The sequence below is a fragment of the Haemorhous mexicanus genome, chromosome 2 (genome assembly GCF_027477595.1).
Source record: "Haemorhous mexicanus isolate bHaeMex1 chromosome 2, bHaeMex1.pri, whole genome shotgun sequence".
Lineage (NCBI taxonomy): Eukaryota > Metazoa > Chordata > Aves > Passeriformes > Fringillidae > Haemorhous > Haemorhous mexicanus.
In genome coordinates this window covers 80,193,832-81,234,716 of record NC_082342.1, presented here as the reverse complement: position 1 = coordinate 81,234,716, position 1,040,885 = coordinate 80,193,832, and the positions used below count along the sequence as shown (strand labels likewise).

General features: G+C 37.6%; 4 protein-coding genes, 1 long non-coding RNA gene and 2 other non-coding genes across 19 annotated transcripts; 5 read left to right on the top strand and 2 right to left on the bottom strand.

Moving 5' to 3' along the window:
* Positions 1-17,019: 17,019 nt before the first annotated feature.
* On the bottom strand, positions 17,020-42,099 carry GPR180 (G protein-coupled receptor 180). The gene is made up of 9 exons (XM_059839218.1): positions 41,918-42,099; positions 39,404-39,562; positions 36,215-36,409; positions 32,703-32,883; positions 32,447-32,496; positions 28,741-28,898; positions 22,351-22,542; positions 21,927-22,004; positions 17,020-20,258 (listed from the first exon to the last, which is right to left on the bottom strand). Exons 1-9 carry the CDS (start codon positions 42,063-42,065, stop codon positions 20,100-20,102), a joined length of 1,320 nt encoding a protein of 439 aa, XP_059695201.1. The 5' UTR covers positions 42,066-42,099; the 3' UTR covers positions 17,020-20,099.
* Positions 42,100-42,276: 177 nt separating this feature from the next.
* Positions 42,277-56,048, top strand: TGDS (TDP-glucose 4,6-dehydratase). Of its 3 annotated transcripts, none has more exons than XM_059839220.1 (12): positions 42,277-42,317; positions 44,171-44,237; positions 44,615-44,683; positions 46,295-46,385; positions 47,330-47,472; positions 48,940-49,038; positions 49,893-49,952; positions 51,570-51,613; positions 51,892-52,057; positions 52,626-52,684; positions 54,559-54,656; positions 55,028-56,048. In XM_059839220.1, the coding sequence occupies exons 1-12, from the start codon at positions 42,310-42,312 to the stop codon at positions 55,126-55,128; spliced, it is 1,005 nt and encodes a 334-aa protein (XP_059695203.1). In that variant the 5' UTR covers positions 42,277-42,309; the 3' UTR covers positions 55,129-56,048. The 3 variants fall into 3 exon arrangements, with proteins under 3 accessions (XP_059695203.1, XP_059695204.1, XP_059695202.1); XM_059839219.1 differs by lacking the exon at positions 42,277-42,317 and adding an exon at positions 42,480-42,619; XM_059839221.1 differs by lacking the exon at positions 44,615-44,683 and having other exon boundaries at positions 42,293-42,317.
* A 4,131-nt stretch (positions 56,049-60,179) lies between these two features.
* On the top strand, positions 60,180-60,252 carry TRNAF-GAA (transfer RNA phenylalanine (anticodon GAA)). Its single transcript has one exon. It is a non-coding gene; the product is annotated as a tRNA-Phe (tRNA).
* Positions 60,253-70,998: 10,746 nt separating this feature from the next.
* Positions 70,999-90,155, top strand: DCT (dopachrome tautomerase). The gene is made up of 8 exons (XM_059839217.1): positions 70,999-71,511; positions 79,480-79,779; positions 81,173-81,273; positions 82,384-82,550; positions 84,197-84,376; positions 84,482-84,617; positions 86,127-86,328; positions 88,871-90,155. Exons 1-8 carry the CDS (start codon positions 71,211-71,213, stop codon positions 89,050-89,052), a joined length of 1,569 nt encoding a protein of 522 aa, XP_059695200.1. The 5' UTR covers positions 70,999-71,210; the 3' UTR covers positions 89,053-90,155.
* A 17,137-nt stretch (positions 90,156-107,292) lies between these two features.
* GPC6 (glypican 6) lies at positions 107,293-823,121 on the bottom strand. Its single transcript, XM_059839216.1, has 9 exons — positions 822,328-823,121; positions 606,671-606,829; positions 435,461-435,852; positions 306,969-307,134; positions 179,346-179,476; positions 171,472-171,615; positions 122,570-122,706; positions 113,479-113,654; positions 107,293-113,043 (listed from the first exon to the last, which is right to left on the bottom strand). The coding sequence occupies exons 1-9, from the start codon at positions 822,707-822,709 to the stop codon at positions 112,841-112,843; spliced, it is 1,890 nt and encodes a 629-aa protein (XP_059695199.1). The 5' UTR covers positions 822,710-823,121; the 3' UTR covers positions 107,293-112,840.
* LOC132324344 (U2 spliceosomal RNA) lies at positions 319,610-319,798 on the top strand. The gene has a single exon (XR_009485594.1). It is a non-coding gene; the product is annotated as a U2 spliceosomal RNA (small nuclear RNA).
* LOC132323699 (uncharacterized) lies at positions 358,861-410,011 on the top strand. Of its 11 annotated transcripts, none has more exons than XR_009485404.1 (6): positions 358,861-360,109; positions 373,804-373,914; positions 379,915-389,405; positions 393,809-393,861; positions 395,541-395,637; positions 408,972-410,011. It is a non-coding gene; the product is annotated as an uncharacterized LOC132323699 (long non-coding RNA). The 11 variants fall into 11 exon arrangements; XR_009485405.1 differs by having other exon boundaries at positions 373,804-373,943; XR_009485413.1 differs by lacking the exons at positions 379,915-389,405; positions 393,809-393,861; positions 395,541-395,637 and having other exon boundaries at positions 408,975-410,011.
* Positions 823,122-1,040,885: the final 217,764 nt, after the last annotated feature.

The following is a 1,040,885-nucleotide window of genomic DNA, read 5'->3' as shown; positions in this document are numbered from 1 at the left end:
CAGCTCCACTGCTGTCGATGGGATCCACGCGGAGCAGCAGGGGGAAAAAGGTGCTGGGGCGAAGGCTATTATCGCTGGAAAACGATCCCTGGAAGAGTCTGTGCTAGGATTGTTCAACTTTTAATAAGTTTTAGGACTAATTCCAAAACCAGCAATAATTCCTGATCAAATTATTCCCCTGGAAATGCTTCTACACGTTCTTTTTATTAAGATTTCTCTGGCTGCCAGAAATGAAATATGAGCCTTACCAGAGAAAAAGTAAAGGAAGGCCAGAGCAAATTCTTATAAGCCCTTTTTTTTTTTTTTTTTTTTTTTTTTCTTTTGGAGGGGTGGAGGGGAAGGAGGCGGGAGCGCAGGTTGGAGCCAGAAAAATGACAAGTTATCTAACTCAGCTCTCATTCAGGTTCCCTACAATAGGAATTCATCCCCCTGGCCTTAACAGCGAGGAGGCTTTCTAGCACATCCCAGATTTTGACTCGAGGAATTTGACTCGCCCTCTTTTGCTCTGGGGCTGAAGCCGGGTTCGGTGCACTTGTTGGGAGCTATTTTCTCATCGACGGAGTCAGAGACCGAATTAGTCACCGACCCTTTGTTTTGATGTTACAGCCCTTCTTTCTCCCGTGCGACGCTGCAGAAGGACTTGCTGGGCTCTATGGGACAAGCCACCTGCACTTCCTTAGCTGTAGGGTATTTTTGACGCGCGTGGGCAGTAACTGCTGATCCCGAGTGCGAGAGAGCATCGGTAGAAGCTGCTCGTTTATTTCGGACTGATGAAGAGCTTACCTCTCGGTGAAAAAATAGGGTGTCTATTAACTGTTTATTAATGCGTCTTAATAACCGAAATTATCTCAATAGCATAGAGCTCGGGAGTAAGAACCATTAAATCTGTTCATGTTTTAAGAGGGATCAGCCTGAACAGAAATCAATTAGCACCGCAGACAAAACCAAGCCCTTCTAAAGACAAGTGTCACAGCATTTTCAGCATACTTCGGGAGTTAATCGTTAGCGCCGACCCCGTTCCTTCCTACGTTGAAACATTTCAGCATGAGGAGGCGCTGACAGCCCTCAGCGGGATAACCTTGGGAAAGGTCCCCATTACCAGGAGGGAGTTTTCCCTCCTTGGCCGTCCGTTTCACACCTGCTGAAGAAATCCCACGCAATCCCACGCCGCAGGTTGGGGCCAGCACCGGGGTTGGGCTGGGATACAAACGTGTCTCTCCGCATCCGCCCCGCCTGCCGGGTGAGCGTCCCGGGGGGAGACGGACCCGCCCCGCCGGGGCTGGACACAGGCTCGGCGGCCGGACCCCTCCCCTCGCCGCTGTTCGAGGCATCGCTTGCTCCGAAGCAAGTGGCACAGCACGGCAGCGCCGGGCGCACCACGCTTGGGCAGCCCGAAGGGACGGCTGCGGGTCGGTCTCCCGCACAGAGTGACTTTGCAGCCGGACCCCCCCGGGCCCAGCCTTCAGCCTTCCCCGGTTCTGTCAGAGCAGCTGCCAGCGCTGTGACAGCCTGAGTACAAGCGAATTGTCCGTGTTACCCTCCCCTCCCTTCCCGTGCTGCTGCTCACCCTTGCACGACCCCCCCCACTCCCCGGCCTCCGCAGCGGCTGCGCGGAGCCCCGGCGGCCGTGCATCCCCCCGAGGCGGCCCATGCTCTGTCACCGCCCGGCGCGCCCCTCTGACTCCCCACCTGCCTCCCGCGGCCTCCGTGCCAGCCCTGGTCCCCCGAAAGCCACCCCTGCGACAGACCGTGCTGACCCAGAAATTTCGAGGGGTGTCGGGGGAAGTTGAGGACAGAGATCTGTGGGTCTTTGCTGATCGCAGTGGGGTCAGGGGAGGGTCTCCGGAGTGTCTCGGGGTTCCTCCTGCGCCGTGCCGCGATGGTGACCCCCGCCCTGCCTCAGGGGTGCCGCGCGGCCCCGACTACAAGCGGCGAGCCCTCACTCCTTTAGGGGCTGCAGCTTGGATGGGCTCGGTTTATTTTCTCAGAAATAATAATAAAAAAAAAAAACAAACAGCAAACCCCTAACCCAGCCTTGTAAAGGAGGGCACACAACTTTGGGATTTCCCCCTGTGGAAGCTGGTGAGGATTTTTAATAGCTAAAGTCAAAGTTGGAAACCTAAAACCGTGGGAGCAGGTCAGGAGAACCCCTGCTATGGCACACTGGCCGCGGGTCCTTGGAGCTGTTGGGACTCCTCACAGACCTGATCTCTGCACTGTAAACCTCTAGCTTGCCTACAAGCACCTGGGACACTAATTCAGGCAAGCCCCAGTTTTCCCGCTGTCCCGTATATTTCCCAACTTTGCTCCTGCTTGGCAGAGTATCTTTCACCCAGGGGACGGGTCTCCAGCTCCTGGCCATGCCATAGTAGGGAGGATTTCCAGCTACTGCCTCCCATCTGCTCCACCCGGCCATGGGGCAGTGGAGGTGAGGGCCTTCCTCTCACAGGGCACTTGGTGAGCTGGAGGGTGAGATCTAGCGACAGGAGATGGAAAAGATTAGAGGTGGAGAAAAGTGAATTTAAGGCATCCCTGCTGCAGCGGTTCTGGGGTTCTGCTCCATGGCTGCTTTGTTTCCATATCTCTTATTAGTTAGTTATGGGTTAAAACTGATATTTTCCAGAGTGCAGAACTCCAGTGGATACCTCAGATCTGGGTCAAACGAGTGGTTTCAGGCTCTGATGCTCAGCTTACAAAAGACACCTAGCTACAACCTAGCTGCAGGAAATAGATATTAGAGGCATCTACAGGAGCCTCCTTTGCAAATCCCGCTGTGGACTCCATCAGCAGTTTTGGCCCCCGCCTTTGGTGAGCCACTTTCTTGAATGCACGTTCTCGAGTATCGCCCGGGCAAGGTTTCATTAACACCTGCTGTTAATTGCCCAAGTCTGGCTGGTGGTTTGGCTATGGTCATTTCTTGACGGGCCTTTCTTGACCTTGTTACTGTAATTACCGAAGAATAAAGGTATGTTTGAAATTTGTTTTTATGGCCTGAATATTCTGCATACAGGATAAATTATACTTGCTCCTGCATCTCATCATCAGCATAATTTAACAATTAGCCAGCCAGCATTTGAATAGTCCAGGAACCAGTATTGCTGGCCAATATTGACCAAAACATTTATATAAACAATGCCCACTCATACATATTTGCACAAATCAAAATCTATTGTCACATCCAGGAAAAATGACTAAAAAAAGGCAAACTTAATTTTGATATTTTACTATGTTTTAAACATAACCTCACCAATTTAAATAGGCTTGAAAATTTCCAAACGCAAAAGCAGTCTGCAACTGCATCAGGTTTATAATGGTCACAGATAAAAGAAAATGGGACAAATCCAGACTACAATAAGGAAAATGACATCTCTACCACAGATTTTACCAGGACCAGGCTTTTACCCAACTTCTTCTTTTTTTTTTTTTTTCCTTTCTGTTGATGCCTTGAGATAAATTAATTTATTTCTGGGCTCCAAACTCTTCAGAGGGCCATAAATCCTGATGAAAACATGCTCCTTCTTGAAGTTGCACCTGGATCACTTTTAGGAACATTTTTTTAAGTTCATGTAGAAGTTCCTTACTGATTAATAAAGTGAAATGTTGATAGGGTACTGGATTAAATGAAAATTTAGTCCTTAATTTACATCTCATAAGTATTCTTGAGAATGGTCTTTTTCTGACATGGACTAACGACAAATTTGGTTTCTGGATGACCAACTAGGACAAATTATTTAAAGATTACTACTAGAAACAATTGCTGGAGACAAATTTACTTTTTTCCCCCCTCGCATTAATTTGCTCTGGAATCCTCAGTAACAATTTATATTACACCAAATAAGATGTACCCAAGGCAAGTTATTTGTAAATGAGCAGAATATTTTACCTTTAGCTTGTGAGGAAGAAAAAGATCTCTCATTTTTGAAGGCCTCAGGTATAAAATTGTGAGGTTTCAGGGAAAGCTTGCTTTCTATGAAGCACTCTTTTTGAAGGTATTGCTTCCAAATGATGACTGATGAAATTGTCAGTTTCCAAAACTCACACTTCAAAGAAAGCATTCTTTTCTCTTGTGCTACTTTTCTAGAAGGGGAGTTAAGGCTTCTACTGAAATATTTATTTATGATCAGCTACGGAGAAGTAATGATAACCTCAGAACAAGTCCGCCTTAGTCAGCTGTTATTATACTTCTGACAAACATGCCTGTCCCCTGGGAACAGACCACAAGGCTCTGATAGAGCTGAACATCTAGTACCAAGCTAGTACTAGTTACAGCTGCAACATGAGCCAATATCCCACCTTGCTAAATACCTCCTGTTGATGGCAGAAGATATTCCCACCAACCTCCTCCCTGGGACAGGCCGCCTGTGTCTGCTCTCTGAAGGATTTCCATCCAGCTTGGTCAACTTATGGCCCACGGCTTTTTCTCATCCTTTTCAAAGTCTCAGCTGCCTCTGACACCTGCAGCCACACTCTCCAGGCTTTGTTTCTCTCAGGCTTTTTAGACTGGCCTCTTTTACCCTCTTTCCCTTACCTATCCCTTCCCTGGTGACTCCAGAGAAGATGGTTGCGTCTTCTCTGTGACAGCATAGACTATCACTCTTCACTCAGATTCTGTCTTTGTACTTGTTTTCAAAATATCTTATGCTGTTTTTAATATACCAGCATTACTTCAGCCTAGCTCAGAGCAAGCTCCTGCTTTCTCTGGCTCTGAGCACTTTCTTCCACTGACCTCCCTTGATTAATATTCCTACCAACATCTCTGAATCTTGATCTTCCCTTACTGTCCTTCAAACCAGTTATAAGTTTTACATAATTTAGATTAATGTAACTTCCTTCAACAAATATAATTTATCTATTTCCCCTCTACCATGGTGTAACAGTGCACAGGTCTCCTTGACCCATGTGACCACCGACTCTCGTGTTTTCCTTCTCTGCATCCCTTTGCTCCACCAACTGTCAACAGTTGTGTCACAAGTGTTGTGGTAGCTTTGACAATTGTGTATCTCGCAGCATCTTTAACTACAGTGTTGCTATAGGAGCTTCTGCCTTTCCGGTACTTTTGATAATGTCCTTATGGCTCATTGATTTAGCTTCCCTCTCACAAATCTACAGCATTGCCCAGTTCTCAGTAAGGAGCATCCTGTGAGGTTAGCTGTCCAGTGCACTCCTCCTAATCTCTCCTGAAAATTGACTTCTCCCATTGCACCAGCGAAACACAACAGAATCAAGGCAGCGGATGGCTGTTCATTGTTCATGAGCGATTATTTCCTCAACCTCTTTGCACAGGCCTTGTACCACACACCAGGCTTGTTCACTCTCCAGTGCCAGGAAAGTATCTCAGGTTGCATGCCCAGCAGAGCCAGCTGAAGAGCACAGTTTTAATTTGTCAAGACTTAAAATAAACATAGATTCAAGCATGAACACATTCTATTTTATATATATTTATACATACTTTCATCTCAGTAAAAAATATTTTTTCCACGGCCTGGACATTTTTAGAGAAATTAATTCCCTTTAGAACACCAAAATGTAATGTTTCCAAGTAAAAAAATACACCCTGCATCTTGCAGTTGATGAGGTAAATGCTGTTCTTTAATGGGCTTTTTCAAGGCACTGTCCCCAGGCATCTGTGGAAGCTCCCAGAACAAGTGGCCATGAGACATTTTCTCCACCCACACAAGCCCAGGACCATGGACCCCAAGGCATGATCCTAGAGCTTGGGTTCAGAATCCCAGCCCTGCAACAGACAGTGGGGATGATCATAAAGATAGGGAGCCTGGGTTCAGGTTAATATTTTCATGGCTGAATGCCAGGGAAGATATTTTCCAGGATTTCATTCCAGGACACGACATAAGTTTTGTGGGGCATTACGCTTCTGCATTAAGATACATTACAAAACATGCTCGTGTCATGTTTAGACAAACAGACCACAGATAGGGTTCTGAGACACAGTGTTGGCCTCAGACCAATGAAGGTCCATTCCCATTTCCAAAGGTAACAGCTCCTTCCTAACTTCAACCAAGATTATTTTGAGTGTTTTGAAGGAATACTAACAATGGACATAAGTGAGAGCTCAAGTCCAAGGTTATTTTGCTTCTGGCTGGGGTCAAGCATGGGCTTTAAGCAAACTTAGGAAAGCTATGAGACAGGAAGCTGAGGGTGCATGAGAATCTTCCGATGGACCAACATAGAAGAGAAATTGATCCACTGAATGGGAAGCCACAGCTATGACCCTCCCACAGAGTTTGGATGGACAGTATCAATGGATGCAGGAGGGGAAGAGGAGCTAAAGCTCCCTTCAGCCCTTTAAGAAATCCATACTCACAAAAGCTAAAGTTCCATCACTTTGACATTGTCATTTCACCTGTATTTTATCTGCAAGATGAATCGATTTCCTACCTGCAGATTTTTTACAAATCCAAATGAAGACTTTCTCATTATCATGCTGTCATTCAAAGAAGCAACATTTCCATGGAAGGCAAAGGCTTCCAAGGAATTACACTCACCATATATGAAAGTTGGACATATATATGTAAATTGTTATGTATGTAAATTATTTTCATTAATATATTGGTGTAAGTAGTAAAATCAAACCAAGATCTTGATCTTGTGCATTTGTAGAGTGTTTGAATTAACAGCAATACAAAACAAAATTCACATTTGTTGACGTGACCAAAATGCCATATCTGAAAATTGAGTAAATTGTCTTGCTTTTACTTAATTGTCTTTACTCCTATCTGTTTATTTGATTCCCTCTTATTTTTGGTGATCACTGATATCAACGGTGGTGGTGGTGCCCTCTGTCTTCAAAGAAGAAGAAGAGGAAGATGATCTCTGTTCAAGAGACCCCTCAGCCCCAAGAAGTGAAATTTGGAGGAGACAGGTGTCCCAAAAAGAGAGGGACTGTGCTCTTTTTTAGAACTGGACAAAGCATCCTTAAAAGGAAAAACCCTAGAAGCAGGTCTGGTCCATGTGCAGCGGTGAGAGCACTGGACATGGAAAGAAGAAGGCAAAATGTTCTCCAGGCAGGGCCACACATGACACGGAAACACGAGAAGTTTCGACTATTTCCTAAGTAAAGTCTGTGGTGCAAGAGAGACTCCTCTCTTCTCAAAAAATTGAGAATTGATTATCTAAAGGGTGGTGATAGACTGAGAGCGAGTGATCTAAAGAGTAGTAACAGAATTAAGAAATTTAGTGGAGAGAGGAATAAGAAATTTGGAAAGTTTTCATCCTGTGTTCTGTGTTTTTTTTCCTTGCAGTTTTAAGTCAATAAAGTTTTTTTTCCTTTCAATCTTAAGTTAGAGCCTACTCTGCTCTGTCTCTAATCACATCTCACAGTAGATACCAAGAAAAGAAATATTCTCATAGAAGCACTGACATTGCGCCAAGCTCTAACCATGACATGAGGGAAAGGTGTAAGCAGTTGCAATATGCAGTACTCCTCTCAGGACTCCATGTAGATGACAGTGTCCATGTGCTGTATCTCCCCTGGGCAAGCCTATGTTTGCATGGCGTTGTGGATTACAGCTGGAAATACGCCTGATTTTTGGAACTATGTTCAAGATCTGTTCCAAACTTTTCCCAAGATTGGAAGACTCATCTCTATGTCAGATTTGTAGGATTGAGCTGGTGTTAGTCTTTCCCTCTGGAATCGCCAGACTGGGTTTTCTTCTTTACCCAACTGCCCATTTCCATAATAAAGGGCTGTGAGACCACCTTCCCTCAGTGATTTTCCTGAATTTGTCCTAAGAGATGAGCCATTTTCAGCAGGGGACCACCAGAGAGCCTTACATAAGCCCACTATCAGAGAGTGCAACTTCTTCTCCATTACAAAACCAGCCTGAAAGTCAAGAGATATCCATGAGATGGAAAATCTGACAGAGATGGAAGAAGAAACACTCTGACTATCAGCAGTGATCTGGTAGAATGTGATTGATTTTTTTTTTTTTTAATGGATTGTTTTAGAGTTGGATCATTCTGACAGAAGAAGCTGGGGATGAGATTTTCAGAAAAACTAGTTGGGGGACGATGTTGTCATGAGTTATACGAGGAAATAAATGCGTGCAGATGTTGCCCCCATGGGATGGCTGGCAGCATCTGGGCAGCAAAAGAGCCAGGCTTAACAGCCCACAGTATCAGATCATGTCTGCTCACCCCTCAACCCCAAATGTCTGCATGGCTTCCCGCGCTGCAGAGAGCGCGCTGACTCCCCGGGAAGCTGGCAGTGCAAGGCAGACCACGGGCAGAGGGAGCGCTGGGGGTGCAGGAGGCAGCCCCGCAGGTGGAGCACTCAGTCGCGCTGTTCAGAGCTCAGTCCCACGGCTCAGGAGCTCAGCCCAGCCGGGAGATGCCGAGGGTGGGGGGCGGAGGGGCCGGATACCTGCGCCCCGGCCGGAACCCGCCCCGACGGCCGCCGCCCGTGTCCGCGGCAGCCGGGCCAGGGGGAACCTGCTCTGGGCTTATCCTGAGCCTCACACCGGCTTCGCGGCCGAAATGTGCGTTCCAGTGCGTCTGGGGACATGCTTTCAAAAGGGGTGTGTGAGTGGACACGAGTGTCTGGGATGAGGCTCCTGTGCTGTCTGCCTCCCTTCCCCCCGTTCCTGAAGAACTGAGGCAGGTCTGTCAAAGGGCTCGCTGGTCCAGCCCCCTCGCCCCCCGCCTCCGTAGGCGATGTGCTGATCGGGCCGCGCAGGCTGCGCGCCCCACCGCCTTCCTGCGCGGCTGCTGCGCAGGGCCGGGGCTGCTGCACCAGCCCTGCCAGGGAGAGTTTTCATGGCAGAGAGGTTCACAGTGTAATGAACAGCTTTATCGTCACTGGTATCTTTACAACTGCTTAGATGACTTTTTAATTGTGGCTTAATGCATTTAATTATGACAACTCTTCCCCATTTTCAAGTATGATGTATTAATATTACAGATCATTAACATTGCTAAATTACTGTAATGACACAGAGTCCTCAGTGTCCCAGTTAGACAGAAAAAAGACCCGCTCTTCTCATTTGGCTCTTTTGTTATTTGCCTTATAGGAAATTCATGCACGATTCTCGAGTCTTTAAAGCATGTAGGAGAGGCTGCTGCTCCTGCTACTGCACCCTCCTTATTAAATTATTGATAGAGAAAATCCCCCATGTAAAACTTCCCGAGCCCGAGACACAGCACAGGAGCTAATATTGTCTTTCTAATATCCACTTCATCAATGTAAAAGTTAGAAAGCCTCGGCTCTTGAGCGGGTCCCCCCCCCCCCCCCCTTCATAATTAGAGCAGACCGTATTTAACATCTGCAAAATAGTCATGCTTATAAGGAATGAGAAATGCGAGATGTTCCATTCTGTTTGCAATGGTTAGACCGTTTTAATCTCTTAACTTCAATATATGTCCTCTAGCAGGCTATACTTCTTGGATTTCATTTTTAGATCCTTAAGGCTGCATATATCTGTCAAACAGACATAATGAATTTAAAGTGCTAATGCCTAGAAGACCAGAAAAAACATTGAAATATATCCTCGGATGATTAAATTACCACCTCTAGCTACTTTACCTCCTTATGTCCAAACAGATTTCCCTTTTTACTTACCAAGTACCGGATCTGGGAGATGTGGAAGATGTAATTTCATGGTTAAAAAAAAAAAAAAAAAAAAAAAAGGAAAATGAAAAAAAAATAACCACCAACCAACCCAACCCCAAAACAACCCATGCACGGATCTTTAGACAAGCACTTTTTTGATTTATTTGGGGGTTTCCCCCCCTTTTTTTTTTTTCTTTTTTTTTTTTTTTTTTTTTTTGTTTTAACATCCTTTTAGATATGTGCCTGTAAGATAGCACTTGCCTCTGACTGGAGGTATTTTTCAATTACACCCGAGCTCCGGGGAAAGCCTGGGGTGGGAGCCCGCGACTTTGCAGCGCTCACCTAATGGCTGGGCAAAGCGGGGGGATGAGATGCGGCCGCGTCCGACGGCGGCGGCAGCGGAGGCTCTCCCTGCCCTGCCCCGCAGCCCTGCCCCTCCCCGGGGGCTGCCTCTGCTCCCCCGCCGCCGCTGCCGAGCGGGGCGGCCTCGGGGGTGGCCCAGAGGGGGTTTGGTGAGGGGATATGGGGGCGATCCCGGCCCCGAGGGTGCCGCGCATCTGCGAGGGACCGGCGAGTGTGGGGAGAGCGGGGACAGAGGGAAGGCGAGCAGATTTGTCGCGCTTTGAAATGAAACGTTATAATCCCTCCAACAATCCTGTTGACTGTGAGCTGTAGCGCCGGGAGTACAACACGGCGGGAAAAAAAAAAAAAAAAAAAAAAAAAAAGATACATTGTTGGATAAACAGCTCCTTATAGGTAAAAACTGAATGGGCCAAATAGATGAATAAGGCGACACAATGGAAGGGGGGGTGGTGAAAGGAAACGAGTCGGTGGCAGTGGAAGAAAAAGGTAAAAGTGAACAGAGGAGACAAAAGGAGAGAAAAGAAAAAAATGTAGATGAGTGAGACAAAAAAGCAAAGAGAAAAAGAAAAGAGAACAAGAGGGGAAAAGAAGTAATATTTTCCTTGATAAAAATGCACAAAAGGGAAGATGAACTTTGTTCTTTTTCTCTTTCTACTCTCCTCTCTCTTTCTGCTTTTCGCCTCGCAGCACGCCAGCCTAAGCTGAGAGCTGTAATGTCATTAAATTGCAAATGCTTTTTCATTTCCGACACACACTGTTTACTTATCTGGCAAAAACATATGTTGGAAGGAATCCGTTAAATTCTGCCCATTGCCTTGGGTAAAAGTGCAATGGAAACGGACCCACTGAGCTTCTTCTTTCTTCTTCTTTTAGCACTTCCCTTATCTACAAGACTGCTTCGCAGAAAACTGGCTAGTTCAATGAAAAATGAAGATACAGCAGGAGATTAGAGAAGAACACTGAGCAAAAAATTCCTGGAGAGAGGGTCACTCCATTGCAAATGATTTCACTCCTCTAGATCTGCATAAATTACTATTTTTAAGGCATCTCCAAAGTCTGTATATTTTTCTCACTCTGTCAAACATTTAATTTCACGCCCCGTGTTCTGAATATGCTAAAATGCATATCTCTGATGCACCTTTAAGCCAGAAAAACGAATGCAAAATTGAAGATAAAATGATGTGATTTGCACTACAAGCCTATTACTTGAGGTATTTACATATAGTTTACCTCTGCAGTTCTGAGAATGATTTATTAAAAAAAAAATCTGGATTAAGCTCGTATAAATATGTATAAATCTTTGTTTAGAAAATAGATTTTGCAGCTGTTGTGTCAAAAAGTTCTTTAAGATTCTGTGAAGAATTTTCCTTTCAGCCTGCTTTAAAAAAGAGGGGAAAAGGACAGTATTTGACATCCTGCTTTAGCAGGAAGGAAAACACACACCACACATACACACACACACACACACGTACACACAAGCACACAGGCGTTCAGACATTCAGGATTTTTCTAAAGACTCGTTTTGTTTGTTGTTTTTGTTGGTGGTGTTTTATTTTTTCCTGTTTCACACTTATCTCCCTAAACTTCTCTGCTCACATCCTCTCCCCCTCACTCGGTGTCAGCCGCGCTCTGGGTTTTCCCGAGCTTGTCAAATAGCGGGTCAGGTGTATAGAAATAATCATAGGCTGGGGGAAAAAAAAAAAAAAAGAAAGAAAAAATAGCATAAGAAGAGAGATGAAATATAAATCATCCCGGGCCCCTGAAGCGGAGGAGCGGACTCCGGGCAGGCTGCTCGCCCAGCCCGGCCGTGCCGTGTCCCGCCGGGGCCGGGGCTGGGGCCGGGGCCGCTCGCAGCGGCTTCCCCGGGGCTGCGGCCGCGGCCCAAGGGCCCCCCCTGGCGGCGCCGCCCCGCCCGGCACGGCACGGCCCGGCCCGGCACGGCCCGGCCCGGCCCGGCCCGGCCCGGCCCGGCCCGGCTCGGCCCGGCTCGCCGCGCTCCCGCTCCGTGCCCCGCCGAGCCCCGAGGACACCGCCCGCAGCCGGCATAGAGGCTTGCTTTCGCGGGGTCTTTCTTCCTCACGGGGGGAAGCCGTAGCTACAGACTCGGCATTGAGGAGAGGTGTGGATGCTCATGGGTCCTGCACGAACACAGCCGTGCTCCGTGGAATTAACCTGGAGACACTTCTAAGGCAGCTTTTCAGGCACGACGCCGCTCGCATTTCTTTCCCTCTGGAACAGCAACAGCCGTGACTGGGGGTGAGGTGTGTGAGGAGTGAGGGCGTTTGCTTGGGAAAGCCTCATACTCGACAGGGAAGAAGAGACTTTCCAGATAACTCCAAGGTTAATTTAAGACTTGGCCACAAAATCTAGACTCTGAATAATACATGATTTGCAACGATTCCACCAGGATATAGTGACTGGGAAGCGGTTTCTTCCTGCCCTGGTTCTATCATCCTATTTTCATCTCCAGAACAGAAGCCCGAGGTTTGCTGCTTCCCCCAGCACAGAACTTATAAAGTCACAACAGTGACATCTGCTCACATGCACACTGCTGCATTGACCTCAGAGATAAGAAACTGAAACTCCCTGTCTACATATCTCAAACTCAGTAGTAGAAAAAGCTTGCTTTTTCTTTGAAGGTTACCTACCCTTCTGCTAAGTGCATGGCCGCTCCCCCCTTGGAAATACTTGGGGCTGATGGCAGCTCTCAGCTCCTCTCCTGTCCCTGAGTAAAGGCTTCATGCTTTGTCCAGTGTCAGGGCTGGGATGACTCAGGCTATTGACAGTGCCAGCACAGGTCGCTGACCTGGAGGGATGGAGAGCAGGTTTGAGCTCATCCCTAGCTCCCACAAAAGCAGGAAGGAGAGAAAAACCAAACATATTTGATTCTTGAGAAACAGCAACAATCCTCCTGTACCGATGCTATCAGAGACAACAGCACAGCAGTGAAGGGACATGAAGGCCATTGCTTCATATTTAAACAGGAGAAAATTGAAGACATGAGGGAAAGTCAGGGTCTTGAGAAGTGCTTTATTTTACACAGCAAAGATCCATCCCACAGATTTCTCAGAAACAGGTCTGTTATATATCAAACCCAGTTACTTGTAAGGCAGAAATATGAAACCAAGATGTAGAGGACAACCAAGTCTCACATGCCATGTAACCCTTTAAATAGATTGAGGTGGATGGAAGCAGGATCTCCCTGCTGCAACAGCAGAACACTTGTCCCTCTGCAACAGCCATTTGTGTGAGGGACATCTAGGTAGTGACCCCCCTTCAGACAGAGCTGCTTTGCTGAAGAAGGTCCACAGGCTCAGCAGTCCAGTGAAATCCTGCAGTCCATCACCTCCATTCCACACCACTCTTGCAGAAGGAATTTATTAATTTCTAGCTTCCCAGCATATTCTGCTCTTTGTGTGTCAGGATTTTGGGTCTGTATCATCATTTCTACATCAATATTAGTGTTCTGAAGGTCGTAATCCTCACTGAAATCAAGCAGAAGAGCTAGTTTGTCAGGGCAGTGATGGCACTAAGGTTTCTGTCATTTGAAATTGCGGCTATTTTGGTGAAATCTCTCGCCAGGGAGGCTGGCTTTGTGTGAAGGAACAGACACAGGAATGTTTGCACTGAGGGGACAGCTGCACACATGCATGTGGTGGAGCTTTCAGGGACCCAAGCAGCTCTACAGAGCAGGACAGGCAAGTGATCAGATCATGGCACCAAACAAACATTTGCTAAAGCCTTGTCTTTCTCAGAGACCTGAAAAGCCACAAATAGCCCTAGGGGCTCCAAGGGGACACATCAGTGATGGAGTGACAGATGGTCCATCTTCTCCTACCAGTTTGCTAATGAAAAGAGGGTGATGGGAATTACAGATAATCCTGATGATACCCAGTTTAAGACACAGTACTACCCCATCCCTCACCATGTGGAGGATCAATGCTTTGTTACTCTGGGGAGTTTGTCACCACTTGCTTGGTCTTCTAGGGGTCAGCAGAGGCTTCCTACCCTTGGCATGAAGGCCAGAGATGAGCAGCTACCATAGCTCTAGATGATGAAATGTTTTGAAAGTATCTATTGATGCTGCTCACCTTTTCTATCTTGCAAATAGTAATTGTAACCCTTCCCAAAATTCCTCCAAACTTCCTGGCCTGGCACTAGCTCCAAGCCATTTTAGATCCTTTCTATGGAAAAGAAGCAATGCAGCCCTGTCACTGGGAACTTTTCATGTTTTACACCGAAGTCATTACCCTGCTGTGCTTCGATACAGCACTATCTGAATGTAGACATTAATATCCCTGATCCAACTGAATCCTGTGTAGTCTATCACAGGAATACATATCTGAGCTCTGGTATTGCATTGCCATATGCAGCGTAGAGAACCTTCCATATGGTTTCTGAAAAGTGGTTACAGCACACGTGCACCAGGCGCTTTTCAAAGTAAAACAGATCTGTTCATTTTTATTTTCAAAATACCAAAGCAGTAAAATCATGTAATTGAGTAATCACTTGCCAAATTTCCTTTTTTAATCTAATCTATTTTGAGTTACATCAGAGCCAAAATGCAAATTAAACTGGTAAGGTTCCAAGGTTTTTTTTCCCCCTTCCCTTTTAGAAAACACAATTTAAGGTAATCATAAGTAAAGAAATTTTAAAACCCCATTTGTTTTGTATGCTGTAAACTTTGGAAAACATGTTTCAGCCTGAAGTAAATTTTCATAGGTAATAGGTTACATAGAAGTCTTATGTAAATTTTGATCTCTTCTTAACGACTCCAATGTTCATTTTATAAAATTTGATTTGAAAATAATGCCATTGTTTTAAAAGAGGCTGGAAGGGTGAGAAACTAAGCAAAAAAAAGTATACACTAACAAGGTGCACATACACCCTTTCAGCTGCAGCTACTGTAATAAAGAAGGAGAGATTACTGAGATACCTAGTTTTCAGATTCTAGTAATTCATTTTTTGGAGGGGGTTGTTGCAGGAGCATTAGAAGCCAAACTCGCTCACCAGGCTGGACAAACTCAGGAGCACTTGACCACAGGGTGAGACAGATCCTCCCCATCCCACCAGAGCCGCCCGAAGTCACGCATCTCAGCTGAAAGATAAAGGCAACCTTCCAGAGCACCCGCTGCTGGAAACCTTTGCTCTTTGGGTTGCAGATGTTCGGATTAAGTCTCTCCTTACCCAGAGGCAGACCTTGTGAAAAGCCATGTGACATCCTTGGCTGTCTTCTTCTACAGTGTCACCATCTGCTGAAAAACACGGCACCAACTCCAGTCGTGTCTGTTTTCACAGTTTTCCTCTCATCAAAAATACTTCCTTAAAATGGGGGCTGCTCATGACACCTCCCAACTCCTTTTTAAGGCTGCAAAGGCACAACTTTAATTCAAGTTAAAATACTTTAAAGCAGCTGAACAGTTTTCCTTTTGCTGGAACCCCTCTGACCCTAATGACACACTCCTGCTGAAAGATAGTGGTTGAGGGCAGGGACAGTCCAACCCTCAGCATGAGAAATGCAGGAGACCTAGAGAAGAGATGGAGGAATTAAAAGGCTGACAGCTTGTGAAAGACTGACCAACCTTGCAGCCAGACTTCTAAAGGGGTTCTGGCCTCTCTTCAATGTGCCTTTCTGACCCCATCCAGCAGCGTCACCAGCACTCAATGAAGTTTGTTGAACCTGGTTTGCTGAGCAAAAACCACTGAGAACGAAATTGTTTTTTCTTTGGCTGCTGCTAAAGGCTGAATTGTTTACCAGTTTAACTCCTCGATTTCTCAAACTGTGAGGCAATAGCCAGTGTCAGTTCAAGGGAAGCGAGAGCAGTGTGTAGCCAGGGGAACAGGGACACTATTTTTAACAGCTATCAGCCCAAATTAGCTGCAATGTCAAACCACACCCTCGGGTCTCTGATGGCTATGAAGACTAGAAAGATGGCACAGAGGGCAAAGGAGAGACAGGAAAAGCACAAAATCAAAACAGGCCAGGGATAAAGAGAATACACACACACTACATGCAAAGCAGGGGCTGGACTGTGAGTGTTGATCGTGGGAACAGATGGAGAGATAGAGAAATGACACCCATTACACTCAAAATCATATGTATGAGAGAGGGGGAGAGGGGAGGGCAGAGGGAGCACAGTGGGAGGGAGGATTCACAAGGCAGGAAATAGATTTGTAGAAAATAATGGTTTAAGGAAAACTAGAATTGGAACTTAGCGTTCACTGGAAAACCACAGTCTGGTCAGATCAGTGCAGTTAGAAAAGAAGGATCCTTTGAAAACCAGCTCAATAGTTTCTCTTTTCATGTTTAACAACCGCAAGGAGAACCTGCTCTTTGTATGTTGCATAGTCACACAAAGAGTTAAAAGGTACAGCCTAACATCAGCGTTGGCCAGCCCCACACATTTATTCTATCAATTAGAGGCAGGACATTGCACAGAATAAACTAAAACCAAATCAAATAAAGCATTCTTCCAGTTCTGTAGAGGACTGAGATGCAAACAAAAAGATCTTGATACTTCCATGGCTTTCCACTGGCACAGGAACCAGAAAGAAATATTCATTTAGATCTGGCTATAAACATTTATCTTGTGTGGGAGGTCTTAGTATTGTAATATGTATTAGAAACTTGGTATTTTTCCAATCAAGTCTTTCCACTTCCATTTACATATATTTAATTGTAAATATTCATTTTCCTACCTGAAACACTTTAAATAAATATACAATAAACACAGTCTATGTGGAAAGGGAGTGAATAGCTGAGGAGACTTGCGATGAGCCCCAGAACTGCTCCAGCCTCCACACTTCTGGCGAGGAGCAATGCAGGAAGATCCCTCCTGAGAGCTCGTGGTGGGTCCTGTAGATCGAGTTGGTGATCCCACCCTTTTGTCTACTGCACTGAGATCCTCCCTCCCAACCAGTAAATCACACCAGCTGACACAAACTGGCATCTGCAGAAACGGTGATGGCTGGTTAAGTGACGCCCTCTCACACAGAGAAGTGGATTTCTTCAGAGCACAACCAACTTCAGTTTGCAGTCTTGTCAATACACACTCCTCTTTTGCAAGCACTGAAACACACAGGCCATGGAATGAGCAGACACGGTAACCCCAACTTTATTTAAAACAGAACTGCACAATGCACAGAAACTCTCAGGTGAGATGTCCTCTGACCTCAACAGTGCTGCTCACCATGGTCACCACGGTCAATGCTGCCTTGAGGGGGACCCTGCTTCAGCCCCATGCAGCAGGGAGGTGTCAGGGAGCCTGGTACTGCTGAAGCTCACCCCGAACATTCCCCAGGTGTGTGGCAGCTTTCAGCAAGCACAAACCCATATCTCATACACACTGGGGCTATGGGGGCACTGGAGGAGTGCTTCTGTCCACTACTGTCACCTAATGCAGTCCTGATGTAGGGCACAGCACCAGCTGATGCACAAAAAAGCCTCAGTGTGTGACAGAAAATGAATTTTTTTTTGGGGGTAACAGAAAGCACATTTTAGAAGGACAGTTTTCAAGTTGGGATGCACAGATTGAGGACAACTGCAAGAAGGCTGGAAGCTATTTTTTCAAGATGAAGTTATGAAATCAAATTGATAGAATGGGTAACAGTGTGGATAAGCATGAAAAAAGCAAGGTCTTATCAGCTATTCTCCCAGGACATGTAAGTTAGAAAGAAGAGAGAGACTTTTACATACTTGAACCACTCCTCAGGCATGATTAGAGGCAGTAAGTTACAACACAGAGTACAGGTTAAGTATAAGCTTTGTCCATTAGTCATACTTGAAAATTTCCTACTTCCCCAAGATATCCTGCACCAAATTAACTGAATATTACTGCAGCCATAGTGACACACTGCTACAGTGTGCATTTATTATTTAATAACACCAAACTGGTGAGCACTGCTTATCTGCTAAGAGACCCTTTGTACCACTTCCCATGAGAAAGTGATACTTCATTGCTACAGTACATTAATAGCAAAATTAAAATTCATTTCCATGTAACTGGATCCAATGCCAAACTAAGAAACTAATGTTACCTGCTGACTTATGGGACAATGTGGGAAAGATGTAAAAGACAACACCTTATGTTTCATGCTTACAGTAATGAACGATGATTTGTTGTGGGGTGTATCTATAAAGTGAAAATAAGGTAAACAGCATCATAATACTGACCAAATCAAGTCAGAAGAACTACAGGAAGTAAGACAGTACTTCTGGAGAACAAAACAAACGGAGTGCCTCTTCTGAAAGTCACATAGAGGTTTTTTGTACAGATTAAAACTTTTATCATGATGGATCATAAACTGTAAAGCAGTACTTGTGTCTATCAGAAAATTCTATTTTATGTGTGAATTTGAAGTCTCATACATGAGGACAGATAGAACTCTTTTACTACATTATTGGAGACTTATCAAAACCAGGATGCTTTTTTCTTGAGAAGATGAAAAGTACAGAGATAAGCAAGGAAATAAAGACTGAAGTTTTAACCAATAATATTTTTGTGTGGTTATCAGAGGAATGTAATAATTAATCTTTTAATCATTCTAAAGATGGTGTGAAATCATAATATCTCATCTTTTCCAGCCTCAACCTGCCATTCTTGATCTGAATTACAAACAATAAGAAAGGAGATGATTTAATGAGCAACTTTGTCATGTTGCCATTTTGCCTTAGTCAAAGGCAAATATCTAGTTTTGCCTCTAAACTAAAATGGAACAGACTTATATTTCAACTATGCTCACAACTGAGGCAAAGATAAATGGAAAACTCAGGGCTATTTTAAAGCTAGAACCAGTGTCTTCACATTTTCAGAGACTTAATCAAATACACACTTAAGAAGAAGCAAACATTGATTTACTAGAAAATAAAATCAATTTTGTGAAGAAACACACATGTATGAAGTTTAAACTAAGCTAAATCCAAAATGAAAAATTTCACTCACAATGGCAAGAGGTATGTTCTTATTATGAAAGAAAAAAAGTGTCAGCATGATTTAATCATACTCTATAAATAGGCACTTCAATAAAGTATATATTTACACTGGCTTTCTGGATGCTAGGGCATCACAAAGTAGAATGGCTTTATTACAATGGATGGAAGATGGCAACTACTTAGAACCCAGTGCCAACATGGATTATAACAAATCCAGTGAGTATTTTGTTTTTCAATTATTCATAGAAAATTTAATCCTGATTAAGTATCCTTGGGCAGGAATTCATGGGTAGTTGATGACTGAAACCAACATTTATTTGAAATGCTTCTGTTAATTTAATCTGTGTATATGGCTTAATTATGATTGAATCCTCAATGTAACAGAAATGAATTATATCAGGATTAAAATTCTAGTACCACATCACCCATTCCATTTTCTTTGCCTTTTTTTTTTTTCTCCTTTAAAAGATGCAAGGCTGCTGTTTTAATTACCTTTATGTTGCTATGTATTCCAAGCCTCAAAACCTTGATTACTGGATGAAATCTTTAGTTACATTTACTTTTTTTTTAAAAAAGGGAAGACATAAACCTTATTTACATTCCCATTAGGAATTTAACCAGTATGAACATTAGATGCAAAAAAAGGCTTTTCTTTTACACCCCTGATAAAGGAAAGTTTCTTGCAGTCAGTTGTGAACATTTTACAAATGTTTTCTAGATGATTCTCCCTCCTTTCTTTCCCCATCTTTTACACTGATATATAAAATGCATTTTCTCTAAAGCATGAAAATAAAAAAAAAAACCCTTTTACTCATCGTTATGCATCACACCAATTTCACAACTGGCTTATTTTAAACTTGTTTGAGCACGTAGATGTTTTAGGAACTCCATTTTATAAGACCTTCAAACCTAGTACTGACACAAAGTAATGGCATTTTTGGTGTCCGTGAATGGGAGAGAAAAGATTCATTGTACTCTTCTGTGATACAACTCAGCACCACTTGTTAAACAGTATCTATAAAACTCTTCAATATTCTTCAATACTCTTCAGTATTCAACTCCACAATATTTTTAACACATTAATCTAGGAATCTTGTCAGACCAAAGGTCTGTGAAGTGCTTTGATATTATCACTCAGTTTTCCAGTGAAACTAATGTATCATACACTTGTGACAAAAATACCTGCATATTCAAGTAATTATTGCACATTTATTACGTAATGTATTCTTCCTAAACATCTCAGAAGTGATGTCGATTTTTATGTCCAGAGGATATTGTTAGTGGCAATGTCACTGATGACAGTGAAGATACTTCCCAATATAGACTATGAGACAGAAAAAGTCTGTAGAGGATAACCATGGAGATGCACTGACAGAGGATAACACCTATGGTAATAATCTAGAGACAAAAAAAGAGAGAGAAAGAAATAGCAAGTGAAAAAAACTCTCTCACTAAGCAAGCCACAATAAATTTCTATTGGCATGAGTGCTCGAGGTTTAACTTTAAACCGTTTAACACTGCTGCAGTTACAAAAGATTTGAACGTGCATTTTAAGTCCAGGAATCAGACTCTCACACCTGGGTGTTTTTAAATCAGTAGTTAGCCCTGGGCAAGTCACATAACCCTTCTGGCAGTCTCCGTTCTGGGGAATTTCAGACTTGCAATTCACCACCCATGCAGTTTCACAAGCAGAGGTGATGTTTAGATATTCTATTCTTACAACAAACAGAGTTGGGGGGGGGGGGGGGGTGGGGAAGAGAGCTTGGAAACACTTTGCACATCATGGAGCTGAGGATAGTGATTTATCAATCTCACTTAGCCAGATCTCTTTCAGTTCAAGTCTTTTAATCTGCAAAAGCTGTGTAAGGCTGTGTTTATCAAATGCCTAAAGGTGTAACTTGTTTCTAAGAAAGCACAAGTCTGCAGTTTTATGTGCAGGCAATCCTTTAAAATGTGTATTTTCTTAAATAAGTATGGTATTTATTGATTGTGCATTTTATTGTATTGAGGTGCATTTGAAGAAGTAAATACAGCTGAATTATCATAGTGTAGGAACTGCACTGCACATAATGGTTAAAGTTGCTCAAATGCAAGAGCAGAGCAATTGTAGTCTTCCTTTAGTAAGCTCAAAATACTGCAAAAATACTTCTTTACTGATATCTCTGGAGACTGTCCTCCTGCCCTGAGGATGTTTTCATCAAGCAAAACAAAAAGTCTCTTCATTAGTAACTCAAGAAGAATCAATGTTTTTCTGCTTAGATTTCCTTTTTTTTTTTTTTAATCAAACACAGAATTTAATTTATTATTTATATTAATAAAACCTTTTCCTTTCCCTTACATATCCTCTACACAAATAAAAGCTCATTTTCTGAATATATTTGCATACAAATGCCCAGATGGTTATAAGCATAAAGAAAAGAAGCAAACCCTATGCTGGAATGAGGTAGTCAATCACCTGAGAACAGTGGTGCACTTCATCTGAACATGGCAGGCTACGCACACAGAGTTCTCCAGTTCCCAATAAGTTTAAGCAACCGAGAAACTCAGTGAGTCCACCTTTGTTTTTAACTGTTTAGAGCTTATAAACCAAACAACGTATTTGGACAGACTTCTTGATCTAAAGAATACAGTTCAGCTACAGGTTCCCTGACCTATTTAGCCACATAAAGGTTTTAAAGGATGAAGACTAAAAAGCAAACAGCAAAAAAAATCCATTGATTTATCTTTCTACGCCCTTTGTTAAAAGAATCTCCAAGGTGTTTTTAATTAAAAGCAAACAAGCAAACAATAAAACAAAACACCCCCTCCACATTTTCCTTTGACTTAACAATCTCCCCCTCTCCCTCCCTTAACCTAGAAATGATTACCCTTAGATGATTTGAGCCCTGTATGCCTTTGTAAAATATGACTCACATTAGCATCAATGAGAGCTGTGTGACTAAGACTTTTCAAGTTGCTTTGGGGTCATAGGATTAACAGCCTAAGAGCATGAGTTTGCTAACAAACATTAAACATGAAGAACAACTACTATTCAAATTTCATCTCTTTTATCTTGCCTGTACATACCTTTTCTCTTTGATATTCTCTGAATATTACAGCAATGGTTGCAAGACATGGGTGGCACAGAAACCAGAGAATGCAGGCCTAAAAAAGAAGATGAGTGTAAGTTGTAAAATGACTACATGCCAGCTTAGAAGAAAGAGATGACAGTTACAGGAACTACATTTACATTTCTGTCTATTTTATGAACCCATTGTTTAATTTTCAATCAACATAACGAAAACCACACAATGAAAGGTGGGATTTCTGTTTTAAAAAGCTCTATACTCCTTGTCAAATTAAAATGCCTACTTCAGAGTATGATGACAGGGTGCAATGTAATCAAGTCAGACACTTTCTTATGGAGGGAAAGAGTTTAGTGCTTCAGTCAACTGCATGCCACGATTATATTTACAGACCAAGGGATCAGTTTGATTGATGTAACCCATACTTTGGCAAAGGTGATGTAGAACTCCCTTTTCAGTGTGCTTCTCTCCACTGTGATAATCTGGTACAGCCCGGCAGCCAGGGACAGAGCTAGGCAGACTCTGAGGCCAATGAGCAGCCCGCTCGCCAAGCCATGGTGCGAATGGTAGCTGTGGTGATTTGTATCTTCAAACTGCTCCCAAATTAACAAGAAGCTCTGAAAAAGAACAACAGCAAAGTGCACTTAGAGTAAACCAGCTTACATTAACTTTCAACTAACCTTCCCATCACAGATTAAGTTATCTGGTAATGCTCCAATCTACTTGTTAGGGACTGCCATGCTAAGCAAAAAAACCCAACAAACCCTAGCCTGAAATGCTTTTTGCTGTGACCTATTACTCCAACTGTCAGGAACAGAGTTGCACTTCTTGGATTCTGTAACTTTTAGAAAGCTTGACAAGTTAAAGTTTCCTCTAATTTGGATAGAGGGAATGTAGCACCTTCGAAAAAAATGTGAAATGATCACCTGCACACTCGTCCTACTCTGCAGGAAGACCACTGAAATGATTTCACAGAGCTACAGGGAGGTGTCTCCTTTCACTTGTGATCCACAACCTGTAAAGCTTGTTTCAAAGGCAGGCGACTACGCCTTTTCTTTCAAAATCCTAACAGGATTCACTTTTCTTTTCAAAGATGGGGAAGTAAAAGGGTGGTGCTGCTGCCCCTTTTATACAATAGCCTTAAGGCTCAAGCATTCACCCAGGTTGAACTTGGATCTCCCACAATTCCCTTCTTTGCCTAAAGGATATCCAATTCACATCTCCCACCTCCTTGGAGAGCGCTACAACTGCCAGGCTATAGGGTGCTCTTGGGTGGGCCACTTTCCACCCCTTCTATTGAAGCTGTGCCATTGTGGAGAAAAGAATTCAGCATCAGCTAGGTCAGAAACGGTGAGCGAGCCTGACTTTGCAAACACCTGGCTCAGAAACCTCCTAGGGTCTAGGAAAGGGAGTGTCACAGGCTCCAAATGCCATTCCAACATCTGGCCGAGCACTCAAGCCAACAGATAACTACATAAAAGATAGTAACCCCCTTCTTAACTCCCAGCATTGTATCCATCTGCTGTGGAATCCAATTTTCTGGGAGCACTGTGAGAAATAATACTGATATTCTCCAAGGAAAAACAGACTAACAAACACCTAGTTTCTGAGTTTTAGTTGCAAAGAAGATGCCAACCAGTTGCATAAAAAAAATGGGTATTGCTGAAGAACACCTTTTCAGGACTTTGGGAATGGTAACATTGTGTATTCTAATTTAGAAAGTTTAGACTCTCGGAGCATCATGTAGCAGCTGAATGGAATTTTAGAATTTGAATATACACTGGAATTCAGTCCACCTACTGCACATATCTAACTTGCACCGAGGCTTCAGGTGCCTAATAAAGCAGGTTTTTTAAAGAAAGGTAGGCAAATTTGATGAGTGAAGTAGCTCTGAAGGTCTTCAGAAGCAGACATTGTGTAGCTCAATTTAGAAATATAAATTAGTCAAATTCCTTTCTGAACACATTCAAAGGCTTTCTCACTACATAAAGACAAAAAGGTTCCTAATATTAACTTTTTAAAAAAAGGTGTAATCCACCTGTGCCTTCCAAAGGTGGGTGGCCTTGAGTCTCATCAGTTGAGTATTAGAATAATTTGTGCTTAGAATATCCTCAGAGTACTCTCCTGCTTTCCCCCTCCCTTACCTAAGGGGGACACAGCCCTGTCATTTCACAGCTGCTCTCACTTCAGTCACTCCTCAACTACGTGGATGGAAAATGGAAGGATGGGAGAGGGACAGACGTAAAGCATGAGTGTTTTCAACATCACTGACTACTAGCACACAATCTGACCAACAGGCTTCGAATGTTCTCACCATAATGATCAGAAAGAGAGTGATTTCAAGCAAACATCTTCAAATGATCAAGATACTTGACTGAGAATTCTGTCAAAGAGTAAGACTGAAGTAAGACTAAACTGCTCCCGAATACCTGAGATATTGCAAAGTGTTTGGTAACGTTGTGTCTACAGCACTAGTTTTGGCATGAAATCGATGAATTCCTATCACAGAAGTTATTTCAGTCTGGTTAGAACATGCTCAGACAACGAACAATGGTTCTACCACTTACAGAATCACTGCAGTTTTGTGAGCATTTTCCCTTTTGATACTTACATTTGGGAACAGTCAAAATATTTAACTTCCCTGGATTGTACATATTCTGCTTGAGAAAATAAAAGGCTCCCTGAACTTATGTATAGAATCTTCCTGACTCAAGCACCCAGAGGGAATCCATATAGGCTGATGGAGACAGAACTGTGATACTGCTCTAAGAAGAAAATATCACTGGAACCGACCTTACCTTAAAAGCCAGAGCTCACGAAGGCCTGAATTTTCCTTAGTCTACACCAAGAGTAACAGCAAAGAAAAAAGCTACTTTCATGGGAAGATGACAAAGAGCTGGAGTAAAGGGATCATGAGAACAAAGCCCAAATCCTCATAGGATAATAGTGTCTGACAGCAGAGTGTGTTCTGGACCAGCCCTTTAAAGAGTGTAAACAACACAACATCAGTTGATCAAAGGCTGTGTATGGTGACAGGAATGTGAGATCACAGAAGTCCAGTTTCCTTCAGCTTCATTAGATTATTCCAGAATAAGCAGAAGGCAGAGGTGTTAGAGGCAGAGATGGAACTGTCAGTGCAACACAGTGTAAACTTGGACAAAGTAAATGTATCATTGCCCTTTCTATGAGCTGGGGCTTTTCTCACTCACCTGGGAAAAGCAGGATCCTACAGAAAACGGTGCTATCAAGTGTTTCTAGGTAAAAACGGACTAGACAATCTGTTTTCAATGAAGAAAAACCTTCACAGACAAGCATGATGTTGAAGTTAAAACCTCTTTGGTTGTGAAATATAAAAAATAATTAAAATTTGAGAAATCAAGGTCAAGGAACTCTAAGGCCTCTTACCTTTACTATAGAAAGCAAGTACCAGTTCACTTAGCTGCAATACCAGGAACAAACTTAAAAACACCAGACATCAACCTGCTGAAGTAGACATCAGAGACATCTTTTGTTGGCAGCGAGCAGAATTATGTTTGAGGTCTGAGAAGAAATCAGGAGGCACAATTCTAATTGTTATCCAGAAGAACAACTGTGCTTAGGCTGTAGACAAAAGAACTGGATGAGAGAGGAAGCTATAGAGCTGACTCACACTATGTTATGTCCAACATTAAAGTCACTGCTTCTTCGTAAGATGAAACAGAATGACCATCTCCTTGTGTACATAATACACTGTTCAAAATGCCTGGCTTTACCTGTATATAATCCTGACCTATCCTGACTCACAGGGAACACCAACCACTGTCCAGTACTGGCCTTCCTCTTCAAATACTAGAGGAATGGTGGCCATGGATATCATCCTGATGTTCCAGATATACAAGCAGAACCTCCACATCCATATGAAGAACCAGACACCCTTTATGTCATGAGAAAACAATTATGGTAGAACTCCTCCTTCCCTTCACGATGCCAACACTGACTTTATGACAAGCCAAGATAACCTATCAATCTCCAGCAAAGACAGGTTCTCATGGGACAGATCACCCCTGAGAGGCAAGGGGAAGGGGGAAGCAAAAGGGAAATTAAAAGGAGCAGCAAGGCAAACTAGCTGTTTCCAATCATATCTAGTACTGAGTTATCTGATGTCACGCAATGCAGTACAGCAAAAAATGGTTTAGATCTAAGGTCAGAGGCAGAGCTCATTCTGAGCACACCTAAGAACCCTTGTGTAGGGTGATGTCTAATGCAGGAAGATTCTATGCCATTTTGATCAGGTTCAGAGCAATCGGCTATCTTTCCAGAATCATTGCCTACAGTCTGATCAGACTTAAAAGTTGAAACTGCTCAGGTCTATGATGGGAAGGGCCTGCCATCAATAAAGTTCAGTACAAGGTTTGTGATTCAGCAGCAGAAAGTGGGATTTTTAATGAATGCACAGCAGCCTGGGAATCTTTTATTCTGTGGCTAAAATAAAGAACAAGTTAAGGCAAAGGGAGATGCTAAATGGCAGACTTGTCCCTCCTTTGAGATGTTACCTCTTTGCAGCTGCAAAGACCACAAGACATTTGCTGACTAGGAGGCTGTGTCCACCCGACACTGAAGGCAACACATAAACATAGCCCAGGAAATTGCTAGTGCTTCTGAAAGAATAATAAGAAAAAAATCCATAGCATCAGTACCAAGAGGAGAAAAACCCCTGAAAATCTGCTGAGCAATTTGAACTAGTAGTAGGCAAACAGGCTCAGATAGCTTGCTAGTCAAAACTGCACTTAAGTTGAAGAATAACATGTTTTCTCAGGTTGTCCATTTTCTTGACTTTCCTGAAGATGAGGACAGGTATGGGAGAATGTCAGTAAAACTAACATGGTGGAATTTCTATCTGCTGCATTAGGTTAATGCACATAGCTTCCAGCAGCCTCCACAGCAAGTCCTCAGAACATCTCCAGTTACCCACATGAAGTGTGTCCCATCTCTGGCATAACAGGAAGCTGGTTCTCCCATAACAATCTCTGGGAATGATCAGAACAGGAAGGAGGTTATTCTATGTTTTTAGCCATTAAAAGGGCCCATTGAGTCTTTATAGCAGGTCAAACATCCATGTCAATCTAGACAGACCAGTGAAAAACTAGCTAAATCCTGTTTCCCCAAGCCCAACAGCGGCACTCTGTAATCAGGAGAACAAATCTGACAGAAGGTGTATTTTGTACGTACTGAACCATGAGATGGAAAATATCCTCTCCAGAAGGGATACTCTTGGTGTGAGGGAAATTTTGATGGAGACAGTAGACACTGATATGGAAGTGCAAAACTACTTAGGCAATGGCATATTCCAATATCCAGACTGTGTTCCTACAAGACTCCTGCTGAACCTGACACTCCCAACGGTACATGGAGATGTGGTAGAGCTGTGCCTTACTGGTGAAAAGTAAGACAAACAACTATGTGCTAATGCACATAGCAGCTCCAGTGCTGCTCCAAGAGCCAGAAGATATCTAATGAACCAGTCTTTGGGGAAGCAGCTCACATATATGATGCCTGCCCCACTTTTACCATAAGTAACAACCAAAATAAGATCAAGCTGATTATGCTGTCTTTTCTATGTATAGTAAAGGGAAACAACAATGAAAAAGTTTCCAGTCTCAAGCAACAGAGTACTAACGTACCCATACATATGCACAAGTGCAGAGGCATGAATGAAATTAAATACTTTAGAAGTCTTCTTTACTACCAGCATGTAAAATTTCTGGTGCTGGATAGGTTCATTCCACCTTACTTTGACACCCATCTTTAAATTTCAACAGTCCCATTGACCTTAACAGCCTTGGGTTTATATTCTTAATTAGCAAGAAACACCAGCTCCCAGCTATTCTTAATGTTCTAAAAGTCCACTTATTTAGTTTAGAAGCAGCACTAATTACAGATACTACCCAAATGGCACAAAAATCTTCAGTATAATCTCTTCCTCATTACTGTCTCCAGTTTCTCCCTGCTCTTCTCTTTCTCAATGGTTTTCAGATTCTCGTCTTTATGATGTGATTTAAAAAAATTTGTTTACAAAAGGCACCACCAGGGTTGAATGATTTCCATTACAATTTACTTTTAAGTTACTGGTTTACTTAACTTTCTAATTTATACTAATGGAAAATATTTGAATGAAATTATGTGTCAGACCATTTGTATATTTGCAAGACCAACCCTGCACATGAACCTTTCAAGAATTCCCTTCCTTATATTGATTGAAAGGACCATTAGATGTTCTATTTGAATGCTTCCAAAAGGAGGGCACTGATGATTTCCGTGTTTTCATGACAAAGACTTTGTCACAGCAGCTTTTGTTGTCTTCCCTCTCATACTGCTGGTTGTCAACCTGCATAATGTAGTTCACAATGCCTCAGCTGTACTGATTACAGCTATTTACAGGACCACATTACAAATCAGATCAATAAAATGACAGTGCAAAATTTTTTTTTTTTTACTTTTCTTTTTCAGCTTAGGTTATTCCACTAATCTGGTTCACAGTACAATGCTACAAACAATTGGCACAAGCAGGAGTTTGGGAAACTGTGGGAACTTCTTAAGTGGTTTTACTGCTAGACAAAAACATACTGTGGAGCTACATCTTAAATTGTTAAAGTAAAGAGAAGGTGGTGTTACCTATTAGACATACTGGGTGCACATTATGCTGTGGGCTTTTTTCCAGTCTTGATACTCCCTCCCTCCCTCATAAAATTAAAATATTGAAATTATTTGGTTCACAGTTCTGTCATACTTAATAGCAGCTGTATACTTCAGTGTAAGAATGAATATGAAATACAAACCTGTGTAACAACAACTACTACAGCAATGCCGGTAGACGCTGGACTGGAATCCCACTGAAGAGGTCTGCCATGAGATTTCTTCATTCTGCCTATTGTCCAACCCATACACAGACTCAACAATAAGTACAGCATTTGTATCTGTGAGATTATGTCACACACTATTGAAAACAAAAGAAAAATGAATAAAATTACAACAAAAATAAAGTTTTGGATTTTTCCTATATCAAAGAGAAATGTTCTATATACCCGCAAATGAACGATGGATGCTTATGCCTCTGTATCACCTTTTAATTTTGATGAGATAGATTAGATGAGGTTGCTTTGCCAGAAAATGTAGCTATTTTGTCGAGTTTTCAGTGACCAAACAGATCACTATCAGCTTTCCTGCAGTTATGTTGCAGATCTGCAAGAACATGGGCACAGTGCCATGTCTTTCCAAATCCCACTCTTGTGTCAGAGTAGTCTGGGCTCAGGAGTCCATCTGCATAAATAGACTTATAAATGCTAAAGAACTAAAATCATATGTATGTTAATCTTAGTGCAAATATGCAACATGATGAAATGAATTCCTTCCTTCACTCTGAAGAACTTTTGTTCAAAAATCAGATAGTTACATTGTACTTTGAATTAACTGCACTTTGTCTTGAGGATGTAGTAGCTTCCAGAAGAAAGCACAAATATTTAGGACAAATTCCACTCCGAGATACTTAAAGGGGAAAATATAATGAATAACTCTAACGCAAACTTCATTTAGATCAACAACTTGTCTGTATTTCATTTTATTAAATGCAAAGTACCTTTACCTCATTTTGCTATGTCCATTTTTGCCTCTGTTTGGGAACAATTAACACATACTCCATAAAGGTACATTCTTAATCAGTGTCTCAAACTTGTGTTTAAAGCTGCATCAGAATAAAGAAAACTTTAAGCTAGGATATATTAAAGCCTTTATTTGTAGGCTTGCTGCAGCACTACTGACTGTAGAAAAAGAAGAAGAAGATTTCTGAAGATTTCTTTCTGGGTGATTGTTAGCTTTAGACCTGTTAAGTTTTTGACTTAATGAACAATTTTAAAGTTGGTGTTGGGATCTGACTCATTGTACTGGCATAGCAGAGATGTAAAAGAAAAATACATTCTTACAATATCTATATTGTAAATTTGGTTCAGAAACTAGAGAGAGATCGGGCACTACACACAGCAATGCTTTCTTTTTTTGCTTCATTAATGTTTTAGTTCAATTAAATTTGTTCTTTATTTGTAATTTTCACTTACACTATCAGGTACAAGAATAATATTGCTGTCACGAAAAAAGCAAAGCCCTACTTTTATACAACTGGACTGTATTGAAAAAGATAAACATCACATTTACTAAAAATATTGGCACAGGAAATGTTGCCACTGTACAGAAATTAATATGGATACAAGGGAAGTGTATCAAAAGAAGATAATGTACAGTATTTCCCTGACATTTAGCAATACTATCAAAATAAAGAGCATAAATCAGACTTCAGAACGTACTTCCTGGGATATGCTTGGTATTCGCAGAGTTTACATGCTTAAATGCTTCTTAATGTATTAAGACACCATCACTGTTTAAGATCTGTCAAGACCTTTTACTAAATACAAAATTGGTAATTCTTTAATAAAATCAACCAGCCCTGATTTGGGGCAAAAAAATGATCATGGAGTTATTTTCCAATCAATGCTATCTTATTGAGAGACAGTACCCACTAGAAAAATAATTTTTACATGAACAAAGTCATGCCAAACTAGTGTCACAAATCTAAACTAGAAAAATGACTGAATAATTCTGCGTGTTCTAGGGAGCATTTTCTTTTCTGTCATTCCTTAAGATAAGCTACCCTACTATAGCCAGACATCATCTCTCCATCATATCATGGATATAGCTACTGCTCTGCTTCAGTGTGGTAACAATTCAAGTGGATTCCCACATAAATTCGTGTAAGACAAAAATCCACAACCAGCTTTAATCTTTGACATCCTATACATTTTGCTAGAAAAAAAAAAAATGGTGAAAAAAATTTTAAAGATCATTGTAATCTCACAATATTCAAGGTCAGTGTAAAGTCACGTTACTGAGCTGATACCAATTGTCTGATTTTATCACAATTCACCTTTTTTGACTATTTAACAGACACCATAATGGTCTTTGACTCTTCACATTTTATCTTTACCAAAAGTTAAAAGGACAGTATTTGCAATGCTTTTGAGTGCCAGCATTATTTGTGTGATTTATGCTATTGGGTTAGGTGGTTAATTAGACTGAGGATCAGCTATTTATACGTGATATAAATCATACTATGAAAAGAATAATTGCTTGAGATGGCATCTGAACGGGTTTTTAGGAAGATATTCTGGCCACACTGCAATTAATAGAAATTTTAACATTTATTTTTCACTCAGATTTCTACTACCATATAGGAAAAATGGTATCATTGCCCTTCAAACTATACTACTTGCCATCAGCCATTCTACAGAACTGCCACTGAAGCTTTCCATATTTCTGCTCTCTTGCTGTTTTGGAAACCACCAACTTCAGAGACAGTAAGGAAGTAAAAACATTTCTAGCTGAATTTAAGAAATTCAGCTACTGATTCAAAAATAATATTAATTATAATCTTATATAAATAGAAGCGGGCTTTTTGACTACAACACATATACAAAAAAAGATCTGACATGAAGCTATTCTCTCTGAAGTTCTGGCTGGATAGTTAACACTGGGGTGGAGTTATAACTACCTCCATATTCTCCATTTTATTTAATTTCATGAGATGAGAAGGAATGTTTAATTACACAGTTGCTGGAGTGGCTGCAAGGAGCTGCCAGCTCAAATGGTTAAAACAAGAAAGAGGCAATTATTGTGGTGCCAGGTGCCATCAAGAGGCTGATAATTCCAACTGCAGCCTTCTAAATGAACTCTACAAAGGGAAATACTTCTCTGTATAACCTATTACTCCCCAACACTATCACACTACTGCAGTGCTACTTTCTTGGGGTGCTTCAAACCAGTCAAAAGGAAATGTATTTCCTTGGAATGAACCCCCAGTTCTCCAAAGGTGAACTGCAGGGAAAAAAACCCCAAACGATCCAACAAGAATGGAGAATGAAGAATGGGACAAGATTAAGTTAGTACATTTTGGAACGGTATGCTACAGGAATTTAGTTCCAGTGAGAACTTGGAATATCTATACAGAATGGAGAAAAATGCTTTATTAGCATCAAACCTTCACATAAGCATTTTTTGCATCATGCTAATCATAAAATTTGTGCTGTAAAATACTTTTCCATTTAATAATTGCTAAATTTGTCAGTGAAATGACAAATTCTATAAAATATGATTAAGTTTCCTAAAAAGCTTGCCTTTCTAGATCTAACTCCACAAAACTCTTCAATGTATTGAAAGACCTACTCAGGTGATATTCATGTCTGTAAGTGTTCGTAGCAAGGAATCTAGAGACAAAAAAATCCTTTGAAACATCCTAAACAATATCACGGATATGTAAGTTAAATTACAGTTATTGTAAACACATAAAACATTTTTTTTCTGGAGGAGCAATTTTTAGTATTTTATACTGAAAATCAAACTATGTGATCCAATACCATAGAATAGTCCAGCAACAGCATTTGCTAGTGTATTATACAGATTCATAGGTAGGAATATGTAAGAAACAGGGGACGGACTCACATTCTGCCAGACTTCCCATAAAAGGAGCTCCTATCCCATCTCTAGAATAGCTGAAAAAAAGAACAAAAAAAATTTATTTTTAAGTGGGTGTATCTTAAATGAGTTTTTTCTCTCACAAGTACATTTTGGTAATGATGTAGTTCAAAAGTCAGTCCTGTATTTTGCCACAATCTCTCCCAGGCAAATCATGCACTGATCTTTACAACACATTGTTCTTCAAGTCTAAAGACTGAAAGCAGAAAAGCATCAAAGGTACCTTGAGAAATGCAGGTAGTTGGCAAATGCTGAACCAGCCTGCAACAGTAATGCAATTGTCAACACCTTTAATACACCATGCATAGGTCCACGCTTCCTAATTGTTTGCCACAGGGATTGTGCATATATGCAGGCAGTTATGAAGTATGCTAGGACAAGCAGGAAAAAGAATTCATGTAATCCTGTGGGAAGAAAAAAAAAAAAGAAATACAGCTTAGTTTTACAACGAAATTTGCTATTGTGAGCAAATAACTAAAAAAAAAAAAAAACAACAAAAAAACACCCCAGTGGGTTTTTTTTAATACAATCATGGGAAAATACTTAACAACTGTTACCCAAAAGTGTTAGTACACATAAAAGGTCTAAACCCTAGTCAATTTTATCCAAGAAAATTGGTGAATTTTATCAAAGAACTGATTATTATTTGATCTGATGAAATTACCAGACTAGTATAAAGTGCATAGTTTCTTGATACACACAAAACAATTGCAGCTCATGTGATCAGTAAGTAATATATTTAACAAAGGACTCATTTTTAGCTCTTTTTGCTTGTTTGTTTGATTCCGTAAAGGCACAATCTGAGGTGAGAGAAACCCCAAACAGACTTCTATTTAATCTTTTTAACCACTGGGTGTCACCCTTCCTCCACATAAAGCAGCTTAAGAAGCACAGCTGATCAAGTCTGAAAACTCAGAGATAAAGAAAAGTAGCACAGAAAACAGTAATTTGTTCTTAGCATGCATTTTTTGCACTTGTCTTAAAAAAAAAAAAGTCCCCAAATTTTTTTTAGATTATTACAGAAGTCCTCTAATTTTCAGTCTGGCAGTAGTCTGGTAAAATGCTTCCCTTAAGACCTGGATCCTGGAAATCTTTTCTATTGTCAGTAAGCTTTGCAACCCAGTTGGGGTTGTTTGCTCCCAAAGGGTCAAAGCTAGTGAGATATAAGCAAAAACAGGTAAACAAACACTTTTCATAGAAAACTTCTTTTTATTCTCCAACCTTCCTTGAAATTTAGTGGTGCCCATAGAATCAGATTCTTAAAAAATCTTTTTCTCCAGCAGCAAAATAACTGGTAAAAGCTCCCAGCCAGCTCCACCCAGAGACTGGAAAGAGCAAGTATACACATTTCAGTATCTGAGCTGAAAAACATTAGAACTGGATGACTTCTGAATAGTAGCTAGCATTATAGCTTCTGTGACTGAAATGAAGCATTTTGGACATACACACAGGAAAATGGGAGGAAAAGAGCATAAGGTAATGAAAAGGATTAAAAATTCCCGGCCACTCTGCTTCTCTTGTACACCAATACACGAGCATGATTTATCAATGACAAAAGTATTTGGTATAGATCAAATCTTTCTGCTTCAAAAGATACCCACTGAAGTTGGCAACAACTGCATAAGTAGAAGTTATTTCTCACCATGATGAGTGAGAACCCTTGGAAAATTCTTTAGGAAAATCAACTAGCTTTTAACAAACACTAAGCATTTATGATAGAACACTCCTTCCAACCATAGACAGAGTGTAGATTATTGGTTTGAGACCAAAACGGGTTAGGAGAAAGCTGCACTGAAAACCCACTATAAAAAATACAATTTTCAACCTGTCCTCTATAAGCTTCCTGACTTTCAAGGAACCTAGCTGACAGACAAAGTAAAATATCACATGAAATATCTTACTTCAAAGCTCTTCAAAATGCTACCTGTTCAGCTGCCTTTAGAAACCCTGGATTCCAATGACACAATGTCTTACGTAGAAGACCCTACCATATAAAATAAGACTATTTGCCAGGGATCAGAAGTCACGCCCCCTCATCTCTGAAGGTAAATGTCTTAATCACAAGGTGACAACCTCAAATTCTTTCCCATGCTTTTCTTATTATTAATTTAATTTTTGAGATGTTCTATGCCAGGCCACAGCCTAAAGTAACTCAAGTGAAGGAAGACATAACTAAAACCTTCTGCAATGATTTTTAGTATGTAATTTTTAGTTGCCTGCACGAAATAAGCAAGAAATGAAGCTGGATCTTCTCTCTGATACCCTCTCATTCTAATTTTCTATGGAAAAATGGCCAAGATTATTTCCCAGAGATGCATTAAATGATATTTAAAAAGAGAAAGACAGAGATGAAATGCTCCACCGCTCTTTGAAAGTAGACCAGTGCGCAGAGCTTCAGGATTCATGGCAACAATGCAGGTTTTATTTCTGAATTAACTGAAGTGCTCTTCTGCAACTCTGAAAGACATGGCAAGTACAGCTCACCTTTCTTCCTACTTGTTAGATCTAAATACATACATGTAGTACATTTACACACCTCCTTACTCAGCACATAAGCTGTTCAGAGTTCTGCTTCCCAGTGCTCAGTCTTCCTACAAAACTAATACAGAGCTGAGATGCCTCTGTAGGAGGTCTCTACATCACTTTAGTGGGCCATGTGATGCCATGTAGCTGCCTTGCCCCTCAATTTAAAATCTTTACTCCTTTTGCTATTACTCCTCTTTGAGAGTAAGTAAATTTTCCTAGAATTCACTTCTGAAGGCCAAATTCACCAAATAAAAACTAGCAAGTTTATAGAACTTAAGAAGTTAAAGAGAGAGGTTAAGTCTGATTATGAGCCTTGAAATCCAGATTATTAATGTGCTACTTTCTTGCAGATTCTGCTAAATATTCCAGGGAATATTTTCTTCCTTTCAGAAACTTTCCTTCCTCTATAGTCTCATGAGCTCATGAGTGACAGCAAGGCATTTGATTCCGAGCACAGCAATTAGGCTGATCCTTGGTATATTCAGGTTCATTCTGTATAGGTAGGCAGACTAAGCCTACAGAGCCCTTTCCTCACAACAGACCCAGGTGAGTGACATGCTGACGAGGCCTCCCAGAACAGTGATGCTACTCACTGCAACCAAGAATACATTAGGCTGGATTGTCCAAAGCATTTGGACAATTTTATGTAGGCATTTCTTTAGCTGCTGTCTTGAGTTTTTCTTTGGATACTTAAAGATTTAAAATTATATTTCTTAATTATAACAAAATCAAGCCTGACAAAGCTAATATACAGTCTGTGACTAAGACACTTATAAAGATCTAAACACTGAAATGAAATTGTACTGGCAAAAAGGTTTACCGTGCATGTACTCTTGTTGCACAGAATCAAGTTTCACACATTTAAGGAATTTCACTAATTAATTAAAATCAGGTATTAAGTTTACATTCAAGTGGAAGATTACAATTTCAACATGTTCAAAATACCTATCAGCAAGGATTTTAACACTGACTTTCCTTGTGCATCTACGCTTCCAGTTAGGCAAGTTTTGGAAAGTCAGTCTGGGGAAAGGAAAAGATTTTTCTGTGATGACAGAAAATGAACTCAAGTTTACTCTTTGTACAAAACCAGAATACGAAATATAAAAGGCTCTGCTATCCGTTCCCCATACTCTTCCAAGCACAGTAAGTACTGATTTGAGTAATCAGATCCTTAACTTACAAATCTAATTTTAAGAAAAAAAATCTTACCAGATTCCCCTGCGCTAAAGTGATCTAATGGATTCCCTTCTGCATCTGGGTTTAGTAAGACCATTTCAAACTGAATATCCTCGGATTCAGAATAATTCTCTTCGCAGGTAAACTTGTCTACATAAAACACATACCATGTTTCCGGATAAGGAATCTGGGACACTGTCAGATTTTGCTCTGTGTGGTTCACAGTCACTTTGGAAGAAAGCACAAAAAACAAAAATAGGAGTAAATACTTGACTAGCTTGGTTTTAGAAAACACATGTTCGAATGAAGATAAAACTTAAATCCACAGCATCATATACAGGTTATAAACCACACACAGTAGAAAACATACTGAGTTTTGAAAGCTATCCATAACACCAGAGACCAGACCTCCAACTTCAGCTTTTGTTTCAAGTAGGTGTGAACAAGCGTTGGTGAGGACACTGCATCCCACCTTTCAGCTCTGCTGGGAGGGCTCCCTCCTTCTAGAAGCCAGAAAGTGCAAACTATATCCTTTGCTTAGCATTTTCCATCCTCTAGTTCTGTATTGACAGGATTAGCTCTTCTGTACCACCAATCAGGTACTTCTGCAGCATGAAAAATACCTTTGTGAAATTTATTTGACTTTGCTTTCAAAGATTTAGAGCACCAAACAGGAACAGCTGCATGTGAGCTCAGTAAACACCACCATGCAGGCTTTAAAGGTGTAAATCAGTATTATTTCACAGGATCTTTCCTAAACTGAAACATACTGAATTTCAATTGACAGTTGAGGTCTGAAACCATTGTGTAATCAAACTGCACATTTCAAATCAGATTACATTTAAAAATGACTACATAAGATACTCATGTTTCATCTTCTTGCTATCTTACCACTATTTTTGCCTAAAAACAACAGTTAACCAAGCAGAGTCTCTTCAAAACAACCTCTTGATGCAAATGAAACTTGTGGCTCTCTATGTTTGGCTGAAACTGCAAGAAACAAAAGCACTGTCACACAGGCTACTGAACCTGAGTGCTAATCAGCTCTATTTCTCTGCAGGAATAACAGTATAATTCACCTTAATAGATAAAGATGACAATGGCTAAGGATGAAGAAAAATTTAATTAAAAAATCCACAAAATATGGGTTTTTTTGGTGAAAGGCCTTTCGAAATAAGAGCTGCAAACATGCAACCTCATTTTCCCTAAGTATTTTGTAGACAAAATTTAGAACGAGTTTCTAACTTGAAGCCTACCTGTAAAAAACTTCAATGGAATTCCAATAAATGTGTTTCAATTGCAAGAAGTTATTTTCTGTTCTCTTAAGGTATGAACTGAGCAACACTTGAATCCAGGAAGAATTGTAGTGTGTCCTTGCAGCAACTGTCATGAAGTACAGACTTGGACAACACACAAACCAGTTGCATATGGTGCTTGATCCAAATGAAAGGCAAACTGTGGCTGACAGAAGTGGCTTTATTCCCCATGTCACCTCTCAGCTGAGTTTTCACACTGTTATTTGTTCCAAGAGTAAGGGATTACACAGAGTGTATTTAATCAGTTCCCTCTCAAATCTGTAAGCTGACTCAGAAGTAGAAAAGCAACTAATTTTGCCCTAGATCAGCAAAGAAATCCAACTCACCCTGTGGTCATACAACTCCAAACAGAGCAGAAAACAGTGAGTACACTGCTGGGACAAGCCAGGAACAACAGACCAAATGCCAGTTATTCCAGCAGCACTTTTGTCCAGCTCTGATGAAGTATAAGGAAACCACATCCCTACAAGTGACATCCGTGTAAGGTTTCATTATGCCAAATGTTACATGATCAATCTCTAACTCTTGGGATTCTGACTGCACAAAATAAATGTATTTTAAGTGACTACAGCTTCTCTTTTAAATACACTTGAATGAAGTGTCTAACACTAACTTAATTATTAGAAGAAAATTTATGCTTAAAATACCATTATGATAAACAAATGGTGCAAAAATTATTATTTCAGTCTGCTTATCTTCTCGTTATATAACTCAATGGTTCAGTGTTTTACTGTTCTTTCACATTTAGATGGATACTCAAGTTAAGTTTTATCCTGATTAGCTCATCTTTAATACTGTATTAAAAATTTTCTTGCATGTTTTGAACATTGAATCATGACAGATTCATGCTATCATGAAAATATAATTTTATTTTCGTTTTCTCCACTTTGAAAAATGCCATTTCCATGGAACTGGAGAATGGGAGCCTCCTGACAAGTAAGAAACGTTTCTTTGTAAACAAGAGGCAAAAAGACAATCTACGTATTCTATACTGGTATAACTCTTAGCTCAAACATTAAAAACAGCTGAACGTGAGATTCAGTAACAAATATCAAGTTATAAAAGTAAAGGGTGAAATAGCATTAAGTTATAATATTGTAAAGTTATAAAGTAAGGTAACATGATGCAGATTAATTTTTGCAGGGAATAAAGACTTACCATGAGGTAGTGAAAGAGAAAGTTTACATGTACAAAATTACCCTTTTACTTTGTACTTGGGCTACACACTCCCACCTTACAAGCATTTGCTTCAGAAGTTTAGAAGCAACTGCAGCAGGTTCCATCACTTTGCCTCTAGTTTGTTTTTCATTCCACTGCAATGAAAGTCACAATTCAAACTCAAGCAAGTCACAACTCAAACAAGTCAAACATCTGACTGTCCCAAGCATTCAGATTCTTTAGTTCTTCAGTTTCTTAGCACAAGGGTATTCTTTGTAAATTCTCTCTCATACCCAAGATAATCTATTTTATTGAAAATTTGAAATTAAAATAAAAAACAAACAAAAAGAAAGACATTTATTCCAAGCAGAGCTAAAAAAACAAAAAATTCTCTGTACTGAATGACTACATGAAAACTTCAGCCAAGTATGTACCTTTTCTGAGTTGTGAACATGTGAAAGCATGAATTGGAACCAGTCATAAAGTCTGTCTGTTTCCACTAAAGCCATTGTTTGTCATGAGTTTCATTTTCCAGCAGCACATTAAATCATAACTTGCAAACAAATTCTTCAGAAGTGATCCAAAGAAAGAAATTTTATTTCCTTGTAGTATTTTTAATTGTAGAAGACCAAAGTCCTAGTTGATGCAAAGCCCAAATTCACTGAAATGAATATTCTAAACACAGATAACTTAACAGAGTTCTAAATACACAGTAACACTGCAAGGATAAAAAACCCCAGTAACTCACTTGTCAGCTGAGCTTTAGAGAACTTCTCTGTACAGCTGTGATCTTGGACACTGTTCTCCAGCTTCTGCCATTCCTGTGCTTGAAAGAGGTGAAGTCTAGCTGCTTTTGCCACAGCTACTGCTACATTCTTGATTCTGACACACAGAACAGCATGGTCACCTTAATAGTTAAAAAACAAAATCAACTATTCTGTCTTGATGTCAGTTACAAACAAACAGAGTGGCAGATTTTTCTTTTACTTAGCTGCAATACACCTTCATATTATCCTTAATTTTTTAACACTACTTTGTGCTAGAAGTATTTATGGTCTTTCAGAAACAATTTCCTTGTCCCTCACTAAGAAATCAGTGAATTGTCTATGATGGTACTTAAACAAACCTTAACTACAGCATAAGTGTCATTAACCTTCTCTACTACAAACAGCCTTCCCTCCCCCCCCCCCCCCCCCCGTTTTAAAACAGACTTCCAGATAATGTTTTTTCCCTTCCTCCCTCCCACCCCAAATTTTATTGCTTTCAAGTTAAAGACAGTCCCTCAATAGTCTCAATACCTTGTTCAAAGTCTAGTATTTTATGATCTCTGTGGCATGACTATGAGCATGACAGGGCAGCTCTTAAGTCTAACACCAGAAGAACTTATACAAATGGACTTTCACAATGGATTAGAGCTAAAATACTTAATTACAGATGACAGATTGATGCAAAGAAAATCAAACTTCACAAGTGTTCTCTAATGTATCAGTCTACCTGTAGAATGGCAGAATGGCCTGGGTTGGAATGGACTTGAAAGACTACTTAGTTTCCAACCCCCCTGCTGTGGACAGGGACACTTTCCACTAGACCAGGTTGCACAAAGCCCCATCCAGCCTGTCTTTAAAAACTTCCAGGGATGGGGCATCCACAACAACTCCAGGCGATCTGTTCCAGTGTTTCACCATCCTCACCATAAATATTTTTTTCCTAATATCTAATCTAAACCTACTTTTTCAGTCTGAAACCATTCCCTCTTGTCCTAACACTATAGGCTGCCTCTTGACACACAGAAATATTTTAGTCCTTTTAGAACTAGCTCATTTGACAAAATTTACCTTGCCTGAGTAATTCCACAACCCTCAGACTTGTTTTCATAATTTGTTTCATATATTGCCATAAACATCTTTCACCTAGGAGTATCCTAAATTAACAGGTAGAATTTACTAGAGAAGAAAAGTCAGTAAAATGTTATATGAAGTACAGTTTAGCTAAGATTTTGAAATATTAACAGAAAGTTCTAAAGAAAGCTTCACTAAGACCCAAAATAGTTGTTGGTATTCATGCAGGAAGAGAAGTACTTCTCTGCAAATACGCTACATCACTTTATACAATTATATCTGAACACCTACACCACTCATCTTCAATTTTGACAGTCTTTTCTCAGATTTAAAAAGTGCACTGTTTTCCTTCAGATCTATTTAGAGCACTCGTACAGTTAACTTCTAGGACAGTGCTAATTACTGCTTTCAAGTCGCTTCATAAGCTATCTCCACCCTATCTATCATTCCTCATTCAGTACAGGAAGCTCAAGCTCCTACTCTGTTTTGCTTATGCCATGTTCTCCTGCTTCCCGTTAGATTTTGAAGCATCTGCAGAACTGTTCTGCCACGAAGCTCAATGGGAAAGAAAAACAGCCTAAGCTACGGAAATGCTGAGCACACAGGAAAAGCAGGTTGCCCAGCATAGCCTGGCTGGACATGGCTCTTGCCATGGTTACACACATCTCTTTCTGTAAAGTAAAACTTCTCTAGCAAGCACAGCGGGCCACTACTAGGGCTTTCTTTCAGCAGGATAGTAGTTAGGAATTACTACTAAGTAAATACTGACTAACATTCAGAAATTATGACTAACAAGGAGTTTTTAACACGGGAAAGAAAAGCCATTGGGAATAACCAGGTGAGAATTTTACATCCTGATGCGCGGCGTCACCAAGACCACACAGCGACGGGGCACAGCGACGTGAAGCACCGCTGCCATTTGGGGGAGTTCCAAGAGGGAAGGAGCGATGCGTGTCGCAGTGGGAGCGCCTCTGCCCTCCGGGACAGCCGGCCGGGAGTGCCCGCACGGGCTGGGGGCACGAAGGGAGGCACAGCGCTGCTCTGCTCCCCTCCGAGAGCCACAGCGCGGGAGGGGCCGCTGCCAACTGCTGCGCCCGGGGCCGCCCCGCCGCGCTCCGGCCACGTCCTGCGGCTGACCGGGACCCTCGGCCCCGCTGCGGCGCTGCCCGGACAGCGGATGAGACCTGTTGCACGTCCCGGCAGAGGAGCAGAGAGAAGGAGGAAAAGAGGGAGAGTGCGAGGGAGAGAAGTAGGGAAGGACGCAGAGCAGCAGGGCTGACTCCGCTCCCCACCCCGCGGCTCCTCCGGCCGCCACCGGTCCCCCCGCACCCCAACGGCTCTTGAGAGCCGCCCCCTTCCCCGCGGCCCCGTTCCAGGACGGCACAGCCGCCGCTGCCCCGCTCTCCTGCCCTCGGGGCACCCACCGTGGAACTGGAAGTGCGCCACGGGCCGCCACGGCTCCCGGCGGGCGGCGGCGCTGGCGAAGCCGCCCCGCAGCGTCTTGCCCGCGGCGAGGGCCCAGCAGCAGCCGGCGGCGGCGGCGCTGAGCAGCCACAGGAGCCGCCACCGCATCGCCGGGAGCCGCCGGACACCGGGATCCTCCTTTCCCCCTCCCGCGCTGCCCCCTCCCGGTCACGCGACGCCCCCCGCCGCGTTAGGCGCGAGCGGCGAGAGAGCCAATGAGGGAGCGCGTCCGCCCCTGGGGGCGAGACCGAGCGCCAGGCCCCGCCCCTGCGGCAACGTGTCCCGTTGCCGGGTCCGGCCGTAAGTTGAAAGAGCCAGAGTCGTAAAAGAGACGGCCATCAGTTGCCGCTGAATGCGGAGGTGAAGCATTAGCCTTTTTCACACGCCGCGTCCGCCCCGCTGTCGGTAGCCTCCGAGACGGAGACAGCTCCTCTCTTGGGACTGCGCGGGGAGCGAAGAAGGCGATCTTTCAATAAGCCTCTTGCAGGCGCTGCGACTCTGCCCGTGAAACTCAGGGGCCCGTGCTGCTCACGCGCAGCCGTGTGGGACAGGTAGTGAAGGGGCCGGTGCCGTAAAGCGCGGACGATGTCGGGGCGGGCGGGCCCCGCGGCGTCGCTGCTGTTCGAGAAGCGGGTCCTGGTGACGGGCGGCGCCGGCTTCATGTGAGTGAGCCCCGCGGGGCTGGAGCGGGAGGCCGCCGGCCTCCTGTCCGGGGCCGCGGGTGAGTCGTGGCCGGTGGGGATTCCGCGGTGCTGCCGCCCTTTTGTCCATACCGGGCCAGTTCCTCCGCGCCGCTGGCTCGGGCCGCGCTCACTCAGGGGCTGCTGGTGGATCGCCCGTGTCTGGGTTCTGAGGTGGTGAGTGCCGGGGAGCGAGCTGGGAGCCTGCCCCCGCAGTCCTTCGCCTACGGCCGGCTAGGAGGGGAAGGAGGGGCCGCCCGGCGCTGGCAGTCGGCGCTGGCAGTCGGTGCTCGGCCTCAGCCGGGACGGGGCTGCCCAGAGGAAGGCAGCGGAGCTGGTGAAGGGCCCGGAGCACAAACCTTATGAGAAGCGGCTGAGGGAGCTGGGGTTGTTTTGCCTGGAGCCTCAGGCGAAAGAATCTTATCGCTCTTTTCAACTCCCTCCAAGAGGGGTGTAGCCAGGTGGGATTCAGCCTCATCTCCCAGGCAGCAAATACGAGAGGACACAGTCTAAACTGCGCCTGCGGAGGTTTAGGGTGGACGCTAGGAAGAATTTATTAATAGAAAAGATGATTAGATATTGGGCTGCCCAGGGAGGTCAGGAGTCACTGTCCCTGCAGGTGGTCAGGAAACGATTGGACATGGGGCTTAATGCCATGGTCTGGTTAACAAGGAGTTAATCCTTGTGTTTGGTCGTAAGTTGGACTCGACGATATCGGGACTTTTCCAGCCTCATGGATTCTTTGGGTTGAAGGTGGCAGGGCTTCGAGCCAGCTGCTATTTCCCGTATCAATCCCCAGTGCTCCGGGCTCAGTTTGAGTCAGAGTAGGGTCTGGCTCATCTTAGGCTTGAGCCCCTCAGTGTGAGGAAGCTATGAGAGGGTTAAATTTCTGTGTGTGAATAACCCTGAACTGACCTGAACTCTCAGGCTGAGCTTCATCTACACATGACCGTGCCAAAGAGGCAGTGCCATCTGGTTGACTGGTTGTCACTTACACCTAGCAGCAGTGTCCGAGACATGAGTGATGGCAGTCACTGTCGTGGGTTAGGAGTGTTGACTGTTTGGTTCTCCCTGATACCTAACAATATGCAAGCTTTAGAGTGCAAAAGTATTTTACAGTGGCAATTGAATATAGCATCAAACAGCTTTTTTGGTTTTTTTTATGTGACTGTGGGCAGTGCTGATTTCTTTCGTTATAGGATGAACTTTTGTTCTGATTTTTAGTTTCTTAACCATATGCACTTACATATAGAAAATATTAGGCTAATGTATAGAATATATATTAGAATAATATAATAATTATTATAATTAATAATTTATAATTATAATTAATAATTAACATTATAATAGAATATATATTAGAATAATATTGATGTGTTAAAATATCTTTGAAATTTTCTTCTATCTGTCTTGAATATATCCCCTTCTTCCCACAAAGACTTTTGAAAATGCTGAATTTATTTGGAGTTTATCTCTTTATTACCTTAAAGCCAAGTATGTAATTGTAAAATATGTTTTTCTTCTATCCTGCAGTGCTTCACATGTAGTCGTCTCTCTTGTGAAAAACTATCCAAACTATCTGATTATAAATCTGGATAAGGTAATACCTTGTTTTCTTTCTTGATATGGACAACTGTTTTAAGTGATTGATAATGTAATCTATAATATGTTGAAATTAATATGGCGTATTGTTGGTTACTAATTTTTGTCTGATTTTCCAGTTTGTTCCTGTGCACAAAACACTAGTCAACTAGTGTTTAGAACAAGAACAAAACTTCAAGCTCTAAACATCTGTTTAAGCATTTTCGCAGTTAGGTTATCTTTTGAAGATTAGTGCTTTTAAAGATTCACATCTGCTTGCAAAGTAGGGGTTTTTTTAAACAAGTTTTTACTTTATTCTCAGACTTTCCAGGGATTAGGTTGGGTTTTTGCTTCCATGAAGCCCACTTACTGATGTTGTGTGGTATTTCTCTTTAGCTCGACTACTGTGCAAGCTTGAAGAATCTTGAAACTGTCTCTGGGAAGGAAAACTACAAGTTTATCCAGGTGATAGAACCTTCCCTTCCACAAAACATGACTTTTTACAGATTTTTGGTGTACTGCTTCCACAGTTTTGTCTTCAGACAGGAGATGGATTTTGATTTATTGTTCAAGTCAATATTTGGGCTTGCTGGCTTGTATGCTGAGGTTCCTCCTGTCTACAAAAGGCAGTGCTGTTGCTCATCTCTCTGTCTTGGGATCTGCCCAAGGTTGCAGGACATCTGAGAAATACATATAGTTCAGTTTGCTGAAACAGCGCCTTTCTCAGAGGTCAACTTGCCTTTTTTCTAAGGTTCAGGTGAGGCTGGAAGCTGAACTTGCCCTGACCTGTTGGTGACCCCCATGGCTGTTTATGTTTTTGTGCACCACCTCTTTATTTTATAAGGTATTATAAAAGTTGCATGAGAGAAAAGGCACAGCCTGTATGTAGGCATGCACCTGTGTGCAGTTTCAGCATGACCAAAGTGGCTTTTTGGTTATTTTCCTAAGGTCTTTGATTCTTTCCAGTGTGCAATATGAAATGTATGCGTGCAGTATAAAAACCTTGTTACCTGAGTAAATACTAACATTTAATTGCTGGGGAGAGCTTGGAGTTCTACAAGAAAGCCTTTAAACAGGCAGATCCCTATGTGAAGCAGGGGAGCAGTAACTAGGAATGATGTGGCTGTACTGCTTTTGAGCAAGGGTAAGAGTCTCTTGTCACAAAACTTATATCAGTATAAATAATTTCAACTTTTCACTGTGTGCTTTTTTTTTTTTTGTGGTTTAGGTTGGTTTTTAGGGACAGTTCATCACAGCTTAATATCCCGCTGGTATGCAACCAGGCAGTTTACACAGACAGGAAAAAAATGTGCTGGAAAAGATAATTTCTAACATGCTGCCCTTATAATTAGAACTGAAACATTGGTCCTGACCTTAGAAGACAGCAGGGAGGATGTATTCTCTAGTGGTACTATAGAAAGGAAGTCTGTTTTGGAAAGTAGAACAGTAAGTTTAGAAAATTTGCCTCAGGGGCTGTATGAAAGATATGTTTTAATCACAATTTCTGTTCCTGTTCAGCATAGATGTACTAAGCTTGAATTTCAGTTTAAAAAAAATTCAGTAGCTAGCCATTTATTTCAAAATAATGTCTCTTTAAAAAAAATATGTCAATTAAGAAATAAATCACCTGAATAAACAGCAAACAGCAAAGCCCTTGCAAGACATAATCTAATCCCCCTTAGTGGGAATCTGCTTCTCCTTTTGCAGTGCCACTAGATGTCCCTACCAGCTTGCCAGAGTGGGAACTCTTGCTCTGGGAACTTGGAATTTCAGCCTCAGTGTTGGAGCTCTACACTGTACTTTGGTTGTGTGTATTTTTGGACACATTGCTATTTCTAATGTTAATAGTAATATAAATTCTGAAATAAGTTTCATTTAGGATTTTTTAAAAAATGGGTGAAATTTTTTTATACGGTCTTATTTTAGACATGGCATTGATAAGTGGCCCAGAACTCAGTGCTGTTTGTATCCTGTGTTCCCTTTGTAATGGTTTCATATGTGACACTTGGTATAAAGGGAAACTGACTATTTTCTATCAAAAATAATTTGCTTTTTTTTTTTTCTTTTCCTGTTTAGGGGGATATTTGTGAACCTGATTTTATAAAGGAGCTCTTTGAAACTGAGAAAATAGATATAGTCCTTCATTTTGCGGCCCAAACACATGTAGGTGAGCATTGCTGCATGTTTTGGTATTGTTATTCATGGCTATACCTACTTGAAATATATGCCAGAATACCTTTTGTATTTTCCCTTCATATAACCAAGGATCCAATTTGTCTCTACAAATCATATCACTGAGCACCTGATGGGCACCTTTTAACTCAGAGGGATTCACAGCCTTGATTTAAAAAGTTCTTCATCTAACTGTTGTCTTGTTTTCATTGCACATAAATGGTAATGTACCTTTTTGTCTGCATTACATTTTTAAATTCTATCTAGACTGACGTGTAGCTGACAGTGTACTGAGGGAGTCATAAAGACAGTGTAGAGGGGCTTTGTACATAGTCTGAAGCTTTTGCTTAATTGGCTCCAATGTCACATGAGAAAACAGTGTGAAAGCTGAAGGATTAGGCATAAGTCCTACTGGCATCTTGTCTCTGTTCTAAAAAGAGAGAATGAATTATAAAGTGCATATTTCAGATGGCTGCTTTTCAGTATCACTATTAGTAAGAACAATCCCCACCATACTCCATCCATCATGAGAAGAAATCCTCAAAGAATTTGCCAGGAAAATACTTCTTGAAATTGTCAGATTTTATAGGCACACAGTCATTAGTTCAGGGGAACAGTAGTAAGAATCAAAACAGCTGCTGGTGAGTTATTAGTCATGGGTCCATATTACTGCATCTTGCAACTGTCTTCAAATGACACTTTCCTTACTGTACTTAGCCAATGCTATTTTAGAATAAAAAGTCCATAACCAACAAGCTTTTGTTCATGATTCCAGCCTCTTGTTGAGAATAAGGATTTTTGTCTTCAACTAAGTGTAAAAGGTGCCTTCATTTAATAAGGACCTTGCTGTCTGACAAGTCTATATTGCAGCTTTTGAGTGGAACCTATAGCCTTGTCTTGCTTAAATTTAATCAGAATTGTCTGCATTTTTTAATGTAGATCTTTCATTTTGGCATGCCCTGGAATTCACCTACGTGAATGTTTATGGCACCAATGTGCTGGTTGCTGCTGCACATGAAGCCAATGTGGAGAAATTTGTCTACGTTAGTACAGATGAAGTATATGGAGGGAGCACTGATGAGGTGAGTTTGAAAATCCATGAGGATTTTTCTAGTTTACCTGCTTTTAATAGTGAAAACAAAGTTGAGTCCAACTTTCTCTGGCCTCTGTAAATGTTTGACTTTAAGTAAGCACTGGTAGCTTCTAGAAAGCTGAGTATCAAAATTCTCCTTTCTTGTTTTTTTCATACCTTGTTTTATATTGAATGTTTATTGTGAGATTTGGGTCATTAATGATGTCACTACTTAGAGATAGTATCAAAGGAGTGTATTGTACCTGTACCAGGTTTTGTCCTGGAGCGTTCATGAGACTTCAGTAATGTACACAGCTTAACAGGCAGGGAACTGCTGTATATTCTAGCTAAAATATTATCAGAACTGGAGGTAGTGACAGTTCAAATAGAAAACAATTCCTGTATTACTGTAATAAATATTCAGATGTTTCTTGTTGTTATTGGCACATCTTTGATTTTTGGGAATTTATACCTGGCCTTAATTCAGGAAATGTAATTTAGCTCAGTAAAAAGGCAAATGATGTATGTTCATCTTTTTAAAGGCATAAATAAAGTCAAGGAGCCTTTTGCCATAGTCCCTGGAAATATTAATGTACTTCAGAAGAGTTCTGTGCATTTTCTTATTATCACAGTGTCTTTATCAGTTTCTTCAACACAACTTCCATCTGTAGGCTTTTATGATACCCAAAGATGATGTTTTCTTGTGTGTAGACTCATGGCTTGGCTGATACCTTCAAGTGAAATTTTTCTTCTCTGGGCCTTGAAAAGAGAACTTTAATCTGCTTTTTCTTCTCTTTGTGAATCACACTAGAAGTTCTCATAGAGTTTTTTTTGAGGGGAGGAAGGCCATTTAATTTCAGAGGCAAAGGTTGGACAAGAACAGTGAGTGCTTTAATCACATTAAGGTGATTGTTACCAATCACACCTTGGGTAGTATTCCTCCTTCTTTTGGTTTGTTTTTTTTCCTCTTCAAGTGAGAAGTAGGTTAATGTGTCAGGATAGTCTGGAAGATACCTGTTCTGGAACTGGTCAGAATTGTTGAAGCCTTGCTTTGGAAGCTTTTGGGTTGCAGTTCTAAATTTTTTACAGAAATAAATTTCCACAAAAATTTAAGAAAAGACTCCTTTTATTTAGGGTTGAAAGGTGAATTTGCTAATGGTGGCCAAATTGCTCTCTGAGGCAATATGAACCCGAAAAATATTAAGCCTCTCTAGCAAGAGTGATTATTTAATAAGATAAAAATCTGAGCACCTGCTGCTGTGAGGTAACTCTGTTACAAGTATGAAAATATTACTGCTGGTACTCTGTCTGCCTCCTATGTTCGGTAAGTAGGCTGTCTTTTGTTACAGTCTTCTGTTGTAAGGGACTTTACTAGACTGATGTGCTTGGATATTTATGGATTTTTATTTCTTTTGTAACTTTAAGGCTTATCTGGACAAAAGAAATTGAGTAATGCAAATTTTTCTTTTCATTTTAGGAATTTGATGAATCCTCACCAAAACGTCCGACAAATCCCTATGCCTCCTCTAAAGCAGCTGCTGAGTGTTTTGTTCAGTCTTACTGGGAAAGGTACCAAGTAAGTCCATGGAAGCTTCAAAAACTCTGAAGCTTGTAATGAAGTGTCTGTATTTTGTATGTAAGAGTATAAAAGAAAAATCTGTACTTGTCCTCACAGTGCCACCTCTTTCCTTATTGTTAGTCTTGTAGTTTGGATGTGTTAGAGGATCTCCATCAATAAGTTATGAAGATACACTGCAAGATAGTGGGGATAGATCAGGTGTTTTTAAATTTTGTTTTTTAAATCTGAACTGTAATATCTAAAAATGTGCTTTGATAAAATGGTCAAAGAGAACATTAGGAATTTAAAAACCAGTGCTAAGGTTGCAGGAATACAAAAGTATTACACAGAAGTAGAACATGAGTAATTCAAATTGTATCAAGACCAGGCTTGTGGTTAAAGCAAAAAAAAAAAAAAAAAAAAATCCCAAGAAAAAGCCGTGCTAGTCAGATTTGTTTAAGCAAAGACATTTAGTATTTTGGATACTTTAGACTTCTGATCTTGATATATGATGTTTTTGCTATAAAGCGAACAAGAACAGGATGTTAATGACCTGTGAAACATTGGAATAAGTAGGAGTAAGCCAGTCTTCTCTCAATCAGATACAGATATGTGGTGTTCTGTGGTGGTTCCAGAGCTAGAAAGATTTCAGACATTTGTCACTTGTGCTCCTGACAGGCTGAGAAGGCTGTAGGCCTTTGCCTCTTCGACAGAAATACAGAGAGCTTAATTCAGTAACGTTTGTAAGGGCTTGCACATTTTTGTGCAAGAACTGTGCATATGTTGGTTTGTTTATTGGTCAGCAGGAAGGTACAGAGTTTTACTGGTATATGCTTTCTTATGTAATCACGTGTATGTTTAATGCTCTCCAGTTTCCAGTTGTCATCACACGGAGCAGTAATGTTTACGGACCACATCAGTATCCAGAAAAAGTGAGTTAAACTGTGCTTTACTCTGAGCTTCAGTGTACCAGAATTCAGGGTTGCAGTGATGTTACTTTTTTCTCATGTGCATGGGATGAAAAAGTGTCTGAAAGAGTGCTTTGAGAAAAGCACTCTTGCAATTAATGTGATTATATGTTTTGAGCTTGCACTAACGTGCCTTACCCCGAGCACGTGTTTTTTGGTTTTTGATAAAACTTCAATTAGAGACTTGTAGTTTAAATTTATTTTATGACAGCAACTTTGTTTTGTAATTTTTCTGTTTTTCAAAGGATATTTTGACAGAGTTCCCCTACAAATTACATTAACTCGTGTCATGTTCTGTAATTGTGAGTGTTCGATAATTAAGGGAAATATTTCAAAAAGTAAACTGAGAATACAGTGTCTAGTATAGAAAGGGATGCTCTAACCTTCGCAGAAATAAAATAAGATGGAGCTATAACTTTAATATATAAGGTGAGAAATAGTGTAGAGTGACTTGTCTTTGCTTGTGTTCATACAGACCTTGCAGGGTGACTCTTTAAAACAGTTATTGGTGAGAAGGAGTTGCCTTTTAAAGTCAATACCTGAATCTGCTTGGTTAGTGAATGGAAATACACTATTGAAATGAAATTTCAACATCACAAAGTAATCACCACATGTACTCTTTGGAGTTTGGAACTGGTGGAAAATGTAGTTATATTTTACAGTTCTGTGGAGGTGTTTTGTAATTTAATTTGCTTTTTACCTTTTTTTTTTTTTTTTTTCCCCGCAAATACATTTATTTTCACCTGCATTATTGCGGGTGGATAAGAATGGCTTTTAGAGTACGTTTTTCATGGATCTGTGTCTTGCTACAGGTTGCATGATTGTTGGGGGTATGGATGTATTTGCTAGCTTTTGACTTATATATATTCTTCTTCACATACCAAATTGTAGTTACTGCTAAAAACACAGCACTAGGCTACATTAACCTTTAGTTTTATCTAGTGTTCTGCTCCTGTCTTTAGAACAGGAAGTTAAATTTAGGTAATTTGAGTAGTTTTCTAATGGCTTCAGTTTAAGGACTTTAATAATGTGGGTAACTGTTCTGAAGTATCTAGGGCATTATGAATGGACATAAGCTTTTGGATGAACATAATGTAAATCTTTGTGCAGTGAGCACACTGTCACTTGTTCTGTGTTTATCTGCGTTATCTTAAAATTCTCTATTGATTCTCTTCCAAATTTAACTACCTTAACAACTTTTTGTTTCTCGATTACTGCAGTTTGTTGGATGTTTAAACCTTTTTCTGAACTGTTGGTAATATTATTTCTAGTTCGATTGTGATTCACTGCCATGTGCAAAAGTAATGGAAACTTCTTTTATTTTTGAAAAACTGTTACATTTGTAACAGCCAGAAAGATAAGGCTTACAATACAGTAAAGGCATGTACACTTACAAACCAAAATCCTTGCAGTTTCTAGGCTTGATATATTCTTTCATTATATTTAATAAAACTTAGAAGTATTTAAAGGATCTTATTAAAATACTTAATGCTTCGTAACCATTGAAGTTCCTTATTCTTTGTAGAATTACAGCTTCTAAAACAGTGGAGTAATTTTTTTTGTTATTGTTCAATTCCTTAGGTTATTCCAAAGTTTATATCTTTGTTGCAACAGAACAGAAAATGGTAGGTAACTCACATTTTTTGGTAGTATTTCTGCTATAAAACTGTAATTGCAGTTATAAATATGTGCTAGTTTGTAAAACAATAATTACATAACAAAGTTCTGAATCACTTATTTTAATAGCAGGATTTCCTTAAAGTAAAGGATTGTTTTCATGTCAGTTACTTAAGGTACCTTCAGGCACCCATCTAACAGCAAAACTGCTGAAAACACAGTCCAGTAAATTGAATGTGTCTGTTTGAGGATTAAAAACCTTTTTTTGTCTTTTTCTTGTCTTAAGCTGTATTCATGGTTCTGGACTTCAGAGAAGGAATTTCCTTTATGCAACCGATGTGGTAGAAGCATTCCTTACTGTCCTGAAGGAGGGTAAACCAGGTGAAATTTATAACATTGGAACTAACTTTGAGATGTCCATTGCCCAGCTTGCTAAGGAGCTAATCCATTTAGTGAGTAAAGAGTTCTGATGCTTTTTTTTACTGGTTTTCATTGCACATATGAATAATTACACAGACCTTCTGTAGCTCTGAAAGAGCTTAGACTTGTGGTGGGTGTTGGAAGATCCTTGCAGCAGAATGATGTGCTTCCCTTTCTGTGGCAGCTGGACTGTGTAAGTTTGCAGTATGGGCTATCCTGTGCTGGGCTGCTGTTTCAGTTATCCTGACTGGAACATATCCTGACTGGAATCATGATTAATTACCATTTTTTTTTCCATGCTGACTGCTTTAGTTTTGGTCTGAGAATGTGGCACTATTAAAATCTAACAGTTTGATTATGGATGTTCTGGCAGTGCTCTGGATGAAGGAGATAGGTTGGAGATGTTCTAGATAATTTTGATAATTTCGGTGCTTTGAAGACTCAGTATTCAAAAGACCATTTCTGTTTGTGGTTTATATTTTTTTATTTGGTGGGGGTTTTAAATAAGATTTAAGTTAGTTAAGAAAAAACCTGTTTTTTAAATACATGTTTAGATAGCCCAAGATGTATGGGAGTGATACTTGTTTTTCTTCTTGACAGATAAAGAAGACCAGTTCAGAGTCTGAAATGGAGCACTGGATGGATTATGTCAAAGACAGGTGAGAAATGTGGAGGACATGCAGGATGCGCTGCACATGCAGGATAGTTTTGTCCTGCAGGTTTTCTTGTTTCTGCTCTAATGAGGGGAGCACTTTTGAGGGAGTAAGAGCTGTTTTGCTGCCTTAATTTTTTTTTTTTTTTTTTTTTTTTTTTTTACTAGTGGATTTGATATCTATGATCAGGGCTCTGTATAGAAAACAGGACTTTTTTTATTATTTGGATCTGTAGGTCAGAATGAATGTCTTGAAGGGGAGCATGTAATGCTAATCTCTGTCTTCATTCTTCATACTTGTCATTACTGAAGTCTGCTCCAGGAAGAGGAAAAGTTTTACAGAGCAACTAAACTTTTATGGTAGCTTGGACAGTTTATTCAGTGTACTTTTTATTCAGCATCACTGAGTGAGATGAATCCCATCGTCTCTTGCCTAGCTGTAGTATTTTGGCATTAATGTGACTAATTCAGACTTAGATGTACTTTGTAGTAAGACTCAGTCTCCACAGGCAGAAATATGTGCCTGTGGAGTGTACTTAGCTTTAGATTTCAATCTTAAACTGAAGCTGCTATCTCAAAAGTAGATATAAAGCTCTAAGGTACCAAAGTTAGGGCAGTGGAAAAATGGGTAGCTTTTATAGATATGCTTTTGCTGTGTGTTTCCATCCTTAATTTCAGGCTTGGTTTGGCTCTGCTCTTTTATATCCATTTCTTTTCTGCAGCAACAATGAATCTCTGCTTACTTTAGATATCACTCTCTCCAGAGTGATTAGAAATGATGTGTCTGCTGATAGCAGTTAAGTATTATGGCCTTTAGAATTCTCACTTTCTGATCACATTTAGATTGTTATCATGGCAACTGAAGTGTCTTTAAAAATGTGCTAGCTTTTGTTTTTAAAAGGAAATGTTCTTCAGAATCCTATCTCAATATGTTACAGGACTTTGAACAAATTGCCTTTGGCTCACATGATGTGAGTGTTTAGGGGTTCTCAGTGTATTTCACTTTGAGATAATTCTTCGTGTGTATTGAGCCCTGTCAGCTAATGTTTAAACATAGATGGGCTTGGGAAAACGAACCACATAGGAATACATGTTTCAGGAGTGTGGAGGTCTTATCAAAAATTGTTAATATACCTAATTTATGACTATACAGTTCTATAATGAGTGACTTAAAGGTCATGGGGGTTACTTGTTATGGAAAAATTAATTCTGCTTCTGCTTCAGATTAAGCATGTTACAGTAACAGTGATGAGTGCTTGGTTTGTGCCTGCACATGTACCTTGACTATTCAGTATGCCAGTGCCAGTAGTGCAGGATGCTAGACTAGGCTACCTATCTGCCAGACTGTGGAAGTGAAAATTTCTGCCACGCTTAATATCAGATGTATCTTTCTGTGTTGAATCTTGCAGCTTGGGATTCTACATATTCAGTATTACTAGGTTCATGTAGCTAATGAGCCACTGTAATGATGCCCCTTTGGAAGCCTGTGTGTTTTAAATCTGAAGTATGTTTAAATTTCTGGCTTTTCAGGATAAAAAACGTAAATGCTAATATTAGAAAATGCTGGCTCTGTGTTGCAAATGCACTGATTTGCACAAATGCGTTGGCAGTGATTCTGTTCATTTCGTGCCAGTAAAATACGAATTAATATTTATTCTATTCAATTTCAAGTAGTTGACTGTACAAACTGAATTGTGTTGTTGTAGCTGCACTCAGCTGCCACATATTTTTTGAAGGCAATGCAACCTGTTTATGTTGATGGGAATTTTCAAAATTGAAGCATATCTAATATTCCTTGGAAGACAGTGTTAGGTACTGCATCTCTAATTAAGGAAGCAGTATAATCAGATTGTTTTCTGTGTGCATTTTATACTTTATCAGGCCTACAAATGACCTCAGATATCCAATGAGTTCAGAAAAAATGCACAACTTAGGCTGGAGACCCAAAGTGCCTTGGAAAGAAGGAATAATGAAAACAAGTAAGATTGATGACTTTTACACTGATTTAGGAGTGATGGGAGGAGGGAGAGGGAAAGGGGGAAATGGGTATATAGCTTAGTTAATGAGAAGCTGAAGAGGTTGAATGTAACTCTTGAATTTTACGTGAAATTGGCTGCTTTCTAAATAGTGAATTTGCATGACATAAATGAAAAAAGATAATAACTTTTTAGTGCTAGGATAAGTCTTGCATAAAGAACTTTAAAAGTTTAAACTAGATTTTTTGTAATATTATGAGCTAAAATCTTCCAAAAAGAACAATTAGTATGTTATTAGTCATATATCTGTGGAATATTTGGATTTCCCTGTTAGCTCTGGTCAGCTTGACTCATCAGCATTTTTCCCATATTAGTTGAATGGTACAGAGAAAATTTCCACAACTGGAAAAATTCGGAGAAAGCTTTGGAACCCTTTCCTGTGACAGACCCATTTGCCCGGCTCAGTGGTCCATAGTGTGGCACAGAACCTGAAGGAGTTTCTTCTACCTCATATGGTCTTTTCTTCAAAGCCTGCAATCAAATGGCCGCACTGGACTCTTAATGTATTCAAGATACATGAACCATGATGAGTAAAGAACCACAATATGGCACAATTTTGGAATGGTTTCAGCACTTTATAAGTTGAACCTCTTAGCTTCAGCTTTTGGTGCAATACTCTATTCTCACTAGGTATTGATTTTAAAAAACTGTATGCAGTGAGGAATATTTATAATGTTATAAATTAATGTACTGAAGTAAAATCTGCCTTATTAAGAATAATTAACTGTGATTGCAGCTTTTGAGACTTGGAGTTAAATTTGTTTTAGTTCTGGAATTATTCATCTGTATTAGTTGTTTTTACAGTGTAATATATATAATTTTTTGTCACTTCAAAGAGTTGGATTTTATTTTTAATCAAGGGGAGAAATTACATATTTTTTGGAGACCATAAATTGATTGACAAAAGCTGGACACAGCACCTCTATGGTTCCGTCCATTTCTCTGCTGGTGCACTTTTAGCTTTTGTAGTTGACTGATTGCACTTACCTACACTATAACCTTGAATGCCCCTTTTGGGGGGAACAGGGTGGGAATGATGTCAAGAAGTAGCAGGTGCTCTCCCTGAGATTTCCAGAAGTATTTCCTTAAACTTTGTACTCCTTTTACTGTATTACTGTCTATTACATGTTAACTCCTTTTTTTAGCTGTAATTGTAACAAACTTGAAATACTGGAACACAGTTAACATTCCAATGATCTTATTTCCTGTGATATGAAGGCTGCTTATGGAGAAAATTTTTTAAAACTCTTCTTTTTCTGTGAATTGTGGGTTGGCAGACCTTAATCAATGCAGTGTATCAGCATTTTTTCTGTAATAAACATTTTAAAGATAAAACAGTATTTGAGTTTTAATACAAAATTTGGAAAAGACTGTAATTCTAGAAATATGTCAATGAATCTTGTTCAAAGTTAATTTAATAATAAATATTATGGTGTAACTGGTTTCTCTTAATTAAGAAGAACATGCTGAAAAAGTAGATGGTGGGCTTTTAAAAAAAATATTTCTTAGCTCTTCCTCTATCCTGAAAAAATTACCTTTACTTTTTTGTCTTTGAGGTGATCTGGCAAACATAAAAAGGACCACCATTCTTGGTTTTGTCACTTCAGCTTCTGTAGTTGGCTCAGTCCCTGATCCTCTGTGGCCCCTGGGCAGAGCTGCAAGTGGCACAGGACTGGGATGCTGTGGTGTACTCAGAAAAAGCTGAGTAGTAGTACAACACACCTTGTAGTGCCTGGTGCTGTTGATAAAGTGCCACTTGTGGTTGGCAAGAGTCACTCTAAAAAAAGGCTAACCAGCAAGTTTCTAGGCTTACTGCAGTGCCAAGCATGGGGTTTAAAGTCTAGGGGCCTCTTACAGAAAGTGAGTTTTCTGTGACACAGTGGGATAATAATACTAGAATTGTGTGGCCGTTACTGATGCTTGATTTGGAAGTAAAAGCCTCCATTTGGGACAGATAGAAGTTACAGGATTTCGTATGTAATGATCTGTCGCATACTTGGTGTACCAGATGTGCTCCTATGGATGAATCACTGAAATGTCGTCGTCAGACGCACGTTGCTGACTGCATTCAAAGATTTCCTTAATTTTTGTACTTTTCTTGATATATGACTTCCTTACAAAGTGCATCCTTCCTTACAATATCCATCTTACAGTTCTGTATTTTGTAAAAGTCAGTACCAGAAATAGCTATAGTGCTGGAAAGATCTGTCTTAGCTGTATTTGTGATTGCTGTGACAGCTGCTTTGGGTGGGTTCCATGAAAATATGTCTTTCACATCTCCTTATACTGGAATACAGGCTGTGTTGCGTTTCTAAGAGTAGAGATTACAGATTTTATTATTTTATTATTTTACTATTTTAAACATGCATAAACCTTAATTTAAAAATATTTTAGACCTTTGAAAATAAGTACAGTGTCTTTGGAGCACAAAAAACAGTGTTATCAGAAATACACAGAAGAAAGCAGTAGGGAGTGATTGGTTTATTGAACAGAACTTTTGAAAGTTATTCTTAATGCATAGAGGCTGAAGATGCAAGCATTGATATTTCTATGACTATCCAAAGGAGTGCTATTACCTGGGGTAGGTTTTCAATAGGATCTATTAATTTTTTAGTGAAAGCTGTTCTAGTTTATTTAAATGTTTTTGAAGATTTAATTCATCCAAGTGTTTGAGATTTTTATCTTTGTGTTACTACTTGTTTATATATAAATAAATGCACATTTTAAAATATTGAAATGTATATATTTAAGAAATGTAGGAGGCTTTTGCTTTGACCCACTTTGATGTACAGCAGATTTTCTTAGCAGCTGAGTGATCTGGTAGGAGCATTTATTTCATAGGGAAAAGTATTTTCTGTTATAGAAAACAGCTTATTTTGCCATTAGCCTTCTGGCTTCTGTAGGAAGAAAAGGACAAAGGATCAGCTAGTGAACTGTCAGTGTGGAGAAGTGTGATGCTTTCAGGTTTTGTTTCTCACTGATTTTATGGGGAAGCATTTCTGCAGAAGGCAGAGGTAGTGATGTAAAATACTGTGAACACTGTAACCTTTCAGTCTACTCTTTCAAGGTTTGTGTCACAGAGCAAAGTGAGGCTACACCTGTAAGAAAATAAATGGAGTAAACATCTATTTCACTTCACTGCTAAAACTTTCTAAGGGAGAAGGGCTGGACTTTGGCAGAGGTTTGGATTCAGGTTTTATCAGGAACTTGGGTGGTTTGCATCTCTTTTTGGGATTACTGTTCTGAATTGGATCAGATCTTTGGTAAGCAGCTCCTGAAATCTCTTGTGCATTGGGGAAAACCAACATTGCTGCCTTATGTCTTGGTGTACCACAGCTGCCATTCAGTGCATCCCTTGCCAGCAGCAAGTGAAAGGAGTTGGAAGATACTGAAGTGGGCAGCTGAGGCAGAGCCATCTGCACTCAGAATCAGAGTGATTCAGCTGGGAGAGGACCTTAAAGATCACCTAGTTCAAGCCCCTTGCCATGTGCAGGACACGGACCCCCATCCTACCTGGCCTTGAGCGCTGCCAGGGATGGGGCAGCCACAGCTTACCCTGCCAGCTGTGGCCTGTGAGGCATTTGTGGTGTATGTGTGTATCAGCTCCACTTTATGAAATAAAGAGAGCTCTTACTTTCTCCATGGCTTTCTCTGCTCTGATCTCAGCACTTATTTAAATTTGTGTGCTGCTTGCATTAAGGGGTGTCAGCTGTGGTTTAGGCTGGTTTATACTGTCGTAAGATGATGGACTAGAAAATACCTTTGGTTTGTCCACCCTCTACTTTCTTTGATACAGGAGAAAGACTGTGGGTGAAAAATGTGGTGTTTTTTGTTGGTTTGTGGTTTTTTTTACTCAGAATGCTCCATTTTGCTGAAACTGTATTCTTATGCTCATTAGACAGGCACAAAATGCAAATATCTTTCTAGAGAAGGAGGAACTTCTAATACAAACCCCCTCGCCAAATTCTGTTAGGGGAAAAGCTGACTCTTTTATTAAATATGCTATATCTGAGACTGAACTGTCCTTCTCTTTTATTTAATTTTGTTTTGGATTACCTTTAGTTTTTGTTTTTATTCCCATTGTCATTTCCATCTCACCTGGCAAAACAGACATTTCTAAAGATAAGAATCAGAGTAACCTGTTGCTCCATAGTACCTCTGATTGTTGTGGTAATGTATGAAAACTCTTAAGTCAATAGTGTTTTGACTTCTGTGCATGCCGTGACACATTTGGAGTTTATCGGCACCAAAGATCACAGATTGTGTTAGCTGCATCGGTAGGAGACATTCTTGTTAAGGGATTATATTCATCATTTCTCAGCAAAACAATCATTGCCAGTGGCAATGGAAAATAATGAGAAGATGAGATTTTGTATCAGTATGTTGTTCACACATCTCTTAAGCAAAAGTGTGGGTGGATTTTTTTAACCTCTCCCTAACTGAATTTTTGTTTTCAGTCACTAAACTGCTGGCTCAGTCCTCAGCCTTTGTGCTTCTGAAAACAGGCATTTGATTCCTGAAAACATGTCAGCTCCTGAAGAACCCACAAATGTGGGACAACGTGAGGAAAAATACACTCTGAAAATAAAAGGAAACAGGGTGATTTATGTTACCAAATATTCACATGGCTGGCTTGGGCTGAGGCTGCTTCTTCCCCACTTGAAAAAGGAGGGGTTTGTTAAATTCCTCTAGTACTATGGAAGAGAGTCGTGGTGTTTTTTACTAACAGGAGGGAGCAGCAGTGGACAATTTTGCAAAGCAGCCTCTCTCCCCTTACAGTGTGGCTTTTCCTATGCCATGGGCTGTGCAAATCAGTACAAACTTGAGATGTCAGTGCCCACCACAGGCACTAATGTGGGCACTCTGATGCATCCTCTACCTTTTCCCTGTAGCCACAGGAGTGTGCTACGAGTTGCCTGTTGAAATCAATGCCTAATCAACAACGTGAATGTAAACTATTTTTTCTTTTCACACTACTTAGTCGGGATTTGTGATTTGTGTGGACACAGGGAGCTTCTCCAGTGGACACAAGAAGGTGCAGGTGCCCTTCTTGTTCATGTCTTTTTGTGACACCATCATCTCTGCACACATTTTGTCAGACTTTAAAATAAAATCCCTGAAAACTGAAGGTAAAATGCTGCCAATTTAATGCTCCTGAGTCCCACATAACGTTCTAGTTCCTGTTACCTCCCCCAATAATCAGGGAGCCACTGCCAAAACACCTTCATTCTGACGTGTGTGTTGTGCGTAGATGTTTGTATATGCATAGTTTTGTGTTACTGCTGATTTGTCTTTGGCTTACGGCAAAATTTTATTTGCGGGGACCCGTCATTGTCTCGTTTGCGGCATCCAGCGCCGCAAGGCTAATAACAAACAGTTTATTTAGATCTTAGAATGTAAACTGCCGGATAGCGAGGGTGGAGGAAGGAATTAGTGATATCTCACCGCACAACCAAACACGCGGCAGCCGAAATAGCTCAGTTGGGAGAGCGTTAGACTGAAGATCTAAAGGTCCCTGGTTCGATCCCGGGTTTCGGCAGGAGTCTTTTCCTCCTTTTCCTCGCCCTCCCGGGAGGCGGTGTGCGGGTGTTGCTGCCGGGCCGGCCCGCGGGCTCCGAGCGCCCCGGGGCTTGGCAGCGCCTGGGAATTGCCCTGACGGGTTGGTTCCGACAGCGTCGCTCCTGGCGCAGCGTGCTCTGCCTTCCCGTTTCCTTTCTCAGCTCCTCTAAGTTTAAGCTTTTTATTTGGGGTGGAAGAAATTAAAAGAAAGCAGCGAGCTTCATTCCTGCTCCCTCCTATGCCCTTCGCGATCTCACGACGGCAGGGACAGGAGGAGAAAGTGAAACTGAGCGGGGTGAGCGGGAGGGAAGGGACAAGAGGGGGTAAGAGTGGCTCGAGGGGACTGGGACAGGACAGAATGATTAGAGGTTGCTTCTTGCCAAAATCTGAACCGCAGTTCAAAACTTCCTGGACCTCACTGTTCCTCTACTGTCAATGAAACTATTTTACTTCACAAAAAGTGTGAAAAGTGCATATTATATGGCTCTACGCAAATATTGACTATATGTATTATTTTGTATTGATTTGTCGGGCTGTATTAACATTTTAATAGTATGGCAAATGTAGTTTTCTAATGTAACTTTTGTAGTTAAAATAGAAACTATGTATGTGGGATATTTTTTTAAAGAAAGGAATGAGGTAGTCGCACCAGATAGCAGCCACAGGACACCTAAATCTTTCAGAGAAAAAGAATTTATTGCTCCATTATCAGACGAAACTAACTTCTTCCTACCTCGCTCAGCCATTGAAAGGAAGAAGCTGACAATGACAGAACCCTTTGTTTGATTGGAATTTATGCATTATGTATGAGATGTATGCAACAGGCTATTGCTTTTAAGGGTTAATCCTCTGTTAAGGTGTCCTTTTTCAGGCTTATTTTGCCCAGAAAGAGGTACCCCGAGTGTCCGTAACTCTTTGTTTTTATTGTCTCATATTGTCCTAAATCCTAACTGTCCACATTTTTATTACTCTAATTATATTGCTCTTTTTAGAACTGTTTTATTACTATTAAACTTTTAAAATTTTAAAAACAAGCGATTGGCATTTTTCACAAAGCCAAAGGAACAGTTTCGGGGTCAGGAAAGCTGGTGATTAATGTCTCCTCATCTTTACCGTTCATCTGTTTCTTCCTGATCCTTTCTTTACATGTAAATCGAGAAAAATAATTTGGGCTTTCTGAAGCATGTTTTTAAGGAGAGTGTCTGGTTTTGATTTGAAGACGTGAAGAGGCGGACAGTTCACGAGACAGGTTGTCTTTGGTAATTTGTTGCAATTTTTTCAAATATGTACCTTTAATCTGGACCTGCCCTTTGTTAAACCTTTTCTCTGCTAGATCAGAGATCTTTCTTGGTACCTGGCATTTGGTCATTACAAAACTGTCAAGTCAGCACCCACCTTTGTATTGGTAAGCTAAAGAAATTAAATTCTTTCTGTCTTTAAGACATTTTCTCCTGCTTTCGGGTAATTTTTTTTGGTGAGCTTTTTGTTACACTGACACCAGAAAAATACACAGAAAAAGACTTTCAATATTGATGTCACCAGTGCAAAACATAGCAGTAAAACATCTCCCTATGAGAAACAACTGCTCACTTTGAAAATTTAAAAAGGTTTATTAAACCTTAGCAAAAATACCACAAAGGACTGCATAAGGAAAAAGCTGCAGCTCTGGGAACTGCCCCTCATCTGTACCACATGGCCAGTTTGTCTTCAAAATGAATGCTCAGTTTTTTATACTCCTGGGGGTTGCCTCAGCCAGCCCTGGCCCCTCCCAAGGTCTGTCAGTCAGCTCTTTGCCATTTATCGGTGGAGACTGCTTTCTTGGAACTTGATTGGAGATCAGGTGTTGCCATGCTGCAACCCTGAGCACCAAGCTTTTCCATTCCCAGCTGCCCCAGGTAAGGGACACACGTGCACACCTCCTTTATCTGTCCTAGACAGCCCAGGCTGTCTGATGGTCACAATACAGGGGGAAAAGGGAACTATGGGGAGAACAGAGGACATCTAAACTACAATAACATAACCATACATCACTAAAGCTTCTCTTAATATTCACACAACAGTCATCCCTTGATTGTGAGAGCCAATCAGTATCCATCTGTAACATCCCTTACTTCTCTGTTCAGCATCTTTCATCTGTGCATGAGAAGGTGTCACTGGTCCTTTTCTAATCACAGCATCACAACAAGCATTGGTATTGAATTACTTGTCCAATACAAGGAACACTCACTGCAGATGAATATCTAATTAGTACAAAACAAAGGTAGTGTTACTTAGATCCTTACTGATAAGACAGATAAGGGGTAGTGTAACTGCTTATATTACTATTTTTCCTAAAGATTTTTTAAGGTTTTCAATTAACATTAAGATTGCACACTTGAGTACTCGGGGACGGAAAGAAATGTTAAGTAATTTTTTTTTTTTTTGCCGAAAGTGTTCAATTATTCATCAAAGACTTTTATAGTGCTTTGGGGAAGAGTTAGGGAGGTATTAATTCCCTGTAGATATGTGATCAAAGAAGCAAAACCAGAGAAGGGCTGTTTACTTTTTGGCCTTTTTCATACTGCTGAATAAAAGAGAGTCATGGTGCAAGCTTGGGTGTCAGACCTCTGACTCTGTGCTTGGCTTGTGCACTGGCACCCTGAGAGACAGCTCTGCCCAAGGTCATTTGCTATGAAGAGACTGCTTTTATGCACTGGTCTGGCTATAACCCCCCAGTGCTGCTCTGGAGGTTTGGTCCCCTCTGCTCCTGAGTTCCTTGAGGGCCAGGAAGGGTGTGGGTCTCACCTCACCCCTCAAAGGGTTTGATTTTTAGCAGGAGTACCCAGACACAAGAATCTATGACAAATATGTGTTATGTTAGTGCCTGAAATTTCTATTTTATTGATAAAGATAATCTTACCTGTAATGGCAATTCCAATTTCAGAGCTTTTGTGACATTTACCAGAAATCTTGTGGAGCACTGAAACACTAATGGTGATAACCACGGGGACAGCCAGAAGAAAATCTCTTTGTTTTGTTTCGTGTGGGATTTAGGTTGCACACACTGAGTAAAGCCTGAAGTCTTATGTGAAAGAAGAAGATAAAATTAAGAGATAACCTCAATTCTGGAACTTTTAAACTCCTGTCTGTTTGATTTTGCGGGCTTGATGCAGATTTCTAATGTGATTTGGCAGGTTCTGTGAAAATAACCTCAAGTGTTGCTGCTTTATTGCTCCTCACAGAATATTCAGGCATTTTTTCATTCAGCTGTACCTTCTTTACACAATCTTTTTTTGCTGCACTCTAGGCCTCTTCTTGCCAGCAAACATTTCCATTTATTTCTCTTTCAGCTTCTTCCCTCAAGATGAACCCCCTGCTAGGACACAAATACAGGCTGTCTAATTAGGCCTTTATGATTTAGTCACAAAGTTCCTTCTCTGCAACTGGGGAGCTTCTCTGCCACTTCAGATATACTCACATATGCTTTTTTAAATGTCCACCTAATACTGAAGTTAATACCTGGCAGGGGTTCAGAGGGAAAAAAACCTTTTCATGTGCTTTCAGCCTTAGGCAAAGATTCAAAATCTGGTGGATTTGGTTCACATGCTTTTTCCATGGCCATCCTTGGCTCCTGCTTCAAGTGAATGAAAACTGGGGCAGAAGGAGAGGATCAGAGAGAGGCACGTCCCACCTCCTAGCTCTGCTGCAAATAATGGAGAAGCTTAAAGCTTTACTGTGAAATACCTATGTTTGGAATTTCTGACAGTGGTGGAATGAAGTTGCTGTGCCTGGTGTTGTCCATAGCTCAAGTTCAGGTGTTCCTTGCGTGAAATGCTCCTCCTTTTCCTCCATGTCCCCCTATAGAGCTGCATAATTTATAAAGTCTCCTCCTTGTCCCTGAAGGAATTTTTACACTTGATATTTGTTACGGTCTTGTCTGCCTCTCAGCAGTAAAATTTCCTTCTCTTTGGGTTAAAAATTGGGTTCATTTGCTAGAAAGATTTATTTCTGTCTCTTGACTGAAAGATTTCTGATTTTGTCTCCTTCACTGTTTACAGACATCTGGTAAATCTCATTTAGTTACATAGTGTGACAGATACAAGTGGTTTAGAAAACATGAGTCAGGAGTCACATTTAGGTTTTATATGTTTTTAATAACAAATCTTAGTTATAGTCTATTTGGTTTCTGATCCTGTAGAAGAGCTAGAATGGTGTTTTTCAATTTTCTGGGAAATAAATGCAGTTAAAAAAGCAACAAAAATTTTCAGCTGATGATGCATTTCTAGAATCTAATAATTTACATTCAAGTCTTTTACTTGCCCTGTCCCCCTGTGAGTGAGCAGTTTAGGAGAGCTTTATCCTGTTTGAGTTCTGCTCAGGAACCTCATTTAAAGGAGCCTTTTTCTGATCCTTTTTCCTTGGGAGTTTTGGGCAGACGTTGATTTTTTCCCTTCCTCCTTTGTTATTTTTTTTTTCTCAGTGATTTATTCCAGAGTTCCTACTTTACACTTTTCTAGTAATATAGGACTCATATCCCACTGTATGTAGAACTGGAGAGTTCATGGTACAGTTACCAAGGCAAATTTGGGACAGCTAAATCTCAGCCTTCAGTCTTGCTATAGTCATCAATCCTATCTTTATCCCTCAGTGAACCCCAGGGGAAACATTATAATTTTTGTTTAAATGTACATTCATCTTCTTGCTTAAAGCAAGGGAGCATTCATTGCTTTGCCCACAATGTTCTTGGAATTTAGACCTCATGACATGAGGGATGAATACATTTTGTTCCATTTTATATTTTCTATTGGGATAAGTAGTAGCATCAGTATTTTGAATGAAAATTGTGAGAGAAGGATGTCTTCTGGATCAGGCTCTGGAAAGTTGAATGTAAGGTTCCAAACCAAACTACACTGTGACTCTATAATTTCAGGTATTATTTCAAATACTTGTCCTGTCTTTCAGATATTTTTTAATGTGGGACACAGTCAGATCTGAATTTCCTTCTTCATATTTCTTCCCCTGTGACAGGGGCAATTTGTTGCATAGCTGAATCATCGAGACAAGAGATGATCTGTCCTACCTATTTCACTTCATATTTTGTAAACTGGCAGAGATCTGCTGTATGTAGATCAGACCCTCCCCTATCACAGCCATTTAGTGACATTTATTTGGTATCAGTGACATTTAAAATTTCAGTATCTGTCTGAAGCCAAACTAGTCACCCTTGCCTCCTTTTAAGATGAAGGTAGAGAAATTAGAACAGAAGACCTTGCCAAGATGCCTGTCTGAGAATGGAGTGTGCTGTTCCCTGGAGCTGCTTCTTTCCCTTCATAGAGTACTCCTGAAGATCAGGGTAACTGAGATTTAGTTCTCTTTCCTTCCAGATTCTGTCTTTCTAAAGTGAATCTTACTTTATATTCTGTGACTGCCTTTATAGTAAGCCTAGGCTAGAATCTGATGAAATAATTCTGAAGATAAAACTGTCTTGGGGTAGGTGGTCACCACAGCAGCAGTTTGATCTGCCAGTCAGCATTGTTTTTGTCTAAATTATAAATGGCTTAAGCTTATATCCATGTTCCTACATAATATGGGCACTGGAAAAAGTGTGCTTGTTAGGCTAGAAAGTGACAGAGGGCTGAGTCTCATAAACCAAATGATGATACTCAGTCATGATCACTTAAGAAGTTTCTCAGACATCTTGAATGAGGGAGTAGGATGAAAGAAAAATCTTACAAAAGAAATGGAATTGTGCTCAATCATCATCTCAGACAGAAATGAATAAAACCACTGTAAGGCAGCACCTGACTTAAAAGTGTGAAAATGTATCTGCAAACAATGTTTATTAAAGGCTGTGGAAAGATCTGGCAGAGTTGACACAGGCATGTGCTCTACCAAAGCAGTGTATGAGTGTAGGACTTTCCTATGCAAGTTGTGCAGAGTACATGCTTCAGCCAGCATGTGTCCTTGGGGAGGGGAGAAGCTAAATGCCAGCAAATTCAGAGCTCTGGAACTGTGTGTTTCTTTAAGTAATGAGGAATTCCCACTGCAGTCAGCTCCAGACTTCTGAGAGGCACAAGGCCAGGTGAGGAATCCATGAAGAATCTGGGGGGAATTCCTCTGTCTAAATGTAGACCACTCATGCATATTGTTCTTCTCTGAGTTGCTCTTCTCTTCTAATACATGAACATGGTGTTCCATATAAACCGCATATATTGGTTTTCAGAAAAATAATCCATGCATTAGGAAAGGACTGGATAAATAACTTAAATATGAGAATTCAGGAGATGATGAGTCTGTTCATATGAAGAGGGTTTCTGTGCAATGGCAGGATCATGAGATCTTCAGAGCTGCTCTGACATTCCCAGACTTTGGCCTCATTCTCCCACATACCGGACAGGGAGACAAAGGGTAAGGTGGTGACAGGGCAGTAGCTTTTGTTGAGATGTCCCAAAGACATCAATTTGCTAGGAGATTGGGGAAACCTAGAACATGATCAGGTGTCTGAAAACCTCTGCTACAGGTTTCCTTATAAAATGATCTTTCTTCTTGTTATCTCTGGAGTAATTATGAATTATTGTGTAATTTATTAATTCTTCTGTTGATATACTGGTTTCCATGCCAGTTTATACGTAGAATGTTTTATTTTGACCAAAATTCTTTCCAAAATTCCAAAGGCCTAATACTTTTCTGGCTTGATACTAATCTGTGCTTGAGTACAGTAGAAGGAGCCTGAGAAACAATAGTGTCATTGAGGAAACAAAAGTGAACTTGCTGCCTACTTACTACTCAGGAATTCTGTATTACTTGTATGAATTGTGTTTAGTGATTTCTTTGCCTGTACCTTTGAGTACTCTTTTTCTTTAGTCCCTCTCTTGCCACAAAAATATGTGCATGTATTTGTCCCAAAAATGTGTTGGCACATGGATGTACTTCTTTGCCAGCCTCTGATGACAGGCTGAGAAGTTTTCTGTGAGGGGTCACCCTATGCATGAATCCAAACTACAAGGTAGCTGAAGTACTGTTTTCCTGTACTTTCAGAGTAAATCCCAAATAATGTAATTAAAAAGTGAACACGAGTTCAGCTGTGGCAGCCTTATCCAGTAGCTCAGATGTGTGGTGTGTTGGGTTGACCCTCGCTGGATTCCAGACAACCTCCAAAGCCACTCTGTCACTGCCCTCCTCAGCTGGATAGAGAAAGGCTTGTGGGTTGAGATAAGGGCAGGGAGACATCATTCAGCAATTACTCTCATGGGCACAACAGACTCAGGGAAATTAGTATAATTTTTCACCAGTCAAATCAGACTGGGGCAATGAGAAATTAAATAAAATCTTGAAAACAACTTCCCCTCATATCTCCCCCTTCCTGGGCTTAACATCACTCTAATTTCTCTACCTTCTCCCCACCAGCAGTGCAGGGAGACAGTGAAAGGGAGCTGTGGTTGTCTATCATGTCTCTTCTGTTCCTTCCTCCTCAGTGGGAGGACTCCTCATGGTCTACCCCTGCTTCTGCCTGGGGTGCTCCCACAGGAGACAGTCCTCCAGGAATTTCTCCAGTAGGAGTCCTTCCCACAGGTTCAGTCAGGCAGGAACAGAGTGCTCCAGTGTGGGTCCCTGCAGGGTCACAGGTCCTGCCAGCAGCCCTGCTACAGCACAGGCTCCTCTCTGCACAGGTCCTGCCAGGAGCCTGCTTCCCAAAGGATCACAGCCTCCTTCAGGCATCCACCTGCTCTGGTGTGCATTCTCCCCAGGCTGCTGCTCCCCCTTAGACCTCCATGGGCTGCAGGGTCCTGGCTGCCTCACCATGGGCTGCAGGGGAATCTCTGCTCTTGTACCTGCAGCACCTCCTTCCCCTCCTTCTTCTCTGACCTTGGTGTCTGCAGGGCTGTCCCTCTCACACATTTTCTCTCCTCTCTCTGTCTGCAGTTGAGATTATGCAGTAATTTCTTTCCCCCTTTTAAATATGCTATCCCCAAAGTGCTGCCACCTTTGCTGATGGGCTCGGCCTTGGCCAGTGGTGGGTCTGTTTTGGGGCCAGCTGGCTTTTGCTCTCTTGGACATGGGGAAGTTTCTAGAAGCTTCTCACAGAAACCACTCCTGTAGCTCCCCATCTGCCAAACTGTGCCACGCAAGCCCAGTGCTTGTGGATAAAGCAGTGCAATCACAGTTTGGATAATTGGCATGGCTCATACGCTCAGATTTGCTGCCTGAAAAGTCCTTTGATGGTCCGGGGCAGTAGTATCAACACAGAGCACGACCCATTTTTCAAGACATAGTGAAGCTCTGTAGTAAATAGAAAGTCATTCAGGATACTAGTTTGTAAACTGGTATAGTGCTGATTCTGTGCAGCCCCAACAACAGCTCCTTTATTTAAGTGTGATTGCGTGGGAAAAACAGAGGAACTTCTCAGTAGTGATACACTAAAGAATGGACAGTGCCTGCTGTTTTCCAGTGATTAATAAAAATACAACTGTCTTTTTGTAATTTTGTTCAGTGTGTTCCTCATGGCGTGTCATGCAGCAGCAGAAAACCACCATGGCTGGCGACGCAGTGACGCCAGGATGTGGGATCTGTGCATCCTCCTTCTGTTTGTCTGGGTGTTCCCCCTCAGCCAGGGAAGGCACTCCCAAGATGCTAATGCGTTACTGAGGGCAAGAGACAACTGCTGCATCTATGCCAGGACTGCATGCTGTAGTGTGCTCCCTGTGTAGAATTGTACAATTATGTGGTTGTGATGGAGGGAAGTAATCATAATAAAATCTACACATGTGCCACTCTTCTACTCACAGTTTTATTTTCACTGCACACTAAGTAATTTCCATGTCACCCTCTACCTACTGTGTCTTTAGCACACTGCAACTTCTCTGAAAACAGCAGATTTCTCCTTCCTCATGTATTGCATTAGAAACTTATTTTCTTGTCTGACCGCATCTTGCCTGCCTCAGTACCTCACCTTTCTCAGTGCTTACTCTTTCTGTCTCATATAGAGTATGAAATAGCTGTAGAAACCTTCCTATCAGTGTCTGAATTGAGCCAGCTTTGATTAAAATGTCTGCTTGGACACATATTTAGCATATAGACCCACCACCAGTTCAGGGGTTTGTTTGGTTAGCTGAATGCTATCTGTGTATTTTGAGTTTGTTTTGATGATGCTGATAAGTGAGCGTTCACTTCATTGCTTTCAGATATTATGTGGGTAACTTTGGTACAAGACATTGTCTGTCATAGATTCAAAGACAGATCCTTCACACAGCAGAGAGATGCATTTGGGTGCTGAGTGGAATTGGGAGGAGTGTTTTTCAGAGGGTTTTTGAGCCAGTTCTTCCATTTATAACTCCTGAGCTTCTTCAACATATTTTTTCAGCACCTATTCACTCTTTCTGTCTTTTTCACACATTGTGTCAAGAGCAGCGGACAAAAGCCAGTTCCAGGTAAATTGAATCCAAAGTGAGGTGAGTTGAAACCCATTTCAGAATACATGGTATTGCTAATATGCTTTATGCCTCCATAAACGAGGTAGAATCATATTTCAGTTTGTCTGTCAAACAATAAGTTTTTTGATATAAAGATCTGAGAACCTAAAAGTGCTGATGACAGTGTCCATGGTGTGGATGAACTCTTTACATGATGGCAATAATTTGCTGCATTGATCAGAAACTTCCTGTGGCAGAATGGTTGAACATCCATGGAAGTATTGAATGCCATGGACACAACAACCGTGGCTTTTTTTATTATATATGCTTATAAAATTGGCTAAACAACAGAGCTGGGAAAGGTGGAGGGGGAAGGTAGTGAAAGCTTTCAGTGAATCAGGGGGAGTTGCCAGTTTTTATTTAGTATGGTGGACCTGAACAAATAGCTATTGCTTCAGACTCACAGAATCACTTATCACTACTTTATTTTTGTTTATTAATTTTATTGCTGTAGGAGTTGCATGAGGGCAAGAACTGCTGCATACTAGGAGCTTTTTAAGGATATTTTTGTTGGTGTACTGAACAGAACCACTTAAGTGCATGTCTGGTGTGTGTATTGATCTCAGAGACTGGCTTCTGCCAGGTGGGTAATAAATGCTCAGCTGTGACAGTTCTGAAAGTCTAACAGCCAGACCACCTCTACGACAACCTCTGGTGTAATGATGGGGAAAGGATTACAGAGCAAATAAGGACCATTCACTCTTTAAAACAATTAAATAATTAATTTTGCATGCAAAAAGGCTATTAGGAAGGAAACCCTTCCCCACTTGCCACTCAGATGTTTTTAGCGCGAGCACTGAAGTTCAGCAGTCGGCAGGTGGAATCTCCTCCCCAAATTTACCACAAATTTACCACATTTATTAATTTTGTTAATGGTGCATCTCTATCCTCTTTGCTTCCAGTTAGTTTTCCACTGCTACTGCTTTAATGGAAAGTATTATCTTGCACTGAATGAACTAAAAGAGAAGAGGTTTCCTCTTTTATTTATCATCTGTTTACAGGGTTTTGATTAAAAGAATAAATGTGTTTCTCCAGCCACCTCAGCTAAAACAAGACCATCAATTTCTCAAAGCTCATAAAAGACTTGGAGAAATAAATCTGAGGCATTCACTCTCCTGACAAGCTGCCAGAACCTTGCTTTCACACTGGCATCTTTTCTGCCCTTGATGTCATGTGCAAAACACGAGGATTTGTGCCGTGCTAATCCCTCTAATGAGGGCTTCTCCCGACCTCTATATAAACCCTGCTCAAAGCCGTGGCTGCTGGGCAGGCACCACAGAGTCAAAGCACCCGTCTTTTGAGCTGCATTTGAGGCAATTAGAGGCTGGGATTAAACAAACACCCGGCACCAGCATCCTCAGCAGCAAGAGTTATTATCCTGGTTGGCTGGGGCATGGAGCAGTGGTGAGGCCAGGTTGTCCCTCAGTGCCCATCTCCCTGCTCTTTGCAGTCAGGTCCAGCAGGGAGGCACAGACTGCCCTCAGCAGTAATGGGAGCCCTGAGGTGGCTTTTCTGGGCTGGGCTGGGCTACCTGAGCTGCTGCTGTCCCCCACAGGCACAGGCACAGTTTCCCCGTGCCTGCATGACGGTGGAAGCCCTTCGCCTGAAACGCTGCTGCCCGGCCTTGGGGACAGAGCCAGGCAATATCTGCGGGTCCCTGCAGGGCAGGGGACGGTGTGAGGGGGTGCAGGCAGACACTCAGCCCTGGAGTGGCCCCTACACTCTCCAAAATGTGGATGACCGTGAACGGTGGCCCCTCAAGTTCTTCAACCACAGCTGTCACTGCACAGGTGAGATGGGTGCTGGGGGGAGGGGATGGGGATGGAGGGGTCTACTAGCCTTGCTCCAAAGGCCAGAGACATTCCTGGTGGTATAAGGCATCAAGAAGGCTTCAAATATTACTATTATCCGAAGAGTCCTTCCACATTCATGATACTGTTAATATCTTTGACCCTAATACATCAGGGTCAAAGAAGTGTTTTCTCTCATGTGAACTTTTGTGTTTTCCTCTTTGCCCATGGAGTTGTCCCTGTAGCCAGCAATCCCATTTCTCCACAGGGTTTTGGATCCTTCAGTGCTGCTTTCAAACCTCTGTCACTGCTACTCATGATGCACTGAACCTGGATTAGGGTCTGTTGTTTGAAGATTCATTCCTCATGGATGAGTACTTTGCAGCATGACATAGCCCTGTGCATTGAAAGTCTCCCCATGTCAGGCCAGGGAATTTCCCAGGTTTGTTAACTAAGTTTACATCTTACACTGATCCAAAATGTGTCTGTACAACCACCAAAGAGGCCATCTCATCCGTTTCTTCCTCGTCTCCAGCTGCTACTTCTCACTGTGACTTTACATGGGCTCCTGAGTTTGAACTCTGGGGGTGAAATGGATTGGGGAGGAGGTGTGCTTGAAGGCTAACCTGGCCAAAGGGATAAGATTCTAATGAGACCACTTCCCTAGTGCTGGCAGCAGGCAGTGAGCAGGAAGGTGAGCTCAGGGCAGAATAAGGTGACAGGACCCTTTCTCAGCAACAGCCCTGGCTGAAGTGGGGGTTAAAATGAGCAGGAACTGCTGCCTCAGCCCAGACTTCTGTCCAGAGCTGGCAGGAGCTGGCACCACTAGTAGGGCAAAAGGCACATCATAGGCACTGAAGTCTCTTTCTAGGCACATTTCAAATAAAACCTGGGATTTCTCTTTGAAAACGTCAATTTGTTCGAGTTTTCTAACATGAGAAGAATAAACTGCTTTGTATCAGCCGGATTCTTAGAAGGAGCTGTTTTGTCTAAATTGTATACCTCAGCTCACACTACCAAGAAAGCCCAGTTTTTCAATCTGGGAAGGCAGCACTGCAGAGAGTTTCAGCCAAAGAGGTTAAATTTTCCATCAGCTGGAAACGGAGAGGTAGTGGCAGATGACTTAAATGGATACGTGCTGTTACCAAAACTCCTCAAAATAATAACAATAGACTTAATAGTATACATCATTTTTATCTCTTTCTTTGACTGGATTTCAAACGCTTGTGTGAAAGGACTTTTCAAGATGGTTTGCAAAAATAAGAAATTGGATGCATATTTTTTTTTTCTTAAATGTTCTTATATACCTCCAAAACTTAAGTCAGGTGTCACATACAGACAAAGATCCTGGGTCACAAGAACACTGGAGCACATGGACATGCACCAATATTTACATAGTTAAAGTCATTAGAGTATCAAAGAGCATCAAAACCTGGAAGAAAATTGAAGAGCAGGGGAGACAGACATGCTCTGCATAGGCAGACAATAATTTGCTTGTCCAGTTAGAGATAAGCACTGGTATTTGATATTTGCAGGACTGGATCCAAAATTACGTGAGCAGAATGTAGTGTCCTTTCCTTCAGCTTTGCTTCTTCTGAGCTGCTTCTTCTTCTGCTCCCCTTGGCTCTTTAAATCCCTTGGATTCTGCTTTCTCCTTGCAGTTTTTTAAAAATCTATATATACCAGTGATAAAACAGCAAGTGAAACGTATCCTTAAGCATGATTTTCAGAAAGTTTTCCTGGGCTGTGCTCTGCTTGATGCTGTATGCAGAACCATTTCTGGGAGAATGCTAAGAAGTTCACAGCTGTGTGGGGTTTGATTTAGATCTGGTGCTTTTACAATGCTGGAGATCATGTCTCCTTGTCTATTAGGGGTTTTATGTGGTTTTCTTCCACTTGGCTTAATACAGTGGCTGGTTGTCTGCACACCAGCTGTAAGTGGTGTGACGTGTGGTATTTATTAGGCATCCAGAGCTGTGCTACCTGTGTAACATAATGCCAGGTAACATGGAGTAACAGAAATTAAATGTGCCCATTCAAAGGGACATGGAACAGCACACATCTCTGCTATTACGGTGTCTCATTTTCCAAGCTGCAAACCGCCTGTTTGGAATAGTTCCTGGATTGTACAGACTCCAACCCTACCAAGGCTCTTTCTAGCACTTTAACAATATGATCTGTTGTGTTTCATCTTTATAGTTTAGAATGATAAGCTAGGGGAAATCCAACAACCATCTAGCTGATTATTTGGCTAGACAGTGCCAACTGAATGTGTCACATAGCTGATGGCTATATGGTAAGGAAACTGGAGGAATGGTGAGGAACAGGGGCTGAGATTATCCAATGGTGGGATTCTGGAGTTTTCATAATAAATTTTGCTTTTTGCTAAAAACTTAGTATCAAAGGAGAAAAGAAACAGAAAATTTTTCCATTTGTTGAGGCCGTTCAAAGAGGAAAAATACCTTAAAATCATATCTATCCAGGTCTGGGTACCGAATTTTTATGGACCCTCTTTCCTCCCAGACAGCCTAACAAACCAAAAAGAAAAAAGAAAATCCCAAACACAGATATGGATGTGTGGTTATAATGGGATCAGATTTTATTTTCCCCCCATTTTTAGGCTTTAGCAGATAATATGCATGAGTTTTTCTTTAACTGAGGATAAATAGAATAGGATTAGAACAAAAGAAAGCTCCAGCTTTGCTTCCCACTTTTTGTGCCACAGGCCATTAAGCAATTGCAGGTTTGTTGTCAGGATGCTGAACGTTTCACTCAACGTGTTGGTTGCAGCAAAATATCACCTCGGTAAAAAAAATGTGGGGTTATGGCATGAATGTAGTTGGAAGGTAGAGTTTTTAGTTCTTGACTAATTTCAGTTTTGAATGCACTGAATGTGTTCTACAATTGGTTTGGGTGCCGCTCATATTATTCAATTTATATAAATTCTTGAAGTGAAACTACCTGACAGATCCTGACAGTGTGCAGTACGTGTGAAGGGGAAGGTGCTCATTTGTTTTCAAGAAGGTGTACGTGTTGAATTAGACCAAGTGATGGATATGTGAGTCCAACCTGGAATATTGGGACTTGTAGCTGTTTACACAACAAAGCAGTGTTTCAGTGAGGTAGTTAAATTTAGTTTAGAAGAAAACTATCTTAGAAGACTTGTGAATTAAATTCTATTTTGAGTTCTAAACGATAACATTGTACTGCTGGGAGACAGATCTGGTATAACATTTTAAAAACTCAATACAGAAGACTATTGTGAAAAACCACTGCAGTCAGTCATGTGGTGGCTAGTACAGATTGTGACAGTGATTAAACAATGACGTAGTTTGTGTTCACTGAGGAATCAAACATAATTATAATTCTTTTTTCTGCTTCCATTTTCTAAGGTTTACATATGGGCTTGTGCTGAACATTACTCTATTTTTTAACAGAAGATTTTTGAGAAAAAAAAATTTAAATCCTTTTGAATTCCTGTGTAATACATTCAAGCTGGAGACAGATGATTTAACATCCATTCTTTAGCTGTAATCAAATTATCAGTTAAGTCATGTAGCTGATATGATGTCTACCCCATGAGGTAAAAATTGGGCTTTTGAAGTGGTTATAAAATACATTTAATTTATTTTTTGTAGGGTAATGTGTCTGTGGGGTAATACTAAATTATAGCCATACCTTGATGATGCAATTAAATCCAGTGTGGGTACAGATCTTCCACATCCTACAGCCTGTGAGGGTGCCCAAATGAGGAGCTAGAAAAGAGAGAAGAGCAAACCATTTGTCCTACATGTTAGTAGTCCTGATCCCAGCCTTGAGAAATTGCAGTATGCAGGTGTTTCAAATCTGATGTAACTCCTGTTATAATGGAATAGCTAAAGAAGTCTGTAAGGGAGTCCTTTCTCCCCATCCCATAAGTGATGGGCATTAAAACTGGTCTCTTTAGAAGGAAGAGGCATGGCAGCTGCCTGGGTGTCATCGTGGCGCACTAAAACAAGGCAGAAGATGGTAAGTGTTGAGTGGGTGCATTTTTACTGAAAAAAAAATACACTAAGTTGATGGAGTTATTAATTTGCGTTATGCTTGGTGACTGAAGGCCGCTCACATGTTACAACCATTAAGAGGTGGAAAATCCATGAGCTCAGGCAACGCCCAGGCTTGAGAAGTAGCTACGGTGGTGTGTGATGACTGGTGTTAGCATACAGCAGTGATGTGGGTGAGCACACAGCCAGTCTCAGGTCATAAGGAGTGTATTTTTGTTAGTGCCATGCCCATGGATTGACCCACTGGGAGAAGTATCATGGCCATAGTACCTACAGAGTTAGATTCACCCAGCTTGACTGAGAAAGAGCACTTGAAGTGTTGCTGAGATTGGGTAGAGAAGAAGGCAGCTCCCAGGCATGTGATCCCATCTCCAGACATAAGGGTTAATGGAAAATACACAGATGATATTTTGACCAGCAGCCGTACAGTGGACATTCCTGGAAACAGTGGAACAAGCATCCAACAGTGATATGATCTCCTTCCTGTGTACCAGAATGACCTCCCAGGCTATATTCTCTGGAAACCACAAGAGATGATAATAATCTCTGTTGTCCCTGGCAGAGCCTCAGGAGGGTTGTGCACTGAGCTCCTATGTGTTAATCACTGAAGGTGAAAAAATGCCAAGGCGTGAATCCTTGCATGTTCCTGGAGTTCCTGTGTGCAAAAGGATCTTGAAAGGGTCTCACTGCCTTACTCAAAAAATCTACTGTGCACTATATCCTTCTATCAGGAGATTATTTTTCCTGCTCTGGTAGAGCTGTACCATTGAAGTCCACCATCACTAGCATAGCAGACAGGGAAGTTGTAAGAGACCAGCATTTCACAATGCTGTCATGTGGGAAGTGCACATGGCAGTAAATGAACTTTCTGGAAACAGTAATGCATAATTTCCAGATCAGTGGCCTGGTAGGGTTCTTTAGAAACAAATGTTGAAAAAGTGGTTTCGGTGGGTCATAAAAAAGCTGGGTCTGATTACTACAGTAATTTCTCTTTGAATTATGGTAAATCCCACAGACCTCCATCATTTTCTTTCCATTTCAGCTGCTGTGTAGCGGCAGTCCTGTGATGCATGGAGCATGTTGAAAGAAAATGACAAAAAGCAAGATTTGATATAATGAAGTTTTGTGGTTTTGTGTGTTTCTGACAAAGGAACATTGCCAAATAGACCTGAGGATGTGACAAAAATGTTTGACACATTTGGCAGAAATATTGCAGTGTGAAATACCACTTTGCCTGCAAATCGTCTCCTGTTTGCAAGTCTCCACTGCAGTCCTCCTCACTTAGTAAAAGCTCATGCCCCATAGAAAAGTGACTGGGGAAGTGATGGAAAGAATAGAGCCCTTGGATTCCTTCACAGGTAGGGTGGTTAAGGGAGAAAATCCTGCAGAGCATCAATTGGATATAATTAGCACCTGCCCAAGGGAAACAGGTGACAAGTCATCGGTCCACTTGGCTCCAGATACAGTTGGAAAAAGCTTTCTTCCCATGAAGATAACTCATCATTTCAGGCTTTTGCAAATTTCTTGTCACAGGCTGAGGAGAGTGTTCCTAAAATACAGATATTGTCTGATAAAATTATTTCAAGCATCAAGACCTGCAGATTCAAAGGGTCCTTCCTGAGAGAGGAATAGGCACCATCAGAGCCTCAACAAGTGACTGAGAGTGTCTTGTTCTGGTACCACCCCAGATAGCACAAACCTGGTTCTGCACTGCCTCTGGTTCTGTTAGTGCTCTATTTCAATGTGTTGCTTATCCAGCATTGTGAGGGGAGGGATCCCTTAAATGACTGGAGGAAAACTGCCAGTCTCAAAAGAGGTTGTTGGCAGATCTTTTCATGGTTAATTCCTGCTTTTTCCTCCTTCTCTTAAAGATTGAATTGTACCTGAGTGTGAGGGGCCAACAGGTGCTTTCCAGAAGTTCATGGTCCATGACTGAAACTTGAGCAGTATACATGGCCTAATTACTCAAGATTAGGCCATGTATATCTTGCAAGATGTTGCAAGATATTCTTGATATTTGCCATCTGGTCAGTTCAGGCTGGAGTATGTGATGGGCCCTAATAGCTAGGCTGGGTCATGAAGAATGAACAAGGCACAGATAGTGGAGTACCCTGAATTGATAGCAGTCATTGTACTGTTCTGAGGGGACCCTGACGATACTGTGATCAAAGAAATCTTCCATGTTTCTCACCCCCCTCATATCCATACAATCCACACAATCTGCTTTGTTTCATATAACTATAACCTACTTGCTTTTTCTGGTGTATGTCTTCATCCTCTTTAGCCCGTACAGACACCTGGATTTGGGTGCCTTCCCTCATAGCTGGAATATGGCAGCTGAACCCAGCTGCTTCTGCTCGCTTCATGACAAAATGTAAGCCAGATATCTGGAAATTGTCCCCATGGGATGCCATTGGGATGTGCATGATCCAAAACCTCATTGAAGCCTACATGCTTGTGGTCCCTAAAGTGAGCACTGATCCTCAGCTTCATGACAACATGTAAACTTAGAGATCTCAGGGGCTCTGAAGCAACCATAACCAACCTACCTTTGGTCCAAAGTAAGAGCCCCCATATATTATTGGCAGGTTTCTGAGGAGTCTGCTACAGATGTTTACATTTCAGCAGCTCTTACCCTAAAAGTTAGACATAAGCTTTAGAACCGTGCTGGTAACAGCCCTTGCAACCTTGAATTTGGTAATAAGCCCTGTAGCCCCCAGCAATCTGAAATCTTGCTTTAATGTTAATTGTTGTTCTGGTCATGGGCTCAAGCCTACAGCCTGGGGACATCTGCCCATCTGGGAATATTTCCTAAGACACTTCCTCATCCCATGTTAGTCCATTACTAGTATGTGTGGTGAGCAGTGAGATTCTGTGGGATTTTGGAAAAGTTGTCATGGTTGTTATGGAATGAGTGTGTGGGGAGTTGGAGGGGAGGTTGAGAACAGGTTAAGGAGTCAGTGCAGATTTTTGAGAGGAGTGTGGAGATCCCAGAGGCACCCTGTTGCCATCTGCTCCCCCCTGCCCCTGGCAGCATTGCCCCATGTCCCGCACTGCTGCAGCCTGCCAGCACACGGGCAGGGGGCAGGTGTGTACTGCAGGAATGGCTGGTTGTTCCCTGGCTGCCCCAGAAATGGGGGAGCAAGATCCAGCAGGGTCTTTCTGCTGCTGCCAGCTGTCTGCCACAGCATGCAGCAGGCCACACTTAGAGCAAGCTCTGCTTTCCTGGGCTCTCCCATCTCTTCAGAGAGCCTGAGCTAATATCCTAGAGCAGACCTGATTACTTTCCTTAGGAGTGATGCCAGCAGGGAATGACAGTACTGCAGTGTTTCTCAGGCTGTTATTGCAGCACTATATAATAATGCTTAAAGCATGACCAGCAGCAACCCTGGTGCTTGTCCTGGTTTGTGTTGGGCCCCAGATACACTGTTAAGAGGCACTAATTCCACATAAGTTTTGTTCTTAAGAGAACTGTTTTGTTTAGGGATTTTTTTCTGTGCTTAAGGATCCATGTGAAATGACCCTGTTTTGGGTTTGATCCTGGAAGGAGATGAGTACTTGAGAGCCAGTCGAGCAAAGCACTTCATCGCCGGCTTAACCTCAATTGCTCAGCTCTCTGTTCAGTGAGAGTCCTCACGTGCCCGAGGGCTTTGCAGAGCTCTGAGCACCTCAGGGCGTCAAGCCCAGTACCCAGCACTTCCCAAACTGGCTGCCTGTGACTCTTGGCCCTGATGTGGCTCTGGGAATCTAGCCAGTCGTCCTTCTGGTTAGTCAATTGGCAAGGCTGCAAGTCTGCTCAGCTGCTGTCCTTTCCAGGAACTGGCATCTCTGGGGAAGAAGAGCACTAATTCTTCATTCTTCTACATTGCACTGTTAGTTTTCCCTGTTTCATAATGTCATGACTGATTGCTCCCTCTTGATCCAGGAAACTTTGGTGGGTACAACTGTGGTGAATGCAAGTTTGGCTGGACCGGCCCCGAATGCAGCAGGAGGAAGCCAGCAGTTGTTAGGAAGGACATCCACACCCTGACAGCAGAGGAGAGAGAGCAGTTCTTTGATGCTCTAGACCGTGCCAAGACAACCATTCACCCAGACTATGTCATTGCAACTCAGCACTGGAGAAGTCTGCTTGGTCCAAGTGGAGATGAGCCGCAGGTTGCCAACTGCAGTATCTATAACTACTTTGTTTGGCTTCATTACTACTCAGTCAGAGACACTCTCTTGGGTGAGTGCTTTTCTTTTCCAATGGGCTCTGCAGGTAAAGGAAAGGGTGAAAATACCACTGCTGAACAAGGGTCCCAGTAGTAGGCACAGAGCTGTGGAGTGAAACAGTTGGTGGTGAGAAGCTGGTGGCCATCAGTACTCAAGGGAGATGTCCTTTGGACCTGCTAAGGTCTGGTCCCCACACCCCCTGGCAGCTGGAGCACACCAGTTGCACTCCTGGTGCATCTTCAGTCTGACAGGGAGCAATGCACCGTCTTCACTTGAGCGAACTGAAGTGTGGCCATGCAGTGACTGACTTCAAAAAGATGTTCCCTGTCCATAGGACAAGGTAGGAAAGGGGGTCTGCAGTGGTGAAGCCACAGGCCATGCAGACATATTTGGGACCAGAGTGCTACTGCTTTCTGTGGCTTTCAGCAAGTCACCAAGTCACCAAGGATGCAATTTGCCTGATTAACTATGGTCATCTTTTAGGTTTGGGTATCTAACCCCATGCTTTCTCCCAAATTCAGATTTCTAGGCCTCACTGCTTTTCTAGACAGGAGTACCTATACCAGCCACATTTGACAAAATCTATTTGTAGGAGGTGCACCAACCAGTATGGCTTTTCTCCCTGGCAGTCCCGTGTGCAAGCTGAACAGTCCATATCTATCTCCTTGCTGGAGGGGGACTGCTGCTCTGCAGAGGGTATCATTCAGTTTGCCTCTCTGACACAGCTCCATTTTGCAGGGCTGAAAGAAGCAGCCTCTGGCCTAGAGAGCAAAGGTTTTTTGGGGGGCAGGACAGTCATGTGGAAAGGAAAAGGGGAAACTTCTAGCGCTGCTGCAATGGTGCATATGAATGCATATATGGGTTGAAGGTTTCTGCAGTGATAAACAAATCCACGTGTGGTTTGAAGCCTCTCACCTCTCACCCAGCAAAAGCACTCTGCAAGAAATAACAAGCACAATTTGAAGAAATTTGGCAAAGGATTCTGGATTACTATTGGCATGGAAAATGCTGAGGTTCTCTTGATAGATACATGGTGTAGGTCTTACATGGTGTAAGTCTTGCAGTTGAGCAAGAGAATGAGGTAATGCACATATTAGCAAGGAGATAGGGTTTTAGAAAGGAAAATGGCTTTTAAAAATCAAAATCCACTAAAGTAAGAAGAAATCTTCACAATATCCATATTTTTAGGGAATGTGAAGTATTGACAAGCGTTGAAGCAAATATCCACAGAGGAGTTTGTTTCACTTGTCCCAAGTAAGTGATGTAGCTTCTGAAGTGTTCACTCTTTTCAAAGATGCAGAGCTGAAGGTTCTTATTTAACTCCACTCCTGGCAATAAAAGGAAGTGCTGTCTTTCTCTCCAGCCTCGTTTGATGCCAAAATGCTTGTTTTATCTTCCCTTTGTAGGTCCTGGCCGCCCCTTCAAAGGTATTGATTTCTCCCACCAAGGACCTGCCTTTGTTACTTGGCATAGGTACCACTTGCTGTGGCTGGAGAGGGAACTGCAGGTTAGTTGAACAGCCTTTCCTTTTCCCTGCACAGCTTCTCCCTTTTGCTCTGCCATTTTGTTGAGCCAGCCAAGGGTAAGCTACCTCCTAGGATAGTTTCTCACCCAGGAGTGAGAAACTATCCTAGGAGATAGCTTACCCTTATTTCACTCCCAGGAGTATTTGCTCACTGATCTTTTTTGTTTTGTTTTAAGTGAAATTACTGCTTTCTGAGTGCTGAGGACTGAATGGTTTCTCACCATGAGCAGTGATGTGGTATAATTGAGATTTTTTCCCCTTCATCTCCACAACAGAGGATAGAAGATGTGAAGTAATGGCATTCATTAATAAAATTGAAGCAATACCTTCATGTGAAACTTGGTAACAGATATTGTTGGCTGATGTTGAAGACGCTGTTCCTATGAAACCAGCTCTGAATATTACTCCCTTTAAATATGACATATTATACATCTAATACATACAAATATTTAGCAATATGCCTTTTAAACAAATATATGTTAACATGCCCGAGAGTCAGTTGCAGAAGCATAGACTCATTTCCATTTGCATGACTTCTGTATTGGCAATGTTGCTGTATTTCAGCCTTACAGATCTCTAATGAAAATGGTTGCTTATCAAAATAGCTGCAGGATCTTGCTTGTGTGAAATTGTATCTGGCAAGCAAGCACAATCAAATGCACTGTACTCCCCTATTAACACAAGTTCAGATTCCTCCCCAGGGCCAGTTTTCTGGAACGAAAGCCAACCACATGCACAATTTTACCCATTACCCACTTATATCACTCAAAGCCTCTTACTTGCTTAAGGCTCAATTCATCTCTGCTCCTGCTCTCCTGCCTGGTCTCTGAGTTGGCAGAAAGCCTAACATGGCCAAAAGAAGTGCAGTCTCACAGTAGGGAAACTATTGACAATGTCTTTGCTTAGACTGATTTAATGCCACAATCTTTTGGAAGGAGTGGGAGCGGCACTGTGAAATGCAGGTAGCCGAAATGCAGAATAAGAAGCTGAATATTCAGTGAATATTCAAATGTCCAGTCAAAGAGCTTGAAGGAGTCCCTTTCTCTTTCCTTTGGAGCTGATTCCCAACTAATGCATTTCTGTCCATTGCAGCGCCTGCTGGGCAACGAGTCCTTTGCGCTGCCCTACTGGAACTTTGCCACGGGCGGGAGCGAGTGTGACATCTGCACGGACCAGCTCTTCGGGGCATCGCGGCCCGACGACCCGGGCCTGATCAACCAGAGCTCCAGGTTCTCCCGGTGGCAAGTAGTTTGTAACAGGTAGGAGGGTACCCAGGGCAAGCTCACATGCGGACAAAACCTTGCTGTCATTTGCATCGACAGCATGGGCTGCTCTCTCAGTTTGAGTGAGTGGCGGGAAAGGAGCCAATACTGTCTTCTTTAAAACTGGAAATTGCCATCAGTTTATGTGTAGATGGTTCTGTGTAAGCTTTCTCATATTGTGGAAGTGTATTTTTTAAAGGTGACTCTTCAAGTCCAGGATTTTAGTTGATTTAGCCAATTTATGGCTGCCAAAGTCTGAAGAGTTTCCCAACTGGCAAGTATATTTCTGAAAAAGAAACGCCTGTGTGTTGGTTCTCTATAACATACACCCAATTGATCTCAGCAGCAGAAAAAGAAAATTCTTTTGGCATACAGGAAGCTAGAGATAGGCTGGAAAGTCTGCTACCTTGTTTCGGATGAGACTTTAACCCTGATATATTTAATGCAGTTTGAGGATTGACTTTGAAATATCTGAGATTTCACATGAAAAACAGCCCAGAGCCAGCCAGGAGCTTGCTGCCAGCTCCCTGTGGGAATGGGCTGACTAGTGTGAGAGCAGGGCTTTGACAGGAGATTCAGATGCAGGATCAGGGTGCTGTGACATAAAATGCTGTTGGTTACAATACCCATACATCATTCTTCTCTCAGCTCAGGGGCAGCGTGCAGTTAGTCAGACAGAGGTACCAAAAGCTCAGGGTTTTTCAAAGTAGTCTCTTTTTCTGGATACCTAAAGAGATATTTGAAATTCCAGCTTTAGGCACCAGCTGGCTTTAAGTCTTTCCCCTACTTTTTCCTCAAAGATAAATAGGGCTTTGGATTTTTCCTTGAGAACTTGAAGTGACTAAACTTTTGTTTCACCAAGGTTAAACTGAGAAGAGCTTTTGTTTACTTCAAAAGTTTCTGAAAATGCTGTTTCACTTCACACTGAATAGACCTGATTTTTTTGTTTCACCTGTGTTATATTGTTTTTCTTCTTCCCTCTTTCTCTTCCTGGTATAAAGGATTTACTCCCCATTAGTTACTGGGTAACCCCTGCATCAGCAGATTGTTCTCAAAGGCCCTGAAAAGAGAGGATGCAATGCATTGCTCTTGCTTTTCTTCTAAAGAGGATGAGAGATGACAAGTGAAAACCTGTCTTCTGTAATTTCTTGCATTTTCTCAGCTCACGTTTCCCTTCATTTTTCCCTTTTTGCTGAGTTAAAAAAATAGTCCATAATCAGGAGTGAAAGTTTGTCAATTCAAAACTGAAAACTCTGTTTTACATTGCCTGACAAAAACTTCTTCCAAAGCTCTTGGGTGAGGAGAAGGCCCAATGGGAGTTGTGCTTGCTTTTCCTAAAGCTTTTCTAATGCTTTTTCTAAAGTATCCTCTCTCTGTGGACAACAATCCTGGTAGATATTGGTCTAAATGACTGATGGTCCATGGAGGATGCAGGGCCACAGGAAGCCTGCAATGGTGACAGTCCTGCTATAAATTCATGTCCCAGGCTGTGGGAGATGAACTGAGCTGCCCCAGGAGGTGTCAATCCCAAACCTCTGCTCTCTCACACGTATAGCCTTGGCCTTTTTGTACTGCATGAGAAAAAGCCAACAAACAAGTGCTCACTTTCTCCTGCCTTGTGCTTCTCCCTGTTCCACGCTCAGTTTGGATGACTACAACCGCCTGGTCACGCTGTGCAATGGCACTGATGAAGGGCCGCTGCGGCGGAGGCCGTCCCGCGCCTCCAGCCAGCAGCTACCCACCGTGGAAGATGTCAGGAGGTGCCTTTCCCTGCAGGAGTTCGACAGACCCCCCTTTTTCCGCAATTCCAGTTTCAGCTTCAGGTTTGTCCTTCGGCTCCTCTAGAGCTGGCTGGGTCACTGGTTTTCTTTATGAGCACATTTGTCAGCAAAATGTGGTTACTTGATGGTGCTTTTACCCACCCGCAGGAATGCGCTGGAGGGCTTTGATAAACCAGATGGAGCCCTTGACTCGCCGATGCTGAGCCTTCATAATTTAGTCCACTCTTTCCTGAATGGGACCAGCGCTCTCCCTCATGCAGCTGCCAATGATCCCATCTTCGTGGTATGTCTTTTACCCCCAGTGTGATTGGCAAGGGCTGAGGCTCAAAGGCACCTTTCTCACCAGAGATTTGCAGAACGAGTAAAGTGAATTCCCTAAGAAATAGTTCTTTAAATAGGAAAGAAGGAATCCTTTATCTTTCATTGAATGCTGCCACACCTGCGTAAATGTTGAATAAAAAGTAACAAGATCTCAGGGTAATTTGTAAAATATAAAACAAGATTCTAGGGAGAAGAGCTACTATTCCAAGTCATGCTGCCTTGAATAATTTCATTAGGTGGTATATCTAAATCTGATGGCTTATGTTGCACAACAACAAAACCTTATTTTACAGCAACAAGGTAGGGTGAAAGTGGGGATAGTTATTTTAAAGCAGTAGATTGAGTGGTATGTTTCTTTGTTTTAAATTTTACAAGCTAAAAGGAAGTCCATCTAATGTCAGGGTATCTTGGGAAATAGAAAGAATATGATTTCAGTGGTGCATTGAAATAGTGCTGCGCTGCCATGAGCAGCACAAACACCATTGTGCAAATGCCAGTAGTTAACTCTGCTTATACATCTTTCTCCCCCAGTAAATTAATGCAAATTTATTCTCCTCTTTGTTAGATTAAACCACAGTGTTTACATTACATATAAAAATTCTTTATATATTATGTAGAATATTATATATTCTGATATAGAATATTATATATTCTATATATATTATATATTATGTAGATACATTTCTTTCTTACCTTTAAGTTTTCAACCTTTTTTTTTTTGAGAAATTAATCCACATATTTTTATAGTGGTTCTTCAGATTGTTTCCTTAATAATTCTTTAATTCCTGCATTAGTTTTTTTCTTACACAGTGAAATTCATTTCACTATGCTGTAATTTTGTACAAAAGATTATTTTCTATAGTTTTTCTATAGGATATTTTCCAACTTCTTTCCAGGGTTGTAATTAAACAACATGAGTACATCAGAAATCAGTTTCAGGCATTTGTAATAGTTGCCTGAAACAACTTTCCTGCATTATTTAATTTTAGGTCTATAAACTCACCTGATGAAAGTCATGGGCACCTGGAGCTGTGGAGATGGTGGCACATGCTCTAAAATGAGCATGATGGAGTAAAATTTCCTGCAACTTTCCATATTTCTTGAAAGATTAAAAGAGAAAGATTAAAATAATTTTGAAGGGCACATTCACCTGAATGAGCTCAGTGGCTCCTCACCTGTGATGATTCACCTGCCCATTTGATGTCAGCTGGTGTTAAACTGTCTGGAGAAAGATCTTATTGGGAACAGCAGCAACAAGGGTGTATAAAGCAAAATGTCCCATGCAGAAGAACAGTTTAGTCGTCTCATGAACTTTCCTAATTTTCCATTCTGTAAATCCCATCTAAACTAGATTACCCTCTTCTCTCTCTTTTAAGAGCTCCAGCCACCTCGTGTGTTTGTTGCGTGTTTTAAAGGTGGTTGACTTCCAAAAGAGCTTAATAAATGCGTGTGCCCATGCCTGGTTTTGCAGGTTCTTCACTCCTTTACTGATGCCATCTTTGATGAGTGGATGAAGCGCTTCAAGCCCCCTGACAACGCTTGGCCCGAGGAGCTGGCCCCCATCGGGCACAACCGGCTGTATAACATGGTCCCTTTTTTCCCTCCGGTGACCAACGATGAGCTCTTCCAAACGGCAGAGCAGCTCGGCTACACCTACGCCATCGACCTGCCAGGTATGTCCCAGGATGCTGCTCCTGACCAAGTGATGAGGCAGCTCACATTTGCCGCAGGCATATTTAAAATAAGGAACCTGTCCTGGTTTAGAGCAAATTTGGGAGAAAACCTCCAAAGGGGGCCCCTCCAGAAAACAAACCCACACGGCTCCTCCCCACAACCGGTTCAGGAAGAATTCCTCGGAGAGAAGTGGAAAGAACCTGTTTATTTAACAGGCACAGCACCCCCCAGCACACAAAATGAACAATACCGGGTGACACCACTCTTTCACCGTTCTGAAAAAGATGACAAATTCAGAAAGTCTCTCCTGGGGTGGTCACTCTGTTATCAGTCCCTCCAGAGCTGGGGTAGATGCTGCAGCCACAGGGCGCAAACTCTCAGTGTTTCCCAGGTCCCAGTTTGGAGCAGGTTCAAGTGGTTCCAAAAAGGGACAGGAAAAAACAGTCCAGGGAAAAATTCGGACTGCGTAGCTAAACTAACTAAAGAGCAGGAGCAGAGAGCAAGAGCAAAGCAGGAGCAAAGCAGAAGCAAGAGCAAAGCGAAAAGCCAGGCAAAGAGCAAAAGCAGCACTATGTACTGCCCTGTCTCTGTGTCCTGCCAGCTGTGGGGGAGGGTCTGATAACAAAACAAAACATTTGCTCTTCAGAGCCAGTCTTGAAGGCACGGGACATAATATCCAGCATAAACAGAACACACAAATGGGGATACAAGCATCCTAACGTCACCGTAGGACAGAACCTTTCACAAAACACACAGGTCTAGTCACCTGCTCATTTCCCAACGTTAATATTTGGGTACCTGGAGAGATGTACCTGGGTGTTCTTTCTTGTAAACCTCCAATTTTAAAGATTTTCCATGTCCATAGCTGGGATCTTCCTTAGTGTTTGTCCATTCATTTGAAATTACGCTTGACACAAATGAGACAAAGACAAAATAGCAAAAAAGCAAAGTATTTACGCAGAAAATCCAAATCTTGCAACAAGATATTAAAATATTTGTAAAAGGCAGAAGAGTAAGATCTGCCTGAAAATCATGCTTCAGCTGCTTTTCCAAAGATTAAATCTGAGTAATTTCTTCCTCCATTTCAGTATTACTTTGAGGGCATAAGGTGCTTATCTAACCTGTGTGGGCAGGAATTTCTTCCAAATGCTTACCATCCATCTCTGTTTTTAATCTGTGGAGACTGTTTCAAGGTCTATAGACTGCAAAAGATTGAAACCCTTGCCCTCAGGCTGCATTCATGCCTGATTTGTGGAGGCATGCTAGCTGCTTCTGCAGTGCTTTTCTCAGGGGCATCCCCAGAATTTTCCCTGAAAATTTTAACTTCCCCTCTCACGGAGTTTAAGTTTTCCTCCCTTTGTATTACTCTCCTGCTTTGCAAATGTGGATGCCCCTTTGCCATGAGTCACCCAGAGAGGAACATGAGTAGCTTGTGACTCTGTTGCTTCTGACTCACACCTAAAAAAATTTTTAGCTCTATGTGAAGGAGTCTGTCTATCCATGTCTGAATGGCCTATGCTCAGACAACACAGCTTTTACATTCAAACCCTTCTCTTTCAGCCAAAAGAATAACTTGCTAATTGTACTTCAGGTAATCACATTGGAAATATACAAATATTAATACATTGCTGGTTCTTATTTAAAAGGTGATAAAGCAGTAAGCAATCCATTTTGAGACTTTACTAATTATTGGAATGATTGCACTCAACCTTTTTGTAGAGCGCAGACTGGGGCACAAGACTTTTAGATGTTTTTATAGCCAGTGGGACATCTCCCTTAGCCATCTGTCTCCTCTAACCCGTATATCTAGATACCTTTTAAATAGGTGCAGTCCTCTCCAGAGGTGGGTTTTTTTGTTTGTTTTTTGTGATTGTTCGTCAAACGTGATTATTACCATCTTAGTGTATGTAGCATTCTCCAGAAAAGGAGGGCAGGCAATTTTAACTTCTGAAAGCACAGATGAAAATACAAACATTTAGTCAAGTGGAGCAATGTTATTATAGGAATAAGCAATATTATCTTTGAAGATAATGGTTCTTCAGAAGTGGTTCGAAATCAGCAGATGCGATCTGGAGCTGGTCAGCAGAAGCACTCTGAGTGTGTTTTCAGTTAAAAGTTTGACAGTAGGCTGCTTTGTGGCCTTTAGGAAAATTTGAGGGTTTTCTGTTGACCAAAATAGCTTGGAAACAGCTGTCTTGAAATGTCACTATAGAAAGAATTGCTCAGATCATTCATAATTTTGGCCAAATTAGAAGAAAGAATGGTCTTTTTTGTCTTGTCAGTGTTAATCTTTTCCGTTCCCTACACTTAAATTTGTACAAATTGTTGAAGTTTAAATTCAGCTGTAGACTTCCTTGGCAGGAAGCATCTCCAGCTCTGGTATGTGTCTCAGTTATGGGGGGTGCTTTGAATTTTGCCTGTGGCCAGTAGGTCACTAAGCTGCACAAGTAATTATCAGCATGTAGGAATTATTATGTCTTCTGTGTAATTTGCAAAATTGAATTATGAGCTGTCCTCACTTCAGTCGTTTCATACTTCCAGGTTCCCTTGACGAAACCCAAGCGTGGGCTGTCATGGTTGGATCCACGATTGGAGGAGCACTTATAGCTCTGGCCGTGCTTGTTCTGCTGCTTGTGCTTTTCCAGCACCGAAGGCACAGAAGAGGTTTTGAACCCCTGATGAATGTGAGCTTCAGCCCCAAGAAGTACATGGGAGAGGCCTAATGCCCTCACTTTCTTTGCTTGCTCTTGTAGGAAGCGACCTTGGTTGCCTTACTGGTATCTTAGCTGAGACTTTATCACACACTCCTTTGGCAGCTGACTAAATTGTTCTCATTCAGGTTTTTCCCTTATCTTGTGAATTGTAATAAGTGAAGTCTCTGGGTACATATGAGAAAGGCCCAAGTCAGGCTAGATTTTTTCTCATTACTAAATGTTATCTGGAGTGCGTGACAGTTGTAAATCATCCTCTAGAGATTTAGATCAAGACAGCTGAGAATCCAAATAGGAGAAAACCAACTTGAATAGCCAAGATAATTTTTCACCTTAATGTGTCCTTGATTTAATTTAGGAGCATTAAAATGTGCTGGAAGTTATTAATTCTACATGTATATTTGAATAATACATTATTTTACAGTTATCAATAAATATTCTGAATAACATAGATTGATTTAAGATTCAAAGTGTTTCATGTAGTTTGACAAAATACAATAGGAACTCTCTGGTTAGAGACTCTTTCAGAAACATGATAAAATTCTGTACATTTTTTCCAATAAAGTTGATGACAGCAATGGGTAAACTCCAAAATTCCGACTCCTACAATTTAAGATCAGGAGTTCCCTGACACCTAGATAAACACTTGTATTTTACCTCTGTGTTAGGGACTTTGAATAGAAGTTGAAAGTGGGACTTAACTTTTTTGTCTCTGATTCACTGTTCTATGAATCGAGACATAAACTTCCAAATTTCCAAAGCCTAGGATGCAGGACTCAAGGTAACAAGACTAAGATACCTTGCATTACTCAGGTGTGCAGATGGGGAATCAGGTTTGGATATGGCAGGTGCTAGACCACATCCTAAACATTCCTTTATACATTCCCTATATATTTCTTTATTTAGAGAGAGATTTGAAGCCCATTTGTGTGGTTCTCCAGTGTTATCTTGGAACATGTCATTTTATATAGTATATGACATCTTGAACAGATCCTGTCAGCTTTGGTGCTTGATATATTACATTAATGGAGTATTCAGGCTTTGTGTATTGTGGGGTCTTGAGTCTTTTAAAACCTCTGCTTCTTTAGCCTTGAATAAAAAAATTCACTTAGTAACATTTTCTGGTGTTCTTTTAGGCCTGCTAAATACTACCTATGTGGACAAAAAAGAAGATGGTTTTCACATATACTTAGCTTTGAATATGTGTAACTCACAAAACTAATCTCTAAAATGCAGATTTTTTGGGTCAAACAAAGCTGTGATTTGCTCACCACACATTCAGATAGCCTTTGCTCCATCAGGTGGACAGCAGCCTGCTGCCATTTCTGCTGTTTTGTGGTGCCTTTGGGGGGATCCCAGTGCACTTGTTCCTGGATTATGTCCAAGATGTCAAGGGTTGAAGCACTTTTTGTACAGCAGCACAGCTCATTACCTTGGTTCCCAACTCAGGCTGCCTTTTGGGGGTTTTGTTATTTAGGGACTGGTGTTATCTGATGCTGAAGACAACAGACGAGGTCTCCAGAGATCTAGCTTACACATGAGTTGCATTAGTTACCCTGATGTGTGTCAGAAGGTAGCTCGGTCTGAGATCTCCCTGTGCCTTTTTCAGGGAGCTGTCAGCTGTTTTCCAGCACTACAAGGGTGTTCATATAGAATCACAGAACACTTTGGGTCCAGATCATCTAGTCCAGCTCCTCTACAGTGAGCAGGAACATCTTTAGATTAGGTTGCTCAGAGTCCTATTTAACCCGACCATGAATGTTAGCAGGGATGGGGCATCCACCACCTCTCTGGGAAATGTCACAGGGCAACCTGTGACAGTGTTTCACCATCCTCTCTGTAACAAATTTATTCCTTATGTCCAGTCTAAATCTACCCTCTTTTACTTTGAAACCATTACCCCTTGTCCTCTAGCAACAGGCCCTGTTAAAAAAATTTGTCCCCATCTTTCTTATAAGCCCCGTTTGAGTATTGAAAGACTGCAGCAAGGTCTCCCTGGAGCCTTCTCTTCTCCAAGATGAGCAACCTAGAATATGCACCAGTTGCTGCTAAACTCTAATTTACAGTGCTACTGCTGTTGGATGGAGATGGACACATTTTTTTCCTTCATGGGATCTGAATGCCAAAAATTTAGGGGGAACTCTAGACTGCTATTTCCAATGGTGGATGAGAATTTTCCTTGGGCTCACAGGGTGCACAACTAGCTTCATCAGCTTGGAGGTCTGGCTGCTGCTGTCCCAAGGGTTTGCTTTGCAAGCTGCCCTGGTTATGGGACAGTGGCATTGGGGAAGAGGAAGGAAATAAAGAGGGAGAAATGTAAAAAATGTAGCACAGCAGCTAACATGTTAGAAGAGATTTTGCCTAAGAACCTGTGGGTAAAGCAAAGGACAGCTGTTCTTGTCCCACATGTAAACTGAGTGGAAAGGTATTTTCCTTTCTAGAAGAAGAGCAATGAGGGCATTAGATTGATGCTATGCACATAACAAGTAGTAGGATCAAAGACCCATGCATTCCTCTTTTCAATGGCTGGAGTTTCGTTTGGTAATTTAGACTTTAAAAATGTGAGGGGAGTTAACAGCTGCTTATAAAAATCTGCAGCTGTATCGAGAGCACAACCTGCCCTCTCGTGGCTTACTGGAATATTACTGGCGACACCAGAAAGCTCTTCTTCTCACTCTTAAAAAGTACAGTAGTGTTCTACCAACTAAGAAAAGTTGTGTCTTTGGTGAAGGAAAGAAGCACAGGCCAACTTTGTATGAAATGCTTAAAAAGAAAGGAAACCGAGCACGGGCACTTTAAAGAACAGATAGAGGAAATCCTGCAACAAGTCTGGCTGTAAATGTTGGTTTTACATGTTTTGATATTCTATTAATCCCAAACAACACAAGATGCATTTTTCTGTTGCTGTTTTGTGCCGGTGTTATTAAATATCTACCATCTCTAGGTTGTCCTGAAGCTGCAGGGGTGGGATGAAGAGGGATGCTCAAAAGCTCCCACAGATGACTAAACTGATGGGAAGAACTCTGAAAACATAGTATCCCAAATCTCCCATAGCCTGGTACACCCTGGGATTTTCATCCTACAAATCAGTGCAAAACATAACCTCAGCTGGTGCCCATGGACCACCTCTGCCCTTTACATTCCTCTTCACATTCATAATTACACAGCCACCCAGTCCAGCCCAGGGAGGAAAGATGAAGGATCAGCACATCTGTCTTTGTGTGCTTTTTATTCAGGGCACTTAGCTAACACATGGGAGGTGCACTGCTGAATGGCTTCAAGCTGAGATGGGTGTAATCATCACCACCCCTGCCCCCTCTAAAATAATTCCTACTGAATTGCTGCTTTCTTCTGAGAAAATGCACACAGGAGCTACAAGTGAGATGTTTGAACTCTGGAGAAGTACTCAAAACCATCCCTTCCTCAGCCTTTTTGTTAGCTAGACCCATGCAGCTTTCAGCTTTGTGTGTAGGGCTTTTGAGTGGATCATCTTTCTGAGGAGTTTAATCTTCGGTCACTAGTTAATTGCTCTCTCACCTGGCTGTACTGGATCTGTGGGCAGCTAATGCCTCTTTCTGAGCCACTCAGTAGATTAGGTGCCTAAATTTTGACACTGTGGTGAGCTGATGAAAGCCACATCATCTCTGTCAGTCGTGGCCTGTGCTTTTGTGAAAATTATTATCATGAAAATATTCTTAAGGAATTAGTGAGACCCTGTTTTCTGACCAAAATTAAATCTCATTCCTGTCTGTTTAGCTAAATGCTTGAAATGGAATTTGTTCCAATTTTGTCCTGATTTAGGAAAGAAGTGACATAAAGCTACCATGTCTCATGGCTATTACTGTAAAATTTTAATTTTAAGTTTTCAGCATGCCTATGCTTGCGATGGCAAAGAAGAGAAAGAAGAGAAGGACATTGAAAGACTATCAGCTAAATTTAGTAGGGAAGGCATACACTTACAGGGCTAGGCATGTAGGCTGATAGCTACCAGGAAGGAAACTTTTTCCCTGAAATACTGGCTGTGCCCTGTTGTGCAGTGCATGCAGTCAGTGATGTGCCCTGCACACGGGTGCCTGCACTGAGTCAGGTTATGAACAAAGCCTTCTCTATGATCCAGCTCTGCTTCAGTGCTCCTGCAGCTGAGAGACAGCAGATATTCATTATCCAGGGCTTTTTACTGAAACTAGACTTTCCAAGACCTGGGTGGCCAGACAAATTGGTACCAATGCTGCACATCATTTTTACACACCAGCTTCTTGTGAAGGGGGATTCATGATCTCTTCCACGAACAGCAAAAATACCTCTACACAAATTAAGACAACATATATACCATTGCACTGTATAGACCCAAAACCAAGCTCCAAGACCAGCAGGGTATGGATGAAATATGAAAACCCCGGGTATTCACCTAGCTGCAGAATCTGCAGGTAATTTTGCCTGTCCTGATCTTCTTCATGAATCCTGTCTGCACTTATGATGCTGTTACCATTGCCGTGTGCTCCCATTTCAGAGGTCTCATTTGTCCATGGGTTTTGCACGATAGTGACAAAGTTGGTAGATCTGACTGTGAGAGTGAGAAGCCTCAACACACCAAGCTTTTCAGTAGAGACCAAATAAGCAATCAGGTCTCTTCCACATCACATAATCCATCCCTGTTTGTCTCTCCTCCCTTCCCTGCCTTGTTCTCTCTGGCCTCTTGACAAACTGAGGAGCCCTGGAGTGACTTCAACGGGCAGGAAGGAAAGAAAGTATGGGTGGACTGCAGACATTGCCCTTGGCAGCACTTCCAAGTGCCTGAATAAAGGAGGAAGTCACAGGGTCTCCAGCCCTTATCTCTGTCCTCGGGCTTTCTCACAGATTAGATTAAAAAAATCCTTTCCAGCACCATCGTTTTGCCTGTCATGGATCTCCTTCTGTGGCTCCTGATTTTCTGTGACTATGTAGCAGAGACCTCAGCTGTCTGTTCTGGAAATGGTGAGTTGTGTTATGTGAATTTATGACTGGGAGACAAATGCTTAAATGTTCAGTGGTGAAGCCACAAAATCTCCCTTGCAGCTTCCTTCACTGGGTGATTTCATTGCTGCATCCAGGCTGCTTTCAGGCCTGTTTCCCTGCCATCCATCTCTGTTTGGTCTATGCTGTCTCTTGCCAGATTTTTTTTTTTTTAATTTCTGACTTAGAAGAAGGTCTCCTGAGATTTCTTTCATATTTCCACCCACCCCCTGCATGCCTTCTACTTCAAAACATCTTTCAGTGGTGTCATATTTGTGCGGAGGCATTATTGTTCAAGTATCTGTAAGAGTTCCACTGTTGCCACCTCTGCTTGATTTAACTGAGAAGCTGCTGAACATGTTGAATGCTCAGAAGCTGTTCTTGTCAGCAATGAGGCTGGTGACTGGCTTTGTTGGGTCTAGGTGCCAATTCCAAATAGAGCCTGAAGTGCTTATTAAACCTTCTTCACTGGGTTTCTTTTTCATTTCTACCAGAGACTTCCAAACTCCAGCCCAGTTTGTATGAGCAAAATTTTTCACTCTCTTTCATGCTGCCATCCTGTGGTCAGCAGCTGCTCAGGATGGAGGGACCTTGGCAGAGAGCTGCTTTTTCCTGTGGTGCTGCAGTGGGTTGTGCAGGGCCAGGGCATTGCCAGGAGAGCCAGGGCATTGCCAGGAGACCCAGGGTATTTCCAGGAGAGCTGCTGTGCTCAGCCCTTGCAGAGGCACACCGAATCCACTCCCAGTCCTCGGGACCGACATCAGCAGCCGGGTTCATGGTTGGCAGGTGCTCTCCTGCCCGGCACGCTGTGCTCTCACTGGTGCCCTTGGCGTGGCTGTCTGGCAGAGCTGTGAACCAGCAGCTCCCCTAAGAGCAGCTCCAGGGCTGTTGGGATGCGTGTCACATCCCAAGGCAGCCGCAGGTGCTCCCCAAGGCTGGGGATGGAGCCTGGGTGAGCCGCAGCAAGGCTGCTTCCCCTGCAGATGTGTGCGCCCGCCAAACCCCGCGGATTTGGAATTCAGCTCAGGGCTTTGAAACACACTGCTTGTGAAGGCAAAGCACAATCCTTCCTGAGGAAAGAAGAAGCTGGATTTTTTTAACAGCAGGAAAAGCCCTTGTTTTCCTCCAACATTTTCCACATGTATAGGATAAGTTGATTTTGCAAAAGCAATGAGAGCATTTGTTTTAATATGGATTTTTTTTGTTTTTAAGTCAACCCCACAAAAAAAAAATATTTGATCAAGGACATGACACATATAGAGAGAGATTACAGAGCTCAGTGCTCATTTACACTATGTGTATCTGCTGGTAAGAAAAAAGTATACCCTGGTGGCTGTGCTAGGACAGACTAACATAAAGATAAAAGGTATATTTCTACTTAAAATTGAAAAGGGAGGGAAAAAAATGGTACTTTTCATTTCAGTCTTACCTATATCTAAATTTTTTAGCTTGGTATGGGGATTGCTAGTTGTTCTTTTGTGATGTATACTTAATTGTGTTATTCAGACAGATGAATTTGTGTCAGCTCATCACAACAGCCTGTCTCATGCTCATTTTTGTTTTAGTTGCTGTCAGTCTCTCAATATTGGTATGGTTTTTATCTGGAAAGCACATCTCTAGTAGCACTTCACAAAATTGCTTTCTCTTCTTTTCTCTAATATTCCATGATTAATTTCATTTGGACACAAGGAAGGGGCAGGTTTTACACAGCAAAGTGAATGGCAGTGGGAATTTATTGAGCAACAAAATGACTACTTGGAATATTGCCTTTGCCTGAAAAGTGTCAGTAAATTCAATTTGCAGCCAGGGAATGTCAGACATTTTTCCTTCCACATTTCATGGAACGTGTAGTGGAGTTGCTTGCCCTGGAATAGAATCCCTTAGTTTTCAGTTGTGCCTGTGGCATGGTTAAGGATCTATGATCTTTCAGGGAGGAGTCCCTCAAATATTCCAGTATTTCTGGGACAACAGCTGGGGAAAGAAAAAAACCCCAGTCTGAATTTCCAGCATGTTTGCATTGCAGTGCAGGATTGTCCCAGTTCTGTTTTCTGCTGGGAGGTGCCCAGAGATTTCACTTCTGTTTGTTCCTCTAGAGACTTCTCCAGTCTCCCTCCTCTCTTCCACATTGCTTGCTTTGTCCTTTTGGCTTTTTCTGCCTTGGTTGTCAGAGATACCTATTTCACCCTCCTCTAACTTATCCATTAATATTCATTCCAGTGGGGGAAAGTAGGATGATGCTTAATCCTAGGCTGTATTTTAAAGAAACCTCATAAATTGAGTAGCACAAATAGTTGTCCCATGTACTAACCATTTGTATCATGTATACTCTGCTGTTTTAGGTATAGTCAGGGCTACAGTTGAAAGATGGAAGTTTTAAACATCTAATAAAGAGTGTGTGAAAAGTTTCTGTATTTATAATTTTATTGATTGTTTTGAATTAATTAATATCTCTATCAAAACTAAATAAATGCATTATTGAAGAAAATCATTAACCTGAAATAAAAATGTCATCATGAAAATGAAAATCAGGAGCCAGACTAGGCATCTTTATCTGTTTCACTTTAAGGATATTTTTACTGATACTCACCTCAAATCTTTCCTCTTAATTCCATTATTCTGTAGCTCTTGGACTTCTTTAATTTTACTCTCCTCTTCCTCCCATGCTCCTTAACTCAGAAAATAATTTATTTGAAGTAACTATAAGTATCCAAGATGTCTTGTTGCTGTAGGCTGGTCTCTTCTCCAAGCCCCTCTGCTCCCTCATGCTCCCTCACTGTCCTGTCCCCAGAGCTCCTGCCTGCATGGGCTGCCCAGCCTTCTGCTCCCTCCTGTGGGCTGGGCCTGGACAGGTGAAACTGATGGCAGAAGTGAGCATCATTCATCACACATGCTGCTCAAAAATGGGCCATCATCCCACTCTTTACAGGACAACTTAATTCCTCATGCAGTTCCCAATCCCAGGGGAGCTGTTTTGCATTTACCTCATATTGCAAGAACTCGACACCTGCACATTCTTTATATTAGCTGGGAATCTCTATCTGATGGCTCTCTGGTATGCCTGAGCTTAGCAATGCATCAGAAAACATTTTCTTAGGCCACAGTTTTCCCTGGATTAACATCAAGAGTTGTTTGGATTTATTAATGTTTGCCATAGACACTACCCGGACATTCAGGTAAATAAATATGCATTGCACAGATGCAAATGTAATATTAGGTTTAATAGTGTATTACACCAGGAGATAGATTTGCTAATAAATTCAGCAAAGCCTCAGAATTTAGTATGTCACTATAATTTCAGTGCTAAGGCTGGTGTTCAAATATCATCTCTAAATTGTAATAGAACCGATCGGAACCTTTACTTGACATTCAAATAAAGGCATCTGTTGTTTTCAAACAGTTTGATGGTTGCATTTTCACTTTTAAAAGTACTTTCTCACATTCCATTCTCCTTGAATTTTATTTGCATTCTGATGAGACAAAAGAATCAAAATAGACTTACAATGTTTCATACAGTCATGAAATAAGTACCAGAAGTTTGCCAGTTTGTGATAGCATTTCTAGACTAAAGGATTCAGTGCTGTTTGAATAGGCAGGTAAATTTTTGACACTTAACAGAATCAAATCCCTAGCAATTCACATCTTCATTCTGTTCCAGCAGGATTTAAAGTGAAGCACTATTAATTAAAAGAATCTTCTCATAGGTGCACAGGAAAAGAATAATAATTAAAAGAAGTTATTAGTTGTCAGATGGATTTTCCATGATTCACAGAAGACTCTATGCACTGTGTCAGGTAATGTCTCTTCAAGGAAGTTCCATAATTTTAAATTGTTGATTTCACTAAACTCTTCTATGACAAGAGATTGTTTTTACCTTGTCAGGAAACATGCACAGTAAGGTTTGTTTTGTGTTAAAAAGCTGAAGAATACTACAAAATTATTAGAAACTGGAAATCATTCTTCAGCCTTCTTTAGAGGCTGAACACCATAAAGTATTTTTTCCTCCTTGAAGTGCAGTGTTTTGGTCTAGGATGGGGAACACAGCGGTCCACTCTAAAGAAAGGAATACATTTCCCAAACTTACTCAAACAATTTCTTCACTGAATCATTTTTAAAATGAGCTGGTTTCTCTCAGTTCAATGATAGACACGCCCAGAAGGTGTCAGGCTTCCTCTGTCTTGGAGAGCTGGTGTGGGTACCAGAGGCAGGTGACACAGTGCCACTGGAGATGCTTAGCGTGCCCTGCACTGGCTGCAGCTGCCCTCCCAGGAAGCCACAGATTTCCTGCTGCTCTGTGTATTTGCCAGCTACACACAGATATCTTGAATGCAAGCTATGACTCAATGAGCCTCACAAAACTGTCCAGTGCTCTTCAATATATCCTAGAAAATCCAAGGCAGTGGGACTAGAAGACTACAGGCAGCTGAACCTAATCCTGCCGTACTCAGAATGGCAACATTGCCTCTATTTAAGCAACTAAATCCTTTCTCAGGGTGAGATTTACTTTGCCTAAATCTAGGTTTTTACCAGGTTGGAGAAGGATTCAACTCACCTGAATTTAGGAAATTGGTTCTCTTGCCTAAACATAGGCCTTTTGTTTCATGCAATGTTCATGAGACCATCCCATTTGCACAACTAATTGCCAGTCTGGAAGGATGCAGGGCTCTGTAGGTCCTGTCATGTCTGCTGGCTCTGGGCAGATGCCTTGGCTAACTTAAACTGTTTCAAGTGATGTCAGATAGCAATATGTAGGCATCTGAACAAACCCCTTAAACCTGAAACCTGATCAACAGAAGAATTGTAAAGAGGCTGCCCTGACAGATTGAAAACCTAGTATGAAATCTTAGACTCCACTGAACGAATTAGAATAAGCCAAAATAAAAAGGAGAAAGAGATTCCTCTAATTTGCCAGATCCCACATTTCTTAAAGACCAATACTGATTTATATTTTAAGACTCTTGGATCATGGCTGGCTAATTAAAAAAAAAAAAAAAACAAAAAAACAAGTGTTCAACTATTTTAATAAAATACTGCCATTAGATTAGCTCCTAATATGACTGACTTAGAGCTAGAACTAATAAGTGAGTAAAAATAACAATCAAGTATAATTTTTAGAAGTATTTTATGTGTAAACATAGGAAGATCTCACCTTTTGCAAAAGAGTAAATAAAGGACTCCTGCCTGAAATTTATTCTTAGATGTCATGACTTTGGACACTTCCATGACGTTTTTCACTTTTCTGACAGATTTTATGGGAATATGACTGGCACATAAATGTAGCTGAAAAAAGAATGCTGTAGATTGAAGTCGTCATAAGTTATTTTAAAGATTCATTTAACCTCCTGATTCTCCAAAACTGACAATCATAGGATTAACACTGCTGGTCTGCAGAGTGCACTTTTCATTCTGCAGACAAGAAACCACAAGACACGAGGCGGGTACTTACTTCAGATATTTATTGTAGTCCATCAGAGAATATCAAATTCCTGTTTTTAAACCACCAATATACATTGCCTTCCTAGTGTGAGTGAAGGGTGACGGGAACGAGAAAAACTGGTGAACACGATTTAGATTTAACAAAACTTGGATAAAAATGAATTGGACAATTTTAAGTCAGAACAGTTATAGTTTTATTCTTTATATGGGAAAGCCATCTAACAAAACCAATACCATAAAAATAACTAGAATGAATAAGGCATGTCAAAGTCTTCACTGAGGTGTCAAGTAGATATATACATACAGTACTGAATATTAAGTAACAGTGTAAAAGATAGTCCCACACTTTATTTCTGTTCTAATTATGAACTAGTAAGCATCACCAGTGTTGTTTGACAGATAGACACTGAGGGTATAAACACAGATTTAAATGGTGAGTATCAAACTTGTTAGATGTGCTTTTCCTGGTACTGGAGCCAATGGCAAACTCTCACTAGCTTCACTGGGAGGAGGACCAGAGAGGCTGGGGAAGGTGTTTCTGATCCTCCATTGCATAGTCCTCACACAGCATAAACTACATTGTCCAGGTTGCTGGAACACTTCTAAACTTTGAATTTAAAGGAGTTGCATTGGGAAGTCTTAATCCATACACTTAGTTACCTCACCAAAAATAACTACTTCTGGTCACCTATCTCTTAATACTTGGATTAATGGGCTGAGTGCAAGCCACCTCCCATGTCATTGTGCATGTATTTAAAGGTTTCTAAGCTGAAGATGGAAATGAATCTGTCACAGAGCTTGTCATGCTGTGATGCCAGACCAAGAATACCCTTTTCTGTCAACAGAGAAAAGTCAGAGCAACATACAGTATATGCAGTTACAGCAGGTGGAAAGAATGTGTTTCCCTGTTTCTGTCTGTTGATTGTATAGACAGTTGAAATCTCATGGCACTGGGAAGCAGAGACTTTGGCTCTCTCTACTGCACCTCACAGTAGTTATAGTACCTAGAGGATACCTATAGATGATCTGCAAGTGACTTTGTGTGTTGCATCAATAAGACTTCCCTGACAAGCAATCTGGTATTTTTTAGCTGAGTTATTCCTCTCTCTGCACAGAGAGTTAGTGAATCGTGAGATCTATATTTTAATGATTTGCCAATTTTGGCAAGATTCAGGTAAAGGTCAATATATATTTTTTAACTCAGAAAATCTATTTATTTCTTATTATGAAGACAATTGGAAAAACTGTGTTTTCTGACATTTTTAACACAATGTCTTAGTGGAAATTCATTGATAAGGAGTTTGCTGTGATTTTGAAAAGGATATAATTTAGATCTAACAATCAGAAGTGAATTCTCGTGTAATGATCAGAATTTTATGTAATGGCGTCTTAACAAAAACAAACTCTGGCTAGTAGTCAGTGACAATCAATTAGACTTTCCAACAAGCCATTGCAAATTTAAAATATGCACATGAATAAACAGTAGAATAACACTATGAGAGAAATAACTTGCCTTACACTCTCACCAATGGAAATACATATTCATTAATATATGTATACTATGAAGCAGGGAAACTAACAAGGTAAAATCTGTCTGAAAAGCATTATGTGGATAATGTTTGCAGGCAAAAGGCAGGGCAAATAAAATAAATATTTAAGAATTCTAGTTATTGTTTCAGTCTGTTACTGAATATTACAATCCTATTCCAGCTCTCAGATGTGTTGTAAGCACGAAAAAAGGACTTTTCAGTAGGCAGCAAAAGAAGTATTGATTCAGAAAATAAAATGTATGACTTTTTCAAATGCTTTTGTCTACTAACATAATATTGCACCAGGAAAAATTGCCTTGGCTGAGCAGCAAGGTCTTCTAATGTCTATATTTCAGGAAGCTGCAATACAAAAAATGAGTTTAATAGGAGGATATTCAGTATCTGGTAGTAATTTTAAGGTATACAAAAGAAGCAGGTGCAGCTCTACATATATATGTTTAAGTATATATGCAGGTAAAAGACTGTTAATACAACCCTGCCAAGAAAATATCCCTGCAGTCAAGCTTTTTTTACTAATGAACAGAAACACAACGGTTTATGTTTTAACTGTTCTGTGATTTCCAAATATCATCTTTGACATGAAAAACTGTGAGAGAAACAAGCTTAAGAAACACAGAATTCATTATAAATCTTGAGGGAAGAAATGGTATTTACATTACTGATCACTGTTTTGTGAAAACCACATTAGCTGTTGTGCACTGGACTTAGTAAAGACTCAGGGGGAAATGGAAAAGCAATGGGCTGAGCAGTACTGTCTGAGATTGCCTGGAAAATGTCAAACACTTCCCTTCTTTTTATCCACAGGGAAATCTGAATGCATTTCTACTAATCAAAACTTCCTGGAGGAAAGTATGTGGAGAGGAAAGAAATGAAAAAGACCCTATTGCTGTAGGGGTAATCCGTTGGGTATTGTGCCATGTCATTCTTGGGTGATGGACAGTGGCAATATGGTTATAAAGCTGTAATTCAGTTAAGGGGGGCCAGATGATGTCATTAGAAGCAAGAGCCACTTTCCATGCATTATGAATTCACTTTTTAAAAAACCCCACCGACTAGGATGATGGTTTTGATCACCAGTATTTTACCCAACTCATTTTTAAAGAACATAATAAATGTAGAGAAGTCATTGTTTAACAATTGTTGAAGCCTGAAAGGAAGTAAGTAGGGGTTCTGAAAAGCTTGGTGAGCTTCTACAGGGCTTTTTTTTGTGCACAAATAGAAACCAAAGAATAATGAAATTTGTATCAGTAAAGCTCCAAAATACCATCTAGGTTGCTGTTTTTATCTGGAAAATTGTGGGTTTTATCTGTTCCTTACTAGTAGCAGCAGATGTTGCCAAATTAAGTTCTGCAGGCTCACTCTTTTCCAGTTATTTCAGAAAATTTCATCAACACTTATAGAGACACAAGGTATAAACATATTTAAAGCACAGCTCCCCGTCTGGGATTCTTCTCATTAGGTCTGTGTCAAGTATTGTGGTAAATGGAGCCTTTCCAGTACTCTTTTATAGCATATGTGCTTGAAATTTACTGGTCTGTGGTTGTATTTGTAGAGACACATATATGTGTGTATGCATACATAAATGTGCATACAGGGAAAGAGATGCATCCTCACATGCACTATGTGCATATGCCATTCTCGGAAATGCAAAAGGAAAAGAAGAGCAGGAAGCCTAGAATATTGGACTGAAGTGGGTGCCTCACAGCTAGGGCTTTTGGTTTCTGCCACATTTCAAGTACCAATCCCCCAAGAAGTATTCTGGGGAAGGAAAAATAATTTCCTCATTTGGAGTCTCAAGAGATGGAGGGGGATGCAGATGAGGCTGTGTGCATGATTATTGTTCAGCTTTTAATGAGTTATTTCTGCCATACCACTCAGCTGTTTTTTAAGAGGTGTGTTAGTGGTTTGTCAGCATTAACCTGTAGGTATTAACCTTGCTTTCTCTACCGACCTCTTAGATGTGTGTTTTCCTTTCACTGATGCAGTAAGAGCTGAGACTGACAAACAACTAAGTGCATTAATGATTCAACCCAAAGGGTGTTTTTATCACAGTTCCTCACTCTTTGAGGCACCACATTAATTTGCTTCCTGTCCTTGGCTACGTGCATCATAATCTTTGCTAACTGTGTGAGCTGGATTTAGCCCTGTGCACTGCTTTTACCAGCCTTGCAAAGACATCTAGGATTTCAGAGAAGACTTGTTTAAGCTCCATCCCTTGTGCATATGTGCATTGAAGGCATTCTTCTTTCCTCTTTGAATCTAGGATATTTGACTGGTTCCAATGTCTTATAAGTAAGAATATAAACACAGCAGTGTCAGGCAGCATTCAGAACAACAAATGCATGTTGGTTGCACATCTGGTTACACCAGGGTTGGTTTGGCCCAGAAACAAAGTCATTGTACTGTGACTTCTCCAGGGGGAATTCCTCTCCAGGCTGCTCACTCCAGCCCTGGTGAGGAGAAGAGGCACCATTGGACCAACTGAAAAAAAGCACACGAGAGGGTCTGGATGCAGTTTGGACCTCTTGTCTCACTAGTGGCATCTACCTCCAGGCACTTAAGAGAGATTTCTCCATTACAAACCTTGTCATCCCAGTCAGCCTGTGCTGGGAAGGGAGGTAAGCCCCTTCCCAGGTATGGAGGTGCCCATCTCTGCTGACTGACTACAGATCTACAAAGACAATGTGCTCCCTGAAGTGCTTGGTGGAAAGATCTGAGGCCCTAAGTCACAGCTGATTTTCATGAAGACAGATGGCATGAGAGGTAAAAGTCAGTTGCAGAGGACTGAGAGAAGGTAGACATTGCCCACCAGGAAGGTCTTGGTGCTCTTAGCACTGTCACCACTTCTTGCTTCCAAGCTCTCAGTCCACAAGTGGACTGAAAGTGCATTCACAGCTAGTAAAGCAGAGCTTTCATTGTCTCTCTGTTATAGTTAGTAATCATAAGGCTGTATATCATTGCTGTGGAAAGAAAAGTCTAGTGTTGCATCCGAAGTATTTACTATAAAAGGCTATATACAGAAATAAATTCAATAGCGTTAGCCCTACATAAAGTAATTTAAGGCATTTTGCACAAAAAATATCAGGTTCTGTGAAACCTATTTCACAAATGTATCAAAACGATTGTATATATTTTTCTATTTCTGTCTATTTCTGTGGTACAATACTTCTCTGAAGTTACAAAGCCATAAAGAATCTTTCCCTTAAAAGTTCAAACCCTGCCTTAATATACTGCCATATATATACACATATACACTGCCATATGCTGCTAAATATTTTATCTTTGTAAGTAGTGCTTGGAGATGGGAGAACTTGGGATTTTTCTCTAACTTTTATTTTGATTGGAAACCCCCAAATTTGAAACTACTATTTAGTTTCAGGTACAAGCTATAAACTGGTTTTGGGTTTTTGTTGTGCCAGATTAAGCTGAAATCTTAGAACCAGATCAGTAGAAAAGCAGGTTTAAAGTTTAATAATATTTTTTCAATCCAACCCTCTTTCTAAAACGAATTTTATTCTAAACTTGATTTGCATTCATATATCATCCCTATAAATCCACATTTAGCTATGTTAAATACTAATCTAGAAATATAGCATAAAAGCCAGAGCTAACAATTTGCATGCTTTCAAGCAATGTTCATATGTCTGGAGTCATAAGTTTAACAAACATATAAATGTCAGTTGATACCCAAACCAAAAAATCGGAGCTACTTAAACAACACTCTTTCTTTGAATTTGACAAATGTAACAAATTTGCTAGTGGAAATTACATGATGTTGCTCGTCAGCCAAAAAGTAACCTGGGGGGAGTCTGTCTATAAATGTCCATCAATTGATTTAGTTTGACTTCCCTGAACATCTGAATGCGAATTTGTAGATTTGTAGATTTGGGTTCAGATTAGGCAGAAGTTGAAAAGAAGCGTCATAATATTTCAGAGATGCAAATGCTCCCTTCTCCCCCCTCAAGTACACACACATATTCATAAACTATTTACAAAATATTATTGGAGCCTCAAACTCAACTAATAGCATGAAGCTGAAATCTGAAGACCTCTGACTACTCCTTGGGCAAATTTTTGAGACTGATCATCACTCTGTAGCTCTTAAAAAAACCCCCAAGATCAACCAACTGCTTAAAAATCTTCTGCGTGATCTAAAGACTGAAAAATTTATCTGTAGTTGCATTACATGTGTACAATGTAATATACATGTAGCCAATGTGTGAAGTAAATGAAATGAAGCCCACAATATTAAAATGAAATAAAATGAAATAAAAAATACCCAACACCAGACCTCAAAATAATCAATTACAGAAGCAATATGAACTGTTTCCAGAAGTTGTTGTTCCACTGTTCCATTCAGGTTATCTTGCTATAGAAAATCCCCAAGTCCTTTGGCATTGGCCTCCTAGCTCATCAGCCTACCAGACAATAACAAAACAGAAATTTCAGGCTATGCTTATAAGAAAGAAGCAGAATTTTGCCACAGCTGAATGAATAACCCAAAATATAGTCTTTAAGCTGTAATTATAGATGGAAAAATGAGTCAGCAGGATTTATGTCAGATAATCCAGAACATACATCCACACAAACATGTTTAGAATAGAGAATAAAAGCTAAAGGTGGGGTTTGTTAAAGCCCAATAGAAACCTCCCAAATAAGTGCACAAATCTCCCTGTTGCTACTTCATCTGTCTGCAAATAGAAGCTGTAGTTGCTACCAAAGGCACAGAAATCTGGTGAAGTGAGATAGAAAATCCAGTGAGCTAAAAATGATGGAAAAGACAGTTCAGCCTGGAGAAGAAAATTGTCATAGCCAACACTGATGACTCAAAGACAGATAGGACATGTGGCACACAGAAAGCATTAGTTAGAATTATTTATCACCAGGAAACACTAAGGCAGAAGTTGTTTTTTTTTTTTTTTTTAATGTACTGGCTGAAATGATGAAGTATTTATTTTGAAAGGTTTCCAAGGCCAGGATGATACTTTGAGGTGAGGAGTGAGGAGAGGAGGGATGAGAAGGAGCACTGCCCACCTGTAACCTGGAATTTGGGGTTTTTAGTGGGACTTGGGAGACCTCTAAGAGGGTTAATAGAGTTTGGGCTTTCTCCAAAGCCTCCTCTGAGTGTCATTTTCAGGCTGGAGAAGAAAACTCAGTTGATGTATAGTGAAATTAAGTAATTTTTATGTGCTGTGAACAACTTTTGTGCTTAAATAAAACTTTTTAAAAATGAAAAATGGACTATTGACACACAGAAATCTGCTTTAGGTAGTAGGCTCTTCCTCAGACTCTGAAAGATACAGAATTAGACAGTCTACCAGGAAAATGAGAAGAGAGAGAGAGAAAATTTGCAGCAGACTACCAAAGCACTGCTGACTTGTGAAGCAATATTTATGCCTTTGCTATGTCCATGAGTAGATAGCTATAATCAGACTACACCGAAAATTCACTGGCAGTAGGATGAAAAGAAGAGCTGGACAGCTGTGAGGAGCTTCAGCTGTCCTTCACCTGATTTTATTGTTAATCCCCCACAGTCATATATATCTGCTGGGTCTCACTGTTGAAGTCTCTCTGCCCTGACTCATTCCTCAGCTGTCCTTCTATTCACCTTGGAAAAACAAACTCCATTGTTGGCAGGGACAACTTGCTTATCCAGGAGGCTCCCTGCCTCAGACAGTCTGTGTGGGGGATCAGGAGAGCCCTGGAGAGCTACAAAAGAGCTGCAGGAGATGAGAGGAGAGTTGCCTAAATGGCTAGCTTCCCACTTTGGAGATATCAAATTTCTTTCTAACTTCCTCAATGCTTGGAACTGAAAGCCACATATTCTTCATTATTTTCATGGAAGAAAATCATACTGATTTATGTTTTAGTGGGAGTAAATTTGTCTTCCCTGGAAATTTGACTTTAAAACATCTTCAGAAATGCTGACAGATGGACCTCTGCTAAATCTAAGATAAATAGTCGACATTCTTTACATCTTTTTTGCTAATGATAAATGGACACACTCTTTCCCTATTCCCTCTCAGGAAAAAGACAACTCCTCTTAGTAATACAGCTGTTCTGAATTTAATAAACAAACTACACACCAGATGTTGCCAACTGCTTTAAGTATTTAGCTGCACAGATTTCTTGGTGGCAGAATAAAGGAGGAAAAGGAAGAAGGTTTTTTTCATCAGTGTGAAACAAAAGCCTTTCATGTGTGCTATATTGTTAATTATCAATCCTATATAATTAAATATGAAGGTGAAATAAGAGTTGACTGAAATGCTGACCCAATTTCTTGAAATTATTTGATTTAACTGTGTAGACTTTAAGCTGTGGACAAACACATATGACTTTCGTGAACTCCTGGAAAGTCCATGGACCTCGGCTATGGGGGAACCAGGTGGAAAGACTGAAACTGCTTTGGAGTAAAGGTTGAAAACTTGCAGGTGACAATGCTAACGCCACTTCTTTTATGGACAGTGTTGTTGTTTTATTAAGAGTCAGAAATAAACCACATATGAGCAGCTTCCAGAAAAAAAGGGACTTATTTTTTTCTCCCTGATTGTAGTCAAAATCCTTGTTAATGACAGAGCTCCCATTTGCTTTGTCATGGCACCAGGATTTCACACAGGTGCAATGCACAAGTCTGTTGACAACCTCATATGATGTACAATCAGAATCATAAACTATATACTCAGCTTAGTAGAAAAGTAAGGTAGATACTGTAAGTGAGCACTTCATGTTACATTGGCAAATTACCTTCGAGTGATTGATTGTTTGTATTGGTCAGCAAATTTGAATTGGATAGACTGCTGCAAAGTGTTCAGACTAAATTAATTTGAGACCATCACTCTTGTCCGATACTGGAACTTTATTTTAAAAATCAAAGCTTTTCATTCTCCATTGTGTCTCCTACACTGTTTAACAGAGGAGGAAATTGTTACTATCACAACATTTATGCTTCACACACCCTGTTACCATGGTACTCTGGTCTTTATCATTATCTTATCCAAAAAGGGTCATAATTACACATATTAATATGATCCTCACAGTCCTTCTGAGTAGTTGTAATGAAAACATTGCCATGTTCAGTGCATCTCCTGCCCTATTTTTCTTGAAAGTAGGCATTGCTGAGTCTATTATGTTTTGACAACATAATCTCATTACTGACACTGACTTAGCCTTTGACTGCTGAATTTCCCTTTAAAATTATGGCTTTTTTCAATTTCATGTAACATTCCACTGCTGTTAACGCTATCCATTCTCCTCTAGCAGGTTTGAACATTTGTGGGTTAATATAGTAAACATAGTTTTGTGGTCTTTGAAATGTGGATTTCTTCTAAATATCCATAATGAAATCTATAGAAACCTGCATAATTGTTCTAAAATTTTCTGTATTCAGTTCTAAGGGGTTATCTTTGGAAGCAAATTAAAAACAAAAAACACAACTTGCATCAGTGCTGTAATTTATTTTTTATGTTGAAATAATAAAAGTTTCAGTGAATAAGTATAGTTACATTTGATAATGTTTCAGAATCAGTTAGTTAACTGAAGGCAACTGCTGCCTGCTGAGACACTGCACACAGAGTCCACCTCCCAAGAACAGCTCCAGCTCATAGAATCACAGAATCACAGAATGGATCAGGTTGGAAGGGACCACAGGGGGTTGTCTGGTCCAACCTCCCTTCTCAAGCAGGGTCATCCTAGAGCACAGGGCACAAGATTGTGTCCAGATGGTTCCTGAATATCTCCTGTGAGGGAGACTCCACAGCCTCTCTGGGCAATCTGTGCCAGTGCTCAGTCACATGCACAGTAAAGCCATTTTGCATGGAAGCAGCTCAGACTGGTTCACACATCTGTGGGGATCATTCTTCCTAAAAGTCCCACAAAACTGGGATGACTTGTGCATCTGAGACTCAGATTTTCAGAGCTTTCCATGGACAGAGGTCTATGATACCTCTTAGGGAACTGGGATAGGTCAGCCCTTACCAGAACACTGAGGCACAGTTTCCTTTCCTCTTCCTCTTTTGCAGGAAATCTCTATTCTCTTTTTTCAATTTTTTCTGATTGTCTTTTTTCGAAATGCCTAAGTCTGGCCAGAGTCCAGGTAGTCTGCACTGCATTTACAGTACTGTGTACTGAGTCATCAGTAGAAAAACCTGCAGTACAATGAACATGAATAATTTGGGGATGATGCAAAAACAACTCAGTTAATATCAGAAAGATAAAACCTCACAGGGGCCTACAGCAATGGTTATGTAATTAATTGCATCTAATTTTTTTTAGCCTCCACTTTAAAAGAACATTACATGTGAAGAACCTCTAGATTGTGCAGCATAGAGCGTTTACACAATCAAAGGGCTTTTCCTTAGGACTTAGCTCCTTTTTCTTGAACATGTAATTGTCTTCTTTATAATTTCTTACTTTATCTGCTGCTAACAGAAGAGAAATTTTTAAATTGTGGCACACAAAAAATTACCTCAGAAGAGGAGCTATTGGATGCAAAGGATGTGTGAATAGAATAATTGGAAATTATGTAGATTCTCACATTTATGGACATGAATGCTTTTTCTTTTTTCTCCTTCATTCCAAATTTAATTTTCTCTGTAGATTTAATAGCTCTCTTAATCTCAGAAAAATGCAATGTATGAAGAGTGTATTCGACCTTTAGGGGCTATTAAAGAAATATATACCCAGCAACTTCACGCAAAGGCATCTCCATCCGTGACAAAATATCACCATGCATAGTAGCAAAATAAGAGGAGAAATAATAATATGGAAGACAAAAATTTCTGGCAGAACTCCCGCAAGAATCACATTTTGGCAAAGATTAAGCTGGCGTGTTGTTTGAGCGGCAGTTTATAAGATCCAGTTCAAGAAGAGCAGGGCAAGCTCCTCCAGTGATGAGTGCTTTCAGTGAACCCCTAGTTCTTTCTTACTCCTTGTCCAAAAGGATCCAACCTACTCCTTGTCCAAAAGTCCATGGAAGTCTGCAAATAGATGAGAGCACCCTGGACACACATCTTGGCTGCACCAGCTGAAAACAATCATCAGATCACCTACATGTGTGCCAAGGCCCACACAAAAACCTGATGGGTCGATCAGCTCCTTCACTAGCAGAGTGGAGCAAGTACAGTAGAGGACTTGCATCAGAGGGCTTGGACACTTTGGCCTGTCAATAAGCTTTCAGATCCAGAATAATCTGATGGATATAGAATCAGTCACCACCAAATAAACACACAAACAGAGAAATGAAAATCAGACTTAACTTCTCCTGAAACAAAGTTGCTGAGGATGTAGGGAGGATGTGGAGATGGGTAGAAAAAGATGGACCAGGGGAAATTTTTAAAGAAAACTGCATGTGCAAGTTCAGGAAAAAAATGAAAACCAAAGACCTTCTGCTTGATACCTGCTGTACCAGGGCAAAAGAAAAAGCCTATGAAAATTGGCTTAAACTTCCTGGATGCAATAAATGCTTAATCAGAAGACCTGCTCCAGGGCAACATTTGGAGAAGTGGGAAGCATTGCTATGGCCATGTAACACCCGTGTGATCTGCACACTTAGACAGAGACATACTAATCTGGGCCCAGAAGAACAGACCACCTGTCAGGGACAGGCTGGATGGGTCCCTGAGCAACTCAATCTGGTGAATGGCATTCCTGCCCATGGCAGGGTTGGGATGAAACCAGATGATCTTTAAGGTCCCTTCCAACTCAGACTATTCCATGATTCTATGATTCTATGATGCTATCTATCATTATGTTTCAAAGTAAACGAATGGGGAATAAAAGGAATTGAATACAAGTGGCTCAAAACTTATGCTCTTTGTTATGAGACATACTATATAAATAGATTGTAAATACTTTTTTTTGGTAAAAGTGCTTAAGTATACTTTATTCTAACGTGCTGTGTGTTTTCTATTTTAATTTCATGCCTAAATCGATAGCTAATTATAATTTGACAAGAAAAAGCAATTGCAATAAATACGATCTACCTGCTCTGCTGCTAAATTGAAATGTGGTTGGCTGGCTTTACAGTGTTACCAAAATTTGTCTATACCATTTCCAGAGTCAACATAAGAATCAGGAAGTAAATTTATGGCAAATCATTTTAACACCACGCAGAATTGCTCCAAAAATCCTTTGTCTGTCATTGATAAAAGAAGGAAGATTTTGATGTCTAATTGTTGACCAACATTTGTCCAGGATTTAGACAACTTGAATCTTGGGTTTTATGACCAGATGCAAATTAGGGAAACTCTATCCCAGACCATAACCATTTAGACAATGATTATTAAAGCAATGTATCCTTGAAGAATCTGAAGTACAATTACCATCACAATTAACATCCATGTCCTTCTCTAGGCCTATCATACAAACTCACATGCTCCCCCCTGCCCCCTCCACCAAATACACACATATGAGAGAGGTTTTCTTCACCAACCTGCAAACTTGTTAGGAAATGGACAACTGGATATGTAAAAAATTCTCTTCTTTGATTTTCATGCTCACCAGTCATTAAAGGGTTACTTTTCAGAGCAGCAAAAAAAAGAAGAGTTGGTTGACCAAACATTTTTTTTCCTTATAAAGAAGTGTCAACCCTGAGCTTGTAATTAAGAAGTTAAAATCTGTGATTTATATATATTTATATATATAAAAATAGATGATCATACTAAGACTAAAAAAGTGAAAGAAATCTCCATGTCAGTACTATATATTTGTTTGATCTGAAATTTTGTAGAAGAACTCCTTGCGACACTGAAATTAACTGATATGAAAGATGTAGTTAGGTGTGAAACACACTATTGATCCGGTTGCTGTTAGTCTGTTAGAGAATTGCTGTCTTGGTAGGGTAATGGACATAGTAGCAAAAAGTTCTAATCAATGTCAGAACAGCAACAAAAGGAAAAAGACTACATCACAAGAGATTATTTTCTGTCTGAACCCGTGAAGGGTCAAGAGAGTTGTTTAACATTACCATCATGGCTGGTGAGCTCACAGGGGTGAGCTAAGTGGAAAACTGTGACAATTCTATAACATGGATAAATCCTAAAAGAAACTAGGTGAAATCGTGCTACTACTCTTATTTTTACTGGGCATTAAGATTCAAATCCTAAGCAGCTGTAACATGACATTCTGAAGCTAGTGGAGCTACTACCATACTAAAAGATAAACTTATTTTTCAGCTTCTCTACCTTCATACCAATCTGATGTGGTTGGCAGATGGAGTGCAAGACATTCACTGCTGAGACATACTTTTTTTGTGTTGGGGGAAAAAAAATCCAGCCTTCCTCCCTATAACAGTGATCATTCTGATGACCTGAATCATCCTACAGAAGTTCCTAAAGGAAACCTGGCTGTCAGTGAAGAATGCTTGCATTTTTTTTGTTCCTTTCTTGTCTTTTTTTTTTTTTTTGTTTTGTTGATATTCTGTTGAAATGCAGCAGCCTTGAGTCAGGCTTGATTCAGAAAGAAAACTTTCTTGGTTTCTTCCCCCGTCTTTTTTCTCACTGGGGAAAAACACATACTGTAAGATCTTTTTTCCCTTTTGCAGCATAAAAGGAAATGAAGCTCAGAAAGTCTCCTGTAATACAGGATTGAGAAAGAATTCTCTCAAGAGTGGATATTGTCTTCAGAGATATCTGAAAAAAGCAGGAAGCAGTTCAGTCTGGCACCTGGTACTCTTTGGGAAAACTAAAATGGGAAGCAGGTTGCAATAACTGCCATCTTGTAGAAAACTGCAAGTGTTTGTGGCATGGTCCATTGTCCAAGAGTATAAGAAAAGAAGAAAGTAAGCTGTTTCTGTAGCTAAAACACAGTTTCTCTGACTAGATCCAGGATTATCTCCACTGTCTCTGCAGTATGAGGCTGAGGAAGATGAGGAGCAATGTCTGCATTGAGCAGCCAGGCTGTGTGGCTGAAGCCTCCACCTCCCTCCTGTCCGAGTCGACAGGCGGTGCTTCGGTGGTGACAAAGTCAAACTCGGTGGGGCAGATGTCATCTGTGCAGCCACTCCCGCTGCCTGAGCCGCTGGTTTCGTCACCTGGCACAAAGGAGTGAGGGAAACAGCGTGAGTGTTATAGCTTACAGCTTCCATCCCGTTTCTCCCTTCCACTTGGCACCCCAGCAGGGCTGAACGCATTGGGAATGGGGAAGTGTTGGTGGTGCTAAATTTCATTCAGTAAAGCTTCCAAATGAAACCCACTGTGACTTAATTAGGTGATTAAGTGCTCTTCTGAAAAAGGATCAGACTGCTGGCATTATGGAAAGCCTTCAGTGTCTGGATGTATTAAACATGAAGATAAGCAAGAGAAGCAAAAGAAACAATTATAAAACTGGAATTTCATGGAACAGAAAAGGACTTTTTATGTTGTCAGCAGCGCAGAGCACAAAGACCGCAGAAAGTCATTGCAGCGGAGCCAATTTATAAATGGGTTCCAGAGTTACAGTTATGTAATGACAGTTAATGGTTTCTTACTCGTGTCCTGGAAGTTGACATCATTCCCATTGTACGCGTTCTTCAGTTTGTTAGTCATGACACGCAAGGCCATGATTTGCTGTCGAATGAAGGTGTCTGGCCTTGTGATGTCCACATCTACTTCTGGATTGTTGATCTGGTTGGTCAAGCCATCGTTCATAATCTCAGGCAAGTATCTATACAGCAGAATGAAAGATTAGTGTGAGGCGCAGGAATTCCAGAAGCAAAACACTGTGCAGTAAATGATGTGCTAAGGAATTCAATGTGCAGTTCTTAAACAGATCCACTAAAACTGTTTTAAAAATATAGTTTTTAATTTTACTGACTTCAAAGGATCTGTTTAGTAGCACAGCTGCATGGGGAGCAGAAAGGATTTAGGTTTCTCAACCTCCTAACTCTCCATATACTCCCCAGCAAGAGCAATGACTGTGTGAACTATGGAAAAGGTTCACAAGCCAGCAGTAAGTCACCACATATTCATATCCTCTGCTGACATGAATGGCTGCACACTAAATTAAGCATCTAACAGTGCATTCTGCTGTTTTTATTTCTTTCTCCTTAAAAAATATGAAGTCCTTTGTTGTATATAGCATATTTGTTGTTCTGAGACAGTTTAGAAGCCTATCTTGAGGTGTTATAGCTTTCTTAGTTTTAAAGAGCACTTTATTTTCTTCTCCAATTCTTCCTTGCATCTCTTTTTTAGACCACCATGAACAACATCTCCAACCTACACCATGACATCCAGGCCCATAAAAAGCATTATAATTTTACCAAACTCCAGTATTCTCTTTGATTTGGTCATTATTCTTTTGAAGCAGGCTATGCTTTCATGTCTCATGTACTTTGTGCATAACATTTAGGATATGGCATTTCCTATCCATCCACAAATCTGAATCTTTTATTCAGGCTCTTACCTTAGAATTTCTTGATTACTGCAGCATTCCTTTCTCTGACCTTGAATAATGCAGTCTTAGGCTGCTTGCAGGCAGCAAGAGTGCTTTTGCACATCTTCCCCTACAAAAAGCAGCCCATGCCTCCAATCATCCTACAGTAAAAATCTCCATTACCCTTTGTTAAAAATGCACTCTTTGTCCCCTGCTGTTCTTTGTCCTCAGGAAGCTCTCCTTGTAGGCTTTTGCAAAGCTACATTTTTTCCTGCTTTGTATTTCTGTCAAAAATTATCAGTGCATTTTACAGCTGCCAAGCTGAAAAGAGGTTGACATTATTTCTCTATGCTGGCATGGCACCCTGAGAAAATAGTGCATCACAGCTTCCCTCTTCTCTCTTGTCCGTCTTTCCTACTATCTTTGTCTCACATTTAGGCTGCAAGGGACTTGGGGCAGATCTCTCCTTTGTTTATGTCCTTTATAAGGATATGATCTATTTTGTAATTAGTTTGCATACCAGGCTGTCCTACTGATGTTTGTGGGAGTCCTCGTGTGCTTGTGTGCTCAGAAAATAAGTAACGATAGCACAGTCTAGCTTGCTAAAGACAAACTTTCACGATGCCTGGTACCAAATATAGTTTGAGAGTATTTCACATCACTCTCACTTGTGCATGCCCAATTCTCTATCAGCGCTGAAGTTTGGTGTTGATGACAGCATTGTTCATAATGGTCTGGAAAAATAAATATCTCTGGAAAATAAATGTGAAAGTAAGGGAGATGAAAGGACTTTCTCTCTTGAAGCCGTGGTGGAGGGAAAATAAGCTCTGCATTGCTTCTGGAGGCTCACAAGACAACAGATGCTTTGCTGCACCAAGGAAGTCTCAGCCAGTAATGGGTTCTCGCTTTGCAAGATGAGACTTATTTGCCACCAGTGGCCTTTGAAGGCTTACATGAGAATAATCCTGGGATGTGTGAACATTGAAGAACCAAACATGATTGCCAAAATACCCAGCCTCAAGCTGCATGTCCCATTGTTTCACTAGTACCATGATGAGAAATAATATTGCTGTGGGGATCCCATCCAGACTCCTGCAGTCAGATTTGCTGGGGTGAAAACACAGAGCTACCTCCCCCAGTATGGAAGACTGCAGGCCATGGTGTTATGAATCACTAAAGACAGAATAGGAAATAATTCTGCAGAGCTGCCTGGAGGCAGTAGGATGGAGACCTTGGCAGGCAGGGATGCTTTGGACTGCAAAGGAACAGCATCTCCATCTGTCACACGTCTCTACCAATGAAACGGCTGCTGTAGATAAATTACTCAGCCTAGTAGTAAATCAGCAATTTCAAGGTGCAGTTGATTAAAAAAGCAGGAACGTAAGAATTGAACTACTGCCTCAGACAGGATGACTGTCTTGCTCTGTATCTTGTCCATGACAATGGCCATAGCTGTTGGCAGCTACAAGTGATCTGAAATTGCTAAATATTCATGTGGATTGATTTCCCTGTTTATGAAGGGTTAGCAGCCCTTTATTGCAAGCTGTCCATGAGAAGCTAAGGATAGCTCTGAAGGGCAGCTCACAGGCTTTCTTTGACTGATTTCTTTCTGATTTTGTTTTGTCTTACCATCAATAATAAAGGAAGAATGTACTGACTTAAAGCAATTAGAGAGTGCTCTGGTGTGTGCATTTCATGGAGGTTTGTATTTTGCACTGTGACTAGCGTGCATGTAGTGTCCTTCTCAGGATTGTCTAACTTTACATGGGGTAGCCCATTCAGTGATTTTGGCACATACCCTGCCACACACCCTGCTTTATCTGCCCAGGATCTTGTGACCCCTAAAGCATTCCTGGCAAGCGTACCTCACTTAGGTGTGTTAGGGACACATACTTGGTGTAGGCCACAAGAAATCCATGGCCTTAACACTGCCTAACAGTCAGTTGAATGCTTAAATTCCCTTGGCATTTAGGAAGAATTAGAAAGGCTAAAAATTAATCTTTAGGTTTACACACATACCAAATCTTTTGTGTTCAAGTGCAAGTGTCTGGGCATAAGCAGAGTCCCACTCTCACCAGATCTAGCCACCACCAGATCCAGTCACAGCTAGTCAGGAGTTTATTCATCAGTGGAGCAGGGACAGCTGTTAGAGTCCCATGAGCCTTTGGCCAAATGACTAGTTCATTATGTTTCATCTGCTGGGATTTCCTTGCATAAACATAGACAGCTGGTGCCATTTCAATGCTCTTAGTTATTCCTCCTCTTCTTGTCACTAGCTCTGAAAGGTGAGCTCTGAAAGGTGAGCCTTTCTGGCTCATATCTGCAGGCTTTAGGGGGAAGTCCTGGATAGCTGGGGCATCTAAAGTTATAGTGTGTGTCTTTCTTAAGGCAGCTGAATTGAGTCTTGAATACTTTAGCCACTAGGATGTAGGCTGCTTGGTGGGATGCTGCCACTCCAGTAGGGTTTGAATATCCACTTGGTCCAGGGCCTAATTTCCCAGTTCCATGGAGGTGTTGTGACTACTTAGACCATCTTACATAGCAGTAGGTAAGTGTATTCAGGCAGTAGAAAACTGCCTCTTTGAGTGCACTGACAGGATACTGGGGGTCTTTTCAGGCATATTAACAGTGATGCTTTTAAAAATGCTCAAGCAGTTTTAGCCCAGGCTGTGGTCCAGAGGAGAGGCAGTGTCCTGTGTCACACTCATCCCAGATGGCCCAAAGAATCTCCAATGATACTACAACTGCATGGGCAACACACCCCTTATTGTCCCACCCCATACTGAAGTACCTGAATTTACGTGTTTGAATGTGTAGCTGGATTCTGCCTCATTACTGAACTAGTTCACCTGCTTCTTTGCAGGGAGAGAGGAAAGACAGAAAAGTCTATATTGAATGAAATATCTTTGACTAGTTTTCCTTTCTTTAAAGGACTGATGCAGATATGAGAACAGGCAGCCCAAGGTGGTTTGTGAGTGGCAGCCTCGGAGAGGCAGCCCAACACATGTTCTGACAAAAACATTTTGATGTGTGTGGGGTAGGGTTAAGTCACACCGAATAGGAAGCCATGTCTTGGGACCATGATTTGACAGAAGATTTGTTGCTGGCTGGGCAAAGTTGTTGAACACAGCTGCTTTTGCTGCAGTTCCGTAAGTTGAGACACCCTGGTGAATTTTAAGCTTTGCTGCTGCTTCTGCTCTCCTTAATGATCTCTTTGTGGGCCTGGCCATTACAAGAACTGTATGCCCATTATAAAATGAAGAGAAATGCCAACCTGAATCAGTGTTTGTTCTTTCCATCTTCCTTGCAAAGGAAAAAAAAAATATAGAGAAGCAAGCTTTCTTAGCCCTCTGAGTACAGAGAAGCTGAACAATACTGTTTGTTTTCTGGTGTTTGCTCCTTGTTCAGCTATGTCAGGATTTTAGTGTAATTTACGTTGTTTTCTAAAATATTAATGCTTTCTGCTCCTCTTAGCCTTTCCACAGTTCTTGCTTGTCTCAGCAGACCCAGCAGAGATGTCTTCTGGCACACCATAGCCAAGTACCACAAAGCCTATTTAAAACCACTTCTCTTTCCCCTCTCTTTTATTTTTTCTTTATAACCTATTAATGTTCCACAGTGTCTGCTTCCTTTTCAAGTCTAAAAATGATTGATGAATCTTTCAGGTCACATATCTAAAGCCTGTAGAGTTGACACCCTATCCCCACCCCCCCCATTAAAAAAAAAAAAAAAAAAAGGAAAAAAAAGGAGGAATCTGATTTTTAAGAAGAATCTGTCTTTAAGGGCAACATTCTCCATACTTTGCTGCCACAGCAGCTGCTTACAGTACAACTGGGGCATGCCACCTAGGAAGTACTGGAGTTATTCCAGGTGCGCAGAATTGAAGGCAATAGAATACAAAATACAGCACAGGCTTACTCAGGCTGGGCTGGGTTTAGCCAGTCACATCTGGTCCTGAAAGATAAGTGCAGTGGAAAATTGTCTTGTTTGGCTAACTAGTTCACCTCTTCTGATTCTGTTTGCTCAGGAGGTAATCCCCATAGGATATTTTCAGTTTGGTTTTTCCCCTCCATCTTGGAGAAAAGCTTGAGCAGGCACAAAGAGAGGGAGAAAATCCTCACTGCCAGTTTTTTTGAAGATATAAAAATAAACTAGAGCATCAATTAAGAATAGGCAGTTTTCACACTTAGTGAGAAGTGGTTTATTCCCCCTTTCACCAGTGGTGCTAAACTGTCATCTGTGCCTACATCCAGCTAAAGGACACTCAACTCATTGTCACTGCAAGCTTTGCTGGACAGCAGTGAACAAATTTCCCAGGGCAAACACTGATCTGGTGAGCCTTTCTTCTCACGGAATTTCATCAGAAATTAAAAGCTCTCTGCCACAGAAGTAGACACTCCCACATGTGTGGCAGGATAAGAAGAGAATGTCAGGACAGATGAAAATCTATGCTGTGTTTGCTTTGATGACATACCTTGTAGTTTTGAGCCAGATATGGAAAATTATAGTGTTCATTTTTCCTTTTATTCCTTACTTTTCTCTATGTTTTTCTGTTTGTTTTATTTTTTTGTCTCATATTTCTTCTTCTGTTTGGAGGAGTGATAGGTTCCTTGTGGAAAGGAATGCAGGTCTCATCTATTGCATGGAATCTTTTTACAGTTTTTCAGAGCTAAGACACATTAATAAGTCTATAGCCCTGGTGAGCATGAGCACCAGGATGATAGTGCATGAGCACAATCTCTCAGATGCTTTGGTTGGAAAGAGCTGGCTGAGTTGGTTGGAGCAATTCAAGGTTTTTCTCCTGAACATCAGAGGGCTCCAGATTTGGTTGCTGTTCTTACTTTAGTAAAAGTCATATATTCAAGGATTAATACCTTGGACTTGCTTTAAGTCCTAAAGCTCAATTTTCCATCATTCTTGGGAAAATTTCTTAATTCTGAAGAATGCCATCAGCTGTTGTTAAGAATTTAATTGCATGTAGGGAGGGAGGTAAATTTTCAAAGTTTGATCTTAATGTTGTTTTTAGATCCTAAATAGCTTTCAGAAATCTGTCTCTGCACATCTGGTGGAAGATGTTAATTCTTTAAACATAAAATTATGTTCACGTTCTTTTGTGAATACAAATATGATGGAGAAATCCTGCTGGGCATCTCTCTAAAAGGCACTCTGTCTGAAGTAGCTATTATTATTACCTTTAATATGGATTTTTCAAAAAAAAGAGATTCATCCATCTAATAAATATTTTCCCATTTCCACAGCACTTGGTTTCTACGTGATGTGACCTGATTAAAACCATTATTTGTACAGGATCAGCAACGAGCCAAGTGCACCCTTCCAGAACACCAAATGGATGACTCTGTTACGCCATGATTACTTGTGAATTGGCGACCTTCAGCTGGTGACCTGGTGTCACTGTAAATTAATCATGGCAGCAAAGTGATATTTAGGGAGTGTAATAACCACAAATGACCTTGGTGTAATGCCTCTCTCAGGAGAAAGCCAAGCTCTCATTCTCTGTGATCTCAGGTTTGTAACTCTTTTCCCCTGTAAAAGCAGCATCAAAAGGTGATGTGTAAAGTGAAACATAAGGCATAATGTCTATCTGGCAATCCAAAATTTCTAATTCTTTACTTCAAAACAGGATTCAATTAAGATCCCAGCATCAATTTCCTTTCCCAATGGTAGCCAACACCATGTTGTCTTCTTACTTACAGCATTAATGTCTAGGAAGACAGGAGGTGGCTAAGTTTCCTTTTTTTTTCATCACAGACTTTTGTCATATTCTCTGGAATTCAAGATGCAGCTCCTAATTTAGCACAGGGTGCTTATGACAACTGACACAGTGAACACACACACATACACATAAATACATATATATATATATATATATATATATATATATATATGAATACTGGCCAGATTTTGCTATGCTCGGTCTTGTGAGCTAGTATTTGATAACAGATACTAATCAGCCTGGTCAAGGAAACCTTTATTATTTTTTTTTTCTGTTGCACCTCTTGGCCGGTATTTGTCCACCGGCCAAGAGGTGATTTTGCATTTAGAGCAAGTTATTTTCAATATTGTTTTTTATACTATTTCATATCCAGCCATGGCATTCTGTGGTGTTTCTCTGATTTATTACTATTGCCTCCACCTGAAGCATTTATTGAATTCTGTTACTAAGACTGTGACTATACATTTCCTTTGTGAATGGATATTAAACAGCAACTGGGCAGAGGAGCACTGCTGGACTTGCTGAAATGGTATCTTCAGGTGATATTTTGAAGCTGTCACTCTGTTTCACATCCAGTGAAACATCTGTGTTCAATTACCAAGGAGATTATTAACAGAGGACTGCTTTTCTCTCTCCAGAACATTAATCTCAGAAGGCATAATGAAGAAACCCAGGCTACTCATGAGATAAATTCTGCAAAAGAAGGGTGAAATACTGTATGCATAAAATGTACCTCCTTAACTCCCAACAAATGTGGAAGCTGTGCCAAACCCTTCAGTGCAGGAGCAGGAGAGAGCTGCCAAGTATTTGCCAGATGTGGTACACACACACGTGTTAAGCAGGGAAACAAGGAGGAATAGATAGATATTAAGGGATTCAACTGCTCTTTTGTAGAAAGAGTAGAATATATCTCTTACTGATGCATGCACCCTGATGTGGCTCATGGCATTTAGCTGGCATGCCTTGAAACTCTGCTGAACTGCTGGCAGTGCACAGGCCTGAGCTCATGTCTTTTAAAGCTCAGTAACAAGAAGGGATAAAATAGAGAAAGAGAAACCACACATTTTTGTTTCTCTTTTCACGCAGTTCCTTTATGATGAGTCCTGTAATAGCCAGACACTCCTCCTAGTACTTCTCTGAATCCCCAGGGGCTTTCTCTGGATCTGGGACTTAGCAACTAAGCAGTGGCTCATGCTTTTGGACAGATTTGTTCACATGCATCCATAAGTGAATTCAAGGGGCTAACAGTACCCTAAACAGACCCCTCCTCCTGTCTGTAAAATGAATTCCTTTGAAGGCTATGTAGTTAGGCTAGGCAAAAATGGTGTGCATTCAATGTGAAACACCCTCCTGTAAACTGTGCTCCTTATCAAAATGATCAGATGATGAGATGGTGAGGTGAGTGCTATCTATTTATGCATCTGTCCATCCATACATCCGTCTAAAATGACACTGAGAATGTTTCTAAGTTTTTTTCCTATGTTGTCCTATTTTCACTGTTTTTATATTTTACATGCTTGTCTCATTGTTTTTCTATTGTTTGTTTAATTGGTAGGTTGTTTTTGGCTCATTTCTATATTCTGTCTTTATATGTATCTTCAGGCAAAAGGAAAATAAAGATTCCAGTCCCTGAGTGCCCGAATGTGTCACTTCTCTCGAGATTCAGCTGTCACCGGACACTCAAACCTCTCCACTCCCCATGTCTACCCAAAAGCACAGGATACTGCTGCACACCTGAAACCATGCCCCTGGCATGGTCCCTGTGCCAATTCCTCCCCCTCTCAGCAGGGATAATCAGATCCTCTCCTCTGTCAGCTGATGAATCCACACTGGGACTTTTGGAGACACCTGCTCATCTGCTGGCTCCTGCTCTGCTGCAGCCAGAGCCAAGTAAACTTCAAAATTAAAACTCACAAAATACTCATCACAAACAGGGGCAGATGATCACAGTTATCTCTGAAGAAGTAACATAAGGTCAAATCTTCTACACAAGATAAGTAGGAGCGCTACATTTATTCTCTGGTGGTGATTTTTCATTTTTTGCCCACCCCCCCAGTAAATAGCCCCAAGCTTTGCCAGCCAATAGCGAGCAGAGTTGAAATTCCAATTTCTATTTCATCCCAGTATGGTATCCCGAGAGTGCAATAGCTTCACAAGCTGTCAGTCCCAACACAGGGATGCTAAATGGACCTTTGAAATCTCAGTATAAATTATCCTTCTGGAGCTGAACCAATGCACATTTTCTGCCTTCACATGCTGACCCTCTGTGCACATTTACCCTGACTCACACTCTGGCTTTAAAGGCATTTTGAGGATAAGTAATCTTGGCTACAAGGGGCGGGTGGACAACGACTTACTCTCCCCATTTCTGTTTCACCCTCATAAACAGTTTTGTGAAAGACCCCCAGTTTCATGAATGCTTCAGGCCAGATGGGGATTTGGGCCGGGTGGGGTGGAGAGGGGTCCACCTCACCTCGCCTTGGTGTGGCCATTCCAGCAGTCCTCCTCGACGGACGGACCCGCTGTCACTCGCTCATCCTTGCAGATTGTGTAGGGCAATGTTGACCAGAACTTTTTAGAGAGCTTTAGCTTTTCTTTAATGTCTGTTACCTGATTAAGAGACAATGAGAGGGAAAACAGATTAAAAAACATCAGCCACAATAATTATAATGTTAAATGATACATTGTATAAATTTGTAATGGTGATGATGGTGAAGGTTAAAAAAGATAAAGGTGCTAAAACTTAATTTCCTTGTGTTTAAAAACAAGACATCCAGCATTTGAGTTCAGAACATACAAACAATCAAAGTCACCTTTTTCCACAGGCAAGGCATTAATAAAACCATGATGCATCTTGCGCTTCCTAGTTTCCATTTATCTAAGATTTTCTAAATATACACCTTTTTAAGAATTAATATGCCTCACAGTCTGCTGAATGTGAATTCAGTTAAATAGTGTACATCAGATAAACCCACCAGCTTGGTCATGTCTTAGAAAAATATTATATAGATAGCTACATGTGCAGGTTCTAAAAAATGGTGCAGTGCTGGGCTGATGTTGAACTGATTTAAGATACATGGGCTGAATACATTGCAGTACATTTGGATCTCAGTTACAGTGAGAAGTCATGCAGAGGCTGTATTCATCTTTGCTATTATGTGTAGCTAAATATCTGTAGCTGAATACAGAATCCACATGCAAGAAATGTTGGTACAGTATCAGAACAGTTTCTTTACCTTATAAATTCCTTGAACAATAATTTAATTTGGCATGATTCAGGTGGCAAGCAGGAACCAACTGAATTTCCAGCATCAACTTAATAAATAAATGCTCCGACTAAAATTTTATCAGTACTTGTTTTGTGTATGGTATACTAGTGTGGAGAAATCTACAAGAATAGATAGAAAAAACAACAAAGGACAGACTACAAAAGATGAATGCTGCCACTGTTGGTCTTACGGAAACAGATGCATTTCACATTAAGTTGTAATAGGATTTAGGGGAGCTTGTTGAATAGCTTTTAAAGGAAATCACTAAGCTTTGTTCTTTAAAAAACCAAGAAATAAAAGCTCTCCATTCCTCCATTCAGTTTTGTGATTGTCTTTTAGCTTGTTGAGGTACAATATTGTACTCGACTATTTATCTCTTTTATCTTTTTTTCTCAGGACATGATAGCTCTCCTCACAAATGGCCTATGCTGCTTTGCCATGCTTAAACTCTGCAGAATGTCACTTTATAAGCCAGGAGATAGAAACAGCTGAGGATGTTATTTCAGAAGCACTGTTTGAATTTTCATCCACAAGAAATAAGTAGGACAGTATTTTTCTGTATGGGTTGTTGACAGTGTGTCTTGCCATGATAGACACCTTATAAATCTCCTCCACACCCCTTGCCAAGCCCCAGTTGCTTTGTTTTCACATGAGATACTAGTGGCATTTGCAAGCCTTTAAAGTCTCAATAGGGGAGCCCTGTCAAGCCAAAAAATAAATTCCAGTTTACTGGCTGTGAGCAAGGCTTTGGCAGAAGTGGAGATGATCTCTGGGTGCCTGCCCTTTCTGATACCTTTGGTCCATAGGACCAGCGTTTTTGAGGGGATAGCAATCCCTCTTCTTCCCTTTCTGCCCATGCTGAGGGTAAAAACCCCTAGCTGTCCCCTAGCTGGGACAGCTAACCAGCACAAGAAACCCAGTGAAACTGCCCTTTGTTCATGATGTGTATATTCCTGCTAGGACACAGCAGGAATTTACACATCTATTCCTCTGAGAATAGAGGAATTCTATAGAAAGTGTAAGGAATGAAGATTATAGAGTGGAGGATCCATTAATATAGTTTTGCTGAACATGAAAGTCAAAGGGATAGATTTTTCTTATAATTGGTTGTGCCTGGATGACTAGTTACATGAGTAATCTGATTGATATTGGTTGTGAGTAATCAGCTTTCAGAGCAGTAACTTCATTGCTTGCTGGAAGTTATGTAAAGCTATTCAAAACTCCTATATGCGGAGTTGCATTCAGATTTTGCCCATATTCAAATTGGAGCTGGTGCTCTAGGACTTGCAGACTTCTGTTTTCAGCAAGTGATTCAAAAGCTATTGGAAAGTGATTTTCCCCCCGACCCTTCTAAGGGCTGTAATTTGGAGTAGAAGATTTTCCTTTTCATAAAAGCCAGTAAAAGGATGGAGAGAGATTCTCACAGCTCACATGCTGCACATGCTCCCCAGATACTCCTTGAAAATCAAAATGAGGACTCCCATTCCCCAGTCTCTTCTGAAGATATTAAATGGTGTCCGCATACTCTATATTAGATAACAAATCATTAAACTTCCTAATGGATTTTCTTTTTAATTTGTGTTAAGGAGGTACACCTGATAAAGCAAGATGGTCTTACTTCACTCAGGATCGTTGGTAAATGACAACTAATTAAATCTCAGAGGCATCCTTCTGAGGTGTTATTCCCATTGTAGAGCCTGGGGGGAAGCAGACATTTCCATGACTCACAAGAGGCAGCAATAATAAAAATTACTACAGCTTAGGGAAATGTTGCCATTTAGAGCCTCTCGAGATGCCTTGGATTCAGGTGCATTTTAAATTTTTTTTATGTCCTTCAGATATTTCACTTCACAGCTATCATCTCCCACCTCACATCTTCCTATTGCTTTATTTCACCATGGATCTTTACACAACTTGTGTGGACTCAGTCTCTGGAGTCTTGCCCCTTCCTGCTGTCTGACCAGACCTCTGTTAATCCTCAGTTTTTAGCACTGGAGTTTGCACATCTGTCTAACTGGTTCCTCAAACCTCATCCTGAAACCTTCTGGAAGTCCAGTGTGGTATCTGATGGCTTTGCTAAAGGAATTCTGATTGATTCACCTCCTCTTTTAGGCAGTAGCCTGATGGCCTGGTATTAATCTGTGAGATGAATATTTGGGCAGGCAATGACTTTGGAGTACTTTTAATGTAACTTTAAATGCAGAATAGAATTAAGAAGTGCGATGCCTGCCATGACATGTTAAACTTTTGCCTGTGGGTTTCAGAGGCTTCAGTTTTGGGATCTTGTCAAGCATGACCACAGAAATTCTCTTATTAGGCCCCATGGTTACACATGTTCCTCTGCACATTGTTTTGGTCGCCACTGGCACTTAAAAACTATGTAACAGATGTACAGACCCTTGAAAATGAGATAGAACCCACTAAGGACTCAGTTAACATTGCTTGCTTGTGATTTATGAAGTCAGACTACTGTATTCCCCAGTGACCTGTGGCCTTGTAAATGATTCCTCGGTATTTCCTATTCTTTGAATTAAAGATTAACTTTCAAGCTTGGTTAGACTTCTGTGGAAACATTTAAATATGAGACATACGCAGTTTTGATATTTTACATATTTTCTTTCCACTTGCTCTAGCAGAGATTTATAGGGATTAAGACAGCTGGATATCTTTGGCTGTAGCTAGCCTGATTTTCCCTAGTTATCTTCCTGACATAGCCCTGATATTATATTGAAATACTCTTTTTTCAGCTACTTTGGAGGTATGAAACTTGTTCTGAATCACAATTCTTTCTCATAAGAAAAAAGATATAGCTAGAAACATGCAAAAAGTTAAATTTTTAATTAATTCAGAACAGAAAAAGTGGATATTAAAATAGCTTTGTCTTGATCTATAATTGCTAACAGAAGAAAGGCATTAATGTGTAAGTGAGAAAAGTTAAGTATTTGCATAACTTGCAAAGAGAAACTCATAACCAGAGTTACAGGAATGATAAAGCTACACAATCTACACTGAGAAAAACAGTTTCTTTTGTATTTCTGCCATGGACGTCTTACGCAACCAAGTCAGTCACTTGTCATGCAATTCCTCAGAAGGGCACCCATGAGCTCAGTTCCAGGCCTATCAACATGGGCTCAGCTATAAGGTAAATAAAGCTGACCCACGTTTCTGTCTTTACTCACCTTGCATGCCAAAGTCATGAAGTGAGCTAAAAACAAGCCCATCACTTTAGTAGGAATCAGACCCTAGCATTCCTTGCTTTTTTTTCCAGGATATTTGGATAAAATGAGAATTCAAAGTAAGTTTTGAATATACCATGTAAAAATAGAAGTGTGCTGAATATCAGTTTCATAAGGCATGAAAGATTGCAGAAAGACCCTTGCTTGTGGATGAGGCACACAACTGCCAATGAAATCACTTTGGCTTAATTTCTGATGAATGCTTCTGAAGAATGCTTCTTTGGCAGTGTGCTAAAGTATGCTTAAAAGCAATCGGGGACAAAAAGCAAATGTGGAGTCCCTAAAATGTGGAGTCTCTAAAATAATTTTTAAAAAGTAAATTCCTTTTTTTTTTCTTTTCATTCTGCCCTGCCAAATCTTCCCCTGTCAAGACCATCTCATATTCCTTCCAGATTTATCATCCCCACCCATATAATTCCTACTTTCAAAGATAAAGGACTTTAGCATCAGAAGATGCTAAAGTTGTTGTCAAAGATGGTGAAATGCATACAAACCTGACGTAGGTTCAATGCAATAAATGAAATAAAATAACAGGGAGACTTTATGTTAAGAAGAAATATTTTCCATTAACCTCTCTTTCTTCTTCCTGATGTTTTGAATTGCATTTTTTTCTTGTTTATTCTGCAGTTTGGAAAGATTTTCCTTTTGAAGTGAAAGCAGAATATTCAGCCTGCCTTTCTGTCAACACCTTCTCCTTGTGGATGCTCAAAGACGTCTTGATGCAACATCCATTGTGAATTAAGCCTTTATGACCTGGAAAAATGTACAAATGTTTCTGGTTGTTCACTGGAAGTTGCTTCTCTGGGGTACCAGGGTGCCACCCCAGATGTTGTCTGTGGGTTGTATGTGGCAGCAAAGACACTTGGCAGATGTTTTGAGCAGCTGCTTGGGATGAGGTGCTGTAATTTCAGGCACTTCAGGCTGTGTATGTAAAGTATATTCTAACAGTGTGTCACGCTGACAGAACAGCTACAGACAGTGAGTGGAAAGAGGTCTGACATTTTGTTTCGGAGAACAGACATGAAAGCAGCCATCACGAGCCATGTTCATGTCTGTTCAGTTTCTTTAGTCACAGACTCCTTTGCCCTTTCATTCACAAGCAACATTTAACTAATGCCACTTTTTCATGCTGCATTATTTTCCAGTGAAAAACCAGACAAGCTTTTTGTTTGCCTGCTGCTTGCTTTGCCCTAGAAGTGTCTAAGACACCCAGCCACGCACTCAGCACCCTTGCAGTCTTTATTAAAAATAATGTAGACCTTGTATAATGGTGGGCAGCTGGATAATGGATTTATGGATACGGTGCTTGAGTACCTGAGCTGCATGTGGAATTCTGAGAGGCATGCCCTTCATCATGGGCACAACCAAGCAGGAAGAACAAACAGTTCACCACCATTTGATTTGTGTTCTGCCATCCAGCAGAAAACTGCGCCAGACCTTCATACATCGATTTATGTCCATTAGGGATTTAACCTGAAAGCATTCTAAGACTAACAGCCAACAATTTGTTTAAAAGGACTAGGCTAGCAAGCCCCTATTATATACTGTTTCTAACTAAGTTGTTATGTTTATATGTCTGCTGCACGTGTGTGACACAGTCGGGGCAAGAATCACATGTCACAAGCAGCATAGTATAGGACAGCTGGGTATTTTAACTGGCACACAATTTTCCTTGAAAAATGGGCTTAATGAAAAGCAGTTAACTAAGTTTTAGGGACTGTTCCCCAAGAAAGATGTGTCTCCTGTGTGTCTTTTTTTACTTCTCTCATCTTAGAGGCACTCGACATTTACGTATAAGCAACTGAACTGGGCCCCCTCTATCTCATCCAGCTATTTAGCTAAAGAGGATCTCTGTCAGATATTTTATTAAAGGCACCTTCATTTCTCCACTGATTAGACGTAGGGAGCTTAGGCACACATTTTTGTTTAGAATGGCTCATTAGGTGCCCGAAATTTCAATGCACACTAGGTACCTCAGTGAGAGTGACTTGCTTCAATTATAAAACAAGCGAGGCCGAACTTTATTTGCTCTATATGGAAATTTTTCTTTTCATACATTATACATGTTCCATACTTTTTCACAAAATAAATTTAAATGCCAGGCAGTTGCCAAACCACCACGCACTTGACAGCGGATTATTTCCAGCTCCCTAAAAAGTGAGGCGTGTGCCACATGGACTCAGCAGGATTTGAGCATCGCGTTGCCCCAGCTGCCAGGGAGCACCCTGGGTTTGGGGGGCCCTCGAGATGGCAGTGTTGCTCAGCCTTGACGCTGCTGCCAGCCCCCCTCGGCACACCCGCTGTGTTTCCCAGAGAATGAGACCGTAGATTGTTCCGCTGAATATAAAACTGACAACCCTGTTATTTTAAACTCGAAAGTGACAGGCTGTTATTTTAATGAGGTCTGCCAGTGCCAAGGTTAACCAAAGCTTTATTTTCCCTACAAAACATTAAGGCTGCGGTTCTAAAAAGGGGGCTGTGAAATTTTATGGTTATTGATACTTTCTCAGGGCAGAGAAGTTCTGAGAATTTCACCCAGGTCTTCTTGCTCAACAAATGCTTTTTGTTTTCCACCCTTTTTTTTTTTCCCCTGACTTTGTGATTTGAAATGGTCCGGAGCTCTACCAATACCTGCCTGCTCATGATTCATGTTCCTGAATCTGCAGAAAAGCAGATGACAGCTCTTCTAATCAAGAACTAATGCAGAATCTCAGTTATGAAGCACAAATGAGCGCCTGAGTAATTTGTGAAATAAAACAAATGAGCCAGGTGACTCTACAAAGCAAGACTTTTCTCATCAGAGCATTTTAAAGTAAAATGAAAGGAGTTTTTTGCTGTCATTGTCTCTGAAAGCTATCACCTCTCTGACAAGCAAAAAGTTAAGGCCTTTAATAACAGTAAAGAATGGCTATTAACTGCATTGAATTCTCAGAAATAACACATATATAAGTTCAGAGAGTTAGGGTGCATTCATCTTCCACACTAACACTCCTACACTTACGTATCTACATTCATGTCACAATCCCCAGAAACCCAACACAGACTCACTCAAGTTTCTAGTGCATTTGAGACACCTGCAGCAATCTGGGCAAGTCTCCTGCAACTTGTGATTTATATGTGACAGCCCAGGGTGCTGTCTTGGATGACCTAGCTGAATTTTATTTCATTGAGCTTTGACCTGAAACAGGCATTTTAAAACAATCCAGGTTGCCTACTGCATGTTTTTCAGGAAAATAATTTGCAGGTCTGCATGAGAGCTGACATTATCTCGCAGAAGGCTCCTTGCCATGTGTGGGCCAGAAATGTTGGTGTCACATCGCAGGTTTGCTGGCTCCAGGGGCAGGTTCTATTGCTCATGTAGGAGCTAGACAGTCACTGCTCAGAGCTGACAGCCTTGTGCTCCAAAAGAGCACAAGCAAACAGGCATGTGCATTTGACATTGATACCTTTCTCTGTCTTAACCCTCACCTGGGGATCCTACCTTCAGCAGTCTCCACAGCCCTGCAGAGAGTGCAACGCTGTCTCACATCATCAAATGGACCTTTCTATTTTAATAAAACACTGACATTTTTGCTTACAGGCAGGTAGACCCTGTCACAAAATTCCTGCCACATTCAACATTCATTTTGGCTGGGGAGAGATGAAGGGCAGAAGTCTGTCCAATGGTGGAGCAACCTGGCCCAAGTGTCCTTTCCATAAATGTGTCTTCCTTTCCATAAATGTGTCCTCCTTTCCATAAATGTGTCCATTTAAACTCTACACTTTGACCCATGTAAATAAAAACATTGCTTTTGGAAGGTAGGAGGTACTGGAAACATCAGTGTCCTGAAAAGGAAATCTGTAGGACCTGAAGCAGCTTTCCCCTTCCACGCAATACCTAGGAGCAGCATTAAAAAGCTGGTCTATAAATCTGATTCAAGCAAATCCAAAGGACTTGGAGGAATCAGCTTGTTATTGCAGATAAGTATTAAAGTAGCAACAGAAATATGTTGGAATCTTATAGATAAAATGCCTGAGGCTTTTCTGTGGCAAGGCTAAGCCGTTAAGCACTGATTCTTTCTGAACAGTCTTTCATCTCTCCAAGCAAAAATGTTAATAGCTAATGTAAACAATTACTAATAGAGTATTTCAAGCTTATGTAGACTTTCATTTGTCCTGGAAACATTCATCTGGTACCTGAAGTGGCTGTTTCTTTTCTTAAAACTCAAGGGTTTAAAAGGAACTGCATGTGTTACAACAGAAAAATAGTTGAAGCCTCCTAAGAGCCGTGAGATGTGTACGATTTCCAATGGCAGCAAGAGCTGGGATATGTCCTTTCATAACAGAGCAAGGATAATTGTACTTCATACTTGAAGCAGCCTTACATTTAACTTCACTTCTAGTAGTTACTTCTTGACATAGCTCCTCATCTTTCCAAACTGAAGAAGTTCTCAGAGGACTCTCAATGATTCAAAGCCAATCTTTTCAGGCCCTCTTATCCCAGGAGATCCCCAGGTCCCACAGACACAGCCTGAGGGAGAGCAGTTTCAGAGAGCAAGGCATTAGAAGAGCAGAGTGCTCTTCTCCACATCATAATCTGGATTAATAATGTTCCCATTATTAATGTTCTATGGGAACACCCAAAATTTACAGCCATAGCATGCAAACTCCTGTTTGTTCTAACATCACAATTTATTCCATCCAAAATTAATGCCTGCTAGATTTCTCTCCCCTAACTCTTCTGGTTGCCAGTCATTCTCTTCTGGAGCTGGAACTTGGTTTCAATGACCTGGATATTTTCCTTCTGGATTATTTTAATCCAAATACATACAAATCCACATTATTACAAGTGGTGAATATATACAGTCAGGAAAAAATGAAAAGTCAGCATAGAGGCTTTGTGATATTGCAATTGCTTATTGTAGTGATATGTAGCTTTGTATTTTTTTTTTGCCAAATTTTCTTTACAGACTCTCCAAAGAAGATGCCACAGTTTCATTTTCAGAATTGTTTCAGGGATGAGAAAATTATCAACAAATTGGTGTTAAATCACATGCAATATAAATTGTTAAAACATCTAAGTGAAAATCACAAAATATTGAAAATGGAAAAGGTAATGTTTTCAGAGACACAAAGTTATGTAAAAAGATTTCTAGCAGGGCGAGTAGGCTCAGCAGGGAAAGTGCTTATCAGGAAAACAATTGGAGCCAGAGAGAGCCTGGTAGTGTCAATCTGCTGTGTCAATATACTAATGCCTTCCTACTGAGCAGGGGAGCTGAGGTGGCCTTGCACTCTCTTGTCCTTTCACGACAGGGTTAAGTACCCCAATTACTAGATCCCCACAGAACAACTGCTCACAGCTTCCTCAGGGCTGCCAGGGACCCAGGCAGATGCAGACAGGAGATGGAGAGGTTGGGTGTGGATCCAGCTACTGCTGGTGTTCAAGAATTGCTCCAAAAGAGGGACAAAATTTAAGTCCAGATTGAAGAATAGCAAAGTAATGGGGTGTTTTCATAAGATTTTATCTTAAAGCAGCAAAAATCTTATGAGACGAATCAATTCCCTGTTTTCTGCCACAGCTGGATGGAAAGTCATGAATTTCGATACTCTTTCAAAATTGGTGTTTAATCTAATCCTGAATCAGGAAATGGACCCCTCCTTTGGTTCTCTTTGAAGCAGGTATGTCTATCTGGAGTCCTCAGTCTGAGCCCTGTGACTTGGTGAGCAGTATGAATTCAAGGTGCACAGCTCACCACTGCCATAAATTCAATACACTGCAAAGAGCATTTGTGAAATCTAATCTGGACAATTTAAAGAGCAAACACTGATGGATAAGAATGAGCACAGTTTCCAGCACTTGAGGCATACTGTGTGAATTTGAATGAGCTCTCTGTCCCAAAGAGTTTTTATTCCAAATAGAAAAATGAAGAGGAGAAAAGGAAGACCCCATATAGATGAAAAATAATCATATACCAAGCAAATTACTTGAAATCAGAGAGTCACTGGATAAGCAATGCATTCCCCTACATTTCTACTACCTACCTTCCTGATAGAGTACCTTCCTGAAAACTCTATTTTCCTTTCTTGAATTCTGCATCAGGTGAAAAGTCTCCCCACTTCTCCCAACACATCTACCTAACAGCAGTGATAATGTAGCCCAATTCAAGCTATATTTAAATCAATCAGGTAAACACAGCATGCAACTAGGCTTGGTGTTACTGCTTGAGTATCTGTTGTGGCTCTTGGGCAGGCTTTGTAGCTTGCCATCCATCTCCCTGCCACCCAAGCATGCTGCTGGCATCTGGGAACTCTGTGTCACCACACTGCTGAGGGGGACACACTTTCTGGATGCTGCCAAGGGAAGAGGCCCGACTCAAGAAGAAGCTGTTCATCTGTGTATGTAAACTTGATTTTGGTGTTTTTTTTTTTCCTTTCCACATGTACAGACCTTCTTTCTGTGCTTGCACCTTCCCCTTCCCTTTAGTGCTAATGCAAGAGGCCCCAGCATCACAGAGGCTGTAGGGGGAAGACAGGCTGCGTGGTTCTGCCAGGACAAGGATTCTGTCACTGGGAAACTTCCAAATACAAATGGAAAATAGGAATGCATCTGTTCTGCATCTTCTGCGGGCTGTGAGGGCAGGGTGGGCGGTGAAAGAAAAGCTACAGGACTCAAAGCAATCAATTTGCAATGGATATCCAGTGAGTCACTTCACAAAGAGCAGTAAAATATTCTTGTCTCATTCTTCCCTGGAAGCCCGGGCAATCCCGCCTGCTCTTCACAGCTGTCTCTGAGAACAAACAGGTACAGCCGAGCTGCAGAGCTGCCTAGAGCTGGCAGGCAGCCTCCTGCCAGTTACTGCTCCTGATGGAAGCAAGGACTTGGACAGAAGATCGATACTTGCTCCTCGCACACAGGAACTTAAAAGCAGCTCAGCTCCTGTGCCAGCCCCCTCACAGTGGAGGCAGCTGTGCACTGGTTATTTGTTTGACTTTTTTTTCAAAGTGTCTACCCCACCTTTGTCTGCTGATGCTTTTCAGCCACACCAGGCTTTTGGGGATCATGGTCAGGAGTCTAGCATAAAAATAATGATATTATAAAAGTAACGAGTGCTGTGGTTTGTTTGCCTCCAAAATCTAGAAGCTTTGAAATCCATGTTTTGGGGAGTTTAGTAATAGTGGCAAAAACTGGAAAATTTGATTTGCTTTACTATAAGAGTGAAGACTGCAGGTTTTAAGAAAAGCAGTTTCAGAGGTTTGGGAGTGAAAAATCTAGAAAATTTGCAATTTTGTCTATAAAAATAACTCAGGAGTTCTTTGCAGTGTAGAAAAAACTCAAAATGGAAAAAAAGAATATGCACCCTCACAAAGTGTAGTGTCATAAGGGAGCTAAAGATAATAATAGAAACATTCACATTTTCTGTCTATTTTAGTTATTTTCCAGTCAGGAGCTCTTCAGCAGACAGAAGAGATTACTCTCACTGAGTCAAAGCTACCATTGATGCTGAATGCATAAAATATAGGCCACTGCCTGAAGAATATTTTCAAGATCCCATAAGGATTTTGAGCTTCACAAACTCTCACTTCTTATCCTCTTAATTGGAGTATTTCAAGAATGTAGTTTGAAAAGCTGGGATTTGGTGATTTGGAGTAGAAAAGGATCAGGAAGGTAGTGGCACAATGTAGAAGGATCCTAGTTACCCTCTGTAGGAGTTGATACAAGTATGTGAGGAAAGGCCAAACCTTGCCATCTCTGAACTACCTGTGAGAGTAGAGACACAAGCTTGACAGAAAAGAAATATGATTTTTGGCAAGGGAGAGGGAAAATTTCCCTTCTAAAATATTTTCCTCAAAGGACTCAGGGTTTGAGAAGTTAAACTAGAAGGAAAAATTATGAGGATTTGCCTAAAGTAAAAAACTCACTTAATTGTTTTAAGCATCAAATCATTCCATGGTGGGGATTATGTTATAATTTATAGCACATTTTTGAGTCACTGCAAATTTATTTCAGTACTTCCTCGAAAATTCCCTGACAGTAATTTATGCAGGCCAAAGTCATATTCTGCCAAATGTGTCTCAAACTATCATACATCATCTGTCCATCAAAGCCACATCTACCCTGTGTAGACACAGGGAATTTGAAAAAAAAAAAGAAAAGGAAAAAATATAATAGAGGAACAGAAATATTTTATAATGAATAAGATAACACTTGGGATAAAAAAGGAAAGAAACAGATGAAAATGGGTTTCAGACAGACAGTTCCACTGCTATTCACTGCTCTTACACCTTTGCACACAAGAACAGCAATTTCCTAGAGGGGACCTGGTGTTTGTGGAGGAAAGGGAGCAAATGTACAATTGCTTTCAAATGTACAAATGCTCAGAGAAGAGTGGCTTGAAAAATTTAAAATCCCTGTAGAAAGAAACAGCCCAGCACTAGTTTTTCTTTATTTAATTGCTATGTACAACGGAATAAAGAACACGAAGCAAATGCGGTGTTCAGGGGAAAAAAATAAAAGGAAAATTATACTTATTAGCATGCCTTTTATTCTGCACTGTTAACATCTTGCTGTTGTGTAAAAAGATTGCCACAAGGAAGAACAAGAATCAGGAGAAGTACAGAATTCTAATTGAGTTTTCCGTGCTAAACAAAATACCACAATGATTGCTCATTCATTTGGCATTCCTGCTCTCCCTGAGTCAGCACTCTGAATGGCAACATCCATCTGTGCCTGACCTATGGGTCATTTGCCAGCAGAGCAAACAGTTGTTGACTGCCCTGCCCTAAATATCAAGCAAGCAGTTTCATTCTCTCTGGTTCACATCCTGAGCCACAAATGGGCACATATGAGAAGGGCAAGTTATTCAGCAGCTATGAGAAGAGGCGATGAGGTTCAAAACTTTTTTTGTCACAGTGGTAATATCTTGCACTGGAATATAATGAAAAAATCATTGCTTCTTATTTTACTGGGATATTTTTTTCCTTTTGAATTTTCAATTTTATCTCTATCTCATTTTCTTCTTCCTTTATGCAGCACAGTATTTCCTTCTTCTGCTGTCTCAGTTGACTCTGTCTGTCCTGTGTGGTTGGGGTAACCAGGAGGTTGTGTTCTGGTTGTGTTCAGCTCCCAGGGATGTGATAGCTTCAGCTTTGGTCTGTTTTCCTGGGGGGAAACATGAATGAACCCTTGCAGGCATGTGAGGTGGCTTAAGAGACTCTTCCTTGGCACCCCACTCTACAGGCCCGCCAGTGGGAACAGAGCTAAAGGGCAGGAGATTTGTTGGGTCAAAGCATGTAGGGATGTGCAATGTACACATGGCCTTCTGTTGGGATGTTTTGCCAAGCATACCCATTTTTTAGGACCAGCAGATCATTCCATGTGTGTACACATTCATATACTCCCCTTTACTTAGCTGCTACTGCATGCTGAAGTCTGCTAAATCAGATACTACAGGAAAAACTACAATTCCATCCAGGCTTCATACCCTGATTTCCTTTCCCAGAAACCAGGAATTACAAAAGTTTTGGGAGGTGTATACTTGGAGCTGGTGCCAAGCCAGAGGTGTTAGATGCCCAGTGTGAGCATCCAGAGCAGAAGGATGCTATTTTTAGCCTTTTCCTGTGAAGGCTGTGTGAGGCAACTCACTTTTAGGTATGTCAAGTCAGCATGCAAGAGGTTAAAGCATATTAAAAAAAGTTTCAAGAAACTTTCCCTAGAAACTGAAGTTGCCTGTAGTCATAGAGCAGATGTACTTCTTTGGAGCAGCTATAAATCCTTTGAGTACCCTAATAAATATACTGCACATTCATTGGAACAATGTGCCCAATGGATTTAAACTGCATCTTATCACTTTTTCCTGAAAATAATTATCACACCTATTAGAGGCTATATTTGGGATTTTTACCCTTATACATATATCTGCTTTCCTCTCTCTAGCCAGATATTCTGCCATGAAGGATGTGTGCATTTGCAGCCTGATTTTCTCCCCAAAGAACAGAAATAACCCTATGACTATACACTGGGGCACTGCTTACAGTTAAATCAAGGTGCCCTTGAATATGGCTGGAAGCTACAGGCACTGAAAATCCTACTTTTAAACTCTTCCAGGAGCAACACAAACCTTAGTGCACAAAATACATTTTCTGTCTCTTTTCATATCAATCCATTGGATGATCATGGTGTAATAATGAAAAAGTAGTTGAACAAGAATTTCAGAGCAGCCTAATCTTGGTGATATTTCTATTAACTGCTTTTCCAAAATACCTTGTTGGTCACAGCTGCTACTTTTGAATGACTTTCTGAGAAACATCCTCACTGCAAAACAAAGCCCAATGAAAGCTCTATAATTCAATATATTTTAAAGGCTTGACAAGCTAGATTCAGCAATGTTGCCTAGGTTGGATTCAGATCCTTGGGACAGTTTTTAGATTATTTAATTTTTCCTTCTGAATCAGACAACAGTCAGGTATCAGTGCTAGGATCTTTATTTTTCTCTGAAATTCAAAAGCAGTGCAGTAAGTAGAAAACATTAACAAAAAAACCCAGAAAAAACCAGATTGAACCAACCTCCCATAAGGATAGCACAGATTTATAAAAAATTCACAGAGTATTCTTGCTAAAAAGAGAAACAAGGTGTTAAAATGCTAGGGACGGGGCAAAAAATGCACAGGGCCAGCTCCAAGTGAGTCCAGCAGGCAAACTGTAAATAAATTCAATTACAGAAAGAAAGATGTACCTGATAACTCTAGAAATAGACTTAAAAATTCCTTTTGATGAATGTACAGTGGATATGTGTAATCCTATGCAATGGAGAACAAAATTATTTTGTGCAGACTAAATTCATAGCATGCTGAAACCATTCCTCCTCGCATTAATTTGACTCCAAACACCAAGAGCTGGTCTTGCTTGAATATGATGAGTGGTAGCTTGCACTACAGCTCAGACCAATGTTATTTTCATCATAAACATAATTTTCCCAATACAATACTGGGAGTAGATAGCTCTTGTTGTCCTTAGGGACAGCAAGCTAAGCTGCTTTCTCTCAGCAGACAGATGATTCCTAGGTGTTTACCTCAGCAAAGAAAAAGTACTTTTCAAGAAAATAGTAGTAATCCATACTTGGGGATCAAAGCATCCTCGAAAACCCAAGAGATATTTCCTGATAACAAGCAAAATATTCACAATGCATACTGACATCCTGCAGACATGTGTGGATGAGATGCTTCACATTGAGAAGTAATGATACTGTGAAAGACACAAATACTCAGGTTTGTGGGAAGCTTGCAGTACAGTAGTCACAAAATGATCTGTGTATTCACTTGTGAAAAGAAAAGTTGTTTACGAACAGCAAAGCCATATGAAAGCATGGCTCCTCTACCAGCAGTGATATTCATGAAGAGTATTTTGAGCTGAGATGGAAATATATCAGATATAAATTACCTATGATTTTCAGTGTTTAAAATTTTAAAAATGACAGCAAATGTAAGGCATATTCCCCCTTCCTCCTCCCCTGAGAAGTCAAAGCAAAAGTACTAATGTCTTTCTAATGAACACTGCTTTGTTTATCCAGAATCCAAATAACAACACACGCAGGCTGAGAGTCAGCAAAACCCACTGGGTTGCAAGAAACTTAAATCAAAACTGATATTAAATCAATGTCCTGATGATTTGCTTCCCCAGAGCACTCTCACTCCCACAACAGGAAGGCTGCTGAAAATTAAAGTAGTAATGCATCATAACGCTCATTTAGATTAGCTTTATTGGAGCCAGGAACAGATTTTAGCCGGTATTAAGTGCTTAATTCTCACTGACTCTAGTTTTTGAGGGGCATGCACATTATCCACAGACCATCTACTCTCCATGAGATGCATGTTGCACCAATGAGTACACCAGTCTCACACATCTTAGGCAGGAGTGCTGAAGAACATGGTGCTTTATATGGTCTGCTAAAGGAGTTGGCATGCTTAGTTCCAGGAAGACTGAGCAGAATTGCTCACCTCAGTCCTTCTATTGAACCTGGACACAGTCCAGGATAAATAATACCAAAATTTCAAGCACACTCTAAATGATATTTCTCTTAAGTTTAAAAAGTTACAAATGTATGTATGTTTGTATAAGCATATATTTTTAACCCTAGGATCAAGAATACTAACCAGTAGCCACTGAAGATAGATCTACATTGCTTTATAAAAATAAGAAATGACCCAAACATGGGACCTCAGGCAGTTCATGGTGCTAAATTGTTAACATGTTCCCTGGAACTGTGCTCAATCACCCCAAATGCTTTCTCCATTGCAATGTCCTGCCATGGCTTGGTGGAGAGTTCATTCCAGAGATGGCTCCCAGCAGGCAATGCACATGAGACTGCATATTTATGATACCCTGTGCTCTGTACAGCTCTCTAATGCTATCCTGGCAGGCTTTGCCTTCTCTTGCACAACCATACATCTTTCCTGCCACGTTCAAGGCAACATGTGCTCAGTTCAGTGCTGCCACATGGATGGATCATGCACAGCTCTCACATTATTTCACATCGTTTGAATTGGAGACACAAACACACACAATCATTATTTTATAAGATTACAGCAACACAATGCCTGACTCACAGGAGGTCCAGGACCAAGAGATGTGGTCTGTGGGTGCAGGCAGTTTGCCTCTGTGGAAATGAGTCCTCATCAGTGTGATCAAGGCACAGTTTACACTGCACAGTCTCAAAATGCCAGGATCATATCTTAGCCTGTTCTCTATTTAGTGGCATCAATGTACCCTTATAGGCAGTCCAGGTTGATATTTGCAATACATATGGAAACTCCTTTGCCTAACTTGGTGGATGTGATCCAGTTGCCCAAGCATTGCCATTGCTGTTGGAGATGCCCCAGAGAATGCTACCTGGATGTCAGCTGTGGTTTCAGAAGGGTGCATGACTGCTATCACGCTGAAGCACTGCTGTGACACCTGCCTTGTGCCACATGCAGGTGTCTCACATGATCTACATAATTTCAAATGGCAGTAGGCACCATATGAAAGCAAATGCGTTGGGCTCTGACAGTGAAAAAGTTAGGTGCATTCTAAATGCTCAGATATCTGATACCTATGTATCTCATGCTTGTCTGATATTGATGAACAGCCTTTGCCAGTAACTCAGAAGAGATGGTCTGGGTACAGACTACAGATGGACACAAGTAGGGAAGCTGGAACTATGAAGTTCACAGAGAGCTGGAAATTGTAAATGGCAAAAATATCCTGCTTACTTAAGGCGAACTGGGATAAAAACTTAATTGCTGGTATATTTTAAATTGGAAAGGCTAGTGGTGAGTGGCTAGTGGAAAGGCTATCTCTGTGAACTGAATGTATTTAGCACTTTTATTTGTACTTCAGGGTTTAGCGCTTAGACCACAAGAAATTCAAAACTGTGACTTCATGCTCTGAACACCAACTGAATCTTCATCGTGACTCACCCAAAACCTAAGAAAATTAATGGAAATTTTCATATTGACCTCACTGACTTAATGTCATGCTCTAAGTTTCTTTTTCTATGTCCAGTTTGATTTGTGAACATTATGCCCAGGTTTGTTTTAAGAGGGTGTCTGAGTTAATGTGCTATGTCCACAATTGCATGCTTTGGATGAATGAGCAGAGGCTTCCTGCAAAATCACTGTAACAGTCAGTGCTCAGCCCTGCTGAAAAACAAGGCCATTTGCTGAAAAAGCTGAGTATAGTGTTATTAGCCTAATTGTAGGCTCTAGTAAAGGAATATAGTGTCTTGTATTAATATGTATTCTGCCCCTCCTGTTTACCTGGAACAAGAGTTTGTTAGTTTGCTCACTGATTCTAAACTCCATTAACATCACTCCAGAAAAGACAGTCCAATCTAGCTAGAATGAGTTCAAATATATAGGCCAATAAAAAGATGCTTGCTATATCCTAATATGGGTATAGTTTCATTGTCTTCAATGAAAATGCTGATCCAAGCACCATGAGACCCAGAGAAGTTCCTGTGGCAGTACAGGCAGCCACAGGAAGGGACCACACATCTGGTGTCACTGCTATAAAACAGCAGGCTGTCCTTATTACAGTATGCCATTTATAGTTCAAAGTCCTCATGGAGGGCTAAATACTTTAAATGCTTATGGCTGATACCATAATGGCAGAGTCAATAATATCTAAATGACCTCATCTTAGTGTTCCTCAAACCTGAAGGCATTCCAAAATGACAGGTACCATAAAGCTACAATTTGTCAAAAACGGGCAATATAATTTTTATGCTACACTTTTGTATCTTTTCTGCCTATCATTAGTTCTAATAGAATAGACAACACTGATGATGCATTCACAATTTAGTAACATGTTTCATCTGCCTTCCAAACCCTAACAAATAAGAAACTTTATCGGCAAGTTTTAATATTCTTTAATTACAACACTGAAACAATCAGTGTTCCACTGATAAACAGTAAAAGAAACTTGGATTTGTCACTCTTGCTGGGCTGTATTTGTCCATACCTCATGTAAAAGGGGTGACAGTAAAGTATGTGAAATATGCTTCCAAGAACTGTTCAAGGGCCCAAGCTCAGTTCTTACATCAAATGCAAACCAAGTTGTTGGCACAGAGACCAACAACCAAAGAACAGCTGGAAACTGAAAAGAGGGTAAGTCACCTTAAATGCTAACTAACTGGGAGGTAAGGGAGATTTCTAATCACTGAACTTCACAGCCAGGCTCATTCACGCTCCCACACTTTATCCCAAGACATTTCAATGCATTTCCTTCATGCTACAGAGTTCATCAAGGAGGATGTTCTTGTATTAGGATGGAAGACAGGTGATGGATAAGCCCCTTTCTAGGAAGATGGGAGGTTGCAGTCTCATCAGCCAGGGAAAGGAATTAAACCTGGACTTTCCATGTGCCTGTGAATGCTGTCATAATGAGTTTTGTCATGCTCGATGTCCATTTCGGAAGACAACCTCTGCTAGTGGTTCAAAGTGATGCTATGGTGAACGTATATAAATTTATGATCCAGGTTATATGTGGAGGTACTTCCTGGTGTGATGGGTAAAACACCAAATATATCGAGGAAGTCAAGATCTTAAATATTAGCTTGCCCTAAGCAATGATTGGCTATTTCTAGCTAGTGGCTCCTAGATATTTTCAGTCAACAAATCACTGCTAAAGTTTGCTTACCCATTGGTAATTTTTCTTCTTTAGAAACAAATTACTGAAAAAAATCTAAAAGGATTTTTTTGATATGTTTCTGAGACCAAGCCTGCAGACTGATAAGTTCTGGAACTTGTGTCTCATCTCCCAGGGAGGCACAAATCTGTGCCCAGACATAAGTAATGCTAATGCCTGACTCAAAGATTTGGATTCAGCTCTGGGCTCACTCAGTGTGTCCACTCTTTTTGCATCTAGCTCTACAAGATCTGATTCAAAATTCACTGACAGATTACTATTGGCACTGGGCCATGTCCTAATGAACAGACAGATACACAGAGCCCCAAAACTGTCATTCAAGTTGTATCACTGCTGTTTACATTGAGCAGTACTGCTGAGGTAAATTACAAAAAGGATAAACATTTAATTTTAGAAAATGAAGGCTTTAATACCTCATTTTTTGAGAAGAAAAGAAAGAATATAAATTGAGAGAGACAAAGGATAACCTCAGTAAAAGAGGAGGTTCAGCCAAGAGTCAAAAGAGGGAAGTGATTTGGTTTTAAAATCTGTAAAAGGCATTGGAGCAAAGCTTAATCCTGGGACACTATGCATATCTTAACCTCTACAAAGACTTTGATCAAACCCTTAAATGTCATCAGCCCCTTTTCTGTTTCTTCTGGGCCATATAACATCACACACATCACAAGAATTGACCTTTATTGTTTGCAGGCATGCCCGAGGATATTTACATCATCCACACACAGCCCAGAAATACCAGTCTCTGTTCCTTACAACATCTAAATGACTCACAGTGCATGGAAAGCAGAATTGCATACCCCTACAATAATTTAGATTGAAAGGGACTCCTGGAGGTCATCTGGTTCACTCCTGCCACCTCCTCATCACATCATCATCTGGTTCAAAGCAGAGACAACTTCAAAGATGGGTCTATCTCCAAGTCAGATCAGGTTGCTCAGGGCTTTGCCTACATCAGGTTTTGAATATCTCCAAAGAGGGAGGTACCATAAGTCTCTCAACAGTCTGTTCTGATACTCAGTCACCTTCACTGCACACAAAAAAAAAAAAAAAACAAACCCAAAAAAACCCCCCCCAAAAAAAAAAAAAACCCAAAAAAACCCCACCTAAAATCTAATTGGATTTTCCTGTACTGCTGCTTGTGTCCACTGCCTCTCATTCTTTGGCCATGGAGATACAATGAGGATATAGCTCCATATTCTTAGTAACCTTTCATGAGGTAGTTGAAGGCAGCAATAAGATTCTGTCTTTGCTTCCAGCTCTTCAGCCTGAACAATGCTTCTCTCCTTTCCTTGTATGCCATGTGCTCCAGCCCCCTGGCTACCTTGCAGTTAGAATTAGTTGGAGGTTTGTATGGGAACTCCCCTCTTTCCTATGGCAGTGAAAACAGCAGTCATTGAATGGATTGCTAATTGGATAGAGAACCCATTAGGTTGGACATGTGAGAGACTTATTATTTGTATTTGCCCTCCTTTTAATTATAAGAAAAGGCATTACTGTGAAGGAAGACAGATAACAAGGTACTCTGAGGAATGGCTTAATTTCAAGCAAAGCCAGCCTCAAATTGCATTCCCTGACTTTTCATAAAACTAGGCTTTGAACTACGCAGATTATCATTGGTTTGAAACACAGCAAGTTTTTGGATAACAGCAGAGCAAGTAAACCTATGATGTTTACAATCTTGCATGTAACTGTACATAAACCCATGAAACATAAATATCATAAATATTGAAAAATGCCACACACATATATATATATAAACACAGATATAAAAATACACATATATATATAAATACCTGGGTCTTTTTGTTGCACCAGCAAAATATATATGGGGATCAAGTGTTAATGACCAGTGCAGTCATCCATACGTAGACATATCTTTCTCATAATCAGACTATTCTTTGAAAGCCTTAAAGATAGTATTTGGCTGTTCTCCCCACCCCAGACAATAACATTAGAGTCAGGTGAAGATGAAATGGTAACAAAGACAGCTAACATTTTTTTCTGAATATTTTTTGCCTGATGCTTGTCTCCTTTTGTGAAGAAGCAAGAGACTGAGAAAATAGCTCCTCTGCCACCTTTCATGTCTGCATGAAAAGTGATATAATCGAAGTGATAGCTAATGGTCAGAATCCTTTAAATAGCTCTTTCAGGCGTGCTTGAGCTATCTGACTGATTTTTATTTTGGCTTTTTGACTCATTTGTCCATAATGGTTTGCTGTTTCATCCAGGAGGAATGTGATGCTCAATTAGGACTCAATCATGTGGTGCATTGAGAGGAAAGTTACTTACGTTCAGTAATTGAAGGTCTTTGACATGTGTTACCTCTGTGTGCATTTTGCTCAGCACAGGGGTGCAAATGTGCTTACCCATGGGAGATGTGTCCCAGCAGTGCTTGCTGGACAGAGAATCATCTACTAAGAGCAGTGAGAGAAGCAGGTTTCTTGCTCCTTTTGTTTTAAGATGAAACAGTTTTAATGAGAATTGGCTGCCTTGCATTTCTGTTTGGAAGCAGAAGTGTATTTTGAGATCCCACAGAACCCACTGAAGGGTCTGGCACTTTGTAGGCAAGATGTTTTCAAGCTACACAATGGAGGAAACAGCTGTTTTCTTCCATTATTTTTTCTCAGAGCCCTCAGCAGTATAGAAACCCCTGGGGATGCAGATATTTTATTGACCTGGTGATTCAGTTCAAAGGTGTTCTGTGTCTGATGCCCCCTGAGCAAAATCTGAGACATCTTACTTGTGCTGTCTCCTGAGGGGTTCATGGGTAGACACCCCCACACCCTGAAAAAAGGAACAGAATAATCAAAATTCAGAGCTTCCATTCATGCCCTGTGGGGAAAATGCTTTTGGAGATTTCCAGGTGCTGTTCTCTGCAGGCAGTGTGGGCATCACTGATAGAGTGTTCCTAGAGCATGTACTGATATCAAAGCACTGGCTTCAGCGTGAAACTAAGGAATGGTGTTTTGGTTTTACTTTTCTCCTTGCTTTGTTGTTTTTGATGGAAGAGTTGGGAAAGCTCTTTGTGCTAGATATTGAAATGCTGTTGTGGGGAATTTCTGCTCTTTCACATGTACAGCCAGTTGGGTTCTCTATCCTGGTAGCAACAGATTCATTGACTGGATGTAGGCAAAGCCCTGAGCAACCTGATCTGACTTGGAGATAGACCCATCTTTGAAGTTGTCTCTGCTTTGAACCAGATGATGATGTGATGAGGAGGTGGCAGGAGTGAACCAGATGACCTCCAGGAGTCCCTTTTAATCTAAATTATTGCAGGGGTATGCAATTCTGCTTTCCATGCACTGTGAGTCATTTAGATCTTGTAAGGAACAGAGACTGGTATTTCTGGGCTGTGTGTGGATGATGTAAATATCCTCGGGCATGCCTGCAAACAATAAAGGTCAATTCTCATTATGTGTGTGATGTTATATGGCCCGGAAGAAACAGAAAAGGGGCTGATGACATTTAAGGGTTTGATCAAAGTCTTTGTAGAGGTTAAGATACGCATAGTGTCCAAGGATTAAGCTTTGCTCCAGTACCTTTTAGAGTTTTGCACACTTTTCACTGACCATGAGGGAAAAGTTTGAAATAATCTGTTTGTTGATTGCTCATGGTCCATACAATGACTCTTTTAGATACCAAACTAATTCCAAGTCTTAGGAAATGCAGGTGGGCCACAAGCACCAGCTGATACAAGTGTAGATGTTACTCAAATTTATATCCATCTGAAAATGTGTACCTTTGAGGACAAGAGCTCCAAACTAAACGTCCTAATCTAACAGAAGAATGACTTAGCCCTTAGTCATAATCTCAAGCAGTTAAAGTACTTAGCATCTGAAATGTTAAATAGACTCCTTTCCTTGTTTCTGTGGAGAAGACTATTGGATAGAATTGGTTGCAGGACCAGATGAGAAGGATATCGTTCCATTATATTCTTTTAGAGGAAAGACCACACTCTCCATGTGTGGAAACCTAAAATGGCCATACAAGAATTAAAGGAATAGATGTTATCTGATATTGCTTCCTAAAATTGGATGTAAGCATACCTTCTATGGAGTGAAAACACAGGGAATGAAAATTGTATCTCAGAAATGTTTTGACAATTTCTTTTTGACAAAATTCTGAAGGAATTCTGAGAAAAAGGGGATCCAGTACACAAATTTACAGTGCCAAAAAGCTGAATAACCATTAAAGACTCGACGTAGCCATGGTGATGATGAAAAATACGATATGGAAGGAGTGCACTGGGTTTATATGTGCTGCTGGAGTCATACCATGCTTTAATCTTCTATGATATAGGAATAATAATACTGTAATAATCATCATCTTGTCTTTTGTAACAAGAAATTAAATTTGAAAAGAAATTTTATAAAATAATTTATTTTTTATGTTTTAACTCCATATATGAATGAAATCGATTCCATGCGGGTTGGTAATGTTTTCTGGAAAATTCTATACCCAGGTGCTTTACAGACATGAAAAGTTGACAATTTTCTCTTCTCTATGTAAGCTACTCCTTGGAGGCCTGGGAAGAGCAAAGAGAATGAGTGGGCAGCATTTCTTGCAGGAATTGCACAGAGTTCTCTGAGCAGTGTTAGTGTGTCTGTGGGCTTCTAACTGGACAAGACAAGGTGTGTTAGTACTTTAGAGACAATTGAGGTGTTTGGGGATGAAAGAGAGCCACAGCCCATGCATTTAGAAACATGGCAGCCAGGCCAAGACAAATGCACCTTAATATCTCCCATACACTGCATTAATCAGAAGGATGAGACTGTCCTTGTTAGAAGGGTTCACAGTTTGCTGCTTTTTTATTTTTGTTAAGAGGTGCAAGGGAAATTTCTCTTTTGTTGCAAAGTTTATATGAAAATCCTGTTGCAAATTATTCCATTCTAAAATAACTGAAGCTGTGTGGGGGAGTTGGTGGGCAGAGGTAGCTCAGCAGGGCAGTGGTTGTGGCCAGGAGATTGTACAGCAAACACAGCTGGTGACAGTAGCTATAAAAAATAAACCCAGCTCAAATCTGCAATATTTATTCTTCTGTGATGTATCTGAGATTGTCTGTCTGTGCAAGAACAGTGTTAGGACAAGGAGGGGGTAAAGACCTGGGAAAAAAAATATCTGTGGTAGAAGAAGTCCGTGTGTCCATGCAGAAGCCTTGATGCCATGTGTCCTGAGGAGCAGCTCAGGCAGAAGCCTCCCAAAACACTCTGCTCTCTGCATGGGGGTGGTTGGACTGCTGCTGGATGGGAGTCCTCCTGCCTCTCCTGAAATGTGCTGCCAGCCTGCCTGGGAAGAAGTAACTTTGTCCTAGCTACCTGTGTATGTTACTGGCATGATGGATCTCCACGCATTGCTTGGTGTTTTTCACAACATTAAGCATTGCGCTCGGCTCTGATGACAAATCCTCAAAACGAAGATCACAGAGCCTCTCTCAAGTTTACAGTGATAAATGATTTGCAGACCATTCCCTTTCTCTTAAAGCACTAATAATGGACCTTTTTTGTCAGCTGATGTCAAATATATTTTTGAAAATTTAAAAATTACTGCTGGCACCACCCCAAATACCTATCAAGACAAAATATGTGATAAATGTCAGTGGTTGCCATCACTCCCTCAAACCCTTTGAATATAGAGATTACTTTCTACTTGCAGAAAAAATTCTTAATTACACTCCTTTAGCCCTCATTTTCTTTTCAGAAGACAGAGTTATGATGACCTTCTCTTCTTGCAAGGCTGCTATATAAACCTGGAGTCTTCATTCATATTTAGCTGAAAGGATTTTCATCTAGTACTGTGCAACAAATCAAAACCCTGCAGCAACCTGAAGATATTTTATAGTCAATCTAGTAAGACTCTGCAGTTTTCATAGGGAGTAGTAATATATGACCTAGACAAGACCCAGACAAGGGCTTGTGAGAAAGACTGTGCAGCTTTAAAATTATAGCTTTGGATGTAGGAAAGAAATATGGATAATCACTGCCATCCTCTGACCCAGGGTAGTCTTCTGAGAGATAAGTATACAGCTGGAGACAAAAAACATCTGGGAGCTGGCAGCTTTTGCAGCTGGGTCATTCCACTTGAAGCCGAGGTTTAAGCTGATGTATATATGAATAAAACTTTTGAACGTTGCCTTGAGTGGCGATGAGGGGATAACTTGTTCTCCCTCCTGGGACAAGCGGTTTTACATCTTTCCAGAAGAGAAGTGTCTGGAGACAGTGTTTACTTTTCAGGCTCCAAACGACCTAAATGGTTTAAGCAGTAAACCCTTAAAAATCAAGAGACAGTTTTGCATGGTTCCAAGTATGCTGTACTTGGAAGAGAAATTTACTTGTAAGAAATTTAAAACAGAGAACAGAGAACCTTCCCAGAGGTTCTCTGTTCTCTGTTTTAGACTTTACAAAGAGGAAAGCTGACTCCATGGAGTCTGTGTGACATACAGGCTGATAACAAAAATAAGCAGTGAGATATGGTACAACCACCCTGCAGAGCTGTAGGTTTTGCATTTACATCCCTTCTGCTGCTAATAGCTGAATGGAAAGTGGGTCCTGGGCTTGGAGTTAGGGTGTGAGGGAGAGTAATCTTCACCAAGATACTAATCTCTCTTCTTACTTGGTACAGCTATCCAGGAATAATAGAATCATAGAATCACAGTGTGGTTTGGGTTGACAGGGACCTTAAAGATCATTTTGTTCCAACCTTCTGCCATTGGCAGGGACACCTTCCACTACACATGGTTGCCCAAAGCCTCATACAGCCTGGCCTTGGACACTTCCAGGGATGGGATGTCCATAGCTTCTCTGGGCAACCTATTCCAGTCTTTCATCACCCTCACAGTGAAGAATTTCTTCTTAACATCCAATCTAAATTTTTCCTCTTTTAATTTAAAACTGTTCTCCCTTGTCCTATCAAAATCTGCCCACATAAAGAATTGCTCTCCCTCTTTTTCTAAATTAAGAAATAATTCAAGACCTGCTTGAAAAGAGGCAGAGTCATCCTAGAAGAGCTTTTACAGGTATCTGGGTGAGAACTGGTGAGGCTGTTTCTAGTGTAGCATTACAAAGTGTTGCACTTCAGGAAGTGAGAGAGAGATGGACTGGTTGGAGTACACAGCTCAGCAAAGCCAGGTGTGTCTCAAAGTCTACCCTAAAATCCACACTGTGGAAGGTGGGGCCCCTGAACCTAGCCAGCTAGAAATGTGGGCACAGTGGGTATGTGCCCTACTCTGCAAAGCAGGGGTTGAACCATTGTTAACATATTTATAGCCATTGTTAGTATATATTATATACCAAGGTGTGTAGTTCCTAAGGCAAGGTGGCACTTTTTTTCAAACAGAAAGAGTGGATTCAAATGTATATTTCTCCCCATAGAAGGCAATTTGGCTACTGCCATGATTTAATCTCAGCTGGCAATGAAGTACCATGCAGCTGCTCACTCACTTCCCCCTGCCCTCCTCCTGGTAGGATGGGAGAGAAAACTGGAAAAAGATAAAGCCCATGGTTTGAAATAAGAACAGTTTAATAGGTGAACAATAATAATAATAGTAATAATTTAAAAAATAGTGATGATGAAAAGGAAAAGGAAAGAGAGAAATAAAACCCAAGAGAAGTGAGTGATGTACAGTGCAATTGTGCACCACCCACTGACCTATGCCCACATCATCCCTGAGCAGTGGTCAGCCCCTTCCAGCCAACTCCTTCCATTCTACATACTGAACATGATGTTCTGCTGTACAGAACAGTCCTTTGGCCAGATCAGGTCACCTGTCAATGCACTTTCACCACTTACTCAGCGCACATATTCTAAATCATCATTTTAAGTTTCTTTGGCTTTGTCTCCTCTTTTTTTTTTTTTTTTCCTCCTTGACTCATCACCAGGATCCAGATGCTTGAAGGCTTGAAAGTTTGGTGTTTCTGTGACATAACTTACAAGTACCTGAATCCTCTACTGGAATCAGCCCATGGGGATCACTGAGCAAATGACTTTTTCAAATGGCCTCTGATTTCCCTGCATTTAGTTGGTATTCTTACATGCCCACAACACTGCAGGCACTTTGTATAAAATTAGGTCATAAATAAAGCCTGAAAAAACATCTCTTTAATAGTGACATCATAAAGTTCTGTGGTTATTGCTTCTCAGTGGTTTCAAAATCAAATTTGCTTTCTATAGAAATAAAATGGTGCGAGATTTTTAGCTAATTAGCAGCCCTCCCTTGAAACGTGAAAGTCAAGCACTTTATTTCTAACTTGGGGATTATTTCCTGCTCTGAATGAATTGCATTATAGGCACAATAAAGAAACAACTGAGCTAGCTCAAAACGGGACTGGGGGAGTTGGTGCCTGCACACAGCATGTTGATGAAACTTTCCATATCTGTCCCATTGGCTCCAACTGGTGCAGCGAGCTCACTAACAGAGCACCCCCATGAGCAAGGCTGCTGAAGACGATTAGCTGCCTGCAGATGTGTTACACATCACCTGAGACAACTTGGGCAAACTGCAAAGTTCAGGTGAGATGCTGATCAAATATTAGATCAGCATCAAAACTGAAGAGTGTGACTATGCTTTGGGAGGTGGCAGGTGGCCATTTGGGTGTGATAAAAGACCTTAAGAATCTCCTGCATGCCTAGCTTGCAATTACAGCCCCAAATAATATAACCATCTTCGTGTGTAAAGGCAAACACAACCTCTCCACCTTAAAAAAAAAACTTGCCACATACCTTTGTCAGCTCAAGACTGGATTATTGCAGTGTACTCTATTTAGAGTGAAATATAGAATTCACTTGAAAAATGGAGTAAGCATAGAATATAACCACAGCCTCACTGCTTACTAAGCTGAATGCTGTGCCAAGAATGCATTACACGTTGCTTTGGGGTTTGCTGTACTATTATACTATCAGTGAGTCTTTTATCAAGATCTATTCCAAATTTTATCCATTCGGCTGGAAGGAATGTTCTTTCTTTTCTGAATTAACAGCCCTGGATTTGTTGATGTTACAGACAGAACATAGTCTTAACCTCCTGCAAAAGAACTTTTTCTTTTTACCCTGGATTTTTCTAGAGGTGAAAAAAGGCTAGAAAATGACAGAGGGAGAATATGACTCTTTCTAGAAAAGGTCTCAAGAGTTTGGCCCTGATGCAAGTGGCAGAAACTCCCTTATCTGTTTTACACAGCACTTGGGACAGGGTTTCCCATGGCCTATATGTTACATACACTGGGGAGTGCCAGGGATCTGGGCAAAGTATTCTGAGGGTAATACTGGGATAGCAGATGATAAGATGGAGTAGGAAAAGTATGCTGGATAGGGAGGCCAAAGGTAGTTGGACTTTGTGCCTCATCTGCTGGCTTTGGGGAATGGTTCCTGATATCCTTCAAGGTACGTCCATGTCTTGGAGGATATTTATTGGTGTGGGCCAAAACTGTGATGGGGAATGAATCAGCCACCATCAGCTGATGAATCAGCCATCAGAGTGAGTGACCCTTGGTCCAGCCCTTGATCACACCCAGCCTTTTTTTTGTTCAGTGATCCGAGTAGACCCATCAGTTCCATATTCAGAAAAAGACATGAATCCTCAGTTACACCTCATGATTGGTGTGTGATGGCTAACTTTTCTTGCAACAGCAGCTGGATATTTCTGGCTTTTCCCTGCTATCTCCTCAGGTGTCTTAAGCCTTTCCTTTGCAAGACAGTCTCTCTTTTTAGGTCTGGCAGATAGTCATTGCTCCAATACACATGACCTTGTATCTGGCTCTATCAAAATATGTTTTATCTAAATGGACTAAAATCATAGGAGATTTAGATCACTCTCTTGGGCTGTCCTATGCTGTCAGATATATATTATGGGACCAGTCTGTACTACCTGCGAAGCTCATATTGAATTTTACCAACACGAACATTGAATTCTACAAGATCTATAACTGGTTTTCACAGAGTTGCACAGAAGCACGCGGTTATATAGAAGAACACAATTGCTTGGAAAAATGGTGATTCCATCTATTTGCTGAGATTGGGAAGTCAGCTAGTCAGTTCAGATACTTCTTTTTGAAATTAGAGGAAGTGCTTATACATCTTGAAAAATCTGTCTCCATTCTTAAGGTTTTTAATATATGTTTTCTCCATGTTTTGTAAAGGAAGATTTTAAAGCAGGATGCTGTATGTTGTCACTTAAATAAGAGGGATGCATTACTAAGCTAGATTATAGAACTGATCTTTGTGAAAAACAAGAGCAGACTGAGATGTTCTGAGTTGTCATCTGCAAATTGTTGCTTTCACAGCACCATTCTCATGTTTTGGTTTTTTTATAGGCAGCTGTACAAGATTTTTGCATTTTCTACAAGACCGATCTTGAACTATAAGTTCTATATAGGAATTCTGACTATTTAAGCAGCTCTATGCTTAAAAGAAATGGTGTCAAACTGTGTCCATACTTCTTTTCCCGAAGTAATTTTTAGTGGAACAGTAATTTCTAGTATATATTTTAAAGTCAAATCAGCCTCTGCCAACAACCCCTTTGTGTTGCTAATTTTATATGCCTAATATTGTAATTTTATTCTCTCTTCCACGTCAATGCTATTTTGATTTACATAATTGAGCTATCTTTTCAGAAATAATTTAATTTTATTTATTATTTTAGCAGTCAAAGCTCTTAGTTGTCTGCCTTACCTTGGGAGAAAATTTTTCCGTACTTTCACGAGCTCACATTTACTTTTCTCACTCATTGTCTGATGACCTACTGCATGCTCTTCAGTCCTTTTGTATAACTGGGCTACATCTGATTTTTGTCCCTCAGCAATTTTATTTTATAGTGAATCCTACACTATCCCCATTAGAGAGTTCATTTCTGCACTCTCCCCATTTCCCTGCATCTTTGGACTGAGGTCTCTGGACACTGCCTTCATCTACAGATGGTTGTTTTGTTGGATATTTTTTACTTGCTTGTTTGTTTTTTTGTTTTTTAAGGAAAATAATTACAAGATAGAGAAAGAATCACTGGGCCATGAGGGATCAAATAAAACTCTTTACCACTAATACATTCTGGGGCCTAGCCTGGTCGTTTTTTCTTCAGTAAGTTAAGAGTGCCAGGAACATCCCTGGAGACACTGAAGATTGATTGTCCATACAAAGTGTGAGATCAATCACAGGAACAGTTTTGGCATGGGCCAGCTCTCCAGACCAATTTTTTGGCATGGTTTGGGAATTGTTGTAGGCTGGGTATCATGCTGAGAAACAGTTTTCATGAGGCCACCAAGCTTGGCGAGATTTAACACCATGATTGTTCCAAGTTCTTGGCTCATTGCATTTCCACTGGGCTCTTCCTGAGTCAGGAACTCTGTGATTCCATCTCAGACTATGGAAAGAGCCACCCTGTTGGTGACATCCATACCATGGGCAAGTCACCTCAGCTAATTTTCAATTCACATATCAAGCTGGACACACCAAAACCAGGCTCTGCACAATACATGCTTGGGTACAGCAGCGCTGTCTAACAGAAAACATCAACAGCATCAAGTATGTTCCTCTAGGAGACACAAAAGCTACAAATGAGAAAAAAAAAATTACACAATTACACAGAAAGCCCTTATTTGGAGAGGATTGAATGGGAAAGAGGATGGCCAAGGAGCACAGCTACATCACGGCAGTCAGAGATCCTTGAGATCACCCCAACCAGGCTCGTTATAGACCTGGTGGCTGGATGGCAGAGACATGTCAATTGAATGAATTAGTCCTGTGGAGAGGCAGGTCAAGAGCTGCAGAATGGTGCTAAAATATCTTTATTGCTTCCAGTGAGCTGGCAGCTCCCCATGCTGTGGCATGGTGAGTGGCAAGGTTACACCAGCTCACCCAGAGCTGGCTTCTGACTTTTTAGGCTGTGTTACTGCAGAGCACAGAACTGACCTGTAACACATTTTTACTTGTAAAGTTCAAAACGGGAGGGGAAAGAGCAGCAATATCTCCCAGAGAGATCAGAAACCATTAAAGATTTTGCATAAAGAGAGAAGAAAAAAAAAAAAGACCTGAAAGAGATGGCAACTTGCCAACAGGTTACTCATGGACAGTAATAACAAGTGGACCCACAGGGATAAAACAGCAGCCACAGGATGAAGTCTTATCACAGAAAGACTCTGCTTTACTCAGATGAAACCTCAGGCTTCTTCCCCTCTCCTACTCTGTTCAGGTCTATTTTCATTTCAATAAAGTATCATGGAAGTGTACTGGAAATTAGCCAGTGCCACTGTTCCCAGCTCTCCCTGTTTTACAGTAAAAAGTGCTGTGCAAATCCACGAGGCACACAACTCTCCTGCTTGTTTTGTTTTGCTCCCCGGCATTTGTAAGCCTCTTGATTAGCTGGTGGCCACAGGCTCCCCCAGGCACCATTTGGGAACACTCACCCTGAAGGATGACACCTGCTTGCTTCCAGAACCTAGGGTTATCCTGGTGTGTCGAGGCAAAAGCTCTTGATGCAGTTTTTGTGAAAGACTGTGAATTTTGAGACTCGAGCCCGGAGCCTGCGTGTGCAGCGTGTTGTGGCTGAGCACTGACAATGAGATGATGCACAGCTTTGGCCTTAAGTGAGATTTATAGCTAGGGCTGTTCATGATGCAAAGAATCTGTCACTGTCAAAAGAAAGAGAGAAAACAGGCTCTGTTCATTTCAAACAGTTAATTGCAGAGGTTGCTCTCAGTTGAACAGAGGTACAGGCATGGGATGTTAAAAAATTTCTGGGTGCTCAAAACTTCTCTTTCAGTTTCTCTTTCAGTTTTCAGTCTGCAAGTTCTGAAAAACTCAGCTGTATGAACATATGTTGTTCTTATATGATACAAATATATCTGTGCCTTTATCACATGAAAACATTCAAGTAAAGACTTTCCAGATGCTCCCAATGCTTTGGATTTAACCTAATATCTTTCCTAAAAATAATGCTCCAGCCTAGCTGTGATGCATTTCCAATGAACAGTTTGTATAAATCTCTCAATAGTGATCTCACAGAAAAAATATTTCAGTTTTTATTGATTTAAGTAGACACTGACTTAATTCTATAGGAGGGGACACATTGAATATGCTCTTTCTTTGCAAAAAAATGTCCAAGAGATAACACACTTTCTAACTTGCAATAAATGTTATTTAACCATTATAGTTCACTTTTTGCTCAATTCAGGTATAATTTCCTGGGCAAAATCCCCAATTTTTAGAAATGGTTTTGGACAAAAAGGTATTTGAGGCAGTTTGAATATAAACATTTTGTGTCTGAGAAAATGTACATGTGTGGCAAAATGACTCACGGTTGGATTTAATCATAGTACTTTCAGTACATCACTTATGCCAACCAGGAAATCTAGATAAAGTTCTACTAACACAGAAATACCAGCATTGCTTTTCTTCCATGACAGATGGCACAGAAAATAAATGCTTTTGTTTAAAATATGATTTGCACCATTTTCCTTTTGCACAAATCAGCTAAGGTCTGTAAATGAGAAAAAAACTTAGAAAAAAATGAGAAAAAACTTGAATTTTATTTTAACCAGATTCCCAATCCATGAAAAAGTTACTGCCCCGTACCAGTGTAAAAAATCAATCTAATTCTGTGTCATCCTGCTGCTCATACACAGAGAGTTCCTGTGTAAGTGAAGGCTACTCATAGTGTGAAGCCCAGAAGCACCATGAGCTGGCAGCTGAGAAGCCTTGTGCTGCAGAAAAACAATAACAAGAAAATGTTGTTGAATTTCTCAAGGTGTGTGGTGAATAACAGCACACAATGCTTCTTTTCTTGGGGGAATACAAGTGGATTCTGAGTTGTCTTGCCCCAGCAGAGAGATAATTGCTATAATTCTTTGGAGAGGCTAATTTCCATTTTTCATTACTGGAGCAAAACTTTATAAACTGTGTTGAATGGAATGGGAGCTTTTATTTCCTGAGGCTGCATATGTAATCATTGCAATTCAAACAACCAGTCAAACCAGCCTATGCTGGTCATTACATCTCCTGTCTTCCTGTCATTTTGTAGTTTAATTTCCCCATCAACTCATGCCTAGTTTTACATGTTCTTTCAATTTCTCTGTCTTGAGGCATACAGCAAAGCAAACTTATTGGTGGTGGTTATTTTGCACAGTTTCTACAGTCTCATTTTCAGAATAGACCAGCCAACATCTAACATTGATCTTACATTATTTATGTTTCAGCTGTGCAAAGAGAATACTTTCACACTGGGAATGACTTTAAACTATGTCCTATTTTAAGACAAACCTATTTATTTTCCTCATGCCCTTGCCACATTTTCTGATCAAAGCCACTTACATCTAAACAAGTTTTGTTTCTTACAGGTGCTTTGCCTGTCTTATTTTATTCTACAGTACAACAGCTTGTGAAGCTGAATTTATAACTCAGCCACTGTATGCATGACTTCATCCTGTGATGGAAAAGGCAAAGGGTTAGAACTCCACTGTAGGTTACAGAGGAAAGGAAATCTGTGTCAAAAGGATTATCAAAAAAACCCCTCAAGCCACCAATAAAATCCCTGAAGGAGCCTTAAATCATTAAAATTCAGGGGAACTTTACTATTCTGCCTACAACTTTAAGAACTGGCTTGCAATATGCAAGAAGACAATCTGAAAAACAGCAGAAATAGAGAAGAACCAGAAAGGTGCAAAGTAAACACAGCAATCAGTGGACTGCTCTCAGAGCAATCCTGCAGCTGGTCTCTAAATGGGAGTGACATTCTCTGGGATTCTTTCTTGGACTATGCAGACCTACAGATGTGTTCCAGCTTTGGCAGTGCTATGCACCAAAGCAAGGAGATACCAAGTGATGATTATTTTTTAAAGCTGCACTTTAAAGGACCACCCCAAAACCAGAGTACTTCATGTTTCTGAACCTTCGAAATCTGTAAAACATAGCTGCAATTCTACTTCAACCTCAGACAGCAGACTATGTCAGAAGCTTACTTTACTTCATTTATTTTCTTATTTTCTTCTAGTCCTGACCAAACCCAGATAAACAGAAAAGAAAAAAGAATTGTCTGCCTTACTCATATCCCGTGCCTGTTTTTCAAAGAAAATGTGGTTTGATAGCCGAGGGTTGGGGTGGTTGGGATCTGAATTAATTTCTGACTCAAGTTCTTGGTGCCAAAGCTGAATGTTTGTACAGCTCTTAGATAACAGACCCTCTTGTCAGGAATCCTAAAAACAATTGTATCCATAAAAATAAATAAGAAAAAACCAGCAGGATTTTTTTCAATGCGCAAAATGGTTTAATTCAATGAGGTGTGGGAGAAAAGGTAAAATCACTTTTCATTTTATCTGAACTGGATTACCCATCCTCCTTTTTTGCTCTTATGCTTCTTGAGTTCAATTATTTTCAGAAGATATAACTTGCCTCACATCATCCCACAGATGGCTTCCAGCCCTTTAAGGAATGTACTATGCAAGCCAAATCTCTGTGATGTTTACACTTCCTTTCAAGGTGGTTTTAGCAATTTTTATCTCATTTATTTTCCTACTTAGGAAAGCCTGGCAAACTATCAAAAGAAAAATGTGCAGATGAGTACTCTTCATGGAAACTAGATGGATGCTTAGTAGCAAGTGGACCCACAGGGATAAAACAGCAGGTTCCCAAGGTTCCCAAGGTTCCCAAGCCAGGCTAACCTTGGTTTTTCTGATTAGCTTGTTGAAATTCAAATTCATCTGATGCCTGTGGATCCTTTCAGGACTAGTACCTCTTCTGATGAAGACTGAAGTTATCTCAAGCTGTCTTGTACTATGCACCCCAAAGCCTAAAAGCTGGTGACTGTGTTGGTGAAAAGCACCTCTTGGCTTTTCTTCTACACTGATAAGCCTACACAAGGCTCGTGATTTTGGCCTCCCTCCCCTGAATTTGCAGTGCAGGGTAACAGCTTGCTGCCCTGCTAGCAGCCAGCATAGCATGCTGCAGACTTAAAATTGTGGGATATGTTTACCAGGCTGCAGTGCTTCTGCTGCCATCCCTTATGGTGTAGACCAGCAGGTGCAGGGCACTAAACACTGTCTTGTGCTGCCCATGCTGTCATAGCCTTTAATATGTGAAGCCTACAGGCAAATAAAAATTCTATGTACAGGGAAAAAGTAAAAACTTTACTGCATGCCCTCTTTGGCTGCTGGGAGAGGAGAACACGCTTTGTGTTTCCAAGCAAAGTTCTCGAAAGTTTTAGTGTTCCCTGAACCTGTACCTGAGCATACAGCCAGTTCCCAGAACTGAAATTCCTGGCCATTTGGAACCTCTCGCCTGCACGTTCACACATGGAGAAACAGACTTCTCCCTAGCGTCCCCCTCCTCTCTCCAGTGCACCCTTGGTGGAAAATGCAGCACCTTTCTCTGTGGTATAGTCCATGAAACAAGTTTTGCTCCCCACACTGGCCCATGAAAATCATACTGCTCACAAATGCCCCCCCAGGCATAGACAGGTACTGTAAAAGAAAAACAGGTAGGTTCTTCAGGTTATAAATGATGGCATATGAAAGATGACTAGGACAATTTGATTTTCTTTTGCTGGGCTCCCCCTGGAAGACTGAATGGGGAAGACAAATAGCTGTGACTAAGTAAATATGACAGTAGTCATATAAGGGATGGAGCAAATCATATGGAATATCAGAACCTTATTCAAATAAACATACTTTCTGAACGAGAATAATATTTGAATATTATGAATAGAAATTTAAAACACTTCTTGCTGTGACTCATAACCCCATTTTTCTCTGTAATTCCTTTGTAGGAACATATTATGGCTACAATTTCTATCTGAGAGACACTTGCACCCTTGCCCTATTTACCTGTAGCTGAACATCCATCTGACTTTTAATAGCTGCCTAAAGATCCATGGTTTGAAGTCTTCATCAGGTTTCTGATAACAGGCAAAGCTTGATTAACTAATCCTGATAAGTTACTATGGCAACTTCACCACTGCAGCAAGAATTAACAGGTATGTTCTTATCATTGCTCTTTTCTCCCAACTATGCAATTTAATCCATTAAAATTAAATGGTGAGTTGTGCAAATGAAGTCTGAGCCTTGGACTCCTTGCTGGAAATTAGTCATTGGTCTGGATCATAGTGTGAGTATTACTTTCTTTGTTAGAAAACACACCAGCAAGCCAACAGCTAGAGAAGTAAGGTATCAAAATCAGAAGTGCAATAAATCCTAAAGACAACCTTAATGTTAATCCTGTTATGTGTCACTACTAATAGTGGAAAAGGATTCCCAGTTCCCAGTTCTTTTTGGGAATGGCTACCTGAATAAGTGGAAAACAAATTCAGAGGTTCTAAGTAGCAGACACTAGTGCTTCAAATGGGGAAAAAAATACTGAGGTGTGCATGTAAAGTCAGCTGTGTGATTACCATGCAGCATCAGAGCCCTTCCTGAAAGCCTGATAAATTCACTTGCATTTGTTGGAGATCTTCCAGAGTGTGTGGGGGCTCTTTTCTGGATGCAAAATTCAGCAACTGGCTTGTGTCAGATATGAGCCATCCCCTGAGTACCTCTAGAGGATGGCTCATATCCTGTAGTGAGAGTCTGGCTTTGGCCCCCCTGGTCTAGGAGTCCAGAGTTAAATTTTGGGTGGTTATAAGGCATGAATGTTTTGCTCAGATCTTCCTTTTACAATGATGCTCTTCTAATATCTGTTTTCTCTCTGATGAAGTGAATGGCTGAGAGCAGAGAGAGCGTTATAGCATGAGAATGAATGGGCTGGAAGTGATTATGGTGCCTTTGCCATGGGGACACATTAAGAAACAAATGACATTGAAGAATATGTCCCTATATATCACTAACTATTTTCTAGATTTCTGAAAGCGTGTTTGCCAGCCATATTATTTCACATTTTAGCACATAAATAAATCAACATTACAACCTGTGGAAAATAGGATTTCTTAAAAGTACTTCCACAACTAGCTTGAGAATTCCAGGGGTTTTGTCCCAGAACATTGCCAAGTCAATTTTCAGCTAGTCACATTCCCAAGTGAGCTGCATGTTTTACAGGCAGTACTTTTTCTCCAATCCATCTTTCCCCTACATGTCTATATCTGGCTGATTTCATGATAAAAGAGATTTTTAAGGGATCCGGTTTTGCCACATTGATTTTTATCAAGCAAGGGGTGACTTGATAAAAGTATGATGAATCTAGGCCTCTCTCTGCAGACAGAAAAGAGCTGAGTTATCCATTTTCCATTTAACAATGAAGGTCTTTACCTAGGAGAACTAAAGTTGGCCTGAGAATAAGAATCTGGATGGGATTGAGGCAGGCACTGTCCTTTTACTTTCCCAGCTATGTAAGCATTATAATCTGGGAGACATGGGCTGGCTTGCAGTAAAAACAGCCATGGTTTTCCAGTCCCATCACTACACGTGAAAATGCTCTGTGCCTGACAAAGAGGAGGATATTCCCAGGCTCTGGGAGTCTTGCACCCTGGACAGTATTCCATCTCTACTGCTCTGCACTTGGAGATTGCTTGAGCAGAAGTGACAAGGGGAAGACTGTGCACACTTTCGCCTCTTTCTCTTGTGAGGCAAACAGGTTGCAGTCCAAATTTTGTTAATTTGGGTATTAGGAATATCACACTTTACAGAAACAGCTGATTTTTTTTTTTCTGGATCACTCCATTCCCATGGTGCAAGTGAGTGGTTAAAAAAAACATAGAGAGGCAATGAGCAATGACTGGGAATCCTGCATCTTTGATTTCAGAAGAAAAGGTCTGACAGATAGAGCTCATTAAGGTGTTCAAGACAGGAACTGAGTTTTAATATGTGTTCAACCCTGAGCACAGTGTGACCTCTTGTTGCCAAACCAAATCAACTAAAAATACTACCAAGGTGTATAATTTCCTAGTCCATCCAGACCACGAGCTCCAGAAAGAAGAATCTGTGAATTGAATTCATCTGACATGATGTCATTGTTCCTGTCTGAGCTACAAACTCTTCGTCTGCAAACAATGGTGAGAAGCAGGAACTGAAGAGTAGAAGTGATACTTAATCCAATAAAGATTTTTAAAGTAGCTCAGATCAACTGTGCCCTGAAAGTGCCTATTTCTCTCAGCTGACACCAAAGGATGCATTATCTGTCTGGCTCTGGGGTTAGATACTCCCATTTGGTCAACTGGATTTTGTCGGGGTGAGGGAATAAGAGGGAAAAAATTTTAATGTAGAAATTATTTCTAATATTATAAATGCTCCCTGACTTTTTTAATGCAAAAATTATTTCTAATACTATAAATGTTCTCTGATTTTTAAAGCCCATTAGCATTCATTGTGAGATCACAGAAAAGAAAGTTTTTCACAGGTTCATTTATTATGCAGTGACTTTTTCCTCTAAATGACTGATACTTTTTTCAGCAGAAGAAATACATCACTCAAATTCCTGTTATTTCTCCATATATATCACACTTTAATATAGGAGCACTGTAGGTATGTTATACTAAAAACAAAATGCACTTTAAGCAATTAGCTTTTTACTTTACTTTCTCTAGCAGTTACTTGGGTAACACAGTTATTATTATGTACTGGATATTTTTATGGCCTTGAATGTTTCAAGAGAAAAACAACTTTCATTTTGGTCTGTTTTCCTTTACGTTCCTACATAGTATTTATGCTGTCCAAATATATAATAGGAAAGGAAAAGTCACAGCACTTTAAAGCAAAGGCAATTATCCTAGGGACTGTTAAGAGCTGGTTGAGTATCAGCAGTGTGGTTTGCTCCCATACAAATGAACAGTAATGTCAGCTGTCCATCAGGATCTGGCAGTGCATTAGTCTTGCCTGAATTTAAATCCATCAGTATGGGTGATGACATGTCAGCTGGGTGTCCAAGAACACACCACAGATGGTGAGATGGAGACCTGGAGTGAGGTTTAGCTGCCTGCAGACAGATATCCACTGCTTTGGAAACCTTCCCTCTCTTCCAGAACAGATGTCAAATAGGTCCTGCACCATACCTGAGACCCTCACATGAAGTTTCTCTCTGGAAAGGCTGTGACTTCTTAGTCAATGGCATCTAGACAATTATTCAAGTTGCCAGCTGTCTCATTTTGGTCTAATTTAAGATCTTATGAGTAGTTCCCAGCTCCCTCATTTAGTATAGATACAAATGAATTTAATGCCATGTTGGAGTCCTCTAGAGCATCTGGAAAATGGAAGAACTTCTGTAAGGCCTTTATCACATCTCTTAGCTCTTTGCAGATGCCTAGATAGTTCAGGGCATGCCACTTATCATGACACTTGTTTTTCAGCCAATGGTTTCTGCCTCTTCCTGACCCCCTTGACTAGCTCTCCACTGCTACCATGGGAGATTAGAAAATCCAGATCCACAGAGCCCCTGTATTAGAGACACTGAATCAGACAGAGTGAATTCCATTTCTTTTGTACCAGAAATAACATTTACATGACATACATTCAGTACAGAAGCAGCAAGACCCAAGAAAACCAAAACGACATGTACACAATGGTAATTCATGATTGCTGCCACCAGATCACAAGGCCACTGGAACAGGGTGAAATTGTGAGCTTCTACTGAGTGCCCAATTGACCACATCTAAGTCCTTAAGTCTAATAGTTTTAATCACTTTCACTTTGGTAGGCCTCTTTGGGGAGAAGTCAGGTATTGACTGCTCAGAAGGAGTTAGATTAACTCAGCCCTAGCCCTCTATAACCTAAATATCTTGTCAAGCCTAGAGCTCTTCATAGCTGATAGGGGAACATTGACATTTCCACAGTGCCATTCATGCAATTTCTGGGAGAGACCTACATTAGACTGGGAGTTACCCTCTGAAAATGCCTGTTTTCTTAACCAGCTGTGCAAGGAGTCCATACTACTCAATCCTAATCCTGTAGAAAGAGTTCTCTGTTACTGTGTACTTCAGTACTTGGCAGTGTCCAGAATGGGATCTTTTGAAGAGTTTTGCAGGTATTCTCCCATTTTCCATGTTGACTAAGTATCTGAATTGATAATATCTAGCTACTCATTTTGTCCTCAAGGGGACTGGTGAGATTGCTAGGGTTTACACCCAGACCTAGAATCCAGAAGATACTGTTGGGTTTGCTCAGAGATGAACAGTCTTAGGCTTCTCCTCTGTTAATGATGGATACAATTTGATGTGATGAATCCATGCTTTTCCCTTCCCCAGAATTATTAATCATCTTGGCTTTCCCATCAAACATCTGTAACTATCCACTCAAGATTTACTGTTCACATGCAGCTCTGCATTATAGAAGCATCCTGTATTGCTATCCCAACAACCTAAACTGATACATCGATATGACTGAGGGATGGTAAATATTGAATGATGATAAGAGCAGAAAAAAAATACAGGCAGTCTTTCTTAATGTAAAATATTCGGTTTTGACCAAAGAAGGGTCACAAAAGGGTCACCATTTGTAATGAAGATAAGCCTTATTTCTTGTATTTTACTTCTCTTTAGTCACTGTAATACATGTAAAAGTCCATAAAGTGCCATTTTCTGTCTATTGCAATCAAAGAAAAACATATGCTACGTTTAGTTTGGGAAATCAGTTTCAGTCTGCTGTAACCTAGTGTTTGTTCTAAGTGGAGGCCCGCATTGCACACTCCTGTTATGAGTTCACAATATATCCATATGCTCCAGTCTAACAAAATAAAATAATCTGCAAAGGCTGAAGAAAACTAATTGCCAGCAATGCATAAAACATGTTTTTCTTTGGAGAGTGAGATTCGCTATTTGCAACTAATTTAGAAATTACCAAAGTTTTAATTTCTCTCTTGGCATCTACATTTGTATGCAACTGATTTTGTTGCGGAAGGACTTTTATGTTCTGTAGTCACTTGCACAAAATAGGACCCTCTAATTCTCTGGTGGTAGATGAACAGATGATATACCACAAATCCATTTTTTATGAAAACTTAGAACTGGTTGGCTGCACTCATCTTAGCAATGCAAGAATTCATTGCAGTGTAGCACCTTCGAGGGAGGCAGGCAGTTGTCGCTGATACTGTGATATTACTTGGAAGCATCTAAATGAGCATGGCTTATGCATTGCAAGTGGGGACACAAGCCCTGCCACTAATTTTTAAACAATTTTTTTTTTCCTAATATGACATCAAAACATGAAATGCAGAAGATGTATTTATAGTTACTATCTTTCTTTATCATGAACAAGAACATTGAAAATTGACTTTTCCTTCTGCACAGATTCTTGCACAGACACGTGAAATGAAATGTGATCTGTCTTCCAGCTGAAAGAGCAGTGCAAATGTATTTCCTGCTCAGATTATTCTTCCAGAGGCTGGTAATATAAACTTTCTGTATATTGGAAAGAATCCCATGTCTTTATTGAGTAGAAGCTAAAACATGAAATGGAAGGAAGTAGATTTTAATCCAGATGTACAAGGTGAAATTTCCATTGAATAGAAGTTGTGCAGCCTTCCAACTGACAATTTTCATTTGAGTCTAGCTATCCTTCTAGGTACCTGATGATGCCATGGCAATGAGTATGATTAGAAGTATGATAAGAACTATAAATCAATATATCTTATAGGCCAAAATCTCCTTTGTGCACATCTGATTCATAGAGCCTGGCTCCAGCCCCGAGTTATGGTTACATTTAGACATCTACAAACTGGATCTCTGAATTAATCATCCAGATTCTATTCATCCTCAGTGGGGAGAAGGGGGTAATTCAGATTCTTGTCTTCTCTAAATGAGTATTTTTAGCAAGCTCTGGAGGTGCTATCTCCCAATCTATTAGTAAAGGAATGAAGTGATAGCTCAGACTTCAATTGTAATACTAGAAACATGAAAAGCTAGCACAAATAAATCCCACTTCATGTTTATCTGGTTTGATATGGCACAGATGTGCAAACTTCAGCCTAGATATCTTACTTTTCTTCACCCTAACACCAAGTTCAGCAATCATATAGTTTTTCAATGTACACCAAGTGAAGACCCATAACTGTGCCATTTCTTCATTTTACTGTTTGCTGAAAGTCTGGTGATTAGGAGTGGATTCTATCTGCAGATTTTTTATTCCTCACCACTCTAACAGTGATCCATAGTACCATTCACACCCCTATGACTTTCCTGGAAATGAGATGAACACTCCCAAAGGGTCTTCACACCCATCAGGTAAAGGAAGTCCAACTAGTACTGAAAAGTCAATTTTAGAAGATGATCGTGCAAGCACCGTGTTCCATGAGGCATCACTCTTCACGCAAGGTAGAAACTGCATGGCAGTCAAGATTTTTGCATTTTATGTGATAACTAATTAATATAGACATCTGTGGTTCCTGTCACTGTCGGGAGATGGCCTTTCCTTGCCCATGCTGGTCAGAGTCTGAGCAGCAGGCAGACCCATTCCACCTGAAGACAGAGGCAACCACTGTAACAAAGCTCTGTCTTAGCAACCACCTCACGCATGTTCGGAAGGCAATGCATCGGATACAGCAGCATGCACAACCATTCACCTGGGGGACGGAATAATATCACCATTTTTAAAAACAGGACTCTGTCAGGTCTCCCAGGAGGGTTCTGACAGCCACCATCATTCATCCACCTTTGCCACCTGGAACTAGTATTAACCATGAGGGAAAAAATGATCTCACAGACTTTAACTTAGATATTGCTGTGAGACAGAAACTGAGACTAAACACAACTTGATACTAAGCACTTATTTTGGAGAACCAATCAAAGCCTAAATCTAACAGCAAATGACCACAATGAATGTGGTAAAACATATTTATTCATTTTGCATATTGCATCCAAACAGCTAATAAGAAACAGGACTCTGTCTAAACATGCAAAACGTAAAACTGGAGGAGCTGTACACTTCAGGAATCATCTGCTGATTAACATCATACAGGGTTATCAAATCCTACAGCACAGCATCTAAGGGTTTTGGGGTAGTAGCCTGTGGGAAGCCATTAGCCTTCTAAAACACTTGTGCAAGTCTATAATCTTCAGCCTTAAGACTGTGACCCAGAACTCCAGAGTTATGATGTATTGTACATGCTCATTGTTTGTATCTCATGGCCTCAGTATGCAGAAGATACTTGGAAAATTAATCTCAGAACTTTAAACCCTTTAAGATTTATACCTTCTGAATTTTATTCCAGGGTCTCTTGAGGAAAAAATAATCTTGAGGCTAAACGTCCTATCCCAGGAAAATTGTGCTATCATGGCATATATTTAACAGTTCAAGATTGTGGACCAAACAGAGTCTAACAAAACTGAAATAAAAACTTCACTTTTAGGAATACCCTGGAGGATTCCCTGGCCAATTCAGATCAATGTATGATTTGTCTACAGTCCTGTTACTTTTAGTCTTTCATAGTTAAAATGCAAAGCAGATTTTATATTTTTAAGTAATATTTTCTATTTCATGTGGTTTTTGGAGCAATGGGAAAAAGTTGTTCACAATTGATTTGCTAGATTACCATCACATTTTTTCACTATAACAAAAACCATAGCACAGTGGAATAAAAAAGTTAAAAAGAGACTTCAAGTACATCAGAATTTATTCCTAAAAAGGGTAGTTCAGGGTATCTTCATCAAGGAAATTGAGACTTTGTCTGCTTTTACTTTAAGGAAATCAGAAGGGACTCTAAAAGGACATTTTCCCACAAAGTGTGACACAGTATATTTCCCCTCCCCGGGATAAAGAGCATAAAAGGTGTTCTTTCTCAGATGGGGTGCATGCTCATCCACTAATCTCTGCAGCCACTGTACTGTGTTTGAATGCAAATCACCCATGAATGCCATGGCCAATTTCTCAGTCGCCTGTCTCCACAGTATGCATGTGCATTATGCATTGTATGTTTAAGAGTGCATCAGCTCCCTGGTGAAAAATCAAGAAAACTTCCGTGTCCTCCTGAAAGAAAATGCAGAATTATTTTATACACGTCCAGCCAGGTCAGGCTGCAGTATGTTCTCGGGAGAAATTCCAGCTGAATTAAGACAGCACTGCTGTAACAGTGAAGTGGTGGATACAGAGGTACTGGGGGCAGCTCAAACACAGGAAGCAGCATGGCTGTATCAGCATGGTGCTCTCTGTAGACTAATTAGTCCTGCTAAGAAGCTGGACTATTAAGTCCATGCTAAATGCAAATCTGTGCCTTCCCCTTGGGCTGTGCTGAATGAGCTCTGCTGAGGAAGGCTTTTCTGTCTGGAACCAGGAACCTCTAACAGCCACTAAACTTAGGAAGCTGTAAAGCATAAGGAGATTGGCCAGCAAGACAGGGGCATTTTTAGGGAGAGAGCCCAGGAAAGCCTGGGAGCTCATTTCCATTGTTCCAAGCACAGGACTCAGAGCTGAACGCTAGTCCAGTGTCTGCATTTTTTTACATGCCCTTGTGGGATTTGAGACTATGGGGATGCTTACACCAGTTTCTAGTTCACTGGAGGAATACATAGCTCCTTTCTGGGGATGAGGTATCATCCTTGGGGTGAGAGAAAAATACTGTAAGGCAGCACAGCTCGGGGCATTTGGCAAAATGATATTAGAAAGCAAAATTACAGAAAGAACTGCTAGTATTTGAGCCTACAAGACACGCACACACAAAGTAAAGATGGTGAAGATGAAACTTAAACAGGTGTTTTGTCCATCATAGTACAAAGACAAATGGGAATGAAGTGAAGAATAAGAATACCAAAGCTTACACCATGTTGCATTGTCCTCCAGATAGTCCTCTGGGAAGCAAGAGGGAAACAGATTCAGGGAACAGAAAAACAAAACAGAACAAAACAAAATAAACCACAGGTTATACCAAACAGGCAACCACAGAGAAGATAACGAGTCTTTATAAGCAGTTGATTTTAAATGAGAAACTTTAGATCATGCTCTACAGAAGCAGGTGTTATAATTATGTAATTTTGGACAATTTTTAAAATTTACTGATCTTCAGGTGTACTTGCTAGATGCCTGGACTAAGATTGTCACTTTTTGGCACTTTGTAGTAGAGAAATAAGGAAAGATTTCTCTGACCCGTTCAAATGTATACTTTAGGAGGAGATGAATTTTGCTTTAGAAATATGTGATCTCAAATCAGTTGCCTAAACTCATGCTTAGATAACTGAACTAAGGCCTTTATTTCTCTCTGTTAACAGTCAAAATGACAGTCATCAAATCAAGGTAGCTGGTTCTAGGTATCTGCACTATGGATTTTTATACTGAATCAGAAATGTCCTCATTTTTTGCTACTGTTATAGTAGCAAAACTGTCAGTATAAGGTAGAATGCAGTTGTTGAAATGTAGGCAGAGCAAGTCAATTTAGCACCTCTGAGATATTCCATTTAACCTCCAACCAGGTCTCCTGTGACCTCACTTTCACCTTTGGACATCTTGAAGAGCACAGGCATCTCAAAGAGCGTTAGATGACTAAATTTATGTAGCTGAATTTCACATGGTGCAACCTGCAAAGAACAGCTGGGGCTCAGTTCTGCTCTCCCACTTGGATGCCTCATAGTGAACATCCTCTGGGGTGTTCCATCTAGACTTCGGATGCCAGTCCAGGGGAGCATAAGCATCTCAAATTACTGTTCTATCTTCCAGCTCAGTTAGATGACTTAAGTATTTCAAGGCATTTCAGTCTTGTCCATCTACATGTGCATGTTTCAACTGAGTCTTTTATTTCCCAGTCTTTGAGGGACATCTGTGACAGATGGGGTGAATCACTCTCCAAAGATGTGTATCTCTCTCCACTGGCTTCAGAAAGAGCCTGACTTTAGGCCCAGTGCTGTGAAGATGTCACTGAATTGTCTAAGCATAAGTGTCTTGAATTGCTTGAGCTTCTGTAGTACATTCAAGCCAGCTCCCCTCTGCTGCTACAGAAGTGTACTGGTCTCCTTGAGTCCTCTGCTGGTCCTATATTTCACATAACCTAGGATGTCTCAGATGGTGTTTTTCATCCATGCTTAGACAAGTCTTCCTAAAAACATCAGATGCTTTAAAACCACATATACCACTTTTGGGGATATTTAAATTTTGGGGGATATTTAAATTTTTCCACGTTTCCTATAATTAATTTTGATCTATTTCTTATTTATTAAGCCTTACTTGTTACAGCTATGACAACAACACAGAGAAATCACTTTCTCTCCTTTTGAAATGGAATAGCTGGGTTAATAGCATGAGCTCAGGCAAGGATGAAGGAGCACTTTTTCAGATGGGCTGAGAACCTAGTGGTTTCAGCACAGGTTTCTTATGAGGGCTGCTTTGAGCAACCTACCTGATAAAATATGCCCAACTAAATTAAGCTTATAAGTGGGGATATGAGCAGGACTAAAACAGAATTCAGTTCAGATATGCTGCATGTTTGTATAACATTGAGATACAGAGGAAATATTTTCTAAACTTGGTTTCTTCTGCTGTCAAAGACAGATGAAAGCAGAATGGTTTGTCACTTCTTTTGAGGTTTTTGTAACTGTATGTTTGGACTTTGTGTTGACAGTTTAAAGTCAAGTGGTCTGACAGTGTTCCATTAATACAAACTTCAGAATAGACTTCTAAAAGCATTAATGTAACACTGAACAGACTTCTGAATCACAAGAAAGGACTAGCTTTTTATATCCCTAATAATCAAAATGGTCTTTAAGTGTTTGAAAATACCAAAAAAACCCCAATATTGCAGTGTATTTATATGAAGTAAGCAACAGAAAATGATCAGTGTGTAGACAAGAAAACTGCTCTGTGTGTTACACCCTGTTAACAATGCAAGGGTTAGGAGGATCCAAATGAAGCTGGTCCTCCAAGCTCTGGCTACAGTTAATGAAGAGGGATACGCCATTCAGGGAATGATTCAGCACATGGAAAGCTGAGGTTCCAACACAGGTTAAATGGTGTTTCTGTGAGGCAGGAGTGTAGCATTTATATCCTTCTGGATAAAATTACCCAAGATGGTATGAGAAGCAGGCAGTGACCTTTCCCAAGAGCTGCTAAGGGATTACAGCTCTGAAATAAGGCCGTCTGCTCTAATCCACATAAACTACCTTTCCTAGCTCCACTGAGATCAGCAGCCATCTCTGAATTGAGAGATGGTTGGTCCCAGCCCAGAAGGAGACAACACATTCATCGCTGCCATTTGAAGATGGATTTGATACCAAAACTCATCATTAACAGACCATAAATAGTAATTATTTTAGATACCATCAGCAAGAACAGGAAATAGGAATTTGATTTGAACATTTTTTAAATGAACAGCAGCAAAACTAAACTCCTTGGGTTTTTTTCTGAAATAATGCATGAACAAGACTAGTTAAATCATATGGTCATAAGTTCCCCTTTCAAAGTCTAGAAGTCATAAAGAATTATCTGTATTGGCAACTTTCATTAGTTTCAGCCTTTAAAGGCTGGCAGCATAGGACACATCTCTGCTTTATTCAGCGTGCTGTTCAGTATTTTGCAAGCTGGTATTTTAAAAAGGATATTAGTGTGTTCAGAAGTATCCTTCTTATGTCAACACGTAATGCATCTTAAACCTTCCTTTTTCATTACAAAAATGCTTGAACTGTTCTTACATCATCAGACTAATCCAAGCTGAGCCGTGCTTCCAGCCCCTCCCTTTTTATGCTCTTACTCCCATTTCAGCTATTTGCAACCTTCAGATTTGACAAAGCATGATTGTAACATGATGTAGCATCTTCTCTGCTTCTCCTTTTAGGATAACCAGGCCACAGTATTTCCAGAAGTGCAGAGAACTAACAAATGTTGCTCTTTGCTGAAGGGTAATCCCAAGTCTTGACTAGAAATCCATGTTATTTTTCTATTGGGTTGCCATGAAAATTGACAGAATAGAGTACATAGAGTACAACATAGACAGAAGTGATTGGGAAGACTTGGCACTGTGAAAAACTACTGTGGCACCCCATGAATTTGAGGAATGATGGCATCAAGAAGATACCTGGGTCCTCATCTGCATTGTTATATTTGGGGTACTCTCTTTGGCAAGACAGACCAGTGCTCTGCAAGTGTGCAGCATTTAGCTGAGGGCATGTGATACAGCCTTTGTTAAATCCGAAGCTCTTCAGTTTTGCTCATCAGTTTTTACCTGCAGACAATTGCTGGGATGGTACTAACAGCTGCACTAATTATCCCTCTATAAATCTATAGATGTATAAATAACAGGAACATTGAAGTCTGAAATGTGAATCTGATGATTGGTAGTAAAGAAAATAATCTTACGTTGAAGTATTGTTTTCCAAAAATGATTGAATAAGTAAAGCAAGATTAACGATCACTGAAGTTTTAGCTGATTGAAGTCAATTGTTGAGATGGATGGAAATAAAGCAGTGGTAATTTTATAATTAAGTAAAGAAGTGAAACAAATTGAGGTGCCTTTGCAAGGGTGTAAGGTAAAGAGGTAGGTGATAAAAATGGCCTTAATACATAACTTTTTTATAAAATAAAAAAATATAAAATATTGTCGTAGATCACTTTTGATACATAATTTATACTGCAAAGTACCTGCAAAGGCTCATGTGGTTTCTGGCCTGTAGGAAAGAATTTATTCTCTTCTAACAAGTCTAATACATAAAAACTGAGACATACTGCTCTCCTACAATGAAATCCTATACCATTTCCAGTGGAGAAAAAAAGCTTTACTGAATGCTGGAACAGCTGGCAAAGAAACTATAAAGTGATTAGAAAATTATTAAATCAGGACATGACCACCTTCTAGTATATAGCCAAGCTTTTGTACTAATCTGAAAATGGAATGTATTTTGCCTTACCAGCCTATCCAAACTTGTGCCAGCAGCAGTTGTAGGTCTCTCCTCTGGGATATATGGTCTAAACCGGTTATTGAAGTTTTCAGGGACAGAACGGGAAGATCTCAGGGCAGGTGCTGGTTTAGGTTGGCCACATCCTTGGAAAACCTGAAAAAAGACATTCTTGGTTATATGTTGGTTAAATGAGAATCATAAAAGGAAAGCTGGTATTTTGTAGCCTTTTTTTTTTGTATACTTGAAACAAGATTTGATTGACATTTTTATGCTACTGAATTGAGTGTTTGGCCTGCATTACAACTCAGGTTAATAATTTAGCATTATTAATCAGTTGGTGAAGGTATGGAAACATATAGGGACCTTAAAACCCCCTTAATTTAAGAAGGTGATTACTATGAGAAATTAACATCTGAAAGCATCTTAATTGCTGTCTTTCCAGGAAGAAAAATACACAAAAGGATGTCCTTTGTGGCAAGACATAGTTGATGACTGTTTTCGGTTTTGTTAAAATGCAGTATTTACCCAGAATCACAGGTCATCCATAATCCCTACCTACAGCTCTTTGTACCTTGCAATCTTATTTGTAGACTTAGAGGAAAGGTCAATGATGAAATAGTTTTGTAACTGGATACCTTCTCTATTCCCTACCAATCTCTCCCTAGAAGGGTGAGGCAGACTGAGTGGGCAACAGTGATAATTATTTTCTGCTAGTGTGTTTGTTTGCTGGGTATAGAAAATAATGTTCACAGTTATGAAATTTTTCATATACTTCCATCTGGAAAAATGGTTCAATGTTGTGTATCTGGTAGGTACTAAAGGACACAGAAGACTACTGGATATCAAGCATATTTCCCAGAGGCATTTTCACACGAGCTGCACATCTGAAAAAAGGTAGAAAATCCACTGAGTTAAAATTTTCAAGTGGTCTCATGAAGTAGAATCATAGTGCTTGCCTTCATACCAGCTTTTTCAGTTTTAGAGTCACCCACAAAACCTTCTGGTTTTGTGACTGTTTCAACATTTTGCCTCCATTCAAAAGAAAAAGAATTGAATGTCAGAATTTCTTGTAAGATATATTATACAAAACCCTAATGCCAAACACAGACTGTTTGAATGAGCTTTGTGGGGGTGAAAACTAGGCAAATGCTGTGTTTTGGTTGTAGGACTAAATTACTTCTTTTTGTGTGGCTATGTTGGTTTCTGTGGCCAGGTTTTGATAGGGGGGGACTCCAGAGGTGGTTTCTGTGAGAAGCTGCCAGCAGCTTCTCCCACATCCAGCAGAGCCAATGGCAGCTGGCTCCAGGACAGCTCTGCTGGCCAAGGCTGGGCTGATAAGAAATGACAGTAATGCCTCTGTGATAACATTGTTAAGAAGGGAAAAAAGTCACTGTGCAGATGTAATTGTGGCCAGGGAAGAGCAGGATGAGAACATGTGAGAGGAAGAGCTCTGCAGACACCAAGGTCAGTGCAGAAGGAAGGGCAGGAGGTGCTGCAGGTGCCAGAGCTGACATTCCCCTGCAGCCCGTGGTGCAGCCAGCCCTTGGTGAGGCAGCTGTGTCCCTGCAGCCCATGGGGGTCCCTGGGGATACAGAGATCCACTCTCAGCCCATGGAGGACACCCACACCAGGACAGGTGGGTTCTTGAGAGGAGTCTGTGACCCCATGGGAGACCTGTGCTGGGGCAGGGTCCTGCAGACCCGTGGAGAGAGGAGCCCACACTGGAGCAGGTTTGCTGGCAGGACTTGTGACCCTGTGAAGGGACCCACCTGGAGCAGGCTGTGCCTGAAGGACTGCACCCCGTGGAGGAGTGACCAAAGTCCATGGTGCAACTTCTGTTTCCTTCAGGATACATTAAATTGGCTCTCAGTTAGGTTTCCTGATGTTAATTTAGAGGCCCCAAATGATTCAAAGTTTGCTGAAAGAAGCTGATTAATACTAAATATATGTCCAGTCATCAGGTCTGCTTTGGCTTAAAGTCCAGCAAGTCAGCTGTTGCATGGCCATTGGGATTTTTAATTTATGAGTGGAATACTGTTTGGTCTGGTTTGAGAATATCTGTTTTAAGAGTTTCAAGCCTCCCTAGTCCGGAGGACTATTGGACAGTAAGTTAATTTAATCGACCAAGAAAAAAGATTTTAGCTTGTAAAGCTCTAAACCTTTCATCAGGAAAGCATCTTATTTTTCTTCCATGAAGAAAATTCAGTAAAGATTAATATTCAAGATTTGTACATGATTGTGTAGGACAATTTAAAGGGTGAAATCTATACGTTAAGAGCATGAATTATACTTACAGAAGTTTACTTAAGTTTCTTTCAGCACTGAAAACATAATTGTTTATTTAGATATCTATAAAATCCCATTTACTCAATTAAGCAACTGGGTATTTGCCTACAAAGCAAGTGACAATTATATAAAACATACAACCAGATTCTCAGGAGAAAGGAAAGTGAGGGAATGTCTCCTTAAAAGTCCCAGTGTGTGATTGTTAAGCTACTTGTATGGCCATGTGGTGCAACTGCAAGTCTACATAATTTATATAACATCTTTCTTATGATGTACTGAAAAAAACCCAGCAGAGACTTTGTGGCATTTATCTTCATACAAATAGTTTCAGCAAGTGATTTTATACAAACAAATTTACATACAGTCAGACAATAATAGAGATGGAAACTAGACAGTAATATTTACATGACAGAAAAAGAAATAGCTTGCTTTTTAAATGACCTAACAGAAATGCAGTACAGATACAATATTCAGTAACTGAATTTTGAGTGCAAAAGAGACATTTTAAAATTTGCATCCTGGTATTGACAGAAGACAAAATGTAAAGATGACAACTGATATTAACAAATGCTTCCTAAGAAGAAGAACATGAAATACTTTCTTTACAGTGCTACTCAGAGGTATTGAACAATTTCTGGAAAAATATTCAGGTGTTTCATTACACATGCTGTGAATTGGTAGCATAAACCCACTCTCTAAAAAACTGAATTTTATATATAATTGGTGGAGTCCGTTTCATCTGAATTTAGAGAATAGATTCCATTTGAAATTAAGAAAGCTAACTTTAGTTGTCATCATATATGTGTCTACATTTAAGCTATACATCTAAGTTAGGGGAGATCAAAAGCTTCCTTCTGTTTCTCTCTCATCAGCATCTACAGTTGTTTGGGATGTTCTGGGATATCTGAGACACCTGTTAAGATTTTATAACATGAAACCATTCCCTGCTGAACTGCAGTTAAAGCTCAAATGGACCAAATCTCTATGGTCAGGGATATGAACCAAGCTGTGAGAACCAGTCAACAGAGCCAGTGAAGAATTAAATCTCTTGAGCTGACTAAATGGAAGTATCTACTTCAGGACTAGGATGTAGATACTGGAGCAAAAAGAGCCCTTTTCCCAGGAGAATTTGAAGTTTGAATTTTTGCGGAAGGTGAATTTTGTTCTCTGTGAAACCTTGGGTCATACTGTTATTTAGCCATGTGCTAGTGCTCAGTGTTTCCACTATATGATTCTGCTCCATTGACTCTTCAGATAGAATAGCATTGATTTTTTTACCTGAAATGCCATTATATTTTTCCTGCACAGAGCTCTGGAAAGAACACAGATAAATGAAGAGGTTTTCTTAGTACAAAACATGTGGACTATTTTAAGAAGAACCTTGGATGTAGTTCTGTGAAGATATCCTCCTTATAAATAATGCATAGGTAGTCTGCTATGTCATGGAGCTCATTCATCCATTTAGCTGAAGTAATTGCTGAGAAGGAACATATATTTATAGGTTAAAATGGCACATCCATCAACTCAGATAAAAGCAGATTTAAGACTTACTAAGGGGAAACTCAGTTATGGAATAGAGTATATGAAAGTGGGAAAATATGGTCATGGCAGCCAGATGACTCTTCCAGCAGTCCAACATACTTGTGTAGGACTAGATTGCTGCAGAACATACTTCAATATGTTGTGTTTTGAGCAGCAATGAAGGCATGATTATGCTGATGCAACCAGATTAGGAAATTTCTCCCTTGTGAAAAAAAATGGATGTTATAACATCTTTTGTGCTGTTTTTTGAGTTTTCTTCCACTTGTGAATGAGCAATGAGCAATCTCTGCAGGTATCAACTAGTAAACATTCATGCTTTTAAAATGGAGCAAATGTAGCATTTACTTTTTGACTTGAAGCAGGAACCAAAGGTGTTGGTATACTGACAGCCATGTGGGAAGATTGTGAAGGCTCTCAAAACATGCTTGTTTTGGCCAAGATTGAAATGAGTATTTATGTGTTATGACTCTGAATATGACTACCTGAATTACCTCAGGGAGAATGACAATGAGAATAAGGTAAATGTATGCTATGACAAAGTCTTGGATATGAGTTGATCCTTGGGAAACAGTGCACAAAATGTAAAAGTTTTGCCTGAGAAATAATCAACATGTTGCTGAGCACTGAATTTGGCACTATAATGTTCAAATACCAAAAAGGTGTCACTGGAGAATTACAAAGAGATTTCAATAAAGAGGACATCCTGTCTCAGCTATTATAAGCAGAAATCCAAGGTAAATCTACTGCACCATGACTTCTGCCAGAGGCAACCTTCAGGGAACATTAATCTGGGCAGACCCAGCCTGCAAGACCTATTCTTAAAAGGTACTGATGTCTTGGGAGGCATCTCAGGCAGCCCAGGCTGCTTGTTTTGCACTCTCTGTGATGTGGTTTGTGGAAGGTACTCTGTAAGAATGGCTGCAGGTGTTAGATGATAAATCTATGGAAACTAGTTTTGATGATCAGCAGTCCTTGTCTTCTCTTGGAGAAGGGAAAGTTTGGGCATATTCAGAGCACATAGATCCTTCCAGCAGAAAGGACTTGGGCCTTGGGGTGTGACTTTCTATACCATTGCTCTTTTTTGACAAGCATCTTCAGTTGTCACAGCTGTCAGGAATGGGACTTTTTCTGAGGCAAAATAAGGACCTTGTGTGGCTGTTATTAAGGGACATGACAGGTGTGCAAGGTGAGCAGCCAAGAAGCCTAGAGATTTGTGGTCAGACTTCCTGGACAGCCAGTGCTGAATATGAGAAATACCAAGAGAACAGAGAAAGATTGCAGCCTCAGCATGAATTGGAGGACTTTAACTTAATACTCGCACATGTTTAATGTGAACCGCGCTAGAAGAATTGGCTGTAATCCTCACACAAACAAGAAAAGTTAATGGCCTAGGAACAGAGATGCTCCATTTTATGCAGTGAGAGATACTGGAATGTGTCTGAGTCTGAATGTCCTTGGTCAGCAGGACAAAGATAGAAGAGGTACATGTGGTATCTCTTTAATTCTCTGTCTCACTATTGACGTGCAGATATCAAAACAGGAAGACAGAGGGTTTGTGTCTCCTAAGGAAATGAAAGACAAGGAATGAACCTGAGCAATAAGCCTTGACTTTCTGCACTGATTAATTGTTAAGTCATTGGCTTTTTCTTGGGCTTTTGGAATAGGGCAATTTTATATAACTATCTGAAACAGGAGTGCTGGATTTTGGATTAAATAATCTCTGGGTCTTCTGCCTGCAGAGAGGATGAAGGAAGTGAGAGCTCCTTGAGGAAGAAACATTTTGTTATCATATTCATGACTCCTTTTGAAAGAAAAAACAAGATTATATAACATGGCAGAAAATTCTACTGAATACAGCATAGAGTCCTCTCCCAGATTCAACCAGGTTTAGATAGAAGAGGCTGCATGTCAGCAGTGAAAAACAACCTATGTGCATGTGTGGGTGTTGCAGGCATAACATTATTAGTGCATCATCATTTTTCCACTGTAAAAAGGCACTGACTGATTTGGGGAAAAATAGCTATGATTCCTAGTCACCACATTTTTCAGTAGGTACAGTTGAATAAAGGTACAAAATTGTCTGAAGAATGAGAAAATAGAAAAGATCATGATTCCAACACCCTGCTTGAAACTTTCTGAGTGGCATCTCAGATTAATTGATGAGAGTGGCTTTTCTCCCACATTAGGTCTGCAGTTGCATTCCATGCACCCTGCTACATCTGGTGAGGTGTCTGTCATTTCCCCAGAACCTCTCTAAGTGGTCAATATGTGTAAGGGGGAAAAATTAGATGACAGAGGATGGATCAATCAAAGTCTGCTTGTATATCATCTTTGCAAGTCTGACCTGGCATAGAAGAGGACAGCATTATACCCAAAACCTTTGCCTTTTTTTAAGGGAAAAGAATTTCCATGTTACATGAAAAAAGATGGCTATAACCTAGGAGATCAAGGAAATCACATTTCACGAGAATAATGGTCTACAGAGAACATACAAAGGTCCCTCAAGGCTAGACAGCTCTGTTATCTATGAAAATATAATGAAATAAATTTTGTTGATATAATTTCTTTTCTGTTCTACAAGATTTAAAAAAAAATTATCTAAGGTTTCTCTTAGAGGAAAAACTATTGCATTGCAAATGGCATTGCTATTAATCTTTACAGCAAATAAAATATTTGTGAGGGACAGGAGAAACAGTCTGCTCTGCTATGAACAAATAGTGAGATGAGCTCATGCCAAAACATCATTGGACTCTGGCAGGGGATGCAGCTTTCCAGCTAATGGAGAAACTGTGAAAACCAAACAGTAAAAAGTAAAAAGGAAAAAGTCAAAAGTGAAGAGGAAACCAAAATACACCTGGGCCTGGGGTGAGTTTTAAGTGAAAATATTTTTTGTTTCTTTTTTGAGGTAAGGGCTGAGTTTGCTGAAGCTAACCTTTAATTCCCAAAACATTTGAGAGAATTTGGCTGTTAAACACCTTGATGACTGGTGCCAGAATAAAGTCTCATCCTGCAGGATGTAGACTGCTTTTAAAATCCAAGGAACTTCATGTAGGTTGAAAGCAAAAAGCATATTGAAGGAAACTCTTAGCAACCTGCAGCACTGGGGCCATAAAAAGCATCTAATTTTGGGTTGACAGGAAGAATGTAAACCTCAGGCTCCTGCTTTTTGTCCCCACTTTTTTTTTTTTCCCAGCTACAGCAGCTTCCTTCCAAGCAATGGAAAATCACTGACTTAGATGGCAGTCTGGCCAGCACCTGACTGACTGCTGGGAGTTAAATGGGAGATAGAAGCTCCCAATGCAGATAGCTTGGTGAATGGTTGACTTTAGAATTTCAGCCACAGTGCAATGATGAATATTAAGGCAAAGCCATTAATTGTTGACTACTGGCTCAACAGCACCTGCTACTGAATTTGAAGGATCTTATTAACAGGGGGTTCGGAGGTGGTGGTGACCTGTGTATACACACACACATTAAAAATGGAAAGGAGGCAGCCGGTGTCATTAGCTCTGTTTATCTTTGTGTCAGAATCCAGACAAAACTCTATCAAACTGAAGTCTGGTAATCAGAGACCGGCCAATGTAATATTTCCCTAGAGTGGCTATTAAAGGAGGTCAAATGGAACATTTTCTGTATTCACCTCAAACACACTGTGCCCAGTCTGACCCAGGTAAATCAAAATGTGTTTGGAAGTTAATATGGAGAATCACAGATGAGACACGAGTGGAAGTTACCAAGTATACTCTGCAGGATAATGCTTACAGAGTTACCACTGGCTTCCAGAACACTCTATTTTCCTTAAATCTCTCACAGCCATTACTTTGAAGTTAAATAAATGGTAGCTTTCTCCCTTCCACTTCCCTTTGAAAAATTCAAGCTTGTTTAACTAGTTTAAAGAGGAATTCAAAGCCAGTCTGGTGAACTGTTGAACAAGCAAAGGTAATTTTTGGTGGTCTGGGCAATCTTTCTTAAAGTCTAGACAGAAAAATTGGTGGAGATGTTTTTCCCCCCACTTGTGACATTCAATAACAGAGAAGGCACGACTGACACAGTACCTTTGCTGACACCTGCATGCTGTTCTCTTGCATGTTCATGATGGCTTCAGAAATCTTGACATCAATAGGATCCATGACTGATTCAATGTTGAATGGTCCCTCTAATCTCTCCGCTACCAGAAGCATAGCATCTGTTAAAACACAAAGCAGCCATTCCCTTAAAGAAGGGATACCTTTGGGGTCCTCAGGCAGACCAGCACTGCCAGCTGTAGGTGTGGATACTGAGCACTCCTCAGCAGGAGTCTGGGGGGATGTGGGGCAGCAGCACTGTGAAGCCTGCAGGGCAGCTTCCCTGCTGTCAAAAATATCTTCCCCTACTGCTGCCACCACAGAAAGAGGAATAAAGACTTTAAAAGTTAGATTAATATTAGTTGCCATAGGACTATCAAGCTTGGGGTAAAATTATTTTACACAGCTTCTTGAAGCAGCCAGTGCTTTGGAGTGTACTTATGTAATCTCCTTCCCAAGAAAAAGCAGGATAATAGAAATGAATCCTTGGGGTATGTTCTTAGAATTTGTGTGAGATGATGAAAATTTTGATATGATCTATTGGAGTGTTGTAATTAAAGCAGCTGTTCTTTCTGACCTTAATGATCTCATTTTCTTGCAATATGAACAGCAGATGAATATTGGATTTCTGCCATAATATATAGGTACAAACCATGTTTGCCTTGCTACATTTTCAAAACATGGCTGTAAGTTGTATGTAGAAACATACGTTGTTTGCATGTTTTGTATTAAAACAAAAAAGTTTGCTTAACTTCCATTAGAGCCCCTCTGCACAGTAATTTAATCTTTTGATGTTCATTACAAGTGAAAAAACAAGCAATTGAACAGAAATTCGTGGCAATAAAAAGGTTTTGCCATGAATCAGATTTATTTTGTCTATATGCAGACACAAGTTTATCATAATTTATGTGGCAATAGCCATGTGATAAACTGGATTTACAGTATATCCTTTGAACAGCATATGAACAGGATCCTTGTCTCCCATGTTAAAGTTTTCAGCGGCTAATTAGCTTTAAGCAGCTGATGCTTGTAGCCTTAGCACAATAAACAAAAATCTTCACTTGCTCTCTTCTTTATATGCCAGACTTAAGCTCCAGAAAGTACCAAGCAGACTTCTTTCTGAAACAGACCCATGCCTGCTTTGCTGTTTTAAGCACCAGTCCAACAGCAGCTGTGTGGAGAAGGCATGGAGCTCTCCATAGATCTGACAGCAGTGCTTGTTAGCTTTACACCTGGCTGCAAGCCACAGAGGTTTGTTCCAAGATGGACATCTTTTCTTTCCCCATAAAAGCACAAGTGCATGGAGGAATGGGAAAAAGGGGCTGGTGTCTCACTCTAGCAGTTTAGACAAACACCTCCATGCACAGCCTCACCCAAGGACTGCATTAAGTTGTTTATATGCTGTCAGTGCATACCCAGAAATCCCACTGAAATTGCTTGGCATGCTTGGCATGCTTGGAATTGCTTGGCATGTAGCACCAAAGCACTTTTGCAAATTTACATCTAATATTTCACAGTACTTTTAGGCTGGAAAGAGTGTAATGTCAGTTATTTGGAGTGAGGTGTATAGCACTTGTTGCTAACTGTGAGAAATGGACAGATGATAGGAAATTGGTTTCAAGCAGAGGTGTTATTTTGCCTGCACCTTATTTTAAATTTCTGTAGTTTATAGCCTTTCCAGTGGGAAGTGGTGAAAACAGGAACTACCTCTGATAGAGAAAACAGTTTTCATACACACAAAGACACACACATACATACAGACATGCACACACACTTATAGATTACAGCTATAAGTTTGCAGTCTTTCCAAATGCCAAAAAAAAAATTACAAAGAGAATTTTTAAGAGTGGACTCCTATGAAGTATTTTCTTCCTCATGTTCAGAATGACTTGAGCAAAACATTCACGATTTAGTACTTTGTGAGCAATGTGATCAGCTTAAATCCTAGGTGCCATGATCAGTACTAGGCCTTATTAGGGCACAGGTCTTGGTGGCTGGATTTTGGTAGTTTAGTCAGGAATAGGGTTAAGATTAGGGTTACTGCACAAAACAGTCAAAAGGTAGATTTTGTGGGTTTTGTGTTTTTTTTTTTTTTCTCCTTTTTTTTTTGTGAGTTTTTTTTTTTATTGGTTTTTTTTTTGTTTAGTTTTGGTTTTTTTTGGTAGGAGTAGACTACATTTTAAATTAAGGACAGGTGCCTCTTTATATGAATTGTCATCATTTTGGCAGCTAGAAGGTTGGAAAAGTCTAGTGCTAAGCCCTAGTATGTGTTCAGGGACTGTGCTGAATCAGAATTCTGTAAATAATTGCTGGAGATCTCTTGTGAGAATGGGTGGTGGCTCCAGCCTACTTGCTGCTTCTTCTGATGGCATGGGGCAATAGTTCTGAATTAAACCTTGAAGTGAAATCTCAGCTATGTGGCAGAAAAATGCATAACCTTTAACTGAACAAGAACCACGGTTTTAATTTAAGCACAGCTTTTCCTCAAGGAAAGTGCCTTCAACTCCAAAATAAATAACTCTAGGAGATGCAAACTAAAAATCTGTTCCTGGCTCAAACAGTTTCTATCTACAGAAAGATAACCTTTAGCTAATCAGCTTCTATTTTCTGAACCTTAAGCCTATTCATAGACTTAGTCTTTTATATATACATATAGGTATGTATCTGTATCTATATCATCAATATCTATATCTATCTATATCATCTATCGATATCTGTATCTATCTATATCTATACCAATATCTATCTATATCTATATCATCTATATCTATATCTATATCTATATCTATATCTATATCTATACCTATATCTATATCTATATCTATCTATATCTATATCATCTATATCTATATCTATATCTATATCTATATCATCTATATCTATAATCTATATCATCTATCTATTAGTCATTGTTAAGGAAAAGGGCAAAGGCTGAGGAATGTGGATAATTCCTGGCTGCCAAAGGTGAGCTTTTTGTTGAGTTCTTTCTTTGATATGTTATGGTATAGGTCTGATGATGCTTTCAAGAGCCGAGGTTCAGGTTGGGTTAGAGTCAAGTTTATATTTCAATCACATGGGCTATAGCTTTAAGCTCTTGCTCTACATAAAGGAAAGGAAGAAAGTAAGAGAAAATAAAAGAAAACAAAAGGAGAGAGAAAAATCAAACAGTAAATCCCTGCTTGTCCATATTCTTTAGTTGCTGTCTCCTTCTCTGTCTTGGAATGAATGTGAACCACTCCAGGCAGCTATTCATAACTAAAGCAGTGAGAGGCTATGAGCCAACAGTGACAGTTGATATTAGAGCCTTGTGATCTTTAATTATATCTTAAAGATATGCCTGGGGAGTAAGGGGTTAAGGGGAAAATATAATTTTAAATATCCACATCTTTATTGATGACAGGTACATCTTTATATCAGCAGTTGGTATTTTTGTTTTTGGGTTAGGATGTGAGATAGGACAAATGTTGAAGTAGAGGCCTATACAGGGATATATTTGAAGAGGAAGAGTCTGAGAAATAGATTAAATGCTGTGACAAGAGATGCTTGAAGGGCTGAAGTAAAACAGGTTCCTCCTTCAACATTATTTTTGAGGCTGAGTCAAGTTGTGCTTCCAGTTATTGCTCAGTTTAGGGATCAGCTCAGACTAGAAGTCTTGGACAATTGCTCAGTTCAGATGAGTTTTTTGCACAAATGGAAAATTAATATTTGAGGATTCATTTTTATTTCAGCTCCAGCAACTTTGTGGGGCTATGGCTGACTTAGTAGTGACCAGGCTGCTGGTAATTCTTGTCTCCTTCTGCTAGGAGTACTGCAAGCTCAGTCTAGCAAAAGAGGATGAACAAGTGGCACTTCTATGAATGCCAAAATCTTTTACTTAGCCTCTGTCTGACTAGGCTCTTCCTTCTACCCTTTTTTTAACCATCAAACCATCATGCTGATCCTGACTAAATCAAACATACCTCATGGCCACAGTCAGAGAGAAGCCTGGGAGAACAAGGTAATCTTATTATTGAATGTTATTAGTGAATGTTCAGGCCCCTTGGGAACAAACTCACTTCTGTATTTAACTAGCTTGATACTATAAATTTTTTGAGTTAGGCCTCAGATTTAAATTCAGATGGAATTTTTCATCCACAGCATTGATTTCTAGGAAGAAATGCTGTACAGTGTTTAAGGTGAATTGCTCACTGGGAATAATATTTCCTCAGGTCATTAGGTTGAGTTCTCTTTTTTGCCAACCCTAACTCTCACTACAGTGATAAACTTTATTATTCACTTGTACAGTTCCATATGAGCACATACATACCAGCTAGCCTTTGCAATTGAGCGAAATGGAAACTGTTATGTTGAATACAGTGAAAATCAGATTAAATGTAATAAGATGAGACTTACGACAGGACAGTCAAAACATTGTAATGGTCCTCACCAGACTGTAGCTCTTCAAATCTCTAATTGTGCATCAACAAAAAACACTGCTGTCCCAAGTCCTTTTTTTATCCTTCTAAAAATTATTACATGAGAAACTGTAAAGATTTCAATATGAAGTTCAGAAAATCTTTAGTCTTGAAATCCTAATTGTCAAGAACAGACCCTTGAATTGGACAAAAGCCTGGTCGAGTTCATTGTAAATCCGAGTCCTTAATAATTTCTGAGGGCTTAATAAATTCTCAGTCACCTCAAATAGTAGATACTGGGAACTTAATTATTTGTGCTATAAAAAAATCTGAAAACTGGGTGATTGACTCACCTGTTTTTTATGTTGTTAATATACTTGGACTGTATTGCTCAGTTACATATGTTCTTGATTTTTACTCTTTTGTATTTTTCCAAATCTCCTTTCTTAGGTTCAGTATGTGTTCTTCATATACTACAGCATCTGGCAAAAAGCTGGCATCTAGCTGCCACCTGGGGTGAGTGGATCAGGAACTCGGTTTAGGTAAGTCATTCTTGTGCTGTGGGTTTGTCAGGGAGTTGCAAACAATAGATGTGACTAATTGCTCACTTGAGGACACAGGCTTGCCAATGGCCCTGACAAAGTGCAGAGCATATGGCACACCTGGGTCGCCATCAGTGCTGCTGCTCTCAGCCTCTCCTGGATGCTGAAAACCCGAGTGGGGACCTTCCCCTTGCAGTAACCCCCCCAAAGCCTACTGAAGGCCTAGGGTGTGGTCCAAGGGCCCCTAACATGTCTCTGCCAGCTGAGCACAGCAGCTCTCTCTAACTGCTTTAAATTGTGTTTTCCATGTCAAGAAAAAACATAGGTATTTGTCAATGGCCTTTAGAAAGACCTTGTTTCATTTTAAGCACTATTTAAGAAAGAGATCCTGAAGAAACTTTTTGTTTGCTTTAAAGTTTTTTTTTTAGGTTTTAAAGGGGCCATTTTAATGAGAAACACAGGAGAAAACTGGTCATCATGCAAAGTGATTTATTGTATAACTTAAACGTTCAGAAGACCAGGTGAATTTCAAGATATGGAAATACTTTATGAGCCCTAGGAATCTACAGGCAAAATAATGGATAGACTAACAATACAAATAGACAAGAATGTGCCTCTGCTTCCTTGGAAATGCATCAAGCCACCCTCCTATAATCTTGATACCAAAAGTGGCGTGTTCCTGTTTGTGTTATATTTCTTTCAGAGCAGTTTCCCAGAAAACTTTCTAGTGAATTCCAGATTGAAATAAAAGGAGCAGGGAAAATGAAACTGACGTATGAGACTTCTGACAAGTTATAACCCCTTCTAAACTAGGATGAAATACAAAGCTCTGGCAAGAACCATCAGCACCTCCTTTTTCTTGCCCTCTTTCTATCATCCAGAAAATGCAAAGAGGCTCTGATAGGGAAAATTTGGGAGGCTGATAAGGAAAGGCATTTTTAGGGTCTCCGTTAATTTGGCTGTGACATTAGTTTTTCCTTTCATGCACATTGCTGCTCTTCTACTTCAAAATTATCAGTGAGATTCCAGCAGTGGCTGAGCTTCCCCCAGGGGAATCCAAGAGAGAATCTATGGATGAAGTCTATAAATGTTGTTTCTTCATGGAAACAAAGAATGGTAAAATACTAAATTGCATGTCCTTCACAAAACTGTAAGGTATATTTTGTTTTGGGGAAAAAAAGGAGGAAGATCTTATTTAAATTCTCCATTAAGAGTTCCCTATTTTTCTTCTAGGTATGTGGTCTTACACTTATCTTTGGAGAACTGCAAAGTGCTTGCTCCCAAAGCTGCTGGTGAACAAAAGTAAGGGTAAGTTTTTATTTGTGAAACTTCAAAGGATTTGTCTATGGACAAGACCACGGATTGCAGATTAAATAGCTGTAAACAGAGTGAGAAACCTGTTGCAGTTGACTATGACCTTGAGAGTGGCAATGACTGTTTTGGGATAGGATATAATTGTTGATATGCTGGGCTGCAAGGCAGGGATCATTTGGTACTTCCCAGCCTTCTGACCAAGGGCAAGGGGAGGCAGGAGCCTGGATTGTATTTACTAGGTCGTGTAGGTAAAACTCAGTGAGTCTTTTCCATCATGACACTAAATATAAATAGTGGTCATAAAATCTTTAGAGCGTTAGATGGTAAACTAATGAAACAAATTAAAAACTAAAAATTGAAAAGTGAAATATGGGTACATATAGACTTTTTACAAATATAATATCAGTGGAAATACATCCCTGTAATAATCTGCCAAAACTTTTACTGCTAGATTATGATTTACTAAAAAAATTCAAGAAGAGGAAAATAAATCTCTAACTCACATTTAAGGGAGGTGATAAGAACTCTTCTCAGGAAAACAGAATAAGGAGTGACAGAGATGCCAAAACTGCTGTTTTCCTTAGGATTTACAGTCTCTTTTTCAAATTACTATTTGTATTAGAACTCTATATGGTTCTATCCTGATGAGGCTAAACTGTCACATTACAGATTTCCTGCCTGAGTATCATTAAGCTCCACATACACTCCATACTATGGAATAATAACATTATAATTTTCTACATCCAGCTTTATATCTTTTTTGGTGGTTTTGTGGGGTTCTTTTTCTTTCTTTTTTTTTTTTTTTGTTTGTTTGTTCATTTTTAGTTTTTTCTTTTGTTTCATGGGAGAAAGCACTTTTCTTGAAATTCATGTTGTGCAGAGGGAATCTCAATATTTTTATTTGGATATTCAGTTAACAGTAACCAGTTAAGCTTCTCTTTGGAGATATGCAGGCAAATGCCTTGTCAGTCCTTGCACGAGAAACTGCTGGATGTGGGGTATGATTTTTCTGGAGGTGAAAATTATCAGCATACGAAGCTGAAGCTGAACAAAACAGGGAGCAGTGGGGAAAACATCTCTGGGGTGGGTTGTTTACATGGGAGAAAACAAGGGCAAAGAAAGATGGATTAAGGTGAGCTAAGGAACAAACATGGGAAAATAGGTGGAAGAGGGCATATGAAAGAGGCCATGTGGAAAAATTGGTGGTCAGCAAACTTGTCAGAGGCTCAATCACTGCAGTCTGCTCTATATCCTTACTAAACTCTATTCTTAACCATTTTCTGGTTGAGAATCACAGCATGGTTGTGCAGAATATTCTCTGTGTGTGTAAAACGCAGCTAGTAAGCTTCAAGCCAATGATCCTGTGAGTAGGAGACCAGCAGCAGGTAAGACCTGAGGTTTCTGCTGGACACTTGGTTTAGTCTGGGTGCAGAGTCTGGACAGTCTTGAGGTCCAGGCTGTGGTTCAAGGGAGCTGGTTCAAGATGTGTGCGTGTCTGTGTATGAGCAAAGGGGGCTGCATGCAGCTCCCAAATGAACTGCCACAGGGGCAGTCTGACAGAGATCCATTCACCCTCTTATTCCTTCTGAGCCTATCATTTCTGCACATCATCCTTGAGCAGGAGCAAAGGAGTGGTGCAAAAGGATGCACTCCTGAAGGTGTCTAACTGTACTCAGTACAACCAAGACATGGAAAACTCCATTTCAATTTCTTTTCCTGCTATGAGCAGCCTCAAAATTTTACCAGCTGGAAAAACGCCTTAACCACCTCTGCTATTCTAAAGTGCCCAATAGCTCTCCTTTCAAAGCTGTTTCTATGGAATATTTGGCTATTCTGGACAGAAAGATTGGTATTTAAGGCAGGGTGTTTAAGAAAGGGGTGAATACAGTTTTCTGGCTTATGCTTGAAGGGCTGATGTCCGAAGGATGATGTTATGAAATTATATCCTAAATTCTTTCAGGAGGGACTGGAATCCATAATTGCTCCTGCCAGGTTAATTACCAGCTAATTAAAAGGCAAACTTTAAAAATGAGTGTAGAGTATCAGATCCAGTTGTTTATTATCTATGTTTTAATTACAAGAATGTACAGATTTAAAATGTAGTTTTTGATATTTCTGATAAACTATGTAGCCATGTTGGTTCATGGCAGTATCACTTACTCTTCCTTCAAAATAATAAGGAAAAAAAGAATTGTCAACATTATGAATAAACTAAAAGGATATTTTATTATTCCTGCTGGGATTGTATCTGTCTCTTAAGGTAGAGCAGCTCAAGAAATTACCATATATGTATGAAGAGTTATTGACACACAATCGTCATCTTTTTGCATCTGATAGAAGATAAATGAGTTTTGTTGGGTGAACTGCAGTTTTTGAGTATTTTACATACTATATGTTTTTCTTCCACGTGTTGAAAAAAATGGCTGTATAAAATTATTCTTCTTCTATGTCTTTCTATAACTTTGAGGAATTCTAAATAGTTTATATGCTGCTATTAGATCATGTCTTATTTTTGTTCTTGTATGCAAAAAGAAAATAGCGAAGACTAGGCAAAATGGTAATCTTTTGTCTACTATTCTTATTCTTCCACTGCCTGTAGTAGCTAAATATGAGATGTTTGTCTGAACTGGAGTTTTAGCTAACATTATTGCTAAATGTTGAGGATTCTGTCTAAATGTATGACATGCACCAATTAATAAAATGTAATGCATTTCTAAAACCTTTGTCATGTTGCTTGTTCCATATGCCAGGAGAGGTTTAAGTGGTCTGTCACAGGAAATGTTAGTAAATAAGAGAACCCCATTGATGCCTATATGCTACCTTCCATAGTTAATTTAAATTTGTATTAACATAGACTAGTGTGTATAATTTTTTTAAGATAGATGGAGTTTGGAACACTGAAAAAAGTCCATCTTTCTGACTCTTTCTTGATGAGATAGGCTGAAATGGTTGACAAGAACAAATCATACCCTGAAACTTCCTGCTACATTTAAAGGTATCCTTAGTGAAAATCTCCTGGGTATATAGTTTGCATTATCTTTATACAGTCAAAGACATTAGAACCTCAAAGATCTTTTCAACCATTCCAAAGCCCATGCAGTGTTACACCCTTAGATATAAATTCCTAGGTATAAAATCCCTAGAGCTCTGTGCAGGAAAATTTTAAAATAGCTTTGCTATATTCTTCTGACTTTTTTTTATGAAAGCTATTTCACTGTCTGCCATATATCACTATCAGAATAGTCCAGCTATGTGGTGTATTTTTTTCTGCTGCTTAATTTAACTATTTCTAATAAGCTGCTTCATATAACCTTAACCAGTTTGATTATTTCTTTTTTGTTAAATCCCTCAAATATATGTAGACATTTATCATGTCTTTTAGTTTGTGCTTGGTCATATTTTCCATGCTAATTTTTTAATTCTGTTTTCATAAGGGATTTCCTCAGGTCTTTTCCTGGTTTTTTTTTTAATTTCCTTTAAAAGAATTCTCTAGTATTGTGGTGCCTAGAACTAATTAAACTTTTAGAGTTGGATCTCATTAATGTTGTTTTCCAGAGGTCCTTTTTGCTCCATATGTCTGACTCAGAAAACTTCCTTGATTCCCTTGATGTATCTGATTTTCTTATCCCCTTCATCACAACTGATTTATAATTCATATTTCCCATGTCAGTCCTGACACATTTTTCAAATGTCTCCTTATATTCAGAATTTACAGTGAATATAATTTCTACACTCTTTTTTATTTTCTTCCCCACTTCTAATTCCAAATTTTGTGCAGTAGAGATTTTTCCAGCCTTGGCAGAATTTATGCTACCTTTCTTAACACATAATTAATGACCTGTCCATTATTTCTTCTGGAGAATTGACACATATTTTACTTTTATAAGAAGATTTTTTTCAAAAAACTTTTTGTTATTTCAAGAATAACTTCACCCTTTAACAGTATCTAATCTACACATAGCATAGAATCTTGTCTTGTCTTAGCATCTTATCATAGCATGGATTGGATTGGAAGGGTCCTTAAAAATCACCATATTCCAACCCTCTGCCATGGGCAGGGGCATCTTTCACTTGACCAGGCTGCTCAGAGCCCCATCCAGCCTGGCCTTGAACACTCTCAGGCATGGAACATCTACCATTTCCTTGGGCAAACTGTTCCAGCGCCTCACTGCCCTCACAGCAAAGAATTTTTTCTAATATCTAATCTAAACCTACTTTCTCTCAGTTTGAATCCACTTCCCCTTGTCCTGACACTTCATGCTCTTGTAAAAAGTTTTTCTCCACCTTTCATAATCTTTCTACTACTTAGTGTGGTGGTATCTATGACTTTAATGTCTTCTGCAAAAATCCAGTTTAAACCTAACAGACTGATGTTCCTATTGGCAGTTTGCTGCCTTATGGAAGGACATAGGTCATCACTCTGTTTTTTTTCTTTTCTATGAATAATTTTTTCTGCTTCATAGTGTCTGTATGCCACTAGATGTAATGCATCTTCCATGCTGCATTATCAATGAATTTCTAGCCATTTTTTGGGTTAAAAGGGTCCAGTGGATGACCAGCTAGATGATGAAAATTTTGGAGATAACTTTTGCCCCAGAGACATTTTTAATAGACTGCACAGGACCCCAAACCCAGACTTTCTTGTGGTTATCTTTTTAAAAAAATGGGATTGGGGGTAAATAGTAAGGTGAAAATGGACACTAGTGCTACTGTTCAGGAGAATAAATATGACCTAGAAAATCAGAGAAGGACCTCATGAGACTGAATGACTGAGCAATAAAATAGAATCAACTGATGAGTATAAGAAAACAAAACAAAACAAAAATCCTAATATCTTTTAGGCAATGAAGGGTTTTGAGATGACCACTGTCACTCAAAACCAAGCTTTTTAGTTTATGCTACCATAACATTGCCTTAGCAATCATCAGAAAACCTCACACTGAATATTTGGAGAATAAGTAGAGAAGGAAAAGAGCACAAAGAAAATAGGTTTATAGTTACAAATAAATCTACAGTAAAATAACATCATGGATAGCACATTGCAGAAGTGATAAGTGAAAGCTTTAAGATATGACACAAACCATAATCTAACATCATACACTCCTGATTAGAAGAATTGCCAGAGGATGCAACAGTGACTAGCCAAATTGAGGGTGACATGGGGGTGTCTTAGGGTTCAGTGCTTAAAAGAGAAAAGAGATGTAGAATACAATACTAGCACATCGCATTTTATTAATTATTGAAGTTACAAAAATGATAAATTGTTAATTCCAAGTATATATGGCAAATTCCTCAGTGTTGTCATCTTTTCAGAGAATAAGTGGATGATCCTCAGTTTCTTTGGTAAATTCAACCTTTATTTCCTCTGAATCAAAGAAAATAATTGCCCATGTTTCATGTGGGAAGCCACAGTTGCTATTAAAGTCTGAAACACATACTTCCCAGGTACCAGTGCCAGGCTTTTGAATCGACATCCTACAAGTAACATCTTTCCTGCAACTTTGTCAGTAAGATGACTTTATGCCTTTCCTTGCCATAAATAAACAATCAGCCTATGACCATCTTAGCTGGCATGAATCCATCCCAATGGAGCAGCTCTTAGGGAGGTGTCACACACAGTTGCACAGACAAAATTGATTTTTGCCTTTCATTTTATTGATTAATATGGAAATGCACTGTGGATATCTCATTGCATTTAAAAGCCTGCCACTATGCAGAGAATTTTGAGATGCCTAATAGCATTTTCTCCCAGCAAGTCTCAATGCAGCAAATAAAAATGGTGGGATATTTTCCCCCACTGACAAACGTTTGAAGCAAAAATGCTTGCATACATCAAGGCTGTCACAAATCAATGCTGTTGGCATGACTAATCTATTTATTGTTTTGACATCCCTCTTGAAAGGAAAGAGCAATTTCTCTATGTTTGCCTAGCTGCACTAATTACAATATTAAGAGTCCTACACTCGAGCTCCTTAATTCTTCCAAGTTATCTGTGTCCTGATCTTTTAGAGGACTGGGAGATCAAGAGTAAAAATGTTTGTCCAGTCTAGAGAAGTACTATAAAAAGTTAATGTTCATCATGAGGACACTTGTCTGATATGCTGTAATCATCATAAATACTAATAATAACACATAACAGTGTTTTGCAGAAAATAAAAAGTCTGTTGTCACTAAAACTTTCACAGCAGGGAAAAAAAAATGCTTTTAATAGAGGGTGAAAAATTAAAAATTAAAAATTTCTGTGGAACATTTTCCACAGAAAGATTGCTGTCTGGCTGTACATTGCTGAGGCTTCCAGGCCAGTAGCCAGGGAGCCATTGTATTATTTGTCCCTCTAAAATTTTTGCTTATCTAAAATGAACATTTCCCAAAAGAAAAAATCAACAACAAAAAATTCATCCAAGAGCTCCAGTTTCATCCAGTAGGGATTTATGAATATGAATTAACTCTATTTCCCCATAAGACTGCGGTATGCCATAAAGAGGGACTATGAAATCTAGGGAGGTTTAGGGATGTTTTGGGATGGACTTTCCATAACTTTGAGTTTTAACCTGTTCTTTCCATTTTAAGCACTCAGTATAATAGACCTCCCTGGCTCCCTGAACGCTAAATGTGAAGATGTAGTCAGCACTGAAGACCTCTGGAGAGATATTCCGTCCTCCCAGTTTATTAAGGGGTTAAGTTGGCTGTGAACTTTTTCCAAATGCATCCCCTCTTTGGGAGCTGCCTGGCTAAAGCAGCAGCTCTGTGCATTCAAGCCACTGCACTGCTCTGCCCCACCCTCTTTTCCAACTGAGCTCCTCCTCTGCCACTGGTCTGTGCTGGAGACCAGCCTTCAATTCCTAATCTTTGTGTGCATCCACTGAATCCAGCTCCTCTTCTTACTTAGAATAACAAATGTTGATGAAATTCTGCTATCACTAACCCAGCTCCAGCCCTGGCATATGAACACTGATTTAATGGCATTTCTTCTTGGTCCTTCCAGACATAAGCAAGAACAGGGTGCAGATCCAGTAGCACGTTAAGGAAGAAATGCTAGGCCCTGTCCTATGCTGTTGTACCCACAGTTTATTGCTGTACAGAAATAACACTGACTTCAGTTTTTCTGAATGTGACAGCGTAAACCAAAACACATAAATGCTCAATGCTACACATTTTAAAGAAGACATTAAGTTTATTATTAATGCTTGTATCTGCTGAGAATAGGACATGACCCAAGGCCTAATAAAGTTACAAAGCATCTTTTCAACAATTTTCTTTGGAGAAGACTCTTCATTCCATTCTCAGATTTTTATGAAAATATCCATTTTTTTTTTTCCAGTTGTCTGAGTGTATGGAAGGAAATAACTATTATTCCCATTTCTGCACTGTTATCTGTGGGCATTACTGTAGAGAAATGAGCATGTTTTGGCACAACAGGACTAGGTGGTAATGAAGTTGATGATTTTGCTCCTATTAAACACAATAAGCCATGCCAGTTTTGGCTCTGTTCAAAATATGGGTGGAAAAAAAATATCAATCAATGTTTGTATGTTTGTCAAATGGAATAGGACTGTATCTATGGAGCAAATTGTTTTCCATGGTTTCAGAAGAGAAAAAAATGTGAGAAGACAGAAAAAAGAACAGCAAACACTCTTCTAAAAGTTGATACAGAAATTACTGCTTTCTTAAAATCCTGTTTACATGTACCATTTTTTCAAGAAAATATTAGGAAAAATGACATCATCTGACAGTGATATATGCTGCACTGTACACTGGATTCTATCTGCTCTCCAGGGAAATCTTTTCACAGACACTTAACATTACTGATATTCAGTAACTAAAAAAGGCCTTCAAAGTCAAGTGTGTTCTGCTTCAGTTAAAGGAAAATTTAAGATGTATTCTTTGTCCTCACTATTTCCCACATGCTCTATACAGAAAGAGCTAACAATATAAATAATGATGATTAACTTGGTAGTATCATGTTCCTCTACCAACCAGGAAGGAAAACCAAAAGGCTTTTATAATGCTTACATCAGCCTAGCAACATCTTTTCACCTAAAGCAGGCAGATACCATTTATATATCCCATCCTCAGGTGGGGTCTCTGCACTTGTGAGACCCAGCCTGGAGCACTGCATCCAAATCTGGAACTTCAGCAGAAGTTCCAACTTCCCAGCATAAGGAAGGCCTGGGCCTGTTGGGGTGGATCCAGATGAGAGCCGTGAAGTTGAGGTTCATCTTGGAGAGGAGAAGGCTACAGTTAGAGCAGCTTTCCAGTACCTAAAGGGGCCTGCAAGAAACTGGAGAGGAAATTTTCACAAGGAGATGTCATGATTGGACAAGGGGTCATGGCTTTGAACTGAACAAGAGTTGGTTTAGAATAGATATTAGGATGAAATTCTTCCCATTATGAAAAAAGGGTGGTGAGGCACAGGAACATGTTGCCCAGAGAAGCTGTGGATGTTCCATTCCTGGATGGGCAAGGTTGGATGGGACCCTGAGCACCCTGGTTATGTGGGAGGTGGAACTAAGTGGTATTTTAAGTCCCTTCCAAAACAAGCCATTCTATTTTTTGATTCTATTTTCTCTTGGAAAAGCAAGTTAGACAACTTCCCATTTAAAAAGTGAGTTGCACAAATGGAACTAGAACAAACCTGTCCTTTTGGTGATATTTACTCAAACCATGGAACAGAAATATTTACTTTGATTTTTTCAAACATTTCTCTCTCTGTCTATGGAAACATAATAGACAATAAATTCAACTTACCTCTTGCCCTAACTTTATTGCTTAACTTTTTTATTTGTTTATTTTTTCTGCAAATATTTGTGTGTTTAATGTTAGTTTCCACAAATATGTGTAGAGGAGTTCCCCTTCATGAAAAAATTATTGTGTCTGTGATTCAGATGAGTTTGTTCAGCCTTGTCACATGTCCAAGACCACAGTTTCTTGACAGAAATGAGACAGAAAAATTTTGCTAAAAACATCAGTAACTTAGATGCAAAAAAGACAATATATGAAAAGACAGTCCTTACTTTTTTGTTTGATAAGAATGAATCTCACTAATTTAAAATGGAAAAAGGTCTGCCAAAGAAAGAATATGAACAATTTCCATACCTCTATTACACCTCTTACTACAAAGCTTTTCCTTCCTTCATTCCTATTGGAATGAAGTCTAGAATATCTAATCAAGGATTGGAAATTCATTTGCTGTGAGCTAAGTGGCCAGTTACAAAAAAAAAAAAAAAAAAGAAAAAGAAAAAAAAAAAGCCATGCCAGATGTCTATAACTCATATTTGTGGTTTCCTTTTAGTGTAAATGGGTCAGTAGAACTGAAAATTCTCTTCTGTTTATAAAAGCTGCTCTTTGAAATGCAGTGAATAAAGATTGCAGTCACATCATGATTGCAATACTTCTGCATAGCTGCCTGAAGGAACAACAAGGAACACAAGGGTGTTCTTGTGTCTTCTCAGATACTTTCTCCTATCCTGGATGCATGAAACAGTCTGGATATCTACATTGTGTAGTGAAGAAGAAGAGTTGGATATGCATGGAGGAGGATAACTTCCAAGAGAGTTCAAAAATGGGAAAGCAGTGTCAGAAGATGGTCAATTGTGCTGCTCAGCTTAGGAACCAGGCATAAAACCCATTTAAGTCAACTGAAAAAAGAGCTTATTTTCCTCTACACCACTGAGGACAAAACTTTATCCTGTTCTGTGCCAGCACTGATGCCCATGGAATAGAGAGACAGATTCAGGGAGGCATGGAGGTGGTTGGAAACAATCTTGGGTTCATTTTCAGCATGATGTGATCGGCTGCAGAGCAGACAAAAGATGAAGGGAATGGGAAGAAGCTTGCCTTACAAAAGGCAGCTTGCATTAGAGTGGCTTTTACTGTGGTCAGAGTGGTGTTGCCATCTCTGTCAGGTTCCCAGGTGGCTCCCACCAGCCCAGTTGTGTGCAGGAAGAGGTGCCAGGACCATGGGTGCACCAAGCAGCACGCTGGGTGGGCTGGAAGGCTCTGACCATGTGAGTGCTACTGACTTCCTCTGTAGCACCAAGCCCAGCTCTGGAAAAGGATGTGCATGCTGTGAGGAGAAACATTTTCAGAAGGATGTAGTGGGAACAGCATGCTGGAGAGAGGCTGCTGTGCTGGAGCTCCAATACAGAGGATTGCCATGGTGCTGGAAACTGCAGCCAAAGCCAGAACTCTTATGGCAATGTCAACCAGCTGCAAAACAGGAGCCACAGCAAAGGGTTGACAGAATAGCACCAGGGCACTGTGAAAACAGTTTCAAGAAAAAGTTCTAGCCTGTTTCTCCTCAGCTGGGCCCTTCTGCTCATCTGCTATTAGACTTCTGTTTTTCTACAGTAACCACTGTGTACTTTGAAAATGCTTAGGAAGTTTTGAATGCCTCCACAGAACAATTTAAAAAGAAAATATCAGTAAAATGACATCTTGTTATGTTAAGAAAAATATATGCCTTTCAGTGAATGCCAGATGTAAAAATTATTTGTTTTTTAAAAAAAATGTGCCCATAAGTCTTTCTTGGTTTAAACAGTCAATGATTTTTAGCTCTTTTTATTTTCTGAAGAAGCAGGAAAATACAATAATAAATGCTGATTGGAAAGAGCATAACGAGTTACGTACTAACTTATGCTCTTTTCAGCTCCCTAACTTCATTTGCTTGAGAAAATGGTGGGCAGGTTGTGATAGCAGACTGATGGTTTCTTCTAGATGACTAAAAAAAATATTCTGCGCCATAGGGGATGTCTGGAGGAATCTCTATCCTGTCCACACTAAAGAACAAAACAATTATTTATTTGTGGAGACACAGGCCATTAAAGACATATTTATTCTGAACTTTTTTGAGTTGCTGTTTTTCAGTTAAAGATAGATTTTTTTTTAATCTTTATTGTCACTAATGATACATCTAAGGGTTTCTGATATGTGATTGCTTTGTAGAGCTTCATGCTGTTTGAAAGAATCTAATTTCTTAGATAAATACTGCCATTATGCAGTTATTTATCCCTTTGCCATTAGGGCATACTCCTTGATTAGTAGTTTCATGATTTGCTTACCAAAGAGATTGCACTGTGCTGTGCATGTTCTTGAGAATCAGATAAAATACCCTTGTTCACATTTAGCTTCATTGTTCCACACTCAGCTCTCCAGTTTATACAAATCACTTCCTCACATTGTCCCTGAACTCTTAGATAAGCAATTAATAAAAAACCTGAAACACATGGGTCTTTGTGTGCTTTTCATTTCTTTCCTTTCTCTCAAAAGTACACAGTGTCAATCTCCAATTCCATCTTACCCAAAGCACTACTTGATGGCATGGGAAATAAGATAATGATGGCCCAGTCTGAAGTGTACAGCACCTTGTCTCTTCCTACTGGTTTCCTGTAGCAAGCAGTGCACATATAGTTTAGGGAAAAGAAAAGTGTCTGATGGCAATTGCATTTTTAACTCTTGGGTCACACACTGAAAAAGCTCCTAGATATTACTGAAAGGTTTACTGCACATTTAATTTTGTTTCAAAATTAACAGCAATTTCCTTCACATCCCATTTCCCACCAGATATTATGTGCAAATTGGATGAGGTCATCAGAAAGACATTTTGCTTAACAAGACTTTATCTGAGGCAAGAGAATAAATAGACACTTCTTTTTTTCCAGATGGGAAAGAGGCATAAGAGTCCACATATCCAAGACTACTGAAATACTGGATGAAAGTGTTTGTTTTCATAGCAAAAGACAGGGGTCTTTCAGTCCTTAAGCTTTCTATAAAATGCCTCTCTACAGGGCACCACAAGGCATGTGGATAGTAAATCTTTGTCTGTTTCACATATAAACCAAGAGAAAAGTTCATTCAAGAGAGGGAGGGAGGGCCACCCAGAGAACCATGTATCACCTTCATTTCCCAGAAAAGAGTTATTCCACTCTTGCTAGTAATGTCAGCAACGGAGCCAGGGATCTACTGGAAAATGCAGCAGACTGCAGAGAACTGCAGAGGACATGGATTAAGGCTGTGTTATGGGGATAAATGTCTTGCAGCTGTTAAGTAAAGCATCTCTCTAGCCAGAGCTGATGAATCCTGCAGCACAGAACTGCAGAACAGAGGGCTTTCCCCAAGTAATGATCCATCTGTCTTGTAACAGTTTTAAAAACTTAACACCTTTGTTTTAATGATTTTCTTATTTCATGTTTCATGCTGTCCGTAATGCACTATTAATGGCACATGTCATGAGATCCTGCCTTCAGCTGTCATCATTTGCTTTAAAGAAAAAGATCAAAGAATTATAATTGCAAAGTCTTCTTTGATTTATCTGTTACTTAAAATGCCCAGTGAAGGGTGATAAAATAATTTCTTCTTTATATTGACTTTGGTGAGACCTATTTTCATCATTTAGATTACTGAGGATTTGACTGTTTACAGTATTTCTATAAAGAAGATTGGAGTTTTACCCACTTGGATGTAAATACACCTGTATTGTGTAGGGCTGTGATTTATATGTGTACAACTTGTGTGAACACACATGTATATCTGCCAACATGTGCATACAAATTTTAGAATTGAAATTGCAGGTAAATAAACCCTTTGGACACACTGATGAATATCTGGCTGCAAAACCCAGTAGCTGTTTGCTAGTTGCTAGTACCAAGCTTCAGCAAATAAACTCAAAAGCTGCAGTACATTTTATGAATTTTCACAGAAACTTCCAGCTCTGTAAAAATACAGGTTCAAAAAGCCACTTAGTGACTTTTTTTGCTGTTCACAGTTTGGCTTGGATTTATTTAATGGAGGAAATATTATTGCATCCTTTTGTTAAATTTATAAGAGGTGAAGGACAGGATGAGAAAGATTTATCCACCTTAAATGTTATTGGCATATTTTGTGTGTTTGCAGGGTCTGATTATTTATGCTGCTTAAAACTGACCAGCACATAAGTCCAGCAAAGAAACTGAGCAGAGAGATGGGTTTTCATCCCTGGATAATTCAAGAATTTTGCAAATGTGCTTTTTGGCTTGTACATTATTATGATTTACAGCTACTACCCACAGACAAGGGAAAACACTACAGAAAACAACAAGATGAATTATTTAATGGTTTCAGCTTCATAATTTGCAAAATGGAGCAATTATCTGCTCTAGTTCCACACATTACAGGATGGGGCAGTGGGAAATCTCTCCAGCTGGATGGCAGAATATTCCCTTTCTCATAATGGAGAAGCCATATCTTGTCAACCTCCTGCCTAGAGCTGGGAGATCATGAGTTGCCTGGTCCCAAGAACAAGCAAAAGCTGCACTGGCATTAAAATCTCCATGTAGGTAGTCTTGCAGGCCAGGGCTGAGCCAAATAATCCATGTGAGAGTAATGTGCATCCTAGCAAACGTGCATATATCTGCATATTTTTGTGTATTAATTAACCTAGTCCTGCACATGTAAAGCAGAGTCCCACAGAATGAAGCACATCAACATCCAAGTTGTTAAAGCTGTAAAATGGAGATGAAATCATATGACAGGGACCTCAAGAATGGTCAGGTTTAACCTTTCTCAGCAGTAGCACAATCTAAACCAGATGACCCAGCATCCTGTCCCTGTGAATCTTAAAAGTGTCCAGTGTTGGGAAATCCAACACTTCCCTGAGGAGATTATTCCTATGGCTGATTGTTCTCACTGAGAAAAACTCTCCTCTTGTGGTCACTCAGAATTTCCCCAGAATAAATTTGTACCCATTATTCCTTGTCCTTTCCACTCAACCTTTTGTAAAAAGGGAGTCTATCTTCTTTGTAACCATCCCGTAAGTATTGGAACATGGTGACAAGGTCTCCTCTAAGCCTTCTTTTCTCAAGGCTGAGCAGTTCTCTAAGGCTTTTCTCATATGGCAGGCTTCCTATATGTGACACATCTGGTTAATTTTTTTTGACAAACTGGTTTGCCATTAGGGCTATTTTTGCCAACCATTTTGTTATTCAGTCCAGCTGGGAGCTGAACAACACTCTCCTGCCCAATGTATAGCTCTCAAGAGACCATGTCCAAGTGTGTGTAAAAATGAAGCCTTTATGAAGTCATTATGGATGTTAATTAATAGTCAAACTGGCAGGAAAGGGAGAAGAAGATTTTATTTAACTTCTGCTGCTCACAGAGGTTTACAGAGTGTAGAGTTCTGCATTTTTCCCCCTTCAGTGCATTTTTAATGTAAAAACCCCACTGCAGTGTAAGGTGTGAGATGAGCAATGGCAGCCTTTACAGCTGAGCTCTGGTGTGTGTCAGTGCATGCAGAACCTTGGATGGATGGGTGTGCATTTGTCTTCCACCAAGGCTGAAGAGGGGATGCAGAGGTTGTTTTATGTGATAGACTATTAGAACCCTAACTATACACTACAACCTTGATTCAAAACTAGGTACAGTTCTGGTATATTGGAATAATTCCAGAAATTACTCCATTATTTTTTAGAAATGTTGGGAAAAAAATGTAATGCATCAATTCTGCCCATGAAAAATTAGGGCCATGAGAGGGCTCATAGAGAACAGCTTCAAGCACTGATGGATTGCTTGTGCATTATCCCTACTGATTACTGAACACTGCATCTGGATAAGTACTTTCACTTTGATTGAAGATACAAGGTGCAGACTTTGATCAAAATGAATTAAATGCTTACTCTGCAACACTTTCCCAACTGCAGGCAGAAGACAATGCATGCAGGAACTGGAATTGTTATTCATGTACAATGGGAAGCAAGAGTTGAACTTGATAATGATATTTTCCAACCTAAATGATTCTGTGATTCTGTGAAGTCGTAAGTAAAACTGTGTAACTGACACAAATGTCAAACTGGTTCATTGGTAATAGGAGATTTATTCTATTTGCACTTTAGAGTCACTAGTATTATATAAATATCAATTTTCTTCCAAGGCTGTGTTGGTGTAGGCACAGAGTAAGTAGGTTTCTTTAGCCATGAAATGAGAATTAGAGTCTTAGGGCAGTACAAGCTGCTGCTGGATGTTTCTCTTTGATGTATCACCTAGGAGCAAAGCTCCAGAGGGGCATGCAAAAGGCAGGAGCCTTGGGCATTAGCTACCTCGGACTGTTGACACCCACTGATTGGAAAAAGAAGTGGCTTCCTGCTGGCAGTGGAAATGTTGTGCATAAAGTTGGACATCTCTTTGTGGCCTCCTCTCCCTCACTGTTCTTCCCATGTGCATGAGGGCCACGAGCAGGAACTGTGACTCTCCTGAGCATCAGGTGCAGTGAGACCCCAGCCCTTCCCCAGCAAGTGCTCAGGAATTTCTTAGTGTTCCTCATGCTCCTCATGCATGGCTGAGCCCCAGAAGCTCAAGCCCAGCTTCCCACATGACTGGAGTGACCCTTTATTGTGTGAGGCTGTAACTCAGAGTGTCCCTGGGGCCATCACCCACCACCCAGCGTGGAGAAGTTGTGGGCAGCCTCCGCAAGTCCCATTCCAGGATGGCTGACATGCAGTGCCTCCCTGCATATCCCTGCTGAGTCCAGACCTATTAGACCTCTTCCCATCTCATCTCTGCCCTTCTCTTCTGCTTTGATTTATCCTGCTCAAATTTAGGCACTGAACTGAAGTACATGGGTTTAAAACTGGACTAAATCAGCTTGTGTATTAAAAAGTCACTGACACCAATGACTGTGTAGGGTTATTTTCCTTTTATTTTAGTAGTCACCATTTTGCAACTATGCTTGGCTATACAGATAAACCAAGTGCTATGCCTACTGAAGCTAAGTTAGCTAGATAGAAGTGCAGCAAGACTGCTGTGAGAATGGGCTGCTCAGCAAGGCAGTGGCAAGCAGTAATTCAGCTGCCTTCTTGATTTTCCTCTGTACAATGATCTCTTTAGGCTAATCTGTTAAGCAAATTGTCAAGTGAAACCCGATTTTTAAAACAACTTGTGCCCTTCTTCTTTCATCAGGTTAGTTCCTTCTTAAAAAAATGTTTTGCCTTTTTTTGTTTTTTTTTTTCAGAAACAGCTGTTTCTGTGGAAGAGCTGCAGACACTGGGTTCCCTGTAACTTCAGTTTTAAGTCCCTTCCTTTTCCTCTGCTTCTATGATCTGTTACTTAAACATGGGCTAGCTTGAGAATAAAGAAAAAAAAATGTTGCAAACTAATTTTTTATGTACCACCTTGCTTTTCTGCTACAGATTCAGCTGCTTCCTGAAACTCTTTGAAAGAGACGAAGCCTCTGCTTTTTTTGTTGTTGTCCCCATCATGAGAACAAATATCAATATGATTACCTTATAAGAGTAAAATTGGCCTTTCTTGGATATGTTATTAGAATGATTGGTTTTGAAGGAGTATATAAGATGCAGAGGCTTTGACTAGAAAAAATGGAAGGGTTGCAAGGGAATATAGTACAAGGAGTCTTCTTTTCAAAATAGGTGCAAATTGTAGGAGACAATTTCTAAAAAAATACATAAACTCACTCAGTAGTCCTTTGAAAAGTCTTAAATTTGCTCCATACTGAAATATAGAGGACAGAGCTAGTAAGGGCTGCAAGGGCTACATCCAAGGTACCCAAGAACAAAGCTCTAGAATGTGCAGCAACAAACTTTGTTATTCATTTCAGTTGCTGTAAAATGGGCATGGAAATTGTTCCATTGCTGACTGAAGGCAATTTTGTTTGATCATACTTACTACATGCAATTTTGATACTCCTTTTCTTAGGCAATGAAATAAAGATATATGAAAAATACTACAAAAAAACCCCCATATGATTATATTTTAGGAGAAAAAAAAAAGTAAGAAACCAAATCTCTTTAGCTCTTTTTAGTATTTGAATATTAAACTGCAACTATTTGAGTTTTGAATACATACATGAAGTGCCATCCTAAGTTAGGTACCCAGTTTGAACAGAAAATTTTGCTGTCCAGTGAAACAGTTCAAATTCAGTGGGTACATTTATTCTGGCATTTTGGTGCAGATCAAGATGACTCCATTTAAGAACATTCCTTGCCTGTCCTCAGTTTGGTTCACTTTGCTCAGGGACACACAAACTGGATCCCTTTGAGAGGCAGCAGTAGGGGAAGATGGACTTCAGGATCACATTCCCTGCATTCCCAGCATCACAGGACACTGGTGCTCAGGCCCAGGGCACAACTTTGAAATGTGCATGCTCTGAATGTGAATTTCAGTCCTTCTGCACCAGCTGGTTTGCTTTGCAAAGCTCCTTCCATTGGTCCACACTTCTGGCTGATATAGAATAAACATTCTGTGCACAGAATTTGATCTTCAGCCAAGGGTGAGGTGTGTCAGCAGAGGCCTCTGGAAGGAGATCTCTGCCTGCCTAAACCCAGATACCATAAGCAGTTGGGCAAGAATTCTCCTGGGACAATTTCAGAATCACATTTTTCACTATCTAGATGAGGAATGTAACTGTTTATGCCTGGAGCTAAATCAATACCTGAAGTTTGGGTGCAAGTTGCAATGGAGTTCATCTTCCTTACTGAGTGGTGGAAGCTTTGCTTTTGAACTCCCTTTAATCAATTAATTATTTTGAGCAGACATGATAATTAAAAGAATTAGTATGTTGATTTGGCTTCTAACTTTTATTTTGGGCACAACAGATCAATACTACCAGTGAGATTCTTCTCCTTTCAAAAGAAAAATCTCATGAACTAGAACTCCCTTTAGCATGTATTGATGATCATAAAATAAAACTCTTTTCAGAGGGTTTCACATCTTACTTTTATGTCATACTTATGTTTTATCAAAAAAAGTTTTACATATACTGCATTTTAAAAGTTGTCCTCAGATACTCTTCTGTTTCTGTGGTGTCCTACTTCCCTCTCTCTCCCTCTCCCTCTCCTTCTCTCTCTCTCTCTCTCTCTCTCTCCCTCTCTTATGTACATATAAATATTTTATGGAAAACAGATGGTCTGGTAAAGTTGCTATCCACTTAAAAAGGCAGAAGATGAAACAGAATGGATCATATTATTCCCTAACTTATGCTCATAAAATAATTCTATTAACATCAAAGAAGGCACTCAAAGCTGTAGGATTTACCTCCACGTACTGAAGTGAGCTACCTACACAAAGCCTAAATCATAATTATTGTTCTAGGATGACAACTGTAGTTAACCAGGGAAACCTTGCAATAAGAAAACATTGTGCAGCCAAATGGTGTTTATACATGATCTAAGAAAATAAATATGGGCTGAAACGGACACTCTCTTTTCCTCAGCCTATTCATCAAGAGATGGTGACCTTTTATTCTGCATATTTAAAGGTCTTTCAAGTTGGTGAATCTTTGGAGTGCAGGTCTGTTGATCTTCTGTCAAAGAATGATGGAGGCTTGGAAGGCAACTTTTAAACTCCTGGCATTTAAATAAAAAATGATTAATCGTAATAAATGATCAAAGACCCATTTCTTTTCTTCATAAACAGTAAGTGTATCTCCTTGTTGGTTCTAATCTGAGGAGCTACCCTGAAGGTACTTTAGTCTCTCTTTTCTCTGTATGATACCAGCTGGACATTCCCTTAAAAACCTGGAGAATTTGAACAATTCACTGTGAGAGAGTGAACATCAGTGCCCTCTGAACATAGGGCAAGTAACAAGAAATCATGACTATAATAAATTAAGTCAGTATTGATTTCACGGTCAACTCAAATGTCACTCAAATTTGAATTTTTCATCAACTGCCTATGTAGAAGTTCATCAACAAAATGTACTGATTAAGGGAAAGGATGATTATTATTTTCCACAAATAGCTTCTCAGCAAGCCCTTATTTCAGCAAAGAGACAAATGCAAACAACCTTTTCAAAGAACTGTTTTGAGCATAGTATTAAGAGCTGAATAAACTCATTTTTATCCTTTTAAACTTTTGGGTGGAATAGTTTCTGAACTCTTGGAGGCTTTTCATGCTGACACTGGATTTTTCCTTTCATGGGGAAAAATGTACGGGATCCTACTACTGTAACTTCTCCTAAAGTGAGTGAACTAACGTTATTTGTTTGTTTTCTGAGCTATTTATTGAGCTGGCAAAGTGTACACTGCCAAAACCCTCTCTTCAGTACGTATCAAGACTCAGTTCATATTTTGAAAATATATATGATGCCTATTTCAGAATTTGGTTCACATGTGCTATAAACAATTTACAACAATTTTTGCCATACACCTGTCAAACAGGTGAGACCACTTTAATCTGTCTGCAAGTTTTCTTTTGGAGTCTGTAGCATAAGTAGTTTTTCAACTTAAAATTTTAATCTTTAAAATAGGTGGTTATACGCTATTATTTTCATTTTTTAATTTTGTAATTAAAGTCTTTCTGATAAAAAAGTAACCTACAAGCACTTTAAATTTCCTTTTTAAGAAGAAAAAAAGTAGTGTTTGCAATGTTTGAATCTGATTCATTTCATGCTGGCTGTTTGAATACATTGTGCTAGTGGTCCTTAGACTATTATAAGCTGGAAGTGTATAAATTTTTAAAAAATAGGGCTATTTTTCTGCAAAATATAGATTTTTCTGTCATTAAAAAATGCTTTACAAGCTCTCTGAGGTTACCACTGCTGGAAGAAGTCCTGTTGTTAATCTTAATGCCAATGACAACATGTTTAGAGACTCACAGCTCTGACTTCTAGGATGGAGATTGTAAATGCAGATTTATATTGGATGATGTGATGGGAATTGGTGACATGTTTGTGTGCATGTACAACACCTAGGTTGGAAACTTATTTTATTTTAGTTGGAATGCAACCAAATGAAAAGGGAGAAATTTTGCTGGTTCCTGTTATAATTTAAATTGAGGTCTAAACTAAACATTTTCTTGTGAAAGAGGTTTTTGAAGGATGAATGGAGTAGTCAGTCCTCTATAAAAAAAGAGACCAATTTGAAATAAAGCTGGTCTATCCATCCAAAGGAATCTGCCTGCACTGGAGATATTTTTCTGTCTCTAAAATGATACTGTTTGAAGTTCTTCTGCACAAACTTATTTGAACTGCTTGGCTCTAGTTCCTCTCTGTGTACTCACTCCTAAGCAAAAATAGAAATTTTTATATGCATGTAATCACATTTTTCTACTGAAATATTTGCATGTGAATGGTTTTGACTCTTTCACTTTGAAATACACTTTTTAAAGTTCTTTTTTAATGAAAAGAAGCTTGCAAGGACTTCTTGTTAGAACCAGCACTTTGTGAAAAGGATAGGCCAATTTTACTTGAAAAAATAATGGTGAATTTACAATAGCAAATAGGCACATTTCCTTTGGCATAAATGATTGTTTATAAAGTGTCAAAGTGACAAGAACACAATGGGATAACACCAAGAGCACAGGTGAAGAGACAAGTTTTGAACTAATATGAGAAACATGGTAAAAGGAGGTGCAGCAAAGGGCTGTTCTGCATGGCTGAAGAGGAAAAGTAGAAAGTTCTTACAACAATTCCAGGCAGGCTGTGTGAAAAGAGATCATTAATATTGGTTATGGATCTAATGAGTAGTTACGATAGCTTGGATGGGATTTCCTAAGGTGTGAAAACAAGGAAAACAATTCTAAGGAGAGATTTGGTGGGAGTCACTTCTGACTGTGACAAGTAGTGAAGCAAGAACAGAAAAAAATTTCAGGGTGAATGCTCTAACCTGTATACATTCCTATCACAAACAAAGCAGCTGCAACTGTAGATACACCCCCAGAATTAAATCTGCCTCTGTTGGAACAAATAGCTAAACTGCTGTTGTCTTCAAGAAAGATGGTGTTTCATTTCTGGATAATATGCATGTGCAATAAAAGTAAAGAGATTGTTATCCATAGGTCACAATTAACCACACAGGACTATTTTTATTTATTTTGTGATTCTGTGTTGTATGCCAGACAGTCCAAGATAACTCATAAAATATATTAAAAAAACCCAAAAGTAAATGAGAATGTTTTTTATCCTGCATCCCCTGCTTGTTTTATGAGATTAAAAATTACTACCTAAAATAATATAATATTTTGTTTATCTTGCAGTTTAATTATCAAAAGCTATTTAAAAATCCTTGCACTACAAATGTTAAGTAACATAACAGTATGCATTTTATAAGAGCAAGATAAGCAAAACCAAAAGATAAATGATGACATTGAGTACAGCTTTTTAATTACCAAATGTCTTTTAAGCTGTCATTTGTTTCTTTTAATGGGAAGTTTGTAACAAAAAAAAAAAATCAAAAACTAAGATTAAAAAATTCATTGTATATAATACATTTAAAATGTATTGCTCCTATAACTTCCTTCCACATTATTTTTTTTCTATGATTTGAAAAACCCAACAACATCTTAGGTTGAAGGACAAACTCTGTAGATTCATATATGTTAAAATAATAATAACACATTCATACATTTCTTACTCAACGTGTGCTTAAAAGCTTTTTCAAATTTTTTTTTAATGGCAAAACTGAAGCAGAGTATTTGTACTTTAGAACTTGAAAAATTGTTAGGTTTTTTTTTTAAATCTTGTTTCCCTGTCTCTTAAACTGTCAACTAAATCATACACATTTTAAAAGTCTTAGACTACTACTATTGAAGCTACCTGTCTCAATTATTGCCTTCTTCATATTTCACTGGAAGGTAGCTGTTACATTCAGAGGACACTCATGCTAATTATAGGAAAAGAGAAGAAAATAAATTTGATTTTATAAGCATCTAGGTGATTGAAAGTTAAATGTCCAATAAATGTCATTGATAGCCTGGCTAAATGAAACTTTTACATAAGGTAAAGGTATGTTTTCTTTGAGGAAATAATTCACATTTCAATGTCAGCATGCTTTTCCAGCTGGGATACCTCCTCTTTCATATTTTCTTTGTAGATGTCATGTCAAAAGGCAGATGAAATATGGTCATAAAAAATGCAGACTCAGGTATATTCTCATTGTTACAGAGCTTGCTTTCCTACAGGAACACTTGAGACAACTTGGTTCCACAAACTCTTCATCAAATCTTCCCTTTATAAAAGCAAATGCTTTAACTGTTTTATAAAGCTGGTCTTTTTGACCATGGCAAGGTTTTAAAGACAATACAGGAAATTTAGCTGAGGAATGGACAGAAGTACTAATCTTTCTTCCACTGGCTGTAAATCTGATCTGTATTTTACAGCATTTTACTTCTGTACCAAAAAGACCCAACAAACCCACACTTAAAAAATGTTCTCACTATTACAAATGTAAATGTTTTAGATATACAGTAAAATTATAAGCTAAAATAACAAAGAAAAAAATCTGCAAAATGAACATACAAATTTCATAATGTGAAATTTAGTGGTTTTCCAAACTTCTCAGCCTAAATCTTGTCTAATATGCTTAAATTCATACTGACAAAAATGATGTAGTCCTTACATGGGGATAAAGACATTGCCAAATAAACAAAACAAAACATAACAAACAACCCCCCAGACAAACAATCCTGTTTAACTTGCATAGTAATATGGAAAAATAGCAGGTCTTCCATTCCTGGTGCCCATGAAAATGAAGGTCACGTTTGCTTGTGCCTCTTGGCTCCTTTTCAGAGACATACCATTCAAAACTCCACAGACATCTAATTTTTATGACTGAAAAATAAGCCTGGCATGAAATCAAAATGTTTCCCAGGTTTTGTCTCTTGCTTCTGTGAGTTTGGGATTGCATCTCATGTCTGCATACTGGGATAAACCTCAGGCTTGCATTCATACCCCTTCTATTCCCTGGTTTAAATGGTAAGGAAATCAAAGTTGTGGTCATATGAGGGTCATGGTGCATTGCCACAGGTCCCCAGTCTGGATGACAAAAGGTCTGAGCCATCTGTTTGCAATAGCATGGTCTGGATTTGTTGAAGGGCTGATCCATGAGGTGAAGCTGCTGTGCAGCTGCCCAGTGTGTCTGTGTGCCACTGAAACTACCGAGACAGTCCTTAGAGAAAAGAAGGGAGGACGTCTATTCTCCAAGAGGTATTTCAGCCAAATACCTAGAAAACACAACTTGGGGCTTTAATTTATTTCAACAGTTGCTAATGGAACTATGATGTTGTAATACTAACGTGGATGCCCATTTCATGGCACAAAGTATGGGGTTCGGCTGTCTGTCTCTGCTCCCACACACGCTTAGGATGGTTCTTGCACGCTGGGCTTCAAAAGATGAGTCTGGACGCTAGGTTTTTTCGGTCTTCAGAATTGTTTATTATTTCTTATCTAAAAAGTCCTTTCTCTGCCCGAAGGATCTGACCAGCACGGCAGCCAAAGGCACTCTGCCCACCCCCAAGGCGGCCGCATCTTTTATAACAAAAACTACGTATATCATATTTACATTTTGTCTCCAATACCTATCATCTTCGTCACCAAGTACACCCTCACCCTAGACCAATCCCCAAATGCCAACACCACTGCAGAAGATGGAAGACAGGAAGAAGAAAGAAGAGCCTGGTGGCACGCCCTGATTCCTCCATCTTGTCTCTACAACCCCCCTGTACCAAAACCCCAAAATTTGTGATTCACCCTATAATGATATCTTCTTTTTACTATTACTGTGATTCTCACAGGTTCTATTTCCTCATACATCGGTGGCACATCCCTAGATGGATCAAAATCAAGCCACCAAGTGCTTTTGGCAACATTCCAAGACTCCCGAGCCCCCCAAGGGTTCTCTCGGTAGCTCTGGACATCAGGAGTGATGTGCTGAGCTCCCACACAAAGTATCAGAAAGAAACAAGAACCAGAAATATATGAAGGTCTGTATTGCTTATTAGCTTTGGAAATTGTCCAGTATAACAACAGGGGATGCTGACAAAGTTGGTATTTTGCTTCACTTTTCATCACTTAGAGGAGCTCTCAGTTTTCAGACTAATTTGAGAACAACTCATAAAATAGATAATTTAAAAACTCTCCTCAGTGCACTGCACTCTTGACCCACAGCAGACTTCACTTTTTACTTCTGCCCCTGTTGTGCAGTAGTTTTATGCTCCACACCAACATTCACAAGAGCACAGGTTGACACCACTGTCATGTCTGCATGGGAAAATGGGATCTTGACCTCAGGTTTCTAGAGATGTAGAGTTAAAACACATTCCTCAGCTCTGTTTGTGACTTCCTACACGCTCATTCTGACATAATTTAGAAAACCTATGTAACGCTAAGTGAAACCTTAATGCTGAATTCCAGCTGGAGTAAATCAATCCATAATTAATATTTTATAGGTTTATTTCACAGTTTGGTAATGCCATATTATTCTTCAAAGGAATAGGCTGTGGGGGCCTATTTTATACCTGAACACAATGATTTACATTGTTGTCTCCCACTCTTATCAATGGAAGAAATCACATCTATTGAAATAACATCAAAATAGAAAATGGGATGGGATATAATGGTGAAGAGTTACCAAGTTTCATGCAAATGAAAGGTGATACAAAAATATTGCTTTGCACTGTGTATGACACATACATAATTGCTACACTGATTTATGTAGCATTAAATACATAAGCAGGTGGTTTAAGTTTTCTGGATGCTAATATAGTTTTAGGAGCTGTAAATGGCTGTATCAGGTCAGAAAAAGGTTTACATAATTTAATAAGCTCTGACAGTGAGTAGCAGCAGATGGCTAGGAAAGCCTGGAAGAGCAGGTCAGGCACATAGTGAGGAGTACCTTTTTATTTCAAAGCCCTTATCTGATTTTACTTTAATGTGCCTGCTTAACCTCTTTCCTAAACTCATGTAAACTCTGGGAACCACACCACCATCTGGCACTAAGGTCTGAGGCTCAGCCATGACATGTGTGGACAAGCACACTTCTGCTGATTTGCAATCTGCTATCTGTTGGTTTCATCAGATATTTATCACCTCTTGAATGTACTATGAGAGACAGAAATAATTTCTCTGTACACATCCCCCTTGCTTCTTGGGGGTTTATAGGTCACTGCAGTATCTCCCTGGAGATGTTTCTATTCCAAGATGAAATGTGTTGGTCCTCAGAGTGATTCCTAGCATGGAAGAATTCCTTTTTCTCTTTGCTCTCTTCTGTACCACATTTAGTTTTACAAAAGCTTTATCAGAATTGGGAAGCCCAAGCTTTACAGAGTATTTAACATTAGCCAGTGTTTCAGCTTAGATGCAAAGCTGAGTGATAACTTACAGGCTTCTGGACAAATATCTGCTTTAGAACAGAGTGTGTAGAGACACAGTGCAAGTTTTTTGGTTTTTTTTTTAATATTTTGCCAGCACTATGGACCCCAGGGCCAATTTATGTGAGCAGTTTGTAGCTAAAGCATTTTGCTGCCTGTGTGGTGAATTATATGTTTCATAAAACACATCACACCTTCAATGTGGTTTCATATTTTATACTGTTGATGTTTTATTTAACTACATATTATCCCAAAGACTTTCTCCTGCGTGGAAGAACTCTTAGCACTGTCTGTTTATACTCTGAAAAGGTGGCGTTATCTGAGTTCAGAGGAGGGAGGTGACAGACTTGTTCAGGAAATGTATGGCTGTTACTCAGGATTTATTTTCAGATGATCTCTCATGTGACATTGGAAAACACATCTCGTTTTTTGGGGTCATTCTTGAACATGAAAAAGTGACAAAAAACAACTATATTTGGTTCTCTTTGGTATGTAAATCTAGGGAAAGTTAGCTTGAATGCTCTAAATAATCCCAGTGACAGCAAGAATACCACCAATTTGAATAAATAGCTTCTCATGGCATATGAAATTCTATTTTCTTCAATGAGATGCTGAGAGATTGCTTTGCAATATGCTGCCTTATATTACCCCTTAAGATTTCCTTTGTCCAGTGCTTGTCTCACCTCACCTACAACACCAACTTGAGACTGCACTGGAGAAGAACAAACCACAAAATTATCTGAGTCTGATAAAAACAGCATATGCAGGCTCACCTCTTCCATGTAAATTTAAGTGACCATCCATTCTGCAGGAGTGATATTCAGCAGGTGTGAAATACACCACTTTCTCTCCAGTTACAGGAGCCTTCTGTTCAAACTGATTTGGATTTCAGTGCCACTCATTCACACCTTGTGTGCCCTCTGCCTCCTAGGGACCAGGAGAGACAGAACAGCCAGGCCATTTAGGTTGAAAACTCCTTGACTGAAGCACCAGGGAGTGGTGTCAGTGTTCAGCACGCTGACAGATCTCAGCTGATCTGAGAGCACTGGAGAGTGCAGCAATGATTAAACACAAAAGAAGTTCCACCTGCTTACATGAGGAGGAGGAACAAGGGGAATACATGCAACAGCCATGGTGACTAATGTCCCAGCCCTTGATCTGACTGAAGAAACAGATAGCAACTATTTTTATTGCCTGAAATTGGACAAACAATAGCAATGATGAACACCTTTGATACTCATACCTGCTTAAAAAAAAAAAAAAAAAAAGTTTAGGTCTGCTTTAGAGATTTTACTCCAAAATTGCCATGTAATAAAGTGGCAATGAATTTCCAAAGTTTCTTTTTTTTCAAGATGCGTGTGCATCCTAAATTTCTATTTATTATTCACATAAAATGAAACCTTAAAATACCATTAAATGATGTTCAGTGTTGACAGACACAATTATGATTAACTGAGAATGATTCACCACCCAAGTTCCTCAGATTCTAATGCTTCACATTACCATATTTATTTACTTAAATTGAGCATTTTTCTACTTGTTCTTAGCATTCAGCTACAGAAAAGTCAGAATATAAAATTATGTTCCTCGAGTTTATCTAGCAGTGCAATTTAATTCTCACAATAGCCGTTTCTCATTCTGGTTTGAAGAACTAGTCATTAGTTTTGTATGTGATTTCCACCCTCCAAGGAGAGGCCATCACAAAGTGCAGTATTTGGATGCTGGTCTCAGCTGGACTGCGCTCAGGAGTACTTGAGTCAAGGCTTGAATCAGACTTATTTCCATATTATCAGGTTACTCCCTTGAATATGAGATTCCAGCCTCCATGGCAGGATGCCTTGTCATTCTGATGATATTTACTGGAATAATTTTACTGATACTTTTCTTTTCATGGATGCTCTTATTTCTTGGTAATATCTGAATTTCTCCCACTTGGTGAATTATGTTCTTTCTACAATGGCAGGATAATTATGCTTCTACATTTCACCACAGAAGCAAATGCTAAGCTTCATTAAAAGTCTCCAATAAGTAAGTGCATGAATTTTTAAAAGGCAGTGAGATGTATCTGTATTTATCTAAGAAAAAAAGAAAAGACAATAAAACTTTTCAGACTTGTCTCTTTTGTATAATAAAGCACTCTTTTACCACTCCAGTGACTACACAAATTGAACAAGTAACTTTAAACAGCTCTCCCAGAGTACCATAGTAGAAGACAATGTAATTATCTTGTCCTTCCTAAGGCCCTATATCAAATGAAAGTCAGTGAAAGACAAATTTTTTCTGTCCTATGTTTGCATAAATCACAGAGAATTTGTGAAATGTTGGGGGGTCTTAAATATCTCTGAATCACACTTGGGCTAGAAATGCAACAAAAAAGGTCCAAGGGTGGTCCTAGCAGAGGTCCAGCCTATGATCTGGTTCCTTGAAAAAGAAGGAATGGTAAATCTGGCTGATTGAATGTTATGTTTTGCAAATTTTCAGGATTTTGCATAGATTAATGTAACACTTATGAACAAATCCTGTCAAAGTAATTTCAGCAGACCCTATCTGCGTGTCTGAAATTTTCCATTTGAATTCATCATCCATTTGAATTCATCATCCATCATTTCTCTCTAACTAACCAGACAGAAGGATACCTTACAACCTTACTGTCAGTGAAGCTCTGCAGATTGAATTCTGACTGGCATGCTCACACCTGGTAAGATGCATGGACTCATGCTGGGATGCAATTAGCACACATATTCTCATTTGTTATTGTCTCTTAAATCCCCATTCCATATATTTTTTTTTTAATCAAGTATTAGGGGATTTTCTCAAAGATGAAAATTTTCTCTATGCTTATTTCCCTACAGACAAGAGTAACCCCCAACAGTAACCTGTGTTTAGTTTCAGGAGAAATATGGCATTCCTAAAACACAAGTAAGATCTCCATGGTATTTTGTATCATGGAAACAGTGAAAGTACATAGGCAAAAGAAGAGAATGCTTTCATATTATTCAAGAACCATCTACCTTCTTCTCCAACTGAGCCTGGGTGACTTGAAAAGACAGTGCATGTTCAACAGTTGACATTTGAAGGGTTTCCCATGCTTAATATAAAATGTCACTTTAGAGCACCCTAGAAAAAGCCCTGCTTACTCTGATTTAAAAGCATTAAATACTCCATATGTATTTTTTCCGATACATATGCATACATATACGTAAAAAATCAGCAATTTTCTTATGACAAATATTCAACATTTTATGTGTCTTTGAATAAGGTACAAACAAATGCATACAAGATGGGGGGAGGAATAATTATATTTATGCAGGAGATTAAGCTTTTTAAGGTTCTCACAAGTAATATTTTGGGACTGTATCTTCATCTGCATTTGAAAAATGTAAATGCTTCTATAAAAAGAAATGACCAACGTGTCACAATTCTTATGCTTTCATTCCCTGAAAGGATATGTCCTGAAAAGATACATCTGACACACTGGTGTCACTGCAGAATTCATAGACTCAATTGGAACTCTGCTCATGAATCTCATCAATAATGTTTTTGCTTGTAATTTTATGTTTTCAGTTTTTTTTTTTATTTTATGAGAATTCAGAAGAAATTTTAATTGTAAAGAGAGTATATTGAAACAATAATTGAATTTATATTAGGGGTTATAGGGCTCAGAGCAAAATTTCCTAGCCATCTCAACAGAGATGTCCCACATATATGTGGGTCATTGCAGAAAAATTCTGAAATAATTCATAATCTATAAGGTCCATGCAAACAATTAACCAAAATTCCTCTTTCCTCCCTTTCCCTTCAGAGGTCCATCTACATATCTATTTTTATCCTCTCTTCTGTAAAGAGTAATTTTCAAACAGTGGGAGCCAAAACTCAGGTCATGAGGATTAAAAATCTCCTGAATTCCTTAGACATACAGTTCACAAAGGAAATTTTGTGAATTTCCCAGCCAGCCTTCACAAATTTCACTTGTAATACTAAGCTCTTAGAACACTGTGAGAGCAGATATATTAAAGACAAACACTGACAATAATTTATTGCACTATATCATTTATCTAAGAATACCAGACTTGAGCAGAATCAGCATAGACTGAGCTAGTATGGACTAAATTTATCCAAAAAACGCACAAGAAAACTATGAAAAATAAAATTTCTATGAGAATTCTAACTATGAGTATTTATACTTTCTATGAGTATTTATTTGTGCAACCACACACATTTTAACATCAAATGGCTTGGTAGCAAGAGAGAGTCTTTCTTTAATTGAAGTTCTATGGAATAATTTAGATTTGAAAAGCTCTCCAAGAGCTCAGATTAAACTGTTTACTCAGCACTGCCAAGTCTAGCACTAAACCATGTCCCTGAGTGCCACATGTACATATACTTTAAATGCTGAAATTTGCCAGGGATGGTGACTCCACCAGTTCCCATGGCTGCCTGTCCTGATGCCTGACAACCCTTTCAGTGAAGAATTTTTTTCTAATATCTTGAGGTGGTTTTGTCTCTCCTATCACTTGTAACCTGCTAGAAGAGGCTGACCCTCACCTCACTATGCTTTCCTCTCAGGTAGTTGTAGAGAGTGACAAGGTTCTCCTTCAGCCTTCGTTTCTTGATCTTAAACACTCCCAGCTCCCTCAGCCACTCCTCACAGGATTTATGCTTCATCAGCTTCATTGCCTTCTCAGGGCATCCTCCAGGCACCTCAATGTCGTTCTAGTGAGTGATCCAAAATTGGATACAGGACTCGGGCATGTGACCTCACCAGTGCTGAGTACAGAGGGAGAATCATTGCCCTGGTCCTGCTGGCCACACAATTGCTGGTACAGGCCAGGATGCTACTGGGCTTCTTGGCCACCTGGGCACTCACTGGCTCATGTTTGGCCACTTGACCAACACTCCAGGTCATTTTCTGCCAGGCAGCTTCCCAGCCACTCTTCTCCAAGCCTATAGGGCAACATGGAGTTGTGATTCAAGGGCAGGACCTGGCACCTGGTCTTGTTGAACCTCATACAATTGGCTTGAGTCATTGATCCAGCGTGTCCAGATCCCTCTGTAGAGCCTGACTGCTCTCTAGAAGCTCAGCACTCCCACCTGGGGCCATTGCCAAGCTGACTGAAGGTGCCATTGATCCCCTCAACCAGATAATCACTAAGGGTGTTAAACAGGGCTGGCCCCAGCACTGAACCCCAGGGAACACCTCTGGTTATCAGCCAACAGCCTGATGTCTCTCAGTCACCACCACTCTTTGGACCTGGCCACACAGCCAGTTTTCAACCCAGGGAACCGTGCACCCTTTCAAACCATGAACCGCCAGTTTCCCCAGGAGAATGCTGTGGGAGACCGTGTCAAAGACTTTACCAAAGTTTGGGAAGATGACATCCACAGCTTTTCCCTCAACCACTCAGTGGCTCACCTTGCCATAGAAGGTGATCAGGTTGGTTAAGCAGGACCTGCCTTTCACATACCCATGCTGGCTGGGCTGGACCCCCTGGTCATTCTGCATGTGCCGTGTGACAGCATTTAAGACAATCTGCTCCACAATCATCCCTGACACTGGTTATGTTATGGTTACAACTTTGTGGTTAACAAGTTAAAGAATAGATGCAAAGTAGGCAGAAAATTTGCTTTCATACTAGTAAAGTTATAATCCCAATGAAATACAGAAAGCCAAATTTTTTTCCTACAAGCAGTTCAGTAAATTTCCTTTTCTTTCGCACAGCACATAAAGCTAAATCAAAATGGACACAAGACCAAAACATTGCTCATTTTTATTTAGAATTTGGTAGAACGTGAGGAAATCACCTTTTCTGAGGAGCACTTGTCATGCAGCCTCCATGAGCCCACCCACTCTATGTTAAATGTAAGGCAGTATAGATTGTATATAACAATTGTGCTGTTCTTTCTGTTTTCCAAAAGTGGTGCCTTATCGCATAAATGATATCATTGCCCAAGTGTTTCAAGAAGTTTAATTAAATGTATCACTTCCAATAAATTCCTTGGGCAAATGGTCTACCATAGGGGCACATAAAGAACATGAACATTAATTGCATTTGAGATTAGCCTTGCTGAATTGAATTCTCACACACTGATACCCTTTCTGCTTTAGCCGTAAATATCAGGCATTTCTACATCCAGCTATTGGCGGGTTTACTGTAAAGTAATATTCCCATTAGACTGAAAGTCTACACGGGAAAGTTTACTGTAGCAGAACTACCTGCTTACAAATTACCAGTGAGGCAGATAGTCCCTCTCTTTTGAAACTCTTTACAAATGCAGCATGTCTATTCAATATCATTCTATTAACAACCGCTGTATCAGAGAATTGCATATGGAAAAAAAACAACCTGTAGTTTTATAAACCATCAAAAACTTTTGGGTAATAATACACCCACCACCAAAAAAAACCCAACCAATAAACAAACAAAAGAAAGCCAAGGCAAGGACACCAGGTGCAAAAATCCAATTTGCTGATAAATTAATTAAATTCCCTACTGACCCAACTCTGAACATGCCTCATGTGGGAGAAACTTGAAGACAAATTTGCTATTTAATGTTAATACAGGGATTGGAACAATTAGGAGAATAGGTTCACAGCAGAACATCCCTCTTTTGCTCAGTTAGTACAAGCACAGTAACTAGATCTTCACATTTGCAAGAGCTATTGTGAATTAAACAATTCCATTACACACAGCACAAGTAATAATATTACAGTCCCCTTGTGGAGGGAAATGTAAAACAAGTAAGGAATAGCTGTTCTTTCTGGGTTTATATGTAATTGTGTCCCAATATCCTGAGTATCACAGGAAAACCTTAAGGGATTAGTACTACTATGGCATTTCAAATAGTCTAAAAGAGTATCATGCCTGAACACCTTTTCAAGGCATATTCTAATAGAGACTTAACCATTTGTAACTAGTTGATTATTATAATTGCATTTCAGTCAATACAGTTGTAAAATAGAAAATTGGATAAACTCACCTGTATGGTATTACAGACTAATGAGAGATGGGAAAGCTCCAGATGAATAAAATTAAAAGTGGCTGAATTCCCTTTACCAGTGTTTACCTTCACTACTGTTAGAGATGAGGACTGTATACATGGTGGTGACCTGCCTGACGCCTTCCTAGTTTTGATAGATCTGTTTTAAAAATTAATTCTGGATGAAGTAAGATTCTTAGCCTACACAAGGGAATCTCACAAAATCAGTTATAATTTTATTGAGTATATTGGATTCTATATGAAAAATAACATAGTACAAAATATGTTTGCCAGTTCCTGATGATTCTACCATTTTTATAAATTATTTCTTTAAGATTATGTACCATATATTTCTATTTTGCCACCATGCCATCTCTTAATTACTGATCAATACGACTCTAAATATAGAGCTACTCAAATGGTAGACTACAAGGAGCCATAATGGACTACTGGATAACTAATGTCTGTTTTAACAAGTCCATAACCATGTGTTTGCTATAGGAGATACTTTACTATGGCTCCAAAGGAGCTATTACAAGCTATTGACTTTGAGCACATTCCTACCCATCTAATTATGTATTAATGTTACTGCTGTTACTGTCACAACAGAGAAAACTGAAGCGAGACAAAAAGTTAAGAAGTGAAGTAAATGCAAATTTATCTAGCATTGAAAATTCTAAAATAAATCTTTCTTTTCTGCTGTTTACATGTTTCTTGGTAAAAACCATAGAATTGGTGAGCAGCTGAAAGGAAGGGAGACAACCATTAGAGCACTCTAACACTCAGTGCATTCAGTTTACGGTAAGGTAGACAGCTGTTTTGTTTCATTCTGCATTCCTAAACAGAGGCATCACACAAATTTTTCTTTTTAATATTGAGCTGAGTGAAAGGAGCAAGTTTGTTTTCTTCTTCGATCTGTGTACTGTTCACTGATTTTCAAACAAAATCCTTACTGAGAAAGGATATTAATTTCTTTTGATTTACCTGGGTTCAATTTTCAGTAATATAAGCAAGTTTGAAGCAAGGAAATTTTCATTTATTCCATTTTACAGTGAAGAATTTGCACAGCTTCAGTCCTGGCTGCATGTAAGATGCAAAGAAATAGAAGAGGGACATAATGAAATCTAAAAGGGGAGCAAAGCTAAAATGAAGGAGCAACTCTCTCCAGATGAGCTAAGTACTCCTTCCACCTCACCAAAAGACAGCAAGACTTGAGCTATACTCTCAGCTTTCCTGCATTCAGGAGTTTGACTGGATCCACATTTATAGAAATTACAACTACTGTCTAAGGCTGATAGTGGAAAAGACTGTGGATCTGGGTGTATGATCAAAACCAAGCCAGAGACAGGATCATTTTGGCAGACTGACAGTTTCTAAGTCCTTCTCTACCACATTAAGATTCTCAAAAGAAATCTTGTGACTATGTGTAGGAGGATGAGGCAATCCATACCTTGACATCTTACTTTTCTTACACATAGCAGATGTAACCAATAAAGTGGTCAAAAGAGAATATTTTCCTGAATTCCAGTTGAAAACTTCATCAGAAGCCTGGAATGCAGAATACTTTTTCCTTTAAATGACCACCACCAAACATATAATTCTTTCCTCAGTAGTGCATGTGGTTTTCATTACCTCTAAATCAAGTCCTTTCCCCAAAAAATGCAACAGTCCATATGCAGCAGGGGAGGGAATGGATAATAGAATTTTCTAGCAAAATTACTTCTGGACATGGTTTGCTATGGCCTCTGACCAAAGACTTCTTGAACTAAAAATGAATCACCCTGACAGTTACAAAAAACCTAAGCAATAGGGCTTAGAAATGTCCACAGAATATATATTCTCTCAAGGTGCATGATTCTAGCCATTACCCAGAATCTTAGATGGAATCTGCCTCACCTAATTTCAGAAACCTGTGATGTAGATGCTTACAGCTGAGCTAAACTCTTAATCTAGGCAGTATCTGCTGTCATTTGAGAGAAACAAGCACAATTCATTTGACTTATTTTAGCCATCTTTACCAGAATGATCTATATTATAATAGAAATATTAAAAATAAGCCTATTGTGCCCAGTTTAGCTATGTAGTAATTCACATTAAAATTGATTAATTTCTCTTAAAATAAAGTATAAGGAGTAGAAAAGGCCACAAGTTACATATCTGAAAGAACTACACAAAGGAACAGGTAAGATAGAGAGCTTTCCAAGTCTCCCTTGACAGCATCTCACCCATAAGCACTAAAAGTTACAGCCCACAGATCATACTGTACAAAACCATAAAACCAAAACACACCCAACCACAGGATGTCTCAGAAATATCCTGAATAGCCTGCCTTTTCCTCAAATCTAAGAGATTTAATGAACCAAGACTCCAGAAGAAATTTCTTAATTCACGAGTTACTAGCATGTTAGTCCTCATACTAGTTGGAGTTGAAGGGGCATCTAGAGGTCATTGGGTCATTAGGGCTAACTTTGAGATACTGCAGATACTACTTCAAAAGTAGCTCAGGCTGCTTATGGGCCAAGTCCAATTGAGTTCTGAATAGCATGTCTGGGACACCTGTTCAAGTAAAAAGTCTGCTGCAGCTGCAAACATTACAAAATGCGGCGAAACAGCGATAAGACTTCTGTTAGCAACAAAACTCTGCAGACCTTCCTTTGATAGGCAGCATTCAACATGAGAAAGAAGATGAGGAAGCACCTATATTAACAATCTGTTAATATTTCTGTGGCATAGTTTAGTAAGTTAGTTAGATTCAATGGGATAATATAATTTGCTTTTTCAGTTCTACTCATTAAAGGAAAAAGAGACAAAAAAAGACAAAAAAATTCCTTAAAGAAACCTGAGGGCAAGAGATGCTACAGTCCTTTTTTAGATCATTTTGCTAAAATAATGGGTGTTATGGGTACTCAATTATGCCTAATTGATAAGCAGCTAGTGATAGCTAGGAGTTCAGGCAGATAGAGTCTGATGTCCCCAGCTCAGTTCTAAACCTACTGCTGTAGCTGTATTTGATCTTTATTTCACAGAAGAAGAATGCATTGCAAGTGAAAGAACAAGAAAGAATGAGGAATTGTGGTATAGCTGCATATCTGGAACAGCCTCAAAGATATTACAGACACTGCAAACATAAAACCACTGACTGAATTAATTAACTAATGAAATTTCATTTCTCATTCCCCTCCTTTTGCACTGTAATGCTGCATGCCCTTGAAGTTCCACCTGTACTCGCTCACAAGTCTTTATTGCTGGAAAAATAAAGGAATGAGACACACAGTCATGCACTTTCTATTATATATGTTATGGGGGATTCCAAATTATGCCAAATAGTCAGAATAGGGTTGGGAAAATGCTGCAAAAGCATTTATATATATATATATATATATATTAAAAAAAGCCTACAAATATATATATATATATCTAATTCCATAGCAGAAAATGTTTTTGCAGTATCATCAGAGCTGTAGCCAAGCTAGTGGGTACAGATACAGTTATATCTTCATCCTCTGTGGTAGAATGGTTCATTGCCTTCCACTATATTTTTGGAAGGGAAAATTCAGGCAGTTAGGCATGGGTGTTCTAGGGTGGGTAATATCACTGGGAAACAAATCAAACCAAAAGGATTTGGCCCTCATTAAGACAACTGAACCTTGTAACTGCCCCCTTCAGAAGAGTTAAATAAGGACACCAAATCGTGGTAGATGTCCATGTGCATCATTTCCCCTCCCCTTTCAGCTCCTAGGAAGCAGTTTGAGTGGTTACAGCTTTATGGTGATGAGGCAGAGCAGAACAGTTCTGCCTGTGCTAGAGCCTGTGGCCCCCATAACACAGGAATGTGCTTACTGTGAATATTACTAAAGCATACTGGGCTGCACAGGATCACCAGCAAGTGGAGAGTAAATGACAAAATGAATATCCAGTCTGAGCTGAGAATCATACAGGTTTCTGTTTGAAGCAGTAGGAACTCAAAACCCCAAAGGAATTTGGAAAAAAGTTGCAGCAACTGAACTCAACAGAGGTTTAGCAAAACTAGTCAAGAAGTCAGCAGAAGTCCTTAAAAATCAAATATTAAGGCTGCAACTGCAGATTTATTTTTTAAATCCTTTCTTGTAATGCAAGCCAAAGAACTCTTTTAAAGACACTTGCCTTCACATGTATCCTTTCACTTTTTTTTTCTGATCAAGTAAAACTCCAACACAAGGATTGTGTTGTAAGGTGTCATAGGTAGTAAAGCAATTCATCAGAGCTGAATTTATAGTAAATCAAGGTTGCATGGTGTTCTGTTCTTCCAGATCACCAGGATATCAGTAAGAGTATTGCCAGTGAGTGAAAAAGTGCTAAGAGCTATATATAAATTATACATTTCCCAGAGCTCATATGAATGTCATGATACCTTTGCTAGAGGAACTGCTAGGTTAAAAACGGTCCTTTCCTGGTTGTCATACTCTTTCTGAAAAGTAATTGTCTGATGAGTCAAAATGGCTTTTTCTTATTTCCCCTTGGTCTAATTTTGTTTGTTTGCACAGAAATATTCCCAGTCAGTAGCAGCATTGTCTAAACACGAAGCTGCATCATGCTGATGTCTTGTACACGGAATCCAAATATTTTGCTTTTAGTGTCAGCATGCATAAGAAAGAGGATTTTCATTGCATTGAGTGATATTTCTTAAGGTACGTGGCTTTGATCATTATTGCTTTAAAATAACTTTATTTTTTGTACATTAATGCTGAAAATGAAAGTGTACCTTAGGCTAGGGTTTCACTGTGGTTTTTTCACCCCCTGCACTGAAATGCTGAGCAGTGCTTCATTTGCCAAAAACCAGCTGCTTCTTCCTGCTCCTGCTGTAGCCAAACGTTTGATTTGGGTGGGATTTTGCATCTGTTATACCTGTTATGGGAATTGCAGGAACTCATTAGCACTCAAGCCCTATGTCAGCAGAGTTCCTCTGGGAAAGAGAGGAAAATGAGTACCCCACAAATAATCCACAGCAGGAGGTTTCACCCCTTCATAGATACCAAGACAGGTATCTGTAGTTCTGTAGCTATTTCTAAAATACCTATGTTTTTTCTTCATAAATATGCTTAGATTATCTTCTGCCAATGAACAAGTCTGATCATTGACTTCATTGGGAATAGAAATATTGGAACATAAATCAGTAATTTATTTTTAGGGGATCTCTTAAGGATTTGATTTACTTTAACATGAGTAGTCTGTACTGCAGACACATCAAAAATAAACTTTGAAGGCTGCTCTTCAAAGTCACGCCATATGTTCTGGCAAAGCTCTACTTTTTTTTTCCTTTTTATTGACATTTTCACAGGACAACACCTTCACATAAGAATACATGCAACCCCTCTCCCACTTGATAAGACTGGCTTGTTGGTAGAATGGATACAGTCCAGGAATTCAGTACAGTTTAATGTTTGTTGCAACTTCATCACTTCTTTTCAACACTGACATTTTTAAGTAGCATGAAAAAATGAGTAGAGGAATATATTTGTTTTCTTTAGTTTCTCCAAAATTTATTTAGGGCACAAAGGTGCTGCCATTTGGATGCATTTATGTACAAACAACACATTTGTTGCCTTTTATGCTGAATAAACAAACCAAGGTCCTACGAAATGTCAGATATATTCTTAGCAACTGAGCTGTTTCTCATAAAGGATCAGGGAATCAAAGCATTTTTTTTCTTATTTATAATTAGCAGCTTTGCCTTTCCAGTCAATCCTATTCTACATGTTAACATCCCAGAAGTTCTCTTCTGTTTTTTAAGGTCTTTTGCTTGACACATATGAGATAATTTTTTAAATTTTGGTGCCATATTCCCATAGAAACAGGAATTACACTGTCATTTATTGACTGTTTTGGGGAACAGTTGCCCAACCACCACCTCTTAAAAAGCAGTTGGCCAGTTATGCCACACCAAGTAGGGATTGCCAGTAGGTACTGTGAGTTCCCTGCTCTGAGATGAAGGACATTGCAAAGCACTTAAATACACTGTTGAGGATAAATAGGACCACTGAGGAGTGAACGGTTGTTTTCATACACATACAGAAATTATAAAAGTGAGTGATTGTGTAAAGCAGCTCTGCTGAGCAGAGAAGGCTGTTCAATAATAAATCCAAGAATTATTTTCAGAACTTGGGTTGTTAAATGAGTGGCAGCGTTTGGCCAGATTGTTTTTGGTTTGACAGTTGTGATAAAGAATCCATTTTGTTCCAGTCCTTGTAGTAAGTTTCTTCCATTTATCCCAACCCAAGAAGCCACATAGAAAATGACCAGATATAATTCATACCATAGTCTATGAGAGCAGAGGCTTGTTTAATTTCCAAAACCATCCTGCTTCATGTATTATTCCTGCAATTTAATGTAATGACTTTCTTAATGTCTCACTTGGATTCACTTCAGTAAAATGTCCTTTATCCTCCCTCCCCCCAGTTTCCTGCTTAGAAATTGCAGATTAATGAGAATTTACATGGATGAAATGAATTCTACTCCATCAACTCTCAACAATTTGTGAGTGGTTTACAAGTTGTGGGTTAGTTGAACTGCAGATGCAGGGACACTGAGCTGGCTCCTTGTAGAGACAGCTCTGGTCTGGCAAGAATTATATGCTACTATAGAGTGCTGTGGGATGGTGGCTTTATGGTTTGCAGGGTCAAGTTGGCCCAGAACCAGTTTACAGAGCCTAAACTGAAATCACTTGGCCTCCCTGCATCATGCAGAGTCAACCAAACATCTTGGCATGGAGCTGGTCCAAGCCTGGCACGGCTGACTTGGAGAGGAGGTAGAGTTTGATGGGCACTGCATTATAGCTCATAGAGTTTTATTTCTCCATGCCTCTGTGCTGCTTTCCAGCAGTGCTCCTGGTCCAAGGGATTATTGCTAAGATGGAGAAGTGGAACTGCTGTACAGAGCCAGCATGGATCCACTGCTGTGCCTGAACTGGTACAGGAGTGGGAGTCTGGGACAGAGACACCTGAAGGGCTCTGCTAAAGTTCTGTGGTCTGCCTGCCTTGTTGGCTACACCAGACATGATAGTGACTCTCTTTTATTGTTCAATTATTTTGTATATCTCAGGTATCCTCATCCTCATTACTTGGGGTCAGCTGATAAATTCCTTTCTGAAATAAAGTTGGGGGTTGGGGATACTTATCAACTAACGTTTGGGGAAGAAATGCTTTTTCTGAGTAAAAACTCCAATTTTCCAGTTTCTGGGACATTGAAACAGCAGTAAGTGAGACCAGCCAGCACAGTAAGGGCTACCTCAAAGGTTTTCTTTATGCTTTCCTGCAAATTGGGAAAAATCTGTGGACCCTGTCAGACAAATTGCTCCAAGGAATTTAAAGGGAGGCTGCTTGTTACCACAGACCAAAGGCATCCAGACTTAGTGCAATAGGCAGTGATATTTCTTGCCTAGAAATAGCTGTCTAGCACAGGGGTAACTTGAGGATGATTGCATAAAATATCTGGCTTCGGGGGAACTAGCCATTCCTGGTCTGGAGTCTAGAAAGGGAGCCTCCTCATCCCCAGCTCCATAGAGGGCAGTCTGCATTCCTCTATGCCCATTATGTAACTGAGGGCTGCTCAAGAGACATTAAAATATCTCTAAATTATACTGTTGGTTTTTGAAAATAAGTTTAAAATTTTTTTGAAGAGAAGCATATGACAGGAGGTCTTTAATTTATAATGTTTCTGGAGATAAAGGGGTGATGCCAGAGCAGACCCAGAGAAAGTGGAATACAACCTGCTGCTTGCTGACTGCCAATGAGCATTACTGCCCATTTAGGAGTACAAGAACAAAAGACAAACTAAATTATTAAATGCATGTACTTGAAAACAATCTTAAAGGTTACATCTTACTGCATGAAACTCTTTTATCAAACTCCCCACCAACAGCTGTATGTTAACTCTTGAACTTTTGTGCTGGGAAACTTCTTCTCGTGCCTCCTTTTCTAATGTTGTCAGTTTTCTGATAGAGTCTTTGATGCACAGAAATGTTGAGAGAGCATTAAAAAACACCAGTTTATTCAAAACTAGATTTGCAAAATTCAGTCACTGAATGATGGCTTCTACATAAGTGCTGAAAAAGCTAAATTACACATGTGAAGGGGAAAGTTTATGTGAAGCAAAGCCTAACATTAATTTAAATGTTATTTTACTGTAACAGAGGCTGGAGTATCTATCCCATGCATCCAGGGGAACAAGAAACTTTGGGAAACTTACAATGTAATGTTAAATTTTAGGTATTTCTGCAACACTGATCTCTCCACATATATCTTGACAGATCTGAGATCTCAAATGTGCTGCATGACATTCTTTCTCTGTGTATAACATGTGACCTTAGAAAATACCTCCCTGAGATAATCCCTTATTTTTCAAATATTTTTTTTTTTAACCTTTGTTCATTATATATAGAAGGCTTTTTCCTTTTTCCTTCCTGTGGGTGTATCTTAACTTTCCTTTGGAGTAAAACTTATACCCCTTGAAACTGATGCACCCTAGTGCAAAGAAGAGGCTTCCAGAAGCATTATCCATGCATGATGAATTCAAGATTGTGGAATTATCTGTTCTAGATTAAAGGAAATTCAGGGAAACCCCAAAATTAAGGTGTTTTCCTTATGAAAAACTGATTTATAACTGATTTTTCAGCCTTTTTCTTCCAGCTGTCAACAAAAACTGATTTATCCCTTCTCAGCACACAATCCTCATGCTGACTGTGAAGAACTAGCAACATCAAAGTGAATATCTGCTAAAGGTACTCCTGGTGAAGAGAAGGATTTGTTTGTCTGAAGTGCTGGCCAGTCTTTGTGCACTGCAAAGGGAGTACCAACATCTCTAGAAGAGTGCCAGGCCATAAATCCCAGAACCTCTTATTCTTTCAGCAAAGGTTTTCCAAAGCTATGAGGATGTGTAGCACCTTAGAGGAGAAAAGTATTTATACAGGGAAAGCTGCTAGGGGAAAATAATTCAAATTAATCCAGAGAGCTTTTTTGTTTTTTCCCCAAATATTTTTTGTGAGTGCTTATCATCCAGAAGAGAATCCCAGGGAAAAGACTGTTGTATTCATTCTCAATCAGACTGACAATCTTCTGTTCTGTTTGTGAATATGGTAATAATATATTTTCTCCTGTCATTACAATGCTCTTTTCTAAGAAAGCAGTGGTAAACTTTATCTGAGGCATGTTAATGAAGTTCTTCAACAGAAGACAGACTTCATAGGAAATTCCCACCTCCCCTGAATTCAGCTCTCAAAAACAAGAGGATGAAGAGCTATATAACCTTTTTTACTTTGTAAAGTTTTATTGTTGAGTTTTGCTTTCTAAAAATACAAGAGCACGACAAATATGAAAAAAACCCAAAAAAAACCTCTTTGATGTGTGTAGTTTGTTTTGTCAGGCTTCATTCACAAGGCAGCCCTAAAGATTTATCTTCCTCCAAATATCCTCTTAAAAGCAGTGTGATACCCCATTAGAACAACTTATAAATTATGTGCTTAACTACCTCCCATTGAAAAGATGGGGAGGAGTGGGAAGGCTCTCAGAGAGCTTAGGGGGTAGTTTAGAAGAGTTTTTCTCTGCAGTGAGGAATAGGAATTTCCATCTTCCACAGAGACTAAATCACTCTAGCCTCTTTGAACTACTGTAAATAGATGGAATGCATAGAACAAAGTTGTCTAGAATGGCTGGAGACAAATTTCACATTCCAGAAGATTAAAGAAGATAGTTCCCATCCCCCCTTTGGGGATCAGTGAGGAGATGTGCCAGGGTGTGCTATCTCAAGGAGCTTCTTGTTGCATGCTGCTTATCCTCAGCTGCCTGGAAGAGGGCTTTGGTCACACTCTGGCTGGGAAGGAAGTTCCTTTGCTCTGTTGCTTTTAGGTTATATCTGACCTGCAGTCATTGCACATACACTTAAAATATTTGAAATTAGTAGCAATCTTCAGCAGCAGGGAGCCCAGCACATGCTTATATAGAATATTTTACTTTTCTTGATGGGTGTCTCTTCCTTCCCAGGCCATTCCTATCCATGCTGCCTCAGCTAAATAGCTATCAGTGTCTGAGAAAATAGATATAAAATATCTTAGTTAATTCCAAATTACCTGCAGACTGTGCTTCAGATTTACTGTTTATTTATCATTCTTGAAAAGAAAAGGGAGTAAAAGCAGTTTATTAATGTAAATATATTTTCTTAAAAACTTCTCCAAACAACAAGCAACAACACACTGGAAGAGATGTGGGTCACTGAGAATTGGTATTGCAAGACTCTTACGATATAAAGCTTTTCATTAAATTATGAGGCTGCAACCTTAAAGGAATTAATTTTGTCCTCCCTATTTGAATGAAGAGGAGTTCCAGAATCTTATTGCTCGAATTTTGCAAAGTCTTTCTTTAAGTCCCAGAATGAAATATTGTGCCATTGTCCTCCAACTTAAATTTCTATTTTCTTTCCTTATGCTTGTTTCTGAGATAATGTACTGGTTGGTTCTGGCTGGGATGGAGTTAATGTTCCTCAAAGTGGCCCATATGGTGATTTGTTTTTATTTGAGACTGAAACAGTGCTGATAACACACCAGTGTTTTGGCTATTGCTGAACAGTGCCTGCATGGCATTTGGGCTTTCTCACTTTCTCAGGCTGCCTCCTCAGTGAGAGGGCTGGGGTGGGCAAGGGGCTGGGTTGGGACACAGCTGGGACATCAGACCCCAACTGACCACAAGGATATTGCAGGCTCTGTAATGTAACACTCAGCAACAAAAGCTCAAGGAAATGAGAGGAAGGAGACATTCACAGTTGTGGCTTTTGTCCACACAAGTAACCACTACCTATGCTGAGGGTCGGCTTTCCTGGAAATGACCAACCTTCTTCCTCCTGCTGGGAAGCAGGGAATGAGTAACTTATTTTGCATTGCTTCACATGCAGCTTTGCTTCACCTATTAAACTGTTTTTATCTTCCCCCCCAATTTTTCAGCTTTCCTTCCAATTCTCTTTCCATGAGTGACTGGGTGGGTGCTCAGCTGTTGGCCAAGGTTATCCCAAGCACCAAGACCAACAACAAAAGCATTTTCTTACTCTCTTCCAGGCCTAACTTTTGTAACTCTTCTTAGAGCTGGAACATATTCAGCCATTCTCTACATATTCCATTTTGGACCCTTTTTCCTGATGACAAACTGCATTTCTTTCTTTCTTTTATTTAATTTTTTCCTAGTGAAAATATTTCTACTGGTACACCAGGGTGCAGTTTTCTTTTTCATTGGACTATATGAATCCCACTCAGTTTCTGATTGCTACTTCTTGTGACTGTGAATAATGCTAAGTATTTCCTCTCCGGGCAGCACAGCTCAAAGAAAGGGAAAAGGTTGATTGTTTATGTCATCAGAGGTGTGTTTACTCTACTAAAAGTCAAACAATTTACTACTGTTTTGTTTTATACTGGCATACGCTTTGAAGGAAACATGGGTGCTTGCTCACACATTTTGAAAGAACTGTACAGTGAGGTCAGGATTCAAATCTCTGACACATCAGTGGTACTTTGGAGAGAGCCAAGCGTGAACTCTTCAGCCATGTACTTCAGGTTTTTAACTGTCAGATTTTGTGAAAAATGTTAAGCTTAGAGGGGATAACACAAATCTTATGGTGAAGGGAAAAGTGTGGCTGCAAGGAACCATTATGAGCTCCAAAATGAACCATGGTTGCTTAGTTAGTGAGTCTGGACAGTTGCTTGTCACAAAGAATTTGGCCTGGGTATGTTGTCTCACAAAAAATGTACAGCTGAGATACCTCTGACAAAATATAGATTCATTTTGTCATCCTTTCCCCTCCTTAGTCCATAGAGAAAGACAGGCACTGCTAAAGCAGAGTTCATCTCATCTAATGTAAGTGCTTAAAGTTGCTTCTTTTTTTTCAGGGATACTGAGTTAAGTCAGTACCAAGATAAAACTTTGATTCAGCTCAAAATTCAGACATATATACATGTAGACACTTACATCATAGACATTTAAGTTGTCTGAATCTGGAGCTTGTAATATTAGGTAGTATGAATAGTTCTTTTGGATTATTTTGCCGTTTGGGAAGGGTTTTCTAAAGAGTCTCTATTTCCACCTTACTTTTTTTCTCATTTTTATTAGATAGTTTGGTAAGTTTAATTTAGGGTGGTTTTCAGATCTGAGGATAAATCTGATTTTTTGGACACATTAACATGAAATAGTAAAGAAAGGACCAGGAGTAACAGACTCAAAATGAAAATAAACTTGATTCCCTCTCCTTCTTCCTGCTGCCAGGGAGATTTCTGAGTTCTTGCTTCCTCGAATTTAAATTTTTCTTGCTCTGTACTTTAGCTTTTTAATTACTTTTTTATCAGGAATGAACAGAATTTCTGTCAAGCCAAGATATTTTCTTACTTGGTTAAAAAAAAAAGAAAAAAAGAAGGTCATATACCTGGGAAAATTACGGAAAGACAGTTTATGGGCTGTAGCAAGTGAGAACTACTGGTGTAAAATGATTATCAATTACTCATCTTCAACCAGCTATCTCACTGGGTCCATTCCACCTACTATATTGTAGTGCATTTATCAACCTAATTCAGGCAGTTAGTAATTTGATTTTCTCATTTCATTATTCTGTATAGAGAGCAATTGTTTTTTGTAATTATGGTAATAAAACTATATTTAGATCTGATTTAACCTCCCACTCCTTTAGGCATCTCAGTAAGTGTGTAAGCTGTGATCCTATTTGGTCTTCTCAGCACAGATGTTCCCTTTACACCTGGGGGAAGAAGAAATGGAGCTGACAGGGAATTTGGACAATAGGAGGCCTCCACGAAAAACTTAAACGAGGCAGGTTTGGTTTTGGCCATGGTCATCACCAGAGAGAGACATAACTACACGCTGTTTTGAATTCCATTACTGGAAAATCTGGCAGTTCTTGAAATTTATTTTAAATTTTTCTAGTTTTACTCCTTTTTCTAGGTTGAAACTTTGGAAGACTTTGAGCTTTCATAACTTCTGATGTTAGTCAAAATTACATAGAAAACAAATATACAGTGAAACTCTGAGGATTTGTGTTATTTAACTGTAATTTTCTACTGTTATTTTTATGAAGATGTTGGGCCTAAAACCAAGATAGAAATCAATAATTGCAAGAGGTTAATCTCCTAATAATGTACCTGCTATGTGCAAATCTACCCACAAACTGGCTGCTTAAATGGCTGAATTTACAAGAGAAATTTAGAACTAATTTTAGGATTCATACAGTCCCTTGCAGTATGCTAATGAAGTATTGTAAAAAGAAAATATCAGAGTTGCAGTCCTCTAGCATGAAAATTTCTGCTTTGAACACAAAACATCTTTGACAGTTTTTGTTCCTTCTTTTAGCATCTTGCACTTAATGTCTCTCTCAGTAGTTATTTTGTTCTTTATCTTCTGATTACTTCCAAATTTAAAAGGTTTTTTTTTTTGGTGTGGGTTTTTTTCTTTCCCTGAGATTTGTATATATTTTTAATGGAAAATGAACTCTTAAAATTTGTTGAATGTGCTATTAGCTTCATCCCTGACCTTTTGTTTTTCAGCTATATTCATTTCATACAGTCCCCTGGCTATTGCTAGAGTGTATATTTTCAGGTTTGGGCTTCTTTGCTCATCAACATTAGCCTTCTTTATTTCTGGTGTATTTTTAGCTAGATTACATGCACAACCCTTGGGCATACATTAATTTATCTTTGAATGTTTTCCATTTCCCTCTGTGTCCTTTATCTCTATTGATTTATCCTACTTGATTTCATCCTGTGCTTTTTCTTCTGAAACTCACTCTTTGAAATTCAATATCCTTCTTTTTTTTTTTTTTTCTTTTGTGGTTTTACCTGTGTCCTAATTACCACCCTAATTAGGTTATGAACACAATGGCAAAGAGCCCTTGCACTTCTGCAATCCTTTTATATTTACCACACACAGACCTAGCCGAAGATTGATTTTTTCTTCTAAATTCTTCCCTTTTCCCTACTGCATCTATAGTATAGTGCTGTGCTTTAACCACAGAATTAAACATTTCTTGATTTATTTATCTTATGCAATGAGCCTGAATGTACTAATTCATAACGTTATCAATTTGCTTCAGATAATGTAGTGTTTACAAGTCCTATATATTGCTATATGTTTTTTCAAATGACAACTATAAATTTGTCTAGTTTTTATTCTTTTTTCCCCTTTGTTTTCACTGTAAAATCTAATAAATTGCTTTTACTGTGACATTTTCAAACATAAATTATGTTTGCACTTTTATTAACAAAAATATTACAATCATATCTCCCTTAAAATTCTTCTAGCTGTTGGAGATTTTTAGAATTTGTGTTACATGGTTCCAAATGACACTTGCAAGAAATTTTTCTCCTCTCCTCTCATCCTCCTTTGAAATCCTAACTTATCTGAGTTTTTTATATCAATCCTTTGTAGACTTTGATCTGATCAGTCTTTAACTAATTTTATCATGTGCCTTCTTTATTTGCATGCACCCAAAAGTCTTTGCCATGGTGAGAATGTCATTGTTATTGCTGTATACAGGCAAAATTAAAAATTTTCAGGAATATTCTGGGGTGTTGTACAGCTTTAAAGTAATGACTACTTAAATTGCAGTCACTTATACCACCATACCAATGGGTAAATCAGAACACTTGATGCTTCTATGCAAATTTATCATAGAAGCATAGAATGATTTGGGCTGGAAGGGAGCTCAGCGATCATCTAGTTATGTACAGCTAGAGCAAAAAAACCCAAACCCACAGTGCTGTTTCTTCATATTTGTTTCTGCCTCCTCATTTAAGCAACATTCCCTCGCTTAAAGCAGATGGGTTCCACAAGTATACTGTTCTTGCTGTTCAGCTCTTTCCTGCTGTTATTTTGGGCTAATGCACTTCAACCACCCAATTGTCAGTTCTTTCACCTATTACACCTTTGAAGACCGGAAAAGATTTAAAGAGACTGAATATTTTCTAATTTCGTATCTCAATCATACTTATGACTCTGAGTCCAGAAAATGATTCTGCTTCTAAATTATCCTATTGCCTTTTTCATCAGATTACTTTTTAGCTACCAAGACCTACTGATTCTGAGATAAATGATTGGATTGCCTTCTTCCCATGGACACCAGTTTTAACCTCACAGTTAATGACGCAGTAACTTCAAAACAGTTCATCTGAAACTTTATTGCCAGCTTTACTTTGCAAAAGCATTGTACTGAAGTTCAGAAAATACTAAGAGCTATTTGAAATTTTGTAGTCTCTTCATTACAAGACCCAATCCAGTCTTGTAGTAAAATATTAATATTTGTGCTTTTCAGTGACAGCCTTGTTGTCTTTATTTCCCTTTATTAATTTCTGCAGTAGGACTGGGCCTGCATGTGTGTGACTATGGCTATTCATGCAGTGACCTCCCCCAGGAAGGTGGGGTAACTCTGGGAGCTGAAGAGGGAAGAAAGCAGTGTATACATGTGCGACTTCCTCCTTGAAATCCTGCTCAGAAAATTTGGATATATCGTCTGTCCCCACCACATTAGCTCACCCCATTTATGTTCTCAGTGCAGCTGTTTCTGCACCATGTTCTAAAGCATTTCTATCTCTTAGCAAGTGAGTTAGACTAACAGCTATGTAACCTGCAGCTATGTAACTTTCTAGAAAGTTTTAATTCTTTACCTCTTCTGGTTTACCTCCCAGCAGAGCTCCTCTTTGACTGCCATACTGACAGGGAGTTGACAATTTCTCCATGGCTTGGTATCTCTTAAGATCTTTCCTCAGCATCTTCCCTCTTTTTCTGTTGTTCTGTCCTCTCTTACTAGTTCTAAACTCAGGAATTCTTGATCTTATTCTTACTGTGCTCATCTCCTCCACATATCCTTGCTACGAAATGGTTGTTCTAGGCACCAGGGAATGTGATAACTCAGTTCACAAGCTCAAAAAACTATACTCCTGTCAGATACTTCAGTTAATGTAGATACTGTATGTATCCATATTTCTCTTTAACTGTCTTCCTTTAGAAATCAGCATAACCTGCCCTAGTTGCAAACTTTACATTTTACTAAGTCTAAAGATATACAGTTTGTCACATTTTATAACTCACCAGGTTAAATTAAAAGAGGATGAACACAATATGAAGCAATCAAGGGCTTGTGAAGAGGGCCCTCATCACACCCAGTCAGACCCCTGGTGTAATCCAATTAAATTGAATAGTTCAAAAGAAACCCCAGAGGATTAAACGCACTTACCCAAGCAAACCCATTTCCTACCACTTGAGGGGTATAGCTCTGAAAACATGCATCTCATTAAGTTCCTAAAATGGCAATTAAGGCTAAAAGGTTAGAGAAAGATAATAAAGCATTATAGGGATTCAGCAAACTCTACCACCCTATATCTCCCTCTTCTCCCCAGTCAGTGCCAGCTGTTTTCTAATTAACCCAATGGTAGCAAGGTGTCCACAAGAGGATATCTGATGATTAGCCAAAGAAATCTCTTTTCTCAATGCTATTAGGCCTGTGCCTCTTAAAATCCCTGCTTTAGGAAAGTCTGCAGCCAGCACTAAAGTTGTGTCTATGAAATATGTTACCACAGTACCTGTACTCCAGCAAAGATGCCCAAATTCCACTAAAGCAATCAGCTCATGCTGGGCACTGATAGTTGTGCAACTGAGATCAAGGCAACACAGGAAAATCATCAATATTCTCTTTCCCACTCTTTTCTCAGCTTGTATCCTCTCTTCTCATCTCCCAACATGTTTTTTAATTATTTTTCCAACATTGGAGTGTCAGTTAGATTCCTTAGGGAGAAGCCCCAGGGTGTCTGAAGAGTGCCTCAGCAGTCTGTCATCATCTGTTCCCCACTCTGAGCAGAATCAGTTGTCAGGAAATTACTTGCAGATAAAAAGGTCTGAAAATACAAGCCCTCCCCTGCCTTTCCACTGATTTTAGAATTGTAGAATCATTAAACAGTTTGGGTTGGAAGGGACCTCAAAGATACCTAGTTTCAACATTTTTGACTAGACCAGCTTGCTCAGAGCCCCATCCAACCTGGCCTTGAACACTTCCAGTGATGGAGCATTTATGTAAGCTGGAGGAGCAGTCAATGGAGGGAATAGAAGTTATCCTTGCAGAGAAACAGGTACTCTGGAAAACCATTCAGCAACGCCAAGATCTGGACTGCCCATTGGAAGTACCCACAGTATGCCTTGACTTGTTAGATTCTCCCCTTAGGGGTCTAAAGTTAGGGGGGACAAAGCAATTTCAGAATATGGGCCCTAAATCTGGTCTATTAATGTGCCTTTTAAGATTTAGGTAAAGAAAATTCACAATTTATGTGAAAGGGAGAGAAATGGATTTGCCTAGCCTTGGTATATTAAGAAGCATATTGGTAAAACTAACAGTAAGATTAATTTTGCCTCCCTTAATATTGCTTTTATTTCTGTGTGTTTCATGTCCTAAAAGTAATTTCCTTATGCTTTAGTAGAATGGAACACTATCTTCAAAATTTTCTTCTTATTATTACTGGAATACCTAAGCATATGTTAAAAAATTTTTTTAGCTGACATTGGCAGATGATCTTTTATCTACAGTTTGAATAGTGAATTTGAAAGAGCACTTCTTCACCCTGTCATCCTATCTTCTAAGATACCTTCTGAAAATCTGCTCTGAACCATAGGCAACCACTTCACGAATAATAAAAGAGCCGCTTTTCTATGCTAAGTTGATTTGATTTTGTGCATTTGATTGTAGCATCTCCTGAAATTTCATATGCCATTTCTCAAATAACATATTTTTCTTCCTTAGAAGTGCTATGGCAAGTCCTGACCTGACATCTTTGCAAAATGTGGAATGCCAAAGTTGGTGCACTTAAGTCACATGGAAATGACAGCGATAGGGAAGTCATTTAATGAAATGCTGAAACTTAGTCCTGCTATGAAATTTTCATTCACCTGACAGTGTTCAGGTGGCTGGATAGTGCAGTCTCTAGCATTGCTTCAGTATACCCACAGACAGCTCTAAAGTTGAGAGGTTTATGTTGCTGTGCATGAGACATTCTAGGTCAAGGTTTTGTAGCACTAAAATTAAACAGCAAAACAGTAGGGAAATCAATACACTGGTTTAAATGCAAAATTAATTAGGATGCAAGAAAGTAAGTTTTGGGTTTTTTTTCCTTCCTAGTGATATTCATTATCTACTAATAATTCACTCTTTTCTATTTGCACACAGTCAGAACTAAAACCACATGATTTCTTCTATTTTCAGTGTGAAAATCAACCTCCTATGGCTGCTAATGACAGCTATAAATTAAACATAGATGAGAGTACATAAAAAAAAATAAAAATCTTGCTGAAGTATATTAATCTCCAGATTTAAAATTCAGGTGCCTCAAGGCATAACTTCAGTTATGATCTCTGTCCAAGAAGGTAAAAAGCAGCACATCATAGATTACAAAGCTGGTGATAATTTACTTGAAGAGCTGCAATTTTTCAAACTTGATGCCAAATGTAAATCCAGATATGTCTTTCGAGACTGTGCATTTTTGGCAATGAAAATGTTTTGTTGCACTAGTAAGAGTCCATATAACTCAACTTCCTCCTGTACAAAAGTATACAGTGCACGCATAATTTCTTTTCTGTTCTATAAAGACTTGTTTTAAGGTTTTTCAGAGCAATTATATCTTTAAAAAGAGCAATTGCTTGTGTATATTGATTAAAGGGTCACAACCAATCTGAAAAGTTGAAATTTTGGTTTTCCAACCTCTAACTAGAAAACATTTAGAGTTTTCACAATTGATGTTCAATAATCACAACGTTACAATACATTTTGCCTAATTTTATAGATGCTTCAAATGAAAATTTTATTAAGAAATTAAAAACATTTGAACTAGAAATATAAAATAAATAAGGCAATAAAAAGGACAATAAAGGAAGAGGTGAAAGAAGTAGAGAAGCAATTCAGAAATGGACACTTGTATATAAATTTAAGCTGTTTTTAAATAAGATGAAACGTACAAAGAAAGGTAGTTTGAGAAATACTTCAGAGAAAATAATTGTGTGGGTGCTGCAGACATAGTAAATAAAGAGCTAAAAGACGGAACTATAGTTTTTCAGTCAGTGCACTTATGAGATCGAATTTAAATATTTTCTTCACGAGTCATAAGATCAGTGAAGACGGTAAACTTGAATTAAACTTATGGAGGCATTTGACTTGATGTAACATGACACTTTAATTAAAAAATTATTTCAAAGCTCTGCAAGGGCTATTTTAAAATTATTAAAGATGGCTAAATGATAGGTCTCAAAATGTCAATGTAAATTGAAAGTGCTCTTATTCATCATCAAATCCTTTCACTGAACTCACTTAGGGAATGTTTCTTGGCACTAGGAAGCATCATGTATTTATCGATGATCTTTAAGAAGCTTTAAAATTATTACTGGTACTGTGGGAGGAAGACCAGCGCCAGGGTGAATGATAAAAAGGGGGAAGGCTAACTTCCAGATCTGGGACTTGTCACTGAAGCAATCTGGGGCTTGTCACTCCAGCAAGAGCCACAGGGCAGGGCATGCTATGGCACATCCCATAGTCTTGACCTCCCAAGGCTAAGGACCTGCTCTGTCACCTGGAGAGCCTTTTCCTTCACTAAGAGCCAAGCAGCAGAAGGGGAAAATTATTTTTCCTCCTGATCTACACAGTTAGGGTATAAACCCACAGCTAGAATCAGGGAGAAGATCTAAAAGACATGGCTTAAATGAAACTTAATTGTGTTTCCTCTACATTTCTCTGTAGGCTAGAATATTATTTTTCCTTTCCCAACATCTGTCCCCTAAAGAAGAAGTGTTAGAATGAACAGCAACACTGGCCTAAAATAGGATATATAACTTTTCTTTTTTGGGAGCCGTCTACTTCATTTCAAATGCAGATGTATTCTAAATAGTATAATGGCCTATATAAGCATTTATGGCAGAACATTACTTCTGTGTTTTTTAATTTTCTCATATTTGCAGTTGTGTGATTACATAAAATAAATCCTAATGCTATGACTATAAATCAGCAAAGTTCAGTTTATGTGAATATCAATATTTAAAACTAGCGTTCAGCATGTCATAGTTTTATTTTTTCAGCATTATGCAAGGTTCTCAAAAAACCCCATGACATCTTTAATGAGAAAGCATTGCAGAGTGCCATTTTTTCAGATTCTTGTATTTGCTGAATTCCTGTTTAATCTCAAAACAATGAATAATGTTCTAATGGTCTTATATCTTATGAGATTTTTTTTTTTATTATTTTAAACTAAGTCAATAAATTATGGGAAGTTAAAGAGCAAAAAGGAGGCCTGATGAAAGCTGCAGTTGGAAGTACCTTTGAGTGTTCAAAACCAAAGAGATATCAATTACTGTCTATGGCATTCTTTTTTTTTTTCCAAATTGCTACTGACACTATTCCCTTTCCAGGGTTCAGGAAGTCAGTAGGGAACATATTTATCACCAGCAAACAATTTGTCAGGAATACTGTAAGAGAGAGGGTTTGTAACTGAAAACAGAGCAGAGACCACTACTGGAAACATGACTGTCACTGTAAACACTTTGGTTCAATTTTACAATAGCATAAAAAGTGTGTTAAAGCTTTCCTCTCTGCCTGTGGGAGCCAAGAAAGATTCTGATCTCCCTGGAAAGTCAAAATGCCTGTCCCAGTCATGCTGTCTGCCTCTGGATGCTCTGGAGGATTAGATGCCCAGGGAGCAGCACTGCCACTCTGATCAGGGATCGGGGAGCACTGTGATCACTCTGTGATTCTGAGGAATCAGTGTAACTAAGAGAAAGGTATTAGCTAATTAGCAAATGGGCCACATCTCTTCCTTCTCTTATTACCAGGCCCTCAAGAAATACTTCAGGTCAACTATTAAACCAGCTGATTTCTTTTCTTTTCATCACTTGGAGACTGATCTTTTTCAGTGGAAATCAGCTCTCAGGTGATATCTCAATTGTCCACAGGGCCAGCACAGCTCTGCTGCAGTGAGCACTTTACAATTCCCAACAATGAGAACGTGGTCAGGTTAAATTTGGATGAGTTTCTCTGAAAATTATGAGTGCAGCAAAGCTGTATTATTATTTGCAAGAAGTTCACAATTTTATTGTGAGAATTAACAAACAAACAAACAAACAAACACCAAACCAAAACAAAAAAAAACCCCCAAAAACCTGACTAACAATTTTCTTTTAGGAACGATATGCACATGCTTTGCTAGAGTGACAGATATAAGTGTGAAATTTATCAAGCAAAATTCAGCAGTCACATATATATAAGACATTAGTTTCAGTTTAAGCTCAATATTTACTTATAAGCTTGCTGAATAGCTTTATCATTGGTAGTTTACTTTTAATTTAGAACTGTGTTACAGCACCCTTCCAAATATTACTTATAATAAATTGATACATTTGTGTCAGGTAGAACTAGATTCTAAATAGCTTTCAAAATATTTAGAATCTGCCTTTTGGATACCAGACACTATGTGCCCAAGAAATGTAATCCTTCACATAATTGAAGGGCCTAGAATATGTACTGCATTAACATGAGCTTTGAGTAAAGTCTCCTTGTACCTAATTCTTCATTACAATGATCAAACAATAGATAAAGGCTCTGCAAAGCTAAAATTTAAATTTATTTTCTTAGATGGAAAATGAATTTGTAAAATTCTGATCTGAAAAACAATATCAGAATTGTCTTCTTCCAAAAGACAAAGTAAAAATCTCTAGTTACTATAGTAAGGTGTTCTGCAATTTAGACACTTTGATCCTAAAGTTCTTGATCAAGTGAAAATTCTTGCTTCTGACATATATGAGTAAAATCACTGAGTACTGCAGACAGTTTGACATTGAATAGAATTACCTGGATGCTCAAATATCCTCAAGATTGGGTCCATCTTTTGTGAAATGGAGACCAAGCAGAGATTGCTATATGAAGATATATTTCAGTTACAAATTTTTTTTTTTTTCCAACTGCTGACTTTCTTTATAGAAAGAAACATCCCCATGCTCTAAGAAATACCATTAAGAATTCAGTGTTTTAAAGTCTATTTAGATGGTAAATCAGCCTCGGTTCTTTTTGCTCTGAATATTTGAGACACATTACCTGAGGGATTATTTTCTGTCTTTAGCAGCTGGATATATTTTAAAGTTACATTCATCTGTTATGAAGTATAAATTCACACAGTTCAGGATCAGAATGCAGAAGATGATAACAAAGTGCTGCTTTAATAGATGATCCATAGGAATCCTAGTATCAACAGGCAGCTGTCACATTTGCATGCATTTCTCATACCCTGCTTGGATCTGAAATGGATAGCTGCCAAAGAGAATAAATTTGCTTTTATTCTCATCTAAGACCTTCTCCTTGTTGGTAAATAATATATTTTCATCAGGAAAGCATGAATATGTAAAATCCCTGAAAAAGATAACATATGTATTTATATAATCACTCATAGCTAGGCCATATTACTGTAATAAATTATACTGTTTGGTGTAATAGTGAGGATAAAATGATGATCATAATGAACAGCGAGGCTATTATTATTACTGTTCTTACTGTTCTGGCACCATGACCATATTATTCTCATTTCAGTCATATTTTTGTCAAGGCAGATGTTGTAAAAATCACAAACCTGATGATGTGTCTTGCATTTCAGAATGAACTTCAGAGAAAAACAAAACCGGGGGTAATAAAAACAGGAGATGACCACTCTGTTTTCCCCCTCAAACACTGGGCCACTGGTAACAACCTGATTTGCAGGTCTCAACTGCCTTAGTGTTAAAAGTGTTATTGTAGTGACTGGGGTGACATGTCCCAGTGTCATGGAAGGACTGAGGATACCCCATATTCACAGATGTCTGCATCAAGCATGAATATCTATATTTTTCTTTTGGATCCTTGATTAGAGTACTGCAACATTTTTCCAGGCTGTAGGAAAGACAACTTTGCTTTTACTCTTACTTTTATTACTTATTTACTACTCTTAGTATTTATAAAAAAACCTGCTCTGCTACTAGCCCACACTGACATTATTCACCTGAAAATGGTTACAGAGTGAGAGAACAGAGACTTCCAAGAGCAGATTCATCACTCCAAGATTTCCAGAAAGGCTGATGTGTGCAGCTACTCTCACTGGCTTTGCTCCAGTGAGAACCAAAGGCCATCATAGTCTTGTGGTGAATTCACCCCTGAAAATTTTCAGTGAACAGCAGATATCTGACTCTCTGCATAAATTGTTCCTGATATAGTTGTTCACACATTGGTTCAATGTGAGCTTACAGTGTCACTTTGCTAAGTGACTTGTGAGCCCTTTGTCATAAATAAAAATTGCCACAAGAACTTAAAAACCTAAATAAAATATATCTGTGCAGAGTTTACAATGCAAGCATCCAAATTTCCTTTACCAAGACCACCCACACATCCTCCCAAACTTCTTTTAGATGGGAGGAGCTGTGAGCATTTATATATGAAAATGTATTTCAGGAATTTGTTATGCAGATAATAGTGTGCCCAAAAAGTAATTTCAAGGTATTTACCAAGCACACAAAGCATCACACCCTTCTACTTCCTACGTAACTGGAATGTAGATCTTTTATTTATTGAGGCAGGGATTGTATCTTTATCCTCTTGATCTGCATATGAAATTGCATCTGTAGATGCTGTATGGTCTGACTGCAAATTTGGCTGTTTTAACACCTCACAAAGCAAGAAAAGAAGAAAAGCACTGAGCATCCAACACTTATCCTAAGTCTTATCTTGTGAATAGATAGCATCACGAGATAACTTCTGACTGCTATCCTCAGGCATAATTCCACCACTAATTATTTTTCTTATTACCAACACTTGCAATTAAAATCTTTGTAATTAGAACACTATGTTTTTTATAAAATAATTTGCATTTATTTAATTTCTCATTACTCTATTTATTATCTCTATTTTCACTCCCTCCCACAAATCACAACGAGATGATCTCAGAATGTATTTTCAGAAAAGTTTAACTGGTGCTTCACTTGAAACCAGTCCTGTTGTGCTCCCAGGTCCACAAGGACACCAATGATTTTCTTGTGTGCTGTTGATGCCATCTGTTGAGTGCAGAGGTCCAGTCCATTGTAGCTGCCCATGCCATCTGCTTTGCACTCCTGACCTGCTCCATGTGACACGTTGGGCAGACAGCAGGCTAGCATGCTGAACTGCACTGCATGACTATTCTTAGCTTCCCTTTTCAATATGCTTTCCCATTCAGCAACACAAATTGTCTCAGGTGGCTGCAGTCAACTGGTGAATCCCAGCAGTGACCACTGAGCAATTTAGAATAATTGTTTTAGGACAAGTCATCACGTCTGAGATTTGCTATGAATTGAAGAGGTGTTACTTACTGAAACTGGTTTATTTGGTAAAGAAGGTCATGTACTGACTTGGGCACAGTGTATTTCATGCAGGGTTAAGAAGTGGCCTTACTTTGGTTTTGATATGCTGGACTTCAACTGACTTAACAGGAAGTAATTTTTTTTTTCTTACTTTTTTTTTTTTTTTCCAAAATGACAGCATATATGTAGATTTTATTTTCTGTGCCTAGTTGGCACCTAAACTTCACTCAGATTTTTATTCCTCCCGGCACATGTTGTGAATTTATTCCACTTGGATTCATAAAAGCCAACCAAGGTTCAGGGTCTCTATCCTTCATGCCATTCCTTGGAGCCCTTCTCAGACTGGGCACACTTTCAGTATAAAGCTGAACATTTTTTTTGCAGGATCCTACTACTGCAAAGTGCTGGCTCTTCATAGCTTTTTTTATTCAAACAGTCTTATCATTTGATGATAGAAATTTATCTTTCATGTTTACTGTCAGTTTTACTACATTTAGAAATAATGTACCATCTGATGACTTTCAGCAACAAACTACCAGGCTTGTGACTGTGCAGCACACTGGGTGTCTGGTCATCCAGGAATTTAAAATTAGTAGTCACTCTCTGCACCCAAACTATATCCATGTTCTCTGTGTACCAAGTCAAACACAACTTGGACCCTTTGAATTCAGTGCAGATATCTCATACCAGCCCACATGGAGACTGGTTTCATTTGGGACTTTCAGGCGTGAGCAGATCTGTGCACATACAGTACAGTCCAGATTGACAGCACATGCACAGATGGTTTTATGGACACTTTGGATTCCCACCATTTTCTTCATTAGAATGTTGGCATGTATAAACTGTTCTTATTATGGGAAAATACAGAACATAGCTGTCACATGAAGCTTCCCTGGCTCCAACAGCAAAGGATATTGAGGAAGATTTTTTTAGTGCAATTGTGCATTGTAATACTAAAAAAGGAATGAATCTTGGTTATAACAACTGTCCATTTGGTGTTGGGCATATTAAACTGTTTACTCTTTCTGGAAAGATTAACTTTAATAGTCTGAAATTGTGTCTGGTATAAAAACACCATCCTCTGCAAAAACATGAAGAATGGAGCAGAGGAGCAAGAAGTTCCAGGAGCAGATCCAACTCATCAGTCTTACTCACCCATCTATCTCCATTTACTGTGAAGGCATCCCAGGTGGATACCTTGGATTAAATACCCAGGTTTTAGATGGCTGGAGAAATTTAAGGAGATGAATCTTTCTCTAGGTGGTCATAACCTTTGTTCAGCTCTGCGGCATAGGATGAAGAAACTAGAATCTGCCATTCTAACAGTGGGTTAATGAAAGGTCAGAGCTTTTCCTCTTGGGATATTTGTTGTCCCCAAGAGTTCCTGGACTACAGCAGAAGTCAGACCATTGGTTGGCTCTGCAGTTGCTGTCAAAAGGTGCTATGCACCATCTCAGAGGTAAGGTTCTCTCACATAAGGACTGTGCAACTGCAGTGCCTGTGCCTGTGCTCTTTTTCATATAATTAGTCAGAGTTGCTTCTTACAAGGTATGTGGGAAATATACAGTAACTGACCCGTGAAGTTAATTAACTTTGCCAGTGATACCTGAAACTACCATCTCGTATTAGTTTGTTCTTCAGAAGGAACTGCATTAGACATTTTTCTCACTTGCTTGATTAAAAAAATCCTGCTATAAAGTGTAAACTTATACCTGCTGACCATCATGAAAGAGCTATCATTTCGGGTTTTGCAGTTGCTCTTCACTATTAAAGCAACTATGCCTTTTTATCAGATAGAAATTAAGTAGACCCCTTTGTGCATTTCTTTCTTAAATGTCTAAAAAAGGCCTATGCCATACCTTCTGAGAGAAAAAACCCCACTGGACAGTTTAAACACCATGTGGAGTAAGCAAACAGAAAAGATATGGGTGAGTTTTATTTTTCTCCCTCTGAGATACTTCAATGACAGTAGAAATACCTTCATTTTGAGCAAGATTTTTCTTGTCATTCAAGGGCTTTTTGATTGAACAGGTCAAAAACCTGGTGGAAAAAAATTATTTCAGGCTTTTATAAAACCCACTGACTTCAAATGAAAAGGCTTTCTTCAGTACATAAAACTGCCCGAACAACCAACCACCGAAGTTACTGGAAAAAATATGCAATTTTCACAGCTAACCCAAGAAGACTGACAGCTGACAATCTTTCAGAGGCCAAATGCCAGATTATACCAGAGATTTATTAGGTGGGGGCTGAAAAGATGCTTCTTTTCAAAGGATCTATTCTCCTAGCATTAACTTATTGTTCTGTTTTTGCTGAGTTGGGGAACTTGAAGAGACACTGCTTTTCACTCCCAGGTCTTGCTCAGTAGGCTGTAGCTCCAAACTCCACCATCCAGAACCTGCCTATGCCAATTCCTTGGTGTTAGGTACAGATCAGCGAGCTCTGCAGTAGGCAGTGGCAGTATGAAATGGCAGGAAAAGTCAATATTTCTGTTTAGAGTTGCTCTCTTTGAAGCCAATTCATTGGGATGCATTGCTTGCTCAGATGTGAATAGACGAGCACATTTAAAGCCAGATGCCAGACATCTGTGCCTGTGCAATCCACCTGTCTCTGCTGCAGGAACAAGGATAATGGGGAAAAACTACCAGACCTAGGAGCTGTTGCATTGGAAACACAATTTCTGATGAAATGTACTAATTGAGTTGACTTTGGCTCTAGCAGGTCTACTGGTACAGTAAAAATTATGTAGTTCAGTCATGAGAGAGTAAATTTGCAAGAGATTTTGAGGAAAAGCATTCACTGTCCTCTGTGTACTTGCTGGAGAGAATCTTCTGCAAAGTTCTGTGGTAGGTGAGAACGTAAAAGGTGTAGAGAGCAAAGATCCAGTTCTGGTCTTCTCCTATTGTAACTGGGAAATGGTATAATTGTCAGATTTGCATATCTGTTTTCAAATAATGACCAGTAGGGAGGCAACTGGGTGAACACATCTTTCAAATTGTGCTGTATCAGCTTTCAAAGACCTGGTGTTTCTACACTTAGTAAGGAAGGGAGTTATGCAGCATTACTGCAGCTCAGGCAGCAGCACGAGAGATGCAGGCTGAAAAGATGCTGGCTCCTGCCAGAAACTAGATTATCCTTATTTTACATACTCCTCTTCACAAACCACATCTTTTTGGCTTTTTTTGTTGTTGTTGTTGTTGTTGTTTCCCTGGTCAAGTAGGGCAATTCAGGAATGTGGTTTGGACCAAATGAATAATTAGAGCTGGGGAGGGAGAGAAGAGGAGGCAGAAGCACCTTCTGTGGCAATCAGCTCAGGAAACAAAATGACACTGAAGGGGTGATAAATAGCTTGTAGTAGTGAAGCTATCCCATGACAGGATACAAATCAAGTGATTTTTGACAGCAGGGAGTTGGTGAGGTGTAACTTCCCTCTGGGGCAAGTGCCCTGCAATTCAACTGCAGGAAGAGTGCCAGGATGTGCTGAGGCTCTTCCCTCAGCTGAACAAATGTTCTCACCTGAGAGAGAAAATGCTCCCACATCAGCAAGCAAAGTGGTGGATGAACCAAAACATGAGCTAGTTTCCAGGTCCAATTCTTCTCAATAAGAATGGAGAGAGAGAAGGAAAAAAAGAAATGCTGAGCAGACATCACCTGAGGGAGATTGGAAACAGCTCCCTCTGTTTTGAAGGGACAGGGGTCAAACAAAGAATGGAAACAGGAAAGCTAGTGCAGGCTGGAAATTTATACTAATATGTGAGATGTAGAGTGAGAGAAAAACAATCAGCATGGTGGTGCTGCCAGACCTGTGGCCATTGGGAGGTGCATCTGTTGGCCACTGCTTGTAATGAAATAGCAAATGAAACCAATGGTACCTATGTGCGCTGCTGTTAATGGGTGATACTCAAAACTGAGTCCACTTGCAATTATGGGCCTCCCTGAGTTGTCACTGATCTGTACTATTTTTGCTCTGCTCAGCCCCAAGACACAAGCACTCATTGGTTTTCTATTTCTCAAGTACCTAAAAAAACACAGGCAAGCCAAAGCAATAATTTAGTTTATTATATGGCAAAGGTACACTAGTCACTTGGGTCCTCTCTAATCACCATCCTTGGCAGTATTTATCTCATTTTTGAGATATTTTTGAGACAAAAAAGATTGGATCCAAGCTATAAAAAAATGTAGCACCACAGATCTTTGGGGAAAACAGATGCAGGAAGCCTTAATTTTCTTAAGTGCCCAGCTAAATGACCCTCAGATAACAGAGAAGGTGCGGCGGGTGAACATTTTCCTTGGTCAGGGATAACAGTCTTGCCTTTCACACTGAACTTAGCAACTGTTCCTACCTTTTTGCATCTTTTCATCTGCCATGGTCCATTAAATGTGTACCCACCTGCCCTGCACAGACTCTTTTCCTTCAAGCAGCACTGACAGCCATATATCATCCTCAGCAGAGAAACTTGCGCAGTGCCAGGCTGCAGGATAAGGGCAGTGGTCTGTGGATCAGACTTACAATCTGCTGCATTGCTTTAGCATATATGTATGTATTTATCTCTCCATGTACCCACATAACAATGCACACCACTTATTTTTCTTAATGGATCCAGAACATACTAATTTTATAACACATTCCTTTTTAAAGAAATGGATTTGCAGCTAAAGCGTATTTGACAGACAGAAATGTTGGTATACGCACACATATGAGAGCCCTTTACAGCCCAAGTCAATCTGATGTAATCTCACTGCTTAGAGCAGGAGGCTGGGCAAGACCTCTTGAGATCCTTCCCAGTCTGGGTAATGCTGGGAAAGCAGCCACACACAGTAGAGTGGATCTTATCTTTCTTTCAATACCTCATCAATTTGGCAAGGATAGATTATAACTTCTGGTTTTCAATTTTACTATATGTGGTCATTGCCTGTCTTTGAATCAATCTTCACAAACCTGAGATAACAGCATCTCCAGTGAAAATGGACAAAACTATACTCAGGCATTCAAACATGTCATTGCTCTGGTCCCAAGCAGGAAAAAAATTAACTTGGGAGAATAGTTTTGCAAGTGATTTCAGTTTACATGCAGGAGGATTAAGTTTACTTAAGGACACTTTTTTTTGTTCTTGTTGTTGTTGTATTTGCAAGTATCTCAGTCTGCTTACTGCTGTGTGGAAGGTGATCAACTTTCTGGGAACGTAGCTCATAGGTGGAGGTGTTGGAAGCTTTTAGAGCTTGGGCCTGTGTCCACCTCACACAAAGTTAGGTACCTAATTGAAAGAAAATTGAGTTTGGCTGCCTGGATATCAAAGGGATTGGGAAGCAGCTCAGCTTGAGGTAGCAATATGGACAAAATTGTATCCTGGCAGAAGGTGCTGTCACAATCACCAGTGTATCTGCTTACCATAGATCTGAAGGTGAGTATTTTTAATGTGACACAAGTAAGAGTAAGTAAATTTTCTCCTGAACTACCGAAGTAAATTTAGAAACAAATTGTAAGTACATCATATAATAACACTGAATTAGTATGTTCATTTCACGGGCAGTTAACCTTTATGCCTCTTTAGTAATTGATTGCCTTAATACTTTGTTAATATTATTACTTTCATTAGTTTATGATCTTTTTTCTTACCTTTGGTCTTTTACTACATTAGGTCTATAAATTTTCATAGAATTGATTAGTCACAAGAATGAAGTTATGCTCTAACACCATTCTGTCCTTCATGGAAAAGAAACACTTTTTTTGTTACATATCTCTCTTCACAAGGATAATTGAAATACAGTGATTACTAATTAAATTAGTATAGCTATACTAGCTCTGCCAAAATATTGTGATTTATAGTTTTGGTCAAAAACAAAAGTAAAACTAAGCTAATTTTTATAGCTTTGATATAAATGAATAATACTGCATTTTAATCTTTCCAGTAATGTGTCATGACCTCTAAGTATTTCAAATTATGCTACTTAATCATGTAGGAAGAAAGACGACCTAATGCCATATAACATATCATGTTCTACTCAAGGAAAGAGCAGGTCAGGCCAAACATTTCATACTGTATGGTTGCCTCATAATTTGAAAGTGAGAGAAACCCTGAAAAGTATCTGTAAGGAAGAATTAGCTAGTACAATTAGTTTCCCAAATAAAATGTGACTTTCAAAGCATTTTGAGATGTGAATGAAATAAAATTTTCACACAAAAAGAAAGGTGCAGTGAGGTCAGCAATCAGGTCTATTTCAATGGTTTCTTTGTTTGTTTGTTGATGAATTTTTTATCATCCAAGGGGTCTGACTTGTTTAGTTAAATTTGGTTAACTGCCTTGACTCCTTTAACATTGCTGCTGTCTAATATTGCTCCTAAATTGCAAATGAGCTTGATTCCAACACCCTCTAAATTGAATGGAAATGTTCCCAGTGGCTCTGGCTGATGCTGGAGCAGTTCCATGGTTTGTATCATTTATTAGGGCATTTTGTTTGGCATCATTTGAAAAGCCTGTTTGTAAATTCAATCCTTTTTTATCTGCCTTAGGTTTAGTACTCAAAAATTCTGTCATTACTAAGAAGCTTTGTTAAAACCTGTAGAAAGTTAGCGTTACTTGAAGATTAATAACACAACAGTCTTTAAAATATATTTGTACAGCATATCTAAATCTAGAACAATCTGCTAAGAACTAAATTTCAGAGCATTTCTTATTGACCTCTTCAGCTTCAGTGGACAATTTTCAAAACAGCTTGCATAAGTAATCATTCAACTTTCTGCAACAACTGGGTTCAGATTAGAATTGTGACTTGTTTGCATGTTGCTGCTCTATTAGAATTACACAATCACAGAATATCCTAAATTGGAAGGGATCCACAAGGACCACTGAAATCTAACTCATGGCCCTGCACTCAACAGTCCTGAGTAACACCACAGACACAAAATACTCTTTTATTGGTCATCAGAGAATGGTCACCAAGTAATATTAGCTGGATTTTACTTGTTCTATATGAAATACAAATGATTTTGATGCTGGTTTTTCCTAGACCAGTAAATGAGATTTTTCTTGGATTCTCCTGGCAAAAAAAATCTATTTTGTAAATGTGCCCAGTCCAAGGAAATTTGTGCTAATGGCCAGTAAACATATTTAAAATATGATTTATTTAATTACCAAAATTAAACCTATTTCTCATATATGTCAGTAAAAGTAGCTGCTTTAAGAAAGTCAGATTCTATGCATAACATCATGTAAACTCTGGTCCACAAAAATTAATTTAGAGAAATTTCTATACTGTTAGAAAGAAAAAAGCCTTAAATGTATGCATTAAGATGTTTGGATAGTGGCTAATACAATGCATAGTAGCTGTCAATATATGCTGTAGTTAGGGAAAACTCTCTCAAGTTCATGTTGATAGAATAATGTTTCACTCTGGGAGCTTAAGCAGCAATTCTACTCAGATGGGCTAAACTGCTTTATATGAAGATTTATGTTTACATTCAGAAAAAAAAGAGATATTAAACATTTCCAGATATTAGTCATGAAGCTTCCTTTTCTCAAATTAAAAGTTTTTCTTGTGCAGATAAACTGATGCATTTTAGCATTAACCGATTATAAAGTGAATGTAGAGAACTGGTGACCAAAATGGAATTGATTTCATCTCCACTTCTTGTTGCTCTTCACTGACTTCAGTAGATTCACGTCTTGACCATAAATATCTGATCAAAATCAGATTCAGAAATACAGTCTGTGTTTCATTAGCTAATTTTCAAGGAATAGGCTCACAAATTATTGAAATAATTTACATAGCAAGAAAAGTATAAAATATTTAGACTTAGACATACAGATTTTCTTTTTTTTTCCCTCATCTCTATAAACATATAGAATAGGGTTATTGTTTTTTAAAATAATTTTCATATCTGTTCCAATTTATCCATGCTGCATCTTATAGGATGAATGCCTGTACTTAGATCATAGTGTTTTCTGAAAGAACAAGTAAGAAAATAAAACAAAGGAATTATTTTTTAAAGAAACAATAAAGCTTTTGTTGGTTTAGGAAACTATTTATTTTCATCTAGTTCACTCTTAGGAGCAGGTAAGAGATCTTAAACCTAAACTTCCTACAGTGACTTGGGAACAAGGCAGTTGTTGTCATTGGGAGTTGATTGGCAAGGACAGAGAAAATGAGAAGACGCTGGAGGAAACTGGGCTTTTCCAGACTAGAAATACATCTGTTTTGGCTGGGTGTGGGGAAAGGGTGACTGATTGGTGTAGGAAAAATTTCCTTTCAGAATCACCTACTGCCTTGTTTGAAGATGCAGCTTTCAGGCACTATTTTAATTACTTGTTGATCCCTAGGGGAAAGGGCTTATATGTTGAGGAATTCATCTGGTGCAGGTAGCTGGGCTTGCAAGCTGCACATTGAGATGTATATTGAGATGCAGGTTGGGAGTCTGAGACAAGAAGCTGGGAGCTGCCAATTTTGGGATAACAAAGGGCAGGAAGATGGGTGCTGCCAGCCAGGTGAATGGACACAGCAGGAGTCAAAGTCAAAGACTTGGGAAGATGAACGAGAGTCGTGTGTGCTTGAACTTGGAGGGGATAAAAGACCACCAGGGGGTCCTTTGTTTGAGGTCCCTTTTTGGAGCCACCAGCTTGGGCTGTGTCTGTGGTAGTGTGCCAGGAATAATGGAACAAGACATCCAAGACAACATGGAAACTTGGTCTGACTGTGTGAGTGGGTGAGTGGGGAGCCAAGCAGGGCTCCCATCAGGTCACTGGAGCTGCCTGCTGGGAAGGGGCTTCAGTCCCAGCAGTGGAAGTCTGGCCTTGGGGAGTGTGAGTGGTGGGGAGCCCATGACTGGTGGGAAGTTTCCTTAAAATGTAGGTGTCTGCAGAGTTGGACCAAAACCAGATGGTGAATGGCATGGAAACCTAGCCAAGAGTGTTAGGACTGCATAGTTACACATATGTAGGTTTGTAGGTAATCAAATACCCCCAGAATTCTTGTGCCAAATCACCAGGATCAAAACCATTAATCTAAGTGCTGCCATGAACACATGAGACAATAGACAGAGCCTTAATGTGTGAGTGAAGCCTGTTACAATACAGTTGAGTCTTAATATTTCTAGTAGCATTTATAAAAAAAGGGCTTTTTGTCAAACATTGAGGTACATACATAAAACCAAAATAAATTATCTGGATTGATTTTGTTAAAACAATTTAATGATGAAATCAGAAAGGTCAAAGGATATTTGCAATACCTTTTTAAGTCTTCACTGGTAATTTGTGGCATATTGTACAAATCTTCTCTGCTGCACTGTGCATCTACACATATGTTCTGTAACATCTGGAATAAAGCAGCTTTTGCTAGGAACATATCAGCCAAGGGATTTCTGAGATAGCATAGTTTTGTATCTGACTAAGTGAATAATTTCTGCTTTCCAAAGGCGAAAACTAGGAATGATATTTAGTATTAACTAATCATTAAGTCCAATGTTCTATTTTTTGAGCATAATTATCAAAGCCAGTGGAAAACACTTGAACCATTGCAACTATTATTTGTACCAATTTATGTAAGGATATTATTTTATGATTCTGTGTTCTTGTGATTCAGCTATAGAAGACCAGAAGCTCTGAGCTGACACAGAGACATTTGACTGAATTAAGGACTCTTTTGTGTTGAGTGATAGGACCTTCCCTGTGCAAACTTATGCATTTTATAAATTATACTTAAAAAAGCATGAGGATATCAAAGCAGAAAATACACTCTAACAAGTCTCTCATTATTCTGTACAATGATGTATTTATTATCCTAAGGGACATTACTGGTCACAGCACATTTTAGTGGTTGCAACAGATTTTCTTTATAATAAAAAATAGATTTTTCCATTACATCACTCTATAATAAGCTCTGAAGAGCAGCTAAACTGTGGTAGCTTAAATCAAGATCCCTGTTGTCCTGGCTATGTTATTGCTCATGATAGGCATTTATCTGATAGAGGTGTGTTCAGCTGGAAAAGCATTTCTCGGGCCACTGAATCCTTCCCTGTTGTCCTGTGCTCCCCCAGCCCTGATTAAGATAACGCTGTAATATAACATCAACTCCATTTACCTCCCAAACCACAATATCACAACCCTTCCAAACACCCTATTATAAATCTATAAATCTATAGAGTACGAGACAGCAGAAGCCACAAGCTATAATGAGCCATAGGGGAACTCAAGGTCATCACCCATGTCTGAGAGGCTGTCAGTATGAGACACTTTGTTAGCTGACAGCAGTGGATTTGGGATAACACATCCCCTAGAGAAGGCAAGAAAGGAGATGAGTTCTCATTGTCTGATATAATCTTTTTTCCTCAGTTTGTTACCCTTAAAATTGGAAATAAGGCAAGGTGGCTTCAGACCAGGCTAGCTGTGAAAGGACACAGGGCAGTGGGCTGTGAGCAGACAGATGAGCCTCACCAGCTGCAGGCCAGTCAGAAAGGAAGTGCACTGGAAAATTCATTGCTTGACAGACTGCAAATTAATGAAATAGCAATGATGTGATCCAATTAAACCTTGTCCCTCGCATTCTGTCCAGATATTAATGTAACTGGGAAAATGAATTTAAAAAAAACCGGAAGAGCTGCTCATCTAAATAAAAATAAATAAATAAGTATAACTAGAAAATACGTCAGCATGACATTTCAGCTGAAAAAGGAGTAGAAAAAGAGTATGAAGCAAGTCCTACATAGTGACTTCTCAAAGGAAAACTAGAAGGAGCCATAAAAGCAAGTTCTTCACCAGACTTCTTACCTGCTGTGACTATCCAAACACTTTAGCTTGCATTTGAGTGTTGTCTAGCTCCAGTTTGCAGCCTTCCATATATTCTTCTGTTAATGCATTCACATTTTCCTTCAGGATTTTTTCACCCCTTCATTATCAATATCAGTCTAAAGTTCTAAGAGCATTTTTTTTTCTTGGAAGAAAGCTGCTTGTGTATCCTGGTTTAACTGGGTGGGTTAAACACCATACAGCCACTCAATCACTTCTGTCCCCAAGTAGGACAGGGTAAAGAATGGGGACAACAACACCAACAAAAAGTAAAATCTGCAGGTTGAGATAATGACAGTTTAATAGGACAGAAACGTGAGGGACAATAATATGAACACTAACACTAATACTGCAAAATAAGTGATGCACAATGCATTGTCTGAAGAATTTCTGTGAAGAGAACTCACCACCTGCTGATGCCCAGCCAGTTCCTGAGCAGCTGCCACTGGCCTGCTTTCCCCAAGGTTATGTATTGACAGTGATATGGGATATCTCTTTGGCCAGTTTGGGTCAGCTGTCCTGGCTGTGACCCCTCCCAGCTTCCTGTGCCAGCCTGCTCCCTGGTGGGGTGGGGTGGGAAACTTCCAAGTCCTATGCTCTATATGAGCACTGCTCAGCAACAGATGAGACATCCCTGTGTTATCAACATTATTTCCATCCTGAATCCAAGACACAGCACTATACTAGCTGCTAGGAAGAAAATTAGCTCTACTGCAGCTGAAACCAGGATATTGTCTCAGTTTTGGCAAGGGTGGATGTGACTTTCAGGAATATTCACATTGGGCTAGTGTTCAGACACTTTATCTTCCCACTGTCTGCTCTGGAACAAAAAGATACTCAGAGGCATCTTAGATAAAAAGTCCTTCTGACTCTGTAATGAAATGCCACTAAAATAGCCTGCAAACAGCACTGGTGAAAAGGGGGATCATCAGTGCAGGAAAACAGAATTATGTTTCAATGATTTTCCTAAATCTGGATGCCTCAAAGCAAAGGCCAACTCCCAGTGATGCTAAGAGAAAACCTTCTCTTAATTTCAGACAATGAGGAATGTGGATATACATCTGAACTTTCATATTCTTCAGGGAAGAAGAGTGCAGGAGGGTACAAAAGGAGGCAAACAACTAAAATTTGCTACTTAGATCCTGGAAAACAATAGCAGAAACTTTATAGAGGGGGATAAGGTAGGGCTCCTGGGAGATCCTTCTGATTTTAATACTTATGTTAGGGAATAAGTCACTTTGGACCTGATTTTAAAACCATGTCTATTTAGTCAGCCAGCTCATGACCCTGGTGTATACAGTAGTCACACACACCAACAGAATTATGCTGACATAGATATCCCTTAACATAGATCTTAATCCACTAAAGCATCAGGAATTTGTTGTAACTCAAGACAAGGACTCTGTTTTCAGAACAGTTAAAAAGTTACATCTACTTTGATTCATCAAGGACTGAGAATGAAGCTTACTCTTTTTTTTTAATCACTCCATGACTTTTTTATATTAAAAAGTATTTGTTCATCAGAAAATGAACATACCTCTCTATGCTTTGCATTTATTGTGGGGGCTGGAAGGCACAAACACTTCAGTGAAAATCACTTCACTGAAGTAATCTAGCCTTTTAGGAACCAGCATAGTTTCTCATACGTGAGAGTCTCTGAAATGAAGAATAAAGTGGGGAGAGGTGAAATAAAAATAAACAAAAGAACAAACCCAGATGTTAGATTTGAAGCACAATTAAAGCATTTTTCAAATCTAGATTTGTACCTAGCATGGTTCCAAGAAAAACGCCAGAAAAACATTGCTCACAGGAAGGAATTAGGTAGCTGAGATGAGGAAGGGACATAATAGGTATAGTCAAAGATAGACTGAGTGTTTTATCCTAAGGGCATAAAGATTTATAGTCTCCTACACATTCTGATTTTGATGAGGCACTATTTAACACTATGGCAGGTGAAGACTTCTATCAATACATGGGTTAATCTGGCCCTTGGGATGTCTGAAGAATTCCTGTGGAGAGATCTACAGAACTACTCAAACTCATAGAGAACAATTATAAAGGTTTAAAACTGGATGTTAAAGATTTCTGAACTTGTTTGGTATCACACAATAAAGTTGAAACAGAGAATTTAAATAACAGTTTGACAGAATACTGTTCTTTCTAATCATATACTGCAGGGGAAAATTCCCAGGTAGATGCTGAACTGAATTTCAGGGATGATGAAAAGCAGAGAAGACAGACTGTTCCACAGGTGGACAGTGGGGTTTTTATAACCTTATTCATTAGCAATGTCAAAATAATTCACCTTTTGTGATACAGAGTTATTTAACTACAGAATAAAGAACCCCTGTGTGCCTGCACAAGAATTAAAAAGTATTTTCCCCTGGACATAAAGGTGTGGCTATAAATACATATCTAATCTGCATTCCTCTTTACTCAGTAATAATACACTGAAAGATATAGCATGGAATATAGACATAATCTGTTTAAGTATAATGACCTGATCAATGGGTTCTTCAGGGGAAATTCAGGAAAGCATTGTGAACTCATCACCTCAAACAAGTAAGTATAAAAGTTTCTTGCCACATCAGTTCGTCACACATGGTTGGATATTTTACAGAAGAAAACTGAGTACTTTAAAGACACTTCATGCTTTATGAAAAATATTATTTCTCACTTTTCAGTCAGAAGATAGAGTGCCATTTTCAGCCCAGTAACTTATCAATCAATGGCAGAGAAGAATACATTATTTAAAAATCATGCTCTTATCAACACAAACAAAAGTAGTAATTTTTCTAAGTGAAAAAACATCAAATCTAGAATTTATGGTTTCACAATTACCAAATATTGCATATTCCTATTTTTAAATTATCAGAATTCTCCTTGATTGGTTTCAAACTGAGTAGACCTGAAGTAGGCAGTGTGGAAACCACACTGGTAAGCATAGCTGATAAGATCTCACATTGACAATATCTTTCCTCACATTCTTGGTCTGTACCACTTGAGCACATTCTTGGATGTCTTAGTTGGAATTTACAGAAAAGTACCTGCTTACAGTGTAGACTGGCACTGATGCTATTAAAAAAAAAAAAAAGTACCTCATTTTTGCAGAGCAAATGATCTTTGTACAGCACAGTTTACTTCTCTGAGTCGTGTTCTGTCACTGAGAGGCTTCTCTGGCATCAAGGCTCCGGTGGTGCTGCAGTGAGCAGCTCACTGAGCGTGGCAAATGCTGATGGAGCCAGGTCAAGGAACTGCCTGCTTGCCTCTAAGCTTTATGAGACGGACGGCTTGTGGACTGAGTCGAGGAGCATTGATGTAAATTGCCCATTGCCTTGCTAAATCTGGATAGATAGATGGTTTTTCTCTCTGGCAATAGCTGTCTTTCTGTGGAGTAGAAGCACTTGCAAGTAATTTCATTCATGTGGAAATGTTTGCTGACCTCTGCTTCTGTGCAGAGTTACCAGAGAAAAGAGAAGGAGAATCATACCAGACTATGAAGAGGCCCAGGTTGCTCAGAGAAGTTAGAAACTGCAGATTACATTTTTCTGTGGATTTCAGAGAAGAACAGAAAGTCCCATATTGTGCATATTGTGCATGAGTAGACATATTATCATAAATGCACCATTTTTAAAAATAACACTACTGATCATCCTAGAGCAGGATGCCCTAGTTGGAATTTAGCATTGCATTGAAGCAAAAATACAATTTACTAAACTCATCAGCAATAGCTATGTTTGGCTTCTTCGTAGTGAACATTTTAATGTATAGTTAAATTACTACTCACAGCCATAGAAAGAAACTCTCTATTATTTGAATTTTTAGAGCCTTACTATAAATTGCTAGAGGTGAATTTTACACTAACACTATAAAAATAAAATGGAAAACCTCTAAAGTGCTACAATCCAGAAAATATATGCACTGTTATCGCTGATCTCAAATGCAACTACAGATAATTTTAAACACATGGTAAGCTTCTCCTTAAGTACTTATATTTTAGGGAGCGTAACTGCTCTAAATCTTATTGTATTCACAGAGTAATTTTGCTTTGAACATTTCTGTAGGTAAATGTAGTGCTGCTCATGGTGGTATTTATTGAAGCTGGATTGTTTTACAATTTGCAACTCATTAATTCTGTATATAATTTGAAATAAACAAGGAGATTCTTGTGTAGCTCTTTAACTCCACAGCAATACATTACTATGAAATATCAGCTATCAACAGTTGTTTCATGAGTAGCAGAACTAATGAGGTCAGTGTGTCTGTCAGTCACTTTCTGGCATTTCTCTACATACCAGCATGCCTCATGCATGTGTTCCACACCCTCAGTCTGTCTCTCTTTTCCCACCACCACCTGTCTACTGAATGTAATTGAAATGGTCAATGGATATTCCATCCAGATACTGCCAAGGGCTGACTCTGATCTGACAATATCCCAGGAAGAGCCCTTAAGGGAATAAGAAAGCTTTAAGGTGAGCCAAAGTTTGTGGGGTTTTAGAGTTTTAATTTGTAAAGAAAAATATAAAGTAGAAAGCAAGAATCAAATGACAGAACCACAGAATAGCCCAGGCTGAAAGGGACCTTGAAAGATCCTCTGGAACCTTTCAAGGGAAGGGGAGCCTAGATGAGATTATCTAGCACCATCTCCAAAAATGTCTTGAAAACCTCCCTGATAAGGTTGTTCCAATGACTGATTGTTCTCAGTATAAAAATTTTGTTCTTACACGAAGATAAAACTCCTTCTAGTGCAACTTGTACCCACTTCTTGTCTTCTCCATGTCACTACTCATGAAGGGAATGTGTCTGTCCTCTTTAGGTGAAGATTTTAGTTTAAGGTTGTTTTTAAGTGTTTGCAGGCATTATTATTAATTTATTGCATAGTTTTTGTTTTGTTTGCAAGTTGAAGGAAAAACTCCCTCTAGATCAGATTTCTGTCAGACATTTATCTAAATGAGTGAGTTAGAGAGGCTATATCCTGATTTTCTGTTTATTCTTTGAGATACAATTAAAATGTGCATGGTCAGTGAAACATGAGAGCCCTCTAATTCCTTATGTGATAAAACTGTCCATTTTTTCCATTCTTGCTACCTCTTGTCTTACCCAAATCTTGGTGTACAGGCTGACATATCAATTCCCCATTCAAATATTTCTTTTATTCTGAAGATTAATTTTTTTTGGGCCATCTCATAATTTTCAAGATATCCTCAAATATTCCTTAATGTGTCCTTTTTTTTAAAGGTCAGCACACCTCTTCTATTTATGCAAAGTAGCACAGGACTGTGAACTGGTCCTGTCAGTCTTGAACCTGTTCAAGTATCAAGCTTCTGGCCATCCAGTCCTTACACAAGCATAATTTGATTTGAAAATTGAGTAACAGAAAACAAAACCACAATTGAATGGAAACAGAAGTGAAAATTTGAGGACTATAAGTAATGCAAAGAAAAAAAAAAAAAATTTTTGAATGAAGACAGTATATACAAGTGGACTTCAGATACAGAGAGGTTATGAAGTATTAAAATAATAAAGTAATTCAATGAGAAAAAGCTGAAGAGAAAGTGAGACAAACACATAATGCAGGAGGTTGACTATAAACCACCTCTCAGCAGCAAACATCCAACATGCTGTCACACATTCTATGTGCCACTTTTCTCTGCCTGGTACATGGAACAGCTCCTATCTTCTCCCAGTGGTGGAGGGTGCAGTGACACAGCTCTGAGATCAGGATTTTCCAGCGTGCATTGTAATGCAGACCAGGGCAGATGAAAATACAAGCAGGGAAGTATTTGTCTTAATATGCTTTTCTGGGTTCAGTTCTCCATCCCTGGACTGTAGCATCTTTGCCCCATAAAGTCTTCACTGGAAAGGAAACCAGTTACTTACCAACATGATTGAACTAATTAGAAATGTTAAGATTGGTGGCAGCCTGAGCTTGAGGGATCCCAATCTTGAGGGATATGGGCCTCATATCCTTCAAGGTGAGGAGTAGAGTTAGAACTTTGATGTTTGGGAGACTGAGTTTAAGTTGCTAAAGCAATTAGTGGATGGACCATCCTGGGAATTTGCTTGCAGAATAAAGGAGATGAGCAGAGCTGTCATCTCTTTAAGGACATTTTTCTTAGACTCTCAATTCCCAAATGGAGGAAATCAGGAAAGGAAGGCAGGAGATCAGCAGGGCTGACAAAGGATCTCCAAACTAAAGTGTAAGAAGTAGCCCTCTGGAGAAGAACTTGTGCATACTGGTGGGTGAAAAATCGGGCATGAGTCAGCAATGTCCACCTGCAGCCCAGAAAAAACTGTTGCATAAAAAGTGTGGCTAGCAGATTAAGGAAGGTGATTTTCCTCCTTTACTCTTCTCTTTTATATGCCATGTGGAATACTCTGGGGTTTTTTTACTGTTCTTCTTCATCAGAATATGTGATTCCCCACAAAAAATTCCTGTGAAGAACCAGTTTGAGCAAATTCATTCCAGTGATTTCTTATGTCAAGAGCAACTATTTCTTTTGTCTACAACACCAGAGGAAAAGAGAGCTAATGTCTTCAGGCTCTGATAGGTTTAGCTCCCTGACCTATGTGGTTATTTTGAGTTCTGCTTCCTTGCCCTCCTCTCTGTCACAACCTTTTATATTCCTTATTACATCATCTGTGGTGTACAAACCCCTAACTTAATTTTAGTGTAAATTTGGAAATGTTTTAGAAAAATGTGAAATAGTTTTAGAATTTTTTCTACAATTTACTTGCATAGGAGGAACACTGTCTAAGTAATTGAAATACAGAAAACAGAAGAACAAATCATTAAAAGTATGAATAATCATGGCTTTGTGCATTGCCAAATACTAATAGCTTTAGTGGCAACGACATATCTTGCATTAAACAAAAGTATAACTATATACTCAGTGGGTTCCCACTCTCAGTTAGACGTGTAACTGTGAATCATAACACTAAACTGCATGGCATAGACAATGAGTACTCAAGACAGCTTTTGGATATATTGTTTTCCAAGCAAAAAAATAGAAGTGCTGCTGCTTTGTGCCTTTTACTTCAAATGTCTTTTGCTAAACTACATCTCACAGATATCAGATTAAAAGCTAGTGGTAGAAACCAACACAAATTATTTTACACAAAAAAGCACAATAACTCACAAGTTAAGAAAGAGAACTATGGGGCATGGAAAATAAAGACATTAAATTGAAAAATTAACATGAGCAATAGGTAGATCATCATTAGCAAAGACTTTGGCATGTTCTTGACTGAAGGTCATTATTTCCTGTCAAAGATTCAATTCAATTTCGGCAAAATCACACGCTGCTAACAAAACCTGCGGTTACAGCTGCCTCAAAAGGGAATCATTATTATCTTGGTACTTTAATTAAAGGAAAGAATGGCTAAGGTTGTTAAATACTGCATTAGTAATTTCAATTTTCTTCTAGAATCTGTTGCAAGTCCTAGAATGTAAATCTGGTTTGAAAAAGGATAATATACAAATTAGAAAATGTAAAGCCTAAATAATATTTGAGTAACTGAGTATATATAAATTAGTTATTTCATAAACATTTTATAGAATAATAGGATCACCAAGGATGGGAGAGACCTTTAAGATCATCAAGACAAACCATTAACCCAGCACTACCTCTGTAACATCTAAACCATGCAGTGACCGACCCAGACACCTCTTAAACACCTCCAGGGATGGTGATTCCACAACCTCCCTGGGCAGCATATTCCAATACCTGACCACCATAACAGTGGAAATTTTTTCAAATATGATATCTGAATGCCCCCTGTCTCAGTTTAAGGCCATTTCCTCAATTCCTTTCACTGGACACACTTCCATAAGATTCTGTCTCACAAGTTCTTCTTTGGATGATTTTTTACATCATGATGAAGTTTTTTTTCTTAAACATGTGCTTCAGTTTACACAATTTATAAGTAAAAACTACAATGCAGAACAGAAGTGCCAGCTGTGGCAATTTCTGATGCTTGAGTCTCATTTAAGAAAGCTAGTCCAAAGTTAAATAAAGGTGTCTCTACAGTCAGGTCAGTCCCCAGGTTTTTTTAGTTTTAAGGTGACTTTCTGAAACTCAGAGACTAGTTGGGATTTGCAAATGTAATTAAAGATGGTCCCAAGTTTATTGCAACTAAATTTATGGAGTGAATTGTAGCAAATTTGAAGGAACCTTCTGAATTTCGGAATACAGCCTAGAAACACATCTCTCTCTAGAGGTGACTCACATCTAAAAAAGACTCCTGGCTCTCTTTTCAGAAGCCTCAACAGGTGTTGAATTATACATAAATAAACATGTATCTTTGAGATTTTGTCTGATTTCTGCTAGATAGCTTTGGAAATACAGATTTGCTAGGCACAACAGGGTTTTGCAGTGCATTTGCTACGCAAAACTGGAAACTGCAAGCTAAGGTAGAATGTTTGAAGATTGATTATCCTCAGTTTTTGCTTCCTAAGGAAGTCTCTGATTAATTGCTTTATTTTTTTTATTAAGCATAATTTGTCCAAATTCAACTGCCAGATCACTGCAATGGTCTACTTATTGTAAGTAGAAAAGCAGTATATAAAACATCATTTCTGAGAACAGAGGGGAATAAGGTTTTCCAAGTGGATACACTAACTGATAGGGAAATTGGAGAGAGGGAAAAAACCCCTCGAAACCAAAGATTGAGAACAGTAATTAACTATGTATGTATTTTCATTATTATTTATACTAAAGCTAAATTATAGTACACTCCTGTAACTATATTTCCCCCTTCAGCTGGAGAGTACAGGGGAGAAACTACTGCTTGTTAAATTTGGGTTATTTCTGGGCAGGACCGTTTTTGCTTTGAATAGTCAATATTAATCATAAACCTCCAAGATTTCTGTGTTCAGTAATGATATTCAGAATCCACAGACCAAAGTGAAATATGATACATTATAAGAAAACTAAAATGCTTTACAAAAAGAATGTATCTTTTTGCTTTCCTTTTTGCAATGTTGCCTTCTTTTATGCAAAAGCATCCTGTGTGAATAGGTCCTGGTGTTGTTTTATTGCACCTTGAGGTCTATAGCATTGTGTATGTAGGCCTGCATAATCAAAAGCATAAAGAAATTGGAGTGCCAGAAGCTGGACTATTTTAACATTTTCTTCTAAAACTAATACACATAAAAATAAAATGGTCTAAGTACCCTGTCGAGCAATTAAAAGTCCAACAATTCCATCAACATTTTCTATTATGTCATAGCTTTGTATTTCATATTCTTTTTTGGCAAAATAGTCAATACCTCATTTTTTTAAAAATGGATTTAAATGGCTGTAGCTCTCTGCAAGTAATGAGTGGGAGCACCTGATCTGCAGTCTTGGCTCAGCAGAAGTCAAAGGGAAAAGTTCCTTTCAGTAGTTTTAGGATTTTACTCATAGTTTGTAGGAAAATGATGTTTGGATTATTTCATGACACTGCCACACATCTATTAATTCTGCTTTTTAATGTGCTGTTATGGATGCTTCTGCTCTGGGACACAGAGAGAGTGGGGGGGGGAAGAATTTCCTTTACAGCAAGAAGCAAGGGATAAATTGTGAAGAAAGCAGATGCAGGAGAGGGGAAGGAAGAAGGCTCATTTTGGGGAGCAAATGAATGAATTGTAGTGGTTTGTGCAGGATTATCTCCTGTGGGAGGGACCTTGTGCAGGAGCAGGGAAAGAATGTAAGGAGTCCTCCCTCTGTGGACAAAAGAGCTGCAGAGACAAGTGGTGATGAACTGATCACAACCTGCATTCCCTGTACCTGTAGAGAAATTTTCTGTAGATCATTTGGAAAGGATCACTTTTCAAGGGTCAGGAGGCCCTGTTCTGCAAAGCCTTACCTCAGCACAATGCCTTTGACACACAGATAGCTTGGCTGCTAGCAATATCACAGCTTGTGTGGGCAAGGGTTTCAGCATCCCATCACTGAGATTTCTATCAGGGAACAGATAAATCTATAAGGAACCTTTGAAAAACCTCCCAAGCACTTCCAGCACATATAACTGAGACACAGGAAAGATTTATTTAACATGATTGAAAATATGAAAGCTTTATTTTTGTTCGAAAAAGTTGTAATAGCAATTTAAAAATTAAATAACTCTCATGCCCCAGAATGTTTATTGCTGAATTATCCTTCTAGGATTTTGCTGGATCCTGCTGTGCCATTTCTCTCTAAGAAGCAATTTCTTAAAGATTTCACCATCACCTTCTTGCTGTAACAAAAATGTGTTTACTTTTTACAACTTGAAAAATGAAGAACACCTACACATGTAGTATTTTTCTTCTGGGGCAGAGATTTGGAGTAGAGAGAAGGAACTCACTGCTTTCTTCCTAGCATGACATATTTGCAGACTGGTTCTGTGAAGACCAACAGCCTTTCTCTAGGAAACAGAAGTGCTGTTTTTAGGTGCTTTCTCAAAATCTCTCCACAGGTCATCCTTTTTTAACTGAAACTGCTCTGCTTGCAGCACCTGGGGGATATGTGCCAGTGCACCTTTCTTTCCTTGCTGCTGGTGTTTACTCTGCCCTTCGACTGAAGCCTGTCCATAACACCACAGAGGGTCAGACTGCTCACCCTTCTGCAGAGGACCTGTGTGCTTCCCAATGGAATTGCTCAGGTAGATCCCAGAGGACTGCTGAGATGGGCAAGCACCTCTGGACATGCCCTTGTTCAACACCTGGCTCAGAGCAGGGTCAGCTGCAGCAGGCTGGCCAGCACCTGGCCCTGATGAGTTTTGAATATATCTCCTTAGATAGAGACTGCCTTTCTGAACAACTTGTACCAGTCTTTTACCATTGTCAAAGTAAATTATTTTCTTCTTATTCTTAAATGACTGGGCACCAGAGGAAGAGCCTGACTCCATCTTCTTAACTTCCCTCACTTTAGGGATTTATATACACGGATAAGTTCTCCCCTGAGCTTTCTCTTCTACAGGTCGAACAGTCCCAGTTCTCTCAGCCTCTCTTCATATGATATGCTCCAGACACAAAGATCTTAGCATCCCTTTGCTCCAGTTTGTCCATGACTCCTGTACTCCACATGGCAGTCCCAGTGAACAGTAGCATCAGGTGGGGCTGACCCACACCTGCAGCACAGAGCCACCAGGAGCTGCCTCACTGACAGCCCCTGGTGAGAGGTGTTACACCAATCCCTTCTCCTGGCTTATTTCCCTGGAGCAGCAGCCAGGGCAAAGATCCCACACACTATGTCTCTGATGAGTGCAAGCAATCAATCTGACTGTCTTGCAGTGCCTGCAGTTCTCTCTTATGAGATTTTTTTTTTAAGCTCAAATGGCAGCACTTCTATTTTGTTCCAAACAGCAAAGGATCTGAACTTTGAAAGCTGCCAAATTCTAAGCAGAATCCAAACTACTTATCTTCAGACATTGCTCACTAAGGCCTTTCTTCATTTGTTTGACTTGGGTCACTGGCACATAATTTCAAGTCAAAAGCACTAAACTTTTGTTCAGCACATTGAGGGCTCATCCTGACCTAAGTAAGGCAAATTCTGAAGATTAACAGATTACATAAGTTTAGTTTGAGTTTTATTAGGCATTTCTTGACACTGTACTTCTTCAGCTACTCAGATACACTCTCAGAAGATATGGTAATTTGCCCTTCTGCTCAGGCATCCTTGCTGCAGATGTTTTGAGACTGACAAGTGCTTCTCAGTATAGTCCCTCAAGACCCTCTAGGTTTAAACTGAATCTCAGAGGTAATTTTCAGTCTCCTAATTTATATATGCTGAATTCAAGTTCACTGTACATAATTATATTCAGCACCCTGCCACAAAAGGGAATCAACCCAGCCATATTCTGTTCACTTACACGGCTTTATGCTCAACACACAAAATATGTTTTGTGGTATTTTACAGATGGAACATCTAGAAAAGGCAGCAGGAAACACTGGAAATGGCCAGTGACCCAAAATACCCTGGAGAGCTGAAGTGCAGAAAGCACTTGCATCCTTTTATCTTGGATAAATGCTTTCCAATTTCTTTGCTTTGATGATTTGGGATTCTGCCAATGTGCAAGTTATGAGATCTAGTCATTTGTTTAATACTACTGTAAAATCTCTGTGGTTTTTTATTTCAATCTGTGAATGTAGAATTTTGTCATTTTCTGAAAAGTCCTTTATCACTCACCAGATTATGCACAATGATGAGTCATTAACCTTAATGATCACCCTGTCTATACAGAAGACAAGGAGGCCAATTAAAGGTAGAAGAGTATTTTTTCCCCCTTCTCCTTTTCTATAAAAGGGAACAAAAGGTAAAAAAAACCAAATTTTCTTTTTGGGGCAGTAAGACAAAGCAACAGCAAACTTTCGTTTTGGGGCAGCAAGATAAAGAAAAAAGTAGGGAATTAGAAATTATTCACAGAAGGAAAAACAAAGAAGGCTTCTGCCAAGAGTGGAGAATCTGTGCTTCATCAACCACAAGCCTCAGCCTTGAAAAGCCTCTGGCCTGTGGAAGCCCTGGGAGAGATGCTCTGGGGCAGCACAGGGAACACAGTACCTGAGCCCAAGCAGCAAAACACAAGCAAGGTTTCTTACTTCATCTGGGCTTTTTATCACTCACCCTGTCATGCAAAAACCAGATCTGAATGCCCACTGATCTATGAGTGGTCAGCTATGTAGAGCAAGAGGCACAGACGTATAAAATCATGCACACTGGATTTCAATGGGCTTTGGCCACATGTCAAGTGTCAGTCTGAAAACAAGGGCAGAAAATCGGGCTCTGCACGCTCCTAAAATGCAGCCATAAGGGTGATTCCTGTCCCTCTTCATTTCAGCCTCCAGTTTAAATCAGTCAGCTCCATCTTTGGGTGAAGAGCAGAATAACCCACCCAATTAAGAAATCACGGCCCCAGAGAACATGCAATCTGCAAGGTGAGAAACAAAAAGCAGCACCAACAGTGCCTCTACACTTTTGCAGAAGCTCCTAGTGCTGCTCATTGCTTCACATAATTTCCTGCTGTTTCCATCCTGGCTTTATTAAAATGGACTAATTTCATATGGCAGACACAAGAATAATTTCCAATTATTATATTTTATATCTATTTCATACTTTTTATTTTATAAAGGCACATTATGCATTTATACTCGATACCATTTTAATTAATAATTTTTCTATTTAATCTCCAGCTCTGTTGAAATTATTAATGGTAAAACAATTATGAATTAAAAGCCTGTGTGAAAGTAAGGAGATTTGAAGTTTTACCCTAAATTTGGTTTTTTTTAAGTCTGGAATTAGCTTTTTTTTATTAGATATTTATATGGAGAATACATGGATAAGGAAAAGAGAAAAGCAGAATAGGCTAAGTGAGTGTGATTTAAAGTTATATGACAGGAAAGAAAAACAAAGAAGCCCTGCCAGAACAAATGGAAGCTTCAAACCCAAATGTTAGTTCCATATTACCATCAAAGCCGAACCGCAGAGGCAAACAGTTCTTATGCTACCATTGCTTTACCTCTAGCAAAACATGCAGTACAAAAAACCACTCTTCCACTTAGGCCTAAATCCAAAAATGATACTGAGATGTTTGTATCTTGTTGAAATCAATGGTCCATTTAAATTGGAGGGAGGAGGAATCTCAAACCTGATGCAATGTTGAAGCTCTATCCATAATGAGAGGAATCTCAGGCAGTTCAGACATTTAGCACATTGCCTGATGAGGAGTATTTTTCTATGCATCTTTTCCTGTATTCTCTGTATAGGTAGTGGCATCCTGGGAGCCAGATACCTGAAAATCAGATATAATGATATTCCCTGCACTGAAGTCATTTGTGCAACTTAAATTTCATATAGTTGAGTGACAAACACTGGGAATTGTAACCTGCATGCTTTGGTAAGGCTCACTGCTAGGTTTGCAAAATATGAGGATTGCTTTTCCATGAATGGGAAGAGCCCTTATTCAAAAACTGCAGGAGTAAGGCAACCTTTATGATGAAAATTAATAAAAAATTAATTAGAAAGGAAATTATCTCAAATGTGCCACTTTCCTGACTGAATACCCAGTTTGTATCAATCCTTCTAGGCACAGACATAAGGAGCACTGGAAAAAGAAAAAAATATAGATGAGGCATAATAGAGTGTTAAAATTGGAGCACTGATTTCATACCCATGAGATTGCTTTTTCTTTAAAGTATTCCTATTATCCTGACAGTAAAAGAAAGAACAACTACATTAGTATAATGTTATTTCCATAACAGCTATCTTCAGTCACTTCTGATCTGACAAATTTCTACATACATTGTGCCTAATAAGCTTGTTTTGTTTTTTTTTTTTTGCAATCCCCTTGATGAAGTGTAAATCACACCACAATTGTTTCACTGGAGGCTTGCTATATGCATCATCCTACATGGCCTGCTGCTGAGACAGAGCATGTGGTGAGGCTCCACTGTGGCAACAGCTACCAGTCCATGATGCATTGAAATCCTCAGCTCCTCAATGCTAAAGATCATTGTGTCCTAAATAGGAATTCTATCATCTGAGCAAACAGAAGTCCCCTGCTCCTTCTGGTAGTGGTGCAGTATCAGCAATTAGCTGCTGAGCCCCAGACTGTATCCCAGAAGATGAAAAGAACAGCTGCTTTAGCAAATTAATGGCCACTGGCATTATATTATTCTGTTTTTAATTTAGGCAGCATATTGGTCTTAATTCCCCTCCAAGAGACAGAGGAATCTACAAAAATCATCAAGTTCAGTCATCTTCATGAGTGCTTGTGAGAAGGCTTTTTTTCACCTCATTGAGCCCTACCAGGCATGTTCTGCAAGGAGTCCTCCCAAAGTTGCTGGTTGCTCCCCTAGAAAGCTGATTTTATTAAGATTCAATCATTAGCATTGTACATGTCACACTGTAAGAAGTCCTGGGTATATCTTCCAAACCAGCAGATTCCCCAAAGAATGACAGACAGTATCTATATGGAGTCATTATGTCAAAAGACTCTATTATTAATGAGGTAAAACTGATGTTGTGTAAAAATCAATATACACCGTTAAGGAGATCTGCCGGAGCTTTCAGTGGTTATAAATTCACTTTTTTCAGCAAATGTAAATACAAGAGATATAAATATGCTAAGCAGTTCAAAATTCTTTGATGAAAGCTAAAACTAATTTGTGTGCTATATCATTCAGTCTTCCTGAATGCAATCTTACGAGCCGTAGCAATCTTGACCGGAGTTTAAAGGTATCCAGTCACTGAAATGTTCATTAAGCATTATCTCAAGAGGCAGTTCTGTTTGCTAGAATGATCTTTTTTAATTAGTGAATTACAGAACCGCATAAAAACCCTCAGCTGTCGTTGCCTTCTGCTTACACAACATCTTTCTGCTGCCTAAGAACTAAATTGCTCTGTAATTGTATCCTCCACTGCAAATAAGCAAAAATGTACTTCAGGAAAGCCCTAGTGGATCTTAAGAGGGTCAAAATAAAGATGAAGAACCAAACACCTTGCAGATTAATATAACCAAGTTTTCTTTTCCATCTTTCAGAATCTCTTAATGGTGGCTTTTTGTTGAGAAAAATGATGGTTGTTGATATCAAATGAGTCCTGTGAAAAAAAAGTGGCCTTCACCAAACAAAAGATCTCCCCCACAAAGCTACAGGTAAAAATAATAAATAATGCAAAAACCCCAAACTGTGGAAGATAAAGAAGCAGTAATTCTAGCAAGGAATTGTGCATTTCTGCCTGACCAAGCACTGAACATAGACCTGTCCTAGTACTAGTAACATATTCAAGCCAGATTTTTGGGATGTGGTAGACTTGTCTGTGGATGACTCCTCTTTTGACTTGATTAATCATTGCTCAGTGTCAGAATGATTGATTCTTGTATTCTTGTTGTCAGATGAGGAAAGGAATCTGGGGATATTTCACTGATAATTATCTATTCATCCAATTATTTCTGCCCATTTAATAAATGGTTCAAAACTGTACCAAAAAAATAAAAGTACCTGCCAGAATATAACTTCTGTCTGTTGGCCATGGAAGAGATTGATCTAATCCTGTGTATATATAGGAAAATTCTGGTTTTAGCAGGAGATTCTAACTAGATATGATATCTAATGATTGTGAAAGGATGCATTAGATTTATAGGGTGAGGTTAGCAGCACCAGTTAAGTAGGTGTAAATAGCCATTCTGTCCGTCAGTGAGTGTGCAGCAAACAAGGGAGCACAAAATTTCCAGAATAGTCTTTAGATTAAGCGAGTCAGCACTCCTCACATATAGTTAGCCTGCAGATAAGTAAGAGGTGCTTAGCTCAATAGGTTATCTGAATGCAAACACCCCCCTGTAATCTTGCCTGCACTACTCACTGTACAAGGTTTGAGCAAAGCTGTGACAACATCAATACACAGATACCTGTTGCATCCAAAAAACAAATCCATGAACAAACCAACCAACCAACCCCACAACTCAGACAACCACCACTTTTTCCATCATTATCAATACACACATGCCTTAACTGAGGGAAAGTGAAGGAAAATCATTCACACCAATTTTCTGCATTGCTTCAAAATAAATGCACAGTGACTCCAGAAAAAAAAAAAACATCACACCACACTACAAAAGAGTAAAGCTGGTGAAAGCAAGTAAGAAGCTGATAAAAAAGTACATGATCCATAAAAATTCCTGAGAAAAATGATGAGGGAAGAGGGAAGCAGAGCTCTAGCAGTGTAAAGGAGGAAGCTGAAGAAGCTGGGGACCTCACACAGTTTTATCACTTCAGGTTTTATTTCCTGGGACTGAGTGATAACACAGAGTGAGAAGTAAGCCCAAGAATGCCCCACAAGGACAGCAGTGCAGAGGTAATACCACCTTGAGCAAATGGCACTTTTCTTTGCAGCTTTGAAAATTCCTCTGCCAAAGATATTTTAAAAAGGAATTGCGCTTTGTTTCATGAACTTAGAAATTCAGCGACTCCTCGCAGAAGCTGGCAGCACTGGGATTAGGAGTAAAGGATCTCACTCAGCTCACCTCCTCTGGTCAATACCTGGAGAAGAAACATGCTCTTCCCTCTTCTGATCATCATTTTTTCTTTCATATTTTAATGAGTAATGACTACATGAAATTTTGAGGATGAAATGTAACCGATGTTCTAATAAAAACCATGTCACAGGTCAATAGCTTCATGGACATGGGGAAAAAATAATGAATTGCTTGATTTCTAATATTTGGTTTAAACTAAATGAGGGCATTTTTGAGGTCAGTTAAAATGATGCTGCATCTTCACCTCATGCGTTTTTGAATTAGTAATTACATAGCCTTTAGCACAAGTATTTTGAGACCAGCTCTTTTTTTCCATCTCAGATACTGTACTGTTATGAAGGGTTATGTAAAGGAAACTTTTTTGGTCTTCTCATCTGTCAGCAGCTGATGAAGATCCTTTAGACCAAAACATAGCTTAACAGTGCAAGTTGTCATCTACTACTACCCTTTCCCCTCATTTTCAGGCCTTCAGAATTAATGAAGAATGGGAAAATCAGTACATTTTCAGAATTAAGGTTAGATGTGAAGATATTTTGTATACGTATGGCCTTAACAGAGTTAGTGTGTGTTTACTTTTACAACAGTAATTGTAATATTTTTCTCCTTTGTCCCAAGCACAGTTATGGTATTATACAGAATTTCTTTTAAAGCTCATTGAATGCTGGGAAAACTGTAATAATTTCAGCAAATGATAAATCAGAGGAAAAGATTGCGCTAGTGAACTGGACTTCAAAAAACATTATCTTCCTCTTCTTTGTAGATCCTTTTCTGCAAATATCCAAATAGTATCTCTCTAGCACAGGTTTGGTTGACATTTCCTCAAATAATCTAAATTTCACTACAGACATTGTACATAATTGAAAAAATTATATTCCTGGGGTAAAATTGGAATTTTCTTTACTGCAGAAGACAGTCTTTCTAAGAGAATCAAGAAGATTTAAACAGAATTGAAGCAATAGCCTTGGCTCCTACCAATTTAGTAGTACATACCATCCAATAAATTCTATTTAAACTCAACTCAGACTAAACAAAACAGTAAATAGCAGTTTAGGTCAGATATTTTAATGGAGAGCTGTAATGATTAAACTTTAAAAGGTAATTATTTTTATTTTTATAGTAACAGGAATTGCATTTCTTATTTTATTACAGAAAGTAAAAAAAAAAAAAACCAAACCTAAGAGACAAAGACATTACTTCCAACGGCTACTGTCCTGTTTCTGGAAAGAATCAGCATCCCATTAAGGCAATTACTGTTCTCATTTGGGATCCTGATAGGCTCCTAAATAGTCTGTCATTAAGATATATACAGCACATCTCTTTAATAAGATCTCTTGATTTGATGAAGCCCTTATTAATACCATTGAAGGTCCCAGAAGAACACCTCCATTCTTTGGTGAGTGTTCTGTTCAAGATTACTCTGGTGTCATTGACACTGCTCTTGGTATAATTAGGCTTGTATGCAGAGTCCTCTTTGGTTTTCAACACAGCTTAGCAGTAGTATGCATATACCGATGTGATGAAGCTCCATTTACAGGAGCAGCTTCTAGCATGAAAAGAATATATTTCTTTTTTTTTAATATTTCATTTTTAAAGAAAAAATAGTGCAGATTCTGCATGATTATCTAATGAGGAGAAATTTTCTATAGTGTTTTTAATAGCAAAAGCATGCCACACTTTAAAAAAGTCTATTCTAAAAAAATCTTTTTGCCAACAATCATATCCTTTTGTTCCTCCTGTTCTTCTGTTACATGACAATCACACTGCACTGATACTTTGTATTGAGAAGAATAAAATACATTATAAAATGCTCATTCATCAGGCTGGAGTTTGGATTAAGAACAAGTGGATACCTCCTTTGCTGTCTGGTGTGAGACACAGATTCCATGCTATATCCCAGATAAAATCCTACTAGCCTGAGTTGAAAACAATTGCTTGATTTGTAGGGGAGGGAAATGGAAAAGCTCAAATAGATAAACATATGCCATTTACAGATGCTAATAAGAGAAGGACTCCTCTGACCAATGCCACAGCTGTGGTGCACAGAAGAGACAAGCTGTCTGAAAGCTGGCAGATGGACCTGACAGAGGCCATGAATATTGACTGATCTTTCTGGAAAATCAGGCTGCTGACATAAGTAGTGGATGCATGCTTTGGTAGCTAAGCAAGCACCAAAATTTGCCCAGCCCTTCCATCCACATGAACACACCACTTCTAGAATTCCTATCATTTAATTTCACATGTCCAGCAAATCTGAAAAAGACTATTAAAAATTGTTGAAAATCTGGCCATTTCTTTGTATATTTTAGCAAGGCTGGGACTGTACTAAATACCTCTTTACCTCTTTATATTTGCTTTGTGATTCAAACTGTTATGTTATGTAAAGCTTAAAATGCCATTAAAAAACAGGGAGAGCGTGTAAGAATTTATAGTACCTCCATGCTGTTTGATGGCAAAATCCCTCTGGGAAAACATGAGAGAAAAAAGTGTCAATTTCAGGAAAATTGCCATGGTCCAAGAAGTTTTTATAGTAACAGTGATTTAAAAATGAATTAAAAGTTACAATGTATTCAATGCAATTTTAGACACCATTAGTCCAGACAGTATTTGTGGAGTTATGCATGAAAAGGTGTTATTTTCTTATTGCTCATAATACAGAGGTACTTTTGCATGCACTGAAAATTTTCCATATCCTTTCCTTCCATTTTTTTTTTTTCACTTATAAAGAGGTTTTCCACCAAGAAGAAAAATGCAGACATGTGTCCAATATTTCATCAAAATACTTAACTGAGACACTTTTCTAATACTCTTTGACATGTGCAGGGCATTTGTTCTGTTCACTCTGCATAGCTTCCAAAATGTTAAGACTCGTGCAAAAGCGAGTAGGTAATTCAGGATGCAGGAAGACAACCTGCCAATCTGACAAAAATAAAACCTGGGAGAGCTGTGCAAGTGTCACAGCCAACACAGCTAATCCTCACTGTTGGAGCCAAGCAAATGCACTTCCTGGGCTCAGTGGTAACACCCCATTCCCATCAAGAGATCTTCTGGAAGGCTGAGGGATACTTCATGGCTGTCTACATCTTCCTCACAAGGGGAGTGGAGGGGCAGGCACCACTCTGTGGTGAACAGTGACAGGACTGAGGGAATGGACTGAAATTCTGCCAGGAGAGGTTTCGGCTGGATATCAGGAAAAGGTTTTTCACCTGAGGGTGGTTGGGCACTGGAACAGGCTCCTCAGGGAAGTGGCCACAGCAACAATCCTGTTCAGAAAGCATTTGGACGCTTTCAGGCACATTGTGTGATTCCAGGGGCTGACCTGTGCTGGGTCAGGAGTTGGACTTTGACAATTCTTGTGGGTCCCTTCCAACTCAGGATGTTCTGCTTGTCTATGGTTCTCTGATGCCATGATTCATTGCAAATGGATGTGATGGAAGTTTGCTTTGATTGCAAGGACAAGGACAGGTATCAACTGCCACAGCGCTCTTGAAAGCACTGTGAAGGATGGATTTAAATGATTTCACTAACCCTGAAGCAAGAAAATTATGCTAGATTTCCTGAGTTCCAAGAGAATGAATGCCTTAACTTGTTTTCTCAGCTCCCTAAAGCCTTCTCAAATGAAGTAAAATCCATTCAAATGCTTCATCTGGAAATCTGTTAGGGTAGCTTATTGTATATGAACTGGTTCAACTTTTGTACCATTCAGTGCTATTTGTCCCCTTGAATTCTTTACTATTGTTAAGAATATTGCCACGATTTAGAAGAAAAAATGAAAAAGAGGCAAGTGATCACAACCAGTAATAGAAGCAATCTTTGTGAGGGAATTTTGTCTTCAGTAATTCATCTGCAAAATCTTGTACTACCTCAGGTTTGGATTACTCAGTTACTTTAAAAACCCTCAAGTGCTTTGTGCTTTCCTGGTGCTGTGCTTTGTCTGAGCATTTGCTCTTTTGCTGTTCTGCTTCTGGGTTCTCCTTTCATTTCCACCTGCCATACCAGAACAGCATGGAAATATGAAAAATTTGCATTTTTACATGAGGGCTCCAGTATACCTTTTCTTCCTCAATTAATGCAAAATTGTTAAAAATTTTAAAGAGCAACTGTGCTAGAAAAAAAATGCCACCTCCAGTTGTTTTGCTGTCTCTTTTCTTTAAATTATTGTATGATTTAAAAAAATTTCTTAAAAAAACGTGTTTTATTTCTGCAAGTAATGCATGGACATGAAATTATATACTATCAAAGCATATGCAACATAATATTTATATTGCTGAATACAGATTTCCTTTCCATTGCTGAGGCTGCAGATGGGACTGCAGGTCTGTTCTGACTCTTTAAGCAAATTATAATATAGTCTGTTACCAATTAGTCTCAGAAAAAGAGAGCTTTCCAAATGGAAAAAAAAGCAATGTAAGAGTTCAAGTGCTCAAGTGCTATCAGGAAATAGTAATAAATATATTTCTAATTTATTTAAATAGCTAAATGTTCTGGGTCTAGCTGGGATGGAGTTAACTTTCTTGGTAGCAGTCCTTATGATGCTGCATTCCAGATTTGGGACTAAACCAGTGCTGATCACAAACCACAGTTTTGGCTGTGGCTGTGGCTGTGCCTGCAGGGTGTGAGGCTCTCTCCATTGCTCAGTCTGCCCCTCAGAGGGGAGGCTGGGGTGGGTAAGAGGCCAGGAGCCAACACAGCCAGGGCAGCTGATCTGAACTGGCCAACAGGAAATCCCTTTCCCTATTAATTGTGCTTGGCAGTAGAGCTGAGTGTGCTTGTCTGCCATGGTGGCCATAGCTTGGAGGCTGGAGGGCACCAGGCTCCCCGTGGGCAGTGGTGACTGATTGTCATTGCAACACTTGTGGTGGATTTTTTTCCTCTTTCCTTTACTTGTCTTAATTAAACCCCAAAATTTTCTCCCTTTTTCACTTCTGATTCTCTCTGCTGTCTCACTGTTGGAAAAGGAATGAGCTGCTACATGGATGCTTAGCTGCTTGCTGGGATCAAATGACTACATAAACTAATATTAAACTAGGGATCCAATAAATTAAAATCACCATTCTAAATGGAATCATGAAATTTCTTAAGGCAACTCTTTTTTTTTTTTCATTTGATCTGTAGATTTTAGGACTATAGCAGTAAAATAAATACAATTAAAACTCCTTCATCTTGAGAACAGTAAAGGAAATTATAAATTTGGGTTCAGTTTGACAAACCATTTACAACTTGCAATACCGGATCTCTGAAGTCACTTTTGTTAAAAATTAAAATGAGCATTTCTACATTAAATAAAAGCCCTGCTGGGAGGAATTCATGAAGTTCTAACAGTGTGCCTTTGAAAAGGATTAATTTACAGGTGAAAGGATAAATATGCATTAGAACTAAGGAAAAGGGATCAGGGATGGAAAGAGATGTGTTGCCAAAGCTATATGGCTGCAATTATAGTAACCTAAGAGCTGTGTTCCCTTTAGTTCAATTCTTGGTGCTAGAATTAGTTTATTCTTACTGGAAAAATAAGTACTACACTTTCCAATGTTATGAGTTGGCCTCATGTTACTAGGAACTCTATAAACATTGCAGCACTTTAAAAAATGTTGGCCTGTGCTTTTAAACAAGGTTCTCCATGTTGGTAGGAGGCCCTGAGCAAGTACCAGTTTACAGTAGAGAAGCACCAGATGTTACCAGAGCTTTGATTTTGATTTCAACAGTTTGCCAAAATACACTTTTGTTGTTGCCAGTCCTTCTGCTTTTCCCAGCAATATGAAAACATTTATGACTGCTGGCACTTCAAAATAATGTGCATGGTCACAGCTACAAGTTGGTTTAAGGAAAGTAGTGCTTGACATACCAGCCCCTTTTCTAAGTTAAGAAACATGGTTTGCTTTCAGAAAACCTAGAAGTGTAAGGGGTGTAAGGGCTCCCTCCCCAACAGTAAAAATTTGTTTCCAGTTGGAAGTGGATTAATGCATTTTAACAAACACCCATTTTAATCTGTGATGTCATTATAACATGTTTGCAACTGAAGAAAACATTCTTTGGACCCATCTTGATTACGATACAGGTCTATCACAATGGTTGCATTTAAGCAACTAAATATTAGAGACTTATTCCAAGGTCACTTGGAAAACCACAAGTGTTTTACAGACAGAGTGAGGAGGGGGGAATTTTCCTCCAAAAAGCTTTTCTTTCTTCAGTTTTTCCTACTGAGAGAGTCCAAGAACTTATCTTGGACAGTGCTCTTAATTTCCGTGACTATGACAGGAAATGTTTGCCAGTGATTGTAGGACAGTGTTTCCAAAATCCAGTAGTCCTTTCCAGAATTGTATTTGAAATTCATTTTACACATTTTACAGATACAAAAGGTGCACATGGAGCTTGTTGTAGAACATCTGTAGGCAAAGTGAAGAGAGGAAAAAAATAAAGAGAAAGAAGGTGACCATTCTGGATAGGATAGCAAATGGAGCACTAGTGGTGATCCAAAGGAGATATGCAACATGGGCAGCACTGGAAAGCAGGGTTTACAGCTTTCCAAAGGAATGCAGACAAGTCAGTTGGAGAAGGTCTGTTTAAAGAAGAGAGGAGGTTGATCTAACAAAATTTATTTTCTTACTTTTAAACATAAAGGCCAGCTTTGTGACCTTGCTAGAAAGATATTTGTTTACTGCTCAGGTCAGAGAAAACAGCTGGGTGTAAGTTTTGCTTATACCATAGTTTAATTTTACATTTCATTCCTTATTCAGGTAATATCAAGCATCTGCAGGACATAAGACATGTTTGTAGTTGTCACACAAATGGCTGAAAAGGATAAATGAAAGTACACCATTGGCCTAATTGTTATGTACTGACCCATGCTACACACTTGGAAAAAAATGTTGTTCTCCTTGCATTTACATGTGTTGATTGTCAAATCTCTGCAAAACTCTAAAGGCATGGTTCTATGTTAATTTTCTGCTTTTGTAAGAATATGCTGCAAAGTGTTAAAGTTGCAAAGGCAAAAACTTGAAAACCAGGAAATTTTATAGTTAAAGTTACACATAAAACTTTAAATCTATTGCTGCCCTCTGTGCACATGTGGTATGACCATTTTTAATGCCATACCCACAGACTCTTTTTCCCAAAGCAGGCCTGTTTCATCTAATGTGCACAATGGATATTGCTCAAGAGACTCCCTCAGGAAGTGGTTTAGTATTTTTTGTGAAATTATAAGTCAGCCTTTACAAGCTTTTCAGCCCATCACTCAAGAACCTGGAAGACTGCGACCAATCATTTCATCTCCAATATGACATTATGTATTTCACAGCTGGAGGAACAGAGACAAAGTCTTGGTGGGCAACATATGGGCTCAGCAGTAAATGAAGGGTTATAATTTAGGACCACCTGACTGCCAGGCATGTGTTCTGACATGATACATTTCTTTCAAATGTGATGAACAGAAGGATAGTCAGATCAGACTGTAAGCTTGCATCCTCTCTCTGACCTTGGGGAGCCAACAGGACAGTCTGTGAGGACAGGCAAAGCCTGTAGTAATAGAAATACATAGTCTTTGTAAATACTGTAATATTTTCTGGAGAATATTTCAGTCTTGAGTGATGTCTGACTCTGAGACTTCCTGATACAGGAGTGATGGGATTTTTTTATGTAATGGCCATCAGTTTTCTTCTATGAATTGATCCTGTGTGTTTTTTGATAAGGTACAATATCTCATGTCCTAGTAAAGTGAGCTGAATTTGTGTATGCTCTTTATTTCTGTTGTGGAGATATCAAAATAAGTACTTGGGATCTGAGGACACAATGTGGAAACCTGAAAAAAATGCTGGTTTACAGAACTTCTGGACAAGATCATGGGGAAATTGCCACCTGCAGTTAAATGAAAATTTTCAGTGAGCTTCCAGAGACAAATGGGAAAAAAAGACCTTGGTGAAACTGAGATCAAAATCTGTATTCACCATAAAACCATGGGTGCTGAATCTTTTTTAAATCAGAAACTTGATTCACTGTTCTGGCACCTTGCACAGGGAAAAGACAGATACAGTTACTGGGATAGAAAGAAACACTTAAAAGGGGATCAACCTAGAACATACCTTTAATTTTTTATTTGCTGTTCCTGCTTTCTGCCATTTCGTGCCTCTTTATCTGGGACCCTGAGGTCAGTTTGCGTCTGTATGCTAGATATTAATATTCATTCAGCATCACACCATGCTTTTTGTTGGGATTATCAGCCTGGACACAACTTTACTGAATGCAAATTGCTGCTATTACATGAACACACAGCTACTGCATTTGAACTTGGCTGGTTAAATCTTACCGGAACAGCTCTGATGCACCAAAATCTATGAATTATTGTAATTATTGCAACATTAACATACTTAGCACACCTATTAAAAATGCTTATTTCCTTTAAATTACTTGCTAAGACTTATATTGAACCTTTTTAAACTGATAAAGCAAATGAAGCAGGGCTGCTACAGGCTGTCCCTGGTCATATTGTCTCCTACACTCTGAACAACATAAGGCTCTCCTCTGGAAAGACGTTTGTAATGAAAAATTGTGGGAAAAATCAGATGGTATGAATAACTTACATTCTGATGACAAGTGGCTTGATACTTCTCATTTTGCAACTTTCTAAATATCCTTTATGTTTTTATATTCAGTTGCTTCTTTTTCAAATAAGAAGAAAAAAATATGAATACAAATTCCTTCTGTTCAACCACAACAACGTTCCATAGTGTGCTCATTAAAAAGCACCTGGGCTGTAAAATATGAACATGCCACTATTGTATTTTCAGTATTGCACACAATGACCTCCTCATCTTGTTTAACAGTTTCCTTTTGTGGGAAACTGCAATATGCAACAAAGCGTTTTTTATTTTTCTGCAATGCTTACTTTGCTGAAAAAATAAGCAATGTAGTGAGGAGTGATGTACCAAGCATCACTTTACAATGGTTCCTGCCATGGGTTTTCAAACAAATGTGGTAATCCATGCTAATCTGGCTCAGTGCTTTGAAAACTCTTGTATGGTTTTGTTACACCCTGCTTGCCATCCCTGCTAGTATTACAAATACCCTCCACTGCATACATGTTTTTATTTTATTGCACCTTTAGGCAAATTTAAAGCAAATAAAAAGATATAATTATGTTTGATTAAGGTAGCTTGGTGGTATATTTGTATCAACTAGTTCAGTGTCTATAATTCTTTGTTCTTTTGGTTTCATTGCATATGTACAAGGGATAAATAGATCTCGGAAGGTGTTGTGTACTCTGCTCTGGAGATCTACTTTGTTCAATTTAAAATAAATAATTGCAGTATTATAGAAAAAGAGGAGAGATATGCATACCTCTTGTGTGTGATTCCCCAAGACTTGAATTACTCCTTAGAGATGCCCATCTTAGAGATGTTCTGATTATACAGAACACTGAGGAAAACGACATGCTAAAGTAGACTCATCAGCTTTACACCTACATTGGCTGTAGGCATTGAGGTTGTGCCCGTGGTGGCGACCGTGGTGGCTCCTGTGGGAAGTGTCCAGGGGCTGCCCCATGCCAGACACAGCTGTCTTCAACCAGCCCACTGCAGGGCACAGCTGAACCCCTCAGCTCTGACTGCTGAACCTCGGGTAAAGCAGATCTAAGGAAGGCTAAAAAGGCCAGTTAGGCAAAGGGAAAAACAGCTCTGCAGAGGTCAAGGCCAGAAAAGGAGAATGAGAAGAATGTGCTCTAAGCATTGGGGCAAAGTCCCTGCAGCCCATGGGGGACACCCACAGTGGAGAAGGTTTTTTCCTGAAGGGCTGTAGCTCATGAAGATTCCACACTGGAGCAGGTAAACCACATGAAAGGGAGGTATGGGCAGATATCAAAACTTTTAGGTGGAACTTTAGCCCCTCCACACTCCTCCTGTGCTCCTTGGGGATGGGGGGAGTAAAGGAGTTTGGAGTCTGGAGTGGAGCTGAATGTGGGGAAGTGGGGAAGAAATGCGCTGTTTAAATGTTTCTATTTGATTATTTTCAAACCCATTATAGTTGTCAGTAACTTAAAATAATTTTCCACATTTGAGTTTTGCCTATGATAGTAATTGATAAGCAATATCCCTGTCTTTATCTTGATCCTTGAACTTTTGCCTCACATCCTGAGTCCTGAAAAGGGGGGAGAGTGAGAAAGAGTCTGAGTGGGGGTCTGGCTGCTGGCTGAGGTTAACCCACCACAGTCCCTAACCTTGAAAGGACTGATATCAAGTAGGGAAGAGGAGGCATGCCAGCATCCATTGTATGAAACGTGTCTGCATAATTTTTCTGAAAAGAAAAACTCTGTGCCTGAGATGAAGGCATGCACTTAATCATTTCACTATTATTTCTGAGTCAACTACAATTAGGAAATACAGCAATTCTTTACTTCTGTTAAGGCATTATTTTCCATTAATCCTATTTGTGTGACATCCCACTGAACACGAGACATGCCACAGTCCAAAGATGCAATACGGGTGTGCACAAAATCATAAAGCGAGAAGACTAACTTTATCAGTTTCTTATTGTTTTAATTTTCTCGAAAAAACATGATTCTGACTACTAGTACATACACATGCTAGCAGAAGAAGAAATAAATGAGTTTGTGGCATGGTTGGGCACATTCTACTTAGATTACATGCTGGCCTTGAAATCTGACGGTCTAAATAACTAAGACTGAGCCAGTAGGGCAGGAAGGATCCCTAATCTAGCCACATACTTAAATGAAAATATGAAAAGGCCAAAACAAGAACCTACTATAGTCTAGGCCACTGTTTCTCTCAAGGTTTCCAAATCAGCTGTGTCTCTTTTCCCTTTAGTAATGATAAATGCTCTTCTACCAATACTTATACAAGATAAAAGGCGTAGAGTCTTTGGAACTGTGGTGTGTTAACGGATGCACAATTACTTTAGTCAGGTTTCTTTTCCTTAGCTTTTCTTGATAACCTTGATGAAACACATTGCTGCTGCTCCATTCCTCTGGTTGCCTGTCTCATCAAGTATGTACTGAGTAACAAGTGACAGCACTAGCTAAGGTGCTTTATGGTATAAACACACAAATATTGAAACAAGCCATTTTAAGTGCTCCAGAAATGGTTATTTTCTTCACTTATTCACTTTTAATTAAAGATGCATCCACTTAAAAGGACATTCACCATCATGCTACTGGCAAGGAAATCCCTTATTGTGAAAATGCTACCCTTACTAATCAGTTCCTCCTGGGACAATTTGAGGAGAGGTAACTAGAAATGCACAGAAAATCAATTCCTCATCACGTGTAAAATTTAATTATTTCAAAAATTTCATCACTCCATATTGGGTTTGTCCTGAAACTTCATGTCACTTTTCACCAAGAAAGAAAAAGAACAAAACTACCATGTTATTAAGCGCCCCTACAAGTGATGGACTTCAGTCCCTCATATCTGATGTAGTGTTCCTGAGAGAACACACACTGGTCAAGTTTACAGCAAAGTTGCATCTTCCCAGAAAACATTTCAGTTATAATGAAATAACATATATTGATTAAAAAAACCAATAAAAATAATTCCATTCAGTTCTCAAGTGTGTCTATAGTAAATGAGGCTGTGGAGTGCTATGAAGGACAGGATGGGGCTGCATGTGCTCTGCCACACCACAGATAGACTTTCTAGGGAAGGCAAGTTTTCTTCCTGCAGCCACTTCTGCGGCGAGGATGGAAAATCAAAGATCCTTGCTCTTCAATATTTCCATAAGCCAAGCTTTAGGTCAACACTTCTAATGCCTCATCTTCTCGGGATCAGTTTTGCTGTGAGAATGGAAACAGGACTGCTAACATTTGAAATATTTCATTTTAAAATATGTAATCTATCTGCAATGCCATAAGGGCCTGTAGGAGAAGCAAGAGCAGATAAAATGCTTAAGACAGTTTACCTAAACATTTCTCTCCATGCAAGGGCCAGACTGATTTCAGCTATTTGTACTCAGCTCTTCTTCCAGCTGACTTTATAGTGTGAAACAGAAGTTTGCAGATTTTCTGTTGGCAAAGTTTGCCGCCACTGTTAAGTTCCGCTGACATTTGTCTCGTTAAGGTCACGCCAGGCCTGTGCTTTACAGCGCACACGAGCGCAAGTATCAGCATACGGCTGGGATCAGTAATGGAGCAGAGAGCCATAAAGGCTTTACTGCCACTACGTCACCTGTGAGTTATGTAGGTCATCCCAAACAAGTGGCAAAACAACTTTTACAGCAACGTGCGCTGCTGTATTTCAGTCCTGCCACCCAGAGTATATCCCTGCAACGGTAAAGGAAAAAAACTCAGCAAGCTTTTAAAATAAAATGTTGTTATTGAAACTGCTTTTATGTGACCCTCCACCTGCAAAGTGAGTTGCCTTGCTTGCCCACAAATCCCAAAGATTTAGGGAACTCTCTGCCTGGGTTACACTATGCACATATTTAGCGGGCATATTTAGTGAAACTGTAATGCTGTCTACTTCTTTTTATGTTTGCTACCTTATCTTTGTTGCACGGTTTAGCTTTTAAGACATCTAATTATATATCCGCGTTCATAATGACATAAAATCCCACTTTGATTCCTCACAAATCAAAATTACTTTTTCTGCCACACTGTTATTTGCAGTTAGGCTTTAAATTTCACTTGCTGCCTTGAGCTAAAATATATGTGAAAGGAGGTGCAAGGTCATCTACACAGGATATTAACATTTTTACAAAACAGGAACCATTTCTACGCATATCACACTATGCTTCCAGTCCTATGGTATTAATAAACCCTGCTTACACACTGTAGTTATATCAGAACCTATTAAAATGCCAAAGATCACTTATTCAAACAGAGCTTTTATGGCTAATCAGGAAATTTAGCATTGATTATACTGCATCTGCTTTTAACTAAAGCAAATGAAATTTGCCCACTTAAGAGTCATAATCAATCTCTTTGGGACACCGAGGGGAATTAGCATACTTAATTACCCTGCAATGGATTCTTTCTTCACTCAGTATTTAAGACATATTGTATTACTGCAAAAGGTGACTACCTGCTTTATGAACTGCACAGGAGACCTGGTGTGGCTGTGAGGAAGGAGACGACTTTCATTGCACACAGCTACAGGATGATGAACATTTTCTTCTACTTCTCTAAATTTAGAAAGGCAGATATATCCCCTTAAGAAGAAGCTGAGAGTCTGTGGCAAAGTCTGCAGGTATGGTTTTTCATCCTGGCAGCAGCTCAGCTACTTTGTAGAAGTGGAGGTGGTTCATGGTGCCACAGCTCTGAAATGTGGGAGTGTGTGGATTCAGCTCATGGCCCTGCTGCCTCTGAGTCTCCCTGCACTCCCTGCTCCTCCAGAGAGCTTTCAGTGTTGAGCTCTTGGTCATGGCCTTATTGCTCATTTCCCTCCTCCCAGTGGCTGATTAAAAATAAGGGAAACTCTGTTTTCCTCATCTACCCCTCTGTAAAGAATTTCTTAAACAAGGAAAAGGGATTGGAGTTTTCACTGGTGATTATTTCTGGATTATTAATTACCTTTAATTACCATGTAACACCAAGATTAAAATGCATCCTAAAACTTGACACTTCAACCTTATTAGCTCACTACAAGAGTATGGTAGTTTCTAACAATTCTATTTATCAAAGGTAAACTACTTATTAAGACCTTCTAATTATTAAGGTAGTGTAATCAATCTTCAGTAAAATTCCATTAGAGAGAATAAGCCCTTGAGGAAACTGCTTGTGACTCTTATGAACTTGACCAAGTCTGAAATATATAAGAAATCTCTTTTCAACCACTGTGAGTTTCCTATACTCAAATCTTCTACCTTGACTCTATAGAAAGAAAGGCTTTTGGCTGATTGTTTAAATGCCTCTGGAGTGCTCTAATCATCTTATAAATGCTGCTGCTCTTACTATTCTTTTTTTTTTGTAAAAATTTTATTCCACAAGCAGATAATTCGATGTCAAGAAAGGTAACTCATAATTGTATTAGAAAGCACAATCTTTCCCCCACAAATTTACTGTATAAATAGTTTAGAAATACTATTCTGCCTCTAATTTGCCTCTTTACTGCATCACCTGGGTATCATCCCCCTCACATTACTTAATCTGATTGTGTTTTCAGTATACAGATGGACTTTTTTACTTAGGTCATCCACAAATTCTGTAAAAGCCTTTATTTCATCCACATTTCGAGTTTTGTCCTACCCTGTATGGTCTATGTTGCTGGACTGGAAATCCTTTCCATCTGCAGGTGTGTGACTTACTTGCCAGACTGGGATGGGAGGCAACCTGGGCTCGCAGCGTTGCCCCTCCTCACCCTCAGAGCCGTGCAGAGCTCTGACCTGCCTCCCAGGCTGCTGGGAGGTTGTCATTTGGTATTCTTTCCTATGTGAAAAGAAAGCAGCAGACTTCTGGCTCTTAAAAAAATCTGTCTGGGAGAAGGAGCAGAAGTAACCTGTCCAGCCTACAAAAGATGGAAATAATCAGAGTTAACTCCTAACAAAGCAGTGAGTTCCTTTATCCCAGATGAACTGTGACCTTCAGAGTCACAGCTACTCTTCTAAAGATTTGTTCATCATGGTGACAATTTATTCAACACTGAGCTAAATTGTTTGCATTTGATTTCTGGTTTTCTCCTATTATCCAAATCAGACTTTATTTCTTTCAGTTTACACTAACATTCACAGTCTGTCCTCATCCCTTCCTGCTAGCATTTACCTAGAGCATTCTGCATTTTTCCATCTCATCAACTTTATACCTCTCTAAACCTCATCAGAATTTTTTCACCTTCGTATATGTCTCCTAATAACCTGACTCAATTTATTCCTTATAATTTATCCAACAAATGAATGCTTGTTTAGTCACCCTCAAACTAACCTTCCAACAGCTTCCTGCAATTTTTGGTACATACACTTCAGCATTGTTAAGAGAATAAATGTTTTGGAAAAAGTTGAATGTAAAATGATACAAAGGCATATTACTGTTTGTGCTTTCTACAACAAATTAAACATGAAAATTATCTTTATTTTAGTGGTTCTTCTAATAAGATTTTACGGAATAAATCTCTTGCTTAAAGAAGAAATAGAAAATGAAAATATATTGTAATTCTCCACTGTCTTATTTTTCAGTTGACTTAAAACACATCAGAATTTTATGCAAAAACATTGTCTACAAAAGCAACACATAGCAATCCTTATCACTTGTTTCCATCACAGAAACCTATTAATAAAAAACTCTTTAAACATTAGAAGAGGCTGCCAATAATGGGATTGTTTTCAGGTTCTTCAAGAGAAATTCAAATTCTACTTTATTATGGATACCTTTGGCCTGTTGACCCCAGACATCTGGAAAAAATTGGAATATTTACTTACTCCCTAAGTAAATAGGGAGGGTATTCTGAACATAATGATAAAATTCGGGGATATGAAAGGAGTTTTGTTTATGCTCCTGTGTTCTCATAAAAGCTTAAGATTATTTCTACTATAGAGCTGGGCTTGTCTTCCTTGTGTATATTTTTATTTGTTTAATTAGAAAACTATTCTTGTGGTGGAGTAGTTTTTTATTTGAATGATGTTAGCTCAAAGCAAATATACATTAAAGACAACACAAGAATTTCTATTCTGAGATAATCATAAATGCTTTGATCATCCTATACATTTTAGAACTGTTTTTTTGACCTTCTATGGTATAGAATCTAACTTCAGTTAAACCCAGCAACATTATATTGCAGATCTCATTAAGCAGGATCTCTGGGTACTGCATACAAATACCCACTAGATTTGTACAGAGCCTTGCTTGGTACTTCCACACCTATTGCTACAGAAGGAAGCAATTAAGAAATCAGATGTATTGAATGAGAATTTTTAGCAAGGTACAAATAGGTAACCTTTTTACTTATCTTTTTTTTCACAGAAGAGCATGTGTTATAAACAGGAGTGAAAAAGTTCTGGACATGCAACAAAATAAAAGACCAAGGGTTATGGTATTTTATCCTTTTGCATCCTCTGTCTTTATTTTATGAGCCCCAGCTTGTACCTGTGTTCTTTCCCACTGACAAAGTGATGTATTCTTTCCCCAGCATACAGGCCTCTTCAGCTTTGTCATTCATATAAGTAAGGTTTTCTTATAAGCCGTTTTCTGCCAAGTTAATACACCAAAGCTTTAAAGGTGGAATACAAGAGCTTTTTAAAATGTTTTAGGGTACCCTCTTTCATACTGTCAAGAGTAACTGCAATCCATTTAAGTCAAATGCTTCATATAAAAAGAAACATTTACAGCAGCAGGGTTGTTACAGAAGCAGTTTATTTTCTATAATGGTTTTGGCCCAGCCCTTTAGTTTTCAAGCATTTAACTCATAGACAGAAGTCTTAACTTTCTCCCTGCAAAGCATAAGTGACAGTTTCTCATGTAATGGTCCTCAAAGCTTGAATGACTATAAATACTTATTCAGGCCTTGTTATTTGCTTCTGACTTGCTTGTAATGACTTAGTATTGTGAAAATGCAATTAAGTGCTGTGACTTACTACAAAGTAATGGAACATACAATTGCCATGTGGCTTAATTTGACTGCGGAATACGGCCAGCGCTTGTAATGGATGCTATTATTCAGAGACAAACGCGAACGTAAAATCACAAAGTGCAGGTAATAACTGATAGTCAGAACATCCATTCTCAGGAATCAGATCAGAGAAATATTGCTATTATTATCCACTCAATTACATTAGGTTTTGAGCTGCTCCGTCTTGACAGGCAAGCGAGATCTAAATGCTGCCATTTTAACTGCAAGTGTATTGCTTAAACGTGAGATGTTGGAGAGTCCCTGAGGCTGTGGGGATGCAGCCAGCCTATGCAACATCTCCACCTGGGATGGAATGCAGATACAAAGGCCTTTTCCCTAACTTCTGACTTAGGAAGGCACAAAGATGTATTCCGGCACCTTGGCAGGAGGCAGAGTGCACAGAGGTGTGCTGCAGAGCACGGCTAATCACAGCATGGCCCTAGCTTTTGCCACTGCAAAAATGGGCCTGATTTGATAAAAAACTTAAGGTAGCATGTTGTTTTGATCCTTCTGTTTGTATACTCTTTAAAATTTGAGTAAGACATTTGGCAAAGGGGCAGAACTGTTTGGAAATTTCATGTGGGATACATGGTCTTGCTTTCCTTAACCCCATTTTGTGGAGTTTTCAAAAACAGCTGACAAAGACATGTCGTTCTCTTGGTCAAGCACTGAAAAAAAAAGTATGAATATTCTTGTGCTAAAACATAACATCTACATTTTGGGAGACATTTTTGATCAAATTTCTCTCTAGATAGCTCTATTCATCCTGCATCCTTTGGCATTAACCTATTTCCTTTTAAATGAATTATCATTTCACCTGTTTAAAAATGTAAAAGTTTGGGTTTCTTTCTTTTTCCCCAAAGACACGTCAATTCAGCTGTATTTATTTGGATATTTTAGTAAGCTTTCAGTATATACCAGATGGGAAATGACAGATCTTCATATCTATGCATAATTCTGACATCTTTAAGTCTTTTTATAAAAACACAAAGTTATATTTATAAAGGCCTTTAAAGCGAAAATATATCACTTTAGACAAAATGTTTACAGTTTGCTTATCCACATTACAACCATTTCAGAGATCCCAAAATATTTATTTTCAATACTGAACTTCTTTTTATGGTCGATCCACTCTCTTTCAAAGCTGTTCAGTTTGCACAACTAGTAAATTACTTTTCCATAATTGCTGTAATTACAGTCCTCCTTTTGTTCACTCTTCTCTCAGAACTCTGCTGCAGTTCAACATTCTGGTAACAGAAGACCTCATGTTAATTTAGGAGGTAACATAGAACACTGTAAACTAAAATATCTAATAGGGAAGCTCTCTGTAATTAATGAAATATAATATTACTGCAATTTAAAAGGCTGTAGCATCATTTCAGTTGTACAAAAATTTTAAATACAGGGTATGGCTCAATGAAACCTTGAAATGTTAAAATTTTTCCTATTAAAAATCAGGCTTAAATTGTGGCTTTAAAAAGTGAAGAGAAAATATGCTAATAGTAGGGGGGAAAAGGCATCAATACAGTCTTGGTTATTCCTATAGAACATGGGAAATCCCCATTTCCAATTTAACCATCTCTGGAGAGATTGTTAAGGAGTGCACATGGTCTGCTTTGACAAGAAATTGTGCTTTATACTTCTTGGGTAAGTTTCATTGAAAAATGTAGTAACTCGTGTACAGTCTCTCGTCATTGTGTTCTAGATCTCCCTAACATCTATGCAAAGACCAACTCAGTTGTTTAAAGCATACCTATGAGAAAATAACATCTAATTACCCAAAACAGTAATAATATGGAAGATGGAGAGGACTTCTTTCTAAGTTATAATCTTTTTTCTTGTGCATTTAATTATAGTTTTCATTTTCAGCTCCTTTAGCAACGCTTTCACTCAGTTTTGCTGTCAGCACCAATCATCCAAATCTGCTATTAGGGTTCTGAATTCCTTGCTAAAACACCTCAAAAACACAAGGAAAAAGGACTGTCTGCACTTCTGAGATGGGTTGAAGCTGCATTTCAAAGAGCTTTCTGCAGTGTTGACCTGTATTCACAACTATGCTATTTTTTCATTGATACAATGAAATGAAAATATATTAAAAATGACATTAATTTCAGGATCCCGATTAAAGCTGACCTTGTGTAATAAACTGACACATTTACTGCACAGAACCACATAGACTTTGATTGTGCATCATATTTCACCCTTCCTTCTGTCTAATACCTTTTTATTCTCTGCTTTTTTTTTTTTTCCTTTTCATTTTGTTACTGTTATTCACACAGGAACTCTTAAAGAGAGATTTTTGCCATCTCTGTCAGCTTTCCTACAAATCCCTGCTTCACAGCCCACTGTTCTAAATTGCAGAAGAAAACTTTTTATGTTATCATTTTCCATTATTTTAATTGCTATTTTTCTTACCTATTAATTTTTTCCAGTTCATAAACATAGGCCTTTAAGACATTTTGATTAAAGACTTTAAAATATTTTTGTCCATAATATATAGGAGGATGTAGTATGCATCATATTTGAATTTCAGTATAGTGAGAAGTCTTTAATGGGATAACTTGAAAATTAAAATAAAACAACATCACAATTTCTTCATACTAGAGCATGAAACAATACAACTGACAGAAAATCAAAAGCAGAAATTTATGCATAACTACTTTTCTCCTTTTTAAAAGGAAGCTGTGAACTAGTTATCTAATAATTATTAGAGCTAGAATGATGAAGTGGTATATATAGTGAACATTTACATTATTTGACAGTTTCTTTTCTCTAAGGAGATGTCTGTTTTTCACTATTGTGTTGCATATAATCTAATGAAGGACTAAAAGCAAACTCTTAAGATGGAGCAACAGGTAAGTACATTTACTACCTGGTAGTAAAAGGCTAAAAGGACATCTCACTCTCCTCGCCCACACCTCATTTGGCTTCCCTGTTATGAGCACCCACAGCTTTTACTTTGGCCCTACCATGCCTTGGATGGTGATCAAAGGGGGCAATAAGCCAAGTCAACTCAATGAACACACTGAGAACAAAACTGATTTTAAAAAACAAAACAAAACAAAAAATCAAACAGGAAAGAAGAAAAAGTTGCAGGCATGATTATTTTGTGCTTGGGCACTGGTCCTGCTCAGAAAAACACCTTATCAGCATCCAAGTGAGTGCAAAGGAATCAGTGCAAATATGCAGCCATATGGGGTCAAAGGGATGCAGATAAATTACAAGACACCTTTTCAGCAATGGTGAACACAGTCATCTCATGTAGAGTTAGGATTTGCATTTCTACTTAAGTTGTCCACTTCTTGAATGGATGCTGCTCTGGCTGAGAATTTCAAACAACCTTACCCCTCATGGTTCATTTTCTACCAGGTTAGTAGGCTGAAGAAAGCTTAGGAAACAGGTCAGCAGAATGGAAGGAGAAGGAAAACATGGCTGGGAACGAGTTCTCCGATTTTGACAGCTTCCAGCTCTTAGACTGGCTCTTCAAGACCCTTCACCTTAAAGATTTTACTTCAAAATGCACCTAAAGATCTACTGATGAAGGTGAAATTAGCTTTCCACTTCTTGTCCTGAATGCTTTCTTTCTGGCATAAGTTGATAAAGTGACATATGAGTTACATCAGGTAGTTGAGGGCCATCCCAGTTGAAAGCCTATCTTAGTTTTGTGGCTGGGTTAGCTTCCTGCTGCTCCTGGTCGCAGTGAGCTCTCCCCAGGCTGGCTGCCCCACTGCTGCTGGGAAAGGCACGGCAGAAACCTGTGGCAGGGACAGAAATGTGACTGACCTGTTCATGGCAGCTGTCCATGGTACCATCAAACTAATCTCTTAAATCACAACCTGGCTGATATTTCCATTGACATTACTGGCCTAGGGAGCTCTTTTTCTCTCCCTGACACTCTCCTCCCAGCAGCTCATTCCCCCCATGCTGCCAGTCCCTGCTTGTTTCAGTGGAGGATCCCACACTCAAGGCACTGTGATGGCACAGTGGCACAAACACAGCTGGCTGCTGCGTGGGGACTGCCTGGGCTGGCTTGAGCAGGATGGGTACCAAATGTGAAAGTGTGACCAGAGAGTGATTCCCAAATGTAGCTTGCTCACACACTGCCTTCACAGGACTAGAAGTGTTTTCTGTCACACTTTCCCACTCCGTGCCACACCATATGCTTAGCAGAAAACAAGGCACCAGCCCCAGTCGCCCCCCCCATACAAGACAGTAGGAACAGCAGGGGCAGCTCCTTGCTCCTTCATCCAGCAGGAACCACAGATGGAGGCTTCCAGGCTCTCCTGGTCTCCTCTCAGGGAGCTCAGTTGTTAGTTTTCAGGTATTGTGTTGATTCCTGAGTATCAAAAGGTGACTGGGCTATGACTACACCTCATCCTAGTGAATCCCTCAGGAGGGTCTGGCTGTTGTGAGGAAAAAGGATTGAAAGTATTAAGTAAAAATCTAGGGGAGTTTTGGTTTGTATCCAGAGGAGATGCTGGTGAGGGACTTGGAACACAAGCCCTGCGAGGAACAGCTGAGGGAGCTGGGGTTGTCTAGCCTGGAGAAAAGGAGACTCAGGGGTGACCTTATTGCTCTCTACAACTTTCTGAAAGGTGGCTGTAGTCAGATGGGGGTTGGTCTCTTTCAGCAGGCAGCAGCTGATAGAACCAGAGGACAGAGTCTCAAGCTGTATCAAGGGAAATATAGGTTGGATATCAGGAAAAAGTTTTTCATTGAAAGAGTCATAAAGTTCTGGAATGGTCTGGCAGGGGAGGTGGTGGAGTCACCATCCTTGGATGTGTTTGAAAGAAGACTGGATGTGGCACTCAGTGCCATGGTTCAGTTGAGGAGTTGGGGCATGGGATTGACTCGATGATCTTGAAGGTCTCTTCCAACCTAGTGATTTTGTGAATTATGTGAAATAAGGATAATTAATACAAAGCATTGAGAAGACAGAGCATTTTGGGTTGTTGTTTTATTATTTTTTGATGTCTCCTAGCTCAGCACACATCCTCTCCCTTGCCATGGTGCCAGAACCCACTGGGTCACAGGGTAAGACAAACCAGAGAATAAACTCAGCTAAGCACACTTATTGAAAAAGTAGAAAAGAATGTATATGTTGTTTTGTGGAGATCAGCTCTCTGGCCTTCAGGGCTGGGACTGGAACACAGGAAAGTGCAGGGAAGACTGTCTGTCATCACTGTTTTCTGAAGCAGCATCATTATTAGCATCACCTAATAATGAAGCCACACTTCAGGCAACAATCAGAATTTTGCATAAAAAGCATGAAAAAATGCACATCTACTCCAGTGCTTGGGTGCAAACTTCACTGGTCAGCAGCTGCTCAGACCCCATGAGATCTGTATTATGTGCTTCCTCTGCTCTTTTGGATCACTGCTGCAGATATCATGTACACAGTGAGTTTCTGCAGAGAAGAAAAGTAATTCAGCTGTCTCAGGTGAGAGCTTCCTAAAGATAAAATTACCCACAGTGATTAGAAAGTTCAGATAGTCATGGTAATTTCTCTGAGTGCACATGGAAAATCATGGCCTTAAAAGTATGAATTGAATAAGCCTTTTCAGATTGAATGTCATTGATATAGAGACAGAGTCTGAATGATTCAGGGAATTTTGAGATTCCTTAGTAGCAGTTTATGAGGACATAAGCTGCAAACTGTGATACTTAATCTCTTTTCAGGTTTATACTTGCAGGAATTGTACATATTGGAAATCAAATTGATTAAGATTGTTATTTAACATCTCTTCTTGCTGTGCGTTTCCTTCCTTAAAAAAGTCAGTCTCTGTAGCAAGAAGAAAGATGGTATTCTGCTTGGAAATACCCATTCCAGCTTTATAGATAATAGATGTGGCTGGGCCATCAGTGAACTCAGGTTACAGGACCCACTTGGGAGCTCGGGGAAATACAGATCGCAAGTTTAGGCTCAAATCTGTGCTACCATTTTATATTGTAGTTAGGATGTAAACCAGATTTCAGTACCTAAACTAAATAAAACTCAAGTTGCACCTTAATTGCAGTAAAAACATGTGGCAAAGCATCCTATTGATATCTGTGTTTACTGTTCTTTTAGCAATGAAGCTTTTTTTGATGTGGTCTGAATTTTCAACCCATGCAAACTTGTCTTTTTCAGCAAGCTTTTTTGGGAAAATTGACATGTGTTGATAAAACCAGGTGCCATTCTCACTAGGAAACCAATCTTCCACTTCATGTTCAAATAGTAGGAAGGGATATGAGGGTCATCCTGACATTCCCAAATGACAGCAATTCATCCCACAATTTGCTGCAATAGTTAGAAAACATATTGTGTTAATCCAAGCACTCAGTCTGATCATCCAGATGACTCCATGAAAATTTTCTAGTTTACACATTAGAAAAACAGGATAAAAGCTGTTGCTTTACTGGTCTATGGTCAATTAAATAAAAAAATTGTGATTCCTATGAATCCTGTGAACTATGATGGCCTTTTTTTTCATCCATTCTCCATTTCTTTCTTCTTCACTAAAAGGTGGCACATAGTACTTGCAGTGTGGATTCATTCTTTCTTTCAAACAATAGTTTCGTAGAAACATGTTTTGGTTGGGATGGTGCCCATTCATATTCTTGGCACTTCTCTAAAATGTATGAAGGCAGTTTCTCCATTTCCCCCCAAAAAACAAACGACAGCTGCTATTCTTCAAGCATCAGCTTGCTGCCTCCACTGAAATAGAGTTTTTTAACGTAAGAATATTTTAGCATTTTAAAATTTTGTTACTTGAAACGTTGTGTAGCATGCTTTTGGGAGCTCACTCAGCTCTCATACCCTTTCATTCACTAAATAAGATATATTAATTAAATACATCCACGTATATAATGTGGGATAGGTCAGCTCTGCACCTTTTCTCTTACCTTTCATAAAAATTACATAAATTCTCCTATTTGTTCTTGAATGAGGTCATCTATAATAGTTTGAATTTGGTGAGCTTGTTTAAATGCTTCAGAGAAATATTCAGCCATCCGATTAAAATCAAACAAAATAATTTTTCTATCTTATCTGTATCTGTTTAAATTAGAGGGATCTGACAGATAACCAAAGCTTTGAGTAGCTATGTAATTCAGACTCAAAGGGATTTCAATAGCTACCCACTTTCCATTGAAAATATTGATATTTCATAACTAACCCATCTGCCTTGAATCCTAATCCTGTTCTGCAAGGTGTTCTATGGCAATATAACAGTTATTTATTCTATTCATTGCAATAGAATTTCAGTAAGAAGTAATGAAAAGCAGAGACTGCACATCCAGTAACTACTAATTCATTACCATTTTAACTTTTTTTTTTTTTTTACTTTATATTTTTACAAGGATTGAAAAGCAATTTGGTCTACAGGAAGAGCTAATTAGTTTTTTCATATTTGTATTAGGGAACTTCAGTGCTTGGAATAATACTTTTATGCCTGAAGGTCTTGCAGTCTACCTTGAGAAATACCCTAAACTTGAGGGGAACTTTTCAGAAAATCTACCCTCTCACCCTCAAAATACCCTCTCCTGAAACACAGTAAGTCAGAGATTTGACTGTCTTTTGTCTCTTTTATAACAGCTCAGCACATATGTGTAGGATATATTGAGAGTCAGTTTCCAAGAAGAAGATGTCAGCAAATAAACTGAACTGGAATACCAAAATAACACGAGATAAATGAAGACTCATTTCATGGAACTATTTATTTTGTATGGTACTCCCAGATCTCTCAGACTTGGGTGTAGATTTATGGAGAGGCATTCAAAAATTTGAACAAGAAAGCCTTCTGAAAACACAGAGGTTTTGTGACCAACTTAAAAGCTGAAAGATGTATTACTCTTCCTCATAAATGCTTATTGTTTTCATGCATAACAAATGCAATGCTATTCAGTTTAAACATTTGTTTCAGAAGTCCACAGAGGTGGAAGTGACAATAAAATAGAATGCTTTTAGAAAAATAAGCCATGAATTGTGGCAAGTAGAAACATTTCCTACAATGCTGATTAAGTTATACTACAAAAATCCTGTGTGCAACATGCTTTGCATATTTATTTAGAACACTAAAAAAAGTAAGAGGTAAAGAAAACTGGAAAAAACCCCCACAAACACCACCAATGAAACTGCATAGCTGGAAAGGACTGCATTCTTGTTACTTACAGAGCACTATAAACCACAAGACTACACAATTTGGACCATTTGGACCAAATAAGACAAGAAAAGAAAATGAAAAGAAAATTCAGTGTCAAATACTTTGGAAAAAGCTATTTGTAACCTGCTGCTTCCCTCTGAGATGTTTATTCTCCAGAGAGTGCAAGTTACATGGATTTGATGGTTCACTCCCTGTAAAGAGTAGCCACCTATTGGTTGGGCCCTGTAGCCTGTTCTGCTTGGACAAAGCAGATTGGAAGAGAATCTGGGGTATCTCCATGTCAGCTCTGTCTGGACTCATGCTTGGATTTAACATCACCAGATTTCAAACAAAAGTGAATTCACCTATTATACGTACCTGTACCCTATGCATTGGACTTTATTCAGTAATTCTGCTTTAGAATCCATGTAACTAGATATTCCTACCAACAAATTTCTTTTTGTAAAGGGAGAGAATTCTTCCACATCTTGAAACGGACAGATTTGATGAGGAGCTTGGAGGTGCTTTTACACAAAGAAAAATAAGAACTTGCTTTCCTCCTCTCTCAGTAATAAGTAGCTTGACAAAATGAAGTAATTTCAGAATTATTTCTTTATCAATACATTCAGTATAAGTGGAATTAGATCTTTGTGTATTTTTCACTGACATACTTCCATTAGCAAATTATTTGCATCAGTTAAAGTTCTGCCACACTGCCCTTCCTGATTTTGACCTGAGTAATTTGTAATCCTTTTATTATGCTTTTATAGAAAATTTTGATCAGAATGGAAATTTTGGAGGCTTCTTAAAATGACTTGCATATTACCATAATTTTTCTTCTTTTAAATTTTTGAAATATTATTTTATATTTACACTCTTCAAAACACACATCAGTTGGACAACTAGGCTCTGTATGTATTTTTCTAGTAGTTGCATTTGAAAAAAAACAAACCACCAAATATACACGTGTATCAATGAAAGATTGAAAGATACGTAAGAATATATTAATAGTATATGGAGAAGAAAAGCAAACTAAATATTATGAGCTGCCTCAAAACTCTCTAATAATTTGAAAGCGATTTATCTGGGTGCAGTCAACATACTAAAATGAGAATATCAGTCATTAATATCTAGAATAGAAGATTTCTGTATTACTGAAATGTCTTTTTAGCCATCAGTGTAACTTGGAGCAGCCATCTCTTATGACTTACATGGAAATATTTTCCTGGCAGAAAGTCTCCCAGGAAAAATTACAACTATTTCATTTTCTAATTTTTATGAAAAGCTAACCAAATAGTAAATGCAGTACAAAGAGGAGGACCTGATTTAAAGTATGTTGTCAGCACTGCAGATGTTAGCAAAATTTCAACTGACAAAATATCCATTGATTAATTTTTAGTTTGTCATAAGAAATACATAAAGCCCTTCTTTTGAGTGTACAAATGAAACACAAATCACAAACTGTAGCTGTGTGTGGCCAGAACTGTTGCTCCTGTTCCTGCAGTAGAGAGAGTCTATATCCTGTTAATTTCCTTCTTTTCATCAATATACAAAAATAAGGAAGCTGAAGTATAGCTAAAGGCCAGTGGATCTAATCTAAACATTCTACATGTTTTATCAAAAGAGCCAAATCTACTGGAAGACCTTTTGTATCCTTTCATTAGTGAAATCCAAGCTAGAATCTTGTGAGTGCTCTCTCTTTTATTGTCTCATGCTCAGGATAATTTCTTGCCTTTTTGGAACTGTTCTTTCTCCATGGTCCATCATTTGTTTTAGTGATGGTTTTCATCTTATTCTACAGTTGAATTAAGTGCAAGATGGTGTTGTAACCGATACACTGAGGGTGAAGGCTGACCTTCATCTCATTTTCTAACATTACAGTGAGATGCATCATTTAGTTGAAAAATTAGGCTCTCTTCTGAGGTCAGCAACAAATATCCAGCAGAACCAAAATTGCATTCTTTATTTTTCAAGCTGCGAGTTTCTCCTCCACAGTTAAATGTATTTTAAGAGTTAAAAAGACAAGACAGATAAAAAGGCTCTTTGCTGCTGCAAATTGAAGTCTGATATTAGGAAGGTGAGTTCCTACTGACATGGAAAGTTCTGGTGGTTAAATGAAAAATACATGTTATGGGAGTTTAAACTCCCATAGGTTAACTTGCAATATAAATGACATTAAGGGATGTTGAATGTTATATTACAGGGCAGGTGACACTGAGTTACACTGAGAAATAAGAAATATAAGAGCAGAGTTTTTCACATTACTTTTTAAACACATTGAAATTTCCCAAATGCATCAGAACACTTTTAGATTCCACTCTTGCAAAAATGCTCAATGAATTTTGGCCATACCAGCTCTGTCCTAGCACTCTGCATCAAACTACTTCTCTTGACTTTAGAAATGGTAAGATCTTCTGTTGATAAGGAAAAAATCTACATTTCTCCTAGTCTTTCCTGCTTCTGATAAAGCATCCTTTACAAGAAAAAATGTAGGGTCAAAATATTACAAGAAGGGAATCCATAGGACACTTATCAGAAAGAAATAATTACTTCCTGAATCTTTTGTTTTACTAAAATTCTAATCTCTCCAATGATTTCAAGTTTTTGCTCCACTGAATTTGGCATTGATATGGGCTACTACCTAGGGATCTTTATCACAGTCTCTTTGCCAAGTTATGAGAAATTTATAGCTCAGCCAAACACTCTTCATCTTCTTCTATTAGCTTATCTTTAAAAAGTCTTTCTAAAACAAGTAAAGTGACTGAGTCGAATCAATGCCCTTGTATATCTGTGTGGTTTCATTAGAAAAAAAGAAAACATTTTGTTGACATTAAGGAACAAGAACATTTTGTTTACATAAAGAACATTAATCCTGTATTAATATTGCATATTATAATATATATGCATAATATGTATATTATGCATTATATATAATATGTAATATTAATACAAGATTATTAAGCAGGTTTTGCACATTGCTAATAATGTTTTAAGCTTTTGACAGCCTAGGATAATATTTGCATACCTCAAAAAAGACCTGAAAAAGCAGTCAAAGAGTAAAGAAAATGCAATGATTTAGACTTAGAGTGTCTACACATTTGAATTCCTTTAATGAGATGAGGTTTGGGTTAATTTTTCGTCTTCAAGAAAAATTGAAACTTTCTCTGAAATTCAAGAACTAAAATAGCATAAGAAACTGATACTAAGAAACCCCCAGATTTCTCATTAATGGAATCTGACAGAATGATTATAATAAAAAATCACTTTTTGTATGCGTGTGTTTATCTGTGTGTGTATTGTTCATTTGCACCATTAGAGTTTATTTGTAAGGAAGAATTAAGGCTGGTTGCCAACACTACTTTATTTCTGTATTCCAAAAAGAAATCTGTGATTCTAAATGGATAATAAGCTACCTAAAACATTATCATAAACAGATCAGCCCTCATGAAGCAATGGCTCAAAATTATAATACAAAGCAAATCAATGTCAGTTTTGCTTTGACATCATTGTGATACTGTATAATAAATTCAGCAAAGTATTTTCAGATATAACCAAGTGTTTTGATAGTTACTTGAAGAACAAATTTGCTCTGAGTTACATTTATCTCTCCATTACATTTGCCTGAATAATGGAGATTTGAATAATTTGACATTTGTTTCTAATATGAAGCTCAGAGAATCTGAAATAGTAAATCAATTCATCAGGAAAAACGTAATTCAAGATATTACATACATTCAAGTTCATTTTAAGCATATGAAAACTGTTTCTTATTTATGCAGTTTTCTAAAATGGATGCAGATTCCAAGATAAAATACTTTAAATGTATAAAATAGAGTCAGGGTGCAACCAATGCCTTGCTCAGATATAAGGTTTTAAGTGCAGCTAAATACAAGAAGAAACAAAATGCAAAAACATGGACAGAGAGATAAATTTTATTTCAACTAAAGTTAAAATAAAACTGTCAGTACTCCTCTGGGCACTAGTCTAATTATTGCACAATTATTTTTTTCTTTAAAAATAGGGGTGTTTGCCAAAAATAGAATTCAGAATATCTCAAGTTTATCAATACTGACCAAGTCAAATGGTGATTTCACGAAAGACATATTTTTAGAAATAACATAATTTTCACCCTTCCAGTGTAATACAGCATTGCCTCAATTAAGCACAGCCAAAATAGCAAGTTCAAACTGATTAAATGATATTTAGTCCCACCTGCTTTGGGTAAAATGAAACTCACATATTTTTCATTTGGATTTGTAATCCTTAAAAAAGAAAAAGAAAAAGAAAAAAAGAAAAAAGCACAACTGCATGGAGTTCCAGGGAACTGAACTATAAAAGCCTAGCCAAGTTCTGTAGTCTAGGTGTGCGCTCCATTCACAGTCATATGCCAGAGAGACCTGCTGGCCCAAATCCCCCAAACCAGAAGGGAAACCAGATCAGGTAAGAGGCACAATATTCTCCAGCTGGTCCCCTGCCTGTGAAACAGGGAGATCAGCACAGTGGAATGCCTGAGGGATATCCCAGGTAAACAGGGATTCAGCCCTAGATAAGTGCAATTAATTGAGACATCAAATCCTCCACTGAAGAGAAAACTCTTTGAGGTGCTAATATGCATGGTAACCTAGGACAGAAATAGCAGCGCTGTTTACTGCTCTCCTGGAAGCAAGGTGTCCTTTGGGAAGGCATAGCTATGGACTTGGAAAAGTACAAAATAATAGTCCCAGAACCACAGAGTATTTGAGCAATAAATAATGAATATATTTCCTGTTTCTAGATATATCTTATGCAACATCCCCTGGTTAATTCATAGCATTTTAAGGGCAGCGGCAAAACAGCTTCCCCAGCACTTCCCCTGAATCTAACCAGAGAGAAATTTGCTGTTCTCTGCAACTTCCAAACTGTGCTCATGTGTACTAGACAGACATTTCCCTCTGATGCGAAATAATATGAAAGAGCTGGAGATGAGGAATGAAAATGGAACTAAAAAGTCATCATTTGGGTCCAATGGTTTCATTATAAAATCTTTTAAACTTTTTGACAATGCTGATCAGTCGCTATTTTCAAAAGAAGCTGTAGTATCTAAGTGCTGCAGTCAACATGGGGCCTGCTGAAAATGCTGAGTAATTTACTCTGATATCACTTCAAGTTTTGAGAAGCTTTTTCCTGCATGTGGAGAAATCATATAGTTCAAGACAACTGTGTTTGCATGCCAAAGGCAGAATTCTAGAATGGCTGAATTTGATCCTGTATTTGTAGCTGATGTATGACATGATGATGGGTGATGGGCACTAATATCTTTTGTGCCATGAAGAGGACGGCATAGTTAATCTCCATAGGTGATTTCCACAAGACTTGTCAAAGCTCACAATCTGCTGCTATCATTTAAGGAAACATTTGCATTTTCAGAAATCCACAGTCCCTCTTTAGGAGCTGCAGTCTTCAGGAGTCACTCTGAGTGAAGCCATTAGCACCCTTCCAGGATGCACCCCCAAGTAACAAGCTGTCAATGGTGTCACTGGCAAGATCAGGCCAGATGAGTCCCAGCTCTTTTGATCCAGTAACATGAGCACAATCCCCACAGTCCTACAGGGGGGAATCTCTTTCTTCAGTGACACATCCTAAAGCAAACATACAGGGCAATGGATGCTGTGAGTCGCTTGTAAGAATTTATATTGTCCCAGGGGGAGCACAGACATTTGGCAAGGTAAGTAGAGTTTAAGCAGCAGGCAACTGCTGGTGCTTTTTTGCATTCTTCTGGCAGTCCCACAACATCAGAGAGCTTCTCTCAGGCTAAATTCATTTCCATCCGAGGAATTATACACCCAGGTTGCCTATCTTTTATACTTCTGAGGTAAGAAAAGCAGTGGGAAACAACAAGTACTGTTCCCCTCTTCTACACATTATTTACCTTACTGAATGGTGATGTCCCCCTTATTCCAGGGGTGCTCCTGTGTACTCTAAGCCATCAGATCTTGGTATTGTATTTAAACTGTAGGCACTGATTATACTATTTTTGGAACACAAGAGGAAAATATGGGATCATGGAGGTTACTGCTTACCAGAGAATTCAAAAAGTAAAATACTTTTAATTAGGCATTGTCAAGATGAATTCACTTTTCATTTGTACAATTACATATCTTTAACCTGAGCTGACATAATTGTTAGCAGGTGTTATGCCTGTGTTTTTAATAGCACTGCGAATTCTTTCATGTTGCTACCTATGCATTATGGAGACTAATTGGCCTGAAGCACACAAAAGATTTTTTCATAAAAAGGATTAGATTTACATCTGCAAATCTTGTTCTTAACCTCTGATCAACCAGATTTGCAGTTGTATAACATATCAGAGTACTCTACTCATTGTCCCTTGTTTTTGTACAGATAAGCTAAACTAGGGAAAACTAATTCTGAACTAGGGATCTCATTTTTTTAATATATAATCACAGTGTGGCTTCACACCCTTAGAGCCATCCACCCAACCCAGACACTTCAACTAAGGGAATAGATATTGGTGTATAATAGCTACTACAGTCTGTACAGAGGAGAGACTTAGAGAAACTATTACTTCTGCAAACTCTGGAGGCGCTCAAGTTGTTTTAAGAAGTAAGCAGAAAAGATGAAAGGCATTAGGTTAAGATAATTTTCTCTACTTTCATTCTGGTGGTTGGCAAATGTGGTTTCACTTGAGCTGTCATGATAATTTTGGGTTAGAAAGAAAGCAAGGAAAGATGGTTTTAGTCTAAAATTTTAAATAATTTAAATCATATAGTAAATGAAAAGAGGTAATTGGTGAGAGCCAGTATTGCTTTATGGAGGGCAAATCATGCCTGAAAAATTGGCAACCTTCTATGACGAGGCTACAGCACTGGGGGGATAGAGCAGAGCAACTGACATCATTTACACGGACTCATGCAAAGGGTTTGACACTGTCCTGCGTGACATCCTTGTCTCCAAGTTGGAGAGACATAGGTCTCATGGATGGACCACTCAGTGTAAAAAGAACTGGCTGGACGGCCACACGCAGAGTTGTGGTCAATGCTTCATTGTCCATGTAGAGCCCAGTGATGAGTGGCATCCCTCAGGGGTCAGTACTGGGGCAAGCTTGAGAAGTGGGTCTGCATGAACTTAATGAAATTCAGCAAGGCCAAGCACCAGGTTCTGCACCTGGATGGTGGCAGTGCCAGACACAGCTACAGGCTGGCTGGAGAGGCGATTGACAGCTGCCCTGCAGAGAAGGACTTGGGTGTTCTGGTTGATGAAAACCTCAACGTGAGCCAGTGGAACACTGGGCTGCATTAAAAGCAGTGTGGCCAGCATGGTGAGGGAGGGGATTCTGCCCCTTCACTCTGCTCTTCTGAGACCCTACCTGGAGTGCTGCCTCCAGCTCTGGTGTCCCCAGCATAAGAACATGGAATGGTTGGAGCAAATCCAGAGGACCACAAAGTTCATAGGAAGACTGGAGCACCTTCCCTACAAGGACAGGCTGAGTAAGCTGGGGCTGTTCAGCCTGGAGAAGAGAAGGTTGCTTTGAGACCTCATAAGAATCACAAGAAAACAGTAAAGGATTACTATTAGACTGATTTTTCTCTGAACCAAAGTGAATCTTGAAGATTTAATAAGCCATTAAAAAAGTCAAATCAGGGTAGCCTCTTGAAGCATTAAAAGAAAATGTTTATCCTTGCACATGGAACAGAGAAAGCACAGAGACACGAAGACTTTTGTAAGCAGTAAATGAAATTGATCGCATATTTTCATCACTAAAACTTTCATTAGGAGTAAGTAGTTAAAGTTTCGTTACGTACTTTTTCTGAAAATAATCTAGTTGCTCTGAGTGAGACTGCATGGCATACTCTTCCTCAGGAGAGCTCCTAAGGTAAGTGTCTGAATCATACTGATGGGAAGAAAAAAGGGATTCTTTAAGCACAACCAGAAGAATGTTAATTAGTAATGCAGAGCCGTTGTAACGACAATAAGAGAAATAGTTTTAACACTAGCAGGAGAATCTTTTGCTGAAGCCTTGCAGATATGATTTTCTCCTTTGGTGAAGCCTGGCAGGATGGAGGCAGTAGGAGGTGTCTGGCTCTCAGCTCTGCAGGCCTTGAATCCTGCAGTGTGAACACCCTGCATGCTGATCTGCCTATCTGCCTTGCTGCAAGTAGAGCTTATCAAATATGGAACACACTCTGAGCAAAGCCACTTGCTCCCTACTCTAAGCAGAGGGGTGGCTGTGGACATAAACTCTTGGCTCCTTTTCACAGGCAGGGATGCAGACCCTGCTACGGCACAAGTTATGAAGTGTTTTCCACAATCTCCTGCTTAATAAAACATGGGGGTGTGGTTGAGTGAGTCTGAGTTATTATTGAATAATGTGTAAGGAAAAGAAAAAAGGCCTTGCAGTGTCAAACCTTCATGGATTGCATCTGATACACTGCTACACAGGCATTACACTTCATCACTAACTACAGCAGCAAAGCATTTATCAATTACTTTGGATTTCCACAATAAACCTCAAATACAGTAATTACTATGATTAAAACAACTAGCTGGATTTTTATTCTTCTGTTGTGCTGAATTACTTCTATAAGGATTGTCATATTTGGCTCACAATCTTGCTAGATTTTCAGATTTAGTATCATCTATGTTTTTGTTTCAAGACAGAAGACATAACTCTAAGGCTAATTGTGAAAGAAATTCTCCAAAAAACAAATGGGTTATGTCCACTTTGCCATCCTGAACCTGTAATTAAGGCAGCTGTCAAAAGGAGATGGAAATAATCTTCCATGGAAATAATCTTTTTACAGCTGTTGATTCTGAAGCTGAATGAGGATACCAAGAGAAAGTGTGGTGTCCACTGAGGTGGGCTCATTCCTCAGCTGACACTTTTGCTTGAGAAAAAGAGCAGTTGAAGGGAAATAAATGACCAATTGTAGGGAAAGGTAAGGTTAAGGAAAATCAAAGAATCTCAAGATAGGAACAGGGACTTAAATACAGGTTAGTAAGAGAAAGATGAGTAACAACAGTATTGCTAAAATTGGATGTCATTCCCTAAGATACAGGGGCTTTAAATTTTTGTTAGTGGGAATAATTTTATCCATCTTGTCTATTTCTGTGACAGAATGAATAGTGGGATGCCTGATTCTTATTGCTGTTAATTGGTATAGCTCCATGGAGAGAAGCATAATTTTGACTGTATCTGTTGGACCATGCGAGAGAAAATCCCCCTTTCCCCACTCCACAGAATCAGTCAACTCCTCCCTGAGGCAATCTCCTTCCTCGGCAGTACAGCTCCTCTGCTCATGCTTTTTATCTTGCATTTGCTAACTTTGCTTGCGACTGGTGCAAAGGAGATTATGATGGGTAACTGACAGGCAAAACATCAGAAGCAAGCTTTACAAAACACACATTTTTAAAGTCAGTGTGGCGGGTTTGCTTTTAAATACCTCTTAAATGTTTTATATAAATACCTGGAAGGAGCATTTTTTCATTACAGTTTTATAATTATAATATGATATTAAAGACTGCCTTCCTTTCTCAGGCAAAATTCTGAGTTGCAGATGATATGCTAGAATGAGATATGCAACATTTGGATTTTATCATGCAGTAATACAGGCAACAAAATACAAAAAGCCTATAATGAAACGTTACACAAAAAGGACACAGACTTTAAGGTGACAAACCAGGATATATATAATAAGCCATGTTTCAGGCTGCTGCAGCTGTTTCACCTCCTACCAATTTTCACAGTCTATAAAATCTTGGAAAGCACCAGATGTTGAGGGGAAGTTGTCCCACTCTCCCTAGCTTTGAAAGTAGAGGCAAGATTTATTAGAGCTATATATATGTGATTTCAGTCCTGACTTCTATATTTATAAACTAGGTGAAACATGCAACACATCCTGTTGTCAAACAGCTCGCTTACTTTCCTCTGCTCCTCCTCACGTGCAGATCTTGCCTGTTGCTGGACCACTGCTGTAACTACAGAACAGTATCAGCACATGCAGTCCAAACCACAGGATTTACTTAGTCACTGGCAAACGTATCTGAGAGTTTTCTCCTAGTACCAGCTTCTATCAAAACAACCTTGCAATGCACAGATTATGAACTAAGCAAAACTATTTTGCAATGCACAGATTATGAGCTAAGCAAAACTATCTTGTGTATGAATATGCACTAACATTTGGGATTCCTGCCTAGGCAGAGAGTGTTAATGCACAAAATTATCTTTTTTTCACTAGTGCATGGTTCCTAGTATTGGAACAGGGATAAAAACTGCTCATGCGTAATTTCCAATCTTTCATAGCTCAGCGGTGCTGTAAAATGCTGCTGTTGGTTTTAATTCAGTGAGTAGAAGTTTTGTTGTGTTTACCACTAAGGGAATTGCATGTGTTATTAGAAAGCCTCTGACAGCTGTCAGAGACAGAGACAACTTGCCTCATTTCAGTCTTTCATAAAGGAAGGACCCTCATCTTCAACAAAGCTGTCAGAGGCCTGAAAAATGGGATAAAACAGAATGCCTTTTCCAAACACATGAAAATCTTTGTATCTCCTCTATTTTCCTCCCCATAAAGTTACAGAGGGAAAGCTGTATAGTTAGAAGAAAGAGGAAATGTGATTTTATGTATCTGTACTGTATACTGCCTTGTCATCACTGACCTGCAGGGATAATTGCATAGTAGCCTGCCTGACATGGTATTTAATAAATTAGTACTATTTTTTAACATAACATACAAGCTTTCATGCAGTTTTTATTTTCTGAGAGCAAAAACAATGAAAACCAAAGAGACATTGATGCAGACAAGGGCTTTGCAGCAAAGATTCTGAAAGTCTGAATCTGTAAGCATTTCCACACTTTCCAACACGTCTCACCATGCCCAGGACTCTCAATGAATTTAAAGCACCAGAAAAGAAAATCTTCTCTTAACAGCTCAAACCTTAACTTCCAGCTTTTGATTTACACAGGTGCTTGCCTTAATAAAAACTCTGTTGCTTATTTTAGTTCAAATGTTTGGGGTTTCTTTTCTTAAAAATGTACACTATTTTTTTAAAATCAGAATTAGTGACATTTCAGCACTGGCTTACCATTCAATGACAAGGGAAGTAGTTTATGCAATGTCCTTAACAGGTTAGAATTGTTTTCCTATCAGCTCCTGCTCAGCTTTCTGGTGATGTTTAGATTCTCCTTTTTACCCCAGTAATCCCATGGGTATCCCTCCATACAGCACTGTTTCTGATGTCAACTCTTTAACCAGCACAAGAGACTGTGAAGGCAAATGTATCTGCATCATTTGTTTAATATTGGTTTTTGCATGCTATTTTTATAGCACGCTCAATGCTCTTTTTCACTTTTCATACTCTGATTCATTTTTCATCCTGTTTTCTTCTCCCTATCCATCTTGCTCTGCTGAGTAAAGCAAAAATCCATGAATGAGTCAGAGTCAAATTTTCAAAGTCACATTGGTCAGTGGGGTTTGAAATTAAGCAGAATGAGATTGCTTATGTTTTATCTTTCCAAAAATAGAAAATAAATTTCCTTTCTTCAGCTGCAATAAAGAAAGTGTTATCCCATTTTTTCCAGCTGCATTTATTTTTCCAAAATTCAGTCTAGACTATGACACTCATTAGTGTCTAGGCTAACTAGCTGTTCCATTCCTTCCATACCATCATCAGCCTTGTCTAATTGTCATCCTATCCTATCACCAAAAGCAACTTAAAAGTAATATTTCTTGTTATATGTTACTCTTCTGGGAGGGTTTTTTTCTGGTTCTTGGTTTTGGGCTTTTTTTTTATTGGTTAGTTTTTTGTTTTGCTTTGTTTTGCTACAGGACAAATGAATGGCTCTTTAAGGGACGATTCTTTCTTTCTTATTCTTCATTTATTTAAGTGAAGAATTATGTGAATAAATTGTGGCAGCAGTTTTTCCTAAATATATATTCTATGCTCCATTCTGACATGGCGTTGCATGTTTGGTACTTTTATTCAGTACACTGGAAGGGAGACCTTAGCATATTTAAAGCAAGAACAAGAAATTAATAATTTCTCATATATGTAACTTTTAAAGCTTTTTGACCATGTACTATCAGAATTAAGAACAGCAGCTGCTGTGATTTATGTTGACTGATGTTATACAATGTTATTATCTTCTCAGCTTGCAAGAGCCTGGTTTTCAGTTGTAATACATACTATTTCTGCCATGTTAAGCTTGTTATCAAATCCTCAACCAAATCTTTCTCAACATTTCAAATAGCATGTAATAATTCAGCTCAGGAGCTGTAACACCACACCACTCCTCTGGAAATATGAAATGTGAGACGTGACTGGCTTAGGGCACGGCGAGCAGTCTTTTCTTACTGCAAGCCATGAAGTTCAATTAGAAAGCGAGCTGCATCTGCAGTTGCTTCACTCTGAATATTGACCAACAGCGTCTTCTAACCTCACAGAACCCTGCAGAGATTTGATATTACCAGAGTTTCCTTCCACTAATATTGAAACTCTTCTTACCTATGAACAGATTCCACTCAGTATCCAAATCAGCCTGATTTGCTAGGCAGCCCTTCATTACATTGAGGCAATAGTTGTTGCAGGGTTTCACAGTAGGAAGTCCTCTGCAGTAAGGGCAGTACAACATCTTCATTAACGCCCGGATGCACCCTGGGGTGGGACTGACCTGCAGAGTTTAAGGCAGGGAAAGAAAAAGAAAAAGGAGGAAATCAATCTCCTGTTCTGTGAATCTCGGGATGGCTGAGATTATGCCTCTCAAGCAGTAAGTGCAGAAGGGGCAATTTGTGAAAAGAGCTCAACCCTTGATAACACCCGCCTATAAAGCTGATCGATCCCTGCCAATTGTCTTCATTTGGCACAGCAGCGACTTTCAGGAATGCAAAAATCAACACTCCCCTACTGACAGCAGTGCTTGCCTCCCCAGCCCTCCCACACAAAATCTCCTGGAAGAGCAAAGGAAAAACATCCAGGGAATCAGCTGGGTAGTAACTGACTGATCCTAACATGGAGGATCCTGAGGAGGCTTCTCACTTTTCCTATGTAAACTAGAACTGTCAGTCACACCAGCACTGGATTAAAATCTCCTCTTTATTAAAGCACACTAAATCCAGGATAATCTTGACGGTTTCTATAAATTTATTCTGAACTACACGATGACAAAGGGATATCATTCTGTTTTCGGACAAAAATACCCTTCTTTCTTCTCAGACAAATTCATAAAGAGATCAGACAGGGTTTGTTTGGGGTTTTTCTTTTTTTTTTTGGAATGCTTTTGACATCTCAAGTGACAAAAAGCATTATAGACAATCTAATGCATTTCAATTTTCACATCAGCATGGCACATGTCAGCACGTGTGAACTTCTCTTCTGTATTTAATTTTCTAATCTCTTTAGAAAGTCTGACTTTAAAAGTCATATGTACTGGTAAAATGTACATTTTCAGGCCAGAGTTTCTAACTTGGATTAAAAGTGCATACTAGGTACTACTCACATTGGCATCTTGCCATGGAGCAGTGGAGCACAAGTATCTCATGCTGGATTGGCAATCTAGAGCAATGACAAAGAACTGCAGGTTCCTCAGTGATTTCAAAATTCCTGGACAGGAGATTGCAAAGCAGTGGCACTCCTTTCACTCAACCTGTTGGTTTATGAATAAATGCATCTCTACTGATATGAATTTGAAGGGATTAAACTATTTTTCCATAATAATGGTAACTTGTGCTGAAAGCATGAATCTAACTTTGCACTACAGGTACAGGTACAGTGGTACAGGCTGAGCTGATTGATGTCGCTCCTATTATCAGGATTGTACTAAAATTATGTTTCTTTTCTTTTTCTCTGGAATTTGTTTCTCCCCTTTTGATGCTAAATCATTGACTTTTAGAGAAATATACAGAACATAGTCCTTACACAAGACATTTTTAAATTAAAATGGTTCTGAGATATAGCACATGCTTCTGAATATGCTCAGAAGGGATTTTAGCTTTAGTTTCCTAGGGACTAGCACAACACTGATGGTATGTGTGAAGGTATATTTATCCATCCTTTTCCAATAGCTTCTGAACCATCAGCCAGTTTCAATCAAATTTAACTGAGCACTTCAAGTCTCAGAGCATTAAGATACTACATGTTTTTTCTTTTAAATAGACAGCTGAGAGAAAAAGAGGAGAGAGGCTCTATTATTGCCTTTACTGAGGAAAAGGGTGAAACATGAGGTCAGTTCCTCATAGATATCAAAGAATCCACATTGGAAATTATGCTATGAATGACCCATTGGTTAGAAAAAGCACAAGAGGAAACTTCCTTATTGAACACCCTATTGAACAGCAGAAAATCCAAATTCAAAAAAAGGTGGACTTGATATTTTTTACTGCTCAGAACTACTTTTTAGAGTAATTTATTCAACTGCTGTATACCTCCAAACCTAGAACAGGTCAATTTTTACAAAAATACTAGCACTACAGAAGGAAGAAAGCAGAATATTCATATTTACAGTCAACAACAGAATCTTCAAATTTACATTGAAATTGCTGCTTAAAGCCAGAGATATTTCCATTTGTGAGTACTGAGAGTTTTATCAGCTAGGTTCCTTTCAGGCCTAAAGTTATACTTCTTCCCTATTCCAGGAGTCTTCTCAATGCCAAGTTAGTTGGTCAGCACCAAGTTAGATGGGTCAGCACCTAGTTCACCCCTAAATTCTGGAATCCACATGTTTTCCCGCTCACACCTTCCCAAATCCACTTTGGTACTTGGGCTGGCATATACCTATAAGATCTTTTACAAAAAAACTTCCTGTCAATCTAATTCTTGAAAAACATATCTAAAAGAGAGAAGATAGTCCCTGTCTTTATATTATATATCACCTTTCTTATATTGTTTTTATATAGAGCAGATGCCATCAATATTTATGTGAGCCTTATTTTATAACACGAGCAATCTGAGAGGAAACTAGTGATTGTGCTTTACTCTGCCAGACATCCAGATCATGTCCCAGATCTGCCAGGACAGGACCCTAAAGGCCAGTTAGAGTATCTATTTACAAAGGCCCTGTGAATCTGAAATTCTTGTCACATTACACAAGTCCTTTAACAGAGTACTTCTGGTCACACTCCACTGGGAAGAAGTCAGGATAACTTCCAACCACTCAAAAGAATGAGCTGGACCCAGGTGTCTCATATCTTGCCTGAGTGTCTTAATATCTCATACAAAATGGTGGCATCATTAACAGCATTTTACAAGAAAGCAAGGTCCTCTGCTTATGTTAGGAGGGAAGTAATATCTTTTTTAAGAGAAGCAGCCAAGAGGTGGGTCCAAGCAAAGAGAAGGTTTCTACAGAAGCCTCTGTAATATTATTTACATCTGCATCTGAGTTATCTACATCATCCTCTGACAAAGACTAGCACAAGCAGATCCTTGTGGTATTCACATGCCCTCTGAACAGAGAGAAGCTGTGAGAGAAGCAGAGAAAAAAATGATATCTCATTTGCTGCCCCTGTTGTTTTGCACATGTGGAATGTGTTAGAAAATTATTTACCTGAAGGAATTCAGTAATTAGATTCTACTGGAGATTGTTTTGTTTCCTTAGCCAATCAAAAAAAGCTGTGTCCCAACTGTCAACAAACAGTTACAAGTTTTCTTTAATATTCTTTAGTATTCTTTGTAGTAAGTATAATATAATATAGTATATCTCTTTAATATGGTTGTAATGTAATATAGTGTAGTTTTAATAAAGCGAGTGTTCAGCATTCCAAAACCTTAGAATCAGATGCCAATCATTTCCCTTCGTCAGGGTCCCTGATATTACAATAAGTGATGAACCCTGATGTCAGCTGAAGAACCAAGACCAAAATAGATCAAATCGAGTTTGCAGCTGAAGCTGAACAAGAAAAAGTTTGCTAAACGCTCATAAAAAAGTGTCCAGTAGTCCTTTAGTGAACCTCCAAGATGGGAGAAGCCCCTCAAACCTTCACTGATCCTTGCTGATGAAGCTGGATGTTGCAGAACTTGGTTTCAGAATATGCTGCACTGGTGACATAAAATACAAGCATAGATGAATTGCTGTGCCTGCTGGCTTGCATTCACTTCCCTTACGGCTCACACCTTCTGCTCCAAGCTGGCCACATCCCATACTACCACATCATATTGGCACTACACCTCCCCTGGGCTCCACTTAGTGCCTGAGTGACTAAAATACACAATTATTATTTTGGGTGGTTATTTTTCAGCTCAAAGTGTTCTGAATAATAGGAGTCAGTAGTGCAGGCAGTGGGAGTAAAAGGAAGCCAAATATAATGTTGTGTGTTTTTAAGTGAGACCGGAGGCTTCATAGGGCTTAGACTATATCTGCTCTGCTTTGAAAGAAGGGAGGGGGCCACAACAAGACAGACAGGTTCATGCAGGTTTCTGGAGACCGTGTCTATCCTGCCTAAAGTGTATTGCATGGGGAGACAGGTGGAGAGGTCCAAAACACATCTGCGAAGAGGGCTAACAATTAAGCTGTGACCTGAGCAAGGGTTGAGTCCCGTTCTCAATCCCGCTCCATATTCACTTGTCACTTAGCTGTACTGGTGTGCCTTTAGGTATCCAAACTGTGGCTCAGGGACATATTACCAATAGCACAGTTACTTTAGAAGTCTGAAGGCTAAAAGTTAAATGCTGTATTACAGCAGTTAAGTGCTTTTCTGAACCTAGTCTTCAGTGAGCAGCCAGATTTCAGTTCTCAGCTTCAGCTGTTTTTTTCTGTACCTTTGTTTTCAAAGAATACAGTTAGATCTTTTTCTTCCCTCAACAACAGCTGACTTATCTCTCATGCAAAAAATAATAAAATTTTGTTCTAAGATTCTGAAATCTCAGTAAGAACCAAAACATAAAAAGAATCCAACATAGAGTATGAGTATTTTAGAAAGCTATGAACTCCTGAAATCTGAAGATTATCAGAGGAAGTGATTTTCAACCACCTTCTTGCTGCTGAAAAATGCTATGAAATGCATTTTGAAAGCCCATTTCTCATTTCCATCTTAAAAGAAAATAATATTTAGAGTCTCTCAGACCTAAGTACTTTTCTGCAGACCAGCCAAAAAGCAGATATTAATTTCATTCAGAGGTACTCAAAACCTCAAAACCTGTGTTTCCTGAGGAGAGCTGTTTCTCACCTCAGGAGTTTCAATGTTTTTCCAGTAAGTAACATTTTTGGATAGGTACAATTTTGGTTTTTGTTCTTTTTCCTCTTTTCTCTTTTCAAACATATTGCAATCGGCTCTACAATAACTGCAGCAGAGAAATTTGCATAGACTTCAAAGTTTAGAAATAACTGGTTCATACGTAAATCATAAATCAGTTGGATCACACTGAATGACATAACTGGGGAGTCTGTGGTAGAGGAGTCATTCACTACTGCATGCTGTCTCCCTGACTGACTACACAGCTTCATTTTAGCATAAGGGTACGTGGAATAGAGCACATCAGAAAAGTGCCTTTCTGAGCTTTGATTGAGCCTAGTAGCTTCAGGACATGTTACATTACTGCATTTTGTAACACTTTCTGACAGCTTCAGCTTTACCTAAATGCATGTTTTTGCATACATGCAAAACCCCCCAAAAGCAATATTCTTAAGGGCTTCATTACAGAACACTTGTTTTTCCCCTTCAGAAAGTCTAGGAGGAATATTATTTCATCTAGAAGATAGATTTTGCAATGGTGAACTTGCAAATATAAATAATTGAGGAGAGAACTTATTTGGGTAAAAGCCAGGAAATTTTACTCTCTTGTAACACTGCATTTGCAGACTGCTTTGTAATGTATTTGACCTGTTTTTATAATCAAAATCTGTGGCTTTGTGAAGTATACGATTATAAATCTTTTTTTCTGACACAAAAAATCAGACAAACTTATTAAACAACCGGTCACCTTTAGAAGGATCAAATATGTTGAGACATGGTTTGTCTTTTATTTGTAGGAGATTTCTTACCAGAGTAGCTGGTATATGTTGTCTGGTAATAAGGTAGGGGTGTTCTTCCAGAGGTATACTGAATGTACCTAAACTCACAAAGTCCATACACCATACTTAGGTTCAAACCCTGTCATTTCTTGGCATAAAATAAAATTTGGCAAATATGAGCAAAATCAATCACTACTGAGATGACATCAAGGAACACACATACTTCCTATGTTTCCTGTGCACCCAAGGGAACTCCTCGCAATTGAAACCACGGAGTCACTCCTTAGCATGAAGTCCTTGTAGGGGAAACTGCTGTGAGGAACCAGCCAATCTAGTCAATTGGCCACAGAAATAGACACTCCTTAAAAATGCCTCTAGAACAGCCCATAGTTTGAATGAGAAGAGGATTAGATTTTATTCTTCACAAGCTTTACAAATGCATTTACATTCAAACTGCTGGATTAAAACTGGAAATTTCTAATTCTTTCCCATTTGGTGTTCAAGATGAGGGTGAGGTATATTCATGCAATCCCTTGTAAACAGCCCATAAGTGGAATTTTGAAAGGAATCACTGTCTTTAACACTTGAGCATTGACTAAATCATCCAGCTTTCCACTCAGCAATCTGATGTATGTCCAGCAAAGGAATGGTGCACACTGTCAGAGAAACTGAGGTACTGGCATCCTTAAATTATTTTTGGATTTCTGTATAGTCCATCTACTTAATGATAGAAAAATGAATAAGTTTCCCAAGCATTATTTTATTCATGGACTAATTATCTCAAGAATTTATGTTGTATTAGAGTCTCAGAATGATAGAATATGTTGAGTTGGAAAGGACCTGTCAGGATCATTGAGTCCAGCTCCTGGCCCTGCACAGCACCATCCCCAGGAGTCACACCTGAGAGCACTGTCCAAAAGCTTCTTGAGCTCTGGCAGGATGGTGCTGCGACCACTGCCCTGGGGAGCCTGTTCCAGTGCCCAAACACCCTCTGGGGGCAGAACCTTTCTCTAATATCCAACCTAAACCTCCCCTGACACAACTCCAGGCCATTCCCTCAGTCCTGGCACTGATCGCCGCAGAGAAGAGATCAGTGTCTGCCCTTCCCCTCATGAGGAAGCTGTAACTGCAATGGGGTCTCCCCTCAGTCTCCTCTTCTCCTGGCTGAACAGACCAAGTGACCTCAGCTGCTCCTCATGTGTCTTCCCCTCCAGGTCTTTCACAATCCTTGCACAATAAAATGCTCATGAATGTGAGTTTTAACTTGCATACATTAGAATGTCTTGACTAACTTTAAGAAGTCTCCCTACATTCTTTTACCAGAAAGTTAATCTGTAGAGAACTCCATGGTACAATTCTAGGGATTCTTGTCCCAAAATTCTCCTCAGTTTAATTCTAACATTCCTGTAAAATATTCTATTTAAAGATCAAAGGGGACATAAGGACATAGTTGTTCATGCTTGTGATTTCAGAAGAAAAGGAAGAAGAAAAAACTTTTAATTAAGAATTTTATTTAATGTGCTGGTACTGAGGATTTTTCCTAAGCACAAAGCCTGTAATTTCTGACCACCCATCATAACAATGATGCAACCAGGATCAGACTGAGATGTATCACAATGCACACTTTATAGAGCACACAAGATTATTAGAAACCTTTGGATCACACATCCTAAGCTTTTTCTTTAATTTCATCTTTAATTAACTTCAGGACAATGACTAAACTTCAGCGCAATCAGTGACTATTTTTTGCCATATTCCTTTCACATTATCTTCTCAACATGTTACAATTTCTCCCTATTGATTTTTTTGTTGGTTGTTTATATTACTGGGAAAAGCAGGTAAAGCTTAGCTGGTAATGATGGTTTTGTTCCTTTTGCTCTTTCTTTTCTTCAGAAAAGATCTGCTCACTGTTGGATCCAAGTAATTAAATTTTCTTTTTGTCCATATTTTGGCTGTTTTCATGAACACTGTGTTATTGCTGATTTAATTTAACAGCCAAGGTATCAAGAAAGTTCTTTTCAGTGTATTTCAGCTGAAATGATGTCTGTATGTATCCAATTATAACTACATAGAAATATTAATAAGATTTTGAATGCTCTATTGAAGTACTTCTCATTGCTTCAGACTGGCTCGTAGAAGCTAAGACCTCAGTTCACTGCTTTTATAGCACAATCTGATATAAAAATAGAAGTATTGCATCAGCCATGCCAAGTTAGGAATTTATGTTGTAAAAGTTAAATTTGAGAATATTTGCTTATATCAACCAAAAGTCTAGTCTAATACTAACCTCCTAAAGACAAAAATAGCTATCTTTTTAACAATTTCATCCCAGCTGACTGAAAGCTAGAAGAGCTGGTTTAAGTACTACAGCTTTGTACTAGTGCCTATGACTTTGTGCTTGAATAATATCAAACTGAAAATAAAAAAACTACAGCCCTTTAAGCAGCTGCAAAATTCCCACAATCCTGGGCTAGTCCATCTTATTAATATGAGGAGACAAAACATGGTCATTTTAATTTTAATATATTAATATCCCCGAAAATATTTTTCTAGCAAATGTATAATGATTAGTACAACACAGTCATTAAATAATTAGAAAAAAATTAGGTCAATATAGTTGAATCCTAGATAAGTTTTATAACATAGCAATAAAAATGACACATTTACAACCTGATAACAAACCATGCAGCACTAAGAAAGAGGAGAAAATTTTAGCCATTGTTCTTGTCCAACTGAGATGTCCTTTTCCAGTACCCATGACTTTGAAATCATGAGAAACATGGCAACTATTTTTCTTTCTAATGCCTATTAAAATTTGAAGCATTTTTCTGACTTGTTTTGTCATCTCAGTTGTGTTCCAGAGTGTGCATAATTCTGGAAGATGTACTAATATTGCCCCTCTATTTAGCAGATGAGAAAACATGAAATATTACAAGGAACAAAGGAATTCCTTTATAAAGGGATTTAAGTATATAAACCCCTAAAAGTTATGCATCAGAATTTTTGAGCACTGCCTATGGGCATCACTCTTATCTATAATTTGCCTAAGTTATCACAACATGTAATTGTGAAAGTGGCCATATGAAAATAATGGCTGGAAGTCTCTAAGAGATTACAGCAGGAGGTTGAAGATCAAATAATAAAAAGCTGTTGGAGAGGTGAGTTGGGGAATTTCACAATTTCCCTACAGAAGTCAAGAGCAAAAAAAGACAAGGACAAAATGTTCAGATGTTTACTTGGGTGAGATTGAAGCTCTATTTACAGAGAAAAAGAATAGCCACCCCTATTTTTAGGAAACTAGGAAAATTACTTATCAGATGATCTGAATACAGAAAATCTAAATTTAGAAAACCACTTGAAAAGCAGCAGTCACAAGATATTTTGTGTAAAGTTTATTTTTTAATCTCTTGATTCACTTCTGAATGACATTTTAAAGAATATTTTTTTTACAAAATAAAATGTTTGAACACTCAGATATAAATATTAAAATGTTCTTAAATCCTGTTTCACCTGTCAGAAACATAATTAAATTCAAACAAACTTGGGGGAAGTGAAAATTTATTTGGCTTACAAACATGCAAGCTGAGAAAATACTCCAGGAACAAGGATTTACATCCCATGAGATATCACTGAGCTGAAAAATCTGCCCTGCAAATTTTGTGGAAGAATATTTATCTTTTTCATCTGTTTTTAGAGTAATCCCACATTAAACAGAATTTGAGGTACAGATTCCATCTGTTATTTTCCTAGAATTTTGAGGACAACACTAAGGTGAAAAAATCTCTGAAATAATTTCTTCCATCCACTCCCAAAGGATGAAATGTTTTCCAGTACACAGAAACAAAGAAGGAATCTCACAACCATAAGGCTTTCAAACCCCATCATTTCTTCTGGAACATAAACTTTAAGACACTTTCTTAATAAAAAGTAGCTTCTCTGCTTTCCTCTCAGAGCAAAAAAATCTAAACTGCCTTTCACTTAAAAGAGAGTGGGCTCATTTCTTTCAGATTCATGCTCCCTGTGAGAAAAAAAAAAAAAACAAACCTGCTGTAGAGAAGTAGGTTAAGTATTGCTCAGGTACAAATCATAAATAGAAAGGGAAGTTCTTGATAATCTGGAAATCAAATCCCCCGATAAGCAGAAGGAAAAGCTCTGAGAGAAAGAGAACTGTCACAGCAGGAGATAATGATCAAATCGTGCACTTAGACGTTTTGTGCAGCAGTATCTGGATAAGAAAGTGATGTGAAGAATGGTCAAAGTCATCCTACTTGCAACACCCACGAAGTTTAAATGCAGACTATATACCTGAGAGCATTCTTGCTGATTGCCTATGATTCACCATGCCAACCAAAAACGCACCTGAGAAGAAAAGCAGTTCTCTCAGAGAGAGGGAGCGCAGCAAAACTGCTCTGATCACTCCCAAGTACTCACAAGCACCTCTCCTTCACTGTCTACTGATGTGTGAATTGTTTCACTGACTTAAAAAGGGCATGAATCAGAGTGGTGGAAAGGGCTGTGGGATGTCTTATTTGTGCAGTGTCAGCAACAACACACTCACGAGAAAGAAATAAATGCATACATAATATTGGCAGTCTTGGTTGATGATAAGTTATGCAATAATTCGAGGTGACAAGTGACAACAGATTGACCCAACTTGTTCCCACTCCTTCCTGCTCTGAGAAACATGGAGTCAAGATGCAAAAGACACTTTAAAGTTTATAGTAAGGTGGTCACTAAATAGTAATGTGATCACTATTGGAATTAGTTGACAGTGGCAATCTCCTAGAAACAGCAAGTAAGGAGACATAGATTCCTTCCAGCTGTTTTTCCATGTAATTGGTGAATTGTCCGGGCTGCATATTCACAGTGACAAAAGGTAGGAGCTGGGTAGATCAGTACTAAAAGGAGAGTATTTTTACTAGAGAAAGAAATAAAATTGTAGGAGTAATGAAGCAGGGAAGTCCAAGTTTGATGGCTTTGCCTACTTGTTAAGCCTCATCATATTCCTATATTGAACAGTTTTCAGGTAAATTCAAGTGGTAAAATTTCATTACTAGCCTGGGGCTATAGGGGAAAAGAGGCTAAGGAACATCCATTGAAATCAAACAAGATTATTCAAGTTGCTCATGTTCTTGGTCCTTCTCCATGAAAATCAAATGACCAAATAAAAAGTGCTTAGGTTTGAAACAAAACATTCACTCTGATTATTCCCAGTAAGCTGGTCACTGTGTCAGAGACAGGTTAGGAACAACACACAGCCATCAAGGCACTAAGGAATGAGAAGCCTGCTTTAAAGAGGGACTGTTTTCTGAAGACCCTGCAGCCCAGTAAAAAGCAAGATGTACAATTTTCTCGGACCGAATAGAACGTAATATTTTGCTTATTCTCCTTTTTAATGTCATTATGTGAATTAAGAACAAGATGGAACACAACAGAGAGGACAGTGAAACAAATTCTGTGTGAATCATATGCAAGTACAGAAATATTTACAGATATGCAGAAATATTTAACAATTCCCTTGAGTTCTAAAGGGAAGAAGGATGTCAGATCTTGAAGGTATCCCAGCAAGGATATAGTCAGATACTTTGCTGGGTTCCAATAATCAATCACAAAGTCTTGGTAGTATATTCAGTAGCACAGTAGCAGAGCAATACTTTAAAAATAGTTCACCACCTATTTATAGGACCCATAAATGCCCACCACATTACATGGGCCCAAGTCACGTGAGATCGTCCTACAGCTTCATGTTAACATTTCCTCCTTATGGTCTTTCTAATATTCTTGTTAGGTTTTCAGAGAGCTACTTGTAAATATAAGTACCATACATGAAATATTTAGCAGATGCTCAAGTGCACCTTGGGATGATGACTATGGTCTGGAATGACCTGTTTATGGGATGTGTGCTCACATTTCTGCTGAGTATCACACTTGCAGTTTTTAGAACTGCATGGCTGAGAGTAAATATTCATATCAAAATTTTATTTTCTTTTATTTCCCTTTTAATCCCTTCCTCATAACTCCTTACCTATAGACATAAAACATAAAAACCAGAGGGATCCTCCCTAGTGTCTGTGTGTCCTACTTCCAAGACACTACAACAGAAACAGAGGGAGGGGGATTAAAACAAGAATAGTTAGGAGAATAAATGTTTCAATGAAAAAGGATTCTTCTCAGCATTTTGTCTCTGAGTTGTACACTAAAGAAAAACATGGTACAAAGTACTAGCACTGGATGACTACATGATATGAAGTCAAGTATATAATTTCCCAGAGAATGTTTTTGACACATTAAAACAAACTAGTCCTGTGTCAAAGATTCAACTTTCTTCCTTCTTCACACTCAGAGCCATATAAAGATAAGAAAACCTGAAATCATGTATTAAAAAAACTAAAATTAGACACATTGTCTTTTCCCTGATAGCAGAAGGATGAACTGTAGCAGCAAATTGCCATTATGATACCTAGTATTATAATAATATACCTTGGGCACTGTAATTTTTGGGAAATAATTCCAATGGAAAGTAAGGACATTGTAGCATCGATTTCAGAGAAGCAATACCAAATAAAAGACAATTTGTCAAGTTTAAGCTGGTTATTTGTTTATGCCTGCAGGAAGCAGATCAAACCTAATCTATTAAAATAAATCTGATAATCAGATTTACTTTTTCTTTTATTTAGAGATGGTCTGTATGTGAAATTTGCTATTAAATCTTCATTTAACCTACCCTGAATTTTAGGTTGATGTAAAAACCAGAAAGAGCATCTACAATCATATGGAAATATTTCTAATATCTTGTTCCTCATAAATTCTCAGCAGGTAAGATATTATTCAGATTACTTTTTCCTTTACCCAAAACTGAGCAAGAAAATTCATTTTGTGTAGGGCTGACTAGTATCTAAGAGGCAGCAGATCTATAAATGAGAAAAATAAAAGAAGATAATAAGGAGGTAAACAATATAGCCTAAAATTATTTTCTTTTGCTCAGAAATTTTGCCAGAGTAATTTAAACCCCAGCAATTTCAGTTATCTCTATGAAACTACTGTAATTGTATTGATTTACAGTTCTTACTTTCTCAGGTGAAGAAATCATTCTTTTATGTGTCATCTTTTAGATCTGCCAACAGCCCTTGGAAGCACTGATCCTATATCATCCTCAGTGGGTAGAAGTGCTCTGCAGTATGCACTGAAGCCCCTGTCCCAGATGCACACTTCCCAGCTGTTGGCTAAGATCAAGTGCATCATCTTTTCTTATCACTTTATTCTCTGATACATCCCCAGCTTAAAGATTTTATATTAAATGGATTTGGAAGACATGGGAAGGAGTAATCATTTCCTCCATCCACTCCATGCATCAACCCAAAAGTGCAGTGCTTCCAGCAATTGTGGTCACATCGTGGCTGCAGGTGAGGATGTGCATGAAACCACCCTGTGTGCATGAAACCACCCTGTGTGCTTTCATCTTTTTTTAGGTGGACTCTGGATCCATCATGCTTCCACAGATCCTCTGGTGATGCAGTCAATGGCCACAATTCCAGCCCTTGACTGAGGGCTTACAGCTATGGTCTCCATGGAGAACTCCTGAAATCTCAGCCTGAGACACAGGGCAAAAGGGGGAAAGTTTGTACCTGGGATTGCCCTTGTCCCTGCTGGTGTCATTCTTCCAATTGACTGTCAGTGTCTTTCTAAAAAAAAAATAGGGCAGTCTTGATTGTACTATCGACTGCACTGGTCCTTAACACACCTGCAACTAGACCAAGGAAGGGATTTGTGTATTTCTCCCTCAGCATACCAAGTTCTCCTTAAAGAAAGTGAAAGAAGCTCTACAGCTTGTAAAATAAGAGGACAGTCCTTGCTGGATGAAAAAAACCCATTCATCTTGAACCTCAAAAGACCACACAGATTGGACTGAATAACAATTTGACCCATGTCTCTAAGTGAAAAATGACTGAATTTATTGCTGGCTAAGTCAGAAAACCCAGTAAAAGGAAAATATATCTAATGCTTTTTAATGGCTACCTGGCAGTAAATTTGTATTTAAGCTATTCCATTGCCATTTGTCTCTATTTGATTAAGCCACCTGATTTATTAAACATGCTGGAATACAATTTATGTACAGCAATATAATCCACCTAGTGGTCTGGTTTCCAGAACCACAGGAATAAACACTCTCAAACCATAAAGGCACTCTCAGTGCCAGATATCCATTTATAATGCCTGCAGAATGATGTCTCATCCTTATCATCTCCGGTATGGATGAACTGTCAGCTACTCTACCACAACCTCTTTCCAAACCTTTTAAAACTAAGGAAAGTCTGTCGTGTCCAAAACACAAAGATATTTCACAAGATGGGAGAGATGCAATATTATTCAGTGCAGCAATATTATTCACCTTCAGTGAAGAAGCCAACAGGAATACCACTGTGAAATCAGCACGGCTTTAAAGACAGCTTTGGCAAATAACATTGGAACAAAAATGTACAAAATAACGTTGCAAAAATGCTCCCTTGTACAAGAGTACTCCAGGAAGCAGATTCATACTATAATCAGTCCTTTGCAAGCCATATATCTTGTTCCCATTCCTATATCTTGTTCTACCTGTAAGACTCCTGACTGGCTGTGTGGACACACTCACAAAATGGTGAGATCAGTGACATTGCTGCTGCTAGAGATGGAACAAAAATACTGCTGGGCACCTATTATGATGAGAAAAAGTTAAAGAAATGAAAAAAAAAAAAAAAAAGACAAAAGAAAACAGACTTAGCCAAGACTGAAATCCTGAAGCACAGGAATCAACCTCTCTTCCCACACCTCTCTCTCACCCTACAGTTGTCAAGGCCACTGAAAGACAAAATGAACTACAAAAAAATTCTCTATAGCTGGATTTCTTCATTCAGAGGAAAAGCGCTAACAAAATGCTTTACATGTTATTGCTCCAATTAAAATCTATATATTCCCTCTGTAGTAGTTGAAAATGTGAAAATTTTAACACCATTACTTATGAACATAGGTGCACAGGAGAGAAAAGAAATTTCTTCAATATTATGGATTTTAACATAATGATCTTGCTATATTATCATTTAATGGCTAATCCCATGCTACTGAATGAGCAAACAAACCCCTTATGCACTGCATTCTATTTGTTTATTTTTTGAATGCCTAAATACCAAGTGACAACTCAAGATGGTTATTAAAGGAAGCTATTTCATTAATTACTCATCTAAGAAGCTGATTTTTCTCTTTCCCTCTCATAAGAGAAGTTTTAAAAGGAGAATAATGTTTCTAACAGAAAAGTCCACAATATGAGCTAAGTAAGAGTTAGAGATCTGACCTAGCGTACAGTACAGCTTTGCAGAGGCTGGGCTTGTTTCGTTACATATTTATCTTTTATGTCTATAAAAGATCTAAGTTTATATTCTTTTATTTAAAAAGAAAAAAATACTGTGTACAAAACAAAAAAGGAGTTGTGGAGATGAAGCTTTTGTAAATGTGGTGGGATACAATGAAAAACAGATTAAATTCTGCAGATTGATTTTACTCATTGCTTTGATCAAAAATCCTGTGTGCAGTTTTGGGCACCACAATAAAAGAAATATATAGAGCTTTTAGAGGGTGTCCAAAGGAGGTGTCACAAAGATGGTGAAGGGCCTAGAGGGGAAGGCACATGAGGAGCAGCTGAGGTCACTTGGTCTGTTCAGCCTGGAGGAGAGGGAGAGGGGAGACCCCATTGCAGTTACAGCTTCCTCATGAGGGGAAGGGCAGACACTGATCTCTTCTCTGCGGCGATCAGTGACAGGACTGAGGGAATGGCCTGGAGTTGTGTCAGGGGAGGTTTAGGTTGGATATTAGAGAAAGGTTCTGCCCCCAGAGGGTGTTTGGGCACTGGAACAGGCTCCCCAGGGCAGTGGTCGCAGCACCATCCTGACAGAGCTCAAGAGATGTTTGAACAATTCTCTCAGGCACATGGTGTGACTCCTGGGGAGGTCCTATGTGAGGCCACAAGCTGTGTCCTTGTGGGTCACTTTCAACTCAATATCCCATGATTCTAAATCTCTCACCAACTTTTTTATGAAACTTTATTCCAATGAGCTGAGATTTTTTTCCTCAAAATTGCTATTTATTTAAGATTCTTGTTCTGAGCAAGACTGTGCTTTCACTGCATTATACAAGCACAGAAGTAGATACTTCCATGTTCTAAAAATGAGAAGCATAATCCTGCATTTAAAATGTGAATTCTTTCCATTTTTACATGCTGCTTTTCAAACAGTAGCATTACAATGACAACAAGTCACATTTTCATGGCATCATATGGTTGAAAAATGTAAAAGAGTCCAACTATTAACATAGAACCGTTGCAATTATTTTTCTCAATTGGTGGGTTTTCAAATCTGTGTAATTTGATAAAAATGTGGGGCTTAGTCCACAAGACAAAGTTAACCTGAAATAATTACAAGTTTTATTACCACACATTTTCCAAACAGATCTGATTCAGAATCAAGAGAATCAAATATAAATATATGATATTGATAACTGATAATATAAAATAGGGAAACAATGCAATTTCGACTGTTCAGTGAATGTTGCTGATATTCTGTAAGTGCTTGAGCTTTCCCATATTGACTTCTATAGCAAAGCCTTGCTGTTGTATCTTAAGTCCCAATAAAGCAATTATTAGGTTCTTCTAAGTCCCAGTTAAGTTACTTCTTTTAGTATGAACAGTAAGTTTAGTCTACTTCAAGAGACTGTGAAAGAAAATATTTTAAAACACTCAAGAAGAAATCAAATTTAGAGAAATTTTGCTTTCACAGTCTTCAGAGACTTCTGTACCCAGAATTATTTGGTATCAGAAAGTGTTCTGAATAGAAGAATCAAAACATTGGGAAAATGACAGCATGTGAAGTACAAGCAATGGAAATTTTGTGGAGTGCTTATATTCATTCTCTACTTATTTATGGGCACAAAAGAAAAGTGAAGATGGAGCTGCAGACATCAAAATCAAGTGCAGTCTATTCTGGGAGCAATTTATAGTGTAAGTAAAAGTATAATTAAATAATGACTTCATTTCAGCAGGATCCCATGATAAGAATCAATAGTCAGGCCACTGATCTTGCATTAATTTGGCCTTACATTGTCACTAAATCTTGTACAGCCACACTTTCATGACACTCTGAAGTAACCTCAACTATAACCTTCCCTTTAAAATAGAAGAGTTTTTTACCTTCCCCTTTCCAAAGGCTTCAATGCCTGCTTCCTGGTATTCAACAGAATTAATATTTACAAGACATGATATTCCATTTTAAAAGGTGTAACAGATGTAACAAGCCTTGCCCTAAAGTATCTTCCACATAAAACCATTAAATGAAACCCTTACATGTTTAACATATCTGAGCCCTTGCTGAAAAACAATTTCCTTTTACTTTAAGCCTTGCATATTCCTTGGAAGTAAATGCTGCCTTTTGATTGCAGTCATAAATCCAAAAAAGTACTATTAGGAAAAAACACACTGAGACACAGAGAAAATAAACTGAACACGACTACGATGCTGCTGCAATATTGCTTTCAAATTGTGGCCCTGCTAGTGATGTGTATTTTTTTTTAATGTGCAAAGAACCTTCTGATCTTCTCCAAGTCAGCAATCAGCACCTGCAATACATTTTCTTTTGCTCAGCTTGTATTTGCTGCCTGAGACTTTCTGCTCTTGTAAATACAAAAGGCTTCCCACTCCTTACAACTTTTTACAGAATCACCAAAAAATGAAATGCTTCAGAAAATTTTGTGGATACTATTTTATAGCTTTAAAACCAAATGAATGGGAGCATAAAGCAGCTCCCTGTCCATATGATACAGTAGGATTTATGGAGAGACATCGTTTTCACTTCAGGGTTTGTTAGGAAATGGGAAGCTGCAATGAATCCTCACCATTCTGTAAATACAAAATGTGCTCTTTCAATCTTGTCTAAAGATTTCATATTATGTAATTTCTTCTCTGGTGATACTTCATTAAATCCTACAGAAAACTCATTGTCCGCCCTCTCTGAAAAAGTCAATACAATAACTGGATCTTTTCATAAAAAGAATCAGTTTCAGATTCTTTGCTTTCCTGGAGGATTAAAAGCACTCTGGCTTTTGAAGCTCAGTGTGCCCTTTTTCCGATATCCAAGGAAGGTCTTATCCTGCATGTTACAGCTCACCTTTAGCCTGGTGCCAGAACCGTTCTCTCTTAGATACTGGATTGTTTTCTGTCTTTGACTAAGCAATGGGATAGCCAGCTGACTGCCAAAAAGGTGCCTTAGTGTTCAGGCTCAGCATTGTTCCTGAAGCTGAGCATTCAGACTCTGAAGGCAGTAGCAACAGAACAGAGAAAAAAAGGAAATTGGAGACCTTTGTATTTAATTGCTCTTTTACATTCCTGTATCTACATGTTGTGAAACATGGAAGTGCAAAACCTGTTGATGTAATTTTTCCCATCATAATATACATCTCAAGGAACTCTTGAGTTTTTTTGGTTTGGATGGGACCTCTGGATGGGATCATCTGTTTCCAAACTCCCTGCCATGGGCAGGATGCCTTCCACTACACCGGGTTGTTTAAACCCCATCCAGGCTTGCCTTGAACACTTTCAGTGATGCCACACCCAGAAGTTCTCTGGCAAGCTCTCTGTTCCAGTGACTCATCACCCTCACAGTTCTTCCTTAAGTGTAATCTAAACCTACCTTTTTTAGTTTAAAGCCAATTCCCTTGTGCTATAACAGGCCTTTGGAAAAAGGCCTTTCCAGCTTTTCTGTGAGTCCATCTTCAGTACTGGAAGGCTGCCCTTCTCTTGCCTCCTCTCCTCTAGAGTGAGCAACCTCAACTCTCTCAGCCTGCTCTCATTTGGGAGGTGCTCCAGCCCTGTGATCATCTACCTGGCCCTCCTCTGGACTTGCTTGAGCAGGTCCACATCCTTCCCATCCCCAAAGCTGGACACAGTACTCCAGGTGGCATCTCACAGGAGCAGAGTAGAGGGGGAAAATTACCTCCCTTAATCTGCTGATCTCTTGTCTGTGGTGAGAAGTGACAGGACCTGAGGAAATGGCATTAAACTCTATTAGGAGAGGTTTAGGTTGGATATCAGGAAAAGGTTTTTAATTCGATTCTTGTGATGCAGCCCAGGGTGTGCTTGGCTTTCTGGGCTGTGAACGTACATGGCTGGCTCATGATCTCATCCACAAACACTCTGTGTTCTTCTCAGCAGGGCTGTTCTTGATACATTCTCTGCCTAGGCTGTATTTGTGCTTGGGATTGCCCCAAGCCAGGTGCAAGACCTTTAAGCTGGCTGTATTGAACTTCATGAAGTTCACACAAGCCCACTTCTCAAGCCTGTCAAGGTCCATCTGAATGGCATTCTTTCACTCCAGCACGCTGACTGCACCACTCAGTCTGGTGTTTAATACAACCTTCTAATTAGTAGTACTATATTCCTTGTTAATTATATCTTTTGTTTTCCTGGATTCAAGATCACTCAAATATGAGAGGAAGCAACAGCTCAACCAGAAACTATACAAAATACACAACATTCTTCTTTTTTTAGAAAATCAGTGACAGACAAATCTGCACTTATTTCTGTCTTAATCTTCATTCATATGGATTAATGCTTGGGTTTTTATGACCAAAGAAAAGGTTTATCCTTGTTACTTAACTGGACAATGGTTCTATAATATTCAGTTTTAGAGGTTCAATAAAAGCATAATGGTGAGTAGTAAAGTTTAATCTACTCTACAGCATTATCTAACATCCATATAAAAACATAAGAAAGCTTTAGGGAGAGTTTGAGTTGACAATTCAGCTTTACAATCTGCTTTGTCCCTTTTCTCATGGCCAGACACCTAGAAAAGGACAGGTTTTCTCAGTACTTAGCTGACATTCCTCTCTTGTAATAGACCAGACCAGGCAACTAAACAAAGCAAAACCAGAAGACATTGACATAATGTTGATGAACTAGAAGGCAATCTAGCAGCATTTTCATCTTCACAGCAGTCAGGGTTTCCAGTGGCACCATAAAGAACCAAACAAGAGCAAAATGGATTTATTGCCACTAAGGAGGTGCCACAAGAGTGTTCCAGAAGGTGCACTGAATCCTATTTTCTTTTTAGTTTTGACGTTATTTGTATGGTAGAGAAGACAGACGGGGCGGGGGGGGTATACTTATACACAGAACTGCTCTAAGACTTAAAGAAAAATATTCCCTGTTCCACAGTGGCAAACTAACTACTTTTTTTTCTGTAAGCTAATGAGACAAAGCTAATATCTGCCTGTCCTTCATCCCGTAATACACTTATTATAAAACCACTATTCAAATTACAGTCACATCTTATTAGACAACAGATGGTCTTATCTAAATTGGTTGGTTAATTCAGGTTCATGATTTTGTATTAATAAAGTCACAACAATGAATCAAACCCTCCTAGAACTCTTCAAGAAGTCAGCCATGTGTGGCAGCTAGTGGCTGCTATTCAGCAAGATGCAACAAACTTGTGGGAAGGCCACTTGTACCAAAGTTTCTTAGGAATCCTCATTATTGTGTCCTTCAAATGCATTTCTTCTACCCGCTGATAGGTGCCAGAATCTATTTCCCCATTGTTATGTATACACTAAGCCCATGAAAAGCAGAAAAAGGTAATTATAATAGGAAAACCTGTGAAACTGCCATGATGTTTGAATTTTGCTTTGTAGAGATTTATACTCAATAAAGATTTCATGTCAAACAAGCTTTTTCTAAATATATAGTAATTCTTCTGCTATAAACTTTCAGTTAAAATATTTTAAAAAATATGAACAACAGACAGCTCACTACAATAATCTTCTGATTGTCGTATGTGGAAGTTAAACGTTTTTGCAACATGCTTTTATTTTAAATCTGAGTATATATGTTAAATTGAGCACAACAACTTATGACTCATAGACTCCTATTTTAAAATTCATATTCTTATCTCCATTATCCTTATTCTGCAGATACAAACCTGAACTACTCACTGAAGACAATATGGTGAAAATCTGCCCTTTTTCAGGTAACATTAAGGAAGAGCCTAATTTCCAGTGTCTCATAAGCTCTCCTTCCTGCAATGCCTTTTTGCTTGTGTTCTGAATAGTTGAATATCAGGTTCTGAAATAGTTGTACTGGTCTCTTCACAGGGCTTACATACCTGTGGGGTCCCTTATGAGAGCCAGACCCCTCCTGCAAGCAGAACATGCAGTTTCCAGCGCCTGGAAGCTATTTAGGGAGAGGTTTCCCTCTGAAGCAAATACAGTAGCTGTATAAGCAAGCTAACCCATCACAACAGCAGATTTAAAAAAGCTGCAAACCCATGACAGTAAACCTAAGGCAAACACTGCCAGACAATGAAGTGGCTCATTTTGTATGCAGCAGCTAGTGTCTGGTTTATGGCATGAATTTTATGGCCATGCTCAAATAAGATCAGCAGTAAGCCTGGACTTTTCACACATGAATTTAAAAAAAAAAAAAAAAAAAAAAGAAAAAAAAAAGAAAAAAGAAAAAAAAGGCTATTTCTTAATACAAGTCAATATTTTATTTGTGCTCAGGGAGATCCCAGACAGTGAACAGATTGTTCAGCCAGACAGACTGTGCTCAGAACAATCTGCCCTGACTGAGGTCTCACTGTGGAATTGTCAGAAGTTTGCTCTGGTGTCAATGGACTACGGTGTTGAGGGAGCCCGTTCCTTAGGATTAACATGACCTGTTGCTAAAAGCTTGAGGTTGAACATTCATAGAAGTTAATGGCAAGAGTGGTGATGCAACAGTCTCCATTGGGTCAGGAAAATAAAAAAGATGTGACTGAAATCACACCTTCAACATCCAGTAATATTTCTTGACTCAGAGATAAGCAACCTGGAAGCAAATGCAAAAAATAATTGAGAAATGCTAAGAGGAGAATTAGGAAAATGCGTAACAGTTGATCCACCCAGAACTTCTGAGGACTAGAAGTATTAGAATCCCAAGTGACAATATCTTCCAAGCCATTAAACATAACAACTATTCTATACACACACACCAAAAATTGCATCTCATAACATCCTGTGCAGAACAGAAACAGCTGTAATGGAAGGGGATGCAGGTTTTGAAAGAGAGCTGCAACTCTGCTGGTAACACTTGCATGCTACAGGTGTAACAGGAAGTCCTCACACTCACAGAAGGTGTAAACCACCAGCAGCAAAGAGGTTCTAAGAATGAAATCCTGACCCATGTGAATTTGAGAGGAAAAATAATCCAGCCTCAAGGGCCAGACTGCCAGGTCCATTTGGAAATTCACCTAAGCTGTTAAAAAAGAGCTCTGCAGTTAAATAATTGAAGCAGAAGTTCCTCTTGAGGCAAATGGGAATAGATCCTGAGTACTGAAAGCAGCAGTGCTGTTATTTCTTACACTCACGAAGATGCACATTCTAACCACCTACGCCACCCCCACCACTTTTTTTTTTTTTTTTTTTTGGTGCAGATTACTGGTTTTCATTGACATGATGATTTATTTGCATTAGATTTCAGAAGCAAAGATGTCGTGTGCATGAAAGAAAAAGGAATTTTGAGCCCACATGGTACAATTTTTCATTTACATTAGACAATGCATATGACACCTAATAAAGAAGATAAAAAAGCACATCTCTTTGTTGAGGTGAAATACACTTACATTTCAAAGAGGAGAAAAAGGATTTGCAAATTTTGCACTTTGTCTGGAGGGTGCTACTGTATATATTTAGCTCATCTCATTTTACAGGCCCAGTTTTTTTTCATTCTGGCGTGATAACAATTCCCCTCTAGTGTTATTTAATTTAAATTTGATTTTCTTTACACTTGATGCCAAGATTTGTGCTTTTTTGATTATCATCTGTAAATGATGAGGACAAGGTGGGTGTTAAGAGGAACAGATGATAAATTATAAGCTATCCATAAAATTGCAACTCCTAATTTATGTGAAAATTGAGATAGCTATGTAGACCAAGGTTTAAAACACAACCAACAAAATAACTCCGAACTTGGAACAAAGTTGAGTCTTTTACTAATTTCAAACTGACCAAGCATCTAACAAATCCTACTAAGTAGCATGGAACAGACTGCTTACTCTCTGTGAAATCTAGCTAATTAAACTTAGGAGTCCAAATTTGTGTTGAAGACCATCAGTCTTGTAAAATAAAACAGGAAACACATGAACAACCCCAGCATTTTCCAGTAAGCAATTTTTATCCATTGGAAAAGACATTGACTGGTCTGTAGAATTAAAAACAGGACTATCATTTAAAAGTGTGAGGAAATCAAAGCAAAAAATGACACACAGAACCCCCCCCTAGACAACTGAGAAAACACTTCATAGAAGTATCACATAAAGTTATAGAAAGACTACTTTGGTGTAAATTATTCTCTGCTGTTTTATCCTGTAAGTGTACAGTGTCCAATGCAATAGGCAAATGCAGCTTTAACAGAATCAACAGCCTTGAAAGCTTTTATGCTTTTGGAGTGCAATGAGCTGTAATATAAAGCAGGCTACTATAATGCACATGGGTAAAATGTTTTTGAGTGATACAACCATTTATGGTGCCACAACTTTCATAAAAATTCCCTGAAAAATGAGAGAAATAGAGCAGTAGAAGAAGTGGTTGTCTATATAGGGGGTAAGTGATCAATGACAGTCGTGTGGTTATGTCCCAAGAATGAAAAAAGTAGTTTCAGAGAAGAGAAACTGTTCCAGAGTTGTAGGGGTGAGTAATATGGCTGCAGTGTGTGCAGGCCTATGGAGTTGGCTGGCTTTGTCTAGAACCTCTTTCTTCTCATTTTGTCCAAATGAAAGAACCCCACCCCCGTCACCCACCCAAGTCCCCGAAACCAAGGGGATCTCCCATGAAAAGCCCTCCTCAGGCTCTCCAGCGGCACCCAAACCTCCAAATGCACTTTTTGACTGCTCTTTCCTTGCTGTTTGCACACATCTGTTGCACACATAAGAAGCTTTTGGGGTGAGGCATAGGGAAATTTGTGGTCTTTATGTTTTAAGGTGGCAGTGGGCCCTTTAGGCACCAGGCCTTAATTGGCAAACATTTTTAGAATTATTTTCAAACAGCTAAAACAAGTGTATGAAAACTGTTTTCCTGAGCACAATGAAATTAAATTCACATAACAAAACTATTGCCAGCAGCTTTCTTCATATTTTGAATCCATCCTCTGAGGCCACAATATCTCCTACCAAGCTTCTCTTATACAGATAAGTTTACCTTGTATCTTTGCTTTTGTTACATTATTTTCCTACACTTTTTAGAATTTCCTCATTCCTGTCAATACCTCATGTAAATAAGCCACCTAATCAACTTTCTTAACTTCAAAGAATCCAATTTTTTAAACATGTGTTTCTCTTATATTAATGCAGTTTTCATAAACTGTAATTTAATTTTTAATTCAATATGGGAAATATCTGTGATAACTCATTCAACATACATCATAACATGATGTTATTATTATTTTGAGGACAAAAGCAGAATGCTTGATCTATAACCTCATTTTTTTTCCCCCTGTGTCTTTACAGGGCTATTGGATGAAAAACAATTAATCTTCAAATAAAAGCATATAACTTTGTACATGTCACATGATAATCAAAAATAATATTGAAACATAAAATTAAAGTCCTCTGCCATCATTTCGTATTCTTGTTGTCCACCCTGAAGTTCTATGATTTTATTATCCTTTCTCTAAAAGTGAAGATTTAGAAAAAAAGATGAAGCAACTGAATGAAATTAGGAATATTGTAGTAATTAAAAACAAGTAAACAAAGTGAAAATAATATGGAATGAACTCTCTCTTTCCCTTTTTTATAAGTTACAAAAGACTGGTATGTCTTAGTTGATACTCCTCCTGAACAAAAGAGGAGTATCATCTTCACAAAATTCTCCAAACACTGACCATTTTAAAGACTAATCCAGCGATCAACTTCTTTTTTTCTCATTCTTGTTTGATTTAAAAGAACCAAAAAAAATCTTCCTGCATGCAGCCGTGACATCTTGGGCTTGGGTAAGAAAATAAATACTATCTCATTTTCAGTCTCCAGTGGGAAGGCAGACCAATAATGGCCATATTATGGTCCTGGTCCTGCAAAGCCTTTCCCCCTGCAGGCATCACTGCAGGATCCTGGCTGGTGCTCACACCATCTGATGGCTGTTGGGTGGCCAGTGTGAGACAAGCAGACAGTCAGTGAGTTCTGTTCCTTACACCACCACCACGTTTTGCATTATGTGGTGCTCTGGCTGGCAAACTAACCTGAAAAGTCCTATTGTGGATACTGAATCTGTCTGTTACCCATGCCAATCTCCAGGAAAAAAAACCAAAAACAACCCCAGATATAAAAATTTTCACTGCTGCCTTCATTCTTTGGCTAAACAGAGCATTTACTTCACTGTGATATTAATACTGGCCCAATTTGTAACTACGTCGTTCTCTAAATGCTTATAAAGGCTTTGTTAAAATTACATTGGTTGATCTTAGCCAAAAATGGAAACAAACACAAGGTATATTCCATTCCTGTGGAAGAGTTATGTTGCACTTCAAAGAAAATTTATCTGACACTAAGTAATTCTGAAGGGTTTTGCCTTTCTGTCCAAGAAGACAGACTGATGAGCTCTCTTCCACAACAGGAATGTAAGTCTGAATTGCACTGCATGAAATTACACTTGCCTAAGCTTATCGGAGAAACCACCTGAAAATGACTTACAACTCAATTTGTTGGGATAAAATGGCAAAGAATTCTGGGATGGTGAAATGAATCTTTCCTGCTTTGAAGTTTCTGGATAGTTTTTTTACAATAACCATAAAATAGAATAAAATAAACAACAGATCAACCTTCTCTATAGAGACTTACAGATAAATGTACTACTATTTTCTACTATTTCAAAATTACAAATTATGCAATATATATATAGAATAATTTACTGAAAATATATTTTTTTCAAGAAAACTTCCAAAGCTAAAGACCAAAAACCCTTCACCATCTAGCCCATGTTCTTGAGAATCCATATTTTTTTCCTCAGTCCTAATCCACTTCATGACTCTCCCGCAGGAAGAAGTTAATTCTTCACCATGTTTAGAAGGTTAGTACAAAGGAGATGGGAAGTTTTAGTTAAGGTGTGGAGCAAAGTTTCCTTTTTTCACTTATATTTCCTACCTAGTTTTTATACCCTTTTGACAATTACTAAATAACTCGTCTTTCTGCTTGAAATTTAGCTCTTTACATTAGATATTTCTGTCTAACATAGTGAGTAAACTCATGTTCATTTAGCTGGTTCATTTTTTTAAAATAAATATTATTTTGTATAATTTTATTGTTCTTGAAATAGCTTTAATTTCAACAATTTGGCCAGGGAATTTGATTTATTTGTTCGTGTGATTGCTCATTTTCCTTATGAACCCTTAGAAAATGACTTTCTGACCATATTTTCAATCTTTTTCTATTAGCTCTAATTATTTCTCAGCCTTTCTTTCAGGCTAAGATGCCTACACATTTCACTGAGTTTTAACTCTGTCTCTGAGAAACTTTTGTAATAGAAGTGACTTGATTATCATAATAGCGTCCTCTGAAACATTAATGATTTAACCTGAATTTGCTCCTCCTTTTTCCTGTGCTCTTTCAGGAGAACAGAATATTTTGATGGTGGTTTTCATGTCCCTTGAACTATTAACCACCCATTACATATAGTTCCTACTTAGATAATTTATTGGAAGCCTCATTTTAGGAGCTAAGAGATAAGGAAGTTTCCAGAATGATCTCTACAGTCAAATTCCTCCTTTCCTTTTACTTTCCTTTAGTCAAATTCCTCCTTTCCTTCCCCTTTCCCCTAAAGAGGGGAAGCAAATGTCACTGTTTTTTCAAGCAGACAGCATCATTTTGGGACATTTATTTCTTTGCTGTCATTGTGAGGGTACTTGTGTGCATTTTGTTTGCAGACCTCACTGCATTTTACTCACTACCTATGAAGAAAAAAGAGACAAAATGAATCCCCAAAGACTTAGGGTATTTCCAAGACACAGGCTGTTGGACTACGGGCCTGGGGATCATATCAGTGTTATGATTAATGACCTCAGCTTAGGCAAAAAGAATCCAAATTGCTAGTTTCAGGTAAATTATTTAACTTTCACCAAGTTAAGTTTTGATGATGAAAATGTGAAATGCCACATCCACCATGGTGTCCATGCCAAGGCAGTAGGGACAAGTCTGGAATATTGGAAAAGGTTTGTTTGATGTTCATGAATGCCCAGGAAGCCACAGGCACCAGCATGTACAGAAGGAAATAACTGTGATATTTTGATGGCATGTCATGTAAAATAACTAGATAATAACAATCACTACCTTTCCCACATCAAAGAAATCAGTGTTTTCATGGCAATCTTTGTTTTCCTCTTATTTAGCCATATTTTATTGGAATAGAATGCTAGCTATGCAGTTAAGATAACTTGTTTTATCCATCAAAGTCTTTGTCCTTTTCACTCAAACTGACACAAGTGAAAAAGTTTAAACAGGAATCACAAGAAAAAAATAATCAGCTGCTCCTCTCTGCAAAATAAAATATGTACATTTGGATAAAAAATGTTTCTTCCCCACAGTGCAAAGCTATGAATGGCAAAGTCAGACTGAACTGCAGAAAGAAAAGGCTTCTTTGCAAAAAAACCTCCAAACCAAACCCTAACTGAACCAAGCTGAATAACAAATACTTGAAACTGAAGGCAAGAAAAGGAAGCTTTATTTTTATCAAATATTAACACTTGTTGCAGCACTCTGGGCTTTCTTTTTGTGATGCTGAAACCAAGATCTTTTGCCTGTGCACACAACACTTTTGCAGGCTGGTACATCCTCACTGCCCCGTATGAATTCTTCCCTGATACAAACATGGCCTTGTGCTCCAAAGCTGCCATCTCCTGAAAGCAAACCATTCACTGCTTCCTAAAGGAACATCATGAGCCGTGAAAATCAAATCAGACATAAAAAATGTGTGTATTTTTCATTGCTCTAAACTGGAATGTGTTCTGCCACCTGAAATGTGAGTTGCTGGGCTTGCATGGCAGGATGAGGAAACCTGCATGTTGTTGTTTGGCAAAGCAAAACAGAGACAGACTGGCAGAAATAATAGCAAAGCAGTTAGGCATGACAATATCACCTGCTTTTTGTGCTAATCATACTAGAGCTGCCAATTAAAACAATGCAAAGTAATGTTTAGATGTTGATACTAATTAGTGGCAGAAGAACTGAAAAGTTACCTCTTGTTATAAAGGTCAGTGTTATTGATATTTTGTTCTCTTCTTCCAAGGGTCAGAAGCTTCTTGACAGCAGTGCAAGATGGAGAATATTACATGCTGTTCTTAAGGAAACAATTTCGCAGCCTATTTTTTCTATTCTAACCACAGAAGCAGTGAAATTTACTACTACACTGTATCTGGAAGGTTGAAATATGTTTACTTAGTTACAGAAACTTTGATTCAGAAGGACCTCAACTTTGGTCATGCTTTATGACCTTTAGAATGACTGTTAAAAAAATTTCTTCCTTTTCCTAAGCAGGGTTGCCCTTCCAAAACAGAATCAGATTATAAGAAAAGTTAAGCAATATTAAACATGGTACACTTAAGGGCAAACTTCTGTAAACAAATTCTATGAATATATATATAAAAAAAATCTAATAATTTCTAATTTGTTAGTTTCCACATAGAACAACCATTTCTATTCATATTTTGTTTTTGAAAAATCCAACTCACTCTTCAGACCATTCCAAATCAGAATGTTATCAGATTACATTTCTATTGATCAAACCAAAGGAATTGTCAGCTTACCCAACTTCAGCTGCAAGGCTGCCATGCAAAGGAGTAAAAAAAATGAACTTCGGTACTTAAGGAAGTTTAAATGACAATGAAGAAAAAGCTAAATAGGCTTCAATCAGAAGCAGTAATCCTAAGAGGGCCACCTGATGGTTACATTTAATATGCTAATGCTATTACAGTGCATGAAATTTTCTATTCTTCCCATAAAGGTCTTGTTAACAGTAATTAAATGTTAAGACATTCAGCCCCATAAAGAAAAGAGATATAGTGAATTTATTATCACTAGAATCAGTCAAAAATTTTTAATTAGTATTTGAATAGCAAAAGATTGCATTCTCACTACTCAGGAACAACACGGCTGATCAGGTCTCTGTTAAATTGCAGGCAATCTGCAATGTACCTTCTTCATTAGAACTGAAAACTTCAGTATAAACCACTACTTTTGCTATGCAGCAGATGACAGGAGTTGATGCTCTTCTGCAGCTGGCAGGAGTTCATACAAACCCTCACCCCTCCCTACCCTCAGCATGTTTTACACCCAAGAGCAGTGAGTTACCTGCGCTACTAACTCTGGAGATCTGTGCCTCAGCCCCTAGTGCTGGCAGTCAGGAGGCCTCTTGACTGGGACATCACCTGGATTACATGAGCAGTAGGTCCTAAATGCTGAGAAAGCACTTCCTGAGTAGCCTAAAAGGTGACCCACTGCAGAGTGTGCACTGCCACAGCAGGTTGGTCCTCATGAGATACAGGGCATGACTGTCCTCAGTGTTGTAACCCTGGCTCCTCCTCTCAAACTGTGACAGTTCATGGTTTCCAGTCCTGGAGGTCCCTGGCATTCTGTCAAAATGACAGGCATCACGTTCATGCAAACAGCTCTGCAGTTGTAGAAAGAATATTTTGATAACCTCTTGCAAGTACTTCCATTTTTTTTAATAGTTGAAGTAAATTCTTTACCTAGAGAAAGCACTGGAATTACACAGCATGGTTTCCAATAAAGAATAATTGGATTCAGTCCATAAAACTAATTAAGATTGCCACAGCCTCTTTAGGATCCTAATGCTGTTTTTAATACTTGCTCATAGGATTTCAGAAAACATTCATTTGCAAAGACATTTATTTGCATATACAAATGTATATCAGCTAACTTAAACACAGAAAGAAAAATGAGGTCCAGTTATTACTTAAACTAGGTAGAAACTTAAAAGCAAATTCATTCAGTTTAATATTTAATGAAGCCCTAAATCAAAACTGATGGAACAGGAATATAACTAGGAATAATAACCCATAAAGTGTGTCAAAGATTGTTACTCCTTAAAGTCTTGGCCCCAGTTCCATAGCATCTACCATAGTACAGAAGTACTTTTCAAATATTTGAAATTAAACTCCAAGAAATTATGAAGTGCTAGATAAATACTGCAAATCTTCAAGTTTGCTGTGTATCAGCTCAAAAGCTCAACATTTCAAATTCTGGTAATAGGAGACAAATCCATTAAATAATGCATAGTGATACACAGTTTCAAATGCAAAAAGGAGAAGGATATACCATGGGAAAACTGCTGAACATTAACCATATGGTATTTCTCTATATATTTAACCCTTCTAACTTGGCCAGTGACACAGAGTTTCTATTCTGTGAAGATGAACAACAGGAAGTTTTGGTCCACAATTAAAAATGGGTCTGTTCCTTGCTTCCTCAAGCATTTCCATCTTCCAACATGGTAATAAAGTTACTGCACTTGGGAACAGAGAAAAATGAACCTACAGTGGTAAATTTTTGTGAATCAGTAGATAAATTTCATCAAACACATCTTTTAATCAAACGTGAACCAGTGTGAGTGATTGCCACTAAAACACAATTTCTTCACCTGACTTCCAATTAGTAATGATAATCAAGATGTAATGAAACAAATGCCAGTCAATTCCATTGATCTACTTCTAAGTTGTTCTGAAATACTCAGTAGCTTTATTTACAAAGAGAGATGAAATATCATTTGTGCAATGATAGGAGAGAAACGTTTCCCCACCTTCCTTCCCACCTCATCTTATCTTTTAACATTTAAACCTGTACAAAAAACTATGGCTGCTGTAACTAATGCACAGTTTGCAACCAGAAAAGAAAATGAGATAAAATATTTGCCAAGATTTTACAACATATGTTCCTTCTCTCCTGTAACAATTTCTGTATTCTCTTTTCTCATCTGTTTGCCAGACTCCAATATCCCATAGCTGCAATTATACCCCAGGTTGTATCAGTGCCACCTGATACCACTTTTAACCAGGAGCTTGGCTAAATCTTGAGTGAAAGGAGGTGCATTATGTCATATGCTAATGTTTTCAAAGAGAGCAGCTGCAGACTTGTAGAACATACTAAGTTTCCTATAATGTATTTAAATCAATTTTTTATTTCAGGTTGGTAGAGATTTGGGAAAGGATTTAGAAAGACTAAACCAGCACTTTTAGGTTAGCTGACTAGGAGTTATGGAGCAAGGTAGGAAAGCTGTCTCATTTTCAAGTTGGAGTTAAAATATGACCATATATAACACAATTTAATGATGATTAATCATGAAAAGCCCAGAGACACTGATATGTCTCTTAGCATTAAATGCCTTCTTGTTCACCTTCACCAAATATTTTGTAGTACTAGTCCCATCTATGGAAAACTGAGAGGATTTTAGTCACCTTTAGTTTTAGCATTTCTATCACTGTAGAACTTGTTTCTGGAAAAATATCACAAAAATAGCATTCTGTACAATTTCTGGACAAAGCTTTACTAGAGTTTCTTCAAGAATCTCTAAACAAAAGACTAATTCAACTAGACTGAGGCAGAAAATCTTGCACATGCTCTACAGCTTCTTATTTTTCTAGGGCATTGAGAACTGCTCACTCTTCATGGAAAACCCAAGCAAAATAATTATCTACTAATAGCAAGGAGCCTAAAAAAAGGAAGGAGTGCAATTTACAGTGTTAGTTTCTGGAAACAGTCTCCATATACAGCCTTAAAAACTTTGCAAAGTTAGCTGATCTTGTGCCATTTGACATAACCAGTCTCACCCTGATTGCTATAATGCTGCTGAGGAGGTGGGTGAGGGGAAAGCCAGAAAGTTATTTCTCATGTCTCAGCTTTCAAGTCTGGGAGGAAACATACACATGTACATTTTATACAAAACATGATAATTTAGAGGCTGCCAAACTTGTTTTAAAGGAAATATTTTCTTCTGGCTCAAGTCGCATATTTGCTGACATGGAGATCTAGCATTCCTGTTTGCCTCTAAATCCAGTATTTTGACTGTGGTCCAGGTCTGATACTAACACAACATTCTTTTAAGTGAAGATGAATGAAGATAGAAGACAAGGAGAACTAAAATTTTCCTTTTTAAGTGAATCCAGGCTGCCATATATCTTGGGAAAACACTGACTTCATTCTGTCTTGTGCCTCTGATCTCAGACCAAACTGAAAGAAATACCTGCTATATAGATTATGCACTTATTAACAGCAAAAAAAGGGGCCTATTTTCTCTCCATAATTTGTTTCACAATCTCCAAGCTAATAAATGAGACAGTAATTCATCTCCCCTTTACATTTTTAATATTAAATAATAACCTTCTGATCCAGATCCTACCCACAAAAAATTGACCTGTGATAATAACCCACTGGCTACTCAGAAGTACTATGTCAGTCTCCACAAATTGTGATACTTATGGCAGCACTATGTAATATAAAATTCAAGCCACATTTCCTTTTATGCTTTTTTTTTTTTTCTCCTTAAAACCAAGGGAAATAGGAAATGCAAAAGGAAACTTCAGTCAGAGTGATCAACATTTTGATGTCCTTAGAAAACCCAACTGATGTTTGAAAATAAATTTGAAAAAAACCCTGAAGCTGCTGTAGTCAATAACTCAAAATTTGTACAGGCGTTCTTCAGACATCTGAGAGATTTCTTAAACAGGTTTTATTAAAAATACATGAGTAGTTTAAAATAAACACCAAGAAATTTGAAAAATCCTCAAATTTGGAAATTACACTAATGCAAATGGTGTGTGCTCAGAGAAACAACTACCTTTCACATTTGTAGTAAAATGTGATTTCTCACAGACTATCTACATAGCATAATGTTCATGAAAATTTTCATTACTTGAAGAGCTAATAAAACTTCTGTTCAGTTAAATCACTTATTCAGGCCAAGCTTTATCTGTGGTAAGTAAAATTTAAGTTCAATGTTCAGTTTTTCTTGAAAGGCAGTCCTGAAGACAGCAAATACTGAAAAACCACAGGGTTTCACCTACAGCTGAGCAACTCTTGTAGCTAACAACAAAATATATGCTGAAGTTTTTATATTTTAAAATTTCAATTCATATGGGTAATAAACTGGTGATTTTCCATATAACAGTCATCAAGCTAAGGTTGTGTGGCATTTCCAATGCTGGAGAGTTTCTGCCTTATCATCACATCTGGTTTTACTTTTAAATTATAACCTTAAGATTTATATCACCTTTCCCCCTTGGTTTTCATGTATATGGGTTCACTTAATTACACACCCATGAAAATGCTCTCAACTTATTTTGCTGTATGTTGGTTTGAAAAGAAAAATCTAGAAGAAATTTTTCTTTGATGCATTCTTCGACTCTTAATATCACAAATATCTTTTGGTGACATCCCTATCTCTGATTCAGTCAAATGACTTCCTGTTGAGATTAGCCAACCCTTGGCACTGTAAACATATTTCTGGATTTAAAGCCCCTCAAAAGCAGTCTTTTATATACTTCTACTGCTTGCATATGGTATCTGAAATCTGGAAGAGATTAGAAAAATAACTGTGGCTATCTTTGGGAAAATCTGTTTGGATTTGACTGAGCTGCAAAAAGGGCAATGTTGTCATTTATACTACTCAGCAGTGGACTTGCTAAACTACTGGGGTAGACACTGTGAACATTCTGTCTGAACGAAATGTATTTCAGTCTCATTTAGGCTTCTGTTGCCATACATGATTCATGTAACATATAAACTTTATCACAGCAAGAGCCTGGATGTCTGAGCCAAAACTCTCTGCTATACTGTAATAAGGATTGATATGCACCATAATTTTATAGCATACAGAAACCCTGAGAAATTGAAGCAGGCATATTTGAAAATTACCTGAAAATTTGGTCACCAATCATATACTGTTACTTTGGAAAAAATAGATGGAAATATGCTAATCCTACAGAAAACAGAGTCTGTCTTTCCTTTAAGGAAAAGGGAGAACATAATAAAACACCCTAATATTAACATTGGATAAGTCATTTGCTGACTTGCTGATGTGTATTGATGCTCAACTTTGAAAAGCCTCTGATTTGTCTTTTAATTATTTTTGTTTTTTGGTATTCAAGTGGGTTTGAGCCAAAAGCAAAATCAATCAATTTTGACAGTATCAGTTCTGAGCCAGATTCTGTTGCTCTGGATGCAGGTGGAATGGTGCCTTTTTTAGCAAGTGGTGCAATTGATTTTTATGGTATTAGTTGCCAAATAAGAAGCTCTTCAGGCTAAATGGGATATCAGAAGTCACCTTCCATAACTGAAAACCAAACAAAAAAAATTGATGACTACCAGACATTTCATGTATGCTGAAATGCAAAATTAAGGTTTTTAAAAAAACATAAATGCTCTTGTGTTAAGAGAAATACAATATTTTAAAAGTAGTCTTTTAGTAATTTTATTGCTTTAAGTCTTTTGAGCACTTACATAAACATGGATGAAATGACTTTTCAAAAAGCTACCGGGGGAAAAAAAAGGGAAAACCAAACCCTACAATTCATATTCTTGAATGAGGGTACATTTAAAATACACTTCATATGAATAAGCATTAAAAAAAAAAAAAAAAGAACTTTGCTTTTGGCTGGGAAAGTCCCTAATTTTTTTTTCTTTTATTCCTTAAAGAGATGTTTCTTGCAGAGGAATTGCTGTCAATGGTGTTATTACCAAAAATAACATCTCTGTAAACTGGCATCAGAGTGTGAACCAATTAGCACTATGAGATGCTGTAGAAGTTTAAAACCAAATGTGGTAATAACCATCTGGGTAGACAAAATATTCTTTTACCTGCGGGTCCTTGAACGTGGCAATAAACATATGGCAGAGAGTGCTGGGCTTGTTCAGTGCATTTCTAATAAAAATCCAGGTGACAGAAATATGCCATGATAGGTGTCATAGAAACTAGTATAATGACCTTTCACATCTGGATGCCTCATTTCTAATTAGGAATGAATAAGATATAACAAGGTCAGGTGACACTGTCTAACATAGCATATTACTTGTATATGGATGAGGCATTTTGATGAAAAACTTCCAAAGCATTTTTGCCCATTATCTTACCTAACTTCATGTGACAGCAGACTGTGTCCCCTTCAAAGAGGTTCCAGATGTGAAAGGTCAGAACTTTTATCCTGGAGTATGCAGCTTATTCTTTTTTCTAGATCTTTATTACCTCTATATTAATGTCAAATGATATCCAAATTTGTTCCCGCACTTTCCAAACCTTTTGAAATGCTGCTTTTGAAACACAACAATTGTTCAAGCTGTTTACACCTCTCCAACAGCATGAGCACGTTTCACCAGCCATAACACCAGATGGCCACATCCTGGCTCCCTTATTCTGAGCCTATTTGAGCAGTCAGTCTCACTGAAACAATATATCATAATCAACTTCCTTGGTCTACTTCCTTAGTTTATAAACTCCCCAAAAAATTACAAGGAAAAAAGGGCATTTCTAGACTTTTGCAAAGCAGCTGAATGGTCTGGCCCCCAAGAAGAGAAGGAAATTCTGCAAGACCACACACTCAAATCAAGGAGCTTAGCTCTACCTGCTGGACCAGGCTCAAGCATGGTAAGGGAAACAGCTGCTTCTTTGCAAAACTTGACACCCAGGAGGCCAGCCCTGGCTGTAGGGAGTGGGTTTGGGCTGCCTGAGGCTGCTCCTACTAGCCAGCACTCATCCCCACAGTGGTGCTCGTGCAGTGGGAGGGCAAAAGAGGAATGTCTGCGAGAGGTCCTGACTCTGGGCACCAGCAGGCGATTGCCAGCAGTGCCTAGTTTCACATCATGCACCTTTCCTGGGGGTGTTGGGGAAATACTCCTGTTTGCTCTCTGAGGGAACATAGATGCTACCAGGCAAGTGCTGCATGAGCTCTTCTCTCTGATTTGGTGTCACCTGCAGCTGTCTGGATTTTATGTATCTCTTGCACTGGGAAGTTTCTGAGAAGTCTTCAGTCACTTTTTGCTGTGAGAGGTCAATTAAAAAATAGATAGAAAGAAAAAAAAAGAAGACACAGAGAGATGGAAATGGTGCTTTCAGAAAGGCACCAGTTTGCCTTAAAGATCACTGAAACAACGTCATTATTGCCTGAAAATTGTAATTCTTGCTCTTTCCAGGCACATTTAAATTAAAATAAATCAGAATATTGGCATGCTCAACTCTACCTGATCTCTCATTCTGACTAATTATTCACATGCTTTTATTACAGTTTAAGATCAAACACAAGTCACCTTAACACACAGCTGAAAAGTAAATACATTTTGACAGTGAAAGAAATAACAGAAGAAGAGAAAGATTATGTGATACACCGAAACCCATGTTCAGCATGTTCAGGATAGCATGCAAAGGCTCATGGCTTTAGTGAAATCATTCTGGTGAGACATACCAGGAATTTTTCAGGCCCTCCCAGCTACCAGGGCACTGCTGACTCATATTCAGCTTGCCATTGACCACGGGGACTCTTCAGCTAGAAGAAAAACTCTGGAACTGGGAGCATAATGCTGTCAGCTCTGCTAAATAACCTTTTGTTATAAGTGTACCAGACAGCTTCAGGTGACACCAAACCAGACGAAACAGATCATGCAGTCCTCCCATGGTAGTGCTTACGTTCCCACTTGAGGACAAACATCAAGGAAAAAGTAATATACGACAGAGCTCTCTGCACCATATTTACACACACCTACAATGTAAGAAGTGTAGAATTGGGATACCTCTCTTTTTAGATATTCAGTTTTATGAGTGAGCTTATGCACAGAAATATTGAGCCACTAAGGCAGCTATTTTTAAATAAGTCATGCTTTTTTTAAGACTTCCAATATGAAGTTAAGGCTTTTGAAAAAATACAGACTGATGCATCCTTGTTTCCTTTATGTCCCTTACTCTTACACTTCTGCCTACTTATTTTTACCTAATTCCTTTCATTTTTTTAGTAACAGCTGAAATTTGTTTCACTTTTCAGTTTTACAGGACCAGAGATTGTAGTCATGAGGACAGTGAAGTCTGGCATATCACATGCACTGCAAAAATAGTAATAACTGCAATAACTACCATTCTGTGTTAAAGTCCTGTTTTATTTCAGGTCCTCAGTCGATGCAAAACTGCATTTTACATATTTGCTTTTAACACATTTCTATCTGCATTTCTTCTAAATTTTCAAATTTGAGATGCAATGATGCTGCTGACATGGTTATCCTTCAAATGAGTCTGCGAGTCTCAAAAGATTTGCCTGCCCTGACTACATAAATACAGATTAGAAAAGAACTAGGAAAAGGCAGATAAGTTCACTGCCCCTGGCATTGGCAAATATGTCCCTTTGGTACGTCCATTAAGGGAAATGTTATCTTTACAGAGCAAACTTGTGTTATAGGCACAGCAAAAGATGGAAATGCTACAGGTCAGACTTGAGCCTCTGTCTGTGGTGAGGCTCAAAGGTCAATGAGGAGTCAGTGAAAGTTCTCCCCTCCATGTCACCAATACTTTGACCTATTTCACTTTGTTCTGAGCAATGACAGTTACTTCAAGGATTAACCAACAAGGGGAGACTTCTGATTTCACAGAGTCAGCACCCCGAGGAGGAGAGGTCATGATCCAGTCACTTTCCTGCTTCCAGCTCTTCCATGTAGGGAAAAAGCATCCTCAGCTGGTTTTAGACCATCACCTCTGTTATGAAGATTTCCCTTCCATCATAAATGAAATTCAAGAGAACAAGAATGATGTTTGCCTTAACTCTTTATTTTTCTATTATCTCCTGCCATACTGTCATTCCTTTGCAATTGAATGACCATGATGATGAAGAAGATACAAGATGAAATTAAAAAGAGTTATTCAAAGCTATAAAAATAAATATAGTCAAGAACTGTTCTTTTCTGCTGAAGAGAATAATGAAAAGGAAAAAGAAATTGATAAATGAAGCCTGATGATTTCCTGCAGATTTTAAAATAATGATGTTAAAAATATTTATTTTTTTGTAGATGAAAAAAACACAGACTTTTCTCCATGCTTCATGAGACCAGAACAGCAGGTTCTGTGAGTCACAGTAAGTCACATAAATCTTTCTCTGTTTCTGATAATGGTTAAAGCTTTCAAAATGCCACAAAATTGTAGTTCTAGTCCTTGAGCTCCTGCAAGGATCCACCCTCACTGGTATTGTTATTAAATTGCTAATAATGGCCTGTCTGTGATGTTTCTGTTTTTGTGGACCAAGAGGGTGATGCTCCAGAAATAAAAAAGGCAGAAAATGTTTGAAAATATCCAATGAAAAATTCTACAAAACCATTTGGAAGATTGTAAATCAAAGTAATTTAGGAACGTAAAACCCATTCCATTTTGAGAGATTAAGCTTCAAGTCACTGAACACTTTTGGAAATTTTATTCAATGGCCTAATGCACCAGGCCATTGCTGGATTCTCCACAGAGCTAGTGGTGAAACACAGCACAAACTGTGCAAAGCAACACGGGAGCATGAAACTCCAGTGCTGGGCCTGCCCTTCCTTTGGCTTTTGGAAGTTCTTAGAGACAGGGATAATATTGCTGCACACAGTGCCACCTGTGACTGTAGTAAAAGTCTAATCTGACTTAAATTCAAGACTAATTTTAACCAAACCTGCTCTTATGCATTTTAAAAAATATAATCTTTAATTTCAAACATTTTAATCAGTATGTCTGACGTTTCAAATTCCATTTTCCAATTAATAAAAAGATGGAAGGATACTGTATATGTAAAGAGTTAAGACGCTTATTTTGGTTCACAATAAATATTTCAGATTAATTTTTTCTAATTTAATCCTTTCTTTCCTCCCTGAATTTTGTTAGTATGCTGCCCCTAGCTGACTGTCATCATATGACCTAGTCATGATCAGATTTACTTCAGTTGATCAGAAGATATTGTACAGAAAATGGTACACTGTAATGATATTTAGAGATCCCAGTCCACTGTAAAGGATATTTTTGATATTTCCCCTGTGCTGCAGAAAGGCAAGAACCAGATCTGTTTTAAATCTCCATTTGCATTTTATGTATAAAACTGTTATTTTACATAGTAATAAATTGTCAGCTGTGAGGACTAGCTTTTTATTTGTTTACAGAAATTATACCACATATCGAACAAGTTCATACTCATTTTTACTCCTAATGTGGATGGTCAATTTCTCTACATACCAATATTTTTTTCAGATTCCCTTCTTACATCATCTGACTGCAGAACACTGGCATTAAAATCCACTAGCTTCTCCATAGCATACTTTTTGCCTCAGTCAAATTTGTCAACATCACTTTTTGTTTTCTCTAAAAACTTGCATTCAGTTTTCTCTGCTGCAAAAAGGTGTATCAGTCAAATTACCTTGAAGAACAGGCTACTGCAATGATTGTGAAATAGAAATGGCTATTCAGCCCTTAACCTGACTGTAGAATGTGACAACAAATGTACCTCCCAGTGTAACTTCTGATCTTGATGGTTTTGCACTGAGACCTGGATGGACAGCAGAATAGTTATAGCTTACCAGAATGGATTCATAGAAATACTTACTGACTTCACTAAATAAATAAATAAATAAATAAAAGATTGTAAATACAGTGGTCTCTTTTCAAAAGTAAATTGCATTGGGCAAGGAATTCAAGCAACACTTCAGGCTTCAGGCTGGTGTTTGGATTATTTTACACACCACCCTGAAATCTTAATACAACATGGGTGGAGAAAAAAAAAGAAATAATAGCTCTGTTCTATTTCTAATATATGGATCCCACTTCATACCTTGGAATGCCTTATTGATTAAATAATAGTACTTTATGTGGGGGGTTTTGGTTGACTTATATCCTTTCAGTCATTTAAAGATGCTGTTTTGTGAATTTGCACATTGACACAGAGCATTGATGACTCTTGATTTCACCCTGAAAAAAGACCTGGAGAATTCAGCAGTTATACAACACAACACAGAGTAGCTGAGACTGGAAGAAACTGAAGAGCAGTTTCAGAGATGAATGGCCAAGGTTCAAATTCCACATGACCATCACTTTTATGAAGCAAGGGTGTTTTTGCCTCTGCCTAATGACTTTTTAATCTTCTGTATAAAATAGAGCAGCTACAAAGCAAAGAATCAGTGAATGTATTGTAAATCTCTTTTTTCAGGCAGTGAATTTTGGTGCCTCTGAGTTCTGATTCAGACACAGCAGGAATCTGCATTATTCTTCAAAGTTGCAGTTACTCTTCAAAGAATCCATCCATCCTTTTGGTTTCTGTGCTTTACCTTGTGTAAAGATTTTCAGCAAAATCTTGTTAAAATTAGTTCCATTAGGGGAAAAGAGGAAAAAGCTTAAAAAAAAAAAATCTCATAATGGAGACACAAAAATACCTTTACATAGATATAATTTGTGATATGAGCAAAACAGCTTCTCTCACAAAGCCTATTTACTGTATTTCATTAGATGCCATTCTAAGGAAACACAGTAATGAATGAACCAGGCTGCATTCCTAAAGATCACTCTTCGGCATTTTTCAAGTTTGGAACTCAACCACTGCATGTGTTGGGTATATTTGGTCTTGCTGTTAACAGCACAACATAGAAAAATGCTCTCCTAAAGCTCAGTTTCCTTCACATTTCAATGTTAGATTTGAAGTTCCAATGCTTATGATTTGTTTATTGTATTTCTTTACTTCCAGTTGAGGATGAGGAAATGCTTGGGAATAATTATTTGCAAAACATACCAGAGTGAGTATCATACAGAAAAAAAAAAAAAGAAAAAAAAAAAAAAAAAAAAAAAAGGAAGGCATAGAGAAGGATGAAAAATTGATAATGTGCCATCTAAATGATCAAGTTGTCAGGGATGACACTGATATAAATTCCCTTGTTATTGCAGATGAACCAGTATAATACCAGGGGACTGAACATGAGCCAGATTTGATTTGTCAACTTGTTGCTATTATTTTGACAACATTTCAGCAAAATTGTCACATCTGTCGAAATTCTGTTGGAAAATTAGATGTAGCAAAGAACACCAAGCAGCCTTATTTTCTCCTACTGGGTGTGCTGGGATTTTCCTTCGGTGAGTCATCAGCCGGCAGCAACAATGAAGTGTCACAACAATCACAACGATACCATCTGGTTAAGGGAGATGATCCAAGAGCAAAAATGCATCTCTCTAAACATAAAATTCATCAGCATAAAAAAATATAAACACAATGTGTGTGGCTTTGCATCTATATCTATCTATCTGTCTGTCTATCTATCTATCTATCTATCTATCTATCTATCTATCTATCTATCTATCTTTTATCTATCTGTCATCTATCTATCTACTTACTATCTATCTATCTATCATTTATCTATCTATCTATCTATCTATCTATCTATCTATCTATCTATCTATCTATCTATCACAGCAATTCTTGCAATGCTATCAAAACACCAAGATAGTGGCAATTACAAAATTTCCTGTATGGATTTCTATCATCAGCTAAATCCACAGATGATATTACTTGAACTTTGTATCATGAGAGCTCATGACATTTGGAAATATGGGATGTGGTATTCATCACATGGTGCCTGTCACACCTGGTGCTTGCAGAATTTAGGCTTCAATAATTAGAATGCTTCCATTTTTTTCAGAGTATTTTTAACATATACAGGCACAATGCACAGCTCTGCCTTGCCAAGAAGTCCTCCAGAGACTACAGGATGATTAGTGCACTAGTACTTAGCTAGATGACCTTTAATTTTTTTTCCCTTTTCCCTTACTCTGTATGTGGAAGTTGTTGTTGCCTTTAAAAGCAAACTAGTTCTCCTTGCCAATCCTGGAATCAATAGTGAATGTCTAAAAATGTAAAATTTTGATCAGTGTGGTTCTAGAGTGATAGAAAAACATTTCGGAAGCATTTTCTAAATTAAAAATGACAAGGAATAAATTAGGAAAAAAGTCAATGATAGTTTCAAAACATGTAAAGTAAACATTTGTACTGCAAATGAAAATATCGATAAGGAAAAGGTTATTACTGAAGAGGTAAAAATATAGATTACCAATATAGCCCCCTCAGTCTTGTTTAAAACAAATTTAATTGGGTAATGAATGAATAACAATACAAGTTTAGATAGAAACCTAAAATTATTTTTCTTTCATTTGTACAATCCAGATCTTTTAAAAATAGCATAATAAAAAATAATTGTCATTAGGTGAGAAATAGTGCATTGTTTCTAGAACATACTCAATCCACTATCCATAATAAATCAGCACAATGGACCTCTTGAAGTAATTCCAGAAGCACTGAAGGAATCTGCCTTCTCTGACTAAAGTATATCTTTCATATCTGTTCTTTTGCCTTCCTTTAGAAGGTAAAGTATAGCTTAAGTGACTTGGGGAATGCACCTGTAGAGCTAAAAGGAGTTCCTCCAAAAGTAAAAATCCCAGGAGGAGTGGTTTAATGACAATACAATAATTGTAAATATTTTATTTATTTAATCTCTGTGCTTGGTGGTTGGATTTAAACAAAAGGCTTAGATATGAACAAGACCAAGGCTAACAAATTTTTGCCTAAATATTTACTGTGTTTCCCTGGTGATTGTCTAATAGAGCAGGAAATAAATGCTACTGTTTTCTGCTAAAATTGTCTAAAATATATGCCAGTTTTTCTACCTGTCTTTCATCTAGTATTCAAGTGATCTGTGGCACAGGAGTGGAAAAATTGTACTTGCCTTCACTTGTATAGAAAGTGAAATATAAACATATGTGCTCACATGGGCATATAGCATACAGCTAAACTTTATTTAACTCTCACCCCCCTACCCCACCCAAAAAAATAAAACCCCAAAACCCAAAAAGAAACCCAAACCTAAACCACCCAAAACCTCAACTTATTGCAAAGAAATTTTCCTACTGATATTTATTGATGTTAATGCAATTTAAATTTTGGTACTACACCTGATGATTTTATTAAGATTTAAATAATTTTCCCCACATTAAGCAAAAAAAAACAAAAAAAAAAACAACAAAAAAAAAAAAACCCGAAAAAAAACCACCATTCCTTTGGCTCTAACTCTGAACACATGTACTGTGAGCTATGTACTACGAACATATAGCAAATTTTAAGCCTTTTTAGAGTACCTAATGGTACTTAAGCCCCACTTGTTCTTGCTGAATTCTCTGCAAAAGTTGCTACAGAAAATACTTATGATTGTGGTAATGTTAATGTCCTAAAAGGAAATTATCTTCACTGATGAGAAATTTAGCAGTATTTATCATCAGTCAGATAGTGCACAGTAGGTCAGTTTCTGTCTCTTGCTCTCTGCCACATGCATACAAACATGCAGCTGCACAAACATGTTCTGATTTGAAAATTCAGCCCTAAATAGTCTAGGTATAAAGAGGAAATAGTCATAGATATGAGGAAAATATATAACAATCCCTTCACAGATATACAATGACTTCAACAATAGGCTACAACTTTAACAGTCAACTGTCATAAACAGACCAACATCAAAGCCAAAAGCCCATCAAAGTGTAGTCTTTAAGTAAGCCACTGAAAATGAAACACATTTAGAAAAAACATATGTTAAAATGGAACACAAATCATGTTTTCAAATGTGTTTCATCCTTGGAACTAGATGAGGCATAACTGATGACAGAACTTAGTTTTCTGTATTCAGTCATCAGAACTATGTCATTATGTCTGTCTCTTCATTGAGAGTGAAGATGAGTGTGAAATGAAAACAAAGCTTCAGATCAAAATGAAAGAGAAGTGATATCACATAGATAAACTTGTCTTGGACATGTCAGTACTCGCTATTTCATTTCTCTGATATGAAGGATGGATGAAGTAAAACCAATTTTGGTTGTCAAGCACTGCCACAAAATGGAGAGAAACGAGATGAACAACAAAAAGATGTCAAAAATAGGTCTATCAATAACACTAACTTATTTTACACATACACAGTAAACCCCCAACCAGATTCCAATTTCACATAAATAAAACACCATTTCATTTCTGGTGGTCACTGTAGTTGCTGAAGACATGTACTGCTTCACCTTCCTTCTCAAACTACAAAAAGCACCTATTTGAGTATTTTAACATTTAAATACCACATCTGTATGGTCCTGACATTTTTTTATTGTAGTAAAACTTGTAGGACCCAACTGACAGGTTTTTTAAAGAACCAGCAGAAAGCTGCTGTTGAAGGCAATAGAAACTTTGTCTGCCTAGCATCTTTGAAAGCCTGTTCATATAATTTTATCACTCATTTAAATGTAAGTCCTGCAAAAAACAAGAAGACTGTCTAGGTAAAAATATAAATAATTGGAACAAACCTTTACAGGGTTTTGGAATTTATAGAAAATACAATTAAATTTAACACACAATATGAAATATAGCCATAAATACTGAAGAAAACCCTGAACTGAGCTGTAAGAATGAGTGAAGTTGTGATAGAAGAAAAATTAAAGAGCCTGTAAGAGAAAAAAATGGGAGTGTAGGGAAACAAAGAAACCCTTACTGTGTGGAAAATCTGCTGAAACACTGTTTCTATAAAAATTCTAGTGTAATAAAATATCATCCTTTACCTTCACAGTAAATCTTATTTTGGAAAAAGTATAAGCAAGTTGTTATTGTATAGGCCAAGATTCTCTTTAATTCCTGTTTCATTGATAACTGACTAAGTAATACCAAATTGGTTCATGAATTAGAGCTACATGGAATGGGTCTTTAATGTATGTAAAACACCTTACAAGTTACAACAGAGAGCACAGTAAAAACTGAAATAGCAAGGAGTGTGGAAAAAAGCCTGTGATTTAAATAGAATTGCAACAAAACCAATTGAAATGGTAGAGACAGCCACATGCAATTGATTTGAACTGCTACCTCCCTATACTATGTGTTCTATGTGTTCATACTGATTTTCTCAGCAAAAGGAGTATTAATAGCTCCAATCACTACCTGCCAAAGAGATTCTGCTAAGTATTGAATCCTTGCCCACAATGGTTTGATCCAGTTGAGTTGATAGGAGTAACAGACAGCCTGGCATTCTCCTTCTATGACGTGCTACAGAAAACTAAGCAACTCTTTCAAAGGCTTTGCTTTTCCTGGTTTGATAAGGTGTTTTCTTCGGAAAAAAAAAGCAAGTTTATTAGATCAACTGCTCTCAGAAGAGATACAGCATATGACTATATAGCAAAAGCAAATGCACTTGTAATAAAGGAGCTCAACCTGGAAACTCTCATAATTTTGAAAAAAAATCATTCTCACACAGAAAATTGGTGTCCTTTCAACACAGGAATATAATAGAAGAGATATATCTAAAGGGATAAGACTTCATACTGACCTTGAGGATCATGAAGTGAAGCTGCTTTAAAATGTAACTACTACAAGGGGAATAAATTATAGAAGCCTATACTGAATCACTGATGCTGTTTGCTCTTTTTTAGTTATAATGCGTGTATCCATCCCATTTCCCTAAAGAAATTAAATTAAGAAGTTCTCTTTCCATCTGAGTGAGCAAGAACAGCATTTTCTCTTTCTTTTCTACAAGGAGAATGACTACTGCTCTAGAGACCAAATAAAGCAGTGCTGTTGGAAATGTGTCTGTTACTCCAATAATTACAATGTTTTGGGCTGGTAGCTGCCTTATCTTTCATTAGGTCATGCAAGGAAATTAAAAAGGCAGCAAGTGCAGCCCCTTCAAATTTGAAGGCATAAGAACTCACCATGATAGGATATTTGGAAGAGGTTTTAGAAGCTTAAGGTAGCATAAAAAGCTATTAGGACCATTTTGTTCAACTTTTTTTCCAATTTTCTTGAAATAAGGTTGTCTAATAACTGTCACATTCCACCTAAATTGCAGGATCAAATATGAATCTTTGACACGTGAATAGGCACAACAGTCTTGGATTTTTTTCTGCTTTATCATAAGCTACAATCTTATTTTCCTTCCACTGTCTTGTTCAGACAAATGGAGAAAATACAAGGACAGATGAAAAATGTCATTTTTCAAGTAACACTATTTGGAATGGAATTAGTAAATTGGACAACACTATCTTTAATCTGAAGCTTGATTAATCCTCTCTGTCCTTGCATGTCTCCCTTTTCCCAGATATTATCTCTTTCCCTCTTTGCATTTCTCCATTTTCAGCTTAAATATTCTCAACATGCAGTGTTTTAGGCACACTGTATAAATGTTTCTTTTTGCCAACAAAGTTTCACACAATAATAAAAAACAATTTAAAAGCATTTCCTCTTGACATATTATTTCAAGCAAATACAATGACTGCTCTCAAAAAACAAGTTGGAGGAGATGTTGAAATAGATAATAGTATTCCAGGGTAGACAGCTTAAATGGAAATGAGGCTGCTTCACTGGACAACAAAGTGGAAGCAATTTGAATTTCACTTTGCAAAATCAGTTTGCTGATACTGCACCAGAATTCAAAGTGTTAATTCAGGCACCTGAAACTGTCTAAATGCCAAATGAGAGAGATGGACATGTCCAGATTTGATATATCAGTCAGGCATTAGAACATCTAAATCAACTGAGAGAAAATCTCAAGAATCTTCTCCAGGCTAAGCACTATTTCAGAGTAGCAATTTGCTTGGCTCTATGTTTTAGGATTTAAAAGTATTTGAAAACATATCTTAGTTTTTATTGTTGTGTTAGTATGTTTAATTAGCCTAATGATAAAAGTCTAGCCTGGGAAGGAAGTCACCATGGCTCACAACTCTTTCTTGCACCACTCTAAGATGCACTACACTATTTTGGAAAAAAGCTTAAAAAAGGAATACCACTTAAAAAATACCTTTAGATAGAGAAATATCTTAAATATGGAATACTTACTTTCTACTGAATTTCAATTGGACTGAGACCTTACCAAGTTGCTGGGGAATGTTTGGAGATCTTACTCAAATTTGGGATTTTTTCCAGTAAACTACCTTTTCCATTGGGAAATGCTGAGTTATCAAAATTGAGATATCTTGCTTTATGTGAGTATAGTGGATCTGGCTGGGATTAAGCTAAAATTCTTGACAGTGGCCCATGCAGTGCTGTGTTCTGGATTTGAGTCTGAAACAGTGCTGATAACACACCAGTTTCAGCTATTGCTGAGCAGTGCCTACACAGCATTGAGACTTTTGTTTCACATGTTGCGTCACCATTAAGTAGCCCAGGTGCAGGCAGGAGTCTGGGAGAGGACACAGCCAGGACAGCTCAGGGATATTCAGAGACTGGCTGTGCCTCAGTTTGCCTGTGGCATGGGAATTGATTGCCTTTTCAATCTCTATGTTTGGTTGGGTATTTTTTTAATATTTCCATCACTTATTAAATTGTCTTTATCTTGACCCAAAAGCATTCTTGCTTTTACTCTTCAATCTGTTGTCCCCATTCTGATTGAGGACCAGTGGATGAGTGACTGAGTGGGTGGTGAGTTAACAACCAGGGTTAACCCACCACACTGATAAAATGGTTATAGCAAGGACATTTTGAGGGCAAAGATTAGGTTTTGTAGTAAAATAAAAGCAAGGGATTATTCCTTTTCCAGTCAGTTCTGACAATCTCTCTCTTGCTGGTGTTTTTTGTAGATAATATATTCAGCTAAACACTCATTAGTGCAGAGAAAACATAGGCTAAATTAATTCTAACTCTCAGAACCTAGAGAGTTATCTTGAATTGTGGAAGTAAAGGCTCAAATGCCTTTTCAATGAAAGGGTTCATTACTTATCCAAAATGGAATAGTTCCAATGGGAGAGGTTGCAATTTCCTTTCCTCCCTGGTTATGGATTTCATTGGAATGAAAAAGGCATAGGCTAAAGTACATGGATTACAAATAAGTCTTTCTCACTCATATAAATTCACTGGTCACTAATCTAGTGAGAGGATAAGACTGGAGAAAGTTTTTTACATCTTGAAACTTTGACTTGGCAGAAAGCTATTTGTTCTCCAGCTATACTCTGTTATCCTTCAGCAAAATATCCTCCAGTTCCTTTGTAGGGATATTGAAGCTTCATGGGATACTTTAGAATGAAAGGTATTATAAAACAAAATAATTACATAATTACCTGAACATAAAATACTCTTACTCAATTCTTATTCAATTGAATTTTGAAAAGTGCAAAGGACAAAAATGTGGATGTCCTTGGACCTGGATGGTCCTTGCATTGAAAATTTAATTTTCTTTGAAGGTCTTTCTTTTCCCTCAATGTCCATCTATTCAAAGGTAATTTAAGACATACCCTGCTGAAATGCAATGGTAAAAGTACTATCTCTAATGGTGCCTTTGAAAGTTATGAAATGCTGCATAGCCCTCAGCAGCCTTCAGTAAATCTATTTTACTGTTCCTTGTAAGATTTATCATGCTTCACTTTGTCTAAATAGGTATACGAAGAGCTGAAACACATATACACAAAAGTGCTCAAAATTTTTGCTCCTCCTGCTATCAAAATGTTCAATGATAATAATCCAGCAAAATACCTGGAGTTTGCTTGACATATACAAGTAAACAATTTAGACTAAAAATAAATCAACAAAAGCGAGACATTTTTCACTGGATCTCACAGAATCAAAACTTTTATATTGGGAATTAAAGCTCCACTAAGGAGACAAGCTTACACGTATGGGTAGTACAAAATATTTTTGCCTATGGTTAAATATAGGTAAGTCTTTTTAAGAAAGATTAATATTTTACAGAATCACAGAATATGCTGAGCTGGATGAGACCTAAAAGGATCATTGATTACTAAGTCTGTTTAATGCAATTTGTATAAATTAGAAGTAAAATGAATGTGTGTCTTTGGAGATTCATAGATACACTATTCCCACTCAGACAATAACCATGCTTTGGTGATACAATTGTTCAATCCTGAATGCCATCATTTTTAAGAGTAGAAAAGATCTGAGCTGATATTTAATGAAAAAAGCAACATGAGATGGGCAACAACTTAGAAGTAATCCGGATAATATTTTGATCTTCATAAAAAAGCAGCTGACAGTCAGCCCTTGGACAAGGATTAAATAGTCAGAGCTTTCTGAGTTTAATATTTATATAAAACATGCTGAGAATACCTAAGTTGTCTCTTGGGTTTGCATGCTATCTCAACCTTTGCTGCAAAAAAAAATATTCAGACTCAAAGTTTTATTTGATTATCTGGACTCCAGATTGGTCCATTTTGTTTTTTTCTCTTATCAGGAATTCTGTCTTGTCCAAAGAGAAAAGAGATTCCACAAATTATATAAGATGTTAGTATTGAAGTTATTAGCAATGCATAGAAATATTTTATCTTGATAAGGTATGTGTTGCACAATGCAAGTAAAATACTTTGGGGAGAACATTGAATTGTATTTAAATGGCCTGAGAACAAGGCTTGTAACAATGGGGAATTGTCATTACCAAAAACCTAATGTAGTGCTATAATTTCTTCATTAAAACATATGATTTATATTAAAATATCAACTAGTTTGAAATAAAACTACAGATATTGGGAAATAACTTTGGTACAGTTTAGATTTTATCATGTGTGAAAATTTATGATACTTTCCTTTAAGTTATTTTCTCATCACTTTTGCTGACCCATAACCACCTTTGCAGAGCTATTTACACAGAAAAGGTGAACTCTGCTCTTTTAGGCTGAAATCAAAGTACTGTAAAGTAACTAGCTGTGTTTCATGCTGTTGTCCCATCCCTTTAGCACAACCAGTATCCTACTGAAGAGGTTCTAAATGAGCCATTGGCTGGAAGAGGATGTCCAAGGGTCTGATGTGAAGGCAACTGAATGAAGCGACAGCTTTTGGGGCTCCTGATGAGTAAAGAGCATGTGTGCTATAGCACCAGCTTCAAGACCCAAGGCATGTTTTATTCATACACCTGGACAGAAATGCAAAACAGCATCTGCTGCCTTGTTTCTGTCCTTTCCCTCTTCCTTCTGGATGTGAGGAAACAATAAACCGCAGTTCCTGGGCTGACAGGGCAGAAATATGCTGGGCCTTTATTCAGTTTCTGCAAGGGAGAAAATGAAGGGAAAAGGTTTCTTTTTTCCCACATCTCTCTAATTGTGGATGAGGGAAAAGCAGAGTTAGGTCATGCATTGCAGAAGAGATGCTCCCCTGAATCTCTCTGTAAAGGGCTCTGTTGGACACAGCTGTGAGTTTGTGGATGTCTGTGATGAAGCACCACCAAGAGGTTTTTGCTACCCTCAGTGCTGATATGTACTTAGTAAAACTGCATGCACAGATAATGCCCTTGAATTGCTATTCAAGATGCCAATGTTAATACAAATCTGGAATGTTTCTAAAGGGTAATAAAAATGTAAAATGAAATAATTCAGCAGACTTCAGGTGACATCTCTGTCCTGTGCAATTTACCACAGGAAATAAATCACTGAGACAGAAAACATATGCAGTGGCAAAACATGGGCACTTGTCACATCAGTTCAGCATCAATCCATATCTGTCTAATTAATTCAGGCTTATATCCACTTTTCTTCACTGCAAAAATTCTTTCTGACGAAAAATTTTTATGGATTTTTCAGAGCCCATAAAAAGCCTTATGTTTTGAATAACAAAATTGGTTTATCTAGTAACATGAGAATACCTTATTGTTCCCTAAATATGCAAAAAATCTTAATGCTTTAGGCTACAAAGTTACCTATAGAAGTATACACTTGGCTTTTAAAGTACACCATGTTGTCTGGAGTATAGAGATACTACTGAGAGAGCACTGGAGGAGCATTCAAGTGAAAATTTGTTTCAGACTACTATTGACTGTGAACATTCTTAGGCAGTGCTTTCTCCCTGATGGCTTTTTCATGATTTCCCCACTGAATTTTTTTCTCAATACATTGGGATTAGTAAATAAGCCATTTCATTTTTATTTTCCCTTCCGTGAAATGCTTCCCAAGTAACTTGATTAATGTTCAAAACCAATATTTGAGCAGCCACATAATGTAATTAAAATTTCATAAAATAGCTATAATCATCCTAGCTTGGTAATAAGCAACTTTATTTATCACACAAATGATTTCTTTGGATTTTCAACAAGCACTTTATTTAGCTAACTAAATAATTTTTTTCTGCAGGAGGCTTGTGTTTTAAAACAGACAATTGAAGTCACAGCCAGAATGCCTTGCTGTACATACCCAATATTTAATCACAGAAGGTTTCAGCTGCGTGTGCACTGAAGTCAGCCTGATTCATCGAGGAAAGTTGCCTGACTGAGTTCCATTTAAAACCTGTCTGCCCAAACTGCTTTTTTTATCTTGAAGTGATACTAAGTGCACAATGATCCAGTAGAAAAGTAGAATATTATGTGAATAGGATTTTCTTTTTTTTGAGTATTGTGCAGCACTGTATGGGTATCTTTAACACCATATGGGCTTTTGCTGCCAATAACAGTGACTGTGATATCTGCTATGTGCTGGAGAACCTTAGAGCTGAAGAGAAAGGCATTTTAACTTTTTTTATTGCTCTTTACATAATCTCTATCTCCATACTGTCCCTACAGTCTAGTTTTATTTGACGCCGAACGATTTAAAGTGCAGTCCTACTTTAAAAGTGTTTTTGCAAAAAATGGTAGCATAAAGTTGTCTATTTGTTATACCCCAATAATTTCCAGATAAAATTTTCTTAGCTTGCTGACTAAAATGTCCTTTTTTTCTATGCATCTGTTCTGCAAACATTCCAGGAGTCTGGAAAGTAAACTGTGTTGTTTCATATATGCACAATACAATCTGAAAACCCTTCTGCTGGGCAAATGCTTCCTTCTGGTACAACTGGGAAAGACAAAGCATTGCTTTCAAATCCTGCCCTCATTTACCTCCCTCCGTGTAGCCTGGGGCCCACAGTGGGTCTGGAAAGGAACTTCTTAGTGCTTGCTTGAAGCTATAACAGAGAGGACGCTGCATATTTAACTGTTCATAGTTATGCTGATGACATAAACAGTAGAAAACTGTCTCACTTTTTTACTGCTGAACACATTCAGTTTTGTAAGGATGACAGGATTGGAAAGGAAAGATGATTTAAAAAATAGTCAATTTTCCAGAAGTATAACTAGAAAAAGCTGTTTGTAGAGTGAAATGGTCCCTATGCACTACCAGTTTTCAGGAAAGATGCAAAGTCAAATATTATTTCTCAGTTCAGTATTACCACCAGGAAGCTTTTCCTTTGTGAAAACACCAGTTGCAGCAGCTGATGATTTGTGACATTGTGCTGTAATCCAGGAGGAACTTGGAATATGACCAAAGGGCGTTGCTAATATTCTGCATGACTAATTATTGAACCTTCCTCTGGGTTCAAACTTCCCAGTGTTTGCACAGATGATGCCTTTGTTCATCCATCATTTAAAATGTCTTGTAGCTGGAAAGCTAACAACATTCATAAAAGACCATTCATAAAGCCTGCTGGTGGTGGGGGAGGTGGAGTGACAGTTTGCATTTTTCTGGTCTTTTAACTTCTTTGCTGCTGACCGTGATTACAAACTCTGTGTAGCTACAGCCACTGGGAAAGTCATATTTTTTAGTTAGAGAAGCTCAAATACTTTACATTAAGGCAACAGTCAACAGACAAACCTAGTTCTCCTAAAGAAAACCAGCCCCTGTCTAGCTGGAACTTGTTGGATCACACTGCTGCTTTCACCAGGTCTTTACAAATGGAAACTCGAAAGTTATGAAGTGGAGGAAGAAGGGAAACTTGTCCAAAATTTAACTTGACGTGGAGCTGGGATGCAGACTAGGTGTGCAGAGTTGGAAGCTGCTGGATTCTGTCCTCTAGCTTTATTTTCACTGATTACCATAGCATCAAGGAAAAAATTAAATTTGGAGGCACCTCTGGAAGGTAATCTGAAGAAAATGTCCTGCTCTACGTAGAAGGGAGAGGCTGAACAAGACTCTAACCATCACAAGATGTAAGTTCTGTGGAAGCTTGACTCCAGGACCAGTGTCCATTGATCTCAGTGGTTCCTTCTCATTCTGACCTCTGTGAATTTTCTGTATCTTTTTGAATTAAGAAACAAGAATTCCTAATATTTTCCAGGTCTTATGCAAAGCTCTTGGAGAAAGGAGACTAGATTTAAGGATTGGTCTTAAACCTCATGAAAGCATTCATAATGTCAACATTTGAAATAATCCCTGTACTTTGAATTACATCACTATGACAAAAGCATGATATCAAGAAAAGTATCTGAAATGTCAGTATTTATTTTCATGGACTTTGCTTTGTAGAGAATCTTGGACATCAAGCTCAAAGTTCCAAGAATATTCCCTTCAGAAAAAGAGGAGGTACTAAATTTCCTATCTTCTTTCACAGTGCCTTTCTTCTACACTCAATTTCCTTTCCTTTTTCAGCAGCATTCTGATTAGCATTTCTCTGTGGAAAATCAATACTTATTTCATAAGAATGAAACTGGCTTTGAATTTCAAATGGAAATTGAACCTTAGAAACCTTTGATTCCTCAAATATGAATTTGTTAAATGGACCCCAAAATGGACTCCCAAAATGCCTGTTCTTCCCCTGTTTAAAGAATTATGTGCACAAAAACATAGAAGGAGAACTGAAGAACTCCCACACTTGAAGAGTAGATTAGAATTATCCATGAGCAAGTTCTGGGAAAAGCCTAATGCTGTGTTAAAAAAAAAGGTAATTATTGAACCACATCCCTCCTGATGTTCTTTTCTGTTTCTTATTTGAATGACAAAAAAAATTGTATGCAGTGTGCGTGGTGCGTGTTAAATGCATATATGCATGCCTGCGTAAGTGCACAGGTGTCTGCACCCGTCACACGGGGAGTCTTTATGACTTCTGTCTTGAAATTCTGCTTCTGAAAAGAGAAAAGAATAGCGTGCTAAAAATAAAATACTGCTCAATGAAAGACAGATATTAGACACACGATTTGTTGGTATCTATGTAGCTATCTCAAAATGTTTGCTAATTTTGGAAATGCAGGTGCTGACTGTAGGAGCTGAATACATAATTTTCTCTGGCTGCAGGAAAATGGATTTTAGGCTTTAATTCTACCATCTGAAGATCAAACGCAATCAGTGGTACGCAGTCCTTGCTCCTGCATACTACTTATTGGTCAAATGTTATTTACAAGTCAAGGCAAAACCACCCAGCCCATATTTATTATGTTTTTAGTAACTGGATATTGTGAAGCGGAAATTACAGGAGTTGCTTCATTAAAAGAACAGAAACAACATCACCCCTCTTCATATTGATTATATGATTATGACGTGTTTCATTAAGCTTTTCCTTTCAATTTTTTTTCCTTGGGAATGTAAGTATGATCTCATCTGTTGGCATATTATCACAGAATCACAGAATCATTTTGGAAGGAAAATACATAAAATATTATCAAGTCCAAACCCTGAGTGAATGCCACCATATCAACTATACCAGTGCACTAAGTGCCACATCGACTCATTTCTTGAATACTTGCAGGGACAGTGACTCCACACTTCCTTGGATAGGACTTTCAAATGCTTAGGAGCAAATAATTTTAGCCTCTAGAGCTCCAGGAAAGCTGTTTTTCCTGCTGGAGAGGAAATCTGTATATCCCCAGATCCTCCTTACAGCCTGTCTTGTAGATGGGTGTTACATAAACATGTTAACCTCCAGTCAACAGGGGCCTCCCTGGTTAGTCAGGATTGCCACTAAATGATGAAAATTAGCCCAGCGAATCCTTCTGCCAGCTCTCTCAGTACACTTGGGCAGATCCCATCCAGCCCCTTAGACTTTTGTTAGTCTGAGCGGTGTAACAGGCTGCTGACCATTTCCCCTCGGATTAAGGGGGCATCATTCTGCTCCTCACCTCTGTCTCCCAGCTCAGGGGGCTGGGTACCCTGAGAACAACTGGTCTTACTATTAAAGACTGAGGCAAAGAAGGCATTAAGCACCCCAGCCTTTTCCTCATCCTCTACCACTATATTTCCCCTTCTCAGCTGGAAGACACAATCACCTTGTCCAACTCCCTGACCACCTCAGGCTGACTAAATGTTAAAGTGCATTACTAAGGGCCTTGACCAAATGTCTCTCAACCATTGACAGCTTTGGGGCATCGACCAGCTCTCTAGGAAGCCTCCCTGGTTCCAGGTTTGAGCACCCTCCTGGGACATGGAAAGTCCTGCCTGTGAGAAGGAATAACCTCACGTTACACTTCGGACTAAAAGGTGGAAAGCAGCTTTGCAAAGAAGGCCCTGTGGGACAAGCTGGATATGAAACAGTAATGTGCTGCCAGGGCAAAGATGGCCAGCAGACTTCTGGGCTTCATTAGGAAAGTCATTGCCAGCAAGACAAGGGACATGATCCTTCCCCTCTAATTCTACCCTACCTGTCGACCCCTAATTTGATGGAAAAAAAAAAAATAGTCAAGGGAAGTAAATATTGGCAACTACACTTTCCCTCTCAATTTTGACTGTAAATCAGTTTATTCTGTGCCTTCTTCTTATGTATTTTTCATATCTAACTGAAATGTTAGACATTTTTCTTATTTCTATCACATTTCCTAAACAGGCAGAATTGAAACTATAATTTTCAATGTATTATCTCCTTCACCTTCCTCACATATGTTTAAATGTCTACCAGTTCCTCAAACACTTCTTCGTCCTTTTGGTTCCTTTTGGATTAATCTGTTTTCTTCTGTGCTAAAATATGGGTGACAGTACCTAAGAAGTAAATAAAAAACCTGACAGAGAACCATGGAGTCATTCATCACTAGTGATACAATCATCAGTCTTTTGATAATCCTAATACAGAAATCTATGTCTTCACTTGTGCCCAAGTAACAAACACATACCTTGGTCTAAGCAATTTGACAGTTTCTGACCTGCAGATGTTAAAAACCACGTATGGACCAATAAATCTGGCTATTATAAAGAAAAAAAGCTGAAGTGAAGCTGGGATTTTATTACTTCACTGAATCAGATCATTAAAGTTGAGTTATAGCCCATAACAAACCAAAAGGATGAAATTATGAAATGCTGGTTCCTTGCCAAAAAAAATTAAAGCACGATGGGTTTATTTTTACCTCAGAAAGTCAATGCTCGTTCACTTAGCAGCTTTACCAGATGCAATGAAAATTTAAATGGAAAGCTCTAGGCAGTATTATTAAATGATTTCCTCACTTTTTGATAGAGAAACATGCAGAATACAGATATCTTAATACAGAATACGTATAGATAATGCACCCACATAACCTTGGTGGGATAGAAATGGGCTGCAGTGAGGAGAAACAGATAGCTGTCTGTTTCAAGAAACTTGGTTTCTGTCTGTTATTCTTTTGAAAGAAAATAGAGGAAACTGTGTATGTAAATCCCATCTATAGTTAGCTTCTGTTTTTTAAAACAGACTAAAATCTGTCACTTGTCCTTCATGTTTTCAGTGGGACTTCTCTAGTGAGACTTTAATTTCTAAATCCTGCCAAGTAGCACAGGATCTTCAAAGATATATGAGAAAATACACATGATCAGACGTGGCAAGGAATCATTATTCTTCTTGGTGTAGACTCTGTCTACAGTCTCCTGTTAGACAGAATTTTACTGCACTGGTGCATAGGAACCAGAAGAAGGGAGAGCAGATTGGAAACTACAGAAACTCGCCCTTGCACCACCTGTATCTAGTATCCCTCAAGCCTTAATTTGAAAAAGAAATTTCTCATATGTGGACTTCTGACCGCAGTGTTATCTAGCACAATATGACTTAGAAGTAGTAGAATAGACTTTCCAGACATGGCCAATAAAAGTGAACTTGGACCTAAAAATCCTCTTCACTGCAAAAGGAACTGATACACCAGTCAACCTGGTGTAAAGATCATATCATGCACAACATTTTCAATTCATGCTCAAAATCAGGAAGGAAGCTGCACCCCAACCTCAATCATAAGGTCCCAAGGTCTATGTCCATGCACTCAAGCTGGAAAGTGCAGGGATTTTCCATACTGATAAGAGAATATAAAAAATGAGCTATGAAATACTTGTACAGTTCATGGGAATGATTTACACTAGCAATACCTGTTTTGTTAGTGTTTTTGCTAAAATTACTTTATAATGTCCTATGGATTAATGAAACAAAAAATTTGAAAGAGGAGAGGAGAGGAGAGGAGAGGAGAGGAGAGGAGAGGAGAGGAGAGGAGAGGAGAGGAGAGGAGAGGAGAGGAGAGGAGAGGAGAGGAGAGGAGAGGAGAGGAGAGGAGAGGAGAGGAGAGGAGAGGAGAGGAGAGGAGAGGAGAGGAGAGGAGAGGAGAGGAGAGGAGAGGAGAGGAGAGGAGAGGAGAGGAGAGGAGAGGAGAGGAGAGGGAGAGGAAAAGGTTGTCCTATCTGTACAAGAATTTTTTTCTTTGCAGTTCATGTATGGATTGTAGTTAAGTCTTGTGCATGTCTCAATAGACACTGGACCAAGGTTCATTTTGAAAAATACTTGTATGTCAAAGATTCAAAGCAACTGCACAGAACACATGTACCTTACTCCTTAATGCATCAGGCAACAAAATTTAGAGGTAAAACAGTACCACTGAGAGGACTTCAAAATATTTTAGCATATCTCACATGCTTGTACAATGCAGAAATTCTATTCCCTTGTTCAAAACTGAAAGCTTCATTTCCACATATTCAGTCTTTTAAATTCTAAAAAAAGGAAAAAAATCCTCTACAAGAGAAATAAAAATAAATCTGTCAAAACAAGGGCAGAAAAAGCAAAGATTTTTTTGTCTACTTTAATTGACAAGTCTCTAACACAGACATTTTCTGCTTCATTTATCTGTGGCTGAGCTATAAAAAAGCATTTCAAAGTGTTTTCAGTGACCTGTAAGAATAGGATTGTAGAGTTTAATAGTCACAGCATTTCAGGACCACATAATACTCTGTCACCCAGCAGGGTAATGTCAGAAAGGGACAGTTGTCCTTATTCTTATGGAAGGTATAGCAACTGTGATAATTCCTCCTTAAAATGGTTTCAGTTCCCATGGCTGCTTGATCCCTGGGCAAGATAGCTGGCAGAAACATTACATTAGCCTCCTATATGCTTGCACTAAATTCCAAAAGTTACTTTTTCATTAGGGGATATGTTCGTGAATAATTTTCAATAGGTTCCTAATTTCTGTGCATGTTATTTGCTAAATAATACGAACTATCCAAGTATATTATGGAAAGAGTTTTGAAAATTCTAAATTTTGTGGCTCCTTCTGCATCTTAGCACAGTTTTTTAAAATTTCAAATTAATTGAAAAAATAAATACTTTGAATACCTTTTTGTTATAAAGAAAAGAAAAACTCTGAAAGGAATTCATAAGAAGAATCATTTAGAATTAAAACTGGGTGTTTTTTTCTTTTGGCTTGGTTGCTTAATTTTTTTTCCCTACATTATTTGGTCTATAAATATGAACAATATAAGCTTAAAACTACCCAACCCAGTCCATAAGGCAGAGAAATGTCCTTGAATATTTGGTGTTGCTAGCAGTAGTTAGCTATTATGGTAAAAATTGCAGAACTCAAGTATGGGAAGCTTAATTTAAAACATGTCTGTCTTTGGGAAGGAAAAGGACAGAGCACATCCATTGCTCAGAATTACTTTTTCACTGCTTTTGCTGGTTTGTGGTTTAACATTTCCATGCATCTTTAAAAACCACAGGCATAAGACTCAGGCAAACTAAACACACAGAACATACCAAAGTCAATGTTTTGTGATTTCCTGCTTGCTTTCAGGGTATTGGAATTAATTAAACCTGAAGCTTCTCTGGAATGATCATCCTACCCCAAAGTTAAGTACTCTATTTTTGTATTTGCTTGGAATAGTCCTCCCAACACATTTACTTGTTATGTTTGCAATGAGCTAACCTGTCAGTCAGAAGACAGGTCATACTCCTGGTCTTTCACAGGCCCAGAGCAGTAGGAAAACACAAAGTATATGGGAAGCCTCCTAAATTGTTTATGCATCAAAAGTGCAAAACTGCTATCCCTGCACTTCTTCACACTTCATTTGCTCTCCCCATTTCCACCTTACACCAGGACACTCCTGAAAATATTTCCCTGTTCCTGCAAAGCTGGTCAGCTGTGCAACAAGAGCAGAAAGGGAGAGACCTGGGCTCTCTGGTTTGTGAAGTAAAAGACGGCTAGGTATAGGAATGTGCCCTCTGTTGATGGAGTGACAAAACTACCCTTTGTCCCTTTAAAAAAGAAAGAAGCCCAGAAGTTTCTCTCCTCGATTAGGTGAAAAATGCATCTCACAGGCCTGTGGGACTTCACCTCAAACTTAAGGATAGCTAATTGGACAGAAGCCAAAAAGTCCCACCTGGGCAACTGACTAGAAAAAGAAGAGAACAAACGAACTAATCGCTTTTGTGAGGTGTTTTACCAGGAGCAAGAACCTCTTGCATCTGCCTTGGTTTTTCTCTGTTTGTTATTTTGCCTTTTATTAAACCTTTTTGTTTCCAACACTGCAACAGAAGCCATCCTGCTGATTTTATGCCTCCAAAGGTAGCTGAGCTATCTTGGGTGAGTAATAGACCTCCAAGAGCTTATGAGACCTGGCTGGAGGAGGCTACTATTACTGCAAGGGAGTGATGTTCCACAAGGCTTGTGGCTTCATCTATCTTCCCAGCTCATTGACAAGAAGTTTAGTCAGGACAAGTATCTTTTGCAGGCCAGCCTGCAGCTAGGAAACTAAGGGAATGGAGCTAGGGAAGTCAGGAGGGAAATAGTGGAATAGGGTGTCTGCAGGATTATAGCCTTTATCACACCCACTGTTCCTTTGCATTTTGGTGCTGGCTCATTGTGGACATTTAGGTGGTTGAGCAGCTGCAATTGCTATAAAGCAGTTGATATGTTAGAAAATGGTTATCTAGGTCATGCATTGGGCATACACTGCCAATAAGAACCTTTAATTTTGCACATGACTTTTAAACTCAATTTTCCTCCAAGAGAATGCAGCCACACATGTTGGGGTTTTTGCTGTTGCTTGTTTGGTTGGGTTTTTTTGTTTGCTTGTTTGCTGGTTTGTTTTCTTCTTTTCTGGGGGAAGTTGGTTCTAGTTTTTTTTTTTTTTTTAAAGAATCCTCAGATTTAAGAGAGAGGTGAGTGCAAAGAAATCTTTAGATAGACAAGCAAAATGTTTATAGCAGGGAATTTAACTAACCAAACAGTGCAGTAGAGAGAAGACAAGAGTTATTAAAATGACATCTTTTTCTAAAATACTAAATATGACATTGCAATATTCTGATTGTGGGATAAGAGTTTATGTAAACAAGCCTACAGAATAAATGTAGTATATACAAAAAAGAGGTAAATTAGTTTATAAAATTTAATTTAGACCATGACTAAATCAGTTACTTTTTTGCCTAGATTTGGAGAATTGCCTGCCTTCAGTCTGCATGTGCTAGAGCTATTGTTCATAGGCAGTTTATGAAATAAATGAATTAGCTTGTTTTGCCTTCTTCCAAGGCCCTCCGAATTCTGTTGTTTAACAACTTGACTAGAATTCAAAGTGGCTTTTCATGGGTATTAAAAATGTCTGGTGAAAAAAAAAATAGGAGGGCAAAGGAATTCTAACAAAAAGATAATACAGTGAGAAGATTTTGTCTGTAGAAATCTAGTTGTTTAAAATTAGGAAAAAAGAAAGAAAAATGGAAGTTGAATTATGCTTTTAAATCAGAGTTAGAGAAAAAGAGTTTGTCCATTCCAAGAAATGATCAAACTATGATCAGAGTATCTAACTCTCAAAGGTTTATGTGCCAAAGATTCACAGCTTCCTTACAAATTTTGGGAGTGAAAAAGCCTCTCTGATGGAGTAGCCCATTGCTGTAAAGTAGCTTCAATTACGGAACCCTTCCCTGTGCTTCACAGGATGCAAGATTTTCTGATTTATATCTTCACCCTATAAAAATAATTTGAAATTAGTCAGTACTGTTATCCTGAAGAAATAAACCATGCATCTGGTAAGATCGCATTGCTATGAAAATCCCTTTATAAGCACATTATAAGAGTGATTGTATAGCCTACACTGATTTTCACATCTGAGCAATTCAAATATTGAGAAACATATTTCTCATCTATATGGACTACTGGGTTTATGCTTCCTTTTCCAAAGTTTTGATTTAATAAGCATGGTTGCTGAATTCTGTTATTGAAGAATGGTAATTCAGAAATAACTCTTTTTTGACTGGAGGAGTTCTTGCTGCACTATATAGCACTGCACACAGAAATCAAAAAGATTCAAGTTATAATAATACAACACAACACAGCTGAGCTGTATAGAATAATATTCAGTCAACCAGTCAGAGTGGATACTGCCACTTCAGGAAGTACGAGGGTTGGGACAAATTTGTGAAGTTGAAAGGAACATATGATCACTTTTAACCTTGCATGTTCATTTTCAAGATTATGAATCTGCATTAACTCCTTTTTTCACTATTCTATTTTTCCTGACAGTAAAATTTTTCAACAGAATTTTTCATTGAGAAAAATGAAACTACAGTATTGCAACTTCATTTAAATATTCCTTGGCCATCAAAAGTAAATAGTTGTAAGTTTTTATGTAAAATAACTACAATTAGTTTCTAGTCCCACCTTCTTGGCAGTGTATCGATTTATATTACACCAAACACTGCAGTTTCTCCCTATTTTTCTTTCTTTTAATTAATATTACTACTATGAACTCTAACTATAAATCAAGACTCTGCTGAAAAAACAAAGATTGGGAGAAAAAAAACCAGGAGAAAAAATATTATACAGATTGAGCATTTTATAGGAGAGTGGAGACAAGCTGTTATTCAAAAGAAGAGAAACTAAAATTGGGAAGAATAATAGACAATAGAAATATGTAGCACATGAATAGCACAGATGATGACAATTTTGCTGTTTCTTTGGGGACATCATTTCAGCAAAATGATGAAAGATGTTTGCTTTAGGATGCTCCTAATAAGAATCAAATCAAGAACAATGAGAGAGGCTGGTTATGAGGCAGTTGTCTGTTTGAAATGATGAGAAGAAGGAATAAGCTATGAAGTTAACAAAAAGCTTTTTTTAATTGAAAAAAAAGGGAGATCCAATGGATAGCTACAAAGAGAAATTAAAAAACCTCAAAAACAGAGGAAAAACAATCCTTACAGCATTCAGAAAACACTAGCAAGACTGCTGAACAGAAGCAAGACTGCATTGGTCAAGGCCAGAAAAAGGATGACACATGATGCTGGGAGCCTGGATAAAAGCCAATGCAAGAAAAAGAGGTTTATTTGGTATAATGTACAATTGGTCTAAAATATTTGGATGGAGTCTGTAGTCTTTTCTGGAAGAAATTGCAAACAGAGACTGATATCTGCAGTTCATACAACACTTCTGAAAGGAGAGATGCTGCTGCAGAGATAGGTAATGCAGGTAAACTTTAGAACAGATCATGTTCTTACCTGGAGGTATCAGAGAAACAAGGTTTTAGCTGGAGTGGAAGGAAACAGGATTGGTATTGATAGTAAATTACACTCCTTCCCAGTAGAAAAAGAAATGGTACATTAGATTGCTGTTAGATGAGATTACCCTGAGGTATGGCATAGTGGAAGGAGGGAATGGACAGGCTCTACAGACCCTAGAGGACCTTCAGCTAAAACTAGTATATTGGAAGGGAAATAAAGAAGCAAAGAATGAGAAAAGAACATAGACCTGGGAGCAGAGAGATTGAAAAGATTTCAAGAAGAACAAGACAGAAGCGCTAAGAAGGAGGAAAAGATAGGAGGTAAAAACTAATCCTTATAGCATAATTCAGCTTGGAAAAAATCATTCTCATGAGGGCTGTTTCATTAGAGTGGGATAGAGGTTACAGGAAAGAACAAGGCAACTGCCATGCATGTACTCTCTGATCTTACTTTACTGTCAGCATTAAGTGAGATTCAGCTGCTCAAAAATTAGACATCTAATTGTGAGCAACTTACCTTAGGCTCTCTTTCTAGATAATTTATCAGATCTATTTTAAGAGATAATGAATCACACTCTGGAAGGAGCTTCAATTGACTTGAAGTGGGACATAGACAAAGAGCAATTATATGCACAAATTAAGGCAGAAATCCTACCACAAAGATCTGTGTAAATCTAGCTTCAGGTTATTGTTCTCTCTGCTTCCATGTTATTCCATGAGTTGGCTTTGACTATAATGTCTCTGGGAAGTGGACTAAAGAGTCTGAATTTTTTCCAGTATTTGAATTTCTTTTTACTTACTTAAGCACGGGTTTCAATAGCTACATTATTTTTTTCTATACCATTAGTCTGTCTCTCCTAATATTTTTTACCTGCCTTTCCTCTTCATATAAGGAGTGACTATAGGGCAGAGGGATGAAATACCTGTTGTGCACAAGAAAAAATCTTTAATTATCAAAAATAGTGGTAACAATAAAAGAAAATTTGTAACAATATCTACATTAAGCTATTACTATATTTTATTTTAAAAACTATCTGACCACCTGCTGCTGCAAGATTCACCTACGTCTTCTTCAGGTGCCCTGAACTGATTCATTTTGGACACCAAAGCACCCTTGCTATGCACAGCACACTGAACAGTAGCTGTTGCAGGACCTGCAAATTTTATGAGCACTTAAGGAGCTGTTTCCTACATTACTTTTTCATTATATACCGTTTTTGTACAGAACTGCAATGGTTTTAACTGCGAAGCAGTGATTTTCCTAGCACAGCACAAGTGTGACACCTGAGTACCATCATATCAGCATTGGTCCACTGCACAAAGCATCAGCTTCTATTATTATCTGAAACTGTCATTTCTGTTTTGCTTTTATCTCTGCCTGATCTGCACCTGTACTAAAAGAAAGAAAAATGCTCTGAACGTTGCCCCTGTTGCAGATGAAGGGCTAAGCTTCAGTGTTCCTTTCACAGTTCTGCTGAAGAGTTGGTCCATGTGACAATGAGAAGACATTCAAAGATTTGCAGCTTTTTTAAAGTTAGGGTATTTCTAACCAGTATGTATTTACTCCAAAATTTTTTGGTTTTTAAGGTCTAATACATTCCTATTATTTTGTTCATGGCACCAGATCTTCAACTAAACTTTTCCTTTTGCTTGTCTTAGAAAATCTAGAATTTTCAAAACTAAATTAAACAAAAAAATAATTTGCTTAAGGTGATGACAGTTTCAATACATGCTTGCAATTATTTGAATCCAGTGAGCAAGAAACCATTGCATTGCTATTTTTCCAGAAATCAACAAGTATAGTCAGAAAGTGAATCATGTGAATTTATAAAAACTTAACAGCAGTGGTAAGTTTTATTGATGGAATTACTCATTGATATCACTTTATGTTATCAAGTATTTGAAATGATCTTGCTTCTATGAAAATTTTCAGAGCTCCAGTACTTTGAAGTGTGAAGGTTTTAAAAATGTAGCTGACATACATCTTCAAACCTCTGACTGAACTATGCAGCCTTCACAGTTAAGAATGTCTTTCTCATTATGAGTATATCTTTTGGTAAAGATGTAGAGAATCTCAATTTTTGTTTTTTAAATTCCACATGCAGATCTTTTTCATAGTGTTCTCCTAAGGCAATATTTTTCTTTCAGCAATATAAACCAAATTTCAGATCTTGTCTTCTGTGTCTACAAATACACTTTCAATGACAGAATAACAACATATTTCACTTCCACTTTTCATTTTCATTTGCATTTGTAGGAACTTCATTTTTAATGAAGAACTACCAAATTTTCTGCAGCTGATATAGAAATGAAAGCAGCATTATTTTCTAAAATGTTGTAATGTCCTAGGTTTTACTGACAGAGAAAGGAATTTGAGCATCTGAACCAAAAAATAGTGGAAAGGAAATGCTTTCCTTCTATGCCTCTGATTTCAAGAACCTCTTGCCAAACTAATCTCTGACTAATCTCAGCCTCACTGTACTGCACACAGTACTGCACACAATGCATGCACACACAAATCTGGCTGAAGACCATTCAAGAACAGCTTCATGAAGCAAGTTTCTCTTTGAGAGACTGAAAACATGTCATGTAAAGACCAAGCTTGTAACAGAAAACCACAGGGTTACTGTCAGTGCTTCCAGAAAACTAAGGAAACGCTGTAGGTAAGCAATAAAAAAGGTGTTGATTATACTCAATGCCTACTCACTGATGGCAGTCCTACAAGATAATTAGCAAGCACAAATGACATATTTTAAACCAGTCTTTAGATGGCAAGTTTTTATCCATATACATATTTTTATGACACATTACTAATGTGAAACAATAAGAGGGACTGGCAAGCAGTTACTTCTTCTTTACTTTCTAAAACCCTCTAAGCTTTAACCAAACTTTAACTGGACTGAAGAGGAGTTTCTGTCACAGCAATCTCTGTGGTGTCAGAGCTGCACATCTCCAGAGAACAAACCTTTCTGACACCACATAAAGGTGACTTTAGGTGTGTTTTTCTGCCAAATCAATAAATGCTTTGGGGAATACAGGTGGTTATGCATCCAGGCAGCTGGGTGTAAGAAAGACAATGTTGATTCAAACGTTGAGTCAGCTTCTCTCATGCATTTCTACAATACACTCATGTGCTCAAAAAGGCAAAAAGCCTTAGGATTTTTTTTTTTTTTTTTGTGATGGTAAGTAAAGTGCAGTTTGAACCCTGAACTCCTAGTGAATCACATATATGAGCACAGCACCACAGCAAACTGACAGCTTGCATGTTCATTTCCAACTATTCCAAGGGACAATCAATGCTACAGCAAAAACATTATCTAAGGATAAGGACCTTTATTTAGGACATACCAAGCCATCTGTTCTTCTGAATTACAAATTAAAAAGGGATAAAAAAAATAAAGCAGTTGATTTTTACAAACAAGATTTGCAAAGATCAGAAATATTTTTAACTTTCCTTTGCCTGTTTGTTGTTTTCTACAGTTGCTGAATGGCACATTGGCCATGACACATTCTTTTGTTTCTATGTTTTCTTCTCTCCTGTCCTTCCTTCTTGCCTCATATCTTCTGAACAATAGGTTACTTCTTTCCCAGTTTTACTTATTCAAGATTGTACAGCAATTTAATTTTCTGACTTTATCTATGCAGCATTTTTGCCATTAAAATGTTGCCCTCAATTTCATAAAAAATACATATATTTCACCTGTCAGGTGTCAGCCTCTCAGCAGATGCCATCTTGCCCATCACTAATGATGATTATACCAGAGGTCATTGTCAGAGACATACTGTCATTTCACTGATGTGATAAAAAATGTGCATAAAAGCTCTTCATTTATGCATTACAAATTCCCTCCTAATCTCTCCAATTCCACTGTACGGTTGTAAAAGGAAAGCATCAATAAATTTTTTGACTACAAAGTTAATTTCTCCTCATCAGCAGGGATTTCAGGCTGTGTATGTTCTATTGACAGTGAATTTTTGCAGAATGTGGTATTTCACCCCTGCGATTCAGCAGGTAGCCTCATTTGGTTTCTAATTGCGGAGTATCAGTATCTGTTCAGTTTTTATCCTGAATCATATCTTTTCAGGCTCTTGTCCTTATCTGACCTTGATAAACTGATTGCATTTGTGAAGCTTACAATATGCTCTTTAGACTCCTTTTCTGATGAGTTATTGGTTGAGCAGTTGGATATAGCTGGTTAATCTTCCTGTGCCTTTGGGCAAGAAATCATCTCTGCTGAAAGCTGCTGTGATGAAACTTAGAAAATGTTCAGTTTTACAGGGGGAGGAAGAAGAGGCAGGGGATAGGGAATCTTTCAATGTCCTCCTATTAATTTTTATTTTGTGCCATTGCTGTATGTTCCAAAGAATTTAGAGTATATTGCTCCCTTCAGAATGGTAGCTTATAGGAATAGGTATGGTAAGTTCTTTACCAGATTTTTGTGTCCCAAAGGGAAAGAAACTGAAACTGGCAGCTCATAATATTTATTCAAGTTATTGCTGAAGAAAGTTCTTCTAGTGGCAACTCTAGATGATAGAAAAGATATTTGACTGTGGTAGCAGCTAACTTCCACACTTAATAAATTATTAGATTTTATCTCTGATAAATTTAGATTTATCTTTTTAAATATATAGAAAATACTGAGACTAGATTTTCACTGAATATCACTCTAAACAGTGTTAATAATTCTGAGAAGAACAGGAAGGTGGATGAAGAGGCCAAACCTTGTGTCAGGTTTCCACCAAAATGGTAATAGATGCCAATGGAGATGGGAAAAAATCCAGACATCCCAGAAAACTGTATTGTGACCAGAATGTACCTTTGCTGAGACACTGGAGTGGTTTGATCTCTTCTCTGTGTTGGCAACACTTGTTTAGCTTGTCAATAAAAAGTATTGTCAGATGGTAAGTGAATCAAACCCTTCTTTGTGCTTTGTCACTCAGGAGCTAAGATGGATGATGTGTTGAATGTCTCTGTAAAACTCCTCAACCAGAGAAGAATTATGGACATCACCCAGGATGCAGACAGCCCTCACTACGGTGCTACAAAGGCAGGTCTGTAAATTCCTGCTTGACTAGACAAAGTGAGTTTGTTACTGTGGATTCACTGGGCATCTGGGAAAAAGACCACAGATAATTTGTATTCACATCCTAGAGTACTGCAGGAAAAAAGCCTGCACCACCACCAACTAAAACAATGGTGAGAAAGAGCCACTCTTTAAAACACAGTTCTTCAGCAGTCTCCTTCTTTGCAATTAATGTGGAAAAAGGATTTGTAGCAGCAGAGCATATGAAGGAGGTTCTCCTCTTCAGTAGAGGGATGTATCTTCACAGAATGCTTTCAGCTGCTGGTTTGAAAAAAACTCCACAAATGTCTTATGTATGAAGAAGAAAAAGAGAAAGAAGTAGATAATTAGCAGAGGGTAATGCTGCTAGGCTTGATCTGCTACACTGGGGAAAAAACGCACTTAAGAAGGTGATAATTGAGATAAATGAGTGATTCCGGCCATTCACAGTGAAAAACACTTCAAGAAAGAGACCCCACCTTGGCCAGTATCACCAATGCCTTATTATAGCTAATTATTTTGTGTAAAAACTTCATAATAATAATTTTAATTACATACATGTGTGTTGTAATTAATAATGTTTGAGGAAGAAAAAGCCCTACAATGCAACTGAAAAGCACAATAATATCAATTGCAAGTTGACCTTTAGCAGGTTACAGCCTGATGCCTCCTCAGCAGGGCAGGTCCATCAGTTCCAGGCACCAGGGTTTTTACTATTATTACTTTCAAGCAAATGCAGGTCATGGCCTTCATCATGCTGGGTGTGACATTACTAGAGCTTGTCTTTCACCAGTGACTCCCCCAAGGAAAGCTGAAGCAGCTGGACTCACAGGGCTACCAGGAAATCGTGGAAGATGCAGAAAGTAAACAGAAGAGTAAGTGGAGAGGAAGGAAGGTTTTAAGAGGAAAGGATCATTGCACAGGTTATAGCTGAAGGCCAACAATTTACAAGAGTTTGTTTCTCAAGAATATCTGATTTGTGGAAAATCAAGTGATTATACAGATTAGCATTTATTTTGCTTTGTCTTAGACTGGTATGATAAAGAAAAATATACCTTTTATTTTTTAAAAATTTAATATACATGTTTTTCCCTCTGAACTTCAAAGCATGTCACTGCATTGGACCACAGCTAATTTTCCTCAAAATACTTTCAAGAAATTTTAAATTAATATTTAGTTGATACTTCCTCTAATTAATTTGGATATATTTATGAACACCTGCAAATATTTTAAATCAGTAACTTTGAATACTTTTTTAAGGCTGCTGGTTACCTGCTCATACACAAGTGGTGGCAGCACAAGCTTTCATTAGATATAACTATGACCTTGCTGATAAATGCATTTGATAAACCCCTGGCTGCTGGGGAAAAGCAGCAGGACAAGAGTAAGATGAATTATCAGCCTGTTCATCTGGCAAAATACAGCAAAAATCTCAAAAAAATCTTCAAACCTAACATTTAAATATTAAATAAAATGAAATAATAATAAAAAAACAAAAACGCCAAAAACCCCTGCTCTTGCACTCAGCAAAATACTAGAAAAATACCCAAAGTACCTTGCCCACCCATACAGCCATATTTTCCTTCATCAGTTGTACTCTGCAGCTCAAAAAACTTCACAGCCACGTAAGGGAAACAAACATGAAGGGAAAGCATGGAGATCTCAGTTAGCATGAAAGCAAGATGAAAAATGAAGCATTAGAATAGCCAAAATAGATAACAAGAAGGTCTGTTGAATGTCTGGCTTTCTGCTTGCTGAAAAAAGTGGAAGCTTTAATTATGATTCATGGAGTCATTAATTTTTTCTATGCAGGAAACTTAATGGAATAATGATTTTTAATCACTGTGGGATGATTCCTGATATGTCTAAACAAAAATAGTACTGATGATGTATAATGCATAAAGAGCATTTCAAGAAAAGGAGTCTCACTGAAATGAAAGGACACTTAAGGACTAAATGTTCAAGGATGCCTTTTACAATTTCTCTTCAGGGCACAGGCACTCAGGACCTCAGTCTCCCAGGATCACAAACCTAAGTGCAGCTGAAAGGCCACTTTTACTTCTGCCTGCTTTACATGAACATATCAATTTGTACCAATTCTTTTGATGCTCTCTTTCCCCTCCATAACTGCCTGAAATGTTGCAGGGCTTTCTGCCCTGGTGATGAAAACCGTGTTATTAGGGGCAGCCCCTGCCTAGCTACAGACTTCCTTTCAACTGAAGTGCACTGGTGGCAATGTACCAGTGAAATTTGACTTGACTGATTCATTTCAGCAGTCATCTTGTGTTCTTTCTGTTCTCATTCAATTAAAGTCATTGTAGCTAATTAAAAAAACATGTTCGTTTTATTTGGATATAAGACATAATATTTTCCAAAATGAGGTATGATTAAAATATATGAGACAGCTGTGGAGCTTTGTACAGAACAGCCCTGCAGTCTGCTTATATTTCCTTGCACTGTAAAATATAAATCTGAGTCCTCTTCCAGCTTATTTTTTATTCTTTTTATTCTTTTGTGGAGCTTGTGATAGATGTTACTTTGTACTGTTTGTTCCCATACTTTTAATTCCATTCTTCCCTACTTCTGTCCTCTCCCTCCAACCTGTTTTTGGTTTGCTTTATGGAGCAAAACAGGCTGCTTGACACAGTGATATTTGCTTCTAGGGTTGATTAAACTTTTATCTATTTATTTCCCTTGAGTGCCTGTTTATTGTTCCTCATTTCTGATGTCTCCAGTGTAGATGCCTGTATTTGGTCTGGTCAATGGAAAGTGCAAGGCACCTCTGCAGCATCTCATATTTTTCTGTTTGAGCCACTTACATCAGGATTATACAGACAGCATGGGAAAGAAGAGGAAGGATTTGCAAGCCTTCTTTACAGCCACTGCCCCACCCTGTGCTCAGTATTGATGCAGAATCACTGAAACCTGCACAGGACAAGCATAAGCACACTGGGGCCAGCTCACATCAAGGCTTGATCAGTGCAAGCAGGTGTGGAGTCTTGAAGATTGAGATAAGGATTATTGACATTACAGAAAAAAAACAACAAAACCAACCCTGCTTGGTTACTTCAAGCACAGTTTTAAAATAGGTAATAGTCAAAGACACAAAAAGAAATCATCTCAATTCTTAAACTCGGTTCAGTTTCACATGAAGAGCAGAGTTGCCACTGTCACTCTCTTCCTTTTGCATACAAAGTTACGGAATTCTTTAGAATTGCCATGATGGCTCCAGACAAATCTCACAAGGTGACTGCCTAGTATTGCAATAGGTCTTCTGCTACTGATGTGCAAAGGTGCTCAGCATGCTCTGTGACTCCTGATTTTGCTGGCAAGTTACAAACCCTCCCTTTTTCTATAAACTAAGCACTTAAAGTTGAAAGGCAATAATGCATAAAAAGTATGATTTAATCACATTGTACAGTTTGTTTATTTACAGTGACCCGAAAATAGTCAGTGAGCAGCAATCGATGAACTATTTAATTTCCTGAGAACCACTAAACAAAGCCTGCTAGCTCACTTCTACTAATAAAATTATTACTTTGAAATCCAGCTGCTCTTTCTTGTAGAGCAAACTCCTAAAAAAGTTGCCTGCAGAACTGAAGATACAGGTGTTACGTCTCTAAGGGTGACATATTATTACACAATTGAGATAATTTTTAAAATATTTAGTTCTTTTGGACATTTCTAAGGCCAGAGATTCCATAGCCTCCCAAGAAAACCTTTTCTGGGGCTGACCTCCATCATGGGAAAAAAAATTCTAATGCATAAGTAAAATTTACAGTGTTGCAACTGGGTTTGTTGCCTTTTGCTCTACTGTGCACCTTTAAGAAGAGTTTAGGTCCCTCCTGCAAGCAACTATTGAGTATTAGCAGCCAACAAGAGAGCCCTGCAAAGCCCCGTCCTCTCAAGATTGAACAAACAACACTCTCTACCTCATATCCACAAACACTGTAGGTGAAATAGACAAATAAAAAAGCTAATAAAATATTTATTTACTTTTGCACTCTTGGATTAAAAAGTGACCACCTGGAAAACTACTTCTCCCAGTGAATAAATGACTGTGCCCAGAAAATAAATGACCCTGCACATTTTCTGAATCAAGTTTGTTTTCTAAGAAAAACGCATTTCAATTTTTAAAAGAGAAGTAGAAAAACTTCAAAAAATAAGCAGAAATTCTTTGCTGTCAACTAATCTTGTAAACTCAATACTGCTTGTAGATAAGTCACTTTACTCTTTCTCATAGGTTATGCTTTGTTAGTACAAACAGCAATAGTAAAAAAACCATAATCTTTTAAAATTGTCATTCTAAACCATTTTTGAGTAGTTTAAATGCACTGTAAATATTTTTTTTAAACTCCTAGGTCTAGTCACTGATCATACCAGTGCTCGTTAAAAGGACATAATGAAATTTAAAAAAAAAATTGTTTGTTTGTTTGTTTTCTTCCTTTTTTTTTTCCTAGCCAGAGCAACCTGTCAGGTGGTACACCTTTACTGGACACATATAAGTCAGCATTGACATGACCAAATATGAGGCTTTATAGATGGATTGATGGCCAGTTAGAAGCTCCCCACAGGAGCACCATACCCAGGCTAGGATTAATACCAGAAAGAATTCTGATATCCCCCCATGTGTTCTTTTATGAAAGAAATGAAACCTTGGTATCTCTCTTGGATTTTTGTTATATCTGTTTAGGGGGCTGAATGATCTCTAGCATAAATAGCATCTCCTCAACAGGAGGAGAGAAATAACATTTGTCAGCAGGAGAAGAGAAATAACTGGTCAGCCACACTAAACTGCAGTGAAAGACTTCCTTTTGGGATGAACTATGAGAAAAGAAAAATAAGATACAGAGATTATAGGAAACATTATGAAGACAGAAATATAAATGTCTGATTGACTGAAAAGCACACAGACAGAGGTGAGCATAGGAAAAACGAATCTAGAAAAAAGGTGTTCAGCTATTTAAGTGGAGAATTCTAAACTAAAAATTGAAAATTCTATTAGGTATTGCATAATTTATTTTGTTATCTGAGTTAAGGTTTGCAAGTGGAAATTTGCAGATAAAAGCAGCCTTTATGGAAGGTTTCTTGATCTTCACTCATACAGAACTAGTATTATCATTATTTAATCTTTGTACTATTTTGTTCTTTATGCAGGACACATTCACTATCACACATGTTTGTGCAGATGTTCACAGGAATAAATTGTTTCATAAACATATTCTTAGTAAAGTAAAGTTATATTTCACTGACAAGAGTTACAGAAGGCTTTCTGCTGGATTTCTTTGAAATCTGCTTGCCACTTCCGCAGTATGGATCTGTCAACCCTCCACTTCCACTGAAAAATGTATCAGTTGTTACCTTGTGATTGGAGAGGGAAGGGACATTTCAGTATAGGGACTCCTACTTGTTTTAAATGATGAGATTTTTTTTTTTTCTGTGTTACAGACAATTCTTACATTTTTTTTTTTCCAAAGAGGACTAGTATCCTTCCTCAGTGGAGTACATTTTTTACTGTACTCCAGTGTAATTAGACCTTCCAGCTCATCAAGAGAATGCTTGTCTGTCCATAGGCATAGGAAGGAAAGGATTCATGTCTTTGACATTGTCCTCCTTCTCTCCCTGCTTTTAGTGCTGCTTATTGAATGTCCAAAATGCAATGACAGCAAGGAAAAGATCGATCCTACTAACACCAAGAGAGGCAAACACAAGAGAAAAGCTTTCCCAAACCTTTTATCAAAGTTATGATATAGAGAATACAATGGGGAATCAACTCCAGCCCTTGCAGAACTGCATAGCTATGCACTAACAGGTAGTGTCTGCCTGAGTTAAAAAACATTCAATATTATATATATATATGTGTGTGTTTGTGTGTGTGTGTGTGTGTGTGTATGTGTAATTATAGATAGAAGAGACAACAAAACAAACCCAGCAGTGTTTCTCTGATTGATATTATGCCTTTCTTTGAAAGAAGTTCTCCTTTCCATAGGTTAATTGCCCCTGAGTGTGGTGCTGCTACAACCGTGCTGCTCCTGGCTCTAGAGGTCTCTGCCCCAGGATTCATCATGCAATGAAGCTTAACACCTGCCTTTAGGGTTTCTTGCTTTATTCAAAAAACCAGTCCAGACAATTTACAGGGTAATCCCAATCCTAGGTTGCATTTGTAACATAAAAGATATTTTGACTTTAACATATTGAAAAGATAACTCATCTGGGAATGTGATGGACCTCCCAAACAGATACAATACAATGGCTTAACTATTTAAAGCATTGATTAGGGGACACTACCATGTCCAAGATAGCAAATGAAGGGATTCTGGATTCCCTGTTCTCTCATGTTTCCCACACCTGGTTTAATAAAATGAGAACAGTTCCAGAATTTTGTCGCTCTGTGCACTGCATAGACTTTCTGCTGACTGATTTCTTTTTTCAAGGCAATAGAACAGAAAGAAGCAGCCAATGATGATATTTGATTCTCATCTATGTTCTGTAAGCCTCGGTATCTCTCACCTTTTGACCCAACCATCCATGTTGTTAAGAAAATCCTACAGTCAGTAATGAGGACAGCCAATTCCTTTTTCTGAAAGGTCAAACTCAGAAACGAATCCAACTCCTAGTTTTCTGAAATGTTGGAATAAAACATTCCTTTCACTTGACTTCAACCCCAGGTCTCATCTGATCTGGAGAGAATAACTGCAAGTGAGGACTGGCATAAGAGACCTCCAGCATTCATGATTCAAGGGATCTACAAATAGCCCCAAATAGAAATCCTCTTGTCTGAGCATTTAAAATTATTGAGAGAATCACTGATTCAGTGATAACACCAGGTGCTCATTTAAATGCTGCAGTTTAAAGCTGAACTTGCTCTGTATGCTTTCTCTTTTGAGGAGTTTCTTCCTTTATGAGTAGGATAGTGCAAAAGACATATTTTGCTTGCAATGGATATACATTTCCATGCCCTAAGGTACAGAGATCCAGGAAGGGAATGTGTGAATTAGCCCGCAATGAGATATATGGTTTATGGACTAGGGGCAGAAAAAAAGAATCTTTGCACGAAACAGTGTCAATGCAGAGGCCATTATCTGCAGATTCTGTATCCTCCCTTCGCCCTGGTACAGTTAGTGCCTATCATCTCATCCAGGTTTCAGCCTCAAGTTAGGCTACAGGTATTCTGTAATATAACACTCACAGCATTCTTGAAGATTTTGGGTCAGGTTTGCCTGTTTGCAGTCATAGTCTGACTTTCTTTTTATAACTGAGCTGGCAGCAAAAGGCAAAATATACTGAGGAAAAAATACTTTACAAAATCTGGAGATAAGAGAAGAAATGTCAGAAGGAGAAATCTTATTCCCTTCAAGCTGAGACAGACAAGGACAGAATACAGAATTACTGCCTTGTTTCACAATGCAAAACACATTACTTGAGGATAACCATTTGAATATGACTTGTTTCCCCTTAAGAAATTGATATAACCTTTGAACCTTTAGAGGCTGCACACAGACACTTGCATATAGCACCGTATGAAACTTCACATATTGACAAATTAGAATGCTATTTTTGACAAGGCAGTGATATGTCAGGTTAAATCTGACACTAGAGAAAACACCTCTGGTCTGTGTCTGCAGGTATAATCTTCTAGTCCGTGACCAAGTTAAAACGACTCAATTTTATTAGCTTTCCAGCTCCACATTAATCCTTTAAATACGGATATATGAAAATAGAGCAAACTCTTATTTATTCTGGTAATTCCTAATATAAGATTAAAATGGATGTTGATTGAGACTGGAGACCTGTTGGAAAGTTTGTTTAAAAGTGTCCTTGTGGGACTCTGACCAAAGTCTCACCAGCCCTAGGGCAGCATACACATACTGTACACATGCAAGCTAATGATCATATTCCCATATGAACTTTCTGAACATCATTTATGCAGAGCTGAAAAACACTATAAAAAAAAATTAAATTTCAGCAGTTAAGTGGATGTATGCTTTGTCAATTCTTTTAGGAGGAGGAAGGTGGTACAGTTGCACTCACTTCTCTGAATGGATTGCAATCCTGAGTACTAAAAAGTACTGGGTTTACACCAACAGTTCTGGGGCGTTTTGTGATCCATTTATTCATTGATAAGTCAGAATTCCTTCAACTGGAATATAAAGTAAATGGAGGAAACTTGAATAATTAATGACTTGAAACAGAAGTAGCCAGTGTTTTTATGAACCCCCTGGCACCAATTTTGAATAAAAGGAATTCTAATACCTGGGGGTAAAGAAAAAGTTTCTAAGGTTCTATTAAATGTTTCAAGCCACAGATTTAAACATCTGGCTAAAAGAGCTCATATTTGAGCATGGGAGGTTTAGGTTAAACGAACCAGTCTCTGGGGACTTGAACAGAGTCACCATACTGCACACCTGAACCACAGTGAGTCCTAGGAAAGAAGTTCCTGGAGAAGCTCATATGCTAATTCACATATGCAAAGCTGAAAATAAAACATAAAGCCTGAAATTTGAATTAAAGAGAAATGTATGCACATTATTATCAGTACATAGCTGCTTGTTACTGAGTGACAAAACATATTTCTTGCTCCTGCCACTCAGCCTTCAGACACCTCCTCCAGACAGAAATGAGAGGTCCATGGGCAGCCAGGGGAATTGAGAATACTTAGGGGAATCAGCTGGTCATATCCAGCCTACTGAAAAAAAACAGAGAGCAAACCGCATGTGACAGCAAAACTACCAGAAAACTGTAAACAGTAAGGAAAAAACACAACCCCCAGGAAGAAAACCTCACACTGATGAATACCTTAGTGTTCATCCACCTCTACAGTTTTTATTTCCATTCCTTTCCACCTATTTCAACCTCCTATTTTTTTAAATCTTTTTAAAATTTCCAGTACAGGACAGTGAGTTGTGTACAAAAGTCTACAAAATATATTCTTAAAGTTTGCCACTCTAAATCTTTCTCTTCTTTTTCAAGTGTCTGAAAACCCATGTCTAAAACTAAGCAGTATGCTCACATGAGGTGTGTGCCTTTGGATATATACTGATTACAGGTTTAGAGGGGATTATTCTCTTCCACTTACAGTTACTGTTTCTCTTCACTGTTGTGTCACTTCCCTTATTGTCTTCAGTGTTCCACGCAAAATTCAGCTAAAAGATATTGAACAACAACAAAAAATCCAAACAGCAGAGCAATTGCTTATTAAAAATATGAAAACCAAAATCTAAATCAACTACAACAAGAAAACCTCATTCCTTTCAAAAACCCATTCACAGTTATGTGCTGCACTGGTACCATGAGAATTCAAACAGAAAAAGATGTGGCCTATCCAAACCTTACATTGAATTATTCTGTAGGCAGAAAAAAAATCCTAATTACTGCCTCATCCAGTGTGATGAACTCAGATCAGTCCCGTGGAAAAAGGCCTTAAGGTTACAGATGTAAATTGTTTGCAATAGACCTAATACATCTCTCCCAGCCTTTTCATTGTAGATATTGCTGATTGATTTGCTGTATTCAGGTGCAGCAGAGATTGTTGTGATATGAATTATTATTAACTCGTGAATAACATAGATACAAATGTGTCAAAATCTGTTTAAGCCACTGGATACCTCTCCCCTTTAATTAGATCTGGCAATCTCCAAAGCACAATATTTTAAATGAGAAATTGATAAGCAACGTACAGAACAAACACCCTAATCTATTTAATGGCACTTTAATGGCTTCAATTTACTTTTTTTTTCTTAAATAAATGTCAAGTTCAGTTGAAGATGATAAGTCTTGGCTATTGTTGAAAGTGCATTTTTTGTGGTTAAAGTTACTAATAAAATGTTAATCAGGCTTATTTCTTGCCCTGCACTATCAGCTATTGCTTCAAAGCAAAGCTCCTAAGATTTAAAGACAGCTTTTGTACAGTTGAGACCTCCCTGTGGCATTAGAAATTACACTCACTTTTTCTTCTTCCTTTTCTCAGATTGCTTATTCCATCAGGAGTAATTTACTCTAATTAGAGTCTGTGTGTTCTGAAACTGTAACTGTTTCTCCAGGACAAGTTGAACAATATTGTCTCTCTAGTTGCTATGCCCCTAACAGCCTCATAAGCAAACTTTAAACCTGAATAAATTAAACCTAGAACACAGCATTTGTCAGACTGGATCAGACAACTGGTCTGTCACAGTGCCCTGCCTGCCATGGGCAATGATGAAATGCTTCATGCTCTTGAGCAAGACGAAGTATGCCTGGTGTACCCAAGGCAATATTCTCTGTAGCAAAGGGAAAATTCCTTCCTGGCCTGTGTAGGTGATGGATTATTTCCCTGAAGCTTAGGATTTTATTATGACTTTGCTTTTGCTTCTTTAACTAAAGAGGTAATAGATATCAAGTCAGAAATTCTTATATGTAAAACCAGACACATGCTCTTTATTCAACCTATTTCTTCTTTCCCGATGTGGAAAGAAGTGTTGTGAAGTGGGTCAAGCATAAATTCACAGAAATCAAAACCACTCATATCAGTGAGTGCAGGATCTGAGGACAGCCTGTGGCAAACTGTCATCTGTGCCTTCTTCTGTAGACTTCACCATGCCCTCATCAAGTTTACCAAAGGGTTTCTTGTTCTTTTGGTAGGGTAACAGCCCCACTTCCCACTCAAGAATATAAATTATTCATTCTTCTCCCTGTCATTTTCCATAGCTATCACTGCTTTAATAATGGGAGGGGAGTCTTGGTTTGGTTTTCCGTCCTTTTTTTTTTTTTTTTTTAATTGTTTAGGCATATAATAACTCCTCCTTAGACTAAGGCATTCCTGGGTGATATTTTTTATTTTACATACATCTTTGCAAGACAATTGTTTCAGTCACAGCATCATTTTCCTTAAAATCATAGGATCAAAGTTATAAGACATAATGAAGCAAGAGAGTAATATTATTTCAATCAAAATGTCATTGTTATGACTCTATCACTTTCTGACTTTTTAAAAAATTTATTCTCTTTGAGAAAATCCTGTGGGTTTTTTTTTAGCTAAACTGTCACAAACAGCACAACTAACATCAAGCAGAAAACTCACACAAGAAAGCTTTTTCCCTCAAAAAGCCATTCTCTCTATCCTTTAATGGTTTCTCTTCTTTCAGATTAAAAAAAAACCAAACCCACAAAACCCCTACATTACAAACCCACAAAAGATCAGTTATTTTCAGTTATTTTCACCCATGAACATTATATTTGGTTGAATTTCATAGGCATCATGCTGCTCAGGGCAGGGGTGTCGGCATCTGCATAGCTCTGGATTTTAATTGCCAAATCATGCTAATTAAGTAAAAAAACCTTAAAGACTGTTATTAGCAAATATCCAACTTGTTGCATTCTCTCTCATGCAGATCATTGGCCTATATGTAATGTGGCCCTGACCTAAGCCAACTCATTGATTTTTCTCCAAAACCAAGATTCAAAAATTGCCTTGTTGTCCTTCCTTTCACTTAAATACCTTTCTGTCTTAAGAAACATTTTATTATCTTTATTTTAAATTTTCCTTTGTACAAACAGTGCTCTACCACAGGCTTTATAGTCTTATTTGAAATAAAAATCAAAAGCAGTTATATTTTTGATCCTACGTCTATTTTTTCTTTTAAATAGAAACTGAAAAACACATGATCCCATTAAACCAAATTAAAAGCAATTTTTTGCTACATGAACTTTGCATAGTATTACACCATGTCTCTAAAATTTAAGTTAGTGTCCAGTGATCAAAACAGAAACAATGTCTTTTATTCTTCAGCTTTGCCTTATACCCTGAGCTGCTTAAGTAATGACTTTCATTTCAGGGTTTATGTTTCTGATCTGCTTTTCAGGTGAAGTTGCTTAAGTTCAAACTCGGGAAAAGAACACTTTTAAAAGAAAAATTTTAAAATAAAGCTGTTACTCCCCTATTTTTGCTCAAATACTGCATGTAAAAGTAGGAAGTTTAAACGTTTGGTTGAGAAAAAGAGAAACAGCTTTTAAAGACATAAATATCTCAATAATAGTTGCAATCCTTCCATATAGGAGTGGTGTAATTATGACTGGTCCAGAAAAGAGGGTGGCAGTGGAAAGGACATTAATGGGGTATTTATAAAGAAGAAAACAATATTTCAGAATGAAATAGCACTGCACTGAAACAGTTGCAATGCTCCATAAAATCGCTGGAATTGAGCAACATATTAAAAATGCCACGTATCTCTTTTTCCTATGACAAGAAAATACATCTAACTTTGAAGGATAATGGCATCTTTTATGGCACATCCTTCGTGCACACAGTTGCATCACCTTCAAGAGTGCACAAATTCACTTTTAAAAGTTTGTGCAGGGCCTTGAAAAATAGATAACACATTCAGTGAACCTGTTGTAATTCTAAGAGGAGTGAACAAACAATTTGCAGTATTACTGAGTGAGGCTAGAGCCATCTTAACTTATGCAGGTGTCATAATTTGCATTAAAAAGCTCAAAACAGATGTTAGGGGGTTTCTCAGCATATAACAAATGCAAAGCATCACACACATGTAGACTTTCTCTTACATGAATAACTTTGTCCATACACATTGGAATATGTCTTCTGAATATGTACTTACTATGTTCACAAGCAATATCTAGGATAAAATTTTATGGAAAGGATTTCTGCATTGATATGACATTTACCCCCTACATTTTTTCTAAACTCCACTTTTGGTGACCCATATTTCAAGAAAGTAATCCCAAAACAGATATACTGTGCATTTTAAATAAAAAAAAGAACATATTGTGGGTGATAGATATATTTCTGAGCATGTCAACTTTGCAAGCACAGAGCTCAGGCAGTAAGTTTTCTCTAATGCCAAATACTTTCTTATCTTCGAATGAATGTGGCAAAAAACAACAACAACAAAACAAACAAACAAAAACCCCAAACAAACAAAACCTCAAAAAACAAATGAACAAACAAAAAGCCCATGAAAAAAAACCTCAGTCTAGGAGCTATACTGCCACAAGGACCTATAGACAAGATGCAGGAGGCCATTTCTTAAAAGCACTTTCTGTCCTTGGTGAACCCAGGACTGTGTTACTAAGTCTTTCCCTTGGTTAGGAGGAATAGTGATTCCACACACTCTGCAGTATAACACACTCTTTAATAAGGAATGAACTTAGTAATGATGTGAATAACAAAACACAGCAAGAAAGACAAAATTCACAAACCCAGCTTTGCAAAGTTTTAGAGCAGCTAAAGTTCTGAAACTACTTAGCTTTTAAAAATCCCAGTCAGTGAAACTTTCAGCATGTTTGAGTGTAATTTAGCTCTCTTGTTATCTCTGGTTATTAGCTTGATGGAAGCTGATGTAGGTTAGCATCTTAACAATTTGGTAGTTCATGCTGTAGCACTGAACACAGAGGACATTTTAATTCACATGGTGACATTTGGAGCCAGACTATAAAACCTCATAAATATTATATATTCCATTATTTGCTTCTTATAAAGGGGATTACCATATGAAAACCCAAATATTGGCTGCATGTAAGGAAAAGGAATCAGAGTATGCAAAAAACAAAAGTTTGTAAATTTGGGAGGCTAAAGAAGGAAGAACACAAAGTTATTGATTTAGGCACTACTTTTCTCTAACAACTGCCTGGGTATTTAAAGCTTGCAGTGGCAAACAGAATAACCCTCTGTCCACTCAAAATTCACACCTTCCAGATAATATATTGTCATTAAAGTAGTAAGATTCTGTAAAAGTTGAATAAACCAATCTGCAAGTTACCTTTCTGTCTGAGTGGAGCATTTCTCTAAATGTTACCCAATCATCTAGCAATTAATGCAGGGGAACAGAGCCTTAAGACTTCAGTCTCAAATGATAAACCTCAGAATAACTACAGTCAAGGTGTGTATGTGAGTGTGTGTGCATGCATGTAAAAATAGCTCATGTTCCACTGTTTGCTGATTAATCTCTCTCAACTAATCAATTAATAAATAAGCAACAGAATATGAATTGTTTTTAAGTCAAATAAATAAGTCTCATCCTTCATTTGGTCCAAATTCCACCAGTGACTCCTAGAACCACTGATTTAAATGTTTGGGGGTTTTTTGTATATTTATTTAAGCATATTTCTTTATCTTACCATTTCAAGCATCACTGAGGGTATTTGATTGTCCTTTCCTGAGCTGTTCGGAGAGCATCATTATCCTCTCTGATTATAATTCCCAGCTTAGCTGACTGTATCACCTTCAAAACTTTATTTGAGAACTTACCTAATTAGCCTTTGAACCACTAATTGGCTATTATCTGCAGATCTCTTTGCTTTTTCTTTCACAGAAGGTTTTGTTCCTTTCATTATGGGAACATAGAAATTGCCATCCTGGGACAAAACAATGGGTCACATAGTCTCATATCCTCTCTCCTACCGGAGCAAAGACAAGACCTCTCAAGCAGGTGTTCAGCACCCCGAGCCTGCTCCTGTCATTATCTCATCTGCAAGGCTTCCACTGAAATAAAAGGCCCTGAACATTTCTCCTTTGGCTGTATGTGGGCATTGAACAGATGTCTTCATTGAACAGTCCATGGTGACATTTTATTTTTTTTTTTTTCCCTGAGAGATTACAGCTAATTCAGAACTTAATCACATCTACAAATAGTGTAGATGTCATTCCCAAACAGCTCATATGTACTGGTCTGGGTACTGTGCCCCTTAATGCTGCTAATTACAAGTTGGCTGTGCAGGCATACATCTTGTGAAAGAAGCAAATTTAAGCTCTAAACCTTTTCCCAACCAAGATGTCTTTTTTGATTTCAATGGAAAACTTGCACTTTTTAGCCTTACAAGAAATTACAATTATTTTATCATAACAGCCTGATAAAATTTTATCCTAACAGCCTTATAAATATTTGGCTTAATTTAATAGAAGAACATCTCTCATATATCTTCAATGATAAACCATAAGAAATGACAAATCATCGTCTTTAAAACATTTTAAAAGTTTGATTCCCAGTATTGCCAACCTTATCTATTTAAACTTTTTGAACTAAGCTCCAGAGATTCCCAACCCACATGAAAAAAACCCCAAGACTTTTATCAAGTGTTCAACAGACTGCTGAAATAATGAGGGGATGGCTTATTTATCCACCTTCAGATATTTGAAAGTCTGAGTTATCCCTCTGAAAAGATAACACTAAAGAAAAATAGTCAAGCACAGCTCTTTATTTCAGTAAAAAAAATGAGGGGAAAGAAGAAAGAGGAGTACCCCTGGAACACTGATCCCCACAATTCAAGATGTGCACAGACTAGAGAGGGTCCACAGAAGGGCCAAGAAGATCATCAAAGCGCTGCAGAACCTTCTCTGTGAAGAAAGACTGATCGAGTTAGGTCTTTCCTCCATGGAGAACAGAAATACAAGTCAGGACCTCGTCACAGTCTGCTAGCATTAAAGGGCAAAGAGGGCAGAAGTTCTCTCTCCACCAGGAGCCACCTGGAGAACACATGGGAAAAAAGGTATGAGGTTGCATAAGGAGGTTTCACAGTGACATAAGGAAGAAATTTTTACAGTGAGAAGAGTCAGTCGATGGAACAACCTCCCCAGGGATGTGGTGGAGGCCCCATTACTGAATCGAAATCTTCTTGCACCAGGTGCTAATTAATCCCATCTAGGCTCCCTTTCCCACAGATTTCTGGACCAAATGATCTACTGGGGGCCCTTTCAACGTGGGTTTTTCTGTGACTGATTCCATGATTCTAGGAATGAGTAATGGAAAAGGGAGAAAAAATACAGAGGGAAAAAGAAAAATCAAAAAAAAAGGGAGGGAAGAGCAACACATTTTTCCAATACCACAAAGTGGAGTACTGCAACAGCCTCTACTCAGATAGATAAAGTTCTCCACAATGCTCCCTCCATGCAAAGTGTGAAATAACTGCTACCAGTGCTTGGGCTTCATTTGAACTCTAGATAAAATAAAATCTAGTGTTCACCTTCTGGTTGCCAGGGCTGAATAATTCCAGAGACCTTGACGTAGTTTCTGTAGGTCATTACTCTAATTTAAATTCACAATGCTTTCATCTCTGCTTTGAATGTAAAGTACCTCGCAGTCAACTGTGCTGCATTTCCTTTTCTATGCTTTCAGTAGACAGTTGTAGTTATTTCCCTCTCAAGTACCTCACAATTCATTCTCTTCTTGACTGTTCTCAGAAGAATGCTGAGCTACCTGGTTTAAGATTAAAAATAAAGAACCTGCAGGACTGAACTTAGTGACCCAAGTAACTAAAGTGGTATATTTTAGCTTAAAATTAATTTGCTTCCATTTATGACATGGGAAATTTTGAAGTTAATCCAAAATAAATTACATTTAACCTAAGAAAAACTAGATTGTGGTTTCAGCTGTCATTATCACTCCATGTGTACAAGTGCACACTCTTGATCTCCAGCATATACAAAATTATATGACTTGGTTTGACTGAAGGTCAATTCATCTCAGCTGATCTACCAAGTGGGCAAAAAGTATCTCAACTGGTGAACCATCAGCCAAAATAAAAAGCCATTGTATGAGGTCTTCTCCACTTCTCACAAAGATGCTTTCCCATGTTTTTTTTATGCAATGTGCTTCTGCATTAAGTCATGTCCACCTGCAGGAGGTGGGTTCTGATGGTGGTGTTTCAAGTCAGCCATCCTGGGACCCAAATAACCCCTGCCTAATCCTCAGCCCCTGTTGCAGTGCTCTGGTATGACAACATGAGAACCACTGTTCTCTCTAGTTTGGAAATCCTTGTGGAGATCTATTTTCCCTGCTCCATGTGGGCTGTGCCCATGGCCTTTATATCTGAACCAGAAGATGGGCTTAAAATTTTCAGTATGTGTCTTTCAAATAAGGAAGGCTGGCACTCTTACCCACATCCTCTTCAAAATTACTGAGACTATAGGACTGGAAAGATGCTAAACTGGCCTGAACAGAAAATACAGTCCCATACACTAAATAACAGAAACATAGATCCCAAAAAACCTCCAGAGTGAAAGGATGTTGAAAATCGGGTAGAAAACTGGGCAGAGGAACAATTGGGTTTGGTTATCAGAGCTCCTAAGAAACCACCCTTTCAGTAGCAGAATCCTGAAAAACAAGTGAAGAAATACCCCCAGGAGCCACATCTTTCTTCAGAGAAGAGATGACAAATGTGAAGAAAACATAATAAGAAAAATGGAGAGAAGCATCTCTGAGCTATTTGAACAGCCAGAAAAGAGAAATGGCACAAAGTCCATTGAAAAAAGAATCAAAATCAAATGAAGACTAGAAATTACCATTGCAGAAGTGAAGATTTGAAATAGCTTTCAATAAAACTTCATCTTTTATCTTCCTTTTCCCTTGCTTTCTTTTACTTTAGCTCTTGCATTTTTTATAACTTTCTCTTTTCTTTTTTTACTTATATTTTTTCCCTCCAAATTCCCTTCTCACACCATTGCATTTCATAACAGCATGTGCTGGTTTCAAACACGTATTCCTTCCCTACACTACTTACTGGTTCCCACACTGTGTTCCCAGTGAACAGTGGGATATTTCTCTATCAAGCCTAATGAGAAAACAAGAATGTAAAATGACATATTATGCTAATTGTGACCTCTTATGCCACTAAATAAGGACAGGCTAAGCATACAAATTATTTTTTTAGAGGGCCCTTAAAAAATCCATATCTACTTTTTTCTTCCAACTGTCGGGTTTTATCCATTTAGAGAAATTTCTCAGAGTACATATAGCAGTCATACATACCCAGCAAATAAATGAGCTTTGAAAATAGTCCTGGGTACAATTTCCTATAAGCATTATTTGCATTGTCAAACCTCTCCCTATGAATTGTTTCTGAATACTCCTGTCTATTTCTGTAGACTAACAATGTCTTCCATCAGTTTTAGCTAGACAAATAAAAGATAGCTACTTTCCCCACTACCAAAAACATAATTTTGTCACCAAGATCTTCTCACTTTGTGAATTCTGTGAATAAGTAGATATACATTTTCTATTACATAATTCTTTCAAATACTACAGATGAACTAATTCCTTTAAAGGTTTTCATAAGCATTTGTTTCAATTCCTGGAAGAGAGCAAACTACAATTTAATCTATTCTCAAATGGTCTCCATAGTAACATACACTACATTAATTCTCATTATGAATAATTTTATTTACATTTTACAAAAGTGTTTCCTTAGAGTTTTTTTTTTGTTATAAAAACTGGAACATTTTTGGTCAACTGAATATCAGGTTTTTTAAAGCTCTATTACGCAAACAAGATAAACCTTTTGTTTTTCAGCTCTGCACAGTGTACTTTACTGTAAGCACTTTGACTTTAATTTCTACTTACGTGTGCAAAGTTTTGGGCAGACTTGTCTCAAAACCTGATTTACTTCTCTGACCTGAAAAAATTGTGAAATTTACTCTTAAAGGAAGAAAGAAGAAGATGTGCTCATGTCCTAAAACTGCCTCACAGCAAGGTAGAAGGGTAACTTGCTGGAAAAGTGATAAAATGCAAAGGCACATCTTGTGGGTCAGTCATGAGGCTAAATAATTTCATTTTAACACTTTAAAAGAGGTAACTCAGATTTGTGACATCGTTTGAACGGGATGTGGAAGAAACTCATTCCAAACTAGACATGTGAATGCAACTCTCCTTGTATTTCTAAAACTTGGTTCCCAATTTGAGCAATATAACCCCCCCCAAACCAAAGATATCTGCAACATAATACAAAACATGCCTTAATGGTGTTCCATTCACATGAATGTTGAGCGGTCTTAAGGCCATATTTCAACTGACTGAAAACTTGAGAATAAGTTAAAGGAACGAACACAGCACTTTTATGATGTTCAACATGCATCTATTCCTCGTCCATATGGAAAAAACACTTTTCCTGGAGTTCTGAGGGGCTGTCCCCTCCTGTCTACTATTTGGTCTGCCTTATCTGTCCCAGCACCAGTATTGCTCAAAGTTGGTATTAAGAGAACATGAAAGGAAATTTGTCAGCAGAAAGCCAGGAGATGATTGCATTTCTCATATGTTACTTACTGGAAACAGAAGCTCCTTCCCTTACTCAGTCCCATCTGTCCCCATTGTTCTGAAGTTATTTACAAATGAGGTGAAAAGCACTTCACCAAAGCACTTAATGTTAGAGCTTACTTGTATGCAGAACACACAGTACTGAATGAGGTGCAGAAAACATTACTGAATACAAAAAATATGCTATTGGAATTATGGCGTCATCCTCAGAATCTGACAAATTGCCTGGTGTATGAAATGTTTAGACACTGGTGGCTTACTTGAGATGCACATGAGTGGCAATAAAATCACAGGGTCTCCAAGACAAGGTTTGAATTTTGATTTGCCTGCAGAAAATTTCTGGCAGGAATCTTTTCAAGCTGCAGCTGATTTCCTAAGTTAGAATTTGGCTTGTAAACAAAGAGAAGATTTTGCCATTTATTCCATTCCACATTTTTGGATTTCTGTGCCATCTCCCTGATGATAACTTCTCTTTTTTCCTCACTCACAAACTGCTCATTTCTGCAGTGGCACCTGGGATGCATGGCAGACTAGCAAGAGAAATACAAATACTAGAAGAGAAAAAAACCACAAAGCCTGTTGCAAAGTAATGGTGCACAGCATTTCTTGTGTCTGCACCTTTTTAAAGAGAACTCACACTCTCAACGGTCATTTTTACTCCAAGATGACTTATTTCTCTTCTTTGGCGTAAAGACTATGAAACAGGCCAATCAGTTGGTGTGCCTTTACATGGTGAACTTATTTCCTATTATAACTGTAAAGTAGAGGGAATTTGAACCTGATCAGTATGAAGGGTTCTGAGAGTCCATGCACATCCCTCACATCAGTACTCAAACACACCCAGGATGCTTCCTTTTTCTACAGTGTCCCTCAGTGATCCTGGAGCCATCTTTAGAAGAACATTCATGGGATGTAAGGTAACTTTAAAACTTTCTTTCCCGTATTCTGTTCAAAAGTTTCTCAAACATTCGCAATTTTGACTCAAAGTAATAAACTATTTAGCACAGTATTAAACCTTGTTTAAAGACCTTATTTAATTCTGCTCATGGGAATAACTGTATGCACAAAGTACTCCCTGGAATGAGCCTTTTTGGAGTTGAACTTCATTGCAAAAACAAAATACTCTGTCCCTAGTGATGCTAATGGATGAGTTTCACTGGTTTTTTTCCCTTGTTTTTTGTTTTTTCTTTTTTTTCTTTTTTCTTTTTTGTTTGTTTGTTTTTTTGATTTTGGTTTTTTTTTAATGAAATGTTAAGAGGAACCTGCTCTTAGTTTTAGGAATGCAAACTGAGTGATATTCTGCCTGAGCATAAATATTCTTTCTCTTTTTGTTTATGGCATCTGGAACTAAGAATCTGGTACTCAGGCAACGTACAATCCTCCTTCTTTTTTAAAGTAGTTTCCCTCAAATGTCATGGCTTTGATCACCTACTCCACATGAAAGGATAATAGGCGTTCATAGGGAGGGATTAGAAGAGGAGGGATTTGCTTTTAGTTTAGTGGTAAAAGCACAAAAATCATCCTTTTGCATTTTTTTTAATAGTAACTGCAAATTTAATTTGGGATGTGGTAATTTTGATCTTTCTTCCTTTCTTAGAAAATATATTAGGCAAAGCAAAATGTTTGCATAGGCATCTAGAAAGGCTCTCCACTCCTAAGAAATGTACACAAAAAAAATTGATAATAAAAAAAAATAAAAACATTAACTATGAAGAATGCATTTCAGTCCAATCTATACAGCACTCTACTCTAGTCTGTGTTCATAAAACAATTAATTGTTGTATTATCTTACTGAAATCACTAAGAAAATGTTGGCTCTTGCTATTAGACTCCTATTAACATTTTATTGGCTTAGGGCCATTAAGAGTTTTTTTAATATGAATGTTTATGCTACCCAGTCACAAAAACCTGCCAGCATCATTGCAAGCACCACAACATCCACTGCCTTTAGTCCACTTAAACTGATGAACCTTCACAAAATACTCACTAAAAATAACAAAATTGCAAGACCCCCATTTGTTGCATGAGACAGGAAATTTACAAATGACAGCACTTTTGCAAAGTCAACCAAAAAACAAACTCTGCCAGCCTCAGATGTGTAAGAAAGTAATCTTTTCAGCTGGACACTGAGGGTTAAAATGATGGTCAGAAATTTTCTGCTGAATTCCAAGGACAGAAGGATTTTCAAGCATGAGAGAAAAGCCTGAGTGTCACAAGCACATATGGGTTTCTCATGAACAGATAAAACATTGGCTTTATCTTAAAGTTTTATCACATTTTCCTGTGCCTTTGGGATTATGTAATGTTAGCACAGTTTTATAAAAGACCCAGTGGGATGTCTGGTTCTTTCCATTTCACTGGGGAAATACAGTGCTGGGAAGAGAGAATCTGATTAGTGGAAATTCACATCTTTATTTCTGTTGAGTGACCTGGGCTTTTGCCTTAATGTGATTTTGAATTAATATCTTTCAGGGAGTGCAGAGAGGAAAGAAAGTCTTTTTCCGGATTAAAAGAATAGATATGAAAGATGAAATGAAGAAGAGCTGAATAAAGATGTAGATTGTGAATATGCTAACAATCATGCTGTCCTTTTCAGATTCTTCTTTTAGAAAGGCTACAAAGGGGACAACATGAAAAATATTGGATCTGCTGAAGTAAGGCAGTAAATAATGTGGCAACTTATCCTTCACAAGGTTAGTTCTCTCATGATATTTGAGAGCAAGGCATGTTTGGGAACAGACATAAAATTATTTGATGATCTCAGTTCAATAAATCAGCTTCTTTTGTTCCACTCAAAAAAAAAATACAGGTGCAGATTGCTGTAGACTTGAAGCTGAATGACCAGCAAGTCATAGGTCATTAAGCTGCACTTTAGACATTGTGGTTTCTAAGTGTAAAAAAGAAACATCAAACCATGACTAGATACATGTGTTAGCAAATGCAGTGACACTGATTCTACAGAAACTTTTGTGGATAAGCAAATGGTTTCATCTTCTACTGCTGTGAGTCTAACACTCTTTCAGAAGTGGTACGTTTCACTCAGGGAATGTTAGCCGAAAGCTGAATCAATCTGTAACCTTAAATGATGCAATTCAGTTCCACTGAGGGAGAAAAGAATGTTCTTGAATAGCAACACAATGGATTTGGAGAAACAAACACCAGATTGTAGCCCTACCTGAGTGCTGCCCTCCAGATGCCAGTGGGTACTGACGAGAATTTCTAAAGTGCCAGTCCAGCGCACCATCCATCAGCACAGCCAAACACAACTTCACTGCAGCTGACAGAAAGTGAAGTGTGCTTTCCAATCCACATCCTTCCAGATTTCCTAAATTATAGCAATGTCAGACACATTTTAGATGTTTTCTGGAACACATGAGTCCCACCAGGTTTGTGTGAGTTCTTTCACAGACTGCTAAGCACATGTTTTTTCTGGCACCCATTCCAGGTGACATTGCCAAACAGGGGCCCTGCTATTTCATGTACCACCTGCAACTATACCACTAGGTACATGGTAACCCACAGAGTGCACTTTGCCTCCCAAAGAGTGTTATTCACAGTTATAAAGCTTCTTCCCAAGAGATTATATTTCAGCCAGAGTATGAAGTCCTAAGTGTTGAGTTATTTAAAACCACAATACTCCACAGTTGACAATCATACAGGTGTCAGTCTTAATGAGTCAGTCCTTGATCACATGGTTAATTGCCAGTTGCAACTGTGCTATGTCATGTATTACAATAACAGCAATGCCAGAAATGCCATTTATTTTGTGGTTCTCTTCTGAAATTACTAATACCATAAGTTAATGATTTGATAAAGTTCAGATTGCTGATATAATCATATCACAGCTGCTCTGGTAATGAGTGCTATAGAGATATCTATAAGTAGGCTATCTAATTAGGTATTAGCATATCCATTGCAATATCCATCTTTATGCTCTAATGCTGTCCTTCCCAAATACCCATTTTGGGAGTCCTTGTTAATATAATTTGCTCTGGAGTTCACCTGCAAAATGAAATACATTGACACTTACCTAACAGGAATCCCAGCGGAGCGTTTGCAGGTTCTGCAGGTACCACCACACAGGGAAAAAAGTGGCAGTGGCTAATTACACAGGAGGAGCTCCACTGCAGGTGCTCCCACTGATGCCTTGAAAACCAGGAGCCCTCAGCAACTGTGGGTCAGTTCCTCCAAAATCAGACTCATTTTTATTCAATAGCCTTTTATGTTTTGCGTGTGGGTAAAAGGCTGAGGGCTTTGGGGGGGTCTTCCTCTTTGAGTTTTGGAATCTCTGGGACTTACAGCAACCACAGTTTGTGGTACCATTAACTACAAAGGTTAAAAAAATATTTCCCCCCATGAATTACAAAGGTAAATAAAATATTTTCAGGTGAAAGCCAACATTCTGACACATAGGTCAACAAACAGTGGATTTTTAGAAAACACACCAAGATCAGAAAAGGACACAAAGAGGAATAAAATATAATTCAGAGCACTACAGGCACAAAAATATCAACAAATATTTTTTTCAAATACATTAATGTTGAAAGGCAGTGTGGAAATAACACTAGACCAGTGCAGGATGAGGTGTCTTTGCAAACAGGGACAGAGACAAGGCAGAGGTGTTTAGTGCATTCTTCACCTCCATCTTCAACACTGATGACAGAGGCAGGTCTCAGCACTCTGAGATGCCTGATCATGACTGTAGGATAAACTCTCAGCTGTTCCTGAACTAATGTGGGATTCACTGCTCCAGCTGGATCCCTAGAAATCTATGGGGTCTGACAGGATTCACTGGAGAACCCTAAAAGAGCTGGCTGATACTTCAAAGCCTTATTTGATGATTTTTGAGCAGTCTTTGGAACACACAGAGGTCCCAGCTGACTGGAAGCTGGTGAACGCTGTCCTGATTTTCAAGAAGGGTAAGAAGGAGGACCCTGGAAACTACAGACCCACGAGTCTCACTTCAGTGCCCAGTAAAATCATAGAAAGGGTTATTGTGGGAGGTGTTGAAAAACACCTGGAGGGCAACACAGTCATCAGTCACACTTGGCACAACTTCCTGCTGGTTGAACCTGACTTCCTGCTATGACAGGATATCCTGCTATGATATGATCGAGAGAAGCCAGTAAACAGAATCTTTCTGGATTCAGCTTCAGCAAAGCTTTTGATATTTCGTCTCATAGGATCCTTCATACAGCTGGACAGTGTCCAGCACACAGCTGGATCAGCACGTCATGAGATGGGTGAGCAGCTGGCTCAGGGGTCAGGCACAAAGGGTTACAGTGAATGGGGTGACATCAGACAGGTGACCTGTCACTAGTCTGCAACTAGTGGAGCTCCTCAGGTTTCCTTCTTGGGCTTTGTGCTCTTCAAAATATTGAGTAATGACCTGGGTGCAGGACTCAAAGGGATACTAAGCAAGTAGTAGTGTTTTCTGACAACACTACTAGGAGGAGCTGTTGACTTCTTCAAGGACAGAGAGGTCCTGCAGAGAGACCTCAGCTAATTAGAGAACTGAGCAACCACCAACGACATGAAATTTAACAAGGGCAAGTGCTGGGTTCTGCACCCAGGGCAACCCAGGTTGTGTGTGTAGAGCAGGGAGAGAGGCTGGAGAGCAGCACTGTGGAAGTGGACATGGGGGTCCTGGTGGATGGTGGCAAGAAAAATGTGAGCCAGCAGTGCCCCGGCAGCCAGGAGGGACAAACGTGTCCTGGGGGGCATCAGGGACAGCATCCCATCAGATGGGATGTCTTGCTCTGCTCTGCACTGGGGTGGCCTCACCTTGAGTGCTGGGGGCAGTTTTGGGTGCCACAATATAAAAATGACACTAAGCTATCAGAGAGTGTCCAAAGCAGGGCAGCAACTACAGTGAAGGGTCTGAAGGGGAAGCCATATGAGGAGTAGCTGAGGTCCCTTGGTCTGCTCAGCCTGGAGGAGACCGACAGAAGGACTCATTGTAGTCTTCAACATCCTCATCAGGTGAAGTGGAAAGGCTGGCCAGGATCTCCTCAGTCTTGTCACCAGTGACAAGATTCAAGGAGATGGCATGAAGCTCATTTAGGGTAGGTATAGGCTGGATGTCAGGAAAAGGGGTGTCTGAACACTGTAACAGGCTCCCCAAAGAAATATTCGGAGCACCAAGCCTGTCTGAGTTCAAGAAGCATTTGGACAATGATCTCAGGCACAAGGTATGACACTTGGGGTGTCCTGTGCAGGGCCAGGAGTTGGACTCAATGATCTTGATGGATCCCTTCCAAGTCAGTATACTCTATGACATAATGGTGGGACAAACTAAGGCAGAAAGGACCTGGGTACAGGAATGGTATGGCACTCTGCCCTGAGATTTTCTGAAGACAAAGGGACGTGATAGCCTCAACCATGCCATCTCACGTGAAAAGAGTTTAAAAGTGAAAAGAATTTTTTGTTTTATAGTGATTTAATATAGAAGTGTCTTGGAAGTTTGGTTCTTAACTAAATAAAAAACCACATAAAGTGTCTAGGACATGGGTCATCTCAAAATATTTAAGCTTTAAAAGACTGAAGTTGTTAGAGGAGTGTTACGCCCTAATTGAAACACAAAGACTGGTTATTCAAGCTGTTAGTGAGCATAGCTCATCCACAACCAATGGCATAGGGTCTGGATGAAACCCTAAGTTTCCATAAAAAGTGTAACTGGATAGTGTCATTATTGGAGACATTTAGTCACTATCTGATATATGAATCACAGGCTCTACAATACACAAGTGATACAAAACACTGGAGACATAAAATTTCCCCTTTCCAACAGTAACCTTTGTTGGATTAGAGGAAAGCACTGCTATTTTTTTCTCCAAATTCTTCTTCCTTTTCTGTCATTTTCCTGCCTAATTGTCTTACCAGTTTGGTTGCCACCAAGGATTTAAAGAACATACCTAGAAGCTTACAGGTAGAATCTGTTGACAACTGTCATTGATATGTATGAGGAACACATATGCAGAAAACAAGAGCTATCTATGAAGGTCTTTAGTATCTTGGAAATGTAGAGGATGAGAGAACCTAATGATGGGTGAGAGCCATGGCTACCCTACAAATGAGGAAGAAGGTAAATGGCAGAGAATACAACAGATGCAAGACCTTTTTTTTTTTTTTATTTTAAACAGAGATTTTGTCTTTGCAGAGTTTCTGAAAATTTGGTGAGACAACATAGTAAGATCTGGTATGAAAAGACATTCCTTGGTTGATTCATATTCTCTGCCTTCTGACTGACCACCCAAATGGCCTGGTTTATCTGCATTTTGGTTGCATGTTAAATAATGAATATAGTAAGTGTTTAGCGATACAAAATAGCATTAAAACTCTGGAGATTGGTGAATAATGCATTAAGAAATGTAATTTCATTATTAGAATGCTTACTTCTTTCTTATATAACATGCTTAATAGCTGGATGAAAAATAGAAGAGTGCGTGACTTTCTTACAAATAAACTGAGCAGAATTAAGGGAAAAGCTACAGAAAAATAAATTACTGTTTCTGCAACTTCAATGATTATTCTACTTGCATCACAAGAATCTCTTAACAGTGAGAGTGCTTAGTCAAAGATATCCCCAGCTAGCAACTGGAATCATCAAATTAAGTGAAAGAGAATTTTTGTAGTTCATCTGTAAGAAGTCATTGAGAAAACTACACTGGGACAATTAAAAAAGGATATAGTATCTACAGGAACAGCAGTAAGTTCTGAAAACATTGCACTTACTCAAAAAGCTACAGAAATGAGTTCAGAAAGCTGAAGCAATAATGCATTGCATGGATGATCTGAGGAAGAAATTATTTTGTCAGAAGTTCCACAATTGGATAGCTGGATTAGGCAATATTTTCTTTGGAAACATAAGGTGTAAACAACCTAGAGTGAAGGAGAAGAGCAATTAAAAAGCTTCACTTGGTTATATAGGCAAGAAGTCAGTACTGAGTCACACTCCAAAATACATAATCTTGGAAAAGTTCCATGTCCCAAAAAAAACAATACCTGTCTTCAAGCACTTGCAGTAAAGTACTTCATCATATTTCCATATATTGTAAACTTCATCTGTCTCCAAGTTGGTGTAGCTTCTGCCATTGTAGCATCTTAGAGATATGCAGGCCCAATGTACCCAGTGCCCAACCACCTCAGCCTGCTGACAGAACACCTTTCAACTGAAAAAAAGAATTCATATTTATGATACATCTTAGAAGGATGAAAAATAAAATCTGGGTCAAAGAGATTCATTGCACTTGATTTCTTTTAGCATTTTAAAAAGAGAGGAGGCTTTTAAAGAATTCTCCTTTGCAGAATTTTCACTCAAATTGATTTTACAAAGAGCCATAAATTTAATTTAAAGGTCCTGTATGCTTGTCCCTTTGCATACATCTTTTTTTACTGTTGCTTTCAGGTTTCTTTCCATTCTCCAATGAAAGCTTGACTGGGGAAGATTAAAAAAGAATGTAAAAAATGTGTAGGTACAAAAATGACTAGCAGAAGAAAAATCTTTTCCAACCCTAGTCAGGTGACATCTGAATTCTCTTAAAAGTTAAGCTAGAGTTATGGTGGTGTTATACTGCAAATGCTGTCATATTAGGAACTGAATCTGTGTGAAAAGGAGCTACAAAAGTGACAGTTAGCTTGGGGGTTCAGACATTCAGCTTCCAATGTCTATGTGTCTGTAAGGGAAGTCTGTCCAAGCTCCTGCTGCAGCCAGAGGAGCCTAGTCAATTCTGCAGTTGATGGAGGCTGCAGACATATTGAGATCACACAAAAACACACTAAAACAGACACTGACACCTGCCCAGCTGAATGGCTGCCCCTTCCTTTCCCTGCAGAGTAGAATGGGACAGGTTGCTTGCATGGTCTGTGCCTCCCATAGAGACACTTGATGTTAGGGAGAACTAAATTCCTTTGACTTTCTCTTATGGGGTTGTGGTCGCCTGGCTGCATTTGATGAGCTTTTTGACATCTCAGCAATCCCTGGCACTGCAGCACCTTCTCATAAGCTTTTCCCTTAGTGAGAAGGTGGTACATTGAAGAAAGCTCAAATATTTTCCAGTTATGCTCATTAGAATGTTCACTGTAGGTGCATGCCAGACATGTACACGACTTACATCTGTACCTGTGTATGTGTATCAAGGCCAGACTGTCTCCCTGTACTAATTTTCTAATAGAAACTATTCTGTCTTCATCAGACGTCAATTTTTTTCATGAGTTAAGGATGCAAAGGATGAAAACTACTATGCAAATAATGTTTTCTGAGAGGAAAACCAGGGCCAGATCCTCTACCAATAACTGTCATCGCATACAATATACAGATGTTTCCATCTGCTTTGTTACTTCTAGCTAAATTTGTATTATTTAGGATATTACAAGTTCGGCATGGAAATGATTGCTAACAAGACACAGGTGTTCCCTTTAATTCTCTCTTTCCCTATTTGCTTGACAACACATTTTACTTCAGCTGTTGGCTATTATTGCTGTGGTCAGCCTAATGCTATAAAGGAAACATAATGTAGAAGTTGTATTTTGAATCTGCTGAAAAAACCAGCCTTTTAAGATGTGCTATTTACATAAAAATATATTAAAAAATATTTCCTGTTTTCTACCTCTTTTTTATTATGTAAACTGAACCTGGAACATAAAATTCAGATTTTTCCTGATTGAGTAGTTTGACTGCTATGTAATGAAAAGCTGCACTTTTCTAATATTATTATTTTGAAGCCAGGCTGAAGCAGCAGTCCAAGTTCCACTTCCTAACTACCCTGATCTCTGGAGATTTGTCAATTATTTAAATACAGAGATAAAATAGAGACATTAACTAATGCCAAGAGGGCAAACGGTCTCTGAGATGTGAATTACATCTCAAAATAAAAAGGAAATAAACCATATAGAAAGCAGACAGACCGCTTTTTTTTTTTTCTGAAGAGATTAACAGAAGCTTTTCTGTTCACAGCAAAGTAATTCATAGTCTGTTCCCATTACTTTCTTCCATGCAGATCATTTACTCCACAGTCATTCCTCCCGCAGTCTTATTGAACAAATCGCTTGCAACAAATTGGTTGACAGACTACAATTGCTCCATTTACAAATAACACTCTAATGTTCCATAATTTGGGGAAGACTGTTCCTAAACTGACCCAAAAAATTCAATATAAGGGATATAATTATGGGGAAAATAAAAGAAATTATTTCTTCTAATTCTTTGACCTGAGAATTTTAAACATGGCTAGGAATGTTAGTAGTCTTTATTTAAAGAGTCATTAAAAATGAGAAAGAAGAGGAAAAACTAACCAGAGACGTTGCTGAAAAACTGTCTGGGAAGTTGACAGTAAAACCACCATTCCTGAGAGTATAATAAAGATTCTGTTGTGAAGGTACAGAGCAGAGCCAAATCTCACACTGTGTCAAGAAAAAATAAACTTCAGTCCATTTCCTTCTCAGAATCACTTGCCTCCTTTCCTCTACATTTTTGAACTATTACCATACCCAGATCTTAAACACAGCTGTATGGAGTCAGCTCTGCTTCCAAAAGGCAATCCACCCTTGGAGAACCAAAGCTGCAGTTTCTTCCTGGTGCAAACTAAAGGTCACCTCTAGCAAATACAAGCATTTCCTGAGGCTTTAGTTAATCATGATGGATAAAATTTAAATATGCCCTTTTGTCACATAAAAAGGATCAGAAGATATCATAATCATAGAACAAGGCTCATTTTCAGCTGTAAAAATGGAAGAAATGTGAGCTGCATTGTTAAATGTGTAATGACAGTGCTATTTCCTTCTGTGATATTGCCACATATTTGAAAAATAATACAACTTTTTTTTTCAAACTTCAATGATTTTATTCAAGGGACTACTGCATTTAAGATGGCAATAATAAATTCTCAGGTATCATAATATCTGACATGAGGTCTGAGATATCCCTAAATACCTTATATGAAACCACTTCCTGGCTAAGAAGGGAATATTCATATTCACTAGCACTGACTGTACAGTAAGCACCATTAAAGAGAGATCATCTAATTAAAATTGAATCAGTTTCAAGAGATGAGTTAAAAGTAGTTCCAAGGACTGCATCTGTCCATTAATTACCCCGGCAATGGGCCTGATCTAGAGGAGAACTTTATAGAGAAATGTTATTTTTTGAAGTATGCAAATAATATAATTTTCCTCAGCTTTTTTATGCTTACATTTAGAGCCAGGTTTTAAAATAAATCTGGATCAAGGACAGGTAGTAAGGAGAGAAAGACACAAAAATTTTCCCCTTGAAAATGATTTTCCTCTACACCTTCTACAACTAAAGGTGACACTGGGTAGCTGGGGAAACCCACTATATACAAAATGCTGTCACACACTCTAAATAAAGAGGTGAAATATTTCAAGCTCTATTACCTTATAGTTACCATATTTTAACATATGCCTTTAAACACTAAGAATACTTTGGGATGCAGGGAGATTTCAAGCTGATAATGTCCTCAGAAACAATGCTTAACTCTAATAATATCAAGCCCTCATGTCAGTAACACAGTACTTCCACCTATTTAATTACACTGTTAAAGCTTTGATAGTCACACAAACAACAGACACATGTGTGCATGTTCGTATATAATGAACACGAACATTCACATGCATGTACATGGAAACATCTGCAGTAAAGTCCATGAGGATCAGCTGTTTGGTTGCCAACAGCTACCATTCCTGAATCCCTTACTACATGCTTCAGGGGTGTCCTGGTCTGGCAGGTGACCAGAACAACAGGAGCCTGCACATCAGTGCACTTGCAGTTATACACTTCACCTCATCCCTTCCCCAGGAAAGTGTGTTTGGAGCCACCCTCATTATTCCTCAGAAAAACCTCCTGTGAGACTGTGTTTCCCCAAGCTTGTGTTTTCAGCCAGCACTCCTTACTTTGTTTCTGTCAGTCACTGACTCCTCTGTGTAATCTTTGATACCCTACTGTGGGTTCTCTTTTTTTTATGTTATTCCATGAAGTGTGAAGAATTCATTGTTTTCCAGGAGATCATGTTCCTACCCAGCTGTGTTTTTATTTTCATTAAAACTGAGGGAGAATCTTCAGCTGCATGGAAAGATGAAAAATAAATCAAGTAATAATATTCCAGCAGAAATGTATCTTGGAGGTCCCATTCCACCTATGCAGTGGCCATAGCAATGTAATTTCGGATCCTGTGGCAGTTTTTACTAGCTACAACCCAATACTCTCTGCTAGAAATAATTTTAAGACTTATTTCATAGTTCCAGTGCTGCTTTTGCTTGATCCCAGTTCTTTTGCTTGTAAAGTTTCGCATATTTGAAATTAGCACTGTTGTGCAGAAGCTTCTCAAGAGAGGATTTAAAACTCTTCTAAGCACTTGCAACATCATGTGTCCTGGCTTTATGTGACTCACTGTAAACCAGAGCTAAACACAGCAGGTCAAAACCTCTGCTAATGTCAGTCATGTCAAAACCAAGGGAGCCAGGCTCATTTGTCTCTGCAGCCAGTTTTTACTGATACAGAAAAATGGTGGGTTTATAAATATACAAAGTATGTAAATGAATAGGCTTGTTTTCCTTAATTTTGGTGCCACATGGGCGCTGACTCCAAAGATTGCTAGGGTTAGTGTTCCAGATGTCATAGCACAGGATCCAATCAACAAGTAAAAGAGATAAAGTTTGCAAAAAATTATTTCTGAGTTGGTGAGATCCCCCTTCCAGACTGCAGAAGTCTGACATTCAGTGAGCAGACAAAGACATACACATATGTTAAAAGAAACCATCACTGGAATTGTTTATTGTCCATTGTGGACATAAACCTTGCAGACACAAAATTATTTTCCCTTTACTCTTTACTGGCTCATGCCCTTACCACATCACCCAATTCAGAGAAATGAAAGGCTGGGACTGGCAGAATTAATTACTGCCCATCACAGGAGAAGATCAAGCTCTACACCATCTAAGGAACCTGAATGCTTACAAGTCAATGGGACCTGATGAGATGCATCTGAAGATCTGAAGGGAACTTGTAATGAAGGCTCTAAGCCACTAACCATGTTTGAGAAGTCATGGCATGCTGGTGAAGTTCCCCTGACAGGAAAGGAGAAAACATAACCCCATTTTTATAAAGGATAAAAGTACAGGCCAATCAGTCTCAATTCTGTGCCCGGCAAATTCAAGGAGCAGAACCCCCTGGAATGATGGTAAGGCACAAGGAAAACAGAGGTGACAGCTTGGTGACAGCCAATATGGCTTCACCAACACCAATGGTGTTTGACAAATTCTATGGCAGATTTCAATGACAGTGTTACAGCACTGGTGTATAATGGAAGTGTGACTGATGCCTTCTACCTGGACTTGCGTAAAGCATTTGGTATTTCTCTGCACAACATCCTTTACTCTAAAATGGAGAGGCATGGATTTAAGGGATGACTTGATACCCAGGTGGACACCAGTGAGGAGTGGCGTGCCTCAGGGGTCAGCACTGGGAACACCTCTGTTATCGGTGACATGGACATGGTTGCCCAGAGAAGCTGAGGATTTCCGATGCCTGGAAGTGCTCAAGGCCAGGTTGGATGGGGCTTTAAGCAACCTCGTCTAGTGGAAGGTGTCATCCAGTCCAACGCTTCTGCAATGAGGAGAGGCATTTTCAAGTAAAACAGGCAGCCCAGAGCCTCATCCAACCTGACCTTGAATGTTTCCAGGGATGAGGCATCTATCACCTCCAGGTGGCAGGGCAACCTGTTACAGCATTTCACCCCCTCATAAGAAAAAATTACTTCCTTCTGTCTCCTCTGAACCTACCTGATTTTATTTTAAAGCCATCACCTCTTGCGCTATCTCTACACCTCCAACAGGATTGTTTGATCCTATCTTTCTTAGAAGTCCTCTTTAAACACCTAAAAGCCTCAACAGAGTCTGTTCAGAGTTTTGTCATCTCCAGGCTGAAAAACCACAACTCCCTCAGTCTTTCCTGATAGGAGAGGTGCTCCATCTCTCTGATTATTTGCCTGAGTATGTTCCTTTCATAATTTTATTGTGTATCTTTCATTACTTACGAGGAGGTTTGTTTCAACAGTCGTAATGACCATGATGTATCTCCCATTCCACAAATACTATATCACATTCTGCCATTCCTGTTGAGGCAATCAGCTCTGCAAGTAGCCCTAATATAACAAATGGTCATATAATGTTACTATAATAATTTACTGCTCTTCATGAAAAAAAAAAAACATACTCAATTTGCTTCTGATTTTCATCCCTTCTGAGAAGTTGCATTTTGAACTGCATGACAGCAGTGGACAGAGACATTATTTATCAATCAGGCAGTCCCACTGACCTTGAAGCAGAAGAAAGAAAGCCTGTTTTAACTCCAGGTGCAGCCCACTCACTCGCTTAATAGAGAAAGAGCAGCTCCCCAGGACACATGATTTCCTCCCGCTACTTTAATCGAGGCAAAGTGGGACAAACAATGTTAACTGCCACCTCCAGTAGAAATAGATGTTTTGTAGGAGGAAGGAATAACAGGATAGCAATACTGCATTAGCTGCCCTTTCTCCTTGAGCAGAAAGGCAAAAAATGATAAAGTGAGACCAAAAGCGTTGCACACTGATACTGTAAAAATAGTTTTATCTTGAAGTTAAGAAAGATTATCTTCACTATTCTTCTGACTGAAATGAAGTAGCTTCAATTTTGTTAACCTTAAAAAAAAGCACCAGACAGGAACCTGTAAATAGCACAGTGGTTTTCAACACAGGATAACCACAGAGAATAGTCCCTCTCAAAACACTTGTACAAAATGATCAGTGAGGACAGTAGGATTAGTTTTCTGGAAAGAGGATCTATTGCCAACAGACCAGATGAAATTCAGAGAAGCGAAGTCCACCATTTATCTATGGATAGTAGCAATTCCTTCTGATTTCTTAACCAAGCTTGACAACCTATAGAGCATGAGGAGAGTGCATCTGTAGCACAGAGTAGTGATACTGATTTAAACTCTGAAGTGATATCTGGTGTTTGAAACTAAGAGCAGAATCCAGCACTTCTGAGTGAGGTTAATTCTTGAGGAGTCCAAAAGAAAGGAATTTAAAAAGTCAAACTTTTCTGAGTTAAAATATATGTAGAAAACAGGAAAATAATAATGTTCATAATTCAAAAAGTGATTAGGGAAACATTGATTTAAAGATTATGTTGATAGTATAGACACTGGAAGAACAGAAATCAGAGAATCTGTTACTGACTTTAGGATGTCCCACTTGATATAAAAGCCACTCTGATATTTAATTGGATAAATGTATTAATGACCAATTGCTAGATGGAAAGAGACAAACAGGACAGAGGGCAAAATGTCTTTTAATTAAAAAGGGATGGCAGAAAGGAAATAGAGGGAAGGCCAAGAAAGCACTCCAGGAACATAAACTGTTCTGTGTCAAGGGACATTATGTTGGAAAAACAATGTCTTTATTACAGCTGATTCACAGTGTGAAGATATTTTCAAAACTACTCTTCAATTTTTGCAGTCAAAGGCAAGAGGCAATACAGTGACAGATAAAATAACACAGGCTGGAGACAAGGCTGAGGGTGCAGCTAATGAAATGGGTAAGAAAAAGGATATTGTCAGATGATTCAATGTCTGAGAAGATTCACATGAGAGGATGCAAGCATGCAAAGGGGGAAGGGGGTGTTGGTTACAAGAAAAAAAAAAAAAGAAAAAAAATATGTTGGAAGGGAGAAATGCCCTGGTTGAAAACTAAAGGTTATCTGATTGTTGCAGTGTTCTAATTAAGATAATTATTAATTAATATTTATCATTGTATAGTATTTGCCCCAGCATAATATATTTACAGTGGACACAGTTTGGGCTTAGATCCTAATTTGTTAAGAGTGCACACCATTTGATTGCTAGGCACTTAGGTATCCATGTTGTAATGTCTGGAGACAACAGGGCAAACCTGCCACCCAGTCAAGCTCCAATACACAGAGTAGATGCCAAGTCTTAGCTCTCATCTGACCTCAGCTCTTATCTGTCTTTTCCCAGCAGAGAAGAGGACATGGCTACAGGAGCATTTCCATTCATAGCAGACAATTGCTAACTGCCTCTTTAATCTGAGACTACTGCTTAAAGGAAAAGGTCTGTCAGGCAGTAGAGTGGAAGAGTGTCATCAGGCTCCTGCCCTCGAGTGTCATCAGGCTCCTGCCCTGGAAGGGAGCTAATTTTACAGCACCCAGGCTGATACCTCAGCCTCTCTGTGCAAAGGTTTTGTTCCCACACTGCTCCTGAGAACTAACCAGCAACAAACCCAAGTGCTTTAACAGAGCCATCTGGAAACAGGAAACTATGCAGGTCTGAGCTGAAAAGTGACAGTTACTAATGGCTGCCACAGCCCAGAGAATCTGCTGCCATCTGCCTCCCTGCTGACTTTGGATGCATTTCCACCTGGTAGGGCCATAGCCCACAGCTGAACCTTTGCTGAAAAGCAGGATGTAAACAGAGCCACATATTAGGATAATGAAACAAAATTAGTGCTCCTGTCCAGAGACAGCTTGGGAGTGAAGGGTCCCAAGGTTATATAAGAAAGTTCAGCCTGAACCTCATTAAGGACCACTGCAATCTACTGCACCCCACATCTTGCAGTATTAAAGGTTACCTGGTCCTGCAGTGGACAAGGTGACAGCACATGGCAATTCTGCTTTTTAAAGTGCTGGTGTTGAAAAGCCCCCACAAGCTCTGTGACTAGTACAGAACAAAGTTTTAAGCTTTATTTATTTGCTTGGAGGGATTTACATCAAATCAGCCAGTATCTCTTCCCTACATCAACATTTATTTCAGTAGAACTACTTTTCAAACTTACAAATGCAGAAGAAAATAAACAAACATATAATGATCATAAATGTTTCCGAAATTACATTATCTGAGTACTTTAAGATAGTTACCTATTTGTCTTTCTTTCTACCTTGTTTCTGTGTGGATTACTTAAGAAACACCCTGTAAGGAACAACTGGTCTTTTACTTTGCTAATATTATATGATTTTTCAAATACTTGTATTTTAAATACATTGAAGAGTAACTGTTTTGAAGCCAACTGCATGTTTTTCAATAATTTCAACCCTTTATTCTCTTTTATAATGAGCAGAGAACTGAAAATTATGCTTGGTGTTGCACCTAGAGCATTCAAAAAAGCTTTAGTCATAGCTTTAGTCTGCACAGAACTGATTATTGAATACTCACAAATATATGATAATTCAGTGTCTACAGTCTCCCACAGAGCCCTGACTCTGTCTTGCTTTCAACTTAAAAAAAATTCCTGCTGTTTCTCAGCAAACAATACAAATATTATCAGTTTTTTAGGATGTACTTTTTGTGCTGAAAAGGATAGGCAAAGAGACAAAGTTTTACACGCTTGCTTCTCAGGCAAATGTAACAAGATGTACGACTTGATACAGCATCACACATTGCAGTATGGATTACATTTACTTTTAATAAATTAGATGATCTTTAATGTCCCTTCCAACTGAAACCATTCTGTGTATTTGAAAATGCCATTTACATAAGTCTTTTTAATGCCCTATGCAAGCATTTTAATAAAAAGGCCTCATTCAAATCTCCTATATCATTACTGGTGCAAAAAATAAGTGACCTGGTTTTTGAAGTACCAAGGATGGCGTCATTTATTGAAATGCTCATAAGGACTTTCAGGCTTACATACATTTAGGTTGATGTTTGTTTAAACCTTAGTGTCATAAATTCAAATTATTTTTGTAATCTGACATTCATAAATAACAAATTGTTTATCTGATTCAAATATCCATGTTTGACTAGTCACCGATGCTAAATGCATATTCAAAGTATGTTTTAAAGTAACCTGCCTTTCATGGAGAAATCTTTCTAGATCAGTTGACTCCATAATCATCCAACCCTTTAACTCCAGCATGCAGCTTGTGCACCAAACACTGCAAGAACTGACTCACTGAACAAGACATATGTATACTTCAGATATCACAGGGGTTTCTCAAGTATCAAGGTGATTTTTTTCAACAAAAAGGGGTTTTACCCAGCTCCCTTGAAGGAGGGAGGAATTTTAATAAAGACATTTCCCACTTGGCTGAACTGTTGGAAAGGTTTACCTATACTGAAAGAGAGGTTATTGTTCTTTCTTTCATTCAAGCAAAGGTTATATCAAAATCAAAAAGTTTTTATTGTTCTAATGTTTTCTTTGAGAATGCAGTGCACTTTCCAAACCAGTGAAACTCCCAGCAGGGTATTCTGCTGTGTAAATGCAGGTTATACTCTGCAGTACAGCTCCACAGCTCCTGCTCAGTAAACAGGAAGGCCCTACATCTTATCACCAGGCTTACTCTGGAGATGAGGTCTTGGAGATTATGTTCTCCATGATCTAAAGAACTATTTTACATTATGAAATTAAAAGCAATAGGAAGGGATTTTTTTTTTTTTTTCATGAGTGATGGGCACAGCTGTTTCCATCCACTTAGCCTGGATGGAAAACAACATCCCTGAATTAGAAACAACATGAGGCACGGGCTTTGGTTTGAAGAGACATGATTTGTCCTGATACAGGTATGCAGACAAAGCAAGATGGAGATTTTTACCTCTACACACAGAGATTGTGAAACAAAAATCCATATTTGTATAGTACCAAGCACATGTAGTCTAGGGTTGTAAGTATAAAATTACAGATTATCAGCATTAATAGAGTTGAGAGAGTTGGGATTGTTCAAACAGGAGAAGAAAACACTCTGGGAAGATCTTAGGGCAGCCTTCCAGTACCTAAAGGAGGCTTAAAAGAAATATGAAGAGGCACTTCTCATACAGGCAAGTGGTGATAAGACAAGGGGGAAAGGCTTCAAACTGAATGAAAGTAGGGCTGTATTAGATATTAGGGAAAAATTCTTTATTGTGAGGGTGATGAGGTTCTGGTTGCTCAGAGAATGCCCAATGCCTGGAAGTGTTCAAGGGCAGGCTGGATAGGGCTTTGACCAACTTGGTCTAATGGAAGGTGTCCTTGCCTATGCAGGGGTGTTGAAATGACATCATCTTTAAGGTCCCTTTCAACCCAACACACTATGTGCTTCTATGATTAATAATAGTATCAGGCAGTCTACACACAGCTTACATACCTTCTACTGTATTACATGTTAAGTTATTCTCTGAGGATCTTTCTGTTCCCTTGAGTATAGGATCAAAATGCTACAGAAATTTCTTCAAGACAAATCTATCTCACTGCATCTATTCTGTGCTGTCTTATCTAGGTGCTCCAAGTAGGGCCACACCATTTGGCAAATTAGTTTGATCAGACTAAGTTTTCACTTATCAAAGTTCAGTACTTTCCCTTTATATTGGTAGAATTTTAAACCCAGAAGGGGTCATTGCAGCCATCTGATGTCAAGATTAGTAAAACACAGCCAAAAAATAACTAGGTTAAAAACACAGCAGAGCTTTTTGAAAAGCTATTTCAAAAAATATCCAATTTAATATTCAAAACTTCAAGTGCTAGGGAGGCCATCATAGCCTTTGAATAGCTGTTTCTATGGATAATTACCCTTGCAATTAAAAATGTGTGTAGTGAATAGAGCCTGAATTTGTGTAGTTTCAGCTTCCAGACAGAGGATCTTTATGTGTCTTAGTCAATTAAGAGAAATCATCAAAATGCTGTTCCACACTTGTGTGTGTAAAATCCACAATTAAACCACCTTTTATGCCTTTTTCCCCCCAAAAGAAATAGACTTCACTCCTTCATTCCCTTCCTATGGGACATATTTTATTACTTCTAAATATTATTACGACATTCTTCATCACTCTCTCAGTATCTTTCTTGGGTGGTGGACACATGGAAACTGGGAACACTTTTTCAAATCAATCTAGGCTGTGGTCAAATCTTTTTCAGACTGGACTAAATGCAACCCAGTTACACCAACTCATATCTAACCATTTTTATGATCAATTAATGTTTATTTTTATGATCAATTAATGTTTATTTGTCAATACTCAATCCTTTTCATCTAGAGCAACCTTTCTGAGTCAGGAAGTTGCTAACAGCTATTCTTCAGAAATAGAATTCTAATTTCTGCGCTTTCCACATAGGAAGGGAGTGCCCTATGCTCCTTCTCAATTTTTCTCTGTATTTTACAAACAATCATCTGAAAAGCGGGGTTTCTTTCACTATAGACATGCTGCCAAAAGTTTTCTCTCTATAGAGATCCAACTCTGTTCTTCTAAGGGCAGCAGACTGATTTTTATAGATAGAACAATTCATAATTAATCAATAAGAATTCTTTGCTTTTAGCTTGGCTTGGTGAAGGAGAAACAAAACAAAGAAGAAGTCAGAGTGGACATATCAGTCAAAACTAGCTTTATTCTAAGATACTCCCCCTCTAATCACCAGGCTGCTGGTTCTCAAAACACCCCAATGTGTTACCTAACTGTTCTGGGAGAAGAATGCTCTGAGACTGTCAGGTGTAAATACACAAATAATTTCAAAACAAGGAGAAAGAAAATTTCCCAAAGTATCAGGTCAGCTTGCAAGCCCTAGTGAAGTAAATATAGATCAGAAGTATAGGCATGGCTGTATTCTAGATAGTTTGGAATTTCCTAAAGTAAGTTTACATAGTCTTGGAAAAAAAAATCACCTGGTCTCCAGACAGTAATTTAGTGAAATCAGAAAATCCAGGAGCCCAGAGAATGAGCACTTCAGTGTCCTAATTTTTAGATACTGAGTAGTTTCAGTATGCAGTGAAATCCACTTCAGTGGTGTCTCAAACCAAACCACTCAAATCTCTACCTGTTTTAATATTCTTAGCCTTACTGGCATCTGTGTAATATCCAAAAGTGAATCTTAATTCACTTTTGGATATCAATGTGATTGCAAGATGTCCTGGTTTCAACCAGGACAGAGTTAGTTTTCTGCAGTAGCCAAGAGGGGGCATGGCTATGACACAGAGGTTATTCTACTCCACCTAATGTTATTGACAGGGGTGGGGTGAAAGGAGTCTCTTCCCAGGAGAAGGGGTCTCTTCCAGCCAGGGTAGTGTGGCTGGGTTGGGCTCCGAGGAGCATTTTGCACATGAATCAGGTCAGTCTTTTGTGCACTTCTGTTATTGGTATTGTTGCTGTTACTATCCTATAACTACATGTTAAGAGGTTTTCTTACCTCACTGCTATTTCCAGTAAATTGTTCTTATCTCAACCCATAATCTTTACCTTTTATGCCTAAAATTTTCTTCTCCAGCCACCCACAGTGGGAAGGGGGGAAAAGGAGAGGGAGAAAGCTGCGCCATGGTTTTAGTGGGAGCAATAAATTGGAGAACACCATTCCTAAACCATGCCACAATGGAAGAGGAAAACCTCGTATTTGAGAGATGCAGTCTTCTCTCAAACTCCAGAAAAAGCTCATTTTTACCAAAACATCAGGTTACATAATTCAATAATGTATATTTTCAATCATTTTATTCTAAGTATTAAAGTAGTCCCAATTCTTGAGCACACTAGCCTCCAAAAAATGTTATAGTTTAAAATAGGAGGGATTTAGACTTGGTAATCCCTTTTTCTTTTTATCTATATAATAAAAAAAAAATACATTTTATCTCTAATCCTTACTAATCTGCCATAACAATGAGCATGACAGCTCATGACTCTCTGAGCACTAATTATTTAACTTTACCTCTGATAAAAATGCCATCTTGCACTGGCATGCTAAAAGCCATGAATCACTGGTTGTAGAAAAAATACTTATTCTTTCTATGGTTTTTTTTGCTAAATAGTAGTGAAACACTCCAAAAACACTGTGTAATAGTAATAAATCTCATTCACTTTTAAAAGGAAAAATCTATTTCTGCAAATTCAATATTCATATTACATTTTATTTGTGGAGACTCTGGCCCTGATTTAGAAAAGTATTTAAGTGATGTTCTTAGTTTTGAATTAGTATCTCAGATTTAAAGATGAGTATGTTTTTAGGTCTTTTGCCAGGTCAGAACTTCTGTACAAAGTCAACATACTGACACATCACAAGCAGTAACAGAACAGCAAGTCCAAAATACCACGGAATGCTCATTGCATAGAGCAATAAAATATGTTTTGAATCCTATATTCAGAGAATAAGTTTATTAAGAAATTATTCTGTTTCTTTTAAGCTATAACATTGTCTCAGGCATTCACCTGAGATTCATAATACTGTTTTGCATTGATTGTTGTGCCTCTTGGTGTGTAATATATTGGCTCCTTATATGAATAACATCATCAGGATCTCTTGTATACAAGCACAATTTTCCAGGGAAATAAAAAAAAAAAAACAAAAACAACCCTACAAAAAGAAATTCACATAGCCACTGAATACAAATAGGATTAGTGTACAGTTAACAAGAACTGCTTTCAAGAGGAGTCAACAGCATTTGCAAGATGTATAACAGCCAGCATATGAAGTAATGCTGAGATGCAGCTGCATCTGGATCATTTTATAGTTTCTTTGTTCTTAACAGGATTCTCTCATACTACTATTTTATGTGAAATTAATCAGCCTTAGAGGTCTTGTAAACTCATCATAACACCATTTTCATCTATGCAGTGGATCAAGAAATGTACAGAGAATCTCATCCTTCTCTTTAAAAGATAAAATAATTGACATCTATAATCCATTCTGTGTGAGGATAGTGTGGAAAATTCCATAAAGCCATACTCTAATTTGCTTTAAAATGTTGCCAGAATTATTCATAGGCATGATGTGTCTCCAGAAGGAGCAGCTCAGTGGTCCAGACAGACAAGGATTTATCATGATGGGAGCAGAGAATGTTTAACCTTCCCATTAGAATGTGGAATAGGTACCTTCACACAATATCACTCCTATTACTCCTTGGATGCACAGCCCCACTCCCTGCAATTGGCACCATCTCTGCTCCCTGAAATAAAGGCCTACAAAACTTGGCAAACAGTGAATGCTAATTCTCACAGTGAGTTCACCTTGTGAGCTTAGTAATGTGGGCTGACTTTATAAAACAAAGGGGCATAAACTTGAACACCTCCACCTACTGAGATTTCAGTTATTTTAAAAAAATTACAGTCCTATGGTTTTTAAGCCTGATTCCTCATAACCTTACAATGCACTGTGAGCAAAGTGCTGAGGGCATATTCCTTCGCCTTTGTAGATTTGTTGCTTACTGGAAGGCCCAACGATTTCATACTGTTTGCTCTGTGTTTGTGAGAAGCCTGCAGCTGGAGAGACTGCACTCCAGAGATGCTGAGAGCGGCTGGATGAGAGCCGCATTTCGGATGTGTCCTTCCACACGGGGTTCTGGTGTACTTGCCCACCCTGCTGTGAGTTTTCTCAGCCCAGCTGGCAGGCAGCTTATTGTGTATCACTGCTCTGCTGGCACTTACAGCACAAAGCCCAGCTGAAATCCAACATGATGATCCTGATAACATTTTGCTGTGAAAGGACACAGAGGTGCTGAAAACTGGCACATACCATTCCCTCCCACCTTTTTTTCCCTGCCAGGATCCAAGGTTACTCACCCCTGTTAAAAGAAAGAAATTTAGTTTGTGGATATATGTGTAAAGACATCATTCACTCCACATGGTGATGGGCCTGTTATTGTGAGTTAATTTGTGCCACTTTGAAGGCAGGGTTCACTCCCCATCCCTTTTTATTTATCCACGTACCTTGGCTAATAGTACCTGGGAAAAATGAGACAATGAAAAAACCCCACAATGAGAATGTTCCAACAATTTTGAACAATTGGGGTGGGGAAGGCACTTTATTAGCCTTTTTCATAATAAAACTATGTGAAGCCAGTAATTTAAAACCAACCTCAACTTTCATATTTTCTAAATAATACCATGTCACAGGGAAAAGAGACTTTGTCAGCTTCCCAGAGATAAATGGATGTAGTATTTAGAAAAGGTCAAATAAAATTGCCCTAAAAGCTGTGTGATAAATCAGAATTCATTTCTAGTCTGAGAATACAGTATGCAAAAATGCCATCATGGTATTAGCATTCCAGCCAGCTATATGCATTCAGTGTCTGGCAAGAAAAATCAAAAACTGGTCTTTTTCACTCTTCTTAGCCCTACAAACTGCACAGAAATAAAGAGAATGAATTCAATTTTATTCTTGCTTTTAGGTGTCCATAACTGTTCAGTGTAGCATCCTAATCTTTTTTGAAAATGTCCCATTCAGCTGGAGACAAGACAGAACTACGTAGGGACCTTGGCTCAGTAAATCTTCATATGAGCCAAACTGAGCTTGTTTTAATATACAGGTTTGCTAATTCAAAGCTCCTTCTATTTTATTTTAGGAAATCTGTAAAAATATGATAAATAATCTATGAAGAAAAACTAACTCACAATGTCTCCTGACACATTTTTCAGATCAAAATCACATTTTTAAATGGTAGCTAAGTTTTCCTAATATATGCTATTCATTGCATTATTTCATTGCACTATCTGATTTCCTGGTTAAAAAAGGTATGGTCTACACTCATGACTATGGGCAAGAGTCAGATCATTCATTTCTGTCCTGCCTTTTGTTCTGAAAAGGCAGTGGTATGAAACATTTGTTTGTTAACTTTGAGAACAGTCTAATTCACTACTGACCACAGACTGCTTCTCAGAACACGGGTAAGATATGATATCAAAGCCAAAAATGTTCAGTATATTTTCTGATTTTCAATTAAAAATGTTCCTGAAAAGTGCCTATCACCATGTATTTATGAAGGAGCACTGATATCTGTGCTGTAAATACTGTATGGAGAATTACTCTTCAATTTAGACTTATTTATGGGTAAGACAGCAGGCAGTGTGCAATGGAGACTTCTGCATTTAGCAATAAAGAGAATAAAGACTTCATGCTTCTAGCCAACCCAAATGACTTGGAATCATTCCTTGAACGTTAACAGCTGATATTCATTTGTGATCATTTTGCTGCCGAGGTGCTTGATTGTCTGTGGATGGCAACGTGCCCCTTGCAAGGTAATATGCCAGTTTTCCAGGACACAGCTGCCAGTCAACTGTGGGTTGAGGTGGTGAGAGTACATTGCACTGCCAAGGCCACCCCATCTGCATGGAGAACATTGTTTCCTCAGAGAGTGGCACACCGGTGCCAAGCGCCCAAGCCAAAATGAGATACAGGAACAATAGAAGAGAGGCTGATGTGGTGGTTTCAGGCACTTGACTCTGCCAGTGGGTGAAATACTGTAGGTATCCTGAGCAGCCCATGAAGAACACTGGTGTCCAGCATGTCCAGCAAAAGGCACAATCTTCAAGTGCTCACACACATTTATTTATGGGAGACAACAGTCTCAAGCACTGATACGTTACGGGAAAAGAGCACAGGATTCACAGATCACGTTTGCTTGGGAAAAATTTCTAAGCACATGCTGCAACTGGTTATGGGATACTAGGTATCAAAAAAAGGCTTCAGGAGATAAAATAATTGCACCTTAGTCATGTTTCCAGTTCCTATTGGTCATGACTTTTTCTGCCAACCAAAGTCATGTATCCTTTTATGTACTTACATAACTTTTTACATAACTCTTTAAAGCTGGGTTTTAAAAACCTTCCCAGCAATATAAATTCTTAAGTTGTACAGACACGAACTATATTCCCAGGACACTTAACACTCATGCTAATGTTATGCTTTTAATGTAAGTGCTACAAAGACCTCTGTGCTAATTGCAGTATTCACTGTGAGCACAGCAAAAGCCAGCCGTAAAAAGATGAATAAAATCTAAACACATCCAATATGATCAACAAGTGAGGTACTGCAGTAGTACTGCATAAACTCATGTCCTGGTCTTGATCTATTTCATGACTTACCTGCATCATTGCTACACGTGATTTATATTCATACTGGTGACTGGGTAACAGCTTCCAGTCAATAAGCCAACTAAACTTATTTGAGTTGTCAGGTTCTTTCTAAACAAATCCAAAAACTAAAACAAGAAAACCCACAAGGAAACCAAATCAAACAAAAACAAAAACCCTAACCCCCCCCCCCACCAAAACCCCCCCCAAAATACAAATTAATTACTGTGTGAGCCACCTAGTATGTGGAAGAGCAACAGAAAGAATGTGAGTTACAGACTATGATGAAAAAAGAAAATATAATACTAAACAACTTTCATGGCTAGAACCACATACAAACTCTGTGTCATAACGCTAATCAGGACATGTGATGAAATACCATTGCAAGTTTTACAAGTTATAGGATTCAGGAAGTTTTTCTAATGCTGATAATTTTCTATTTGTGTTGATATTCTCATTATTCAGTAGTATTGGCAAGTAGAATTTAGTAAATTATGTTTACAATGTACTTATTTACAGACTGTGTATTTTAATTAGATAATTTTATGCCTGACTAGGTAGCCATGTATTTAGATCTCTTACGTAAAAGCAAAATTCTTCAGCTGCTGACCAACTAAAAGCAGGTTCATCACATAAATACTGTGATTAACTCATTTACAATTTCCAAAACTGAGCATTTTCAGAAATACTAATTTACATAAAGGAAAACTGGTCTACTTTTACTCAAACATATTCAGCAATCTATTTTTTATTATTCAGTCAACTCTATTAATACACCAGAACACTAAACTCTATTAAAACTGTACATTTGTTGCCTTTAAAGAAGCTGATTTCTACATAAAATCATTACCTTGGTCTGCTCTCCTTTCAGAATAATTTCCACAATGACTGACCAATAAAAGCTGAATAAAATGTCATTAAAATTTGTATTTACGTCATTTAAGAAGGAACAGCTTTAATGTAAGTACCTAAGATAAAACCCTAACAATCTCTAATTTAAAAATCCTAACAATCTCTAATTGAACAGCTACAAAATACTATATTGCACATTAATATCAACAGAGTGGATTCTCTCCCCATCTAATACCATGCATATAGATGAAGAACGCAAAGAAGAGTTATTCTCTTCTCTATGGTTGGTAAAAAAAGAGAGCAATATTGTAAAGTTAGCCAACGTGTCTGGAGATGAGAACTGCTTTTTGGAGATGCTTAACTCTTCTCATTGCTCATTTGGAGAAGCCTATGACATACATACTCCAAACATAAGGTACCTTGGTTCATCAAAAGTAAGGATCTTCTGAAATTTGGTTACATAAGGTTATACACTTTGACTTAATGAACCAGACTAGCTGGGCCAACCCAAGTGCCTCCAGGTTTGAAGAAATGTGATTCTGAATAAATCTCTACAAAAATAAATAAGCCAATAAGATTGGCTTTCAACTACAAGTCTTTGTTTCTTAGCTTAGTAAGGTCTCTGAGATTTTTTTATTCTTTTGATGAAAAAATGTGCACGAAAACTAGAATAAAGCATATAAAACCTGTATAAGGGAAACAGAAATGCCACTTTTTAAAAGTTATAGGAACAAAGAGGTAAGAAATCTTTCCATTTGTGTAATTAATCTCTAGCTCAGAAAGTAAGTTTTGGTGCAATGTAAAGTTTCAGTCCCTTGAATAAATGACTCAAGCTATGTTATCGGACATACACAATATTATCAGACCGATGAAAAATTTTCTGAGTACTCTTTAGTCCTTATAAAGCAGGATGACTGATAAGGTGTGGAGATGAGATTACATGATCAAACAGATTCTTCCCTCTCACAGAAGGGCCAAGCTAATGTAGGCTGTTACCTCCAACTACAGCTCTTTTTTGAGCACTGTGAAATGGTGGCTGATATTCCACAGTCTACCATCTCCACAGCTTCCTGCGGCAAAAGAGATTTCTCTCACATTAGATCAGTTTACACCTTTCTGACTAAGCCAGAATACAATTTATGGAACAATCTGAAGTCAATTCTCTCATTAGTTGAACCACATGCTTTGAGATGAGACCCATTCAAATTTCCAAGCACATCCCAAAAATAGCTGTTCACTTTTACTGATGCAGTAACTCCTTTGCCAGATTCACTTCATGTTCTGTAAAAAAGGAAAACCCTGCAATCTATCAACTCTTATAAAAACAGAAAAAACCCTAACAAACTAAAAAAAAACCCAACCCAAAACCAAAGTAAACAAACAAGCAAAAGAAACACCAAAAGGAAACTATGGTCCCAGGGTGAAAAACGTCCACTCTCCTCAAAGTGAATAATATTCAAAGGCAAACCTACCTGGCTAAATAGAGCATAACTATTTGGAAAAGACAAAACACCAAGGCAGAAATGTACTGATATTGAAGTAACTTATTTATCTGCACAATTTATCAGCACACTTTTTCTTTTTTAGCGTGTATATTTGTTTTAAAGAATCTTATATTTAGAAAAAAATTGCTCTTAGAAACAGTTCAAATTACACCTGTTTTCAGATCCAACCAGCAGCAAATACTTCCATTTGAATATTTATAAGGGCAGTTCTTGGCTGCTTTATGACTGATACATGCCAGAGTCTATTTCTGACCCACTTCATTCACAGTTAAGAGATGGGGAAGTGGGATTTTCACTTTTTCCTGCTGTTATTGCTCTCTGACCACCATTTCAATTGAGGGGACGGCTCAAAAATCCTCCCTTTACCTCATGCCAAAAAATCAGGAATTATTTTTGACAGTAATCAGAACAAAATTAGTCGTGTCCTAGGATATAGACTCCTATCTTTGGAAAAGAGTAAGTCAATAATAATGCTGAAAAGGATTCTATAATGAGGCATTGCTCGTCTCCAAAGGTACTAACCAACAGCTGTAAGTTTTTTGCTTATTACACTCATTGTTATGCTTTAATGCTGCCAGTTTAGAAATTCTTTTCTATAATGATTGCTAAGAAAATCAAATTGCCATTCTGTCACAAGTACGCATAGCAGCTGAACTCTATAAACTATACATTTCCTCTCCTCTTTTGTTCTGTCACTATTCTTTAAGTTACAAAGTCTCCTTATTCCAGTAATGAATAATCTACATACACCTGGAGCAACAGATTAAAGAGGACATTTTCCATTTCATTTCAACAGCAGTCCCACTTTCTAAGTTAATTATGAAGCACTACATTTTACATGTAAAGAAATTAGGGATGATTCTGCCTTATTTAATCTTTATTCATCACCTGCAAAGTTAACTTCTGAGCACTGAGATATTGAATACTTGGATGAATAGGGTTTATAAAAAAAGAAAGTAGAATTTTGAGTTTAATCATATATTTTTTGGTAAGAAAAACTATTATAGATCTATATGTCAGGCAGAAACTAACCTTCTGGGCTTTTAAGAAGTGTGTGAACACTATTCTTGACATCTCTAATGAAATACTAAGCATAATAAATAAATATCAGCTTACACAGCAATTAAAAAGCATGCACTAGATGCTTATTTAAAAAAAATCACAAGTAAAACAGGTGTGTTTTCTACATTTGTGCAAAAAAGAAAGGAAAGAATTTAGGACTTCTGTGACAAAAAGAAAACACCTTCGGCAATTCCCATCTTTGCATTTAGAGGAAGTCTTGTTAAGTTCATGGGATGTTCACATTACTGGGCAGTTTTACCTTGGACTAGTTAAAGGCTGGTCCATGCATTAAATGTCCTCTAGTGGCTCTCTGTTCCCTCTCCTTTGCTGGTGAGAGAATCATCTGCCAAAATTTCCATTCTTCTCAACCCCTGTCCTTTTGCCACTTTTACTGTAAATATGGCATTATATTTGAGTATCTTAAAGCATTTATGAATCATTTTACTTCTCAGGCTTTTTGGATCATGCTGCAGATACATTTAGGTGAAAAGATAATAGGGAAAAATAGTTCCATAAGAATGCATTTGTTTATTCTCACTGTTTTTATAAAATGACATCTTGATAGCAAAGTATAATTGAGTCCTTAGTCACTGATAAAAATGAGCAAGAAAGTGTGTCTTTGAACAATGCTCCAGCTTTGATCCAAAAAGACAAAAATAAAGCTACAAAACCAAAAATCTAAATAGTACAGAAAACCTAAAGTAATTTTCTGTACTTGTTGACTGTATTTTTTCCTCTGTATTAAGACCTTCAAAAATACTGGACTGAGGAGTGCTTTCCGTGATCTATATATAAATATGTCAACATTTCACGATATATACATAATTACCTATCAGGTGATAATAACACAGACATTACAAGCTCAACTAGGAACATTTTTATGCCAATACCTGCAGCTAGCTTGGGTGCTCATAGGCTTATATACACTTTAGTCCCTTCTTTCTATCAGTATTTTGAATTATATTTGATCATAAGCACAGGTGAGTGAACCTCAAGAGGTATGAGTTTGTGCAAAGGAAGATCATCCTGTTCACCTCTCCTACAGCACAGAAAGCTCTCCCACTACTTCCCACTACTTTAGCTGCCAACATGACTCCTGGGAATGTGTGTGTGTGTATGTGTGTGTGTGTGTGTGTGCAGGAACGTGAAGGCAAGACAAGAGAAAGAAGTGTTGAAATGGATTATCACTTGATAAGCAGTAAGCTCAACCACCCTGTAGAAATCTAATCTTTCCTTGATAGGTACTTACTCCTCCTGCTAAGGACCAATACACAGTCACCAGGAAAGCAATTTTGATAGTAAAAAAAACTCAATCCAATACATTTAGTTAACATGTTTCTTTCTCCTGCCAAGTGACAATCTCTTCCATATCATCTCTTAGTCAGGAGCAAGAAAAACTTAGTGCTTTTCACTGCCTAAGTTCTACATCACAACATCAGCACTATTAATACAATATATCTGTCAAGGCTTATTAATTGTGTGTGTGTATGTATGTATGTATACAATGATAGAATCATAGAATATTTTTGGGTTGGAAAAGATCTTTAAGATCATTGACTCCAACCAATAAATTAACACTGCCAAATCCACCAGTAAACCATGTGCCTGAGGGCCACATCTACATATAGTGACTGAACCACTTCCCTAGGCATCCTGTCTCAGGCCTTGACAACCCTCTCCAACGAGAAGTTTTTTCCTAATATCCAGTCTAAACATTCCCTTGTGCAACTTGAGAATATTTCCTCTCATCCCATTGCTCCTTACTTGGAAGAAGACCCCACCTGGCTACACCCGCCTCTGCAGAGAGTGGTAAGGTCTCCCCTGAGCCTCCTTTTCTCCAGCTAAAGAATCCCAGCTCCCTCAGCTGCTCCTCACAGGACTTGTGCTCCAGAGCCTTCACCAGTTCCACTGCCCTTCTCTGGACTTGCTCCAGCTCCTCAGTGTCTCTTTGTAGTGAGGAACCCAAACTGGACACTGTACCTGAGGTGTGCCCTCAGTGCTGACAAGGACAGGGGGACAAACACCACCCTAGTCCTGCTGGCCACACTATTGCTGATACAAGCCAGGATGCCATTGGCCTTCTTGGCCACCTGGGCACACTGTCAGCCCATATTCAGTTCACTGGCAATCACAGGAATTGCCCTTAGAAACTGTGAAAACTGTGCTCCCCTGTCTGGGGCATGCTCCTGGTGGCAGGTAAGGCTATTAAACTTCTACAGTATGTTAAACTAAAATACCGTGTGTGTGAAATTCCATTCACGATGATTTTATACAAATTATATTACATACAGACAGTTCATAAACATTTTATCTATGTTTACATGTAGTGCTGTTCTTGTGCCTTTAAATGGTCATTTCTTGATGGAAAAACTCTTATTCTACCCAAATTTCCTCAGCAATGTTTCCATCAGTAAGTTCTTCAATCTCCCTGTAAAGACCCTTGCCTTAAAACCTTTGTTTTCAACCTGCTTTTATATAAATCTGAACAATCAGACCCTAATCAAGTTCACATTGAAGTCAATGGCTAAGGTACTTTTCACTGATTCAGTCAAAAGGAGTGAAAGTGGAAGGAAGAGCAGGAGGCACACACTGAATCTTAAATAGAGAATAGACTTTTACATATAAAATATGCATTGTAGAAATATATGTATATTCATAGTTCTTCAGTACTAGTCTGAGTGTAGAAGACATTTCTCTCAAAAGCAGTTTTAGGGAATCAGACTGAAAATATGATATGGCCATAGGATCCTTTCTTTGGGGTCAGGATAACAGTAAGACAGTTGAGCCATTTTGGTATTAACATTTCACTGTCCGGGTCCCTACTCTTCTCTCTCTTTTCTTATTTTAAATAATATTTATTATATAAATTATTATTTCATACCCCTAATATGTTTTTAGTCTATTTCTGCAACCATATGGAAGAAAAAGTATTTGCATAGTGGTAGAGACTGGCAGCCAGCTTCCTCTGTTAACTTTGGAGACTGCAGGATATAAATAAATCTGCAAACATTCTCCACCAAAAAAATTAACTCTGATTTAGGTGAAAAACTGACTTGCATTAATTTCCATTTGGCATATGCTATCATAGCTTTATATGTTGATGATGTACAGAAAATTCTGTAACAATAAAAATATTGTATTAGGAGATTTCTTTAACCTTGCACTTATGGCCCGGAAACATTCAGAGGGCTCACAAAAAAAATCAGTTTTGAGGACCAGTGTGAAAGTTTCTGAGGGCAGTTTTTCTTGTGTTTTGTTTTTTATACAATGCCCTTGAAAAGCAGATGTGCACTGTTACTTACAAACGAAGTGCAAAGATCAAAGACACACAGTGGCTTATTTTTCCTATAACACTACCTCTTACTCATGATGGGTAGGTTTCCAGGTGCTTTCTGAAAATGTTGTAGTTCTGTCTTCCCATACCCTATGTGGTATCAGTTTGCCTTGTAGTTTACCTTAAGATCCCGAGGACCAAAGGCAGCAGAGTGCTGTGAGCTGTCTCTCTGCTGCATTTCAAGCTAAGTTTTAAAGTAGCCACCACTTATTCAAAGAAAATGTCAGTGTAAATTCAAAACTAACACTCACTTTGGAGGAAAACTGATTTTTTTCCCCATTCAGGCAATCCTTTGCACAGCAGCACAAAAAATTGAATTGTTGTTTCAAATAAACAATGGATTGAATGGCACTCTAATATTAATATAATCAGGTAAAGCCAGCAACAACAAAATATAGATTTAGCCTGAAGAAATCAGACAAGTAAATACCTCTAATAGTTCTTTCACTGACTAGGAAATAGGCAGGTATAAAAGGCATTGTGGCCAGACCCAACCTAATTCCCATTGGAGACCTTAGACCTAAATGAAGATGGCAGTTGAGCTGAGCAGCTTTTCCACACGAGCTTCCATGGCTCCTAGGCCTGAGCTGGTGGGAGCTAATGCAGCTTGGATGCCACAGATCGAAATAGGTCAATCCTTGCATTCCCCAGACGGAGAGGACTGAGCACTCAGATCCATATGCATTCACTTGTTTTGGGACGTGTCTGAAAAACAGGGTTCATAACAGCTGACGTGGTGTTCCATCACATCTACAGGGAGTGGTGATAGTCCTGAATCAGCAAATTGCTGGAGGGAAGAAGAACACAGTTTGTCATTTCTCGCTCTCTGGTACTTAAACACTTAAGGCTACTTTTGTGAAATTCTGATAGTACCTTTGGCTGCTCAGGCTTCTCTCTACCAATTAGATGCATTAAACCTCCTTTAAAACAGAACTATTAGATTGGTGTCTTCTCTGTGGAGAGAGCTGCTGATGTTTCTGCAGTATGCAGAGAGCTGACTCAGGAACTGCAAATTAGAGTGCACTAGTCCTGCTCAGCTTTTTCACCTTGCCAGCACTTGCCTTATACGCACCTGCTTCTGGATCCACAGATAATGCCAACACATGAACCAGAGTGAAAGGACTGCGGGATGAAGAACACAACAGGCAAGTGCAGATGAAATTCTGTTGCTGTTTGATACTGAAGATCACATAAGTGGGGGTTAAGGGGAGAGCCTGTATGTGCTTCCTGAAGAAATCCAGCAATTTATTCACTGCTGTATTCATACAAAATTGCTAAACCTTCTAAAATCAAAGGCCAGAAGTCAGACTTGCACAGCTTTGGGACAGTCCAGAATATCAAAACATCTCTGGCAGTTTTAAAAGAAAAACACATTTTCAAGAATATGGAAGTTACTTACAGGCTAAAACTACACTGAGGTATTGGGCAACTACAAAGTCTTTTACACCAGTGGCCAAAGGATGCCAATGCAGTATGAAGGACAAGCAGGCACGTGTTGCATTACAATCATCACTTTATAGTCTTAATTTCTACCCTTGGCCACTTAAAGGTGACAGGTGTTCAATGTGAGGTCAGCTAAATCCTCAATCTTATTCAAAGCTCTTTTTTTCCCCAGTTTGGTCTGGTAATTTTTTATCAAGAACTCAATTCTTTTTAAGGGCTTAAAAATAAAACAAAAGGAGAAAGAGGAAAAGAGAAGGAGAAGCAAGAGCAAAGATGTTCTTAAACACGTGGACCAAATGAAAGTGATATTTTATCATTTCCAGAAAAGATTATGGAAAAAACTCAGCAAGCTTGCATCACAAAATCTCCCATAAAAAGCACACACTGGACTATGTGGATAAGTTTAAAATTTCACAGATGCCCAGAATTATTTTCCTGACAATTAAGTTCTTCATTTTGTATTCCTGTGTTCACACCATCTTTTTATTCTTTTTTGGCTGAGATATATTTTGAGATGCAAGGCTTTAGCAGACAATGAAGCAATTTGTAACTGATCCCTGAATAACAGAGAATTGAACTTAGATCCACATTGTTGATTTCAGACCTAATTGTCTGAAAGTCTCAGAGAAATCTGACTTCTTCACTATTTTGCTGATGACTTTGTTGACTGCAACACTTAAGCAGATATGAATTTAAATTCCTGTTAGTATTCCTGATGCATTTTAGGTAAATCAGATAGTTTCTTGGCTAATGTTTTCCATAGAAACCTGGAGGCCAAATAACCTATTAGGATTTGTTTTCTGCTCCAGGCTCACATGAGAAATAAAATTAATTGCTTTTCTCAAATCATGATTGAAAAACAGTGCTTCCATAGGCTGTCTTTGAAACAGAATTAAGACAATCTGTAAAAGGAGCCATTCTAAAAAGTTCGCAAGTTGTAAGATGATCTAGATCTCCTTGCATTGGTTAACCTACAGACTTTTTAATCTACTTATTTCCATTTTATTCCTCTGATTTTTCTTTCACTTCCCTGTGCTAAAACAACAAAAATGTAAAACCTGCTTTAAGATTAATTACAGAATTTCTAAATATAGTGGTGTCGGCAAGCTCCTAGATGAGTTTTGTTTCTTCACCATTATTTTTATCATGACTTGACCATGTATCATGATATGCATTAGGATACATCCTTTTTTCCAGGAATGCCTCAGAAAAAGTTCTTTTTTCTTTAATATATTTTCTTCAGGTGCCATACAAATATCTTTTGTAGATGGTAAATACATCTGATGTGAGAATTTTGAAGGATTGTGTGTAAAATGTGCATTTCAGCAATCCTGCACAAAACCTTGATTAAAACAATTAATTTTCTAATGGGTCATGACAGTGTTTAATAATGTTGTTAAACTAAAATAATCTCATTACAGTTCTTAATTTATAGTTAGAAGTTTCATGCAAAGCTGAACTAAAGGGTATTTGCTATGCAGTAGGCACTGAGCAAAACCCAAACCACAAACTGAGCAAAAGAACTGCCATCAGATCTCTGTTTATGGATGATAGAAAACATTCAAAAAGACAGGACTGCTTTGGATTCTGAGATGTGATGTGGCACACAGCAGGAATAAACCCAAACAGCAGAGCTACCTAGAGGGATACTCAGCAAGACTGACTGTCCTACTGAGCAACATGACTCAGTTAAACTTGGGTTATTAAGTTCAATGCCAAGGTAGCTGAATGATATTTAAAGACCTAGGAAATGGAGAGGCCAGGCTGGATTACATCTGACAATTCTCATAGGTAGGACACAGACCACAGCTTTTGTACACCTCCTACTGCCTTTTTCCTTTTGTTGAAGCTGCTGTTTCTTTAGGCCTTTTCTCCTGAACTGCTCTTTTGGAACATCTGATGATTCCAGTGCACAAAAAGTGGAAAATAGATCAGTGCACCTGCAGTATGTCTGGGAGATCTGGAAGGCAGCTGTTTTATTTCTCCATGAAATGTGTGCAATTAACTAGATCAGTTTATGTGCCTTTTCTTTCCAAAAAAGAAGGAAAGATATTCAGAAAGAACTCAAGTGTGGATACAATTCACTCCTGCTTTTGTGCCACAGACACATCACAGCTCTGAAAGTCCCCTGGCTGGATAATCCTTGGGCTCCCTGCCTGAGGAACGCCAAGGAAAAGGAAGAGGAAAAAAGAATGTGGCCCCATTCATGTCACAGTGTGATCCAGTTCTTGTAAACATATGTTAACTCAATGAAAATTCAAAGAATTAATGACTGAAAAAACCCTTAAAACAACAGAGAGTGATGCAATCATAAAAGCTCTGCTTACTCAGCTGGGCTGTTCCTAAACCAACAGTTTGAACTGAGGATTAAAGTTTGCTGAATACCATAGTCTTTTTAGACTTCCTTTCCTTCTGTGGCTTTAACAAGCCAAATCTCTTCAGCCAATGAAGTTAAAATATACAGGACACATAGCTCTTTATCTGTCACACCCTACAAATCACATTTTCCAGGCTTAAAGCGCAATTTGTTTTGGTGTTTAATTACCTGACTTATCACCATGTCATATTCCCTCCCCCCTGCAATAATTACATTCTGAATCACTGTGTCATTCAATATTGGCCTTTATTTATGCCTCTCACAAAATGTTGAATGTTTATTTATAAACCATGAAAAGCAGAGTTTGTAAGAATATTGATTCAGCATATTACAAAAGCAGTGGCCTGGCATTCTGCAAGTAGAAGTAATCACAGGCAATTACTAGAGACTGCTTTTCACTACTAATCTTGGGTTTAACCTTATAATTGTATTACTGAATTTATTTCACTTTGCTCATATATCACCAGGTTCCTAATAAGAAGTCTGATATTAACATAATTTAATAATATTCAGGGGATGAATGGTTTTAATTGGTTTAAAAAGAAGGAGATATATAGCCTATGCCATACAATTAGAAAAGTATTGTAACAGGCTCTTTTTATTTTGTAATAAATGATAATTAATATTTAAATGCATTAATGAAATAAGTTCTTAGTGGCTGGGTCACAAATCTTTGATGTTTATGCCACTAACAAAATCACTAACTGCTCTTAATGATGCCCCTGAGCTAAGCTTCACTTTACTCCTGGTATAAAAACTACTTTGGTTGCTGGTAGCATGAATTTTCAAGTGTGAAAGTCAAAGCCTAACTCAGAACAATTCTTCTTGTCCTTGTCCCAATGTACAATGGGAAGAAAGTGCTTCAATTCAGACAAAAAAAAGAAAAACATAAAATGGCCAAACTTAGAGAAAAGCAAAACTAGGCAACAACAACTAAACCCCTTGATCTCTGTAAATAAAAATATTCTGCACACTATAAGCTAGTGCACTAGCTCCCAGTGAAGCAGGTTTAGTGAAAGAGCCAATGAAGATTTTTTTTGCATTAAATAAGGAAGAGTTCTGAACCAAACATGGCATGTGTAAAATAGAACCAGTTCCCAAGGAAAGATTGAGTGATAATTGTTGTAATTCAGCTGTTCATATGTGTGAGAAAAGTATTTCAGGAATCACACGTGCCTGGAAATCCTGGACACTCCTGTTTAAAAATTTTAATTCCCCATGTGTTTTTCCGCTTACACCCTCCATCACTCAGAGATAGTTCAAATTATTGTGATAACTGAAAATTCTTTGTTTTCTCACAAAATATTCAGAGCTCAGACACAGTAGAAGATGAACATGAAAAGTATGCATATGTCTTTTCTATCACATTATTGGCAATCACAGGTAAGAGCAACTACAGAAATATTTTCAGCAGCTTCTCCAGCTTGACATTAGACACTAAATCACAGCTTGTCAGGAAAGCTTGAGGGTTTTTTTCGGTTTAGTTTAGTTTATTTATTTATTTTACCTAGGAAAATAGTTGATAACAAGTAATTTAATAACAATAACATGTTAATATGCTTTATTTTTACAGAGGAACAGGGAAAGGGCAGAACTATTTTTTTTTACCAAATGGTATCAAAACAGAAAAGCCAAGTTTTTAGAACCTAAAAAGGTACTGAAAAAAACAGGTAGTAGAAAATTTAACTAATTATTTCTGAAACTGTAGTTCAAAATGTCCACAAACTTCTACTACCTACAGCTTAAGAAAGTACAGTAGTTGAGAAGCTCTGCTCCTATACTGACCTTTAAACTACTGCCACTGAGGTAAAATCAACTAAACAGACCTTTGACATACTGAAAATGGCAGTTCTGATGTTGCATATTGAATATTATGTATTGAACCTGCATCAGGGCAAGTTCAGATTGGACATCAGGAAAAGGTTCTTCACTCAGAAAATGGCTGGTAACTGGAACAGTCTCCCCAGGAAAGAGGTCATGGAACCAAGCCTGTCAGAACTCAAGGAGCATCTGGATAAAGCTTTTAGTCATATGGTTTATTTCTAGTTAGTCCTGCAAGCAGCAGGGAGTTGGACTCGATGATCTTTACAGGGCCCTTTCAACTTGAGATATTTTAGGACTTCTTCTATATTAGTGAATAAATTGATTTAAATTAAGAGTTAATATTCTCAATTTAAGAAATAATTCATTTTTGCTCATATGCCTATACAACTTTCTGGAATATACATATAATTTAGCAAGCTGGTCCATTCAAGCCAGTGCAAATATACTGCACTGAGAGGAGATTTAAGCAGCATAGGAACAGAAAAATTTAATGCATTAGAATGAGAAATGAAAAGATTTAAAAATCTCTGAAGATTAAAAATTGTAATTAGACTTAGAGATCATGAAAATACTGTTCAACTAAAACAGTGCAATAAAACTTCAGGCAGATGGAAGCAACTGTGTCTGCTTGCAACTGAAATATAATATTAGAAAAAAACTACAAAAATAAGATGTCCTAACCACCCTCCCTCCCCATTTATCTAAGTGTGATTTACTGAATTTTAATCTCACTGACAAGCAAATTGCTAAACTGCAAAATCCCATTGTAAGAGGAAAACGTTTGTGATATGTGTTGCCTCCTTTGAGTGTGCTTGAGTGCACACCTCATCAAAACAAAGGAAGTGTAGCTCCTTTGCAAGGAATGCACCAGCTGTATTGTTTTCACACATTACAACCTCTCTGAGGAAAAATTAGAAAGGATATGTCCCCGACATTAGAGAGGGAACAAATCCTTCCTGTGTGACCCACCAACCCTCTACAGAAATGGTCCAGAAGATGATGAGACAATAAAGGCCCAAAGGAGATGTTACCAACTTCCTCATTAGTCACTCTCTTTCTCAGGGTGTTTAAGGTGTAGGCTCAACATTTCTCTATGTCAGTGGCGGTTCAGTGAAATAATGGGTCCACAAATAGAAAGCAAAAAATCTTTTAAGCTTGTGATGTTGCAGGTAGAAGATCTCCCTCTGTTCCCAGCCAGTGCAGAGAATGGACAAAGGATTTTATAGAAGAACAGTTTTTCCTTTCATTTTCTGTATTTATTCATTTCTCCTGACTTATCCAAATGTGGCATCCTTATCACAGAATCTCTCAATATTAGAGTACATTAAGAAAGAAATCTGGGCTGAATTTGGATGACTTTCAAAATAGCAACAAAAGATGTTTACCTGTCTCATTTTTGGCTGCAGTTATGTGCTAACTCTAAGAAATGGTTGTAGTCTTTTAAAATTATGTTTAAAGAAAAGGATTTGTCATTTTGTACAGTAGATAAACCAGCATAAAAGTCCCCAGTTATGATATGGCAACGAACAATTCATTCTCAGAGTAATCAGAGCCTTTCCACGGGACAATTATTAATCTTGAATATTTGGTGCCACTTGGGGCTCTTCATATCTGCCTCACCAGGCTGCATGTAACACAAAGTCCCTAAGGCCAGAAATTGTTTTGAATATGCTGTAGGTATGAATAAATCCACCAAGATTTTAATACCAAAGATAGTTCTGCAATCAAAGTATATTCTACACTTAAGCAAAATGTTTATCTTATTAATTTTTTAATAGGATCATAGGATAATGATCCTAAAGAAATGCGACCAGCAGGTCACCTGTACTCTGCTCTCAGAAGACCCCCACCTGGATTAATAAATCCAGCTCTGGAATCATCAGCATCACAGGAAAGACATGGGCCTATTGTACTGGGTCCAGAGGAGGGCCACAAAAATGGTCAGAGGGCTGGAGCACCTCTCCTATGAAGACATGAGGGATTTGGGGCTGTTCAGCCTGGAGAAGAGAAGCTGCGGATCTTATTAGCAGCCTTCTAGCACTTAAAGGGCATTTATAAGAAGATGAGGATGGGATTTTCATTAGGGACTGCTGTGATAGGGGAAGAGGAAATGCTTCAACTCACGCCCATCATATCGCACCATGCCCCACTGTGAGGAGCTTTGCTGCATTTCTTTAATGACCTCCCTAGAGGCACCAGGAGCAACTGTTACATGCCCTTGAAGTGGCTTCTTCTCCAGAATGAAGAAGCCCAAGTCTCACAGGCTCAAGGACAAGTAATCCAGTCTAGATCCTGATGGCGGCCTCTACTGAACTTGCTCCAGTTTATCAATGTCTTTTTTGTACAGGAAGGTCCAAAAACTGAACACAGTGTTTTAGATGTAGTCTAATGGAATATCACTATGTGACTATAAAGACAGTATTGTGTCTTGCACCAACCACTGAACCCTTTTGATGATAATTTCAAGTGTTTCATTCACGCTAAAAAGAAAAAAAAAGCCAACAGAAGAACTATTGAGTTACTGCTATCATCTTCAACTGACACTAGGAAAAGACCCACTGTAACATTGCAGAGCTAGCAGTTCTCATAATAGGATCACAGATTCATTTAGTGATCTTGTCATAAACCCTTTTCTTGAGAGGGCTTATGTACCCAAAGCCCAGAGACTGAGAGGAAAACATTTCCTGGATATGTGACAGAGGCGACACCTGCACAGTCTGTACAGTCATGTACATACACAGAGAAGGTGACATCTCAGCAGACAATTCAGACCTTAATCTGTGAGGGATTCACAAATCATGCATCTATTACATGAATTGCATAGCTTACTCTCCACAGTCTGATCCAGCAAGACCTAATGCCTGCAGACAGAAGTGACAACAGAGCTCTGTACTTTCACTTAGAACCTGACCCACGGGGACATCATCTCTCTTCAGAGGAATTCTGGGGTTGTAGATATATGCATTCTGCACATTTGGAGGCTGAAAAGTTGCCCCAGCTAGACAAGGCAGCCTGGGGTTTCACCACGGTACCCTGCCACCATTCAGAAAGACTGCAAGAACTGACAGTGCCAGAAATCACAGAAAGGCCAACGCTGAAGCTCAGGAAGGCACTTGGAGGAAGAGACTTTGTTTCTAGCAAGGATCACATATCTCATCCACTGAATCTTAAGTGCAAAATGATCTTTTTCTCCCATGCAGTCTCCTAGACATAAAATCAGGCTCTCCCTTCCTGACTACATTTCTAGCTCCATGGCTTCTCAACTTGCAATTATAAAATATCACATAACACAACTTAAGAGAAGTTTAAAAGCCCCATCTTGCTGAGTTACAGTCTACAATGTATAGGCTCTACCTCACCTCCTGACTGTGGTGTAAATGAAGCAAATGAGACAGTCCTCTTGAGGCAGAGGAGTGGCTTAGGCTTGTAAATGTGGGAAAGTATTGGATGGCCCAAGCATCCAAATCACTCATGCACTTATTGATCAGAAGTGAGTATTTGAACATTTCACAGTGAATCTCACGAGAGTATTTCAGAACTGAAGGTCCAAATACATGACGAGGACTGTGAAACAGTGAGATCACAGAGCAACTATCTAGCTGGAACAACAATTCAGGAAAATATACCTGATTTTGAAATACTGTATGAGAGAAAGTAATTCAGGCTCATTTGTGGCGCCCAGATGGATTATTTAGCACGGTTTTTTCTTTAATTATGCGAAGCCTTCAAGGATTATAGTCGTCATAAATATTTGCATAGATAAATAATTAAACCTAAAATAAATGTGAGTCAAACCATCCTTTGGGAAAGCTCAAGCTTCAGAGGTGTCACTGTTTGTCTATTTTCTCATCAGAAACATGACTAGACATTTCTAACAAAATCCATCACCCAGCTGCATGATGAATGAATGCTGTGAGGGCTGTACTTTCCTAATGAACAGCAGAATAAATTTGCTTGAAACATTTAAATCCTGATCTAATCCCCATCTTTTATATATGTAGCCAGTTTTGAATTACAAATGACAATCATTACCATGCTATAACATTGATGTATATTGGTATTTCACTGTGTCCTAAGCACAGGGAAATGCTTTCCAGTCAGTAGTGCATTAATATCCCCAGAAGGAGCTGAAAGCAACCATTGCCCCTATTTATGAACTTAAGATGGGTATATTTGTAGGCATAAAAACCAACCAAACACACTTCCTTGTACTGAAAAAAAAAACAACCAAACAAAAACACAAAGATAGATTTCGATTGTCTGGCAAGTTGAGAACAAATTCAACCTACAAAAACCCCCCACCCTGATTTCAGATTACCTTGGAGACTCTGTTCGCAACCTCTCTGCCTACTGTCAGCCCCTGAACAAAGGTGCGCGCAGCAATGAACGCTCTAGTCACTTGAACCTTCAGCTTCCTGGGCACGTCTCCAAAGGGCTTCAGCTGGTCTGTGTACTTGCTCACACACTCCAGGTAGTCCTCACTGAAATGGTACTGGGGGTTTATAAGCTGGAACATCCGCTCCAGCAGCCGAGCCCAGAAGTCGTTCAGCATTTCCTCCAGGTTCACGTTGCCTCCCGTGTAATAGCGCTTCAGCTCCGCGAAGAGGTCCTGGAACACCTCAGAGTTCTGCATGTACAGCATGCCGTAGGTCCGCACAAACATGTCGTTCAAGGATCGCTCCGCGTTCTCCAGAAGTTCTCGGAAAAACTCTGCAGGAAAGCAAGAAGGCGTTAGTGGCCATAATGGCAAGGTATGAAGGGTCTTCTTATTGCATTCCAAACTCATCATCATTTGTGTTAATAGGTTGATACCACAGCACTTTAGTAGTGAAATTCATCATTTGGAAGTAAAGAAAAATAAGAGTATAAACTGAATTCCCTATCAAGGTCAAAAGATGCAAAACCTATAACACTGAGCACAAAAACCCATTTAAAAGAACTCCAGTGAGGGTAGTTCCACTTCTTTGTATGCTATTTGAACATAGCAATCCCTGTCCCTCCACAGCCATTATCCTAAAACTTCCAAGCTAAAAGTAAAGTCACTAATATGATGATTTAACTGAAAATGTAATGATTTTAGAATTCAGATTCCACTTGGATCAAGCCTTTACAATGTAGAAGCACACCATGGAAATAAATCTGAATACTTATTTGCATATATTCTTTAAGAGAACTTGAAAGAGACTTGACTGGAAATGAGAAGGATCCTTAAAAGTGTCACATGTCAAGGTAATGGTAAAAATATGTTAGTATCTTCAACAATTTTTTACTTTACTGAAGAGCAGTGTTAGAACCCTTCACCAGTCATATCACAACCATCCTACTAATTCCAGTCTGTGCTAGTTGTTTATTTTGGAGATGTAGGCATTAAGGTTTTCTTGAAAGGATTTCAGACAATTTCTTCAATGCCTTTTATCTACTGAGGCCTAAACCATAAACAATTTCTAAATTTTGGCTTGTGGAAATTATTCTAACTGGAAACTGAGCCCATGGGATAAAGTACAAATATATAATCATCTCTTCTGTTCAGATTTTTTAATTGCAACATGGTACTTAGGATTTCCCAAAAAAATTCACTGAGTATGTACAACAGCTCTTTAAACCCAGCTGACCAAAGGAGAAATAGTACCTCCTGGCTTTCAGAAGATCCCATCGTTTTACAGGGCTTGCTGTCAACCTTCTTAAACCACTTTGGAAAAGAGTCCGGTGGTTTGTAAATGAGGCATTGCAGACAGCAAGGCAGAGATGGCAATACCTTTGGCAAAACATGTATTGGCTGCAATTAAGTGATTTGCAGTGAAGCAGGATTCATCACACACCAAGTCTGGGATACCAGATTCTTAATTTGTGGGCAGTGCCCACAGACACACCTGTGTGTGCTAACTGCAGGGATGCGCTGACTTCCCACACTCTTGGCTAATGCTATCATGTGAATACTCCTTTTACACAGGCCCTGCTATGGCTACAGTGACTTATAAAAGCGTAGAATCACTGCAATGCTAAGGACAGGACAGAAATTAAGACCAAGTAAGAAAAAATTCTACACTAAATTTGAGGGTTTGCAACTGTGATCAGATGAAAACAGAATCCACTGAACGCTGTGGACCAGTCTACAAAGAATCAGTAAGAAAATAATCTCTTATTTCTGGCAGAAGTTGTGCAGAGCTGCAGCCTTTGATCTCCCAGATAACTGGAAAGGGGTTATTATGGAAATGTATACACAGAACACTGAGAACATACTTGCTACATCAAAGCATTTATTAAAGGGAAAATATAGTCTAATAAATATATCAATGTCTAAACTGTCATTAAAACTGCAGCTCTTCATAAGGAATACATTACATTCGGAAAAGGATATGCTTTTGCTAAATAGTTTAGGTAGGGAAAAGGAAAAAAAGAAGGGGAAAAAAGGGGGGAAAAAGACACCCACAATAAAAATTTTGTTTCCAAATGTAATATTTGATGTCTACAACATATAGGCTTCTGTTTAAGAGAAAAGGGAAACAAAGCTGTTTTTCACTGTTAGCCCTGATATAGTGGTGTCTTTGACATCTAAATCACCATGATTACTATTTTGTACATTCAGCATTTCTTCTTCTAGAAATAATGCACACTGACTGCACTGCTGAATACATCTAATTCTTTAGTCACACAATCCAGAAAGCAAAAACATGGCAGAGAACTTGGGGCTCAAATTAAAATTTGTTTTCAGGCTGGAGACAGGCTTTCCCACCAGTGCAATTGAATGACAACAGCTTATATATGCTGGGAGGCTGCTATAAACAACTCACATGCTGGCTCCTCACAATCCATAGCTATACTGGGAATCCCACTCTTTATTTTAAAGGATCCTGCCACTGCGTAAGTCAGTCACAGCAAAGCTTAACTGAGTTTGCTGACAGCTCCTCTTGTCTGAGATTATTAGCTTATTCTTTCTTTGTGTGGGTGTATTATTGAGCAGTCTCACAGTCAGCTTGTTGGAAGCCAACCAAACATTTCAGGGAGGGGTAGATATTTATTCTCTGCTTGTACAGCATCCAGCACAATGTGGTCCATGCTGGTCCCAATCTTTATTTGTACTGTGGTATAAACATTTCCAGTAACTCTACAAGTTTAAATTTCATGCTAGTCCTGAATGTGAAGCCATACACATAAATTCTGTAGGAAAGCTAATGTCCTTTAAACAGTAGCACAGTTATTCCATTTTTAGTCTTCTTACAGGTCTGTAGTCTTTGAGAGCTACTGCTAAAGGTAAATTGTGCCATTAAAAAGTTGGAGTGTTAGTTTTTTGTACACTTTGACACAAAAGACAGTTAAAAGAGCTATCTGCATCAGTAACCCTATGCAGGATCAGAATAATAAATCAACAGCAACTACAAAATTGGATACTTTTTTAGTTCCAGACAGAAAGAGATCTCCCATGTAGTGCTAATTTCTCAATCAACTCCCATCCAGCAAAATGAATGCTGATGTGAAGGATTGCTTGCTGTTTTAGTCTGCAAATCTCCCATATATTAAGAAGGTAGTCTGCTTTGCAGTGCTTATGCATAGAAACTGTGTCCTGGTGTAACTGAGCACTTGTTCACTTACACCAGTAGAAACCGGATGTGCTTCTGCAAAGGTTGAATTTTGCCATGGTCTTCAGAGTAATGTAAAAATTTTATGTTCATTGCAAAGATGATATTTCATCAACTTGCAGGTAGTTTTTGAAAAATAATGTAATTTTTCAGCTTCAAGTAGAAGAATGAAGATGAGACAGACATTAGTCATGTTGCTTAATGTGCTTCTGGAAGGCACTCAAGTACTAGGGTGGAAGAGGAGAATCTGTATGAGATAGATGAATGACAACGGCCTATACATGCTGTGCAGTGTTTTAAAATATATCTCTTGTGATATTTTTTTTTCTGCCAAAATAGGTTGTCATGAGCAGTGTTAATGCTGGAAATAATTTTTCCTAATTTTAAGTGATGATTCATTCATATGACAGTGTATGTCCTATGTATGTCTTTTGTTGCCAGCATGTTTTCATACAGATTTAATTTATTAACCAGAGGGTCTCAGGAAGCCTGATCACTTCTACGAGGTAGTTGAAAAGAATAAGGTCTCAGGCACACTGAGATACTGAAAAGATGGAGAGAAGATTGCCATTGCAAGCCATTACATGCTCTGTATATGCTCAAATGGTGAGTTTCCAGTCCATGGATCACACTTCAGCTAGTTTTCATTTTTAAACATTATTTGTAAACTTAGGATGCAAGATAGATAGTAACAGTCTGAAAATGAAGTCTGAATTGTTTTAAAATATTTTGGCCACGATAAGGCAGCTCAGTCACAAATTGAAAGGGCAGAATTGCTAGAGTCCATTACTGAAAGGTAGAAACAGCTCACAGATAAAAATAATGTCTTGTTAGCTCTCACAGTACTTTGCCAACTGCAAGCTGACATTCTCACGCTATTTTGACATAGGTAAACGAGTGTCATAATGCAATTCAACATGGGAGCTGGTCTATTTCCAAAGTGATAACTAGTTGTCACTGTAAGTCAGTGGATCAAGATTAGGGATAATATTGCAGCATGAATGATGTAAAAATTGCTCTTAACAAAATCCATGCATAAATACCTAGAGGCAATTTTTACAGACACAAATTTGTGTTATGTTTTAGCAGATGTTCTATGATCATTCCTAGCCTAATAAGTTCCCTTGCACTTTATTTTCCTCTGTAAAAAGCAAAAGCAATGTCTGACTGTGGGACAAGGTGCAAAGCTAGAAACAGTTTGCTTTCTAGTTCCTAAAACCAAAAATACATTCATGAGCTCTAAGACCAAAAAGACAAAAATATAATTTCATTTAATTATCACATATTCTTCACAGTTCTCCTTTTTAGCAGAACTTGAGACCTGAAAACATACTATGGTGCACCTGATACACTGTTAGCTGAGTAAAAAACAGCCCAGCTGCACAGAACTCTGGGCAGTGATATTTGCCTGATTTTACATCGGTCTTTATCTCAAACACTGCTCAGGGTGACATCCTGATTTCATCTATCATTGACTAACAACACCCAACCCTACTGACAGCTCCCCATCATAGCCTTGTTCTCCTCCTTGCTTTGCCAAGTGCTCTAAGGATTTAGATATGTAAATTCTACCAGTCTTTACCATTCTACCACAATCTACAATTTACTGTGAAGATGTGCATGTATCTACACCCTGTGCAGACTTGGTGTACCTAACTTTATTGCAAATTTTTGGACTTCCCAGTCCGAATAAGGCTGATGGTAAAAGAATATTAGAATTCATGTAAACAGACTATGCTTTTTGAAAGAGTCTTTGGGGGTTCTTTAGGTACAGATACTTGCATTCATTATAAATATCAATGTCAGCCTTTTCCTGAATCCTATTTATGTCTGTCTTTCTTTCTTCAGAAAGGCATTAATGAAACAAAACTGTTCTGGTGAAATCTTCATCTTTTTTGTTGCAAAGGCTTTATTATTTTCTTTTCTCTTTCTTTAAAGATATTCCACACTGGCATCAATTAGTGAAAGCTGTGATTTATCTCAAGGAAATTCAAGTGAAATTAACCTCTGTGGGTTTTATGCCTTTTCATTTTCCAACTGCTTTAGGTTTCTGGAGACTTTCTTTAAACAATAACTAACCTTATACAGCAAAAAGAACTCAATTTAACTTCCTGATTGAGGAAAAAAATTGCTATGGGAGAATATTTACAGCAGATGATTTTTCTTCCTCAGTTTTGACATTACATTTGTTTTATATTCAAGAGCAAACAAATTGCTTGCATAAGGCTACCAGTGCACTGGTATTGCTTTTTAGTCAGCCTGAATAACAAATTTTAAAACTCCCTTGTAGCTTTGACCTTTAAAAGCACTCAACAGTCACAACTTGGAAAAAAATTTCATCTTCCATTAGAAAAAACCAAAATCTTCAGTATGATGAGATTTGTTGAAAACTGCCCTCTTTTTTTAACTCATTTTGGATATATATACATTGAATTTAAAGCCAAGAAATACAAATCCAATAAATAAATGTGCCCTATAATTGCAAATTTCAGAACAGGTGATTAATATACTTGAGTTATGTTTTGGATATGTGTGAAATTATCTAGCCGTTAATGGATAGCTTTCTAGATTGTCCCAGACCTGTAAAAATTATGATATTAAAATTATTTTGGGTGCCTAAATTTTTTAGAAGTGCAGTCTCAAAGGTTTTGAGTGAAGATGCGAGTCTGTTCCCTCTTTAATCCCTCCATTTCTCAGACTGCTGCAAGACTTGGTAACAGCAGAATTCCCTCTGGTCTTCTCCCCAACTCCCATGAAGAGTCTGTGACTTCTTCTCCCTTATTGGTCAGGATATTGTGAGAAAAGAATGAGACACAGGGGGAAGAGAAACCACTGAGGCTTCATCCTTAACCACTCCCCCCTGTGGAGCACAGAGACAATGCAAACAGGACTCTCCTAAGCTAAAATGAGGGACATGAGGATGGGAAAGAAACACAAACACATCTATGATGGGCTGGGTTGGACAGGGTGGATGCAGTGCAGGAAAAAGGAAAAAAAGCTATGCTGCTTTTTATACATCAAACACCATTATCAGAATGGGAACCTAATTTGACAAAGAATTTAAGGCATTATTTAATGCCAAAGCACAAAGGATCTATTGTACAAATGAACATTTATACAGAGTTAAAGGATCTGTCATCTACTCAAAGCTGATTACATGCATCGATAAAGGCTTATAAGACTTTATTCTGCAACTCCAAAATCAATAAGAAGATTATCAACAACTTCAGGGGATGCAGGTGCAACCTTCAAATGCTAAATCTACTGTTCTTTCACTGCAAAAGGTCATTTGAGTATGCAGGAAAGGGAGACTTCATCCTGCCAATGATTCTATACGGACACTACCACAACTAGCTGAAAGACTTAAGTTTCACACGAGGAATATCAGACATTACATATACTTTTTGGAGTCTGTGGTACTTTATACTGATAATATATCCTTGGTTATAAATATGAAACCTGAAATTCCCAAGATGCCCTCAAAGAACTCATTGAACTTGGAGCAATAACAAAGAAAGAAAATGCTAGGAATAAAAACAAAGCAATGAGATAGTTTTACACATAATTTATAGATACACCAATAACTGTCCCTGAAGGTTCTGCTTTCATTATCAAGTGGAAAATGCCCAAGTGAAGTACCCATAAAACGTAAGCAAAATGTTACATGGCATCAGAAGATTACATTCTAGAATATTTATGAAAGGGCATTTAAATGCTTACAGAAATGGTATTGTCATGAATATCCATGACCAAAGAGAGACGTGTAGCACTTCATGGATATCTGTGAATTTGAGAACTATGAATTTTACATCATATGTTCATAAAAATGCATAGCACCTCATGAAAGATTCATGAGTCACCACAGTTTCTTCTGAAAAACATTTAAAGCTTTCATGAAAATATTAACAATATATAAACTATGGGACTCAGTGCAACAATTGTTTTAAAATATAGAGACTGTACTATTTTTCTCTATGTATCACTAGGGGCTATTAAACACCTAGTTCAATAGTTAAAGAGATTTACGATCTAAAATTTTGCATGAAACTTCCTTGCCTATAATTTACTACCATCTTCTAAACATATTAAAAGTTTGTTGACTCTTAATATAAAGAAATGTAAGGTGGACCAGAAGACATGGGGGAAAATTAACAGCAAATTGCCTTGTTACAGTCTAGATAAAATTTAATTCAGGAAAAGTTATACATTCTGTCAAAAAGCCAAAATTTTTTTTAAAAAGGAAGCAATTTTTTGCCAAGCAGGTCTGAAACCAGAGGCAGTATTTGCTATCACCAGACTCACTCCTGTGCTGCTCAGAGGTCACAGGAGTTGTGCTGGGGAGGAATGTGGCCCTGAAGTCACTGTGTGCCTTCACATCTGTTCTCAGAGTAGACAACCTGAACTGACTGCAGGAAGGAGTCACACATGAGGAAGGAGCCTCTGGCTGGCCAGAGGAAAACACTGAAACCTTCATAGAATTTTATTTTTAATGGAGTGATCAGCCACAATTTGACAGCAGTGACACTGGGCTTTGGAGGCAGAAACCTCAGCCTGGGTTGAGGCATGTGTGGGATTGAAGAGGGCTTGCTCACCTCTTTTAGCATAGTGTCTTTGTCTTCTTCCTCCCACACTAAATAAGACAGACTACTGTGCAGAACTACCATTGAGGTATTTGGAAACAATGTCTTGAGCCTTACTCAGCTTCAAGGAAGAGGTGTTTTCTGAAGCATCTAGTGGATTAGATCCATTCAGTGAAGTACCCAGTAGGAAGTGCAGGTGGGAATCCCAGCATAGAAAGGTGGGATTTAAACAGGTCAAACTGGCTGCATCAACATATGTTTAAAATTAGAACTGCAGCTACTTTCATGTCACAGTTGCAAGTGTAGAGAGCTAAAACAAATTTGCACAGTTGTATTTATATAATGTAACTGCAGTAAATCCATTGCTGTTTGTCTTTCAATCTCATTTCACCTTTACCCCTTTTTGAAGAAGGCTCATTTTAGTATTTAGAAAGAAATCAGTTTATTCCCTAAAAACCACCAAAATCTTTAGATGTTTGACCTGAGACAGATACTACTGAAATAACTGCAAAGAATTCTATTTGAGCTAACCAGCAGAAGCCTGCTGTAAGAGTAGATTGAAGTTCGACTTCCTATGGAAATTATTATGTACATAAAATCAATTTTGTATAAAAGTCTGCAGCTTAAGAGGTAATGAAGTCATGTTGATGGTTTTTCAAGACACCTCTGAATGCAGCTAATAAGTTCTGTATGGTTTAGCACTACTAACAAAAAATATAAAACTACCTCCAAGAAAATTTACCTATTTTGCGTTTATCCAATTTTTCTACATCTACACTCAAAGGAACCCCAGGCACCATTAAGGTCAAGCAGAATTAAATCCCAGTTGGTTTCCCAGTTGTTTCCTGACTATTTGGACACTGAGCACATTATTATTTGTTACTGACATAATGCCAATGTTATTGAATTTCTTGCTTGTAAATTGTGCTACATATTCAAACTTCACTGAAGCAACAAACTTAGTTTTATGACAGCAAATCAAGCTAACTTAAATGTTCTCAGTTAATTAGAGGGATGATCTTCCTTTTTTTTCCAAGGCAATAGTAGGAAAGTTAAGGACCAGCAATGGTCCTAGAGGTCAGATTTGGGCAATCAGTGACTTAAAACAAGGCAATGCATAAAATCCCAGATTATGGATAATGTTAAGGATAACACAGTTGGCCTCAAATAAGCTACAAATGTAAAAAAAAAAAAAATAAAATATTACTTTTAGAAGAAAACAGCCTTTCAGATTCTGGATCTGCATTCATGTGCTGGTAGAAAGACCTTGGGTCCCCTAAGGAGGTTTGTGAAGTCAATAAACTTTCCTACCTGGATGTTTCAAAGATCAGGGATTAAAAAATGAAGTCAGTGTTTGAATAGCTTTAAAGCCAACACAAATCTTCATCTACAGACATCAGTTCACTGGATCAAGATGCTGCATGATTGATTTTTATCTGACCTGCCTTCTCAACAGAATGTTTTTTTTTCTCTTACAAGGCTGTCCAGTGAGAAAGCTTTCCAGTCAGAAGAAAACTGATACCTATGATATGGCACAATGAACTAAAAAAACAGCTTTACAAGATTGGTTTATATTTATGGTTATGTTAGATTTCAGACAATATAACTTAATTTTTATCTGACTGAACTACACAAAAGTGGCCTTAAAACTTCTAGGCCAAGTTTGAGGAATTGTTTCCATTTATTAGCTGCTGTGTTGCATATGATGTTTCCACCTAAATGGCTATGTCCATGTAGTGACACCAAAGTTGTGTGCTTCTGCTGCTGGTGAACATAAATTGCTGAACATATTGTCAAGAATATTTCAATGAACCCACAAGCTGTTGATTCTCTAAGCAAATAAATTACTGCTTAAGCTAACTTTACTGCTTCCTAGGGTTTTGTGAGAAATAGGGTGGCTCAGTGGGAGGTAGGAGCTTTAAAAAATATTTCTGGATTTTTGTATAGGGTCTTTATTTGTCTGTTGGGAGGGTTTTTTGTGCAAAAAACATTGGAATTCCAGGCTCTCTGCTGTTTATTGCTTCTCCCTTCTTCTCTGCAATCTTGAGACCTTTTTGTCTGCCTTCTTTGCTATACAGTCCTCATCCCTCTCTCTCAGTCCTCACACTACACAGTTTTTACCTGAGAGCTTGATGGGGAAGCATAGGCATAGACCATGTGTTCCACATTAGTCCCCAATGCTTCCTCCTGAGCTGGAAGTGAAGTGGACACTCTGTGTCACTTCTGGTGGCAAGGGCTTTTCATTCAGTCCCTAGAACAGTTGCAGGACACTACTTCCTTGTGTAATATTTGGCTGTTACTCCAGCTTGTTTGGCCACAACAGTAATGCTGTGGTGTGAACATTTGGGAAGAAAACCCCACTAAACACTTTTCTCATATAAATCTTGCCGGCTGAGAATTACAGCCCTCTGAGATGAGATTTGAAGAACAGGTTGAAAAGCTGATCAGTCCTACTGGGCAGCAGGCAGTGAAGGGTCTAGGGTGACCTGCACTGACTAAAGGCATTGTACTTGTTTTCCTGCACTACACTACTGCAGAAACCTTAAAATAAGGGAGGATAAACACAAATGAGGCAGTACAGGTGAAAGAGGAAAGCAAATTTAGAGAGGAGAATAATAGTTGGAGAGAAGATAGAGAAACAGGGAAAAGGTAACTGAATAAAAGACAAAGTGATAAGAAGAGAGCTCAACTTAAGTTTTCCAAATGTTTCTTAGAGTCTATCAGTACTGCCAAAACTATCACCCTCCAACACACAGGCAGAACAAGGGTCTCAAAAACTGAATGTACAGGCTACACATTGATTTGCTTGAGATACACAACCAAGGGACCTTGGCATGAAGTCTTGCTCCAGCTCTGCTTTTACGCTCTCCATGGCAAGAGAAAGAAGTTTTTAGATCAGAAGTCTGACTTGACCTTTAAACTTGGGGCTCCCCTTCACATCCCATAGGAACCTGTCCTTTACATCAACCCCACTGGATTAGGGCTATCATTTTCATTTAATGCATGTATAAAGACATGTGTTATTACTTGATAATGTGATTTTAGGTCTTCCATTACTGCATTATCTGAAAGACTAAAGTTTTTAGCGGTCTGGTGAAATACAGAAGAAAAATGAATGCTTATTTTAAGAGATTGTTGTAAAATATTTTATCCAATAGCTTCTTTCTTTACTAGTTTCCCTAATGTATATATGCTTAGTCATTTGGGAGAAACACTCAGACATTGCACAGGATAAGGTCAAACAGTATATTTCAAACAGAAATAAGGATTCCTTTGAAAAGGACATAAGAGAGAACACGCTTCCTGTTTTTTAATTGAGACACCATTCAACATTCTTTAATGAGGACATTAATAATTGTGGAAGGACTTTCAAACTCACAATAAAACACTGGTAACTTCTGAAAAATGTAAATGTTAGGGATGTTACATGTTAGGTGAGAATAATTACCCTGCTCCTCTGCCATAATAATAAACTTCATAACTACATTATAATTTTATGTAGCCTGGATGGCCTTAGATTTTAAGTGGTTCCACATTTACAAACCATGTAATTAGAAATGTGTTTCCAATAGGTGACTTTTCTATTAGGGTTCGGCCTTAAATTGTATACCCATTATCTAGAAAATAGTCTCCATTTTCACTGAAGAAACATTATTTTTTTAGTCACACATCCCTCTCTTGCAAAGACCATATGTTCACTCAGACTTGCCCATAATATGTGCATATATAATACATTTTAATTGAATTTTTTATGTTTTAATGTCACGGTAACTGCAATAGGTGTCATACTGCCTACCTAAAACATATTTATTCATTAAGAACATTAATTAGTATCATGTATTAGGTATAGCTTATACTGTAAGCCATCTAATACAGCAAAACTCAGTTAAGTAGCTGGAAATGTAATTGTAGAGGGTACTGAAGAATCTTTTTTGTTTATCACACAGAAACAGCAACTTTTGTCTCTGGAATCAAGACATACTGATATATTTAATAATACCATGAATAGCCTGCATTTTTTTTCTTCTTGTTGCTACTATTGCTACTACCTGTTTTTGTTTTGTTTTGTTTTGTTTTGTGGTTTTGTTTTTGTTTTGTTTTGGTTTTGTTTGTTTGTTTGTGTTTTTGTTTTGTTTTTTGTTTTTATTGATCTCCTCTAAATATTTTTACTTATTCTGAGGAGCTACCAAAATTTGAATAGCTGTCACAGGCTCTAAGTAATTCTAATCTAGCTGAAAGTAATTTGCATAGTTATTTCTTATACTCTGAATATCAACATAACTTATTAAAAATGTAAATATGTTTTGGCATTATTTTACTTTGCTTTGCTTTTTTATTTGGGGGAGGGGCTTGTTTGTTTATTTTTTTACTTGTTACACTGTGAGTACCACCTAAGAAGTAAACAGGTTCTTACTTTGCAGAGCCACTATTTCTACTGCTTTAACATACCTCTGTCTCAGAAAAATCTAAGACCTACCTTCTATTTCTTTTTCCTTTGTGAAGTTAAGAAGTTTGACAGGAAATAAAAAATTCAGTCTCATGTTGTTTTGCTGCTGGCTGATACATTGGCATCAGGTCCAAAGGGCCTCTTGTTATCCTTCAAAGCCAAATGTGAGAACATAAATACATGGTCTGCTCTGCACGGATAGAAAAGCCAGAGGCACAAATCCAGACCCACCAAGAGGAACTAAAGATTAGAAAAATATACACATTTTAATCCTTTGAACTACTTCTATATTCTTGAAGCAATGCATAGGCCTGGACTTGCCACAGGAAAATGAAGAATTTAAGCATTTTTCTTTTTTTAATTCAAGAAGTAAGGTCATCAGTGTTATTAATTTAATCACATTTATAATTCAGAGCGTAATATAAAATTTAGAAAGTTCAGGCAAACAAAGACATGGAAAAAAGATGCCTGTTCACTAAAGCTTTTTCCAAAATGTCAGGTAAGCTTTAAAAAGACATAAAAGTAGATAAATATCTTTTTAACAGATGTAGGAGAGGAAAGACATCTGAATTAATAAAAACAGAATTTTCTTTTTTTTTCTTTTTTTTTTATATCACAGAATCTGCATTCTTCACTTCTATCTATGCATATGAGGGTCATGAGCCCTGGATCTTTCTATTTTATTATTGTCTCATTTACTCCTTCAGTCATAGTTTTTCTTGAGACATGCAGAGAAAGTGACTAACATTGTAGCCTAGTAGGCAGCAGCCATTTAGGTCAGCTAATCTGTCACATGAGAAAAAAAAAAAAAAAGGATGGGAATAAGATAATATTGCTTCATTTAGATTATTGTTAATAGGTTTAAATCTTTGCTGATGTTCTGCTCCTTTCATTTCTGCTATCCTGACCTGGACTGTACGTGGTCTACAACACGAAGCAAGTTTACCCAATCTTTCTTTGAACTGCTGATGGTAATGAATCCCCTTCCTCCAGCCCCAACTGCATTCAGTTATCATCAAGCACAGGCATCAACTAGAGCTCTAATCTTGCTCTGATGGATGGAACACTAACCTTTCGCAAGATTAGAGACACAAGGTGCTCTAGAGATAATAAAATTCAAATAGGTTTATTTCAAAGGGCAACTCAATCTCGATTTTGTTCATGGGTCACTTGACAGATCATTTGCCAATGTAGTTTTTGTGTCCTTCTGCATCTGGCTTCTGTGCAGGGCTCCAACTATTTCATATTAAGTGGGCACCAACAGGCAGAGTTCGGCAAGGGTCTGGCTTAAGCAAAAATAGCAAGGAACCCATTCAGCATGGAGCTGGCAACTTTACTAAAAGTTCATCTTCTGAGGGCAGTGCTTGGATGGTGGGAAAGCTTTTCTTAGCATTTTCAGAAATGACAATCTTGATAAACATCTTGAACACTTTGAATTTTAAACTCCTTTTAGATCAAAGAGCAAAAATCTTGCTAGCATCATGCCAGCCAGCTGTGCAATATATGCAGTAGCTGTAACTTAAGAGATTTGTAGCTTGTGAGCAACCATTTTTAATGTGCTTGTCAAACCCTTCTGTGCAAAAGTGTTTACAAATCAAATATTTAAGTCAGCTACCTACAGGCAATGAAGATAAGGCTCTTACAGGTGCTAAAAAAAGATTCCTCCAGATGACAGCTGTGGTGTTGCATACAGGCATTAGAATCCCCTAAAGGCAAAATAGGTGAAATTTCCTTCAGTTTTTATGGTTGTAACTTACTGATATTAAATACACCAATTGACCTAGCTCTGTTGTTTAATAGAGCAAAATTAAATGATTACAACTAGACTGCTTAGAGAACAAATATTGTTGAAGCCAGTGAGCATAATGTCTGGCCTTCATTTAGGAGAAGGATAAAAATAATTAAAAGGCCCATATAAACCAGACAGCTAAAGCTGCAGGTGTATAAATTGCACACAAACTACAGCACATCAGTGAGTTAGCCAGGAATTTGGCTAGTTTGTGTGCACAGATGTTAGCAGCTGGACTTCTCTCCAGGAGAGAGAGAGAGAGAGAGAGAGTGAGAGAAAAAGAGAAAGAGAGAGGGGAGAAAAAGCATCATAAGCACACATGAAGAGAATGAGGGAAAGCTCACAGAAAGTCAGACGGGTGTTTTATGCTCCAATCCAGACAGCACTGAAAAAGAGTATGCTCTAGCAATTAATAAAAAAATTGCTCAGAAATATTAAACACTGTTTTTTTTTTTTCCTACAGAACTTGCTTCTTGCATATTTGTTATAAGGGTGAGAGTTTAGAGCAAAAAACCATTTGGAGGTAAGATTGCATGCTTTTAGTTTCCCAAAACAAGGATGACTACACTATATTGAAAATTCAGTGGCTGATGAGTTTGCATGATAACTAAGTAGGACACATTTCATGGCATATGCATCTAAAATGTGTACTGGAGTACTCTGAAACCTGGAAATTGGAAAATAAAGTTCAAGATTTTTTTAAATGCTTTTAAAGCCTTAGAACTACATGAAAAATGTATTCTCATTTTGGATGCTTTAACTGTGACAGCTCATAAACTAGTCTATTCCTAGAATTGTATTCATATCTCTGGAGTCCATTTACAATGTTTAAATTTCATAATTGAGTGAGTTCTTAATATTTCAAAACTGTTTCTGTTTTCATTAAGTTTTCATAGAGACAGTTCACTTGTCATTGTTGTCCTTTCTAGTAAGAAGCTCTTGAAACTAATTTTATAGTACATGTTTTTAAAAATTCCAGAAATAACCGACTACATATGAACCCTGTGATTGATTCAGGAACTTATGCATTTATGTGTTTCTTTCTCTTGCCCCAGTACTAGGAGTTAGGCATTAATTTTCTGGAAATATATGCAAAAGTAATCTTTAGGCATGCAAGGTGGAATCCATACTTGAGGATTGAAATCTTTTAGTTAGAGGACATGAATTTTTCAGGTAATCATCTGTCTTTGCCACTTCACTACCAACTCTATCAACCTGTATGCAATTTTCTACCCATAATAGATGCAAAATGGGCTATTAAATTCCCACAGGATCATACAGACTGGAGAATAGAGAATTAAGTTCTGTGTTACCTCAATTGTTCACACAAAAGGGGACTACATCAAATCAAGACCTTTCAGGAGTATCAAGGCTCCCAATCAGCTGCCATGGAGATGCGTGTGACAACCAACAACCCAGGCTGCAGGCACATGCTGTAACTCTCCATCAGTGAGGGGCCAGGGTGGAGGAAGCTGTCACTGTGATCAGCCCGTCAGATTAATCCCTGACTTGCCTCAAACTTTTAATTATGGAATTTTTCCTGGTATGTTTCATCCTGATAGCATGTCTGCACACTACAGGCTTTGAAATCTTCAGACAGTCTATGTGGGAGAGATAAAAAAGCTGAAGATACATAAAGCAGGACAGGGAAGTGTGACTGTGGAAATAATTTTAAATGATGTCTTGAATAGAGTGTATATTAAAACTTGGAAGATTTTAGCTTTCAGAAAAGCAGTCATTCAAATAAACCTGTTTCTTCATCCAATTTTTACAAATAAAGAAATGGAATTTTACTGCAAATCAAAATATGCCACATAAAAGTCCCAATACGACTCTGGCAAGCTGTCAGGAAATACAGTATACCTGCAAATAAAAAAATTACTGAGGAGCTCATCCTCTGGTTCAAAGCCAGGACCAGCTGCCTGGAAGCATGACATCTAGCATCACACCTAGTTCCAAAGACAACTGCTGAGGAGACTGCTCAATAATCTTTTTTATAAAGCCTGATCTGCAAGCACACACAATGAAAAGTCAAAGGACTTAATTTGATTTAAATGCAGCTGCCCTAATCACAGAGAAACAACCACGAGAGTCAGAAATAGCCAGACTAAGCTCTTTTCCAAAGAACAGCACTTGGCCTAAAACATATAACATTACCCTCTTCATCGTTAACTTTGAATTTTCTGGCTTTAGTGGGATTAAGTCAGACCCCTACCATTATGTTAATGTAGCTTTTTGTGGTTTAATTACAATGTTTCCTCTAGAGTGTAACATAATAACAATTAATCAGCTAGTTCTTAACTTCCACAAAAGGAAACATCATCTGTTATTATCTGTGCTGCTATCCTGCCACAATGTCAGCAGAACTAAAAACAATTATACCACAAAAGCTGCATGCAAATAGGGTCCGCAGCTAAAAGAAATGAAAGCCAAAATCTCAGACTCATCCCTGAAATTGTCCTTTGTTCACTCTATTTTATATAAACTGCACACTACTAGAATTATTAAAATTAATACCAGGCGGTCGGGATGTCCTAGCAACACACAGACGGACTGATGCAAAGTGTGGATGGAAAGTCATCTACAGAAGCAAAATTTGAAGCTGATGTTCTTTCAGGATTTGCTGCCTTCTTCCATGGTATCTAGATGTAAATACTCTTGTTTATTTTTAGGTCATGCTTCTTTGCAGAGCCAGGCTGATTATATTTGGCAGAAAAAATCATTAATGGATGCAGATAATAATCAACGTGATAGATTAAAATAATGCTTTTGAAATACAGGAATGTGAAACTCACAAAATGCTTTAATAAAAAAAATGGAAACAAGATATTGGACATAAACAGCAAATGGAGAAACAAAAGGTCATTGTGGGCATTTAGCATGTGAAAATATTAAAGACTCACTCCTATAAGCAGTGAAATATTCCCAGGTTAAAATACTCTCCTCAATGTGGACTGGGTACAGAGCTAGAAAATATTTTTATGTAGCTGGATGGCAGTGGGAAATGAGAAGAGAAATTCTGCTGCTGTTGTTACTTTTCTTCTTCCAGAGAGCAGTTTTCTCTAGGGTGCTGTTTGACTCTTAGAAGTCACCACAAAAAATGGCAGTTTGAGTCAACAGATTTGTTCAATGACAAAATATGTTCCTAGCACTCTTTAGTCCTGTTAGCCCCGAAGCAATAACATGACAGAGGGGGCAAAGAATGTACTAGTAACTTTTGTTAGACACAAACAGTCTCACCCTCCCTCAAAAAAAAAAAAAAAAAAAAAAAAAAAAAAAAAAAAAAAAAAAGGATGGTTGCACTAGAAAACGATGGGGATTCCCAGGAACTGCTTCCCAGTTCTAGGTAGAGCTACTGCTAGCAATGTGTATGACATTACCTGTGCAATTAGGAAACTGTACCTGTGCAAGCAGTTTTATAGCATGTTCAATTATTATAGAGCAGTTATGGTCTTCATCATTCATCATATTTCATTTTCTTAATTGTGTATATCTAAGTATTAGGTGGGTTTTTAAAACTCATGTTTGGAATGTTAGCAGATACCTGTAATGGATGGACCTTAACACTTGCTGTATTGCATTCTGTTATTTGCAGCTGCAGTAAAGTTCAAAATTGCAATCTAGCTAACAAATTTTATTTAATATTCCCTAACATTAACTCTGGTATTACAGATATAAAGTCTAGCTACAGCCTTTCTGTGATTTTCACTGTTCATACCAGCTTTTCCAAGGTAACTCATTCTCCTCTCTGCTGCACAAGTGACAAAGGAAGGAAGATAAATCTCACATTCCAACAACAGCTATCACTTCATTCATTAGTAACAAACACCTGTAGCAGCAGGAGCCACATACACTTTCACTGGCTTGATTTTGCACCTTTAAATTGCTTGTCATCATAAAAAAATGACAGCAGTTCAATGAGAGAAAAGTAATGCAGCAAGAAGGCTGAAGCCATTTCCAGCGTTTAATTGCCATTAAAAAAACCTAACAAGTGATTAAAAAGATAAATCAAAAGTTTGCAGAAAGACTAAAGCACCCAGTCAGTTTTACGGTTTCATTTGAGCTACAAACACGTTATACATCTATTTACAAAACAATGAGCTCTTACAGTTTATGAAAGTTTAATCTCTTGGTTTATTGCTTTAATATATCTAACACTGGTAAGGTTTACTTTAGAATGAACTGTCTGACTACATGATGTTGATGTTATTTTTTACATTCAGTCTGCAAATGGAATGAATAACATAATAATTGCACTAATCTATGAAAGAATTAAAGTAGAGGTAATTGCTGCTTCTCTCATATCTGCATGCAAAATAAAAGAATTAATATTTTATCATTTGGCAATGCCTCTTGTTAGCACAATATTCTGAGATCAATTTTTTGTTTGGCCACAGGCATTGGAGCAAATGGTAGAAAAGTTATGCAGAGCCAAAATGCACATTGCTGGTAAACTAGTGCTTAAGGAACATATCATCTTAGTTTCACATGTCTGGTAAAACTTTGGTCAAAAACTAACAACAGAAAAGAAACCCCAACCCAAAACAAGGAACCCCAACCATATTTCTTCAACTAATAACCTCATAATTTCAGAAAATATACAAACAAATGAACAAATGGTGATTTGATGATAAATTTATGCCCCTCAAATGATACTTTACCCTAGACTGAACTACAAAATGACAAAAATTCATTATGGTAACAAGTAACTGCTACAAAGCATTTATTATTAAAGAGGATTTTAAACACAGGTTTAAAAAGCTCAGAAAACAAACTCCGTATGTACTTTCACTGTTGTAAATTATCCTACCATTTCTGAAGGAAATCAAAAACCATCCTGAAAACTATTCCTTTTTTTTTCCTACCTTGTTCTTAGGAACATATTGATCTTGCTGTTTGAATTGATTTTTATTTTATTTTTTATCCACTATTTCAGGACGCTGCTAATGACATGCTTTTAAATTCCTGAGTGTGTTTTAATGATGTGATGTGGGAGACTGTCTCTTATTCAGCTTGGGGATTGGCTTGGGGGGAAAAGGAAGATCAGAGAAGGGAAAAAGGAAGATGCTGTTCCTCTGAAGTGCCAGAGCTGTTTCCTACCTTTCAAAGCTGTCAGCTCTTTTACTCATTTGCTGTTCCATTCTGCTTCTCATTTGCACATCAAGTCCTGCAACCTGAATTTGGTTATCTTTAATAGATGTCCTACAAGGTCAGCAGTATGAGCCAAAGCTCCCACGGTCTCCTCAATTCACCATGTGGACACAAAGCAGCCATTGCAGACCTCTGGCAAGTTTTATTCTCCATATAACTGCCAAGATAGAGCTTCATTTCATTGTGTCTTTTAATGAAATGATGGAATTATTATGCGTGGTTTTTGGAATTAGGGCTACCTCAGCATAGTAACTCACATACACATAGAGAATCAGAGAATCACAGAACAGTTCAGTTGGAAGAGACATTGGAAATCATCTAGTTCCAATCCCCCTGCCATGGGGGAATCATATTTTGAGTAAAGTATACTTTTTCCCATGAAAGTTTGCTAAAAAATGTTCAAAATTCAAGATGTGCATAAATAAAAGGAAAAAGAAAATAATTTAGAGAATAAAATGCAATGTTTATGCTAAATTGTAGAAATTATATCATTCACATGGTTCTTTTGGAGCTGTAACTCTGGAACCTTGAATGAAAGATTATACTCAACATTATCCAAACCAGTGTAAACCACCATCAACTAGGAAGAATTATGATTAGTTCTTTTACTAAGCATGTGACTGATCCTTTCCACACAGGAAAAATAACCTCTACAAAATCCTCTGCTACAAACAAACAAATGAATACCAGGAGCCCAGGAACTGAGGAAGAGGCCCAAATCTACATGAACTGTGCAGAATCACAGAATCAAAGCATTGATTCTTTCTCATTTTCCACTCAGTATGACTCCTAACAAATAACTTACCCCAGTAAAGTCAGTGCTACAAGATTATGTGACTCTAAAACTCTGGGGAAAACAGATAATATCCTACTGATCTCCCTAACATTATTGTATATCTTCAAAGGCAAGCTCACATGTGTGGATATTTATGTGGATGCTAGAGACATAACTTTTAAAATTGGTATTATACATTTTTATAAACACTAACGTACTTAACCATGGCAATCTTTAGTAAGCAAGCATAAAAATACAGAATTGTGCATCAATCAGAATATTTCCTGATATTTTTCATGAAATGTCAGAAAATAATAAACCTATGATTGGTAAAAAAAGAAATTATTAACAACTCATTGACATATTTTAAGACTACTATTCCTTGAAATCCACACTTGTAAACTGTAAGTGCATACCTGTTCATGACAAAGTAAAAGTAGAGGTAAAAATCTCAAACTCACCACCCTAGAGTAACATGCATTCTAGGCCTCTTCTAACTGTTTAGTCTACAAAATTTTAATATTAACTCCTTTCCATAAAAGTGCCTAAATGGCAAGAAAATGTTTATTTTTACAAATACATCATCAGAATTCATTACTGATTTATTTCCAGATTGTCTTTTTTTTTTCATTCATCATCATCATCAATATTACTTTACATCTTTATAGTCAGTGACTGAATGTTAAATTTTCATTGAGTTCTTAATCTCTTATGACTCCCCTTTCCTTTTTTGTTCTGAATGTTTATTTCCTTAATACAGGACTTCTAAACTATGTCTGGTGAAATACCTAATGAGAGGGATAGAGAATAGCACTTCCCTATATGCTTATCTATTATAGATACAAAGAATACAGGTTAAAATGATCAGTAAACAAGAGAGAAAACATTGATAAAATTAGTAGAGGAAAAACCTAGTAAAAATATCTTGGGTTACTGATAAAACTAGGAAAAAATGCCCAAACTTTCCTTTACCTCTTCCTTTCATGTTAGAATTTACCCATAAAGAGGGTAGATTTAGGCTAGACACTAGGAAGAAATTCTTCACTGTGAGGTGGTGAATAGGTTGCTCAGAGAAGCTGTGGGTGCCCCATGCCTGGAAGTGTTCAGGGGCAGGTTGGACGAGGCTCAGAGTAACCTGTTCTAGTGGAAACTGTCCCTGCCCATGGCAAGGGGGTTGGAATCAGACGATCTTTAGGGTCCCTTTCAACCCCAACTGTTCTATGATTTTGTATTTAGCTAACAGCAAACTCTGTTGTACAGGGAAGAAATGTGCTCATGTGGCCGAGGTATAAAGGTGGGTGAAGTTTGTGCTAACTCTGCATGGTTCAGCAAAGACATGCTTTCTCTCTGATATGAAATTCCTATTTCCATTACTTTGTCACAATTCACGACACAGGAGCACAGATAATGTAGCATTCATTTAAACAAGTTCATGTTTATACTACAAGGTAAAAAGTGAGTTTGGGAAAAGGTTTGATTTGTGACTTAATTATTTAAAAGATTGGATTCCCATCACCTAACTTGACATGCTGCTAGTGCCGATACCTATACCCAAATTGGTCACAGTAGAGTCCCTGTTTAGTTAGAGAGTTTAATTAGTGCTTCTTAGAATGCAGATGTGGAATGCAATCCAAAGACTTAGAAATGGCACCCTGAAGTGCCTATTTGTCTTAACTGACTGTAAAAATACCAAGAGTGAGCAGTGCAGATGTCCACAATGTACATGGCCATGTGAATCCCACTCAGTGTTTGCTCTTCCTATTTGAAAGCAAAGGTTGTGATTAAGTCAAAGACTTCAGCCCTTTTATTTACTTGATCTATCCAGAATGCTCAGATAAAACTTGCTCTGACGTTGAGTCCAAGTTGAGTTCCCAAATTTTCCCTTCCAAGGGCATTCAAGCACATCAGAAGCTATTTTCAACTATGGGAGCTTCTGAAGCCTTTCTATAAAGGAAAAAAGCCCAAAAAACCAAACCTCAAACCAAACCAAAATGTTAGCTCTGGCAGCTGTTTGCACTTTTTATGGCATTACCATTGAGATTTTGAATCTGGAACTCACACTTCTGGTCAATGTCTCTAAAAAATGACAATCACAGTCTTGGAAATATGTCTCAGGATGACAGGACCCTTTGCAAATCCTGGGGGATAGGAGAGGCATGTAGGCATGTGCTAATTGGTTTGATGGACCAGCAAATCTGCTTTAGGGACAGAAGCCATTCCCTGCAAGGAACAGAAACATTGTTTCTAACTTCAGGGTAACTATTAGTTTAGGGATTTTCCATGAAACAGACCTTGTTGATCTGTAGCTGGAAAATACAGTAGGTGATAGCAGTTTGGGAAACAAACTGTCAAAGAATTGTGCTGGGGCTGGATTAAAATAAGGTGAAACTTGCTGCACTGGAGTTACATTTGTGTGAAAGGCTCTGGCAGTTGCTGATTTGACGGCTGATAAAGAGAAAAGGGTCCCAGTAGGCAGCAACAAGCTGGTGAATCACAGCTGCCTCCTGATGTTCATTTGATTACAACCACAGCTTATGAATGCCATAATTGTGCAGGGGTTATTTGCTAGTTAGGGAATCTGGTCTTCTATTAAAAACAAGGACAGGCAGAAAGGTCAATTGAAAGGAATGTGCGATGAATGGGTTTAATTTATCTATGGCTGTCTTCTCAACACTTTGGAAAGTAATATAATAACAAATTAAAATTATCAGCAAGGGATTCATTGGTCATTTTCATGTGATCATTGGGATAAGCAGAAGAACAGAGAACCTGTCACAGCACAGGACTCTAGAAGAGCATGTCATGCTCAACCTAACATTATGAAGGTTGGGTAAGGGCCAGACATGATTACTCTCTAGTTCATATGAGTGTTAAACACCAGGGAGAAAATAGAGGTATTTAAGATAATGGATAAAATGGGCATAATAACAAAAGGCCATTAATTCAACTTGTCTAGGAATTAGGTTATTTCTAATAAACAGAATAGAGAGTTTCTGCACAAAATTTCCAATAAAAGCAACTGGACAATAACGCTGAGGAAGAAGGGGAATTTGTCCTGTAGATATGGAAGACTTATGGTATTTAGATTTGCACTGAAAACTGATGATTATTATGTATACAAAATATTCCATTATAAATGGCTAAAAAAATAAATTATCTTTACCCACTAAAATCGTGACAATTGGAAAACACTTACAACACCATATTATACACATAAAAGAAAGACTGTGTTTCTGTGTAGTTTCCTTTCCTTGAGTTAGGAGAAGACAGTGATCCCTTAGTAGGCAAAACGAGATTTTTTACTCATTAAATTGTAATGGATGAAATATTTTGTCTATTCTTGTAAATATTTTTAACTATTTTCAAGATAAATTATTTGCCTATGACAACAATAAATAAGCATAGAATAAAATTAAGCCAGTTTTCTAACTAAAATGGAGCCAGTTTTCTACCCTATTACTTATGATGTTAACACAGACTTTGTTTACACTGATAATTGTCCTTATTTTACATAACACATTTCACATATTTGGTTCACAGACAAAAAAAAAAAAAAAAACCAAACAAGAAAAAGCTCCACATTTTTGTAGGTGTAGCTGAGGCAATGTATATTTTAGCAAATTTACCATTGTATAAATATTCTGTCCAAGTACTGACTAGTTTTTCAGATGGGTTGCATGGTGCATTTTTTTGTAATCTCTTTTGCATAGGAGATTCAAGCTTTCCTGCCCTACAGTATTTACTTCAGACACTTTCTGACAAACCTCAACACATGGACAGCATGCTCAAGTGGTCTCTTCTATATCTCACAGGTAAGGTCGGGATCTCGCTTTCCCATCCATCCCAAAACACCACTACTTTTAAGAGTTAATACTTGTGATAAGCCAGTAGATTCCAGAAGAAGGAAGCTTGTGTCTGTCTGGGGACATTATTATCTACATTTCAGGGCAGGGGTGGGGGAGATCTAGATGTTTTATTTTGGATCAGGCATACTCTTTCAATACACAGACCCACACCTTCCTTCACATGGCAGGATGGTCTTGCCTGACTGTGCAACTAGAGTCTTTTGAAATTAGACCAAACCAGAAGATGTTCTCTGTGAGCATCACTAACCTGCTCCAGCTGGTAACTGGATCTCAGCCAAGAAAACAGCCTTTTACTTTTTTTCAGCTATGTGACTGAATCTGTTTATTTCAAGTATATTTTTGCCGGAAAATTTGAAGTTCCCACAGTATGCAAGAAAGAAAGAAACAAAAAAGTTGCAGTAGCAAAAATCATCATTTAGCTTCAGAAACTGTGAAAAACATGTGTAATTAGGATTTTACAACAGTGTGATACCCTAAGAGAAATCAACAGCAATTGTGATGCAACATCTGGTCCTTCCAAAGACATACACCCCAAAACAAAAGCTACTAAGAACTAAAATGTAGACAGAATAGCAATGCACAAGAAGGAAAAGAGATATGTATTAGCTCCTGAATTCTACATTTATTAGTTAGTTAGTTTGCTTTTGGGTTTGGTTGGGTTTTTTTTCTATAGCACAAAGTAAAAACTTAGCATAAGAAATGTTTTATCCTTTGCAAATGTTCTCCTTTTAAAGATTTTTCTTTTTCAGCTTGGTAATGCATGGTACAGATACCTATTTATAGTATCTAAGTGTCTCTGATGTACTGCCATAAGAAGACAAAAAGCCCAGATCTCTGACTGAGTGGCTAAAACCAGAATCACTAAGGCATCCCATGTAAGCAATGGTGCCTTAAAATTTAAGGAAATGATAATGAGTAGTGATTTTGTCTCAGAAATAAGCTGTAACTATGGAAAGGCCTTTTATGATGAGATTCTATACGTTATTCCAATTACCATTGGTCACTATCTTTGGAGAAGGTGGTGACTTGCTTCCACACATAATAAAATGTGAGTGAAATCACAGTACCCAGAGAGGAAAAGGATGTTTCTGTACACTTCCAGAGCATGTATTGACCATAAAAGGTGACAACTCATCCCTTTAATGCATATAGGTATGGAAATCCCATTATATGCAGCACTTCATATTGCTGCCCTTGAGTACTGTATGGCTATTTTTATTGCTGCCTGTGGCAAGCAAGTACCCCGGTCTCATTTTACACAACACCAGAGAAAAAGATTATCAGGCACTCATGTAGCCTTAGATGTAGGTGTCCAGTGCTGAAATCCTAGCTCTTACTTTGATTTTCTCTGCAGCTTAGCACACAACCTCGAACAAGCAGAGACAAGTAGTGTCTGTCTGCATTCTGCTTCAGCAGCTGCCAAGGTGCTGCATTACATTGACTTTTCCTAAAGATCCAACTGAGGAGGCTATTTGTTGGCCCAGCAGAGTGAAATGTCTGCTTGCAAAAGATCTATACATAACTTTATGCTTATTTCCTCATCAGTATAATGGGGCTAACCAGACTGTGCATGCCTCAGAGAAGATTTGAAAGCTTTAACAACGTAGCCAACCAGTCTATGAAGTACTTATGTATTACAGAGACAGAAATCATAAAGCATACTTCAGGAAGTTAAAAGTTAAGCACTATACTATTTACTGCAGCTTTAATACTTTTAATATAGCTTGAGGAAAGAACAGCAAACAAATCTGGGCCTCAGAGTAAAATGTAGCACCATTGCTTAAGTGTTTCTTCTGTTGTAAAATCTAACAGAATTGGATTAAACATTATCACTTGCTCTTTAATCTTGGTTTTACAAGGTGTTGGTTCCTTGACCTGATTTTAAAGGATTTAAAACTCCAACCTGTTATCCTTAATAGCAATTCTAAACTTCAAAGCTTTGAAGGAGGAAGAGAAAATAAGATCTGCTGCATAGTGGTTGAGATTAGAATTCTCAGTGAGTATTCATTCCTGTCATGTTCAGAAAGACCTATATGGCTACACGCTGGGAAACATGACATGCTGTTTGTGTAATTGAAAACTGAGAACTGAACAGGTAGCTAGGAACTTTGGCTGTCCTGCTTGAAATTAGATGTGTACAACAATAATAACACACAGATTTCAGGTTCAGATTGGAAAACAGAGAGAATGACATAGAATACTTAGCCCAGTATTTTTTCTGAAATGCTGCTTAAAATTACTGTGGGGAAACAACAGTAATTGTGTTGTTTCCCTGATAGTAATATTCTTTTCCATGCCCTGATAGTAATATTCTTTTCCATTTTTCTCCTACTCAGCAACCAGAAGCTAGAAGTGGTTATTTAGGACTTTTTTTTTCTTATTAAAAGGGGCAACCTGTACTCCAGGTTGGGGGGGAATTGTTAGCATTAGCAACAAAAAACTACAATGACATAGGTTTCTTTCAAGAGCCCTTTTATTTATCAAAAAGCAGGAGTTTTTGAAAGAACCACAGGGCTCAGAAAGCACCAAAAATCACTTTGCTTACAAGCTAGCTGTCTTTATCCAGTCACCATCTCCACCAGAAAACTTCTTCTTCAGTTTTTAATTTGGACTGTGTTGGAAATACTTCTCTTCAACTTCTAGTGCCATGTTTCCTGAGTGAATCTCTCTTAAAATAGGTAATTTTCCCCAAGTTAGCTGCACTGTCCTGTAAGGACTTCCCAAACCCTCTGAAAAGCATCATATTGCAAGCAGCTCTGGTCAGCATAAAATGAGCTTTCCTATTTCCACTACAAAGTTTGAGCTAGTAGCTAATCCCAGGCACATTCCCTGTTATGTACAACTCCAACACTAATTCTTGGCATAATATCAATCCCCCCTTCTGACTTTGGAGTATACATCCTGGATAAGGACCTAAGTTTTCAGTAAAATGTTCTTAAAAGAACTTGTGAAGTTTTAAGGGGTGAGCTAGGGAGTGTAGCTGCTCCAGAGCTACCACAAAAAACCCCTGAAGGTGGTTGTAGTTATTTTTATCAATCCTTAGCAACACTTGCCTGGCTTTCAGTGAGGCATCAAGTTTGTCATAGAAAAGAGAAGTGCTTCTCTGGGACCTGCTGGCCAGCAATTGATGTGGAAAACTGAAAACCAGGCTAGCAGCAGCAAAGAGCAGTGAGCTCCCTCTCTGGACATGGAGGTTGGTGGCAGAAGGCAGCAAGAGCTGGCTTTTCACATGGATATTGCCTAGGAAAACTGGTCACATTCCCATTTAAGTACCTGACTTTGTCTGCATGTTCAAGCTCTCCAGTTACAATGCAGAGACACCAAGCCTTACCCTGAAGGCTTTCTGTGAAGGATAAAAAAAGAAAGGAGGGAGAAAGGCAGACAGTGGGAGAGAAGGCTGGAGAGAACTGGAAATGCAGTGTGGCACGTAAGAAGAAACCAACAAAAAGAAACAAGAGTTACAGGAAATTTAAAACCTAGAAACAAAGACCTGCAAAATACTAAAATGTCTTTCAAAATATGCACTAAATTCCTTGACTAGCTGGATTTTTTTAGTAACATAATATTTCTTAGCTCTTTTAATCATAGTAAATCTACAGTGTGGTACAGGAAGAGATAACGTGATTTGGCACAGATTCTTAAAGTGAGACTAGGGAAAGATTGTGTCCTTCAGTCAGGGAAATAAAGGGGTTGCTAGTCTGTTGGATATTACTTCTTTTTTTAATTTCTCAAAAAACATAGGTCTGGTGCTGAGATATCACTTTTTCTATATCATAACCTCTGAACAATCTTCTGTACTCTGCAAGATGTTATTTTACAGAAACATAATCAACATCCCTAAATAAAGATATGTGATGGAAAACACCAACAAAAACCCCCAAACCATAATAACACAACAACGCCACCAACAAAAAACCCTAAGCAACCAAACAAAAAACCAAAACCATCCAAAAAGAACCCAAAACAAACCAAACCCAAAACAAATTTAAAAAACCAAACCAAACCCAAAACCAAAAAAAACCCCCAAATCCCCAAAATTAGTCTGAAAGCTTTGTGTTAGAGTTGGCTCTGTATCCAGAACACTTATATTAAACATTTTCATATTATATTAAAAAGAAATCTAACACTTCACAGAAAATAAAATGCTATCCACTGCACATTTCACCAGTATTAGAATAATTTCCTCACAGTTTCTGAAGCCTTACAGGCATGAAAGACTCTGAACTTCTACTTTTGACAAAGCTCTGAAACTTAAGGCCTATTGTTTTAACAACTAATTTCTGAATATTTTGTGTAAACACGTTTTCCCAATGTCTTCAGTTTTTTATAATTTCATCTTTTATAATTTAATTTTTGAGCTTTTTCAGCAGTCAACAAATATGATTTGCGCTATGACTCTTCTTTCAAATTCCTGAAAGCTAACCTTTTCCTTTAAAAAAATCAATTTATATGTAAATTATCACACATCTTTCTATTGTGCTAAATATTTCTCCATGCAAACCTTTTCAGCACAGATCCTCAGTATACCTGAACCCACTGAGAGTGCATTGGTTTTGATAATTCCAGTTTTCTTTCTTCCACCAAGACTTCCAGAGTGAGGGAAACCACCAAAATTACCAAGGCAAAAAAAAACCCCACTCAACAAAACACTCAATTTTTTCTTTAATCTACATACTGATGAAATATATGTACAGGGAAAAGTGAAATGGATACTAAGCCCCCAAAGTAGCTATTGATACTAGAATCCTATGAAATAGGAAGCACAAAAGGATTCCCAGTTGCACATCATATCCCACATCAAATGCTGGATGACAATCAAACTTGATAGCAAACCATCTAACAAAGTAACCCTGAAATGAGCTCCCATGGCAGTGCATTCAGAGATGCTCTCTTCCTTACTGTGAAGAAAAGTGCTGATTTCTTTGATTGCAACTGTTCAGACTCTACTTTCTAAGGATTTGAGAACTTACAGGATAGAATTTTGAGTATGAGTAAATCACTACAAGTCAACTTCGAGACAAGATATAAGGTTAGAATGATATGTTTTCTTAAAAATATAACCTTCAAAAACTACAACATGTACAAAAGTACAAAGTAATGAAGTACATGACAAGAAATGCAATTAAATAATTGAATAATTAAATAATAGATTCCTAGAATGGCCTGGATTAGAAAGAACCTTAATAATCATCTAGTTCCTTCCCCTCCCCTGTGCTCAGAGACACCTTCCACTAGGCCAGGTTGCTCAGACTCCCATCCAGCCTTGATGCTTGACATAGACAAAAACTGATATGAGCTGAGAGAGTAAAAACCATTTCTATTACATTACTGTTATGTGATATAGCATTTTAAGTACATTAATCTAATGGGTTCAGTCTTGGATGTCAATATGTTTGTCTGCCCTAGAGTATTCAATATTCAAATAACTTAAACATTCCTTCTTGATATGTGGTTGGCAATGTTATAACACATCTATACCATCAAAAGGTAAAGGCATAGAGTGGTATTTCTTCTTTTCAAGGTTCAAACAAACTCTTCTAAAAGAACATGATAACAGAAAGTGCTTGGCAGTGACCTTCTTCAGTCTGCCTCTTCATTTTATATTCATTTCCTTAAAATACATTTAAGGGGGTTAGAAGAGCGATGAAATGAACTTTGAAGAGGCAACCTACTTAAAAACAAAAGGAATTTGTTTTACCTGGAAGCGTTTCTTTGTACTGCCTTCCTTACAAGTGGTTCTTCACTGTCAATGTGCAAAAAAGTTTCAGCACCAAAGCTAGTTTCATCTACCTTCAAAAGTAACATTGAATGACCTCTACATTGCAATACCTAAGCAATCAGCAGAATGGCTCCAAGTGAACAGAGATTTTCATATTCTCATCAGTAAAGTGGGCAAGAGTGAAAAAAAATTAATTTTAGTAAAATGTTTCCATGTCATAATAAATATACTCTGTAAAGTCACAGCTGACTGATATACTCGGGAAGAGGATGCACATTAAAGAATACCTGCTGAATGCTTATCATGGCAAAGCATTTTTGAAAGATAAGAAAGTGTGATAAGTACTACTTTTTGGTTACAGTGTGGTCAGGTCCCTCTCAACACAAATTAAGTTTATTTCTAGCATTTTATTTGAAAATAATGTCAGCTATTCAGGCTAAAATGTAATTAGCTTAAAAATGTACCTATCACGTATGAGCAGCTACCCTTTCTCAGCTCAAAAAACCCCCAAACCCCTAAAGAAAATTCAAAATGCAGGCAAATTGCTGTAATAGTGGGCACTTCTCTTCTTCAGCCCTATGAAATACAGACTGCATTGAATAGAAGCTTTTTAAGGCCTATGAAGGCTTGTGGAGAGATCCAAAATCCAGCTACTCACAGTGGGAGAAGTGACACCTCTGGTAAATTATATGCAAAACACACATCCCAATTACCTTGCTCAGCAGCAGGTTAATCAATGGCAAGCCCAATGGGCAGCATTCATCTGTCTTTTGAGACATCTGAGCCAAGGCCAGAAGATTGAGTACAAGAAATTTGGAGTTGAAGTGGGATTTCTGACACCATTAAACATTACATGAGAACCCCATAGTTAGGAAGATGTTTTCCACAGTAATGAGGCTGAAGAATGAAAGGAGGCTGAAATGTCAGTCCTTTCTTATACCTCAGCCTTCTTATACATAGGTTCCCCCTCTGATTTCTCTATACAACCAGAGAAGAATCACCAGACCACTGGTATTGAAACACCAATATCCCCAGGACCTGAGCAACACAGAGCTGTTCTTATGCATGCCAAAGTAGGTGCAGAAGGAAGGTTTTTCTAGGAAAGTAGGTGCAGAAGGTAGGTTTTTCTAGGAAAGTAGGTGCAGAAGGTAGGTTTTTCTAGGAAAGTGCTGCAGCTATCAACAGTTACAGCAGAAGCACTGTGATATGAGGCAGAAATCATGGCCTTTTTGGGGGAATCACATCTTATAGGTTGCATTAGGGTACAATTAACCATTATCTGCAACTTTTGGTGATTTGGAGGAGTACCTATGTTCTGTGGTTCTGATTTGGTCTGTGATGTTTCCAGGGGTGTGGAAGTGCAAAGGTCGAAGGTCAGAAAGTAAGGTGTACGTGATGGAAGCGCTATTTCTCCAAGAACAGGGCAGCAAAATCATGCAAAACCTCAGAATCAGAATTTCAAATGCATATACTTAAATGCTCCCAAATCCTTTCACTCGATCTTGGTTTAGAAAAACCCCAAACCACCTTGCAAGATGTTGCATCTGGAGGCTGTGACTATTCATATCTTTTATAAGCGGGCATAGGATGCCATAATGCAGTTCCATCAGTGGATTGGTATCTTCAAGGGAAAATCACTTTGTTTTGCTCTCCTTATTTCATATGACACCAGCATTCTAAAATTTTACTCATGTAAAAAAGGACTTGTTTAAAAGAGTACTGTGAAAATTCAAAAGGCATTAACTGTTCTTCATAAGTGTAAAGATTTTTATCAAAATTTTGGAGCTTCTTAGGCGTCTGAGACCCTCTTGACCTGCAGTACAGTCACTGGAAATGTCAGAAGAAGAGTACAGTTATGTATTTCAAAAGTCTGCTGTCAAACTCCAGCATCTTTTCCTTGTTGTCTGTTGGAATGGCTCTAGACATATTTTGCCTGCTTCTCTGTATTCCTGAAATATCACTTTCATCATGGAAGTTCAGACAATTTTTTGGTATAAAATTAAGACCTGTTGACTTTTATATTTAAAGCTATAATCCATATAATTTCATACCTCTATTACCAGGTCTGCCTAAATGCTGGAATTCTCACCATGTGTATGCAAAGATTGAAATGAATACTTTGGTTTACATGAAGTCTTCTATTCTAGATGAGTCATTTTCATATGATCTGTTGCTATTTACAAGTAGGAGAGCACCTTTCAGTACATCCTAGCAATGTACAAGAGTAGGAAGCTGATTTTTTGAATTGAAAATATTTTACCTGGACTTAGTCCAAATGGCTCAGAGGCATATCAGAGCCAGAGAAGACACACATTTCAGAAGTTAACCAGGACAAAAGTGACACTATGTTTCTGCACAATAAATAGTTTTGAAGTGCCATTCATGAACAACAAGCACATGTAAGATTCCCTGCTGCATAAACTCTTTCACCAGCTAACAGTTGATTGGTAGGTGCAAACTAATTCCTAGCTATGATTCAGAGTCAAAAAAATGCAAATACTATAAAAGTTTTAAACCCCCTACCAAGAAATAGTTCTGTACTTTTGCTCTTTATGCTACACATAAATACTATATATGCAGAAAGTAGTATATTTACAGTATATGGCTCCATACTTTTAGAGAGGGATGGAAAAGAATTATTTAATCTTAAATTCCATAGTGGTGCCATATGGAAGAGTAGCAACTGGACATATATGGATCTGGAAATGAAAAAGCAGTTGACAATAAAGGCAGCCAAGGAGCAAGGCTCTGTAAGAATCTTCCATCAGAACTGGGAGTGGTAAAGGAAAGGGATCATCCTGCTAGCAGCTGATTCCTGGGGGATGGAGACTGTATTTCAGGTCACAGGTTTCAAACATCTCAGAATGTAGCCATGAGAAAAAAAAAAGATAATTTCCTAGTAAATAGAATAGATTAGACTATTTCAATTGGAAGGGGCCTACAATGATCATCTAGTCCAAATGCAAAGTTTGCATAGCTGCAAGAAGCCTCTTCCTTTTAATTCAGTGGAAAATTTCACTCACAGAATGGAAAGCATTGTGAGGAACTAACCAAAACTTGAAGTCTGCTAAGAATGTCAGTATAGGTGCAGCATGATTAAAGAAAAAAAAATTAAATTCTAGTCCTGTCTTCTATATAAAATAAAGATTTTGTTTTTCCTTACCTTGGGACTGCTCACATACTACTCCTCACTAGCTGACTTTAACTTCTTCATAGAATAATTTCCTGTTCTTTTCAATTATTAGTCATTTAGAGCACTCACTTAATTTAGTTCTGAACTAAATGACACTGGCTTGTTTTCACCTAAATATTGTACTTTGCATCTGGATATGTGATAGTTACCCCATGACAACAACCCAACTTTTGACAGTGAAGCCCTAAATTATATTATACAATCTCTTCTAAAGAGAAACTAATTAACAAACTAGCCTTACAACTAGTCCTCTTCTCCCCTTCTAAAACAGAATGTACATGCATGAAAATGTGATGTCTCAATAATCATCTGTTTTTACAGCACAGGAAAGTTCTTTCACATAGGTAATGCACTCAGTATTCAGTTTTAGTCCTATTTTTTCCTTTTCTCTAGTTTTGCAGAAATTCTTGAAGTCTAGTTTCCTATGGTGAAAAGTGAAGACTGAAAAATATTGAAAACATATAATTTTGTCAAAACTCTCATCTTAAGTCAGCAATGAAAATGACGGGCTGTTTTCCCAAAACTCAAACAGCAAAAAGCTGGATCTGAACAGTTGCATTAAAATTGGTTATTTGCAATATGAAGACCGAAAACCTTCCTGCCTTCCTACAAGATTTTATGGGATATAATCCATTGGAGAGGACACTATTCACAAACTGCAAAACTAAAAGACTGCTATTTTGGATAGAATGTAGCTGCCTCTCTTGACAAATTAAGCATTTACACAAAAGTTTGCTTTCTGCCTTGACATCCATTTCTGTTTCATTCTTCTCTACATCCTGATCAAAACCTTTATGTACAAGACCCTTGTGTCAATGACACACAAACTATGGAAGCAAAATAACTGGAGGGTTCCTGGCTTTTCAGTGAGAAGGCTGCATTTTCAGTTTCTTCCTCAATCATGGTCCAAGAAATCTTAAACCCAAGTAATTACTGATTTTCCAGGCAATTTTTATTTTAATACTATATTTTCACCATCTCAGCTACTAGGCCAAACAATAAAAGATCCCTGAAAATTATGTAATTTTCTGATATTTGAAGTCCTGCTTTAACTGCCCTTTTCAAGTTAAAGGTCACCTCCAAAAGATGGCTCTGAAAGGAGATTCTGAAAGCTTTCTCTCAGTTATTTCAAACTGAAATCTGAGAAGTGGAAAACAAAAGACTTTGTGGGTAGCCTCAATGTGAAAAATTTACTGTGTATGCAGGTCAGAAAATCAATGTAGGCCACAATTTACTGCTGTTAACTTTCACTCATTTAACTGCTTTGTGCTCAGATTGAACAATCATTTGGGATGGGTCACTGAATATAAAGATTCCTGTAAACCAATGGAAAACAAATCTATTCTTTCAGCAATTTATATTTTTACTAGTTGTCTATGTAGAAGTCTATTCATTTACAGGTCAGATATTAACAATGTTGCAATAATACATTTAATTTCTCCTTAAAGTTTCACCTTAGCCTCATCCTGAAGGGTAGATAAATACTGCTTTTTCAGGACCATGCTTCAAATTTGTTCTTTATCCTGTAAACCATAATGATGTCATAACCAACAATTTACGAACACTCATTTATCATCTGAATCCTACAAAGCCTCCAGCTTTTACCAGCATACACTGTCTTAAAAAAAGGACTAATTCAGACACTAAGATATTCAGATTTTCAGCGAGGGTCTCTACTCACCTCAGCATTTCTGCATTCCTAGGGTGAGCACAACTGAAATGCTTCCGCTGACCACGTGCTTTTGCGAATATAGGCGGCTGCTCCCCTTTCACTCCTTTCTCCCACTCTCCTTTAAAAAGAAGCTTTTAACAGCACTAATTGTCCAGGGAGAAAGCGCTGTGGTTTTGGCTCATTCAGCGTTCTTACACAATCCTCTGTAGGTATCTACTGTACCTCCTCTCTCTGAGGTCTCTGCTAGCTCTACTCCTGCACATAACCCCACATCAACCAGTGCGCCAGCCTGGCTCTCGCACCAAGCTTTTCTTTATTAAGTCAAGTCAGGAAAAAAACTTAGACCCATGATTTTCTTGAGTAGAATAACAATTTACTGTGTTGGGGATATTCAGCCACAGGCATACAAAACCTAAGGATTAGGTTCTTTCTGTTTATTTTTTACTTTTCTGGGTCAGTGTTTCTGTAAAAAATGCCTCAGATCAGTAAAGCTTTTAGTGTGTCTATCTGTGAAGCTGGTCAGTGCAGCTCCTGCAGATTTCACAACTCATTAAAACAAATTACAGTCTCAGACATATATTGTCTCCAACCAACTTAATAATAATATGGATAGAAAACAAGGGGAAACAACAAAACTCCCATGCACAGCTACTGAGCTTGTCTTCTTCCACAGCTATACCCTGTTTCTGTGAAGGCTGCAGTTTAGGTTAGAAACTTACTTCGATTTGTAATGTGTGAAAGAGAAGGATTTTAATCCTCCTTTCTGTGAAAATAGAACCTCAACTCCAGAGTTGTGGCCTGACGTCTATAATCCTTTGGGTTTATATACTTCTACTTTTCTGAAAATAAAATAATATTTCCCTTCAGCAGAAAAAAAATCCTGAAAAAATTCCTTAACTTGAAGTGTTAGAAAGTGTGGTGATAGAATTGGAAGAAAATACAGAGGTTTTAGAAAAAGAAAAAACCCAAACTTTTATGGTATCTTTAACTAATATTGGTCTAAAAAATGCTAAAGAACAGACAAAATGCAGTATATACATAGAAGGAAGGGAGCCTTCAGTGAGGGAGTCTTCATTGCAAATGGTGTCTGATTGTGTTTTTGTGTTGCTGAAGCACCTTTGTTGTGACCATGTATTTAGAAAGTAATTTAAAATACACTCACAGGATTAGGTGAGTTGGCTGTCTGTCCTGAACTCATTCAGTCATGTTGGGTTAATATGCCAAACTGCCATGGATGCCCACCCAGTCTGTCACAGTAAAACACAGCTTTCTTGGTGGGAGATGAAGCTGGTGGTGTGTGACAGATTTAATTCTCCATCAGTGCAAAGACAAACAGCCTATTTTAAATTCTTTTCAGCTGAAATCTTCTAACTGTTAGAATTGGCTAGGATCAGCCTCCTAAATTTCCAATTATAACTCAAAATACCTAGTTTGACTTAGCACCCAATGGGATCGAAGCACTCAAGTCATGGAGATGGGATTTATCTCATTTACCTATAGATCACTGTAGACATCTACAACAAATTTGGTTTTGCAGGCCTCCTTTTTTTTTTGTGTTATTGAGAAGTAGGAACTTTTATAGAGCTATTGAAGTACTTTGTGCCAGATGTCTACCTAAGAGAGGAGGAGAATGGCACTCTAGAAGTGCCTATTCTTTTTCTATAAAGGAACCTTGAATGACTACTTCAGATACTGCCAACACATGAGAGGTGTCTACAAGGATGAGAGATCTCTTTCCATGGATTTTTGTGAAAGAGAAAAGAGAGCTTTTGAAATTTCCTCCTATGCTTTCCTGAGTGAATGAGTGTTTACAGTACCTTTCACAGTAAAGTCAAGCTGCTTAATTTGAACAACTGATTTTGGAAGCTGTCCTCACTTCACCAGCAGTTCACTACTAGCCCTCTCCAGCTGACACTGAGGACTGGGAATTTCTGTTACTGACTCTCTGCAACTGATTTCTTATCTTCTTCCTTTCCCCTTTGTGCACTTGTCTTCAGTCTTAGCATGCACCTCACTGTTATACCAGAGTACACAAAAAAAAAATCTTAGTGTAACTCAGAAACATCTATAGTTGTATGGATAAACACCTCCTAAGACTTTTTTATTTGGAAGAAAATGTATAGAACCAAATAAAGTTGCTAGTGTCCATTCTTCTGTATCAATATATTCTCTTTTATTACTACATCATCACTTCTACCTGTTGAATTAGACCTGAATAAAGAGTAAAACTAATTATAAAATAAATATGAAATGGAGAAATGTTATTCTCGTAAATATTTTGAGTAAATTCTCTTTAAATTTCTGGTTCTGGTTATGCATTTATGACTGGACCTGTATTAAATATGTTGAGACAGAAAGTAGTTTAAAATTGCATGCAAGCAGACAGTTCCTTCCACCAATATAGTACTATATTGGCAACTTGGGAGTCAAAGGGAATCTTGGGTAATGATCATTTAGCGTTGCTTTTCGTTTAGAAATTCATCTCTTGATTCAATGAGGGAAAACACAAAACGTGATAAATCTCTATGTTGGTTTTATTTGGCTTATTTATTTTTTTATGCAGCCTTCAAGTTGATTTATGACATTGCATTCAAATAACTTGGTGGTGGCAGTCTTTGTTGCAAAACAAATGGATCAAATTAACTATCATGTGTACTACAGCTCTGGACAACAAAGTGCCAAACAGTACATGGGTGGGTTCAGCACTTTTAAAATGTTTTGTATGTACCTTAATGCTTACTTCAACCACTGATTGATTAGACTATAGTTATCATGTAAGAGGATTGACTCTATTACAAGGAAAAAGAAGGAAAAAAACTACAGCTATCAAGTACTTGGACCTCTATTAATACCATCTGAGAAACACTCACTATAAATGAGAGCCTGAAATGAGGGACAAAGGTGAATTTTTTCAATGCTGGTAATTAATTCTTGCTTTGCATAGGCTAATTGAGGGCAATCACAGAATATTGCATGTCATTTCGTTATTGGGCCATCAGATGGACTTCTACTTGCATACCCTGGTAAATGTGTTAAATACCTTGGCTGCTGTACCCATGTTAAAGATAAAAGCCTCCTTAACCTTCCTGTCAGTCCCATCTCCCTTTAAATGTTGTCCTTTCTATTTCCCTATTTTTTTTTGGACTTTGAAAGAAATAAAGAAAGAAAATGCAAAACCACATGCTTTCCTTAGCTTAAATATTAAAAAAGTGCCAGGATAACTAAAATAAAAACATTCTGCAACAGCACTAACTATGATCTTGCATTGTAATTAAATACCCTGCCTGGGATGTTCATGCTGTTGTGGTCACTGCTGTCATAACCCTTAGCTTCCTTTTCCTATGTCTGTGCAAATCCCTTACCCAGCTGCCCAGCACTCAAAAGTAGGCTGTGACAAAAAAAAAAAAAGGCAGCTGCTAGATAGAACTAGAAAAATATCAGTTCTGTCTTGAAAATCAGCAACCAGGTTGCTCATTTCTTCATTAATTCTATGAACCCTCCTACAACACAAAGTACAATTCCTTTGATAGCTTAAGTCACATGCTCTGAATAGTTTGATGTACACATTTTTAAGCAGACCTTTTTGTTAGTGATCCACTCAGTTGTGATACTTTCAAGGCCACCATATGTTAGTTGACTGGATATACATATACATTTCTCCAGTGTAATTTGTGAGGCATAAAGATCTGCCTGCTTCAGAATTTTGAAACAAATCTTATGTTCAGTGTGACTGAGAGTACCTTCAGTTACGTCCTACAAATTATTTCAGTTACCATAATTATACAAGTATGTGTGTTCAAAATACATCATTATACAGTGGCATCAGATTCAACAGTGGCACCCACCTTTCAGGAGTTTAAATGAAGAACATAACTTCTGTAGAGTTCTTGTACAATATGGAGTTTCTGCAATCTGCTGAAATATAAGATCTGAATCTCTGGAAGCGCATCTCTTTCTCCTCATTGACTTTGGGGGGGTTCTAGGGAAAAGGTTTTCTGACTTCCATGTTCTGGAAAGATGCCTAGATTACTTAGAATCATCCTTTGCTCTAGTGCATCGATGAAGATAATAAAGATTCCTATGAGTCAAGTCCTTCTAAATATAACATAAATTTAGTGCTTTGAAAAGTTTCCATAGTGTTTACAATATCGTGCAGGGCTGTTCTCTTTGTGATCACGCCAGACAAAAAATAGTAGTGTGATCAGAGAATCAGAGTTGATATCACAGATAATGAACAAAAAAATGTGGATAAATTAGGACCTTCTTTACCATTATAACACAAGAATTTTTGTTACAATATTATAAAATAAAGTGAGCAGTATTTGAGTCCATGCTCCCTTTGTGCCACACAGACAAAATAAGCAGCCTTGGTCACTTGAGATCATAGAGTCAAAAATATCCTGAATTGGAAAAAAGACACTAGAATCATCAAAGGCCAGCTCCTGGCCCTGCATAAGACAACCCCAAGAATCATACCAAGTGAGTTGTCCAAACAATTCTCAAACTTTGTCAGGCTTGATGCCAGGACTGCTTCCCGCTGTTCCAGTGCAGAAACATTTCTTAATATCTAACCATAATCTTCCCTGGCACAGCTTCATGACATTCCCTTGGGTCCTCTACCACCGGTCACCAGGGGAAAGAGATCAGTTCCTGTCTCTCTGCTTCCCCTTGTGAGGATACTGAAGATCACAATATGGTTTTCCCTCAGTCTGTACTTTCTCCAGGCTGAACAAGCCAAGTGACCTCAGACATTCCTCATAAGGCTTCCTTTGGACTGTTCACCATCTTCATACATCCTCCTTTGGATGCTCTCTAATAACTTTATCTATTTTTTTGATATTGTGGTGTCCATAACTGCACAGAGGACTCAAGGTAAGGTGCATGAGCACAGAGTAGAGCAGGACATGCAGAGATCTGCATGTTTGTGAAAGCAGCAGGTAAATTCACACTTAGGAAAGAAGTTAAGAAACTGTTGTACCAGTGAAAGCCATGATCACAATCCTCTGTTACCACCTGAGCCACTAACTCCTGATCTGGGACCTTCCCTTACCCTCAGCAACATATTTTGAACTTAGCCTTTGTAGTAGGCAGCAGTCCTTCTCACTGAGCAGTCCTCATCAGCCAACTGGCTGGTGCCTTCAGTTTGGTCAAGAATAGGTGAAAGAAAATTTCACCACAACCAGTCACAAGGAAAGTCCACCATGGGATGGATAGTTTTGCATATATCGCACCTTTGCTGAAAATGTATAATTTTTCTTGCTGAAAACGTCAGCTTTACAGATCACATTAAATATGCAGATCAAGCCATCCAAAATTGCAGATTGCATTCTGATTTCAATTTGTATATACAGCTGCATATTTACCTGTTGTTCACGCGACACTGTGTATTTTACTACATGGAATACTGTTTGATGTGTATTAGCAAAACAGCAGGATATAGGTACTAATATATTTAGCTTAATATCTGATGACAAAAAAACATTAAAAAATCAAATAAACAAACAATCAATCAGAGCACTCCAAACTAGCTTACTCCTATATTCTTTTCATGTCCCACAGCGCAGTTTCAGAATCCAAAAAATGCATAAATCAGAAGAGAAAATGAGCTAATTGTTTTTAATATTAACAGCAGGACATTTACTTAATTTTCAGTTAAAACAACATCCATTTTTTTTCATTTAATGTTACAGGTGTTTTTGTTTTCATTATTATCTATATTCATGTAAATAATTTTATTATTCAAAATAAAACAAAAAATAAATAAAAACATTTTAGAAAATTTCCCAAAAGGGAATTATTTAGCAAAATGATTAACATATCTTACATATCATACATTTACATATCCTGACCATTTCAGTAATAGGAAAGGGAAGTGAATTAGTTTCATTTTCAGCACTAATCTCTTCTATTTGCTTTAAAAAATTTACAGTTTTGAAGATGTCAGGGAAGATTAACCCATCCCATTTATCTCAATTACCAAAGAGGAACATTTCCTTGCTATAACTGATTATTTTTTTTCATGTACTGAAGGTTGTTCTCCTCAGTCCTCACTAAACCTTTCACACTGTTTTTCTGGTACTTCCAAATAGAAGGTGTAATCTAAAACAATATCCTCTGTTCTCTACTACAATTTTTAGAATCCTTCATTCCCACCAGATGAATTATCATGTGCTCTAACAATACACTCTCATAGAATACTAATTTATCTTTTTCCTACAAAGTAATGCCATGGATTTCAAAAGAAACTGCACTTTTTAAAGCAGAAAACTGAATTAAACACTGAATTTTTTTCTAGGAAAGAAAGGATTGCTAAAATTGCTATTTCAAAAACATGACCATAACGTGTGTTTATTTGTTAAATGGCATGATGTTCTTCCTTAATTATGCTGACCAAAAAAGGTCTTTTGTTTGAACGTATAAAAAAGAAAAACATCCCTTGATCTCTCAGACTTTGAGACTGTGAGGTCTTATCAAACCATAATACCCCTAGTATACTAACTTCCTGGGATAGCTCTCATTAATACACTGCTGAAAGACTGTTATAATTTATTTTTAAACTTAAATCTGTCATCAGTGAAAGACAGGGGAGCAGGGGTAAGACTATTTGATTCAAATGTGTTTTATATCACCGGGACTTCTCTGATATGGTGGGGAGGTGTGTGTCTACAAGAAGAATGCAAACAACTTTCAAAGCATCATCGTCCCTGGTATGCCTCTCTTTTGTAAATTATACACGAAATCGATACTGAAAGTAAGGCTGTCAAAATTGCCAAGTACTAGCACACAAGTGACTCTAAATTAATCACAGATTTTCGATCATCCCATCACTGGAGCAGCATCAGTAGGGAATAACCAAATAGTTCGGCTTGTCATCAGTTCTGAGAAATGAAAAACTGGAAAACACACCTATCAAATGGACCTTGAATATAAATCCTTTCTGAGGACCTGCACATTATTCTCAGCCTGACAAGCCCACCTTGGCTGAAGGATTTATAGAGTGCCTGCTTGCAGCAGAGGCAGCGGAGCGTAATTACCTGGATTGAGTATTGCTCTAAAATAGCACAACGGAGGATAACATTTATGAATCACAATTAGTATGAACCCTTCCACACAGGTGGATCATGGAGCTGCTGTTCATCAGTGCCACAAAATAAAGGAACAAAGTAATCCACAGAGTATTGCAGGCCCTCTCCCCAGTCTGAGAGAAAAAAGAATAAGTTAGCAGAATTTTAGTTGAAACCTAGACTCTAAACTATATCATTAATTGAATACCAGCATTAACCACATGTTACTGTCAATTTTTAAAAAAAAATTGTTTAGGAGAAAAGGGGCAGTACCTATAACCAAATATTTATTTCCCTGATGTCAATGTAACTACTCAGAGAAATGCATGGATATTGATATGTGTATGCATATATATCTGCACACAAATATGTACATATGTACATTTAGTACATGTGCACATATTTGTGTACAGATATATATGCATACACATTGCATAAAAACTGCAATTTCTTAATTACTAAATGGCCATTTAGTAATTAACCATTTAGTAATTAAGAAATTGAAATTCAGTCATTATAAATGGAATTAAGAAATCCTCCTTGTAGTGTTCTTTGAGATCACATGGGAAAGACTTATCAGATATCTTTTTCTAGTTTCCTTGCATAGGAAGCAGTGACAAAAATAGCCTGGGAGGAAATAAATATGTGCCCTTCAGCAATGGCCAGAGGAAAGACGGCACTGGCAGCAACTCAATCTGTCATTTGCCAGAGGCGTGGTGTCTCCCTCACATAATAAATAATAAGCAATGATATTACTGCAAAGATTGCATATACTTCTTCATTTGTGAGAGTCAAAAGAGCTATCATCTGTCCCTGGCTTCACACAAATGATCTAAGGAAGAGCTTCACCTCCACCTTCTTGTTCTCTCTAAGTAATAATTTCATACGTAGAGAGGAAATGGATGTCACAAGAAAGAGATGGTTTTCAGGAAACCAACAAAAAAGATGATTAGACACTGTATGAAAAGGGCATAGATGAACTTTAGTTAACAGATGCACAAGTAGTCTAATAAACTGATCGCATAGCTTCTGTTAGTTACTGATATTTTTAATGAGGGAAGAAAAAGAAACTGGTTGCTCTTCTTAAGTCTTGTGGTCACAACACCTAAGATTAACAGAGAGAGCAAGTTAAAAAGGTCCTAAAGAGATCAGAAGACTACCCTAAAAATAATTGGTAGGTATTCAACTGCACTTGAATATTCAAGCTGATTTACTGGGTCTCTTTTATTTAGCAATGTAGATGTCTTGGATAGTGAATGCTATGTCTAGCATTGAACAGCAGAATGCAGTACTGTGAAAAAGAAAATTTATTTTTCCATTTATGTAAAGTTGAATATTCCCAAACAAAAAAATAACTATATTTCAGTCCACATTTGATCAGAAAATTAGCATTAGCCATGAAAAAAAAAAAAAGTAAAATAAAATTAAATTGTTTTTAAAGAAATGGGCTCAATTTATACTTTTTGTTAAACAGCATTATTTTCATTTACGTGGAGAGAAATACTTATAAAACCAAAGTAATAACAATGAAGAAATTTTAATTTTACTTAAAATTATTTTCTCTTTCAATTCATTGTTTTGAAGTTGAGAGAAAGAGACAACCCACTCTTTTAACCAAAAGAAAAGCATTATACTATATAACCCACTATGATATCTAACACTATTAACTACATAGAAGTCTTAATTTTCCTCTTTACAGGGCCAAAGCTCTTAAGAATAAGAATCACATCTCCCAGTACGACCTGGGATGTTCAAGGACTTCTTCCAGCCATTACTTTTTGGTAGCAGTGACGCTTCCAGAACCATAAAGTGCTCTCTTGAAGCCAGCAGTAGGAGCTTTAGCTCTCAGGACTAACAGTTGCTCCTCATTTTCCCCATACTGAGCTGCACTAATGAGCCACCGTTTGGGCTAGCCTGAGCCATCTTCCACAGTGACTTAGGTTAATACAGCTGGTTTGCCCTGAAACAGGGTGGGAGGACTCCCACAAGCTGTCATTGGGCCTCAGCTGCAGGGGCTGTAATGATTACCTAGAGAAGCAGCAGTAAACAGCTGTGAAAAGTAAATTCAAACTGTTCTAGATAGATCTTGCTTGTTTCTGCAATAACCTAATCAACATCATCCTAAGCACAGATGAGTTCTTAGGATTTCATTCATCCAAAGACTGGGGAGACTGGCCTGACCTTTCTTAGTTTATAGAACACAATAAGATCACAGTCTATTGCTTCAGGGGAAAAAATAGCAAAAGATTAGTTTTATGATGGAGACTTAATAGATTTGACATGGCCAGAGGGCATGCCAGGTTTCTTACTTTCATCTTCTAGCATGTTTTTTTTTCTTTATCTTAATAGTGGGCAACCATAAAAGTAAATTCTTGCTTTTTAAAGTAATGGAAGATGTGAAGCTGCAATAGGAACAAGTTGCTATAAGTCCATGGAGAAGATTTTGGAAAGAAGCATGAATTCCTTAATTCATACCCTAGAGAAATCCCAAACCTCAAAGTTTGAAGACCTTATTTGTTACAAGCACAGAGAAACAACAAACCTCAGCAGGGAAGAAGGAACAAGTTGTGAAACTTTAACAAGATCTCCAAGGAAGCTTAGACAAAAAGCTAAGAATCAATGTTGCTAAGACTTAAAAAAAAAATATCAGAGGTAAAGTTTCATTTTTGTGAGCTACATCTGAACCGTGGACAAGCTGGCCAGATTCTTGAGTTCTCAACAAAATACCTTTCTTTAATTAGGCAGGTTTAAAAAGACTAACTGTTTTTTAGAAATTCTGTTAATTAGAACTCAGAAAAGCAGAAGTAGAACAAAACATTATATAAATTGAAATAACAGAATTCTGCATACTCTGTATGTTCTTTTATTGCTAGTGCAGTAGTTGATTTTTTTTTAGTTATCTGTTGTTCCTGCTATGATTATCTATTACTTTATGAAGACTGTAAGACTTTCACATACAAGATACAGGAATCCACCATGCAACTACCACTATTTTTTATGCATATTTGCTGGGTTGAAACGGTTCATCCAGAAGGTTTAACCATTTCATCATTTCACTACAAGGAATCTTTTAATTGTTTAAATTAACTTGGAAAAAAATAAATGTGTGTGTAAGTTCTGAGAATAAAACCTTTCCTCCTTCCCACAACCCTCCCCAAACCAAACATCTCAGTGTCTGTTAATCTGTTAGCATTAGTATAGCTAGAAGGACCACGATGTTTAAATGAGGGAAGCCAAAGACAAAAATATCTATTTCTTGTAACAATATGTTACATGCATTTAAGGTCTTGGAGTTTGTCTGGAAATATAAAGATTAATGCATTCAGAACCAAACTTACAAAAAACTAAAAAAATCATGTTGTACTATTACTATAGGATGCACTAAATATTTTGTGACTGGAGCTTGGCAAGAAATACCTTTGTGCTTAACTGGCAAATCACATCAAAAAATGAAAAATCTATTTGTACTGGGTATTTCATAAATTTTTGATCAAGGAAAAATATACTTCATGTTGAAAGTAAGATCTAATTTTAAAAAATTACCTCTAAATTTCAGTTAATAAAATGAAAGGAATTTAAATGAAAAATGATCTTGGAACAAAGATTGAAAATGATTCAAAACAAAAATGTTTAGTTCAAGACCAGCCTGAAATTCTAAGTCAATTTAATGGTGCATTATCTATAAAGAAGAGAACTAAGTCAAATCCATTTTGTCATGTATGCTTTGGATGAATGATAATTATTTTAAAAAATTTATTTTTATTTAGTTTTATTTGTTTGTTAAAATGCTTTCCCTGAAACTGTGTATAGAAAATCCTATTTACTCAGACAGGAAGGTTGGTTTAGGAAACTTTTGACTACATTTCCATCCAAATTCCCATAGGTACAAGGAGGACTCCTGGATGAATTCAAATTTTTGATGAGTAGAAGGTGTTCAAACTCCTTCTTTACTCAGCCTCTCACATTCTTCTTCTTGCCTTTAGATCTGTAAGGAAGTCCCATTAGCTTATGAAGAGTTAAAAAGAATTTTAACATAAGGCAATCAATACAGTGTGTCCTGAAATTTTAGATGAGTAGAAGGTGTTCAAACTCTTTCTTTACTCAGCCTCTCACATTTTTCTTCTTGCCTTTAGATCTGTAAGGAAGTCCCATTAGCTTATGAAGAGTTAAAAAGAATTTTAACATAAGGCAATCAATACAGTGTGTCCTGGTCTGCTCATGCTGAAGGACAGTGGCTTTGATTTCCACAGCCTTGCTAGGATTTTTAGTCAGAAGAAAGGATCTGCCACTCCCTGTGGTGGTGGGTAGCCTCATCCTTGGGATTCAGCAATAACCAAATATTAAAAACACATATTTTTCCTTCTTAGTCACCTCTGGCTGCTTACAGCACCTCAGGAAGTGTAACAAGGGCCCAAAACAGGAATGCCCACACCCGCAAATGGATTTCCTCATGTAAGACTGAAACATAGGAAGCACGAAGAAACAACACTTGGGAGACTTTTCCTCTTGCATTTGCTTCTTGAGAATTGGCTGAATCAATACTGCTTACTGCACTGTCAAAATGTGTATCCTCATGCACATTAGACATTCTCAGAATACTGGATTTCTCGATTTATAAGTCATTTAAAAAACTTGAAATGATGGTATTTAAATGCAGAGAGACTCAACAGCAAGAAAATACATTACTAGAGCTGTAACAAGTTTTGTATATTTTTCTTTAAAAATCATCTTCCAGGCAACCTATTTTTAGGCAACTCATCATTTTTTAAGCCAGGAAAATCATGTTTCTCTTTTCAGTATTAGACATCTGCCTTGTAAACAGAGAAAATAAATTTTTTTTCTCCATATATTAGATCTTAACCAACCCAATATTTTAGACTGTTTTTTAGAAAACACTTTGCAGCTACTCTGTAAGGAAAGCAGAGGAATTAGCACTGTTTTCTTTCCCAGCATGGTCTTGCATTGATGACTGTAGAAGACTTCTATCCTTTCTCATTTCACCTCTCCCTGTGCCAATTTTTTTGTGACTCAGAGCAATTCTAGATGATGTTTCTAAGCTCAACTACCCAGTCCATGTCCTAAGTGGGTGAAAGATTAATTATTCCCACTGAGATCAACTATGCCAGGATATCAAAGGCCAATTACAGACAAAAGCTATCACAGAGTGGTCACTTCCAGCTTCCTGCCAACACCAATCCCAAATGCAAAGGAAATCAGCTTCCCACTGAACTGAGTAAGCTCTAGTTTTAGTATATCCCATGTAGCCAGCATGCTGGTATAGCTTTTATTCATTTCCACAGCTGAAGAATATGCTTTGCTGAGCTGCATGACTCATCTTGCAAAGTGTGGTGCCCAGAGCAGTGGCACTGCTGGGTGGGAGGGCAACAGACAGCACATCAAACATGTCCCTGGTACGCGACGCGAGCTGAGGTTGTTGACTAATTGTGACTTAAAAAAAAACCTCTTTTGCACACTGCTTGTTGACAGCTGTTATTATGACATTTAATCTATAGTCATTATTCGGGGAAGCAGCTCAGCCAGGATCCAGCAGTCAGTCTGCTCAACCCACTTAGTGGAGTACCTCGAGCTTTAGTTCCCAAAGTTCAAGTTCTTTCATATTTTGTTATGTGAGAGCAGAGCAAAAATCTTGATCAATGGGTGTCAGCAAAAATGCCTCAATCTGTTAAGAAAGGAAGGAGGAGAAATAAAGTTGGAGGCATAATACCTACGTGCCAGCAATCCTTATTAGAACAGTCATTGCTGAAGTCTGGAAAGGCATTGCATAGGAATCCTGATTAAATGGACTAATTTTGAACAGTGTCAAATTAAGTTGAGTTTAATTTTTTGCTATCTCAGTTGTCATACAGTATTACCTCCACATGAGTTAATTTCTCTGCTTTAGTCCTACTGCCATCACTGCTTTGATGACTGCAGGATGTGCCGTTTCCAGCCACCAGTATGATCTGAATAATACCAATGCTTCCTGTTGCCTCTAGCTGGCTCAAGTCCAGTTTTGTTTTCCTATTCAGAGATGATCAATTTGATGAAGTTACTGAATTTGGATTTGTCTTATTTATTATGTCTATTCCTTCTTGAGGAACTTCTACACTGGATAAACTTATTAAGGATAAATTCAATAGGCAGGGGAGATATTTGGGACATTGATGATTCTGACTCAAAAAATAATACCTGATGAGGCACATGAAATGGAACAGATCCAGCAGGAAAACCTAGAAAAACATATCCAGAATAACAAATAACCTGTTCATCATGGCATTCTCTTCTCATGTTGGAGACCACAATCCTGCACATAGAATTCACAGAATCACTAGGCTGGAAGACCTTCAAGATCATTGAGTGAAACCCAAGGCCCATCACCTCAACTAAACCATGGCACTGAGTGCCACATCCAGTCTTTTTTTAAACACATCCAGGGATGGTGACTGCACCACCTCCCCGAGCAGACCATTCCAGAACTTTATCACCCTTTCTGTAAAAAACTTCTTCCTAATATCCAGTCTATATTTCCCTCGACACAGACTGAAATATGGTTTCTCTCTCACTGCTGGTTTTGACCAGCAACTCCACCGTGGAGCTGAGAAAGCTTTGCCAACAAAAGACTTTTTATAATGGCACAATCCAACAATGAGTTTCTGTTTAGATTAATTGGATTTTCCAGCTAAAATGAACAAACAAAACTTTGTCATGAAGCTCCTTGTAATATGCACAAACCAATTCCTGGATCAATCCCATCTCAAATACTAAGACTAGATACAAGTTAATGTATTAGAGTTTACTGTGTTGATTTGAGCATTAATTCAGAAATTTCTGTAGCAGGTTTGAAGGGTACATTGCCCAGTCATGCTGTAACATTTCCTAATAACTGTGTCACTGCAAGTATCTATCTAAGCAGTAATTGTCACAGTCCTTGATGAGATTGGGAATAATTTATCTTCCTATTCTGGGTATAGAGAAGAGAGAGAGACGAGAGAGAGAATCATCTAAAATTCTTTTTCAAACCTGACCAGCTCTTTTTTACATCAGGACTTGGAATGCAAAACCTACTTGATTAAGAATTCTACAGCAGTGCAAGTCAGACCATTCACTGAATAAAAATTAGCTGAAGACAACTCAGTTTCTGTACAGATTAACCTTAAGATACCACTACTAAAATGTAGTTTCAAAATGCAAATGCTGTATTGTAATGGCTTATCTCCTCAAAAAAAAACCAAAAAAAACCAATCACAAGATCTTGCACAGCTGCAGGCTCTCTCTTCTGTAACTAACGTGGGGTTTGTTGAACATGAAATCTGTGACCTTACAACCTTGACTTTCTCAAAGACCACACAAGTGAGATTTTTAATATATGTCTAATAGAATGTAAGATGACTGCAGTGTAAATTAACAATAGTAATTTTTTTATGCTTATCATAATGTGCAATAATTTGCTCAAGAATCACATAAGATTTGCACTCAAGCCCTGTGGAAGAGCTTGTAAACAAGGAATCCATTGATTCACAAATATTTACAAGTATCAGTGTGATGGGACCAGGTAAACAAATAAAAAGCAAACAGAATTATGTCCTTTGGCAACTGGACTGCTAGATTGTAAGAAGCAGGTATGTGCAGTTTAGGGAACAAGCCTTTGATTGGAACTAATTACTAGAAATAGTGCCTCTATTTCACAATATTGCTGTGGTGAATTTCTATCAGCTGTATAATGGAAACCCAAGCCTCATGTCAATTCACAGAATAATTAGACAAGCTCCCTATTGAAAGGCACAGCAGTGACTCAAACACAAGTCAGGAAACAGAATTACTGTTATTCCTCCACAAGATCAAACACCAAGCCTGATGCCATGACTACACTCATGTATGCCATCTCAACTTTGAACATTGCAGCTTTATTCACTGCATAGGGTTCTACAGAGTCACATCATAAAGTAAAATTCAATTTAAAGAAGTGTAAATATTTTAAACTTACGTAAATGACACTTGATTTGATGTGAAATGGACAAAATGGCAAGGGGCCTGTAAATAAGGTCGGTGTTTCTGGGGTATATCTTAGTAGAAACTGGCAACAAAATGACAAATATTTGGATGTGTAACTCGAGCCAAACATTGGCTGGATCCAGCAAGCACTTTAGCCAATACAGAATTTGTATGTGTGAGTTGCTGAGCTGAATTCAATTAAATGTTTTCGGGCACAAGAGATTACACACATTGAAGTCTGAAGGACAGATGTCACCATTTGCAATAGAATACTGCTATTTTAGGGCAGCTTTTAAATTCCATCACAATTTGCAATGCTTAATACTTTATTCAATTAATGAAACAATATGGATAGATTATATTGGGAGTCAGATCCTCTTAATATACATATATTTGTCTCGGTTTATCTTAGTGTCAAAATCTGTGCAATTTTTAATGTCACAAAACATTTAATTGGTTTTTAAAGATGATAATACTGGTCTAGATGCTAAAGTGATGCAGAATAACACAGTTCTGATATTTCCAACTCCCAGCTGAAAATAATTTCATATTTCATAAATATGTGAGTTTTCATAAATTACTGACACATAACATGTTAATTACACAATACTACAAAAATGCACTATTCGAAAGATTATTTTTTCAGTGTGTTGAATGGAGACAGTAGTCTTATACTGGAGGTTTTTTTACATTATTTCTGTCTCTAGCATGTTGTGGTACACATGATATGAAGTCAACACCAAGATACCGTCCTTCAACAAAACCAAAACCAAGCCAAACCAAATCAGCAACAAAAAGCAAAGAAATATAATATTGCTGTGAGCAACTACACATTGATACAACTAGCTTGCATTTATACTGAAATGTGTGAAAAGATACTGCCCTACACCAGTCATGCACAATACAATTGTCTCAAGGAAATAACAGAAGTATTAAAAATGTTGAGGTTTGTTTTCCATCTGTTTATAACACTGAAATAGCATCCAATAAATTTTTTGACACTTTTGGAAAGTTTTTAAAATTTATAATGAAAAGCAAATTATGCATTATGGTTGTTAGGATTCTGTCAAAATTGTGAGGCATTTACAAGTACAAAAATACAGCCTTTCTATGAAAGAAGACACAAGCTGAGGCTACTGTGCTAAGCAAAAGCTATGAAAAACATATTTGTTTTCTTTTTCTTTGCTTTGTTATAATTCTGTGTGTTAATAATTTCCAGCAGAAGGTTGTTTAAGTGGTGTGATGGTTCCAATCAAAACTGTCACAGAAAGAGGTGATCTCTTCCAAGCTATAACAGCTAAAATTAATTATAATTTCATTCACTAATGGACAGAATAGACAGCTTTTCCAGTAGGTCTTAGAGAAACACAAATAAGCTATTACTGATTTTTACTTTTTCTCCCAAAATCTGTTTCTATATGTTTACTGGGGTATTAAACCTTGTAGTGAGCCAGAGATTCAATTATTTCATTCATTTCTCAGAAAGCAGAAAACTGGGAATTACTATTTACTTTAAGGATAAACCTTTTTCTCTATGGCCTGACTTGTGTCTCCTTAATTTTTGACCCTGGGCATTCTCAATTTTTTATTTTTAAATTTTTTTTTTAAATAGAGATCTTTTTCTCCCTCGAAATCAATCCTTAAAAAAAAACCCAGTTAGAAATCCTTATTTATCCTTGGACTTCACCATGAATCTCTGCTTATAGATTTCTCCTTATTGTCCACAAATCTTACATGTCTCCATAAAACAGAAGGAGTCAGATTGATACCTTAATGACATGGCATTTCAAGTTGTTGAGATTTAAGGCCGTGATGCACAGGAAAATAGAAGGACAGGGTGCTTCACTGGAGTGAAACATGGATGATGCATCTTTGCATGCTTCCTTTATCATTATTGATTTTACAAAGGGAATTTAATACTGCTTGCAGCTGGAGACATAATATTAGGGAGAGCATAAAGATCAAGTGCATTCCTAAGCAAGTCTCAGGCTTGGGTAGAGAGGGATTTGATCAATTGGGGTTTCAAACAAGAGGCCTAGGGTGTGTTTGGGGAAGAGCTAAAAGCTGCACTTAATCCCAGCAGACTCTTAGTCTTAAGAGGTTCTTAAAACAGTCATGAAACATCCTGTCCAGAAATAATTGACTTTTTTTTTTGTATTTTTTAAAGTAATATTATATGTACTAACCCAACGACAAGGAGTACTATATATACCCAAGACCCATTGCATAAAATGTTTACAAGTAATGGAAACAAGAATTCAAAATGCCAAAATAATTTATAAAAATAAATAAAGGATGTTGATGTTCAATTTCAGACTTTCTCCCTATTAGTTTGAGTGGAATAACAAAACATTCCTTCTACACTACAATTTCCATCCTCCCTCTGATAGTTTCTTTATAACTCTTGCAGGTTTCTAATAGCTTTTTTTCTTTGCAAATAGTAGTCTATCCCTTCTCTGCATTTTAGCAAGTACTCTGGACTTGCTTGCAAATAACCTCTCTGGGGACCCGTGGGTTATAAAGTAACACATAACTTTATATATAACATATAAAGTAACTAAAAACTTTTTCATCAGTCTACCTCTCTCCAGTTGACAAAGGGGCTTCTCTCACATTATTTGATGAGAATTCCCTGCTATTTCCAGCAGAGGGATTATAATGGCAACAATTTTTCCTGGACTTTTCACCTGTCAGGGCAGCAAGACCTCTTGCAGGACTTGATGGCTTGGTGCTTCGGAGTACAGGCAGAATATTCTTCTAGGTGTCTTCTCCCCTCTCACTTTTAGCAAGCATTCTTCTGTTGGCATACTTTTCTGTCTTGAATCCAATACCTAGGGGCTGTCATTATGCTGGTTTTGTGTTAATTTTACATTGACCTAATTATAATGCTAAACTTGGGCTTATTTTTGTTAAGTAGTTTTGTCTTGCGTGTGGTTGGATTATTTCCCAGTCTTTCAGAGAGACTACAGAGGAAATGGTGTCTGCTCTAACTTTATTCAAATGAAGCTGTAGAGAAATTCACAGCATACAACTACAGGAGACCATATTTTTGAAAAATTATTCTTTTAGATGTCCAAAATACGTATTCCATCAGCATGAAAAACACTGCAGTGGAAAATACATGTAAAATTAAGTGCAAGCAAAACAAGAAGGGAGAAAGAGTTGACCAGAGCTCTGTACAACTGTGTTCACCAACTCAGTCACTTACTGATGTGATAAACAATACAATAATAAAAGTGCAGGGATTTTCTTCATAAACTTGGGGGCTAGAAACACTCAGCATAGTGGGTTTTGTTTCTTGCTAATGGCTGAAATAGCTCTTTTTCAGCTACCACAGCCACATGCTGAGTGGTCACACTTTGTTAACAGGCAATGTCAAAACAGACGTGTAGAGCAGATTATGAGTTCTAATCCGTTTCATTGCAAGTCTGCTAGCCTTAGCCTCTCAAAATGTTCTATTTTTGTTCAGTTGCAATAAGCTCATCACTAGAAAGGCAGCTAATGATAATATCTCAAAGAGTTTGACACTACCACAAGTTTGTCAAGTGTCAGACTAGCTGACTACATTGTGTGTAATACCTGTCTTTCTTTCAAAAGCAATGATGCACAATTCAGCACTCACCACTGATGCTGTATTTTCTGCTCTGTTTCTCTCACTTCTGCATCTGTTTGATTTATTTAGTCTTATAGGAAACTAGACAGAACTGGAGTAGTGAATGCTGCTGTCCTTCTCAGCTAACCTTTTACAGTAATGACTATCAGCATTACTACCTAAAAAATGTGGAGTAGAAAGGAGTTTTTATTCTAGAAAATCTGTAGGACACCAGAATTGCAAGAATTGAGATTTTTTTTTTTCTTTTTTCATGTTTAATTAAAAGGGAAAGGTGGTTTCTATGATGGCAGCTCATCACAAGAGACTTGGGTTTTGGTATTTAAATCTGAAATGGATGTAGCTGCTCAGTTGTACAGGCACAGCTGTGTGAGAAGTGGTGTGATGCTGAGCCCATTCCTGCTGTCACAAACTATAAGGCATCCTCTCACATACTGGGGACTTCTGCTCTGTGTCTAACAAGTATGCTGCCTATAAAGCTGTTAAGTGTTTTGCAATATATTAGCATGATGAGGGCTGTAAATGCCTTAGGAAAATCCCCACCAGCTGCACTGGGTTTAGTCTTTTTATGTTAAGACCCTACAGCCTTACACAGACTGGTTTGTGTCTGCAGTCGAGCTATGCCCCTGTATTTGTGGTGGCTCAGGTAGTGCACCCAAAGAGAAAGCAAACCTCATCAGGCAAATGCAGGTTCACAAAATGTGTTTTGAAAGATTAGCACAATGTTGCCTTGATATTTCATTAGACAAATCAACCAATGTTCTCAACTTCTTTTGTCAAGTAGATGTGGAAAGAGAAAGTCATAGCTTAGTTTGGAAAAAAGAATATTTCCTAAGACTGGTTTCAAAGCCAAACCAGACCAAACAAAGCAATAAAACTAAGACACAGACATCTGGAAAACACTTGAAGGCTGGAATGCTTTCTGTACAATGTACCAAGAGAGATGGTCCTTCACAGCAATTAAGAAATCAAACATTTTAGCCTGACATACACAACTGTGTTTTGTTGTTATGGCATTCTTCAGATGAGAACTCCAAAGGCAGAAATGTAGATCTGATTATAACAAAAGCAGTGATCTGATTATAACAAAAGCAGTGAAAATATTTATACTTACATAAAATCCTATCATATCTACTAGAATCAGAGGCTGTCTGCACTGAGCTTTTGCAGCTCGTGTTTCTACACATGCTTTGGAATTCATCTGCTTATTTTCAAAATAAAAAAATTAAGACATTTTGCTTAGTGGATTTGCAGATTCTAAATTTTTTTAGGGGAGAAATTAAGATGAGGAAACTGCTAGTTGCAGGTGAGAATGGACTGTGTGATCACTTCTGAGGGGCAGTGGGTTGAAAACACTATCTGCTGGCTTTAGCATGCAAGAATGTCAACAGTGTGTCAGCTGATGCACAGCAACTGTTCTCCAAACCTATGGCAAAAAGCAGGTAATTCAGTGTCCTTTTTCTAGTATCACTGAAAGTAAAGTGCATTCAGCCTTGAAGAGCCGACTCATGTATTAGCAGTGAGATGTTGGTCTTGATTGTTCCTTTGTAATTTTATAAGTTTTGGTAAGAAATATTCCAAATAATTATAACGTTGATTTCTCTCCTTTTTTTTGACTGTGTTTCTCCAGAATGGCTCTATGAGCTGACAGCTAAAAATTGCCAGATAAGCAGCAAGGTCTAAAGAATGGAATTTTTCTGTCTCATTTTTCTTCAAGGTTTCCTACCGGGGTGCACAAAGTGCACATTTTAATACCTTTTTCCTGCAAACACTTATGCACATTTTAAACCTTTGATGTGTGAATAATCTGCAGCGTCGTACTGGAAACAAGTATCAGGTCCCATGGATATGATGATCTAAAAAGATCTTTAAGGTCCCTGCTAATCCAAACCATTCAATGATTCTATCATATGCAGGTCACTTTAACAGCTAATGGTCTCAAATTTCCTCTTATGGAGGAAATGACACGGAAAATGTGAAGAAGTCTCACTACTTATTTAAATTTTTCCTGCATTTCATGAAACCATTAAAATATTCTGAAGTTGTATTGGATTACCACAAATATCAGCAAAAATTCAAAGGCTGAAAACTCAAAGTATAACTCGTAGGGTTTTTTCCCCCAAATGTATTTCATAAATGGTTATGCAATTAATTGTATAAATAAAATGTTTCAAAATTTTTATTACTAAATATATGGTTTAATCTACCATACACCAAAATGCTGCAGTTGGTCTATGAATATTTGCAGGTTTTCACATATATGGAAGACTGCATTTGATCATAATAAATACATTTCTCAGGTGAACATAACCACAGGGTAAGATTTTCTTTTACCTCAGTGCATGGAAAACATCAGAAAATCATGTTCTCCCTACTTTCATATTTCTATCTTATCCATTTCTTGCTGACATTCAACACAGTTTCTAAATTCAGCTTATCTATCTGCATGCTTAAATGTACTGCTCTTCATTTTCTGCTGAGACTCAAGAAATATGATGAGATGACTCTTATCTCGAAGGATCTGCTCTGCATTCTGTCTCTGATGCACAACATCCCAGAGGAGTATTGGATTGTTTATCCACTTGCACTCAGGCTTATCTTCCTCATCTCATAATGTAGTACATTAAAACAAGGCTGTTGCCCCATTTGTTTGTTACTGTTTTACCACTGGCAGTGCCCTGGTCATGCATTGTGCAATGGTTAATCACACATCCTCTATAATTACCATGAATAACTAAATAAATTCTCCTGCTTACACATCTCCACAGTAGGGGCCCTGACTGTTATAGGCACTGTACAAATGGTGACAACTAAAATATTAGTAAAATCTTTTGGTTTGGAAAGACCTTTAGGATCATTTAGTCCGACTGTTAACCAGGGACTGACAAGGTCACTGCTAAACCATGCCTGCAAGTGCCACATCCACATATCTTTTAAACACCTTCAGAAATGGTGACTCAACCAGTTCCCTGGGCAGTCTGTTCCAGCTTGACAACTCTTGAAGAATTTTTTCCTAACATCCAGTCTAAACCTTCCCTGGTGCAACCTGATGTCAACAGCTGAGAAAAAAGAAATTAAGGAGCAGGTCATTGTCATAACTAGATTTCTTTCAGAAAGAAGCCTGTATTTTAACTGTAGCAATTAAATTGCATTACCTTATATACTCTCAAAAAGTACAATTTTAAGTGTGTATTATGGATCTTCGAAGTGTATGAAATTTTTTGTAACTTTAAAATGCAAATGTGTATATATAAATACATATCCTTGAGCACAGTGTGTTTTTTTGACCCTTATTTGTTGGCAGCCAGGCAGATTTCTAAGTTTCCAAGGCAGCATAATTATTGCATGCCTATACAACCCTTCACACGTTTTGAAGGTATTATGCTTTTAGGTAGTGGCTAAAGTATGTCCCCTTATCAAAAACAGGCAATATGTATTTTTATTGTTTAATAGGAGTCCAGAAAAACTGTTTTCTGAAGTGCAATTTTGTGGAAATTTTGTCCTTCTAAATAATCATCTAGGATATAAGGATTTTTTTTAAAACTTCTGCTAAAAGGACTATTATTTCATCCACATCTTTTTACACTTCTAGAGCTGGGAGCCTCATGGAAATCCAACCCTGACTTATGATAGAGTCACAGAACTCTCCTCCTGTCCTTACAACTTCTCCTTCTCCTTCTGAAGGCACCAGCAAAGCACACTGGCAATTTTTTCAGTGACATGGAGAACCACTGCAAGGGCATGGCTTCTGCCTTACTGGCTCCTTTTTACAGTAGTGCTACTCTTCCAGAGCTGGAAGCATTTGTGTGGAATAAAGGATAGTATGGTATTTGTTTATTCTCTACATAGTAGGTTATGACTAGTTTATGCTTTAAGATTACTAGGAAAACTTATCAGAGAGCAAATGACAGATTGCTGGCTTGTTAACATTCCCATTGTGCAGTCTTCTGTCTGACAGTGATTCCTTTACACTTGTTTTAACAAGCTGCATAAAAATCTCCCCTATGCAAATTGCCATAGTAGCAGACAGCAGTAAATTGTGACTGGAGTGACCCACATGAAATCCAACTCCTCAAAAGCTGTTCCCTGTACAAGAGCACTCATCTGCTCTACTCTGTAAAGGCTATCACTTCCATCTTTCCACCAGTGGATTGCGACAATCGGGAGAGGTGAAGTGAAGTAGAGGTCAGTGATTTGACTCCTTATGCAAGTTAATTGTCCTAATCCAATCCAGGCAGTGTCATTTTCTAAAGCCCATTTATCCCATCCAGAGATAAACTGTAGTAATGTCATGGAAGTGAATTAATTCTATCAAATTTGCTAGATCTTTTGGCAGGTTTGTTTAAGCAAACAGGAGATGTCTTTCAAAAGCTCATCTTTAGTATTTTTATGTTGTTCTGCTCAAAATAAAGTGTAAACAAACTGGGTATTAGAATTAAACATGTAATTTCGAACCTCAGTTTTTTTGAGGGCCCCATTTTTTTTTTCCCTCTAGTTTAATAAGGACATTTAGAATTTTTGAAATTGACCTCTCAGAATTTTACATCTAAAAATCTGGAAACAGATTAATATACATTTCAGTTTGTACCTAGCTTGAGTCAAAATAAAGACTGAACCTCTGGTCTCTACATGGAGTAAGAACACTTTGTCATTGCAGCTTTTGGCTGCTCCCCTTCTCATTCAGATATTTGTTCCTTGAGTGATGCAAGGAGACAGAGTCTTGATTTCAAAGCATCAATGATTTTGGGAAACAAACAAACCAACCACAATGAAATGCTCTCTTTTTGGGGTGGCAGAAGATCAGTGTATTGGGAGCTGTATTTGTCCCCTTCCTGACAAATGTCAAGCAAAGTATGCAGCAGAAGGGCCACCCAGGACAAGAACAACCCTTGCAAAGAAGAAGGGAATCCTGTTTCAAGGTCAGAACTCTCTTCTTTGATGGCAATAAAGTTAGTACTACTTTCAGCACCACAGCGTTGTACGAGCAGAGTGTACTTCAAAGACTTACCAAAGTTAAAGGCTCTCTCCTCTCCTGAAGCCTATCCTTATGGCAATGGATATTTGAGTTGCAGCTAATATTTTTTATATATAGTCTTTTTTTCATTCCTTCACTCTTCATTTGAAGCACATATGATTTAGCAGAAAGGCTGGTGAGAGCAGGGGTAACACATTACAGGACACTTAAATAGTTTAGTAAAAATGCAGGCTATTGATAGGACATTTTCAGAGTGGGAAGTGTACTCAGAACAGATGTGAGGAAAGCATTGCAGCAAATCTTTGAGTAAATACATCTGCTTTTTAATTCTTACAGCCTTGACAATTTCTGGGTGAACACCAAAAAGATCTTTAATATAGTAGCATCTGCTGAAAAGAAAACATACAGTATAGGGAGGAAAAAAGTCAGAAAACTATTTCCCTTTACCAACTGCTGGTTTTCTCAAAAAAATATAAACCTTATAATTTGAGAAATGGTGAAATTAAGGATAAGTAGAATTTTGTTTTCTCTTGCTGCTTTTCTGTGGCCTTATGACGAATTGCTACTACATATTTGCATAAAATATAATGAAGTTCATTCACCAGACAAATAACATTAAGGAGTGGTATTTCATAAACAGATAGACATGTAGATATAATGTATTTATTAGAAAGCTGTTTTCACTTTCTTCTAGCCTATCTTCTTGCATATACGTCTGTACACTGAGGCATACCTTGTTAACCATCTATTAAAATTATAACTGGTGTGATTGCCTCAACATTGGGGAGATAATGACTTAATTAGACTGTTGGCAATAACAGAGTCATCTTTTTAAATCATGCCAATTAGCATTAGTGTTTCTTCCCCCAGGTGTCCCAGGGATCCCTTTTGGCTGCCTTTATTGCTTGAGATAAACAAAATCATTGTTTTTACCTATATCTCTGATAATTACTTGTTTGGAGTTTTTTTATTATTCTTATTATCATTGTCATAATGAGCTGGAGTAGGTGATTGCAGTGTGAACTGGCTTTGACTGGGACAGGGTGTATTTTCTGCACAGCTGCTTGTATGAGGCAGTGTTTTGGATTTGTGCTGCAAACTGTTGGTAATGAGGGGATGCTTTAGTTATTACTGAGCAAGGTTTGCACAAAGTCAAGGCCTTTTCTCTCCTCACCACACCCATGAGGAGGCTGAGGGTGCATGACAATTTGGGAGGTGACACAGCTGGGACAGCTGACCCCAAATGACCAAAGGGATATCCCACACTACATGACATCATGTTCAGCATATAAAGCTGGGGGAAGAAGGAAAGGGGGATATTTGCAGTGATGGAGTTTGCCTTCCCAATGCACCATGAGCTGGGATGGAACTCTGCTTTCCTAGACATGGCCAATCACCTGCCTGTCCAGGTGAAGGGTGAAAGAATTCATTGTTTTTCTTTGCTTGTGCACAGCTTTTGCTTTACATATTAAACTGTCTCTATCTCACCCCATGAGTTTCATCACTTTGACCCCTCTGATTATCTCCCCCATCCCTCTGGTGGGGGAGTGAGTGAGTGGCTCTCAGTGGCTTAGTTGCAGGCTGGGGTTAAGCCACAACATGCTACCGGCTGCAAACACTCTTGGAAAAGAGACTCTTATCCCAGCAGTATACCAAAATACTGTGTTCCTAAGCCTGTAACATACTGCTACCCTTCCTTCTGACCTCAATTTACAACAGCATACTGCCATGCTATTTAATAAAGTGTTCTGGAGTGTGTTAAAACACTGTGCTGTACTTTCTTCTTTGATATTAAAAGCTGACAGTAAAAATTATTAATAGTAAAGTTTCTGAGACATAAATTTGAAGTATAGTTTGGCTTGATCACTGACCCTCTATTCACACATTGCAGGCAGTTTTTTGTGTAATGGCCTTTTTTGCAATAGGAGGCAGAGACTGTTTTCTAAACAACTGGTGCTTCACCCAGCATGGCAAATCAAAGCATCTCAGAAACAGCATATTTGCCATACTACAAATAACACACCAATGAGAATGTTTTTAACAAAGATAAGGGAATGTTATTGATTGATGATTGATGATTCAGTTAGCTGTGGGTCATTAAAAATGAAAAGCAGTGTACTGAGACCAGTGTTTTGGAATCTGTGCAACAACAGTAAATATCAATAGATACAGCTTCGAAAATAGGTGAGGAATGGATGTTGGGCAAGGATAGGAAAGAAACCATGTCACTCCTATTCCCTCCATCACCTGAGATTACAATGGATATGTGACTTGCTGATGTCAGTTTTGCCACCTAATATGGATATTTCCCCAATATAATGTACTCCTTCCATGTTCTATGTTTTCAAAAAGCCCCTGTTAAGAACAAAGGATCATTTTAAATTTACAGGATCATGATGAGATTTCAGAAGAATTAGGATCTGATCCACTGTTCTATATGCCGAAGTTCACTTAGACATATGGTAAACTTGCCTGAACTTTGAAATACATTCAAGTGGAAAGAAAGAAACAAACATTAAGCAGTGCAGTGTTGTTAACATAGGTTATTTAAGCTTCTGCCTTTCTAACTCAAGGGGGATATCCAGGAATGAGAAAGATCCCACTGAAGATAAATCCGGAGAAGGAAAATTTTCCCGTTCTGGAAAAAAAGAAAAAACACAACTCCCCACCCCAGCAGTTCTCCACTGTGCTGAAACCTATTTCTTTTGAAAGTCTCTGGATGGCCAGACACATGAGACTATGGAAACCTCATGAAGAGCAGGATGCCCAGCCATAAAGTTGGTGCTCTAAAAAATAGAACAAAATTAATACATGCATCAATTGTCAAAAAATAAATTCTAAAATTTTCCATAAGAATTTCTATAGTGTAAGAGGTATGACCAGGATACAAATGCAAGATCCCAGTAGCCAAGAAACAAAAGATTTGAGTTTACTTCACCCACCATCTCAGTAAATGCTGGATTTTGATTATTTCTCCTATTCCTCTAATAATCTCTTCTCACAGAAACACATATGCAATGTCACTGCTAAACCTTTCATATCAGCTTTATTTGATACAGCAGAAAGTGCAACAGTATTGTGCACAAAGCCTCACCCTAGCCCATGTGTAGTCTGATCTCCCGTTTAATCCCATTAGAAAACAGAAATGCACCCACCAAGCCCAGCTGGTGGCAAAGAACAGTTTGCTTGTTGCATGCTGGTATTCTACAGGAACACAGTGGTGTCTTGTTAAACCAAGTAAAAACTGGTAAAAAAGACTGAAGGAAACCAAATGAAAAAATTTTTCATCTAACTGCATTTTATTAATTCTTTCTACCTCACTTTCACTTTTTAAGATAAAAAAGCTTTTTTTGCAAGATAAAAAATGACAAAGGGAAGTGCTAAAAGCTGCTCTACAGATTTTAAGCCTGGTTATTTTAAGCCCCTGTAGCTAATTGAAATTTATTGATCTGTACTCTAAGTGCCGGCTGCTACAGAAAAAAGTAAGAGAGATTCATGCACCACCACAGGATCCTTATGAGTGGTTGCACAGCCCTCACATCAGATCCATGAAGGGACTTTTTCAAGTCATCCCTATCCCAACAAAACCCTCTAATCCCCTGGTCTGAGGTGGGGACCAAATACCTTGCCTGAAGGGAGTGTGGAGAGCAGTGGTTTCTGTTCCCTGTTGCTCTTTCTTGGTCTGCTCTCTGAAGAGCTACCAAACAACCAGGAGTTAGGAGGCTGCTCAGGCTGCATATTCCAAATCCAGAGGGCTTCCAGTGAAAGTTGCTGTGTCTCCTCTCCATGTGCAGGAGAAGGCAAAAGAGAGAAACTGGAAAAGGCAGAAGGACACAGCTGCCAGAGCTGTGCACGGAAAATGAGGAAAACTAGAGGTGGTAGGAGAAAACCTTGTATGGGCTGGTGCAGCTGTGCCAGATGAAACATTAAAGAAAATCTGTGCTGAAGATTAATTTTGTCATTAATTGTATTCACCTCCTGTTATCTTGATCTTCATTGAGGAAAAAAAAAATCATTAAATCTTGCTGTGAAGCCAACCTCTTCAAGGTCAATGGCCCAACACAGGTTTCTTGCTAGCTGCCACCAGGGTTTTAAGTTAATTGGAGCTGACCCTGAAAGTCTGTTAAGTGTTAAACAGGCACGTGTTCTTTGCAGACTAATATCCATATTGTCCTGATGTACTCTTAGAATATCTAATGAACAGGATAGGTTACCCAAGCTGAGCAGCCAATATATTGCCTGAGCATGGTACACTCTGTCTGAGGCAGCTACAGAATCCAAATGCTCCCCTTAGGAAAAAGAAGCTTCCAGCTGGCCATGGTTGTATGGCTATGATCTAGACTGTGCTTATCCATTGTATTTACAATCCTGTCAGTATTATTGAAATATCAAATATACATTAGACACGCTAAAAATGAGAGTATTTCAATTATTTTTCTGTAAGCAGGGTTGCCCCACAACAGTTCCACTCAAGAAACCAGACAACAGACAGCAGGTCAGATTTCAGATAGTTACTGTGGTCCATTCACAAGATGACAAATACTAACATCTATGCTTTTCACATCAGAATTAAGTTGTATGCTTTCAACATGAGTGGAAATCACAAAGTGAATGCAAGTTATAAATATTTCATGTAAGTAAAATCAAAGGAGGCAATCGTGCTGCATTCTGTTTTTCTCTTTTAGCTCTTCTAAATATACTCTTTGGTATAAACAAAATCAGATACTGCTCTCTGCTTTTACTTGGACAGCTGAGGATGGATGATAAAGTTGAGATATATCAGAGTCAGCCTATTTTTTTCCCTGGTATCTTCTTAGATGCTGTGCTTTACAGTCCTTCACTGAAGAACAAACAGATCCTGATAGTACATACAAGTGTTCAGCCCTAAATGAGTTCTAACTCTGGTTAAAGTTTTGCAAGTAACATGCTACAGCAACTGGCAACACATGCTTGTCCTGGTGCAACATTTTTGTTCCTTTAACTTCCTTTATTTTACTTTCTGGAGTGAGCTACTCTGCTGGCAGACTCTTTGTACTGATTTCTGTAGCAACTTTCACTGGCAGAATTTTCTTACTAGATTGACAGGCTGGAGTTTTGCACTGTGAACTGCACATTCAAATGGGGGCACTAGGTCTTTGTCTTCCTGTCTGTGAAAAGACCTTGAAGAAGAGCCTGGATCTGGTTATTCAGCCTCAGACAGCCGACTTTTAAGCTAGCTTTCCTATACAGGCAGGAGGTGAAATCATCTTTTAAATACAAAGAGCAGCATTCTCATCTGCTGAAACTTCCCAGAGTGTCAGGAGAGTTTCTTCTCAGTTCCCTACTGACACAGAGCAAGTCAAGCTGAGAAACAGAGAGCACATCCTTGACTCCAGAGGTTCCCTGGATTTCCCTTATTATGGATTATCTCTGCCTTAAGCTTGAATAGTTCAAAAAATAATCACGAATTAACACAAAAAAGTTCTATGAATTAAAGGAAGAAAAAGTATTAGGCGTGTTGTGCAATATTTTAATGTGTGCATTCATCCACAGAGACATCACAGACTTCATTAAATAAATAAGCTTATGTACACTGTGTGCCAATTAATGCATTAATCTGCAGAAAGGATATGGTATTTAGGCTGCAGTCTCTAGGCTTCTAGGGTTTGGATGATGCAAGCTAATGATAAATTTATACCCAATGTAAACTCATCTACACTCATTATAAAAATGTTATGCATAACTTCTTGAGACTTCACAGATAAAACATATTTTACATTTATTATGGAAGTAATCCATTAATTATAATTTGTTTTCATTTCCTAATCTTTTTTAAATCAACTTGAAAGTATGCACTACAGGTAACCAGAATAGTTTCTGAGCCATCCTCTAGTTTCAGCTTTCATGACAAATTTCTGTTTTCATTAGGAAGCATTTTAGTTATTATTGAATCATATGCTTATTTAATGCAAGAGAGGTTCTACAATAGGGCAAAGAAGTTCTAGTATTATGGTTACATAACAATAAATAGAATGCATTCTCCATTAACCCTATTTTAAATATTAATTTCCTACACACAATAATATGCTAATAATACATGTATGTAATTGTCATATGCATGCAACTTCTAGTAGCAAGCTGCACAAAAACATTGGTACATAGGGAGATTCAGGAGGTCTCTAGTTCAATTTACCACTCAAAGAAAGGTCATCCATGAGGTCAGTAAGGTTCTGGCCTCTGGGCTTTATCCAGTCTTTATCCAGGTTTTGAAAATCTCCACAGAAGGAGATTTCACCAAGATTCATATAATTTCATTTAAGTTAGACTGAAGAAGAATTATAGAAATAAGTTTAATTTTTTGGCAATTCAAAGCATATTGATATACATTTGAATTTGCAGGAGATGATTGGAAAAGCAGAAAACAAACATTCTCACATCTAAAATGTGCCACAGCAGAATCTTTTTATGATAGGAATAAACAGTGCTACATAGAAGCCTTTGTTCAAATCTTTTCCTATAAGTTATTACATCTCAAAATATTATGTCCTTTGGAGACAATCATCAGGCCCCTCTGCACCAGAAATTCTTCCATCAATACTGCAGAATTAAGTTATCTCATTATCATGCAGGGGTGTTGGGACTTGTACTTCATTAGCATCTTCAAGGCATTTTTTCACCTTCAGGAGGAAAGCACTGGTACTGGCAGCAGCAGCAGCAGCAGCACCTCAATATACAAATGAGGTCACACTGTTAGGGAGGATTAATGGCACAGTTTTACTTTTGCAAATGATAGTAAATATATCTTAATGAGAGTTGGCACTGCAGGTAAGAATGACTCCATAAGATGATATGGAAGATAAAATATTAGGAGAGCAGAAATAATTTTAGAAGTTAGAAGAAAAGTTGAAACTGGAAACACAGATCCCCCTTCCAGCCTAATGCAAGGACATGGAGTGGAATCTGCATAGTTTCTCTACCAGTGAGGAATTTCTGTTACTGCAAACATAGATCTGCCCACATTCAGTCAAAATCACAAGGTTCTGAAGTTTGGTTTTTGCTTTTTTTTTTTTTTTTTTTGTACATTTAGTAGATGCTTAGATTCTTGACTTCTGAATTCTCAGGTGATTTAATTTATATGGGCATGGTACAATGCAGAGTTTCTCAGGAATTCTTCAACTTCAACTTCCAGCTGAAGTTCGGCGTTGCTGTGGGTAGGTGGGGGTGACTTTGGAGGTCTCCTCTGTGTAATGCTCTCCAGCAGGCAATAGCAAGTTGGTTTTGTCTCTTTATGAGGTACAATAATCAATAAATGTGCAAGCACACTGTATTTCACACAATCCTTGCACCAAAAAGGATGTGCTATGAGAGTGAAAGGGTTCCATGGAGAAATGCCATGCTGTATTATGATCTGCACTGCAGACATCCATTGCTCTTTGCTCTGAGGGTTCAGGAACTGAAAGGCAATCTTGCTATCTGCATACAGTGCTACCAAGTCAGGTTTCCAGAGACCTGACTTCATGGCCACATATAACTTACATTTCTGATAAGACTCAGCTTCAAGAAGAATTTACTCCTGACCTGGGAAATATGAAATTAAATTCCCATAGAATATGGACGTAAGAGGACCCAGGTCTGCCACGTTTTGTCACATACTCCTAAATGCTGGATTTTTTTGACTTAATGATCTTAAGGATTTATTCCAACCTAAATGCTCCTATGATTCTATGATAAAAGACATCAGATGCCTCCTCTGACATAATGGCTTTTTCAAAGAAAAGATTGAGGCAGTCATTTTGAAAAGCATAGATTAGGTCAAATCAAATGATTTCAAGTCTGTGATCTTTGGAAGACATCTGTAGTCAGTTTGCATGCACTTCAAAGAAAATGTAATCCTACATGATGTTTTAATGCCACCTTGGTTAAAAGTTAATAATTATCATCTAACTAAGATTTTATAAAAAACCCAGGACAAAAAAAAAATTGTATTTCACAAAACTGAGGAAAGTTACCATAGATTCTCGGTCTGCCTGCACATGAACAAGAAAACATGAATTTCCAAGAAATAACTAAATCAAATATTAAAAGTAAAGGGACAAAATATTATGTTTCTGCTAATTTCAGTCTTGTGTTGAAGTATGCTTTTGCTTAATGAAGATTTTTTTTTTCTGGATAGGTAGTAGACCTATTCACAATGACTCAGAAAAAAAAAATCTCTGATATTCTGTTCCACTGTTTGGTACCAGTATTTTTACTTTACCATGATAGACAAACCTTGTGGGTCCTGTGAGACATGCAATATGTGAATGTGGTGCCTCCACTGATAATTATCTCGATTATCTTGATTCTTTCCTCTACTTTTCCAAAACCACAATCACAGACAGGTAATAACCCTGCTTTCAATGCCCTGCAATATCCCGAGTGGGAAGGGACCCTTAAGGATCATTGAAGTTCATTTCCCGACTTTGCCTGCTTTGAATGCTACTCATGAGATATCATTTTTCCATAGGAAAGTGAGCCTGTATGTCAGCTGTGTTCTTCTGCCCCTTATTTAACCCCAAATACAGCATGAGAAGGAAACACACAATAAAGGGCATATAATGACACAAAATATAGTCAAGCCTCTCCATTGCCCTCTTTTAGGCACCAACTTGAGGAAACAGTGAAACCAAGAATTGAGAAGAGGATGTAAGTAATAAGAGAAGAGATATGAGGAAAGCCAGAACTATCTTTATGGATGAAGGTATCACTTGCTACAGAAACACTTCCTACAAAGTGCTATCTTCATGTTTCCCTGCTTCAACCAAAACCACATTTATTTTTTCCAGGCTTGAAACTGTGTGCCAAAATCAATGCATTCTACAACAGTAGTGAGTAAGAAACTTATAGGAACATTTCAAAGATGGAAAAAAAAGAATTAACAAACAAGGAATTTCAAATACAGAATACAGACCAATACAGAAATTAGAACAATAAGAGAAGTGAAATTGAAATGTTCAGGTTTGAAATGCTTTGTTAAAACATTGCTTCAATTTTAACTAATTTACTCTTCTTGAAAAATTCCAGCCTAAATTCTAAATCGCCTAGAATTTCAAAATGAAGTGTTATTTTCTTTTCTACCCGACAAGGCTTTCCAGTGAAAACTGGCCCCACTGTGAAGTAAATATGCAAATATTCCCAAGTTGTACTTGAGATATGGCGATTGGCATTAAACTGCTGATAAGTTAACTTTATGCATAACTAAATTCAGTTGCTTCCATCATGCAGCTGATTGCTATTCCCCCCCTTTGCAAACAGGAAATGACTTCACGGGATCAATCGGTGACTGCTGACAACTTAATGGAGACAACTATAATGTAATTCTGTCTCTACACAGCACAACTGTTCCCTGAAGTATATATTCTATTGATATTTCGTAAAAATGCCTTCCATCCAGTATACTCCTGGATCTGCAAAGCATGTTTTTCAACTGACAGCTTCATGGTGAAGCTGTATTGTGTCTGACATAGTATTTCTTAATGTTTATGAGGCAACACGTGAAAACAGCAAAATGAAACCTAATCTTTTAATGAATGTCTCTTGCTAGCATGCCACTATCTCCAACAGTGTGTTGTACTTGCTGGTGTCATTTCTTTTAGCTTCATTTAGTACAGGTTCTTAATTATCTCAATACTTCATGTGGAATCTACTTAGAAGTGAATACATATTTGACCAAAAGATATAAATATGAAACAACCAATTAAAAGCATTTTAACATTAAAAGCATTTTAATTTAATAGTCATTTAATGTAATGACTATTACATTACCTGTGTAAAAAGACTATGTAAAAACAGTAGTTGAATAGGGAGTCTCATTTGATACATACACACACACACACACACACACACACACAAAATATATATATATATAAAATTCTATGTAGATACGGGAACCAAAATATTTCCAGATAAGAAAGAAAAGACTGCTTCAACATTGTAATTTCAAAAGAAGCAAACACAGATGCTCCGGAAGATGTCTCCTGAAAATCTATCACTTAGAAAAAGTCTCCTCTGTCCATGACTACCATGAGTACCACCTTCATTAACTGTGAATAGCACAGGAAAAAGGTCAAGGAATGAGTTTCCAAGATATTCAGGATAAATTTAAAATCATCACAGAACACTTACAAGAGATTTTTGCTAGAAATAAGAATAATAATAAAAAGATTCCTTTCATTTTACTCTAAGATCAAAGCAAATGTACTGTGAAAAAGGACTTCAGTACAGTATTATATTAAAGGACATTTGCCTTTTCAATCTTCATTTTACAGACTGTTTAATATTTTGTTAAATGAAAACTGACCCTAGGAAAAAAAAAACAACTAAAAACAACATGTCCTAAACTAAATTAAGATGGATGTAACATAGCATAAAACCCTGTTCCTGTTATCTCAAGTTACCATGGAAATAATACATAAAGCACATATTAATCCCATGGGCAATTGCTGAAGAACATCTTCTGAGCACTGCTAAAAGCATTTAAAGAGACAGAAAATATAAACTTATTTTGGAAAATGAGCTATAAGTGAAACAAAGAGTTATATGAGATGATAATTACTTAGTTGAGTTAATGGGTTATCTATCTGTCAAGAATTCCTGCAAGCCATCACAATTGCTGTGTAGAGCCAAATGGCACAGTATCAAATTTAGAAGAAGGAGGTAATCACTTCTTTGCTCTCTGAACTTCTTCCTAGCAGTTCAGATTCAATAAAACACTTAAGGCATTTTTAACATTAAGATCCAAACACTTTCAAAGGAAAGCCTCCAACTTTGAATACATTTTGCCTCTATCCTACGTGTAATTCCATAGAGTCATTCTTAATTTTATCTCTGACTTAAGTGCTTTGTAGAACTGTAGATAGATGGTGGATAAAAAAAAGAAGCTGACCTGGATAGTACAATCAGGTTTCATGCCAGGCAGATGAGAGCATTTCAGTATTTATGTGTTTATACATATGTATTTATATTTTATTTAAGAGGCAATATATATTGAGGTGGTGATGAAAGACAGCATGTGAACCATTATCTGACAGCACTTGGCCATCTGTGCAAAGCTATGGTTTTCTTTAGTTAATTTTATGCTCGTTACTTGTAGTGATAGATGACAAGAATTAAGTTTTCTGAAATTCTGTTATGTATGGATGAAATTAAAGAACAATAAACGATAAATGGGTTAGCTATGGCCTAAATGACAACCATATGGATAACAAGATTTAGCATATGATACAGAAAATTTTCAGTGGGGTGAAATGTAGTCTGATGTCTATTAACAAGGTATATTTTCTCACTCTCTAATTTCCAAAACAAGATAAGGAAGCTTAAATGAGATTCACTCACAGTGTGAGCTGATCTCCAACTGCTAAGCTCTGTGGGACATGTGCGGGTCTAAAGTATCTTCTAATTACTTTTGTTCAATTCTAATTTTTTGGGGGGTTTTTCAGGTTTTTGTAAAGTTTTTTTTTTTGTTTTGTTTTGTTTTGTTTTTTTGGGGTTTTTTTTGTGTACTTTTTTTCCCCTACAACTGGTCGTAAGTAACTTAATGGAGTTTATTAAATGATGTAACAAACATATTTCGTGGCTTGAAGGCATGATATGTATTTTTGATTTGCTCCTGACCTGATTTCTGAACTGTTTGCTTGAAATGGGACCAATGATTCAAAGAACCATGAAGTTTTGCCACGTTAACTGACACTGATCTAATTATAAATTAGCTTTAAGTGTTTTCTTACTGAGCTTGAAAGTACTTGGTTTTCATAATTTTTTAAAAAATATGCAGTGTCTTAGAAACAATACTTGTATTAAGAATAAAGTTTTTTTTCATTCAGTGAAATGTAAATCAGACCTCAGAATTTAGACAGCCGGAGTTAGACCGTGACACTAGTAAAAGAAATGTAGGAAATCAGTTAAAGGGAAAGCATGCTCTAAGGCCTAATTGGTTAATTATATGGCTAACTGATGTCATCTTCATATAATTCTAGTCATTAATGACTACAACGTTATTTTACTATCAAGTATGGCAGACAACTCCCATGAAAAGATACAGTTTATTTATGAATTTATCTTATGGTTACATAGTTCTTACTTGCTGCTAATTAAATTTGAGAATGCCTTGAGTAGTATGAACAAAGTTAAGTATGCAAAGGCCAACTAGGAAATACGATTAAAGATATATTCAAGGAAGTTCCCTAGTCAAAGAGGGACAATGCATGTACATTTTTCCTCTTATAAACCAATGCCAAAAGAATCGAGAGCTCAGGAAAACTTTGAATTGCATGTATTTAAGAGGTATGGTTTAGTAATGTTAAATTCTAAATGAATTATAGAATAAATATTAACTAGAAGAAATTTCTTAAAAGCCATGAGCAAGGTAGTAGAGGAGTTTTATATCCTGAACAATTTCAGTAAGAAAGTGCAGTTTCAGAAAACTCTGTAGTAACAATTCCAATTTGCTCAAAATTTCCGGAAATGTGAAAGCAACAAAGGAAGACCTTCAGTGAGTTCAGCAAGGCACACAGAAATTCATGGTATTTTATCTTCCTCCTTGAAATTGTGTTTCAAAGTCAAAAGTTAAATACTATGCTATTTGTTGTATAGTCAAGTTGTTTTCGCTCACTTTAGCACACAAGGCCATTTGAACATACAAAGCACAAAGCAATCTGTTTCCAAAGAAAGCCATGCTGCAGCCACACTTCTCAGGTTTCTGAAACTCAAAATGAGCTTAGAAATCCCTGGAACTGGATCTTGCTTTCTGCCAAATTCCAAAGACTGGTCTGAGGCCCTGCCACAGCAAATCCCTTGATGGCAGATACCTTTTAGGAAGGGGCAGTCAGAAGATGATACATGGTGAACCCTTCTGTCAGAGCACCACTTGTGTATTGGCTTAGGTGAGGAAAGCTATTTAATGCCTATTCTTTTGTTTTTAGGGAATTTTCATTTGGAAGATAAGCCATATGAGGATCTTCCATCAATACCTTCTAGAGAAAACTGGAATTTCATTTGCTATTGCTTGGAAAACTCGGTTTTCCAGTTGTGAAGATATAGCATTTGTTGTCTTTCTAGTCAGATTGTGTTTGCCATATGGTGTAAATAGGATTAAGGAAGCTGGAAAGATCACCTTGCTATTCTGATGTTATGAATAATGTTATTGGACCCATGGGGAAAAACACTTATATGAATAATATTAAGTAGTTTAAAGCTGATTATCTGTCTGATTACAAAAGGGATAAAACTCAGCAGAGTAATTTAACTGCAAAGATAATTGTAAATAAAAATTGTATGAACAATATTTTTGTTATCAGAAAAATAAACAGGTGTGTTTTCTTGACTCTGAGCTGTCTTAGCAAACAAGAGCTAATTTTTATCCTGCTACTTCCAGTCACATAAAGACCATCTGTTCATTCTTTTAAATTCCAATTAGTGCTATTGACTGATCTTCTACAAATGCTTCTTCTAAGCTTTTCCTGCATGAGTGTTCTCCTTTGATAAAATAAACCTGGAGAAAATATGGCAGCCTCCTTGATGAAGCTAACCGCTTTCCCCACTCAGGTGTCTTTTTCAGCATCCCAAGGCATACAATATTAAGATATCACGCTGACACTTGTGTATTTCTTCTGCAAATATATTGTAGCTGTTCTTAAACATTCTTAAAAGGTGCATCAATAAAATGGATGATTTGTTCAGTGCACAGTTAAGCACACAGATAATTAGTTTATAAAATTAAGGAGTAGTATACTTCTTCAAGGAAGAAGAAACTGTACTTTTGGTTTAAAGCCTTCTTCCAAAAGCCCCCTTTTTTATGGAACTTAAATAAATGAATAAAAAATGCCCAGGAAAAGATCATGTTAACATGAAAAGAATGGTATACATACAGTGAGGAATGTGCTAAGGAAAGATACAGGGAAAAATTAGATGCAGAGTGATTGCCTTTCTTTTAAAGCACATGTCCAAAACTGGTCAGTTTAGGAAATCTCAGTCTACTTCTTGGTAAAAAAAAATTTATAAATGAATGAAAATATCACCTGCATTGGTGAAAAGAATGCATTCTGTTCTTGACAGATGATGATCTGACATTGTCTGCTTGGTTTAAAATTATCTCTCCACTGTAATAAAGCAATATTTTTGTCAACAAAGAAGCCTCTGTCACTAAAGCGAATCCATCAAGAATGAAGAAGTGGTAGGTCATGCCTACAAAATTTGTGTTGCTCTGTTACACTGGAGTGATAATGTATATTACTCATATATAATCCTGAAGTACAACAGTTACAGAGGTTGAAAACAAAACCTGTGCAACTCCTCAGCTGCCTTCTGGCAACAGGAGCATGGCAGGAAGACAATTTATTTTGATGGCCGGAGACTGATGTTATTCTGCAGCTTTGACAATTAAAAAATCACCTCTTTTTTATGTAAAAGACCAACTTGTCTAAAAGAACCAAACAGACATGAAAACTGCTGAATTCCCTTATGCATTTTTTAGGAAACTACTGTTCAATCTATATCCACTCTTTACACAACTGAAGATTTTGTTGCTCTTCAGCAATTTATGCTGTCGTTTCTCCAGGCTAGAAGGATGTCTTGCTTCATTAGACATTAGAAATATGCCACATAATTCCTTTAGCCAAGAATATTTTAAAGAAAGATTTACCACTCAAAAGAATGCTTTTTAGGAATTGGTTATCAATATTTGTTAAAGTGTAATTACGTTTTCTGGAATAGGGCACACAAAAACATGATGTTAAAAGTTTTAAAACTTGTCTTTTCCCTGCTACAATAGTTTTGCTCTGGATTTATATACCACCACTGACATAGCACAAGTATTAGAAAATCTTTTACTTTTTGCACTAGATTCAGTATTAAAATCTTTCCAAATTTTAAATTGCTGCATAATTTAAATTTCATAATAAAGTTGTATATTTATCAGTATTTATTCAGACCAAGAAAAGAACACAGGATATCTTAGATACTAAGTCAAATACTTATAAATAAAAATATACATAATATACAAAAGTAAAGCATAATAAGCAAAATATAGTTAAATATTTCACGTATGTAAAGATATATAGTAAGTAAACCTGAAGATCTTTAGCATTTCTGCTTATAGGATATATCCTACGTAAACCTCTTATTTTAAAATATTTTTTCAAAAGACTTTTGTACTTTCAAGTGCTAGATCCAACTGTTAATCATCCCTGTGTGAGCCAGTCTAATCCAGTGTGTCTTCAGACTGCAAAACTGTTCAAACTTTGTTTGTTAAAAATGAGGTGGACATTAGCATATCTCTCAGGAGCACTGCTTAACCTTAATAACTAAGCTGTTTGCTGAACCTGAGACCACACCATAGGGGTTTATCTGTACAATTGTTCCAATAAGATAAGATTCAACACCTGAGACAGTGCAATTGGAAATTTGCTTTTTGATTTTCCCATTCTCAAGCAAGGGCAAACTTTCTTCTGTACAAACAGAGAAATACAGCAGATACCAGCAGACTCTCAGTTTATAATGTACCTTCCAAAGGAACACTTCTGAAACAACACAGTTCTCCCAACAGCAGAAATCCAAATAGATGTTGTTAAGGACTGTGTAAAAGCCCTTAGGAATCCCACCTACACAGAAAACAAAAAACACACAAAAACATATAGCAAGAGAACCAGAGCGCCTGGAGTGGGACTGACCTCAACTAAACTCAGCTAATAGCCTCCCCTGCAGCAGAATTCAGCTAATCCAAGTTAGACTTTTACAGTACAATAGGATTAATTCCACTGAGCACAAGGAGGCAATACCTACACTGCTGAATGAAACAAGGTCACAGAGAGTCCTCTGCCCTTAAAGACAAATGGCAGAAACTGACATACTGCATAAACCCATCTGCTGGTTGTTATCTGGCTGCTGCTCCTTTTACATTACACTCCCATTTGCAGGGGTAGGGTTTTTCATTTCAAACTGTATGAGAGACCACTGATGTTCCATCATCTGGAGTGACATTTTTATAGCAAAGAATGAATCCGAGGACTGTCTAGTGGAAGGAGTCCTGGTCCACATCAGGTGGGTTGGAACCAGAGCATCTCTAGTGTCCCTTCTAACCCAACCATGCTATGTTTTTGATTTGTTTTCCAAGTGCCAGAGGGCAGCATGAGGACAGGTGGGACACCACTGGTGTTGCTGTGGGACTGTGTAGGCTACAGAAAGCCAGAACTGGTGCAATCCTTCTCATACCACCCATTGGGAACTGCCCTCCAGGCATACTCCACAAACAGCTCTGGTGGTAGGGGCACAAACCATGCCAGGAATGAGCAGCACTCCAGTTCTCACATCCACCCTAAGGCCATGCTTTGTACAGCACAGACATAGTTACTAATCAAAAGCAGAGACTTGGGTAAATCTGCTGGGTATATCAATAAGAAACAGAAGCAGGAAAAAGTTAGAACTTTACTAAGAAGGAAATATATATGGGATGCTTGAAGAAATAGAGTGAAATAAAAATACACAGATACTCAGGAAAACATATGCAAAGCCAATAAATCAACTCCCAACATTAATCAAACTCTCCAAATCAATTTATTTCTTCTATGAAAGTCATGTGCAACACATAATAAAGAGGGGTGCAACTAAGACCTTTACTTAAAAATGACACAAGGTCCACATGTGCACCATCACCAGCATTTGTAATGTTTAGAAATACAGACAATTGTTCAGATCAGACCTTGTTATTTTTTATTCATACTTTGTCCTATTTTCAGGGCAAAGTATGTATAAAAACCTTAACTTAACTTGTTTGAAGAAACAAGTTTGAAGAAACAAGTTAAGTTAAGGTTGATATCATTGTTTTCCTGTTCTACACCCTGGAAAATCTGGAAACTGATAAGACATTATAGACTATTGCCCTTTTTTGATTAAAAGGAAATCTTCTTAAAAATAACATTATTTTTTTTAAAATTTGGTTTTATTTGATTTTTTTTTTTGTTCAAATTGTAATGAGAAACTTGTTGGTGGAACAAAACTGATTGCATTGTTTTCAAATATGAAGAAACAAGACAAGATCCTAAATATGAAAATAAATAAAAAATTATGGGTTATTTTTATTTTCAGTTTTAATAATTGCTGTTTTCTTAGCACTACTCTTCTCTATTGCCATCACAGTCCTGCACAGACCAGTCTTACAGTCACCTTTGCATTTAAACCTCAATAAAAATTAAAAAGTCCAAACCATCAAGACAAAAGCAGCTTAGAAATTTGGTGGTTTGCTTCTTGTTTTTTTTTAAACAGGAAATATTCATGCTTCTATAGTCTCTATGCAGTTAATCTCTCCAAAAGCTCCTGTCAGAAAGAGAAGGGGTGAGAGACGTGCACAAAGTGCTACAATGAAAAACATAACGGGACACCTAGGAGAATTCATGTGCTCATATGTGTATGCACATGTGCACACCTCTCTACCAGTCTGTCTGTCATCTATCCATCACCAGACTTGCTCAACTCTTCTCAATCATGCCTTAAATTTTGTTTTTATAGATTAGTTTTATAGTGCTGGTACCATAGTGGGTAGATCAATTTCTAGAAGATTTCGTGGTGGCACTTGAGAAACCTTAAATGCTCTCTGCTAAATGTTAACAACCCCTTTTATGACCCCCTTCTCATACTTGAAGTCTTGATTGCTATTTTCAAAACAATGCATAGTTAAATTCAATTCAAGACTGAAATGACAAAGGAGAAATGGATCCAGAAGCCTCCCAAATGCTCCTTTGCTACCCAAATGCAGCAGCAAAGGGGTAAACCATCTGACAAGAACAGTCCAAGGCAGTGTATGTGATAAAAACTCCATAAAATATTACATCCTGAACATGCTGTCTTGATAAGTACAGCTTTCACCTTTCAAAAATCTGTTTATTTAGCAACCTTCAAAGCTGGTCTAAGAAAAAAAAAAAATCTTCTCTTTAACTGAGGATTACTTGTCCCATCATATATATCAAAATTTTTTCACGGCTCTCAGGACAGTTAATATTTGGGAGTAATATCTGCATGTATAAAAATTTAAGAAAATCAAGTGATGCTCCAGAATTCAAATGCTTCATGTTCTATTAGGCAATCCTACATCTTTTCTGTAGGATTGCCTAATAGAACATTAAGCATTTGGCAAGCATCAGGATGGGAAAGGGGAATGGAACAAGTTTTGTCAAGGAAAAGAAAAACTCTTCTTAAATCATGAAATATCCTCTGATGGCACAACATGGTCTGGAACTGAGTTTAGTGCTGCCCTGTTGAAAGTTTCATCTGAGAGCTTTACACTTTTTGGAAAGTTAGTTCCTTTTCATGCATGGTGTCAGTCCCTCAAAAAAGCAAAATAAATTAAGTTCACTTCTGTGTATAAGGCCGTAAAAAAATTATGTGGCATGGACAACAGTCCCTTGTATAGGAATGTGATGGTTCACATATCATATTTAGGAAATACTTCATGTATACTTGAGTGTAAAGCAGAGGTGTACAAGCTTCCCTAAGCCAGAGGGGAATTTGCTGGCATGCTTTCACTTAAGTTACTTCTAACTGAACTTCAAGTCAACTTTACTTTAAGCACCTTTGCATATGATTTCTTCAGGGGAAATATCTTTCTAAATCAGGATATTTATAAATACTGTGTTTCAAGTTCATATGGTAAATGGACATCTTAATTTAAACTTATAAAACTGTGTCCTTTCCACAAAGTCATTCCAGGTAGTTAATAAACATGTTCAGTGAGTTAAACTGTGTGTAAAAGAAGAGTTTATGACTTTCCCATCTATTCCATTAATCCCCAATTATTCAAAATTTTCCAAGTCTCAGCAAGAGAAACATTTATGTCTCTGGGAAATAATGACTTCTTTCCTTTCAAGTACACTCACCATATTCAGGAGGTTACAAAATTGTATTAAAGAACCTAGGCTTAAGAATGAGTAATTTTCTTGGATTACATGTTCATTACAGACTGTTCAGAAACTCTTATACCTTAAGCCCAGCAGCAAACTAATGCATGTTTTGGAATATATTTTCATAGACAAAAATACCTCAGCCTCAGCTATTAGAATATTAACAGCATAAGCTTAACATTTTTAATATAAATTCTAATAATTCGGCTTTTTTCTTAAACTTCCCCTTTTTAGTAAAAGAGTACCCAAACTCACCAATACCTACAGCATAAAGAAAAATAATTACGTAATGAATATATAAAGAACCTTAATTGTATTGTAGTGTGCACACAGATGACTGACCCAGTAAATTTAAAAAGAAAAAAAAAAGATTGTTTGATGGAATATCTAGAGGACTCTGCTCCCAGAGCTGTATTTTTAGAGATAACCAAGAAGGCACACAAAAGGCTCCTTCCTGGTAAAAATTTCCAGTGTATCTACAGCTGGTCTACAGCCTTGCAGACCATTCTTGAGCACAAAAATAATTTCTTCAAGTGAAGAATTTCACCGTGGTAGTGCAAATGAGGGCAAATGCCACCTTTTAAAGCAAAGATGATGACGTACAGTCCTGAGGCTGCCAGGGCAGACTGAATCCCAGGCCTTCCCCTCAGGCTCCAAGGTGTTTAATAGAAAAGTGAACCCATACATTGTCATACATGGTCCATAGTGACTCATGATGATGACATCAGGAAGAATGAGCACATCATGGCAACAGTTTTCATGTTTATGTGTAAAAGAAACAGAAGCAAAGAATCAACAACACAACCTGATGAAAGTATTTATAGATAGAAATATTTTGGTGTTCATGGACAGAATAAACCTAATTTTAAAATAACTCCTAACTAAACTTTTTTCAAAATAAGATCTTTTATTCCTGTACCAATCACACAGAGGCCAGAAAATTTTTCTTTAAACAGAAATAAGAAACCAATTCAACTCAGGCATGATTGAAGTAGGCAGCAAAAAGCAAAGCTGGGGACTCAGCTGTTGACTTTTCTTTATTATTCTGATTACTGTTAAAGCCCCTCTGAAAACATAAAGAGAAATCAATATCAACTGATATACAGATTTATGCAAATGCATATTTTATTCTTTTATATATTTTTAATACACAGCGCTCTTGTACATATTTAAGGTTTTCTCTTCAGATTTAAAAATCCAAGGACTATTCAAAGAACAAGCAAGCATGATTTGGGTTTGGGTTTGGTTTTTGGCATTTTTTTGGGGGAGAGTTATTGAAATAAATATTGAAAATATTGCAAGATTCCACATCTACTGATGGTGGGCCCAGGCATTTTTCCTTTGTGGACATGGGAAGAAAGAAAGAGAAGGGGAAAATATTATGAAAATCCACAGACATAAAAACTGTAACCATGAAGCAGGAAATTTTATCAGTTTCCCACTCATTAAAAATATTTTCAGTTCACATGCAATTTCAGTGAATAAAGGTGATCTGCTGTTAAAGCATTCTCATTTTAAATGAACAATTTATTGAATAAATTTAACATCTCTTTCACTTTTCATTTATCTGCAAATAAAGTACATAGTTTTAAGCTGACATAAGTATATGTGTGGACATTTATGGGAAAAAAATATTTCTGCCTATTAGATTATGACTCTTATTCTGTGGCATGCAACAAAAGTGTGCTGTTTTTTTTGCTTGTGTGATGATGAAGGCCACAAGACTTTGCTACAGTTCCCAGGCTGGTAAACAAAAGAGACAGTAAGAAGAATAATTTGGGTAAAGCACTGCTGGTTTGAAGATTTCTGCAAGCATAGAAACACATTTCTTGCAGTTCTAAATTCAATTGCCCTGGGACAACTTGAAAGAAAATGTACCTATATAGTTTCTAGGTTGAGAGAATCTGTATTTTTTGCTTCAACCAAATGTTACTATTTTTTAAGCTTGTGACTTCTAAAGTATAGGACAGATAATTGTGTCTTACCCACAGTTTCTGAAAACTTCTGTATTCCTGTATTCTACCTGCCTTTATCGCTTCTTCCCTTCCCTTTGCAGAGTTTTAATCCTTTCATTTGTATGTTTCAAGGGAGTAGCTCTTTCTTTTTTTTTTTTTTAATTTTTAGTTTTAATAGCTTTATCAGCTCTAGCCCATTCCATTATTCTCTCTGATTTCTTCACCAGAAGTTATTAGGTTTTTTTGGTCTCCTCTTTTTCCTAAATCTAGAGCAATTAAGTTTGAGCCAGTTAAACACTTCACATATTCTTTAAGCATATTCCCTAGCATTTCTCAGCAGTGAACTTATCTGAAACCATGATCCCATTTCCTTAATCTTTTTAGCATTCTTTGAGGTTCTACCCTTTTTATGTTTTTTTTTTTTTTTACATAGCCTGAATAATTTTTAATCACCTTCAAGCATGGAAATCTTTCTTCTAAATTACTAGTCAGACATCACTGAAGTTATTTCTGAATCTTATGCTTGACATCCTACTGCTAACAGACACTTATGTAGGATCTCATTGGAGTCTCTTTCAAAGTGAAAATGGATTATGACATCAAGTTTCTCCTCATCCACCACTTTAATATATTAAATCTTTTTTGCTATAGAAAACATCTATATACATGCAAAATAGAAAAAAAAAAAAGAATATACTTATATTAGTATAAGTATCTATAAGTTATAGTTAGCCAGCCCAGGAAGTTGTTTATTTTGTGAATTCATGCTCTGTCTAGTGAAATTTAAAGATAAATAAGTAAGTCAAGGCACTAAGCTATGCATAAATACATGTGAAGAAACATAAAGTTATAAAGCAGAAGAGTGACATCTGAAAATTATATCACCTACACAATCAGAACAAGGCAGCCACTGTCCTAGTCATGTTCCAAGGAAGGCTCTATGCAGCCTTCCCCTCATTGTTTGCCTCCTAATCCAAATCTTTTCTATACAACCTTTTTTAATTGTTAGCACAGAATTTTAAAGCAGTATTATGGTAATCAGTGGTGATATATAGTGCTGTTGCTTAGCACTGTATTTAAGGAGCACTATTAATAGCCTGCTAAAATTAACTGGCTAATGTTAGTCCTACATAGTTAAAAAGAAGTATATATTTTTACATGAATTTTGAAGCTTTTGCCAAAAACCTGCCATTCTTGATCCAGTGAGAGACCAATGTTCTTACTTCCAGAGAAACTATTTTCTCTCTAGATGTCTACGGGTTGGTTCTGGTCCAGCTTTCATAGATAAAATGAATGTATCATCAAGTTAATGGACCTGGTGAAACTTTCATTGTTACCTTTGATAAGCAAATGAACATTACTAACAGCAAAATCACAGGTGGAAGGGAAAACATCTAAAAGGTCTCTGAAAATGTAAGTCACATTTACATTATCATGAATTTTTTAGAGTTCCATGAAACTGATATTTCAGTCTTACCGCAAGAAAAAGAACCTTTCAGTTCTTCATGCCTGCCACATTTCTAGAATTTTAAAACCAAGCTTTGCCCTTCTGTCTATAAGGATATACATATACATATACATATAGATATATGTACACATTTGGGTCATGTGATTCCTGTGATATGCTCCAGGGAGTGACCCTTGCCCTAAACAAATGAGTCCTGAATGATTCAAGCCCATCCTGCTCTTTCTGAATTAGTCTGCATGCATCTCCAGGCTATATATAATTTGGCTGTAATAGGTATTTCACAAGCCTTTTCAGGATACCCAGCACACCATGAATAGCATTTCTCCTGCTGCGTGACACCAGCTGTCATAAAGGACTTATCAGAGGTCAATTTAATTTTAGGGTATGAAAAATTGTAGCAGTACTTTTACAATTCTTTAAAAATTAATGTTTCTATATGGAATGGACATGCTAAATGGCTTTCTTGGTACCTGTCAAGTTTTTTGATTTGGTGTCTGGAAGCTGAAAGTAAGTTTCTGTATCCCAAAAAGCATGGCAACCCTCCTTGCCTGCTGGAACCACGCTTGGGCCAGCCTGCAGGGAGACCTTGCTGGTGCTTATCTGCAGACAGACACAGCTGGTCCACTCCAAAAGGGATTCCAGGAGTGATTCTGAATGCATGAAGTGTAAACAACCAGGAAGAACAGGTTTCTGGATTGAAAAATTGAATGATTCAAACTGACAGTGTAGATGCAGCTTCTGTGACAGCAGCATAAATCCACAGCACTGGCATAATTGATTCCTCTCATCACACGTCCCTCCTCCCTGATCTTGAAGGAAGGCTAAAATGTGTGACTCCAATCATAATTAAAATCCCATGAAGTCATCCTCAGGACTTCATTAGAATATGCAATAAAATATGTATTTGTTCATAATTTTCTTGCTGTTTGGAACAATTACAAGATCTTCTCCTATGTAATTTACACAATAACTAAAATTTGCTACTCCTCTTTTAAAAATAGGGTGTTAAAGTAACAACAATATATTATATTTATTAATCTTATACATGAAGGTTAATATTTAATTTGTAGCAAAGTTTTATTCATTCAGTTACGGTTATTGAAAGCACATCAATGTCCACATCTGTCAGCATTTTACACCTTTTTAAATGCTTCTCTCTCAGAAGCAGGATAATGACAAATTGGACCTGTGGGGGTAACCATTAAAAGGAAAGAGAAATTCAGTTCTCTGCTGTAGAAATACCTATCAACCTCTCTGAAGAGCTGAGAAGTTCATATTAAGTAAAAGACAGGCAACTACAATGAAAAATTTTCAACATTTTTGAAATTTTGAAGTGTTTTCATTGCTTGTAGGAAAACTATTGATAAGGCAGACTGAAATGGGTCTAAGAAACAAAACATATGATTATGTCCTGACAGCTTCTTTAGCTTAAAAGCAAATGCAGATTAGAAAGAGATACTTACATCTCTCATTTTCTCTTGGTCTCCAACATCTTTATAGACATCTTGGAGCATGTACAAATTTTTGCACATTAAAATAAAGGTGGCATTTAAAAATTACCAGGAAAAAAAAAAAGTTTATTCAAGCGAAGAACTGAAAATTTGTCCTTCTAAAACTATTGACTCAAAAAAAAATCAATACTATTAACTGGATTTAAGTGAACAAAAAGGTATCAAAGCAATCAAAAGAAAATGGAGCACACAAAATTAGTCCTGAAATCACTGAAGCACACACCTAGACTGTCAATGTCTGGGAAAGTTAAGTGCTCTAAAACTTGAAAAGTACAGTTTCATGGAACTCTGGGACTAAAAGAATATAGTTATTTAAGAAAAAATGAAAGCAACTAACACAATAAAAAAATAAATATTGTATTGCATTGATCTAACTGACATAGCTTGCTTTGTTTCTGAAGGCATCTCATGGATCAGAAATGAGGAACTTTTGAAGACTTAAGAAGAAATGCTAAATGAACCATCAAAAATGAAATCCTGCCAAAGAGACAGACTGAAATACTTATTTTCTATTCAGTTAAAAACTGAAGAATATCCTTTTTAAAGCCACATGTCTGGAATGAATATGACAAGCCTATAACTCAGAACATTTTAAAAAAAGTTTTAAAGGAATTTTAAAATCTCTTCCTGTAATTAAAGTTTAATTTTCTGCCAAGTTGGCAACAGAAACTACTGGCCTTTTTCATGCTAATTTTGGATATATAAATCATCTAAGTAGGAAATGGCACTATTTCTTACAGCAACTGGATCCTGAATGTTGCTCCAGCGTGGAAAAGTTGGAACAGCTCCTTTTTGTGTCAACAGGGCACAAACAAGAATCCTTACTCAGGGATCTTGAACACAAATTATGTCTTTACATCAGTATCTTCAGTGGGCCTACTCATTTTACTTTAGGGGATAACATATGCTCCACATATATGCAATAACAATTTACAACAACAGCAAAAACTCAAATGGGTCTCCAGGTGGGTTACATAAAAACCAGTGGATCCTGGAAGACATTTAGCTGTTTTGGAGAAATTAAGAAGAATATGTTTCTGATGTCACCAGGAAATTGAGATCAGATCATTTTTGTGCACTTTGTGCAGCAGCAGTGGGTGGCTAAGCACAAACACAGAAGGCAATGCTGTTGTACTGACCCTGGATGGCCTGGGAGCAAAATTGTTAATCAGTCCCAAATTTCACAGTAAGTGTGAGGACACAAGAGCTACTTTGTAAATGGAGTGTCTCCCACTAGATGTGAAGAAAACAGGGAAGAGTTGTATTCAGCAAGCCCTGAAGGTTCCATCACACAGAAGCTCACTCCCGCTCAAACAAGGCTGCAGAGACACCTAGAAATTCTGCAGGATTATCTGTTTATTATTTTTATTTTGCGACCAACCTGGCAACTCAGTGATTCATCTTTCATGGTCTTCAGGGTCTCTGAAGCAAAATCTGAGCAGCTTTCACTCCTAAGATATGACAAACCCAGAATGTAGAAAAAATCTGAACAGTTAGCGGGAAAGGTCACTGAATGGTGCTAGATGGTCACACCAGTGGTGGTGATGTCAATAAATCTGCTTCTCTTTCTGACTTCAGAGCACCCAATATATTTCCAAAGCACACCTTCAAAGCAAAGTTTTGAAAACTGGTTTTACATTGCCCCTTACTTTTTTTTTCTCTGCCTTTCCTCCCACAGATTTCCCATATCTGCCTCTGCTGCCATGTTTTCACAACGGCTTGGGACCCCAGTTTTTGGCATGTCAGAACTTCTTGGCTCCTAAACATAATCATGTTGAGCAGAGCTTGGTCTTACCTGAGCTGTGGCAGTTTGTAAATGACAAAGGTATGAAAAATTCAGAGCGGTACCAAAATAGTATTTTTGGTAACACGTTCCAGGTGGCTTTTCTGACAAAAATGTAAGTTGAGAATTGGTGGTCAACTTGTTAGTTCTAAACTTGTCACATAGCAAACCAGTTAGTTGTGCTTCTCTCTTTCTTATATATTACAAGTACACATATGACCCTGTATTTTGGTAGGTTAAGCACTTTACATGATTATTTTAAGAGTGAAATACTATATTGTGTTAACTTGCCTGACACATCACACATTAAGTTTTTAGACTTTCTTAATTTTAATTTGGATGTATGATTATAAAATAATGTATGACTTATACAAAAATCTGATCTCTGTACCTAATGGGCTTCAGGAAAAATTGTGGTGTCTTCCTAAATCTGTTTCAGCAGCTGTCTACACAGCAGGAGGAACAAGCCTCCACATTCCAGTAACTGCTAATTACCACTGATGGACAGCCCTTTCCTGTGGCACTGCCACCTCCTTTCAAAGCAGCGCAGGAATGGCTCTGGGCAGGACTCAAATGGATGTTGTCTCTGCCTCTGGGGGACCACTGTGGGCCCACTGAGTCTTAACTGGGGACATACCTTTTGCTGAAATTCAGGAATTTTACCTAGTATGGGTAACAAGGTTTGCCTTCAGATGTCTACTGGATATTCTATGCATGTGTCATCTGACTCCCACATGACTTTATAGCTCTTTTTAACATAAAGGTATTTTTTCACACTAATAAGCATTCTACCAGGGCTTCATGTTTAATACTTTACATTTAATATGTTTACTAGCAGTCACGTTCTTTGGAAGAAAGCCTTAGTTTGCAATCCAGAATGACACCATCAGCATGAAAAAGTCCATCCTGCACTGTCTTTCTCTTTTAACAGACCCAGCATGGAACAGTCAAAAGTTATTTAGCAATTGACATTGACATAACTTTGCCACAAGCAACTGAAGCAATTACAAGACCTGGGATGGGTGCAGCTGAAACACCTTGATAAGAAAGCAATGAAAAATGACACATCACACAAACAGAATGGTTTCATCAGTGCAACACTAAATCAACATGTATGTTTCTGGCGCTCCCCATTCCTTTGATAATGGAATAATCAAAAGGAGAGGAGGACTGATATCCCCAATTTTTTCTGACAGACTGGAAATGAACTAAAATAAAGCATGCCTGTGCACTGTCATTTGACTGTATTTTAGTGAAGACAGTTTCAATTTAGTGCTCCATAAAACACTTCATATTTTAGTCTGGCTTGCCTGTGGCTGGCATAAGAAGATAATCTGTCTATTGAATTTTTCCTTCATTCCCTAACAAACATCAGTATTTACCATGACCACCGAAATCAGGCAGGATATCACAACAGCAGCAGAAGAACAAATCAAATTTGGAAAAGAGGTTACCTGATGTTCTGTCCCTTGTGCAGACAGTATACCTGAAGAGTGGCAAGAGTTAATGAGAGAAACACAACACTCTGACCACTTGGGCAGAAAAGGCATCTCTACACCACAGAATGAGCTGGTTTTCCCTTCCTTCATTAAAAGAATGAGATCTATCCACAAGAAAGCATTTATTTCTGGGCCACTTCAGCTTACAGGATAATTTGGTATTTGTTAATTTCTCTTTCCAAAGTTAACCACAAGTATCATTAGATGAGTAAGCTGATTTCTCAGAAGACATTTAGTATTCTTAATACTTCACTGTATTTTTCCCTTTTCACTTACAGTATCAGCAAAGTCCCTTTGATAGAATATCCAGATTAAATGTTTTCTCATCCTTCAAATGTAACCATACATTACAATTACAGGAGCTTTTGTGAAGCAGTAAGGTGTTTTATTTTAACACAAAAGGCAAGCCTTACTTTTAATATTTTCATCTACTACCAGGCAAAGAGATCTTCCTATTTGTGCATTTCTATTAGTGTAACATTATGCAGTGAAATATCAGCTACAATAAATAATGAAAACTCTTTATTAGAGACAGCTTTCCAAAGGTGTGAGTAGAAGAAGGAATACACAACAGCACTTGTAAAGTCATCCTTTAAAGCTGCAAGGATAGAGCCTGATAAATGGAGGCAAAACTAAATAAGTCTATAGAATCTATTTACTGAAGATAAGAATTTAAAGAGAGGGTGCAAGAGAAGGGCAAAGTATATAAAGTGGTTTCAATAAAAAAAGTGAAAATTTGGTTCAGTGTGTAAGTTATGTTGCAAGTCTTCAGGAAAGAATCCAGCAAAATATTCTGGCACTATAAATTTCTTCATAACAACATTTTTACATTTTTTTTCTTTTGAAATCAGATGTTCCTTTTGTTTTAGGTACTTCAGTAGGAAAGTGAATAAGAAACACTGCACACATTTTTATTGTTTTCTATAATAAGGTATTTTCCCACTTACTGAATTTTGCTGCTATTAAAATAAGAAAATAAGAAAACCTTCATCCTTCTTATCAGGACAGCAATACTTCAAATTCAAGAATGTAAGGCACGGAAAGGGCTATAAATAAAGCTTGATAAAACTTTTTAAAGGCTAATATCTGCCTTATTTGTCTCATAGCTACTCAACTTACTGAAAACACTGATTGTAATAGAAAACTTTAGCACCACTCTCAGCTCTGACTGCAACAAATTCAGCCAGAAACCATATAAATTCTAGTACTCACTTCATTTATTTGTAACCCTTTCTATATTTACCTCTGTATACAAAGCAGCTATTGATTTCTGCTGAAGATTCACTCAACCAACATGCTCCCTGCTTAGGCACTAAGCAATATAAATATTAGATCTCAAGACTGGACAAGACACGATCTCTGACATTGTTTATTACATTATCACTTACAGCCAAAGACTTTTTCCTTTTTAAAATGCTCTTACCTCATTGCCCCAAACTGGTGCATAGGATTTATGATAAAGAACAACAGGGGGTGTTGAGAGAATACTTAACATTAGAGATTAAAATCATTTTAGCTATCATTTATTCCCAAGACTTCTTTTATTATCATTATCAATGTTCTCTTTTATGAAATGGTTATGAAAATGCATCATATTTTTAGTTCAACCCCCTGAGATTTACAGTCACCAGAAGACAGCTTATTTGTATTTTCAATATTAATTTCTCCAGTATGACAAGCAATGTCTAAAACAGCCAGTTATGCTTTTTGTAAATCAAACAAACACCCCCAAAAAACCCCAAAAAACAACCACCAAAAAAACCCCCACAAAAACAAAATAAAATCCAAAAATCTCATGACATACACTGATATAAGATGTTGTGATATTAGAATTCAAGTGCACAAAATCACTGCTGGACTGTGTATAGAACAGCAATGCTTTCCTGTATAGAAAAGGATCCCAGGAAATTAGGTTAACTACATGTTAACTACATTCAGCAAAAGGAAAGCTGCCCACAGTGAGATGTAGGTAGATAAGCTTGACAAGAGCACAGTACTGGAAAAAGAAAGAATAAAGGCTCCATCCTATGACAGAGAACCACAAGAAACTCCCTAATATAAACAATTGCCTGAAAGGGTAGTTCATCCCCATTCTAGATAATTTATAACCCTTAATTCTGTAAGTCTGATCACTTTGCCTTGGCATAATTTTCAAGGTTTCCCAACTCAAGTTTGGAGAGGAAAGAGCTAAAATATACGGAAATTAATGTGGAGCTCACTCCTACTCATTTGAATGGTCTTAAGGCACCTAAATTGTGCCTTGGGCATGCTATTTCCAGTGAACAGGGACATTTATGTTGCCCACTTCAAACTAGTAACCTAAACTCTCCTCATAGTCTCTGCAGACAAATAAACTGATCTAAAAGGAAAATAATTTATTCTAAAATAAGGGTGCAAGACCTTTTAGACCTACCTGCCTTAAACTTCAATTCCATAAATTTGGAATAATATCTCCAAATCAGATAATCCTGCACAATGGAAATAAATTATCAATACACTCATAAACACTATTAGGTGATCTGGAAACAGTCTTTCTCAGTCTCTTCTGATAAACCATGATGCTCTTCATAAAGATGATCCCATCCCTGAATCAAGTACTTCAAGACTGGGAAGGTATGTGTGAGAAAAAAAAGGGAAATGGCCTAGTCCTAGGTTACCTTAGCATAGCCAGAAATCTTTGTTAACAGAAAAGTCACCCTTTAGTCCAGATAGCAGGGAATAGGAAAATCACACAATCCTTTACCACACTTTTATAACAATTCTTCTAATTTTCCTACATTATAATGCTTTTTTATGTTAATATTAATGCTATTATGATTGCAGGCATTCAGATTCACTCAAGCCGACCCACCTGAATTGTTTGAAAGCAATACCACATTGACACAGCACGGTGCAGATATTTTGCTTTGAAAACTTCTTAATAAAATTTGAAGAAAACCTAACATGCGCTTGAAGAAAATGTTTAAAGTATTTCTCATTTTTATAAGCACTTTGGCAAATGCACAGCAGGCATGTTAACGTTATTGAGTTAATTAGCTATTTTGATGCCCACACTGATTATTCATTATCACATTATTTCCAGGGAAACTCAGATCCTTATAATATGTGCCAAGAGAGAATCTATTTTGGTGCTTTAGGATGGAATTTCTGACCTAAGATATGTGCAATGGAATTTATATCTGTGCTAGTCACTGTAAGATTCTTGTATGCTTTATGGGGAGAAGCAGGCAGTGTAATCCTATAGTCAGATTTAGAAGACTATTTTAGGATGTAGTGAATCACACTCGAGAAGTTCTGTTGTTCTCCACAGAGTCTAAGAGGAAGTAAGCATGATTAACTCAGATCCATACTTTGGTTATCTCTTTAATCTATACTTTAAATATCTCTGTTCAGATACATCAATTCACCCACAAGTGGTGCACATACACATTTACACATCTGGGTGTCATTCCAGAGCTTCATAACTCAGCCAAAAGCATTTCACCTCTTAATTAATGAACAGAGGAACCCTGTTTACTTTTTCTAAAGCAGTATTTCATCATGCATTCATATTTTAATCTATGACAAACATATTTGTGAGGACTCAATTCATCCCATTTCTTTAGCATATCTGTATTTTTAAATGGTACAGAAGCATATAAAACGTCCTTAAAGGAGACAGATTACATGAGGCTGGTGCAGCACCAGCTCAAAAAGAAAAAAAAAATCCAAACACCTCAAGTCCCAAAAGCATGCAAAATCCATTAGCATGGTGCTAGTTAACTTTGCTGTCTATAAGGAGTTTTGATGAGTTTGGATTAAGTTCTATACCAGCACAACTATATAACTTCCAGTAGTGGAACAAGTTAAGTCAGCTCTACATTGAAGTTCCCTCCTCCATAATTAATTGTATGGCAGAAGAAAGCTTAGTGACAAGCACAGCAAAACAGCCCACTGCACCAAAATATAGGAAGAGACAGATGTTTCAGATTATTCAGTCTGTGTTCATCAAATCTTTCTACACTCCTAAACTAAAAACTAGCACATTCTGGACCTCTACTTTTATTTCTCCAATATTTATTTCATCATAGGAAAACACAGAATGCACTTTCAACTGTAAGTTCTTCAGCTGGAAAATTCATACTGCTGTGAGTCAACATCTGTCTGAGGAAAGTTAACCAAAAGGGAGAGAAATTTATGAAGCCGTCAATTGGTATAACCTTCGTATAGCTCTAGAAAGCTTAGCTGTGGATTGATGGAGGATGCAGGGTCAGACAGGATGCTGCCACAGAAGACGGAAAAGGAATGGTTTGAGCAGCAGAAAAGGAAGTAGCTACTCTGATCTGCTCTTCACTTCATCATGAAGGTAGGTATGCACTCTGCATTTATATGGGTGCTGGATGCAAAAGCCAGACATCACTCTGCTAAGTCTGACCTATCTCTCATTCTGATGCCATTTTCCCTTTGCCTCCCTACAGACCGTCAGCAGTGGGGGCTGCCTTTTTGGAAAGGGGTTTTCTGCCATTTTGTGTCTCTTTGTTCCCAAGGACTTTGTTGGATTGAGCAGTTTTACATCTAGCAATTATTTGCTGCTTTTTTTTGCCTATTGCTGTTTTGCATGTTCAAACTACACACCCATAATCTCAGTCTATCATTCAATTTGGGAAGACTTCTCTATGGTTTCAGGTCAAATGTAGTGCTCTTTTGGGGGTCAGGGTCTGACAGCACTGACTGACTCAGCATCTAGGGTTCCAAGAGGAAACAATTATATTGTCACTTATATCCTCTTGTGTTCATTCCTTATTGGTGAAAAGGGATTGGCTGAAACTAAAGGCAGGTAACTCCCTTTAGAGTGTCCTCCCCTTTAAATTGTCTTAAACCAACACAGACACATAGTTATGCTCACTTTTATCACAACTGAAAAACATGGGAGGAAAGAAATGATGAGATTTCCCTCAGTAAATGAAAAACTAAACTTTGTAAACAGTAATAAAATTAAAGATGTTGTTATAATGAGAACTTTTAAAAGAAATAGCTGCAGGTCAAACTGTTGATACAGACATATGGTATTTGTCTTGGAGAGTAATTTTGTGATATTCAGTAGATCTGTATCTAACTTGCATCTGTTCCATTGTATTTAGACAAGACCTCAGAAGTTTTCTCAAAATTATACAAGTCCAAATTTAATTTGAAGAGAGAAATCCATATAAGCAGATTTAGAAAGGTCTGTACTCTTCAAACTTAATAGTAAGTTTGAAGCAATTAGGAAGACTATTTTCTCCAATTAAATAACATAAAACAATTTTGTCAAGCAGAAATGAATTGAAAATCATAAACCCATGCTTTTATATTTTCTTAAATAGATTTTTCTTTCATGTTACTACAGTAAAAAAGAAAAAAACCCCAAAAAACAACCCAAAACCCAAATCCTCCTCCTTGTAGTATTTAGCCTGACAATGCTCACAGAAGGATTGTATAATTAAAACCTGCATGTACTTCTGGTCTTTTGAAACCTTTATAAACATATTCAGACATTTCATGATTTAGTCTCTTTTCCTATACTTCTGGCATAAACAGTGTCTTGACAGTCCCTTTACCCACAGTGACTTTGTACATCATCTCAAGATAAAAGGAAACCCTGAAGTATTTCAGAAAACCCTATTTTGGAAAGATGGATTGAGTGTTAAAATTGCATGTTTTAAATATAAAAGAAAAATCTTTATCTGAGGAAAGGCCAGGGAAAACCTCCTCTCTGTTTTTACCTCTGAGAACTCTTAGCTCAGAAAAGTGATTTGTCCCATTCTCCCTCTCTGTGATCACTGCATTTGTATTCTCAGTAGCTAATGTCTTATGATTGGTGGTCCAATCTTAAATTCCCTTTGAATTCTTTTTCTTATTGAAATTTCACACAGTGAATTATGATTGAAATATTTCTTTATCTGCATTAGAGTTTCAAATGAGAGCCATGCAGATGAAAGCAGATATAAAGTAAAAGTGATTTGCATAAGCATTTTTTTAAAAGAAATTTGATGGTGAAGAAGAAAAATTCCATTGTGCAAAATCCCCACTTGGTATGAAGTAAATTTTTCCAAGAATCATAATGTTTTCTATAATTTGGGTTGGAAAACAAATTATTAGATCAGTGGCATGTTGTTTTCTATTAGGAGCAGAGAAAAAAAAGCAAAAGGTATAGTTTATACCTCCTGAAATTTTGTCCAGAACATAGGTCCGTGGGTGGTTTTGTCATGTATGTTACCCATTTCCTTCAATTGGCTTTGGAAGTATTTCTAAGGTTCTTTTCTCCCACAATCAAGTAGAGGAGTCACTCTCTTCATTATAAAGGCAGGCTTCCAATGCCATTTGAGAAACCCTGCCATATCCTGAATAGTCACATGAGGCTTTGGTTTAAGATCTATAAAAACACCCTGGAGAAATATCTGGTGTGAGAGCAGGTGTCAAAGAACAGACCATGTGCCATTTGATCTTGTGGTTGGGTAACCGAACCTTTCCTGGATTTTGATTACCTATGACATAATTTAGATTTGACCTAATTGAAAAGTGTGCATTTACCTTTATTCACCTCCATTTATCTAAGGTAGTGATGCATTACGAGACTGCAGAAGCTTAGGTTTTTAGGTCACTTAGGTTTTTAGAAGCAGGCTACATTGTCACAGAGGTGCACACTTAGATGACTTCTAGAGCATCAGAGCTCTATCAGTATGTTTAATCCCTAAAAATAGGAAGTTTGCTTGCAGTATGTATATATCATGATACAACTCTCAGAATGTATAACAAAGCTGACTGCAGTTTCCCTGTTTATGAAGATAGATTTTGAATGATCTTGGAATAAAAAACACAAATCCCAAAATTCCGTCATGTACAACATGCTTTTAAATGTGTTTTGAAGTAAGATGAAGTCTTATATTTGTAATTTATTTTTATGTTGGTTTTCAATAAAAGCCAGGACTTTAATTTGTAGACATGGAAATTAATTTCCAAGGCATATAATTTCTGATGGGTTTATGAGAGATCTTGTTTTGGGATATCAAACTTCCGATACCTGGCTTCACTTACAATTGACATGCAGTATTTTTGCTAAAGAGTATATTCTTCATAAACGTTTAAATTTAGTCTCATGAAATCAGGGTGTGCTATGATTTCATGTGAACAAGAAATGATAGCATTCAAGGATAACAATGAAATTGATATCCACAAACTAGGATTTGATTTGTATTATCAACGCACATAATGACAACATTTACACTCCTATATGTTTTCTGTCTACAATGTAACTGGATATAGCTGGAAAGGTCAAATATGGAGTCATTTGCTGTTTGTAGCAAGAATGATGTAGTAGCTGCAAGGTCCCATCAAACTAAATGCCCATGACATTTTCATTTGAGTCCTGGCAGTATAAAGACAAACACTGATTAAATTAAAAGCCTACTGCTATTTAGAGCACATGATTTTAATCTGAATAAAGAGGTCATACAAACTGTCCCAAAACATACTTAGTGATATATTAATCATATATACATCATCATCTCCTTATCATAGTCAACATCTGTCTCTTGTATTTCCCCACTGGTAATCTGAAAACCAGCACACCTGTATCTCCCTCTGAAAAAAGGCACCACCTCTCACAAACCAGCAAGAGCTGCAGCATGCTCCTTGTATATAAAGTGTACAATTTCAAACAGGTTCAGAAAGGACACAGAAAGTCCTGTAGGGATGGTATTATGTAACCAGATTAAGGGACCTTAAATTGTACCTTTTAATGAAAACGAATCCTACAGTGCCTATTTTAAGTACTTATTTTCCATTTGAGAGAACTTACTGTTAAATCACAGATTATTGAAAATCTATTATCAGAAACTTTTTAAAAGAAAATCAAAATTCAATCCAATCCTGATTTTCATAAGGCAGCTACTTTTCCCACAGCTGTAAAATATGTTATGCTCAAACTTATGTCTGTGATCTAATTATAACTCCTTTTGTATAATGTTGGTACCCTGTGATGTTCCATGAGGCAGAGCCTCACAGACACTCTCATTTATGGACTGATGGAAAAGTCGGTCACTACAATAGATCATGTAATTCCTTAACATTCTGTGTTATTTTTCATAGTTAGAGAAAAAAGTCGGAGTTGCTGCATGACACTGTCTCACATTTCAGCTGGCTTAATTAGCAAAAATCCCAAAGGAATGAAATTATACTCAACTGGGAATGTCTTATTTATGTCAAAAATATTCAAACAGCTGAAATATCCAAATCAGAAATATTTTTTCTAATACTATTAAAAGTTCTTCCCATTTTACAATCTTTTCACAAACAAATCTTTAAACTTAGACTCTGCGCTCGCTTCCTGCATTGGCTGAAAGCAAAACAGCAATAAATATTTTAAGACTTTAATAATTTCCAGACCCCTTACAGTTTCAATTAGCATATTAATGCAATGGTTCATTGGTCTTATTCAAGAAGTTAAACTTCTAAATGACTAAATCAAAAGCTTCCATTATATGACTATGAGAAGACTGGTATTAATTGCAAAGAAACAGGGACCAGAGTGGAAAAATGCAAACCCTGCATGTGATTAATTGTTCTGTCAAATGATTTCAAAGGTCTCTTGTCTTTCTCTAATTAGTCTAGCAATTAAAAATTGATCTATATACTGAAAATTCTATTTGACTTCATAATTATGTTTTAATCTGCTAGTATCCTATTCAGAAAGATAATTTAATTAATTTCTACATATACTCATTATTATGTGTGTCTAAAAACATTCGGTATGTTTTCAATGAGTTTTCTCAAGAAAAATAAAAAAACAAGAAAACAACTGTACTTGTTCATATCTGGTGAGCAATAGATTTTCCTGGTACAAGAACTCAGTGCTGGAAAATAGTATGGCTGGAAGTAGAAGTGATGGATTTCTTGATTTACTGGCCAGTACAAAATGGCTACAATAGCCATAAACCCAAATCCTCATGAAACTGATGACTCTTTGGAGGAAAATTCTGAAACTTGGCTATCTTTGCTTATACAAAATGCTCTACATGTCACCACTACCCCACAGGCAGGAAGAGTGCTGGCCAAGCTTCTCAGTGCACAGCTGTGATTTCCCATAAAAGCTTACCTTGGCCACATCTTGCAGGTCTTACTGTCATTTAGGGCTACAAAGCTGTGCATAAGAGATGCTCTAAACCCTGCAGATTAATCCACTACACATTTTTGTTCTGGGCTACAGAGGAGAGATCAGGAACTGTGATGCTACCTGGAAGAAAATTTCCAAGAGTATGTGCTGTTCCAAGCACAGTACATGGCATTTGCTATGATAAGTGCATTAGCCACACAAAAGAATAAAGGGCTATGTCAATGTTTAAAGCTTAAAAGTTAATTTCCTATAGCAAAGGAAGAGATGCAGTAGAGGAAGGAATTTTTCTTTACATTAGTGTAACTGCAGGTTATGAGGCCAGTGCTGCTATTGAAGATGTAGAAGGTCCTTCTGCAGGCACAGCTACATAACAAGATTTCTTCCAAATGGAAACACCTGGTTCTGCGCTGACCTTTTCTTGCAATAGTTTTGTCTTTGATGATTGAGAAACCCTTACAAGACAAGTAAGGGTGCTCATACAGGTCTCCATTCTCAAGAGAGGTGAACACAGACTTATAGCTTCTGAAAATGGTGATTTGCTTTTTGGCAAGAGAGATGAGAAAGGCTTAGTAGGTTACCAAATCCTGACAGTTTTCTAATGTGATGAAGTACCCTTTTGGTTCTATAAAGAGAGTCCTTAAGACATCATAGCCAAAAGTGTGCATGTAAGATGGAAATGCACACCTGCATGGGTATGCACAGAAGCACAGAGGGTAAAATACATCCAGATACTATGGAGACTCACAAAATGAAATCACAATTGGTACAGAGTCAAGCTGTCACGGTAGTAACAGCCAAACTTCTTCTGCTGAAATGTGTCCAAGTACTTGAGGTAGGGATGGGCACCATCAAGTGATGAGACTGGCAAAGAGACTACCTAGGAAGAAGAGGAGGTTCTGAGATGGCCTGAATAGTTGAGCCAGCTGCAGCTGCTGATATAAACATTAGGGTCCCTCTGAGGCCAGGAATAAGGGCATAAATAAAAGGTCAAAGAAGTCATGTCATCAGGCTCCAGATTGTCTTTTTTTTATCAGTTTACTTTCTGGTTCCACTTTGGACTCTTCAAAAGTTATTTGCAAGAAGGGAATGGTGTAGGAGATGGTGAAGTCATACGCAGTATAGCTGTGAGGCAGTCCATGTCACTTGCTCTCAGGAATAAAGAGTGCTTCTCTTTGATCCAGCTGTCTTGGTCTGTCTGCAAGGCCCAGCCTTGCTCTCTCCCAGGCCAGGACGGCACAGGATGGCCAATCCCCATCATTTCTCACCAGTCCTCCACTCTTCAAGCTCTGGCCTTGATGTTGTCCTGTCCATAAACCTGATAAAGAAGAGCCTCAGTTTGACTTTGACAGAATTTTACTGAATTCTGTTCTCTTTGGAGCAGCTGACCAACTGCTCATGGGATTGCAGCTTCACAGTTTTAAGAAGACATCAGTCTGCGATTGCTTAAGTTTCTAAAGAGGGAACACATGATTCACTGCTGGAAATCAATGAACAAAATGCTGAAATTGCTCTTCCTCCTCCTCCTCCTCTCCCCCACTAGCAGCAATGAAGTTCAGAGTTTTTTTTTTCACACATTCATTTCCTGCAATAAGCTAAGTATCAGTTCTGTTTTCATGTCTCTCCTAAGGATTTTGGTCTAAATGACCCATCTTCTTTTAAGTCAAAACCAGCCACAAATCTCTGGCCAGCACAATCTGTCTTAGAGGTTTCTCTAGTTAAGAGTGGAGGATCCTTATGCAAGGGGTAGGTAAAGTTGCATTACATGGATGAAATCATAAAAGAAAAAAATAAAAGTATATTGCCTCTATGACAGCTTAGTTTACCATAGAAGTTCAGCTCCTTAGAAGTCTGTGACCATCACAAAAATAGCAGCTGGCAGATAAATAAACCAGAGAAATAGCTATGTGAAGAGTAACTCATGAAAAGGGATCTATCTGTGGAATTAATTAGCACGAAAAGTTTGTGACAATGCTAAACAGCAGTAGTTTCCAATATCTCTGTGAAGTTACCAAATCTTTAATTGGTAGGAATTTCTAAGTTCTTTCTGTAAGAAAATTCAAATAGGACACAAATTAAATTTTTATTTATTTATTTATTTTTAATTCCCAAGTGCTTTTTTTTTTTTGCCCTCAAATCCATGAATATAAACTCAGGTTCATTTCTGCAGATGCTACTTACAGAAATGGAATCTTGGGGGGAGCCAGTTTTCTGTTAGTATCTCATCCTAGTCTTTACTGGGTATTGGATCAGATCCTTAAATAACAGAGACAATCCAATAATGTCATAAGAACCAACCACTTTAAAGTACCAGATTAAAAAAGAATGCAGGGTTACATGTTTAAAAGAAACATATGCCTGATATATAGACCATACCTGATTAGTCAGCACCAACTTATTCTCTGTTTTGAATTGTCTGTTAATGTTAACCTGCATAAAATTTTAAGCACATTTTTCAAGTCCCTATCTGTGTAATCTACTTCAGAAACTGCCGAGGAAAACACCATATCATAGTAAAATATGTTGAAACAAGAAATTATTTTTTCATATATGCTATAATCCTCAGACTCTTGTCATGTTTCTACATCAGTACACACTTCTCTTGATGTAGAATTTCAGCAACAAGCATTTTTGGTGTCAAAGGAGTTTGGCATTTGGTGTTTTAAAGTAGCTATAACACAGAAACATCTGTACCAATCTATTTCAAGAAGAACACTAATTTTATCTCCCTTACATCCTTCAGGAATAACTGGGTACAGCTCAGTGTACTTGCTAAACAAATACAACTCTGTTGGCTGAAAATTGGAGCTCTCTACTATGTTTGGTTACCTACTATTTCAGGAATAGAGTATAAAACAAGAGCAAAGACAGAAGCAAGACATCTGTAAATGGTACTGGCTGTCACAAATCTTGACAGCTTCCACTGACCTATAACATTAATATATCAGCTTTTCACTTTTTAAGACCTGAAGTGTGAAGAGCAGTTTCCACACTCTCTTTTGCAGAAAGATAAGTTCTAGTCAGGCCACAGGGGAAAAAATGACAGCTACCCAAAATGAAGGTCAGTGCTTAACTCTGTAGCTTTGCATGCACCCAATTCAGCTACTAAATATTGCCTGTTTCTGTTTTCTCATCACTATAGCCAAAGCACATAAATTAAAAAAAAAACTGGCGTAGATATTTAATTCTGCTGTCTTCTGTCAATTATGCTTTTGACTGGCTGAGGCATTGCATTGATGTAACGCCCAACTGCACAGTGTCAAAGCCAGCATTCTTCATTGAACTGATTCAACTGCATCTAATCCTGTTCACCCACCTGTGAGATCTTCAGATTTTCTTCTTCTCTCCAAATATCTGAGGAACTATGGGGATCAGACCAAGTGGGAGATCACTTTCTACTAATATTAATAACAGACTTGAGCCAGCTCAACCTACCTGAACACTCAAAACACAACTAGATTTTGGAGGTACTTCTGGGATACCATGCATAGCCACAAAAGACTTCCTATTTTCCTGACACCAGAAAGATTCAAGATCCTGAGTACAGTATATAGGGCGTGTGGTGTAGTGGGGTTAACACAGAAAATATGTAGGGTTTATCCCAATTTATTTCACAAACCCTGTAATCACCCAGCTGGTATGCACCAGCACACATCATGATGTCAGTCTGCTGCTGGTGTCCTCGGACAGCAGTAAAAAATAAAAGCTCACAGAAGCATTTAATTAAAGAGAGCATGAAAATGAATGTAAAAAACAAATTTGGATACTGTTGTGTGCATGTTGCACTAAGGGCAAAGGGGGCAGATGCTGGAAAAAAGGAACTGCTTTAAATCACTTGATTTTTAAATCTGAGGTCAGATAGCACACAGATTTGCAAAAACTGCATGGTTCCTCCTTGTGTGAATAAGTTTCACTCAGCACCACATTGTCAGCACACCAACCCACTGACTTTAGTTTCAGAGGGAAAAAAAGCTGCACAAAAAGTTGTAATTTCTCATGAAGAACAGTTTAATATGTCAAAGACCTCTGGCCAAAGCTATCTTTCATTTCATGTTGTCTGGGCATAAGTATGTCCCCATTTTCCACTAGGTGATATATTTTCAACAAAAACTGCATGATGCTATGTAAATTTACTACATCTGCTTTGATAGGTGTTCAAGGTCATGTTGGTTCTTTCTGACTCGAGGGACTATTGCTACAAAAGGGCACAGTACAGAAAGAAAGAAATGCATTCAAAAGGGGCAAATTAAAATAGAAGAAAAAAAAAGTTAAGAATGATTTTAAAATTAGAAGGTTTCATACAAAAAAAATTGAACTAAAAATCTTTTCAGATGCCAGAATATGTAATTTTAAGATCTTTTATAACACAAATGAACATGACTCTTCATTAATCTTCAGCACCATTTGATTGAACAAGGACTTTCAGTTCTGTACTTTCCATCTGACTGTACATTGCATATATGTATATGCCTATACAAACAGCACAAAAGTGTGAGCAGTCTCTTAGCTGAAACAGAACATAAACTGAGAATATGAACTTTACTTTTTTACAGAGTAAACAGTGAATCAATTTGCAATCAATATTTACTACTACTCAGAACTGAGTAAAAAGTGAGGAGGCAGAAAAGTAAGCCAAGCTTTTCCCAGTGACCATATTTTGAAGAGTTGGGATGATGAAGAAAAGCCCTATGCCACTGGGGGTGTGTGTGGGGATGGAGGGATGGGGGGGGGGGGAAGGTTTTTACATTGCCAAAACATACAAACTTCCTGTAAAGAGAGTGTAAGGTGTGTTATTACATTGTCACAGAAGAAAACAAGACCAACAGAAGGCAAGTTCAGCAACAAAATGTGCCAATCATTCTGAATTTATTAAAAGTTGGTGGAAAGATGCAATTTTCAGCATCACTAAAGGATGCTTCTACCTGTTGTTATTTTGCTGTGGAAAGTAATATTTCACTGTATTTCTGTCAGTTAACATCTAAATCTGCTGATACTGATAACAACATAATCATACTTTCCCTTATGCATTACAGAGCTTAACAGTACCAGTGTGAGCTTTTGGTGACTGCTGCAGATCAGCTGTTAGCTGGCTATAGAGTGCACATCACTAACTGGCAGAACCAGCCAGAAGGGCTCTGGAAATACAGTACATAGCCCAGACCTCCATTCAGTCATGGCTGCCTTCTTTCTTCCCTTCCTTCTTTCTTCATTCTTTCCTAAATGTCAAAAATCTTACAAAAGAGAGGGTGGGAGCTAAAATGTTGTGTGCCTTTTGAGATAACTTTAAAGCAACTTGTTCTTGCCTTCATCAACCTGTTAAAAACCAGTACGTTTTTTTTTTTTTTAATTTTGATTTATCTACTTTGTTTGATTGGGTTTTGTTTGCATTGTTTTTTTTAAAATTTCGAATGATGATAAGGGTTCATCCTTTCAAAAAACTTTATTATTGCCATATAAACAGAGATATTGATTTCACTTTAAATTTCTCTTGTTTCCTCCATAGGCATAGAAGAAATTAAAGGATACTGTCATCTTTCTGTTAATGATTTAAAAACTCCTGCTAATGGATAGTGCAGTGAAATTACATTTTCTCTCCCTCTTCCTCTTTGTCTAAGTACTATTAACAGGTGCTTGATTTCTTTGGTAGGGAGAAAAAGGGTCACTACGTGAATGCATTAATTTTTTATCATCTGATTTGTTTTCTTCTTGTAAAGCTATGGTTTTGGCAATGATAAAAACATTCCTAGGAGTAGAGCACAGTAAGGGAGCATTGCTATTCATTGGTAAATATGAAGTTGATTATCACAAGAATTTAGATGTTTTTGAAACACATAAACACAGATCAACATAACTTATTTTCCAAATGTTTATTTACACTACTGATGCTTTTTAGACACCTTATGTGGAACTAAATTGCATGAACATGAAACACATTATTCCAGCATAGGACTACTCAGAGAAAACAGTATTTTATCTTGTTTTGTTCTACAGATAAACACCCATTTCACTGAGAGAATTAGACTGATCTGAACACACCAAAGGAGCATTATATTTCATATCCTAAGGTGCTAAAATCTTTTGAACTTTTAAGCCCTTTTAAACTCTGATCTGACTATAGGCAAAATGCAAACTAAACCTTCATTTCGTATTAGCCTGTACTTCTTTTATGCTACTGCACAAATACAGCCTCTTGCTACTAAAAGGGAACTCACAAATCATATATAAGATTGGCTAGTTAATTGCTACTTTTCACAGCTGAGAAAAATGTACATTAGTTAATGTTATCAGAAATTCGATATATCAGTTACTCTCTGCAATTTTTATCACACCTCCCTTGATTATAGAATAAAGTTGGTATTTCAAAAAGTCATAAGAAGCAGCTAGCAGACTGCTTTAAAATTATTCAAATGTCAAATTTCTGATTTACTGTAAAGCAGATGATAGTTTTAAAAGTTGGTAGGAGAGGGAATTTCGACATGTTCATACATTAACAAGCAATACTTCCCACATCTATTAATGACATGTAGTACTATATAGCATCTTGAAAACAGTACACTGCTGCCTTCAGTGTTCTAAATATTCCCAATTCAACGTTGACAAGACAACATTTCAGAAGCCCTGCAAAAGCTATTAGTCTACAGATATTTGGTAGGAACCCTTGCATATTCTGAAACCAGCTAGCAAATGTTTCCAAGGGAGCCAATTGCACCCATGGGAAAGGAATTGGGGTTACACCACCACTGACCTCATTCATCACTTTCTGACAGTGGCCTAGATAAAGTTTGCAGTTCTTACTGTAAATGTTGCTTTGGGAAATATAAATGCACCAGGTGTGGCGACAAAGTTTCAGACTAACCCACTGTTTCAAACCAACAAGGAAGGTATGTAGATTTCACCAGTTGCATGTAGCCCATATGAACATATTAAAAATCAGACAAAGAAATCTATGTATATGATGATGATGAATTTGTTTTGGACCCCAAGCATATGATTATATGCTTCCATTTTAAATTTTAACTGTATCATGTCCTAGATCTATGCCCTCAGATCTTTGAACTGCTTAATTAGAACACCCTTGGATGGTCTGATTTTCTGAGACACTAGCACTATTTAAATACTTGGATATACCAGTAACTACAGTAGAAGACTTAGTAATGACATGTTTACAAATGACAGTAGGAACAAAGTGTGTGTCTTTGCTCAGTTCCCAACTACAATGCTGACTGAAGAAAAAGAGCTTTCTCTTTTCTTTAACTTCCTTATTACCCTAGAAACTGTTAACAAATTAAACCAGAATTTCTTACATAAAGGAAGTGGAGTCCTTCCCACACTGATGGATTTTAATAGCAATTATATGTGTATTCTTAGGCTGATGCCCATCACAGTATTATCCAAGTGTTCTCCAAAGATTCAAAGTGACGTATGACAAGAGGTGTAATTTCCACTTTTCTGACTCAGTATCTTCTTTGCTGATAAAGTATTTTTAACTTGCTTTCTATTTCCTTGTGCCTTTTTGCTTCCATTTTTTCGTGCATTTATATTTAGAATGTCTTAAAGGAATAAAAATAGAAGAGAACACTACCCGTTTTACAAGGATATTTTTGTACATAAATGTTCTCTCTGCACAACTAAAAACACTTAAACCATAGGGAAAAAAGTGACTGCACAGGATGTGAAGGCAGCTTGCCCAACTGTATTCAGTTATATGTGAGACCATGCATGTGTTCAAATTTTAGCCAGTTTAGGTACTTGGTGCTAAAGGTAGATAAGCAGATAGAAACCTTTTGCTTCTGAAGAATTGTGAATACAGGGTTCAGTGTATGAAATGAGTTGCGACTTCCTCCTTGCATCCTTTCATGTCTCCTTATAGACTACCTTGAAATACAGAATCATAACCACCACAAAATTACATACCTCTCCTCCCTTGCTATCTCCTACACTCCAGATAGTCCAAGAGTGAAAGATAAAGTAAAATACTAGCCACGTTTTAGTCAGGATTTCACCACAGAAGAAAATGAAGATGGATACTATACTTTGACTGTACAGTTTCCTCTGTGGGAAATAGGAAAAAGTCTGATTTTTATCCAGCCTAAACCACATCCCTTCCACCACACAGTGCAAACATTTCTGATAGATGAAATGTCAGTGGGACAGGACTGCTATTCCTGAAACATCCTACCCTGTAAATCAGCATAAATGGACCATTTATGAGACATATTCTGAAGATGGTAAAAGAATGGCTTTTCCTGACAATTCCCAGAATATATTTAACTGTATTCTAACCTGAACTAAATATTCCTCTGAAACTTCAGTACGATTCCACAAGGTTTGTTCATCTTTGCTTTATTACAGGATTAGAAAAGGGTGTTGTGATTTTGTTTGCAAACTGTTTGATTCTGTTAAATTTTTTAAAGTGTTTGTTTGTTTGTTTATGTTTCTTTGTTGTTGTTTTTCTGTTGCTTTCAAGTTAAGTTTTATTCAGTTTCATTTGAATAAGTGTAATTAAAAGAACCAAAAGCCATAAAAATATTTTTCTTCCTAAATTTCATTTTGCAAAGTGTTTTTTTAATAAGCACATCTAGAAATGAACACTTTTGCCTACCTACTCACTATTCATGTGACATTTTTCATAGGAAACTACTATTTGTATTTTGATTATTCTTAGCCTTTTTAATCAGTCTGATTTCACAACTGTTTGTCATTTGTCATTCTGAACTGATAATTATCTCTTTGTAGATTCATCTTTTGTACTGCAGGTTGGACCTTAAATTTCTGTATTCTTAAGGAATTCATACAGCTATTTAACTCATCATGTGACAGTAAAGACATTTTCTTGCTCTCATGCTTTTCTTTTACAAGATGTAAAACCTCTATTACCATATTGGAAGGCTACTTCTTTAATTTCCAGCATGATAATGAACCATTAAATCCAAAGTTAATGTGTGGCTCCATGAAAGGAAAAACAAATCTTGAGAAAAATAGATCTGAAAAGAATTTTTGTGAAAGTCAAATGTGAGCATTATCATAAATGAAAAATGGGAAATTATCATAAATGTTGGGAGAAAAATCTCTATAATTAAAAACAGTGCCACAAAGTATTTTAATAGCATCTTAAGTAAAGTTGTCACATATAGATATAAATCACTCTTTTGAAAATATCATTCCTATGTTTCAAGATTCAAGTTTCAAAATAATGCATTGGCACACATTGATTAACAACAGAGATTTGGATTAATTTTTTCTAACTATACTTTTCCTATAACTGATGGTAGTCACTCAAAACTGAACATGTAGGCTTGATATTGAGTCAAGAGAGAAAGACTGACACTTTTGGCAGTATTAGAGAGTCTGCTTTGGAGCAACAGAAAGGCTTTAACAATATTTAATGTTTAGTTTTAAGGCATTAGATTGATAGAATTCCCTCAAATCTCAGATCAAAATGTTTTCTTGATTGTTTCCCACTGACTTACTTGATTAGATGTCTATGGCAATCTAATGCTAAAATGTTTCTTGTATAAATCTTAATCTGCAAATTTGAAGGTAAATATCCCCCTCACCACAATTCTATATGAGGAAGGTTTGCAAAAGCTAACAGCTTCTGAAAGCAAGCCTTCCATCAGGCTCTAACTATCCACAGCCACGCTAACCACAATGCACTGTTGGGTTAAAGCTTCCTTCCATTGCTTTGTCTCACTGCTCTCAGCAGGTACTGCAAAGCAGAGAAAGTAATTTCACTCACTGTGTTTTACATGTTTTTTTTCTTCTGTACTATAAGTATTTTGTAGGTAAATTGAAGACTTCATTCTTTAGGACTATCATTTGATGTCTCAGGACCATCAAAATGTATAAATGGGGGAAAAACACAGAGTAATTAAATTCACTATGAATTTTACTTCTAATGAGGCTACAATTGTATCCTGTTCATCTTTTCTCAATAATCATTTCCAATTTCAGTTGGAAAATAGATATGAAGACATAGAATTAAAATAAATAAATAAATAAGATAATGATTCCTTATTAGATAATTAGAAAATGATTCCTCTATTAGATCTTAAAATGTGATCTGCATGTATTTTATGTAACAGTGGAGGAAATACAGCTTTTAAAAACTGTCTTCTAATCGGAAAATCAAGATACAGAATTCACAAGTGGAACCCCTTTGTTCCTGTCCCAGTTGCTTTTTACCAGCTCAGGATTGTCAGCAACATACAGGTTGTGTCAGCCAGCAGCTAAGATCATAAAAGGGAAAGTATGCAAAGAGAAGTACTGCTTACAAGAATGCCCTTCTCATTACAACGTGATTTTTAATAATTTCCAATCTATGCTAATAAGCAGACCTTTTAAAAGTGTTCATAGTAGCAAAGGAAATGTATGTTCAATACCAAATTATTATTATACTGTCAGGTTATTTGAAATTTCTGCTTGAAAGAATTGTGGAACAAGTTCAATGACAAAAAAGCATATATTATAAAGGAAAAACCAATTCAAAGTCTCAAACTTTTCAGCAGAGAGAGACATATATTAAAAATTTTATCTTCTTCCAGCTAGCAATGCTCATAAAAATATCACATGTTAAACTACTAGAGGTCATCCTCAAATGCCAGAAATAGTAATATTAGACTCTGATGACACCTTCTATGCTTCTCTTGGTGTACATAACATTACAATATAATTCATACTTGTTATTTCAGTGAGATGGATCTTGCTCTTCCTATTTTTAATGTTACAAAAAGGAAAACAATAATGAATTTCATTTGAACATGTTGTAGCTACTAACATTGGTATTGCAAAAGACTTGTTTTGGAACTGGAGTAAAATGTCATTTTTTGCAACAAGTTTCCTCTAAATTACCTAATTACTTGATTTTCATAGCCAGTAATTTTTATAAGTTCCAAGCTTTCAATAATTTGATAATTTTAATAATTTCAATAATTTCATTTTTTGCTTGTTTTTCTGGATGTGATTCCTATGGTTTATTTATAATTTCTGGCTAAAAGAAGGAATATGACTAGTACAGAGAGATGGCAGAGAAAGAATGCAGCATCATTTATTTCTTGGCTACTGAGAAAAATTCCACCACTTCTTCATACTTCTTTTTCAGAAGCAAGGTCATAAGATTATTATCAGAGCAGCAAGGCAGCTATGAAGCCCATCTTCAAAACTATCTTCTCTCTCAGGGTGGTCAAGTAAGTTTTTGTAATCTTTGAAACCAGCGTAGTGGCACTAATTTGTAAATCCTTCCTTACCTTTGGAGAATGATCTGGATGTTGAAAAAAAAATATCATGTATGAGGTTCTGCTTACTAGCATTCTCAAAGGGAGATTGTCTCTTTAAAACTAGAAAGCAAATTCAGAATAAATTCAGTCTAATCAAGTTATCTTTGCACCTTCAAAAGTCAATATCACACCTTCAGCTCACTGGGAAGAAATATTTCACTTTCCTATCACCTCATCTCTCATCATCAACTGACAATTCATGGAAGGCAAGCAATTCTTGGGGGTTGTTTCACCGCTTTTAATCTCTGGATATTGTGGCAGCCTTATCTGTGAATTTTCCTACATTGCCTAGGTCCTCAAAACCTTCAACATGATTTCAGCACAGATTTTGATTAATGCTTTAATTTCCTTTATTAAAATATAATAAATAAATGGAAAGGAATCTTTTAAGCTCCCAACTAAAAAATGAAATTATATCTACATCGTCATAGGGAGCTAACTTCCTATTAATACAATTGTATTTGACATTTCCATTAAAAAATCTTCTAGTGTTATATTATTATGTCTTTGACAGCTCATTGTGGGTTCTATGGTTACATACTGATTTTAGATTATCACTTTACTGCATGTCTTTTAACATACATAAGAGGTTCACTTTAGAGAAACATTAATTTGTTTTTGCTCTAAAGGCGTAATGAAAAGATATTTACTGGATTCAATTAAACTTTTGCATAATAAGTGGGGTGCTTTTAATTTAAAGAAATTTAAAGGACCTCATGCTTAAGGGAAAATTGAAATTAGGCTCTAAAGTATAAAACCTTTTTTGCTAATTTTATTAGCCAGTTAAATGTAGGCTTTTGGACAATGTAAAGCAATACCTCTCAAGAGACACTATGAAACACAGGAAGCCAGGCACAAGTGAAAAAGTAATATGCAAGGAAAGATAGTCTGGCCAGATAAAATTCCAGAAGCAGCTAAGTTTTGCTTAAATTCTCAAGAATATGATTTCTGTCATGTTCCCATCACAAGACACTTTTAAGCACACATACCAGTACAGAAAACAAAGCCTTAGGTTTCAAAATCATAAGACCTTTATACATGTATAACAATATCATTTTTTACTATAGTAGCAGCATATGATTTCAAGTAGTACCTTATAAAGCAACTCAGACAACAATTTAAAGAGTGTTAACAGTAACATTACAAGGTCAGGCAGGTATCTCAATAGCAAAATTAGTTTTCATAGAGTATCATTAATACACAAATTATTTATTCAGCTACATGATATATTCTGTCTGGGAGCTTGACCTCTGCATTGCCATCTGGTGATTGCAAATTTTGCAAAAAACTGCGCCAGCCTCTGAGTTTTGCTTGTTCAGAAGATTATCCTTTCTACATTATTTAGCTACCTGTCATTTGACCTTGTCTTGAAAATCATTGTATGCTTCTCATGTCACTGCATTCACTGTTGACAGCTGGTGTTTATCATTAGAAGCTGTGGGGGGAAAATTACTCAGTCCCACTTACAAAAGCAGATCATATAAAAAATAAATAGAAATGAGGAGTCCCTAAATACCAGCAGCTAACACTTTGCCAAACAGGGGGAATGTACAGTGGTTAGATCAGGTTTCAGTGTACAGCTGCTGTCAGCATTGCTACTGCTCAAGAAAACAGCTGAAGTGGTACCTGTGGTTTCTAAAGCACTAGCTTTAAAATATGTCAAAATGCAGTGTGTTAGCCTGCAGTACAGCTATTTTCTGTAGTGGGCTAAAACCTAAACAAGGTGGTGAGTGATCACTGTTTGTCCCACACTTGTAATCATCCATTACTGGCAACTGTCAAGACAAATTCTGGGCTAGACAGACCTCTGTGCTCAGCCGTATGGCTTCTCCTCTGTTGTGATAAAACACCTGTCAGATGCAGAAAGCAGCATCAGGATGGTGATGTGGGGGACGTCTTATTTCAGGTGTGAAATACAATCCTAGATCTGTCCAAGCTTGCTTAAATAAAACTGCACTATATGTTTTCATTTTAAGGCATCAGCTTTTATATCATAGACAAATATAGGAATTTAGCCTTTGGTAACTGCAAATATACTTGGTTGCAGCTCAAAGGGGTATCCAGCTGATTTCCTGCCAATATTTTCATACTGATGACATGAGCTGCTGGAATAGCCACATTTCAGTGAAGGTACAATAGATGATAACATTTAGTTTTCATATTTATATGTTTAGTTTATTTTGAAAGCTCACTAGCCTTGTGTAGGAACAGAAGGGAAAACTTTTAAAACAGTTTCCCTAAATTCTGCTTCCTATACTTGGGAGGTCCCTTTCCTTCATTTGCACTTCTTTAGAACCTGTTGACCCAATTTTACCTGTCAATCATTAAAAAGAGCCCCATGGGTGGAAATAAAAATCTACTAAGTGACTTAATGCAAAGACAATACCCTCCTCTTATGTAGTACCTGACTATGGATCAGAGGGTTGTTGGGAAACAGTGTGAGGTATTGCAAAAGCTTCATCTAAAATAGTATAAAGCAACTTCTATTCTTCCATGAATGCCCAATTCATGATGGCTATGCAGTTCTTTCATTTGACACAATAAAGCTTTTGACACATTAAAGAGAATGTGAAATTTATATTCTCTCCAATAAGCTTTAGTTCCACTTTCTTGACTCATTATATTTGTTTATAATACACCTGATTAAGACTTTTAAACTGTTTCTGACACCGTGAAGCCTGCCTTGTTTCTACAGAACAACAAAAGACTAGCTCTATATCCAACCATAAAATTAATTAGGCTTTATGAAAAATTCTTGGATTATCACACAAATAATTAAGCTGGGATGGGCAGACATTACTTTGAACATGCAAAGCTGCAAAACTACAGAAGGGTGTGCATTGCATGGCTTTCATAGAGCAGTACTAACTCTGAGGGGCTCAGCCACTGAAACAGGTAATCCTGTGTATAACAATACTCACACACCACTCACTCCTAGTTGGTAAAACTAGAACAAAGAAGGGATAAAGAAATGATTGATGAGTATTCTTGCACATTAAAGGCTAGTGGGTTCACTCACATGTGACTCTCAAAAGATTTTTCAATCTTGTGGACTGTGGGCTTGCAGAAAGTAAACAAGTGGCACAGGTTGCAATTCCTGTTGTAGGAGATAAATAGCAGTTTTATTTTTTTTTAACTATGCTCATCCGAATAGCATGATCTTTAGAATAATCCTATGTATCTGGTTCTGTCATTAAATATGCTATAGGTATTCTATAAGAGAGCAAATAGCTATTAATTAACAAGATTTTTAAAAGATCATTGGCAGAAACATCCCACTGCCTTTTCATTTGCTTACAGAAAAGAAGTTTTGGAAACCTGCATCACTAGCAAAAATTTTGCATTTCATACAATGCTTCAAACATACTTTTAAAAGAGGAAATAACACTTGTATATTTCCTTGAAATGAATTTAAGTCTTCTCAAACAACATTTAGATTAATTACATGTAAATGAGTTCTATGTTTATAAAAGTATTTCTTCAGTTGTCAAGGTGATTTTAATTAGCACAAAATGGGAGTCTCCTGGTTTACATCAGTACTTCTGCTGCTACTGGAGAAACTACAGCTCATCTTCATAAGGCTCACTTAATGCTTTAGGTATTTATTTAGTTTATTCAAATATAGAAATTAGGAAAATAAACACTACTGAACTCATCTCTTTTTATGTAAGAAATACTGATTCACAACATCTAAATTCATGATGGATGGATCATGAGCAACATAATCAAAATTTAATTACTGTTCCTGTATAAACTGTGGCTAGACACAGCAGAAACACCATCTGAAAAGTGCAAGTTTGACCAGATAACTTTAGTTTCCTGACAAAACCTTCAAATGTTTCAGCTTAACTATGAAGGAATTTCTCAATAGGAAATCATTTAATTCAACCAAAAAAAAAACAACCAAACCCATAAATCCATCTGGCATCTCATAATTGTGATATTTTCTTATAAATATGAATCCTTTTTTGTTTTTAGCTAACACAAGTAAAAAAGGCAGATCTAGAAGCAAATTTAATTAGATGACTACATGCTGCTGAGCTCTGCTGATCAGCAAAAAGCAGTCATTTTTTGTATGTATTTGGGCTATAATTTAAAAGCTTAGGCATGTGGGATGAAATTTGTGAATACAAGTGAATTTTTGTCTTTTTAGCAGACCAATATTTCATTCACTTTTTTTCATGGGGCTTAGATTCCCACATCAGTTCCAAAATCTGTGAACTCTCCTTTCAGTGAGGTTTCAGAAGGTCCTCTTTCCCAGAGGTTTGAGATTTAATGGCCAGGAGGAACTCTTACAGTCATCTGGTCTTTTCATAACACAGGCTATAAAAAAGTCATGCAGTAATTCAAGAATTAAGGGCTTCATTCCTTAGGGTTATTGTATGTGTCTGAGAGAAATGTCGTGGCTTGAATTTGAAATCATCGTGTAACAACACATTTCCCAGAGACTTCATGTGAAAATATACTGCCTTTATCAAGACTGATTTTTTTATCAAAGTTTCAGTTTCCATGTACATGCTATTTTTACTTCTGCTATCTTACAGAGCTGTTTATTGCCCAAAATAATTTGGACCAAATTCTTTTGGAGCCTTAGAATGAGAGACCCTTCACTTTCTATTTGTTAAACCAGAGAGCTATTTTAAATTCATAATATGAGAGATAAATTGGAATTTAACCATTCTTTTAATCCTCTCATAATTCACCTCCATCAACAGCTTTTACAGCATCATCACCATAACTGAATGTAATACTTTGCCCACAATGTCACTGATGTTGAATACTAAGTAATACTCCTTCTGTAGTCCTACGTTGGTACCTAATTTTCAAGGCTGACCTCAAGGTCCTTTTCAGTGTCATTACATATGAGGCTGCATCTAGCAGGAACAACATTTAGTGTTTATTTTAAGCAATTTAAAAAATATATTTAACTGCAGTATAGCACATACTCCTTAAATAAAACTGCACTTCTAAGATCAAAGATAACTGATCATTCCATAGTTATTTCTTCTCTTTATTTTGTATTTCTCTTTTTTTCCCCCTTCTTTTTTTCCTGCCTCATTTTCTCCCAGGTTAGGAAAAGGTTCTGGATGATGTAGAATCACACGTCCCATTTTATAATACACTACTCTTGTAACACCTAAGTCATCCAAATGCTATTTTAGAATTTATTAGTACAAAAGAAATGTTGTTTTTTAAAATAAACTGTGTTTTTAGGAGAACCACTATAGCCCTTCTGCTTGTCCACTCCTTGGAAGGAATTTGACAGGACTCTCCATCCATGCTTTTTCTTTGTCAAAGCAACCTTCATGCTGAAACCCTCCTGCTACTGCAATACCTTTTTCTCCCTTGGAGATAAGTCACAAGCCACAGTGACCTCCAGCCCCTGAGCAAGAGAAGTTTAGAAACACATCTCTTGCCCCAAACTTCAGTGAAAGAATATATTTTTCCTACATGGTGGATCGAGAGGTACTTTGAGGGGCCAGATAAAGATGACAATAAGATTCAAAATTAATGTAATTTACTCAGTCCACCAGTCTGCAATTAATCTGGTTTAATATCAGTAATTTCTTTTTACAGGGACTAAGCCTGTGCCCGTAGTATGACTGACTTCAATTCTTGAAAGAACTGGGCAACTTTTCAGGTTTTGCAGAACTATATTCATTTATTATTTTTGCTCAATTTTTGTAAAAGTCATCTCAATAGCATTAAGACTCATTTTTTTACATTCAACCACCTGGTCTAATTAAAGAGAAACTTTTTTTTATTTAAAAAATACCCTGATGCCTTTTTACAGGTGTATCATGACAAATTGTCATTTGTACAGCAGCATCTCTATAGGGACATCTATGTAGCCATAAAAATCTGACTTGCTAGAATATGGTCCAACCTCACTATTTATTAATTACTTATTATATTTTCTCCTCGTTGATTATTTTTTTAATCCCCTGATCTCAACATTTTTGAAGACCCTTCCACAAAGGGAAATAAAAGAAGTAATCATGTTTCTAGGTATAGGTTTTTAGATATGTCACCTGCTCCAAGAAATGTTACTTGTAAAACAATGGTAAGATGACAGTCTATCAGATTTTGGTACCTATATATTAGATGCCATTATTTATTATTTCCTAAGGACAATTTTATGAGCTTTAATTGCTGTTATTAGAACATTAAAAGAAAAGGAGATCTGGACCAACCAGCATGCTGAAGATCAGTCTGAGCCAGGTTGTGGGAAACACTGTGCAGTGGGCACCTCTGTAGTATTTTGTCATCCTTTCTTGTATGGAACTTGCATGGATACTGTGCTCTGGATTTTGGGAAAAACTCTGTTCATTTGCTTCCACCAGTATACACATATCCTAGGCAAAACTTTCAGGGAACTTATTTTTCTTTTAAACTGGTTAGAAACAGTTATTGATTTTTATATTTTCTGCCATGACTTTTTTATGTAATATACAAAAGTTAATTGTTGCATCAAGCACAACTAAAAATCCTTTATTATAGATTCTTTCCTTAATTACTGTGTTACAGCTTCATGTTTCCTTTATACTCTTTCTTTAGCTTAAAAGCACTTGAAGAAATATTTTTAACAATGAAAGTTCTGTAAGAGACTGTGTGAAAATTTTCTACACTCAGCCTACATCCCAGTCAGCTTTTGTTCCCTCTTCTGACACCCTCATTCCTGCTAAGCTTCATTGTTGTATAAAAGGTGCTGCCACACATTCATGCATCACCAATCACACCTTTCTGTGTTTGAAACTTATTCTGAGAATTTCTAAGGACAGAAGGAGTATAGAGTCTCTGGAAAACATTTTGTTTCTCCATCAGACATGGAGGTGTATTTATGGAGTGTAGATATGGAAGAGATACGTGCCCATAAAGATCCTGCTCTGCACAGGCTGTAAGGAACTAAAGCAGACTGAACAGTTTCAGACTAGAGAGCCAGTTGAAAGAAGGCTCTCTGCTCTCTGACACTGAGATTCCTTCAACTTGCTGTATGTGGTTGGTAGCTCTCCCATGTGTCTAAAATACCAAAACCAGCTGAACCTCTCAGGAACTCGGAGCTCAGAAAATTGCTCGATAAATCTTCCAAAAACTCATCTTCCTTTTTGAAAATACAAGAAGCATAACTTTCTATACTTTTAGGGTGACTGGAGAAAAACAAATCTTTTCAGTGATGTATTTATATATTAGGAAAAAGAGAAAACAGAACATAAATAAAAAATATTTTATTGAACTTTGTTTCAAGTGCTAGAATATCTGTATGTTAGAGTCAATAGGCACAGTAGATAATTTCAGAAGCTAATTTCAAATATATCTATGGTGCAGTTGAGCAATGGGTTCTATACATTTAAAGGAGAGTAAAGAAAATTTTCAATAGAGGGCCTGCTAATGGCTATCTTTTTAAATAGATAAAAATATATAGATAGGAAGGATGCAGATACTGATCAACATTCATTCCTCAAAATTATATTTAGAATATTTATCTTAGAGTTAAGATAACATTTAACTGTAAAATACAATACACAGAGGTACCTCTGGTAGTTTTCATGGAAGGAATGGAGAGTTTCCAAATATTTTATAGTTTTTGGGGAAAAAAAAAAGAGATGCCAAGCGCATAAAAAAGTGGGATATTTTTATTTGAAATTTCCCTTCCCTTTCCCTTTCCCACTTCCATTCCCTTTTCCTTCCTCTTCCTTTTTCCCTTTCCCTTCCTTTTTGTCCATAGAAGAAAACAGATATTTCACTGCTCTCACAAGCAAAAAGACCTCATGGGTCTTAAAAAGGTTTGATAAATCAAAAGATAGGATGCTTGGGAAAATATTATATTTCAATAGACAATTATGCCTTCTGAAGTTTGCAAGTCAAATCTATGACTTCCAAAAGTCAGTGTTAGGATTAAACCATAGGAAAATTAAATAGAGAAAACCAAATGGTTGTGGTTTTGTTTGGTTTGGGGTTTTTGGGTTTTTTGTTTGTTTTGTTTTTGTTTTGTTTTGTTTGTTTGTTTGTTATAAATTGAAAGCTCACAGGGAAGTCTATGTTGAATCACATAGATAATTTAAAGAAAGAAAAAAAAGTAATCAAATTCAGTCAAACTACTGGAAATAAAAATGTCCTTGTGCTCCTCTGGATCTCCCAATTAAATTTGAAGGCTGTCTGTTCATTGTTATTAAAACAACTAAAGAAAAATGTATTATGGATCACCCCCATTTTTATTCTGAGTTGTCATGATCGGAATCTGTCTTACTGAGTGTAGCAATGCATTATCTTTAATCCAGTTTTAAACATAAAGACTTTAAGGTCATTGTTAATTAGAGAAAGGTCCCAGTTCTTCCTAACTTGAGGCTGTGGATGCATCACTGTGGTTAAGCAAATTTACCTGTTTGGATTAATATAAACATTTGAGAATTACACTAGCTTACCCCACTGGGTTTCCATCATTTAACTAATACTTATTTTCTGGGCAGGAAGCAAGATAAACATCTTTCATCCAAATAACAAGCAGTGCTGCTAATAAAACATAAAATTGCATGAAACTAAGACAGGCAACCTGTTAACCTGTTAGTTTCTTCACAGAATTATAAAACTACCAAAGGGAATAAAATAAATGTCAGAGAAGGAACAATCAACAGTAGCATTATAAGGACAGAATCAAGGAGAAAGAAAATGTCAAGGCAATGTTGCACCTAATATACTCCTGTTTTAAATTGCTTCACTATAGGAATTAGGCAACTGAACAATAACCTGAAAGGATTTGCAAGAAACCTGACTGCAGGGAATTTTGCTCTTCATAAGCTACACGCTAGATATTCAGCACAATTTGAAGAGCACTGTTCTGTTCTGAATCTATAACCTCACAGATAAGAAACTGTCACCTAGCCATTGCCTTTCCACCCTGTAAAGTCACAAAATACTGCAGAGTCTGTCCTCTCTTCGATGAACTCCATTTGGTTTGTGATAAGGTATTTTATAGTTCCTTATTTCTCAGTGTCATGGCTTTGCAAATTGCAAACTCATTTATATTGGAAAGGGCTAGCCAGCCACAGAGAATAGGTTTTACCTTTATTTTGCTCTCAGTACTAGTGAAAATAGACACATATCTTAGCAAATATTTTCCTGTGCAACCTCATTTTCAATGCTCAGTGGTACAATTTACTTCATAATACAAATCAAAATTCAAGCTTACTAGGAAATGACCAGTTCAGTTGCAGTTCCAAAGGCTTTCTTTCAAATATTCACCCAGCATAGCACATATCTCTGGGTGAATTTCTCATTAGTCCTTGTCATTGCTACTTGCTGGAAAATAAAAATGACTCAAAGTGGGGTTATGCAACAGAGGAAGAGAGCAAGACTAAACATACTTCTCTTGCTGTTGTGCTCAAAATGGAAGATTCAATGACTCTCACAGCTTTACTCCTAAGAGGTCTTGAGCCAATACCCATTTAACAGCAAGAACTTAAAGTACAAGAAATACAAGAAAATGTCAGCTGGAAGTCTGTGGTGCTAAATCCTAACAGAGAAGGAAGGCCAATATAAAATCCTTACCCCAGATATTTCTCATGGATGGCAGAACTATATATTCTTCTCCTCTGAATGACTGCACACTTTTGCTTTGACATTTTTATATTTGTGAAAATACAGTTCTACAGTTCCTCTTAGTTTTATAAGGCATATATGGAAACTGGATTTTATCTAACTACACTAAAGCTTGCATTAATTTGCAGACACAAATGTCAGGTAGATTTTCCTCTCTGAGCCGTTCCACAAATTAAGCAATTTGGATCAACTTCAATAGAGGATTGATGAGTGAATTTTAATCCATGGTATTATGCATAAGTTTAAAGCAAATGTTTTGTGTTGAAGAAATAAACTAAGAGCATTTTAAAAATACAGTGTGGATTTCTTTTCTTTTGGAAACTTCAGAAAGATTCTTTAAATATTCATTTCCATGGATACTAAACCATGCAATTGAATATCTTCCAACAGAAAGAATATGCTGCTTCTTTGCTACGGTCTACTCTTTTCCACAGTGGTCGTTCTTCTGACCAAGTTGATTGCTGAAGTCTGTACCTTCAATTACTGCGAAGGAAGTGAATCAGGTAGCCAGGAAAATGTTTACATTAACGCCATATAAGTCTGGCAAAGAGTGGGATTCTGTAGAGAAGAGTAACATCCAAGATATCCCTTACTGCTCCACAGTGTTTTAAGACACACTGCTGGTTTTTCCACATTCTAGTAAAAGCCAAGCCAAGAAGTAAAATGATTATGCTTCAGTAACTAGGTTTTTCTAGTTTCTTCTAGTATATGTTCAGCTTCTCAGTAGCATTATTTTTCATACAGCATTAAAATGCTACTTTTTTTCTTAACTACATGTACAATAAAATAAAATGGACAGCTCTTATTTAAATAAAAACTACCTTGCAAGGAGATATGCTAAGAATGAAATACCTTTAAAATAAAGTGCTCCCTTAAAACACTTTCTATGAACACCTAGAGACCAAGTCATAAACCACACTTCCCACAGTCAATCTGAATTTGTTTTTATGTTCAGCATTGTTCAGTAAAAGTAAAAATCTGCAAGAACAGTTTCATCCATTATATTTTTTCCCCATTCTGCTGTATAACTTTCATTCAGAAATCATTATTATTTTACAAAAAGTATCAATTTTCATCATTATTTGATAAAGAATCTTTATGAATCAGATATAGTGGTTTGTCATCAATCAAAATTTCATTTTGATCCATCTGACCTCTTTATACAGTTGTGAAATACTGTTAAAATAATTATTTTCCCAGATTTATTTGTATGATTTTATGCGAACAACAGTTAACGCAGTTCAACTAGCAAAGTTATATGGACAGAAGCCTATTTTGTGTGAAAGGGTATTTAAGGAAGAGGTTTAGCTTTAACAGGAAAAAGGATGAGGAGCAAAACTCTAAGCCTTTTCTATGTTAAACCCCAGGAAATTTGCTAACATTACTGGCTCAGACAGCCAAGGTATAGCTTCAGCTGTACTGACTTGTCATATGTTTCATATCTAAAGGCAAAACGAAGACTTTGAGTTTTCATGTTCTGTAGAAATAACTAGCAAAAACCAAAATGAAACAAACCAAAACATACTCACCCTTCCAAGAACATTAAAAAAATCCCTATTGTCTTACCTGTAGGATTTCAAAGTAATGTCACCAGCAGCACCACTGGGACATCAGTTATGAGTGTGTTGTGGAATTTGCACTGAAGCAATGCTAGCCTTGCCAAAATTAATATAGGAGCATATGGCTGCCCAGCCCGCTGGCATTGCCAGAATACACACAGGAGGAGGAACTGAACTAATCCCAGACATTGTCAAAAGTCTGGATGAGCCAACACACACTAGCACATTTACACCTGGATTCAGAGACCATAGCAATAAATGTCAGGGGTTTGGAAATCTTCCTGAAACCTCATCAGGCTTACCCAACTTTACAGTTCTGAAATGAAATGAAAACAGGAAAGGTTCATAAGGGTACTGAAGAGCAGTGTTAAATCACTTTTGTAACCTTCTTTGCTTAATTGTCCATCACACACAAGTTCTCTGAAGAGCTACTTTCAAATTTGGAGCAGTATTTTTAAAATTCCCTCTCTTATTGAGTAACTATGATCCCCAACAAGACTAATTTCATCCAGCAGTACATCACAGTATGTGAAAATGAGTGCAACATGGAGGACAAGAAAGAGCATGCAGATTTTATGCGTGTCTGCCACTTATATTCCCTTTTTTATTGATATTTGCAGAATCTTACTACACAGAGGGAATCACAGTGGGAAGCCACTACAGCTTCTTTTGGGAAGTATTGGGTGGCTGTTACCAGCAACTACCAGGAGAAGAGTTTTTCCATACAGTATTGTTGGCTCACCATAACTAGGATGCTTGACACTTCACATAAATGCCCCACAAAAATTCAAGATCATACTGGTTGCTAATTTGGGATCTGAAATGAATCTCTTCCCCTCTCTAGGCAAAGAACATGATTTTTTTTCCCCCCTGCTTTTCTTCATCTAAATAAACTTTTTCCTCTGATGCATTTCTGACTGCACACTGTTACTTTCCTTTGGCATGTCTCCCAAGTGTTTCTATCCAACTAATGTCTTGCACAAGACTTATGGTGTCACAGCTTTATAGATAAATATTTGCACTGCATTTGAGGTCTTGAGATCTACTGAAGGAGCCAAGAGAGAAACCTAAAGGCCAGATTGGATATTTAACTGAATTTTGTGGGCTTAAACTCTGTGATACTTTAGTAGATACACTGTGCTGTAACAGGTAATAGTTTCCACTGCTCTTTCTAGCAAAACTTACACATCTGATGCTAGCAGCACATCTCTATTCCAGAATAGATATAACTCTCTTACTTCATGGTTCAGAAACTTTAGAGATTTGTGGCACTTTACTAAGCTGATGGGAATAGACTGATTTAAGAGTTAGTTAAGCAACCTTTAAATAATGTCTGTAGGTTGCCTTCTTAATGAAATAAATAACAGTTTATTTAAGAGAGGATTTGTAACATAATGGTCACAATTTACTTATTTATTAAATTTCAATACAATATTCCTGTTGGTTACTTTCCCTTTTTATGATATTGTTTGAATCAAGACTGCATCACTGAAGGAGATGAAACTCAAACATGAAAAAGAGTTGAATATTACTTTAGGCAATTGATACATTTAATAATTCTCTGAATTAAACTGTCTCATTGCGTTGTGACTTACATTTCAACATACAGGGTACACAGCACACAAAATAATAAATGCATTAACAAATTTCCTGCTTACATACAGCAATATAAAACAAATACAAATTGGATTTAAAGTGAGTAGGAAGAGGTTTCTCTCACTCCATAAAATAACCTAAATAAAATAGTGATGAATCTACATTTATCTCACCCATTAAGAGGGACAAGAGAGATGGATTATATGATTAAAGAGGGAAATAAAAGATTGCCCAGAACAATTGGCTAGTACCAAACATAATGTAAAATAATTTCCAGTTTTCCAAGACTTTTAAAAGAAGCATTCTAATACAACTTGCAATCAGGAGTCAAAGATCAGAGCTTTAGAGTGAGATTTTAGTCCACCAGGTTTTAAGCACAACGAATGTTCATCACAGGACACAGGATTAACACAATGAAGAATCTGATTTTGACTGACAAGAGTCATAAAATGCATAAAAACATTTTATGGGCAGAAGTGCCCCTAATCAGTTATGTACCTTTCCTTAAGGAAATTGTAACTGAACTTCAAAAATCATTATTATCTTTATACTTTGGATTCCTTATGTCACATTATCCATACAGCTGGTACATAGATGAGGCATAGTCTACTACTTCTACTTCTTACTCCACTGCCTGAAGCTGAAGCAGTTTGTGGCACTGACTGGAAAAATGCTGATGATCCAAATTCATTACCAACACAGTTATAGCTGATCAGATGGCAGATTGTTTTCTAAGAAGTTAGAAATATGCAGGATTCTATTAATCTGCAGTATGCACACCCCTTTTTGAGCAGAATGTCATAGTTATGTATTCAAGCACTCAGAAGTTTGTCAGAAAAATTGCCTATGCATATGCAACTTTATAGCCTCTTTGAAACATCCATCAGAATATTTTACTTACTTGACTCATTACATTTCTTCCTCTAAATCTTTGGTTGTATTTATTGCTATTCAAGGTAGTATTTTTTGTTCTTTTCTTTATTTGGTGTTTTTTTGACCCCATACCTGATTTAGCACACATTATTCAAAGCTTGAATTGAAAGTAAAATTATTTTCTTCAGGACTGTTTCCATGGTGGGTTAGCTATAGTGAATGAATGGTGAATGAAAACTCCAAAACTAGAAGTTCATAAGATTCAATTAGTTACAGCCATTTTTCAGCTTAAAAATTAAGTTTTACTAAGATGCCTATGAGGTGTGGGTATATAGTTTTGTACACTTGAGACCTGCCTTCTTCACACAGTAATTTATAACATTGTCATCATTCAAAGCAGTTCTAATTGAGTTTCTTTACAACTGGAAACAGAGCAGTTCTTCAAATCTGTTCCCATATTTTTCATGGTGCACCCAGAAATATGGAAACATCGCACTTTAGATGAAAGACATCTTTTTGAAATTTAGGTGTAGGTTCCAGGAATTTCCTTTTTTCTTCCCTCCAGAGTCTGTCATGCTTTCATCTTTCTTTCTCTCTTTCCCCTAAGAGACAACTAGTTTACCACTTCTTTGTGGCTCTCTGCTCTGCAGGCCTCCTCTTCCTACAGAGATGGTCTGAGAGATATCTGAGAAATTGTACATTCTCAGAAGTTGTACAAATAGTACAAACTCAACAGGAGTATTCAACTTTAAAATCTTCTGCTTCAATTTAAGAATGGAAAAAGGGCATATCTTCCTGAAAGCTCGTCTAAGGTTTCCACTTATAGAGATACTACTTTTAACATAGCTGCATTAATAATGGTATCATTCTGTTTCACAGTCATCAATTCCATCTCTAGTGTTACACATCTTCTAACCAGAAATAAATGAACCAGACATCCTACAGAGAGCATTTTCTTTCAGTGAAGCCTGAGAGAAGAAGGCATTCGATAAAGGCTTCTGTTAAAAATGTACATGATCATAAAAGCAAAGACTGTATTATCATTCATGTGTGCAGACCTTAATTTTAGCATTCCCTAATGTTAGGTATCCTAAAACCTAATTCCAAATAAAAATCCAGTAATGACCACAGCTACAGTTTTATTAGTGTTTTCACATTTACACGTAGAAGATTCATATCACAAACTATAAACAGACCTATAATCTTTGTATGTTTATATTGACTAGCTGTAAACATAAGCAAATCTCATGGAATCACCTGGAAGTATAGTTACATAGATATTTTAGTATTACCATTCTTACTGGTTAGCATGAAACACCTTGTCTTTTGAATTAATAAAAAAATAGCAAATTAATTAGGTTAAAAAGGAAGTCAGAATACACTGAGAGGCAGAAAGGGAACTGCTGTGTCAAAGAAAACATAACTGCCTACATGTAGCAGTTACTTGTATTTCAGCTAAAAAAGAACTAACAAGACCAGCTGACAGCCAACCTCCTGTTAACGCTCTTCTGAATTTATATGTTATTTGCTACCCACCACCTGTTATTGCCCACCATCATCTTCTCCCCACCACTTGTGATTTTGTGACACTTTATATGTGGCTGTCTGGGTTTCTTAGATTTCTGAAGGTACACAGGTACACAGACCTGGTAGATTCAAACTTCTATATTTCTCATTTAGTCTTATGTAGGTCCTTGTTTTTTCTCCATAGATATGCATCTGCCTTTCCCAGCAGTGCCCCAGCCACTGCCAGGGGGAAGGAAAAGCTGCTGCCTTCAAAGGGAGAGCTTTCTACTACCAGGTGCAATGGGAAATCCCCTCTCCCTGCATGTCACAGGCTGCTAATGTGATTGCTTTTTGACAGATGTAATTCTTATCTTATGTCAGAATAACGAGATCAGAGCTTGAGTAAAAGGAATGAGGGGAAAACAGTAACTAAAATACTGTATTGCTAAAGAGAAGGACATTATTTTCATAAAATGTTTCCCTCTGTGTCCTGCAATACTCACTTAAATACCATCTGCAGGGTTCAAGTTTGGCAGAAATCTGAGCCCTGATGATCTCCTTGACGCCAAGTGTGTATAGTTGTTGATATTTATCAAGTGGGATAGCAACCAGGGGTGAAGGGGCTGTAAATATCACTGCATTCCTTTGTATACATGCGGCAGTGATGGCTGATGAGGCTGGGAAAGACCATGCTGCTCTGTGAAAGCTGAGCAAGCCAGAGGATGACGAGGAGGCTGAACAAGAGCAAATTATCTAGTTTATCAAATCCTAGTTAGGCAAAGTCAGAATGCCATGTTTCAGATTTGCATAGATGTCTGCAGGCAGCTTGTGCCCATTCTGGTGGTGAAACTGCGATTGGAGGAGTCAGAATTTGACTGAACTTTTTTGATAGGAAAAAAATATGCTGCCATACTTGCAGTCTAGTACAAAACCAAGACAGACAATGAGAGAAATAAAAAAAAAATTAGAAAAAAATAAAAAAGGAATAAACAAAGACATAGGACGCTCATCAGCTGTCCAGCTGCGAAACACCTTCAGATCATTGCAACTGTTGCATATTTTAAATTTCTCTATATTTTGAGACAATAATACTAGATAATCAGTAAATCTTTTCAATTTCCTGTATCACAGATACCAGAAAAAGTCCATGATTTACTGAGAGTGTACTTGTTTCAGGAACCAACCCAAAACATGGCATGTGACTTTGTCTGATTAATGCTTACTATTACATCATAAATTAAATCTTAGGTGCTCTCAGTACTAAAATCATAGACTTCAAGGGCTTTCTTCTCAGTAGACACTTTGTACTTGGCCAGCTAAAAACTCATTAAAAATCTTCCAGCATACCGCCAGCATACCTTCCATAAATGTAGGCTGGAAAGACAGGATAGTGTCAGTTTGCTAAATTTGGATCATAGGCTAACACTACAGTCAAAGTTACAGCTGCAAAAAACTAAATCCAGCTGATAATGAGGACATTTAAAAGAACAGTCTGATGCATACATGCCTGTATGGCAACTAGTCAGATGTGGTGAAAATTGATCAGGGAGCCACAGCGTACCTGGAGCACTATTGTGGAAGCATTTGTAAGGGGGGAAAAAAGAGCCACTTTTATGTCTGTACGAAATTTTACAGAAAGATAATACAGAGATTTTTTTAACAGGTGTAATGTAATGAGACAGATGAATAAAACAGGATTTAAACCGCTGCATTTGTCATCAACTGTTTCTCAATATGGCAATATTTTGAAGGTGAGAAAATGAGACTTAAGATACACCAAGCACCAGATTCTCAAAGACAGATTAAAACTCATAGCTTTCAGCAGGAATTTTTCACACCTAATACCTGGAAATGGTATATTGCCAGGATATTGAAAGTTATTGGCTGGGAGTGAACAAAGCTGCTGCATATGCAGTGGACAAAAAGCTGTTTGAAATGCAACAGTGATTTCCAACAATTATTTCAAACCTGGAACCAGGTGACAGGTAGGCAAGACAAATAACTAGAATGAAAGAGGATGTTAGTAGCTGCATTCATCACTTACAATCAAAAACCTGGATCACTTGCACAGGGGACAGATTATGCCATAGTTCAGGATTTGAGATAGAAAAATAGAAGGCTGAGCTCACTCATCCATTTCCTGTGGAAGCACACATTACAATACAGGTTTTAGAATTCACATTGGTACATGATGACAGGACCCTTTGCAATAAATGAGCTAAAGCTTGCCTTAATATTGGCTCAGCTTTATGTCAGCTTTAGCTGAAGTTGCTGGTTTCAGTTACTGAGTGAAATGCAATATGTAGAAATTCAGATGAAACTGTCTAACACTACCTTCTGCTTCAAATGATGGGACAGATTAGTTAGCCCTAGTTTAGACATCTCTAGATTGGGCTTTTAAGTCTCAACAAGTCATTCTAGTCTCACTTTACAATCAACAACAAAGGGAAATTAATCTCATGCTAATAAAGGCATATAAGAAGAGTAAGATAAATTACTCTCTGGAACGTTTATCTCTGCTGACTTTAAAAGAAACCATTGGAACTGGCTGATATTTACACACCTATTCTTTGGAAGTTGTCAAGCCTGGGCAGATTAATTTCTCTTTCAAAGTTTTTTGTTTTCTTGTTTTTGGGTTTTTCTTCCCCTGACTTTGTGTTTAAAACATGTGGATGTATACCCATTCTTGCCACTAAATTCTCTTCACCCTTAGAAACAAGTGAAACACCCATTCATTTTTCCCATTCTTTGACAAATCACTGCTTTGCTGAGTCTTATTTTCCATCATTAAAATATATATAAATTGTAAATGTAATTGCAGTAGATGAGAGAATAAAGTGTTATTTTCACACATAAATACGTCAAAGGATAAACCACAACAATGAAAACGTAAGAGCTCAATATAGGAAATGTGCAAAAGGGGAGGATTGGAGAGGAAAACTCATTTTACAGCTGTCTTGTGATGAGCCTGGAACTCATCAGGGGAAGGCAGAGTGTGATTTGCGTGGTGTCAGCAATACCTGAATCAGAAGATTCATAGTGAGGGGTTATATCCAGACCATTTGAAATTATCTTTCTTTTTCTTGTTTTTTATTATTTGTAAATAATTTTTAAAATATCCTTATATAACTTCTACAGATAAAAGTTCACCCAGAAAATGACCAGAGTCTGCAAATGCACACATACCATATACTAACAAATAATGTCCATCTGAATACATTTGGAAGTAAATCATTCCAAGGAAGAAAGATTTGTGATAGCATCTTCTTTTGTCCAGTCTTTTGCAAATCTAGTAATAAAACAGACTTACAAGGAAAAAAAATGCCCCAGCAAAGGCGTGATTACACAAAAGCTCCCTGTTCATTGCTGTCACTCATCTGTCAGTCAACAGGCTCTACAGCTCAGTGGGTGAGTTGGACATGGGTTTCAGTCAGAATTGTCACATTCTCTATCCTCACACACTTCTGGTACATGTCACTTTGGTGGAAGGACAAACTACAAATACATACTGCTTTTCAAAATAGATGGGGCATACTTTAAAGCTCTCTTGCTGGTTTTGTGACCATCAAAACAAAAACTCCCTTCTTTGACAAGAGATGGGCATTACTGTACATTGATGCCCTTAACACTGATATAATTATCTAAATATGATGTTACAGTAATAAAAGTAAAGATGTAATTGTAGCATAACTGTGCTTGAAGGTGTAAAAGGGGACTATAGAATTACTGGGTAAATAACCAAAACTGAGATTCAAATACAAGATGCCAGTGCTCTTATTATTGAGTGCTATGGGTAATGAATAAAAGAAGGGATTTGTTCAGATCAACAACAGGTACATAACACTCTTTAGGCCTAGACAGACTGTGAGCAATTTTTCCATAGCAACCAACTAATGTAACAGTAGTACTTCTAACAGATGGAGGCTTATTAACTCATCAAAACCAGGGAACCCATATTAAAGGTAGTCTCACAATCAAAACTGATGAAAAGAAAATTCTTTTTAAGTATGTAAATCAAGTTGGAAAAACATAAAGTAAGACAGCAGATACAAAAGATGATTCTTTGGATAAAATGCTCCTCCAGTCACCATTTTGCCTCATTTTCTGAGATCCCCCTGAAGCCAGTTGTCTAAATAACATAGCTAATGTTTATCTGGACTGCTAGTCTATTAATTGAAAGTTTATAATTATTATTTTAAATCTGAGACAGTTCTTGATATAATGTTAAGTTACACAAACAGAACCTAGTAAAGAGACCGAAACCCCACATCTGTTCCTTGAACAAAATCTTATCTTGAACCTACATTAACTATTTTGTTTTTTCTTTTTTGTATCTGCAGCCCTAATCAGGTAGGGCTGCACATTCAGCATTTACTGAGGCCTAAGGAGAAGCAAACTTTTGTACAGTGAGTTTTTTAAAAAAAATTATTGTAGTTTCATTCTGTAATGAGATAAACTTGTGTAAGTCCTTATTTGCAAACCCAGATCATTTAATGGACTTTGTGGAAATTTTTATGGAAAACAAATTTAATAAATGAAACAAAATTATCAAATTGCAGCAAAACAGCCTCAGATATTTCTATGCAACTTAAGATCACTTGTCTCTTTGTTTTTCAGAAGAATTATCAGGACATGCAAAAAAATCAGATTATTACTGAAAATATCCTGAAATGTTACATAGTAAGACACATTTTGGATTAATTTTTATTACAAAATGGGAAAATTACATACAAAATTCTAGCAACACACATCACAGGCATCTCAGTTGTAAAAGTCTTTTTGCCTTTTGTATTAATGACATAAGCCAAGTAATATTTAATGACATTTCATTTTAAATATTGTAAAGACTCAGAATTGTTTTCAGTATTGTCACATTTCAAATATTAAGTAAAGCTTTTTATTCTATAAATAAAATACTGCATTTGTGCGCTTACTACACAGCACTTTCAGAGATAAAAGTCAGCACTTTTATTACAACTTGGTGGGTTTATTTTTCAGGCACTTAATATATTGGTGTGTATGGGTGACTGTCAGACTTTATGGCATTTCATTGCATCCAAGCAAGAGGAGAGAAAGAGAGATTCTGAAATGTAAATTTGACAACTCATTGAAAATTACCAGTACAGCTTTGATTTTTTAAAGTATGTTTCTTGTTGCAAATGAAATTCAATAAAATTTGAAAACCACTATAGAGAATGCTGTACACTTTTGACATTTGAATTCTGCCCAGTCAAGTATAAAGGCACCACCCCACGCTTTATTGTTGTCTGTTTAAATCTTTCATAAAAGATTAACTTGCAGTGTCAAGGGCACTGGCTAACATCCATTTTGACACTGATGAAATTACCTGGAGTGATGCAGTCTCTTGAGGCATACTGTCACAATTAATGAAATATGAAGGGACCAAAGAAAATTTCCTGGCTCTGCATAACAGAGCAGAGGAAGAAAAAGGTAAACAGAAAAGGCAAAGTTAAAAAGAAATAGGAAAACCCTTTGAAAACTATGAGTGAAGACACATTTGCCTCCAAAGTAATCTTCAAATTCCACAAAAGCAAAAAAGATTTGCCAACAGTCATGGTCTAGAACAGTATGCATACAGCCTTTCAGCATTTTGGTCACAGTATCATATTCTAGAAAGGCAAGAGCAGTAGAGGGTAAACGATCCTGGCTGAGTTAAAGAAGGAAAAGAATAAGGTTCAAGCCCACTTCTCCTTGTGAGTACCTAAGTTCACCTGGTTTTCTTAAATCTTTCTCCCAAAGCAGTCTTCCTTTTTACTGAAACTGAATTCGCCAACAGTCATCACACTTGAAAAAATGAAAAATGTTTGTTTTAATTTCTTTACACAAGAGCTTATAACAGCATATGAGTCAAATAGAAGTCACACTAAAGGCTTCCAGAGGACTTCAGATCAAAGCTTATGAAGGAGTATACTTGTGAGTCCAGAAACCACAGTCTCAGGAGACCTCCATTATTAAGGAATTTCAGGAAATTTCCCAGCAGGAAGAGTTGTGCTCATACAAAAGAAGACACAGATATAAACTTTTACAATGGTACTGGCATAATCTCAATGCTATGGCCACTCTACTCTGGTTCCAGAATCTTGTTTTTAATGAAGTTATTGAGGCAAGAATGCAGTGTTAAACTCTTACTAGAACAGATAAGGGGGAAGGGAAGGTGTGAATCCTGTCCACTTGGGTAAGTTTTTCTGGGACAGAATGTGAATCAGTGAATCAGTGCTGTTGACCTTCAGTTCAACTGCTAAAAATTTTTCCCAGCCATCATTATATATATATATTTATATATAAGAATGCAGTGAAGAAACTCAAAAATACAAGGTACTCTTTTCCTGCCTTTTCCCTAGCCATTTGTCTATGACATTTAAAAGATTATTATCATTATAACTTCAAAGGCCTATATCAGGCCTTTATCACCACTTTCATCATTTACAGAGATCCAGAGTTTGAAGTGTACCAGATGTAGTTACTGAACCTGCATCCCTCTGTAACCTCCTTGAGCTTGCCTTGAAGCTCCTCATTCATTTGTTACTTTTGAACCCTGCATTGGCTCTTTTAATTTCCAGAACCTTCACCACAGTAGATTTGTCATATTGAAATATTAATTTTGGTAATTTTAGAATTCAGATGAATGGTGGGTTTTTCAATTGTCACTTCTAACAAACTACTTCTCATGATTTTGTTACTAATATTCATTCCCTTAAATTCTTTAAAGCAATTGTGGGTAATGGGAAAGGTAACAACAACTGTAAAGAATAGCAAGTCTTCAGCTGCTGGGCACAGTGCAATTCAGACACATACTAAGAACAGTGTGAGATTACAAAAAAATTAGTTTCACTTTATATACTTACAAGCCTTATAGGAAACAGATTATATGCTATCATTTTAGAAACTGGAACAAAGAATATTCAAAGTGACTAATGAACAGGCTTAAAAGCAAACTTTTGCCTCATTCTAATTGGAAATATTATTCCCAGCATAAAAACTATGAATCAGGATTGAAAAGTACAGTTAAACAAAATAACAAGTTACAGCCCATTTATTTATGTCTAGCAATAACAGATTTTAGGTACTACCAATGCATCATCATGAATTAAAAAAAACATAAATATCTTCTGATAAGCTTCCTTCCATTATAGTATTTTCTGATCTGTAGCACTTATACCAAACCTAGGTGGAAAACTGAAGATAACTTCTGGGATCTTTTTATCTATTGTCCTGTATGAATACAGACATTGCATTACCAGTGCTTCAAAGAGCTCTGCTAATTCCAGTGGTTAATTAAAATACCCAGTGAGACAGAGCACTTCCCCAAAAGTATTATTTTACCCAGAGCTGCATGCATCATTATCAGAGACAGTTCAGTAACCAGAACGTATTTTTTACTACTATTTCAAAGCTTTCAGCATTTCACACAAAGAGTATTTAATTTTTTAATGTAAGTGATGTTGATTTCTATCAAATGAAAAAATACAAGAAAATTTAGAACACAAAATAAGAATTTCACAATTTCTATATACAAATTTCTAAATAAATTTTAGTGCATTAATGATTACTAAGCTACTATGTTTCAAAGAGGACTGATCATTTCAGATGCCTTCATTTTAACTGGTTAAGTATTTGCCCTGAGGTCTTTCTGCAGCATTAATAGGATATTTCTTAAATTTCAGTGCATGGCTGAACACCTGTAAGCCTCTCTTGAAGTATTATGCAGTTATAGTACCAGTAACCACGCCAAAAAAACCAAGAAAAAGTGACATACAATTAGGTCCTCAAATGTAAGAGCATTTGATTTTTTAAAAACACTACCTTATTAGAACAGAGGATTTGGGGAATTATCGACCTGTCAGCCTCACCTCTGTGCTGGAGAAGGTCATGAAACAGATCCTCCTAGAAACTGTGCTAGGAGCTATGGAGGGACAGGGAGGTGATTTGAGACAGCAGCATGGCTTCTCCAAGGGCAAGTCCTGCTTAACCCAGCCAGGGACCTTCTATAATTGAGTGCTCGCATCAGTGGGCAAGGGAAATGCTACACAGGTAATTTACCTGGATTTTGGTAAAGCCTTTGACACGGTTCCCCACAACATCCTTCCCTCTAATCTGGAGAGAGGTGGCTTTGTGTGGTGGACAGTTAGGTAAAGAATTGGTTGGACAGTCACATTCAGAGGGTAGAAGTCCATGGCTCAGAGTCTCGATGAACACTGGTGACAAGTGGCGTCTCTCAGGGTCCGTGCTGACACCAGCGTTATTTAATCATTAATGACAAAAACAAAGGGATCGAGTGCACCCTCAGCAAGGTGGCAGAGGACACTGAACTGATCAATGCAGTTGGCATCCAGTGGGACTTGGACAAGGTCAAGAAATGGGCCCCGGGGAATCTCAGGAGGTTTAACAAGATCAAGTGCAAGGTGCTGCACCTGGATTAGGACAACCCCTGGTATCAGCACAAACTGGGGATGAATGGATCCAGAGCAGCCCTGCCAAGAAGGACTTGGGCGTGCTGGTGGGTGAGAGGCTGGACATGTCCCAGCCATGGGCACTCACAGCCCAGAAAGCCAAACGTGTCCTAGGCTGCATCCAAAGCAGCGTGGACAGCAGGGCCAGGGAGGGGATTCTGCCCCTGTGCCATGGTGAGAGCCCACCTGGAGTACTGCATCCAGCTCTGGGGTCCCAGCACAAGAAGGACATTTAACTGTTGGAGCAAGTCTAGGGGAGGCCACCAAGTTAATCAGAGGGACGGAGCACCGCTCCTATGAGGAAAGGCTGACTGTTCAGCCTGAAGAAGAGAAGACTTTGAGGCGGCCTTCCAGTATCTGAAGGGAGTCTACAAATGGAGAGGCACTTTTTCAAGGGTATGCACTGACAGGACAAGGGCAAAAAGCTTAAATTGTAGGTTTAGATTAGGTATCAGGAAGCTGTTCTTTCCTGTGAGGGTGGTGAGGTGCTGGAACATGTTGCACAGAGAAGATGTGGATGCCCCATCCCTGAAAGGGTTCAAGGTCAGGTTGGATGGGGCTTTGAGCAACCTGATTTAGTGTTCTTGATCATTGCAGAGAGATTGTAACTAGATGATCTTTAAGGTCCTTTCTAACTCAAGCCATTCTATGATTCCATGATTCTAATAACTACAAGATGACCTTCAGCCAGTACTCCCCTGGCAAAATAGGTTTGTATCTTGGAACAGACCTAAGTCGTACATTAATTCTATACAGCCCTATACCACTACCACCTTCTCAGTAAAAATTTCCCTACCAAATTTAACTGAGCACTGTTAGGGTTACCTATCACTCTTTGAAATCTATTTTTAAGAAAGTAATTAAACTGTACCAACTGATCCAAAAAAGAGATTCATGCATCACAAGAAAACTTCCTGCACTCTGCCCTTTTCTAGACTAGAAAGCATCTTCTAACTTTATCCAACAGGATCAGAGGAATAATTGCCCAAAACTAAAAAATATCAATGACATGAGACAATTATGGAGTAAAACTTTTCAATTTACATTCTAAGCTAACACTTAAATAGTTGGACACCTGACTCATCAAAAGCTACATGCCCTAGAGCCATTCATCCCAGATTGTAACACATTTCAGTCACTGCACCGAATGTCATTGTAGGAGCCATGCAGTTGAAACCAATTGAACACTACATCTCAAAGAGAAAAGCCAACTGGCAGAGGACAGAAACATCCAGTTGTCGTCAGAAATAATTTTATCATGAAACAGTCTATCACTGTCCTCTCTGGCCCTTAAGTGAAACCTATAAAATACCTTTAACATATGAGCCTGGGAGCTAAAACCCATTTTTATACTGGACAATAAAAGTTATAGACTGAATATAGATATTGCACATTCCATTTTTCCCAGTGACACCCTGCCAACTAGCCCTGAATGTTGCATAGGCATTCACCACCTGCTTCTGTCAGATCCATGCAGAATAATGATCTTCTCACCTCTGCTTTATTGACCTCCCTTTCTTTCATCAACTGCCATACACCCTTTTCTCTCAAATTGCATTACTAATTAGCAGAATGACACAACCAAACACAACTGCTTCTACATGGTAGCTAATTTTTCACTTTTCTCTTTGTGATTCATATCTAAACATGTTTGAGTGCCCCATTTCAGCTAAGTCAGTCAATCTAACAAAAGACATATATTTTCTTCTTTTGTTTTCCCCGATTAAATTGTGATGATATATGGGCACACAGTCCCACAAATTCTTCCTGAATTGATTTAATAAAAGGCATTAATTTGCAGTTAGCTCTGTTCAGGGTAAGAAGTTAAATGGGAGTTGAAGATATGATATGAAGTACCATGAAGGATATACAGAAGAATTTAATTTTCAGTATTTCAAGATACAAAAAAAATCTCCTTTGCAAAATATATAACTATGTTTATATTGATTAGTCTGGACTCAGGTGCAAATACAGAAAAATACTTGGAACAAAATGTTTTCACTTTATGTTTTTATTTGTTTGAGGTACTCAATTAAAAAAAAAAAAAAACCAACCAGAAACATAGTGAAATCACTGGGAGTTGTGGAAGTGTTCCAGACCAAGTTGGATGAGGTATTGAACCACCTGGTCTAATGGAAGGTGTCTCTATCCATGGCAGGGGTGGGTAGAACTAGATGGCATTTAAGGATCCTTCCAACCTACTAAAACGTGCTGTGATTCTGCAAATCTACAATACTTGGCAACTCTGAGAATCAAGTCCTTTCTTATTTATTACAGTTGATATCATCTTCAGAGTCATTTAGCTATGTTTTAAAAGTGACATATCAGATGAAAACAAATAAAATGTCTGAATCCCCATTATCAAAAAAAAAAAAAAATTCAAAAAGTTGTAGCACCAGCTGTCTCCAGACAAAGTCAGATACAAAGTAATAACTTTCTCTTTGCAGCACCTGTATTCAATTTCTAAAGTACATCTGTCATTTTATTCTAACAAAGTCTAACAAGATCAGTTCACGGCCATCTGTGTCTCTCTACCTTGAAAGCAATTCAGATTAAGGCACTGCTTTAAAAAATACCATTCAAAGCAAAGCAACACAGAGCAGAACAAAACAATTGCACAAGATTAGAGATGACATTTTGAAGATCATTGCAGCCAACAATAGATATCATATGCACTTACAAAGGTAAGACACCCAATGCAGAGCTTGCAGAGGACACCCCAGTCTCTTTTCAGCAGCAGCTCAATTGCACCACCACAGAGTTAAACCTTCTGGAAGGGCTTACACATTTTTGACATCTCATGGTGCTCACATACTCTTTTATTTAGTCATCCCCTGCTATGAAAGAGATCGAGAAGGCTTAGTATAATCAATGCTTCTATTTCCTGAGAATCCCTGTAGTGGAAAGTGAGCTGACAGAGGAGTCAGGCTTTCTATAGCAATGAGACTCCAAACAATGAGACTCCAGCCACAGGTAACTTAGCTATAGGTTCTTCCTAAGCAGAACAGGCAAAGAAAAAGCAGAAAATGTTCATTTAAGTCGCTTATGCATGATTTTCTAAATTCCCACTTAAGAATAAAGAGTCTTAAAGACTGTGTATCAAAGCATAATTATTTAACTAAAACTAAATTAATAAGGATAAGCCTCTGAGTCTTTCTGGATATAGTCTCCCCGCCTTCTATAAATAAAAGTCTACTTTGATCCAAGTCCTTCACACATGGTATCAAATCACATCTGCCAGAATAGCAGGAGTTTGGAAATACAACGTGTGGCATTAGAAACAGAATTTCTGATGCAGAAATTAGGACCAAGGGAGAGACAGCCCATTAATTCAGTATTAAAAGGAGCCAATTTAAGGAAATGAAAACAAAACACAAATGGAAAATTATCAGATCAGAGCCAAACACTGTGGATTTATTTTAGTCCCTCTGTAGTCAAACAGATTTATTTTTCCTCATTTTTACAATAAAAACTTTGCTATAAGTAATGAAAATAAGTTGTAGTCTAATTATAAAAGTGATACTTTTTGTCTAAAGACAGATGTACAGCTTGTAAATCAGGCAGTTTATTACAAATGCCAGTCAGGGCCTAAAGTCACCTGCAGATAAGCAGCTAACTATAGCTGAATCCTGTCTGTACAATGGAGGGAGCTGCTGCTGGGGACCAAGCTTTTGCACCAAGCTAAATGCTGAGTGCCAGAAACCTCAGGACACGTGGGAAAGATGTCAAGTCCAAATCATTATACAGAGTCCATCTATGAGATCATGACAGACTCAAAGGAACAAAACCAACAGGAACGTGGAAGCATGGAACACACTTAGCCAATCAATCAAAGCCCATAAATATGGCAAAGGCAAGGGATTGTTGAGAATTTAAGGCACTTTGTGCCAGGTTAACTGCAGAGAAATAGGCAGCAATTTGAAATGATGAGTAATGGATGGGTTATAACATATTCCAGTAGCTCTGTGCTGGAATGTAATGAAACCATAGACTCTTCCAAGTAGCAGCAAGAGGAAAAGAACGTCTGAGGTTAGAATTCATGCTGCCAGAGACTTGGAATCTTGACAGGTACTTATGGCAGCAAGTGAAGAAAAAGACATAGACCTCTGTACCCAGAAAAAGCATTGTCCTTATACTCAAGTTTATTTTTATGCATATCAAGATATGATTTTCTTTTTCTCCTTTCACAAATGTTCTATCTTAATTTCAACTTTTAACATCTCTGACTAGTAAAAAAACATTATTTTCAGTTAGTCAACACCATGCCACTTACAATGCTACTATAAAGGCCCAACTCTATCAGGAAAAATGACAAAACAGCATGTGCACTTAATAGTGTACCCAGGTAACAACATTCTTTTCAAACACAAATTCTTTTCTTCTCTCTAAAAAATCCCTGGTATCAGTACTTTTTCTTTCCAATACCTTCTAAGAAAGTCACAGTTCATTTCTCATATGTTGCCAGAGAAGATTCAAGTCTTTGCTTAAGTACTGTGACAGAGAATGCTACAGCAAATACAGCAAAGAGTGAAGCTGGCAGCATTGATCCCCTCATTTAGTGAGAAAAAAAAATAACCAGCCCTTCCCCTCCTCAGCTTGTGTTCTTTAAGTATTCCAGATTATTACTCAACTTTCAAACTAGTAACATTTCTGTATTGAATAGTAGTCTCTTTCCTTTTGGGTCTTTAGTGTTTTGATTTGATTATTCCTCAGATAATAGAATCTTGGGTTGTTTACACAGTAAACAAATATGTGAATTTCACATATATTGTGCATGATGGTTTGCCTATATTTCTTGTGAAAATCTTAGTAAATTTTACTTAGGGGACACCTGACCTATCTAAATTATTGAAAAGATAACACTTTTAGGAATTGGAATTACTATTTTTAAAGTGTAGGTATGTAACACTGATTTTATTTTTTTTCTCCTCCTCTTTCTAAATACCCTGAGGTCTTAACAAACTTACTACTACTTACAAACTACTTTCCTTCATACTTCAACTCAGGGTCACTTTCAGATTGTGAAGCTCTTGAAATGTTATCACTTCTTTGACATATATATTTAAAGATTTCCCACAGTTGCCTAAAGTGTCTAGGGTCCTTCAATATGTCCCTTTATCTGAGATATTGAGAAGATCCTGGTTGAAGCAATGCAAGATCTCTGAGAGATCCATGTCCTTTTGGGTTGGCAGCTAAAGGACAGGCAGACTCATGGGGAAAAATAATCCAGATGTAAATGATGAAATCCAACTCTCACATAAAGATACTCACATTTATTTACATTCCCTGGGTCCTACTACCATCAACAGGGATGAAAATTTTCATAAAGTTGCCTGAACTTAAGTATTCAGCACCATTTGAAATTTAGTAACATATTCCACCTGCCCTTCAGCTGCTGCTCCAGAAGAGACATAATTGCTGTTTTTTATCTGGCAAAAAGTCCCAGAAAGCCTACAGTGGCTTAAGCAACACCAAACACCTCTGTGCAGGAACCAGAAGGTGTCCTTGGCCAATTCAGTCAGGGCCTTGAGAGCTAATTCCTGGTGCTGGTTCAACCACCAAAGCAGTGTCTACTACCTTCTGGGTTGTCAAGTAGGGACACTGATTTGATGTTAATAAATAGGCTGTTTGAATCTATGGTCTGCATTTGCTAGATGTCTTCTGACTAGGATGGGAAGTCAGAACTTGGCTTGCTTGCAAGCACCTGTGTAGTACACAAATAATTTGAGCATTCTAGTTTGCAACTGAGTCTCACCCAAAGAATACTGTCCCCTGTACATAAGCAACTCTATCCTCTTCAAAGAGTGTAATATAACTTTGGTGTCAACTCAGGTGGCTAAATAAAGATGTCTAGTGTTATTTGGAATGCTCTGTGACAGTCAAGACATGAGACCTTACGTCATGGGTTATAGCAAGGACTGTGCTTTTCTGAAGTAAGAGCTGGAAGCTGAAAAATGTATCCTACTATATATTGGTCCTCTAATTAAGATATCTATGTTTTATTGTTCAATATGATCACAGAATTTTTAGTTTAGAAGCCCCCAAAAATCATACATGGCTAGATGCCAAAAAGTGAAATGTTCCAAAAAAAAAAAAGGCAGAAAGCATATAGAGAAGGCCAGCAAATAAATTTATATTTATCCTGACTTCCAAAAAAAACTATTAAGAACATAAGCTCAATTTATTAAAATAGAAGAAACAGAACCTCGAAATTTCCCATTTATTATGAATCAATTAATCTAGAATTATTGGTTTTCCATTCTGAATGACATGTTAGGACCTCAAACATCTCTTGAGATTAAATCTACAATTGGATGAGCTCTCTCCAACCAACACCTGGCCCACTTGCTACCTTGTATCACTTTAAACAGACCCATTTTATTCAGACACTCTAAAATTGCCTCTTTTGGAAAACATAGGTTAATTAGTTTCTTGCATGCTCTAGCTGAGCTGCAGCGACATGCCTAGTCAACAAGGAACCCATTCAAAGCTCTGTGAAACAATTTATAAGTACTACTTTTGCACTGCCTCAGAGAATTAAAGCAAAAGGGCACTAATAATAATGAATAATTTTGTTAGTAATAAAATATATTCTGTTAAAAAAACACCAAAAAAACAATAAAACATCTACCAGCTAAAATGAAACTGCAGTGCAGTTCTTGATACACTCACTTCATATCACTGTAACATTTTACTGAGAAAATAGTTTTTCCTTTGGTCATGCATTTTACTGGCTCTCCATGTTACAACCTCCTAAGAAAGAAATTAAAGGGTCTGCATAATGGACACTTCTTGATTTCTTATCCTATTTCACCCCATTTTGAAGAGAAATCACCCAGCCAAGGGTGTCAAATGTGGCAGAAGCACTAGCTCCCTCCATTCCCAGAGGCTTCAAGAACTTTCTCAATTTCATGCTTCTGTGCACAACTTTATTTACACTAAAACCATTCTGTTTTGTGCTTCAGAGAAAATACTTCGTCTTGATCTCCCAGCAAATCTTGGCTATATTATCTGAATACTCTGTGAAGCTTTGGCTCTTTACTATAGACTGCAGCTGACATATCAGGTGAAACACAAGTGAACTGCATAATAGAAGTTAATGTCCCGTCAAAATGGGGTCAACAGGATACAATCAAACGTGTATATCATCTACTCACAATGTGCAAGCTTTTCTTCAAAACAGTATTTAGATTTGAAGGGGATGCACTAACACAAATATCTAATATACAGTGATGGGGCTCTGCAAATTATCTCTTTAAAATACAACTTGTTGTTTCAAAGAGAGACTTTCTACAATGGTCATGTTAACAATAATTAAACTTAAATATTTTTTTTTTTAATTTTAAAATCGAAATTTAAAATCTTGTGGTTTCTTAGTGACCTTCATTTTCATGAATAAACACAGGTACAAATATAAAGCCAAATACTACTGGGGCTGCTTTTGACATGCTTAATTACATAGCCTTTTTAAAAACTACTTTTATACTGTTTGTCTTTGTAAATTATCAACTCAAATTCAACCATAGAGAATAGTGTCTCCATAATAAATCTTCAGGCATATATGTGAAGAAATAGATTTTCTTCTTGAAAGATACTTTCTTTAATTCAGTAAACACTGCTGAATACCTATCTTTTATGCAGAATTTTGAGCCTCTCTTCAAAGGTCCTATTTAAATAAGTTAACTACTTAGACACTTTTCTAATACAAATTGGCATGAATTGAAAGACATACTGAAAAGCATTTTTGCTGCATGACATTCAAAGTTAAATGCACTTACTTTGTACTTCTCTAGAAGTACATCTATTCCTTGCTTGCCTGGAACTTTTCTCACAAGAATTTAAATTGTAAGATGAAAGAGAATACTTGTATTTCACAGTGTGATGGAAGGGACCTGGTTAAGTTTCTGACTTTGCTTGTTCTGACCCACCAACAGTTGTTTCGTTCAAATTAATCAGACAAAAAATCTCAGCTATATAGAAAACAACAGCACAAAATGACAATTGTAGTACAAAATACTGCTGAGAAATCTTCATTACTGTCCATACAACTTCATTTTCTGAAGCTGCTTGTCCAAATTGAAAGTGCTGATGGAACTTATACTTAGTCTTCTAAGTACTGAAAGATCACCAGATGACTACACACTTCCATCTATGTGCAGCTGTACCTGGAATTCTGGATCTCTTACAGCAACTTCATTTTGTACCTTTGCTATCACAGAACATTTTATTAAGCAACAGCCAAAAAAATAGCATTGGTGGAGATAATAATATTTTACATTTAAAGTTCCATCATAATAAAATACTTTCCAGTTTCTTGTTGTGATGTGGAAATTTTATTCAAGTGTCTACAGTTGGCAAAGTCTTCCTATAAAAAGCCTTTTAAAAACGCTTCAGAAATTTTACTCCTTTTTCACTCATGACACAAGAGACAGTTGCACAAATCGCCAACATTTAGGCACTATGATCACAATGTCAGAGAATAGCTGAGGTTTAAATGGACTGCTCGAGGTCAGCTAGACCAACCTCCCTATTCAAGTGGGGACATCTAAAGCAGGTTGCCCATGTCTGTGTCCAGACAAATGTTAAGTGACTCCAAGCATGGACACTCTACCACCTCCATGGGCACCCAGTGACAGTGCTTGGTTACCCTCACAGTCAAAAAGTGTTTCCTGATATCCAGAGAGAACCTCTTCTCTTTCAGTTTGTGCCCATTGCCTCTAGTCCTGGTGCTGAGGAACTTGGCTTTATCCTCTTTGCACCGCCCCTTCAACTTTGTACAAGTTTATATGATCCTCCCCCTGGACCCAACCTTCTCTGCTCCATGCCAAAACTGTCCCAGCTCTCTCAGCTTCTTCACCCATCTCTAATGCTCCAGCCTTTTAATCATCTCAGTAATTATTCACTGGGCTTGCTCCAGTGTGCTCACATCGTACAGCTCCAGGTGCTTTTCTGCAAAGTTGGTTTCCATCCAGTCCTTCCTCAGCCTGTACTTGTCCATGGTGTTGTTATTCCCCAGGCACAGGGCTTTACACCTCTGTTTGTTGAACTGCATGAGATTCCTGTTTTTCTTTATCCTTCTTAAAACAAATTACAGTGGGATAACACTCTGGAGAAATACAACCAAAAGGTCAAAACTATCAGAAAGCTTTAACTTCTTGGAGTTTAAGGTACTATGGCTCTTTGAAATGGCTTAAGGGATTTTACTTTGTAAACTTTCTATGTTTGTGAAATTTCTTCCTTCAATATCAAATCCATGCCTTCTTCTTCCTCTTATCCAAAGGTGAGACTGTCTAAATATGAACCTATATAATGAAAAACTTGAGTTAAGCAATGGAAAAGGAACCAAAATCCCATATGTGCAATAGCATAAATCTTTGCTTTTTTCATTTTGACTTATACCTTTTTTTTAAAGAAAAAAACTTTTTTCTACAAACCAATGTGATATGTTTAAAACAACTCCACATCTGTAGATTTTCAATTTTATTTTTTGCTTTCTGTATGAGGCCAAGTGGCCATCATTTTATTATGTCATATAATCCCATATGACAATAAAAATATGGAATGTTTATCATGTAACAGACTTGCATCCAATCATATGAAGGAGAAAGAAGACACATTATAAATCTTCAATATTTATATAAGTGGTGTGTATAAGTGTTATATTCTTTCAAATCTTCCTTAGCACAATCTAACTACTTGATCTGACTTCACTGCCTTGATCTACAGACCTCTCTGCATCTCTGAAAGCACTTTTCCAACATTTGCTGTTAGTTGCCCATTGAGCATCTGCTAATTTGACATTTATTAGTGCAATTTTTAAAATCTTTTTTAATCTCTCTGTCCTGAGACCAAAAATACCAAAATGAGATACATGCTTCTTTAGAGGAGCCAAAACTGGAAAACAGTATCTTTTTTTTTTTTTTTTTTTGAGAAGTCCAGGATTAGATTACAATTAACATTTTAATTTCTTCATTTAGAAAAGTGATTGTGACATTATTCTATTTGATAGGGGATTACCTTTCCAGCCCTGACCTTGATTTGGTTTATCTCTAGCTAGCTTTAGATCTGTGGTGGCACAGAAATATTTATCATAATGTGTACCCATACACACAGACACACCCCCCTGTGATTAAAGGATAGTAATAGCAAGCAGTAAATTCTGTATTGCATTTACATTATCCATGGCTTTAAAACATAAATGGCACAGAAATAAAGTAATTTTGACTGTAGAATAAAGCATTATGTAGAGTGGTGCAAGCACAAGATGGTGGCACAGACTGTGAAGTTGCTAGTATAGGAGGAGGATAAGACAGGCCCTGGACTTACAAATAAATCACCAGTGGTTGGCTCCTGGTCACTACAGGGATTCAGTCTCAGGAGCTGGGTAAAGCTGACTTCAGTTCAAGGGTAACAACAAGCAAAGGTCAGGAATACTTATGTCAATACAATATTTGTCTTGGGACCTAGTGAAGGAAGGAAAAGCAAGCAAACTCAACAGAAGGTTTAGGAAAACTTGCGAGCAAATATTCTCCCAAGAAAAACCAGGAGCACAGAGGAAGCATTGCCCAGCACCTGCAGTGGCCTTCTGCAGTACAGAGCTGCAATGCTGACGTCACCCTTGAGGAAGATGAGTGCTGATTGCCCTTAGAACCAGAGGAGCAGAGGAAGGGTAAGCATAACCCCAGGGAAAAGAGGCACATGTACACATGAACCCATACTGGGAGTGTAGCATTTTAAACTGTATTAGTACTGGGCTATTTTTCTATTATTGTGTTCTTTTCTGTACCTGAAAGAGCAACAATTGTCTGGTTAACTGGTAACCCTTGCACCATACTCACAATATATTTTTGGCTTGGTATGAACGGTGTGGACTTGCCCGTAAAAAAGTTTTGCATGTAACACCAAATCTGTTTAAGAGGAGTAAAAGCTCTGAGCTGCCTTTCTTTGAAAGGCTGTAAGGATAATGTTGACCACATACGTTTTGAGGTAGACAGGGTATCCTTCCACAGGCTCTTTTCAACTCCTTCACATATTTTCTTGCTCTAAACATCTATGTACTATGATTTTCTGCACCTGGTGTTCACCTTCGTCTTCCATTTCAATATCTGGAAATATTTTACATTCAATGGCAACACTAATTTTCAGATTTTTATCTTTCCCAGAGAAACTCTGAATTTCCTTCCAAAGTCTTATTGCCCAAATATCTGGAAAATTGACTTTGGGATTCAATCCCTGATATATTTGAAACACTGACCCATCAAATTGGCAAACTAGCTCAGCATGCTAAAAATGGCAAAATGTAAGCACTGGATTCAGCTTTATTTTGTGAGAAATATTGGGTTTACCTAAAGAAAAACATTCTTTGAATTTAGGGCAAAGTAAATTACTTGACTCAGAAAGAAAAGGAAAATAAAACAAAATAAAGTGATAGAGTTTTCTTTTAAATTGAGATTATTTTGTGCTTTGTAATTTCTCAGAAAAACTATTTTAAACATTTTAAAAAACCAAAATTCTCCACAGAATATTTAATTCAAAATTTGCCTTTTAAAGCTATTAATTTTCAAATTCATAAAAAATTTACAGAAAAAAACACACTGTTCAGCTGATACATCCTACCCCAATATATATTTTGTCTAATCAGCTTTCAAATAAAGGGAAAACTATAAATGTGATTAGAAAAGGACAGGACAGACTAGGCCAGAATTACACCTTTCATCTTCAAGGAAGGCATGCAAGCAATACTTTAATCATCTTTCCATAGCCCACTGAATCCTGTGAGATAGAAGTGTATGCTTAAGCAACACAGCATCCCGTCCTAGATGTTTCTGTCCCTGCACAAATAAAAACATCTTCAAGCATTGTCATCTCCCCAACTCTGAATAAAAATCAAAACATCTTCAAGCATTGTCATTTCCCCAACTCTGAAAGCTATCTGGATGTCTATTAAACATATTCTACATCTATGGAGTAAAACAAAATATAAGAAAAAAGATCATATTATTATCCACATCATTATGACATAAAAAAATAATCCTGGTAAAAATACCATGGCAAAATATGAAATTTCCATGAATTTTCATTCCACTCTTCATGGAATAAAAGAATGTCCTCTCCCAGTGATGAAAAAAAAAAAAAAAAAACAGGCCATCAGTGTATTCAAACAGTAGGCCAGGAAAATATTTTAATAAGTGCTTCCATCAGATTCTGATTCTTCTAATTTTCTGTGAAAAACTTATTTAATGTATCACAATTTCATAGCCAGTGGGTTTGTTGTGGAAAAAAAATTAAATTGTCAATATTTTAATCTGCACATATTTGGGTATTACACAGTCAAGTTTATAAAAGAATAAACAGATAATATATTAATTATTGCTATTTCCAGTGAAAAGGTAACCATAATCACTGGCACTTGCTGCCTATTCCCAGACCCTTCTTTCAACAGACAAAGCGGAGCCACTCTGTCTAGAAAAAAAGGATATAGAGATATTTCATGAATAGTTAGAGGAATGTTGGCTCTGTCAAGTACCAGTTACATTCTGAAAATTACTGTTTGAACTTTTTTTTTTAGATTGCCTGTGCATTTTTTTCACACAGAAATATTTTCACCTCCTTCTTTGTCAGTGTTTCTCACTGTGACATGTTTTGGTTTTAAAATACATACAGTGTTCTTCAGGGAAAAAAAAAGAGGAAAATTATTCTTTATGCATTCCTTCAATTATTTTCAATAACTGTACAATTAATTTATCAATGTTTCAAAATTAGGATTTCCAAACACAATTTTTCAGAATTTTGTTTCAGCCTGGACAAAGTTCTAGTGACTTCACTAGGAGACTGCACTAATCCCAGAACTAGCATATGTAGGAATATTGACCTGCAGAGGACCTAGCTGTCCAAACTCAGCATTATTTCAGGCAGTCTGGTATTCTTCCTGGCCTCCAGCTAGCTTCCCAGAAAAAGGCAACTCTCATGGAGACCTTGTACTCACTTCTATAACCCTGAGCCCAGGCAGTTTGCTCTTTATGAGACAAGACTGGTCTGCCCCAGCCTGATGGAGCCTGGTAGCTCATCAGCTAGAACATGCAATATCAGGAAAGCAAAACCAGAGACAGCTGAGCAATTGCTAAGAAATTGTTTAAGGTGGTGAAGGACTTGAGAAGAATAACATCTGACATAGGAAGGTATAAATCACGAAGGCTAAAAGCAGAAGTGGCAACCCAGCAATGATGAGCATCAGCCTGTCCCACACCTAAAGGCTGAGTGTTCACCCAGCTGAGATATCCAGACTGAGGTATTTCACTGCAGGATCATGTTAATGTCTAGCCTAGTAGCTCATTAGTCCCAGTTATCTGTTGTGTGTATCAGTCAGCAAATAACTGCTTTGCACCCATAAACTGTATGTACCATTCTGTGGGGTGTCTCTCAGGGCACAACAGAATTTCAAAGATTCATGGAAAGGCTTGGGTTGCAAAGGGAATTTTTTCCATGTAAGAGGAAAGAATACCTGCACATAGTGTTTGTCAAGTGTCTCTAGTGTCTTTGGCATCCCTCAAAATGTTATGCCTGTCTTCCAGCTACCATGTCAGAATATTGTAGATTTCCAGTGTACCTGGGGTTTATCTGTCAGTCCCATAATGATGTAACAGATATACTAGGGAATTTCAAATACTCCAACTGGACAATTGACTCTGCCCATCTCAGCTCCAGGTTTCCTGCATAACATGCAAAAATCATCTATTTAATATTTCTAATCCTAAATTCTCTTTGTAAGATCTTATTTTCCTCATTGACCATGTTGAATTTTAGGGAACATCAAGCACTGAATATATTAAATTAAATCACCAAATGCATTTCTTGGTGCCCACACCACTGCCTTAGACAGGAAAAATATAAATGCAGATTCCATGACAGCAAGTGTCTAATAAAAGGTCTAATTCAAAACACCCCAACACATCTGTGACATCGTCTGGGAATGTGGAAACCTTCTGTTCTCTTAAATGAAAATCTGGGAAGTTTATGGGTCTCAATTTAGTTGCTGAAAACCAGTTGCTAAGACCATTAAGATAACGGAGAATGTATCCTGGAACACACGGGCCAGCTCAGACAGAATTTGACACAGGCAGGTAGATGACTGTCCAATATTTCTATGTGTGTTTAGGTAAGTTATGCTCAGGCAAGAAAAGCAGTGGATCCAGAGAGTTACTTAGTTCATCCCACTGTATAGCTGAAAAAATGACAACATCCACTGATGATTTTGGCTAAATTGCAAGCGCTCAGTTCAATTTCTTTATCACAGGCAACTACTGTCATTTGAAATACATTACTGTAATCTTCCTAGCCTCAAACTGTCACGCCAGAAGAATGTGGGTCTCCCAAATGTCCTGTGTCTTATCTTTCCACTGCAATTAATGGACCAATTCCTGTCAATTGCAACAAGCCTGGACTGGTGATCTCATGAAACAGACCGACATGAAACAAATCAGACTCATCAATGTCTCTGACAAGTCTTGTGACATACCTCCTACTCTGACAGATAAGTTTTGGGTATTCTGGAAGGTTTATTTTCCCAACGAAACTGGACAGTGGGGCTTGCATAACAGATTTGTGCATCCTTTGACTTTACTGGAAGTTCAGATAGCTAAAGAACTACTGTTGTGCCATTGAATAAGACGGTTTTTTACAATTAATGTAGTTTCCTCAAATTACATGATAAAAGATTTTTCCAGGGAGGTGGGGAATGTGTGGGGATGGGAAAAAACCAAAAAGCTCCACCATAACCCAACCAAGTATTTTGATGGCCCAGTTGAATAGAAAATCAGGACTCCACATTCCACATTTGTATGAATCTAAAAAAAAAAAGTTGCATAATTTCTTTGCAAATTCCTCTCTAAAAAAAGTCTAGCCTATATACTGACTTAATGGAAAAGAAAACCTCTGAGAATAGGAAAGAGTTTACTTCCTTCCATCTTTGAGCTTACAATCACAACATCAGCAACTAGAAAAAGGAGATTTCTTCACACTCTAAAGAGAACAAAGACTTGTAAGGCTTGGTTATGAAGCTGGAAAATTTTATTTTGCATGAATTGCTCTCCCCCGTCTTTCTTACTTCCCATAGTCTAGTACACATTTCTACAGTAGTTCTGCAGAAGAAACTACCTACATAAAATTAATCTTGATGACATCATGGGGTGCTAGTTAGTCAGAACATTTAAGGAGGATAAAGCACTATAGCCTTAAGGACTCTTAAAATGAGAACCATTTATTCTCTGTTGTCTTCTGTGAAATGGATTCTTGCTGTTACTAATGTAAAAACCTGCTGCTAAATGTTTTGACTGTACATATTAGCCAGCTGGTGGTTCAGTTCTCACTATTGAGTTGCCCAGAACTGAAATAATTAATTTAGCTAAGAAAAGTATATTGTGCTGTACCTTTTGGATTTGTGACTGTAATCTGTAATCACCAGGGAGTTTATTTGGATTTGCAATAATACTGGAGTTGGTAATTTATAACAGAACAGGAGCTCACTAAGTAGAGCTTATGAAGCTTGAAGTTTTTCGATAAGTTGCAGAACTTTCTATAATATGGATGCTGTTAGCAGCTTACAGTTGGCTCAAACATTAATCTGTCTTATCCTAATAAACTGAAAGCAAAACCCATGGATTTGAAAGGTCCCTTTCTAAGCACAGGTATCCTTAATATTGTCTCTTCATACCTGTATAGCAAGAAATAATTCAAAGATGTGAGCATAAAGACTGCTGTTTACTGTAAAAAGATTGGACTCAAATTCTCAAGAAAAAGACTGTTTAGGCCAAAGAAATGCATTAATGACAATTTTTAAAACTTTTCACAGCATAATTGTTTTTTTTTTTTCCTTGCTTCTGCTTGCAATAGGTTTCTGAGAAAAGATTATCTGACACTTGAAAACTGTAGTCAGGCAAATATTGCTATTCAAATATATTCACTTATTATTTGATCCAAGCACTGATTTAGATTTTCTAAAGGAATAAAGGAAAAAAATGACATACAAACAGGAGACAATCATATATACTAGAGTTCTCCAAAAGACTGCTAGAACAAAGAAGAATATTTGTCACACAACATTCATTATGACAGACACTGTTGGTCTAGCTTTATTTTTCTGGTTGCTCAGTTTATTTTGTTTTGTAAAACTTCCCTCATGGTCCAATATTTAGATAGAGATATTTATTTATCTTTCTTGCATAAGGAATGGAACCTCTCATATATCTAATGGAGCCAGATGCTGATCCACCCATCCTTGAAGAACTCAAAAGAAATGGAGGATTACAAAGGCTCTCAAAGCCATCTACTGAAGGTTTTGTTTTCTAAACAAAATGTGTCTCTACTCACAGGAATGGGTGGCAGACCCCGTGATTTACTGATTTTACATTAAAAGGATGTTCATTTATGAGACTTGGCATATGATAGATCCTGTACTGGTGCCAGATGAAGACTTAGAGGGAGAAGACCATCATATGCCACTGCGAAACAGAGAAAGTGAGAAAGCTGTAATGACATCAACACTAATCCCTCTGAAAGGCAGCTGTTTTTTGTTATTGTTATTTTACAACAGTAAAGAATTTTATAGCTGTGCATTGCTATACTTTGTGTTTAATGACACTGTTCTATTTTTTTTTAATTCAACGCTAGTCTGTTAATGTACACTTATTCACAGATGTTTAATTACTGTTTACAGATGTAAAGCATCAAATTTTAGAAACTTCATTCTTTTTAATACCAAAAAGTGATTCTTGAATCATGAAAGACAGGAAAAAGGCATTGGCAGTACTTAGCAGTCTCTTTCAGCCCAGGTGTGTCATGGGTTTAATAAAGTTACTAAATACTATCCCAATTTAAAAGTGACACATAGAAAATATCAGGTATGACTGTGAGCAGCACACTGAATATGTGTCATAATTAAGAACAGAACCACAGAATCATTTAGCTCGGAAAAGATCCTTAACAGAGACCAACCATCAACTCAGCACTGCCAAGCTCACACCTAAGCCGTGTCCCTAAGTGCCACATCTGCACGTCTTATAAATATCTCCAGGGATGGTGACTCCAGTGTTTCCCTGGGCAGACTGGACATGTGGCTTGACAACCCTTTTCATGAAGAAATGCTTTCTAATATCCAATGTAAACCTACCTGGCACCACTTGAGGTAATTTCTTCCTGTCCTGTCACTTGTTACCTGGGAGAAGAGACCTCCCCACCTTGTTAGAGCCTTTTTTCAGGTAGTTGTAGAGATTGGTAGGGACTCTCCCCAGTCCCCTTTTCTCCGGGCTAAACACCCCCAGCTCTCTCAACCAATCCTCATAAGACTTGTGCTCCAGACCCTTCACCAGCTTTGTGAGTATTGAAAAAAGTACTGAAATAAAAAAAGAGTACTGAGAGAGGTACATTACTTGTATTTTAGTATACTAGAAGCTATTACTGAAGCATCTTTTTTTTTTATAGCAAAAGGAAATAAGAAAGAGAGTGGAGCACTACCATTTTATTGCCTTTGGATGAGTCCTCTTTTGGGTTCAACAAGTAAAAATTATTCTTTCTTTAAATAAAAATGCATGAAAAAACCCACAAAATCAAACAACAAACAAACAAAAAAGGTTTTCTAGCTCAGTGTATTAACTCCAACATCAAGTAAACAATATCAGGCACCAAGAACAAGGAAAATATGTAGTAATGATCAATTGGAGAGAAACTGGGATTAAGAAAAGCAATGTCCTTGCACCATACTGGCAGACATAACAATGGCAATTTCCTTGATAAATATCTCATAAAACAAGGGCACCAAACATTCATGCTTTTATTTCTCAAGCAGAATCCAAAATGAAATTAAGGACTTACAGAATTATGTTCTGTTCAAAAATTGCTTCTCATAAATAAAGATGTTTTGAGTAGCTTAGCTTTTAAAATAGTTCAAAAAATTTATGTTAGAAGATATATATATAGAGAGAGAGAAGCTGAATTATTGTTTGGTGAAGTATTTATCCATTTTACCCAATAACAGCATTTTGATACTAAATGAACTTGGAGATACTTTTGCAGTAATTTTTCAAAATTTGCATTTAAATAAAATATTCTGGTTTATACTTCATTCAGTATTAAGTGTATGTAATAATATCATCCCTGGATGAGAAAATGAAATTTTCCTGTGGTGATGTTGAAAGACTGCCATTTATGTGCAGATTCTAGCTTTTACATCAGTGAAAATGCATTATTTCAAATCTGAGCAGGAAAATAAACACTGCTTAAAAAAAAAAAAATTCCCTCCAAAAAACTCAGGAAAAAAAAAAGTCAGGTATATTCAAGCATGAATTAGCTTCCTACTGATGAGAAACCCCACCTCTGAAGATTTATTTTATTGCCATTTTTTTACTGACCAAAAAAAAAAAAATCTCAAAACATCCAATCTGTCTTCTTCTCATTACTTTCCCTCTGCCTTATTCCTAGTGCTTACTGCTCTAAGATATTAATCCTTCTGACCTCCATGGCTGAGGACTCTGAGATCATACTTTACTCTCTCTAGGTTTAAAAGTAGTATCCAACTTCCCCTTCTCCATCTTCCACAACATGAAGAAAGGCATGCAGACAAATGTCCCTGGATGCTGCAGCTCTTGAATGCAGCTTAGACAACTCCAGTTTGGATTCACTGCAGCATCCTCAGCACGGGACTCCTTGGTACTTGTATAATTATTCTGCAGACTTCAGCTGAAACTTTTAAACCTCCCATATTCACCAATCCAAAACAGAAGAGTCAATCTATTTCTGCTGTGCCGTGTGTGGCCACGGGCTGGTAAATCCACGTGGCACACCTGACTATTCTACAGTCACTCAAAAACCTGTCTGCTGTGTTTTGAGCTGATGTGTCCTTTCTTTTGCCATTTGAGCACAGAGAAACTGCCTTTTCCATGTGTGCTGAAGATAACCATCATTCCTAGGTTTTCAGTCCATATCTCTTATTCTGCTCTTGAAAAAGCTGATCCTCACTTCAGTTATTGAGGTAGAGGAGTCAGGTGCCATTTGAGGTTTTTTAGCACATTTAAGTTGTCCCCACAGAGCTAATGAGGCTTACATGGGACCTCTGTCTGAACCACGCCCTTTTGAAGAGATATCTGAAGGCCAGGAGGAATAACTGGTGGCATTTCATAAGGCATGAGGAGTATTTATCAAAAAATGTTGCTTATAAGCAGACATTCAGCATATGAATCAGTTGCTGAAATATAAAGATATGCTATTATTTTCAACAATGTGAGATGTTCCTTCTGACTGTATCACATTTGCCTAACCTCTGCATGTGTCTTGGGAATGCTGAAACATCTCAAATGGCACACATGTCTATTGTAAGGTGAGTGAATTCCCCCCCTGCAATTCAGTGTGTGCAATCTGGAGGGAAAATAAGACCCTGAGAATCTGAAAGAATAAAAGCTAACCATGGCAACATTTTTCTCAACAAAATAGTTTAAGCATATTTGATTAACTTTGATAACATTTAGCGTAACAGCAAACAGCAGATAACAAGACAATTTAATTACAGTGTATTTTCCTAAATCCAAATTTTCATTAAAGAAAAAAAGCAATAGAATTTTCCTTTAGGGCCAAAATGCAAATATCCTTGCAAATATTCTGTCACTTTACCAGAATCTTGTAGTTGTTCAGGAGTGAACCTCCAAATCAGTGAAGCAAGAATTTCTCCAAAAATGGCTCATTTTCCCCCACATTCCTTGCCACTCATGATTATGAGTAAGGTAGAGGGATGGGGAAACATGATGTGCAGGTACCTCAAGGGGGTTTGATTTTTGTGTGAGAAGAGTTTGTAAGTTGAATTTTATAATATTGGTTGCTAAATGACACTGCCACTGTATGCCATAAGTACTATGGACAATGAGCAAGGATAGCTCCAGCCAGGACAGAGCTTCTTGGTTTTTTAATTATGCTTTCCAGGGGTAAGAGATAAAAATACCATTTTCAAAAACCTGCAAACCCCTGCTTGTTTGTGCTGCAGAGGAACCCCTTACTGTGGTTAAGCATTTACTTCTAGTCAAACTACCTACAACAACATATAACAGTCAGAAAGGGAAGGGAAAAGGGGCTTCAGACTGGGTTGTTACTCATAGAAAGCACCCCAGCTATTTTAAAAGTGGTAAGGAAGATGAAGCTTGGTTAACTTAAGCCATAAAAACAGTGTTATAAAGTGCTATAAACCTTGCCTCTCATGAAATACTCACTTATCATTTTGTCAGTTACAGTATGGACTTCAAAACATTCAGTGTCTCTACTGGAGCACAAGGCTTGTGCAGGATTGTTCTGCCATTCCCACAGGGCAGACCACCCTCACAATGAATAAGGGCCCTTCCTAGTTCAGGAAGAGTGGAAACTTCCTGACAGAATGGGCTGGAGAAGCCACAACAGTAATGTTTAAGCTCTGCAATACTTGCCACCAGAACTGCTTGCGGGCATAATATTTAGCTGAAAGTAGAAACATTAAAATAACATAGAACAGACTTATTTTGCATTTTACAGAACCAGTTGTACTTGGAAAAAAAAAAAAAAAAAAAAAAAAAGCAATTAAAAAAACCCACAAAACCCTGAAATTATTCTTCCAGACAACACTGCTATGGAGAAGAGATAAACACAAATTCATATATGCAAGCTGCAAAAAGGGCTAAGTGAAGAGATATTTTTCTTTCTAGTGAAAAACTAAGTCAATATGAATGTAGACACTTCCTGAATGTCCAAAACATGGGGCTAACCCAAATACACACCTGCATCTTTGTTTCTGAGAAAGATAAACATCAAGTACCTCCAGCATGGCATCCAGCATTACTCTACAGCAGCATTACAGCATCAAATTCTTTCTGCTTTAACACTCAAACATTTTACCAAGAAACCAAATGCAAAATAGAGTGCCTTGTAGCCTTGAGTTCTATATCTCAGTGAGTTAAGTGGGAATGAGCCATTGAGAATAGTGTTGTTTTAGAGGTAAAGTTATTAGTGTTTACCAAAAGAGATGAGAAATTTTCCTTTCTGAGAGATTTTCCTGTATTTTCTGTGACTTGCAATCATCTCTGAATTTGTTGCTTACATGAAATCCATAAAAGGTAGAACAAAACTGCTTTTATCAGGCTGTTTTGCAAAACGCAATGTGAAAAGAGCTAAGAGTTGCTCTTTCACATTTAACTTTGTTTCCACTGTCACTGAAATGGCTTTGATTTCCATGATCTAAAACATGCAATAACTTGCAGGCCAAGTATTGCTCTCAGTTTACTTTTTCAATCCCATACTCTTCAATAAAAGTGAAATACAAATGTGTTCATATTTGTGCAATATTATTTCACAACAGACCTAAGTTTGTGCTCACATAGGCACACAAATCACTTGGGCTGTATTATGTGCAGTAAGGATGATTTTAAAAAGGTGAAAAGATGCCTACAATTAAAAAAAAAAGACAAAAAACAGCCAGTCACCAAAATAATAAACAAATTCTAGGTGAACTTCTCTTTTAAATCATAGTTCTAATGAAATCTGAAAGAATAGAAACCTGATACCTGATGATCTCTCACATCTCTAAAGCAGATGGCTTCATTATCATTTGTGATTGAAAAAGCTCAATGACCAGAGATTTCATGAATATTTGGAGACAAAAAAATTTGAAGGTTTGCTGCTATACCTATAAAATTAGCCTAATATCAATTTTCTGTTGCATTAAAATCTGAAGTGAGCCAAGTTTAATTCCAACGAGTTTGAAAATAGTGCTGAGGCATTGGCTATTCTATTGTAGATCAAAATAATCTCATTACATGTCCCATGTATTTGGGTTCCTTCACTGTCCTCAGTCACATATAAGGAGAATGTGTCTGAAGTCTTGATGCACTTATTACTGGAGTCCAGCTGCGATAAAGAGCCATTAAAATCTCATTGGCTGCATAATGTTATACTTAAAACACAGCAGAAGCATTTTGTACCAGCCAGATGCATTATAATATCTCTCAGACTGGGGAGCATTGATAGTATTCAACATAACAGAGGCTAATGTGTTAACTGGAATGTAAAAGACTGTAAGAAAATAACCAGAAAATTAGTATTTAATCTATTCTGTTTCTGTTAAGTGAAATCTGCATCTGGAAATCCAACAGTGAGATACTCAATTCTGTCATCCTTCAACGATTTTTTTGAGCATGAGAAGCAATTTTAGAACCTGAAATCTCCTGATATATACAAACAGAAGCAGAGTAATATTCACATACACTGTGCCCATAAATTAAAAAAAACCAAGAAAACAAAAATGTGATAAAAAAAAGCCCACACAGAAATTTAGGTAGAGGATTCTGAACATGAAAGGCATGACATGTCCTTAAAACACGAAGAAGAAATAGCTTCTATTATCATGGGATAGTGGCAACATCATTCTTTCTGGTTGTGATCACTCTGATATATTGTGATATCACTGTACCTAACTTTAGATACCTGTGATGTGCATCTGATAGGCTTCATCTTCATTTCTTCTTCATCTTCATTTCAGTCCATAGAGGAGAGGAGCCACTCCTAAGATGTATTCATCTAACCTGTTCTAAATTAGGAAATATGCTGTGCCCTGAGAGTTCCTATTTCTCTCCACTGACTATCAAGGGAGTTGAGACAATCTGCTCAGGTGAAGCCATCCACACACTGGCTGACATCACCATTCAGAAAAAAAAAAAAAAAAGAGAGAGAGAGGGAGAGAGAAAGAACGGGAGAAAGGGAGAGAGAAGGAGAGGAACCAAAGGTACAGAGGACAAGGAACTAAGCTAAATGGAAAAGGTGAGAAGGGTGACTGTGAGAGACTGACCACTTGTAGTAACCATTGAAGTTACTCCCCTCCCAAGTACAGGGGCATCCACACATAGGATGAGGGTATTCATCTCAGCTGATGGGGCATTATGGGCCATGATTGACTCTACATAGGCATAAGAGACGGCTGCAACATCTAGCATGGCTCAAAGACTCATGGGGACATTTTCCACCCACCCTCAGCATAATATCAACCCTATGGACCTGGTGTTGCTTGGACTGTCCTTCTACCACTTCATGCCCAGTCTGCAACCATTGAGAAGACTAGAAAAGGACCAATGGGATGTTGTCAGAATTTATAGAGTGGTGATTTTTCTCTTCTACTTGATCTGTTTCTCTGTTGCTCTCTTTCCTTCTCAGTTCTTGTGTCTCTTTTCCCCATCTATCTCTCTACCTCAAGACTATAGAGCTATACACAATACATTTACAGTTAAAAAAACCCCCTGAATTATTGACTTTGGCCCATGGTCTTGTTTGTACCTTAATTTGGGCACAGACATATCCCTAATAATTTTAATAACTGGATCTTAACACTAACTTTTAACATTTAAGTCCCATGTAAAGAAGAAAGAGAACCATCAGGAAAGGGGAACAAAAGCAACCAACATAAATACCTGAATTAATAGAAAGTGAGTTTGAATTGCTTCTGGGAAAAGTATGGACAGGTTTGCCATAACAAACCTTTGGACTGAAGTTCAAATTCTTAAGGATAGTCACTTCCCTTAACTTTGTGCCATGTAAAAAGTTTGTTCTGTGTCACCACCTAGGTTGCAGCTGAACACTAAGGGCCCCAGCACTCGTCCCCTGGTGTGCTGGGTACCCTCTCTACAGCAGCTGCCTGCTGGCCATGGAGCCACTGATCACTGCCCTTTGAGCCTGATAGCCCAGACGATTTTCTACTCACAAAGCAATCAGATTAGGCAGCCAGGGTCTCCTCAGCTATCAAATGAGAACACTGTGGGAGGCAGTGTCAAAAACCTTACCAAAGTCAAGGTATATTACCTCCATGGCCCTTTTTTCATCTGCAGAGGCAGTCATTTAGTTGTAGAGGCAATCAGGCTGCTCAAGCATGATTTGCCCTCGAATGCCTGCCGTGAACACTTGTGGTGCCTGAATGCAGCTGGCCTCACAGTCTTTTAAATTTAACACCGGCAAACTGGCAATCTCAGTCCTGCAAGGCTGTTGAACCCCAAACTGATGTTGAAATGACACAGCCAACACCTGCTGCACTTCAGGACATCCTAGATTTGTATTCTTTTTTTTTTTTTTTTCAGAGTGCTGTTTCTAGGGATAGCAAAAGACTCTGAAGATCATATTTGCAAATTAACAAGCAGCAACAGAAATACTAAATTCTTTAATATCTCCCCATCTCATTCTTTGGGAGTGTCTTTTTATTTCTAAAATCAAGCCTTAAAACTAATTAAAACTAACTTGAAACTACCCAGTAATAAGGACAGAAAGCATTTTTAGAGTAATTCAGACATTCTAAACATTTTTTATAAGACATCTGATTAAAAGCATTTCTTACTGCAATTTTCTGTGAATGATAACAACTGTTCATGCTTACAAGACTACAGAGCTATACACAATACATTTACACCTGGGACAGTTTTCCAGGTCACAAAAAGATATACGCAAGTAATTACTGTTGGTGTTTTTGTTAATGCCATCACTTTTATCAAGATGTCCTTCATGGAGCATTTTCAAATACCAGGTTTCACTGTTTCCATTTAGAATAGCATGTTTTGAATTTGTGTCAGGGCTACTTCATAAGAAATGCACTTCTGTCTTTCAGAGGCAAAGAGAAACAGATCAGCAACTGAACATTAAAGGTCAAAGCATAAATCAATCATTTCACTAATAAGCCATCTTCAAGCTGTACAAGGAATAGAAAAACATTTAGCCCTGTATTTCTGCACAGACATTTAAAGAGAAAAGGCTGAAAATGACATCTGATTCCCATCAGTCCTCAGAGAACAGGGCTTTAAGATGCTGGATAGCTCAGAGCTAAGTGCTGTAAAAGGCAGGTGCTAGGCCACCCAGCTAACTAATAATGTGTATTTTTTGTGTTCAGTGAGGAAATGGATGTTTAGGTGTCTTTGTTGTATCTGCAAACAAATTTCCTATCATCTTCATTTGCTGAAGACACAGAATACATGCATTTTCCCATATTTCTGTTTGTTTGTATTTATTTTCCTTAAACATTTCTTACCATAGGACTAGGTCACCTGTGCTTTGTTAGGTACATCTGTGCTTTTGCCTCTGGACTCCCTAAGGAGATGAAATAGTTGGTTTTTCCTTTTCTATTCTTTCTTTTTGTAAATATTTTTGTTTGCTCCTTTGTCTGTTTTTCTTATATAGGTATGTGGACATCCTAAGTATGCAATCGTAACTGTTTATATCACATCAAAGAAACAATTAATGTAATAGTTAGATCTCTCTGATAGTGTCCTTATCATTCCAAAAATATTATTTAGCAACAGCTGCCATTTTTCTGTACCTATGGTATGGGAACACATTTCTAGAGGACAAATAACATGTCATAGTTGGAGAGGAGGGAGAAAGAATAAATGCCAGAATCAAAGCAATACCCTTCTTCCACCTCTGAAACTTATGGGCAAAGCTGGATCTTGGAAATCATCCACCTTCCAGAAGATAGAAGCATAAAAATCTCTCTCCAGCTTAAAAGGCAGCTCTCTCTTACATATATGAAAGAGACAATCTTAAGAGGAGTAATAATTAGGTATCACTGGTCTGAACTTTTCACTGTTGTTAGATATACCATTGGTTTTCCAGTTCTATATAGGAATATGGTAAATATAAAGAATTTGTCAACTGAGAGAAATTTCTAAAATATAAACTGTATTTGAAGTCCTTACCTACAGAACTTTCAGTCAGGAGGTTCTGCCTGGCAGATAAGAAGTGCTGAAAAAAATGCCTAACTTCAATATTCCTAATTTACAGTTAGTTCTCTACAGAATTGTGTCTTGGTGCCTGGGACAGAATTCATTGGCTAAAATCAAAACCCAGCCAGTCCTAGTGAAACAATGCTTTTATTTGTTCATTTTGGAGAAAGTTAGAGGAAATCAAGTATGAGTGCCTTTTACTGTTTTAGAGATATATACTAGGCACTTTAATAACCAGAAAATAGAGTGGTCAATGCAGTAATGGTACTCATGGAAACATTTTTTGTGACAACCTTAAATGTTTTCATGAGAATTAAATCTAAAAAAGGCTGCAAGTCTACTGCAATTTGGTAACAGATCTGAAAAAAAAAAAGCCTGCTTTGTTTGATAAATAACTGGGGTTCAATGATCCACTTCAGCTGTGGGAAGCTGTCATGAAACTGAGGAGCAGAAATTTGATACAAGAGCAGTATTGTTTTGAAAGATCAGTGATGAGAAGATGTTATGGCAGAATTTCAGCAACCTAATTAGAGATGTTAGTAGTATATCCCAAAGAACTTGTGTCAGATAAAGAACAGGGTTGTTTTTTTTTTTTTTTTTTTTGCAATTGAATCATCTAATAATCACCTGAATGAGGGACTAAGCAGCACAGTAATTAAATTTGTAAAGATTATTTCAAAATGGGAGGTGTTTCAACAACTTATGTAGAGGGAAAACAAAAAGCCTGTAATGAATGAAAATAAAAGCTGGCAGCCACTAGTGAAGTAAGTTCTATTTGGAAAAATGCAAGTGAATACATTAAAGACTAATGATAAAAAATTCAACAGGAATACCTGTGGGACAATTACCTAAATGTAATGTGAAGGTATAACACTGTTGCAGCAGGGAAAAAAATCAGTTTCATTTCAAAAAGTGAAATATATTGTACACAAGAAACCTATTTTATTGCAACATGGTGCACTCACTAAATATTGTGTAAAGGTCTGGACATTTCTACAGCAAAAATCTGACCTGAAAGGAATTTACTAAAAAGTAATAAAAAGTGCCTATGAAAGAAATTCAAACTTATGAGAGAAAAAAAAAGTTTGCTTACAGCAAAAGGTTGGATCAATGAAAACTAAGAAAAACTATGTCTTTCTTTAAAAATTTTATGGCATTAACATCAAGAAGGTTGGGATATATATAAGGCCTGAGAAAATGCAGATGAAAAACAGACTGTTCCATCTGCAATTTTGTCCCTACCAAATATTGTGACATCAGGCAAGTCAGACTGCCTCTACGTGCATCAGTTTCTTCATCACCTCTACAGTTATATTAATATATATACAATATATATTGTTAGAATATATACAGTATATATTGTAAGAATTTTTTTCATTTCACGAAGAAGTTAGAAGACTTTAATTAACTAACCTTGATTTAGATTATTTTGAAAAAGAGAAAATATAAATAGTAGAATGAAAATAAATGAAATGAAAAAATATGTCTGAGATACTTTTATATACAAAAGATCTGTCAAGATCTGGGTAGGTTTCACTGTTTGAAAGTTAGCATCCTTGTTGTTCAAAGATTTAGAGATCTGTGATTTATGTTCTCATTTAACACCTATGATTTCCATCTCCGTCATTCTAGGAAAATTATCTTTTGCATATTCATCCTTCTGTGAATAATCTGTATGAAGTCTTCTTATGTGACTAAAGAAAATTATGTATTTGGTTAAAATATGACAATGCAGCACAGCTCTGCAAAATCTGACTGCAAATTTTCTTTTCAGCAAAGTGTTTTGAGTTTAATTTCAGAAAGGTTGAAGCAGATGCCGAGTTGAAAGGAAAACCTGTTGTTCAGAGAATAGATATAAAAATCATAATGATCTTCTTTGATAGTGGATAGGTAGGGGATAGCAATTTTCAGACCACATTTATTTAGCTACTGAATTATAATTGCTAAACCTGTTTATATCCTTTCTTCACATCTCACCAAAGAAAACATGAAGGCACTAACCTGAAATCCTGACAATCCACAAGTGTCTTCTATACTAAACAGTTAAAATATTACAGATAGATGTACAGCAGCATCAGAAATAGTTCTGTTACTTCACTATCTGTGTGAATAATCTCCGAAGCATGCTTTCACAAGGAATGTGGCCTTGGAAGCACTCTACTATCTAGACATTTCTAACCATCTCTAAATTCCTTCCCAAATGACACCGAACTCTTTGGAAACAAATCAGATTATTTTCTTTCCCCTAGTCACACAAACTGGCATCATTACTCCAAACTTTGAGCTGCCCTGGCCTTGGTTTACTTGATACTTAAGCTGGCAAACAAAGAGAAATGACACTTATTTGAAAGATAACTGCCCTCCAAGAAGGAACAGCACAGTAAATAGCATACCAAATACGAGAAGTATAAAAAATAACACTATTGTCTTATCAGAAAATGTGGCTCTTCCCACTGTAAAGCACAGTGCATCTACATATAGCCTAGATCTATTTCCTGAAGAGACTCCAGGTCAATGCACCATGTGAATGTGATACTCCATTAACTCACACATGTTTTGCAAACAGAAGCTGAGAAGAAACCTTTTAGCTGTTGCAGAACTTGCTGCACTTGTTCACAGATGGTCTATTAGAGAATTTGATAGTGTGCTGTTTTTCTGGGTAGTCTAATGAAGTCTTTTAAACAGACTAAGTGCTAAGGCATTGTGGGAGTAGTCTGGCCCTTTCCTAGGAGCTTGAAATCTGCTGTTTCTATGTCACACCTACCTATTGACTACCCCCTTAAAATTTTGACCTCCTAGTTTTTTTGCTCCCTTGAGTGTTTTGTTCTCATCTCCAAGAGTTACTTGCCATACTACATGGACAGATCACTCAATTTTCACCACTGTCTTTTTATCTTTTCCACCCCATTCTTTTACCTGAAGGAGCCACAGCACATTTTTGCTGATTTTACAAGCTAAGCCAGTTTAATTGGTTTAAAGTTGACTGGTGGTATGCATGACCATCACAAAACTAAGGTTGTCATGTGGTTGACCCTAAGCTTCAGCATCTACGAGTCTTGAACAACAGGAGTTTAACTATAACCAGACTTCACATGCTTATCATTGTAATGAAGGAAATGTCAAGTTTATTCCAATATCAAATTTCAATTTATTTGAAAATTATTTAAAATTTCCATTTCAATTTATTTCAGACAATATCAGGTCTGAGTAGCAAAAAGAGATGTTAAATAGAATTTTCAGAAACTCTACACAAGGTTTAGGCAAGGAAAACAAAGGTCGTTGGCTCAAACAAGAGTAACTTCAGGCAGTATCTTATAAAACTTTGAAAGCAAACATAATTTTAATTTTTCATTGGAAGTTTTTTATTTTAAATTAATTCTAATATTTTGATCTAAAAATGTACTTGTTACAAGATTACTTGTTTTTCCCATTATCTGTGCAGCCTTTGGCCATCAGAAAATTATCCTACTACCTGTAGGTCTAGTAATGATCCAACAATTAAAATGAAAGATCAATACTTATCTCCTTATGTAAAATTAACAGCACTGCACAAACTCACAAGCAATATTATCACCTGAGTCTTAATTTGAATACTGCAAATCCCATGTCCAGGGATACCTTGTTTTGTACAACTACACGTCTGCACTGGGGATGCACAGATCATCCCTGTAAATGGTACCTGGTTCTGTCCTTACCCCCCCCCCCCCCCCCCCCGGCCAATGTTGTATATGTTTTTACTCCAGAGATTACCTAAAAAGCCTCTCACATCACTGCTCTTCCAAAATTAAATATGGATTATAGCTTTCCTGGCTATGCCTAAAATAGTAAAAAATAAATAAATACAATACAGATTATCAATAAGGGCATTGTCAATCTGAATATTAACACAGTTTCTATTTTGGGAATTTGCAAAAAGCATCATTAGAGATGCAAATAATGAGATTAGGACATTTAGAAATTTTAGTCAAACCAGGGAAGTGCTATTGTCTTTATGCTGTGCTAAGATTGTTTCCTTTCAAGCTGTGCATTTGAAGGCCTAATTACAGATACTTGCATTCCGCAGTCTCTTCCGAGTTGAAGAGGAAAAGCAGGTGCCAGGAGGGGGGCAGATTTATGTCCTAGATAATATTCCATAACAACTAGAACTCCCTGCTGGTAAACAATCCTCAGGCAACAGACGCCTACTCGTGTTCATACCTTCAGACAATTCACCAGATCCTGACAATTTAAACAAATAAATCCCTAGGCTGCCAGAGCAGTAAAGCCCTGTGAACTGCCCAGTGAGAGACCTTTGCTGAGGTGGCCTTCAGGTTTCATTTATCCATCTTTTCATGGGACTAAGGCCACCATAAAAGTATAGTCAGGTCTCATCTGTCCTTTTCTCACCTCTGAACTCCCCTTCCTCTTCTGTATTGCTCGTCTTCCATGCACCAGATGAACGAAACCATTTCCTCCTAGGCACAGCACTGCAACAGTGATAAAGTTTCAGCAAGCAACTTACTGATGCGTAAGTAGAAAACCAGATCACGCTTGAGAAATGCATCTCACAGCAACACAGCTACATAAATCACAAGCATAGCCCAGGTGAAGGTGAGGATAAGGACTTTCATTTCAAAGGGTTTTTTTTTTTTTAATGGTGGGCACATCATTGCCTTGGCTTGTTGCATTTTATTTCAAGCATTAGCTGAAAATGCAGTTGATCCCCATGCAAAGACCTGGCATTAAGCCTGCAAATACTTACGCCCAGCACAGGCTTATCTTCGGGCTAAGAACAGAACAAGGATTTCTCTTGTTTTATGTAGCCATGAATTTCCATGCATGTGAAAGAAAGCAGTTCAAAAAGCCAGTCACATTAAGGAAGAGAATGTAGGAATGTAAGATGCCAGAAAATCCAAATAAATCACTATGCTTTTAGGGTTCCCATTGAACAGTCGAGCACAATATTATCCTGGCATGTATAGTACTTTCTCTCTGGCTCTGTTGTTAGAACTGGTTGATTATTACTTCGAACAAACAGTAATATTTCTTTATTTTCAAAGAACTATGTAAAATTAAAGAAAAAGAGAATTCAGGTACACTCAGATTCCTGAGACCAGTAGTAGTACCTTCCTTCCTGCTACAAGGAGAATTGCTGATAAGCCATTTGGAAACTTCTTTCTAGATCTCTTTAATTTTCTAAAATCTCTTATTTTCATCGGTTTTTTCTTCGGCATAAAAAGAAGCTGTTTTACAAGGATATGCAGACAGGTCCTGATCCAGTGATCCCATCTGTATGGAGATTACATGACACTGAATCTGCTAAAAATATTAAAGATATGCCCCTATTTACTCAAGGAGTGTGATGCTACTAATGTGGGGGTTAGAAAAGTCTGTTGTAGGGTAATTTTTAATCTAAGCTGTATAAATTCTTAATTTAAATTTCCTTAATGTTCACTTCATATTTAAATTAGACTAGAATGGTTCAGCCTCTATGCCTTTATTTAGACTTAAAATTCAATGTGTGAAAAAATAAATCACAACTTTTAGAAGCTGAATACCAATATGCTTACAAGTACACAGTGGCTTTTAAAACACTGCATCATGTATTTGGTATGAAAAGAGGAAGCTGAATTCCAAATATTGACTACATGTATGAAAAGGATATCTCTGGGCATTGCAGTAAGAAGCAGAGTAATTTCAAAGCTGTAGCTTCCCACTAGCTGTAGCTCACTAGGCAGCAGATCCCACCTAGCTGGGTTTGGGTAGGTACCAACAATGATCATGAGATATCTGAGGCTCTGGGATCCATTCCTCACAGCCTAAAAGCATCTTCAGCTCATGGCCGGTACTGAAACTTCTTTATGCACTCTAGAAGGTGGGACAAGGTTCCCCCTGCAAGTATTTAATGAGATATTAAACTAATTTATTATTTACTTGTACGAGTCCCAGGAAAGTTATGGAGACGCATACAACAGTAGATACTGAAAAAAGCACTGCTTTCTTGGGAGTGTTTCAGATTTGCTTGTAAAGCTGACCAAGTGTTAACATCAGAAACCTGTAAAAATTAAAAAATGTAGTGCTGATGTTTTTTTCACAAACTCACAGAACTTCACTGTACCACAAAATATACTGTTGGAAAAGATCTTTTAATAATTTGTTTCTTCATATTTAATTGCAACATGTTAGGTTTTTCAGCTGAAAAAACCCTTTAGCATTCATCTGAAATCTTTCAAAATACCTGATTTTACTGAAATTCAAAACTAAATCTATATAGTATTTTGTGGACATGAAATACATATTTCAGCTCCAAATCTTGCTTTGTGCTTTGTGGTGCTTGAAACAAGGTGTTTTCTCCAAAAATTGTTTCCAACCTTTTAAAATTAAGCAACCGAGATTGTCTTTATTTTCTTAGTCTTAGCAGCTACAGTAGATTTCCCAGTCTGCATACCTTCACGTGCATTCATTTCTTGTTATGCTTTGAAAGCTTGTTGCATTTTTCCCCTTAAGAGATTTTACATGCTCTAAAAACTAGTTCACATCACACAGAAATCACCTTGTCATCCACCTACCAAACTTTGGTTCAACTTTTATACAACAAGCTTCTATAAATTGATGCCTTCCTTAAGCTGCATATCCCTGAGAAACTGCTTCAATGTCAGAAGGAGGAAAAAGGAGATAACAATGGAATTGATTTCCTCAGCACAGTTTTAGCACCTGTGCAAACCAGTTGCTCTTATCAGGGTAAAAATTAATTCACATATGTTGTACCCACTCACTGATGTTAGCATTCAACAAGAACCTGCTGCTGCCTTTTCCTGGACATGATCTTGCTGAGATTTCACTGATTGAAGATGTCCTACATTTCTGGAATGAGTTGTTTTCCCCTCCTTCCTGCTTTAAATATGTCTAATGTTTTCACTATGAGTATTGCTCTTCAAAAGCAAGCACAGCCTTTTAGCTGTGAGTTGGTGGATTTCCTAACTCAGGAATGGCGAATAGCTTCTAGATGCTCCCATAATAACACAAAAGCATCAATCTACAATAAATAATTTAACCTAGGAATGTTAAACTAAGAACCTGCCATATATTAAAGAAGATATATTTCAGGCCTTAAGGTTTGGTTTTCTTTTTATTAAGAGTCTTGGTGGAGATTCAAATCAGACTTCAATCAGCAATGGTGTCCACCATCTGTCTCTCCAGCAGTGTGAAGACTCTTCCACAGAAGCTGCATCGCCACCACTCTAAGATTGTTCCTGTAAGCCACATACTGACTTTACATAACTACAGTTTAACAGATAGCTCATGACACAGTATTTTTGGTCCTCTCTCTCTGTCCTCTTCCCTGCCAGCCTTTGCCAGTTGATCTCCTGGTCTATGCTTCGCCCTTGCAATGAGTGCTATCAGTGACAGATAACTGACCTGCGCACTGCTGAAACACTTGACATTTTAGCGCTGTGTCATTCTGAATGCATAAAGCACACGGGTTACAACTAGAAAAAAATTAAAGGCTTTATTTCTGATAAAGCTTAAAACCCAATATATATGTATTCCAGAGTAAACATGTGATGCATAGACAATAAACACATTAAGCAGAAGCATTCCAGTATAACTTTGAAAAGATGGGAAAGTTGAAAATTAAGATTCCTGTTTATGTAAAAATCTTAAGAAGTGAATGAGTGGGAACTATATCAGAAATATTCAGAAAAATAATCCACAAAAAAATCCATGGTGGAGAATCAGTGAAATTCAGAGTTTCAAGGTATTTAGAAAAATTGGAATATTTCAATAACATAGGAGCCATGCATTGTTTTCAGTTCAAAGTCTTCAGAAAGAACACCTGAACATTCATGCACTGTAAAACAAGCAAGAAATACTGCAGTATGGATAATCTAATGGGGTTTGTGTCCTTGTGATCTGTGTTCATTTTACCTGTGACAGCCGGGCCAGCAGTAACTGCACTCCTTACGGTGATGTGACATTTAACACCAGCTTGGTGGTGACTATGGTGGGGCACTAACCAGCTCTGCCAGCCCGCACCAGCACCCAGCAGGGCTGTCCATGCAGAGAACAATGCCGGCTACGTTCTACCAGCATCCTCACAGACCAGATTACACTCTGGGAGTCTTGGCAGCAAATGTTTAATTTTACCTCTCAGGCGTTGGTATAGAATGAGAGCTACTGAAAAGCAAGCAAGGAAGACTTGAAAAGCAATACCTCTTTGCCACATCTTCCATATCTCCTTCCTGAATTCTGGCAGCTCTGATTTATATATGCAATTTTCATAGTTGCCACTAAGTACAGCACAAGTGGACATTCATATGCCTGCTTTAAATTATCTCTAGAAGTATTCCTATGGCACATAGGCATTTAGGCATACAGCTCCCTTCTGTCCCTACCTTACTGCTGAAAGTGACTGTCCTCCCAGAAAAAGTTACAGTCCTCACAGATACTGCTCCCCAGAAAAAGATCCACTTCCATCTTTTTCTTGTAAAACATAAAAACAAGGTAAAAGTAAAAAAAAAGGAAACAATTTGAAATAAACTCTAAAAAGTCTTGTAGGTAAGCAGAGAAACAGAGACAGAGTCATTAAATAATTTTTCAGTATTACAGGAACCTTTCATGATACACTAAGTTTCCTTTTAATTTCCCAGTTGTTTGGATGCACAGGCAAAAGAATTAGGGAAAGAAGGTCAGCAAAAAGATAACAATGCCTGTTTATAACAGCCATGAGATTAATCTAAAAAATAGTATTTCTGCATTTAATGAGGGTTGAGGACAACAAATGAGAAATTATAAGGCTACAGATCCTATTATCCAAAGTGCTGACAATATGTATGTACAGCATCTTTTCATAGCTTGGGTTTTATGTGCAGTGGCTATTTTTGATTCTCACAGCATGGTTTTGTCCTTGCTGTGTGTCAGGTAAGCAGCTTCCATCAGAGTAAGAATCACACAGGGGTAAGAGAGTCTCCGTTGGACAACTGCAAGAAGACATCAGTATTATGGACTTGAGGCTGAGTCCACTATTAATTCTATTCTATCCACATGCATCTGAAGCATCTTTAATTGCAGGGGGTTTAGTATTTGTAAATCAGTAATTTTACTTAAGGGTTGATATTTTAAAGGATTGGACACTTAGAGAACAATTTCCATCATAAAATAATAAAAACCATATACTGTTCAGAGCTTTGCTGAAGAATAAATGCCATTTGAATTCAACAGGATAGTGGTTTTTTAAACCAGCATGAGATAATGACTGACCTCTATAGTGCCTACCTGTCTCATTATTTTAAATGTCTTTTCCCTTACAGAATACAAAACAAAGACAAAATACAAAAAACACCACCACCACCACCAAAAAAAAAAAAAAAAAGAGGATGACTTCTGCAAAAGAGGCCAAAAAACACACAGAAGAGAACCTCAGAAGTATTTTATATGTTTCATTCCTTTATTCTGTTCCTTGGAGTGGAATTTATCTGAACAAATGTATAAGTAAGTCCAAAGTATAGGCATCTCTGTCATAACTAAATACCCTTTTTAATCCATTTAGAGAAATATGTACTTCAGGGAGTGATTTTTCCTGACCTAACTTTACACTAATGTGACTTGCACCCCTCATACTCGATTGACTGCTGAGGAAACCTACAGGAACATTTTATATCATGGATATCTAGCAATCAGCAAGACAAATTCTGCTTTCTGTTTCATGGCAAAAACACCACATTCCTGCCCTCTCAAAGCCTGTTTGGATTTGGCTACACCTGCACAACACGTTTTCTAACAAGATCTACTTGAGAGTGGGTAAAACTCACCTACTCCAGCTCAGGGTACCAGCCTGTCCTTTGCTTTTCAGCTTCATAAATTTGATGCAGCTGGTTAGAATATTACTGTTCCTCTGACCAGCTGCACTTAGCAAATGAAACTGAGGAAGAACAGAGCCCATCCAAATGCTCAAATTGCATTTCCAGGTGCAGGGAGTGTGTGGAAGACGCACAATCTCAGAATGTTGCCTTTCAGTACTGGACTTGGCCAGGTGACAGGAATTAGCACCCCTGACTGGAAACTGTTCTTATAACTAGGCAAATCATTCCTATCCAAGTTTTGTAGGCTTGCCACTTCTCCTCTTTTGGTTGATTAAAAAACAAACAAAAAAATTGCTTTAATGTAGTTCACAAATTTTGACACAATATGTGAAATTGATAAATAGTAATCTCGGGGCAAATCTTACAGGATTAGAGCCTAAAATTGTTTGCAGACAATAGAGGTTTCTCTTAGGCTATCATCAGCTCTGATAGCATTTTGTCCCAGTGTAGAATATTTAATTTTCAAATTTGTGTTTCCTGTCAAATTTAAGGTATGGCATCTCTTATTAGAAATCTCTTTAATGCTTAGAAACTTGTGCCAGATGTCCAATGAAGGCTTGCAAGCCGTTACATGCTACAAGTCAACAGATGTTGCATTTCTTTAAGCTTTCTATTTACTCTAAGGTTTGTATTTTGGCAAACACAGAAGTTAGGCAGTGTGTTAAACCACTAGATGAATTATATGTAAACTGTAGCCCTGCTAGCACTGCTAAAGCCAAGAAGTTGTGGATTTTAAAAATCCACCTGACCTGCAGTGGATTTTGCATTTGATGTGAAACATGTTGCAAAGCAACACTGAAATATTGTAAAAGAAACAAAGTAAAACAAACAAACAAACAAACCACAACCATCTAGCCCAAAAGGTAGCTCCAAAATATCTGGTAATCTAGCTTTGGTAGGGTGTAGCTTACATGCTGCCTCAGGCACGGCAGCACTAGAATAATGTAAGTATTTATTTATTTGACTTTCACACACCCCGGAGAAGCCTCCTGCCTCCCAAACAGGTCTGTTGAAAAGGAAGTGCTTTTTGAATTCCTACTTCCAGAAACCAAACAACCAAGCCAAAAATCTTCATGTGGAAACCCCGCCCTTTTGCTCTGGATGCATGGAAAGCAGAGCATTAAAAAACACCCTGCTGGAAGCTCATCCTTTACCTGCTGACCACAACTGCACCAGTGTACAAGTGTCCTTCTGTGTTGCTGTCCTCCTATGCAGAAATTCACAGAGGTGAGTGAGCCTGTAGGCATGAGCTATAGCTCAAGGTAGGCTGGCAGGCTGGACAGGAAGAGTAAGAGGAAGAGGGAGCAAAGGGCAGGAGACTTACACTGGCCATAAAACTGCACTTCAGTGTATTCCAACTTCAAGCACCTCCCTTATTTCACTTTTCACACTTTTTTTTTTTCCAAGTTTAATTAGAGACAGTTATACCTGGCTATAATAGTTCATCCCCTTGAAAAGTTTTTAACATTGTTGGAAACCAACCTCAAAAAAATTATTTTTTTCAGCTCTAGTATCAAGGAAAGATTCAAACCTGCTATTTTTCTCCAAGTTCTTTCATAAAGTGTGCAAGAAAAGGAAATACAGGGTGTCTGGGATGTTAGCTATTCTTTTAGGTATTATTATGGGAGATCATCTGTGAAACTTTCTTTGCTGCCCTGTAATTTACACCACTACTGCTGGTAATGACTGTAAGATATATATGAGCAGCACTAATGGGTATGGATCACTGTTCTCCTAGACTGCAAATAAAAGGAGCACGGGGAATGATGACACTGTGTGATAGATCAATGCAGCTGCAGATTGGTCCTTAGGCTATTCAGGTTATTTTCCTTAAAAGGCATCATGCCTCACACATTCTGCTGAAGGCTATCTGTATCCATTCAAGTTCATGATAGCTATTCTTAGACATTCCTTCATTTTTAACACCACTACTAAGACTGCTAGTGAAATCTTTAATGAGAATGAGGAGACTGTGTCTTTTATCAAGTTTTGATCTATTTAGCTTAAATTAAAACTCTTTGTTATATTTTTCCCTATGCTTATTCAAAGGATTAGTGAGAAAACGTCACAGAACAGCTACTTGTGTCCTCATTAACATTCATGACAAAACCTTCTGGCCGGGCTGGTTTCAGTTGCTGATGGAGCAATACTTAAAAGAAATTGGCTTGTGTGTGAAACAGCTGCTCAGCAATGTCACTATGCAAGGGAATTGGTGATAATAAGACGATACTATTACAGCTACACTGGGAGTATAATATATTTTAAGCTGCTTTGAGGTATATGGTGGAGGTCCAAGGAGTGGAGCATGATTACTTGTCTGTTGTTAGGAATAGGAAACAGCTGATCATTAAGTGTCTCCTCACATGGGTTAGTCTTACACAAAGCCTTGAGGTAAGAGAAAGATTCGTATCTGCTGGAATTCTTCACTTCCTGTGTGTTTCCTATCTGTTGGGAAGGCTTTTTGTTTCTTTTCCTAGTTGCTGAAACGGGTATTGCACTCTCTGCCAGGACCATCGAGCACTTGTTGTTTCATAGAACTTTTCTCATTTCAAAGCTTTATTTATTTGGCAAGATTCTTAGGAGAAATTTCTGTGGATCCTCACACATCTATTACTGAAATCCCAGATACTGATTTTGCTTGAAATGACCATCCAGTCATGCAATGACAAATATGCAGATGGTAGCAATACAGATGTAAACATCTGCACAGAAGGCTCAGCCAAGACAAAACTGGCAGCTGGCATTATGTTGTGCAGTGACTTATGCTAATGCATAGCACTTGTCTAGAACATGGAAACTGAAGGAAGAATTACATTGTCAGATCTTTGGTTCTGAGACATCTTGAACCTCATATACTATGAGGAATAAATTATTCTAGAAGAATGGAGCAGTCAAAAGTCCCAATACAGTGACAGCTCTTTAGAAATGTGGAGTACAAATGAATAAGAAATGAAAGATTATAAAGGGCTTAAGAATGCAAAAACTGATAGGCAATTGAAAGAAAGGTATAATTTTTCTGATCATAGATGGTTCCAAATCGCTTAGTAATTTCTAAAGTTCTCTGTTAAAAATTTAATCTTTAACTGCTACTGCTTTTAATCATTACAGACATTTATTTCTCGTATAGATTTGGAAGTACCAGGTGAAACAAAATATAAAACTGACACAGAAATTATATAGGTAGCCAGCAGGCTGAGAGAAGGGATCTTCATCTCAGCTCAGCACTGATAAGGCCACACATGGAGAGTTAGACCCAGGTCTGCACTCCCCAGTACACGAGAGATATGGACACACTGGTGCAATCCCAGCAAGAGGCAGTAAGATGAGGAGGGGACTGGACTACCCAATCTAAAAGCAGAGACAGAGAGAGTTGGGACTCTTCAGCCCAGAGAAGAGAAGGTGCAGGGGATCTCATCAATGTGCATAAATATCTAGCGGGGGATATATAGCGCAGTGACAGCAATGGGTAAAAACTAAGAAAAACAAAACAAAAAAAAAAAAATCAGGAAATTCCATGTAAACACAAGAGAACAGTTTATGGTGAAGGTGGTCAAATACTGGCACAAGTTGCTCAAAGGTGCTGTGCAGTCTCTATCCACGGAGATATTAAAAAGACAGCTGCACGTGATTCTGGGTGACCTGTGACAGCCGAGCCTTCTTGGAGCAGGAGGGCTGACAAAGCCACCCCCATCACATCTCAGCCATGCTCAGATTCTGTGATTCTGTGTAAAAAAACGTGTGTCTCATCAGAGGCTAAAGAGACAATGTTCAAGTTACAGCAGACTGAGTTTGCTTTTAGATTAGATCATGAATAGGAATCTGGGAAAAAATCCTGAAAAGGAAAACAGATCTCAAATTGCCTCTTGAAATGGAAATCTTAACATCATATTTATGCTTAAATCATCATATCTGAGCTCTATGGTTGCGGGGCAGAAAAATTAAGAAAGATAAGGCTTATGAAGGTCAGATGAAAATTCTAAAGAGCTCACATACTCCTAAGAAGTCTTATGTTGCAAAACTTAGTATTACCCTAAGATGTCTAGTACAGCATTAAAAAAAACCCTGTAAAATCTACAAGATATCCCTTTGATGTCCTTTCAAGAGTTCTCAAAATTATATGAATGTCTGAACAAAAAAAAGAGCTTGGAAAAAACTAGAGTTGAAATTAACTCCTCAAGGGACCAACACCGATATCTATCTGAGCATTACTTAGATATTCATATATTCTTTTATTATTTACATATGCTGCTCCTGACAAACACAGATCCGGCACAAAACTTCCATAAAATCATCACAATTGGCTGTATCTGTTTTGTTATTTGTGGTGTCCTAGCATTAAATGGCAGAATCACGCATCAGAATTCCTTTGTGCAATCACAGTAACAAATTAAAAAACATCCCAAAAAATGGGTTATGCTCGAGCAGTTAAAACATGGACCTTAGCTATTGCTTTATACTGAAAATCATCATAGCATTTTAAACTGCAAGAAATCTAGCTGATTTTACACTGAAAGTCTATTAGGTGAATATATTTTTCCATTAATGTCTTTGCCCTTCTGGAAAGAAGCAGTTTTTCTACACAAGTGAACAATTTTTGAATAGCTTTAAAATAACATTGAAATTCTGAAAGCATACACAAAGTTCAAATGCTCTCTGATAAGACATCACATTGCAAATTCCCTTTAAAACATCAATAATAAGACAGAAGAAACAACTTAGTCTTTTATTCCAGTTTTCTGTGGAGAAGATCCCAGAGGGGAATATTTACACCCAATCAGGAACTTTAAGCCATACCTTACCATCAGCATTAAGACACAGAACTTCAGATTACTGAAAAAGCCATAATGTCTTTAAACTCAATGCAATGCAGAAAGGCCTGAAGTTGACAAAGATTTAGCAAAGTGCTGTCTGAGCTCTGTGGTCAATGAGCCCAGTGTTTTCAGTGTGCTGCATGGTCACTGAACACCAGTGATCACCCCAGTTTCCTTCCAGGAAAATAAAGGCCTGTGCATGCTCTAGATGGTTTGAAATGTCTGTTCTGCTTGCACACTCATCTTGTAATACTGCACACAAATTCTAGATTTTTTTTTTAGATCATTTGAAAACAACTAATTTTTTTAAAATCCACTACTTAAAAAAATTACGTTTTGACATTAAAAAGGGAAGTCATCACAATTCAGAGCAGTGCACAGTCATCCCCACCTTTCAAGGACATTGTCTAAATTACATCAGCATCTGATCTGCTAGAGACTTTCCTTCAGCTTATCTTCATTTTATACTTTTTCCATTCCCTTTTTTTATAATCCATTTTTTCTTCTATGTCATATTGAGAGAATCAATATCAGGAAAAAAAAAATCTTTAACTAGATAATAATACAGAATTACCCTAAGGAGTTAGAGACATATTCACTTCTTTCTGAATGGGACTGAAGAGTTTTGAAGCAAGCTTCCAAGTTCAAAGATAACGCTTCCACAATTCCCCTAAATGTGTGCATATGATCCATTACCTGGGGTTAGCGAGCTTTACCCACCTATTTGCAGGATTTCCACCTACATGCAGCTCTGCAATTCTCTTTGCAATCCTCTTAATGCCAGACTCCTTTCAACTTACACATATGCAGAAATGCTCAGGGTGACACTCAACACAAATACAGATTTCATATTTAGGATAAAACCATGATTTGAAAACATGGGGCACAACCATAAAAACAGCTTAATGTTCAGTATCAAAGACAAACACTTAGCAAATTGTCACACCGTAACCTTGATCTTGAAAAGATCTTATAAAGACTGATTAAAATTAAATAAAACCCTCAAACTGTTCTTTTCTGTTCTTTCTAGGTAGAAAAGATGTGTTCAATCAACTGCTTAAGTAGTTTGTATGATAATCTCTCTCAAACACAACTCCAGGCCTTAGTGTTTGGAAGCCAGAAGCCCTCTTAGAGCCTCTGTACATCACAAGAAAATCATGCAGGAAAAAACCAACAGCCTTAAGGCTATAAAAAGGCAGACTATACAAATACTGCTCTGCAATAACAAAAATCATGGGAGATCCACCGTTCATATTGCAACAGTGAACATAATTAGAAACCTAAATTTTGCATTTTGAACTAGGAGACAAAAATTATAAACCTCTCTATGCATATTTCATCTCTTTTTTCAACATTAGTCAAGCCTGCAGGCACTTAGCAGTCTGATTCTTGATGTCATTGTAATTAAAGGCAATATTCACAAGGCTGATAAACATACTAGCCGTATATTAACCCTTATATTAGCAAAACTGACGATTGTAAATGTGATATCTAATTGTAAATAAAAGAACATTGGAATTTATTATGTATATTATGGATTTTAAATCCCATAACCTTGAAAATAAGTAAATTATATCCAGCCTACCGTCAAACTTCTTGTGCCGGGATACAAAAGTCGTGCGCACAAAGTGACTCGTCTCCTCCACTAAGTTTTCAAACTCCAGTTTGCTCTGTTGGCTTAGCTTGTCCTCCATTTCTGAGGTGCAGCATGTATATTCCTGAGGGCAGATTCTCAAATGTTCCCCTGGAATCATAAGAAAAGAAGAAATTAGAAATATTTTAATATAGACAGAAATGTGCCACAACCAAAAAACACATTATGGGTCTTCAGTTTTGGTGGTACTTAGAGCACCACCAAAACTACAGTTTTTGGTACTTAAAGATCTTGACAGGAAACATCTTGAATTTGTATCAACAGCTTTGCTATAGCTGGGTATTCCTCACAGGGGAGAGGAGACACACTTTGCAGAGTTGTTTTTATACTTCAAAAAGTAAAATTGCCTCACACCAGAAGTGCTCTCCCACACTGAAGAAACCTTCCACATTTACTGAAGCATACTTAAAATCTGAAAAAACTTGCATCCTGTTTGTATTCAAATTGCCTGGAGGAATGTCTAGTGAGATGACCTATTACAAGCCACTCGATCTGTCAAAAATTGCAAAATAAAAACAAAGCATTTGTTGTCAAAACCTGAAGAACAGAAATTATGCATTTTTGTAGACAGGTCCCGCTTGCCCAAGTGCACCAAAACATTGTTCCCTTCTCCCCTTCCTTCCCCTCTTCTTAAGTGTATTTTAATGATTCTGTTTGGGTTTTCTTGGGCAGCATTTCTTGTCAGACTGAGCAAGTGCTCTGCTGAATAGGAGAAAGCAGTGAATAGTTTAATTAATGCTTATGTTATATGGAAATGCAATGTAAAAGGTAATGAAAGCCTCTTATTTAATTCAATAGATTTATCTCTTGAAGCACTCTGCCAGTTCTTCTGACAATATTGCTTTCTTCAGTACAATTTGCACGTGGAAACCAATTCTTCAGCTCATGAAATTAAAATGGTCTGTTATTACATGAAATGTGAATTTCCAATTGACACTGTACTAAGGGTGTCAGAAACATTTAGCTTGGTTTGTACTAAGGCAGAAAATTCTACCATGTCCTCTTGAGAAATAAAGAGAATGATCTGCCTGTATGATTAAAGTTACTTGTAAGGCAATGAAAACATTTAGCTTTCTGTACACCGAATCCTGATTAAAAATCCCTCTGCAAATCTCTTAAAGGTGCAAATAAAATGATATACAAAGCCCAAGGGTTAAATAAATACTGGGGACCTGATTCTCATTTCTATTGAGGCTCCTTTCTACCACTGCTGAGCCATAAAGAAGACTTAAATGCAATTTATACCTACTTTAAGGCTGCTTTTCACCATTCTTATTATGTAGTGAGGAGAACCAGGCCCTAAGTTTTATGCTTCCCAGGGGTATAATACATTTAGCTGCTGCATCATTTTGAAGACAGCATCAAAAAGAGGTTTGCACATGCTTAGAATAAACAGTCTTGAGTTTGCCCTCACCTTATGCGAATTTATGTTTCAGTTCTCGAATTAAGTCTTTTAACTTGAAACTTAGTCATTCCTCAACCCTGACTCCTCATCCCATCTTAATTTGTTTTTTCTGCAAGAGTTCATAATATATGAATTATAATGCCATCAGTTTTCTTTTAGCAGTCTAGGGACTTTTTAAAAGCTCACAGCTATACATCTTCAGAAAGGATAATTTTATTATTATCAGTTACTGTTTGGCAGTACTATCTACAAGTCCCAGCCATGTCCAAATGAACCATGATATAAAACTTTGAACACAAAATTAAAAGTTTTTTACCTGGGGAAAAAAAATTACATTCCATGACCATCAAAATATTGTAAGGATTGCTTCCCATGTCTGCTACACCCTCGCACCACAAGAAATTAATTCCTCTCCATCCTCAAAGTCACACATCTAAGCCATAAACAACACATACAGGGACTGGAGAGCCAGCTGCTGTCAAACATAAAAGATAGTGGCAGACTAATGTTTGCCTTACCCTCTACATCTCTGTCACATTAAACTGCAACTATTCAACAGGTAAGGAAGGTGCCATAATAAGAAACAATAAAGGTTATTTCAGTAACAGTAATGTGAGTTTTTATTAGATGTCAGAAAGACAAGTAAAGTTGAAATATTGTATCATTAGAAACAGTGCTGTGTGCTTGATTAAATAAAAAAAATACCCCATCCATAATGTCTGCAACCCCCTTTCCTCAATAAATCCAGGGTTTTTTTCCTTATTGAAAACACCTACTTTCCCACTTCCAGAGTGGTAGTTTATGCTTTCTATTATGATAATATCCTCTGGCGCCATTGCAACCGAGAATTTTCATAAAATTCAATTTTCTTTCCTCTCTTCATCTGAAGTTCTTATTCCTTTTTGTCTGGCTCTGTTTCTCAGAATTGTCAGGTTATAAGCTGGCCTAATGGTAATCATCATGGCACTGTGCTTAGTAACAGCCATGAGTCTAAATTCTTTAAATCACTATATTAGGCTGAGTATTATGACAAATTAAATTCTATTGAATGGTCATTTTTGGAGGAATAGTAATTTTTTCTTTCTCTGATTAATTTAGAGTCTCAGTTTTGCTTTGCTACAAAAATTATTTCTCACTTTGCCTGCTACAAATTCCTTCAGATTCCTAGAGCATTGTTTTCTTTTACATGTATTTTCATTAGGATTCTTCCTTTTAGTTCACTGGTTATTCCTTCATTCACGAGGGTCTTGACTGCAGAAACTCACATTTATCAGAAACACTCACAACTCCTACATTACGTCATTGAATTTTTCTCCCAACAAAAAATGACTTCTCCTAAATCATCTATACTAGCCACTCACCCTCATCACAAAAATTTTGCTGTACAATAGCAAACTTTTTTCAAAGCACATTTCTAGTTCTTCTCTCCTCCCTGTCCATATATTCCCTGCATTTCTGTAGAAAGAAATAATAATAGAATATATTGTGCTCCTTTTCATATTCTGTTTCAAGATTTTTGCTTCCTTCTCTTTCCTGCACTAGAGGATCAGGTCAGACTACAAATAAAGTAAAAGAAAAAGCATTTTCCATTGGTTTGCATCAACAGAGTCTTTGTATGCATAAGATGTTCAAGCTAATTTTGTAAAAATAAAGCTTTTAGAAAATTTTGCTCATAAGCCCTGCAATGAGCAAACAGCCCACAACTGGCTGCAGTTTCCAGAAGTTGATAATTTGGACAAAAGCTCATGTGCTTTCCTGGGAATGGCAAAGGGAAAGTCTCTGACAAAGTAATTTCTGTATGCTTAATCCTTTTTTTACTTTTAAAAAGCATGATTCTCATTTTGTACTTGTTGTTATCAAACCTTCAACTAATGTTAGAATGGTCATTAGGTCACTCCTTGTAAAAAAAATTAAAAAACATACACACTTTTCTTAGCATAAAAGTAGGGGGTTTGTTTGTTTGGTTTTTATATTGTGTTTTGCTGGGGGGGAAGGGTTGTGATTTTGTTTTTTTTTGTTTGGTTGGATTTTTGATTGGTTTTTGGTTTGTTGTTGTTGTTAGTTTGTATATTTTAATTAAGGGATTTGTGCTTTATTTTGGACTTTTTTATTCTTTTGTGCAAATCTGTGACCTAAGAGGCTGTTTGGATTGGAAATAATGCAGGCTAATTTGATTGTGCTTCCTCTAATTTTTTGAATTGGATCATTTACAATTTGCATTTTTTAAAACATTGTTCTATTACCACAGAAAGTGTTTAATCACTAATTTGTGTATTTACACACCTCAAGTATTTTGCAGGCTGAAAATGTGCTCCTAACTAATGTACCAGTTCTTGCCTTGGGAAACTCCATATGGTCTAGGTTCTTATGCTAATTTTAGCAACAATTTTTGTGGCACGAGTGGCATTGGTTATAACTGATTAGTTTTTCCTTGTTGCAAATGGTGTCTCCCCAAACAAGTTTGACATGAATGTAGTTACACTGCACCAGGCTGAACAGCTACTAACTCAGTATTTCCAGCAACCTACCACAACTCTTCTAACCACTGTTTCCAGCTGAAGATGCTGACCTACATATCTCTCCTCATGTGGCTTATGTTATATAAATCAAATCAATTGCCTACTACAAATTCAGCTACCAGTATTCAATTTCAGTTTTATTACAGCTGTAATCTCACACCTGCCTTCACATGATCCAAATTGGCAAGTTTTGCAGTTGAATTTGGCAATCCTGCTAGCAATGCTGCTTTGAAGTGTGATAAAGCAATTTATAAAGCACTTGTTTTATATTCAGATGTATTACTGTTTGGTGTCCTTAAAATGTGCTACAAAACTCAGAAGTCTTTAAAAAATCACAACTTACAGCTCTCAAGCTGAATAAATGCTTTTACTGCGTATCAAAATGCCAGAACTGATCTGAGAGTGGTAACTGCTTGCAGAAGATACAGTCTGAAGGATCAGTAAACCCTATGGAATATAACACTACCCTCAACAATTTAACCACCAGATTTCCTGAAAGTCTTGGTTATATTATTAAAATTGAAGTATTATCACATAACATATTTATGATCAGGCAGAATTTTTTATGGGTCATGTTGCAAGTTTAGCAATTTTGGAAGAAATTCTTTCTCAGGCAGTCAAAATTTTATAGTTCCTTTTCTAATCGTAAATTTAAAGCCCTGATAGTGTCTGTTCACAGAATGGTAAGGCTAGCTGTATGACTGGGGAGAATAGAAGCATAATCACCACCCTGCTTCATAAATCCAGAAATTAATAAAAATTATTAAATAAAAGGTGTAAAATAAAGATGTGCTTTCAAACTTGATCACTTGGTATGCATCAACAGAGCCTAAAAGAAGAAAAAGCAGCTCTACATTCTTCATCTTACAGGTTACATTGATGTAATTTGTCCTTGTCATTAGCTGTGCTCTTTGAAACTTGAAATACTTGCTTCAGACCTGCTCATATTCAGCCACTTGTGGAGAAAGCAGTGGAATTTATTACAGGTATAAGCTTTAACAAAGACAAGTATCTAGTAGTGCACCTGGAACAGAATAGCCAGAGAGCCCAGTACATGCTGACACCTGCGTGGCTGGGGAGCTGCCGTGCTGAAAAGCATGGGGGCTCCTAGGGGACAACATGAGGCAACCATACCCTGCAGCAGCAGATGTAAATCTGATACTGGGTTGCATCCCCAGGGGCATTTCTAGCAGAGGTAGAGACATGATCATCCCCCTATACTCAGTGCTTGTTGTGCTGCACCTGGAGCACTGTCCCCATTCTGGTCCCCACAAGACAAGAAAGATGCAGACTGGAGAGGGTATAAAGGAACATCATGAAGATTATCAAAAAGACTGGAGTGTAAGGAATGACTGAAAGAGTCAGGGTTTCTTTCTCTGGAGAAAGAGAAGGCTCAGGTGGGACCCAATGAAAGTATTACAGAACTTAAAGGGATGGGGTGGGACCCTTAAAGGCTCAGGTGGGACCCAATGAAAGTATTACAGAACTTAAAGGGATGGGGTGGGACCCTTAAAGGCTCAGGTGGGACCCAATCAAAGTATTACAGAACTTAAAGGGATGGGGTGGGACCCTTAAAGGCTCAGGTGGGACCCAATCAAAGTATTACAGAACAAAGAGGATGGGGCATCTTTCTTCACAAGGATCCACATGGAGAAGACAAGCGGCAAAAGGTACAAATTGTACCAGGAGAAGATTCATCTTGGCATAAGAAAGAAATTTGTTGAAGTGAGAACTGACTGACTAGTCACTGGGACAACCTCCCCAGGGACATGGTGGATGCTGCATTGCTGGAGGTTTCCAGGATTTGACTGGACAGGGTGTTAGTTAACCCCACTGGGGCTCCCCTTCCCTCAGTACCTGAGACCAGATGATCTGACAGCATTCCTTTCAAAGTGGGTTCTTCTGTGGTTCTGTGATTGGTTACTTCAGAACTTCCTACCTCTCAGAATTATAAAGGACTGGAACCACTTGACTTCTGTTTCTAAGTTAACATTTTCCACCCAATTTTCTGTATTGTTTATTATTGTAAAAGATAATTTTAAAACGATGATAAATAGAGTTAAAAGAAAAAACCTCATTCAACTTTAACCCTTGCCCACCGTTTTGAGATTTGGATCATTTTCAGTATGGGTGATGATGTTTCTGAATGCCTACTTTTTGAAGTTTTCAATTTAAGTTCTCTGGTGAAATCAGGAGCATAGGAAACTTTTAATGATCACATTATAGATTTTCTATTAGCGAAAGCTATACTTCAGTATACTTACACCATTCTGTCACACGTCTGCCAAGACAAAACAGTGCTGTAGAATATTTTGACTGACAATCACCTTTAATTTGAAAAAAAACCCAAGCAGCACTATCATGTTTTCTGCATTAACTTTTTTAGCAGTTAAAAATAAATTAGAAACATGAATTTTAGCATTTCAGGCAATATCCAAACAGCAAAAATTAAAATATAATTTTGTTGGACAAAACCCTGTTCTCTAACCAAAAAGCCCTAAGGCTCCGTCTGACTTTGTAATTATCTTCTCTGTGGGGTATAACAGCCCTGCAAGCAGCCTCTGTAAAACTGCACCTGACATTTAAGTCACAGATTGAACTTTCCTACTCAAACTAAAAGGAAACAGGTTATGTTTTAAATTAATTCCATCGTAATATTGGCCTGACAAGTGATGACAGGAGCAATATTTGCACAGAAAATGACAGCTGGAGGAAGGGAGGGAAACCTGTCTGTAACATACAGATCGTGCCATCAGACACACCTCCCCTAATTTTAATCAAAGGAATATTGAACTTGAAAACCTTTTATGTCTGGTGGACTCCAAGAAACCTGTACAACTGCCCCAAAAATAAAACTGACTCATCTGTTTGCGATGGAACTCAAATCATCTTTGCTCAGATTCCTTTTGTTCCTTGACTTCTTTGAGGTCAATTAAAAAATGAATGCCTTCCAAACAGACTGATAATTAGTTAACAGTCTCTTCATTACAGGTCCCACAGGGAACATTCATTTACAAGAAGCCCTGACCCTGCTGTCCTTGGGAAGATTTCAGTAATAAGTTACCGAAGCCGAGGCCAAGGCAAACTTGTTCAGACTAAGACTATACAGATGCTAAGGAAAGAACTGAAGTCCCTTGAGTATTCCCAACTAAACTACTAGAAGCAGTACCACTACTCCAACACTCAGGATCATTTTATTTTCCAAGCATACACAGTCAGACAAATTGTTTTTTGATAACACAGTTTGTGAGAAGAATCTCTAGTTACCTCTTGGAGAGTGTATAACTGGCTTTGTGCTCAGTGCCTTGTGGAAAGCAAACAGCAAGGCTGTGATTCAGCACCAACAGTTTCATCATCTCACTGGCTACATGGCTGCAATTTTCTGATTTCAAAGCATGCTCCCACCTGGGAACAGCAACCAATTCCCCCTCCCCCTGAATTGATTTTTGCTGTTTATTATGTTCCCTACTATAATAGCAGAAATATCTTATATACCATTATAGGGAGAAGTAGAATACAAGCAGCACATTTCTTTACCATGACCATAAAACACATTGCAAGGGAGGCTTTAATTTAATCAGCCCTTGGAACAATTTAATGATTAAGATAGCAGGATGAGATTGTACACATTCATGTATTTATAAAGATTTTAATCAACATTCTTCATGTAAAACTGAAATCCAAAGATGTGATTGTACCACAGGGTGTATCAGAGACAGATTTACATCCCTTAGGTCATATAGCCCCCCGAAATACTGTTGCAGTAGGAGAGCATGCTAGGCTTAGCTTCCCAGGATTAACTGGGTATGCTGTACTGCCCAAACCAGTCCTCAAGATAGTTATACCATTACTAATATACATGCATCAAAGGTTAAAGCTGAATGGGATACAGTAATGCCATTTGATTGAATTGTCAAGTGTATTTTAAAGCTGTGCAGATCCCTTGCTAAGCACTGTATTGTCATATTGCATAAAATCCATGTTTCTAAAATACTAAACTTAACGACAACTGTTTAAGAGTCATTAATCAAAGTGCTCTCCTCTTATTCTCTTATATTGATGCCTTCAATCAGCCCAGTGAAACCTTTCTGTGCTACCATTAAGCAGATTAATCTACATTTTTGTCTTCTGATTAATAATGACATGCTTTCCTGCAATGCCAGTCACAGAAACAGCTCAGGAAGACAAACATGATAATGTTGAGTTGGTCATAAGTCATAGGCTGTAATGGATACACCAGTGGTTAAGACTCCGGTGCCTCTGCCATAAACTCTTTATTGAAATATTTTTCAGCCTAATCTCTTTCTGAGTTCCTTCAGGAAAAAGACAGTACAAAAAGGGAGGCTACAATTTGTAAAGATCTGAGAGTCCTGTTATCAAGGTCATGACTCAAGGTCTACCCATGAAATTTAGGTCCAGAATTGCTGGCATCTGTCCTGTGATTTCTGTTTGGAGCAAACACTGTGAAAAGCAAAATGCCTCTACCAGTTCCTAAGTATTAACCTTACTGTGACACAAGTTGTAAGGCAAGAAGCAAAGCACTTTCTCCCAGTTTGTGTATCTTTGACTTTATAAAGAAGGGGGGAAAACACTTTTTTTTTCTTTTTTGTTTTCCCCCAGAGAAACATGCTAAGAATACGTCAACAAGTATAATGGCCAGAGAAAGCACTCAATGGAAGAGAGGCCAAATGCTGCAAAAAATAATGTCCTGTTACCCCCTTGCAGAACTTCTGTGGTCTGCGAGCCAAATTTGGTGCAAGTTTACTTGTCCCTGGCTTGGTTCTGCAGATCCAATCACTGTCACAATGTGAGAGAGACCCTGCTAAAGCCAAATAAGTACTGGAAGCAAGGCACAGACAGAATTGTGGGAGATTCAAGAAGAAAACTACTGATATGGGAAGGTGTAAAACCCTACAGGAAAAAAAAGTGACAAACTGGAGGGTGGCAGTGAAGAAACAAGAAAAAACAGCTAATTCCTAACCTAAACAATGACTGCATGAACACCTGAGAGTTATCTGGTGATTTATCACTGATGGTAACTATTGCTTAGCCTCATAGCTCATTGGTCCTAGTTGGACATGTTCTGCAGTGACTCTGGGAGCCTTGACTCAAAGGGGTCATGGGAAAAATTTCCCAAATGCTCCTCCTGATCAGACAAGTAGAAGATACCACAGTAGGTGGGTGCCTTTTTCTGCATATGGCCTCTCCTTCAGGTGGGAGAGTCTCAGAACTACAGAAATAAGTATATACGTTTTTCTTAAAGGCGTAGAAGAGAATGTCCTATAACTTTCCACAGTAAATCTTATGCAAGTAAAGAATTCAGACCATTTCTGCCCACTCTGATGAAAATCAACACTGCTGAAATGACTCTCCTTCAGTAACAGAAGATACCAGCTGACACAGGAGGAAGAAATACAGTACAGATATCCACAGAGAATGGGCCAGAGGGAAGTCCCCTCATGAATCATATTTTTTTCCTATTGAATAACTACTTTCAGACTGTTTTGTTTCACTTATGTGACAAATTTAACTTCATGGAACTGAAAATAACCATGTGTTAAAGCATGCATAAAAATATTCTGAATTACAAAGCTTCTCATTATCAATATGAAACAAAGGTTTCTCACTGAATATTGTCAACTGTATAATGCAAACAGAAATTCTATATTAATAAAACCATGTATAGGCAAATGTTTTACGAATATGCAAGAAATTCTAAAACATTTTCAATAAATTATATTTCTTTTGGAATCTCAGGGTTTGGCAGTGAAGCCTGACATTCTTGAAATCCTGCTCATTGCTGCTTTCAGATTCTCATTTTCAATAACTTGCTGTCACATCCTGTAGAAACCGGGTGGGGGTGTCCAGGTCCTCTTGGAAAGCTTGTCTATCTTTCAGACAAGCTGGACTCATTGGCATCCTCTGAAGAGGGAGGCAGCTGGTGTGTGTGCGACTAATGCTGCCTGGGATGGGTTTGGACTGAAGGTGGTTCAGAAAACAGTGCTGTCACTCTTCAGCAGAATTTGGAAAGTTTTGAAGGGTTCTTGAGCATGGATTAAAAGGTTTCTTTCCTTTTAGAAGCCCAGTGCTGTCTCAGAGCTTGCCAATTTTCATAATCTCTGAGGTTTCCACATTATAGGAGATAGAAATTCTCTTAGCTGCCAGTTCAGGTACAGTTCTCAAGTTTCTGTCTCTTTAACCATGTGTATCCAAGGGCTATAGCCATATCCCTCAACAAAAAATACCTGGCGACTGATAAATATGGTTAGAGGGGCTTGCAGCCATGCTTGACAGGGAAAATCCCCTTTTATGCACCTAAAAATTTTGGGTGAGGGCTTGAGCTAATTTCTTAGATCATTTTCAAAAAAAGATCCTGACAGGATGGATTGTTGCTTTGCTTGACTTTAGGATCCCTCTGCTCTAGAGTGGGATCTGGACAGGCTGGATGGATGGGAAAGGCCAGTTGTATGAGGTTCAACAAGGGGACATTCCTGCACCTGGGTCCCAGCAGCCCCACTCACTCCTACAGACTGAGGGCAGAGTGGCCAAAGAGCTGCCCATTGGAAAAGGACCTGGGGGTGCTGGTCAACAGTCAGATGTACCAGCCAGTGAGTGCCCAGGTGGCCAAGAAGGCCAATGGCATCCTGGCCTGTATCAGCAATCGTGTGGCCAGCAGGACCAGGGCACAGACTGTCCCCTTGTAGGCAGCACTGGTGAGGCCACACCTTGAGTCCTGTGTCCAGTCCTGGGCCCCTCACTGTGAGAAAGACTTTGAGATCTGGAGTGTTTCCAGAGAAGGGCACCAGAACTGATGAAGGCTCTAGAGCACAAGTCTTGTGAGGAGTGGCTGGGGGAGTGGGGGATGTTTAGCCTGGAGAAAAGGAAACTCAGGGTAGAGTCCCTACAACTGCCCAAAAGGAGGGCAAGGTGGAGGCTGGTGCCTTCTCCTAGATAACAAGTATGAGGACAAGAGGAAATGGCCTTAAGTTGTGCCAGGGTAGGTTTAGACGGATATTAGGAAAAATTTCTTCATGGAAAGTGTTGTCAAGCCCTGTAACAGGCTGCCCCAGGAAATGCTTGAGTTGCCATCCCTGGAGATATTTAAAAGATGTGCAGATGTGGCTCTTAGGAACATGGATTTTGGTGGCCTTGGCAGTGCTGAGTTGTTAGTTGGTCTCTCTTCATGGTCTTTTCCAATATAATGATTCTATAATTCTAACAATGAATTAGAGAAGGGTGCTTCAGAGGTCCTGGCAGAGCAGGCATGACATTGTCCTTGACTTTAAGTGGTTTCCCAGCTTGAAGGAGGATACAGTGCAGGTGCGTCCTGCACTGCTGAGGCTGCAAGCTTGGGAATGTAGGCAGTGTAATGAATGCAGCGTAATAGAAAAACCTGTTTGCTACATCATGGTGTTTTTTTCAATCAATATTTTCCAGCAGAACACTGTTTGCTCTGAAAAAACCTAAAGCTCACTCTAATTAACAGAAACTACGCTTCCATAATATCATCCAGCCACAGTAATCACTGCCAAGAGGAAAAAGAAAGCTTTTTAGAGGATAGCAGCTTAGCCACAAGAACTTCCCTTTTCCACAATTCCCAGTAGTGTTTGAGATCTAATCTATTGTTAGCCCTACAGAGTGGGCATTTTGTTTCTTGTTCATGTGGGACTTCTTGTTTTGGTTTGATTTTGCTTTGGTTTTTGTTTTGTTTTTTTTTTTTTTTCCCCTGCATTTAGACACAAAACCAGTCTGAACAATTTCTTTTTAGCTTTTTTTTATTATTGTACTTCTATCAATACCCTCTATGGACTGTGATACTTGGTAAGGGTCAGGGTCTTCAAAATCAATAACTGAATGTTTCTTGCTCCTCAAGTGTTTTAATGTTAAAGGTTTGACCTTTATGATTAAAGCTCAGCTTGAAAGGAAATCCCTTTAGGTGTCTGAAGTCTTCTCTTACGTAACCACATTTTTGAATGGACATTTTTGACTGTGTAAATGAAAAGCCTTCGGTGCTCTTTTACAGATTTAATCAAAGCATTTAAATATAGAAGAATAAAGTAATAAGCTATACTTTTTCTATCAGTCCTTTAGAGAATTACTTTTACCTTGTTAATATACCTTTTTGGGGGGCCCATTTCTTTAGTACAATCACAGCTTTTGACTGGCACCTTACAGCAGTGACTAGCCTCCTGTTAATTCGTGGTTATTTTATAAGCCACACTTTAAGAAACCCAAAACTCCAGAAAAAAAAACCAAACTTTGAAAAAATGTATTTATTGAAAGAACATCATCTTCATGATATGATAGGCATCATATTTTCCTTGAAGAAGCTTAATAATTCTTCTTCATTACGACTAATTGGGATATTTCCTATAGAGAATAGTAAGCACTCTTTGTTACTATTTACTCTGTGTACTTTGGCTGACAACACAGACAGATAGCATCCAAAGTGAGCACTTGTCTCTTGGAGAAAACTCTTTGCAGATCAACAGCAGACTGAGCCAGAAAGAAAGTTGGCAAACACTATGTCAAAGTCCTTTGTGCTTTTTGCCTTTAGTATAAATAACACACTAAGGCATCTGTCTGATTTCAGATCACCTTGAGTACATTCCTGTCTTAGCTCCTTCTCTCAGAAGCTACTCAGAATAAAGTATTCCCTGTCCTCTGCTGCATGGATGGAGCCAAATTAAGGCATAACAGTAATGACAGGCAAAAATGTAAGGAAGTCTCTGAGGATGTCTGTACGAACCTCAAATGACTGCCCACCTTATCCCAAAAACTGGTAAAAACAGCTATAAAATTCATAAACCCATGCAAGCCAGCATTGCAGATGTAGATATGATGATTCCAGGTTTTGTTCTTATCTTTGAAGTTCTAAATCTAAGGATTTCTCATTCCCTGTGGGAGGGCCCATTGACTTCCCTGGGTGCCTTGGGTTAACCCATTTGAATTTGCCTTCCTTTATTCTCTTTCTCCCTTCTCCTCCTCTTTGCAGAGAGCCTTGTTGCCCTGCCAAGGGGCTCTGTGATTGTGCCATCTGGGCAAAAGTGGTGCTTATTTACACCCCTAATAGGGAGTGACTGTGATTATCTATAGAAATCCCTGCAAACAGCAAGAATAAATCTCTAAAATAATAGCTAGGTCAACATGCACATTATTCCAATAAGAATCATGTGTATCTAGGAAATAGCAATATTTTGGGATTTTTTTTTTTTTTGATAAACTATGAACTATATTTCAACCCTGTGCTCAACAGCAGCAGCAGTAAATATATTACAGCACTTTTTGTTGCTCTGTTGGACTAATATATGCCTAAAATCTTGGGCCTGGAAAATTTCGGGTTTTTTCACCTTGACAAAAAATTGTGAAGAATAAAATAGTTCTAGGCAATATAATATTCTTTAAATATTAGTTACTAGTAATTTCTAAAGCCTATAAAGTTGATATCTTCAGCAGTAGTATTGAATGTCCTAATAAAACTCACATTATCCTTTTCCTTATCACTGTCTGCGCTGATTATCAAAAGTAAATAATATATACTGTATTTTCCTTGTATATCACAAATAGAGTTATAAAAGATGACTGACAAGTTTCAGTTAATGAATACATCTAGTAAACTATAGGCGGAAAAACATCAAACTGTCTTTCCCAGCCTTTACAGAGTAAATGTCTGCAAGTAAAGGTAACGTCTGCAATTACTAAGAAAAAAAAAAGTTGTGTGGTAAAATGTGCAAAGCATCTAAAAGAAGATCTCCACTCACTGTCATTTCTATATGTGCTTTAAGGTACTGCAGAACTGTGTCACAATTGAACATCAACTTGCAAAGTCTCTTTCCTGGTTTGATTCATGGGCAATAAGGTGACCCAGGAGATGGAACTTTGCTCTGAGGTGGTGATTTACAGAATCAAACTGGAAATAGTGAACATTTGCAAAACACTGTATATGCTATTAAAAGCACAGAGTGACAAAAAAAACTTTTTCTTCTCGTGAAACTGTTGAAAAAACTGGAATGGTTTGGCTGCCTCTGGGACAAAGAGTATATCAAGATCAGTCTGCACATGGAGGGCTTATGAGATAAGGCAACAAATCACATTCTGCAAAAGAAATCATCAGCAAACAAGCCAGAATTCTTTATGAAAAAGTCATATACAAAATATACACATCTGCCAGTAAATAACCTCTTCACTGAGCTGGCACTTTTCTAAATTACAAATTAGGGATTCATGACCCTAATAAATACAATATACTACCAGTTGACAGGTTTCACAGCATTTTATGTTTCTGAAGGAGATTTATATGTTTACAATGAGGAATAATATAATGCAGGTGCTATTAACTTCACTAAAAGCCATGTGCAAAAAAAGAAAAGGAAATCCTTTACATCTTGATTAAACAGAAAATACAAAAGCTTTTGTAATTTTTTTAATTGTCTACTGTTTTCTAACGAAAAATGTCCCTATTTCAAGGCAATTTCTAAGAAGTGTAATTAATGTGGTGCAGCTCACAAATTGCCTAATGAGTACTGTGTTTAATGAATATTCTTTTAAAGTTTATGGCTATTTTCTACATCCATTCAGCGACAGCAGTTGCTCAGCTGCAACAGTAGTTTTGAGCACTTGTTGCAGATGTTTCCAGCCATTTTCTGCCAAATGCAAATTCTGCTACTTGAGTGATTAAATTATCAATGCCAATCTTAGCTGATACTACTGTTAAAAGATTAATGTCCTAAAGAGAGAATCAGATTACTACTAGCATTCTTTTAACAACACTTTAGGAACACTCTAAATCCCCTTCTACAGAACAGAATGCTTTTTAAAATCTATATAGCACATTTAAATAGATTTAGCCTTGCTCACAATGTGGTTGCAAAGTATCTAGAGCTGTGGTGGGTTGACCCTGGCTGGATGCCAGACGCTCACCAAAGCTGCTCTACTGCTCCCCTCTGCAAGTGGACAGGGAAGAGTTTATGAGCTGAGATAAGGACAGGACTCGCTGATTGCCAATATGGGCAAAACAGACTCAGCTTGGGGATATTAACTGAATTTATCACTAACAAAATCAGAGCAGGTTAATGAGAAGTAAAATAGATTTTAAAAACACCTTCCCCTAACCTTTCTTTCCTTCCCCACTCTACCTCCTCCCCGCAGAAGTGCAAGGATATGGGTCCAAAGGTCCCTGCCAGGACCCTGCTCCATCACAAACCTCCCACAGGCTCACAGCCTTCTTTTGGCTGTCATGGGCATCTTTTGAGCATTCCATGTGGGTCTCCTCCATGAACTGAGGGTGCATCTCTGTATCCCCATGGACCTCAATGGGCTGCAGGGGCATAGCTGCTTCACCATGGGCTGCACCACCCATGGTGCAGCTGCAGGGGAATCACAGCTCTGATGCCTGGAGCACCCCCTGCCCCTCCTTCTGCACTGACCTTGGGGTCTGCAGAGTTTTTCCTGGCACACGTTCTCACTCTGCTATTCTCTGGACCCATTACAACTGCACAACAACTTTTCTTCCCCATTGTTTAATATGTTATCACAGAGGTGTTACCAGCATTCCTGATTGACTCTGGCCATTGCCAGCAGAGCTGCCCTGGAGCTGGCTGCCATTGGCTCTGCTGGACATGGGGGAAGCTTCTGGCAGCTTCTAACAAAAACCAGCCCTGGAGCACCCCTGCTGCCAAAACCTGGCCATGCCAACCCAATGCAAAAGTTAAATTCTATCTTAATGGAGTTGTCATACAAAATTAATGCTGCATAGTCTCGGACCAAATTCTAAAACTACACAGAAACTAATTAAAAACAAGTCACAAAACAGCTATCTAGGCTACTCCTTGCTGTCCTTTAATAATTCACTAGTATCTAACAACTCATAAAGTAACTACCACAGGATAACATTACTTCCTAAAAAATGAAAGCTACCCCCAACATCTAACATGAACTCTTAAATGATGATGATGATGACAGTAATAAATTCTGCAATAACTTTTGCATCTGAAACTACCAGTAAACTCTATGTGATAACTTACACACCTGAAGTCCTTCATCCATAAACACTGCCAGAATTAAAATTAATTTGAACAAGCTGCTGAAATATATATTTTTATTGATATTTGGAGTGTAAATTTATAATTACATTATTACTCATTATTTATTGATTATCAAATTATTAATTTTCCTTTTATACAGCTACAAAAATACAGGACAATTTGGGTATGATCATGAGCTCCACACTGATGATTTTGGCACAGAGGATCTAAAATGAATCAAGCATGCTTGCTTATACTTAAAGTTGTATTTGATATACAATGAAGTAGTATGATTCACCTATCAAATGATTATAGTCCTTGATGCAGCCGTTCCCTATTAGAACATATAAGTGTGTGACTACTTACTCATGATCAGATGCTAAGTTCAGTCGAGACAACCTTAATGTATTGATATCTAAGATGTGTAAGAAAACAGCAAATTAAGCACCTTCACTGTCTTCTTTATTCAAGTGATACTCAAGAGCTTCCAGAGCAAGAAACCAGAAATCCTGTGTGATCAACTTCCTGCTGAAGTTCCTACAACAATCTGAAACTATGATTACTATTACCACTAACATAAAATTCTGTTTAAAAGATTAAAAATGGAAGCCATATAATAATAAAAACTTAGGCACATTTTCTTGAGACAGAATCTTGTAAGGTCCCACAATAATTCTAAGTTGATTTGCAATATAGTAGATCTATGAAGATGAAATAAGTAATAAAAAAAAAAAAGTTCAAAGCTTTAACCAATCTGTCTCCTTCAGGAATGAATTCTAGAGTGAAGATAAGAACTGAGCTCCCCGCATTTTTAAAGGTACATGCTGCATACTTCATGTCAAGCTGCAGATCTGTGAGTACAGACTGAAAAGAGAAGCAGCAAGCAGTGATTTAATGCTAATTTGAAACATCATTCAGAGTTGAGATAGCATCTAAGACTTGTTTGACAAGGCACACTCAAAATACAAAATGATCAAACTGAAATTGTGTCAGTTATTTTATGAGCAAATCAGGTCTCTGAATGTTGCAGAATATCCTTTATAAGGGGCTGTATCATCAGAACAGATTAATTAGATGAAAAATAGAAGTACTACAGGGAATGACATCCACACCGGTGAAAGTGGGATTGATCAAAGAAATACAATGGTATCATGATGTTCCCCAAGTGACTACATCTTACTTTATTAAATGTTCCTGTAGCATGGCATGATCATTCTCATGCTTTATTTCTGCTGCTCAGGAATGAACAAAGTTCACCCACTTTGTTTCACAGAGTCAAGCTAATATAATCTTCAGTTCTGATCTGTCTAAATTGCCTTTCTGCAAGTTTGAATGATTCCACAATCCTCTAAAAAATAAAAAATACAGTCAAACTTGTCAAACTTTCTGTACTTACCCACTTACTCAATGTGTAAGTTTGCATAACTATGAGGCTCACCGAGGATTGGGCTACAACCCTTAGATTGTCTCAGTTTGATTTTGGATAGTGTAATTAAATTGTCAAAAAAAGGTCTAGTGCTTTTGAAATATGAGAAGGAAACGGGGACTGAAAGAAAGGGAAATGAAAAGAGAGAGACAGTCAAAGTGTATTAATAATGAGGGTATAAATAATGTAACATTTGTCCAGAAAGAACCATATCATTGCTATTTTAATTTTCATAAGCTCTCAACTAAAATAGAATATAAAAGCAAATCACACTAATTATTTAGACAGAACAAAACCTCACATTATTTCAGATACTTTGAACTGGAACGTCACCTGAATAAAAGCACCAATAATGCCACAGCATTATCCTCTTATGGGACCACAGAAGAATGAAGGTTAAGGAATATGAAGTGTGGAATAAGTGGGCAGCTTCTGCTCCAAAAGAGGTAGAGTAATGTGGGTATGAGCTTGACTATGCCACATGCTTTGGGACTGCATATCAGCCCCTTTGGCTAGCAGTTTTCTGGTTTAGCCAGGCAGGCAAGCAGAACATATCCTGGTCTTCCACATCTTCCTGATTCATACATGGTTCTTAAGAAAGTACAATCCAGTGTCAGAATGAAGGGTTTGGATCTTAAAGAAGCTTTTTACAGCTGGAGATCTCCAGGAAGTGAGAGCTGTCCTTCCTGCAGGTTCACTCTGCAACACCCACATCCACAAACATGCTGTAGCTGGTAGTGACGCTTTCAAGATTTTGCCCATGTCGCACAGCTTTGCTGTGAATGCAATACACTGGTATTTTTCCACAGAACCCTTGCTTCTACAGCAACTTTTAAGAGGTTATGTCAATTAGCTTTTTTTTTTTTTTTTCATGCCAAAACACAGCCGAAAGAGGTTAACAGCAAGCTTGTATAGCTGCATAAGGGTGACAAACTGACACATGGAGTGTGAAAAAGAGAAGTAAAATCATTGAAGAAGAGCTAGCAGATAACGCTTCATACAAAATTCAGCCTCTTTTTGAAACAATGAAAATTAAAAAATGTGGTGGTTTTTTTCTACATGTAATCTGTAGCATCCCAGATTTCTAGAATTCATTTAAACAATCTCATTCAGATATTTTGACTTGACTGATTGATGCTTGTGCCTTCAGTTGCACTAAGATCTATATTATTTATGAGTGTACCACAGTAACAGAACCAAATACATAGAACTTCAAAAATATAATAAGATCTTCATATACAGTCTTTCTTAATCATATTATCTTACATACATATGCCTTCAATCTTCAAAACTGACTATTCAGTCTCACTGAAATCTGCCACATGGGCTAAGTTCAAGGACGATTAGTGTTTTGAAATTTTAAGTTACCTAATGATAGCAAGCTGAAACTTTAAAAATATGAATTAAAGCTCAATTTTAGGCAGATACTCAAAAAAAAAAAAACAAACCCACCCAAATGTATCTCCACACACGCCCCAAGCAACTGAGCTGTTAAATTAGAGTTGAAGCAACTAGGTCTTCATAAAAGCTGTGGGTAAAAACACTACAGTTCATCATACAGTTTTTTAAAAAAATACACTTTAGTACTGCTGCAAACCAAAATTTCTTTTCCTTGATCATAATCTTGTGCGTCTAAGAAATTAAAATAAAGACAGGAGTTTTCAGTGTCAATCCATGGTTAGGATCAATCCAGTGTCTTAACAAGATGCAAAGATTTACATGCTTTCTGGTACTATGTTGCTGCAGAAACCTTCAGGGGACAATGTTGTCTGGGATGCTTCACTCACAAACTAAATTAAAATGCTTTTAAGTTTCACCAAGAAATGATGGGAGAAAATAAAGAGGTATTTTTTCTTCTCAGTGCAATAACTTTTTTTTTACTGAGTAATATTTAATGAAAATAGAAAGAAAAGTTTTCTGTTCTGTATCTTCAGTTCAGCTCTGTAGAACAGACTTCAGATACAATGACTGGCCGGACTCATTGGAAAACCTGAAAGACCTGCAAGATTGACAACCTTTTTCTCTTACCAGTTTTCAAGATCTGCAACTTTATGAAACCCCTTCTGCACAAATATTTTCCACATGCCTTTTTCTCCTTATGCCACCTTGGAAAAGCTGCCTTTCTGGCTCATAGTACTGTTTCCATTTTCCTTTCAGAAAACAGCCAACAGTTTGTATATTCACTCGGGATCAGTCTGCAATTCATTCTAAGCAATACATTTAAATAATAGGGAGATCTGAACATTTTCAATTCTTTTTTAACTTTTTCACATCTGACTAAAATGAGCTGTCTGTTAAAGTGGTAGTCTACTGGGCTCACCTCTATCCATGTTACGTATCTCATAAATATTCAGAAACTTGTTTTGATGTTGAAAATTATTGTATTGTTTTTGTTTTATCTCACTGTCCTTGAAACAAAAGAGTGCATCATACTTGCAAAGAAGTTTTCACATATTGTCTACCTGAAGTTTTGTATCCACTACGCATTAGAGGATCTGGATGATTTCAATTTAATTGACAGGTAATTCTCAGCAGTGTTTAGATAAAAGATTAGTTGGCTTTTTTTGGAAATAGTGTCTTAAACAATAAACTTATATCTATGAGGACTTGCATCTTCCCAGAGCAAAGTGCAAAGGTCCATATCAAAGCAATTTTGTCAAGAATACAAGTGCAAGAAAGTACAAGCTAATACTGGTCCAAAGTTATTTTTTTAAAAATGAGAAAGTTGAAGATATTTTCAGTTTGCAGTGTATTGAAATGTGTATTTAAATGATTTTTAATTGTAAAATAAAAACCCACATAATTTTTCAATAGAATTTCCTTGAGGCACTTAGATGCATTCAAGTCTATCTACTTTGTATTTACTGCGAATTCCTTCACTGGAAGGAGGACTTTTGTAAGCATTCAGAAAGAAATAAATGGTAAGGGGAAAAAAACACCATCTAAATACACTAAAATAAAAATTTTAAAACAAAAAACATGCTATCAGCAAGGAAGCTAATGAGAGACTATGTTCTCAAAACATATCTAAAAAGAAACCTATATTGCCCAGCTTGAATGTGCAGCACTTGAGAAGGTTATGATTTCATTTCATGATGGTTTGTGAGCGCATACAATTTGTGAGGTACTCGATTACATTTTTTCTGTGTGAACACTCTCAATCAAACACTCCAACACATGCAAGAGCTGCTAGTTAGGAGAAGAACGTCTCCCCAGGCTTAGTGCAAGAGTACTGTGGAAAACCCCACAGAGTTTAGGAAGTTCCCAAAGCTTCCTTGACATTCCTTTCCTGGATTGGGAATCATGCTAGATCACCTGTTAAGTCTAACTACTAAATTATGTCTCAGTCACTACATAAAAAAAAAATACATTTGTGCTGTCATTTTGACAACCAGCTCTGTAAAAAATCTTGAAGTAAGGCAACATTTTTTATTTGTGTTAACCTTGATATAAGGCTTAGCAGAAAAGTGAGGACTTGTTTTTAGAGTTACACAGAAATAAGGATTTTTTTTTTTTTCTGAGAATTTGCTCTTTCTCAGGAATTAGGTGATTGTGCATGTATTTATTTACATTGGCATGGTAAGAATACAGAACCACAAATGTCAAAAATCAAATGTCAGTAAATTTGCACTACAAATGCCAAGTACCGGCAGCTGAGAGAAACCTACATAAGTTCTTCTTTCAGTTCATAAGTGTTTATGTGCAAACCTAGATATTCTCAGAAGAACAAAAGTTCTGTCAATGGTAAATTGCTGGCATTTCCTACGCACAGTGATGCATAGCTGGCTCATCATTTAACACTACAGAAAGAAACAGTGAAGACCAAAAACCTGTTTATTCAGTAGATGACAAAAAAGAAAAGACACAACAGCATAAGGCAACTGTCTTTTTGGCAATAAACAGCACCCTACTGACATGTTTTAGTTTTGGTCTTGAAGGATGGTCTGGAATAGCCCTTTGGTCAGTTTGGGTCACCTGTCCTGGCTGTACCTCCTCCCAATCTCCCCAGCACCTCCACTCTCCACAGCAGTGTGGCAGTAAGAAAATCAGAAAAGGCTTTGGCTCTGTGTAACCCCTGCTCAGCAATAAAAAAAAAAAAATTGCTACATTATCAACATTGTTTTCAGCACAAATAAATCCCATACCAGCCATGGTGACGAAAATTAACTCTACTCCAGCCAAAACCAGCACATCTCCCTAAATCCAAGAAGAAGTATCTTCTACTTGCCTGCAAGTATCAGGTATCTACAACTTTCTCAGAGACATTTTTTTAATCACAGTAAAGTCGCAGTTACAAATGAAGAAAATGAACACAGCCTTTTATGAACGGTAGTGAAATAGCCAGCAGCAGCAGCAGTTACCACAATGAAGAAGCAGCATTGTCAAAAACATCACTATCTGTGCTGATGCCCTTATTCTTGCAGAATCAGTGCCTGTCTCCAAAAGAGGACTCTTCCTATTTGTTGGTTAGACCTGTAGACAGTTAATACTTCTCCAATATGCTTCGTTCATGCTTTGAACAAGGACATTGGTCCAGGAATAAGAGAACTGAAGTTTAGTTGCAAGCCTCCTACTCTGATCGCCACTCTTCAGAATTCCACAAAGTTGCATATTTCCTGTTGTTAGTTAAACACCAAATTGTTGTTGGTTTTAACACTCACATCGCTTGTGGGATGAAGAGGTCAAGGAGAAGCCAAAAGAAATGTGTAGGTAGTCTCAAATGCATTTTTACATGGGTGGTTCTCTACCTCTGATGTGCATATTTCTCCACTGACACAAACGCAGCAGACTTCAACTTGATTTATTGTTTTGATTTACAGTCAGGAAATTCTCATCTAGTTTTCATCCTGAGCTCCACACATACCCTGGAGTGGTCTATGAAGAGATCTTGCAGAGTGGTTTCAGCTTTAAAAAAATGTAGTTAATAAAGATATTGTATTGTGCAACTAATTCCCCATTGCAAAAGAAAAGTCCTTATTCATGGGACATTACTGTCTGCCACGCTAATAGCTACAAGCAGAGGAGGAATTTTAGGTTTTGGCAGGGTTTGGCAGAAATTGAGCTTATGGTGTTCAAACTTTACAGCATCTTTGAACTGTTCAGTACATCTCAATTCTCAGTGCCTCAGATGGATTTCAGGGATTTAAGATATTGTAATGTTAATGATTTTCCTTTATTTCTAATTTTTCCAAGAGTTTTTCTACATGCATCTTTCTGCTTAGGGGATGTTGAACTAAACCAAATAGATTTGCACAGTCATTTAACTCTTCCCATCAATAAGTGCTCTTCTGCACAATGGGGATTTTGCTTTCATCAATATCCAAACCAGTCTGGATATTACAAGTACTATTTCCTTTGCATGCAGTCTTTTATTATAGTCTTCAACTTCACATGATGATGATATCATAGATGTAATCTAAATTCCTCTCTGATTACAGAAATATGTATTTCTTGAGGGGTGCTCAGATGTACACTTATATGTGTGAGCCTGTGTGTTGGTGTGTCTTTGACCATGTATCTGTGTATATTATCTTATTAAACTAGATTTTATATGTAGGTTTTTGGTCATTCTATCATTCTCTCATCAAAGTTTTTAAAGCAGCCTGAAAGTAGTAAGTTTGCTAGTAGAAGGAGCCAGAAAACTGAAGCAAACTGGTCTATTAAGCACTGTTTGCAGCAGGTAATCAGCTCACCAAATCATCAATTTCTCATTACAACTATTAAAAATTTTTAGGTCTAATTAGGGGAATAATAAGCACATTGAAACATACTTGCTTATTATGTGCTTTTCATTGATTACTAAAAGAAAAAACTGTAATTCCATGACAGATTCAAGCTCATTGCCAAACATTTTTCTATACAGATATTGTCAGAAGTCGAGTAACAGATTTTGACTATCAAAAAGATCAAGTAATAGTATTCGAGACTCAAAAGTACTCAAGAGACAAACAGAATTATATAAAATATATTTATATCTTAAAGGGCTTGATTTCCCATTACCAAAAACATTTTTCTGTACCCAAAAGAAAATTCTACTGGTAGCATTTTAGTACTCAGCTTAAATTGCAAAATTTGAATTATATAAGCACTTTAACTCACCAGCTGTAGCTGCCAGAAGGCCGGGTTAAAGTAAGCAAAACTCAGCCTTCACACTACTGACATTGGGCTTACCTTTCAAAAGACTGATTAAAACTTTCAGGTTTGGGTTTCTTTCAGTAAGATTCGATTACCTTAAATTTAAAAATGAGCTCAGCTAAAATATACAAAAAAGGTGATTGCTTATTAAAAAATACATCCCTCATCTTCAACTTTCTCTACAGAAAAAAGAATTTGCCAAGGTACCAGATGTATCTTTCACTATTTTGATTTTTTATGTTTTGGCTTTTTTCCTCCAAATATTATATTTTTCAAGCAGTGCAAAACAATTAGTGCAGATGATTGGGTTTTTTTTACCGTTCTCAACTGATGGCTTCAGCAAACGACTGTGAAGACTTTTGTTAAAGATTTGTTGGTTTTGTGTTTTTTTTCACTTAAAGGATTTTATTTCAATTTTTCTCTCCTTCATAGTTCTATAAACTTCCCTTATGAGATCACTGAAAAAAACAGCTTTTCCCTCAAGAGAAAAACATATTATTCAAAATTCTCCCCTTCTTATTAGCACTATGTAAACCAGTAACCTTCAGGGCAGGTTCCCAACTATCTAGATACCATTTAAATGGAAAAACCACATTTGTTGAGAGTATAAATTTTTTACTGTAGAGTGTCCACAGAATATCAAATATATCAAAGACAATACTTTAATGTAGGAACACTGTAATTCTTTATTTGGCAGCCAAGCAAGAGAAAAAATAGTTTTTCTTCATTCATTCATTTATTTCTCTGGTGGGCTTTTTTGCACAGCATGAGTGATTCCCAGGTTAGATCAAATCTGTCATGCAGTTTTCACTGACCTACATACCTACTTTTACTGAAGTAAATGTTTGACAACAATTGTAATCATAATCATATATGGAATCATCATTCAGGTGTTGGACAGATTGTTATCCAGTTTCTTTCAGTGAAACTTTGGCATTTTTGAACATTTAATTTTTCATTCTTTGCCACAAAAAACTGGAAATACAGTTGTTCAGCCACAGTAAAATTATGATTATTTTTAGGCATCTTATTCACATAAAAATGCATTAAAAAACCGTAAAATCTCCTAATTTCCAATGACCAAAAATATGTTAGCAACTCTTCTCTTCATATCTGCAAATGATAACGTAATCTGCCCTAGTCCTATATGAAAGGTTTGTATTGGTATACAGAGAAATAGCAATATGGTAATTTGGTTTATTTTCCTTAATGAGGGGCTTTATCTCTTTGCACAATATGCCAAACAAGTTAACTCCCTCTGAAAGAGTCAAAGACTGAGATTACTCCTTGAAGTTTGTACTAAAATGTCCTTTCAAAATTATAGCTGAAGGCTACTATTCTGAAAATCGCTACCAATAAAAACTGAGATTTTCATCACAGACAAATTAGTGTAACAATTAAAATATTACGATTACAGCTATTTTTGACCATTTGTATTTCAGTTTGGAACCCTTCAAGTTTTCATTTAGAGATTTTTAAGACAGCAATCACCACTAAACTTTCAATTCCTGCTGCTCCCACATTTAGAACAAAGCTACAACCCTGAATGTTCCAAAACTCATACGTATTACAAAATGGGGATTATAATCCAAATAATTGGCTTTCAAATATTTAACTAAAAATTTTGCTTGAATCACCACAACAAGGAGATGCAACAAGGATGTGCAACAAAATATTAAAAGCAGGAAACATTCATCAACGCTAATCACTTCCCATAAATTTTTTGTCAACCATGAGCATGGTCTGAAATATAGTAGTCAGTAGGAAGAAAACAAATGGTGACTGCAGGGGTTTGGGATCTTCTGCACATCAAGTCAGGAAGCCCATCTGCTGGTGGGCTGGTTTGGAGCTGCTCTTTGAAGCTGCTGAGGAGTATCCCTGGTTATAGCTGCTCTGAGAGTTGCAGTGCAGGGCTGCAGTGGCTGCATTTCAAAGCAGGGCTGAGAGAACAGACACACATCTCTCCATTGGGTCCCACAGCTCAGTGCCACTGGTTTTCTCAATAAAAAGCTATAACTGCTGGTCACTATTTCATGATCTTGAGTCCTAGCTATGCTTCAGTTTTGCTGCAAACCTGACCCTCCTGAAAGATATTCTGAAAATAATTACATAAACCCAAAAGTTTGAAAAGGCAAAAAAATTCTGATTCATGCGTGAAGTGGATTTTTTGCTCGGTAGGAAATCAAAATGAAACTCAGCTATACAGTTTCATGTTGAGATTTTGCAAGCATTCTGTACATGTAAGGAAATGAAAAATATAATTTACACTAATTATTCTTGACATTTTGAAATTATGAAAATACTGAACTTCAAAAGAAATTTTGCTTATGCACACACTGTGTGGTATTCTTAATGAGGATGAATGTAATTTTACACCACAATAACTTCATAATTATTTTGTAATTAAAAGGTCTACTCCTCTGATGACTTGTACTTACACTTAACACACAATTAGATGTAATATAATTGATTACATAAAAAAACAGAAACTGAAAAAAAGATTAATGTTGAGAAGTAGATAAAATACAAAAATATGTATTTGAAATTACACTATTTTTTTAACAAATAGTTTCAGTGGTTACTCTAAGATTTGCACTGAGTGCATGCTGAAGCTTGTTTTTAAAGTTTGTTTTTTTTTTTTTTTTTTTTACAGTGAGATAATTCCTTCATCACATATGAACTTTTCTTCTTATTAGCAGGTGAAATTTGAATATACCCTCTCTGACCCCCTTCTCTTTTACCATACCTTATCTCCTTATCTCACAAATACCCGAGCTGTCCATCTAAGATGACAGCCTGACTATTACAAGTATATTTTTTCCATTTTAAGTGTTGGGACAAAAAGGCAGCTGTTGCCCATAGGCCCCCTTGAGACAGGGATTTCTGATCCCCACATTACTCTCTTGCATGGACATTCTTGTGCTGTGACAGCAAACACTGCTCCTCTATGTACCACTTTTGGACAGTGAGCACGTGTCCATTAAGGAGGGGTTCTGCCCCTAAGCATGCACTGTTCTATATCCTGAAGTGGTGACAGCTGTGGATGTTTCTATGGCAGCAGGATAGCTGGAACCTCTGTGGATCTTCTCTAAGATATCTATCTACTCCTACTGCTCCCTCAAATCTAAATTTTCTCACTTCTTTCTTCCTGCACACACTTTTTTTTCCAAGTTTCATAGTCACTTTTCTGAAAACAAATGAGGTCTACCTCCTGAGATCTGGGGTACCACTCTCTTCCAGAATAGCAATGTATTTGGGCCTAACTTGACCTCCTGATTTCTGCTTCAGGAATGGTTTCCAGTCTCAGACAAAACAGTTCTTCACCCAACTGACCAGAGAGCTAAAGAATATTTTAAAAATAGATATAGGTGATCCTGTCAACAGTATTAAAATACATGATTTATTTCACTGGAATTGTTTGTACCAGAAAAAGTAATGCAAGCCAAAATATGACATGGCTGGGGTGGTATAATCACCTTTACCAGGATGTGTCGGTAAACTTTTGCATGTACAGTTGTTGTGAAGATGAAGAGATTGATTTAGAATCACACATATTACAGAGTCACTCTGGGACTATATAGGAAATAATAAATTGCTGTTCAAGGGGCAGCACAGTCCCTTGTGAGAGGCAGACTGGCCATACTCAGAGTATGAAAACTTTGGATCAAGAATGGACAAGCTTTGAAAAGACTTTGAGGAAATAACTTGGGGATATTTTGCTCCTTTTCAACTCACTTTTTTGCACAAACAAGGAAGCAGAGACATGGTAGTAGAATTGCTTCAAGCGACAAGAAGATGAGAGAGGCTTTCCTGTTGTGTTTGCATAAGCAGATGGCTGTTCTTGATGTGTTTCAGTGGGAACATAATCAGTGCATTGCAGAGGCATGCAAAGACACAACAAAAGTGACAGAAGAGCAGCTGGGCTTTAAGACTGACATCACTGATGAAACTGGGGTGGCATGGCTTGAGATTTATGTGAAAGTCAAACTGTCAGGAGACTGAAGAACAGAGGCATGTAATTAAAGAAGCATGTGCTGTAACAAAGCAGATTTAAATGGGGATTTCAAGTTACAGGAGGTTTTTTAATCAGATTTTTTTTTAACAAATAAAGAAAAACATCAAGACAAAAAAAACAAAAGATAGAAAAGAGCTGTTCAAGAAAATTTGCATAATGCTTGACATACCAAGAATCTCTTGTTAGAGTTAACTTCTTGTAGCATCTTGATACAATACTGTCTGGCACTTGGATTATGTATTGTTAGATGAATGGGTATAGCATATATTTTCCCACAAAGCTGATTTCCTTTCAATATGGATTGCTGAATTTGTTCACATAGTGGATTAAAATGGGAAGAAACACACAAAAATCAAAATATGGGGTTATTTTTAATTATTATAGCTGAACATTCACAGTGAAAGAGAAATTCAGATTTTCCCATCTTAAAAAAACACCCTGATACTTTGGCATGAATGTGGTTACCAAAATGTTATTTTTAAACTAACTTATAACAGCATTTCAGTCAATATGTCATGAAAAATATCGAAGTGCTTAAACCATCTGCAAACCCTCCTTTAGAACATGATAACAGTTTGAGCAGAAGTAACTATTATGCAAACCAGAAGCAAATAAAAAGAGTCAATTTACTATGGCAAATTAAAATGAGATCACAGAAATTTCATCTCCACACAAAAAATATTTAGATGTCTTCTAATTGACTTACAAAAGTATTCAGAACAATTTGATTTGTAATTTTGTTCTGAAACTGCATAAACAAAAGATTAATTTAAGCATCTTTTTTAGAAGTGTGTCTCTGAAAAAGCACATTTTCTCTTTCCTGTTTAAAAATTCTCATGGAAGGCCCCTTCGTAACCTGACGTACAATGCATTTTACTACCCCCCAAAAGCCCATTAGACCCAAATAATACTTAGATAAATTTGTGTGTGTATATGTTTAATTTGTATCCACTACAGCAAAGTCCATCTTGGGAACATTAATACAAATTGCAAATTACAGACAATGGGAGAACTGCAAGCCAACACTGTTGGTTCACTTTACTGTGCTTAATCTCACTGCAAGGCAGAATTAAGAATTCCACAGTATGTCTGTAAAGAGATTGAAAAAATGACATGATGAAACTGTCAATTCAGATATTAGTGCTTTAAAAAATATCAGGACACAAAAGAAAATCTGAGACCATCAGCTCCTTGCCTGTTTCTCTCTTCTCTTCCCCTCATCTTAGCTAGAATATAAATACCACAGGAAGATCACATGTTTAAGCATGGGCACAAAGGGCAAACTTTGGCAGTCATGATAAAAGGTGTTTTTCTACTGAAAAAGAAATGATAGGCTCAGGATGGGAAGTGAAGTCTGTGTCTGGTGGGGCAGAAGAACATCAAACCATGACCAAGCAGCAGCACCCTCACAGCATTAGTGCATCATTCCATCAGGAGGGCAGACACAATCACAGCAGCACAGCAGAACAACTTGGAGTTTATTTAAGACTATTCTCACTCCTGCAATAGCTTGGCGGTAATCCAAAAAAAATCTGATTGCAATTTGGTATAGATTACCCCATGACCAAGAAGTCAAAACTCACAGAGCTATCTGTTTATGCCTATGCCACAGTATAGACTCACATCCCTGACACCAGATTTACTCTGAAAGTGCCAGAGAACTAACAGCAATTAGCACTTTGCTAATGGGAAAGAAATAATATCCAGACTATACACTACATTTTTTCTTAAATCTATGCAGCACCTGAGTTTTAAGAGCATTAACACTTAATATGTGTCATATTGCTCTAGTTGATTTGACTTGCAGCTGAGACTTCAGGGCACTTCTGCAGCCATAATCCTGACATTTCCTAACATTTGAGGATGTGGCTTTTGAGCCTTTCCAGACCCTGTTTACAGGAGTCTCATGCTCTTTTAAAAGTCACTTTTTTTGCTGTATACAAACAAAGGAAAGTAAATGTCACATATGCTTTGTGAAACCATAATGAGCTCTGCACTAAATGTTAGATGCACTGGACATCCAAGCTAATTATCAGTTGCTTTTGCAGGGTACAAACATGTTAACAAGTAAATTGGAGCAACAGAACAGGATCAGCTAATAAAAACAGATGGCACTGTGGCCCCTGCAATGATATATCTGCTACAGGAGTTTTACCTCAGACGAGATGAATCCAGTTCCCTGGACTGAGGGCTGGCACCAAGGACATGGAAACTGACTGATCCAAAGGACTGCTCATTGGTAACAGCCCTTGCTCTCCAAAAGAAGGGGTGGACTCTATTTGGCTTGCACCTCAGTCAGGCTTTCTTCTGAAAATACAAATAGCTCTGTGACTCAGATCTCTCATGTACAACAGGTGAGGATGACCTGTGAGCTCTGCCTCAAAGCAAGCAGTGAACATAGGCACAACCTAACAGAATCAATTGTGCAAGCAGGATGCTATTTTGTAAGTCTGACAGGTATTTTGCAGAGGAATATTGCTTTTTCTACAACATTCTGAAGGAAATATGTGACTTAAGACCTCCCTGCTCTCTCCTTTCCATTTCCCTTACCTTTAACGTACTTGAATTTCCACTTGTCATTTTTGCTACTTCTTTAGTCCTGCAAATTGCCAGTTACCTGATTGCCTCCTTCCACTTCTCCTCCACTTTGTCCCAGTATTTGAATGAGGCTTCTACTCCACACTGATCAGGTACCAAGCTAAAGAACACGAACAGGATAAACCTTCATTTCCAGAGACTGACTCCAGGGTCTCACAAGTGGGGCAGAGAAATCCGCTTGTTCACCCTGCTGCAGTCAGGGAGGTCTTGTAGAGGTGAAGGATTTGACTTTTGCAGTTCAGCTCCCAAGGAGACAATCAACTTAAGAAGGTGACAAAAATGGTAAAAGGAGTGGAATATTTTCATACAAAGAGGAAACTGATAAACTAGGGCTCTTCAGCTAGGAAAAGAGATGACTGAGGAAATTGTGAGGCAGATCTGGAAGATGAGGAATAGCAGAGAGAAGAGCAGGGAACTCTTACTAGCAATGTGACTCCACATCAGTGTTTTGTTTTGATCTGGAGAGCACTTGAACCAAATATCCTCTTTGGTACACACTACAAAGGAGCTTCAATGCACATTAAATAGATTCCTTTAAAAGGAAAATAAACTGAAAGATGCACTCCATATACTCACCTAAAATGAGTCAACCCCTAACAGGTGTGCATGTAACTAGACCACAGTTAGCTTGATGTAAAATCCCTTCAAATGTATATTGTAGGCTATCAGGTCATCAGCATGAATAATTTCATTTTACATTTTCACTTTCATTCCACAGTACTACTTGCTAGGGAAGGCATATCCTATGTTGTAAAAACCAGAAAGCATCAAACCAAGCAGTAACTTTAAAAGGGAGATATTATGTATTTGGCTCATTGGTACATTTCATTTGAGTGGAAAAATTCTGTAAGGGTTCAGGAGTTATTGGACAAATAAGATGTCTGAAGAACATACTGACACAGAAGCAATTTCCTGCTTAGAAAGCACCCAGATTGCACACTATCAGCAAATCAAACCAGTGGACAGGTCATTCCCTGCTTGTCACATTACTGTACCATTTTTGTCAAGCACATCACAAACTCCCTTTCTCTTTCAAGCTGAATACCCTGAATTCAGTTTCAATAGATCTGGGAGATTCAGAGTTCCCTAGCTATGTGATTTGCTTAATGACCATAACTTGAAAGACAGCCTTCCAGCGGTGCCTAGCAAACATTCCCTGGCATCCTCAAGGAGGAGCAAAACACCATCCACCAAGTACACAGTATAGCGAGTTTTTCAGCGCTGTTACATGACTCTACACACAGCTGAACAGCACCTTGAACATATTTTGGAGTTGCTATGCTTTTATCAACATAAAAAAGGGGCCTTGTTGAGGTCCTGTATGGGTTTAATCCTTAGGTGTGCTACTTTAGCATTTTGGTTTGGACCAGGAAGGAGAATTTTGAAGAGAATATTGCAGTCTCTTTACCTGTGATGCTTTGGTTCATGTCATATATCAGACAGCAGGCACAGCTTGCACTTCCTTCCAAATAACTGCAGCAAGTGAAAAGTTGCACTACAAGACTTTACCTGAAGTATCTAAGACAAATACAGTCCACAGAACCATTACAGCCCAAGTGAAATAAACACCCTGAAAATGCATATGAGATCCTAAGCAGCAGCTATTGCACTCTACAGATCCACTCTTACTGGACTGCACTTCTTGCTAACCAATAATGAGCTGTTTTGTTTCATTTTGACTTTGATAAAATTAAATGAAAGAAAAAAGGAAAAAACCAGAAGGCTCAAAATGAAAGCAGTGATGGGAAAGTTAATGATGAATCTTCTCTTGGCTATGCTAGAAGTCACAAATTTAAAAGGCACCGCTGACAACCAGGGCCAGCAATTACAAATTACAGACAAGATCCCAAGGGAGCAATTAAGGCATGTGTGAACAAGCTGGTTGCAATGACCAAACATTTCCTAAACTTGAATAAAAATTTGGTCTACAGCTTAAGAAAGAATATATTTTATCTACACTGATTCAATTTAATTTTATATTAATATTTATTTATACATATATTTATATGTTAAGGTTTGGCTTAATCTTTTCATGTTGTTGCACCAGGAACTGAGAAATCAAGATCTACTACATATTCAGGATTTTACACTTTCCAAAATAAAAGGAGCTCAGGTTATTACTTCTCTGTAAGTGCTCCACAGCCAAACATGCTCCCAATAAAGGTGTGGCAATATTACTTGGCTGCCAATGCAGTTGATAAGCTGAAATTTGTTCCACATTTCAGCTTCCTTGGTCAATTACACACAGACTTCATGAAAGAAATCTGTTGAAATTTGAGGAAAGAAGATTGGTCACTACTGCTCCATGAGTATTAGAAATTTTACACTGGCTATATGCATTGGTAGGAACACTGAAGTTTGTTCCTCTTAAATAAATCTTCCAGTCTTGTAATTTACACAGAAACTTGGAGAAATTTTTTAAGCCAGCTCCTTCTGAAAGATGCAGATTTAGAGTGATTAGGAGCTGCTACACAAACTCTAAGACTAGAAATACAGCCTTGTGCTGTGACCAGGCACAGGAGAGGAAGCCTAGCCCAGCTTAAACTGCTATGATTTTCAGAAGTTTGTCTTCAATGCCTGGTCCAGAATATAAATTTGCACAGATGATTCATAACAGCTCCTTTTCCCCACATTTTTTAGATTCTCTTTCCAGCTTCTACATTCCACTTTGTATTCTCAGATCCCTGGGACTCATTCTCTGTGCATGTCTGCAAAACATCTCCTACAGCTGGAGCTGGGGCTGTACTGACACAGAAGCAGGAGACTAACAGAGGTACAGAGGAGCAAAGATACTGACAACCAAAAGGAACAAAGGAACAGGAACAAGTTAACCTGGCTGCAATGTAAATTCCTCCACGTTGGGAAGGGGTTCCTTTACTGCTCAGTGGAGTGCTGACTACAGTTCCTTCTCAAACAGCAAAGGTAAAATTCCTTTACAGTTGGAGGATGCAGTGTATTTAAAGCTGGATTCCACCCACGACAAAAGATACATTCATTACACTTGATCAGCCAGTTCAGTTAAATGTTAAAGACTGTTACTGAAAGCTTTAATTCTCCAACATTTGTTTGCTAAGCTCACCTGATCAAACAAAACCTCAGACTTCATCTCCTCTTGACTTGTCCATTTAGCCAAAGTAATGCAGAGGACACAAACATGATTTACTTTTTAAGTACAAATACATCATATGCACTTGGGAGTCTGGGTCTCAGGCTTCACAATTAGCATCCGTGCCTACTACAGAGAAACTGTAAGAGATGCTCTCAAGAATCTGATTGCTAGTTCTAATTTAGTAGCTTTATCTACTTCTCTTACTGTTTCAGCTCAATTGCTGCTTTTCCATGCATCAGAATCATTAGTGGTCACACAGAGATACTTGTCTCTGGGTTAAAATGTCTGCAAGCTGTCAAAGTGTTTTAGTGTAAACCTCTGTGACTGAATATCCAGTGGTGCTCTCACCATACAAGAGATAGGTCTGCCAATATTATTTACATATGATGATAAATGACCAACATTACTCATTTTAACCTCAAGTAAAAAGTGCTTTTGGGATGCTAATTAAGATTATTTTTTTCCCTATTGCAGTTTTCTATTAAAGTGTTCTAGCTTTAATTTCCTTTTCTTTTAATTTTTTTCATATTACTTTTAGGCTTATCACACATAAAGAAAACTATATGCTTTGTCAAAAAAGAAAAAGTCACTAACCTGAAAAAAGGGATTAAGAGAAAAATACTTTTGGATGTTTTAATCTGCAGCAAGAGGAGAGAAATAATTCTTGCCAGCAGCAACTATAGCTCAGGGATTTTTTTTCTACCACTTCAGAATAAATATTAGAAACACTTTTTTTTCATTGTATTACAGATATTCTCTGTTTTCTTTCTTTTCATCTTATTAAAGATACTTACATAAAATTATGGGGGGAAAAAAAAAGAGTTTGATGATAGCTGAAAAAAGAGTCCCAAATCTTGGAGAAATTTGGAAAAAATCCTCCCTTTTAGAAACAATTGTGTTTTAATACTGTATTCCTTACCAAGGATGTTAAGTTAGAATATTTCTTTCCAAGAACTTGTTTGTTTCTCCACCTGCTCCTCTACCTGAACTCTTAATCAGGTTTGTGACAGTGTAATTATTTCCACAGCAACCAGTTCAGGCACCACAAATAGAGGATTATAACTTCAGTGTACAAAAGAGCAGCAAGAAGATTAAGTTTTAGAAACAGCTTGGGGGAGGGGTGGTCTTACTTATTTCCATAGTACTAAAGAATACAGGAAAATAATCAAATACATACAATCATTTAAGAGCTTCTGAAGAAAAGGCATGCAAACCTTTTCTTCATGATTTTTTCATGAAAAGTACAATTATTTCCAACCAGTAATAATTATATTTTTATGAAATCTAGAGTGCGATTTAAGCTATACATCAGACACCTAATTTGCAGGCTATAAGGGGGTATGTGTGTGTATAGGGAGAAATCATCTCCCTAAATGTAGGTGCCAGGCTTCACCTGAGACATTTTGTCATGCCTGGGATATCTGCCTGAGCTATCAAAAAAGGGAGAAGACACAGAGGAGATGTATGACCTTCTGAATTTGCAGCTGAAGTCACACAGGATGTAATGGGACATTTTGGCTGGTACCAGATACCTGAACTGAGCAAACACTAAAAGACCTAAGTCCTGTGTTCTGGATTTTGTAGAAGGTGTCAGAAAAACCTGAGCATTTATGTTAGGCAGGTGGATTGAGTACCTACAAGGAGGTGCTTGAATCACAGTCTTGCTCCTGCCTTTGATGACAATTTAGAAATTTAGAGATGTGCTTTGTTTCAGTGACTGAACTTCAGTAAAAAGACCCAATCAACCAAAAACTCCCAAAAACCCTAAAAACAACAACAAAAATCAACAAAATGAAACCAACAATGCTTTATCAGGGATCTCGAGGAAGTTTCTTCTGGCTTTTTTAGAAAAACTTTTGATGTCTCCTGTTGTTGTTATATCACAAAGCTTCCATACTGCTAGAGTTTCATACCTCCTTCTTCTCACAGTAGCCAACTGACTCCAGTTCCCCCTCACCCAGCCAAGCCACTCTTTTACAACACTCTTCTTCTTATTGGCTACAGCTGCAGCCTGGTAAAGTCAGGTCTGTTCTTAATGTCTAATAATTAGCTCAGCTGCAACTCTTTAAGGGGTAAGAATACTTTCTATACTACCTTTAATTTCTGATATTGTATCCTCCTACAGGCTCTTTGGTGGGAGATTAGTTCTATCTGAGTATGAAAAGCATGGGGTTCAGATTTGGATTAAGGGGTTACAAGAACACTGAAAATCAGTCTGTACTGATTTCCTAAGTGCCAGCCTATTTCATTGGTACTGGAGAAATCAGAAGGGGTTACTGCATTTACCTGGTATGTATCAGGCAGCTAACACTTTTACCAGAGAGACAAGCAATTAGGTGAGAACAGAGAAAGAACTGAGGAGGGAATATCTGGCTTAATTAGATGTTGCCAAATCGACTGAATCTCAGGAAATCTGCCTCAGAGTACACAAAACACTGACTACAACAATGTCAGAAGCATTTGTAGTTATCTTTAAGAATTTTGAGAGGACAATGACATTTCAGAAGATGTAAAAAGGTCAAGCACAACCTTAATCTCTAGAAAGTGGCAAAAGGAAGAGACAAGGAATTATAAACTAACTACTCAACTAATGTTCAGTACCTGAAACAATACTGGAAGAAATTAAGAATTTTAGAAACTTGAAAGAAAACACGAAGATGAACAGCAGCCAACATACATTTATCAAGAACAAATCCAATTCAATTTTCCTTCTAAGAATAAGGCCTTATAAAAAAGCAGAAAATACACTGACTTAAAAAATACTTTTGGCATTGCTCCAAGAGACATTTTGATAAGCAAATAATGTTACAGACAAAGCTATACTGGGACCTGTGCAAAATCACTTTCAGAACTGCACTCAGGGAGCAGTTATCAATAGTTCATTGTAGGACTGGAAGGTATATGACAGTCAACAGATAGTGATACAGCACTACATCAATAGTCTTCATACTTAATTGACAACATAGTGACAGAGCAGAGAATATATCTATTGAATTCACAGGCATCAAAATGGAAAAAATATTTTAGAAAACAAAACCAAGGGATTGACAAAATGGTCTGAATGAAACAGGATGGGATTCATTATGAAAATAAAAAATCCCTATGCAATGTTCTCCAGTGAGGAAAAAAAAACAGTTGCAAAAATACTAGATGGGAAACAAGTGTCAGGGTGGCAGCTGTAAAAGCAAAAATCTAAGGCATATAATGAATTCTCAGGTGACAGTAAGCTGTCAATGCCAGCTGAGTGGTAAAAGGCTATCATACAGAGACATATAAAGAGAAATATTTTTGCAAGCCACATGGAATAATTCTTTTGGATTGGCAAAACCTGTTATCTCTACTGAGTCTAGTTTTGGGCCTTGCATTTCAAAAAAAATTGGCCATTTAGAGAGATCCTACAGGGTAGCACCCAGATGTCTAATAATCATAACCTACAGAAACAACTAGATTTATTGTTCATAGAAGAAAAATTACTGAAACTGGAATGTAAGAATGATCTCCAATATTAAGAAGCAGTTGTAAAGAGAGAGGAAATAAGCTACTTTCCATGTCCTCAGTGTTTAAGAAAAGAAATAATGGTACTACACTTCAGCAGGAAAAATTTAGTTAAGAAATATGAACATTCTCTAAGAGTAAAGCTATTTGAATACAGGAAAAGATTGTCTGGGCAATTTGTGAAATCATAAAAGGTTAGATGTGCAGTTTTACAAGTACAGTTCTCTGTTGGATCAAAATGGGGAACATGAACCTTTGAAGTTCCTTCTAGTAGGCTGGGGTTTCTGGAGGGGGGGACTCTTGACATTTATCTCTTCACCTCAACAGCTCTAAAGCAAGGAACTGCACTTTTATCATCTAAGTTCCTTATTTTGAACTTAGGGAGGAATTTTGTATATTCCAAATTTTATCTAGTAGGTCAGTTTACTATAATTTAATTTCTTGCTTATATCACCATTTTGGTACATTCACAAGGCCTTAGAAGAGTGTTTAGTGCATCACCTATAACTTGCATTAGGCTAAAAGACCTGTTAGAAACAAACCAGCCAGTATTTTCTGAAATATGGGACAGAGAGAAGAGATGAGCAGAATTTGATGGAGTTGTACTCAGTCTGTGAAAACGGGAAGGACACATGAGAATGAGAAGGACACAAACATTGCAGTCCCACTGACAGTTTGAGAAATTTAGATGACAGCACCACGTTTATATGTCAGGAATCCTATAATTTTTTCACTGTACAAACTTATATTCTAAAACTTTGCTTCATACCTAAAATGCACTCCAGCACTGGTTTTAAATCCAGCTCCAAATGGTACTGGCATTTTACTGAAATTCCTGGCATAATTGTTCTTTCCAGACACTTCCTCCTTCTTTAACATACAGGCTTCTAAATACCTTATTCTTACATATCTCAGGTTTCTTTTGAAAGCCCATATTAAAGTAAGTTGTTACTCTATTTATTAGATCACAGCTTCACAGACTGAGTTTCCATTAGTTATGGTACTATTGCAGTTAATAGGCATAGCTTTCCCTTTCTTGTTACTTTGTTATCATTTTACTTCAGTGTTTTCAAATTTCCCAGTTTAATGTTATAACTCACATACTTCATTCAAAATTTATTTGTTGTTTCTTATATACTGTCTCCTCTAGAAAATGGAAAAAAAAGCTAGCTGTCTTTCATTCAAATGCCTGTACATTTGTAAAGCTTTGAGTAGAGCAACTCAGCCCATAAATATCCAGAAAGTTTGAAAATCATTGGACATTTAATAGCTATTTATTAAATTGTAAAGGAAGTTTTCCTTGGGGCAAGAAAGAAATCCACCCAATGCTTCTGCAAATGGTCTAGGAAGGGAAACATAATAGTTGCAGACAAAATACTGTCAAAGCAGTTCTTTGCTCCATTTCAGTATCATCAGCTGTTTAATGATCTGAGAGAGAAGATAATGGCACCAAATATTGACATCTGAACTGCTCCACTAGATATTAGTTTTCTGTATGCTATTTTGTTCTTTATCATTCACCTTCCCATACTTATTTTTTTATTGTAATTGGTTACTAGGGTCTAGGACTAAAGAAAATGTAGCCAAAGAAAATAGTCCTTGGCTTGGCAACTGAGAACAAAATTAATGTCAGAGATCAGGATTAGCTAGAGAATTGCTATTTTTCTGAATACTCAGTATGAAATGATTTGAGGGAAGAAATGAGGCTGTTACAATTCTGCAAATGTCAAGACAGGGGACCAATGTTAAGTGACGGCTCCCAGCCTCCCAAAACCCTCTCCAAAACCATCACCGAGGGCTAAAGAATAAGAGATGCAAGCAGAAGCATTAAGCTGATGTGTTCCTAGTTTCAAGTGACTAATTCAAGAGCACCATCCAAAACTAGCCCATTAGGTTTCCTGAACTCAGAGCGTAAAGGTGACTGCATAAAGTACACAGAAGTCTACAGTATAGGAAGTATATCAACACAGTTTCAATAACTAAACTGCAATTGTTGATTTTTAGTGGCCAAAGCAAAGAGCTGTGCTGTTGAATATTTATTTGTTAAAGACATATTCAAATATACTCACAGTCTCTGGATATACTTTCTTTAAAAAAAAAAAAAAAAAACAAAACAACCCAAAACAACAAAAAACCAACAAGAAACAAACAAACAAATATAACACCAAAAAACCCAACCCAACCCCCCCAAAAAAGCCCAAACAAGCAAGCCCACAAAAATTGCAAACCAAAATAAAAGCAGTCCTTTTTTAATAGGGACTAAAGAACATAGTTTCTTATGATCATCTTTTCAGAATGCTATAAGGTATGGCAAAAAATCCCACCCCAAATAAATCAGAAATAGTATGTCAAACAAAGACTTTTTGTGCTTACTCGATTTAGGAAAGAGTTAGAACAGATTTAGTTCATTAACACAGGGGGACATAAGCATTCCAAATGGACAAAAGTGTTCAGGGGCCATTTTCTGAAATACCTAGGCTGAAAACTAAGCTCCTCAAAACCCAGAGAGCAGTGCTGCCTAACACCAGCAGTACATGACTTCCCCAGGGCTCTGGAGTCCCACAGATGTGTTTCCAGCCTCCCATTCTGAGCACACTCAGACTCCAGGTTCTGAGCAAAGCAAGCAGGCAGGTTTCTGGCACAGGGATAACCACTGCTGGCTCACAAGCTCAGTATTCCTCCCGCTACGTTCCCTAAATGACTAAAGTGAGTATGTGCTTTAAGAGATGCTTCTTTGTCAGTAACTGGATAGTTACTTCATATGAAAGAGAACTTTAGTTCTCTACACTTGCCTGAGGGAACTTTATCCAAATTCTTCTGGTACTCATATTATTCATTCTGGATACATCTTGCTTATATTCAGTGGTACAAGCATTGTTAATTGTCAATGCCAACACCTACAACAGCAATCTATTCTTGATGACCACTTTAGGATGGAGTCCTTTAACTTAGACTATTTCTATTTTTTTTTTGCCATCAGCAAACTCCTTCTATTACCTAAATTACTGCTGAAATCATTAATGTCTGTTTATTGCCTAAAGTTGCGTGAGTTGAATTCCAGGCAGGATATTTAATGCCAAAGGTTGGTTCTCTATCAGTCTCTCCTCCTAAAACTGTATTCTGGGGAATACCTTGACATATGTAAGACATGTAAGATATATAAAATATTTTATGTAAGACAGATAATGACAGCATTCAAGAATTTGTGCTGCACCAGAGTTTATAATACACAGGAAATCCTATGGAGAAAAGCTAATGATTAGAAAATATTTAGACAATTTTATAAAAGGAGAGATTTTGTTTAAATAAGTGTTTATGGGCAATACTTGTAATATTCTCTCATGCTGAAACTATTGTTTTATTTCTCCTACAGGTGCATACAAAAGACTGCTGTGAAACTAATTTCTACTGTTTACACATGAATATTTTTGCATGCTATTTCTGTGCCTACTGAATATCCTTTAAAATAATTGTAAAGCAAAAGAAATATTAACAATAAAGCCACATAACTCATTTTGATATTGCCTTTGAATAAAATGGGTAAAAGTTAAACCCTGTTCTTTTTCACAATTGTTCTAGCAGCATTTTACAGCTCATCCAAAGTGGCAGCAAAAAAAGTTCAAAATTTAGCTGTTTATACAATCTCTCAAAATCAATTGCTTCACTAATGGTTTACTTAGGAAGATAATGAAAGACGAACCTGTAAAGCAGCTGATCTCAGCAGAAAGGTTATAGCACACTTATGATACAAATCAGGAGAGATAAGTACATTTATCCCTTAAGACCTCTACTAAGATCTGGATTAGTAGCTTTTGATACTTTTCCCAAAATGAAGAACAGTCCAAGTCTTTGCTGGTCTTTATAAGCCATAAGACAAATAAAAGTGAATATGAGGATAACAAGCTTAAAAATCATGCAGATCCTTCAGAATATTTGTCTAGAAAATACACAGTATTTTTTTAGTAAGGGCAGAAGGACACAAATCCTGGGATAATTATCTATTTTAACATTAGAGTCAGTACCTGACTTGAAAATTTCTAGGCGCTCACTCTGCCTTTTTGTTTGGGTACTTGGAGAAAAAACACAGAGTGCAATGCCTGCACCATTCCTGACAGAAAACCATAAGAAATTTATTGCTTTCCTGATTAGCTACTACATGTATTTGATACAGCTGAATGTTAGCTTCTGCCTGTGCTTGTGCAGATTTACACAAATTAGTGAAATCAAAGGACCACTGTTCAGATTTGAGTAAGGTGGATACTAAGTTGCAAAAAAATGAAAACAGATTATACACTTTAGTATGAAAATTACTATCATAAGAGAATAAAAAGAACCCACAATAAGTTATTTAAAAAGGAAACTCTGCTTGCATTATTTTTCATTATCTTTGAATGTGAATTCAAATAAACAGAGGACAAGTTCTAAAATCAGAACTCGATAATAACATTTAAAAACATCACTAGTAATTTAGAGTATTATGAATCTTTCAACTCTGAAGACCAACTGATGACAGATATGCCTATTTATTTCTATTTTTTTGTGACAGCTATGGTAACATGATCACTTTCAATGACAAGGAAAACTGCAGCTTCATGCAGATGAAAAATTATAGATGCTGTGAAATTTTCAATGTTGTCTGCTGATTTTTCTTTTTGTCTCTTCCAAATGAGAAATTACATCATAGCCTGTAAAATCCAGATACTGTTCCTTCAGGGAGAGTGAGCACAAGATACAATGCAGTTTGAGGTACTAAGGAGGTTACATGGTGCTTTGGAGGATATGTGGCATTCAGGATTTTTCTGAATCTCTCTCTGAAAACAGAACTATTGGTAGCAGACTGAAGGACTATTATGATTTTGCTGTAGAAGAAAATAGCATGGTTTTAAGATAAATTAATATGAACTGAATGCTAAAAAGCCTCATCTTAAAAGTGCATTGTTTTTGAATGGTGGGGTAAATATTCTGTATCAAAACAGTAAAAACATGTACTTCTCTAATTACATTAGACTCTCTTTCTATAAAGAAATGAGCAACAGATTCGGGGGACTTGTTAGTTAACAGAAAGGTATGAAAGTTAAAATGCTTTTCAACATCCAAGGATGGATTTAGACTGGAAATGGTTAGATTTCTTGTGTATGCTGCTTATAGGTACATGAATAAAGACAGACAAAACATTATCTATTTAAAAAGAACAACATTTAAGAACCAAAATTAGTCTTGATGTCAAAGTCAATTGACGTCCAACACTTTAGGGAGCCAAAAGCGATGGCAAATATTTCTTAAAAGGAAATTAATATTCTAATATTATCTTGTTCCTCAATTATCACTCTTTCTAATAGCAGCAGTTTTCAGGTGTTACCTTTGCTATTTATGTATCTTAAGAGCACTTACTGCTACTACAGTAAGATTTTCATCAGCATGAACACAGATTTCTGTTCCAACAGCTCTTCATATGTGTTTGAACTGGAAAATTAGGTTACATTTGAGAAAAAAATCCCTAAAGTATGCCTGAAGAGTTATGTTTGCTGCTTTTTATGAAAGCACTTATAATCTTGGATTAAAGTTGAAAACAACTTGAGGAAGAAAATGACGAAGGGCTATTAATCTGCATTTACACTTAGGCTATTTTAATGGATTGCTCTTTCTAATGCATTTCAAATAAAGAAACTACACAATGAAATGAAGCAGGAACATGCTGACACATTAGATTTTCTGAACGCTTCATGCATTGTACAGGGATGGACATATCTTTGAAGCAATATATCTTCCTGTTATGCCTTGCAAAGCCCATGCAGATCTAACTGAATATCAAGGCCAGTATTTTTATAAATCCACTTCTATTTAACCAGTTAGGTTACTTACATAAATTTAATTTTGCAGTGTAGAGTAAGTGAATCTCTAAAATTCAAGCTTCAGTCTCACTAGTAATCTGATAAATACACTACTGATTTCTAGTTTCAGCCACAAGGACCTGAAAGTTTCATTCATGCTCAATTTAAAATCCTGGATTTAGGTGCTTTAGGGTGGCTTGCCATGATTATCTATCCTACCAACTCCTGGTCTGTCTTTTTCTTTCTGAAATGCATTTCCTCTTGGCTCTCTGCCCAAATACTGTTAAGAAGCATTAGCTCCCAAGGCAGGCCTCATCCTTTTCCAGTTAAACAGAGTAAGAAGTGCTGATTCTACTATTTTACTGAAATTCTCACTATATTGCTCTTTATTTTATGGCTTGTGTTTGAATGCTCCCTGACCTAAGAACTTGCTGTTCATAAAGTGACGTGATTGCTCCTTTCACACAATTATAGAAGAACCCAATAACCCTGTTACTTTTACTTCCACTTTACTGATCTGAACACTGTTTGAATGTAAATTTGATAAGCTAGTATTTTGTCAGAAAATCTAGGAGGATAATATTGTTTTAGCCACAAGGACATATCTTGATTTTTTTTCAGGATTTCATTATATGTGAAAATGGCACCTGGGAAGTGTAGTCAAGGCAATTCTCAAACATAGTTTCTGTTTATTATCACTTACATGTTATTCTTGATTAGTAATTCCAGAAAATAAAAGAGTAAATACTTTAATGCCAGGTGAGTTCTTCAAAATCTTCAATATGATGTGTCTTAGCTTTTGAACTAAATGGTGAAATCACCCTGAATTAATTAAGGACAAAATGCTATTGCTGGTATACCTGCACCACAGTCTTTTTGCTACCATAGCCATGGGATGCCAAGTAATGTTGATAGTTTGGTGTGGTTCAAGATCCTGTTAAGTTTCAGATGTTGATCTTCAGTGAGATATCCCAGGCATCCCTATGGACCTGAGATCTGCAATATAGCACCTCTCTTCACCCCTGTGATCCCACCTGTGGGGGCAGTTAAACCAGTCCTATCTTGGTACTGGGCAGAGGCACAGTTTGTACCCAGCATCTGTGTAGCTACAAGCACAACACACGACTGTGTGCAACTGAAGGCATCAGTGAGAACAGCTCGACACTCACATAAACTCTCTCCATCCCCTAATCCTCCTCTGGGGTCTGACAAATAGGTGCCTCCATCATACAGGTTCAAAGAAGTTAGAGTAGTTCTCAGTCTTTCAGGGTAAGTGAAAACAAGCCAAACTCCCCAACAGATCCGACTTGTCTGTTGACTGAGAGCAGATTTGCCTCCTCTTGCCAATGCTCACCAGGACAAGCTATGCCACTGATTTCTCCTATTCAATCCCAGTTTTATTTCAGGAAGAAAATTTGTAATTCTCCATCTTGTTTTCTTGTGATGGTCTCACTTGTCTAGCAAGAAATATCAGTATCTTGCACAGTGTCTCATATGACTAGACATCATAAACCCTACAAGGAAGAGGAAAAATGTCTTATAAGAATGTATATGCCTTGAGGATGAATGTTAAAAAATATGTTTTAGAGTAATTTTTGAAAGAAATAATATTTTAAAAGAATGCTTCTAAGAAAAAGTATTATAAAATTTATGGGCTAAGAAGAGATGCCTGACTGGCTTTATATGTAGAAAATAAATTATTTAGAAAATATTAATATATTTTGGAAAATATAAATGTATTTTTTCTGACTTCCCTAAGCATTAGATACGATAACAGTTTAAAAATTGTTAGTTTATATAAAGATGTTTAACATTTATTACTACAATAATTGAGATGGAGACAAAATTAGTTCAAGGGAGGAAAGCAACATATTTTGCCAGAAGGAAGTTACTCATAAGTTCCTTAAGAATATTTTAAATAGTGATTTTGGCAATAAGAGCAGAAATACACTTAAGAATGTTTTTCAAGAAACAAGACAGGAAGATATGAACACCACAGAGTGAGATGTAAATATTCAGGAGTAATAGAATTAGGAAGAAAAGTGACACAATTAGGAAATAATGTTACAGAGAGGATTAGCAAAATACATGACTGCAATAGGTTTACTCGTGGAAGAGAGGAAAACTGAAAAATGCATAATGAAGGCTACAGCATACAGATATAACACGTCATACCATGTATTTGCAGAATTGAAGAAAAGTACTACTGCAACTTTTTAAAGAAGAATATTTAACCTTATCTAGAATATGCCATGCATAATTCATTTTTTACAAAAAGAAAAAGATGAATGCAAGCTAGAATTAGTCTGAAGCAGTGCTACCTGGATGAAAGAAGAGTTTTTAGCAGAGAATTTTTGCTTTCATTTACATTTAATCTGAAAATATGAAAGCCTTGTGAAGTTTATGGAACAAGTCCCCACGGATCCATTTCCAAGCGCATTGAGGACAACAAGTGACTGTGAACGCCCGTCACAGATCTACAAAGAGCAAACTGCACTTGACCAACCTGATTGCTTTCTGTGAGGAGCTAACAGCCTCTGCAGGTCATGGAGCTGGTCGGAAGGAAGCACTGGAAGAAACTTTTTTTAATTTTAGTAGAGCTTTTGACAAAGTCTCCTCGTAGCCAAACTGGGCAAAGATGGGCTGGATGTGTAACCTGAAGGGTGGATGAAAAACTGGCTGTGCAAATAAGAATCAAGGCTAATAGTTCAAAGTCTAAGAGGCAACCAATTTTGGGTACTGTTTCTCAAGAGTTGATTCTGAGGCTAATGACTTAGCTGAATGAATTGATGAATCTTTGTCAGTGATGTGAATGATTGTTCAGAACAAACCTCCAGTACATTAACAAATGGCAGGTGGGAGAACATGTGATTGCTTGAGGTCAGAGGTACTCTTCAGAAAGAGAGATGGAGAAAGGGCCATCATAAACTTCATGAAATTCAGCAATGACAAATAACAAGCTTGTGCATCTTGGGGTACAACAACAACATGCAACTGCAGCAATTCTGAAGATGGCTTCAGGGTCCTGGTAGATGACATGTCAACATGACAATGCCATCTGTTGTACACACTGGGTATCCAAAAAGTGGACACAGTATTCCTTATGGTTGCAGAGTAGAGGGAATAATTACTTTCCATACCTGATGCCATGCAACCCATATTCTCTATAGCATACCTGAAGAGCCTGTTCTGGCAGGTTACAACACAGTCTTTGTGTTATTTCAGACACTCTTAGTTAAAAAAAAAAAAAAAATGCATGCACACAGACACAAAATAAGAATTTTGTGCTAGGGCCACAGGAGCACCCTACACAGGGCTGAGAAGAGACTTAGCCAATCTGCTCTGGAAGGACCAGTACAAAAATGGACAGGAGCCTGTCTATGAGCTACTTGCCCTTCAGAGCCTTAGGCCACTGGAGTAAACAGCAGATTACCTAGAGAAGTGTAAGAGCAGGGGAAATGTAGAGTGGTACTTTTCTTCAACACTTTCCCAACTGTGAGAAATGTACTTGTGTTTCTCTCCAACTTTATGCCCAACAATTTAATTGAATGTCAATAACTTTTCCTTGTACAATAAAACATGATGACCCACAATGACCTGGCTATTTTCTCCATCTATTACAGAGATCTCCAGCATCTCCTTTGACCTGAATCAATCACTTCCTTTCAATGTTGAATACTCTTACTCTATTTAATTATTCTGGTCACATGGAAGTCTGTATTTCTAATGATCTTCTTCCTAGCGCCTTTGCATGCTTACAAGATCTTCAGGGGTGCTCTTCTGGTGTTTTTTTATTTCTTGTTTGGGTTTTGGGGTTTTTTTGGTGATGTTGAGGTGGTTTGTTGTTTTTTTTTTATTTTATTTTTATGTGGCTTATTTTTTGTTTTTTTCACTTAGATATGAGCAGAATTGAATGAAATGTTCAAGATGAAGGCAAAACATTTTATTGAAGTCTAGTAAAGTGATGCTTCTTTTTGACTGGCCATTCTTAAAAATCCCGTAAGTTTTGTCTTTTTAACAGCTGTTGAGAAGTTAGATTTAATAACTCTAATAAACTCTTTCCTTTAAAGTAATATCTAATCTATAGATCATCATTGTGTACATTCTTATTGCTACATAATGCTGTAAGTATAATACAGATTAATTAAGTTCATTTTAATTCCATCACCCTTCATTTGAAAGGACTGACAATCACTTTAGTTTTATCTGCCTTCTGCTACCTTTTTTTTTTTCATTTTGGTCAATCATAGAGAGGTTAAAGAGCACAAGTTTCATAAGTTTCAGCCTTTTAATGTCACATCTAAACAGTAATTTTCCAGTTGCCATCTTCCATTACACTGGAACTGGGGAAATGTAAGCAGGAGAGTATGCAATTCCTATTAGTTTTTAACAGTACTTTCTGCTAGCATGTAAAGTTAAGGCAGCTTCTTCTACCTCTATCGCAAAAAAAGAAAAACAAAAAAATTATATAAAAAAGGAAAGTAAGTTAGCCATGAACTGGTGTTCTGGCATCACTCAACTGCATTTCAGATTTTCTCACTTTTGGTTGTATTTTCCTCTGGCATGTTTTTCAAAAGTTTGTAGAGAAATATTCCAAAGCAGAATCTAACCAGAAAGTAGCAAAACCATAAAATACCTAATTCTAAACAAAAACTTATTAATCTTTTATTTCCTGTTTCCTTCATAGAATCATTGAGTGGTTTGGATCATCTTGTTCCAACCTCCTAGCCATAGGCAGGGATACCATCCACTAGATGAGGTTGCTCAAAGCCCCATCTGATCTGGCCTTGAACACTGCCAGGGATGGGGCACCCAAAATAATTCTTTGCTCTTTTTCATCACTTGGGCCTCCTGAAGATGGTACTCCCTGTTTAATAGTCAGTAGAGAAAAATGAGCTTACTGCTCATCAAAGGGTTTGACCATACCCACAGATGAGCCAGGAGCATTATGTTCTTGCAGTGACAGAGTATCTGAAAAATTATTTTCTTAGCCTGGAAGACTGATTTATTTACAAAGGAAACTTCTTGAGTCAGCTGCATCTCATCTTACTGATGATGGCCATGTCATCTCTCCTTGATCCCAGCAGAATACTCTGTTCCACTACATCAACTCCCAGGAACACAGGAGAATGAAGCTGAGTATCTGTTTACCTACCAGACTCCTTATTCCTTCTAAACAACTACTTATGGCTCAGATTTCCTAATGCCCTGTTGCCCCTAAATACAGCCTCCCAATATCAAGGCAATGTTGCTGCATTAACTATATTCAGCTGTTTTCTTGTGATTTTGATGTCATCCCTGTCTTCAGCTCTCCTTATGTAAATATCGTCCATGAGATACTTTCACTTATTTAAACAAAATTCAAACCAAACCAAAAAAAAATCTTGTTACTGAGAAAGAAAAACATTTCAAAGCACAGATATTCTTTCTGAAAACAGGTATTTTTACTGCTGAAAACCTGAACACTGTTAGCACACATAGCTTTTAAATCAAATCTCTGCTTCAACACAGAGTGACATCTGAATGCATTCCTTTTAATGAAATAAGACTTAGAAACATATAAGTTAATCAGCCCTCTATAGGAACATATGTAGAAATGATCATTTTCAAATGGATAAACATAGGTATTATTAACTTTGACATATTAAATTACGGAATATTAAAATACATATATATATGTAATTAATGTAAAAGACATAAATTATGGAATACTAAAATACATAAATATTCACTCTTCCCCCATCTTCTTACTCTTTGGAAAGGGAAGTACTGCAGTTGCTACCTTATCCAAGTAACTTATTTTCTGAATTTAAAATGTACCTGAATTTATTGCCACAAAACAGTGGTTGTTGGAAAAATATTTCTCAAACATCTCTCAGTCTAAAGGGATGGGAAATGTCTTTTCAATACTGAGATTGTTTCACTTGAAGTTGACAAGTTTGTTTGATTTTTGCTTCCAATTATAAGTCCTGAACCATAATTATATCTTACACAATTACCATCTTATATGTCTGGCTGGCATTGGCTCTGCCAGACATGGGGGAAGCTTCTGGCAGCTTCTCACAGAGCCCACCCCTGTAGCCCCCCACCAAAAACTGGCAATACAAACCAAATAAAGCCTCTTTTGGTTCTCTTCTACCAGATTTATATATATATGTGCATCCATCACTGTCATTTCTCTGCACTTAATGGGGATAACTTAGTTGCTTTTAGAAGTTCCTGGCTGTCTCTCCTACCTACAAAAACATAGCTGACAACTTTGACAAAATGAGTAATTTAAATGGATTAGAGATTAGATGAACTGAAGCATAGTGCTCACTTCTAGAAAAGAGGAAAAAATATGTCTTTTTGAACATACGCTAGTGTGTATTTGAATAATTCCTAACTGTTTCAGGCCCAAAGTAAACACTTCCACAGACAATATGGACCTCTGCTGACTTCAGTTGTATTCGAACCAGTGATTTTTCCTATGTAAAACAACACAAAATTTTTGGATTCAATTGCTGTGTAGAAGTTGTTCCCATGTTTATCACTGCTGCAACATTACTCTGAATTTTTGCCAGCCTTTCCTGTAGTGACTTAGACTGGGAAGAATCTAGTTTAAAGGATTCAAGAACCTATTTTTAAGTACAAGCTACCTGGATCAAGGTCTTAGATTGTTTTTCCCATTAACCTTCCTAATGATGACCCAATTAATTCAGAATATCAAATTCAAATATTAATGCACTGAATTTAGTTTGGCCTGAAGAATAAAAAGAATTATTCAATTATTCTTCATGATGTCACTAGAGCTTAGCAATAACTTTTGTTAATTGTTCATTAACAATTTACTCGATAAATTTAGTCCTTTTCTCTGGTCATGAAGGTTTCATACTCTTCTCAAAGTCTGAGCTACAACAATCCAGTCTCAGCTACAGAAAGTTAATAATATATTTTTTGTAGTGTTATGAAAGATTTATGACTGATTTGATACTTTAGTATTTCTGTTTTTAACAAATTTTGACTAGAAATTTACATTATATTTTATGAGTGAAGGAAATAGCTTGTGAAAAATTAAAATTGCAATGTTGCCTTTTCTGGAAATAATGTGCAACATTTGCACACAATTCACAAATTGCATTACACTTCTTTGCAGTTCAGTTGCAGCAGTAGTTCAAAATGAGAAATATCTAGTTAGAAAAAATGTTTCTGGCTTTATCTTTTTTTAAAAGAAATTTAAGAGTTACTACAAATACCTTTATGTTTCCAATTATTAACAATATGAAATAAATGTGATAATGGCAAGCAATTACCTTGCTCCTATAACATAAAATGACCTGTTTCCTTTCATTATTCCAAAGAATATATACTTTTTTTTTCCCCCAGGTAATTAGAAAAAGAAGCACAAAGACATGGAAATTCATAATCAGACTTCTGAAAACTATTTCATCACAGAAGTGTAGCAATAAATTGTATTTAAAAATGAACAGTATTCAGTGGCAGCATCAAAAAGACCTCTTATTCTACCCCATTCCATTGTACAGAGAACTTAACAGAAGTCTAAATTTCATGTAGACTAGTCACAGGTTTCTTTGTTTTATAATATTTGCTGTCTTTGAGAACTCAGTGGCAGACCAAAAAATGCCAGCACAATCAGTATTGATATGAAGCAAGTGCTGAATCTCAGTAGGAATGTACTGACAAATTTCTGGACAGTTAAATAAAATCGAGTCTTCATAAAAGACATTGATCAGAAGATGCCACGATCACAATGTGCAGGACTTTCTAGCAGCTAAGAAGTCAAAAAAAAAAAAAGGAAAAGAAAAATAAATGTGTATGACAGCTTTCAAAAAAAATTATGCAACATCATAAAATGGTAAATATTTTGACAATGTTTTAATAGAGTGCTTTATTTAATCAATAAACATATTCACATTTTCTCACTTTTCTTAAAATAAAACACTGGCAAACTGAAAACATTTAATATATCTAAACATTCAAAATAATAAAAAAACATTCTCTCAACTCTCTGCACAATTTACTTGTGTTATTGGATTATAATCAATAGCATACATACTGGCAACACTCCAATACACCCTAGAGTACAAAATCACACTCATATAGGGACACAAACTCTCTATTTTGTGTATTCCATAAATACAGTACCTAAATGTATAAGGTGTTGACTAATTAGTTGTTGAGTCTCAGTTTCCACATTACAAATTGAATTAAGCCTATCTAAATTTCAAATGAGTTCCATGGGTAAATCCCTCCACAAAACTTATTTTTCTAGGGCAGGAAGGTCACCTTTCAAGGACATGGAGTAGTTACCTTTTGTTACACCAGAAATCTGGTGGCCAGTCAAAACTCAGTTCTTTATTTTTAGCCCCTTAAAATCTGTGATATGTATGAAATTGGACAACATATATTTTAATATTTGAATAGAATTTAGTAACAAAAATATATACAAGTTCATATGCATATACACACACTAATACACATAAATATACACCCAGCTACACACTAACATATTTTGCATATATTTTTCTTCTAAAGATTTTAGCTGTCTTCAAATAAAGGTACATTTTCCTGGGAAAGTCAAGACCCCATCGGAAGCCAAATCTGAAAACATGCAGGAAAGGCCACAAGGACTTCTAGAGGTCCACCAACAGAAAATGAAAAGAGTGGGGCTGCTGCCAAATGGGAATGAGTACCTCATGACATAGGATGTGGCAAAGGGTGAGGTGTTCAACACCTTCCTGACCTTGACAAGGTCATCTTGGTAAGACCAGCCTTCATTAATCCCTGCCCTTAGACCTATTGGCACAAGGCAGATTAAAGGTTGGGGGAGGAGGATCAAGCCAGGGAACATTTAAACTGAATGGACAGAGACAATTTCCATCTGGATGGGATGCAGCCGTGAGTGCAGAGGGAGATGGCTGCCACCATTCAAAAATTTTTTCATATCTCTTTTTAAGGTTAGGGCAACACAGGGGGGTTTCTGAGGTGTGGAAGAAAGCAAATACCATTTCTATCTTCAGGAAGTGGAAGATGGAGGACCCAGGGGACTGCCAGTCTCACCTCAGTATCTGGGCAGGTGATAAAGCAAATAATCTTGAAAGGCATTTCTAAACACAGGAAGAACAAGAAGGTGACTGGGTGTAGTCAGCATAGATTTATGGAGGGGAAAGCATACTTGATCAAAAAAATAACTTTCCACAGTGAAAGTACTAGAACTCTGGATGAAGGAAGAACAGTGATGCATTTATCTTTACTTTAGCAAAGACATGACTTGGATGATGGGACAGACTGCACCCTTTGGAAATTCACAGATTACACGAAGCAAAGAGGATTATCTGGTACACCAGATGGTTGTGCTGCCATCCAGAGGGACTTCAAAAGGATGAAGAAATGGACTAACAGGAACCTCATGAAGTTCATCAAAGGGAAATAAAGTCCTGTATATGGGGAAGAATAACCCCACGCACTAACATGGACCGGGGCTGACTGGCCACAAGCTTTTCAGACAAGGACCCGACAGACAAGAAGTTAATAAGAACCAGCAGTGTGTCACTGCAGCAAAACAAAATCCCAACAACTTCCCAGAGCATTATTATGAGTGTTGCCAGCAAGCTGAGGGAAAATGACCTTGCCCTCTGCTCAGCCCTGGTGAGTCCACACCTGGAGTGCTGTGTTGAGTTCTGATTATCCAGTACAAGAGGAACATGGAAACATAAGAGGGAGTACAGCAAACGCCCACGAAGATGATTAAGGGATTGAAGCATCTGTCATATGAAAAGAGGCTGAGAGTGCCACAACTGTTTAATGGGAGAAGGAAGGTTCAGTGGGATCTTCTCAGTGTGGATTTGACAGGAGTAAAGAAGACTGAACCAAACACTTTTCAGTGGTGTCCGATTGTTGAACAGGAGGCAAAGAAAACGGATACATTTTATTTAAATAGTAAAAAAACCTTTTACTGAAAGGGTGATTGGAAGAAGTTGACCAGAGAGGTTGTGGAGACTCCAACCTTGATATTATCCAAAGCCCAGCTGGACTCCATCCTTGGCAACTTGTTCTTGTTGACTGTTTTGAAGCAGATGAGTTGGACTAGATGGTCTTTACTCTATCCAATCTCAGCCATTCTGAAATTCTGTAATATATTGAAACCATCAGTAATTTAATGCAGGGAATTGTTGCTGCCACCATAGGTATAGTTTCTCTGGCTTTTTTTGCCAGCAAGAAATAAACCTTACCTTTTGAAACAGAGTCCCTAGCACATGCTTATATACAAAGTAATGTGTATTTTTTTTTTCTGTGTGTCAACATCAGTCATCATCTGAATAAAATCTAACAATATTTTTTATGTTAAAGTTTCTAAAAGTTAGTGTTTTTCATGACTTAGGACTATCAGGACTTTAAAAAGTGGTTAATAAAATCATGGTAATTTACAACAGAAATCACTCAAAATTTCATTTTGAAAGGACTTTAAAATATTTTCTGCATATCAATATTGTTGCAATTTTTCCAAAGATGGAAAATAATCATTTCTTATTCCATTATAACTCAAGGCTATTTTTTCTCCTTGTTAATCAAATATCCCTGATCTAAAGCAGCAGTCCTAACTAGCACTTTTAAACCTAATTATATTACTTTAATGGGATTCGATATATAGATGCTTCAGTAATTTAGTGTAATTTGCTCATCTTGGTTAGGAAAAAAGAGAAAGAAAAAAAGCTTACTTTTCAATTTCATTATGCTGTCTTGAAAAGAAAAAATAAAGAACGATCAAATTTATGTGCTGTCTTGTTACAACTGAATATGTTAATTACTTTTTATCAAAACAACTTGATGTTACTAGGAAACAGAGTGACAAAGGCCACAGGTGGTAATGAAAGAAGGATGCTTTATCAGAAGTGACTAATACTGCTTGAGTTGCCAAAGTAACCAGATTGTCTCCTAAAAATGTATGCTTTGACATTCGCTTATCAATGCTACTGAAATGCAGGTCTTATCCCGACTGCATAGCAAATTTCATTTCCAGATAAGTGATGAATATGCAGATTCTTCCATTATTTGAACATCCCATTTATTTCTTTTTCATGCACAGAAGAAATGTTTCTTGTGGGTAGATTTCACCCCTTGAAAGGGATAGGCAGTGGTTTCCCTGATTTCTCTTTTGAACAGTTTTGCTTTTGGGTCTTGGGTGACTACGCAGTAGCTTTGCTTTGGATTGAGGGGCTCCTCTCAGATTCTCCTTCCTTTACCAATTTCTTTTTGCTGTATTTTTATACATCTCAATGCCTCTTTCAGCCACATACTGCTACCTAGATATGAGAAAACATCATGAACGTGCTGTTTCACAGAGAATCAAAGACTTTTGTTTCATCTTTTTTTACATCTGTACTGCCATAAAATCTCAGAAAATTGTTTGGATCTGAGTCACTAGAGTCTTTGCTATACCTTTAGTTGCCATTTTCATCTGTGCAGTAAAGACAAATGTACATTTTTCTTAGCTTTCTCCTACAGTATTACAGCAAATTATTCATGTTCTATATGTTATCACAACATCTACACTACTGCACACAGGGCTCTAAAAAGGGAAAATGCCTTTTTGTCAGTCCCTTGAAGCAAAACCAGGCTACAAGATATGCCCTGGCAGCAGTATGGTACTTTATAATAATTTATTTCTTTATTGATTCATATTGTATCTGCAGCTGGTTAGTAGTTCCCTGAACAGGAAGTGCAGCATTTGTGCAGGGACTCATGGAATAGCACAGAGACCATGGCACCACATGGCAGAAGTACAGGTGTAGTGGTAAAGAAGCACAAGAAAATAATCAAAACAGAAAGGCAGGACTCTCATGTTCAGTGCATGAGATTTGACAGATCTGAGCAGCATAAAGCCAACTGTTTTGACTTGCTAAAGTTCTGTTCTTGGCACACATGTAAATGACTACCAATTGAAAGAGGAGAAAATCAAATCCTACTTCCTTTGTTGATACAAAACAAAAATATGACTTTCTCATCTTTGGAAATTGGCCATGAAAAATGTCTGTACAATTTTCAGCAACAGAGGCACACAATATCATCTTGGGAACAAGCGACTTCCAATAATTCAGAGCATAAAATCAGAATGTTTCTCAGCTCTTGAATACTGCAGGTTCTTCTCAGTCCAAGGTATGATTTCATCAGAAATTAAACCAATGTGTAATGGAGCCACCAAGATAAACAGTTGAAATTCCAGGTAAGGCTTTTTCAGTTAAATAAATAAATAAATAAATATTCTTATCTGTGCAGTACAGATTGCCTAAAGGGGCAATTTTTATCTTCTCTAATTTCGGACACCTAGAAATTAAATATCCACATTTGGTGTTTGGATACATATAACAATGAAGAAAACTAGACTTCTCCTAAAGGAAATTTGTTTGTCCCCCAAAGATACCGATTTCAGGATGAGATTAATTACTCTCCGGGAATACCTCTTCCTTGAGTGTAAAGGGAAGCTGGGAGTTCAAGCTTGGACATCAAAATTATAGTTGCTTAAATTATGGTGCAAAGTTATTCATGGTGACTGCAAGATACAAGACTGTTTAAACAACTGGCACTTGATGTGAATGTAAAAGCACTGAGCTGAGACAGTCCATAGTATGTGGTTATCACAGAATGTAAACATTAACCCTGAGAGAAATTTTATTATACATTAAAAAGTTTGAGAGCAATTTGAATTATGAATGGCTGAAACAGCGAGCCTTTTGTACAAAAACCTTGTATCAGTACCATCCAAATTTTAAAAGAAGTATCAAAATGTTAAAAAAGAGATATATTTTCCCCTAAGAAGTCTGTCAGTTTTTGAAGATCCTAGTTTTCTTAGTATGATCTGAAAACCTTATTGCTCCATTACCACTTTGATATAGTCCTATTGAATGCAGTGTCAATGCAGCTACTTAGACAACACACGACTCCTCAGCCACTGTGTTTTCATTCAATTCAGAAAGGTTAGTTGAAGGCTGAAATTGAACTTGGAGGTCAGTCCCTGTCTTCTTCATGAAAAATTGTGAGCAGCCTGAAGGTGCAGCAGAAACTGGACTAGGTAGGATATTAGATCTCCCTGTGCTGAGCTACTACCAGTAGTAAACATTCAATCAAGCGTTGGTAAGGATCTCAGGCTTTCCATTCATCCCCATCCCATGTATCAATATTACCAATTTTTGGAAAGAAACAAAAGAAAACACACTGAATAACTGCAATTTATTCTTCTGGAAATCCTTCTCTCTCCTCCAAATGCTGTGTGCTATATAAAAGCCAAGTGATTTATATAATTCTTTTTACTATAGTTCAGATCCAATAAGAATTCTTTTCACAGAAAGTTAATACAATCTTATAAGGTTTAATATTCTTCTGGAATAGTTAATTCTAATGCTTTACAGTTAAGGTACTGGTCGCGAAGGCACCAGAATCCAGAATATTTTTGATTCCTACATGTCGTCCTATCTGAAAATCTTGACTGTGACTCACAATAGGCTTCCAAGAGGGACACTTAAATCAGAAAAACTGATTAGGTTGGAAGCATTAGTCTACAGAAATAATTCGGCAATGCTACTCTACCTGAATATTCTTCTGAGGGAATTTTGTTAACCAAAAATTGTCTCAAGGGATTTCATCTCTTTCATGTGCAGGCAATTTTTTCCTTAAAAAGCCTGCAAGTAATGGATCGCTGCAAAGTTTGCGTTTACTATGAATTACAAACTTTAAAACCAATACATTATAAAACTATCACATCAACTTTTCTGATTCTGAACACAAATGCATGCAAAATGTAAATATAAACCTGTATGTATAAAATGGTATGGGGATAATACGTCTGCCTTCTTTGAGCTATCACACAATGTCCAGTGTTAACAGTCAAAGCATTAAGTTTGCATGTCAATTGAAATATATGTAGAAAAAGAGTTTTATAATGCTTTTATAATGCTAGAAGAGATGAAAGATAACAGGACTTGGATTACACAAGAAATAGATGCAGACTACTGGAGTCAGTTTTACAAAAAATTCTTATTCAGTTACTTTCTATTGTTGTTGCTGTGAATAACACTGCAAGTGAAAAATATTAATATTTTAAAGGGAATAAGCAAAAAACAGATTCTAGCTGAATAGTACTAGTCTTTCACTGCAAGACCTCATGTTTAACCAGACTACATGTGTACTGTACCTTGCAGCCTCTCCTTTTCTGCCTTACATTGTTTTTGTTATTAAATAATAATAGTTCCCTAAAGTACCCGGTGGAACAAGGGTGGTCACGTTGTTAAACACGCAGTGAGATGCACTCCTTGCACTGCTTTCTAAAGAATTAGCCTAGGCAAAAAAATTTACTCTCAGTCAGTGACAAGTCAAGGGCAAAAAAAAAAAAAAAAAAAAGCAGATTCTTTTAGTCTAGTGTCCCTTCCTCCCAAGTCATTTAGCTCCATGTTATCACATGGCCTATTTGAAGCCTCTCAGTTTTCTATAACAGTGATCCTTCATTGGTTAATGTGGAGTGAAAATGCTACTGTACTTGCTCTCAAGCCATCTCACTGTGCTGTCACCAAGACAAACCAAACCACACAAACAAACAAAACAAAATTCACATAGACTTTCACAGTAACAAATGCATTATTCCCATCTGCTTCACATGCCTTGTTATGTTTCCTGAAGATTTTCCAATGCCTTGAGAATTTGCTTAAAAGAATATGTGAATAGATAAAAAGTCTATTAGTCTCTCTATTTGAATACAAATTTCAAGTCCCCCCCAAAAAGCCCACATAGCTACACTACTTAGTTCTTATTAACACATATTTCTACCATGAAAAAATCACAGTGAAGTTTAAATATCACTGATTTATGTGGTCAAAGGTGTGGGCACTCTAATCAATCCCAAGTCCATCCTGAGGTGAGACTGTGGCTTACTGTCTTTTGCAAGAAGAAGAATGGTATCTGGGGTAGACAAGAAGTGCTCTTTGTGACAATGAATTCTCTCTGAGAAAACAAACACATCACTCTCATCCCTCTCCCATTTCTCAGTGTTCGTGCCTTCATTGAAAGACTTTTGTCTAATCTGCTCATGAATTCTTACTCCAATGCTTCAATTGCCCTAGTATTAGAAAATTTGGGATTCTGAATGCCTATTTAATTTTCCTTTTGTAAACTTTGAGAACTTATTTGAATTTATTAAATGCTTTTTTTAATATTTGAAGACTATTCTCTTAACTGAGAAAAATAAGTACCCTTTACCTTGTATCAGAGGTGTCATAATTCTTATGGCTCTGTGTGGTCTATTGCCGATTGCTCTTTCTTGGTTGCACTTAAGTCTGGAAAAACGTCCCTCCCTCACATCTTTCCACACAGGAAAGATACAAATATATATATTTATATATATATATATATATATATTTTTATATATATATATATATATATATATATATATATATATGTGTGTGTGTGTGTGTGTGTGTGTGTATCTTTCCAAAAGTGCTTCTGTGCATCCATTTCACTATATAATTTGGGATATTTTGGCAATATCATGCCATCTTGATTTTTGCTACTTTTATTATAAAAAAAAAATCTTTGTCTTTAAAATGTTACATAATCAACCTTTCCCCAGCCCGTACTTACACTGTTCTTTCTCCTTGATTTCCTTTTTTCATTTATATTCTCTCTATTTTCTTCCCAATCATTTCCTCTAACATTTCACAGTCTTTTTCTTTCATGTTGAAGGTTCAGCTATGTACAGGTTAGTATCATTGGAAAATTGAATAAGTATTGCTCCTATTGTCTCATCCAAATCAATACCATGAATATTAAATAAGACCAGACATAGTGTAGACACTGCAGAACCCTTCCAACACATGGATACAAACCACCACTGAAGTGCTGATAACGACTCATTGAGAATGACTTTCCAATCAAGGTTATGTACAGCCGGATAACAGAGCTGATAAGCAGCAAATAAACAAAAACAGGATAAAAGCCCAGAATGGACCGTCATGTGATTTAGACTGTGTTGTAAATTTATAATTGCATGCAGCCTGACAGCCCTGTTATATATATATGTTAAGAGAACATGAACAGAGAAAGAATCTTTCTTATTCAGAACACTAGTCAGTCTTACAGCATGAAAAATTATTTTCCAAGACTCTCTTATTAGCAACATCATGCATTATACAACAGCACTGCTTGTTCAAACTGTTTTTCTGATAAGAAACACTGCATTTTAAAAAGCAACCTCTATTTTAATATTTAATACCACAGCATATCTAGATCTCCAAAAGTAGAAAGCTATTTAGGCAAGTGGAGCACTTTGTGTAATGTTAAAAGCATTTCTGGCATTTTATGTTATCTACTTTTTAATGACTGTATTTTCCTAACATTAAAAATGAATTAATATCTTTCCTTAAGTAGTCTGCTGAATGCTGAAAGAGTAAATCTGACAGGGTTACTCATACCTTGCCTGTACTGTAGAGATCTACACATCAGTTTGTTTTTCATACTGGTGAAAGAAAATGGGTTTGCTTCAAAATTCAGTATCTCCAAAGCTCATCATAGTTATGCCTGGGCACCAAGGAGAAAAACATACACTAATTACCTTCAAATTTCTTTAAACTGAAATGTCAAATGCTAAGTCACCACTGCCCTTGCTGGCATTCAAACCCAGTGAGCAGTGAGCTGGATCAATTCTTCAAAATTGCATGTGGTCTAAACTTTGCAGCGAAGAAACCCTCAGAGCTGTGCAGTGAAGTCCTAGGAAGACTATCAAAAACACCAGAACAAAAATCAAGTGTCTTTTTATTTTATCCTCGTCTCTAACATAAGTGACTTCATTTCCTGTGTTTCCACTTTCCTTTTTCTGAGGTTTTTGTCTGTCTCTTACAAGTACTTTTGTCATTGATTATAGAACAGAAGCAAAAATGACCATTCATAGAATTCCTAAAGTAAAACGGGAATTCTGCGAGTAATAAAATATTTTGTACTGTATTTATGTGGTTTCCTATTTTTACATTTCTTCTCCTCATATTCACTTCAGGTTATGTATTGAGATCTGAAAACAGCTCTTCATTCCAAGCTGCTAATGGCCATGTATCTTATCAGCCTTTTTATCTTTACACCCTCCAGTAAGAGGTTAAGGAAACTGAAGCCTATATATATCAAAGGTCCAAATTTGCAGTGCTTTGTTAGACAAAAGTCAACATTATTCCAACATTCTCTAACAATTAGAAGGATTGAGTCAGACAACTTATCTAAAACCTGTTCCAAGAAATAGTTCTCAATGACAAGGGATGTGAGAAAAAATATGTGAGACTCTATCAGAGCCAAATCAACAGTAAGAAAGAAATTCCCTGACACTTTTTTTACATATTGGGAAGATCATGTTGTTTTCTCAAAATTTCTAACTGACTTCCTAATTTTCTTAAGAAACCTATAATCAAGTATAGCTGATGTTAGAAAACTACATACCAGTACTTTTTTTCTTCAACTTTTCATTCTGTTCTGCAAATCATTGCAGTGTTTGATGGGAAAGAAATGCTCCACTGATAGCACTATATTAAGCTCTTCCCTAAACTAAAACTGAAAACAGAACAGATGCAGTGGCAACAAAAACGATGCAAAATAATTGCAGAACCCTGCCCCAAATAAATACCTAAGGATTCAAACACAGATCTGCCTGCCTTTTCCCCTTCTGAGACCACATGCCTTCACACCAGAGAAAGAAGAGAAAATCTTCCCTGACCTTGGTATGCATCATGCTAATAGCTGTGCAGCAGTTAAGGCCTAAGTCAAAAGCCTGATTGTTCCAATGTTCTTTAACCCACATAGTTCAGCTTTCTTCAAAATGCCTAATGCCACAGATTCAGAGAGTCTATTATTCTGCTTATTTCTTAAAATGGATGCACAACAATAGAATTAATGAGCATTTTTGTACAGGTACAAAGAATTTTCCATTTTCATTTGTATTTACACACCTACAGCACACTGTGTAAACCCAAAATGTAAGAGACAAAAGGGTTTTATGGCGCAAAAATGGCAAGATCAGTTACAGCACCCATTCTTGGAGTGAACGTTCTTTGTAGGCATATTATAGGCTCTTTGAAAATGCTGTCCCCCATTATACTGAAAAGAGGCTTTTTTTTAATCGTTATATATTGATTTTCTTCTAGAAGCAATAAGTTCCTTCACCCACATGATCTGTTATTCTCATGCATGCTGACATTTCTAATGCAGTATATTAAATAAAGTACATCCTACTCACTGGAGTTACTTTCTGGAAGCAATGACAAGTATTTCACAGTATTTCACAAACTTCCTCAAAACTATCTACATCAGCTTCTAAGAAAAGCAGCTATTACTTGCAGCTTTCCAGACTTACAAACAGTGCTTCATTATCTTGACCTAGTAGTCTACAGAAACTTTCCCATAAGGGAAAGCAACTATTTCTCATACTAGAAGCATCACTATAATTAGACCCCTACTGAGCTGTCCTTAGCCCAAGGCTCAGTCAAGAAATTATATCTGGAAAACAGCATTTGATTAGGATAAACTTATAAATTCATTATGCAGGTCTCCTAGCTATCATTTAATGTGGATAATTCAAACTCCTTTTCATAAGTTATTTAATGAGACAATAAGTATCCATGGGACAGGTTATTAGAAGTTCCCAGTAATACATTTGAGCTGGTATATGTCATATATATGCCTTGGCTCTGTGTTCAAAAATAGGTGTTTGAAGATAGACTAGGAATTAAAAGCCATCAGAGAGCATGAATATCTGTGTAACTGTAGCAACAAGGTTAATTTAAATAATGGAGTGGTACCTGAATGATTCATGCAAAAATCAAATGTAAAGGACTAAGATTTCCTTCCAAGTATAATCATTCCATCCTTAAAAATAAAAAGGATGACTTTCTGCCTGTGACAGACTCGCTACCAACGTTCTCGAGAAAATTTAAATTAGCACTAATAAGGAACAAATCTCAAATGATTCACAAAACTGTTAGGGCTTAGTTCTGCATCTCAGAAACCGTGAGGCATATTCTATTGGAGCAATTTCTGAGGCACCATACATGGGCCTGCATTGATTCATCTTTCTGATGTCAAAGAAAAGCAGCAGCAAAGGCTGCCTCCCTACCACTTTGGATAGCTCATCCTAGTTACTCAAGATGTAGGTGTGGAAAGAAAAGGATTTATATTGCTCCTTATCAAGGCTGGTTCCCATCCCACTCTGCAGCAAGCATCTCTGTTACTATGTACTCCTTCCTGATTTCCATCCCCTAGGTCTGATGTGGAGATGGGCACAGGAAGACAGCCCTCTCCGGCGGCCTTGCCAATCAGTATTTGGCCTAGTCAGACAATCAGTATTCCCTAGTCGGACAGCAGGGAACTCCCTGCCAGCACAATCAGGAGGACAACAACACTCTTCGAGGACCATACTGCTTGACTTCTCCTCTGTGGTGGCATTCCCATCGCATTTGTGCTCCTCTAGCACCACATTTGTCAGCCAGAACCCTTGGATGGACTGGAAGGGGGCATTTTTCACAGTGGTTGAGGGGCATTCATGCCTGGGAGTCTGGTTTCGACTTGCTGCACTGCAGCAGCCCCTGTGTGAGAGAGGAGAGCATCTCAGGCAGGTCTGGCAGCTCTGTTCCAAACATTTGTGTTATTCCTACCACTCACTGATAACAGTGCAAGCAGATGGGAAGCCCTATATTGGTAGGTTTCTGCAACTTTATGCAAATCAAGACTAAAAAAATTCAGTCTCAGGGTTAGGAAGGTCTTGCTGCCAAGAAAATATAGCTCCTGCCAGGAAGAATGAAGGTCTTTAGAAAAGTTTGAGGCACTTCAAGAAAAACTAAAACAGGTAAAAACACAGAAGAACCCCAAAGCAGGACAATTATGGACCATTTTCCTTTCTGCAGTGGCACGTATGGAAAAAATTGAGTTAGGAGTGGCACAGGGCAACGACTGTGCCCATGGGCATGTTGTGTGAAGCAACACCTTGAGGCAGAGAACTGGACATAGAGGTGTGATGGCTCCCTGCCACAGGACAGCTCCGGACAGACCTAATTTGTCATCACTTACATAGCCAGAACCTAAAAGATTAGATGAAAAAGTTTTTGTCCAAACATTTTTTTTCCTTGTGTCCTGGATTGCAAATGGAATGAGTGGCTTTATTTTTATGTGATTCTGACTGAGATTTCCCTCTACCTGGAAACACAGCAAAGAGCATGACAAGAAGTTAGTCATACCTTCCCTCCTACAAAAAGGATGAGTGACAACAGCAATACAATCAAAGGAATGATAAAACTTCCTGTCCAAGAGTCAGATCAAGTCTGTCTTCCCCTTACTGATCTTCATTTTTCCACGTTCTCCAAGAAGCCCTGGTGAAAATGAATTTACTTGGCTTCTCTGCCTGCCACTACTACCAGATCACTTTCCTCACGGTCCCCACACATCATGAAAGTGTAAAAGGCTTCCACAGTGCCTTTCCCGTCCTCCCACTGTGAGCAACAACGTGGCAGCACCCTGGATTTAGGAGACAGTGAGAAGTTTTACATATGTAAACAGTCACTTCCCACTTATGTGATATATTATTGTTATTCAGAAAACAGCCAAGGACACTGAATCTGAAAGTAACTATAATTCTACCATGCAAGCACCATAACTTTATACTGTGAAGCTACCTTTAAAAATATGATTGGAGTATTATGTTTCCATGTTATTCTCTTGCCAGAACACAATAAATTCTTGTCAAGCCCGCTAAGATTGGAGGATTTTATTCAGCTAAAGCTTAAATCAGTCTGACTTATGCAAAATTTGAGAGGGATGAGAAAGGTGCCCTTTGCCATATCTCACTGGTACCTCATATACCTTGAGATCAATGTGCCTTTCAATATTCATTGTGTCAGGCTTTATTCTAAATCCCCACAGGTGCAGCAGGCAGTGGGAGTGAGAGCAGGCACAGTACTGTTCCACCTACCTTCAGCTTGCAAAATTAAGTTAGAGATGATTTGTCCATTACCATTTGCAGACCTGCAATTGGGGCTATTTTTGGTTCTAAGTATTTCTGTGCTCAGGCAATTGTCTTCCCTTTGCTATTAGCCTTTACTCTGCTTGATCACATAGGCTGTCATTTGGTGCCTTCCTGTTGCTTTCTTGGCCTCACAAGTTTTGATAGGCTTTTATGGGCAGAAAGGTCTCATCATGCCTACAAAATGTGAAATCCACATCTGCTAACTATTGGAGGAGGGAGGTCCAGACAAAATGGATAGCTGTAATTGCATGGAGAAGCTTTATGCTTTCAAATCACAACTAGATGGCTTTGTGACATGTAGCGTGCACAGTCTGCACCTGAAATTTTAATTAACTGCATAGGGAAAAATCCGTCATTAATGCCTGTGATGAAATGGTCTCACTTAAAAAAAATGGATTGCAAGTGAAAAATAAGGTTCACTTTTACCATGAATAATCCCTTTCTTTCATCTGGAAACCCTGCTTAATGCCTTCCCTGAAAAAAAAAAAAAAAATTCATTAAAAACTCTGATGCTCTGTCTGCTTTCTGTATGCTTTACAATTTCTGAAGGATTTTTCCAAGGATGATGAGGGACAAGATCCTTGTTAAAGAACACTCTGAATCTCATCCAACAAAGATGACAATAAATCTTCAAACCATTTCTGACCATATGTCACAATTCCTGAAGGCAAATGAAGGCTTTTACAGCTTTTAAATAATCTTTGGCAATGACAGCTGCTAAGGCACCCTCCTCCCCGCTCTTTCTTTTCTCACAAACGGGAAGGAAAAGTTGTGCTTTCATTCACTCTGCTCCCAGAGTCACACGTCACGACCTGGGTTACTGTAAACTAAACATTCAAAACAACATGAAAGTTCTACTTAATGTGTGCAAATTGAGAAACCTGTTATCCACAGAGCTCACGCAGTTTTCAAAATAAAGATACTGCCTTACACTCCTAAACCACGGCACTTTTCAAGGGCAAACTGTATTGACTTTGGTGTTTCTAGTACTAAATCAGCCCCAGACACAGAGAAATAAGTAATTTTGTTAACCTCTGTACAGGAAACTTGCAAGGGCTGAGTCCTATAAATTACTATATTTACCATACTAAATAGTATGATTTTTGCATCCATTTTCTCCCGTTGAAAGGCTCAGATTAGTAAATCAAGAGTGTAAAACGGGACCTGAATTTTAAGGAAAGAGGAGTCCTTGTGACCTCAATAGAACATTTGTCTCCTTGCAGAGTATCTTGTGAGTTATGCAGATCAGTCTAGCAAGCCGGGGAGAGGGATGCTTTGAAACAGAATGCATTTATCCATGGGCACATTTTCTTATATCACAGGTTTCTAGACAGAAGAAAAAAGCATGCACTGCATTTTAAAATATTTGTAGTGGCAAACAGTGTATGCAAGCGTCCCCAGCTGGACTGGTCGGTATTCAGTTACTAGAGATGGGTGATTTCCAGAAAATGGAGACTTCATCAGTAGGGAAATGCTATATTTATTGCATTTTACTTATCTTGGAAGTACACAGGGAATCCAAATACAAAGTGCACTCTGTGTCCAACCATATAACTTATTTTTTATCTTTCTTAGAGAAGTCTTAGTCTACAAGTCAGTTAATTAATTTCATAAACACACACATTTGTTCTTAGTACGTGTAATAATATATGTGACATCCATGACTAATCTAGTAACAATGTTCTAAATATTCTTTATCACATTTATCTGTCTCAAACATCAGCTTTAAAAAAACCCAGAAAAACTAAAAACCAAAGCCCACAATTATTTGCTATATTTTTTAAAATCTTACTTGACACCAGGCTTATTTTTATTATAACAAATATCTACAATTTCCTGCCCTGAATGGATGCACAAGTCAATGCCTTTCAAAGTCCCCCATGTCTTTAAGAGCCAAAGTTCTACAGGTATCAAACTGATACCTATATCCTCAGCTGACATTTGTTATATTTGCATCCTCAGCTATACAAAACCTGATATTTAAAATAATCTTTGGCACGTACATACTTTCAGAAATCTAGCCACTGAAATCTGAGTGTTTTAATTTCACAAGTCTGATGCCAAGTTGGTTCAGAGCATGGGCTGTGTGAGATTGTAGCTACCTATTCTGACTTGGGCTTTCCTGTTGGTGAGGACAAAGTGCCTAGGAATAAGGCATCTATTGATTGTTGATTATGGCAAGTTAAAAAAAAAAACCAACAAAAGCAGAGAGAGATGGGATCTAGAATCTATTTGAGGATTTTTGAAGTGGTGGGATGAACAGCTTGGAATTTCAGCAATGACACACAATGATTTTTCACATCTCATTTGAGGCAGTTAGTTGATTTCTTAATTTTTTTTTCAAGAAAGAGATACCAAGAAGCACCTGATGAATGCAGTGGTGGTTCTCACCTTAGAGCCTATCCCTTAAATGGAAGATTTGGGTTCAACACTCCCTCCAGACAGAACATACCTGAACCTTTTACTTTCCAGGAACACGCCATCATCTAGTCTGTATTTCGGAGTGAAGATTTCTGTTCCTTTTGCAAAACACTCCCTGTGGTGACTAAACTGATAGGAATATGTCACCTTCCAAAGTCTATCTCAGTATGACTAAGTCAAAATAACGCTTTAGGCCTAAAAAATACATTATAAATACACTCAGTTGCAAATTTATACATATACTTTATATATCTCTGCAGATATTTCCCTGCAAATTGCAATTACAACTAATGTGTTTGGTGAAACAGGTGTCTTCACTTCAAGGACACAGTGAAACACATGACATGTGTCAAGTATTTGCTGACCCAACAAGCAGAAGCTGGTGTGCACATGCCTATGTACTTTCTATGGTGAACAAAATGTACACGTGCTTTCAAATCCAAGTTTCTCTGAGCTGTATTTTATACCCCCATTAATTATGCAAGAGAAATGGGAAGATCTGGAACTGGAGCAGTTTTTAAGGACAGAGGCAAATAAATAATTGAATACTTCATTGCTTTGGATAGCTTCCACATTCTTTTGCCCTAAGATATCTCTTTCAAGCTTCAGGGAATTAATGAATTAGACCACTGATCCATCTATTACACCTGTTTTGGGGGAACACAAAAAAATGGAAAAAATAACCCCACAAGACACATCTTGTAATTTATTCCCCTCTGTGACTGCTTGACATCTTCCCAACTGAGTGAAACAGTAAAAAGCCCGTTTAAATACATGAATTTAGAAGTGGGTTTATTCATTTCTTTTATTGGATTACATGAAAATACTAAAAGTATAATGCCAAGCATTCTCAGGAAACAGTTTATATCCATAGGCAAATTGCCTTAAATTTATATCTAAAACTTATATGTTTTAGATAGTACTCAGTTTTTATCTAAGATAAACAACTTTTGATGAGTTATGTTTAATCATGAAAGTTACAGGAAGGAACAGTTTGAAAAATGATGAATCTAAATTCTTGAATTTATGAGAAAGAGAAGGTCAATCTAAATTCAGCCAAAATTCATGAACTGTCTTTTTTCTAATCTGAGTTTGCACTCAGGCTGTGACCTGAAAACATGCACATGCTTCTATCCAGTTCTTCAGAGTCTGAAGTCCCCTCTCCCATGCTGAAAGATTAAATTTACATTTCCTTCTAAGGTGAGGCAGGTGAAGGAAGAACTGATAGGACTTTCTTGTAATGTTGGCAATAATTTATTTCTGATGAACAAACACCATAATTTAGTAAAAGACAGTTCCTAGATGAGAAAGCAGACTCTCAAGACTGCCCCCCTCTCCCCATTACAATCTTCACAGCCAACAAGCTGTCTTCCTGAGCATTTTCTTCAAACTCACATGCTGAAAATTCATACCCATGGCTTCAAAAAAACTTTGAAATATGTATTTCTGTAAAGATGTTTAGGCAGCTCTTGCACTGCCCCATTTTTTTAATCCCTAGTCAAGGAAACAGAGTGTACCCAAGAAAATACTGTGAAGAGCTGTCCCTCCCTCATTATAAAACCCACCAAGAAAGACCCTCGAATACCACTGTGTGATATGGAGAAAGATTTAAACATTATTATTAAGCTTTCAAACTGTCTAGTTCCAGATTTTGCAGGTTTCTTTCCACTGTTGTCATTCAATTATAAATGCTGAAGCTTTTAGCAGCACAGAATCAGTTATATTTGGTTATGAATGATTAAGTGTGCATGAAGTTTTTACCAGCACATTAATCATCAGGTACAGAAAGAAGCACAACACTAGCTAAAAATGCACTTCTTCACTGCCCATGGGAAGTGTAAAGTCTTCACATACAGTCAGAGATTGCTTACCTTTATGACAGAACAAGTGCTGAGTAAGATGCATTGAATTTGCATACCCCTAAAAAGCACTTCCATTTTGTCAATGAGATTAATTATCCTTGGACAGTACAGTACAGGAATGGCAGCAGCAGAAACAGCAGTGGCAAAATCACATTAGGAGTTTAAATTATGCTTTGTTTGATGCCTGATGCTGGAACCTAAACCACACACTGCAGAACAAACTAGTTCAGGGGAATGGGTATCTCCATGCATCCTTGTATTTGCCTGCCTAGCTCTGCCCAAATCGCCCACTTCTACTCTCATGTGGTTCAGCTGAAATGGTTTTGTACAGCAGAGCAGCAGCACGCAGAGGCTCGGGGCAAAGTGTGGCCCCTCTGTGGTAAGTTTTGAAAATACATTTTGTAAAGGGCTGCATTTCTATTTTCAAGTGAGAACAACTGTAAGGACCTTTGAGGTTTGGGACATTCATGTGAACTTTCTATTACTTTCACATTAGAAGAACCTTCCCAAATGTCACCTATCTCTGAGTGGGAAAGTCCCTTTCCTAGCTTCTGAGATGCTAATTTTCAGACTGGGACAAGTAATGCCTATGTGTCAAGCCTGAAAATAACTTGTTGCAAAGGTAGGTTATCATAAAAAGTGTCTGTGTCTCCAGCAGTCCAAGATTTGTGTTCAAGACTTCCTTCTCCCTTAAAATTAGTCAGAAGCACTTTGACACACCTCAATATTTTCTTTAACTCAGTTAGGGTAGAAGAAAAAAAAAAACTTTAAAGCAAATGTAAAATACAAAACAGTTGCAAATGTTTACAGTAATCTATATTTAAGCTATCTGAGTGAACCAACACCCAATCAAACAGATTTCTCTGTATAGCCAGCTCCCAGATGCAGCTTCAGGAGTCCTGCTTTCCTCCATTCCCACTCTATGTCCTTAACGAGCATCTGTTCCTACTTAAACATACTAGGTTCATAGACTATTTCTCTGTGTGCTCTCCTGGAGTTATATACACATTCACTTCTTCCCAATTCCCACATTTATTTACCTCTTTGACTTATTGGAGAGATGATTAAGACAGCCCTGCCATCCAAAGGAAGTTTGTCCTGCTGCTGCCAGGGAGGTGGAAGCACTGGTGTGGCAGAGCACTGTTGCTTCCTGCACTTGCTTGACCCACTACAAGGTTTCATAAGCCTTTTGACTTATGAATAATTCCTTCTCCAGCCTGTGTAAAAATGTCAGAGCAGAAATTTCACTGGCTCTGTTTACATTTATAAAATCAGATGCATTTTTTATGGTAGCTTGGAGATTATCAAATATGCTTGATACTAATATGAAAACAAGACAAATGTGTTTATTTCACTACATTACCTCATAGATAAATATCAAACTCTTGAATTAACTCTGCTGAGATGGCCACTGTTTTGAAGTGACTGTCCCTTAAACATATCTTTGGTAGTTAGTAACTTGTAAACTGGATAATTTAGTAGTGCTACAAGCTAGCTAGGCAAGATGCACCAGAATAACCCAAATACAGCAGTACTAATTTTAAAACTGCAGAAATCCAGACTAGCTTTTTGCAAGGTGCAAGCCTCATATGAAGTGGCAAGCACTCTGAAAATTCTGAAAAAGAAGAGTATGTATATAAGAATCCATGTAGATTTTAAGTAATTTGTCTGCCCTTATTTGTAACTTGGATATATAAACAATATGTCAAAGATTTTTCAGATTTTTTTAGGGGAAAACAAAAATATCCATGGCTATGACCTGCATCAGCTCTTGTTTTGATAGGCTTACTATTAGATAATCATGTTTGAGTTCCTTTCTAAAACAGCAGATGAAGCCTGCACAGTAGAGCTCCAGAAAAATATTAACAGAAAACAGGGAAACTTGAAGTAAGCAACAACAATAACCTTATGCATCTTTTCCCAAAGTGATTGAACACTCATAAGAAATTAGTCACACAAGGTATTAAAAAGACCCTTAATAGTAATCCTGATGATTTTTCTTCAATGGACAGGTGATAGTATTTGAGGAATCTTTATTGCTTTGCTTATTTGGATGAAAACATTTGGTTTTGCATGAAAATATGCTAAAGTATGACTATTAAACAATTTCAGTAAAAGCAACTTTCGTGTTCTACTACAGTAACCATCTAAAGAATAATATAGTACAAGAAAGTTTACAGCAGCACAAAATAAATATGGTATGTATAATGATGATGCAAATTAAGGCTATCCAGCAGAAACCAGTTACTTTAGCATAAAATTAAAACCCAACTGCGTTTTCTTTCAGCCTCTCCCTGCAGGACCAGCTATACCTCCTTTAAAGTGAACTTTCAAGATAATAAAGCAGTGGCATGATGAATATTCTAAAAGGTCAATACTAATTAACTACATTAATGTATTTTACATAGAAACAGCTGTTTGAGGACATATTGATTTTTTTTCACATGCACCAGCAAAAGTTCCTTCAGCAAGATTTCTATGATAAAACACTTGAATAAAGGAAGAGTAGAGGGCTTTATGAATATTACAGCATGTTTGGTGTGCAAGTGTCAGTTGTATGTGTGTGCATATTTACCCATACACATAAATATGTTAAGTTTGCTCAGATCATTAGTTTAATAATGTCAACATTTGCAAAGAAAACAAAACGTTCCCCAAATGGACACCACCAGTATTGAAGGAAATCAACCCGAGGCCCAGATGCTGTGAAGTCCGCATCTGCACTGACTGAATTGTAACCTGCAGGCTTCATCTGAACACTTTGTATAGTTTTAGTTACAAAACAGATGCTTCTACAAATGATCCGTCACCTGGTCAGTTTCTCTCTTAAAAAGATGGAGATTTCCACCTTCAAATTGTCTGTCCGTGAATGACAAAGAAAATTAGTTCCTGGGCATGTGTAAGGGCACTGTGGGCTGTCTTCTACGTTAGCAATGCAGTGCACTGCAACAAGGTGTTCTGAAGAGCAAAGCACTTTCTGGTGAGGTTTTAGAAGCTTTTACTACACATTCATTCTAGTTCATTCTTGTGGCACACATAGGATTTGCAAAAAAACATCTGGTTAAGCTTCATCCAAAAATCCTTCACTTTTTACAATCAAGCACTGCTTTCATTATCCATGCTAGGACCCAAGAGGCAGTTGCTGTATGTTGCTTTTCCCTCTTTCCCTATTTCTGTCCTTTTTTGCTCCTTATTTCTTCTCAAGGCTGGATGGGCTAGAGTTTGCTAAGTCAATGTTTTGTGAAATGCATTGTTTTGATTGAATGTTTGCTTTAAATTTTGCCAACTTCCTGACCTTCTAAAGTTTGCCAGTAAAGTTTGTTTTTTTAACCTTCTGAGAACTTTGTTGCATTTCTCCAGTGTGGTCACCTCAGGAAAAAGTAGTATCTTAAGCCCTTTTTAAATAAACACTCTGAGCAAGAACCAGGGCTTTACAAGGCCCTTTAAAGATGCAAGAAGCTATGAACATTTCTCTTGATATGAGTCTAAGACATCCCCATACATGAACCCCTCACTGCTCATTTCAAAACTCAGTACTCCTTGAAAAGGAATTAAGAAATAGTTTGAAAGAGCTTCAAAGATGCTAAGTCTGAGCCCTGCCTTCTTTATGAAATAATAACTTTTCCTTTGCTTCCTCCCAGACACAAAAAGATTCTCTCACCAATTTCACCCTGCAATTCTTTTGGCTTTCCAAGTGACAAAAGACTGGTTAACAGCACGCAAAGTCTATCTGTAGATTAAAACTTAATGAAGATACAGTTTGATTCTTGAAAAGGCAAGCATTTGTAATTTGCCTTACTCCTCTTATGGTAAGCTTTATAGAGTGGCTTTAACTATTATCTATGTATATATCCTTGAAAAAAAAAAACCCTAGAAGTTTGAAAGCTGCCAGGTCCAAAAATGGCCACAAAAATGACCAAGGTTTTGGAGTATTTCTTGGATAAGGAACGGCTGCAAGAAATGGGACTGTTCAGCCTGAAGAGATGGGACTGTTGGAGAAGAGAAAGCTCAGGAGGATCTCATCAATGAATGAAAATACTTGAAGGGAGTGTGTAAAGAGGACAGAGCCAGGCTCTGCTCAGTGCTGCTCAATGATGGGACAAGAGGCAATGGGCAAAACCTGAAACACAGGAGTTCTCTCTGAACATTAGGAATGCCTTTGCAACTGTGAGGGTGACAAAGCACTGGCACATGTTGCCCAGTGAGTTTGTGGAGTCTCTGTTTCCAAAGATCCCCAGAATCCAACATAAGCTATGTGCTGTAGCTGACCTTAGTTTGAGAAGTGGAGTTGGGGTAGTTGATCTCCAGAGGCACCTTTGAACCTCAAATATTCTGTGATTTCCTAAAGAACCTTCCAGGATTCATGTGAACTTTGGCCTTTTCTCTTTTCTTCCATTCCCGTTTTCATGCAAAAGGGTGAGAATTTTCCTTCTTCAGCAGAATAAGGCATGTTCTGGCTCAGGAAATTATTTTAATTGATAATTCCTGCTTTCAGTTGAAGTAACTCAGGCCTCACAGTCTCTGCTGTAAGGCAGCCATTCCTGTGGGTTTATAGTATTTAATGTTTTCCTTAGAGCCACTGGCATCTGCAGTCACACGATTACACAATCCCTGCAGTTTTCTTTGAAAAAAAGATGAATCAACTCAGTTGTATATAAAACTTGATACTGTGTATTGTAATTCCCTAAAAAGGATACATTTCTCTTAATGGTCCAACTTTTAAAAAATAGTTCTAGTTGACTGGTAGTCTGATTCTGGAGACAGAAACTAAATGCCCAGCTTCAGCAACACTGGAACCCTGCAGCTGTTCACTCTTCCACTGAGACCTTAAAAAACTCTTCTGCACACAAGGAACACCTAAGTTCCTTCTGCAAGTAAGTTCATTTAGAACAGTAGCCTTTAGCTTTTTAGCATGAGTTTTCTCTCCTTAGCTGGAAAATCTTTCCCTTGCTTTGCTGTCCTAAGGACTACTACAGTTGTTATTGTAAAAATAGGGTAGCTCAAGTGTTAGAATTAGCTTAGCCTGTTGTGTGTCTGGAGGCTTCTGTTATTTCCTTACCCTTTGCAAGGAACTAGCAAGTTTAAGGGGTGTTTTTGGAAAAGAAAAAACAGCAGGTAAACAGCCAATATTAACTCTTGCTATACCATGAGCATATATACAAAGGAAGAACAGATTTTGCCTCTGCAACCCACTGTTTTGGAGGAGGAAGTCCATCTAAAAAAAAAAAAAACCCAAAATGGATGTAACTAACTATTATTTAAATTAAAGCACTAATTAATTTTCCTAAAAAATTGCTTTTTCTCCCCTAATTTTTTTTTGTACTTCTTCAGTTCACTTCTGGCAATAAATGCACGCAAAAGCAAAATGTAGCATTGCTACAGACTGTTCAGAGACTAAATGAGATTTCTCCTTAGACGATCACAATGGGGAGTTTCATATTTTTCAGACATATAGTTGGCAAAATAACAATCAACTTATTTAGCTCATATATAATATTTAGCACAGTGTTTTAGGCTGACTAGTCAATAAAACCTCCATTTCATAAAAACTGAAGGAACCATTAAAATGATATAAAGAGGAGAGACATGACATAAAAAAAAGCCTAAAACCCCTGATTTTTTTCCCTTTGAGGGGAGTATATGCCACTGCATTCTTTAAACAGACAGAACATGAATCACTTTCCAGAAAGCTTCTCTTTATTGGATAAAAGTATAAATAATGCCAGTGCCAAATCTTAAGGCAAAAGGAAAGTAAGAGTCACATTCTTCTTCAGAAATAGTACCTTCTTCCTAATGAAAGCTATTGAATTTACCAGCTAAATGTCAAAGAACAGAGAAAGAAGAAGAGAAAGAAGATTTACCATTAAAATCTCCAGACAAAAAGGACATTTTCATCATTCATTTGAACAAAGGGGCTTTACTGTTTTCTTAAATTCTGGCTTTTCTAGAGGAGAGTCGTTTTATTTATATATCATTATAGTGGTCAATATAGTAGAAAAAGGAACAAAAATCAACTGTTCAGTGTCATGAAAATAACTGTTCCATAGTTCTTTTCTGTTCTCAGTAGAGAATAAAAAAAGAAAGCAAGACAGAATAAATGGCAACCCACAATATTGTTGAGTAATTCAGTTCAAGAGATGGGTTGGAAGCTACTGAGCAAAAAACTTATGTTTGATTTCAGAGTGTAAATAGCCTTCTCTTGCTCATTTTTGTGCACTGATGGCATCCTGAATAATTTTCCTCTTGTAGATAATGCTGTCTTTTTTGACATCTCTTCATCTATACACAACTGTAAGGGATTTACAGTGATTTCCCTCCCCCCCCACCCCCGACCAAAAAATTAAAACTCTGGGAACCTTTTGGTATCTGTGACTGTCACAAGAGCACTTATATGCACAGTATAAATGTGTAGATCTTAGATCTCTTTCTGTCTATCCTTAACTCAAAAAAATAGTTTGGCCATGTATTTCTGTGGATGAGTGGAAACCAGTATAAAGCTTTAGCTTCCATAGGAGGATCCAGATATTGAGATATTGAGTCTCCACCACTAAATGGCCTTGTGACATTATAACTCAGACTTGCAGAGTGACAATACCATTTCCACTTCTGGATGTGAAGTTTAAACCCTAAGGAAAAAGGTAAAGGTGAATTTGATGTTGTTCTGGTTGCTTCAAGTTTCACAGACCACAAACTAGCATTTCAATAACTAATCTTTGCCCAAAGCAGCTCAGAACAGTAGCAGTGGGAACACTCCTAGAGCTGGTGGGTAGATCTGAAAAGATCACCTCAAGACAGTGTCATTTATTAATCCATCAAATTCAGAAGTGTTAAATCCAATTACAATTCTAAACATAAAACCAGAAAATCCCAAAGTTTTGTGGTGTGAAATCTCATTGCTGGGAGGAAAGGTTTAAACCTGGTAAGGAGAAGGGAATAGTCTCACTCAAACTAACCTTGCAGCAGGGAATGCTAAAAATTGCTATAAATAAAAACGTCAGTGTGGGAAAACTCAGTTTTTTATGCTAATGTGGTTTATCCTCTGCCTGTTTTGAGAAGCAGAATTCTTGTGAGAATGACACACTCTCACAGACACCTGGAAGCTTTTGGTTATCTTGGGGCAGGCAGCGAGGTCTCCCTCTCCCCAGTGCTTGGTGCTGGGATGAGCTCAGCCTAAGGAGCCTGTGGCCCCATGTGTCTCTGCTGCCCAGCACATCTAGCAAGGCAATGAAATAAATCTACTCCTCGCATTTTAGCTCTGGCTTGGTGGTTGCCTTGGCTACCTCTATGTGCTGATTCACACACTCAAACTCTTCCCTCATATTATGAAGCCAAAATTATAAAAATCTCAACAGTGCTGTCATTCTGTTGTTCATCTTTTCAGGTATATTTCTACAGGAAAGCATGTTGAGGCTTTTTAATGAATCATGAAAATGCAGAATAAATTCTAGAACCCCCTTTTTTTCCTCCAGATTTAGACTAATTACATTTAAGGCTGAGTTGATTCTTACTCATATTTTGTCAAAAGAAACTTTCTCTAAAACTATCTGCTAATCTTTGCTGCTGGTTTTCAGAATCTGTCCTGGCCAACATTTTGATATGTCAAATTTTCTAGGAATATTATTAGAAAACTGTAAATTTGCTTGCATTCCCATTTTATCTGGGTCGCATTAAAATTCATCCAACACAAGAAGGACATGGATTTCTTGGAATGAGTCCAGAGAAGGCCACAATGATGATCAGAGGGCTGGAGTACCTGTCCTATGAAGACAGGCTGGGAGAGTTGGTGATGATCATCTAGGAGAAGACAAGCTTCCCCAGAGACCTTTTAGTGGCCTTCCACTTCCTAAAGGGCCCCTACAGGAAAGCTGGAGAGCCAAAGGAGAATGGCTTTAACCTAAAAGAGAGAAGATTTAGATTGGATATTGGGCAGAAATTCTTTACTGTAAGGGAGGTGAGGCACTGAAGCAGGTTTCCTGGAGAAGCTGTGGATGCCCAGTCTCTGGAAGTGGTCAACCCCAGTTTGGATGAGCAACTTTGCATCTAGTAGAAGATGTCACTTCCCACAGAAGGGAGGCTGGAACAGCAGGATCTTCCAGGCCCCTTCCAATCCATTCTGTGATTCTATGAAAAAAAACTTCCTTTCAGGTGCTGAATACAACAGCTGAACTTATCATGATCTTTGGCCTGACTGTAAATGCTGAAATCTTGAAAAACATGCTGTGCTGAATACATTGAGCTAAAAGGCTAAAACCAAACTAAAACTTTAGATAAAAAGAACTCCATACTTCAAGTCACATGGAGTGATAAGGCTGAGGAAACCTAAGGTTAGGATGATTTTTCTCTATGGTGCATTTGGTGCATTCTACAACTCTTCATAGATTTTGGCTGCGAAAAATAAATAACATGTTTTCTTAATACCTAGTGGTGCTCTATACCTAGTGGTGCTTAATACCTAGTGGTGCTTCAGAATCCGTAATTTTGTCTTTAAAGGAAGACTCAGCAATTTAATATACATCCTAGGTACACTGCAGTCACAGATAACTCTGTTAGCCAGGATTTTATCCTTTATCTTTAACAATTACATTTATTTTAGAAAACTAAAGGTCCTCCACTTAAGTGACAATTTTGAAAAGCGAAGGGAAAAAAGAAAAAGATTAAACCTATTAATAGCTATCAGAGTGAATAGGCCATATAACCTCTAATTTTGACTGAAGACAAGCAAATCTTTAAATTTTCATTTGCTGGGTGTCTGTTAGGACACCCAGCAAATGAAAAAACAGAAAACACTGTACCAGCCTTAAGCATGCTACAGGCATTTTGCCACTTGTTATCTCACCTTGAATTTTTATAAAGAAGAACTCTTTCTGAGATATAGTGAATGAGATTTGCTGCTTATTATCACTGGGTCACATTTATGTGCCCTCCGGACACAGCATGTTTACCTATTTCCTGTATTTGCAAGTCATCGCAGTTGAAATCAAGAATGAGGCTGCACTTGTCCAGCTGCAACATTCTACTCCTCTGGAAAAATGAGGATGTCTCGAGAGACAGTAATCATTTATGACACTGTTTACATCTTTCATTTCTAGGGGCTATCTAATCATGCCTTCCAAGCAGAGTCTCATGAGTGACAGGTTTGAGACCTTCCCCAGGTGAGCACACAAATAACATCAGTAAGATGCTAGCAAAAAAATGTTGAAAATGCCTCTCCCAGTTAAAGTATGAAATCCAAATATCTTCTCAGTTCATCTGGAACAGTCAGGATAGTGTGAAAGGCCTGACACAGATCATGAAAGATATTTTTACTGCTGAGATCTGGGAGACTGTAAGGTCTGTCTATATGCTTTCCTTTGGCAACAAAGCATCATTATGACTACATGTGATCTACTCCTGCTACTCTCCCAGGAGAGCTAAATGATGGTTATCTACAGGCATCCATAGTGTTTTCTGAAGCTTAAAGAAATAATGTGAAAATATAGCATGTGGTGAACCTTTCAGACCTTGTGAGGTCCATTTTTCAATATTTCAGGCATTTTAGAACTGTTATTCAATGAAAAATATCAGGAGAAAAAAATAAAAACAAATTTATGAAAACTCACATTTTTTGCCTACTACACTGCACACAGTTTTCCCATCTTTCACCCTTGTCCTGTCATGCTGAATATTTTTATTTCACTATTAATAATACACAGAACCATTCTGTGACATTTTTTCCACACATTATATTCCTCTAATGGCAATATCTTAGTGTATTTAGTATAAAATCTCTGTAAAATAAAGCATTTTAATCATTAAGTCTTTGCATATATGAATAGACTTACATTTAGAAGGATTGCTGGACCTGTTATTTATAGTTTATTCACTGAAATAATCAGAAATAATTTTGTTTGTCAGTAGAATGTCTTTCTTTTTTTTTAACCATGTCCATGAATACAACAATATAAAAAAAGACAACAATCTGAATGATGATGGGTATTGCATTTTGGTGTGTACTGTACAGTTCTGGAGTGCTCAAAGAACTGTGCTGTTTAGCTGATTGACTGCTTCTCTCTAATTAAGGTGTGTTCTAAAATGACCTTAAATGGACCATAAATTCCTGACTTTCTCCAATATCTATTACAGTTACATTATTTATTATACAGTTCTGTGTTTTAGACCCTTTACATTTGCTATGAAGTTTTCTGTATGTAGATTCACAAATGGTTCTAATTTGAAGACCTTGAACACCAACTTTTTCTGATTCCTTCCTCTTTTTTTTTTGTCAGACTCTCTTTCATAAACAGTTATGAAGGGAGAAAGCGGGAAGGGCATTTGAAGAAGATTAAAGACATGAGAATATTTTGGTTTGAGAGGAAACTCTAAAATGTTGCTATTTTTATATGCAGCCCTTTTCAGCTGTTGATCCTGAGACATGTTTTCATTACTGTTGTATAGGCAAACTTACATCATCGTAAAAAGGTCATGAACCAATACTGGTGTCCATGAAGCACCTGGATATTCCAGTTATCCATGTCTGACTGACAGGGAAGGGTAAGCATGCATCCCTGGTTGACCCGTGCACAGCTTTTTTGGTAGACATTCCAGGAGGCTGACATTTGCATATGCAAACCCTTAATGAATTAGCGGAGGAAACTGGTGTACAGAAGGCTAATTGAGGAACAGCTCCTAGTACACAAAACCTTCCTCCTAGGAGAGTCAATGCTTTCTGTCAAATTTTAACTCGGAATGGGTATGAACTTATACACAGTTCCAGATGGCTGAAAACAGAATTGAAAGGAAGAGTAAGAATAAAAATATAACTGTATGGCTTGCAGTCCTTCAAGTAGTTCACAATTTCATTCAGCTCAGGCCATGATGACACAAGATGATGCACAGTGCATTATGAAGAGTCCATCTGCTTCTTAGTCAAGTTTTACAACCTGTGCTAAGCCCTTCATTGCTAAAGACAAGATTAAGATGACCCAACAACTTTAAAATTATTCATGGTGTATTGTCTGCTTTAACATTAACCTAAAATCCTACTTCAAATGGAAAAGTTAACATTAGAATTACACTGCAATAGAAAATAAATTTTTAATCTAAAGAGAAAATAAATTTTTAATTTAAAGAAGAGGCACATAGAGCTACCATCTAGCAAGACAGAATTTTTTCCAAAAAAACTTTCTTTATTACAGTCTAGACTGAAATAAAGTAAGTTAAGAAAAAAAGGGACAGACCATCTTATAGATCTGAGACTTTCTGTTTATGTAACTTTTAATGGAAGATAATGAAATAAATATCCCCTGGTTGATTTGAAAGAAAAAACAATTTATTTAATACTATGCAGAGTCAACCCATATGTTTTATTACCTTTCTGCGGCAACTTCAACGTATCACTAGCCTAGAGGAACCAGACTCAATAAGTGTGCAGTAGACATCTTCTAACGCAAATGAGAGAAGAAAATAAAAAATAAAGCAGCAATAAACATTAATACATTTGATTAAAACTTTGTCCTGAGGGCATCAGGGACAACATGCACAAGATAAAGTTCTAAAGCAGCTCTCTGCACTTGAGATTTCTTATAATATTTATGACATTTCTGTCTTGGGGCCATTTAATGATAGTGTATTCCCTGATGGTCTGCTTTATGTCCAAAAATGGTTGTTGCATCTTTAAGGTGGGTGTGGACGGAGCTTTGGGGCTCTTCAGCAGCCATTTGTCCCTGGCATTTTAGGGGGTTTTCCTGGCTTGTGTGTATGAGGGTTCTGACAGTTCAGTAACTAGCATTCATTTACCTTTTTCCCGTGTGTGGGTACTCTATTTGCCAACAAACAACTGGGGTTTTTTTTCACTTTCATCCACTAGGATTCATTCCTTATGGATGGAAAGGGATTGTTGGAACCTTTTTTTAGAGGAAACATTCATTCCAGAGTGTTTTTCTCCTAAACTTGTCTCTAAACTGTGAAAATTTCTTATAAGGAAAGAAAAAAAATTGTAGAAAATCTAATAATTTGCATTCACACAATAACTCGTGTAATTTAAATATCACTTCTATCTCTCTTCCTTAACAATATCTGTTTGAATTTCTTCTGTGTGACCTTAGCTGGCTCGTTTTTTTTTTTTGTAATCAGGAGAAATAAATCACCATGAGTTCCCTGAAAGGACAAAAAAAAAAGGGCAGCAATTGTATATTCTGGATCAATTTTCAGCATTGTTTGGGGTTCTTTAATATTTCCATTAATGAGCAGAAGAACCAAAATTCCTCCCCAGTCATGATATTGAGGCTGATCATCTCTGTCTCTCAGGTGCTGTGGTTTGTAGGAAAACGGAAGCAATATTACTGATTATATATAAAATTGAAGCTCATCAGGAGGAAATAATCTAAAGCAGTTATAAATGCTATAGGCCTAAATAGGCAACCTGAAAAAGCATATGAGAAATCTCAGTCCTTTTCAAAGCAGTTGTGTCCATTCAATTCTTCTGTAATTTAGCTGCCTGACAATTTTCTTAGTTTTCCCAAGCATGACGTAACTGTTCCTTTTCCTTGTATGCTTAAGTTCATCCCTCATGCCTCATTTCACTGTGAGAAAAACTGTGCTGTAAAAAACCAATACAAACAATACAGAGCACCCCAAAATCAACCAGATGTATCTGTGACCAAGGCAGAAAGCCTGACCACAGATCTGCTCCTGGTAAAGACTAATAATGTGTGTCAAAATATTGCCACCTTGGGTGCAATTCAGCTCCAGCTTACAAACTTCAGTGCTGAATTATCCACCTAAATACAGACATGTAGTCATGCTTGAGAGGCCCTGGGGTACCTGAGCCAGTCAGAGACACAAGAGAGGTACAATGCGAGTACCAAGGCTTTCTGGACTGGCAGCTGGAGACCAGCTGTGATGTTCCAAGAAACTGAATATTTGAGTGGCTGACCAACGTATTCAGAGGAGACATCTTACACACATACATGGTGTATGTGTGTAATTTTATACATATATTTATGTATACATTTTAAACATATGTACAATTTTATATAGATACCCAAGTATTTTACCTTTTCTTTCCATTAGCCATTCTATCTAAGTTAAATAAGCTTGAATGATTGGTTTGAATTGAAAGCAAAAAAATTAGCAGTTGAAAATAAATACTGTTCAGTATTGTCATAAAAAGTTCAATGAATAAAATATTTGCTGCTCTGTTACAGCATGTATGGTAATTTCATTTGGCATATGAACCACTGAGGCATACAAAATATTGAAGGATGATTTTTCAAAGAACTTACTGCATTGGCAGTTCTGTAACAATATTACAAGGCAAGAGGTCTTCAGAAAGTAATATGCTGAGATAGCATTTTTGTGCCAAGGCATTTTAATACAATTATGTTTGTGTAGCTTCTGTGATGTCTTTAGAATCAGACTGTAGAGTTTGGAATACTTCTTAATGTCTCTTGATTTCACGCTTGTATTTCTTCTGATCAATCATTTGTAATCTCAAAACATGTCATCTTCCACTTAATGGGTTTTACTTCTTGATTTAGGAAAGTATGTCTAAGTTTATATATGTGCAGTGGGAAAGAATTGTGTATATAATATACATTATATGTGTGTGTGTGTGTGTGTGTGTGTGTGTGTGTGTGTGTGTATTAATACATGCACATTTTAAAAGTAGGGAAAATTATGTATACAGATTGAATTCTGATACCATATTACTACTTTTTCTTTCTGATGAACAACATGTACTATGAGAAGGTGATGCACCAATCTGCTGTAACATGAAGGAAACCCAGGCCTTTCAAGACATTTTCATTCTTTTCAAGGATTGGCTTGCTGTGTATCTAGTTATGCTATCCCTTTACAACTTACAAAAGGAATCTGACAATCAGTATTACAGATTTATGCAGTACATTTCCTTACTGTGTAGCTGAATTACAGCTGCTGACACAGCTTCAGTGACAATTTGTCTTGAATGTGGTCAAAACTTATCAAAAGTCTTTGTTTTATGCCAAGCTTTTCAATAAACTGACAAGATTAGACAATTCTGATAACAGCTAGTCCACTGGGATAGATACTATATTTTACTTTTGTCCTCAAAAAAAAAATACAAGCCTGCTTAGGTTAGCAGTAGAGATGAAGCTGTAGAACATTTGGACTTGGGCACTGATCACTGGGCTAGTGCAGAAAGGAAATGGTGACTCAGAATCTGGCTCTGCATCAGCATCACAGTGAGTCCCAAAACCTTGCATGAGGTCACCTGCTGCATGATTTGTCTTACCTAGGTCACTGTACCTGGGAAAAAGTGACAAAACGTTTTAATACTTTTCAAAGATCTATGCTTCAGAGAAAAATGCACCAACTTTCCCAAAACCTCTACAAGATGTGTGGAAGCTACAGAACAAATTTCATGAATAGTCAAGCCCTGATAATTTAAAAAAATGCTACAAATCATCTCAGGTCTTTTGAACTCTCTTGGTTATACATAACAGTAATTATTTTGCGATCTAATTGGATATTCAAAGACATGATTTTCATTAAATAGGTAAACAATATTGAGTTTACGGAACAAACACACTTTTAACTGTTATCATTAGCACATTTAGCCTTTCTCTTTGAAAGTCAGTTACTTGTAGAGCTACTTTTGTCACTAAGTCACTCCTTCCATTAGCGAAATTTTTGCCTTTCTCTTCTACATTTTATGACTGAAAAAGTTAGAATAAAGCAAAATAATTTTGAGACCATTTATAAAATATCTGTCTTAGAATTGCCAAAACTTCTTCAATCTGACATACTGTGAGCACTGCAGTATATTCTACAATTATTCTGATTTAATGTCTTTCTAGAAATATTCTTCAAGATCATGTTTGTCTTTTTCAGCTTACAAGCATCAGCAGACTCTTTGATAAGCTTTTATCATAACCCCTTTTCCACTCCATTATGTGTGTGCCAGTGTCCTTTTTTCCAAAAGCAATCACTGTTGCTCAAACAGATGACCCCTAATTTCATTATCTTGCAATTTATGTATTAAACAGACTGTGTAATTTTCTATAATTACAGCAAATTTGAGTTGCTGAGGTGTGTTCATATGGTTTTGTTATGATTTCTTTTTCAGATTAATGGTTTTGTGCTATACAAACCTCTGATGCTTTCCTAATTAAAACCTTTTCAGGTAAAATATGCCTCATTAGGCTTATAACAAACACATTAATCCATCAGGATTACCTGATAGTCCAATGTTCCTCGACAACAAACAATTCGTCTAGTGTATTTTAAAGCATTAATATGGAACATTACAACTGAGGTTTACAAATTACATTTAAAAATACAGTGTGCAGTAAATGAATCAGTACAATATGAAACAATTTTCAGGGGTTATTCTCATAGCTGTTTTGACCAAAAAAAGCTTCTTTGCAGCTGGGTAGTCAACATACACTGACAGGAAGATGCCAGCTGAGATGGCTGAATTGACATCAAGCAGGTTAAGCACAACTGCTACCAATTCTCTGAAAGAAGAGAAATGAGTACTAATGCTTTGGTAAAACATGGAAATATTTTCCAGTTATTTATGACAATGGTCTATGTTTCTGCCTTATGGGCAGTGTGCAGCCTAGAGAGACAGAAAAGTTGTGGGTGGTTTTGAGCCCAGGGAGTTCAAAGCATTTCTAATCCACATGACTGAAATCCTTCCTTTACTGAGAAAACAAATACTCACTGAGTTAATACAAGGAATCAGCAAGCAAAAGAGAACAGATTTGAGAGACCTGGCCTCATGTCCTGGAGACTCCTTGGTAATACCCAACTCCCTCTGTGGTCCCTGCAGGACCAGAGGCATTTGTGGGCTCTGGGGGTCCCACAAGAAGAGCAGAGGAATCAGCACACGGAGACAGTCTGGTGTGCTGGCTGCTGAGGTGTATTTGTAAACCTCCCGAGCAAGCATGACTTAGAGATTCCAAGAGCAGAGAAACAGTCTACAGCTTTCCTTCTGTGGCAGGGAAAAAGCTGCCAACCAAATTATAACAAGCTCTTCACCAAGTGAAGCTTGCAAGGGAAGCCGCACTGAATACAGGAATGTCATGCCACACATCACACATTAAGATACAATTTTTACTGTATCTCTCTTTTTTTCCTTTAAAATTTACCTATCATTTACAGATATTTGAAAAATTCATGGCTTACTGCCAATAATAGTTTGAGCTTGTGAGGCAATCCATGTTTGCCTGTCACTGGAAATCTACCCTGGTTATTACTGACCTCTCTCCTGGCATCAACTGGTACCGTCCGCTATGAAAACACATCACAGCATCTAGCAACTTCTTGGAATAGGCAGGGATGTGCACAGAACAGTTGCAATCTCATTTATTCCAGAAAAAAAGGGGAGAGGATCCCAATATGCAAGCAGTAGGCTACTTTCCTATTACAATATATATTGCTCTCACAGTCTGAATAATAACTTATCAATTTCTTTGTACCTTCAGATTTGTTAATAATATGTTTAAAACAGAATAATGGAGATAAATATCTTTAATTTTCTACTTCATTTTGGCTTCAGAATACTCAGGCAACCTGCAGCTTTCTTCCTTTTGCTACTAATTCTTGACACATCGTTATCTGAATATAAAACTTGAGCAAGGAAACCATTTAAACATTTAGAAAGACCACAGAAACTTAGAAAGAAGAAATTTTAAAACTGCACAGATGGACAATCATTGAGAGTGAAACTGAACCCTGATTCACCCTACCAACTGCACTTTCAGATTAGAAACAACCTTCCATTTGAAGTCAGTGTCTAACCCAAGACTGCACCGAAACCTCTGACAGCAATATGAACTTGCATTGGCTAATTCATTCCCTGTATTCCACCACTAAAATTTGTCCATCTGGTAGTTGTCTTTTGCATATTTTGGGGACCTGCTTTTTCCATCTGTGTTTTTACAGCACCAAATAAAATTGGATCGTGATGCTCAGTTCATGCTATTAAACACTCTGAAAATACAGATACAAATTTAGTATACTAAATAGTCTTAGAGAAGGAGGTCAGGTTTCCCAATGGATTTTAAAAAAGGAAAAAAGGGAGTTTGGGAGTTCTGTGGGTAATAATTCCCACAGAATAACATTTTTGAACAAGCATCTGAACACTTGCTCAACAAGGAAAGAAACCTCCCTAACTACCTTGAAATACTAAATGCATTTTGACCTAAAATATCCAATCTGCCAGGATTTAAAAGAGATGAGAACTCCAAAGCAAAGCTAGAAGGGAAAAGATGATACCTACACTTTAGGCATTAATACTGTGCAATTTTTGGCATCCCAGCAGACACCTTCCTCCTTCTGAGCCCTCATAAAACAGAGTTTGAACGTCATGGTTTGGGGAGACACCATGAGAGGATTGAACCTGAGATGAAAACAAAGGGACATTACACATATACTAACTTCTATGCATTTTTCAGGCAGGCACATTCCAAACTCATCAACACTGTAGTGCTGGAAAGAAGATGCAGAACCAGGGTCTGAATATGAAGGGTTTTATTGAGCTTTACTAAAACTTGTAATTTATGATACCAGCCTCTAGGATATGAAATGTTTACCTAGCCTTTCCTCATCTGATGTCAGGGAAAAAGTATCTGGATGGATTTTAAATTGTATTACTCAAAACAAAGTAAAATGGAAACATGAAAACTACCTTAGATAAATTGCTTCAATGGCCAGTTAAACTTGACAGCATAGCAAATACCTTACAGCCGGATTGGGTTCTCTGACCCATTGCCTGAGAGCATCATTCTTTTTCTCTATTTTCTAAATTACAAATGTACATTTTTGACTTTTACAGGAAAAAAAAACAATTAAAAATTAAAAATCTCCTACATTGGCACCATTGTTTCCAAAGAGCTTTCCTGGCTTCTATTTGTATTCTCAGAAACCTGTTTTCCTCCCCCTTTCTTTTTAACAGTTTCTTGCAAATATAGATGCGTAATTATATAAAAATTACATGACAATCTCTTGTTCTTTACACACCCATGTTTTCCTTTTAAATACACCAATATATGACTACTTCAAAAACACGTTAATTTATTATTTCAGTAAGTCTTCAATGTACTTATATTAATTTATTTGAACATCTGCATTAACTGAAGCAAGCTAGAGCTATGTCCTCTTAATATTAAAAGCAAAGCAGCAGCTCATTTTATGAGGCAGCAAATTAAGGTTAGTTCCAGCCCTTCTCAGTTTACAATTTTTAGAGCAGGTACTCTCCCTGACAGTCCACTCCATGTTTACTGTTGTGCTCTGGAAACTACACATATACCTTCATTTACTGTCTCCTTGATCCATGGCTAATTGCATCTACACATCTTGTTGCCTGTGGCAATTATCTTCTAGCGAACCAGCTTTCTCAGGAACCTTCATTGCATGAAATATGCTTCTAGAATTCTATGCTGAAAGTTTCTTTTTCTCATTTTTGTCCATTTTTGACACACACATGACTTTCCACATACATCATGCCTTCATTGACTCTCAAGAGTACTTTAAAGTAATTATGACTAAGTACTCTAATACTTTAAAGCCTTAGAAGGCTTATGATTATTTTGTTGGTCCTGCAGTGGCAACTATAAAAACATACCTAGATGCCTAACTGCTGAGGAAAACTTTGAACAAGATTTTTACCAACCTTTCTGAAGTTAGCTGCACATGTCCTCTACTGAAAAAATACAAGGCACTTATGTCTTCAATAAGACACTTGATTTTCATGTGCTGTACATATATATTATTCCCATAGTATTATGACAAATCACTATTCAGAATATTTCAGAAATTATGAATATAAGGTAGCTTGCCTTATTCTTTTTTCATCTTTTGGGATGGCTTAAAAAAAATACTTTAAAGTATTTTAAAGTATTTAATACTTTAAATATAATAAGTTTTTAATACTTTAAAGGTCTATGACTGCAAGCTGGCCTTAGCTGTAAACTTATTTCACTTTTATATTTTAATCAATACTGAATATTAAATAAAACTTTAAGTGTTATTTAAATTCAACTGCTACCACAATGATTGTATTTAAAAGTTTGTTAACAAATATTTTGAGTTAAAGGATGTCCTCTATTTTCCACATTATAACTGAGGTACTTGATTTAAAGCAAAAGACACATAGAGAGATCTTTTCCCAAAATTCAGTCCCAAGAAAAAGATTGCTAATTGCTCCATGTTCTGTAAAATTCATTTCCCTTTACCTTTCCTCTTCTTAAAACACATTTTATATCTTCCAGAAAGCAGATTTTCACTTTTGTTGCCCAAGGGCATACCAGAGTTGTTAGTGACCAATTGCAGCTTTCCCAGTGTCTGCTCCTCATTTAAGTACCCACAGGGTACATCTCATCTGACTAATTTAAACACCTCTCTGTTCCCAGAGAAAACTGAGAAATGCAGTTTCAAAATTCTGTAGCCTTTTCAGTAGAGCCCTCAGGTCTGCCCTTCTTCCTAAATGATTACTGTGGTATCTTCTTCTGGATCATGTAGATAAGGAGTTCCCTCTTAAATTCAGCAAAAAGCAAACACAACTAACAAAGGTCACTTCCACCTGAAGAACCAAAAGACGCAGGAGAAAACTTTGACACAGTTGAGCATAGCAACATAAGCCACTCTCTTTAGCCCTATAAGCTGTTTCCAGTGTCCAAAATCAAACTATATGGCTCAGGTAAGCACACAGACAGAAACCTGTAACACTCAGTCAGCCCTTGTGTTTCTGCAGCACACAGGTTTCCCAATTCTGGGATGATACCTCTGCATATAGAAACTCTTGATGGAATACTTTTCATCAACTTTGTAATGAAATTGGCTCTTTCACAGTTTTGGTATCCATAATGGCCCATGGCAAGCAGTTTTACAGTTTATAAGATAATCCACACCTCTTTCTTGGTTTATGTTGATGTTCTCTTTGATTCTTTTTTTTTTTTTTTTTTTTTTTTTTTTTTTTTTAATCTTTAACTTTCTCACTGAGGCCCCTTTTGCCAGTGAAGTCGATGGGATCTCCCTTTTTCCAGTCCTGGAGGACAGATGACTGTGTTGTAGATGTAGCTCCTTTGCTCTATCCACTGCACTTTGGAATTTTACCACCAGACCCTGAGACGCTGCCCTTCTTAGGACACATCTCAAGGCAGGCACTGCAGCACTGACCATTCCACTCAGAAAACAACACTCTTCTGAGCTACAATTAGGCCTTCCCTTTATTTCAGGGACTTCAAGAAACATCCATGACGCAGTCATTGCACCTAAGCACACAGGGCACAGATGCCACTTCTGCAGCAGCAACACAGTCCTCCTGATCAAACTCAGTGGGCACACAAAGGCTCCCTGTGCCCCTTGGCTAGAGAACAAAGATCTCTTCCTGATATTTCCATGATATTTTTTAGTTTTGTTTTTACCTTCTTTTTTGTGCCAGGGTCATTAGAGTGAAGCACAAAAGTGTTTTGCTTTAGTATATGAAAATCCTTTTGTCAGGGATCATTTTTACTTTTTAGACAAGCCAGTCCATAATCTGTATTCCCTTTGAAGAATTTATCTTCAATGCCTACTCACATTCCCCTCTCATTCAGCACTTTCTCTCTTTCATGGTTTATAAACCACAGAGATCAAGTGACTCCAAAGGAAACACTCTGGTTTCCCCACACAGGGTGTTCCAGCTATGCTTTGGATTGTGATGACATTGCAGTGGCACTTCTAAATCTCTTTGCTTCATGATGCCTATGCATCGAAAAAAGTCAAAATACCATTTAATTTCAGTGAATTAATTACTATGCAACTCTTTGCATAGTAAAGAGTTGCTTAGTAACTCTTGCTTTTAATGCTTTGTATTAAAAGATATCAGCACTGACTGACACTTAAGAATACTATGTATAACACAGTAGTGTAAAACCAGGATTTTTCCTGCTATTTTTTCAGTAAACAAATATGCAGGTTCTCCTTCCATATGTACCGGGCAATACAACAATGACTGGTCAGTAAGCTTTGTTGATTTTTTAGAGCCAAAAACATCTCATGCACCATTGCTAATTTTTTAATCAGTCTGAAATAATTTATTTTTCTTTGGAATATATATGATATCTTTCTGATATATACCAGTTTCATCTGTGCTATTAAAAAAATAAAAATCATGTTTTCAGGAGAACTGTTAAAAACACAGACTAGTTGTTCAATGTCTGGGGTTCACTTAAATAACATGACAAAATATGTTCTCATTATAAATTGTGACACAAACATGCAGACTTCCAAATTCACTTAAAAAGAAAGAGAGACTTATTTCAATCTTCATAAAGCATAAGTGAATCATCTGACTGCATTTAAGCCATTTTTAATTTTTGAAATATCTGCCATCATGAAAGCATTTATTACCCTTTTGAGGTCAGTCAGTTGAGGAGGTGGGAATACAAAAAAAATAGTTCTACTCCCAAAGACTAAAAGATTAAAATTTCAATACTGAGATCTCATGATCTAATTAAATTGAAATTTACAAGCAACAAAAGAGACTCAGAAATTCTATTAAATCCGTAGTATCAGAAGAAAAAAAAAAAACTAAGAATGCTCTAAAAGTAATGTAATAGCAGGACTGATGAAAACTCTTCTATTAGCCTGAGTGTGAAAATCAATCATTGGTATAATGTATGAAATAAGCTGAATGAACTTCATTTAGAATTCACTTTAATTACAGTTCTACACCAGGTCTTCGGGCTATGAGCTCCCTAATATGTAACTACCTCTTTCACCAATAAAGCTTGCTATGAATAGCAGGATAGGTAGATCTCCAATAAATGACGAAGGCATAGGCATTTTTTCACTGGTTTTTGACATCTGTTAAATTACATGAACTAGCTCTCAGAACAATTGTGGATATATTTGTATATGAAGATTGTTTCATCCCTAATCACGCCACAGTTTTTATTGCATATAAAATATTTTAAAAAAAAAAGACTTTTCTTTTCCTGCTCATTTCTTCATTAGTCTTTTTTTTTTTTTTTTTACTTGGAGGAAATTTATATCTGGCCTTACTCTTGATTTCAAATGATCCACAGGTGATCACCTGTGGAAGACCTACAGATTGTAACCTATACATTATTTTTAAAGAGGCTTTCAGTTGACTACCCAGAGAAGCTGTTAAAATTGGCAGATGGTAACAAAAACAGTATTTGAGCAGTTTTGGTGCTCCCACAATCAATTATGTGGTTGGGAACCTATTGATCTCCCTGAATTGCTCACACCTGAATTAATAAACTTCACTCTTCAATGGGAGTGCTCTATGCCTATCATATAGTTAACACTCCAATGGAGAGACTCCATAGAAACACTGGAGCCAGGTGCACCTCTGTGGTACTTCTGGAAAAACAGCACTGAAGAGTAACATGTTGTTTGCATGTAGAAACTACAGAATATCTGTCTTTTTCTCCTTCAGCACAGCAAGCTTTACCTCCTTCTCTGTGTCCACTGGTGTGCTGTGGAACTGGCAAAACTGCACAGCCAGACCCTGCCAGGCTGAATTCTCTTCAAAATTGGACCAATCCAACAAATTTTGTGTTACCCCTTATTGTCTACCACTGAATTTCCACCCATATTTGTGAATTTGCCTGTGAGACTTCTGCTATACTTTAAACTCATGGAAATTAGCAAGTGAGCTTCAGACATGTGTGAAAACTGTGTGACTGCAGAAACCCTCTTTCAGAATTCACTAAAATCCACTTATCATCTTAAACCCATCAAGATTTTACAATAACGAAACAACAAAAGCATCATCAAGTTAGATTTTTGAAGGTGGCTCAAGCTTCTAACAGACACCAAAAATACTGTTGCTACTAACGTCCCAAGACAGACTCCCTGCCTAGATATTGTTTTGATTTTTTATTATTTGTAGAGAAACAAAAGAACACATTAGCTAACTGAGGTGTAATTGCATCAGAGAGTTATTCTGAACACCTAAATAGTGCAGTGTGGATATTACATAAAGATAAAAAAACCCTGAAAAAACTTTAAGAACACAGGTAAATTAGCCATTGAGTGGCTTAAAAGGAAAATAAATACATTCAGTAAGCCATAAACAGAATTTTTTCCATTAGTTTATTTTCCTTAGTCTTCATACGTTAGCAAAGTCCAGAATATGACAGTAGAGAACATGATTTTATTCTTTTGTCCCTCATATGGCAGCTGGAAGAATGATCTTTACAAACAACTTTTATACACAGAAGGAAGGCTTGCTTAACTAAACCCTTCTCACAGTGGACCATAATTTACAAGTTTCTATAAGTCTGCAGCTATATTTTGTATGTGTTGTACTCTTGGACCCACTTTGCTCTCACACCTTTGCCAACATTGTGTGCTGAGAGATCTCACAGTCAAGCACAATACCTGCATTACCAGTATGATAAACAATAACTTTTATTTGCAAGCTTCAAGCATAATTGGTAAAAAAGATGAATAATGAGTATAGAAATTAGTACAGAGAGAATGTTCAGCAGTGCAGAGTGGGCAATCAGTTACTTTTACACATGTAACTTCTGATTAGTGCCTTAAAGACTAAATGTCTGGACATGGATCTTGGTTTTTTTTTTTTTTTTTTGATGTGCATGCCTTCACCTGAAGATGCTGACAAAGGAAGTTTTAAAAAGAAAAAAACATGAGATTTTTTTCCCCTGTTTCTGACAGTTTGAAAAAAAACCTCTGCACAAAATTTGTCCCAGGCAGAAATTGCCTTCAGGAGGTACACCTAATGTCTCATTAGAGATTTCATTGATTTCTTTTGTGTTTTTAGATTTTTAATACTTGGTTTTTTTAAGAGGTCCTTGATGGAATTCATGTAATTGCAATTAAATCCTCACTAGATGCATTGAGATCTGCTAATTGAACATTCTGGGTAAGAGCTCAATGCATTAAGTATTGTGATTCTAAAACTGGAAAAAAACAAGCACTGCTTAATTTTCATTGCAGTATGATGATAGCTTTGTCTTCAGTTTCACAACTAAAATCCTTTTCCACATTCTTCATTTCCAATCAACATCTAGTGTAACTGATTCCCCTAAAAAGTTCTGTGTGAAGATTTTTAATGAAGTAAACTAGTTAGCTCATTAGTTAGTGGCTAAAAATACTTTGATATGGAACTTTGAGATGTCTTTACAAAATGAAAGGTTTTTAATTTTTTTTTGTCTTGGCAAAAATTGCTTACCAGTTTTGACCCATATTCATTAATTTTTTCACTGAGCTCAAATTGCCTATTTAAAAAAAAATTAAAATTAAGCACCCCAAAAAGTTTGGCTTAGTTACAGACATTATTAATTATCTACCTGTGATTAAATAGTTTTCTATTTCCATATGTTTTTATAGTATAGCAAAATCCAGAAGCACACCAGAACAAATTTTTTTTCTCAAATGAATAAAAAATATATCTTTATCTCTATAGTTATGAGAATGCTTACTTGTTAGAATAAAAAAATTAGGCTCAAAATTGTCTGATAAAAAACAAGGTGTCTAAAATAATTGTAATCATTTGCTAAAATGGGCATGTTACTTTCTGCACTTTTGTAAGTGTGCTCAAACAGCAATATAATTCATAAATACATCTGTCTTAAATCACTGTATAAATTTTCCTAGAACAGCAAATAAAATTATTAAAGAATCATATTGCACTTGTATCTTAAGCTTCTACCCCACGGTAGTAAAGCCATACAATCCTGGACAGAGAGTTCTGGCATCATTATGAAAATAAAAATTCTTACAATATTTCCTTTAAAAATTCTCAGTAAGAAAGAATAATAATCTCCAAAACATTTGAAAGCTAAGTATATTTAAATAAATAAATAAATAAATAAATAAATAAATAAATAAATAAATAAATATTTTAAGCTCTTTTCTTGTGTTATGAGAAAGATTTCAGCATGGGCTATAATCTTAAATATAACAACTAGTAGTTTTGAGGTTTTTTTTTTTTCTTTGATATTCCCTTACACAATCAATTAACTACTTAACACAGATTTCCACAGCATCATTTTGAAATTTGTTTTTTAAATAGTGATGACAACTACTTATTTCATAACCTATCATTTTCTAGGGATGAGAAAGACTCTCTGAAGACAGTAGGCATGGCATTAAAATGACCCAGCTTATCTTCCTGGCCTCCAGAGATCTCTGCGTGGCAATCCCTACACAGCCCCTCTGTGCACATCTTGGCAGAATTACTGACATCAGAAATGACCAGGAGTGTGAAACACCTCTGCTCTGTAAATACTTAAGTATGAACTATTTGTTTCTGCTGTCATTTTACTGCCCTCCTGCACAATGAAGTACCTTTTGTTTCAATTTTTTACTGCTGCAGCATTCTTGCTGCTTTTATTGGCTCAATTATTTGAAGTGATATGAGGTGATTTTTTTTTTTTAGCAGAAATAAATTTACACTTTAGCCACAAGTCAATTAAAGATATTAAAAAATTCAGGTGTGTGCTTTTGAATATATCAATCCACTCTTGACCAAGTTATTGCTCAGCTAAAAAAAAATGAACAGAAGGATGCCATTCATCAAGCAGTGATTAATTAACTAAGCATATCTGACTGCTCATATTGGCTGTATTTTCACTATAGGAGCACAGTTCAATTTAGTTTATTTTCATTTCCTTCCAGGAAGTTTCTCAGCTGTAGGATGGCAATCCTCCTCTAGGCACTTAAAAGAAATAGAGTTAGCAAGCTGTTTATCTGAGATAACTTTCTGCAGCAGTGAGAGGAAACCATTACTGCTGACCAGTGGCAGGTCGGGCTTGTGTTTCTTGCAGTGCCTGGGTGGGCCTGCCAGCAGAGACTGGAAGGACTGTAACCTTTAATTCTGCTCTCAGTGGAAAAGTACAAACCATTCATTGCAGTATCCCAGCAGAGGGGACCAAGAGCGATGTAGAATTCGTGCATAATCTCAGAGTCACTAATTTCACTTATGCATAAACATGAGTACTAAAATAAGACAAGCAGGCTTGAAGGACAGTCTCCTCTAGGAATTTAAACTCTATGTTAATACCCAAATCTCAGGAACATCTCCACCCTAGATATTCTGTAATCAGAAACCAGTGCAAAAGCAAAATTTAACTTATTTCACAGAATCCCATGATAATTCAGTTTGGAAAGGAACATCAAAGATCTGCCCACCCACCTGCCCAAAGCAGTGTCAGCCATGAGCTGAACACTCTTGGACCTCAAGGGTCACTCTTCTTCCTCAGTATTAAGCAAGTGTTCAGTTCACTTCCTTGCACCTTTTTGTCTGGTGCATGTCCCTGGGAAGTAAACCCTCCTGGGCTTCCAGCTGCTGATCCCAGAAAGACTCTGTCTCCTAAATGTCACCAGCAACTTTCCTAAACTCCCAAGTCAAACCTACAGAACTACAAAGTGCTGCACACAAACTCCAGTGCCTCTGGGCTGCTTGATGTGCAAGGTGTGTATAGAAACAGTATGCACAGAGCATCATGACCCTGTGTGCTTCTCTCATCTGAAACACTGATAAAAAGTGCAAAGAATAAATAACTAGATGAAATATTCTATGAGCTAAGGACATAAGCTGGGGTGGTTTTTGTTTTTTTATCAGAAGACTAATTTCTATTTGGCCAGACAAATTCAGTCTCTTCTGAGAAACTCATAATATACCATAATAACCAGTAAGTGAAAACTTAATTATTAGAAGAGGATACTTCTATTAATTATTCTCATCACATATTCCATTTTACTCCTTCTTTTTTCTTCCTTATGTATATATTTTTAACTATTACATTTATTACTAATTACATACAATGCCTGGTAGTTTCAGTATTGCAGGTCAATGCTTCCTTCACTGATTATAATTGCCTTCCCATACAAAGGAGCAAACATGCTTACTGAGATTCAACTAAGTAAAGCATTTATTAATAGTGAGCTATTGTCCCAACTCTGCAAATTTGCCTTAATCTGCTGGCAGCATATAATCACCACATTTATGGTATAGAATCACAGAAATATATATTTTAGGTTGGAAAAGGCCTCCAAGATCATGAAGTCCAACTGCTAACCCAGCACTTCCAGGAATATTTGTGCAGTGTTTCCAGTTAAGTATTATCTGTAGCTTTTAATCTGGTGATGTTAGCTTTATTTGTAACACTGGAAGCAGATTCACAATGTAAACTGCAGCAGGGGTAGTAACAGAAGAAAAATCCACGCCTTTGTTGTCAATCTAACTTGTCATTTAACCAAGCCACATGCAATCCCCTACAGGTTATCACAGGCACCATGGACAGAGGTGGCTTTTTCTGAAAAAGGATATTTTTGTAATACTCAGACATCCCCCCAGTGCGTAAGTGAGTCTGCACATGCTTTTCTAAAGGATTGTGAAGAGTCAAGGGGACACCAGAGGAATTTTACAAACCACTGGATGCCTCAAACAACTATGTCACCAGGAAAAGCAGAAGCAGGCTGTGATTGCAGCTGAACAGTCCCTTTGTCTCAACAGGATCTCCACAGATTTTTGTCCCCAGCTCACATAAACATTTTGTCTGCAGCATGGCCAAATTCTGAGCAGAAGGACCAATCCTCTTGACAAAAGGGTTTCACTGTTTTTTCTAAGCACAGAAGTGATGGTGGAAAAGGTTGTCTACACTGGCATTATCCCTACTGACAACCAGGGAAAGATTAGAAGCAAAACAGCTGTTTCTGAATTCCACATATAAACAATTCTTTCTTTCTTCTTTTTTTTTTTCCAAATAGCCAGTCACTAATGTAAAAATTAGATGGCTACCTGTACCCCAAAGTTTAAAAGAACCTGAACAAATACATGAGAAATCTTAAGATTTTAAAAAATTTTCTTAAAAATTCTGAAAAGTGTGGTTGAAAAATGCTTGGGATTCGTGGTTAGAATCATAACTACTAGAGAAAAGAGAAATATGTTCCTATATTTCATATGTATTTAATAACTTAATTTATATTTTTATGGTTTAAAAGTGAAAGAGCAATTTAATTTACTAAAATATGAAAGAATGACCAACTTATTTGTATTTTTTCTCAATTATTGTTCATAGGTATTCAGCATTTTCTAATAAATGCATTTATAAAAAATTAAAAATTGGGAATTTTTTTAACCATATCTGGTGAACTTTACACTGTAATTAGTAGCACTATGTAGAAAAGGAAAACAATTATATTTTTCTCTATGAGTATTTGATTTAAGCAATTTGCGATCCATAACTATTCCCAATTTTTTACATCTTTCTATAGCAGTGTTATTCAAAAGGCAGGGATCACTTATGTCTGCTTTTTGAAACCTGTGTTGCATTGCATTTTTTCCTAGAACAATAACAATAAAAACCAGAAAAATTCATCAGCATTTGTGCATATCTAGAAGGTAGAAGTATTTAATTTCTCACATCATAATAATGCTAACATTTTCAATTTAATTTAATTTAAAGTAAATTATAGCTCAGCTCTCTAATGTTATTGTTTTACTTAATGGCCTTAATTCAGGCCTGATGTTCAGATTAGTAGCTTTGATTATTCTGTTTGTATCAGCAACTGCTTCAGTTTAGGTACAAAGGACTTTAGAGCTTGGGGAAATAAAACTCATGATTCACTACACTTATCACATTAGATTATTATAAATAGGGAAATGATGTCATTAGGTTCAAAGCAAATGAACACATATTTATATAGATAGCAGATGCAAAATATAAAGGCTGCAGTTCAAAAATAATTTTCTTTGGAATAACTTGTTAAAGAAAAAATAACTTTAGAAACTTTCTAGTTTCTTCATTTGTGTTACATCAAACTGCATGAGCTTGTGTTATCTGAACAGAAGCATCTTTTTTCCTAAGTTCCTTTGTTTGACTACAATATCAAAATAAGAAAACTAACCTGAACATGTTCTAGAAAATGCTCTTCTGTTTCCTTTTTGCCTAGTAGACAAATTTTTCTTTTTATGCATCAACACTCACACACTTCTGTTCATTGCCTTCATTCTTGATGGCTGCTTTACACCAAAACTTCAGGACTAAGCTTGATAAACACTACTAAAAGGTCACAGAGGTCCCTGATTGCTAGTAGGGAACTGCAATATGCCCACAGCGGCTCTGAAATGCTACATTAAACATGTCTTGCCATCCATAGAGGATCTTTTCCAAGATACTGCTTTAGCAACAATTTAAGAAAATTTCAGCAGACCGACTTGTAGCCCACTACTGCATAGTTGTAGAAAACCTGCTAGTACATCTGTAAGAAAATAAAGTGGTTCAAAATTTGCTTTAATATTACAATTAATCTAATTAATTAAAAATACTGATAATGCATGGAAAAAAGCAGTGACAGAAGTAAAGAGCTGGCAGCCATTCTGAATATCAAACTTCAACATCCTGAGTACTGCTACTCCTTCTCTGATACCATTTTAAGCAGCAGTGGCTGCTGCTTTAAGAATCAGTGACATTTTTTTTTTTCTCCTTGGAGTTGTAACCAAAAATTAGTCAATTTCTCATCAGTCTTGGGAAGTTATCAGTCTACCATGTTCCTGTAACAACATCTAATTCCAGTCCCCTAGGTAATACTCCATTAACTGCAAGTAGTTAAAGTGGCATCACCAACTTGACTAGTCAATTGGGACAAGTCATTTAAGGACTAGTATATTCTTTTGAAAACCAAATTTGGTTTTGACAGAATATTGAAAGATTATGTTAGTGTAGTGGAATGGGATTATAAAATAATTTAGCAAATGGTAATATCACAGAATTACAGAATCAATTAGGTTGGAAAAGAACTTTGAGATTATCAAGTCCAATTAATGACCGAACACCACCTTGTCAACCAGACCGTGGTATTAAGTGCCATGTCCAGTCATTTCTTGAATACCTTCAAGGAGAATTACTCCACCAGTTCCCTGGACAGCCCATTCCAATGCCAAATCACCCTTTCTGTGAAGAAATTTTTCCTAATGTCCAACTTAACCCTCCCCTAGCACAGCTTGAGTCTATGTCCTCTTATCATGTCACTGATTGCCTGAGAGAAGAGGCTGACCCTCACCTGGCTAGAACCAGGTAGTTGTAGAATGTGACTAGATCTCCCCTGAGCCTCCTTTTCTCCAGGCCATACAACCCCAGTTCCCTCAGTCACTCTTCACAGGACTTACCCTCCAGACCCTTCACCAGTTTTGTTTCCCTTCTCTGGACTCACTCCAGCACCTCAATGTCCCTCCTGATTTGAGGGGCCCAGAACTGGACACATTATCTGACATCTACCTAGATACCTGCAGCAGAATCTGTGCCGTCCAAGTGTAGCGCTCATTTTTGTGACTGGAATGTATAGCCTAGAAAGCCAAAAATGTGCCTGTATTTTGAAATCTCCATCAGCAGTATCTGGATAGTTTACAGTGGAATTCAAAGTCATTGAAAGTCTTTTTGTGAAAATAAGTGGTTAAATCTATACTGGGATGGGATATATTAGGAGCTGTCTGAACGGGTGATGCAGTACCTCTTACAGGAAGAAAAAGCTGAGGCTACAAAGCTGAAACGCTTGGAGTTTGAATACAGAGATATAATTAAAAAAAATATCCAGGAAGGTGTTTATCATTAATATGATTGTCTGTTTTCTTCTGCCTTGTTTGTTTTTATGTGTTGCTGTATGGTAAAATATGTTCCACAAAGCACTTATTTGAACATGGAGGTCCTAATTGTAAAGTCTAGATGCAAATGTCTATAGGGCACATTTAATGCAGAAAAATCTTCAAACCTCTCCAAAGCACAGAAGAATTTTAAAAGGTACATTTCTCCTTTGTAAGGTGAGTCAAAAGTGATCAGAGTAGTGGCTTCTCCCAGTATTTTCTTTCAAGGGCAAAGAAATAGAACATAAACAGGAAAAGATTACAGACACAGGAAGAAGTGTTGCCTGGCAGAGCTAAAGGGCAACAGAAAAAAAAAGCTTCAATTCAAGTGAGACGTTTCTATTCCTAAAATTCATGGAGAACTCCCTGAAGCATGTACAAAATGACAACAGGTTTAATATGTCTGATACTTGTTAGACTAATAAAGCTGAATTTGAAAAAAATCCTCTATGCATACATTTTTTAAAAGGTGTTGCACTATTGATGTAGTGAGAGCAGAAGAACAGTAACCTTCATTAAAACTTGGTTATGTGGTCATCTGCGTAGCTCTTGGCTGCAGTGCAATGTGTGTTTTCTGCAAAAAAAGACTTCTGAGAGAGCACGACCTTTCTGAAGAATAGACTGGTATCCTGCAGAGCCAGAATCTGTGGTCAAGAATCAATACAGGCTTCTGGAGGTGTCTCGTTTGGTTTAATGGAGAGCGAGCAAAACAGCACGATGAGTGGCACAAATCCATAAACACCATTCAAATGCCATTTAAGGTGCCTTCAAGGTTAACAATCACTGCTATCAAATCAGCTGTCAGAATGGCAGGAAGCTTTCATGTGCTGAGAGGTCTAAGGTCTAATACGGTAATTAAACCCAGAATACAAAATAAACTGTTCCCATGCAGTGTACCAGTGAGCTGGAGAATCCTAATGAATAGTCAGCATTGCTGCTGCTAATGGCCACAAAACTTTTACTTCTGCTCCAGCAGCTTTGCCTTCTTAAGCACATGGTGCATTAAGTGCTTTATCATGTTTCTAGGACTGTTTCTTTGCAGTTTTCCAACAAAAATTCACTGAAAGCAATAAATTTTTTGACTTGTCACAACCTGCACCTGGATGAAGTACATCCACTTTTCAGCCAGCTCAGAGTGATTTAGAGGCTGTAACACTGATAGGAAGAGAAGCAAGTGTTACAGCACAGGTCGCCCTCATATGTGTTGTATCTTGTGAGTCTGAGTTCGGGAGTGTTGGCACACTGTGACTCCACAGGCCTATATAACCTTGAAAACACATTAAGCACCTTCTACACCCTGGAAATCACACTGGTCGTTTATGAAAGGGCTACACAATAGCCTAAAAGCTACTACTGCTCTTTCCCTACTAAACTTCCTGGGAAAAAGGAAAAGATTAAAAAACAAACAACCACCACAACAAAAAAACATCTGCTATATTGATGGCTGTGTGGGGAATATTATGAGTAGGTCTGCTTGCTGCACTCCCAAATTGAAAGCTGCTGGTAATAAAGAAAGGTATCTTCTGTAAAGGCAAGTCCAAGCACTCCTGGCTGCCCAACAGCTTCAAGGGAAGCAAGGACTTGTTGGTGCCCCCTATGCCCACACTGCAATCATCACACTCAATCAAAGACCAGCAACAGAACAATATGGGATATGACAACATGTTTTAATGTTTTGGGGAAAAGTACAAGTGAATAAACCTTTGCTGAGCCTTGTTTTACTGCCTGTCATCTTCACGTTAATAAATCAGGATGAATTTCCAGAGTGTCACAAACCTGGCTGCAACCCTTAGGAGGAACAGGAAGTATCAGAAATTATTTTTCAGAGCTGAGGCAGCGCTATTCAGTGATAGAAGAGGACACTGAAAGGCTTTCTGAACCTGAGACTTGGCTTCATAGACCTAAAAATGCCTACTGTATCGAGACACAGTTAGCTTAAAAGCTTTTGTGATTGAATAATTGAGTACATTCATATTGCAAACTACAAGAGGGCAAGGAGAAAGCTCAGTCACAGGAACTCTCAACACCCATTTAATTGCTTAATTGTTAGCTCTCTCCTGGCTCTTGTCGCATACAGAGGACTTGATATGAAAATTGGATTTCGTCTCAAGACTGGTGGATATCAGACAACAGTCTAACAAATACCCTGAAATACAGCACTCCAAGAAAAAAAGAACCTTTGCATTTCTGGTCTTTGGCCTAATAAACTGTTTTTGCCTTAGGTCCTAAACCAACTACAGCATTATTTAGTTCCTCAAAATTTTATTTAAAAAAAGGAAAAAACAATACAATATACAGGACTAGACATTATATTTCCTTGAAAGAAGCAAAGTCTCAAACTTGGAGAATGTTAAGCTTTTAGAGAAAATGATTTAATAGTCTCTTAACTGTGGAATATACAGAGCAGTAATTCTGACGAAAGGTGACTTATCTTTCTGGGACACCAATCAAATTGATTGTGCAGATTAAACACGTGCTCCAAACTGTATGCATACAGGTACTAAAATCACAAAGTACTGCTGAAAATGTCCAAAATCATCCCCTGTGTAACTCTCTTGAAGCCAGGGGAATGACACCTGGGAGACATTTGTCACATTTATAGGCAGGTTTCAATCTCAGTGACAGCAGAACAAAGGCCCCTGTCAGCAGGAGCTCTGCCAGAAGTTCTCTTACAGAGTGAGCAAGTGCAAGGTGTAGGCACGGGAGCCCCATTACTGACTAACTCAGGTCCAAAATGAGATTGAACCAGAGTTAGTAGGAAAGGTTCAACCCACTGCCTCTTCCCTATATGATACATCCCTGTGGGATCCCAGGTGGGTTTTAAGGTTCCTCTCCTGGCGCACCTTAGAAATATTAGTGCAACCTACACTCCTTCCATTGATTCAACACACGTAAATGTCAGGACTCACATCAGATCAGCCATATAGTGGCATGAGGTAATGAAAGAAATAACTGGTCAAGATATATAAACTGTCCAGTTATTTTTTATACATTTTTCTTCATCCATCCCAGTTAGGACACATTAAATAGAAAATATAAACCAAAAAATGGAGCTCTGAGTAAAATAAATGACACGTTAGTTTCATATCATCTGGGTAACAAGCTTGCAATTTCTATCTAAAGATTTCTGATGATGCCTGGTTTAGAGTGACCATTAGGAAGCCAATGATAACAAACTACATATACATCCAGAGGTGCTCCCATTGGAAGAGAAGGTACTGTTCCAATGAGAGGAAATTATATCTGAAATGAACACATAACTTAAAAAGTCAAAGGTGGAAGTATGATGAAAGCAACTACTGCACATGCTTTTTTACCTTACTCTTTCACTTACACTCAAAAATAAGGATTTTGCTGCTGAGCACTGAAACAACTGACCTGTCTTCACATTTCCTTCACCTTAAATTGACTGCACAGACTGAAATTCCTAATGACCCCTGGAGTAGAAAGGAGAAAGTAAAACTGTGTGTCCATATGGATTTATCAAGAGCAATGAAGATCACAGAACATGGACGTCACAGATTACTGTATTTAATAAGACAAACAATAAGACAAAACTTATGTCAAAGTAAGTTTGAGAGTTTTTTTAAATACACCTGGGAAAATACAGTAAGTGACATTCAAATGAAGAAATACTTATCTAAAAGAGATGGTTAACAAGCACAGAGGCTTTTTTTTTTTTTTTCTTGTCAGTCTTTAAAAGTGTGAGAGGAGTTGTATGCTCTCTTAAAGACATTTTTCTGGAACTGATCCTTAGAAACAGAAATCCCTAGGGAGAACCTTAAGTGCAGCAAATCACTGAGTGCAGATCAGATATTTAGATAGCTCTGTAAAAAGATTATTCACTACAGATTTGGTTGTGCCATGAAGCCACAAATCATGGAAGGAATATAAGGGCAACATCCTTAGAAAGGAGAAGTGCCCATAGCTCCTGAGGCAGGCCATTGGAACGAATTAGAGCAGTCCTTGTGCTTACAGCTGCAAAAAACCTAAAATCAAACCAAACCAAGACACCATTTTTTGACTCATGCAACTATCATGGATTAAGGCTCCTACTTCAAAGAAAGTCCTTATTGTCTATCTATTCGGCACAAAGAAAAAAGTTCTTATTCCTATGCAGTGAATATATACTGTACTGTAGATTACAGAGTCAACAGAACTCTGCCTGCTTCTTTTTAGAAAAAGATGCAAACAAAATGTGGCCTAGCATGCAAAAGAGTATGAAAAATCATAATCTTGTGAGACAGTAACTTATCGAGGAAATAAAAAAATAAATTAAAATCCTGTGGTATTTAATAAAGACTGTTCTTCTGAAAGAGACAGTTAATGTCAATATGCTAAGTAGATCTATTCATTAGGGTACTGCAAGAGAAAGTTGACTAAATAGTTGAAGCCTGCAGGTAATCATTTCAGTTAATGAAGTATGGAAGATTGTAAATAACTTCACACAGATTTGCACAAGATAGAAGACTAGATGAGAAACACCAATTTCTGGCAAAGCAAATGATCATTTGTATCAGGAACAAAATGCCTAATACTTCTAGCTTGAAATAGGACATTTATCTTGAAATTACATTAAACTTACCAGTAAACAACATCTGTAAGTTTAAAAAAAAGTGTATTTTGTGGAATTAAGATGTATTGGTATGACTATTTTACAAAACTTCAGTGCAATTTCAGATTTCCACAGTTTTTCAAAATGCAAGAAAAGAATTTGAAAGATCCAAATTTCATATTGATTTTTGATTCAATTTCACTGATAGTGTTTGCAGTAGGATGTTTTTGCAATGAAATTTGCATGCTCTGAGGCCCTTTTCTCTGTAGCTTGTTTTGGTTCTTATAAAGATGCAAGATAACACAAATGGGATTGAAAAGAAACCCCATATATCTTCTGCATTTTATTATGAAAGTGATTAGGAGAAAAATTTGCATAAACGAAAACTATTCATTAAGCATGTGAGAGACTGGATATCAACATCAATATTGTAAATGTAACTCCCAAATATCCAGTGAATGCAATACTACTGAAGCCCCCCCCACTCCCTGCTTTAAAAAAAAAAGGGATGCGAACATCACATATATACTTATATGAGAGTTTAGGTACTTAATTAGAATGTTCAGATTTTACTATCACAACAAATGCAAAAGCCCCATGCTGTTAAAACAGTTATTCCTATTTTGTGAGCTGTTTTACTAATATTCAGAGTGATCCAGCTAGGTCACAAGACTCCTACTTCTGTATCTTTGAGAATTCAAACACACAGATGATCCACCACAGTGAGTCTTAGCATGAGAGCCCCCAGGGCACATGTTTTAATAATGCCTATTCTAAAAACACTGCTATTTTTCCTCTGCAGTGATAAAGAAAACACAAAATTTAATGTTTACATTTAAGCACAATATGTCTGTCTGTTAAAAATGCCTGTCTGTCAGCTATTACTAAGCAGGCCTAGGGCAGATAGACTCCTCATTTGAGAATATCAAAAATATTCCTAAAACTAGGTGTGTGTGATGAAAAGTTCTAATAAGAAAACAGATAGAGGAGAAAGCTAAGTAAATGAAGTCACATATTTTCAAGGCTTATCTCCAAGTAGCCTGAACTCCAATATCACTGATGGTCTAGGCAGTCTTCCACATCATGTTATCCTGGTGTGTGATCATGCATTTACAACAGATGATCCAGGGACTTAGAACCTGTTGCCTGAAGTCCCAACATGGCCTGTTTTACAAGCACACAGCAGTACAGGAAAGTGTGAACTGTATCAGAAAGCCGGGTCTAGAAATTCGCAAGAACAATTGAACACTCAACAACAAGGAAAAGAAATTAGGGGAGCTAATTCTTCCCCCACCCACGTTTAAACAAAATGACTCTAACATGGAGCTCTTACTTTGGACTGCTACACCTAACAGTACTTCAGACTGAACAGGCTCTCTCTCTTAGTGTCAAGCAATTGCAGTTCTGTTCTCTGTTCTAACTAAACGTGTGCATGCAGGTTGCATGCCAGGACAAATAGTGCCCTCAGTCTCTCCCACAGAGACAGAAAAATCCCAGACAGATTGCTCACATCATGTCTTGCTATCAATATAATTTCCCCTTCTATCTGTATCTTCCCAGAGCCTGCTAGTCCTACTCAAGGCAAGACTGAAACCTATTGCTCTCATGCCCATCCATCAAGGGCAGTGAGAGCATGAGCATAACCCTGCAGTGGGCTTTTACAGGAATTGCAGAAAATAAACCCTTAGGTGAAGGCTACACATGGCTGGGTGGTGGTAAATCAGGGTGGTAAGTGGTTAAGTGCTCTTACTGCTAAGGGGGCTTCTGCCAGAGACAGCTCAGCTGGAACACCAGAGCTGGGGTAGCATCAGTAGGGCTGACAGGTCTAGAAGAGCAAGATTTCTTCACTCCCCAGCTAAGCAAGTTTTAGCTGAAAATCTGGAAGACACATGAAATAAGGAGGTCTACAATGACGTTCTTGCAAAGTCACTGCTGAGGTCAAAATCATAATTTGAATAATCTGTCCTTTATGTCATTATTATGCAGGTTCTTTTTTACCCTAGTAAACTACCACTCTTTCTCTCCGCAATCTGGGATGCTTCATGGAGAGCTGTACCCTCACTTTCTCCCTAATGTATCACTGTATGGATAAAACATTAAGAAAGAAAACTCTGGGATTCAGGAGCAGGGGGGGCTATACCACTATTTGATTTGATAGACTCAAAAGGTTAATCTTCAACTACATCTTGTTCATTAGTCTAAATATACATTTAAAACATCAATGTGCTTTAAAGTACTTTGTCGGTACCCATTAAGAATGTGCATAGCATATTTCAGACATATTGATAGTAATAGGTGCTGGAAAGCAGGCAGTGTTCATCTTTTTAATGAGTGGTTTTCCCTCTGAGTGCACTATGGGGCTATGATGCACCATAAAGTGACCTTGTGTGCCCTGTGGACATGCAAGAGCAAGCCATTCTGTGAAAATCAGGCAATTAAAAGGTGCATGACTTCAAAGCAGCTATTCTTTCAGGTCTGGATTGCAAGCCCTGCTTCTTCCCACTGATATAAGGGAGGTGAGGAGGTCTAAGAAGATCTTTCTAATACTGGCCACCTACACTGGAATGTGGACAGCTATAAAAAAGGAGCCACCGTAAGGCTATTATTCCCCCTCTGATACACGATACACTTTTTCACATCATGCTGCTAACAGAGCTACACTGTGCAAGTAAATATCCTGCAGTAGATAGATTAATTGCATCTGCCAGTTAGGGACAAAACTACATCTATTCTGCTAAACATCCCTGTGCCCCAGGCCATGCAGTGAATAAACTTCTTGGTTGGGCTGGAAGTACGACAGCCCGCAGCCCAGTCCCACTTGCTCATGCCATCTTTCTGCCTCTCAGAAATAATTGTTTGGGCTTTAAGATGTTTCAGTTTGAATACCTGAAATAAGAGGAAGGCTGTCGTGCAATCTGTCAGCACAGAACGGTGCGTACACAGCGTGCTGCTGAGGGAACGAAGGATACGGCATCGGAACATATGGCGTGCTTCAAAGTACACGGCCCGTTGGGATGGCATAGAGGACTGTGTAGGGCAGAAGGAACCAAACCTGGCATGGTCCTGGCTGAGGAATGATTTGTCCTCAGGAAGAAGAATCTCCTGAACTGCATCTGGGTTCACCTTGGAGGGAGGAAACACTTTGATTTGCTTCACCAGAGAGCCTAAGAAGCAAGTATCATATCACCACTTCACAAAGAAGCATTTGATTTATTTGACAATGCCAGCACATACAAGGCATCCTTTTCCCCCGAAGCTGCAGGAACCAGTTGTGCAAGTAATGCATCTGTTCTGCCAGCAGCTCTGTAAAACGTGAGGGTAGGAGCAGAGGGCTTCACAACAAAGGTCAGGGACGGCAGCAGAGGAATGGTGCCATGGTAGGAAAATTGTGGTTGCTAGTACTGATGGCAATGAGCTCCACCAACAGCTCCAACACCGCTCACACTGTTATTGGGGAAAGGCCATCTCCTGCTGCCCCTAGTCACACCCTGTGGGAGTGAGTGTTTGTAAAGTATGTAAAGGAGCAGACTTTACATACTAGGAAACGTGTTTCCCATACGACCTGGGAAACATGAGCATGACTACCAGCAGTCCACTGCTGTTTGCTTTAAAACATAAGTACCAGGAAAGCAACTCAGTGTCTCTAGCAGGGGGTATGCACAGGGCAGAGTAGCACATGAGCAACTGGATTCTACTTTCGACATATGGAACAAGAGGATTGCCAGGCTTTTAGCATGGTACCTTCTACATGTTGCTATAAAAACACTGTAATGCAAAACAATGCTTTAAACTGAAAAGAGCTTTTGCCTCCCATGTGCACACAAGCTTATACACACATGAGTAAGGGTAATGCCTGCAAAATCATGGGGCACCAGGCAGGGCTCAGACAGCTCCCTCAGCCAAGCACTGTCTCACACAATATCATCACTCTCCTTCAGTGGAGCCCAGCTGCGATTGGCATGGGCCAGACAACCATTCCTTCTCTGAGGAGCTGGGAATGCTTCAGGAAGACAGGCACTTTGAAGATGTAGGCTACAAACGACTACAGCTGAACAAATGAGTATGGCAAAGGTAAGCTCAGACTCATGATGACTTGGGAGTGTCAGATAATGCCTGATCATACGTTCAGGGGTTTCTCTTTTCTTCTCCCATTACTGGTTTGATCATTTGCCACTAGGTGAGCACACTGCTCGCTAAGGAATATCTCTTCTTCACCAGAACTGAACACAGAGCATAACAGCTTCATAGATACCTTTAGGCAACTGAGAGTTTGGGACAGAATTAAAAACCACCACAATAACCTTTCCACTGATAGCTCATGGTTAGCAAATGACTGTTGCTTGTCCTTTGGAAGATCAAGTAATTTAAATTTTAAAATAGTTATAATTCTACCTTTGACTATACCTCCTATTGCTGTTCCACACACCGCCCTCAAGGCTACCAATAACATCATAAGAAACCTCTGCTACTGCCTCTAGAAATTGTTTAAAACCATGAAGATGAAAGAAGAAAGGAAAGCTAGAAGAAAAGTAGAATGGAAATGCATGCCTTAAAAGCCAGTGTTTGAAAGAAAGGTTTTAAATAATGTCTAGGTACTTATAAAAGGAGTAAGTGCATAATAATTCTTTCTTCTTAATAAACCAAATAAGAAAAAAAAAAAAAGTGCCAGAATCTTTGTAATTCATTGAATGCAGCTGAACATATGAAAAATACTTGGGACTGTGTACTTCTGACTGGACTAGAATATTTGGTATATCAAGCTCATTAAGAGTTCATGTCATAACTATGGAGAATTGCTAGGCAGGAAATATATCTATGAACAAGACTATTTTGTGTATCTGGAAACTTTTTTTTTTCAGACGAATGTCAGCAGAAACTTACTCAGCTAGAAGTTTTAGAGAATTTTGATTCATTCAGCAATATTTTAACAATGCTACACTTTTTAGGAAAGAAAGCAGTATTTGAATGCTGAGAGTAAACCTTATAGTGAATAAAAAAATATTCATTTAAAAATCCCCCTTTGGATAAATTATTAAGAAGAATGGGTTAGTTGGTACACAGCACACAGATGTACTGCAACTGTCAATTTATATTTATTTGAGTAAATAGTACCAATGTCACAATAAGATCCCATATATTTAGAATACTGAGTGGTAACCAAATTAGCATCAAGAGAAATACACAACTCAGACTCAGACCTAGGCCTAGATGACCATTTGAACTCACTGACTTTGTATCTAAAAACTTTTTTTTTTTTGAGATACTTTCATATTCATCTATAGGTTTTAATTTTCTTTCTCTGAGACATTTGCATTTGCATTTCCTGGTAAGGAAATTGCATGCCTATAAAGCAGATCAAAATTCAAGGATTAATTTCACTTAGAATAAATAAAATACATTTCACAAATATTCCTGCAACACATCCACAGGATATGAGAATTACATAAGAGTACTGCTAACACAAGCTTCAGAAATTGTGCTTTTACTTAGAGATATCTTTCACATCCAATATAAACTGTCTTCTAAAAAAGGATATCCCTGTCTCATTCCCATGTCTACCTTCAAACACTGAGCAAAATTCTTGTTTCCACTTCTTTGAGCAGCACTGGTTCTTTCAGGATGAATGTCCCCTGCATTCACAACTGGATGAATGTATTGCTGTCAGTCCCTTTTCTAACTTATCCTATCCTCATGCCTCTTAAGTTCATTTAATGCATTATTCAAAGCAAGGACCAAGCTTTTCTCTTGTGTTCAAGATGTCTATTACACTTCAGGAAATGCATGAGCAATAACTGCTTCCTACAAAGTCAGAAGCTTGCACTGACAAACTGGGATGTAACAACTCAACTGACTAATTGGCTTTCACAAACTTTTATGAGATTTGTTTTGGAGTTAAAACACTGGAAGAAAGACTCTATTTTACCACAACTACTTGTATTTTATAGCAATGAAGGAAAAAATGTCACCAGATCTTTAGCCTCTGAAGAGGTGTGGATTTTACTGTTTTCTGCAAGTCTCCAGAAAGACTCTGTGGGCTGCTAGCATAGTCACTACACAAAATAAGATTGGTTCTCCTGGGCCACACTTGCATAAATTTTATTCCTGACAAGAGGAGCAAAGGCAATGAAAAACAGTCTAGGGAGATGTACTAGGAAACAATAAACATAGTATTATAAAGCTTGGAAAAGGAGAATTACCCACTTTGAAGCACACAGCCTCTACCATACTGCACCCACCTTCTATTCAGAGGCAAATAAATTCTCCATGACAGCTCCTAATGATCTCCACAGTTGTTCACTGAACTTGCCCTCAAGTTACAGGGTAATAAAGGGATAACCACCCTTGGTTGACTAAATGAGGAGGTGGGTCCTCTCATCAAAGCCCATCTTTCATTACTTGCCCTTTTCTTTTGTTCATCCAGTGCAGTAATATTTCACAACTAAATCACTAACAATTAATGGCCTAATACATCTTTATTCCAGTTAAATCCTTCTGTGGGGCATCGCTGTGGTAATGCTCCAAAACAAGGTTATAGTTTGATTAAAAGTCAGCAATGTAGTAATAACAACAACCCTTACTTCAACTAAGCATATGGAGGCACTTGGTATTACGATCCCTAAAACATCCTGCTGTCAGGCTTCTTTTTCGAGATTATTAAAATTTTTACACAACATATAATTGCATTTCTGCTGAATGCCACTTTTCCTATTCATCTGTTATTAGCTTGTTAAATTTTGGTCACCCTCATAGGAGGCCACCTACATACATCCTGAAAATTTGAGAATTACATCTGTGAATACATGCTCTGACCTGCTTTAAGCCTGACATGCCCACAAAGAGGAACATAATCTAAATTTATTCGATACAAACAGACAAGAATTTGCCTGGATAACCATATTGCTACAGTGAATTTCTGCCAAAAATAACTATTAAATTTACATGAAATACTATCTTATTCTGTTCTATTTACATATATGCAAGCTTCTTTAAAGGACTTTGAGTATAAACTGGGGATCTGATCATTCTTTGAGTATAAACTGGGGATCTGATCATTCTAAATTCTGAAGCCAAAGATGATGTCACCAGTTTTTAAGGGTACTGATGTCTACTGCACTTAAACATCACTTCAAAAAGGCTCTCAATGCACTGAGCACTAGCCAAAACCTCACGAGATATTGAAGGCAATCATATAGCCTCTAATCTTACTAGGAACAATATTCTTACCACAGCTGTCTAAACCAGTTTTACAGAAGTGATAGAACTCCAGTTTAAAATGGTTATTACACAAGAGTATGTTGTTATTGCACACGTATAGAAGCTAACTTACTGTAAACACAAACCAAGCCCAACTTAAGCTGAAGTAAATAGTCAAGAAAGTAGAATAAACAGAGGATTAAAATCATTATGGATTCCTTCTATGGAGAAAGGAAACTCTTCATGCATAGTCCTTGACACAGGAAAATAATGGAGATGCCCATCTCCTTCTCTTCAGGCATCTACTAACTGGGATTTTTCTATTTTATATAGTGAACAGTTTGACAGGAAATTTAGAGTAGGAAACCCTACATTGCATGATTTCTAAAATGGCAAACAACCTGAGAAATCAACTTTTGCTAAGCCTTGCTGATGTTGATTTTGCTCTCATGTTGATGAAGTCACCATGTTGATCTTGATTTCATTTACCCATGCAGATCACTGATTTCACCACATCCTCTGCATATTACCGGCAATGAGATCAATTATAAGCAAGTACACGTTCTATCTAATAACTTTTGTGTTTTCCTTTAATTAGTTAGTATGTATATAAACATATTTTTTAGGCTTTTTGCAATTAACAGTCTTATACCAGTGGTTCCTTTTGCGGGTAAAAACTTGACCTCTTTGTAGTTAAGGATGGGAAGATTTTCACGTGTATATGCTTCCTTCCACCTAGACACTTCATCTCAGGGATTTATAAACTATGTTTTATTTATTCTATTTTGTCATCTAGCTGATGTATGGTTTAAAAATAATTGAGTGCAAGCCCTGCAAATTTCCTTTTTCACTTCCTTTGGGTTTGTTTTGTTTTGTTTGGGTTTTTTCTTGTTTTGAAGTTGGTTGGTTGGTTGGTTGGTTGTTTTTATTGTCCTCCTCTTTGAAATACCAGAATTCTTTTTTGCACAAGAGTAACAGAGCTTGCTAAACCAAACTTGTAAGGAAATTCAAATTTCACAAGTTTTTTTTTGTTTTTTTTTAATTGGTAGATGCTGCTCAGCTTTGCTATTGGAGCGTGGATATAGCTTTTTTCAAAATATTTTAAAACAGAGTCTCTGACACATTTGATAGCCAGGATAATGATGGGACATTTATTTCTAACTGACAGTTCTCTTCTGTTGACTTTGTAACTGTTTATTGAACATGAATATCTTTAAAACTCTTCGCAATCAAAATACCATTTTCATTCTACTTTCTCTCCCATGAACTCACAGGAACAAAGAAAAGAATATTGCCCTAAATTTTCCACACTCCAGGAGTAAGTACACTCCTTAATGGTGTTAAGGAGTATAGGCTGGATTGTGTGTACTGGCTGATCTTCTTTTACCGACCGTGAAACAGCGTGTTGTAAAACATACATATGTTGGTTATTAAGATATTTTGACAAGCTCTACATACATCACAAAATTTATTTAAAAACCTTCAAATGACCAAAACTAACAGAAAAAATAAGTCATTAGGGGGCAAATTTGAGTCAGTTCTGAGGAAAGGCCCATACTGTTGTTCTGTGTTGCTAGAGGCAGAGTCCTTCATGTCAGATATGGAACTGTGCTCTGGTTACTTATAATTAGATGGTCCTAGAACACTTTTTTCTAGGCATTCAAGGAAATAAAGGCCCAATATCCTGGCAAGAATCCAGTGCTCGTAATTACATTATGTCTCTAATTTTTTCCTTTAAATTGCAGCTGGGGAAAAAGAGTGCATGTTATTTCTAATGTTGATAGAAAGAAAAAACAAAACCCCACTGTCCTCATGCTGCTAATGGAAAAGGATGTAGTGCTTCTAAAGGATATAGTGCTTCTAAAGGAGGGTGTATGAAGGACATTGCACTGCAATTGCACTTTGGGCAGAGCAGGACAAGTGTAAGGTGGTGCTTTTAATCAAGAACAGAAAACCTGGGATTTTTTTCCTATAACATATATTATAGGAATAACTATATTATGTATTTACTTTAGAAAAACAGCACGCATTTACCATAGCAAAGCAGAAGAAGCAGCTAAGATTTTGCAGACTCTTCACAAAAATCATGTACCCATTATAGGTCTGGTAATTCCCATAGAAGATATTTAATTTTATTGTATTACCTAAAGTATTTGCCAGCTCTCAGAAGAAGTATATTCCTAGGGTTCAGGTCTTCACTGCATTTAACGTAGTGAAAATACTACGGACAGTCACTCTAAAAGGGCTGGCAAAACTAAATTTGAGTAGCAGATGGAAATCTTCCTTTGTTAGCTCATTTTAGGCCACTATATCCAGCAGCTACTTTTCTTTACTGTGCGTGTCATTTGAACACTTCTTCCAAAGCACTTTGTGCTTTCCAACCCGGATTTCTGACACAATTCTCCAGGAACTAACGAGAGCTAAGGAGCGCAGTTAAAACAAGCCACTTTGAGCAGCTGATGCATTTTTCAGGAAAACTTTGGTTGTTTTTCCTTGAGGAATTTGAACAAAAAGGAGAATTGAATTGGAAGACAAAGTTATTCTACAGCTCTGGATTCCGGATCAAAGGAACATGCCCTGGCCTAAAAGGCATCTTAATACTGCTGAAGAAATTATCCACACTGTCCACATGAATAAAGGACCAGGGTCAGTTTTCACCCTGGATAAAATCTAATACCTGCCAGCATTCCAGATGGTATTATTCCAAAACCCAAAAATACAGAGAGATTGTGCATGCCTTCTTTATATATGTGTCAGCAACAAAATCCCTCTAGGTTTCTTTGCATCCTCCATGGGTGGAAGTGTCAGGGTAGCAGGGAGAGCCCTACCTTGCTACAAGAGATAATTCCTACTAGAATCAGCAGAAAATCACTGAAAAGCACAAACATACACAGACAGAGAGTCTTACTTTGTCACCTCTGCTTAGGTATTTCTGTCCTGAATTATTTTTAATGGGTACAACTCCCACCCTTTTGCTTTCTGTGTAGGTTTCTGTATTGTTTGAGGGCTATAAGGACATAAAAGTCATCTGTGTAGTTTCAGGTACTTGAGAAGAGAACAAATGCATTTTTAAAGCAGAAAAATCTGAAGCTTGTTATTCTAGAGGTAAATTGTTAACCTTTTCGCAATGTAATGGTCCATGGACTTGAAGAAAAGAATAGGATGTGGATCATGGTTCCTTTTATTTTTTTCTCTTTATTCTTTGGAGATTCAATTCACCTCAGATTAAACTGAAGTTCTTTCTTTGTCATTAAGTTTCCCAAAAATAGATCCTAGGGTTTAAATATCATTTACATAACAGTCAGAAGAATAATCACATAAATAAGAATTTATGAATGATTAATCACAACTGCTGTTATATTAGCACAATACTTTTTTTAATTTATGGGGCCCACAATGGCATTTTTACTAACCTACCAAGGGGCAAGTAGCAATTAAATGAGCACACTGATTAACTGATGAGTCACTGCTTAGGCATACAAAGATGAATGGATTGATTGATTGATTGACTGATTGACTGATGAATCCTTCCACTGTGATCATGCCACAGCATACCTGAATGACAAGGAAACTCTTGTGTGACACACAGTGTCCTCACCAACAAAAAGATTATAAAAGTATCACAAATATAGAGAAGTATTGTTAATGCTATTTTTGCTGAAAGGGAACTATTTTGCTCTCAACAAAAGGGATGAAATCTAGACCCTGTTTCAGCTGCCATAATCTGCTGAGCACTTACAATTCAATGGGGAGAAAAGAGCTGTGTTGAAGTGCTCTGGTAATGATCCTTCTGACTGAAGAGTAACTGAAACTTTCAAAACACTCAAGATGTGCCCATTTTTACACTCCCAATAGTGAAAGGAAACACAGTGCTTTTCTTCTGAAAATGTCAGATAAGATACGTGCTCTGGTTTTGTACCTCTTTTCTTGTTTCCCTACCCAGATATCTACTAATTCATACAGCTCCATGGAAACAGAACAACTGACTAAAACCAGTTAAAGATTGGGGAGAAGCTACAAAAGGGAATTTGAAGAAGCAGCTTTTGGTTTGGTCTTTCTTTCAGGTAGTAGCATGTGAAACTTATCCTTAAAATGTATTCAAAAGCAACAAAAGATAAAAGCATGGATGTCCCTTTTTCTATGATAAATTAGGCTGGCATTTCAAAGGAAGATATTGCAGATGAAAGCAGTTAGAATTTTCAATCAAAATTCAGTTCTCATTTGGCTTGCAGAACTGAAACTTTCCAGAGGGTCGAGGTGTTGCTTTTAATGAAGTTACAATGGCCTGTGAAAGGGTGCAACACACATATCACAGTAAGCAGCTGCTCACAGAGCTCATTTGTGATGTTTGAGACAGGTTGATACTGCTGTTCTCCCTGAATCAGACATTTAACTTCATCTTTATATTCTTGTTTTCATTCCAAAGATATTGGTTACACTCCCATGTAGTACTGGGAAAAGCTTTGAAATACCAGAAGTGTCTTAGGAGCGCAAAAGTTCTTTCTACCTACAGATACAGAAAAATACGGGAAATAAGTCTATGTAACTTACAATCTGCTTTCTATTCTCAAATTACCAAGATAGGGTATTATGAAAAAAATATTAATACTATGAATGTTCATCTAAACTATAAAATTTTATACTCTAAATTGTCTATCAAAAATAGAGCATTCTTTATTGTAACATTCTACAAGATTATTTAGTATTTGCTTTTTATTTAGTTCCCATATTTAAACCAACTAAGACAATTTCTTAATACCAAAAGCAGAATATCAGAAGAAGAAAACAAATGAAGATGTATTTATTTAGTCACCAGACCGGATTAGGATATAAATTAATATAGACAGCTCCTAGGTCCACTGCTTCATAGTGTAATTGGAATTGTTTAACCATGTCTCTTAAAATCAGATTCATGCAGGTATACTACTCCAATACCTAAATCTATACCTGGAGATGAAGGGAGAGTCACACAACCTACAGGAAGTGCTGACAGGGAGGCAGCTGGGACATTTCCACTACTGTCAACAAGGAGGAAGGCAGTTTTTGCTAAGAGCATTAGATCTTCAGTAGGTCATTGTCTGGAGATGTGTATGTGATTCCACTTTTTATGGGGATAGCTGAGGAACATTTCCCACTTCTCTATAGTGCTTGATCACAATCCCAGAATTAGGGAGAGATGGGTTGAGGTTGGAAGGGACCTTTGCAGGTCATCTTGCCCAATCCCAAAACAGGTTCTCAGGTAGTTTATGCTTTGGTGAAATAATTTGGGAATGGAGAGTTGCTCTCAAAGCTCCATTTCTCTGACAGCTGGGACAGGCCCTGAGCAGTTCTTGGGAAGGAGAATGCTGAAACAGGACATTCAGGGCCACTTCCCGGAGCAAAGGCAGGTGCCAGGCAGAGATGGACATGGTGTTTCAACAGCTCTTCTGGATGGTGTGAAGGCCTGCTCATCTCTGAGGCAGGGTGATTAAAAAATGCAGAGTGAATCAGAGGCAGCAGGCAACAAAGCTGCCAGGTGGAAGAATGGAATCCACGAATAAAAGCACATCTTACATACTGTGCTTCAGGAACAGTACTCTGACACAACCCTATTTATTTCACAAAGGAAGTACAAAGAGAGATTCAACCTTATTGTCATTTTCTCCTCTAACACAAAGGATCCTTAGGACTCTAATTACTAGCTAGCTTCTTGCATCAAGAAAGGGAAATGCTGGTAGGAGACGTAGAATTTATTTTTAAGAAGATAAAACTGTGAGCAGGTTTTTCTGATGAACCACAAAAGAGCAGATGCCAGCATGTTTAAAAAACTCCAAAACAGACACAGTAATTTTAAATAAGACTAAAAGACAAGAGGTGCAAAAGGGGATCAAAGCAGCATCTGGTGATTTCCGAGAAAAAGAGAAGCTGACTTTAAAAACAGCTTTAAACCTTTGTTGGATTAGCTGTTATCAAAGGCATCAGTAGAAAAGCATCAGAGGAGCTGATGAAGTGACCAGCAGACTGCCTGTCATAACTTAAAAAGTTTTCTGTGAAGTAACCAATGCTAGTCAAACTTTTGTTCTGAATTTGCTAATGGAAGTGACCTATAACTTGAACTTCAAAGCACAGAAATCATGTTTCATGAATACAGTGTAAGTCAGTCATCTGGATACAAAATTGAGCTTGCCATAGTTCTTTAACAGATTTTTTATTTATAAAAGACATCTATTCATAATATACTGACACTCAAAGAAAGAGACATGTGGCTGTTCCAACTGAACCTTTTTTTTTTTCTTTTTTTTTTCTTTTGCCAGGAGGAAGAGCTTTCTTTGAAATACAGCCAGAACAAATGGTTGTAGGGATCAGGAATAGGGTTCCTAACAGTCACTCCTAATCAGCTAAACATGCTAGACCTCTAGGGCACAAGGCAGTCTCCAAAAAGCTGCCAATACTATGCAGATCTGGCACAATCCTTGTTATAGATGCCGCAGTCTAAGTAGTTAATTTGAGTTGGCCAACGACCAAGCAAGAGAATAAAGCTGCTGTCAGGCAGGAGAAACGAATGCAAAGGCTGTACTGACGAATTCAGCAGGGTACACTCACTACCAAGTCTATGTGCATTCAAAGAATAAAATGAAGAATCTCTGGATGACTTGCTACTTTAAGCCTGGTTAGTAATGCCTAGACAAAGCTTATGTACACTACCTATACTAGAAGCAACTTATTTAAAAATTATGTGTGGCAATTTACCCATCCTCAAACTGAATGGAAATACATTCAGGCTGTTTCAAAGTAGTGATTCACACTGATTTCATCCATACAAAAAGAACACTGAGGTGGTACAAAATGACTAGATTCAGTGGATCCTTGCAGAAATTAAGAGCTTTACATATTCTAGTCTTACTAGTATAGATTTGAGTTTGCCATACTTGCATCAATTTCAGCACAGACTGCATGAGAAACCACTTCTGTTATGAGCAGAGAAAATTCATTCCTTAAGAGAACTCTTGCAGGTGCTTCTGTTTCAGCATTCCTGCTTTTGAGACCTTTCTAGAGTTGAAAAAAAAAAAGAGCACAAGGAAGCAATTATTAGATTTCAGCATAAATTTTTTGTTTTGTTTGGGGTTTTTTGTTGTTGGTGTTGTTGTTTTTGTTTTGTTGGGTTTTTTTTTTGTTGTTGTTGTTGGTTTTTTTTGTGAAGAAAATCCAACACAAAATGATGGTAAGGCTTAAGTTAATACATTGCTTCACTGCTTTCAGTGCTATCTTTGTTGGGAGAAGCTTGGAGCCAGGGTGAGCTCTATTCCCTTTCAAGAATTCTGTTGACTAAAGAAACTTAGAAGGAACGTAAAAGAAATTTTACAGTGTTGCATGAATGTAACTAAGTAGGATAAGGCTAAAGCTTTCATTACCCACTGGACAACCACAAATATTACTATAAGTAGAAGAAAAAATAACTCATCATTTCAAGGAACACTTTTGTCTCTGAAAACATGGTTACTTGTCTCCACAATCACAGAACAGAACCTTCTTCCAAAACAAATGCAAGTATACTGCAAAATAGGCATGCAAGAAACAAACAGACCAAACCAATCAACCAACCAAAACTTCAAAACTCTGATAGATTTGTTAGTAAATATTAAAAAAAAAAAAAAAAAAAAAAAAGAGAAAAACTTAGAAAACATAGTGACTTTAATCTACTAGGAGTAACTCAATCAAAATTTCCAACAGGGAAAGGAGAGTGTACTAGGGATCTTAAAATGAACTGCTTAATCCACTCTTAGAGTCACTGAAGTGTCTTAAAATTTGTCTTGCAATGCTATAAAAGGCCTCTCTCTGATTTTCTTATGAAGAGCAGTTTTCTGGTTTTCCAGAAGTATTGAGTAAATGATCAAGACCCTTCCTGGCATAACATGCTGAAGATTCAATTTTGCAAAGGCCTTTTCATTTTAAATGCTATGAATTTATTTTCTCTCTCCTACTTTTACAGCATCATCAAGACTCATCAGCAAGTTCTTGTAGAAGCAAGAAAAAAGTGGATTGTTAACAGCATATTGTCTTTTTTTAGGGCTTAATATGAGATAAATTGCAATATTTGGATGCAAAATTTTAATGATTCATGACACATCAGGAAAAAGCTTAAAGCAGAACTAAACATTCAGAAGTCTTATCTAGGAGTGGGTGAGAGGAAGCTCTGTTTAGGGCTATGGGTACTGCCACATGCAATGAAAAAAGTGTTTGAACAAAGGAAGTGAGAAACTTGTATTATGATTTAAAAATTGCTGGTGACATAGTCCTTCCAAAAGCCTTTAGGATAAACACATTTTTCTGTCGCATGAAATGCTAATGGAAAGTTGATTATGAAGACAAAAACTGCTATCATTAAAGATTTTGCTGCATTCAAAGGTAAGGATTATAAACACTAATTTATACAACAAGCTTTCAGACACTTTTGTTATCCCTATGCTACCTTAAAATCAATAGAGATAAATTAGCTCCTCCAGAGGGTTATTAATTTTATTTTGTCTGTGAGATTACTTAACAGCTTAAGACAGAACTGATGCAAGAAGAGTGATTTACATCATTCCACAACATGGCTCACAAGACAATAAGTGTGAACAGAATTGCTAAATTTTCACAATGAGTGAGAAAGTAGGAATTTTACAGAGGCCATCAAAGGCCTTCTGTGCTTTCAAAATTAGGTTGTATCCTGGGTTCCAAGACCCAGTTGAGTTTAATTCTCAGGAGTGCAATGCACCTGGGCATTCAAATTGGAATTCAGATTCAGATTTAACGACATAAATGAGTTAAAACTTCTTCTCTAACAAAGTAACAGATCCACAGTCTGTGGATGATCTTTGGAGGAGGTCAGGTCATTCTTTATATGCACATATCAGATTAAGGTGTTGAATCAAACTCATCCCTTTTTCAATTAAAACAATCTGCCTAGGTACCTCCTAAAAGTCACACATCTATTGGTGCAGCTAAGGTCACAAAGAATTTCAGGGAAATCCTCCTGATTGAAAAAATATTAAAGTTAACAGGAGAATGTATTTCTCTTTACATAAAGAACATTAAAGAAGAGTTTATTTCTGACTTAGATCCTTACTGTGTTTAACCACAATGTCATTCTCTGCTGTGAGGCTATTACATCTGAATGAGAAGCTTTGGAAGAAACTGATATTTCACTGGAGTTGTACATCAGTATATGTGGTATATTGCAAAGTGAAATGTGCTCTTTTGCATTTAAATGGGCAAGGAGATGAAAACATTAAATTGTGGTTCATTACAAACAAACATAGGACTGTCCATTTGTTATACTCTCTTCCCCTGACTCAGTTGATGAACAACAAAATCACAAATACAAGCCTGATACAATTTGATAAGTTTGTGCCTTTACCACCCTCACAGAAAGATGTTGATTTGCATCCTGCAGAGTAACTAATATTCTGTAGCTAATTGTGTGCACTGCCATGACAGAACATCTAAAGAAGGACATTACCACATACATCTCAGAGGGAATAGGAAGATACTTCATTTACAGCCACCCATCTGTCTAGTCACAGCAGAATTACATGCAAACACAACGCACCGATCACGATGTCCTTCAGGAACCACTGTCCCATCACAAAAGGCTGGCTCTCTGCACAACTCGATTCACATATACCAGTTCACTGTGTTGCAAGATTCTGTACATTGTATGCTTAATGACAGCCACAGAAACTTGAATTAGAGAATTAGAGGGGAGAAGATAAATGCAAAGGTTAATATAAACATAAAGAGAAACAATTTAGCTCTATTTTTTCCCAGCACAGTATTTATCTTGCTGATGTCTCCCAGTGGGACACTGTCCTGTGAAAGTGAAAAATACTGTGGAGGTCTTGTCAAAATGCAGTTCAGCAAAGATGAATGTTCTGCTGGAGAACAGAAAAAAGGTTTATTTTCAGATTTAGATGACTCAGAGACTTTTAACAGCAATTAACTGTTGAGAATATTGATAACTTATAATTCATCATAAACATGAAAGCAAAGGGAAGTATTATCACACTGACTTCTCAGTGGTACACTCCATAAACACATCAATTTGGAACAGTCAGAGAAAGCACTCTAATGTATAAGCAAGGGACTCCACAGGGCATCCTTCCACCATGCTGCAAATCACCGAGGTCCTGAAGCTAATGCTGACCAAGCTCCCGTGTCTGCACGAGGCAGCTCAGCATGGTGCACATGTTCTAACAAAAATGTAACATTACACCTAAAATAGAAGATTTCTCAGCAGGAAAAGTGTCTGGATGTGGCATCATACAAATTCAGTTGCATTGCTTTTAAATTACTTGGTTGTATGTTATATCCCATGACTCCAGAGCTGGTGTGAGATGTTGCCAGCTTCAGCATTTCTGCAGTGGCCCCCATTATGCAGTACAGTCATCCAGTGCTGTCAATGCAAGATTAGATTAGGCTTGGAAAAATGTCTTTATTGCCCTTGAGATAATCTGTATTCTGAGCAACTACCCTACCATCAATTAAAAAAAACAAAGTTCCTTCTGTTCTATATGCTGACATATTTGCTTCGGTGTATTTGCAAGTATAGATGTGTTTGTGGGAGGCATTTTCATGTTTATGTTTCTGGCAATAAGTGTCAGATCAATTCCTACCACTCCACATGGATTTCTGCTTTGTGCAGTTTTTATCTACTCAGTGTCTTCTACTGGCTGTTCAATCCAGACCAGATTTCCTCCATCTCTTTATAAAAAACACCTGCAATTTCATCCAAATATTATTACTCTCATTAGGTTATTCAGTGAAAACAGCTTAACCAAAATATATACAGACATAAAATAAAACCCTCACTTTTGCTCATATTTCCAAAATCTTCATGACTTTTAAGAACTTACTTTACAGATTCATATGTTATGCCTCAAATTTTGTGCCTATAATGGGAATATTTTTAATGATCTTTGTTTAGAGAAAAAATTTCTGTTCGATGAGGAAAACTGTCTTAGGTAAAACTAGAAGGCACTAACACAGACTTTGGTCTCCCTTTCCCAGTGGAAAAATGGGGGGAAGTGTGTCAGAAAAGAATGAGTTGTACAAAGAAAACCTTTCATTCTTTAGTTGAATGAATCTTGAGAGACGACTCAGCACGGCCACCATCACTAAGGACGTGGGGAATGGGAGATTTGCACATGACCCAGGTGAGGCAGACTCAGGAATCTGTGTCAGGGAAAGCTGTTGTATGGAGGTACATCTGAGTTACTGGACATCCCAGCAGGGAAGCAAAGAAGAACCCTGAAAAGAGGTGGGGAGGTTGAAAACAGAAGGGAAGGGGTTTAAACAGCACAGGGGGAAGGATGCTAACATGGAGCTCCTCACCTTGGTGGTGCCATACCAAGGGAGAGAGAGGTGGGAATGGAGGAAGGAGAGGTGGGAAATCAGGAGATGCTGCACTTCAGCAGGATAAAAGCTGGTGGTGAGCTGGAGGGCTGACACATGAGGACCCCAACCATATGGAATAGGGGAGGAGGAAGGAAAAAATGAATGCAAGGAGTTCTGGCTGCAGGCTGTGAACCTGAAACTGCTTATGAGACATTATTAACCAAGTTAGGAAATGTGGGACACTGGAAGCATTTTATATAAAATGTTGCATAACTGGGCCACCAAGATTTAATATTGCTACACTGCCAGTCATTAGAAATACCTATACAAAAAAAATCAATCATGAAAAAAGCCTCACAGACCAGTTAATATATTCTGCTCTAATTCAAAAGATTTTGGCAATTGAGGGAAGGGTTTGTAAGGTTTTAAAAATGTACAGGAATGAGTCCCTAGTAATAGTGAAGCATATATGAGAGGCCCATGTTTCAAGTACAGAATGTTTTATTTTAGATCACACTACTTCAGCAACAAAACTAATTAGTGACATAGCAGCAAGACTGGGATCATCTATTTAAAAATAAAAATAAAAAAATTACACGGAGACTGGTCAGACAAAACAACTAAAAGAAAAACAAAACAAAAAAATTATAAAGTTATTGAAGCCTTTGGACCAGAAATACAGCTAATTGCTTAAATATATCACAGGCACACTCTTACAGAGACATACTCTTAGTCTAGACAAACGTGTGGTAATTCCTATCAACTTATATTCACTGGCAGAATTTGTGCTCTTTCTCTGGCATACAAGCTACAGCATTTCTCAGGCATATCAGCCAATTAGGAAGAGGTCAACTTTCCAGGTTATGGTAAACTTAAATTTTGTTCAGATTTCAAAAAAAGCTACTGTGTCAACTAAAATTGTTGACAGAAAGGCATGCACTTAACCAGCATTCCTGTCTGACAATAATTCAGCTGTGGCATGTTACAAGCCTGTTTCTAAAGCTCAGGGTAGTAAATAGGAGCTCACAGTCCCAGAAGAATACAAGGCTTGCAAGATATTTTTTGAGATAACAAATATTCCATACGTGGCATCCTTTCACCAATCCAACAGTTAAAGAACCATAATATAAAGCAGCAGCCTCGACCAAATGGGAATTTGTAGGTTTTCATAAAATCCCACATAAAATGTGGGTCAAATTTCAATAGGAAGGCAATTGCCTGAAATAATGTTGTGGTTTAACCCCAGCCAGCAACTAAATCCCATGCTGCCATCATGGCAGGATGGGAGAGAGAATTGGAAGGGTAAATTTGAGAAAACTAAGGTGTTAAGATAAAAGATAGTTTAATACGTAAAACAAAAGCCGTGCAGATAAATAAAGCAAACCAAGGAATTCATTCACCCCTTCCCAAGTGCAGGCAGGTGTTTAGCCATCTCCAGGAAAGCCAGGCTCCATCACATGGAAGAGATTATCAGGATGAGAAAAGGCCATCACTCCAAATGTTCCCCCTTTCCTCCTTCTTCCCCCAACTCCATATGCTGAGCACGGTGGGAGCCATGTGGTAGGAAATATCCCCTGTGTCAGCTGGGGTCAGCTGTCCCAGCTGTGTCCCCTCCAAGCTCCTCGCACACCCCCAACCTGCTCACTGGTGGGGGTGGGGTGAGAGGCAGAAAAGGCTTTGGCTCTGTGTAAGCGCTGCTCAGCAACAGCTAAAATACACCACTGTTGTTTTGTTCACTTTGTTACACTGTCTTGGTCACAAATCCAAAACACAGACCCATATCTGTGTTACTGTGAAGAAATTTAATTCTACCCCAGCCAAAACCAGACTAAAGAATGGGCATTTTATTCCTAAGTTGATTTTCAAGATAAACAAGGAGACATGCTCCCAGTGATGCAACAGCCCTAGAAGACTTCACCGCTGTTTCTCATACTCACAGTTTTCTGCACTCACTAGGCTCATAACTGGCAAAACTCACTTAATTTAGCAAAAAGAACTTCCAGCCATTGTCTAAATAATCCTCTAAACCTGAAGATAGACCTCCAATAATGCCAGTGCAACTATTAGGAAAGGTGTTCCTTTCACTGACAGGGAGATTGGAACTTGACGATTAAGGTTCCTTTCAAGCCTGGCCATTCTACAATTAAGAGCAATTCAGAATTTTCCCTTAAGCCAGCTGGTCCTGAGGAAAGACTTTGATGGGATATTGAGTCTTTTTACATCTACTAAAAATAGAAACACTGTCACATTACTGAATAGAATGGAAGAAACCAAAGTATTTTAGGTTTGCAGAAGGACTGGCCATTTGATTGCAGATATTAGGAAACAGTTTGCAGGAGATTTGAAGGAGCAGAAAGCCCTGACTGTTGCATTTCCATGTCCCTTCCTGCTGAGCCACCTTCCCTGTTGTTCCTCAGGGGCACAAGCTATGGAAATTAAACTTCAAGTTTGTAGTTCAAGTTTGTCCACCGTTGGACCGTTGCAGCTGGATATCACAGCAGTGCCTTCATTCACACCCAGCAATGAATTCCCTGAGAAGCTCAGGACTTCCAAGACCAGTCTTGTGCGCAGGTGAGCAAATGGACTGGCTGGAGACAAGGGACTGACTTCAAGCTAAGCGACTGACTGATCTTTGAGCCGCCTCCTGTCACAATCAATTATGTGACCGAAGAACTGCAGATAAGTGAGCTCTCCATGGAGGAATTTTAAAGAGATGTAGAGATTCCCCCAGGCAGCTCCTTCAGCACTTTGTTCAATTTGTGAGCTTAAATGTTCTTGATTAATGTCCTGAGTATAGTGTCCCAGTCGGATCCTACTGGGGAATGAATCCAATCATCTGTAGGTAAGCCACATGAAAACAGCCCGTAGGAACTTGCTGCAGACACAGAAATGTCCCGGTAGGACAGTCTTTAGCACATTCTTTTGCAATGGCTGGAAGATGTTTTCTGTGTCATTTGAGATAGCACCTGAAAATGCAGCATGCATGCACTGGGGTTGCCAAGTATTACCACAAGCCAGCAGAAGACTGGTTTGGGGAGTCTTGTCCAAGATGACCATACCAAAGACTCTTGTAATAAGGAGAGTTTTCCATTTCCATCCAGACCAGTTGTTTTGGGTGATTTCATTCTGAACACAAGTATTACAGAATACCACGGTCCAAAGTTTGGTGGGTTTTTAGTTTTGTTTTGTTTTTTAAGTAAGTATTCCGTCCATTACACATGTCACAATACTTAGCATCAAAGCACAGTCATTCAGAGAAGGTGTGGATCTTGCTAAATTCTCCAAAGCGTTAAGGGGGAAAGTGTTAACATCATTTCTCCACTGCACACCCAAGAAGGATGTGTTGTGGTAAGGAATCACAGCAAGACGGGGACTGCGGAATGACTAACTCTGTTTCTCACCTTCCCATAGTTTGTGTTTCCACAGAATCCATAAAACTGTAAGATTATATACAGAAAGAGTAGGAAACATTGTATTTAAAATCGAGCTCAAATTTGGAAACTGAGAGCTTAGTAGTATTTGTTTAACAAGATTCAGCACAAACCTAGAACTGGGAAATGGCAAATCCTGCATGACATCTGCCAACAAACGTAATCTCCCTAATTCTGCTTTACTCTGTATTGTTAAAAACCCCCAAACCTTAAAATCCAATAAAGTCCTTGTTTTTTTTTTTTTTTTTTTTTTTAGTCCTTCTACTCTGATTGTTAATCAGACAAATGTTTCCAAAACATGAAGTCTGAACAATTTAATTAAGTAATAAAGCCCCTGTCAGTAACATCAGGTTTGGAGAAGTCACTGTTAATAGCTCACCATGTCAGTAAATAAACTTCAGTGTATGGAAGGTAATCCTGCCCTATTTGGTATGTGCATGTCAAAGGGAAAAGTTAAGGGACTCTCTGATATTTTTTAAATTTTGAATCATCACAAAGACTACATTTGAATCATAGAGCTCTGCTGTGTCTTATTATCAAACCTGTATTTCTAGGAAGAACTATAAAGAACAGACTCACAGATGTACACATTTCCTAAACAAGCACTGCAGTATTGAGTAAACTTCCAATGAGAAATACCAGCTAAATAATGCTTGAGAGAACTCTAAAAGCCAACAGATCTCTTTAATTCAGCTGCTAACATATGCAGCTTTGTCTTTTTGAGTCATTAAATTTTACCTAACATGTTAGTCTTCTTTATGCTTTTCTGTACCTAGAACTACAAAACAGTCAAGGATGCTTCAAGCTGGATCAGAGATAAATGGAGGAGAGAGATATCATAGAGGTCTCAAATTCAAAGCAGTTTGAAGAAGGTATTATACAGACTGTTCATTCTTTTTTTCTCATACAGGGAGGAAGGGAATGACTTAGTACCAAAACAACCAACCACCAAAAAACCACAACCCCAGAAAAAGCAAGGAAGGAATACAAACAAATCTTGTATCACATAGCAAATTAAGGTGAGAAAGTACTTGTAAATTTTTACAATGTTTCAAAATTGACAGGAAAAATTAATGGGAAAATAGCTTGGAATCATTCAATACAAAACTACATTATGGCTCAGAAAGTTCTGGAAAAATTTCTGTGCAATATTACCTCCAGCTTAGACTCTTCCTTAGGTTGTCAATACCCTATTACTAATCCATTTCATTCAAGATATGAATTGGCTGAATATTAGGTGTAATCTGATATGAACCTGAATATGTTCTTATGCCACTGTCTAGTGCTTTGAAATCTCCAAGCACTGTAAAACTACATATCTCCTGGGTTTTGCTATTTTTATTTTGCCTAATACATATAGGAACAAATTTAAAATATTAACTTTTTCTATTCCAGAACTCACATGTGAAAATTTCAAAGAGAAAATTGATACATCCTATATAACTAAACAGATACACTGTACTGAAAAAACCAACCAACCAACTAACCAAACCAAAACATTCTCAATCATTAGATGTCATCTTTTTAAATATCTATTTCCAGCAGCTGTTGTATCATCACCAGCTTCTCTCCTCTGTGGTCACTAAACAAGCAGCCTTTTCCTGAAAAATACTTTACTAAAAATTACAGAAATAGAGTAACATGAAAACAAAAGGTTTATTTTTAAGAGCTCCTCTGTAGCTTAAGTAAGTGCTGTTAAATAACTACATAAGGTACAACAAATAAGACTCCGATCATTAAAATTGAAAATCCTAATTTGATATCAGAAAACCTGTATTTTGTATTTCTAGCAGTGGACTCACCAATCTACTGTTTTCTTCTTCCTACATATGATACAGTCACCTTCTAAAAAGGAAGCGCTGAAACAATATGTTCCATTAAGTATTTTTCTTTTTTCCTTGCCCTGTTTTTTCATTTGGATTACTTTCTCATTTTTTGCTTCTTGATTACTTCTCTCTCATATTAAAACCAGCTTTTAAATGAACCATCAGCTTACCGTGGCAATCCTGCAATATTCCTCTGAGCACAGCACTTGCATTTGTACTTCACAAACATCCTGACACCTTTATAGGGTTCTTAAAAGAATAAACTTTGAATAAGGCTGCATAAGTAGCGATGTTTAGGAAGGAGGAAAGATTTACGTATACTCATTATAGCGCTTCTCCCAGATGCATTAAAAGAAAAAAACCCAAACAAAAACAAAACAAAAAACACAAATACAATGTGTTCAAGTGTTCAAGTTAATTGATTAACAACAAACACATGCAATATAATAATAATAATAATAATAATAATAATAATAATAATAATAATAATAATAATAATAATTCTATGTAATTATGGAAGTAGTGGGGCTAGGGAGCAGTGACCAGGAGAGAGATACATTAAACACTGTAGATTTGCAAAACTCTGCATAGGAAGTGTTTGTGGGGAGCCAGCCTGTGAAAGAATTTTTTAGTAAGAAATTAAACTACACATTTACCCCCATTTATTAATATGCACCAGCCGTAGCAGTGCAATTGCATTTCATTGTTGCCTTTATGTGTATATTAGTCTGCTGAAGGCAAATTACATACAAAGTGTTTCCACACACATTGAATAAAAAAAAAAAAGAAGAAAAAAACAAAAAGTGGGAAAACCTTTAATTTGCCATGTCAAATGAGAGACTGATACATCCCGGAGATGCTGAGCCTTTGCACAGTTTCTCATCTATGAGGTTCAGAATAGGTAATCAAAACCTACACAACTCATTCCTGCACCTATAACCATCCCTGTGGCCCCTCCAAGAAGTCGATTCCACGTACTGGTCTCAACATGATTATTTTATTGACATTGCACTGCTGAAAGATGTTTGCAAATACCATCCCATTTTCCAGCTCTTTCTAAAAGATCAAAAAGATGCACCTTGCACAGCAGACAGGAATTTACACTGATGAGTGCCTATTGTCTTGAATACAAATGCTGCTCACAGTGTTTGCCCAAAGCTAAATGTGTATGACTATAATAACTAACTGCAGTTAGGCCCTGAAAGCAGACTTGTATTGGAGATAAAAATATGTTTGTGCTGGAGAATAGCTTTTGCTTGAACAACCCTCAGGCTAAGATCTTCAGGGCCTCCTAATTAGGGAGGATGGCACTGAGCTTGAAACCTGTAATTCCAAATAAAGCAGCTGGAAAGGGCACGTAGCTGCTGGTTGGAAGCAGTAACAAGTGTGCTCAGCTATTGCTGCTGGTAATAGATCCTGCAGGTTGAGATCCATTTCTGGCAGAGATCTGCAGGTAGCAAAGCACCCTGGTCCATGGGTTCATTCATGTAGTGGGAGGCAAGTTAATGGACTTAAGAACCAGAGCACAACCTGGCCAGGACACTAACATATGTTTTTTCAATTTTTTTTTTTTCAAGTACAAAAATAAGTTTGTATTGGGCTAAAGCACACAGATAGTGCCCCTTTCTCCATCACCCTATTGCATAGCCTTTACTGTTTTAGCTTTCCACATGAGACAGGCTGCTGCTCTTTCACCTAAAAGTCACATATCAAGGTCAGCAATAAATCTGATTTTATCATGCTACTCACTTGAACAATATGTTTAACAGATGTGAAATTAATTAATTGTATTTCTTCAAAATTCTTCAAAGGAATAAATTATTTTCAAGTATCTCTCATAATCTCTCATATTTTTGATCATGAAAAGGATTGAATAATTTTAAAATTACTCAAAAAGAAAACTTGTAGGAATTCAATGATCATATGCTCACTAAATGATGCATATATAAAGAAAAAAAAATCAAAGTTACTTAAAAAACCAAAAAAAAAAAAAAAAACTGTATTATGGTCTCTGAGCTGCATAATGCATATAGCTGAGATGCCAAAAACAAAAGGGTGCAAAGAAATTCCAACAGGATATGACAAACAAACAAGATACTTGAATATTTCAAGTGACAATGCAAAGCATGTCCTACTTGAATACCTTACTGAAAATACCATCTCCTCCACAAGGTATGCACAAAAGTATTAAAGATGCCCTCATGTAGAAATGTATCTTGACAGTGATTTTAAGATTGTGTTATATATGTCAGATCAAAAAGCAGCCATACTGGAAAAAACATTTAAGCACATGCCCAACAATGAACCTACAGCGATTCTCACAGAACCACAAACATGAAAATAAATTGTAGGCACCATAATGTTTGAGGCAATTTTCAGAGGTTGGCTTATCCTCATGTCTGATGTAAATATTTTACACCAGTAATTTTATTTTTGAAACATCTAATTGTACTGAACTATAAAGCCATTCCCAGAAATATATGTGTTTTAAATATTCAGATTATCTGAATATATGCAGATACTGTAAATTGTAAAAGTAGACTTTTCTCTCAGCACATTCAGAGTAGAATAAAATAACTTCTTTTTCTATTCTTGTTATTAAACTATTGCAGAGCTATTTTATCATGCAATCCATTGCAGAACTATTCTACTTTTCATTAGAAGTTCTGATTTATTCTACTTAAAAGCATCAGTACAGAAAAAAGAAATCTTAAAAAAATCACACAAGAGGCTATACATAAAATATTTTTTAAATGGGTTTTCTTTCATGGAACTAGGAAAAAAATGTTAAAGTATTTACCAACTCCTGAATATGCACAAATCCAATAATCATTCCATTTTCTTGATGGAAATTACAACGCAACTAAGTTACCTCCAAAGACAATTTCACTGCCTTATCTCATGACCCGTATCTGGTTTTTTGGGGTTTTTTTCAGATCATTGGTTTTAATAGCACTTGATAGTTTTCATGCCTGCAATACAAAATAATTTGGCTTGTCTAGATCCATTTGCAGTGTTTTAAGTGCTTCCCCATATGCCCATATATTTAAGCCACACCCCCTCAATTTCAAACAGGAATAAGGTGGCAGACAATTTTCTCAAAGCTCATCTTCTGTTTTAAGATGGAGATATAAAAATACAAGCAATATCTAGTACTTTCACACCTGGGTGACTTTAATAATGTGTTTTTATGCTTTTCAGAAGATCTTCAGAAGCAACTGAACTCACCACTTAGAAGACTTTTTTGTATTGAAAAGCTAAGTTTCATTAATGAAAAGAAACAGAGAACTGCTTATGATAGCTGTGATTAGAGTGCAGTAGAGTGGAGAAAGCCTGAGAATTCAGCACCAAAAAGCAGTGTTTCAGGGGTTTAAAAACTAGGACTCGGGCTTGCACGGGGAATGCTTCCAAACAGCATGTGTGGAAATGGCTGAAGCAGGGACTATCCTGGCTGTACACTCCTCTCACAGCTGGAAGTTACACTGGGAACAGCAGAAATGGAAACCTTCCCACTCCAGTGGTCTTCACAGTCCTGTGTATTTTTTAAGTTAAAAGTAACAGCACTTTACATTAGTAAAGCTCAGTGTTAGGTATGGCAGTAAAGGAAAAAAAAAAGGCATTTTTAGTCATCTTGAAAACTATCTGTCAACATGAGGCAGGGGCCTTAATACCCTCCTATGGACCATCATTTTGGCTCCTGAAGGTTATAAAATAATGCAAAAAGGGCATAAGCAAACACAAAATCCCCCAGAGTTAGAGTTTGAGATCGTTCCATAAAACTGGAAAGTTGCCTGCCTTGAGGAAAAAACTTGCATGTGTGGTAAGAATCTTCACAGCCTTTGGCAGGTTCTCTGAAACTCCTATAAGGAGTTTCCAAGTGATTAAGGATTTCCTCAAATTGTAGGTTAGCAGTTATAGAGATTCTGTATTTAGCAAAGTAAAATAATTGCTTTATATAACTCAAAAGCCCTCCAAGCAAACAGGCTATAACTGCATGGTGTTAATAAAACAGCTAGTTATAAATCAAGCATATTCTGTGAATAAAATACAACCAAATTTTATCAACTTCCTTAAATTAATTTTAAGTGTTGTCTGGCAGCTAACAAAAATACCCTAAAACAGGCTGAACACAATGAAAATGATTCAGTATCTCCAAAGAATGACCTTAAGAGACATGGAAATAAATGGATCCAAATACCATTTTTCTTTTATGTACAAACATTTACTAGAGGCTCTTCAAGTAACTTATACATGTGGTAGAAACTACCCATACTTTGCTTGCAACAGCTTCAGGAATTTGCAGTGCCTGCTACATTGCAGATCTGACTTTTATTTCTGCTATTGGCAATGTATTTCTCTATTTGAATGCTTGTTTTGCATTCAAATGAGTGAAAAATTTGGCTGTTGTATTTTTCAAGCTCACATAAAGAAGGTTGTGTTATTCATATACTAATCTTTAGTCCCTATATATTTTCTCAGTCCCACTGTATTTGCTTTCTCTTTACTTCCACAGTTACTGTTCATCAAAAATAAAGAGTCCTACACTGAAATTACAAAATGAGGGGTTTTGTTTCCTTAAGAACGAATGAATCCCTTAGCATTTCAAGCTTTTGCTGTCCTACTACATTTATGTCTTTCATTTTGGTTCCCAGTAACACATTAAAGCTGGCAGTCTCGCTGTTGGTAGGAGAGAGGTATTTTTCAAACACATTTACTGTTCCACATTTTGTTTTCCTGTATCAGCTTACTTAGGCCAAATGTTGTGGATATAATCAAATATACGTGGATATAACTCAGCTAAAGTCAGCCCTCTTACTTCACAGCCGAAATAGAATTTAGGAGAGTTCATATCAAACCAAACCAAACCAGACTTCTGACTGCATTAGCCATATTAGTTCTTTGAAGTAGTGGAACAAAGTCAAAATTGGAAGTGTATGGCTTCAAAAACACTTCATATCAATGCGACCAGATTTATCAATCAATCAATATAAATTCGGTAACTTTGCTCAAGTACAGGCCTATCTGGTATCAATGCCATGGATTAGTGCTTCTGCTGTCACATCTCACTCAGAAGGGATTGACTGGTTTTATAGACTTAGCTTCTTTATATTTAGCTCCCTACAACATTCACTGACAAAGCGCAGGAGATCCTCAGCAATTCTTAAGATACTATGTTGGACTGCCAGTATATCCTGACTTTGGGAGCATTGGATACATATTTGTTATGATTCAGCAAAGATAGCCCAGCAGAGTTCCAAAAGCACACAACACTCTTCACCTCACCAAGACTTTACCATATAATGCTTCCAATGAAATACATAGAACTTCCCTGTAAAAAAAAAAAATCAACTCCACCAAAGTAAGACAGAAGGAAAAATTTGCTGTTACATGATATTCAAGCACTACGTGCTCAGAAATCACATTAGATGCTTCACACTGTTGAATGCTGGGCAGCAGAATAGACTTGAAAGCTAGCTGGTTTAAGAAAAAGTAATGCACTTGCTTTAAAAAAAAAAACACTCAAAAAGTCACTCCTGAGAAATGACTCAGCTTAAGCGTTAACAGATTTTTAAAAAATAAAACTAACTAACTAAAGCTACTTAAAATAACGCAGTAAAAATCCCTCAAAAAAAAAAAAAAAAAAGGAGATTCATTTTAATTCCAGACTGGAGCAGTATGATGTGTCTTACATCATTCAACTGCTTTAAATAGGTTTTAAAGTCTGACACTAAAATACTGATTCTTAGACCAAATCCTTGAAATCTGACAGATATTTAGCTATGTAGCTACAGTTATTAAAATCCAAAGGTAAAAAGATATAAAATCAGAACATGCAGTGAAACAATCTTTTCTGTAAGAACTATCTCTTACTTTCTCATCTTTCACAAAACAAAGCCACGATACCAATATTTTTTGTCACCCTTTGAAATCCTGTTGTCTCTCCTGCCTTTTCTGAACGTGGCAAATCATAGGAAGTGAAAAAGAACAGTACTTTATACAAGGAAATTATGCAAAGACAAATGGACGGAGTCAACATCTTTAAAAGTTCTCTGCTGCAAGGAGAAGTTAGGGAGGACCACAAGTGGAGTCTGTGTCAGATTCCACTTATAGCTATCATTTCCATAGAAAAATGTCTGGCTTTTTCAGACTATGCCCATCATCAAATTTACTGAAATGTGAAATGCAATGATGCCTAAATCACAGAAGAAATTAATTTCAGAAATATTAATAAAACACTAAAAAAAAAATCACAAGACCTATAAATTGTTGGAGTCTGGGCAAGTACACAAACACCATTTCATACTCCCTAGAACTTCTACTCTTCCTCAGCAACTGAGAGTGGTGGCTCTCAGATGTGCAGAATTATAGTAAAACCTCTCTTCAGATTCATCCAGTGCTATCACTTATATGTTCTTACTGCTGACAGAGTTGCTCTTGTTATTGTTACTATCACCATCATAGTTATTATTATTAATAATAGTAGTAGTAGGAGGAGGAGGAGGAGGAGGAGTAGGGTACTTAATACTGCTCTGCACCCTGGACCTGCAATATTTATATTAAGGAAGCTATGACTTGAATAAGCTATTTTCCAGTCCTCCTCGCAGAACTTGAAGACAAAAGACCAACATGGTAACTTCTTTAGGCACAGCATATCTGTCCAAATGCTCAATCATTCCAGTTTGACAAAAGCTGCAACAGAAACAAGTCATAATCAACCACCTACATTCGCTGATGCCAGCACCTTAAATATTTTCGTACAGTGATCTCTGAGTTCTTATTTTTCTCTAATTACTCTTAGCTCTGTAAGCTACTCTGTAGCTTCTCTACTTCAGCATAACTACTGTCCATATATTCCATGGACATTCCATTCCTTTCTCAGAAAGAATGTTCATGGTTTTTCTTAGCCAAAAGCAAAATCAATGCTTAATTTTCACCCTTCTAATCTTCAAATGCTTCTGGCCCAAGTTTTGGGTTTTTTTCTTTAAATACAGTCATGTTGCAGCTTTTGGGATCACTCCTTTCGGCTTTTATTCCTACTTCTCTGATTTTGCTTTAGCATAACACCAATACATTTCATGAAGGTCTTAACTGCTGACTTAAGATAATAATGGCTCAAAAGAGAACTCTTAATTTTACCTTCTGACCTGTGAGATCTTTACTTTCTTCTCTCTATATCTGTGAATAATTCCATCCCCACATATAAAGCCTATAACTTTTCTCAAGTGGTGTGTCTAGTTCCCTATACTCAGGATACACCTTGCAGACTATTCCATCAAACTTTTTAAGAGATGTAGCCCTTCCCATCCAAGCACAAAACCTGTGCATTCCTCAGATTCTGACCCTGTGCCTACTTTGGTGTAACTTCTTTTTCTTTATCCCTTTTAAGTGCTGCTTCATCTGCTTATTCACCTCTCTATAATATAACTCTTTCCACTGTAAAAAAACAAAAATGTATTAAAATATTTACATACACTTTACACTAGGGAAGGAAGAGTTTGAACAGTCCATTTCCACATGTCTCAAAGCTCCATCCATTGAAGTCTTGAAGTACATATATCAATTTGACAGAAGGGCAAGATGTAGCAGAAATGGTCATGAAACAGATTTAATTTTTTTTTTTAGCTTTAGTAATCAATCCATAAAATCCTAAAATACTATGGAGGGGAAGGGTTCCCATGAAAACCCTCTGACAAGATATACAACATAAAATCTATCACTCCTGTTACAGGAAATCAGAATGTTTAAAGTCTTCCTTTAAGTACAAATTCATTCCTCTATTTAGAGCGTAAAGTGAAAAGTACAGACAGAAAGCACTACTGGAATATGATTGACTGGCTTCCTAAAGTATGCAATTTAAAAACTTAGGCACCTGATGGCATTCATGAGAATTCCAAGTAACTTTAAGAATTTAGTGAACTTTTTCCCCCTCAGATCACCAGAAGTAGTTCTTTCTTCCTCTCTTCATGTATAAATAATAAGCAATCATGTTTCCAACTACTTTTAGGATAGCTCATTCATTTTCCAGCTTTCCTGGCATAGGAAAAACCAAAAGGAATCTTCCCAAACTTGTAGTCAGACATGATCTTTGATGGCAATCCCCACAGGTAATAACCAAATTGTCCTCAGCAAACCCAAACTAAAATCTCATTTGCTACTTATGAATGGGTTCACAAGAGCATTCTTTGAAAAAAAAAAATTAGTTACATTTACAATCTAACTTTTCAAGTAGGATAAATATCCATGGAATGACCTACTCAACACCTGGCCTATGGACACCTGATGTGATGCACATATCTTAGAGGGGAGAAAGACCTCTAGCACAGGAGCTAGGTGTGACCATTGACAGAGCTTAAAACTAGCTTGGAAGAGGGAAAGGGACTAAACCAGGCTCACTAGCGCTGAACGATGGGACAATGTGGCAAAAAAGCACTAATGGGGTCCCTTAATCTGCTTCATGAGATGAGCCCCCAGGTCTGCACAGTGCACTACATGGATCCTCATGTTTAACCTCTCTGGCTGAGGAAAAGGCAAAAGGGCCAGCAGGCACAGTAGAAACAAAAGGTTCTGGAATTTCTTTCACTTTCCAGCTGAACCTTACTGCATTTAGTGCTGTCATTCTGCATTTTTCTCCTTCATCGGTCTTGTTGAGACAACTGTAGCCCTCTTCTTCACTCTCTTACTACTTAAGTTAAACTGTGGCTTCATTTCATGTCTAAACATTTGTGACACCTTAAGATTGAATTATGGTTATTCACATATTCACATTGCAGTTTTCACACTGCAACACTTTGTGTTAACACACATTCAAGTGTTATGAACCTTAGAGCTATCTTATAGATTTTAGATTCATTACTGGATTACGGGATTCAGAATGGTATATTTAGAAAAGATAGGGCAGAGATAGACAAGGATATAAATTGCTTGTCCTCTCAAAGTGGATAGCTACCATTGGTCTAGGAGCTACCATGACTCTTTAATGACTACACACATTATTCCCATACATGTTTGCATCAATTGTATTCTTAGCACATAGACTCATAGATGACATAAGGGGACATAGAAGACATTAAGTCTGTTGGCTGGAGACACTTTTCAGCAGGTCACCAGACAGGAGGGCAGTGCAAGAGCCCATCTCATTCACTCAGAGGTGACCATCAAACACAGGAATTGCTACCTCACTCATGACAGTTATTTTTGCTCCCTGAAGGAAATGTCTGTTTCAGTTGGAGGAAAAGTAAAACTAGGTCCTAACAAAAGTAGATGTTAATAAGGCAGGAAGAACTGAAGGAGAACAAGTAAATCTATCCAGATGCCTACTGACATTCAAGAAAGATTAGCCATAAAACTTAACACATCTGTTAGGAAGCAGTTGACTCTCAAAGGAACCTGAATGGCAGGCAGAAAGTATAATCCGCTATGTAATGTATACAGACATAGAGACACCTTTCAGCTTTAATGCTGAAATCAAAAAACAAAGCTTTTTTTTTTTTTCTTTCACCCACTGATGTTTTAGAAACATTTACAACATGCAAAATAGACAGCATGGGAACCAACTTTTTTTAACATTTTTAATTTACACAGGTTTGAGCTAGGCATGCTTGCCAGGATTTTTCATCGAGGACTGCTTAGCAGATTTCTAAGTGGGTATTGTGACATGCTAACAAATGCTTTATCTCTTCCACACAATTTCAGAATATCCAAAGTACAACAAAAAAAAGTGTCTCCTTAGCAAATACCTAGATCAGCTTCAGAGGTTCCAGCAATAGGGTTGAGGGATGAAGATGTGTCTTTGAGTGACTATAAAACAGAGCTTTACACTGGGGAATCCAAAGCAGTCCAGGGAGCTGGCTTTGGATCTCTTTCTTAACAGATGGATTATGATCTGCTCACTGAATTTCTGTAATCACAGCTTTGATAATCACAGAATCATAGAATGTTTTGGGTTAGAAGGGACCTTAAAGATCATCCAGTTCCAACCACCCTGACAGAGTCAGAGTCACCTCCCACCCGACCTGGTCATTCAAATTCCCATCCAAGTGGACAACTTATTTTGTGCTTGAAATAAAATTATATTTATGTGTCTGTATGTTTAGTGAACTGAGTATTGTGAATTCATTTCAACAAATCCGTAAAAAAAAAGAATTAATCTCACATTAAAAAAATGCTTTTCATATTTTATAAATGAGACACATTTGAATCATTAGTTAACATATTTGTAAGCAGCTCTCTATGTGATCACTGAATTTTAATGTAAAACTGTTTACCTGTGCTATAAGAAGTCTGCAGAAATACAGTTTTTAGCAGCAGCAACAAAAGCAAGCTACCAATGACTGTCAATAAGACTTCATCAACATATATATATTATTAATGCAATATCAATGCAAAATGATGTAATTGCTTCAGATGGCTGATCTTGAAAACACTGAGTGTGAATTTCTGATTTTAGACAGCAATTTCAGAAGCCATGCAGTTGCACAGTTCCACCAAGTATTTCCAGCATGACCATTGCTCAGGATTGCATTCTTACTACTAAACTAATACATAGACTATCAGAGCTAAAGAGAAGATTACAGGAAGGGCAACAGTCTGCTTGAGATCCATGAGCTACAGATTTTGAGTCAGCCATGATAAACACTCCTTAAATGAAAATGAGCAGAAAAGTAGCAGACATTTTGGAACTTACTAGTGCAACCCCATCCCCAAATGCACTGCAGCAGGACAGCATGCCTTTTAACAGTACTAAATTCAACCTGTCAGTGCAAGGCTGGACCTTTACCTTCTCCCTGAAACCTGTTCTGAAAGCCTGAACACTTATCTACGAGTAAAACGGCCTTATGTTTCCACTCAATATTTCTAGATGGAAAGAGAAGATCAGAATTTTTTTTTTTTTAACCAGGCAAAGTATGCATGGGTCAGCAAAAATTCAGAGGACAATTATAAGAGAAACTACAGTTATAAAGTTTCAAAAAGTGTCAAGTATTTGAAAACACAAGCTCTTATTATAAAAAGTTACCACATATTTTCTGTGTGTCATCACAGACTGTACAGTTTATAGGCCCTAATTCAACTCCCTGCAGTAAAAGCTTCCTTCAAAATTGGATTCAAAGCCTAAAAATTAATGTCAGCATTTTTGAGAGATTCAGCTCTCACGCACAGACAGATTCTGTGACTCTGGAAGTCAAAAGAGGAAACTGAATTTCAGACACAATCCTGAGATACCAATTAATACACATTTTTATAAACAGGCTCCAAAATAAATCCTCTTCCTTCCTAGCAGACCTCAGCATCACCTTGGTTACGCACATTAAATTGTGCATACATTTTCTTTTAATCACACTGTTGAATTATTTCTCCAAACAATAGTAAATGACTGAAGCAGGAAAATAAATGTATATTGTTTCAGCTATCTGCTTCCAAAACATTTTGCATATCCCTTTTTTTAGACAGCTACATTGCTTACAGATTAATGCACAAAGCAGTAAAAACCAAAGACTGACCACAAAGTACTTGAAACTACAATGGGTGCTTTTTTATCACCTTTTTTTATTAATGAAGCTTTACCTGCATAGGGTAAAAAAAAAAAATCTAAAACAGATTTCTTGAGCAATTAGCAGAGCAGACTTCAATCAAGGGATTCAGTCCAGGTTACAGAAGACAGAAGCTCCTATGTTTGTCCATATTCCCCACACTTTTGAGATTGTTATTTGATCTGGATTCAAACTCCCTAGCACTACTCTTCTGTCCGCTAGGGCCACCCTCTGATTCCCAGCAAATCCTTCCCTTTTGCAGCCAGCAAACTGCTCTTATTTCTTCAGCTATTAAGAAAGATCATATGAGATCTACTTGAACAAAAGGAATCTGATGATAATTTTATGAACACAATGCAAATGCTAATACAGCATCCCTGCTGTTCTGGAAGGCACGAAGAAAAGGGGAGAAATGTTCCAGAGACATTATGCAAACTTACCAAAAAACCCAAAAAAGTTCTCCATGTGTAAATTTTTCACTGCTATTAACACCCATTTGCTGTTCCTTTACAGCAAATGCAATCCTCAGTGAAAATGCTTCTGCTTAGCATTTACAATCTTCTACAAAAATTAAAATCTGCTCAAAGTAAGTGTAAATGTTTAGAAGTCCAGAACTTATAACATGCAAGACTCCAAAACTTCAGAGTATGGATAAACATATTTTGCAACAGAAGTACAATTATGTGATTATGAACAAAAAGATTTCTGCTTCCAAACTGTTTTATGGTATATTGCATAGAAATGCCTTCTGCAATTTTTTAAACCACCATGAGGACCAGATGACAAAAACATTGGTCTCATCCCCACCGGTAGGCAAACTGTTTAGAATATACTAACCTTGTACGTTCTATCTGCACGGTGTACCCACAGGCATTATCATTTGTCATTTGGTTTGGGCCATTTCTCATTTACGCCTTCAGGTAAAAAGTTATAAACTAGCAAAAATATATTTTATTTCCAAAAAACAAATCAGTTTGGCATTTTGGAAAGTATCTTTCAAACCCTGCCTGCAAAGAGCTAGAAATTAAATTATGCATGCTCAAATTTTTCTCATGAGCTGCACAAAGTATAGCTAGTTAAACGTTCTGAAATCTCTGTATAAGGAGCATAACCATTGGCTCTTGCATAAAATTCTCAGAACTAACAAAGCTGTGCTAAATCCCACAGCTTGGGGAAACAGGAAACCTTTGGCCCACAAAATAACAAACACTTGATGAAGAAGAACATTGTTATTATGCAGTGACAGCACTCAATTGAACTTGGTCTCCTGATCTAGAGGGCAGTACATTCAACAATCACTGCATTTCGCAGACGTGGAAAGGGAAAATCAGGAACAGATTCTTGAAAAGCCTTTATCATTTTTTGCGGTATGCAATTAGAATGCATGAAATTTCAGAGTTGTCTCAAACATTATTTCAGGAACTTGGTAATTTGGAAGTGTCTTAAATTAAGTGGGAGTTCCCTTTATGTTTCCTTTCTGATTGCTCCCTCCTCTCATTTTCCCCATGTCTCAACTAATACAGTGCTTGTATTGAGACTTACTGTAGCATGAGCCTGATTTTGATGCAAAATCCTCCCTCTCCAGGATATAGAGGGGGACTGTTTTTCAGGGCACTGTAGAGCACTGCTCTGTCTTTCTTTTGATTCCATGAGATTTTTCAAGTAAAAAAGAAGACAATCTCCCCCTCTGTGAGATTCTGTATTTCTATTTTCTTTTTTTTACTCTTACTCTGAAACCTTATTTCTAAGTCTGCTTACCTTGAGAAAAGTAGCGAGAAATATGGATTTGAAGCCACAGATGGCATAAGAAAGTTATTAATTATATTTTTTTCTTCCTTTTTAGTCACCGTAGTATTTTAACCATTCCTTAGAGTATAAAGAAAAACATAAAGAAAAGCACAAATACATTATATTTAAAAAGTAACTTTTCCTCACACACTAACTCCATGTTACAGAAAAGCTGCAACTTAAGTTCATATTGAAAAGCGGAATGAAAAAGTAACACTCAAGGACAGATCTTTACTTTATTTCAAGGGGTTTTTTTTCTTGCTTCTGGATTTCATGAAAATAGAAGATTCTATCCGAAGAGCCTATTAACTGTTCCAGCTCAAATCAAGAGATATTGTGGTATTGTTAATTATTTCATGAAAACCAGTTGAAATTAGAATGTCCAGAAAATTAATTGCATCATCCTTCCCCTTCACATCCAACTTCATTTGATTTACCTAAAGGTAAAATCCTAACTGTAAGACTTAGATGCCAAATCACAACGAGTTCTGTGACACTCAAAAAATAATAGGTATTATCCACTGGGTCTACCTGAAGAGCACTCAGCAAAAGAGGCAGCAGGATAAGTACAGCACAGCTTTGTGCCATGAGGGTTGAAAGGGGTTACCTTGTGATAAATTATGGTTGCAATAAAATAAAACAGGAAGGAAGGTGCCTACAGCAGCACACACCAGTCCATATTCTTCTTCAGTATTTCTTTTTGCCTCTTACTGTCTCTAACTGCCCATGAAAGCTCTACAAAAATGGAAGGCAGATGGGCAAAGTCTGCTTGACCATTTCTGGAATTTGGAAGATTTTGCAGCACAAAGAATGCATCCGTATTATAAACCCAGCTGCTGAAATCATAAAACTGATCTATGCTCCCAAAAAGCCTACGTTTCATTTTTCTCCTGTTAGCAAATTTTTTTTTGATTGATCTTTTCCTTTCCAGAACACACAGTAATGCAACGATCCTTTTCTTGAATTTCTTTATGTGCCCATTCACCTTACACCAAACCTCTATAAATACCATGTGCCTTCATTTGTCCTGTTTTATGTATGCAATTATCAGCATGCATTCTGTGCAGCTGCAAGTACATACAGCACTATAAACGCCTGTATAATGTCAGCACGTCGGGCCTTTACGAGATGCTTGTCACTCCATCACATTTGATATATGTGGGTTGCCACTACAATAGCAAAGTCTTGCAAACTGCAAGAACAACTTGTGACTACTGAGCACAGGGCTGGGCTGCACAGTGCAGCCCCTAATGTTTGTGTCTGCTCTGTATTTTACCGCACCGGAATTTATGATGAATTTAAGCACAAACATCATTTATGATGAATTTAAGCACAGGGACTTCCACTTTTCACTGATGTGCTCATACCTGCCTGTTGTTACTGAGAGACCTTCTGTGTCCTCCTGAACTAACAGACTGCTTTGTCAAATAAAATAATCAACACATGTTTTGATAGAAATCAAACTAATGTTAACACACTACACACCCCCAAAAAATTAATCTTTGCAAGGAAAGAGCGTTGACAACATTTGTCAGTTTAAACACTTCCTGGCAATAGCTCAGCTTGTTAACAGGCAATGAAAAACTGCTCTATTAAGCTCAGGGTGATGTTGAAATGGTTTCACATGAGACGATAGCAATTTTCCTTACCACCAAGCGAGGCTGCCTGTTGAGAAAGGCCATGGCCCGCTGCAGGTCTTTGCTATTCATAGGTATTGATTGTAATGAGGAAGACATTTTATTGCTATCCAACATCATAGTGAATTACACGAACAGTTATGTTTTTATTAAGAGCTAGGAGACATATAAAAATGACTTAGACTGCTGCTTAATTTAATGGCATTTCCTTTTAATTTTAACTGAAGCAATGCTCCATGCAAATAATAAAACAGACTATAGAATCCTTTGGTTTTAATTTAAACCCTGACTTTGAAAGGGAGTGGGTTTAATAAATGTTGCTTCTTAGAATTTACCAAACTACCACTTCCATCAATAAAATAGTTTTCCTGATCAGAACTAGATTATTTTGTTGCTTAAGTGAAGTTCTGAGTTCCTGGAAGTCACCCAAGTGTGTGTGAATATGGCCTCAGCGTATATTACATGACAAACCTACTGAAGCATAAAAGAATTTAAAAAGAACAACAAAAAGGAATGTCCACTGTCCACTAACAGAGAGGAAAACATAAACCTGGTTAGTGTCCAAAGGTGAAGAGAGAAGCAGCTTTTTGAACTCATTCTGTATTCTGCAGACTCCAGACATCACACTGCATAGTATTTTTTATCTGGGCATCAACATTGCCAGTCTAACACAAACCTCTGCTGAAAGGATGTTTTAAACTCTGCAGTTTAAATATCCTCCTAGACAAAACTTGTTAAATTCAGAACATCAGATGAGTTTTACTCTATTTCATAGGGCAGGTGTATTTTAGTGCCTAAATCCCCTCTGCTAGAGGTGCGGGATCTCTGGTGAAAGAAAACCTCAAAAAAGAGGTTCCTGCTGGAAGATGTTAAATACCAGCTCTCCTAGCTGCTGGTTTTTATTTGTCCTTTGCACACAAGTTCTTGAGAACTTGTCAGGAGTGCTTTAATCATTTGCATTCAATATCATCATTCTATTACAGTGCAGACTTCTGGTTCTATAAAGGACTCCATGAAGTCCACAGTGAAAGGAAGCCTTTTCCACAGAAAGCTATAACACCCACAGGTACAGAGAAATATGCTAAAAGATAAGGCACTCTTGGTCACAAAATAATGATGCCTGAAAATTTTCATGTTTAATGGGAAATTATGTGTTTTAACTAAGTACCTTTGTATGATTTCAAAGGATTGTGTTGGATTGCACCTGCACTGATGCAGTACAACTTCAGTGATTCCACTTGATTTAGCAGAATCAGACCCGTGTAAGGCTGCTGTAATGAGAACATGAAAGAGGGACCAGAAATCTCCATAAATTAACAAGCTTCAGAGTCAGTCTCAGTCTTTGTATGGCTGGATGTGCATGCTGGTTTCTCCATTCATTAGTGAGTAAAGAGATACTCTGCCCTCAAGAATACTTGCATAGCTTTCATTAAGTCACCATTGTGTATTAAGGTGCATAGTTTTGAAAATAAGATTTCACCTGCATATTCTTGTATTCTCTCTTTTTTGGTTCCTGTCATAACAGAGGAGAACTTGCAGGAAAGAGGTGGAAAATGTAGAGAATAAAAGTTTCCATATAGAGCCACAAAGTCCAGTGTCCCAAATGCAGCTACAATGACCAACATTTACAAAATCTAAGCTATCTAAGTTGGAATATTAAAGACCTGAAGTTCCTTCTAGGGCCAGTGAAGACGGATATACAAGTTTTCTCAAGAATCTCAGGCTGTGATTATCTCCTCCAATGGCAGAAAGCTCACAGCAAAGTACCCTTCTAGAGACAGTGACACAAGCAGGTGCCTTAAGTAAAGTTAAGGATGAGAATGGCCTGTGTTGGCAAGAGTTAAGAGTTCATATTTCTTTATAGATGCAGGTTTGGTACTAAAATTATATTTTAAATATTAATTCATATAGGAAAAGGTGAAACAGTATTTTCCCATGATTAAAGAACAAGACTAAAAAGATGAAAGATCTTGATTTAATCTTCAATTACTATTTACCACTCAATTTACTAATTCATGATTTACTAAATATTAATCTACTATTACTATTAAATAGTAATTCTTATTTACTAGAACAAGTTTTCTTGATTTACTACACATTATGGGTCTTTTTCTTTTTAAACCCTGCAAGAAATAACTTAGTTCCAGCTTTTATCAGTGACAATCTATACACATTTAACCATGTGGTCCCTTAGACCAGACTGTGGATTTCAAATCCCAAACCCAAATATTTACTACTTCAGGAGACCAGTTGTTCCCATCCAGCTCCTGCCCTATTTCTGCCTTGAGCAGAGCTGGGATGCAGGGCAGTTTCTCTAAAAGTCCCTTTTCTTCCTTAGTGCATAGTCTCCTCCAGTGAAAAGGCTTTTCAAACATCCCCAGTGGCACAAAAGAAGTTCTCCAAGGCAGTGTATACTATACCATAGCCCATCCACAGCCCATAGTGCTAGACCCCCTCTGGAGGGGGTATCTCCACCCTCAGCATTACTAGCACTAGAGAATTATCTAGACACAGCAGCTTTTCTTCCTGCTGTATTATTTCTATTGTATAAGGCATGCTTGCACAATTTCTTTAATTTGAATCCATGGAAATGCACCCTGCATAGCACAAGGCAGATCAACCTCTGGTTTTTAATAAATGATCATACTGACAATTAAAATTCCTGGTGACAGGTGAATTACTGTTAAAATCTGTGACTGATTTCTAGCAGAAAAATCTGGAACAGCAGGGAGTAAAGCAGCTAGTAGAAAACCTTATTAAAAATCAAGGTAATAAACCTTCTGCAAATATCAATTTTAATTATTTTTTAAATTACCTTTTCCTCTTCCATCTCTTTCATATGGCCCAATCATGTGAAAAGTTAATCATATTTTATAATAAAAAAACATTTACTGTTCTTTTTTTCATCATCTTTAGTGGAGTTTTTCAACAATATGAGCCATTACACTAAAATGGGAATTTCTTCAGCCATCAGTGCACACAGCTGTTTTATAGTTAAACTGTTTCCATCAGTAGAGGTTTTTTTGCTCAAGTACTGTAGGTTCTGGAGCATGATTTTGCTACAGGTTTTCTATTTATAAAAAACAACTTTTAATTTCTAATAATATCTGTATAATGACTGGCTAATATTTTTGCTCTTAATAGGCTTCTTTACCAATAATTTTTGAAATAACTGAAAACAATAAAAGTTTCTAGAACATGTATAAAGAAGTTGTGGAAACTACATGCCCAGCAGAAAGACATGTGAAAAGGAAAATTTTTCTTAGAAGACCAATGTAATTTATTTTCATCTCTTCCTCTTCCACAGGTTGAAAAGATTTTGTCAAGAATGGGATTTCAAGGTCCCTTTTTTTTTTTTTTTTTTGTGAACTGAGATACAGAGCCCTGAATCTTCATTTTCAGAGGTGAAAGATGTAGCAAATTTTTGCAAGCGATTTGCTTAATTGAAGAAAAAGTGTCCTAAAGGCCACTGAAAAGTGTCACAGAGCAAGGAAACATAAAAACCTCTGTGTGCTTACCGTTTTAAGTTTCAGTCATCTCTCTTTCTTTTCAGAAGTCCTTTTTACTTACACTGTAATATTCTTCAAATGGGTGGTAATGAAGAATAATGTACTCGGTGATGACTGGAATTGGTCATCTCTAACTTGTGAGTCACCATGGACAGAGTGTATATTAAACAGTACATCACAGTCAGGGGTTTAATTCCAGCTCCTCTAATTTATCTGCCTAGAGTAAATCCTGCTCTTCTGGCAGGATGGGGAGACTGTCCTGCTTAGGGGCATATAAAGGAGCAACTCCAGACAACAGCTGTATGACTGCTCAGACATTTGCAGGGGCTTAGTGGAAGCAGTGAACAGCCTGTCTTTACACCATTTTTTTCCATAGCAAATAATTTTTTTCTAGATGGGACATGAAGCCAATTGAGTGTATCTTTAATACATACTGAATACATATGGGCATGCAACCACACAGATATAGACCAGTTTCTTCAGAAGAAAGACCACTTAATTTAATAAACAGTGACTCTGCATTGCCCAACTAATGCATTTTACATTCTTACTCTTGGCTCAGCTGCTTTGACTTTCAAAGTCACATATCTCCTTATCAGGATATGGTGGGTTGTAGCCTCTTTTATACATATATATATATATACATATACATATATATATATATATATATATATATATATATATATATATATAATGTGTATGCTGCCCACACAGAGGGCCCATAATATAAGAGGACATTCAATGGAATGCTATAGCAAGCACGACTCACCTGGATCACAGCATCCTCCCTCCTCATCTCAAGCAGCTCTCAGGAACTGGAGGACTGACTGGTTTGATGCACTAAATGAAGTGTCTTCACAGAGCTCAAAAACTAATGAACCTGGGCTCACAATCCTGTGCAACACGCTCACACAGTTCAGCAAAAAACAACTTGAGATTGCAGGAGGCAGAAAAGCTGCCATTTACAGAATGGGCTTATCAGAACTGATGTTTTTTTCTAGTAAAAGCTGTTGTACATATGAGCTCAATTTGATGCTGCATTGTTTAGTGGCAGACAGAGATAATACAAAACATAATGCAATTTAACGCTTCATTTCTTCATAAAGTCTAACCTGAAACATTTATTGCTCCATGTTAAGTAGACAAGGAGTTTGGCAAAATGAGTAAAGTAGGGAATCTGGAAAACTATAAATAGTGCTCTCTACCTTCCTAAATAATATTTCACACTATACCAAATCTGACCTGAATTAATTGTCTAAAATTTCTAAACTCAAGTTAGTCACCCTGGACTAGACTTGTATTTATTGTTTAATCTATTAAAGAAATGGACAGCTCAGTCTGCTCAGCCCATGGACTTGGATAACAGAAAATTTTTAAAAAGCACAACCTTAAGCTTCTGATTTTGTTTTTAATCACAATATTGCAAGTGCTGAATTTTACTTGGGTTTCTTCTCAGCTGTCAATCACATAAGATTGACAACTGCACAATTAAAAACTAAAGATTTTAAAACAAAGCAACACAAATGCTTTATGGGTTTAGTCTGCTTTCCAACTTTTTCAATTGCAAAAGCCAGATTCCATTAGCTCAGCCCCAAAACACAAAGCACCACATATATTCTTACTCACATACAAACTGCAGACTTCCTTTCAAATACTGGAGAGAAAAAAAAATTATAATCTTTCTGTTTTCAGGGAAAAACAGCTGATAACCTCTTCTTTTAGCTTCTCTAGTACCCTCCAAAAATCCCCTTAATGACTTGCCAAGCATGAATTTTGTAGTTTACTATTTTTATATTTCTCCTCCCCTATTTCAACCTCAGTTCTGGAAAACACATTTCTCTTTCAATACCTGTGTTAGAAATGGTGGCTATTTTAGCTGTTGCAGTTAATAAGCATTTTTGGATACCAGTTAATAAGCATTTTTGGATACCAGCTGGTGCCTCTGTAGAGCACTGCACTGTGACACATGGTAGATGCAAGTCAGATTAAGGTTAGTAATCTTTGTTCTGTATTCTGTTCCACAGAGTATATCTACTTTTGGCTAGTCTAAAAAAACAGATAGAATTCAGACAATTGCATACACTCCCCAATTCTCTAGAAATCATAAAAGGCAGAAGATGAATTACCTTAGAGTAAAAAGTGTCACTTCATAGGAAAACCTCAAACTTCACTGAAGATTCTCCAAAACAGAAATTGAAAAAGCATATTCACAAAACCTTAAATTTGCACAATCCAAGAGATATTTTCAGGAATATATGAGAATGACATAATCAAAAGAAGGAAGTAGATATAAAACCAATCTGCAACCCTAAAGATAACCACTTGCAGCTACTACCACCACAGTTCCTTTTGATTTCAGATGATCTGACTCTACTGCCCATTGACAGGTGCTCAGCATGCAAGAAGCTGATCCTGAATCAAAAGGACAATTTTCACAGCTCAAATATCCATATTGACCCTATGTGGCTTAGTTTCAAGACAAAGTTATTCAAAGCAAAGCAACATTCAAAAGCCTGTGGTTGATAACTTCTGCAAAATGTAGGCAATTTAACTGTAAATGCCCCACTCCTGCTGGCCAAACTTACCATCTCTTTATGCACAGGCACTCACTGACTTACACAGATCTTACACATTAATTGATCAAGCCACTTCAATCAAGTTCCAAAGCAAAACCACAAAGGACGTTACACGTGGATTTCAGTTTGTGTAGCAAGGATGCAGAACCATCCCCAGATCTAAATCACATGCTCACACCTCCATAGCTCTACAGCTAACTTACAACCCAGTCATCTTTACTGTGATGCTCCCATGCTCAAAATTCATGTAGGGACGTTTCAATATAATGGTCAATTAACATTGAAATCCTTTAAGTACTTCATCCATATTAATCCTAAGTGAGCACTTAATGATTAATTCTATTAAAACGAATTCCAAAGGAACTGTCAACGATTAAGTTCATATTGTAGAGCAACACCATTATTTTTAGGTATTTGTGTGGGGGTGCCTGGTCTCTATACTGCACCTTTGAAAGATTTTTTTACAGACAGTGGCCAGCCTGACTTAAATGAGGTGTGAAACCTCTGTGTATGGAACTGGGTGACGTAAATCCAGGCCCCAGAATCTAACCTCAATGTCACTAAGCTGACAAAATTCTTCTTGACTGGACCAGTGAGCTTTTGGTTTCCCCTCCTGGTTCTCTGCACATCCTGCTCAAAGATTTTTTAAAATATTCAACTGTCTGCATGGACACACATTCAGGAATAGAAAAGTAAGAGGGAAGTGCCTTGATTCACCCTTTTCCCTCTGCCCTGGCATCAGATATGGAGCAATTAGAAGTGAATTCTTTGTCTCATCTTAAAGAATATGGCAGCATTTAACTAACAAATATGAAACAGACAAAATGCCTCTTTCCTAAATGTATCATTTATTTTGAACAGAGATTTCAGAATTCTTAGGCTGACAATTTTCTTAGTTCACTCATGTTAGAGTAAGGTAACCTAAGCCTGAAGAAAATTTAAGAGCACCAACAAATTGTATCACCTTATTTGATGCACCTTTTTCAGTCTAGGTAAGCCTAATATGCAATTTTTACTTCCCCCTCTATTTAATGTGAGATAACTCTTAGAAATACACTTTGCTCAAGCTGGCTATAGTATGAAAATAAGACCAAAAAATGCAATGATATTGTATATGTAGAAGTGGGAAAATGTAAACAATAGAATCATTAACAATCACACAGCTAGAAATATCATTTTAACAGAAATAAAAATTATTCAAATAACAAAATACTTCAATGATGTAAAGACTATTACAGTCTTTTACTAATGGTGAAAATTCATTCCCAAAAATCTGGGTTTGCATCCACCAGACAAAATTTCTAGGGTATCTATTAAGATTTGATAAAAAATCTTGCCCCTTAACATTCCTCAGGAATATATTTTAGAAAACTCTTGACTGAAAAAATTATGATAGCTGAACTTTTTTTTGTTAGTTATTAAAAATATTGTGATGCTGTATTCTGACCTCAACAATTATAAACCAGGCATAATTGTTCAAGAGGAGCACCGGAAAGATTATAAGAATCTAGAAATCAAAATGTTATGAGGGTAGGATGAAAATACACTGGATTCTAAGTTTTGGAAAAAGGCAAATTATATTTTCCTAAAATTCAAAAGCTTAAACTCCACCTCTCTTACAGCAACACCTTGTAATAAGATCAAAATTAAGGACATTGGAAGATCTATATGTAATTTTCCCCTATTTACCTTCATAATGAATTATTTATTGTAAAAGTTTCATTTACATTATTTGAAACTTTTCTTAAAAAATGAAATTAAGAGCTATCATTGCAATACTGGAGATAATATTAATGACTGTGAGAGAGAAACCCAGGTCACTGAAAGTTCAATTCTAAACAGGTTTGTATTTGTATTTCTAACAGGATTTTTTTTTTTCACTTAAAATAAGAAGTTGCTTTTGTCATTATAGAATAGTGGTGTTTAGTGGTTCGGTGTTTTTTTAAAATTTATACATTTTTCAATTCTCATTCACATTGCTGATTCAGCTTATCCTTCTCTCCCACTGATTTTGGCAGAAATTTCATTAGATTAGTCTTTATTTCACTGTCCATGCCATTACTAAAAACATGCTATAGTACAAGATTGAGGGCATATTCCTACAGGACACACATCAGCTTGACAGGGAACACTCTGCACAGCTTCCTGACTAATTGTATGATCACATAATAGAATGTAATTTTTTTTTTTTTACACCTTCTTATGAAAATGTCATGTGAAATAATGTCAGAAGATTTACTTGTCAAGAGAGATGACACCTCCTGGTTCATCACCTTCCCAAGAACTGTTATTCTGTCACAAAAGGATATGGGACTGGTATTACACAATTTCTCCTGGATAAATTCATTTTGGCTATAACTCGTCTCCCCACTATTCTGCAGGTGCTTACAGTTAATTTGATTTATTTGTTCCAGTTGTTTGGGGTTTTTTTATGACATTTAAATTGTGCTGATGGGTCTGTAATTCCACAGCTCTTCCTTCCTGTCCTTTATAAAGGTAGGCACTGAGTCAGCTCTTCTTGAATTTTCTGAAACTTTCTCCATTCTACACAACTGAGAACTGCTAATGCATCTTGAGAAGGCTTCATCTAGTTACTTAAATATTGTACAATGAACTTCATTAAGCCTGGATTGTTTTCAAAAATATAATTGTTCAATATATTCTTCAGGAAGCCCTTCTAGCATTCCAATCCCACATCCTGGCACGTTCATAGGCTTAGTAGTTGCATTAATGCACAGTAGCTCCAAGGAAAAAGGAGAAAGATATTAAACATTTTTCAGGTTTAATACCATTTTTCAACTTATTTCCTTCACTGTTTGACAGTTTATCAACCTCTTTTTTTACCTTGCTCTGATTATTGGTGTGTTTAGAAAATTACTTATTAATTATGCCTTTTATGGCATAGGCCTTTTATGTCCTTTTCCTTATGTCAAGCATAATTTTATGTCTTGGCCTTTCCAGTTTTGTCACCCTTTCTATAAGTGCTATTTTATCTACAATAATTTGACCTAGTTTCCACTTTCTGAGGGCTTCTTTTTCTTTTTTTTTTTTTTTTTTTTTTTTTTTTTTTGTGTTTTTTTTTCCCTGGGCCTTAGGCCACTGCAGTCGAGGCTTACTTATGGGAGCTACTTCCTAGGCTTCACAAGTATTGAAATGGTTTGTGCTTCTCCCTTAAATACAATTTCTGGGGAGAACTGCCAGTGCTTGTAAATGTTTTTCTCTTAGATTTATTTGCAACGAGATCTGACTCATCAGCCCTACTAGTTTGTTCTCTTATAATTTATTGGTTTTATTATGATCTGCACTTTCTGTTTCTTGATGCAATAAATCATTTCATGTCCTCCCTAAGCAGGTTAAAGAAAGTGAGAGCAAACCCCCTTCATATTTTCAACTACATTTTCTAGAGGCATTCTGCTAGCTGCCTTCAAAGAACCACAGACAGACGGAGGCTGGGAGGGACCTCTGGAGGGGATTACTCCCAAGCTTCTGCTCAAAACAGCACTTAATGGAAAACCTGGATGAGACTGCTCAGTGCTTCAAGTCAGCAGACTTGAAATTCTCCAGGGAATAGACTGAAGTTGATTTCACCACCTCCCTGTTCAGTTTTTTTCCCTACTGTAAACCACTTTTTCCCTAAATTATTGCTATTCCTTATACTTGGCTGAAATCTTTTGCATTGCAGTTTGTGACAGCTGCTTTTCATCTTTCCATTACACACTGCTGAAAGCCTGTTTTCCATGCAAAGTCCTACAGGTAGGGGCAAACTCCCAGAATCAGAGATCTCCAAATGGTTTATGAACAGGTAAACTAACATTTATTCTTGTGCACAAACACTGAACCTAGTACATTTTGGAGTCAAGCTTAAAAGGGAAACTGGGATACTCCAACCCCATCTACTCACAACACCACACTTTAAAACACTTCAAAAATTTCCTCCAGGCAATTGCAATACGTGCCAGGGGCTAATATGTTTAAGACCCATAATTAAAATATTCCTATTATGGCAAAGAGAAACTTAACTTTCCACCTAAACCACGAGCAAAGCAAGTAAGAAAGAAACAAACCTTTACTATAGAAATATCTTTGTTAAAACATAACCTCTGTGGCATAATCCCAGGTGAAAAATGTAAAATTGAGGAACCCATACCTGAAATGTGCAACTATCTTTGCAATAAAAAGATTACTTTTTTTTTTTCTTTGTAAAACTGAGTGTCTACTGCTGCACTAGAACCAATGTTAGGGTCTGTAAGGTCATGATATAACTGAGGGTTTTTTTGGAAGCATCATATGAAGGTAATTTTTTCCTCACGCATGTACCACTTCAGGTATTCTGCAAGGCTTTTGGCAACCACTGGAAATGAGTAAATAACAGAAGTCAAAACAAATGACAGGTGAGATGGGACCCAGCAACCTGAAGACAGCCTGTGATATTGTCTAACTCGGTCTGAATATGGAGCATCCCAGGGAGCTCTCTGCCCCACCACCACCACCTGCCAGACTGTGCAATCCAGGGTCTCCACAGACCAAATCATTTTCTGAAACCTCTGAACACAGCAACATGAATCCACTTCATCAATCACAAGCCACACTTTTCCACTACAGCTCACAGAATACAAATCAGGGCTGGAGCCCACCAAGGCAGCCAGAAAAATGTCCTTTGAACTGCATTTGGTCTCTCTTTTTTTTCCACCATGAATACTTCCCCAATACATTCTAGAAAGGTTCTCAGAATGTGCTAAATGACAACAGTTTGGGCTTGTGGCTGCTGCACAGGTGCTTTAAAATGTCTGTAAACATTAATATTTTAGGAGAAACAGTAAAGACAGTGCAAATAAAATTCAGCCATTCTTTAGAACATACTAAGAAGCACAGTATGAATTTACCTTCAGATGTCCCTCTGCTATTTTTTTTCTTAGTTTACATGGAGTTTTAACTCTTGAAAGCAAAAGTGATTTGGGAAAGTAAAAATTTCTTTATATGGATGGTAACTCCTGATGTTTGACAAAGCCTTCTCAGGCTCAGTAATAGGACCTTATTAAAATATTTAAAAGAATCCAACTTCTAAGTCTCAGCAGTAACTACCCAATGTATAGCTAGCTCATTTAATCCCAAACATACTTTAGGAGCATTGCTCAATCAGAAGGAAGCAATTTCACCAGAAGTAAACTAATGATTTCCATCAAAAAACAGTGGAGAAGGCAGTGTAAGTGTAGTAGGAAAAGTACTTTTTTTTTCTTTTTTGATCTTTGTTTTTTCAAGCTTTATTCAGCTGCACAAGGCCAATGCAATAATAAAGGCTAATTTCCTGTGGCAATCATCATCAAAGGGATTTAAAATTAATGCATGTATTCTGGAGCCATACTGATAAAAAAGGTTCAAACCATCCCTATTATTTCAAATAACATTGAAAAAATAAGTGGTTTTCAACTTATTTCTAGCTATTCATTTCGGATTAACATAAAATAAGCTATTTCAAGTTTTACTATCCTCGTGCAATGTATTTATATCAATATGATTACTATCTTCAGTGAAAGGTTTAAGTTATCAACATACATGTAATTACTGGAAATGTTTCAATTTAAATTAAGAAATTAAACTGTAAGATCAGCAACAACTGCCTCAATTAAATCAAAAGGTTCTTCCCACAAGCCACATATAAATTTTCTCATTTATTCAAGTTACATCTTTTTCACAGCAAAAACTGAGCCATTCAGCTTCACTTCTAAAATTATCCTTATCAACTTTGCTGACTGTCTTTACAACACAGGGATTATACATAGTTTGAAAGAGCTTTTCTGAAAGCACTTAATCCTTTGTAAAGGAAAACTGAAGTCAGAAAAATAGAAATTTATCTTGTATTAATTATTTCAATTTTTACTGCTGTGTGACAACTCTGTACATAAGACCTTGCAGTTCAACAATAATTCAGTTAAGTTACCAAAATGTTTTGTGCACAATGATTTCTGTATAGTGATGAGGAGATAAAATACAAAGTGTATTTCTAACATCTAGGCCAAATAATACTAATTTTTAAATAATGTGATTGTAAGAAATTACTGGAATAATGGAAAATCTTTACCAGTTGGTCTTAACAAAGCATGTAAGAAAAGAAATCTGAAGCAAAGGCTTATTTATCTACATTTGATGAAAATAGGAAAACATTCCAAATGTCTCAAATTATACACATTTTGACACTGTGAGAAAACAGAAGTCTGTTCAGGGCAAATAATATTTGTTTTTAAATAGTGTCAGGTATCCCAACACGTTAAGTCTCCAGAGACAAGACAAGGCTCACAGATATGACACAGACTTACTAGGAGCAGCCTACCCTGCTTGGCCACAAGATCTAGCATCTGGAAGCCAGGGAGAAAACACAGGACCTCTCAAACAGATCTGTTTACATGGTACAAGTGAGTGTAGCCCCAGACCACAATGTGCTTCAAAACACGCTGAAAAACAACACAAGAAATGTTGCTGGTGTTTCTTCATTGAGCTGTGGACAACGGGCAACCATAACCACCCAAGTCTGCCCTGGACCCAGCTTCATGCAGCAGTGGTGCAGAGGGGACTTGGCTTACAGCGCTCACGGACTCTGGGGAAGGCTCTGCAGAATCATCCTGACAACCAGAATGCCACGTGAACCTGGTGAGCCTAACAAGTCTACTGGCACAGCCCCAAGTGTGATACTAAAGAAAAGGGGGGTTAGGGGCAGGGTGTCAAGTATAACACCAAATGATCAAATGGCAACAGCCCGGACACCCAGCAGAGTGATAGGAAGGGTCTGGGGATTTAAAATGGCTCCATAGCTGCATGAGACATCACTACCTAAACATGTCACTGCTGCAGAACAAAAGCAGGGTCACTTTGGCTTGGTTAACTAACAAGTATTTCATACGACACACTGGAAATATTTACTTTCTTCTACTTATCACTGGTGGACCTTTTCTAGAGAACTGTCAATGTTTTGGGGCAAGTTAGCCTAGACAAATTGAAGGGCCCAAATGAAAACAAGAAGACACTAAAAGACCAAAACATGCAATTTTAATGAAGGAAAGCCAAATAAAGCCCACGAGGTGCAGCCAAGAGGAAGTGGCAGAAGGAAGGAGCAAGGGGAGAGGCGTTTGAGTAGAGTAGGCAGAAGCTGGAGTAGAAAACACAATGATCATCTGTTCCTTGTGACCATGGCAGATAACAAGAGATTATCTTAATTTGCAGCAAAGAAGATTTACGTTTGATCTCAGGAAAAGCTTTCTCACTTTAGGAACAGAATATACACCAGCATCTGTCACATATGGATGTACTTGATCCTGCTTTCAGTAGAGGTGATTAGATGATGTCTTCAAGACAGTTTGAGCTTTAGATTTTTGTGATTTAATGATCTCAGCTGCCTGAGAAACTTGTGAGCTGCAATATGAATATTTGCTTACATACAATAGCTTCTATGGCAAATTAGCCGAACCCCCAAATTATTTGATACCAGTAAGAAGTACTAATAACAAAACATTCCTGAATGTTTTACGAATGCAAAGCTTACTGTTCTTTATCCCATTTCTAATCCTGTAAGACATTCCACCTCATGCCTGTCTGGATGCATCAAAGCTAGGATTTCTGTTGACAAATATTGCAAGTACTGTCATCACAAATGTTCAACTCATGATTTAAAAAGTAACATCACTTTGAAGTTTATTATGGAAATTTTAAAAACTATTATTCCTCTGTGGATGGGGATAAACTATTATCCCTTTCATTGGAGCTGCACATAATTTCTGATGTGCTTTCTTTCATTTGTTTATTACCGCAGTAAGCTTTTGTCCAAGATGGAATTTCCACAGAAGTATCTTAAATATTAGAACAGTATCAAATAAAACTCATACCTTTTCCTATTCCTCTGAGAGAAAGATGATGGGGTATTTAGAGTACTACAGTTTCGTGAACTTAGTGGGAGCAGGGGCCAAGGTTAGTGCCTTGAGAACTCCTAAGAGAAAAACTTGATCCTGCTTTCAGCAGAGGTGATGAATTACATGGTTTCTTCTTAACTTCCTAAGAGTTTTTCAGGAGTTACTTGCATAAATTAGGTGTCTTTTTGACTGGCATGATTTTCTTCTTATGAAAGAGAGTGGAGTAGATTCAGAAAAAAAACATTAAAAGCTTTTGAAGGCCAAGACTTACAGAGTATAGGCTAAATCAGTATTAAGGAAAGAGAATCAGTTTTCATATGCGCCACTAAGCTAGAGACCTGCATTGTACCCGAGGCTGGATGCATACATTCCAGCATGTTCTCCTCTCTGTCCTAGGACATTTTCTAGCCCCTTTGCAGATTGGTGCCAACTAAGTAGACTGTCTTTTTCTTTTGCTTCAGGTTGAGTACGTTTTAATTCTTCTTCTCATGCATGATCTCAGAAGAGAAAAGATAATAATGAAAAAGCCGTGCTAAAATCTATTATCTTTCTCTCTGAGAATAAATACTGTTTCTGTGTTGCCTGGCCTCTCTTCTTCTCCTGCCAGTGCTTCTGTGCTTCTCAGATGCTGCTGCTGGCCACCACACCAGCACTACCCCCTACCCTGCTCTGCTGAGGAGCTGACAGTCATTGGTATAGATGACACTCTTCTGCCAGTGGATCAGCATATTTCCTCTGCAATAAGCTAAATTTAATTCTGAAATTCATACCCATATGGAAAGGAGAGTATGCAACAGCCATTTTACTGCCCACTGCCAGCAGCTAATTGCACAAATATACATGCAAAGCATATATACACTCCAGTAAAATCTGTTAAAGGATGTATGGTTTATTGCTATTTCCCAAAACATTTGGAGAATTAGAGCAATAAGTATAAAATAAATGATATATTTTCATCTTATCAGGGAAAATTAGGTCTGCTTTCTACCATATTTGTCATCTTCTTTCAGGAGGAAAGCCTATTCATTTAAGTAAAATGGCCTGAGAATTAAGGCAGCATTCAGTTGAAGCAGCGGAAGTATTCAGCTGTTAATAAAACCAACAAGCTTTTATCAATGAGATCAGATGCTCCTTTTAATCCTTAACCCAATTTATCATCAGGGCTTATATAAACAAGATCCATGTTTGAACCTTCACACAAATCAAGTGAAGAAGTGCACAGTTACACACAAATGATTATTAGGAAGCACTTCTGATTCTGTAAAAAAAGTAAAAATGTTGAGCCTTTGATTGATGTTGGGAGAAGGGGCGAGAATAATCCCGAAGCAGGTACATTTTTATTCATTAGCCCAGACTGCATGATGAAAATTTTATTTGTATCCTGTTTATTAATGACATAATCAAGAAATAAAATTACAAGTAAACACATATTTAATACCCTATAAATTTTTTCTCCATCAGAAAGCACCAGTCTTTTCATTTCAGTTCCCAATGAATATTTCTCTGGTCTTTTACTTCAACTGAAAAAATCTCTGGGATGCATTATAAATGTTTCCTGTGTGAACTGGATCCTAGATATAGGTCTGTCAAAGACCTGCAGCGTCATAATTTATGTAATTTAGGTATGTAATTTATATATGTTATAATTTATGTAAAATTGCCAGTTTACAGTACGTAATTATTAATGAAAATAATAGTGGCTTAGAAGATGATACATCCATCAGCAGTAAGAGCAACATGCAAACAGACAGATGGACAGACAGAGAGAGACAGATGTTTGAGCACACCTCAAATGAGCAAATCTCTTAGGAGCTGTAGGCAGACAAGAGCTAAAGGTACCAGTATCAAGGAAGATGCAATGACCAGTTCAAGCCAGGTGAATGGTTTTACCTCTAAAGTGAGAAGGCTTTACCCCCACAGTGCTTCAACTGCAGCAATATGCCTGGGGAGAACAGCAATGGAGAACTAAAGCTTATCAGCTGGGGCACAACACTGACCCAATGAAGGCTTCAGACTGATAGTGGCATGGCCATGTGCTGCTACACCACCTTGTACGCTGCTACCAACTCGTGTTGGGTCAGGCTCATGCGGAAAATCACCATTCTGGGATTCTGTGACTGTGAAAAGATCCTCGATGCTGCCCCAGAGAGCAGTCTCAGTCTTTTCAACAAGCGGTAGTTAAAAATCAGTCAATGGGAGTGTTTATGATAAGGATCAGTATTACAGGTCTACAGAGGTCAAGTGGAGCAATCTGTGATCCTGCTAAAAACTGGAGCAAATGGTGGTCTGAGGTCCCTTCCAAACTGTGCTGTTGTATTATTCTGTGATTTAAAAGAGACAAAATCAAACATGAACCATTAATGTCAGGTTTGATTTAGATACCTAAGCTCCTTCCCAACCCAGAAGCCTGTCATATGGCAACCAAAAGGCCAAGGAATGTTCAAATGAAGTAGAGAAGTAAGTAAGACTCCATATTCATCTGTTCCTTTTTCCAGAAGCTGACACATCCCAGTCTAATGAGAAAAGCAATGTCTCCATCAGCACTACAACCACTTTGCTTGGCTTGGAAATAGGTCCTGAAAGATGAAAAGCACAGCGTGATTTGAACAGGAAAGCAGGCCATGCTGAAGAAGAAATGCTGCTACTTCCTCTTCATTGCACAGAAAAGCCTCTTGCCATTGAATAAACCTTAATTAAACCATGCAGCTAGTTCTGATGAGTCAAGAGGCAGTAAGCCAAATCCAAGGTGCTGAGGTACAATGGAATCCTTCTGGTAACTTCTATGGGTTTTAGCTCATACCTTGTTTATCCCGGACGGCCAAGAAGACCAGGGACAAGCTGTGCAGGTTTTTTTCCCCTGCAGAAGGGGTTCTGATGATTCTCAATAGATTAGAAATATTCTGTAAAGAACTCTTAATTATTGATATATGAGGCTTTACCATAGCTTCACATTTAGCCAGAAGACATTTTGAAAACTGCCACTCTTGGAATTTGCCAACTTGTAAAACAAAAGTAAACTCAACAACTTGTTGAAGAAATTTTAAATTGTTAGACATCTCTCCTAAACTTACTTTAAAAACATGATCCTTCTGGTATCTACGTGAATGGCTTTGCCAATAAGCTTAAGAGCTTTCCTAAAACATGTTTGTGGTTCATAGTCCTTGTTTGAAGAGTATGATTGCTACCTTCCATAATCACAGAATTTAATTTGTTGCATTTGATTCAAACATTCTAATTTCAAATATTCCATATAAAAACCACATAAAAAAGAAAAGTGATTTTAAATAAAAATTAAAATTTTTAGATTCAAAGTGAAACATGTCATTTTCTCCACATATATTTGACACATGGCCATAAGTTTTCAGAAGATGCAAGTAATACAAACTTTGCTAAGATGTTTACATTCATACTGCATTTAACTTGATATATACATTCTTGAAAATCAGGAGCTTGTAATCTTTTAAGTATTTTGGAAAAGAGTGTGGATCTTGATTTAGCTTCCTATCCATACTCTGTTGCTTACAACCTAGTGCTTCTGTGTCACTAAAACACTTCCATTTCATTTAATAATAACTTCCTTTTCCATTACAATCATATTTAAAGTATTTTACAAAGTAGGCTTAGGTTGGAATTAAAATATTACAACTTCATGTTATTCTGTCATTAAATGCAGAATCTGCTCAATTCAATCAATCCTCCCATAAACAAACTGAAAACTGATTTTCAGAAGCACTCATCTTTAAATAGAATTTTTAGTAAGAAGAAAAGTATCTCCTAAATTGCACAAAAACATAGGTTATGTATGTCTATTTGCCTCTATTTATGCAAAATATAATTTAGCATTAATGAAGTGTCATGAAGTTTGGAATGGGAATTTATCTGTCCCCATATTTATGCCATACACATCTACCTTTAAGGAATTAATCGCAGGCAGTTTTGCCAGTCACAGAAGGGAAAAGGCATCCCATCCTAATGATGACCAGATCAGCAGAGATCAACTGGAGCAACCTGGAATTCTGCTAAAAATGAGAGGTGTTTATTTCTTTCCATTACCTGTCATTTACAGTTTAACTCTGATGCAGCCATCTAAAGTAAGGTGGGAAGAGTTCTTCTTGGGTTCCTGCTATTTTGCCACCATTACTGATTAGCCAACAGAAGCTGAACTTCTGGCAAAGACAGTGTTCATCTGAAAAGCTCTATAAATTAATACACTGGGAATATTTTGTGAAGATAAGAGTTCAACATTTAACCTACTTATCAAAATATAAGAAGAAAAATCAGGGCTTTAACTTACTGTTAGCTCCTAGTAGACTTTCATCCCTGCTAAAAATATCTATATTTTCTGAGAATTTTAGACCTTTTGTTGCAAGCTTTATGATGTAGAACATAAAATACGTAACAAAGGTATTCACTGAACAACAGTTAATGGACCTAGAATTTTCAGGGAGGGGGAAGGAAAATAGGCAAACCAAGAAGTGCATCACCAATTCAGAAAAATCAAATTGAACAAAGTAGTTCTTTGCTGACAAGAAGTAATAGCAATTACCCCCATGGGACACAACCAGCAACCAGATGCTAAGCAATAGTTTCACTGATCTTTTCTTTCTAAAGGGTGTGTAAACAGGGAAAAGCACCATCTGCATTTTTACTAGTCTGCAAACCTCCTTGCATCATAGGGCCTCACAGTGCAGTGCCCCTGGAAAGTCCAAGGGTTCTCTGAAGTGCTATTTCTTAAAAAGCAAAAAGCCTAGGCCATAACAATAATTAATTTCAAAATATTGTCTTTGGAGAGTTTCCTGTGAAACATATACAGTACACTGGAGGAAGTGTAGCAAATAAATGGAATGAAATGGCAGTTAACAAGTACACTTTTTCCTCATCTATGCTTATAAAACATAATTAAACCCATCTTATCTAACAAAACATCATCATTGATAATGCTTCCAATTTTACTGCTGGCAGAAGTTGTGGTACTCTAGGCTTTTAGTATACAACAATGACCACATCACTAGATTTTATTACCCTACTTAAAACCCCTGTAACAAAAGCTGAAGACAATCCTTACAAGAAGATTCAGTATTATCATTAGGAGCAAAATTATGTGCAAGAAGTGAGGAGGGATTATAAACAGATAACCTGGTAAAGCTACTGATGGGAAATTCCTGCTTGTGTGAAAAGTAAATGATCAAAGTTCTCTGTATTATGTCTTGAGGAATGGAGAAAATGCCAGCTATCATTTGAGACCATGGGCTGTATCCTGGTATGAATAACTCTATTACTGATGCTGAAATACCCTCATTCAAGATGTAATTGAAAATATTTATGTTAAGGCACAACAAGAAAATATGCTATAACTGTATTCACATGGTTGGTTTGGGGCTTTTTCCACTCCAGATTAAAACTGAAGGGTTTTATCCCTTTCCCCCATGTACATAAACAAACTATTGTTCTCAGCAAGCCAACTATACGTAACAAAGGTATTCACTGATTAGTGCAATAAAGAAGATGATTTAACATACAAACTATTCTAGTACTCTGTATTGCATATATATTAAAGAATCTTAAATTTAAAGTTTTAAACAGATGATTTAAAAAATTCAGATTTGTCTTATTACTTTTTTTTTCAAATAATACTTTGTATGTAAATACAAAATCCTTCCACAAACAAACTGCATAAATATAGGAACATGCTTTTAAGAAACACACCTAAATTATACACAAGCACTTTCAAAAGAGATCTTTAATAATAATTTTCCACTGCCACACTGATAAAGCAACACTATCCTCTTCTACCAATGTGAACCTGACTTAGGACTCCCCACAAAGTTGTGAGGCAGGGCTAACAATCCAATATGGGTTTTGTTATGACGAAGAAATAGAATTTCAAAAATACTCTGTATCTACGGCCCATCAAAACTGGCCTTTGCTTTCTGGTAATTCTAGCTGAAAAAACCTACAAATATTAAGGAACAGACAAGAGACTGTTAATGGATAAAAGTTTAGAAATACTGTTTGTCTGGTTTTTGGTTTTTTTTAATTTTAGCATCAATTTCAGCATCTCTTGTGAGAATCATTTGTTGCTCTGTGATTAGAGCAAAGAAACCCAAAATTTCCTTTTTCTTCTAATTGCTAGAGAGCGATTGCTTCATGGGATATGGCTACGGCCAGCACAACACAGGACAGTATGAAGAGGAGAGTGAGTCTGGACATGTGAGATGTACCTGTCACAACAATTTCCCTTTCCCTTCCATTCCTGCACATAGTGTGTCACCCCTCATCTCACTCAGTAATTTCCTTGTCTCTTTTTTTAGATCATCAAACACTACGTACTCACACCACTTGCTCACCTCAAAAGAGGAAGGTCAAAAACTAAAAAGACATAAAAGCCTAAGTGGAAAAAGGGTTAATTCTGGCCATCAGAACAATTTTCAAACAACTACAGGGAACAAAGGGAAGAACAGATATTTCCTGCATCAGCACAAAGAGGAATATACTATTTCTGACTGTACTGGGTGTAAGTCCCAAGACTTGTGTAGATGTGAGAAGCTGCAAGAGAAGGACTCTGTTGCCAGAGAACAGGGTGGGCATCTGACTTCTGGCTAAAGGTAACCCACCAGCTTGTGCACAGTCAGGGTCCCCTGATAATGTCACATCTGAACTAAAATATCCTGAAGCCTCTAGAAAAATCAAATAAAGAATATTTAACAATGTTAACCTCAATTCTGCCCTCTTTAATAGTGGGGTCAGAACATTTCCACTACAGATGCTGAAGAATGGTTTAGAAAAAAAAATCACTATGTGAAATCAAGAAGAGTGCATTAGGCATAAGCTAAAAGAAAGCCACTCCCTTAAGTATGATTTCCACTCTAAATCTAACACTCATCAAACAGCCCTTGCAAACTTCATCACGGCTCCTTTGCTCAAGAATATTTTCCTTAACTGCCTCTACGTTATTGCAGAGATCTCAGTCATTTCTATTACTACTTTGTTTTCCATCCCAATTTATACATGACACCCTCCTTTTATCAGTGATATGGACTCTTAGTGCTGTTAGTGAGACATACAGTAGTTCTTCACTAGTATACATTTAGGTGTCTAAATATGCACAAGTTCCCACCATCATAAACAGCTATGGACAGAATTAAATACCTCAATACAAGCACCTAAAATAATTTGAGAAGCTGTGTGTCACCCTTTACACATGCATGGAGATGATAAAACTTACAGGCTCTGCAAAGACCTGTAAGTTTCATTAGTATTTATTAGAGAACTGTCATTGGGGTAATCTGGGCTACCTCAGCTACAACTAATGATAAAAATTCTGAGCCAGATGTTCTTGAAGACACAGGGGAAAGCATGGGTCCACTACTGCAACCTCCCTCTGGGCCTTGTCAATTCACTAGCCCTACATTCCTGCTTCAGATATGGCAGGACAGCTGAAATAGTATTCAACACCTAAACTGAGGTAACCAAGTCCAATTCTACCCTTGCTCTCAGAGTTCACTTGCAGACACACACATTTAGGTGGCAATAACTTGAAGCCTCAGGCTTCCACACTCATTCACAAACCTGACAAGCTCCTTCAACTAATCCCCCACACTTCAGTACATTTGAACTCAATGCTGTGAACAGAAGTTGGATAACGAACAAGGCATATGCTGAACTGAAAAATTTGACACACAAGTAATTCCACTGCTGTTTAGGAGTACTATTGTACAAGTATTGCTTTTTCCAGCAACTACCTGTCTATTCAGGAGGGCAGCCTTAGATTATTTTGGGGCATACCTGCAAGTGCTTTTCATAAGCTAAAGTCAACATTACTTTAATTCATCATTTTCTGGTGTTATAAAATATACTACTATATTGTGTGAGAGTTTAAAGTAATTGAACACAGGAGCTGAAAGTGCCCTTGGCAACCTTAACTCTGGAGCAGACTTTTGGACTGCTAATGTAGACTTGCTAAGAATCACAAATCAACACCATCACTGGAAAAGTGCAATTTTGCCAAAAGGTAGAGGCATGCAGGACAAACTCTCTTGCTGTTTCTATGCCTTTTTTTTTTTTTTTCCCCACTGCTGTCTGTGCACAGTCCTAAATAGCATCTCAGCTCACCAGCACAAAACCCAGAACTTATTCACACAAAAACTCAAAACCTATTCATTACCATACCGTCTGAAGACACTCACAGGGTGGTTTTACAAATCAGCCAGCCATCTGGAATCACTTGCATTTTTATATAAATTCTGCTCATTCTATTGCTCATTAGCTGGTGATTTAGTTTTTAGTCAACAGGGTTTTGGTCAACTTTTAGAGCTGGCTTTGCAGAGAGCAAAATGGTACACACATGCAGAACTATCCAAACAAGCAAGCAGGAAAATGAAGTTTCAGGAAAAAGGCTATGGCAAGTGGAAGGGAAGACAGAAGGGATAAAGTACAGTGAGAACTGGGAGAAAGATAGGACATGGTAGGAAAGGAGACCAATGGAAATGAAACAAAACTGAGAGAATTCTGTGACGACAGAAATGACAAAGTTTGTCAGAAAGTGTGTATTTCACCAGAATAGATGTAGCTCTCCTACTCAGAGCATCTGGGTAACTGGAAATGGCTAGAGCAGCAGCTAAAAAATGGCTGAGAACCCAGTAAACCAAGCTCATCTGAGATTCTTGAAGACAGATGACAACAGCACACAAAAAATTATGCGGAAGTACTGGGTGTATGAATGACAAATCAGTGACAGAAATCTTGACAGAAATTTAGCAAATGCAAAACAATTCGTTGATCATATCACGGTCTGTGAATTACATTTATAACTCTACTTGTAATAGAAACATTCTGAGAGACATAAACTACAGAAACAAAGGGAGCAGGGATGAAAGATGGAGAGATGAATGCTTACTATAGGAAGATGGAGGTCCTTTTACTATTGGCCTATGTATTTATTATTTCTCTTCTTGATACATTTCAAGGTGCACCACACTGCTATGAATTCACTGATTTTAAATGGCACAGGCACTTCATAATGGGAGCAATAACCCCAATACACATCTGAAGAATTACTCATATAGTCACAGAATCATTGCAGTTGGAAAAGACCTTTTAGATCACTGAATCCAAAGGTTAACCCAGTACTGCCAAGCCTATCACTAACCAGTCCCTAAGTGCCACATGTACATGTCTTTCTTTGGAGCACATGGAGCCAAAGCAAGGGGTTAAAATTAGGCAGATATTGAAGTCCTTTGCAGACTAGAGCTTGACTCCTGACCCCCTGAACTCTCTTAGTCTTTCAGAAAGTTTGCACTGAAGTATATTTTTTTGAGTGGTCTTGACTTTCACTTTATTTAGAAAAATAAAAAGAAGTAAAAGTGTCAGGGTTTTAGTACTTTTTCTTTGTTTAAAGAAACAATTTTATGAATTAAGAAATATATTAAGTAAGTTTTATTTAGGTGGAATAGTTTGCTTTTATTTAAAAAGTGCATTGTTGCAAAGAACTGATACAAAGCACACAGTTAAAAATTAATATGTTAATCATAGATTATAAAGCCACAAAGATCTCAGTGATCCTCTAATCTGACCTTCTGCATAATAGAGGACAGAGGATTATCCTGACTTTATTCTAGTTCTTCATTCATATGCTTCCAAATGCTTTTTTTCAGGGCTTAGAAATCCTTTTCTTTGTCAAGTGGAAATTGTTTAGAAGATAAGTTTTCCGCCCTTCTAAGTACACACTTGTAAAGAAAAAGCATTAAAAAATTAAAATAGTATCATTAGTATAAATCAGAACAAACTAAACATGGCTCTTTGATATCTGAAGTGCCTTTCCATTATATATATATATATATATATATATATATATATATATATATATATATATACACACACACACCCATTTAGATACCTATCAACATCTTTAGATTTTCCAAACTCTCATATTTCAATTTTCAGATGGAAGCAGAGGGACTTGGAATTATTGTGGTCATACTGGCTTCAAAATAATGTTATTCAAAGGAAATGTAAGGCTTTTCTGGCTACAAAAGATGCTCTTTCTTTGTCAAGAAGGCCAAAATGTGTTGATATACAATACAAAGTTGTTAAGGTATTGTCAGTCCTGATGAACCCACTGCACCTATTTAGCATTTAGCCATCCTGGATGAAAGAGGAAGTCCTCTCCAAAGAACTGCTTATCTTCATCCTGGTTGTGGGGAAGACAGCCCACACAGTTGGGGTAAGGAGCTCCAGTCCTCTCACTGGGCAAGCAGAAATTTTTGCTTTGATAATAAACACTGAATTACACCAAACATACCTATGAACTAAGCATGTGCATAATTTATTCTTGGTGAACAGAAGTAGAGGAGTAGAAATAAATTACAAGAAATTGCTTCAGCGCTGCTTAATAACTGTATGCATACTGAGATAGATACTCTACTAGTCATAATGTCTAGAAACTTGTTACCCAACCCTAGGAATGACTCAGCTGATGAAAGGCAAATGCTTGAGCTGCCTCCTCTGGAGCTGTATTCTAAGGTTTTATAGCAATCCAAACCACTCCAATGGAGCTGACTCAGGTAGGATACACATAACTTGCTAAACCAGCATCTGGGCATCTCAAATGGAACCACTGCAGCCAACTGAATCACATTCAGTGTGTTAACTTTACTGTGGGCCAATCAGTGCTCCCAAGCCATGCTGACTGGTTTGCCTGAAAGTGTGTTTTCTATACAAGAAGCCTGGACCTCTGGTTCACAATCAGATTTCTGTTCTGAAGCTGAATAAAATCTTTATTGAAATCTTCAATCCTGTGCTAGGAGGCAGAGCAGAAAACTGAACTGGTGTTGGCAAGGGAAAATGCCATATGCACCAGTGCATGCAGAATGTACAAGGGCACTACAGAGGCTGGGTACACACACCAAAGTACTGGGGATTTGTAGTTTGTAGTAGTCCTTAAAACAATTTGAGAGCTCTCTACTTGTTCTCACTACTCCTATATTCCAGATGCTAGCGGGTTCTTTCCCAGCTCAGTCAGATCCTGCAGGGAAGAACAGGAAAGCTGTTGACTCTATAGGAAAGCTGGGTGTCTTCACACACTGTGAGCCCTCTAGTGGGCTTCACTATCTTCTATAAGCCAAAGCCATGCCAACTTCAGGGACCAGCCACCAAGACATCATCCTGGTACTACATTTTGCTAGGCATGATGGCTTGAAATCCTGTGCACAAGTTAAATGTCCATTTCAATGAGTGTGTTTCATTGCAGCTGGGGAAAAAGGAAAACCTGAACAACTCTAAACAATTCAAAAAAATCAGTGTTTATTTTATTTTTATATAACCAAACCAAACAAGGGGGATTTGAGAGGTTAAAATCCTTCTGTATAGTTCATAGTAACTGAAATTATGAATTCTAACTTCCCTCCAGTCACTGGAAGTAACAGTTGTGCTCTTAACCTTACATCAAACCAAAAGAGATGCTGGCAGATCAGTGTTTGCTGCCTAAGAGCATTAACTGCAACCAACAACCACTGTTATTGTACTACACAATGAAAGCAACTGAACTGAACTTGCAGTTATAGGCTTTTTCAATTGGTCTTGCCAAGGGGCATTTTTTGTGGCCTTTCTTTTTTTCTTTTCTTTTTTTTTTTTTTTTTTTTTAAGTTGTAACACAAAAATCATGAAGTGAAAGCTAATGGGAGATATCAGCAGTGTATTTATTTACCCTGCTACCACTTCAGGTAATACTATCCTCCCCCTCCCCCAATGCAATTTCCTCTTAATCATGTTATAAAATCTGTTTTGTGTTGTTCAGGTCAAATTGAGTCTGAGGTAAAAATAAGTAGAAGGGTCACCAAGGGATGGGTAAGTGCAATGGGTCAATACTTTCAGAATAATTGGTCGTCAAAAAACGTAATCTAAATTCCTGGAAAATCAGGAGAATTGCCAAAAAAAATTGGGGTTTGATAAGACTGAACAGAAAGCATCACAAAATTTTAAATATAAGGCATCAGTCTTGAAACAAGATTTTCTGCATTCTACTTGTTCACCTTACAGAGATAACATAATTTAAACCAATAACACCTACATAATATCAGGATTTCTATATTTTAAAAAATATTTTTTCACAGTTCCAATTTATGCTTTGACAAATACTACTTGCACACATTTACAAAAGAAGATTGGAAATAATTCCTTTTTTTTTGCTTAAATTGCACACAGCAGAGGAGTCTGTTTAATTACTTGTTCAAAGTTCCTAGTCAGTTTGAGTAAATCCAGTAAGTCAAATGTAAATGAAAATACAGCAATATACTAATACAATTTCTATAAATAGCAGTATTTATGAAAAAAAAAAATCCCAGCAAAGTCTAGACCAGCATATAACTAGAGTACATTTTTGGAAGTATGCTATGCCTATGTAAAAACGCTCACAGTAATTTATGAAACTAAATTCATGATGGTATACCATAAAATAACGAATTTAAAATTTTACCTTGGCTTTTCCCTCTTATAATATCAAAAGTGAATGTATTTATTTATTTATTACTATAAAAGTACACATATAAAGCAAGAAGCATTTAAGAAAACACTGCCCTTTGGTGCCAAGAGATCAACAGTCCTTTCCTAAACAGATAAAAATATGGTATTTCTTCAATTATGCCTTATATGCAATAAAAGTTTTAGTAAAATTTCATGATTAGGACATTCTGATTTATAACTTTTGTTTATATATTTCATTCCAAAACTCTACAATCTAAGAAAATACAAAAAATGTAAAAAGACTAGATCAGAAAGAGGAAGCCATGAAGCAATTAATGTTGCAATAAAACATTTTACAAATCTTGTAATGAATTTGAAGACAATAATTTGAAGTGCAAAGGAGACTTTAAAGAACAGATTTTTTTCCTGATAGATACTGCTCTGGAGGAACAAACACAGGAGGAAAGAGCACTACTTTTTAATAAAGGTTAATGCAGCTAGCATTACAGGTGAGTAGTAGAAAATACAAGAACAAGCATTGGGGTTTGCCAAGATTAATCCCAAATCAGGTATGATATACGACCTGTCCTAGTTTTGCTTGTACCTGCTGAAAAGGGGCGCAGCCTAAAATGGTGTGGGTGTGGATATATTGCTGCTCTATACCACCCACTCCTCCCTGGGGCACAGCTTCAGGGGGAAGAAAACGTGAGCACACCCTGGAACCAGCACCATTTTATTCCATTTTCTTCCAAGGAGAAGTTGCCAGGACCAGCCCTGGAGACTCCATCCTTCTCCACGTCCGCCCGTCCTCTCACTTCCCTCGGGAAGAACACAGCTCTAAGTGCAAGCTCAGCTGAGCTGGGGAGCACTGGGGTATCAGTGCAGGAAAGATACATGGGGAACCGAGAGGGGTGGAGACAAGCCCAAGCCTAGTGGAGCCCAAGCCAAGTGAGAGGGGCAAAGACAAATACTGCCAACCACAGCCAAGCCCAGTACTGGGTGGTGCAGCATGGACAAACTGGCTTTTGGGAGGTTTGTTCATCATTATTCTTCATGGTCTCAGGCTCAGGGACGGGGAACACAAGCCATGGAGAGCATCCACCCTCTTGTCTTTGTCTTGGTGGCCACACAGAACTAAGTCGAGGTGGTGAACACCTTTTGTGTGTAAAACACCTTCTCTTGTATCCTTTTGTTATTAATATTATTGATAATGTGTGTTTCTCATCCCATTGCTGTTTGTTTTCAGAAAAAGGATATCTCAACCTATAGTTGCCTTTGTTCCTCTCTCACCAGAGAAGAGTGAGGGGAAGGGGAACAGCTTATTTGAAATTTAATTACCATTTGTTTTTTTAAACAACCACAGACATAATCACAGAATTATATAATTACAGAATTATTAAAGTTGGGAAAGCCCTCCTAGATCTTCAAGCCCAACCTTCACAATAACATAGGGCATAACATTGAGAAACACAGTATTTGTGGCCTCCTAGGGTTTGTTTGAACAAGCTTCTCTGCCATGAATTGAAGAAGGCATCTCAGCAACATTCTCCATGACACCCACATGCAAGTACAAGAAGGGTAGAAGAGCCCAGCACATAAACCTCTGTACTTCAGGAACTGTGACCTCCTTCATAAATCTCCTCAGCTACACTGAAGCCACTGCTGTTTTAACTACAGGACCAAAAATACCTGCTATATTTAAATCTCACTATAATCTGAAACCATGGACAGCCAGTAAACTACCATAGGAAGAAAGAAGAGAACACTCCTTGGACAATTATCTCCACCAACTTTTACATGCATTTTACATCCCAAATACTGAGAATTATATTTTATTTCAATGCAAACATTGAAAAAAAAAAAACTATTTCAAAATATTTTTTTTCATTAAAACCATTAAACTATTCGTATTCTACTCCTGCATTCCTCTCTGTTATTGTTGATGCAAACCTCAGTACCATGACAGTCCTGTTTAGTCAGTTTATCTATGCCCAGAGTAGCAAAAGGCATATCTGCTTTTTTTAAAGCACATCACTCAGTCACTTTGCTGTGGAAGAGCTCGTAGCAATGCCCATGGGCCTGCCTGCCAGTGATACAACACTTCTCTCTGTTCACTACTAATAATGCAAAAACTTATCTGCGTGCTCCTTTAATTCCTCCAGAAAACTTTTAGAGTTCAGTGATGCAACATTCTTCCACAAAAGCAATGCTGAATGATCCCTACCATTTTACATTTCTCCACGTCTCTCAGTTCCATGTCACACTTCCAGTAATTTGTCTGCTTGTCCATTTGGAGCAGTTTGCAAACAAGCACTCTGCACTTTCACCATTTTCAGTGTCCAGTGCTTTCCCTTCTTGTTGTTTCTATACTTTTCTGTATCAATACAGTATTCATTTTTGTTAGCGTTTTAAACTGTTTCCAACAGGTCTCTTGAGAATACTCTTAGTCACTTGGACAGACACTCTGGATTATCCAAAACATGCAATACTTCAGCTTTTTTAAGCAAACAAATTTGTGGTTCTATCTGCATGGCTATATTTACACCTTTCTCTCTAAAAAACCCCAAAACCAAACACCAAAAACCCCAAAGAACTTAAATATTATTTTTTCTAAACAGACATGCAACGTATCTTTATGGAGGCTCCGGCTTCACCCTGGGGCTCAAGTGGATTTAAAAAAAGAAAAAAAAAAAGCAGAGGAAAATGCATTAAGTTATTTTACTGTGCATAATTATGACTGATGACTGAGTAGTTGAATAATCCAAGTACAACTACTCTCACATTTCCATGAAACAGCAATACAGAATAATATATATTATGGATAAGGACATGATCTAAAATGAAAATTTTAAAAATAAAAAAGATAACCAGCCCACAGAACATACCAGTTCTCTTTTATACGCATAAAAAGAACTAGGACTTTCAAAACAAATTTTAAAAACATACCCTGGTACAAGCACAGATTTTAATTGCACATAGCAAAGGTCAGTTAAAACAAAAAATTCTAAACTTCTATAAAACTTAAAAAATAATTTCTCATACAGAAACCAGAACAGTTTTGGATCACCTCCTATGAACACCATCTCTCTGCCAACCAAAAGAACACTCCCCACAACTATGAAAGACAAGCTGATGACCCACAACTGGGAAGAGAGCATTTGTACACAGTGTACACTGCTCTCCTTACAATTGGCACATGAATGCTCACATTACCTTTATTGCAGGTGATCCTGTAGCAATAGTAGTGAAGAAATTATAACCATGAGATCAGCACAGCCAGGAAAGCCCAGAAGACAGAGATCCCACTGGCCTCACAAAGCTCACACTGAATCTCATGCCAACACATTTCACATATAATAAAAAGATTTTAAGACTTTTTTCACTGTTGATTTATGGGTGGTCTTGTGCAAGGCCTGGAGCTGGACTTTGATGATCCTTGTGGGTCTCTTCCAACTCAGGATATTCTATGAGTAAACAGCACAAGACACCACATAAAAATGCCTAGCAGCAGATGCTGGCACCTGCAAAGTGATGGAAAGTCAGAAAAAAAGTATTTTACTCAGGTGTCACACATAAAACAAAAATTGACACCACCTACTCGAAAAGGGTTTAAGCAAACACCTGAATAATGAAAAAATTACCATATTTTATGGCCATCAAAACATCTCCAGCTCTTTAGCCTTCTTCTGTCCTAGCTCCTACTAATGTTGTTCACCTAATGGGTGCCTCTTAAGTCACTAGGGCCCTATAATAAGCACTGTCTGCCTAATTAAAAAGGTTGAGTGCCCCTGGTTTAAGGTTGTGCATTTCACTTCACAAGTGCAGATGACTATGGCTCCAGAGACATCATGATTTCCCACAGCTTCCCTGATAGGCAAGTGTCAGGAAGCTTTGGTGTCTTGATCCCCTGCCATCATCCAGGCACAAAAGATTCAAGAATCAAGTAGCTACAGATATTTTTAACTATGTGCTTGTCTTCAAGTATTTCCAAACTAGTGGAAAATTAGAATAGTATAGATAAGAGACCATTTTAATGTGGGAATGACAGCATTTGCCTGGTTAAAGGCAAACACCAAAACATCACTATTTCTTGTTACTGCAAGTTAGATAGGACTTATTTTTGGTTGCTATGTAAGAAATAATTTCATTTCTTGTAAGTGCTGATTTCTAAAGTTACCTTATCACGAGCTGCTCTGAGGCTAACTGATATTTAAGATGTACTCTTTTGTATGTGTACAGCTTTTAGATAACCTAGACATAATATTGCCCAAAAGAATAATATTCTTTATTCAAATCCTAAAATACTTACAGTTCTTATCTGCAATATTATACTTCTGCAGGAAATTCTTCCTATATCTAATGAACATTTCAATATTGAAATAAAAATTCTTGCTTCTAATATAGCAAATTCTAAAACAGCAGTACTTTAAAATGTCATCATCAAGTACAAAGAAGACTGTTCTATGTATAGAGCCTGCAAGGTCATTTCACATCATAACTGGTTATCAATTTAGTATCAGCATTTAACTATCAAGTGCTGATTTTAATTGGGAAGTTAATCATCTGGCACTGTTTAAACAAGCTGCCAGGCTTATAAAGACAAGAATGAGCTCTCTAAGAGTTTAAAAAAATTATTAGTAACTAATTTGATATCTGCCAATGTTAAAACTGGTAATATATAAAGCATTAGGGAAAACTCATAAATGTTTCTGCACTGTGAGGCATCAGTAAGGCTGATTTTTGTAAATTTTGTAAAATTGTGAAAACCATCAGAGAGTTCTAGATGCAGATTCTTTGTACTAAATTCAGTTATTCAGAATGATAGCAGTATTCTATATTCCCCTGTATCCCTTTGCAGGCTGTCATGTTAGGTTAAATCCACCACTTTATCCCAAGACTAATCTTGGAGAGAAACTCTATATAAAGAAAAATTTATTTTATTAGAAGTGTGGTGTGTTATTTCAAAATCTGACAGTAATCATGTTTTCAGTAGACTGACGCTTAATTCCAGCACTGCTGGTGCCGCATGGCCTTGTGAAGAGGGAACAGAGATGCAAGAATAAAGGCAATGATGCTCTGGCTCTTGCACAACTTCTTTGCTTGGCAGAATACTTTACACAGGTTTATTGCCTTGCACAAGCAAGCTCTCTTTGTGACCAAGAGAAGCAAGAAAAAGTCTTTGTGTTCAAGTGATCACAGACCATCATATATAACTGATCCAGCTCAGACATATAAAAGATGTCTAGCCTCAGAAGGATTCATGAAGGATTTCTGCTTTTAGTGAGAGTATCTTTAGCTCATGATTCATACTGAACTAAAACTGAAATCTGAGGTGGGATGAATCACACACACTAGATGTCCATCTTTTCCTCTCCACTTCAACTACTGTTTTATAGAGGATACTCACCTTTTAGGTGACTCATTATGAAATCCAGCCCAGAAAATTAGGGGATGGCAATTAAAAAAAAAAAAAAAAAAAAAAAAAAAAAGCAGCCAAACAAAAGCTAGGAGTATCTTGGGAGTACCTGGACCAGAAATCAAACTCAAGAGTCTGTACTCCTTCATAATGGATCCTGTTTGGAATACTTTTGCCTGATAGCCACATGGGTTGAAAGGATATCTTCATTTCAACCAAGGACAGGGTGGGGGGCACGATGGGGTGGAGCCTGGAGCACTCTGGGCACAGCCAAGATATTGCCTTATCTGACAGCATCCGTTCTCATGGGCAGGAGAAAAGCACTCTCCCACCTCCAAGAAGAAGCTGCATGGATTTCAATTGATCATGTAGGGCCTGTCCACCACCATTTTTCATTGTCCCAGGCTTGGTGAGCATTTTTTGCATGTAAATCACCCTCTCCTTGTATATTTTTGTTACAATATCGTTGCTATTACTGTTCTTTTTCTTATCTTATTCCTGCCTCCAATAAATTTCTCTTACCTCAACCCATAATCTCTGCCACAGGAGGGTGGGGGAGGAGCAGCTTGTGTCTTGGAATGCTATTCCTAAGCCATGACAATGGGGTAAGCATGAAGGATAAAAAAATGTAAGTGGGCAAAATGTGCTTATTATTTTGAAAATACTTCAGTATATTTACAAAAGGGACTGCAAAATCTTCCCACTGTGCAAGATACTGGATATGCCTACTCAGGAGGTAAGACCTAGTAATACAGTGTTTTAACAAACATATAAAATTGTCTTTTTATGCACTCCCTATATTTCTCTGAACAGCAACAAACTATTAACAAAAATGCTTTGAAGGACTGTGTTTCCATTTAAAAGTGGGTTTGCATGAGATAAAGGGTGTCCTTACAGTAAAGAATTACCAGTTTATTATACTTTTTCATATGAAGCATCACTTTGGTGGGGATAGGTAAAATTCATGGTGTTGTTTAATACTAGTTTTCCAATAAAGGTGTTAAAACTTTCTGCTGTGTTTCTGAACTCGCCTTGGAAAACAGGAGATTGAAGACAGAGTGGTAGAGATTAATGGTAGCTAAAAAATACTGGTTTCTAAAGGATTCAGGGAATTACTAACAACCAAATTAAAATTCTGCAAGGAAGCATCTGAGAAAAGTATTTCCATGCCTATTAAAAAACATCTACCCTGTATTATGCTGAATACATTAAAAAATTATATCCCAGATCACACACGTGACTCTCAAATACAAACTGTGCAATATTAGAGTCACCTGTCTTTCTTACTCTGTCCCTTTCCAGAAATTCTTAGAAACCAAGAAAGATTTTACTAATACAAATTTATATGTGCATATCCACATGTTAAAAGCAAGTTCAGAGGAGCTGGCAAGTGGACTAATCATTAACAGAAGCCTTGTAATAATCTTGTTACAGCTGGCTGATATGGTTACTAAGAGTGATTCGGCATACAGTGATTTTACAAATGTCTTTAACATGTATGATACAAAAAGGTTTTTATTGGTATTCTACTCTGACACTTTTATAAGTGCATCAACAGAAAACGAAATAACAGCAGTCTGCATAAAGGAATAACATCTTTTGTTTCACTTCTCTCTGTTAAATCTTGGAAAACCTATGATAAATATGTCACAGAAAGCAACTATCTACCATGGTAAACGGTTTTAAAATTCAAAAACTCTAAATCTATAATAATCCTAATCTGAACAGCTAATCACAACGTGAAGCTATTCTAATGTGCATCCAATTACAATCAGCATTATGATAATGACACTGTCATTAATCTTCTGTGTTATTTCTCATTATTTCTAGAGACACTGTTAAAAGCAAATTCACTGAGCTATTTAATGGAGATGGGAAGTTTCAGCCTTTGTATTGCTCAAAATTTTCTATGGAATTCCTTATTTTCAGGAATTTCAAGTTTTGGCAAAAAATTTTCAACAAAAAAAGTCTTAAAACTTATATCCAGTTGAGGTCTGTTGTTTAAGTATGCAACAATTTTTCCGATATTCCATTCCAGACTGAAATCAGATCGGAAAAGGCAGAAAAGATTTGCTATGAAATAGCTGTACGAGTTTCTTCTCTGGTCCCGTCAGATAACTTGTCACTTCACACTCTGGAGCAGCAGCAAACTGAAATGTGTCAACAAAGCTGCTTTTTGTGGTCCCTAGGAAAAAAACTACTGCCTCTGAACAAAACACAAACTATTCTGGAAGATTTCTCTCCTGACACACACTGCGGAAATGGATTTGGCAACTGGATGCTCCAAGAAGTCCCTGAGTGCCTCAATGTGCCCTCGTTCAAAGCCACTCTGGTTAATCAGGACATTAGCATGGCCTGTAACAATAGCACAAGGAGCAAAGGTTTTAAATTAAAAGAGAGTTGCTTCATACTAGATAAAAGAAAAGAAAAAGTAAGTTGATAATGAGGTGGTGAAGTGGTGGATCCCCCATACCTGGGAACATTCAGGCTATCTACATCCATACACAACACATCCACCTTCATCCATAATCATTCTGGACCTCTCCTCAGGCCTGGAGAGAGCTTGGCTCAAAATGGTCATAATTTTCCCTCTCCTCTTTCAGGTGTGGAGAGTCAAGGATAAAGAGGCAAATGAACTTACAATATTAACAAGTTTTCAAAAAGAAAAACTGGCAATGGGGAAAGAACATCACCACAAAAATTCCAGGCTTTTTCTGGTCTTGCAGCTTTCTGTCACAATGGTACTGGCTGCTTTCTTTTCTTTTGCCCTGTATCCAGGGTCTGCTGAGGAGAGGGGATGACTTCTGCTTGGCCTCTGTGGCAGGTCAGGCTGAAAACTTGGACACAGAAAGCACAGGAAGAGGCTTAAATAAACAGCATGGTCCTGTAATGCTGGCTGGTGTGCTGCCTATGAACAGAAATCTTCCAGTGCCTTGTGTCCCACAAAAATCAGTGAGGCATGTATAACACAAACAGCAGTGACAGTCTGGCTCTACACTGCAAGACAGACCTTCAGAAGACCTCTCCAGAGAGTTAAATACAGTCAACTTGGCATTGATTCAGTGGGATTTTTTTTAAATGCAAAAAGCAGGTTTCAGGATTGGAACATAATGAAATTGTTTTGAAACCCAGTGTTGAAACAGTTAATTCATTCTGCATTACAGTCCATCATCCAAAGAAAATAGGTGAGGGAAACAGTTGCTGACCTTCATTTATCAACATGAATTTAAATGGTTTTTAATTTGTTCTCCACACTACAACTGGCATTTGAGAGGAAAACAACATGTGTCAAAAATATCTACCTGAAACACATTTAAAAAAAATGTATAAAGATGAGTTATTGAGAAAAAGAAAAATGTCAGGTCAAACTGATAAAAAGGGTTTGGATAAGGAGATAGAGATCTCCTTAGATGACAGGGAAAAACAGTGACGGGAAGGAAGGAGACTAAAGAATAAAACACTCTGCTGAAATAATTTTATATACAAATAGTGGCAGGTGTGACATTGACAGTGTTACTACTTAGAGAAATTTCAAGCCTGTGGGTTTGGTGGTTGGTTTTGCTTTGGTTTAGGTTGTTTTTTTTTTTTTTAATTATTCTTTTTATAACTATTAAGACTGGAAAGATACTGATCTTTCAGTATCTTCTAAGATAAAACAGCATCAGCTAAACAAAAGTAATCTCTGGTCTTGTTCTTCATGGGATTTGGAACATTTGAATGAACCCATTAGTAAGTTGGGACTAGCAGACCAGACGTGTAGCTGTCACATTGCATGGATAAATGCAGGTTTTAGCCTACACAATACAGCTGAACTGCAATTCTTTTAGCTGTGATTAATTTCACAGACTGTTTTACACCTCATAAATTGAAGAAGCAAGATACCAAACCAAGGGAAGGGTTGTTTCAAGACAAGCTCTTAGGAAGTAACAAATATGTGCACTTCTACTGCAATATACTAAAGTATTCCAGTCCAGTAGCAATAAGTGGCATACCAGCCCATTAGAAACTGCACACCAAGGGAATGCAAACCCATTAGAGTTGAGTGATATACCTGAAAAATTACATACATATTGATTTGGTAAATGAACACACTTGTCTCTTAATGGATAAAAAAGTAAGGGTCTGTAATCTTACAGTAAAGTTTGAAAAAAAATTTTAAATGGCACACAGATAAGTAAATGAATAAAAACATGCATGTGATACTTCTGCACAGAGTTAGTTTTCATGGCTTTGTTTCCCTGCTACTGAAAGCCCACTGCCCTCAGTTGTCCTCCTAGGAGCATCTCCCACCTCCTTAATCACACCTTAAATTAGACTGCAATCTAAACAGCATTGTTTTTTGATCAGCACCTCCCAGGTGTCCAAAGAGTGCACCCCTGACCATACAGAGTGGGACCAGTGAGCACCAACTCCATAAACACATGCTCAAGGTGCACTCACCTTCCTTGGGTCATGGTGGCAAATCATTTCTGGCTGTAAGGCAGCGTGGCATTGCAGCCTCGTGTTACTGCACTGAAAGTCCTTCATCAACCACAGATTTACTGGAATAGTTAAGAAATTCTAAACACAATTACTTCTGGAACCTTTAAAAATTATATACTTCTTTCAGATGTTTTGCTTATCTGCATTTTTCCTACTGCACAGCGTCTATACTGTAAGACATGGAAAAAGCTTACATATCACACAGCTCATTAGAGGCTTAAATGAACCAGTTTTAGATGTACGATTTTGACCTCATTACTGTCCTCAATCAATGAAATAAAAATGGTGTCTGTCATAACTTGATCTCTTGGATATGTTACTGTGGGAATCAGCAATCAGAGTCTGCTCCTCAGATGGTAAAACTGCTACTGAATATATTTGCTAGTATTAAGCTTGATTAAATAATAATAGAGAAAAAGGCTTTTTAGAACTCAATAAGCCAATCAAACTATCACTGAGCCATCTGGAGAGAAAGATACATCCTACCTGCATCTTGTCATAACCTTGGTCCATTTGCAAAATGCTGTAGAAAAAAAACCCCTTACCTGACACAGTTCCTATGCCACTGCCTAAACACATCTTAATATGCTTGTAGGTGACATGCTGCAGAGGTCGCAGCAAAATCCACCATATGTATGAATTCCAGCTCTGAAGGTGAAACATGTGCTTTAAGACCAGTGACAAATTTTTAAAATTCTCCCTATCTTCAGAATGAGATTATCTCTCTTTTTCACTTTTCCCCACACTCATGCCAGTCACACACTTAGCAAAGGATGAGCCACACTCTGGAGATGCTGCCCCTTTCTCTCCACTGCCTACAGAAGGAGCTGAAGTAACTGCAACTCACTTGAGGCTTGATGCTTAACCCTTAAACAACCAACTGCACTCAGCCCATCCAATAGCAATTAGGTGGATTACCTACGGCTGTATTCAATTTAAGAGTGTTTTCACTTCCATGTTCCAGGTAATTTTCAGAACTTTATACTCCCGAATGTATTACTATATAAATAATCATTATTTGAATTTCTAAAGGTGAAGGGATACTGTCAGTTTACTAAGCTTTTAGTTTGCATGTCTTTGTGGGTAGTAAGCTGGTCTATGTACAGCTTGCCTGTTACATGTACTGAACATAAAATGTATGTTGTTTTTGTAAGACCTGTGTGACCAATAGGTACCCCAAAGACTCCGTAATTCACTACCAGACCAGACAAAAGATGTTGTACCCAGGAAAAAATACAGAAGAAATTAGCACTTAGACAAGTTTCCAACAATCCTGCCAAGCCAAAAGTCTTCAAATTCTGCAGTGTTCAGGTTAAGCTGTTCTAATTTATTGTTTTATTTGTATTTGGCAAATAGACTCTGACTGCTTTTTAATTCAGTTTCATTTTTACCATTAAAACAGTGGTAATTTTTTTCTTCTGAAAATATGATGCGAGATATCCAAAGTCATGTTACTAAACAATTCAACACTGGTTTGTATGTAACAGTATTTTGGGGTGAAACTATTCTTAGAAGTTCCTGTTTCCCGAATCATGCATCTCTGTGGGATGCTGGGTTTTGATAGGTCTTTTAGGATTAGGCAAATATTTCTTCTTTCATTTGGACATATGTATCATATTAAATTCTACAACCAAGGTTTCTTCTTGCCAGAGTATAAAACTCGAAGGTTGTACCTTCGATTTCTTTCATCATGTACTTCCAATTAGTTTAATGATGCTCCCTGCACACCTGTAGAGAAATGGAGCTCTGAACAGAGGCAGAGTGCAGGCAGAAGAAAAGACTTATCTGTGTCTTCAACAGCAGGTAGGGAAGAAAAATGTTTTAGCTTCCTGTAGTCCTCTTCCCCCTTCCTTCATGTACTTTTCCTCCTCACAGATTCGTGTAACAAGATGTCAGCCTTCATCCATGGGAGACAGCATGGGAAGATTCAGGCAGAAAAGGCTCTCCACAGTGGGATTACTCCTACCTACTCCTGGTCAGGTGAAAAGTTTCTTTCTAACAGAAGGTGATGTGTGATTAAGTATACAATAAAACTAATCTACCTTGAAGTAATTTCTCCTGAGTAGCCTCAACTGTCTTATGATCTACAGCATTCAAACTGGGAGGGGATATTTTTTAGCAAAAAATAAAGCTGACTTTTTTCAGGCTGTTTTTAGCCTGGTTTCCTATGGAAACAAGACTGATCCACAATATAACACAGCCTGTGTGTCCTCTCCTTGTAATTTCTGAACTAAGTACCCTGATTTCAACTAAATGTGACTGAGGAGATAGAAATCTCAAAGATAGTTACACTCTTATAAATTTTGGAAGCAGCAGCTGCTGGAGAGAAGAGAGACCAGGATCCTTGTATTAACATGCAGGGTGCTAACAATCTTATCAGCCCATTTCTGCTGTCAAGTGTGGCAGCCAGCATACCATCACCAAAATATATGCATAGTCAGAGATAAAAGAAGACCTCTATAATTCAATTATTAACCAAGGGACATAAATCCACAAGAAACTGGTCCTCTTCAATTTTAGTTTTTTTAGGCCTTTTCTCTTTTAACTAGACAGGCAAGATACCAGGCTGATGAGGGTGAAAAATTAAAACAAAAAGAAGGAACAGTTTAAATGAAAACCAAAAGCATACAAAATCCATACTGTAGCAAAAGAGAAAAGTAAATTGGTGGAATAGAGAGTTTACAAGTTTCTATATTATAAGGATGGACAGTTTTGAAGGTTATGTCCCACATTTAAATACATTTACAATTTTACCAGGTTCAGAAGTCCTACACATACACATGCACACAGACAAACACAGATAAAGGAAGGAAATTATGATCATCACATTTAGCTGCAACTAACATATTGAATGATTCAGCTTTTTGATGAAGATAAAAATGACATAAGGCTGAAAAACATTTTAATTTCCTATATTCCACAGCCAGGAAAACACATAATGGTTAAAGAACTGGGACTCCCCGACCAAAACCATTTTTACAGCTCTTGAGTGATTAGTTTGACATGGTCTAGCATAATTATCTATGCCATAATTCCTCCTTGCCTGTGAAAAATACTTCAAAAAACACCATCAAATACTCATGGATTCACTGTCAAAATCCATACATTGACTAGAGAAAGTGGTATGAAAAGTTGTTTGTTACACGAAGTAGCATAATTGTTCATTATATATCCAATGTTCTGTCAGTGTTTACTATAAATAAGACTGTTCTGTTCCAAGATTTCACAAGAAAAATACAAATTCCGAGCTCTCTGCCAAAAAAATTCAAAATCTAGAAAGTATTTCTCAGCTAGCAGCTCCTGAAATATAGCTCATGTTTGATCACTACCTAATAATTATCAAGGGGGGAAAAAAATTTAAAGAAGGAAAAAAAAATTACCTTCATTTTCTATCATTTTTGCAGCATTTTTTTTTGGGGGGTCAGATCTCTTTTCCCTTGCATCCCCTCTGCTCATGCTGGGAATCAGGAGCATGCTGCAAGCAGGACTTGTTAATTCAAGGAGCTACTACTGTCCAATTAAGCTTGCTGCCAGATCACAGCCAGACACTAGGGTACCTAATTCTCCTTCCTAGTTCAGCAGTAAATGCAACAAAATTAGCCTAGTCTAGGTATTAATTCTATCATTTGTAGGCATGCTTTAAGGTTAATTCATGTCACTCCAAATGGAAAAAAAACTAAAAGAAGTGAAGAAGGATATCAAGCACTTAAGTAAGCCTCAGTAAAAAAACAGAACTGCCTTTAGTCAAGAAAGTAATTCAGAAGACCTGAACTCAGATGAAAGTTTACTCAAGCAATCTACTTTTACTATTTGAAAGTTCCTATGTGGCTAAAATGTCCCTTTAATACATCAACAGATATTTTCCAGGTTTTGGAATGAAAAGAAGCCAGCATTTAGCTAAAATGAAACATAAAAATCAAGTTCATAATCTCCTGCCTACTTTCCATGAAAAACTGCATTCATTAGATATTTTTATGACTGGATCATGATCAAGCACATCTGAAGTACAGTGTTAACCAACACTTTTAAAATGTAACACAGTGCTGGTTCCCCTTTTTTTTTCAGTAGCTGAATGTAGCTGAGCCTATTTTCATTTTGTAGTCTGCAGGCATTATACAAGAACAGACTGTCTTGGTGTAATTCATAAAGAATAACTAAGAGCATCCCAATCATCAATAAGACTTAAGCTTGCTATGGATGGATATACATCTCAGCCAAAATAGCATTTGAAAAAAAAATACAGAATCTTTATTCAGTGGATATACTCTGATTCAAGGATATACTGAGGATATTTTCAGACATAACAGTTCAGCTCCTTTCTTTGGCTATTGCAATTCAAGCCCCTGTCTCCTACTACTCTGCAGGTTATGCAAAGCATCAGGCTATGTGACCTGAGAGAGAAATCAGGTATGGGATGCACAGCTCCTTACACTGTACACTGTATTATGACAGAAGTAGATACTCAATCCAGGCTGATGGAGGATCCAATTAACCTCAGAGAACCATGCTGAAGGAGCCCAAAAGTAGCCAGCAATTAGCAAAGGAGACCCATACATATCTTAAGTGCTCTCTCTCTCTCTAGATCACTACAGAGATATAAAAGCAACTTTCCTAAGATGAAGAAACTCCTTTTAAAAATGTGCTTGGGATCACTCTTTTCCTTCAGGCAGCACTGGTAGGAATCCATCTGATGTTTTCAGGTCCCCTACATACACTTGTCTAATGGATTCACTGCTTCTTTGAGGTGGGAGAGCTGAAGCTTTATCTGCAACATCTAATTTCCCCAGAAAGTGTCTTCACAAATGGACTGTACATTATTCTGGCTGGGAAAGAGCTCCCTCCAGCCTTTCCTTAGTCAAGAGGAGAAAGAAAAAAAGAGCATGATTCTGTAGCTTCGAGGGTAGAGCAGCTGTGTGAGAGAGAAGTACGCTCCAGATCCTTCTGCGATAACTGCTCATGAAATGTATTCAGTAATTGGTAGCATAAGGAATGAGACAGATCCGAGAGGCAGGTTTAAAGCCCTCCACTCCGTGTTTGCCCCAAGCAGCTCTGCTGTCTTGCACTCAGTTCTCACCCTTGCAGGCTCTACTTTCTCCAGTACAAGATAAAGAGCTGCTAACAAAATTTCTAATCTTGACATTTAAACTTTAGTCAGTGGCTATGCTCAGCACCCGGTAGCCAAATCTTCCTTTTATTTGTGGGTGTTTTGGTTTCTTGGGTTTTTAAAATTCTTCTCATGATGGCAAAAGCAACTTCATTTCCAGCCTCCTTAAAAAAGCTATCCAAAGAAATAAATGACATAACAACATTATAAAAGAGACAGAATTAGCAGTCATGAAAAGTACAGGAGGCTTGGAATAAAATATATATTTGCTGGGAATAAAAGCAGTGACACTGACAGTGGCATCTGAAAGAGAGATGTGCAGGAAGGGTTTTTACAGGCACTGAGGCCTGTAGGATACTGTAATTAACTTGCTGCATTCTTGATTTCACCTTAGAAAGGCAGGATAAGTGAGAAATGGGTGCTAATGTGCAATCCACAGCTAACATGATTAAACAACAGGTTTACTGGAATCCACAGAACCTGTGCACTTGGTGGATCCCATTTGAGCATTGGAGCCCATGTATCTAATCTCAGAGTTAGAGTGCTCTCCAGTCTAGAAAGAGCAAATAATCTATCTCAACTAGCAGAAAGAGCAAGAACAATATTAACTAGAAAGCTTGTGCGTTTACAAACTATTTAAATACTTATCAATATAGTATTTTAAACCCAGTATATAATACAGGAGAAAAACTACTTCAGGTATGGTGAGAAGGAGTTAAAAGATAAGCAGAAAGCATAGTGTAGTGATGAAAGATGCCACCACCACAAAATCTATGTAACAGGTACAGACTGCTCCTCTCATTGTGTGATACATTAATTATCTGGAACTCCATGAAACCTAGTGGCACTGACAACTGGTTTTACCAAGCTGGGAGAAACAGCAGCACATTCATGAAGCTTTTATGATGCATACAGAAAATGAGAGACAACAGTTGGATCCAGCAGTCAGGAAAATGGAATTTAAGCACTGACTAAGAGTTACTGCACTCTAGTAAGTATGTTTCTCTTGATAGTATTTTAATCAAGTGCTCTTGAACTCGGGCAATACATCTGCTCTATTTCCCAAGCTATCACACACAAAGATTCTCAAGCTGCTATAATTTACAAATGGACCTCACACTGTCCTCCCAGATATTATTAAATCCAACCAAAAGTGGCCATTCCACTATGCACTCCACTGTCTCTACAGCAATGACAACATTTCAAGTTAGAAAAAGGATACTGAGAAATTTAAAAAAAAAGAAAAAAAAAATCACAAATGAGCTAACAAAAACAACCAAACCAGAAAAAAAATAAATACAGCCCAGGGCTCCCCAAGAGATGAGGCTCAGGAAGAAGGAATGACAGTTTGCAATATTTTGAGGACAAACAGTGAGCTTTGTGTGATGATGCTAATAATAAATAAAAATTCAGAAAAGACCACAATTTCAACTTTTGCCCAGGGCTCTTTTGAATGTCTGTATGCCCCTGCATGTCTAATATGGCAGTGGTTTTATTCTGTATGGCTAGTGATCTAGTACCATTTAATTAAAGCAATTACATTAGAAATTCATTTTCATGAAGGAATAACACGCTTTGCTTGTTAGACAGAAGCAGACAACCGAAAACTGAGTTGATTCCACATGAGTTCAATTGCTAATTTTTAATTTTATGACAGTCCTTGAATGCTGTGGCACTGCTTGCAGAATGCAGAAATGCCCCATGACAGACTAAGGGGCAGAGTAAGGTATCAGTAGTGATCACACAGGTTTTTCTTGGGCAAAAGACAACCCAATCACATTCTCCCATGGTACCTGGAAAGCTCACATGTTTAGGGCAGATTTTCAAAAGAGAATTACTTTTGTTCCCACAGGTTTTATGGAGGTTCCAAATAAGAGCTTTTGAAAACCCCATCCTGAAAGCACAGCTTTTAGGTCACCAGCAATGGTTCATCAACCATTTCTTTCAAAGCCTCTCCGCACCTGAAAATCTTTTCAAGAAACTTCTTTATACAGAGACATCTCTTCTTTTAGGAACTACACATGTATATGAAGGGACAGAGCTTTTTTTCCCATTTAAAAGCAGTGCAGTCTACTCACAGCGAGCAATCACAGAACATGCTGTTGAAATCCCATCTATTCTCTAACAGTTTTGAAAGGGATCCAAAGGTAAACCTAGGGTATGTTTTATCCCGTCTTGTTGCAAAGATGGCCATTAGATCATCACTTCAATTTTGTGAGAAATCTGCATTCCTAAAAAGTTTTTGTTGGTGGAGAAGGAAGTTTGCTTAGTTTTGCCTTGTTTTAATATTGCTTGTCCGTTGACATTGCCATTTAAAGACCCTCTGGCTGAAATGGAAGCCTTTACAAGAGTCATGCCATTCTCCTCCATCTCCTGCAATCAGCTGAACTGCACCAGCAGCTGCCTAACCTAAATAAATCTGGAGGCAATGCAAGGTAGGTTTCCCAAGCAGCTTATTATGACATACACTAACTTGATGGACTCAGTGATAAGGGTCTTCCTGAGGTATTTTGTGATTGTGGACTTGCTGGTTTCGAAGAGTTGCCAGACAAAAATGGGTGAACTTTTATGACCCAATTTACTGAGCCACTCCCAAGAAATATACAAAAGCAAAACAGTGGCCGAAGGTGAAGGTTCCCAATTGCTAAAATGGCTTATCAATACTCAGAAATAAAATAGGGAAAGATACCACACCTCCATTACTGATAGTTAATCAAGATTTTTTTTTATCTTTATGTACATTTCACAATTTTTTACACCTCCAGACTCACTTGGTTTTGCTGATACACTTTTTTTTTCCAGTCTGAGATTGTGCACTTGCTTTAACATTTTGTTTTCTAAGGTGCATAAAAGCTGAAGACATATAATCTTAAAGACCTAAAGAAACCTCAAACCCACATATTATGCCATTGGTTAGAACCTCTGTTGAGTGTTTATATTTTTTTATAAGAAAGAAAAGGCACAAAATTCACTTTTCTGTGAATGAAAGTCGTATTATTAGGACCATTAATCCCAGGAAAATCCTTACAAATTGTCTTAGCAATGGTTCTGTTATGAATTAAGCACACATGTCTCCATCAGGCACTGCTTTGTTCACAACTCTGAAGTAAGCAGCCACTGAAGCGTTACTCCAAGAACCTTATGAAGAAAGTAAAGTAATCCTTTCTCTTCTTCTTCAGTAAGTAAACAGAACATTCTAGCTCAGGACAGCAGTAGCTTTTACTTTGAAGCAATTTCTTCCATGTAACCAAACTATCAACTCTGCAGGTAAGCTTCAATTCATAGAGGGAGAGTCCATATTGACAAAAAGCAAGAGCAATGAAATCTTTAGAGAGGCTGTAACAGGAAAGAAAGATTGCTCTTATTAAGCACAGTCTTAGTTCTGTATATAATTAATGTATCATTCTGTATTTAGGTCCCATTTCTGCAAATTTATATTTTAAAGACATTTTATTTAGTCCTTAAAGCAGAGACACTGGCAGGGTGACCTGACAAACAAGAAGAAATTCCTGATGAAAGAACACAGTACATATATACTGAAACACTTAAAAGAATCCCGCCCCACAATGGACTACTTAAAGGACATCCAGGAAATAAAAAATATATTTTTTTAGAATGTGATATTTTAAGAATCAGCGCAACAAAAAACAGGAAAGAAAGAAGCAGCATTTTCCAACAGTTGCCTGTCAATGAGGAGGAAAATCCTACAGCACATTGCGTAGAAAAATAGAACATACTTAAAAGCTGAGCTAGTGTGTGACAGACAGAAGATTTAAAACAAGCTAATAAAATTCTGAGATGTGTACAACTTCCACCATCCTCCCATCCCCCCCAAGAATTTGAAATCTTCTCCAGCCTTTTGGCAAGAAACTGGTCTAACTAGATTAAATTTTTCTGCTCTCCATCCCACTACCTGACCTCAGACATTTCACTCAGTTTTTAACCTCACACTCTTCTGCAGTCACCAGCTGTAGTGTCCATGCTGCTGCTGCAGTGTATGAAACACCATTACACTGAGAACCCAACACTGCACTCCCTCTGCCTGCACAGCCCCTCTCACAGGTATGCACTTTGCTGCTCACAAGTTCACTGCAGCTAAAAATCATTTCTTCTCAAAGAATTTATGTACTTGAAAATTGGTAATTTCATTACTAAAGAAGATCCATCCTCCACAGTTACCTTGATTTCAGTAATGGTCAGTGAAGCACTGCACCTGCATCCCTTAAAGAAATTTGGGAAAGAGCCAGCTTTGACCCTATAGCAAACCCTTCGCTGCTTTTGGGAATCAGCAAAGAACTGTGACTGCCTGCTAAGAAAACTGCAAGGGACCAGCATCAGAGAAAGAGGCAGAGAAGACTTCTCTGCAAAAAAGTTTTCTTAGGAGAAAGAAGGAAAGGATGAGGAGTTTCTTAGATATATTTCCCACCTAAAAAAAAGGGGTTTTAGCCATTTATTTTCTCAGCCTGATGACTGAGGTCCTTCCTTATGTGTCTGATCTGTGGCCAGAGGCATCCCAAAGGCATTTTGATGTTGTATATATGACAGAAACATAGAAATACTTTGGAACCTTAAAGACCCTCCTGCTATGGACGAAGACACCTTCCACAAGACCAGATTGTTCAAAGCTCCATCCAGCATGGTCTTGAACACCCCTAGAGATGGTGCCGCCAAACAAGTTGTATTTCTTTTAAAAAAGAGCCCATACAGCACGGGGGGAAAATGCTGGGACCTAACCAGTAAGAAGGTTTAGTCCATGAAACCCATAGCAGCTAACAAAGCAACCTTGAAGTGATGTCCATGTGTTAGAAATTAGAGCTTATGACTTGACATGCTCCAGGGATCTGAGAGCTGGAGGAGGTTGTTAGCATAGTTTAGGAAGAAGGATGCAACTCTGATAATGGACACAAAGAATGGAGAATTTATGGGCAACAAGGATATTTGGCAGGACTCCCAAAATAAGGGAGAAATTCATCTGAAACCAGCTCCAAGTGGGTAAAAGGTAATTTTGGCAGTGGGGATCTGCAACCACCAACACACAGACCACTGATCCAGGAAACCCACCAACCCAAAAGAAGACAGAAACTGAGCATGCAAACTAATTAGCATGAGAAGTGAGAGAATCATTAACCAATAGAAGCTAGAATATTAAGTACCAATAGAACTTGTAACTTTTATGCAGTGAATACTAATTCCAATGTACATTAATTCCTTTATTTGCTAAAATATATAAGTAAGTAAAACTTTTGACAACTGGTGTACACATTGGGTGGAGTGATCTCCATGTACCTCAGTACTGAAAAAAGCAATGTCAGCTTTCTAACTTGGCAGCCTGATTGGAGAGTCTATTTTCCAGTTTTTGGTGACCCCAGGACATCCACAGTTTCTCTGGGCAGCCATTTCCAGTGTCTCGCTACCTTCAGAGAAATTAATTTCTTCCTGATATATGATCTAAATATACCCATTTTCAGCTTAAAGCCACTCCCCTTGCCCTATCACTACATGTAAAAAGTCCCTTTCCACCTTTCCTGTGGCTCCCCTTTAGATAATGGAACTGCTTTAGGATCTTCTCAGAGCCTTCTCTTCAGGTTGAACAACCCCAATTTGCTCAGCCTGTCTTCATAGAAGAGGTATTTCTATGATTCTACACACACTTAGATATATAGGTATATGTAGATACATGTGTATATGTGTGTGTGTGTGTGTGTGTATATACACACACATATATACATATATGTATGTACGTATGCATATATATTCATATACAAACCTATAGATATCTATTCCTGAGTTTCAGTGACCAATTCAGAGCATTTTACCCACAGAGTTACGTGGTCCTGATGGCTAGGATATTTTGGTTCAGGACAAGCGTTTATACAAGGGCTGTCGAGTGGTCCCAAGACCCTGCAATCTGGGGGCGAGTGTGAAGATTCCACCCACTAGGGATATCTGGTCCCACCTCCATGACCCCTTTTACATTCAAAAATATGGGGAAAATGAGAGCAAGTGTTCCACAGTACATGACAAATGATTTTAGAATTATTTTAGACTATGAACAAGGCAGAATGAGCTGTTTTCATGAGCTGGTATTAAAGAAGTTGCTGAGGACTAAGCTGTGAGAAATCTCTTTGGAAATGAACAGACTGGATGCTGACCAAGGTTATATTTACTGGAAGGCAGAAAAGATGCCCAAGAAAGAAGAGACTGCAGGGGAAGTGTTAATACTGACAGGAAAAAAAAAAAAAAAAAAAAAAACCAACAAAACAAGGAGAAGAATTTCCTCCCGAGAGGGAAGGAGCATTCAGCTGATTGTCAAAGGGGGAAAGGGGGACCATTATTACAACGTTGGGGAAGGAGGATAAATTGCAGGGTTGGTGCTAGGGGAAAAGATTTAGGGCCACTAAATCACCTAGCAGTACTCTTCATATATTTGGGATTTACAATTTATATCAGAATAAAATAAAATAATTTACAAAATAAAATAGAGGGCTATGTAGTGAAGTAAAGCACCAATTATACAGCGCTTAAACAGCATCTTGCTCCAAGAGTATTTTAAGCTGCCTTAACTGGACTCCTTCGTGACAAACCTTTCTGGGTTAGGCTAGAGCATATTCCTGTTGTACTAAGGCACAGCGATTGTTTTTCAGCAATCTCTAGTAGGCATGGTGGCTTTTTAAATGGTTTGTGCTGCAGTAATCCTGAGAAATGCTCACCTAGAGCCCAAATCACCATGGTAGTTGCTGTAGTACCTACAGTGCTGGGTCTCCCTTTTACTATTTTACAATGTCCTATGACATAGATAAGTATTTTAAAAACCCTGGTAGGTGATGACCAGGTAAAAAAGATTACATCTGTCAAATCTGTACGAATTACTTTGGGAAATACTCTTTAAAAATACTGGGTCTTATGGCACGTAATGATAGTGTCCTCGATTCAGATAATATTGTGGTTAAAAGACTAGGAGGTAGAGGATTGAATTTTGCATCTTTTATGTCCTCATCTTGTGGAACTCGTAACTTTTTATCAGCACTTCAGATGTGGCCACATAAAAACACACTGAAAGCAGATTACCATTAATGCTGGCTAACAAAATCCCCAGCTTAACATACTGCATTATTGAGTAAGGATGGAAGGTGGAATCCAGGGGGAAAAATACGATACATGCCAATCATGTAACATAAATTTCAACAAAGAAAACACACCACAGTTGGATATTGTCATAAAATTTCCCCAGAAACAGAGAAAGCAGATATACAAATTTCATACATTTGAAACCTGCATATGTCTTCTAGTGACATCATTTCAGACACTTAGAAAGAATTAGAGTGATGTAGGGATATTCAATGGGCCTCACATACCTGTGGGGTTTTTTTAATAAATGGGTTAAAGAATGGAAACTTTAAGTCAGAAAAAAACAATGAAATTTCCCTTTCTTAGAAATTCACAAGCCTCTTAAGACTGACACAGATTGGTCCCTACAAGAAAAGGGCAAAATCAAACAAATGATACCATGTCTCACTCCCTCAAGTTTTGCCTGGTATCAGCACTTTCACAGCAAAGTTAATTCAATGTTACTAAATAACAAAAGAACTGGGGAAAAAGGAAAATATTTCTACTACTTCAGAACATAAATCTCTATATTTCTACACAGCAATTCTAGAATATTCTATCTGAGGACTTTTGTTGCTGAAGAAAGGAAATCTCCAAGTAAGCACAGTTATACACTTCTACCTTCCATCACACTGTGGTCCATAAATCAAGCATGGAGCAGTTTTTCACAGTTATGAGCTTGGAAAGATTTATCTTGCTTGGAAAGCAAGTTCCTACTCTAGTATGAAAATTCGAAACAAACTTTCTATATAATATACAATTTCTATTTTCCTCTACGTGGTATGACCAATAGCAGAGCAGTAAATTGCAGTACTGGTAGCCATGTATTCACTCCCATTGATATCCAAACAGAAGTCATGACTCCTCTGCCTCAGATTGATAGTGCTGTTACAAAAGCTCTCATGCTTACCTGAAAGGAAAAAAGCTATTTGGATTTACTTCGAAAATGAATGCAAAATTAGTTAAAGCAAGTATTCATCTGAATTAATAATGTTATACCATATTTTTTTGGTGAATGCTTCTAGCTTCTAAAAAGATGTTTGTTTAAAGACTGCGGCCATACTTCTCTAGACAAACAAACCTCCTTACAGTGGTTTCTCTGGAAAGCTCACTCTGCTCTTCATAGGTCTGTAAGATAATGTTCCAAGTTTTTAACTTTTCTGGTTTGAAATAAGAGGAGCAACCCTAAGACTAAACTTAATATTGGCAATTATAAAAAAAAAAAGCTTTTCTTTGAATGTGCTTGGGAGACAGGGTGGCAATTTCACTTCCTACTCCTGTGCTAAGTCATGTATCTATAGCAAGTCCTTCTCACTGGTCTTCTAAAAACTATGTTTCTTTTCATTTGTCATGGTGATTAGTGCATAGTTCTGACATTTCTAAAAAGAGTTGCATTTCTTATGCCTAATCATGATTAGGATGAGTTCAGCTTCCTGCTTGACATAACTTCCCTCTGAATGAAAAATGACACCTCTGGTAATGCTCAGTACACAAAACAGTGGTTTCCTAATTCTTCAGACATCTCTGATTCTCTCTTCTATAACTTGAACTGCACTCCAAACTAGTCTAAGATGTGAAAGCACAAAATACAACTGGTTTTGTCAGTAAAATCAAGCTCTGTGTGAAAGCAAGGCTGCAGATATAGGAGAGGTAGCTTTTAAATCTCCCTCAGAATTTAAGAAACACTAAAAGAGGAATCTCAACCTCTGTATCAGATATACCAAGAGAAGTTTACCTAATGAACCAAATGAACAGAAAATTGTTGAATTCATGAGGATAAGTCCTTTACTAATTCTCTGGAAGAGTAAATAAAGTTTGTATATGATGAAACTGATTTACAAAAAGGAGTTGAATTTCCAAAAGCCCTATTTCAGACAGCGTACTTAAAAGAGCCTTAGACCTGAGTTTTGTGGGAGGAGAGGCAAGATTTACTTCTGACCTGATAACTGGCTAGCAGACAGGAAGCATGTTAGGAATAAAATGGTCACTATTCACAACAGAGAAGGAAGCATTCCCATCAACTTCTCTCAGGTCTCATTGTACTGAACTTTCTTTTTTACCATCTGAGAAATGAGAATGGTACGTGAAAACAAAGTCTGATAGTAAAGAATTAACCAGAACAGGAGTAAATAAAACTGCCTTTGAAGAGCCATACGAGGATCTTACAATACACAATCACTTGGCAAAGAAGTTACAGATGAAATCCAAATTAAGTTACTTGCAAAGTACTGCATATGAAGGGAAAGAAAGGACAGTCCTAACCACAGACAGTCATGGACTGCTGTGACTTTCATTAGTACTAATAGTCAATCTAAACCCTTTGATTACTGCTCTTCACTCCCAGTAGCTGTTAAAAAATAAATAATTTTAGGAATTATTAGGCAGCAAGAAACAAGACCAAAAGAGAAAATTATTTACTATGTAACCTTATAATGCAAAACATCTGCACAATTTCAACAGGGTGGTATACTTAGCAAAGGTATAGAGAAAACCACAGAGTTAACTTCATCTTTGAAAAGATAAAATAGGTTAAAAACTTGAATTTAAAGAACAAAAAAACAGACAGCTTTATATTTTATTTTAGCAATGCTGTCTGCTGTATGCATGTCTTAGAGCAAAACCATCTAGTTCTGATTTAGTTCTGCCTTTTCAGGATGTCTCTGCCTATATTCAGTTGTATGTGATTATAGGGATTAAGGATGGAAGCTAAAGGGAAAAACACATTAGGGTGTTTTTTGTTTTGTTTTGCTCATTTGTTTGTTTGCGTTTTTGCCTCTAGTATGCTCCTTGAAATCTACTGGGGCAGCAGCTACTACAATTATGTCAGAAGACAGGGGAGGGAGAAGAGAGAAGATGAAATTTCTTCAGCAGTCAGGGAAGGCACAAATGGAATTAGATGTGGGCAGTGAACACATTTTAGAATTGTAATTTGAAATTAAGCCTTCAACACGGAAGTTCTGCTTCTGGGAAATCCATCTGAGCTAGCAGTTTCTGTGGAGATAAGTAAAATTATGAAGGAGGAGCATCTGTTGCCAATGAGAGACACCTGTTACTGACAGCACATTGTTGGCTGGTGCAAGGTCATGGTACTACGGAGAGAAGCTGCATTCCATGCTGCAAACTTCACTGTAATGACAAATGGTCCCAAGAACACTGAAAACAAAAACTTTACAGGACTGAAAAAAAAACCTGGAAAAAAGCTTCCTAAGCAGATATGTGAAATGGGAAAAGTGGTAATCAGTAATACGGGAGAATTTTGTACTAAGTCAGAGGCATTAGGTGAAGGGGGATCACAATATGGTATGTCTCCTAAACCTTGCCAATTGCTCATCTCATGTAGTTCAATCACAGCTGTAACATCACTAAACAGCATGGAGAAGGAGATAAGGCTTCTCCTTCTCTTGGAATTTTCAAGGAAGTCCTGAACTCTGCAGTACAATATCTAAAGCAACCCTCCAAAGGAAACAGGAATAATAATAAACTACTCAACAGTAAACCAAGAATCTAGTCTACTAAATCTTTCCAAGAGAAACATTTAAAATAAATGAACAGTTTAGCTTTCAACTTTGAAGAACTGTTCTCATTTTCATGGAGTGTTTAAAATAAGTCTGTGTCCCATATGAACCTGGCACTTGAATACACTTACAGCAGTACTTCAGCAGCTGCCACTTGATCTGAACAAACTGTGGTTTTCCCCTCTGTAGAAGAGCTCAGACATAAACCAAACATTCATTTTTCAACCGTGCCTTGCCCAGTCTTTCTGCTGCCAAGTCCACTCCACATGCAAACTCTGTGTTCGCATTAGTTGTCTCTTGAGCCCTCAGTGACAAACACTCTTGCAGCAGAACAGGCCTCAGGAAGAAGAGGACCTGTGAGTCAAACCCCAAACCATCCTCTTCATGAATTTATGGACCTGAATCCAAGTCAGATGCTCAAGACAATCAAACTCGACACCAGGTGTTTGGGGTTTTTTCCTGTAAATGTCCTTCTAGGGTTCCTCCTAACCTTGCTAAGGCAAGAGAGCCATAGTGTATCCAGTGGTGCTGTTTTGGGTATCATTTGAAGCTCCAATCCTATCAACAGTCAAAGTCACAGAACACTACAGTGGGCATGTAATCTGACATTTTCCAATGAATACCATCATATTTCCTGTCCACATTAATACAGTTCCATTAAGCTGCTACTGTATGAATACCAGGAAAATTTATCACAGTACAAAAGGTCCATAAAGGACTTTTTAAAAGGAACCAAGATGTGTTTTGCGCAGAACAAAGACCACAGGGAACCAGATACAGAGTGAATTTTATACAAAAAGCTGATATGGCAAGAAGAAAGTCTAAATTCAGGCACCTGCACTGTAACTTTGATATGCACCTAAGGAGTCTTGTTTAAACATAGTGAAGAAAGTTAGGGGGAAAAAAAAAAAAACATACAAAAAACCCCATACCTACTGTCCTGCACATATTTGTATCACAATGGTGGATGGTATAGGTTTAGTGTGAGCAAGACTGGGTAGTGTTCAGTCTGTAGGACAAAAGCTGTTTTACTTTTTTTTTTTTTTGCCAGGCTTGGAAAGTGCCTAGTGAACAGAGATGAGAGTTGCAGCTACAAAATTGAGAATCTCATGAGTATCATGGCAAGAACATTTCCATGGAGAACTGCTTGGTAGCATTCTTCCTCCTATAGGCTCCTGTATCTCAGCCAGACTTTCACAAATTATTCCCCTTTTGCATTAATCACTTCCTGGTGTCCAAAAACAGACACAACAGAGACTGTTATGCAGAAGATCTGCTGGGGACTGCAGCTAAAGCCAGTCTGTGATACTCTGAAAATACAAAGTGCTAAGTATTTTTACAACACAAGTTGAGCATCTGAATATTTAAAAATGCATTTCTTCCTCATATGTAAAAGGAAAATAATAGCTCAGGACAGATTACGAAAATAAAAATAAAAAGATTTAATTAGGTTTCTAGATATAGTAGCTGTAAGAGAAGAGGCTATGAGAATATTTATAGCTTATCTTCAGAACAGAATTTGAATAAGATATAGTATACAACAGAGAAAACAAGTAATTATCTAAGTACAATAAGTGATCCTGTATGAGGATTTGTGCACGAGTATACTTCTAGGACTATCTTTACTCATAGGTAGCCAAAGAAAGCTCCTGCAACAATCGTAATTATCTAGACTTTTAATGTTTGATGTTACAATTCTAAATTTCCAACAGTAAGCTAGCATATTGTCTTTTTGGTTTTTCCTTGATCTTAGCTATAAGCTAGTATTTTTTGGTGTTTTAAGTAGAAATATATGCTACAAATGCTGAGAGAATCTGAAAGTAATGGAAAAAGTGCATGACTTAAGTCTGCAGCATTCCATACTTGATTTATTATGGCCTTGACATAAGAAATATGCACTTATAAAGTATTCTCTGAATGAAATGAGATGTCTTTATTTTCTGGGAGGGAGAAACAATATCTAAATTGACAGTGAGACAAGATCCACCAAACAGCTTTTGAGAGAACATGCTAAAAAACTGGAGTTAAATGCTAGTTACAATTTAGCAGGTTTACTTAGTAGTCTTAGTACAAGATTAAAGTATTTGTTTTGCACTACCCAGTGATTACAAACAGCTGAATACAAGTGTGGGGAAAGGTGCGCTCCAAAAAAAAAAAAAAAAAAAAAAAGGAGGATCTTGCCTATCTTCTATTGTTTCATTTTTTTGGTAATATTATCATGTCTCTCTAAAACAACAGTCAAGAGCTGGATTAGCACAGAAGGGGTGCAATCCCATCAAATCCTGCCCAAGGGAGGATAACTCTCCAGAGGGGACTGAAGGAAGAGGTGCTGCACAGCTGCTGCCTGCACCGCCTTGCTCTATTTTATGATACAATCACTATGAACAATATTTATATCACCCACATTTAGACAGCTAGTATGAGCTTTCAGTGCCTCAAATGTAGGCATCTTCCTGCAGCAGAGTGAGTCTGACTACCTCTGCTGAGGACCCAGACTCACCCTGTAGCTAAAGGAGAGAAAGCTTTGAAGAAATTCATGCTTGCACCTACAAAGCAAGCAGAGCAGTTCAGTGGAAGCAACTCCTGAGGGCAATGCATGGCTGATGAGAAGCTGACATCCACACTATACTTATTAAAGGGTTTGGATTAATTTTGATCTGGGACTAGGAATTTGATTATCTGGAAACGGTTGGAGCACATTGTCTGGTTACCCCCAAAAAAGTCCATCTTGTGTTCTCCAAGGCCACTTTATAATGTGAATCCAAGCACAGCAAGTAGAGACAATGGAGAGCTTTACTTCAAAGGCATGTACTTAATTCATACTAAAATGCTAATGCAGGTATGTTCCCTGAATGCTTCCAGGGAATGATGTAGAACATCTTAATCAGAAGTCTTCCCTTCCCCATTTACTACAAGTTTACTACAATAAAATAAAAAAAAAAAGACACATATTATCTATTTTCTTGTCACGTGCTACAACAAGAAAAAAGAAAACCTAAAGCCCATATAAATCTATATAATTCCAAGGGAAACTGCAGGATATCCACACACCAGAATACCAGGCTCACAAACCTGATTAAGCAGATGCCTAAATCCAGCCGGATTCAAAATTACAAACACCTCTTTTTGGGTAATGAACATACACAGGAGAATAGCACTCCTCTCTCATGGCTAGCAAGTTGAAGTTTCTGCCTCAAAACAGCCAATACAACTGCTTGGGGCAGGGGAGCTGATTTTTATGGGTTTTTTACAGAGATCTTGGGATTCTTAAAAAGACACTACCTCAGACTGCTTTCTAAGATTTTAGTATCTAAATCCTTCTCAAATCCTTCTAGGATCTTTTGGAGGTCTGCATAGTCATAATTTCTGTAGAAGTGTATTACTGGATTTGCATGCAATAAAACACTTGCAATGTAGCCTTCACTTCTGAGTAGAACACCACCTTTCACTTCACTGGCCCTTTTGTTTGCTAGAATCACACATCACTTCATATGCTGAGACCTTCTGATCTCACATAAATAGTAAAAAAATATTGTTTCACAAATGACAGCAAATTAACAGCTTTGTTTTAACCATCTCTAGAGAGATAGACAGATTGAGGGACACACATATACAAATATGCACCTCACAAATAAGATACAGACTTCTATCTTTCATAAATCCATTCCAAGTTTTTCAAGTATTTGGGTATCTTAACACCTTAAAAAGGTATTAAAAAAATCCCTAAATGATCCTAAAATGGAAGTATCTTGGAGCCTGGCTCTTTGTTCTTTCTCACATAGTCACGTTCTTTTCTTAGCTGAAACATATACTGTGAATCAAAACCTTTAAAACTGTCTCTTCATTATGGGATCATGAAGAATTTATATTTCACAATTTCAGTCCTTGAGAATTGTACTTGATTGAGAGTGACTAATTATGAAAATCAAAGCAACAGCAGGGAATATTTATTGAAAGAACTAATGACAACTATGGAGTTCAAACACTAGGAATACTGTCAGAAATACTCCGACAACCACTTGTTCCTGGTGAAATTTTGAAAGCAAATAAAATTCTACAGAATTCATGTGCAAAAAATGCAAGAAAAGATTAAAGACTCACATCTGAAGGGAAGCTGCCACATGACATTTCCTTCACCTCCACTTCCCTCTACAGGCTGCTGCATGCTGTTATGGAGCACCTCTTCTCCTTCACTCTCCTCTTTATTTCCCATTTACTTTCCTTTTGATCCCATCGCCAATGGGCTTTCAAGTACATTTTTTTTTGATCCATCCCTTTGACTTGTCCCTAGCATCATACAAAAATACAAAGTATCTCTGGTTTTACCAGACCAACATCTCAGCCCCAATTCACAGACTTCTCTCTCCTGGTTTTTTCATCCAGCTCTGGTTCTGTTTAAAGTAAAGCTTTTTCTACTTTTTATCTGCTCATGAGTTATAGTGTAAGAAATAAGTTTTAAGCAACAGTCATCACAGTGCCTGGTTCATTAAGTGTATTTGTTTTATTTATGTCCAGAATCTGCATCACTAGTAACTACCAACTTTCTGTAAAAAATAAGTGGATTTTTTTATTTTTAAATAAACTATTTCCTTGCTCTACAGCATGATGCCAAAGAAAAAACTCCAGGCTGTTCTGCCTTCCTGAGTTACTAAAATAGGTGTATATTGACCATGTGGGGTTTTTATATAGTGATTAAAAATGCAAATTAGTCATGGACAAAAACAGTGGCAAGGAGTACCATCACTATTTACATACAGGATCATGAACAATTTATATTTCACCATTTCAGTCCTTGAGTCCTTACCACCACTTAATGTAATCCCAGAATATAACAAAAGAATAATTTTGCTGATATAATACTTTTCACATCAGGTTATAGTCAAAATATGGTACTTTGAAAAATTCCATTTCATTTACACTGTTAAAAAACCTGTTTTGGTGTTTCTTTCCTAATTTTGGATTGATTCGCTGCTACTAAAAGCACAGTTAACATAAAAAATGTCAACAAATTAAGTTTGTGACTGTTGGCCATGTGCAGGCCAGTAAAGGAGATTAGAGCAGCAGTAAATATATCAGTGAGCCCTGTGGTGCCACACACTATGTGCTTCCTCAGTCCTGATTCAGGCTGAAGTTGCATCTACCTCTGGTGTTCCACACTTTTAGGTAGCAGCAACTTATTCCATGCATTTCCCTGAAACAGTACCTTTTTTAAAATTATTTTTTAAATTAAAAAAAACCCTTTTTCTCAAAGTCTGTGTATCTGTTTAAATCAAAACAAAACAATACATAACAAACAAAAAAGTGGAATCTTCAGCAATTTCATATTAATTATGTATTTGGATTTCATTATGTTGATTCCTTTTCAGTGCTATTCATAAGATGAAAAAGCTACTTGCAATGCTAAATGTCCCTACGCTAAACTTTGTGGAGTAATTATGAAATAATGACATTAAAAATTGCCATGCTGATTAAAAAAAATTCATTTTCCACTCCCCAAATACAATATCACACTTTTCATCTTAAGTGTCAACATCATGGTAAATGGTAGGTAAGCAGTGCTTTGCTTGGAGTTAGTTTATATTCCCTGCAATTCTGTCAGGCTTCAGTCTAGAAGAATGTCATCTTTCATTCCTGTATTCTGATGTGGATTTTGACTTTTCTGACTACAGCAGAATGGCAAAGGCAGTGCTTTTCAGCACATCCTGCCACTTCTACCTTGCGGCTGCTTTTTTCTTGTTTTGTCCTTTGCTTGTATTCTTCTCAAAGTGCTGATGATTGAGAAGCAAAAATACATCTGTACTGCTGTTTGCTATTAATATTTCTCCCTCCTCCAAAAGTGAGAAAGAAAAAGTCCAATACACCTCTCATTCCTAACATCTTTATTTGAAGTCACGTCCTACACCCAAACCCAAACCAGCCCAATACCTTCTTCTACTCCACACTGTATTAAATTACTTCACAAGGCAACAGGTGCTGTTCCTCAGTGTAGGTCAGGTCAGGCAGGGCATCCTGACCCACCTGGGCAACACCACATCATTTGCAGGTGGGCTACAAGGCATTGGTACCTGGAGTGCAGCCACCTGAGATGCCAGGGGAAGCTCATTACAGTAATGACTCATATGAAGGGCATGGATTTGCTGGAGCACGTCCAGAGGAACAGCCATGAAAATAATCACAGGTTGGAGCACCTCTCCTGTGAAGACAGGCTGGGAGATTTGCGGTTGTTCAGTCTGAAGAAGAGAAGGCTTCATGGAAAACTTAGAGCAGCCTTCAGTACCTAAAGAGAGCCTACTGAAATGCTGGAGAGGAACTCTTCACAAGGTGATGCAGCAACAGGACAAGAGGGGAATGGCTTTAAACTGAAATATCTAATCTAATCTAGCATTAGATTAAATGTTAGGAAGACATTCTTCATCTTGAGGGCAGTGAAACACTGGAACAGGTCACCCAGAGAAGCTGTGACTGCCCCATCCCTCCAGCTCTTCAATGCCAGTTTAGTTTAGGCTCTGAGCAATGTGGTCTACTGGAAGGTGTCCCAGCCCAAAAAAAGGCAGGCTGGAACTAGATGATTTTTATGGTGCCTTTAAACACAAAAACATTCCATGATTTTTTAATTACTCACCTCACAGCAAAGTGAGGGGACCGCTGTGAAGCTGTTGCCATCTCCAACCTGAAGCTCTCACAGAGATGCCCCATGTGCTGGCTCACAAAGGATGCCTCTGTAGCTCTTGTGAGTATAGGAGAATTTTAGCAGAAAACTCCTGGGGGCTCTGCTGTGACAGGAATATGGATGGACAGCTAGTGGTTTTGCTTTTTTAAAAAGGAATTCCATGGAGTTTAACTTCCACGGTCTATGAATAAAATACTAATTACAGATGAACTCTTAACTTAGAGTTTGTAAACAAGAAAAATTACAAAATATAAGTTTAGCTAATATGTCTTTTGTTCTGCAGATATTGCAGAACTCAGCCTGTGTTTCTTTACTTTTACATAACTCTGCAGAAGCAAAGTTGTGTACTTTTGCTCTCCACTGCTTTGTTCCTTCTGAAAGACTGAACTGACTGGACTCCTCTCCTTATCCCCAGGAGTTTCTTACATATGGCTTAACTTTCAAGAAAATGATGTTCCAAAATAAATAGTACAGAAAATAAAATTCTGGGCAAAGAAAGAAGACCTGGCCCTTCTAAAATCCAACAGTCTTGACAAGCTTGAGTCAGAAAGTGCTCCAAGAAAAGGCTGACAGAAAATTCACAGAAAGGAGGCTAAATCCTAAATATAAGAAGACCACACTAAAAGATATCTTCTTTTCAGTAACTGGTAGATAAAACTACAGTCGAAAGTTGCAGAAGCACAGTACTAAGAGCAATTTTAAAAAAGCAGGATGGGAAGGGAGAGGGGGGCAGGCAGGACCAGGACATGGACATACCAACAAACATCCAACAAACAGATCAAGCTACTGGGAAAAAGTAACATGGAGTGAAGCTGTTGGAAATCTACTCTCAGGTAATCTTTAAAATAAAGGCAACACAAATTAAATACTAACTCCTTGGAAGGACCGAAGAAACAATAAAGATAAAAGAATTCTAGTAACTTAGTCAGTGAAAACAAGAGGACACTGAGTTAGCTACTCATGAGTGCCCAAGAAGAATGATTTCTTGATGAGATTGTTGTATCTGATATGAAACAAAAAAAGAAGTCAAAGAAAGAAGCTCTTCCCCCAGTACACTGTGCACATGGAACAGGGTAATTGTGTACAGAGGTGAAGGACTGCTGACAGGATATCTGCAGAGACAAGAGCATTTTGAGACTGTATCAAGCTCCTTGAGATGGGCTACAGGGGGATGCAGAGATGCTGAAAACCTAGGGGATGTTCAGGGAAGGACCAAAGGAAGAGAAGGACAAGACACTAATGGGAGGGACTTTCAGAAAGACATCACACAAGACTGCTGCAGTTGTTAGTCACTCACACTGTGAGATAAGTGACAGAAGTGTCACGCTCTCTTTTGAGTTCAGTACTAACTAAACCCCTATAAAATGACTACAAAATTCTTAGAAAGAGAGTTTTGATCCTGGTTTTATTTTTGGGATTGATGGCAACAAGGAGAGAATTTATACTGAAAGTGAAAGTAAAATCCAATCTCAGAAAGCCTTGTAAGTCCACTCATCAGCATTCCACCAAAGATCCACCTCCTCTGTCACGGTTTTGTCTATGTAACTGCACAAGAAATGCTTCTTTAGTTCATACATCTTCCTACATCAGAGTTCTGAAGCAAGCTGAATGTAGATATGCCCCAATTTCTCCAGCCCACTCTGCATCCTCCTTTCTCTCAATATCAAATGTATTATTAGTTCTGTGTCTTTTATTGCTTTTCTCATTTTGTTGTTACACTGCTCCTCTGAAAATTGCTGTGTAAGTCTTGAATGAATATAATATCCTGAATTAATATAATGTCATATATGAATGAGAATATAATGGTGTTAATCACAAAGGAAAGCTGTTCTCATTTATTTTAACTGTTGCCTGAAATAATCTTGCCAAAATGCTTTTGGTCTTGTTAAAGTTTCATTTTAAATACTTACTTCATTTCATATTTATATATGCTTAAATTGATGTTTGTGTTGTTCTTCACCTGAGAAGACATTTGAAAAGGAGGAAGAACTCGCTTGCGAGGGTCAGCAGTGTATAATCGATAGATTAATCATGTTATGTATATGGAATTCATCAGAACTTAATTTCTTTAAACTTCATGATATTTGGAACACCTCTTGCATTTTTGATGAGCAGCCCAATTAAAAAATAATGAACCTGTTTTTTTCTAAAACTGACTTATTATCTTGGTGGTTTCCAACAGCAACCTAGAGCTCAGTTTTATATCAAATTATCTTGTGCCTGTTGGCCAGCAATACCTTTGCAACCTTCTAAGGTGCTTCAAAAGTCAAACGATTTCCCCAGGAGAAAGTTTTAAAGCTGCTACTATTCCCAGTACCAAGTTTATATCGAGGCTCATAAAGAAAATAAAACCTGTACTGGAAACAGACAGAATCCACGGGATGTTCAAGACCTCTCTCTTGTACCTTAACCTTAGTGGAACACCTTAGGAGAACAGCTTCATCTTTAGCAGATAACACCAAGATTTCTGCTGCTGACTCTCCATGGGACATTTCTGTTTTTACAGTATTACTCCTAAAATATAAATATTCCTTAAAAAAACCTATATTTATAGAACACAAAATGTTAAACCCCTCACCTGAGTATAGAAGGAACTGTTCTGCACCACCACCCACTCCCACTAACAGGAAAATAAAAACATCTTCCAAGGATGTTTTCTGTTTCATGCACATGTTTGAGGAATGATCAAACATTTTTGGAACTACAGCCTACCCAAAACTCAACTTCAACAATAATCATGTGCACTTCCAATAGTTAACAGTGATGTGCTAAAAAACAGGCACAAAACAAAACATCCTCACTCTCAATGAACACAGAACCACAGAATCATGGAATTACTTGGGTTGGAAGGGACCTTGAAAATTATCTAGTCCCATCCCTCTGCCATGGGTAGGGACACTTTTCACTAAACCAGGTTCTTCAAAGTCCCATATAGCCTGGCCATGAACACTTCCAGGATGGAGCATACATAACAATTCCTGGGCAACATTTTTCAGTGCCTCACCATTCTCACAGTAAGGAGTTTCTCCCCAACATCTAATCTAAACCTAGCCTCTTTCACCTTAAAGCCACTGCCCCTTGTCCTATCACTGCATTGTAAAACATTAAAACATCCCTCTCCACTCTCACGTTATTTCTTGCTAATTATGCAACACTATTTATGCACAGTGGAATTGCTTCAAAAAGAAGCAATCCCTCCAAAAATGGCCTTGAAGATGCTGTCTCAAAAGGTGGAGGGAGGACTCAGCTCTCTCACTCACCAGCAAGCCTCACACACAGGGTTTGTGATGAAGGTACATCACATTCACTGGCTGATTACTCAGTTGTTTTGACTAACTTCCCTCATGCATTTTATCCTGTAGCCTTAAGCACCCGTATGAGAAATTATCCTGCAAGGCAGGAAGCTGCCTAAAACAAGGGTCTGTATCAGTAAAAACAGTGATGACCTAACTCCTTGTGGAAGCAATACGTATTTCAGCAATGACAAGAAACTTTAAAAGCTGAATTATCTGTTATTTTTTTCTTATTTTGAAATGAGGATGCAGGTATGTGTCTGTGTAGCATAAACAAGTGTTGTGGACGGAATGGAAAAGAATGATTTAGAAGAGAGATTTCCCCATAAGGAACTGCGAAAATGTTCAGAATATATTCTATAACTCGCCTTTGCAAATTAACTCCTCACTGTTGAAAGACATGCCTGCAGCTCACTTGTAAAATTAGACCAACCAAGACACTTTTTCCACAAAAACTTGTTTGAATATTTTGTTCCTGTTATATTTAATGCAACTTGATAAGTTCCTTTGCTCCAAAGGGTTCCAATGATTAGCACTTGCAGATCGCAGCAGGGTGAAATAAAAATGAGACAAATATTTGTGGAATAAATATTGGTAATGTTTACAAATTTGCCTTTCATATGAGCGTGTCAAAAATACAAATATGTATTAATCAGAAAATGTGGCTGCTAGCTGTTAGTATCAACTTCCCAAAATGCTTATTGTTGAAAATTTTAAATGGCTCATGTCATATTTGCCCATTTCAACTGATTAGGATTTCGTATCTCTTTATCTCTCTATCTCTATATTGGATTTACATAAAGGTACAGAAACCTTAATATCCATTTTGAGAAGTTTTATTTTGCTACATCAGTCCTTTTCTTATGACTTATCTGAATAGTCAGTGGATGCAACAAGTTGATTGGCTCCAAACATCAGGCAAGCCACAGAATGGAACAAAAAGATGAGCACTTAGGCAACAGCCATTAAAATGATGATGATCCTAATTTTCCAATGCCATTACTCTTTCTAGAAAGGTTTATTGTCTGTGCTGTACAATAAATGTAATAATGATGGTGAAAGGACTATAAAAATAACCTAAAAGTTTATAAATCAATAGCAAAGTGACACACATGATTCTTTAACCCAGCTGAAGTTTATGGACTGATATCAGATTTGTTTGGCATTACAGAATAAAATCTGGATGAATCCATTTTTAAGTGTAGAATTTGCTTCATCTTGAATTGGCTTTTTTGGTCTTCTTGCAGTTGAAAAGGACAGGGAACTTCTGTAGTGTTTCCTCTTTGGTCAAAATCAGATTTAGCTGGAGGTCCATTAGGCATGGAGGCAATGGCAGTGACCATCCTGCCACTGAAAAATGGAAACTACTGTAGAACACTAAAAGAAGAAAAAAACTAACAATGACAGGAAAACGATGCAACTATTAAAAAGACAACTGGACCTCACTTATAATCCAAATTTGTAATCCACTCGTTATCCATAGTGTCACATATCCCTCAGAATGTGATACAACCTCAGCAGACTTTTTGAATGTAAGGAGCTGTTTAGGTACAGGGGTTTATGAATGTGTGTGTGAATATATATATATATATATATATGTTCATACACTGTGGACATAAATACTTCCATGTATTCCTCTAGGCTGAAGAGACAGAGTTAGTCTGTTGGGCAGACTGTAAGAGGAGCAATTTAAATATGTTCATCAGATACAAAAAGCTTTACTTCAGCAGTGATCTGTATTTATGTGTTTAAGTATTCGCCAGCAATCAGATTTTGGTATACAAGGTGGAAAGAAGTTTGTGGTTTGGCCAATTTCTGTAGTGAGCATAGACTGTGCTGTAGACAATGATTTACAGTGTCCAGCTGGAGATGCTTTAAAAAGCAAACTCAAACTCTAAATTGCTAATTAACAAGGTACAAAGATGCATCCACAAACGATCCATCAATTACTGTTGAATCTCACCAGGATATGAAGCCGGCATCTTTTAGAGGCACAACTAAAAAATTAAGCAGCAAATTTGTTTGTCTTGTGTTTGATGTCTATGTAACAGAGAAAGGTTTAAACAGTACATGCATAACTATGACATTACAATTTTGTAAGTCTCATGAAGAAATACTGATATAAATATAAAATGGAACCTCTTTGGAGATAGGACTGTTCCTTCCTTGCATTTCTTCAGTGATTCTCACAATGAAATTGCAATTTTAAATTTTGATCATTTACTGCTTTATTTACTTTTGTAAAAAAAATCTCTCCAATTAATCCTCAATAAAATTCCTCCACTGGCTGCATTCAATGAAGGCAGATAGGCAAAAATCAGGTTTGGGGTGGGGGGGGTCTTTAACTCAAAAACCTAAAAGCAGAAGCATCCACGTGCCTCAGAGCCAATCAGACTACAATCAATTCACACACGGCTTTTAGTATGCTGTCTCAGTAGTTAAAGAAGAAAGAGGCTTTGGAGTTCTAATTTAAAGAACAGTACAGCACTTCTGAAGATCAGCTTTAAGAACAAGCTAATCACTGTTTCAGCATTCAGTTCAGGAAGTCCTTTCTGGAAGTCCTTCCACTTCATCAGCCATGCTACATGGCAGACAGGTGTTTGCCTTTAATCAGTGAATATTAGCTATGTTCCAGGTATTCCATTAACAGTGCTTATTGCCAGGCCATAGTCAGCAAAAAAACATCTCCTGGAATAGTAATGGTCAAGAAACACTGCTCCTGCTTGTTATCAATTCAATAAATAAACATCCCCTGTGCCATTCTTTTAAATACTTTCATTTTTAAATCAGATTTTGATTTTCTGCTCAAAACCACCTAAACCTCTAGGTCAAGCCAAAAGTACTTACTTCACAATTTTGATTTGAGTTACCTGTCCTCTCTGTTTTATCTTGCAACAGGATTGCTAGGCAAGGATAGATTCCTTCACAAAATAAAAACTGTTTTATTAAGGAAGGTTTTACTGTGAGTCAGCATCAAATTTTTTTAAACAGTTTTAAATACATGCATGCTATGCAAAGATTGGACCAGATAAGAATACTGTAACTCAAAATTACTCTAACTGGTTAAAGGAAAAATGGCCTGAGTGAGAAACTGTTCAATAGGTATTTTCCATATTTCTCTATAAAAACAAAGATAGTGCTGACAGATTAAATTATATATATCTATTCTCATCCAAGGAGCCTAAATTGCTTATATGAAGTATTAACTTAAATGTTAAAGCTGTAAAGCCAAAAGCTAATATCAGAGAACTAAATATTCATATTTTGTGTTTACTCTGTGAATCAATACTGTGCAACTAAAGAAGATGAAGTTGCTGTTTGTATTCACAGCTCCTTTCCCTCTGAAACACTAGTTTAAGAGAAAAGATAGAAAACAGATCAGGTAGAGCCACTGGACACTGCTATTCATCAGCCCTTGCCTTTGATTTGTCACAGCATTGTTTACACTTCTTAAGGACAAGCAGTCATTTAAAAACAAGGTTACTTAGAAACTGGAAGGCATTTAGAAATTGTTCAACATCTGAAGTCTCATGGCTGACAACTGGATACTTAGGACATACAAAGAAGCATTTTACCACTGACTCTAACCATCTCTATTTCAGTGCTACTGTAAGCACAACTGTAAGGTCAAAGGTGCACAGAGTTGGGAATGGGCACCCTCAGGTGTAGAAGAGATTTGGAACATGAAAACAGCAATAAATAACAGTATACAAACATGAGGTCTAACAACCTTATCCCTTTACCTCCCAACCCCCAAATTCAACATGCCATAAAATCAGCGGACACCCACTAAAGTGACCACATTAACTATCACACTGACATGGTAACAAACAAGAGTTTCCCTAAGGTAGTAACATCCTGTAAGTACTTTTCTCTATACCAGGCAAATGTTCAGCTCTATCAGTTTTGGAAAACAGACTTTGCTAGTATGGCTTGTAAAGTTGATGGTGATGCAGTCAGAAAACCAAGAACAGAAGTGTAAATAATAGCCAAGAATGTTCAGCTGCTAATGGTTTCTTCTGAATTATACTGCTAAGAACACTGTACTACTGCCACACTGTGTTTCAGTGACACATGAGAAAAGATGGACAATCTTTCTCTAGCAGTTTCAACAGAATTGTAAGGCATCTACCCAAAGGACACCAAAAGATTTCCAGCCCCATGTTCTCATCATGACTTTAGGTATTCCCACATACCATCTTGAGCAATTTTAAGATGGTTTTTGGTGGATTTGCTATCAGATCAGTTTTACAGTTCAGGTCAGCATCTCAGAGAAACACTTCCTGAAGACGGGAAACCTGAATCCTGAGCTGAAAAGAACTTACAGGAAATGTACACAGAATATGACAAGAGCCTGCTTGGCCATGTGACCCTCAGGCACCACTGTCATACTTTTGGTGGGATACTGCACATAAAGATCCATTCCCCACTGTTATGCTTCACTTCTTAAAGCATAAATCCTGTTTAAGAAAGCCATTTTAGTTTCCTGTATTAATTACTGCTCTCAAAGACAAACTCCAAGGTCATAAGGGATACCACCAATAACTCAAAAGCCATATCCACAGACATTTGACATGAGAACCAAAGAGAGGCATTTACAGACTGTATTTTGCTGGGTCTGGAGCACTTCCACATACCTCCACAGTTCTCCAGCCACAGCAGAATCCACATACGTTCTCCCACTACAGCACATTGCAATCTGATACTGAGATGAATGAAAGCCTCACCCCATGCACTGACTTCTCTCCAAGGCCAACTCATACAAATGCCAAAAAGATGATCCTACAGTCCCTAGCATGTTAGAAACTCAGCACATGAGCTAGGGGATGTGGCTAAAAACATCAGATGAATATGTTGCTACGATTATAAACACACCAAGAGCTGCACAGACTGGCAAAGAAACAGTTTCTGGCAACAGAGAAGTCTAGTTTTTGACTCTCAGGGCAGGTTATAGGACCCACTGCTTAGTCAAGCATCAAGCTTGAACTAATTGGACTTCCCAAACAGTAGGATTAGCATAGTTGACTTAGCCTTTGATCTTTCTGACACACATGAAGTGAGTCCTGTGTAGTTTTTTATTGTGCCTAATGTTTGCATTCAAGTGTTGGTCAGATGGGCCCATAAAACAACGTTTCAACCTGGTTTGCAAGTGCCTCTTCTGGTAATGTGCAACCTCTCTAGCTCTTTCAGTCCTTAAATGTGACTTTGAAGCCACTCCAGGTAAAAGCCATAACTTTACCTCTGCCTACACACACATGCACACACAGATACTGTGTGTTACTCTGTAAGCAAGCTTATTTAATGCCCCTCCATAGCACCTGTTAAAAGCAGTCGACACTTCCACTTCTTCTGGGGAGATTTGCCCTGCTATTTTAAACCCAACAGGTCAGTGAGCAGGTTCAAGGCTCCACTGTTTGTTGAGCATCTGTAGAAATGCTTCTTTCAGGAGGAAAAAAAAACAGCTTGAGATGCTCAGTACCCTTTACATCTGCTGCTCAGCTGGAGACACTGTTAAAAGGCCATTAGAAGCACAAGGTGAAAGACCTCACAGGCCAGGTGAGCTGGAGAGCAATTTGCTGTTTGCATTAGGAGTATCAGCCCGGGCTTCCTCCTTCTGATGCACTGAAAGCAGATACTGTACCCAGCCCTGAAAATCAGAACCAGGACGGGTGGCCAGCAGGTCTCCATCCCATCTCAGAGCTGGGGTTGTGCTGCAGAGCCTCTCCCTGCACATTCAGGTTTCACAGTGGCTGGAGAGGACAGCAACCCTCCCAGCACAACCCACAACCCCTGACTTTGCCCACAGAGACTGGCTCTGCTGGGCAGATGTCACAGTAGGACAAAAATTGCTGTCACCTGTGCAGAGGGAACCTCTTCTAGCACATCTCTGGCAGCACCTGCCTCCAAATGCCACGTGTCTTCTGTGTTCCACAACTGCTCAACAGAATAAAGTGCTGCTGTTCCACTTTGCTGGAAGGAAAAGGTCACGTTAGCCAAAAGAAACTCGTCGGAGAGAGCTGATGGTCTTTGTGACAGCTTCCTATAACAACAGCTAGAAGTGTCCTTTAAGGGGAGCTCATTTTTTCCTGTGTGCTGGAGCTCTAGAGCAATAGGTAGTGAAGAAAGAAAATCCTGGTTTCAGTAGGTTTTTAGGCCTTTTTTACATACAGAGGAATAAAGTGCTATGAATTTTACCAGCATATGTTTTCTTGCCATCTGCAACACATTTTAAATTCCTTTTGCTTCTTATAATGTATTCTCTCTCTTTAGCATAATAACAGCTCTGCCTTTAAAAACCAACCTTTATATGCTGTTCTTAAGAATTTCTGAAGAAGTGTTAATTCTTTTACACATATTTAAACTGCTAAAATATGTGGCTGGTAGCATGAACAGTCAAAACCACAGAATGTGGGTTCCCTTCATAGGGAGAGAGCACCCATTAACCAGGTACAAAAGGGGGCATACAGTCATAGTTCACTAGAAAAGTAATTTCATTTTGCTAGTAATGGGAGTGCTGATACTTTGATACCATAATGGAGTTTTAAGCACCAAGCCTGTTATTTCAACTAGAAATTTTAATGTAATTATGCATTATTACTTTACTAAGAAGAAAGAAAGATTAGTATGCACAGTTTTCTTACATGTATCGTGGGGAATAAGACAGAGATCTCCAAGTGATACTGCAAGATGCTCAAGTCATTCAAAAGAAATGGCAGGTAGTAGTTTTAAAGACAAATTACCCAGAAAAGCTTTTATTGTTGATCGCTTGTTATAAGATTTGCCATTTGCAAGTAATTGTACATTCAGCTGAAACTGACCTTTTATGAGAGCCAAGTGGTAATATAAATGAAATGAATATATTCTTTATTGCAGTAATATAAAAAAGAATGGCCTGAGCTTTTAACATAGTGCTTGACCTCTGGTGTCTGAACACCACCTAATCTCAGGAGTATTTTGCAACAGCATACGATGAAACAAGTACTAATACAGCTTTAGAACAGTTTAACACATTAGCACTTAGAAACGTAGAAAATAATATACTTTAGGTATGTTTTTTGATGATAAATCAGACTGACAACAGAAATAAAAGAGATTATTAGAGACTATACACTGAAGTTCGTAATTACATTAATTATTAAAGCAATGCATCTTCTATTTTCAAGTCCCTCTTTCCAAAATACTCTGGCATAAAGTCACACTGGGAAACTCCAGATGCTGAGATATAAAATTCTCATTCAAAATTGAATTATTTGTAAGCATTAAAAACATGCTATTTCTTCTCAAAGGCCCTGATCTAACAAACATCACCTTTAGGTTTTAGATGTGCATACACAAGTTGTGTTTCCTTTAATGGCATCAGTCACATACAAACCAATAAATATGTACAGAAGTGACAGCAAAGATAGGTCTTAGGAAAGCTGCACTTCAAAATACCTACATGCACATGCCAATTTATTAGCATGCACCATGCACTCACAACTGGAAAATAAGGGAGGCCAGAAGGAGAGGTGACCAGAGAGAGTCTTGATGCTGCAATTACCGCAACGGCAAACAGAGGTGAGAGGGGGTCACACACAATGTGGAGGATACAACTACAACAGTGTTCAAACAAAAAGGAAGTTTAAAGTTTACATGAAATTCCATGTCCATCTTCAGTGCCATCATAGAGATCAGGAGTGAATTAATGTCTAATGGCCCAAAACAGATTTCACAAATTTGCACTGAATATAGTATTTATTTTAGCAAGGCTATTTCATTTTAACTCTGCTGAGGCAACCTCGCAAGGTGTTTGTCTGTGAATCCCCATCTACCTCCTGGTTCACAGGCACTTTCTTCTCACAGCTCTCAGTGAGAGCAGCAGAGAAACAGTAAAAGAAGGTGTATAATGAACAAGTACTTGAATACAGACTCGGTCAGAAGGATTTTCCCTATTCTGTCAATCTATGGCTGCATTTTAAGAGTATGAAAGCAAAACATTCAGAAAAAATATCTTGGGAACATCTGACATGGACCAATGGCTCCACTGCATGGGTGACTACTGAGGTATTTTTTATTATTATTATTATTATTATCATCATTGTTATTATTACAACTTAGGAGCTACAAGCAACTGTGTTATGTACGCTTGCTCGCTTCAGTCAGCGCCTCTGTATTATGCCAGTATAAAGCCTATTCATCAAAGCACAATTTCAAGTGACTCCTGACCTTCAAAATGAAGGGTTTGCTTCTGCTTTCATTTCAGTCACTTTGACTATGGTGACTGTGCTGCCAGAATCTCACCTCGTCCATCATCCGTGCAGGAGAACAAAGTTCACATGCCTCTTACACAGCATTTAGAATTCAACATCTTTACTGCTGGATGCTTTATCAGAACAGTTCTAGTTTTTATCTAAATAAACTATTATTCAGCAAATAGTAAACCCCCCCCAAATAAAATAAAAAAACAAATCCCAAGCAAAACCACAACACACAAAACCCCCACACCCTTCACCATGGAAGTGGAAAGCCACAAAGCAGACACATCCACTACTTTACATAGTCAGACACTCACTTTCATTCAGAAAATTCTGAGGCAAGAGCACAATCCAACTTTAACTTTGACATTTCATTTTCATGGCTTCCTCTAAGACGATGTAAGTTACTAAAGGCACGGAGCTAAACAAGTATTGCCAAAAAATATGTTCTATGATTTTTCTCTTCTATCTTGACTTTCAAATTACAGATTTTCCTACAGCAAAACATTTCCTGCAAAGTCCTCAGGAGCTCCACTAACACTCATGAATGCTGGGTCATGGCAACCTGAGTCTCACAGTAGAACTCTTTCTAACACACATCCTGTCTGTTAGAAAGAGTTCTCCTCCACTCAGAGAGTAGCCCTGAGCAGCTCCTCTCAGGGAGGAGCCCATTGTAAGGACAGCCAAGCACACACTGCAAGCTCCAGCTACTCACCCTGCATGTGACTGACACACAGAACTAAGCCCACAGCAGCATACCGAGTAGACTTCAAATTTTCTTCCTCTGCCCCCCATTCCGAGGTAAAGTTCATTTATTGAGGACTTAATTTGCTAAGCTATGCCAGAAAACAACTTCATGTGCTGTACTCCAGTGAAGGTCACAGCACCAGAATGTGGTTATTAGACAAGACATCAGAAACAGAAGGGTGATTACGAGTATGTTCTATACAATCACATAGAACAATTTAGCATTGTTATAAAAGTACAGTGAACAACTCTAGTCATTAGAGTCATTACTGCCAACTTCAACATATTTCACGTGCAACAACATACCGTAGGAAAACTCTTCCTTACAGAGCAAAAACTGACAACTTTTTTCATCTGTAACTTCTACCACCTCTGTGCAAAAGTGAGTGACAGTTACAGAAGTTATTTAACAAGTGTCTTGCATTGCAGTTCCATTCAACAGAGATCCTTCTATGTCCATAGCCTCTAAAATTTAAACAGACTCTTCACAGCTCTTTACATCAGTACATACACACTTTGCCCTAGTACATACACACTGTCTTCAGTTTACCATTTCAACAGTCATAGCTAGAAAATAGCTTTTAAACAAATTACAACAAAAAACATGACTACTGTTAAATAAAAGCACATAAACCACGCAGTGTATTACTATTTATCATCATATTATCAAGACATTGATGCAAAATCTTTTGAAAACACAATGTCTGTTCAGAAATAAGACTGTAATAAAGTTCTTTGAACTCCTTAAAACATGAGGCCTTTGATAGACTACACTTCCATAACACTAACAAATTGCTTCCTTAACCAAGTCAGAATGATGGAAAAAAGAAAAAAAGACAGAATGAAGGAAAAAAAAAAAAAAAAAGGAGAAGAAGAAAATAACTTCTCCATCCTGTACATTGCCTGCTTTAACTACACTTCCAGCATCACGAGCTTTAACATTATCAAGAGCCAATGCTGCATGAACAGCTATTACCCCACCTTGCAGCACTGTGCAAGAACAACACACTTTAAAACAACCCTAGTCTTATAACAACTCATTTGAACAGCTACAAACAGAACTGCTCAAAAGTTGATACACCAACTAGCAAAAAGGAATATAACCATAAAAAAACCCAAACTACTTCAACAGGAAGCCCAGAAAAAAAACTCACACCCCCATAAATCACGTACTTAATCATAAAAGCAGATTTAGTTATAAAACTTAGCAGGCAACTGTGGAGTAATTTTGGATTGAACTACTATTAAATATTTAATTACTCTGAGTCTTTCTGATATATGTCAACAGAAACTTGTAAATGCTGGGCTTACTTAAAAATTGCATGTCGACTTTGTACTGTACAATCAGAAAATATATGAAACAATAAAACTTCTCAGTGAGCTGAAAGCAACAAGTGTTTACCAAAAGTTATCAGCAGTCTGAAATTTACTAGAATTTCTTTTTTTAATGTAACAGAGGATATCCTACCATTCTGTCTGAAAGCAGCTGGTGTAACACAGAGCAAAGGGAAAGCATGACTGCATATTCAAAGGATCTGTGGCTCACAGGAGAGATTTCATGATTTCATATAACTGATGAGCAACCTGAATATAAATTACAGGAAAAAGCACAGAAAGACCAGAGAATCAGTAAGCCTGAGGGATGAAGGTGCAACAGGGAACAACCTTCCCTGTATCTTTGTGAACTACAGGCTCGCTGTCCTGAGATTTTCTGCATTTATCATTCCTCACGTAAAGTGCTAAATGTTACACAGTGAATAACTGTGGCATTATTTCACCTCAAGGAAGATAAATCTACTGCTTCCAACTTTCAAGAGGAAGCGAGCAAACCGAGGAGCATCTAATTCACTCTACAAATACCAGGACCTAACAGCAAAGTGCCAGTGGCGAAGGATAAACCTTTTCTGAGGGCTCAAGCAGTCCGATTTAAGCAGCTCCGGCTCATATATTCACGTATAGTAGCTCCCTTTTTGTGGTGCTCCCCGATTGCTACATTAATTTCAGCCCGAAACGTATTTTTATTCATTCAGTCTTAAAGATGCAATACTGATAAGGTTGTATGAAAAACCAGGGAAATAGAATTACAACAAAAAACTGTTCCCAACACCTTCGTGGGCGGATTGCGATATAACCTGTTGTAGGCATGTTTCAACAGACGGAAGAGCCAAGTTACAGGCTGCCGGGGCTGCCGGGCGGCTGTGTGTGGATGGTGTGGGTGCCTCTCCCCGGCAGCCGGTGTCTCTGCTCAATCCGTGCTGCGGCGGAGGCGCCCGGCGGCGCCTCCAAGGGGCGACCCTGCCGGCCTGGGGCCGCGGACGGGTGCGGAGGGGAGCGGGACTGCCCTCCTCGCCATCCTCCTCCTCCTCCACCGCCTCCTTCACGCCCTGTGCCCGCGGGCAGAGGGCAAAGTTTTCTCCCCGGCACAGGGCGGCAGCGGGGACAGCCGCCACTGCGGACCTGCCCGCTGCCTCTCGCCGCCCGGCTGGAACTCTCAAGAAGTTTCAGCCAGCGAACAGAAACGCGGCTCAGCCTGCCGGCGTCCCCGTCATTCCCACCCTTTTTTACTTACCCCCCACCCCCTTAGTTTCTGTATTTATTTAATCTTTATCTACACGCACACACACGCTCCTCCGGGAAGCCCCCGGGTACCACCGCGCCGGCGGAGCCGCTCCGCTCCGCGCACACAGCGCCGCGATCCCGGCCGCGCTCCGTGGGGCGTGCGCGCAGCCCGGCGGCGGCGGCAGCGCCGGCCCCGCTCCGCGGCCGCTGCCCGCTCCCCGCCGCGCCCGGCCCCGTCCTTACCTGCGATCTCCTGGTAGGGCACGCTGGCCAGGCTGAAGCCCTTGGCGCTGTACGCCTGCCGCACCTCGCCGCAGCTCCGCGCCTTGCCCTCGGTCCCCGCGGCCGGCAGCACCGGCAGCAGCAGCAGCAGCAGCAGGAGCGGCGGCGGCGGCACCGGCAGCAGCGGCCCCGCCAGGGCGCAGCGCCGCGCAGCCCCCCGCGCCGCCGGCATGGCGCGGAGCGCAACTCCCGCGCAGCGCGCAAGTCCCGCGCCGCCGCCTCTGCCGCTCCGCCGCGCCTCCGCCGCGCCCCCCGGCTGCGGGGGCGGCGGCCCGGGAGCCCCCCGGCCGCCCAGGCAAACTTTTGCGAGGCGGGGGGGAGATGGGCGCGCACACGCACACATGCGCGCACGGCGGAGGCAGGAGAGCGGTAGCCTTGTCCCTCCGGCTCCTTCTCCTAACGCAGAGCGCTCGCCCCACGCCGAAAGAAAAAAAAAAAAAATTGGAAAAAAAAACAAACCACCAAACCAAAACCACAAGCAGATACCCCACAACCGAAAGAAAAAAAAGAAAAAAGCAGAGGAAAAAAGAGGGTAAAAATCTGTCTGTAGCTTCTGTAGCTTATGAAGATTAAAACCGCGGGCGCGTTGCTGCGAGCGGAGTCCCGGGGCAGCGTCAGCGCGATCCGCCGCGTAGCTGTGCCTGCCGCTTCTGCCAGGCTGGATGGAGACGGTGGGGAAAGCAGCCGGCGTGGGGATGGACTGGACAGCGGCTCGGAGCGTGCCTGTGTGCCTCTGTGTGTCCGTGTGTGTGTGTGGTGTGCGTGCGTGTGGTGCACTGGATGCGTGTGCCTGTATTTACGGGAGCCGGGGAAACCTCTGCTCCGCGCAGCGCTGGAGCAGCCTCCGGAGCCAGGCAGGGAGAAATCCTGGAGACAAGACACTGCGAGGGAGAGCCGCACATACACACACACACACACACACACACACGCACACACACACGCACACACACACACACAGAAACAGAAACGTGCTACACATTGCATCGCCGAAATACTGAATACAGGAGCAGAAAGCAAATCCTGGCGTGGATCGCTGTTTGCTGGCAGAAGGAAGGAAAAGCACCCTCAGCCCCAAAAACTTCCTCACCACAAATCCAGCTGCTCCTAGACCCCAAATTGCAAATTGCCTGCTAGCAAGACATCATAAAGGTACTACTCCTCGGCAGTGTTGCTCCCTGTAGTACCAGGGTTAGACTGGGCCCCTTAAATACTTTTTCCCCGTTATTATTTGTTGCACACATAAGTACCTGAGCTGACAAGCTAGAATGAGGATTAGTCCATCTTCTAAAGGAAAGAGAAAAGGAAAGATGTTTCTGCGCATCACACAAAGAATGAGAAAACAAGAATGATAGTCCTTGACCTGGATAATTCCTGCCAACCTAGGAGAGGAGAGCAGAGGAGCAAAACCATAAATCTCCTTTCTGCAAATGAGCATCTGCAAAAAACTGAATGGGGGAAGTGAAGAAAATTCCTGCAAAGTGAATTGTTCTTGGGTTAGGGAGAGAGAAAAATGTTCTGTAAAGTATTTGATAGGAAAATCCAAACTTACAGTTTTAAAAGGTATCGCAGGGCTTTTTATTGGTATTGTAGAGAAGTGTGATAGCTTGTCCAAAGTGTAGAGAGAGATGTCAGACACAGGATGAAGTGAATAAGGCCCAACAGAAGAAATAAAAGACCATGATCTTGTAGACTGACTTATCAGTGAGGAGCCACAGAGCAGTATCATGACATATCATAATTCAAGATACTTTCACATTTAGACAGAAATTTTTAGATGCCAGTACTGCTGCGGTGTCACATTAGCTGCAGTGTAAGTTCTGGGTCTGGGCCAGTGTACACAGCCTCGTCACACCCGGTGTTCCGTGTTCCTCCAGCCTCCCTTCCTGTTTTACCTCTCCCACATTGTCATTCCTTCTTCCCTCTCCTTTTCCCTCCCATTCCCCAACAGAATGATGCTGCTCTAACACTGTGCACACAGTGGGTGAGCAGTGCTTGTGTGTATCGTAACAGTGTCAAGCGCTATCACCCAGCCTCTTCCACCAGAGGCCAGGATGCAAGGGGACCCCCTCTAGAACAACCTACAAATAGAGAGCTCAGTGTCTCAACCAGCCCACTACAAATAACCGGCTGTTAGTACATGTTAGTGCCCCATATTAGTGAAAAGTTAGACACGGTTTGCGTATGTACTGTGAGGAAAAGTTTTGACAGATCTGTATATGAGATCTCAGGGTGTGCAAGATACATGGAAGATACACTCAGTTCAGCCCAAGAGAGGAACAGAAGGGTGTTACAAATGTTAAACATACCTCGTTTCTTCTGGATTGCTCCAACAGTCTTCTATGCTGTGGTCAAAGCCAAGCATTAGTTTACCACATATTGAGCATGACACAGTCCCCCACAATCCAATGTTCAGCATTTCTCCAACCCACAGGAAAGTTAGTTGACACAGATTCAAATATGCAAATAAGAAAATCAGCAAACTGTTTTGAAGTGCACAAATCACTGTAAAAGAGCAGAAGAGATCCTGTGATTAATTTAGGGATGCCTCTAGGTAATTATTTTTTAAGAAAAATGTGAATCGGCCGGAAAAAAAATGGAGCATGTTCACCCCTGCATTTTTTGCAAATACCAGTTGAATTCATACCATTGTTAGTATAATTATCACTTTTGCATAAGACAATGACAGCATGATATAACCTTTATATAACATGGGAAACTTGCAATGGGAAAGTCAGGTTCAGTTCCACCTTTGAATCCTGCCTCAGATGCTAGTGGCCTAGACAGCCAGTGCTGTTGTAATCCTGAATGTGTAAGGAATGCCTGACTCTCCGGGGAGCTCACGTTTAAACACAGGTATTTCTTTGGCTTCAACAACTCTCCTACTCATCATATGGGAGAATCATTGTGTCTTCTCAGTATGCATGTAATTAATTTTCTACCAAGTGGAAGAGCTCCAAAGAAAGCCCAGGTCGAAATGCACTCTAAGCCAGTGGCTTTAGCAATCACTTTGAAACATAACACCTTCTGCTAGTCAGATCTTAGGCATGAGCTAAAAGCTCTCCTGTTTCAGGATTCACACTAGAAGGCTGTTTGAGGTGGCCACATCATACCCATGTTTTCCAGCTGAACTGTATAAATAAAACCATAAAACTGGTTTGTTTCACAACTCATGACGAGATCTCTAACTTTGTTTTCAAGCTTTCCTTCCTTCTCCTTGACATGATGATTAGTACCTTCCAACCTAAAGCATTCTCTGGCAGAGATGGACTTGATCTTGATTTGGTGAAGGAGCTTAGACTGCTAAGTTGTTGGATAAAATGCTGGCTTTTCCTACATTTCGAGTAAGAATACTTTTCAACAATTTCGGCTAAGAATACTTTTCAACAACTCAATTAATTTGCATAAGCATGAAAATGAAACATTTTATTTTAGTTATATGGAATATTTTGATCACCAGGGAAAGTTTCTGTGTCTTTTTTATTTCTCTGGAAAGATATAATAGCACTTCAAAATAAATTTTTAATGGTTTTCATACTTGGCAGTCAGACTGAAAATCAATCTTTTACCCTCTTGGAGAGTCCCCTTCATCAAACACATTCAATGTGGTAACATAGATGATTGCTTAGAATGAAGACTTTGCAATGCATCTGCTGGCCACGTTTACCACAAGTGGGCTTTTTTTTTCTCAAGTTATTCCAGATAGGTGTTCATTCATTTCGAGTTCCACTGGTTGATTTTTTTTGCCAAGTTTGTCCTAAAGATCTGCAAAAAATATAGAAGACATGGTTTTTAACCTTTTTTTCCAAACACTTCTATAAAAAATGAATTAAAACTAATCATTCACATCCAGTCATAATACAAACATCAACTGAAAGTGGACCAGCAGCCAGCATTATTTCCTTCATCCACTGGAATACTATGCCTGTCACGAGACAGTTTCGTGGTGTGCAGTAAAGGACTTATGGAATCTCTAAACAATAAGGAAAAAAATAAGTATTGAATTGCTGTATCATTTGCAAAGCAGCCATCGTCTTGAGCTCTGAATGATTCAAGGACATGGTGGAAAAACACGATTATAGATCTTAAACATTGTAGTATGTAGTACATAGGCATGAGATTGAGATTGTAGAAGAAATTTTTGCTCCTTTTTTCATGTTTTTGTGTTATTTCCCTTTAGAAACAGGATAAATGATGTTACTTTGAAAGGTACGCTGATTTATTTTCAGGTGTTATCAAAAAACTCTCCTTGTTGTCATGGGTATTAAGGGGACTGCATAGACAAAAGCATCTTTCACCTGACTTGACAATAAAGCTTTGGCAAATGTCAAAATGCTCCATAACTCATCTTCACAAAAAAGAGAAGCTGACTTCTTAATTCTCCATTAAACCTATGCACTCCATACATTTGCAGCTTTCACATAATGGATTTCTAGCATGAATGTTTCACTGGTTGAGGAAATAATCATTAAGATTCTCAGATGTCTGATAGAATTTTTGTTGGTGAAGTGGCTCTGACATTCCAGCTATTTCTGCCAGCAGATGATGGCCTCTGTTCATGCCACCAGCTCCTGCACCACAGCAGCTGCTCTGGGGGGGAGAGGACTTTTAGGATCTTGCCTTAACTTTAGGGGAACATCCATCCACACACAGGTTGCCAAAGTATTTAGAGTACAGAACACCTCCTTGATACTGAGGACCAAGTCATTCACACTCCAGGCTTTGCACACCAAAAGGGAAATCCGAACATGCTCCTTTTACTGTAAAACCATGAGCACTTGTTCATATGAAGTGCATATGAAGGCACTTGTTCTTTTTATGGGTTTACAGTGTCTACACTAGGATGTTGTTCTTTTAAAGTCCAGAAACGGTTAACTGCATAGTAATGAGGTAACACTTTGATTGAAACTGAGCTATGAGTTTGTCCCAATAAAACTTTCCGAAGAGCAGTTCAATGAAGGCATATATTGCAGCATCAAAAGGTGCCTTTTAACTGATTTTTCATTTTCTGTCCAGAGCCTTAATATAAAAGCTTTCTCCATGTAGCACAGGCTGCTCTTCCTTAGCAGTCTGTGCTAGAAGGTGAAACTTTAGGTTTTTTCTTTGTACTGAATGGTATTTGCTGCAAAATTAATGCAAAGCCCAGTTGTTTCCAAAAAGTGAGCTCCAGAGGCACAGGTGTGAAAAACTCATCTTTCTCTAGAAGTTGCACTCAAAAATAGAAATGTCAACACAGCTGCTAGGTAAGTCCTCTTAGAAAACGTTTTCAGATTCCTGGCCAAGAAAACAGACCTACTACATACACAGAATAATGAAATATGATTAGCTTTCTTTCTTCTGAAAATTTTTAGAGACAGAAGGCAAAAAATGATCTAAGTTTCCATATGCTCAGTTATGCATAATATAGGAGGCTTAGGCTCCCATAAAAAAGGTTTATAAGTGGTAATCAGTGATGTCATATTAATTATGAGCAATAAGCAGTAGTGGTTGCTCTTGAAATCTGCAGGCTATGCTATTTTGGGAAAATAGCCACTTTTTATATTAGCTGCTCATTTTATGAAACCCTTTGTGAACAAATAGTAGAAGTTCATGCACAGAAACTGAATGGGTAAGTCAAAATATCTGGACAGAACCTTTGCTCATTTCAGGTGAGGATTACAGCAAACAATCCAGAGCTGTTGTTCATAGTAATAATTTTCATAATTTTATTTTCTATCTACTTATTTAAGGTAGTTTTAATTTAATCTGCCTAAACCTGGATGTATAAAATACTGAACTACAGAGTACACTGAAGTAAAATCACAGAGTTAAAATATTCAATTTGCAATGCCTTATCACTAGAAAAAAATATTAGCTTTATTTAGATCATAGTCTTGAGTAATGCAGAAGCCCATAGGTATTCATTGGGGACAATTTTCATTCATATTTTATCAATTTGCAGTTCAGCTGAAATTTAAAGTGATAATTTGAAATAGATAGAATATGGACATTATTTCTGATATAAGTGTACAGCATAATATATGCATTAAAGCTGTGAATGTAAGGTTTATAGTTTCTGAATTACCATTTCCGAGCAATGTGTTTAAAAGTATATGATATGTTCTCTGACAAAGATCAAAGGGCTTAATATATTTTGTAAGTTACAGCTATAATGATTGCATTTGCAAAAGCTGTAATTTACTGGTCTATTTCCATAATGAATGGGAGCCTAACGAGTCACACAAGCTGAGACATTCAGCAAAAATACGGGACATCTTAGACTTGACTTGGAATATGCATTATGATAATAGCTGCAGTTTTACTGGAGAGTAAATTTCCTTTTATTTCTTGGCATGCTTACCTTGTCAGTCTTCTTAGGTTTTCAGTTTTCTCAACCAAAATATATTTCAGGAATATCAGCAAATGAAGGGTAGGAGGAGGTTGCAATGGTGCATTCATTCCTGTACACACTCGTGTTCTGAAAGGCTGTGAGAGAAGAAAAGCCACATTCTTAGGTAAAGACAGGCAAGAAACCTGAGGATTAAAGGAAGATACACCTCAGGCACAGTAATATAATTTCACTTTCCTTGGTACTCTAAATGGAATTATGTCATCGCCTTGTTGTCATGCAGTGGGCATGACATGCCAAAATCAAAATGGAGTATTGTATAGCATGTGAAAGAATTGCTACTATGGTCTCTTTCCTGTGGATGTTTAATACAGATTTACATGGGTGCATGGGAGATTAGACAAGGCAATGAATTACCTAAGAATTGCTAAATACACAGCTGGCTTCTGGCTCAGGAAAAACTTCAGCAACCAAATGGCCAAGATGAGAGATTATCTGTAGAAATTTGCCCTTTCCTTACTTTCCATTGGCATGTGCTTTGGGACACTGTTGGAGAAGAAACAGCCTGTTAGCTCTACCCTCTGGTCAGAGACAATACAACCATTCAAACATTACATTTTCATTTGGTTTTGATCTTAGGTACCTAGAACAGAAGATAACCTAAATATAAAGTAAATGCCTCTATCTTTGGATCTGAGAAAATTACCAGTTTATAAAGTGCCTTCAATGAATTCAGACCTCCAGCAGGAAGCAGTGCAGAGCTCCATCAACTACACCCTGCGAGTGTTACAAAGGTTGTCAAAACCTATCCTTTTTTCCACTTCCCACTTCTTGTATTCTACAAGATCCCTGGCTCAACAGTCACTTCCTTCTAAAACTATGTTTTGGTTCATGGGAAAGTACAGTTCCTCCCTATCATCCCTCCTTTTCAACTCCCTCTGACTTGTTCTGAGTAGTATTCCATGGAAGGGAAACTTTCCCAAGTCCCAGAAGTACTTTGTAGCTTGATTCAACACAGCTCATGTCTGTTTGACCTTTAAATGGCAAAACTCAGAAGGTTTTATATAATATCAGTGTGTAAGTCTTAGTTTTTTGGGGTTTTTTTTCTGTCCTCAGGACACTAAATCCCACATATGTAATTAAATAAAAGAATCACTTCTCTTAAGGCTCACAGAAATTCTCTTTTATATTTACCTGCACACTGTTCAGATAAATAACCTTATGTTCCTGTTCAGCAAGCTGTAAATCCAATCTTAGAGAGGGAAAAAAAAATTCATGCAAAGTTTACCCCACTTTCTTCAGAAAATTGTTGATGATATTACAAAGAAAAGGTCTGTTTTCTCTTAACAATGCTCATGTTCAGGGAGTTCTGTTGATTTACAGTTCTGATAGAGAAAAATCAGTTATGGGTATTGATCTGTCCTTCTTCAATTCTTTGTTGGTTAATTTAGTGGAGCCAGCTTTTCCTGTACTGCTTCAACACTGCTTTGTAGTTCCCAGCATTACCTTTAACTCTTCTGTGAAACTTAGATGCTGTATTCAACCTCCCTCCAATCTTCAGACAGTAGCTGGCTTTAATTATGAAATGTGCATTTGTTAAATAACTCAGATGCTTTATTTTTATTTCCAGGCTCACAGGTTTTAGGAGAATGCCTTTTTCTCTGGAGATTATTTTCTTTATCCTCACATGAACCCTTCATAAAAATGCTGCAGCTTATCTTTCTTTGATAATTTTCACCTCTGTCAGCAAAATTATCGTTAGTATAACCATATCACCACCTTTTTTTTTTCCCAGAGCTCAGAGTCTTAATGTTAAGATTTCAAAAAAGTGCTAAGAGTGGGAAGGGCAGGAGTTTATTTGCAGAAAGCAAGAAGGGGAAAAAAAAAAAAAGAAATAAAAAAAAACAGGACACTTTGATTTCCCACTGCAGTTTCCTCTGCAGCAAGTACAAAATTGTGACCCTCAAAAATACATCAGTTCCAAAGCAGATAAAACACAGTAGAGAGATTGTGGGAACCCAGCAGATAATGGGAGGAATGTTTGTATTGGAGCCATCAGTCTATCTATTTCCTATGAATGGTTTGTTCCCCAGTGACACCTAAGGAGCATAAGACCCTGTGGGGCAGCATGACAGGTGTCCAGTTGCCTCTAGGCAACCTTTGAAAGACCATTTGCCTGACCTGACAAGGCACAGATAATTGACTAACACACTTCTGTTATCTGACAAAGTCAGGGTTGAGTATTTGTGAGGACAACAGGGTTTGTTCCCTAGTAAAGAGAAGGTGCTGAAGAGAGAGCCTGGAAATTTGTGGCTGTGGAGTTGCTTTCAGCCTCAAATCCTTGAAGACTAACTTCTCTGCAGTCAGAAAGTCAGGTATCAATTCCTTAAGAATAAACAGAAAAAAAATGTAGAAGAGATTTTCCTGTGTTATCTGTAATTCCAGTGAGATTTTTGTGTATGAAGATTGATGAATATGAAGAAAGTCATGAAGCCTGTTTGCATTGTTTTCCATTATTGCTAGAAAAAAATTTGGGATTCTTACACTTCAGTATTGCTATTTTCAGTAGGGGTGGGGCCAGGTGACTTTCTGAAGTCCCTCCTAACATATATTATTCTATAACTCCTAGTCCTCAATGTGATATGCTAATTCCCGGGTGAGAAATAAAGTTATACGAAGAAAAAAAAAAAATCTGAAGATTTCTGAACAGAGCTTGCCACCCATCTGCATATTTCTTTGTTCTTCCATAGGATAGGTGTTGCCTGTAGGAGTCACGAGCATGACTGCAAGGGCTCCTTTCTTGTGGCTTGTGAAACTGGAACAATGAAACTGGCTTGGGATGACTGAAACTGGTGCATACTTTTTTGAGGTTGAGCAGAGGAACAGTGCTGTGATGTCTACACCTGGAATCCAGACTTCTGTATTTTTTTCTCTTTCTGGTTTTTATTGTTGGGTCCTATTTTCTTTCAGTGCACATGTAGTGACTGGACTCTTCTCAATTCAAGGAAAAAAAAGCTTTAGCTCATACACTTCTTCTGCTTCCTTAATAAGTATGCTCTTCTCTCTCCCTAAAAAGGCTTCCTGCTGCTAGCTTTCAAGTTAAAATGAGTATGAATCCTACCACAATAAATATTTGCAAAATACACAGCTGATAAAACTCACTTCTAAGTTCTTAAGAGTGACTTTGGAGACCTCCTTAGAAACCACAGGTATCTTAATGTCAGTTTAAGTGAGCCTTGGTATCTTGGCACATACACTATGCAGATCCTTTTGTAAATTTGTTATTTCCAGAGAAGTGTTACAGAATAGTCTCATGAGGCTTTTCCTACATCATGCATTTTTTTTTTTTAAATGCAAAGTTAAAAAAAACAAGAAAAGCTTGAAAAACCAAGCACAACTCTACCAGAAATCATGAGTTAAAAAAAAAAAAAATCAAAATACTCTAATCTCAGTAGAGCTATGGCAATTGATTTCCTCACAGATACTGGCCCTGATTGTAATTTACTAGATTTATGCAAATTGCGTATGTTTAAATGCATATGCTAAATGTTGCATATTAGCCTGGCCATGTCCAGTAGATTGCATTTGGGTGTACATAAACCATCCACGTGCGGAGTCCTTTTGTGTGGATTTCAGTTTAGATTTACTGAAGTCTTATGACTCCAGCTGCTGAAAAATTCCAGATCAATAGCCAGAGAAAACTCAGATAAGTAGTCACAGGCAAAAACATATTGCCAAACAATGGATAGTAACAACTAGAACAATTGACATGTATAGAATGGGCCAATGCACCTTCCATATCTAACCAGACAATAGAACAAAATATGTGAAGAATGAAAACTAAGGGAAATGCAAAAAGATTCCTTGTTATTGCTAGAATTTGCACATTCTTCTTGCTAATGAGTCTGTGCACTCTTTCAGTGAAAAAAACCAGTGTTCCAAGCAAACCAGTGTTCCAAACCAGTCTAGCCCTAGTTTCTGGTAGGGAAGAAGTGTCATGCCCCTAATCCCCAGGGCTACAGTCAAGAGCTTTGAGGAGCCCCTGAAGTTGTGTTTGTCCATATCCTGTCTGAGTCCTAGTGATTCCCCTCTGTGCATCAACTCAAGGACTGCATCTGCATGCAACCTAAAAACTTTTTACCAGCTTGTCAGAGAAGCTTAGGGCAGAGCTTCGCTGCATTATATCTGTAATCTACAAGTCTGAACATCACTTGAATACCAAACCATGCACATCTTGCAAAAGTGCAGGGATTAAGCAAGAGACTTAATAACATAAGTCAAAACACCGGGGACGTGTACGGCACATGCAAGTATTTAGCTGAAGAGCACATTTGCACACCTCTTATGCTATCTGTCCACCACATGATCTTCTTTTTTTTTTTTCTTTTTTTTTTTTTTTTCTTTTTTTGTCAATTGGTAATAAAGTTACACTGGCATTTTGAAATACAGGGCGATTACTGGAGTGAAAATGAGCATGATGAATACCATGCAGCGTACATTTTCTGCTGTGGTGGGTAAGAAAGATTTCACTCACTAACTCCATTGCTATCCTGAATTCATCCCTGAAATACATTTGCAGAGCTTCTAGAAATATGTTTATGTGCTCTCATAAAAGTGGCAGATCATCTGAATTTGAAAACCACAACTTACTTCATATTTTTCAAAGTATATGAGGAAGCGAGCACAGATAACATGAGAAAGAATTCTGCTTTGCACCTGCAGAGGTAGTGTCAGGTTTCTGAACTTTAAAATAAATAGGGTATTGTTTTAAAGATAATTAATGACAAAGTATTGAATAGTGCCTTGAATACTGCAAATATGCCTGTAAATGTCTTTATAGAAACTATGCTCAAGCCTAAGAAGTTTATGCTCAAATTGCTAGCTTAGATTATCAATGATAAATTGTTTTCAGAAAAGAATGACAGTTTACCATGAATTTATGAAGCTATAGATATAATTATCATATTTTTGTTCTATTTGATAAAAGAAAATCAAGAGAATATGTTCCAAATCATCAAGAGAAATGGTGTCATTCCTTGGTTTCAAAGGTGATTTGAATGATAAAACTACTTCTTTAAAATGATGCTTTAGGTTTAGAGTTTTCAGACATGTATTCTATACATGATGCATTAAATTAAATTTGTAATATTAACTTTGTATTATTATCTGAGTTTGGGCATTTTTTACGTAGAGAGATTTATTATTAAATTTTTGACTAATAAAGAAGTCAAACTTAAGACATGTATCCATTTTTCTTTCCCTGAAAATCCTTGACAGTTGCATGCAACTTCTATGAAAAGAAACAAAAGTGTTGTAAGTCAAAATCTCATTTACCACATTTAGTACATGGGAGTTTTATTTGAAATTGCTGTTCTTGTTTGGGATTGAGGTTTCTTTTCTCCAAGACTTAAAAGAAATGAGGGAGGAAATAGACAATTTAGGCTTAAGAAAACATAGGGAAGTTAGATGACTTTATAAATTGTGGGGAATTGTGGTTTTATGTAAGGTTTATGTATAATAACAGGATAAAAAAATATTATTTATTAATTGAAAAGCGAAACAAATATACAATATCTTTGTTAAATGAAAGTAATTGATCACTTTCTAGAAAGGCTTTAAGTTATGTGGTTACCTGAACTGTAAAGTTACAGTAAAGTTACAGGGCGGAATGGTGCAAATTTCGAGTTAGTGTGCATAGCTCATTTGTCTACAAAATGAACCCATGGTGAGAAGCAGAAGAAATACATACAGAAAAAAAACATACATCAAGTAAATAAATGTGATTTCTAAAAAACATAGCTTAGAGAATCTATTAGGTTTTTTTTCTTTGCAATGTTTATTAATAATTGGCCACTCAGTTCTGCTGGGTAGTGCTACAGGTATAGAAGATAACAGCCTAAAGTCTTGATGAGAAATAATCACCAGATTTTATCAATAGACTTTAAGTCCCCACCTATATTTCTTCATAGTATCTGCAATTTTATTGATTACTTTTCTTTGTTTATTGCAGAGTCTGTGATTAAAGATCCAGCTGGCAAAGGTGACCAGTGTTAATCAGACCCTATCTCTCCTGACAGTGATCACTGCAAAAATATTCTCAGTGTAAAATAACCATCAGCCCTGCACCAGAGTAATATTTATGAAGGTATTAGTTTAGCAGCAGGTGAGATGTTCTGCAGCTAGCAAATCTTGGCTGAAGAATTAGCACTTGGGAATTTTACAGGATAGTTACTTTCCAAAGGAACCAGGATATTTAGGCTCAATAGGAGAGGATGATGCTTACAAAGTATCTAAATAGGAAGACAGTGACCTCAGTTTAAATGATTGCTTACAAAACTTTAGTGACATATTGCAACCCCACACTGTGACCCCATATATTTCCACTTCACTTTGTCTATTAAGACACAAAATACATCTTAATCTCAAAATGGTCAAATCCAGAATGTTCGTGATTTTAGCTGATGAGTGAAGCCAGATATTTTCACCTAAGTCATCCCACAAAATATAAACTGATAAGTCTTTCACTGTATAAACCTACCAGTATCTGTTACCCAATCTTGTACTTTTGAAGGAAAAGACTGCATGTAATGTATGTGGAACTAATATTCCTGCTGGGGGGCCACCTTTCATCATATCAGTTATCTCCTTTTCTGGTTTTCTTATAGATGGTATCCTGTGAATTCCACAAAACATAAGGTACAGGGCTTAATCAACATCAGCTTAAAAAAATAGCTTTTCTTTTCAGGAATAAAAAATCCTTTTAAAACTAACTGTCTTAAATTCATTCAAGATGCTACTTCTCACTAAGGAGTATGCTGATGAAATGAAATGTTGACAGACTAGTAACAATATTCATTTTACTATTACAATTGAAAATATATAAAATGAATATTCACAGCAAGAGATCAAAACCTTGGATTACAGGAGGAAAATGGAGAAAAAAATATTTATTTCTCAGAAGTAATACTATACAGGATGAATCATTCCTTTTCTTTACTAGACCTTCATAAAAACACAAAGGAGATAATCTTCTTTGGGGAAAAAAAAGTACTTAAGGTAGATGTTCTTTTGATTCAACTTTTAGCATCCATGCAATAGAAATAGTCCTCTAACATATTTATTACTAGAATATGTTTTTATCATCCTAATCTCTGTGATCTCTGAGAAAAAAAACCTTCTGTGGGTGGTAGAATAATGCCATTTGAGTCACAGCATATTTCTGCAGATGCTGGAAAAGGACAGTTTTACTGACAAATATTTACCTATTTAAAGCAGCCAACAAAAGTACATAGTATTAAATCATCTCAATTTTATTACTCATCTGAGGCAGTTTAGCACACCAAATCCCAACTTAAAAATTATTCAGAGCTCCAACACAGGAACAAGTGTCAATGATAACATCCCATCTCTGTGATACAGGAAACACAGAATGGAAATTTTACATTGGCAACACTCTTCCTGTTTTCACTTTTTTAAAGCCTTTATTTGCATATAACTGAGCTGTGGCAGAAATTGCCAGTGGTAGTAGTCCTCTTTACAGATAGAAAACAAAATTTCTCTCACATATTAGTGTGCTCTGTCAGGGTGGATGTAAGCCCCTTCTCTCTCCCTGATGCAGTGAAGCCTTCTGACATGCTCACAGAAAGCAGGTGAGAGCATCCCTGACTTAAAACATTACCCCAGCAGCAGAGCATTCTTGGCATTGTTTTTTGTGCCTGTTTAATCCAGCACCATACAAAGTGATTGTCTGGCAAAACAGGGGTTCATTGTCCTTTCTCATACTTGTGCCTGGCAGCCATCATATGGTTTGTTCTGGGAGCTGTCCCACTTTTTAAAGGCTTCTACAAGAGGTGGTTTTTATTTTCTTCATACTGTGTACATTTAAGAGAATTTGGACAAATTCTGCTTCGTATGGCTTTTCAGTTATTTAAATCTTTCTTAAATGTCTCTTTTTCATCTTTCCTGAGGATGTAATCATATATCTCACTCTGCCTCAAGGTGAAGATTAATCTAAGGTGTTTTCATTGCTTCCACCCCATTCTCTTTCCTGCTCTTCCCACTCCGTGGATCACCAGCATAGGTTGCTCTCCCAACTGATGTCCTTCTGCGGTTCCATAATGTCACAAAACAAACTTTGATCACACTTTGGAAAAAAGAAATTATGGAAATGCAACAATGCAAAAACAAGGAAAAGGGCTACTAAGATAGCAGGTGGCAGGCCTGCGTCCCATTTTTCTACCCCAGAAACTTGAATGAAAATACAGACTCATGCATATGCCTCACTGAAGGGAATGCATCCTAATTAAAGTAAACTGGATTTCCACACACAGCCTGCAAGTCTGAGCTCCTCTTTTGTCAACAAATGCTAAGCAGCAGCAAAACATGATGGCCAGTAGCCATTATAATGAGAGAGGGAAAAATTCCTCTTCCACCCAGCTCTGTATCATATTTTCTTCTCCTCTTCTTGGTGGTCTGGCAAAGGCAGCATCCTCTTGACACAGGTCCACTCCCTCCCTAAACTTTTCCCCACAAGCTGATTCAGATAATTTACCATCTGTCCCTGCTGTAACCTCAGTGGCTGCAGCTTGCAGTACCAGGTTGTTATAATGTGTCACATATTAAAGTAACCTTTTCAGAGTTAAAAATAATAGTAAAAATAGGTCAAAAGATATAGTACTTGTGCTTTACAAAACAGATTTTATCAGATCAATCAGTTTATGAAATATGGTTTTGCAAAGCAATCCAGTAGCTGAAGAGAAGTTTGATAGTCGGTGCATTAAAAATGTACAGGAAAGATTTTTTAGAGAGATCGGCAATCCCAAATCAGAAAACTTGTTATACATCTTTCCACACCTACTCCTTATTATCCTAAATAGCAACACTTCCCTTTTGTCTGCTGAGAAGAGACAGACTTGAACTACCTGGTCAGCTTCAGGTTCTCTGATTTTTGAGACAACAATTTTTCCAGACAGTATTCAATACTTTTTGAGGCTGGGATTTCTTTATCCTGTTCTTACAATTTGGGGTTCAAATATGTGGTCAGTACAGCAAATCCAACCAAGAGACTATTCACTTACCTGATGCAGTCTGACATAACAAAATTTTAACTCAGCACTTGCTGTGGTTCAGTCAGTAATAAGAAGATAACAGAAAACAACTCACTGGGCAGTACATAATGTAAAAATACATTGGTAGCATAAGACAGCACACAAAAGCAAACCCTTGAGAGAAACACCAGTAACTCATTCTTGCCATAACAGAACAATATTTCAAATCAATTTATTTCACATCCATGTAACTTTTTATCCTTGGCTGTACTGTGAGGTTGTAAAGACTATCACTTATTGACATAAAATACGTTGTGGATTCAGTTAAATAGACTGGGGGGATTTAAAAGATATAACCAGGATACTTTGAAATACTTCCTTTTTTCTGAACATTCGGAGTTGATCTATTAAATGGGGAGGTAGAATTGTTAATCAAGCAACAATGAAAAATATGAGCTGACCTTAATAAAAATACCTAAGTAAAGTTATGAAGTAGTTTAATTAACAGAAATTTATTAGTAGCTGATTCAGATAATTTACCATATTGACCATTCAAGCTTATTTCAGTAAGGGAGAGAAAGAATTTAAAAAGGATGCAGTACAGCACAAAACTTTGGCATAACTTCATGATTTTTCCAAACCCCTTTAGCAAATCACATATCTTCAAATGAATTTCCATTTTGTGTTCACACAACAGGATTCAAACAGCACAGAAACTTTGAGGTTGTTGGTGACCTACTTGCATAATGCAAATTCTGTAAAAATACACAGGATCTGTAATGAGTAAAACCAAGGACTTGATTTGTCATTGAGACAGAAGGCAAACCAGGAAACACTGAGCTATGTTTTTCATGCTTATAATTGCAAACATACATTATTAAATCATCTCTTTACACCAAGCAAAGCCTCTCAAACTTTGCATATCAAACATACCAATGGTTTTTCTAAAGCTCAAGGTTCACTCTGGCTGCCACACTTGCAGCCTCCCCAACACACACCAAGTCATAGGAAATAACTTGTCAACAAGTTGACAACATGATTTCTGCCTAAATTCCAAGTAAATGTATGTGTTCAAGCCACACAGTGTATGCATGAAATTATCACACTGAAATAAGGAAATAAGGTACTAATGGGTGCCTCATGTTTTTAAGACTAGAAGACTACTCAAAAAATTATTTTTGTATTTTTTTGTCTTTTTCTCTTGAAAAAATACCTAATAGATGTGTTTGAAAAGTTTACATGTACATTATTTCTCATGGTCTGAACAGCCTTCAAGTTTTATATAATTCATTTGAATTTTCTCACTTGTTCTTTTATTCTTCTTTTGAGCAAATGATATTAAAATTAAGGCAGTATAAAATATGAAATTAACACTGTTGTTTTTGCTTTATTAGTTTTGACCATGCTTCTAATTTGAAGAACTTTTTCTGGCTTTCAGACACATAGTTCCTGTTTCATCCCTAGGAGTTTCAGTATCTCAAAGCATTCTAGAAATTCTCCTTTCAACTGCTGCTCAGGGATGCTTGTGGCTCTACTGCCCACACTCAAAAGCAGAGCATTATTTGCTGGCTTGATGAATTTGTACTCTTGAGAGCATTTGCAGTCCAACCAGCATGGGTAATGACAAATTTCCAGGAATGTCTGGCAACATCAGGATTGTCAGGGAGAGTTTAAGAGAACTGACTGAAGGTCTAACCTGCCTTGGTTACTGTGCTGTTATGTACTATCCTTCAGCAACTTAAGGCTCAAAACAGGACAAAACTCAGAAAGCATTATAATTTAGCATTAAAATAAACCAAATACCTGAAACTGCACAACTAAGACATTCGTAGCTCCTCCAAGGAGTCATGGGGCTGTGATTTGGTTGGATATTTCCATTAGTTTGGGGTTTTTTCCTTGGTTGGTTGTTTCTTTTTTCAAATAACATTATTTAAAAATCACAACAAATGTAGGATTCTTCATTTTGGTGCTTTATTTACCATATAATGCAGAAAAGGACCAAAAATTTAAATTTCTAGTATACTAAGCCATGACTAAAACCACAGTTAAAGATAACAGGAAAAGACATCTTACATCTTACTGAAGATCAATCTTGTTCTGCCCTGTTGCCCTTATTCTTCCCTGCCCTGTTGTCGAATAGTATATTTGACAATATACTATTCATCTTATTCTGGCTTCAAATCCTTTGGTTTTTTGCCCTTGTAGTCCAGGCTGAAGCTTCACAGAGGTACTTGTGGGTTAGGAATGGCATTCTCCAATTGAGTAGTCCTGCTAAAAAATTCCCCCTGCCACCACTCGCTTCCTCTGCCACTGGAAACACAAAATGCAAAGATCACAGGTTGAAATAAGAAGAGTTTGCTGGAAACAGCAATAAGATAGGAAAACAGTAACAGCTCAATATTAATAAAAAATGTGTGCAAAAGAAAGAGTGTGGAGCTCAGCCTTACCACAGCCACAGCACCCAAACCATTCCCTCCAGTCAGGACCTCTGTTACCCACCACTCTGTTCACCTCACTTCCTTCACCAGGAAGGAATGTTCTTCTTGGAAGGGAGAGACAGTGCCTTTCCCCACCCTCTGGCAAGGACATGAAGTAATACCAAATAACAGAAGGGTCTCAGCCATTCCCACGCAGCTCCAGCCTCTGCCCCCTCACAGGTACTGCAAAAAATTCCCTCTGTCCCTGGCTGAAATCAGGACACTACTTCAGACATGAGACAAGTGGCAGACCAATAAGCAAGCTGAGACAATTCTCCAGAGATAAGTCTTTATACAACAGATGAATGTAAAATATATCTGCTGCATGAAAAGTCATTGCTTATTAATAAAGCCAATCTTAGGACATCTTAAAATCCATGCTGCAATTTTATTCCAATAAAATGATCTCTATTCTAAACCAAAGCAATTTTAGCTTTTTTCATTCAACATTAAACTAAATGAAAAATCATTAGTAAATTACACCAATAAGACAAGATAATTGCTTCTTTATAAACATGGAGCTATTCCACAATTCCACATGGAAAAATTATTAACTAGAAAACCAGTTTATTTGCCACATAATTGCCAAAACCTGATCATTCTTCCATCACGTCCTACCCCTCTGAGTATTAGTCTGTCAGAAACAATGCAGCATACCTATTTATTCAGCGACCTATTCCTGCTGAAAACTTGTCTCCTCACTTTGCTTCTGAAAAAATGACACCAAAAGCAAGCAGTCTGGGAAAATTTGGGGCAAGGGAAGGAGAAACAGGCAGAAGAGTGCAGCACCTCTGAAGGACCAAGACTGAAATGCCATGGTACTGGACATGGTATTGGAGAGAGCCCACAGAGTTTTCAGGAAAGCAACAGGAATTAGAAACTGCAGGTTGAAAAAACCTGCACAGAGAAACACTTTTGATATTTTTAAAGGCAAGAAAAATGTCAAAGACTGAGATGATTCATGCTTAATTGTCCAGAATGCCACATGAACAAGACTGGGCAAAAAATTACATTGTCTAAAGAATAAGCTCCCTTTAAGGAAAGATAAGGTAGACATGCATGTTTGCCTTCTTTTCACATCTTTAGAAAATCTTGTTTCTACTGGCATTAGGAAAGCTGTCTCATCAGTCTGCTCCAGCATCCTTGCAGAATCTCAGGGGCCAGCCCCAGCACACCACAGTTACCATGAGGATGTACAGTAACTCTGACCCAAAATTAACAGAACAGTGAGATCTTGTCCAGATAGGCAAAACCAGGAAACTTCACACTAAGGGATGTATACCTGGTGCCACTGCAAACAGTGCTGATGCAGCTTAGCCCTGTGCACTCACTGTTCTGTCTCTGCAGCACGATAAAACTGCTAGTTGCTTCATGTCTGTGAGATGCAGACATCGCCAAAAATCAGGAAAAGTTACTTTTTCAGAAATAGCCATTCTGTTATACCTGAGAAAGCAGTGAGAGATCCCATAAACCCACAAGACAATGTGGCCTGTGTACCAATGGAAAAAGGTTTTCTGTTACATGCACCACATGTAACAGAAGGATTGAGTTATATTATTTGCACCCACATTTTTAACTCAAGTAACTACACACAGACAATCTAGAAATTCTGTCCTTGCCATTTTCCCTTCAATTTGGATGTCAATAGGAGAATACAGCAAAGTAGGCTGTTATTCCTTTTTTGTTATTTTATTGACACATCAAATCCCCTGAAAAAAACCCTTTGCTGTTTTAATGTTTAATAGTTGTAAATAATTTATGTACTTCTTTTTATTTTTGTTTTTGTTTTCATGTGTGTTGCCTGAGGACAAAACTCAGGGTTATTATAGCTAGTACTGGGAGAAGCAATCCTTAGGGTATGATCTTTGTTTTCTCTCTCTCTGAAACCCTCCAGCTCACTGCCTGCAGTGATGCTGAATGCAAAGATGGTACCTGTCAATCACCAAGGGACTTAAATCTATCAAACCCTGCTTTTTCACTCACCAAAATTTTAATATAGCCTTGCACTTCCTTTTTGAAAAACATGAATATAAAGACATCCAGAAGCACAAAAATAAAAATTAAAAAAAAAGAAAAAGAGAAATTCAGTTTTCAAAGGCAAACACAGCAATGGGGTTAACCTGTTCCACAAATTTCTCATTTATGAGTGTGTGAGAATATAAGACCAAAAGGAAGCTATTTATAGTGTCGAGAGTGCTCAGGTCTCCAAGATTTCATTTTCCTCTGAATGGGTGCCTCATATCAGTCAATTTCCAGGGAATATAATCACAAAATAATCCATTTTGAGGTAATTGAGCCCTGTCTTTGAAAACTTCAAACAACAATGCTTATTAGAACACAATTCTGTAAGGGTACAGTGTGGATCTTTAAAAAAAAGAAAAAGGCTTTTTACTGTGGTTAAAATAAGGAAAAAATAGAAAATATGCTCAGGTAACTATCTCTATCCTCATGTAAATTGGATTAATTAGTATTTTTGTAATCTTTTGGGAAAATCTGATAATAGGAGCTACATTGTTTATGCAAATAGTATCCAAATATGCAAAATGGACATCACCAGATTATAAATTAAACTTCAGCAAGCTGATTAGCCTGATTCTATCTTTAGAAAGCAGAAACCATCATTAAAAACATTCACTCTCTCCTAAAAAACTGAGATCCTTTTTTTCTACTAAGATGTTGGGATAGTACATACAGAAAAGTAATCTTAACATATTTTTAAATCTTTGTTTTTCTCCTATTTGGAATTGATTTTGAATAATTGGAAATTCTTTGACAATACCCATCTTCCAAAGGATAAGTACAATTTGATCTTTAAATAAAATAAACTAAATCTTTACAGCAGCTAGAAGTCATCTGAATTCTGAGTTCAGTAGGTAGTAATTTCCTTCTTTCTAACGAAAAACTTGAAAAAAACATCTATATCGAAATAATTTTATGGTTTAACAAAGCAAACTCATCAGGAAATATTCACAAAAGTTTGGCAGCTTATTTTCTTATTCATTGCCTTTAGGTGGAAGTGCAGAAAAACTGGGAGATAATATTTCAATCAACTGTGAATTTTTGTGCATATGTGTTAAATTGTGTAAAGAGTAATGGTCTTGGCTTTTGAATCTTGACCTTCCTATAAACTAACTATCCTTTTGAAATGACAAAATCAGTACAAAATCTTCATTCCTTTCAAGATTTGAATCAAAACCAAAATCAAAATTAAGACACATTTTTGAAAATTGAAATGACCATATGATTGACCTTCAAAATCAAACTTACTTTCCTGCTTTATGTCTACTATTTTAGTTTTAAAAATTCCCTATTCATCATAGTTCCTAAAATAAAAAAGATGAAATATACAGGAGGAAATACATCCCATCCTGATTTGAAGGAGCTGGGAAAAAATCAGCATGACCAAGTATGCTTAACACAGGGAACAATCAATGAGCCACACAGACTTGCATCAGCAGCGGGCCACAATGAATTGTGAAATTCAGTCTCAGCGCCAGTAGATGGTTTTGGAAAAATTGTTGATCCTAACTGTGAGAACTGCCAAAACTCTTCAACAAGAAAGTGTAAAACACAGCTTGATCCCCTTCATGTCAAATGTGTAATCTCATAGATGTAAGCTAAGAATTTTATTTTCATTTTTCTGTGAGAAATAAAATGAGTTTTTCACCAAGCTATAAATAGAAGGAATGATAAACCAGTACACCAACAGGAAAGTTTTTCCTTCCTATATCTGACAGTTTTGTGTTTCCAAATAGAGCCCTAGTGGTATCAGTGTCCTTTCTTTTCCAAAAGTTACTTCAAAAAGTATTAATAATTTTTTTTTTTAAATGTAGTATGTTGCAATAATTCTGCAGGCTTCTAAAGTTAGCAGGTTTAATATAGAGTGGAAAAGTTGTGCATCTCAGTAAAAAGAAAATAATAAAAAAATTTAAAAACAAATTTGTACCTATGATAAGCTGCACCTTATCCTAGTTTTCCGTTTTCCTAAACTCTTGCACCTTATCCTAGTTTTCCGTTTTCCTAAACTCTGGAAAACAAATTAGTTCTGAGTTTCTGGGGTTTTGCTACTCTCAGTCCAGCATTGATTTTACCTCTAACTAATACTTAAGCAATTTTAGCTTGAGAGTGACTTATTTTTAGTTTGTCAACTTAACAAGAATTGAAATCATGTTTTTCTTTATTTTTTTGTGCAGTCTGCATATGCACATTCTATTTTTAGAACAAGAGTGTTTTATTTAGACAACCATGAAATGTTGCTATTTCAGATGTTATTTTTTTTTCATCTTGAACTGCAAAACAATCCCAGACTACCTGCCCAAATCAAATTGGGGGTGTCAGAGATCTCTTCCTACCTAAACACATTTCTTAGAATGATTATTGTACTTAAGAATTTGGAACAGAGGATCAATATTACTGCCATTATATTTACATATCTCTTTGGAAAACGTAGCTGCTTTGAAAGACATGATAGGAAAAAAGAGAACAAAGAAGAGAATTAGATCTAAATAGGTTTCCTTTTGTGATTATGGGATGTAAGCATTAGGAACTTCTGTTCAATGCTGCTAACCGTTTCACTACTGTTTACCAATAAAACAACAAATAGGAGTCAAAAAGGCAATATGGCAAGTAATAGTACTACAGCAATTAAAGCTCTTAGATGTAAGAATATGCAAGTGTTTCTCAACATAAATACAAGTTATATTTTCAGATTTACAGCTGGATGACTTGGGATGAGAGTATTTGACTGCCTTTCAATAACTCAAGTACTCTACAGTCATACTGTCCAACTCACATAGCATGTAGAAGTATAAACGGGGAGAGCATATCAAAAGGAAAGATTAGCCTCCACTCTGGAAAGACAGCTAAACCAAATAAATTGCAGTTTATAATAAGATCCTGTTTATCCATAATATGCAAAACCAGCAAGAATTAATAGCTCTATTATACTCGGACCTAGAGGCATGGAAATAAATACCAGACCCAGAGCCTAGGGCAGCTTTCTGAAGTTCAAAGTGTCAAAGTGTCCAAGCACTAGACCAGCTGTATCTAATGTTACTAACTTCAGTTATGTTTAGGGGAAAAAAACTAATGTATAAATGCTTACTAATAACTCCCTTACAATACAGCATCTGGTTTCTTCAGGCAGCATTTCTGATCTGCATCTCTCTCCCATTCTGTCCAGTCTACTATCCTCTATGATTTTTGATAGTGGGCTTTTAGATCGTCTTGAGGCTTCCTGCCCTGTTTGCCTGCCTGATTTGGTGATGAGGCTCAATAGCCCTCTGTAAATGTGTACCAGCTAAGGATAGATTGATAAAATTGGTGTTCTCCTGTGAGGTGCTAAAAATCTTCTCTTGATGCCCTGACATCGGTCACAAATCTCTACTGATAGTAGCTGAGAACTTCATCCAGGCAATAAAAAGAGAGCTTTCTTTCATGTTGGAGATGGCCAGATTGGCTTGGCAAACCTACAAGATCTTTTACATCTCCCATGGGAAAGAGAGAACCAGCCTCTGTTTCTTAAAAAAAAGCCTTGACACATACAGGATAATCTAACCACTGTGCCTTTTAGGGTTTTGGAGGCTCCTCCAAGTGCGTTTGTGAGGAGCAATTAATAAGAGAATGACATACAGGTTCCCTCGGCCCATCTGTAGGACAGGTAGCTTTTACTGAAGGTTGGGGGCTTTCTGTTCACATACAGCATCTCAGTGTATAGGGACTTGCATTTTTGGTTGTTGGTTGGATTTTTTGTTTTGGTTTGGTTTTTTAATCAGTTTTTTGTAAAGGTCCTAACTAGACTTCTTGTTGGAAGACTGAAAGACTCCAGTGAGCTGATGAAGGACCAGGAGAACATGGCAGTGACACACTTTCCAATTTTCAAGACTTTTATTCACAAAATAATTAAACCATTCAACCACAAAATAGAACGCCTGGAGTCTATTCCCTGCTCAGATAAATGAAATCAGAGCATCATCTCACAGTGAAGATGTGAAGAGACATCTCCTGTTTTCTGGCCCCTGGAACTTTATATTCTTAAACTGCCACAGCCTCTCCAACTTTATATTCTATATTGCCATAGCCTCATTGTATAGAATAGAAACTAGTTTCCCTCTTGATGCTTTAATAGTAGCTTTAAGATGTGGATTTATCACTCCTTAGTTTGAAGGAGGAGATCACCTACATCTGTTTGGTAAGCTAGTGGGTGAATTCATCCTTAGAATTTTTTAAAGAAAGTAATTTTCCTTTGGTAAGATCTGTGTACAAGATGTGTTTAAAGCACAGTTTCTTCATTTAGATGAAGGCATCTTCTTCATCTTCTTGCATGGATCTAAAGTGCTGCTGCTGCTGCTGCAAAGCCAACTTGATGGTGAAACCCTCAGATGTAGACTGAGGTAGTAGTGCCCAGCTGCAAGTGCTTGTAGAGGTGGCCAACTCTTAATTTTGCACCTGGGCATTTAAATTTGCCTTACACTGATTTAAGAAAAATAAGCCTTTCTTGATGCTGGTCCAGTTTTGTCTTCTGACTCAACTGTTTTCTGTCCAGCACGTCTTTGTCCAAGACAAGCAAAGATGGAACAAATAGGTCAGTGCTTTGTTTGACTATCACAAGATCATTTTACTTCAGATTTGCCAATGGAGCAGTAAAAAAGGAAGATTTTCTCGGCTATGTAAATTCCTTAAAAGCTTACTGGAATTAAGTATAAGATCTAATGAGAATTGTTTCAAATATGCAGAAATAAACAGAGTTAACGTGCTTTAGAAAATTTTACTGTTTCTTTGGGAATAATCTGCATAGAAAGAAGGAATTAAAATCTGCAGAAAGCACTCATAATGCAATTGCTAGCCAGTTAAGTCAGACTAGAGGCAGTGGTATTAAGAGATGGGTAGTCAGTGATAGTCATTTACTGATAGTCATTTATTTTTCTCAGTTTCCTGATGACTAAGGCATCAAATGAAATGGATAAGATGTTCAGTCTTTGGGTTTCAGATTCTGATGGGATGATGTTTTCATTTAAAACTAACTGTAGAAACATTTATCAATAGTATAAAAAAATACATATGAAGTTGAAGAAATTATGAAGGGAATTCCTGCTAACTCCTACAAATTTTATTACAAATGAAGTTTCATCTTTGATTAAAGTTGAGGTCAAGTCCAAATTAAGAACTTGTACCTTGGAGTGTTTTTTTTTTCATCTGAAATAGTTAGCTGACATAAGGAGGAGTATGTGGTGATGTGGAGCATGTTCTGCCATTGACTAAGCCCTTAGCCACAAAGGAAGTGTGAACTTCCACATATAAGTTGCATGAGTACATGAAATTCATAACAACTGTAAGGTTTTAACATAAAAAACACTTTAAATCCAAAAAAAATTTTTTTTTCATTACAGTCCCCTTTCTACCTTTGCTTTTCCCAAAAGAGAGAGAAGTAAAGAACCTTCCTATAGACCTAATTTTACCAGATTTCCTCTAGGCTGCCCATTTCTTGCTAATTAAAGATCTCATGGGTCTCACTGAGAGTTGCAGATGCTCCAGTAAGCAAAAGAGAAACAATTGATTATTATACTGTTATAATAAGTTATAATATTTAAAGAGAACCTCAGAGCCAAGTGATGCAGACTGTCTTGCCTCCAGACCTCTTGATTCTATCTGTCTCTACAGCAGTTTTGTCTTGGAAACAGCTAGCTAGTGCAGTCCATAAAAGATATGAAGAAATGGTTTAAAACATAAGTGCCACAGATGATGAAGGGCTAAATTATAAGCTCTGTCTTGACAGTGTTAGTTGGCATTGTCCAGAATTTTGATCAGTGTGACATTCAGAATGGTGTCAAACTTGAAAGCACGAACTTTGTATCAAAATTTGGACTCTGGACAATGGTAGGGCCTAAACCCAGTGGAAGGTAGAGTGTTAGATGATTTAGCACCTCATTTTCAAGTATCTGGCATATTCAGTGGGATCTACATCCTCCTACATAAGCAATGCTTTCCAGAAACATAACTAAAGAACTCTCAAAGGGCATGGGCTACAGAAAGCTTCTGTTCAGCTACCCAGAATTTCATAAATCTGGTTTGTCCTACTGGGCCTCTAATGAAGAAGAGTGATTGTTTTCTGCCTGATATTAGCCATGTGCTGTATCTGTAGAGAGCATGAGAACTGGGGAAAATGAGTGTGGCTGTGGCCCTTACCAGGTATCTGCATATCTCAGTTTGGCCTTTGATGCAGTGCCCTAAGGGGTCTTTGGAGCTGAAACTTTCCTCTCTCCCACACACTCCATGTTTTGGTGCTTGCTCAAAGCCTGGATACGAGACTAATTTAAACTTTAGTGCAGGTAGTCATAACAACAGAATATGAGAACTAAGATGTGGCTTCATGGCAGATTAGGACCACACAAATCATGTGTGACACTATTTTTGTCCCTTTTTTTCCTGAGCTATTATGGTTATATGGCCAGACAAGCAGTTTTTTTCAGGCAACTGACTTGGCTTAAAAAATATTTTTTTCAGGTTAGCTTTTGAGTGACTGTTCTCAATCAGATAGCAAGAATCCCAAGGATGAACTTCTTTTCTCTGGGATGACTGACAAAAGAGTATAACTACTCTGTAAGATGCATGCAGTCTCTGGACAGAAAGATCTGTTTATTGCATTGAACTTTCTTAAAAGCTAATTTTGAGGTAACAGACCCAGGAAAATGAAAGCATCAGTTTTGACATCTGAAGGTAAATTGTTAAAATACCAATATATGGAAGACTATGCAGCTAATTAACTTTTACAGCCAATATATAGGCAATTAACTTTTTCACATTTACCATATGTTTATCCTCCTGCAGGGAGTATTTCCAGGAGGAAATCATAATGGGAAATAGCTCTGCTTTTATATGGGAATAAGATCTGTTGATGATAGCTACAAATTCTTACATAGCTCATGGTATCTTTAAGGGAAGGTGCTGTTAAAATATAAGAAGTGAAATGTAGGAATTCAGCAATTAATTTCATGATTTCACACTGTTATTTCCATAGGTGGTTAACTATAAATGGTCCTTTGTCTTTTCCTTACAAAAATCCAAAACAGTCAGTATCAGCAGTACTCTGGAAAGAACAGCACATCAATTTAACAAGACTCTAGCTGAATTAATTGCTACACGGAGGTACAGTGTGCTTCTAAGGTCCCAGATTGCTCCTCCCAGGAATAACCACAGATCACCTGTCTATGATACAGTAAATGTACAGTCCCAGGTCATGGCAAAGCCTTTCTTGTTGTGATGAAGACATGTACCCAAGCTTTTTTTTTAATGTTAGGACTTGTCTCCTAAAAGATTAATAAATATCTGCTCTTTCCACACAACCAGTTGTGACAAATATTTCAGTTGTAGATAATTGTTATGCTACTGGCTAGTGCTCCTGCAGTCCTCCTCTCTTCGCTTTAACCAAATGACTTCAGTCATCTTGCAAACATCTGAAACTAGTAAATGCAGGAAGGCATTGCTGCCAGTTTACAATGCTGTCTTGAAATTATAAAACTAAAATGCATAAATTAATGCATTGACCGCATTGTCTGTGACTGCTTTTGAGCCAGGTGTATCTCCCCAGGTCATTTTGCAGTTGTAGTCTCTCACCAAAAGAGCTGTTAGAACGCACTGTAGTCTCCTTTTCTGCACCTGCGAGAGCAAAAAACGATTGCCCAGTGGCAGCCACAAGGGCCATGAAGGTGCCCAACGCACTCCCAGACATGCAGCTGGGAGATGCTGGGCTCACAGAGGGATTGCCACCTGCGTGGCTGTGTCACTGCTCTGACAGGGCTGGAGGTGGGGGGAATGCTCTGTTGCTATTTGCCAAGGAGCCCTGAGTGGTGATAGTGGAAGGAGAGATGTTTGCTTGGGTGTTCAGACCAGTTCTCAGACCAAAGCAAATGGGATGAAAGGAATGGAGGATGAGGAATTAGCTACTGCTGTGGTGAACTGGTTGTTGTTTTTCACTATCCCAAATTCAACAGTCAGTCCATAATTAAATAAGACTTGCCACAAAAGGTGCAGCAGTATTTGCACACTGGGCTGATTTTATGATATTGTTTTTCAATTTTATCCAATAAAATCACTTATATATTTATTTGACTAACTATGACATTTATCCTGAGGTAGCAGTAGCAGAATATTTATTGGGAGAACAGAGAATAAGAAAATGAAGGATCATTTTAGTTACTTAATCTTAAGTAACTAAATCGCCTTAATCTTTGATCCTAGAATTGAACGGTATTATTAAAAATATTATTTAAAATATCTGACATGGTTTCTGTCCAAGTATATAACTATAAAAATACTAATTTTACAATTAACAGTATTTAAAAAATGTGAATGGAAATTTTCTGATCTCAACACTGTGATGTGTAAGTGAAAATATATCTAAGATAAATAAGACAGGATTTTTAAAATGTTTAATACTAAGTTTTTCTCCAAATAGCTGTGGGAAACACATTTCTCATGCGTCAAACTGCTGTGTTTCCTTCCTTTTCTTTTTCAAACATGTTAACTATGCTAATCTGACTAATAACTATGATAATCTGACTAATCTACACTTTCTTTTTGTCATATGAAAACATTAGTTTCATTTTCAAGTTATTGAGCTTTTTCTGGTTTTAATGGAGATAAATATTCAAAAGAAATAATATGTTAAAACTCTTAATTTAAAATATGACATATATTGGTTTGAAGACAGAACAACTCATTCTGAAAATAGAATTTTTCTGAAATAGCAAATTAATATGGTGATAAATTCTCAATATCAGTGCTCGATACTTAATTTAGCAAGGAGTTACACTTTGGAGTAGTCAAAATAATTTACTAATTTAGACTACTTTAAATAAAAACATTAAAAATCTATCTCACTCATTTAGAATATTGTCTAAATATTTCATTTTGGAAAAATAAATTCTTGGTACTAAGTGTTTCAATTTGGATGTCTTGAAACAATTAATGATAGAAGAGAATATATTTTTATCACTTTGGAGTTTCTCAAAGCACGCTGTTGGATAAGAGTTAAACCCGTAATTTTCTTGATAAACTGCATAATATGGAAACTGATCCTGAATTCAAACAGGGAACAGTTCTCCAAATTTTGCATTACTTCACCAAAATAAGAATGCTAGCCTTGGTAGCATTATGCAAAAATGTGTTAGGATCGAAGATAAACAACAGTGACTAATGTAATGCAATTGCAAAAAATGTAATTATCGTTTTTTATCAGGAAATAAAAATAGGAAAACTGTCCCAATGGCACAGGATGTATCCCTTTTTGCTTTTTTTGGTAGAGCTCCTTTCTGTGTGGTCATGGCAGAAATGCTTTCACCTGCACTGTAGAGTGGATAAACACCAGGTAGAGAGAGTCCAGAAGGCTGCAGTTGTAATGATCCCTCAGTGAAATGCTCCTGTAATGCAGTGCAAGCGTGCTAAGGTACAATTGCCAGTGCTAGATGTGAAGAAAAACATTTTCCATCTGTTTAATACACAGACTGTGTGGGGTTTCATTTTAATTTAAGAGATTTACTTTACAATATGAAAATGTCCCAATTTAAATGCTAAGGAAACCACAGAATCTGCATTTTGGAACTTTTAAAGGACAAATATTTTGTCAGGGGCTATAGGTAGAGTAAATGGAAATCAAGAACAGAACCAGAAATATTTTTAGATACTTGTACCCAAATTTATTGCCAGACATTTTGTCTGTGAATATCTTTTCAAAGGTAGCACATTAATCACATTAACAAAACCAGGCATTTAAAACTGCCTTGAGACACACTGAGAATAATTTTTTGACATTTAAGTATGTGCTTACCCTTTTGTTCCATAACATTTACAATAAGCTTATGGTTTTTTCCACAAGTTTCATATCTACAGTAACATAAAAGCAAATGCATCTGTTAATTATGCATTCATTATGTGTGTTTGTCAATTAATCTTGAAAATAAAATGGCAAGGAAACTGAAGGTCTGCAATAAAGATGTTTGCAAATTGGGATTGGAGCTATCAGAGAACAACTGTCTACATGACAGTCAAAAGCCCTCTTTTTTTTCAGTTTTCCAAGTTGATTTTAATGGCTGTGTCAGAATAAAACCTATTCATCTATGAGAAGTGACTGTAAGAGGACTGAATTAGTCTTTTGTCATGAATTTTCTGAATGAGCACTCAGCAGCCATGGATGTTAAGGCCCAGACAGAAAATACATTACTTGAGTTCCAAGTTCAGGAGTTGACTCTTGTACACTTGTCAAATAACTTGGTGCAATCTTGCTTTAATCCTACACACAATTTTCAATATGGGATTAACTCTTGCAGTTCTCTGATATGACAATTTGTTTGGCTCAAGTATTCTTACTGTTTGTTGTCTCAAATAGCAATTCAAGACTTTCCACTCATAAAGCAAAATTTAAAAAAAAATGTCTACTTGTGTTTAGGCAGAAAAATATTTTGAAAAAGATAGGAAGATAGCTGCAGATAGCCAGTCTGGTTTTTTTTCACTGACATAATATTCAGTCTTTCAGGACAAAGTCATCTGTTCCATAGAACGTGCAACAAGTGAAGATTCATTTTACATATTTAGCAAATATCTACATTCTTGCTGTCAAAGTGTCCTAATGCACACCTAGCTTCGTGAAATAATTCTTCCACTTCACTTTGGGGTTGTCCAGCCCTAAGTATTCAGTTCAGAAGGACCTCTGGAGGTCATCTAGACCAATCCCCCTGCCAAGGCAGGATCAGCTAGAGCAGGAATGTGTCCAGGTGAGTTTTGACTGTGTTCAGAGTGGGTCTCTGTGACCCCGCTTGGCAGCCTGTTCCAGTGCTCTGCCACCCTCCACATAAAGTTCTTCCTCACTTGAGGTGAAACTTCCTGTGTTTTAGTTTATGGCCATTGCTCCTCATCCTGTCACTGAGCACCACTGAAAAGAGTTTGGCACCATCCTCTTGGCATGCACCTTTGAGATATTCATGTGCATTGATGAGATTCCCTCTCAGTCTTCACTTCTCTAGACTAGACAGGCCCAGATTCAGCAGTGGCTCCTTGTTGTCATCATATTGCAAAGCTCTCATGCCTTCTCAGTGATTTCTCATGGGCAACTCCTCACAGCACTGACTCCTTCTTCTTTACAGCCAGCAAACTTCACCTCTCTTCAACCCCCTAACCCACTCTTTTGTAGCACTCTTCTTACTGGACACAGCTGTGGCCAGTTCAGGGCAGGCCTGTTCCTAATCTTTGGTGATTAGTACAGCTGCAACTCCTCAGGTGTGAGATTGCCTTCTGCACTGTCTTTATTTTCTTACATTCTATCCCTCCACATCTCCTCATAAGAGAAATGCTCCAGACCTCTCAGCATCATTGCCACCTCCTGCTACAGGAGTTCCTTGTATTTTTGGAGCTTTCATTCCAATGACTTTGCAGACTGGACAGGACTAGAGAGAAGTGCTTAAAATAGGATAGAGGTGCATAACTTTTGCACCCAGATTTTTGTTATACTGGGGGCAATTATTGTTTTAAATCTGTGCATACTGTAGTTATCAATTTAAATTAAGAACCAATATACATAGATATAGGTATTTAATCCTTTCTTTCATCTTATATTTCTCTCTTTTCCATATTAAATTTTTGCTTATTAGCTTGATCATTGTTTCTGTTCTATGACTTCTTAGATGTTCACCACTTAGAGACCTAATAAATCAGAACTTTTTTTTATATTTAATTTAATGTAATTTTAATGTGGTTATTTATAGGTGTAGTATTGTTAAATTAGTGATGCAATTAGTTCAGATAATTTTGCACCAAAAGCTTTTCTTAATATAAAGAAGGCATGTCAGTGTTGTTTTTAAAATAGATAATGCACAAGAGGAGAAAAATCTTTGGGTTTGATTTTTCTTCAGTTCTATTGTGCACCAGCTTTCCTTTATTTCCATAATTCATTTTTGAATTAGTTGTATTTCAACAATAATTACCAGTTATAGACAATTTGAAACAAACATTCCTAGCAATGCTAAGAAACAGAGATGTTTTGAACAGTTTAGTGGGGGTTGCCTGAATGTATTGATGGCCAGGTATTCAGGATACCACAAAATGCAGTTCAATGTACATATATAGTTTCTCTGAAAGATAAATAGTTTATATTTGAGCTAAGAATGGGCAATCAGATAAGGAACTCAGAGAAGCAGGGAATTTGCAAGAGCACTTTGAATATTTTTGGCCAATACTGCCATTTTCAAGGCAAAAAAAAGATCGTTAATGGAAGTTAGAGACGAAAAAAATTAAATCAAGTTGTTTACTTGTTTTCTTTTGCAGATGGATAAGGAAAGCGTCAGCTAAGAAACATTATGCATAAGAAATCTGTAAGTAATAAAGGCAGCTGTCTATTTATTAGCTATAACTGACATTAAAACCACTTCTCTGGCAAAAGTTGTGTCAGTTATTTCCTGCCATACAATTGTATTGCTTTCTTCCGCTGCCTTTTTTGTACATTTAGGCTTCATTATTCACTTTTGATCTTTTTATTGACCAAGTGACCTTCAAGGCTCATGGAACTGGCAGAGGCGTTGGGCTGAAGTGGGAGCTGAAGATGAAATGCCGACAGGGGCAGACCTTGGAGGCACGACTGGAGCCTTAATGGGCCGCTGCCAGGGTGGGCTGCGCTGGCTGCATGACAATTGCCGAGGAACCCTGCAGAATGCACGGTCTCAAAATTTTTCTCGAGGTGAACTGGGAAAGTCATTCGAAAGCAGCCTGGGAAGAGATATGGCTTAGAGTAGAAATGAAGCCTCAATCTGGTCCAGGGCGTGGATTAATGCGAGGAAGAATGCACTGCTTCAAGGCTGACCAGACTGTCCCAGGGATCAAATGCCAGTCAGGGTTGTAGTTAGGCAGCTGATGCTACATCTACAATGCTCAAGAGAGAGATTAAAGATAAGTAAAGTCTGATTTATGAATTCAGTTAGGGACATGGTTATTTATAATACAACATTCTTGTTTGATGTTCCTGTCTACATTTAATTTTATTTCTGATAGTGATATCTCTTGTTGCTGTTATTCTTCCAAGCCCTGCTCATTTTTCCTTTCCTAGTCATATATAAAATATTTTTGCGAGGTTCTGCTAAGACATAAATATTTTCATTTGGTTCATGTCCATTTTACTTAAAGGAACAGCTACAGAAATGTTCTACAGAGGTAATATTGAAGAGCTGTTGTCTTCTAAAAAAATTTTTTTATATCATAACAGGAAGTAGTTTAAATAATGAATATTTAAAATATAGTGAGCTTAGTTCTAAATCACATTGTTTTAATAGTTTAGATTTCTTGCAAAAATTCAAAACTTCTCTGGAGAGTTAATAGATGCCAGTTCAGTATTATTTCAGAGAGAATATCCTTTCAAAATATAATCTGAAGATGGTTTGCATCTTGATTGAGGGACTAAGAGGAAGGTGCCACATATTAGAAATTTTCACATGCAGTAGTTTGTCAGAAAAAAGCATAAGAGACTGCATATATGGGAGAAGAAAGCGAAGCTACAGAGATCAGTATAAAAGATAACTGACTGACTTGTCTAAATAAATTATGAGAAATTATAAAAACAATGGGCTATTTAAAGTACTGAGGCTATATAAGTTATAGAATGCTTAGCCTTAAAGACCCCGTAAGGTTCTGTGAGGCAGCAATGAGATTTCTCCCTCTTCTTCAGGCTGAACGACCATAATTCTCAATCTGTTTTCATAAGAGAGGTTCTTCATCCCTCTCATCACCTTCATGGCCCTTCCCTGGACCAGCAATAACAGGTCCACATCTTTCTTTTGCTGATGACCCCAGACCTGTACACAGTACGGCGTCGCAAGAGCAAAGCAGGGGAAAATCCCCTTGCTCAACCTGATGCCCACGCTTCTTTTGATGCAGCCCAGGCTGTGAGCACACATTGTTGGCTCATGTTCAGCTTTTCATCCATGACTACCACCAAAACCTTCTCGACAGGTCTGCTCTCAATCACTCATTCTCCCAATCTGTACTCATATCTGGGACTGTACCAACCCAGGTGCAGCATCAGGTATTTAGACACAGCAAACTTCATGGTATTTTTGTGGGCTCACCTCTCAAGTTTGCCCCTCTAGACAGCATCCTGTCTTTCTGCTTTGTCCTTAAAGACAGCTTTGTAAGGTGAAGAAGTTTTAACAGTGTTAGAGCACTGCTCTTACCAAGATATCCCTTGGTTTAGTAAAATATATGCAGAATATTTTCACTTTTTTCTTTTTGTTCACTTTCTTTGTCATATGGTTTGATTATTTTCCCCAGATAAGCATCTTCTTTCCATCAGTACAGGTTAAAATAATGTTCATGTTTTTAAATCTGGGTAGCCTTTTGTAGCTCTCTGACTGTGATGTTTCAGTGCTGTGCATTAACCTGAAAGTTGTGTGACATGAAAAAAGTTCCTACTGTGTACAAAGTTAATGAGACAAGGCTAAGCTAGCTAGAGTTACTTCAGCATAAACTAAGAGCCTCTATGCAAGCAGCTACCACAAATCTGGTGAGATGGGTGAAACTGTTGCAGCACAACTTGTTCATTTATATCAGCCCTTTACTGTGCTTTGAAATCTACTGTTTTGATATAGTAAGCATCATAGGTTGTAAATACATAATTAATACATTATTTCCCTGCCATGTTTTACTGTTCAATTTTCTCTGCTTGAACTGCATTAAACTACTGGATTTAAAAAAGAAAACACTCATATTCATGGTTGTGTTATGTTAATTTTATTTGAAGTTCTTTACTGATATATATTATTTTGTTCAGTGTTAGATTGCTAATATGTATATACAATGATACATAGTAGTGATATAACATTGAATATTAATAATGAGTCAGCCTAGAAGCAGCTAATTTAATACTCTTTACATTGTATACAACCCACATTTTCAATTCATACTTTCTTTAGCACAAAGCCTGGTAAAGTCTCATATACAAGTTTTATGTAACTAGTCACTGGTGGTAGAGTGCATTATTCCATAACTCCAGGCTCGCTACCTGAACAAAGTTTAGATCTTTAGGACATGCCTTCTTCACACTGCTCTGATGCTCTTTACTCAGTATGAATCATGTATTTTGTGCTCCCAGGCTGTGTTAGACTTCATGTGAACTTGCTTTGAGCTTGCCAGTTCTACCCTAAGCACCAGGGGCTGAAAAGCAATTTAGACTCCTCCACTTCCATCACTGAACTGCAACATAGCTCAAGCAAGATAATTTTCCTTAAGTACAGCGTGATTAATTTGTTTTAAATGTCCTGGATGTGTGTAGTGTGATGAAAGGGAAGACTGGACTGCCCTATAGGGTATGGTCCCACAGAGTTTACATACAGTCTACACCTACAGTCTGCACTGCTCACACCTCTGTTTCCACCAGGAGTGTCTGAATTAATGTAGGACTGTGATGCAGACTGGTGTCTTAGTGAGAAACTAAAGGTGTTGGTTGCATGCCCTGGGGAAGGGATAAGAGCTTTCCAGCATGTTTGAGACTGCAAGGTGTCCTTGGATTGAGTTGGAGGATTTAAGAGTGGAAGAAAGCAACCCTAGTGTAGGTTTGTCCTTATGTTTTTGGGAATTGACTACATCCCTCCTCCAGCTCAGGTTTAATCTTGGAAAAAAGCTGGCAGGTACAGTTGAATAGTGAGCTAGTGGGGTGTTTTGATTATGTGACTGAGTGCTTGAGTTTTCCCCCCAGCCTCTTGTGCTTTCCAACACAGACAACACGTAGCTCTTTAGGATTCAGGAAAAATAGGTGGCCTGAATCATGCTATTAACTTACTACCTATTTGTAAAAAGGTCTGAACTTAGCCTTTTAGGGAAATAAAGTGATTCCCTGGTAGCTTTGATGTGCAGTTTCACACTGTTTTATAATTTGGCAAAAGTCTCCAACGTTTAGGTAAATAGGCTTCAAGGAGCTCAGGATCCTATTCTCCTGCCACAGCTGGTAATGAAAGCAGAAAGCCTCTCTCTTCCTCTTTCTCCTTCTTCTCTTTCTTCTTCTTTTTCTCTGTGAGGTTTCTGGAAGATATTAACAACTCTGTTAGTTTGTCAGACCCTGTGGGATTTTCTCCAAACTGCCACACGTGCAAAGAAGCTGGAGGAAGCTGCTCTGTCTAGCTTCAACGAGAATAGCTTATCATTAAAATTAGACTGGCATTGTCCTTGTCTAGTAAATACAGAACTGACAGCCTGTGGTGTATTACACTGTGTGCTGCTGCCTTCTCCTGTAAAACAGATGGTTTTTAAACACCAAATGAACAAACAGCCTTTCAAAGGCAGGTTGCCTTCACAAAGCCATGTTTGTTGCCCTCATTACCCTCTCTGATATCACTTCACCCAGATACACATATATAAGATATTTAAGTTGCAGTAAAAAATTATTTCAAAATTTTAGTTATGAACCATAGGTTATACCAGTAAATTCAGCAGACTCTAGGAACTCTCAGTAGAGGCTGAGGTCAGCTGTAGAGCACAGCATTAGGAAGGATGAATCACTCCTATCATCCCATTTATCAAGGCTGATACCCATGACAGGCTGAAGGAGAACCAACAGTTGTAGGAGAATATTTAGCCTCTGAATTAAACAAGCATTTTGAATGTTTGCCATCAGTGCCTATGTTATCACAAAACTTCTTTTCCCCCACTCTTTCTTCTGTCAATATTGATAAAAAACCCGCCTAGGTCTGTAGCATGAGTCCAGATTTGTTTTCAGCATTAGAAACTAGCTTTCTGTTCAGATATTTGAGGATTTTTTATTTACTCTCAGAATTACATGTTAGGTACCTTTGTAAACCTTTGACTTAATAGATGAGGAAGACTTAAATACTGTAACGAAAGGAATTTTGGTTGGTCCTATCCAGTGCAAATAAGACCAAGTGGTCAAATTCTAAGATGCAGTTACACTTGCTCTTGACAGGACACAGGATTATGGATACTGCTGTTTGTGGAATGCTGCCTGGAACATCTGTAAGCATTCAACTGCTTTGCTAGGAAATACCTTGTATCATTAAAACTGTGGAGTCATGGTATGTATGAACCTTAAAAAAAATTCACGAAGCAGGAAAAAATATTTCAGATTTGAATTTCTAAATCTTCTTGTAATACAGGTTGGTTTGTATATTATGCAGTTGCAGGCAAGAGGGAAATAATTAACAGATTCTTTGTTTCTTTTGACCTCAGCTTCCCTGAAGTTGATTAGGGAAGTTTCTTCTAGGGTAGCAGGCCAGGAGTTTTCAGATGAAAAAAATATTATACACAGACATGGCATAATATTATGTAACCAGACACACAGTAACATGCCCTCAAAGGAGAATATATTGCAGCTTTCATTTACAAGATCTTTTAACAGTCATGTATGATAAATGTAATTTTGGTTTGGTCTGGTATACTGTTCTGTCTTGAGATGATAATTCTTTGCAGTTTAATTTTATTAACGTAGCAAGTTAGAAAATGGTGCTCTGGATCCACATAGTGAATTATTCATTGCATTTCAAATATTAAGTTGCCATCAAATGCTTTCTGATCTGCATTACATAAAGTCATGCTGAATCTCTAATGTCTGGACTGCCTGTGTAATGAAGAACCTCTCAGACAGTGTTCAATCAAAATACACTTGAGAGAAAGCAGACACAGTGTTTTGATAAGCATCACTAGTAGCCTATAGTGTTATTTTGTTTGGGTTTTTTTGTTTCCTAAGCAGGAAGAATCCGGAGATCACTGCATCTCTTCTTCTTAGAACTACCTGCTCAAGCACAAGAGTTTTGATTTTAAAGCTGTTACAATTAAATCATTCGGTGAGTTTCTAGGACTGCTGATACTGGTATAGCTGTTAAAATAACTACTTAAACATCTTTAATTTTGCTCAACATAAAACATGCTCTCACTATTCTTTGTAAGAAATATGATAAAGAATTCAAAAAGCAAAACATTGCCTTAGATTGCAGTTGGGAAGGGATGCCCTTCACCACTTTTTGTGTTCTCTGAGAATGCAAAAATAAAACAAGCCCCCAGAATTCATATTACTAAAACCACAACTTTTAAGAGTTTAAAATATATGGAGATTAAGAAGAAAGTTAACTAAAATGTTTAGGAAGTCTAAGTCAGAAGGGAATGCTTGTTATTTTTAGACATTGACTGAATTTATTCCTTGTAATTTTAGCAGATATGCTGTCTTGCTTTTGTTGTTGTTTTTTTAATGGCTGGATCACCTGATCTCTGTTTTAGTGCTCCACAGGCACAAGTACTGGAAGACAAAAATGTGCATCATTCAGGTACACCGATTTTTTGTTGTGCTTCTTTGTCCTTTGGAGTCTGGGAGAGAAGTTGCTCTCAGAGTAAAGCTGTGCTTCATGCTTTGCATTCAGCTGTTTCCGCGGCCAGTTTTACATCCCCAGGCATTCAGAAACACGCGCGTGTCCCCGCGGCACGCCGCAATTCTCAGTTAATGGCTTTAGGGCTGTGGTTCGGTGTTAAGTCGCTAGGTGGCATGTGGCAGTGAAGGAGAAGAAGTTAATGCTGGGAAGTTCTGGCGAGCGCAGCTGGCACCGGCGCCTTGGAACAAACGCGTCAGAGTTAATGCATTGCCATCTGCCTCTATCTTATTCTCTTGTTGGACAACAGATCACAGTTGTCTATTGCTCAACATGCTTTTGCTTTTACTCATAAATGATACCAAAATCTGTTCAAATATTTCCTTTTGATAACTTCATGAAAAATCATTCTGTGTGCCTGTTAGTTGTAGAAATAGAGCTTTTTCCTCCTCTCCCATCCTCTGCCTAATAAAAGCAGAGGCAGACTGCATCTTCTTAACAACATAATTGAAGTATATTAAAAACAGAGATGCATTAGGGAGATACTCTGTGTGAGGGAGAAGGTGTAGAAGGAGGTATCAATACTCTAGTGTGTACATAGCCATATTATTCTGTGAAATTTCAAATAAAAGATTATTATTCCAAACATTAAGCCTATCAAAGAAAAGTTTCTGTCCCATCTGTATGTGCAATTGAAGGAAAAGGGATCTGCCAGTTATCAGAGTTCTCTGTCACAGAAATCAATGTAAAGGTGGTGGTTCTGCAGATGGAGGCATGGGTAGGATACATCTTCCTATAGAAATAAGCAATAGGAGCAGAAGACAGGTGCAAAAAATTGTATCTATTCTATCTGTCAGCCTTTAAAAGTTTCTACCCATGTTCTAGAATGACATTGATTATACAAAGATCAGAGACAAAAGGTGTATTTTTGTAACATTGCCTTAGTTCACTTTAAAGTGTCAGAGGCTGTGGGGATTTATGCCAAAATATGTGGGGAAGCTGTGGACTAAAATTTTTGGTCTTGTATGCCATCCCTTGTCTTTAGAAAAACAGCCTTCTTATTTCTAGATTTTAAGCAGCATCAATTTGCAGGTAGCCTATGGAAGCCAGTTTAGCCCTGATGTTATCTGGTCCTGTGAGATGTGTTCCCTTCTCCTGCTACCTCTGAACACTCTCTATGGAAAGCTTTAAAGACATGAGAATCACAGGTGCTGTATGGGTGGAAAGACACAAATACCTTTCCTGATTTTTGTTTCTTCATTTGCTGCCACACCCACTTGCAGATGTAGAAGTTACAAGGCTATGAGGTACAGAGGAGATCTGAATTTGGGGAAGTGAAATTTTAAGGTACTGAATGCAGAATCATGATCAATTCCAAAAACTCCCTGGAGAAAAGAGGCTCAGGGGAGACCTTATTGCTCTTTACAACAACCTGAAAGGAAGTCATAGTGATAGGGGTGTTAGTCTCTTCTCCCAAGTCTCAAGTGATAGAATGAGAACAGCCCCAGGTTGCATCAGGGGAGATGTAGATTGGATATTAGGAGAAACTTCTCTGAAAGGTTTGTCAAGCTTTGGAACAGGTTGCCCAGGGAAGTCACCATCCCTGGAGGTATTTAAAATATGTGATGTGGCACTTAGATACAGGGTTTCAGGGTAAATTTGGCAGTGTTGTGTTAACAGTTGGACTCAGTCTTGGAGGTCTTTTTCAATGGAAATTATTCTATGATTGTATGGATCTATGACTCTATGATCTTGCATCTTCTCTCTGCAGAAGTTCTCATCCTTTGAGGGGAGCTCAGACAGGCTAAGAGGCAAAGACCTGCCAATGATCCCCAGCTGATCAGCTGGGAGTTGAATTTCTGGTGCATCCTCTATGATCCAATCCTTTCCTTTGGGCCATTAGAATCAAGGAGGATACTCTCTGGGCAGCTATGACTTTCAAGTTAGCCCCTACAGCCAGCCCTTATCAAGGTATTATTAATGCACAAAAGGATTATGAGCAAAGAAAATGTCAGGATTTGTCCAGTTTCATGGTACACAAATTCTTACCCATTATTTGGGGTTTGCTTTTTATGCACAAAATAGGCTCATTAAAAAGTTTTCTTTGGGAGCCACCTGTACTCCAGAGGGAGTAAAATGGCAAATGAATTTGGCATCATTAAAGAAACAGTTCAGATGATGGCTGAAGAAATAAAAAAAAAAAAAAAAAAAGAAAAAAGCTGTAACTTCTATTAGTCAGAGAGAAAGAAAATACTTGGAATCTAAGCAGTCAACTGAAGTAACTGATTATGTCTCAGTACAAGCCTTGTCATTAGCATAGCAAAAAAACCCATTCCCTCTTATAATGAATTAAATGTTCTTCCTTTCTGGATAATTTAATTGCAGAGCAAAGAGGTCACTTAAAGTTAAGCAAGAGATTCATAAAACATAGTCTTGCTCTGCCTGTGTTGAGACATAAATTACCCCCATGTCTGTGCTTTTTACTTTTACTTAGGCTGTTTGTGTGTAGTTATTTCTGCTTATGCTTGAACTGACGCATTTCATTCTGACCGTGACCTTGATGGCTGCCCTGGGTTTTTATTCTATACTATGTCCCAATTTTTGGAGATGGTTAAAATTAAATTTCTGTTTAATAAGGTAATTTGTCTTAGCAGACACTGATTATCTACTTAAGCAAGTATTTAATCACTCTTAATAGGACTGCAAAGTATCTTCATAATATAGTGAGGAATAAGAATTTGTGAGGAGAGAGAAAAAGAAAAGAGAGATGCCTTTGTTTGTCACTACAAACAGTGTATCTGCAATCAGGAATGCATTTCGAATCCAAGTAAGTGAATTAGGATGTCTACATTTGATTATTTGTCCAGACTGTCTTCATAGGCAATGAGTCTGATTCAAGATGCCTATTTATCTCTATTAACTCTTAAGTAAGCATTGCAAACTACTTCAGTTGTGGTTGTCTAAACTTAAGTGAGACGTATCCTACCCACTAGGACAAAATGTTTCACTACTGAAAAAACTTCCTTGCTGTTAGATACTAAGCAAGAAGAACAGCCAAAACAGAGCTTGTTTCAAACTCACAGAGGGTGAGATATATACTTCTTAATTTTGGATGCTTAAGTTCAGGCTGAACACTTTTAGGAAGAATTAATCTGGTTGTGGCACTTATATAGGAGGAGTTGAGTCACAGCACAGAGATGAGAATAGAGAGATTTGTGCCATTTTATTGTCTTCCCTTATAAGGACCTTATTCAGTGTACATTGCAATGGTTGCTTGCAATGGGGTTTGTTTTCAGGTGAGCAACAGTCCTGATTGTTTTGACTTCAACTGCATGAGAATTGATACCCAGCAGCAGTACCAAAGGGAGTATTTCTGATATTGAGCCCCCCAAGATTAGAGCCTCTAAAGATTTGGATCAAACTTTGCAGGTTTTTTTTAGTTGTTAATCAGTATCTATAGATGAGCAGTTATGATAAAGCAATTGCACTGTGAACGCTGGATGCTCGGCTAATCTTTGGTTTTAAGGAAGAGTGAAGACAATCCCAAGATATCTGAATGAGACACCCAGAGTGTGTGGTGCACTGTGGAGCAGAACTGATCAGTAGCTGGGGGAAAGGTAAGCTTGGAAGGGTGGATTTGCAGCCACTGACTTATTGACATCTCAAAATGGACCCCAGACTCAAATGGAAGAAAGAACTGCACATGAGGACTAATTAGCATGAGAAATGAGAGATATAGCTGGCAAACAGGGGTTTGAGTACTCATTAATAACTGTTATGTACCCTGCAACCAATAAATGCTGATGCATTTGTTTGTTAAAGTGTATAAATAGTGTAAGGTTTGATGATAGGTAAATTAGCCATTTGTTGGTTACCTCCCAGCTTTGTGCCAACTAGAATGAAAAATAGAAATACCTCTCCTTAGTGTGTGAATTGGTAATTTGGGACAATGTCTCCACCATTGTCATGGGTAGTTCAAAGAGACTTAAATATGGAGGGAGTTCATTGGAGACTGAGGTGCTTGTCATGCATATTTTCAAGTGTTTCCAGCATGCAATGACTTGAATTTGTACTTAGTTTAGCATAACGCTTGTTGTATTAACTTGACTTTTACACATCTCCACTGAGACATACTCAGGTTTTATTATATTTATTTTCTTTTCTGCTGATAAATTCTTAAAAAGTGTGCTTTTTGGCTGCAGTTTAAGAGCTTTGATATATAGTCTTTTTAAAGTTTGTTAAAATTTATTACTAAGAAATAAAGTGATGGTCTCTAATACAAATGTTAACATAGGAATTTACAAATGAGACAGACTGTTACTTTTAATATGATCATTTTCACAGCTCTTGTTTTGACTTAGGGACAGAGCTGATAAAACACCCAGGAATCATATAACACATTATAATTCTCCTTTCCATATACATTACTCCTAACTTTGTTGTCTTATTTTTTACCTGTTACAGTCATACAAACATATGCAGAGAATTTAGTCCACCATTTTTCTTTTCATAGTCTAAAAATTCTTCCCTTTATTCAGTGCTGTTTAATTACTTAGAAACTGACTGGGCATTAGATGTCTGAAGCCACTAAACAAATCAATGCTCATTAATAAGCAGAGAAAATGTCATTGTTTCATTTCAATTAATTGATCTTAGTTACTCATGAGCATTATCTCTTTAGAGAAAGACTATTTTTTGATATGCAAGGCTTCTCAGTATTATCCATGGTTACACACTCAGATTAACAGATCAACTCCAGTCAAATTGAGACATTAATAAAGTTCACTATACTCTCATAAAATATAAGCATTACTAATAACTGAAATTTTCACTTGAGATTCTTTATAAGAATATGTTTACTGTTGGGCTAAATAACACACCCACCCCCACCCCCACACCCACCCACCCGCATGCATCATTTAAAGAACTGTGTTAGAACAGAATGATGTCTGTCTTAGTATTCCTGACAAAAAATTTCAGTGTAAAAACATGATTTTGTTGCTTACTACAATGTTCTCCTACTGGTAAAGGTGCAAACACCCTATTATAAAGAAATTGAGGAACATAAAAAGCTGCATAATACCGGAAGACCTACACCAATGAAATAATTGTAATTAAGTTTTAGCACCATTAATTATATCCTTTACACATCTTAAGACTGAAGTGTGATTTACTTGGTATTTTATTAGATATCAAAAGGATCATAATTTCTTAATGTATATTATTTCCTGTGTAATTAAGAGCTTAAATAGGTATAAATGTGTTCCAAATAGAATTTAATGTATTTATATTATAAGAGTTTATTCTGTTGACACAAAATGATCTTGCTAATAGAGTTGAGCAAAAATGTGCGATAGGAGCACCTCAGGATGTCAGAATGCAATCCTGCTTCCAGTCAGAAAGAGAAGCTCACTTCTGGGCAGCAGGGAGTCCTAGTTGATGCAGAAGCAAGAGCTTAAAGCTAAGTCCTTGACTGCTGCAGGATTGACATTTTGGTTCTGCTTTCCACAGCAGGTGGCCGGAAGCCATAGCCTGATGTAGTGGGACACACGATTATAACCTATCTGGTTAGGGTGTCTGTCTGGCAAGCAAAGCTTCCCAAATTTTGCCAGTAATGATACAGTTCCACAGAACAGCTATTTTGGCTGGTTAATCATAGATGCAGTGACCTGGGGAATTTGTCATGTATTATAGCTTGCCTGCACGAGCAACAGATATAACCAAATGTGAAAAATTCTATGCAAGTGACCTTGCTGTTAGTGAAATGCTTATTTTCTGAAAGTAATTAGTGAGTGTCTTGACAGGATGTACTAGCAGGAAAAATATGTATAAAAATCTTTGTATCTGTGTCAGAGACATGGATTATTAAGACTGCTTATAGACATCATACATTCACCCCTGTATTTTCATATAAATGCAGAATTGAGTGCCACTGGAGAAAAATCCCTTCCATCTGAAAGCAGCCTTCTTTTCTCTAGGTGAGATTGAATGCATATTCAGTGCAGTTCCAAATACCTGTATCAGTGACTGGAAATGCATCTTATTCCAACTGCCTCAGAAGAAAACAACATCCAAAGGAGACCTTTTCAATATTTCCAATCGTGAAGGAAAACATTCAGTGCAGCTCCAGGTTCATAGAATCATGTTGAACACAAATTTTAGATTATCAGCTGTCTTGAAAATATTTGCCATAAGCATATGCAATTAATTTATGTTTGATTGTAGCCTCTGGAAGTGGAAGCTGTGTATTTTTTCAGTACAATACTGGTTATTTAGAAAAAAAACAGTTCACAGTGCTGTTTCTCTCTACACAACTGGACTAAACAAGCAGAAAGGCTTGATGATTTGAAGCAAGAAAATTCCTGTGCTTTTGAATGACTCCTTTGTTCCAAAGCACTCTGTTCTCATAATTTTGAAATACCCTGCATTTATGCTTTCCTTTCAGTCCATGGTATAGCCTGCTACCTTTGCAGCTCTGTCCCTAGAACCAGCTGTCACACAGGGCTGCCTGCATTATGGAGCCACTGAAGAGCCATCCCCTGATGTGACATCATCTAGAGTCATTGTTCAATTAAGCAAAAGGTCTTCTTAAGGATTAATTTGTGCTTAGAGACACTGATCTTCATTTCTTCTTTAACAGTCAATGAAGAGAGACAAAGGCTTCTCAGCTGCTAATTTAGTCTATAGAGTTGGGTTCTTACAGAGGATGATTCAAAGAAGGATCCTGCCTTTCTCTCAATTAATTATACAAGGGACTGGTCTTTGTTAGCACTATTGAGATATTCCCTGAAGACTTGCCTTTTAACAAAAGTGAACACACAGTAAAATATGTAGGACTTGTCAAAAACCTTCCCCAGATTCCAGTCTCTATGTACACTTCAAACTTTTCTCTCTTCACCTCTTGTTCTGTGAGATATTACCTCCAGGTCCGACAGTAAAAGTTGCTTGTATCATCGCTGTACATATTCATTCTTTTGGTGCAAAAAGGTGTGAACTTTTTACTGGAGAGAATCATTCAAATGTAGGGCGATTAAGGGAAAAAATCATTAAAGGGAGGAAAAGAATCAGTTTATACTGGAAATCTATCAACCATAATAGCCCATTCCCTTCTCTCTTGTATTGGCAAAAGGATTTTCATGCTAACCATGTAAGCAAGCTTGTATTGCTAAACCATCTTGGATTCATCTCCTTGTTGAGGTTGTTTATCTTCCTTTTCTTTATTTTTTTTTAATTTTTTTTGGTCAGGTCTAAAAGCAGAGTACTTAGATACAATTTCTTGTAAAAAATTACTGCAGAGACAAAACCTATGGTTTTAGTTCAAACCAGATGTCAATTCTTTAGCCCTGAAGTACTTTGCCACATATTTTTTATATCTTGTCTTTGCAATAATCAGAGGAATACAAGTTTTTACAAATGTCAGAAGTTTATAACATTCTGCCTTTACAATTGATGAAAATACATAACTCTTTTTAATCTAAAAATGAATAATGCTTTTAAAATCAAATTATATTAGATTATTTGTATTTTTCAGCCTGGTAGTAGCATTTGAATCACTTAGACTAACAGCTGACACAGTGTACACAGTTAAAAATTAAAGATACAGAGAGCTAAAAGTTTTAATTTCAAGGAAACTCATTAACCACTTCAAAATAAGGCAAAGGTTTTTCAGAAGAGATTAACATTTATTTTAAATGCCCATAATGCTTTTTAGAAGTAGTTCACCATATTTCAAGGTCAACAGATTCACTTCAGAATATAAGGATTCTTTCAGAGTTGTTAGCCTGCGCACCTCTCTTGTAACTACCAGTTATGCACAGCATGAAGAAAATGACACTTTTTTATTATCATGTTGTTTTTCTTAAGACAGCAAGGTGATAGGTTCAAAGGTGCTCTAAGTGAACAGCTAATTGCATATCAACTCCTCTCTCTGCCAGCAGAGACTGTGTAAACGGAGATTAAAGGAAAAATAGATTATCCAAAGGTCCACTAGAGAACTCATGAGTGATTGAATAGTTTTTATCTGAAAGAAAGAAACACACACACAATATAGCAGTCTCACGTAACTGGTATGTCACACCAAATACAGATTTAAACAAACATCTTATGACTATTATAGTTTAATTAAATTACTAGATTTTTTTGCCATAAGAAGAAATAATTTCCATCAAAATTGAAGAAGCTGTGTAATTTCATAATTACTTGCTCATTGCAACAATTTTTTGGTGGAAATAGAACCAACTCCAAGACTTTGAATCAACCTTTACCCTTTAGTTAATCACTAAAAAAGTAAAGATTAAGCTATTCTGCTTCTGAGGAGGTAACCACCCAAAGGAAATAATCTCTTTGAAGGCTCTGGTATAGACCCTGTCACAATCATGGAGTGTCAGTAGAAACTTTAGAAGGGAAATGGGTTAGATAATTTAAAAGAAAAAATAGTAACATTTATTTTAGGACTCATTCATGGTGGGAAAAAAATGGGTCAAGTTAAAAATACATGGAAAATAAATGTTAAAAGGGTAAAATTTTAGTATTAAGCCAAGGATTGAAGAAGTTTTAAAATCTTAAGGTAAAGAGGAAATCTTTCAGATTCCATCTATGATCTCATCTTTCCCATACATTGGCTCAGTCAAAATGATTAATTTCTGTTAGTGAAAATGGGAAAACCTTTCAGTTTTCCATAAAAGTGTATTTGCAGATTAAGAAAATAATTGTGTGTTTTATTTTTTTTTGTTTTGGGTTTATGCGAAGTTTGGTGTTGTGGGGTTTTTTGGGGGGGCTTTTGCATAGCTTGGAATATTTTTTTAGTAAAAAAGAAGTTAGTTACAGGTTATGAAAATTACCTACTACGGATGGCATCATCTGACTCGTAATTTTCTTTGAAAGAAAGAAATCCAGATACATTGTTTTAAGCATTATAACAAAATGTTAATAGAAATATAAAAGAAAAATTGGAAAAATTTACAAATATCAAATTAATCAGTAAAGGTGAAAAGTTTTAACCCACTGAAAAGGGGTGTTTATTTACTTTAAACTGTATATGAAAGCTTAACTTCATAAGTGAGGCACAGAGAGATCATCCAAAAAATCTAGTAATTTAATTAAACTTCCACGTTAGTATTATCCTGCTTTTAGGTAATTTCTAGACAAAACCAAATAAAGTTTAAAATGTATCCCACCTAGTGTATCTGAAAATCATTGAATCAGGAGGATTTTCATGCTGTTATGAATATGTTTGTTCTGCTTTTAATAAATATAACGGAAGAAAAGTTTCAGGTGTCTGGATGCCAGCTGCTCACCAAAGCAGTTCTGTCACTCCCCTTCTCAATGGGAAAAGGGAATGAAAACACAGAGCTCATGGATTGGGATAAGGACAAGGAGAGATCACTCACCAGTTACTGTCACATGCAAAGAAGACTTTACTTACAGAAATTAGTTTAATTTACTGTCAATGAAATCAGAGTATGATAATGAAATAGGCTGCTGGAGCACAGCTGCTTCACCATGCTCTGAACCACGGGCTGTGAGAGAATCGGCTCAGGTACCTGGAGCACCTCCTGCCCAATCTCTTTCTCTGACCTTGGTGTCTGCAGGGCTGTTGCTCTCATATGTTCTTACATCTTTGGCTGAATTGCACAGGGTTTTTTCCCCTTCTTAGATATGTCATCCCAGCATTTCTGATGGGCTCAGCCTTGGCCAGCAGTGGATCTGTCTTGGAGCTGGTTGATGTTGGCTCTGTCAAATGTAGGGGAAGCTTCAAGCAGCTTCTCACAGAAGCCACCCTACTACCAAAACCCCACCACAAAACCCAAATACATTCCACACTTTGCCTCTGCCTTATCCTAAATTCCTCATATCCCTGTTTCTGAGCCAAAAAGGACTGTGGTTTGTTGATTTTGGCTGGACCACTAACATGCGCTGTCATTGCCTCATCAGGGCAGGGTGGAGGAGAAAATAACATGGGAAAAACCTCATGGTTCAAGATAAAGGCAGATAAATAAAGGTGAAAAGAAAAAGGCTGTGTGTGGAAGCAAAGAAAACCCAAATGATTTATTCTCTACTTCCCCACAGCAGGTAATGTCCAGCCACCTCCCTGGAAGCAGGGCTTCAGAGCACATAATATTTGTCATGGAAGTCAATCGTCATAATAACAAACGCCACCACCCTGCCTCTCAATTTCTCTTCTCCTAGTTTTTATTGCTGAGCAGACACCACATTGTATGGAATAACTCTTTGGCCAGCTGGGATCAAATATCCCAGCTGTGTCCCCTCCTAAGATCTTGCCCACTGATCTCACTCCTGGAGTGAGAAAATAAGGTTGGAGGTACAGCCTTGGTGCTGTGCATGCTCTGCTCAGCCAAAGACAAAACACTGGTGTGTGTTGCCAACACCTTTCCAGCTCCCACTCCAAAGCACAGCAGGATGTGGGCTGCTATGGGGAAAATTAGCTCCATCTGTCAGACCAAATACAACAGGTAAAAGACAAATTGAAAAAATAGTATTTACATTTTACTGAAGAGTTATTCTCAGTGGCATCATAGCCTAACAGAAGGTGGTTTGGACAATTCAAAAGAAGTAAATAACTTCATTTATTTTTAGGGCCTAAAAAACCACTGTGTTTATAGACATTCTATTTTCTGAAATACATTTTCAGTCTTAAAGAGTATCAGTTGTTCTGTTGAGTCTGTTGGTTCAAATAGTTATTTGTTAATGCAATAAATTTGCACTAATTTCTGTTTTCCAGCCAGATGTCTCCACCAGACTATGGAATCCTTAAAAAAGTTTCTCATAGCTGACTTCAAAACTTGAGGTAATTGCTTTATCACAGCAGGTTAAGAAAGTTATGTCGGACACAGAGGTTGAGTCCTGAAAATAGTACAGGCTTATGTTTTATGCATATGTTGAAGACAAATTAGCTTGTTTCAGGAATTTTGATCTCAAAAGATTTAGCTCTTGAAAATATGGATGTTCCTTTATCACTCATTCCAATTGATGCTTCTGTTAAACATTTCATTTTATCAGAAACTCCCTTGCAAGAATCCTACTTGCCTTAGAAGCATCAGCACACAGAATATGAGAATAGTGGACAATCTTTTGGGGACAAAAGAATAAAAAATAGTGATGGAAATTTTACTGTTTTGTTTCATGAGTCTGCTCTTGTCCATTGAAGTGGATAAATCCCAGTCATTTTGAGACTCCTTTTGTCTGTCAAAACAACATTTAAAAGCCCTTCACAACTTAGATGTTTGGGAAGTTGCACTCCAAAATGATCCTTTGTAACTGGAGGCAGATGTGCCAGGTCTCTAGAACCCTCCTTTCTCACCTAAGCCTGAGAGCACATAAAGAAATTAATCAGGCAAAGACCATTGAGCAGTGTATCTGTCCTCAGCTGCAAAATGAGTTCACTGCTTACCCAGCCAGCATTCTTCTTTTACCCATATGATGTCATCAGATCTCAAAAAAGTTACTCTGCCTGATGGGGATTAAAAATAAAAAATACCATTATGTTAAAGAACATATTACAAAAGAAACTTAAAGGCAAGAAAATGCAAAACCAGATAATCCTTGAAGTACTTCCTGAAGGTCCTCGGTGTCTTTTAGCTAATTTGTGTGCTGTCTCTCATTTTCTTTCTAACATATTTAAGCTGAAGTATCCAACCTGCTGCTACAAGACTTGGATTCCTACTTCTCTGTTCTTGGGATTTTGGACAATCCTAATAAGTTTCCTTATTTTTTAGGCTGTGTCTTTTAGCTTTTTTTCACCAGCATTTCCTGATCTACATTTTCTGCAGTAGCATCTGATTTGTTTACAATCTTCTCAAAGGTTTTAGGCTGTTTTCTCACTCTTATCTTTCTGAAGACATGTTTGTGAAACTGTAGGGCTAATGTCTCAAAAAACAGCAATTTTTTAATCACCATAGAAGACTTCAATATTAATTTTTGCTGTAAGTGTTTTATAAAGACCTATCATCATTCAACAGATGGTGAATTGGGAACAGTATCATTATAGAACTATTTAACTTCCTAAACACAGTGTTGGAGAACAAATGAAACTGATAATGGCAATAATAATGAATAGCCTTGGCTATTCAGATTTCTGACAGCTGGCAGATTTCATTGCTAAGTCATTAAAAATCAACAGTACTAAGTTTATACTGATCTGGATATCCTCGTAAGGATTTAATAGAGAATAACCTTAAAAAAGTAAATTTAAATTAATCATATGAATAAAAAAGTTGTTATGTAAACGTTACCAAATGTTTATGGTTTGAAGTGGTCAGATTTCAGTGAATTTAGGGAATTAGTGATGCTAATGGAGGAACTAAGCATATCAATTCACAGAAATTCTGGGACTCCTTCACATTCAAAAAAATTATCAGAGTCCTGGAAAAATTTTGTGTAAAGGCATTATGGCCTTTTCTCACTGAAAAATCATCTGTAAGGCTGTCAGGAGTACACTTGAAAGGAGAAAGGAAAAAAAACACCAGCTAGGAAAGAAAAGTAGTACATATAGGTATAAATTCTCTGTTGTAAGTCCAAGTTAGACTGCTTCAAATGGAACAAGAACAAAGCCCCAAGGCCATTTTTTTTATAAATAAACATGTATTAAAAAAAAAAAACACAAAAAAACCCCCAAAATCAAACAAAACCCGACAAAACAGACCTAACCCAGCTTGAAAGACCCACCTCATACACCAGAAGCAGTCCAGCTGCATTAGCACTGCACTCGACCAAAGCCCATATATTGGCCCCTGCACTTGCTCTTAGGCAGACAGCATAAAACGTGTGGAACAGCACATGGAAATGTGAGTGTCCATGCACAAAGTTAAAGCCAAACATGCAATGTCTAAAGTCAGAAACAAGATCATTTTTGTCATGGGACCCTAATAATCAGGTATCTATAAGATAACAAAAATCAGGTCTCTATAAGATAAACATGTGAGATATTTTGCAACAGAAAACTTGCATTGATTGACAGAGTCAGGAGAGGAATTACTGAAAAAAAAAAATTAAAATCTAAAAAAAACAAATTACCCATCCCAAACAAAAGCAAGCAAACAAAACAATCAAGAAAACAAATCAAAAATCCCAATTCCAAGCTCCCCACAAACACCCTATTCAAGTGCACACCTATTCAATGGACTTATGTAGCATGCAGGAAATAGAGAAGTCTCAATATAATTATCCAGATGATGATTTTTTGCGACAATGAGCATTACTGCATCTGCAGTACATGTTTTGATCTTGGTTGCTACTAATGCTAACTGTTTACCCATCCATTTTTTATGAAAGGAGGATACTTAGGGTAAAGTGGAAAGATATTTACATATAAAACTTACACCTGAATTTAGAAATAAAGATTTTGGAAAGGCACATCTTCTCTGGTAACTTGTAGAAATGGGACAGCTGCTTCTTATTTTATTGTATTCAAACGTCAGTCAGAGTAATTTTCAAAGATTTTTGTCTTGACCAGTACATTTAAGTAAGATATTTCCTGGATACAGTCCAAACTTAGCGTGCATTATACAGAGATTAATGGTTTTCATTTGTATCTACTGTCATCCACTGTTTTTCAAGGAAGTAAATCAATTGCAGATATTCAGGTAAAACAAGAGATTAAATTATCCTTAAACTTTTTTTTTATTGTAACAAAGCAACTTCTCTGGTAATAAAAATAAATGAAAGAGATCAACAAAAAATAGGAATATTGGTCACACAGATTATATTTTTAAAAGTTACAGTGCAAAAACTTTCTCATTCATATTTAAATCAGGTTGCACTCATTAGAGCCTAATCATTGGCTGTACTTGTATTAAGGAGAAAAAGACTTCAAGTATTAATCAAATGAAATAAATATTCCCATCATTTCCCAACTGTACTTCCACATTAGTATTACCTTGCTTTTAGGTAATTCCTAGACAAAACCAAATAGAGTTTAAAATGCAGAATAGGAAAAAGTAAAATTCAATAAATTAAAATAAAAGATAGCATTTTATATATAACCCTGATATTCATATACTTTGGATTATGCAACAGAGAGATACCCTATAGGTAACAGAGGCATTGCAGAAATGGGTGCACCAGTGAATTATAATGGGAAGTTCCTCTGTTCTCAGCCCTGTCCCTACTACTTGTGCACTTGGTGTGGACCTCTGAGTCCCCTGTGTGCCCTGAACATTCAAACCCAGATCTCTCAAAGCACCCCAGGACACTGGAGTAAAATTACTGCTAAAAATAAAATATGAGGGAGGAAGAAGTTTCTAAATGTTGTGGGAGACATGCTGTTGACACTATTAATTTTCCTAGTTCTTTGTGGTTGAATGTTTATCTATTTATGTCTTCATAAAAGCATAATTAGAACAACATGAACCTATGTGTTAAATGTATGCCTTTATTGTAAAAAAAAAAAAAAAAAAAAAAATCCAAACCAAACCAAGAAAAAGAGACTGGATGCTTTGTGCACAATACCATGTTCATAATGGATAATAACGGTGTTCACAAAGTTGAGTAATTATATCTAGAATATTTGCCCAAGTTTTAAAACCATTTATTGTTTTCTTTTTATACTGCTCCAGGGAAGTAAAACTGATACATTGCGTGCTTTAAAAATTTGATGGAACCTATTTAACATCTAATTTCTGTCTGTGTCTTCTCTTGCTTACAGACAGACATTTAAAACGCAACTTTTGTTGTACAAACTGCCAGTTTTATACCTTTTTCCAAAAATTTTGCCTTGACTGGCAGAGCTGCTGCTAACTCACATTTGAGGAGAGGTTGAAAGTAAAAATAGGTTCCCTTGTACCAGCATCATCAGCTGGTCTACAGAAACACTATCTACTCAGCTGATTTGGCTTCAAACAGTTTCAGAGAAATATGGAACCATTTACAGTACCAACCCCTGTGTGAGCTGTATGCCAGTGCATAGGAGAGATAACTACTTCAATGAAAATATTTTTTCAAAAAAAATATAGTTAATGTTTACAAAATGACATAGAGGAGATGAGGAAGCATTGTATAATTCTGGGTATTTTATTTTTATTTATTATTCACTTTGTGACAAACTGATTATTATTTTACTTATACTTTTGTGGCTTGCAGATCTTCATATAAGGTTGGTAATTTGCTCTATAGGTCATAATCAAAATCACAGGTGTTTTGGGCTCTGTGCAAGAGTCTTTGAGCTCTTTGGCAGGGGTCTTGGCAATCTAGGACAGCTAGAGGGAGGTTTTGAACTTCGACAACTGTGCTGTCTGCAGGAGTGCAGTCTCAAGTGGACACATGCAGCTGAGCCAGCAGGTCTCAGTGGGTGTGAGCAGAGGAGCAGCTTCAGTGCCGTGGGGGAGAGGCCTCCAGCAAGGCCTCCCTGAGCTCCTTCTGCCACCCAAAGTCCTCTCCCAGTGATTTGTTTAAATATTAGGCAGCTGCTCCACATCAGCACTGCCTTTGGGCACAGTCAGCCTGACCTCTAAAAGTGAAGGGAGCTCTAGAGCCCCTGTGCAAATTCATCCCTGAGACGCCAACCTTGGCCTTTTCCCAATAAGGGCAGTAATGGAACGATGGCTCAGGTTCATGTCAGGGGCAATGAGCTCAGGGTAGCACTAAAGCACAGGAAGGGCACTTAACTACAGTAAGTAGGCAGTACTTACCTTCTGCCCTCATTCAATATCAAATCTCTAAGAAAAGCCAAGCAAAGAACTCAAGAAAAACCCCCACCCAAACAATTCAGATAAAAAAATGCTACAACCTTATGCAAAAACCTGGAAAAATTAAATTTTATAATAGAAATTAGACATGTCAAGTAAAAATTTGGGCTCTCTGATATATTCATTTTACCTACAGTTGTATCTACAGGCTGGTTGAAAAATATTATAAATCCCACATAACTACTGAGAAATCCCACTACTGAGAAACCTCTCAGTATATAAATATATACCATTCAAAATCATCAGTTGTATTAACAAATAAAACAGCTGAGAGAATGCTATCAAACCTGATATTCAACTTTGTGCTTAAATTTTAAGTCAGCAGTGTTTGTCTTGCTACCTAAGACAAGACCCTTGTCTATTAGGTCTGAATTTGCTATTAGGATCACATTTGCTAGTTAAGTCTACCTTTGGCATTAGAAATGTAAAAATACTGCATTGTTTTTACAGTAAATTCTCAAACAACTGCTAAATTTTACTGGTCTTTGTGTTACACACCTATTAATTCTAAACCTATTAATTTACAATTGTTTCCATGTGTTTATTTTATTGTTGATTAATAGCTGTTTTTGCTGTTGTGAAGAGTGTTAATTACTCTCCTGAACCTTTCTATAAGGCAGATAATAGAGATCATGGAATAGTTTAATTACAGGCCATTGTTGCAGGTATAAATGGTTCATGGTTCATTTCAGAAGTGATAAGTGAACAATAAATTTAATTCAGTACAGAACTAGGACCTCAAGATCAAATACTGAATTTATTGTAGTAAAGAATTTTTTGTTGTTGTTCTGAGGACTTACAATTGTTGGAAGAAGTTAAGTATAATTATTTAATCCATAACACATCTCATCAACATCCAGCTAATATTTACAAGAAAAACTTTGTTCTTAGTTGTCCCTGTACAAGTAGAGTTGCACAGGCTTATTTGGTTACTGTTTGATATATAGTTTTTATCTCTAATTTTCAAAGGTGTGTACTTTTTATTCAGAAGTGTAAATTTTTTACTGCAGAAATAATCTGTGCATATTTTTCCATTAAGTGGCTAATGTATATACTTGCACAAGACCCTGCTACACATTGCCCTGCATATTTGAATTAAATCCGTAGGGAAAAAAACCCAAGTGTTTAATGGTAAATGGTCATAAAATTCCTTTTATGGTAATGCCTTTCAATGTATGAAATTTTAAAGGATTTAAGATCTTAAGTCTTGTTTTGAAACTGCAGTTATTCAAATATTTTAAGTGCATGGTAAAATAGCAGCTAGGAATTGCTTCAGGTGCTTTAAGGTATGTAATTTTTTTACTCAGGGAGCATCATGCCCAGCCTGTTGCTGCCACTCCAGAGGCACAGGCCTGCACATATCCTCTACCTTCATATTTGTCTGCCAGCTCTGTGCAAATGTTTCACGTAATCTCACGTGATGGCAGTTGTCAATGTTTAGGCATATTGAAAGAGATTCAGGTTCCTGAAAAATATTAATTTAAAAGTGATACTGCATGGCATTCCAAGAAACAACTGGGAAACTTTTCTAAAGGTTTCAATATCTGCTAACCTATTTATTTTCATGAAATAATACATGCAAAAATCTATTACATAGATCATCGGTATCACATTATTAGATTATTTGTAGAAATTCCAGTTGCTGGAGCAAAAATTTATGAACAGTGTTTCCAACACTAGTGGAATGAGAACAATACACTGTCAGGATGAAAAAAAATCATAACAGTTAACTTGAGAAATGAAATATTTATTTAAGTAATTGTTATAAGAAGTGAGAGACAGAGTGAATTCATTGAAAGTGAATTGTGAAATTTTACTGCTGCAATTCAAGAAAATACTGGCAGTACTATCTCACATACAGAGATTGTAACAAGGCCACCACCCAGACAACTGTGATTAGAAGATACAAATCAAAACACACGTGCAAGGCTGGCGTTGTAACTGGTAAGAACAGACAGACAATGGAGTCTAATAAGGTCTGTTAAATATAATATAAAATATGCTGATGGAATGGTGATCTTACGGCTACAGGCACATGAAAAAAACAATCTACATATTTTTGTGAAATTACTGAAGTATAATTAAAAATCTGCTTGATTGTATTCATAGGGAAGCTATTAGATAAGGTTTTCTTTTCAAATTCTTATTGCACAGAATGGAAACCAGACTTGCACTAACAGTCCTTGATTTTCAAGATTCACCTTGATGTGGCCCATTAGGGAACGAAGAGCAATGTCCATCCACAGAACTGACATTTCTACTTTCTAGGAAGAAATTGAATTCAGCAATACTCTCACACTATGGCATAACATTGTCATTGTAGCCAATAGAAGTGTCAAGTATCTCAGATGAATTGACTTCAGTCCAAGCTTCCAGGGCTTTAAAGACAAGCTTACAAGAAGCAATACCCAGTGTTATGAACACCTCAGCTAGCTCTAAATGATGCAATGTGACTGCACAGTGCAGTACCATACTCTGAATGCAGATTTATGCTACATTAGACCTTGGAAGCAGCATAAGTACAATAAGGTAACCCCTGGCAGGCATAGGCACAGCACAAAGGTGCCTCCATTCCAGAACTAGCTGGGACACAGCCTCTGCCTGGCACTGTACTGTGCTGTGCTGTGCTTATATAAATTATGCATCCTCATGTGAGGAGCTCTTCAGGAGGGCACTATTGCTCAGCTTTTTTTCCGAGGATGAATAATGCACAGTATATACTCTTTGTGCTCATGAGCTTTAAAGCTGTAGCAGGAATTTCCACAGACTTCAAACAGCAGGAGCAGCTGACCTAAGGACAGCCCTTTCCTTTTGTCTCCAGGTTCTAAAATGTCTAAGTCAGCCCTTGTTGTCTTTTTCTGGACCTGAAATGCAGGCCACAGCAACTTAGTGTAAATCTTGGTGCATTTGATATTTTATTGATGTTAAAATCATTGATAAATCTAATGAAAAGAAAGCACCTCTACATCCCTGAAGAAAGATTTGAACTTTCTGAGTACTAAGCCTTTGCTAATTGGAGTGTTGATAAGCATTCCATAATTATACATTAACAATAAAAGCAACATTATCTAAACTACTAAGCTATTTAAGTATAGAGAACTAAAAAAGCCCCATTTGTTGTCTAGAAATACGACATGAAAAAATGTAAGAGACGTCACACTTGGAATATTGGCAGCAGTAAAATAAAAACTTTACTAACGACTTCTATGTATTGTATTCAAGACCATACATTTTTTCATTAAAGCCAATAATTTCTTGACAACAATATATTAGTTTAACTGGATGGATTGTACAGTTAAGTGCCTCATTAAATGACAGTCTATTGTATATTCTATCAGCCAAAGGTGAGATTCATTTATCTAACTAGACACATTCATGAGGAATCTGTCACTAGGTGATGATTTAGACCTCAGAGGTTTGGTATTTAAACTGTCAACTTTAGGCCAGTGAGAGATCAGGTAGCTTCCTCTGGAGAATGCTGCAAATCCTCCAGCTGAGGAAGGACCTTCCACACCCAACAGAAAGGATTGGCTTATCCCAGGTTAAGTATAAGAGTGATGAAGCAGTGGGAACAGATTACTCAGAGAAGCTGTGGTTGCCCCATCCCTGCAGTGATCACAGCCAGCTTGGATGGGGCTTTGAGCAACTTAGTCTAGTGGAAGGTGTCCCTGACCATGGTAGGGGTGTTAAATTGAGAATCTTAAGGTTCCTTCCAACCCAATCTGTTCTACTTCAATTCTAGCTTAGTCTAGTCTAGTCTAGTCTAGTCTCTGCTATTCATGCTCTAGAGAATAAGTGTCTGAAATAACTCACAAAGATTAAGTTTCCACATTTGGTATATCAGCTCTCCCTGGAGGAGTCTCAGTCTCTTCTTTCCCTTCCTAAGGCAGTATCCTAAGTTATAGAGTATTTTGAAGACTGAACTTTCCTATTCTGCTTTTGAAAACCTCTTTACCTCTGTAACCTGCGATATAGGAGATATTGAGCCAGAGATGAGCAGCAAGGAGAGAATAGCTGGTTGTATGGTCTGAGTGTAAAAACAACTTCCATACTACTAGACACTGTCTGAAATGAAGAGTCCTTAGTGAACAGGCATCAGAAGCCAGATCTGCATGTGAGTGAACCTACGGCAGCAGTGTCAGAAGATTCTCAAGAGAAAAACAATGACTATAACAGCTACTCAGGTAATAAATATGCAGTGCAGAAGAAAATACACAAAGAAGGAAGCACTCAAGCCAAAAAATCTATTACTTACTACCTATGTGATACATTCAAGTTCATAAGTTCAATCACCTAATTGCAGTAATTAAGTGTATATGAATTGCAGATAAAACAGCCATGCCAAGTTAAATAAATACAAATAGTTAATATAAAGCACCTGAAGTCAAAGGCAAACATGCAGAAAATTGAAAATCTGAGTGAATGCTATGAATAAAGCAGTGCCTTTTATTAGAACCATTAAATGTGAACTGTAATTGCAGACAATGAGGGCAAAATGCTTGAACTTTGCTAGAATTATTCCAGGGATATGTAAAGACACAGAGCTCAGGCTGGGTAAAAGGTAATTCACCAGGAGTAGATCATGACTGCTGAGCACAGACCCACTGACTCAGAAACCCACCAACTCACAAGGAGAGAAAAACTGAGCACGGGGATTAATTAGCAATAGAAGTGAGGGAATCATTCAGCCAATAGAATAAAAGAAATGTTTGGCCATTGATTCCATTGTTTTCAAAAAATGTATAAATAGTGAAAAGTTTTGAACAACCTTAGGACCACCGCTACCAGGAAGCCCAGGGTGAAGAATGGCTAACCATCTTCTAGTGACCTCTCTCTCCCCCCCCTCTCTGTTTTTCTCTCTCTCCCCCGCTACCCCTTCTACTTTTATATTTCTATCTATCTCACTACCTCACATTTAATGTTAAATAAAATCCATACTATTAGCTTCAGCATGTGGCCTTGTTTGCCCCTTAATTTGGGCAGAGGTATCTCTCAATTGCATCCTAGCAGATACTTTACAGGTTTAAAATTAAATGTAGCATTTGAGAAGAAGCTGTTTGTGAAGAAATTGTACTCTTGAATTTATTGGTACAAGGCTGTATATCTGAGACTAGTGGTTATATATAAACAAACCCTTCACTAACTGACATGCACAAATTTTGTGGATCAGATCTTAGAGTATCTTTAATGGAATCGTAATCTGTCACTTAAGGGATTAGAACATCAGGGTTTTTCCAGCAGAATTGCATTTCATGTTTACCCACATTAGTCTAAAAATTCATCTAAATCTTAGCATGTCGAGGCATGATGTAGAGATATATATCTACATATATATATATATATACATATATACATGCATCTTTTCATATACTATATATAATATAGCAGTATGTAGTGTGTCAAGATCTCTATGTACCTGTATACCTGTATGCAGGTTATATAATGCACATTTTTTGCCCATGTTGTCATGTACCCAATAAAGTACACTTTTTGTTACTGAGAATGGAAATGTATGAAATATTATAATTTCTTTCATCATTCATTATAATAATTTCTTCTATTATTCAAAATAAATTCAGTTTATACTACAGAGCACTGTTACTGACAGCCTACTTAGAGCAATGGCAACAGGCCCAGTGGTGTCCTATAGAAAGCAATGGAAAAGAGCCTACATTATACGGACAATTTCCTTGAAACAATTTTCCAGTATATCAAGGTACAGAAAGGGGTATCTTGATAACCACATCACAGATTAACACCTCTACAGTCCCCAAACACTACTTAATTCTCCCCAAACTCCTTGACATCATCTTCAAATGAGAGTGACCATCCATGTAATTTTATAGCCCCACAAAAAATTCATCTTGATCCTTCTGTGGCTCACAAATCCTGCTCCTGCCATCTCAGCTTTTTCTCTGGGCAGATGGAAGGGAGAAAGGGTTCTTAGACATTTTAAGGTTGATTTCTTAGTCTTGTGTCTCTGTCAAAATAATGCTCAAAATTTTAATAGCTGAGGGTGTGAAAAAAGTCTCACTCCTTACTGACACTGTTATGTTAGAAAAGTACCGTGTGCAGAGACATTTATGCTGACAGAAGCGTTGTCATACTTAGTTTATGTCATTGAGAGGATTAGTGAGACTATGATGGCAGAAAAGCACTTTCTGCTGCCATGCTCTGCCTGTACACTGGGGGCTCTGCTGACAAAGCATTTGGTGTACCCAAACCAGTCATTGAAGGCATCAGCTCAGATTTGTAGATATCTCACCCCTGCCCACATTTGGTGTGCAGTCAGGACCATGTAAATTTTAATCTGCTGTGTGTGCTGAAGAGTCTCATGCAGCAAGGGTGAAGCATAGAAACTAACAGGAAGAAAAAATTGAGGCATAGTCTGAGACTAGTGTGCCATCCTAAATCCTGTTATTTTTCTAGGATTTTCTATTCATTCTCTTAATCTGTGTACAAGTCTTTTTTTGGATGATTTATGCATGATTGCCTCTATATAAAAAGTGAGGAAGACGAAAGAGAAACAAGATACTTTTAGGTCTCTAAAAACATGCTTGTAGAACACATTATTGAAAGTGAAAGTTGTCTTTTTTAATGTACTTTAGTCACTGAGAAAACAAAGAATCTGATATCTTTTATCTAAGGACTGAATTGGCTGAGGCATTATGATACAACCTTAGTAGCACCTGAAACACATTCTACTTTGATTACTGCCAGGACTTGGGACTAGCACCTTCAGCACCTTCACTTATTTGTGTTGAAAACAAGCTCTCAAAATTCTTGCAGTTGCATAATTTAATTTCAAACTTCTGGCTTCCATCTCCATTTCTGGGATTTTTTTTTTTTTACTTAAATGAAAACTATTAATGGAATTCAATACTTAGGCACTCCAGACCTCTAAGGAAACTATGCCAGTTGTGCGCTGCAGTTAAAAAACATTATTATTTGCTTTTGACAATCTGTTAGAATAAAACTCTTCCAATAAACTTAGATACTTCCTGCTTGACATATAAGCATCTTCTGCGTCTCTAACAAAGATGCAGTTGAAATGTCTAGATAAACAGACATTTCCCTTCTCTCCAAACTTTCACGTGTTCTTCCCCAGGAATCTGCCCCCATACAATTCTGCACAATTTTTTCTTTTTTTTAATAGAAAAATTTGGGAAAATCAAAGGAATCAATACATATGACATATTTAAGATTTTATATATATATAAAAACTTAATAATCTCCACAACTCCAAATCACTGTTAGTCTGATCTCCACAACTCCAAATCAGTGTTGATCCTACATTTATGAAATGAATTTAAGTATAGCAATTCTTCTGAACATTCAATTTATGTTTGCATCAAAAAGATTTTCGTAGGGATTATTTAATTGACTGAAATTAGTTTCTTTCAAACAAAGTATTAACTGTAGATTTGAACCTCTCAGTTACCTAAATCATCTCAAAATAAAGTTAGATGATGAAGCTTGAAGAAAAGCACTCAAAATACCTTATATAAGACAAGGACATTTTGATTCCAAAGCTGCCAATATGTCCTGCTACTCCTTTTAATACCAGTTGGCTTGCAACTAACTCCTCTCTCAGGACCGCTGAGCAGTAGGGGCCAGTGAAAGTTCAAGGCAAGGAAATGACCCAGGGAAATGAGCACCGACCTGTCCAAAAGCTAGGTAGGTTTCCTTTTATGTACAGCAGCATTTAAGAGTTTGTCCTAGCAGACCATATCTTAAATGATCTGAACAAAGTCAACTAAGAGCCTCCTAGGGAGGTGCCAATTATTGCAGCCAGTTCGTGTAGTTTGTGGTCATTAGGTGAGGGAAGTTCAGCACACAAAAGAATTCTCTTTAGACACGGAGTGGTTTCAATGGCAGTATCAGCTCTACCTATCCCTTTTGCAGTATTTCATCTCTCAGCAGGATGAACATTTTTCAGATCAGTCTATTTCAAGAACCATTTATTTTGCTGTCTGTGTAATGGAAAGGCATCCGCACAGGCAACGAAGTTACAAATATATTGCAAATATGAATTTACAATGTTCTCTATTTCACTGGACACTGGCCTTGAAACCACACACTATATTCTGTCAGTGACAATTTATAATCACTAGTAAGCAGCTAAATCTGTTGATGGTAGAGACTGTTTGCAGAGATTTTTTTTTGTTTTGTTTTCTACTCTAAACTATCCAGCTTACCTATACATCACAGATACTTTGTGAAGAAACTCACAAAATACAGTTAAAAACTGTAGTTCTTAGGTGCAGGTGTTAAAGGGAAATATATTTCACAGAGAATGTTTCACATCAGCAAACTTATTTCTGAAGCCTTGGACTGTGTTGCTTAGAAGAGATGAGAGGAAGATTTAGATTGCAAGCCAGTCCTAAAAACTGTTTTTGCTAGACAGCAAAGGTAAACACCTGTGAGCCAATTCAATGCACAGATGCAAATCAGACTGCATATGAATTTCTCTGTTATGTTGAGTCTCAAAGGGGATCCATTAGAGCTCAATTAAGAAACAGCTTGATGTAAATTTTCTTCTTCCATTTACTTGCTTATGTTTTTCACATTAGCTGCATAGGAGAAAAAGAGGTATCTGTGAATTCTAGAAACTATGCAAGTCTCCCTTTGACCATTTCATTTTATACAGATTTCTGTTTATTTTTCTCTTGTGTATTTTTCTTATAAGTGCATACTTTACCTACTAGATCTTTATGGCAGTTTGTTAAAAACAAAATCAAAACCACCAAATTATTCCTAAACTCAGATCTTGGTGAGGTATGTGAGTATTACACAGTAAGCAAAAATTAATTATTTGGAGACTTCTTGGAATGCACAGCAACAGAAGAATAGAAACACATTTTTTTGGTCTTAATTTATTTTTAGAAAATATTTATCAAAGCGAAGTATGATTTGGATGCTTGAGAAGTGTGATGTTTTTGGTCATTTGTCTTTTCTGTCATTTATCTTTAGTGACCTCTTAAGAAAGCAGCAGCTCAGTGCCTTTAAGACAGGGTGGTGAAAACTGGCTGTAATTACTGGTGACAAGTGTTATTTGCTTTACCTTGTCCTGAAGTATTTGAACTGTAGCTTGCAATTAAAGGTACTGAATAGTAATTAACTTTTACCTTGACTGTTAGTGTGAAACCTTAAGTCAATAAACTACAACAGAAGAGTTTAATAAGGCAACAAAGACCTTAATTATTAGCAAAGCCAAATTAACCTAGGGGGAAAAAAAAGTCAGAAAAGCGCCTATAAAACAGTAAACTGACAGCACTGAATATAGTTGTTTCTTTTAATCTTCAAAAATTTGGTTTTTTCTTTAGAGTTAATTTATATGCACATCAGATGGGGTATTATTCATTGTAAATAAAAGAAAATTAAGTTTTGATGAGACTTTATGCACCTGAGGAGTTAATGAAAAAGTTTGAGACACAGTTTCTTAGTGGACACAGAACTGCCACAACTTTTTCTTTCAGAAACAAAACTTTTGGTCTGACTCTGCTGATTTGTCAGAGTTACAGAGTGAGGAAGTATTCTAAATGGAAATTCTGAGTTTTACACACAAGCATGTAGTGTTAACAAAAGAATAGGCCCTGATAGTTGTAGAAAATTAATCCTGTCCAAAAAGGCATAAAAACCTTAATCTAAATCTACCACAAATATGTAATTTAAATAGAGGGTGAATGCACAGATGTACTGTAAGATGAGTCCAGGAGACCAACAGGAGCAGGTAGACCAGCAAGAGCCATATCTCCTGGGCATTCAATTAATCCTGCCTGCTCCATCATTTTCCAGTTCTTATTTAAGCTGCTATAAAAAGCTGAACTTTCTATTAGTGTTGAGGAAGACAGTAGTAATAGAAAGAGATTTATATCCTCAATTTAATATGCTGTACCACTTTCTATAGTCTGTTCATTATTAGAGTGTAGGTAGGTCATCCAATCATTATCACTCAAGCACCCATAACAATTTCAGAGAACCATGTTCAAGTAAGTCTGCTCCTACTGAATGAAATTATTTAGTTTACTCTTAACTAGACAGTGATGGGGAGATACAATACAAGCAGATCAATGGGGTTTAGTATTGTTGTGCAAGATAGTAAACTATGTCCTGTACATTAGAGCAGCATAAAAATGATAGGTGCTTTAGAGGAAAAAAATATTTCTATTACAGTCATCATATTTGGAAATTCCAAGGGCAGATTAAACTTAAGCTTGGGTCTTACTTTCTGGGTCTGAAGGATTTTTGAAGCATCCACTTTTTATTAAAGACAAAAGAATGCTATGGAGAGAAGGGAAAATAATCTCCCTTTATTATGCCCAGCTTCTAGTCCACACAACACTAAAGAAGGTACTAAAAACCTGTTCTAAGGCCAGCTAACACAGTGGTGTCTGCCAGGGGCCTTACATATTTGAAAGCAGTAGTCTTGAGTTTCAGTGGATTTGTCAGTGAAGCAACAAGCCTGGCAGCCCTCAGTAGTTCTGTCACAAGACTTTTCACTCAAGTCTGGCCTTCTTTCAACTGTGCATAAGCCCTGAATTAAGCAGGAAACAGTTATTGATATAATTTTCTGGTTGAACAAATTAGTCTTATAGCTCACTTTCCTTGTAATCCTTCTCCCTGACTTGCATGTAAGGACCATTGCATGATGTAATTTGTCTTGTTTTGCTCTGATCCTTACTTTATTTCCTGGATGGGCCCTTGTGATTTGTGTTCAATTAAGCCACAAACTCCTTGAAAGATAAAACAGGTTTTAGAATCACAGATTCATAAGATTATTTACTTGGAAAGGTCCTCTGGAGGACACTTTCTCAAAAATCCAACTCAAAGAAGGACCACATTTTCCCAAGTGATAGTAAGACAACTGTTTTTTAAAGTAGCTACTTTTATTATGCTACTTTTTATAGTAGCTCAAATTTATTATGGCAGCCTCCATAATAGAAACCTGATTTTGATTTCTCCCTGGGTTAGGTTAGTTCATATACTGTGTGAGATGGAGAGAAATAACTGGATTCTCAAAAATCTTTAAAATTATCATAAAAGCTGTTGTTGAAGCTACAGAGATAAAATTAAGACACACAATTTTGTAGGCAGTTGTGTATAACTTTTTTTTTATAAAGCAGTTATGAGGACAATATAGTTTTGATCAGCTTTTATTCTCATTACTGATCAGACTATTTTTTTAAGAAAGCTGTAGAGCAACCTCTCATAATCTGAGTCTCTACTTCTTTCCAAATGAAATGGGGTTGGAGCTGAGTAAGGTAGTTTGGACTAATTTTCCAGTGTTTCAGTGAAAAGGGATCATTTTTAGGTTTTTAGTGTGCTTGGAAAAAATCTAACATAATTATTTTCTTACAGATTCCCAGCTCTTCTCCAAACAAGATTGAAACATCTGTAAGTTTTTTCAAGCTGTGAAATGAAGTCTTAAGAATATCAGCATAAGTTCCCTTCAGAGGAGAGGATGTCTGCAGGAGGCACATACAATGCTAATTTAAAAGCTATCAAGCAGGAGTCTTGAAAAATATCAATGCCAAAAAATTTTAACTAAGATGAGGAAGTAATACAATGAAACTATGGGGCAATTATAAGGAGAAAGAAAAGAAAAGACAAACTGTATCTTCTAGAATGGTCTGTGGGGTTTTGTTTTGTTTTTTTTTTTTTTTTTAATTGGGCCATTGAATCAAGTGCTGTATACTTGCTAGCAGTAAAAAAAATCAGATGCTGACTATAACCATCTGCTACAAAACAGCTGCAGGTACTTACCGTACTTTAGTTGTTGTGGTGCATATTAAGTGGTGACTATCTCGCATAATGAATAAAAAATTCACTTTCCTATCTACTTCAAATTGAATGAGAAATTCAAAAGATGAATTATTGAAATAAATTTATTTTTTTAATAATTTTGAATAAAAAAGGAAATAAGTATTTTTGCTTTTAATCAAACAGATACAAGATGTTGTTAAGCACAAATGCCCTGAGATACAAATAAGGAGTTCTAGGCAAAGTGATTGAGAAGTTTATTGTAAAGTAATTGAGAAGGTCGCCATGTTTAATGCTTCTTGTAGTCTTGGATCTGTAATTAACAGTATCTCAATTTAGATTGTAATACAAGAAAGCTTTTTTCTGCAAAAGAGATCTTTTTAATAAAAGGTTTGATTATGTTTTATTTTTCCTTCTACTATAATTTTCATCTCAAGGATGATTTTGTGTAGTGTGAGCTGATGCTCTGATTTCAATTCATAGGGACTTGCTAGCCAATGACTGCACAACAGTAACACAAACACTGTGCACTGTAGGTCTTAAATGTAAGGTCTTCAATTTTAAATCAGCTGGTTTGTGTTCACCTTTATGGAGAAAATAAGTGCCAATGTGGACATGCTGCAAATATTTCGACACCTACATTTAGGTGTCCATTTGCAAGCTAGTGTCCAAGATACCACTGTATTTTTAGAAGATTTTAGTTTTGATTCAGATGCCCATTCAAAGGCTCCCAGTGCCTTTTGATATGTCAGACACACTCACAAATCTTACACAAGGTCTACAGAAGTCCCATGTCCTTTGCAGGAGTAAAAGATGAACAGAATAAAGTATGGTATTTCAAATGGTGTCAGTCATCGATGTCTTTTCAACTTCTTTACAGCCCGTAGTCTACAGAATGATCCAACTGATGAAATGACACCAGCACCCTCTGTAATGAAAAGGCAGGTGCTTAAGGGAACAATAACTTTAAGATTTGAGGCACCAAGTACCATTTTGAATATTCACATGTCTTTCAGCTATCTGCACAGGGCCAGCTGATATGAGATCTATGGATAGCTCATGTGCTGTTAAAGTGTCTGTAGACCAGGAGGACTATCCCAAAGAAGCTCAAATGGCACTTGAAATCTGTTTGGTCAACTGAATCTGACCCTAAAAATATATGGTTTGCATTTACTTAAAATCTTTCAATACTTGTATTTTGGAGTTAATATCACAGAATTACAGAATCTCCTGAATTTTATGGGACCCATAAGGATCATCGAGTCCAACTTCTGCCCTACACAGGGCACCCCAAGAATCACACCATGTGCCTGAGAGAATTTTCCAAACGCCTCTTGAGCTCTGGCAGGGTGGTGCTGTGACCACTGCCCTGGGGAGCCTTCTCCAGGGCCCAGTCATCCTCTGGGGGCAGAACCTTTCTCTAATATCCAACCTAAACCTCCCCTGACACAACTCCAGGCCATTCCCTCAGTCTTGTCACTGGTCACCACAGAGAAGAGATCAGTGTCTGCCCATCCCCTCATGAGGAAGCTGTAACTGCAATGGGGTCTCCCCTCAGTCTCCTCTTCTCCTGGCTGAACAGACCAAGTGACCTCAGCCCTTCATCCTCATGGCCCTCCTTTGGACAATCTCCAAGACCTTAATGTCTTTTTTAAATTGTGATGCCCAAAACACTATTCAAGGTGAGGCTGTACCAGGGCAGAGAATATTGGAACAATCACCTCCTTCAACAGACTGGCGATGCTGTACCTGATTATGCTAGTGCATTACACAGAATATTTCTTAGTATGTTAATACAAATTGATCTTATTTATAACAGTTTTCCATACTGATTAAAGGGAATTTATGTTGATAGGAAATAAAAAACACACTTGGATATAGATATGACTAAGCACAATAAAACGTTCATTCATAGACGAGTGAGTGTAATGTAGTATAATAAACAGAATATCAAATGAAATGAATAAAAAGCACTTGAAAAGAAGCAAAATATTCTCATGGTCTATAATTTGTTAAAATTGTTTTACCTTTTTTCACATGGTCATTAAGTGCTTTTATATATATGTGTGTGTTGTGTATGTGTTTGTGTGTATTTATATAAGTATGTTCACTATGAAAATATCTTTAAAAATCATTATGATAACAGTATGTGAATCCATTTGGCCTACTAATCTACTAATATAGATGAAGGCAGATGAGGGTCATGGTTGACTCCTAAAGATCTTATGAATGGACTGTAAGACTGTTTTTCCTCTCTCCTACATTGCAGCAATTCAAGAATCACTTTATGTAAAAGTCATTATAAGGGTTTGAAGCAAGGGAACGTGACAGGGAAATTCTAGACTTCATGACCATTTCACTTCATTGAACAATACTTCATAATTTTGCTGAGGTGAAAACATTTTTTTGTGTCATACCAAACTCCATTTCTTATGGAATTGAGAGGCATCTTCACAATAGGTCCAGCTACACGCCCCAGCCTCTCACATTTTTCTGAACAAACAGAGTGAACGACACAAATTTGACTTCTGAATTGTCCTTACAGTTAACTAAAGAGAAATTATAATAATAAAAAAATCTATAGTTAATTGACTTGGGTCAAACACAAATGTGGTTAATGTTCTCAGCCACAGAATCACAGAAATATTGAGGTTGCAAAGGGCCTCTGAAGGTGATCCTGTGTAACCTCCTTGCTCAATCAGGGCTACCTAGAGCCAATTGTCCCATACTTCAGAACCATTGTCACAAACAGAAATAAAAATCATATAAATACTTTTCCCTTGCCACCTGAGATCTAGTTTTGTGTTTGGAAAATCCTGAAGAACTTTTATTTTGTTTTTCTTTTTTTCTCATATTTTGACATTGTGACTGCAGTAAGGATCATGTTTTATAGAATTACCAATTAAAAGTTTCACTGAAGAGTAATATGAAAATCCACTCTTCCTCAAAACATCAGTTAAACTTATGGAGTTCTATAACACTTCTCTCAGCTCTTCTGCTGTTTTCCAAGTTTTCTCTGGCACCACAGATAAATTTTTACTGATGACCATGTAACAAAAATGTCAAAATACAATGAAACAAAAACATATTAAAAAGAAGCCCTAAAACATAAGGCCAAATCCCATGTGATATTCACTTTTGTTTTCAGACTAATTTTTCATTCTTTTTTCAGAGCTGTAATCACTTCATCTGTATAATGAGCTCTATGGGGATTTTAACAGGAAATTTTCCCTCATGTCATGCTATTTCTTGCACAATGGTTAAAACAGTAGAAAAGTGCATCTCATAATATATTGAGTATAGAATGAAATAATTATTAGTTTCCAGTACTTTAGAAATTCACATGAATGTCAAATCACGGATTTCACAGTTGCAGAAATACACTTCTATATATGGGATCAGGTGTGATATGATATGGATGCATTTTACATCTTTTAAACCCTTAGGACCTTCAAAGAGACCATTAATGTCTTAGGACCAAGCCACAAAGAGCATCTATAGAACTGATCAGCTTCCATCAAACCTCCAGAGAAAACATTGTGAAACACCTGCATGTGTATTTGTGTATCTGTGTGAGGATGAGGAGCATAAAATAACAATTTGGCAGAACACTGATCTCGGTGCCTTGCTTCATCAGACAGCTTCTAGCAAAAACCAGAATGACTGCTATAGGTTTGCTTGTGACACTTCATCTGAGTAGAGCTAACCAAAGGAGGTGCTGGAGTAGCCAAGTCCAAGGCTATTTCTCAGCTCACAGTCTCTGTATTATCAGTGAGCTGTAGGATCCATGCAAGTGGTTCACTAAACAGTTTGTGTTCACAAATAGGCAATGAAACAATTGAAATGGAAAAGTGCAAAAGCAAAATTTGAGCATTCCGTGCTAAGTTTAGTTTTTTTCATATGATGTATATAAAAACCATTTTTCCAACATTGCACAAGCTAATTTTTTGTATTTTTAGAACAGTAGTTAGCTTTCTGATTAAAAAAGGCTGTGCTTGAGGGGCACTGGTCTAACAATTGTAGTATAGTGTTTCTTTAGTGCAATCTTCTAATCTCTTATGACCTTTCTGTTGAGAGAATCGCATCATGAAATTTTCGTATTGTGAATCCCTTGATGTATAGCTTTTATAGGAAAGATCTTGCATTTCTGCACCATTTTTACATGTTTAGTTTACTAGAGGCTCTGTTTTGTTCATAACCTCTGCTCAGATTACAACAACTCATTGACAACTGCACGTCTCTCTGCAGACTCCCTTACCTCCTCTGATTTGTCTACAGGAGTGTAAGGAGCATACTGAATTATTCAAACAGTACAATCTAACACATATGAGCAAGCTGAGTAAATGGCAAGTGTGCATAACTTCATTCATTGCCTGAGAAACAACAGATGAAAATATGCTGTACACTGTGAAATTACTTTCCTCCCATGTTGTGTAAGACAAAGAGAGGGAAAACATCCAGCAGAATACATATCTTGACTGAGTAGAAAAGGAAGTGAGCTAAACAACCAAGGAAAATATAGCTGGAATTTTTATGTATTATATTACATCCTCTTTCTCATCCCTGTATGCCCTTGTGAATCAAGGTCCTGCAGAATACTAAAATTACTTTATAAAAGGTATAATAATGAGTGCTGAGCTAAGGGGAAAATGAAATGAATTGCATGATGATAACAAAGATTATGACTATCATAAATTATTATCTCAGTAGGACTGAGCATGTAGGATCCAAGTCTGAAAATCTAAAGAACTTATATTGTTATTTAACAACAGCACCAGAATACTTCACTGCCCCTCTTCATACCTAAAGGCCCCAAAGCATTATTAACTATCCTAATGGCTATGAAACCCAGATGGGAGACACTCCTTTAAACTGCTATGGGTATTTTAAAATCAATGACTCTTAAATGTAGATCACAAAACACAGAGCATAATCCAGGAGTCCACAGGCTGGCAAAATGTTTTAAGCACTACACTGTGAACTGAAGATCCCTTCTGTGCTGCAAATCTCTTCTGCTTAGCATTTGAATGCTGCATTTTCTACAGGATGTCTTCTCTGTGCTTGCCCCTCCTTTGCAATCTTTCAAATTGAGCGTGGGGTAGATGAAAGAGGACATTATTTGGGTGAATTTGGGTTTCACAAGAACACAAGAAATCCTCTCTCAAGACAAACCAAAGGTTCTTTTTGCCCTGTGCTTTATTCCAAGAGCATTAGGAGTTGTCATTTAGAAAGACTGTACAAATCAGCCCATTTTGTGCAAGTAGTGGATTCCCCTGAACTCCCCCAGGATCTCTCTCTTGCATTAAAGGTGCTGGAGGACACTTCCTTGCCTAAGTGATGCAAAGAGCAGCAGTTGCTGATGAAGGCCACTTTGTTCAGGAACTCTAGTAACACACTGACATTACTAAAGCCAGCCTGAATGTTGTCTTAGATATGATCTAGCAGACATCTCTGTGACAGATCCTTCTTTCAAGAATTAAAAGCTCTGCAACAGCCGTGTAGAATATTCAGGTAGAACAGCTTTAGTGTGACTAGAACTGTATTATGGAGGCTCCTGTATTTTGCATTATATTGTCCTTTGTTTTCTGTTTTTACCTTTTAATATACTGTGAGAGGTAACAGTGAGTTCATTTTAGACTCAGACTATTCAAACCAGCATAGGCAAGTAAGGGACATAAACACTGGAAGAAGCCTTTGTTTAAAAAGTCACAATAGGAGGTTAAAAAGACAGAGAAATGAGAGGGAAATGAGAATAGTAAATTCAAATATGTTTATGAAAATTCAACAACAAAAGTAAAATGTTCATTCTGCAGTCATTTCAAGTGATTTGCAAGTACATCGAAAGCACTTATAATACAATGAAGCCAGTTGAAATATTGAGCGATGTACCTTCACCTTGTAACATGTTCTAAAGTGGGCAGATGTATTGTGTCATTGTCATGCAATCATCTCAGGTTTTGTTTCGTTTTCAGCATTAATTTCATTAAGAGATACTCTCCAGTATAGTGTTCTACACATAATGAGATGTGAGGACAGGGTAGCAGTTCTAACAAAATGTGACACTTCTGCAGGCTGCTCAGCAGAACTCGTTCTGTGAAGACACTTACCAGTATCCTCTTCTAATAGAGTGTGTCACATTCCTGACAAATCAAGGATGCATTCTGCTAGAAAAGAAGTGTTTGAGTGCTGGAATGTTGTACTACATATGACAGGGCAACTCTGTGGGCGATGTGACTGCTTTCATTGTCTAAGTCCCTTGTCTCAAACTGACCTTCAAGTTCTTCGACAAGTTATTTCAGTTCCAGTAAATTTTTGGAAGCATTTGTTTGTCATTATAGATGTAATGGTGCATATTCTCAAGCATTTACCCTTTTATTAAACGCAGTCCAGATTTTTTGTTTTTTTTTATTTCTGTCAAATGTGTCATAAATGCTAGTAGGCTTGGAACTTTTATTTTCTGACTAGAAAGGCACTATATTTACAAAAAAAGTTTATTTGTTTGGAAATACGTGTCTCATTTTGTTATTAGTTCTGAACTAGTGAAGGTATCTGAATATATCAGTATTGCACAGTTTGCAAGAGAAATTAGCCCTACAAAGCAGCTGTGTTCAAAGCTGCTTAAAGTTGAGAGACAGAACTTTGGGCTGGCCTGTGATAGAGATTAAAAACTACATTGCCAAGTTGCAATTCTATGTAAAGTGAAGATAAATATATTTTAAGATTGGAGATTTTGGTTACAAGCAATTATGGATTTGAATGAAGTAAATGTGTAGGATGCACTTCATTTTTTAGTGCATACATCACTGGATCTTCTCAAACTGTTCAAGAAAAAAAATTAAAATTGCAAAAATTTCTTTTCCGAGCAATAGAAAGAAAAAAATTAACAAATTCTTCATATTTTGTTCATGATTTTCATATTTTCTCTGCAGAATTTTAATGCTGGTTTCTGCAATTTCATTATTCTCCTGAGTGATCCAGTCACTGTGAGGACAATCTTCTAACTCTTTCTGATTGCACTGGCAGAAGATGTTTTGCTAATTCAGTATATGTGTGTCCATATCTGTATTTGAGACATACATATATCCAAGAAAGAGTCTATTTAAAATTGAGGTTAGATAAATCCTTAAAAAGATAAGCTACTAGAAGCAAAGCAGGTTTAAAGATAAAATGAAAACAAGTTTCTACATTTAATGTTGTATTTCTGTTTTGTTCTACTTTTCTATGGCTGAAATATGAATATTGGTCTCAGGCAGTCTTGATTTGTAGCAAGCATTGATGTAAGCATAAAATATTTTTATAAACTGTTCCAATTTTAATTTCAGATACTCATAAGGAAAACATTTATGAACTGAGGATGAGAACACAAACCACTAAGCACAAAATGCCCGGGGTTTTTTTGGTTTTGGTTTTTTTTTTACTTGATTTAGTGCAAATATGTTTACTGTTTTTTCTTCCTATAAACAACAAAGAAAGTTCCAACAGTTGATTTCCTTGTGTATTCAAATTTTGTATTTAATAGTATCAAATTATGAATAGATCTGACATCTAAATTCAGAGCAACACTCTTCAGAATCATTTAGCTTTTCTCCTTAATTCGTGGAGATTTTTCCTCTTACTTTATAAAGAATAATACTGTGATGTTAAAATTTCCATTTCTATGTTGTACCCATCAAACCCTGGGATCAACATAATGAAGTATTTAAAAAAAGTCAGACAGTGGAAATGTTCTTTTAACTTGATCAGAGTAGAAGTAGGTAATCTTTATGCAAATTCCCTTGCTTATTTGGCATTCCTCTTAAGGAGGGTGGAGTTTTACACTTGGTTTCTGAGAAGAAGCAAACAAAAGTCAGGAGAAGTAGCACAGTAGAATGTGAAGAGGTGTTTACATATGTTCACAAAGTAATTTTGTTTTACAGGGTCTCAAAAAGCAGGATTCAGTTTCCTAAAATGTAAACTTGCAGAGCTCTTTCAAGTATTCATCTGCTGCTCCTCTCCTTAAATGATTCTAGCTCCATGTAACTATCTGGAAAAATATTAGAGCATCTATAATGGCATTAGTAACCCACTTTTAAAGAAATAAATTGTTTTTTTCTGAGTTGGAAATAAACACTGAATATATGAGAAATATGTCATAACAAAAGTGCAAGAAAGAAAAACATCTGTAAAGATTAATCAAAACATTCTGCTTCAGTTATTTCTAAAATATTTCTTCTCAGTTTTGACTTTTATTTCTCACTTCATAAATTCATTTATGTTTTGATATGAAAAGTATTTTTCTTCTGAAGACCAGAAAATAGATTTTAAAAAGTTATAAAACTTTAACAGTCATAAATTTATTTTTATCCAGCAAATTCAGTGACAATTTTACTAAGAGATTGTTTCAATAAATCATGGCTTTCTAAATTGAAAATTTTCACATGAAAGTTTGCGAGTAATTCCATTTATGATATTTCTTTCAGATGTCACAATATACAATACTTCTGTGAGATGCAAAGAAGGAATTTCTATGTCATTGAGTTGGTATTTGCTATATTAATAGGGACATCAGCTGCTTCTCATCAATCTCAGTGTACTTTGTGGGAAATATCCACTGGTAACATGATACTTTTTAATGGAATAGTTATTATTACTTAATTATTTAATTATAAAAAGAAAACATTTGTTTGTTTGTTTGTTTGTTTTTCCCTAAAAACAGGTGCTTTCTTCTTGCCTCCTGCAGTGCTTTTCTAATTACTGTGTGTAGAAGAACACCCTGATACAATACTTTTCTAGGCAATTTTTTTTTTTTTGTATTTGCCTTCTGTAGTTCTCTATAAAAAGTTGTTTGATCTTTCCTGACAGAAAATACTTTCTTTCAACATACGAGGAAGTGAGTTATTGAAATAAATCTGTGTGTTCTCAGTACACATCACAATTGTCCTAGCTCCTTTGAAAGTCTTGGTGTTTCAAGATTTGCGTTAAAGATTATCTTGCTTCCTATCCTTTCTTTTGCACTAGCTGGGGGGAAAAAAAGTAAATTGTGGAGCCCAGCCTTACTATGACTGAAATTTTCTCCCCAAAATATCTCAAAGCTGACCAATATCTTTCCTACTCCATGTACAGGAGTGTTCTAAGCTCCTGAATAGAACATTCTAAATTCTCTGTGGAGTGTTCTTCCCAGTTCCAAATCCACTGACATTCTAAGTGGTCATATATATTAACCAAAGCTCCTCTGTCTCATGCCGTTTTTCACAAGGAAACCAAACATGCAGACAGAGGAGACACGGGACTTAGTGTACCTGAGACCTAAATAGCTTTTCCTAGCTAAGGAAACACTGTTCACCATTAGAAGCATTTTCTTCTTTTGTTACAGTAGCAGCATTATTTCCAAGTATCTATCAAATATTTTGCAATTCTCAAACCTTTGTAGTGCAAGATTATTGTTTCTGATTTCCGACAGAGGTCTGGGGTCAAGAAGAGGTAAATCATTCCTTCCAGACAGCTGGGCCAGCTGTGGCAATCCCTGTCACCTTCATCATGTGCCCCAGAAAGCCATCTTCATTGCCTGAGTCCCTTGCTTTAGAGAGCTTCACTTCGATTCTTTCCCTTTTAATTCTTTTCTAAAATGAGCTAGACATTTCTTCATGGGAATTGACCCTAGAAGAAGCACCACCCGTTCCTGCTCCCAAGCCTCCCAAGAATATTCCTCAGTACCCCCAGCGCCCTGTGCCTCCAATGTGACCAAATAATCTCCCAAGCTTTAGGATTTGAATACTGCTTGGACTGTTGTATCAGCACAGCCACTAAGGCCTGGTGAGGAGTGGAGGAACAGTGGGAACAATGTCAGGCCAAGGACCCCAGTGACTCCACGTGCACCAGGAGGCTCTGCTTGGCCCTGGAGTTGATGAGAGTGATAGCAGTCCCCATAAGAGTGTGCTGCTGATGTACAGCTACCTCACAAAGTGTCAGAGAAGGTTGTGTCAGATGTTCAGAGTACCACACACCAAGCAGAGTCTGAATGCAGGAAACATCTCATAGGAAGATACAAGATACAGGAAACCTGCAGATATTAATTTGCCTCTGGTGTTTAACTTGAGATGTTCTGTCTGCATGAAGTAAGTCATGCAGACAGAACAAGTCAGTAACTTTATTTTCCAAGCTAAAAAATGTGCAGAAGAGAAAACCTACCAGTGGAGTTGCTACGAGACATAAAGTTTTTGATACCTGAAATGCACTGAGATGTATAATCAAGCTAAATATTTTTGGCACTTAGATGAATAAAGTGCCAAAAAAATCAAATATACAGGTAGAAGACCAAGTCTGTATGTAATGCCACTTTCTTAAAAATTAGTTCAATACATGACTGCATTGCTGACTTATACTTGATTTTAAAAATGTGTTTTCCTTTAATGCATTATGCAGGTTCTATATAGAATTTGATAAATTATTACATAAGTATACACAATTTAGTGCAGCTCCTTAGAAAGCAAAAATATGAAAGAGATTTCTCCTAGATCACTTAATTCTGGAGGTGAGGAGGTTCTTGAAATGAGCTGAGGTATTGACAAATCTTCAGATGTCCAAAGTGTTACTGATGATTTTATTCCAAAAGTCCATTAGAAAAATACCTTCTTAGATAAGACTATCTTTCCTTCCTAATATTTCAATTTTTTTTTTAATTACTGAAGGCATACAACAAACAGAATTTAATTGTTTTATGTTCTGATCACCTGTTCCAAAGTTATCTGAAAAGACTCATTCGCAGAACAAAGTGGAACTTTCTGAAACACTGGTTTCGCTTTCGTAGTAGCTCTGAAGATCAGACAAAATGTGTCAGGAATTCCTGCTGGATTGAAACCTATAAAATACATGGAGTAATGATGAAATCAGGAAGGCAATGATGCCCACTGATAAGAATTTTCTCCATTTTAATTCTAGTTCAAACCCATGCTTAATCTTGAAAGATGATGAAAAGGACTTTCTTTTGCATTTTTCCACAAAATGTTTCTGCATAAGAGGTTTTCATCAAGACTAGCATATTGTAGGGGACTTTGTAACATGAAGCAGAAAAAGATAGGCTTTTCTTTCTTTCAGCTTTATGATCTACTTCAGGAAAAAAGAGAGGGAATTTTATATTTTATCATTTTTTTAGCTTGAAAAAGTTTTTGATAGGACTTTGTTCCTGATCTGAAATAGCTCCTGAACTTTTAGCAGGTTTTAAAAAGGAGAACTTCATTGTATCAGTGCAGTGATCAATATAAGGGATTGGGGTCTTCCCATATACTTTCTCAAATAGCTCTTATATGACCTCTGTGGTTACTGGTCTTGCAAACCAGAAAAACAAACTTGCATATCAGGTTTCTGTTTTCTCTCTCTCTTATGGCAACATACGATATTATGCTGAAAGTTAAATTATTTTATGTCTAATAAAAGGCAATTGGCTGTTCCCTTAGCCCCTCAGAAGGCTCTCACTCAGGCATTTTCACCTTTTCTGCAGGGGAGTGGTATGAGGTACAGAGTTTTTCTGGTCCCACTCCTAACAAACAGATGCTTAGGCATAGCTCGCCATGGTTCCTGACACCTTGCTCTTCATGTGCCTCGCCGAAGATTTCTGGAGTATTTAGCCCATAGCCTTTCCAGGTATTGAAGTGAGTCTGCCTTCTTGTCTGCCCTAAAGAGGAGTGTGTGATGTCTGCCTTTTTTTTTTTTCCCAGACAGGAAAGGCAGACTTCACTGATGTTTCTGCTTTTGAATGCCTTAGACTGTTAGAGTTTTGCTTTTAAAAGATAAATCAGTGTCTTAGACTCTTCTTGCAAGAAACTGCAAGTCTTTTTCTGTTGATGTAACAATGATAATTTGTGAGAAGGGCACTCAGAGTTATAGTTAAAGGTTCAGATCACTCATTGCCATGAACATTATTTCCAATAATTGAAGAACTGCCTACACTTGAAGAGAAGGAAGCACACCAGGAGAGGAAAGGTAACTGTAACAGTCTTCAAATATCTGACTGAATGATAAGTTTTCTTGGATGCTTACTATATTCACGATGGGAAAATGTATGAAGAACCCATAATGATGTATTATGGGTTTTAATATTTCAATCAATTTGATAGTTCTGTATTGGCTTCTTGTTTCCTAATCAGCTATCTGTCAGAATACTTCATACATGTTTTCTGAACACAGCTGTAGGAGGAAAACTTCGAAATTACACATGAAACTGAATTTATGTAAGTAGAACAAGTTTTAATCAATAGGATTTGTCTCAGCATGTACAGTTGTACATAATCATAAAACTGAGATTAGTATGTGTATTAGACTGGATGAAAGGATGCAGTGTTATATGAACTGCTTGCATTATTTTAAAGCAAAAAAACCCTCTGTTATTCACTCTTCTGCCAAAACCCAGCCACTGAGGCTCAAATTCTTGAAAATGCCTGTTCAGTTGGAAACCATAGACTAATATTTATTTGAATTAATTAGCCTAGAATTAATTTGAATTAATTTTTTTGAAATCATGAACTTTGAGTTTATGTTCAGTTACAGAGAGATTTATTTTGCAAGCTTTCAATATTCCAATAAGAGACATTTGCTTGGAGAGCCTCATGCAAACCCCAAGAAGGGGAAGATAGTGTGTCTATATAATTCTGCAAGCTGCCTTCTTGTTCCAGTCACAAAAGAGGGATTTTAACCACTGCTATGTGCAGTCTGCAGTAGACTATCACATGACAGCAGCTCAAATAAAAGATTTCAGTCCTATTTGCTTACTTCACTCTAAGACTGAGAAATGCAAGAGCAAGCACAGAGTGTAGTAAGATAGAATGCTCTGAAAACACAGATATTTATGGAAAAAGAAATGGGAATAAAACCCAAACAACTACTTCATTTGTCTAATTATTTTTTACAAATTTCCTTCTTAGTACTAATCTCTCTTGGCATATGTTTTCCCTAAAAATAATAAGATGGCAGTTTCTGCAGAATAGAAAAAAATCATCTAGCATTGTGTTAAATAAAATTGGCATAGATATATTACAATCAAGTAAACAGTCCATAGAATACTAGTAATTTAAAATGCTTTACTTTGCTTTTTACTATTATATCTCAAAATATACTTGTTAATAAAAGAAAAAGCATTGAAATTCCATGAAATGTCTGAAACGAGTGACAGAGAAAAGGGCACAAAGAGTTTTTCATAAATAAAGCAGTTTTATTAATTGAATTACTTTTGTCTATCCTTTATTAGTTATTAGATACATAAATTATCATTTCAGTATGAATATAAATTATTTAAGCACCTTCATAGCAACAGTTATCATAGTTTTAATAGGTACAATATATAGAACACAATATTTAATTAAATATATATATATATATTCAACCATGAATCATTAACTCAATATTTAGCATTCACCTTCCTCATTGACTTCAATTAACTAAGATCTTCAAAGATTAAATATTGAACTTCAGTACTGTGCAACTAGTTTTGGCTGTTTCTCTGGTGGGAGTAGCTGCAATATAATCCCTATGGAATAGCTGCAATACAATGCCTTCCTTTTGTTCCTAATGACCTGTCCTTTCAAAATCTGAGATGAAGAAACAGGTGATTTAAAAAATGAAGTTTGCTTCTCTCCAGGGGATTTCTGACTCATGTTGAGAATTACTGCTTTGAAACTGCTGTGTAACTAGATGCTTTCATTATTTATTATGCCTTTTTTAACTTCTTGGTCTTGTGAAATACTGGTTTGTCTTTGAGTTAGAGCTTTTTAATTTTGACCTTAACAGCCAGCAGAACATTTGAAGATGCATGATTTTCCTATAAGAGCTACACTCTTGAAACAATTTTTTTGGAGAAAAGTTGATTTGTCCTTTAATATTCAAGTTAATCAAGCTTGTGTGCTAGAACACTAAACTTAGATTATATGTATTTTTTCACTTCATATTGGTTTTTTAAATTAATTTCCTGGAAACTGAACTCTCTTCAGCTGTCTTGGCCAAGTTTTGCCTACACATCATACCATTGAGCATTTAGTGTTCTGGGCTCCCCCTTTCTGTACAGAGAGCTGAAGAAGAGACAAAGGCAGTATTTTTATTTAGCATCAGGTTTGTGTTCCCTTCAGACCTAGACTTGGAAAGAATCATCATCAAGCTAAAGAAGGAGCACCTTGAGTATTGTCCAAAATTAGACTGGATGTTTCTCAGCCAAGCCATCTGAGATGACTGGATAGACACTTCATTTGCACTAAATGACCAAGTTATCACCTGGCAGTGCCTTGAGTTCCTGTCCAGTAAAGAATATAACATAGGAAAAAAGAAATTTTGCCTTTAGAGATTACACAAACCTTGATCAAATATAAAAATATTTTTGGTAGAAATCAGATGTAAAAAATGTTTTCAGCTTTGTTAATTTTTTTCATATTTTGTTTTGGTTTTGGTTACCTATTACTGAAGAGTAAGACCTTGTACTCTCAACTAATATTAAGATCTAAATCAAACTATTTAATTTTCTACAGCTGTCTGAGCTCTTTGCAGATCTTCTGATATGATAGATGATATATTTAGCATTATCAATACAATACTTAATTCAGAGTCAATACTTACTGGCTTGCATTATAACCACTGTTCAAATTGGAGTATCATCTGGGATATAGAACTGCTTGCAGATTTGACCAAAATGTTGGGGGCTGTATACTTTTAAATTTTATTTTAATGGAGGTAACAGTAACAGAGGTCAGTTAAACTAAATAAGACAACAGAAACTGTAGAGTAAATTATTATGATTGTGAGTCTAGATATGATTTTAAAATACATCAATAAATTATTTTATAAACCCCTTGATTTCTTGCTGCATTTCTCTGGAGTAATGGATAACTGTGATATTGTTAACAGGAAAGTTATACAAATCCTACAGGAAGACTAGATGGCCACACGGATTTTTTCACTGGGTAAGTATATGGCTCACTTAAGTTGTCAGGAGAACAAGAGATCACAGAACGGCCTGGATTAGAAGAAAATTGAAAGACCATTCTTTTTGCCACTTCTCTGCCATGGGCAGGGACACCTTCCACTAGACCATGTTGCTCAAAGATGTCCCTGCTCATAGCAGGGGGGTTGAAGCAGACATTATTTAATTTCTCTCCCAACACAAATCATTCTGTGATTGTATGATTCCATTCTAAAGTTTATGAAGTCTCATACCTCATTAAAGGCACCAAACCTTCACAATCCAGAAATCTTACAGAATGGGAGTACTCTTTATTTAAAGAAATGTGGCCCTTAAAACAAATTCTGATTTGTAAAAGGGAGCTTTTTAGTTGTTTTCTGTTTTGCCATCTGTGTAGACTAGTACAAATAATTTATTTAGTAATAGTTTAGATTACTTCAGTGTTTAATACTAGAGCTAAATTTAGAAATAATGAAACTAGCCTAAGCTATAGCACTTCATTAAACTTTGGCTCCAAGGAGTCTGAGATATTTTAGCTTACTTGAACTGAAATTATAGGAAAATTCCAATTAAAGTTTTCATGTATGTATTTTTGTAGTGAATCATTAATTCTGCTCTATCTATGTAACAATTAGAAGAATAAAAGTATACAATATTCTGAGTAGTTACTAACTCAGCATAATTTGTTCAAAATACCCTGTGGGACAATTTCTTCAAGAGTTTCTGTGACATGTGCTCATTGTGTAATAATCAAGCACGCTTAACCCCTCTTCTGTTAGAAGGAGTGGTGAGCAGAATGTCTTCCTGGCAAACAATCCAAGAGTTAAATTAAAAGACTGAATGCTTTTTAATTTGAATTAAGAACATACACAGAAGAGGCCAAGACATAAAGTGAAGACATTTTGGAGTGACATCAGCAGGGAGATACCAAGATTATTGAGTATGTTGATCCATGCACCATGGGGGGAAATGCTGAAAGAATGGGGAGCATTGATCCTGGAGAAGAGAGGCTAGGGCAGACCTACAAGCACCTCATGCAAGAAACTAAAGAAGACAGAGTCAAACTTTTCAGCTGTGCAGATGGAAAGCAAGAGAAAACAGACACAAGCTGGAAAATAGCATAAGAAAATGAAATAAAATCTTTCTATGTAAGAAAAAATGCCATAAAATTGGTAAAGCACTGTAACAGCCTTCCCAGAGAGACTGTGGAACCTGCATCTTCAGAGATGTTTAAAAATCAACTGGACATGGCCTGCTGGATGTGCTCTGAGTAAGAGGTTGGACTACATGACATTTGCAGATCTTTTCTGACCTCTATGAGTGTGATTTCATCTTCCATGTAACAAGAATTTTTGAAAAACAGAGGAGATTTTAATTTTATTCCCTTTCCTGCTGCAGCAGGTAAGGAAAGCAACTGTAGAATCAAAAAGCCAGAACAAGACATTGACTAGTCTTGGTTTATGCTTTTAGTCTCTCAAAAAGTAAATAAGACAAATCAGATTTCATGTAAATTGCTGAAGATTTTAAAAAAGGTTCAGAGCAACTCCAGATTACCAGAAGAATTCTGAACTGTCAATTGCTTTGCTAACAAATGGATTCATTCCAGTAGGCTAGATCCAGGCAAAATTGTTCTGACTGCCCTGAGGTCAGAAGATGAAGGTTGAAGGTTCAGCCCTAGGTAAAAACTATCTACCCTTGAGGCATAGCCTGGTCTGCTTCAAAATTCTCTCACTGCTGCAGGTATTATAAGTGCTCAAGTAAACTCACACAGAGATTTTTTTAGGTGATGACACAACTAGCAGTCTGTAGACCAATGGAACTAACAGAGTATCCTTTACATGCCATGCACTGAAGCAGCAGAGCTATATATCCCACAGCACAGGACCTGCAGTATCAAGAGACCAAGATGCAGACCTTGATGAAGGAATAACTTGTCCATCACTGATGCTTTAACTCCTAAGTAATATGAAAGAATCTCTTTTACAACCATAAAGAAGCAAACAAACTTTTTTCCCACAAAAAAGTTATTTCAGTTTGCAATCTAATAACTTCTGGGATTTCTGAATTTTAATCTCTTAGAGGTGTTTGCCCAGATGATTCCATTTGAGTAATCTCATTTAGTTTAGTCAAAAAATTCAAACATCAAAGTTACTTTTTCTCCATAGTGACTTTATGAAAAACCTAGGCAGAAGAGTTAGATTATCAGAATGGCCATGGCTCGCATTACCATCTGCTTTCAAATATAGTAGTACCTAATTTAGGAACATAAAATGGACTGCATAAAGTTTTCATCACCTTGGCCCATTCTTATAAGCAGAAAAAGAATAAGGAGCATTTTAACAATGGCCTGCAAAGAAATCTACAGATTCTACTGGACAGAAAAGAGTAAACATGCAGCTCAGTTGTAAATCATGTCTTTGAGTCTGGATTTTGAGTCTGAACCCCAAATTTAGCTCAGGTAATGCTGTGTAAAATCTGAATGAGATAATTTTTCATACTTTTCATAGTTACTAGGTCATTTTAAGTACTTTCAAAAGATAGTTCTCTCTACTTGTTTTAGACTTTGGTTTTACAGGTTGTGCTAGAACAGTGCTTCTACTGTGTTTTTTTTCTATGTAAGACTTTACTGTGCGTAGCCACATTTCCTTCTGTCTTCTACCACTAATTATTGCAAAACTTTGCATGACATGGGAACCGTACACCCATTGAATCCATTTTCTCTCAGAAAAGGGAAAAGCATTTTTGTAATTTTGAGTAAGCTCAGCTGATTTTGAATCTAATCTTTTTCCCTAAAATGTGTCTCTTAGAATGTAACAACTTCATTCCCATTAAATAGATATATTTTTTTTTAAATATAAACGAGACGGGTAGCATGATTAACACTATAGACTCAAGTATACTTTGATGTTTACTTCTGTGTTTCTGAAGTTACTGTTCAATCTCAAAGTACCCAGAAATTTGTGTCCAGGCCAAACTTCCGTAGCAGGGTTTCATGGGAATGGTGGTTTTGGCTCTTTTGTTTGTAAATTATTTCCTTATTTCTAGCAAACCATTTATTTCTCTTTTTCTTCTGCATTCCTGAGCAACATCTGGAGAAAACAAGAGTCTGGGTGACTCCCAATTTTTTTCCATATGTTTTCTTATTCATGGCAAAAGAAAAGGCAAAATCAAAGAAACAAAAATTTTTGTATTGGGTCATACACTCAGGCACTGTAAAGCAACCAAAATTCCAAAAGAGATCTCTCTTTTGCATTTGCCATATTGCCCATTTAAAGGGAACAGTTTCTCTTTGCCCATTTACCATTTTAATACTGTGAATGGCATTTCTGGAGGATAAATGTAACATAAAACCCCTTTATTTAACATAAAAAAGCATTCTTGAAGAAGACCAAATTACACAGCACACAAAAAAATGGGTTTTTTAAGGAACATTGATTAGTCTACCCAAATTAATAATCTTGACTATTGTAATTGTATCTTGAAGTCCTTTCCAGAAGAAAAGTTAGGAACTCCTCTTTCAGCATGTTAAAATACACATATGAATGGTTTTAAAGAAAAAACTGGAAAAGAGAGGGAAAGAAGAGTCCTGATGTAAAATAGCACCTGGGTTGTCACTTATGTTCTTTACCATTAACAAATTCAGTTCACTTGCTATCTCCCTTATTTCATTCTGCAGTGCATTTCTGAGATATACATACCTTGTCATGTTTTTCTTCTGTACCATAACTTTCACTATAAATTGTCTTAAGTGGTGTAAATATCATCCACATGACAACATATTTTTTCACTAATAAACACATTTTCTGAGTTTGTAATGAATAAAAGGCATTTGTATATAATTAGTCACCACCTCTACCTTGCTTATCAGAACATTCCATGATTCATAACATAGGATTCAGAATCCTGTATTCATATACAGCTGCTGCAGTATATAGATAACTTCTTAGAAATTAATGTGGAAATAAAGCCTTCAGGTTCAGCTTCTTTCTGGCCCTTTCAAATCGTTACTGGCATTCTTAGCTTCCCATTTGACTATAATACCTGCAGTTTGATTTATATTGCTATAATGATATTCCATCCTTGGAATGCTGTATAGCATCTGCTACAGTTTTCTTAACCTTGACATGCACCATGCAGATGTCTTATTCCTGATTTTTCTCTCTAATGAGGTCAGTGTCTTCTATAGTCTCAAACAGTACATGGAATAACATTATTTGATGCACACTGTAATGTGCAGAATTAGAAACTGAATTAGAAGCAGAACTAGAAAGAATCCTTCTCTTTCCTACTCTTCCCCTTCTTCTTCTTTCTCCCCTGCTCCCTTCCCATGCTTCCTCTCCCTTCTCTTCTCTTCTCTTCTCTTCTCTTCTCTTCTCTTCTCTTCTCTTCTCTTCTCTTCTCTTCTCTTCTCTTCTCTTCTCTTCTCTTCTCTTCTCTTCTCTTCTCTTCTCTTCTCTTCTCTTCTCTTCTCTTCTCTTCTCTTCTCTTCTCTTCTCTTCTCTTCTCTTCTCTTCTCTTCTCTTCTCTTCTCTTCTCTTCTCTTCTCTTCTCTTCTCTTCTCTTCTCTTCTCTTCCTCTCTTTGTCTTGCCCCATCTCACCTCTTGCTAGTCATATTCCCAGGGCACAGTTTCTCATTACTTGTCTGTCATTTCAATATTTTAAATGATGTTTATTTTGGGGAGATGAAATGTTACATAAAAACTACATTACCAAAGAATAGACAATACACAGCCCTATTACCATTTTCTCCTGTGTGTCTCTGTCCCCAGCCCTTTATCTTTTGATTGTTTTGATATGCAAGAGCCTTCTTAAGGTAACGCAAGTTGTTCTACAAATTGTTGGTTCCATCAATTTTAGCCTCAGGTTAAAAATGCCCTCACAGAATGTGATGGGAAGATCAGAAATTGATTTGAATTTAATTTAAACTCTGTGACAAGAAACGAATGATGTTTTGTATCAAGTTCATCCAATTTTTTTTTCTTTTCTATTTTTTTAAACTCTCCAATAAACACTTTAGATTTTGTCTTTATTGGAGGTTACTGAGTTTTGAACTTTCTGCGTGCATGTGTGTATTATGTTCAGTATATTGTTCCAAAATGTTTAGGTATAGACCGCTTGTGACTTTTGTCTATTTATGGTTTTGGAGGACTTTATTCTCTGGATTAAAGTCTGGATTTTATCATTCAATTGCTAGCAAAAAGAATAAAAACCATGTGGTTCATTTCATCTTCTGACAGGGGTGATCTGCACAGAGCAAGTTGTACTTGAGAAGATTAAATTATTTTCTTCTTGTATAATAATGAACCTTACTCTTGAAATAACCCTTTCATTTCCAAGAAATAGCTTGAGGGCTGGACAGAAGATTTTAAGACACCATTTTCAATCACTGTGTATTGTACTTAAGCTAAGTATATTATTTAAGGTGATTCATTGATAAAAGCTCTATGAATGGTAATGTAACATGGAAAGTAGGACTGAGTTTTGGGTATAATACAAGCACAAATATCAGCGAGACAGAATGCTCAATGACAAGATAACCTGACTTGCAGCTTATTTCTCATGCCAAGCAACCTGCTACAGATGTGTGAAAGAATGGTTGCACATTCAATGTCTTGCTACTTCCTCAGTTGTTACAAATCTATGATTTGGAAGTTCTGGGATTTCTGGGTACTATTACCAGGTGTTTTTACTGCCATTTCATGACTCCCTCTTGGAGTTGTCATGTTTATTTGCTGACACTCATCATCTTGCCCTGCATGTTCTTGAAGACAGAGAACATAAACATCACTGGAAGGCAATTTTCAATATTATTTTAGACACTCAAATCTGCCAGTTCCAGAGTTCATCCTTTCTAAACTGTTTCCCTAATCTACCCCTCTTGCAAAGACAAATTGTCTGACTGCTTCTTTTCAAATAATCTTCGGATTCCAGGAAGAGGAAATCAGTAAACTACTGAAGCAGAAAGACTGGAAAGATTTTGCAAGTAATGAGACATTGCTTAATTGCAGCTTTGCTATGGCAAACTTGAAACTGTAGATAACACCACTCTGTCTTGTGCTGCTTCTGTCCACAAATTTTTTGTGTAGAAGAAATCTTGGCTGCATAAAAGGCTATTTGAACTGTATTGCCCATTAATAAATCAACTGTAAATGGAAAAGGGTCTTTCAAAGAATACAGACTTCGGCTCTATTAGTAAGGAAGTAGGAAAGTCTCTTGCATAATTTTTATAAAACACAAAATCTCATCTTCAAACTTCTTGGTTATATTCTTTTCTTAGTTGGCTGTGAGATATCTGTCCATTCTTGATGTGCTGGTAGTTAAACAGCATTCCCAAATTTGGATGACTTCCCAGAATTGCATTATACTGAGGCAGTGTAGCTCAGTTTTTATATACTTACATGTTCCAAAATATGGGTTGGTGTGTTGGAAAGCAAAAGCTTATGAATTGGGGTATTAATATTGTTGGCTATAATTTTATTATTTCACCAAAACAAGAACGAAATTAGTTTCATTGTTTTTTGCTGTAAAATTCATGTCAAGATTATCTAAAATATCTATATATGTTAATGACACATAAAAATCTCCCCAAGGTTATTAGTTACAGCAGATAAAAAGGATGCTCTTGTTTGGTTTCCCTAGCCAGGTTTGAAGATGAATAAAGAAGTTAATAAGTCTGAAATAGTTAGCTACTGGTAGATTATGACAACAGTCCCTATGTGTGGTGTACACTCAAAAATTGCAGTCTGCTAATGTAGCATTATATTTGTCCCTGCTGTGCAGTGGTGTGCTGGTGTTGGCTATGAATCTCTAGTTAAGCTAGAGTTGGTTTTCTTCACAGTAGCTTGTATGGGGCTTTGTTTTGGATTCATGTTGAAAAAAGTGTTGATAAGCCAGTTCTGCACCAGCTGTTGCTGAGCAGTGCTAGTACAGAGTCATGGCCTTTTCTGTTTCCCATGCAGCCGTGCCAGCCAGAAGGCTGGGGGCTCTCAAGAAAATGGGAGGGAAAACAGCTTGGACAGCTGACCCCAACTGATCCAAGGGATAATCCATACCATTGGATGTCATCTCATTAAATCAAAAGAATATTTGTACAAAAAGGTAACAGAAGAGTTTTGGCATCTGATATTACACATCAGATAAATATTAGGAAAAAAATTATGATAGCTGTGCTTCATTGAATAGGACAAATTTGGGCCTGGACACAATTATTTTTCAACTAATGTCATTACAGCAAAATTAGGGCTATAGGTATGACATTGATACAGTGTGTCCTCTTTTAAATGTTTTCTTACCGAATAAAAAGCATCTGAATTTTTCCACTTTTATGCCTATGGAAGACCTACCCTGGGGACGTCTGTACTGCAGAAATACCACAGAAATTTTTGAAGCAGTCTAAATATTTTGTTTATTAATAGGAGACTACCCTTGGACCACTGTTCTTGACTGCATTGTAGCACAGATTGACTTCTGCTCTTTGTTGCCCTATATCCATTACTTGTTTGTTTGCAGAGCCAAGGTAATTAAAGCTGGAGTTCTGAAGTGCTCCTGCTCTGACTTTCTCTTACAGTGGAGTCAAAGTGTGTATTCAGAGAAAAAAGAAAGCTTTGACTTTTTTCAGGGGTGGTCATTGTCTTTAGCTTTCCCCGGCTGTCACCAGCCTTGCTGCTGCTTCCACAAACTTTGTGTCCTGGACAAGCAGGCCTGTACTCCCTCAACAGATGATGACTCGTGTGCTCCAAAGGTCCACTGTTGTGTAACTGGGAGCACAGGAGAAGACTTTTACACATTAATAAATTGTCCTAATATGTGGCTGGGGTATGGCTTGGGCATTGAATAAGACACATGAACCAGAGAAAAGATGTCTTTTGTAGTAGTGTAGATGTGGCTTCTATTTGCTTGACAGAGATGGAATTTGGTGATGAACTAAATGAAAATTTTGTAAAACAAAGTTTTTATAGCTATAACATGGGCAGAGCTAATTAAGATACAAATAACAAGGGTCATGTGCCAAATTATCTCAACCTTGAATCAGAGAAGCAAATTTTTAAAAATTTCCCATCATACAAATTATATGTTATAATGTAACATATGTTACGTTATAACATATAATTATTTTTGTTTTTTTAGAAGATCATAATAGATCACAAAGATCACAGCTCCAATAATTCACAACTGCCTCTTTAGAGTTTTCCCTGCTGAATTTCTGCTACAATCTTCTGCTTTTCAGTTGAAAAGGAGCACCTTGTGTGTATTCCACTCAAAAATTCTTTGTCTTCAGCACATTCTACCTGACAGTGACCAATTTGTGTTAAGAAAATTAGCTAATGGATTCAACAAATTAAGGAAAACAAATAAGTAATTTTCAGAAGCATTCAATATTGAACAGGAGACACTGATTCATTACATACAGCCTTGTCAAAGTTCTGTGAAAGAAAGCAAACACAACTAGAAAAAAATTAAGATGAACATATCCAGCAACAAAATCACAGGTGAACAAAACCATCAGAAATTATTCTCCGTATTATGGCATTGTTGGGCTTTGCTGGTTTGGGTTTTTTGTTTGGTTGGTTTTGTTTTTTTTTTTTTTTTACTAGATAACTTCGAAGTAATAGAATATTAGTTAGTGGAAATGACTGGAAAAAAGCCATACCAGGTGAAGTTGCACAAGCATTTCTTCAAAAGAAATTAAAAAAATATGGGTTTTTCCTCCACACTAGGAAAACACTTCACCTTTCTATCCCCAAATGCAGTTTCACAGGTCATTCTAATCTCCATCATCCTAGATATAATCAGTTTTCAAGGTGATTTACAGGGATCACAAGTATTTATCAAATCACTTTTGCTGTGCAATATGAATTATTGACAGGCCCATGGCCCACCATGCTGGTTATTTCATTCAGAGTAAATAGGTGATGATGTGCTTATGTGTGTATAGAGGAGATTGACAGAAACGGGAACAAAAGGATGAGGACAGTGAGAGTGTGGTTATAAATATCAAAATAGAAAATTGAATGACAGAGGGAAGACTGTCAGATGCAATAAGCAAAAAAAGAAGTATGCTGTAAACCAAAGATTTTTTTTTTTTTAAGTATGGTTCAGTTTTGAAAAATAAAACCAAAACTATTTTAAAATTTTCCACTTTAGGTAGTTTCAGTGTGAAAGGATTCCTGTCAGGGCTGAATCCGTAAGGATTATGGGGTATCAGGCAAAATCCAGCCTGTACATATAAAGCTTTATAAGACTTTTTCTTTGGCTTTTGCTGGGGTTATTTCTATAATGACCAAGTTAGGTGCCATTCACTTTGGTTGGTGTATCAGCATTTTCAGCCATTCTGTCTGGTGCTAAATAAACTGGGCTATCACAATTGCATCTCCTAATGAAATAAATCTGTATTTATTTTACTCCTTCCCTTCCCTGTTATCGATGCACAGTAAAACTGAGGAATTTTACTGATGACAACAGAAAACATCACAAAACACTATAACCATCTTATTTCAAATGAAACAAGTTTGAGTGTTCTAATTTTGCATCTTACATGTTTTCAGAGATTGTTTCCCTTCCAGTGATTGCCTACCATGACAGATGTTTAAAATGCACATTGGAATTATTTTCCATTTCATACCAAAAAAGCTGGTGTGTCTTTAGTGAAACAACATACAAAAAAATACAAAACTCTATTTTGCAAATACTATGTCATCATAATTCAGTTCCTCAGACATTTCTTAGAGCTGCTCATTAAGTTTATTATCACAAATGAAGTTTGTACAATCCCTGTTTTTAATGCTGTGTTGACTCACGCAAAATAGAGTAAGAAATGTCTAATAGTGGTGTAATCCCATGGGGTGCATCTTTTTACTTTTGAAGTAATGCAAATAATATTCTGTGTTGCATTAAATTAGCATGAGGCTGATAAAGGGTAAGACCTATCAGTTGTATCCTTCTCAATTTCGCTGTTCACTGGTAGAGCTAGCAGTTGCTGCAGCAAGTTCAGAATGATAAACCTGATGAAAAACTCCTTTAATAGGAGCTCTACATCTAACAACTCATGTCATGCCAAAAAAAAAAAAAAATTAAGTGATTAAAAAAGTCATTTATGTGTTCATCTTGATTATGTGAAATATTAAATATAGAAATACTGTCAATCTTTAAACAACATCTGTCATAAGCCATGTGTATTATTGATCAGCTTTTGCAAACTACTTATTTTGCGTATTTTTGCATAGGCTATACAAACTTGCTTTTGTAAGTTTTTTGAGGGGGGCTCTTTTTTTTGGTTGTGATTGTTTTTAATTTTTTCTGTTTTAAGGTAAGTTGCATGGCATGAAGGATAAGATATACTAAAGGACATCCATAGATTTAAAAAATTAATTATGTGTAAAGATCACAAGTTCACCATGTTGGGTGAAGGAAACATCTATATCCTGATGTCATGATTTAACACGGCAGGGAGCTAAACACCACACAATAATTTTCTTGCATCCTGGCCTCAAAGTGGTATAGGGAGAGAATCAGAAAAAAAAAGAGTGAGATTTGTGGGTTGAGATAGTTTAATAGGACAGAAAATAGCTGCTACTACTACTACTACTACTACTACTACTACTACTACTACTACTACTACTACTACTACAGCTCCAACTAACAACAAACAACAACGAAAGAATTATACAAAAGAAGTGATGAACAACACAATTGCTCACCACCTGCTGAACAGTGCCCATCCTTACCCTTATCAGCAGCTTCTGGACAACATTCCCCCTGGTTTAAATGCTGTCATTTCCTAGGGAGTATTCCTTTTGCCCATTGGGGCCAGTTATCCTGGTTATGGATCCTCCCAACTTCTTGTGCCCAGCAGCCTCCTCAGTGGTAGGGCAGTATAATAAGATTAAAAGTCCTTGTCTTAGAGTAAGCACTACTTAGTAATAACTAAAATATCAGCGTGTTATTGTTCTCATCCTAATAAACACAGCAATGTACAGGTTACTGGGAGGAAAATTTATTGTATCCATACTGACACCAGGAAACACAGCTAAATAAAATCAGTCATCCAGTTATTCTTGACTTACTTAGACTAATCAGAATCTAGTTGTTCAAGTAGGGTTTTTATTTTTAAACTTTTACCTTTACTGTCTGTCTGGTATAAAGTATCAAGAACTGTTCTTTCCTGTTTTCCCATGTTTTGGGTAAGAATAAATGAGGCTGTACTTTCCTGAACTGCTTAACTTTCTTTAAAAAATGTACCAGATACACCTTCTAGCATTTATAAGGTTGGTTCTTGGCCCCTCTGCAACCATTCCCTGTCAAACTCACACGATCTTCCTCAGAGTGGAAACATCAGAACTATTTATTGAATATACCAGACCAAGCCAGGAAGCATAAATAAGCCCTCCTTGCCCTAAATATCCATAAGAAAACATATGGTTACTCCTACATAATTGCATGAAATAATGTTATTAATGTTAGCAATTTCATGTTAGCACTGTGGCTAAACAACGACAGTAGTTTCACCATGCTTGGCACCTTCTCTCAACTGTTATAGCTGTAATCACAGAATCAAAGAATCACAAAGAGTGTGCTGAGTCGAGAGGGACCCTCTGGGATCATCGAGTCCAACTCTTGCCCTGCACATCATCATCCCAAAGAACCACTCCATGTGCCTCAGACCACTGTCCAAACACTTCTTGAGCTCTGTCAGGCTTTTCTTTCAATCCAGCACTTCAGGAGCCCAGAAATTTTCTCTTAATATTCAAAGCCAAATCTACAACATGTCAAGTCTCTTTGAAAGTTGTCTAATAAAATAATGGAATGAAGTAGAGTTGTTTCCAAATAGCTCCATTTTACTATTTCTGATAATATCAAAATATTCCATCGGCTTTCAAAACTTGGTGAACAGTTTGACAGAAGGTACATCTAATTTACCAGTACTAACAATATTTCAAATAAAAAGATATGAAATGTTTCCTTTCTTCTACGTGACATGCAAGATTTAAGACTTGCCTATTTTTTATTCTCTTATTATTTAATTTTTCCTGCTCATACAGCCTGAAAGTCGTTGAGTTATTTATCATTCATTTAGTACATCTGCGTTGTGGCAACTAGTCTACCTTTTTTTTTGTAACAAAATAGAAAAATGTTTTAGATTAGATAGATGGCATGCACCTGACTGTACAGAATAATTTGGTTGTGCTTTCATTTGATCTAAATGAAGTGAATATACTTACCTTGATCAATCAGACTGAATAATAACAATGCACTTTACAGTGACAAAAATCAGTTTTCCTAGAACAGCACCATGTGGTTTCATCCTCAAAACCAGACTGGAAAAAATGCTCCACTGCTCTGACACCTGACAACTTTATTCTCCCATGCTCAATTTTGCAAAGCTCAAAAGGAATTCTGGAAGTTGTCTGTCTCATAAAACATTAACTAGGTCTCTCTCCAGGAAAATTTTTCCACTGTAATGTTCTAAAGGAGTGCAAAATAAAACAGACAAGGAAAACACAGTTATTTGAATAAACAATCATATTCACTAGAGGTTGCTTATAGGCACACAGGGTATAATAAATTTTACTTTACACTCAATTTAAAAAAATGATAGCTGTTGTAAAGGAGGAAGAAACTGTTTTATGATATTGACCTAATGCATAAGCCTGATCTTAGATTGCTCTGAATTTAAATAGAGTTCACTTTGGGACTTACTTTAAATTGTATTCTGACAAAACACCTAATAAAATCACGTATTCTAATAAAAAATGTTTCAAGGAAGTAAAGTTTACCAAATACCAGCTCAAGCCTTATTAAAATATGCATATGAAAAACAAGCAAACTCATAATACAAAATTTACCTTTCCCCAAAATACACTTTAAAACATTTATAAATAATAAAATTTGATAATATACGTTAGGAATTGATATGGCACAACTGCATACTTTTTTGACAATTCTAGATGATGTAAGTGGGAATTGTTTCAGCTAAAATCATGATGATGATTAAATTACTCATTTAAGTAGTTATTTAGTTATTATTTATTAACATTTTTATCAACTGTTCTTTCCCCTTCCTTTTACTTTCTCTTTTCAGCTTTTTCCTGATGAAAAACCTCTTTTTTTTTATGGGGAAACATGACAAAAAAGAGCACTTAGAGCAACACTATCAGTACTAACACTTTAAACAACAGCATTACTTAATGAAGAGCTGAAGAGACCCAATGGTACCAGACAGGTATGTCAATAAGATGCTCACCTTTTGCAGAACGATTTTCTTCTTAAGTGTCCTAAAGTACTGTGGTAAAGTTTTCCAGTGGCCGTGTTTGCTAAGCATGCAGCCTTTTTTTATATTCTTTAAGGCATTTATAAATGTCCTGTAAGTACATCCGTTTCTTTAACAGGTTTCACTCAAAATATGGAGAGAATTGTTCCCTTCTTTTTCCTTCTCTCCAGCAGAGATGGCCTACCCTACCATATGGTGCCCAGTCTAATAGTACATTGAATGCAAATGTCATATCCAAAAGACAAAGTTGCTGCTCATGGAAAGTAAACATAAAGTCCTAATTCAACACTCACTGAAGCACTGAAATTCCTGGGGAAAAAAAAATAAAAAATTCAGATTTCAGAGACCATGGAGAAAGCCAAGACACGCAAAAATATGTGTCCATTCCAGTAGTGCTGTATAGAGCATTAAGGTACATTCACTGCAATGAATGCAAGTAATGGACAATGGAAACTCATAACAATACACTTAGCAGGGAGAACAGTTCTCACAGTGTAAGAGGGGTTGAGGGAGCAATTTGAAAAAGGAGAAGGTCACATAGCAGATTATTATCAGCTTGCTCTTGCAACACAGAATGTTATTTAATAGAACATGAATGGTGGATTGTGTCAGGACAAAGATTCTCTGATTTCAACAGAAAGAAATAAAAATGAGAGGAGGCAGAGAAGGTGGAGTTGTACAGAGTGCTTCAAAAAGGGTGAATGAGAAATTAAATTAGGGTAGTCAGTGACCATATTGCAGAAAGATAAAAAAGGGTTATGAATGACAAAACACAAGATAATTTTGCTGTAAGCATGTCAGATTTCCAAAGATGGACACTGATGGAAAGATCACAGTTCTAAAGACAGAAAATAGGTACACCATTTAGAGCTTTAAGTGTGATGAATTTTCCTCCCTCTGATTTTGAAGGAGCTCTTAAAGAAAATTGTACTATATTCTACTAAGGGTCTGATATGATGAATGACAAATGAAACAAATTATAGGTAACACCAAGTTCTTGATTCTTGGAGTAAAATATTCAAATAGGGATTTAAAAATTTTCTATAATGCCTGACATTTAAGACTGCAGATTTCGTTGAGTAGCTGATTTCCATGTGTAATATAAATGAAGACCTCAAATTCCACACATTGTGCAAGAAATTGCCTTTTAGGTGAAGACAGACATATATCAGAAATCCCAGTGTCCTGGAGGGCTGTACATGCTGTGTGTATCTCTTCAAGAGCCAGGGATGGTAAGTGAACTGTGGGTACCCATTGACCAAAGAGACTGTGATAACAGCTGATGTGCTCACTCTGACTTGACAATGAAGCAGGTAGAATTACTGGTCTCTGAAGGATTCCTACATCTACAAACCATTAGGGTCCAATTTCATGTCCTTTAGGATCTGTGAGTCCTCATTAACCTAATTTCTCAAGCTACAACCAACCCCATTCTAAGATGGGGATAGTGGATAGTGTGCATTTCTAGGTCTGAAGTGCTGCTCCTGCAAGCAGCTGCTGCCAGAGAAAGTGGCACTGAGACCAAAACCAAGTGTTGACTTTAGCTGGCTGAATTTCCAGGGAATCAACAAACTGACCTGCCTCGCTGCTTGCCTAGGCAAAATGCAGGAGGCAGGGGGGAATGTGCTGTTGCAGACATGGAGTAGGTTGGCACTTTCAGCAGGACACTGTCCCACATGGGCTTGAGCCACTCAGGGAGCTTCACTGCCAGTGGGGATGGAAAGAGAGCAGATCACACTCTATCACATTGAGCAAGTACAGAAGGCAAAAAAGAGAAAATGAGGTAAATAGTACAACTGAAACAAAACAGCAAAGCAAATGCCAGAAGTTGGTGTGTTTGAACAACTTATTTAGGAAAAAAATTGTGTTGTGCTTTACTGAAGAGTAACTACATAAGGGAGCACATGTATGACAGGTGGATAGTTACCAGGAACAACTGTTATGGCTGCAAATGGAAGCAAGCACAAAAGATGATGTGACACAACTTGAAATCTTTCAGTAAGGGAGCCTTGCAGAGAAAAAGGAACAAAAGAAAAAAAAAATCTGTTTTCTTTATGTTTGTACATCAGGAATCGAGACATATCTGCAGTAATACATATCTTGGTATATTCTGATAAGTGAATAAAAGGAAAGGCAGAGAATAGAGATTTCCCTTTACAATGTAACAGAGGCATCTAGAAACAGTGTAGGTGAATTCATGAATATGAAGATATACCAGTATTTGTACCAGATCCATGAGCTGTTACTACCTGATTCCCTTGTGTCTTTCTATAATTTTAAAATCAATTTTATTTGACTGTCTTTGCTTGATTTGTATCTTCCATTAAAGAATGAAATCACATTACATTAATTTTGCATATTGTACTGATAAAATTTATTTTCTACTAAAAACACACTTATAGTGACAAAGGTGTTAATCTGTAGGTTTTAAATGTAAGATGGACAATATATAACAGCCTTGATGCCATGGAGTTTTTTATGAAGCAGGTGCATGTACATAATTTGAATATGTGACAAATTGGAAGTCATATTGATTTTTTTTAATATATTTTATAATATTTTTTGGATGTTATATGGAAGGGGAGATGTCCTGGAAGTCCTAAATGTGATACTGTTTAGTTTTGATGGAAGGCAGAGTACATCCTGTGTAATAACCTATTCCTTTGTATTTTTCCACTTGATTCTAACTTCTGTCTTTACAATCAGAATGCAAATTTTCCTTCTAAATGACACTTGAAAGAGAAAATATTTAAAACAAAAGAAGGAAGAAAAGCCCACAAATGCTACATACCTTCATTGTTTGCAAATACCACATTTTGTTTCAAATTTAATTTTTCAGGATCTCATGAAGAAAGACATGTATCATCTTCTGATGATATAGAGTAAGCAGAAAAATGGAGTAAGACTGAAAGTAAATGATGCAGGTAACAGAGATTAAGAATCTCTCTGCAAAATGTACACTGTCCTTATTGTTAGACCCAGATTGTTAGACCAGGAAGCTGTATTAGAAAACAAACAAGTTTGGTATCTAAGGATACCTTAGATATCTAAGGATATCTAAGGTATCCTTAGATCGATTTATCTAAGATTTTTTAGGAAGATCTCTAATGTGCCATGTGGTCACTTGGTTCTTCCAAGAAGCACTGATGTGTGGATGAATGTACTGAAGTGTGCTGAGCAGTGGAAAAACTGATGCCACCCTGGAGAAAAAAATACTTTCAGTATTTTTCACCAGAGTCACATGTGATGCATTTCCAGGTAGTCCACTTTGGCCAGGTATGCTTTCAATCAAATCAGTGATCTCCATTTAATTTGCTGTTTAGAGGACTGTCTAGACACCCTGGTCACATAAAATGAAGAGCACTTACAGGGTTCACCATGTTATCTAACACAGCTTGCTTGTCTCAATATATTCTATGCAGGAAATACAAACAAAAGGATTCACAAATGTTTTGAGAGCCTTTAATTAAGTCAACAGAAAATAGGAAAAACACACACTGCTTAAAATTTTGGGGAACTCAACAGAAATTATTTTGCTTGAAAAAAAGATAATATAGGGGGCTTTTAACCCATTATCCAAGGATAAATGTTTTTATTGCAGCATTTTCTGTGTTTCCCTTTCATGATGGGGCTATAGGTTTTTGTGGTTGCTTTTTACACGAGTTTGGATTATGAACTATAACACATATGCTAAGTTCATCCTCAAAGTATTAAATATAGTCTCACCTGCTCTGTAAAACTGTTAGACCTTATTTTGTATTATATAACTGTCTCTTTTATTGCAATTTGTTCTTTTAGTGCCATGCTACCTGACATCTTGCAACACCAGCCATCCACTGTAGATCCTAAAGGGAAAAACGTAAAAGGTGCCAGTGAATTCTTATTAATAGGCTTATCCTGCCTCTGAAGGCAGCAGAGAAAGCAAAAGGGAGCTTGGCTCCCTTCTCTAACAGTATAAATACATAGAGAAAATAAAAGTTACAGTTACCTATAAAATGTCATTAGCTTTAAAATCAAGGAAATAATTGTTTTCATCAAGTGGGGATTGGTCTATTCTACTGTGTCTCAAGTAAAAAGAGACAATGGCATATGTTTCACTAAGGGAGGTTCAGATTAGATATTAGAAAAAGAATCACTGAAAGAGGTTTAAGCATTGCAACAAATTGCCCAGGGACATAACCCAGTCGCTGTTTCTGGAATTGTTCAAGAGGTATCTGGATGTGGCACTTGGGCATAGGGTTTAGAGGTGAGTAGTGGTATTGGTGGTTGGACTAGATGACCTTTAGAAGGTCTCTTCTAAACTTGATGAGTCTACGATTCTGTGAAATGCACTATCAATCAATAGAATAACAATTGTTCACAATACCACCAAGGCAAAATCTTAACAAAATCCAGAGAGTGGGATGTTTATATGAAAAATATTCTGACATAGATGGTCAAGAGAAATCTCTCCTCTCCTCTCCTCTCCTCTCCTCTCCTCTCCTCTCCTCTCCTCTCCTCTCCTCTCCTCTCCTCTCCTCTCCTCTCCTCTCCTCTCCTCTCCTCTCCTCTCCTCTCCTCTCCTCTCCTCTCCTCTCCTCTCCTCTCCTCTCCTCTCCTCTCCTCTCCTCTCCTCTCCTCTCCTCTCCTCTCCTCTCCTCTCCTCTCCTCTCCTCTCCTCTCCTCTCCTCTCCTCTCCTCTCCTCTCCTCTCCTCTCCTCTCCTCTCCTCTCCTCTCCTCTCCTCTCCTCTCCCTTCCCCTTCTTCCTTTTGTCCTCTTTCCCTTCCTTGCCTTTTCTTGCCTTGCCCCACCTCACCTCCTCCCTTCCTTTCACCCGTCTCTGCCTTTCCCTTTTTTGTTCTCTGCCCCATCCACCCTTTCAATTTTCCTCTCTCTCCTTCTCTCTCTCCCTTCTATCCTCTCCTTTCCACCCCTCTCCTTCCTGCTCCCGCACCTCTCTCATTTGTCAACAGCTCTTAATACGTGTCACAAAATAATTTCCCTGGAGATATGGTAACTTTTATGGTAAGGAAGTAAATATATTGTCTACTGTACTTTTTGGCAGAGGCAGGTCTCTAAATTTAGACTTAAAACAAGCTGTTCCAATAAAAAATCAATTGCTTAGTAGGTATCATTAAATTCACATTATGTTTACTATACAAGCTGATCTTGACTGTTTAACAGAGAGAGCTTTTGGGACATACAACACAGGGTAATGCAAATAACTCTCTTTGCTCATTTCTACTCTGTCCTAGCAAAACAGTTACTCTATATAAAAAAACACTTCCTGCCACTAACTTTAATATTCTTTTTTTTTAAGGGGATTATCCTTCAAAAAAGATAGCAATAGTTTAAAAAAATATGTCTTACAGAAATAAAAGTTTTATCTACCCTTTGAGAAGATATTTGTAATAGTGGTGTTTTCAGGAACATTTTTGTGTTTGAAGTGGGCAAGCCATTAGCCTTCTTCCTTCTCTCGATGAATTAAACTAAAAACCACTTCAAAATATTAAAACATTTTTAGATTGCCATGTAGTCTTCTTTATTATGAATTTCTACATCCAAGCAAACAGATTTCCTTGACTCAATATTTTGGAAAAGTTTAACTTTTGTATCTTCAATGATAAATATGAATTGCAAATATTAATAATCCTGTCACAAAAGCACTTGGAGTTATGACACTTTTACATGCTGTTTTCATAGCAATTGGTATTTCCCTAGAAGCAACACCGTTGGAATTTATTGAATGAAGAAAAATATTAAATGAAGAAAAATAGCCAGCAAATTAGCAGTAATCTAGAATTACTGTTAGTTTTGCCACTGGCAAATAGTGTTTTCAGTACAGGCTCATTAGCCTTTGTATAAAGCATCTCCGATACAGAATCATATCCTGGGGCAGCATTACTTTGTAGTCTTGCTTCAAGCAGAACTTTACAAGCAAAAACCTTTTATTATTTCTGTTTTGGTTTTGTTTGTTGTGGTGGATTTGGTGCTTTATGTATTACATTTTGGAAAACAAAATGAGACATGTTCAGATCTTCAGATTCTTAGCCAAGCTTACTTGTCAGTAGTAAATAGTGTCTGAAACAAGCAAGAAGCTCATCAATCCTTTGGAAATGGACTGCTAATGTAATATTTAATCCATTACACATTATGGTTTGTTCATTAATTTCATTTGCTAAGATCTAAAATGCACCAACCTTTCCTTTTAGATCCAGACCATCTCCATTAATATCCCTTGGAAATGTCTTAGGGGTTTTTTTAAGTTTACAGTTAGTAGCAGAAAGCAGAATTTATGTGGCCTCCTGTCAGATTTGGTTTGTAGCAAAGCTAATTGTTGGAAGCTGAAAGGCCAGGTTTCTGATTTTTTTTTTTCTTTTCCTGTTCTAATCATGGCCTCATGAATGCAATTAATCCAAAGTCCTATTCCCAGGTCGTTACTGCTGTGGGGCTCATATAGCTGCAGAGTTGGCTGGCTGTAATCAACAGATTGGAAAAAAACTGTGCTCAGAGATGCAGCTAGGTCAATGATTTTTATTTAGACTTTAGACCATGGAAAGGCAGCAAAATTTTTAACCTTTACATTTATCATTAATTTAATTTCCTTGCATAATAATAGTAATCACCTTTCTAAAAATAATTTTAATAATTATAATTATATTTAGAATTCCTTGTGGTCATTTAGGCAGTGTTACTTCTCTCACTCCTGCTGGACACCTGAGGTAGGGATGAGTCTTTTTATTTACTATCCAAGAACTTCAGTAACTTATGTAATTTAGTCATTTAAATTCTTTCTAGAGAGAGATGAAGGAGATGTGAATCTCCAGGGAGCAGTTCATTTTTCCTGTCATATAAGGTGGTATTAAAATGTGCTACAAATATTTCACAGATGACTAAGAGAATGTTTGGACAAGCTTGGACCAAATACATTATTTTGGAAGAATGAACTTAGGTGAGATATCTCCTATATCTTCTCCAACAAGTTCAATTTATTTTACATTCCCAGCAAGTTCTTTGACAAGATATTCATTCAAAGATTTTAAAATACAAGTTTTATTATGGTAGTTTTCTGCGAAAAGTATGCTGCCTTTAAGCAAGACAAAAACCAGTCCAAATCACTGAAATTTTGATCTTTGATGGAAAAGAAATACTAATTTTCCTTTTAGAATTGATTTCTTAAAGTTTTTGTTCAAGAACTCAAATTTTTTATTCATTTAATAACTCAAAATTAAGTCTTCTTATCTTCACTGTTAGCAAAGCTATTACTCCCTTGTTTTAGAGCAGGGCTGCACCTTGTGCATTGGAGGAAATCCAGTTTAATGGTATCTAGAAAGACTTGTGTGCTTGATCTAGTGGGTTCTAGGCTTGGGAGCCAGAACTCACTTTCACACTGATCCTGTTATTCTGTGTTATTTTCAAAGGAAGCAGAGGATAAAGTATCTTAAAACTTAGTTTTATTTCTCAAAAACCTTTTAGTTGTAGTTGGGAGTAGGGGAATATTCTGATATTCTAAAATGTTTACTCATTTACAATGCCCCAACATAAATGTAAACTGACATTCAGAGGTAGAGAGAAACCTGAGCATGCTGTCAAAGTTTTAATTAAAACATGAAATATAAAACAGATCAGGAGATAAGGTACAAATCCTGAGTACTGACTAAATGCACAGTGTTAAGGATTAAACATAATCTCCACCACAGAAAAGCAATAAATAACTTCAGTCTTTTCATGGGAGGAACCACCAAGTGCCGCATACTTGTGTTTAAAGACTTAATCAGTTCAGTAAAGTCCCCAACCCCACACATAACACTTTAGTAACTTCATACATCTTGAAATTCATAGGACTTCATAGAACACATTGCAAGTTATGGGTACAATAATTTTCAATCAGTGAAAAAAAATTGCTATAACATTCTTTGTGGGCTCCTGGTTGCTGATTGGAGTAATTTCATACATAACTCTTTTTGCCATCTAAGCTGGGCCATGTGCCTGTATGGCATCAAGGAGTGAAGATAGCTTCTTCTCTTAGAGGTGATAAGAAGTCTTACAGGAATTTTTATCTACTCAAAGTTGTCAGCACAATAAGCTAGCTATTGCTTACACTGTGCTATGGAATTTCTTTTTCAAGTTGAGTATTTTTATGAAAAAGGGCATATAAGATCTCACAATGTACTTACTGTGTCATAAAGGGTAGGGGAACATGAAAAGGGATATTTGAATTTGACAAATTCAATTCCATTCAGACACTCACTGTTTTGAAGCTTTTTGAAAAAATGAGATACAGCCTGAAGGGAAGAGAAATAAAGGGCAGAGTTAAGTTTGTTTTTAACCTAGCAATCTGAGAGAGTCTTCATGCACATATATCATATAGCAAAGATATAATTTGGTGAAAAGCCAGTGTTGGGCTTTGATGCAAAACCATTTCAATACAATGTGCCATTGATCAAAAATCCTCCAGAGCCTTTTCTTTAAACCATCTAGCAATGGTTGAGAAATGATAATTACTAACCTTCCTGAAATGTAAATTTAATTTTGCCTTGGCATTTGATAGCTTTATGGGTCTTTTCTACAAACCATTTTTTCTGAAATGTGTCAGACTGACAGTTGTTAGGACTTAACGAATGCAATTGCATGTCTGAAAATGCTGTCCCCACAATATAAGCCACCACAATGGAACTTGAAATAAACACATCATGCACAGCAGGAAAGAGTTAATTCCAGGCCTAATGGTGTTAAAGGCAGGCCTAATGGAGTTAAAGGTTTGGTTAGCATCCAGATAAAAAATTCCCACTGTGGCAAGCTGTTGGGAAAGGAAGAAAGTGCTTATGCACATGCCATCTCTAGTTATGGGAATGGCATCTTCACCCCATGGATACCCGGGACCTGGACTGGATAAACACAGTCCCTCCAGAAGATTGACTCAGGGATCAGCAGAATGCCACTTGTGGTGGTGATATATTTACTTAATCTCTCTCCCACCCCTCTAGCTCACATTTACTGTTAAATAAAATTTTTACTGGTGACTTTGGCATGTGTTCTTGTTTGCACCTTAATTCATGCAGGGGCGTCTCTTCTGTTTGGATCATAACAGCAGTGCAGAAATCCAACAGCTTTTATCTAGACACTGAACAAAAATCCACAGCAGCACTGCAGGCTTCCTGACATTACCCTGTCAAAGACTTTTCTTCAGTTCCATTCTGAAAGAATCAGTGAGAGAGGTTGGTATAGTTCAGCTGCTGCTTCTTCAAACCTCAGCCTCATTGCTGGAACTGCCAATCAGATAGTGCACTAGTCACAGGGTGCCTAAACCTGCAGTGTTCTTCAATGCAGTCCAGCAAAAAGCTATCAAATAAAGCAAATTCTGGTGCTCCTTATTTGCTTAAATTTACTAAAGCTGAAATAGCTCTTAATAACCTTATCAGCTCCTTGGCTCCTGTGACAACACTCCCTGAAAAAGGCTGGCATATCACAGAATTAAACTTGTCCTTCTTTTCTAAGGTCTCTGATAGGATAGAGGCTATGGTCTCTGATATTTGGTATCACCTTAATAAATCAAAGTAGAGTGAAAGTGGAAAAGATCAAAGTGATGAAGAAGATAGTGTATGGAAACAGAAATGCCAAACATTAATGCCTGCAGAAATACGTATGATGGTCATATGGAGAGTGTAACCCATCTAGCCACTCAGCAGTGGATGAAAAGATGTTATTTTCCTTCTGAGACTGAATAGCGTCTGAACAATTTGAAATTCCGTAATGTTATTTGGCTCATCCTCAGGGATCTGATACCTATTTAACAATCGGTTTTCTAAACAGTTTTGAGCAATAAATAACCTCTGACAGTCGTCGTTGGAGAATTGGAAATTGTAAGTTGGGTGCTGGATCATGGAGTTGGAAAGCAGCTGTGAACTATTGTGACAGTGAAGTGCCTCTGATCCATGACATGTAGCTCCCCACTAGCTGAGGCAATCCAAATAATATAATCCCTTCCTTAAACATATCCAGGTCTATATGAAAAATATGATGTTTAGGTCTGGGGGTTTAATGTTTTTCCCATTTGCCTCATCAGGAAATCTGATGAATAAGTTCCCTTCTCTGAATTTAGACGATACTTCTAATTTCTCACCTGAAGTCAATTAAAATTAGCAATTGGTGTTAAATAAAGCATCAGTATGGAAGCAAAGGCTGAATTTTGCATATCAGCAATAGCATTCTGCACCCAATGTCATGACAGCTTTCCTTCATTATAGTAATTTTTCAAGCATTAATTTTTGAAGTAGACTCTCCAAGCCTAATAACATTGGGATACCCCTTCAGTAGGCCATGAACAAACCTACAAAAAAATAGACGCCTCTACAATTCTACGGTTGGATTAGAAAAAAGTGCTAAAATTGAGAATTATATAGAATAGTAGATAAAATTAGCATGCAAAAAGAGCAATTGAGTATAATATGAGAGAGAAAACAAAATGCTTATGCAGTTGTGGGGGTGAACTATACACATACCAGTTAGTGGTTATACGTCTGTGCTTTCATCTGTTTTTCCAGAGAACAGATAGAGTTCATATTTGTGCAGGGATTTAAAAAAACATTTAGGGTAACATTGTTTTGCATGTTAATTACTACTTTTGCCCACTGTTGTTTAAGTTTTACTGGGAAAAATCAGAGCAATGGATATTGACAACATTGGATCTTTTTCAGAGTCAAATGATGGCCTTTGAAACCAGATGTTTTCATGCACTGATAAACAATGCTTTTTTGTTAGAGATTGGTAGGTGGGCTCCTGACTGAAATAGCTATGAAGTATGCTATTGCTTTTGAGATGAAAATGCAGAGGTAAATATTTTTATCACCTTTCTTTCTTGAGTGTTCAATCAGTTGTAAGTTGCCTTTTGTTTCTAAAACAGAAAGATTCTCTTCCAAAATCATTTTATGACTTAAAGAAACCATTTGTTAAATTAAAAAAAACCCCAAAAACCAAAAAGATTGTGCTGCTGATCATTATCTGCTTGTTTACATATAGAGGCAAGTGTATCTATATCACACAATTTTACTTTTTCAATTTCAGGTGAAAGCAGTGCTTGGCTAGAGTTTCAATGCTCAGAACTCTGAATCCCATTAAAAGAGAGCTTCCACTAGCTCCAGAGAAATTAGTGCTTCTTCTATCCCTGAGATCTCTGTGTTTTCAGCAGTGATATGAGTGTTTGTCTGTGCCACAGCAATTTAGACCCTGATGCGTTTCTGCAAATTGCTAGGATGCAAGGAGCAGACATGATACATTCTAGGGGGACAACAACAGCTTTTAGAAGCAATAACAAAAAAGCTTCTCCACCATCAGAGCTCAGAGACAGTGTATTTGTTCACAGAGAGTATGAAATCTTACTGTCTTCTCTCTGGACTGTGTCAGGATTATATCTGGGAACAGTTGCACCTAAAATGCAGAAACCACTTAGGGAACAGGAATGAGATTTGTCAGGACGTCCATTACAGATTTCTAAGTACTGGAATAATGTCATGTTGGAGGGTTTTTGTTGTTGTTGTTGTTTTGGTTTAGTTTGGTTTTGGGTTTGGTTTGGTTCAGTTTTTGGCTATGATTTTGTTGATCAATCAGTAAATTTCTTGTCAATCAGTAAATTTGACTTCAAGATTTAGGATTATATTAAGATAAAACTGAAGATAAAATCTTATTAGACATAAGAAAATTTCACTCGCCTATGGTACAGAATGATTTATTTTCTTTGTTATTACATATCTACATTTGAAACAGAACTGATCATTGCTTAGATAAGCAAGTATGTTTGTGGGTTTATAAACTTATAAATATGATTTGAAATTCCAGTAGTTTTCCAGAAATCTATGGAGAGTACCTTTCTCTGGCTTTCTCACATTAAAAAGAATTATTCCCTAATTTTTTTTACATCCATAATTATTTTTACTTAGTTTTAAGGTTACTTAGTTTCAAGTTGTAAAAATTTTTAGGCCCATGCTGCTGTAGAAGGCTATGCAGCAGATGCAGATGGTGCCTGAGTATCAGGGGATGTAGGGGACCAGTCCTGCTAGGGTAAGTATTCAAATTCCCTGTGCAAGTAATGAAGAGAGGTGACACTTAAAAAGTTTTTGTTCTAGAAGAAAAAGGTTGAAGGACTTAATTGGATTGAATCCCATGATAAAAGTAAATTTTTTTTCTCTTGTAAATTCACATATTAACTATTAGATATCCCTGAACTAATCTCTTCATTACCAGAAGAGATATATGTGATCCTATATTCCTTTCTCAGGATGAGAGGAATCCTACTTTCAAGGTGACCCTTTGATCCAGAGGACTCAGTTGATCTGGCCACACCAAGGCAGGTGTCTCAGACCATCCTGGTATAAATGTATAGCCTTGGAATATGGCACTGCCATGGCTAAAGTGGCCCTTATGGCTCTGTATGGAGTTGTCAATCCATCCAGACTGGCACTCCTCAGACTGGCTGTCTGAATGTTTCTTTACTTGCCTGCAGCTTTGTTTTGCTCACTTTAGCTGTGACAAGAGGATTTTTTCCTGACTGACCCGATGACTATGGCAAACTGGGTTTACTTTCATTTATCTTTGCGTGAGACAACAATAGTTTTATATAGACAGCAGTAACAAGCAGTTATTCCATGCAGAATGAGATATTTATGACTCTAAGACAATGTTGTAACCCAGAGCAATAGAGGCTTACTGCAAGAGCATAGAGCTGCAGACACAGATTGTGGTGTAGAGGAAGAACAGACATGGGATGCCAAAGGACAGGAAACAAGTTTGCTACTGGAGACCCCATAGCTATAGACAACAGACCCATGGTCTTTGAAGAAATGTAGCTGTGGAGCAGGAAAAAACTGGTTTTATGGGTAACAAAGAGAATCAAGAAGTAGCATCTAACATATGTAAATGGCATCATATGTATTAGATTCAGAGGTAATCTGGAGCAACAGATGAATGAAGGAAGAGCACCGGTATAAAAGCATGTTAGTAAACATAATGACAAAGTCAGTCCTGAAGTGAGAAAGAATAAAGCATCAATGTAATATTCCTCCTCTCGAAGGACTCCAGATGCTGCCCACCCAACATAACCCCTCTGCTGCAGACTGAAATTGACAGTTTTAAGACCAATACAAAGAGTGGAAGGCTGACTAAAAAGTTATAAAAAAAGATAAAAACTATATCATTTCCTCTTTCCCATATATTTAGATTACTGAAATGCTGAAATTTATCACCAAGTTACATATTTCATAATCTTTCCTAAGAGTCACAGAGGTAAGGGTTCAAAATATAAATCTTTACTTTCTAAATTAATTTTTAATTGTTATGATGTACCTATAACCAGGAGAGAGCAGAAAAATACAAATTGCTATTACCTGTAATTTTGTGATGCTTTTCTGAAAACAATCCTATTGTATTAAGTGTATCAATTCAATTTTGCATGTAGATAATAGAAAGCCAAAGTATGTATACAGTTATATCCATGGAATTCAGCAGCATCACAAATGTCTAAAAGGAGATGGCCCAAGCACTAATTTCCAGTCTGATATTTTTCTGAAACTAAAAAACTAAAACCATATTTTTTATAACTTGCTAAAGATATACATGACAAGCAACCTTTTTGCTTCAGGATAATGTTGCTTTTTACCTTTCTGAAGGCCTGACATTCTCTTTTTTTTTTTTTTTTTTTTTTTCCAGTTGATAAACTGTGTTTGTTTGGTTTTTTATAATACAGAGGGTGAAATACATGGGTTTCCCGAACACCTCTGTCTGCCAAAAAGCAGGGATGTAAACAGACATGAAAAATATTTTTAACAGCCATCAGAAAGGTGTTAGCTATACTTATAAATGAGATGAACTGAAAGTAAACAGGAAAGCACATTCTATACAATTCCAATCCCCTAAAGACAGATACAAAGAAGAGAAATGACTCATGGTAAGGCACATTGATGTATGTATTGAGCAGTATGTTTTTTCCCATCAGCAAAAGAGATCTGTTATACACTTTCATGTGTGGCATGAATAAAATCAGACTTTACTATGATATTTCAATGGCCATATACTGCCTTAGAAGCTGAAGTATGAATTGTCGCACATAGCACAGTAATGAAAACAACTTTGCAGTACTTTTTAATGTTATTTAAGTGGGTTTTTTGTCTCCAATGTTGTGTCCACCTGCTATAAATATGTGGCTAAAATTCCAGGAACACCATGGCCACACCATCCATTGTACCAGCAGCATTGTCTTTGAAGATGCAAGGTGAACTGGATCAAGGAGATCCTTTGAGTCAGAAATACCCTGGCCATTTTCACTGCGTGATCCTGTAAACTCTTGTGCCAGCTCAAATGGGAAAGAGAGTGACATTGAGAGGAGTAGGAAAATCAGAAACTGCCACAGAGAAAGACCTCTGTGTGACTTACATTCAAGAGACCAACAATTGATTTGGTCTGCTTGACAAACCTGGAGAGACTTCGTTGTGACACCTAAATTAGGCATGCACAGCAGGTGATCTGAGCACAGCCCTCTGCACTGTGAGGGGTGATGAGAGGCATCGACCGAGTCCTCCCAGCCACAGAAGCTCAGCATGAGCTTCCTCCTCAGTGTGAACTGGAAAAGAGCCTCATGGGGTACCAGGTATACTGTCTGCAGCATTTCACTTCAAAAAGTAGCAGAATAAATAGACAAAGCTGCCCAAAATGCAAATATTTTCTCCTAAAATTTGTTCATGTATCACCAGGAAGAAAGAACTAAGAGTTAAAACGTAATTAATTTTGCTGAGGTTTTCAAGAAGAAAACCTGGATTTTTCAAGAGTCACTAGCTTTTTTAGTGTAACATAGTTAGAAACAACTTTTATTTTAATTCCTATTATAATCAGTTGTAACAGTGCACATAGAAAAGCACACCATTTTCTAAATAAGATTAATGCTTACACAATTATTTCAGAGAAGAAGAGAATATAAAAGAAGATAAATAGAGATAGTTTCAACTACGTATTTTAATTCATTATCCTGAGAAGATGATATGGAAATAAAAAGGTTAATTTGAAATCATCAATACGTTAATCTAAATCCTGTTATAATCTGAACAAGAATATTATTTTAGCATATAAATATACAGGTACAGAGTAGTAAAGAAATTATATGCATATCTACCTACAGAAAGAAATAAAAAGGTAACCTTTTACATAGCTGTAATTATGCATCATCTTTTATTATTCATGAAAAGAAGCATGATATTTGCTTTCCAAGGAAACAGGTGCTTCTTCTTCTCTTTCACCAGCCACACACAGGAAAAGCTGTCACCTTGAAATGTTTATTTAAAGTGCTAGGGCATTAGTTATGAGAATAAGTACTGCAGTCAGTACCTTTTCCCCAGGAGATACAAGTACATTTAAAAACACAGGTACATCTACAGAAAAAAGAAATTGAAAGTCAAAAATTTTAGAATCATTTAGCCTGGAAAAGAGCCTTAAGATCCTCGAGTCCAGCTGTTAACCCAGCACGGCCATATCCGTCACTAAACCATGTCCCTAAGGGTCACATCTACATGTCTTTAAATATCTCTGGGGATAATGATTCCACCACCTCACTGGGCAGTCCATTCCAATGTGTAACAACCCTTTCTACGAAGAAATTACTCCTGATATACAATCTAAACCTTTCTTGGCACAGCTTGAGGCTGTGTCCCCTCATTCTGTCGCTGGTTTCCTAGGAGGAGAGACCGACCCCCACCTTTGTACAACCTCTTCTCTGGTATTTGTAGTGTGATAAGGTCTCCTCTGAGCCTCCTTTTCTCTAGGCTAAACAATCCCAGCTCCCTCAGACACTCCAGACCTGTCACCAGCTCCCTTGCACTTCTCTGGACACACTGGGGCACCTCAGTCTTTTTGATTGACCTTGGGCTTCCTGGAAAACCAGTAATGGACAACAATCTGAGGGCAGCACCCAGGGAAGCAGCAGGCTTCCCTAACAAATGGGTGTGCTACATATAGGGTCTCTCTTGATCTCAGGGTAGAAGAGGATTGTTTTGATTTTATCAAATAAAAATATTATGGGTTTCTGAAGTGTTATTTTTTTTTAGAATTATTCCTTTCCTGGAATTCTATTGTAAGTAACCAGACTTTCTTCCAAGAAATTATTTCTTACAAGGCTTTCTTATTTTATGGTTGCTATTTATAAAAAAAAAGTACTGAGGCCTGGTACAAAACTTTAATATTGCAATTTCGGTATGATCAGTCTTTGAGTGAGTGTCTGTCTGAGAAATAGTGCACTTTGAGTAAAGCACTCCCATTTTAGACCATAACAGTTATAATGTGTGAAAAATTATTTAAAAGAAGGCAAAATAAAGCCAAAATCATATTTACCAAATGTTCTGGGGAATACAGAGAAGATTCCGACTGTTAAAAATGCCCCAGTTTAAACAAATGAAAGGAAAAAGAGGAAGCAAGACCTGCATGTCATTTCTGAGGTCATCTGAGGAGCTCAGAGGCAGCACTATGCAGCCTGTGTGACCTCATGTTGGGAAAAGCTTCTGCATGCCCAGGCAATTGACCCAGCTTGACTCACATACCTACTGTGACCAGTCCATCATTTTATGTGGATGGAGGTGCTTTTATACTCCATCCATTACCACAATCTCCAGCTTAACTTTTTTTTCTCCTGTTTCTCATCTTGGCTTCTCTAGAGCATTCTTCATGTTTCTTTTCAGTGCTATTCCTCTTTCCATTGTTTGCTTTAGCATTGCACAGCAACATCAGGGCTTTTTGGTCTTTTGCTTTCCCTCTGCCTTCGAAATGTGGAGTTATAGGGAATTCTGCAGGTTTCCACATTTTCATGCAATGGTACCTCCATTGCAAGGTGTCTTTGGGACAGATTGTCAAAAAGCCTTGCCTCCCTTCTCCTTGCTCTGACGTATTTTAGTGATTATATGATAGTTCTTTAAGAAACTAGAATATTTCTTCATAGCATGGTAGATTTAATGGAAAAGTCTTGATGCAGCCTGGCAGATGTATGACTCTGAGCAATGATGTGGAGTGTGCAGTGACGCCTAGAGATGGATGGAACAGGAGGGTGAATGAGGTCTCATGGCAGAGTAGTGAGTGAGAAATCTCCAGACCTGACACTTTTATTCATATTGCTATGAGTTTGTTCATTTATGTCTGGGAAGGAGAAACCTAATTTTCCACTCCAAAAGGAATCTTAGAAGTTGTTCTGTGTAGGTACAATGTTGAAGATAATGGGAATAGCCAAGAAAACCAAAAGAAAGGAGTATTACAGACTAGTAATTCACATATACCTGAGAAGGTCTTAGGACTAATTACTATCAGTATTTGAATATGAGGCTTGTGTTTCCTAGATTCTATAGAAAAATCTACTGTTCCTGGACTATTTTTCTTTTTAAGGTCTTGAACAACACACAAAATTTAGGAATGGAAAAAAAGTGCTTCAGGACATAAATAAAACTCTGAGTAATGAGTAATTGTGGATTTCTTTTCTGCATTTCTGTGTCTCCTTTTCAAAGCCTTATTCCATTTTCACTGAAGTGACTGATACTGGCCACTGTTAAAAAAAAAAGTTGCCAAACTGGATTGATTACATGTGTGAATTGACTTTACAAAGGAAAAGAATGAATTCACATTTTCTTTCCCTGAATTACCAATGCCATAATTTCAAGTAAATAAGACAAGTGAATTTGAAATACCTTAATCCAACACTGAATCTTAACCCTGCTGTTATCACTAGGTAAAATCAGCTATCATATACATATATAGGATCTAACATATAGCTTTTCCTGAATGATAAAAAAAAGTTCTGAATTCAGAGGGACCCAGATAGACTGAGGAATTGGCTTGATAGGAATCTCAGAAAGTTCAAGAAAGGGAAATGCCAAATTCCCCTCCTGGGGAGGAATGACCCCATACACCTGCAACAGGTTGGTGTCTGCTGGTTGAAAAGCAGTTTTGCACAGAAGGACCTTGTGGTCCTAAGAGACACCAAGCTGAAAAAAAGCTCACACTGTGCCCTTGCAGCAAAGACAACCAACTACTTTCTGGGCTGAATCAGGAAAAATATCAGCAGGTCAAAGAAGGTGATCCTTCCCCTCTGTTCTCCACCAGTGAGACACATCTACAATGTTATATTCAGGTCTGATTTCTCAAGGACAATGACAAGAGAGACATGGGGATAGTGGATGGATTCCTGCAAAGAGCATGAAGATTTCTAAGGTATGGGAACAAAACTTGTGCAAGGAGTGGCTGAGACAGCTGGGTTTGTTTGGCCTGGAGAAGATGCAGAGTGGGATCTTTTGAAAATGTATAAATACCTGATAAAGGGATCAAAGAAGATGGAGCCAAACTCTTGTCCTTGATGCCGTGACAGGACTCAGTGGGCAAAATGGGCAAGAGGCACAAGCTGAAATACAGTAGCTAAAAAATATCTGTTAGGAGTGTTGAAGCACTAGTACAGTTAGCCCAGGGAGTCAGTAAAGTCTCCCTCCTTGGAGACATTCCAATGTCAACTGAACTTGGTCTTAGGAAACTTGCAAGAAGTAGTCTACTATGAGCACAGGGTTGGTCTAGATGATCTCCAGAGACTGTTTCAAACTTGAAAATACTCTTTTTTTACAAATTGCTTTTGAGAGAAAGATTATAATAGACAACTTATTTTCAACATAAAATATTAAAAAAGAAAACATGACTTTTTATGACTATACAGGTGCTTAAAAAAAAATCAGATAAAATGTTACAGAAAACTCTTGGTTAATATTCAGGGCTAAGACCACTGGCTGATCTTATACAAGATACCATAAATGTTGCTATATTCACCAGATCCCCGGTGAATATTCCAGGCTTGTGAGTAGGGATAAATAGATGACAATGAAATACATATATCAAGCCAGAAATAAGCAGTTACCAAAGAATGAGAAACAGTATTACCAAACCAATCAGCATAAATGTCAGATAATCGGCCATTGCTGTACATCCTGCTCCAGTTGTGTCTAAAGTGCTGCCATCGTGGGTTTGATGGATTTGCTTTACGTCACTGAGGTTTGTCTTGTCTGCCATCCCTGCTGAGACAAATAAGAAAATACAGTATGATGCATGCCTTGTCACTACTGGCAACATATTATAGCAAGAAAAAATTTAAATATCCTCAGTGCACAGGCTGTCACAGTTTGGTTTCTAGTTCTCATGTTACTGCCAAATTCAAATGCTTTATAATTGCATCTAGAAATACGCACTATACTATAGGGCTATTCATCGTTGAAAGCATTTCTGAGGTCTGCCAACTCTGAACAAAGTTGTTCTTGTAGAAATATATCTCAATACACATTTATAGACTGAAGTGAGCAGTTTTGCAAGTCCCAGTAGTACCTGAAAGTCCACTGCTCACATCTTTCTTGGATTTGAAGAAAAAAGAAATAATTTAATGTGAAATTTCTTGTGTCTGGGTCCCAATATTATTGCAAAATAATGTATAACTCATGGAAGGTATGCAGAAAAAAATATAGTTGTTGCTATATAAAACCTCCATTTTGGCACAATTTAAATAGACTTTACAACATTGTAAGGAAAAGCTCTAAAGCTAACTTTAAACAGGAACCCTTTCACTGAGTTCCCAGCTGAATAGTTGTACTTCTTTTTTTTTTTTTTTTTTAACTAGGGTAGATATTTCTCCACCTCAAAACAGTACTCTTATGGAACAAGGATGTAATCACCCGTTATATTTCCTCTGCCTGATTAAACATGGGAAACAGAAGGTCTTAGAGACACACTGAAATTTGGTAGCATTGTCAGCTGCTTGCATCTGCTATGCATGCTTGTAGACTAACTGTCTTATCCCATATAATAACTTGTGGCATGCCACTATCAATCAAAATTAACAAGTCTAAATTCAGTGTTATTACATACAACAAATATTGACATTGTAATTACACTGAGACTGAAAAAAGCTTCATATAAAGCAAAGTCAATATTTATGTAATTAGGTCAATACATATATAATTCAGAAGGTAAACTCCACTGCTGGAACAGCAGCATTAGAGAAAAGCTCAGCTCTACTGAGCTGATATATTGATTTTACAGTCTGAGTTTCTGCATCAGTATTCACTGTTTAGGTGCTTCTTTCCTTTCTGTATCATTAGGAAATATGAATAAACTTGTGAATCTTTTTTTTTTTTAATATTCAAACTGACTGTAACAAAGTATAAATATTTTAGTCATGGTGTTATCTTCTTTGTCAAGCTGGTTTAGCAGAAGATGCAGAAGACAGTTATTCTTAAAAAGAACAATTTTTTTTTTTTGTACTTGCATTAAAAGTACTCTTTTCTCTAAGAGCAGCTTGAAAGCTGCTTTTTGTGAACTTCTGCTCTATGTACTCAAATATCCTTCCTGCAGCCTTGAAAAAAAGCATTTAGGGAAGAGTCAGCTAAAGTCAAATGTGCTGTCTGCAAAAACCTGCTGGATGCTTTCTGAAAAAAACCTGCTAAAATGAATTAATCTTTGCTGCTGTACTAAGCAGAGTACCCTGATATTTAATGTGGATCCCATTCTCTTGCCTGGAATTTGTGAAAATTAGCTGTATGGTGCAATGCAAGTGGTGTACATATACAAGAAGGAAGAGTGACAGAACAGATGTTGAGAAGGAGGGAATACAACTTTTCCTCATCATGTACTTTCAGTAACCTGTGTAGAAAAACATCAGTCAACCAATGCTTCACTGAGAGTATTTGGGTGGATCATCACTATCAAGGTATATCAAGGGGTTTTTTTTGGGGAAGGTTTTTAGGTAGAACAGAAGAAAAAAAATATGTTTTCATAATTTCTTCAGAGTTTTAGTGAGGTCTTCTCATATTTAAAAAGACCAATTTCAGTAAGTGAAAAATTCAATTCTTGCCCACACAACAAAGCAGTTCAGCAAGTGCTATAGGTATACCAAAGTAGAGTTTTCAATATTAATAGATACACTATCAGAGTAGTGAAAGATTGGGCCTTATGCAGGACATGAATTATAAAAGCTAAATCATATAAAAATAAAAAATATTATTGGATCTTGCAGTTGAAGAAATAATCAGCTTCTGCTGAATGTGTTTTGAATTTGAAGACAATGTGACTGGATAATAATCAATGACACTCAGGTGTAATTTCTAGTGAAAATTTAATCCACAGTATTTCAAAAATAGGGATTTCTTTTGATGGGAATTTATTTTTTTCTTTCCAGCCTCAAATGAAAACTGCAGACTTTGGAAGTTCCCATGAAGCAGGGTTATAAATAAAATGTTCAAACCTACCTATATGTTTTCCTTTGATCCATCAAAATGCCATAAATCATTATGTGTAATCTCGGATCTTAAATTAATACACTGTTAGAACTGTAGTGTAATCATACAGCAAACCTGTCACCTATTCAGCCCCATAAATCTATGCCACACTGACTTTATTGAAATAAGACGTCCAAAAAACATTTATAGATATCACCTGGTGAAAAAAATCACTGCAAAGAAAAACACTCCTTTAAAATAACCTATTTGAACAGAACTGTGCTATGTTGCTGAGGTTTTCTTAGCTCTAATAAGTAAAACTATAGACTTAATTCCTAAACCTAGGCTATCCTTTTTATTTAAATTTGTAGGTTCTGTTGTCCATTATGAATCAGGATTTAAACATATCTGCCACTTTTCATATATCATAATCTGTAAAAGAAGTGATCCCTCCCTGTAAATGAGTTTAACTTTCATAGTTCACAGCATACTCGCAATGAGAGATATCCAATCATTTTTAGCAGAACAGACCAGAAATAAAGCAAACTTGTTTGCTTTTAGTCTCCTCACATGTCTAAAGCTGGAATTACATTACAGAAAAAGCTTTTAAGTATCCCAAGTATTTCAAATTATCTCTGATAAATATCTAGTTTAGCAATCAAATCATACTAGAACTAATATTTTGACTGGAAAGATGGTAAAATTCAGAAGTCTCATCTGAGATTCAGGGAGACATTTTTTTCTGATGAAATTTATAATTTCAGCAGAGGAGAAGATAAATAGCTTGGGAATTAAAATTCATATACTGTGTTTGCATCAGTCTGCATAAAACAAAGCTGACAAGTATCACAGTCCTGTCCCCGGCATCAGCTCTGAAACTGTGTAAATAGCTGCACTTTAAAGTATTGTCCTGCTCTGGTTTAGAAAAAAAAATCAGCAAAAGAATTTCCACAAACATTGTGATTAATATTACAGCATCAGAACACAAGTTCATACTTTGGCAGAGCAAAATTTCATCTGTTTGCTGCGTTGTTTAAAAAGTTCAGTTTGGGTCAGAAATGTTAAGTAAGCGTGAGCACCACCCCAAATGCAGCATAAAGTAGCATTATGTTGATGCTGAAGTGATGAGCTTTAGAAGATTGTAAGATTTGGATGGGGCAAATAATTCCCCTCAGTTCTTGGTATCTATAGAGTCCACATTTCCACCTTGGGTTCATTTGGTTAAACAGCAACCTACAGGCATTTTAGGTGTAGGAAAGAGAGGTATCACATTTGGCATATGGCTGCTTGTCCAAAAGTAGCCTGATTCTCATAAAACACTTTAAGGATGTCTTGGATGTCTTAGAGCATCTCTAGTGACTTTTGACCCTTCTAGGTAGAAAACTGAATCAAAGCTAGTTACAGAAGCTTGCACTACAGTGAACACAGAGAAATAAGGAAATGCAGAAGAAGATGATGGAATACTTTTATTTGGAAATATTTGGTCTGAATTTGAATAGACAAACCCTACACTTAGTTACATAACAGGTCCAACACTGAGAGACCAGGGAGTGTTTCCCAATATATCCCCTACCATCAAGCTTTATATCTTTGATGGAAAACTAAAACTAAATATTGAATCATGCAGCTGTGGCAAATAGATTGCATTTTAGAAATTTTAGGTAGGAAAGTAAATAATAAATAGTAAAAAAAAGGTGAAATATTGATCAAGTTCATATTCTCTCACCTGTAGTAGAATATTTTCACTTTTATGCCTAAACCCTTGATTTTAATCAATTTTGGTTTCAGTACCTGGTGTTGAAGGGCAGGATCGAGGGCTGCATATTGCCATGAAAATAGCCTATATCTGATGTGTGCAAACATTTATGAGAAGCCAGCACTTCATGGAAGTGTTTCCTGTTAAAGCACAGAAAGTGTCATTGCAGCTACATTTACATAGTTAAATATGTGTCCCAGAAGGAGATCCCTCAGGCAAAGTGTGTTGAGTGGCTCATGCCTGCTGTGCTCAGGGACAGCAGTATCTAGAAGAAACTGCTAAACAAACCTCCTCTACATGGTAGAATGCCTTGCATGTCTTTTAAGCCACACACAGTGATCTCCCAGGCTCAGAGATCCAGTTATCATTTGGTTTGTTTGTTTTAGTTCAAAGTGTCCGAAATAAATATCAGAGCTCTGCTGCAACCCACCAGGTGGTGTTTTTATAACATGAAGCTGAAGGAACACATTACAAACTCTGGGATATGATATCCAGGCAAGGGAAAGTGTTTGAAAATAAAAAGGCTGCTGTTGAGGGACTCTGCAGGGCTGAGAAACCCAAGCCTTCAGCCGTCTGGTTTGTATTGCCTTTTGGAAGCAGTCCTTGGAATGAATTATCCACAGAACTTGAAGTTTACTTTGGAGTGACCAAGATAATTTTCCTTAATGTTCAGCCATAGAGTGTGATGCCTTGTGAAGGCCGACCTGGAACAGAGACTAGGCAGAGTTAAAGAATATAGTAGGTATTTATTAGGAGGCCTCAATGGATCCACCTTGGGCAGCACAAGAGCCCAGCCAGGGCTACACCCCAGGTGAACCTAAAATTGGTCCCAAAATGGGTGGGTCTCACACTTCTATAAGTTCTGGTCCATTAACATATTGGAGTTAATTGTCCAATTACTGCTTTAGCCCATGAAGTCTCATCCTTGTTTTTCTCTCTTCAGTCCACTGTTGTTTATGCTCTTGGGCTGAGATTTGGATAATTTTTCCTTTGTCACCACCTAGAGAAGGAATTGTTTTGTCTGCATACTCTGTGAAGAGAGCTTACTATCCCCTAAAATGAAGCTCAGAACTATATAGAATTGGAAAATATGAAAGCTAAATCCTGAGGCATCAAGTGAACAAATGTCCATGTGATGTGGGTAAGCAGAGCTGAAACCAGGAGACAGCTCACAAGCTAAGTTACTTGACAATGTAGACATAACCAATGAAATCGCTTAAATTTGGAGTCTTGCTTAGTATCATAGCTGAAGGTTCTATAATGTGATAGAAAACATAGCAGCAGATTTTCAATGTCTTCGTAAGTCTCAACTGGCCAGTCATTTCTTTCAGTGAAATGTAGTCATTGAGCTTTCATTGCTGCTCGTAAGTAGCCCATGCAACCTGTATCAAGATCCCAAGGAGAACTCTGAGTACCAAAAAGCTGAACCTGAGCTGTATGCCACAAGGTGATGTGGAAAAGAGAAATTGTGTTCGCTTAGAAACCAACCAAACTGCATAAATACTCAAGAAATTTTCTGTAATATTTATTTGGAGGGAATAATTTTATCTAAAATCCTCCTTTTTTTTTAACTTTGTAAATCCTAACAATCATTGTAATAATACACAAACCAACACAAATAGCAATTTTAACTGTAGAGGGAATATCAAGATGCAAGTAATCTCACATCCAAACAAAGGAATAGTATTACTGTTATTGTTAGAAACCAATTAAGAAACCTGCCTAGTGGTATTAGCTAAGAAAATTCTGCATAGTTGACAATATATTAGGAAATGAATCCAACATATCTTGTTTAACGGTGCATATTTTATGAAACCTGTGTACACAAGAAATAGAGTGTAACCAATGATCTTACCATAAGTCTGGCAAGTCATTTTAACTGAAAGAGCAGCAGACATTAAGTCTCTAGACCAGTATTTGAAAGTTTTCTTTCAAAGTTGACAGTGGCATTTGTTCCACATTATACATTAATGAACTCAGTATTTCCATTGAGAAAACAAAGCTTTTATGAGTTAATGTAACACAAACAAATGGTGTCATAGACCAAAACATTTCCATTTGTTTCACATTCTTAAGAATAAAAAAGTGATAACATCATTTGTTGAAATAGCTAACATGTACTTTTTTAACTTGTAGGTCACTTTTACCATAAATAACATATATGTTAAAACTACATTGCTAAAATTGCAAGTCTTAGGTGTCTAAAAGACTTGGGTTTATTTTCCAGACAGAAACCAAAAATAACTATGTCTGAAGTAGAGAGAACCACAGTAACCTTCATTAGATCTATTCCTATTGCTTTCTTGGGCCATAGTTTCTAAATCCATGTTCATTATAAGACATGTTCATTATAACTTCGAGGCTCTAGGGTGCTGGAATCAGCACTGCCAATAATGCCTGTTTTAAATGAAGAAATCCATCTTTTCAATTCTTTCCACTATTGAAGGAGTTTTAACCTTTATCATTAACCTATGCAAAGGCTTTGTAATCAATACAAAATTAAAATAAGTTCAAAGTCCCATAAATCAGTCTGTGTAAAAGTAAGCAAATTCTTCATTCTCTGAATTTTCTTCTTATTAGTACTAGTTTCCTTCCTATGAGTCAGATGTCCAGATGTCTTATATAAATTACTGTCCTTTGAAACAGTTTACCCATTATTCTTTTTTTCTTTTTTTTCATTTTTGCTGTAGGAGGTTTATAAACAAAAATTCTCATTTATCCAAAACTAGCCATATAGAGGAATAGAAGAAAGAGATGAATTTGAACTGAAACTCCTGAAATTAGTGTGAACTAGGTTTGAGGAAGAGTGTTACCAGTTAGGGACATTAAAAAAATGAAATGTTTTTCAATTTATTTTTTTTAATCATTCAGATTCCTTTGATTTATGGCCCAATTTCACTGTAGCAGTTCATTATCCTACTGTTTGTCTTGTTGCTATTTCTAAAATTAAAATAGCAAAAAAAAAAAAAAATCACTATTTTCTGGAAAATAAATCTGAACTAAATCAATTTCCATTGTCAAGATGTTCAAATAACTTGGTAGTTTTTTTCAGATTAGTCTACCTAGAATTCCAGTCATTACAATCACTCCACTCTCTGTTAAAAGAAACATCATCTGTAGATTTACTTAATCCCCATTACTGATACATTAAGTAGCTCTTATGTTTTTCCTGAAAAGCAAATTTAATGACATATTTCTAGAACTTAGAACTATTTAAGGGAGAAGATTTTACAGTCATTTCCTTATCGTGCCTGCAGATGGGAGGTACTAAACTCACCTCTTGCCATGCAGCAGCACGTTTAACATCCCCCTTGTGAACCTGTTCCCAAAGGTAAGTGGTCAGATCTGTGATTTTTCTTGATGAGTTAGTTTTACTGCCTCTTGAGCTTGCTTTTAGAACCACCCCACAGAGGGATCTAGTATGTGTTGGAAAGAGGAAGCAGAACCATGCTGTTATAATTTGGAAAAGAACTTAAGCTCTCAGCTAATCATAACATTGTAATGCACCCAGAAGCAGACTAAGAAAATGTAAAATCTGCTGTTGATGTCTGACTCATCCCACATCAAAGACTGGATTACTGACTCAAAAAGGAAGTGTGGAAACGTAAAGAAAGTAGATGTCCTTGTCTGCATTCCCTCACTGTAAACAAAAGCACAGCTTGTCTCCTTACAAATAAAAATGCAACACAGAGATCCTCTTCAGTTACTGCTTTCTCTTCATCTCTAGGTATACTTTCAGTTCCACAAGTTTTAACTCAGCTACTATGTTGAAAATCTATCAAAGCATAGAATTGAAAAGAATAACTTTTGCAATGTCATCTTAGAAATGCATTTTCTAATCAGATTATGAAGTTTTAAAAACCACAGTCTTTCACAGAAATTTTTCCTCTCTGATTTTCATTTCTGAGACAGTCCTTTCTGGCAGAGCATTTCAACTTCTTTCAGGCAAGAAGAATATCAGTGATAAATTCTACGGTGCTTACTGATGAATATTGATCTGCATCCCTCAGTGTGTTTAGTGTTATGAAATGCCATAGGAAGTCTTGTGTCTCAGTGCATCCCACAAGTACAACATCTTTGATCTGAAGTCACTAAACATAAATAGATAAACATCAAAATGTGTGTCTTTTTTAAGTTCAGAGGTAACCACTGGGCAATTCAGAGAACCAGCCTGGTATCTTCAGCAGTTTAACCTCTCCCTAGGAAAGCTGGCCTTGCAGAATTCATATAAATATGTAGGTTTCACACAAATATACTGCTCCAATTCAGCAACGCATGAATAGTGCTGCTTCTGTTTTGCTCCCAAGCATCCATCCCTGAACAGAAAATAACTGCTGATCACCCTGTGCTCCCACAGCCTAGCAAGGCTGACCATTGACTTGATTGGCTGTGGTTGACTGACTGGACAAAAGTACTTACCAACAAAAGCAAGATATCAGTCTCCGGGCTAGCAGCAATGCGAGTAATGTAATAACAGTTCTAAACATAACATGTCAGAAAGAGGAAAAGAAACATTGAGGAAAAAATATTTGTTTCCCAGATTGGTAGTGTGGACATTTGGGAAGCCAAAATAAAAAGAAAACCTATATGTCTTCAAGAGTTTCTTCTTGAAAGTATGTCAGTTGTGCCTGATCCTTTTTTGTAACTGAGTGCCCATCTATGTTACGTCACTTAATTAACCTAAATATAAACAACAAGACAGAACGGCTATTTCTGGTTAATTTGATCATTTAGACATATTTTCTAAACAGGATTTTAGTCACAACACAGCCCTTCAAAGAGAACAGGAACACAGATGGATGAGAAACAGCTGAACTTTCACAGTTTAAGTTTTTAGCCTGAAGATATTGATCCAAGAGAGAAAGAATTGAGTAAATAATGGATGAGGGCTGAAAAGCGAAGAGAAGAGAGAAAGGTGACCTCTATTTAAAGCTGTTCTGTGTGGTAAGGACACTATAGGTTTGCACTTAAGTTGAGCTGTACCATTGTCAGTGAAAAGGTACGTCAAAGTCCAAAAAAAGCTTTTTCCACGCATGGGTGAGTTATGGGAACTGAGGGGAAACCCTGCATCAACAGACCAAGACCACCTCCTCCACCTCCTGTTTCCTCTGAATCATCAGCATGTAGCAAAAGAAGGGGGGATGGTAACAGTGACCTTGGCAGACAACATATTCACCTTTTTCTTCTTTTAGATGAAGAGAAGGAAGATTGGATTCTGATCCCACAGACGGTGCAGCAGAGAAAGTTTTGCCAGAAGCCTCAACCCAAAAGTCTACAAATGTATGCCAGATTACCTGAGAACAATAATTGACATACCAAAGTTTGTTACCCAGAGTTTTTTTAAGTTGATGTGCCTACCTTAGTAGAACCATCATTTCTTGGGAATTAGTAGCGAGGGAAATCATTCCAGTGGAGTAAAGCCTGGATATGAGGGACTTTAAAGCACAATAGCTCTTTGTGCCCTGAAACTGCTTTTGTTTTTAAATAGTCTTCTTCCAAAAAATGGCAGCTGAATAATGAGATGGCTTCTTTATAGACCACCACAGGTTTGCTTTTCCGTCTGACACCAAGGATTTGTGATTTCATGGAGAGATTAAAGGTCATAGCATAGGTTTGGGTGAATGTTCAAAACAAAGAAAACAACACCTGGTTCAAATTACACCTATTTCTAGCAGTACAGACAGTTTTGAAGAAAGGTATCTTCTCAGGGCAATTGGATCTTTCTCTGTTAAGGGTCTCCAAATAACACCTCTGAAGAAAATTACCATTAAGATGAAGAATTGGAGTGCCTGGCTCCTAAAGCAAAAAAATATAAGCTCAATCTACAGTGCAAAAAGCCTGCATCTTAAAAAAAGTGAATTAATTACCAAGATCTTATCTTACACACTCAAGTGTTTGAATAATTTCTTGTTTACTTTAAAGCATTTGATTTTGGGAAATTAGGTTTAGCCAAGTTAGGTCTGTTTGTTGTTTTTTTTTTTTTTTTTTTAATTTTACCAAATATATACATGCATATAAAAGCTTTTGGCAAATCTGACCACAACTTAAGGTAAAGATGCCACTAGATATTTGGCACAAAAACATGGAAATAATTACGTGACTAAAGAGGCAGAATTGGAACAGAATGAATGAATGCATTTAAAAGCTAATGTGAGTTAAACAACAAAGGAAATTCCCCAAAAATAGTTCAGCAGAATAAGCAGATGAGTTAAACTGCTGAAAATGCAGACTGTAGGTTTTTAATAAGTCAATAAAACTACAAGTCTGGGAATGTCATGTAAGCTTAAGTGCTTATCATGACATTTCCTCCCTTGCGGCGTACTGTCTTCCTAAGAGCTCCCTCTTTTTCCTTCAGTCTCATGGATGAGTTATATCATGTCATGCTTCTCCTCCACACAGGAGGAGTTCCAGGAGATGTTCAGCTCACTCCAGTCATGCTCCAGTGGTTTCCACAGTCAGCAGGGAATTAGGGAGCAGCTGAGACTCTCAATGTTTACAGCAGGGAGAGAAGTATCAAATTGCAGCACCCTCCCAGACATCAGATCAAGATGATGTCTCCTCACTTTGCCAGGCAAGATACCAATAAACAGCTCTGATTTTGGGAGCAGAACTGCAGGAAAGAGAAAGATGGGATTAATTCTTCCAGGGTTTATTGCTCTGTCTACTTGGGCACTGAGGGTGACCCCAGCACAGGCCATGATGGTGCTTGTGGGGTGCAGTCCTTAGCACCTGAGAGGTCCTGGGTTGGTGACTGAGCCAGTTTCTGTGCACTGCTCAGTCATACCAAGGCAAATTGAGGTATTGATTCCTTGAGGTCCATCAAGGAATAGCAGTCAGGGGCTGGAGCAGGAAATTGGGCCAGAAACTGGTCTGGAGAAGAGGTTTCCTTCAACATTGGCTTGGGACCATTCAGGGGACAGGACTATGATTGTACATGGGGGACAGGAGACAGGAAATGATTGTATCTGCTCAGGATAGCTCAGGGAAGGTCCAGGTACACAGGACAAAGCTGCTGTGGCACAATTGGTCCAAGAAGGCATGGGAGGGACACACAGGTGAGGCCAGTCAGGACCATCAAGGCTTGGAATAGGGACCATGGTTAAATCTCAGTAGCAGCTGTCTGAAATTAATTCTTAATTGGTGAGATTTCCTCAGCACTCTCATCTTCCAAGGAATACCCTGAGATCTCATCCACTTTCCAGAGGGTTGTGTGACTCTGAAGAAAGGTTCTTGTTCCATTTATGTCTCTGAATTGAGCACAGGCAACACAGTTTGGATGAGCAGTTGGTTCCTTGCCCCTCACACAGCAGAAGTCTCCCTCCATTCCTCATGGTGCAGGCAGCCACCTCAGCCCTCTCCCTCTGCATTATGGGCTTGGACAGGTAGTTATAAAGCCAGACCCAGGGAATTCCTGCTGGCATTGGGAGTGCGTGCCAGTGGCTGGTAGGGCACTCTCTGAGGAGGAACTTACAGAGTCTTACACTGACTTGATGATTCCACCAAATGGGCAAATGAACACAATCCTATTGGAAGATGCCTATCCATTTGAGCAATTTCTTCATTGATTCATAAGATAACACTCAGATTTATTCATAACATAACACTCACATTTATTCATAACAAAAGTTGATTTCAGTAGCCTGTTTAGTCAAATGCATGCTGATATTGTCACTAAACTGTGCACCTGCCACTTGATCCAATCATCCCTTGCTGTAGTCTGCATTCCTCAAGCTTCTCTTTAAATGATTCAGTGTAGATCTGACTTGGTTGACACATCTTTCATTGAGATTAAAGACAGATGAATGTGTTGTAAATAATATAATGCCTCTTGCTTGATTACTCCCAGTCTTTTCCATGGGAACCTACTCAGTAGTTCAAACCTTAAATTTCCTATTAAAAAATAAAGGATTGAGGTAAGACTATGCAGGCTTCTACAGGTAATGTTTTACCACACTAGTATCAAGCATAAAGTTGTTGCAAACAAAATAAAACAAAAAAAAATCGTAATTTTTAAAAAACATAATCAAGAATTACATCTCTGTTACAATTTTTTGGTGGCAGAAAAATATCACAACAATATTATTACATCTTAAAAAATCAGGTACTAAATGACTTTAAAAAGAGTTTTCCTGGGAAAAACGCTGTCTGAATGATTGGCTATTTTAAACAAATTGTGTAAGTTTTCTGCATTCTCAGGGATGTTTTTTTGCTTTCCATGACACATTAAATATTACAAATTTAGTAATAATGTAGTCAGCTTTCCAGAGCAAAAAAAAAAAAGAAAGGTGTGGCATTCATAAGGCTTGAAAATATTGAACGGTGTACACAGAGTGAATAAAATTGCTAGATGTTACTGAAAGCAGAGAGATATCTTGCTGTTTAAACCTTTTATTGTCACAGTGATCAGCTTGCCAGATGCAAACTACTTTTAGTGGCTTTCTCTGCATATGGACGGTGGAAGCATAAATAAAGATTTTCTCCCCACAGGTGATCTGATTTATAAATAGACAGTGAATATCTAATATATTTAACACCATACGTCAATAAAAATACAAAGGCATTGCTATAAAATTGCAATTTAAAGACTGATTTAATTCTAAATATAAAAAAGCCCATTCTGTTACTCCTATATTTAGTGAATTGTAACCTTGGTATTCTTTGAAAACCCATCAGTAAAATAGAGTTTTTGATTTAATTGGGAACATAGAAACTTCAAGAATAAAGAATTATAGATATTCTATTTTGACTGTTAAGTTATTTAAAATTGTGTTTTGTTTTACATTTAAACTGCATCACCCAAAATAGCATGTTAGAGACAGCAAGTTGGTCTCATTCACATTTTTGTCTGACTTGAAAAGGAGTTGTAAATGGGAAAATGGAGATACAGAGACATAAATAATTATTCATTCCCAAACATACTTTCAGATGACACATCTGGGCTGTGTATGGATATCTTGATATATTAAAATTCAATGGCCTGCACTATGCACAAAATCAGACTAAATGATCAAAACGGAATCCTTTTAGCTGTAGACTTAATAAGCTATGTGCAGATTGAAATCCTCTTGAACTGGAATTAATACTTATTAGCCAGACTTCCACATTATCTCTTCAACTGAGAACTCTCTAATTATAGGGAATCAGATATAAATGCTCACAAACAGGATAGCCTTAACCAGTGAACTTGACTTGACCAGATTCATGAAGGTAGTTTTTAATTCTTGAATTATTTGAAATATATTTTTTTAAAATTGCAAGTAATGCCAACATTTTCAATATGTATTTTTTACCATAAATTTCTTACATTTACACGTTTTGCCATATTTTGTCAAACTTTTATAATTTGCAAGTCACAATCATCTGTCAAAGATGTATTTCTTATCACAAGAGACTGTTTATTTGGGAGCACTTTTGCGTCAAAATGAATTCATAACTTCTAAAGAGATAAATTCCTGAAAATAGGGCTTTACTAGCTAAATGCTGACAGACACTTACCTGAAGCACTACACTCAGCACTGTCCAAGTCCCCAGGCACTACCTAGGCAGTAGGAATTCTGTACCTTGTCTCTTCCCCATATTTTGTATTCAGATGACATTTTTCAAAGTCTTCCTGTATGCAAATACTTTCCCTGGAAAGATATTGTACCTCTGGGAGTGCAGGTGATTTTTGTGTGTTCTTTATTAGTGATAAGAACCTGAGAAACAGATGATTAAATATGAGAAGCCTTCCTCCATGACTATTGTGTCAGTGTTCTAGACCTTTCTGCCAATTGTTAAAGGGGTACCTTAAAATAGTTCATGATCTAAATGTTCAATAACAATATTAACATTATAGCTAGGCTGTGCTTAACATTTTTGCCCTGTGGAGTGATTATGAAAGAAGAAAACACAGCTACCCAAATCTGCATCTCCTAAACCACATTTTCAGCTTGTATAACAGAAGGTATGTAATTTATTATTACTTTTTAAGTATCCTTTCCAGTATACTGTGGTCCCAGCGTAACCATGATTTATAACATACCCCAGGTTTTCTGAAACATTTGGCTTAAATTGAAGTACAACTTGAGGTGGTCATTTGGCTTAAGAAGACTATTTATGCTAATATGTAATTAATTATTTTAGCATTCGCAGGCATAGTTCCAGATATTTTGAAGGAGAGAGAAACCTTCTTTATTTAAAAAAAAAAAAAAAAAAAGAAGACAAAAAAGCCACTATAAAATCATGGTTAATATTAATATTAAAGATGTTATATGTTGAGAACGTGCAAGGTTAGCATGATAACCATTTGATCCTGTTCACATTAATTGGTTTGATTATGGCTACCCCCTGCAACACTCTGCCCGTAGAGAAACAGTACAGCTATTTAGGGTTGTTCTGCCCAAACATGTTTGCATGACCATCAGGAGACTGAAAACCCAGAAATCCTAGCCCAGTGGTCCCTCTGCAGCCACAGAAAGACAAAGAAAGCAAAGCAGGTCCCACTAAGTCTGCTATAAGATGGATTGTATCCACTTTTGAGTCTACCAGTGATGGCAAGACTGGATTTACAAGGTCAATGACACACTGGCTATGTCCAAGCATTACATGTGAAAATGCTGAAATTTTAGCAAAGCTTATTTAGTGAAAAAAGAGTTTGTTTTTCCAGGAGAGTTAAAAAAAAAAAATCTCTATTGAATTTATTTTGTAGCTCCTTGCTGAATTTATTTGCTTTTTGCACAACAACTAAAGCTGATATACAAGAATTAATAACAGATGGGTTTGTTTATTTACTTATTTAGAGACTGAGTGTTTGCATTTTGTTTCATATTGAAATCTAAACATGAGAATTTCCTGAGTATATTATATCTGTTAAATGTAAAGAAAACCAGTAAAGTTACTTTCTGAAAGCTTTTATTTATATGCACCATTTATGTAATTATTTATGGATGGACAATATTGAAAAAAAGTATTAAAAAAGAGCCATTGCCCTGGATATCTTCTGCTCTTGAAATATTTCCAGTGTTATTAGAAAGCTGACTTCTCTCCAAGACAGGAATTCTTTTATGAACTTTTAAAAACTGCAAAGTGTAGTAAAAGTCAGTAATGTTTGGAGGTTTTCAGAATCCACTAATTATTCAGAGAACAATTGTTTCAAAAATGTTTAGATTTTATCAAGTCTGCACTAATATAATCTAGCTCGAGACAGTACTTTGTCTATCTCTTCCTAATGCTATTCAAACCACTAAAGCATCCCAAAGGGATAAGAACTGGAAGAATTCAAAACTGTCATGAAGCAATTATTGCTGGGCAGACTGCTTCATATCCATGTGTTCAGCACATCTATTTCAATTTGTTTCTGGCAAGAAGGAATATAAAATTAAGGATTCACACAGAGGAAGAAACAGGAATAATATTCAATGAATTCAAAGTAGGCAATAAACCAATTTATCCACCAGTACAACTACAGATACTTTCAACTGAATGTAATTATTTCAGAGCATCTGGAGGAAAATTCTCAGGGCAAGAGGGATTTCTAATATTTAATACAGGTAATTGGATAAATCTATGTGTAACTTGACTTCTGGGAGTACACATGGACATTAGGAAAATTATATATCTATCTGAAAAATTAATAAATTTGAATAAAACTTTTTTCCATTTGTTTCAATTCTGAATGAAAATGGATATAAACCCCACTTCAACTAGAATGCAAATGTCATATATTTTCAGCTTTAAAAAGTGCTATATTTTTGTTTGTTTTGAGGTTGGGTTTTTGGAAGGTTGGTTAGTTGGTTGTTTTTTTTATGGGGGTTTTCTGTTTGTTTTTTCTTGAGGAAGATTGGCTTTCAAATACTTATAGAGGAAAACTGATAAAGTAAAAAAAACCAAAACCTGTGTGCTTGCTGCTGAGCTGCTCTGTACAGATGCAATCAGAGTAGGCTGCTGGGGGCTGACTATCCAGTCAGAGCATGAATAGCCCCAGCCAAGCCTCCTGTCTGTGTCCAGTTTGTAATGGGGACAGGAGTCCATCCACACTGCAAATATTGTACAGATAAGGGGAGACAGTCGAACAATCAAAATGTTCAGAGCTTCAGATCTTCAAAATTATCTTGAATGATGGGTTCAATTTTGCCTGAGCATTGAAAACACCTTTACAATCAGTAATGAAGGCAGTCTGAACAGTAAAGTTGCCTTGGAGCCTTGACTACAGGCCACTGTTTTCAAAACAATTGCTGAATAAAATACAGGCTTTGCAGGCTAAGGTGGACAGATTTCCAAAAGAAGGCCCGGTAACAGAGTAAAAATAACAAATTGAAACTTTTCAGCTGGAAGACGTGTTCATCTGCAAAAAAGCCCAGCATTATGTGCATAATTTCTAGACTCCAACATCCAAAGATCTCTCCCATGACACATGTAATTCCTGCATTTCCAGTGCAGCATACCCAAGCTGGTAGCCTTGAATCTATTGAAAAAGCTTGGTACAGGATAAGTATATTTTAAGTACTGTTCAAACAATTTATCAATACTAATCTCCTAATTCCACTGCCCAGTAATGCTCCTGATTACTGTTGATTTGACTGGTTGTCCAAGAATCCAGATGAGAAAACAGCTTCTTGAAGCATTTTTTTTCAGTGCATGAGGGGGTTTTTATAATCTCTCAGACTTAAAGAGACACTAGGGAAAGATCATGATGGCCAGTCAATGTAATAAGAAGAAATGAAGTGTCAGCATATGCAGAAGTAAAGCAAAGTACCTTGATGAGAAGGAAATCCTCTTTCAAGAAAACACATTCTTGTGAGGATATCTGAGGCTGAATAAAATGAAAAAGGGAAATGATTGACAACTGAAGCAGGTTTGGGTCAAAAATATTTTAGATTAATAGAATCTTCAGAAATTAAGTTTTTGCAACCCGTGTGGCTGTTCTCATATCCTGATGCCAAATGGTAGGATGTACTTTTCTGTCAGACCTCTCCAGCAACAGGAGCTTTCAGCTCTTGAAATGACAGAACAAGGATACTAGACTTAGTGCTTTTAAGCAATCCTCTTGGTGATTTATCCATTTGAACCTGAACATGATACATGCTTTACACTTAGACATCTACTCCAACTCTACTGTTTCTCTGCAATTCACTGCTAGGTGGTTTTGTGGTTGTTTCAGGGTTTTTGCTTTTTTTTTCCCCTGGTACATGTGCTTGTACACTCACTCTCTGCCATATCATGGGTGAGAACTGATATTTTATAAGCAGAACCTTAATTTTTCCAAGCAGTCTGCTGTGGTTAGAAAGAATGATGGTGGAGTTGATGGGACATGGATTCTGAATGGAGCTCAGAACAGAACCAAACAGATTATGGATTTCGACATTACTTGTGCTTTTGCAATAGAGGCCTTGATGCACAGACCAGTGAGCTACAGTGGGAGGTCTTTCTTATAGTATTGTAGAAAATCCCTGGCATGTAGAATGACACTTCATGGGAGAAATTAGGGTAAGGGATGAATTCCCTTAGGGAATAAACAATTTCCTAAGGCCTTTCTGATATTCTGTGCATCTCATCTGTGGAACCACTTGTCTGGTAGAATAACAAAAGCACTCATATCCTGAATGTAGACACATATGTGATTCAGTTGCCTGCCTACATTTAGTAAGGGCTGTTTCAGGCCCTGCCAGACATCCTGTTTAGCTACTTACTGTCAGTCGAGAAGAGTGGTGACTTGCTGTGAGATCTGTGCTGTACCTATTGGCCTCCTATCTTGGATACTCTTGTATACCTTGCAAGATGTTATGTACCTATCAGTACAGACATAAAAGAATCCCACTATTGTTGTCTTCCACTTTGGTATCAATCAAAATTGGTTTGGGTTGTCATCTTGACACTGCATGGTCCATCTCTGCTTACCAATATTTAGAGGTATCATTATTATTCCTGTTCTTTGACATGATCAGTTTATAATTAGGCCTGCTCTTTGCCTGTGGAAAAATCAATTTCTTTGAATGACAACTTGAAATTGAAAGAAAGCCGTGTCTCATCCAGATGAATATCCAAATAAACGTTTATCAGAAGCAAAATGTTTCTAAATTTCTTCCAAGTCTATCAGATCCAGTATCTGTCAGGGAGAATGTTCAGTTCTGGTGATTGTCTGACGGCTGCTGTACTTGGCTTTCATAAATGGGAATATAATTGATGTTGAAGCCTTTGAAAAGTCATGAAAGAAAATAATATGCTGGTTGTCTGAAAGTACTAAGGTGGGTTCCTATTTTTCTTCATTTTTCAGATTGTTTCATAAATTGGAGATACTCACTTGCATTCATATGGAAGTGTGTACAAAAAGACTATCTAATGTTTCATACATAACAAAACCAATCTCATTCATATCTTTTTGCTCATATTTTTCTCATTCTTGGATTACAATATATGCACACAATTTTTCCATGTCTATATTTTATGATCAGTTGCTATAAATCATACACCACACAGTTACAGTTATTCACTGACATTACTTAGGAACTCAGGTTTTGTTGCCACTTCCTAAGTGGTGTCTGATGATGATATAATGAAAAATGACATTATGATGTACATATGTTACTGACATCTGGGGTTTATCCCAATACCATTACCTGTTAAATAATTTTTTTTCTAGACAGCTATATTGTGTGTAGTTAACACAGAAGTACATGAAGACATGACTTTAGGCACAAAAATCAGGAACTGATCATTCCATCTGTAACTGAAATTAATTCCTTTCCAAAAAGTGAAAAAGAAGGAGATATTTGAAAAAAGTCCTTTCATTTTAGTGGTAATAAAAATAAACTGATAATTAGCAGAGATAGCACTGACTGTTTCTACCAGAAAAAATTCTAAAAACTATAAAGACCTGCATCTTGGTCATAATGACCTTCAATCAAAGTGACTTTCAGTTGCAGAGAACTGGATAATGCATGCTAGTGCATCAATCCAGCTCTAGAATTCCTACAGCACATTAATGCTGCATTCATCTCCTTCTGCAGGTTGTATCTTTCAGAACATAAAAAGAACATTTCTTTTGCAGGTCTTTTCAATCTCCTTGTTTTCATGAGAATGTGTCTAGTTTTAAGCCATCCTATTTCATGAAAGTTCAGAACATATGTTGTAACGACAAGACTGTGCTCTTTAATCTACACTTCATTACACATTCTTTGATAGCTTTATTACTCTTTTGAATTTTATACCTGCACGAGGAACATCTGTTTCTCCTTTTCTTTTTTTTTTTAAGTACATTGTGATACATCTATTACAGTAACCGATTTACTTCCTCCTTTCTTCCTCTATACTGCATGTAAAAATAACGTGTGCATCAAGAACAGCGGCTAGCAGCACTATTAGGAGAAAAGTGAGCATCTTGTTTAATTTCTGCTCCAATTGCTTTTGCATACAGGTCAAACCTGTGTTTATAGTATTTTCTTCAATATTTCCTGTAAATTTAATCTCTGCAGGGGGTGAAATGTATTTCATTTTCCACTGCCCTGCTCGCTATTTTACTAGAATCATGCCGATTTTAAGTGTATATGACATTTCAAGTTCAACAGAATGCCCTTATTGAGATATTGAAATTCACATACTTATTAAAACTGAGTAAGAGTTTATTTCTTGAATACTTATCAAATAAGACTGCGTATCCTGAATAATTCCAGGATATAAATGCATATCTTGAAAGGAGCTTAATATTTTCTGCCATAAGGTATTCACTGCTGTAGGCACTGGAGTCATCTGTAATTAAGGCTTTCTAGGCTCATCATTAAAGGTGACAAGATTTCTGCTTGCCAGAATTGGGTTTATTCATACTCAAAAATCTATGAGTATTTACAGTAAACTGAAATAAAATTCAATTATTTATTTGTAAATATTAAAATAAAACTGTTTTCGTGAAGGAGACACCCGTAAAGATACACGTTGATCCCCAAACATTTGCATCTTTTTAATTTACATCTACTCTGTGGGGTCATTAGTCACGTTTGGTTATGAAAGTATTTCACTAGCTAAAGAAATGGATGTTTAGTGACTTGAAATGATATTTTTTTAATTTTCCCACTGCATATCTGTAACTATGCCCAGTTATATAGTTTTGAGTACGCTTATGCAGTAGAAAAGTAATTTTCTTCCTTAATATTTCTGAAGAAAGCACTTCTTTTGTTCTCCTTGTAATGATTAAACTCCTCCTGCATCATTACAGTCAGTTAACTGACCTTGCTTCGTGTTTAACATGGGCACAAGTTAAAAACTTTCCTCTATATTTTTTCCCAATTGCTATTCTTGGAGCACTGTCAAAGAAAACAAGGGTGGCCTCCCCTCTGTGACAGAGTGGCATCAGACAGCCTAAATTTGTGACAGAAACAAAATCTGGTTCAAATGCAGTGGAAACAAATATCTTGTTGGGAAGGGAATTCAATGGTTGAATTTGCTTATACCCAGACTATGAGACTAGGGAAGGGGAAGGAAGAGCTTAGAACAAGAAGAAAATATAGGGAAGACTGGAGACTTTGTCTGGAAAAGGGCATTCAGTTCAAAAGAAGAAAGTGACAAAGGGGATGGTAAGACTGACAGGAAAATCAGATTTGTGAATGAAGAAAGTAGCTGAGCTGAGCAAACAATGATAGAGTGAATCTGATGAAAAATAGATCAGCTGGTAGGGCAAATTGACCTTGACATGAAGCTAGAAAGGAAGAGGTAAAAAATTTGGAACAAGATGGAAACTAAAAGAGTTGTACTTTGAAAAAGAGTTAATTTTTTAAAACTGCATAAAACAATTGAAAAGAGAGATCAATCAAGATCATATACCATTGAGATAAATAAGTTCCAAAAGCTACAGTAGGAAGGAGACTTATATTTTGGAATTAGGGACACAGTGGAATTGTATAACAGCTGCTTTAGAGAATTTGTTTACTTCATTCTCATTTTATCTTTAGTTGAAACAGCAGACTTTTGGCAAACCCACTCCAAGACTACTTCAAGACCCACTGATTGTCATTGTAACTATGTGTATGAAAAATGAGGGAAAAAAAGCAACATGATTTCTTTTTGTTCTGGAGTTCTTTCTTCAACTTATTTTGAAGACAAAAAAAAAAAGAGAGAAAAGAAAAATGCAAAATGCATAAAACCAAAATTGTTAGAGCATTAATATCTGACTGAAAAGTCTACTAGTTAAGAAATTAAAAGTAATAATCAAAGTCACTTCTACTGAATTAATTTGTACTTTTTATTACATCTTTATTTCCAATAAAGCACTGTGAGGGAGTGTTTTAGGTGACTGAAAGTAGAAGATTTGTAATTTTGAATTGTTAGAATGGTCTTAGAGTAATGGTCTCTCCAAAGCCATTTCCAGTAACGGGCTGTAAGGTATTATGAAGCACAGACATGTAAGCAAGTAGTCCCTTCGGGTCTAGTCATCCTGTCTTGGAGGGAAAGAGGGATTAAATTTTTTCTGTCCAGTTCACTTTAGTGCTATTTAAGAGTCCCACACACGTTTAGTTTACAGATATAGACAAACCCTTACTATCTAACCCAAGATTTTTTTAAGTTCAAATTCACATGCTGCTCTTTTTCTCTCTACACAAATTCAGTTAAAATTGTCCATTGCAAGGATAAGTAATATTACCAATCCTAAATGAGTAATCACTTGTATGTACAACTCACCACAAAGGTGTTTCACAAGTTTTCAATGCCAACAAATAATTCAAGTTTATTTTTAATAATGAAACATGCTCAGAAATTAAAAAAAACTATACATTAGTACTGATCTGAGTAGTTTTTCAGATATGCATGCCAAGTATGAAAAATAATTAAGGCTTAGATGTTGGATCAGATTTGAAATTGGGAAGTTCCTTTGTAGCCTTAAAAATAAATCTCCTCCTCTATTATGTGCCTTCTGTAACAGTTCCTTATGTGCCATTGTAAGGTGACAATTAATGACACCGATCTGCCTGAAAAAAATGCACCCAGTTTGAATGCTTGTAATAGTGACAGAAAGCATGGATTAGACACTGTCTGCCAACAGCAGAAATTGGACAAGAGCCTTTTTCTAAACTCAGTGAGGAGGAATAATTGCTCATTGCTATCCAACCGAGTCTGTTACTTTAGGAGAAAAGAAATCTAAGAATAGGTTTATAAAACACGCAGTAACTCTCCCCTGCAGACACAACAGACTTAAGGCAACTAAATGTCTTTAAAAATCTGGCTAAACACTCAAGATGGTCAAAAAATAAGTAGGGCAGCCTCTATCACCATAATACTCATTTGTTTAAAAAAAATTCCAGATTTATATTTTTTTCTTTACTGTGTTATGAAAAAATATAAAGGTTTTTGGGCCAAGGCCAATTGTATGGGCCAAGGGCTGGGCCCTGCCCCTGTATCGCAACAACCCAATGCAATGCTACAGGTTTTGGACAGAGAGACTGGAAAGTGGCCCAGCAGAAAAGGACCTGGGGGTGTTGGTTGACAGCCACTGAACATGAGCCAGTGTGTGCCCAGGAGGCCAAGAAGGCCAGTGGCATCCCGGCTTGTATCAGCAGTAGTGTGGCCAGCAGGACCAGGGCAGTGATTGTGCCCCTGTACTTATCAATGGTGTGGCCACACCTCAAGTACTCTGCTCAGTTTTGGATCCCCACATCAGAAGGACATTGAGGTGCTGGAGTGTATCCAAAGAAGGGCAACAGAACTGGTGAAGAATCTGGAGGGTAAGTCCTATAACAAGCAGCTGAGGGAGTTGGGGTTGCTTAACATGAAGAAAAGGAGTGTCAAAGAAGACCCTATCACTCTCTACAACTGCCTGAAACGAGGTGGTAGCCAGACAGGGGTCGTCCTCTTGTCTCCACTCATGACAGAACAAGAAGACATAATGTCAGACTGGGTCAGGGGAGGTTCAGGTTGAGCATCAGAAGGAATTTCTTCCTAAAGGGTTGTTAAGCATTGGAACCTACTGCCCAGGGTGGGGTGGAATCACCATCCTTGGAGCTGTCCAAGGAACAATTGACCATGGCACTTAATGCTATGGTGTCATTGACAAGGTGGCAATCAGGCAAAAGCTAGATTTGATGACCATTGAGGTCTTTTCCAAATGAAATGATTCTGTGATTCACTATAAGGAAGTTGTAGTGAGAGGGAGGTCAGTCTCTTCTCCTCAGGTATAAGTGCTAGGACAAGAAAAAACAGTCTCCAATTGCATCAGGTGATTGAGACTGGATACTATGAAATATTTCTTCACAGAACAGGCTGTCAAGCATTGGAAGAGGTTGTCCAGGGAAGTGGTGGAGTCAGCATCCCTGGGGGTATCCCATGGACATGCAGATGTGCTGCCATGAGATATGGTTTAGTGGTGGACTTGGCACTGCTGGGTTAACTGGACTCAAGGAATTTAGTAGTTTTCTCCAACATAATTGATTGTATGATTCTTTGTTCTTTGATTCTATGCTTTTTTTGATGTTGTTTTTACCACAAAAATGCAGCAAGGCCATAAATGCCAGAACAAATATAAATAGGTGGATTATTTGAAAAGAGGTAAAGCAAAGCACTATTATCTGCCCTAAGTACAACAGATACCTGAATATTAGCATCCATCAGCCTCTAAAGAGCCCCAGTCTGTCAGATTTTGTTCCAATTTCTGTTTTTCTTCTAAACCATTATGAAAACTCCAGAGGTACAGTTTCTATCATATTTTCAACCATAACATTTACCATGGAAAATATCTTTATCACAACCAAGGCAACGTGGCAGATCTCAAAACACTCTTTTCAGAAAGCAATAGGGATGCTAAATTCAGATTTCCCAAAAAATTATCTGAGGTATCACCTTCCATAGATAAATCACTCAGTTTCTGATATTGATTACAGTCTGAGGAGTGCTTAATTTATTAAGTAAAATTTAAAATAAAATAATATGAAATGTTTGAATTATGTATTTCAAAAATTGAAAAATGTGTTTCATGCCCATTTTAATTGGCTTATGGGTTTTTCATTGCTCTTCAAAAGTAGTGGTAGGAAACCTGCCTTAACATAGAAAAAAGTAAGTTCTCATATGTGAATTATCATTTCCCCTGTCACACTGGATGATATTTTTCCAGAAAGAGAGGTAATAATTTTTCATCTTCCAAACTGGTCAGCCTGTCCTGTAAAAAAATCATAGGATGAATATCAGCACATTTGGGAGAAACTAGATTATGATTGCATTTCCCTCAGGAACAGAGTGGTAAAACAGTCAACATGAGCAATTCTGTTGCAGCTTAACCTCACAGAGCAACAGATTCTTATGGCCACAACATCTTAACATTCATGAAGAAATTACAGGGACTAGTTCTCATAGTCTTGCTATTTCTAAGCAGGCTCATCATCAGAAAAAATCCCAGTAAAAATGATAACATTTTAAACAAAGCAGATATTAAATCTAAGTAATAAAATAAAAAAACCATTTTAATGCAGAGATTTAAAGCAACAACAACAATAAAATAAAAATACAAACTACAGAGCAGCAGTAGATAGGTGTAATGATATTCCCAAGGCTGGACCCTCAACACAAAAATGAGAAACATGAAAACACCTTTCATTATCGGCCACCAAGGCGAGATAATCAGCAGCACTCTTTTCCATGGCTTTAGAATGATGGAATCATACTTTGTCACATCTCTAATGCTACAGGAATGAGAAAAAGGCTAAGATTATCCCAGATGGAGGATTGGGAAAAAATAATGCTGCAAAAATTTCCTTTTTCCATACTCTAGTCCAGCTTCATGAAACAGTAATAATAAGTGTTCAGAAATTCAGTGTGATTTGATGTATTACTTTCAGTAATACAACTTCATTTCTTGTGAGAATGAGAAGTACACAGAACTTTCATGGGAGGAAACATGTTCACTTATAATGAAGGTTTTCCTAAGTTTGTGTTCATCAGAAGATGAAATAAAAGGGCATAGGAGAAATAGGAGACGGAAGACTATTTACATACACTGTGGCTTAAATACTAGTTAGTGTTTTGGAAAAGTGCATTATTTTTTAAATCAATCTTTTCTATCCTTTTGTTTTCTGAAAGTCTAAAATACTTTTCAATCTGCCCCAGTCATATCCTTGAATGGAGGAACTTCTACTATTTATCAAATATTTCAAGCTGTTGCTGCAACCTTTCTCTGCTCTTTTACTGAGGGTAATATTGAAAAGTATAGCAAATCACAATTCTGTGACATTGAAGACAAAAATATTCAAAATCGAACTGAAAGCAGGTTTTTATATACTGGTTTTTATATTGTGAAGCTGCAAAGAGTTTCTCCGGTTTTCTGTTTTATAAATTTTGTTCTTAGGCATATGAAAATCACATTTATTCTCAATTTTACTTATCCAGAAGAATCAGATTTGCATGTGGAAATTTAAAGCAAAATATTTCCAGTTTAAGTGAACTACATTTTTCCAGGTAAATTTAGACATTTATATGAAAGACTAGTGTTTGTATTGATTTCAGTGCTACTACAAGCAGAATATTAGGTGACAAATCGATTCAGCATTGGTAAAGATAATATCTCATTTGAGACTAAGAGATTTATTCATTACATTTTGTTGCACATTATTTTCTGAAATGTTTTAGTCCAAAATGCCAAGCAAGATCCATCTCTAAGGCTGTCTGCCTGATCATGAGAAAGAGTACTTGTGAAGGGCCCTTATTATTCCCCAAATACTATTAAATATTAAATACAAATTTTTATGCAGCAGAGGAGGGTGAATTAAAAAAGATACACAGATTTCAAAAAAAAAGAATCCTGTTTGTCTTTCTTGGAAATTTTTTATACCTATCTAGGTACTTATCTATATGCACATAAATATGTATGTATATATGTACGTATGTGCATGTATATTTCTATATGCATATGTACATATTTATATACATGGTATTTAATCTTTATGTTTAATTTATCTTTTTCTTTAGGCAACACAAAGTTACACAATTTTATAGGGTATTTTTCATTTGAAAAATATTTTATTCTTTTTATACTTGGTTGGGGTATTTAGGTTTTTTTGTTCTTTTTTTTAATGTTTTTAAAACATTCTATGTACAAGAACATGAATGAAATGTTTTTGTGCTCATTGCAACATTTCAGATACTTAGAAAATATGTGCTCTGGCAGCCAAGATGGAAAACCACATCCTGGGGTACATCAAACACAGCATGACCAGATGGTCAAAAGAAGTGATCATCCCTCTGTATTCGATATTGATGTGGTCTCACCTGCAGTGCCAGTGCAGGGCCCCACTCTTTAAAAAGAGTGTGAAGGTCCTTGAAAGTGTCCAGAGGAAGTCAACAAAACTGGTGATGGGGCTGGAAATAATGTCCTGTGAGAACTAGCTCAGAAGTTTGGGCTTGGACAGTTTGGACAAAAGGAGGTTGAGGAGTGACCTCATTGCTGTCTATTCCTTCCTGAGGAGGGGAAGTGGAGAAAGAAGTGCTGATGATCCCTTCCAACTGAAATAGTTTATTCTAAAATTTTTTTTTTTGAGTTTGAGGTATAGGCTTTCAAAGGACAGCATGTATTCTTACTAAATCTGTACAAAACTTGGCAGGAGTGATTTTCTGAATTTTTAACCTCTCTTTTTCCTCTTCACAACAACTTTTATGATTTTAAAGTCCAAATTTGGCTTTGAGTTTTATAACTACCTGAAAACAAGTCTTCATGAGTGTGATAAATGCTTTGCCTGAGTTAATTTCACTAAGTTTTTATCTCCAGAATATTTTTTTTTCCTCAGGAAAATCAATCTCTTGTTTTCAAGATATATGCTTCTTTAACAGGCAGAACAAAATGTTTCACTTAATTTGAACTTCCACCAAAGATGCACAGTTTCCAAAATTTTTGTTTAACCGATGCCCAATTTTTTAGTCAAAACTCAATTTTAATTGATTTTTAGTTTAGTTTAAAATATGTTTCTATCTTGAACACTTATGAATGGAATGAAGTATTTATTAAAAAAAAATACAACAATAGAACAGAATTAGACAAAGAAAACATGTTGGTTGAGAAGACTAGCAATTTGGGCACCATTTCAGAAAAGCACTTAAATGTGTGTTTAAAAGGAAAGTAGCTTCATTCGAGGCAGACAGTAGACAGTGCATGAGACAATGTAGAAGACTGTCTCAAAAAATAAAAGATCCCAAGACACTTAGAGTTTGGCAAGACAAGAAAGCCTCAAAAATCAAGCAGTGGGAAATTGACCAAGACTGAATAAGCAGTGTTTGGACAACAAAGATATATGGAAAGTTGTAATTCAACTTGCAAGATGTGCTTCAAAGTGTGTAAAAAAATGTGTCTGGGATGTACTAGATGTGGTTATCCTTGTGTAGCCCTACTAGATGGAGAGATCACTAGAAAATAAGGCAATCTAAAAAATTATTATCAATTGAATAGAAAGCAAAGGTTCAATCTTCTTGCTGAAAAGAGGTTTTAGATGCAAAACGTAGTAAGAAGAAATAGAAACAAAACCAGAACCTAGCAAACAAACAAAAAACAAAAAAGGAAGTATATCCTCTCACAAAACATACATGCCATGGGATGCTGTGGACTTGATGAATTACTTAAGTTCAAGAAGCAGTTGGGTAAAACTACTGCAGGAAAGTCCAGCTGGAACAATAAAAAAAAAAAGCCTCAGCTTTTTTGCTTTGACTTTAAAATTTACTGTTATTTCAGGCACCCTAGAAACTTGCAGGTGGATGTTAAACCTGAAAGACACCCTCCTTTTTTTTTGACCAGAGCTGGTGAGATAAACTTGGGTGCTTCAAGTGACACCAGGCATTCATGCTTATGCATTGGATGTTTGCTTGAGCATGAACTGAATCTCTCTTGAGGTTCTATTGACTGTCTGGACTAGACAGTTCATTAACTATATTTCAGTGCATTACCTATAATTAAAGCTTAGACATGTAGCTCACAGCTAAGCAGTTGCATGGAGACATCCAAATGAAAGTGTATTAATGTTTTGCTAACTACTGAAAGCAACTGCCTCTGAATCAAGAAAGCCCTGAGCTGCAGACTGACAAGAACAGAAAATATTCCAGGAAATGATCAATGACTTTTTAGTCTTGTTTTTGTAAATCCTTTTCTTTAAGCAGCTACTATTAGTCAATGGGGACAGATGATGAGTATATGAGCTTGAGGGATCCTGAACTGTCTCAGTACAGCAATATAGATGCCCTTGTGTTGTTCTCTGGGAACACAGTATGTTGTGTACTGTTAGGAGTTAAGGACAAGTCAGCTGAGGAAAAAAAAAAAAAAAAATTGTCAAGAAATCCAATGAAATCCAGGTAAGATCAGCAGAGAAGAAAAGGTTTTAATGTCTATTGTATGAAACAAACTTTTCCTTCTGAAAGGACTGGAGGTTTGCTAAAATAAACATCTTGCTTGCTTCAGGTATTACTTTGAATTGTGTAATATGCTTTATATGAAGACACTAACACATGCCAAATGTAAAGGTACTACTAATCTAAATAGCAGAAACAGATTGTTTTCCCCATTCTGTGTCCTCAGTTACCCCTATACTGAAAACTTTTGTGTCTTTATCTCACTTCCCTTACCTGATCTAGCAAACTTCCGTACTCTCCCACACTTTCTTTGCGTGATCACCCCAACTCTGTTTGCAGCAGCAATTTACAGAGACCAAAAGTGCAGGTGTGATCACTGGCAAAGCAATCTGTCCTCAGTAAAGGCCAGCACACTCCACGGTGTGGTTTTGATCCACATTTCCAGACAGAACCTAGGAGTCATTTGAATGAGACAATACAATGCAACACAAGGGATGATTACATCTTTTTATTCTAGGAGGGAAAAGAAGGAGGAGTTTGCTCATCTGACTTTACAATTCCTTGGTATTTATCTTCTAATCATAACTGTCAAGTTTAATTTACTAATACAGATGTAACCGAGTGGGTTTTTTGGATATTGTTTTTTGGTTTTGGTTTGGTTTTGGTTTTTTTACCTCAGAAATTGCTTACATTACTCCCGCAAAGCTCCAAGCCACCAGAATACCACAACATTATCCTTTTTTACAGGTTTATTCTCTTCTCTCTTACCTTTGTGCTTTCCTTGTGCTTATTTTCACATTTATATTTTAACTACCATTTTTGTCAGACCTTACCATGATTTTCAGATGGTTAGTGTTCACATAAAACCCTACCATGTTTTCTGTGAAGCAGGTAGTTAAGGCATTGATCCTACAGATTCTGTTACTGTAATCCTCTCCCTGTATAAACGTAGCTAGTTTTTAGGTACAGCTGCATCACAGTGGACTACAAAGACAAAATATTTCCTGTAAATAATGCATGGATTTTTAGAAAAGCATGCACCAAGAAAAGTTATAGCCTTATCTGCAGAAGTATAAAAAACCCAAAAATTTTGGGGAAGCAACATATTTTTATTCTTCTCTCATAAATTCCCTAATCCACTGATGTCCACTGGAATGCAGATCAAATAAATTCATGCAGTTATGCATTAAAAGGCCAAAATGTACACTGGGTTCTATGCACTAATATGTATGTTACAGCTATAAATCTGATAAATTAATGCCATCTTCTATGAATGCTTTCATTTCATGCAATCACCACTGGCATCTTTGACAGTAGCAAAGAAACCCTTACATGTCCAAAAATATTTAAAATGCATATAATGAGATAAAGTCTTAAAAACCTGACATAATGGAAATAATTTCTGAACTTGCTATTAATGACACTCTCATAAGTCACAAGTTCTTTTCTCAAGAAGCATGAATTTGTGACTGCAAGTTTTAAGACAACTATATTTAAATCCACACTAACTGACCTATTGTGAGTTCATTTCTTTTTTTAATAAGTTTTCTTTCAAAAGTTTTCAACAACATGCAATAATTTCTATGGCTTTCTGTACCAAAAAAGAAGAAATGTTAACAGGATCAATCCTTATTTCCTCTGCTTTTACCAATAGTTATTTTAAACTACATTTAATTTTTAATTCAGCAATGTCTCCAAGTCCATTAGTAAAGTAAACCAAGGAAAGTAAAAATTGAAAGCAGACAAAACTGAAATTCTGAGAAAATGTTAGTGACTTGCAAGTTGAATTTCATTTACACTACTGGAACAATTATTTTCCATGAGAAATTATGTGGCTGGATTAGTGAAGTACGTTTTAGATCCACAGGGAACATGTGTCACTTTAACAGAATCAAACATTTTCAGTGAGGCATAGTATTTCTTTGTTAAAGTCATAGTATGGAAAAATAGATTTCAAAAAAAGTGTAGAAAATTTAAAGAATGATATTTCTTCTAGACAATATCAAGTCCCAAATAAACTAACAGGAAATTTAAATGTAAGAAATATTGATCTGAATATTTATTTATATTATTGGCAGAGCTGACACGTAGGCAGTACACAATCTTTTTCTACCTACAAATTCAACAGATGAACCAGACCTAAAGTGAGCTGGAGATGAATTTCAAAGGAAATAGAAACCTGTAATTTATAACAAGGTTTAGCAGAGTATATGCTTTTTTTTTCACTGCAAAATACAAATATGTAAAATCTAGAAAGTTACAGATGAAGTTACATTAATTAATCTTTTATATATTAGTTTACATAGAGATCTGGCTGTTAATCAAAGAAAAAAGACTTTGGAGATTAAAGTAATCAGTGAAAACTGCTGGTATGTTTGCATGTGCCAAATTTACAGAGTGTGATAAACTTATTGCTTTTTGATAAGCAAAAGAAATATTTAAATATAAATATCCTCAATTTAAAAATAGATTTTTTAAAACTTTTTAAAGGAGGATAAACCTTATTTGTGAATATACTGTAATTTTTTTTTCTGTGTGCTGTACTGACGTCCTGTTCAGTACATGAAATTGGGACATTTTAGAAGCAACAACAGTCTGTACCTTCAAATTGAACTGTCTAGAAATATATGGACACCATGGATAAAATATTTAGAAGAGATTAAAATTTAATTCCTCCCTGAAAGCGGCGGAAAATTACTGCACCTAAAAAAAATTACATGTAAAAACATTGTGTAATTATGATCTCATCATCAGATGCATAGAGGGGAGTTCTTTCCTACAATTCCATATATGTGTCAATACTACCTGCAGAATGCACAGAGGTACAGACATGCCTCTAGAAGGAATTCTGGGCTGTACTGTTTCTGTTTCTGCTCAAACTTCTTTGGGGGAGGCATATAAAATTACTTATACTTTGTCTCCCAAAGGAGTGAAAAGAAAGAGCTATTTGCTGAGGGGGTTTTGCCTCCTTTTTCTTTTTTGTTAATGAACAATTGTTTCCAGAACACAATTTTATTCCACGTGTCACTGCTGGACAATCTATCGTGGTGTTAAGGTAAAGTCCTTCCTTCTGACAAAAGAACAATGATTCAACACACCTAATTTTTATCAAAAGAGGTAAAAATACACAGACATTTACTTCAATGCATTATAATGATATAATAAATGCATTGTATTGTTATTAAAGCACCTTGATCAGAACTCTGAAGATGTGTCCAAACAATTGAGTAAAAGGCCTACTCCCTGACTACTCATGCTATTCAATTTCTAACATGGTTTCTGTTAATGGTTTTGGTCTTTGCCAGCTATTATAGTTCCATATGATGCCTGGATATAGCTCCAGTTATAACTTATGGCAGGAATATTTCACAAATTTGGGCACAGTCACCATCTCCTTTGGGTGTCAGAGGATTTAGCTGTGTGGATGTCAGCCAAGCCGTACCTGTGACTTTATGTGCTGCTCTTAGTTTCTTTCAATCTTTGAACCCTGAAAAAAAAGGAGAGCTAACAGTAAAATATCTCTTGCATATATTTGAGTTAAGTGATGTGCTGGATCTGGCTGAGATAAAGGTAGCTTACTTCATGGCAGCCCCTCTGTTGCTGTGGTTTGGATTCTCAACCAAAACCATGTTGATCACACCCCAGTGTTCTAGATATTGCTGATCAGTGTCTGCATGGGTTGATGCTTTCCCTGTTTCTCACTGTCCCCAGCAGTGAGTGGGCTAACAGTGGGCAAGAGGTTGGTGGGGGACACAGCTGGGTCAGCTGACCCCAACTGACCAAAGGGATGTCCCACACATCGGGGTACTGCGTTCACCAATAAACCACAATGGGTGTAGGGCAGGGACTCTTCCTGTAGTAGTTATTTCTCAAGAGACCAAATGGATATCAGTCTGCTGGTGGGAGGTGGTGAATGATTACCCTTGCATCACTTGCTCTTTTTTGAGGTCCCCATGACTCCCCCATTCATTTTAATTCCCTTATTAAACTCACAAGTTATTCTCAGTTTTACCCATCTGACTCTTTTCTCTATCCCACTGCAAGATGAATGAGTGAGCAATTGTGTGAGTGCTTTAGCTTCCAGCCAAGATCAACCCATAACAACTGGTTTTCATACCTTGCAGTGATGGAGTTGTACAACTTTACTAGCAATCTAGATGAGGGCTGCCTTTTTAGAAAGTTTGGGATTTTTCCTGATGTTTAGTTTAATTCTTCCTGCTGTAACTTAAAGCCCATCAGTTCTTGCTCTATCCACAGTGAGCATAAATGCAACTTTATGGCTACATGTTGTAAAGCTTTTTGAAGAAAAATCTGGAGGTTGTTATGAATGAAGTATGACTGGAAATATGTGTTTGAAAAAGAAACTGCACAGCACAGAGTTGCAAGAGTGGCCTGTGTTGATAATAGGTGTCTCATCAGCAAGGAACCTGAATACAAGATCCAGAAGGATGCCAACAAGGTTACAGCATAACATATATATCAGTCCTTTTCCTCTTAGCCCACCAGAAAAACTTGGTGTACCAATAAAAAAAATATATACTATGGGCAGCAAAGTGGCCTAAGAATTAGGGAAGCTGAGTTAAACAAAGTTCTGGAAAAATGACCATCCAGCTAGTGACTCCTACAGTGCATGAAAGATCTTTCAAAAAAATGGTTTGTTGCCACCAAATAGAGAAAAACAAAGACAGGAAAAGGACTTGTATCCTGTTCTCTTTTGCACACAAGCAATTGTGAACAGACCACTTAGAGAATGACTGCTTGTTGAAGAAATGAAATTTATGAAATTAAAAGTGTGAAAAATAAATCTATTGACATTCCTTGAGGGGGTGGTGGGGGGAGGAAGGCAGTGGGGTCAAAGTCACCCTCATTTTCTAGAAGGCTTTTGAACTTGATTACACTGATTTCATTACAATTCCTCTGTGGGCAGCCATAACACATTGGAAAGGCTGTTATTACAGCAATTTCTGGGCTTTTCTTCTCTGACTCTGCAACCCAAATATTTAATTTTTTTTTGCCTTAGGTCCTGTTTTCTAGAGCTTGTTGATTCCCAGTCTTCCTAAGCCCATCTGGCTCGTGTCCATTCCTAAAATTGCATCTCACTGGGTTCAGAATAGTGAAAATCCAGGTTGATAAAAAAAGTATCTGGATGACTAGACTAAAGGGTCACACCTTACCTGGAGGCTGGTAATGCAGAGGTTCTGAGCATAAGGCTCAACTACAACTTCCTTCCAATCTGAATTATTCTGTTTCTTTGGATCACTGCTCAAAGTAAATAATTGAAGGGAAGTAAAGAAAGTGAAAGCTATTTTGGAAAAGTTTTTGAGGCTTTGTGGATTATATGTCCCAACAGAGAAGCTATTTCTTCACAATACCACATTAAATGTTTGCAAATGTTCATTTTGTAGTCCATAATAATCCTCAGGTCCTTTACTGCAAAACACTGCATTTGTATCATAGGGATTTCCTCCTGCCACCATGGAATCCTTCCCTCCTGCTGACTTATATTTTACCTAAGCACATTACTAAAGGAGATAAATTATTTTTTAATCTTATTTCCCAAAGTATTTGCACACCTAGAGCTTCATAGCATCTGAAAATTTAATAAAGATATTATTTCTTCCACTATCACAAGTGAAAAATATTGCAGAGTCTTGGAGAGACTTTTGTGATACCACAACAAACATTTTTTCACTCTGACAATTAGTCACAGTTAATTCTTTCCTAAAATAGTTTTCCACTAATTTCATATCCATATTAGAGTTGTTTAATCTGGACTGTATTTCCATTGTTTGTTTACAAAACTATCATGTGACAACTTCCAAAATCCTTCTAAAATAAAGAGGCACAGCAACACCACTCTCCCTCTATCCACAGAATGCATTAAAATGTAATAGATGTTTAATTGGAGAGTTCCAGCTTCTGTCCATATCTATATTGTTACCAATTACAGAGTGGTAGAGTTCAGTATTTCTGAAAATTCATGCTTTCTCAAGGTATTTAATTGAAGCCTAAATTTTAATATTATTAGCTATGGTAAAGATAATTAGAAATTACTGCCTGTTTTTTCAAATTAAAAGCAATTTAGCAGTAGAGACTTCTGACACCACTTTAATTCACTTTAATCATCTGAAATTAAACAAAGGCAAATGCAGTGTCATACAACTGATAAGCTGTGCTTTTCTTGGAGGGAAAAATTTTTGGTATGTAAAGCGCTGAGGCTAAAGACAACCAATAATTTCTACTGACACTGTGTTGATATCAGCACACAGGGATAAACTCCACTTATATTAGAGACACATGAAGAAAAGTAAAAACAAAGAAACAGACTTGTCATAAAATCATTTAATTGCAGAATCTTTGAATAAAGGTCTGAAACAACTTCCTTGTATTACACTAAATTCCAAATTATTTTCTCATAGACTGCAGGATCATATGTTGTTGGTGGTGAGGCCCTATGTGTCATTTTCCCCAGCTACATTAATATTTCTAAAGCTTCAAAGACATCATATGTCATAGCACTCGATGTCCATTAGCTGCAGTGCTTGTTAGTACTCAGAAGCAGCTGGAAGAAAGAGCAGGAAGGAGAGTGCTTCAGGCTTTTGCTTAACTATTTTTCCACCACTGGGAGTAGTGGCAGAGGAAGGAGAGCTGCTTTGCAATTCACTTTGCTTAAAAAAACCAAAAAAAGCATAATCTTTGAGGAACACACAAAAGATGCTGTAAAGTTAGGTGGTGACTCTGAGCAGGGCCACAGGTAGTAAGTAAAACTACATCATTACCAGTGCAGCTATGCTTCAGAGAAACTGCTGGGGCTTTTTTTATTTCCCCTGCTTCAACTTTGGCATAGGAAAGGAACAAGGAAGTTGTTTGCTATTGGATTAAAATAAGGGGCAGAAAGAACGGAGCCTGATTGGTGCCTGGTGATTATTCCCTTGACTCCCTGCCCTTTTCCATCTCTCTTTGAAAGGGATGGAAGGACATATGAATATATCCTGGCACTACATTCCCAGTTGCAGATGCTACAGTGGGCTGACCCTGAGCAGTGCCAGGGGTGCATTTTCCCATATCTCCAACTCTGCTCAAGTCACCTGCATCTTACCAGACCAGTGTCCTACCCTATTCTGATAGAGTTTCAAATACTGTACAGACAGGAAAAGCATATTGGCAGGTGAGGTAAAACTCCTTACCTACTGCCTAAGTGTATCCAAATGAGAATTTAATGCTTTCAAAAAGCTTTCTGAAGAAACCTGCCACAACAAAACAGGATGAAAATGTTGCAGTTTGCAGCAGGTGATAACCTATCTTATCTGATAACATAGGATTTCCCACCCTTTTAATGGAGCCTAAGCTTGCCTCTGCAGTAAAGAAAAATGTGACAAGCTGCACACTAAATATAAGCAACATTTTAGAAAAATATTGAGAGCTATGCTGGTAAAAAAAACAAAATGAATGGCTTTTTTTTTTTTTTTGACACTGTTAAAAAAACATGTGAAAAGACCAGTTAAATTTTTATTCTTGTTTTCAATCTGTTTCTATTTAAGAGTTGGCAAACACAGAAATATAGTTGGTTTTTTTTGGTTAAAGAACAGAGATATTTCTCTGTTTGTTTCCTCATAAGTAAAACTGATCCTACAAGAAAGGAAAAATGCTCCTTTCACTTAATTTTCAATGAATGGCTTCCTGATGGTTTGCAAGGAGTAGCTCAATGCCTGCCCCAGGAAGCCCAGTCTCACAGAGGAAGAAACATGAATCTGAACAAAGTGAGTAATAGGGGCAAAGGTACCTTAAAGAATGTATTTTTCTGCTGCTCATGGGATGCATTTTGCAGCTCAGCATTCACACATCATAGGGTGCTGACTCCTATAGGCATTCATTTAATGATGTGGGGGCTTTCTTTAATCTCACTGGTAGAGGCAAATATATACTCAATAAAAAAATGGAGAATTACTATTAAAAAAAAACTGTTATTGACTCAAATTCTCAAATTATTAAAAAAAAAAAGAAAATAGAAATGAGCTAGAGATATAGATCTACTTTGTACTGTTCAGTTTTCCTGTTAACAAGAAAATGGAGAATGCTCTCATTTTATCCTTGTTAGGATTTTACTGATCAGCTGCAACAGCTGCAAGCATTTGATTGTATAAATTGGAAATAATCATTGACAACCACTTCATTTTTTTTCTGAAAAGCTTTTTGAGAAAGTGAGGAGTTTTCCCTGGTGGTTTCTTCTCCCATCCAAGTCCTTGCTCTATTTCTGACACTTCAGAAACCAGAAAATCCCTGAAATGTGCACAAAGATCTGAAACCAGATCCATCCACTCAGTGGTCAGGTACTTCTGCACATTCCTTCCACAGAAGCCTCATTCTCCTCTAAGGATCACAGGCAAGCCTGTTGTCTTCCTGCTCCATAGTTCAGGGAACACAAGTTCCACAGCAGAAAAATAGTGAAGCTGTGGCACTATATAGCACCACATGGTGGTTTTGGCAACAGTTTTTAAAACCAGGCTTGAATTTTCAAAGCCAGATGGTGCAGTACATTTGTGTCTGGATCATATTTCAAGACAGAGCATTAAACAGTCCACCCCATAATTCAATATCCATACCAAAATAGCTAATTGAGTCACTCAATACACAGGGAATGCAACTGAACCAAAAGTAATGTCTTGTTTTTTGTTTTTTTTTAACTTAAATACTAACTACATCCAGTCCCAGGCTCCCAGTAGAAGAAAGCCATGGAGCCATTTGAATGATTTCCTACAAGGGCCACACAAAGGAGCCAGAGGGCTGGAATACATCTGTGCAGACAGGCTGAGACAGTTGGGGTTGCTCAGCCTCTGCTAGAGAAGCCTCCACAGAGACCTTAGAGCAGACTTCCAATAGCTAAAATAAACTAACAAGAGAGATGGAAAAGGACTTTTTGTAAGGCTGTGAAGAGGTAGGACAAGAAGATATGGGTTTAAGCTGAAAGAGGGTAAATTTAAATTGAACATAAGGATGAGATTTTTTTAGGATGAGGATGGTAAAAAGCTGCAACACATTGCCCAGAGAAGTTGTGGTTTCTCCATCTCTGGAAGCATTCAAGGCCATGGTGGATGAGGTTTTTTAACCTTATTTGCTGAAAGATGTCCCTCTCCATACAAGGAAGGATTGGATTAGGTGATCTTTAAACATTTCTTTCAATTTAACTTACTTGATTCTATGATTCTATAAATATGATGTTGTAGACATGCTCTAAGAATACAGTATAAAATAAGCACTATACCTCCAGGAGCTCCCAGTCTCTGAAGTGGTACTATTTTCACCCATATAGTTTTAAGCTTGCAGGAAATAAACTGCTTTGAAAGAACATCTCATAAGAAAGAAGAATAAAGTGAAGAGTTTGCAGATGATGATCAATGGGGAAAGATTGGAAAAGATAATCGACATCATAATTGAACTTGTTAGTTTTCTCTATATATGTCAACACTAAAGAATGCTACTTAGCAAAGTAAACTTAAAGTGCAAGGACACCAGTCTATTGGCAATGAGATGTCTTGATATCCAGATAGCTTAATACCATGGTAAAGCTTCCTTACTCAAGAAAAGGTGGGAATAACAGAACAATGGATATGGTGTGTTCCATTTAAAAAGCAGATTAATCTCCTCGTTGGCAGATGTGGCAGAAAAATGCCAGGTGGATTGTCTCAAGTGTTGCCAGCAGTGAGGATGCTGCACAATTGAGGTTTGACTCCTGCTCCCAATTACACAGAGAAACCTCTCCAGAACAGTTCAGAGCTGCTGTTAGCTGAATTTAGCTGAATAAGGCTTAATTTTCTGACACTTGATCCATCATTGTTTCATTACTAGTTCCTCTACTCTACTAGAATTTTTCAGCTTGTTTTTTTACATGTGTCTCAAAATCACTGAAAAAATTTGAGATAACAGGGAACTCTGAGGGTTAGCACTGTCTAAGGAATTGATACTTCCTCCCATAAAATAAAGAATAAAACCTTCCAAAGATAGATTTTAGACTGACTTCTAAGAAGAAATGTTTGCCCCTTTGAAACTATTTGTCACTTATCTATTGATTTCTTTGGACTTATGTCCCAGGATATCCCTTCCTCACTAGCAGAACCTTTCAAAGAACTGTTTGGTCAAATTGTATAAAATTATTAATTTGATCTATCATCATTAATGTAGGCTATTGTAAAAGTGAGATCATAGATATATTTTGGAAGCTGTGACTTTCCTTCAGAGACATAGTATTTTTGCTCTAGGAAATTGTCCACAGTGTAATGAGCTTTTCCCAAAGCTTCCAGGGAAGACTGCTTACATACTTTTGAATAACAAATGAACTTTTGGAAAATATGACACTTTGTATTTATCATTTAACAGTCAAATGGCTTCTGAAACACCTAAAAAAGGGCTTAACCTGTCTAGACAAATGTTTTATAAATTATAGATGTTCTGTTCAATCAAGATGAGTTATCTCTTTTTTCAAACCTTTCATCCTTTACTCTTGTGTCTAGTCTGATGAAAACTGTTTGTTTTAAACTAACCCTTGAAGTGATTACTCAACATTCAGATCAATTACTTTTGGTTTTAAAATCAGTAAAAAGCTTTTGTCAGCGCCACAAGAAAAAATTTACTTTCGCTTTCTCCAACACAAAGGCCAAATAAGCTTTTTTCTGGTCTTCTTGGGACCAAAGTAAAAGTCTGTGGCAGCAGACCAAGTGTAGAGATCAAATGGGTGTCCAGTGGTGAAGGGTGGCTGAAAGGAGTCACACAGATTTTGAGAAGTGTTTGGCCAGGCTGGGAAGCTGCTGTGAAGAGTAAGGATGTTCTTGGCAGTGACAGTAGGCACTGAGTCTTTGAGAACACCAAGCCTTCCTTGGGACCTCTGTCCAGAGCCCAGGGGCTACCAGGGCTCAGTCCTGATCCCTGATTCTTGAGGGTCCAAGACACCCATGAAGACCCTTGTGTACTGCCCTTGGATGCAGCCACAGCAAAAGCAAAGGACCATGCCAATGGGAAATGGAGAACAGCTTTTTAGGTGCAGTTCTGAAACATCTGATGTCTGAAGCTTCCAGCAAAAGGGAAAAGAATCTTGCTTGGGTATAAGATTCTTTCTACTGACAGTGCATATGTCTTGGATTCAGCTGAATGAATATATTTAGCAGAAAATCAACTCTTCCAAAAGATTATTGTTTCCTATGCTCATATTTGAAATAGAGGTTGGCAAAGAGTGGACTCAGAATGAAAAAAAAGAAAAAAACAGGTCTAGTGGTGATTCATGTATTTGATAGCAGAACATTTTTATGTATTCTTCTTGTTTTCCTGAGGATAATTCTCTAAAGGCAGAAGATTTAGACCAATGTTCCATATAAAGAGTGTTCTCTTAATCACTTTTTTGCTGGGAGCAAAGGTGAGGGAGTGTGGGAAATGCAGGGAGGGGGAAAATATTGCCTGCTTTAATGCAAACAGCAAAATTTCTGAAAGCACAAAAAACAAATACCAATCCAATCAATACTAGGAAAATGAACCAAGAAATCATGCCCAAACTCAATGGGGGGAGTTAACTCTTCACAATCTCAAGGTGAATCCACTCAGAGTATCCTTAATTACACATTGTAACCTAGAGCTGGTAATTCAAAGCAAATATATCATGTTGAAGTAGGTATGTTATATTTCAAGTAATGCTTTTTGACTAATTGATTTACACAATGTAGTATTCAAATTGTACGGATAAAACCAATATTTCTATAAATATATCACTCGTGTAGAAAGATGAATCATGGGTATAATTTCCTGAGTGGGGGACTGGAAGAGCTGTCCTTGCTATTTACATTTCCTAACCACTAACAACAGGGCTAAAATGTTAGAGATGAGAATCCCTTGCTAGTGACTTCTGGCATCATGATTCTTCCTGACTGAAGTTACAAAGGAGATCTTTCTGTTGCTGTATTGCTTCTGGTCTCCTCTCAGAAGGACTGTGTGTCCTCTCCAAATTTGTAACTTTTGCTGACTTTGCAATGAAGTGAAGTAAACATACTAAAGATTTCCTTGTATGCTCAGCCACATTCTCCAGCATTTTGATATTTACTCTTCTTTCCCACTTATTAATGTCAATTCCACCATTTTAATACTTGCTCTGGCATTGCAGTGCTCACTTGGATAAAATGACTCTTTTGATGCTTTCATCTTACCCCCCCCCTCCCCCTGCCTCTGTCTTACTCGCAAGTACTTGCCAAAACCTTGTTTGACTGCATGGACTGAACTGTTTCCCTGTCTGCTTCTGAGATTCCCAAAAGTGATGTGTAAATGCTCTCTATACGTCATGTTCTCAGATGTCTCAAAGCACACCACCAGTTCCATGCACTTGACTGCTTTGATCTGATTAATTTTACCTATTTGTGGCTCATAACATAAATCCCTAGAGCAGGAATGTAGTCACCCATGGCTTCATTTACAGTTAATGGGAAGTAGCAAAGACCTCAAGAGTGCAAATTAGGATGTCATAAAAGAGGTTTTGAGGCAACTGTGCCTTTTCTTTCTTCACTGCCTATCTAAGAACCTAATGTGACTGCAGTCCTAAGTCCCTGTAGTGCAGTGGTATGAGAGCACTTGTTACTGCTTGCTGTGGATTTTCTTCTGATTTATCTACTCACAATGAAGACAGACCTTTATGTCCCCAGCCCTACGGTATATATTTATGAGGGATGACCATGTCTATTTGGTTGTTAGGAGTTTACTTTCCACATGTCATCGCATTACTTTTTCCTACTTGCATTACTATTAGAACTTGTTTCCTTATTTGTCTTATCATTAAAAATTAAAAAACCCACAAATAAAATAATGGGATTTTTCTACTGCTACAAAATGGGTAAAAAAATCCAAAAGCATACAGCACGGATTTATGTTTTATTTTTGTACCACAAATGTCTTTTAACAGAAGCTGACTCAACCTAAGTTATAACATTTTCAGGTACATTAATGCCAGATATTAAACTCACAATAGTTCATACACTATTATCTAGGAGAATTTACCTAAATATATATTTCCTGAAACAATCTCACAATATTGTAATATTTTGACCATTCACTCAGATGCTTGTGTCTGAAATATATTTAATAATGTATTTCAAAATACATTATTACATATTACAAATTGTTTTTCAAAATAACAAGGCTGGACAAATGAAGAAGAAAAATTATCTTCCTCATTAATATGCACAATAAGACTTATTTTATATAATATACAGAAACCTAGGAATAGATGTATATGTGTGCACACAGGGAAACTCTTTGGGTAATTTCCTTTTTTTCAATTTCATTTATGAATTTATATTTTATTTTGCTAAAAACAAGTTAGCTACCCCAAACTGCCAGGCTAAATGCAGAGTGTCGTCCGACATCTGCTTTGTTTCATTGTCTGACTGACAGTGAATGCTGGAGCCCACCCTCTTTTATCCAAAGCATTGATTTGTATTCAGGAAGTATATGAGCCATCTTAGTCTGCTAGACTTAGGAACGTAGCTCTTCTCTTCTAAATAGATGTGTTTAGCAAGTTTCAAGCAGCCTAGAAATATCTTCTCAGTGAAAAATATTTGTCAAGGGTAAGTTCAAATCCCCAGCCAGAATGTCATTAATGCTGTTCAGTGAGAGTGGCAGAGGCTCACAAAGAAATGACCAGTCCAGCAAAATGTGCAGCCTCTTCAGGTCCTTTTGAATGAGGTGCAAGTTACTCAGCAGATCACTAGAAATATGCAACACATAACAGATGAAGCCCGCATGAAAGCATTTTCAATGATCTGGTAACTCATTTTACTTGTGCTGATATTGCTAGTTTCTTGGTACCCTGCAAATGAGGTTCCAAAAAAACAGAGAACACTCCCAGGATAATTAGTAATCAGAACCACAAAGCCTCTTACAAAATGTATAAAATGAGTACTTGTGATCCTTTTGCCAGTCTATTAATTCTCCAATTTAGGAAAAAAAAGAAAAAAGATAAAAAAGGAAGGGGGATGCCTCATTAGAGTTTAAAAGAAGTGAAGAAAAAAACCCTTGCAGAACAAATAAATAAACAAAAAGCACCTTGCCTTGAAAATCAAAGACAAAACATTAAAGAACTTTTGTAAAATAACTTTAATGTTCATGAAATATGTTTAAAGTGGAAATTGCTTTGGGAAGTTGGGAAACGTTCACATAGTGCTGGATATCACACAGAAGACGCAAACACAACACGGTTGAAAACCACTAAATGAGTCAAATGTAGAATTAAAGTGAGCACAGTATTAAAAGAGTATGGAAAAAAACCCCCTAAAAAAGGTCCTGAAAAAGATATATACACAATAACTACAAATCTTTTTCCATTTTCAGTGTTTAGTTGCCAGACCCTTTGACCTTTCTCAAAACAAAAACCAAAGCATTTAAATCTCATGTTACTCATATATAACTTATGTAATAGACAGATGATTGCATGTCCAGATTCACTAGGATTCAGTGAAATAACTAGACCCCACTGATTGAGGGTAACTTCTGTCTCCTGGATACTTTTCCTCAAGGGTAGCATCTGGCATAATAATAGATATTCCCCCTACAGCCTTTCTTGCATTTATGTTTGTATTACGCCAGCTAAAACACTGCCATTAGGAAATACTATTATTCTAAGGAAGTTATTCAGATCCACCATGTTATATGCTACTTAGCCAGCAGAAAGCAACAACATTGGCATAATTTCTTCAACTGAGCATTGCTTTGAGCATTTGAGGCCAAAGGGCGTCTTAGGTTCCCCCAGGGAACACCAGTCTTACCAGTCCCTAGCTGGCTGGATCAGCTCTCTAGTGGAGCTTTGGCCCATGAGATTGGCTATCCCTCAGGAATGACTAAGAGGAAGGAAAACTCAAGTTGCCTGCTCCTGACAGCAGCTTGGGTGCAGCTGCGTGATAAAAAGCTGTATGGGATGTGATGCACCATTGCACTTAGATATGATCTAGGTGTCATCCAGACACAGGCAAAACAAGGATGAGTCTAGCTAGGAATAAGGCTGGATGAAGAGCTTCCAAGTTTCTGTAACAATAAGAGGAATCTCCATGCTTCACACCAGGAAATCCATGCTGAATTGATACATGCTGTTTTTAGAATAACAATCTCTCTCTCACGCGTACAGTACACAGTGCACTGTGAGAAAAACTTCTGAAATGTATTTGTAGATGAATACACTGTGCCACCTGGAGTTTTAATAAACCAAACCAAATTATTTTCTCTCTATCTCATATAACTTTATTTATGAATCAAGTATTCAGATTTTGAGCAAGAGTTTACTTCCATGAATCAGGAAATAATGAATAGATTTGCAACTGCTCTGAGAAAGGCTCATTGGCTCATCACAAATCACTACTAAGTATGTAATTTGTCAGTATATTTTGGATACTGGAAAAAGGAGGGAAAAAAGAGGTGGAGAGAGATGCAAGTGCACTACACAAGTGGGTCTTTCAGAATATTTTCAAATGCCCATATTCTGGGTAAGGCTGATGAGAACTACCGCTGCAGAGAAATCCATAACAATTGTCATTTGGGGATTTTTCACTCTTTCTCCTCCCTCTCACTTGTGCCTGCCCTATTTGCCTGCAACAGCTATTCTGGCTGTGGCACAGCTTTATTGCATCTTTAGAATTCTGTCTGGATCAAGAAGATTTAAATAGATACACCCAAGATTGAGGTATTCTATGTTGCTTCCGGTGCAGTTACCTTTCTTTAGAGAACACTTACTCCCTTTTTACTGACTTTTAATCTGGAGAAGCCACTAAATGATACAAGAAGAAGTCTGTGGTGAAAGTGTGTCTATTGGTTTTTATTTTATATAGAAAGAGCAAATGTCTACAGCTACAAAGTACTTGTACTTTAACATGAGAGAATGTAGCAAGTACAAAAAGGTGAGAATATAAATCACATTCCTTTCCTTATAACAAACAGAATGCGTCCGCTTTTGTCACCTGAAGAAAGATTTCTACTTTAGCAATATGAACAGCTCTTGAAATTGATAAAGGCTTTTCAAGATAAGAAAGTTTCCAGCTGAAACTGGAAGAAATTCATCTATTCAGAAAATAATATGGCTTTCAGCTTTGCCTGTCTAGTAAACAAAGAAAAAAAAGAAAAAAAAAAGCACTATACAACTTCTGAGGATCTACAAGCGTAAGGCAATATATTCTTTGCCAAAGCTATAAGAACAAACAAAATCTCACTTGAACTGTCAGTCTACATACTCTATTCTTTTTTTTCCTCGTGAAAGCCAAATTACTTCTAGTGTCAGTGGATTCAGATGAAACTTTAAAACCTCCCACTAGCTTGATTTTCATTTTTTTCCTGCTAGAATAGTAGGTTAATTATGTGCAATTTTACTTACACAAACAATTTGAAGAAGGGAACAAAACTTACCCCTGAATTGCTGTGTGTGAACAAGTTTCCAACACAATCCCCTGCTTTCAATATGACCCAGTATGAAATGAGACCAGTAAGGCAGCTGTGCAGGTTGCCAGATTGAGTCTTGTGTTTACTGATATGGATATACTGCATCCACTGTTCAAAGCCTAGTTGTTACTTTAATTTTTACTCAACATTGTGTTAGTCCTTGGCCAGGAGTCTGACTCATCTTCCTTGGTCTGTGGTTCTGAACTAATTGGTGTAGCAAGGCAAAACTACACCATAGGGTAACACTTTATGTCCTATGCCAAGTATAGAAGCCTGGAGTTTGGGATCTGAGTACCATTTCTTCTTACAAGGCAACCACAGCTGGTTATCCTAACAGAATTCCTTGCAAGAATGTCTAGATAGATGACTTAGTAAAGTTTTCAAAAGAAATTAATTTTCAGTAAATGTGATTTTTTTTGGTTTTTTTTTTTTGGAATTTCTTTTTCTTTATTTGAATTGCAACTTAAATGGAGATCATTAAGAGAAGAGTAGGCTGCAAGGGAGAAGAGTTAAACATAGGCCAGGAGAAATATCCCATGGCTCCTACTGCTGCTGCCTTTGTAGATGATATCTGGGAAATGTAAGAAGAGCAATAACTCCAGGTATTAAAAATTACCAAATTGTACCTGGAAGCCTTGAAAGGATATGAAACATCACAGGTCATCAAAAGTTGTGCATGGATTCAAGATCACTCCATAGAGCAAGGAAGAAGAGGTGCTGTTTCATTCCCAGCTATACTGAAGTCTTGGTCTCTGATCATATTTTGGACACATGCTCAGTAATATTGGGTAGCAGACAAACTCTGGCTTACATGAAGCTCAAAGAAAAAGTGTCATCTACAGGGTATGAAGAGAATCCAGTGAGTAGCAAGGATGCCAAGCTATCCTCCACAGGACACACACACCTGAAGCAAACCCTGTGGCATCTAGCACATGTTGCTCCAATCCTAAAAAGATTAACAAGAAGCTAAGGAAGTCAGAACAAAAGTACCAGTCCTGAAATCTTACATTCCTCCAATACAGTGCCAGGCAGTTTGAAGTGGCTTAGAAAGCAGTGTACAAGTGGTCTTGAATCAAAAAGCCTGTTGGCCTTGGCAATAATTTCAGCAATCTCCTGCACATGCAGGGGACATTTTCACCAACTGAGATTATCATGCCCTGGGCTCACCTCTTCTAGGCCCTGCATCACAAGGCAGACTGAGCAGAAGTCCTTGGAAAGCACCAGGATGAAGCCACTGCTGAGGTCATGTGAGTTGATCCAGCTCTGGAACTGAAAACCTACAGTCTGAGGGACAGAGGCCAGGGAAGTCAGCAGTGGTGGCAAGTACACCGTGTGTGCCATTTTTCTTCCACAGCATTAAACTGCTAACTCTGCAGAACAAGCAGAACTCTGACAAGTTACAATGAATTCCCACCTCTGATATGTGGCAGGCAATCCAGCAAAGTGCCTAGAAAGCAGAAGTTCAAGGCTGGTCAAATGGCTGGGACCAAATGCCACAAGAGATGAGGGATGATGGATGTGCATAGGATTGGACTTTGCTGAAAAGTTGCTGAGGATGAATCTCATTAGATTTAAGAGGAGACAGCTGCATTCCAGGTAGAAGACAGGCTGTTGCTAACAGGTAACGGTGAAGGAGGTGTTTTGGCATCTGCCAAGATGACATGCACACATGTTTGTTTCATTTTCATATCCCTTTGAAAAGGACAGGGTGAGGAAAAGGGATACCACATTGTGTCTACTTCAAGCATCTTCCAGTAGGCCAGAGCACACTGCATTTTGGAGCCCCACAGTCTGGACTCCACCTTCTTTTGGTTTCTGCCCTCATTCTCTTAGGTTTGGATCCCGCTGGGTTGCCCAGAGCCAGTGGGAAGTGAGGGATCTCATTTGTGCTCACCTGGGACCACACGTGCAGCTCAAGGCTGCTCTCTCTGCTGAGATATGGCCCCTCAGTTAGGTGTCACCATCACATTTTCTGAAAAATCCTCTTTGCCCAGGATTTCTATCCTGGAAAGCGGAGAAGCCTCAGAGAAAAAGGAAAACAATATTATCTCATTTGCTTCTCCTGTGTTTTGCTGCTTTGGAATGTGTTTGGGGATTGTTTATCCAACTTGTGAATTGTTTTAACTTAATGACCAATCGCGGTCCAGCTGTGTCGAGGCTCTGGAGAGACTCACAAGTTTTTCATTTTTATCTTCCAGCCTTCTGTCTGTATCCTTTCTCTATTCTTTAGTATAGTTTAGTATAGCATTCTTTAATGTAATATAATATCATAAATAATAAATTAGCCTTCGAAGTACATGGAGTCAGATTCATCATTTCCTTCCTGCCACGGGGGCCCCTGAAAATACCACAGTTAGGCTTGGTGAGTTTCTGCTGCTATTTTCTAACAGTACTCTGCAAAATAGTCTCCATGTTTTCAAGAAAATATGTGCAATTTTTAAATCGTCACCTCTAGGCAAAAATAGGTGGAGTAATCAATTTAATGGTTAGACATCATGGGTGGAAAACCACTTTTCATCGCTGTTATGCAAACTTCTATTTCCTCTTGTCACAAAGCAGCAATAATAATTTTTTCATATAACGGACTTAAATTAACTTTTTCAGCTGAAAAGAAAGTATTGTTTTTGTCAGGTACATTTTACAGAAAATAATGCTTTTGACAACTGGTTAAGCAAGACATTGTATTTTTTTATTTTAAACACCATTTATTACCTGTAGACTTTAGTGGTTCCAAAAAGGAAATCAGAAACGCCATTTAAGTTCTCCTTGCCTCCTGCTATTCACTTAACGATATTTTCTCTGGTGTAAGACTGACAAACCATTAAGCAACCAGTGGAAGGGCTTGTTTTATCTCTTTAGAACTAAAAACAAGTTCATGGATGTGAAAATACGAGAAATCTCACCCATATTTTATTAAAGAACATGTTAATATGTCTTCTTCAGGGATTTTCTCAGTGTGAAAGTACGCAAATTCCATTACTTATAAAAACACAAAGGCAATTTGATGCACACTGATAAAAAAATAAAGTCTTTCAGAAAATAACAGGCAACTCACTGGGGCATAACTGACCTATTCCTTTCTCACTTATTAAATGAATCTGAGGACCATTTCGGGATCGTATTGATCGTGTTTTCAAAATGACAGGTGACCTCCAAATCAGTTCACAGGCCAGTGTCTCTCAGTGAAGCCCAGAGCTGCTTGTCAATGGTGCCCTGGCAATTGAAATAGACATTGATGGACAAGACCTTCAGCTGGCTGTTTAGAACATGCAGATTCCCCTGATTAGACTGGCCTTTTTTGTCGGATTTTTGTTGTCATTTCTGTTGCTTGGGAGTATTTAATGAGCTTTTATTGATTACGTGTTTAGTGTTACAGTGTTACAGAATGTGTGTGATACTGTAGTTAAGAATGTGTATTCACCACCTTTATAATACAAAGGGTTTGCTGCAGCTTTATAAAAAGCATGATGCTTTTAGCTATAAATATGTGCTCCAGTCAAAATACTAATTGTACAAGCTTGACACTTATTTCTGTTTTGAAAAAGGTTATGTGAAATTTCTGTAAGTTAAGCAGGCTGTTCTTCTAAAATAGAAGGAGTATTTGCTACTTATGACACAACTCAGTGAGATTAGTTTACAGATGTCAGTATATTTGTAGTATTTCAAAATTTGCGGCAAGTGATGATGTATCTTTTATTTAATATCTAAAATATTGTTTCATATGCATGCATGTCTTATTTTAAATGCAGCAACCACGTAAAAGAAATGCAGTCTTTAGAAAAGGTGGCTGTTACATGTATTTTCTCAGAGCCCGATTTTGCTCTTGTAGTATCCATTGTTTACATAATACTTCATTCTAAGGTGTTATTTAAAAAAATGAAACCTTAATCACAATTGCAACAAGGGTTAATTAAATATGAGTGAAGGAAAAAAAGAAATCAAATTATACATAATCATTCCTTCCTCCCTGACTTCCTCTGCAAAGTTTTCCTGGTTTTGATTTTCCTTTAAGAGAATAGTGAATGTTATAAATTTGTAATTGAATCTAAGTTCCACCACATTGGCAATTCTTCCAGCTCACCAAGACAATAATTTTATAAAGTTCTTTCATTAAAAGCATTTATCTCAAAAGTATTCGCAATTTCCTCTCTGATTTTTTCCTCTTTGAATTAGATTACTCTCCTCCTTGTTTCATCCCCCAAAAATGCTAACTAAAATGCTCCTGGACCAAAAGCAGACTACTCTGTGAGGTCATAGCATCACTTTCTATCATGACAATTTTAGTGTAACAATAATTCTACATCTGATTCTGCCTTATGTAAGTTGCACATACCTGGGTTTTTAAATTATAAAAAAATTTGAACTCTTTCAGTAACTTTTTCTCCATTTTAAAGTTAAACTCTTATGATTTCTGAGTGAAATTATTCAAATAATTTACCATGAATCCCATTTGTCCTTTCCCAAATCCCATATTCTAAAAGTTTAAGTGAAGCGATGGATGCCGTATATTAACTCCCAAAAAGGTAAAATTTAATCCCAAATCTCTAAAGGTGACATTAAGAATATGATATTCTGCCCAAGTGTAGTGCAGGCAGACTTCAGACACATTTGTCTTGGTTAGGATGGACACAAGCCTCTCTCTCTGCAATTTGAGCTGAAGAACCATGGCCCAGCTCAGAAGTCATAGTTGCATTTATCCTGCCCCTGAGACAGGGCTTCCTGCCTCTCAGAAAAGAGCATACACTCTGTTGCTGTCAGTGTGTGTGGAGCATGAACCATACCCAGCTGAAGTGCAACCAGCTTGGAAAAATTTATGTTGCCTAAATAAATTCAGAGCTGTAGGATGCACCTAGGACGACTTATTTTTCACCATTAAATATCAGTTGTTAGAAGTATCCCTAGGCCAATTGGTTCAGGTGAGCACCCTAGAAACAAAATGGTGTTCTGCCCCACCTTCTCTCAGCTTGGGAGAATTTGTATTCATGGTCACTGAGAGTGCATCAAACTGCCTGTGCAGGGCCCAAATGCTTGCCTTTTCTTATTCCAGACAGGCATCACTTCAGTCTGGGAGGGGTGGGCAACCATAAATAAGGAGCCTGATTCTGTCACCTGATGATTGTTATTTACAGTGCCAGGTCCTGGCCCTTGTTCCAGGTGCTTTTGTGCATTTTCCTTTTCCATTAGCAGGTAAGAGAGATTTTGAGGAAGAATGGGGAACAGGACATTCTTTCCCCATATTCTACCAGAAAATGTAACCATTTCTGGGATGTGAATCGATTATTTTTTTAAGTGAGAGAAAATCACAAGAGTATCAGAAAACATGTTACTGTAAAGTCAATGATTCAATGGCTCAGTATTATTTGCAATACATTGTTGCATCATTAGCAATCTGTATAAATCTCGCTAATCCCATAATGAAAGCCTAGAAACAGATTTTGGAAGTTAGAGTGGCTCTGAAATCCAAATTGCCTACAAACTCAGCAATGTTAAAAAGGGAAAATGTACAAGAAATCAGGCATCTCAAAATCCTTCAAGCAGTACCCAGAGTGTTGGAAAATAATTTTGTGTTATCAGAATGCCAAAATGCTGGCCCAGCAAAAGTCATCTGACAAATATTTTAAAAGCCTGTGTTTTTTTTAGTCTTTCTAGTAATGAGAAATTGATATTTCAGAATTTTAAGGAAAGTGAATCCATTAATTGTCAGTTTTCTTTCTATTATTTTCATGGCATGGAATAGTTGGAAAATTAACTGGGAAATTAACTGGGAAAATAGTTTTCAATTAAAAGAAAAAGAGAAACAAAACCGGCTTTTCATGACTATGTTTATTTTCACAATCTTTCCACTACAGGTTTTGGACTTGTTCTTACATTTTTTTCTTGAGCAAAGACTTTAATGCAAAATCTTGACAGTCGTTGAGAAATTTATGCTATGTTCTGTTCTATTCTAAGGAAGTGACCAATGAGTAAAGGCACTTAATTTTTACGTGCAAAGGGAAAGTCACAATGGAATTTTGTAAGTAAATTAATTTTAATGGATACTCTATTACAAGTTATTCCCACACCAGTTTTACATCTGATATTATGTACCTTGGAGTTTTGACTCTTTGGTGAGAAGGGCTGTGCCTTAAATTAAATTCATGCAGTTATTCTCATGAGTGCAAAGTGTTAATCAAAGCTGCTGTTTCTAGTGACATAACGACTTCATTCTAACTAATCTTTGCAAGTGAAGGGATGCTATCTATTGAAATGGTAAAATGCTCTGTAAAAGTACATATTTGGAAAAATTCCTATCAAAGTACAGAGGCTATATAAACATATTTAAGATATATTTATGAGATCACAGTGAAAAAAGAGGAAGAGACAGAGAGATTTCCTAGCTGCTTTTGTTGTGTGCCTGTGAGTAAAATTTTAAAGGGCTTGCTAGCCAGGAGTTTTATAAATAAAGCAGGACTTGGGGCAAAAGGCAATCCACAGCAAGGGCAAGTTTTCTGGTAGGTGACTGTGGCTTCACAAGCTGACAGTACTGAAAGAATGAATCATCTAGGGTGAAAATAATAACTATTCACCTTTTAATTTTAGAAGAAAACCTATTTAAATAGCTTTTTCCTTAGGCTACAGTACAGCATATATGGAAAAACAATGCAAAACTAAGGAGGCTGATCAAAATTTGTAGCTTCTGAGCTAGCATGCTCATACTCTTCATATAATAAAGTGACAGCATTGTGGTATGTGGTAGGGTTGTCCTCCTGGGTTGTCCTTCTGACTGTAGCCCTCATATTTAGTAATCTGAAGCACACTTGTAATGCAAATGTATTTCATAAATAAATCAGGTAATTTCCCACAACTAAACTTTTGGGATGAAATCCTAAACCTATATATTCAACAGGAAAATCTCAATTAATTGCAAAGCAGGTAATATTTTATCCTTTACCTTTCAAAGTTCTCATGTTATGAAAGCATATTGAGAAGCTGGTTTACTAGTGCCATTAGCAATACAAGTCTCTATCAGTGGCTCTTGGTATGCTAATACCAAGCTTTGTGTTGGCTTCACTCTTGAGGTTTCCTCTCATTTCAGTGAAGTAAAAATCTACCTATAATAATATGTTCTAATTAGGATGGTGGAAAATGAAACATGCTTCTGTTATATCAGGGATCCAAGCACTTTTGAATTGCTCTATAAATACAGTGGGTGCATTATTCAAATGGAGTCTGACTGTACTGAATGGTGCACTAAGCCCTTACAAACCACTTCCTGTCCTCAAAGTTTTGAGCTAACATTGACTGAGTACAATAGGTATGCTCATAAATTTGTTATAAGTGAAGGAATAGCTTTTCTGTCAAGGGCTATTGGAAGGAAAATTGTCATGGTAGTGTGAGCCTAAGGGTCAAAACTGGAGGGTGTAAAAAGAAGGTGGAGAAGTTCACTGTAGAAGAGGAAAGAACAAAATCCATACAAGACATTTTTAGATAGACCAAAAAATGAGTGAAAGAATAAGAGTGAGTACTTTCAGCAAACAGGAGAAAAAAATACTGCATAGACCTTCAACATTCCTGTTCATAGCAAACACTGCTAACACATCTGAGTGCGTTAATGCAATTCCCTCACTTCTTTTACACTTCTAGCTAATAACGTGTGTTTGTTTACTTTGGCTATTTTTATTTGGCACACCAAATATTATGGGTCTTATCAAGAAAATCTTCTATCACAGCTTTATTGCAGCTTCATATTGACAACCTCAAACTTTCACAAATAGACAATGTGGAACAAAAATCATAACATTTTCTTTAAATAGTCAAGACGTGACATAAATAATTGTGAGGTCTCTGTGTAGGCTGCCATCTCATTTCTGAGTTGTTAAATTACACTTGCTTTATCATCAGGATTTGTATTTGAAAAATAAATTTTAAAAAAAGGATAAAAAAAAACATTCTTGGACTGCTGTGTCAGCAACTGTGGTTTGATCAGAATTATTTAATTTTATTCACAAATTAAAATTGTGAGTGTGGATAATATAGATTACTGAAAGAGTTATCATTTCTCCTGGGTGTTTAATTAAGATATTGAAGAATTTTAAAGATGAAGAAATTGTAAAGACTTCAGCTAACAGCTGGAAAATAATATTTGAAAGGACCAAAGTCGATATGTACTGCTAAAAGTATCATGTCCTGAAGTTACTGTACACCTATAAATAATTGCATTCAGGTTATTACTGAATATTATATACTGAGATAAATTATTATAGAACGGAATGCTACAATAATATCTATTATGTTGCACTTTCAAACCGCCTCTTCCAGGATAGAAAAGGTTTGGAACAAGCTGTGCTAAGTGATTTAGTGATTTCCTTAACATCCCAGGGTGTTTTGTTTACAGCTAGGCATTGCAACTGTCAAAGCTTTTGCTCTACTTTTTTTCCTTGTGCAAAACCACTACAAATATTCAGCATTAAGAGAAGATCAGAAGGCATCCTGCAGTCCAGGTTATAAAATTTCTTCATCCATTTATATTTCATAGAGTTCAATAAAATTGGTTATGGGTTGTAAAATGTAAGTCCTGAATTCTCCTCTTGTGATGGAGACTGCACATTTATGCAATGCATGACATTGATCTACATTAAGCATCTGCCTATCTGTTCCCTTATTTGTTTATTTAAACTGCCATACACATAGATTTAGGCAACTAGTTAGGCAGCCTATGCTAGTGAAAAAGTACCTAATGGAAGTCTATCTGGAATCTCAGGGTGGTGCCTGCTGCAGCAGCCTGGCAGAATTCTGAAGCCCATGAACAGCATTCACCAGAGAGTGGTTGCCTGAGTGTAGCTGAAATTTTTGAGTGTGTTCTGTAAATCCATAAGGGGCTGGCATTTGCCATTTCACAGCTTTCTTCTTTCTGCTGGTGAAAATGCCACAGACAGATTAAACAATCACAGGCAAGTTTGTTTATGCTTGCAAGAAAAGCATATTCTGTAAAAAAGACTGGTTCATTTTGCATGTTTCTTAGCATAGTCTGACTTTTTTTCCACTCAAAACCAAAAATAAATTTAGAATTTCAGTGACCATGCAAGGAACCAATGTGGGGATTTCAGTTGTGAGTGAAAGACAAATACCAATTATTAACTATGCTCAAATTCTTGGAAGACAGACCAACAAAGTAGGGGTTCTCATCTCTTTTGTTGTGCTCATCTCTTTTATGCTTTTCCTCCTTTGGCTGAATGCAACAAAAGTTTCTGGCAGTACTGCGGCTTGAACTTTATAAGTGTCTTTAAAGTATTTTGAATTTAAATATTTACTTTTATAATTTTTACATAACTTCTTATATCTTCTAATTAATATTTAATGCATGAGGATAAGTATATCTCTAATTCTGAACAATATCACATTTATTTACCCACTGTGAGACTTTCATTTTGATAGTAAATGCACTGAAACATTCCTCTACAATATACTTTCTATTTTCAGCCATTCTTGGAAATACTAGATAGTTATTTAATTTAGCAGCACAAAAGGCTAGTACTGTAAACACCACAATCCATTTATGAAAACTAAAAATAATTCATGGAGCTTCTAATTCAAGAAAGCAAGGTATGAGTGACCAAATGGAACTGCAGACTAAGACTTATCTTCCATAGGTCAGGTTGTGTTAAAGATTTACTGTAAAAAAAAAAAAAAAAAAAAAAAAAAAAAAAAAAAAAAAAAAAAAAAAAAAAGTGGTTTAAAAATTAGTTACTGGTCTCCTCAAACAATCTTTCTATCTTTCTGTCAGGAAATTTGTCTGGGGAAGTTGAACACTTTCCCAGTTAAGCTATATGGGTACAATCCCTATATTTTGAAATAAATCATCTATAGAAGTGTCTTTGCAGAAAAAATCTTTACTGTGATTAAAATGTAATTGCTCTCTGGGAACTTGTTGCATAATTCAGTATCTGTCTCTATAATAGGAACAAACTGTATGGCTTGAGCATGCTTTTAGATGCAGATTGAGCTCTTTTCTATCTCCAAGATGAAAAGAAGCCCTGGACTTCTCTGATAACTGCATTTGATTTTAGAATGAAAGAAGACAGACAAATTGGGAAAGTAAAATTTGAAGATCAAAGCTCCATCACAGAAACTTTTAGAAGCCTGAGAAACAGAATACAATGGTTAGGGTGCTTTTATTCAAAGGTGTATCAAAAGTGAATGCTTGATTTTAGAGACCATTTTTCTTTATTCTTGGACTAGCACAGAGTGGATGCAACCTAGAAGTCAGGAAAACTATATTAGAGGAGAAAAATAGCTGCGTTCTGGAAAAGCTTTTGCTTGCCCATTCCTGGGGTCACTGAAGTAAACTTCAAAGGAAGATATTCATATCCCTTATACTTTAATATATAAGTCTTGCCTTTGTAATTTATCTGCCGTGGATTATTAAGAGGCAAAATCCAGCATTGCTCAAAGTAATTTCATTAAAAAATAATAAAAAAAACCCCACAACCCTAGCATTTTATTAGTCTTGGTCTCAGTCCAACATGTCTATTTTCTATTACAAGTTAAAAAAAGTAAAGGGGAAAGGTAAGGGATCTCCAATAACCTTTTTCATTTAATTGATCCATATCGGGATTAAATCAGTGTTTATATCACCTTAGCCACTCACTTTTCCTGCTATTAATATCCTTGTTAGGTAGTTCTAGTGTACATAAGATAGTTTCTTTTGTTTATATAAAAATCAAACTGAAAAATAAAATTTCAGAGAAAGAAATGGTCAAGATCCTCAGCATGTACACACCATATAAGTATGCAGATCACAGCCTCCTGGATCCAGTACCCTTGTAAAATTCCAAGAAGTTTACCCTTGTAAACTTCTCAGAAATACTCTCAGACACTGATATATAGACTAAACCCCATAACTTTGCATCTACAAAGATGATGTTGTCACCTTGGCATTATGCACGATCAGTCAGAGTGCGCTCTCAAAAAGCTAACTCACTGGGTGTAGTGTCTCTCCCAGAGCTCGGGAATTCCTGACTGCATAACTCACCTCTGTCATATTTCATTATTCTGGGAAAGCAGAGATATGTGAGGGCACTGGAAGTGTTTGCAGCCGCTGATTCATTTGGCGACAGCACGTGCTATAAATTGTGAAGCAGGTGGTGTTACTTACAGGCTGATGGTTTGATGCCCAGGTATGTTGCATTGTCTTAGTCCAGATGGCAAAACACATATGTCTGAGAACAGGACATAGCCTGCTATGCTTTGAGCAACTGGATATAATGCATTCTTATGACTGCTGAGGTCCTTCAGAGAGCAATCCAGCAGCCCTCCCCACCTAATTAAGTGTGGCCATGAAGAACCTGGCTGTAGCTGCAAGAACATCCAAGTATTTTCTGTACTTGTCAAATCTACCTTTTTCACCTTCAGTATCAGCTGCTTGACTTCTTCATCTAGGGGGCTAATAACTGTAAGACCTGGATTATTTTGATGGTGTTGAGTGGGTTTTTTTTGTGAAAAACAGACAAGAGTGTCTGTGGTGGGTGAGGAATGCTCGCACTGGAATCCACAGTATTTCACAATGCAAATTACGTTAATTGTTACATAGATCCAGTGTCCAATGGTGCTGTCTCTGCTGCCATGGTGTGTGTGTGTTCACCTTTCTGAATATAAACTTTATGCACGTACAGAGACTCTTTAAGAAGATGAAGAATTTATGCTGCACTTAATGCCTTTTGAACACGAAAGATTTGAATTCCAGCTTCCAAAGGCAAGTCACTGAGCCTGTGAAACAGGCCCGGAAGAAAGCAAGCAGGGAAATCAGTTTCTTTTACCTCCTTGATCATAGATGGGGACGTTTAGCTACAGAATATATAGTCTCAGCATAGGAAACATGATTCAAGCAAGCCAGAGGGAAAGGAAAAATATGAGAAATGTGGAACCATAGTGATAGGCGTCTCCCAAAGGATTTATTTTTTCTGCTACGTGTTTTCAAGGCAATTGATGGCTATTTGTTCAGGCCACCTACCGTCAATTTTTTACAGCTCTGAAAAAACATTCTGATGTAATTATTCAGTGACTTTCCAAATGTCAGTGTTGTAAAGGAAATGCTGGGGCTAGGAGAGCTTCAGAGAAAAAATTGTAGCTAGTTTTTGGCTTAATAAATTTACTCAGCCAAAGAGAACATGTTTTGCACAATGCAGAGTGTGTGGCAAACGATATAAGAAATCAGAGGGGTTTTTTTCTAAATTAAAACTTTCATTACTTTTTGACTAAATCTCAGTTTGAAACGTACTCTTTACCCAAATGTCTCCTCTTTTCTTAGTTTTACTCCTTTCCATGTAACAGTAATGATTTTAGTCACAGCTGCTTCACTGAAAAAACATCCTCCATTTCAATGCAAAGGAGTAAATCTGTTTAAGAAAGCTTCAGTTGTAGCTTTAGCTAATCTATTTCACTTTGCACAAAAATGGACTGGAAATTTACATGATCAGTTATGGCGTCTCAGCTGCAAGGCTGGTAACAAGCATCTGGGAAGGATAATTTCATAAACTATTTCATCCAGAAGTGTAAGAGCATTTCTATTTGTGCTCTTGAGAAAACTGAGAAGTCCTATGAAGTCTTAGTGCATGGGCTAGTTACAGGGAATATGAGTTTGTTTATGTCTGCTTATAATTAACAAGCAAATCACCACAGACATGTTGTGAATGTGGATTGCACCTTGCAGACAACTCTGGATATTTGGATACTTAAGAGCTTTTACACTAAACTGCACCTGGATTCAAATAAAGAAAAGTCAAGAGAGAAGAGTGTAACTGGCAGATTTTTTTTTTTTTTGGTAATAATGCAAAAGCACTATCAACAAATCAAAAACTGTCAGCATGAGCAGAGTGATAATGTGAAGCAAGAAGAGCAAAACTCAGCGAGTGATTTTCTATCAGCTGTGGAAATCACCATTTGACTGTTGTTTGCCAACCTTGTGGTAAAATGAATACCAAAAAAGGCATGTCTCAATTATCATGGGATAACTGATGTCTAACCACAAATGTCTGATGCTTTGAGATGCCTCAAGATATTCTCACTGGCTTTTCAGCTGCTCCTTTCAAAGGATGCAGAATTCCTGTGATTCATGTAATTTTTGCCAGGCTTGTGCAGATATCCCAGAAACACTGAAACATCTCAAGTGGTAGGTGACATTTACATTTAGTCAAATGAATTTAGGTATCTGAAATAAATTCCGCTCTATGCAAGGGAATACTAGAATGATACTAGGGGAGAAATGAAAAGTCAAGGCTTCTGGATTTCTCATTCAAGCAAGGATTTCACTTTGGTAAAGATATTATTGAGTGACAACTCAGCCCTCACCAAAATTACTTGAAACAGATTTTGTATTGCCTTTTCTGTGGAAACAGTTCAGGAATCCACAGTCTATTACTGTGAGCAAATACTGCAAAACATGCAAAACTAAAATGAGTCTATGAATTTCCAGCTGTGAGACAAAACACTTGTTTTTTGCTTAATACATGCACAGAACAAGATTTTCTAAAAGCTTGGTGTATGCAGTTTTAAACAAATGCTAAAAAATTAAACTTCAAAACAAATAGAAGGTCTGACAATTACATATAAAAGAGGAAGCAGTGACATGCACATTGTCTCCTTTTAGCAGCCTACATTGTTTATCTAAAGGTGATAATTCTACTTTTAACACAAAAACGTAGAGCTTACTGTGTGGGTGACTAAAAGTTATGTTAGAATCAGAAAAAAAAATAAGTTAGTAGGAAAGGTAAGCAGTCATATAGCCAAATTTCTCTCCATATGCTATGCTCAGATATCGTTAAATCATTTTCCTGGGAGACTTGCCTAATGATGGAGGCTATACAACCTTCCCAGCCACCTATTCCGGTGTTTGTATAATTCAAAGATGTGTTAGTTTTTCCTAAAATATATTCTTTTCTCTATTATTTGCTATTTAGATGAAAACAGAATATTCCATCCCTCTTAGCTTGTTTCCTCCTCAATGAGATAATGAATTTTTCCTGGTACTGTGGGGTTTATAAAGCAAACATGACTTTATCAAGCACAGGTTACCATTCACTTTGAAGACTACTCAATTGCAGTCTTCTGTTCACCATAAACATTGAACACATTCCACCACTTCAGGTTATGAGACAAATAGTACAAGTACAGAGAAATTAGCAGTAATATTCTCTTAGGTGAATGACTAACAACACCTATTAATGGTGTTCAGGAATTATTTTGTCAGTAAGTAAATCATAGCTTCAAACAGTCATGTATTCAGTACTTGTACCAGCAGATCTCTACCTTAAATGACCTCTACATTCCTTCAATTTGATGAGAAAATTTTGAAAAGAAATACCTATAATTAGATGATAGCTGCATTAGTTCAGAAAACATTAGTCTTGAAACTGTATGATTCAATACATATATTTTAAACTAGTTGAGACATACTGGATTGAAGCCTTGAGAGCCACATAATTATCAACTACTGTTGTCCAACATTTTAACTTGAGAACTTGAGCTTCAGATGTATGGAAATGTTGCTGTAGCAGCAGGACACTGCATAGGAAAAACAACGTTATCCCAGAATATAAGGAATTATAAAAATCAAAATGGAAACTATGTTTGAAGAGGGATAAGTCAACAAAGTTTTCTAGAAGGAGATCTTGCCTAAACAATCATAGAAACAAATATTAGCGTCATGCATTTTAAATTTCAGGGTATCCTAGAAAGGATAATAAAATCTCAAGCAAAACAAAGCAAAACAGAAAACCAAACCAAACAGGAAACCTCTAATTATATCAATCACAGCAGATAGAAAAATTTGGAAAAAAAACATAGAATAAATAGTCTTTTTTCCAATAGAAGGCATTCAAATATGATGCCTCTTTCCCCTAGTAATAGTTGGTCATCATACTCCTTAATTATCTGAAATAGAAGATAAATAGTGAGTATAAAATTTCCTGATAATTTTAAATGATTCAAGATTATAAAAGTAAAAAAAATACGGTAAAGATATGCAGTAAGGTGTCAAAATATTGACTGACTATGTAATAAAGTGGCAAATGAAATTCAGTGTTGATTAGTGCAAATTAGCACGTGTGGGAAAACAAACCAAACTATATACAATGACTGATTCTAACCAGCTACTGCCCCAGAGGGCTGGGAGCTATGATTTACTAGAGATGGTAACATGCACATTTTGATTTCATGTTCATTTTTTTAAAAAAGGAAATTTTAAGGAATATTGGATAATAGACATACAAACAGATGAAATCACCCTTATAAAATAATGTGTTGAACCTTGACTATATGGACATCTGATTCTGACTTGTGAAAAGAGTACAGTAGAACTCATAGAGACAGAGAAAATAAACAGTTTTATTGAAACTTTATATACAATAATTTCTGTGCAAAGAGAAATTAAATATACTAGAACTTATTGAAAGAGGGAGCTGGAGAATAATGTGAAATGAAATCACCTACATCAGAAATTTAATTGGAAGTCCTTATTTGGAGGAGAAAGTGGGATCAACGTGATTTTTGACATGATAGTGGACTTTTTAAAATACATATAAACCTAACTAAACTATTTCACCCGTCATTACAAAAAAGATGTTAAGCAATTACTAAAGTCATGAAAGAAAAGCACATTATTGACAATTAAATAGTAAGAAACCACATTGGGCTGCTTCAGATCATCAAAAGTACAGACTGTTTCTTGCAGGCAAGCATGGCTGTATATTCTGGTCCTCCACAGCTGGCAAAACTTTGCATGGGGGACCCTTTTGAGAGATAGTTACTGGAGTAGATGGGCAAGGCTATGAACTGAGTGGTACTCCTGTAGAAACTCTTGTATTCTCACGTCTGCATTCAGAAAATAATTCAGTGATGACCATTCTAGTTTCGGACCAAAACTCTATCCAACAGAACATTCCTTGAGGAAGAAATTTCAGGTGAGGGAATGATGGTAATGATAGAGAGACTACCTTTGGTTCATTTATTTTGTCACAACTCTGAGCAGATCCAGCTCCCTGGAAGGCCTGGGAGGAGTGAAAGGCAGTTCTGTTCAGTGCAAATCTCAGCCTCCCTTTTTTATGCTTTTCCTTGCTTGATCACCATCCCTCTTTCATTTTAGGGCACAATTGATTTTAAGCTGCCTTCACATCCCAGTACCCAGGTCTGAAAGCATATCTAGCACGTCTGAGGCCAGCTATAGAGCATTAGGACATCCTCCAACATCCATGCCAGTGCTTAAACTCGGAGTGCTGCACAGCCTCACACTGCTGGCCACATGCAATGGGAGCAGAGCCCTCAATAAAAGGCTTTACTATCCCTCTTTATGAACACAGAGAAATACCAAAGTCTTTTGTTTGCAGAAGGTTCTCCTTTTCTGAGAGATACCAGAACACACGTTAGAGATTGGATGGATCTACTTTGGTGGATGACAGGGTTTGCAGAAAGAGCCTGCCCACTGGAAGCCTCCCAAATTATAGCAGCAAGGATTTTGTAGCAAACACAACAGAAAGCAGACTGCAAACATAGAGAGAAGCTTCTTGTATTCTCAGTGCTGGTTATTTTAACAAAAAGCTGTTTTTTTCAGAAAGAATGAGTCCTCACACACTATTAACCAGCAGGTGGTACATACAGGGGCACTGCAGTCCAGCAATGAAGATACAAATGTCATCTTTCTTGCTTTGTAAAAGCAACTGATGGATCTTCCTTTATGCTTGAATTAAACTGGAAAACCACCTTAATTCAAAATTGCTTTCACTGTACTTATTACAGGCAGAAACCAGAACAGGAAGCTTTGCTTTTGCTTCTGTTTTAAATCTACCAACTAATTCCTCTATTTCACTGACTCAATTCTGTTATTTTTATTATACAAACACTGTTTTACTTCAACATTAATGACGTTCCATTTCCCTACTTTTCCATTTTAGGGGTTTTTTAAAACGTATGTTTGATTGTATAAATAAATACATGGATATATAAAATGAAACATACACAAATGAAACTCCACATAGTGAAGCCATGCTTGTATTTTATAAATGTACTATTTTAGAATACTTCTTCAACAGAGCTGCAGTAGGGAATTGGCCTTGTATTGGATGAACTGAATTTAGAGACTAACTTCTATTACTTGTCTATTTCATAGATGAAAATTCCTAGGAAAGTACCTAAAAGATCCCCCTTTTTAGGTAGAAACAACTTACAAAATATGCCCCTTTGGGACAAAAAGCTCCTTAAGGACAATCTCATATAAACTTACAGTAATTTTGCACTGAGGCCTGGTGTAACAGTTTCCTGTGACATTTCAATTTGGACCAATCTGTTTATAGTCTTACTGGCAAAAGTAGAGCCAGACAGCCTGGAGTGGGAATATAAAATCAAACTGTTGCTCTGTGAGCCAGTTTTCCTTGAAATAGAAACTATATATGCAACATACTCATTGACATGGTAGCAGGCTGGTGTAGTGCCCAGGTAATATTGGATTCAGTTTATTTACCAGGCAGGGTGCAGCAACAGACTGGTGCAGCCAGCACACATTTAAGGTGCTTCCTGCTAAGTCTACCTTGTAACACTGAGCCTAATAAATTCAATCAGGTCTGTGTTAGCTCAGCTGCTCTCGTGCTGCACTCTGCTATGCACTGTAAGCATGGATGATGTTCTTTTCCCAACAAACTAGAATTATGTGTTTTTAAAATAAAAGGCAATGTACTTTCACATTCTTGGGGTTTTGCTCTATCTAGCATTTATGCTTGTGTTACAGCTTTATGTCCTACCATAAAACCTGTTTGTGTTATGAACCTTTTCTACACACCAAATTTCTTTTTTATCCATCATTTTTGATGCTCGTCTAATAAGAAAAGGTTTATATTTTTAAGCTCTTTTAAATGTTACAGAATAAAACTGGTTCAGATATTCTGTACTTAATATACTCTTAGCTCAGCTATGTATGCAATATTTCTGTAATTAAATCTCCTGTACTGATAGGGCAGTAGTAAACCACAAACACTATGTAAAGTATAAGACAAGAATAATATGTCCAACAAATTGTGCAAAGAAATGTTGTTATAATGTGAAAAAAAAAAGAGGACTGAAATATTAAAAAGAAAATCAATATATCTTCAACACCAAAAGTCAGCTATTTGAAGATGGTGATACTTTATGTTGTTAATCCTTTATCTGTACTCTTCTATAATGTTACAACAGCTTGGGCAATATTACAATTCATGACAGAAAACAATTAAGCCCAGGGAGGAGCATAAATTCTTATTATTTTTGCCTCATATTTCACAAATACTCTGACTCAGAACATGATAATATACAAACCCTCTTCTAGGGATAGCAAACCTATGCCAAAAATAAAGATCTATGCCTGATATTTGCTTTCTCCATAGTTCTCAAGGTTTTATAATCACAATCATCTCACTTTTCATTACAATAAATACCTGATTTGCCCGTGACACAAAGTCTCTTACATCAGAAGGATGTTTTAATGAGAATTTTTTCATGCTAAAGCTTGTGACAATCTTATCCATGGTTATTGTATACTATATTGTCAGGTTAACAGCTCCTGTATATTTCTTCTATTGCCTATTTAGTTTTTTAGCTTGTCATTAGTCATTAGAAACTAAAACTACTGCTGTAGCTTAATTTGAATACAAGCCCCTGTGCTGATGCAGTCTTTGGAAGCCAAAGATTGTCTCAGGAGAAATTTTACAGCTGAGTTTCTTGCAAAGCTCTCATCTACTTCTGATGAAGTACCATGGTATGTGCATATCAAAACTTGGAATAGCTGAAAGAAAAAAAGATAATCTTGTAACACTGATAACTTAAATTCATAAAATGAAAACTCCTAGTCCATGAACTAATGCTGCCCCAAAAGGGCAAGATATTCCAGTTATCTGGAAGCTCCTGAAAAGAAAAAGTGTAGCACACTCTTCATGTACATTCTCCATGAGAAAGGCTAAAACTCAGACAATGAGCTTGGTGCTGGTTTTTAACATTATTTTGATTCAAATCAGCAGTAGGCAGTTACATACATGACTTGTCAAATTCTCTAGCAAAGCTTTTCAAAAGTTTTGAGAAAAAAGAGCCATCCCTTTTTCTCAGAATAATGATAACTGGAAAGTAGAATTTTTAGACAATAATGCCTCAGAAAAATGGTAGATTTCTTGAGCAAGATGTAAATCTATATAGCTGCTCCCTCTTTAAACACTTGGAAGCATGCAGTTGTGCTCTATACTTGTTATACACCAATAAAAACAGTGGACTGTGAATAAAAACACCAATAAACTTCTTGGCCAATCCTTTCTCAAAGTGGACTGTACCCACTTTTACAGCACTACTAGTGAATTCCATGTACTCATCCTTGGTATTTTCAATGCTATTGATCTACAGGGAACATTAATTTCTTGAGAAAAACTCTGACTATCTTACTCTAGCTGACTGTGAACTATTAAAATGTGCTTATCAGAGTTTTATGGAGAAGAGCTCTGGAGGTTAACTTCATGTAATGCTCTGATAAGTCCTGCAAGTTGGCTTGTCTTTCAACCAAGAATTAAGTAAGCTGGGATTAAAAAACAGTATTTACACAGTTCTGTGCCCAAGTCTGAATCATCATTGACCTTACATATAAATGAACAGCAGAGGGTGAGTAAATAATATATACACCACTCTCTTTGCTTGCTTGTGCAGCAAACATTTCAGATGGCAGTGTCTTAGTGCAAGGTATTGTTGCTTTTTTGCTGAAAGAAAAGAAGATTCTGTAAAAGAAGGCAAAAGGAAAAGGCAATTGGCTCATGATGCAGCATTTTCCCTTAGTCCACAGGAGAGATGCTTAAAGGGTGTCAGCATTCCCAGTGCTCAAGGCATTCCAGCAGAGATCATGGCACACAGCCCTGGAAGACCCTGCGCTTATAAACCGTATTCCTTTAATCACGGTGAGATGGCTGACTGTTTTATGTCCCATAAACTGTGACACAATTTCCTGCCTTTACTTCCAATGTGATAAAAGGTTTTTCATAATGAACCACATAGAGTTGGTGCAGTCTCTACCACTGTGTTCTGTATTTCGCATCCCGGAACGCACTCTGGGAAATGGAAGCAAAACAAACAAGCAAACAAAACCTCTTTTTATCCTCTGCTCTTCTTCCTTTAATAGAACATAAATGCCACCTTTTATTCAAGCAAAACAAAACAACTCTGTCACTAAAGGATGCTGTTTGTCATAAAGCTCATGGTGTTTTGAGCTGAGCAAAAGGACAACTAAACCCAATAAAGTAGTAAAAGAAACCATGGGGAAATTTAACATAAAACTAAAAGGCGATTCAGAATCCTGACTATCAGATTTGTAATGTAGTTCTCTCTCTTCAGGGGAACAAAGTTAGTTATATAAAAAATTCTCACAATATTCTAACATTCCTCTCTGCAAAGATACCTGAATTGCAAGTGTCTTACTCAGTATAGAAATATCTGAGGCTATCAGAAGTCTCTAAAACTGTGCTTAGCTTTGGCAGCATAATTTCAGAGTTATCATCTATTAACAGACACAAAAATAGTCAATGAAAATTTACTATTGATTCCATGATCAGCCTCCTCTAACAAAAAACCACAACTTCAGCAAAGATGGTCCTTGCTTGAAATCCCTACATGAATCTGTTCTCGGGACTGCCAGGCATTGTACTTGTCATGAAGAATAAAATAGCAACATACATTTTTCTTGTTGAAATAACCTGTGGATGTGATAATAGAAATATACAAGTAAGGTGAAGTTGCAGATAGAGTTACAGTAAATCAATGAAGCTTTAAAAACTAAAGAAAAACATCTAAATTTGCAAGATTGGCTCAGGTAGAAACTACTTAGTGGCAGATTGCAGAGCAAATCTCCAAGTTCATAGAGATAAATGAGCAAAAGGTGGTGTTGTACCAACAGATTCAATTGCTTTGCCTAACCAAAAATGCCTAGAGCTGTTTGAGTCAGCCTGGGCAATGCTCTTACACCTTTATCTACAACTCCAGAAGGACATCGGCTAACCTTGTATCTTATCTGCTACCCATGTGTGGGGTTCAGGATGCCTTAAGTTATGTCAAATAGCACCAGATTCCTCTGTTCAGTCAAATGACACCTTCATGGTTCAGAATACATTTTAAGATGTGCAGTTTTTATTTCTTAGTCTTTATCTACTACCATAGAAAACTTGAATTTATTGCTTCTTGACTGGTTCTAAATTCTTTACCCCAGCCCCTCTTCCTTCCAATTGTTACTACATTAAAGATTAAGTAATTAAGTAAGAGAAGCATGAAAAATGAACAAACCACTCAAAAAAATATTAATTACATAGGTCAGACCAAAGTTCATGTAGTATGTTACATGAACCAAAGTTTATTATCATTCATCTGATAATGGTTTATAGATGATGTTTAGGAAGAAAGTGTGATCTTTTTTTTTCAGGCTATTTTCCCAGCTTTAAACAATCTGCACTACAGGGACTTCCTGAAGCATAAATGATATCTTTGTGTTGATACATTTGTCTTCCAAAGCTATCAGAGGTCAACCAATCATTTATTCCAAGTGAGTGGCTTGATTGTTTGCAAGGAGTTTATTGACGAGAAAGTAAAAGTCACTGCTGTGCTTGAGAAAGAAGCAATTGGGCAGCGCATGTGATTTAATCAGTTTCCGGATAATTCCTTTAAAGAAAAAAAATTAATGTATTTTCCTGTTTTTGATCATAATGAGCTTATACAATGTGACTTGGAAAGAGCAATTTCAAATGTCAAGATGCAAGGGTAGCAAAATGTGCTTTATATTGGTTTCAAAATCTAAACCAGGATGAGTTGCATTTTATAAAAAGGAACACCAATGCCAGCAAGAAGAATGACCATATTTGTTCAAGTGTGGCCCAGCAGAGACAAAACTTCAAAAAATAATTTGAAGGTGTTATACAAAGTAGTTGAAAGACAAATTTGTAGGGAGATGTCTTTTTTCATTGTGTCAGAACAAAGTTGCCTGACTATTAAGGAAAGATATGTCAAAGGAGGATGTAAATCCAGGACCAGTTCTGTCCCACAGAATATATCAATATCTTGAAATTCATATGGAGTGATAATATGTGATAAACTCTTTGTTTTACATATGAGTTACAGGATCATCTAGCAATATCACACCTTTTTTTTCATCTATTATGGGGTTTACTAATTACACACATTTTTTATATTGAGAATCTTATATCCTTAAGAACACATATTATAAAAAGATCATGACTTCCGTGTAAGTCAGGGAATTTGTTCGTTCATATTAGTTGAATCCTGTTGTGCATGCCTAAAATCTCACTTCATTCCCCAAGGAGAAGCCTAATGGGTAGCTTTGACCAATGTAGCTGTTATTAAAGCTGAAAGGAAAAATAAGAGGGAGAAAGTACACTGTGCTTTTCCATAATCATGAACCAGTGTATTGTTTCTTCCATATGGCTTACAGCCCTATCTCAGGAACATACCCATTGAATTGACCTCTGGACAACCTAAGATTAAACTGTTACAGGAAAAAAATAAATAACAAGGGGCAGCTTAAAGCAAAATGTGCTCCAGGCAGGGACATAGAGAGCCTGGCTGCACATGCAGTCTAAATAAGCTGGCTGAATAAACCTTCCATGGAGTGAGCTGGTGGCACCTTCCCCATCCCTTGCAGCCATCCACGTAAACTTCCCATCACTCCTGTGGGCTGCACTCATAAGCAAAGGAGCTCTTTAAATGTTTCAGGCTTCTTACAGACAGAAATTTCTTAGAATATTTATCCAGAGAATATACACATGGTTTTAAATGCTCTCCTGGAAAACAGCACAAAACCATCTAGGGGTTCTCTCCAGACCTTGCCAGCTCGCTTCCACTGATGAGTAAGGCAGGACAAGTCCTTGAAAGCCTCACCAGAGAACAACAGTTACATTTCAGGACCCCTGTGCTTGAAATATTTGTCTTAGAAAATGAACATGTCTTTACTGTTGGATTTTAGTTTATAAAAATTTGTGTCCCAGCATGTTTTAGAGAACATAGAGTGGTGTCTAAGTGTCCGGTTGCCCCTCAGAGTTATATCTTAAGACAAGTAAGACACTATGCTTGTGGTCTGGGTTTTTATTTTTCCTTTAAAATTTTGATTTTTTTCAATGTATTAATTATTTCTTCACTTATATCTTAATTTTGAATACTTACACCTTTTTATTTATTTTTTTTTTCTCCTAGATTCCTGCTCTACTTTTTATTCTCTCTGTGCTCTTTTTCTTCTCCTATGGATGCTCAAAAGGAACACTAAGTGAAGCTGTTAAAGGAAAAAAGAAAAAAATAGGCTCTGGTTTAAAAAAAAAAAAAAATCTTAATTTTTTTTTTTTTGCAATTTTTATTCCTGGATTACAATGCACCTAATTTTTGTAGCAAGCTGCATCACTGTTCCATTTTTTTCTGTCTCATATGGTGTGGATTTTTGTTGTGCCAGAATCTCTTTGGAAATAGATAAAGTTCCTAAGACTTTATCTTTCAAAATCCTGAAAGTATACGGGCATAATCTGAATTTATGACCACTGCATGAAATATGATCCTGTAGACTATAGTAGTTCAGGATCATCTTCCCCTTCTTTTATGGGAACAGCAGTCTCTGGGAGATGGGACAGAGAGTAAAGGGAAAAGTTGAGCCAACACTCTGTCTGAAAGAGAGTGGATGTTGGATCTGTAAATGCAATGCTGGCACCATGGAAAAGAATGGTAAAACTCTCTCTGATTTCAGCAGAGCAAAATTTTGCCATCACTTTAATGAGACAAGTAAATGGAACTACATGAAACATTTCTTTTTTTTAACAAATGCAGACTTCAGACTCAGTTTTACACATCAATGTTTAACCTATCTTTGTTTTATCAACTTAGAATATGTTTCACTGATGGCAGTACTGAAAAGGAGCCTAAGATATTGTGTGGAGCATTAAATGTGAGAGAAAAGTAATATTTGAATTTGGAGAACCTCTAATTTTTCACAAAGTTCTATTCCCACCTTTTTTTTCTTCATCTCTGATGATGATAGCAAAGTGTTTATTTTGTGATAGCTTCCTAAGTGGCCTTAAATAGGCAAGAATGACAGTGAATTTAAGGAAAACTCTCCTATGCCACTTGATTTTCATATTACAGCAGCAAAGGGATGCTACCAACTCACACAAGATATTTTTCCTTTGTTCATTTCTTTAACAAACTTGCACAGTGTGGTCGGCCTTCATGCTACTATTATAAAGTTTTTAGTAACTAATGTTTTGCATAAATATTTACCTCTTGAAAGTGATGATTGTGTAAATAATTTCAGATTTTATTAAAAAGCATGTCTAGTGTCTAATCTTTATAGCTCTGAAGACCTAAGTAGCCCCAAACTTACAAGGAGGCATTAGAGCCTTTTGCTAACTTTCAAATATGATTTTTAGATATTTGGGATCAGAAATCACGAACCTTTGGACAGTCTTCCCCTATATCATAAATCTTCCCTGGTTTCAGTCAGACTCTGACGTAATTCTTCATTCCTTTTTTTCACTGCTTATTCTTTTTTTCTCGGCATCTTTTTTCTTTCCTGCTTTCTCTGCTTATTCTTTTTTTTCTCTGCTCATTCTTTTCTTTTCCCCTTTTTTCCTCTGCTTATTCTTTTTTTTTTCCTCTGCTTATTTTTTTTTTTTTCCCTTCTTTTTCCTCTCTACACCATTTTCTTTCAGTATCACTCCAAAAACTTGATGAGGTGCCAGTATCTACTTCCACAGAATTATTCATCTTACATTCATAGTGGTGTTAGTAAGATATGGATCATGTCACGTGAGATGACCATTCAGAGAGAATGGGAACATCCAAGCTCCTTGTCTCTCTCTGCCTTATCAGCATTTTGGTACTCCAGCCTCATTGCTCAAAGGAGAGATTTTTTCTAATTTTCAGGATGTCTTGTACTTCAAACGTTATTAGAGCTTCTCTAACTAATAAGCTAATAAGCTGATTTCTGTTCTTTTAAATTAATGATCACAGACTTTATTCCCTACAGAAACATGCTTAAAATAGCAAATAAAGATTAATAGGTAAGCCTTTAAAATTTAGGGTTTAAAAAAATCAGTAATGTCATCTAAAAAATTTAAAAAATCTGTTGTGCTCTATGTTCAGTTGTCTGTGTGTATAAATCAACAAAAAGAAAGAAGCAATTCAGTAGGAGGGAATTTGCAATATACAGTATTACACCAGAATCATCTTACTGTAGATTTTATTGGCAATAAAAAGGAAATAAAACTCAATAAAAAGGAAAATGTGTTAAAAAAATAAAACCTTATGGGTTTTTTCTGTGTGCTATCTTTTGCAGCAGCATAAGAATTTTCATTTCTAGACAATTAGAATGAGTAAAGAAAACTTAATTTTCTTGTGGGTCAACAGTTCTTTTGTCATTATGTTGTTCTGGTTTTATATAATATCTCCTAGCCATTTTACTAGGTGGAATATCTAGACTATTATGTAAAAAGGGCTTCTGTTTTCTAAATATACTTAAGCAAACTAAGGAGCAAATTCTTATTCCTATTATAAGTGCATACATACATACACACATACATATATACACGTATATATATGTATATACACACACAAATGAGTATAAACACTGATGGATTTTTTTTCAGTGGCATTTCAAGGCATTGTTCTGGGAAGATTGTTTTCTTTACCCTTGACTTGTGTTAAATATTCCACTCAGGTTATGGAAGATGGTTGTCTGATTGCTTGCCCTATTTTTCTTTGCCAGAACAGATAGACTATGCTTATCTATTAAAAGCACTCCCGAGCTACATTAAGCTTGGATACCTGTGGAGCTTGTCAGCACAGGTTCTCACACAGGTCACTGGTTGCTGGGGCAGCCTCAAGAACAGAATAACAAGCACTATTTGATATGAGAAACACACATCTGTGTCTTTTTCTTATCAGCATACTGATGAGAAATCCTTTGGATAATGAAATAGAAAAGCTCTCTAGGTAATTTTGTTGCTTTTTTTTTTTTCATTTTTCTAACTCTTGTGTTCTCTGGTGCAACTATTTTTTATTCTTGAATCACAGAAAGGTTTAACACCTTTGTAGTGGTTGGGATACCTATACATCATTTCCAGTTCTTGGAGAGATGTCTCAGTTCAGAAAAGAGCTCACAAACACAGACAAGTAGTTGACCACCCGAAAAAACAGAAGGAGTGGAAATAAGATCCATCAGAGATGATCTGACATAAAATTATACTGTGACTATGATTTTAGGTACTGTATTCAGTTGTGCAGCACAGGTGTCCACCAGCTTGGGACATCTGAGGAAGCTGTTTATATATATATATTAAATCCTGAGTTGGGACCCATAGGAGACATGCAGTTTTCTAGAGATGGAAACCAAGTGGGACAACTCTCAACACATGAAAATGCACAAGATACTTTTATTTAGGAAAATGAACTCCACTACATTTTTCTTTTTCTTATTCCATTGCTATTTAACGTCTTAACCCTGGGCTCAATTCAGGTGCCCGCACAGAGGTGATAGTTAAAGGTGTGATTCACAGCAATAGCCTGCCCAGCTTTAGATGATCCTCTCATAGGTAGGTTCTCAAGTAGATCCTGTGTCACAGCTGATAAACCTGTGTCACCTTCCCTGGGCATCTCAGGTTTTACCAGGTACTGACATATGGACAACTGCTTCAAATCTTTGTGTACTCCTATCTATAAGTTGTCCATAGAGAAAATACACATTGTGAAGGTACCAGTAAATTTTTTCAATACTGCACAAGGAGATACTCTCTACCATTCTGGACAATTTTTGCTAAATAATAGGTGCCAGGAATTGCACTGAAATCCCATTATTCTGGAACTTTCAGATTCCTTTTTAACTAATGCTTTTATTACTCTTTTGTACAAAAAAATATACCAAGACAGCCAGAACTGCTGTATTACCACATAAAGACCAGTGAACATGATGTTTCTATTTTCAGGATATATGGAATACAATAATTTTTTCATTTCATATATGCCTGCTGTTTTAAACCTTTGACCTTTTAAAGGAAAAAAAAAAAGGCTATAAATTCACCTATTAATGTATTTTCTGGCACTTTCCTTTTAACATAGAACTCTTACTTCCACACTGTTCAAGTTTCAGAGTGTACCAGAATTTACTGTAGATAAATATTTATCTGTATAGTTGTAAACCATAGTAGATGTGCTATCAGTTTATGCTGCATAACCCTGGTCTTACACAATTGCCTAAAACAAATTCAGTAACTTGCCAAAATACGTCATGCAATGTCTGGTTATCGTCTCAATGACATTCCTTCCTTTTATGTGTCTATTTGATTCATTAAAAAATCTTAAGGAAACATTGCACAAACTAGAATTCCATTAAGCAGACAATGAGAAAATTGTCATAAAATAGAAGCAAGCAAAATTTCATTATCATAATTTTGTATTACTTCATTTTTATTTATTTCATATAACTTTTTATTTATTTTAAAGAACTATCTAAATTGACTCTCTTCCTCTCTCCCTTGCAAACTGAACTTTGCTGAAGCTCTAGCACTACTTCTAAATTATGAGTATAAATATATACACTGCATGGCTACACTGCCTCATTTTTGGGATTAAATTATTTTCTGTCTTGTTTTAAACACTAAATTAGAGCTAGACAGCTTATGACCTTACATCTATCTTCAGGCAAGATTCCTCAGTAAGTTCTCTTTGTGAGATGAATACGTGACTGAGATTACCTAGCTTTCAGACTGCTGTTTTCAAGATGCAGCTGTGCTTTGGAATCTGGATAGGTTCTGTCTGTCCCACTGATTAGGAAAGGGGGCAGATATGAGTCCTTAAGCTTGGAGTCAAGTGCAACAGGCTTGACACATGTGCACTACTGAATTCTACCTAAAATACTTGGACCTATTGTCTTCTACACCAGTTTTTTTTTTTCTGAGATCTAGGTCAGAGTAGTCCAAACTAAACAGAGAGGTAGCTATCAGTTAGGAAGAAAGTTCAATTGAGCATCCAATCCTCAATTTCACTCCCTGGATCTCTTTTACCTAGCAGCATAAGTGAATGCATCCATGAGGAAACTGAAGGAACCACAGATTTGTGTCAATGCTTTAAGTGAAGAAAAAAAAACAATCCAAGAAAAAAATATTTCTTTACATATACTTCCCCTATTCAAGAATAGATGATTTTTGAGCTTATTGTGGAAGTGATGACTCAGGGAACTTCTTGGTTTCTTTCCTAGTCCTAACCTGTGTGAAGATATTATTTTAAATTTCAGGTTCACAAGAGTGTCTCGCTATTTTGTATTAAGCAAATATCATGTGCAGGACATGATATCTGGAAATGCAAAGGAAGAAGCCTATCACACAAATACTTAAAATCAACTTTTTAATAAACTAGTTCCGAATTAACAGATAGCTAGTAAAAAAGGAAAAAATCTTCAGAATGAGAGTAGTGCGTAGAATGCCCAGAGAGAACACAAGGGTTAGTGGGACAGTTCTACTTTCTCCTGGACTAAAGATTCTTGCTGTACTTCATAATGTTATTGCTGTATCCTTCTACTTTTCTACAGGTTTTCCTCCTAGCTGGCAGACTCATAGGCCAGCTGGAGGTTAGTCACTTTCTAAACAGTATGTAAAGGCAGCTTCTGTGGAACAGGGTTTACTGCAGTGAATTAAAGACATCTGATGTTTTTCTTATACACTAATACTATACATTAACTAATATAAGTTTTAAAAATATTAAAATATGCTTAAGAAAGCAAGTTTCATAATCTTACTTTGGATAGGAAATTTCAAATTTCAGGTCATCAGGTCACTATAGGCTTTTCAGGCCATGGGAATTTTAAATTCCACTTTTCACACAGTAATTGGCTTTTGGCAACAGTCTCTTGCTGTGTCTTTTCTTTTTCTCTTTTGTGCTGTAGTTGTTTTTTTAACTCTTCCTTCCATGCCCACACCTAAATGATCAGTCCAGAAAGTAAGATTTGTGAGACCTGAGTTTATTTGGACAGGCAAAGGAACTTCTGAAGTGTGCAGTATGAAATGTGGAAGCTTATATAGTAGTCACATGACAATCATTTTTTATCCAAATAGCACCTTCCTTAATTGACACCAAACATTCAACTCTGGGGAAATATAGCTCCTGTAAGAATATAAAGATAAAAAAATCAGCAGCCCAATTCACCATTCTCCCCCATCACATGCATCTTCAGCAAACTAGAGTCAAAATGCTACCAAACCAGGGCAGTAGAAACAATTGCTCGAGGAATATCCCCAGAAGCAAGTTAGTCTACTAATCAGCATTTTTCAAACAGGCTCTGTACCTTAACTGAAAACACAATTGAAGAAACTGTTGGGATGGTTGAGAGACATATATTAAGAGACTTCTAACATTATTTTTGAGAGTCTTAATTTTATGTGACTGGATTTAATCTGAAACATGTTATGCAAATATGTATATGACCCTATTAACAAAGTTAATATCTTTAGTCACAAGTTTGGTTTTTTTCTCCTGAAGTATATATTTTTTATTCTTTGGGACCTGCATTTTATAAAGGTCAGGTCAGTCTCTGGTATTTTGTTATGAGAAAAGTGTTCACCTTTATGATACTACTCAAAAGTGCTTAACACTCAGCTAGAACAGTGTACATATTGAATTGGAGGTGATGAATAATTCATACAATCTGATTTACTTTTTTTTTTCCTTGACATTAAATGATAATTTAGCATAGGTGCAATCAATGATTTCTAAGATCCTGACATTCAAGGTTGTGCTTGGTAGCACCTAGAAAATGTACAAAATCTTGCTTTCACAATTAATTTAACGCAGTAGCTACTCTTTGTCACTGTTGCGATGTACAAAATTGTACTGCATGCATTTCTGGCTTCCCTAGGTATTTAGAATGCACTCACTAATGCTAGCATGGAAATATAAGATGAAAGATTTCTTAATGTCCTATCATCAGGTTTTGACAACCTTGGTATTTCTACATTGGCTTTGGGAAGACTTCCAGACCCATAATTCACTTTTTGTCTATGTACACTGCCTTTTCCTTTTTGCATAATGATTTTAGATACTGTGTCATACACAATCTAAAACCAGGACCTGAGACTGAACCGAGGAGATCTATTATGAAATACTAATAGCAATGTTATTAAAGATGATTGATCTTTGCCACTGTTTAAAAATGTGTTGAGATTTCAATCCTTTTTTCTAGATTCTGCCATGGATTTTATACCCAACTTTGGGAAAGCAGCTTGAGGTTAATCTTTCTATATTAGAGCTGTAGGTATGTGTCTTTTGTGCCTATTTCTCTCGAGCTTATAAAATGTTCATAATTCCTTGCACCCCAGAAGGCAAGAGACCTTGGATGTTTAACATTCGTGGACATCAGACTGAACTGGGGAATCAGAAAGTATGATGGCTTGTGATGGTAGACCTTCTTTCCAGGCAGAAAAGCCTGTAGCAGGGACAAAACCTGATGCAAGTTTGCATAGGCTGCTATGAGATCACATTTTCATCTGCAGGTAGTCTGTGCCTGCTGCAAGGGCATTTCTGTGGGCAGCTTGGGTGGTAACTTCTTCAGATTGCCCATTTTTTTATGACACTAAATGTATGTCAACCAGGCAGTGCTGCCACATTTGCCATATATGAAAAAACACTTTTTTTCTTTCTCTTTTTGTTGTTGTTGTTTAGTTTTATTTTGTGGTTTTTGGTGTTGTTGTTGGCGGGGAAGAGTGTTTTGGTTTTCTTTTGTTTTCCAGAATGCTTAGAACAGACTTTGCAGTAGATACTTGGAAATAACAGATTAAAGTTCTTGCAGAATACTTATCGTCAGCAAGTCCCGACAACCTTGAGATTCAATGACAGCTTTACTCCCACAGTTCTAAACCCATTGCAGTTATCTGATTTCCATGTTGCTGTTAATGAATCCCACTGGCAGAGCTAAGAATTGTGCCCTAAAATACTCTTCATTATCATTCCCTGAAGCTTTCTGCTATGGGAAGTGGCAGTGGACAGTAAATTTGAAGAACAATACCTGTTGTGTTGCATAGGTCAGAAAATTTTATTGGTTTAGGGAGTGTCACTGATGCTCATTTTTTTCTTTTTGAAGACTCATTTATCTTCTAGGAGTCAACAAGTTTCTGAACTAGAATCAACCCATTAGTGATTGTCATCAGAATGCTGCTGAGCTAGCACAGGTTGGATAACTTTTTGTTTTACAAAATATGATGAATGAAATGTAAGTCTAATCATTCAGAGCTGGAACTACTTTGGAGGTTTCCAAAATAATTTCTTTGTAAATTGACCTACACTATTATAAACTATGGAATCCCAGAATTTATTTTGTGACAAATCCTGCACTTTTTATCCTACTCTTAAGCAAAATAGTGAAATACCAAACTTCTGACTTCTTGGGTAAGAAGAAGTAAGAAGCTAATTAGAATAAAATAATCTAGCCCAAGATTAAATTAGAATAAAATAATCTAGTCCAAGAATCTTCGGCTAATTAGAATGAAATAATTTATATTCAAATTGATTCTAAGAAGACAACAGCTTATAAATATTGTTGCAGTTTAAATAATAAATGAAATTATGTTATCTCGGGAATCATAGCTTCTAGCAATAAGGTTGATATAGAACCAGTTTCATTCAACATTTTATTTTCTGAAGAAAAAAACTAAGCATAAATGTCGACATAGAAAGAGGTAACGTCAGATTTGACATTATTCATTCATTAATGATTTCTTTTCCTTCTTTTTGAGAATGTCCTTATTCTATTTTACTGTTTAGAGTAATAATATATTTAAAATGCTGCATGAATATATTATTTTTTTTTAATCAAACCAACATGAGGCTGGGTGGGAAACAGCAAAATTAACCTTTAAAGATGCATATTTTGATATTTTTTTTGGTGTAGAAGGTATTTGTATCCTAATATAGGAGGAAGATGCTTTTTGCACTAAAACCTCCGTTTTGAGAAATCTTTCCTGGTTAGACCTGAGAGAGTCAGTTTCAGCACTGAAAGTACTCATCTCCTTAATTTCCTATATTTATAAAGATACAACATGCCTAATTTATGCCTTTATTTGCTTTAGCATTGTCTCTCTTTTCAGAGTAGAGACACAGGTATTTCGAGTGATTTAGAACTTATTTGGATTATTTCTCCCTATTGGCTGAAGAATGAAATATTATTACATCAAGTGAAAAGCATAGTGCTGTAGGTAGTGCTTATATGCACTTGTCAGCTACACTAATACACAGAGAACAACTTGTGATGTAGTCAAATACATCTTTAGGTTGGTATAGCTACAAAGAAAGACAATTTGGATGTTTCAAAAGACTGGACATCTGGATAAGAACTAAAATAATTTAATTTATCTAGACTAACAAAACCCCCCATGAGATATACTTGCTGTCTATAGATATTTTGGAATTCAAATGAAACAAAAACTTCAGAGAAGATTTTACTTTAGTTGAAGAACACAAGGAAAACTGGACTGTGCATAAGATATATTCAAAGAGGAAATCAGAGAAAGATTTTTAACCACTAGAGTGCTGTGATCGTGTTGCAACTTTCCAGTAAACTTTCTATTGTCTTTCAGATCAGAAATACAGGCAGATATTCCTGTAACTGTTTTTGAAGCTCACATGCATTATTGTGGCACAGTTTCAGTACTATCTGCCCTATAATCCAAAAATCCATAACTTTGGGTAATGCTGGGTATTTAAAAAAACTAATCAATTTTTTTTTCCACTGGCAAATTGATTTGTGATTCAAATGCAGTCTTTAGGCAATATAACTATCTTTTATCAGCTGCAGTTTGTATTATGTGTATGATGCATAATTAATATTACAAATATACTTTTAATATAGTACATATACATTTTTTTCTGAAATGTTAGAAAAATTTTTTGGGATTCTTTTGAGAGCATAGACACATATGTATGTATACACTCATGTGGATATATAAGCTTATTGTTTACACAGTTCTTCAAGCTTCCTGAGTTTAGTTTCCATAATTTTAGATTACCAGCACAAGAAAAATTGTAATTCTTTTCGTGCTGCTCTGTCTTTTATGCTGCCTAACAAGCTATACCAGAACCACTGGAAAAACAGAAAAGAAAACTGATTATTGGAATGCAGAAGATACTTAAGAAGAAGGACCCAGGTAAACTTGCAAGGAATTTTGAAGAAATTCTACTTTTTCTTTTCTTTTTTGAATTCAAGGGAATTTGTTTAAAATGTAGATAACAAGTTAAAATGAAGGGATCAAATGAATTCTGTCAAAAGCAAGAGAAGTAACTAAAACATAAACCAGCCAAAACAGTTTTTAAAGTTCATGACCACTCTTTAATATTATGTATTTCCAATGACTGGCTAGAACTTCAGACAGATTTATAAACTTCAGTTTTGGCCCAGCTCAACTTTGTTCTCATTTAACTGTTGAGGAGTTACAGTGACAAAGTCTTCTAAGTGAAGGGTAGAAATTACTTGGGGTGAATTAATATTAATAAATTTGACTGGAGTTCGTGTTGGGATTCCTTATCTTAAATCACATCAAGTGAAACTAAGTTGACTTACACAAGTGGACAGAGAAGAAAGTTACTCCTTGTTTAAGTGACACTCACAAAGTATATGGCTATGCTCCTCCTAAAATGCAGGTCAGAAATTCAGAGATAAACTTTTAAATCAGGGAGGTTTTGATCACATCATCCTCATTTAATTCAATAGGATTTGGACTGTCAACCCAATAGACACTGCAGAAAGTGGAAAGAGATGGGCTGCATAGAGAATTTCTCCTTTGTAACCTGCCTGCTTTCAGCTGAAAGTTACAAAGAGTTACTAAAATAGCTCAGTGGGTATCATGAAGAATATTTCACATGCTGGTGAACTTCATATATTCCAGAGCCTAATGGAAGGTGTAAGAGAGACGAAAATGTATTATAGATAAGGAAGTATGATCAAAATAGAAGCTATGGGTTCATTTTTGTGAGGCATTCTCTGTGCCTACTGCAGAGAATATTTTGAATTATTCTATACATTTAAAATTACAAAATGCTTTTTACTGCTTTTTTTTTCCCCATTCCCCAGAGGTCTCAAAATACACTCAGTGTACTCACTCAGGAGGCTATTCTTGCTGTCCTGGCAACTTCCCAGTATTGCTGCTCTTTTTCCCAGTGGATGGGATAAAAAAGATGTAGGCACAAATATAGCAAGACTTCTTGAAGGCATGTCTCATAACAATATAGACTGATAATGGGAATGTCAAATGACTGAAAAAGATTCCCCAGTCAATTAGAAGCCTTCCTAAGCAACGTGGTCTATCTGAATGCAGCTTGTGAATGAAGTCTGCCTAAAATTAATTCTGATGTAACAACAGGAGAAGTGAATTGTAGAAATCTAAGACTTTCCTCTAAGGAGAATGTGTCACCCGGCCCATGACATTTAAACTAAATATACAGGCTGTCACTTTAAATGTCTCAGTTGATCTCAACTACTGATATAAAGTGTAGAAGACAGATCAGGTCTTCAAGATACTTAGGAGTCAAAAGGTAAAAGATTTTATGGGCAAAACACCAGACCTTGAACTGTACTTAGAAAAAAAATCAGAAGACACAGAAAATGTTACCAGACTGGTGCAGTACTTCTTTGCACATAAAATACTACCTGTAGCAGAACAGACATGTTCTTTCATAAATGCACTTTCTGAGAAGTTTTCAGATGCAGATTTCAGTTCAAATTGTATACATCTGTCAGTGGTCCACTGGTGACTCTGACAGCATTTGTAAATAGAAAATCTCCAACACATACCTGCATCAAGACCATAAGCATTCTGATAGAATGTGATTCAAAGATAGGAGGTAATTCAAGTCATAAGGCAAGCTGAGAAGAATTATTATTTCATATTCTTTTGTAATTAGATATATGACTTCTCTTTGGTTCTGGGACAGGACCATGGTATTTTTATTACATCTATATAAATCTCATGTCTGTTTCTTATATTACTGCAGACATGTTAACATGCTGTAATAAGGAACCAGAAGCATAAAAAACTCTGATGTCCAAATATTTAGATAACAGTGTATTCATTCACCCCTCTAAAAATCCATGACAAATGTCACACACAAAAAGCCAAAACACTTTAAATCCCATAGAACTATTTTTTAAGGAATGAAATAGAAGACAAATATATAACTTGTCCTTCAGAACCATTTACATCCTAAACATCATTATAACTTACTGCTGATTAGCTGTAGAAATATCTTCTGTTTAATTATTTCATAAATCCACTTTACTGCTTAGTGTATATTCATCTGTTACAATTACTTTTTTCTAGAGACCCATTTTGACAAAATGCTTAAATCTTAGTAAAAGCCCCTAAATAAAACTAGCTCTTATTTTGGTGATCAAATCCTGGTATCAACTAGTGCACTACCAAGAAGAATCTTAGAGTTTCTGAATATCCTTCAAGTGCTTACCTTAAAAATTAAACTTTTTCCTCTAGAATTCCTTAGCATGCTAAATAATGCTCATTTTCCCACATATCACATTCTTCATTAGTATGTGCCTAAAAATCCTGCTTCTGAGTGAACACCCTAATTTTTCAGATGAGAAACTTAAAGCACAGAAAAAGCTCTCATTGAATGTCCCATTTCATCAGCAGAAAAAGTAAAATAAAAATTCTCACATATATCTTGAATTCTGTTCTCTCAGCCCAAATAAAAACCAATTTTTTTTCTCCTTTGCAAGTACCTCAGTGACTAATAAATGATTACCAAAATGAATCAGCAGATTTTTTTCAAACTTCAGTACACTGAAGTAGCAACTTTTAAAGAAATTAATGTAAAAGAGTTCTTTTAAAGTGTTTTTGTTTTTTTTTTAATTTCCTGATCTCCTAATGATTGTGTTCAGGTTGTTGATTATCTCTGCTCATTTTACTTAGGTGACAAGAGGTCAGTGCAATGTTTCTTTCCTCAAAAAAATAATGTAGTCTCCATAGAGTAATTCATGTTAATTCATGGTCATATGGCCTTTCAATCCATTAATTAAATTAATGAGACTTCACTCCTCTCACCCATGCACCTTTAATTAAAAAACCTGAGAATGAGAAACACAAAAAAAGTAACATATGGCATTACCAGTGTTGTGCCCAAGAGAATGATTTACTAACAGCTCAAGATAATTTATTGTTAATAAAACCTAGTCACTCTCTCAAAATGCATATGATAATGTGGAAAATCTGTGAATATTCCAACTTAGAGAATCTATTCACTTTTCTCTGCATCAGTCTTGGTGACTAATGCTCCATATTTCCAGTAGCAGCAAGGTGGAATATTCAACTGCAAATCTGAATTTGATTTTATCAGAGCATATTTGATGAGAAGTTGTAACTGCTCTTCTGTTGATGAGATTTTTGGGTAGCTAAAACTCTGTATCAGAGGAGTTTAGCATGTTTTCTTGACAGACCTGCCTGAAGTCTATTGAACAAAATATTTACTCAGCATATGATTTACTTTGTTTTTTACTGGATCATTTTCTGAGGCTGCTGACGGAGCCTAGATGAAACACTAAATCTTAGAAACCAAAGGAAAGAGGTAAAACTAAAAATATAGACAACTTTCATTGGCATGCAAACAGTAAGCAAGTCAATGTGTCTGGAATAAAAAAAAATGGTGCCTTGAGATTCCAATAAAATGAAATTACTGACATCTCCTAAATTAATGGCTTAATACACCCCAATTTTTGGTAGTCTTAAGAGGATTTAATTAGGGTTCTGCATGAGCTTTACTTTCTGATATGCACATCACCATCCCAAATAACTCCTGCTGGGAATATACCAGGCAGCTGGCATTGAACTCCTGCCTGAGGTACCCTTCAAAGTGTCTTGAGCACAGCAGCAGGGAAAAGTTAGAAGAGGAGCAGCCCTGAGGTACTCAGATAACCAAAGGAATAAGGATAGAAAATGAACAGATAGAAATGGCAAGTCTTTTGCTTACAAACATCTAAACTGTCTGAGTTTGCCAGTGGTTCCCTGCATGCAAATGCAACTAAAGAAATATTCATATTTTATTCACAAGAAAAACTCCTAATTCTTGCCATCTCAAAGATGTATAGTAGAGCTATAAGTCCTTCCTTTCAAGGGCAGCACAATCAATCATTTCTCAGTTGCCCTCATTCACACAGAATCCTCTGACTCCCTCTTGGTAGGAGTTCCCAGGTTTCCCCTTTAGGAACTAAATTAATGCTCTGCAGATGGATTTTAGTGGCTGGATTCCAAGCTCTTTGTGTTCATTGGCAATCCACTATATCAGTATATATCCAGAATAACTTAACTCCTTGACTAGTTTCCACTGAATGCTATAAACACTCAATACTGTATTACTTTTCTACTAATAAGAATGGGTGCAAGCTGCTCACATAATATAAATATGTTAATGCACAGGACTGAGCAGACTTATTTTAATCAAACAAATCTCTAAACGAAAGCAAATAAAAACAGCTATAATAATTAATAATCAATGCAATGGTTTCTGTATTTTAGGATGTTTGTTAAGGCTTTTTTTTCCAAAGTGTTTTATTTTTAAATTTTCTTTATTAATAATATAAAAATTATATTAATGGCAGTTTTAGAACTGAATGATTCTTCCTAATTTCAATTCCTCCACCAGTTTTCTAGTCGTGGGAAATATCTAAATCTTTCTTGCTAGTTTTCACCTTTTCTATTAATAAAAGTTAATAAAAATGGTGGAAAAGCATGGGGTTTATTTTCACAACTATATGGGATTTTTCTCCACATCATGTATACATTTGCTTTTCAAAGTTTAATGTATCCTGCATGATGAGGCTTCCTAGAAACAGTATGTGTCAGTAATTAATCCTAGATGTTTTACTAAAATGAAACCTTTACTTAATTAATTAGATTATTCCAAAATTATCTTCCTTCCCAACCCTTTGTTTATCATTCTGGCCTTTCACAGTGTGTTCTTTTGCCACCAGGTGTTGGCTTTCTTCTAGTTTAGTTCTCTGAAATAACCACAATTAAGGACAAAAGAGTGTCAGAGACTGCAAAGCAGGGTCAGAAGTGCAAGACCAAGTTCAGGACAGAAGAAGTGATTGCAGCAGCACCTCTTTAAATCATCTAAAACTTTTCTAGAACTGTGCTTTCAGTTGTTATGAATAACTACATTATAAGTATTTTATATGCATTTTTAACTGGCATATGGAGAAGCTAGACACATAAAGCCATTTTATTTCTTTGTTCTGCATTTTTTTCTTTCAAATCCTTAACCAAGTTCCTCTTGAAATAATATTTTGCCTATTTTCTGGTTCCATTAGCAATTCTGGTTCCATTAGAAATATTCACAATTATGGAATTTGCTGTACAGAAACTTATTAACACATATCCAACCCCCGGCTAATTTGCACAACATTTAAAACAAGTCTCTTCTTCTCTTGTGTGGTTAGGGTGAATTCTTTGAAAAATATTAAGAAAGAAAGATGGAGCATGAGAACATTAATTGAATTTACTCTTCACTACTTTGGATCCAAAAAGAGAGTCATATTTTGCCTGTATTACTCCTGATTTTTTCTCTGATCACTTTCCTGACAAAAAGGGTTTTTGTCAGGAAAGTGATCAGAGAAAAAAGTTTTCACAACACTTTAACATGAATGTTTTGTTACCATCTCTATTCAAACATCTGTTTTAGAATAATATTGATTACTTAATGCAAAACAAAATTAGTGAGAGCCCACAATCAAAGGTCTGGTGACACCATCTGCTTTGGACACCTAGTACAGTTGTTTTTGGAAAGAACTCATGCTGCACTGGGAAAATGCAGGGTAATCTCTCTGACAAATATACAAGGTTCACACTATGCAATATATGGGTGAGTCAGCAGCCATTTCCAGCAAACACCTTGAGCAAATCAATTGGACAGTTCCAGATTTACCTCCTGCTTTACCATGGAAGCAAGCCATGGTACTTAGCCACCTCCATTTCCTCTTGTTAAAACATATGCACACACAGAGCCAGCAGCTCTCTGTCACCCCAACTTCCACTAGCATAAATTATTTGCTAAATAAAATGGGAGATTCCACCCAAATTCTGGTATCTTGAAACTCTATCTTGACTAATTTGGCTGGAGATAAGCTTGGTTTCATGCAGTATGCACAGGGAAAAAACAAAGAGAAAGAGATTATAGTGTTTCACTGGCAAAGAGCCAAAATACAGGGAGCCATAATGAAAATAAAAATGATGGTATTAAATACCAATGTGCTCCCTTTTCTACTGGGAGCTGTCTGAGCTATGAGAAATGCTTGTTGTCTACATAGCAAGTAAGCAAAAGCATTTCAAGCCAGTTTTCATCATCTGCTCCAATGCAGCCAGTCGCTCTCCACAATACCTGCATTCCACTGCCCTGACTAGTTCAGGTCACTAAGATGCTTTAATCAGGTATCAAAGACACATAATCAATGTGTCCCAGGAGGATAAGAAACAAAGAATAGTCATGTTTAGAGCTGACCTACAAGTGGCAAAACCTGCACTCAAGGGGTTTCTTCTCTTAAGCAGGCTCGAGTACCCTACTCTTTGGTAAGAGGAAGATTCAAATAAGACTATTTTTAAGCCTTTCACTTCAGCTGAAACGCTGTACAAAAATAAATGCCATATGCACAAATCCAGGGATACAATAAATAAGTGCACATTTGCCTTTACATCCAAGTTGAAGAAAAAAAATCTGTTTTCTGTTCTATGTTCCACAATCTCTGTTTTATTTGTTAAAGAATAATAAACACGCAAACAATGTTTGCAGCACAGAACAGCATGTGAAGAATAAAAATATATTGTAAAGACAGATCAAAAGTGTAATGATATCAATAAATCCTTTTTCCACTCTGTTTTCTGAGATTTTGAGCAAGACCCCACAAAAGCATTCAGATTTCGTGATTTTTTTAATCTCAGATGTTGCAAATGTTCAGATCAAAATTTACTGCTGTATAGATAGATAAATTGAAAATGTTGGTGTTTAAATATATAAAGATAAGATTTTATGTCTTTTTTCCTTGTGCTGATCTTAACTTTAGTCATTTATGTAATCATTCATTTTCCTTTTATAAGGAATTCTTTGGTTTTCAGAAAGTTCAGGTGTTAATTTTGCATTTAAAAGGTAATTATGATACCACTAATCCCTGATGTATTATTTTCTCTTACCTGAAGATCATAAAAAGGGGACAGTGGGGGAATGCAGAACCTAATTTTTTTAATTAAAAACTTAGCAGGTCACCTTCTAATAGATTTACCTATGCAAAGGGATTTACATATATTCAGTAAAGACATAAAAGTATAGATGGCAATTAAGAACTCTCCTATGGGATATCAGCATATGCAGCCTTCTTTCCCCATCTGTATAAAACTAGTGTTTCCTATCAGATGTCAAACACCCTAAGAACGACAGCCAATAAGAATTGAAGGAAAAATCAGTTTTTAATGATGCACAGCTTCATGCAGGATTGAAATCCCAGATATGATGAATAGTCTTAGATTTCAAATTATAATTGTGATCGTACAAAGAAAGAAAAGATGTAGATAATTTTATTGCTCCTCTACATGTGTGCAAAAGCCAGAACTGGTGGTAACCCCATGAAAATTCAACCTTGGAACGATCCCATCCAGGGAGTTGATTAGAAGGAGAGAACTGATAAAAAAAATGTATCTGACCAAGCTAGTCTAGGATAAGCATTCAGCAAATGAAGATGTTTGAAACCCCAAATTAATTTGTTTCTTAAAATACAGGTGGATAACTGTAAAGTATTAAAGACGATGTCTAGGATAGAGCATGGGAATCCCACATCTTGTTAGGACTGATGGCCACCTTTCAAATTAGTGCTAAGGGAGGCAAAATCTTCCTCAGAAGAAGGGAGAATTAAAATCCACTTTTATTTTATATTTAGCTTTTTTGAAGCAGTACTTTGATTTGCCCTTTGCAAGTATTTTGCATAATATATCAGAGAGGGAGAGACAAGCAGTGCCTTTTCAAACAATGCTTGCTTCAAAAAACACAAATGAAGGTATCCAGTAAAGGAGTACTCCTAGGCTGAGAATTAGTCTGACCTTTATGAAAATTGCAATGGCCAAGCCTTCATGCCTGTAATTACAGGAACAGTTGAAGAATTAGCCCTTTTGACAAAAGTCATATTACTTTATTAACAATCTTAAAAATCAACAGTGCTCTTTAGAATTAAGAAGAAGAAAAAGTAATTATTGAAATACAGGTTTATTATTAAAATGCTAATGAACTCAAAGTGGTGACAATCACAGGTAATAAAAGTGATTTTGCAATATTTTTTATCTTAATTTCCTAGTTTTAGGAGTTGTATTCATTATTAATTTAGGAATATTTAAATACTTGATTTGAATAATATTCACAACACTATGTTTGATGTGTTGGTTGACTCACTATCTTTCTTTTAAGTGCCTTACACAATGACAAGCTTCTATGAGGATTTTTTTCTTCTTTTTACCCTAGCCAGGATACTTTTATTCAGAAAGGCACCTGAAGTAATTCTGAACAGTAAATAGTTGTACAGGGAGCTAATAAAGAACTGTGAAGTGCACCATAGATATAATAAAAGATTATATCACAATAGATAAAAGGTACAGTGGTGCTTTTCTCACAGGGATTTTGAAAAGGACTTGAGTTCAATTACACTGTTAGGCACTTTAATCCTCATTCTCTATTTGCTATAAATAAATCAGAACCAAATTTATCAAGTCAACTGATGAATAGCATTCATTATTTTATACTACATTAACCCCCAAAGTTCTTCAGGGTAGCAATGATTTACCGCAATAAGTCATGCCCATCTGAGGCCATTTCTAAGAGCTTCAGAGCATCATAAAAAGACATCAGTGTGCTTGTACATGGAATATTCTCTGCTTAATCCCATACACAGAGAATAAAGGACCTTCTCTTTGTTCCATATTTAATTTTTAAAAATTTAGTATTTTCTACTTTAACTACAATGGATTTTTTTTATTCATATCTTATCAGATTCACCCTCATTACTTTCGGTACTTAGCTAAGGGAATGATTTTTGGGGTCTAAAGTTGTTTAGAGCGCTCTTGTGGTTGCTGAGATAGGTACCAACCTCTAGAATGTCACTTTGAGCATCCTCCTACATTTTCCCATGGAGATACAGATGTAGTAATGTCAGCATCTAGTAGGTAAAATAAAGAGAAGAGTTCTGGGTTCCACAGCACAAGGGAGACATGGAGTTCCTGGAGCAGGTCCAGCAGAGCACTAATAAGTTGGCCCAGGGTCTGGAGAATGTCTCTTACAAGGAAAGGCTGAGGGAGCTGGGTCTGTTTAGCTTTGCCAAGAGGCAACTCAGAGAGGTCCTTTCTCTAAATACCTAAAGCAGGGGTGTGAAGAGGATGGAGCCAGGCTCTCTCGGTGGTGCTGAGCGATATAACAAGAGGCAACAGGCAGAAACTGACACACAGGAAGTTCCATCTGAACAAAGGGAAGAACTTCTTTACTCTGTGAGTGACCATGCACTGGAACAGACTCTCCAGAGAGGTTATGGAGTTTAATGCAATGGAGTTATGTTTGGATGCAAGCCTGTGCCACATGCCCTAGGATGACTCTGCTTGAGCAGGGAGGTTGGACTGTTTGACCCAATGTGGTCACTTCCAACTTGACCCATTCTGTTTTTCTGTGATTCTTTAAGTCCATCTGACAATGCTTCACATGCAAATTTGTTTTGATTCTTCAAATGCACTTGGCCTCCCCTCCAGTCCCTTATGACTTGAAGCGATGGATTCCACAGGCTCTTATTGCTCACAACAATGTCATGCTACCTGTGAGGGAAAAGCAGGCTTAACTGCCTTTAAGACCAGTGAGAGAAGAACACTTCTCCAGGATTAGTGAACATCAATGACCTGGCCTGAGCAGTAGCTACAACTCTGATCAGTGGCCAAGTGTTTAAATGTTTTGAATAACAGACTGCTGAGCATATGCAATCAGTGCAATGCATCCAGAACACGTAAAGCATAGTGTGTGTGTTCTGGCCAACTGTGCAGCTCACAGACAATTGCTCAAGCGAATCCCAATGAGTCAGGATAACTGTTGTGCCTTGTACATAACATAGTCCCAGGTTTCCTGAAAGCAACACCCAAAAAGCAGAAACAGAAGAGATGCATGTCATAGAATGCCTGTGTTACAATCCCTTTGCCTCAGTTATATTGCTCCTTATCAGCTATTGTTTTACCACCATCAGAAAGGGGCATGCACCAAAGAATGCCACATGACACAAAAAGTACCACTGTGTAATACATATACCTATCCAGTTTTTTTACTTCTCCTAAGTTAAATACTCAAAATGACTTAAATATTTTCTCCCTCAGAATCCTTTGCAACTTTCTAAATATTTTTATAGATTCTTTCTGAGAGCTCACACTCCAAAGAGCTGCAGAAGGGTGAATTCTCATGAAGTGAGATCTTGTTTTTCAGGACAGGCTACTGTCTCATTCTCAGTAGAGTCATTTGGCTGAAGACTCTTGACTACTGGGGTAACCCTTTTGGTGGTGTGGTTGTGAAAACCTGAGAATAAATAGACAGAACGTCACTAATGTATCTTGAGAGTTGAGTTAATTTCTGGTCGATTCAGAATGAAGCCTTTGGGTGTAATTGGAGTTGATTTGCGTAACAATTCTTCTTCTCCCCTCAGAGATTCCTTGCTTGATTCAAATCCAGATCAGGGCTGTAAATGTGGTGCATACTTATGGCTACCACAAGGCATGGGAGAGACAGGTAAATATTCTCTTGAGACCAAGATATGGATACCCACTGCGGGCACTGCAATCAGTGGTAAGATTCGGGAAGCATATATTCAAATGACACAAGCTAATTTATTGACAGCTACCTGAAAAAAGCTCTTTAAAATAGTATGGCATACATGAAAGACCACTCAGGTCACAACTCTTCCCTTCTCTCTGATTGAAATATTTTTTCAGCTATGACCTTTTCTGATCAGCATAATTTTATAAAATAAGGTGGCTTTACCCACAAATACTGCATAAGAAATTAATGTAACTTGCAAAATAAAATTACTCTACAATTCCATGTTTCTTGCTTACCAGGACCTTACTGTCGTCAAGCTCTTTGTTTTTCTCACCCTAGACCATTGTTTCCAGTATTGCAGAAATGGAAATCAGATGTGTGGGACTCATGTGTCCGTGCTGCTCACTTCTTTCTATTTTCAAGAAGAAAAAGCAAAAAGGAGACTACCTACCCGTGCCTTTAGTCTTTTCCTACTGCTCCTCACTGTCCATGATTCTTCAGAAATAAAACCATTAAACCAAAGAATAGCCCTCTCTCTGAAGAGACCTTGGAAGACCATCTGGTCCAACATTCAATGGAAAAAGGGGCTTAGTTGAGTTATTTTTCATCTTGTCTAGTCAAGTAATGAAAAGCTCCAGTGATGAGGACTTCATCCCTAGGGAAGATGTTCCAGTGATCAATTGCTGTCAGTGTAAAAAATTTCCATATTATATCTCTTAGTGCATCTTGTACCCATGCTCCTTGTCTACTCCCTATGGCTCCTTGTGAAGACAGAGCCTCTGCCATCTTTGTAGCTGCCCTTTAAGTACTTGAAACTGTGATAAGACCTTCCTGGACCTCTTCTTCTCCAAGCTGAAAAGACAGCTGGTGTCACATTTAGTGACCACAGCAAAACAGTCAGCCACGACGCTCTTGATTGTCATTGACTTGTAGGAGTAGAACACCATTTGTCCTTAACAGCTTTGAAAATCTCTTCTACCATTTACACAGAAATATTAACATCATGGGCAGCACAGTATCTCAGCTGACTAATTTGCACATGTTCAACTTTACCTTTACAGGCAATTTTTCCTTGCTAATTACTCATATTACTTCTTTTCTGAAGAAAATTTTCAAACAAAAATAACATGGCAGCAATTTTTACCATTTCTTTAATTGCCTGCACTACTTTATTCTTTTAATAGATCTACTTTCTCCTCAGTAATTCTTTCTCCACTGATGTAGTTGTGCAAGACTGTCTCTTTCCCATTGACCTTTATGGTTAGCCTCAACATACTTTGATTTTTTCCTGCCTTCATCTTATCCTCAATACCAATAATATGCATATTATTACCCTTATATCCAGATAGCATTATTACCATTACAAGTCAATGAATGCTTTCACCTTAGATAATAGTTTTTGCTGGGGAGTAAATTCAAAGTTAAATGTGTTAAGAATGCATAAATTATTTTCCTTGAAGCCTCAGCAGGTACTGAGTCACAACCCATTAATCTTTTCATATACTTCTCAGCACGAACAATTACTATCCCAATATAATGAGTATATAAAATAAGACTAGTGATGGGAAATATTAAAATTTAAAACAAGCAGATAATCAGAATTTTAAAGACTATTCAGAGACTGTTAAGTATTGTTAGATAGAACTAAGATCAGTTCAATACATGAACACAGAATCTAACCATTAATAGGAGAGAATGCTTTGCAACTATGAATACTATCCCATAAGATCTAAATTAAAAATGCAAATGTAATTCATGCTTGTGATAAACTAGACATATAATGATATAACTTCATTTACAGAAACAAGGATATGTCTGCATAAACCTAGAATAATGGACTATTTTGGTGCTCCTTTTACTAGCAATGGATGTAGATATGTATACAGCCACTGGTTCATTTGTAGAAAAAAGAACAATGGAAAAATCTATCCAGAAAGATGATTCGATGTTACAAAACATAATGAATACCTTGTAAAACCTCATGACAGCCATTGCTGCACTTTTCATAAAATCAAAGTCTGGTATGGGTCAACAGACCTTTTTCTATAAAATATTGTTGGATAATTTGGGTTAGCTACTGTTGAAATAAATTTATATACTGTGAAGTATCTATGAATTTACAAACCCCAGTGAACACTTTCTTTAATTATGTCTATAAAAAATCAACCTCTGTCACTATATCAAATTGGAACATAAATCTGTCTACGGTTGGTGTGCAGCAGCAGAACCATTGGAAAACATGCTCTGGAATTAAAGGTTGCCAGTTACCCTTATAGTATTGAAATATATTAAACTTTTGAAAACCAGGAAATTGGATCTTGTCTTCTCTAATTTTGTCTCTTAATTGAACTCACAGTAAATAGATATTGCATCAGCATGACCAAGGAGTTCCAATTGCTTGGAGGCTGGCTTGTAACAATTCAGAGATCACGGTTATTTCAACAACTGCAAGAAGCTCAGTAGTTACAGCACTCAGTTTTCAAAGACAACCAGAGATCCTTAAAGAAAAGCTCCATCCCTTTTCCATGAGAAAATGAGTCAATCACCTAAATTTATTTCTGAATGTTCATTAGTTTTTCAATTATAGTAGAAAAGGCTATAAGAAATAAAATGAGAACTAAACACTAGTAAGGGAAAACAATGCTTTTAGTTAAGATAAATTTCTACTTGAGGCCTTTCATCTTTGTAAGTTCTTGCTGTGCAGGAAAATAGAATCTGAGTTCCAGTTCAATGAGTTTTCTTCAATTATGTCTGGATTGTCATTAAACTCATATTAAAAGATTCAGTATAGCATCATAAGGCTTTAGATCAAGCCTACATTAAGGAGTGAAATACTCCTTTTTTTCTCTCACATAATTTGCTGAAGTTCTCTCTCTCTTATGATTTAGGGATGAATCTATGTAGCCTTTGGAATATACATTTTTCCTCTCACGTGGCACTCCTGAATGACCCAGCTTCTCTATAAGCTTTATGAAAGCCATGCAAGAGCAGCTTTATTTATTGGAGCAGTATGAAAACTGAACTTACATTTGAATATAGATGAACTCCCCTAGAAGAGTGTGCAAGGAAAATAAGTTTATCTTATCTATTGTGGGTTTAGGAAAAGAGAATCAGAGTCAAATACACCATGGATATTACTTATCCAGCTCTTGCAACTTCAAAAACCTGAGACCACATTAAGCCTTTCTGCAGAACAGGGAGGAAAAGAGTCTTTCATTAATTTCATAGGAATGCACTTAGACTGCATCTAAAAAACAAATTTAACTTAGATATAGAGAAAAGCAGACAGCAATCCAGGTCATCTTGAGAAGTATCCATAAGATTGGTTAAATACCTTGGATGCTCTGGAATTGCTCTTTCCATTAGCTGTAGAAACTTAGGAAATCTAGGCATCTAAAGTTAGGTGAAATGAATCATACAAAAACCAACAGTCTCTGGAAAATTGCAGAATTTGGTTCTTGAAAGCAAAAAGTACTTACAGAAAAAAAATAGCAAGACAATGTATTAAAAATGTATGGTTTGCAAAGTTTCTTTTTCCTAACAACGAAATTATTGTTTTATCAGTCTGTGAACATATGACTTTAATCAAATGGCATATTAAGTTAGCATAGATGAGTAACTCACAAAGCATACTCAGCAAATGTCACCATTTTGCTGCATGAATCACTTGTAACTTTTTAAAGATAAAAATTATCAGAAATCATTACACACACACACAAAAAATAATAGAATACAATTCCTTCTATCATTTGTGGGAGTTTCAGCAAGTTTCTGAACTTCTGAACAACCTGTTTTGCAAAGGTTAGGTAGGTGTCATGGAATATTTTGGTTCTCTGATGAGATGAATCATGATGAGATCTGATGTGTTAGCATATCTGAATATGAATTGGAAATGCAATTCTTGCTTGATTTATATGAAAGAGGTAATTGACAGAAACATGTCTGAAAGCATTTCATAAAATGAAATCATAAAATTCAAAGTACTCCTGCTATTTTTCCTTACATACCTCACAAAAAATTAGGAAAAAATACAAATAAGTTCTGGTCCAGAATAGATATAATATCATAGAAAGACACACAGCTTCGCCTACAAGTGCTGCATAATGAATAATATCTGACCTCTGCTCTTATTCTCCCTTTCTGCCTCCATACCTGTTAAAAACTTGACTATTCACAGCTAGTGATTATAGCATCCCTCTGGGAAACTCAAGCAGCTTCACTCACCCCAGCTTCCTCTTCCCAAGTCAATGCTGTCACCACATCAGTTTGGCATCAGGAGAGGTTTCTGACTTCTGTCTCATTCAGAGAAGCTGAAGCCTTGCCACCAACTCCATAGATGGGTGGCTGCAGGTGTGCTGAAGAGCCTGGGTCAGCCCCATGTCAGATGAGTTCCTGTTCTTACTCTGATGTTGGTAGACCCATGGTGGCCATACAAAAGTGAACCACTTTTTGGAGGTGCTTTATTCTCTGTGTTAATCATTTGAAAAGAGCAGGTTTACATCACTGTTCTGCTAGATCCTCCTATTTATGGAGATTATGGTTTTTAACAAGTCACTCCAGCAATCTGACTATATAATCATAATTACAGATTATGATTATGATGACAGCTTCAGTGCTGAATTTTTTATTTCAGCCCTACAATGGAATACCTTCCTCAGAAGTCACATCATGAGAGTCTTCAATTAAAAAGAAAAAAAAAAAGAAAAAGAGAGATAGTCATAAACCAGCAAGACACAGAGAGGGGAGGTACAATACCAAAAATTTAGATGCTCCTCAGCAAAACTCTCTCTGCCTGGCATTATCTTTCCTGCACTTACAGAATGCCAAACCTCCTTATCTGTGGCAGTCAATCAAAATGAAATTCAATGGAATATTTTTTGTACATTAGAAGTGAGACTTTGAGTCATGCTCTTTTATTTTCTTATAGCTTTTTCTTTGGCCAAAAAATCTGAATTCATTTTAAAGTGGAATTTAATTTTGAGATTAAAAAACCCAATGATTTTATGCTAATGCAAAATGGTGCATACTGAATTAAGTAGGACTGTAATGAATTAATTCTATATACCACATGGTTAAATTTTATAATTTTATTAAGCACAGAAACTAACTGAAAACAATAAATGCATTTTAAGAAATTCTTTATACTAATTTAACACCTGCCCATGTATCTATGTTTTAGCTATATTTTCAACATTTGTTGCAAGATTATTTCCATCTTCAGACAAAACTAAAATCAATATTAGGAGTTACCTAATGACTGTATGTATGTATAGCATAAGCCTCAAGAAATAGTATAAGGAGTGAATATAAAAATCATTTAACAGATTTAAACAAAACCCTTTTTTTGCATTAAATCATGCATTTCAGAAATATTTCACTTGAAAATTGGATAGACAGCTGCTTTAAATATCTACCAACAAAAAGACCTTTATTGTTCTGTCACTTTAAATTCTCATATGAGTTGTAATTCACAACAAGGGTACCTAAATAAAGATTATGATATCCCATTGAGCACTTGGTAGAATTTGAATTGGCTTTTGAAAAAAACCTGAAATAAAACTTACAGTTTACAAAGACGCTTCTTTCAACATTTTTATATTTTTACCTGTCATTCCACTGGTAGTCAACTTGAAATAATCTGATGTTCCGAGTGAGTCTTACTTTTAAGGAAATGAGCACCAAGATGCAAAAACTAAACTTTGCATTATGCATAGTGACTTCTGTCAAGACAGAACATGTTAGACTCCAATTTATGCTAACCAGGAAAGCCCTTTGCCCAGCAAAAAGGGAAACCTGGGTTTTGGCTGTGTTTTTTGTGATTTTTTCAGATTATTTTTTTGGATCTTTCTATAAGTCACTTCACACTGTTTTCTCATGCAAAATATACATGCAATCCATAGGCAGGAAGCTTTGCATATGCAAATTTTGAAAATGCACAGCTGGAACAGATATTATAGTCCTAAGCAATGCTCTGTTCATGCATGTTGACAATGCTATGTGGACAGAGATCATTGCTGAACTTCTAGAAAGCAGGCAAAGGCACAGGCAGAAAGAACATTAACAGGCCTGTTTGCTGCTGTCCAAAACACCTGTGAGAGTGACAGAGAAACCTGCCTCTCTGCTCAGGCCAGATGCCTGAACAAGGACGGGAGAAAGCATGACACTCCACCAGTATCAGACAGTCCTGGGGAAAAGTGAACCAAAAATACATGCAGAAAACCCAGCCACCTAAATGTGCAAAATGGCTGTGATTAGTAGAGGTTGTGAGGAGAGGTTGGAAAATGGTTAAGTGGAAATCTGAGTCAGTCATACTCTCTTGGCTGGCTACAACAGTACTGAAACTTTCTGTTCATCACCTTACTCAGGATCCCTTGGACTTCTTCAAGACTACAAGCTGTCCTCCCAAACACTTTGCTTTCTCAGGTACTTGCACAGTATTCCTAGCAATACATCTACACTTCCCAATCTCCTCAAGTGCAGGATCAAGGCACAGGTGCTCTTTTGTTCCTGCGTTGGCCTGCCTTTTAGTCTATTCACATAGATCTTCCTCCAATTCTGTGTGGCATCAAAAAATTAGAATTTATTCTTCAACCAGGTCTCTGTAGCAGCATAAGAGCCTTTCCAATCAGCTGGTGCTGCTCTGGATGCTGGTGGTCGTCATCTAAAGCATGTAAATAGATTAATCCTGGGATTAATCCTGGGCAGGAAACCCATAGAGAGGGTAGCACAGAGGTGAGGCATTGAAAAAACAAGAAAGAACCAGGGTTGCGGGCAAAATGTTTAACCAGAAATATTTCCTGCTAACTTCAGAATGAGAATTCACATCTTATATGGACTTTTGTCTTTAATAAGAGCTCAAATCACTTTGTCAAAAAGGAGAGGAAATGCAAAGAGTTTAATTACTGTCTCCCAACACAATAGGTAGAAAGGTTGGGCCAATGTTCAGGTGCTCTGAATTGCTTTTCACTGGTCACAGTGGATTGCACTAGCAATGCAAAGAAAAGAGATGCATACTAATTGGTGCTTTAAAGGAATTTATCCCCAGGAGATAATTTCACTACCTTCAAACTGAGGGTAATGATAACTGCTGCTCAGTTCTGACATGTGTAACAGCACTACATGTAAGAGAGATTCATTTGGCTGGCATTATCAGGTTAAATGGCGTGTGGTCATTGGTAAACAGATGTAAAATTTCCAGGCTATCAATTGTAAAATGAAAATGGAAAAATAAAGATGAAGTTAAGTGAACAGGATATTTAACTCCTGTGCCCTTATTTCTGAAGTGATGTAAATGCAAGATACATTTCAACTTTTCAAATCAGGACATTCCATTAACTGGAAAAACAATGACTGTGAGGAATCCATTATATAGTCATGTAAAAGTTAGTACCAGACACCACTTACAGTACAAAAGAAAGCAAAAAAAAAAAAAAAAAAAAAAAAGAAAATCACTTAACATATGTTCTCAGTGTAAGCCGTGTGACTAAAGGGAAAAAAATGGGGACATATGGTAACTGCCTTTTGAATATGGTAAAAGTAAGTTGAAATAACTCAGGACTGAGATGGTGAGAAGTCCCATGAGAAACCAGGAGTTTTCATTCCTTGTTTCACCCCCTTCTTTCCGCTGCTCTTAGCTCAAGTGCACCATATATGTGAACTCCACCAGAGTTTCTTTAGTGGAGGTATAATTTAGTATAATGACTCTAAAGGATGTTTTATACTGTCAAAATAAGTCCAAAAGAGGGAAAAGCTGAAAACCTGAAGCTTCCATTGGAAGGAAGCTGCAATTTATAAATACCTTTTTTGAAAGAACTATCATGTTAACTCAATAAACAAATTGCCCCAGAAATACTATGACTTTGTGGCATCTTCTTTTCCCCAACAGAAATTTCCTCAGCAAAGAAGAAACAACTACATCCAGCATGTGGACTTCAGATGCTGGAATTTATGTACGGACAATATCAGCTTCCTTTCATGACAGAAAATGAAAGCAGAACAAGCCATTGTGTGTGGTATTGTGGGAACAATTGAATGCAAGTGGCAGTGGGAGGCCTCTTTGAGGGCTCAGTAGGGTTTCCCCAGCTGTACCTCCTTTCTAGTTTTGCAAGAAACGTATGTGGGTATGTTCCAGCACATGCAGAGGCATCCAAAACATACTCTCTTACATATGGACCAACACACTAGGAAGAGCAAATAGCCTCTGCCCTGTATGGAAATTTTATTCCCTCTTCTTCACTCCTTGGATGAACATATTTTTAGATTATAATGCCAACTGCTTCCATTGAGGAAAGAAAATGATTAAATGAAAAACCAGTCAGCCTATCCATACTTAGCATTTTTTCTATGTTAAGAAATATAGAAGCACTCTACCTTGTCAAGCAGAAGCAGTGAAGACAATACGACAATAATGCATTCTTCATTATTCCCTTAAAAAGGTTTTGTGAGTGAAAAAAGGCTGTAAGAAAATGAATCCAGGCTTGCCTAAAAAGCTGCATGAGAACACAATGATGTTTCTGTGGAAAGTGTTGTACTTTTCTAACTGCTCTGATAAGCAAAAACCCCGAACCCTCCTATTATTTGCTATTTATATGGTAGTAGAAAAAATGTCTAAGTCATCTGAAGAGTCCATGTCCCAAAGCTCTTCCAAATCAAAATAACTTCTGACCTCATTAAACAAGTACTAGAGAAAATGTGTTCTGTGCTGTTGGCTTACACTTTAGGCAGCTGCTTTTGAGTCTATGCACTGCATAGTCTGTAATAATGATATGACACACATAGCTTATCCACAAAAAAAAATGCAACTTTTTACTAGTCTCCATTATTGCAATATAAATAGAATCTGTAGTGAAAAAGTTGAGTGCTCACCCCCACACTTAAAGAACACAGTGTATTAGTGAAGCTACTAAATACTTTTTCTTCAGTGTTTATGTTGATATTTTTAGAAAACAAGATTGACTGTACAGTTTGCTGCAAAATTTCCTTATAACCAGATGCTCTTTTGAGACCAGAATCCTGCTGACTGGCACAAGAAGCATCTGGCCAGCTGTCAGGATTGATTTGGCTCAGTAGAAACTGGCAGCAATAACAGAGTGGAGGAAGGCAGCAATTACACCAGACAGCAACCCCTCCAATTCCAATAGGTGGGAGCATAACCAAATACCCTTGACATCTGGTAAAAAAAAGAGCCGGTAGAATGTTTGGTTCCTGCATTAGTGAAAAAAGGTTTCATAGAGCTCCGCAAGCACTGCCTTGTCAGCACCCTAAAAAAATACTGCAGGAGTTACAAGTGGAAACCTGAGAAAAAGGATATTGAGAGAGAAAGAAAAACAACCTGTGCTTCCTCCCTAATCCTTTTCACTAGCTCCTTCATGCATAAGCCTTCACATGTTTTATTCTGTGACTATTAATGACTCAGATTTGCAGTGCCTTTGTAAAACATTCCTTTGTAACTTTTTGGACCTTGCTTAAAGTACTTGAATCCTCACAGGACAGAAACCCCATCCTTTAAGGAGAAATAGGCTGGAAGGTTTCTTTCTTCTGCCTTCAGTTAGAGCTGGCACCTGCTGCAGTCAACTGGCACGTGGTGACTGCATGGCAGCAGGTATGTGTCATTTGTTTGTTGTCAGCTCACACTGACATTAACCAGACTGCAAGGTCAGAAGACACAAGGGGAGAGGGGAAAGAAGACAAAACCTTTGTCTGCCATCTTATTCAGCTTCTTCTGTTCATACTTGAAGGCCATTCTATTCTCTGGTATTGAGAACACTTGTATAAATATATGGTTATTTCATCTGTAAAACTGCAAGATGTTGAGAGGGTTTTGCATAACAGAGCTCCTGAAGACAGCAGGAAAGTAAAATACCACCATATTGTCTTTCAGAAATCTAGGCCCACCACACAAGCTAAAGTGAATTATTTCATACTTTACCAGGTTTCACTCTGTTGCAGAGCCAATAGCAGCATAATAACCTCACTGAGAGCATGTACTAAAGTGCAAGAGACTGCAAATTTCTTCTTGTCTTACAGGAAGGGAGTACTACTCTTTCACTGGAAACAGTACTTTTTTTTTTTTTTTCTTTTTTTCTGAGTAATATAACCTGGAGGTTGTTAAATGCCTTATAGAACCAGCAAAATTTTAAAACTCACAGAAAACTTAGATAAATATGAAACTTGGGTAAAGAACAAGATTTTCACCTCCAAAGAGCAAATTTACATATTTAAAAAAATAGGTGGCTTTCAAACCATAGATAATTTATGGTAGAACTATTTCCCTACTGCTGTGTATGTGAACTGTTTTACTTTAATAGATGTATCTCTGTTATGCAAACAAGCACACATCCCATACATCCCCACTGAATCCACAAGTAGCACACTAGTATTTTTCTTGGCTGCTAATTTAATAGTGCTTTTCATTAGAATAGCCTGAATGTTTCTAAACGCTCTTTCTTTACACATATAGATGCCTCATTCTTTGACAATCAAGCTCGAATAACTGCTTAAAAAGTCATCAAGAAAGGCAGTGAACCAGCCTGCATCCCTGAGATCTTGTTAATGGAGACTGTGTGCTTTTCTAGTTCTACTGCCATTGTCATGAAGACTTGGTGTTTACCATGGCTAAGCATGAAAGGGGTTAGATACTACTCAAAACCTCATTACTGTTATTTATTGGTACTAAAAAGTAAAAGAAAAATTACACCTGTCTTGTTTAATGTCATCTCTTACTATGCTTGTTTACTTTAGCTGCTAAAATGCTCATGGCAGGAAGCTATTGTTGTATTTCTTTCCAGGGCAGAGCACATTAAAAGTTTGGATTGACTCTGCTATGTGTAATAACTCATGTGGAAACCAAAAAAGCTTCTCAAGAAAGATAAAAATTAGTATTATACGAAATCAATGGGATCGCTCAGCATTCGCAAAAAAATTTACATGCTCAGATTACAAAAGACTGAATTTTTATTAACCCTTCCACAGAATTTAGAAAGGTTAAGGTTGGAAGGGACTAATGCAGGTCATCTGGACCAATCCTTTTCTCAAGCTGGCCCACTAAGAGATGGTTGCCCAGGACTATGCCCAGGAGGCTTTGGAAGATCTCCAAGAATGGGGAATGCACAACCTATGTAGGCAAGCTGTGCAAGTGATTGATCAATCACCTTCATCATCAAAATTGTTTGCTGATGATCAGAGGGAATCTCCTGAGTTTCTGTTCCTGCCTATTGACTCTGGTCCTGTCACTGGGCACCACTGAAGAAAGCCTGTCTCTGTTCTTTTCACACCCTCCCTTCAGGCTTTTGTATACATTGATGGCATTTCCCCTAAGGGTTCTCTTCTCCAGGATGAGCAGTCCAGCTGTCTCTGACTTTCCTCACAAATGAGATGCTCCTGACCTTTAATCTCCTTTGTAGCCCTTCAGTGCAGACTCTCCAGTATGTCCATGTCTTGTGTAACATATAGCCTGTATGAAAAGTTCAGCAGCTTTTTAGTATGCAGTCATATTTAGAATAATATTACAAAAATGTTATATATGAATTTTTAAAATCTGAATAACCTAGTTGGAGATTAAGACAGAAAAACAAATGTAAACCAATATACACAGCACCTAGATGTTCTGTAATCTGATTTTGGTTTCAGGTTTTAGAGAGAAAAAAATGGTGTTGAAGAGGACAGAATACTATGTCCTATTTTTTCTAGAATGGATTCTGTTAAGTAAAGAATAAAAGTGTCCATTCACACCCTCTTAATGGATTTAAACTATTGGATCAATAGTAAAGGATAAACTAAACAACTTAAGAAGGTATTGCATTAATAAAATCCTTTGCACCTGTCTCTGTAAAGGAGGATAAACAGAGCAGAGTTTCAGGGGGTGATTAAGAGAGCATCAGGTTGCAGGGAAAAGCTTAAAGGGGACAAATTAGCCTTTGCTGTACATGGAGATAAGGCACAGGGCTGCAAGACTGAGCTACACATTACAAGCTTTTACAGGCAGATTAAAAGGTTTCAGGTTTTTTAAAGATGCCAGGGGGATATCACATGACAAAATATCTTGAGGCTGTTTATATAACTAATAAAAAAATGGTAAACTACTGTGCTGCAGCTACCCTTAGGGCTGCTTGTTGATCTTATTTATTGCAGCCAGAATTATACTTGATTCATAGCCGTTCTTGTATTTATTCTGTAGAAAGCCTTCTGGGACATGTGGGGAAAATGTGAGGATTCAGTATGATTTTATTGCATTTTAATATTAAAATGTACTAGTTGTAATACTTTCACGAGCTTGTTAGTTTATAAACACAGTCTAGCTGCAGTCACAGAATCCCCTATGTTCATGCTCTTCACATTCTTCTTCATTCTCAGATGGCAGCTGTCTTCAGAGTTTCACAGAGCTGTGGGCCAAGGAAGATGTTTTATCACCTAGTCTCATTCTTAGAGGTGAATATACACTGAGTTTTACCCCTGTGTTGTCACAACTGATCTTATGGGGTTATAACAAGCAAGTGCTGAAGGAGATCTGGCTCACTATGCGTATCACAAAAGTTTATTAGGTAAACTACAGACTAACTACAGATCTTGGTAAATATTTAAAGGTGGTTCAAAAAGAGAATGAGAAAACGGCAGTAAATGGCCAATTATCACTGTGGGTGGAGAACATCAACGATATTCCATAAGACTATGTGTTGGGCTCCATGTCATTCAAAACATGCATAAATTACCCAGAAAATAGGTGAAAAGTAAAGTGAAAATATTGCTATCACTAAGCTATTGATATAGTGGGGTCAACTATGAAGGATCCAACAAAGCATTTTAGGGGATTAGGGAAGAAAATAGCTAGCAAAATGGAGCCAGTGTAGGTAAATATAGGGTGATGTTTGTGGCAAAAAAATAACTTTCCCTTTTGAATTTTGAGTTAATTTCTATCAGTCAAAGAAATTATCTTGAAGTTATACCAGAGAAAATAATTAAGAAATTAGGTGAATCTCAGTAACAATACCTACTGAGTTTTTAGAAGTGAAGCATAGAATAAAAAAATGGACAATGTTATTATAAAGCTGCATAAAGCATTTTTCCTACTGTCTGTACTCTAAGTACCTAGAACACAAAATGATAGAGAGGAACTGGATAAGGTTAAAAGAAGGACAACAAAGAGCATGAGAAGTATGAAACAGTGTCTTTACAAGGAATAAATAAGTAGTCAGGGACTCTTCTGCTTGAAGTAGAAATGACTGAGCGGGAAATGATAGAGCATGCAGAAAACTGATCTGTTGTTCTCTGGCCCTTGACAGCAAAGGCAGTAGTAGGCATCAAATGAAGCTGTCAGCTGTCAGGTTCAAAACATGGTTACAGAGAGAGTGTGTATCACCTTGACACAAAGTATTGTGGATGATAAAAATGTAAATGGGCTTGTAGGAGGACTAGACGAATTCATGTCAGAAAAATCCATACAAACCTTTTCTGCCTCAGGAAATCTTGTAGGCTTGAAGAAGTATTACCATATGCTGTTGGGTTTTTCTCTGGGCATTTACTTTTAGTACATGTCAGAAATCTCTTGTTCCAACTTAATCCTTGGTTAATCTTTTTTGATGTCCTAGTATCAATTGCACTGTGATGCTAAAATCTCCAAAACCTAACAAGACAGCTATGATCAGAGAATGAAGACAAAAGAGGCATTTACTGAAAAGGAAATAATAAAACTCATTATCCTCTCCCTTTTGAATTGTCTTGAGTGAGCTGTTTCACCTGGAGTTATCTTGAAATCACCTTATACCTGTAGGATTGCTTTAGGGATAAACTTCTGTAGTCTAATATAGGTAATCGCTCTTGCCCAGCCAAATTTTCAGTCAAATGCATTGTATTGTAGGCATTTGAGAAATTAATGATAACCTCGTATTCATGAGACAAAGAAATCAAACATCTGACTTCAACTCTAGGTGACATGAAGGAGTACAATCATAGGGAAATCTCTCAGTGGTAAGCACTGGGCATGAGGTACATCCTGCCCTACTATGTAGAGTCAGATGTTTACACGTGAGCTATATTTGTCTAAATTACCACTACATTCAACAGAGACTCAGGGAATACCTCCACAAGGGCTAAGGGAATGATTCAATGAGTGGGTTATTCAGATACATAAGCCAAAGGATATCATGCCATTGTAAGTACCCAGAGGCATTTTCTCACACATGACAGACGTTATACTAGACCTACAACAGAACTGTATTCTTCTGGACTCACAGCTGGAGGCTTGGCAGCATGTGGGAAAGCATCTCAAATGTTTTAGCAATTTAAACACATCCTATGTGTTTCCCTGATGATGATGTGGTCAGCCTCTACACTTCATCAGCAGTATTAACTGTATTTTCATTCATTTAGAGTGGCATAGCATAGCCTTTAATAGAATAAATGGAATAGTTCCAATTTGACCGGAAGTTACAACAACACTTTAGTTCAACTACCTGAGCATTTCAGGGCTGACCAAGTTAAAGAATGCTGTTAAGGGCATTGGCCAAATGTCTCCTAATCAGTGGGGCACTGCCCACCTGTCTAGGATGCCAGTTCCAGGGTTTGACCATTCCCACACATCCTATCATCACATCCCAGGGAGGAGAGATCAGCTCCTCCCTCTCCACTGCACCTTCCCAAGAAGGTAGAGAGCAAAGAGAAGGCCCCTCAGCCTCCTTTCTCCAAACTAGACAAGCCCAAAGTCCTCAGCCACTTCTCACAGGACACAGCTTCCAGTCCTTTCGGTGGAACTGTTGCCCTCCTCTCAATGCATTGAAGGACTTCAATGTCCTTCTTGAGTTGTGGGACCCAGCACTGCACACAGCAGTGTGGGTGCCTCTGCATGAGGCTGCACCAGGGCTGAACACAGAGGGTCTCAAGCCTCTGTTCTCCTAAATTTTACTTTTGCCCAGCTTTACTCTGTCCTAGGTACAGAATCCAGCACATGGACTTGTTAAATTTCATGCTGATGCTCCAATGTACACAGATCACTCTGCAAGACCTTTTGTCCCTCAAGAATGTCAACAGCAGTTCCCAGTTTGGTGTTGTCAGAAAACTTCCTAACGGCATGTTCCATTGTCCTGCATCCAGGTTGCTGATTGAAGAGGACTGGCCCCAGAACTGAGGTCTGAGGAATGCCACTGGCAACTGGTCACCAGCCAGAGGTAGCCCTACTGACTGTAGCCCCTGTGAAGGACTCTGCCCTTCAGCCTTCACACATCAGTTGCAGTATTAGTTACAGGTATACATTTGCACATGGATATAAAAATAGACAAACCCATAAAAACTATAATACTAAACATCAACAGTGCACCTTCGTTTGACAAAAAATCCCAATGTGATAACATAAAATATATTTTCATATTTCAAAATTCACTGTAAATACTTTAAATATACTTAGAAGCAATGTGTAATGAAAACATTTTCTAAAAGTGAAGTAAGGATAGCTGTGGTAGTTGCTGGCAGGATACAATAAACTTTCACACATTCAAAATGAAATAAAGAGGTATAAAAGCCATCTCATAATTCAGGAAGCCATTTACAATGAAATATACATCTTTTAAATAAAGAGAATGCATTAACAGTAGTTAATATGTTAAAATTATTCCTTTCTCTTAACCTGTTGTAAGTTATGCATGCTTATAATGTATTAACTTTTCCTGAGTCATTGACAGACAAGCCTTTAATATACTTTGAGATATCTATTTCTAAATTAAGCCTTTTATCTTCTGCAGTTAAATCATGACTGTTTCTTGTGTAACATTTTAAAATGGCAAAATTGTTTGAAAATCATCCTCCTCATTTTAAAAATATTAAATATGAAGCTTAGAACACATTTTTAAATTAGTTGTAGCAAGGAAGATAATGCAGTTGTACTTTGAAAAGAAATAATTTTTGTCATCAGTTTCATAGTATGAGTCCAGTTTTCCATTTCTGAAGGATATATATTATGTTGTTAAATTTTGAGATTCTGATGTCAAGATGCTCTGGCATACTTCCTTCTGATTCCTTATAAAAACACATAATGTTTGCAATGTTCTTTATTTGAACATACAGTCTTCACTTGCCAAAGTAATAAAACCACATGTATAAAGCTGCCTTGAGAACCTTGGAAAATTATAAAGAAATCTGGAATATGTCACTTTTTATTAGGTGACTTTGCTAAATATACCCACAAGTTCATGTCTCTTTTTATGGCACATTATAATTTATGGCTTTTACACTTTGCTATAGATATTGTGTATTAGCAGGACTGGAAATAGCCTTTTGTGGATTAAGGTGGATGCAGAATTTCAGGAACTGGATTTCAGGACTATATTTCTGTGATAGGATTGCCTGCCATGGTGGATAGATAGATCTTTGTTCTGCCCAAGCCCTTGAAGTGTTGAGATGCTGTTTGTGGGGCCCCTCCTAGAAGGCTCTGCAGAGACATTTGTCTGACAGGGCAGCTTTTGCCACTGCTTGACAAGAACATCTCAGAATTAAGAGTGAGGAACTTGTAGGAGTACAGAGAGGGGCACATGCTATACAATATGTTACTATGTTTTTTGCATGCAAGACATAACATTTCTGAGTTGGGTTTTCATCTTATTTTCCACCTTATACTTCCTGTCTAGAGCCTGTTTTATGTACACCTCTGGTACTGTGGGATAAAAGATGCAACAAGGCAAAGAGAAAAAGAAAGGCTTCACTGCTTTACATATAATTTGAGAATAAAAGCCAAAGATTTATTTATAAAAAAAAGATATTGCAAAAATGTAATATGTACTCTTTTTCATAGTGCAGATTTTTCAGCCCTATTACTTGTTAAACTATCCTAGACCTGATATATTACTGGTTCTATATATTTAAGTAATTTTTAATGGCAGGAGTTGCTTATAGAAAGAGAACCCTTTGTGTTCTTCACTTCCAGTTTCCTTTTATAAATTGCACCTTTGATCTTGCTCATCACATATTAAGTCAAAATTCTGTCTTCCTGATTTCATTCTTCTTGCCTCAAAGGCCACTGAAGAAAATGCAGGGATTTCATAGCTTTCCTGTTGCTGAAAAGTGCACAGGGACTGATATTAGTATTTATCTTCTGTAATATATGGAA

Excerpts from the sequence above, each read along its gene's own strand:
- GPR180 (XM_059839218.1), bottom strand. The coding sequence starts at position 42,065 with ATGCGGTGGCGGCTCCTGTGGCTGCTCAGCGCCGCCGCCGCCGGCTGC. Across the intron at positions 28,899-32,446 it reads TATGGGAAGTCTGGCAGAAT|TGTGTGACATAATCTCACAG; the intron begins GTGAGTCCGTCC and ends TGTTTTCAATAG. Across the intron at positions 20,259-21,926 it reads GAGAATATCAAAGAGAAAAG|ATTATTACCATAGGTGTTAT; the intron begins GTATGTACAGGC and ends TTTTGTCTCTAG.
- TGDS (XM_059839219.1), top strand. The coding sequence starts at position 42,543 with ATGTCGGGGCGGGCGGGCCCCGCGGCGTCGCTGCTGTTCGAGAAGCGG. Across the intron at positions 44,684-46,294 it reads AAAACTACAAGTTTATCCAG|GGGGATATTTGTGAACCTGA; the intron begins GTGATAGAACCT and ends TTTCCTGTTTAG. Across the intron at positions 49,039-49,892 it reads CTTACTGGGAAAGGTACCAA|TTTCCAGTTGTCATCACACG; the intron begins GTAAGTCCATGG and ends AATGCTCTCCAG.
- DCT (XM_059839217.1), top strand. The coding sequence starts at position 71,211 with ATGGGAGCCCTGAGGTGGCTTTTCTGGGCTGGGCTGGGCTACCTGAGC. Across the intron at positions 82,551-84,196 it reads TGGCAAGTAGTTTGTAACAG|TTTGGATGACTACAACCGCC; the intron begins GTAGGAGGGTAC and ends TTCCACGCTCAG. Across the intron at positions 86,329-88,870 it reads CTACGCCATCGACCTGCCAG|GTTCCCTTGACGAAACCCAA; the intron begins GTATGTCCCAGG and ends TCATACTTCCAG.
- GPC6 (XM_059839216.1), bottom strand. The coding sequence starts at position 822,709 with ATGTGTGCGTGTGCGCGCCCATCTCCCCCCCGCCTCGCAAAAGTTTGC. Across the intron at positions 122,707-171,471 it reads GCACAAGTTTGGATAGGCTG|GTAACAGACATTAAAGAAAA; the intron begins GTAAGGCAAAAT and ends TCTCTTAATCAG. Across the intron at positions 113,655-122,569 it reads AATGGCCACACCAAGGCGAG|ATACTTGCCTGAGATTATGA; the intron begins GTGAGGTGGACC and ends TCTGCTGTATAG.